At 47.4% G+C, this 1,044,892-nt stretch overlaps 1 protein-coding gene across 1 annotated transcript; it reads right to left on the bottom strand.

Annotated features, from left to right (window-relative positions):
• Positions 1 to 1,137: 1,137 nt before the first annotated feature.
• SLC39A4 (solute carrier family 39 member 4) lies at positions 1,138 to 525,818 on the bottom strand. Its single transcript, XM_069621954.1, has 12 exons — positions 525,263 to 525,818; positions 467,953 to 468,219; positions 454,560 to 454,764; positions 436,630 to 436,895; positions 88,873 to 89,047; positions 74,967 to 75,139; positions 54,264 to 54,422; positions 40,266 to 40,376; positions 37,670 to 37,724; positions 33,307 to 33,459; positions 32,510 to 32,697; positions 1,138 to 3,627 (listed from the first exon to the last, which is right to left on the bottom strand). The coding sequence occupies exons 1-12, from the start codon at positions 525,482 to 525,484 to the stop codon at positions 3,499 to 3,501; spliced, it is 2,103 nt and encodes a 700-aa protein (XP_069478055.1). The 5' UTR covers positions 525,485 to 525,818; the 3' UTR covers positions 1,138 to 3,498.
• Positions 525,819 to 1,044,892: the final 519,074 nt, after the last annotated feature.

Raw genomic sequence — 1,044,892 nt, forward strand, 5'->3', positions numbered from 1 at the left:
CCTGGCATCTCATGAGTGTAGGAGGAGACGGGTTAGGACAACGTTGCAACGTCAGAGCGCCTCTATTCTCCTGGCATCTCATGAGTGTAGTAGGAGACGGGTTAGGGGAATGTTGCATCGTCAGAGCGCCTGTATTCTCCTGGCATCTCATGAGTGTAGGATGAGACGGGTTAGGACAACGTTGCAACTACAGAGCGCCTCTATTCTCTTGGCATCTCATGAGTGTAGGATGAGACGGGTTAGGACAACGTTGCAACTACAGAGCGCCTCTATTCTCCTGGCATCTCATGAGTGTAGGATGAGACGGGTTAGGACAACGTTGCAACATCAGAGCACCTTTATTCTCTTGGCATCTCATGAGTGTAGGAGGAGACGGGTTAGTGCAACGTTGCAATGTCAGTGTGCCTCTATTCACCTGGCATCTCATGAGTGTAGGAGGAGACGGGTTAGGGGAACGTTGCATCGTCAGAGCGCCTCTATTCTCCTGGCATCTCATGAGTGTAGGAGGAGACGGGTTAGGACAACGTTGCAACTACAGAGCGCCTCTATTCTCCTGGCATCTCATGAGTGTAGGAGGAGACGGGTTAGGACAACGTTGCAACTACAGAGCGCCTCTATTCTCCTGGCATCTCATGAGTGTAGGAGGAGACGGGTTAGGACAACGTTGCAACGTCAGAGCGCCTCTATTCTCCTGGCATCTCATGAGTGTAGTAGGAGACGGGTTAGGGGAATGTTGCATCGTCAGAGCGCCTGTATTCTCCTGGCATCTCATGAGTGTAGGATGAGACGGGTTAGGACAACGTTGCAATGTCAGAGCGCCTCTATTCTCCTGGCATCTCATGAGTGTAGGGGGAGACTGGTTAGGGCAATGTTGCAATGTCAGTGTGCCTCTATTCTCCATGACTCCATCTTAGGTTTTTCTCTGCCTCATGAAAGCGAAACACTCTGGTGTTCCTCTACATCCCCAAGGGCCTAGTTCTTCCCTCTGCATCTACGTTCAGTCCTGGGATTTGAGGAGCCTGGTTCTGGTCTTCAACCACCATGGCCGAGTACTTGCCACTGCCTCGACACTCAGTCTTGGGATGTGGGGGACTGATATTATGGTTATCACTGAATATAGGTTACCCCTGAGTGTAAGGGGCATGAGCCCATATGGATGAGGAACCCTGGTGTCTCCATTACAGTATCAGGTATGCTTTGGCCTAAAGGGCTCTGCTGCCCTTCACATTGGCAGGTACCACATCTCCAGGTACCGTTCAGCAATCAGTGTCTTCATTCCTTCTTTTATGCACATGCTCTCTATGGCTCTCATGTGTTTGCGGGTATATGCGTGGCTATCTTGGCTTTGAGAGGCCTCTGCATGTCTTCAGATGCTCTGTTTTTCATCAGGTTCTTGAGGTTCCAGGTGTTCCTACACACACCTTGTTACCCTTGATGCCAGCGGCTCGGGCACCTTCTTCCCCACATGCCCCTACTTCATGTTACCCCCCTCGACCACGGCACTTAATCGCTCCTTTGTTCCCTTGAAGCCCGATGGAAAAGGACATTTGTGGTCAGCACTTTGACCTCAACCCCTTCCATGCCTACAGAAGTTTGAGGACAGCCATTCCACCACTGCTGTCACTAAGTCTGAAGAAGATTGGTGTTGGCACCCCTCGACCCCTACGCAAAGTTCAACTCCTTTGCTTCCTTGCTGTGGATATACCTCTGCGTACCTGGCCTGGAGATGAAACTCTATCTCCCCTAGCCTGGAGATCATCCTCAAGCCCCCCAGACTGGTGGAACCCGATGCCTGCCTTTATCCTCCCTTATGAGAAGTGTACAGTGTGTCCCATCCATCTTCACCTCCCCTAGCCACAGCTTCTACACCAGAGCTCTGCCTCGGCCTGGAGGTCCTTCTCCACTGTCCTTCCACTGGAGATCCACATCTTCCTTCCGTAGGTTGGAGTGCGGCCTCTGCCTTCCCTAGCCTGGATGCCCGTCTCCACCTCCCCTGGCCAGTAGACCCACCTCTGCCTCCCTAACATGGAGATCCACTGCTTTACTCTCTAGCCTAGTGAGTCCCCTCTGCCTTCCCTAGCCTCTAGATCCACCCCTGCCTCCTCTAGCCTAGAGATTCACCACTCGCTTCTTATGTTTGAGTTCCTCTAGCCTGCATGTCCTTACAAGCTCCCCCTATCCTGGATATAGATCCACCTCTTCTCTCTCTAGCCTGGTGGCCCCCTCTGTCTTCCCTAACCGATAAGATCCACCCCTGCCTCCTCTAGCCTAGAGATTCACCTCTAGCTTCATTATGTTTGAGTTCCTCTAGCCTTGATATCCGTCTCCACCTCCCCTATCCTGGAGATAGATCCACCTCTTCTCTCTCTAGCCAAGCGAGCCACCTTTAACCGGCCCTAGCTTGGCAAGCCACCTCAGGTTGCCCTAACCTTGAGATCCGTTTCTGCCCCCTCTAGCCTGGTGAGGTTCAGAAGCAAGACTTCCTCTCTTCTGCTTTGACCCCATCTCTACCCCCAATCTCCCGTGGCACAGCTCCCCTATTTCACAGTTCTTATGTGGCTCCTCTGGCACTATAGCATTGTGTAGTTGAATCCTAACAGGCCTTGGACTGAAATAATATTTAGGAGGGTACCAAACAGGAAAAATATCATTGTTCACGCAACATTAATGCCAAATTCTGGTCAGATCATATAAATGAGGGCAATGCGCTGGCCTGGGGAAGCTCGGTGTAAGTCTGTCGTCTACCTCATTCTCGCATATCCTGAAGCACTTCAGAGACTTTAGCCTGGGGAATCTTGCAGCCAAAACCTCCCCTATACCAGTAAAGCTTGGAGTCAGTCCCACCTTCAGCAGCCTCCCGCAGCCCGGTGAAGATTGGAGTCAAACCCTGTTACAGCCATGTGTTGCCTCGACTAGTGAAACTTGGAGCAGCAGCCTCATGTGAGACCAGTGAAGCTTGGAATTATCCCATCCTTTGGGACACTGCACTAATATTTGGAAGGAAGAACGACACCCTCTCGCTCCCCCGGGACAGAGGGGCATGACCTCTGTCCCACCGACGAGTCACTTGGAAAAGGAATCTTGAGGTAACGCCAGCCACGACGTGGTGTCCAACAGCACAATGGAGCCAGCAGCTGCTCGTCGGTGTATTTGTTGGTGTTCCAAGATTTTGTCATATTTCAGAAACAGTAAAGTGCAAGGTGCATCATATGTAAGGTTGGATCTGGGGTGTCCACGGTGTGTCCCCGAGTCTTGTTGCAGTTAGCTCATACAGGGACAGGGTGGGAGCTTGAGACAAGATGGGCCTCAACCCCACCTGGTTTCTAATGGGGTGTCATGTTGGGGGGGGGGTACAATCCTAGGGTTTCAGGTGACCATATGGACTCACTCAATGTCCCCTTGTAGAGTACATCTTGACTGCCAGAATCCCCCAGGATTTCCAAGGGGTGTCAACGGTAGGGCAGAGTCCTGGATTGCGCTGGAGGTCAACCACGGCGATCACACTGCAATGTTCTCCTCGAAGAGCGAGAGCAGGAGGAGGATGGTCCAGCCCAGCAGGATACCAAGGTTGTGCAGAAAGAACAGGAGCCAAGGCCTCTTGTCCCTGACGTTCATCATGGCCGGCAGCTGGAGAAGAAGAGGGAAGGGAGTGTTAGGAAGCAGCACTGCCACGAAATGTCGAAAACCTCTGGATGCCACCACCAGGCAGGGATTTCAGTGAAGCGCTGGAGGCACGTCAGGAAAGTGGCAAGTGAAGATAAGAACATTGTGAGAGACAAGTCAAAGACATAGACCAAAAGAGGCGATGGAAAGGAAGGGACAGGCCAGAAAACATATGGCTAGAGGGCTGATGTGTGAAGAACGTGGGGGGAAGAGAGAGAAGCAAAGAACCTGAGAAGAACGAGGTGAGCTAGGTTTAGTGGTTAAGAAGTACTCTTAGGGGGAGGGGTGCTTGAGCAGGGTTAATGGCTAGTGGTGGCTAAGATTAGAGGTTAGTCACTAGAGGTGAGGGTTAACAGTTAGGGGCTAAGGTTAGGGATTGGGGTCGTGGATAAGGCCAAGAGGTTTGGTTTCGCTGCTATAGTTCAAGGGGAGGAGTTTGTGGATAGGAGTTAATTGGCGGAGGGTACGGGTTTAACGCTTGGGTTAGGGTTTAAGAGTTAGAGGTGTTAGGAATAGGAATTGGGGCTAGGAGTTAGTAGAAAGGTACCAAGGTCAGGCATTATTAGCAGGAATATATTGATTAGTCTGGAGGATGTATGAAGTAGTGATTAGGGGAGGAGGTTAATGGATAGGAGTTATAGATTGGAGGCTAGTGATAAGGAGTTCCTGGCTAGTGGTTAGTAACTCGGGGTTGGGGTTAGTGGCTAGGAATTAGCAGATACAAGTAAGCGTTAAGAGTTATTGGCTAGGAATTACTGGCAAAGGGTTATGGTTAGTCATTAGATGCTAGGGGTTATGGTTAATGGTTAGTGACAAGGGGTCAGTGTTAAGGGTTGAGTTTAGTTGCTAGCAATTAGGATTAGAAGTTAGTGGCTAGGGGTTTGGGCAAGCGTTAGTGCCTGGGGTATACAGCCGTGCGGTCCGCTGTTTCTGAGGCATATTAGTGGTTACTGTCATCGAATGCAAGGACTGCAGGGTGCACCGAGTGTGCTGTGGCACGCCTGGAAGTCCCCTGTGTCACGGCTAGCCATGTCCTTAATACAGGCTAGGCCCACCAAGCCTTAGAGTCATGTAAGCCTCCACTGCATGACCCCCCTCTCCAGATGTGTTGAGACCTAAGAGAGGTGTTGAAGCATGTGAACGTCATGGCATGCATGAGTATGTGACTGTGTGGCCTTGGCCAGACTCTGCTGGCAGGATAATGCAAGAGAGTCGTGAAAGAACCGCGGATCTCCACACGGAGCATCGAGACGTGCCAATGAAGTGCGACACCTTCTACAAAGAGCTGTGTAATGCCCTGTTTCTATGTCTTTCTTATATTCCCTAACCTATCCCATGATGATGTCTACCCTGGCCCGTAGCGGGGGGCGTGCGTAACTCCAAGCACGAGCAACCCTTTAATAAAGAGGTCCCCAGACACTTGCTCCGTGTCTACTTGTTGAAAGCGCATTGTACTAATATATCCATGAGAGTCTTCTCAGACTCGTCTAATGCCCCCCCAACTCCAATCGTCTGTGGCGTCCCACAAGGGCCTTGTGTCTCCCCACCCTCTACAATATCTTCACCAAACCCCTTTTTGACCTCTTGGATGGGCTTGGCATAGCCTATACCAACTATGCAGACGACACCCAAATCCTCCTCCCCTGTCGGGATCCTATGAGGACGGCTCTCTGACCATAACCAAAATGTACTCAACCATTCAAACCTGGATGGGTGAGAACTATCTCTGCCTAAACAACGACAAGACAGAGATCCTTGTGGTAGGGTCACCAGTCACGCTAAATAAACTTGCCACCCAATACTCAGCATTCGTGATCAACAGTATTAAGATCCCGGCTGCAGCATCTGTGAAAACCTTGGCAGTCCATCTGGATTCCGCTCTCTCTCTCACTAATCAAGTCAATGCAATCGCATCCTCAGCAGGATACAAGGCCAAACTACTAAACGCAGCTAGACAATTCTTGACCCCATCCAGCTGCCTCACCACATAGCTCGTTCAACAACGGGAGCAAGACCTGACTACTGCAAAGCCCTGTTTGCGGGAACATCTAAGACGAATATCTGCAAACTGCAGATAATACAAAACAACGGGCTCCGCGCGGCACTAAACATTTCCAAGAGAGACCGCATCTCAGCTGCTAGAAAAGAGGTACACTGGCTGCCAATCCAGGAAAGGATCAAGTTCAAAATCCTCACCATCACTCACAAATGCCTTCTGAACACAGCCCCTGAATATCTGGCCCAGAAAACCATCAGATCTAATCAGTCCAGACCAGCCAGGTTCACCCACCTACACCGCATCGCACAGCCAAAGGTCAAGCGCACCAGAGCAGGAGGTGCCAGTTTCCCGGTCATGGCGGCATCCCGCTGGAACTCCCTCCCACTCACGTTAAGAGCAGAAAACTCTCACGGGGCATTCAGGAAAGTGCTTAAAAATGGGCCTTTCGCCTATCCTGCTGCTGGCGACTGAACTAAGACCTGAGGAGCTAAGAGTCCACTACCGGCTCCACCGTTTGTCTGTGTTATTGATGCCTGTCGGATTTTCTTTGTTCACCTAAAAATGTACAGTGTAACTGGTCCACAACAGCGCCTTGATGCCACCGGGCTTAGGTGCTTTATAAATGCAAATAAATAAAATAAACAAAAATACCCTGAGTCGGCAGCCGCCCGCTCAACACAACAATCTGGACCAGGGTCAAGTCACTCTCGGAGAATCGTGCTGTGCCTACAGCAGACACTGACCCATAACCCAGCACAGGAGTGACCCGCCTGCTGTAAATACTGTTATTAGGGTGTTTTTCAGGGCTGGACTGGGACAAAGACCAGAATAAAAGTCACCCGCATAGGCCATTCTGACTCTTCAGGACACAAAAAGGGTGCATATTTTAAATCAATTTCTTGCAAAGGTACATTTTAAGTCACTCTGTGTTATGGAACCCATAACGTGGGCTCTTGGGTCCCTCAGAAGGAATTTATTTTAGGAATGTTTGTGGCAACTGGTATACTTTAAAGTTCACTTAGTAGGACCACCACATCTGCATGGAGTTTGCAACTCTGCCTCGATAAATCTTTAGCGCAGGTGTGACAAAGGATCCATTTCAAACCCTGTCCTTGCAACATTGGCCAAAGTTGGACAGGATTTGAAAACAGTTTTGAGTGGGATTTGGGGGTCTTATAGCTTGGATTGGAACTCTGCCCCAAGTACCTTCTAAGAAAGGTTTTAGCAAATGGTGCATTTTAAGGTGCATTGGCTCAGTAATAGTGGTCAAAACATTGTGGCATTTAAATGACATTTTACCTGAGGTCGTCTGGGCTGATGCTAATGATTTTTGAAAGGTTTCCGACAACTTTAAAAAGAATGTTGGGGTCCTCACTAAAAATCACATTTTGGGGAAAGCCAGTTGCCAATAGTGTATTACCAAGCCAGGTCACAGTTCCAAAGGGAGGGTGATTGACAGCCCCCCACACCACACAGACACACGCAAAGACCATACTGGGATGAGGGCAAGGGCAGTCCCACACATGACCCTAACTCCCGCCACTGGACACGCCCAGCAAGGAGGAGGTGAACACTCCGCGCGCCTCCATTTCAGCGCCATTGGCTTGGGTTTGTTCAGTGGGGTCAGAGTACAAGAACCGATGTTTCACCCTGTCTCATCTGCCAGGGGGCTTTTGAGTACTTCGATGGTACTGTGCAGGGGGGCTGGCTGATCGGAGATGTCCTTCCACTTCAGCCACCCCCCCTCTACGCCATGGAGGAGTGGCCTGAAGACCCTCAAGGCCACCGGTTCCTTAAACAGCCACTGGCAGCATCAGACTTGCTGTTGCTGAGGGGAACATTTCATTGCGGTCTACCCTCTGCAGCACTGGCTCTGCACATCCTGAATGGTTACATGTTGCCCAGGTGCCCACCGGTCCTGAGAGAGGGAGACGCCAACCACTGGTCCACTCCCACTATAACCTAGACCGTACCACAGTGCTCCTCGCGGACAGAGAACAGCTTCCAGCTCAATGCATGTCACCATTGGACAGTGTGGTCTCTCAGAGTACCAGGGGCGCAGCTCTTGCTGGCACACACCCCAGCGAGAGCCTGGGCACACTGCATGGATTGCCCCTCACTTGCAATGGCCTTCAGGCACTGCCGGATAGAGTGGGGGCCATTCTCAGAGCCCTACTTCAGATCATCACATGGCGGCTCAGTGTTACCAAGGGACCCTCGGTTAGTGGGTCTCACTTAAGCAATGAGCCCCAAACTGGCCCATAGTTACAGGCCTGAGCGAATCAAGGGCCTTAACGTAGACCCCAGGCATTACCTGAACCGGTAATGCACCCCCAGCGAGGGGCTTATGGCTATTAGTACCCCAACCCGTTGGACCGGGGAATTCATATCTATTTAAGTTGCACAACTTAAAAATCGGGTGAGAAGAGACTAAATAGTCCCGTCTCACTTCCCATGGCGGCGAGTCATGTTCAGTAGTGTTCCTGGCGCATGAGAATGAAAAACAAGGTACGTGGGATGGGGTAGGAGGGAGCTGTGGAAAAGGGGGGGAAGGGAGCACGAGGTGGAGCACCGACCTGGTCACCCGGCGGGGAAGATGCGGCCTCCAGCAATGAGGAGGCTCGGAGCGGTGGGATTACCGTAATGTAATGCCCCCGCTCTGACTCTCCTCATTGGCTGGGAGGCCTAAGCTACGCCCCCGCTGGGTACTAATAGCATTTAACAATCATTTTGCCTGTTCTCCAGTGTTCCCTTTACTCTGGTGTTCCCTTTAGGCATGTTGTACAGACAAGCTGATTCCTAGTGTGCAGCAGTGCAGTGCAAGCTTCCTTCAAAGACGCAGGAAGTACACTGAATATGCAGCACACTGTACACTTCCATTCCCGGCCTTGAACATGCAGTGCCCGCCCCATTCCTAGCATGCGCTGCATCGATTATGGCTTCCTTCCCAGATCTACGACGTGCAGCACCAGTGCAAGCTTCCTTCACAGACGCAGAAAGGGCACTGAATATGCAGCACACTGTACACTTCCATTCCCCGCCTTGAACATGCAGTGCCCGCCCCATTCCTAGCATGCGCTGCATCGATTATGGCTTCCTTCCCAGATCTACGACGTGCAGCACCAGTGCAAGCTTCCTTCGCATACCCAGAAAGTGCACTGAATATGCAGCACACTGTATGCTTCCATTCCCTGCCTTTAGCATGCAGGGCACGCTCCATTCGTAGCATGTGTTGCATCGATTATGGCTTCCTTCCCAGATCTACGACGTGCAGCACCAGTGCAAGCTTCCTTCACAGATGCAGAAAGGGCACTGAATATGCAGCACACTGTACACTTCCATTCCCCGCCTTGAACATGCAGTGCCCGCCCCATTCCTAGCATGCGCTGCATCGATTATGGCTTCCTTCCCAGATCTACGACGTGCAGCACCAGCGCAAGCTTCCTTCACATACCCAGAAAGTGCATTGAATATACAGCACTCTGTACGCTTCCATTCCCTGCCTTTAGCATGCAGGGCCCGCTCCATTCGTAGCATGCGCTGCATCGATTATGGCTTCCTTCTCAGATCTACAACGTGCAGCACCAGTGCAAGCTTCCTTCGCATACGCAGAAAGGGCACTGAATATGCAGCACACTGTACATTTCCATTCCCTGCCTTTAGCATGCAGGGCCCGCTCCATTTGTAGCATGCGCTGCATCGATTATGGCTTCCTTCCCAGATCTACGACGTGCAGCACCAGTGCAAGCTTCCTTCACATACCCAGAAAGTGCACTGAATATGCAGCACACTGTATGCTTCCATTCCCTGCCTTTAGCATGCAGGGCACGCTCCATTCGTAGCATGCGCTGCATCAATTATGGCTTCCTTCCCAGATCTACGATGTGCAGCACCAGTGCAAGCTTCCTTCGCATACGCAGAAAGGGCACTGAATATGCAGCACACTGTACACTTCCATTCCCCGCCTTGAACATGCAGTGCCCGCCCGATTCCTAGCATGCGCTGCATCGATTATGGCTTCCTTCCCAGATCTACGACGTGCAGCACCAGTGCAAGCTTCCTTCACATACCCAGAAAGTGCATTGAATATAGAGCACTCTGTACGCTTCCATTCCCTGCCTTTAGCATGCAGGGCCCGCTCCATTCGTAGCATGCGCTGCATCGATTATGGCTTCCTTCCCAGATCTACAACGTGCAGCACCAGTGCAAGCTTCCTTCGCATACGCAGAAAGGGCACTGAATATGCAGCACACTGTACACTTCCATTCCCTGCCTTTAGCATGCAGGGCACGCTCCATTCGTAGCATGCGCTGCATCAATTATGGCTTCCTTCCCAGATCTACGACGTGCAGCACCAGTGCAAGCTTCCTTCGCATACGCAGAAAGGGCACTGAATATGCAGCACACTGTACACTTCCATTCCCCGCCTTGAACATGCAGTGCCCGCCCCATTCCTAGCATGCGCTGCATCGATTATGGCTTCCTTCCCAGATCTATGACGTGCAGCACCAGTGCAAGCTTCCTTCACAGACGCAGAAAGGGCACTGAATATGCAGCACACTGTACACTTCCATTCCCCGCCTTGAACATGCAGTGCCCGCCCCATTCCTAGCATGCGCTGCATCGATTATGGCTTCCTTCCCAGATCTACGACGTGCAGCACCAGTGCAAGCTTCCTTCACATACCCAGAAAGTGCATTGAATATACAGCACTCTGTACGCTTCCATTCCCTGCCTTTAGCATGCAGGGCCCACTCCATTTGTAGCATGCACTGCATCGATTATGGCTTCCTTCCCAGATCTACAACGTGCAGCACCAGTGCAAGCTTCCTTCGCATATGCAGAAAGGGCACTGAATATGCAGCACACTGTACACTTCCATTCCCTGCCTTTAGCATGCAGGGCCCGCTCCATTCGTAGCATGCGCTGCATCGATTATGGCTTCCTTCCCAGATCTACAACGTGCAGCACCAGTGCAAGCTTCCTTCACATACCCAGAAAGTGCACTGAATATGCAGCACACTGTATGCTTCCATTCCCTGCCTTTATCATGCAGGGCACGCTCCATTCGTAGCATGCGCTGCATCAATTATGGCTTCCTTCCCAGATCTACGACGTGCAGCACCAGTGCAAGCTTCCTTCACAGACGCAGAAAGGGCACTGAATGTGCAGCACACTGTACACTTCCATTTCCCGCCTTGAACATGCAGTGCCCGCCCCATTCCTAGCATGCGCTGCATCGATTATGGCTTCCTTCCCAGATCTACGACGTGCAGCACCAGTGCAAGCTTCCTTCACATACCCAGAAAGTGCATTGAATATACAGCACTCTGTACACTTCCATTCCCTGCCTTTAGCATGCAGGGCCCGCTCCATTCGTAGCATGCGCTGCATCGATTATGGCTTCCTTCCCAGATCTACAACGTGCAGCACCAGTGCAAGCTTCCTTCGCATACGCAGAAAGGGAACTGAATATGCAGCACACTGTACACTTCCATTCCCTGCCTTTAGCATGTAGGGCCCGCTCCATTCGTAGCATGCGCTGCATCGATTATGGCTTCCTTCCCAGATCTACGACGTGCAGCACCAGTGCAAGCTTCCTTCACATACCCAGAAAGTGCACTGAATATGCAGCACACTGTATGCTTCCATTCCCTGCCTTTAGCATGCAGGGCACACTCCATTCGTAGCATGCGCTGCATCAATTATGGCTTCCTTCCCAGATCTACGACGTGCAGCACCAGTGCAAGCTTCCTTCGCATACGCAGAAAGGGCACTGAATATGCAGCACACTGTACACTTCCATTCCCTGCCTTTAGCATGCAGGGCCCGCTCCATTCGTAGCATGCGCTGCATCGATTATGGCTTCCTTCCCAGATCTACAACGTGCAGCACCAGTGCAAGCTTCCTTCGTATACGCAGAAAGGGCACTGAATATGCAGCACACTGTACACTTCCATTCCCTGCCTTTAGCATGCAGGGCCCGCTCCATTCGTAGCATGCGCTGCATCGATTATGGCTTCCTTCCCAGATCTACAACGTGCAGCACCAGTGCAAGCTTCCTTCGTATACGCAGAAAGGGCACTGAATATGCAGCACACTGTACACTTCCATTCCCTGCCTTTAGCATGCAGGGCCCGCTCCATTCGTGGCATGCGCTGCATCAATTATGGTTTCCTTCCCAGATCTACGACGTGCAGCACCAGTGCAAGCTTCCTTCGCATACGCAAAAAGGGCACTGAATATGCAGCACACTGTACACTTCCATTCCCTGCCTTTAGCATGCAGGGCCCACTCCATTTGTAGCATGCGCTGCATCAATTATGGTTTCCTTCCCAGATCTACGACGTGCAGCACCAGTGCAAGCTTCCTTCACATACCCAGAAAGTGCACTGAATATACAGCACACTGTACGCTTCCATTCCCTGCCTTTAGCATGCAGGGCCCGCTCCATTCGTAGCATGTGTTGCATCGATTATGGCTTCCTTCCCAGATCTACAACGTGCAGCACCAGTGCAAGCTTCCTGCACTTGCACATTCTCTATGTCACTGGGCCTAGTAAGATCGTTGTTTTGTCCTTGTTGCGCCTTGAAACACTTGTGTATGAGTGCGATATAAATAAAATATCATATCATATCATGAGGAGAGCAGAGCAGAGCTAAAGAGTAGCAGGGTGCTAATAACAGGGTAGGAGGATGGCAGAAAATTAGGCAGCAAGGGATCCTCAATCAACTAGAGGAACAAACACTGGGAAGCAGATAACACCGTCTCAGGTATTGTGGAGAGTGTTTGATGACCTAGGTATTAGGGAGGAGCCATTCCTTGAAAAGGGGGGTCTGAGGTCTTTCCTGAAAGGTAGAAGTGAGGGTATGGGTCTGGTGTTGATGGGTAGGAGGTTCCAGAGGTTCTTTCTTGTTAGTCTTGGCTTTGGTGTTTTGGTACAAGTTATCAATGGCCAGTGTGATCAGACACCCGTTCCATGAGGCCTGATGCAGTGCAGGACTGTCGTCAAGTTTCTTGTTTTCTGATGGTTCTTTTGTTGAAGTTACATCTAGCGGGGTGTGGAAGGTTTAGGCTGGAGGGTGTTTTGTTTCACTGGGGCATGGCAATTGACGTTGGTTGTGACGGTGGTGTTGCGGTCTTGGAAAGCGAGTCGCAGTCCTGTTTCATCTGAGGTCGAGCGGCCCATGTGAGCTGGAGGTCTGCGAGAGCGTCGACTGGGAAATTCTTCAATGATGTAAAGGCTTATTTGCTGGGTTTCCGATGTGTGCGCTTGACTGAGGTGGTGAGACTAATGTCAAAGGGAAGTACCAGATGGTTCGACCAGTTGAACGGGATTGGGGAGCTGTGATGTAAGGTGGGCATGGTGGCAATGATAAGGCTCACAATATTTCCTTTCCCGTGTGTCGGCTCGTTGTCGTGTTGTGTGAGGTTCAGAGTGTGCAGCGGGCAGTGGCGATCTTCCTTCACTGACTTCTTTGCTGGGTTGTTCGAGATGTTCACGTCGCAGGGGAAGACTTTGGCGTGCGTGAGAGCCACAGTGGTGACCAAACCTGTGAAGTCTCCGAACAAGGGGGTATTGCGCTTGGGTGGTCTGTAGATGATGTGGAAGGAGACTGCGTCTGTTGGGGGGAGCAGGAAGAGGCGGGGAGGATTTTGAAAGAGCCGATTGTGGCAACGTCCAGTTGGGTGCATGGCCATGATGCCTTGAGAATGATGGCGAGGCACCCGCCCTTCTTGTTTGGACGGTTTCTTTATAGGATCCGGAAGCCCCTGGAATGAGAATGTCTAGGACGTGGCTGGAGGTAGACTTCATCAGGGACTCAGTAATGAAGGTGGCGTCCAAGTCATGTGTGGGGCCGAGGTCGGCGATGTCAGCCGCATGGGCGATTGCTGAGCCGACATTGGCGAGCATCCGTTTTTGTGCAGCGGTCGATGATGATGTGCTGATGGCGTCTATGGTGACGAGGGTCAGGTTGCTGCGCTGTATTGGCCATGGTGTTGCTGGTGAGCGGCGTGGCTGGTGGTGAATAGTGATGGTAGGAATGGACTGTTGGGACAGAGGGGTGAAACACATACTCAAGGGAGCTTACCTGATGTTAAGAGGGGCACGGGTTCGGGTCCTGGGTCATTCCGTCCCTATCAGGACCAAACCGGAATTGCTCAAGTGTGAGAAAGTGACACAGGAAGTAAACCCCGAGAATGGAAACCCAACGAGTGACCTGGGAGGAACGCTGCCCAATCCTCGCTTTTGAAAATCATCAATAAATCTGTCAGGAAATAATGTGCTCACTTCCCCAGGCGCGGAGGACCGGGGCATCGCGGGATGTTACCGCAAAGTTGCCCTCCCCCCACCCCCAGTGTAGCCTTGGGTCCCCTCTGTCCTGCCTTATCTTCCCAGCTATCCCAGGCGACACCTTGCAGACCTGCATGTGTACACCAGGGGGCGACAAAGTGCCACAAGCCCTCACCATGAGAAAGCATAGTGCACTTTTCCAGCCATTTGAGCCGCGGCTCCTTGTGTGTCCAGCAGGTGGCAGCAAAGCTCCACGGTGGAGTCTTTCATGCACTGCCACCATTCACAGGTGTGTAGCTAAGTGGGGACAAAGCTGGTTCCTTGGCGTGGCCTGGCTGCCTGGTGCCACCGATACCCGCTGTGCCCCCTGCCCTACCCCAGCTGCATACCCCCACATACATGCTGCGTGCACCTTCCCACCACTTCGCCTCTTTGAAGATGAGCCCAAGCAGGGTTGCACTGGGGCAGAAAACAGCCTTGGATAGCAAAAAGAAGTTTGGCACACATGCCCAATATTTTTGTACTCACTCATTTATAGCAAGCTTAATGCCACAGCTATTCTACATTGTCCTCTTTCCAAGTTAAGTGTTTTGCTCCTGAGCTATCCTTTCACACTTACTTTGCAAATATTTTGTCAAATGCATAGCCGCCAACATGACCCATTCCAGTCTGTTGGTGCTTATCCAGTCCTGTTTTTTTTCTTTGCATTGTGGGACTTGTCGTCCGAGTTTTATAATGAGAAAAGTGAAACTACATGCCCCAGAATGCAAAGGAAAAAAAAACATGTCTGGATAAGCACCTACAAATTGGAATGGGTCATGTTGGCAACTATGCAAATGGTTGGTAGCAATCTTTAAAACAAACAGCTGCAGAGTGAGCTAAGTAAATTAGAATGGCTAATATTGCCCCAGAAAAGTGTCCCATACGGACCTGTCCCGTCAGTGCTTCGAGCAGTAGCAGTGCGCGCCTAGACCGATGCACACAAGATGGCGGGACACCTTGGCCTCCACCAATACACAACCCTAGAAAAAGCCGCCTGAGAGGGTGCGAGCAACCACCGGCTTCCACAATTCCTCTCCCTGCCACCCTTCCATCCTTTCACAATTCCTCTCCCGCCACGCTTCCACAATTCCTCTCCCTTCCATCCTTCCACAATTCCTCTCCCTGCCACCCTTCCATCCTTCCACAATTCCTCTCCCTGCCACCCTTCCATCCTTCCACCCTTCCACAATTCCTCTCCCGCCACCCTTCCATCCTTCCACAATTCCTCTCCCTGCCACCCTTCCACCCTTCCACAATTCCTCTCCCTGCCACCCTTCCATCCTTCCACAATTCCTCTCCCTGCCACCCTTCCATCCTTCCACAATTCCTCTCCCTGCCACCCTTCCATCCTTCCACAATTCCTCTCCCTGCCACCCTTCCATCCTTCCACAATTCCTCTCCCTGCCACCCTTCCATCCTTCCACAATTCCTCTCCCTGCCACCCTTCCATCCTTCCACAATTCCTCTCCCTTCCATCCTTCCACAATTCCTCTCCCTGCCACCCTTCCACAATTCCTCTCCCTGCCCCCCTTCCATCCTTCGACAATTCCTGTCCCTGCCACCCTTCACTCCTTCCACAATTCCTGTCCCTGCCACCCTTCCATCCTTCCACAATTCCTCTCCCTGCCACCCTTCCACAATTCCTCTCCCTGCCACCCTTCCATCCTTCGACAATTCCTGTCCCTGCCACCCTTCCCTCCTTCCACAATTCCTCTCCCTGCCACCCTTCCACCCTTCCACAATTCCTCTCCCTGCCACCCTTCCATCCTTCCACAATTCCTCTCCCTGCCACCCTTCCACAATTCCTCTCCCTGCCACCCTTCCATCCTTCCACAATTCCTCTCCCTGCCACCCTTCCACCCTTCCACAATTCCTCTCCCTGCCACCCTTCCATCCTTCCACAATTCCTCTCCCTGCCACCCTTCCACAATTCCTCTCCCTGCCACCCTTCCATCCTTCCACAATTCCTCTCCCTGCCACCCTTCCATCCTTCCACAATTCCTCTCCCTGCCACCCTTCCATCCTTCCACAATTCCTCTCCCTGCCACCCTTCCACCCTTCCACAATTCCTCTCCCTGCCACCCTTCCATCCTTTCACAATTCCTCTCCCGCCACCCTTCCACAATTCCTCTCCCTGCCACCCTTCCACAATTCCTCTCCCTGCCACCCTTCCATCCTTCGACAATTCCTGTCCCTGCCACCCTTCCACCCTTCCACCCTTCCACAATTCCTCTCCCTGCCACCCTTCCACCCTTCCACAATTCCTCTCCCTGCCACCCTTCCACCCTTCCACAATTCCTCTCCCTGCCACCCTTCCATCCTTTCACAATTCCTCTCCCTCCACCCTTCCACAATTCCTCTCCCTGCCACCCTTCCACCCTTCCACAATTCCTCTCCCTGCCACCCTTCCATCCTTCCACAATTCCTCTCCCTGCCACCCTTCCACCCTTCCACAATTCCTCTCCCTGCCACCCTTCCATCCTTCCACAATTCCTCTCCCTGCCACCCTTCCACAATTCCTCTCCCTGCCACCCTTCCATCCTTCGACAATTCCTGTCCCTGCCACCCTTCCATCCTTCCACAATTCCTCTCCCTGCCACCCTTCCATCCTTTCACAATTCCTCTCCCTGCCACCCTTCCACAATTCCTCTCCCGCCACCCTTCCACAATTCCTCTCCCTGCCACCCTTCCATCCTTCCACAATTCCTGTCCCTGCCACCCTTCCATCCTTCCACAATTCCAGTCCCTGCCACCCTTCCACAATTCCTCTCCCTGCCACCCTTCCATCCTTCGACAATTCCTGTCCCTGCCACCCTTCCATCCTTCCACAATTCCTCTCCCTGCCACCCTTCCATCCTTTCACAATTCCTCTCCCTGCCACCCTTCCACAATTCCTCTCCCGCCACCCTTCCACAATTCCTCTCCCTGCCACCCTTCCATCCTTCCACAATTCCTCTCCCTGCCACCCTTCCATCCTTTCACAATTCCTCTCCCTGCCACCCTTCCACAATTCCTCTCCCGCCACCCTTCCACAATTCCTCTCCCTGCCACCCTTCCATCCTTCCACAATTCCTGTCCCTGCCACCCTTCCATCCTTCCACAATTCCAGTCCCTGCCACCCTTCCACAATTCCTCTCCCTGCCACCCTTCCATCCTTCGACAATTCCTGTCCCTGCCACCCTTCCATCCTTCCACAATTCCTCTCCCTGCCACCCTTCCATCCTTTCACAATTCCTCTCCCTGCCACCCTTCCACAATTCCTCTCCCGCCACCCTTCCACAATTCCTCTCCCTGCCACCCTTCCATCCTTTCACAATTCCTCTCCCGCCACCCTTCCACAATTCCTCTCCCTGCCACCCTTCCACAATTCCTCTCCCTGCCACCCTTCCATCCTTCCACAATTCCTGTCCCTGCCACCCTTCCACCCTTCCACAATTCCTCTCCTTGCCACCCTTCCATCCTTCCACAATTCCTCTCCCTGCCACCCTTCCACAATTTCTCTCCCACCACCCTTCCACAATTCCTCTCCCTGCCACCCTTTCATCCTCGCCAAGAACCTCCACCTTCGTTAGCATAGCTGCCAAGATTCCCTGTTCACGCGGAATGTTTGACACTGTCCTATTTTTTTCTGCACTGCATGCTGGGACTTGTAGGCCCACCCTTGCAATAGGAGAAACAAAACTACAAGTTCCAAACGCACCTGGAATCAAAACCCAGGACTGGCTCTAGGTGTCACACACAGAACTGGGAAACTTGCAGGGAGGCGGTGCGGAGAGGGGCGGGGTGCCCTCAGAGCTAGGGGCTTTGGGCACAGCCCTTCACGTGCCAGATCTCCATCTGGTGGGAATTGTGAGCCACACCCTGAAGTGGGCGTCTCTCAAAACAGTCGTCCTGGTCGCTGCTACATGGGCGCATCACCTGATCGAGCAGGAGTCTCTTTTCTTTGAGATTTCCTTGGAAGGGCGGGTGCTTAGTCTCTCTACTGTCTTTATTCCCAATGTCACAGGAGGTCATTAGTTCCAGAGAACCCCTAGTGCCCCCCTCTGATAGGACGCTGATTCTCCACTAGTGGACGGTAGCCCAGGGCACAAGGGCAAACAGCCTTCCATAGCTATCCTGAGTAGGCACTTACGAGAGACTCTGGGGCTTTGGTGATATGATGTGATCTGGCATTTATAATGCGCCTGTACACACGTGTTTCTAGGCGCGACAAGACGGGGAAGGGGGAAACAAAGGAAGGACAAAACAACGATCTTACTAGGCCTTGTGTCATTCAGATCGCGCAAGTGTAGGGGAAGAAAGAGAGGGGAGAAGTGCTAGGGGAAGAGGGGAAGGGGAGAAGTGCCACGGGAAGAGAGGAAGGGGAGAAGTGCTAGGGGAAGAGGGAAGGATAGAAGTGCCACGGGAAGAGAGGAAGGGGAGAGGTGCTAGGGGAAGAGGGAAGGGTAGAAGTGCCACGGGAAGAGAGGAAGGGGAGAAGTGCTAGGGGAAGAGGGAAAGGGAGAAGTGCCACGGGAAGAGGGGAAGGAGAGAAGTGCTAGGGGAAGAGGAAAGGGGAGAAGTGCCACGGGAAGAGGGGAAGGGGAGAAGTGCCATGGGAAGAGGGGAAGGGGAGAAGTGCAGTTAACTCACAAGTGCAGCCAGCGGGTGGCTCATAAGTGCAGAGAGAAGGGACTGCAGGGTTGCAGATGCAGACCTCTAAGTGCTGGGGAGCCCGGAGGCAGTGCAAGGGCAAATGGACATGCAGGAACCTGGGCCCGGGTTCAGAGTGTAGCCAGGTGACCAGTGCACGGAGCAGTCGGGTGCATCCGCGGTGGATGGTGGGGAACTAGTCGGAGTGCAGAACCCCTCAGTGGCTGCAGCTAGGCGCTACACACTATGAATAGCAGAGACACAATAAGAACACAAGCTGCTGATTCCTCGTCCCCAAAAGCTTAATATGCATGCACTTCAATATAATGCTGACACTTTCCTTCAGCCCCAAAAACATCGACAAAAGGACGTGTGCAATCAGCCAGGCATATAATGTTACAGAATGGACTTCTCCTCCCACATGGAGAGGCGGGTTACAAGTTCATACTAAGCCCTGTTACATGGCACCCCTCCTGGGAGCATGGTAGCTCCCATGCTGGGGTAATGGGTCACGTGGCAGACCTAATAAAAGTGACGAGATGCTTCCGGCTCGTCAGTCGAGACGAACGAGACTCCGTGGTGTGTGTGTGTTTTGTTAGCACCATGCTGGCGCCTCACCACGTGGGCTGGGCCCAAGGACGGGGCCCAGCTCCAGGACGGTACCCCTGCCGGGCAACGCCGTCCGGACGGTGCCCCTGCGGGCAACACCGTCCCTGTGTGTTCCCCTGGCCTTGTGAGTCGGGCCAGAGTGGCGACCCCGGCCTGGGCGCCCCCCAGAGCCGGGGCCGCGGGAAGCCGGTTGCCACCCGGCCATGTGCTGAGCTCCGGTGTCCCCGGAGCGGGTGGGATGAAACCCCACCCCTAATCTAGCGGCGTGATCGCCGCACCTGTGTATGCGCCGTCGGGTGCCACCCGACCCGAGTATGGGGCTGCCCGGTGATCCGGAGCAGCCCCCAACAATGGCGACGAGGAACGGGCCTTTGCGTGCCCCGAAAGATGTTGGTGTGGCGGGCCCATCTACATCTGGGCTCGCGTAGAAGTAATGGTGAGACGGAGGAAGTCCGCGGCCGTGCCGCAATGATGTGAGGTGGCCCCGGGAGGAGTGAAGGTGTTCGCGGCATCGGCCGGTGCTGCCCCTCCCCCACCTGCAAGCCACGGAGGGGAGGAGCGGCAAACAAAGGATGGCGGCCCAACACCAACGGGGCCCGCGGAGGAGTGACGGTCGTCGCTCGCTGCCCCCAGTCTTGTAGGGGAGGTATGATCTGCGGCGTTGGCCGCATGAGGAAGTGAGGCGGGACCATCTCCAACTGGGCCCGCAAAGGTGCTGCCCGCCTGCATGAGGGAGGTGGTCGGCCCCCACCACCACCAGGGGGGGGCGAGCTGCCTGCCCGTCCTCTGTGGGTGATGGAAGAAGTACGCGGCATCGGACGCGTGGGTGGCTGCGCCCCTCCCCCGCCTTGGATGCAGACTCTGCCGCGTCGGGAGAGAGAGTGAGATGGGCGGCGTCGGCCGCGGGAGGAAGGCAATCGGCCCCCACCATCATCAGGAGGGCAGCCGCCGTCCCCCCCTCTCCTGTGGGGAGTGGAATGTCCGCGGCATCGGCCGCAATGAAGAGCCGAGCTGCCCCTCCCCCACCTATCGGCTGCGGCGATGGGCGCCGCATGAAAAGATATGAGGCGGGCCCAATACCAACTGGGCCCGCCAGAACAATGAGGAGCTCGCTCCGAGGAGAGGGCGGGAGAGGTGTGGCGGCTGCGGCAGCAGCAAAGAGGTGAGCTGCCGCGCCCCCACAACGCAAGGGGGACCACAGCAGTGCCCATCCCGCTCACAAAAGTCATCGGCTGAGGGCAGGGCGGAAACAGCCTGCCGGTGCTCCTGATTGCCCGATGGGGGGCACAATGTCGGATGAGGACAGCCATGCGAGGCCCCTGCAGTTTGGAGCTTACCAGCACACTTCATGGAGAGACATGGACCCTGGTGCCCCCAGATGTGGTCCCGCCGGCCGGTGAACGCTTAACTGCCCTTGAAAGCTGCCGAAGGAAGGTGGGCTGCGACCTCCATCAGACCATGGACTTGGCCGATGTGGCCCCTGGGTTTCCCCGGGTGCGGCTTTGCCGGCTGTGTTGACTTTGTGGTGGCTGTCCGATCTGATCGGTGGTGAGGACACAGGCCGGCGTCCTGCAATTCCAGGGGTGCGGAGAGATGGACATTGTCACCGCCGTCCTCGATGAAGACTCCGGGCCTGCAGAGACGGACTGGTGTAAAATGGCTCGGTGGGTGGGAAATGTAATGGAGTGAACATCTGAACATGCGGCATGCTTTAGGTGGTGCCAGTAGCTCTCATAGGTGTTTTGTGATAGTAGAACCACTCACCCAGGTTAATAAAGGGTGTGAAAAATAGCAGAGTGGTTATAGTAGTATTAGTGTGGGTTTGGTTGGGACTGTGGGTTTCTCTTGTTTTGTCGTTATGGAAAAGGATGAGTGTTACATGGCACCCCTCCTGGGAGCACGGTAGCTCCCATGCTGGGGTAATGGGTCACGTGGCAGTGGCAGTGGCCACGTAACCAACCTAATAAAAGTGACGAGCTGCTTCCGGCTTGTCAGACGAGACCAACGAGACTCCGTGGTGTGTGTGTGTTTTGTTAGCGCCATGCTGGCACCTCACCACGTGGGCTGGGCCCAAGGACGGGACCCAGCTCCAGGACGGTGCCCCTGTCAGGCAACACCGTCCCTGTGTGTTCCTCTGGCCCTGTGAGTCGGGCCAGGGTGGCGACCAGGGCCTGGGTTTCCCCCATAGCCGGGGCCGCGGTAAGCCGCTTGCCACCCGGCCATGTGCGGAGCTCCGGTGTCCCCGGAGCGGGTGGGATGAAACCCCACCCCTAATCTAGCGGCTTGATCGCCGCACCTGTGTGTGCACCGTCGGGTGCCACCCGACCCGAGTATGGGGCTGCCCGGTGATCCGGAACAGCCCCCAACAAACCCTTGGGACTCAACAGACCATTGAACAGGGCAGACAGAACGCACTGCGCAACGTCTTGATGTGTTAAGCCTCGTACTTGCGCTTAAGAATTCATGTGGGATGATACAAAGGTTCCTCATCATTCAGGCGCTTTGGGACCTTGTGACAAAATGACTACTTCTCTGCAGGAGTAGAGAACGTCACTCAGCCCCACCTACTACTAAACCAGCAGTGACCCCCATCAAAGGTGAACCCGTCACTGTGCTGCGGCAAGTGTACTTTCGCTGCAGCTTGTGGTTACGTGGGCTGAGGACCCACACTACTATTAAACCAGCAGTGACCCCAATCAAAGGTGAACCCATCACGGGGCGGCGGCAGGTCGACTTTCGCTGCCTCTTGCGGTTACGTGGGCTGAGGGCCCACACTACTACTAAACCAGCAGTGACCCAATCAAAGGTGAACCTGTCACGGGGCGGCGGCAGGTCGACTTTCGCTGCCTCTTGCGGTTACGTGGGCTAAGGGCCCACACTACTGCTAAACCAGCATTGATCCCAATCAAAGCTGAACCCGTCACAGTGCTGCGGCAGGTCTACTTTCGATGCCTCTTGTGGTCACGTGGGCTGAGGGCGGGCTATACAGTTCTGGAGGGATGTGAACCAGCAAAGAAGCCTTCAAACAGAAATACTACCGGGGTACCCAAATACAAGAATGCCCCACCGAGGCTAACAATACAACCACATAAATGAAAACCATTATTGACACAGCCCACCAAAGGAAGACACAGGCCATGCAGACCTTTGAGTGAAAGGGGGCACCTCTGCGTCTGAAGACAAGGGTAGCCAGGTGATAGCCCCTGCAGCAGGGCTCAAGCTCAACAGATTTGCCTTTGAAAGGTAAAGAGTTGGGGCTTAAAGGTCTCGGGGGCCCTTAGAACCAGGCCACTATGGGTACCTTGATCTTGGGTGGCTCAAGAGAGTCGAGCTGGGCTTCTTGATTATTTCCAATATATCGAGCTGACGTCGAAACGAGTCTGTCGGATGATCCCAATGGATCGAGCTAGCGTTGAGATGTTCAAGTTGGTTGGACTCAGTCCAGCGATGTGGTGCAGAACTACGCAGTGATCGTCTCAAATCAGCTGAAGAACAGTTGATGATCGAGAGGACACACCAAAGCAGTTGAGGCAGGGCAACAAAGTGGTTTTGCAACAGCGATCGTCTCGAACGCAGCTATAGCGTAGGCAAATGATGGTTGAGTCTGTGGCTCGACAGCTCATAGCGAATCGACAAAATGGCGAATGTCAAAGGCAGATCTGGGAAGAAAATGACTCAAAAAGCTGTTAAGACAGCTTCAAAGCGTCTTGAGGAGGGAAAAAGAACTCAGAGCTGTTCTTTGGCTAATGCTGGCGGACTCCGTCCAGGGTCTCCAGAGATACAGTGAGTCCTTCGTCTGCCCTTCGAAACCGGGAAGGTTGCCAGAGAGCATTTGAAGAGGCTGTCACCTTCTGTGAGCATTGACCAGTGTCCAGGCAGCAGGCAGTGCTTGTGAAAGCAGCAGTCCCCCCAAATGGTCCTCTGGGAACGGTGAGGGGAGGCTCTTGCTCCCTCCTTGGAGTCCTCGTCTTCACCTCTGTGGCAAAGGACTGCGGGAAGACGGTACCCAAGTACAGTTGATTGATTGATTTATTTATTTATTTATAGAGCACCTTACACCAGGGCACTGCACAATGGTACAACTAATACAGAGAACAACAACAAACATTGGGAGCAAAAATTACATCATGAATGATTCTACAGCAAAACAGTGCAAAGAGCAATTAACTGAGGGGGAGGGGAAGTGGAGTGGGAATAGGATTGGTGAGGGGGGACATGAGAAGGATAGAACGAGTGAAAATGGAAGGGAGAGAGAGTGAAATAGGAGTGGGGAGAGAGGAATTAGAAGAGGGAAAGAAGGGGGGAAGAAGAGAGGACTGGGGGGCCTTCAAGGTGGAGAATGGAGGAGGAGGGATTTAAGGGAAGTGCGAAATGAGGGGAGGGTCATGGAAGAGCGGATTGAGAGGGGGAGTGAGTTCCAGTGCAGAGGAGCAAGGAGTTGGAAGGAGCGGAACCGGGAGGAAGCACAGGGGGAAGGAGGTATAGTGAGGAGGAAATGGTCAGCCGAACGAAGGGAGTGAGAAGGGGAGTAAAAGGTGAGAAGGGAAGAGAGATGAGGAGGAGCAAGACCATGGAGGGATTTGAAAACAAGGCAGAGAAAGCAACATTTTAGCTGTAAGTGGAAAGGTAGCCAGCAAAGCCTTGTTCTGATGTTCAAAGAGGATTAAAGGTAATGGGGGATATCAACCCCTTATTTGCTCAATTTACCACAACGGATTGGGCCATTTCAAGCCTTCTGTAAGGAGCCAATCCAGGCTGCCGTGACAAGTCTTTTCCTGGTGCTGTCAGTCCTGGAGTGCTTAGTCTATCACACAAAATGAGGTATACCCACAATACTATTTAGGGCCTGGATTCAGTGGGAATCAAGACATAGCACAAAGGGGGAGTCCTAACCAACAAAGCACCCCAAGCTCTTTACATTAGCAGCACACTGGGGGTGCCTTTTCAGAAGTGCCGACTCGGCGAGTTTGGCCATAATGAGTTTCGCAGCTCGGCTCACATGAGTTCTGTTTGGCAAAGGTTGCCCTGGTAAGCCAGGGACTACTTGAGAGATTGGCAATGGTTTATGCAGTGTGTGTACAAGTAGAGTAAATAAGGACATAGGACACGTCTGTCTTCGCTGCAGCCTTGGGCTGTAGGGTGAGTCATGTGTTGTTTATTTGCCAACTATGTGAGACCACGATCCCTTTGGATATTTGACAGCTAGAATTTGAATTGTAATATGATCTCGGGCTGGTAGAAAAAGAAAATGACCGCAGCCGCTCATTATGGTTTTACTGAGACACGATATATGGCTTGTGATTCTTTCTGGTTCCATAGCTGGCTGGTATCTGTTTGATTGGGCGGTTTCTTACCTAGACCAACAGGCAAGAATAGTTGATTCATGGTCAACATGAGCACCTGGAATGGGGTGTATTGGGGTTGCCGCAGTGTGTTTCCACTTCCACGTTATAGCATTTACATATACTGTCTTTTGGATTCAAGACTATGCATGCTGTGCACGAGAACATTAGGGACACCTTCACCCATCACACAGGACTATCCTTTGCGGAAGTATGTATCCACAGTGGTTGGGGGTAGGGTGGTGGGAGCGGGTTGCACCGGGCCCACACCAATTGTGACTCGAGCAGTAACACATGGGTGAACTTCGTTTTTTGCTATGAACATTGAAGTCCCCTGGGGGACAGGCTACACCCCAACTGGTTAATGTTAGTCCTTTGTATTTATTTACAGTGATTGAACCCCTACCGTGTGGTTGCTGAACTTTGGGGGTTGGAGAAATGCCCAACATTCAACCCTCCGGATGGTCATGTGCCCTGAGGAAGGCTGGGTCGTGATAAATTATTAGTTGTCCCACAGAGCCGAAACTTTAGTTGTCAGTTGTTGATTGCAATATATGCTATACTAAAGAGATGTGTTTGAAATAAGTTTGGTGTACTGTAATTTATTTTACATAGGTGTTATAATGTTGTCACCACGTAGTACAGAGTAGTGGTACACGGTGTTAGTTTTATCAGTGCTGATTGGGAACTAGTTGTACCACTCGCCATTATTTGATGGTTTGTTGTAATGTTTTTTACTCATGTGTATGGAGTGAGTGTTTGACCCTCGGTGTTTGATGCATATTTAGGCTTTGAGATTTAGTTGTGTGTCGGGTTAGATATGTATGTAATTTTCTCTGTTGATTGCATTTATGTGTAATCTTATTCGCAGAAAAAGTCAAAATTGTTTTTGATTATTACTACAGTCGTTTTTGGCCCATGAACGTTGTCTGGTTTTATGCTGAAATGTTTTTTTCTGTTGTTCTAAATCTAAATAAATGAATTCCATTGGTTAGGACTCCCCGCTGTGCTACTCCTAGAATGCGTAGGCAGCAGGAAGTGGGGCTAGGGCACAGGAAGTGTGATTGGCCCAAGAGATTCCAAGATGGTGGGACCCATCTCTGGACTGTAATTTCTCTCCTAGACCGCTCTAACTCCTCTCTTCCCCTTTCTGTCTTGCATCAAAGAGACTCCAGTCGTTACCACCCTGGTGTGACTGACCTCTTTATTGTCTTGGTAGGGCTTTCCTTTAAAGCACCAGTCCCCTCCTTAGCCCCTGGGAATATACCCTGTCCTCTCAGAAAGTTTACAAGCCTTTCCTGAGAGAACAAATGAGGCTTCTAGGGTTTACCCAAATTATTTGTTTGGGTGAAACATAGTCCCAGACCGTTGATACACAAAAGGCCCTGACAGTTGTGAGACCAGGCTGACAATAAAAATGACATCAAAGGGTTTTGGTCAGTATAACTGTATCTTACCATAGGCCAACATGTCAACCCAGACATGTTATGTTATGAGTGAGAAACCTGAAGGTGTCTCACTCACTAGTCCCCGTGGATCTGTCATTCAGGTGTCCAGGACATGGCAATCGCTGTTGGATCCAGTTCCTGAGGGTGGACCAGTGCCTTCAGGGAGTGGAAGTGGGGCATTGAAGTTTGAGACGCGTTATCCCTTTCCTTGTGACACCTTTTCCACATCCTGCCTAGTAGGATACTTAGAAACTCTATCCCCCCTTTCCCCTTTTCCAACATGAACACTTTCTCACAGCGTGAACGACAACAGACTAATACTCGAGCCGTTTACCTGACATGTCCCAACACAAGGGTCAGGCCGAGTCATGGAGAGAACTTTTCAATATCGTTTGGTGCCTCACAGTGTAACTGGAGTATCTCCTTTTGAGGTTCTTCGTGGGAGGAATCCGAACACACACTTGTGCCCCGGGTGGATGGGGAGGTCAGCTTGTGTGGGAGTTGACGTTGAAGGAGCGAGAGAGAGGATGCGTGTGTGTGGGTTGAGGGCCAAAGCTTGTTATGATTTCAAGAATTGTTGTAGGGAGTTAAAGGTAAATGAGGGAGATTGGATCAAGGTGAAGTTGCCCACTAGGGTGCAGAAGGGTTCTGCTGTTTACTCTGAGCCGAAATTGGTGGTGAAGGATCTGGGGTCATCATTCTGGTGCGGGGTGGTGCTGTGTGGAATAAGGAGAGAGTGGCAGTGATCAAGGGTGGAAGGTTTTTGAAAGGTTGGTGTGGCAGAAGTCTAAATAAGTGAGGTGGGAAGCCAGAGAGGCAACACTGTGATTTCATGTTATTTTTCTCTTTTTATTGTTTTGTTCCGTTTGCCTTCCTGTGGAAAGAAGGGAGGTGTTAGGTGTGTGTGCGTGTAATAGGTGTGTGTGTCTAACACACATGCACTATCACCTATAATTTATTCTATTAATTCATTAGGTATATTCAAGGTACATAGTTTATACAGCACACTGTGAGTATTAGAGTCTCATGTAAGGTTCCATCTGGTGCATCTTGGCCACTGTTGCCAGGGACTCTTGTTATGACTCACCATGTGGAATGGGAATGCTGTGGGGTGAAGGGTTCTAATGTTCCAGTTTACAGTTGGCTCCCTGGCTGGGGGTTGTCATTGAGAGTGCTGAAATAAACCTACCTTATTTGGTTTGGTAACATTGCTGTGGATCTCTGTCATTCACCCATGTACAACAATTACCAACCCCCAACAATCCATCTAAGTATGGTACATTACCAACCCCCAACAATCCATCTAAGTGTGGTACATTACCAACCCCCAACAATCCAAGTGTGGTACATTACCAACCCCCAACAATCCAAGTGTGGTACATTACCTCCCACCAACAATCCATCTGAGTGTGATACATTACCAACCCCCAACAATCCATCTAAGTGTGATACATTACCAACCCCCAACAATCCATCTAAGTGTGGTACATTACCAACCCCCAACAATCCATCTAAGTGCGATATATTACCAACCCCCAACAATCCATCTAAGTGTGGTACATTACCAACCCCCAACAATCCATCTATGTGTGGTACATTACCAACCCCCAACAATCCATCTAAGTGCGATATATTACCAACCCCCAACAATCCATCTAAGTGCGATATATTACCAACCCCCAACAATCCATCTAAGTGTGGTACATTACCAACCCCCAACAATCCATCTAAGTTTGGTACATTACCAACCCCCAACAATCCATCTAAGTTTGGTACATTACCAACCCCCAACAATCCATCTAAGTTTGTTTGTTTGTTTGTTTGTTTATTTATTTGTATAGCGCTCTTGACCCAGGGGTATATGTGCGCTTTGAACATCAAGTTACAGGCAACAGTAGGGAACAATAGTACAGTAGTAATGAGGCAAAGTAAAGGTTGTCAAGCAGGCAGTTAGTGCATAGATGATAATAGGCAAAACATAATAAGAAACATTTGTACATTAGGTATGCGTACATACATGGTTGGTTATTTGTTGAGTAACCAAGTGATGACCTTAGTTCTGAAGGGTTGGAAGGTGGGTGTGGATTTGATATCCAGTGGAACAGTGTTCCAAAGTTGTGAGGCCAGAGCTGGGAAGCTGGATCCACCAGCTCTTTTGAGGGAGTATTTGGGCACCGTCAGTTGTAGTGTGTTAGAGGATCTAGTGGTTCTGGTGTTCTGTCTAAATGTAAATTTGTTAGTGAGATAGGGTGGGGCTAGATGGTTAAGAGCTTTGTATGTGAGGCATAAGGTTTTTAGGTCTATTTTTTGTTGGATGGAGAGCCAATTGCAAGCGATTCTTGTAGCGGAAATATGTTCTCTTCTAGGAATATTTAGGGCGGCACGGAGTGCGTTATTTTGTAAAACTTGCAGTTTGTTGATTACTGTTTTGTTGGCACCTACATAGAGGCTGTTACAGTAGTCCAATTTGGATTGAATGAGTGCTCTGGCTAAAGTGAGGCAGTTGTTAGGGGAGATCAATGGTCTGCAGGCCCTGATTAATTTACCAGTGTAGGCAGTGGCTGAGGCAGTCATATTAATTTGTTTGGCTAGGTTGGTATTCGTGTCTAAATAGAAACCGAGGGTTTTTACACTCTTGGCGATGGGTATGGTGTGGTACATTACCAACCCCCAACAATCCATCTAAGTGCGATATATTACCAACCCCCAACAATCCATCTAAGTGTGGTACATTACCAACCCCCAACAATCCATCTATGTGTGGTACATTACCAACCCCCAACAATCCATCGAAGTGTGGTACATTACCAACCCCCACCAATCCATCTAAGTGTGGTACATTACCTCCCACCAACAATCATCTAAGTGTGGTACATTACCAACCCCCACCAATCCATCTAAGTGTGGTACATTACCTCCCACCAACAATCCATCTAAGTGTGTGTCAGGGATGGCACTCTATTAAGAGTGGCACAGGACACCCAGAAAGGGTTTGGGTGGTTGTGCCAAAATAAAGTGGACAGAAAAGTACACACACAGCTGAAAGGAAAGAGAACGAAGAGTAGGCAAGAGTAGCAAGGAAAAAGGTACAGAATGACTTCCCTCTTGGGGTGTATGCAGATATAGGAAAAGAGTATTCCACGAACCTTAGGAAAAACTCTAGCCTTCTGCACAGTTTTCTATAACAGAGGCCCACGCTGTTTGCTCATGGCTTGGAACAGCAGCTATGGGTGTCTGTAATGTAGAAATGAGACAAGGGAAGGGGCAGAGGTTGACTGATGGGAACCAACAGACAAGCTCTGTACAAAAGGGTCTACAAACAGTACAAGAGAAGATACTTACAGACAAATCCAGGAAAAGGAGGTTGATAGCAAACTAGCAGAAGGAACTGAAGGGAAAGTCGTGTAACAGGATTGGATAGCAGAGGACAGTAAGGAACAAGGTTGAGAGCTCAGAGGAGCAGGAAAGCAATGAGCAAGCCCACAGGAGCAGGGCTGTAAGGTAGAGAGCCCAGAGGGAAAGGGCTTAGGGCAGCAGAGTAAAGCAGGCTGCACGGCAAGGAACCCAGAAGGGCCGGGCAGCAAGGAGTGAGCCCTGAGGGGCAGGGCCGCTGACCGTAGAAGGTTGCAGAGGACTGTAGAGGGCTGCTAGGCCGAGAACCCTGCGGAAAAAGGTAGGTAGTAGGCAGCGGTGCGTGATAAGCTGTAAAGTAGGAAGCCTAGACGACAAGGGCTGTAGGCAGCCGGAGTGAGGCAGGCTGCAGAGCAGGGAGCCCAGAGGACAAGGGCTGTAGGCAGCCGGAGTGAGGCAGGCTGCAGAGCAGGGAGCCCAGAGGACAAGGGCTGAGGCTGGAAAGCAGCAGAGCGTGATCGGCTGCAATGTAGAGAGCCCGGCAGGGCAAGGGCGGAGGCTGGAAGGCAGCAGAGCGTGATCGGCTGCAATGTGGAGAGCCCGGCAGGGCAAGGGCGGAGGCTGGAAGGCAGCAGAGCGTGATCAGCTGCAAGGCAGGAGCCTGGAAGAGCAGGGTTGAGGCAGGGAGCCCAAAAGGCTAGGGCTGTAGGCAGCAGGGTGTAGCAGGCTGCAAGGCAGGAGCCCGCCAGGACACTGGAACAAAAAGCAGGTGAAAGCAGGAAACAGCATACAAAGTTTGTAGCTCGAAGCAAAAAGGTGCCAGAAGGACTCTCAATGCAAGAGACTGAGCTCTCGCAGGCAGCAGCTTTTATACTGCCCAGCCCAGCACAGAGGCAGGCTAATTGGTTGCACCTGGCTCAGCACACCTGCAGACAATCCCTCTCTGTTCCTGAGCTGGTGGAAGCAGAGCAAATCCCTAGGGCTTCTGGGGATTGTAGTTCTGATGAAGAAAAATAGGGATAGCCAGGAATAGATGGTTATAGCCAAGTGCATTATGGTAAGTGTAGTTTTTTGGGAAAAATAAAAAGGCACCAAAGTCTCGCAAATGGGAAATAAAGTCCAAATAGTGAATAGCGGTTGATCCAAGAGTTTTCTGTAGATAAATGAATAACAATTTGTCCATATTGATCGCCAATGTATGCGCCCATGGCGCAGGCATGACAGTGTGGTACATTACCAACCCCCAACAATCCATCTAAGTGTGGTACATTACCAACCCTCACCAATCCATCAAGTGTGGTACATTACCAACCCCCAACAATCCATCTAAGTGTGGTACATTACCAACCCCCAACAATCCATCTAAGTGTGGTACATTACCAACCCCCAACAATCCATCTGAGTGTGGCACATTACCTCCCCCAACAATCCATCAAGTGTGGTACATTACCAACCCCCAACAATCCATCGAAGTGTGGTACATTACCAACCCTCACCAATCCATCAAGTGTGGTACATTACCTCCCCCCAACAATCCATATAAGTGTGGTACATTACCAACCCCCACCAATCCATCAAGTGTGGTACATTACCAACCCCCAACAATCCATCTAAGTGTGGTACATTACCAACCCCCAACAATCCATCTAAGTGTGGTACATTACCTCCCCCACCAATCCATCAAGTGTGGTACATTCCCTACTCCCAGTAATCCATATGAGTGTGGTACATTACCACCCAACAACCCATCTAGTTGTGGTACATTACCTCCCCCAACAACCCATCTAGTTGTGGTACATTACCTCCCCCAACAACCCATCCAAGTGTGGTACATCACTACCCTCAACAATTCATCTAAGTGTGGTACATTACCTTCCCCAACAATCCATCTAAGTGTGATGCGTGGCTAGTCTTTGCAATTCCTAAATGCAGAATACGCCTATCTTACACAATATGGCTAAATGCGAGATGTGACTGACTAACTCAGATAGGCTTTTTTGTAAAAGGTCATTAGAGTGGTGGTGTTTTAATGGAGTACAGTAATTGCTGCACTCCCCGCCCAGACCACACTTACCTTGTCTGTTGCTGCTGGTTGACTGCACCAGGCTTCCCAGGCATTTCCTACCCCCTCAGCACATCTAAATGTGGTACATTACCACGCCGCAGTATTTCGGAACAGAAAAGAATGCTATTATTACCCTGGTCTTGCGGGCTGGGGTACTAATAGCAATATGCCCCTCGCGCGGGGGCATTACCGAGTCTGGTAATGCCCTAGGGCCTTTATTGCCACTGATTCCCACTTCCTTTACATTCGATGTGTCCTTGGCCCTTCACCACACGGTCCATGGAACGCCCCTCGCCCTTTGCAATTCTATAGCTTGTATAAGTGTGCGTAATGTACACAGTCATAACATTCATCAAGCACACTCGTTCCAAGCATCCACAGGGTTTAACTTCTCTGAATGGGGTTGGGAGGGATAGCTCAGGGGCAACATGGACACAAGCGACACAGGTTCTATCCCCGGGTCTGCGCTTAGAAACCTCTGGGTATTAAGCGCGTTATAAATAACCAATTACAATCTCCCGTACTCTTGTTTTATGCAACTGACTTCCAGGGTTCCATGTCATTTCGTTGCCTGCAATTTCATCCCCTGTCATTTTAACGTGTACATAACATCGAAAATGCTCATCGTCCCCCTCCCACACTTATTTTTGGCTATTGCCTACCCGCCCAGACCCTCATCTGCCCTTTACCACCCCCCCCCCCAAAAAAATTCGATGAGCATATTCGTTGTAATATGCACGTTAAAACGCCAGGGGATGAAAATGCAGGCGATGAAAGAACGTCGTACCATGCCAGGCTTCTTAGGCTCTCACAATGAAGGTGGAGTCCCAGGGGAAGTAAGGATATGTGAAGACAGAATAAGTACCGAAATAAGAGGTCTGGGTGAGAAATGGTTAACAGGAAAGGAAATGAGTTCACCAGGTGGTGAGATGGGACCTGGAAGAGTAGGGGGTCGGATGGCCGCGAAGGCCTGCTAGATTTGATAGGGTACTGGAAGGAAGGGAGGGAATGTGCAAAGGAGAGAAGGAGAGAGACAGCTCAGTGCTTGCTCTGGGGTCTCACCATGTCCACCAGTGCTACATAGAGGAAGAGTCCGGTCGCCACGGTGAAGATCCAGCGCTCCACCTCTTCGTCAGCCGAGATGGAGAGGGCGATGTAGAGACCAATGAAGGACGTGAGGGCACTGCCGAAGTTCAGCAGGAGCGCCATCTTCACGCTCAGTCCAGCATGCAGCAGGGCCGCAAAGTCACCTAGCGTCGGAGAAGCACAGAGAGTTAGCCACCAGAAACACACCCACTTAGGGAAAACGCTGCTCTTATGGAGACTGATGCTGGAGGGTAGGGGATGGCCACTATTGTCCAGGTCAAAGGTGGCCAACAATGGGACAAGCTAGGATGCAAGCGCGTGATCACAGAGCCCACTGGCTGCTAGCAGAAAGATCCAGGTGCAGCACGGCAGGTGTGAGTAGGGCTGCCTTTGTAATGACTAACAAACACTACAAGTACTTGCAAAGACAACAAAACCAGGACTGGGTGAGCGTCTCATGTCTGACATGGGGCAACTTGAGATCTCTGCACGAGGGACAAGAGTGAAACTAACAAGGTTGGGTTCAACAGAGGTCAGAGTAAATGTACTGCGGCCCAAGAAGTGGCCGCCACTCACAGCCCAGAAAACTAGGGACCATGCTGTATCAGAGGGAACCCCACACCCATGTATCCAGGGCCACAAGCCTTAGAAAGTGTTGGACCAATGGGGTTGGGCACAGAATGTCATTCTGTCAACGCCTTCTGTTTGTGCTCTGCGTGTTAAAGGACAGGACCTCAGTTCCTCTGCGATATCTGGCGGAAGTGGCGTCATACCCAGCTCATGAGGAAGCTCGTGGCACACCACGGCCACTGATGTGGCGAGACCTGTCCTCCAAGAGGTGGAGAAGGCCGCGCCCAGGGCCAGTCCGTCAGCAAAGTTATGGATCCCGTCTCCGATGGTGATCATGTATGGGATCATCCGCAGCTCTACAGACAGAAGGAAAGAGAAAGTGAGACCGAAGGGATCTTTGGCCTGCTCCACAAAAATTAAACAAAGCATCAAAATGCTGCACACCAACACATCCAAAGAAGCTCTGACGCATATTTTAAGTCACAACAAATCAGTCATACTTTGCACCTACCAAAAAGAATGGCCAGGCATGACCTATGGATTTAGGAAGCATAGAGCATTAATGCTTCTTCAAACAAGCCCTAAAACATTTTTATTTAACAAGAAATGGAGATATATTGTTTTAATATATTTTAGTTATGAAAAAAATGCCTGGCTTCCATTTTTCTCTACATTCTTATTCCAAATTGAGTCTTTCTTTCGGGTCCGGCCGCTGTTGTGAAGGCGTTATTAGTGCCTATATGTATAAAGGATTTGGTTTTGCTGCCTCTTGGTTGCTTCAGGGTGCTACGTCAGCCATTTACGGTTAGTCCGAGTGGCGGTGTTCGTCATCCGATTTGTATCAATGGTTTTAAGGATGATCTGTTGATCTTGTGTTGCCGTGCTCTGTAGATGTAAATCAGGGGTAAAAGATACTGCAGCGAGAACAGAGCTCTTGCATTTTGGGTGACTGGTATTGGCCCGTCCCATAGACATGGGTAATGGAGTCATGAGCCGCGTCTCTAGCAGTTGATTGCATTTTGGTGACAGGGATTGGCCCGTCCCATAGACATGGGTAGTGGAGTCATGAGCCGCGTCTCTAGCAGTTGATTGCATTTTGGTGACAGGGATTGGCCCGTCCCATAGACATGGGTAGTGGAGTCATGAGCCGCGTCTCTAGCAGTTGATTGCATTTTGGTGACAGGGATTGGCCCGTCCCATAGACATGGGTAGTGGAGTCATGAGCCGCGTCTCTAGCAGTTGATTGCATTTTGGGTGACAGGGATTGGCCCGTCCCATAGACATGGGTAGTGGAGTCATGAGCCGCGTCTCTAGCACTTGAGTGCATTTTGGGTGACAGGGACTGGCACCTCCAATAGGCATGGGTAGTGGAGTCATGAGCTGCGTCTCTGCCACTTGATTGCATTTTGGGTGACAGGGACTGGCACCTCCAATAGGCATGGGTAGTGGAGTCATGAGCCGCGTCTCTAGCAGTTGATTGCATTTTGGGTGACAGGGATTGACACCTCCAATAGGCATGGGTAGTGGACCCAATCCTTGGTGTCTTCTGCAATGCTGGCACATGTCGCAATCACCAACTGAACACAGTATTGAAGAACTCTTTCCAGCTAAAACCCCAAGGAAGACCCTACTATACACCCAGGGAACAACAGCCTTATGGTAGTAGGTGCCCTCATTAACTGGAAAAGTCCAATATACAAGCCTCCCCACCTGCTAGAGTTTGAGGATATAGATTGACCAAAACAAAACTGAACGCCACGTCATTGTCAAGAAAACTGAGCCAGTGCCCCACCCCCGATGAGATGGACGCGGTTCAAGCTACTCTGTCTCGCCTATGAAGGGATTGACGGCCTTGAACCCAGCTGCCTGCAAAGAAAGATCTTCAAACACTACCCCTCATGCCCTCTAAGAACTTCTAAAGACGCCGTCCTCCCCATACCTGGATCCCACTATAAACATACAGGTGATCGGTCCATGGCACAGGGACTCTACTGCCACTAAACTCTGCTCTGCCCACGTCCCTATGCAATTCAGGGTGCGCTTTAACATCCTCATATTCCAGTGAGTAACCTACCCCATGAGGATCTGGGACACTTCTTTCCTTGATCCAGCCTTTCACCTAAGCTTTCAGGAGAACTGTGACACCCCTTCTTTCATTGCTGCGTCAGCCTTCACCATAACATACCCAGTGTCAAGACAACGCAGGGCAGGTAACACTCACCATGCTCTCCTCAAGATGCCACTGCCAAGGAGCAATTCAGCAAGCTTTGTGCAATATATATACATACATATATATATATATACTTGAAAATAAACATTGTGTACTGGTTTATATGGTTGATGGATGGCGAGGAGCAACTGGGCTGCAAGACGCTGTAATCAAATAATTGCTTGGTGCTGTGTGTCTGGTTCTGGACACACACATTTTCATACAACTCTTTATGCCCAATTCCTTTCACGTAGTAAGGGACTGGTACACAACCCTGCCAAGAATCGTAGCTGTGAATGCAGGTCGCACACAGGCAGCTGAGCTGAGCACTCACCTCGCCAGTGGATCTTATCTGGTACAGGGTGTTTGGTGTGTGTTGTCTGGTGCTGGTTGTCTGACGCAGGTGTTTGATGTCAGTTGAATGACACAGGTTGTTGGATTCTGTGTTCCTGGTGCTGGGCGGTTAGCTCTGTCGTCTTTGGAGTCTGGTGTTGGTGGTTTGGTGGTGGTTATCTGCTACTTGTTTACTAGTGCTTGTTGTCTGTCTGGTGCAGGTGGTCTTATGTTTATGATTTGGTACTGGTTATCGGCTGCTTGTTGTCTCATGCTTGTTGTCTGTCTGGTGCAGGTGGTCCTCTGCTTGTGCGCTAGTGCTGGTCGTTGGTTCTCTAGTACCTGTGGTCGGTCTGGTGCAGGTGGTCTGATGTTAATGATTTGGTACTGGTTAGCAGCTGCTTGTGCTCTAGTGCTAGTGTCTGTGTGGTGCAGGTAGTCTGGTGTTGGTGGTCTGGTGTTGGTGGTCTGATGCTGGTTACCAGCTGCGTGTTGTCTAGTGCTTGTCGTCTGTCTGGTGCAGGAGGTCCTCTGCTTGTGAGCTAGTGCTGGTGGTCTAGTGTCGGTTCTCTAGTACCTGTGGTCTGTCTGGTGCAGGTGGTCTGATGTTAATAGTTTGGACATGGTTAGCTGCTGCTCGTGCTCTAGTGATCTCGGTCTTTGTGGTGCAGGTGGTCTGGTGTTGGTGGTCTGGTGCTAGTCACCTGCCGCTTGTTGTCTGGTGCTAGTGGTCTGTCTTGTGCAGGTGGTCCTCTGCTTCTGTGCTAATGCTGGTGGTCTAGTGTTGGCTGTCTAGTACCTGTGGTCGGTCTGGTGCAGGTGGTTTGATGTTTATGATTTGGTACTGGTTATCTGCTGCTTGTTGTCTAGTGCCTGTGGTCTGTTTGGTACAGGTGGTCCTCTGTTTGTGGTCTAGTGTTGTTTTTTTTCTGGTGCAGGTGGTCTGATGTTAATGGCTGGTACTTGTCTGTCTGGTGCAGATGGTCTGATGTTAATGGTTTGGTACTGGTTAGCAGCTGCTTGTGCTCTAGTGCTAGTGGTCTGTGTGGTGCAGGTGGTCTGGTGTTGGTGGTCTGGTGTTGGTCTGGTGCTGGTTACCAGCTGCTTGTTGTCTGGTGCTATTAGTCTGTCTGGTGCAGGTGGTCCTCTGCTTGTGGTCTAGTGCTAGTGGTCTGTGTGGTGCAGGTGGTCTGGTGATGGTGGTCTGGTGTTGGTCTGGTGCTGGTTACCAGCTGCTTGTTGTCTGGTGCTATTGGTCTGTGTGGTGCAGGTGGTCCTCTTCTTGTGGTCTAGTGCTAGTGGTCTGTGTGGTGCAGGTGGTCTGGTGTTGGTGGTCTGGTGTTGGTCTGGTGCTGGTTACCAGCTGCTTGTTGTCTGGTGCTATTGGTCTGTCTGGTGCAGGCGGTCCTCTGCTTGTGGTCTAGTGCTAGTGGTCTGTGTGGTGCAGGTGGTCTGGTGTTGGTGGTCTGGTGCTGGTTACCAGCTGCATGTTGTCTGGTGCTTGTTGTGTGTCTGGTGCCGGCAGTCCTCTGCTTCTGGGCTAATGCTGGTGGTCTAGTGTTGGTTCTCTAGTACCTGTGGTTGGTCTGGTGCAGGTGGTCTGATGTTAATGGTTTGGTACTGGTTAGCAGCTGCTTGTGCTCTTGTGCTAGTGGTCTGTGTGGTCAGGTGGTCTGGTGTTGGTGGTCTGGTGCTAGTTACCTGCTACTTGTTGTCTGGTGCTATTGGTCTGTCTGGTGCAGGTGGTCCTCTGCTTGTGGTCTGGTGCTTGTGGTCTGTCTGGTGCAAGTAGGTGGTCTGATGTTGATGGTTTGGTGCTGTTCTTTGCTGCTTGTCCTCTAGTGCTTGTTGTCTATCTATTGTAGATGGTCTGCTGTGTGCGGCATAGTGACAGTTGTCTAGTGTCAGTGGTCTGGTGGTGTCGTCTAGTGCGGGTGGTCTAGTGTTGGTTCTCTAGTGCTGATGGTTTGGTTAAGGTTTTCTGGTGCTATAGCAATGCTGGTCTGGGGTCAGGCGAGACCTACCTCTGCTTCTTTTAATCTCTTCTGGTTTTGGGAGCTCTGCTTCCTCTGGGTTGATCTAAAGAAATAAAACCACAGTTAGAATTTTCTCCAGAGCAGATGTCTATCTCCTCGAATGCCTCTCTCACACCTGTGACTGCTCATACATGAGACCTTCAGGTTCCTCTATAATCTGAGGCTATCAAACACTCCTTAGACAACTGACAGTACTCAGGACTTTCATGCTTGGACTCTGTCCTTTTCATATCTGGGGATATCTCTAAATGGCTTTGCACCCCTCTTCCTATCTCAATTTTCTCCCCTGTGTGTGTGTCAGTCTCAATCACAGGTGGTAATTTGTGAGTGGCTAGAGACACCCCTTTAATTCTTTGAAGATTGGCCTGCCTATTCACCCGATTTCTGACATTCATTCTGTAGACTCTGAACCAGAGGCATCGCTAAGGGGGCAGGGCTGTGGGGGCTGTAGCCCCAGGTCCTTTGGTTTTAGCCCCGGGTAGAACTCAGGGGCTACAACCAAAAGACTAGCTAGCCCCGAGTCCCAACAGTCTAACATTAGCGTAGCTCGGGATCTTTTTCAGACCAAGCAACACCCCTGCTATGAACCCCAAAGGCTTGGCAGGGTCTCAATTCCAGATATGCACCCTGAGGTGCTGGGCATCTGTGGGTCAGTGGTATCAGAAGTATCCCAGTTCCGCTGTGAGTAATCTCACTTGATTGGCTGCGTGATTGCGGCAGTTTACTCGATTCTGCTGTGCATTCCAGGTACCTATCCCTGGGATAGAAACCTACTGGCCAATACACTCTACTCCAGGCATCCAGTGGACAACAAGTCTCTGAATCAGCAAGTATGCCGACAGGATCATCTGAAACCCCTAATTATGACCAGCTGGTATCAAGAACGAGACCCGGGAGTTGGAATTCTACAACCATTGGGATCCTGGCTCTTCAATAACAACCAGGTGTTACTAGTTCCAAATCTTGGTAGACTTAAGGGAGATATAGCATTCTTTTACTCTTTCGTCATCGCAAGTTCACTGCCGCACAGCCTAGGTGAGGAACCCGGAAAGAGAGAACCATGGGGGAACAGGCCACTGAAGGGCATGGCTGCCAGAATACCAAGGCACGCGACGCAGAAAGGTCGCTCACTAGACTGCTAAATGAAGGGGTCTTGAGGAACATGGATAGCCAATGTCTGGTCAATGGCGGGCCCGGGCCCCAGAGCCCCCACGAACACAGCTCCCCTGGTTTGAGGTCAGGTGCTTTACCATTTTCTTTTGTAAATCAATATTGCTAGCAAATAAAAGAAATGTTTACGGTATATCCCAGAGACCGGAAATTCACATGTATCGACCTTGGACACAATTCTGTGGTAAGTCACTTGGTGTCAGCCAAAACTCTCTATTACAGAGCTAGCACCTTGTTGGCTCACCCACCGCTACCACTGGTCAGCCAAAGGAGGTGTGGAAAGCTGTCTAAGCCCTGCATTCGATCCAGGGTGTTCTGGGTGTTTACTACCCTGCATCCCATCTGGGTGACCCTCTTCCTGGCTCTGAAATCTGATTGCATCATGCTCTCACACCATGACCCTCTAACACACTTCTTCACCTCCAGGGTTGGCTAGAGGCTGCAAGTTACAAGGGTCTCTGAGGCGCATCCTCAGGGACTCCCTTAAAACATTACTGTCTATATTAACGCCTTCTACTTCTGGACCTCGCCCCATGGGGCGCCATATCCAGGAACCCTTCACCTCTGTGGTACAGCCACCAGGGTCCTCCATCCTATTCAGGGATGCCTTGAAGCCCCTCGCGCCCAGTGACAGCTCTGATACATCTCACCTCTGTGGTACAGCCACCAGGGTCCTCCATCCTATTTAGGGACGCCTTGAAGCCCCTCGCGCCCAGTGACAGCTCTGATACATATCACCTCTGTGGTACAGCCACCAGGGTCCTCCATCCTATTCAGGGACATCTCAGCCCCTCGTGCCCAGTGACAGCTCTGATACATCTCACCTCTGTGGTACAGCCGCCAGAGACCTCCATCCTGTTTAGGGAAGCCTTGAAGCCCCTTGCACCTAGTGACAGCTCCAATACATCTCACCTCTGTGGTACAGCCACCAGGGTCCATCATCATGTTCAGCGAAGCCTTGAAGCCCCTTGCGACCAGTGACAGCTCTGATACATCTCACCTCTGTGGTACAGCCACCAGGGTCCTTCATCTTGTTCAGGGATGCCTCGGAGGCCCTCAAGCCCAGTGACAGCTCCGATACATCTCACCTCTGTGGTACAGCCGCCAGAGACCTCCATCCTGTTCAGGGAAGCCTTGAAGCCCCTTGCGACCAGTGACAGCTCTGATACATCTCACCTCTGTGGTACAGCCACCAGGGTCCTCCATCCTGTTCAGGGATGCCTCGGAGCCCCTCAAGCCCAGTGACAGCTCAGATAAATCCTACCTCTGTGGTACAGCCACCAGGGTCCTCCATCCTGTTCAGGGAAGCCTCGAAACCACTCATGACCAGTAACAGCTTCAATACCTAACCTCTTACCTTCAGGCCTGTCTTCCATGGTTCCCAGGTACCTGCCACTGCTCAGTGACCACTTACCAAGTCTGCCTGCGAGGTGGACGACTGCTTCTTCTTCTTCCTCTCCTCATGGTAGGCCTGCAGAGACACTCCATGGTCGTGACTGTGGCCCGCTCCAGCCTCTTCCCCTTCCTGCAAAGCAAACCAAGAGTTACTTCACTGACACTGCAAATAGGCAAAGAGGGCGGAGTGGGAAACGTGGTCGGAAGGCACATGTAGCAGCGTTTGAGTTTTAGTAGCAGCACAGGAAGTGACATCACATGATTTTGTTCCTGGTTAACATAACAGGAAGTGACATCACAGAAGTGAATGAAAAATCTCACAATGAGTACAAAATGAATACGATAACTTCACACATTCATTGAAAGCAGCTGTTTTAACAAGGGCGCTGCAATGAAATAGCAAGGTGACTTCTCAATGGGCCTGATCACGAGCTGGGCAGTAGCCCTTAAATGCGGTGGTAACGCTGTTACCGCCACATTTAAGGGCCCGCCCAATCTGGAGTCTGGATTGTTTACACCCAGCTCAGAGCTGTGGGTAAACACGCGCAAAGATTTCCCATTTTCAGCGGTATGGCCGCATGGTAATTGCGCTGAAAATTCCCCATTGTGTCCCAGGGGAATGGGGACTAACGGTTAGTGTACACCCCGTGCTCCGGCTGTAATATCGCCAGACGGGTGGGCACTAACGCAAATGAAGAGGGGCAGTAGCCCAGCCGGAATACCGCCCAACTCGTGATGTGTATATACTATATGCCAGGATGCTGTCACCATGCCTGGGTGCTGCTCAATTTACTTTGGATACAGCAGTCATATGCAGGGGTTGCGTTATATATTTTGAGTGCTGCCATTGAATCCAAAGAATGTGTGCACGCCCTAGTTCACCGCATTACTTACCAACTGTCTAGTCCAATACTTATGTACCAGGCCCCATGTTTACATCAAGTGCTTGTTTTATGCGTTTTCTGTCTCCCTCTGCGAGGCACTTGGCAATGGTTGTAATGTTCACTGTTCTCCCTTATAAAACCACAATAACACTTTTATATGCCTGTGTGCTGCTCTGTATGCATTGAGAGCTGCAATCATGCCCCTTGCAATCCTGGACCAGGGGCATGCTTATTGAGCCTGGGTGCTGCCATCATATTTCTGGGTGCTGTCCTAGGTGGGATAACCACATCTGTGGATTCTACTCCAAATATCTTGATGCTAAAATCTTTAGTCAAGAGGTGGTGTTCAATGTATATGGCAGGGTACAGCCATCACATAAGAGTGTACCCATTATCACAATTTCTAAAGCGCACCTTCGCCGAGACATCGTGGTGCTGATAGACTGATTGGCTGCGACCATCAGGCAGCTGGAATAACAGAGTTTTTAGAACACACCTGAACGTAAGATAGTTCTCCATCACTCTAACTGCTCTTGGTAGCGCATTCCACAATCTGGCGACCGCTACTGAAAAAGCACGTCCGCCACTTCTAACCAACTTGTAACGAGGAATTACAAGGAGACAGCCATCCTGTGAAGGAAGGACCTGGGTAGGGACATAAAGCTGACATTTAGCCCGGAGATATTCAAATCCCAGTCCATACACCGCCCGGTAGACGATGCAGAGATATGTGAACTCGATGTGTGTTAACACCGGAAGCCAGTGAAGATTCCGCGGCATAGGTGTGATATGGGTCCCGTAAGGAGAACCGGTAGCCATTCAAGCAGCCAGATTCTGAAGTCACTGAAGACGCTTGATAAGATACTAAGGCTGTGCCAGATACAGGGAGTTTCAATAATCGATGCGACTCATAACCAGAGAGGCCACAACCCGAGCATGTGTGGGCAGGAAAGGGAGAACTTTCCAGAAGACCTCCCTGGCATGTGGCACCAGTGTGTTCCTCAATAGAGAGTGAAGATGACAGTTTCATTCCCAGATCCCTAACAACAGATACCGGGGTAGGAAAAGGGTGAAGAGAAAGGGGCTACAAAGAAGGGGTGCACAGGGCAGTGGCTGAGGGAGGACCAGCAACAAGAACCTGAGCCTTGTTCCCATTCAGCCTAAGCTAGTTAGCACCCATCCAGCGCCTCATGGCCTCTAGGCAACTCCTACATTGAGGTGAATTATCAGTTTGCAGGAGATTCAGCTGGACTAGAATCTGTCTGTCGTCAGCATATGAGCAGCAACGGAAGCCGTGGGAGTGGATGAGGCCCACCAGCGGCTGTATATATATATCTATATTAAAACGAATAGGGGATAAGGCCGAGCCCTGGGGGACATGACAGAAGAGGGGGACAGGGCTGAGCGAAAAGGAAAGAGAGATAGGGTTTGTGCCCTATCTGACAAGAAGGAAGAGAAGCACGCCAATACTGAGCCAGAGATGTCAGCTAGGGAGAGGAGATCCAACAGGATGGAGAGGTCAACTGTATCAAATGCGGTTGATAGGTCTAATAGTATCAAAGTCCCCACTCTGTCCTGATCGGACAGCTGCACCAGATCATCCAAAGCTGACACAAGAACACTCTCAGTTCCTCGGCCTGGATGGAAGCCAGACTGAAAGGAACTAAAAAAAGACGAGTCCTCCAGAAACTGGCAAAGCAGAGGGGACATAAGAGTCTCCAGACGTTTCATAGGAAAAGAGAGAAGGGAGATAGGTCAGAAACTAGCAAGGATAGAGGGGCCTAAAGAAGATTTCCTCCGAAGAGGGAGCACCACCGCCTGCTTCAATTCCTTGGGGATCTAACCAGAGGTGCAAGAAAGATTCACAGCCTGAGTAACCCAGGGAGCAATCTTTGACATGATTTCCTTCCAAGATTTAAGCAGATCAAGATCCGATGGGGATGCCGATTGAAGTTTGACCGTGGCTTGCAAAATGTCCTGGGTCTTACCATGATATATCTGTAAGGTTCTCAATATGCCTGGATGCTCCCATCTATGCCAGGTAGCTGCTCATTGTGCCTCATTGCTCCCTTGTGCAGAAGGGCTGTGATCTTCTGTGGGGATGGGGGAGGAGGAAGGGATGACTTGCATCTGACTGTTGCCCTTTTGTAATGGCACATCATGTCCATGGCATGTTTATTTCCAGCTGGCAGGAGACCCAGATGCAGTCAGTGGCATGGCTGAGCAGCAGGCATCCGTTCGTGCAGGGAAGAAACCATCCATTAATGATGCTGTGCTCTTGTGCCACACACAACATGCATAAACACATGCACTTCCCCTTCGGAATGCGTGGCAGCAAACAGCGGTAATGCCGGTACTCTGGTCGAAAATAAATCGGTGGAATGTCTTACTGCATTTTGTTACCGCAAGTTGGTAGATTGTGGGTAGAGGTCAGGTACCTGGAGGAATGGGTCAGGGAAGGTGAGAGGGAGGAGTGGGGGCTTTCCCCCTGCATTTTGCAGTACAAATTGAGCTAAAAGCAACGTCGACCATTTTACTTTCGAGCAAATAGATTCCGTTTCTAACATAGATTAGTAATGCCTGGCAAGCAGGACATTCCCCCTCGGTATACCACTGCCATGACTCCCTGGCTAAGGGCCCTTACTAGGCTTGGGCCCTTAAGTAGAGTGGCTGGCTGTTAATGGGCAGCAACGGTTTGATTGCCAAAGTAGTGGTTTCCAAGCCTAAGCGTGCTCACTTCCTGAAGAAGCAGGTATGCCCTCTCCCCAGCAGAGGGCAGCAGTTGGAAAGTGGCACACCCTGCTTGTCTCCTCTTTCCCTTTATGGCTGTCAGGCATGTCTGCAACAGAGGGGGCGGGGCGGGGTGTCATAAAAGAAAACAAGTGTAACAAAGCCAATAGGCCTGCTTCTGGGTAAAAGCTATACTTGTGTGCAAGATTTAGTGCACAGTAGTTATTTGCAAAGTACAGTGTTATTATGAAAGCTGCTGCACGTGCGTCCAGATGTGCCCAGAACATTGTCCCAATTCTTATGGTGACAGTGGATTTTAAAGAAGCTTACGTTATTTATAGTGTGGGGCCACAACCAGAGCTGGGGAATTCATTGAGTGTATGGTGTCAGCAGGCGTGGGAGATGAGAAGACTGCATGGGGCTGGGTGGCACTAACGTGCCCTCAATGATGATATAGAAATATAGTGCACATTGTACAGCTAACTCGCCTTTGTAAAGAAAGCATTAAAAAACATGCTGCCTTTTGTGTACCGTCACTGCAGCCAACCAAATAAGGACATCCACACACATTGAGTGGCAACAGGGAGCTGAAACATTATTTCCCGGCTTCGCCCAGCTCCTCCTCAACTTTTCCGTTTCGGCTAACCTTACGTGTCTGCATAAGGACATGGACTGTGTACAAAATAGGATATGACCTTCTCCCCCTCAATCAGATATTGGCCAGTGAAGATAACCCATCTCTTCCATTCATCGCGTCAGTCGCCTGACCAGTCTTCAAGGTCGAATGCTCTCCTGCTCGAGAGACTCATTCAGTTAATTTTCTTTTCCAGCAGCGTCTTCATTGGTGGACCATTATTCATGACCTGTTTGCTCTGACTCATTGAGTGTCTCGGCATGTTGCATCTCTTTACCTCATTGTCACTCTGGTTTGGGGAATGTGATAACTTCTTGAAGCAAGATATGTTCCGTGTGATCCTTCTGTCATGTTGCTCCTCTGTTATAATTGATATTCCTATGACCGTCACAATCGCTGACTTTGGATCGAAAGCTGGGATTCCTTTGTGGGACATTGATTGGTGTGCTAACACGCTATCGCCTACGCGTATATCAGATTTCTGAGCTTTCCTCCTATCAGCGTAGGTCTTCATTTTGTCTTTTGACTCTGGATCATGTCTTCGTAACACTACGGTCGTGCATTTTCTCTTTTTCTCTGGTGTCTTGTGGTAATCTTATACACACACTTGTCTTCCAAACATCAGCTCTGGGGACATTTGTCTGTGGTGTTTCTGTAGTTTTGAGGTAGTTGGTATACAATCTGCTCTAGAGGTTAGCTATTCACACAGCTCTCTTGAAAGCGTTCGACTGCCCCATTGACTGGAGGCCATAAATAGGTGATCGTCCAGTAGTGGAAACTCATATATTCAGCAAATGATCTTAATTCATGACTGGTGAAAGAAGACTCATTGTCTGATTTGACTATTTTCAGTATCCCGTACATCGAGAATATTCTGTCTGGATCTAGTATGACAGCAGACGCAGCAGTGGACTGTAATATCTGAATTTTGGGATAATGTGGCGGTTCATGTAGTGCCACCAGTATGTTTGTTCCTGTCTGCAATCCTACAAAGAAGTCCATTTATATTTCTTTCTCTGGCAACAGCGTCATGCGCAACGGTTATGGGTTTGTCTGCGGTTGTAGACTTTCACATATGGTGCACTCTTTTAAGGTTGATTCCAGCAAGTGGTCCATTCTGGGGAACCATACCTTTTGCCGTATAGACGTATCATTGACACTATACCCCGGAGTGCCTCGCGAGCCAAATCCATCACTTGGAAGGGATCATGATCTTGTTTCCCTTGAGCAGTAGTTGAGAGTTCGAAACAGATGGCTCATCCTTTACAAGCAATAGTGTCTGCATGGCATTTAGATCAACAGAGTCATTCGTTTCAGCGAGTCGTAGTACATGTCTCCCCTTTCCTGTCTTGAGACAGGTGATGATGATATTTTGCATCAGGTTCTGCGGTGTGTCGTTGAAGATCCTCTGTGAAAAGGTGCGTCAGGCAGGCATGAAGTGTCACATAATTGACGCATTGATCTGCCACTGATATTTTAGTTGTCCATGAGGGCAACGGTGGCGTGATAATTAGTCTGTGGGATTTGCATCCTTATGTATGCATACATAAGGATTTGCATCCTTATGTATGTTTGCTTATGTATGATGTTGAATTAGTAATCTTGCAACCGCAAACCCTGTTGGGCTGTGCGTGGTGGTATGTTTGCCGACAGTGTGCCATAAATTGTTGTCGGAGCCTGGTGGCTGTGATAAAGGTAAACAGTTTCCGAAATAGAAATAAGTGAAAATGCTCACAGGCCCGTACTACTGTTAAACTCTCTTTTTCTGCTTCTGAGTATGCTTGTTCTTTTACCGTGAGGCTTCTGCTGGCATAGGAGATGATCCTCCTCAGGGACGTTGACTTATAAGAATATTGATCCAGTACAGCTCTCAAGTTCCACCAGGGTAGGGTAAAAATATGACATGCAGACAGCACGCGCAATGCTGCGTCGATTCTATCAAATTAATCCTGGCAGTCTCAGGACCATATACATTTGTGGTTCTTTTCTGTGAGATGTCGTATAAGAGCACTAACAGATGCAAAGTCTGGAAGGTAACATGCGCAGTAGCTCGCAGGGCCCAGAAAAGATCTCAACTGCGCGACATGCAGCTGTTGGGGGGCATCGGTCAGAGCTTTTGATTTTGTACAAATCAGGTTCAATGCCTTGTGAGGGGAACATGGGCCCAAAGAATTTGAGGGTCAATTTGTTGAAGTCACATTTGTCTTGGTTGACTGTGAGGTTTGCATTATTGAGGGATTTGAAGACGTGGAATAGCTTGGAATCATGTTTATCTTGTGACGTGCCAAAACCAGTATTTCCTTAATATAATTCAAACCATTTGGTATATGACGGATGACTGTGTATTTCCTCCTGGAAAATCTTAGCTGCCAACTACATTCCAAAATGTAGTCCCTTGTTTCAGAATAGACCTAAGTGTGCTGTGAACACCGTGATGTATTTGGAATCGTCACAGATCTCCAATTGATGATACCCTTTATTCAAATCTCATCTTGAAAACATTGTGGCTCTGTTTAGTAGGTGTATCATGTCTGTTATTGTGGTGCTTGATGTCTTGCTATCATGATTGCTTGGTTTCGCATTCTCATGTCAACACATAAACGTATGTGGTTCTCCGAGACCTTTTTGGGCACCAGCACTATGAGCAGCACCCATCGAGTAGGGCCCTTTGTGGGTTCAATAATGTCTGCTTTGATCAGGGAGTGGAGTTCCTTTTCTACCTGTCCTTGGATGTTAAGCGGAATTGTGGGGTTAAAATACAGCCCCAGGCTGACAGAGATGGAGAGGCCATGCTAGGCCCCTATTGCGAGAGTGAAGCTGGCTAATGTGGAGTCCCATTGAAATATAAATGCTAGTACAAAACAATGATTTCCGACATAAGGCCTAGTGAAATGAAAAGAAATGGGCCTAGTTCAACTCTAGTAAAATGGACGGGTGCTCAAGTGAAAGGGAATCTACCTGAGATTTGAAACTGCTGGATAAGCCAATGAATGGGAAATGGCATGCGGTGCTGCCGATGCTGACTTTGTGTAAACTGGGAAAAGGCACCTTTTAACAGATTCAAAACAGCAGCAGTACACACGGGAAAAGATACATTGAAATGCTGTGTCTTTGAAAAATAAAAAGGAGGACTTGTGCCTTACATTTAACAAATGAAGCTAAGTGACATATTTCATTTGACACAGAGAAAGACACCTACCTTCCACAAATAAATTGACATTTAAATGGAAAGGCCTACTTGTTGGAGAAGTGAACAATAATGTCTATGTAACTGTGGCCTATGTGTGAAGAGTCCTCATAGTCACGCATCCACTTGGCACATCTAGGCCCAAGGTTTTTGCGCTCCGTCATATCGGAAATGCTTCAGCTGTGGCATACAGCACAGGGTCACCCGTACCCCCTGGCTGGAGGGAGCAGGTTTTTGGTCAGGCATGGCTGTACCTTGTAGCAGACGTGCTGTTCGAAGGATGTGCGCTGGCCACTTACACTGAGTCTCTATAGGCCACTGTGCCTCACATGTGCAACAGGATCAGAGTAGGGTAGGCCCAGATGGCAACGTGCAGGCCTGGTATGTAAATGTTGGCTTCAGTTATTTTTTTCTCTCCTCGCCTTTAGTAAATAAAAGAAAAAAACCTGCGGCATACCCGTAGCTTCAGGTGATCGAAATGAGGGAAAGAGTGCCACTGTCGAGCCAGTGTGTGGAGCAAAACGGAGGCCACTCAACAGAGCCCATCACAACAGCAGAAGGAATGCAGGCTAGAGCGCCACCTCAAGGACCTTTCGGCAGAGCCACAAACATTGCTGAGGAGGCGTGAATCAATGCGCAACTACGAGCAGGCTCAAAAAACCCTTCTTCACCAATTCCTTGAACTGTCACTGCAGCACGTAATGGTGGAACAAATAAGGACATTCACACACATTTAGTGGCAACAGGAAATGGAGACTTAATTTCCTAGCTTCGCCCAGCTCCTCCCCAGAATTTACGTTTGATCTAGCCAGAAGTGTCTACATAAGGACATGGACCGTTTACAAAGTAGGATGTTGCAGTGCCCCCTGAAGCTGCATTCTGCATTGTTTTGATTCCTACTTGCTCTTTCAGGGCCAGCTTCCATTTGAACCCTTTTACCAGCACTTCAAGGACACATGCAATTTGAAATATTTTCTTTTATTAACTTCCCCTTCAAAGCTAGCTGGTATATCACGCTTTTTATTTAATCAATTACTCCATCTTTTAAGGTGTGCTGATGCTTATAACTTCTTACTTTTGGCTATTAGGTGGCACTGTAAGCGGTGCCTACAACCCAAAACTATTGTCAATGGAAGCGAAGATAGGAGAGAGATGGCGTATGATGAGGGACACGCAGTCTGCGGATGTTGTTTCATTATTTACCCGCCATTTCCACCCCCTACTAGCCCACCTTCTCCCCAAACACAGCATCCTGGGATCTCTCCGAGTGAGTTTCTGAGACGCCTTCTGAAAGTTAAGGGCTTATTTGCATCTATAAACCATGTACTGCTGTAATAAACATGTCTTAACTAATTGTGGCTGCAGCCACTTGCTTTACAAGCAGTATGTCTGCCCTTGCGCTAAATTCCTGTTATAAACAAGCATTGACAACCAAGAGTTTTGGTTCTCGTATACGCATTAGATAGCCATTTGCCAAACACTGCCATAATGTGCCCAGGCACTAATACAACTTGTCAACTGTTGTCATTTTATGACTATGTAGTACCATTATGGCAGTGACTATAAAAGGCAAAGTCCATGCCTGCACAAAAGCCAAAACTGTTGGCTTTGCGAAAGCTTGGTATTTATTTGTTCCTAAATCAAAGCCACTCGTTGTACGCATCCTTTCTCTTAATTAATTACTCTTCCAAAACTCAGAGCTCATTTGACTTTTGAAAGCTCCTTGAAAATGTTATAAATGGCCTTGTTGATTCTATAAATAATACAAACAAACAAACAAACAAAAAACTATTCTCCCTGACTGTCCTTTTTTGGCTGTAATTACTATGCGACCCACATGGGCATTGCTGTCCACTGCCTCGATGAACACCTGGGGAGACCTACCAGCTCACCCGTCTTCAATAGTGAGTCTACCAGCATGAGTTCCTGTGGCATGCGGTGGGAAAGTCTGCACTTCTTTGGACTATGTCTGGGAGACCAACCACCATTCAAAAAAGACTTACTTTTGACCAACACTGTGTCTTCCTACTTTTGATCCAGCCATAGCTTATCAGTTATTTCACCCAAGCCTATTTCTGAAACCTTAGCCAGAAAAGCTATGACCTGGGTTCCATGGTCAGTTCTGAGTGAAAAAGGGGGGTACCCAGCGGTACGGTCTAAAGTCCCCGATCCAGATCACGCAAGCACAAGCAAGAGTTGCCTCTTAATCACAGAGTGGCTCACTGCAGTCAGTCTAAAGGCACATGTTAGATTATAGACAGTAATGCGTTATGTGGCCCTGTTGTACTGTGAGAGGATTCTCATAAAAACATGTTACACGATGAATGGCTAGTCCGTGAACAGAAGATGCATTGGCAATAATTTACTTCGATGCCTCAAAAACACTTTGATGTTAATTGGGCTAAACAAATTTAGATCCTTCTTATGTAGCTTCTGCAACGGTTCAACTATGGATACCCTTGTTAAACCCTTGCCCCAAAGTATGTCCAGTACTTGCTTGTGGTTTTCTTGATGATGAAGATGTGAGTCCTTCAAGAATATCAGCGGATCACCTTAGACTACATCATGTCTTGAAGATTGCGGAAGAGATAGTCCATTGATCTCAGGAACACTGATGCCACTAAATCCAAGCCAAAGGCCATCCTTATAAATCAGAAGGCAGTGATGAAGGTCATCCAGGCCCTGGAAACATTTGCCGACTCAATTCCCTGATAAGCCAAGCAGACTTCTAGCTTGATGAAGAACGTGGCACCTCCTACGCACTTATTCATCTCATTCACTTTAAGAGTCAAGATGTTTTGCTTGAGGCTCCTGTGGTCTACACAAAATCGAAGGCTGGAGTCAGTCTTGCAGGTCAGGATGATGGATGCTAGACATTCTGATTATTCTATTTCTTCAGCAACTCCTTCAGATTAAAATAATTTCTCTGTCAGGAACTAACGCATGGGAATTTGATATTCTTGGTGAGTCCTGATGCTGCTTGATTCATCATTTGCAACCTGTTCACTGTTGGCAAGGGATTCACATGGTGCATGTTGGCGCAACCGCAACTGGTCAGTAACCCTAATGTTCTCCTAGTCTACAAAAAGCTTTGCGTATCAGGCCCCTGAGCATTGGGTATTCCCTCAGAATCCATAAGGGCAGATTCCCAAAACAGTTCTTCTAATTTGGATTCCTAACATCATGGTCAACTTGTGTGGGAATCTCGTAAATTGCACCTCCCACAGTTCTTGGGTGACAGCGAGAGGTCTTGACGTTGGTACGGAGCAACGAGTCCTGGACTGATAGAATCTTGGTCTTACTGCGGCATACTATATCAAATCCTGGTTGCAAGTGATGGCCAAAAGGCTAAATGAGACATGGCGCAGAAGCTGACCAAGATGAAGGTTGACCCTTCAGTGTGGGCTACTCTATCCTTCATGCCCCTCTTCTCTGCTCTTCGGGTGTCTCCAGTTTGGGCAACTCTATCCTTCACATCCCGCTTCTCTGCTCTTCGGGTGTCTCCAGTGTTGGCCTCTCTTCCCTTCACACCCCACTTCTCTGCTCTTCTGGTGTCTCCAGCATGGACCACTCTATCCTTCACTTCCGGCTTCTCTGCTCTTCGGGTGTCTCCAGTGTCAGCCACTCTATCCTTCATGCACAGCTTCTCTGCTCTTCGGGTGTCTCTAGAATGGATCACTCTGTCCTTCACGTCCCACTTCTCTGCTCTTCGGGTGTCTCCAGTGTGGGCTACTCTATGCTTCACATAACGCTTCTCTGCTCTTCGGGGTCTCCAATATGGGCCACTTTATCCTTCATGCCCCCCCCCCTTCTCTGCTCTTTGCATGTCTCCAGTGTGGGCCACGCTACCCTTCACGCCCGCTTCTCTGCTCTTCGGGTGTCTTCAGTATGGAGCACTCTATCCTTCACATTCCACTTCTCTGCTCTTCTGGTGTCTCCATTATGGACCACTCTATCTTTCACATCCTGATTTTCTGTTCTTCAGGTGTCACCAGTGTCAGCCACTCTATCCTTCACGCCCTGCTTCTCTGCTCTTCTGGTGTCTCCAGTATGGACCACTCTATCCTTCACATCCGGCTTCTCTGCTCTTCGGGTGTCTCCAGTATGGGGCACTCTACCCTTCACGCCTGCTTCTCTGCTTTTCGGGTGTATGTGCTCTTCAGCATTACTCTCTGCTGACTGCCTCAAAGGATGAAGTGATAACTGGAGAGCGACTGACCTCTTGTCACGATCGCCCAGTTCTGCAAGCTTTGGGATAGATGGTCGCACCGCCATTGTGAAGTTCCTCCACGCCTGGAAGCTGTAACGCGAGGTGCGATCTAGCTTATTTCCAACATTGCCGCCGTCCGTTCTACTTAGTTCCTTCCATCTGGCGCGTTGCAACCCTTGTTTGTATTCTACCGGTAAGACGCTATTGCTCTCCGCTCTCCACTGGCTTCGGCTCCTGCAGTCCTTCGCTCCTCATCCTGCTCCTGTTCTCCCTGCTCGCCCTTGTTCCTATGCTTCTCTTCAGCTCTGTTGCTCCTTATTGTTCCTCATTCTGCTGCTGCCGCCATCCTCTCTGAGTGCTTCTTCCGACTCCCTCTTGCCTTCCTTTGTCGGCAGCTCTTACTATTCCGCTGTCTCTGTGGAGATATTCAGTCTTCATTCTGCCTGGGGAGATGGTCTTCACAGATCAAAACTGTTGATAACGCTGCAGCCCACCTACTATTGGGGTTTGTGTGCCTGGAGGCTTTTCCCCTTATATGGGCTATTGCCAGAGGGTATGCCATACTGTCCCTTTGTTTTGACATCCTCAGGACATAGTGGCTACCTCCTGGAACAGACCCTATCTCTTCGAGAAGAAGGGCTCAACCCGAAGCAAGAAACCCGACCCCGCAGCTGAGCCATCGGAATCTGACCACTCCACACCATCACCAGGTGAGAGTGAGGAAGAGAAACCTGCTATTTTTGAGACTTCCCACCACTGGGATGGAATAGAGGAGGCTGTTCAAGAGGGTGAGGTGTCTCCATTACAGGCTGCCCGTGTGTATGTGCATGCCTGTGGTGTGTGTTCATGCATGCATGCATGTGCTGTCTCGTGTGTATGTTGGGTCATATGTGAAAACCCTGAATGTTGAAAGTGATACCATAGTAACAATAATGGACATCGGATTGCATGTCCACCGGGAACACCACTGGCCGTGGCATTCTACCTTCCGGCTCGCAGTTGTCCAACTATTTTCTTTACCCAACCGCTTCCTTGGTTACAGAAGTTAGTTCACTCTGTGGTGACAGGCGTTCCTTAAACATACAGTGGCAAAGCAGACGCTTTCTACTTCTTACCTCCGTGTGGAGATAATCGAAAGGGCCATCAGCTCACCAAGAGACTACAATACACTCTGCTGTGCACTGGACCCCATAGACAATACACTGCAACACATGCAAAGCGTTCAGAAGTCTACAGCTTGGCTCCAGTGGAGATGCTACAGGCGAGGAGAAACCCACCCCTGCAGACCGGGCCTAATTATAATCCACCTTCATATCTATAAGGAAGCATGACCAGTGCCAGCAGCCATTCCTAGCCATACACCATTTACAAGAGTTGTGAGATCACCAGAGATTGGTGGACCCCACAGTTGGAATAACAAAGACTGGCGCTGGGTGTTATTGGTGGGCCCACCTCTATTTGATATGATATGGCATTTATAACTTGCCAGTACACAGGTGTTTCTAAGCGCTAGGCGTTTCTAGGTGTTTCGATTGTCAACTACACACCGCCCTTCTCAGACAGGTGTAGCCACACAAATCTGACCACTACTGTGGCCTATCGCGTCTTACCTGGCCTTTGAGGATATCTGAGAAAATGTGATCACAAATGTTTCACTAGCTCAGCTGATGTTCCAATGACCTCTCTGGACATGGGTAACTGATCATGGGTGTCAAATACCTCAACTTGACTAGAACAATAGACAGAATGGCCGCTAGCAGCCTGCAAAGTCTCCCAGAAGACACAGGGCTGGAACATGTATTGAGAACAAGCACTGCCCTTCTTAATGGGGTGAACGAGGATAAACAGGACCTCTGACACTCATGAATGGAAGTGCTATGGTTCCTGAGAGGAGATGCACCATCTCATGGATTTCCAGTATTAATACCAGGACCTCCTCTGTCCAGTTGACTGGAAAAATAGCCTCTCCAGTGAGTCTCATCACAAATGCATGGCCGTCTGCAGTTAAATTAGGTTTCACTTCTTAAGAATTGTACACGGGCCATTCTGAGTTGGTCTTCTGAGAAGGCGTGCCCATGACAGCAGTCATGAAATGTGTACTCCTGGTGTAATTCTCAGGAATGACACCCTCCCCATACCATGGTGGGTTGCACAACCAACACATTTGTGAACAGACACTGCTACAGGGTGGCCCCAGATTCAGGTCTCCTGCAATGCTCCCAAGATGCCATCCTTCAAAAGCACTGCCACAATTTCCTGACACAATACATTGGTAACCGAGATTCCCCGCTTTCTTACAGAACTGATGCGCGCAACACAAGGCCTCATATTAGCACCCCGGATACACAGACCCACTCTTGGATTGCACAGACCTCTCCGTCGCGGTAGACCAAAATGCTGAAGAACTTCTCCAGCAAGAAGAAGGCATAGATCCCGCCGAGCACGGCCAGCAGCTTCCATGTGTTGGTCCTATCCTCAGAGCCGTGGTCGTGGGTGGCTTCATCCGCAGAGTGAGAGTGCAGGCCCAGGAACTGCAAAGACATGCAAACACCCAATCAGCACATGTGCATGACTCCTCCGTTACCATATAGGTGGAATGGGGGGGACCACCTCTAGGGAGTAGGAGACCTGGGGGAGGGAGGGGAGGAGCTCCTCTGCCTGTTTCATTTATCCAATGTCCATTACATGCTTCATGCAGGATCCTCTGGATTCATTCCCTGTATCGTGCATGCCTGGACAGGGTATGATGTATCTGTAAGGTTCATGCCTCCACAGTGTATGATGTATCTGTAGGGTTCATGCCTGGACAGGGTATGATGTATCTGTAGGATTCATGCCTAGACAGGGTATGAGGTATCTGTAGGGTTAATGCCTCGACAGGGTATGATATATCTGTAGGGTTAATACCTGGACATGGTATGATGTATCTTTAGGGTTCATGCCTCGACAGGGTATGATGTATCTGTAGGGTTAATGCCTGGACAGGGTATGCTATATCTGTAGGGTTAATGCCTGGACAGGGTATGATGTATCTGTAGGGTTCATGCCTCCACAGGGTATGATGTATCTGTAGGGTTCATGCATGGACAGGGTATGATGTATCTGTAGGATTCATGCCTGGACAGGGTATGATGTATCTGTAGGGTTAATGCCTGGACAGGGTATGCTATATCTGTAGGGTTAATGCCTGGACAGGGTATGATGTATCTGTAGGGTTCATGCCTCGACAGGGTATGATGTATCTGTAGGGTTAATGCCTGGACAGGGTATGCTATATCTGTAGGGTTAATGCCTGGACAGGGTATGATGTATCTGTAGGGTTCATGCCTCGACAGGGTATGATGTATCTGTAGGGTTAATGCCTCGACAGGGTATGATATATCTGTAGGGTTAATGCCTGGACAGGGTATGATGTATCTTTAGGGTTCATGCCTCGACAGGGTATGATGTATCTGTAGGGTTAATGCCTGGACAGGGTATGCTATATCTGTAGGGTTAATGCCTGGACAGGGTATGATGTATCTGTAGGGTTCATGCCTCGACAGGGTATGATGTATCTGTAGGGTTAATGCCTGGACAGGGTATGCTATATCTGTAGGGTTAATGCCTGGACAGGGTATGATGTATCTGTAGGGTTCATGCCTCGACAGGGTATGATGTATCTGTAGGGTTAATGCCTCGACAGGGTATGATATATCTGTAGGGTTAATACCTGGACAGAGTATGATGTATATTTAGGGTTCATGCCTCGACAGGGTATGATGTATCTGTAGGGTTAATGCCTGGACAGGGTATGCTATATCTGTAGGGTTAATGCCTGGACAGGGTATGATGTATCTGTAGGGTTCATGCCTTGACAGGGTATGATGTATCTGTAGGGTTAATGCCTGGACAGGGTATGATATATCTGTAGGGTTCATGCCTCCACAGGGTATGATTTATCTGTAGGGTTCATGCCTGGACAAGGTATGATATATTTGTAGGGTTAATGCATGGACAGGGTATGATATATCTGTAGGGTTAATTTCTGGGAAGGGCAGGATATATCTGTAGGGTTAATGTCTGGGAAGGGCAGGATATATCTGTAAGGGTCATACCAGGAAGTGGGGATATATCTGTAGGATTTAATGTCAGGGAAGGGCAGGATATATCTGTAGGTTTAATGTCTGGGAAGGGCAGGATATATCTGTAGGGTTTATTGTCAAGGAAGGGCAGGATGTATCTGTAGGGTTAATGTCTGGGAAGGGTAGGATATATCTGTAGGGTTTATACCTGGAAGGGGGGGGGATATATCTGTTGGGTTAATGTCTGGGAAGGGCAGGATATATCTTTAGGGTTAAAGTCTGGGAAGGGCAGGATATATCTGTAGGGTCAATGTATGGGAAGGGCAGGATATATCTATAAGGGTTAATGTCTGGGAAAGGCAGGATATATCTGTAGGGTTAATGTCTGGGAAGGGCAGGATATATCTGTAAGGTTTATACCTGGAAGAGGGGATATATCTGTAGGGTTAATGTCTGGGAAGGGCAGGATATATCTGTAGGGTTAATGTCTGGGAAGGGCAGGATCTATCTGTAAGGTTTATACCTGGAAGGGGGGACATATCTGTAGGGTTAATGTCTGGGAAGGGCAGGATATATCTGTAGGGTTAATGTCTGGGAAGGGCAGGATATATCTTTAGGGTTAATACCTGGGAAGGGCAGGATATATCTGTAAGGTTTATACCTGGAAGAGGGGATATATCTGTAGGGTTAATGTCTGGGAAGGGCAGGATATATCTGTAGGGTTAATGTCTGGGAAGGGCAGGATATATCTGTAAGGTTTATACCTGGAAGGGGGGATATATCTGTAGGGTTAATGTCTGGGAAGGGCAGGATATATCTGTAGGATTAATGTCTGGGAAGGGCAGGATATATCTTTAGGGTTAATGTCTGGGAAGGGCAGGATATATCTGTAAGGTGTATGCCTGGAAGATAGCATATATCTGTAGGGTTAATGTCTGGGAAGGGCAGGATATACCTGTAGGGTTAATACCTGGGAAGGGCAGGATATATCTGTAAGGTTTATACCTGGAAGAGGGGATATATCTGTAGGCTTAATGTCTGGGAAGGGCAGGATAAATCTGTAGGGTTAATGTCTGGAAACGGCAGGATATATCTATACGGGTCATACCAGGAAGGGGGGATATATCTGTAGGGTTAATGCCTGGGAAGGGCAGGATATATCTGTAGGGTTAATGTCTGCGAAGGGCAGGGTTTATCTGTGGGGTTAATGTCTGGGAAGGGCAGGATATATCTGTAGGGTTAATGTATGGGAATGGTAGGATATATCTGTAGGGTTAATGTCTGGGAAGGGCAGGATATATCTGTAGAGTTAATGTCTGGGAAGGGCAGGATATATCTGTAAGGGTCATACCAGGAAGGTGGGATATATCTGTAGGGTTAATGCCTGGGAAGGGGGGATATATCTGTAGAGTTAATGTCTGGGAAGGGCAGGATATATCTGTAGGGTTAATGTCTGGAAAGGGCAGGATATATCTGTAAGGATCATACCAGGAAGGGGGGATATATCTGTACGGTTAATGTCTGGGAAGGGCAGGATATATCTGTAAGGGTCATACCAGGAAGGGAGGATATATCTGTAGGGTTAATGCCTGGGAAGGGAGGATATATCTGTAGGGTTAATGCCTGGGAAGGGCAGGATATATCTGTAGGGTTAATGCCTGGGATGGGCAGGATATATCTGTAGGGTTAATGTCTGGGAAGGGTATGCTATATCTGTAGGGTTAATGCCTGGACAGGGTATGATGTATATTTAGGGTTCATGCCTCGACAGGGTATGATGTATCTGTAGGGTTAATGCCTGGACAGGGTATGCTATATCTGTAGGGTTAATGCCTGGACAGGGTATGATGTATCTGTAGGGTTAATGCCTGGACAGGGTATGATATATCTGTAGGGTTCATGCCTCCGGAGGGTATGATTTATCTGTAGGGTTCATACCTGGACAAGGTATGATATATTTGTAGGGTTAATGTCTGGGAAGGGCAGGATATATCTGTAGGGTTAATGTCTGGGAAGGGCAGGATATATCTGTAGGGTTAATGTCTGGGAAGGGCAGGATATATCTGTAGGATTTAATGTCAGGGAAGGGCAGGATATATTTGTAGGGTTAATGTCTGGGAAGGACAGGATATATCTGTAGGGTTTATTGTCAGGGAAGGGCAGGATGTATCTGTAGGGTTAATGTCTGGGAAGGGCAGGATATATCTTTAGGGTTAAAGTCTGGGAAGGGCAGGATATATCTGTAGGGTCAATGTCTGGGAAGGGCAGGATATATCTATAAGGGTTAATGTCTGGGAAAGGCAGGATATATCTGTAGGGTAAATGTCTGGGAAGGGCAGGATAAATCTGTAAGGTTTATACCTGGAAGAGGGGATATATCTATAGGGTTAATGTCTGGGAAGGGCAGGATATATCAGTAGGGTTAATGTCTGGGAAGGGCAGGATATATCTGTAAGGTTTATACCTGGAAGGGGGGATATATCTGTAGGGTTAATGTCTGGGAAGGGCAGGATATATCTGTAGGGTTAATGTCTGGGAAGGGCAGGATATATCTTTAGGGTTAATGTCTGGGAAGGGCAGGATATATCGGTAAGGTGTATGCCTGGAAGATGGGATATATCTGTAGGGTTAATGTCTGGGAAGGGCAGGATATATCTGTAGGGTTAATACCTGGGAAGGGCAGGATATATCTGTAAGGTTTATACCTGGAAGAGGCGATATATCTGTAGGGTTAATGTCTGGGAAGGGCAGGATAAATCTGTAGGGTTAATGTCTGGAAACGGCAGGATATATCTGTACGGGTCATACCAGGAAGGGGGGATATATCTGTAGGGTTAATGCCTGGGAAGGGCAGGATATATCTGTAGGGTTAATGTCTGCGAAGGGCAGGGTATATCTGTGGGGTTAATGTCTGGGAAGGGCAGGATATATCTGTAGGGTTAATGTATGGGAAGGGTAGGATATATCTGTAGGGTTAATGTCTGGGAAGGGCAGGATATATCTGTAGAGTTCATGTCTGGGAAGGGCAGGATATATCTGTAAGGGTGATACCAGGAAGGTGGGATATATCTGTAGTGTTAATGCCTGGGAAGGGGGGATATATCTGTAGAGTTAATGTCTGGGAAGGGCAGGATATATCTGTAGGGTTAATGTCTGGAAAGGGCAGGATATATCTGTAAGGATCATACCAGGAAGGGGGGATATATCTGTAGGGTTAATGTCTGGGAAGGGCAGGATATATCTGTAAGGGTCATACCAGGAAGGGAGGATATATCTGTAGGGTTAATACCGGGAATGGAGGATATATCTGTAGGGCTAATGCCTGGGAAGGGCAGGATATATATGTAGGGTTAATGTCTGGGATGGGCAGGATATATCTGTAGGGCTAATGTCTGGGAAGGGCAGGATATATCTGTAGGGTTAATGTCTGGAAAGGGCAGGATATATCTGTAAGGGTCATACCAGGAAGGGGGGATATATCTGTAGGGTTAATGTCTGGGAAGGGCAGGATATATCTGTAAGGGTCATACCAGGAAGGGGGATATATCTGTAGGGTTAATGTCTGGGAAGGGCAGGATATATCTGTAGGGTTAATGTCTGTTAAGGGCAGGATATATCTGTAAGGGTCATACCAGGAAGGGGGGGATATATCTGTAGGGTTAATGTCTGGGAAGGGAAGGATATATCTGTAGGGTTAATGTCTGGGAAGGGCAGGATATATCTGTAGTGTTAATATCTGGGAAGGGCAGGATGTATCTGTAGGGTTAATGTCTGGGAAGGGCGGATATATCTGTAAGGGTCATACCAGGAAGGGGGCATATATCTGTAGGGTTAATGTTTGGGAAGGGCAGGATATATCTGTAAGGGTCATACCAGGAAGGGGGGATATATCTGTAGGATGAATGTCCGGGAAGGGGGTATATATATGTAGGGTTAATGTCTGGGAAGGGCAGGATATATCTGTAAGGGTCATACCAGGAAGGGGGGATATATCTGTAGGGTTAATGTCTGGGAAGGGCAGGATATATCTGTAGGGTTAATGTCTGGGAAGGGCAGGATATATGTGTAAGGTTTATACCTGGAAGGGGGGATATATCTGTAGGGTTAATGTCTGGGAAGGGCAGGATATATCTGTAGGGTTAATGTCTGGGAAGGGCAGGATATATCTTTAGGGTTAATGTCTGGGAAGGGCAGGATATATCTGTAAGGTGTATGCCTGGAAGATAGGATATATCTGTAGGGTTAATGTCTGGGAAGGGCAGGATATATCTGTAGGGTTAATACCTGGGAAGGGCAGGATATATCTGTAAGGTTTATACCTGGAAGAGGGGATATATCTGTAGGCTTAATGTCTGGGAAGGGCAGGATAAATCTGTAGGGTTAATGTCTGGAAACGGCAGGATATATCTGTACGGGTCATACCAGGAAGGGGGAATATATCTGTAGGGTTAATGCCTGGGAAGGGCAGGATATATCTGTAGGGTTAATGTCTGCGAAGGGCAGGGTTTATCTGTGGGGTTAATGTCTGGGAAGGGCAGGATATATCTGTAGGGTTAATGTATGGGAATGGTAGGATATATCTGTAGGGTTAATGTCTGGGAAGGGCAGGATATATCTGTAGAGTTAATGTCTGGGAAGGGCAGGATATATCTGTAAGGGTCATACCAGGAAGGTGGGATATATCTGTAGGGTTAATGCCTGGGAAGGGAGGATATATCTGTAGAGTTAATGTCTGGGAAGGGCAGGATATATCTGTAGGGTTAATGTCTGGAAAGGGCAGGATATATCTGTAAGGATCATACCAGGAAGGGGGGATATATCTGTAGGGTTAATGTCTGGGAAGGGCAGGATATATCTGTAAGGGTCATACCAGGAAGGGAGGATATATCTGTAGGGTTAATGCCTGGGAAGGGAGGATATATCTGTAGGGTTAATGCCTGGGAAGGGCAGGATATATCTGTAGGGTTAATGCCTGGGATGGGCAGGATATATCTGTCGGGTTAATGTCTGGGAAGGGTATGCTATATCTGTAGGGTTCATGCCTCCAGAGGGTATGATTTATCTGTAGGGTTCATGCCTGGACAAGGTATGATATATTTGTAGGGTTAATGTCTGGGAAGGGCAGGATATATCTGTAGGGTTAATGTCTGGGAAGGGCAGGATATATCTGTAGGGTTAATGTCTGGGAAGGGCAGGATATATCTGTAAGGGTCATACCAGGAAGTGGGGATATATCTGTAGGGTTTATTGTCAGGGAAGGGCAGGATGTATCTGTAGGGTTAATGTCTGGGAAGGGCAGGATATATCTTTAGGGTTAAAGTCTGGGAAGGGCAGGATATATCTTTAGGGTTAAAGTCTGGGAAGGGCAGGATATATCTGTAGGGTCAATGTCTGGGAAGGGCAGGATATATCTATAAGGGTTAATGTCTGGGAAAGGCAGGATATATCTGTAGGGTAAATGTCTGGGAAGGGCAGGATAAATCTGTAAGGTTTATACCTGGAAGAGGGGATATATCTATAGGGTTAATGTCTGGGAAGGGCAGGATATATCTGTAGGGTTAATGTCTGGGGAGGGCAGGATATATCTGTAAGGTTTATACCTGGAAGGGGGGATATATCTGTAGGGTTAATGTCTGGGAAGGGCAGGATATATCTGTAGGGTTAATGTCTGGGAAGGGCAGGATATATCTTTAGGGTTAATGTCTGGGAAGGGCAGGATATATCGGTAAGGTGTATGCCTGGAAGATGGGATATATCTGTAGGGTTAATGTCTGGGAAGGGCAGGATATATCTGTAGGGTTAATACCTGGGAAGGGCAGGATATATCTGTAAGGTTTATACCTGGAAGAGGCGATATATCTGTAGGGTTAATGTCTGGGAAGGGCAGGATAAATCTGTAGGGTTAATGTCTGGAAACGGCAGGATATATCTGTACGGGTCATACCAGGAAGGGGGGATATATCTGTAGGGTTAATGCCTGGGAAGGGCAGGATATATCTGTAGGGTTAATGTCTGCGAAGGGCAGGGTATATCTGTGGGGTTAATGTCTGGGAAGGGCAGGATATATCTGTAGGGTTAATGTATGGGAAGGGTAGGATATATCTGTAGGGTTAATGTCTGGGAAGGGCAGGATATATCTGTAGAGTTAATGTCTGGGAAGGGCAGGATATATCTGTAAGGGTGATACCAGGAAGGTGGGATATATCTGTAGGGTTAATGTCTGGGAAGGGCAGGATATATCTTTAGGGTTAATGTCTGGGAAGGGCAGGATATATCGGTAAGGTGTATGCCTGGAAGATGGGATATATCTGTAGGGTTAATGTCTGGGAAGGGCAGGATATATCTGTAGGGTTAATACCTGGGAAGGGCAGGATATATCTGTAAGGTTTATACCTGGAAGAGGCGATATATCTGTAGGGTTAATGTCTGGGAAGGGCAGGATAAATCTGTAGGGTTAATGTCTGGAAACGGCAGGATATATCTGTACGGGTCATACCAGGAAGGGGGGATATATCTGTAGGGTTAATGCCTGGGAAGGGCAGGATATATCTGTAGGGTTAATGTCTGCGAAGGGCAGGGTATATCTGTGGGGTTAATGTCTGGGAAGGGCAGGATATATCTGTAGGGTTAATGTATGGGAAGGGTAGGATATATCTGTAGGGTTAATGTCTGGGAAGGGCAGGATATATCTGTAGAGTTCATGTCTGGGAAGGGCAGGATATATCTGTAAGGGTGATACCAGGAAGGTGGGATATATCTGTAGTGTTAATGCCTGGGAAGGGGGGATATATCTGTAGAGTTAATGTCTGGGAAGGGCAGGATATATCTGTAGGGTTAATGTCTGGAAAGGGCAGGATATATCTGTAAGGATCATACCAGGAAGGGGGGATATATCTGTAGGGTTAATGTCTGGGAAGGGCAGGATATATCTGTAAGGGTCATACCAGGAAGGGGGATATATCTGTAGGGTTAATGTCTGGGAAGGGAAGGATATATCTGTAGGGTTAATGTCTGGGAAGGGCAGGATATATCTGTAGTGTTAATATCTGGGAAGGGCAGGATGTATCTGTAGGGTTAATGTCTGGGAAGGGCAGGATATATCTGTAAGGGTCATACCAGGAAGGGAGGATATATCTGTAGGGTTAATACCGGGAATGGAGGATATATCTGTAGGGTTAATGCCTGGGAAGGGCAGGATATATATGTAGGGTTAATGTCTGGGATGGGCAGGATATATCTGTAGGGTTAATGTCTGGGAAGGGCAGGATATATCTGTAGGGTTAATGTCTGGAAAGGGCAGGATATATCTGTAAGGGTCATACCAGGAAGGGGGGATATATCTGTAGGGTTAATGTCTGGGAAGGGCAGGATATATCTGTAAGGGTCATACCAGGAAGGGGGATATATCTGTAGCGTTAATGTCTGGGAAGGGAAGGATATATCTGTAGGGTTAATGTCTGGGAAGGGCAGGATATATCTGTAGGGTTAATGTCTGGGAAGGGCAGGGTATATCTGTAAGGGTCATACCAGGAAGGGGTGATATATATGTAGGGTTAATGTCTGGGTAGGGCAGGATATATCTGTAGGGTTAATGCCTGGGGTGGGCAGGATATATCTGTAAGGGTCATACCAGGAAGTGGGGATAATCTGTAGGGTTTAATGTCAGGGAAGAGCAGGATATATCTGTAGGTTTAATGTCTGGGAAGGGCAGGATATATCTGTAGGGTTTAATGTCAGGGAAGGGCAGGATGTATCTGTAGGGTTAATGTCAGGGAAGGGCAGGATATATCTTTAGGGTTAAACTCTGGGAAGGGCAGGATATATCTGTAAGGTTTATACCTGGAAGGGGGGCTATATCTGTAGGGTTAATGTCTGGGAAGGGCAGGATATATCTGTAGGGTTAATGTCTGGGAAGGGCAGGATATATCTGTAAGGTGTATGCCTGGAAGAGGTGATATATCTGTAGGGTTAATGTCTGGGAAGGGCAGGATATATCTATAAGGGTCAATGTCTGGGAAGGGCAGGATATATCTGTATGGTTAATGTCTGGGAAGGGCAGGATATATCTATAAGGGTTAATGTCTGGGAAGGGCAGGATATATCTGTAGGGTTAATGTCTGGGAAGGGCAGGATATATCTGTAAGGTGTATGCCTGGAAGAGGTGATATATCTGTAGGGTTAATGTCTGGGAAGGGCAGGATATATCTGTAATGGTCATACCAGGAAGGGGGATATATCTGTAGGATTAATGTCTGGGAAGGGCAGGATATATCTGTAAGATTTATACCTGGAAGGGTGGATATATCTGTAGGGTTAATGTCTGGGAAGGGCAGGATATATCTGTAGGGTTAATGTCTGGTAAGGGCAGGATATATCTGTAAGGTTTATACCTCGAAGAGGGGATATATCTGTAGGATTAATGCCTGGGAAGGGCAGGATATATCTGTAGGGTTAATGTCTGGGAAGGGCAGGATATATCTGTGGGGTTAATGTCTGGGAAGGGCAGGATATATCTGTAGGGTTAATGCATGGGAAGGGTAGGATATATCTGTAGGGTTAATGTCTGAGAAGGGCAGGAGATATCTGTAAGGTTTATACCTGGAAGGGGGATATATCTGTAGGGTTAATGTCTGGGAAGGGCAGGATATATCTGTAAGGTTTATAACTGGAAGAGGGGATATATCTGTAGGGTTAATGTCTGGGAAGGGCAGGATATATCTGTAGGGTTAATGTCTGAGAAGGGCAGGATATATCTGTAGGGTTAATGTCTGGGAAGGGCAGGATATATCTGTAAAGGTCATACCAGGAAGGGGGGATATATCTGTAGGATTAATGTCTGGGAAGGGCAGGATATATCGGTAGGGTTTATATCTGAAAGGGTGGATATATCTGTAGGGTTAATGTCCTGGAAGGGCAGGATATATCTATAGGGTTAATGTCTGGTAAGGGCAGGATATATCTGTAAGGTTTATACCTCAAAGAGGGGATATATCTGTAGGGTTAATGCCTGGGTAGGGCAGGACATATCTGTAGGGTTAATGTCTGGGAAGGGCAGGATATATCTGTAGGGTTAATGTCTGGAAAGGGCAGGATATATCTGTAAGGTTTATACCTGGAAGAGGGGATATATCTGTAGGGTTAATGTCTGGGAAGGGCAGGATATACCTGTAGGGTTAATGTCTGGGAAGGGCAGGATATATCTGTAGGGTTAATGTCTGGGAAGGTGAGAATGTATCTGTAGGGTTAATGTCTGGGGAGGGCAGGATGTATCTGTAGGGCTAATTTCTGGGAAGAGCAGGATATATCTATATGGTTTATACCTGGAAGAGGGGATATATCTGTAGGGTTAATGTCTGGGAAGGGCAGGATATATCTGTAGGGTTAATGTCTGGGAAGGGCAGGATATATCTGTAAGGTTTATACCTGGAAGGGGGATATATCTGTAGGGTTAATGTCTAGGAAGGGCAGGATATATCTGTAGGGTTTATACCTGGAAGGGGGGATATATCTGTAGGGTTAATGTCTGGGAAGGGCAGGATATATCTGTAGGGTTCATACCTGGAAGAGGGGATATATCTGTAGGGTTAATGTCTGGGAAGGGCAGGATAAATCTTTAGGGTTAATGTCTGGAAACGGCAGGATATATCTGTAGGGTTAATGTCTAGGAAGGGCAGGATATATCTGTAGGGTTAATGTCTGGGAAGGGCAGGATATATCCGCAAGGTTCATACCAGGAAGGGGGGATATATCTGTAGGGTTAATGTCTGGGAAGGGCAGGATATATCTGTAGGGTTAATGTCTGGGAAGGGCAGGATATATCTGTAAGGTTTATAGCTGGAAGGGGGATATATCTGTAGGGTTAATGCCTGGGAAGGGCAGGATATATCTGTAGGGTTAATGTCTGGGAAGGGCAGGATATATCTGTAGGGTTAATGTCTGGGAAGGGCAGGATATATCTATAAGGTTTATACCTGGAAGGGGGGATACATCTGTAGGGTTAATGCCTGGGAAGGGCAGGATACATCTGTAGGGTTAATGCCTGGGAAGGGCAGGATATATCTATAAGGGTTATACCTGGAAGATGGGATATATCTGGAGGGTTAATGTCTGGCAAGGGCAGGATATAGCTGTAAGGTTTATACCTGGAAGGGGGATATATCTGTAGGGTTAATGTCTGGGAAGGGCAGGATATATCTGTAGGGTTTATACCTGGAAGGGTGGATATATCTGTAGGGTTAATGTCTGGGAAGGGCAGGATATATCTGTAGGGTTTATACCTGGAAGAGGGGATATATCTGTAGGGTTAATGTCTGGGAAGGGCAGGACATATCCGTAAGGGTCATACCAGGAAGGGGGGATATATCTGTAGGGTCAATGTCTGGGAAGGGCAGGATATATCTGTAGGGTTAATGTCTGGGAAGGGCAGGATATATATGTAAGGTTTATACCTGGAAGGGGGATATATCTGTAGGGTTAATGCCTGGGAAGGGCAGGATATATCTGTAAGGTTTATACCTGTAAGGGGGATATATCTGTAGGGTTAATGCCTGGGAAGGGCAGGATATATATGTAAGGTTTATAGCTGGAAGGGGGATATATATGTAGGGTTAATGTCTGGGAAGGGCAGGATATATATGTAAGGTTTATAGCTGGAAGGGGGATATATCTGTAGGGTTAATGCCTGGGAAGGGAAGGATATATCTGTAGGGTTAATGCCTGGGAAGGGCAGGATATATCTGTAAGGTTTATACCTGGAAGGGGGATATATCTGTAGGGTTAATGCCTGGGAAGGGCAGGATATATCTGTAAGGTTTATACCTGGAAGGGGGATATATCTGTAGGGTTAATGTCTGGGAAAGGCAGGATATATCTGTAAGGTTTATAGCTGGAAGGGGCATATATCTATAGGGTTAATGCCTGGGAAGGGCAGGATATATCTGTAGGGTTAATGCCTGGGACGGGCAGGATATATCTGTAAGGTTTATACCTGGAAGGGGGATATATCTGTAGGGTTAATGCCTGGGAAGGGCAGGATATATCTGTAAGGGACATACCAGGAAGGGGGGCTATATCTGTAGGGTTAATGCCTGGGAAGGGCAGGATATATCTTTAGGGAAGGATGTCTTTGTAGGATTAATATCTGGGGATGTCACAATGTATCTGTAGGGTCCATGTGTGGGAGGGGCATGCTGGTTGGGTCCCCAACTTACTCCATCTTACTACTGTTAATGCCTTGGACGGGTAGGCTGTTTGGGACCCCAGAATCGGTGTATCACTTCGGTTCTTGCCTGGAAGAGGCCGGCTGGTTGGGCCCCCAGATTTCCATCTCACTGCGGTTCATGCGTATGAGGAACAGGCTGGTTGGGACCCCAGGTTCCCTGTCTCACTGTAGTTCCTGCCTGTGGGCACAGGGCTCATTCCTGGAAGTGATGGGCTAGTTGTGAAAATGTGTATCTTGTATGCCAATGGAGATGTAAAGAACTGTGAGAGTTCTTTTGCCTTCTAAATCTACTCCTGCGTAGGTTTTTGTTATGTGCTGGGAAAGGCAGTAAAGATAAAAGGACAAATACACACCCGCCTGGGCTGATGCCCACTCCTCATGAATACAGAGACAAGTAGAGAGATGCTCACAAGCCAGCCTGGACAATGGCATACAAGCCTGTAGGCAAACCCGCAAACTAATGCATGCTATAGGTCCATACGTGTTTGCATCTGTCCAGGTGTACAGTTGCAAACACACCTGGACAGATGCACACAAACATACGCATACATCTGGGCAGATGCATACACCTGAGCAGTTACATACTGTGCATGTTGTGCAGCTAGACCTTAACAGATGCAGAAACATAAAGAGATGGGCACAGATAATCAGATGTATCCACCTAGACAGAAGCTGGACAGAAGCATACATACATGAACAGGTGGACATGCCTGGATAGCCACACACACCTGAACAGCCACAGCATACATACGTGAACAGGTGGACATGCCTGGATAGCCACACACACCTGAACAGCCACAGCATACATACATGAACAGGTGGACATGCCTGGATAGCCACACACACCTGAACAGCCACAGCATACATACATGAACAGGTGGACATGCCTGGATAGCCACACACACCTGAACAGCCACAGCATACATACGTGAACAGGTGGACATGCCTGGATAGCCACACACACCTGAACAGCCACAGCATACATACCTGAACAGGTGGACATGCCTGGATAGCCTCACACACCTGAACAGCCACAGCATACATACGTGAACAGGTGGACATGCCTGGATAGCCACACACACCTGAACAGCCACAGCATACATACATGAACAGGTGGACATGCCTGGATGGCCACACACACCTGAACAGCCACAGCATACATACGTGAACAGGTGGACATGCCTGGATAGCCACACACACCTGAACAGCCACAGCATACATACATGAACAGGTGGACATGCCTGGATAGCCACACACACCTGAACAGCCACAGCATACATACGTGAACAGGTGGACATGCCTGGATAGCCTCACACACCTGAACAGCCACAGCATACATACGTGAACAGGTGGACATGCCTGGATAGCCTCACACACCTGAACAGCCACAGCATACATACATGAACAGGTGGACATGCCTGGATAGCCACACACACCTGAACAGCCACAGCATACATACGTGAACAGGTGGACATGCCTGGATAGCCACACACACCTGAACAGCCACAGCATACATACCTGAACAGGTGGACATGCCTGGATAGCCTCACACACCTGAACAGCCACAGCATACATACGTGAACAGGTGGACATGCCTGGATAGCCACACACACCTGAACAGCCACAGCATACATACATGAACAGGTGGACATGCCTGGATAGCCACACACACCTGAACAGCCACAGCATACATACGTGAACAGGTGGACATGCCTGGATAGCCTCACACACCTGAACAGCCACAGCATACATACATGAACAGGTGGACATGCCTGGATAGCCTCACACACCTGAACAGCCACAGCATACATACGTGAACAGGTGGACATGCCTGGATAGCCACACACACCTGAACAGCCACAGCATACATACATGAACAGGTGGACATGCCTGGATAGCCACACACACCTGAACAGCCACAGCATACATACGTGAACAGGTGGACATGCCTGGATAGCCTCACACACCTGAACAGCCACAGCATACATACATGAACAGGTGGACATGCCTGGATAGCCACACACACCTGAACAGCCACAGCATACATACGTGAACAGGTGGACATGCCTGGATAGCCTCACACACCTGAACAGCCACAGCATACATACATGAACAGGTGGACATGCCTGGATAGCCACACACACCTGAACAGCCACAGCATACATACGTGAACAGGTGGACATGCCTGGATAGCCTCACACACCTGAACAGCCACAGCATACATACGTGAACAGGTGGACATGCCTGGATAGCCACACACACCTGAACAGCCACAGCATACATACATGAACAGGTGGACATGCCTGGATAGCCACACACACCTGAACAGCCACAGCATACATACGTGAACAGGTGGACATGCCTGGATAGCCTCACACACCTGAACAGCCACAGCATACATACATGAACAGGTGGACATGCCTGGATAGCCACACACACCTGAACAGCCACAGCATACATACGTGAACAGGTGGACATGCCTGGATAGCCTCACACACCTGAACAGCCACAGCATACATACGTGAACAGGTGGACATGCCTGGATAGCCACACACACCTGAACAGCCACAGCATACATACGTGAACAGGTGGACATGCCTGGATAGCCTCACACACCTGAACAGCCACAGCATACATACATGAACAGGTGGACATGCCTGGATAGCCACACACACCTGAACAGCCACAGCATACATACATGAACAGGTGGACATGCCTGGATAGCCACACACACCTGAACAGCCACAGCATACATACATGAACAGGTGGACATGCCTGGATAGCCACACACACCTGAACAGCCACAGCATACATACATGAACAGGTGGACATGCCTGGATAGCCACACACACCTGAACAGCCACAGCATACATACGTGAACATGTGGACATGCCTGGATAGCCACACACACCTGAACAGCCACAGCATACATACGTGAACAGGTGGACATGCCTGGATAGCCACACACACCTGAACAGCCACAGCATACATACATGAACAGGTGGACATGCCTGGATAGCCACACACACCTGAACAGCCACAGCATACATACATGAACAGGTGGACATGCCTGGATAGCCACACACACCTGAAAAGCCACAGCATACATACATGAACAGGACATGCCTGGATAGCCACACAAACCTGAACAGCCACAGCATACATACATGAACAGGTGGACATGCCTGGATGGCCACACACACCTGAACAGCCACAGCATACATACATGAACAGGTGGACATGCCTGGATAGCCTCACACACCTGAACAGCCACAGCATACATACATGAACAGGTGGACATGCCTGGATGGCCACACACACCTGAACAGCCACAGCATACATACATGAACAGGTGGACATGCCTGGATAGCCACACACACCTGAACAGCCACAGCATACATACATGAACAGGTGGACATGCCTGGATAGCCTCACACACCTGAACAGCCACAGCATACATACATGAACAGGTGGACATGCCTGGATAGCCACACACACCTGAACAGCCACAGCATACATACGTGAACAGGTGGACATGCCTGGATGGCCACACACACCTGAACAGCCACAGCATACATACGTGAACAGGTGGACATGCCTGGATAGCCACACACACCTGAACAGCCACAGCATACATACATGAACAGGTGGACATGCCTGGATAGCCACACACACCTGAACAGCCACAGCATACATACATGAACAGGTGGACATGCCTGGATAGCCACACACACCTGAACAGCCACAGCATACATACGTGAACAGGTGGACATGCCTGGATGGCCACACACACCTGAACAGCCACAGCATACATACGTGAACAGGTGGACATGCCTGGATGGCCACACACACCTGAACAGCCACAGCATACATACATGAACAGGTGGACATGCCTGGATAGCCACACACACCTGAACAGCCACAGCATACATACGTGAACAGGTGGACATGCCTGGATGGCCACACACACCTGAACAGCCACAGCATACATACGTGAACAGGTGGACATGCCTGGATGGCCACACACACCTGAACAGCCACAGCATACATACGTGAACAGGTGGACATGCCTGGATAGCCACACACACCTGAACAGCCACAGCATACATACGTGAACAGGTGGACATGCCTGGATGGCCACACACACCTGAACAGCCACAGCATACATACATGAACAGGTGGACATGCCTGGATGGCCACACACACCTGAACAGCCACAGCATACATACGTGAACAGGTGGACATGCCTGGATAGCCACACACACCTGAACAGCCACAGCATACATACATGAACAGGTGGACATGCCTGGATAGCCACACACACCTGAACAGCCACAGCATACATACGTGAACAGGTGGACATGCCTGGATGGCCACACACACCTGAACAGCCACAGCATACATACGTGAACAGGTGGACATGCCTGGATGGCCACACACACCTGAACAGCCACAGCATACATACGTGAACAGGTGGACATGCCTGGATGGCCACACACACCTGAACAGCCACAGCATACATACGTGAACAGGTGGACATGCCTGGATGGCCACACACACCTGAACAGCCACAGCATACATACGTGAACAGGTGGACATGCCTGGATAGCCACACACACCTGAACAGCCACAGCATACATACGTGAACAGGTGGACATGCCTGGATAGCCACACACACCTGAACAGCCACAGCATACATACGTGAACAGGTGGACATGCCTGGATGGCCACACACACCTGAACAGCCACAGCATACATACATGAACAGGTGGACATGCCTGGATGGCCACACACACCTGAACAGCCACAGCATACATACGTGAACAGGTGGACATGCCTGGATAGCCACACACACCTTAACAGCCACAGCATACATACATGAACAGGTGGACATGCCTGGATAGCCTCACACACCTGAACAGCCACAGCATACATACGTGAACAGGTGGACATGCCTGGATAGCCACACACACCTGAACAGCCACAGCATACATACGTGAACAGGTGGACATGCCTGGATAGCCACACACACCTGAACAGCCACAGCATACATACGTGAACAGGTGGACATGCCTGGATGGCCACACACACCTGAACAGCCACAGCATACATACATGAACAGGTGGACATGCCTGGATGGCCACACACACCTGAACAGCCACAGCATACATACGTGAACAGGTGGACATGCCTGGATAGCCACACACACCTTAACAGCCACAGCATACATACATGAACAGGTGGACATGCCTGGATAGCCTCACACACCTGAACAGCCACAGTATACATACGTGAACAGGTGGACATGCCTGGATAGCCACACACACCTGAACAGCCACAGCATACATACGTGAACAGGTGGACATGCCTGGATAGCCTCACACACCTGGACAGCCACAGCATACATACGTGAACAGGTGGACATGCCTGGATAGCCACACACACCTGAACAGCCACAGCATACATACGTGAACAGGTGGACATGCCTGGATAGCCACACACACCTGAACAGCCACAGTATGTATGCCTGGATGGCCACACACACCTGAACAGCCACAGCATACATACGTGAACAGGTGGACATGCCTGGATGGCCACACACACCTGAACAGCCACAGCATACATACGTGAACAGGTGGACATGCCTGGATAGCCACACACACCTTAACAGCCACAGCATACATACATGAACAGGTGGACATGCCTGGATGGCCTCACACACCTGAACAGCCACAGCATACATACGTGAACAGGTGGACATGCCTGGATGGCCACACACACCTGAACAGCCACAGCATACATACATGAACAGGTTGACATGCCTGGATGGCCACACACACCTGGACAGCCACAGCATACATACGTGAACAGGTGGACATGCCTGGATGGCCACACACACCTGAACAGCCACAGCATACATACATGAACAGGTGGACATGCCTGCATGGCCGCACACACCTGGACAGCCACAGCATACATACGTGAACAGGTGGACATGAGAGGGGGCATCCCGACGAAGACGAGGGGGAACCTGGAAAACTCGAGTCCGACCCTAGTGGTAGCCCGGGACAACGATCAACTGAACAGCAGCCAAGCAGCCCTCCTCCGAGCCTGACCAGATGGCAGCACAACTGATGCCCCCCCAGAACGGCTGTGAGGTCTCCAGACAAGCTAAGTGACTGTGTGTGCGAGTAAAGACTTGAATGACATACCATGAGTAGAATGTAATTTGTTGTTTCATGGGGAAGAAGAGCAATGTTAAGTCTACCACCACCACATGCACATAACAACGGTCTACCGGAAGCACAACATGGGGTGCAGCTGCAGTGGTGGCCTGCCGCATAAACAGTTACAGCGAGGGCTGCGCCGGTCGCAGCGGCTGCCAGGGGAGCGCAGCTCCAGAGACCAACCCACTAAGCCAGCAGGGAGTATTCATGAATAAAGGCCTCCCGGGAGGCAGGGTAAACTCAGACGACACGCATCCACCTCTACAAAGGTCATACCTAGAAGGACTCCACAAGCCACCAGGCCTGCAAGAAGGCCTTAACAAGCATCCCCTCTGGCCCACTACAGGGCCAGAGTCAGAAACACGGCAAGACTGTGTAAGAAAGGGGGCCAGGTTTACAAGCCCTTCCCCTGTCACACCCCTCCAGAAAGATAAGTGATTGGGCAGGGTAAATTGGCCAATCCAGGGAGGGGGTGGGCTATTGAAAGGGTAATTTGGCAACAGTTTAGTGAGGGTTGTAGTTGGGTGAGGACGGGAGGTGGAGGTGGTCGTGGTCCAAGAGATCAGAGGAGGAGACACTGGAAGGGATGTGGAGGTTATGAACGGAGGTGTTGGTGGAGGGTTTGTGCGTTGGTGTGAGGAGTGAGTGTAGCAGTAGAGTAGGAGTAGAAAGGAGGTGGTAGTAGTTGTGAGTGGAGGTAGTGAATTAGTAGGGGAGGGAGAGGTGGTTGTAGTAGTAAGAAGTAGTGGTAGTAGAGTGTGGTAGTGGGAGTGGAAAGAGGAGAAGCAGTAGTAACAGTGGAGAGATAGTGGAAGTATAAGTGGAAGTGATAGTAGCAGTAGTATGAAGCGGGATTGGAGTAGGAGTAGTGGTAGAAGGAAAGAGATGGTAGTAGCAGAGAGATTGTGGTAAAAAGGAGGAAGAGCAGTAACATCAGAGGTTGTAGGAAGGTGGTAGTGAGAGATAGTGGTGGTAGTGCGTATAGGAAGTGAGAAGCAGGAAGAGAAGTAACATCAAAGGGTGGAGGTAGGTGGGCAGAGTGTAAGGTCGGAAGCAGAGAAGTGCGGTGGAGAGGAGAAGATCTTGGGACCCAGTGTAGGAGTTGGTCAAGCGAGACTATGTGCGAGCTGAGACATTGAGTGAAAGAAGGCACCCTACCTGTACTCCCTAGGGGGGGTCAGAAAGAAGAACAGACAGTCGGGTTACCTTGCTCTAGCACAAACCGGGATAAGGACACCTGGGTTAGGTTGCTGGGAGCCCATGGGAGAAGAGAGAGAGAGAGAGTGAGAGAGAGAGAGAGAGAGAGAGAGAGAGAGAGAGAGGGCCGGCCCTAGCACCAAACGTACCCAATATCCCGGTTTGTTCACTAATTTGTGTAAGATCCCGAAACACCAGATGGTGTTGGAGTGGTTATTTGTGGTGGCCCCGTCACATTGCACAGGTAGACACATCTGCACAATTGGCTGTAGAAACTTGGGCAGCCCAATACATCTGGACAGATGTGCACAAGCACACACACGCACACAAACACGCGCGCGCCCGCACAGCCCCAACCAGTATTACCTGTGGTATGAGGTGGAGGACGGCATCTCCTGTCAGGGACCCCACTGCCAGACTGACGAAGAACTGGATCACGTACTGGTACACGCTGCTGCAGGCAGTGCACAGCAGGACGACAATCCCGAAGAGTGCGCAGAGGCATACAATAAAGTTGGCAATGGTTGCGAAGATGTACTCTAGCCAGGAAGAGAGAACACAGTGTCACTCATGGGCTGATGGCCAAAGGCAAGAGTGGGTTGCCTGTGGCCTTCCCAGTAAGAGGCCGGCGGAGCAGCCCATCTATCCTTGGCTATTATATAGTCTGTGGTAAAAGCCAAAGGAAACAAGCAGTGTAAGGAGGGGAAGAAGGTGTTGGAATGACACACTCAGTGCACAAGGCAACTGGCTTTGGATGACAGAACGCATTGAGTTGGCAAACAGCAGAGCCTGCGGAAAACCTTTGTAAATATCATGGACAAACCAGGGTTAGATAGTAGCCGGCCACAGAGAAGCAGCAGATTACCATGGTTTGTAAATGATCAGAGTAGGGTGGGCCAAAGGGGTGCTTGAGAATAGGGTGGGTATAGTGGAAGTAAAGGAAAGGTGCAGTCCCTGTGAGAAAGGATGGCAAGACTCAGCAACACTGCAAAGGCTCCACAGTTCTCTAATTCATTAATGACCCTCCAACCCGGACTAAGGTCCTATTGCAGTTTTGTAATCCATCACGGACCACCACAACACCAACCAAGGTCCTCTCACAATTCCCTAATCTACTGCAACACAGAGTTCCCATAAACTCCCACCTTTGAGTCTACTACTGCAATACCACCCTTGGTCCTATCACAATTCTCTAATCTACTGCCACACCAGCCAAGATCCTATCACAATTCTCTAAACTACTGCAACACCATCCAAGGTCCTATCACAATTCTCTAATCTACTGCAACACCAGCCAAGGCCCTATCACAATTCTCTAATCTACTGCAACACCATCCAAGGTCCTATCACAATTCTCTAATCTACTGCAACACCAGCCAAGGTCCTTTCACAATTCTCTAATCTACTGCAACACCATCCAAGGTCCTATCACAATTGTCTAATCTACTGCAACACCAGCCAAGGTCCTATCACAATTCTCTAAACTATGCAATACCACCCTTGGTCCTATCACAATTCTCTAATCTACTGCAACACCAGCCAAGGTCCTATCACAATTCTCTAAACTACTGCAACACCATCCAAGGTCCTATCACAATTCTCTAATCTACTGCAACACCATCCAAGGTCCTATCACAATTGTCTAATCTACTGCAACACCAGCCAAGGTCCTATCACAATTCTCTAAACTATGCAATACCACCCTTGGTCCTATCACAATTCTCTAATCTACTGCAACACCAGCCAAGGTCCTATCACAATTCTCTAAACTACTGCAACACCATCCAAGGTCCTATCACAATTCTCTAATCTACTGCAACACCAGCCAAGGTCCTATCACAATTCTCTAATCTACTGCAACACCATCCAAGGTCCTATCACAATTCTCTAATCTACTGCAACACCAGCCAAGGTCCTTTCACAATTCTCTAATCTCCTATAATACCAGCCATGGTGCTATTGGAATTCTCTAATCCACTGCAACACCAGCCAAGGTCCTATCGCAATTCTCTAATCCACTGCAAAACCAGCAAAGGTCCTATCACAATTCTCTAATCTCCTGCAATACCAGCCAAGGGGCTATCGCAAATCTCTAATGCACTGCAACACCAGCAAAGGTCCTATCACAATTCTATAATCTACTGCAATACCAGCCAAGGTCCTATCGCAATTCTCTAATCCACTGCAACACCAGCAAAGGTCCTATCACAATTCTATAATCTACTGCAATACCAGCAAAGGTCCTATCACAATTCTATAATCTACTGCAATACCAGCCATGGTCCTATCACAATTCTCTAATCTCCTGCAATACCAGCCAAAGTGCTATCGCAATTCTCTAATCCACTGCAACACCAGCAAAGGTCCTATCACAATTCTATAATCTACTACAATACCAGCCAGGGTCCAGTCGCAATGTTCAACTCCATCAGTGAACCACACAAACCCAGCCAAGTTTCCTTTGCAGTTCTCTAATCCACCACTAACATCAAATCATATGATTGAAAGATTCATTGTGCTCTTTGTTTCTTGGCTTCTCCGAAGAACCAAGAACATGCACGATTGAGGCTGATGTTTCTTGCATTCTAAACATTCCTACTTTCTTGGATGACTAAACAGACCACTGGGTTCTCTTTCTTCTTGCATGCTGTGAAAAGCTAAGATCACAGATGATTGGGAGAACCACTGGGCACTCATTTTTGCATTCTCTGTAGAAGCCCAATGATTGGGAGAAACATTGAGTTCTGTGGAAACTAAGGACGCAGGTGACTGTGTGGCCATGGGCCTCTCTTAATTAGATTCTGAAAAGAGCTGCAATATTTTGTGTTTGAGAGGACTCATCGGTTCCCACATTTCTTTAGCTCACTTAACTTCTGATGTCTTGGATAAATTAAAAATGCATTGGTTTCTGTATTTTCAGGATCGAGATGACTGTTCCATTATCTGTTTCTTGACTCGTCCGAAGGCCTAGATTTTTGTATAGCTGAGAAGACCATTGGGCTCCTAAGCTTTGAGTTTCTGAAAGGCTATGGTTCTGGATAAATGAGGGGACCATTGGGTTCTCTGTTTCTTGAATTGTCAGAAGGCCTAGATTCTTGGATGGCTGATAGGACCACTGGGCTACTAAGCTTTGATTTTCTGAAAGGCTATGGCTCTGGATAAGTGAGGGGACCATTGGGGTCTCTGTTTCTTGAATTGTCAGAAGGCCTGGATTCTTGGATGCCTGAGAGGACCACTGGGCTCATAAGCTTTGAGTTTCTGAAAGGCTATGGTTCTGGATAACTGAGGGGACATTGGGTTCTCTGTTTCTTGAATTGTCAGAGGGCCTAGATTCATGGAAGGCTGAGAGGACCACTGGGCTACTAAGCTTTGATTTTCTGGAAGGCTATGGTTCTGGATAACTGAGGGGACCATTGCGTTCTCTGTTTCTTGAATTGTCAGAAGGCCTGGATTCTTGGATGCCTGAGAGGACCATTGGGCTCCTAAGCTTTGAGTTTCTGAAAGGCTATGGTTCCGGATAACTGAGGGGACCATTGGGTTCTCTGTTTCTTGAATTGTTAGAAGGCCTAGATTCTTGGATGCCTGAGAGGACCATTGGGCTCCTAAGCTTTGATTTTCTGAATGGCTATGGTTCTAGATAACTATGGGGACCATTGGGTTCTCTGTTTCTTGAATTGTCAGAAGGCCTAGATTCTTGGATGCCTTAGAGGACCATTGCGCTCCTAAGCTTTGATTTCCAGAAAGGCTATGGTTCTAGATAACTGAGGGGACCATTGGGTTCTCTGTTTCTTGAATTGTCAGCAGGCCTAGATTCATGGATAGCTGAGAGGACCATTGGGCTCCTAAGCTTTGCTTTTCTGAAAGGCTATGGTTCTGGATAACTGAGGGGACCATTGGGTTCTCTGTTTCTTGAATTGTCAGAAGGCCAAGATTCTTGGATGCCTGAGAGGACCATTGCGCTCCTAAGCTTTGATTTCCAGAAAGGCTATGGTTCTAGATAAGTGAGGGGACCATTGGGTTCTCTGTTTCTTGAATTGTCAGAAGGCCTGGATTCTTGGATGCCTGAGAGGACCATTGGGCTCCTAAACTTTGAGTTTCTGAAAGGCTATGGTTCTGGATAACTGAGGGGACCATTGGGTTCTCTGTTTCTTGAATTGTCAGAAGGCCTAGATTCTTGGATGCCTGAGAGGACCATTGCGCTCCTAAGCTTTGATTTCCAGAAAGGCTATGGTTCTAAATAACTGAGGGGACCATTGGGTTCTCTGTTTCTTGAATTATCAGAAGGCCTAGATTGTTGGATGGCTGAGAGGACCACTTGGCTCCTAAGCTTTGAGTTTCTGAAAGGCTATGGTTCTAGATAACTGAGGGGACCATTGGGTTCTCTGTTTCTTGAATTGCCAGCAGGCCTAGCATCTTGGACGCCTGAGAGGACCATAGGGCTCTTAAGCTTTGATTTCCTGAAAGGCTATGGTTCTAGATAACTGAGGGGACCATTGGGTTCTCTGTTTCTTGAATTGTCAGAAGGCCTAGATTCTTGAATAGCTGAGAGGACCATTGCGCTCCTAAGCTTTGCTTTTCTGAAAGACTATGGTTTTGGATAACTGAGGGGACCATTGGGTTCTCTGTTTCTTCAATTGTCAGAAGGCCTAGATTCATGGATGGCTGAGAGGACCACTGGGCTCCTAAGCTTTGATTTCCTGAAAGGCTATGGTTCTAGACAACTGAGGGGACTATTGGGTTCTCTGTTTCTTGAATTGTCAGAAGGTATAGATTCTTGGATGGCTGAGAGGACCATTGCGCTTCTAAGCTTTGATTTCCAGAAAGGCTATGGTTCTAGATAACTGAGGGGACCATTGGGTTCTCTGTTTCTTGAATTGTCAGCAGGCCTAGATTCTTGGATAGCTGAGAGGACCATTGGGCTCCTAAGCTTTGCTTTTCTGAAAGGCTATGGTTCTGGATAACTGAGGGGACCATTGGGTTCTCTGTTTCTTGAATTGTCAGAAGGCCTAGATTCTTGGATGCCTGAGAGGACCATTGCGCTCCTAAGCTTTGATTTCCAGAAAGGCTATGGTTCTAAATAACTGAGGGGACCATTGGGTTCTCTGTTTCTTGAATTATCAGAAGGCCTAGATTGTTGGATGGCTGAGAGGACCACTGGGCTCCTAAGCTTTGAGTTTCTGAAAGGCTATGGTTCTAGATAACTGAGGGGACCATTGGGTTCTCTGTTTCTTGAATTGCCAGCAGGCCTAGCATCTTGGACGCCTGAGAGGACCATAGGGCTCTTAAGCTTTGATTTCCTGAAAGGCTATGGTTCTAGATAACTGAGGGGACCATTGGGTTCTCTGTTTCTTGAATTGTCAGAAGGCCTAGATTCTTGAATAGCTGAGAGGACCATTGCGCTCCTAAGCTTTGCTTTTCTGAAAGGCTATGGTTTTGGATAACTGAGGGGACCATTGGGTTCTCTGTTTCTTCAATTGTCAAAAGGCCTAGATTCATGGATGGCTGAGAGGCCCACTGGGCTCCTAAGCTTTGATTTCCTGAAAGGCTATGGTTCTAGACAACTGAGGGGACCATTGGGTTCTCTGTTTCTTGAATTGTTAGAAGGTATAGATTCTTGGATGGCTGAGAGGACCATTGCGCTTCTAAGCTTTGATTTCCAGAAAGGCTATGGTTCTAGATAACTGAGGGGACCATTGGGTTCTCTGTTTCTTGAATTGTCAGAAGGCCTAGATTCTTGGATGGCTGATAGGACCACTGGGCTACTAAGCTTTGATTTTCTGAAAGGCTATGGTTCTGGATAAGTGAGGGGACCATTGGGTTCTCTGTTTCTTGAATTGTCAGAAGGCCTAGATTCTTGGATGGCTGACAGGACCATTGCGCTCCTAAGCTTTGATTCCCAGAAAGGCTATGGTTCTAGATAACTGAGGGGACCATTAGGTTCTCTATTTCTTGAATTGTCAGCAGGCCTAGATTCTTGGATGCCTGAGAGGACCATTGCGCTCCTAAGCTTTGATTTCCAGAAAGGCTATGGTTCTGGATAACTGAGGGGACCATTGGGTTCTCTGTTTCTTGAATTGTCAGAAGGCCTAGATTCTTGGATGCCTGAGAGGACCATTGCGCTCCTAAGCTTTGATTTCCAGAAAGGCTATGGTTCTAGATAACTGAGGGGACCATTGGGTTCTCTATTTCTTGAATTGTCAGAAGGCCTAGATTGTTGGATGGCTGAGAGGACCACTGGGCTCCTAAGCTTTGAGTTTCTGAAAGGCTATGGTTCTGGATAACTGAGGGGACATTGGGTTCTCTGTTTCTTGAATTGTCAGAAGGCCTGGATTCTTGGATGCCTGAGAGGACCATTGAGCTCCTAAACCTTGAGTTTCTGAAAGGTTATGGTTCTGGTAACTGAGGGGACCATTAGGTTCTCTGTTTCTTGAATTGTCAGCAGGCCTAGATTCTTGGATGCCTGAGAGGACCATTGCGCTCCTAAGCTTTGATTTCCAGAAAGGCTATGGTTCTAGATAACTGAGGGGACCATTGGTTTCTCTGTATCTTGAATTGTCAGCAGGCCTAGATTCTTGGATGCCTGAGAGGACCATTGCGCTCCTAAGCTTTGATTTCCAGAAAGGCTATGGTTCTAGATAACTGAGGGGACCATTGGGCTCCTAAGCTTTGCTTTTCTGAAAGGCTATGGTTCTGGATAACTGAGGGGACCATTGGGTTCTCTCTTTCTTGAATTGTCAGAAGGCCTAGGTTCTTGGATGCCTGAGAGGACCATTGCGCTCCTAAGCTTTGATTTCCAGAAAGGCTATGGTTCTAGATAACTGAGGGGACCATTGGGTTCTCTGTTTCTTGAATTGTCAGAAGGCCTAGATTCTTGGATTGCTGAGAGGACCACTGGGCGCCTAAGCTTTGAGTATCTGAAAGGCTATGGTTCTGGATAACTGAGGGGGCATTGGGTTCTCTGTTTCTTGAATTGTCAGAAGGCCTGGATTCTTGGATGCCTGAGAGGACCATTGGGCTCCTAAACTTTGAGTTTCTGAAAGGCTATGGTTCTGGATAACTGAGGGGACCATTAGGTCCTCTGTTTCTTGCATTGTCAGAAGGCCTGGATTCTTGGATGCCTGAGAGGACCATTGGGCTCTTATGCTTTGAGTTTCTGAAAAGCTATGGTTCTGGATAACTGAGGGGACCATTGGGTTCTCTGTTTCTTGAATTGTCAGAAGGCCTAGATTCATGGATGGCTGAGAGGACCACTGGGCTACTAGGCTTTGATTTTCTGAAAGGCTATGGTTCTAGATAACTGAGGGGACCATTGGGTTCTCTGTTTCTTGAATTGTCAGAAGGCCTAGATTCCTGGATAGCTGAGAGGACCATTGGGCTCCTAAGCTTTGCTTTTCTGAAAGGTTATGGTTCTGGATAACTGAGGGGACCATTGGGCTCTCTGTTTCTTGAATTGTCAGAAGGCCTAGATTCTTGGATGCCTGAGAGGACCATTGCACTCCTAAGCTTTGATTTCCAGAAAGGCTATGGTTCTAGATAACTGAAGGGACCATTGGGTTCTCTGTTTCTTGAATTGTCAGAAGGCCTAGATTCTTGGATGGCTGAGAGGACCACTGGGCTCCTAAGCTTTGAGTTTCTGAAAGGCTATGGTTCTGGATAACTGAGGGCACATTGGGTTCTCTGTTTCTTGAATTGTCAGACGGCCTGGATTCTTGGATGCCTGAGAGGACCATTGGGCTCCTAAGCTTTGAGATTCTGAAAGGCTATGGTTCTGGATAACTGAGGGGACCATTGGGTTCTCTGTTTCTTGAATTGTCAGAAGGCCTAGATTCATGGATGGCTGAGAGGACCACTGGGCTACTAAGCTTTGATTTTCTGAAAGGCTATGGTTCTGGATAACTGAGGGGACCATTGGGTTCTCTGTTTCTTGAATTGTCAGAAGGCCTAGATTCTTGGATGCCTGAGAGGACCATTATGCTCCTAAGCTTTGATTTCCAGAAAGGCTATGGTTCTAGATAACGGAGGGGACCATTGGGTTCTCTGTTTCTTGAATTGTCAGAAGGCCTAGATTCTTGGATGCCTGAGAGGACCATTGTGCTCTTAAGCTTTGATTTCCAGAAAGGGTATGGTTCTGGATAACTGAGGGGACCATTGGGTTCTCTGTTTCTTGAATTGTCAGAAGGCCTAGATTCTTGGATGCCTGAGACGACCATTGCGCTCCTAAGCTTTGATTTCCAGAAAGGCTATGGTTCTAAATAACTGAGGGGACCATTGGGTTCTCTGTTTCTTGAATTATCAGAAGGCCTAGATTCTTGGATGCCTGAGAGGACCATTGTGCTCCTAAGCTTTGATTTCCAGAAAGGCTTGGTTCTAGATAACTGAGGGGACCATTGGGTTCTCTGTTTCTTGAATTGTCAGCAGGCCTAGCATCTTGGACGCCTGAGAGGACCATAGGGCTCCTAAGCTTTGATTTCCTGAAAGGCTATGGTTCTAGATAACTGAGGGGGGCATTGGGTTCTCTGTTTCTTGAATTGTCAGAAGGCCTAGATTCTTGAATAGCTGAGAGGACCATTGCGCTCCTAAGCTTTGCTTTTCTGAAAGGCTACGGTTTTGGATAACTGAGGGGACCATTGGGTTCTCTGTTTCTTCAATTGTTAGAAGGCCTAGATTCTTGGATGCCTGAGAGGACCATAGGGCTCCTAAGCTTTGATTTCCTGAAAGGCTATGGTTCTAGACAACTGAGGGGACCATTGGGTTCTCTGTTTCTTGAATTGTCAGAAGGTATAGATTCTTGGATGGCTGAGAGGACCATTGCGCATCTAAGCTTTGATTTCCAGAAAGGCTATGGTTCTAGATAACTGAGGGGACCATTGGGTTCTCTGTTTCTTGAATTGTCAGAAGGCCTAGATTCTTGGATGCCTGAGAGGACCATTGCGCTCCTAAGCTTTGATTTCCAGAAAGGCTATGGTTCTAGATAACTGAGGGGACCATTGGGTTCTCTGTTTCTTGAATTGTCAGCAGGCCTAGAATCTTGGATGCCTGAGAGGACCATAGGGCTCCTAAGCTTTGATTTCCTGAAAGGCTATGGTTCTAGATAACTGAGGGGACCATTGGGTTCTCTGTTTCTTGAATTGCCAGAAGGCCTAGATTCTTGGATAACTGAGAGGACCATTGGGTTCCTAAGCTTTGATTTCCTGGAAGGCTATGGTTCTAGATAACTGAGGGGACCACTGGGTTCTCTGTTTCTTGAATTGTCAGAAGGCCTACATTCTTGGATAACTGAGAGGACCATTGGGCTCCTAAGCTTTGCTTTCTGAAAGGCTATGGTTCTGGATAACTGAGGGAACCATTGGGTTCTCTGTTTCTTGAATTGTCAGAAGGCCTAGATTCTTGGATGCCTGAGAGGACCAGAGGGCTCCTAAGCTTTGATTTCCTGAAAGGCTATGGTTCTAGATAACTGAGGGGACCATTGGGTTCTCTGTTTCTTGAATTGTCAGAAGGCCTAGATTCCTGGATGCCTGAGAGGACCATTGCACTCCTAAGCTTTGATTTCCAGAAAGACTATGGTTCTAGATAACTGAGGGGACCATTGGGTCCTCTGTTTCTTGAATTGTCAGAAGGCCTAGATTGTTGGATGGCTGAGAGGACCACTGGGCTCCTAAGCTTTGAGTTTCTGAAAGGCTATGGTTCTGGATAACTGAGGGGACATTGGGTTCTCTGTTTCTTGAATTGTCAGAAGGCCTGGATTCTTGGATGCCTGAGAGGACCATTGGGATCCTAAACCTTGAGTTTCTGAAAGGCTATGGTTCTGGATAATTGAGGGGACCATTAGGTTCTCTGATTCTTGCATTGTCAGAAGGCCTGGATTCTTGGATGCCTGAGAGGACCATTGGGCTCCTATGCTTTGAGTTTCTGAAAAGCTATGGTTCTGGATAACTGAGGGGACCATTGGGTTCTCTGTTTCTTGAATTGTCAGAAGGCCTAGATTCACGGAAGGCTGAGAGAACCACTGGGCTACTAAGCTTTGATTTTCTGGAAGGCTATGGTTCTGGATAACTGAGGGGAGCATTGGGTTCTCTGTTTCTTGAATTGTCAGAAGGCCTAGATTCTTGGATGTCTGAGAGGACCATTGGGATCCTAAACCTTGAGTTTCTGAAAGGCTATGGTTCTGGATAATTGAGGGGACCATTAGGTTCTCTGATTCTTGCATTGTCAGAAGGCCTGGATTCTTGGATGCCTGAGAGGACCATTGGGCTCCTATGCTTTGAGTTTCTGAAAAGCTATGGTTCTGGATAACTGAGGGGACCATTAGGTTCTCTGATTCTTGCATTGTCAGAAGGCCTGGATTCTTGGATGCCTGAGAGGACCATTGGGCTCCTATGCTTTGAGTTTCTGAAAAGCTATGGTTCTGGATAACTGAGGGGACCATTGGGTTCTCTGTTTCTTGAATTGTCAGAAGGCCTAGATTCATGGAAGGCTGAGAGAACCACTGGGCTACTAAGCTTTGATTTTCTGGAAGGCTATGGTTCTGGATAACTGAGGGGAGCATTGGGTTCTCTGTTTCTTGAATTGTCAGAAGGCCTAGATTCTTGGATGTCTGACAGGACCATTGCGCTCATAAGCTTTGATTTCCAGAAAGGCTATGGTTCTAGATAACTGAGGGGACCATTAGGTTCTCTATTCCTTGAATTGTCAGCAGGCCTAGATTCTTGGATGCCTGAGAGGACCATTGCGCTCCTAAGCTTTGATTTCCAGAAAGGCTATGGTTCTGGATAACTGAGGGGACCATTGGGTTCTCTGTTTCTTGAATTGTCAGAAGGCCTTCATTCCTGGATGCCTGAGAGGACCTTTGCGCTCCTAAGCTTTGATTTCCAGAAAGGCTATGGTTCTAGGTAACTAGGGGACCATTGGGTTCTCTGTTTCTTGAATTGTCAGAAGGCCTAGATTGTTGGATGGCTGGAAGGACCACTGGGCTCCTAAGCTTTGAGTTTCTGAAAGGCTATGGTTCTGGATAACTGAGGGGACATTGGGTTCTCTGTTTCTTGAATTGTCAGAAGGCCTGGATTCTTGGATGCCTGAGAGGACCATTGAGCTCCTAAACCTTGAGTTTCTGAAAGGTTATGGTTCTGGTAACTGAGGGGACCATTAGGTTCTCTGTTTCTTGAATTGTCAGCAGGCCTAGATTCTTGGATGCCTGAGAGGACCATTGCGCTCCTAAGCTTTGATTTCCAGAAAGGCTATGGTTCTAGATAACTGAGGGGACCATTGGTTTCTCTGTATCTTGAATTGTCAGCAGGCCTAGATTCTTGGATGCCTGAGAGGACCATTGCGCTCCTAAGCTTTGATTTCCAGAAAGGCTATGGTTCTAGATAACTGAGGGGACCATTGGGCTCCTAAGCTTTGCTTTTCTGAAAGGCTATGGTTCTGGATAACTGAGGGGGCCATTGGGTTCTCTCTTTCTTGAATTGTCAGAAGGCCTAGGTTCTTGGATGCCTGAGAGGACCATTGCACTCCTAAGCTTTGATTTCCAGAAAGGCTATGGTTCTAGATAACTGAGGGGACCATTGGGTTCTCTGTTTCTTGAATTGTCAGAAGGCCTAGATTATTGGATGGCTGAGAGGACCACTGGGCGCCTAAGCTTTGAGTATCTGAAAGGCTATGGTTCTGGATAACTGAGGGGGCATTGGGTTCTCTGTTTCTTGAATTGTCAGAAGGCCTGAATTCTTGGATGCCTGAGAGGACCATTGGGCTCCTAAACTTTGAGTTTCTGAAAGGCTATGGTTCTGGATAACTGAGGTCACCATTAGGTTCTCTGTTTCTTGCATTGTCAGAAGGCCTGGATTCTTGGATGCCTGAGAGGACCATTGGGCTCCTATGCTTTGAGTTTCTGAAAAGCTATGGTTCTGGATCACTGAGGGGATCATTGGGTTCTCTGTTTCTTGAATTTTCAGAAGGCCTAGATTCATGGATGGCTGAGAGGACCACTGGGCTACTAGGCTTTGAATTTCTGAAATGCTATGGTTCTAGATAACTGAGGGGACCATTGGGTTCTCTGTTTCTTGAATTGTCAGAAGGCCTAGATTCTTGGATAGCTGAGAGGACCATTGGGCTCCTAAGCTTTGATTTCCTGAAAGGCTATGGTTCTAGATAACTGAGGGGACCATTGGGTTCTCTGTTTCTTGAATTGTCAGAAGGCCTAGATTCTTGAATAGCTGAGAGGACCATTGGGCTCCTAAGCTTTGCTTTTCTGAAAGGCTATGGTTTTGGATAACTGAGGGGACCATTGGGTTCTCTGTTTCTTGAATTGTCAGAAGGCCTAGATTCTTGGATGCCTGAGAGGACCATAGGGCTCCTAAGCTTTGAGTTCCTGAAAGGCTATGGTTCTAGACAACTGAGGGGACCATTGGGTTCTCTGTTTCTTGAATTGTCAGAAGGTATAGATTCTTGGATGGCTGAGAGGACCATTGCGCATCTAAGCTTTGATTTCCAGAAAGGCTATGGTTCTAAATAACTGAGGGGACCATTGGGTTCTCTGTTTCTTGAATTATCAGAAGGCCTAGATTCTTGGATGGCTGATAGGACCACTGGGCTCCTAAGCTTTGAGTTTCTGAAAGGCTATGGTTCTGGATAACTGAGGGCACATTGGGTTCTCTGTTTCTTGAATTGTCGGAAGGCCTGGATTCTTGGATGCCTTTGAGGACCATAGGGCTCCTAAGCTTTGATTTCCTGAAAGGCTATGGTTCTAGATAACTGAGGGGACCATTGGGTTCTCTGTTTCTTGAATTGTCAGAAGGCCTAGATTCTTGAATAGCTGAGAGGACCATTGGGCTCCTAAGCTTTGCTTTTCTGAAAGGCTATGGGTTTGGATAACTGAGGGGACCATTGGGTTCTCTGTTTCTTGAATTGTCAGAAGGCCTAGATTCTTGGATGCCTGAGAGGACCATAGGGCTCCTAAGCTTTGAGTTCCTGAAAGGCTATGGTTCTAGACAACTGAGGGGACCATTGGGTTCTCTGTTTCTTGAATTGTCAGAAGGTCTAGGTTCTTGGATGGCTGAGAGGACCATTGCGCTTCTAAGCTTTGATTTCCAGAAAGGCTATGGTTCTAGATAACTGAGGGGACCATTGGGTTCTCTGTTTCTTGAATTGTCAGAAGGCCTAGATTCTTGGATGCCTGAGAGGACCATTGCGCTCCTAAGCTTTGATTTCCAGAAAGGCTATGGTTCTAGATAACTGAGGGGACCATTGGGTTCTCTGTTTCTTGAATTGTCAGCAGGCCTAGAATCTTGGATGCCTGAGAGGACCATAGGGCTCCTAAGCTTTGATTTCCTGAAAGGCTATGGTTCTAGATAACTGAGGGGACCATTGGGTTTTCTGTTTCTTGAATTGCCAGAAGGCCTAGATTCTTGGATAACTGAGAGGACCATTGGGCTCCTAAGCTTTGCTTTTCTGAAAGGCTATGGTTCTGGATAACTGAGGGGACCATTGGGTTCTCTGTTTCTTGAATTGTCAGAAGGCCTAGATTCTTGGATGCCTGAGAGGACCATTGTGCTCCTAAGCTTTGATTTCCTGGAAGGCTATGGTTCTAGATAACTGAGGGGACCACTGGGTTCTCTGTTTCTTGAATTGTCAGAGGGCCTACATTCTTGGATGACAGAGAAGACCGATGGGCTCCCGATCCTGGATTCTCTGAAGGGTTATAGTATTAGATAATTGAGAGAACCGTTGCAGTCTCCTCTACAGGCAACAACTGTTGCACTCTGTATTACTTTGATTATAAAATGGCCCAAGTGTTAGAGGACTAAAGGGACGATCAGGTTTTGGTTTAAGGGACGATCAGGTTTTGGTTTCATGGAGTTCTGGGAAAGGCCAGGCCATTCATATCTACAGTGACCATTGGGTCGCTCGACCTCCGGTATATGCAAACTCTGATACTGAGAGCTGATTTCAGTATGCCACAAATATTGATCAAAATGCCTCAAACAGAAATAGTCGGACTGGTAAGAAAAAGAGAAAACTGACATATACACATAAACCATAAGAACTGAGCTACCTAGCAGGCCTTTCACATGCAGCCATCACTTCATATCTGGGCTCATTGCTTGGTTTAGGGAGGGACAAAGGCAGCGAAAGTAATTGACAAGGATAGTTAGCCAGTAGGGTGCAAGCACAGATTGTTAAAGAATAGGGTTGAAGTGGGAACCCAGGTGGGCTCACAGTAGGGGGGTTCTTTAAAAGATTAAAGGTGAATATTTTGCCACCGGTACAAAGTACTCACTCTGTGCAGTGGTCAGCTTGTCCTTTGCCGAGATCTCTTTGTGCACATCCAAGCAGGCTTCGCTGAGTTGCTGCTGAATCAGTGCAGGGCTGAGACGTGTGAAGTCTTCTGGTGAGATCCCTGTGGTGCCGTCGATGCGGAATATCTCCAGCATGTTTGCAGGGCTGAAACAGTTCTGTGAAGAAAAGAAAGAACACATTTACTCATATCAATAGGGATCACGTAAGCCGAACGATCCATAGGGATCACGTAAGCCGAACGATCCATAGGGATCACGTAAGCCGAACGATGGCCAGTTTTGCACGATACTTTTCATTGCTCTTTACGATGTATTGCTCCACTGGAAGTTGTGAATCGTAACAGCAGTTGAGCACCCCCTCAAACTAACCTGCCACATTTCAACAAGTGGCCCTGTGCATGTGCTACATCGTCCTACCATGTCCTATAGCAAAATGTACATCTTTTCCCATACCAACCTGACCATATCCCTCCATAACAACCTTGAGATCTTCGGTGGGTACCTGAGGTCTTAGTTTCTGATGGTGTGGGTGGGCTTCTAAGGCTGCCGATGGGTATCCAAGTTATTAGGTGGGTGTCTGAGACTTTAGGTGGGGAATTAATGACATGAGTGTGCATCTAAGGCTGAAGGTGGGTGTTCAACATCTTAGGTGGCTTTCTGGTGATCTGGGTGGGCATTCATGACTGTATGGGGGCATTCAAGGTCTTAAGTGGGTTTTTTGCGGTTTTAGTTAGGCTTCTGGTGATGTGTTTGGCATCTAAGGATTTACACAAGCAATCTTAGGGGGATATCTGAGATCCTAGGTGGGAATCATGTGACTTGGATGAGTAACTAAGGCTGGAGGCAGGGGTCTGAGATCCTAGGTGGGAATGTTGTGACTTGGATGAGTAGCTAAGGCTGGAGGCAGGGGTCTGGGGTCTTAGGTGGGTATCTAGGTCTTTTGTGGGTATCTGAGCTTCTAGATGGGTATCTGAAAGCTTGGGTAGGTATCTCATGCTATTGGCAGGTATTCAAGTTCTTAGATGGGTATCAGAGTTCCCCAGGTGTATATCGTGGCCCTGTGGTGGTATTGGAGTTCTTAGGTGGATATTTGATGTTGCAGATGGGTATCTGAGGACCTAGTCGCACATTGCAGGAATATGTGGATATTTCAGGGTTTAGATGGTCTTTGAGCTTGTGGGTCAATGTCTGAGGTTGCAGGTGGTCATCTGAGAAATTTGATTGATAGCCAAGATCTTGGATGGGTAGTCAAGGTTTTGGGATGGTATCAGAGGTTTTAGATGCACACATAAAGGTGTATGTGGGTATTTATAGTCGTAGATGGATACCTGATGTCCAAGGGGTACACTGAGGTCATATATGGGTACTTCAAGGTTTAGGGAAGCTCCTAATCACTATATGAGATCTTTGGTGGGTATATGAGCTTGTAGGTGGGTGGGTATCTGAGGTCATATATAGGTATCTGTAGTCAAGGTGCGCATTTGAGGCCGTATCCAGATCTTTTAAGGCTTAGATTGATAACCGTGGTCCTATTTGCATATAAGAGTCTTTTGTGGGTATTTTAGGCCTTATGTGGGTATCTGTGTTTGGCACTACTCAGAGGCACATATGCACCCAAAGCATTATTATACTTTTGTTTTGGAAACCCTGCCATTCCTGTGCTTCATTTGCTGCATGCCTTCATCCGGCAAAGGGAACCGGAGCATCCAAGTGCAGACGGAGAGAGAGTTGACAGTGTCATTAAATGAAAAGGTACATTTAAAAAAGTGTGTTTGTGTGTACATGTATGTATGACTGAGTGAGTGAGTGTGTGTGTGTGGGGGGGATACATGCATTTAAGTTGTTTGAGGGGCATAAACATGTTATCACAGTGGCATACTGGCATATACTGGGCACAATGAGAAAACGAGAATTGCAGACAAACTAATATCTGAACAAACAAACTAAAGTTTTGTTTGTAGAGTGAGAATACTGGTATATATTTGGCACAACAGAAAGCATGAAAATGTGTTCTTACAGTGGCAATGCTGTTATACAGTGGGGCCGGTCAGTGTGAAAGTGTACTATAACAGTGGCAACACTGGACACAACTGCATGAACATTTTCTTATAGCAGTATGCTAAATACTGGGCACTCCCACGACACAGATATTTTAAAGTGGCAATAATGGCATATATTTGGGCACAGGAAGCAAGCATGTAACTGTGTTTTACAGGGCACTGCTGGCATATATTGTTGAGACAGGCCTTGTTTTTTTCTTTGGACATAGCCAGAAGTGGTGTACAACATGCTCCCATTTGCATGTAATGTCCTAGTATTTATTGGCGCTTCCTCGCCCTATCACTCACTCACTCTCTCTCTCTCTCTGCACACTCTCGCTCTTCTCTCTCTCACTCGCTCTACTCGCACATTCACAATCTTTTTTTTTGCATCCTCATTCTCTGTCTACACACTCTACTCTTTCCCACTCTCAGGCCGATTCATGGAATGAATGTGTGCTGAAAAAATCGGCGCACGCTTGCGAAAACGTGCGATTTGCAGTGCTACTGGAAAAATCGCAGTGCAAGTGCGAACATCACAGGGAAACCAGCGCACATCTATTCATGGAAGTCCGTGCGCGAGTAAAATGTGGGATGTGCGCTGAAAAAGTGTGCGGCACACGCCGGCGCACAGGTCATCTAACGGCGTGCGCTAAGGCCACAGCGAAAGCGCACATAGCACGGCGCACATAACAAAAGTAGGCGGAACACGGGGCGTGACACGCGGAATGGGGAACAACTCATGAAAATGTGGGCGTCACGGGGGAAGTAAGGAGGCAAGTGCGCGGAACGCCCACACGCTCGCCTGCAACACGTATTCATGGAATCGAATAGGGCAAACCAGTGCACGGGCAAAGATGCGCACAGGCCCATACACGTCCGCCACACGAAAGCAGGCGGTAGCGTCCCTGCGCATGAAAAAAATGTGCGCCAAAATGTGCGCTAACAAAAAGCACGTATACACAGCTCTGATGAATGTCCCATACTGTGGCCCTCTAGGACAAATGACGTGCAAAGGGGTACGCGACAAACACGGACACCCGCTGTGTGAATAATAGCGTGTGCGTGAATTCCGTGGGTGTGCGAGAAGTTTTACACGCGTTCGGGCCTGGGGGAGCGGGTATGTGTATTCCAGGGGCTCGCGGGTGGTTTTACACGCGATCGGGCCTCTGGGAGCAGGGTACCACTCACCGTCTGCCTTGCGTGTAGAAGAACGCGTAGCCAACACCCACCCGCTGTGAAGTAATAGCGTGTGAACCCCAAACACACGCACCACACCCCACGAAAAGCACGTACAGAGCAATGGAAATCCACGTGGGATCTTCAAGCCCTGCCAGGGCAACGCCCGTGCGCGATACGTCACAGACGCGCTTACGCGCTAAGGGCCTTTGGTCCAATGAAATCGCGTATGCGTGCTGACGCGCTTACGCGCTAAGGGCCTTTCCTCGAATCACACGCTGACGTGCAGAATTGTCACGTGCCAAATCACTCCGTATCAAGCGGGCCACGCGTATGCACACGGAAGACCACGCTCCTGCCCAGAAGGCCGAATTACTGCCCCCCAGAGCCCCGAGCACGCTCCCACCTGCCATCTGTTGCTGCCTGACTGCCTGCTTCCCACGTGCCCTGCTATTTGCTGCCTGCACATCAGCCAGGGGTGCAGTTGCTGTGACCACCCCTGCTGGAACTGAAGACTCCCGACTGGGATTCCATCGCTCCACAGCCCAGCCCCAGGACCCAGTTGCCCACCCACTCCTACCTCTGGGGTTGCCATGTCGGGCACAACACCATCTGGCAGCACTGGCAACCCCCAGCCAGAGAAACAGAGGGCCACCAGCTTCAGTGCCACCGAAGTTGGTGTCCTGGTGGAGCAAGTCCTGGGGCAGTATGATGCCCTCTTCGGAAGTATGCGCGCCGACAAGGAAGGACGGACCAGGATCTGGACGGACATCGTGACTGCCATCAACGCGGAGGGGGTGGCAGTCCCCGACTATGAACATGTCAAGAAGCGCTGGGATGACTTCAGGGCCAGGACCCTCAACAAGGCCCGGCGCCTCGTGAAGCCAGCGGATGGTAAGGGGTGCCGGGGCCACCTGTCGGAACATCAGATGAGGGTCCTGGAATGCGTATCCCCAGCGCTCCACGGCCAGGTCCTTGAGAGGCAGACCCGTCTGGAGTCGAGCGATAAGTGTACATGCATGCTGATTGTAAGCTGTGCGTGTGGTGGTGTGCCTGTAGTGTGCAGGTTGCACATGTGTTTTTAGAGGGCCATGTATGGATGTGTATGTACAGGGCCGTGGGGCTAACACATGCGAGTCCTCTCTTGTGTGAGACACATGGATGGTGCATGTGTGTGTAAGCTTGCATGGCAAATGCAGATGTCTGAGCACACATGTTTGAATGACTGTGTATGTAAGTTGTCATGGTTGTGGTATGACACATGGATGTCGGTTCCAGCTGCATGTATCTGCACCGTGTACATGTGCATGTGTGTGTATCTGACAAGGGTGCAACAGTGATGCAACATGGATGCTTGGGACACTGATATGTAGAAGACTGATTGCCCGATGTGACGTGTGCAAATCTCATCACTGCGACAGTTGGTGGAGGTGTACACATGCATGTAGGTGTGGTGGCGTGAGTGCATGTCTAGTGCACTTCCTGTGTTTCATGTGATGTCTGGCTCACCTTTGGCTGCTCATTCTGTTGTATGTGTATGGATGTTGCTGCCTGTTTCCATATGGCTGTGGAATTGCTCATGTGTGTGAGTTGACATGCCATGTGTGTTGGGGATTGTGATGCCATGTCTGAAGACTGACACTGCCACTCATGTGCAACTGTCATGTGTGTATCAGTCCATTGTACAGTGTCCTGATGCCTGTCTCCTATCTCTCCCTGTCTGCAGCGTCAACTGATGAAGAGGGCGGAGAGGGTGCTGTGGAGCACATCGGCGGGGATCACACCACCAGACGGAGACGCAAGACCCGGCTCCCCTCCCTGGTTCTGATCTTGTCGGGGAGTGAGGAGTCCGGTGCTGCATCCCAGGCCGCAGCTGCCGGGGGAAGGTCCAAGAGGCGGAGGTCGGAGTTGGACTCCTCGGCAGCAGAAGGGGCAGCTGAGACCCCACAAGGTCCGACGGCGGAAGATGGCACGGAGTCATCCAGGTTGGTGGGGGATTTGGGGGAGGAGGAGGCCGTGCAAGGGACAGAGACGGGGTCTGGAGGTGGGGATTCCACTGGTGCTAGTGGTGCAGCGCAGGGGCAGGGACAGGAGGCAGCACAGGCCGCCGCGAAGGTGCCTGTGTGTAATCCTGTCCCCGATCCTGTGACTGCATCATTTGCACCAGCAGGGATGCCTACGTCCAGACCCGTTATCAGGGAGGGGATAGCCGCACAACAACTGGCCTTCCTCTCCCTGCAGACGTGGCTATCCAGGACCGGGTTGAGCCTGTCCTGAGTGTGGTGGCGACGCGTCAACGGGCCATGCGAGGTGACCTGCGGTCTTTTCATGAGGAGACTTCAGGTCATCTCGTATGGCTTGTTGACCGCGTCAGCCTACTGGGACAGGTCACCCAGGCCGGAATCCTCTGTTTACTTGAACTTGCTACGACCCCCTCCTCACCTGAACCACCTATGCGCTAGTCGTCCTCCGTGCCAGCTTCCCACCCATGTATCAGCTGTGTGCCCTGTGGAGCTGCCTCTGACCGTGCGGCCAGGCTGGTGGAGGACACATCCCTGCCACAGTCGGGAGTCGGAGGTCCAACAGGGGTGGCCACCACGACAACTGCACCCCAGCCAGCGGAGGATGTGCAGGCAGCAGGAGGCAGGGCACAGGCACAGCAGAAGCAGCAACAAGGTGGGACCCATGATGGCTCGGGGCCTTCGACATCGGAAGGGCAGGCATCGGCCGGAGGGCAGGAGGACCCAGGACGGGAAGTGTCTTCCGTGTGGCAGTGGTTGGGCCACGCCATAGATGCTGAGCGGCAGCGGGCGGAAGAGGCACAGCTCACGATGGTCAGGGCGGAGAACTCCATGCGGAGGGCGCTGAGGCCCGCAGGGACATGGGGGTCCAGATGTCATCGTCCCTTCGAACCCTCGGGGCCATGGAAGTGGACCGCCTCCGGGACATCGAGCAGGAGTTCGATGATGCCCTAGCCCGGGAAATCAGGAAGTGAGCCGTCGGACTAGCCCGCTGCCATTGTATATAGTTAATTAGTGTTAGGTTTCCTTTTGGTTTTCATTTCATTTGGGGCGCTTGGACAATGCCCCACCTTTTTGTATATAGTTATTTTCGTAGGTAGTTTCTTAGGTAGGTTTCTTTTCTTTCATCAGGCTCATGGACCCTTGAACATTGCTTGTAAATAGTTGGACATTGGATTCATGCGGACTTATGATTTGGATTTCACCATGGAGCAATGGATTTTACTTTTTACGTTTCCTTTGTATTTGATTTGGTGGACGGAGAGTTTGGACAATGGATCATTAGGATTTCTTTGGATTGCTTATACTTTTCATTTTCTTATTTTTTTGACTTGCTTTTCATTTCATGTTTGACTTTTTTATGATTTCATTTCATTGCATTGATTTTGGTCATAATACATTTTCATATTTTACTTCCATGTGTGTGATTTGCTCATTGGGTTCATGCATGTCAAAATGTGGGTTTACAGTATCAATGGCAACCGGTGTGTGTGTGTGACGGACATGTGTTGATGTACATAGTTGACTTCTGTCTTGAGATGGCCAAGTCAGTGTGGGGTGGATTGGAAAGATCATTGCGTGTCAAGACTGGGGTGGCGTTCTGTGGTATTTTGGTGAACATGAGGCCCATGGTTGTGCATCTTCATGTCATGTTGGGGGGGGCATGAGTGGGGGCCTGCTGGCAGGTGCCCCTGACTGCTGGGGAGTGGGGGTACAGGGGGACATGAGTGGGGGCCTGCTGGCAGGTGCCCCTGACTGCTGGGGGGTGGGGGTGCAGGGGGACATGAGTGGGGGCCTGCTGGCAGGTGCCCCTGACTGCTGGGGGGTGGGGGTTCTGGGAGACATGAGTTGGTGATCATATTGCAACGTGACATGTGGTTTGGCTGGGGGGCATGCCCATGGTGGATGGGCTGCCTGCTGGAATTGACCAGGGGTGCAGGGTAGTCCCCTGTGGTGTGGGCTGCCTGCAGGGGCCGTGGAGGGGGTAGAGGGGACACCTGGGAGGACCCACACTGCCAAATCATGTGTGAAACTTCCCGTGCACCCCTGAAATACACATACCCAGCCCTTTCGCGTGTGTAACTTCCCGCGCACCCCTGATATACACGTACCCAGCCCATTCGCGTGTGGGACTTCATGCGCACCCCTGAAATACATGTACCCAGCCCATTCGCGTGTGAAACTTCCCGCGCACCCCCGTAATACACGTACCCAGGCCAATCGCGTGTGAAAATTCCCGCGCACCCCTGAAATACACGTACCCAGCCCATTCGCATGTGGGACTTCACGCGCACCCCTGAAATACACGTACCCAGCCCATTCGCATGTGAAACTTCCCGCGCACTGCCGTAATACACGATCGCGTGTGAAAATTCCCGCGCACCCCTGAAATACATGTACCCAGCCCCTTCGCGTGTAGGACTTCACACGCACCCCTGAAATAAACGTACCCAGCCCATTCGCGTGTGGGACTTCACACGCACCCCTGAAATACACGTACCCAGCCCATTCGCGGGTGAAACTTCCCACGCATCCCCGTAATACACGTACCCAGGCCAATCGCGTGTGAAAATTCACGTGCACCCATGAAATACATGTACCCAGCCCATTCACGTGTGGGACTTCACACGCACCCCTGAAATACACGTACCCAGCCCAGTCGCGTGTGAAACTTCCCGCGCACCCCCGTAATACACGTACCCAGGCCAATCGCGTGTGAAAATTCCCGCACACACCTGAACTACACGTACCCAGCCCATTCGCGTGTGAAACTTCCCGCGCACCCCCGTAATACACGTACCCAGGCCAATCGCGTGTGAAAATTCCCGCACACACCTGAACTACACGTACCCAGCCCATTCGCGTGTGGGACTTCACGCGCACCCCTGAAATACACGTACCCAGCCCATTCGTGTGTGGGACTTCACGCGCACCCCTGAAATACACGTACCCAGCCCATTCGCGTGTGAAACTTCCTGCGCACCCCCGTAATACACGTACCCAGGCCAATCGCGTGTGAAAATTCCCGCGCACCCCTGAAATACACATACCCAGCCCATTCGCGTGTGAAACTTCCCGCGCACCCCCGTAATACACGTACCCAGGCCAATCGCGTGTGAAAATTCCCGCGCACCCCTGAAATACACTTACCCAGCCCATTCGCGTGTGGGACTTCACGCGCACCCCTGAAATACACGTACCCAGCCCATTCGCATGTGAAACTTCACGTGCACCCCTGAAGTACCCCACTCGCTCATGGCCTATCGCGTGTGAAACTTCCCGCGCACCCCTGAAATTCACGTACCCAGCCCATTCGGGTGTAAAACTTCCCGCGCACCCCTGAAATACACGTACCCAGCCCATTCGCGTGTGAAACTTCACGCGCACCACTGAAATACACATACCCCACTCGCCCAGGCCCTTTCGCATGTGTAACTTCCCGCGCACCCCTGAAATTCACGTACCCAGCCCATTCGGATGTAAAACTTCCCGCGCACCCCTGAAATACACGTACCCAGCCCATTTGCGTGTGAAACTTCACGCGCACCCCTGAAATACACGTACCCCACTTGCCCAGGCCCTTTCGCGTGTATAACTTCCCGCGCACCCCTGATATACACGTACCCAGCCCATTTGTGTGTGGGACTTCACGTGCACCCCTGAAATACACGTACCCAGCCCATTCGCGTGTGAAACTTCCTGCGCACCCCCGTAATACACGTACCCAGGCCAATCGCGTGTGAAAATTCCCGCGCACCCCTGAAATACACGCACCCAGCCCCTTCGCGTGTGGGACTTCACGCGCACCCCTGAAATACACGCATCCAGCCCATTCGCGTGTGGGACTTCACGCGCACCCCTGAAATACACGTACCCAGCCCATTCGCGTGTGAAACTTCCCGCGCACCCCCGTAATACATGTACCCAGGCCAATCGCGTGTGAAAATTCCCGCGCACCCCTGAAATGCACGTACCCAGCCCATTCGCATGTGGGACTTCACGCGCACCCCTGAAATACACGTACCCAGCCCAGTCGCGTGTGAAACTTCCCGGGCACCCCCGTAATACACGTACCCAAGCCAATCGCGTGTGAAAATTCCCGTGCACCCCTGAAATACACGTACCCAGCCCATTCGCGTGTGGGACTTCACGCGCACGCCTGAAATACACGTACCCAGCCCATTCGCGTGTGAAACTTTCCGCGCACCCACGTAATACACGTATCCAGGCCAATCGCGTGTGAAAATTCCCACGCACCCCTGAAATACATGTACCCAGCCCATTCACGTGTGGGACTTCACGCGCACCCCTGAAATACACGTACCCAGCCCATTCGCGTGTGGGACTTCACGCGCACCCCTGAAATACACGTACCCAGCCCATTCGCGTGTGAAACTTCCCGCGCACCCCTGAAATACACGTATCCAGCCCATTCGCATGTGGGACTTCACGCGCACCCCTGAAATACACATACCCAGCCCAGTCGCGTGTGAAACTTCCCGGGCACACTCGTAATACACGTACCCAGGCCAATCGCGTGTGAAAGTTCCCGCGCACCCCTGAAATACACGTACCCAGCCCATTCGCATGTGGGACTTCACGCGCACCCCTGAAATACACGTACCCAGCCCATTCGCGTGTGGGACTTCACGCGCACCCCTGAAATACACGTACCCAGCCCATTCGCGTGTGAAACTTCCCGCGCACCCCCGTAATACGCGTACCCAGGCCAATCGTGTGTGAAAATTCCCGCTCACCCCTGAAATACACGTACCCAGCCCATTCACGTGTGGGACTTTACGCGCACCCCTGAAATACATGTACCCAGCCCATTCGTGTGTGAAACTTCCCGCGCACCCCCGTAATACACGTACCCAGGCCAATCGCGTGTGAAAATTCCCGCGCACCCCTGAAATACACGTACCCAGCCCATTTGCGTGTGGGACTTCACAAGCACCCCTGAAATACACGTACCCAGCCCATTCGCATGTGAAACTTCCCATGCACCCCCGTAATACACGTACCCAGGCCAATCGCGTGTGAAAATTCCCGCGCACCCCTGAAATACACGTACCCAGCCCATTTGCGTTTGGGACTTCACGAGCACCCCTGAAATACACGTACCCAGCCCATTCGCATGTGAAACTTCCCACGCACCCCCGTAATACACGGACCCAGGCCAATTGCGTGTGAAAATTCCTGCGCACCCCTGAAATACACGTAGCCAGCCCATTCGCGTGTGGGACATCACGCGCACCCCTGAAATACACGTATCCAGCCCATTCACGTGTGAAACTTCCCGTGCACCCCCGTAATACACGTACCCAGACCAATCACGTGTGAAAATTCCCGCGCACCCCTGAAATACACGTACCCAGCCCATTCGCGTGTGGGACTTCACGCGCACCCCTGAAATACACGTACCCAGCCCATTTGCATGTGAAACTTCACGCGCACCCCTGAAATACACGTACCCCACTCGCCCATGGCCTACCACGTGTGAAACTTCACGCGAACCCCAGGAATACACGTACCCCACTCACCCAGGCCCTTTCACGTGTGTAACTTCCCGCGCACCCCTGAAATTCACGTACCCAGCCCATTTGCGTGTAAAACTTCCTGCGACCCCTGAAATACACGTAACCAGCCCATTCGCGTGTGAAACTTCACGCGCACCCCTGAAATACACGTACCCCACTCGCCCAGGCCCTTTCGCATGTATAACTTCCCACGCACCCCTGATATACACTTACCCAGCCCATTCGCGTGTGGGACTTTTCCTATGAATGTGACTGCAATGACCAACAGCAAACACCACAACTCTTGCCTTTTCCAATGCATGCTTTACTTTAAAGTGGGTTGGGAGAGTTAGATGCAATAAAGTGAGGAGGGGGGGGTGTTTATTTTAAAGAAAGTGTGAGAGAAAGGCAGGGAAAGCTCTGTTTACATTGTGGTAGCAGTGCATAATCATCTAGAAATGCAGAGTGTAAGGCCCATTAATCTAAGATTGTACTTGCTACCTCGCCTCGTTCCATCGCACAAGGCACCGCGATGTATTAATTGCCCAGCCCCCCTATAATCTTCTGTGCTCCTTGGTCCTCCAGATAACTGTAGGGCCTCAGTATGAGTTTGGCGGTGCAAACGAAAAGCGCAGGTGATTCCGTTGCCTCCAATTTGCCGCACTGCCAAACTACACCTATGGTCGGCGTTACCTCTGGTGGAATCACTGGGTAGTAATTCCGCCAATGTTTACAGGAAAAGTGTAGGATTAACCTCCAGGTAGATCCTCCACTTTACCTAAATAAATCTGTGGAATTACCACTGGTAATTCTCCAAAAATCCCCAATGGAATCCGATGGACTCCATAAAATGGGGATTTACAACATCTTCCACCACGTGTACTCCTGTGGTAAACCAACGGGACCAAGTGATGGCAACCGTAATACCGTTTGGCCGTAATTTGGCGGTATTACCACCAATTTATTGCCAACCTTGTAATGAGGCCCACATTCTTTAATTGCCACTGGGTTCCGTACATTCTCTCCAAACCACTCACTCCCCAACTCTCTGTGCCCTCATTCTTCCCCACGGGCACACTACATCTCCCATTATGCATCATTCTATCTTCCTACGCTATTACTCCTCTTCTTATAATTCTCTCCTCACAGATTCATGCCACAGAGAGTGTCTCACTCCTTACAGAGTCTCTCATCACTTCTCCCACCTTCTCCTCCTCTTCTTATCTGGGCCATGACTCTCCACACCCACTAAAGGTTCCAGCCCAACCTACTCTCTCTAATGGTACCTATCCTTCTCGATCCCACAACACTCATTCCCTCCGCCCACCCTCTCCCACTACCCTCAGGCTCTGCAATACCCAATCTACTTGTAATTGAACCTCTTTCCTCACCGATCACTTTGACTCTCATGACCCCTGTCTGGCATCTGTGACGAATCCGGACAGTTCGTCGCTTCTCCCCAGAGGGGACCCACAACCTTTGAGGCTAGTGAGGTGAACGGCTAAGCAAGACCCACCCTAGGGTCTGGGCAAGTGGGACCTCACTGGGAGTGACTCACCTCTTGCGGACAAGGACTCCCATTCCACTAAGAACCTCCCAGACCAAACCACCCTTTCTGCCTATATGGATGTTGGAAAGACTTTGGCATCGGTTCACCTGAATGCCATGATCAGGGAAGACAGACACAATTCCTTTTGTTCCAATGATGTGCATAAGGAGAGAGTGGACTGTGAAAGAAGGAGAGACTCCTACGGAGTGAGGAGAGCAACCGCTATTCAGAGGCGACCCTCTGGAGGGGCAGAGCCACATCACACCACAGGGCCAGCAGTGGCGTGAATCAAGCAAGACCCGCTAGCTGGAAGCTGAACGGCAGGTGCATTGACCGAGCAAGAGGATCTGTTCAGGGGAAGAGAGATGACAGGAAGACAACCATCTTTTCTGGTGGCATGACCACTGAAGAGCAGTGGTGGGCCGGGTGCCCAGCAACCGATGCCGAGACCAGAGACAGGAGTGGAGCCCGTGTTCCCGAGCTCCACCTGGCAAGCGCCTTTTCCGCCGGGAGTACATCTGCTGGGGAAACAGACGCTACCGACTTGTGGATGCAGGTTAGTACTACGACTGTTGGTTTACAGGAGTACAGAAGCCGACATAGGTACGAGAAACAGAGAGAATGGAACGGACACACAACCCGGCTAAAACAGAGTGAAAAGCACTGTAAATCAAGGCAGGAATAGCACCAAAAAGCATGAGAACTTAAGCGAAGCTAATGGGCACCCGCCCTGTAAAGAATGGAGTGAAAGAGATCCGTAGCTTCATATCAAGCCTAGAAAATCCGACAAAGCTACTAAAGACGGACAGAGATAAGTCCTATGGGTAACAGAAGTGCATGAGGCCACGGGAACCTCTAACACATGAGCGGGGCAGACACCGCCCCAAGTTAAATATTGTAAGAGACAAGACACCTACCAAAGAGCCACCGGGCTATGGAGAGCCCCAGTGTCCCGAAGGTGGGAGACATTGAAGGGTCTTGTCAAGTAATCCTGGAGGGATTCGGACATCTGAAATAAAACCTGGGAAAAGTAAAATAAGGAACCGTTTTCTTTATTCGGGGGAAAGTAAAACCCATACAGAAGATAATTATCATTTTAATCAAGAGACGAAGTTTGTGAAGACTATACAGTTATGTTCTAAAGGAACTTTGAGACTGAGAGCAAGTCATATACGAGTCGGGCCAGGCAGAAGCCATGCCAAGGCTATTGAGCAAACCGCTCCTTTTTCCTTTTTGTTAGGTGTTTCCTAAAGTAGTAGGGTTTTCTCATTTACGTATCATGTGTTACTACAGGAAATTATTGTGAAATGTTTAAACATGTTTAAACCATAAACGGAATAAATAAAATAAATAAAAAACAATGAGCCTATGTACTCCTAGTCCATCTGGTTCGCCACACATCACTGAGCCTTGCAGTACCAGTCTTTTCTCTGCTACCCCCGACAGCCTTACACACCAACTAGGTTAGCTTCTCTCACTGCTCCTGCCCCTCTACAAGAGGAATTGGGGTTGGCCTGATGATCAGCAAAGCTCATCCCCTTGCCCCCCTTCCACCATCTGACTTCCTACCACTCACCTTGAAATTCACTGCTCACCAAGTCCTCTCACCACCCTTCTAAACTACCACATCCAAGGCCCTTTCTACTCTTTCTTCTCAGATCTGGACCTCCTTCTCTGACTCCATTCCTAATGACCCCCAAACATACTTATGGGTGAATTTAACCTCCCAAAACAGTCTCCTACCCAACACATTGAACTCGACTCCCTTCCCCTACTACGCAATCTACTGACACACTCTCAAGGGAACTCTCCTGCCCTTGTCTTCCTTTTATCTTCACTACCCTCAACTAACCTCACTGTTGTCCCCTCCAACTCTGAACACTCCATCGTATGCTTCAGCACCACGTACTACCGCCTATCTCCCCCCTCCCATCCCAACTGTCTGAAAAAGCAAACTCAATCCTGACTCCATAGCCCCCCAAGCCAGTCATGTTATCCTCCTTTCTTGCCCTTGCCCAGGCCTCCGCTATTAGGCAGGCCTTATGAGATTATAACACGGCTCTCGGCTCTGTCTTTGACCACTACTATGCCTCCCGTACATTCAACCCTCCTACTACTCACCCACAATCCTACATTACCCCACATACCCCCTGATGCCTGCGAGCTACGGCCCTCTATAAATACATAAATAACATATCTGACCCCTCAAAAGGGACACACAATGCCACCTACACAGGTTTAGCAAGAACCGTACCCCCACTCTTCTTCTCGCCTAAAAGAATGCCATCTTCTCTGTCTACTTGATTCACCAAGATCTACCTACGGCACCAATCCCATGACTAGTCTTCGATCTCACTGCCACAATCTCGCCTCCACCTGCCAAGTCATGGTGGCTCCTTATAGCCATTGTGCTATCTCTGCTTTCCTATCTGCAAATTACTTTGCCCATTACTTCTACTCTAAAAGTGAAAAGACTGATAACTCCACATCCCCCATCTCTCTGTCCCTCAGGCTTCTTCTTTGTCCCTCCAACGCCTACTGCTACCACCTCTGACTTACACCGCCTCCTCCCATACACGTCCTGTGAATAGACGTCCATCCTAAGGAATCTCAACCCTCCTCTATTCATTTAACTTATTCTTTATTCTTTTCTCTCCTCTGTTCTGCACTTTCCACTTCTCCCCCTTCCACGCACTTTCCCCCTTTTCCCTTCTCCAAGCACTTGCACATTCTTAATGTCACCGGGGCTAGTAAGATCGTTGTTTTTATTTTTTGTTCTCACTTTGCTCGGTTGCGCTCTGAACCACTTGTGTACGAGCGCGATATAAATAAAATATATCATATCATATCATATATCTGAGCAATTTGCCCCCAGATTGCCAAGGAACTTGCACCACTTCCTTAGGAATCTTTACTGCCTGCTTCAAGGAAGCAACCATCCCACCAATCATAAAGAAGCCCTCAGCCGACACCCCAACAACCCTACCAACTATTGGACTGTGGGCCTCATCACGGGTTGGTGGAGTGGTAAACATGCGGCAGTAGCACTATTACTGCTGCATTACCGCTCTGCCCAATCCTGGGTTTGGGCGGTAAGTTGGGAGATTCACCTCCAGCTTTTAGCTGGAGGTAAATCTCCGACTTTCTACCCATTTTTAGCGCATTCGCAATTTGCGCCGCGGTAAATGTGCTGAAAATGCACTATACAGTCCCAAGGGGTCATAAGAAAATGGCGATTTAACAGTTTGCCACAACTCTGGATCCAGCGCAAATAGCACCGGACTGAGTTGCGGTAACGCTATTTGCGTTGTGTTGTGTCCCGGTGGTTTTACCGACTGGATACCACCCCCATTTTGTTTGACGAGGCCCTCTGTCTCTCTTTCCTCACTACTCTAAAATCCTTGAATGTCTCATATTTAATAGGATGTCTTCTTGCCTAGACACTAACAACCTTCACGACCCTGTCCAAACTGGATTTCGCAGCCGGCATTCTATTGAATAGGTCTTCGTCCATATCTCGAACTTTCTAACCTCTGCTCACCAGTGTAAACTATCCCTCCGCCTCACTCCTACTTGACCCTTCAGCCAGCTGTGATACGCTGGATCCTTCCTCTCTTCTTCGTGCCCCCCCTCCCGACTAGGGGGATACCCTTGACTTGGGTGCCTCCTACCTTTCTCATTTGGAGCTCTGCCACTTCTGATCCCCCTCCCTCCCTCTTGGTGTCCCCCAAGGCTCTGTTCTTTGCCCCTTATTCTCGCCCCTCGGGAAACTGAACTCCCCCTTTGGGGTCTCCACCTCCACCTTTAAGGCTGTTTCCTCTGCTTGCATAGCTGCCTTTCTCTCTGGGATCCATCACGGGGTGGCCCTTTGTTGTCTCTGAGACTGAAGTCATCTGCCTTCCTGCCTCCACTGCCCTCTCTCCTTCCTTCGCCCTTCTAGTTTCCGCCCCTTACCTTCTCCATCCCCTAACACACAGAACCGTGGGGTACTTTTGAATAGCAACCTTACCCTCCAGCACTTCATTACTTGCATCTCAACAGTGGCCCGCATTAACATGCTCAATAAATGGACGATCTGACCCCGCCTCACGTATAAATCTCCCAGACCAGCCAGGCTGTGGCACTCAGCCGCGTGGGCATCTGTGCCAGCCAGGCCTGTATTTGGCCTCTCCGCTGCTCGATAACTTTGACACACGGAATCTGTAGAATGTTCCTTTCTATTCACCCTCGTGCCCCATGTGACCCCAGACTGGCCCCTCTTTAAACGTCAACTGCATGAGCTTTCTCTCCCCCTACTTAGCCAACACAATCTCCCACTACTCTAATCCCTGCACTCTCTGCTCTGGCACTCTCCGCGGTCTCTCCATTCTCCGATGACCCAGTGTGTAGTCTCGCTTCTGCTCCTTCGCTCTCATGCCCACACCACTTGGACGCCTTCCATCTTCATGTCACTGTCCATTCCTTCAAATCCTCCTTCCTTCAAATCCACACTAAAGCTCCCCCCATAACCAAGAGGCAGCTTCCGCCGCGTACTCCCACATTTCTCCCAGCCCCAACTTCCCTGCAACGAACTCCCCTGTATAAGTTCAGTCCCTTTAGACTCGTGTAATAGGTCTGTCCTGCCCGCAGTCTCTGTTCCATGTTTTCCTCACCATCCACTGGGCATTGGATGACTCCCTCGCCTACCTACCCATAGCACCCGACCCAGCATTGACTCGTAGACTGGTGTTTCCATGTTGGTGAATAAATACAAAAATTCATGATTTTGGTTATATGCCAGGGAAGGCTTTGGCCAGGATGCTCTCTAAGAAAATAACAGCAAGTCATCACAGAATGGAGATTACGGACGGGGTCATCGTGTAAGGTCCCGCAAGACACAAACATGTGCATAGAGCAAGCTGTCGACTTGCTGGTCATGACTAAGTTACACCGCTTCTCTGACGAGGGAACTTTACTCAGTCATGGTCCGCCCACCCTACAACCTTCTCATAGGGCATACACCATGTAGACAATGGTGGGCTGCAGAGAGACATGTACGTGCCTTTTCTGTGAACCTAGCTCCCTGACTGCTGCAGCTCTTCCTACTGGCGTCCATTAATGTGCCAGGCACATGTTCTTCGTTTGTTGAAGCCTGGCAAGCGGCTGCAGCAGGCCATTATGCTTGATTAAGAGCGATGTTGACATTCTTAGTAAAATTGTGGTTGGCAGACTGTCAGAGTTGATGGATGAGCTGGTGGCAGAAAGCCAAGCAGGCTGTGTGCTTGGAAGGAACACCACTCGGAATGTATGAAGGCTTTTCCTGATGCTGGACTGGGTGCAACCCAGCCCTGGTGAGCCTGCAAAAGACTGCCTGGATGTGGAAAGAAACGGCCTTTGGTTTAGTTTGTTTGTTTGTTTGTTTGTTTATAGGGCACCAGAAAACCCTTGGGTAGCTGGGCGCACAGAGTAACAAGAATGCTTAGAACTTGGTTGCAGGTTGCATATTACAGGTTGTTGGTGCAATGGGAGTATATGCATCTGACATTTGAGCGCTTTTGCTCCTGCTAGCCCATGTTGCAATTGCTGGCATTGCTATATAATCATCATTTCATTAGAATTGAGTCCCGCTGCCTCTGCCTATTGTCGCCCCTGCTGCTTGCTCTGCAAATGGTGCCGTTACCCTCAATGTTTAGGGTTGCCTTTGCTGAGCACACATATGTTTGGCCGGCATGATCCATGTTATATCCTTATAGGCTGATGACGTATTGTTGCATGTTAATGTTAAAGGATATTTGTACCGCGCACTATCACCACCGGAGTGATCCCCTGGCGCTCTGGCGACTCTGAAAGAGGAGGGGGGGGCTGTGGGGCGTTAGTGGGAACAAGCGGGATAAGTGCAAGAGAGCAGTGATGTGCTGTTGGCAGCTTCAGTTCGGTTAACACTGTTCAATGAGCTTGGGGGTAGCCGTCGTGTGCTGTTGTGCAAAGCTATGTGTGGTTTGTTTTGCTCTTGCGGTGCATGCCAAGTACCCGACCACAGCTTTTGTCAGAGATGTTGGAAATCATTGAGGGATATGGGTTGGTTTCTGACCTTACTAAATCCCCTTTATACTGCTAACCAGACTGCATGACAATGGGCTTGGAGATGTTGCCACTGCGTCTGTCTATCCAATGACGTTTTTAGATACTGGGGTTTATTAAATAAGGCTGACTCTGAGATATCCTCTCAGGATATCAGTGAGACTGGCGGCTCATCCAACTAAAGTTCCAAGGAGCTAAATGTGGCGGTACGAGCCTCTACGCTCTGGCAGCAAGAGAATGGAACTCTCTTCCTGCCAGCCTGAGAGCAGAACAATTTTACTGGGCCTTCAGAAAAGCCTTAAAAACATGGCTAGTCGATTAAGGCCACCGAGAGCCGGCTTCCCAGCGGTCCTTTCTTGACATTCATGTATGTGTAACGGATTTGTGACAGCACCTCGATTCCCCAGGGTTTTTGTGCGCTTTATAAAGGTATTAAATAAATAAATAAATAATGCAGGTGACATGCAAGTGATGTTGGCAGAGCCTACAGGCGTTTGGGCACAATTGCCTCTGCCCTTCATGGGCTGAGTTGTCATGGCCAAAATGGGGGTGCTTCCCAGATGGCAACATTTTTTTGGGTCATACCCATGCCTGTTCCTGACTCACTAATGGAAGTGTGAGTCCAAGTGTCGAAACTGTCTGTCTTATAGCCAATGCCCATCACACAATCGCAGAGCAAGCTGTGGGGCGTTGGACCCACTCCCCATCCTACTTTGTGCAGGGGATGAGGCGCCGGGCTTGGTTTGGTCTTATCACTACCTCATGCCTCAGAGTGGGCGGCTGCAGCAGCATCCCCATACTTGCCAACCCTATCAATTTAGGCGGTAGGATACCGCTTTTTAAGCAGTCCTACCGCCTACCGATTTAGTGGCAACAAATACCGATTTTTTAAAATAAAAGAATATTTTTTTTCTTTTTTTGGGCCTGGCTGCCTGAGGCCTGGCACACCATTATCAGTATCCTGATATATGAAATATTTGATGTGTCAAGGGCATGAAAGGCTTCAGGGCCTTTCAACCTTTTAGTTGAAAGTGGCAATGAGCCTGAGGGAGGCACCCAGCAACTGCTGCATGTTGCCAGTCAGCAGTTGTATAACACAGCAATATATTACTTTTGTTCTGGGGCTTGCCTTTCAAGCTGCATTTGCGGGAGTCACTTCCCTTGGGGTATACAAAAGTGTTATCACCTTGATGTCTTTTCACACCGGATCCTCCACAGCAGGCACTTGTTCAAATAGAAGGATTTATAGCTTTTCAGTGGGTATTTTCTGTTTCAGCTCCCTGCTGGCTGGCCATCTCATGATTTTCAGTGGGTATGTTTGAAGAGGAAGATATGTGTTAATGAGGAAGAAGCTGGTCACACTGCTCACAGCTTACTTATTTGGTACATTTCTTTCTAATGATTGGTCAGAGGATTTTTGGATAGGCTACATCAGGCAGTCTTTTCCTGTGATCTCTTCAAGGCCATAGGTCATTTCCTGTGGTGACTGAAGGCCAAAGTTCATGTGACATCATTTCCTGGGATATCATCCTTATGCTAGTTCTATTTTTTAAACTTTAAGATTCATACAGATTTTTGGTCACAGAATGTTGGCATGTATGCCTCCCCTGGGTACGACCCACTCAGGAACGTGGCATCTCTATGCCAGCGAGGCTGGTCTGAAGCTCTTTGCACACCCTCGAGGTTTGAGAACTGCCATTCTCTTCTGCAAACGTGAGGGAGGGGAGGAGGCGGGGCCATTGCTCAAGCAGATTTCAAAATGGCGCTGGTGTTGCGTCGTAGCTGCAAAGCTTCATACATTAGCATGGCCAATAACGGTCACACTGCTGGAGACAACCAATTCCTGCAAGAATACAGCATCCCAGTTGTCTGACCTGAACTAAACAACTTAGCTTGTCATACCTGATTCTGGTGACATGATTTGTTTCACTGGATGAATTGTAGCTGTGGAGGTGTCTGCCCCCCCCTCTACCATTTGGTTCCTCTCTTCTGCAGATGTGGGTCCTGCACAGTAGCCCAAACTCCCGTGGAGGTGTCTGCACTGCACTGTGTGGTTCTCCTTCTGTTCCGCAGACAGTGGGCCTTGCACAGTACCCCGAACTCCTGTGGAGGGGTCTGCACTGCACTGTGTGGTTCTCCTTCTGTTCCGCAAACTATGGATCCTGCACAGTACCATGAGCACCTGTGGAGGTATCTGCACTTCACAGTTTGGTTCTCCTTCTCTTCTGCAGACTATGGATCCTCCATAGTACCATGATCACCTGTGGAGGTGTCTGCACTCCACTGTTTGGTTCTCCTTCTGTTCCGCAGACTGTGGGCCTTGCACAGTACCCCGAACTCCTGTGGCGGTGTCTGCACTGCACTGTGTGGTTCTCCTTCTCTTCTACAGACTATGGATCCTGCACAGTACCATGAGCACCTGTGCAGGTATCTGCACTCCACCCTTTGTTCTCCTTCTCTTCTGCAGACTATGGATCCTGCACAGTATCATGAGCACCTGGGGAGGTGTCTGCACTCCACCCTTTGTTCTCCTTCTCTTCTGCAGACTAAGGATCCTGCACAGTATCATGAGCACCTGTGGAGGTGTCTGCACTCCACCCTTTGTTCTCATTCTCTTCTGCAGACTGTGGGCCTTGCACAGTACCCTGAGCTCCTGCGGGGGTGTCTGCACTCCACTGTTTGGTTCTCCTTCTCTTCTGCAGACTATGGATCCTGCACAGTACCATGAGCACCTGTGGAGGTGTCTGCACTCCACCGTTTGGTTCTCCTTCTCTTATGCAGACTGTGGGTCCTGCACTGTACCCAGCGCTCTTGTGGAGGTGTCTGCCTCCACCGTTTGGTTCGCCTTCTCTTCTGCAGACTATGGATCCTGCACAGTACCATGAGCACCTGTGCAGGTGTCTGCACTCCACCGTTTGGTTCTCCTTCTCTTCTGCAGACTATAGATCCTGCACAGTACCATGAGCACCTGTGGAGGTGTCTGCACTTCACCGTTTGGTTCTCCTTCTCTTCTGCAGACTGTGGGTCCTGCACGGTACCCGGTGCTCTTGTGGAGGTGTCTGCCCTCCACCGTTTGGTTCTCCTTCTCTTCTGCAGACTATGGATCCTGCACAATACCATGAGCACCTGTGCAGGTGTCTGCACTCCACCGTTGGATTCTCCTTCTCCTCTGCAGACTATGGATCCTGCACAGTACCACAAGCACCTGTGGAAGTGTCTGCACTCCACTGTTTGGTTCTCCTTCTCTTCTGCAGACTATGGATCCTGCACAGTACCATGAGCACCTGTGCAGGTGTCTGCACGTCACCGTTTGGTTCTCCTTCTTTTCTGCAGACTATGGATCCTGCACAGTACCATGAGCACCTGTGCAGGTGTCTGCACGTCACCGTTTGGTTCTCCTTCTCTTCTGCAGACTATGGTCCTGCACAGTACCATGAGCACCTTTGGAGGTGTCTGCACTTCACCGTTTGGTTCTCCTTCTCTTCTGCTGACTATGGATCCTGCACAGTACCTTGAGCATCTGTGGAGGTGTCTGCACTTCACTGTTTGGTTCTCCTTCTCTTCTGCAGACTATGGACCTTATACAATACTCTGCATGCTTTTTGAGAGACCACACTGCACCATTTGGTCCCCCTTGTCTTGGGTTGCAGATTAAAATAAAAGTTTCTCTCAAGTAATAAAACCTTGTGTTTATAGTGGGAAATTAAGGGCTACTTTCTATGTGCCATGATGCCTTGTGTGTGGATAGATGAACTTCAGGGATTTGTAGGTATGTAATACTTTGGTGGTGTACTTGAGAATTTGTATGAGAACTAGATTATTTTAGCAATATTATTGGTTTGGCCACCAATGTTTTGATTATTTGTAGTCCTTGGGTGGCATGCAAAGCCTAGTGTGATTATACGTGATAGCAGGTGCATAAAATAACTGAAACACTAATTGCATTGCATGCTGGAAGATGTGGTTCGAAGTGCCACCTGAAGCCTAGGAAAAGTGGCACAAGTCATTCATGTTACAGTTCTGGTAGAGGTGTTTAAAGTACCAGTGCAAATCCCACAGAGTAATGTATGCTTAATGCTGGTAGAGGTGATAAAAATGCCAGCGCCTTCTAAAGTAACTGGGACAAGGCAGTTCTGTTGCAGTTTGGTCAATGGGGGTTAAAAGGACCAGCGGAAATATAAAGGAACTAAAGCAAGAGAACTGTGTTACTTTCTGGTAGATGGGAATGTAAGGCTGCTGGGACCTGAAGCGGGTTAATAATGATGCAGCGAGTGCACCTTACACAGTAACTGAGATACCTCATGGGCCCCAGCTTTAGAAAGGACTGGATGTGGTGAGAGACACTGCATGAGTTAAACGGATCATTGTGGGCCAATTAACCAATCCAGAACAACTGATTCTATCAAGAGAAATAAAGCCATTAAACCGTTTCCCTTCTTTTGAATATCCAAGACGGAACTAGGGGTGTACCGAAATTCAGATTCGAGTAAATATTCGGCTGAATTCCGGCTGAAAATTAGCTATTTGGCATTCGGCCGAATACTTACTTAATTATCACTCGAAGCTGAATAGTTTCCTCTTTGACATCATGCCAGGAATCATTCAGGCATGCCACTGGCTTTATTTTTGAGTGGGCCATATTTACAAACTGCAATGTGTGACTCTTCGTGATAGACTGTTTCAGTAACACTTGGAACTGTGTGTAATGGAAAATGAGTGAAAAATGCTGCACCTTAAAGCCTGCTGATGAGTGCAAAGCTACCGCCACGGCACTGTGCAGCTCGTACTTTTGCCCAATGTTATTGCCACAATGTGCTTTAATAAGTCCTGTCCGTGCTAAGTGGTCTCTGACACATCAGGCAGGTAGCAATGCTCATTGCTTTGAAGATAAGGATGAAAGTATGGAATGGTGGTTGCTTTTAAATGGCTTCTCCTCATAGCCCTTACAGCCACAATAAGCACCACTCACATTAAATGACAGTACAGAGAACAAAAATCCACTAATTTGAGGCACACGTCTGACAGCCGACTCAGAAAGGTACGGAGCTCTGCAGCCTGTGCCAAACAAAGGAATATGGTGACTTAAACCCGTCAGGAAAAACAGGGCAGTGACTTTACAAGGGGCGAGTCAGAGCAGCAGAGGGACTCATTCTGTTGGGGGAAAAAGCCAGAACAGCACAAAGCTGGAATGGGACAAGGACTAGGCCCAGCCAATAAAGGGGTTGCACATTCCCACATGACTTTTCATGGCATGGCCCATGCTAAGTCAAGCCAATTGTGTTAAATCGATCCGAGGGGCAATGTAACTGTATTTGGAAATGCTCTGCTTTCTAGGAAAATATTTCTTTAGTTCCTTTTTCTTGTTAAAATGTCAAACTTGATTGCAGTGCTTTCCATCAATGTCTTGACCTGCCCCCATTAAGAAAATGTTTTCCTAAATTCAGAACCCTCTAGAATTACCATGTGGTTCTATGATATCGCACATAATAGCAGCCAATTCACAAAGTTTCTGTCGAGTGAGTGCAAATTGGGGCTACCATATTATGCTCCTCAAAGCACATACGGTAGTAGCAATGCACATGATTAACAAAGAATCACATGCGAACAGAGCACAGTTTGTAGTGCAGCTGCCAACTTTTTTTAAATGGCGATGAAGGAGCCAACCCCTAGGAGGGAAACTTGCACATGGGAAGGCGAAAAGTAAAAACAGGAAATTGGAAGATAGCCATGGAGGTGCAACTTGATGGGAAAAGAAAGTGCAAAAGGGGGGAAATGCTGCTTGTAGATTTGTCTGAAACCATATTGGAAATGAGGCACCTGACAGCCTGATTTGCCAATGTTTATGTGAGTTGACATTCTCCACGTGTGTTTGTAAATGTGTGCAACATTTGTATTGTTAGAGCTCTCAAGTTTGCCCTTGCCATGCTTTCTTGCTAACACTATTGTGGGAAATGTGATATGTGTCATGTCACTGAGCCCTGACTCATCCAGGCTTTCAGGCAGCCAAACCTGTTACATCAATCCTAGAGGTGGCTCCAGATTCATATGCATGCATGTTTAGGCAATTGAAATCGTGGTGTGGGATTAGTACTTCCATGCCAGCGGATTGATTGGAAGGGTAGGGAGAGCAGGAGACAGCTCATTCTCACAGAAGTCCTTAGGTGTGGTTTCAGATGTGAAGAGAGCTAACTGCGTGTAACGTTTAAGCACCCCCAAAATAGTCTCAATAGACTGTGTAAAGAAGTGAGAAGCCCCCACTCAAGTACCTTTGCCCATTCCCACAGTCTCTGAAGTTAGCGCCTCTCCCAACATTAGAAGGGTTAGTGCCCCTCTCCCTTATATTTTATCCTGGGGGTACCTCTGGCTGCATCCACCCGATGGAGTATAATCTGTTTATTTCTTTTTATCATTTTATCTTTTAATAAGCTTAGTGAAGCATATATGTCCAGTTAATATACAGGAATACTCAAGCAATAGAATGTCTCATGATTGTATTCAATGAAATGTTGTTCTCGAACATGTTTGGTTACAAAAACAACTATTCGGCTCACTATTCGACTCCGGCCGAATAGCTGGACCAACTATTCGGTATTCGGCTGAATAGTAATTTCACTATTCGGTACCCCGCTAGAAGGAACTGCCGTAACTCTGCAGTTTGGACTATGCCAACATCCTCTGCTGAGAACTCCCAGGATCCCTTGCGTCCATATCCAGAGAGTGCAGGAGGCGACGGTCATGCTTGGGCTGAGAGTGGGAACATGGGAACGGACCACCCTGGCACTCCAGATCCTTCACTGGCACTCAATCACACGCAGGATCCGATTCAAAACCCTCTGCCTTGCCCAATGAGCCTCCACAAGACTCACTACAGCGATGTGCAACCATTACATGCAGGTTCAAGACACTTCGATCCGGCAAGGCAGATTTATTTTAGAGACAGTCCCACTGCAGAGTAAAAAACGCCAAAGGCAAGCCTCCTTTTCCTCAGTCTTGGCCATTAAAATGTTGGAACTCCACACCCAGGTGACTTTGCACACTGGGTGATCACCTGACTTTCTGCCAGTTCCTGAAAATATGGCTGCATGAAGAAAAATAGCCCCTGCACAGATCTCATGCCCACAACTGGACAAAGCTCACAAACATTAGACCAGTCTAGATGCCAAATACAGCTGGACTAACGACGACAAGCACCGTGAGCTGCCTGCAGGCAGTACAGGGTTGGAGTGAGAGCTGCAGAGCCCTCTTCCAACTCATTGGAGGTGGTACAGGGTCAGAGATGCAGAGCCCTCTTCCAAATCCTTGGAGGTGGTACAGGATGGAAGCTGCAGAGCCCTCTTTTAATTCCTTGGAGGTGGTACAGGATATGAGCTGCAGAGCCCTCTTCCATGTCTTTGGAGGTGGTACAGGATGTGAGATGCAGAGCCCTCTTCTATGTCATTAGAGGCGGTACAGTGCCAGAGCTGCAGAGCCCTCTTCTAAATCCTTGGAGGTGGTACAGGATATGCGCTGCAGAGCCCTCTTCCAAATCCTTGGAGGTGGTACAGGATGGAAGCTGTAGAGTCCTCTTCAAAGTCCTTGGAGGTGGTACAGGATATGAGCTGCAGAGCCCTCTTCCATGTCTTTGGAGGTGGTACAGGATGTGAGATGCAGAGCCCTCTTCCAAGTCGTTGGAGGCGGTACAGTGCCAGAGCTGCAGAGCCCTCTTCTAAATCCTTGGAGGTGATAGAAGGTCGGAGCTGCAGACCCCTCTTCCAAGTCCTTGGAGGTGATAGAAGGTCAGATCTGTAGAGCCCTCTTCCAAATCCTTGGAGGTGGTACAGGATGGAAGCTGCAGAGCCCTCGTCCAAATCCTTGAAGGTGGTACAGGATATGCACTGCAGAGCCCTCTTCCAAATCCTTGGAGGTGGTACAGGATGAAAGCTGCAGAGCCCTCTTCCAAATCCTTGGAGGTGGTACAGGATGGAAACTGCAGAGCCCTCTTCCATGTCCTTGGAGGTGGTACAGGATGGGAGATGCAGAGCCCTCTTCCATGTCCTTGGAGGCGGTACCGGATGGGAGATGAAGAGCCCTCTTCCATGTCCTTGGAGGTGGTACAGGATGGGAAATGCAGAGCCCTCTTCCATGTCCTTGGAGGTGGTACAAGATGGAAGCTGCAGAGCCCTCTTCTAAGTACTTGGAGGTGGTACAGGATATGCGCTGCAGAGCCCTCTTCCAAATCCTTGGAGGTGGTACAGGATGGAAGCTGCAGAGCCCTCTTCTAAGTACTTGGAGGTGGTACAGGATATGCGCTGCAGAGCCCTCTTCCATGTCTTTGGAGGTGGTACAGGGTGGAAGCTGCAGAGCCCTCTTCCATGTCCTTGGAGGCGGTACAGGATGGGAGATGAAGAGCCTCCTTCCATGTCCTTGGAGGTGGTACAGGATGGGAGATGCAGAGCCTCCTTCCATGTCCTTGGAGGTGGTACAGGATGGGAGATGCAGAGCCCTCTTCCATGTCCTTGGAGGCGGTACAGGATGGGAGATGCAGAGCCCTCTTCCATGTCCTTGGAGGTGGTACAGGATGGGAGATGCAGAGCCCTCTTCCATGTCCGTGGAGGCAGTACAGGGTGGGAGTTGCAGATCCCTCTTCCAAGTCCTTGGAGGTAGTAGAAGCTCAGAGCTGCAGAACCCTCTTCCAAGTCCTTGGAGGTGGTACAGGGTGGGAGATGCAGAGCCCTCTTCCATGTCCTTGGCAGTGGTACAGGATGGAAGCTTCAGAGCCCTCTTCCAAGTCCTTGGAGGTGGTACAGGATGGGAGATGCAGAGCCCTCTTCCATGTCCTTGGAGGTGGTACAGGGTGGGGGATGCAGATCCCTCTTCCATGTCCTTGGAGGTGGCACAGGGTGGGAGCTGGAGATCCCTCTTCCATGTCCTTGGAGGTAGTACAGGTGGGAGCTGCAGATCCCTCTTCCAAGTCCTTGGAGGTAGTAGAAGCTCAGAGCTGCAGAACCCTCTTCCAATTCCTTGGAGGTGGTACAGGGTGGGAGATGCAGAGCCCTCTTCCATGTCCTTGGAGGTAGTACAGGATGGGAGATGCAGAGCCCTCTTCTATGTCCTTGGAGGTGGTACAGGATGGGAGATGCAGAGCCCTCTTCCATGTCCTTGGAGGTGGTACAGGATTGGAGATGCAGAGCCCTCTTCCATGTCCTTGGAGGTGGTACAGGGTGGGGGATGCGGATCCCTCTTCCATGTCCTTGGAGGTGGCACAGGGTGGGAGCTGCAGATCCCTCTTCCAAGTCCTTGGAGGTGATAGAAGTTCGGAGCCGCAGAGCCCTCTTCCAAGTCCTTGGAGGTGGCACAGGATGGAAGCTGCAGAGCCCTCTTCTAAGTACTTGGAGGTGGTACAGGATATGCGCTGCAGAGCCCTCTTCCATGTCTTTGGAGGTGGTACAGGATGGAAGCTGCAGAGCCCTCTTCCATGTCCTTGGAGGTGGTACAGGATGGGAGATGCAGAGCCCGCTTCCATGTCCTTGTAGGTGGTACAGGATGGGAGATGCAGAGCCCTCTTCCATGTCCTTGGAGGTGATAGAAGGTCGGAGCTGCAGTAGAAATACCTCAGGAGTCATCAGCACAGAAGGAGACACAGCAGGGACACTGCAGAGGAGTCTGGCACAGCACCTGCGACTCACGAAAGGAGAGGTCGGAGGGACCTGAGCCAACTGGACAGGCTGCATGAATTGCTGTGAAAAGGTCCTAGGACCTGGATCCTCTTAGAATCCTGAAGGGATTGGGTTTTCTTTCCAGTGAGAAGGGCCCCATTTCTATCTGTATTTAAAAAAGTGAAAATGTGGGTTTTTGTGCTTGGCGAAGCATTGCTGCTTATACGATTCCACTCTGTTTCACCAGTCTGCACCAAACTCTGCATAGTCAACTGTTAGGACCCTCCAGTCATTACTGGCTAGATGACATTTGGACAGCCCACCCCGTTCCCCGGATTTCAGCAAAAGTCACAATTTGTATGTGGGTTTGTGGCTTTGCCAAGCGTTGTTCCTTTTACAATTCCACACTGTTTCACCAATCTGCACCACATTGTGCATAGTCACCTGTTAGGACCCTATGGACATTCCTGGCTATATAACATTTAAACACCCCACCCCTTTGCCTGGATTTCAGCACCTTCATACATGAAACGGTTGCCTGAAATCGTTGAAACAACAATGTGGTTTTAGAAGAACCGTTCCTCAACCCCCCTAATGCACGGTTTCTGAGACATTTGCACCGCAACGAGCTGCACCACACCAGAGTGAGGCAACAGGTGGGGAGGGAGCACAGTAGGTCCCAGTATGCAGCAGCACACCAACTCTCGCCTCCCCCCAAAGTCTGTTCCGTGGTATGTCAGCCACCCACTCACACCCCCATTCACAATGCAGTTTGCTGCTAAAGTGCAAAGAACATCAAGCGATAAGCGACCCAGAACTGCAACCTACAAGACCATTGATGTTCAACAGTTGATGAGTGTTGTCATGTATGACCACAGAACCCATTCGGAGAACGGGTACTTTTTGTTAGTATTCTTTAAACATGGGAACAGTGCTATAGCCCTTAAAAGTGAGCAGGGCACTATATCCTTTAAGAGAAAGAAGAGCGTAACGGGCCCTCCGCGGAACGAGCCAAATATCTCTTCGGAGTTTGAATTGCACTCTATCCCTTAAGTAAGTCAAGGGCACTATACCCCTTATTAGTGAGAATGGCACTCTATCCCTTAAGTAAGTCAAGGGCACTATACCCCTTATTAGTGAGAATGGCACTCTATCCCTTAAGTAAGTCAAGGGCACTATACCCCTTATTAGTGAGAATGGCACTCTATCCCTTAAGTAAGGCTAGGGCACTATACCCCTTATTAGGGAGAATGGCACTCTATCCATTAAGTAAGGGAAAGGGTACTATACCCCTTATCACTGAGAATGGCACTCTATCCCTTAAGTAAGGTAAGGGCACTATACCCCTTATTAGTGAGAATGGCACTCTATCCCTTAAGTAAGGCTAGGGAACTATACCCCTTGTTAGTGAGGATGGCACTCTATCCATTAAGTAAGGGAAAGGGCACTATACCCCTTATCACTGAGAATGGCACTCTATCCTTTAAGTAAGGAAAGGGCACTATACCCCATATTAGTGAGAATGGCACTCTAACCTGTAAGTAAGGTAAGGGCACTATACCCCTTATTAGTGAGAATGGCACTCTAACCTGTAAGTAAGGTAAGGGCACTATACCCCTTATTACAGAGAATGGCACTCTATCCCTTAAGTAAGGCAAGGGCACTATACCCCTTATTAGTGAGAATGGCACCTAGCCCTTAAGTAAGGCAAGGGCACTATACCCCTTATTAGTGAGGATGGCACTCTATCCCTTAAGTAAGGCAAGGGCACTATACCCCTTATTAGTGAGAATGGCACTCTATTCAGTAAGTAAGGCTAGGGCACTATACCCCTTATTAGTGAGAATGGGACTCTATCCCTTAAGTAAGGCTAGGGCACTATACCCCTTATTAGTGAGAATGGCACTCTATCCATTAAGTAAGGGAAAGGGCACTATACCCCTTATCACTGAGAATGGCACTCTATCCTTTAAGTAAGGAAAGGGCACTATACCCCTTATTAGTGAGAATGGCATTCTATCCCTTAAGTAAGGCTAGGGCACTATACCCCTTATTAGTGAGAATGGCACTCTATCCATTAAGTAAGGGAAAGGGCACTATACCCCTTATCACTGAGAATGGCACTCTATCCCTTAAGTAAGGTAACTGCACTATACCCCTTATTAGTGAGAATGGCACTCTATCCCTTAAGTAAGGCAAGGGCACTATCCTCCTTATTATTGAGAATGGCACTCTATCCCTTAAGTAAGGCTAGGGCACTATACCCCTTATTAGTGATAATGGCACTCTATCCATTAAGTAAGGGAAAGGGCACTATACCCCTTATCACTGAGAATGGCACTCTATCCCTTAAGTAAGGTAAGGGCACTATACCCCTTATTAGTGAGAATGGCACTCTATCCCTTAAGTAAGGCTAGGGCACTATACCCCTTGTTAGTGAGAATGGCAGGCTATCCTTTAAGTAAAGCAAGGACACTATACCCCTTATTAGTGAGAATGGCACTCTAACCTGTAAGTAAGGTAAGGGCACTATACCCCTTGTTAGTGAGAATGGCACTCTAACCTGTAAGTAAGGGTACTATACCCCTTATTAGTGAGAATGGCACCCTATCCCTTAAGTAAGGCAAGGGCACTATACCCCTTATTAGTGAGAATGGCACGCTATCTCTTAAGTAAGGCAAGGGCACGATACCCCTTATTAGTGAGAATGGCACTCTGTAACCAAGGGCACTATACACCTTATTAGTGAGAATGGCACCCTATCCCTTAAGTAAGGCAAGGGCACTATACCCCTTATTAGTTATAATGGCACGCTATCCCTTAAGTAAGGCAAGGGCACTATACCCCTAATTAGTGAGAATGGCACGCTATCCCTTAAGTAAAGCAAGGATACTATACCCCTTATTAGTGAGAATGGCACTCTAACCTGTAAGTAAGGTAAGGGCACTGTACGCCTTATTAGTGAGAATGGCACTCTAACCTGTAAGTAAGGCAAGGGCACTATACCCCTTATTAGTGAGAATGACACTGTATCCCTTAAGTAAGATAAGGGCACTATACCCCTTATTAGAGAGAATGGCACCCTATCCCTTAAGTAAGGCAAGGGCACTATACCCCTTGTTAGTGAGAATGGCACTCTATCCCTTAAGTAAGGCAAGGGTACTATACCCCTTATTAGTGAGAATGGCACTCTACCCCTTAAGTAAGGCAAGGGCACTATACCCCTTATTAGTAAGAATGGCACGCTATCCCTTAAGTAAGGCAAGGGCACTATACCCCTTATTAGTGAGAATGGCACTCTACCCCTTAAGTAAGGCAAGGGCACTATACCCCTTATTAGTGAGAATGACACTCTACCCCATAAGTAAGGCAAGGGCACTATACCCTGTATTAGTGAGAATGGCACCCTATCCCTTAAGTAAGGCAAGGGCACGATACCCCTTATTAGTGAGAATGGCAGGCTATCCCTTAAGTAAAGCAAGGACACTATACCCCTTATTAGTGAGAATGGCACTCTAACCTGTAAGTAAGGTAAGCGCACTATACCCCTTATTAGTGAGAATGGCACGCTATCTCATAAGTAAGGCAATGGCACTATACCCCTTATTAGTAAGAATGGCACGCTATCTCTTAAGTAAGGCAAGGGCACGATACCCCTTATTAGTGAGAATGGCACCCTATCCCTTAAGTAAGGCAAGGGCCCTATACCCCTTATTAGTGAGAATGGCACGCTATCTCTTAAGTAAGGCAAGGGCACGATCCCCCTTATTAGTGAGAATGGCACTCTATCCCTTAAGTAAGGCAAGGGCACTATACCCCTTATTAGTTAGAATGGCACTCTATCCCTTAAGTAAGGCAAGGACACTATACCCCTTATTAGTGAGAATGGCACTCTACCCCTTAAGTAAGGTGAGGGCACTATACCCCTTATTAGAGAGAATGGCACTCTATCCCATAAGTAAGGTAAGGGCACTATTCTCCATATTAGTGAGAATGGCACGCTATCCCTTAAAGTAAGGTAATGGCACTATACCCCTTATTAGAGTGAATGGCATTGTGTCCCTGAAGTAAGGTAAGGGCACTATACCCCTTATTAGTGAGAATGACACTCTATCCCTTAAGTAAGGTAAGGGCACTATACCCCTTATTAGTGAGAATGGCACTCTATCCCTTAAGTAAGGCAAGGGCACTATACCCCTTATTGGTGAGAATGGCACTCTAACCTGTAAGTAAGGGTACTATACCCCTTATTAGTGAGAATGGCACTCTAACCTGTAAGTAAGGGTACTATACCCCTTATTAGTGAGAATGGCACCCTATCCCTTAAGTAAGGCAAGGGCACTATACCCCTTATTGGTGAGAATGGCACCCTAGCCCTTAAGTAAGGCAAGGGCACTATACCCCTTATTAGTGAGGATGGCACTCTATCCCTTAAGTAAGGCAAGGGCACTATACCCCTTATTAGTGAGAATGGCACTCTATTCCGTAAGTAAGGCTAGGGCACTATACCCCTTATTAGTGAGAATGGCACTCTATCCCTTAAGTAAGGTAAGTGCACTATACCCCTTATTACTGAGAATGGCACTCTGTCTCTTAAGTAAGTCAAAGGCACTATACCCCTTATTAGTGAAAATGGCACTCTATCCCTTAGGTAAGGCTAGGGCACTATACCCCTTATCACTGAGAATGGCACTCTATCCCTTAAGTAAGACAAGGCACTATACCCCTTATTAGTGAGAATGGCACTCTATCCCTTAAGTAAGGCAAGGGCACTATACCCCTTATTAGTGTGAATGGCACTCTATCCTTTAGGTAAGGCAAGGGCACAATACCCCTTATCACTGAGAATGGCACTCTATCCCTTAAGTAAGACAAGGGCACTATACCCCTTATTAGTGAGAATGGCACTCTATCCCTTAAGTAAGGCAAGGGCACTATACCCCTTATTAGTGAGAATGGCACTCTATCCCTTAAGTAAGGCAAGGGCACTATATCCCTTATTAGTGAGAATGGCACTCTATCCCTTAAGTAAGGCTAGGGCACTATACCCCTTATTAGTGATAATGGCACTCTATCCATTAAGTAAGGGAACGGGCCCTATACCCCTTATCACTGAGAATGGCACTCTATCCCTTAAGTAAGGTAAGGGCACTATACCCCTTATTAGTGAGAATGGCAATCTATCCCTTAACTAAGGCTAGGGCACTATATCCCTTATTAGTGAGAATGGCACTCTATCCCTTAAGTAAGGCTAGGGCACTATACCCCTTATTAGTGATAATGGCACTCTATCCATTAAGTAAGGGAACGGGCACTATACCCCTTATCACTGAGAATGGCACTCTATCCCTTAAGTAAGGTAAGGGCACTATACCCCTTATTAGTGAGAATGGCAATCTATCCCTTAACTAAGGCTAGGGCACTATATCCCTTAAGTAAGGGAAAGGGCACTATACCTCTTATCACTGAGAATGGCACTCTATCCTTTAAGTATGGTAAGGGCACTAAACCCCTTATTAGTGAGAATGGCACTCTATCCCTTAAGTAAGGCTAGGGCACTATACCCCTTATTCGTGAGAATGGCACTCTATCCATTAAGTAAGGGAAAGGGCACTATACCCCTTATCACTGAGAATGGCACTCTATCCCTTAAGTAAGGTAAGGGCACTATACCCCTTATTAGTGAGAATGGCACTCTATCCCTCAAGTAAGGCAAGGGCACTATACCCCTTATTAGTGATAATGGCACTCTATCCATTAAGTAAGGGAAAGGGCACTATACCCCTTATCACTGAGAATGGCACTCTATCCATTTAGTAAGGGAAAGGTCACTATACCCCTTATTAGTGAGAATGGCACTCTATCCCTTAAGTAAGGTAAGGGCACTATACCCCTTATTAGTGAGAATGGCACTCTATCCCTTAAGTAAGGCAAGGGCACTATACCCCTTATTAGTTAGAATGGCACTCTATCCCTTAAGTAAGGTAAGGGCACTATACCCCGTATTAGAGAGAATGGCACTGTATTCCGTAACTAAGGTAAGCGCACTATACCCCTTATTAGAGAGAATGGTACTCTATCCCTTAAGTAAGGTAAGGGCACTATACCCCTTATTAGTGAGAATGGCACTCTATCCCTTAAGTAAGGTAAGGGCACTATACCCCTTATTAGTGAGAATGGCACTCTATCCCTTAAGTAAGGTAAAAGCACAATACCCCTTATTAGAGAGAATGGTACTCTATCCCTTAAGTAAGGTAAGGGCACTATACCCCTTATTAGTGAGAATGGCACTCTATCCCTTAAGTAAGGCAAGGGCACTATATCCCTTATTAGTGAGAATGGCACTCTATCCCTTAAGTAAGGCTAGGGCACTATACCCCTTATTAGTGATAATGGCACTCTATCCATTAAGTAAGGGAACGGGCCCTATACCCCTTATCACTGAGAATGGCACTCTATCCCTTAAGTAAGGTAAGGGCACTATACCCCTTATTAGTGAGAATGGCAATCTATCCCTTAACTAAGGCTAGGGCACTATATCCCTTATTAGTGAGAATGGCACTCTATCCCTTAAGTAAGGCTAGGGCACTATACCCCTTATTAGTGATAATGGCACTCTATCCATTAAGTAAGGGAACGGGCACTATACCCCTTATCACTGAGAATGGCACTCTATCCCTTAAGTAAGGTAAGGGCACTATACCCCTTATTAGTGAGAATGGCAATCTATCCCTTAACTAAGGCTAGGGCACTATATCCCTTAAGTAAGGGAAAGGGCACTATACCTCTTATCACTGAGAATGGCACTCTATCCTTTAAGTATGGTAAGGGCACTAAACCCCTTATTAGTGAGAATGGCACTCTATCCCTTAAGTAAGGCTAGGGCACTATACCCCTTATTCGTGAGAATGGCACTCTATCCATTAAGTAAGGGAAAGGGCACTATACCCCTTATCACTGAGAATGGCACTCTATCCCTTAAGTAAGGTAAGGGCACTATACCCCTTATTAGTGAGAATGGCACTCTATCCCTCAAGTAAGGCAAGGGCACTATACCCCTTATTAGTGATAATGGCACTCTATCCATTAAGTAAGGGAAAGGGCACTATACCCCTTATCACTGAGAATGGCACTCTATCCATTTAGTAAGGGAAAGGTCACTATACCCCTTATTAGTGAGAATGGCACTCTATCCCTTAAGTAAGGTAAGGGCACTATACCCCTTATTAGTGAGAATGGCACTCTATCCCTTAAGTAAGGCAAGGGCACTATACCCCTTATTAGTTAGAATGGCACTCTATCCCTTAAGTAAGGTAAGGGCACTATACCCCGTATTAGAGAGAATGGCACTGTATTCCGTAACTAAGGTAAGCGCACTATACCCCTTATTAGAGAGAATGGTACTCTATCCCTTAAGTAAGGTAAGGGCACTATACCCCTTATTAGTGAGAATGGCACTCTATCCCTTAAGTAAGGTAAGGGCACTATACCCCTTATTAGTGAGAATGGCACTCTATCCCTTAAGTAAGGTAAAAGCACAATACCCCTTATTACTGAGAATTGTACTCTATCCCTTAAGTAAGTCAAGGGCACTATACCCCTTATTAGTGAGAATGGCACTCTATCCCTTAAGTAAGGTAATGGCACTATACCCCTTATTAGTGAGAATGGCACTCTATCCCTTAAGTAAGGTAAGGGCACTATACCCCTTATTACTGAGAATGGCACTCTGTCCCTTAAGTAAGTCAAGGGAACTATACCCCTTATTAGTGAAAATGGCACTCTATCCCTTAAGTACGGTAATGGCACTATACCCCTTATCACTGAGAATGGTACTCTATCCCTTAAGTAAGGTAAGGGCACTATACCCCTTATTAGTGAGAATGGCACTCTATACTTTAAGTAAGGTAAGGGCACTGTACCCTTTATTAGTGAAAATGGCACTCTATCCCTTAAGTAAGGCTAGGGAACTATACCCCTTATTAGTGAAAATGGCACTCTATCCCTTAAGTACGGTAATGGCACTATACCCCTTATTAGTGAGAATGGCACTCTATCCCTTAAGTAAGGCAAGGGCACTATACCCCTTATTAGTGAGAATGGCACTCTATCCCTTAAGTAAGGTTAGGGCACTATACCCCTTATTAGTGAGAATGGCACTCTATCCCTTAAGTAAGGTAAGGGCACTATACCCCTTATTAGTGAGAATGGCACTCTATCCCTTAAGTAAGGCAAGGGCACTATACCCCTTATTAGTTAGAATGGCACTCTATCCCTTAAGTAAGGTAAGGGCACTATACCCCGTATTAGAGAGAATGGCACTGTATTCCGTAACTAAGGTAAGCGCACTATACCCCTTATTAGAGAGAATGGTACTCTATCCCTTAAGTAAGGTAAGGGCACTATACCCCTTATTAGTGAGAATGGCACTCTATCCCTTAAGTAAGGTAAGGGCACTATAACCCTTATTAGTGAGAATGGCACTCTATCCCTTAAGTAAGGTAAAAGCACAATACCCCTTATTACTGAGAATTGTACTCTATCCCTTAAGTAAGTCAAGGGCACTATACCCCTTATTAGTGAGAATGGCACTCTATCCCTTAAGTAAGGTAATGGCACTATACCCCTTATTAGTGAGAATGGCACTCTATCCCTTAAGTAAGGTAAGGGCACTATACCCCTTATTACTGAGAATGGCACTCTATCCCTCAAGTAAGGCAAGGGCACTATACCCCTTATTAGTGATAATGGCACTCTGTCCATTAAGTAAGGGAAAGGGCACTATACCCCTTATCACTGAGAATGGCACTCTATCCATTTAGTAAGGGAAAGGTCACTATACCCCTTATTAGTGAGAATGGCACTCTATCCCTTAAGTAAGGTAAGGGCACTATACCCCTTATTAGTGAGAATGGCACTCTATCCCTCAAGTAAGGCAAGGGCACTATACCCCTTATTAGTGATAATGGCACTCTATCCATTAAGTAAGGGAAAGGGCACTATACCCCTTATCACTGAGAATGGCACTCTATCCATTTAGTAAGGGAAAGGTCACTATACCCCTTATTAGTGAGAATGGCACTCTATCCCTTAAGTAAGACAAGGGCACTATACCCCTTATTAGTTAGAATGGCACTCTATCCCTTAAGTAAGGTAAGGGCACTATACCCCGTATTAGAGAGAATGGCACTGTATTCCGTAACTAAGGTAAGCGCACTATACCCCTTATTAGAGAGAATGGTACTCTATCCCTTAAGTAAGGTAAGGGCACTATACCCCTTATTAGTGAGAATGGCACTCTATCCCTTAAGTAAGGTAAGGGCACTATACCCCTTATTAGTGAGAATGGCACTCTATCCCTTAAGTAAGGTAAAAGCACAATACCCCTTATTACTGAGAATTGTACTCTATCCCTTAAGTAAGTCAAGGGAACTATACCCCTTATTAGTGAAAATGGCACTCTATCCCTTAAGTACGGTAATGGCACTATACCCCTTATCACTGAGAATGGTACTCTATCCCTTAAGTAAGGTAAGGGCACTATACCCCTTATTAGTGAGAATGGCACTCTATACTTTAAGTAAGGTAAGGGCACTGTACCCCTTATTAGTGAAAATGGCACTCTATCCCTTAAGTAAGGCTAGGGAACTATACCCCTTATTAGTGAAAATGGCACTCTATCCCTTAAGTATGGTAATGGCACTATACCCCTTATTAGTGAGAATGGCACTCTATCCCTTAAGTAAGGCAAGGGCACTATACCCCTTATTAGTGAGAATGGCACTCTATCCCTTAAGTAAGGTTAGGGCACTATACCCCTTATTAGTGAGAATGGCACTCTATCCCTTAAGTAAGGTAAGGGCACTATACCCCTTATTAGTGAGAATGGCACTCTATCCCTTAAGTAAGGCAAGGGCACTATACCCCTTATTAGTTAGAATGGCACTCTATCCCTTAAGTAAGGTAAGGGCACTATACCCCGTATTAGAGAGAATGGCACTGTATTCCGTAACTAAGGTAAGCGCACTATACCCCTTATTAGAGAGAATGGTACTCTATCCCTTAAGTAAGGTAAGGGCACTATACCCCTTATTAGTGAGAATGGCACTCTATCCCTTAAGTAAGGTAAGGGCACTATAACCCTTATTAGTGAGAATGGCACTCTATCCCTTAAGTAAGGTAAAAGCACAATACCCCTTATTACTGAGAATTGTACTCTATCCCTTAAGTAAGTCAAGGGCACTATACCCCTTATTAGTGAGAATGGCACTCTATCCCTTAAGTAAGGTAATGGCACTATACCCCTTATTAGTGAGAATGGCACTCTATCCCTTAAGTAAGGTAAGGGCACTATACCCCTTATTACTGAGAATGGCACTCTATCCCTCAAGTAAGGCAAGGGCACTATACCCCTTATTAGTGATAATGGCACTCTGTCCATTAAGTAAGGGAAAGGGCACTATACCCCTTATCACTGAGAATGGCACTCTATCCATTTAGTAAGGGAAAGGTCACTATACCCCTTATTAGTGAGAATGGCACTCTATCCCTTAAGTAAGGTAAGGGCACTATACCCCTTATTAGTGAGAATGGCACTCTATCCCTCAAGTAAGGCAAGGGCACTATACCCCTTATTAGTGATAATGGCACTCTATCCATTAAGTAAGGGAAAGGGCACTATACCCCTTATCACTGAGAATGGCACTCTATCCATTTAGTAAGGGAAAGGTCACTATACCCCTTATTAGTGAGAATGGCACTCTATCCCTTAAGTAAGGTAAGGGCACTATACCCCTTATTAGTGAGAATGGCACTCTATCCCTTAAGTAAGACAAGGGCACTATACCCCTTATTAGTTAGAATGGCACTCTATCCCTTAAGTAAGGTAAGGGCACTATACCCCGTATTAGAGAGAATGGCACTGTATTCCGTAACTAAGGTAAGCGCACTATACCCCTTATTAGAGAGAATGGTACTCTATCCCTTAAGTAAGGTAAGGGCACTATACCCCTTATTAGTGAGAATGGCACTCTATCCCTTAAGTAAGGTAAGGGCACTATACCCCTTATTAGTGAGAATGGCACTCTATCCCTTAAGTAAGGTAAAAGCACAATACCCCTTATTACTGAGAATTGTACTCTATCCCTTAAGTAAGTCAAGGGCACTATACCCCTTATTAGTGAGAATGGCACTCTATCCCTTAAGTAAGGTAATGGCACTATACCCCTTATTAGTGAGAATGGCACTCTATCCATTAAGTAAGGTAAGGGCACTATACCCCTTATTACTGAGAATGGCACTCTGTCCCTTAAGTAAGTCAAGGGAACTATACCCCTTATTAGTGAAAATGGCACTCTATCCCTTAAGTACGGTAATGGCACTATACCCCTTATCACTGAGAATGGTACTCTATCCCTTAAGTAAGGTAAGGGCACTATACCCCTTATTAGTGAGAATGGCACTCTATACTTTAAGTAAGGTAAGGGCACTGTACCCCTTATTAGTGAAAATGGCACTCTATCCCTTAAGTAAGGCTAGGGAACTATACCCCTTATTAGTGAAAATGGCACTCTATCCCTTAAGTACGGTAATGGCACTATACCCCTTATTAGTGAGAATGGCACTCTATCCCTTAAGTAAGGCAAGGGCACTATACCCCTTATTAGTGAGAATGGCACTCTATCCCTTAAGTAAGGTTAGGGCACTATACCCCTTATTAGTGAGAATGGCACTCTATCCCTTAAGTAAGGTAAGGGCACTATACCCCTTATTAGTGAGAATGGCACTCTATCCCTTAAGTAAGGCAAGGGCACTATACCCCTTATTAGTTAGAACGGCACTCTATCCCTTAAGTAAGGTAAGGGCACTATACCCCGTATTAGAGAGAATGGCACTGTATTCCGTAACTAAGGTAAGCGCACTATACCCCTTATTAGAGAGAATGGTACTCTATCCCTTAAGTAAGGTAAGGGCACTATACCCCTTATTAGTGAGAATGGCACTCTATCCCTTAAGTAAGGTAAGGGCACTATAACCCTTATTAGTGAGAATGGCACTCTATCCCTTAAGTAAGGTAAAAGCACAATACCCCATATTACTGAGAATTGTACTCTATCCCTTAAGTAAGTCAAGGGCACTATACCCCTTATTAGTGAGAATGGCACTCTATCCCTTAAGTAAGGTAATGGCACTATACCCCTTATTAGTGAGAATGGCACTCTATCCCTTAAGTAAGGTAAGGGCACTATACCCCTTATTACTGAGAATGGCACTCTGTCCCTTAAGTAAGTCAAGGGAACTATACCCCTTATTAGTGAAAATGGCACTCTATCCCTTAAGTACGGTAATGGCACTATACCCCTTATCACTGAGAATGGTACTCTATCCCTTAAGTAAGGTAAGGGCACTATACCCCTTATTAGTGAGAATGGCACTCTATACTTTAAGTAAGGTAAGGGCACTGTACCCCTTATTAGTGAAAATGGCACTCTATCCCTTAAGTAAGTCAAGGGAACTATACCCCTTATCAGTGAAAATGGCACTCTATCCCTTAAGTAAGGCTAGGGCACTATACCCCTTATTAGTGAGAATGGCACTCTATCCCTTAAGTAAGGCAAGGGCACTATACCCCTTATTAGTGAGAATGGCACTCTATCCCTTAAGTAAGGTTAGGGCACTATACCCCTTATTAGTGATAATGGCACTCTATCCATTAAGTAAGGGAAAGGGCACTATACCCCTTATCACTGAGAATGGCACTCTATCCCTTAAGTAAGGTAAGGGCACTATACCCCTTATTAGTGAGAATGGCACTCTATCCCTTAAGTAAGGCTAGGGCACTATACCCCTTGTTAGTGAGAATGGCACTCTATCCATTAAGTAAGGGAAAGGGCACTATACCCCTTATCACTGAGAATGGCACTCTATGCTTTAAGTATGGTAAGGGCACTATACCCCTTATTAGTGAGAATGGCACTCTATCCCTTAAGTAAGGCTAGGGCACTATACCCCTTATTAGTGAGAATGGCACTCTATCCATTAAGAAAGGGAAAGGGCACTATACCCCTTATCACTGAGAATGCCACTCTATCCCTTAAGTAAGGTAAGGGCACTATACCCCTTATTAGTGAGAATGGCACTCTATCCCTTAAGTAAGGCAAGGGCACTATAGCCCTTATTAGTGATAATGGCACTCTATCCATTAAGTAAGGGAAAGGGCACTATACCCCTTATCACTGAGAATGGCACTCTATCCATTTAGTAAGGGAAAGGTCACTATACTCCTTATCACTGAGAATGGCACTCTATCCCTTAAGTAAGGCAAGGGCACTATACCCCTTATTAGAGAGAATGGCACTATTCCGTAAGTAAGGTAAGGGCACTATACCCCTTATTAGTGAGAATGGCACTCTATCCCTTAAGTAAGGTAAGGGCACTTTACCCCTTATTAGAGAGAATGGCACTCTATTCTGTAAGTAAGGTAAGGGCACTATACCCCTTATTAGTGAGAATGCACTCTATCCCTTAAGTAAGGTAAAAGCACTATACCCCTTATTAGTGAGAATGGCACTCTATCCCTTAAGTAAGGCAAGGGCACTATACCCCTTATTAGTGAGAATGGCACTCTATCCCTTTAGTAAGGTAAGGGCACTATACCCCTTATTAGTGAGAATGGCACGCTATGCCTTAAGTAAGGCAAGGGCACTATACCCCTTATTAGTGAGAATGGTACTCTATCCCTTAATTAAGGTAAGGGCACTATACCCCTTATCAGTGAGAATGGCACTCTATTCATTAAGTAAGGGAAAGGGCACTATACCCCTTATCACTGAGAAAGACACTCTATCCCTTAAGTAAGGTGAGGGCACTATACCCCTTATTAGTGAGAATGGCACTCTATCCATTAAGTAAGGGAAAGGGCACTATACCCCTTATCACTGAGAATGGCACTCTATCCATTAAGTAAGGGAAAGGTCACTATACCCCTTATTAGTGAGAATGGCACTCTATCCCTTAAGTAAGAAAAGGGCACTATACCCCTTATTAGTGAGAATGGCACTCTATCCCTTAAGTAAGGCAAGGGCACTATACCCCTTATTAGTGAGAATGGCACTCTATCCCTTAAGTAAGGTAAGGGCACTATACCCCTTATTAGAGAGAATGGCACTGTATTCCGTAACTAAGGTAAGCGCACTATACCCCTTATTAGAGAGAATGGTACTCTATCCCTTAAGTAAGGTAAGGGCACTATACCCCTTATTAGTGAGAATGGCACTCTATCCCTTAAGTAAGGTAAGGGCACTATACCCCTTATTAGTGAGAATGGCACTCTATCCCTTAAGTAAGGTAAAAGCACAATACCCCTTATTACTGAGAATTGTACTCTATCCCTTAAGTAAGTCAAGGGCACTATACCCCTTATTAGTGAGAATGGCACTCTATCCCTTAAGTAAGGTAATGGCACTATACCCCTTATTAGTGAGAATGGCACTCTATCCCTTAAGTAAGGTAAGGGCACTATACCCCTTATTACTGAGAATGGCACTCTGTCCCTTAAGTAAGTCAAGGGAACTATACCCCTTATTAGCGAAAATGGCACTCTATCCCTTAAGTACGGTAATGGCACTATACCCCTTATCACTGAGAATGGCACTCTATCCCTTAAGTAAGGTAAGGGCACTATACCCCTTATTAGTGAGAATGGCACTCTATCCCTTAAGTAAGGCAAGGGCACCATACCCCTCATTAGTGAGAATGGCACTCTATCCCTTAAGTAAGGCAAGGACACGATACCCCTTATTAGTGAGACTGGCACTCTATACTTTAAGTAAGGTAATGGCACTGTACCCCTTATTAGTGAAAATGGCAATCTATCCCTTAAGTAAGGCTAGGGAACTATACCCCTTATTAGTGAAAATGGCACTCTATCCCTTAAGTACGGTAATGGCACTATACCCCTTATCACTGAGAATGGCACTCTGTCCCTTAAGTAAGTCAAGGGAACTATACCCCTTATTAGTGAAAATGGCACTCTATCCCTTAAGTAAGGCTAGGGAACTATACCCCTTATTAGTGAGAATGGCACTCTATCCATTAAGTAAGGGAAAGGGCACTATACCCCTTATCACTGAGAATGGCACTCTATCCCTTAAGTAAGGTAACTGCACTATACCCCTTATTAGTGAGAATGGCACTCTATCCCTTAAGTAAGGCAAGGGCACTATACCCCTTATTAGTGAGAATGGCACTCTATCCCTTAAGTAAGGTTAGGGCACTATACCCCTTATTAGTGATAATGGCACTCTATCCATTAAGTAAGGGAAAGGGCACTATACCCCTTATCACTGAGAATGGCACTCTATCCCTTAAGTAAGGTAAGGGCACTATACCCCTTATTAGTGAGAATGGCACTCTATCCCTTAAGTAAGGCTAGCGCACTATACCCCTTGTTAGTGAGAATGGCACTCTATCCATTAAGTAAGGGAAAGGGCACTATACCCCTTATCACTGAGAATGGCACTCTATGCTTTAAGTATGGTAAGGGCACTATACCCCTTATTAGTGAGAATGGCACTCTATCCCTTAAGTAAGGCTAGGGCACTATACCCCTTATTAGTGAGAATGGCACTCTATCCATTAAGAAAGGGAAAGGGCACTATACCCCTTATCACTGAGAATGCCACTCTATCCCTTAAGTGAGGTAAGGGCACTATACCCCTTATTAGTGAGAATGGCACTCTATCCCGTAAGTAAGGTAAGGGCACTATACCCCTTATTAGTGAGAATGGCACTCTATCCCTTAAGTAAGGTAAGGGCACTTTACCCCTTATTAGAGAGAATGGCACTCTATTCTGTAAGTAAGTTAAGGGCACTATACCCCTTATTAGTGAGAATGCACTCTATCCCTTAAGTAAGGTAAAAGCACTATACCCCTTATTAGTGAGAATGGCACTCTATCCCTTAAGTAAGGCAAGGGCACTATACCCCTTATTAGTGAGAATGGCACTCTATCCCTTTAGTAAGGTAAGGGCATTATACCCCTTATTAGTGAGAATGGCACGCTATGCCTTAAGTAAGGCAAGGGCACTATACCCCTTATTAGTGAGAATGGTACTCTATCCCTTAAGTAAGGTAAGGGCACTATACCCCTTATCAGTGAGAATGGCACTCTATCCATTAAGTAAGGGAAAGGGCACTATACCCCTTATCACTGAGAATGGCACTCTATCCCTTAAGTAAGGTAAGGGCACTATACCCCTTATTAGTGAGAATGGCACTCTATCCCTTAAGTAAGGCAAGGGCACTATATCCCTTATTAGTGAGAATGGCACTCTATCCATAAAGTAAGGGAAAGGGCACTATACCCCTTATCACTGAGAATGGCACTCTATCCTTTAAGTAAGGTAAGGGCACTATACCCCTTATTAGTGAGAATGGCACTCTATCCCTTAAGTAAGGCAAGGGTACTATACCCCTTATTAGTGAGAATGGCACTCTATCCCTTAAGTAAGGCTAGGGCACTATACCCCTTATTAGTGAGAATGGCACTCTATCCATTAAGTAAGGGAAAGGGCACTATACCCCTTATCACTGAGAATGGCACTCGATCCCTTAAGTAAGGTAAGGGCACTATACCCCTTATTAGTGAGAATTGCACTCTATCCCTTAAGTAAGGCTAGGGCACTATACCCCTTGTTAGTGAGAATGGCACTCTATCCATTAAGTAAGGGAAAGGGCACTATACCCCTTATCACTGAGAATGGCACTCTATCCTTTAAGTAAGGTAAGGGCACTATACCCCTTATCAGTGAGAATGGCACTCTATCCCTTAAGAAAAGCAAGGGCACTATACCCCTTATTAGTGAGAATGGCACGCTATCCCTTAAGTAAGGCAAGGGAACTATACCCCTTATTACTGAGAATGGCACTCTATCCCTTAAGTAGGGTAAGGGCACTATACCCCACATTAGTGAGAATGGCACTCTATCCCTTAAGTAAGGCAAGGGCACTATACCCCTTATTAGTGAGAATGGCACTCTATCCCTTAAGTAAAGAAAGGGCACTATACCCCTTATTACTGAGAATGGCACTCTATCCCTTAAGTAAGGTAAGGGCACTATACCCCTTATTAGTGAGAATGACACTCTATCCCTTAAGTAAGGCAAGGGCACTATACCCCTTATTAGTGAGAATGGCACTCTATCCCTTAAGTAAGGCAAGGGCACTATACCCCTTATTACTGAGAATGGCACTCTATCCCTTAAGTAAGGTAAGGGCACTATACCCCTTATTAGTGAGAATGGCACTCTATCCCTTAAGTAAGACAAGGGCACTATACCCCTTATTAGTGAGAATGGCACTCTATCCCTTAAGTAAGGTAAGGGTCTATACCCCTTATTAGTGAGAATGGCACTCTATCCCTTAAGTAAGGCAAGGGCACTATACTCCTTATTAGAGAGAATGGCACTCTATTCCGTAACTAAGCCAAGGGCACTATACCCCTTATTACTGAGAATGGCAGTCTATCCCTTAAGTAAGACCAGGGCACTATACCCCTTATTACTGAGAATGGCACTCTATCCCTTAAGTAAGGCAAGGGCACTATACCCCTTATTAGTGAGAATGACACTCTATCCCTTAAGTAAGGCAAGGGCACTATACCCCTTATAAGTGAGAATGGCACTCTATCCCTTAAGTAAGGCAAGGGCACTATACCCCTTATTACTGAGAATGGTACTCTATCCCTTAAGTAAGGTAAAGGCACTATATCCCTTATTACTGAGAATGGTACTCTATCCCTTAAGTAAGTCAAGGGCACTATACCCCTTATTAGTGAGAATGGCAATCTATCCCTTAAGTAAGGTAATGGCACCATACCCCTTATTAGTGAGAATGGCACTCTATCCCTTAAGTAAGGTAAGTGCACTATACCCCTTATTACTGAGAATGGCACTCTGTCTCTTAAGTAAGTCAAAGGCACTATACCCCTTATTAGTGAAAATGGCATTCTATCCGTTAGGTAAGGCTAGGGCACTATACCCCTTATCACTGAGAATGGCACTCTATCCCTTAAGTAAGACATGGCACTATACCCCTTATTAGTGAGAATGGCACTCTATCCCTTAGGTAAGGCAAGGGCACAATACCCCTTATCACTGAGAATGGCACTCTATCCCTTAAGTAAGACAAGGGCACTATACCCCTTATTAGTGAGAATGGCACTCTATCCCTTAAGTAAGGCAAGGGCACTATACCCCTTATTAGTGAGAATGGCACTCTATCCCTTAAGTAAGGTTAGGGCACTATACCCCTTATTAGTGATAATGGCACTCTATCCATTAAGTAAGGGAAAGGGCACTATACCCCTTATCACTGAGAATGGCACTCTATCCCTTAAGTAAGGTAAGGGCACTATACCCCTTATTAGTGAGAATGGCACTCTATCCCTTAAGTAAGGCTAGCGCACTATACCCCTTGTTAGTGAGAATGGCACTCTATCCATTAAGTAAGGGAAAGGGCACTATACCCCTTATCACTGAGAATGGCACTCTATGCTTTAAGTATGGTAAGGGCACTATACCCCTTATTAGTGAGAATGGCACTCTATCCCTTAAGTAAGGCTAGGGCACTATACCCCTTATTAGTGAGAATGGCACTCTATCCATTAAGAAAGGGAAAGGGCACTATACCCCTTATCACTGAGAATGCCACTCTATCCCTTAAGTGAGGTAAGGGCACTATACCCCTTATTAGTGAGAATGGCACTCTATCCCGTAAGTAAGGTAAGGGCACTATACCCCTTATTAGTGAGAATGGCACGCTATCCCTTAAGTAAGGTAAGGGCACTTTACCCCTTATTAGAGAGAATGGCACTCTATTCTGTAAGTAAGTTAAGGGCACTATACCCCTTATTAGTGAGAATGCACTCTATCCCTTAAGTAAGGTAAAAGCACTATACCCCTTATTAGTGAGAATGGCACTCTATCCCTTAAGTAAGGCAAGGGCACTATACCCCTTATTAGTGAGAATGGCACTCTATCCCTTTAGTAAGGTAAGGGCATTATACCCCTTATTAGTGAGAATGGCACGCTATGCCTTAAGTAAGGCAAGGGCACTATACCCCTTATTAGTGAGAATGGTACTCTATCCCTTAAGTAAGGTAAGGGCACTATACCCCTTATCAGTGAGAATGGCACTCTATCCATTAAGTAAGGGAAAGGGCACTATACCCCTTATCACTGAGAATGGCACTCTATCCCTTAAGTAAGGTAAGGGCACTATACCCCTTATTAGTGAGAATGGCACTCTATCCCTTAAGTAAGGCAAGGGCACTATATCCCTTATTAGTGAGAATGGCACTCTATCCATAAAGTAAGGGAAAGGGCACTATACCCCTTATCACTGAGAATGGCACTCTATCCCTTAAGTAAGGTAAGGGCACTATACCCCTTATTAGTGAGAATGGCACTCTATCCCTTAAGTAAGGCAAGGGCACTATATCCCTTATTAGTGAGAATGGTACTCTATCCCTTAAGTAAGGTAAAAGCACTATACCCCTTATTAGTGAGAATGGCACTCTATCCCTTAAGTAAGGCAAGGGCACTATACCCCTTATTAGTGAGAATGGCACTCTATCCCTTTAGTAAGGTAAGGGCATTATACCCCTTATTAGTGAGAATGGCACGCTATGCCTTAAGTAAGGCAAGGGCACTATACCCCTTATTAGTGAGAATGGTACTCTATCCCTTAAGTAAGGTAAGGGCACTATACCCCTTATCAGTGAGAATGGCACTCTATCCATTAAGTAAGGGAACGGGCACTATACCCCTTATCACTGAGAATGGCACTCTATCCCTTAAGTAAGGTAAGGGCACTATACCCCTTATTAGTGAGAATGGCACTCTATCCCTTAAGTAAGGCAAGGGCACTATATCCCTTATTAGTGAGAATGGCACTCTATCCATAAAGTAAGGGAAAGGGCACTATACCCCTTATCACTGAGAATGGCACTCTATCCTTTAAGTAAGGTAAGGGCACTATACCCCTTATTAGTGAGAATGGCACTCTATCCCTTAAGTAAGGCAAGGGTACTATACCCCTTATTAGTGAGAATGGCACTCTATCCCTTAAGTAAGGCTAGGGCACTATACCCCTTATTAGTGAGAATGGCACTCTATCCATTAAGTAAGGGAAAGGGCACTATACCCCTTATCACTGAGAATGGCACTCGATCCCTTAAGTAAGGTAAGGGCACTATACCCCTTATTAGTGAGAATTGCACTCTATCCCTTAAGTAAGGCTAGGGCACTATACCCCTTGTTAGTGAGAATGGCACTCTATCCATTAAGTAAGGGAAAGGGCACTATACCCCTTATCACTGAGAATGGCACTCTATCCTTTAAGTAAGGTAAGGGCACTATACCCCTTATTAGTGAGAATGGCACTCTATCCCTTAAGAAAAGCAAGGGCACTATACCCCTTATTAGTGAGAATGGCACGCTATCCCTTAAGTAAGGCAAGGGAACTATACCCCTTATTACTGAGAATGGCACTCTATCCCTTAAGTAGGGTAAGGGCACTATACCCCTCATTAGTGAGAATGGCACTCTATCCCTTAAGTAAGGCAAGGGCACTATACCCCTTATTAGTGAGAATGGCACTCTATCCCTTAAGTAAAGAAAGGGCACTATACCCCTTATTACTGAGAATGGCACTCTATCCCTTAAGTAAGGTAAGGGCACTATACCCCTTATTAGTGAGAATGACACTCTATCCCTTAAGTAAGGCAAGGGCACTATACCCCTTATTAGTGAGAATGGCACTCTATCCCTTAAGTAAGGCAAGGGCACTATACCCCTTATTAGTGAGAATGGCACTCTATCCCTTTAGTAAGGTAAGGGCATTATACCCCTTATTAGTGAGAATGGCACGCTATGCCTTAAGTAAGGCAAGGGCACTATACCCCTTATTAGTGAGAATGGTACTCTATCCCTTAAGTAAGGTAAGGGCACTATACCCCTTATCAGTGAGAATGGCACTCTATCCATTAAGTAAGGGAAAGGGCACTATACCCCTTATCACTGAGAATGGCACTCTATCCCTTAAGTAAGGTAAGGGCACTATACCCCTTATTAGTGAGAATGGCACTCTATCCCTTAAGTAAGGCAAGGGCACTATATCCCTTATTAGTGAGAATGGCACTCTATCCATAAAGTAAGGGAAAGGGCACTATACCCCTTATCACTGAGAATGGCACTCTATCCTTTAAGTAAGGTAAGGGCACTATACCCCTTATTAGTGAGAATGGCACTCTATCCCTTAAGTAAGGCAAGGGTACTATACCCCTTATTAGTGAGAATGGCACTCTATCCCTTAAGTAAGGCTAGGGCACTATACCCCTTATTAGTGAGAATGGCACTCTATCCATTAAGTAAGGGAAAGGGCACTATACCCCTTATCACTGAGAATGGCACTCGATCCCTTAAGTAAGGTAAGGGCACTATACCCCTTATTAGTGAGAATTGCACTCTATCCCTTAAGTAAGGCTAGGGCACTATACCCCTTGTTAGTGAGAATGGCACTCTATCCATTAAGTAAGGGAAAGGGCACTATACCCCTTATCACTGAGAATGGCACTCTATCCTTTAAGTAAGGTAAGGGCACTATACCCCTTATCAGTGAGAATGGCACTCTATCCCTTAAGAAAAGCAAGGGCACTATACCCCTTATTAGTGAGAATGGCACGCTATCCCTTAAGTAAGGCAAGGGAACTATACCCCTTATTACTGAGAATGGCACTCTATCCCTTAAGTAGGGTAAGGGCACTATACCCCACATTAGTGAGAATGGCACTCTATCCCTTAAGTAAGGCAAGGGCACTATACCCCTTATTAGTGAGAATGGCACTCTATCCCTTAAGTAAAGAAAGGGCACTATACCCCTTATTACTGAGAATGGCACTCTATCCCTTAAGTAAGGTAAGGGCACTATACCCCTTATTAGTGAGAATGACACTCTATCCCTTAAGTAAGGCAAGGGCACTATACCCCTTATTAGTGAGAATGGCACTCTATCCCTTAAGTAAGGCAAGGGCACTATACCCCTTATTACTGAGAATGGCACTCTATCCCTTAAGTAAGGTAAGGGCACTATACCCCTTATTAGTGAGAATGGCACTCTATCCCTTAAGTAAGACAAGGGCACTATACCCCTTATTAGTGAGAATGGCACTCTATCCCTTAAGTAAGGTAAGGGTCTATACCCCTTATTAGTGAGAATGGCACTCTATCCCTTAAGTAAGGCAAGGGCACTATACTCCTTATTAGAGAGAATGGCACTCTATTCCGTAACTAAGCCAAGGGCACTATACCCCTTATTACTGAGAATGGCAGTCTATCCCTTAAGTAAGACCAGGGCACTATACCCCTTATTACTGAGAATGGCACTCTATCCCTTAAGTAAGGCAAGGGCACTATACCCCTTATTAGTGAGAATGACACTCTATCCCTTAAGTAAGGCAAGGGCACTATACCCCTTATAAGTGAGAATGGCACTCTATCCCTTAAGTAAGGCAAGGGCACTATACCCCTTATTACTGAGAATGGTACTCTATCCCTTAAGTAAGGTAAAGGCACTATATCCCTTATTACTGAGAATGGTACTCTATCCCTTAAGTAAGTCAAGGGCACTATACCCCTTATTAGTGAGAATGGCAATCTATCCCTTAAGTAAGGTAATGGCACCATACCCCTTATTAGTGAGAATGGCACTCTATCCCTTAAGTAAGGTAAGTGCACTATACCCCTTATTACTGAGAATGGCACTCTGTCTCTTAAGTAAGTCAAAGGCACTATACCCCTTATTAGTGAAAATGGCATTCTATCCGTTAGGTAAGGCTAGGGCACTATACCCCTTATCACTGAGAATGGCACTCTATCCCTTAAGTAAGACATGGCACTATACCCCTTATTAGTGAGAATGGCACTCTATCCCTTAGGTAAGGCAAGGGCACAATACCCCTTATCACTGAGAATGGCACTCTATCCCTTAAGTAAGACAAGGGCACTATACCCCTTATTAGTGAGAATGGCACTCTATCCCTTAAGTAAGGCAAGGGCACTATACCCCTTATTAGTGAGAATGGCACTCTATCCCTTAAGTAAGGTTAGGGCACTATACCCCTTATTAGTGATAATGGCACTCTATCCATTAAGTAAGGGAAAGGGCACTATACCCCTTATCACTGAGAATGGCACTCTATCCCTTAAGTAAGGTAAGGGCACTATACCCCTTATTAGTGAGAATGGCACTCTATCCCTTAAGTAAGGCTAGCGCACTATACCCCTTGTTAGTGAGAATGGCACTCTATCCATTAAGTAAGGGAAAGGGCACTATACCCCTTATCACTGAGAATGGCACTCTATGCTTTAAGTATGGTAAGGGCACTATACCCCTTATTAGTGAGAATGGCACTCTATCCCTTAAGTAAGGCTAGGGCACTATACCCCTTATTAGTGAGAATGGCACTCTATCCATTAAGAAAGGGAAAGGGCACTATACCCCTTATCACTGAGAATGCCACTCTATCCCTTAAGTGAGGTAAGGGCACTATACCCCTTATTAGTGAGAATGGCACTCTATCCCGTAAGTAAGGTAAGGGCACTATACCCCTTATTAGTGAGAATGGCACGCTATCCCTTAAGTAAGGTAAGGGCACTTTACCCCTTATTAGAGAGAATGGCACTCTATTCTGTAAGTAAGTTAAGGGCACTATACCCCTTATTAGTGAGAATGCACTCTATCCCTTAAGTAAGGTAAAAGCACTATACCCCTTATTAGTGAGAATGGCACTCTATCCCTTAAGTAAGGCAAGGGCACTATACCCCTTATTAGTGAGAATGGCACTCTATCCCTTTAGTAAGGTAAGGGCATTATACCCCTTATTAGTGAGAATGGCACGCTATGCCTTAAGTAAGGCAAGGGCACTATACCCCTTATTAGTGAGAATGGTACTCTATCCCTTAAGTAAGGTAAGGGCACTATACCCCTTATCAGTGAGAATGGCACTCTATCCATTAAGTAAGGGAAAGGGCACTATACCCCTTATCACTGAGAATGGCACTCTATCCCTTAAGTAAGGTAAGGGCACTATACCCCTTATTAGTGAGAATGGCACTCTATCCCTTAAGTAAGGCAAGGGCACTATATCCCTTATTAGTGAGAATGGCACTCTATCCATAAAGTAAGGGAAAGGGCACTATACCCCTTATCACTGAGAATGGCACTCTATCCCTTAAGTAAGGTAAGGGCACTATACCCCTTATTAGTGAGAATGGCACTCTATCCCTTAAGTAAGGCAAGGGCACTATATCCCTTATTAGTGAGAATGGTACTCTATCCCTTAAGTAAGGTAAAAGCACTATACCCCTTATTAGTGAGAATGGCACTCTATCCCTTAAGTAAGGCAAGGGCACTATACCCCTTATTAGTGAGAATGGCACTCTATCCCTTTAGTAAGGTAAGGGCATTATACCCCTTATTAGTGAGAATGGCACGCTATGCCTTAAGTAAGGCAAGGGCACTATACCCCTTATTAGTGAGAATGGTACTCTATCCCTTAAGTAAGGTAAGGGCACTATACCCCTTATCAGTGAGAATGGCACTCTATCCATTAAGTAAGGGAACGGGCACTATACCCCTTATCACTGAGAATGGCACTCTATCCCTTAAGTAAGGTAAGGGCACTATACCCCTTATTAGTGAGAATGGCACTCTATCCCTTAAGTAAGGCAAGGGCACTATATCCCTTATTAGTGAGAATGGCACTCTATCCATAAAGTAAGGGAAAGGGCACTATACCCCTTATCACTGAGAATGGCACTCTATCCTTTAAGTAAGGTAAGGGCACTATACCCCTTATTAGTGAGAATGGCACTCTATCCCTTAAGTAAGGCAAGGGTACTATACCCCTTATTAGTGAGAATGGCACTCTATCCCTTAAGTAAGGCTAGGGCACTATACCCCTTATTAGTGAGAATGGCACTCTATCCATTAAGTAAGGGAAAGGGCACTATACCCCTTATCACTGAGAATGGCACTCGATCCCTTAAGTAAGGTAAGGGCACTATACCCCTTATTAGTGAGAATTGCACTCTATCCCTTAAGTAAGGCTAGGGCACTATACCCCTTGTTAGTGAGAATGGCACTCTATCCATTAAGTAAGGGAAAGGGCACTATACCCCTTATCACTGAGAATGGCACTCTATCCTTTAAGTAAGGTAAGGGCACTATACCCCTTATTAGTGAGAATGGCACTCTATCCCTTAAGAAAAGCAAGGGCACTATACCCCTTATTAGTGAGAATGGCACGCTATCCCTTAAGTAAGGCAAGGGAACTATACCCCTTATTACTGAGAATGGCACTCTATCCCTTAAGTAGGGTAAGGGCACTATACCCCTCATTAGTGAGAATGGCACTCTATCCCTTAAGTAAGGCAAGGGCACTATACCCCTTATTAGTGAGAATGGCACTCTATCCCTTAAGTAAAGAAAGGGCACTATACCCCTTATTACTGAGAATGGCACTCTATCCCTTAAGTAAGGTAAGGGCACTATACCCCTTATTAGTGAGAATGACACTCTATCCCTTAAGTAAGGCAAGGGCACTATACCCCTTATTAGTGAGAATGGCACTCTATCCCTTAAGTAAGGCAAGGGCACTATACCCCTTATTACTGAGAATGGCACTCTATCCCTTAAGTAAGGTAAGGGCACTATACCCCTTATTAGTGAGAATGGCACTCTATCCCTTAAGTAAGACAAGGGCACTATACCCCTTATTAGTGAGAATGGCACTCTATCCCTTAAGTAAGGTAAGGGCACTATACCCCTTATTAGTGAGAATGGCACTCTATCCCTTAAGTAAGGCAAGGGCACTATACTCCTTATTAGAGAGAATGGCACTCTATTCCGTAACTAAGCCAAGGGCACTATACCCCTTATTACTGAGAATGGCAGTCTATCCCTTAAGTAAGACCAGGGCACTATACCCCTTATTACTGAGAATGGCACTCTATCCCTTAAGTAAGGCAAGGGCACTATACCCCTTATTAGTGAGAATGACACTCTATCCCTTAAGTAAGGCAAGGGCACTATACCCCTTATAAGTGAGAATGGCACTCTATCCCTTAAGTAAGGCAAGGGCACTATACCCCTTATTACTGAGAATGGTACTCTATCCCTTAAGTAAGGTAAAGGCACTATATCCCTTATTACTGAGAATGGTACTCTATCCCTTAAGTAAGTCAAGGGCACTATACCCCTTATTAGTGAGAATGGCAATCTATCCCTTAAGTAAGGTAAGGGCACTATACCCCTTATTAGTGAGAATGGCACTCTATCCCTTAAGTAAGGCAAGGGCACTATAGCCCTTATTAGTGATAATGGCACTCTATCCATTAAGTAAGGGAAAGGGCACTATACCCCTTATCACTGAGAATGCCACTCTATCCCTTAAGTAAGGTAAGGGCACTATACCCCTTATTAGTGAGAATGGCACTCTATCCCTTAAGTAAGGCAAGGGCACTATAGCCCTTATTAGTGATAATGGCACTCTATCCATTAAGTAAGGGAAAGGGCACTATACCCCTTATCACTGAGAATGGCACTCTATCCATTTAGTAAGGGAAAGGTCACTATACTCCTTATCACTGAGAATGGCACTCTATCCCTTAAGTAAGGCAAGGGCACTATACCCCTTATTAGAGAGAATGGCACTATTCCGTAAGTAAGGTAAGGGCACTATACCCCTTATTAGTGAGAATGGCACTCTATCCCTTAAGTAAGGTAAGGGCACTTTACCCCTTATTAGAGAGAATGGCACTCTATTTTGTAAGTAAGGTAAGGGCACTATACCCCTTATTAGTGAGAATGCACTCTATCCCTTAAGTAAGGTAAAAGCACTATACCCCTTATTAGTGAGAATGGCACTCTATCCCTTAAGTAAGGCAAGGGCACTATACCCCTTATTAGTGAGAATGGCACTCTATCCCTTTAGTAAGGTAAGGGCACTATACCCCTTATTAGTGAGAATGGCACGCTATGCCTTAAGTAAGGCAAGGGCACTATACCCCTTATTAGTGAGAATGGTACTCTATCCCTTAATTAAGGTAAGGGCACTATACCCCTTATCAGTGAGAATGGCACTCTATTCATTAAGTAAGGGAAAGGGCACTATACCCCTTATCACTGAGAAAGACACTCTATCCCTTAAGTAAGGTGAGGGCACTATACCCCTTATTAGTGAGAATGGCACTCTATCCATTAAGTAAGGGAAAGGGCACTATACCCCTTATCACTGAGAATGGCACTCTATCCATTGAGTAAGGGAAAGGTCACTATACCCCTTATTAGTGAGAATGGCACTCTATCCCTTAAGTAAGAAAAGGGCACTATACCCCTTATTAGTGAGAATGGCACTCTATCCCTTAAGTAAGGCAAGGGCACTATACCCCTTATTAGTGAGAATGGCACTCTATCCCTTAAGTAAGGTAAGGGCACTATACCCCTTATTAGAGAGAATGGCACTGTATTCCGTAACTAAGGTAAGCGCACTATACCCCTTATTAGAGAGAATGGTACTCTATCCCTTAAGTAAGGTAAGGGCACTATACCCCTTATTAGTGAGAATGGCACTCTATCCCTTAAGTAAGGTAAGGGCACTATACCCCTTATTAGTGAGAATGGCACTCTATCCCTTAAGTACGGTAATGGCACTATACCCCTTATCACTGAGAATGGCACTCTATCCCTTAAGTAAGGTAAGGGCACTATACCCCTTATTAGTGAGAATGGCACTCTATCCCTTAAGTAAGGCAAGGGCACCATACCCCTCATTAGTGAGAATGGCACTCTATCCCTTAAGTAAGGCAAGGACACGATACCCCTTATTAGTGAGACTGGCACTCTATACTTTAAGTAAGGTAATGGCACTGTACCCCTTATTAGTGAAAATGGCAATCTATCCCTTAAGTAAGGCTAGGGAACTATACCCCTTATTAGTGAAAATGGCACTCTATCCCTTAAGTACGGTAATGGCACTATACCCCTTATCACTGAGAATGGCACTCTGTCCCTTAAGTAAGTCAAGGGAACTATACCCCTTATTAGTGAAAATGGCACTCTATCCCTTAAGTAAGGCTAGGGAACTATACCCCTTATTAGTGAGAATGGCACTCTATCCATTAAGTAAGGGAAAGGGCACTATACCCCTTATCACTGAGAATGGCACTCTATCCCTTAAGTAAGGTAACTGCACTATACCCCTTATTAGTGAGAATGGCACTCTATCCCTTAAGTAAGGCAAGGGCACTATACCCCTTATTAGTGAGAATGGCACTCTATCCCTTAAGTAAGGTTAGGGCACTATACCCCTTATTAGTGATAATGGCACTCTATCCATTAAGTAAGGGAAAGGGCACTATACCCCTTATCACTGAGAATGGCACTCTATCCCTTAAGTAAGGTAAGGGCACTATACCCCTTATTAGTGAGAATGGCACTCTATCCCTTAAGTAAGGCTAGCGCACTATACCCCTTGTTAGTGAGAATGGCACTCTATCCATTAAGTAAGGGAAAGGGCACTATACCCCTTATCACTGAGAATGGCACTCTATGCTTTAAGTATGGTAAGGGCACTATACCCCTTATTAGTGAGAATGGCACTCTATCCCTTAAGTAAGGCTAGGGCACTATACCCCTTATTAGTGAGAATGGCACTCTATCCATTAAGAAAGGGAAAGGGCACTATACCCCTTATCACTGAGAATGCCACTCTATCCCTTAAGTGAGGTAAGGGCACTATACCCCTTATTAGTGAGAATGGCACTCTATCCCGTAAGTAAGGTAAGGGCACTATACCCTTATTAGTGAGAATGGCACTCTATCCCTTAAGTAAGGTAAGGGCACTTTACCCCTTATTAGAGAGAATGCACTCTATCCCTTAAGTAAGGTAAAAGCACTATACCCCTTATTAGTGAGAATGGCACTCTATCCCTTAAGTAAGGCAAGGGCACTATACCCCTTATTAGTGAGAATGGCACTCTATCCCTTTAGTAAGGTAAGGGCATTATACCCCTTATTAGTGAGAATGGCACGCTATGCCTTAAGTAAGGCAAGGGCACTATACCCCTTATTAGTGAGAATGGTACTCTATCCCTTAAGTAAGGTAAGGGCACTATACCCCTTATCAGTGAGAATGGCACTCTATCCATTAAGTAAGGGAAAGGGCACTATACCCCTTATCACTGAGAATGGCACTCTATCCCTTAAGTAAGGTAAGGGCACTATACCCCTTATTAGTGAGAATGGCACTCTATCCCTTAAGTAAGACAAGGGCACTATACCCCTTATTAGTGAGAATGGCACTCTATCCCTTAAGTAAGGTAAGGGTCTATACCCCTTATTAGTGAGAATGGCACTCTATCCCTTAAGTAAGGCAAGGGCACTATACTCCTTATTAGAGAGAATGGCACTCTATTCCGTAACTAAGCCAAGGGCACTATACCCCTTATTACTGAGAATGGCAGTCTATCCCTTAAGTAAGACCAGGGCACTATACCCCTTATTACTGAGAATGGCACTCTATCCCTTAAGTAAGGCAAGGGCACTATACCCCTTATTAGTGAGAATGACACTCTATCCCTTAAGTAAGGCAAGGGCACTATACCCCTTATAAGTGAGAATGGCACTCTATCCCTTAAGTAAGGCAAGGACACTATACCCCTTATTACTGAGAATGGTACTCTATCCCTTAAGTAAGGTAAAGGCACTATATCCCTTATTACTGAGAATGGTACTCTATCCCTTAAGTAAGTCAAGGGCACTATACCCCTTATTAGTGAGAATGGCAATCTATCCCTTAAGTAAGGTAATGGCACCATACCCCTTATTAGTGAGAATGGCACTCTATCCCTTAAGTAAGGTAAGTGCACTATACCCCTTATTACTGAGAATGGCACTCTGTCTCTTAAGTAAGTCAAAGGCACTATACCCCTTATTAGTGAAAATGGCATTCTATCCGTTAGGTAAGGCTAGGGCACTATACCCCTTATCACTGAGAATGGCACTCTATCCCTTAAGTAAGACATGGCACTATACCCCTTATTAGTGAGAATGGCACTCTATCCCTTAGGTAAGGCAAGGGCACAATACCCCTTATCACTGAGAATGGCACTCTATCCCTTAAGTAAGACAAGGGCACTATACCCCTTATTAGTGAGAATGGCACTCTATCCCTTAAGTAAGGCAAGGGCACTATACCCCTTATTAGTGAGAATGGCACTCTATCCCTTAAGTAAGGTTAGGGCACTATACCCCTTATTAGTGATAATGGCACTCTATCCATTAAGTAAGGGAAAGGGCACTATACCCCTTATCACTGAGAATGGCACTCTATCCCTTAAGTAAGGTAAGGGCACTATACCCCTTATTAGTGAGAATGGCACTCTATCCCTTAAGTAAGGCTAGCGCACTATACCCCTTGTTAGTGAGAATGGCACTCTATCCATTAAGTAAGGGAAAGGGCACTATACCCCTTATCACTGAGAATGGCACTCTATGCTTTAAGTATGGTAAGGGCACTATACCCCTTATTAGTGAGAATGGCACTCTATCCCTTAAGTAAGGCTAGGGCACTATACCCTTTATTAGTGAGAATGGCACTCTATCCATTAAGAAAGGGAAAGGGCACTATACCCCTTATCACTGAGAATGCCACTCTATCCCTTAAGTGAGGTAAGGGCACTATACCCCTTATTAGTGAGAATGGCACTCTATCCCGTAAGTAAGGTAAGGGCACTATACCCCTTATTAGTGAGAATGGCACGCTATCCCTTAAGTAAGGTAAGGGCACTTTACCCCTTATTAGAGAGAATGGCACTCTATTCTGTAAGTAAGTTAAGGGCACTATACCCCTTATTAGTGAGAATGCACTCTATCCCTTAAGTAAGGTAAAAGCACTATACCCCTTATTAGTGAGAATGGCACTCTATCCCTTAAGTAAGGCAAGGGCACTATACCCCTTATTAGTGAGAATGGCACTCTATCCCTTTAGTAAGGTAAGGGCATTATACCCCTTATTAGTGAGAATGGCACGCTATGCCTTAAGTAAGGCAAGGGCACTATACCCCTTATTAGTGAGAATGGTACTCTATCCCTTAAGTAAGGTAAGGGCACTATACCCCTTATCAGTGAGAATGGCACTCTATCCATTAAGTAAGGGAAAGGGCACTATACCCCTTATCACTGAGAATGGCACTCTATCCCTTAAGTAAGGTAAGGGCACTATACCCCTTATTAGTGAGAATGGCACTCTATCCCTTAAGTAAGGCAAGGGCACTATATCCCTTATTAGTGAGAATGGCACTCTATCCATAAAGTAAGGGAAAGGGCACTATACCCCTTATCACTGAGAATGGCACTCTATCCTTTAAGTAAGGTAAGGGCACTATACCCCTTATTAGTGAGAATGGCACTCTATCCCTTAAGTAAGGCAAGGGTACTATACCCCTTATTAGTGAGAATGGCACTCTATCCCTTAAGTAAGGCTAGGGCACTATACCCCTTATTAGTGAGAATGGCACTCTATCCATTAAGTAAGGGAAAGGGCACTATACCCCTTATCACTGAGAATGGCACTCGATCCCTTAAGTAAGGTAAGGGCACTATACCCCTTATTAGTGAGAATTGCACTCTATCCCTTAAGTAAGGCTAGGGCACTATACCCCTTGTTAGTGAGAATGGCACTCTATCCATTAAGTAAGGGAAAGGGCACTATACCCCTTATCACTGAGAATGGCACTCTATCCTTTAAGTAAGGTAAGGGCACTATACCCCTTATTAGTGAGAATGGCACTCTATCCCTTAAGAAAAGCAAGGGCACTATACCCCTTATTAGTGAGAATGGCACGCTATCCCTTAAGTAAGGCAAGGGAACTATACCCCTTATTACTGAGAATGGCACTCTATCCCTTAAGTAGGGTAAGGGCACTATACCCCTCATTAGTGAGAATGGCACTCTATCCCTTAAGTAAGGCAAGGGCACTATACCCCTTATTAGTGAGAATGGCACTCTATCCCTTAAGTAAAGAAAGGGCACTATACCCCTTATTACTGAGAATGGCACTCTATCCCTTAAGTAAGGTAAGGGCACTATACCCCTTATTAGTGAGAATGACACTCTATCCCTTAAGTAAGGCAAGGGCACTATACCCCTTATTAGTGAGAATGGCACTCTATCCCTTAAGTAAGGCAAGGGCACTATACCCCTTATTACTGAGAATGGCACTCTATCCCTTAAGTAAGGTAAGGGCACTATACCCCTTATTAGTGAGAATGGCACTCTATCCCTTAAGTAAGACAAGGGCACTATACCCCTTATTAGTGAGAATGGCACTCTATCCCTTAAGTAAGGTAAGGGCACTATACCCCTTATTAGTGAGAATGGCACTCTATCCCTTAAGTAAGGCAAGGGCACTATACTCCTTATTAGAGAGAATGGCACTCTATTCCGTAACTAAGCCAAGGGCACTATACCCCTTATTACTGAGAATGGCAGTCTATCCCTTAAGTAAGACCAGGGCACTATACCCCTTATTACTGAGAATGGCACTCTATCCCTTAAGTAAGGCAAGGGCACTATACCCCTTATTAGTGAGAATGACACTCTATCCCTTAAGTAAGGCAAGGGCACTATACCCCTTATAAGTGAGAATGGCACTCTATCCCTTAAGTAAGGCAAGGGCACTATACCCCTTATTACTGAGAATGGTACTCTATCCCTTAAGTAAGGTAAAGGCACTATATCCCTTATTACTGAGAATGGTACTCTATCCCTTAAGTAAGTCAAGGGCACTATACCCCTTATTAGTGAGAATGGCAATCTATCCCTTAAGTAAGGTAAGGGCACTATACCCCTTATTAGTGAGAATGGCACTCTATCCCTTAAGTAAGGCAAGGGCACTATAGCCCTTATTAGTGATAATGGCACTCTATCCATTAAGTAAGGGAAAGGGCACTATACCCCTTATCACTGAGAATGCCACTCTATCCCTTAAGTAAGGTAAGGGCACTATACCCCTTATTAGTGAGAATGGCACTCTATCCCTTAAGTAAGGCAAGGGCACTATAGCCCTTATTAGTGATAATGGCACTCTATCCATTAAGTAAGGGAAAGGGCACTATACCCCTTATCACTGAGAATGGCACTCTATCCATTTAGTAAGGGAAAGGTCACTATACTCCTTATCACTGAGAATGGCACTCTATCCCTTAAGTAAGGCAAGGGCACTATACCCCTTATTAGAGAGAATGGCACTATTCCGTAAGTAAGGTAAGGGCACTATACCCCTTATTAGTGAGAATGGCACTCTATCCCTTAAGTAAGGTAAGGGCACTTTACCCCTTATTAGAGAGAATGGCACTCTATTCTGTAAGTAAGGTAAGGGCACTATACCCCTTATTAGTGAGAATGCACTCTATCCCTTAAGTAAGGTAAAAGCACTATACCCCTTATTAGTGAGAATGGCACTCTATCCCTTAAGTAAGGCAAGGGCACTATACCCCTTATTAGTGAGAATGGCACTCTATCCCTTTAGTAAGGTAAGGGCACTATACCCCTTATTAGTGAGAATGGCACGCTATGCCTTAAGTAAGGCAAGGGCACTATACCCCTTATTAGTGAGAATGGTACTCTATCCCTTAATTAAGGTAAGGGCACTATACCCCTTATCAGTGAGAATGGCACTCTATTCATTAAGTAAGGGAAAGGGCACTATACCCCTTATCACTGAGAAAGACACTCTATCCCTTAAGTAAGGTGAGGGCACTATACCCCTTATTAGTGAGAATGGCACTCTATCCATTAAGTAAGGGAAAGGGCACTATACCCCTTATCACTGAGAATGGCACTCTATCCATTAAGTAAGGGAAAGGTCACTATACCCCTTATTAGTGAGAATGGCACTCTATCCCTTAAGTAAGAAAAGGGCACTATACCCCTTATTAGTGAGAATGGCACTCTATCCCTTAAGTAAGGCAAGGGCACTATACCCCTTATTAGTGAGAATGGCACTCTATCCCTTAAGTAAGGTAAGGGCACTATACCCCTTATTAGAGAGAATGGCACTGTATTCCGTAACTAAGGTAAGCGCACTATACCCCTTATTAGAGAGAATGGTACTCTATCCCTTAAGTAAGGTAAGGGCACTATACCCCTTATTAGTGAGAATGGCACTCTATCCCTTAAGTAAGGTAAGGGCACTATACCCCTTATTAGTGAGAATGGCACTCTATCCCTTAAGTAAGGTAAAAGCACAATACCCCTTATTACTGAGAATTGTACTCTATCCCTTAAGTAAGTCAAGGGCACTATACCCCTTATTAGTGAGAATGGCACTCTATCCCTTAAGTAAGGTAATGGCACTATACCCCTTATTAGTGAGAATGGCACTCTATCCCTTAAGTAAGGTAATGGCACTATACCCCTTATTACTGAGAATGGCACTCTGTCCCTTAAGTAAGTCAAGGGAACTATACCCCTTATTAGCGAAAATGGCACTCTATCCCTTAAGTACGGTAATGGCACTATACCCCTTATCACTGAGAATGGCACTCTATCCCTTAAGTAAGGTAAGGGCACTATACCCCTTATTAGTGAGAATGGCACTCTATCCCTTAAGTAAGGCAAGGGCACCATACCCCTCATTAGTGAGAATGGCACTCTATCCCTTAAGTAAGGCAAGGACACGATACCCCTTATTAGTGAGACTGGCACTCTATACTTTAAGTAAGGTAATGGCACTGTACCCCTTATTAGTGAAAATGGCAATCTATCTCTTAAGTAAGGCTAGGGAACTATACCCCTTATTAGTGAAAATGGCACTCTATCCCTTAAGTACGGTAATGGCACTATACCCCTTATCACTGAGAATGGCACTCTGTCCCTTAAGTAAGTCAAGGGAACTATACCCCTTATTAGTGAAAATGGCACTCTATCCCTTAAGTAAGGCTAGGGAACTATACCCCTTATTAGTGAGAATGGCACTCTATCCATTAAGTAAGGGAAAGGGCACTATACCCCTTATCACTGAGAATGGCACTCTATCCCTTAAGTAAGGTAACTGCACTATACCCCTTATTAGTGAGAATGGCACTCTATCCCTTAAGTAAGGCAAGGGCACTATACCCCTTATTAGTGAGAATGGCACTCTATCCCTTAAGTAAGGTTAGGGCACTATACCCCTTATTAGTGATAATGGCACTCTATCCATTAAGTAAGGGAAAGGGCACTATACCCCTTATCACTGAGAATGGCACTCTATCCCTTAAGTAAGGTAAGGGCACTATACCCCTTATTAGTGAGAATGGCACTCTATCCCTTAAGTAAGGCTAGCGCACTATACCCCTTGTTAGTGAGAATGGCACTCTATCCATTAAGTAAGGGAAAGGGCACTATACCCCTTATCACTGAGAATGGCACTCTATGCTTTAAGTATGGTAAGGGCACTATACCCCTTATTAGTGAGAATGGCACTCTATCCCTTAAGTAAGGCTAGGGCACTATACCCCTTATTAGTGAGAATGGCACTCTATCCATTAAGAAAGGGAAAGGGCACTATACCCCTTATCACTGAGAATGCCACTCTATCCCTTAAGTGAGGTAAGGGCACTATACCCCTTATTAGTGAGAATGGCACTCTATCCCGTAAGTAAGGTAAGGGCACTATACCCTTATTAGTGAGAATGGCACTCTATCCCTTAAGTAAGGTAAGGGCACTTTACCCCTTATTAGAGAGAATGGCACTCTATTCTGTAAGTAAGTTAAGGGCACTATACCCCTTATTAGTGAGAATGCACTCTATCCCTTAAGTAAGGTAAAAGCACTATACCCCTTATTAGTGAGAATGGCACTCTATCCCTTAAGTAAGGCAAGGGCACTATACCCCTTATTAGTGAGAATGGCACTCTATCCCTTTAGTAAGGTAAGGGCATTATACCCCTTATTAGTGAGAATGGCACGCTATGCCTTAAGTAAGGCAAGGGCACTATACCCCTTATTAGTGAGAATGGTACTCTATCCCTTAAGTAAGGTAAGGGCACTATACCCCTTATCAGTGAGAATGGCACTCTATCCATTAAGTAAGGGAAAGGGCACTATACCCCTTATCACTGAGAATGGCACTCTATCCCTTAAGTAAGGTAAGGGCACTATACCCCTTATTAGTGAGAATGGCACTCTATCCCTTAAGTAAGGCAAGGGCACTATATCCCTTATTAGTGAGAATGGCACTCTATCCATAAAGTAAGGGAAAGGGCACTATACCCCTTATCACTGAGAATGGCACTCTATCCTTTAAGTAAGGTAAGGGCACTATACCCCTTATTAGTGAGAATGGCACTCTATCCCTTAAGTAAGGCAAGGGTACTATACCCCTTATTAGTGAGAATGGCACTCTATCCCTTAAGTAAGGCTAGGGCACTATACCCCTTATTAGTGAGAATGGCACTCTATCCATTAAGTAAGGGAAAGGGCACTATACCCCTTATCACTGAGAATGGCACTCGATCCCTTAAGTAAGGTAAGGGCACTATACCCCTTATTAGTGAGAATTGCACTCTATCCCTTAAGTAAGGCTAGGGCACTATACCCCTTGTTAGTGAGAATGGCACTCTATCCATTAAGTAAGGGAAAGGGCACTATACCCCTTATCACTGAGAATGGCACTCTATCCTTTAAGTAAGGTAAGGGCACTATACCCCTTATTAGTGAGAATGGCACTCTATCCCTTAAGAAAAGCAAGGGCACTATACCCCTTATTAGTGAGAATGGCACGCTATCCCTTAAGTAAGGCAAGGGAACTATACCCCTTATTACTGAGAATGGCACTCTATCCCTTAAGTAGGGTAAGGGCACTATACCCCTCATTAGTGAGAATGGCACTCTATCCCTTAAGTAAGGCAAGGGCACTATACCCCTTATTAGTGAGAATGGCACTCTATCCCTTAAGTAAAGAAAGGGCACTATACCCCTTATTACTGAGAATGGCACTCTATCCCTTAAGTAAGGTAAGGGCACTATACCCCTTATTAGTGAGAATGACACTCTATCCCTTAAGTAAGGCAAGGGCACTATACCCCTTATTAGTGAGAATGGCACTCTATCCCTTAAGTAAGGCAAGGGCACTATACCCCTTATTACTGAGAATGGCACTCTATCCCTTAAGTAAGGTAAGGGCACTATACCCCTTATTAGTGAGAATGGCACTCTATCCCTTAAGTAAGACAAGGGCACTATACCCCTTATTAGTGAGAATGGCACTCTATCCCTTAAGTAAGGTAAGGGCACTCTACCCCTTATTAGTGAGAATGGCACTCTATCCCTTAAGTAAGGCAAGGGCACTATACTCCTTATTAGAGAGAATGGCACTCTATTCCGTAACTAAGCCAAGGGCACTATACCCCTTATTACTGAGAATGGCAGTCTATCCCTTAAGTAAGACCAGGGCACTATACCCCTTATTACTGAGAATGGCACTCTATCCCTTAAGTAAGGCAAGGGCACTATACCCCTTATTAGTGAGAATGACACTCTATCCCTTAAGTAAGGCAAGGGCACTATACCCCTTATAAGTGAGAATGGCACTCTATCCCTTAAGTAAGGCAAGGGCACTATACCCCTTATTACTGAGAATGGTACTCTATCCCTTAAGTAAGGTAAAGGCACTATATCCCTTATTACTGAGAATGGTACTCTATCCCTTAAGTAAGTCAAGGGCACTATACCCCTTATTAGTGAGAATGGCAATCTATCTCTTAAGTAAGGTAATGGCACCATACCCCTTATTAGTGAGAATGGCACTCTATCCCTTAAGTAAGGTAAGTGCACTATACCCCTTATTACTGAGAATGGCACTCTGTCTCTTAAGTAAGTCAAAGGCACTATACCCCTTATTAGTGAAAATGGCATTCTATCCGTTAGGTAAGGCTAGGGCACTATACCCCTTATCACTGAGAATGGCACTCTATCCCTTAAGTAAGACATGGCACTATACCCCTTATTAGTGAGAATGGCACTCTATCCCTTAGGTAAGGCAAGGGCACAATACCCCTTATCACTGAGAATGGCACTCTATCCCTTAAGTAAGACAAGGGCACTATACCCCTTATTAGTGAGAATGGCACTCTATCCCTTAAGTAAGGCAAGGGCACTATACCCCTTATTAGTGAGAATGGCACTCTATCCCTTAAGTAAGGTTAGGGCACTATACCCCTTATTAGTGATAATGGCACTCTATCCATTAAGTAAGGGAAAGGGCACTATACCCCTTATCACTGAGAATGGCACTCTATCCCTTAAGTAAGGTAAGGGCACTATACCCCTTATTAGTGAGAATGGCACTCTATCCCTTAAGTAAGGCTAGCGCACTATACCCCTTGTTAGTGAGAATGGCACTCTATCCATTAAGTAAGGGAAAGGGCACTATACCCCTTATCACTGAGAATGGCACTCTATGCTTTAAGTATGGTAAGGGCACTATACCCCTTATTAGTGAGAATGGCACTCTATCCCTTAAGTAAGGCTAGGGCACTATACCCCTTATTAGTGAGAATGGCACTCTATCCATTAAGAAAGGGAAAGGGCACTATACCCCTTATCACTGAGAATGCCACTCTATCCCTTAAGTGAGGTAAGGGCACTATACCCCTTATTAGTGAGAATGGCACTCTATCCCGTAAGTAAGGTAAGGGCACTATACCCCTTATTAGTGAGAATGGCACTCTATCCCTTAAGTAAGGTAAGGGCACTTTACCCCTTATTAGAGAGAATGGCACTCTATTCTGTAAGTAAGTTAAGGGCACTATACCCCTTATTAGTGAGAATGCACTCTATCCCTTAAGTAAGGTAAAAGCACTATACCCCTTATTAGTGAGAATGGCACTCTATCCCTTAAGTAAGGCAAGGGCACTATACCCCTTATTAGTGAGAATGGCACTCTATCCCTTTAGTAAGGTAAGGGCATTATACCCCTTATTAGTGAGAATGGCACGCTATGCCTTAAGTAAGGCAAGGGCACTATACCCCTTATTAGTGAGAATGGTACTCTATCCCTTAAGTAAGGTAAGGGCACTATACCCCTTATCAGTGAGAATGGCACTCTATCCATTAAGTAAGGGAAAGGGCACTATACCCCTTATCACTGAGAATGGCACTCTATCCCTTAAGTAAGGTAAGGGCACTATACCCCTTATTAGTGAGAATGGCACTCTATCCCTTAAGTAAGGCAAGGGCACTATATCCCTTATTAGTGAGAATGGCACTCTATCCATAAAGTAAGGGAAAGGGCACTATACCCCTTATCACTGAGAATGGCACTCTATCCTTTAAGTAAGGTAAGGGCACTATACCCCTTATTAGTGAGAATGGCACTCTATCCCTTAAGTAAGGCAAGGGTACTATACCCCTTATTAGTGAGAATGGCACTCTATCCCTTAAGTAAGGCTAGGGCACTATACCCCTTATTAGTGAGAATGGCACTCTATCCATTAAGTAAGGGAAAGGGCACTATACCCCTTATCACTGAGAATGGCACTCAATCCCTTAAGTAAGGTAAGGGCACTATACCCCTTATTAGTGAGAATTGCACTCTATCCCTTAAGTAAGGCTAGGGCACTATACCCCTTGTTAGTGAGAATGGCACTCTATCCATTAAGTAAGGGAAAGGGCACTATACCCCTTATCACTGAGAATGGCACTCTATCCTTTAAGTAAGGTAAGGGCACTATACCCCTTATTAGTGAGAATGGCACTCTATCCCTTAAGAAAAGCAAGGGCACTATACCCCTTATTAGTGAGAATGGCACGCTATCCCTTAAGTAAGGCAAGGGAACTATACCCCTTATTACTGAGAATGGCACTCTATCCCTTAAGTAGGGTAAGGGCACTATACCCCTCATTAGTGAGAATGGCACTCTATCCCTTAAGTAAGGCAAGGGCACTATACCCCTTATTAGTGAGAATGGCACTCTATCCCTTAAGTAAAGAAAGGGCACTATACCCCTTATTACTGAGAATGGCACTCTATCCCTTAAGTAAGGTAAGGGCACTATACCCCTTATTAGTGAGAATGACACTCTATCCCTTAAGTAAGGCAAGGGCACTATACCCCTTATTAGTGAGAATGGCACTCTATCCCTTAAGTAAGGCAAGGGCACTATACCCCTTATTACTGAGAATGGCACTCTATCCCTTAAGTAAGGTAAGGGCACTATACCCCTTATTAGTGAGAATGGCACTCTATCCCTTAAGTAAGACAAGGGCACTATACCCCTTATTAGTGAGAATGGCACTCTATCCCTTAAGTAAGGTAAGGGCACTATACCCCTTATTAGTGAGAATGGCACTCTATCCCTTAAGTAAGGCAAGGGCACTATACTCCTTATTAGAGAGAATGGCACTCTATTCCGTAACTAAGCCAAGGGCACTATACCCCTTATTACTGAGAATGGCAGTATATCCCTTAAGTAAGACCAGGGCACTATACCCCTTATTACTGAGAATGGCACTCTATCCCTTAAGTAAGGCAAGGGCACTATACCCCTTATTATTGAGAATGACACTCTATCCCTTAAGTAAGGCAAGGGCACTATACCCCTTATAAGTGAGAATGGCACTCTATCCCTTAAGTAAGGCAAGGGCACTATACCCCTTATTACTGAGAATGGTACTCTATCCCTTAAGTAAGGTAAAGGCACTATATCCCTTATTACTGAGAATGGTACTCTATCCCTTAAGTAAGTCAAGGGCACTATACCCCTTATTAGTGAGAATGGCAATCTATCCCTTAAGTAAGGTAATGGCACCATACCCCTTATTAGTGAGAATGGCACTCTATCCCTTAAGTAAGGTAAGTGCACTATACCCCTTATTACTGAGAATGGCACTCTGTCTCTTAAGTAAGTCAAAGGCACTATACCCCTTATTAGTGAAAATGGCATTCTATCCGTTAGGTAAGGCTAGGGCACTATACCCCTTATCACTGAGAATGGCACTCTATCCCTTAAGTAAGACATGGCACTATAACCCTTATTAGTGAGAATGGCACTCTATCCCTTAGGTAAGGCAAGGGCACAATACCCCTTATCACTGAGAATGGCACTCTATCCCTTAAGTAAGACAAGGGCACTATACCCCTTATTAGTGAGAATGGCACTCTATCCCTTAAGTAAGGCAAGGGCACTATACCCCTTATTAGTGAGAATGGCACTCTATCCCTTAAGTAAGGCAAGGGCACTATATCCCTTATTAGTGAGAATGGCACTCTATCCCTTAAGTAAGGCTAGGGCACTATACCCCTTATTAGTGATAATGGCACTCTATCCATTAAGTAAGGGAACGGGCACTATACCCCTTATCACTGAGAATGGCACTCTATCCCTTAAGTAAGCTAAGGGCACTTTACCGCTTATTAGTGAGAATGGCACTCTATCCCTTAACTAAGGCTAGGGCACTATATCCCTTAAGTAAGGGAAAGGGCACTATACCTCTTATCACTGAGAATGGCACTCTATCCTTTAAGTATGGTAAGGGCACTATACCCCTTATTAGTGAGAATGGCACTCTATCCCTTAAGTAAGGCTAGGGCACTATACCCCTTATTCGTGAGAATGGCACTCTATCCATTAAGTAAGGGAAAGGGCACTATACCCCTTATCACTGAGAATGGCACTCTATCCCTCAAGTAAGGTAAGGGCACTATACCCCTTATTAGTGAGAATGGCACTCTATCCCTCAAGTAAGGCAAGGGCATTATACCCCTTATTAGTGATAATGGCACTCTATCCATTAAGTAAGGGAAAGGGCACTATACCACTTATCACTGAGAATGGCACTCTATCCCTTAAGTAAGGTAAGGGCACTATACCCCTTATTAGTGAGACTGGCACTCTATCCCTTAAGTAAGGTAAGGGCACTATACCCCTTATTAGAGAGAATGACACTGTATTCCGTAACTAAGGTAAGCGCGCTATACCCCTTATTAGAGAGAATGGTACTCTATCCCTTAAGTAAGGTAAGGGCACTATACCCCTTATTAGTGAGAATGGCACTCTATCCCTTAAGTAAGGTAAGGGCACTATACCCCTTATTAGTGAGAATGGCACTCTATCCCTTAAGTAAGGTAAGGGCACTATACCCCTTATTAGTGAGAATGGCACTCTATCCCTTAAGTAAGGTAAAAGCACAATACCCCTTATTACTGAGAATTGTACTCTATCCCTTAAGTAAGTCAAGGGCACTATACCCCTTATTAGTGAGAATGGCACTCTATCCCTTAAGTAAGGTAATGGCACTATACCCCTTATTAGTGAGAATGGCACTCTATCCCTTAAGTAAGGTAAGGGCACTATACCCCTTATTACTGAGAATGGCACTCTGTCCCTTAAGTAAGTCAAGGGAACTATACCCCTTATTAGTGAAAATGGCACTCTATCCCTTAAGTACGGTAATGGCACTATACCCCTTATCACTGAGAATGGCACTCTACCCCTTAAGTAAGGTAAGGGCACTATACCCCTTATTAGTGAGAATGGCACTCTATCCCTTAAGTAAGGCAAGGGCACTATACCCCTCATTAGTGAGAATGGCACTCTATCCCTTAAGTAAGGCAAGGACACGATACCCCTTATTAGTGAGACTGGCACTCTATACTTTAAGTAAGGTAAGGGCACTGTACCCCTTATTAGTGAAAATGGCACTCTATCCCTTAAGTAAGTTAAAGGCACTATACCCCTTATTAGAGAGAATGGCACTCTATTCCGCAACTAAGGTAAGCGCACTATACCCCTTATTAGAGAGAATGGCACTCTATCCCTTAAGTAAGGGAAACGTACTATACCCCTGATTAGTGAGAATGGCACTCTATCCCTTATGTAAGGTAAGCGCACTATACCCCTTATTAGTGGGAATGGCACTCTATCCCTTAAGTAAGGCACGGGCATGATACCCCTTATTAGTGAGAATGGCACTGTATCCCTTAGGTAAGGCAAGGGCACTATACCCCTTATTAGAGAGAATGGCACTCTATCCCTTAAGTAAGTTAAAGGCACTATACCCCTTATTACTGAGAATGGTACTCTATCCCTTAAGTAAGTCAAGGGCACTATACCCCTTATCACTGAGAATGGCACTCTATCCCTTAAGTAAGGTAAGGGCAATATACCCCTTATTAGTGAGAATGGCACTCTATCCCTTAAGTAAGGCTAGGGAACTATACCCCTTGTTAGCGAGGATGGCACTCTATCCATTAAGTAAGGGAAAGGGCACTATACCCCTTATCACTGAGAATGGCACTCTATCCTTTAAGTAAGGAAAGGGCACTATACCCCTTATTAGTGAGAATGGCACTCTATCCCTTAAGTAAGGCTAGGGCACTATACCCCTTATTAGTGAGAATGGCACTCTATCCATTAAGTAAGGGAAAGGGCACTATACCCCTTATTAGTGAGAATGGCACTCTATCCCTTAAGTAAGGTAACTGCACTATACCCCTTATTAGTGAGAATGGCACTCTATCCCTTAAGTAAGGCAAGGGCACTATACCCCTTATTAGTGAGAATGGCACTCTATCCCTTAAGTAAGGTTAGGGCACTATACCCCTTATTAGTGATAATGGCACTCTATCCATTAAGTAAGGGAAAGGGCACTATACCCCTTATCACTGAGAATGGCACTCTATCCCTTAAGTAAGGTAAGGGCACTATACCCCTTATTAGTGAGAATGGCACTCTATCCCTTAAGTAAGGCTAGGGCACTATACCCCTTGTTAGTGAGAATGGCACTCTATCCATTAAGTAAGGGAAAGGGCACTATACCCCTTATCACTGAGAATGGCACTCTATCCTTTAAGTATGGTAAGGGCACTATACCCCTTATTAGTGAGAATGGCACTCTATCCCTTAAGTAAGGCTAGGGCACTATACCCCTTATTAGTGAGAATGGCACTCTATCCATTAAGAAAGGGAAAGGGCACTATACCCCTCACTACTGAGAATGGCACTCTATCCCTTAAGTAAGTCAAGGGCACTATACCCCTTATTAGTGATAATGTCACTCTATCCATTAAGTAAGGGAAAGGGCACTATACCCCTTATTAGTGAGAATGGCACTCTATCCATTAAGAAAGGGAAAGGGCACTATACCCCTCACTACTGAGAATGGCACTCTATCCCTTAAGTAAGTCAAGGGCACTATACCCCTTATTAGTGATAATGTCACTCTATCCATTAAGTAAGGGAAAGGGCACTATACCCCTTATTAGTGAGAATGGCACTCTATCCCTTAAGTAAGGCAAGGGCACTATACCCCTTATTAGTGAGAATGGCACTCTATCCCTTTAGTAAGGTAAGGGCACTATACCCCTTATTAGTGAGAATGGCACGCTATGCCTTAAGTAAGGCAAGGGCACTATACCCCTTATCAGTGAGAATGGTACTCTATCCCTTAAGTAAGGTAAGGGCACTATACCCCTTATCAGTGAGAATGGCACTCTATCCATTAAGTAAGGGAAAGGGCACTATACCCCTTATCACTGAGAATGGCACTCTATCCCTTAAGTAAGGTAAGGGCAGTATACCCCTTATTAGTGAGAATGGCACTCTATCCCTTAAGTAAGGCAAGGGCACTATATCCCTTATTAGTGAGAATGTCACTCTATCCATTAAGTAAGGGAAAGGGCACTATTCCCCTTATCACTGAGAATGGCACTCTATCCTTTAAGTAAGGTAAGGGCACTATACCCCTTATTAGTGAGAATGGCACTCTATCCCTTAAGTAAGGCAAGGGCACTATACCCCTTATTAGTGAGAATGGCACTCTATCCCTTAAGTAAGGCAAGGGCACTATACCCCTTATTAGTGAGAATGGCACTCTATCCCTTAAGTAAGGTTAGGGCACTATACCCCTTATTAGTGATAATGGCACTCTATCCATTAAGTAAGGGAAAGGGCACTATACCCCTTATCACTGAGAATGGCACTCTATCCCTTAAGTAAGGTAAGGGCACTATACCCCTTATTAGTGAGAATGGCACTCTATCCCTTAAGTAAGGCTAGGGCACTATACCCCTTGTTAGTGAGAATGGCACTCTATCCATTAAGTAAGGGAAAGGGCACTATACCCCTTATCACTGAGAATGGCACTCTATGCTTTAAGTATGGTAAGGGCACTATACCCCTTATTAGTGAGAATGGCACTCTATCCCTTAAGTAAGGCTAGGGCACTATACCCCTTATTAGTGAGAATGGCACTCTATCCATTAAGAAAGGGAAAGGGCACTATACCCCTTATCACTGAGAATGCCACTCTATCCCTTAAGTAAGGTAAGGGCACTATACCCCTTATTAGTGAGAATGGCACTCTATCCCTTAAGTAAGGCAAGGGCACTATACCCCTTATTAGTGATAATGGCACTCTATCCATTAAGTAAGGGAAAGGGCACTATACCCCTTATCACTGAGAATGGCACTCTATCCATTTAGTAAGGGAAAGGTCACTATACCCCTTATCACTGAGAATGGCACTCTATCCCTTAAGTAAGGCAAGGGCACTATACCCCTTATTAGAGAGAATGGCACTATTCCGTAAGTAAGGTAAGGGCACTATACCCCTTATTAGTGAGAATGGCACTCTATCCCTTAAGTAAGGTAAGGGCACTTTACCCCTTATTAGAGAGAATGGCACTCTATTCTGTAAGTAAGGTAAGGGCACTATACCCCTTATTAGTGAGAATGCACTCTATCCCTTAAGTAAGGTAAAAGCACTATACCCCTTATTAGTGAGAATGGCACTCTATCCCTTAAGTAAGGCAAGGGCACTATACCCCTTATTAGTGAGAATGGCACTCTATCCCTTTAGTAAGGTAAGGGCACTATACCCCTTATTAGTGAGAATGGCACGCTATGCCTTAAGTTAGGCAATGGCACTATACCCCTTATTAGTGAGAATGGTACTCTATCCCTTAATTAAGGTAAGGGCACTATACCCCTTATCAGTGAGAATGGCACTCTATCCATTAAGTAAGGGAAAGGGCACTATACCCCTTATCACTGAGAAAGACACTCTATCCCTTAAGTAAGGTGAGGGCACTATACCCCTTATTAGTGAGAATGGCACTCTATCCATTAAGTAAGGGAAAGGGCACTATACCCCTTATCACTGAGAATGGCACTCTATCCATTAAGTAAGGGAAAGGTCACTATACCCCTTATTAGTGAGAATGGCACTCTATCCCTTAAGTAAGATAAGGGCACTATACCCCTTATTAGTGAGAATGGCACTCTATCCCTTAAGTAAGGCAAGGGCACTATACCCCTTATTAGTGAGAATGGCACTCTATCCCTTAAGTAAGGTAAGGGCACTATACCCCTTATTAGAGAGAATGGCACTGTATTCCGTAACTAAGGTAAGCGCACTATACCCCTTATTAGAGAGAATGGTACTCTATCCCTTAAGTAAGGTAAGGGCACTATACCCCTTATTAGTGAGAATGGCACTCTATCCCTTAAGTAAGGTAAGGGCACTATACCCCTTATTAGTGAGAATGGCACTCTATCCCTTAAGTAAGGTAAAAGCACAATACCCCTTATTACTGAGAATTGTACTCTATCCCTTAAGTAAGTCAAGGGCACTATACCCCTTATTAGTGAGAATGGCACTCTATCCCTTAAGTAAGGTAATGGCACTATACCCCTTATTAGTGAGAATGGCACTCTATCCCTTAAGTAAGGTAAGGGCACTATACCCCTTATTACTGAGAATGGCACTCTGTCCCTTAAGTAAGTCAAGGGAACTATACCCCTTATTAGTGAAAATGGCACTCTATCCCTTAAGTACGGTAATGGCACTATACCCCTTATCACTGAGAATGGCACTCTATCCCTTAAGTAAGGTAAGGGCACTATACCCCTTATTAGTGAGAATGGCACTCTATCCCTTAAGTAAGGCAAGGGCACTATACCCCTCATTAGTGAGAATGGCACTCTATCCCTTAAGTAAGGCAAGGACACGATACCCCTTATTAGTGAGACTGGCACTCTATACTTTAAGTAAGGTAAGGGCACTGTACCCCTTATTAGTGAAAATGGCAATCTATCCCTTAAGTAAGGCTAGGGAACTATACCCCTTATTAGTGAAAATGGCACTCTATCCCTTAAGTACGGTAATGGCACTATACCCCTTATCACTGAGAATGGCACTCTGTCCCTTAAGTAAGTCAAGGGAACTATACCCCTTATTAGTGAAAATGGCACTCTATCCCTTAAGTAAGGCTAGGGAACTATATCCCTTATTAGTGAGAATGGCACTCTATCCATTAAGTAAGGGAAAGGGCACTATACCCCTTATCACTGAGAATGGCACTCTATCCCTTAAGTAAGGTAACTGCACTATACCCCTTATTAGTGAGAATGGCACTCTATCCCTTAAGTAAGGTAAGGGCACTATACCCCTTATTAGTGAGAATGGCACTCTATCCCTTAAGTAAGGTAAGGGCACTATACCCCTTATTAGTGAGAATGGCACTCTATCCCTTAAGTAAGGTAAAAGCACAATACCCCTTATTACTGAGAATTGTACTCTATCCCTTAAGTAAGTCAAGGGCACTATACCCCTTATTAGTGAGAATGGCACTCTATCCCTTAAGTAAGGTAATGGCACTATACCCCTTATTAGTGAGAATGGCACTCTATCCCTTAAGTAAGGTAAGGGCACTATACCCCTTATTACTGAGAATGGCACTCTGTCCCTTAAGTAAGTCAAGGGAACTATACCCCTTATTAGTGAAAATGGCACTCTATCCCTTAAGTACGGTAATGGCACTATACCCCTTATCACTGAGAATGGCACTCTATCCCTTAAGTAAGGTAAGGGCACTATACCCCTTATTAGTGAGAATGGCACTCTATCCCTTAAGTAAGGCAAGGGCACTATACCCCTCATTAGTGAGAATGGCACTCTATCCCTTAAGTAAGGCAAGGACACGATACCCCTTATTAGTGAGACTGGCACTCTATACTTTAAGTAAGGTAAGGGCACTGTACCCCTTATTAGTGAGAATGGCACTCTATCCCTTAAGTACGGTAATGGCACTATACCCCTTATCACTGAGAATGGCACTCTATCCCTTAAGTAAGATAAGGGCACTATACCCCTTATCACTGAGAATGGCACTCTGTCCCTTAAGTAAGTCAAGGGAACTATACCCCTTATTAGTGAAAATGGCACTCTATCCCTTAAGTAAGGCTAGGGAACTATATCCCTTATTAGTGAGAATGGCACTCTATCCATTAAGTAAGGGAAAGGGCACTATACCCCTTATCACTGAGAATGGCACTCTATCCCTTAAGTAAGGTAACTGCACTATACCCCTTATTAGTGAGAATGGCACTCTATCCCTTAAGTAAGGTTAGGGCACTATACCCCTTATTAGTGATAATGGCACTCTATCCATTAAGTAAGGGAAAGGGCACTATACCCCTTATCACTGAGAATGGCACTCTATCCCTTAAGTAAGGTAAGGGCACTATACCCCTTATTAGTGAGAATGGCACTCTATCCCTTAAGTAAGGCTAGCGCACTATACCCCTTGTTAGTGAGAATGGCACTCTATCCATTAAGTAAGGGAAAGGGCACTATACCCCTTATCACTGAGAATGGCACTCTATGCTTTAAGTATGGTAAGGGCACTATACCCCTTATTAGTGAGAATGGCACTCTATCCCTTAAGTAAGGCTAGGGCACTATACCCCTTATTAGTGAGAATGGCACTCTATCCATTAAGAAAGGGAAAGGGCACTATACCCCTTATCACTGAGAATGCCACTCTATCCCTTAAGTGAGGTAAGGGCACTATACCCCTTATTAGTGAGAATGGCACTCTATCCCGTAAGTAAGGTAAGGGCACTATACCCCTTATTAGTGAGAATGGCACTCTATCCCTTAAGTAAGGTAAGGGCACTTTACCCCTTATTAGAGAGAATGGCACTCTATTCTGTAAGTAAGTTAAGGGCACTATACCCCTTATTAGCGAGAATGCACTCTATCCCTTAAGTAAGGTAAAAGCACTATACCCCTTATTAGTGAGAATGGCACTCTATCCCTTAAGTAAGGCAAGGGCACTATACCCCTTATTAGTGAGAATGGCACTCTATCCCTTTAGTAAGGTAAGGGCACTATACCCCTTATTAGTGAGAATGGCACGCTATGCCTTAAGTAAGGCAAGGGCACTATACCCCTTATTAGTGAGAATGGTACTCTATCCCTTAAGTAAGGTAAGGGCACTATACCCCTTATCAGTGAGAATGGCACTCTATCCATTAAGTAAGGGAAAGGGCACTATACCCCTTATCACTGAGAATGGCACTCTATCCCTTAAGTAAGGTAAGGGCACTATACCCCTTATTAGTGAGAATGGCACTCTATCCCTTAAGTAAGGCAAGGGCACTATATCCCTTATTAGTGAGAATGGCACTCTATCCTTTAAGTAAGGTAAGGGCACTATACCCCTTATTAGTGAGAATGGCACTCTATCCCTTAAGTAAGGCAAGGGTACTATACCCCTTATTAGTGAGAATGGCACTCTATCCCTTAAGTAAGGCTAGGGCACTATACCCCTTATTAGTGAGAATGGCACTCTATCCATTAAGTAAGGGGAAGGGCACTATACCCCTTATCACTGAGAATGGCACTCGATCCCTTAAGTAAGGTAAGGGCACTATACCCCTTATTAGTGAGAATTGCACTCTATCCCTTAAGTAAGGCTAGGGCACTATACCCCTTGTTAGTGAGAATGGCACTCTATCCATTAAGTAAGGGAAAGGGCACTATACCCCTTATCACTGAGAATGGCACTCTATCCTTTAAGTAAGGTAAGGGCACTATACCCCTTATTAGTGAGAATGGCACTCTATCCCTTAAGAAAAGCAAGGGCACTATACCCCTTATTAGTGAGAATGGCACGCTATCCCTTAAGTAAGGCAAGGGAACTATACCCCTTATTACTGAGAATGGCACTCTATCCCTTAAGTAGGGTAAGGGCACTATACCCCTCATTAGTGAGAATGGCACTCTATCCCTTAAGTAAGGCAAGGGCACTATACCCCTTATTAGTGAGAATGGCACTCTATCCCTTAAGTAAAGAAAGGGCACTATACCCCTTATTAGTGAGAATGGCACTCTATCCATTAAGTAAGGGAAAGGGCACTATACCCCTTATCACTGAGAATGGCACTCTATCCTTTAAGTAAGGTAAGGGCACTATACCCCTTATTAGTGAGAATGGCACTCTATCCCTTAAGAAAAGCAAGGGCACTATACCCCTTATTAGTGAGAATGGCACGCTATCCCTTAAGTAAGGCAAGGGAACTATACCCCTTATTACTGAGAATGGCACTCTATCCCTTAAGTAGGGTAAGGGCACTATACCCCTCATTAGTGAGAATGGCACTCTATCCCTTAAGTAAGGCAAGGGCACTATACCCCTTATTAGTGAGAATGGCACTCTATCCCTTAAGTAAAGAAAGGGCACTATACCCCTTATTACTGAGAATGGCACTCTATCCCTTAAGTAAGGTAAGGGCACTATACCCCTTATTAGTGAGAATGGCACTCTATCCCTTAAGTAAGGCAAGGGCACTATACCCCTTATTAGTGAGAATGGCACTCTATCCCTTAAGTAAGGCAAGGGCACTATACCCCTTATTACTGAGAATGGCACTCTATCCCTTAAGTAAGGTAAGGGCACTATACCCCTTATTAGTGAGAATGGCACTCTATCCCTTAAGTAAGACAAGGGCACTATACCCCTTATTAGTGAGAATGGCACTCTATCCCTTAAGTAAGGTAAGGGCACTATACCCCTTATTAGTGAGAATGGCACTCTATCCCTTAAGTAAGGCAAGGGCACTATACTCCTTATTAGAGAGAATGGCACTCTATTCCGTAACTAAGGCAAGGGCACTATACCCCTTATTACTGAGAATGGCAGTCTATCCCTTAAGTAAGACCAGGGCACTATACCCCTTATTACTGAGAATGGCACTCTATCCCTTAAGTAAGGCAAGGGCACTATACCCCTTATTAGTGAGAATGACACTCTATCCCTTAAGTAAGGCAAGGGCACTATACCCCTTATAAGTGAGAATGGCACTCTATCCCTTAAGTAAGGCAAGGGCACTATACCCCTTATTACTGAGAATGGTACTCTATCCCTTAAGTAAGGTAAAGGCACTATATCCCTTATTACTGAGAATGGTACTCTATCCCTTAAGTAAGTCAAGGGCACTATACCCCTTATTAGTGAGAATGGCAATCTATCCCTTAAGTAAGGTAATGGCACCATACCCCTTATTAGTGTGAATGGCACTCTATCCCTTAAGTAAGGTAAGTGCACTATACCCCTTATTACTGAGAATGGCACTCTGTCTCTTAAGTAAGTCAAAGGCACTATACCCCTTATTAGTGAAAATGGCATTCTATCCGTTAGGTAAGGCTAGGGCACTATACCCCTTATCACTGAGAATGGCACTCTATCCCTTAAGTAAGACATGGCACTATACCCCTTATTAGTGAGAATGGCACTCTATCCCTTAGGTAAGGCAAGGGCACAATACCCCTTATCACTGAGAATGGCACTCTATCCCTTAAGTAAGACAAGGGCACTATACCCCTTATTAGTGAGAATGGCACTCTATCCCTTAAGTAAGGCAAGGGCACTATACCCCTTATTAGTGAGAATGGCACTCTATCCCTTAAGTAAGGCAAGGGCACTATATCCCTTATTAGTGAGAATGGCACTCTATCCCTTAAGTAAGGCTAGGGCACTATACCCCTTATTAGTGATAATGGCACTCTATCCATTAAGTAAGGGAACGGGCACTATACCCCTTATCACTGAGAATGGCACTCTATCCCTTAAGTAAGCTAAGGGCACTTTACCCCTTATTAGTGAGAATGGCACTCTATCCCTTAACTAAGGCTAGGGCACTATATCCCTTAAGTAAGGGAAAGGGCACTATACCTCTTATCACTGAGAATGGCACTCTATCCTTTAAGTATGGTAAGGGCACTATACCCCTTATTAGTGAGAATGGCACTCTATCCCTTAAGTAAGGCTAGGGCACTATACCCCTTATTCGTGAGAATGGCACTCTATCCATTAAGTAAGGGAAAGGGCACTATACCCCTTATCACTGAGAATGGCACTCTATCCCTTAAGTAAGGTAAGGGCACTATACCCCTTATTAGTGAGAATGGCACTCTATCCCTCAAGTAAGGCAAGGGCATTATACCCCTTATTAGTGATAATGGCACTCTATCCATTAAGTAAGGGAAAGGGCACTATACCCCTTATCACTGAGAATGGCACTCTATCCCTTAAGTAAGGTAAGGGCACTATACCCCTTATTAGTGAGACTGGCACTCTATCCCTTAAGTAAGGCAAGGGCACTATACCCCTTATTAGTGAGAATGGCACTCTATCCCTTAAGTAAGGTAAGGGCACTATACCCCTTATTAGAGAGAATGACACTGTATTCCGTAACTAAGGTAAGCGCGCTATACCCCTTATTAGAGAGAATGGTACTCTATCCCTTAAGTAAGGTAAGGGCACTATACCCCTTATTAGTGAGAATGGCACTCTATCCCTTAAGTAAGGTAATGGCACTATACCCCTTATTAGTGAGAATGGCACTCTATCCCTTAAGTAAGGTAAGGGCACTATACCCCTTATTAGTGAGAATGGCACTCTATCCCTTAAGTAAGGTAAAAGCACAATACCCCTTATTACTGAGAATTGTACTCTATCCCTTAAGTAAGTCAAGGGCACTATACCCCTTATTAGTGAGAATGGCACTCTATCCCTTAAGTAAGGTAATGGCACTATACCCCTTATTAGTGAGAATGGCATTCTATCCCTTAAGTAAGGTAAGGGCACTATACCCCTTATTACTGAGAATGGCACTCTGTCCCTTAAGTAAGTCAAGGGAACTATACCCCTTATTAGTGAAAATGGCACTCTATCCCTTAAGTACGGTAATGGCACTATACCCCTTATAACTGAGAATGGCACTCTACCCCTTAAGTAAGGTAAGGGCACTAAACCCCTTATTAGTGAGAATGGCACTCTATCCCTTAAGTAAGGCAAGGGCACTATACCCCTCATTAGTGAGAATGGCACTCTATCCCTTAAGTAAGGCAAGGACACGATACCCCTTATTAGTGAGACTGGCACTCTATACTTTAAGTAAGGTAAGGGCACTGTACCCCTTATTAGTGAAAATGGCACTCTATCCCTTAAGTAAGTTAAGGGCACTATACCCCTTATTAGAGAGAATGGCACTCTATTCCGCAACTAAGGTAAGCGCACTATACCCCTTATTAGAGAGAATGTCACTCTATCCCTTAAGTAAGGGAAACGTACTATACCCCTGATTAGTGAGAATGGCACTCTATCCCTTATGTAAGGTAAGGGCACTATACCCCTTATTAGTGGGAATGGCACTCTATCCCTTAAGTAAGGCACGGGCATGATACCCCTTATTAGTGAGAATGGCACTGTATCCCTTAGGTAAGGCAAGGGCACTATACCCCTTATTAGAGAGAATGGCACTCTATCCCTTAAGTAAGTTAAAGGCACTATACCCCTTATTACTGAGAATGGTACTCTATCCCTTAAGTAAGTCAAGGGCACTATACCCCTTATCACTGAGAATGGCACTCTATCCCTTAAGTAAGGTAAGGGCAATATACCCCTTATTAGTGAGAATGGCACTCTATCCCTTAAGTAAGGCTAGGGAACTATACCCCTTGTTAGCAAGGATGGCACTCTATCCATTAAGTAAGGGAAAGGGCACTATACCCCTTATCAATGAGAATGGCACTCTATCCTTTAAGTAAGGAAAGGGCACTATACCCCTTATTAGTGAGAATGGCACTCTATCCCTTAAGTAAGGCTAGGGCACTATACCCCTTATTAGTGAGAATGGCACTCTATCCATTAAGTAAGGGAAAGGACACTATATCCCTTATTAGTGAGAATGGCACTCTATCCCTTAAGTAAGGTAACTGCACTATACCCCTTATTAGTGAGAATGGCACTCTATCCCTTAAGTAAGGCAAGGGCACTATACCCCTTATTAGTGAGAATGGCACTCTATCCCTTAAGTAAGGTTAGGGCACTATACCCCTTATTAGTGATAATGGCACTCTATCCATTAAGTAAGGGAAAGGGCACTATACCCCTTATCACTGAGAATGGCACTCTATCCCTTAAGTAAGGTAAGGGCACTATACCCCTTATTAGTGAGAATGGCACTCTATCCCTTAAGTAAGGCTAGGGCACTATACCCCTTGTTAGTGAGAATGGCACTCTATCCATTAAGTAAGGGAAAGGGCACTATACCCCTTATCACTGAGAATGGCACTCTATCCTTTAAGTATGGTAAGGGCACTATACCCCTTATTAGTGAGAATGGCACTCTATCCCTTAAGTAAGGCTAGGGCACTATACCCCTTATTAGTGAGAATGGCACTCTATCCATTAAGAAAGGGAAAGGGCACTATACCCCTCACTACTGAGAATGGCACTCTATCCCTTAAGTAAGTCAAGGGCACTATACCCCTTATTAGTGATAATGGCACTCTATCCATTAAGTAAGGGAAAGGGCACTATACCCCTTATCACTGAGAATGGCACTCTATCCCTTAAGTAAGGTAAGGGCACTATACCCCTTATTAGTGAGAATGGCACTCTATCCATTTAGTAAGGGAAAGGTCACTATACCCCTTATCACTGAGAATGGCACTCTATCCCTTAAGTAAGGCAAGGGCACTATACCCCTTATTAGAGAGAATGGCACTATTCCGTAAGTAAGGTAAGGGCACTATACCCCTTATTAGTGAGAATGGCACTCTATCCCTTAAGTAAGGTAAGGGCACTTTACCCCTTATTAGAGAGAATGGCACTCTATTCTGTAAGTAAGGTAAGGGCACTATACCCCTTATTAGTGAGAATGCACTCTATCCCTTAAGTAAGGTAAAAGCACTATACCCCTTATTAGTGAGAATGGCACTCTATCCCTTAAGTAAGGCAAGGGCACTATACCCCTTATTAGTGAGAATGGCACTCTATCCCTTTAGTAAGGTAAGGGCACTATACCCCTTATTAGTGAGAATGGCACGCTATGCCTTAAGTAAGGCAAGGGCACTATACCCCTTATCAGTGAGAATGGTACTCTATCCCTTAAGTAAGGTAAGGGCACTATACCCCTTATCAGTGAGAATGGCACTCTATCCATTAAGTAAGGGAAAGGGCACTATACCCCTTATCACTGAGAATGGCACTCTATCCCTTAAGTAAGGTAAGGGCACTATACCCCTTATTAGTGAGAATGGCACTCTATCCCTTAAGTAAGGCAAGGGCACTATATCCCTTATTAGTGAGAATGGCACTCTATCCATTAAGTAAGGGAAAGGGCACTATACCCCTTATCACTGAGAATGGCACTCTATCCTTTAAGTAAGGTAAGGGCACTATACCCCTTATTAGTGAGAATGGCACTCTATCCCTTAAGTAAGGCAAGGGCACTATACCCCTTATTAGTGAGAATGGCACTCTATCCCTTAAGTAAGGCTAGGGCACTATACCCCTTATTAGTGAGAATGGCACTCTATCCCTTAAGAAAAGCAAGGGCACTATACCCCTTATTAGTGAGAATGGCACGCTATCCCTTAAGTAAGGCAAGGGAACTATACCCCTTATTACTGAGAATGGCACTCTATCCCTTAAGTAGGGTAAGGGCACTATACCCCTCATTAGTGAGAATGGCACTCTATCCCTTAAGTAAGGCAAGGGCACTATACCCCTTATTAGTGAGAATGGCACTCTATCCCTTAAGTAAAGAAAGGGCACTATACCCCTTATTAGTGAGAATGGCACTCTATCCATTAAGTAAGGGAAAGGGCACTATACCCCTTATCACTGAGAATGGCACTCTATCCTTTAAGTAAGGTAAGGGCACTATACCCCTTATTAGTGAGAATGGCACTCTATCCCTTAAGAAAAGCAAGGGCACTATACCCCTTATTAGTGAGAATGGCACGCTATCCCTTAAGTAAGGCAAGGGAACTATACCCCTTATTACTGAGAATGGCACTCTATCCCTTAAGTAGGGTAAGGGCACTATACCCCTCATTAGTGAGAATGGCACTCTATCCCTTAAGTAAGGCAAGGGCACTATACCCCTTATTAGTGAGAATGGCACTCTATCCCTTAAGTAAAGAAAGGGCACTATACCCCTTATTACTGAGAATGGCACTCTATCCCTTAAGTAAGGTAAGGGCACTATACCCCTTATTAGTGAGAATGGCACTCTATCCCTTAAGTAAGGCAAGGGCACTATACCCCTTATTAGTGAGAATGGCACTCTATCCCTTAAGTAAGGCAAGGGCACTATACCCCTTATTACTGAGAATGGCACTCTATCCCTTAAGTAAGGTAAGGGCACTATACCCCTTATTAGTGAGAATGGCACTCTATCCCTTAAGTAAGACAAGGGCACTATACCCCTTATTAGTGAGAATGGCACTCTATCCCTTAAGTAAGGTAAGGGCACTATACCCCTTATTAGTGAGAATGGCACTCTATCCCTTAAGTAAGGCAAGGGCACTATACTCCTTATTAGAGAGAATGGCACTCTATTCCGTAACTAAGGCAAGGGCACTATACCCCTTATTACTGAGAATGGCAGTCTATCCCTTAAGTAAGACCAGGGCACTATACCCCTTATTACTGAGAATGGCACTCTATCCCTTAAGTAAGGCAAGGGCACTATACCCCTTATTAGTGAGAATGACACTCTATCCCTTAAGTAAGGCAAGGGCACTATACCCCTTATAAGTGAGAATGGCACTCTATCCCTTAAGTAAGGCAAGGGCACTATACGCCTTATTACTGAGAATGGTACTCTATCCCTTAAGTAAGGTAAAGGCACTATATCCCTTATTACTGAGAATGGTACTCTATCCCTTAAGTAAGTCAAGGGCACTATACCCCTTATTAGTGAGAATGGCAATCTATCCCTTAAGTAAGGTAATGGCACCATACCCCTTATTAGTGTGAATGGCACTCTATCCCTTAAGTAAGGTAAGTGCACTATACCCCTTATTACTGAGAATGGCACTCTGTCTCTTAAGTAAGTCAAAGGCACTATACCCCTTATTAGTGAAAATGGCATTCTATCCGTTAGGTAAGGCTAGGGCACTATACCCCTTATCACTGAGAATGGCACTCTATCCCTTAAGTAAGACATGGCACTATACCCCTTATTAGTGAGAATGGCACTCTATCCCTTAGGTAAGGCAAGGGCACAATACCCCTTATCACTGAGAATGGCACTCTATCCCTTAAGTAAGACAAGGGCACTATACCCCTTATTAGTGAGAATGGCACTCTATCCCTTAAGTAAGGCAAGGGCACTATACCCCTTATTAGTGAGAATGGCACTCTATCCCTTAAGTAAGGCAAGGGCACTATATCCCTTATTAGTGAGAATGGCACTCTATCCCTTAAGTAAGGCTAGGGCACTATACCCCTTATTAGTGATAATGGCACTCTATCCATTAAGTAAGGGAACGGGCACTATACCCCTTATCACTGAGAATGGCACTCTATCCCTTAAGTAAGCTAAGGGCACTTTACCCCTTATTAGTGAGAATGGCACTCTATCCCTTAACTAAGGCTAGGGCACTATATCCCTTAAGTAAGGGAAAGGGCACTATACCTCTTATCACTGAGAATGGCACTCTATCCTTTAAGTATGGTAAGGGCACTATACCCCTTATTAGTGAGAATGGCACTCTATCCCTTAAGTAAGGCTAGGGCACTATACCCCTTATTCGTGAGAATGGCACTCTATCCATTAAGTAAGGGAAAGGGCACTATACCCCTTATCACTGAGAATGGCACTCTATCCCTTAAGTAAGGTAAGGGCACTATACCCCTTATTAGTGAGAATGGCACTCTATCCCTCAAGTAAGGCAAGGGCATTATACCCCTTATTAGTGATAATGGCACTCTATCCATTAAGTAAGGGAAAGGGCACTATACCCCTTATCACTGAGAATGGCACTCTATCCCTTAAGTAAGGTAAGGGCACTATACCCCTTATTAGTGAGACTGGCACTCTATCCCTTAAGTAAGGCAAGGGCACTATACCCCTTATTAGTGAGAATGGCACTCTATCCCTTAAGTAAGGTAAGGGCACTATACCCCTTATTAGAGAGAATGACACTGTATTCCGTAACTAAGGTAAGCGCGCTATACCCCTTATTAGAGAGAATGGTACTCTATCCCTTAAGTAAGGTAAGGGCACTATACCCCTTATTAGTGAGAATGGCACTCTATCCCTTAAGTAAGGTAATGGCACTATACCCCTTATTAGTGAGAATGGCACTCTATCCCTTAAGTAAGGTAAGGGCACTATACCCCTTATTAGTGAGAATGGCACTCTATCCCTTAAGTAAGGTAAAAGCACAATACCCCTTATTACTGAGAATTGTACTCTATCCCTTAAGTAAGTCAAGGGCACTATACCCCTTATTAGTGAGAATGGCACTCTATCCCTTAAGTAAGGTAATGGCACTATACCCCTTATTAGTGAGAATGGCATTCTATCCCTTAAGTAAGGTAAGGGCACTATACCCCTTATTACTGAGAATGGCACTCTGTCCCTTAAGTAAGTCAAGGGAACTATACCCCTTATTAGTGAAAATGGCACTCTATCCCTTAAGTACGGTAATGGCACTATACCCCTTATCACTGAGAATGGCACTCTACCCCTTAAGTAAGGTAAGGGCACTAAACCCCTTATTAGTGAGAATGGCACTCTATCCCTTAAGTAAGGCAAGGGCACTATACCCCTCATTAGTGAGAATGGCACTCTATCCCTTAAGTAAGGCAAGGACACGATACCCCTTATTAGTGAGACTGGCACTCTATACTTTAAGTAAGGTAAGGGCACTGTACCCCTTATTAGTAAAAATGGCACTCTATCCCTTAAGTAAGTTAAGGGCACTATACCCCTTATTAGAGAGAATGGCACTCTATTCCGCAACTAAGGTAAGCGCACTATACCCCTTATTAGAGAGAATGTCACTCTATCCCTTAAGTAAGGGAAACGTACTATACCCCTGATTAGTGAGAATGGCACTCTATCCCTTATGTAAGGTAAGGGCACTATACCCCTTATTAGTGGGAATGGCACTCTATCCCTTAAGTAAGGCACGGGCATGATACCCCTTATTAGTGAGAATGGCACTGTATCCCTTAGGTAAGGCAAGGGCACTATACCCCTTATTAGAGAGAATGGCACTCTATCCCTTAAGTAAGTTAAAGGCACTATACCCCTTATTACTGAGAATGGTACTCTATCCCTTAAGTAAGTCAAGGGCACTATACCCCTTATCACTGAGAATGGCACTCTATCCCTTAAGTAAGGTAAGGGCAATATACCCCTTATTAGTGAGAATGGCACTCTATCCCTTAAGTAAGGCTAGGGAACTATACCCCTTGTTAGCAAGGATGGCACTCTATCCATTAAGTAAGGGAAAGGGCACTATACCCCTTATCAATGAGAATGGCACTCTATCCTTTAAGTAAGGAAAGGGCACTATACCCCTTATTAGTGAGAATGGCACTCTATCCCTTAAGTAAGGCTAGGGCACTATACCCCTTATTAGTGAGAATGGCACTCTATCCATTAAGTAAGGGAAAGGACACTATACCCCTTATTAGTGAGAATGGCACTCTATCCCTTAAGTAAGGTAACTGCACTATACCCCTTATTAGTGAGAATGGCACTCTATCCCTTAAGTAAGGCAAGGGCACTATACCCCTTATTAGTGAGAATGGCACTCTATCCCTTAAGTAAGGTTAGGGCACTATACCCCTTATTAGTGATAATGGCACTCTATCCATTAAGTAAGGGAAAGGGCACTATACCCCTTATCACTGAGAATGGCACTCTATCCCTTAAGTAAGGTAAGGGCACTATACCCCTTATTAGTGAGAATGGCACTCTATCCCTTAAGTAAGGCTAGGGCACTATACCCCTTGTTAGTGAGAATGGCACTCTATCCATTAAGTAAGGGAAAGGGCACTATACCCCTTATCACTGAGAATGGCACTCTATCCTTTAAGTATGGTAAGGGCACTATACCCCTTATTAGTGAGAATGGCACTCTATCCCTTAAGTATGGCTAGGGCACTATACCCCTTATTAGTGAGAATGGCACTCTATCCATTAAGAAAGGGAAAGGGCACTATACCCCTCACTACTGAGAATGGCACTCTATCCCTTAAGTAAGTCAAGGGCACTATACCCCTTATTAGTGATAATGGCACTCTATCCATTAAGTAAGGGAAAGGGCACTATACCCCTTATCACTGAGAATGGCACTCTATCCCTTAAGTAAGGTAAGGGCACTATACCCCTTATTAGTGAGAATGGCACTCTATCCATTTAGTAAGGGAAAGGTCACTATACCCCTTATCACTGAGAATGGCACTCTATCCCTTAAGTAAGGCAAGGGCACTATACCCCTTATTAGAGAGAATGGCACTATTCCGTAAGTAAGGTAAGGGCACTATACCCCTTATTAGTGAGAATGGCACTCTATCCCTTAAGTAAGGTAAGGGCACTTTACCCCTTATTAGAGAGAATGGCACTCTATTCTGTAAGTAAGGTAAGGGCACTATACCCCTTATTAGTGAGAATGCACTCTATCCCTTAAGTAAGGTAAAAGCACTATACCCCTTATTAGTGAGAATGGCACTCTATCCCTTAAGTAAGGCAAGGGCACTATACCCCTTATTAGTGAGAATGGCACTCTATCCCTTTAGTAAGGTAAGGGCACTATACCCCTTATTAGTGAGAATGGCACGCTATGCCTTAAGTAAGGCAAGGGCACTATACCCCTTATCAGTGAGAATGGTACTCTATCCCTTAAGTAAGGTAAGGGCACTATACCCCTTATCAGTGAGAATGGCACTCTATCCATTAAGTAAGGGAAAGGGCACTATACTCCTTATCACTGAGAATGGCACTCTATCCCTTAAGTAAGGTAAGGGCACTATACCCCTTATTAGTGAGAATGGCACTCTATCCCTTAAGTAAGGCAAGGGCACTATATCCCTTATTAGTGAGAATGGCACTCTATCCATTAAGTAAGGGAAAGGGCACTATACCCCTTATCACTGAGAATGGCACTCTATCCTTTAAGTAAGGTAAGGGCACTATACCCCTTATTAGTGAGAATGGCACTCTATCCCTTAAGTAAGGCAAGGGCACTATACCCCTTATTAGTGAGAATGGCACTCTATCCCTTAAGTAAGGCTAGGGCACTATACCCCTTATTAGTGAGAATGGCACTCTATCCCTTAAGAAAAGCAAGGGCACTATACCCCTTATTAGTGAGAATGGCACGCTATCCCTTAAGTAAGGCAAGGGAACTATACCCCTTATTACTGAGAATGGCACTCTATCCCTTAAGTAGGGTAAGGGCACTATACCCCTCATTAGTGAGAATGGCACTCTATCCCTTAAGTAAGGCAAGGGCACTATACCCCTTATTAGTGAGAATGGCACTCTATCCCTTAAGTAAAGAAAGGGCACTATACCCCTTATTAGTGAGAATGGCACTCTATCCATTAAGTAAGGGAAAGGGCACTATACCCCTTATCACTGAGAATGGCACTCTATCCTTTAAGTAAGGTAAGGGCACTATACCCCTTATTAGTGAGAATGGCACTCTATCCCTTAAGAAAAGCAAGGGCACTATACCCCTTATTAGTGAGAATGGCACGCTATCCCTTAAGTAAGGCAAGGGAACTATACCCCTTATTACTGAGAATGGCACTCTATCCCTTAAGTAGGGTAAGGGCACTATACCCCTCATTAGTGAGAATGGCACTCTATCCCTTAAGTAAGGCAAGGGCACTATACCCCTTATTAGTGAGAATGGCACTCTATCCCTTAAGTAAAGAAAGGGCACTATACCCCTTATTACTGAGAATGGCACTCTATCCCTTAAGTAAGGTAAGGGCACTATACCCCTTATTAGTGAGAATGGCACTCTATCCCTTAAGTAAGGCAAGGGCACTATACCCCTTATTAGTGAGAATGGCACTCTATCCCTTAAGTAAGGCAAGGGCACTATACCCCTTATTACTGAGAATGGCACTCTATCCCTTAAGTAAGGTAAGGGCACTATACCCCTTATTAGTGAGAATGGCACTCTATCCCTTAAGTAAGACAAGGGCACTATACCCCTTATTAGTGAGAATGGCACTCTATCCCTTAAGTAAGGTAAGGGCACTATACCCCTTATTAGTGAGAATGGCACTCTATCCCTTAAGTAAGGCAAGGGCACTATACTCCTTATTAGAGAGAATGGCACTCTATTCCGTAACTAAGGCAAGGGCACTATACCCCTTATTACTGAGAATGGCAGTCTATCCCTTAAGTAAGACCAGGGCACTATACCCCTTATTACTGAGAATGGCACTCTATCCCTTAAGTAAGGCAAGGGCACTATACCCCTTATTAGTGAGAATGACACTCTATCCCTTAAGTAAGGCAAGGGCACTATACCCCTTATAAGTGAGAATGGCACTCTATCCCTTAAGTAAGGCAAGGGCACTATACGCCTTATTACTGAGAATGGTACTCTATCCCTTAAGTAAGGTAAAGGCACTATATCCCTTATTACTGAGAATGGTACTCTATCCCTTAAGTAAGTCAAGGGCACTATACCCCTTATTAGTGAGAATGGCAATCTATCCCTTAAGTAAGGTAATGGCACCATACCCCTTATTAGTGTGAATGGCACTCTATCCCTTAAGTAAGGTAAGTGCACTATACCCCTTATTACTGAGAATGGCACTCTGTCTCTTAAGTAAGTCAAAGGCACTATACCCCTTATTAGTGAAAATGGCATTCTATCCGTTAGGTAAGGCTAGGGCACTATACCCCTTATCACTGAGAATGGCACTCTATCCCTTAAGTAAGACATGGCACTATACCCCTTATTAGTGAGAATGGCACTCTATCCCTTAGGTAAGGCAAGGGCACAATACCCCTTATCACTGAGAATGGCACTCTATCCCTTAAGTAAGACAAGGGCACTATACCCCTTATTAGTGAGAATGGCACTCTATCCCTTAAGTAAGGCAAGGGCACTATACCCCTTATTAGTGAGAATGGCACTCTATCCCTTAAGTAAGGCAAGGGCACTATATCCCTTATTAGTGAGAATGGCACTCTATCCCTTAAGTAAGGCTAGGGCACTATACCCCTTATTAGTGATAATGGCACTCTATCCATTAAGTAAGGGAACGGGCACTATACCCCTTATCACTGAGAATGGCACTCTATCCCTTAAGTAAGCTAAGGGCACTTTACCCCTTATTAGTGAGAATGGCACTCTATCCCTTAACTAAGGCTAGGGCACTATATCCCTTAAGTAAGGGAAAGGGCACTATACCTCTTATCACTGAGAATGGCACTCTATCCTTTAAGTATGGTAAGGGCACTATACCCCTTATTAGTGAGAATGGCACTCTATCCCTTAAGTAAGGCTAGGGCACTATACCCCTTATTCGTGAGAATGGCACTCTATCCATTAAGTAAGGGAAAGGGCACTATACCCCTTATCACTGAGAATGGCACTCTATCCCTTAAGTAAGGTAAGGGCACTATACCCCTTATTAGTGAGAATGGCACTCTATCCCTCAAGTAAGGCAAGGGCATTATACCCCTTATTAGTGATAATGGCACTCTATCCATTAAGTAAGGGAAAGGGCACTATACCCCTTATCACTGAGAATGGCACTCCATCCCTTAAGTAAGGTAAGGGCACTATACCCCTTATTAGTGAGACTGGCACTCTATCCCTTAAGTAAGGCAAGGGCACTATACCCCTTATTAGTGAGAATGGCACTCTATCCCTTAAGTAAGGTAAGGGCACTATACCCCTTATTAGAGAGAATGACACTGTATTCCGTAACTAAGGTAAGCGCGCTATACCCCTTATTAGAGAGAATGGTACTCTATCCCTTAAGTAAGGTAAGGGCACTATACCCCTTATTAGTGAGAATGGCACTCTATCCCTTAAGTAAGGTAATGGCACTATACCCCTTATTAGTGAGAATGGCACTCTATCCCTTAAGTAAGGTAAGGGCACTATACCCCTTATTAGTGAGAATGGCACTCTATCCCTTAAGTAAGGTAAAAGCACAATACCCCTTATTACTGAGAATTGTACTCTATCCCTTAAGTAAGTCAAGGGCACTATACCCCTTATTAGTGAGAATGGCACTCTATCCCTTAAGTAAGGTAATGGCACTATACCCCTTATTAGTGAGAATGGCATTCTATCCCTTAAGTAAGGTAAGGGCACTATACCCCTTATTACTGAGAATGGCACTCTGTCCCTTAAGTAAGTCAAGGGAACTATACCCCTTATTAGTGAAAATGGCACTCTATCCCTTAAGTACGGTAATGGCACTATACCCCTTATCACTGAGAATGGCACTCTACCCCTTAAGTAAGGTAAGGGCACTAAACCCCTTATTAGTGAGAATGGCACTCTATCCCTTAAGTAAGGCAAGGGCACTATACCCCTCATTAGTGAGAATGGCACTCTATCCCTTAAGTAAGGCAAGGACACGATACCCCTTATTAGTGAGACTGGCACTCTATACTTTAAGTAAGGTAAGGGCACTGTACCCCTTATTAGTGAAAATGGCACTCTATCCCTTAAGTAAGTTAAGGGCACTATACCCCTTATTAGAGAGAATGGCACTCTATTCCGCAACTAAGGTAAGCTCACTATACCCCTTATTAGAGAGAATGTCACTCTATCCCTTAAGTAAGGGAAACGTACTATACCCCTGATTAGTGAGAATGGCACTCTATCCCTTATGTAAGGTAAGGGCACTATACCCCTTATTAGTGGGAATGGCACTCTATCCCTTAAGTAAGGCACGGGCATGATACCCCTTATTAGTGAGAATGGCACTGTATCCCTTAGGTAAGGCAAGGGCACTATACCCCTTATTAGAGAGAATGGCACTCTATCCCTTAAGTAAGTTAAAGGCACTATACCCCTTATTACTGAGAATGGTACTCTATCCCTTAAGTAAGTCAAGGGCACTATACCCCTTATCACTGAGAATGGCACTCTATCCCTTAAGTAAGGTAAGGGCAATATACCCCTTATTAGTGAGAATGGCACTCTATCCCTTAAGTAAGGCTAGGGAACTATACCCCTTGTTAGCAAGGATGGCACTCTATCCATTAAGTAAGGGAAAGGGCACTATACCCCTTATCAATGAGAATGGCACTCTATCCTTTAAGTAAGGAAAGGGCACTATACCCCTTATTAGTGAGAATGGCACTCTATCCCTTAAGTAAGGCTAGGGCACTATACCCCTTATTAGTGAGAATGGCACTCTATCCATTAAGTAAGGGAAAGGACACTATACCCCTTATTAGTGAGAATGGCACTCTATCCCTTAAGTAAGGTAACTGCACTATACCCCTTATTAGTGAGAATGGCACTCTATCCCTTAAGTAAGGCAAGGGCACTATACCCCTTATTAGTGAGAATGGCACTCTATCCCTTAAGTAAGGTTAGGGCACTATACCCCTTATTAGTGATAATGGCACTCTATCCATTAAGTAAGGGAAAGGGCACTATACCCCTTATCACTGAGAATGGCACTCTATCCCTTAAGTAAGGTAAGGGCACTATACCCCTTATTAGTGAGAATGGCACTCTATCCCTTAAGTAAGGCTAGGGCACTATACCCCTTGTTAGTGAGAATGGCACTCTATCCATTAAGTAAGGGAAAGGGCACTATACCCCTTATCACTGAGAATGGCACTCTATCCTTTAAGTATGGTAAGGGCACTATACCCCTTATTAGTGAGAATGGCACTCTATCCCTTAAGTAAGGCTAGGGCACTATACCCCTTATTAGTGAGAATGGCACTCTATCCATTAAGAAAGGGAAAGGGCACTATACCCCTCACTACTGAGAATGGCACTCTATCCCTTAAGTAAGTCAAGGGCACTATACCCCTTATTAGTGATAATGGCACTCTATCCATTAAGTAAGGGAAAGGGCACTATACCCCTTATCACTGAGAATGGCACTCTATCCCTTAAGTAAGGTAAGGGCACTATACCCCTTATTAGTGAGAATGGCACTCTATGCATTTAGTAAGGGAAAGGTCACTATACCCCTTATCACTGAGAATGGCACTCTATCCCTTAAGTAAGGCAAGGGCACTATACCCCTTATTAGAGAGAATGGCACTATTCCGTAAGTAAGGTAAGGGCACTATACCCCTTATTAGTGAGAATGGCACTCTATCCCTTAAGTAAGGTAAGGGCACTTTACCCCTTATTAGAGAGAATGGCACTCTATTCTGTAAGTAAGGTAAGGGCACTATACCCCTTATTAGTGAGAATGCACTCTATCCCTTAAGTAAGGTAAAAGCACTATACCCCTTATTAGTGAGAATGGCACTCTATCCCTTAAGTAAGGCAAGGGCACTATACCCCTTATTAGTGAGAATGGCACTCTATCCCTTTAGTAAGGTAAGGGCACTATACCCCTTATTAGTGAGAATGGCACGCTATGCCTTAAGTAAGGCAAGGGCACTATACCCCTTATCAGTGAGAATGGTACTCTATCCCTTAAGTAAGGTAAGGGCACTATACCCCTTATCAGTGAGAATGGCACTCTATCCATTAAGTAAGGGAAAGGGCACTATACCCCTTATCACTGAGAATGGCACTCTATCCCTTAAGTAAGGTAAGGGCACTATACCCCTTATTAGTGAGAATGGCACTCTATCCCTTAAGTAAGGCAAGGGCACTATATCCCTTATTAGTGAGAATGGCACTCTATCCATTAAGTAAGGGAAAGGGCACTATACCCCTTATCACTGAGAATGGCACTCTATCCTTTAAGTAAGGTAAGGGCACTATACCCCTTATTAGTGAGAATGGCACTCTATCCCTTAAGTAAGGCAAGGGCACTATACCCCTTATTAGTGAGAATGGCACTCTATCCCTTAAGTAAGGCTAGGGCACTACACCCCTTATTAGTGAGAATGGCACTCTATCCATTAAGTAAGGGAAAGGGCACTATACCCCTTATCACTGAGAATGGCACTCGATCCCTTAAGTAAGGTAAGGGCACTATAACCCTTATTAGTGAGAATTGCACTCTATCCCTTAAGTAAGGCTAGGGCACTATACCCCTTGTTAGTGAGAATGGCACTCTATCCATTAAGTAAGGGAAAGGGCACTATACCCCTTATCACTGAGAATGGCACTCTATCCTTTAAGTAAGGTAAGGGCACTATACCCCTTATTAGTGAGAATGGCACTCTATCCCTTAAGTAAGGCTAGGGCACTATACCCCTTATTAGTGAGAATGGCACTCTATCCATTAAGTAAGGGAAATGGCACTATACCCCTTATCACTGAGAATGGCACTCTATCCCTTAAGTAAGGTAAGGGCACTATACCCCTTATTAGTGAGAATAGCACTCTATCCCTTAAGTAAGGCAAGGGCACTATACCCCTTATTAGTGATAATGGCACTCTATCCATTAAGTAAGGGCAAGGGCACTATACCCCTTATTACTGAGAATGGCAATCTATCCATTTAGTAAGGGAAAGGGCACTATACCCCTTATCACTGAGAATGGCACTCTATCCCTTAAGTAAGGCAAGGGCACTATACCCCTTATTAGAGAGAATGGCACTCTATCCCTTAAGTAAGGCAAGGGCACTATACCCCTTATTAGTGAGAATGGCACTCTATCCCTTAAGTAAGGCAAGGGCACTATACCCCTTATTACTGAGAATGGCACTCTATCCCTTAAGTAAGGTAAGGGCACTATACCCCTTATTAGTGAGAATGGCACTCTATCCCTTAAGTAAGACAAGGGCACTATACCCCTTATTAGTGAGAATGGCACTCTATCCCTTAAGTAAGGTAAGGGCACTATACCCCTTATTAGTGAGAATGGCACTCTATCCCTTAAGTAAGGCAAGGGCACTATACTCCTTATTAGAGAGAATGGCACTCTATTCCGTAACTAAGGCAAGGGCACTATACCCCTTATTACTGAGAATGGCAGTCTATCCCTTAAGTAAGACCAGGGCACTATACCCCTTATTACTGAGAATGGCACTCTATCCCTTAAGTAAGGCAAGGGCACTATACCCCTTATTAGTGAGAATGACACTCTATCCCTTAAGTAAGGCAAGGGCACTATACCCCTTATAAGTGAGAATGGCACTCTATCCCTTAAGTAAGGCAAGGGCACTATACGCCTTATTACTGAGAATGGTACTCTATCCCTTAAGTAAGGTAAAGGCACTATATCCCTTATTACTGAGAATGGTACTCTATCCCTTAAGTAAGTCAAGGGCACTATACCCCTTATTAGTGAGAATGGCAATCTATCCCTTAAGTAAGGTAATGGCACCATACCCCTTATTAGTGTGAATGGCACTCTATCCCTTAAGTAAGGTAAGTGCACTATACCCCTTATTACTGAGAATGGCACTCTGTCTCTTAAGTAAGTCAAAGGCACTATACCCCTTATTAGTGAAAATGGCATTCTATCCGTTAGGTAAGGCTAGGGCACTATACCCCTTATCACTGAGAATGGCACTCTATCCCTTAAGTAAGACATGGCACTATACCCCTTATTAGTGAGAATGGCACTCTATCCCTTAGGTAAGGCAAGGGCACAATACCCCTTATCACTGAGAATGGCACTCTATCCCTTAAGTAAGACAAGGGCACTATACCCCTTATTAGTGAGAATGGCACTCTATCCCTTAAGTAAGGCAAGGGCACTATACCCCTTATTAGTGAGAATGGCACTCTATCCCTTAAGTAAGGCAAGGGCACTATATCCCTTATTAGTGAGAATGGCACTCTATCCCTTAAGTAAGGCTAGGGCACTATACCCCTTATTAGTGATAATGGCACTCTATCCATTAAGTAAGGGAACGGGCACTATACCCCTTATCACTGAGAATGGCACTCTATCCCTTAAGTAAGCTAAGGGCACTTTACCCCTTATTAGTGAGAATGGCACTCTATCCCTTAACTAAGGCTAGGGCACTATATCCCTTAAGTAAGGGAAAGGGCACTATACCTCTTATCACTGAGAATGGCACTCTATCCTTTAAGTATGGTAAGGGCACTATACCCCTTATTAGTGAGAATGGCACTCTATCCCTTAAGTAAGGCTAGGGCACTATACCCCTTATTCGTGAGAATGGCACTCTATCCATTAAGTAAGGGAAAGGGCACTATACCCCTTATCACTGAGAATGGCACTCTATCCCTTAAGTAAGGTAAGGGCACTATACCCCTTATTAGTGAGAATGGCACTCTATCCCTCAAGTAAGGCAAGGGCATTATACCCCTTATTAGTGATAATGGCACTCTATCCATTAAGTAAGGGAAAGGGCACTATACCCCTTATCACTGAGAATGGCACTCCATCCCTTAAGTAAGGTAAGGGCACTATACCCCTTATTAGTGAGACTGGCACTCTATCCCTTAAGTAAGGCAAGGGCACTATACCCCTTATTAGTGAGAATGGCACTCTATCCCTTAAGTAAGGTAAGGGCACTATACCCCTTATTAGAGAGAATGACACTGTATTCCGTAACTAAGGTAAGCGCGCTATACCCCTTATTAGAGAGAATGGTACTCTATCCCTTAAGTAAGGTAAGGGCACTATACCCCTTATTAGTGAGAATGGCACTCTATCCCTTAAGTAAGGTAATGGCACTATACCCCTTATTAGTGAGAATGGCACTCTATCCCTTAAGTAAGGTAAGGGCACTATACCCCTTATTAGTGAGAATGGCACTCTATCCCTTAAGTAAGGTAAAAGCACAATACCCCTTATTACTGAGAATTGTACTCTATCCCTTAAGTAAGTCAAGGGCACTATACCCCTTATTAGTGAGAATGGCACTCTATCCCTTAAGTAAGGTAATGGCACTATACCCCTTATTAGTGAGAATGGCATTCTATCCCTTAAGTAAGGTAAGGGCACTATACCCCTTATTACTGAGAATGGCACTCTGTCCCTTAAGTAAGTCAAGGGAACTATACCCCTTATTAGTGAAAATGGCACTCTATCCCTTAAGTACGGTAATGGCACTATACCCCTTATCACTGAGAATGGCACTCTACCCCTTAAGTAAGGTAAGGGCACTAAACCCCTTATTAGTGAGAATGGCACTCTATCCCTTAAGTAAGGCAAGGGCACTATACCCCTCATTAGTGAGAATGGCACTCTATCCCTTAAGTAAGGCAAGGACACGATACCCCTTATTAGTGAGACTGGCACTCTATACTTTAAGTAAGGTAAGGGCACTGTACCCCTTATTAGTGAAAATGGCACTCTATCCCTTAAGTAAGTTAAGGGCACTATACCCCTTATTAGAGAGAATGGCACTCTATTCCGCAACTAAGGTAAGCTCACTATACCCCTTATTAGAGAGAATGTCACTCTATCCCTTAAGTAAGGGAAACGTACTATACCCCTGATTAGTGAGAATGGCACTCTATCCCTTATGTAAGGTAAGGGCACTATACCCCTTATTAGTGGGAATGGCACTCTATCCCTTAAGTAAGGCACGGGCATGATACCCCTTATTAGTGAGAATGGCACTGTATCCCTTAGGTAAGGCAAGGGCACTATACCCCTTATTAGAGAGAATGGCACTCTATCCCTTAAGTAAGTTAAAGGCACTATACCCCTTATTACTGAGAATGGTACTCTATCCCTTAAGTAAGTCAAGGGCACTATACCCCTTATCACTGAGAATGGCACTCTATCCCTTAAGTAAGGTAAGGGCAATATACCCCTTATTAGTGAGAATGGCACTCTATCCCTTAAGTAAGGCTAGGGAACTATACCCCTTGTTAGCAAGGATGGCACTCTATCCATTAAGTAAGGGAAAGGGCACTATACCCCTTATCAATGAGAATGGCACTCTATCCTTTAAGTAAGGAAAGGGCACTATACCCCTTATTAGTGAGAATGGCACTCTATCCCTTAAGTAAGGCTAGGGCACTATACCCCTTATTAGTGAGAATGGCACTCTATCCATTAAGTAAGGGAAAGGACACTATACCCCTTATTAGTGAGAATGGCACTCTATCCCTTAAGTAAGGTAACTGCACTATACCCCTTATTAGTGAGAATGGCACTCTATCCCTTAAGTAAGGCAAGGGCACTATACCCCTTATTAGTGAGAATGGCACTCTATCCCTTAAGTAAGGTTAGGGCACTATACCCCTTATTAGTGATAATGGCACTCTATCCATTAAGTAAGGGAAAGGGCACTATACCCCTTATCACTGAGAATGGCACTCTATCCCTTAAGTAAGGTAAGGGCACTATACCCCTTATTAGTGAGAATGGCACTCTATCCCTTAAGTAAGGCTAGGGCACTATACCCCTTGTTAGTGAGAATGGCACTCTATCCATTAAGTAAGGGAAAGGGCACTATACCCCTTATCACTGAGAATGGCACTCTATCCTTTAAGTATGGTAAGGGCACTATACCCCTTATTAGTGAGAATGGCACTCTATCCCTTAAGTAAGGCTAGGGCACTATACCCCTTATTAGTGAGAATGGCACTCTATCCATTAAGAAAGGGAAAGGGCACTATACCCCTCACTACTGAGAATGGCACTCTATCCCTTAAGTAAGTCAAGGGCACTATACCCCTTATTAGTGATAATGGCACTCTATCCATTAAGTAAGGGAAAGGGCACTATACCCCTTATCACTGAGAATGGCACTCTATCCCTTAAGTAAGGTAAGGGCACTATACCCCTTATTAGTGAGAATGGCACTCTATGCATTTAGTAAGGGAAAGGTCACTATACCCCTTATCACTGAGAATGGCACTCTATCCCTTAAGTAAGGCAAGGGCACTATACCCCTTATTAGAGAGAATGGCACTATTCCGTAAGTAAGGTAAGGGCACTATACCCCTTATTAGTGAGAATGGCACTCTATCCCTTAAGTAAGGTAAGGGCACTTTACCCCTTATTAGAGAGAATGGCACTCTATTCTGTAAGTAAGGTAAGGGCACTATACCCCTTATTAGTGAGAATGCACTCTATCCCTTAAGTAAGGTAAAAGCACTATACCCCTTATTAGTGAGAATGGCACTCTATCCCTTAAGTAAGGCAAGGGCACTATACCCCTTATTAGTGAGAATGGCACTCTATCCCTTTAGTAAGGTAAGGGCACTATACCCCTTATTAGTGAGAATGGCACGCTATGCCTTAAGTAAGGCAAGGGCACTATACCCCTTATCAGTGAGAATGGTACTCTATCCCTTAAGTAAGGTAAGGGCACTATACCCCTTATCAGTGAGAATGGCACTCTATCCATTAAGTAAGGGAAAGGGCACTATACCCCTTATCACTGAGAATGGCACTCTATCCCTTAAGTAAGGTAAGGGCACTATACCCCTTATTAGTGAGAATGGCACTCTATCCCTTAAGTAAGGCAAGGGCACTATATCCCTTATTAGTGAGAATGGCACTCTATCCATTAAGTAAGGGAAAGGGCACTATACCCCTTATCACTGAGAATGGCACTCTATCCTTTAAGTAAGGTAAGGGCACTATACCCCTTATTAGTGAGAATGGCACTCTATCCCTTAAGTAAGGCAAGGGCACTATACCCCTTATTAGTGAGAATGGCACTCTATCCCTTAAGTAAGGCTAGGGCACTACACCCCTTATTAGTGAGAATGGCACTCTATCCATTAAGTAAGGGAAAGGGCACTATACCCCTTATCACTGAGAATGGCACTCGATCCCTTAAGTAAGGTAAGGGCACTATAACCCTTATTAGTGAGAATTGCACTCTATCCCTTAAGTAAGGCTAGGGCACTATACCCCTTGTTAGTGAGAATGGCACTCTATCCATTAAGTAAGGGAAAGGGCACTATACCCCTTATCACTGAGAATGGCACTCTATCCTTTAAGTAAGGTAAGGGCACTATACCCCTTATTAGTGAGAATGGCACTCTATCCCTTAAGTAAGGCTAGGGCACTATACCCCTTATTAGTGAGAATGGCACTCTATCCATTAAGTAAGGGAAATGGCACTATACCCCTTATCACTGAGAATGGCACTCTATCCCTTAAGTAAGGTAAGGGCACTATACCCCTTATTAGTGAGAATAGCACTCTATCCCTTAAGTAAGGCAAGGGCACTATACCCCTTATTAGTGATAATGGCACTCTATCCATTAAGTAAGGGCAAGGGCACTATACCCCTTATTACTGAGAATGGCAATCTATCCATTTAGTAAGGGAAAGGGCACTATACCCCTTATCACTGAGAATGGCACTCTATCCCTTAAGTAAGGCAAGGGCACTATACCCCTTATTAGAGAGAATGGCACTCTATTCCGTAAGTAAGGTAAGGGCACTATACCCCTTATTAGTGAGAATGGCACTCTATCCCTTAAGTAAGGTAAGGGCACTTTACCCCTTATTAGAGGGAATGGCACTCTATTCCGTAAGTAAGGTAAGGGCACTATACCCCTTATTAATGAGAATGGCACTCTATCCCTTAAGTAAGGTAAGGGCACTATACCCCTTATTAGTGAGAATGGCACTCTATCCCTTAAGTAAGGCAAGGGCACTATACCCCTTATTAGTGAGAATGGCACTCTATCCCTTAAGTAAGGTAAGGGCACTTAACCCCTTATTAGTGAAAATGGCACTCTATCCCTTAAGTAAGGTAAGGGCACTATACCCCTTATTAGTGAGAATGGCACTCTATCCCTTAAGTAAGGCAAGGGCACTATACCCCTTATTAGTGAGAATGGCACTCTATCCCTTACGTAAGGCAAGGCCACTATACCCCTTATTAGTGAGAATGGCACTCTATCCCTTAAGTAAGGCAAAGGCACTATACCCCTTATTACTGAGAATGGCACCCTATCCCTTAAGTAAGGCAAGGGCACTATACCCCTTATTAATGAGAATGGCACTCTATCCCTTAAGTAAGGTAAGGGCACTATACCCCTTATTAGTGATAATGGCACTCTATCCATTAAGTAAGGGAAAGGGCACTATACCCCTTATCACTGAGAATGGCACTCTATCCCTTACGTAAGGTAAGGGCACTATACCCCTTATTAGTGAGAATGGCACTCTATCCCTTAAGTAAGGCTAGGGCACTATACCCCTTGTTAGTGAGAATGGCACTCTATCCATTAAGTAAGGGAAAGGGCACTATACCCCTTATCACTGAGAATGGCACTCTATCCTTTAAGTATGGTAAGGGCACTATACCCCTTATTAGTGAGAATGGCACTCTGTCCCTTAAGTAAGGCTAGGGCACTATACCCCTTATTAGTGAGAATGGCACTCTATCCATTAAGAAAGGGAAAGGGCACTATACCCCTTATCACTGAGAATGCCACTCTATCCTTTAAGTAAGGTAAGGGCACTATACCCCTTCTTAGTGAGAATGGCACTCTATCCCTTAAGTAAGGCAAGGGCACTATACCCCTTATTAGTGATAATGGCACTCTATCCATTAAGTAAGGGAAAGGGCACTATACCCCTTATCACTGAGAATGGCACTCTATCCATTTAGTAAGGGAAAGGTCACTATACCCCTTATCACTGAGAATGGCCCTCTATCCCTTAAGTAAGGCAAGGGCACTATACCCCTTATTAGAGAGAATGGCACTCTATTCCGTAAGTAAGTTAAGGGCACTATACCCCTTATTAGTGAGAATGGCACTCTATCCCTTAAGTAAGGTAAGGGCACTTTACCCCTTATTAGAGAGAATGGCACTCTATTCTGTAAGTAAGGTAAGGGCACTATACCCCTTATTAGTGAGAATGCACTCTATCCCTTAAGTAAGGTAAAAGCACTATACCCCTTATTAGTGAGAATGGCACTCTATCCCTTAAGTAAGGCAAGGGCACTATACCCCTTATTAGTGAGAATGACACTCTATCCCTTTAGTAAGGTAAGGGCACTATACCCCTTATTAGTGAGAATGGCACGCTATGCCTTAAGTAAGGCAAGGGCACTATACCCCTTATTAGTGAGAATGGTACTCTATCCCTTAAGTAAGGTAAGGGCACTATACCCCTTATTAGTGAGAATGTCACTCTATCCATTAAGTAAGGCAAGGGCACTATATCCCTTATTAGTGAGAATGGCACTCTATCCATTAAGTAAGGGAAAGGGCACTATACCCCTTATCACTGAGAATGGCACTCTATCCTTTAAGTAAGGTAAGAGTACTATACCCCTTATTAGTGAGAATGGCACTCTATCCCTTAAGTAAGGCAAGGGCACTATACCCCTTATTAGTGAGAATGGCACTCTATCCCTTAAGTAAGGCTAGGGCACTATACCCCTTATTAGTGAGAATGGCACTCTATCCATTAAGTAAGGGAAAGGGCACTATACCCCTTATCACTGAGAATGGCACTCGATCCCTTAAGTAAAGTAAGGGCACTATACCCCTTATTAGTGAGAATGGCACTCTATCCCTTAAGTAAGGCTAGGGCACTATACCCCTTGTTAGTGAGAATGGCACTCTATCCATTAAGTAAGGGAAAGGGCACTATACCCCTTATCACTGAGAATGGCACTCTATCCTTTAAGTAAGGTAAGGGCACTATACCCCTTATTAGTGAGAATGGCACTCTATCCCTTAAGTAAGGCTAGGGCACTATACCCCTTATTAGTGAGAATGGCACTCTATCCATTAAGTAAGGGAAAGGGCACTATACCCCTTATCACTGAGAATGGCACTCTATCCCTTAAGTAAGGTAAGGGCACTATACCCCTTATTAGTGAGAATGGCACTCTATCCCTTAAGTAAGGCTAGGGCACTATACCCCTTGTTAGTGAGAATGGCACTCTATCCATTAAGTAAGGGAAAGGGCACTATACCCCTTATCACTGAGAATGGCACTCTATCCTTTAAGTAAGGTAAGGGCACTATACCCCTTATTAGTGATAATGGCACTCTATCCATTAAGTAAGGGCAAGGGCACTATACCCCTTATTACTGAGAATGGCAATCCATCCATTTAGTAAGGGAAATGGCACTATACCCCTAATCACTGAGAATGGCACTCTATCCCTTAAGTAAGGCAAGGGCACTATACCCCTTATTAGAGAGAATGGCACTCTATTCCGTAAGTAAGGTAAGGGCACTATACCCCTTATTAGTGAGAATGGCACTCTATCCCTTAAGAAAGGTAAGGGCACTTTACCCCTTATTAGAGAGAATGGCACTCTATTCCATAAGTAAGGTAAGGGCACTATACCCCTTATTAATGAGAATGGCACTCTATCCCTTAAGTAAGGTAAGGGCACTATACCCCTTATTAGTGAGAATGGCACTCTATCCCTTAAGTAAGGCAAGGGCACTATACCCCTTATTAGTGAGAATGGCACTCTATCCCTTAAGTAAGGTAAGGGCACTTAACCCCTTATTAGTGAGAATGGCACTCTATCCCTTAAGTAAGGTAAGGGCACTATACCCCTTATTAGTGAGAATGGCACTCTATCCCTTAAGTAAGGCAAGGGCACTATACCCCTTATTAGTGAGAATGGCACTCTATCCCTTAAGTAAGGTAAGGGCACTATTCCCCTTATTAGTGAGAATGGCACGCTATCCCTTAAGTAAGGTAAAAGCACTATACCCCTCACTACTGAGAATGGTAATCTATCCCTTAAGTAAGTCAAGGGCACTATACCCCTTATTAGTGAGAATGGCACTCTAACCTGTAAGTAAGGTAAGGGCACTATACCCCTTATTACTGAGAATGGCACTCTATCCCTTAAGTAAGGTAAGGGCACTATACCCTTTATTACTGAGAATGGCACTCTGTCCCTTAAGTAAGTCAAGGGCACTATACCCCTTATTAGTGAAAATGGCACTCTATCCCTTAAGTAAGGTAATGGCACTATACCCCTTATCACTGAGAATGGCACTCTATCCCTTAAGTAAGGTAAGGGCACTATACCCCTTATGAGTGAGAATGGCACTCTATCCCTTAAGTAAGGCAAGGGCACTATACCCCTTTTTAGTGAGAATGGCACTCTATCCCTTAAATAAGGCAAGGACACGATATCCCTTATTAGTGAGAATGGCGCTCTATCCCTTAAGTAAGGTAAGGGCACTGTACCCCTTATTAGTGAAAATGGCACTCTATCCCTTAAGTAAATTAAAGGCACTATACCCCTTATTAGAGAGAATGGCACTCTGTTCCGTAACTAAGGTAAGCGCACTATACCCCTTATTAGTGAGAATGGCACTCTATCCCTTAAGTAAGGTAAAAGCACTATACCCCTCACTACTGAGAATGGTACTCTATCCCTTAAGAAAGTCAAGGGCACTATACCCCTTATTAGTGAGAATGGCACTCTATCCCTTAAGTAAGGTAAGGGCACTATACCCCTTATTACTGAGAATGGCACTCTGTCCCTTAAGTAAGTCAAGGGCACTATACCCCTTATTTGTGAAAATGGCACTCTATCCCTTAAGTAAGGTAATGGCACTATACCTCTTATCACTGAGAATGGCACTCTATCCCTTAAGTAAGGCAAGGGCACTATACCCCTTATTAGTGAGAATGGCACTCTATCCCTTAAATAAGGCAAGGACACGATACCCCTTATTAGTGAGAATGGCACTCTATCCATTAAGTAAGGTAAGGGCACTGTACCCCTTATTAGTGAAAATGGCACTCTATCCCTTAAGTAAGGCAAGGGCACTATACCCCTTATTAGTGAGAATGGCACTCTATCCCTTAAGTAAGGCAAGGGCACTATACCCCTTATTAGTGAGAATGGCACTCTATCCCTTAAGTAAGGCAAGGACACTATACCCCTTATTACTGAGAATGGCACTCTATCCCTTAAGTAAGGTAAAGGCACTATACCCCTTATTAGAGAGAATGGCACTCTATCCCTTGAGCAAAGGAAACGCACTATACCCCTTATTAGTGAGAATGGCACTCTATCCCTTAAGTAAGGCAAGGACACTATACCCCTTATTACTGAGAATGGCACTCTATCCCTTAAGTAAGGCAAGGGCACTATACCCCTTATTAGTGAGAATGGCACTCTATCCCTTAAGTAAGGCAAGGGCACTATACCCCTTATTAGTGAGAATGGCACTCTATCCCTTAAGTAAGGCAAGGGCACTATACCCCTTATTAGTGAGAATGGCACTCTATCCCTTAAGTGGGGCAAGGGCACTATACCCCTTATTACTGAGGATGGCACTCTATCCCTTAAGTAAGGCAAGGGCACTATACCCCTTATTGGTGAGGATGGCACACTATCCCTTAAGTAAGGCAAGGGCACTATACCCCTTATTAGTGAGAATGGCACTCTATCCCTTAAGTAAGGCAAGGGCACTATACCCCTTATTAGTGAGAATGGCACTCTATCCCTTAAGTAAGGCAAGGGCACTATACCCCTTATTAGTGAGAATGGCACTCTATCCCTTAAGTAAGGCAAGGGCACTATACCCCTTATTACTGAGAATGGCACTCTATCCCTTAAGTAAGGCACGGGCACTACACCTCTTATTAGTGAGAATGGCACTCTAACCTGTAAGTAAGGTAAGGGCACTATACCCCTTATTAGTGAGAATGGCACTCTATCCCTTAAGTAAGGCAAGGGCACTATACCCCTTATTAGTGAGAATGGCACTCTATCCCTTAAGTAAGGCAAGGGCACTATACCCCTTATCACTGAGAATGGCACTCTATCCCTTAAGTAAACCAAGGGCACTACACCTCTTATTAGTGAGAATGGCACTCTAACCTGAAAGTAAGGTAAGGGCACTATACCCCTTATTAGTGAGAATGGCACTCTATCCCTTAAGTAAGGCAAGGGCACTATACCCCTTATTAGTGAGAATGGCACTCTATCCCTTAAGTAAGGCAAGGGCACTATACCCCTTATCACTGAGAATGGCACTCTATCCCTTAAGTAAACCAAGGGCACTATACCCCTTATTAGTGAGAATGGCACTCTATCCCTTAAGTAAAGCAAGGACACTATACCCCTTATTAGTGAGAATGGCACTCTATCCCTTAAGTAAGGTAATGGCACTATACCCCTTATTAGTGAAAATGGCACTCTATCCCTTAAGTAAGGTAATGGCACTATACCTCTTATCACTGAGAATGGCACTCTATCCCTTAAGTAAGGCAAGGGCACTATACCCCTTATTAGTGAGAATGGCACTCTATCCCTTAAATAAGGCAAGGACACGATACCCCTTATTAGTGAGAATGGCACTCTTTCCCTTAAGTAAGGTAAGGGCACTGCACCCCTTATTAGTGAAAATGGCACTCTATCCCTTAAGTAAGGTAAAGGCACTATCCCCTTATTAGTGAGAATGGCACTCTATCCCTTAAGTAAGGTAAGTGCACTATACCCCTTATTACTGAGACTCTGTCTCTTAAGTAAGTCAAAGGCACTATACCCCTTATTAGTGAAAATGGCATTCTATCCGTTAGGTAAGGCTAGGGCACTATACCCCTTATCACTGAGAATGGCACTCTATCCCTTAAGTAAGACATGGCACTATACCCCTTATTAGTGAGAATGGCACTCTATCCCTTAGGTAAGGCAAGGGCACAATACCCCTTATCACTGAGAATGGCACTCTATCCCTTAAGTAAGACAAGGGCACTATACCCCTTATTAGTGAGAATGGCACTCTATCCCTTAAGTAAGGCAAGGGCACTATACCCCTTATTAGTGAGAATGGCACTCTATCCCTTAAGTAAGGCAAGGGCACTATATCCCTTATTAGTGAGAATGGCACTCTATCCCTTAAGTAAGGCTAGGGCACTATACCCCTTATTAGTGATAATGGCACTCTATCCATTAAGTAAGGGAACGGGCACTATACCCCTTATCACTGAGAATGGCACTCTATCCCTTAAGTAAGCTAAGGGCACTTTACCCCTTATTAGTGAGAATGGCACTCTATCCCTTAACTAAGGCTAGGGCACTATATCCCTTAAGTAAGGGAAAGGGCACTATACCTCTTATCACTGAGAATGGCACTCTATCCTTTAAGTATGGTAAGGGCACTATACCCCTTATTAGTGAGAATGGCACTCTATCCCTTAAGTAAGGCTAGGGCACTATACCCCTTATTCGTGAGAATGGCACTCTATCCATTAAGTAAGGGAAAGGGCACTATACCCCTTATCACTGAGAATGGCACTCTATCCCTTAAGTAAGGTAAGGGCACTATACCCCTTATTAGTGAGAATGGCACTCTATCCCTCAAGTAAGGCAAGGGCATTATACCCCTTATTAGTGATAATGGCACTCTATCCATTAAGTAAGGGAAAGGGCACTATACCCCTTATCACTGAGAATGGCACTCTATCCCTTAAGTAAGGTAAGGGCACTATACCCCTTATTAGTGAGACTGGCACTCTATCCCTTAAGTAAGGCAAGGGCACTATACCCCTTATTAGTGAGAATGGCACTCTATCCCTTAAGTAAGGTAAGGGCACTATACCCCTTATTAGAGAGAATGACACTGTATTCCGTAACTAAGGTAAGCGCGCTATACCCCTTATTAGAGAGAATGGTACTCTATCCCTTAAGTAAGGTAAGGGCACTATACCCCTTATTAGTGAGAATGGCACTCTATCCCTTAAGTAAGGTAATGGCACTATACCCCTTATTAGTGAGAATGGCACTCTATCCCTTAAGTAAGGTAAGGGCACTATACCCCTTATTAGTGAGAATGGCACTCTATCCCTTAAGTAAGGTAAAAGCACAATACCCCTTATTACTGAGAATTGTACTCTATCCCTTAAGTAAGTCAAGGGCACTATACCCCTTATTAGTGAGAATGGCACTCTATCCCTTAAGTAAGGTAATGGCACTATACCCCTTATTAGTGAGAATGGCACTCTATCCCTTAAGTAAGGTAAGGGCACTATACCCCTTATTAGTGAGAATGACACTCTATCCCTTAAGTAAGGCAAGGGCACTATACCCCTTATAAGTGAGAATGGCACTCTATCCCTTAAGTAAGGCAAGGGCACTATACCCCTTATTACTGAGAATGGTACTCTATCCCTTAAGTAAGGTAAAGGCACTATATCCCTTATTACTGAGAATGGTACTCTATCCCTTAAGTAAGTCAAGGGCACTATACCCCTTATTAGTGAGAATGGCAATCTATCCCTTAAGTAAGGTAATGGCACCATACCCCTTATTAGTGTGAATGGCACTCTATCCCTTAAGTAAGGTAAGTGCACTATACCCCTTATTACTGAAAATGGCATTCTATCCGTTAGGTAAGGCTAGGGCACTATACCCCTTATCACTGAGAATGGCACTCTATCCCTTAAGTAAGACATGGCACTATACCCCTTATTAGTGAGAATGGCACTCTATCCCTTAGGTAAGGCAAGGGCACAATACCCCTTATCACTGAGAATGGCACTCTATCCCTTAAGTAAGACAAGGGCACTATACCCCTTATTAGTGAGAATGGCACTCTATCCCTTAAGTAAGGCAAGGGCACTATACCCCTTATTAGTGAGAATGGCACTCTATCCCTTAAGTAAGGCAAGGGCACTATATCCCTTATTAGTGAGAATGGCACTCTATCCCTTAAGTAAGGCTAGGGCACTATACCCCTTATTAGTGATAATGGCACTCTATCCATTAAGTAAGGGAACGGGCACTATACCCCTTATCACTGAGAATGGCACTCTATCCCTTAAGTAAGCTAAGGGCACTTTACCCCTTATTAGTGAGAATGGCACTCTATCCCTTAACTAAGGCTAGGGCACTATATCCCTTAAGTAAGGGAAAGGGCACTATACCTCTTATCACTGAGAATGGCACTCTATCCTTTAAGTATGGTAAGGGCACTATACCCCTTATTAGTGAGAATGGCACTCTATCCCTTAAGTAAGGCTAGGGCACTATACCCCTTATTCGTGAGAATGGCACTCTATCCATTAAGTAAGGGAAAGGGCACTATACCCCTTATCACTGAGAATGGCACTCTATCCCTTAAGTAAGGTAAGGGCACCATACCCCTTATTAGTGAGAATGGCACTCTATCCCTCAAGTAAGGCAAGGGCATTATACCCCTTATTAGTGATAATGGCACTCTATCCATTAAGTAAGGGAAAGGGCACTATACCCCTTATCACTGAGAATGGCACTCTATCCCTTAAGTAAGGTAAGGGCACTATACCCCTTATTAGTGAGACTGGCACTCTATCCCTTAAGTAAGGCAAGGGCACTATACCCCTTATTAGTGAGAATGGCACTCTATCCCTTAAGTAAGGTAAGGGCACTATACCCCTTATTAGAGAGAATGACACTGTATTCCGTAACTAAGGTAAGCGCGCTATACCCCTTATTAGAGAGAATGGTACTCTATCCCTTAAGTAAGGTAAGGGCACTATACCCCTTATTAGTGAGAATGGCACTCTATCCCTTAAGTAAGCTAATGGCACTATACCCCTTATTAGTGAGAATGGCACTCTATCCCTTAAGTAAGGTAAGGGCACTATACCCCTTATTAGTGAGAATGGCACTCTATCCCTTAAGTAAGGTAAAAGCACAATACCCCTTATTACTGAGAATTGTACTCTATCCCTTAAGTAAGTCAAGGGCACTATACCCCTTATTAGTGAGAATGGCACTCTATCCCTTAAGTAAGGTAATGGCACTATACCCCTTATTAGTGAGAATGGCATTCTATCCCTTAAGTAAGGTAAGGGCACTATACCCCTTATTACTGAGAATGGCACTCTGTCCCTTAAGTAAGTCAAGGGAACTATACCCCTTATTAGTGAAAATGGCACTCTATCCCTTAAGTACGGTAATGGCACTATACCCCTTATCACTGAGAATGGCACTCTACCCCTTAAGTAAGGTAAGGGCACTAAACCCCTTATTAGTGAGAATGGCACTCTATCCCTTAAGTAAGGTAAGGGCACTATACCCCTCATTAGTGAGAATGGCACTCTATCCCTTAAGTAAGGCAAGGACACGATACCCCTTATTAGTGAGACTGGCACTCTATACTTTAAGTAAGGTAAGGGCACTGTACCCCTTATTAGTGAAAATGGCACTCTATCCCTTAAGTAAGTTAAGGGCACTATACCCCTTATTAGAGAGAATGGCACTCTATTCCGCAACTAAGGTAAGCGCACTATACCCCTTATTAGAGAGAATGTCACTCTATCCCTTAAGTAAGGGAAACGTACTATACCCCTGATTAGTGAGAATGGCACTCTATCCCTTATGTAAGGTAAGGGCACTATACCCCTTATTAGTGGGAATGGCACTCTATCCCTTAAGTAAGGCACGGGCATGATACCCCTTATTAGTGAGAATGGCACTGTATCCCTTAGGTAAGGCAAGGGCACTATACCCCTTATTAGAGAGAATGGCACTCTATCCCTTAAGTAAGTTAAAGGCACTATACCCCTTATTACTGAGAATGGTACTCTATCCCTTAAGTAAGTCAAGGGCACTATACCCCTTATCACTGAGAATGGCACTCTATCCCTTAAGTAAGGTAAGGGCAATATACCCCTTATTAGTGAGAATGGCACTCTATCCCTTAAGTAAGGCTAGGGAACTATACCCCTTGTTAGCAAGGATGGCACTCTATCCATTAAGTAAGGGAAAGGGCACTATACCCCTTATCACTGAGAATGGCACTCTATCCTTTAAGTAAGGAAAGGGCACTATACCCCTTATTAGTGAGAATGGCACTCTATCCCTTAAGTAAGGCTAGGGCACTATACCCCTTATTAGTGAGAATGGCACTCTATCCATTAAGTAAGGGAAAGGACACTATACCCCTTATTAGTGAGAATGGCACTCTATCCCTTAAGTAAGGTAACTGCACTATACCCCTTATTAGTGAGAATGGCACTCTATCCCTTAAGTAAGGCAAGGGCACTATACCCCTTATTAGTGAGAATGGCACTCTATCCCTTAAGTAAGGTTAGGGCACTATACCCCTTATTAGTGATAATGGCACTCTATCCATTAAGTAAGGGAAAGGGCACTATACCCCTTATCACTGAGAATGGCACTCTATCCCTTAAGTAAGGTAAGGGCACTATACCCCTTATTAGTGAGAATGGCACTCTATCCCTTAAGTAAGGCTAGGGCACTATACCCCTTGTTAGTGAGAATGGCACTCTATCCATTAAGTAAGGGAAAGGGCACTATACCCCTTATCACTGAGAATGGCACTCTATCCTTTAAGTATGGTAAGGGCACTATACCCCTTATTAGTGAGAATGGCACTCTATCCCTTAAGTAAGGCTAGGGCACTATACCCCTTATTAGTGAGAATGGCACTCTATCCATTAAGAAAGGGAAAGGGCACTATACCCCTCACTACTGAGAATGGCACTCTATCCCTTAAGTAAGTCAAGGGCACTATACCCCTTATTAGTGATAATGGCACTCTATCCATTAAGTAAGGGAAAGGGCACTATACCCCTTATCACTGAGAATGGCACTCTATCCCTTAAGTAAGGTAAGGGCACTATACCCCTTATTAGTGAGAATGGCACTCTATCCATTTAGTAAGGGAAAGGTCACTATACCCCTTATCACTGAGAATGGCACTCTATCCCTTAAGTAAGGCAAGGGCACTATACCCCTTATTAGAGAGAATGGCACTATTCCGTAAGTAAGGTAAGGGCACTATACCCCTTATTAGTGAGAATGGCACTCTATCCCTTAAGTAAGGTAAGGGCACTTTACCCCTTATTAGAGAGAATGGCACTCTATTCTGTAAGTAAGGTAAGGGCACTATACCCCTTATTAGTGAGAATGCACTCTATCCCTTAAGTAAGGTAAAAGCACTATACCCCTTATTAGTGAGAATGGCACTCTATCCCTTAAGTAAGGCAAGGGCACTATACCCCTTATTAGTGAGAATGGCACTCTATCCCTTTAGTAAGGTAAGGGCACTATACCCCTTATTAGTGAGAATGGCACGCTATGCCTTAAGTAAGGCAAGGGCACTATACCCCTTATCAGTGAGAATGGTACTCTATCCCTTAAGTAAGGTAAGGGCACTATACCCCTTATCAGTGAGAATGGCACTCTATCCATTAAGTAAGGGAAAGGGCACTATACCCCTTATCACTGAGAATGGCACTCTATCCCTTAAGTAAGGTAAGGGCACTATACCCCTTATTAGTGAGAATGGCACTCTATCCCTTAAGTAAGGCAAGGGCACTATATCCCTTATTAGTGAGAATGGCACTCTATCCATTAAGTAAGGGAAAGGGCACTATACCCCTTATCACTGAGAATGGCACTCTATCCTTTAAGTAAGGTAAGGGCACTATACCCCTTATTAGTGAGAATGGCACTCTATCCCTTAAGTAAGGCAAGGGCACTATACCCCTTATTAGTGAGAATGGCACTCTATCCCTTAAGTAAGGCTAGGGCACTATACCCCTTATTAGTGAGAATGGCACTCTATCCATTAAGTAAGGGAAAGGGCACTATACCCCTTATCACTGAGAATGGCACTCGATCCCTTAAGTAAGGTAAGGGCACTATAACCCTTATTAGTGAGAATTGCACTCTATCCCTTAAGTAAGGCTAGGGCACTATACCCCTTGTTAGTGAGAATGGCACTCTATCCATTAAGTAAGGGAAAGGGCACTATACCCCTTATCACTGAGAATGGCACTCTATCCTTTAAGTAAGGTAAGGGCACTATACCCCTTATTAGTGAGAATGGCACTCTATCCCTTAAGTAAGGCTAGGGCACTATACCCCTTATTAGTGAGAATGGCACTCTATCCATTAAGTAAGGGAAATGGCACTATACCCCTTATCACTGAGAATGGCACTCTATCCCTTAAGTAAGGTAAGGGCACTATACCCCTTATTAGTGAGAATAGCACTCTATCCCTTAAGTAAGGCAAGGGCACTATACCCCTTATTAGTGATAATGGCACTCTATCCATTAAGTAAGGGCAAGGGCACTATACCCCTTATTACTGAGAATGGCAATCTATCCATTTAGTAAGGGAAAGGGCACTATACCCCTTATCACTGAGAATGGCACTCTATCCCTTAAGTAAGGCAAGGGCACTATACCCCTTATTAGAGAGAATGGCACTCTATTCCGTAAGTAAGGTAAGGGCACTATACCCCTTATTAGTGAGAATGGCACTCTATCCCTTAAGTAAGGTAAGGGCACTTTACCCCTTATTAGAGGGAATGGCACTCTATTCCGTAAGTAAGGTAAGGGTACTATACCCCTTATTAATGAGAATGGCACTCTATCCCTTAAGTAAGGTAAGGGCACTATACCCCTTATTAGTGAGAATGGCACTCTATCCCTTAAGTAAGGCAAGGGCACTATACCCCTTATTAGTGAGAATGGCACTCTATCCCTTAAGTAAGGTAAGGGCACTTAACCCCTTATTAGTGAAAATGGCACTCTATCCCTTAAGTAAGGTAAGGGCACTATACCCCTTATTAGTGAGAATGGCACTCTATCCCTTAAGTAAGGCAAGGGCACTATACCCCTTATTAGTGAGAATGGCACTCTATCCCTTACGTAAGGCAAGGCCACTATACCCCTTATTAGTGAGAATGGCACTCTATCCCTTAAGTAAGGCAAAGGCACTATACCCCTTATTACTGAGAATGGCACCCTATCCCTTAAGTAAGGCAAGGGCACTATACCCCTTATTAGAGAGAATGGCACTCTATTCCGTAAGTAAGGTAAGGGCACTATACCCCTTATTAGTGAGAATGGCACTCTATCCCTTAAGTAAGGTAAGGGCACTTTACCCCTTATTAGAGGGAATGGCACTCTATTCCGTAAGTAAGGTAAGGGCACTATACCCCTTATTAATGAGAATGGCACTCTATCCCTTAAGTAAGGTAAGGGCACTATACCCCTTATTAGTGAGAATGGCACTCTATCCCTTAAGTAAGGCAAGGGCACTATACCCCTTATTAGTGAGAATGGCACTCTATCCCTTAAGTAAGGTAAGGGCACTTAACCCCTTATTAGTGAAAATGGCACTCTATCCCTTAAGTAAGGTAAGGGCACTATACCCCTTATTAGTGAGAATGGCACTCTATCCCTTAAGTAAGGCAAGGGCACTATACCCCTTATTAGTGAGAATGGCACTCTATCCCTTACGTAAGGCAAGGCCACTATACCCCTTATTAGTGAGAATGGCACTCTATCCCTTAAGTAAGGCAAAGGCACTATACCCCTTATTACTGAGAATGGCACCCTATCCCTTAAGTAAGGCAAGGGCACTATACCCCTTATTAATGAGAATGGCACTCTATCCCTTAAGTAAGGTAAGGGCACTATACCCCTTATTAGTGATAATGGCACTCTATCCATTAAGTAAGGGAAAGGGCACTATACCCCTTATCACTGAGAATGGCACTCTATCCCTTACGTAAGGTAAGGGCACTATACCCCTTATTAGTGAGAATGGCACTCTATCCCTTAAGTAAGGCTAGGGCACTATACCCCTTGTTAGTGAGAATGGCACTCTATCCATTAAGTAAGGGAAAGGGCACTATACCCCTTATCACTGAGAATGGCACTCTATCCTTTAAGTATGGTAAGGGCACTATACCCCTTATTAGTGAGAATGGCACTCTGTCCCTTAAGTAAGGCTAGGGCACTATACCCCTTATTAGTGAGAATGGCACTCTATCCATTAAGAAAGGGAAAGGGCACTATACCCCTTATCACTGAGAATGCCACTCTATCCTTTAAGTAAGGTAAGGGCACTATACCCCTTCTTAGTGAGAATGGCACTCTATCCCTTAAGTAAGGCAAGGGCACTATACCCCTTATTAGTGATAATGGCACTCTATCCATTAAGTAAGGGAAAGGGCACTATACCCCTTATCACTGAGAATGGCACTCTATCCATTTAGTAAGGGAAAGGTCACTATACCCCTTATCACTGAGAATGGCCCTCTATCCCTTAAGTAAGGCAAGGGCACTATACCCCTTATTAGAGAGAATGGCACTCTATTCCGTAAGTAAGTTAAGGGCACTATACCCCTTATTAGTGAGAATGGCACTCTATCCCTAAGTAAGGTAAGGGCACTTTACCCCTTATTAGAGAGAATGGCACTCTATTCTGTAAGTAAGGTAAGGGCACTATACCCCTTATTAGTGAGAATGCACTCTATCCCTTAAGTAAGGTAAAAGCACTATACCCCTTATTAGTGAGAATGGCACTCTATCCCTTAAGTAAGGCAAGGGCACTATACCCCTTATTAGTGAGAATGACACTCTATCCCTTTAGTAAGGTAAGGGCACTATACCCCTTATTAGTGAGAATGGCACGCTATGCCTTAAGTAAGGCAAGGGCACTATACCCCTTATTAGTGAGAATGGTACTCTATCCCTTAAGTAAGGTAAGGGCACTATACCCCTTATTAGTGAGAATGTCACTCTATCCATTAAGTAAGGCAAGGGCACTATATCCCTTATTAGTGAGAATGGCACTCTATCCATTAAGTAAGGGAAAGGGCACTATACCCCTTATCACTGAGAATGGCACTCTATCCTTTAAGTAAGGTAAGAGTACTATACCCCTTATTAGTGAGAATGGCACTCTATCCCTTAAGTAAGGCAAGGGCACTATACCCCTTATTAGTGAGAATGGCACTCTATCCCTTAAGTAAGGCTAGGGCACTATACCCCTTATTAGTGAGAATGGCACTCTATCCATTAAGTAAGGGAAAGGGCACTATACCCCTTATCACTGAGAATGGCACTCGATCCCTTAAGTAAAGTAAGGGCACTATACCCCTTATTAGTGAGAATGGCACTCTATCCCTTAAGTAAGGCTAGGGCACTATACCCCTTGTTAGTGAGAATGGCACTCTATCCATTAAGTAAGGGAAAGGGCACTATACCCCTTATCACTGAGAATGGCACTCTATCCTTTAAGTAAGGTAAGGGCACTATACCCCTTATTAGTGAGAATGGCACTCTATCCCTTAAGTAAGGCTAGGGCACTATACCCCTTATTAGTGAGAATGGCACTCTATCCATTAAGTAAGGGAAAGGGCACTATACCCCTTATCACTGAGAATGGCACTCTATCCCTTAAGTAAGGTAAGGGCACTATACCCCTTATTAGTGAGAATGGCACTCTATCCCTTAAGTAAGGCTAGGGCACTATACCCCTTGTTAGTGAGAATGGCACTCTATCCATTAAGTAAGGGAAAGGGCACTATACCCCTTATCACTGAGAATGGCACTCTATCCTTTAAGTAAGGTAAGGGCACTATACCCCTTATTAGTGATAATGGCACTCTATCCATTAAGTAAGGGCAAGGGCACTATACCCCTTATTACTGAGAATGGCAATCTATCCATTTAGTAAGGGAAATGGCACTATACCCCTAATCACTGAGAATGGCACTCTATCCCTTAAGTAAGGCAAGGGCACTATACCCCTTATTAGAGCGAATGGCACTCTATTCCGTAAGTAAGGTAAGGGCACTATACCCCTTATTAGTGAGAATGGCACTCTATCCCTTAAGAAAGGTAAGGGCACTTTACCCCTTATTAGAGAGAATGGCACTCTATTCCATAAGTAAGGTAAGGGCACTATACCCCTTATTAATGAGAATGGCACTCTATCCCTTAAGTAAGGTAAGGGCACTATACCCCTTATTAGTGAGAATGGCACTCTATCCCTTAAGTAAGGCAAGGGCACTATACCCCTTATTAGTGAGAATGGCACTCTATCCCTTAAGTAAGGTAAGGGCACTTAACCCCTTATTAGTGAGAATGGCACTCTATCCCTTAAGTAAGGTAAGGGCACTATACCCCTTATTAGTGAGAATGGCACTCTATCCCTTAAGTAAGGCAAGGGCACTATACCCCTTATTAGTGAGAATGGCACTCTATCCCTTAAGTAAGGTAAGGGCACTATTCCCCTTATTAGTGAGAATGGCACGCTATCCCTTAAGTAAGGTAAAAGCACTATACCCCTCACTACTGAGAATGGTAATCTATCCCTTAAGTAAGTCAAGGGCACTATACCCCTTATTAGTGAGAATGGCACTCTAACCTGTAAGTAAGGTAAGGGCACTATACCCCTTATTACTGAGAATGGCACTCTATCCCTTAAGTAAGGTAAGGGCACTATACCCTTTATTACTGAGAATGGCACTCTGTCCCTTAAGTAAGTCAAGGGCACTATACCCCTTATTAGTGAAAATGGCACTCTATCCCTTAAGTAAGGTAATGGCACTATACCCCTTATCACTGAGAATGGCACTCTATCCCTTAAGTAAGGTAAGGGCACTATACCCCTTATGAGTGAGAATGGCACTCTATCCCTTAAGTAAGGCAAGGGCACTATACCCCTTTTTAGTGAGAATGGCACTCTATCCCTTAAATAAGGCAAGGACACGATATCCCTTATTAGTGAGAATGGCGCTCTATCCCTTAAGTAAGGTAAGGGCACTGTACCCCTTATTAGTGAAAATGGCACTCTATCCCTTAAGTAAATTAAAGGCACTATACCCCTTATTAGAGAGAATGGCACTCTGTTCCGTAATTAAGGTAAGCGCACTATACCCCTTATTAGTGAGAATGGCACTCTATCCCTTAAGTAAGGTAAAAGCACTATACCCCTCACTACTGAGAATGGTACTCTATCCCTTAAGAAAGTCAAGGGCACTATACCCCTTATTAGTGAGAATGGCACTCTATCCCTTAAGTAAGGTAAGGGCACTATACCCCTTATTACTGAGAATGGCACTCTGTCCCTTAAGTAAGTCAAGGGCACTATACCCCTTATTTGTGAAAATGGCACTCTATCCCTTAAGTAAGGTAATGGCACTATACCTCTTATCACTGAGAATGGCACTCTATCCCTTAAGTAAGGCAAGGGCACTATACCCCTTATTAGTGAGAATGGCACTCTATCCCTTAAATAAGGCAAGGACACGATACCCCTTATTAGTGAGAATGGCACTCTATCCATTAAGTAAGGTAAGGGCACTGTACCCCTTATTAGTGAAAATGGCACTCTATCCCTTAAGTAAGGTAAAGGCACTATACCCCTTATTAGAGAGAATGGCACTCTATCCCTTGAGCAAAGGAAACGCACTATACCCCTTATTAGTGAGAATGGCACTCTATCCCTTAAGTAAGGCAAGGACACTATACCCCTTATTACTGAGAATGGCACTCTATCCCTTAAGTAAGGCAAGGGCACTATACCCCTTATTAGTGAGAATGGCACTCTATCCCTTAAGTAAGGCAAGGGCACTATACCCCTTATTAGTGAGAATGGCACTCTATCCCTTAAGTAAGGCAAGGGCACTATACCCCTTATTACTGAGAATGGCACTCTATCCCTTAAGTAAGGCACGGGCACTACACCTCTTATTAGTGAGAATGGCACTCTAACCTGTAAGTAAGGTAAGGGCACTATACCCCTTATTAGTGAGAATGGCACTCTATCCCTTAAGTAAGGCAAGGGCACTATACCCCTTATTAGTGAGAATGGCACTCTATCCCTTAAGTAAGGCAAGGGCACTATACCCCTTATCACTGAGAATGGCACTCTATCCCTTAAGTAAACCAAGGGCACTACACCTCTTATTAGTGAGAATGGCACTCTAACCTGAAAGTAAGGTAAGGGCACTATACCCCTTATTAGTGAGAATGGCACTCTATCCCTTAAGTAAGGCAAGGGCACTATACCCCTTATTAGTGAGAATGGCACTCTATCCCTTAAGTAAGGCAAGGGCACTATACCCCTTATCACTGAGAATGGCACTCTATCCCTTAAGTAAACCAAGGGCACTATACCCCTTATTAGTGAGAATGGCACTCTATCCCTTAAGTAAAGCAAGGACACTATACCCCTTATTAGTGAGAATGGCACTCTATCCCTTAAGTAAGGTAATGGCACTATACCCCTTATTAGTGAAAATGGCACTCTATCCCTTAAGTAAGGTAATGGCACTATACCTCTTATCACTGAGAATGGCACTCTATCCCTTAAGTAAGGCAAGGGCACTATACCCCTTATTAGTGAGAATGGCACTCTATCCCTTAAATAAGGCAAGGACACGATACCCCTTATTAGTGAGAATGGCACTCTTTCCCTTAAGTAAGGTAAGGGCACTGCACCCCTTATTAGTGAAAATGGCACTCTATCCCTTAAGTAAGGTAAAGGCACTATCCCCTTATTAGTGAGAATGGCACTCTATCCCTTAAGTAAGGTAAGTGCACTATACCCCTTATTACTGAGAATGGCACTCTGTCTCTTAAGTAAGTCAAAGGCACTATACCCCTTATTAGTGAAAATGGCATTCTATCCGTTAGGTAAGGCTAGGGCACTATACCCCTTATCACTGAGAATGGCACTCTATCCCTTAAGTAAGACATGGCACTATACCCCTTATTAGTGAGAATGGCACTCTATCCCTTAGGTAAGGCAAGGGCACAATACCCCTTATCACTGAGAATGGCACTCTATCCCTTAAGTAAGACAAGGGCACTATACCCCTTATTAGTGAGAATGGCACTCTATCCCTTAAGTAAGGCAAGGGCACTATACCCCTTATTAGTGAGAATGGCACTCTATCCCTTAAGTAAGGCAAGGGCACTATATCCCTTATTAGTGAGAATGGCACTCTATCCCTTAAGTAAGGCTAGGGCACTATACCCCTTATTAGTGATAATGGCACTCTATCCATTAAGTAAGGGAACGGGCACTATACCCCTTATCACTGAGAATGGCACTCTATCCCTTAAGTAAGCTAAGGGCACTTTACCCCTTATTAGTGAGAATGGCACTCTATCCCTTAACTAAGGCTAGGGCACTATATCCCTTAAGTAAGGGAAAGGGCACTATACCTCTTATCACTGAGAATGGCACTCTATCCTTTAAGTATGGTAAGGGCACTATACCCCTTATTAGTGAGAATGGCACTCTATCCCTTAAGTAAGGCTAGGGCACTATACCCCTTATTCGTGAGAATGGCACTCTATCCATTAAGTAAGGGAAAGGGCACTATACCCCTTATCACTGAGAATGGCACTCTATCCCTTAAGTAAGGTAAGGGCACTATACCCCTTATTAGTGAGAATGGCACTCTATCCCTCAAGTAAGGCAAGGGCATTATACCCCTTATTAGTGATAATGGCACTCTATCCATTAAGTAAGGGAAAGGGCACTATACCCCTTATCACTGAGAATGGCACTCTATCCCTTAAGTAAGGTAAGGGCACTATACCCCTTATTAGTGAGACTGGCACTCTATCCCTTAAGTAAGGCAAGGGCACTATACCCCTTATTAGTGAGAATGGCACTCTATCCCTTAAGTAAGGTAAGGGCACTATACCCCTTATTAGAGAGAATGACACTGTATTCCGTAACTAAGGTAAGCGCGCTATACCCCTTATTAGAGAGAATGGTACTCTATCCCTTAAGTAAGGTAAGGGCACTATACCCCTTATTAGTGAGAATGGCACTCTATCCCTTAAGTAAGGTAATGGCACTATACCCCTTATTAGTGAGAATGGCACTCTATCCCTTAAGTAAGGTAAGGGCACTATACCCCTTATTAGTGAGAATGGCACTCTATCCCTTAAGTAAGGTAAAAGCACAATACCCCTTATTACTGAGAATTGTACTCTATCCCTTAAGTAAGTCAAGGGCACTATACCCCTTATTAGTGAGAATGGCACTCTATCCCTTAAGTAAGGTAATGGCACTATACCCCTTATTAGTGAGAATGGCACTCTATCCCTTAAGTAAGGTAAGGGCACTATACCCCTTATTACTGAGAATGGCACTCTGTCCCTTAAGTAAGTCAAGGGAACTATACCCCTTATTAGTGAAAATGGCACTCTATCCCTTAAGTACGGTAATGGCACTATACCCCTTATCACTGAGAATGGCACTCTACCCCTTAAGTAAGGTAAGGGCACTAAACCCCTTATTAGTGAGAATGGCACTCTATCCCTTAAGTAAGGCAAGGGCACTATACCCCTCATTAGTGAGAATGGCACTCTATCCCTTAAGTAAGGCAAGGACACGATACCCCTTATTAGTGAGACTGGCACTCTATACTTTAAGTAAGGTAAGGGCACTGTACCCCTTATTAGTGAAAATGGCACTCTATCCCTTAAGTAAGTTAAGGGCACTATACCCCTTATTAGAGAGAATGGCACTCTATTCCGCAACTAAGGTAAGCGCACTATACCCCTTATTAGAGAGAATGTCACTCTATCCCTTAAGTAAGGGAAACGTACTATACCCCTGATTAGTGAGAATGGCACTCTATCCCTTATGTAAGGTAAGGGCACTATACCCCTTATTAGTGGGAATGGCACTCTATCCCTTAAGTAAGGCACGGGCATGATACCCCTTATTAGTGAGAATGGCACTGTATCCCTTAGGTAAGGCAAGGGCACTATACCCCTTATTAGAGAGAATGGCACTCTATCCCTTAAGTAAGTTAAAGGCACTATACCCCTTATTACTGAGAATGGTACTCTATCCCTTAAGTAAGTCAAGGGCACTATACCCCTTATCACTGAGAATGGCACTCTATCCCTTAAGTAAGGTAAGGGCAATATACCCCTTATTAGTGAGAATGGCACTCTATCCCTTAAGTAAGGCTAGGGAACTATACCCCTTGTTAGCAAGGATGGCACTCTATCCATTAAGTAAGGGAAAGGGCACTATACCCCTTATCACTGAGAATGGCACTCTATCCTTTAAGTAAGGAAAGGGCACTATACCCCTTATTAGTGAGAATGGCACTCTATCCCTTAAGTAAGGCTAGGGCACTATACCCCTTATTAGTGAGAATGGCACTCTATCCATTAAGTAAGGGAAAGGACACTATACCCCTTATTAGTGAGAATGGCACTCTATCCCTTAAGTAAGGTAACTGCACTATACCCCTTATTAGTGAGAATGGCACTCTATCCCTTAAGTAAGGCAAGGGCACTATACCCCTTATTAGTGAGAATGGCACTCTATCCCTTAAGTAAGGTTAGGGCACTATACCCCTTATTAGTGATAATGGCACTCTATCCATTAAGTAAGGGAAAGGGCACTATACCCCTTATCACTGAGAATGGCACTCTATCCCTTAAGTAAGGTAAGGGCACTATACCCCTTATTAGTGAGAATGGCACTCTATCCCTTAAGTAAGGCTAGGGCACTATACCCCTTGTTAGTGAGAATGGCACTCTATCCATTAAGTAAGGGAAAGGGCACTATACCCCTTATCACTGAGAATGGCACTCTATCCTTTAAGTATGGTAAGGGCACTATACCCCTTATTAGTGAGAATGGCACTCTATCCCTTAAGTAAGGCTAGGGCACTATACCCCTTATTAGTGAGAATGGCACTCTATCCATTAAGAAAGGGAAAGGGCACTATACCCCTCACTACTGAGAATGGCACTCTATCCCTTAAGTAAGTCAAGGGCACTATACCCCTTATTAGTGATAATGGCACTCTATCCATTAAGTAAGGGAAAGGGCACTATACCCCTTATCACTGAGAATGGCACTCTATCCCTTAAGTAAGGTAAGGGCACTATACCCCTTATTAGTGAGAATGGCACTCTATCCATTTAGTAAGGGAAAGGTCACTATACCCCTTATCACTGAGAATGGCACTCTATCCCTTAAGTAAGGCACGGGCACTATACCCCTTATTAGAGAGAATGGCACTATTCCGTAAGTAAGGTAAGGGCACTATACCCCTTATTAGTGAGAATGGCACTCTATCCCTTAAGTAAGGTAAGGGCACTTTACCCCTTATTAGAGAGAATGGCACTCTATTCTGTAAGTAAGGTAAGGGCACTATACCCCTTATTAGTGAGAATGCACTCTATCCCTTAAGTAAGGTAAAAGCACTATACCCCTTATTAGTGAGAATGGCACTCTATCCCTTAAGTAAGGCAAGGGCACTATACCCCTTATTAGTGAGAATGGCACTCTATCCCTTTAGTAAGGTAAGGGCACTATACCCCTTATTAGTGAGAATGGCACGCTATGCCTTAAGTAAGGCAAGGGCACTATACCCCTTATCAGTGAGAATGGTACTCTATCCCTTAAGTAAGGTAAGGGCACTATACCCCTTATCAGTGAGAATGGCACTCTATCCATTAAGTAAGGGAAAGGGCACTATACCCCTTATCACTGAGAATGGCACTCTATCCCTTAAGTAAGGTAAGGGCACTATACCCCTTATTAGTGAGAATGGCACTCTATCCCTTAAGTAAGGCAAGGGCACTATATCCCTTATTAGTGAGAATGGCACTCTATCCATTAAGTAAGGGAAAGGGCACTATACCCCTTATCACTGAGAATGGCACTCTATCCTTTAAGTAAGGTAAGGGCACTATACCCCTTATTAGTGAGAATCGCACTCTATCCCTTAAGTAAGGCAAGGGCACTATACCCCTTATTAGTGAGAATGGCACTCTATCCCTTAAGTAAGGCTAGGGCACTATACCCCTTATTAGTGAGAATGGCACTCTATCCCTTAAGTAAGGCTAGGGCACTATACCCCTTATTAGTGAGAATGGCACTCTATCCATTAAGAAAGGGAAAGGGCACTATACCCCTCACTACTGAGAATGGCACTCTATCCCTTAAGTAAGTCAAGGGCACTATACCCCTTATTAGTGATAATGGCACTCTATCCATTAAGTAAGGGAAAGGGCACTATACCCCTTATCACTGAGAATGGCACTCTATCCCTTAAGTAAGGTAAGGGCACTATACCCCTTATTAGTGAGAATGGCACTCTATCCATTTAGTAAGGGAAAGGTCACTATACCCCTTATCACTGAGAATGGCACTCTATCCCTTAAGTAAGGCACGGGCACTATACCCCTTATTAGAGAGAATGGCACTATTCCGTAAGTAAGGTAAGGGCACTATACCCCTTATTAGTGAGAATGGCACTCTATCCCTTAAGTAAGGTAAGGGCACTTTACCCCTTATTAGAGAGAATGGCACTCTATTCTGTAAGTAAGGTAAGGGCACTATACCCCTTATTAGTGAGAATGCACTCTATCCCTTAAGTAAGGTAAAAGCACTATACCCCTTATTAGTGAGAATGGCACTCTATCCCTTAAGTAAGGCAAGGGCACTATACCCCTTATTAGTGAGAATGGCACTCTATCCCTTTAGTAAGGTAAGGGCACTATACCCCTTATTAGTGAGAATGGCACGCTATGCCTTAAGTAAGGCAAGGGCACTATACCCCTTATCAGTGAGAATGGTACTCTATCCCTTAAGTAAGGTAAGGGCACTATACCCCTTATCAGTGAGAATGGCACTCTATCCATTAAGTAAGGGAAAGGGCACTATACCCCTTATCACTGAGAATGGCACTCTATCCCTTAAGTAAGGTAAGGGCACTATACCCCTTATTAGTGAGAATGGCACTCTATCCCTTAAGTAAGGCAAGGGCACTATATCCCTTATTAGTGAGAATGGCACTCTATCCATTAAGTAAGGGAAAGGGCACTATACCCCTTATCACTGAGAATGGCACTCTATCCTTTAAGTAAGGTAAGGGCACTATACCCCTTATTAGTGAGAATCGCACTCTATCCCTTAAGTAAGGCAAGGGCACTATACCCCTTATTAGTGAGAATGGCACTCTATCCCTTAAGTAAGGCTAGGGCACTATACCCCTTATTAGTGAGAATGGCACTCTATCCATTACGTAAGGGAAAGGGCACTATACCCCTTATCACTGAGAATGGCACTCGATCCCTTAAGTAAGGTAAGGGCACTATAACCCTTATTAGTGAGAATTGCACTCTATCCCTTAAGTAAGGCTAGGGCACTATACCCCTTGTTAGTGAGAATGGCACTCTATCCATTAAGTAAGGGAAAGGGCACTATACCCCTTATCACTGAGAATGGCACTCTATCCTTTAAGTAAGGTAAGGGCACTATACCCCTTATTAGTGAGAATGGCACTCTATCCCTTAAGTAAGGCTAGGGCACTATACCCCTTATTAGTGAGAATGGCACTCTATCCATTAAGTAAGGGAAATGGCACTATACCCCTTATCACTGAGAATGGCACTCTATCCCTTAAGTAAGGTAAGGGCACTATACCCCTTATTAGTGAGAATAGCACTCTATCCCTTAAGTAAGGCAAGGGCACTATACCCCTTATTAGTGATAATGACACTCTATCCATTAAGTAAGGGCAAGGGCACTATACCCCTTATTACTGAGAATGGCAATCTATCCATTTAGTAAGGGAAAGGGCACTATACCCCTTATCACTGAGAATGGCACTCTATCCCTTAAGTAAGGCAAGGGCACTATACCCCTTATTAGAGAGAATGGCACTCTATTCCGTAAGTAAGGTAAGGGCACTATACCCCTTATTAGTGAGAATGGCACTCTATCCCTTAAGTAAGGTAAGGGCACTTTACCCCTTATTAGAGGGAATGGCACTCTATTCCGTAAGTAAGGTAAGGGCACTATACCCCTTATTAATGAGAATGGCACTCTATCCCTTAAGTAAGGTAAGGGCACTATACCCCTTATTAGTGAGAATGGCACTCTATCCCTTAAGTAAGGCAAGGGCACTATACCCCTTATTAGTGAGAATGGCACTCTATCCCTTAAGTAAGGTAAGGGCACTTAACCCCTTATTAGTGAAAATGGCACTCTATCCCTTAAGTAAGGTTAGGGCACTATACCCCTTATTAGTGAGAATGGCACTCTATCCCTTAAGTAAGGCAAGGGCACTATACCCCTTATTAGTGAGAATGGCACTCTATCCCTTACGTAAGGCAAGGCCACTATACCCCTTATTAGTGAGAATGGCACTCTATCCCTTAAGTAAGGCAAAGGCACTATACCCCTTATTACTGAGAATGGCACCCTATCCCTTAAGTAAGGCAAGGGCACTATACCCCTTATTAATGAGAATGGCACTCTATCCCTTAAGTAAGGTAAGGGCACTATACCCCTTATTAGTGATAATGGCACTCTATCCATTAAGTAAGGGAAAGGGCACTACACCCCTTATCACTGAGAATGGCACTCTATCCCTTACGTAAGGTAAGGGCACTATACCCCTTATTAGTGAGAATGGCACTCTATCCCTTAAGTAAGGCTAGGGCCCTATACCCCTTGTTAGTGAGAATGGCACTCTATCCATTAAGTAAGGGAAAGGGCACTATACCCCTTATCACTGAGAATGGCACTCTATCCTTTAAGTATGGTAAGGGCACTATACCCCTTATTAGTGAGAATGGCACTCTGTCCCTTAAGTAAGGCTAGGGCACTATACCCCTTATTAGTGAGAATGGCACTCTATCCATTAAGAAAGGGAAAGGGCACTATACCCCTTATCACTGAGAATGCCACTCTATCCTTTAAGTAAGGTAAGGGCACTATACCCCTTCTTAGTGAGAATGGCACTCTATCCCTTAAGTAAGGCAAGGGCACTATACCCCTTATTAGTGATAATGGCACTCTATCCATTAAGTAAGGGAAAGGGCACTATACCCCTTATCACTGAGAATGGCACTCTATCCATTTAGTAAGGGAAAGGTCACTATACCCCTTATCACTGAGAATGGCCCTCTATCCCTTAAGTAAGGCAAGGGCACTATACCCCTTATTAGAGAGAATGGCACTCTATTCCGTAAGTAAGTTAAGGGCACTATACCCCTTATTAGTGAGAATGTCACTCTATCCCTTAAGTAAGGTAAGGGCACTTTACCCCTTATTAGAGAGAATGGCACTCTATTCTGTAAGTAAGGTAAGGGCACTATACCCCTTATTAGTGAGAATGCACTCTATCCCTTAAGTAAGGTAAAAGCACTATACCCCTTATTAGTGAGAATGGCACTCTATCCCTTAAGTAAGGCAAGGGCACTATACCCCTTATTAGTGAGAATGACACTCTATCCCTTTAGTAAGGTAAGGGCACTATACCCCTTATTAGTGAGAATGGCACGCTATGCCTTAAGTAAGGCAAGGGCACTATACCCCTTATTAGTGAGAATGGTACTCTATCCCTTAAGTAAGGTAAGGGCACTATACCCCTTAATAGTGAGAATGTCACTCTATCCATTAAGTAAGGCAAGGGCACTATATCCCTTATTAGTGAGAATGGCACTCTATCCATTAAGTAAGGGAAAGGGCACTATACCCCTTATCACTGAGAATGGCACTCTATCCTTTAAGTAAGGTAAGAGTACTATACCCCTTATTAGTGAGAATGGCACTCTATCCCTTAAGTAAGGCAAGGGCACTATACCCCTTATTAGTGAGAATGGCACTCTATCCCTTAAGTAAGGCTAGGGCACTATACCCCTTATTAGTGAGAATGGCACTCTATCCATTAAGTAAGGGAAAGGGCACTATACCCCTTATCACTGAGAATGGCACTCGATCCCTTAAGTAAAGTAAGGGCACTATACCCCTTATTAGTGAGAATGGCACTCTATCCCTTAAGTAAGGCTAGGGCACTATACCCCTTGTTAGTGAGAATGGCACTCTATCCATTAAGTAAGGGAAAGGGCACTATACCCCTTATCACTGAGAATGGCACTCTATCCTTTAAGTAAGGTAAGGGCACTATACCCCTTATTAGTGAGAATGGCACTCTATCCCTTAAGTAAGGCTAGGGCACTATACCCCTTATTAGTGATCATGGCACTCTATCCATTAAGTAAGGGCAAGGGCACTATACCCCTTATTACTGAGAATGGCAATCTATCCATTTAGTAAGGGAAATGGCACTATACCCCTAATCACTGAGAATGGCACTCTATCCCTTAAGTAAGGCAAGGGCACTATACCCCTTATTAGAGAGAATGGCACTCTATTCCGTAAGTAAGGTAAGGGCACTATACCCCTTATTAGTGAGAATGGCACTCTATCCCTTAAGAAAGGTAAGGGCACTTTACCCCTTATTAGAGAGAATGGCACTCTATTCCATAAGTAAGGTAAGGGCACTATACCCCTTATTAATGAGAATGGCACTCTATCCCTTAAGTAAGGTAAGGGCACTATACCCCTTATTAGTGAGAATGGCACTCTATCCCTTAAGTAAGGCAAGGGCACTATACCCCTTATTAGTGAGAATGGCACTCTATCCCTTAAGTAAGGTAAGGGCACTTAACCCCTTATTAGTGAGAATGGCACTCTATCCCTTAAGTAAGGTAAGGGCACTATACCCCTTATTAGTGAGAATGGCACTCTATCCCTTAAGTAAGGCAAGGGCACTATACCCCTTATTAGTGAGAATGGCACTCTATCCCTTAAGTAAGGTAAGGGCACTATTCCCCTTATTAGTGAGAATGGCATGCTATCCCTTAAGTAAGGTAAAAGCACTATACCCCTCACTACTGAGAATGGTAATCTATCCCTTAAGTAAGTCAAGGGCACTATACCCCTTATTAGTGAGAATGGCACTCTAACCTGTAAGTAAGGTAAGGGCACTATACCCCTTATTACTGAGAATGGCACTCTATCCCTTAAGTAAGGTAAGGGCACTATACCCTTTATTACTGAGAATGGCACTCTGTCCCTTAAGTAAGTCAAGGGCACTATACCCCTTATTAGTGAAAATGGAACTCTATCCCTTAAGTAAGGTAATGGCACTATACCCCTTATCACTGAGAATGGCACTCTATCCCTTAAGTAAGGTAAGGGCACTATACCCCTTATGAGTGAGAATGGCACTCTATCCCTTAAGTAAGGCAAGGGCACTATACCCCTTTTTAGTGAGAATGGCACTCTATCCCTTAAATAAGGCAAGGACACGATATCCCTTATTAGTGAGAATGGCGCTCTATCCCTTAAGTAAGGTAAGGGCACTGTACCCCTTATTAGTGAAAATGGCACTCTATCCCTTAAGTAAATTAAAGGCACTATACCCCTTATTAGAGAGAATGGCACTCTGTTCCGTAACTAAGGTAAGCGCACTATACCCCTTATTAGTGAGAATGGCACTCTATCCCTTAAGTAAGGTAAAAGCACTATACCCCTCACTACTGAGAATGGTACTCTATCCCTTAAGAAAGTCAAGGGCACTATACCCCTTATTAGTGAGAATAGCACTCTATCCCTTAAGTAAGGTAAGGGCACTATACCCCTTATTACTGAGAATGGCACTCTGTCCCTTAAGTAAGTCAAGGGCACTATACCCCTTATTTGTGAAAATGGCACTCTATCCCTTAAGTAAGGTAATGGCACTATACCTCTTATCACTGAGAATGGCACTCTATCCCTTAAGTAAGGCAAGGGCACTATACCCCTTATTAGTGAGAATGGCACTCTATCCCTTAAATAAGGCAAGGACACGATACCCCTTATTAGTGAGAATGGCACTCTATCCCTTAAGTAAGGTAAGGGCACTGTACCCCTTATTAGTGAAAATGGCACTCTATCCCTTAAGTAAGGTAAAGGCACTATACCCCTTATTAGAGAGAATGGCACTCTATCCCTTGAGCAAAGGAAACGCACTATACCCCTTATTAGTGAGAATGGCACTCTATCCCTTAAGTAAGGCAAGGACACTATACCCCTTATTACTGAGAATGGCACTCTATCCCTTAAGTAAGGCAAGGGCACTATACCCCTTATTAGTGAGAATGGCACTCTATCCCTTAAGTAAGGCAAGGGCACTATACCCCTTATTAGTGAGAATGGCACTCTACCCCTTAAGTAAGGCAAGGGCACTATACCCCTTATTAGTGAGAATGGCACTCTATCCCTTAAGTGGGGCAAGGGCACTATACCCTTTATTACTGAGGATGGCACTCTATCCCTTAAGTAAGGCAAGGGCACTATACCCCTTATTGGTGAGGATGGCACACTATCCCTTAAGTAAGGCAAGGGCACTATACCCCTTATTAGTGAGAATGGCACTCTATCCCTTAAGTAAGGCAAGGGCACTATACCCCTTATTAGTGAGAATGGCACTCTATCCCTTAAGTAAGGCAAGGGCACTATACCCCTTATTAGTGAGAATGGCACTCTATCCCTTAAGTAAGGCAAGGGCACTATACCCCTTATTACTGAGAATGGCACTCTATCCCTTAAGTAAGGCACGGGCACTACACCTCTTATTAGTGAGAATGGCACTCTAACCTGTAAGTAAGGTAAGGGCACTATACCCCTTATTAGTGAGAATGGCACTCTATCCCTTAAGTAAGGCAAGGGCACTATACCCCTTATTAGTGAGAATGGCACTCTATCCCTTAAGTAAGGCAAGGGCACTATACCCCTTATCACTGAGAATGGCACTCTATCCCTTAAGTAAACCAAGGGCACTACACCTCTTATTAGTGAGAATGGCACTCTAACCTGAAAGTAAGGTAAGGGCACTATACCCCTTATTAGTGAGAATGGCACTCTATCCCTTAAGTAAGGCAAGGGCACTATACCCCTTATTAGTGAGAATGGCACTCTATCCCTTAAGTAAGGCAAGGGCACTATACCCCTTATCACTGAGAATGGCACTCTATCCCTTAAGTAAACCAAGGGCACTATACCCCTTATTAGTGAGAATGGCACTCTATCCCTTAAGTAAAGCAAGGACACTATACCCCTTATTAGTGAGAATGGCACTCTATCCCTTAAGTAAGGTAATGGCACTATACCCCTTATTAGTGAAAATGGCACTCTATCCCTTAAGTAAGGTAATGGCACTATACCTCTTATCACTGAGAATGGCACTCTATCCCTTAAGTAAGGCAAGGGCACTATACCCCTTATTAGTGAGAATGGCACTCTATCCCTTAAATAAGGCAAGGACACGATACCCCTTATTAGTGAGAATGGCACTCTTTCCCTTAAGTAAGGTAAGGGCACTGCACCCCTTATTAGTGAAAATGGCACTCTATCCCTTAAGTAAGGTAAAGGCACTATCCCCTTATTAGTGAGAATGGCACTCTATCCCTTAAGTAAGGTAAGTGCACTATACCCCTTATTACTGAGAATGGCACTCTGTCTCTTAAGTAAGTCAAAGGCACTATACCCCTTATTAGTGAAAATGGCATTCTATCCGTTAGGTAAGGCTAGGGCACTATACCCCTTATCACTGAGAATGGCACTCTATCCCTTAAGTAAGACATGGCACTATACCCCTTATTAGTGAGAATGGCACTCTATCCCTTAGGTAAGGCAAGGGCACAATACCCCTTATCACTGAGAATGGCACTCTATCCCTTAAGTAAGACAAGGGCACTATACCCCTTATTAGTGAGAATGGCACTCTATCCCTTAAGTAAGGCAAGGGCACTATACCCCTTATTAGTGAGAATGGCACTCTATCCCTTAAGTAAGGCAAGGGCACTATATCCCTTATTAGTGAGAATGGCACTCTATCCCTTAAGTAAGGCTAGGGCACTATACCCCTTATTAGTGATAATGGCACTCTATCCATTAAGTAAGGGAACGGGCACTATACCCCTTATCACTGAGAATGGCACTCTATCCCTTAAGTAAGCTAAGGGCACTTTACCCCTTATTAGTGAGAATGGCACTCTATCCCTTAACTAAGGCTAGGGCACTATATCCCTTAAGTAAGGGAAAGGGCACTATACCTCTTATCACTGAGAATGGCACTCTATCCTTTAAGTATGGTAAGGGCACTATACCCCTTATTAGTGAGAATGGCACTCTATCCCTTAAGTAAGGCTAGGGCACTATACCCCTTATTCGTGAGAATGGCACTCTATCCATTAAGTAAGGGAAAGGGCACTATACCCCTTATCACTGAGAATGGCACTCTATCCCTTAAGTAAGGTAAGGGCACTATACCCCTTATTAGTGAGAATGGCACTCTATCCCTCAAGTAAGGCAAGGGCATTATACCCCTTATTAGTGATAATGGCACTCTATCCATTAAGTAAGGGAAAGGGCACTATACCCCTTATCACTGAGAATGGCACTCTATCCCTTAAGTAAGGTAAGGGCACTATACCCCTTATTAGTGAGACTGGCACTCTATCCCTTAAGTAAGGCAAGGGCACTATACCCCTTATTAGTGAGAATGGCACTCTATCCCTTAAGTAAGGTAAGGGCACTATACCCCTTATTAGAGAGAATGACACTGTATTCCGTAACTAAGGTAAGCGCGCTATACCCCTTATTAGAGAGAATGGTACTCTATCCCTTAAGTAAGGTAAGGGCACTATACCCCTTATTAGTGAGAATGGCACTCTATCCCTTAAGTAAGGTAATGGCACTATACCCCTTATTAGTGAGAATGGCACTCTATCCCTTAAGTAAGGTAAGGGCACTATACCCCTTATTAGTGAGAATGGCACTCTATCCCTTAAGTAAGGTAAAAGCACAATACCCCTTATTACTGAGAATTGTACTCTATCCCTTAAGTAAGTCAAGGGCACTATACCCCTTATTAGTGAGAATGGCACTCTATCCCTTAAGTAAGGTAATGGCACTATACCCCTTATTAGTGAGAATGGCACTCTATCCCTTAAGTAAGGTAAGGGCACTATACCCCTTATTACTGAGAATGGCACTCTGTCCCTTAAGTAAGTCAAGGGAACTATACCCCTTATTAGTGAAAATGGCACTCTATCCCTTAAGTACGGTAATGGCACTATACCCCTTATCACTGAGAATGGCACTCTACCCCTTAAGTAAGGTAAGGGCACTAAACCCCTTATTAGTGAGAATGGCACTCTATCCCTTAAGTAAGGCAAGGGCACTATACCCCTCATTAGTGAGAATGGCACTCTATCCCTTAAGTAAGGCAAGGACACGATACCCCTTATTAGTGAGACTGGCACTCTATACTTTAAGTAAGGTAAGGGCACTGTACCCCTTATTAGTGAAAATGGCACTCTATCCCTTAAGTAAGTTAAGGGCACTATACCCCTTATTAGAGAGAATGGCACTCTATTCCGCAACTAAGGTAAGCGCACTATACCCCTTATTAGAGAGAATGTCACTCTATCCCTTAAGTAAGGGAAACGTACTATACCCCTGATTAGTGAGAATGGCACTCTATCCCTTATGTAAGGTAAGGGCACTATACCCCTTATTAGTGGGAATGGCACTCTATCCCTTAAGTAAGGCACGGGCATGATACCCCTTATTAGTGAGAATGGCACTGTATCCCTTAGGTAAGGCAAGGGCACTATACCCCTTATTAGAGAGAATGGCACTCTATCCCTTAAGTAAGTTAAAGGCACTATACCCCTTATTACTGAGAATGGTACTATATCCCTTAAGTAAGTCAAGGGCACTATACCCCTTATCACTGAGAATGGCACTCTATCCCTTAAGTAAGGTAAGGGCAATATACCCCTTATTAGTGAGAATGGCACTCTATCCCTTAAGTAAGGCTAGGGAACTATACCCCTTGTTAGCAAGGATGGCACTCTATCCATTAAGTAAGGGAAAGGGCACTATACCCCTTATCACTGAGAATGGCACTCTATCCTTTAAGTAAGGAAAGGGCACTATACCCCTTATTAGTGAGAATGGCACTCTATCCCTTAAGTAAGGCTAGGGCACTATACCCCTTATTAGTGAGAATGGCACTCTATCCATTAAGTAAGGGAAAGGACACTATACCCCTTATTAGTGAGAATGGCACTCTATCCCTTAAGTAAGGTAACTGCACTATACCCCTTATTAGTGAGAATGGCACTCTATCCCTTAAGTAAGGCAAGGGCACTATACCCCTTATTAGTGAGAATGGCACTCTATCCCTTAAGTAAGGTTAGGGCACTATACCCCTTATTAGTGATAATGGCACTCTATCCATTAAGTAAGGGAAAGGGCACTATACCCCTTATCACTGAGAATGGCACTCTATCCCTTAAGTAAGGTAAGGGCACTATACCCCTTATTAGTGAGAATGGCACTCTATCCCTTAAGTAAGGCTAGGGCACTATACCCCTTGTTAGTGAGAATGGCACTCTATCCATTAAGTAAGGGAAAGGGCACTATACCCCTTATCACTGAGAATGGCACTCTATCCTTTAAGTATGGTAAGGGCACTATACCCCTTATTAGTGAGAATGGCACTCTATCCCTTAAGTAAGGCTAGGGCACTATACCCCTTATTAGTGAGAATGGCACTCTATCCATTAAGAAAGGGAAAGGGCACTATACCCCTCACTACTGAGAATGGCACTCTATCCCTTAAGTAAGTCAAGGGCACTATACCCCTTATTAGTGATAATGGCACTCTATCCATTAAGTAAGGGAAAGGGCACTATACCCCTTATCACTGAGAATGGCACTCTATCCCTTAAGTAAGGTAAGGGCACTATACCCCTTATTAGTGAGAATGGCACTCTATCCATTTAGTAAGGGAAAGGTCACTATACCCCTTATCACTGAGAATGGCACTCTATCCCTTAAGTAAGGCACGGGCACTATACCCCTTATTAGAGAGAATGGCACTATTCCGTAAGTAAGGTAAGGGCACTATACCCCTTATTAGTGAGAATGGCACTCTATCCCTTAAGTAAGGTAAGGGCACTTTACCCCTTATTAGAGAGAATGGCACTCTATTCTGTAAGTAAGGTAAGGGCACTATACCCCTTATTAGTGAGAATGCACTCTATCCCTTAAGTAAGGTAAAAGCACTATACCCCTTATTAGTGAGAATGGCACTCTATCCCTTAAGTAAGGCAAGGGCACTATACCCCTTATTAGTGAGAATGGCACTCTATCCCTTTAGTAAGGTAAGGGCACTATACCCCTTATTAGTGAGAATGGCACGCTATGCCTTAAGTAAGGCAAGGGCACTATACCCCTTATCAGTGAGAATGGTACTCTATCCCTTAAGTAAGGTAAGGGCACTATACCCCTTATCAGTGAGAATGGCACTCTATCCATTAAGTAAGGGAAAGGGCACTATACCCCTTATCACTGAGAATGGCACTCTATCCCTTAAGTAAGGTAAGGGCACTATACCCCTTATTAGTGAGAATGGCACTCTATCCCTTAAGTAAGGCAAGGGCACTATATCCCTTATTAGTGAGAATGGCACTCTATCCATTAAGTAAGGGAAAGGGCACTATACCCCTTATCACTGAGAATGGCACTCTATCCTTTAAGTAAGGTAAGGGCACTATACCCCTTATTAGTGAGAATCGCACTCTATCCCTTAAGTAAGGCAAGGGCACTATACCCCTTATTAGTGAGAATGGCACTCTATCCCTTAAGTAAGGCTAGGGCACTATACCCCTTATTAGTGAGAATGGCACTCTATCCATTACGTAAGGGAAAGGGCACTATACCCCTTATCACTGAGAATGGCACTCGATCCCTTAAGTAAGGTAAGGGCACTATAACCCTTATTAGTGAGAATTGCACTCTATCCCTTAAGTAAGGCTAGGGCACTATACCCCTTGTTAGTGAGAATGGCACTCTATCCATTAAGTAAGGGAAAGGGCACTATACCCCTTATCACTGAGAATGGCACTCTATCCTTTAAGTAAGGTAAGGGCACTATACCCCTTATTAGTGAGAATGGCACTCTATCCCTTAAGTAAGGCTAGGGCACTATACCCCTTATTAGTGAGAATGGCACTCTATCCATTAAGTAAGGGAAATGGCACTATACCCCTTATCACTGAGAATGGCACTCTATCCCTTAAGTAAGGTAAGGGCACTATACCCCTTATTAGTGAGAATAGCACTCTATCCCTTAAGTAAGGCAAGGGCACTATACCCCTTATTAGTGATAATGACACTCTATCCATTAAGTAAGGGCAAGGGCACTATACCCCTTATTACTGAGAATGGCAATCTATCCATTTAGTAAGGGAAAGGGCACTATACCCCTTATCACTGAGAATGGCACTCTATCCCTTAAGTAAGGCAAGGGCACTATACCCCTTATTAGAGAGAATGGCACTCTATTCCGTAAGTAAGGTAAGGGCACTATACCCCTTATTAGTGAGAATGGCACTCTATCCCTTAAGTAAGGTAAGGGCACTTTACCCCTTATTAGAGGGAATGGCACTCTATTCCGTAAGTAAGGTAAGGGCACTATACCCCTTATTAATGAGAATGGCACTCTATCCCTTAAGTAAGGTAAGGGCACTATACCCCTTATTAGTGAGAATGGCACTCTATCCCTTAAGTAAGGCAAGGGCACTATACCCCTTATTAGTGAGAATGGCACTCTATCCCTTAAGTAAGGTAAGGGCACTTAACCCCTTATTAGTGAAAATGGCACTCTATCCCTTAAGTAAGGTTAGGGCACTATACCCCTTATTAGTGAGAATGGCACTCTATCCCTTAAGTAAGGCAAGGGCACTATACCCCTTATTAGTGAGAATGGCACTCTATCCCTTACGTAAGGCAAGGCCACTATACCCCTTATTAGTGAGAATGGCACTCTATCCCTTAAGTAAGGCAAAGGCACTATACCCCTTATTACTGAGAATGGCACCCTATCCCTTAAGTAAGGCAAGGGCACTATACCCCTTATTAATGAGAATGGCACTCTATCCCTTAAGTAAGGTAAGGGCACTATACCCCTTATTAGTGATAATGGCACTCTATCCATTAAGTAAGGGAAAGGGCACTACACCCCTTATCACTGAGAATGGCACTCTATCCCTTACGTAAGGTAAGGGCACTATACCCCTTATTAGTGAGAATGGCACTCTATCCCTTAAGTAAGGCTAGGGCCCTATACCCCTTGTTAGTGAGAATGGCACTCTATCCATTAAGTAAGGGAAAGGGCACTATACCCCTTATCACTGAGAATGGCACTCTATCCTTTAAGTATGGTAAGGGCACTATACCCCTTATTAGTGAGAATGGCACTCTGTCCCTTAAGTAAGGCTAGGGCACTATACCCCTTATTAGTGAGAATGGCACTCTATCCATTAAGAAAGGGAAAGGGCACTATACCCCTTATCACTGAGAATGCCACTCTATCCTTTAAGTAAGGTAAGGGCACTATACCCCTTCTTAGTGAGAATGGCACTCTATCCCTTAAGTAAGGCAAGGGCACTATACCCCTTATTAGTGATAATGGCACTCTATCCATTAAGTAAGGGAAAGGGCACTATACCCCTTATCACTGAGAATGGCACTCTATCCATTTAGTAAGGGAAAGGTCACTATACCCCTTATCACTGAGAATGGCCCTCTATCCCTTAAGTAAGGCAAGGGCACTATACCCCTTATTAGAGAGAATGGCACTCTATTCCGTAAGTAAGTTAAGGGCACTATACCCCTTATTAGTGAGAATGTCACTCTATCCCTTAAGTAAGGTAAGGGCACTTTACCCCTTATTAGAGAGAATGGCACTCTATTCTGTAAGTAAGGTAAGGGCACTATACCCCTTATTAGTGAGAATGCACTCTATCCCTTAAGTAAGGTAAAAGCACTATACCCCTTATTAGTGAGAATGGCACTCTATCCCTTAAGTAAGGCAAGGGCACTATACCCCTTATTAGTGAGAATGACACTCTATCCCTTTAGTAAGGTAAGGGCACTATACCCCTTATTAGTGAGAATGGCACGCTATGCCTTAAGTAAGGCAAGGGCACTATACCCCTTATTAGTGAGAATGGTACTCTATCCCTTAAGTAAGGTAAGGGCACTATACCCCTTAATAGTGAGAATGTCACTCTATCCATTAAGTAAGGCAAGGGCACTATATCCCTTATTAGTGAGAATGGCACTCTATCCATTAAGTAAGGGAAAGGGCACTATACCCCTTATCACTGAGAATGGCACTCTATCCTTTAAGTAAGGTAAGAGTACTATACCCCTTATTAGTGAGAATGGCACTCTATCCCTTAAGTAAGGCAAGGGCACTATACCCCTTATTAGTGAGAATGGCACTCTATCCCTTAAGTAAGGCTAGGGCACTATACCCCTTATTAGTGAGAATGGCACTCTATCCATTAAGTAAGGGAAAGGGCACTATACCCCTTATCACTGAGAATGGCACTCGATCCCTTAAGTAAAGTAAGGGCACTATACCCCTTATTAGTGAGAATGGCACTCTATCCCTTAAGTAAGGCTAGGGCACTATACCCCTTGTTAGTGAGAATGGCACTCTATCCATTAAGTAAGGGAAAGGGCACTATACCCCTTATCACTGAGAATGGCACTCTATCCTTTAAGTAAGGTAAGGGCACTATACCCCTTATTAGTGAGAATGGCACTCTATCCCTTAAGTAAGGCTAGGGCACTATACCCCTTATTAGTGATCATGGCACTCTATCCATTAAGTAAGGGCAAGGGCACTATACCCCTTATTACTGAGAATGGCAATCTATCCATTTAGTAAGGGAAATGGCACTATACCCCTAATCACTGAGAATGGCACTCTATCCCTTAAGTAAGGCAAGGGCACTATACCCCTTATTAGAGAGAATGGCACTCTATTCCGTAAGTAAGGTAAGGGCACTATACCCCTTATTAGTGAGAATGGCACTCTATCCCTTAAGAAAGGTAAGGGCACTTTACCCCTTATTAGAGAGAATGGCACTCTATTCCATAAGTAAGGTAAGGGCACTATACCCCTTATTAATGAGAATGGCACTCTATCCCTTAAGTAAGGTAAGGGCACTATACCCCTTATTAGTGAGAATGGCACTCTATCCCTTAAGTAAGGCAAGGGCACTATACCCCTTATTAGTGAGAATGGCACTCTATCCCTTAAGTAAGGTAAGGGCACTTAACCCCTTATTAGTGAGAATGGCACTCTATCCCTTAAGTAAGGTAAGGGCACTATACCCCTTATTAGTGAGAATGGCACTCTATCCCTTAAGTAAGGCAAGGGCACTATACCCCTTATTAGTGAGAATGGCACTCTATCCCTTAAGTAAGGTAAGGGCACTATTCCCCTTATTAGTGAGAATGGCATGCTATCCCTTAAGTAAGGTAAAAGCACTATACCCCTCACTACTGAGAATGGTAATCTATCCCTTAAGTAAGTCAAGGGCACTATACCCCTTATTAGTGAGAATGGCACTCTAACCTGTAAGTAAGGTAAGGGCACTATACCCCTTATTACTGAGAATGGCACTCTATCCCTTAAGTAAGGTAAGGGCACTATACCCTTTATTACTGAGAATGGCACTCTGTCCCTTAAGTAAGTCAAGGGCACTATACCCCTTATTAGTGAAAATGGAACTCTATCCCTTAAGTAAGGTAATGGCACTATACCCCTTATCACTGAGAATGGCACTCTATCCCTTAAGTAAGGTAAGGGCACTATACCCCTTATGAGTGAGAATGGCACTCTATCCCTTAAGTAAGGCAAGGGCACTATACCCCTTTTTAGTGAGAATGGCACTCTATCCCTTAAATAAGGCAAGGACACGATATCCCTTATTAGTGAGAATGGCGCTCTATCCCTTAAGTAAGGTAAGGGCACTGTACCCCTTATTAGTGAAAATGGCACTCTATCCCTTAAGTAAATTAAAGGCACTATACCCCTTATTAGAGAGAATGGCACTCTGTTCCGTAACTAAGGTAAGCGCACTATACCCCTTATTAGTGAGAATGGCACTCTATCCCTTAAGTAAGGTAAAAGCACTATACCCCTCACTACTGAGAATGGTACTCTATCCCTTAAGAAAGTCAAGGGCACTATACCCCTTATTAGTGAGAATAGCACTCTATCCCTTAAGTAAGGTAAGGGCACTATACCCCTTATTACTGAGAATGGCACTCTGTCCCTTAAGTAAGTCAAGGGCACTATACCCCTTATTTGTGAAAATGGCACTCTATCCCTTAAGTAAGGTAATGGCACTATACCTCTTATCACTGAGAATGGCACTCTATCCCTTAAGTAAGGCAAGGGCACTATACCCCTTATTAGTGAGAATGGCACTCTATCCCTTAAATAAGGCAAGGACACGATACCCCTTATTAGTGAGAATGGCACTCTATCCCTTAAGTAAGGTAAGGGCACTGTACCCCTTATTAGTGAAAATGGCACTCTATCCCTTAAGTAAGGTAAAGGCACTATACCCCTTATTAGAGAGAATGGCACTCTATCCCTTGAGCAAAGGAAACGCACTATACCCCTTATTAGTGAGAATGGCACTCTATCCCTTAAGTAAGGCAAGGACACTATACCCCTTATTACTGAGAATGGCACTCTATCCCTTAAGTAAGGCAAGGGCACTATACCCCTTATTAGTGAGAATGGCACTCTATCCCTTAAGTAAGGCAAGGGCACTATACCCCTTATTAGTGAGAATGGCACTCTACCCCTTAAGTAAGGCAAGGGCACTATACCCCTTATTAGTGAGAATGGCACTCTATCCCTTAAGTGGGGCAAGGGCACTATACCCTTTATTACTGAGGATGGCACTCTATCCCTTAAGTAAGGCAAGGGCACTATACCCCTTATTGGTGAGGATGGCACACTATCCCTTAAGTAAGGCAAGGGCACTATACCCCTTATTAGTGAGAATGGCACTCTATCCCTTAAGTAAGGCAAGGGCACTATACCCCTTATTAGTGAGAATGGCACTCTATCCCTTAAGTAAGGCAAGGGCACTATACCCCTTATTAGTGAGAATGGCACTCTATCCCTTAAGTAAGGCAAGGGCACTATACCCCTTATTACTGAGAATGGCACTCTATCCCTTAAGTAAGGCACGGGCACTACACCTCTTATTAGTGAGAATGGCACTCTAACCTGTAAGTAAGGTAAGGGCACTATACCCCTTATTAGTGAGAATGGCACTCTATCCCTTAAGTAAGGCAAGGGCACTATACCCCTTATTAGTGAGAATGGCACTCTATCCCTTAAGTAAGTCAAGGGCACTATACCCCTTATCACTGAGAATGGCACTCTATCCCTTAAGTAAACCAAGGGCACTACACCTCTTATTAGTGAGAATGGCACTCTAACCTGTAAGTAAGGTAAGGGCACTATACCCCTTATTAGTGAGAATGGCACTCTATCCCTTAAGTAAGGCAAGGGCACTATACCCCTTATTAGTGAGAATGGCACTCTATCCCTTAAGTAAGGCAAGGGCACTATACCCCTTATCACTGAGAATGGCACTCTATCCCTTAAGTAAACCAAGGGCACTATACCCCTTATTAGTGAGAATGGCACTCTATCCCTTAAGTAAAGCAAGGACACTATACCCCTTATTAGTGAGAATGGCACTCTATCCCTTAAGTAAGGTAATGGCACTATACCCCTTATTAGTGAAAATGGCACTCTATCCCTTAAGTAAGGTAATGGCACTATACCTCTTATCACTGAGAATGGCACTCTATCCCTTAAGTAAGGCAAGGGCACTATACCCCTTATTAGTGAGAATGGCACTCTATCCCTTAAATAAGGCAAGGACACGATACCCCTTATTAGTGAGAATGGCACTCTTTCCCTTAAGTAAGGTAAGGGCACTGCACCCCTTATTAGTGAAAATGGCACTCTATCCCTTAAGTAAGGTAAAGGCACTATCCCCTTATTAGTGAGAATGGCACTCTATCCCTTAAGTAAGGTAAGTGCACTATACCCCTTATTACTGAGAATGGCACTCTGTCTCTTAAGTAAGTCAAAGGCACTATACCCCTTATTAGTGAAAATGGCATTCTATCCGTTAGGTAAGGCTAGGGCACTATACCCCTTATCACTGAGAATGGCACTCTATCCCTTAAGTAAGACATGGCACTATACCCCTTATTAGTGAGAATGGCACTCTATCCCTTAGGTAAGGCAAGGGCACAATACCCCTTATCACTGAGAATGGCACTCTATCCCTTAAGTAAGACAAGGGCACTATACCCCTTATTAGTGAGAATGGCACTCTATCCCTTAAGTAAGGCAAGGGCACTATACCCCTTATTAGTGAGAATGGCACTCTATCCCTTAAGTAAGGCAAGGGCACTATATCCCTTATTAGTGAGAATGGCACTCTATCCCTTAAGTAAGGCTAGGGCACTATACCCCTTATTAGTGATAATGGCACTCTATCCATTAAGTAAGGGAACGGGCACTATACCCCTTATCACTGAGAATGGCACTCTATCCCTTAAGTAAGCTAAGGGCACTTTACCCCTTATTAGTGAGAATGGCACTCTATCCCTTAACTAAGGCTAGGGCACTATATCCCTTAAGTAAGGGAAAGGGCACTATACCTCTTATCACTGAGAATGGCACTCTATCCTTTAAGTATGGTAAGGGCACTATACCCCTTATTAGTGAGAATGGCACTCTATCCCTTAAGTAAGGCTAGGGCACTATACCCCTTATTCGTGAGAATGGCACTCTATCCATTAAGTAAGGGAAAGGGCACTATACCCCTTATCACTGAGAATGGCACTCTATCCCTTAAGTAAGGTAAGGGCACTATACCCCTTATTAGTGAGAATGGCACTCTATCCCTCAAGTAAGGCAAGGGCATTATACCCCTTATTAGTGATAATGGCACTCTATCCATTAAGTAAGGGAAAGGGCACTATACCCCTTATCACTGAGAATGGCACTCTATCCCTTAAGTAAGGTAAGGGCACTATACCCCTTATTAGTGAGACTGGCACTCTATCCCTTAAGTAAGGCAAGGGCACTATACCCCTTATTAGTGAGAATGGCACTCTATCCCTTAAGTAAGGTAAGGGCACTATACCCCTTATTAGAGAGAATGACACTGTATTCCGTAACTAAGGTAAGCGCGCTATACCCCTTATTAGAGAGAATGGTACTCTATCCCTTAAGTAAGGTAAGGGCACTATACCCCTTATTAGTGAGAATGGCACTCTATCCCTTAAGTAAGGTAATGGCACTATACCCCTTATTAGTGAGAATGGCACTCTATCCCTTAAGTAAGGTAAGGGCACTATACCCCTTATTAGTGAGAATGGCACTCTATCCCTTAAGTAAGGTAAAAGCACAATACCCCTTATTACTGAGAATTGTACTCTATCCCTTAAGTAAGTCAAGGGCACTATACCCCTTATTAGTGAGAATGGCACTCTATCCCTTAAGTAAGGTAATGGCACTATACCCCTTATTAGTGAGAATGGCACTCTATCCCTTAAGTAAGGTAAGGGCACTGTACCCCTTATTAGTGAAAATGGCACTCTATCCCTTAAGTAAGGTAAAGGCACTATACCCCTTATTAGAGAGAATGGCACTCTATCCCTTGAGCAAAGGAAACGCACTATACCCCTTATTAGTGAGAATGGCACTCTATCCCTTAAGTAAGGCAAGGACACTATACCCCTTATTACTGAGAATGGCACTCTATCCCTTAAGTAAGGCAAGGGCACTATACCCCTTATTAGTGAGAATGGCACTCTATCCCTTAAGTAAGGCAAGGGCACTATACCCCTTATTAGTGAGAATGGCACTCTACCCCTTAAGTAAGGCAAGGGCACTATACCCCTTATTAGTGAGAATGGCACTCTATCCCTTAAGTGGGGCAAGGGCACTATACCCCTTATTACTGAGGATGGCACTCTATCCCTTAAGTAAGGCAAGGGCACTATACCCCTTATTGGTGAGGATGGCACACTATCCCTTAAGTAAGGCAAGGGCACTATACCCCTTATTAGTGAGAATGGCACTCTATCCCTTAAGTAAGGCAAGGGCACTATACCCCTTATTAGTGAGAATGGCACTCTATCCCTTAAGTAAGGCAAGGGCACTATACCCCTTATTAGTGAGAATGGCACTCTATCCCTTAAGTAAGGCAAGGGCACTATACCCCTTATTACTGAGAATGGCACTCTATCCCTTAAGTAAGGCACGGGCACTACACCTCTTATTAGTGAGAATGGCACTCTAACCTGTAAGTAAGGTAAGGGCACTATACCCCTTATTAGTGAGAATGGCACTCTATCCCTTAAGTAAGGCAAGGGCACTATACCCCTTATTAGTGAGAATGGCACTCTATCCCTTAAGTAAGGCAAGGGCACTATACCCCTTATCACTGAGAATGGCACTCTATCCCTTAAGTAAACCAAGGGCACTACACCTCTTATTAGATAGAATGGCACTCTAACCTGTAAGTAAGGTAAGGGCACTATACCCCTTATTAGTGAGAATGGCACTCTATCCCTTAAGTAAGGCAAGGGCACTATACCCCTTATTAGTGAGAATGGCACTCTATCCCTTAAGTAAGGCAAGGGCACTATACCCCTTATCACTGAGAATGGCACTCTATCCCTTAAGTAAACCAAGGGCACTATACCCCTTATTAGTGAGAATGGCACTCTATCCCTTAAGTAAAGCAAGGACACTATACCCCTTATTAGTGAGAATGGCACTCTATCCCTTAAGTAAGGTAATGGCACTATACCCCTTATTAGTGAAAATGGCACTCTATCCCTTAAGTAAGGTAATGGCACTATACCTCTTATCACTGAGAATGGCACTCTATCCCTTAAGTAAGGCAAGGGCACTATACCCCTTATTAGTGAGAATGGCACTCTATCCCTTAAATAAGGCAAGGACACGATACCCCTTATTAGTGAGAATGGCACTCTTTCCCTTAAGTAAGGTAAGGGCACTGCACCCCTTATTAGTGAAAATGGCACTCTATCCCTTAAGTAAGGTAAAGGCACTATCCCCTTATTAGTGAGAATGGCACTCTATCCCTTAAGTAAGGTAAGTGCACTATACCCCTTATTACTGAGAATGGCACTCTGTCTCTTAAGTAAGTCAAAGGCACTATACCCCTTATTAGTGAAAATGGCATTCTATCCGTTAGGTAAGGCTAGGGCACTATACCCCTTATCACTGAGAATGGCACTCTATCCCTTAAGTAAGACATGGCACTATACCCCTTATTAGTGAGAATGGCACTCTATCCCTTAGGTAAGGCAAGGACACAATACCCCTTATCACTGAGAATGGCACTCTATCCCTTAAGTAAGACAAGGGCACTATACCCCTTATTAGTGAGAATGGCACTCTATCCCTTAAGTAAGGCAAGGGCACTATACCCCTTATTAGTGAGAATGGCACTCTATCCCTTAAGTAAGGCAAGGGCACTATATCCCTTATTAGTGAGAATGGCACTCTATCCCTTAAGTAAGGCTAGGGCACTATACCCCTTATTAGTGATAATGGCACTCTATCCATTAAGTAAGGGAACGGGCACTATACCCCTTATCACTGAGAATGGCACTCTATCCCTTAAGTAAGCTAAGGGCACTTTACCCCTTATTAGTGAGAATGGCACTCTATCCCTTAACTAAGGCTAGGGCACTATATCCCTTAAGTAAGGGAAAGGGCACTATACCTCTTATCACTGAGAATGGCACTCTATCCTTTAAGTATGGTAAGGGCACTATACCCCTTATTAGTGAGAATGGCACTCTATCCCTTAAGTAAGGCTAGGGCACTATACCCCTTATTCGTGAGAATGGCACTCTATCCATTAAGTAAGGGAAAGGGCACTATACCCTTTATCACTGAGAATGGCACTCTATCCCTTAAGTAAGGTAAGGGCACTATACCCCTTATTAGTGAGAATGGCACTCTATCCCTCAAGTAAGGCAAGGGCATTATACCCCTTATTAGTGATAATGGCACTCTATCCATTAAGTAAGGGAAAGGGCACTATACCCCTTATCACTGAGAATGGCACTCTATCCCTTAAGTAAGGTAAGGGCACTATACCCCTTATTAGTGAGACTGGCACTCTATCCCTTAAGTAAGGCAAGGGCACTATACCCCTTATTAGTGAGAATGGCACTCTATCCCTTAAGTAAGGTAAGGGCACTATACCCCTTATTAGAGAGAATGACACTGTATTCCGTAACTAAGGTAAGCGCGCTATACCCCTTATTAGAGAGAATGGTACTCTATCCCTTAAGTAAGGTAAGGGCACTATACCCCTTATTAGTGAGAATGGCACTCTATCCCTTAAGTAAGGTAATGGCACTATACCCCTTATTAGTGAGAATGGCACTCTATCCCTTAAGTAAGGTAAGGGCACTATACCCCTTATTAGTGAGAATGGCACTCTATCCCTTAAGTAAGGTAAAAGCACAATACCCCTTATTACTGAGAATTGTACTCTATCCCTTAAGTAAGTCAAGGGCACTATACCCCTTATTAGTGAGAATGGCACTCTATCCCTTAAGTAAGGTAATGGCACTATACCCCTTATTAGTGAGAATGGCACTCTATCCCTTAAGTAAGGTAAGGGCACTATACCCCTTATTACTGAGAATGGCACTCTGTCCCTTAAGTAAGTCAAGGGAACTATACCCCTTATTAGTGAAAATGGCACTCTATCCCTTAAGTACGGTAATGGCACTATACCCCTTATCACTGAGAATGGCACTCTACCCCTTAAGTAAGGTAAGGGCACTAAACCCCTTATTAGTGAGAATGGCACTCTATCCCTTAAGTAAGGCAAGGGCACTATACCCCTCATTAGTGAGAATGGCACTCTATCCCTTAAGTAAGGCAAGGACACGATACCCCTTATTAGTGAGACTGGCACTCTATATTTTAAGTAAGGTAAGGGCACTGTACCCCTTATTAGTGAAAATGGCACTCTATCCCTTAAGTAAGTTAAGGGCACTATACCCCTTATTAGAGAGAATGGCACTCTATTCCGCAACTAAGGTAAGCGCGCTATACCCCTTATTAGTGAGAATGGCACTCTATCCCTTAAGTAAGGTAAGGGCACTATACCCCTTATTAGAGAGAATGACACTGTATTCCGTAACTAAGGTAAGCGCGCTATACCCCTTATTAGAGAGAATGGTACTCTATCCCTTAAGTAAGGTAAGGGCACTATACCCCTTATTAGTGAGAATGGCACTCTATCCCTTAAGTAAGGTAATGGCACTATACCCCTTATTAGTGAGAATGGCACTCTATCCCTTAAGTAAGGTAAGGGCACTATACCCCTTATTAGTGAGAATGGCACTCTATCCCTTAAGTAAGGTAAAAGCACAATACCCCTTATTACTGAGAATTGTACTCTATCCCTTAAGTAAGTCAAGGGCACTATACCCCTTATTAGTGAGAATGGCACTCTATCCCTTAAGTAAGGTAATGGCACTATACCCCTTATTAGTGAGAATGGCACTCTATCCCTTAAGTAAGGTAAGGGCACTATACCCCTTATTACTGAGAATGGCACTCTGTCCCTTAAGTAAGTCAAGGGAACTATACCCCTTATTAGTGAAAATGGCACTCTATCCCTTAAGTACGGTAATGGCACTATACCCCTTATCACTGAGAATGGCACTCTACCCCTTAAGTAAGGTAAGGGCACTAAACCCCTTATTAGTGAGAATGGCACTCTATCCCTTAAGTAAGGCAAGGGCACTATACCCCTCATTAGTGAGAATGGCACTCTATCCCTTAAGTAAGGCAAGGACACGATACCCCTTATTAGTGAGACTGGCACTCTATATTTTAAGTAAGGTAAGGGCACTGTACCCCTTATTAGTGAAAATGGCACTCTATCCCTTAAGTACGGTAATGGCACTATACCCCTTATCACTGAGAATGGCACTCTACCCCTTAAGTAAGGTAAGGGCACTAAACCCCTTATTAGTGAGAATGGCACTCTATCCCTTAAGTAAGGCAAGGGCACTATACCCCTCATTAGTGAGAATGGCACTCTATCCCTTAAGTAAGGCAAGGACACGATACCCCTTATTAGTGAGACTGGCACTCTATATTTTAAGTAAGGTAAGGGCACTGTACCCCTTATTAGTGAAAATGGCACTCTATCCCTTAAGTAAGGCAAGGGCACTATACCCCTTATTAGTGAGAATGGCACTCTATCCCTTAAGTAAGGTTAGGGCACTATACCCCTTATTAGTGATAATGGCACTCTATCCATTAAGTAAGGGAAAGGGCACTATACCCCTTATCACTGAGAATGACACTCTATCCCTTAAGTAAGGTAAGGGCACTATACCCCTTATTAGTGAGAATGGCACTCTATCCCTTAAGTAAGGCTAGGGCACTATACCCCTTGTTAGTGAGAATGGCACTCTATCCATTAAGTAAGGGAAAGGGCACTATACCCCTTATCACTGAGAATGGCACTCTATCCTTTAAGTATGGTAAGGGCACTATACCCCTTATTAGTGAGAATGGCACTCTATCCCTTAAGTAAGGCTAGGGCACTATACCCCTTATTAGTGAGAATGGCACTCTATCCATTAAGAAAGGGAAAGGGCACTATACCCCTCACTACTGAGAATGGCACTCTATCCCTTAAGTAAGTCAAGGGCACTATACCCCTTATTAGTGATAATGGCACTCTATCCATTAAGTAAGGGAAAGGGCACTATACCCCTTATCACTGAGAATGGCACTCTATCCCTTAAGTAAGGTAAGGGCACTATACCCCTTATTAGTGAGAATGGCACTCTATCCATTTAGTAAGGGAAAGGTCACTATACCCCTTATCACTGAGAATGGCACTCTATCCCTTAAGTAAGGCAAGGGCACTATACCCCTTATTAGAGAGAATGGCACTATTCCGTAAGTAAGGTAAGGGCACTATACCCCTTATTAGTGAGAATGGCACTCTATCCCTTAAGTAAGGTAAGGGCACTTTACCCCTTATTAGAGAGAATGGCACTCTATTCTGTAAGTAAGGTAAGGGCACTATACCCCTTATTAGTGAGAATGCACTCTATCCCTTAAGTAAGGTAAAAGCACTATACCCCTTATTAGTGAGAATGGCACTCTATCCCTTAAGTAAGGCAAGGGCACTATACCCCTTATTAGTGAGAATGGCACTCTATCCCTTTAGTAAGGTAAGGGCACTATACCCCTTATTAGTGAGAATGGCACGCTATGCCTTAAGTAAGGCAAGGGCACTATACCCCTTATCAGTGAGAATGGTACTCTATCCCTTAAGTAAGGTAAGGGCACTATACCCCTTATCAGTGAGAATGGCACTCTATCCATTAAGTAAGGGAAAGGGCACTATACCCCTTATCACTGAGAATGGCACTCTATCCCTTAAGTAAGGTAAGGGCACTATACCCCTTATTAGTGAGAATGGCACTCTATCCCTTAAGTAAGGCAAGGGCACTATATCCCTTATTAGTGAGAATGGCACTCTATCCATTAAGTAAGGGAAAGGGCACTATACCCCTTATCACTGAGAATGGCACTCTATCCTTTAAGTAAGGTAAGGGCACTATACCCCTTATTAGTGAGAATGGCACTCTATCCCTTAAGTAAGGCAAGGGCACTATACCCCTTATTAGTGAGAATGGCACTCTATCCCTTAAGTAAGGCTAGGGCACTATACCCCTTATTAGTGAGAATGGCACTCTATCCATTAAGTAAGGGAAAGGGCACTATACCCCTTATCACTGAGAATGGCACTCGATCCCTTAAGTAAGGTAAGGGCACTATAACCCTTATTAGTGAGAATTGCACTCTATCCCTTAAGTAAGGCTAGGGCACTATACCCCTTGTTAGTGAGAATGGCACTCTATCCATTAAGTAAGGGAAAGGGCACTATACCCCTTATCACTGAGAATGGCACTCTATCCTTTAAGTAAGGTAAGGGCACTATACCCCTTATTAGTGAGAATGTCACTCTATCCCTTAAGTAAGGCTAGGGCACTATACCCCTTATTAGTGAGAATGGCACTCTATCCATTAAGTAAGGGAAATGGCACTATACCCCTTATCACTGAGAATGGCACTCTATCCCTTAAGTAAGGTAAGGGCACTATACCCCTTATTAGTGAGAATAGCACTCTATCCCTTAAGTAAGGCAAGGGCACTATACCCCTTATTAGTGATAATGGCACTCTATCCATTAAGTAAGGGCAAGGGCACTATACCCCTTATTACTGAGAATGGCAATCTATCCATTTAGTAAGGGAAAGGGCACTATACCCCTTATCACTGAGAATGGCACTCTATCCCTTAAGTAAGGCAAGGGCACTATACCCCTTATTAGAGAGAATGGCACTCTATTCCGTAAGTAAGGTAAGGGCACTATACCCCTTATTAGTGAGAATGGCACTCTATCCCTTAAGTAAGGTAAGGGCACTTTACCCCTTATTAGAGGGAATGGCACTCTATTCCGTAAGTAAGGTAAGGGCACTATACCCCTTATTAATGAGAATGGCACTCTATCCCTTAAGTATGGTAAGGGCACTATACCCCTTATTAGTGAGAATGGCACTCTATCCCTTAAGTAAGGCAAGGGCACTATACCCCTTATTAGTGAGAATGGCACTCTATCCCTTAAGTAAGGTAAGGGCACTTAACCCCTTATTAGTGAAAATGGCACTCTATCCCTTAAGTAAGGTAAGGGCACTATACCCCTTATTAGTGAGAATGGCACTCTATCCCTTAAGTAAGGCAAGGGCACTATACCCCTTATTAGTGAGAATGGCACTCTATCCCTTACGTAAGGCAAGGCCACTATACCCCTTATTAGTGAGAATGGCACTCTATCCCTTAAGTAAGGCAAAGGCACTATACCCCTTATTACTGAGAATGGCACCCTATCCCTTAAGTAAGGCAAGGGCACTATACCCCTTATTAATGAGAATGGCACTCTATCCCTTAAGTAAGGTAAGGGCACTATACCCCTTATTAGTGATAATGGCACTCTATCCATTAAGTAAGGGAAAGGGCACTATACCCCTTATCACTGAGAATGGCACTCTATCCCTTACGTAAGGTAAGGGCACTATACCCCTTATTAGTGAGAATGGCACTCTATCCCTTAAGTAAGGCTAGGGCACTATACCCCTTGTTAGTGAGAATGGCACTCTATCCATTAAGTAAGGGAAAGGGCACTATACCCCTTATCACTGAGAATGGCACTCTATCCTTTAAGTATGGTAAGGGCACTATACCCCTTATTAGTGAGAATGGCACTCTGTCCCTTAAGTAAGGCTAGGGCACTATACCCCTTATTAGTGAGAATGGCACTCTATCCATTAAGAAAGGGAAAGGGCACTATACCCCTTATCACTGAGAATGCCACTCTATCCTTTAAGTAAGGTAAGGGCACTATACCCCTTCTTAGTGAGAATGGCACTCTATCCCTTAAGTAAGGCAAGGGCACTATACCCCTTATTAGTGATAATGGCACTCTATCCATTAAGTAAGGGAAAGGGCACTATACCCCTTATCACTGAGAATGGCACTCTATCCATTTAGTAAGGGAAAGGTCACTATACCCCTTATCACTGAGAATGGCCCTCTATCCCTTAAGTAAGGCAAGGGCACTATACCCCTTATTAGAGAGAATGGCACTCTATTCCGTAAGTAAGTTAAGGGCACTATACCCCTTATTAGTGAGAATGGCACTCTATCCCTTAAGTAAGGTAAGGGCACTTTACCCCTTATTAGAGAGAATGGCACTCTATTCTGTAAGTAAGGTAAGGGCACTATACCCCTTATTAGTGAGAATGCACTCTATCCCTTAAGTAAGGTAAAAGCACTATACCCCTTATTAGTGAGAATGGCACTCTATCCCTTAAGTAAGGCAAGGGCACTATACCCCTTATTAGTGAGAATGACACTCTATCCCTTTAGTAAGGTAAGGGCACTATACCCCTTATTAGTGAGAATGGCACGCTATGCCTTAAGTAAGGCAAGGGCACTATACCCCTTATTAGTGAGAATGGTACTCTATCCCTTAAGTAAGGTAAGGGCACTATACCCCTTATTAGTGAGAATGTCACTCTATCCATTAAGTAAGGCAAGGGCACTATATCCCTTATTAGTGAGAATGGCACTCTATCCATTAAGTAAGGGAAAGGGCACTATACCCCTTATCACTGAGAATGGCACTCTATCCTTTAAGTAAGGTAAGAGTACTATACCCCTTATTAGTGAGAATGGCACTCTATCCCTTAAGTAAGGCAAGGGCACTATACCCCTTATTAGTGAGAATGGCACTCTATCCCTTAACTAAGGCTAGGGCACTATACCCCTTATTAGTGAGAATGGCACTCTATCCATTAAGTAAGGGAAAGGGCACTATACCCCTTATCACTGAGAATGGCACTCGATCCCTTAAGTAAAGTAAGGGCACTATACCCCTTATTAGTGAGAATGGCACTCTATCCCTTAAGTAAGGCTAGGGCACTATACCCCTTGTTAGTGAGAATGGCACTCTATCCATTAAGTAAGGGAAAGGGCACTATACCCCTTATCACTGAGAATGGCACTCTATCCTTTAAGTAAGGTAAGGGCACTATACCCCTTATTAGTGAGAATGGCACTCTATCCCTTAAGTAAGGCTAGGGCACTATACCCCTTATTAGTGAGAATGGCACTCTATCCATTAAGTAAGGGAAAGGGCACTATACCCCTTATCACTGAGAATGGCACTCTATCCCTTAAGTAAGGTAAGGGCACTATACCCCTTATTAGTGAGAATAGCACTCTATCCCTTAAGTAAGGCAAGGGCACTATACCCCTTATTAGTGATAATGGCACTCTATCCATTAAGTAAGGGCAAGGGCACTATACCCCTTATTACTGAGAATGGCAATCTATCCATTTAGTAAGGGAAATGGCACTATACCCCTAATCACTGAGAATGGCACTCTATCCCTTAAGTAAGGCAAGGGCACTATACCCCTTATTAGAGAGAATGGCACTCTATTCCGTAAGTAAGGTAAGGGCACTATACCCCTTATTAGTGAGAATGGCACTCTATCCCTTAAGAAAGGTAAGGGCACTTTACCCCTTATTAGAGAGAATGGCACTCTATTCCATAAGTAAGGTAAGGGCACTATACCCCTTATTAATGAGAATGGCACTCTATCCCTTAAGTAAGGTAAGGGCACTATACCCCTTATTAGTGAGAATGGCACTCTATCCCTTAAGTAAGGCAAGGGCACTATACCCCTTATTAGTGAGAATGGCACTCTATCCCTTAAGTAAGGTAAGGGCACTTAACCCCTTATTAGTGAGAATGGCACTCTATCCCTTAAGTAAGGTAAGGGCACTATACCCCTTATTAGTGAGAATGGCACTCTATCCCTTAAGTAAGGCAAGGGCACTATACCCCTTATTAGTGAGAATGGCACTCTATCCCTTAAGTAAGGTAAGGGCACTATTCCCCTTATTAGTGAGAATGGCATGCTATCCCTTAAGTAAGGTAAAAGCACTATACCCCTCACTACTGAGAATGGTAATCTATCCCTTAAGTAAGTCAAGGGCACTATACCCCTTATTAGTGAGAATGGCACTCTAACCTGTAAGTAAGGTAAGGGCACTATACCCCTTATTACTGAGAATGGCACTCTATCCCTTAAGTAAGGTAAGGGCACTATACCCTTTATTACTGAGAATGGCACTCTGTCCCTTAAGTAAGTCAAGGGCACTATACCCCTTATTAGTGAAAATGGCACTCTATCCCTTAAGTAAGGTAATGGCACTATACCCCTTATCACTGAGAATGGCACTCTATCCCTTAAGTAAGGTAAGGGCACTATACCCCTTATGAGTGAGAATGGCACTCTATCCCTTAAGTAAGGCAAGGGCACTATACCCCTTTTTAGTGAGAATGGCACTCTATCCCTTAAATAAGGCAAGGACACGATATCCCTTATTAGTGAGAATGGCGCTCTATCCCTTAAGTAAGGTAAGGGCACTGTACCCCTTATTAGTGAAAATGGCACTCTATCCCTTAAGTAAATTAAAGGCACTATACCCCTTATTAGAGAGAATGGCACTCTGTTCCGTAACTAAGGTAAGCGCACTATACCCCTTATTAGTGAGAATGGCACTCTATCCCTTAAGTAAGGTAAAAGCACTATACCCCTCACTACTGAGAATGGTACTCTATCCCTTAAGAAAGTCAAGGGCACTATACCCCTTATTAGTGAGAATGGCACTCTATCCCTTAAGTAAGGTAAGGGCACTATACCCCTTATTACTGAGAATGGCACTCTGTCCCTTAAGTAAGTCAAGGGCACTATACCCCTTATTTGTGAAAATGGCACTCTATCCCTTAAGTAAGGTAATGGCACTATACCTCTTATCACTGAGAATGGCACTCTATCCCTTAAGTAAGGCAAGGGCACTATACCCCTTATTAGTGAGAATGGCACTCTATCCCTTAAATAAGGCATGGACACGATACCCCTTATTAGTGAGAATGGCACTCTATCCCTTAAGTAAGGTAAAGGCACTATACCCCTTATTAGAGAGAATGGCACTCTATCCCTTGAGCAAAGGAAACGCACTATACCCCTTATTAGTGAGAATGGCACTCTATCCCTTAAGTAAGGCAAGGACACTATACCCCTTATTACTGAGAATGGCACTCTATCCCTTAAGTAAGGCAAGGGCACTATACCCCTTATTAGTGAGAATGGCACTCTATCCCTTAAGTAAGGCAAGGGCACTATACCCCTTATTAGTGAGAATGGCACTCTATCCCTTAAGTAAGGCAAGGGCACTATACCCCTTATTAGTGAGAATGGCACTCTATCCCTTAAGTGGGCCAAGGGCACTATACCCCTTATTACTGAGGATGGCACTCTATCCCTTAAGTAAGGCAAGGGCACTATACCCCTTATTGGTGAGGATGGCACACTATCCCTTAAGTAAGGCAAGGGCACTATACCCCTTATTAGTGAGAATGGCACTCTATCCCTTAAGTAAGGCAAGGGCACTATACCCCTTATTAGTGAGAATGGCACTCTATCCCTTAAGTAAGGCAAGGGCACTATACCCCTTATTAGTGAGAATGGCACTCTATCCCTTAAGTAAGGCAAGGGCACTATACCCCTTATTACTGAGAATGGCACTCTATCCCTTAAGTAAGGCACGGGCACTACACCTCTTATTAGTGAGAATGGCACTCTAACCTGTAAGTAAGGTAAGGGCACTATACCCCTTATTAGTGAGAATGGCACTCTATCCCTTAAGTAAGGCAAGGGCACTATACCCCTTATTAGTGAGAATGGCACTCTATCCCTTAAGTAAGGCAAGGGCACTATACCCCTTATCACTGAGAATGGCACTCTATCCCTTAAGTAAACCAAGGGCACTATACCCCTTATTAGTGAGAATGGCACTCTATCCCTTAAGTAAAGCAAGGACACTATACCCCTTATTAGTGAGAATGGCACTCTATCCCTTAAGTAAGGTAATGGCACTATACCCCTTATTAGTGAAAATGGCACTCTATCCCTTAAGTAAGGTAATGGCACTATACCTCTTATCACTGAGAATGGCACTCTATCCCTTAAGTAAGGCAAGGGCACTATACCCCTTATTAGTGAGAATGGCACTCTATCCCTTACATAAGGCAAGGACACGATACCCCTTATTAGTGAGAATGGCACTCTTTCCCTTAAGTAAGGTAAGGGCACTGCACCCCTTATTAGTGAAAATGGCACTCTATCCCTTAAGTAAGGTAAAGGCACTATCCCCTTATTAGTGAGAATGGCACTCTATCCCTTAAGTAAGGTAAGTGCACTATACCCCTTATTACTGAGAATGGCACTCTGTCTCTTAAGTAAGTCAAAGGCACTATACCCCTTATTAGTGAAAATGGCATTCTATCCGTTAGGTAAGGCTAGGGCACTATACCCCTTATCACTGAGAATGGCACTCTATCCCTTAAGTAAGACATGGCACTATACCCCTTATTAGTGAGAATGGCACTCTATCCCTTAGGTAAGGCAAGGGCACAATACCCCTTATCACTGAGAATGGCACTCTATCCCTTAAGTAAGACAAGGGCACTATACCCCTTATTAGTGAGAATGGCACTCTATCCCTTAAGTAAGGCAAGGGCACTATACCCCTTATTAGTGAGAATGGCACTCTATCCTTTAAGTAAGGCTAGGGCACTATACCCCTTATTAGTGATAATGGCACTCTATCCATTAAGTAAGGGAACGGGCACTATACCCCTTATCACTGAGAATGGCACTCTATCCCTTAAGTAAGCTAAGGGCACTTTACCCCTTATTAGTGAGAATGGCACTCTATCCCTTAACTAAGGCTAGGGCACTATATCCCTTAAGTAAGGGAAAGGGCACTATACCTCTTATCACTGAGAATGGCACTCTATCCTTTAAGTATGGTAAGGGCACTATACCCCTTATTAGTGAGAATGGCACTCTATCCCTTAAGTAAGGCTAGGGCACTATACCCCTTATTCGTGAGAATGGCACTCTATCCATTAAGTAAGGGAAAGGGCACTATACCCCTTATCACTGAGAATGGCACTCTATCCCTTAAGTAAGGTAAGGGCACTATACCCCTTATTAGTGAGAATGGCACTCTATCCCTCAAGTAAGGCAAGGGCATTATACCCCTTATTAGTGATAATGGCACTCTATCCATTAAGTAAGGGAAAGGGCACTATACCCCTTATCACTGAGAATGGCACTCTATCCCTTAAGTAAGGTAAGGGCACTATACCCCTTATTAGTGAGAATGGCACTCTATCCCTTAAGTAAGGCAAGGGCACTATACCCCTTATTAGTGAGAATGGCACTCTATCCCTTAAGTAAGGTAAGGGCACTATACCCCTTATTAGAGAGAATGACACTGTATTCCGTAACTAAGGTAAGCGCGCTATACCCCTTATTAGAGAGAATGGTACTCTATCCCTTAAGTAAGGTAAGGGCACTATACCCCTTATTAGTGAGAATGGCACTCTATCCCTTAAGTAAGGTAAGGGCACTAAACCCCTTATTAGTGAGAATGGCACTCTATCCCTTAAGTAAGGTACGGGCACTATACCCCTTATTAGTGAGAATGGCACTCTATCCCTTAAGTAAGGTAAAAGCACAATACCCCTATTACTGAGAATTGTACTCTATCCCTTAAGTAAGTCAAAGGGCACTATACCCCTTATTAGTGAGAATGGCACTCTATCCCTTAAGTAAGGTAATGGCACTATACCCCTTATTAGTGAGAATGGCACTCTATCCCTTAAGTAAGGTAAGGGCACTATACCCCTTATTACTGAGAATGGCACTCTGTCCCTTAAGTAAGTCAAGGGAACTATACCCCTTATTAGTGAAAATGGCACTCTATCCCTTAAGTACGGTAATGGCACTATACCCCTTATCACTGAGAATGGCACTCTACCCCTTAAGTAAGGTAAGGGCACTATACCCCTTATTAGTGAGAATGGCACTCTATCCCTTAAGTAAGGCAAGGGCACTATACCCCTCATTAGTGAGAATGGCACTCTATCCCTTAAGTAAGGCAAGGACACGATACCCCTTATTAGTGAGACTGGCACTCTATACTTTAAGTAAGGTAAGGGCACTGTACCCCTTATTAGTGAAAATGGCACTCTATCCCTTAAGTAAGTTAAGGGCACTATACCCCTTATTAGAGAGAATGGCACTCTATTCCGCAACTAAGGTAAGCGCACTATACCCCTTATTAGAGAGAATGGCACTCTGTCCCTTAAGTAAGGGAAACGTACTATACCCCTGATTAGTGAGAATGGCACTCTATCCCTTATGTAAGGTAAGGGCACTATACCGTTTATTAGTGGGAATGGCACTCTATCCCTTAAGTAAGGCACGGGCATGATACCCCTTATTAGTGAGAATGGCACTGTATCCCTTAGGTAAGGCAAGGGCAATATACCCCTTATTAGAGAGAATGGCACTCTATCCCTTAAGTAAGTTAAAGGCACTATACCCCTTATTACTGAGAATGGTACTCTATCCCTTAAGTAAGTCAAGGGCACTATACCCCTTATCACTGAGAATGGCACTCTATCCCTTAAGTAAGGTAAGGGCAATATACCCCTTATTAGTGAGAATGGCACTCTATCCCTTAAGTAAGGCTAGGGAACTATACCCCTTGTTAGCGAGGATGGCACTCTATCCATTAAGTAAGGGAAAGGGCACTATACCCCTTATCACTGAGAATGGCACTCTATCCTTTAAGTAAGGAAAGGGCACTATACCCCTTATTAGTGAGAATGGCACTCTATCCCTTAAGTAAGGCTAGGGCACTATACCCCTTATTAGTGAGAATGGCACTCTATCCATTAAGTAAGGGAAAGGGCACTATACCCCTTATTAGTGAGAATGGCACTCTATCCCTTAAGTAAGGTAACTGCACTATACCCCTTATTAGTGAGAATGGCACTCTATCCCTTAAGTAAGGCAAGGGCACTATACCCCTTATTAGTGAGAATGGCACTCTATCCCTTAAGTAAGGTTAGGGCACTATACCCCTTATTAGTGATAATGGCACTCTATCCATTAAGTAAGGGAAAGGGCACTATACCCCTTATCACTGAGAATGGCACTCTATCCCTTAAGTAAGGTAAGGGCACTATACCCCTTATTAGTGAGAATGGCACTCTATCCCTTAAGTAAGGCTAGGGCACTATACCCCTTGTTAGTGAGAATGACACTCTATCCATTAAGTAAGGGAAAGGGCACTATACCCCTTATCACTGAGAATGGCACTCTATCCTTTAAGTATGGTAAGGGCACTATACCCCTTATTAGTGAGAATGGCACTCTATCCCTTAAGTAAGGTTAGGGCACTATACCCCTTATTAGTGAGAATGGCACTCTATCCATTAAGAAAGGGAAAGGGCACTATACCCCTCACTACTGAGAATGGCACTCTATCCCTTAAGTAAGTCAAGGGCACTATACCCCTTATTAGTGATAATGGCACTCTATCCATTAAGTAAGGGAAAGGGCACTATACCCCTTATCACTGAGAATGGCACTCTATCCCTTAAGTAAGGTAAGGGCACTATACCCCTTATTAGTGAGAATGGCACTCTATCCATTTAGTAAGGGAAAGGTCACTATACCCCTTATCACTGAGAATGGCACTCTATCCCTTAAGTAAGGCAAGGGCACTATACCCCTTATTAGAGAGAATGGCACTATTCCGTAAGTAAGGTAAGGGCACTATACCCCTTATTAGTGAGAATGGCACTCTATCCCTTAAGTAAGGTAAGGGCACTTTACCCCTTATTAGAGAGAATGGCACTCTATTCTGTAAGTAAGGTAAGGGCACTATACCCCTTATTAGTGAGAATGCACTCTATCCCTTAAGTAAGGTAAAAGCACTATACCCCTTATTAGTGAGAATGGCACTCTATCCCTTAAGTAAGGCAAGGGCACTATACCCCTTATTAGTGAGAATGGCACTCTATCCCTTTAGTAAGGTAAGGGCACTATACCCCTTATTAGTGAGAATGGCACGCTATGCCTTAAGTAAGGCAAGGGCACTATACCCCTTATCAGTGAGAATGGTACTCTATCCCTTAAGTAAGGTAAGGGCACTATACCCCTTATCAGTGAGAATGGCACTCTATCCATTAAGTAAGGGAAAGGGCACTATACCCCTTATCACTGAGAATGGCACTCTATCCCTTAAGTAAGGTAAGGGCACTATACCCCTTATTAGTGAGAATGGCACTCTATCCCTTAAGTAAGGCAAGGGCACTATATCCCTTATTAGTGAGAATGGCACTCTATCCATTAAGTAAGGGAAAGGGCACTATACCCCTTATCACTGAGAATGGCACTCTATCCTTTAAGTAAGGTAAGGGCACTATACCCCTTATTAGTGAGAATGGCACTCTATCCCTTAAGTAAGGCAAGGGCACTATACCCCTTATTAGTGAGAATGGCACTCTATCTCTTAAGTAAGGCTAGGGCACTATACCCCTTATTAGTGAGAATGGCACTCTATCCATTAAGTAAGGGAAAGGGCACTATACCCCTTATCACTGAGAATGGCACTCGATCCCTTAAGTAAGGTAAGGGCACTATACCCCTTATTAGTGAGAATTGCACTCTATCCCTTAAGTAAGGCTAGGGCACTATACCCCTTGTTAGTGAGAATGGCACTCTATCCATTAAGTAAGGGAAAGGGCACTATACCCCTTATCACTGAGAATGGCACTCTATCCTTTAAGTAAGGTAAGGGCACTATACCCCTTATTAGTGAGAATGGCACTCTATCCCTTAAGTAAGGCTAGGGCACTATACCCCTTATTAGTGAGAATGGCACTCTATCCATTAAGTAAGGGAAAGGGCACTATACCCCTTATCACTGAGAATGGCACTCTATCCCTTAAGTAAGGTAAGGGCACTATACCCCTTATTAGTGAGAATAGCACTCTATCCCTTAAGTAAGGCAAGGGCACTATACCCCTTATTAGTGATAATGGCACTCTATCCATTAAGTAAGGGCAAGGGCACTATACCCCTTATTACTGAGAATGGCAATCTATCCATTTAGTAAGGGAAAGGGCACTATACCCCTTATCACTGAGAATGGCACTCTATCCCTTAAGTAAGGCAAGGGCACTATACGCCTTATTAGAGAGAATGGCACTCTATTCCGTAAGTAAGGTAAGGGCACTATACCCCTTATTAGTGAGAATGGCACTCTATCCCTTAAGTAAGGTAAGGGCACTTTACCCCTTATTAGAGGGAATGGCACTCTATTCCGTAAGTAAGGTAAGGGCACTATACCCCTTATTAATGAGAATGGCACTCTATCCCTTAAGTAAGGTAAGGGCACTATACCCCTTATTAGTGAGAATGGCACTCTATCCCTTAAGTAAGGCAAGGGCACTATACCCCTTATTAGTGAGAATGGCACTCTATCCCTTAAGTAAGGTAAGGGCACTTAACCCCTTATTAGTGAGAATGGCACTCTATCCCTTAAGTAAGGTAAGGGCACTATACCCCTTATTAGTGAGAATGACACTCTATCCCTTAAGTAAGGCAAGGGCACTATACCCCTTATTAGTGAGAATGGCACTCAATCCCTTAAGTAAGGTAAGGGCACTATACCCCTTATTAGTGAGAATGGCATGCTATCCCTTAAGTAAGGTAAAATCACTATACCCCTCACTACTGAGAATGGCACTCTATCCCTTAAGTAAGTCAAGGGCACTATACCTCTTATTAGTGATAATGGCACTCTATCCATTAAGTAAGGGAAAGGGCACTATACCCCTTATCACTGAGAATGGCACTCTATCCCTTACGTAAGGTAAGGGCACTATACCCCTTATTAGTGAGAATGGCACTCTATCCCTTAAGTAAGGCTAGGGCACTATACCCCTTGTTAGTGAGAATGGCACTCTATCCATTAAGTAAGGGAAAGGGCACTATACCCCTTATCACTGAGAATGGCACTCTATCCTTTAAGTATGGTAAGGGCACTATACCCCTTATTAGTGAGAATGGCACTCTGTCCCTTAAGTAAGGCTAGGGCACTATACCCCTTATTAGTGAGAATGGCACTCTATCCATTAAGAAAGGGAAAGGGCACTATACCCCTTATCACTGAGAATGCCACTCTATCCTTTAAGTAAGGTAAGGGCACTATACCCCTTCTTAGTGAGAATGGCACTCTATCCCTTAAGTAAGGCAAGGGCACTATACCCCTTATTAGTGATAATGGCACTCTATCCATTAAGTAAGGGAAAGGGCACTATACCCCTTATCACTGAGAATGGCACTCTATCCATTTAGTAAGGGAAAGGTCACTATACCCCTTATCACTGAGAATGGCCCTCTATCCCTTAAGTAAGGCAAGGGCACTATACCCCTTATTAGAGAGAATGGCACTCTATTCCGTAAGTAAGTTAAGGGCACTATACCCCTTATTAGTGAGAATGGCACTCTATCCCTTAAGTAAGGTAAGGGCACTTTACCCCTTATTAGAGAGAATGGCACTCTATTCTGTAAGTAAGGTAAGGGCACTATACCCCTTATTAGTGAGAATGCACTCTATCCCTTAAGTAAGGTAAAAGCACTATACCCCTTATTAGTGAGAATGGCACTCTATCCCTTAAGTAAGGCAAGGGCACTATACCCCTTATTAGTGAGAATGACACTCTATCCCTTTAGTAAGGTAAGGGCACTATACCCCTTATTAGTGAGAATGGCACGCTATGCCTTAAGTAAGGCAAGGGCACTATACCCCTTATTAGTGAGAATGGTACTCTATCCCTTAAGTAAGGTAAGGGCACTATACCCCTTATTAGTGAGAATGTCACTCTATCCATTAAGTAAGGCAAGGGCACTATATCCCTTATTAGTGAGAATGGCACTAATCCATTAAGTAAGGGAAAGGGCACTATACCCCTTATCACTGAGAATGGCACTCTATCCTTTAAGTAAGGTAAGGGTACTATACCCCTTATTAGTGAGAATGGCACTCTATCCCTTAAGTAAGGCAAGGGCACTATACCCCTTATTAGTGAGAATGGCACTCTATCCCTTAAGTAAGGCTAGGGCACTATACCCCTTATTAGTGAGAATGGCACTCTATCCATTAAGTAAGGGAAAGGGCACTATACCCCTTATCACTGAGAATGGCACTCGATCCCTTAAGTAAGGTAAGGGCACTATACCCCTTATTAGTGAGAATGGCACTCTATCCCTTAAGTAAGGCTAGGGCACTATACCCCTTGTTAGTGAGAATGGCACTCTATCCATTAAGTAAGGGAAAGGGCACTATACCCCTTATCACTGAGAATGGCACTCTATCCTTTAAGTAAGGTAAGGGCACTATACCCCTTATTAGTGAGAATGGCACTCTATCCCTTAAGTAAGGCTAGGGCACTATACCCCTTATTAGTGAGAATGGCACTCTATCCATTAAGTAAGGGAAAGGGCACTATACCCCTTATCACTGAGAATGGCACTCTATCCCTTAAGTAAGGTAAGGGCACTATACCCCTTATTAGTGAGAATAGCACTCTATCCCTTAAGTAAGGCAAGGGCACTATACCCCTTATTAGTGATAATGGCACTCTATCCATTAAGTAAGGGCAAGGGCACTATACCCCTTATTACTGAGAATGGCAATCCATCCATTTAGTAAGGGAAATGGCACTATACCCCTAATCACTGAGAATGGCACTCTATCCCTTAAGTAAGGCAAGGGCACTATACCCCTTATTAGAGAGAATGGCACTCTATTCCGTAAGTAAGGTAAGGGCACTATACCCCTTATTAGTGAGAATGGCACTCTATCCCTTAAGAAAGGTAAGGGCACTTTACCCTTTATTAGAGAGAATGGCACTCTATTCCATAAGTAAGGTAAGGGCACTATAACCCTTATTAATGAGAATGGCACTCTATCCCTTAAGTAAGGTAAGGGCACTATACCCCTTTTTAGTGAGAATGGCACTCTATCCCTTAAGTAAGGCAAGGGCACTATACCCCTTATTAGTGAGAATGGCACTCTATCCCTTAAGTAAGGTAAGGGCACTTAACCCCTTATTAGTGAGAATGGCACTCTATCCCTTAAGTAAGGTAAGGGCACTATACCCCTTATTAGTGAGAATGGCACTCTATCCCTTAAGTAAGGCAAGGGCACTATACCCCTTATTAGTGAGAATGGCACTCTATCCCTTAAGTAAGGTAAGGGCACCATACGCCTTATTAGTGAGAATGGCATGCTATCCCTTAAGTAAGGTAAAAGCACTATACCCCTCACTACTGAGAATGGTAATCTATCCCTTAAGTAAGTCAAGGGCACTATACCCCTTATTAGTGAGAATGGCACTCTAACCTGTAAGTAAGGTAAGGGCACTATACCCCTTATTACTGAGAATGGCACTCTATCCCTTAAGTAAGGTAAGGGCACTATACCCTTTATTACTGAGAATGGCACTCTGTCCCTTAAGTAAGTCAAGGGCACTATACCCCTTATTAGTGAAAATGGCACTCTATCCCTTAAGTAAGGTAATGGCACTATACCCCTTATCACTGAGAATGGCACTCTATCCCTTAAGTAAGGTAAGGGCACTATACCCCTTATGAGTGAGAATGGCACTCTATCCCTTAAGTAAGGCAAGGGCAATATAACCCTTTTTAGTGAGAATGGCACTCTATCCCTTAAATAAGGCAAGGACATGATACCCCTTATTAGTGAGAATGGCGCTCTATCCCTTAAGTAAGGTAAGGGCACTGTACCCCTTATTAGTGAAAATGGCACTCTATCCCTTAAGTAAATTAAAGGCACTATACCCCTTATTAGAGAGAATGGCACTCTGTTCCGTAACTAAGGTAAGCACACTATACCCCTTATTAGTGAGAATGGCACTCTATCCCTTAAGTAAGGTAAAAGCACTATACCCCTCACTACTGAGAATGGTACTCTATCCCTTAAGAAAGTCAAGGGCACTATACCCCTTATTAGTGAGAATGGCACTCTATCCCTTAAGTAAGGTAAGGGCACTATACCCCTTATTACTGAGAATGGCACTCTGTCCCTTAAGTAAGTCAAGGGCACTATACCCCTTATTTGTGAAAATAGCACTCTATCCCTTAAGTAAGGTAATGGCACTATACCTCTTATCACTGAGAATGGCACTCTATCCCTTAAGTAAGGCAAGGGCACTATACCCCTTATTAGTGAGAATGGCACTCTATCCCTTAAATAAGGCAAGGACACGATACCCCTTATTAGTGAGAATGGCACTCTATCCCTTAAGTAAGGTAAGGGCACTTAACCCCTTATTAGTGAGAATGGCACTCTATCCCTTAAGTAAGGTAAGGGCACTATACCCCTTATTAGTGAGAATGGCACTCTATCCCTTAAGTAAGGTAAGGGCACTATACCCCTTATTAGTGAGAATGGCATGCTATCCCTTAAGTAAGGTAAAATCACTATACCCCTCACTACTGAGAATGGCACTCTATCCCTTAAGTAAGTCAAGGGCACTATACCCCTTATTAGTGATAATGGCACTCTATCCATTAAGTAAGGGAAAGGGCACTATACCCCTTATCACTGAGAATGGCACTCTATCCCTTACGTAAGGTAAGGGCACTATACCCCTTATTAGTGAGAATGGCACTCTATCCCTTAAGTAAGGCTAGGGCACTATACCCCTTATTAGTGAGAATGGCACTCTATCCCTTAAGTAAGGCTAGGGCACTATACCCCTTGTTAGTGAGAATGGCACTCTATCCATTAAGTAAGGGAAAGGGCACTATACCCCTTATCACTGAGAATGGCACTCTATCCTTTAAGTATGGTAAGGGCACTATACCCCTTATTAGTGAGAATGGCACTCTGTCCCTTAAGTAAGGCTAGGGCACTATACCCCTTATTAGTGAGAATGGCACTCTATCCATTAAGAAAGGGAAAGGGCACTATACCCCTTATCACTGAGAATGCCACTCTATCCTTTAAGTAAGGTAAGGGCACTATACCCCTTCTTAGTGAGAATGGCACTCTATCCCTTAAGTAAGGCAAGGGCACTATACCCCTTATTAGTGATAATGGCACTCTATCCATTAAGTAAGGGAAAGGGCACTATACCCCTTATCACTGAGAATGGCACTCTATCCATTTAGTAAGGGAAAGGTCACTATACCCCTTATCACTGAGAATGGCCCTCTATCCCTTAAGTAAGGCAAGGGCACTATACCCCTTATTAGAGAGAATGGCACTCTATTCCGTAAGTAAGTTAAGGGCACTATACCCCTTATTAGTGAGAATGGCACTCTATCCCTTAAGTAAGGTAAGGGCACTTTACCCCTTATTAGAGAGAATGGCACTCTATTCTGTAAGTAAGGTAAGGGCACTATACCCCTTATTAGTGAGAATGCACTCTATCCCTTAAGTAAGGTAAAAGCACTATACCCCTTATTAGTGAGAATGGCACTCTATCCCTTAAGTAAGGCAAGGGCACTATACCCCTTATTAGTGAGAATGACACTCTATCCCTTTCGTAAGGTAAGGGCACTATACCCCTTATTAGTGAGAATGGCACGCTATGCCTTAAGTAAGGCAAGGGCACTATACCCCTTATTAGTGAGAATGGTACTCTATCCCTTAAGTAAGGTAAGGGCACTATACCCCTTATTAGTGAGAATGTCACTCTATCCATTAAGTAAGGCAAGGGCACTATATCCCTTATTAGTGAGAATGGCACTCTATCCATTAAGTAAGGGAAAGGGCACTATACCCCTTATCACTGAGAATGGCACTCTATCCTTTAAGTAAGGTAAGGGTACTATACCCCTTATTAGTGAGAATGGCACTCTATCCCTTAAGTAAGGCAAGGGCACTATACCCCTTATTAGTGAGAATGGCACTCTATCCCTTAAGTAAGGCTAGGGCACTATACCCCTTATTAGTGAGAATGGCACTCTATCCATTAAGTAAGGGAAAGGGCACTATACCCCTTATCACTGAGAATGGCACTGGATCCCTTAAGTAAGGTAAGGGCACTATACCCCTTATTAGTGAGAATGGCACTCTATCCCTTAAGTAAGGCTAGGGCACTATACCCCTTGTTAGTGAGAATGGCAATCTATCCATTAAGTAAGGGAAAGGGCACTATACCCCTTATCACTGAGAATGGCACTCTATCCTTTAAGTAAGGTAAGGGCACTATACCCCTTATTAGTGAGAATGGCACTCTATCCCTTAAGTAAGGCTAGGGCACTATACCCCTTATTAGTGAGAATGGCACTCTATCCATTAAGTAAGGGAAAGGGCACTATACCCCTTATCACTGAGAATGGCACTCTATCCCTTAAGTAAGGTAAGGGCACTATACCCCTTATTAGTGAGAATAGCACTCTATCCCTTAAGTAAGGCAAGGGCACTATACCCCTTATTAGTGATAATGGCACTCTATCCATTAAGTAAGGGCAAGGGCACTATACCCCTTATTACTGAGAATGGCAATCCATCCATTTAGTAAGGGAAATGGCACTATACCCCTAATCACTGAGAATGGCACTCTATCCCTTAAGTAAGTCAAGGGCACTATACCCCTTATTAGAGAGAATGGCACTCTATTCCATAAGTAAGGTAAGGGCACTATACCCCTTATTAGTGAGAATGGCACTCTATCCCTTAAGAAAGGTAAGGGCACTTTACCCTTTATTAGAGAGAATGGCACTCTATTCCATAAGTAAGGTAAGGGCACTATAACCCTTATTAATGAGAATGGCACTCTATCCCTTAAGTAAGGTAAGGGCACTATACCCCTTTTTAGTGAGAATGGCACTCTATCCCTTAAGTAAGGCAAGGGCACTATACCCCTTATTAGTGAGAATGGCACTCTATCCCTTAAGTAAGGTAAGGGCACTTAACCCCTTATTAGTGAGAATGGCACTCTATCCCTTAAGTAAGGTAAGGGCACTATACCCCTTATTAGTGAGAATGGCACTCTATCCCTTAAGTAAGGCAAGGGCACTATACCCCTTATTAGTGAGACTGGCACTCTATCCCTTAAGTAAGGTAAGGGCACTATACCCCTTATTAGTGAGAATGGCATGCTATCCCTTAAGTAAGGTAAAAGCACTATACCCCTCACTACTGAGAATGGTAATCTATCCCTTAAGTAAGTCAAGGGCACTATACCCCTTATTAGTGAGAATGGCACTCTAACCTGTAAGTAAGGTAAGGGCACTATACCCCTTATTACTGAGAATGGCACTCTATCCCTTAAGTAAGGTAAGGGCACTATACCCTTTATTACTGAGAATGGCACTCTGTCCCTTAAGTAAGTCAAGGGCACTATACCCCTTATTAGTGAAAATGGCACTCTATCCCTTAAGTAAGGTAATGGCACTATACCCCTTATCACTGAGAATGGCACTCTATCCCTTAAGTAAGGTAAGGGCACTATACCCCTTATGAGTGAGAATGGCACTCTATCCCTTAAGTAAGGCAAGGGCACTATACCCCTTTTTAGTGAGAATGGCACTCTATCCCTTAAATAAGGCAAGGACACGATACCCCTTATTAGTGAGAATGGCGCTCTATCCCTTAAGTAAGGTAAGGGCACTGTACCCCTTATTAGTGAAAATGGCACTCTATCCCTTAAGTAAATTAAAGGCACTATACCCCTTATTAGAGAGAATGGCACTCTGTTCCGTAACTAAGGTAAGCGCACTATACCCCTTATTAGTGAGAATGGCACTCTATCCCTTAAGTAAGGTAAAAGCACTATACCCCTCACTACTGAGAATGGTACTCTATCCCTTAAGAAAGTCAAGGGCACTATACCCCTTATTAGTGAGAATGGCACTCTATCCCTTAAGTAAGGTAAGGGCACTATACCCCTTATTACTGAGAATGGCACTCTGTCCCTTAAGTAAGTCAAGGGCACTATACCCCTTATTTGTGAAAATGGCACTCTATCCCTTAAGTAAGGTAATGGCACTATACCTCTTATCACTGAGAATGGCACTCTATCCCTTAAGTAAGGCAAGGGCACTATACCCCTTATTAGTGAGAATGGCACTCTATCCCTTAAATAAGGCAAGGACACGATACCCCTTATTAGTGAGAATGGCACTCTATCCCTTAAGTAAGGTAAGGGCACTTAACCCCTTATTAGTGAGAATGGCACTCTATCCCTTAAGTAAGGTAAGGGCACTATACCCCTTATTAGTGAGAATGGCAATCTATCCCTTAAGTAAGGCAAGTGCACTATACCCCTTATTAGTGAGAATGGCACTCAATCCCTTAAGTAAGGTAAGGGCACTATACCCCTTATTAGTGAGAATGGCATGCTATCCCTTAAGTAAGGTAAAATCACTATACCCCTCACTACTGAGAATGGCACTCTATCCCTTAAGTAAGTCAAGGGCACTATACCCCTTATTAGTGATAATGGCACTCTATCCATTAAGTAAGGGAAAGGGCACTATACCCCTTATCACTGAGAATGGCACTCTATCCCTTACGTAAGGTAAGGGCACTATACCCCTTATTAGTGAGAATGGCACTCTATCCCTTAAGTAAGGCTAGGGCACTATACCCCTTGTTAGTGAGAATGGCACTCTATCCATTAAGTAAGGGAAAGGGCACTATACCCCTTATCACTGAGAATGGCACTCTATCCTTTAAGTATGGTAAGGGCACTATACCCCTTATTAGTGAGAATGGCACTCTGTCCCTTAAGTAAGGCTAGGGCACTATACCCCTTATTAGTGAGAATGGCACTCTATCCATTAAGAAAGGGAAAGGGCACTATACCCCTTATCACTGAGAATGCCACTCTATCCTTTAAGTAAGGTAAGGGCACTATACCCCTTCTTAGTGAGAATGGCACTCTATCCCTTAAGTAAGGCAAGGGCACTATACCCCTTATTAGTGATAATGGCACTCTATCCATTAAGTAAGGGAAAGGGCACTATACCCCTTATCACTGAGAATGGCACTCTATCCATTTAGTAAGGGAAAGGTCACTATACCCCTTATCTCTGAGAATGGCCCTCTATCCCTTAAGTAAGGCAAGGGCACTATACCTCTTATTAGAGAGAATGGCACTCTATTCCGTAAGTAAGTTAAGGGCACTATACCCCTTATTAGTGAGAATGGCACTCTATCCCTTAAGTAAGGTAAGGGCACTTTACCCCTTATTAGAGAGAATGGCACTCTATTCTGTAAGTAAGGTAAGGGCACTATACCCCTTATTAGTGAGAATGCACTCTATCCCTTAAATAAGGTAAAAGCACTATACCCCTTATTAGTGAGAATGGCACTCTATCCCTTAAGTAAGGCAAGGGCACTATACCCCTTATTAGTGAGAATGACACTCTATCCCTTTCGTAAGGTAAGGGCACTATACCCCTTATTAGTGAGAATGGCACGCTATGCCTTAAGTAAGGCAAGGGCACTATACCCCTTATTAGTGAGAATGGTACTCTATCCCTTAAGTAAGGTAAGGGCACTATACCCCTTATTAGTGAGAATGTCACTCTATCCATTAAGTAAGGCAAGGGCACTATATCCCTTATTAGTGAGAATGGCACTCTATCCATTAAGTAAGGGAAAGGGCACTATACCCCTTATCACTGAGAATGGCACTCTATCCTTTAAGTAAGGTAAGGGTACTATACCCCCTATTAGTGAGAATGGCACTCTATCCCTTAAGTAAGGCAAGGGCACTATACCCCTTATTAGTGAGAATGGCACTCTATCCCTTAAGTAAGGCTAGGGCACTATACCCCTTATTAGTGAGAATGGCACTCTATCCATTAAGTAAGGGAAAGGGCACTATACCCCTTATCACTGAGAATGGCACTCGATCCCTTAAGTAAGGTAAGGGCACTATACCCCTTATTAGTGAGAATGGCACTCTATCCCTTAAGTAAGGCTAGGGCACTATACCCCTTGTTAGTGAGAATGGCACTCTATCCATTAAGTAAGGGAAAGGGCACTATACCCCTTATCACTGAGAATGGCACTCTATCCTTTAAGTAAGGTAAGGGCACTATACCCCTTATTAGTGAGAATGGCACTCTATCCCTTAAGTAAGGCTAGGGCACTATACCCCTTATTAGTGAGAATGGCACTCTATCCATTAAGTAAGGGAAAGGGCACTATACCCCTTATCACTGAGAATGGCACTCTATCCCTTAAGTAAGGTAAGGGCACTATACCCCTTATTAGTGAGAATAGCACTCTATCCCTTAAGTAAGGCAAGGGCACTATACCCCTTATTAGTGATAATGGCACTCTATCCATTAAGTAAGGGCAAGGGCACTATACCCCTTATTACTGAGAATGGCAATCTATCCATTTAGTAAGGGAAATGGCACTATACCCCTAATCACTGAGAATGGCACTCTATCCCTTAAGTAAGGCAAGGGCACTATACCCCTTATTAGAGAGAATGGCACTCTATTCCGTAAGTAAGGTAAGGGCACTATACCCCTTATTAGTGAGAATGGCACTCTATCCATTAAGAAAGGTAAGGGCACTTTACCCCTTATTAGAGAGAATGGCACTCTATTCCATAAGTAAGGTAAGGGCCCTATACCCCTTATTAATGTGAATGGCACTCTATCCCTTAAGTAAGGTAAGGGCACTATACCCCTTATTAGTGAGAATGGCACTCTATCCCTTAAGTAAGGCAAGGGCACTATACCCCTTATTAGTGAGAATGTCACTCTATCCCTTAAGTAAGGTAAGGGCACTTAACCCCTTATTAGTGAGAATGGCACTCTATCCCTTAAGTAAGGTAAGGGCACTATACCCCTTATTAGTGAGAATGGCACTCTATCCCTTAAGTAAGGCAAGGGCACTATACCCCTTATTAGTGAGAATGGCACTCTATCCCTTAAGTAAGGTAAGGGCACTATACCCCTTATTAGTGAGAATGGCATGCTATCCCTTAAGTAAGGTAAAAGCACTATACCCCTCACTACTGAGAATGGTAATCTATCCCTTAAGTAAGTCAAGGGCACTATACCCCTTATTAGTGAGAATGGCACTCTAACCTGTAAGTAAGGTAAGGGCACTATACCCCTTATTACTGAGAATGGCACTCTATCCCTTAAGTAAGGTAAGGGCACTAAACCCTTTATTACTGAGAATGGCACTCTGTCCCTTAAGTAAGTCAAGGGCACTATACCCCTTATTAGTGAAAATGGCACTCTATCCCTTAAGTAAGGTAATGGCACTATACCCCTTATCACTGAGAATGGCACTCTATCCCTTAAGTAAGGTAAGGGCACTATACCCCTTATGAGTGAGAATGGCACTCTATCCCTTAAGTAAGGCAAGGGCACTATACCCCTTTTTAGTGAGAATGGCACTCTATCCCTTAAATAAGGCAAGGACACGATACCCCTTATTAGTGAGAATGGCGCTCTATCCCTTAAGTAAGGTAAGGGCACTGTACCCCTTATTAGTGAAAATGGCACTCTATCCCTTAAGTAAATTAAAGGCACTATACCCCTTATTAGAGAGAATGGCACTCTGTTCCGTAACTAAGGTAAGCGCACTATACCCCTTATTAGTGAGAATGGCACTCTATCCCTTAAGTAAGGTAAAAGCACTATACCCCTCACTACTGAGAATGGTACTCTATCCCTTAAGAAAGTCAAGGGCACTATACCCCTTATTAGTGAGAATGGCACTCTATCCCTTAAGTAAGGTAAGGGCACTATACCCCTTATTACTGAGAATGGCACTCTGTCCCTTAAGTAAGTCAAGGGCACTATACCCCTTATTTGTGAAAATGGCACTCTATCCCTTAAGTAAGGTAATGGCACTATACCTCTTATCACTGAGAATGGCACTCTATCCCTTAAGTAAGGCAAGGGCACTATACCCCTTATTAGTGAGAATGGCACTCTATCCCTTAAATAAGGCAAGGACACGATACCCCTTATTAGTGAGAATGGCACTCTATCCCTTAAGTAAGGTAAGGGCACTGTACCCCTTATTAGTGAAAATGGCACTCTATCCCTTAAGTAAGGTAAAGGCACTATACCCCTTATTAGAGAGAATGGCACTTTATCCCTTGAGCAAAGGAAACGCACTATACCCCTTATTAGTGAGAATGGCACTCTATCCCTTAAGTAAGGCAAGGACACTATACCCCTTATTACTGAGAATGGCACTCTATCCCTTAAGTAAGGCAAGGGCACTATACCCCTTATTAGTGAGAATGGCACTCTATCCCTTAAGTAAGGCAAGGGCACTATACCCCTTATTAGTGAGAATGGCACGCTATCCCTTAAGTAAGGCAAGGGCACTATACCCCTTATTAGTGAGAATGGCACTCTATCCCTTAAGTGGGGCAAGGGCACTATACCCCTTATTACTGAGGATGGCACTCTATCCCTTAAGTAAGGCAAGGGCACTATACCCCTTATTGGTGAGGATGGCACACTATCCCTTAAGTAAGGCAAGGGCACTATACCCCTTATTAGTGAGAATGGCACTCTATCCCTTAAGTAAGGCAAGGGCACTATACCCCTTATTAGTGAGAATGGCACTCTATCCCTTAAGTAAGGCAAGGGCACTATACCCCTTATTAGTGAGAATGGCACTCTATCCCTTAAGTAAGGCAAGGGCACTATACCCCTTATTACTGAGAATGGCACTCTATCCCTTAAGTAAGGCACGGGCACTACACCTCTTATTAGTGAGAATGGCACTCTAACCTGTAAGTAAGGTAAGGGCACTATACCCCTTATTAGTGAGAATGGCACTCTATCCCTTAAGTAAGGCAAGGGCACTATACCCCTTATTAGTGAGAATGGCACTCTATCCCTTAAGTAAGGCAATGGCACTATACCCCTTATCAATGAGAATGGCACTCTATCCCTTAAGTAAACCAAGGGCACTATACCCCTTATTAGTGAGAATGGCACTCTATCCCTTAAGTAAAGCAAGGACACTATACCCCTTATTAGTGAGAATGGCACTCTATCCCTTAAGTAAGGTAATGGCCCTATACCCCTTATTAGTGAAAATGGCACTCTATCCCTTAAGTAAGGTAATGGCACTATACCTCTTATCACTGAGAATGGCACTCTATCCCTTAAGTAAGGCAAGGGCACTATACCCCTTATTAGTGAGAATGGCACTCTATCCCTTAAATAAGGCAAGGACACGATAGCCCTTATTAGTGAGAATGGCACTCTTTCCCTTAAGTAAGGTAAGGGCACTGCACCCCTTATTAGTGAAAATGGCACTCTATCCCTTAAGTAAGGTAAAGGCACTATCCCCTTATTAGTGAGAATGGCACTCTATCCCTTAAGTAAGGTAAGTGCACTATACCCCTTATTACTGAGAATGGCACTCTGTCTCTTAAGTAAGTCAAAGGCACTATACCCCTTATTAGTGAAAATGGCATTCTATCCGTTAGGTAAGGCTAGGGCACTATACCCCTTATCACTGAGAATGGCACTCTATCCCTTAAGTAAGACATGGCACTATACCCCTTATTAGTGAGAATGGCACTCTATCCCTTAGGTAAGGCAAGGGCACAATACCCCTTATCACTGAGAATGGCACTCTATCCCTTAAGTAAGACAAGGGCACTATACCCCTTATTAGTGAGAATGGCACTCTATCCCTTAAGTAAGGCAAGGGCACTATACCCCTTATTAGTGAGAATGGCACTCTATCCCTTAAGTAAGGCAAGGGCACTATATCCCTTATTAGTGAGAATGGCACTCTATCCCTTAAGTAAGGCTAGGGCACTATACCCCTTATTAGTGATAATGGCACTCTATCCATTAAGTAAGGGAACGGGCACTATACCCCTTATCACTGAGAATGGCACTCTATCCCTTAAGTAAGCTAAGGGCACTTTACCCCTTATTAGTGAGAATGGCACTCTATCCCTTAACTAAGGCTAGGGCACTATATCCCTTAAGTAAGGGAAAGGGCCCTATACCTCTTATCACTGAGAATGGCACTCTATCCTTTAAGTATGGTAAGGGCACTATACCCCTTATTAGTGAGAATGGCACTCTATCCCTTAAGTAAGGCTAGGGCACTATACCCCTTATTCGTGAGAATGGCACTCTATCCATTAAGGAAGGGAAAGGGCACTATACCCCTTATCACTGAGAAGGGCACTCTATCCCTTAAGTAAGGTAAGGGCACTATACCCCTTATTAGTGAGAATGGCACTCTATCCCTCAAGTAAGGCAAGGGCATTATACCCCTTATTAGTGATAATGGCACTCTATCCATTAAGTAAGGGAAAGGGCACTATACCCCTTATCACTGAGAATGGCACTCTATCCCTTAAGTAAGGTAAGGGCACTATACCCCTTATTAGTGAGAATGGCACTCTATCCCTTAAGTAAGGCAAGGGCACTATACCCCTTATTAGTGAGAATGGCACTCTATCCCTTAAGTAAGGTAAGGGCACTATACCCCTTATTAGAGAGAATGACACTGTATTCCGTAACTAAGGTAAGCGCGCTATACCCCTTATTAGAGAGAATGGTACTCTATCCCTTAAGTAAGGTAAGGGCACTATACCCCTTATTAGTGAGAATGGCACTCTATCCCTTAAGTAAGGTAAGGGCACTATACCCCTTATTAGTGAGAATGGCACTCTATCCCTTAAGTAAGGTAAGGGCACTATACCCCTTATTAGTGAGAATGGCACTCTATCCCTTAAGTAAGGTAAAAGCACAATACCCCTTATTACTGAGAATTGTACTCTATCCCTTAAGTAAGTCAAGGGCACTATACCCCTTATTAGTGAGAATGGCACTCTAGCCCTTAAGTAAGGTAATGGCATTATACCCCTTATTAGAGAGAATGACACTGTATTCCGTAACTAAGGTAAGCGCGCTATACCCCTTATTAGAGAGAATGGTACTCTATCCCTTAAGTAAGGTAAGGGCACTATACCCCTTATTAGTGAGAATGGCACTCTATCCCTTAAGTAAGGTAAGGGCACTATACCCCTTATTACTGAGAATGGCACTCTGTCCCTTAAGTAAGTCAAGGGAACTATACCCCTTATTAGTGAAAATGGCACTCTATCCCTTAAGTACGGTAATGGCACTATACCCCTTATCACTGAGAATGGCACTCTACCCCTTAAGTAAGGTAAGGGCACTATACCCCTTATTAGTGAGAATGGCACTCTATCCCTTAAGTAAGGCAAGGGCACTATACCCCTCATTAGTGAGAATGGCACTCTATCCCTTAAGTAAGGCAAGGACACGATACCCCTTATTAGTGAGACTGGCACTCTATACTTTAAGTAAGGTAAGGGCACTGTACCCCTTATTAGTGAAAATGGCACTCTATCCCTTAAGTAAGTTAAGGGCACTATACCCCTTATTAGAGAGAATGGCACTCTATTCCGCAACTAAGGTAAGCGCACTATACCCCTTATTAGAGAGAATGGCACTCTATCCCTTAAGTAAGGGAAACATACTATACCCCTGATTAGTGAGAATGGCACTCTATCCCTTATGTAAGGTAAGGGCACTATACCGTTTATTAGTGGGAATGGCACTCTATCCCTTAAGTAAGGCACGGGCATGATACCCCTTATTAGTGAGAATGGCACTGTATCCCTTAGGTAAGGCAAGGGCACTATACCCCTTATTAGAGAGAATGGCACTCTATCCCTTAAGTAAGTTAAAGGCACTATACCCCTTATTACTGAGAATGGTACTCTATCCCTTAAGTAAGTCAAGGGCACTATACCCCTTATCACTGAGAATGGCACTATATCCCTTAAGTAAGGTAAGGGCAATATACCCCTTATTAGTGAGAATGGCACTCTATCCCTTAAGTAAGGCTAGGGAACTATACCCCTTGTTAGCGAGGATGGCACTCTATCCATTAAGTAAGGGAAAGGGCACTATACCCCTTATCACTGAGAATGGCAGTCTATCCTTTAAGTAAGGAAAGGGCACTATACCCCTTATTAGTGAGAATGGCACTCTATCCCTTAAGTAAGGCTAGGGCACTATACCCCTTATTAGTGATAATGGCACTCTATCCATTAAGTAAGGGAAAGGGCACTATACCCCTTATCACTGAGAATGGCACTCTATCCATTTAGTAAGGGAAAGGTCACTATACCCCTTATCTCTGAGAATGGCCCTCTATCCCTTAAGTAAGGCAAGGGCACTATACCCCTTATTAGAGAGAATGGCACTCTATTCCGTAAGTAAGTTAAGGGCACTATACCCCTTATTAGTGAGAATGGCACTCTATCCCTTAAGTAAGGTAAGGGCACTTTACCCCTTATTAGAGAGAATGGCACTCTATTCTGTAAGTAAGGTAAGGGCACTATACCCCTTATTAGTGAGAATGCACTCTATCCCTTAAATAAGGTAAAAGCACTATACCCCTTATTAGTGAGAATGGCACTCTATCCCTTAAGTAAGGCAAGGGCACTATACCCCTTATTAGTGAGAATGACACTCTATCCCTTTCGTAAGGTAAGGGCACTATACCCCTTATTAGTGAGAATGGCACGCTATGCCTTAAGTAAGGCAAGGGCACTATACCCCTTATTAGTGAGAATGGTACTCTATCCCTTAAGTAAGGTAAGGGCACTATACCCCTTATTAGTGAGAATGGAACTCTATCCATTAAGTAAGGCAAGGGCACTATATCCCTTATTAGTGAGAATGGCACTCTATCCATTAAGTAAGGGAAAGGGCACTATACCCCTTATTACTGAGAATGGCACTCTATCCCTTAAGTAAGGCACGGGCACTACACCTCTTATTAGTGAGAATGGCACTCTAACCTGTAAGTAAGGTAAGGGCACTATACCCCTTATTAGTGAGAATGGCACTCTATCCCTTAAGTAAGGCAAGGGCACTATACCCCTTATTAGTGAGAATGGCACTCTATCCCTTAAGTAAGGCAATGGCACTATACCCCTTATCAATGAGAATGGCACTCTATCCCTTAAGTAAACCAAGGGCACTATACCCCTTATTAGTGAGAATGGCACTCTATCCCTTAAGTAAAGCAAGGACACTATACCCCTTATTAGTGAGAATGGCACTCTATCCCTTAAGTAAGGTAATGGCACTATACCCCTTATTAGTGAAAATGGCACTCTATCCCTTAAGTAAGGTAATGGCACTATACCTCTTATCACTGAGAATGGCACTCTATCCCTTAAGTAAGGCAAGGGCACTATACCCCTTATTAGTGAGAATGGCACTCTATCCCTTAAATAAGGCAAGGACACGATAGCCCTTATTAGTGAGAATGGCACTCTTTCCCTTAAGTAAGGTAAGGGCACTGCACCCCTTATTAGTGAAAATGGCACTCTATCCCTTAAGTAAGGTAAAGGCACTATCCCCTTATTAGTGAGAATGGCACTCTATCCCTTAAGTAAGGTAAGTGCACTATACCCCTTATTACTGAGAATGGCACTCTGTCTCTTAAGTAAGTCAAAGGCACTATACCCCTTATTAGTGAAAATGGCATTCTATCCGTTAGGTAAGGCTAGGGCACTATACCCCTTATCACTGAGAATGGCACTCTATCCCTTAAGTAAGACATGGCACTATACCCCTTATTAGTGAGAATGGCACTCTATCCCTTAGGTAAGGCAAGGGCACAATACCCCTTATCACTGAGAATGGCACTCTATCCCTTAAGTAAGACAAGGGCACTATACCCCTTATTAGTGAGAATGGCACTCTATCCCTTAAGTAAGGCAAGGGCACTATACCCCTTATTAGTGAGAATGGCACTCTATCCCTTAAGTAAGGCAAGGGCACTATATCCCTTATTAGTGAGAATGGCACTCTATCCCTTAAGTAAGGCTAGGGCACTATACCCCTTATTAGTGATAATGGCACTCTATCCATTAAGTAAGGGAACGGGCACTTTACCGCTTATTAGTGAGAATGGCACTCTATCCCTTAACTAAGGCTAGGGCACTATATCCCTTAAGTAAGGGAAAGGGCCCTATACCTCTTATCACTGAGAATGGCACTCTATCCTTTAAGTATGGTAAGGGCACTATACCCCTTATTAGTGAGAATGGCACTCTATCCCTTAAGTAAGGCTAGGGCACTATACCCCTTATTCGTGAGAATGGCACTCTATCCATTAAGTAAGGGAAAGGGCACTATACCCCTTATCACTGAGAAGGGCACTCTATCCCTTAAGTAAGGTAAGGGCACTATACCCCTTATTAGTGAGAATGGCACTCTATCCCTCAAGTAAGGCAAGGGCATTATACCCCTTATTAGTGATAATGGCACTCTATCCATTAAGTAAGGGAAAGGGCACTATACCCCTTATCACTGAGAATGGCACTCTATCCCTTAAGTAAGGTAAGGGCACTATACCCCTTATTAGTGAGAATGGCACTCTATCCCTTAAGTAAGGCAAGGGCACTATACCCCTTATTAGTGAGAATGGCACTCTATCCCTTAAGTAAGGTAAGGGCACTATACCCCTTATTAGAGAGAATGACACTGTATTCCGTAACTAAGGTAAGCGCGCTATACCCCTTATTAGAGAGAATGGTACTCTATCCCTTAAGTAAGGTAAGGGCACTATACCCCTTATTAGTGAGAATGGCACTCTATCCCTTAAGTAAGGTAAGGGCACTATACCCCTTATTAGTGAGAATGGCACTCTATCCCTTAAGTAAGGTAAGGGCACTATACCCCTTATTAGTGCGAATGGCACTCTATCCCTTAAGTAAGGTAAAAGCACAATACCCCTTATTACTGAGAATTGTACTCTATCCCTTAAGTAAGTCAAGGGCACTATACCCCTTATTAGTGAGAATGGCACTCTAGCCCTTAAGTAAGGTAATGGCATTATACCCCTTATTAGTGAGAATGGCACTCTATCCCTTAAGTAAGGCAAGGACACGATAGCCCTTATTAGTGAGAATGGCACTCTATCCCTTAAGTAAGGCAAGGGCACTATACCCCTTATTAGTGAGAATGGCACTCTATCCCTTAAGTAAGGTAAGGGCACTATACCCCTTATTAGAGAGAATGACACTGTATTCCGTAACTAAGGTAAGCGCGCTATACCCCTTATTAGAGAGAATGGTACTCTATCCCTTAAGTAAGGTAAGGGCACTATACCCCTTATTAGTGAGAATGGCACTCTATCCCTTAAGTAAGGTAAGGGCACTATACCCCTTATTAGTGAGAATGGCACTCTATCCCTTAAGTAAGGTAAGGGCACTATACCCCTTATTAGTGAGAATGGCACTCTATCCCTTAAGTAAGGTAAAAGCACAATACCCCTTATTACTGAGAATTGTACTCTATCCCTTAAGTAAGTCAAGGGCACTATACCCCTTATTAGTGAGAATGGCACTCTAGCCCTTAAGTAAGGTAATGGCATTATACCCCTTATTAGTGAGAATGGCACTCTATCCCTTAAGTAAGGTAAGGGCACTATACCCCTTATTACTGAGAATGGCACTCTGTCCCTTAAGTAAGTCAAGGGAACTATACCCCTTATTAGTGAAAATGGCACTCTATCCCTTAAGTACGGTAATGGCACTATACCCCTTATCACTGAGAATGGCACTCTACCCCTTAAGTAAGGTAAGGGCACTATACCCCTTATTAGTGAGAATGGCACTCTATCCCTTAAGTAAGGCAAGGGCACTATACCCCTCATTAGTGAGAATGGCACTCTATCCCTTAAGTAAGGCAAGGACACGATACCCCTTATTAGTGAGACTGGCACTCTATACTTTAAGTAAGGTAAGGGCACTGTACCCCTTATTAGTGAAAATGGCACTCTATCCCTTAAGTAAGTTAAGGGCACTATACCCCTTATTAGAGAGAATGGCACTCTATTCCGCAACTAAGGTAAGCGCACTATACCCCTTATTAGAGAGAATGGCACTCTATCCCTTAAGTAAGGGAAACATACTATACCCCTGATTAGTGAGAATGGCACTCTATCCCTTATGTAAGGTAAGGGCACTATACCGTTTATTAGTGGGAATGGCACTCTATCCCTTAAGTAAGGCACGGGCATGATACCCCTTATTAGTGAGAATGGCACTGTATCCCTTAGGTAAGGCAAGGGCACTATACCCCTTATTAGAGAGAATGGCACTCTATCCCTTAAGTAAGTTAAAGGCACTATACCCCTTATTACTGAGAATGGTACTCTATCCCTTAAGTAAGTCAAGGGCACTATACCCCTTATCACTGAGAATGGCACTATATCCCTTAAGTAAGGTAAGGGCAATATACCCCTTATTAGTGAGAATGGCACTCTATCCCTTAAGTAAGGCTAGGGAACTATACCCCTTGTTAGCGAGGATGGCACTCTATCCATTAAGTAAGGGAAAGGGCACTATACCCCTTATCACTGAGAATGGCAGTCTATCCTTTAAGTAAGGAAAGGGCACTATACCCCTTATTAGTGAGAATGGCACTCTATCCCTTAAGTAAGGCTAGGGCACTATACCCCTTATTAGTGATAATGGCACTCTATCCATTAAGTAAGGGAAAGGGCACTATACCCCTTATCACTGAGAATGGCACTCTATCCATTTAGTAAGGGAAAGGTCACTATACCCCTTATCTCTGAGAATGGCCCTCTATCCCTTAAGTAAGGCAAGGGCACTATACCCCTTATTAGAGAGAATGGCACTCTATTCCGTAAGTAAGTTAAGGGCACTATACCCCTTATTAGTGAGAATGGCACTCTATCCCTTAAGTAAGGTAAGGGCACTTTACCCCTTATTAGAGAGAATGGCACTCTATTCTGTAAGTAAGGTAAGGGCACTATACCCCTTATTAGTGAGAATGCACTCTATCCCTTAAATAAGGTAAAAGCACTATACCCCTTATTAGTGAGAATGGCACTCTATCCCTTAAGTAAGGCAAGGGCACTATACCCCTTATTAGTGAGAATGACACTCTATCCCTTTCGTAAGGTAAGGGCACTATACCCCTTATTAGTGAGAATGGCACGCTATGCCTTAAGTAAGGCAAGGGCACTATACCCCTTATTAGTGAGAATGGTACTCTATCCCTTAAGTAAGGTAAGGGCACTATACCCATTATTAGTGAGAATGTCACTCTATCCATTAAGTAAGGCAAGGGCACTATATCCCTTATTAGTGAGAATGGCACTCTATCCATTAAGTAAGGGAAAGGGCACTATACCCCTTATCACTGAGAATGGCACTCTATCCTTTAAGTAAGGTAAGGGTACTATACCCCTTATTAGTGAGAATGGCACTCTATCCCTTAAGTAAGGCAAGGGCACTATACCCCTTATTAGTGAGAATGGCACTCTATCCCTTAAGTAAGGCTAGGGCACTATACCCCTTATTAGTGAGAATGGCACTCTATCCATTAAGTAAGGGAAAGGGCACTATACCCCTTATCACTGAGAATGGCACTCGATCCCTTAAGTAAGGTAAGGGCACTATACCCCTTATTAGTGAGAATGGCACTCTATCCCTTAAGTAAGGCTAGGGCACTATACCCCTTGTTAGTGAGAATGGCACTCTATCCATTAAGTAAGGGAAAGGGCACTATACCCCTTATCACTGAGAATGGCACTCTATCCTTTAAGTAAGGTAAGGGCACTATACCCCTTATTAGTGAGAATGGCACTCTATCCCTTAAGTAAGGCTAGGGCACTATACCCCTTATTAGTGAGAATGGCACTCTATCCATTAAGTAAGGGAAAGGGCACTATACCCCTTATCACTGAGAATGGCACTCTATCCCTTAAGTAAGGTAAGGGCACTATACCCCTTATTAGTGAGAATAGCACTCTATCCCTTAAGTAAGGCAAGGGCACTATACCCCTTATTAGTGATAATGGCACTCTATCCATTAAGTAAGGGCAAGGGCACTATACCCCTTATTACTGAGAATGGCAATCTATCCATTTAGTAAGGGAAATGGCACTATACCCCTAATCACTGAGAATGGCACTCTATCCCTTAAGTAAGGCAAGGGCACTATACCCCTTATTAGAGAGAATGGCACTCTATTCCGTAAGTAAGGTAAGGGCACTATACCCCTTATTAGTGAGAATGGCACTCTATCCATTAAGAAAGGTAAGGGCACTTTACCCCTTATTAGAGAGAATGGCACTCTATTCCATAAGTAAGGTAAGGGCACTATACCCCTTATTAATGAGAATGGCACTCTATCCCTTAAGTAAGGTAAGGGCACTATACCCCTTATTAGTGAGAATGGCACTCTATCCCTTAAGTAAGGCAAGGGCACTATACCCCTTATTAGTGAGAATGTCACTCTATCCCTTAAGTAAGGTAAGGGCACTATACCCCTTATTAGTGAGAATGGCACTCTATCCCTTAAGTAAGGCAAGGGCACTATACCCCTTATTAGTGAGAATGGCACTCTATCCCTTAAGTAAGGTAAGGGCACTATACCCCTTATTAGTGAGAATGGCATGCTATCCCTTAAGTAAGGTAAAAGCACTATACCCCTCACTACTGAGAATGGTAATCTATCCCTTAAGTAAGTCAAGGGCACTATACCCCTTATTAGTGAGAATGGCACTCTAACCTGTAAGTAAGGTAAGGGCACTATACCCCTTATTACTGAGAATGGCACTCTATCCCTTAAGTAAGGTAAGGGCACTATACCCTTTATTACTGAGAATGGCACTCTGTCCCTTAAGTAAGTCAAGGGCACTATACCCCTTATTAGTGAAAATGGCACTCTATCCCTTAAGTAAGGTAATGGCACTATACCCCTTATCACTGAGAATGGCACTCTATCCCTTAAGTAAGGTAAGGGCACTATACCCCTTATGAGTGAGAATGGCACTCTATCCCTTAAGTAAGGCAAGGGCACTATACCCCTTTTTAGTGAGAATGGCACTCTATCCCTTAAATAAGGCAAGGACACGATACCCCTTATTAGTGAGAATGGCGCTCTATCCCTTAAGTAAGGTAAGGGCACTGTACCCCTTATTAGTGAAAATGGCACTCTATCCCTTAAGTAAATTAAAGGCACTATACCCCTTATTAGAGAGAATGGCACTCTGTTCCGTAACTAAGGTAAGCGCACTATACCCCTTATTAGTGAGAATGGCACTCTATCCCTTAAGTAAGGTAAAAGCACTATACCCCTCACTACTGAGAATGGTACTCTATCCCTTAAGAAAGTCAAGGGCACTATACCCCTTATTAGTGAGAATGGCACTCTATCCCTTAAGTAAGGTAAGGGCACTATACCCCTTATTACTGAGAATGGCACTCTGTCCCTTAAGTAAGTCAAGGGCACTATACCCCTTATTTGTGAAAATGGCACTCTATCCCTTAAGTAAGGTAATGGCACTATACCTCTTATCACTGAGAATGGCACTCTATCCCTTAAGTAAGGCAAGGGCACTATACCCCTTATTAGTGAGAATGGCACTCTATCCCTTAAATAAGGCAAGGACACGATACCCCTTATTAGTGAGAATGGCACTCTATCCCTTAAGTAAGGTAAGGGCACTGTACCCCTTATTAGTGAAAATGGCACTCTATCCCTTAAGTAAGGTAAAGGCACTATACCCCTTATTAGAGAGAATGGCACTCTATCCCTTGAGCAAAGGAAACGCACTATACCCCTTATTAGTGAGAATGGCACTCTATCCCTTAAGTAAGGCAAGGACACTATACCCCTTATTACTGAGAATGGCACTCTATCCCTTAAGTAAGGCAAGGGCACTATACCCCTTATTAGTGAGAATGGCACTCTATCCCTTAAGTAAGGCAAGGGCACTATACCCCTTATTAGTGAGAATGGCACGCTATCCCTTAAGTAAGGCAAGGGCACTATACCCCTTATTAGTGAGAATGGCACTCTATCCCTTAAGTGGGGCAAGGGCACTATACCCCTTATTACTGAGGATGGCACTCTATCCCTTAAGTAAGGCAAGGGCACTATACCCCTTATTGGTGAGGATGGCACACTATCCCTTAAGTAAGGCAAGGGCACTATACCCCTTATTAGTGAGAATGGCACTCTATCCCTTAAGTAAGGCAAGGGCACTATACCCCTTATTAGTGAGAATGGCACTCTATCCCTTAAGTAAGGCAAGGGCACTATACCCCTTATTAGTGAGAATGGCACTCTATCCCTTAAGTAAGGCAAGGGCACTATACCCCTTATTACTGAGAATGGCACTCTATCCCTTAAGTAAGGCACGGGCACTACACCTCTTATTAGTGAGAATGGCACTCTAACCTGTAAGTAAGGTAAGGGCACTATACCCCTTATTAGTGAGAATGGCACTCTATCCCTTAAGTAAGGCAAGGGCACTATACCCCTTATTAGTGAGAATGGCACTCTATCCCTTAAGTAAGGCAATGGCACTATACCCCTTATCAATGAGAATGGCACTCTATCCCTTAAGTAAACCAAGGGCACTACACCTCTTATTAGTGAGAATGGCACTCTAACCTGTAAGTAAGGTAAGGGCACTATACCCCTTATTAGTGAGAATGGCACTCTATCCCTTAAGTAAGGCAAGGGCACTATACCCCTTATTAGTGAGAATGGCACTCTATCCCTTAAGTAAGGCAAGGGCACTATACCCCTTATCACTGAGAATGGCACTCTATCCCTTAAGTAAACCAAGGGCACTATACCCCTTATTAGTGAGAATGGCACTCTATCCCTTAAGTAAAGCAAGGACACTATACCCCTTATTAGTGAGAATGGCACTCTATCCCTTAAGTAAGGTAATGGCACTATACCCCTTATTAGTGAAAATGGCACTCTATCCCTTAAGTAAGGTAATGGCACTATACCTCTTATCACTGAGAATGGCACTCTATCCCTTAAGTAAGGCAAGGGCACTATACCCCTTATTAGTGAGAATGGCACTCTATCCCTTAAATAAGGCAAGGACACGATACCCCTTATTAGTGAGAATGGCACTCTTTCCCTTAAGTAAGGTAAGGGCACTGCACCCCTTATTAGTGAAAATGGCACTCTATCCCTTAAGTAAGGTAAAGGCACTATCCCCTTATTAGTGAGAATGGCACTCTATCCCTTAAGTAAGGTAAGTGCACTATACCCCTTATTACTGAGAATGGCACTCTGTCTCTTAAGTAAGTCAAAGGCACTATACCCCTTATTAGTGAAAATGGCATTCTATCCGTTAGGTAAGGCTAGGGCACTATACCCCTTATCACTGAGAATGGCACTCTATCCCTTAAGTAAGACATGGCACTATACCCCTTATTGGTGAGAATGGCACTCTATCCCTTAGGTAAGGCAAGGGCACAATACCCCTTATCACTGAGAATGGCACTCTATCCCTTAAGTAAGACAAGGGCACTATACCCCTTATTAGTGAGAATGGCACTCTATCCCTTAAGTAAGGCAAGGGCACTATACCCCTTATTAGTGAGAATGGCACTCTATCCCTTAAGTAAGGCAAGGGCACTATATCCCTTATTAGTGAGAATGGCACTCTATCCCTTAAGTAAGGCTAGGGCACTATACCCCTTATTAGTGATAATGGCACTCTATCCATTAAGTAAGGGAACGGGCACTATACCCCTTATCACTGAGAATGGCACTCTATCCCTTAAGTAAGCTAAGGGCACTTTACCCCTTATTAGTGAGAATGGCACTCTATCCCTTAACTAAGGCTAGGGCACTATATCCCTTAAGTAAGGGAAAGGGCCCTATACCTCTTATCACTGAGAATGGCACTCTATCCTTTAAGTATGGTAAGGGCACTATACCCCTTATTAGTGAGAATGGCACTCTATCCCTTAAGTAAGGCTAGGGCACTATACCCCTTATTCGTGAGAATGGCACTCTATCCATTAAGTAAGGGAAAGGGCACTATACCCCTTATCACTGAGAATGGCACTCTATCCCTTAAGTAAGGTAAGGGCACTATACCCCTTATTAGTGAGAATGGCACTCTATCCCTCAAGTAAGGCAAGGGCATTATACCCCTTATTAGTGATAATGGCACTCTATCCATTAAGTAAGGGAAAGGGCACTATACCCCTTATCACTGAGAATGGCACTCTATCCCTTAAGTAAGGTAAGGGCACTATACCCCTTATTAGTGAGAATGGCACTCTATCCCTTAAGTAAGGCAAGGGCACTATACCCCTTATTAGTGAGAATGGCACTCTATCCCTTAAGTAAGGTAAGGGCACTATACCCCTTATTAGAGAGAATGACACTGTATTCCGTAACTAAGGTAAGCGCGCTATACCCCTTATTAGAGAGAATGGTACTCTATCCCTTAAGTAAGGTAAGGGCACTATACCCCTTATTAGTGAGAATGGCACTCTATCCCTTAAGTAAGGTAAGGGCACTATACCCCTTATTAGTGAGAATGGCACTCTATCCCTTAAGTAAGGTAAGGGCACTATACCCCTTATTAGTGAGAATGGCACTCTATCCCTTAAGTAAGGTAAAAGCACAATACCCCTTATTACTGAGAATTGTACTCTATCCCTTAAGTAAGTCAAGGGCACTATACCCCTTATTAGTGAGAATGGCACTCTAGCCCTTAAGTAAGGTAATGGCATTATACCCCTTATTAGTGAGAATGGCACTCTATCCCTTAAGTAAGGTAAGGGCACTATACCCCTTATTACTGAGAATGGCACTCTGTCCCTTAAGTAAGTCAAGGGAACTATACCCCTTATTAGTGAAAATGGCACTCTATCCCTTAAGTACGGTAATGGCACTATACCCCTTATCACTGAGAATGGCACTCTACCCCTTAAGTAAGGTAAGGGCACTATACCCCTTATTAGTGAGAATGGCACTCTATCCCTTAAGTAAGGCAAGGGCACTATACCCCTCATTAGTGAGAATGGCACTCTATCCCTTAAGTAAGGCAAGGACACGATACCCCTTATTAGTGAGACTGGCACTCTATACTTTAAGTAAGGTAAGGGCACTGTACCCCTTATTAGTGAAAATGGCACTCTATCCCTTAAGTAAGTTAAGGGCACTATACCCCTTATTAGAGAGAATGGCACTCTATTCCGCAACTAAGGTAAGCGCACTATACCCCTTATTAGAGAGAATGGCACTCTATCCCTTAAGTAAGGGAAACATACTATACCCCTGATTAGTGAGAATGGCACTCTATCCCTTATGTAAGGTAAGGGCACTATACCGTTTATTAGTGGGAATGGCACTCTATCCCTTAAGTAAGGCACGGGCATGATACCCCTTATTAGTGAGAATGGCACTGTATCCCTTAGGTAAGGCAAGGGCACTATACCCCTTATTAGAGAGAATGGCACTCTATCCCTTAAGTAAGTTAAAGGCACTATACCCCTTATTACTGAGAATGGTACTCTATCCCTTAAGTAAGTCAAGGGCACTATGCCCCTTATCACTGAGAATGGCACTATATCCCTTAAGTAAGGTAAGGGCAATATACCCCTTATTAGTGAGAATGGCACTCTATCCCTTAAGTAAGGCTAGGGAACTATACCCCTTGTTAGCCAGGATGGCACTCTATCCATTAAGTAAGGGAAAGGGCACTATACCCCTTATCACTGAGAATGGCAGTCTATCCTTTAAGTAAGGAAAGGGCACTATACCCCTTATTAGTGAGAATGGCACTCTATCCCTTAAGTAAGGCTAGGGCACTATACCCCTTATTAGTGAGAATGGCACTCTATCCATTAAGTAAGGGAAAGGGCACTATACCCCTTATTAGTGAGAATGGCACTCTATCCCTTAAGTAAGGTAACTGCACTATACCCCTTATTAGTGAGAATGGCACTCTATCCCTTAAGTAAGGCAAGGGCACTATACCCCTTATTAGTGAGAATGGCACTCTATCCCTTAAGTAAGGTTAGGGCACTATACCCCTTATTAGTGATAATGGCACTCTATCCATTAAGTAAGGGAAAGGGCACTATACCCCTTATCACTGAGAATGGCACTCTATCCCTTAAGTAAGGTAAGGGCACTGTACCCCTTATTAGTGAGAATGGCACTCTATCCCTTAAGTAAGGCTAGGGCACTATACCCCTTGTTAGTGAGAATGACACTCTATCCATTAAGTAAGGGAAAGGGCACTATACCCCTTATCACTGAGAATGGCACTCTATCCTTTAAGTATGGTAAGGGCACTATACCCCTTATTAGTGAGAATGGCACTCTATCCCTTAAGTAAGGTTAGGGCACTATACCCCTTATTAGTGAGAATGGCACTCTATCCATTAAGAAAGGGAAAGGGCACTATACCCCTCACTACTGAGAATGGCACTCTATCCCTTAAGTAAGTCAAGGGCACTATACCCCTTATTAGTGATAATGGCACTCTATCCATTAAGTAAGGGAAAGGGCACTATACCCCTTATCACTGAGAATGGCACTCTATCCCTTAAGTAAGGTAAGGGCACTATACCCCTTATTACTGAGAATGGCACTCTATCCATTTAGTAAGGGAAAGGTCACTATACCCCTTATCACTGAGAATGGCACTCTATCCCTTAAGTAAGGCAAGGGCACTATACCCCTTATTAGAGAGAATGGCACTATTCCGTAAGTAAGGTAAGGGCACTATACCCCTTATTAGTGAGAATGGCACTTTATCCCTTGAGTAAGGTAAGGGCACTTTACCCCTTATTAGAGAGAATGGCACTCTATTCTGTAAGTAAGGTAAGGGCACTATACCCCTTATTAGTGAGAATGCACTCTATCCCTTAAGTAAGGTAAAAGCACTATACCCCTTATTAGTGAGAATGGCACTCTATCCCTTAAGTAAGGCAAGGGCACTATACCCCTTAATAGTGAGAATGGCACTCTATCCCTTTAGTAAGGTAAGGGCACTATACCCCTTATTAGTGAGAATGGCACGCTATGCCTTAAGTAAGGCAAGGGCACTATACCCCTTATCAGTGAGAATGGTACTCTATCCCTTAAGTAAGGTAAGGGCACTATACCCCTTATCAGTGAGAATGGCACTCTATCCATTAAGTAAGGGAAAGGGCACTATACCCCTTATCACTGAGAATGGCACTCTATCCCTTAAGTAAGGTAAGGGCACTATACCCCTTATTAGTGAGAATGGCACTCTATCCCTTAAGTAAGGCAAGGGCACTATATCCCTTATTAGTGAGAATGGCACTCTATCCATTAAGTAAGGGAAAGGGCACTATACCCCTTATCACTGAGAATGGCACTCTATCCTTTAAGTAAGGTAAGGGCACTATACCCCTTATTAGTGAGAATGGCACTCTATCCCTTAAGTAAGGCAAGGGCACTATACCCCTTATTAGTGAGAATGGCACTCTATCCATTAAGTAAGGGAAAGGGCACTATATCCCTTATCACTGAGAATGGCACTCGATCCCTTAAGTAAGGTAAGGGCACTATACCCCTTATTAGTGAGAATTGCACTCTATCCCTTAAGTAAGGCTAGGGCACTATACCCCTTGTTAGTGAGAATGGCACTCTATCCATTAAGTAAGGGAAAGGGCACTATACCCCTTATCACTGAGAATGGCACTCTATCCTTTAAGTAAGGTAAGGGCACTATACCCCTTATTAGTGAGAATGGCACTCTATCCCTTAAGTAAGGCTAGGGCACTATACCCCTTATTAGTGAGAATGGCACTCTATCCATTAAGTAAGGGAAAGGGCACTATACCCCTTATCACTGAGAATGGCACTCTATCCCTTAAGTAAGGTAAGGGCACTATACCCCTTATTAGTGAGAATAGCACTCTATCCCTTAAGTAGGGCAAGGGCACTATACCCCTTATTAGTGATAATGGCACTCTATCCATTAAGTAAGGGCAAGGGCACTATACCCCTTATTACTGAGAATGGCAATCTATCCATTTAGTAAGGGAAAGGGCACTATACCCCTTATCACTGAGAATGTCACTCTATCCCTTAAGTAAGGCAAGGGCACTATACCCCTTATTAGAGAGAATGGCACTCTATTCCGTAAGTAAGGTAAGGGCACTATACCCCTTATTAGTGAGAATGGCACTCTATCCCTTAAGTAAGGTAAGGGCACTTTACCCCTTATTAGAGGGAATGGCACTCTATTCCGTAAGTAAGGTAAGGGCACTATACCCCTTATTAATGAGAATGGCACTCTATCCCTTAAGTAAGGTAAGGGCACTATACCCCTTATTAGTGAGAATGGCACTCTATCCCTTAAGTAAGGCAAGGGCAATATACCCCTTATTAGTGAGAATGGCACTCTATCCCTTAAGTAAGGTAAGGGCACTTAACCCCTTATTAGTGAGAATGGCACTCTATCCCTTAAGTAAGGTAAGGGCACTATACCCCTTATTAGTGAGAATGGCACTCTATCCCTTAAGTAAGGCAAGGGCACTATACCCCTTATTAGTGAGAATGGCACTCAATCCCTTAAGTAAGGTAAGGGCACTATACCCCTTATTAGTGAGAATGGCACTCTATCCCTTAAGTAAGGCAAGGGCACTATACCCCTTATTAGTGAGAATGGCACTCAATCCCTTAAGTAAGGTAAGGGCACTATACCCCTTATTAGTGAGAATGGCATGCTATCCCTTAAGTAAGGTAAAATCACTATACCCCTCACTACTGAGAATGGCACTCTATCCCTTAAGTAAGTCAAGGGCACTATACCCCTTATTAGTGATAATGGCACTCTATCCATTAAGTAAGGGAAAGGGCACTATACCCCTTATCACTGAGAATGGCACTCTATCCCTTACGTAAGGTAAGGGCACTATACCCCTTATTAGTGAGAATGGCACTCTATCCCTTAAGTAAGGCTAGGGCACTATACCCCTTGTTAGTGAGAATGGCACTCTATCCATTAAGTAAGGGAAAGGGCACTATACCCCTTATCACTGAGAATGGCACTCTATCCTTTAAGTATGGTAAGGGCACTATACCCCTTATTAGTGAGAATGGCACTCTGTCCCTTAAGTAAGGCTAGGGCATTATACCCCTTATTAGTGAGAATGGCACTCTATCCATTAAGAAAGGGAAAGGGCACTATACCCCTTATCACTGAGAATGCCACTCTATCCTTTAAGTAAGGTAAGGGCACTATACCCCTTCTTAGTGAGAATGGCACTCTATCCCTTAAGTAAGGCAAGGGCACTATACCCCTTATTAGTGATAATGGCACTCTATCCATTAAGTAAGGGAAAGGGCACTATACCCCTTATCACTGAGAATGGCACTCTATCCATTTAGTAAGGGAAAGGTCACTATACCCCTTATCACTGAGAATGGCCCTCTATCCCTTAAGTAAGGCAAGGGCACTATACCCCTTATTAGAGAGAATGGCACTCTATTCCGTAAGTAAGTTAAGGGCACTATACCCCTTATTAGTGAGAATGGCACTCTATCCCTTAAGTAAGGTAAGGGCACTTTACCCCTTATTAGAGAGAATGGCACTCTATTCTGTAAGTAAGGTAAGGGCACTATACCCCTTATTAGTGAGAATGCACTCTATCCCTTAAGTAAGGTAAAAGCACTATACCCCTTATTAGTGAGAATGGCACGCTATGCCTTAAGTAAGGCAAGGGCACTATACCCCTTATTAGTGAGAATGGTACTCTATCCCTTAAGTAAGGTAAGGGAACTATACCCCTTATTAGTGAGAATGTCACTCTATCCATTAAGTAAGGCAAGGGCACTATATCCCTTATTAGTGAGAATGGCACTCTATCCATTAAGTAAGGGAAAGGGCACTATACCCCTTATCACTGAGAATGGCACTCTATCCTTTAAGTAAGGTAAGGGTACTATACCCCTTATTAGTGAGAATGGCACTCTATCCCTTAAGTAAGGCAAGGGCACTATACCCCTTATTAGTGAGAATGGCACTCTATCCCTTAAGTAAGGCTAGGGCACTATACCCCTTATTAATGAGAATGGCACTCTATCCATTAAGTAAGGGAAAGGGCACTATACCCCTTATCACTGAGAATGGCACTCGATCCCTTAAGTAAGGTAAGGGCACTATACCCCTTATTAGTGAGAATGGCACTCTATCCCTTAAGTAAGGGAAAGGGCACTATACCCCTTATCACTGAGAATGGCACTCTATCCTTTAAGTAAGGTAAGGGCACTATACCCCTTATTAGTGAGAATGGCACTCTATCCCTTAAGTAAGGCTAGGGCACTATACCCCTTATTAGTGAGAATGGCACTCTATCCATTAAGTAAGGGAAAGGGCACTATACCCCTTATCACTGAGAATGGCACTCTATCCCTTAAGTAAGGTAAGGGCACTATACCCCTTATTAGTTAGAATAGCACTCTATCCCTTAAGTAAGGCAAGGGCACTATACCCCTTATTAGTGATAATGGCACTCTATCCATTAAGTAAGGGCAAGGGCACTATACCCCTTATTACTGAGAATGGCAATCCATCCATTTAGTAAGGGAAATGGCACTATACCCCTAATCACTGAGAATGGCACTCTATCCCTTAAGTAAGGCAAGGGCACTATACCCCTTATTAGAGAGAATGGCACTCTATTCCGTAAGTAAGGTAAGGGCACTATACCCCTTATTAGTGAGAATGGCACTCTATCCCTTAAGAAAGGTAAGGGCACTTTACCCCTTATTAGAGAGAATGGCACTCTATTCCATAAGTAAGGTAAGGGCACTATACCCCTTATTAATGAGAATGGCACTCTATCCCTTAAGTAAGGTAAGGGCACTATACCCCTTTTTAGTGAGAATGGCACTCTATCCCTTAAGTAAGGCAAGGGCACTATACCCCTTATTAGTGAGAATGGCACTCTATCCCTTAAGTAAGGTAAGGGCACTTAACCCCTTATTAGTGAGAATGGCACTCTATCCCTTAAGTAAGGTAAGGGCACTATACCCCTTATTAGTGAGAATGGCACTCTATCCCTTAAGTAAGGCAAGGGCACTATACCCCTTATTAGTGAGAATGGCACTCTATCCCTTAAGTAAGGTAAGGGCACTATACCCCTTATTAGTGAGAATGGCATGCTATACCTTAAGTAAGGTAAAAGCACTATACCCCTCACTACTGAGAATGGTAATCTATCCCTTAAGTAAGTCAAGGGCACTATACCCCTTATTAGTGAGAATGGCACTCTAACCTGTAAGTAAGGTAAGGGCACTATACCCCTTATTGGTGAGAATGGCACTCTATCCCTTAAGTAAGGTAAGGGCACTATACCCTTTATTACTGAGAATGGCACTCTGTCCCTTAAGTAAGTCAAGGGCACTATACCCCTTATTAGTGAAAATGGCACTCTATCCCTTAAGTAAGGTAATGGCACTATACCCCTTATCACTGAGAATGGCACTCTATCCCTTAAGTAAGGTAAGGGCACTATACCCCTTATGAGTGAGAATGGCACTCTATCCCTTAAGTAAGGCAAGGGCAATATACCCCTTTTTAGTGAGAATGGCACTCTATCCCTTAAATAAGGCAAGGACATGATACCCCTTATTAGTGAGAATGGCGCTCTATCCCTTAAGTAAGGTAAGGGCACTGTACCCCTTATTAGTGAAAATGGCACTCTATCCCTTAAGTAAATTAAAGGCACTATACCCCTTATTAGAGAGAATGGCACTCTGTTCCGTAACTAAGGTAAGCGCACTATACCCCTTATTAGTGAGAATGGCACTCTATCCCTTAAGTAAGGTAAAAGCACTATACCCCTCACTACTGAGAATGGTACTCTATCCCTTAAGAAAGTCAAGGGCACTATACCCCTTATTAGTGAGAATGGCACTCTATCCCTTAAGTAAGGTAAGGGCACTATACCCCTTATTACTGAGAATGGCACTCTGTCCCTTAAGTAAGTCAAGGGCACTATACCCCTTATTTGTGAAAATGGCACTCTATCCCTTAAGTAAGGTAATGGCACTATACCTCTTATCACTGAGAATGGCACTCTATCCCTTAAGTAAGGCAAGGGCACTATACCCCTTATTAGTGAGAATGGCACTCTATCCCTTAAATAAGGCAAGGACACGATACCCCTTATTAGTGAGAATGGCACTCTATCCCTTAAGTAAGGTAAGGGCACTGTACCCCTTATTAGTGAAAATGGCACTCTATCCCTTAAGTAAGGTAAAGGCACTATACCCCTTATTAGAGTGAATGGCACTCTATCCCTTGAGCAAAGGAAACGCACTATACCCCTTATTAGTGAGAATGGCACTCTATCCCTTAAGTAAGGCAAGGACACTATACCCCTTATTACTGAGAATGGCACTCTATCCCTTAAGTAAGGCAAGGGCACTATACCCCTTATTAGTGAGAATGGCACTCTATCCCTTAAGTAAGGCAAGGGCACTATACCCCTTATTAGTGAGAATGGCACTCTATCCCTTAAGTGGGGCAAGGGCACTATACCCCTTATTACTGAGGATGGCACTCTATCCCTTAAGTAAGGCAAGGGCACTATACCCCTTATTGGTGAGGATGGCACACTATCCCTTAAGTAAGGCAAGGGCACTATACCCCTTATTAGTGAGAATGGCACTCTATCCCTTAAGTAAGGCAAGGGCACTATACCCCTTATTAGTGAGAATGGCACTCTATCCCTTAAGTAAGGCAAGGGCACTATACCCCTTATTAGTGAGAATGGCACTCTATCCCTTAAGTAAGGCAAGGGCACTATACCCCTTATTACTGAGAATGGCACTCTATCCCTTAAGTAAGGCACGGGCACTACACCTCTTATTAGTGAGAATGGCACTCTAACCTGTAAGTAAGGTAAGGGCACTATACCCCTTATTAGTGAGAATGGCACTCTATCCCTTAAGTAAGGCAAGGGCACTATACCCCTTATTAGTGAGAATGGCACTCTATCCCTTAAGTAAGGCAAGGGCACTATACCCCTTATCACTGAGAATGGCACTCTATCCCTTAAGTAAACCAAGGGCACTACACCTCTTATTAGTGAGAATGGCACTCTAACCTGTAAGTAAGGTAAGGGCACTATACCCCTTATTAGTGAGAATGGCACTCTATCCCTTAAGTAAGGCAAGGGCACTATACCCCTTATTAGTGAGAATGGCACTCTATCCCTTAAGTAAGGCAAGGGCACTATACCCCTTATCACTGAGAATGGCACTCTATCCCTTAAGTAAGCCAAGGGCACTATACCCCTTATTAGTGAGAATGGCACTCTATCCCTTAAGTAAAGCAAGGACACTATACCCCTTATTAGTGAGAATGGCACTCTATCCCTTAAGTAAGGTAATGGCACTATACCCCTTATTAGTGAAAATGGCACTCTATCCCTTAAGTAAGGTAATGGCACTATACCTCTTATCACTGAGAATGGCACTCTATCCCTTAAGTAAGGCAAGGGCACTATACCCCTTATTAGTGAGAATGGCACTCTATCCCTTAAATAAGGCAAGGACACGATACCCCTTATTAGTGAGAATGGCACTCTTTCCCTTAAGTAAGGTAAGGGCACTGCACCCCTTATTAGTGAAAATGGCACTCTATCCCTTAAGTAAGGTAAATGCACTATCCCCTTATTAGAGAGAATGGCACTCTATCCCTTGAGCAAAGGACACGCACTATACCCCTTATTAGTGAGAATGGCACGCTATCCCTTAAGTAAGGCAAGGGCACTATACCCCTTATTACTGAGAATGGCACTCTATCCCTTAAGTAAGGCAAGAGCACTATACCCCTTATTAGTGAGAATGGCACTCTATCCCTTAAGTAAGGCAAGGGCACTATACCCCTTATTAGTGAGAATGGCACTCTATCCCTTACGTAAGGCAAGGCCACTATACCCCTTATTAGTGAGAATGGCACTCTATCCCTTAAGTAAGGCAAAGGCACTATACCCCTTATTACTGAGAATGGCACCCTATCCCTTAAGTAAGGCAAGGGCACTATACCCCTTATTGGTGAGGATGGCACACTATCCCTTAAGTAAGGCAAGGGCACTATACCCCTTATTAGTGAGAATGGCACTCTATCCCTTAAGTAAGGCAAGGGCACTATACCCCTTATTAGTGAAAATGGCACTCTATCCCTTAAGTAAGGCAAGGGCACTATACCCCTTATTAGTGAGAATGGCACTCTATCCCTTAAGTAAGGCAAGGGCACTATACCCCTTATTACTGAGAATGGCACTCTATCCCTTAAGTAAGGCAAGGGCACTATACCCCTTATTAGTGAGAATGGCACTCTAACCTGTAAGTAAGGTAAGGGCACTATACCCCTTATTAGTGAGAATGGCACTCTATCCCTTAAGTAAGGCAAGGGCACTATACCCCTTATTAGTGAGAATGGCACTCTATCCCTTAAGTAAGGCAAGGGCACTATACCCCTTATTAGTGAGAATGGCACTCTATCCCTTAAGTAAAGCAAGGACACTATACCCCTTATTAGTGAGAATGGCCCTCTATCCCTTAAGTAAGGTAATGGCACTATACCCCTTATTAGTGAGAATGGCACTCTGTCCCTTAAGTAAGGTAAGGGCACTATACCCCTTATTACTGAGAATGGCACTCTGTCCCTTAAGTAAGTCAAGGGCACTATACCCCTTATTAGTGAAAATGGCACTCTATCCCTTAAGTAAGGTAATGGCACTATACCTCTTATCACTGAGAATGGCACTCTATCCCTTAAGTAAGGCAAGGGCACTATACCCCTTATTAGTGAGAATGGCACTCTATCCCTTAAATAAGGCAAGGGCACTGTACCCCTTATTAGTGAGAATGGCACTCTATCCCTTAAGTAAGGTAAAGGCACTATACCCCTTATTAGAGAGAATGGCACTCTATCCCTTGAGCAAGGGAAACGCACTATACCTCTTATTAGTGAAAATGGCACTCTATCCCTTAAGTAAATTAAAGGCACTATACCCCTTATTAGAGAGAATGGCACTCTGTTCCGTAACTAAGGTAAGCGCACTATACCCCTTATTAGTGAGAATGGCACTCTATCCCTTAAGTAAGGTAAAAGCACTATACCCCTCACTACTGAGAATGGTACTCTATCCCTTAAGAAAGTCAAGGGCACTATACCCCTTATTAGTGAGAATGGCACTCTATCCCTTAAGTAAGGTAAGGGCACTATACCCCTTATTACTGAGAATGGCACTCTGTCCCTTAAGTAAGTCAAGGGCACTATACCCCTTATTTGTGAAAATGGCACTCTATCCCTTAGGTAAGGTAATGGCACTATACCTCTTATCACTGAGAATGGCACTCTATCCCTTAAGTAAGGCAAGGGCACTATACCCCTTATTAGTGAGAATGGCACTCTATCCCTTAAATAAGGCAAGGACACGATACCCCTTATTAGTGAGAATGGCACTCTATCCCTTAAGTAAGGTAAGGGCACTGTACCCCTTATTAGTGAAAATGGCACTCTATCCCTTAAGTAAGGTAAAGGCACTATACCCCTTATTAGAGTGAATGGCACTCTATCCCTTGAGCAAAGGAAACGCACTATACCCCTTATTAGTGAGAATGGCACTCTATCCCTTAAGTAAGGCAAGGACACTATACCCCTTATTACTGAGAATGGCACTCTATCCCTTAAGTAAGGCAAGGGCACTATACCCCTTATTAGTGAGAATGGCACTCTATCCCTTAAGTAAGGCAAGGGCACTATACCCCTTATTAGTGAGAATGGCACTCTATCCCTTAAGTGGGGCAAGGGCACTATACCCCTTATTACTGAGGATGGCACTCTATCCCTTAAGTAAGGCAAGGGCACTATACCCCTTATTGGTGAGGATGGCACACTATCCCTTAAGTAAGGCAAGGGCACTATACCCCTTATTAGTGAGAATGGCACTCTATCCCTTAAGTAAGGCAAGGGCACTATACCCCTTATTAGTGAGAATGGCACTCTATCCCTTAAGTAAGGCAAGGGCACTATACCCCTTATTAGTGAGAATGGCACTCTATCCCTTAAGTAAGGCAAGGGCACTATACCCCTTATTACTGAGAATGGCACTCTATCCCTTAAGTAAGGCACGGGCACTACACCTCTTATTAGTGAGAATGGCACTCTAACCTGTAAGTAAGGTAAGGGCACTATACCCCTTATTAGTGAGAATGGCACTCTATCCCTTAAGTAAGGCAAGGGCACTATACCCCTTATTAGTGAGAATGGCACTCTATCCCTTAAGTAAGGCAAGGGCACTATACCCCTTATCACTGAGAATGGCACTCTATCCCTTAAGTAAACCAAGGGCACTACACCTCTTATTAGTGAGAATGGCACTCTAACCTGTAAGTAAGGTAAGGGCACTATACCCCTTATTAGTGAGAATGGCACTCTATCCCTTAAGTAAGGCAAGGGCACTATACCCCTTATTAGTGAGAATGGCACTCTATCCCTTAAGTAAGGCAAGGGCACTATACCCCTTATCACTGAGAATGGCACTCTATCCCTTAAGTAAGCCAAGGGCACTATACCCCTTATTAGTGAGAATGGCACTCTATCCCTTAAGTAAAGCAAGGACACTATACCCCTTATTAGTGAGAATGGCACTCTATCCCTTAAGTAAGGTAATGGCACTATACCCCATATTAGTGAAAATGGCACTCTATCCCTTAAGTAAGGTAATGGCACTATACCTCTTATCACTGAGAATGGCACTCTATCCCTTAAGTAAGGCAAGGGCACTATACCCCTTATTAGTGAGAATGGCACTCTATCCCTTAAATAAGGCAAGGACACGATACCCCTTATTAGTGAGAATGACACTCTTTCCCTTAAGTAAGGTAAGGGCACTGCACCCCTTATTAGTGAAAATGGCACTCTATCCCTTAAGTAAGGTAAATGCACTATCCCCTTATTAGAGAGAATGGCACTCTATCCCTTGAGCAAAGGACACGCACTATACCCCTTATTAGTGAGAATGGCACGCTATCCCTTAAGTAAGGCAAGGGCACTATACCCCTTATTACTGAGAATGGCACTCTATCCCTTAAGTAAGGCAAGAGCACTATACCCCTTGTTAGTGAGAATGGCACTCTATCCCTTAAGTAAGGCAAGGGCACTATACCCCTTATTAGTGAGAATGGCACTCTATCCCTTACGTAAGGCAAGGCCACTATACCCCTTATTAGTGAGAATGGCACTCTATCCCTTAAGTAAGGCAAAGGCACTATACCCCTTATTACTGAGAATGGCACCCTATCCCTTAAGTAAGGCAAGGGCACTATACCCCTTATTGGTGAGGATGGCACACTATCCCTTAAGTAAGGCAAGGGCACTATACCCCTTATTAGTGAGAATGGCACTCTATCCCTTAAGTAAGGCAAGGGCACTATACCCCTTATTAGTGAAAATGGCACTCTATCCCTTAAGTAAGGCAAGGGCACTATACCCCTTATTACTGAGAATGGCACTCTATCCCTTAAGTAAGGCAAGGGCACTATACCCCTTATTAGTGAGAATGGCACTCTATCCCTTAAGTAAGGCAAGGGCACTATACCCCTTATTAGTGAGAATGGCACTCTATCCCTTAAGTAAGGCAAGGGCACTATACCCCTTATTAGTGAAAATGGCACTCTATCCCTTAAGTAAGGCAAGGACACTATACCCCTTATTACTGAGAATGGCACTCTATCCCTTAAGTAAGGCAAGGGCACTATACCCCTTATTAGTGAGAATGGCACTCTATCCCTTAAATAAGGCAAGGACACGATACCCCTTATTAGTGAGAATGGCACTCTATCCCTTAAGTAAGGTAAGGGCACTGTACCCCTTATTAGTGAAAATGGCACTCTATCCCTTAAGTAAGGTAAAGGCACTATACCCCTTATTAGAGTGAATGGCACTCTATCCCTTGAGCAAAGGAAACGCACTATACCCCTTATTAGTGAGAATGGCACTCTATCCCTTAAGTAAGGCAAGGACACTATACCCCTTATTACTGAGAATGGCACTCTATCCCTTAAGTAAGGCAAGGGCACTATACCCCTTATTAGTGAGAATGGCACTCTATCCCTTAAGTAAGGCAAGGGCACTATACCCCTTATTAGTGAGAATGGCACTCTATCCCTTAAGTGGGGCAAGGGCACTATACCCCTTATTACTGAGGATGGCACTCTATCCCTTAAGTAAGGCAAGGGCACTATACCCCTTATTGGTGAGGATGGCACACTATCCCTTAAGTAAGGCAAGGGCACTATACCCCTTATTAGTGAGAATGGCACTCTATCCCTTAAGTAAGGCAAGGGCACTATACCCCTTATTAGTGAGAATGGCACTCTATCCCTTAAGTAAGGCAAGGGCACTATACCCCTTATTAGTGAGAATGGCACTCTATCCCTTAAGTAAGGCAAGGGCACTATACCCCTTATTACTGAGAATGGCACTCTATCCCTTAAGTAAGGCACGGGCACTACACCTCTTATTAGTGAGAATGGCACTCTAACCTGTAAGTAAGGTAAGGGCACTATACCCCTTATTAGTGAGAATGGCACTCTATCCCTTAAGTAAGGCAAGGGCACTATACCCCTTATTAGTGAGAATGGCACTCTATCCCTTAAGTAAGGCAAGGGCACTATACCCCTTATCACTGAGAATGGCACTCTATCCCTTAAGTAAACCAAGGGCACTACACCTCTTATTAGTGAGAATGGCACTCTAACCTGTAAGTAAGGTAAGGGCACTATACCCCTTATTAGTGAGAATGGCACTCTATCCCTTAAGTAAGGCAAGGGCACTATACCCCTTATTAGTGAGAATGGCACTCTATCCCTTAAGTAAGGCAAGGGCACTATACCCCTTATCACTGAGAATGGCACTCTATCCCTTAAGTAAGCCAAGGGCACTATACCCCTTATTAGTGAGAATGGCACTCTATCCCTTAAGTAAAGCAAGGACACTATACCCCTTATTAGTGAGAATGGCACTCTATCCCTTAAGTAAGGTAATGGCACTATACCCCATATTAGTGAAAATGGCACTCTATCCCTTAAGTAAGGTAATGGCACTATACCTCTTATCACTGAGAATGGCACTCTATCCCTTAAGTAAGGCAAGGGCACTATACCCCTTATTAGTGAGAATGGCACTCTATCCCTTAAATAAGGCAAGGACACGATACCCCTTATTAGTGAGAATGACACTCTTTCCCTTAAGTAAGGTAAGGGCACTGCACCCCTTATTAGTGAAAATGGCACTCTATCCCTTAAGTAAGGTAAATGCACTATCCCCTTATTAGAGAGAATGGCACTCTATCCCTTGAGCAAAGGACACGCACTATACCCCTTATTAGTGAGAATGGCACGCTATCCCTTAAGTAAGGCAAGGGCACTATACCCCTTATTACTGAGAATGGCACTCTATCCCTTAAGTAAGGCAAGAGCACTATACCCCTTGTTAGTGAGAATGGCACTCTATCCCTTAAGTAAGGCAAGGGCACTATACCCCTTATTAGTGAGAATGGCACTCTATCCCTTACGTAAGGCAAGGCCACTATACCCCTTATTAGTGAGAATGGCACTCTATCCCTTAAGTAAGGCAAAGGCACTATACCCCTTATTACTGAGAATGGCACCCTATCCCTTAAGTAAGGCAAGGGCACTATACCCCTTATTGGTGAGGATGGCACACTATCCCTTAAGTAAGGCAAGGGCACTATACCCCTTATTAGTGAGAATGGCACTCTATCCCTTAAGTAAGGCAAGGGCACTATACCCCTTATTAGTGAAAATGGCACTCTATCCCTTAAGTAAGGCAAGGGCACTATACCCCTTATTAGTGAGAATGGCACTCTATCCCTTAAGTAAGGCAAGGGCACTATACCCCTTATTACTGAGAATGGCACTCTATCCCTTAAGTAAGGCAAGGGCACTATACCCCTTATTAGTGAGAATGGCACTCTAACCTGTAAGTAAGGTAAGGGCACTATACCCCTTATTAGTGAGAATGGCACTCTATCCCTTAAGTAAGGCAAGGGCACTATACCCCTTATTAGTGAGAATGGCACTCTATCCCTTAAGTAAGGCAAGGGCACTATACCCCTTATTAGTGAGAATGGCACTCTATCCCTTAAGTAAAGCAAGGACACTATACCCCTTATTAGTGAGAATGGCCCTCTATCCCTTAAGTAAGGTAATGGCACTATACCCCTTATTAGTGAGAATGGCACTCTGTCCCTTAAGTAAGGTAAGGGCACTATACCCCTTATTACTGAGAATGGCACTCTGTCCCTTAAGTAAGTCAAGGGCACTATACCCCTTATTAGTGAAAATGGCACTCTATCCCTTAAGTAAGGTAATGGCACTATACCTCTTATCACTGAGAATGGCACTCTATCCCTTAAGTAAGGCAAGGGCACTATACCCCTTATTAGTGAGAATGGCACTCTATCCCTTAAATAAGGCAAGGGCACTGTACCCCTTATTAGTGAGAATGGCACTCTATCCCTTAAGTAAGGTAAAGGCACTATACCCCTTATTAGAGAGAATGGCACTCTATCCCTTGAGCAAGGGAAACGCACTACACCTCTTATTAGTGAGAATGGCACCCTATCCCTTAAGCAAGGCAAGGGCACTATACCCATTATTACTGAGAATGGCACGCTATCCCTTAAGTAAGGCAAGGGCACTATACCCCTTATTACTGAGAATGGCACTCTATCCCTTAAGTAAGGCAAGGGCACTATACGCCTTATTAGTGAGAATGGCACTCTATCCCTTAAGTAAGGTAAGGGCACTATACCCCTTATTAGAGAGAATGGCACTCTATCCCTTAAGTAAGGTAAGGGCACTATACCCCTTATTAGTGAGAATAGCACTCTATCCCTTAAGTAAGGCAAGGGCACTATACCCCTTATTAGTGAGAATGGCACTCTATCCCTTAAGTAAGGTAAGGGCACTATACCCCTTATTAGTGAGAATGGCACTCTATCCCTTAAGTAAGGCAAGGGCACTATACCCCTTATTAGTGAGAATGGCACTCTATCCCTTAAGTAAGGCAAGAGCACTATACCCCTTATTAGTGAGAATGGCACTCTATCCCTTAAGTAAGGCAAGGGCACTATACCCCTTATTAGTGAGAATGGCACTCTATCCCTTAAGTAAGGTAAGGGCACTATACCCCTTATTAGTGAGAATGGCACTCTATCCCTTAAGTAAGGCAAGGGCACTATACACCTTATTACTGAGAATGGCACTCTATCCCTTAAGTAAGGCAAGGGCACTATACCCCTTATTAGTGAAAATGGCACTCTGTCCCTTAAGTAAGGCAAGGGCACTATACCCCTTATTAGTGAGAATGGCACTCTATCCCTTAAGTATGGCAAGGGCACTATACCCCTTATTACTGAGAATGGCACTCTATCCCTTAAGTAAGGCACGGGCACTATACCCCTAATTAAGGAGAATGGCACTCTATCCCTTAAGTAAGGCAAGGGCATAATACCCCTTATTACTGAGAATGGCACTCTATCCCTTAAGTAAGGCAAGGGCACTATACCCCTTATTAGTGAGAATGGCACTCAATCCCTTAAGTAAGGTAAGGGCACTATACCCCTTATTAGTGAGAATGGCATGCTATCCCTTAAGTAAGGTAAAATCACTATACCCCTCACTACTGAGAATGGCACTCTATCCCTTAAGTAAGTCAAGGGCACTATACCTCTTATTAGTGATAATGGCACTCTATCCATTAAGTAAGGGAAAGGGCACTATACCCCTTATCACTGAGAATGGCACTCTATCCCTTACGTAAGGTAAGGGCACTATACCCCTTATTAGTGAGAATGGCACTCTATCCCTTAAGTAAGGCTAGGGCACTATACCCCTTGTTAGTGAGAATGGCACTCTATCCATTAAGTAAGGGAAAGGGCACTATACCCCTTATCACTGAGAATGGCACTCTATCCTTTAAGTATGGTAAGGGCACTATACCCCTTATTAGTGAGAATGGCACTCTGTCCCTTAAGTAAGGCTAGGGCACTATACCCCTTATTAGTGAGAATGGCACTCTATCCATTAAGAAAGGGAAAGGACACTATACCCCTTATCACTGAGAATGCCACTCTATCCTTTAAGTAAGGTAAGGGCACTATACCCCTTCTTAGTGAGAATGGCACTCTATCCCTTAAGTAAGGCAAGGGCACTATACCCCTTATTAGTGATAATGGCACTCTATCCATTAAGTAAGGGAAAGGGCACTATACCCCTTATCACTGAGAATGGCACTCTATCCATTTAGTAAGGGAAAGGTCACTATACCCCTTATCACTGAGAATGGCCCTCTATCCCTTAAGTAAGGCAAGGGCACTATACCCCTTATTAGAGAGAATGGCACTCTATTCCGTAAGTAAGTTAAGGGCACTATACCCCTTATTAGTGAGAATGGCACTCTATCCCTTAAGTAAGGTAAGGGCACTTTACCCCTTATTAGAGAGAAAGGCACTCTATTCTGTAAGTAAGGTAAGGGCACTATACCCCTTATTAGTGAGAATGCACTCTATCCCTTAAGTAAGGTAAAAGCACTATACCCCTTATTAGTGAGAATGGCACTCTATCCCTTAAGTAAGGCAAGGGCACTATACCCCTTATTAGTGAGAATGACACTCTATCCCTTTAGTAAGGTAAGGGCACTATACCCCTTATTAGTGAGAATGGCACGCTATGCCTTAAGTAAGGCAAGGGCACTATACCCCTTATTAGTGAGAATGGTACTCTATCCCTTAAGTAAGGTAAGGGCACTATACCCCTTATTAGTGAGAATGTCACTCTATCCATTAAGTAAGGCAAGGGCACTATATCCCTTATTAGTGAGAATGGCACTAATCCATTAAGTAAGGGAAAGGGCACTATACCCCTTATCACTGAGAATGGCACTCTATCCTTTAAGTAAGGTAAGGGTACTATACCCCTTATTAGTGAGAATGGCACTCTATCCCTTAAGTAAGGCAAGGGCACTATACCCCTTATTAGTGAGAATGGCACTCTATCCCTTAAGTAAGGCTAGGGCACTATACCCCTTATTAGTGAGAATGGCACTCTATCCATTAAGTAAGGGAAAGGGCACTATACCCCTTATCACTGAGAATGGCACTCGATCCCTTAAGTAAGGTAAGGGCACTATAACCCTTATTAGTGAGAATGGCACTCTATCCCTTAAGTAAGGCTAGGGCACTATACCCCTTGTTAGTGAGAATGGCACTCTATCCATTAAGTAAGGGAAAGGGCACTATACCCCTTATCACTGAGAATGGCACTCTATCCTTTAAGTAAGGTAAGGGCACTATACCCCTTATTAGTGAGAATGGCACTCTATCCCTTAAGTAAGGCTAGGGCACTATACCCCTTATTAGTGAGAATGGCACTCTATCCATTAAGTAAGGGAAAGGGCACTATACCCCTTATCACTGAGAATGGCACTCTATCCCTTAAGTAAGGTAAGGGCACTATACCCCTTATTAGTGAGAATAGCACTCTATCCCTTAAGTAAGGCAAGGGCACTATACCCCTTATTAGTGATAATGGCACTCTATCCATTAAGTAAGGGCAAGGGCACTATACCCCTTATTACTGAGAATGGCAATCCATCCATTTAGTAAGGGAAATGGCACTATACCCCTAATCACTGAGAATGGCACTCTATCCCTTAAGTAAGGCAAGGGCACTATACCCCTTATTAGAGAGAATGGCACTCTATTCCGTAAGTAAGGTAAGGGCACTATACCCCTTATTAGTGAGAATGGCACTCTATCCCTTAAGAAAGGTAAGGGCACTTTACCCTTTATTAGAGAGAATGGCACTCTATTCCATAAGTAAGGTAAGGGCACTATAACCCTTATTAATGAGAATGGCACTCTATCCCTTAAGTAAGGTAAGGGCACTATACCCCTTATGAGTGAGAATGGCACTCTATCCCTTAAGTAAGGCAAGGGCAATATACCCCTTTTTAGTGAGAATGGCACTCTATCCCTTAAATAAGGCAAGGACATGATACCCCTTATTAGTGAGAATGGCGCTCTATCCCTTAAGTAAGGTAAGGGCACTGTACCCCTTATTAGTGAAAATGGCACTCTATCCCTTAAGTAAATTAAAGGCACTATACCCCTTATTAGAGAGAATGGCACTCTGTTCCGTAACTAAGGTAAGCACACTATACCCCTTATTAGTGAGAATGGCACTCTATCCCTTAAGTAAGGTAAAAGCACTATACCCCTCACTACTGAGAATGGTACTCTATCCCTTAAGAAAGTCAAGGGCACTATACCCCTTATTAGTGAGAATGGCACTCTATCCCTTAAGTAAGGTAAGGGCACTATACCCCTTATTACTGAGAATGGCACTCTGTCCCTTAAGTAAGTCAAGGGCACTATACCCCTTATTTGTGAAAATGGCACTCTATCCCTTAAGTAAGGTAATGGCACTATACCTCTTATCACTGAGAATGGCACTCTATCCCTTAAGTAAGGCAAGGGCACTATACCCCTTATTAGTGAGAATGGCACTCTATCCCTTAAATAAGGCAAGGACACAATACCCCTTATTAGTGAGAATGGCACTCTATCCCTTAAGTAAGGTAAGGGCACTTAACCCCTTATTAGTGAGAATGGCACTCTATCCCTTAAGTAAGGTAAGGGCACTATACCCCTTATTAGTGAGAATGGCACTCTATCCCTTAAGTAAGGCAAGGGCACTATACCCCTTATTAGTGAGAATGGCACTCAATCCCTTAAGTAAGGTAAGGGCACTATACCCCTTATTAGTGAGAATGGCATGCTATCCCTTAAGTAAGGTAAAATCACTATACCCCTCACTACTGAGAATGGCACTCTATCCCTTAAGTAAGTCAAGGGCACTATACCCCTTATTAGTGATAATGGCACTCTATCCATTAAGTAAGGGAAAGGGCACTATACCCCTTATCACTGAGAATGGCACTCTATCCCTTACGTAAGGTAAGGGCACTATACCCCTTATTAGTGAGAATGGCACTCTATCCCTTAAGTAAGGCTAGGGCACTATACCCCTTGTTAGTGAGAATGGCACTCTATCCATTAAGTAAGGGAAAGGGCACTATACCCCTTATCACTGAGAATGGCACTCTATCCTTTAAGTATGGTAAGGGCACTATACCCCTTATTAGTGAGAATGGCACTCTGTCCCTTAAGTAAGGCTAGGGCACTATACCCCTTATTAGTGAGAATGGCACTCTATCCATTAAGAAAGGGAAAGGGCACTATACCCCTTATCACTGAGAATGCCACTCTATCCTTTAAGTAAGGTAAGGGCACTATACCCCTTCTTAGTGAGAATGGCACTCTATCCCTTAAGTAAGGCAAGGGCACTATACCCCTTATTAGTGATAATGGCACTCTATCCATTAAGTAAGGGAAAGGGCACTATACCCCTTATCACTGAGAATGGCACTCTATCCATTTAGTAAGGGAAAGGTCACTATACCCCTTATCACTGAGAATGGCCCTCTATCCCTTAAGTAAGGCAAGGGCACTATACCCCTTATTAGAGAGAATGGCACTCTATTCCGTAAGTAAGTTAAGGGCACTATACCCCTTATTAGTGAGAATGGCACTCTATCCCTTAAGTAAGGTAAGGGCACTTTACCCCTTATTAGAGAGAATGGCACTCTATTCTGTAAGTAAGGTAAGGGCACTATACCCCTTATTAGTGAGAATGCACTCTATCCCTTAAATAAGGTAAAAGCATTATACCCCTTATTAGTGAGAATGGCACTCTATCCCTTAAGTAAGGCAAGGGCACTATACCCCTTATTAGTGAGAATGACACTCTATCCCTTTCGTAAGGTAAGGGCACTATACCCCTTATTAGTGAGAATGGCACGCTATGCCTTAAGTAAGGCAAGGGCACTATACCCCTTATTAGTGAGAATGGTACTCTATCCCTTAAGTAAGGTAAGGGCACTATACCCCTTATTAGTGAGAATGTCACTCTATCCATTAAGTAAGGCAAGGGCACTATATCCCTTATTAGTGAGAATGGCACTCTATCCATTAAGTAAGGGAAAGGGCACTATACCCCTTATCACTGAGAATGGCACTCTATCCTTTAAGTAAGGTAAGGGTACTATACCCCTTATTAGTGAGAATGGCACTCTATCCCTTAAGTAAGGCAAGGGCACTATACCCCTTATTAGTAAGAATGGCACTCTATCCCTTAAGTAAGGCTAGGGCACTATACCCCTTATTAGTGAGAATGGCACTCTATCCATTAAGTAAGGGAAAGGGCACTATACCCCTTATCACTGAGAATGGCACTCGATCCCTTAAGTAAGGTAAGGGCACTATACCCCTTATTAGTGAGAATGGCACTCTATCCCTTAAGTAAGGCTAGGGCACTATACCCCTTGTTAGTGAGAATGGCACTCTATCCATTAAGTAAGGGAAAGGGCACTATACCCCTTATCACTGAGAATGGCACTCTATCCTTTAAGTAAGGTAAGGGCACTATACCCCTTATTAGTGAGAATGGCACTCTATCCCTTAAGTAAGGCTAGGGCACTATACCCCTTATTAGTGAGAATGGCACTCTATCCATTAAGTAAGGGAAAGGGCACTATACCCCTTATCACTGAGAATGGCACTCTATCCCTTAAGTAAGGTAAGGGCACTATACCCCTTATTAGTGAGAATAGCACTCTATCCCTTAAGTAAGGCAAGGGCACTATACCCCTTATTAGTGATAATGGCACTCTATCCATTAAGTAAGGGCAAGGGCACTATACCCCTTATTACTGAGAATGGCAATCTATCCATTTAGTAAGGGAAATGGCACTATACCCCTAATCACTGAGAATGGCACTCTATCCCTTAAGTAAGGCAAGGGCACTATACCCCTTATTAGAGAGAATGGCACTCTATTCCGTAAGTAAGGTAAGGGCACTATACCCCTTATTAGTGAGAATGGCACTCTATCCATTAAGAAAGGTAAGGGCACTTTACCCCTTATTAGAGAGAATGGCACTCTATTCCATAAGTAAGGTAAGGGCACTATACCCCTTATTAATGAGATTGGCACTCTATCCCTTAAGTAAGGTAAGGGCACTATACCACTTATTAGTGAGAATGGCACTCTATCCCTTAAGTAAGGCAAGGGCACTATACCCCTTATTAGTGAGAATGTCACTCTATCCCTTAAGTAAGGTAAGGGCACTTAACCCCTTATTAGTGAGAATGGCACTCTATCCCTTAAGTAAGGTAAGGGCACTATACCCCTTATTAGTGAGAATGGCACTCTATCCCTTAAGTAAGGCAAGGGCACTATACCCCTTATTAGTGAGAATGGCACTCTATCCCTTAAGTAAGGTAAGGGCACTATACCCCTTATTAGTGAGAATGGCATGCTATCCCTTAAGTAAGGTAAAAGCACTATACCCCTCACTACTGAGAATGGTAATCTATCCCTTAAGTAAGTCAAGGGCACTATACCCCTTATTAGTGAGAATGGCACTCTAACCTGTAAGTAAGGTAAGGGCACTATACCCCTTATTACTGAGAATGGCACTCTATCCCTTAAGTAAGGTAAGGGCACTATACCCTTTATTACTGAGAATGGCACTCTGTCCCTTAAGTAAGTCAAGGGCACTATACCCCTTATTAGTGAAAATGGCACTCTATCCCTTAAGTAAGGCAAGGGCACTATACCCCTTATTGGTGAGGATGGCACACTATCCCTTAAGTAAGGCAAGGGCACTATACCCCTTATTAGTGAGAATGGCACTCTATCCCTTAAGTAAGGCAAGGGCACTATACCCCTTATTAGTGAGAATGGCACTCTATCCCTTAAGTAAGGCAATGGCACTATACCCCTTATTAGTGAGAATGGCACTCTATCCCTTAAGTAAGGCAAGGGCACTATACCCCTTATTACTGAGAATGGCACTCTATCCCTTAAGTAAGGCACGGGCACTACACCTCTTATTAGTGAGAATGGCACTCTAACCTGTAAGTAAGGTAAGGGCACTATACCCCTTATTAGTGAGAATGGCACTCTATCCCTTAAGTAAGGCAAGGGCACTATACCCCTTATTAGTGAGAATGGCACTCTATCCCTTAAGTAAGGCAAGGGCACTATACCCCTTATCACTGAGAATGGCACTCTATCCCTTAAGTAAACCAAGGGCACTACACCTCTTATTAGTGAGAATGGCACTCTAACCTGTAAGTAAGGTAAGGGCACTATACCCCTTATTAGTGAGAATGGCACTCTATCCCTTAAGTAAGGCAAGGGCACTATACCCCTTATTAGTGAGAATGGCACTCTATCCCTTAAGTAAGGCAAGGGCACTATACCCCTTATCACTGAGAATGGCACTCTATCCCTTAAGTAAGCCAAGGGCACTATACCCCTTATTAGTGAGAATGGCACTCTATCCCTTAAGTAAAGCAAGGACACTATACCCCTTATTAGTGAGAATGGCACTCTATCCCTTAAGTAAGGTAATGGCACTATACCCCTTATTAGTGAAAATGGCACTCTATCCCTTAAGTAAGGTAATGGCACTATACCTCTTATCACTGAGAATGGCACTCTATCCCTTAAATAAGGCAAGGACACGATACCCCTTATTAGTGAGAATGGCACTCTATCCCTTAAATAAGGCAAGGGCACTATACCCCTTATCACTGAGAATGGCACTCTATCCCTTAAGTAAGCCAAGGGCACTATACCCCTTATTAGTGAGAATGGCACTCTATCCCTTAAGTAAAGCAAGGACACTATACCCCTTATTAGTGAGAATGGCACTCTATCCCTTAAGTAAGGTAATGGCACTATACCCCTTATTAGTGAGAATGGCACTCTATCCCTTAAGTAAGGTAATGGCACTATACCCCTTATTAGTGAAAATGGCACTCTATCCCTTAAGTAAGGCAAGGGCACTATACCCCTTATTAGTGAGAATGGCACTCTATCCCTTAAATAAGGCAAGGACACGATACCCCTTATTAGTGAGAATGGCACTCTTTCCCTTAAGTAAGGTAAGGGCACTGCACCCCTTATTAGTGAAAATGGCACTCTATCCCTTAAGTAAGGTAAATGCACTATCCCCTTATTAGAGAGAATGGCACTCTATCCCTTGAGCAAAGGACACGCACTATACCCCTTATTAGTGAGAATGGCACGCTATCCCTTAAGTAAGGCAAGGGCACTATACCCCTTATTACTGAGAATGGCACTCTATCCCTTAAGTAAGGCAAGAGCACTATACCCCTTATTAGTGAGAATGGCACTCTATCCCTTAAGTAAGGCAAGGGCACTATACCCCTTATTAGTGAGAAAGGCACTCTATCCCTTACGTAAGGCAAGGCCACTATACCCCTTATTAGTGAGAATGGCACTCTATCCCTTAAGTAAGGCAAAGGCACTATACCCCTTATTACTGAGAATGGCACCCTATCCCTTAAGTAAGGCAAGGGCACTATACCCCTTATTAGTGAAAATGGCACTCTATCCCTTAAGTAAGGCAAGGGCACTATACCCCTTATTAGTGAGAATGGCACTCTATCCCTTAAGTAAGGCAAGGGCACTATACCCCTTATTACTGAGAATGGCACTCTATCCCTTAAGTAAGGCAAGGGCACTATACCCCTTATTAGTGAGAATGGCACTCTAACCTGTAAGTAAGGTAAGGGCACTATACCCCTTATTAGTGAGAATGGCACTCTATCCCTTAAGTAAGGCAAGGGCACTATACCCCTTATTAGTGAGAATGGCACTCTATCCCTTAAGTAAGGCAAGGGCACTATACCCCTTATTAGTGAGAATGGCACTCTATCCCTTAAGTAAAGCAAGGACACTATACCCCTTATTAGTGAGAATGGCCCTCTATCCCTTAAGTAAGGTAATGGCACTATACCCCTTATTAGTGAGAATGGCACTCTGTCCCTTAAGTAAGGTAAGGGCACTATACCCCTTATTACTGAGAATGGCACTCTGTCCCTTAAGTAAGTCAAGGGCACTATACCCCTTATTAGTGAGAATGGCACTCTATCCCTTAAATAAGGCAAGGGCACTGTACCCCTTATTAGTGAGAATGGCACTCTATCCCTTAAGTAAGGTAAAGGCACTATACCCCTTATTAGAGAGAATGGCACTCTATCCCTTGAGCAAGGGAAACGCACTATACCTCTTATTAGTGAGAATGGCACCCTATCCCTTAAGCAAGGCAAGGGCACTATACCCATTATTACTGAGAATGGCACGCTATCCCTTAAGTAAGGCAAGGGCACTATACCCCTTATTACTGAGAATGGCACTCTATCCCTTAAGTAAGGCAAGGGCACTATACGCCTTATTAGTGAGAATGGCACTCTATCCCTTAAGTAAGGTAAGGGCACTATACCCCTTATTAGAGAGAATGGCACTCTATCCCTTAAGTAAGGTAAGGGCACTATACCCCTTATTAGTGAGAATAGCACTCTATCCCTTAAGTAAGGCAAGGGCACTATACCCCTTATTAGTGAGAATGGCACTCTATCCCTTAAGTAAGGTAAGGGCACTATACCCCTTATTAGTGAGAATGGCACTCTATCCCTTAAGTAAGGCAAGGGCACTATACCCCTTATTAGTGAGAATGGCACTCTATCCCTTAAGTAAGGCAAGAGCACTATACCCCTTATTAGTGAGAATGGCACTCTATCCCTTAAGTAAGGCAAGGGCACTATACCCCTTATTAGTGAGAATGGCACTCTATCCCTTAAGTAAGGTAAGGGCACTATACCCCTTATTAGTGAGAATGGCACTCTATCCCTTAAGTAAGGCAAGGGCACTATACACCTTATTACTGAGAATGGCACTCTATCCCTTAAGTAAGGCAAGGGCACTATACCCCTTATTAGTGAGAATGGCACTCTGTCCCTTAAGTAAGGCAAGGGCACTATACCCCTTATTAGTGAGAATGGCACTCTATCCCTTAAGTACGGCAAGGGCACTATACCCCTTATTACTGAGAATGGCACTCTATCCCTTAAGTAAGGCACGGGCACTATACCCCTAATTAAGGAGAATGGCACTCTATCCCTTAAGTAAGGCAAGGGCATAATACCCCTTATTACTGAGAATGGCACTCTATCCCTTAAGTAAGGCAAGGGCACTATACCCCTTATTAGTGAGAATGGCACTCAATCCCTTAAGTAAGGTAAGGGCACTATACCCCTTATTAGTGAGAATGGCATGCTATCCCTTAAGTAAGGTAAAATCACTATACCCCTCACTACTGAGAATGGCACTCTATCCCTTAAGTAAGTCAAGGGCACTATACCTCTTATTAGTGATAATGGCACTCTATCCATTAAGTAAGGGAAAGGGCACTATACCCCTTATCACTGAGAATGGCACTCTATCCCTTACGTAAGGTAAGGGCACTATACCCCTTATTAGTGAGAATGGCACTCTATCCCTTAAGTAAGGCTAGGGCACTATACCCCTTGTTAGTGAGAATGGCACTCTATCCATTAAGTAAGGGAAAGGGCACTATACCCCTTATCACTGAGAATGGCACTCTATCCTTTAAGTATGGTAAGGGCACTATACCCCTTATTAGTGAGAATGGCACTCTGTCCCTTAAGTAAGGCTAGGGCACTATACCCCTTATTAGTGAGAATGGCACTCTATCCATTAAGAAAGGGAAAGGGCACTATACCCCTTATCACTGAGAATGCCACTCTATCCTTTAAGTAAGGTAAGGGCACTATACCCCTTCTTAGTGAGAATGGCACTCTATCCCTTAAGTAAGGCAAGGGCACTATACCCCTTATTAGTGATAATGGCACTCTATCCATTAAGTAAGGGAAAGGGCACTATACCCCTTATCACTGAGAATGGCACTCTATCCATTTAGTAAGGGAAAGGTCACTATACCCCTTATCACTGAGAATGGCCCTCTATCCCTTAAGTAAGGCAAGGGCACTATACCCCTTATTAGAGAGAATGGCACTCTATTCCGTAAGTAAGTTAAGGGCACTATACCCCTTATTAGTGAGAATGGCACTCTATCCCTTAAGTAAGGTAAGGGCACTTTACCCCTTATTAGAGAGAAAGGCACTCTATTCTGTAAGTAAGGTAAGGGCACTATACCCCTTATTAGTGAGAATGCACTCTATCCCTTAAGTAAGGTAAAATCACTATACCCCTTATTAGTGAGAATGGCACTCTATCCCTTAAGTAAGGCAAGGGCACTATACCCCTTATTAGTGAGAATGACACTCTATCCCTTTAGTAAGGTAAGGGCACTATACCCCTTATTAGTGAGAATGGCACGCTATGCCTTAAGTAAGGCAAGGGCACTATACCCCTTATTAGTGAGAATGGTACTCTATCCCTTAAGTAAGGTAAGGGCACTATACCCCTTATTAGTGAGAATGTCACTCTATCCATTAAGTAAGGCAAGGGCACTATATCCCTTATTAGTGAGAATGGCACTAATCCATTAAGTAAGGGAAAGGGCACTATACCCCTTATCACTGAGAATGGCACTCTATCCTTTAAGTAAGGTAAGGGTACTATACCCCTTATTAGTGAGAATGGCACTCTATCCCTTAAGTAAGGCAAGGGCACTATACCCCTTATTAGTGAGAATGGCACTCTATCCCTTAAGTAAGGCTAGGGCACTATACCCCTTATTAGTGAGAATGGCACTCTATCCATTAAGTAAGGGAAAGGGCACTATACCCCTTATCACTGAGAATGGCACTCGATCCCTTAAGTAAGGCAAGGGCACTATACGCCTTATTAGTGAGAATGGCACTCTATCCCTTAAGTAAGGTAAGGGCACTATACCCCTTATTAGAGAGAATGGCACTCTATCCCTTAAGTAAGGTAAGGGCACTATACCCCTTATTAGTGAGAATAGCACTCTATCCCTTAAGTAAGGCAAGGGCACTATACCCCTTATTAGTGAGAATGGCACTCTATCCCTTAAGTAAGGTAAGGGCACTATACCCCTTATTAGTGAGAATGGCACTCTATCCCTTAAGTAAGGCAAGGGCACTATACCCCTTATTAGTGAGAATGGCACTCTATCCCTTAAGTAAGGCAAGAGCACTATACCCCTTATTAGTGAGAATGGCACTCTATCCCTTAAGTAAGGCAAGGGCACTATACCCCTTATTAGTGAGAATGGCACTCTATCCCTTAAGTAAGGTAAGGGCACTATACCCCTTATTAGTGAGAATGGCACTCTATCCCTTAAGTAAGGCAAGGGCACTATACACCTTATTACTGAGAATGGCACTCTATCCCTTAAGTAAGGCAAGGGCACTATACCCCTTATTAGTGAGAATGGCACTCTGTCCCTTAAGTAAGGCAAGGGCACTATACCCCTTATTAGTGAGAATGGCACTCTATCCCTTAAGTACGGCAAGGGCACTATACCCCTTATTACTGAGAATGGCACTCTATCCCTTAAGTAAGGCACGGGCACTATACCCCTAATTAAGGAGAATGGCACTCTATCCCTTAAGTAAGGCAAGGGCATAATACCCCTTATTACTGAGAATGGCACTCTATCCCTTAAGTAAGGCAAGGGCACTATACCCCTTATTAGTGAGAATGGCACTCAATCCCTTAAGTAAGGTAAGGGCACTATACCCCTTATTAGTGAGAATGGCATGCTATCCCTTAAGTAAGGTAAAATCACTATACCCCTCACTACTGAGAATGGCACTCTATCCCTTAAGTAAGTCAAGGGCACTATACCTCTTATTAGTGATAATGGCACTCTATCCATTAAGTAAGGGAAAGGGCACTATACCCCTTATCACTGAGAATGGCACTCTATCCCTTACGTAAGGTAAGGGCACTATACCCCTTATTAGTGAGAATGGCACTCTATCCCTTAAGTAAGGCTAGGGCACTATACCCCTTGTTAGTGAGAATGGCACTCTATCCATTAAGTAAGGGAAAGGGCACTATACCCCTTATCACTGAGAATGGCACTCTATCCTTTAAGTATGGTAAGGGCACTATACCCCTTATTAGTGAGAATGGCACTCTGTCCCTTAAGTAAGGCTAGGGCACTATACCCCTTATTAGTGAGAATGGCACTCTATCCATTAAGAAAGGGAAAGGGCACTATACCCCTTATCACTGAGAATGCCACTCTATCCTTTAAGTAAGGTAAGGGCACTATACCCCTTCTTAGTGAGAATGGCACTCTATCCCTTAAGTAAGGCAAGGGCACTATACCCCTTATTAGTGATAATGGCACTCTATCCATTAAGTAAGGGAAAGGGCACTATACCCCTTATCACTGAGAATGGCACTCTATCCATTTAGTAAGGGAAAGGTCACTATACCCCTTATCACTGAGAATGGCCCTCTATCCCTTAAGTAAGGCAAGGGCATTATACCCATTATTAGAGAGAATGGCACTCTATTCCGTAAGTAAGTTAAGGGCACTATACCCCTTATTAGTGAGAATGGCACTCTATCCCTTAAGTAAGGTAAGGGCACTTTACCCCTTATTAGAGAGAAAGGCACTCTATTCTGTAAGTAAGGTAAGGGCACTATACCCCTTATTAGTGAGAATGCACTCTATCCCTTAAGTAAGGTAAAATCACTATACCCCTTATTAGTGAGAATGGCACTCTATCCCTTAAGTAAGGCAAGGGCACTATACCCCTTATTAGTGAGAATGACACTCTATCCCTTTAGTAAGGTAAGGGCACTATACCCCTTATTAGTGAGAATGGCACGCTATGCCTTAAGTTAGGCAAGGGCACTATACCCCTTATTAGTGAGAATGGTACTCTATCCCTTAAGTAAGGTAAGGGCACTATACCCCTTATTAGTGAGAATGTCACTCTATCCATTAAGTAAGGCAAGGGCACTATATCCCTTATTAGTGAGAATGGCACTAATCCATTAAGTAAGGGAAAGGGCACTATACCCCTTATCACTGAGAATGGCACTCTATCCTTTAAGTAAGGTAAGGGTACTATACCCCTTATTAGTGAGAATGGCACTCTATCCCTTAAGTAAGGCAAGGGCACTATACCCCTTATTAGTGAGAATGGCACTCTATCCCTTAAGTAAGGCTAGGGCACTATACCCCTTATTAGTGAGAATGGCACTCTATCCATTAAGTAAGGGAAAGGGCACTATACCCCTTATCACTGAGAATGGCACTCGATCCCTTAAGTAAGGTAAGGGCACTATACCCCTTATTAGTGAGAATGGCACTCTATCCCTTAAGTAAGGCTAGGGCACTATACCCCTTGTTAGTGAGAATGGCACTCTATCCATTAAGTAAGGGAAAGGGCACTATACCCCTTATCACTGAGAATGGCACTCTATCCTTTAAGTAAGGTAAGGGCACTATACCCCTTATTAGTGAGAATGGCACTCTATCCCTTAAGTAAGGCTAGGGCACTATACCCCTTATTAGTGAGAATGGCACTCTATCCATTAAGTAAGGGAAAGGGCACTATACCCCTTATCACTGAGAATGGCACTCTATCCCTTAAGTAAGGTAAGGGCACTATACCCCTTATTAGTGAGAATAGCACTCTATCCCTTAAGTAAGGCAAGGGCACTATACCCCTTATTAGTGATAATGGCACTCTATCCATTAAGTAAGGGCAAGGGCACTATACCCCTTATTACTGAGAATGGCAATCCATCCATTTAGTAAGGGAAATGGCACTATACCCCTAATCACTGAGAATGGCACTCTATCCCTTATGTAAGGCAAGGGCACTATACCCCTTATTAGAGAGAATGGCACTCTATTCCGTAAGTAAGGTAAGGGCACTATACCCCTTATTAGTGAGAATGGCACTCTATCCCTTAAGAAAGGTAAGGGCACTTTACCCTTTATTAGAGAGAATGGCACTCTATTCCATAAGTAAGGTAAGGGCACTATAACCCTTATTAATGAGAATGGCACTCTATCCCTTAAGTAAGGTAAGGGCACTATACCCCTTTTTAGTGAGAATGGCACTCTATCCCTTAAGTAAGGCAAGGGCACTATACCCCTTATTAGTGAGAATGGCACTCTATCCCTTAAGTAAGGTAAGGGCACTTAACCCCTTATTAGTGAGAATGGCACTCTATCCCTTAAGTAAGGTAAGGGCACTATACCCCTTATTAGTGAGAATGGCACTCTATCCCTTAAGTAAGGCAAGGGCACTATACCCCTTATTAGTGAGAATGGCACTCTATCCCTTAAGTAAGGTAAGGGCACTATACCCCTTATTAGTGAGAATGGCATGCTATCCCTTAAGTAAGGTAAAAGCACTATACCCCTCACTACTGAGAATGGTAATCTATCCCTTAAGTAAGTCAAGGGCACTATACCCCTTATTAGTGAGAATGGCACTCTAACCTGTAAGTAAGGTAAGGGCACTATACCCCTTATTACTGAGAATGGCACTCTATCCCTTAAGTAAGGTAAGGGCACTATACCCTTTATTACTGAGAATGGCACTCTGTCCCTTAAGTAAGTCAAGGGCACTATACCCCTTATTAGTGAAAATGTCACTCTATCCCTTAAGTAAGGTAATGGCACTATACCCCTTATCACTGAGAATGGCACTCTATCCCTTAAGTAAGGTAAGGGCACTATACCCCTTATGAGTGAGAATGGCACTCTATCCCTTAAGTAAGGCAAGGGCAATATACCCCTTTTTAGTGAGAATGGCACTCTATCCCTTAAATAAGGCAAGGACATGATACCCCTTATTAGTGAGAATGGCGCTCTATCCCTTAAGTAAGGTAAGGGCACTGTACCCCTTATTAGTGAAAATGGCACTCTATCCCTTAAGTAAATTAAAGGCACTATACCCCTTATTAGAGAGAATGGCACTCTGTTCCGTAACTAAGGTAAGCACACTATACCCCTTATTAGTGAGAATGGCACTCTATCCCTTAAGTAAGGTAAAAGCACTATACCCCTCACTACTGAGAATGGTACTCTATCCCTTAAGAAAGTCAAGGGCACTATACCCCTTATTAGTGAGAATGGCACTCTATCCCTTAAGTAAGGTAAGGGCACTATACCCCTTATTACTGAGAATGGCACTCTGTCCCTTAAGTAAGTCAAGGGCACTATACCCCTTATTTGTGAAAATGGCACTCTATCCCTTAAGTAAGGTAATGGCACTATACCTCTTATCACTGAGAATGGCACTCTATCCCTTAAGTAAGGCAAGAGCACTATACCCCTTATTAGTGAGAATGGCACTCTATCCCTTAAATAAGGCAAGGACACGATACCCCTTATTAGTGAGAATGGCACTCTATCCATTAAGTAAGGGAAAGGGCACTATACCCCTTATCACTGAGAATGGCACTCTATCCCTTAAGTAAGGTAAGGGCACTATACCCCTTATTAGTGAGAATAGCACTCTATCCCTTAAGTAAGGCAAGGGCACTATACCCCTTATTAGTGATAATGGCACTCTATCCATTAAGTAAGGGCAAGGGCACTATACCCCTTATTACTGAGAATGGCAATCCATCCATTTAGTAAGGGAAATGGCACTATACCCCTAATCACTGAGAATGGCACTCTATCCCTTATGTAAGGCAAGGGCACTATACCCCTTATTAGAGAGAATGGCACTCTATTCCGTAAGTAAGGTAAGGGCACTATACCCCTTATTAGTGAGAATGGCACTCTATCCCTTAAGAAAGGTAAGGGCACTTTACCCTTTATTAGAGAGAATGGCACTCTATTCCATAAGTAAGGTAAGGGCACTATAACCCTTATTAATGAGAATGGCACTCTATCCCTTAAGTAAGGTAAGGGCACTATACCCCTTTTTAGTGAGAATGGCACTCTATCCCTTAAGTAAGGCAAGGGCACTATACCCCTTATTAGTGAGAATGGCACTCTATCCCTTAAGTAAGGTAAGGGCACTTAACCCCTTATTAGTGAGAATGGCACTCTATCCCTTAAGTAAGGTAAGGGCACTATACCCCTTATTAGTGAGAATGGCACTCTATCCCTTAAGTAAGGCAAGGGCACTATACCCCTTATTAGTGAGAATGGCACTCTATCCCTTAAGTAAGGTAAGGGCACTATACCCCTTATTAGTGAGAATGGCATGCTATCCCTTAAGTAAGGTAAAAGCACTATACCCCTCACTACTGAGAATGGTAATCTATCCCTTAAGTAAGTCAAGGGCACTATACCCCTTATTAGTGAGAATGGCACTCTAACCTGTAAGTAAGGTAAGGGCACTATACCCCTTATTACTGAGAATGGCACTCTATCCCTTAAGTAAGGTAAGGGCACTATACCCTTTATTACTGAGAATGGCACTCTGTCCCTTAAGTAAGTCAAGGGCACTATACCCCTTATTAGTGAAAATGTCACTCTATCCCTTAAGTAAGGTAATGGCACTATACCCCTTATCACTGAGAATGGCACTCTATCCCTTAAGTAAGGTAAGGGCACTATACCCCTTATGAGTGAGAATGGCACTCTATCCCTTAAGTAAGGCAAGGGCAATATACCCCTTTTTAGTGAGAATGGCACTCTATCCCTTAAATAAGGCAAGGACATGATACCCCTTATTAGTGAGAATGGCGCTCTATCCCTTAAGTAAGGTAAGGGCACTGTACCCCTTATTAGTGAAAATGGCACTCTATCCCTTAAGTAAATTAAAGGCACTATACCCCTTATTAGAGAGAATGGCACTCTGTTCCGTAACTAAGGTAAGCACACTATACCCCTTATTAGTGAGAATGGCACTCTATCCCTTAAGTAAGGTAAAAGCACTATACCCCTCACTACTGAGAATGGTACTCTATCCCTTAAGAAAGTCAAGGGCACTATACCCCTTATTAGTGAGAATGGCACTCTATCCCTTAAGTAAGGTAAGGGCACTATACCCCTTATTACTGAGAATGGCACTCTGTCCCTTAAGTAAGTCAAGGGCACTATACCCCTTATTTGTGAAAATGGCACTCTATCCCTTAAGTAAGGTAATGGCACTATACCTCTTATCACTGAGAATGGCACTCTATCCCTTAAGTAAGGCAAGAGCACTATACCCCTTATTAGTGAGAATGGCACTCTATCCCTTAAATAAGGCAAGGACACGATACCCCTTATTAGTGAGAATGGCACTCTATCCCTTAAGTAAGGTAAGGGCACTTAACCCCTTATTAGTGAGAATGGCACTCTATCCCTTAAGTAAGGTAAGGGCACTATACCCCTTATTAGTGAGAATGGCACTCTATCCCTTAAGTAAGGCAAGGGCACTATACCCCTTATTAGTGAGAATGGCACTCAATCCCTTAAGTAAGGTAAGGGCACTATACCCCTTATTAGTGAGAATGGCATGCTATCCCTTAAGTAAGGTAAAATCACTATACCCCTCACTACTGAGAATGGCACTCTATCCCTTAAGTAAGTCAAGGGCACTATACCCCTTATTAGTGATAATGGCACTCTATCCATTAAGTAAGGGAAAGGGCACTATACCCCTTATCACTGAGAATGGCACTCTATCCCTTACGTAAGGTAAGGGCACTATACCCCTTATTAGTGAGAATGGCACTCTATCCCTTAAGTAAGGCTAGGGCACTATACCCCTTGTTAGTGAGAATGGCACTCTATCCATTAAGTAAGGGAAAGGGCACTATACCCCTTATCACTGAGAATGGCACTCTATCCTTTAAGTATGGTAAGGGCACTATACCCCTTATTAGTGAGAATGGCACTCTGTCCCTTAAGTAAGGCTAGGGCACTATACCCCTTATTAGTGAGAATGGCACTCTATCCATTAAGAAAGGGAAAGGGCACTATACCCCTTATCACTGAGAATGCCACTCTATCCTTTAAGTAAGGTAAGGGCACTACACCCCTTCTTAGTGAGAATGGCACTCTATCCCTTAAGTAAGGCAAGGGCACTATACCCCTTATTAGTGATAATGGCACTCTATCCATTAAGTAAGGGAAAGGGCACTATACCCCTTATCACTGAGAATGGCACTCTATCCATTTAGTAAGGGAAAGGTCACTATACCCCTTATTACTGAGAATGGCCCTCTATCCCTTAAGTAAGGCAAGGGCACTATACCCCTTATTAGAGAGAATGGCACTCTATTCCGTAAGTAAGTTAAGGGCACTATACCCCTTATTAGTGAGAATGGCACTCTATCCCTTAAGTAAGGTAAGGGCACTTTACCCCTTATTAGAGAGAATGGCACTCTATTCTGTAAGTAAGGTAAGGGCACTATACCCCTTATTAGTGAGAATGCACTCTATCCCTTAAATAAGGTAAAAGCACTATACCCCTTATTAGTGAGAATGGCACTCTATCCCTTAAGTAAGGCAAGGGCACTATACCCCTTATTAGTGAGAATGACACTCTATCCCTTTCGTAAGGTAAGGGCACTATACCCCTTATTAGTGAGAATGCACTCTATCCCTTAAGTAAGGTAAAATCACTATACCCCTTATTAGTGAGAATGGCACTCTATCCCTTAAGTAAGGCAAGGGCACTATACCCCTTATTAGTGAGAATGACACTCTATCCCTTTAGTAAGGTAAGGGCACTATACCCCTTATTAGTGAGAATGGCACGCTATGCCTTAAGTAAGGCAAGGGCACTATACCCCTTATTAGTGAGAATGGTACTCTATCCCTTAAGTAAGGTAAGGGCACTATACCCCTTATTAGTGAGAATGTCACTCTATCCATTAAGTAAGGCAAGGGCACTATATCCCTTATTAGTGAGAATGGCACTAATCCATTAAGTAAGGGAAAGGGCACTATACCCCTTATCACTGAGAATGGCACTCTATCCTTTAAGTAAGGTAAGGGTACTATACCCCTTATTAGTGAGAATGGCACTCTATCCCTTAAGTAAGGCAAGGGCACTATACCCCTTATTAGTGAGAATGGCACTCTATCCCTTAAGTAAGGCTAGGGCACTATACCCCTTATTAGTGAGAATGGCACTCTATCCATTAAGTAAGGGAAAGGGCACTATACCCCTTATCACTGAGAATGGCACTCGATCCCTTAAGTAAGGTAAGGGCACTATACCCCTTATTAGTGAGAATGGCACTCTATCCCTTAAGTAAGGCTAGGGCACTATACCCCTTGTTAGTGAGAATGGCACTCTATCCATTAAGTAAGGGAAAGGGCACTATACCCCTTATCACTGAGAATGGCACTCTATCCTTTAAGTAAGGTAAGGGCACTATACCCCTTATTAGTGAGAATGGCACTCTATCCCTTAAGTAAGGCTAGGGCACTATACCCCTTATTAGTGAGAATGGCACTCTATCCATTAAGTAAGGGAAAGGGCACTATACCCCTTATCACTGAGAATGGCACTCTATCCCTTAAGTAAGGTAAGGGCACTATACCCCTTATTAGTGAGAATAGCACTCTATCCCTTAAGTAAGGCAAGGGCACTATACCCCTTATTAGTGATAATGGCACTCTATCCATTAAGTAAGGGCAAGGGCACTATACCCCTTATTACTGAGAATGGCAATCCATCCATTTAGTAAGGGAAATGGCACTATACCCCTAATCACTGAGAATGGCACTCTATCCCTTAAGTAAGGCAAGGGCACTATACCCCTTATTAGAGAGAATGGCACTCTATTCCATAAGTAAGGTAAGGGCACTATACCCCTTATTAGTGAGAATGGCACTCTATCCCTTAAGAAAGGTAAGGGCACTTTACCCTTTATTAGAGAGAATGGCACTCTATTCCATAAGTAAGGTAAGGGCACTATAACCCTTATTAATGAGAATGGCACTCTATCCCTTAAGTAAGGTAAGGGCACTATACCCCTTTTTAGTGAGAATGGCACTCTATCCCTTAAGTAAGGCAAGGGCACTATACCCCTTATTAGTGAGAATGGCACTCTATCCCTTAAGTAAGGTAAGGGCACTTAACCCCTTATTAGTGAGAATGGCACTCTATCCCTTAAGTAAGGTAAGGGCACTATACCCCTTATTAGTGAGAATGGCACTCTATCCCTTAAGTAAGGCAAGGGCACTATACCCCTTATTAGTGAGAATGGCACTCTATCCCTTAAGTAAGGTAAGGGCACTATACCCCTTATTAGTGAGAATGGCATGCTATCCCTTAAGTAAGGTAAAAGCACTATACCCCTCACTACTGAGAATGGTAATCTATCCCTTAAGTAAGTCAAGGGCACTATACCCCTTATTAGTGAGAATGGCACTCTAACCTGTAAGTAAGGTAAGGGCACTATACCCCTTATTACTGAGAATGGCACTCTATCCCTTAAGTAAGGTAAGGGCACTATACCCTTTATTACTGAGAATGGCACTCTGTCCCTTAAGTAAGTCAAGGGCACTATACCCCTTATTAGTGAAAATGTCACTCTATCCCTTAAGTAAGGTAATGGCACTATACCCCTTATCACTGAGAATGGCACTCTATCCCTTAAGTAAGGTAAGGGCACTATACCCCTTATGAGTGAGAATGGCACTCTATCCCTTAAGTAAGGCAAGGGCAATATACCCCTTTTTAGTGAGAATGGCACTCTATCCCTTAAATAAGGCAAGGACATGATACCCCTTATTAGTGAGAATGGCGCTCTATCCCTTAAGTAAGGTAAGGGCACTGTACCCCTTATTAGTGAAAATGGCACTCTATCCCTTAAGTAAATTAAAGGCACTATACCCCTTATTAGAGAGAATGGCACTCTGTTCCGTAACTAAGGTAAGCACACTATACCCCTTATTAGTGAGAATGGCACTCTATCCCTTAAGTAAGGTAAAAGCACTATACCCCTCACTACTGAGAATGGTACTCTATCCCTTAAGAAAGTCAAGGGCACTATACCCCTTATTAGTGAGAATGGCACTCTATCCCTTAAGTAAGGTAAGGGCACTATACCCCTTATTACTGAGAATGGCACTCTGTCCCTTAAGTAAGTCAAGGGCACTATACCCCTTATTTGTGAAAATGGCACTCTATCCCTTAAGTAAGGTAATGGCACTATACCTCTTATCACTGAGAATGGCACTCTATCCCTTAAGTAAGGCAAGAGCACTATACCCCTTATTAGTGAGAATGGCACTCTATCCCTTAAATAAGGCAAGGACACGATACCCCTTATTAGTGAGAATGGCACTCTATCCCTTAAGTAAGGTAAGGGCACTTAACCCCTTATTAGTGAGAATGGCACTCTATCCCTTAAGTAAGGTAAGGGCACTATACCCCTTATTAGTGAGAATGGCACTCTATCCCTTAAGTAAGGCAAGGGCACTATACCCCTTATTAGTGAGAATGGCACTCAATCCCTTAAGTAAGGTAAGGGCACTATACCCCTTATTAGTGAGAATGGCATGCTATCCCTTAAGTAAGGTAAAATCACTATACCCCTCACTACTGAGAATGGCACTCTATCCCTTAAGTAAGTCAAGGGCACTATACCCCTTATTAGTGATAATGGCACTCTATCCATTAAGTAAGGGAAAGGGCACTATACCCCTTATCACTGAGAATGGCACTCTATCCCTTACGTAAGGTAAGGGCACTATACCCCTTATTAGTGAGAATGGCACTCTATCCCTTAAGTAAGGCTAGGGCACTATACCCCTTGTTAGTGAGAATGGCACTCTATCCATTAAGTAAGGGAAAGGGCACTATACCCCTTATCACTGAGAATGGCACTCTATCCTTTAAGTATGGTAAGGGCACTATACCCCTTATTAGTGAGAATGGCACTCTGTCCCTTAAGTAAGGCTAGGGCACTATACCCCTTATTAGTGAGAATGGCACTCTATCCATTAAGAAAGGGAAAGGGCACTATACCCCTTATCACTGAGAATGCCACTCTATCCTTTAAGTAAGGTAAGGGCACTACACCCCTTCTTAGTGAGAATGGCACTCTATCCCTTAAGTAAGGCAAGGGCACTATACCCCTTATTAGTGATAATGGCACTCTATCCATTAAGTAAGGGAAAGGGCACTATACCCCTTATCACTGAGAATGGCACTCTATCCATTTAGTAAGGGAAAGGTCACTATACCCCTTATTACTGAGAATGGCCCTCTATCCGTTAAGTAAGGCAAGGGCACTATACCCCTTATTAGAGAGAATGGCACTCTATTCCGTAAGTAAGTTAAGGGCACTATACCCCTTATTAGTGAGAATGGCACTCTATCCCTTAAGTAAGGTAAGGGCACTTTACCCCTTATTAGAGAGAATGGCACTCTATTCTGTAAGTAAGGTAAGGGCACTATACCCCTTATTAGTGAGAATGCACTCTATCCCTTAAATAAGGTAAAAGCACTATACCCCTTATTAGTGAGAATGGCACTCTATCCCTTAAGTAAGGCAAGGGCACTATACCCCTTATTAGTGAGAATGACACTCTATCCCTTTCGTAAGGTAAGGGCACTATACCCCTTATTAGTGAGAATGGCACGCTTTGCCTTAAGTAAGGCAAGGGCACTATACCCCTTATTAGTGAGAATGGTACTCTATCCCTTAAGTAAGGTAAGGGCACTATACCCCTTATTAGTGAGAATGTCACTCTATCCATTAAGTAAGGCAAGGGCACTATATCCCTTATTAGTGAGAATGGCACTCTATCCATTAAGTAAGGGAAAGGGCACTATACCCCTTATCACTGAGAATGGCACTCTATCCATTAAGTAAGGTAAGGGTACTATACCCCTTATTAGTGAGAATGGCACTCTATCCCTTAAGTAAGGCAAGGGCACTATACCCCTTATTAGTGAGAATGGCACTCTATCCCTTAAGTAAGGCTAGGGCACTATACCCCTTATTAGTGAGAATGGCACTCTATCCATTAAGTAAGGGAAAGGGCACTATACCCCTTATCACTGAGAATGGCACTCGATCCCTTAAGTAAGGTAAGGGCACTATACCCCTTATTAGTGAGAATGGCACTCTATCCCTTAAGTAAGGCTAGGGCACTATACCCCTTGTTAGTGAGAATGGCACTCTATCCATTAAGTAAGGGAAAGGGCACTATACCCCTTATCACTGAGAATGGCACTCTATCCTTTAAGTAAGGTAAGGGCACTATACCCCTTATTAGTGAGAATGGCACTCTATCCCTTAAGTAAGGCTAGGGCACTATACCCCTTATTAGTGAGAATGGCACTCTATCCATTAAGTAAGGGAAAGGGCACTATACCCCTTATCACTGAGAATTGCACTCTATCCCTTAAGTAAGGTAAGGGCACTATACCCCTTATTAGTGAGAATAGCACTCTATCCCTTAAGTAAGGCAAGGGCACTATACCCCTTATTAGTGATAATGGCACTCTATCCATTAAGTAAGGGCAAGGGCACTATACCCCTTATTACTGAGAATGGCAATCTATCCATTTAGTAAGGGAAATGGCACTATACCCCTAATCACTGAGAATGGCACTCTATCCCTTAAGTAAGGCAAGGGCACTATACCCCTTATTAGAGAGAATGGCACTCTATTCCGTAAGTAAGGTAAGGGCACTATACCCCTTATTAGTGAGAATGGCACTCTATCCATTAAGAAAGGTAAGGGCACTTTACCCCTTATTAGAGAGAATGGCACTCTATTCCATAAGTAAGGTAAGGGCACTATACCCCTTATTAATGAGAATGGCACTCTATCCCTTAAGTAAGGTAAGGGCACTATACCCCTTATTAGTGAGAATGGCACTCTATCCCTTAAGTAAGGCAAGGGCACTATACCCCTTATTAGTGAGAATGTCACTCTATCCCTTAAGTAAGGTAAGGGCACTTAACCCCTTATTAGTGAGAATGGCACTCTATCCCTTAAGTAAGGTAAGGGCACTATACCCCTTATTAGTGAGAATGGCACTCTATCCCTTAAGTAAGGCAAGGGCACTATACCCCTTATTAGTGAGAATGGCACTCTATCCCTTAAGTAAGGTAAGGGCACTATACCCCTTATTAGTGAGAATGGCATGCTATCCCTTAAGTAAGGTAAAAGCACTATACCCCTCACTACTGAGAATGGTAATCTATCCCTTAAGTAAGTCAAGGGCACTATACCCCTTATTAGTGAGAATGGCACTCGAACCTGTAAGTAAGGTAAGGGCACTATACCCCTTATTACTGAGAATGGCACTCTATCCCTTAAGTAAGGTAAGGGCACTATACCCTTTATTACTGAGAATGGCACTCTGTCCCTTAAGTAAGTCAAGGGCACTATACCCCTTATTACTGAAAATGGCACTCTATCCCTTAAGTAAGGTAATGGCACTATACCCCTTATCACTGAGAATGGCACTCTATCCCTTAAGTAAGGTAAGGGCACTATACCCCTTATGAGTGAGAATGGCACTCTATCCCTTAAGTAAGGCAAGGGCACTATACCCCTTTTTAGTGAGAATGGCACTCTATCCCTTAAATAAGGCAAGGACACGATACCCCTTATTAGTGAGAATGGCGCTCTATCCCTTAAGTAAGGTAAGGGCACTGTACCCCTTATTAGTGAAAATGGCACTCTATCCCTTAAGTAAATTAAAGGCACTATACCCCTTATTAGAGAGAATGGCACTCTGTTCCGTAACTAAGGTAAGCGCACTATACCCCTTATTAGTGAGAATGGCACTCTATCCCTTAAGTAAGGTAAAAGCACTATACCCCTCACTACTGAGAATGGTACTCTATCCCTTAAGAAAGTCAAGGGCACTATACCCCTTATTAGTGAGAATGGCACTCTATCCCTTAAGTAAGGTAAGGGCACTATACCCCTTATTACTGAGAATGGCACTCTGTCCCTTAAGTAAGTCAAGGGCACTATACCCCTTATTTGTGAAAATGGCACTCTATCCCTTAAGTAAGGTAATGGCACTATACCTCTTATCACTGAGAATGGCACTCTATCCCTTAAGTAAGGCAAGGGCACTATACCCCTTATTAGTGAGAATGGCACTCTATCCCTTAAATAAGGCAAGGACACGATACCCCTTATTAGTGAGAATGGCACTCTATCCCTTAAGTAAGGTAAGGGCACTGTACCCCTTATTAGTGAAAATGGCACTCTATCCCTTAAGTAAGGTAAAGGCACTATACCCCTTATTAGAGAGAATGGCACTCTATCCCTTGAGCAAAGGAAACGCACTATACCCCTTATTAGTGAGAATGGCACTCTATCCCTTAAGTAAGGCAAGGACACTATACCCCTTATTACTGAGAATGGCACTCTATCCCTTAAGTAAGGTAAGGGCACTATACCCCTTATTAGTGAGAATAGCACTCTATCCCTTAAGTAAGGCAAGGGCACTATACCCCTTATTAGTGATAATGGCACTCTATCCATTAAGTAAGGGAAAGGGCACTATACCCCTTATCACTGAGAATGGCACTCTATCCATTTAGTAAGGGAAAGGTCACTATACCCCTTATCACTGAGAATGGCCCTCTATCCCTTAAGTAAGGCAAGGGCACTATACCCCTTATTAGAGAGAATGGCACTCTATTCCGTAAGTAAGTTAAGGGCACTATACCCCTTATTAGTGAGAATGGCACTCTATCCCTTAAGTAAGGTAAGGGCACTTTACCCCTTATTAGAGAGAAAGGCACTCTATTCTGTAAGTAAGGTAAGGGCACTATACCCCTTATTAGTGAGAATGCACTCTATCCCTTAAGTAAGGTAAAAGCACTATACCCCTTATTAGTGAGAATGGCACTCTATCCCTTAAGTAAGGCAAGGGCACTATACCCCTTATTAGTGAGAATGACACTCTATCCCTTTAGTAAGGTAAGGGCACTATACCCCTTATTAGTGAGAATGGCACGCTATGCCTTAAGTAAGGCAAGGGCACTATACCCCTTATTAGTGAGAATGGTACTCTATCCCTTAAGTAAGGTAAGGGCACTATACCCCTTATTAGTGAGAATGTCACTCTATCCATTAAGTAAGGCAAGGGCACTATACCCCTTATTAGTGAGAATGGCACTCTATCCCTTAAGTAAGGCTAGGGCACTATACCCCTTGTTAGTGAGAATGGCACTCTATCCATTAAGTAAGGGAAAGGGCACTATACCCCTTATCACTGAGAATGGCACTCTATCCTTTAAGTATGGTAAGGGCACTATACCCCTTATTAGTGAGAATGGCACTCTGTCCCTTAAGTAAGGCTAGGGCATTATACCCCTTATTAGTGAGAATGGCACTCTATCCATTAAGAAAGGGAAAGGGCACTATACCCCTTATCACTGAGAATGCCACTCTATCCTTTAAGTAAGGTAAGGGCACTATACCCCTTCTTAGTGAGAATGGCACTCTATCCCTTAAGTAAGGCAAGGGCACTATACCCCTTATTAGTGATAATGGCACTCTATCCATTAAGTAAGGGAAAGGGCACTATACCCCTTATCACTGAGAATGGCACTCTATCCATTTAGTAAGGGAAAGGTCACTATACCCCTTATCACTGAGAATGGCCCTCTATCCCTTAAGTAAGGCAAGGGCACTATACCCCTTATTAGAGAGAATGGCACTCTATTCCGTAAGTAAGTTAAGGGCACTATACCCCTTATTAGTGAGAATGGCACTCTATCCCTTAAGTAAGGTAAGGGCACTTTACCCCTTATTAGAGAGAATGGCACTCTATTCTGTAAGTAAGGTAAGGGCACTATACCCCTTATTAGTGAGAATGCACTCTATCCCTTAAGTAAGGTAAAAGCACTATACCCCTTATTAGTGAGAATGGCACGCTATGCCTTAAGTAAGGCAAGGGCACTATACCCCTTATTAGTGAGAATGGTACTCTATCCCTTAAGTAAGGTAAGGGAACTATACCCCTTATTAGTGAGAATGTCACTCTATCCATTAAGTAAGGCAAGGGCACTATATCCCTTATTAGTGAGAATGGCACTCTATCCATTAAGTAAGGGAAAGGGCACTATACCCCTTATCACTGAGAATGGCACTCTATCCTTTAAGTAAGGTAAGGGTACTATACCCCTTATTAGTGAGAATGGCACTCTATCCCTTAAGTAAGGCAAGGGCACTATACCCCTTATTAGTGAGAATGGCACTCTATCCCTTAAGTAAGGCTAGGGCACTATACCCCTTATTAGTGAGAATGGCACTCTATCCCTTAAGTAAGGGAAAGGGCACTATACCCCTTATCACTGAGAATGGCACTCTATCCTTTAAGTAAGGTAAGGGCACTATACCCCTTATTAGTGAGAATGGCACTCTATCCCTTAAGTAAGGCTAGGGCACTATACCCCTTATTAGTGAGAATGGCACTCTATCCATTAAGTAAGGGAAAGGGCACTATACCCCTTATCACTGAGAATGGCACTCTATCCCTTAAGTAAGGTAAGGGCACTATACCCCTTATTAGTTAGAATAGCACTCTATCCCTTAAGTAAGGCAAGGGCACTATACCCCTTATTAGTGATAATGGCACTCTATCCATTAAGTAAGGGCAAGGGCACTATACCCCTTATTACTGAGAATGGCAATCCATCCATTTAGTAAGGGAAATGGCACTATACCCCTAATCACTGAGAATGGCACTCTATCCCTTAAGTAAGGCAAGGGCACTATACCCCTTATTAGAGAGAATGGCACTCTATTCCGTAAGTAAGGTAAGGGCACTATACCCCTTATTAGTGAGAATGGCACTCTATCCCTTAAGAAAGGTAAGGGCACTTTACCCCTTATTAGAGAGAATGGCACTCTATCCCTTAAGTAAGGTAAGGGCACTATACCCCTTTTTAGTGAGAATGGCACTCTATCCCTTAAGTAAGGCAAGGGCACTATACCCCTTATTAGTGAGAATGGCACTCTATCCCTTAAGTAAGGTAAGGGCACTTAACCCCTTATTAGTGAGAATGGCACTCTATCCCTTAAGTAAGGTAAGGGCACTATACCCCTTATTAGTGAGAATGGCACTCTATCCCTTAAGTAAGGCAAGGGCACTATACCCCTTATTAGTGAGAATGGCACTCTATCCCTTAAGTAAGGTAAGGGCACTATACCCCTTATTAGTGAGAATGGCATGCTATACCTTAAGTAAGGTAAAAGCACCATACCCCTCACTACTGAGAATGGTAATCTATCCCTTAAGTAAGTCAAGGGCACTATACCCCTTATTAGTGAGAATGGCACTCTAACCTGTAAGTAAGGTAAGGGCACTATACCCCTCATTGGTGAGAATGGCACTCTATCCCTTAAGTAAGGTAAGGGCACTATACCCTTTATTACTGAGAATGGCACTCTGTCCCTTAAGTAAGTCAAGGGCACTATACCCCTTATTAGTGAAAATGGCACTCTATCCCTTAAGTAAGGTAATGGCACTATACCTCTTATCACTGAGAATGGCACTCTATCCCTTAAGTAAGGCAAGGGCACTATACCCCTTATTAGTGAGAATGGCACTCTATCCCTTAAATAAGGCAAGGGCACTGTACCCCTTATTAGTGAGAATGGCACTCTATCCCTTAAGTAAGGTAAAGGCACTATACCCCTTATTAGAGAGAATGGCACTCTATCCCTTGAGCAAGGGAAACGCACTACACCTCTTATTAGTGAGAATGGCACCCTATCCCTTAAGCAAGGCAAGGGCACTATACCCATTATTACTGAGAATGGCACGCTATCCCTTAAGTAAGGCAAGGGCACTATACCCCTTATTACTGAGAATGGCACTCTATCCCTTAAGTAAGGCAAGGGCACTATACGCCTTATTAGTGAGAATGGCACTCTATCCCTTAAGTAAGGTAAGGGCACTATACCCCTTATTAGAGAGAATGGCACTCTATCCCTTAAGTAAGGTAAGGGCACTATACCCCTTATTAGTGAGAATAGCACTCTATCCCTTAAGTAAGGCAAGGGCACTATACCCCTTATTAGTGAGAATGGCACTCTATCCCTTAAGTAAGGTAAGGGCACTATACCCCTTATTAGTGAGAATGGCACTCTATCCCTTAAGTAAGGCAAGGGCACTATACCCCTTATTAGTGAGAATGGCACTCTATCCCTTAAGTAAGGCAAGAGCACTATACCCCTTATTAGTGAGAATGGCACTCTATCCCTTAAGTAAGGCAAGGGCACTATACCCCTTATTAGTGAGAATGGCACTCTATCCCTTAAGTAAGGTAAGGGCACTATACCCCTTATTAGTGAGAATGGCACTCTATCCCTTAAGTAAGGCAAGGGCACTATACACCTTATTACTGAGAATGGCACTCTATCCCTTAAGTAAGGCAAGGGCACTATACCCCTTATTAGTGAAAATGGCACTCTGTCCCTTAAGTAAGGCAAGGGCACTATACCCCTTATTAGTGAGAATGGCACTCTATCCCTTAAGTATGGCAAGGGCACTATACCCCTTATTACTGAGAATGGCACTCTATCCCTTAAGTAAGGCACGGGCACTATACCCCTAATTAAGGAGAATGGCACTCTATCCCTTAAGTAAGGCAAGGGCATAATACCCCTTATTACTGAGAATGGCACTCTATCCCTTAAGTAAGGCAAGGGCACTATACCCCTTATTAGTGAGAATGGCACTCAATCCCTTAAGTAAGGTAAGGGCACTATACCCCTTATTAGTGAGAATGGCATGCTATCCCTTAAGTAAGGTAAAATCACTATACCCCTCACTACTGAGAATGGCACTCTATCCCTTAAGTAAGTCAAGGGCACTATACCTCTTATTAGTGATAATGGCACTCTATCCATTAAGTAAGGGAAAGGGCACTATACCCCTTATCACTGAGAATGGCACTCTATCCCTTACGTAAGGTAAGGGCACTATACCCCTTATTAGTGAGAATGGCACTCTATCCCTTAAGTAAGGCTAGGGCACTATACCCCTTGTTAGTGAGAATGGCACTCTATCCATTAAGTAAGGGAAAGGGCACTATACCCCTTATCACTGAGAATGGCACTCTATCCTTTAAGTATGGTAAGGGCACTATACCCCTTATTAGTGAGAATGGCACTCTGTCCCTTAAGTAAGGCTAGGGCACTATACCCCTTATTAGTGAGAATGGCACTCTATCCATTAAGAAAGGGAAAGGACACTATACCCCTTATCACTGAGAATGCCACTCTATCCTTTAAGTAAGGTAAGGGCACTATACCCCTTCTTAGTGAGAATGGCACTCTATCCCTTAAGTAAGGCAAGGGCACTATACCCCTTATTAGTGATAATGGCACTCTATCCATTAAGTAAGGGAAAGGGCACTATACCCCTTATCACTGAGAATGGCACTCTATCCATTTAGTAAGGGAAAGGTCACTATACCCCTTATCACTGAGAATGGCCCTCTATCCCTTAAGTAAGGCAAGGGCACTATACCCCTTATTAGAGAGAATGGCACTCTATTCCGTAAGTAAGTTAAGGGCACTATACCCCTTATTAGTGAGAATGGCACTCTATCCCTTAAGTAAGGTAAGGGCACTTTACCCCTTATTAGAGAGAAAGGCACTCTATTCTGTAAGTAAGGTAAGGGCACTATACCCCTTATTAGTGAGAATGCACTCTATCCCTTAAGTAAGGTAAAAGCACTATACCCCTTATTAGTGAGAATGGCACTCTATCCCTTAAGTAAGGCAAGGGCACTATACCCCTTATTAGTGAGAATGACACTCTATCCCTTTAGTAAGGTAAGGGCACTATACCCCTTATTAGTGAGAATGGCACGCTATGCCTTAAGTAAGGCAAGGGCACTATACCCCTTATTAGTGAGAATGGTACTCTATCCCTTAAGTAAGGTAAGGGCACTATACCCCTTATTAGTGAGAATGTCACTCTATCCATTAAGTAAGGCAAGGGCACTATATCCCTTATTAGTGAGAATGGCACTAATCCATTAAGTAAGGGAAAGGGCACTATACCCCTTATCACTGAGAATGGCACTCTATCCTTTAAGTAAGGTAAGGGTACTATACCCCTTATTAGTGAGAATGGCACTCTATCCCTTAAGTAAGGCAAGGGCACTATACCCCTTATTAGTGAGAATGGCACTCTATCCCTTAAGTAAGGCTAGGGCACTATACCCCTTATTAGTGAGAATGGCACTCTATCCATTAAGTAAGGGAAAGGGCACTATACCCCTTATCACTGAGAATGGCACTCGATCCCTTAAGTAAGGTAAGGGCACTATAACCCTTATTAGTGAGAATGGCACTCTATCCCTTAAGTAAGGCTAGGGCACTATACCCCTTGTTAGTGAGAATGGCACTCTATCCATTAAGTAAGGGAAAGGGCACTATACCCCTTATCACTGAGAATGGCACTCTATCCTTTAAGTAAGGTAAGGGCACTATACCCCTTATTAGTGAGAATGGCACTCTATCCCTTAAGTAAGGCTAGGGCACTATACCCCTTATTAGTGAGAATGGCACTCTATCCATTAAGTAAGGGAAAGGGCACTATACCCCTTATCACTGAGAATGGCACTCTATCCCTTAAGTAAGGTAAGGGCACTATACCCCTTATTAGTGAGAATAGCACTCTATCCCTTAAGTAAGGCAAGGGCACTATACCCCTTATTAGTGATAATGGCACTCTATCCATTAAGTAAGGGCAAGGGCACTATACCCCTTATTACTGAGAATGGCAATCCATCCATTTAGTAAGGGAAATGGCACTATACCCCTAATCACTGAGAATGGCACTCTATCCCTTAAGTAAGGCAAGGGCACTATACCCCTTATTAGAGAGAATGGCACTCTATTCCGTAAGTAAGGTAAGGGCACTATACCCCTTATTAGTGAGAATGGCACTCTATCCCTTAAGAAAGGTAAGGGCACTTTACCCTTTATTAGAGAGAATGGCACTCTATTCCATAAGTAAGGTAAGGGCACTATAACCCTTATTAATGAGAATGGCACTCTATCCCTTAAGTAAGGTAAGGGCACTATACCCCTTATGAGTGAGAATGGCACTCTATCCCTTAAGTAAGGCAAGGGCAATATACCCCTTTTTAGTGAGAATGGCACTCTATCCCTTAAATAAGGCAAGGACATGATACCCCTTATTAGTGAGAATGGCGCTCTATCCCTTAAGTAAGGTAAGGGCACTGTACCCCTTATTAGTGAAAATGGCACTCTATCCCTTAAGTAAATTAAAGGCACTATACCCCTTATTAGAGAGAATGGCACTCTGTTCCGTAACTAAGGTAAGCACACTATACCCCTTATTAGTGAGAATGGCACTCTATCCCTTAAGTAAGGTAAAAGCACTATACCCCTCACTACTGAGAATGGTACTCTATCCCTTAAGAAAGTCAAGGGCACTATACCCCTTATTAGTGAGAATGGCACTCTATCCCTTAAGTAAGGTAAGGGCACTATACCCCTTATTACTGAGAATGGCACTCTGTCCCTTAAGTAAGTCAAGGGCACTATACCCCTTATTTGTGAAAATGGCACTCTATCCCTTAAGTAAGGTAATGGCACTATACCTCTTATCACTGAGAATGGCACTCTATCCCTTAAGTAAGGCAAGGGCACTATACCCCTTATTAGTGAGAATGGCACTCTATCCCTTAAATAAGGCAAGGACACAATACCCCTTATTAGTGAGAATGGCACTCTATCCCTTAAGTAAGGTAAGGGCACTTAACCCCTTATTAGTGAGAATGGCACTCTATCCCTTAAGTAAGGTAAGGGCACTATACCCCTTATTAGTGAGAATGGCACTCTATCCCTTAAGTAAGGCAAGGGCACTATACCCCTTATTAGTGAGAATGGCACTCAATCCCTTAAGTAAGGTAAGGGCACTATACCCCTTATTAGTGAGAATGGCATGCTATCCCTTAAGTAAGGTAAAATCACTATACCCCTCACTACTGAGAATGGCACTCTATCCCTTAAGTAAGTCAAGGGCACTATACCCCTTATTAGTGATAATGGCACTCTATCCATTAAGTAAGGGAAAGGGCACTATACCCCTTATCACTGAGAATGGCACTCTATCCCTTACGTAAGGTAAGGGCACTATACCCCTTATTAGTGAGAATGGCACTCTATCCCTTAAGTAAGGCTAGGGCACTATACCCCTTGTTAGTGAGAATGGCACTCTATCCATTAAGTAAGGGAAAGGGCACTATACCCCTTATCACTGAGAATGGCACTCTATCCTTTAAGTATGGTAAGGGCACTATACCCCTTATTAGTGAGAATGGCACTCTGTCCCTTAAGTAAGGCTAGGGCACTATACCCCTTATTAGTGAGAATGGCACTCTATCCATTAAGAAAGGGAAAGGGCACTATACCCCTTATCACTGAGAATGCCACTCTATCCTTTAAGTAAGGTAAGGGCACTATACCCCTTCTTAGTGAGAATGGCACTCTATCCCTTAAGTAAGGCAAGGGCACTATACCCCTTATTAGTGATAATGGCACTCTATCCATTAAGTAAGGGAAAGGGCACTATACCCCTTATCACTGAGAATGGCACTCTATCCATTTAGTAAGGGAAAGGTCACTATACCCCTTATCACTGAGAATGGCCCTCTATCCCTTAAGTAAGGCAAGGGCACTATACCCCTTATTAGAGAGAATGGCACTCTATTCCGTAAGTAAGTTAAGGGCACTATACCCCTTATTAGTGAGAATGGCACTCTATCCCTTAAGTAAGGTAAGGGCACTTTACCCCTTATTAGAGAGAATGGCACTCTATTCTGTAAGTAAGGTAAGGGCACTATACCCCTTATTAGTGAGAATGCACTCTATCCCTTAAATAAGGTAAAAGCATTATACCCCTTATTAGTGAGAATGGCACTCTATCCCTTAAGTAAGGCAAGGGCACTATACCCCTTATTAGTGAGAATGACACTCTATCCCTTTCGTAAGGTAAGGGCACTATACCCCTTATTAGTGAGAATGGCACGCTATGCCTTAAGTAAGGCAAGGGCACTATACCCCTTATTAGTGAGAATGGTACTCTATCCCTTAAGTAAGGTAAGGGCACTATACCCCTTATTAGTGAGAATGTCACTCTATCCATTAAGTAAGGCAAGGGCACTATATCCCTTATTAGTGAGAATGGCACTCTATCCATTAAGTAAGGGAAAGGGCACTATACCCCTTATCACTGAGAATGGCACTCTATCCTTTAAGTAAGGTAAGGGTACTATACCCCTTATTAGTGAGAATGGCACTCTATCCCTTAAGTAAGGCAAGGGCACTATACCCCTTATTAGTAAGAATGGCACTCTATCCCTTAAGTAAGGCTAGGGCACTATACCCCTTATTAGTGAGAATGGCACTCTATCCATTAAGTAAGGGAAAGGGCACTATACCCCTTATCACTGAGAATGGCACTCGATCCCTTAAGTAAGGTAAGGGCACTATACCCCTTATTAGTGAGAATGGCACTCTATCCCTTAAGTAAGGCTAGGGCACTATACCCCTTGTTAGTGAGAATGGCACTCTATCCATTAAGTAAGGGAAAGGGCACTATACCCCTTATCACTGAGAATGGCACTCTATCCTTTAAGTAAGGTAAGGGCACTATACCCCTTATTAGTGAGAATGGCACTCTATCCCTTAAGTAAGGCTAGGGCACTATACCCCTTATTAGTGAGAATGGCACTCTATCCATTAAGTAAGGGAAAGGGCACTATACCCCTTATCACTGAGAATGGCACTCTATCCCTTAAGTAAGGTAAGGGCACTATACCCCTTATTAGTGAGAATAGCACTCTATCCCTTAAGTAAGGCAAGGGCACTATACCCCTTATTAGTGATAATGGCACTCTATCCATTAAGTAAGGGCAAGGGCACTATACCCCTTATTACTGAGAATGGCAATCTATCCATTTAGTAAGGGAAATGGCACTATACCCCTAATCACTGAGAATGGCACTCTATCCCTTAAGTAAGGCAAGGGCACTATACCCCTTATTAGAGAGAATGGCACTCTATTCCGTAAGTAAGGTAAGGGCACTATACCCCTTATTAGTGAGAATGGCACTCTATCCATTAAGAAAGGTAAGGGCACTTTACCCCTTATTAGAGAGAATGGCACTCTATTCCATAAGTAAGGTAAGGGCACTATACCCCTTATTAATGAGATTGGCACTCTATCCCTTAAGTAAGGTAAGGGCACTATACCACTTATTAGTGAGAATGGCACTCTATCCCTTAAGTAAGGCAAGGGCACTATACCCCTTATTAGTGAGAATGTCACTCTATCCCTTAAGTAAGGTAAGGGCACTTAACCCCTTATTAGTGAGAATGGCACTCTATCCCTTAAGTAAGGTAAGGGCACTATACCCCTTATTAGTGAGAATGGCACTCTATCCCTTAAGTAAGGCAAGGGCACTATACCCCTTATTAGTGAGAATGGCACTCTATCCCTTAAGTAAGGTAAGGGCACTATACCCCTTATTAGTGAGAATGGCATGCTATCCCTTAAGTAAGGTAAAAGCACTATACCCCTCACTACTGAGAATGGTAATCTATCCCTTAAGTAAGTCAAGGGCACTATACCCCTTATTAGTGAGAATGGCACTCTAACCTGTAAGTAAGGTAAGGGCACTATACCCCTTATTACTGAGAATGGCACTCTATCCCTTAAGTAAGGTAAGGGCACTATACCCTTTATTACTGAGAATGGCACTCTGTCCCTTAAGTAAGTCAAGGGCACTATACCCCTTATTAGTGAAAATGGCACTCTATCCCTTAAGTAAGGCAAGGGCACTATACCCCTTATTGGTGAGGATGGCACACTATCCCTTAAGTAAGGCAAGGGCACTATACCCCTTATTAGTGAGAATGGCACTCTATCCCTTAAGTAAGGCAAGGGCACTATACCCCTTATTAGTGAGAATGGCACTCTATCCCTTAAGTAAGGCAATGGCACTATACCCCTTATTAGTGAGAATGGCACTCTATCCCTTAAGTAAGGCAAGGGCACTATACCCCTTATTACTGAGAATGGCACTCTATCCCTTAAGTAAGGCACGGGCACTACACCTCTTATTAGTGAGAATGGCACTCTAACCTGTAAGTAAGGTAAGGGCACTATACCCCTTATTAGTGAGAATGGCACTCTATCCCTTAAGTAAGGCAAGGGCACTATACCCCTTATTAGTGAGAATGGCACTCTATCCCTTAAGTAAGGCAAGGGCACTATACCCCTTATCACTGAGAATGGCACTCTATCCCTTAAGTAAACCAAGGGCACTACACCTCTTATTAGTGAGAATGGCACTCTAACCTGTAAGTAAGGTAAGGGCACTATACCCCTTATTAGTGAGAATGGCACTCTATCCCTTAAGTAAGGCAAGGGCACTATACCCCTTATTAGTGAGAATGGCACTCTATCCCTTAAGTAAGGCAAGGGCACTATACCCCTTATCACTGAGAATGGCACTCTATCCCTTAAGTAAGCCAAGGGCACTATACCCCTTATTAGTGAGAATGGCACTCTATCCCTTAAGTAAAGCAAGGACACTATACCCCTTATTAGTGAGAATGGCACTCTATCCCTTAAGTAAGGTAATGGCACTATACCCCTTATTAGTGAAAATGGCACTCTATCCCTTAAGTAAGGTAATGGCACTATACCTCTTATCACTGAGAATGGCACTCTATCCCTTAAATAAGGCAAGGACACGATACCCCTTATTAGTGAGAATGGCACTCTATCCCTTAAATAAGGCAAGGGCACTATACCCCTTATCACTGAGAATGGCACTCTATCCCTTAAGTAAGCCAAGGGCACTATACCCCTTATTAGTGAGAATGGCACTCTATCCCTTAAGTAAAGCAAGGACACTATACCCCTTATTAGTGAGAATGGCACTCTATCCCTTAAGTAAGGTAATGGCACTATACCCCTTATTAGTGAGAATGGCACTCTATCCCTTAAGTAAGGTAATGGCACTATACCCCTTATTAGTGAAAATGGCACTCTATCCCTTAAGTAAGGCAAGGGCACTATACCCCTTATTAGTGAGAATGGCACTCTATCCCTTAAATAAGGCAAGGACACGATACCCCTTATTAGTGAGAATGGCACTCTTTCCCTTAAGTAAGGTAAGGGCACTGCACCCCTTATTAGTGAAAATGGCACTCTATCCCTTAAGTAAGGTAAATGCACTATCCCCTTATTAGAGAGAATGGCACTCTATCCCTTGAGCAAAGGACACGCACTATACCCCTTATTAGTGAGAATGGCACGCTATCCCTTAAGTAAGGCAAGGGCACTATACCCCTTATTACTGAGAATGGCACTCTATCCCTTAAGTAAGGCAAGAGCACTATACCCCTTATTAGTGAGAATGGCACTCTATCCCTTAAGTAAGGCAAGGGCACTATACCCCTTATTAGTGAGAAAGGCACTCTATCCCTTACGTAAGGCAAGGCCACTATACCCCTTATTAGTGAGAATGGCACTCTATCCCTTAAGTAAGGCAAAGGCACTATACCCCTTATTACTGAGAATGGCACCCTATCCCTTAAGTAAGGCAAGGGCACTATACCCCTTATTAGTGAAAATGGCACTCTATCCCTTAAGTAAGGCAAGGGCACTATACCCCTTATTAGTGAGAATGGCACTCTATCCCTTAAGTAAGGCAAGGGCACTATACCCCTTATTACTGAGAATGGCACTCTATCCCTTAAGTAAGGCAAGGGCACTATACCCCTTATTAGTGAGAATGGCACTCTAACCTGTAAGTAAGGTAAGGGCACTATACCCCTTATTAGTGAGAATGGCACTCTATCCCTTAAGTAAGGCAAGGGCACTATACCCCTTATTAGTGAGAATGGCACTCTATCCCTTAAGTAAGGCAAGGGCACTATACCCCTTATTAGTGAGAATGGCACTCTATCCCTTAAGTAAAGCAAGGACACTATACCCCTTATTAGTGAGAATGGCCCTCTATCCCTTAAGTAAGGTAATGGCACTATACCCCTTATTAGTGAGAATGGCACTCTGTCCCTTAAGTAAGGTAAGGGCACTATACCCCTTATTACTGAGAATGGCACTCTGTCCCTTAAGTAAGTCAAGGGCACTATACCCCTTATTAGTGAGAATGGCACTCTATCCCTTAAATAAGGCAAGGGCACTGTACCCCTTATTAGTGAGAATGGCACTCTATCCCTTAAGTAAGGTAAAGGCACTATACCCCTTATTAGAGAGAATGGCACTCTATCCCTTGAGCAAGGGAAACGCACTATACCTCTTATTAGTGAGAATGGCACCCTATCCCTTAAGCAAGGCAAGGGCACTATACCCATTATTACTGAGAATGGCACGCTATCCCTTAAGTAAGGCAAGGGCACTATACCCCTTATTACTGAGAATGGCACTCTATCCCTTAAGTAAGGCAAGGGCACTATACGCCTTATTAGTGAGAATGGCACTCTATCCCTTAAGTAAGGTAAGGGCACTATACCCCTTATTAGAGAGAATGGCACTCTATCCCTTAAGTAAGGTAAGGGCACTATACCCCTTATTAGTGAGAATAGCACTCTATCCCTTAAGTAAGGCAAGGGCACTATACCCCTTATTAGTGAGAATGGCACTCTATCCCTTAAGTAAGGTAAGGGCACTATACCCCTTATTAGTGAGAATGGCACTCTATCCCTTAAGTAAGGCAAGGGCACTATACCCCTTATTAGTGAGAATGGCACTCTATCCCTTAAGTAAGGCAAGAGCACTATACCCCTTATTAGTGAGAATGGCACTCTATCCCTTAAGTAAGGCAAGGGCACTATACCCCTTATTAGTGAGAATGGCACTCTATCCCTTAAGTAAGGTAAGGGCACTATACCCCTTATTAGTGAGAATGGCACTCTATCCCTTAAGTAAGGCAAGGGCACTATACACCTTATTACTGAGAATGGCACTCTATCCCTTAAGTAAGGCAAGGGCACTATACCCCTTATTAGTGAGAATGGCACTCTGTCCCTTAAGTAAGGCAAGGGCACTATACCCCTTATTAGTGAGAATGGCACTCTATCCCTTAAGTACGGCAAGGGCACTATACCCCTTATTACTGAGAATGGCACTCTATCCCTTAAGTAAGGCACGGGCACTATACCCCTAATTAAGGAGAATGGCACTCTATCCCTTAAGTAAGGCAAGGGCATAATACCCCTTATTACTGAGAATGGCACTCTATCCCTTAAGTAAGGCAAGGGCACTATACCCCTTATTAGTGAGAATGGCACTCAATCCCTTAAGTAAGGTAAGGGCACTATACCCCTTATTAGTGAGAATGGCATGCTATCCCTTAAGTAAGGTAAAATCACTATACCCCTCACTACTGAGAATGGCACTCTATCCCTTAAGTAAGTCAAGGGCACTATACCTCTTATTAGTGATAATGGCACTCTATCCATTAAGTAAGGGAAAGGGCACTATACCCCTTATCACTGAGAATGGCACTCTATCCCTTACGTAAGGTAAGGGCACTATACCCCTTATTAGTGAGAATGGCACTCTATCCCTTAAGTAAGGCTAGGGCACTATACCCCTTGTTAGTGAGAATGGCACTCTATCCATTAAGTAAGGGAAAGGGCACTATACCCCTTATCACTGAGAATGGCACTCTATCCTTTAAGTATGGTAAGGGCACTATACCCCTTATTAGTGAGAATGGCACTCTGTCCCTTAAGTAAGGCTAGGGCACTATACCCCTTATTAGTGAGAATGGCACTCTATCCATTAAGAAAGGGAAAGGGCACTATACCCCTTATCACTGAGAATGCCACTCTATCCTTTAAGTAAGGTAAGGGCACTATACCCCTTCTTAGTGAGAATGGCACTCTATCCCTTAAGTAAGGCAAGGGCACTATACCCCTTATTAGTGATAATGGCACTCTATCCATTAAGTAAGGGAAAGGGCACTATACCCCTTATCACTGAGAATGGCACTCTATCCATTTAGTAAGGGAAAGGTCACTATACCCCTTATCACTGAGAATGGCCCTCTATCCCTTAAGTAAGGCAAGGGCACTATACCCCTTATTAGAGAGAATGGCACTCTATTCCGTAAGTAAGTTAAGGGCACTATACCCCTTATTAGTGAGAATGGCACTCTATCCCTTAAGTAAGGTAAGGGCACTTTACCCCTTATTAGAGAGAAAGGCACTCTATTCTGTAAGTAAGGTAAGGGCACTATACCCCTTATTAGTGAGAATGCACTCTATCCCTTAAGTAAGGTAAAATCACTATACCCCTTATTAGTGAGAATGGCACTCTATCCCTTAAGTAAGGCAAGGGCACTATACCCCTTATTAGTGAGAATGACACTCTATCCCTTTAGTAAGGTAAGGGCACTATACCCCTTATTAGTGAGAATGGCACGCTATGCCTTAAGTAAGGCAAGGGCACTATACCCCTTATTAGTGAGAATGGTACTCTATCCCTTAAGTAAGGTAAGGGCACTATACCCCTTATTAGTGAGAATGTCACTCTATCCATTAAGTAAGGCAAGGGCACTATATCCCTTATTAGTGAGAATGGCACTAATCCATTAAGTAAGGGAAAGGGCACTATACCCCTTATCACTGAGAATGGCACTCTATCCTTTAAGTAAGGTAAGGGTACTATACCCCTTATTAGTGAGAATGGCACTCTATCCCTTAAGTAAGGCAAGGGCACTATACCCCTTATTAGTGAGAATGGCACTCTATCCCTTAAGTAAGGCTAGGGCACTATACCCCTTATTAGTGAGAATGGCACTCTATCCATTAAGTAAGGGAAAGGGCACTATACCCCTTATCACTGAGAATGGCACTCGATCCCTTAAGTAAGGCAAGGGCACTATACGCCTTATTAGTGAGAATGGCACTCTATCCCTTAAGTAAGGTAAGGGCACTATACCCCTTATTAGAGAGAATGGCACTCTATCCCTTAAGTAAGGTAAGGGCACTATACCCCTTATTAGTGAGAATAGCACTCTATCCCTTAAGTAAGGCAAGGGCACTATACCCCTTATTAGTGAGAATGGCACTCTATCCCTTAAGTAAGGTAAGGGCACTATACCCCTTATTAGTGAGAATGGCACTCTATCCCTTAAGTAAGGCAAGGGCACTATACCCCTTATTAGTGAGAATGGCACTCTATCCCTTAAGTAAGGCAAGAGCACTATACCCCTTATTAGTGAGAATGGCACTCTATCCCTTAAGTAAGGCAAGGGCACTATACCCCTTATTAGTGAGAATGGCACTCTATCCCTTAAGTAAGGTAAGGGCACTATACCCCTTATTAGTGAGAATGGCACTCTATCCCTTAAGTAAGGCAAGGGCACTATACACCTTATTACTGAGAATGGCACTCTATCCCTTAAGTAAGGCAAGGGCACTATACCCCTTATTAGTGAGAATGGCACTCTGTCCCTTAAGTAAGGCAAGGGCACTATACCCCTTATTAGTGAGAATGGCACTCTATCCCTTAAGTACGGCAAGGGCACTATACCCCTTATTACTGAGAATGGCACTCTATCCCTTAAGTAAGGCACGGGCACTATACCCCTAATTAAGGAGAATGGCACTCTATCCCTTAAGTAAGGCAAGGGCATAATACCCCTTATTACTGAGAATGGCACTCTATCCCTTAAGTAAGGCAAGGGCACTATACCCCTTATTAGTGAGAATGGCACTCAATCCCTTAAGTAAGGTAAGGGCACTATACCCCTTATTAGTGAGAATGGCATGCTATCCCTTAAGTAAGGTAAAATCACTATACCCCTCACTACTGAGAATGGCACTCTATCCCTTAAGTAAGTCAAGGGCACTATACCTCTTATTAGTGATAATGGCACTCTATCCATTAAGTAAGGGAAAGGGCACTATACCCCTTATCACTGAGAATGGCACTCTATCCCTTACGTAAGGTAAGGGCACTATACCCCTTATTAGTGAGAATGGCACTCTATCCCTTAAGTAAGGCTAGGGCACTATACCCCTTGTTAGTGAGAATGGCACTCTATCCATTAAGTAAGGGAAAGGGCACTATACCCCTTATCACTGAGAATGGCACTCTATCCTTTAAGTATGGTAAGGGCACTATACCCCTTATTAGTGAGAATGGCACTCTGTCCCTTAAGTAAGGCTAGGGCACTATACCCCTTATTAGTGAGAATGGCACTCTATCCATTAAGAAAGGGAAAGGGCACTATACCCCTTATCACTGAGAATGCCACTCTATCCTTTAAGTAAGGTAAGGGCACTATACCCCTTCTTAGTGAGAATGGCACTCTATCCCTTAAGTAAGGCAAGGGCACTATACCCCTTATTAGTGATAATGGCACTCTATCCATTAAGTAAGGGAAAGGGCACTATACCCCTTATCACTGAGAATGGCACTCTATCCATTTAGTAAGGGAAAGGTCACTATACCCCTTATCACTGAGAATGGCCCTCTATCCCTTAAGTAAGGCAAGGGCATTATACCCATTATTAGAGAGAATGGCACTCTATTCCGTAAGTAAGTTAAGGGCACTATACCCCTTATTAGTGAGAATGGCACTCTATCCCTTAAGTAAGGTAAGGGCACTTTACCCCTTATTAGAGAGAAAGGCACTCTATTCTGTAAGTAAGGTAAGGGCACTATACCCCTTATTAGTGAGAATGCACTCTATCCCTTAAGTAAGGTAAAATCACTATACCCCTTATTAGTGAGAATGGCACTCTATCCCTTAAGTAAGGCAAGGGCACTATACCCCTTATTAGTGAGAATGACACTCTATCCCTTTAGTAAGGTAAGGGCACTATACCCCTTATTAGTGAGAATGGCACGCTATGCCTTAAGTTAGGCAAGGGCACTATACCCCTTATTAGTGAGAATGGTACTCTATCCCTTAAGTAAGGTAAGGGCACTATACCCCTTATTAGTGAGAATGTCACTCTATCCATTAAGTAAGGCAAGGGCACTATATCCCTTATTAGTGAGAATGGCACTAATCCATTAAGTAAGGGAAAGGGCACTATACCCCTTATCACTGAGAATGGCACTCTATCCTTTAAGTAAGGTAAGGGTACTATACCCCTTATTAGTGAGAATGGCACTCTATCCCTTAAGTAAGGCAAGGGCACTATACCCCTTATTAGTGAGAATGGCACTCTATCCCTTAAGTAAGGCTAGGGCACTATACCCCTTATTAGTGAGAATGGCACTCTATCCATTAAGTAAGGGAAAGGGCACTATACCCCTTATCACTGAGAATGGCACTCGATCCCTTAAGTAAGGTAAGGGCACTATACCCCTTATTAGTGAGAATGGCACTCTATCCCTTAAGTAAGGCTAGGGCACTATACCCCTTGTTAGTGAGAATGGCACTCTATCCATTAAGTAAGGGAAAGGGCACTATACCCCTTATCACTGAGAATGGCACTCTATCCTTTAAGTAAGGTAAGGGCACTATACCCCTTATTAGTGAGAATGGCACTCTATCCCTTAAGTAAGGCTAGGGCACTATACCCCTTATTAGTGAGAATGGCACTCTATCCATTAAGTAAGGGAAAGGGCACTATACCCCTTATCACTGAGAATGGCACTCTATCCCTTAAGTAAGGTAAGGGCACTATACCCCTTATTAGTGAGAATAGCACTCTATCCCTTAAGTAAGGCAAGGGCACTATACCCCTTATTAGTGATAATGGCACTCTATCCATTAAGTAAGGGCAAGGGCACTATACCCCTTATTACTGAGAATGGCAATCCATCCATTTAGTAAGGGAAATGGCACTATACCCCTAATCACTGAGAATGGCACTCTATCCCTTATGTAAGGCAAGGGCACTATACCCCTTATTAGAGAGAATGGCACTCTATTCCGTAAGTAAGGTAAGGGCACTATACCCCTTATTAGTGAGAATGGCACTCTATCCCTTAAGAAAGGTAAGGGCACTTTACCCTTTATTAGAGAGAATGGCACTCTATTCCATAAGTAAGGTAAGGGCACTATAACCCTTATTAATGAGAATGGCACTCTATCCCTTAAGTAAGGTAAGGGCACTATACCCCTTTTTAGTGAGAATGGCACTCTATCCCTTAAGTAAGGCAAGGGCACTATACCCCTTATTAGTGAGAATGGCACTCTATCCCTTAAGTAAGGTAAGGGCACTTAACCCCTTATTAGTGAGAATGGCACTCTATCCCTTAAGTAAGGTAAGGGCACTATACCCCTTATTAGTGAGAATGGCACTCTATCCCTTAAGTAAGGCAAGGGCACTATACCCCTTATTAGTGAGAATGGCACTCTATCCCTTAAGTAAGGTAAGGGCACTATACCCCTTATTAGTGAGAATGGCATGCTATCCCTTAAGTAAGGTAAAAGCACTATACCCCTCACTACTGAGAATGGTAATCTATCCCTTAAGTAAGTCAAGGGCACTATACCCCTTATTAGTGAGAATGGCACTCTAACCTGTAAGTAAGGTAAGGGCACTATACCCCTTATTACTGAGAATGGCACTCTATCCCTTAAGTAAGGTAAGGGCACTATACCCTTTATTACTGAGAATGGCACTCTGTCCCTTAAGTAAGTCAAGGGCACTATACCCCTTATTAGTGAAAATGTCACTCTATCCCTTAAGTAAGGTAATGGCACTATACCCCTTATCACTGAGAATGGCACTCTATCCCTTAAGTAAGGTAAGGGCACTATACCCCTTATGAGTGAGAATGGCACTCTATCCCTTAAGTAAGGCAAGGGCAATATACCCCTTTTTAGTGAGAATGGCACTCTATCCCTTAAATAAGGCAAGGACATGATACCCCTTATTAGTGAGAATGGCGCTCTATCCCTTAAGTAAGGTAAGGGCACTGTACCCCTTATTAGTGAAAATGGCACTCTATCCCTTAAGTAAATTAAAGGCACTATACCCCTTATTAGAGAGAATGGCACTCTGTTCCGTAACTAAGGTAAGCACACTATACCCCTTATTAGTGAGAATGGCACTCTATCCCTTAAGTAAGGTAAAAGCACTATACCCCTCACTACTGAGAATGGTACTCTATCCCTTAAGAAAGTCAAGGGCACTATACCCCTTATTAGTGAGAATGGCACTCTATCCCTTAAGTAAGGTAAGGGCACTATACCCCTTATTACTGAGAATGGCACTCTGTCCCTTAAGTAAGTCAAGGGCACTATACCCCTTATTTGTGAAAATGGCACTCTATCCCTTAAGTAAGGTAATGGCACTATACCTCTTATCACTGAGAATGGCACTCTATCCCTTAAGTAAGGCAAGAGCACTATACCCCTTATTAGTGAGAATGGCACTCTATCCCTTAAATAAGGCAAGGACACGATACCCCTTATTAGTGAGAATGGCACTCTATCCCTTAAGTAAGGTAAGGGCACTTAACCCCTTATTAGTGAGAATGGCACTCTATCCCTTAAGTAAGGTAAGGGCACTATACCCCTTATTAGTGAGAATGGCACTCTATCCCTTAAGTAAGGCAAGGGCACTATACCCCTTATTAGTGAGAATGGCACTCAATCCCTTAAGTAAGGTAAGGGCACTATACCCCTTATTAGTGAGAATGGCATGCTATCCCTTAAGTAAGGTAAAATCACTATACCCCTCACTACTGAGAATGGCACTCTATCCCTTAAGTAAGTCAAGGGCACTATACCCCTTATTAGTGATAATGGCACTCTATCCATTAAGTAAGGGAAAGGGCACTATACCCCTTATCACTGAGAATGGCACTCTATCCCTTACGTAAGGTAAGGGCACTATACCCCTTATTAGTGAGAATGGCACTCTATCCCTTAAGTAAGGCTAGGGCACTATACCCCTTGTTAGTGAGAATGGCACTCTATCCATTAAGTAAGGGAAAGGGCACTATACCCCTTATCACTGAGAATGGCACTCTATCCTTTAAGTATGGTAAGGGCACTATACCCCTTATTAGTGAGAATGGCACTCTGTCCCTTAAGTAAGGCTAGGGCACTATACCCCTTATTAGTGAGAATGGCACTCTATCCATTAAGAAAGGGAAAGGGCACTATACCCCTTATCACTGAGAATGCCACTCTATCCTTTAAGTAAGGTAAGGGCACTACACCCCTTCTTAGTGAGAATGGCACTCTATCCCTTAAGTAAGGCAAGGGCACTATACCCCTTATTAGTGATAATGGCACTCTATCCATTAAGTAAGGGAAAGGGCACTATACCCCTTATCACTGAGAATGGCACTCTATCCATTTAGTAAGGGAAAGGTCACTATACCCCTTATTACTGAGAATGGCCCTCTATCCCTTAAGTAAGGCAAGGGCACTATACCCCTTATTAGAGAGAATGGCACTCTATTCCGTAAGTAAGTTAAGGGCACTATACCCCTTATTAGTGAGAATGGCACTCTATCCCTTAAGTAAGGTAAGGGCACTTTACCCCTTATTAGAGAGAATGGCACTCTATTCTGTAAGTAAGGTAAGGGCACTATACCCCTTATTAGTGAGAATGCACTCTATCCCTTAAATAAGGTAAAAGCACTATACCCCTTATTAGTGAGAATGGCACTCTATCCCTTAAGTAAGGCAAGGGCACTATACCCCTTATTAGTGAGAATGACACTCTATCCCTTTCGTAAGGTAAGGGCACTATACCCCTTATTAGTGAGAATGCACTCTATCCCTTAAGTAAGGTAAAATCACTATACCCCTTATTAGTGAGAATGGCACTCTATCCCTTAAGTAAGGCAAGGGCACTATACCCCTTATTAGTGAGAATGACACTCTATCCCTTTAGTAAGGTAAGGGCACTATACCCCTTATTAGTGAGAATGGCACGCTATGCCTTAAGTAAGGCAAGGGCACTATACCCCTTATTAGTGAGAATGGTACTCTATCCCTTAAGTAAGGTAAGGGCACTATACCCCTTATTAGTGAGAATGTCACTCTATCCATTAAGTAAGGCAAGGGCACTATATCCCTTATTAGTGAGAATGGCACTAATCCATTAAGTAAGGGAAAGGGCACTATACCCCTTATCACTGAGAATGGCACTCTATCCTTTAAGTAAGGTAAGGGTACTATACCCCTTATTAGTGAGAATGGCACTCTATCCCTTAAGTAAGGCAAGGGCACTATACCCCTTATTAGTGAGAATGGCACTCTATCCCTTAAGTAAGGCTAGGGCACTATACCCCTTATTAGTGAGAATGGCACTCTATCCATTAAGTAAGGGAAAGGGCACTATACCCCTTATCACTGAGAATGGCACTCGATCCCTTAAGTAAGGTAAGGGCACTATACCCCTTATTAGTGAGAATGGCACTCTATCCCTTAAGTAAGGCTAGGGCACTATACCCCTTGTTAGTGAGAATGGCACTCTATCCATTAAGTAAGGGAAAGGGCACTATACCCCTTATCACTGAGAATGGCACTCTATCCTTTAAGTAAGGTAAGGGCACTATACCCCTTATTAGTGAGAATGGCACTCTATCCCTTAAGTAAGGCTAGGGCACTATACCCCTTATTAGTGAGAATGGCACTCTATCCATTAAGTAAGGGAAAGGGCACTATACCCCTTATCACTGAGAATGGCACTCTATCCCTTAAGTAAGGTAAGGGCACTATACCCCTTATTAGTGAGAATAGCACTCTATCCCTTAAGTAAGGCAAGGGCACTATACCCCTTATTAGTGATAATGGCACTCTATCCATTAAGTAAGGGCAAGGGCACTATACCCCTTATTACTGAGAATGGCAATCCATCCATTTAGTAAGGGAAATGGCACTATACCCCTAATCACTGAGAATGGCACTCTATCCCTTAAGTAAGGCAAGGGCACTATACCCCTTATTAGAGAGAATGGCACTCTATTCCATAAGTAAGGTAAGGGCACTATACCCCTTATTAGTGAGAATGGCACTCTATCCCTTAAGAAAGGTAAGGGCACTTTACCCTTTATTAGAGAGAATGGCACTCTATTCCATAAGTAAGGTAAGGGCACTATAACCCTTATTAATGAGAATGGCACTCTATCCCTTAAGTAAGGTAAGGGCACTATACCCCTTTTTAGTGAGAATGGCACTCTATCCCTTAAGTAAGGCAAGGGCACTATACCCCTTATTAGTGAGAATGGCACTCTATCCCTTAAGTAAGGTAAGGGCACTTAACCCCTTATTAGTGAGAATGGCACTCTATCCCTTAAGTAAGGTAAGGGCACTATACCCCTTATTAGTGAGAATGGCACTCTATCCCTTAAGTAAGGCAAGGGCACTATACCCCTTATTAGTGAGAATGGCACTCTATCCCTTAAGTAAGGTAAGGGCACTATACCCCTTATTAGTGAGAATGGCATGCTATCCCTTAAGTAAGGTAAAAGCACTATACCCCTCACTACTGAGAATGGTAATCTATCCCTTAAGTAAGTCAAGGGCACTATACCCCTTATTAGTGAGAATGGCACTCTAACCTGTAAGTAAGGTAAGGGCACTATACCCCTTATTACTGAGAATGGCACTCTATCCCTTAAGTAAGGTAAGGGCACTATACCCTTTATTACTGAGAATGGCACTCTGTCCCTTAAGTAAGTCAAGGGCACTATACCCCTTATTAGTGAAAATGTCACTCTATCCCTTAAGTAAGGTAATGGCACTATACCCCTTATCACTGAGAATGGCACTCTATCCCTTAAGTAAGGTAAGGGCACTATACCCCTTATGAGTGAGAATGGCACTCTATCCCTTAAGTAAGGCAAGGGCAATATACCCCTTTTTAGTGAGAATGGCACTCTATCCCTTAAATAAGGCAAGGACATGATACCCCTTATTAGTGAGAATGGCGCTCTATCCCTTAAGTAAGGTAAGGGCACTGTACCCCTTATTAGTGAAAATGGCACTCTATCCCTTAAGTAAATTAAAGGCACTATACCCCTTATTAGAGAGAATGGCACTCTGTTCCGTAACTAAGGTAAGCACACTATACCCCTTATTAGTGAGAATGGCACTCTATCCCTTAAGTAAGGTAAAAGCACTATACCCCTCACTACTGAGAATGGTACTCTATCCCTTAAGAAAGTCAAGGGCACTATACCCCTTATTAGTGAGAATGGCACTCTATCCCTTAAGTAAGGTAAGGGCACTATACCCCTTATTACTGAGAATGGCACTCTGTCCCTTAAGTAAGTCAAGGGCACTATACCCCTTATTTGTGAAAATGGCACTCTATCCCTTAAGTAAGGTAATGGCACTATACCTCTTATCACTGAGAATGGCACTCTATCCCTTAAGTAAGGCAAGAGCACTATACCCCTTATTAGTGAGAATGGCACTCTATCCCTTAAATAAGGCAAGGACACGATACCCCTTATTAGTGAGAATGGCACTCTATCCCTTAAGTAAGGTAAGGGCACTTAACCCCTTATTAGTGAGAATGGCACTCTATCCCTTAAGTAAGGTAAGGGCACTATACCCCTTATTAGTGAGAATGGCACTCTATCCCTTAAGTAAGGCAAGGGCACTATACCCCTTATTAGTGAGAATGGCACTCAATCCCTTAAGTAAGGTAAGGGCACTATACCCCTTATTAGTGAGAATGGCATGCTATCCCTTAAGTAAGGTAAAATCACTATACCCCTCACTACTGAGAATGGCACTCTATCCCTTAAGTAAGTCAAGGGCACTATACCCCTTATTAGTGATAATGGCACTCTATCCATTAAGTAAGGGAAAGGGCACTATACCCCTTATCACTGAGAATGGCACTCTATCCCTTACGTAAGGTAAGGGCACTATACCCCTTATTAGTGAGAATGGCACTCTATCCCTTAAGTAAGGCTAGGGCACTATACCCCTTGTTAGTGAGAATGGCACTCTATCCATTAAGTAAGGGAAAGGGCACTATACCCCTTATCACTGAGAATGGCACTCTATCCTTTAAGTATGGTAAGGGCACTATACCCCTTATTAGTGAGAATGGCACTCTGTCCCTTAAGTAAGGCTAGGGCACTATACCCCTTATTAGTGAGAATGGCACTCTATCCATTAAGAAAGGGAAAGGGCACTATACCCCTTATCACTGAGAATGCCACTCTATCCTTTAAGTAAGGTAAGGGCACTACACCCCTTCTTAGTGAGAATGGCACTCTATCCCTTAAGTAAGGCAAGGGCACTATACCCCTTATTAGTGATAATGGCACTCTATCCATTAAGTAAGGGAAAGGGCACTATACCCCTTATCACTGAGAATGGCACTCTATCCATTTAGTAAGGGAAAGGTCACTATACCCCTTATTACTGAGAATGGCCCTCTATCCGTTAAGTAAGGCAAGGGCACTATACCCCTTATTAGAGAGAATGGCACTCTATTCCGTAAGTAAGTTAAGGGCACTATACCCCTTATTAGTGAGAATGGCACTCTATCCCTTAAGTAAGGTAAGGGCACTTTACCCCTTATTAGAGAGAATGGCACTCTATTCTGTAAGTAAGGTAAGGGCACTATACCCCTTATTAGTGAGAATGCACTCTATCCCTTAAATAAGGTAAAAGCACTATACCCCTTATTAGTGAGAATGGCACTCTATCCCTTAAGTAAGGCAAGGGCACTATACCCCTTATTAGTGAGAATGACACTCTATCCCTTTCGTAAGGTAAGGGCACTATACCCCTTATTAGTGAGAATGGCACGCTATGCCTTAAGTAAGGCAAGGGCACTATACCCCTTATTAGTGAGAATGGTACTCTATCCCTTAAGTAAGGTAAGGGCACTATACCCCTTATTAGTGAGAATGTCACTCTATCCATTAAGTAAGGCAAGGGCACTATATCCCTTATTAGTGAGAATGGCACTCTATCCATTAAGTAAGGGAAAGGGCACTATACCCCTTATCACTGAGAATGGCACTCTATCCATTAAGTAAGGTAAGGGTACTATACCCCTTATTAGTGAGAATGGCACTCTATCCCTTAAGTAAGGCAAGGGCACTATACCCCTTATTAGTGAGAATGGCACTCTATCCCTTAAGTAAGGCTAGGGCACTATACCCCTTATTAGTGAGAATGGCACTCTATCCATTAAGTAAGGGAAAGGGCACTATACCCCTTATCACTGAGAATGGCACTCGATCCCTTAAGTAAGGTAAGGGCACTATACCCCTTATTAGTGAGAATGGCACTCTATCCCTTAAGTAAGGCTAGGGCACTATACCCCTTGTTAGTGAGAATGGCACTCTATCCATTAAGTAAGGGAAAGGGCACTATACCCCTTATCACTGAGAATGGCACTCTATCCTTTAAGTAAGGTAAGGGCACTATACCCCTTATTAGTGAGAATGGCACTCTATCCCTTAAGTAAGGCTAGGGCACTATACCCCTTATTAGTGAGAATGGCACTCTATCCATTAAGTAAGGGAAAGGGCACTATACCCCTTATCACTGAGAATTGCACTCTATCCCTTAAGTAAGGTAAGGGCACTATACCCCTTATTAGTGAGAATAGCACTCTATCCCTTAAGTAAGGCAAGGGCACTATACCCCTTATTAGTGATAATGGCACTCTATCCATTAAGTAAGGGCAAGGGCACTATACCCCTTATTACTGAGAATGGCAATCTATCCATTTAGTAAGGGAAATGGCACTATACCCCTAATCACTGAGAATGGCACTCTATCCCTTAAGTAAGGCAAGGGCACTATACCCCTTATTAGAGAGAATGGCACTCTATTCCGTAAGTAAGGTAAGGGCACTATACCCCTTATTAGTGAGAATGGCACTCTATCCATTAAGAAAGGTAAGGGCACTTTACCCCTTATTAGAGAGAATGGCACTCTATTCCATAAGTAAGGTAAGGGCACTATACCCCTTATTAATGAGAATGGCACTCTATCCCTTAAGTAAGGTAAGGGCACTATACCCCTTATTAGTGAGAATGGCACTCTATCCCTTAAGTAAGGCAAGGGCACTATACCCCTTATTAGTGAGAATGTCACTCTATCCCTTAAGTAAGGTAAGGGCACTTAACCCCTTATTAGTGAGAATGGCACTCTATCCCTTAAGTAAGGTAAGGGCACTATACCCCTTATTAGTGAGAATGGCACTCTATCCCTTAAGTAAGGCAAGGGCACTATACCCCTTATTAGTGAGAATGGCACTCTATCCCTTAAGTAAGGTAAGGGCACTATACCCCTTATTAGTGAGAATGGCATGCTATCCCTTAAGTAAGGTAAAAGCACTATACCCCTCACTACTGAGAATGGTAATCTATCCCTTAAGTAAGTCAAGGGCACTATACCCCTTATTAGTGAGAATGGCACTCGAACCTGTAAGTAAGGTAAGGGCACTATACCCCTTATTACTGAGAATGGCACTCTATCCCTTAAGTAAGGTAAGGGCACTATACCCTTTATTACTGAGAATGGCACTCTGTCCCTTAAGTAAGTCAAGGGCACTATACCCCTTATTACTGAAAATGGCACTCTATCCCTTAAGTAAGGTAATGGCACTATACCCCTTATCACTGAGAATGGCACTCTATCCCTTAAGTAAGGTAAGGGCACTATACCCCTTATGAGTGAGAATGGCACTCTATCCCTTAAGTAAGGCAAGGGCACTATACCCCTTTTTAGTGAGAATGGCACTCTATCCCTTAAATAAGGCAAGGACACGATACCCCTTATTAGTGAGAATGGCGCTCTATCCCTTAAGTAAGGTAAGGGCACTGTACCCCTTATTAGTGAAAATGGCACTCTATCCCTTAAGTAAATTAAAGGCACTATACCCCTTATTAGAGAGAATGGCACTCTGTTCCGTAACTAAGGTAAGCGCACTATACCCCTTATTAGTGAGAATGGCACTCTATCCCTTAAGTAAGGTAAAAGCACTATACCCCTCACTACTGAGAATGGTACTCTATCCCTTAAGAAAGTCAAGGGCACTATACCCCTTATTAGTGAGAATGGCACTCTATCCCTTAAGTAAGGTAAGGGCACTATACCCCTTATTACTGAGAATGGCACTCTGTCCCTTAAGTAAGTCAAGGGCACTATACCCCTTATTTGTGAAAATGGCACTCTATCCCTTAAGTAAGGTAATGGCACTATACCTCTTATCACTGAGAATGGCACTCTATCCCTTAAGTAAGGCAAGGGCACTATACCCCTTATTAGTGAGAATGGCACTCTATCCCTTAAATAAGGCAAGGACACGATACCCCTTATTAGTGAGAATGGCACTCTATCCCTTAAGTAAGGTAAGGGCACTGTACCCCTTATTAGTGAAAATGGCACTCTATCCCTTAAGTAAGGTAAAGGCACTATACCCCTTATTAGAGAGAATGGCACTCTATCCCTTGAGCAAAGGAAACGCACTATACCCCTTATTAGTGAGAATGGCACTCTATCCCTTAAGTAAGGCAAGGACACTATACCCCTTATTACTGAGAATGGCACTCTATCCCTTAAGTAAGGTAAGGGCACTATACCCCTTATTAGTGAGAATAGCACTCTATCCCTTAAGTAAGGCAAGGGCACTATACCCCTTATTAGTGATAATGGCACTCTATCCATTAAGTAAGGGAAAGGGCACTATACCCCTTATCACTGAGAATGGCACTCTATCCATTTAGTAAGGGAAAGGTCACTATACCCCTTATCACTGAGAATGGCCCTCTATCCCTTAAGTAAGGCAAGGGCACTATACCCCTTATTAGAGAGAATGGCACTCTATTCCGTAAGTAAGTTAAGGGCACTATACCCCTTATTAGTGAGAATGGCACTCTATCCCTTAAGTAAGGTAAGGGCACTTTACCCCTTATTAGAGAGAAAGGCACTCTATTCTGTAAGTAAGGTAAGGGCACTATACCCCTTATTAGTGAGAATGCACTCTATCCCTTAAGTAAGGTAAAAGCACTATACCCCTTATTAGTGAGAATGGCACTCTATCCCTTAAGTAAGGCAAGGGCACTATACCCCTTATTAGTGAGAATGACACTCTATCCCTTTAGTAAGGTAAGGGCACTATACCCCTTATTAGTGAGAATGGCACGCTATGCCTTAAGTAAGGCAAGGGCACTATACCCCTTATTAGTGAGAATGGTACTCTATCCCTTAAGTAAGGTAAGGGCACTATACCCCTTATTAGTGAGAATGTCACTCTATCCATTAAGTAAGGCAAGGGCACTATACCCCTTATTAGTGAGAATGGCACTCTATCCCTTAAGTAAGGCTAGGGCACTATACCCCTTGTTAGTGAGAATGGCACTCTATCCATTAAGTAAGGGAAAGGGCACTATACCCCTTATCACTGAGAATGGCACTCTATCCTTTAAGTATGGTAAGGGCACTATACCCCTTATTAGTGAGAATGGCACTCTGTCCCTTAAGTAAGGCTAGGGCATTATACCCCTTATTAGTGAGAATGGCACTCTATCCATTAAGAAAGGGAAAGGGCACTATACCCCTTATCACTGAGAATGCCACTCTATCCTTTAAGTAAGGTAAGGGCACTATACCCCTTCTTAGTGAGAATGGCACTCTATCCCTTAAGTAAGGCAAGGGCACTATACCCCTTATTAGTGATAATGGCACTCTATCCATTAAGTAAGGGAAAGGGCACTATACCCCTTATCACTGAGAATGGCACTCTATCCATTTAGTAAGGGAAAGGTCACTATACCCCTTATCACTGAGAATGGCCCTCTATCCCTTAAGTAAGGCAAGGGCACTATACCCCTTATTAGAGAGAATGGCACTCTATTCCGTAAGTAAGTTAAGGGCACTATACCCCTTATTAGTGAGAATGGCACTCTATCCCTTAAGTAAGGTAAGGGCACTTTACCCCTTATTAGAGAGAATGGCACTCTATTCTGTAAGTAAGGTAAGGGCACTATACCCCTTATTAGTGAGAATGCACTCTATCCCTTAAGTAAGGTAAAAGCACTATACCCCTTATTAGTGAGAATGGCACGCTATGCCTTAAGTAAGGCAAGGGCACTATACCCCTTATTAGTGAGAATGGTACTCTATCCCTTAAGTAAGGTAAGGGAACTATACCCCTTATTAGTGAGAATGTCACTCTATCCATTAAGTAAGGCAAGGGCACTATATCCCTTATTAGTGAGAATGGCACTCTATCCATTAAGTAAGGGAAAGGGCACTATACCCCTTATCACTGAGAATGGCACTCTATCCTTTAAGTAAGGTAAGGGTACTATACCCCTTATTAGTGAGAATGGCACTCTATCCCTTAAGTAAGGCAAGGGCACTATACCCCTTATTAGTGAGAATGGCACTCTATCCCTTAAGTAAGGCTAGGGCACTATACCCCTTATTAGTGAGAATGGCACTCTATCCCTTAAGTAAGGGAAAGGGCACTATACCCCTTATCACTGAGAATGGCACTCTATCCTTTAAGTAAGGTAAGGGCACTATACCCCTTATTAGTGAGAATGGCACTCTATCCCTTAAGTAAGGCTAGGGCACTATACCCCTTATTAGTGAGAATGGCACTCTATCCATTAAGTAAGGGAAAGGGCACTATACCCCTTATCACTGAGAATGGCACTCTATCCCTTAAGTAAGGTAAGGGCACTATACCCCTTATTAGTTAGAATAGCACTCTATCCCTTAAGTAAGGCAAGGGCACTATACCCCTTATTAGTGATAATGGCACTCTATCCATTAAGTAAGGGCAAGGGCACTATACCCCTTATTACTGAGAATGGCAATCCATCCATTTAGTAAGGGAAATGGCACTATACCCCTAATCACTGAGAATGGCACTCTATCCCTTAAGTAAGGCAAGGGCACTATACCCCTTATTAGAGAGAATGGCACTCTATTCCGTAAGTAAGGTAAGGGCACTATACCCCTTATTAGTGAGAATGGCACTCTATCCCTTAAGAAAGGTAAGGGCACTTTACCCCTTATTAGAGAGAATGGCACTCTATCCCTTAAGTAAGGTAAGGGCACTATACCCCTTTTTAGTGAGAATGGCACTCTATCCCTTAAGTAAGGCAAGGGCACTATACCCCTTATTAGTGAGAATGGCACTCTATCCCTTAAGTAAGGTAAGGGCACTTAACCCCTTATTAGTGAGAATGGCACTCTATCCCTTAAGTAAGGTAAGGGCACTATACCCCTTATTAGTGAGAATGGCACTCTATCCCTTAAGTAAGGCAAGGGCACTATACCCCTTATTAGTGAGAATGGCACTCTATCCCTTAAGTAAGGTAAGGGCACTATACCCCTTATTAGTGAGAATGGCATGCTATACCTTAAGTAAGGTAAAAGCACCATACCCCTCACTACTGAGAATGGTAATCTATCCCTTAAGTAAGTCAAGGGCACTATACCCCTTATTAGTGAGAATGGCACTCTAACCTGTAAGTAAGGTAAGGGCACTATACCCCTCATTGGTGAGAATGGCACTCTATCCCTTAAGTAAGGTAAGGGCACTATACCCTTTATTACTGAGAATGGCACTCTGTCCCTTAAGTAAGTCAAGGGCACTATACCCCTTATTAGTGAAAATGGCACTCTATCCCTTAAGTAAGGTAATGGCACTATACCCCTTATCACTGAGAATGGCACTCTATCCCTTAAGTAAGGTAAGGGCACTATACCCCTTATGAGTGAGAATGGCACTCTATCCCTTAAGTAAGGCAAGGGCAATATACCCCTTTTTAGTGAGAATGGCACTCTATCCCTTAAATAAGGCAAGGACATGATACCCCTTATTAGTGAGAATGGCGCTCTATCCCTTAAGTAAGGTAAGGGCACTGTACCCCTTATTAGTGAAAATGGCACTCTATCCCTTAAGTAAATTAAAGGCACTATACCCCTTATTAGAGAGAATGGCACTCTGTTCCGTAACTAAGGTAAGCGCACTATACCCCTTATTAGTGGGAATGGCACTCTATCCCTTAAGTAAGGTAAAAGCACTATACCCCTCACTACTGAGAATGGTACTCTATCCCTTAAGAAAGTCAAGGGCACTATACCCCTTATTAGTGAGAATGGCACTCTATCCCTTAAGTAAGGTAAGGGCACTATACCCCTTATTACTGAGAATGGCACTCTGTCCCTTAAGTAAGTCAAGGGCACTATACCCCTTATTTGTGAAAATGGCACTCTATCCCTTAAGTAAGGTAATGGCACTATACCTCTTATCACTGAGAATGGCACTCTATCCCTTAAGTAAGGCAAGGGCACTATACCCCTTATTAGTGAGAATGGCACTCTATCCCTTAAGTAAGGTAAAGGCACTATACCCCTTATTAGAGTGAATGGCACTCTATCCCTTGAGCAAAGGAAACGCACTATACCCCTTATTAGTGAGAATGGCACTCTATCCCTTAAGTAAGGCAAGGACACTATACCCCTTATTACTGAGAATGGCACTCTATCCCTTAAGTAAGGCAAGGGCACTATACCCCTTATTAGTGAGAATGGCACTCTATCCATTAAGAAAGGGAAAGGGCACTATACCCCTTATCACTGAGAATGCCACTCTATCCTTTAAGTAAGGTAAGGGCACTATACCCCTTCTTAGTGAGAATGGCACTCTATCCCTTAAGTAAGGCAAGGGCACTATACCCCTTATTAGTGATAATGGCACTCTATCCATTAAGTAAGGGAAAGGGCACTATACCCCTTATCACTGAGAATGGCACTCTATCCATTTAGTAAGGGAAAGGTCACTATACCCCTTATCACTGAGAATGGCCCTCTATCCCTTAAGTAAGGCAAGGGCACTATACCCCTTATTAGAGAGAATGGCACTCTATTCCGTAAGTAAGTTAAGGGCACTATACCCCTTATTAGTGAGAATGGCACTCTATCCCTTAAGTAAGGTAAGGGCACTTTACCCCTTATTAGAGAGAAAGGCACTCTATTCTGTAAGTAAGGTAAGGGCACTATACCCCTTATTAGTGAGAATGCACTCTATCCCTTAAGTAAGGTAAAAGCACTATACCCCTTATTAGTGAGAATGGCACTCTATCCCTTAAGTAAGGCAAGGGCACTATACCCCTTATTAGTGAGAATGACACTCTATCCCTTTAGTAAGGTAAGGGCACTATACCCCTTATTAGTGAGAATGGCACGCTATGCCTTAAGTAAGGCAAGGGCACTATACCCCTTATTAGTGAGAATGGTACTCTATCCCTTAAGTAAGGTAAGGGCACTATACCCCTTATTAGTGAGAATGTCACTCTATCCATTAAGTAAGGCAAGGGCACTATATCCCTTATTAGTGAGAATGGCACTAATCCATTAAGTAAGGGAAAGGGCACTATACCCCTTATCACTGAGAATGGCACTCTATCCTTTAAGTAAGGTAAGGGTACTATACCCCTTATTAGTGAGAATGGCACTCTATCCCTTAAGTAAGGCAAGGGCACTATACCCCTTATTAGTGAGAATGGCACTCTATCCCTTAAGTAAGGCTAGGGCACTATACCCCTTATTAGTGAGAATGGCACTCTATCCATTAAGTAAGGGAAAGGGCACTATACCCCTTATCACTGAGAATGGCACTCGATCCCTTAAGTAAGGTAAGGGCACTATACCCCTTATTAGTGAGAATGGCACTCTATCCCTTAAGTAAGGCTAGGGCACTATACCCCTTGTTAGTGAGAATGGCACTCTATCCATTAAGTAAGGGAAAGGGCACTATACCCCTTATCACTGAGAATGGCACTCTATCCTTTAAGTAAGGTAAGGGCACTATACCCCTTATTAGTGAGAATGGCACTCTATCCCTTAAGTAAGGCTAGGGCACTATACCCCTTATTAGTGAGAATGGCACTCTATCCATTAAGTAAGGGAAAGGGCACTATACCCCTTATCACTGAGAATGGCACTCTATCCCTTAAGTAAGGTAAGGGCACTATACCCCTTATTAGTGAGAATAGCACTCTATCCCTTAAGTAAGGCAAGGGCACTATACCCCTTATTAGTGATAATGGCACTCTATCCATTAAGTAAGGGCAAGGGCACTATACCCCTTATTACTGAGAATGGCAATCCATCCATTTAGTAAGGGAAATGGCACTATACCCCTAATCACTGAGAATGGCACTCTATCCCTTAAGTAAGGCAAGGGCACTATACCCCTTATTAGAGAGAATGGCACTCTATTCCGTAAGTAAGGTAAGGGCACTATACCCCTTATTAGTGAGAATGGCACTCTATCCCTTAAGAAAGGTAAGGGCACTTTACCCTTTATTAGAGAGAATGGCACTCTATTCCATAAGTAAGGTAAGGGCACTATAACCCTTATTAATGAGAATGGCACTCTATCCCTTAAGTAAGGTAAGGGCACTATACCCCTTTTTAGTGAGAATGGCACTCTATCCCTTAAGTAAGGCAAGGGCACTATACCCCTTATTAGTGAGAATGGCACTCTATCCCTTAAGTAAGGTAAGGGCACTTAACCCCTTATTAGTGAGAATGGCACTCTATCCCTTAAGTAAGGTAAGGGCACTATACCCCTTATTAGTGAGAATGGCACTCTATCCCTTAAGTAAGGCAAGGGCACTATACCCCTTATTAGTGAGAATGGCACTCTATCCCTTAAGTAAGGTAAGGGCACTATACCCCTTATTAGTGAGAATGGCATGCTATCCCTTAAGTAAGGTAAAAGCACTATACCCCTCACTACTGAGAATGGTAATCTATCCCTTAAGTAAGTCCAGGGCACTATACCCCTTATTAGTGAGAATGGCACTCTAACCTGTAAGTAAGGTAAGGGCACTATACCCCTTATTACTGAGAATGGCACTCTATCCCTTAAGTAAGGTAAGGGCACTATACCCTTTATTACTGAGAATGGCACTCTGTCCCTTAAGTAAGTCAAGGGCACTATACCCCTTATTAGTGAAAATGGCACTCTATCCCTTAAGTAAGGTAATGGCACTATACCCCTTATCACTGAGAATGGCACTCTATCCCTTAAGTAAGGTAAGGGCACTATACCCCTTATGAGTGAGAATGGCACTCTATCCCTTAAGTAAGGCAAGGGCAATATACCCCTTTTTAGTGAGAATGGCACTCTATCCCTTAAATAAGGCAAGGACATGATACCCCTTATTAGTGAGAATGGCGCTCTATCCCTTAAGTAAGGTAAGGGCACTGTACCCCTTATTAGTGAAAATGGCACTCTATCCCTTAAGTAAATTAAAGGCACTATACCCCTTATTAGAGAGAATGGCACTCTGTTCCGTAACTAAGGTAAGCACACTATACCCCTTATTAGTGAGAATGGCACTCTATCCCTTAAGTAAGGTAAAAGCACTATACCCCTCACTACTGAGAATGGTACTCTATCCCTTAAGAAAGTCAAGGGCACTATACCCCTTATTAGTGAGAATGGCACTCTATCCCTTAAGTAAGGTAAGGGCACTATACCCCTTATTACTGAGAATGGCACTCTGTCCCTTAAGTAAGTCAAGGGCACTATACCCCTTATTTGTGAAAATGGCACTCTATCCCTTAAGTAAGGTAATGGCACTATACCTCTTATCACTGAGAATGGCACTCTATCCCTTAAGTAAGGCAAGGGCACTATACCCCTTATTAGTGAGAATGGCACTCTATCCCTTAAATAAGGCAAGGACACGATACCCCTTATTAGTGAGAATGGCACTCTATCCCTTAAGTAAGGTAAGGGCACTTAACCCCTTATTAGTGAGAATGGCACTCTATCCCTTAAGTAAGGTAAGGGCACTATACCCCTTATTAGTGAGAATGGCACTCTATCCCTTAAGTAAGGCAAGGGCACTATACCCCTTATTAGTGAGAATGGCACTCAATCCCTTAAGTAAGGTAAGGGCACTATACCCCTTATTAGTGAGAATGGCATGCTATCCCTTAAGTAAGGTAAAATCACTATACCCCTCACTACTGAGAATGGCACTCTATCCCTTAAGTAAGTCAAGGGCACTATACCCCTTATTAGTGATAATGGCACTCTATCCATTAAGTAAGGGAAAGGGCACTATACCCCTTATCACTGAGAATGGCACTCTATCCCTTACGTAAGGTAAGGGCACTATACCCCTTATTAGTGAGAATGGCACTCTATCCCTTAAGTAAGGCTAGGGCACTATACCCCTTGTTAGTGAGAATGGCACTCTATCCATTAAGTAAGGGAAAGGGCACTATACCCCTTATCACTGAGAATGGCACTCTATCCTTTAAGTATGGTAAGGGCACTATACCCCTTATTAGTGAGAATGGCACTCTGTCCCTTAAGTAAGGCTAGGGCACTATACCCCTTATTAGTGAGAATGGCACTCTATCCATTAAGAAAGGGAAAGGGCACTATACCCCTTATCACTGAGAATGCCACTCTATCCTTTAAGTAAGGTAAGGGCACTATACCCCTTCTTAGTGAGAATGGCACTCTATCCCTTAAGTAAGGCAAGGGCACTATACCCCTTATTAGTGATAATGGCACTCTATCCATTAAGTAAGGGAAAGGGCACTATACCCCTTATCACTGAGAATGGCACTCTATCCATTTAGTAAGGGAAAGGTCACTATACCCCTTATCACTGAGAATGGCCCTCTATCCCTTAAGTAAGGCAAGGGCACTATACCCCTTATTAGAGAGAATGGCACTCTATTCCGTAAGTAAGTTAAGGGCACTATACCCCTTATTAGTGAGAATGGCACTCTATCCCTTAAGTAAGGTAAGGGCACTTTACCCCTTATTAGAGAGAATGGCACTCTATTCTGTAAGTAAGGTAAGGGCACTATACCCCTTATTAGTGAGAATGCACTCTATCCCTTAAATAAGGTAAAAGCACTATACCCCTTATTAGTGAGAATGGCACTCTATCCCTTAAGTAAGGCAAGGGCACTATACCCCTTATTAGTGAGAATGACACTCTATCCCTTTCGTAAGGTAAGGGCACTATACCCCTTATTAGTGAGAATGGCACGCTATGCCTTAAGTAAGGCAAGGGCACTATACCCCTTATTAGTGAGAATGGTACTCTATCCCTTAAGTAAGGTAAGGGCACTATACCCCTTATTAGTGAGAATGTCACTCTATCCATTAAGTAAGGCAAGGGCACTATATCCCTTATTAGTGAGAATGGCACTCTATCCATTAAGTAAGGGAAAGGGCACTATACCCCTTATCACTGAGAATGGCACTCTATCCTTTAAGTAAGGTAAGGGTACTATACCCCTTATTAGTGAGAATGGCACTCTATCCCTTAAGTAAGGCAAGGGCACTATACCCCTTATTAGTGAGAATGGCACTCTATCCCTTAAGTAAGGCTAGGGCACTATACCCCTTATTAGTGAGAATGGCACTCTATCCATTAAGTAAGGGAAAGGGCACTATACCCCTTATCACTGAGAATGGCACTCGATCCCTTAAGTAAGGTAAGGGCACTATACCCCTTATTAGTGAGAATGGCACTCTATCCCTTAAGTAAGGCTAGGGCACTATACCCCTTGTTAGTGAGAATGGCACTCTATCCATTAAGTAAGGGAAAGGGCACTATACCCCTTATCACTGAGAATGGCACTCTATCCTTTAAGTAAGGTAAGGGCACTATACCCCTTATTAGTGAGAATGGCACTCTATCCCTTAAGTAAGGCTAGGGCACTATACCCCTTATTAGTGAGAATGGCACTCTATCCATTAAGTAAGGGAAAGGGCACTATACCCCTTATCACTGAGAATGGCACTCTATCCCTTAAGTAAGGTAAGGGCACTATACCCCTTATTAGTGAGAATAGCACTCTATCCCTTAAGTAAGGCAAGGGCACTATACCCCTTATTAGTGATAATGGCACTCTATCCATTAAGTAAGGGCAAGGGCACTATACCCCTTATTACTGAGAATGGCAATCTATCCATTTAGTAAGGGAAATGGCACTATACCCCTAATCACTGAGAATGGCACTCTATCCCTTAAGTAAGGCAAGGGCACTATACCCCTTATTAGAGAGAATGGCACTCTATTCCGTAAGTAAGGTAAGGGCACTATACCCCTTATTAGTGAGAATGGCACTCTATCCATTAAGAAAGGTAAGGGCACTTTACCCCTTATTAGAGAGAATGGCACTCTATTCCATAAGTAAGGTAAGGGCACTATACCCCTTATTAATGAGAATGGCACTCTATCCCTTAAGTAAGGTAAGGGCACTATACCCCTTATTAGTGAGAATGGCACTCTATCCCTTAAGTAAGGCAAGGGCACTATACCCCTTATTAGTGAGAATGTCACTCTATCCCTTAAGTAAGGTAAGGGCACTTAACCCCTTATTAGTGAGAATGGCACTCTATCCCTTAAGTAAGGTAAGGGCACTATACCCCTTATTAGTGAGAATGGCACTCTATCCCTTAAGTAAGGCAAGGGCACTATACCCCTTATTAGTGAGAATGGCACTCTATCCCTTAAGTAAGGTAAGGGCACTATACCCCTTATTAGTGAGAATGGCATGCTATCCCTTAAGTAAGGTAAAAGCACTATACCCCTCACTACTGAGAATGGTAATCTATCCCTTAAGTAAGTCAAGGGCACTATACCCCTTATTAGTGAGAATGGCACTCTAACCTGTAAGTAAGGTAAGGGCACTATACCCCTTATTACTGAGAATGGCACTCTATCCCTTAAGTAAGGTAAGGGCACTATACCCTTTATTACTGAGAATGGCACTCTGTCCCTTAAGTAAGTCAAGGGCACTATACCCCTTATTACTGAAAATGGCACTCTATCCCTTAAGTAAGGTAATGGCACTATACCCCTTATCACTGAGAATGGCACTCTATCCCTTAAGTAAGGTAAGGGCACTATACCCCTTATGAGTGAGAATGGCACTCTATCCCTTAAGTAAGGCAAGGGCACTATACCCCTTTTTAGTGAGAATGGCACTCTATCCCTTAAATAAGGCAAGGACACGATACCCCTTATTAGTGAGAATGGCGCTCTATCCCTTAAGTAAGGTAAGGGCACTGTACCCCTTATTAGTGAAAATGGCACTCTATCCCTTAAGTAAATTAAAGGCACTATACCCCTTATTAGAGAGAATGGCACTCTGTTCCGTAACTAAGGTAAGCGCACTATACCCCTTATTAGTGAGAATGGCACTCTATCCCTTAAGTAAGGTAAAAGCACTATACCCCTCACTACTGAGAATGGTACTCTATCCCTTAAGAAAGTCAAGGGCACTATACCCCTTATTAGTGAGAATGGCACTCTATCCCTTAAGTAAGGTAAGGGCACTATACCCCTTATTACTGAGAATGGCACTCTGTCCCTTAAGTAAGTCAAGGGCACTATACCCCTTATTTGTGAAAATGGCACTCTATCCCTTAAGTAAGGTAATGGCACTATACCTCTTATCACTGAGAATGGCACTCTATCCCTTAAGTAAGGCAAGGGCACTATACCCCTTATTAGTTAGAATGGCACTCTATCCCTTAAATAAGGCAAGGACACGATACCCCTTATTAGTGAGAATGGCACTCTATCCCTTAAGTAAGGTAAGGGCACTGTACCCCTTATTAGTGAAAATGGCACTCTATCCCTTAAGTAAGGTAAAGGCACTATACCCCTTATTAGAGAGAATGGCACTCTATCCCTTGAGCAAAGGAAACGCACTATACCCCTTATTAGTGAGAATGGCACTCTATCCCTTAAGTAAGGCAAGGACACTATACCCCTTATTACTGAGAATGGCACTCTATCCCTTAAGTAAGGTAAGGGCACTATACCCCTTATTAGTGAGAATAGCACTCTATCCCTTAAGTAAGGCAAGGGCACTATACCCCTTATTAGTGATAATGGCACTCTATCCATTAAGTAAGGGAAAGGGCACTATACCCCTTATCACTGAGAATGGCACTCTATCCATTTAGTAAGGGAAAGGTCACTATACCCCTTATCACTGAGAATGGCCCTCTATCCCTTAAGTAAGGCAAGGGCACTATACCCCTTATTAGAGAGAATGGCACTCTATTCCGTAAGTAAGTTAAGGGCACTATACCCCTTATTAGTGAGAATGGCACTCTATCCCTTAAGTAAGGTAAGGGCACTTTACCCCTTATTAGAGAGAAAGGCACTCTATTCTGTAAGTAAGGTAAGGGCACTATACCCCTTATTAGTGAGAATGCACTCTATCCCTTAAGTAAGGTAAAAGCACTATACCCCTTATTAGTGAGAATGGCACTCTATCCCTTAAGTAAGGCAAGGGCACTATACCCCTTATTAGTGAGAATGACACTCTATCCCTTTAGTAAGGTAAGGGCACTATACCCCTTATTAGTGAGAATGGCACGCTATGCCTTAAGTAAGGCAAGGGCACTATACCCCTTATTAGTGAGAATGGTACTCTATCCCTTAAGTAAGGTAAGGGCACTATACCCCTTATTAGTGAGAATGTCACTCTATCCATTAAGTAAGGCAAGGGCACTATACCCCTTATTAGTGAGAATGGCACTCTATCCCTTAAGTAAGGCTAGGGCACTATACCCCTTGTTAGTGAGAATGGCACTCTATCCATTAAGTAAGGGAAAGGGCACTATACCCCTTATCACTGAGAATGGCACTCTATCCTTTAAGTATGGTAAGGGCACTATACCCCTTATTAGTGAGAATGGTACTCTGTCCCTTAAGTAAGGCTAGGGCATTATACCCCTTATTAGTGAGAATGGCACTCTATCCATTAAGAAAGGGAAAGGGCACTATACCCCTTATCACTGAGAATGCCACTCTATCCTTTAAGTAAGGTAAGGGCACTATACCCCTTCTTAGTGAGAATGGCACTCTATCCCTTAAGTAAGGCAAGGGCACTATACCCCTTATTAGTGATAATGGCACTCTATCCATTAAGTAAGGGAAAGGGCACTATACCCCTTATCACTGAGAATGGCACTCTATCCATTTAGTAAGGGAAAGGTCACTATACCCCTTATCACTGAGAATGGCCCTCTATCCCTTAAGTAAGGCAAGGGCACTATACCCCTTATTAGAGAGAATGGCACTCTATTCCGTAAGTAAGTTAAGGGCACTATACCCCTTATTAGTGAGAATGGCACTCTATCCCTTAAGTAAGGTAAGGGCACTTTACCCCTTATTAGAGAGAATGGCACTCTATTCTGTAAGTAAGGTAAGGGCACTATACCCCTTATTAGTGAGAATGCACTCTATCCCTTAAGTAAGGTAAAAGCACTATACCCCTTATTAGTGAGAATGGCACGCTATGCCTTAAGTAAGGCAAGGGCACTATACCCCTTATTAGTGAGAATGGTACTCTATCCCTTAAGTAAGGTAAGGGAACTATACCCCTTATTAGTGAGAATGTCACTCTATCCATTAAGTAAGGCAAGGGCACTATATCCCTTATTAGTGAGAATGGCACTCTATCCATTAAGTAAGGGAAAGGGCACTATACCCCTTATCACTGAGAATGGCACTCTATCCTTTAAGTAAGGTAAGGGTACTATACCCCTTATTAGTGAGAATGGCACTCTATCCCTTAAGTAAGGCAAGGGCACTATACCCCTTATTAGTGAGAATGTCACTCTATCCCTTAAGTAAGGCTAGGGCACTATACCCCTTATTAATGAGAATGGCACTCTATCCATTAAGTAAGGGAAAGGGCACTATACCCCTTATCACTGAGAATGGCACTCGATCCCTTAAGTAAGGTAAGGGCACTATACCCCTTATTAGTGAGAATGGCACTCTATCCCTTAAGTAAGGGAAAGGGCACTATACCCCTTATCACTGAGAATGGCACTCTATCCTTTAAGTAAGGTAAGGGCACTATACCCCTTATTAGTGAGAATGGCACTCTATCCCTTAAGTAAGGCTAGGGCACTATACCCCTTATTAGTGAGAATGGCACTCTATCCATTAAGTAAGGGAAAGGGCACTATACCCCTTATCACTGAGAATGGCACTCTATCCCTTAAGTAAGGTAAGGGCACTATACCCCTTATTAGTTAGAATAGCACTCTATCCCTTAAGTAAGGCAAGGGCACTATACCCCTTATTAGTGATAATGGCACTCTATCCATTAAGTAAGGGCAAGGGCACTATACCCCTTATTACTGAGAATGGCAATCCATCCATTTAGTAAGGGAAATGGCACTATACCCCTAATCACTGAGAATGGCACTCTATCCCTTAAGTAAGGCAAGGGCACTATACCCCTTATTAGAGAGAATGGCACTCTATTCCGTAAGTAAGGTAAGGGCACTATACCCCTTATTAGTGAGAATGGCACTCTATCCCTTAAGAAAGGTAAGGGCACTTTACCCCTTATTAGAGAGAATGGCACTCTATCCCTTAAGTAAGGTAAGGGCACTATACCCCTTTTTAGTGAGAATGGCACTCTATCCCTTAAGTAAGGCAAGGGCACTATACCCCTTATTAGTGAGAATGGCACTCTATCCCTTAAGTAAGGTAAGGGCACTTAACCCCTTATTAGTGAGAATGGCACTCTATCCCTTAAGTAAGGTAAGGGCACTATACCCCTTATTAGTGAGAATGGCACTCTATCCCTTAAGTAAGGCAAGGGCACTATACCCCTTATGAGTGAGAATGGCACTCTATCCCTTAAGTAAGGTAAGGGCACTATACCCCTTATTAGTGAGAATGGCATGCTATACCTTAAGTAAGGTAAAAGCACTATACCCCTCACTACTGAGAATGGTAATCTATCCCTTAAGTAAGTCAAGGGCACTATACCCCTTATTAGTGAGAATGGCACTCTAACCTGTAAGTAAGGTAAGGGCACTATACCCCTTATTGGTGAGAATGGCACTCTATCCCTTAAGTAAGGTAAGGGCACTATACCCTTTATTACTGAGAATGGCACTCTGTCCCTTAAGTAAGTCAAGGGCACTATACCCCTTATTAGTGAAAATGGCACTCTATCCCTTAAGTAAGGTAATGGCACTATACCCCTTATCACTGAGAATGGCACTCTATCCCTTAAGTAAGGTAAGGGCACTATACCCCTTATGAGTGAGAATGGCACTCTATCCCTTAAGTAAGGCAAGGGCAATATACCCCTTTTTAGTGAGAATGGCACTCTATCCCTTAAATAAGGCAAGGACATGATACCCCTTATTAGTGAGAATGGCGCTCTATCCCTTAAGTAAGGTAAGGGCACTGTACCCCGTATTAGTGAAAATGGCACTCTATCCCTTAAGTAAATTAAAGGCACTATACCCCTTATTAGAGAGAATGGCACTCTGTTCCGTAACTAAGGTAAGCGCACTATACCCCTTATTAGTGAGAATGGCACTCTATCCCTTAAGTAAGGTAAAAGCACTATACCCCTCACTACTGAGAATGGTACTCTATCCCTTAAGAAAGTCAAGGGCACTATACCCCTTATTAGTGAGAATGGCACTCTATCCCTTAAGTAAGGTAAGGGCACTATACCCCTTATTACTGAGAATGGCACTCTGTCCCTTAAGTAAGTCAAGGGCACTATACCCCTTATTTGTGAAAATGGCACTCTATCCCTTAAGTAAGGTAATGGCACTATACCTCTTATCACTGAGAATGGCACTCTATCCCTTAAGTAAGGCAAGGGCACTATACCCCTTATTAGTGAGAATGGCACTCTATCCCTTAAATAAGGCAAGGACACGATACCCCTTATTAGTGAGAATGGCACTCTATCCCTTAAGTAAGGTAAGGGCACTGTACCCCTTATTAGTGAAAATGGCACTCTATCCCTTAAGTAAGGTAAAGGCACTATACCCCTTATTAGAGTGAATGGCACTCTATCCCTTGAGCAAAGGAAACGCACTATACCCCTTATTAGTGAGAATGGCACTCTATCCCTTAAGTAAGGCAAGGACACTATACCCCTTATTACTGAGAATGGCACTCTATCCCTTAAGTAAGGCAAGGGCACTATACCCCTTATTAGTGAGAATGGCACTCTATCCCTTAAGTAAGGCAAGGGCACTATACCCCTTATTAGTGAGAATGGCACTCTATCCCTTAAGTAAGGCAAGGGCACTATACCCCTTATTAGTGAGAATGGCACTCTATCCCTTAAGTAAGGCAAGGGCACTATACCCCTTATTAGTGAGAATGGCACTCTATCCCTTAAGTGGGGCAAGGGCACTATACCCCTTATTACTGAGGATGGCACTCTATCCCTTAAGTAAGGCAAGGGCACTATAACCCTTATTGGTGAGGATGGCACACTATCCCTTAAGTAAGGCAAGGGCACTATACCCCTTATTAGTGAGAATGGCACTCTATCCCTTAAGTAAGGCAAGGGCACTATACCCCTTATTAGTGAGAATGGCACTCTATCCCTTAAGTAAGGCAAGGGCACTATACCCCTTATTAGTGAGAATGGCACTCTATCCCTTAAGTAAGGCAAGGGCACTATACCCCTTATTACTGAGAATGGCACTCTATCCCTTAAGTAAGGCACGGGCACTACACCTCTTATTAGTGAGAATGGCACTCTAACCTGTAAGTAAGGTAAGGGCACTATACCCCTTATTAATGAGAATGGCACTCTATCCCTTAAGTAAGGCAAGGGCACTATACCCCTTATTAGTGAGAATGGCACTCTATCCCTTAAGTAAGGCAAGGGCACTATACCCCTTATCACTGAGAATGGCACTCTATCCCTTAAGTAAACCAAGGGCACTACACCTCTTATTAGTGAGAATGGCACTCTAACCTGTAAGTAAGGTAAGGGCACTATACCCCTTATTAGTGAGAATGGCACTCTATCCCTTAAGTAAGGCAAGGGCACTATACCCCTTATTAGTGAGAATGGCACTCTATCCCTTAAGTAAGGCAAGGGCACTATACCCCTTATCACTGAGAATGGCACTCTATCCCTTAAGTAAGCCAAGGGCACTATACCCCTTATTAGTGAGAATGGCACTCTATCCCTTAAGTAAAGCAAGGACACTATACCCCTTATTAGTGAGAATGGCACTCTATCCCTTAAGTAAGGTAATGGCACTATACCCCTTATTAGTGAAAATGGCACTCTATCCCTTAAGTAAGTTAATGGCACTATACCTCTTATCACTGAGAATTGCACTCTATCCCTTAAGTAAGGCAAGGGCACTATACCCCTTATTAGTGAGAATGGCACTCTATCCCTTAAATAAGGCAAGGACACGATACCCCTTATTAGTGAGAATGGCACTCTTTCCCTTAAGTAAGGTAAGGGCACTGCACCCCTTATTAGTGAAAATGGCACTCTATCCCTTAAGTAAGGTAAATGCACTATCCCCTTATTAGAGAGAATGGCACTCTATCCCTTGAGCAAAGGACACGCACTATACCCCTTATTAGTGAGAATGGCACGCTATCCCTTAAGTAAGGCAAGGGCACTATACCCCTTATTACTGAGAATGGCACTCTATCCCTTAAGTAAGGCAAGAGCACTATACCCCTTATTAGTGAGAATGGCACTCTATCCCTTAAGTAAGGCAAGGGCACTATACCCCTTATTAGTGAGAATGGCACTCTATCCCTTACGTAAGGCAAGGCCACTATACCCCTTATTAGTGAGAATGGCACTCTATCCCTTAAGTAAGGCAAAGGCACTATACCCCTTATTACTGAGAATGGCACCCTATCCCTTAAGTAAGGCAAGGGCACTATACCCCTTATTGGTGAGGATGGCACACTATCCCTTAAGTAAGGCAAGGGCACTATACCCCTTATTAGTGAGAATGGCACTCTATCCCTTAAGTAAGGCAAGGGCACTATACCCCTTATTAGTGAAAATGGCACTCTATCCCTTAAGTAAGGCAAGGGCACTATACCCCTTATTAGTGAGAATGGCACTCTATCCCTTAAGTAAGGCAAGGGCACTATACCCCTTATTACTGAGAATGGCACTCTATCCCTTAAGTAAGGCAAGGGCACTATACCCCTTATTAGTGAGAATGGCACTCTAACCTGTAAGTAAGGTAAGGGCACTATACCCCTTATTAGAGAGAATGGCACTCTATCCCTTAAGTAAGGCAAGGGCACTATACCCCTTATTAGTGAGAATGGCACTCTATCCCTTAAGTAAGGCAAGGGCACTATACCCCTTATTAGTGAGAATGGCACTCTATCCCTTAAGTAAAGCAAGGACACTATACCCCTTATTAGTGAGAATGGCCCTCTATCCCTTAAGTAAGGTAATGGCACTATACCCCTTATTAGTGAGAATGGCACTCTGTCCCTTAAGTAAGGTAAGGGCACTATACCCCTTATTACTGAGAATGGCACTCTGTCCCTTAAGTAAGTCAAGGGCACTATACCCCTTATTAGTGAAAATGGCACTCTATCCCTTAAGTAAGGTAATGGCACTATACCTCTTATCACTGAGAATGGCACTCTATCCCTTAAGTAAGGCAAGGGCACTATACCCCTTATTAGTGAGAATGGCACTCTATCCCTTAAATAAGGCAAGGGCACTGTACCCCTTATTAGTGAGAATGGCACTCTATCCCTTAAGTAAGGTAAAGGCACTATATCCCTTATTAGAGAGAATGGCACTCTATCCCTTGAGCAAGGGAAACGCACTATACCCCTTATTAGTGAGAATGGCACCCTATCCCTTAAGCAAGGCAAGGGCACTATACCCATTATTACTGAGAATGGCACGCTATCCCTTAAGTAAGGCAAGGGCACTATACCCCTTATTACTGAGAATGGCACTCTATCCCTTAAGTAAGGCAAGGGCACTATACGCCTTATTAGTGAGAATGGCACTCTATCCCTTAAGTAAGGTAAGGGCACTATACCCCTTATTAGAGAGAATGGCACTCTATCCCTTAAGTAAGGTAAGGGCACTATACCCCTTATTAGTGAGAATAGCACTCTATCCCTTAAGTAAGGCAAGGGCACTATACCCCTTATTAGTGAGAATGGCACTCTATCCCTTAAGTAAGGTAAGGGCACTATACCCCTTATTAGTGAGAATGGCACTCTATCCCTTAAGTAAGGCAAGGGCACTATACCCCTTATTAGTGAGAATGGCACTCTATCCCTTAAGTAAGGCAAGAGCACTATACCCCTTATTAGTGAGAATGGCACTCTATCCCTTAAGTAAGGCAAGGGCACTATACCCCTTATTAGTAAGAATGGCACTCTATCCCTTAAGTAAGGTAAGGGCACTATACCCCTTATTAGTGAGAATGGCACTCTATCCCTTAAGTAAGGCAAGGGCACTATACACCTTATTACTGAGAATGGCACTCTATCCCTTAAGTAAGGCAAGGGCACTATACCCCTTATTAGTGAGAATGGCACTCTGTCCCTTAAGTAAGGCAAGGGCACTATACCCCTTATTAGTGAGAATGGCACTCTATCCCTTAAGTACGGCAAGGGCACTATACCCCTTATTACTGAGAATGGCACTCTATCCCTTAAGTAAGGCACGGGCACTATACCCCTAATTAAGGAGAATGGCACTATATCCCTTAAGTAAGGCAAGGGCATAATACCCCTTATTACTGAGAATGGCACTCTATCCCTTAAGTAAGGCAAGGGCACTATACCCCTTATTAGTGAGAATGGCACTCAATCCCTTAAGTAAGGTAAGGGCACTATACCCCTTATTAGTGAGAATGGCATGCTATCCCTTAAGTAAGGTAAAATCACTATACCCCTCACTACTGAGAATGGCACTCTATCCCTTAAGTAAGTCAAGGGCACTATACCTCTTATTAGTGATAATGGCACTCTATCCATTAAGTAAGGGAAAGGGCACTATACCCCTTATCACTGAGAATGGCACTCTATCCCTTACGTAAGGTAAGGGCACTATACCCCTTATTAGTGAGAATGGCACTCTATCCCTTAAGTAAGGCTAGGGCACTATACCCCTTGTTAGTGAGAATGGCACTCTATCCATTAAGTAAGGGAAAGGGCACTATACCCCTTATCACTGAGAATGGCACTCTATCCTTTAAGTATGGTAAGGGCACTATACCCCTTATTAGTGAGAATGGCACTCTGTCCCTTAAGTAAGGCTAGGGCACTATACCCCTTATTAGTGAGAATGGCACTCTATCCATTAAGAAAGGGAAAGGGCACTATACCCCTTATCACTGAGAATGCCACTCTATCCTTTAAGTAAGGTAAGGGCACTATACCCCTTCTTAGTGAGAATGGCACTCTATCCCTTAAGTAAGGCAAGGGCACTATACCCCTTATTAGTGATAATGGCACTCTATCCATTAAGTAAGGGAAAGGGCACTATACCCCTTATCACTGAGAATGGCACTCTATCCATTTAGTAAGGGAAAGGTCACTATACCCCTTATCACTGAGAATGGCCCTCTATCCCTTAAGTAAGGCAAGGGCACTATACCCCTTATTAGAGAGAATGGCACTCTATTCCGTAAGTAAGTTAAGGGCACTATACCCCTTATTAGTGAGAATGGCACACTATCCCTTAAGTAAGGTAAGGGCACTTTACCCCTTATTAGAGAGAAAGGCACTCTATTCTGTAAGTAAGGTAAGGGCACTATACCCCTTATTAGTGAGAATGCACTCTATCCCTTAAGTAAGGTAAAAGCACTATACCCCTTATTAGTGAGAATGGCACTCTATCCCTTAAGTAAGGCAAGGGCACTATACCCCTTATCACTGAGAATGGCACTCTATCCCTTAAGTAAGCCAAGGGCACTATACCCCTTATTAGTGAGAATGGCACTCTATCCCTTAAGTAAAGCAAGGACACTATACCCCTTATTAGTGAGAATGGCACTCTATCCCTTAAGTAAGGTAATGGCACTATACCCCTTATTAGTGAAAATGGCACTCTATCCCTTAAGTAAGTTAATGGCACTATACCTCTTATCACTGAGAATGGCACTCTATCCCTTAAGTAAGGCAAGGGCACTATACCCCTTATTAGTGAGAATGGCACTCTATCCCTTAAATAAGGCAAGGACACGATACCCCTTATTAGTGAGAATGGCACTCTTTCCCTTAAGTAAGGTAAGGGCACTGCACCCCTTATTAGTGAAAATGGCACTCTATCCCTTAAGTAAGGTAAATGCACTATCCCCTTATTAGAGAGAATGGCACTCTATCCCTTGAGCAAAGGACACGCACTATACCCCTTATTAGTGAGAATGGCACGCTATCCCTTAAGTAAGGCAAGGGCACTATACCCCTTATTACTGAGAATGGCACTCTATCCCTTAAGTAAGGCAAGAGCACTATACCCCTTATTAGTGAGAATGGCACTCTATCCCTTAAGTAAGGCAAGGGCACTATACCCCTTATTAGTGAGAATGGCACTCTATCCCTTACGTAAGGCAAGGCCGCTATACCCCTTATTAGTGAGAATGGCACTCTATCCCTTAAGTAAGGCAAAGGCACTATACCCCTTATTACTGAGAATGGCACCCTATCCCTTAAGTAAGGCAAGGGCACTATACCCCTTATTGGTGAGGATGGCACACTATCCCTTAAGTAAGGCAAGGGCACTATACCCCTTATTAGTGAGAATGGCACTCTATCCCTTAAGTAAGGCAAGGGCACTATACCCCTTATTAGTGAAAATGGCACTCTATCCCTTAAGTAAGGCAAGGGCACTATACCCCTTATTAGTGAGAATGGCACTCTATCCCTTAAGTAAGGCAAGGGCACTATACCCCTTATTACTGAGAATGGCACTCTATCCCTTAAGTAAGGCAAGGGCACTATACCCCTTATTAGTGAGAATGGCACTCTAACCTGTAAGTAAGGTAAGGGCACTATACCCCTTATTAGAGAGAATGGCACTCTATCCCTTAAGTAAGGCAAGGGCACTATACCCCTTATTAGTGAGAATGGCACTCTATCCCTTAAGTAAGGCAAGGGCACTATACCCCTTATTAGTGAGAATGGCACTCTATCCCTTAAGTAAAGCAAGGACACTATACCCCTTATTAGTGAGAATGGCCCTCTATCCCTTAAGTAAGGTAATGGCACTATACCCCTTATTAGTGAGAATGGCACTCTGTCCCTTAAGTAAGGTAAGGGCACTATACCCCTTATTACTGAGAATGGCACTCTGTCCCTTAAGTAAGTCAAGGGCACTATACCCCTTATTAGTGAAAATGGCACTCTATCCCTTAAGTAAGGTAATGGCACTATACCTCTTATCACTGAGAATGGCACTCTATCCCTTAAGTAAGGCAAGGGCACTATACCCCTTATTAGTGAGAATGGCACTCTATCCCTTAAATAAGGCAAGGGCACTGTACCCCTTATTAGTGAGAATGGCACTCTATCCCTTAAGTAAGGTAAAGGCACTATATCCCTTATTAGAGAGAATGGCACTCTATCCCTTGAGCAAGGGAAACGCACTATACCCCTTATTAGTGAGAATGGCACCCTATCCCTTAAGCAAGGCAAGGGCACTATACCCATTATTACTGAGAATGGCACGCTATCCCTTAAGTAAGGCAAGGGCACTATACCCCTTATTACTGAGAATGGCACTCTATCCCTTAAGTAAGGCAAGGGCACTATACGCCTTATTAGTGAGAATGGCACTCTATCCCTTAAGTAAGGTAAGGGCACTATACCCCTTATTAGAGAGAATGGCACTCTATCCCTTAAGTAAGGTAAGGGCACTATACCCCTTATTAGAGAGAATGGCACTCTATCCCTTAAGTAAGGTAAGGGCACTATACCCCTTATTAGTGAGAATAGCACTCTATCCCTTAAGTAAGGCAAGGGCACTATACCCCTTATTAGTGAGAATGGCACTCTATCCCTTAAGTAAGGTAAGGGCACTATACCCCTTATTAGTGAGAATGGCACTCTATCCCTTAAGTAAGGCAAGGGCACTATACCCCTTATTAGTGAGAATGGCACTCTATCCCTTAAGTAAGGCAAGAGCACTATACCCCTTATTAGTGAGAATGGCACTCTATCCCTTAAGTAAGGCAAGGGCACTATACCCCTTATTAGTAAGAATGGCACTCTATCCCTTAAGTAAGGTAAGGGCACTATACCCCTTATTAGTGAGAATGGCACTCTATCCCTTAAGTAAGGCAAGGGCACTATACACCTTATTACTGAGAATGGCACTCTATCCCTTAAGTAAGGCAAGGGCACTATACCCCTTATTAGTGAGAATGGCACTCTGTCCCTTAAGTAAGGCAAGGGCACTATACCCCTTATTAGTGAGAATGGCACTCTATCCCTTAAGTACGGCAAGGGCACTATACCCCTTATTACTGAGAATGGCACTCTATCCCTTAAGTAAGGCACGGGCACTATACCCCTAATTAAGGAGAATGGCACTATATCCCTTAAGTAAGGCAAGGGCATAATACCCCTTATTACTGAGAATGGCACTCTATCCCTTAAGTAAGGCAAGGGCACTATACCCCTTATTAGTGAGAATGGCACTCAATCCCTTAAGTAAGGTAAGGGCACTATACCCCTTATTAGTGAGAATGGCATGCTATCCCTTAAGTAAGGTAAAATCACTATACCCCTCACTACTGAGAATGGCACTCTATCTCTTAAGTAAGTCAAGGGCACTATACCTCTTATTAGTGATAATGGCACTCTATCCATTAAGTAAGGGAAAGGGCACTATACCCCTTATCACTGAGAATGGCACTCTATCCCTTACGTAAGGTAAGGGCACTATACCCCTTATTAGTGAGAATGGCACTCTATCCCTTAAGTAAGGCTAGGGCACTATACCCCTTGTTAGTGAGAATGGCACTCTATCCATTAAGTAAGGGAAAGGGCACTATACCCCTTATCACTGAGAATGGCACTCTATCCTTTAAGTATGGTAAGGGCACTATACCCCTTATTAGTGAGAATGGCACTCTGTCCCTTAAGTAAGGCTAGGGCACTATACCCCTTATTAGTGAGAATGGCACTCTATCCATTAAGAAAGGGAAAGGGCACTATACCCCTTATCACTGAGAATGCCACTCTATCCTTTAAGTAAGGTAAGGGCACTATACCCCTTCTTAGTGAGAATGGCACTCTATCCCTTAAGTAAGGCAAGGGCACTATACCCCTTATTAGTGATAATGGCACTCTATCCATTAAGTAAGGGAAAGGGCACTATACCCCTTATCACTGAGAATGGCACTCTATCCATTTAGTAAGGGAAAGGTCACTATACCCCTTATCACTGAGAATGGCCCTCTATCCCTTAAGTAAGGCAAGGGCACTATACCCCTTATTAGAGAGAATGGCACTCTATTCCGTAAGTAAGTTAAGGGCACTATACCCCTTATTAGTGAGAATGGCACACTATCCCTTAAGTAAGGTAAGGGCACTTTACCCCTTATTAGAGAGAAAGGCACTCTATTCTGTAAGTAAGGTAAGGGCACTATACCCCTTATTAGTGAGAATGCACTCTATCCCTTAAGTAAGGTAAAAGCACTATACCCCTTATTAGTGAGAATGGCACTCTATCCCTTAAGTAAGGCAAGGGCACTATACCCCTTATTAGTGAGAATGACACTCTATCCCTTTAGTAAGGTAAGGGCACTATAGCCCTTATTAGTGAGAATGGCACGCTATGCCTTAAGTAAGGCAAGGGCACTATACCCCTTATTAGTGAGAATGGTACTCTATCCCTTAAGTAAGGTAAGGGCACTATACCCCTTATTAGTGAGAATGTCACTCTATCCATTAAGTAAGGCAAGGGCACTATATCCCTTATTAGTGAGAATGGCACTAATCCATTAAGTAAGGGAAAGGGCACTATACCCCTTATCACTGAGAATGGCACTCTATCCTTTAAGTAAGGTAAGGGTACTATACCCCTTATTAGTGAGAATGGCACTCTATCCCTTAAGTAAGGCAAGGGCACTATACCCCTTATTAGTGAGAATGGCACTCTATCCCTTAAGTAAGGCTAGGGCACTATACCCCTTATTAGTGAGAATGGCACTCTATCCATTAAGTAAGGGAAAGGGCACTATACCCCTTATCACTGAGAATGGCACTCGATCCCTTAAGTAAGGTAAGGGCACTATACCCCTTATTAGTGAGAATGGCACTCTATCCCTTAAGTAAGGCTAGGGCACTATACCCCTTGTTAGTGAGAATGGCACTCTATCCATTAAGTAAGGGAAAGGGCACTATACCCCTTATCACTGAGAATGGCACTCTATCCTTTAAGTAAGGTAAGGGCACTATACCCCTTATTAGTGAGAATGGCACTCTATCCCTTAAGTAAGGCTAGGGCACTATACCCCTTATTAGTGAGAATGGCACTCTATCCATTAAGTAAGGGAAAGGGCACTATACCCCTTATCACTGAGAATGGCACTCTATCCCTTAAGTAAGGTAAGGGCACTATACCCCTTATTAGTGAGAATAGCACTCTATCCCTTAAGTAAGGCAAGGGCACTATACCCCTTATTAGTGATAATGGCACTCTATCCATTAAGTAAGGGCAAGGGCACTATACCCCTTATTACTGAGAATGGCAATCCATCCATTTAGTAAGGGAAATGGCACTATACCCCTAATCACTGAGAATGGCACTCTATCCCTTAAGTAAGGCAAGGGCACTATACCCCTTATTAGAGAGAATGGCACTCTATTCCGTAAGTAAGGTAAGGGCACTATACCCCTTATTAGTGAGAATGGCACTCTATCCCTTAAGAAAGGTAAGGGCACTTTACCCTTTATTAGAGAGAATGGCACTCTATTCCATAAGTAAGGTAAGGGCACTATAACCCTTATTAATGAGAATGGCACTCTATCCCTTAAGTAAGGTAAGGGCACTATACCCCTTTTTAGTGAGAATGGCACTCTATCCCTTAAGTAAGGCAAGGGCACTATACCCCTTATTAGTGAGAATGGCACTCTATCCCTTAAGTAAGGTAAGGGCACTTAACCCCTTATTAGTGAGAATGGCACTCTATCCCTTAAGTAAGGTAAGGGCACTATACCCCTTATTAGTGAGAATGGCACTCTATCCCTTAAGTAAGGCAAGGGCACTATACCCCTTATTAGTGAGAATGGCACTCTATCCCTTAAGTAAGGTAAGGGCACTATACCCCTTATTAGTGAGAATGTCATGCTATCCCTTAAGTAAGGTAAAAGCACTATACCCCTCACTACTGAGAATGGTAATCTATCCCTTAAGTAAGTCAAGGGCACTATACCCCTTATTAGTGAGAATGGCACTCTAACCTGTAAGTAAGGTAAGGGCACTATACCCCTTATTACTGAGAATGGCACTCTATCCCTTAAGTAAGGTAAGGGCACTATACCCTTTATTACTGAGAATGGCACTCTGTCCCTTAAGTAAGGCAAGGGCACTATACCCCTTATTAGTGAAAATGGCACTCTATCCCTTAAGTAAGGTAATGGCACTATACCCCTTATCACTGAGAATGGCACTCTATCCCTTAAGTAAGGTAAGGGCACTATACCCCTTATGAGTGAGAATGGCACTCTATCCCTTAAGTAAGGCAAGGGCAATATACCCCTTTTTAGTGAGAATGGCACTCTATCCCTTAAATAAGGCAAGGACATGATACCCCTTATTAGTGAGAATGGCGCTCTATCCCTTAAGTAAGGTAAGGGCACTGTACCCCTTATTAGTGAAAATGGCACTCTATCCCTTAAGTAAATTAAAGGCACTATACCCCTTATTAGAGAGAATGGCACTCTGTTCCGTAACTAAGGTAAGCACACTATACCCCTTATTAGTGAGAATGGCACTCTATCCCTTAAGTAAGGTAAAAGCACTATACCCCTCACTACTGAGAATGGTACTCTATCCCTTAAGAAAGTCAAGGGCACTATACCCCTTATTAGTGAGAATGGCACTCTATCCCTTAAGTAAGGTAAGGGCACTATACCCCTTATTACTGAGAATGGCACTCTGTCCCTTAAGTAAGTCAAGGGCACTATACCCCTTATTTGTGAAAATGGCACTCTATCCCTTAAGTAAGGTAATGGCACTATACCTCTTATCACTGAGAATGGCACTCTATCCCTTAAGTAAGGCAAGGGCACTATACCCCTTATTAGTGAGAATGGCACTCTATCCCTTAAATAAGGCAAGGACACGATACCCCTTATTAGTGAGAATGGCACTCTATCCCTTAAGTAAGGTAAGGGCACTTAACCCCTTATTAGTGAGAATGGCACTCTATCCCTTAAGTAAGGTAAGGGCACTATACCCCTTATTAGTGAGAATGGCACTCTATCCCTTAAGTAAGGCAAGGGCACTATACCCCTTATTAGTGAGAATGGCACTCAATCCCTTAAGTAAGGTAAGGGCACTATACCCCTTATTAGTGAGAATGGCATGCTATCCCTTAAGTAAGGTAAAATCACTATACCCCTCACTACTGAGAATGGCACTCTATCCCTTAAGTAAGTCAAGGGCACTATACCCCTTATTAGTGATAATGGCACTCTATCCATTAAGTAAGGGAAAGGGCACTATACCCCTTATCACTGAGAATGGCACTCTATCCCTTACGTAAGGTAAGGGCACTATACCCCTTATTAGTGAGAATGGCACTCTATCCCTTAAGTAAGGCTAGGGCACTATACCCCTTGTTAGTGAGAATGGCACTCTATCCATTAAGTAAGGGAAAGGGCACTATACCCCTTATCACTGAGAATGGCACTCTATCCTTTAAGTATGGTAAGGGCACTATACCCCTTATTAGTGAGAATGGCACTCTATCCCTTAAGTAAGGGAAAGGGCACTATACCCCTTATCACTGAGAATGGCACTCTATCCTTTAAGTAAGGTAAGGGCACTATACCCCTTATTAGTGAGAATGGCACTCTATCCCTTAAGTAAGGCTAGGGCACTATACCCCTTATTAGTGAGAATGGCACTCTATCCATTAAGTAAGGGAAAGGGCACTATACCCCTTATCACTGAGAATGGCACTCTATCCCTTAAGTAAGGTAAGGGCACTATACCCCTTATTAGTTAGAATAGCACTCTATCCCTTAAGTAAGGCAAGGGCACTATACCCCTTATTAGTGATAATGGCACTCTATCCATTAAGTAAGGGCAAGGGCACTATACCCCTTATTACTGAGAATGGCAATCCATCCATTTAGTAAGGGAAATGGCACTATACCCCTAATCACTGAGAATGGCACTCTATCCCTTAAGTAAGGCAAGGGCACTATACCCCTTATTAGAGAGAATGGCACTCTATTCCGTAAGTAAGGTAAGGGCACTATACCCCTTATTAGTGAGAATGGCACTCTATCCCTTAAGAAAGGTAAGGGCACTTTACCCCTTATTAGAGAGAATGGCACTCTATCCCTTAAGTAAGGTAAGGGCACTATACCCCTTTTTAGTGAGAATGGCACTCTATCCCTTAAGTAAGGCAAGGGCACTATACCCCTTATTAGTGAGAATGGCACTCTATCCCTTAAGTAAGGTAAGGGCACTTAACCCCTTATTAGTGAGAATGGCACTCTATCCCTTAAGTAAGGTAAGGGCACTATACCCCTTATTAGTGAGAATGGCACTCTATCCCTTAAGTAAGGCAAGGGCACTATACCCCTTATTAGTGAGAATGGCACTCTATCCCTTAAGTAAGGTAAGGGCACTATACCCCTTATTAGTGAGAATGGCATGCTATACCTTAAGTAAGGTAAAAGCACTATACCCCTCACTACTGAGAATGGTAATCTATCCCTTAAGTAAGTCAAGGGCACTATACCCCTTATTAGTGAGAATGGCACTCTAACCTGTAAGTAAGGTAAGGGCACTATACCCCTTATTGGTGAGAATGGCACTCTATCCCTTAAGTAAGGTAAGGGCACTATACCCTTTATTACTGAGAATGGCACTCTGTCCCTTAAGTAAGTCAAGGGCACTATACCCCTTATTAGTGAAAATGGCACTCTATCCCTTAAGTAAGGTAATGGCACTATACCCCTTATCACTGAGAATGGCACTCTATCCCTTAAGTAAGGTAAGGGCACTATACCCCTTATGAGTGAGAATGGCACTCTATCCCTTAAGTAAGGCAAGGGCAATATACCCCTTTTTAGTGAGAATGGCACTCTATCCCTTAAATAAGGCAAGGACATGATACCCCTTATTAGTGAGAATGGCGCTCTATCCCTTAAGTAAGGTAAGGGCACTGTACCCCTTATTAGTGAAAATGGCACTCTATCCCTTAAGTAAATTAAAGGCACTATACCCCTTATTAGAGAGAATGGCACTCTGTTCCGTAACTAAGGTAAGCGCACTATACCCCTTATTAGTGAGAATGGCACTCTATCCCTTAAGTAAGGTAAAAGCACTATACCCCTCACTACTGAGAATGGTACTCTATCCCTTAAGAAAGTCAAGGGCACTATACCCCTTATTAGTGAGAATGGCACTCTATCCCTTAAGTAAGGTAAGGGCACTATACCCCTTATTACTGAGAATGGCACTCTGTCCCTTAAGTAAGTCAAGGGCACTATACCCCTTATTTGTGAAAATGGCACTCTATCCCTTAAGTAAGGTAATGGCACTATACCTCTTATCACTGAGAATGGCACTCTATCCCTTAAGTAAGGCAAGGGCACTATACCCCTTATTAGTGAGAATGGCACTCTATCCCTTAAATAAGGCAAGGACACGATACCCCTTATTAGTGAGAATGGCACTCTATCCCTTAAGTAAGGTAAGGGCACTGTACCCCTTATTAGTGAAAATGGCACTCTATCCCTTAAGTAAGGTAAAGGCACTATACCCCTTATTAGAGTGAATGGCACTCTATCCCTTGAGCAAAGGAAACGCACTATACCCCTTATTAGTGAGAATGGCACTCTATCCCTTAAGTAAGGCAAGGACACTATACCCCTTATTACTGAGAATGGCACTCTATCCCTTAAGTAAGGCAAGGGCACTATACCCCTTATTAGTGAGAATGGCACTCTATCCCTTAAGTAAGGCAAGGGCACTATACCCCTTATTAGTGAGAATGGCACTCTATCCCTTAAGTAAGGCAAGGGCACTATACCCCTTATTAGTGAGAATGGCACTCTATCCCTTAAGTAAGGCAAGGGCACTATACCCCTTATTAGTGAGAATGGCACTCTATCCCTTAAGTGGGGCAAGGGCACTATACCCCTTATTACTGAGGATGGCACTCTATCCCTTAAGTAAGGCAAGGGCACTATACCCCTTATTGGTGAGGATGGCACACTATCCCTTAAGTAAGGCAAGGGCACTATACCCCTTATTAGTGAGAATGGCACTCTATCCCTTAAGTAAGGCAAGGGCACTATACCCCTTATTAGTGAGAATGGCACTCTATCCCTTAAGTAAGGCAAGGGCACTATACCCCTTATTAGTGAGAATGGCACTCTATCCCTTAAGTAAGGCAAGGGCACTATACCCCTTATTCCTGAGAATGGCACTCTATCCCTTAAGTAAGGCACGGGCACTACACCTCTTATTAGTGAGAATGGCACTCTAACCTGTAAGTAAGGTAAGGGCACTATACCCCTTATTAGTGAGAATGGTACTCTATCCCTTAAGTAAGGCAAGGGCACTATACCCCTTATTAGTGAGAATGGCACTCTATCCCTTAAGTAAGGCAAGGGCACTATACCCCTTATCACTGAGAATGGCACTCTATCCCTTAAGTAAACCAAGGGCACTACACCTCTTATTAGTGAGAATGGCACTCTAACCTGTAAGTAAGGTAAGGGCACTATACCCCTTATTAGTGAGAATGGCACTCTATCCCTTAAGTAAGGCAAGGGCACTATACCCCTTATTAGTGAGAATGGCACTCTATCCCTTAAGTAAGGCAAGGGCACTATACCCCTTATCACTGAGAATGGCACTCTATCCCTTAAGTAAGCCAAGGGCACTATACCCCTTATTAGTGAGAATGGCACTCTATCCCTTAAGTAAAGCAAGGACACTATACCCCTTATCACTGAGAATGGCACTCTATCCCTTAAGTAAACCAAGGGCACTACACCTCTTATTAGTGAGAATGGCACTCTAACCTGTAAGTAAGGTAAGGGCACTATACCCCTTATTAGTGAGAATGGCACTCTATCCCTTAAGTAAGGCAAGGGCACTATACCCCTTATTAGTGAGAATGGCACTCTATCCCTTAAGTAAGGCAAGGGCACTATACCCCTTATCACTGAGAATGGCACTCTATCCCTTAAGTAAGCCAAGGGCACTATACCCCTTATTAGTGAGAATGGCACTCTATCCCTTAAGTAAAGCAAGGACACTATACCCCTTATTAGTGAGAATGGCACTCTATCCCTTAAGTAAGGTAATGGCACTATACCCCTTATTAGTGAAAATGGCACTCTATCCCTTAAGTAAGTTAATGGCACTATACCTCTTATCACTGAGAATTGCACTCTATCCCTTAAGTAAGGCAAGGGCACTATACCCCTTATTAGTGAGAATGGCACTCTATCCCTTAAATAAGGCAAGGACACGATACCCCTTATTAGTGAGAATGGCACTCTTTCCCTTAAGTAAGGTAAGGGCACTGCACCCCTTATTAGTGAAAATGGCACTCTATCCCTTAAGTAAGGTAAATGCACTATCCCCTTATTAGAGAGAATGGCACTCTATCCCTTGAGCAAAGGACACGCACTATACCCCTTATTAGTGAGAATGGCACGCTATCCCTTAAGTAAGGCAAGGGCACTATACCCCTTATTACTGAGAATGGCACTCTATCCCTTAAGTAAGGCAAGAGCACTATACCCCTTATTAGTGAGAATGGCACTCTATCCCTTAAGTAAGGCAAGGGCACTATACCCCTTATTAGTGAGAATGGCACTCTATCCCTTACGTAAGGCAAGGCCACTATACCCCTTATTAGTGAGAATGGCACTCTATCCCTTAAGTAAGGCAAAGGCACTATACCCCTTATTACTGAGAATGGCACCCTATCCCTTAAGTAAGGCAAGGGCACTATACCCCTTATTGGTGAGGATGGCACACTATCCCTTAAGTAAGGCAAGGGCACTATACCCCTTATTAGTGAGAATGGCACTCTATCCCTTAAGTAAGGCAAGGGCACTATACCCCTTATTAGTGAAAATGGCACTCTATCCCTTAAGTAAGGCAAGGGCACTATACCCCTTATTAGTGAGAATGGCACTCTATCCCTTAAGTAAGGCAAGGGCACTATACCCCTTATTACTGAGAATGGCACTCTATCCCTTAAGTAAGGCAAGGGCACTATACCCCTTATTAGTGAGAATGGCACTCTAACCTGTAAGTAAGGTAAGGGCACTATACCCCTTATTAGAGAGAATGGCACTCTATCCCTTAAGTAAGGCAAGGGCACTATACCCCTTATTAGTGAGAATGGCACTCTATCCCTTAAGTAAGGCAAGGGCACTATACCCCTTATTAGTGAGAATGGCACTCTATCCCTTAAGTAAAGCAAGGACACTATACCCCTTATTAGTGAGAATGGCCCTCTATCCCTTAAGTAAGGTAATGGCACTATACCCCTTATTAGTGAGAATGGCACTCTGTCCCTTAAGTAAGGTAAGGGCACTATACCCCTTATTACTGAGAATGGCACTCTGTCCCTTAAGTAAGTCAAGGGCACTATACCCCTTATTAGTGAAAATGGCACTCTATCCCTTAAGTAAGGTAATGGCACTATACCTCTTATCACTGAGAATGGCACTCTATCCCTTAAGTAAGGCAAGGGCACTATACCCCTTATTAGTGAGAATGGCACTCTATCCCTTAAATAAGGCAAGGGCACTGTACCCCTTATTAGTGAGAATGGCACTCTATCCCTTAAGTAAGGTAAAGGCACTATATCCCTTATTAGAGAGAATGGCACTCTATCCCTTGAGCAAGGGAAACGCACTATACCCCTTATTAGTGAGAATGGCACCCTATCCCTTAAGCAAGGCAAGGGCACTATACCCATTATTACTGAGAATGGCACGCTATCCCTTAAGTAAGGCAAGGGCACTATACCCCTTATTACTGAGAATGGCACTCTATCCCTTAAGTAAGGCAAGGGCACTATACGCCTTATTAGTGAGAATGGCACTCTATCCCTTAAGTAAGGTAAGGGCACTATACCCCTTATTAGAGAGAATGGCACTCTATCCCTTAAGTAAGGTAAGGGCACTATACCCCTTATTAGTGAGAATAGCACTCTATCCCTTAAGTAAGGCAAGGGCACTATACCCCTTATTAGTGAGAATGGCACTCTATCCCTTAAGTAAGGTAAGGGCACTATACCCCTTATTAGTGAGAATGGCACTCTATCCCTTAAGTAAGGCAAGGGCACTATACCCCTTATTAGTGAGAATGGCACTCTATCCCTTAAGTAAGGCAAGAGCACTATACCCCTTATTAGTGAGAATGGCACTCTATCCCTTAAGTAAGGCAAGGGCACTATACCCCTTATTAGTAAGAATGGCACTCTATCCCTTAAGTAAGGTAAGGGCACTATACCCCTTATTAGTGAGAATGGCACTCTATCCCTTAAGTAAGGCAAGGGCACTATACACCTTATTACTGAGAATGGCACTCTATCCCTTAAGTAAGGCAAGGGCACTATACCCCTTATTAGTGAGAATGGCACTCTGTCCCTTAAGTAAGGCAAGGGCACTATACCCCTTATTAGTGAGAATGGCACTCTATCCCTTAAGTACGGCAAGGGCACTATACCCCTTATTACTGAGAATGGCACTCTATCCCTTAAGTAAGGCACGGGCACTATACCCCTAATTAAGGAGAATGGCACTATATCCCTTAAGTAAGGCAAGGGCATAATACCCCTTATTACTGAGAATGGCACTCTATCCCTTAAGTAAGGCAAGGGCACTATACCCCTTATTAGTGAGAATGGCACTCAATCCCTTAAGTAAGGTAAGGGCACTATACCCCTTATTAGTGAGAATGGCATGCTATCCCTTAAGTAAGGTAAAATCACTATACCCCTCACTACTGAGAATGGCACTCTATCCCTTAAGTAAGTCAAGGGCACTATACCTCTTATTAGTGATAATGGCACTCTATCCATTAAGTAAGGGAAAGGGCACTATACCCCTTATCACTGAGAATGGCACTCTATCCCTTACGTAAGGTAAGGGCACTATACCCCTTATTAGTGAGAATGGCACTCTATCCCTTAAGTAAGGCTAGGGCACTATACCCCTTGTTAGTGAGAATGGCACTCTATCCATTAAGTAAGGGAAAGGGCACTATACCCCTTATCACTGAGAATGGCACTCTATCCTTTAAGTATGGTAAGGGCACTATACCCCTTATTAGTGAGAATGGCACTCTGTCCCTTAAGTAAGGCTAGGGCACTATACCCCTTATTAGTGAGAATGGCACTCTATCCATTAAGAAAGGGAAAGGGCACTATACCCCTTATCACTGAGAATGCCACTCTATCCTTTAAGTAAGGTAAGGGCACTATACCCCTTCTTAGTGAGAATGGCACTCTATCCCTTAAGTAAGGCAAGGGCACTATACCCCTTATTAGTGATAATGGCACTCTATCCATTAAGTAAGGGAAAGGGCACTATACCCCTTATCACTGAGAATGGCACTCTATCCATTTAGTAAGGGAAAGGTCACTATACCCCTTATCACTGAGAATGGCCCTCTATCCCTTAAGTAAGGCAAGGGCACTATACCCCTTATTAGAGAGAATGGCACTCTATTCCGTAAGTAAGTTAAGGGCACTATACCCCTTATTAGTGAGAATGGCACACTATCCCTTAAGTAAGGTAAGGGCACTTTACCCCTTATTAGAGAGAAAGGCACTCTATTCTGTAAGTAAGGTAAGGGCACTATACCCCTTATTAGTGAGAATGCACTCTATCCCTTAAGTAAGGTAAAAGCACTATACCCCTTATTAGTGAGAATGGCACTCTATCCCTTAAGTAAGGCAAGGGCACTATACCCCTTATCACTGAGAATGGCACTCTATCCCTTAAGTAAGCCAAGGGCACTATACCCCTTATTAGTGAGAATGGCACTCTATCCCTTAAGTAAAGCAAGGACACTATACCCCTTATTAGTGAGAATGGCACTCTATCCCTTAAGTAAGGTAATGGCACTATACCCCTTATTAGTGAAAATGGCACTCTATCCCTTAAGTAAGTTAATGGCACTATACCTCTTATCACTGAGAATGGCACTCTATCCCTTAAGTAAGGCAAGGGCACTATACCCCTTATTAGTGAGAATGGCACTCTATCCCTTAAATAAGGCAAGGACACGATACCCCTTATTAGTGAGAATGGCACTCTTTCCCTTAAGTAAGGTAAGGGCACTGCACCCCTTATTAGTGAAAATGGCACTCTATCCCTTAAGTAAGGTAAATGCACTATCCCCTTATTAGAGAGAATGGCACTCTATCCCTTGAGCAAAGGACACGCACTATACCCCTTATTAGTGAGAATGGCACGCTATCCCTTAAGTAAGGCAAGGGCACTATACCCCTTATTACTGAGAATGGCACTCTATCCCTTAAGTAAGGCAAGAGCACTATACCCCTTATTAGTGAGAATGGCACTCTATCCCTTAAGTAAGGCAAGGGCACTATACCCCTTATTAGTGAGAATGGCACTCTATCCCTTACGTAAGGCAAGGCCACTATACCCCTTATTAGTGAGAATGGCACTCTATCCCTTAAGTAAGGCAAAGGCACTATACCCCTTATTACTGAGAATGGCACCCTATCCCTTAAGTAAGGCAAGGGCACTATACCCCTTATTGGTGAGGATGGCACACTATCCCTTAAGTAAGGCAAGGGCACTATACCCCTTATTAGTGAGAATGGCACTCTATCCCTTAAGTAAGGCAAGGGCACTATACCCCTTATTAGTGAAAATGGCACTCTATCCCTTAAGTAAGGCAAGGGCACTATACCCCTTATTAGTGAGAATGGCACTCTATCCCTTAAGTAAGGCAAGGGCACTATACCCCTTATTACTGAGAATGGCACTCTATCCCTTAAGTAAGGCAAGGGCACTATACCCCTTATTAGTGAGAATGGCACTCTAACCTGTAAGTAAGGTAAGGGCACTATACCCCTTATTAGAGAGAATGGCACTCTATCCCTTAAGTAAGGCAAGGGCACTATACCCCTTATTAGTGAGAATGGCACTCTATCCCTTAAGTAAGGCAAGGGCACTATACCCCTTATTAGTGAGAATGGCACTCTATCCCTTAAGTAAAGCAAGGACACTATACCCCTTATTAGTGAGAATGGCCCTCTATCCCTTAAGTAAGGTAATGGCACTATACCCCTTATTAGTGAGAATGGCACTCTGTCCCTTAAGTAAGGTAAGGGCACTATACCCCTTATTACTGAGAATGGCACTCTGTCCCTTAAGTAAGTCAAGGGCACTATACCCCTTATTAGTGAAAATGGCACTCTATCCCTTAAGTAAGGTAATGGCACTATACCTCTTATCACTGAGAATGGCACTCTATCCCTTAAGTAAGGCAAGGGCACTATACCCCTTATTAGTGAGAATGGCACTCTATCCCTTAAATAAGGCAAGGGCACTGTACCCCTTATTAGTGAGAATGGCACTCTATCCCTTAAGTAAGGTAAAGGCACTATATCCCTTATTAGAGAGAATGGCACTCTATCCCTTGAGCAAGGGAAACGCACTATACCCCTTATTAGTGAGAATGGCACCCTATCCCTTAAGCAAGGCAAGGGCACTATACCCATTATTACTGAGAATGGCACGCTATCCCTTAAGTAAGGCAAGGGCACTATACCCCTTATTACTGAGAATGGCACTCTATCCCTTAAGTAAGGCAAGGGCACTATACGCCTTATTAGTGAGAATGGCACTCTATCCCTTAAGTAAGGTAAGGGCACTATACCCCTTATTAGAGAGAATGGCACTCTATCCCTTAAGTAAGGTAAGGGCACTATACCCCTTATTAGAGAGAATGGCACTCTATCCCTTAAGTAAGGTAAGGGCACTATACCCCTTATTAGTGAGAATAGCACTCTATCCCTTAAGTAAGGCAAGGGCACTATACCCCTTATTAGTGAGAATGGCACTCTATCCCTTAAGTAAGGTAAGGGCACTATACCCCTTATTAGTGAGAATGGCACTCTATCCCTTAAGTAAGGCAAGGGCACTATACCCCTTATTAGTGAGAATGGCACTCTATCCCTTAAGTAAGGCAAGAGCACTATACCCCTTATTAGTGAGAATGGCACTCTATCCCTTAAGTAAGGCAAGGGCACTATACCCCTTATTAGTAAGAATGGCACTCTATCCCTTAAGTAAGGTAAGGGCACTATACCCCTTATTAGTGAGAATGGCACTCTATCCCTTAAGTAAGGCAAGGGCACTATACACCTTATTACTGAGAATGGCACTCTATCCCTTAAGTAAGGCAAGGGCACTATACCCCTTATTAGTGAGAATGGCACTCTGTCCCTTAAGTAAGGCAAGGGCACTATACCCCTTATTAGTGAGAATGGCACTCTATCCCTTAAGTACGGCAAGGGCACTATACCCCTTATTACTGAGAATGGCACTCTATCCCTTAAGTAAGGCACGGGCACTATACCCCTAATTAAGGAGAATGGCACTATATCCCTTAAGTAAGGCAAGGGCATAATACCCCTTATTACTGAGAATGGCACTCTATCCCTTAAGTAAGGCAAGGGCACTATACCCCTTATTAGTGAGAATGGCACTCAATCCCTTAAGTAAGGTAAGGGCACTATACCCCTTATTAGTGAGAATGGCATGCTATCCCTTAAGTAAGGTAAAATCACTATACCCCTCACTACTGAGAATGGCACTCTATCTCTTAAGTAAGTCAAGGGCACTATACCTCTTATTAGTGATAATGGCACTCTATCCATTAAGTAAGGGAAAGGGCACTATACCCCTTATCACTGAGAATGGCACTCTATCCCTTACGTAAGGTAAGGGCACTATACCCCTTATTAGTGAGAATGGCACTCTATCCCTTAAGTAAGGCTAGGGCACTATACCCCTTGTTAGTGAGAATGGCACTCTATCCATTAAGTAAGGGAAAGGGCACTATACCCCTTATCACTGAGAATGGCACTCTATCCTTTAAGTATGGTAAGGGCACTATACCCCTTATTAGTGAGAATGGCACTCTGTCCCTTAAGTAAGGCTAGGGCACTATACCCCTTATTAGTGAGAATGGCACTCTATCCATTAAGAAAGGGAAAGGGCACTATACCCCTTATCACTGAGAATGCCACTCTATCCTTTAAGTAAGGTAAGGGCACTATACCCCTTCTTAGTGAGAATGGCACTCTATCCCTTAAGTAAGGCAAGGGCACTATACCCCTTATTAGTGATAATGGCACTCTATCCATTAAGTAAGGGAAAGGGCACTATACCCCTTATCACTGAGAATGGCACTCTATCCATTTAGTAAGGGAAAGGTCACTATACCCCTTATCACTGAGAATGGCCCTCTATCCCTTAAGTAAGGCAAGGGCACTATACCCCTTATTAGAGAGAATGGCACTCTATTCCGTAAGTAAGTTAAGGGCACTATACCCCTTATTAGTGAGAATGGCACACTATCCCTTAAGTAAGGTAAGGGCACTTTACCCCTTATTAGAGAGAAAGGCACTCTATTCTGTAAGTAAGGTAAGGGCACTATACCCCTTATTAGTGAGAATGCACTCTATCCCTTAAGTAAGGTAAAAGCACTATACCCCTTATTAGTGAGAATGGCACTCTATCCCTTAAGTAAGGCAAGGGCACTATACCCCTTATTAGTGAGAATGACACTCTATCCCTTTAGTAAGGTAAGGGCACTATAGCCCTTATTAGTGAGAATGGCACGCTATGCCTTAAGTAAGGCAAGGGCACTATACCCCTTATTAGTGAGAATGGTACTCTATCCCTTAAGTAAGGTAAGGGCACTATACCCCTTATTAGTGAGAATGTCACTCTATCCATTAAGTAAGGCAAGGGCACTATATCCCTTATTAGTGAGAATGGCACTAATCCATTAAGTAAGGGAAAGGGCACTATACCCCTTATCACTGAGAATGGCACTCTATCCTTTAAGTAAGGTAAGGGTACTATACCCCTTATTAGTGAGAATGGCACTCTATCCCTTAAGTAAGGCAAGGGCACTATACCCCTTATTAGTGAGAATGGCACTCTATCCCTTAAGTAAGGCTAGGGCACTATACCCCTTATTAGTGAGAATGGCACTCTATCCATTAAGTAAGGGAAAGGGCACTATACCCCTTATCACTGAGAATGGCACTCGATCCCTTAAGTAAGGTAAGGGCACTATACCCCTTATTAGTGAGAATGGCACTCTATCCCTTAAGTAAGGCTAGGGCACTATACCCCTTGTTAGTGAGAATGGCACTCTATCCATTAAGTAAGGGAAAGGGCACTATACCCCTTATCACTGAGAATGGCACTCTATCCTTTAAGTAAGGTAAGGGCACTATACCCCTTATTAGTGAGAATGGCACTCTATCCCTTAAGTAAGGCTAGGGCACTATACCCCTTATTAGTGAGAATGGCACTCTATCCATTAAGTAAGGGAAAGGGCACTATACCCCTTATCACTGAGAATGGCACTCTATCCCTTAAGTAAGGTAAGGGCACTATACCCCTTATTAGTGAGAATAGCACTCTATCCCTTAAGTAAGGCAAGGGCACTATACCCCTTATTAGTGATAATGGCACTCTATCCATTAAGTAAGGGCAAGGGCACTATACCCCTTATTACTGAGAATGGCAATCCATCCATTTAGTAAGGGAAATGGCACTATACCCCTAATCACTGAGAATGGCACTCTATCCCTTAAGTAAGGCAAGGGCACTATACCCCTTATTAGAGAGAATGGCACTCTATTCCGTAAGTAAGGTAAGGGCACTATACCCCTTATTAGTGAGAATGGCACTCTATCCCTTAAGAAAGGTAAGGGCACTTTACCCTTTATTAGAGAGAATGGCACTCTATTCCATAAGTAAGGTAAGGGCACTATAACCCTTATTAATGAGAATGGCACTCTATCCCTTAAGTAAGGTAAGGGCACTATACCCCTTTTTAGTGAGAATGGCACTCTATCCCTTAAGTAAGGCAAGGGCACTATACCCCTTATTAGTGAGAATGGCACTCTATCCCTTAAGTAAGGTAAGGGCACTTAACCCCTTATTAGTGAGAATGGCACTCTATCCCTTAAGTAAGGTAAGGGCACTATACCCCTTATTAGTGAGAATGGCACTCTATCCCTTAAGTAAGGCAAGGGCACTATACCCCTTATTAGTGAGAATGGCACTCTATCCCTTAAGTAAGGTAAGGGCACTATACCCCTTATTAGTGAGAATGTCATGCTATCCCTTAAGTAAGGTAAAAGCACTATACCCCTCACTACTGAGAATGGTAATCTATCCCTTAAGTAAGTCAAGGGCACTATACCCCTTATTAGTGAGAATGGCACTCTAACCTGTAAGTAAGGTAAGGGCACTATACCCCTTATTACTGAGAATGGCACTCTATCCCTTAAGTAAGGTAAGGGCACTATACCCTTTATTACTGAGAATGGCACTCTGTCCCTTAAGTAAGGCAAGGGCACTATACCCCTTATTAGTGAAAATGGCACTCTATCCCTTAAGTAAGGTAATGGCACTATACCCCTTATCACTGAGAATGGCACTCTATCCCTTAAGTAAGGTAAGGGCACTATACCCCTTATGAGTGAGAATGGCACTCTATCCCTTAAGTAAGGCAAGGGCAATATACCCCTTTTTAGTGAGAATGGCACTCTATCCCTTAAATAAGGCAAGGACATGATACCCCTTATTAGTGAGAATGGCGCTCTATCCCTTAAGTAAGGTAAGGGCACTGTACCCCTTATTAGTGAAAATGGCACTCTATCCCTTAAGTAAATTAAAGGCACTATACCCCTTATTAGAGAGAATGGCACTCTGTTCCGTAACTAAGGTAAGCACACTATACCCCTTATTAGTGAGAATGGCACTCTATCCCTTAAGTAAGGTAAAAGCACTATACCCCTCACTACTGAGAATGGTACTCTATCCCTTAAGAAAGTCAAGGGCACTATACCCCTTATTAGTGAGAATGGCACTCTATCCCTTAAGTAAGGTAAGGGCACTATACCCCTTATTACTGAGAATGGCACTCTGTCCCTTAAGTAAGTCAAGGGCACTATACCCCTTATTTGTGAAAATGGCACTCTATCCCTTAAGTAAGGTAATGGCACTATACCTCTTATCACTGAGAATGGCACTCTATCCCTTAAGTAAGGCAAGGGCACTATACCCCTTATTAGTGAGAATGGCACTCTATCCCTTAAATAAGGCAAGGACACGATACCCCTTATTAGTGAGAATGGCACTCTATCCCTTAAGTAAGGTAAGGGCACTTAACCCCTTATTAGTGAGAATGGCACTCTATCCCTTAAGTAAGGTAAGGGCACTATACCCCTTATTAGTGAGAATGGCACTCTATCCCTTAAGTAAGGCAAGGGCACTATACCCCTTATTAGTGAGAATGGCACTCAATCCCTTAAGTAAGGTAAGGGCACTATACCCCTTATTAGTGAGAATGGCATGCTATCCCTTAAGTAAGGTAAAATCACTATACCCCTCACTACTGAGAATGGCACTCTATCCCTTAAGTAAGTCAAGGGCACTATACCCCTTATTAGTGATAATGGCACTCTATCCATTAAGTAAGGGAAAGGGCACTATACCCCTTATCACTGAGAATGGCACTCTATCCCTTACGTAAGGTAAGGGCACTATACCCCTTATTAGTGAGAATGGCACTCTATCCCTTAAGTAAGGCTAGGGCACTATACCCCTTGTTAGTGAGAATGGCACTCTATCCATTAAGTAAGGGAAAGGGCACTATACCCCTTATCACTGAGAATGGCACTCTATCCTTTAAGTATGGTAAGGGCACTATACCCCTTATTAGTGAGAATGGCACTCTATCCCTTAAGTAAGGGAAAGGGCACTATACCCCTTATCACTGAGAATGGCACTCTATCCTTTAAGTAAGGTAAGGGCACTATACCCCTTATTAGTGAGAATGGCACTCTATCCCTTAAGTAAGGCTAGGGCACTATACCCCTTATTAGTGAGAATGGCACTCTATCCATTAAGTAAGGGAAAGGGCACTATACCCCTTATCACTGAGAATGGCACTCTATCCCTTAAGTAAGGTAAGGGCACTATACCCCTTATTAGTTAGAATAGCACTCTATCCCTTAAGTAAGGCAAGGGCACTATACCCCTTATTAGTGATAATGGCACTCTATCCATTAAGTAAGGGCAAGGGCACTATACCCCTTATTACTGAGAATGGCAATCCATCCATTTAGTAAGGGAAATGGCACTATACCCCTAATCACTGAGAATGGCACTCTATCCCTTAAGTAAGGCAAGGGCACTATACCCCTTATTAGAGAGAATGGCACTCTATTCCGTAAGTAAGGTAAGGGCACTATACCCCTTATTAGTGAGAATGGCACTCTATCCCTTAAGAAAGGTAAGGGCACTTTACCCCTTATTAGAGAGAATGGCACTCTATCCCTTAAGTAAGGTAAGGGCACTATACCCCTTTTTAGTGAGAATGGCACTCTATCCCTTAAGTAAGGCAAGGGCACTATACCCCTTATTAGTGAGAATGGCACTCTATCCCTTAAGTAAGGTAAGGGCACTTAACCCCTTATTAGTGAGAATGGCACTCTATCCCTTAAGTAAGGTAAGGGCACTATACCCCTTATTAGTGAGAATGGCACTCTATCCCTTAAGTAAGGCAAGGGCACTATACCCCTTATTAGTGAGAATGGCACTCTATCCCTTAAGTAAGGTAAGGGCACTATACCCCTTATTAGTGAGAATGGCATGCTATACCTTAAGTAAGGTAAAAGCACTATACCCCTCACTACTGAGAATGGTAATCTATCCCTTAAGTAAGTCAAGGGCACTATACCCCTTATTAGTGAGAATGGCACTCTAACCTGTAAGTAAGGTAAGGGCACTATACCCCTTATTGGTGAGAATGGCACTCTATCCCTTAAGTAAGGTAAGGGCACTATACCCTTTATTACTGAGAATGGCACTCTGTCCCTTAAGTAAGTCAAGGGCACTATACCCCTTATTAGTGAAAATGGCACTCTATCCCTTAAGTAAGGTAATGGCACTATACCCCTTATCACTGAGAATGGCACTCTATCCCTTAAGTAAGGTAAGGGCACTATACCCCTTATGAGTGAGAATGGCACTCTATCCCTTAAGTAAGGCAAGGGCAATATACCCCTTTTTAGTGAGAATGGCACTCTATCCCTTAAATAAGGCAAGGACATGATACCCCTTATTAGTGAGAATGGCGCTCTATCCCTTAAGTAAGGTAAGGGCACTGTACCCCTTATTAGTGAAAATGGCACTCTATCCCTTAAGTAAATTAAAGGCACTATACCCCTTATTAGAGAGAATGGCACTCTGTTCCGTAACTAAGGTAAGCGCACTATACCCCTTATTAGTGAGAATGGCACTCTATCCCTTAAGTAAGGTAAAAGCACTATACCCCTCACTACTGAGAATGGTACTCTATCCCTTAAGAAAGTCAAGGGCACTATACCCCTTATTAGTGAGAATGGCACTCTATCCCTTAAGTAAGGTAAGGGCACTATACCCCTTATTACTGAGAATGGCACTCTGTCCCTTAAGTAAGTCAAGGGCACTATACCCCTTATTTGTGAAAATGGCACTCTATCCCTTAAGTAAGGTAATGGCACTATACCTCTTATCACTGAGAATGGCACTCTATCCCTTAAGTAAGGCAAGGGCACTATACCCCTTATTAGTGAGAATGGCACTCTATCCCTTAAATAAGGCAAGGACACGATACCCCTTATTAGTGAGAATGGCACTCTATCCCTTAAGTAAGGTAAGGGCACTGTACCCCTTATTAGTGAAAATGGCACTCTATCCCTTAAGTAAGGTAAAGGCACTATACCCCTTATTAGAGTGAATGGCACTCTATCCCTTGAGCAAAGGAAACGCACTATACCCCTTATTAGTGAGAATGGCACTCTATCCCTTAAGTAAGGCAAGGACACTATACCCCTTATTACTGAGAATGGCACTCTATCCCTTAAGTAAGGCAAGGGCACTATACCCCTTATTAGTGAGAATGGCACTCTATCCCTTAAGTAAGGCAAGGGCACTATACCCCTTATTAGTGAGAATGGCACTCTATCCCTTAAGTAAGGCAAGGGCACTATACCCCTTATTAGTGAGAATGGCACTCTATCCCTTAAGTAAGGCAAGGGCACTATACCCCTTATTAGTGAGAATGGCACTCTATCCCTTAAGTGGGGCAAGGGCACTATACCCCTTATTACTGAGGATGGCACTCTATCCCTTAAGTAAGGCAAGGGCACTATACCCCTTATTGGTGAGGATGGCACACTATCCCTTAAGTAAGGCAAGGGCACTATACCCCTTATTAGTGAGAATGGCACTCTATCCCTTAAGTAAGGCAAGGGCACTATACCCCTTATTAGTGAGAATGGCACTCTATCCCTTAAGTAAGGCAAGGGCACTATACCCCTTATTAGTGAGAATGGCACTCTATCCCTTAAGTAAGGCAAGGGCACTATACCCCTTATTCCTGAGAATGGCACTCTATCCCTTAAGTAAGGCACGGGCACTACACCTCTTATTAGTGAGAATGGCACTCTAACCTGTAAGTAAGGCAAGGGCACTATACCCCTTATTAGTGAGAATGGTACTCTATCCCTTAAGTAAGGCAAGGGCACTATACCCCTTATTAGTGAGAATGGCACTCTATCCCTTAAGTAAGGCAAGGGCACTATACCCCTTATCACTGAGAATGGCACTCTATCCCTTAAGTAAACCAAGGGCACTACACCTCTTATTAGTGAGAATGGCACTCTAACCTGTAAGTAAGGTAAGGGCACTATACCCCTTATTAGTGAGAATGGCACTCTATCCCTTAAGTAAGGCAAGGGCACTATACCCCTTATTAGTGAGAATGGCACTCTATCCCTTAAGTAAGGCAAGGGCACTATACCCCTTATCACTGAGAATGGCACTCTATCCCTTAAGTAAGCCAAGGGCACTATACCCCTTATTAGTGAGAATGGCACTCTATCCCTTAAGTAAAGCAAGGACACTATACCCCTTATTAGTGAGAATGGCACTCTATCCCTTAAGTAAGGTAATGGCACTATACCCCTTATTAGTGAAAATGGCACTCTATCCCTTAAGTAAGGTAATGGCACTATACCTCTTATCACTGAGAATGGCACTCTATCCCTTAAGTAAGGCAAGGGCACTATACCCCTTATTAGTGAGAATGGCACTCTATCCCTTAAATAAGGCAAGGGCACTGCACCCCTTATTAGTGAAAATGGCACTCTATCCCTTAAGTAAGGTAAATGCACTATCCCCTTATTAGAGAGAATGGCACTCTATCCCTTGAGCAAAGGACACGCACTATACCCCTTATTAGTGAGAATGGCACGCTATCCCTTAAGTAAGGCAAGGGCACTATACCCCTTATTACTGAGAATGGCACTCTATCCCTTAAGTAAGGCAAGAGCACTATACCCCTTATTAGTGAGAATGGCACTCTATCCCTTAAGTAAGGCAAGGGCACTATACCCCTTATTAGTGAGAATGGCACTCTATCCCTTACGTAAGGCAAGGCCACTATACCCCTTATTAGTGAGAATGGCACTCTATCCCTTAAGTAAGGCAAAGGCACTATACCCCTTATTACTGAGAATGGCACCCTATCCCTTAAGTAAGGCAAGGGCACTATACCCCTTATTGGTGAGGATGGCACACTATCCCTTAAGTAAGGCAAGGGCACTATACCCCTTATTAGTGAGAATGGCACTCTATCCCTTAAGTAAGGCAAGGGCACTATACCCCTTATTAGTGAAAATGGCACTCTATCCCTTAAGTAAGGCAAGGGCACTATACCCCTTATTAGTGAGAATGGCACTCTATCCCTTAAGTAAGGCAAGGGCACTATACCCCTTATTACTGAGAATGGCACTCTATCCCTTAAGTAAGGCAAGGGCACTATACCCCTTATTAGTGAGAATGGCACTCTAACCTGTAAGTAAGGTAAGGGCACTATACCCCTTATTAGTGAGAATGGCACTCTATCCCTTAAGTAAGGCAAGGGCACTATACCCCTTATTAGTGAGAATGGCACTCTATCCCTTAAGTAAGGCAAGGGCACTATACCCCTTATTAGTGAGAATGGCACTCTATCCCTTAAGTAAAGCAAGGACACTATACCCCTTATTAGTGAGAATGGCCCTCTATCCCTTAAGTAAGGTAATGGCACTATACCCCTTATTAGTGAGAATGGCACTCTGTCCCTTAAGTAAGGTAAGGGCACTATACCCCTTATTACTGAGAATGGCACTCTGTCCCTTAAGTAAGTCAAGGGCACTATACCCCTTATTAGTGAAAATGGCACTCTATCCCTTAAGTAAGGTAATGGCACTATACCTCTTATCACTGAGAATGGCACTCTATCCCTTAAGTAAGGCAAGGGCACTATACCCCTTATCAGTGAGAATGGCACTCTATCCCTTAAATAAGGCAAGGGCACTGTACCCCTTATTAGTGAGAATGGCACTCTATCCCTTAAGTAAGGTAAAGGCACTATACCCCTTATTAGAGAGAATGGCACTCTATCCCTTGAGCAAGGGAAACGCACTATACCCCTTATTAGTGAGAATGGCACCCTATCCCTTAAGCAAGGCAAGGGCACTATACCCATTATTACTGAGAATGGCACGCTATCCCTTAAGCAAGGCAAGGGCACTATACCCCTTATTACTGAGAATGGCACTCTATCCCTTAAGTAAGGCAAGGGCACTATACGCCTTATTAGTGAGAATGGCACTCTATCCCTTAAGTAAGGTAAGGGCACTATACCCCTTATTAGAGAGAATGGCACTCTATCCCTTAAGTAAGGTAAGGGCACTATACCCCTTATTAGTGAGAATAGCACTCTATCCCTTAAGTAAGGCAAGGGCACTATACCCCTTATTAGTGAGAATGGCACTCTATCCCTTAAGTAAGGCAAGGGCACTATACCCCTTATTAGTGAGAATGGCACTCTATCCCTTAAGTAAGGCAAGGGCACTATACCCCTTATTAGTGAGAATGGCACTCTATCCCTTAAGTAAGGCAAGAGCACTATACCCCTTATTAGTGAGAATGGCACTCTATCCCTTAAGTAAGGCAAGGGCACTATACCCCTTATTAGTGAGAATGGCACTCTATCCCTTAAGTAAGGCAAGGGCACTATACACCTTATTACTGAGAATGGCACTCTATCCCTTAAGTAAGGCAAGGGCACTATACCCCTTATTAGTGAGAATGGCACTCTGTCCCTTAAGTAAGGCAAGGGCACTATACCCCTTATTAGTGAGAATGGCACTCTATCCCTTAAGTACGGCAAGGGCACTATACCCCTTATTACTGAGAATGGCACTCTATCCCTTAAGTAAGGCACGGGCACTATACCCCTAATTAAGGAGAATGGCACTCTATCCCTTAAGTAAGGCAAGGGCATAATACCCCTTATTACTGAGAATGGCACTCTATCCCTTAAGTAAGGCAAGGGCACTATACCCCTTATTAGTGAAAATGGCACTCTATCCCTTAAGTAAATTAAAGGCACTATACCCCTTATTAGAGAGAATGGCACTCTGTTCCGTAACTAAGGTAAGCACACTATACCCCTTATTAGTGAGAATGGCACTCTATCCCTTAAGTAAGGTAAAAGCACTATACCCCTCACTACTGAGAATGGTACTCTATCCCTTAAGAAAGTCAAGGGCACTATACCCCTTATTAGTGAGAATGGCACTCTATCCCTTAAGTAAGGTAAGGGCACTATACCCCTTATTACTGAGAATGGCACTCTGTCCCTTAAGTAAGTCAAGGGCACTATACCCCTTATTTGTGAAAATGGCACTCTATCCCTTAAGTAAGGTAATGGCACTATACCTCTTATCACTGAGAATGGCACTCTATCCCTTAAGTAAGGCAAGGGCACTATACCCCTTATTAGTGAGAATGGCACTCTATCCCTTAAATAAGGCAAGGACACGATACCCCTTATTAGTGAGAATGGCACTCTATCCCTTAAGTAAGGTAAGGGCACTTAACCCCTTATTAGTGAGAATGGCACTCTATCCCTTAAGTAAGGTAAGGGCACTATACCCCTTATTAGTGAGAATGGCACTCTATCCCTTAAGTAAGGCAAGGGCACTATACCCCTTATTAGTGAGAATGGCACTCAATCCCTTAAGTAAGGTAAGGGCACTATACCCCTTATTAGTGAGAATGGCATGCTATCCCTTAAGTAAGGTAAAATCACTATACCCCTCACTACTGAGAATGGCACTCTATCCCTTAAGTAAGTCAAGGGCACTATACCTCTTATTAGTGATAATGGCACTCTATCCATTAAGTAAGGGAAAGGGCACTATACCCCTTATCACTGAGAATGGCACTCTATCCCTTACGTAAGGTAAGGGCACTATACCCCTTATTAGTGAGAATGGCACTCTATCCCTTAAGTAAGGCTAGGGCACTATACCCCTTGTTAGTGAGAATGGCACTCTATCCATTAAGTAAGGGAAAGGGCACTATACCCCTTATCACTGAGAATGGCACTCTATCCTTTAAGTATGGTAAGGGCACTATACCCCTTATTAGTGAGAATGGCACTCTGTCCCTTAAGTAAGTCTAGGGCACTATACCCCTTATTAGTGAGAATGGCACTCTATCCATTAAGAAAGGGAAAGGGCACTATACCCCTTATCACTGAGAATGCCACTCTATCCTTTAAGTAAGGTAAGGGCACTATACCCCTTCTTAGTGAGAATGGCACTCTATCCCTTAAGTAAGGCAAGGGCACTATACCCCTTATTAGTGATAATGGCACTCTATCCATTAAGTAAGGGAAAGGGCACTATACCCCTTATCACTGAGAATGGCACTCTATCCATTTAGTAAGGGAAAGGTCACTATACCCCTTATCACTGAGAATGGCCCTCTATCCCTTAAGTAAGGCAAGGGCACTATACCCCTTATTAGAGAGAATGGCACTCTATCCCGTAAGTAAGTTAAGGGCACTATACCCCTTATTAGTGAGAATGGCACTCTATCCCTTAAGTAAGGTAAGGGCACTTTACCCCTTATTAGAGAGAAAGGCACTCTATTCTGTAAGTAAGGTAAGGGCACTATACCCCTTATTAGTGAGAATGCACTCTATCCCTTAAGTAAGGTAAAAGCACTATACCCCTTATTAGTGAGAATGGCACTCTATCCCTTAAGTAAGGCAAGGGCACTATACCCCTTATTAGTGAGAATGACACTCTATCCCTTTAGTAAGGTAAGGGCACTATAGCCCTTATTAGTGAGAATGGCACGCTATGCCTTAAGTAAGGCAAGGGCACTATACCCCTTATTAGTGAGAATGGTACTCTATCCCTTAAGTAAGGTAAGGGCACTATACCCCTTATTAGTGAGAATGTCACTCTATCCATTAAGTAAGGCAAGGGCACTATATCCCTTATTAGTGAGAATGGCACTAATCCATTAAGTAAGGGAAAGGGCACTATACCCCTTATCACTGAGAATGGCACTCTATCCTTTAAGTAAGGTAAGGGTACTATACCCCTTATTAGTGAGAATGGCACTCTATCCCTTAAGTAAGGCAAGGGCACTATACCCCTTATTAGTGAGAATGGCACTCTATCCCTTAAGTAAGGCTAGGGCACTATACCCCTTATTAGTGAGAATGGCACTCTATCCATTAAGTAAGGGAAAGGGCACTATACCCCTTATCACTGAGAATGGCACTCGATCCCTTAAGTAAGGTAAGGGCACTATACCCCTTATTAGTGAGAATGGCACTCTATCCCTTAAGTAAGGCTAGGGCACTATACCCCTTGTTAGTGAGAATGGCACTCTATCCATTAAGTAAGGGAAAGGGCACTATACCCCTTATCACTGAGAATGGCACTCTATCCTTTAAGTAAGGTAAGGGCACTATACCCCTTATTAGTGAGAATGGCACTCTATCCCTTAAGTAAGGCTAGGGCACTATACCCCTTATTAGTGAGAATGGCACTCTATCCATTAAGTAAGGGAAAGGGCACTATACCCCTTATAGCTGAGAATGGCACTCTATCCCTTAAGTAAGGTAAGGGCACTATACCCCTTATTAGTGAGAATAGCACTCTATCCCTTAAGTAAGGCAAGGGCACTATACCCCTTATTAGTGATAATGGCACTCTATCCATTAAGTAAGGGCAAGGGCACTATACCCCTTATTACTGAGAATGGCAATCCATCCATTTAGTAAGGGAAATGGCACTATACCCCTAATCACTGAGAATGGCACTCTATCCCTTAAGTAAGGCAAGGGCACTATACCCCTTATTAGAGAGAATGGCACTCTATTCCGTAAGTAAGGTAAGGGCACTATACCCCTTATTAGTGAGAATGGTACTCTATCCCTTAAGAAAGGTAAGGGCACTTTACCCTTTATTAGAGAGAATGGCACTCTATTCCATAAGTAAGGTAAGGGCACTATAACCCTTATTAATGAGAATGGCACTCTATCCCTTAAGTAAGGTAAGGGCACTATACCCCTTTTTAGTGAGAATGGCACTCTATCCCTTAAGTAAGGCAAGGGCACTATACCCCTTATTAGTGAGAATGGCACTCTATCCCTTAAGTAAGGTAAGGGCACTTAACCCCTTATTAGTGAGAATGGCACTCTATCCCTTAAGTAAGGTAAGGGCACTATACCCCTTATTAGTGAGAATGGCACTCTATCCCTTAAGTAAGGCAAGGGCACTATACCCCTTATTAGTGAGAATGGCACTCTATCCCTTAAGTAAGGTAAGGGCACTATACCCCTTATTAGTGAGAATGGCATGCTATCCCTTAAGTAAGGTAAAAGCACTATACCCCTCACTACTGAGAATGGTAATCTATCCCTTAAGTAAGTCAAGGGCACTATACCCCTTATTAGTGAGAATGGCACTCTAACCTGTAAGTAAGGTAAGGGCACTATACCCCTTATTACTGAGAATGGCACTCTATCCCTTAAGTAAGGTAAGGGCACTATACCCTTTATTACTGAGAATGGCACTCTGTCCCTTAAGTAAGTCAAGGGCACTATACCCCTTATTAGTGAAAATGGCACTCTATCCCTTAAGTAAGGTAATGGCACTATACCCCTTATCACTGAGAATGGCACTCTATCCCTTAAGTAAGGTAAGGGCACTATACCCCTTATGAGTGAGAATGGCACTCTATCCCTTAAGTAAGGCAAGGGCAATATACCCCTTTTTAGTGAGAATGGCACTCTATCCCTTAAATAAGGCAAGGACATGATACCCCTTATTAGTGAGAATGGCGCTCTATCCCTTAAGTAAGGTAAGGGCACTGTACCCCTTATTAGTGAAAATGGCACTCTATCCCTTAAGTAAATTAAAGGCACTATACCCCTTATTAGAGAGAATGGCACTCTGTTCCGTAACTAAGGTAAGCACACTATACCCCTTATTAGTGAGAATGGCACTCTATCCCTTAAGTAAGGTAAAAGCACTATACCCCTCACTACTGAGAATGGTACTCTATCCCTTAAGAAAGTCAAGGGCACTATACCCCTTATTAGTGAGAATGGCACTCTATCCCTTAAGTAAGGTAAGGGCACTATACCCCTTATTACTGAGAATGGCACTCTGTCCCTTAAGTAAGTCAAGGGCACTATACCCCTTATTTGTGAAAATGGCACTCTATCCCTTAAGTAAGGTAATGGCACTATACCTCTTATCACTGAGAATGGCACTCTATCCCTTAAGTAAGGCAAGGGCACTATACCCCTTATTAGTGAGAATGGCACTCTATCCCTTAAATAAGGCAAGGACACGATACCCCTTATTAGTGAGAATGGCACTCTATCCCTTAAGTAAGGTAAGGGCACTTAACCCCTTATTAGTGAGAATGGCACTCTATCCCTTAAGTAAGGTAAGGGCACTATACCCCTTATTAGTGAGAATGGCACTCTATCCCTTAAGTAAGGCAAGGGCACTATACCCCTTATTAGTGAGAATGGCACTCAATCCCTTAAGTAAGGTAAGGGCATTATACCCCTTATTAGTGAGAATGGCATGCTATCCCTTAAGTAAGGTAAAATCACTATACCCCTCACTACTGAGAATGGCACTCTATCCCTTAAGTAAGTCAAGGGCACTATACCCCTTATTAGTGATAATGGCACTCTATCCATTAAATAAGGGAAAGGGCACTATACCCCTTATCACTGAGAATGGCACTCTATCCCTTACGTAAGGTAAGGGCACTATACCCCTTATTAGTGAGAATGGCACTCTATCCCTTAAGTAAGGCTAGGGCACTATACCCCTTGTTAGTGAGAATGGCACTCTATCCATTAAGTAAGGGAAAGGGCACTATACCCCTTATCACTGAGAATGGCACTCTATCCTTTAAGTATGGTAAGGGCACTATACCCCTTATTAGTGAGAATGGCACTCTATCCCTTAAGTAAGGCTAGGGCACTATACCCCTTATTAGTGAGAATGGCACTCTATCCATTAAGAAAGGGAAAGGGCACTATACCCCTTATCACTGAGAATGCCACTCTATCCTTTAAGTAAGGTAAGGGCACTATACCCCTTCTTAGTGAGAATGGCACTCTATCCCTTAAGTAAGGCAAGGGCACTATACCCCTTATTAGTGAGAATGGCACTCTATCCCTTAAGTAAGGTAAGGGCACTATACCCCTTATTAGTGAGAATGGCATGCTATCCCTTAAGTAAGGTAAAAGCACTATACCCCTCACTACTGAGAATGGTAAGCTATCCCTTAAGTAAGTCAAGGGCACTATACCCCTTATTAGTGAGAATGGCACTCTAACCTGTAAGTAAGGTAAGGGCACTATACCCCTTATTACTGAGAATGGCACTCTATCCCTTAAGTAAGGTAAGGGCACTATACCCTTTATTACTGAGAATGGCACTCTGTCCCTTAAGTAAGTCAAGGGCACTATACCCCTTATTAGTGAAAATGGCACTCTATCCCTTAAGTAAGGTAATGGCACTATACCCCTTATCACTGAGAATGGCACTCTATCCCTTAAGTAAGGTAAGGGCACTATACCCCTTATGAGTGAGAATGGCACTCTATCCCTTAAGTAAGGCAAGGGCAATATACCCCTTTTTAGTGAGAATGGCACTCTATCCCTTAAATAAGGCAAGGACATGATACCCCTTATTAGTGAGAATGGCGCTCTATCCCTTAAGTAAGGTAAGGGCACTGTACCCCTTATTAGTGAAAATGGCACTCTATCCCTTAAGTAAATTAAAGGCACTATACCCCTTATTAGAGAGAATGGCACTCTGTTCCGTAACTAAGGTAAGCACACTATACCCCTTATTAGTGAGAATGGCACTCTATCCCTTAAGTAAGGTAAAAGCACTATACCCCTCACTACTGAGAATGGTACTCTATCCCTTAAGAAAGTCAAGGGCACTATACCCCTTATTAGTGAGAATGGCACTCTATCCCTTAAGTAAGGTAAGGGCACTATACCCCTTATTACTGAGAATGGCACTCTGTCCCTTAAGTAAGTCAAGGGCACTATACCCCTTATTTGTGAAAATGGCACTCTATCCCTTAAGTAAGGTAATGGCACTATACCTCTTATCACTGAGAATGGCACTCTATCCCTTAAGTAAGGCAAGGGCACTATACCCCTTATTAGTGAGAATGGCACTCTATCCCTTAAATAAGGCAAGGACACGATACCCCTTATTAGTGAGAATGGCACTCTATCCCTTAAGTAAGGTAAGGGCACTTAACCCCTTATTAGTGAGAATGGCACTCTATCCCTTAAGTAAGGTAAGGGCACTATACCCCTTATTAGTGAGAATGGCACTCTATCCCTTAAGTAAGGCAAGGGCACTATACCCCTTATTAGTGAGAATGGCACTCAATCCCTTAAGTAAGGTAAGGGCATTATACCCCTTATTAGTGAGAATGGCATGCTATCCCTTAAGTAAGGTAAAATCACTATACCCCTCACTACTGAGAATGGCACTCTATCCCTTAAGTAAGTCAAGGGCACTATACCCCTTATTAGTGATAATGGCACTCTATCCATTAAGTAAGGGAAAGGGCACTATACCCCTTATCACTGAGAATGGCACTCTATCCCTTACGTAAGGTAAGGGCACTATACCCCTTATTAGTGAGAATGGCACTCTATCCCTTAAGTAAGGCTAGGGCACTATACCCCTTGTTAGTGAGAATGGCACTCTATCCATTAAGTAAGGGAAAGGGCACTATACCCCTTATCACTGAGAATGGCACTCTATCCTTTAAGTATGGTAAGGGCACTATACCCCTTATTAGTGAGAATGGCACTCTATCCCTTAAGTAAGGCTAGGGCACTATACCCCTTATTAGTGAGAATGGCACTCTATCCATTAAGAAAGGGAAAGGGCACTATACCCCTTATCACTGAGAATGCCACTCTATCCTTTAAGTAAGGTAAGGGCACTATACCCCTTCTTAGTGAGAATGGCACTCTATCCCTTAAGTAAGACAAGGGCACTATACCCCTTATTAGTGATAATGGCACTCTATCCATTAAGTAAGGGAAAGGGCACTATACCCCTTATCACTGAGAATGGCACTCTATCCATTTAGTAAGGGAAAGGTCACTATACCCCTTATCACTGAGAATGGCCCTCTATCCCTTAAGTAAGGCAAGAGCACTATACCCCTTATTAGAGAGAATGGCACTCTATTCCGTAAGTAAGTTAAGGGCACTATACCCCTTATTAGTGAGAATGGCACTCTATCCCTTAAGTAAGGTAAGGGCACTTTACCCCTTATTAGAGAGAATGGCACTCTATTCTGTAAGTAAGGTAAGGGCACTATACCCCTTATTAGTGAGAATGCACTCTATCCCTTAAATAAGGTAAAAGCACTATACCCCTTATTAGTGAGAATGGCACTCTATCCCTTAAGTAAGGCAAGGGCACTATACCCCTTATTAGTGAGAATGACACTCTATCCCTTTCGTAAGGTAAGGGCACTATACCCCTTATTAGTGAGAATGGCACGCTATGCCTTAAGTAAGGCAAGGGCACTATACCCCTTATTAGTGAGAATGGTACTCTATCCCTTAAGTAAGGTAAGGGCACTATACCCCTTATTAGTGAGAATGTCACTCTATCCATTAAGTAAGGCAAGGGCACTATATCCCTTATTAGTGAGAATGGCACTCTATCCATTAAGTAAGGGAAAGGGCACTATACCCCTTATCACTGAGAATGGCACTCTATCCTTTAAGTAAGGTAAGGGTACTATACCCCTTATTAGTGAGAATGGCACTCTATCCCTTAAGTAAGGCAAGGGCACTATACCCCTTATTAGTGAGAATGGCACTCTATCCCTTAAGTAAGGCTAGGGCACTATACCCCTTATTAGTGAGAATGGCACTCTATCCATTAAGTAAGGGAAAGGGCACTATACCCCTTATCACTGAGAATGGCACTCGATCCCTTAAGTAAGGTAAGGGCACTATACCCCTTATTAGTGAGAATGGCACTCTATCCCTTAAGTAAGGCTAGGGCACTATACCCCTTGTTAGTGAGAATGGCACTCTATCCATTAAGTAAGGGAAAGGGCACTATACCCCTTATCACTGAGAATGGCACTCTATCCTTTAAGTAAGGTAAGGGCACTATACCCCTTATTAGTGAGAATGGCACTCTATCCCTTAAGTAAGGCTAGGGCACTATACCCCTTATTAGTGAGAATGGCACTCTATCCATTAAGTAAGGGAAAGGGCACTATACCCCTTATCACTGAGAATGGCACTCTATCCCTTAAGTAAGGTAAGGGCACTATACCCCTTATTAGTGAGAATAGCACTCTATCCCTTAAGTAAGGCAAGGGCACTATACCCCTTATTAGTGATAATGGCACTCTATCCATTAAGTAAGGGCAAGGGCACTATACCCCTTATTACTGAGAATGGCAATCTATCCATTTAGTAAGGGAAATGGCACTATACCCCTAATCACTGAGAATGGCACTCTATCCCTTAAGTAAGGCAAGGGCACTATACCCCTTATTAGAGAGAATGGCACTCTATTCCGTAAGTAAGGTAAGGGCACTATACCCCTTATTAGTGAGAATGGCACTCTATCCATTAAGAAAGGTAAGGGCACTTTACCCCTTATTAGAGAGAATGGCACTCTATTCCATAAGTAAGGTAAGGGCACTATACCCCTTATTAATGAGAATGGCACTCTATCCCTTAAGTAAGGTAAGGGCACTATACCCCTTATTAGTGAGAATGGCACTCTATCCCTTAAGTAAGGTAAGGGCACTTAACCCCTTATTAGTGAGAATGGCACTCTATCCCTTAAGTAAGGTAAGGGCACTATACCCCTTATTAGTGAGAATGGCACTCTATCCCTTAAGTAAGGCAAGGGCACTATACCCCTTATTAGTGAGAATGGCACTCTATCCCTTAAGTAAGGTAAGGGCACTATACCCCTTATTAGTGAGAATGGCATGCTATCCCTTAAGTAAGGTAAAAGCACTATACCCCTCACTACTGAGAATGGTAATCTATCCCTTAAGTAAGTCAAGGGCACTATACCCCTTATTAGTGAGAATGGCACTCTAACCTGTAATTAAGGTAAGGGCACTATACCCCTTATTACTGAGAATGGCACTCTATCCCTTAAGTAAGGTAAGGGCACTATACCCTTTATTACTGAGAATGGCACTCTGTCCCTTAAGTAAGTCAAGGGCACTATACCCCTTATTAGTGAAAATGGCACTCTATCCCTTAAGTAAGGTAATGGCACTATACCCCTTATCACTGAGAATGGCACTCTATCCCTTAAGTAAGGTAAGGGCACTATACCCCTTATGAGTGAGAATGGCACTCTATCCCTTAAGTAAGGCAAGGGCACTATACCCCTTTTTAGTGAGAATGGCACTCTATCCCTTAAATAAGGCAAGGACACGATACCCCTTATTAGTGAGAATGGCGCTCTATCCCTTAAGTAAGGTAAGGGCACTGTACCCCTTATTAGTGAAAATGGCACTCTATCCCTTAAGTAAATTAAAGGCACTATACCCCTTATTAGAGAGAATGGCACTCTGTTCCGTAACTAAGGTAAGCGCACTATACCCCTTATTATTGAGAATGGCACTCTATCCCTTAAGTAAGGTAAAAGCACTATACCCCTCACTACTGAGAATGGTACTCTATCCCTTAAGAAAGTCAAGGGCACTATACCCTTATTAGTGAGAATGGCACTCTATCCCTTAAGTAAGGCAAGGGCACTATACCCCTTTTTAGTGAGAATGGCACTCTATCCCTTAAATAAGGCAAGGACACGATACCCCTTATTAGTGAGAATGGCGCTATATCCCTTAAGTAAGGTAAGGGCACTGTACCCCTTATTAGTGAAAATGGCACTCTATCCCTTAAGTAAATTAAAGGCACTATACCCCTTATTAGAGAGAATGGCACTCTGTTCCGTAACTAAGGTAAGCGCACTATACCCCTTATTATTGAGAATGGCACTCTATCCCTTAAGTAAGGTAAAAGCACTATACCCCTCACTACTGAGAATGGTACTCTATCCCTTAAGAAAGTCAAGGGCACTATACCCTTATTAGTGAGAATGGCACTCTATCCCTTAAGTAAGGTAAGGGCACTATACCCCTTATTACTGAGAATGGCACTCTGTCCCTTAAGTAAGTCAAGGGCACTATACCCCTTATTTGTGAAAATGGCACTCTATCCCTTAAGTAAGGTAATGGCACTATACCTCTTATCACTGAGAATGGCACTCTATCCCTTAAGTAAGGCAAGGGCACTATACCCCTTATTATTGAGAATGGCACTCTATCCCTTAAATAAGGCAAGGACACGATACCCCTTATTAGTGAGAATGGCACTCTATCCCTTAAGTAAGGTAAGGGCACTGTACCCCTTATTAGTGAAAATGGCACTCTATCCCTTAAGTAAGGTAAAGGCACTATACCCCTTATTAGAGAGAATGGCACTCTATCCCTTGAGCAAAGGAAACGCACTATACCCCTTATTAGTGAGAATGGCACTCTATCCCTTAAGTAAGGCAAGGACACTATACCCCTTATTACTGAGAATGGCACTCTATCCCTTAAGTAAGGTAAGGGCACTATACCCCTTATTAGTGAGAATAGCACTCTATCCCTTAAGTAAGGCAAGGGCACTATACCCCTTATTAGTGATAATGGCACTCTATCCATTAAGTAAGGGAAAGGGCACTATACCCCTTATCACTGAGAATGGCACTCTATCCATTTAGTAAGGGAAAGGTCACTATACCCCTTATCACTGAGAATGGCCCTCTATCCCTTAAGTAAGGCAAGGGCACTATACCCCTTATTAGAGAGAATGGCACTCTATTCCGTAAGTAAGTTAAGGGCACTATACCCCTTATTAGTGAGAATGGCACTCTATCCCTTAAGTAAGGTAAGGGCACTTTACCCCTTATTAGAGAGAAAGGCACTCTATTCTGTAAGTAAGGTAAGGGCACTATACCCCTTATTAGTGAGAATGCACTCTATCCCTTAAGTAAGGTAAAAGCACTATACCCCTTATTAGTGAGAATGGCACTCTATCCCTTAAGTAAGGCAAGGGCACTATACCCCTTATTAGTGAGAATGACACTCTATCCCTTTAGTAAGGTAAGGGCACTATACCCCTTATTAGTGAGAATGGCACGCTATGCCTTAAGTAAGGCAAGGGCACTATACCCCTTATTAGTGAGAATGGTACTCTATCCATTAAGTAAGGGAAAGGGCACTATACCCCTTATCACTGAGAATGGCACTCTATCCTTTAAGTAAGGTAAGGGTACTATACCCCTTATTAGTGAGAATGGCACTCTATCCCTTAAGTAAGGCAAGGGCACTATACCCCTTATTAGTGAGAATGGCACTCTATCCCTTAAGTAAGGCTAGGGCACTATACCCCTTATTAGTGAGAATGGCACTCTATCCATTAAGTAAGGGAAAGGGCACTATACCCCTTATCACTGAGAATGGCACTCGATCCCTTAAGTAAGGTAAGGGCACTATACCCCTTATTAGTGAGAATGGCACTCTATCCCTTAAGTAAGGCTAGGGCACTATACCCCTTGTTAGTGAGAATGGCACTCTATCCATTAAGTAAGGGAAAGGGCACTATACCCCTTATCACTGAGAATGGCACTCTATCCTTTAAGTAAGGTAAGGGCACTATACCCCTTATTAGTGAGAATGGCACTCTATCCCTTAAGTAAGGCTAGGGCACTATACCCCTTATTAGTGAGAATGGCACTCTATCCATTAAGTAAGGGAAAGGGCACTATACCCCTTATCACTGAGAATGGCACTCTATCCCTTAAGTAAGGTAAGGGCACTATACCCCTTATTAGTGAGAATAGCACTCTATCCCTTAAGTAAGGCAAGGGCACTATACCCCTTATTAGTGATAATGGCACTCTATCCATTAAGTAAGGGCAAGGGCACTATACCCCTTATTACTGAGAATGGCAATCCATCCATTTAGTAAGGGAAATGGCACTATACCCCTAATCACTGAGAATGGCACTCTATCCCTTAAGTAAGGCAAGGGCACTATACCCCTTATTAGAGAGAATGGCACTCTATTCCGTAAGTAAGGTAAGGGCACTATACCCCTTATTAGTGAGAATGGCACTCTATCCCTTAAGAAAGGTAAGGGCACTTTACCCTTTATTAGAGAGAATGGCACTCTATTCCATAAGTAAGGTAAGGGCACTATAACCCTTATTAATGAGAATGGCACTCTATCCCTTAAGTAAGGTAAGGGCACTATACCCCTTTTTAGTGAGAATGGCACTCTATCCCTTAAGTAAGGCAAGGGCACTATACCCCTTATTAGTGAGAATGGCACTCTATCCCTTAAGTAAGGTAAAGGCACTTAACCCCTTATTAGTGAGAATGGCACTCTATCCCTTAAGTAAGGTAAGGGCACTATACCCCTTATTAGTGAGAATGGCACTCTATCCCTTAAGTAAGGCAAGGGCACTATACCCCTTATTAGTGAGAATGGCACTCTATCCCTTAAGTAAGGTAAGGGCACTATACCCCTTATTAGTGAGAATGGCATGCTATCCCTTAAGTAAGGTAAAAGCACTATACCCCTCACTACTGAGAATGGTAATCTATCCCTTAAGTAAGTCAAGGGCACTATACCCCTTATTAGTGAGAATGGCACTCTATCCCTTAAGTAAGGTAAGGGCACTATACCCCTTATTAGTGAGAATGGCATGCTATCCCTTAAGTAAGGTAAAAGCACTATACCCCTCACTACTGAGAATGGTAATCTATCCCTTAAGTAAGTCAAAGGCACTATACCCCTTATTAGTGAGAATGGCACTCTAACCTGTAAGTAAGGTAAGGGCACTATACCCCTTAAGTAACTGAGAATGGCACTCTATCCCTTAAGTAAGGTAAGGGCACTATACCCTTTATTACTGAGAATGGCACTCTGTCCCTTAAGTAAGTCAAGGGCACTATACCCCTTATGAGTGAGAATGGCACTCTATCCCTTAAGTAAGGCAAGGGCAATATACCCCTTTTTAGTGAGAATGGCACTCTATCCCTTAAATAAGGCAAGGACATGATACCCCTTATTAGTGAGAATGGCGCTCTATCTCTTAAGTAAGGTAAGGGCACTGTACCCCTTATTAGTGAAAATGGCACTCTATCCCTTAAGTAAATTAAAGGCACTATACCCCTTATTAGAGAGAATGGCACTCTGTTCCGTAACTAAGGTAAGCACACTATACCCCTTATTAGTGAGAATGGCACTCTATCCCTTAAGTAAGGTAAAAGCACTATACCCCTCACTACTGAGAATGGTACTCTATCCCTTAAGAAAGTCAAGGGCACTATACCCCTTATTAGTGAGAATGGCACTCTATCCCTTAAGTAAGGTAAGGGCACTATACCCCTTATTACTGAGAATGGCACTCTGTCCCTTAAGTAAGTCAAGGGCACTATACCCCTTATTTGTGAAAATGGCACTCTATCCCTTAAGTAAGGTAATGGCACTATACCTCTTATCACTGAGAATGGCACTCTATCCCTTAAGTAAGGCAAGGGCACTATACCCCTTATTAGTGAGAATGGCACTCTATCCCTTAAATAAGGCAAGGACACGATACCCCTTATTAGTGAGAATGGCACTCTATCCCTTAAGTAAGGTAAGGGCACTTAACCCCTTATTAGTGAGAATGGCACTCTATCCCTTAAGTAAGGTAAGGGCACTATACCCCTTATTAGTGAGAATGGCACTCTATCCCTTAAGTAAGGCAAGGGCACTATACCCCTTATTAGTGAGAATGGCACTCAATCCCTTAAGTAAGGTAAGGGCACTATACCCCTTATTAGTGAGAATGGCATGCTATCCCTTAAGTAAGGTAAAATCACTATACCCCTCACTACTGAGAATGGCACTCTATCCCTTAAGTAAGTCGAGGGCACTATACCCCTTATTAGTGATAATGGCACTCTATCCATTAAGTAAGGGAAAGGGCACTGTACCCCTTATCACTGAGAATGGCACTCTATCCCTTACGTAAGGTAAGGGCACTATACCCCTTATTAGTGAGAATGGCACTCTATCCCTTAAGTAAGGCTAGGGCACTATACCCCTTGTTAGTGAGAATGGCACTCTATCCATTAAGTAAGGGAAAGGGCACTATACCCCTTATCACTGAGAATGGCACTCTATCCTTTAAGTATGGTAAGGGCACTATACCCCTTATTAGTGAGAATGGCACTCTGTCCCTTAAGTAAGGCTAGGGCACTATACCCCTTATTAGTGAGAATGGCACTCTATCCATTAAGAAAGGGAAAGGGCACTATACCCCTTATCACTGAGAATGCCACTCTATCCTTTAAGTAAGGTAAGGGCACTATACCCCTTCTTAGTGAGAATGGCACTCTATCCCTTAAGTAAGGCAAGGGCACTATACCCCTTATTAGTGATAATGGCACTCTATCCATTAAGTAAGGGAAAGGGCACTATACCCCTTATCACTGAGAATGGCACTCTATCCATTTAGTAAGGGAAAGGTCACTATACCCCTTATCACTGAGAATGGCCCTCTATCCCTTAAGTAAGGCAAGGGCACTATACCCCTTATTAGAGAGAATGGCACTCTATTCCGTAAGTAAGTTAAGGGCACTATACCCCTTATTAGTGAGAATGGCACTCTATCCCTTAAGTAAGGTAAGGGCACTTTACCCCTTATTAGAGAGAATGGCACTCTATTCTGTAAGTAAGGTAAGGGCACTATACCCCTTATTAGTGAGAATGCACTCTATCCCTTAAATAAGGTAAAAGCACTATACCCCTTATTAGTGAGAATGGCACTCTATCCCTTAAGTAAGGCAAGGGCACTATACCCCTTATTAGTGAGAATGACACTCTATCCCTTTCGTAAGGTAAGGGCACTATACCCCTTATTAGTGAGAATGGCACGCTATGCCTTAAGTAAGGCAAGGGCACTATACCCCTTATTAGTGAGAATGGTACTCTATCCCTTAAGTAAGGTAAGGGCACTATACCCCTTATTAGTGAGAATGTCACTCTATCCATTAAGTAAGGCAAGGGCACTATATCCCTTATTAGTGAGAATGGCACTCTATCCATTAAGTAAGGGAAAGGGCACTATACCCCTTATCACTGAGAATGGCACTCTATCCTTTAAGTAAGGTAAGGGTACTATACCCCTTATTAGTGAGAATGGCACTCTATCCCTTAAGTAAGGCAAGGGCACTATACCCCTTATTAGTGAGAATGGCACTCTATCCCTTAAGTAAGGCTAGGGCACTATACCCCTTATTAGTGAGAATGGCACTCTATCCATTAAGTAAGGGAAAGGGCACTATACCCCTTATCACTGAGAATGGCACTCGATCCCTTAAGTAAGGTAAGGGCACTATACCCCTTATTAGTGAGAATGGCACTCTATCCCTTAAGTAAGGCTAGGGCACTATACCCCTTGTTAGTGAGAATGGCACTCTATCCATTAAGTAAGGGAAAGGGCACTATACCCCTTATCACTGAGAATGGCACTCTATCCTTTAAGTAAGGTAAGGGCACTATACCCCTTATTAGTGAGAATGGCACTCTATCCCTTAAGTAAGGCTAGGGCACTATACCCCTTATTAGTGAGAATGGCACTCTATCCATTAAGTAAGGGAAAGGGCACTATACCCCTTATCACTGAGAATGGCACTCTATCCCTTAAGTAAGGTAAGGGCACTATACCCCTTATTAGTGAGAATAGCACTCTATCCCTTAAGTAAGGCAAGGGCACTATACCCCTTATTAGTGATAATGGCACTCTATCCATTAAGTAAGGGCAAGGGCACTATACCCCTTATTACTGAGAATGGCAATCTATCCATTTAGTAAGGGAAATGGCACTATACCCCTAATCACTGAGAATGGCACTCTATCCCTTAAGTAAGGCAAGGGCACTATACCCCTTATTAGAGAGAATGGCACTCTATTCCGTAAGTAAGGTAAGGGCACTATACCCCTTATTAGTGAGAATGGCACTCTATCCATTAAGAAAGGTAAGGGCACTTTACCCCTTATTAGAGAGAATGGCACTCTATTCCATAAGTAAGGTAAGGGCACTATACCCCTTATTAATGAGAATGGCACTCTATCCCTTAAGTAAGGTAAGGGCACTATACCCCTTATTAGTGAGAATGGCACTCTATCCCTTAAGTAAGGCAAGGGCACTATACCCCTTATTAGTGAGAATGTCACTCTATCCCTTAAGTAAGGTAAGGGCACTTAACCCCTTATTAGTGAGAATGGCACTCTATCCCTTAAGTAAGGTAAGGGCACTATACCCCTTATTAGTGAGAATGGCACTCTATCCCTTAAGTAAGGCAAGGGCACTATACCCCTTATTAGTGAGAATGGCACTCTATCCCTTAAGTAAGGTAAGGGCACTATACCCCTTATTAGTGAGAATGGCATGCTATCCCTTAAGTAAGGTAAAAGCACTATACCCCTCACTACTGAGAATGGTAATCTATCCCTTAAGTAAGTCAAGGGCACTATACCCCTTATTAGTGAGAATGGCACTCTAACCTGTAAGTAAGGTAAGGGCACTATACCCCTTATTACTGAGAATGGCACTCTATCCCTTAAGTAAGGTAAGGGCACTATACCCTTTATTACTGAGAATGGCACTCTGTCCCTTAAGTAAGTCAAGGGCACTATACCCCTTATTAGTGAAAATGGCACTCTATCCCTTAAGTAAGGTAATGGCATTATACCCCTTATCACTGAGAATGGCACTCTATCCCTTAAGTAAGGTAAGGGCACTATACCCCTTATGAGTGAGAATGGCACTCTATCCCTTAAGTAAGGCAAGGGCACTATACCCCTTTTTAGTGAGAATGGCACTCTATCCCTTAAATAAGGCAAGGACACGATACCCCTTATTAGTGAGAATGGCGCTCTATCCCTTAAGTAAGGTAAGGGCACTGTACCCCTTATTAGTGAAAATGGCACTCTATCCCTTAAGTAAATTAAAGGCACTATACCCCTTATTAGAGAGAATGGCACTCTGTTCCGTAACTAAGGTAAGCACACTATACCCCTTATTAGTGAGAATGGCACTCTATCCCTTAAGTAAGGTAAAAGCACTATACCCCTCACTACTGAGAATGGTACTCTATCCCTTAAGAAAGTCAAGGGCACTATACCCCTTATTAGTGAGAATGGCACTCTATCCCTTAAGTAAGGTAAGGGCACTATACCCCTTATTACTGAGAATGGCACTCTGTCCCTTAAGTAAGTCAAGGGCACTATACCCCTTATTTGTGAAAATGGCACTCTATCCCTTAAGTAAGGTAATGGCACTATACCTCTTATCACTGAGAATGGCACTCTATCCCTTAAGTAAGGCAAGGGCACTATACCCCTTATTAGTGAGAATGGCACTCTATCCCTTAAATAAGGCAAGGACACGATACCCCTTATTAGTGAGAATGGCACTCTATCCCTTAAGTAAGGTAAGGGCACTGTACCCCTTATTAGTGAAAATGGCACTCTATCCCTTAAGTAAGGTAAAGGCACTATACCCCTTATTAGAGAGAATGGCACTCTATCCCTTGAGCAAAGGAAACACACTATACCCCTTATTAGTGAGAATGGCACTCTATCCCTTAAGTAAGGCAAGGACACTATACCCCTTATTACTGAGAATGGCACTCTATCCCTTAAGTAAGGCAAGGGCACTATACCCCTTATTAGTGAGAATGGCACTCTATCCCTTAAGTAAGGCAAGGGCACTATACCCCTTATTAGTGAGAATGGCACGCTATCCCTTAAGTAAGGCAAGGGCACTATACCCCTTATTAGTGAGAATGGCACTCTATCCCTTAAGTGGGGCAAGGGCACTATACCCCTTATTACTGAGGATGGCACTCTATCCCTTAAGTAAGGCAAGGGCACTATACCCCTTATTGGTGAGGATGGCACACTATCCCTTAAGTAAGGCAAGGGCACTATACCCCTTATTAGTGAGAATGGCACTCTATCCCTTAAGTAAGGCAAGGGCACTATACCCCTTATTAGTGAGAATGGCACTCTATCCCTTAAGTAAGGCAAGGGCACTATACCCCTTATTAGTGAGAATGGCACTCTATCCCTTAAGTAAGGCAAGGGCACTATACCCCTTATTACTGAGAATGGCACTCTATCCCTTAAGTAAGGCACGGGCACTACACCTCTTATTAGTGAGAATGGCACTCTAACCTGTAAGTAAGGTAAGGGCACTATACCCCTTATTAGTGAGAATGGCACTCTATCCCTTAAGTAAGGCAAGGGCACTATACCCCTTATTAGTGAGAATGGCACTCTATCCCTTAAGTAAGGCAATGGCACTATACCCCTTATCAATGAGAATGGCACTCTATCCCTTAAGTAAACCAAGGGCACTACACCTCTTATTAGTGAGAATGGCACTCTAACCTGTAAGTAAGGTAAGGGCACTATACCCCTTATTAGTGAGAATGGCACTCTATCCCTTAAGTAAGGCAAGGGCACTATACCCCTTATTAGTGAGAATGGCACTCTATCCCTTAAGTAAGGCAAGGGCACTATACCCCTTATCACTGAGAATGGCACTCTATCCCTTAAGTAAACCAAGGGCACTATACCCCTTATTAGTGAGAATGGCACTCTATCCCTTAAGTAAAGCAAGGACACTATACCCCTTATTAGTGAGAATGGCACTCTATCCCTTAAGTAAGGTAATGGCACTATACCCCTTATTAGTGAAAATGGCACTCTATCCCTTAAGTAAGGTAATGGCACTATACCTCTTATCACTGAGAATGGCACTCTATCCCTTAAGTAAGGTAATGGCACTATACCTCTTATCACTGAGAATGGCACTCTATCCCTTAAGTAAGGTAAAGGCACTATCCCCTTATTAGTGAGAATGGCACTCTATCCCTTAAGTAAGGTAAGTGCACTATACCCCTTATTACTGAGAATGGCACTCTGTCTCTTAAGTAAGTCAAAGGCACTATACCCCTTATTAGTGAAAATGGCATTATATCCGTTAGGTAAGGCTAGGGCACTATACCCCTTATCACTGAGAATGGCACTCTATCCCTTAAGTAAGACATGGCACTATACCCCTTATTAGTGAGAATGGCACTCTATCCCTTAGGTAAGGCAAGGGCACAATACCCCTTATCACTGAGAATGGCACTCTATCCCTTAAGTAAGACAAGGGCACTATACCCCTTATTAGTGAGAATGGCACTCTATCCCTTAAGTAAGGCAAGGGCACTATACCCCTTATTAGTGAGAATGGCACTCTATCCCTTAAGTAAGGCAAGGGCACTATATCCCTTATTAGTGAGAATGGCACTCTATCCCTTAAGTAAGGCTAGGGCACTATACCCCTTATTAGTGATAATGGCACTCTATCCATTAAGTAAGGGAACGGGCACTATACCCCTTATCACTGAGAATGGCACTCTATCCCTTAAGTAAGCTAAGGGCACTTTACCCCTTATTAGTGAGAATGGCACTCTATCCCTTAACTAAGGCTAGGGCACTATATCCCTTAAGTAAGGGAAAGGGCCCTATACCTCTTATCACTGAGAATGGCACTCTATCCTTTAAGTATGGTAAGGGCACTATACCCCTTATTAGTGAGAATGGCACTCTATCCCTTAAGTAAGGCTAGGGCACTATACCCCTTATTCGTGAGAATGGCACTCTATCCATTAAGTAAGGGAAAGGGCACTATACCCCTTATCACTGAGAATGGCACTCTATCCCTTAAGTAAGGTAAGGGCACTATACCCCTTATTAGTGAGAATGGCACTCTATCCCTCAAGTAAGGCAAGGGCATTATACCCCTTATTAGTGATAATGGCACTCTATCCATTAAGTAAGGGAAAGGGCACTATACCCCTTATCACTGAGAATGGCACTCTATCCCTCAAGTAAGGTAAGGGCTCTATACCCCTTATTAGTGAGAATGGCACTCTATCCCTTAAGTAAGGCAAGGGCACTATACCCCTTATTAGTGAGAATGGCACTCTATCCCTTAAGTAAGGTAAGGGCACTATACCCCTTATTAGAGAGAATGACACTGTATTCCGTAACTAAGGTAAGCGCGCTATACCCCTTATTAGAGAGAATGGTACTCTATCCCTTAAGTAAGGTAAGGGCACTATACCCCTTATTAGTGAGAATGGCACTCTATCCCTTAAGTAAGGTAAGGGCACTATACCCCTTATTAGTGAGAATGGCACTCTATCCCTTAAGTAAGGTAAGGGCACTATACCCCTTATTAGTGAGAATGGCACTCTATCCCTTAAGTAAGGTAAAAGCACAATACCCCTTATTACTGAGAATTGTACTCTATCCCTTAAGTAAGTCAAGGGCACTATACCCCTTATTAGTGAGAATGGCACTCTAGCCCTTAAGTAAGGTAATGGCATTATACCCCTTATTAGTGAGAATGGCACTCTATCCCTTAAGTAAGGTAAGGGCACTATACCCCTTATTACTGAGAATGGCACTCTGTCCCTTAAGTAAGTCAAGGGAACTATACCCCTTATTAGTGAAAATGGCACTCTATCCCTTAAGTACGGTAATGGCACTATACCCCTTATCACTGAGAATGGCACTCTACCCCTTAAGTAAGGTAAGGGCACTATACCCCTTATTAGTGAGAATGGCACTCTATCCCTTAAGTAAGGCAAGGGCACTATACCCCTCATTAGTGAGAATGGCACTCTATCCCTTAAGTAAGGCAAGGACACGATACCCCTTATTAGTGAGACTGGCACTCTATACTTTAAGTAAGGTAAGGGCACTGTACCCCTTATTAGTGAAAATGGCACTCTATCCCTTAAGTAAGTTAAGGGCACTATACCCCTTATTAGAGAGAATGGCACTCTATTCCGCAACTAAGGTAAGCGCACTATACCCCTTATTAGAGAGAATGGCACTCTATCCCTTAAGTAAGGGAAACATACTATACCCCTGATTAGTGAGAATGGCACTCTATCCCTTATGTAAGGTAAGGGCACTATACTGTTTATTAGTGGGAATGGCACTCTATCCCTTAAGTAAGGCACGGGCATGATACCCCTTATTAGTGAGAATGGCACTGTATCCCTTAGGTAAGGCAAGGGCACTATACCCCTTATTAGAGAGAATGGCACTCTATCCCTTAAGTAAGTTAAAGGCACTATACCCCTTATTACTGAGAATGGTACTCTATCCCTTAAGTAAGTCAAGGGCACTATACCCCTTATCACTGAGAATGGCACTATATCCCTTAAGTAAGGTAAGGGCAATATACCCCTTATTAGTGAGAATGGCACTCTATCCCTTAAGTAAGGCTAGGGAACTATACCCCTTGTTAGCGAGGATGGCACTCTATCCATTAAGTAAGGGAAAGGGCACTATACCCCTTATCACTGAGAATGGCAGTCTATCCTTTAAGTAAGGAAAGGGCACTATACCCCTTATTAGTGAGAATGGCACTCTATCCCTTAAGTAAGGCTAGGGCACTATACCCCTTATTAGTGAGAATGGCACTCTATCCATTAAGTAAGGGAAAGGGCACTATACCCCTTATTAGTGAGAATGGCACTCTATCCCTTAAGTAAGGTAACTGCACTATACCCCTTATTAGTGAGAATGGCACTCTATCCCTTAAGTAAGGCAAGGGCACTATACCCCTTATTAGTGAGAATGGCACTCTATCCCTTAAGTAAGGTTAGGGCACTATACCCCTTATTAGTGATAATGGCACTCTCTCCATTAAGTAAGGGAAAGGGCACTATACCCCTTATCACTGAGAATGGCACTCTATCCCTTAAGTAAGGTAAGGGCACTGTACCCCTTATTAGTGAGAATGGCACTCTATCCCTTAAGTAAGGCTAGGGCACTATACCCCTTGTTAGTGAGAATGACACTCTATCCATTAAGTAAGGGAAAGGGCACTATACCCCTTATCACTGAGAATGGCACTCTATCCTTTAAGTATGGTAAGGGCACTATACCCCTTATTAGTGAGAATGGCACTCTATCCCTTAAGTAAGGTTAGGGCACTATACCCCTTATTAGTGAGAATGGCACTCTATCCATTAAGAAAGGGAAAGGGCACTATACCCCTCACTACTGAGAATGGCACTCTATCCCTTAAGTAAGTCAAGGGCACTATACCCCTTATTAGTGATAATGGCACTCTATCCATTAAGTAAGGGAAAGGGCACTATACCCCTTATCACTGAGAATGGCACTCTATCCCTTAAGTAAGGTAAGGGCACTATACCCCTTATTAGTGAGAATGGCACTCTATCCATTTAGTAAGGGAAAGGTCACTATACCCCTTATCACTGAGAATGGCACTCTATCCCTTAAGTAAGGCAAGGGCACTATACCCCTTATTAGAGAGAATGGCACTATTCCGTAAGTAAGGTAAGGGCACTATACCCCTTATTAGTGAGAATGGCACTCTATCCCTTAAGTAAGGTAAGGGCACTTTACCCCTTATTAGAGAGAATGGCACTCTATTCTGTAAGTAAGGTAAGGGCACTATACCCCTTATTAGTGAGAATGCACTCTATCCCTTAAGTAAGGTAAAAGCACTATACCCCTTATTAGTGAGAATGGCACTCTATCCCTTAAGTAAGGCAAGGGCACTATACCCCTTAATAGTGAGAATGGCACTCTATCCCTTTAGTAAGGTAAGGGCACTATACCCCTTATTAGTGAGAATGGCACGCTATGCCTTAAGTAAGGCAAGGGCACTATACCCCTTATCAGTGAGAATGGTACTCTATCCCTTAAGTAAGGTAAGGGCACTATACCCCTTATCAGTGAGAATGGCACTCTATCCATTAAGTAAGGGAAAGGGCACTATACCCCTTATCACTGAGAATGGCACTCTATCCCTTAAGTAAGGTAAGGGCACTATACCCCTTATTAGTGAGAATGGCACTCTATCCCTTAAGTAAGGCAAGGGCACTATATCCCTTATTAGTGAGAATGGCACTCTATCCATTAAGTAAGGGAAAGGGCACTATACCCCTTATCACTGAGAATGGCACTCTATCCTTTAAGTAAGGTAAGGGCACTATACCCCTTATTAGTGAGAATGGCACTCTATCCCTTAAGTAAGGCAAGGGCACTATACCCCTTATTAGTGAGAATGGCACTCTATCCCTTAAGTAAGGCTAGGGCACTATACCCCTTATTAGTGAGAATGGCACTCTATCCATTAAGTAAGGGAAAGGGCACTATATCCCTTATCACTGAGAATGGCACTCGATCCCTTAAGTAAGGTAAGGGCACTATACCCCTTATTAGTGAGAATTGCACTCTATCCCTTAAGTAAGGCTAGGGCACTATACCCCTTGTTAGTGAGAATGGCACTCTATCCATTAAGTAAGGGAAAGGGCACTATACCCCTTATCACTGAGAATGGCACTCTATCCTTTAAGTAAGGTAAGGGCACTATACCCCTTATTAGTGAGAATGGCACTCTATCCCTTAAGTAAGGCTAGGGCACTATACCCCTTATTAGTGAGAATGGCACTCTATCCATTAAGTAAGGGAAAGGGCACTATACCCCTTATCACTGAGAATGGCACTCTATCCCTTAAGTAAGGTAAGGGCACTATACCCCTTATTAGTGAGAATAGCACTCTATCCCTTAAGTAAGGCAAGGGCACTATACCCCTTATTAGTGATAATGGCACTCTATCCATTAAGTAAGGGCAAGGGCACTATACCCCTTATTACTGAGAATGGCAATCTATCCATTTAGTAAGGGAAAGGGCACTATACCCCTTATCACTGAGAATGTCACTCTATCCCTTAAGTAAGACAAGGGCACTATACCCCTTATTAGAGAGAATGGCACTCTATTCCGTAAGTAAGGTAAGGGCACTATACCCCTTATTAGTGAGAATGGCACTCTATCCCTTAAGTAAGGTAAGGGCACTTTACCCCTTATTAGAGGGAATGGCACTCTATTCCGTAAGTAAGGTAAGGGCACTATACCCCTTATTAATGAGAATGGCACTCTATCCCTTAAGTAAGGTAAGGGCACTATACCCCTTATTAGTGAGAATGGCACTCTATCCCTTAAGTAAGGCAAGGGCACTATACCCCTTATTAGTGAGAATGGCACTCTATCCCTTAAGTAAGGTAAGGGCACTTAACCCCTTATTAGTGAGAATGGCACTCTATCCCTTAAGTAAGGTAAGGGCACTATACCCCTTATTAGTGAGAATGGCACTCTATCCCTTAAGTAAGGCAAGGGCACTATACCCCTTATTAGTGAGAATGGCACTCAATCCCTTAAGTAAGGTAAGGGCACTATACCCCTTATTAGTGAGAATGGCACTCTATCCCTTAAGTAAGGCAAGGGCACTATACCCCTTATTAGTGAGAATGGCACTCAATCCCTTAAGTAAGGTAAGGGCACTATACCCCTTATTAGTGAGAATGGCATGCTATCCCTTAAGTAAGGTAAAATCACTATACCCCTCACTACTGAGAATGGCACTCTATCCCTTAAGTAAGTCAAGGGCACTATACCCCTTATTAGTGATAATGGCACTCTATCCATTAAGTAAGGGAAAGGGCACTATACCCCTTATCACTGAGAATGGCACTCTATCCCTTACGTAAGGTAAGGGCACTATACCCCTTATTAGTGAGAATGGCACTCTATCCCTTAAGTAAGGCTAGGGCACTATACCCCTTGTTAGTGAGAATGGCACTCTATCCATTAAGTAAGGGAAAGGGCACTCTACCCCTTATCACTGAGAATGGCACTCTATCCTTTAAGTATGGTAAGGGCACTATACCCCTTATTAGTGAGAATGGCACTCTGTCCCTTAAGTAAGGCTAGGGCATTATACCCCTTATTAGTGAGAATGGCACTCTATCCATTAAGAAAGGGAAAGGGCACTATACCCCTTATCACTGAGAATGCCACTCTATCCTTTAAGTAAGGTAAGGGCACTATACCCCTTCTTAGTGAGAATGGCACTCTATCCCTTAAGTAAGGCAAGGGCACTATACCCCTTATTAGTGATAATGGCACTCTATCCATTAAGTAAGGGAAAGGGCACTATACCCCCTATCACTGAGAATGGCACTCTATCCATTTAGTAAGGGAAAGGTCACTATACCCCTTATCACTGAGAATGGCCCTCTATCCCTTAAGTAAGGCAAGGGCACTATACCCCTTATTAGAGAGAATGGCACTCTATCCATTAAGTAAGGGAAAGGGCACTATACCCCTTATCACTGAGAATGGCACTCTATCCTTTAAGTAAGGTAAGGGTACTATACCCCTTATTAGTGAGAATGTCACTCTATCCATTAAGTAAGGCAAGGGCACTATATCCCTTATTAGTGAGAATGGCACTCTATCCATTAAGTAAGGGAAAGGGCACTATACCCCTTATCACTGAGAATGGCACTCTATCCTTTAAGTAAGGTAAGGGTACTATACCCCTTATTAGTGAGAATGGCACTCTATCCCTTAAGTAAGGCAAGGGCACTATACCCCTTATTAGTGAGAATGGCACTCTATCCCTTAAGTAAGGCTAGGGCACTATACCCCTTATTAGTGAGAATGGCACTCTATCCATTAAGTAAGGGAAAGGGCACTATACCCCTTATCACTGAGAATGGCACTCGATCCCTTAAGTAAGGTAAGGGCACTATACCCCTTATTAGTGAGAATGGCACTCTATCCCTTAAGTAAGGGAAAGGGCACTATACCCCTTATCACTGAGAATGGCACTCTATCCTTTAAGTAAGGTAAGGGCACTATACCCCTTATTAGTGAGAATGGCACTCTATCCCTTAAGTAAGGCTAGGGCACTATACCCCTTATTAGTGAGAATGGCACTCTATCCATTAAGTAAGGGAAAGGGCACTATAACCCTTATCACTGAGAATGGCACTCTATCCCTTAAGTAAGGTAAGGGCACTATACCCCTTATTAGTTAGAATAGCACTCTATCCCTTAAGTAAGGCAAGGGCACTATACCCCTTATTAGTGATAATGGCACTCTATCCATTAAGTAAGGGCAAGGGCACTATACCCCTTATTACTGAGAATGGCAATCCATCCATTTAGTAAGGGAAATGGCACTATACCCCTAATCACTGAGAATGGCACTCTATCCCTTAAGTAAGGCAAGGGCACTATACCCCTTATTAGAGAGAATGGCACTCTATTCCGTAAGTAAGGTAAGGGCACTATACCCCTTATTAGTGAGAATGGCACTCTATCCCTTAAGAAAGGTAAGGGCACTTTACCCCTTATTAGAGAGAATGGCACTCTATTCCATAAGTAAGGTAAGGGCACTATACCCCTTATTAATGAGAATGGCACTCTATCCCTTAAGTAAGGTAAGGGCACTATACCCCTTTTTAGTGAGAATGGCACTCTATCCCTTAAGTAAGGCAAGGGCACTATACCCCTTATTAGTGAGAATGGCACTCTATCCCTTAAGTAAGGTAAGGGCACTTAACCCCTTATTAGTGAGAATGGCACTCTATCCCTTAAGTAAGGTAAGGGCACTATACCCCTTATTAGTGAGAATGGCACTCTATCCCTTAAGTAAGGCAAGGGCACTATACCCCTTATTAGTGAGAATGGCACTCTATCCCTTAAGTAAGGTAAGGGCACTATACCCCTTATTAGTGAGAATGGCATGCTATACCTTAAGTAAGGTAAAAGCACTATACCCCTCACTACTGAGAATGGTAATCTATCCCTTAAGTAAGTCAAGGGCACTATACCCCTTATTAGTGAGAATGGCACTCTAACCTGTAAGTAAGGTAAGGGCACTATACCCCTTATTGGTGAGAATGGCACTCTATCCCTTAAGTAAGGTAAGGGCACTATACCCTTTATTACTGAGAATGGCACTCTGTCCCTTAAGTAAGTCAAGGGCACTATACCCCTTATTAGTGAAAATGGCACTCTATCCCTTAAGTAAGGTAATGGCACTATACCCCTTATCACTGAGAATGGCACTCTATCCCTTAAGTAAGGTAAGGGCACTATACCCCTTATGAGTGAGAATGGCACTCTATCCCTTAAGTAAGGCAAGGGCAATATACCCCTTTTTAGTGAGAATGGCACTCTATCCCTTAAATAAGGCAAGGACATGATACCCCTTATTAGTGAGAATGGCGCTCTATCCCTTAAGTAAGGTAAGGGCACTGTACCCCTTATTAGTGAAAATGGCACTCTATCCCTTAAGTAAATTAAAGGCACTATACCCCTTATTAGAGAGAATGGCACTCTGTTCCGTAACTAAGGTAAGCGCACTATACCCCTTATTAGTGAGAATGGCACTCTATCCCTTAAGTAAGGTAAAAGCACTATACCCCTCACTACTGAGAATGGTACTCTATCCCTTAAGAAAGTCAAGGGCACTATACCCCTTATTAGTGAGAATGGCACTCTATCCCTTAAGTAAGGTAAGGGCACTATACCCCTTATTACTGAGAATGGCACTCTGTCCCTTAAGTAAGTCAAGGGCACTATACCCCTTATTTGTGAAAATGGCACTCTATCCCTTAAGTAAGGTAATGGCACTATACCTCTTATCACTGAGAATGGCACTCTATCCCTTAAGTAGGCAAGGGCACTATACCCCTTATTAGTGAGAATGGCACTCTATCCCTTAAATAAGGCAAGGACACGATACCCCTTATTAGTGAGAATGGCACTCTATCCCTTAAGTAAGGTAAGGGCACTGTACCCCTTATTAGTGAAAATGGCACTCTATCCCTTAAGTAAGGTAAAGGCACTATACCCCTTATTAGAGTGAATGGCACTCTATCCCTTGAGCAAAGGAAACGCACTATACCCCTTATTAGTGAGAATGGCACTCTATCCCTTAAGTAAGGCAAGGACACTATACCCCTTATTACTGAGAATGGCACTCTATCCCTTAAGTAAGGCAAGGGCACTATACCCCTTATTAGTGAGAATGGCACTCTATCCCTTAAGTAAGGCAAGGGCACTATACCCCTTATTAGTGAGAATGGCACTCTATCCCTTAAGTAAGGCAAGGGCACTATACCCCTTATTAGTGAGAATGGCACTCTATCCCTTAAGTGGGGCAAGGGCACTATACCCCTTATTACTGAGGATGGCACTCTATCCCTTAAGTAAGGCAAGGGCACTATACCCCTTATTGGTGAGGATGGCACACTATCCCTTAAGTAAGGCAAGGGCACTATACCCCTTATTAGTGAGAATGGCACTCTATCCCTTAAGTAAGGCAAGGGCACTATACCCCTTATTAGTGAGAATGGCACTCTATCCCTTAAGTAAGGCAAGGGCACTATACCCCTTATTAGTGAGAATGGCACTCTATCCCTTAAGTAAGGCAAGGGCACTATACCCCTTATTACTGAGAATGGCACTCTATCCCTTAAGTAAGGCACGGGCACTACACCTCTTATTAGTGAGAATGGCACTCTAACCTGTAAGTAAGGTAAGGGCACTATACCCCTTATTAGTGAGAATGGCACTCTATCCCTTAAGTAAGGCAAGGGCACTATACCCCTTATTAGTGAGAATGGCACTCTATCCCTTAAGTAAGGCAAGGGCACTATACCCCTTATCACTGAGAATGGCACTCTATCCCTTAAGTAAACCAAGGGCACTACACCTCTTATTAGTGAGAATGGCACTCTAACCTGTAAGTAAGGTAAGGGCACTATACCCCTTATTAGTGAGAATGGCACTCTATCCCTTAAGTAAGGCAAGGGCACTATACCCCTTATTAGTGAGAATGGCACTCTATCCCTTAAGTAAGGCAAGGGCACTATACCCCTTATCACTGAGAATGGCACTCTATCCCTTAAGTAAGCCAAGGGCACTATACCCCTTATTAGTGAGAATGGCACTCTATCCCTTAAGTAAAGCAAGGACACTATACCCCTTATTAGTGAGAATGGCACTCTATCCCTTAAGTAAGGTAATGGCACTATACCCCTTATTAGTGAAAATGGCACTCTATCCCTTAAGTAAGGTAATGGCACTATACCTCTTATCACTGAGAATGGCACTCTATCCCTTAAGTAAGGCAAGGGCACTATACCCCTTATTAGTGAGAATGGCACTCTATCCCTTAAATAAGGCAAGGACACAATACCCCTTATTAGTGAGAATGGCACTCTTTCCCTTAAGTAAGGTAAGGGCACTGCACCCCTTATTAGTGAAAATGGCACTCTATCCCTTAAGTAAGGTAAATGCACTATCCCCTTATTAGAGAGAATGGCACTCTATCCCTTGAGCAAAGGAAACGCACTATACCCCTTATTAGTGAGAATGGCACGCTATCCCTTAAGTAAGGCAAGGGCACTATACCCCTTATTACTGAGAATGGCACTCTATCCCTTAAGTAAGGCAAGGGCACTATACCCCTTATTAGTGAGAATGGCACTCTATCCCTTAAGTAAGGCAAGGGCACTATACCCCTTATTAGTGAGAATGGCACTCTATCCCTTACGTAAGGCAAGGACACTATACCCCTTATTAGTGAGAATGGCACTCTATCCCTTAAGTAAGGCAAAGGCACTATACCCCTTATTACTGAGAATGGCACCCTATCCCTTAAGTAAGGCAAGGGCACTATACCCCTTATTGGTGAGGATGGCACACTATCCCTTAAGTAAGGCAAGGGCACTATACCCCTTATTAGTGAGAATGGCACTCTATCCCTTAAGTAAGGCAAGGGCACTATACCCCTTATTAGTGAAAATGGCACTCTATCCCTTAAGTAAGGCAAGGGCACTATACCCCTTATTAGTGAGAATGGCACTCTATCCCTTAAGTAAGGCAAGGGCACTATACCCCTTATTACTGAGAATGGCACTCTATCCCTTAAGTAAGGCAAGGGCACTATACCCCTTATTAGTGAGAATGGCACTCTAACCTGTAAGTAAGGTAAGGGCACTATACCCCTTATTAGTGAGAATGGCACTCTATCCCTTAAGTAAGGCAAGGGCACTATACCCCTTATTAGTGAGAATGGCACTCTATCCCTTAAGTAAGGCAAGGGCACTATACCCCTTATTAGTGAGAATGGCACTCTATCCCTTAAGTAAAGCAAGGACACTATACCCCTTATTAGTGAGAATGGCCCTCTATCCCTTAAGTAAGGTAATGGCACTATACCCCTTATTAGTGAGAATGGCACTCTGTCCCTTAAGTAAGGTAAGGGCACTATACCCCTTATTACTGAGAATGGCACTCTGTCCCTTAAGTAAGTCAAGGGCACTATGCCCCTTATTAGTGAAAATGGCACTCTATCCCTTAAGTAAGGTAATGGCACTATACCTCTTATCACTGAGAATGGCACCCTATCCCTTAAGTAAGGCAAGGGCACTGTACCCCTTATTAGTGAGAATGGCACTCTATCCCTTAAATAAGGCAAGGGCACTGTACCCCTTATTAGTGAGAATGGCACTCTATCCCTTAAGTAAGGTAAAGGCACTATACCCCTTATTAGAGAGAATGGCACTCTATCCCTTGAGCAAGGGAAACGCACTATACCCCTTATTAGTGAGAATGGCACCCTATCCCTTAAGCAAGGCAAGGGCACTATACCCATTATTACTGAGAATGGCACGCTATCCCTTAAGTAAGGCAAGGGCACTATACCCCTTATTACTGAGAATGGCACTCTATCCCTTAAGTAAGGCAAGGGCACTATACGCCTTATTAGTGAGAATGGCACTCTATCCCTTAAGTAAGGTAAGGGCACTATACCCCTTATTAGAGAGAATGGCACTCTATCCCTTAAGTAAGGTAAGGGCACTATACCCCTTATTAGTGAGAATGGCACTCTATCCCTTAAGTAAAGCAAGGGCACTATACCCCTTATTAGTGAGAATGGCACTCTATCCCTTAAGTAAGGTAAGGGCACTATACCCCTTATTAGTGAGAATGGCACTCTATCCCTTAAGTAAGGCAAGGGCACTATACCCCTTATTAGTGAGAATGGCACTCTATCCCTTAAGTAAGGCAAGGGCACTATACCCCTTATTAGTGAGAATGGCACTCTATCCCTTAAGTAAGGCAAGGGCACTATACCCCTTATTAGTGAGAATGGCACTCTATCCCTTAAGTAAGGTAAGGGCACTATACCCCTTATTAGTGATAATGGCACTCTATCCCTTAAGTAAGGCAAGGGCACTATACACCTTATTACTGAGAATGGCACTCTGTCCCTTAAGTAAGGCAAGGGCACTATACCCCTTATTAGTGAGAATGGCACTCTGTCCCTTAAGTAAGGCAAGGGCACTATACCCCTTATTAGTGAGAATGGCACTCTATCCCTTAAGTACGGCAAGGGCACTATACCCCTTATTACTGAGAATGGCACTCTATCCCTTAAGTAAGGCACGGGCACTATACCCCTAATTAAGGAGAATGGCACTCTATCCCTTAAGTAAGGCAAGGGCATAATACCCCTTATTACTGAGAATGGCACTCTATCCCTTAAGTAAGGCAAGGGCACTATACCCCTTATTAGTGAGAATGGCAGGCTATCCCTTAAGTAAGGCAAGGGCACTATACGCCTTATTACTGAGAATGGCACTCTATCCCTTAAGTAAGGTAAGGGCACTATACCCCTTATTAGAGAGAATGGCACTCTATCCCTTAAGTAAGGTAAGGGCACTATACCCCTTATTAGTGAGAATAGTACTCTATCCCTTAAGTACTTCATCTCTGTAACACAGCTGTTGACGAGTGGTCGGAAGCGGCTGACATTCTGTACACTTGTGGCTCGATCGTACAGATCCTCAGTGCGGCTTGACTGCCGGTGACGTGCAAGCGTGTGTGTGTGGGTCCTTTCCTCTAGTAGGAAGCCCCAGGAAGTCCCAGGAAATCCTTTCATTCTTTCTAACAGACGTTGAGCAGACGGCGGCGTCGGAGCTAAAAAGTAGAGAACGAGCTCAGACCGGACCGGCACTGAGCTTCTACAGATTTCGTGTATCGAGGCGTACCCGCGCACCCGCGAGGCACAGAGGTGGGTGTCCGCGGTGGCCTGAGGCAGCCTGCGGCTGCGAGCCCAGCGATCCCGCAGAGGTACGGTGTTACGCTTGGAGGCCTCGTATCAGTGCTGGTGGGTCTTTAGACGCGTAGCCAATTTGCCAAATTAGCGGCAGCCACTTTGATCTGCTCCACAGACACCGACAGCGAGGTCTGTATTATTTGCACCATCGGTGCCTTTTGCATTCTTTGTGTCATTCCATGGACTATTGAGCATGGTAACTGTCTGGTAACAGTTGGTAACTGTCTGTGCTCGAGCCCAAGTTAGAGCCAATTTCCTCCTCCTCCATCAGTACCTGAGTATGAGCCTGAGCTTGCTGGAGAGACGGTGATTGAACCGGGGCTCGGGCCTGTATAAAAATATTGATACAGGCATTGATAAAGGGTAGTGGGTTGAGGATTTGAAGGGTTGCAGAACAGAAACTCTTATCCTGTATGTGGTGGGCTGTTGCAATTTAGCATTAGACAGCAGTGGCCACTGGCTGTAAGCCCCTCTATAAGCCTCCTTAAACAAGAGCCTCAGAGATTAATCTGAGATAGTCTGCAGTTCGCTGACAGGAATTTTGGAGCCTGGGCAATTTGGAGCGGACAGTTGAAAGGGAGTGGCTGGGGCCCGGTTTAGGCAATATAAAGTTAAAAAGGGGGGCGACTGTGGGAGATTCTACTCCTTTGATCCCCCATTTTTCTTTGGCCTAATTCTCACAGACAACGAAGGGGTAAGAAATGGCCCGCTACAATTTAAGGAGTGGACAACACGTTGATGATCTAAGAGCTCCAGAGTGGGATGGTTCCTAAATTGAAAAGTCCCTGCATGAGGATGTGAACCCCGTAAGTTCTCAAACTCCGATTGCCTCGACAAGAAAAAACAACATAATAGAGGCACAAATTCATCAAGAACTTCAAGTGGATAAATTAACGGAGGGAGAAGTTTTAAGGGACTCAACAAGAAACACCCCATTTAGACAGTCGAAAGACTTTACTTTGACATCAACCAATATAAAAGGGACTATTGATTATTATTTCCAGAAATCTGTACAAGAAAATTTAAATGGACCTATGCCACATTCCTTAAAACTTTTAAATCAAAATATCAACTTACAAACGGAGAACAGTGGATCTGAACTACTCATCCCAGTTATGGAACTTTCAAGGACCCCAAATCATCTGTTGAGTTTGGCTCAGAATCTACAACCACATGAGGAAAGATTAAACTCAACAGTGGTATCGAGAGGGGACACGGTCGTGTCTGATGGAATTTTACTAGATCAACCGGTGCAAATACCAAGTATGACACAGGGAAACAAGAATCAAGACCCTAATGATGGTGATTCCTCTCTCTCGGCTTTAAATTTTGTTCTAAATTCCTTGGTGAAGGTTTTTGACCTTCTAAAAAGAGATGTGCAGGCCCACACAGGGATTTTAATGGAAATGACAAAGGATATTGAACAACTTGAATTTTCAGTCGTAGGCCAAAATAATGTAATAAATTGTTCAGTTCTGCCCATGATGATAAAGATGGAAGATGGCTTCACAAAGTATAGTGGAGACCTAATGGAAATTAAGCACCAAATGACTTCTCTAATGAGGGAGAATAAGGAGATCAAAGATTTGTTATTGCAAATGAATGAAAGAAATGTATCGACTTCTTCATTAAATCAAGATCTAGCAATTAAAACAAAAGACTTAGTCCCTGAATTGAATACTTTTGTGGATGACACTCCCTTATCCGAATCAGCAATGGAAGAATTCTGCCGATTGGCACAGATTGCTGAGTCAACGGTGGAACAGCTGGCGGAAGACCGACGGGAAGTTATTGAGAATCATGAAGATGAGGCAGAAAACAGCTATATGTGGAAGAAGAGTTCGCAACAATCCTATAAAAGACGGAGAAGAGAAAGGCGGAAGAACCAAAAGCAAAATAATACAGATTCAAAATCACGAGGTCGACAAGTAAAGAAAACAAAAAATGTGAAGAATATTAGATCAAAAAAATCAAAGGTAAATAGCTTCGTCAAGGGGATTTTAGATCCTGCGAAAATCAATGAGAATCAAAAGATCTCAGATAAAGATGGTAGGAGCAAGGGTAATGATTCTCCACAACAAGAAATTGCCAGGGTAAATACATCCAAAAAACAACAAAGGAAAATACTTGATACTGATAGAATTCCAGAAGCAGAGGGGGATGTACACATGGTAAAGAAATCCATGAGTACTCAAACAGAAGGAAAATTACAGACCTGGACAGAAATCAACAACAACACGACTCGATTAGATCAGAGATTACAGGGAAGTTGTTAAAAATAGCTCCTATATTTCTTCAAAAACAGAAAAATGCATTTAAAGTACCAATGCAGACCCAGATTGGTTTAAGAATTGCTCCAATATTCAATCAAACAAAAACAAAGACTGGAGATTTGGTGGTCACCCAAAGTTCTAGGATGGGTCATGCAGAGGACACAATACGTATTCAAACATCAACATCGAATACGGACTACCAAGATCAATCCAAAGAGGTTGGAAGAGAAGAGACTATGAACGTCCTGGTGGGAAACTCATCCTCCGAAATGGTAATTGAAAGAATAACAAATCCCCAAGATGATCCGAATCCATATGCAATGCCGAGACTTTGGTTTACTAATGAGGAAAATCGAAAGTCTGGTATACCACTGAATAGGAGTTCGATTCTATCACTAGTTAAAAAACTTCCAGAATTATATTTATTCTCAACAAAAGACATTGAATATGTTCGTTTCCCTAAACCAGAGTGTATCAGCTTAGTTGAAGTTGGATTTGTTTCTAAACTGCGGGTAAAAGCTTTTTTAAACTTACAAGAAAGATTAAGGGAGGTGGGTTTGGAAGTATATGAGCAATTGCCATCTCACGCAATAGAAACGATCGAAACTGAGGAATACGAGTTAAACCAGGGAAATATCTCCTCACTGCATGAAACCCATCGGGGAAAAAATGAAAATATCATCAATGAAGGGTTACAAACACCATCTTGGTCAATGTTACCAGAGATAATTATGCAAGTCTGCCAGAAGTTGGGTGTATCGCAGAGGTCTCTTTAATAGTGACAAATTGAGGATCACTAGTTGGAACTCTCGGGGATCCAGTTCATTTAAAAATAATAAAATGAGTGCGTTGTTATTTGGGGGAAACGATTTGATCCTGTTACAGGAAACATGGTTAGTAAACATCCCGGAACTCGAAGGCTTTAAACTGATAGCACAACCAGCTAACTGTAAAGCCAAGGGTAGACCGACGGGAGGTTTGCTGATCGCCTGTAGAAAGATTTTATTTAAAGAAATATCAATGTTATCCTGCAAACAGGAAGGAATTCTGGTGGTGAGAGTGGTCACTCCCCTCAAAAGCTCTCCAGCTAAGGAGATAATAATTGTGAACCTGTATTGGAACCCCGTGAGGGAAAAACTCTTAGAGTTTCTAGAATCAATTGCGGTAACCCTTTGTGATATTAATATAACGTACCCTGGGGCACATATATTGGTTGCAGGAGACTTAAATTCGCAATGTATCAATTCCAAATGCCATACAGGGAAAATGAAAGAAGTAACAAATAACGGGAGAAAGTGGTCGAACTTCTTTGAGGATTGGGATTTAAAATTCCTAAATGGCTCCATAGAAGGTGATGTTCCATCGGTTACAACGTGGGAGAGGGGTTCATCATAATCGACATTGGATTATATGCTTTTATGAACAGAGTGCTTCGATACTTGTATACATTTCTCAGTGGCCGATGGTGGAACAAGTGACCATAAGCGATTAGTTGCACATTTAAATTGGTGTAGTGAGGAAAAAATAGAGATCTGGGACCAGAGAGTAGAAGTTAATGCACAGAGAAATTGGTTGGTAAAATACAAGAGGGAAGGGGAGCGGTTAAACAAAGCCCTGGATGGATTTTCCAACTGGGGAGATCAAAATATTCTGCATCAGCATTGTGACCCATCACGGTTTCATGAATTCCTGTGGTCAATTGACCCCCCGTTAAGTACCCAGAAGGGTTTTCAGCGAGTGCACAAACACTTTTTTTACGAAGCAGTTTGGGTAAAAAAACGCGAGACGCAAATACAGTTAAGACTCGCTAAGAAACGGGCTAAAAGCGTACTAGAACTAGAGATAGAATCAAAAAAAATTAAAAATGATCTGAAGAGTTGGTCTAGACAACATAGAGAAGAACTATGGCAGAAAGATGGGGAAGAGATGCTGCGTGCATTACAAAATAATTCCTCGCGAAACTTCTGGTCACTAGTAAATGCTCCCCAAATACACCAAACCATTGCTCAGACGAAAAATGTGTCGGAAGCAAGTTGGCTAACCTATTTCGTCGTAAAATACCAGGAACCAGTGGGAGGACAAAAATATATAGGTGACAACGGAAATTGGGGTTTAAACTTTGACAAAGAGGATATTTTGAATTTGATCATAAAATCCTCGGCGTCGAGATCTGCGGGCCCAAATGGTCTAATTTATCAAGTCCTCAAAGGAAATGGGACATTGGGCCTCATTACGACCCAGGCGGTAAGTTACCGCCTGGGCCGTGACTTTACCACCATGGCGTAAACTACGTTTACGCCATGGTGGTTGGCGGACTTACCGCCCCATTCCGACCTAGGCGGGGCGGTAAGTCCCCAATCCCCATTTACCCTTCCCCATTCCCATTTTTGCCCCATAGGGCATAATGGGAGTGGGGAAGGCGTTAATTACGCCACCGTAAATTACGGTGGCGTAATTAACTCCATGGTCCCTTAGCGCCATGGATTTTAACACCTGCTAAAAGCAGGTGTTAAAAGCACCATGGCGCTAGGGGACCTCGTAATTGGCGGTAAGGGGTCAGCGCAGCTAACGCTGGCGTTAACCCCTTACCGCCAGGGTCGTAATGAGGCCCATTGTGGGCTGAAATCCTATATATCTTGTACAAGAAAGTGATTACAAATAGAATAATTCCATCTTCTTGGAAGACCGCAATTATAATCCCGATTTTCAAGAAGGGGGATAGCAAAAACCCTATTAGTTACAGGCCATTTACATTGCTTGACGTGGAAAGCAAGTTGTTTACTAGTCTGATATTAAGAGAACTTGAAACATGGGCGAAACAAAATAACATAATCCCTAAACAGCAGACCGGATTTAGAAGAGGCCATTCAACCTCTCTGAATGGTATAATATTAGCCTCATTATCAAATCTGAAAGATAAAAATAATAAAGGAAGACTTTATGGAGCATTTATCGATCTGTCAAGTGCTTTTGACATGGTAAATCGAGATAAACTTTGGAGCAAATTGGAACAGAAAGGGGCACCTAAAACTCTAATTAATATACTAGTAAAACTTCACGAAAGAAATACAGCCAGAGTAAGATTAAATATGGATGGATATTTGTCAGAATATATAAGTATAGATAGGGGGGTCAGACAGGGTTGTATGGTGGCTCCATTTCTCTTTAAGTTTTATTTGGGAGATTTTGGAGCCACCCTAGAATCCTCATCATTAATAAGCCCAAAGGTGGGGTCCTTGGCCGTAAGATGGCTTATGTATGCGGACGACATAGTCCTTCTTGACAGGACTCCAATCGGTCTACAAAGATTGTTGAATGCCCTCGACAAATACATGAAATTAAATGACTTGGTTGTAAACCCTGACAAATCTAAGATTGTAATTTTTGAGCAGAAAGGTCGCAAAGAAACAAAATATCGGTGGTCAATTGGCAGTAACCAGATACCGGTGGTAAAAGAAGTAATGTATCTGGGCATTACTGTGTATGCGACCCCTACAGTTGGCAAACAGTATGGTGAAATCCTGGCTAAAGGGACACAACTAATAGCCCAGATGAAGAAGATTGCCAGCCTTTATGGTAAATTTTCGATTATGCCTGTTATAAACTTCTATGTGGCCAAAGTAATCCCGGTACTATTGTACGGAATTGAAGCCAAACCTTCGTTGTGGTCAATAGACTGGCAAAAAATAGAAGGTTATATTTGGAAACAGGTATTAGGATTGCCTAAAGGATTACATACAATAACACTCAGATATGAGCTAGGATTAAAATCTTTAAAATACGCAGTTGATTGGAAACTTCTTTCCTTGTATAGGTCAATTATTGTGCCAATGACTAATACACTATATGGAAATCTCCTAGAAAATATGAATCTTGATTCCTCACTAACTTTGATAGAACTCAAAAAGACGGCAGAAAATCTGCTGACTTATTGTGAATCAGATAAATTAACACTGAGTTCAAACCCGCTGAAAGTTAAGAAGTCCTTATCTTTGAGAGATTGGATTTCAACAGGGGATTTGGTGAGATCATCCTCTATTCCTGAAGGGTTTTTTAAGTACGGGAAAAAACAGGGTATTGTACCAAGATACTTGATGAAGTTCCCTAACCCTAAAGGGAGACAAAATTTTATGAGGGTACGGTTAAACTTGATTAAAACTGGATCAGTATTAACCAAATGGGGAGTCACTGAAGGGGCCCGGAGTCTATGCACGGAATGCTCAGATTTAAGCAAACAAACTTTAGAGCACCTGCTAAGATTCTGCAAAGGCACTTGGAAAATTAGGGTGGAACATTTAGGGAATTCAGTTGGGTCATTGGATAGATTATCCTCCGACACTTTCTGGGAAAGAATGATTGCGGGCCATGAAACAAAATTGACCCTAAATATTTTAAGGGTTTTGCAATTGACAGGTTTTATATCGTCAGAATACTGTTGATTGATTGTTGAAGTAAGGGGGAAAACTGTTTTATAGGAAAATTAGATATTGATGTGATGAATTCAATTTTAATATGCTAACTTTATAAGATTGTGATGAATTAGTTTTAAATGTTATCTAGATATAATTTATTTTATGATGTTTGCATGTATATATGTTTTGCTTTTGAATGTGTAATATATCACAATGTGGTAATGTGGTTATATCACAATAAAAAAAAATAAAATAAAAAAAAAGCAGGCTATCCCTTAAGTAAGGCAGGGCACTTTACCCCTTATTAGTGAGAATGGCACTCTATCCCTTAGGTAAGGCAAGGACACTATACCCCTTATTACTGAGAATGGTACTCTATCCCTTAAGTAAGGCAAGGGCACTATACCCCTTATCACTGAGAATGGCACTATATCCCTTAAGTAAGGCAAGGGCACTATACCCCTTATCAGTGAGAATGGCACTCTATCCCTTAAGTAAGGCAAGGGCACTATGCCCCTTATTAGTGAGAATGGCACTCTATCCCTTAAGTAAGGCAAGGGCACTATACCCCTTATTAGTGAGAATGGTACTCTATCCCTTAAGTAAGGCAAGGGCACTATACCCCTTATTACTGAGAATGGCACTCTATCCCTTAAGTAAGGCAAGGGCACTATACCCCTTATTAGTGAGAATGGTACTCTATCCCTTAAGTAAGGCAAAGGCACTATACCCCTTATTACTGAGAATGGCACTCTATCCCTTAAGTAAGGCAAGGGCACTATACCCCTTATTAGTCAGAATGGCACTCTAACCCTTAAGTAAGGCTAGGGCACTATACCCCTTATTAGTGAGATTGGCACTCTATCCCTTAAGTAAGGCAAGGGCACTATACCCCTTATTACTGAGAATGGCACTCTGTCCCTTAAGTAAGGCAAGGGCACTATACCCCTTATTAGTGAGAATGGCACTCTGTCCCTTAAGTAAGGCTAGGGCACTATACCCCTTATTACTGAGAATGGCACTCTATCCCTTAAGTAAGGCAAGGGCACTATACCCCTTATTACTGAGAATGGCACTCTGTCCCTTAAGTAAGGCAAGGGCACTATACCCCTTATTAGTGAGAATGGCACTCTGTCCCTTAAGTAAGGCAAGGACACTATACCCCTTATTAGTGAGAATGGCACTCTATCCCTTAAGTAAGGCAAGGGCACTATATCCCTAATTAAGGAGAATGGCACTCTATCCCTTAAGTAAGGCAAGGGCACTATACCCCTTATTACTGAGAATGGCACTCTATCCCTTAAGTAAGGCAAGGGCACTATACCCCTTATTAGTGAGAATGGCACTCTATCCCTTAAGTAAGGCAAGGGCACTATACCCCTTATTACTGAGAATGGCACGCTATCCCTTAAGTAAGGTAAAAGCACTATACCCCTTATTAGTGAGAATGGCACTCTATCCCTTAAGTAAGGCAAGGGCACTATACCCCTTATTACTGAGAATGGGACTGTATCCCTTAAGTAAGGCAAGGTCACTATACCCCTTATTACTGAGAATGGTAATCTATCCCTTAAGTAAGGCAAGTGCACTATACCCCTTATTAGTGAGAATGGCACTCTATCCCTTAAGTAAGGCAAGGGCACTGTACCCCTTATTACTGAGAATGGCACTCTGTCACTTAAGTAAGGCAAGGGCACTATACCCCTTATTAGTGAGAATGGCACTCTATCCCTTAAGTAAGGCAAGGGCACTATACCCTTATTAGTGAGAATGGCACTCTATCCCTTAAGTAAGGCAAGGGCACTATACTCCTTATTACTGAGAATGGCACTCTATCCCTTAAGTAAGGCAAGGGCTATATCATTGTGACGGTGTGGAAATTAGATAATGTAGAGGAGACTACTATCCCCACTAGAGATATCAACCACGGAGGGGAACAAGTTGTGTAGTCGATGAATAAGAAGCCACAGGTCTTTCCCCAGGACCCCTTCCTTGTACGCCTGGTCGAGCAAACTGAACGGACTGAACGGACCTGGAGAAAGTGCTTCCCAATGAGTGGGGCATCACATCTGTTTACAGAGAAAGGGTGTATCTCCCTCACTAGAGACCCCAACCTCGTATGGTGTGACCCATCCTGTTACTTTGTACTTAGGCCGCTTGTCGGGAGGAACAGTCTGTTTTGTGATAGCCCCTATGGAGATGTATCTCAAACAAACACTATATACAAATGAACTAAGGTTAAAATCATGCCATGCAATCAGTTGGTCCACCACAGGGTCTGGTCTGGCACCAGATACACCACATGCCCAATCACAATTCACTTAGAGTCTTGCTGGTGCAGAGACAACAATGAGTTTCCATCTGCTTTGCATGCCAACACATCGGGTTTTGCATCTTGCCTCTCTGTCTCTTCCCAGTAAGACCACAACTGCCCTCTCTCTTACAGGACCTAGTGCCAAGCGGCCACTCAAATGGCAGAAGACACTCTAACAAATTAGCAAGTATGGGTGTGTGTTACTGGCCAGAGTGCTTCTGTGAGTATAATGTATACTGGGTGAGTGTACATGGTCTTACATGGGTATGTGTTCTACTGGGTCAGTATTGGAGATCATTTGTAAGCATAGGTGGTATTGCCTGGGGAGTTGAGACTATGCATGAGAATTTGTGGTGTCGAGCTGATATCTGAGGTCTTGTGCTAAATTGTTTGGTATTTGTGGTGGGGAGCTCTGGGAAGTCTTTGGTTTGCACCTGAGATTGGTCCTCCTTATGATGGTATGCCCGCTATACCCATAACGACTCAATTCTTTGTAGGGGGACGCAATGGGTTAATATACAGAGCACAGAGGCGTACACATGCTATGTGTGCGTCGATTGGATCCCGGAAGCCATGGTAGGCAGTGTAAAAGGTTGTGAGGGACCCCATCACAACACACTGGCCTATAGCAGTGAGAGCCTATTGGAAACTGCTAGAAGAAAGCCTGAGCCCCAGGGGAACTGGGGCACCAGGAACGGAAATGGGTTCATACCTTGCCTGCACTGTGTTCATGTGCATGTAGCTCCTCCGCCCTGTGGAGGCTGCGCCGGTGGACAGACAGGGCCGCAGACGTGGTGTTGATGTGGTTGTGGTCATGGTCATCATGGGCGTGGTCATGGCCATCATGGCTGTGATCATGGCCATCATGTGCGTGGTCATGGCCATCATGGCTGTGGTCATGGCCATCATGGCTGTGGTCATGGTCATCATGGGCCCCAGCATCATACAGCTTCAAGGTCTTCATGATCTGCCCCAGCTCTGTAACACAAAGACAAAAGGATACGGTTGATACAGTTACACCTTTTTCTCATTCGTACCACTACTTGCCGTTCACAAGTGGAACATTTAGATTAAGATACTCTGCTCCGTGTTTCTGGCAGATGTAATGCCTCTCTGTCCCTTAGTCGTTCCTATTCTCTGTATCACTGCGATTGGGTAGGATCAGGCTTAGAACGGCCAATGGAAACCACATTTTCAATAGCGGTGTGAGGTAAGACAAATGCTATGGGGTCAAGACTAAAAAGACTGAGGGTTTGGTCAGGTAGTGCCCACAGCTGACGATGGGGGAGGAAGTGAGGGTCTGCTACCCACTGCTTATGGCCTTTGTTTATCCTCTGAGAGTTTGGTCAGGTAGTCCCCAGAGCTGACGATGGGGAGGAAGTGAGGGTCTGCTACCCACTGCTTATAGCCTTTGTTTATCCTCTGAGGGTTTGGTCAGGTAGTCGCCAGAGCTGACGATGGGGGAGGAAGTGAGGGTCTGCTACCCACTGCTTATGGCCTTTGTTTATCCTCTGAGGGTTTGGTCAGGTAGTGCCCACAGCTGACGATGGGGAGGAAGTGAGGGTCTGCTACCCACTGCTTATGGCCTTTGTTTATCCTCTGAGGGTTTGGTCAGGTAGTGCCCACAGCTGACGATGGGGAGGAAGTGAGGGTCTGCTACCCACTGCTTATGGCCTTTGTTTATCCTCTGAGGGTTTGGTCAGGGAGTGCCCACAGCTGACGATGGGGAGGAAGTGAGGGTCTGCTACCCACTGCTTATGGCCTTTGTTTATCCTCTGAGGGTTTGGTCAGGTAGTGCCCACAGCTGACGATGGGGAGGAAGTGAGGGTCTGCTACCCACTGCTTATGGCCTTTGTTTATCCTCTGAGGGTTTGGTCAGGTAGTGCCCACAGCTGACGATGGGGAGGAAGTGAGGGTCTGCTATCCACTGCTTATGGCCTTTGTTTATCCTCTGAGGGTTTGGTCAGGTAGTGCCCACAGCTGACGATGGGGAGGAAGTGAGGGTCTGCTACCCACTGCTTATGGCCTTTGTTTATCCTCTGAGGGTTTGGTCAGGTAGTGCCCACAGCTGACGATGGGGAGGAAGTGAGGGTCTGCTACCCACTGCCTATGGCCTTTGTTTATCCTCTGAGGGTTTGGTCAGGTAGTGCCCACAGCTGACGATGGGGAGGAAGTGAGGGTCTGCTACCCACTGCCTATGGCCTTTGTTTATCCTCTGAGGGTTTGGTCAGGTAGTGCCCACAGCTGACGATGGGGAGGAAGTGAGGGTCTGCTACCCACTGCCTATGGCCTTTGTTTATCCTCTGAGGGTTTGGTCAGGTAGTGCCCACAGCTGACGATGGGGAGGAAGTGAGGGTCTGCTACCCACTGCCTATGGCCTTTGTTTATCCTCTGAGGGTTTGGTCAGGTAGTGCCCACAGCTGACGATGGGGAGGAAGTGAGGGTCTGCTACCCACTGCCTATGGCCTTTGTTTATCCTCTGAGGGTTTGGTCAGGTAGTGCCCACAGCTGACGATGGGGAGGAAGTGAGGGTCTGCTACCCACTGCCTATGGCCTTTGTTTATCCTCTGAGGGTTTGGTCAGGTAGTGCCCACAGCTGACGATGGGGAGGAAGTGAGGGTCTGCTACCCACTGCCTATGGCCTTTGTTTATCCTCTGAGGGTTTGGTCAGGTAGTGCCCACAGCTGACGATGGGGAGGAAGTGAGGGTCTGCTACCCACTGCCTATGGCCTTTGTTTATCCTCTGAGGGTTTGGTCAGGGAGTGCCCACAGCTGACGATGGGGAGGAAGTGAGGGTCTGCTACCCACTGCCTATGGCCTTTGTTTATCCTCTGAGGGTTTGGTCAGGTAGTGCCCACAGCTGACGATGGGGAGGAAGTGAGGGTCTGCTACCCACTGCCTATGGCCTTTGTTTATCCTCTGAGGGTTTGGTCAGGGAGTGCCCACAGCTGACGATGGGGAGGAAGTGAGGGTCTGCTACCCACTGCTTATGGCCTTTGTTCCTCCTCCAGGGCTTTTCACTGCGCTGGTGAAACGTTAGTCAGTGAAGGGGGGACCCCAGGGCTCTAGAAGGGACCCTTCACGTGTGTCACTCTATGAAGACAGTGGGCCCTCAGTGCAGGTCCTGCTTTTCAACATGCTATGTCCCAAATTATTTATCTGACCTTGGTTCTGCTGCAAACTCTGATCTTTGCACTGGCCCGCTCCCTCTACACCCCATACCTCCAGACGCTTTGATACTGGATGGGTCCTTTTTTGCAGACACGCAGGCAATTCTAGAACCTGTACAACGTCAAGAACATTGCAAACATACCACCCCAAGCCTCATGATCGTGGTTATGTTGTTCTTGTGACATGGTAGAGGCTTGTGTACTGTGAAGGCATCATGAAGTAAGACACAGACAACAGATTCCATTTTCTAAATAAATGTTTTATTTTCCTTAAAGGTCAGGATGGAGTAAGGCCTAACTTGCCCTATACCAAGGTGAGATTTCCTTACCTCACGTAAACTAAGGATAGTCTGTGTCAGGAAGTTCAGCTCAAAGGACTGTCTGTGCCCAAAACCTGTACTTGCCCTCACAACTAAACATACATAATGTGTAGGGATGTCGGGAGCAAAAGAAATAGTGTTCAAAATAAAGTTCCCAGCTTCTTCCAGCTCCTGGCTTATACTCCGCTTCCCCTTCCCCAAGTTCAGAACAGTTCAGAAGGTCTTGGGATTCCCTTGCCCAAGAAGTCAGCTCTTCAAGCTTCAACATGATGATCTGTTCAAATCTCCTGGCTTTCAGAACAGTTCCAATTCAACTCCTTAGTCATCCAGGCTTCTCAATAGTTCATATGGGTTGCTCTCTATCTGCCTTTCTCATGCACTTCTGCAACCATTACACAATACAAGCTTCTTTACATTTGCTTTCCTTGGCTCTTTCAAGTAGGGGTCACGCTGTCTAGGCACAGTTGTCGGACCACAGTTGTCTGACCACGCGGTCCACCATTACAGGTCACGCAACTGATAACGCTAGGCTCTTTGTTATGCGTCTGTAGTTTTCAGGTTTACGCCAACACAGGTTCTCTCTCTGAACCTGTGTCCTTGGCTAACACTTATTTCCGATTCTCCTTGGCAGTCTCTTGGCTTTGCCACAACATGTATCTCATACAATTCTATCCATGGTGTACACCCTTTTCCACCACTTTGCTTGCACTTGCTTGCACTTGCTTTGCTCTCGTACTGTATTCACATATGCTCATCATATCTTTCAGTTAGTTTAGTATTCAATAGGGCTTGTTGCACGTCTCAAAGTATTATTTTAACACTACATCTTGTTCGGTATTCAAAAATACTTGGTTTGAACTCTCACAGCAATTTTAATAGTTTTCAGTTTGCTCAGCATTCAGATATGCTTGTTTCCAGCCCACAGAGCGCACCGGTATGAGTGTGCCCTTCTTTATACTCACTGGTATTTGACTGCTCGTCCGGGCGTCTTGGTTCTGTTTCCCGGCTTCTTTTTGCGCTGCCTTTTCCTCGCTGAAGCCCGAACGAACAGCGCTCACCGCCATGGAATATTCAAGCTTGTAGCTCTGCATTCCCTCAGCAGAAGCTACGGAGAGCACCTCTCTCTCTCTCTGCGGCCGTCGGCAATCGAGAGGCTTCAGTCCCCCACAGCTCCTGATGTGGACACTGGGCAGAGAGGGCAGAAGGCTTCTCGATCCTCTCATGGCCAGATTTTGCCCCAGCATCTCTCTCGCACTCCTGCTTAGCACGGCTTCCCTCGAGAATGTTCCTCTCCAGCCTGCACCGCTTCTGCAACCCGTGTCTCGTTCTCCAGGCCGTCTCTCTCCCAGCCTCTCTCTCAATGCTGTGTAGTCACCCATTTTATATACCTGTGACCTGTTAAAGGGTTGCAGATGTAAGTCCTTCACTTCAATTGCCTGACCATGGTTAGGCTGAGTAGCTGGACATGCCTAGCTATTACAATGGAACTCCTCCAAAGCCCTCTTCCTCGTCTCAGTTCCAAAGTGGTGTGAATGAATGGAGGTGTGCATAACTCACAGTTGTTTCTTACTCGTCCCAGTCTTAAGGTGAAATGACAGTGGGACCTTTTGAGTAGAAGAAAGGGGCAAAGACTGAATATAGCCTACAAAGGCAGGGGGAATTTAGGGTTCCTTTTTACAAGGGAAAGGGGGATACTATGTCTCACTCAAACACATCCTCTCCCCAATCCCCAAGTTCCCTCCTCCCAGGTGATCCTCCCTCGCATATCTACTGCCAGGGTAGGGATCCAAGAGCGATGTTCTTTCCCTGGCCCCCTGGGAGGAGGACTCAGGGGGAGTAGAAGTGAGGATGCTCTCAGGTTCCTCACAGCACTCTAATACATGAGCGCAGTATTGCCGCATTCCTTGTATTTAGCTAAGGTCATTTTCTTAGGTGCACTTGCGCATGAGGACCGTGCGTTCCAGACATAATCTGATTGCAGAAGGCAGCAACTCTCCTGGGCAAGATCATGTCCCCCTTGGGTGTGGTGTGACAGGTGGTGGGCTTGTGTCCGAACCCAAAGACAAATATTGAAACACAACAAAGTGGTACTAAGTGAAAAAATAGATTACTAATAATTGATTTAAAAAAGATTGATTTAGAAAGACCGCTCCTTACCCCAATCGCTCTACCTCCACCCAAATCTCTCTACAAATCCCACACTCTAATCCCTCTCAGCCTTCCTCTCACACATTCGCTTTATTTCTTACCCTCTCACTCTCAAACTTTCTTGCTCATATTTCCTATTGCTCATCATCGATGGTACCCTCTCTCAATCGCTTCCTCCCTCACTCTATTTCCCATCTCTTGCACACCTGCACCCCTTATCGCATCCTCCTTTGAAACTTTGCACCCTCCTCCTTGCACCCTGGTGCCTATAAATGCAAAATGCAACAGCAGTGAACGCCAAAACTATTGGCCTTGCCAATGCTTGCTTTATTTAAGACATATATCCGTATGTTAGGGCCCAGAGGGGAGAACTGCTGGATGGGGATACTTTTGGACCATATGTGCAACCACCACAGGGGCTAAGGGGGAACAGGCCCCCCCCCACGTAGTTATGGAATGGGTCCTTTTGTCCTCCGTGGAACTTTGCTCCCATCCGTACATTTCCTGCTGCTCCTTGCAGGAAGTCTTGAAGCCCGCCACAGGGTCTCGCACCAGTAACCTTTTAACGCGTATTTGGAACAGTGTCATGGATAATATATATCCTGAAGGCCGTGCCCTCTTTTTACCCTGGTGTCACGTGACCGGGACATCCCTCCTGTGCTTCCTGGAACGGGTGTAGGGTCAGAGCCATTAGCATAGGGTTCTTCCATCAGAGGTTCCCACTCTGACTGGAGGACATCCTGGACGGGCAGAGCCACACTTGACCACAGAGCCAGCGCTAGCGTGGAGAGCGAATGAATCGCTAGAAAGATGCCAGAAGGCTGGCGTCCTGACAGGCCAAGAAGCCAAAGTCAGGAGAGACACAGACACAGTAAAGCGACCGTCTCACATGATGGTGTAACCACACAGAATCCGTGGTGGGCGTGGGGCTTGTTAACTGATGCTGTGACCAGGCCGCAGCAGAGAAGTCAGATCCCTGATCTCTGCATAGGAAGTACAGTAACTGCTGAGCCGGGCAGAGTAAGGGAAGAGACCACTACCGAAGTGGTAACGCCATTGGGAGGGGAAACTGTAGCATCAGAACCTGGAAAAGGGTTAAGGAAGCCCGGATAACCCAAAGGGGCAAACGCCACACCAAGGCCCTGCTAAAGCAAGTCAGAGGGCCAAAGGACTTTGGGGAGTCCTAGAAACACGCAGAACTGGGCGGACAGAGAAACCTGAGGGTTCCAATGTTTAAAAGCAATGCAAAAGATACTGCCGAGCAGCAAGTGAGAAATGGTGGAGTTATATCTCTTGTCGTTCCTCAGAAAAGGAGCCCGCATGGAATATAGCTAAAGCCGGACCCTTGGCGTACAGAACCTGTAGGCAGGCTGTGGACTGTAATACGAACTCTTGATGCACTTTGTCGATAGAGATCCGCATTTGATAAACTTTTAAAACCTTCTTCTTGGAAAAGAGATCCAAGTGTTGGGCCAGGCCGAAGCCAAATAACTGAGGCCATTGCGCTGGCCTCCTTCATTGGTTTTTCCTTTCTAACTGGTAGCGCCAGCTAGTTATTAGGATTTGGACTAAGGACTATTTCTTTTGAGAACTTTGACGAGCACCATTAGTTTTCGTTTGGTAAGAAGGGAACTTCCTTCAGAGCGGTAGGGCAAGGTAGGCTATTGCTTATATCATTTATTGGGGGTTATTTTAATTAAAAACCATATAAAATGCAGCATCCTAGTATGACTCCTTCTTCTGGTTCACCACAGTGTCCATTAAAGTTAACGGACGTGACGTGAAAGAACTGATTCCATGGCGCGTGGCGCACCACAGCAGGGAGTTGATTAATTAGTGAAAGAAAACGTCAATTGTATTCTCTTAAAATTGCACAAAGCTAGTAGCTCGACCCACAAGCACAAAACACTGATTGTTCACAGCACTGCACATTTCATTCCCATAGTTCAAAACAGCAAGTTGCATACCTCTTACAAGCAAACAATGAGCGTTGGACTATTCCTTGATAGAGTAGACCCCTGGGGAGCGGCTGCAGCCATCTCAAGTGGACCCATTTGCAGAATGCCAGAATGCAAAGCAAACCAGTACAGGCTTTAGCATTTGCTCCTCACATCAGGATGTCTTGTTCATTTGGGACATCAGATTCCTGCACACGCCTTCAGTTCAATTACTGCAGACCAGAAAGCTCATGTCGTCCACTGTCGCGGTCGCGCAAGCCACCCTTGGCAGATATTCTGGTATCTATAGGTCTGCTTCGGGTCTGTCCTCTCGCCCCATTGCTGAAGGGATGCTCCTCCAGTTAGCACTGGTTTAGGGGGTGCCTAGGAGGTGAAGGTGAGAGAACTTAAGGAACCACAGAGGATGGGGTGAAGTAGCCAGCCCTTGATAGAGAGGTGCCTTTGGAGGATGCACCTAAATAAAAGGTAAAGGGCAAATCACGACAATAATTTAAAAGAACGGTGAACAACGTGGAGAGGTGGAGCAGAGAATTACCAGAAGGAGGGGAATGACACATCAGGGGCGAATAAGAGAGCAGAAGAAGGAGTCAGAGAGAAGTCATAAGGTGAAGCCTGGGAGGAGCGAAGGAATGAGCCCAAGACGAGGTATGGAGGAGGAGACAGAGAGAAGACACAAGGTGAACCCTGGGATGAGTGAAAGAATGACCCAGAATGAGGCACGGAGGAGGAGTCAGAGAGAAGACACAAGGTGAGCCCTGGGACGAGTGGAGGAATAAGACCAAGACAAGGCATGGAGGAGGAGTCAGAGAGAAATCACAAGGTGAAGCCTGGGACGAGTGAAGGAATGATCCACGAGGCATGGAGGAGGAGACAGAAAGAAGACACAAGGTGAAGCCTGAGACGAATGAAGGAATGAGCCCAAGTCGAGGCACGGAAGAAGAGTCCCAGAGAAGACACAAGGTGAACCCTGGGAGGAGTGGAGGAATGAGCCAAAGACAAGGCATGGAGGAGGAGTCATAGAGAAGACACAAGGAGAACCCTGGCACGAGTTGAGGACTGAGTCCAAGATTAGGCATGGAGGAGGAGTCATAGAGAAGTCACAAGGTGAAGCCTGGCATGAGTTGAGGAATGAGCCCAAGATGAGGCACGGAGGGGGAGTCAGAGAGAAGTAACAAGGTGAAACCTGGGACGAGTGAAGGAATGAGCCCAAGACAAGGAATGGAGGAGGAGTCAGAGAGAAGACATAAGGTGAAGCCTGCGACGAGTGAATGACTGAGCCCAAGATGAGGAACGGAGGAGGAGACAGAGAGAAGTCACAAGGTGAAGCCTGGCACGAGTGAAGGAATGACCCAGGGCGACGCACGGAGGAGGAGTCAGAGAGAAGACACAAGGTGAACCCTGGGACGGTGGAGGAATGAGACCAAGACGAGGCATGGAGGAGGAGTCACAGAGAAGACACAAGGTGAAGCCTGGGACGAGTGAAGGAATGAGCCCAAGATGAGGAACGGAGGAGGAGATAGAGAGAAGACACAAGGTGAAGCCTGGGACGAGTGAAGGAATGAGCCCAAGGCGAGGCACAGAGGAGGAGTCAGAGAGAAGCCACATGGTGAAGCCTGGCACGAGTGAAGGAATGATCCCAAGATGAGGCACTGAGGAGGAGTCAGAGAGAAGACACAAGGAGAACCCTGGCACGAGTAGAGGAATGAGCCCAAGATTAGGCACGGAGGAGGAGTCATAGAGAAGTCACAAGGTGAAGCCTGGCACGAGTTGAGGAATGAGCCCAAGATGAGGCACGTAGGAGGAGTCAGAGAGAAGTAACAAGGTGAAACATGAGACAAGTGAAGGAATGAGCCCAAGGCGAGGCACAGAGGAGGAGTCAGAGAGGAGACACAAGGTGAACCCTGGGACGAGTGGAGGAATGTACCCAAGGCAAGGCATGGAGGAAGAGTCAGAGAGAAGTCACATGGTGAAGCCTGGGATGAGGGAAGGAATCAGCCCAAGGCGAGGCACAGAGGAGGAGTCCGAGAGAAGTCACAAGGTGAAGCCTGGGACGAGTGAAGGAATGAGCCCAAGATGAGGCACGGAGGAGGAGACAGAGAGAAGACACAATGTGAAGCCTGGTTTGAGTGAAGGAAAGAGCCAAGGCAAGGCACAGAGGAGGAGGAGTCAGAGAGAAGACATAAGGTGAAGCCTGGGACGAGTGAAGGAATGAGACCAAGGCGAGGCATGGAGGAGGAGTCAGAGAGAAGCCACAAGATGAAGCCTGGGATGAGTGAAGGAATGATGCCAAGGTGGGGCATGGAGAAGGAGTCAGAGTGAAGACACAAGGTGAACCCTGGGACGAGTGGAGGAATGATCCCAGGGCGAGCCATGGAGGAAGAGTCAAAGAGAAGGCACAAGGTGAACCCTGAGGCGAGTGGAGGAATGCGCCCAAGGCAAGGCATGGAAGAGGAGTCAGAGAAAAGTTTCATAGTGAAGCCTGAGGCGAGGCACGGAGGAGGAGTCAGAGAGAAGTCACATGGTGAAGCCTGGGATGAGGGAAGGAATGAGCCCAAGGCGAGGCACAGAGGAGGATCCAGAGAGAAGACACAAGGTGAAACCTGGGACGAGTGAAGGAATGAGCCCAAGACAAGGAATGGAGGAGGAGTCAGAGAGAAGACATAAGGTGAAGCCTGCGACGAGTGAATGACTGAGCCCAAGATGAGGAACGGAGGAGGAGACAGAGAGATGTCACATGGTGAAGCCTGGGACGAGTGAAGGAATGAGCCCAAGATGAGGAACGGAGGAGGAGTCAGAGAGAAGACACATGGTGAAGCCTGCCACGAGTGAAGGAATGATCCCAACACGAGGCACTGAGGAGTAGTCAGAGAGAAGACCCAGGGTGAACCCTGGGAGGAGTGGAGGAATGAGCCAAAGACAAGGCATGGAGGAGGAGTCATAGAGAAGACACAAGGAGAACCCTGGCACGAGTTGAGGACTGAGCCCAAGATTAGGCATGGAGGAGGAGTCATAGAGAAGTCACAAGGTGAAGCCTGGCATGAGTTGAGGAATGAGCCCAAGATGAGGCACGGAGGGGGAGTCAGAGAGAAGTAACAAGGTGAAACCTGGGACGAGTGAAGGAATGGGCCCAAGACAAGGAATGGAGGAGGAGTCAGAGAGAAGACATAAGGTGAAGCCTGCGACGAGTGAATGACTGAGCCCAAGATGAGGAACGGAGGAGGAGACAGAGAGAAGTCACAAGGTGAAGCCTGGCACGAGTGAAGGAATGACCCAGGGTGACGCACGGAGGAGGAGTCAGAGAGAAGTCACAAGGTGAACCCTGGGACGGTGGAGGAATGAGACTAAGACGAGGCATGGAGGAGGAGTCACAGAGAAGACACAAGGTGAAGCCTGGGACGAGTGAAGGAATGAGCCCAAGATGAGGAACAGAGGAGGAGATAGAGAGAAGACACAAGGTGAAGCCTGGGACGAGTGGAGGAATGAGCCCAAGGCGAGGCACAGAGGAGGAGTCAGAGAGAAGTCACATGGTGAAGCCTGGCACGAGTGAAGGAATGATCCCAAGATGAGGCACTGAGGAGGAGTCAGAGAGAAGACACAAGGTGAACCCTGGGAAGAGTTGAGGAATGAGCCGAAGACAAGGCATGGAGGAGGAGTCATAGAGAAGACACAAGGAGAACCCTGGCACGAGTAGAGGAATGAGCCCAAGATTAGGCACGGAGGAGGAGTCATAGAGAAGTCACAAGGTGAAGCCTGGCACGAGTTGAGGAATGAGCCCAAGATGAGGCATGGAGGAGGAGTCAGAGAGAAGTAACAAGGTGGACCTGGGACGAGTGGAGGAATGAGCCCACGATGAGGCACGGAGAAGGAGACAGAGAGAAGACACAAGGTGTAGCCTGGAACTAGTAAAGGAAGGAGCCCAAGACGAGGCATGGAGGAGAAGTCAGAGAGAAGACACAAGTTGAATCATAGGACAAGTGAAGGAACAAGCCCAAGACGAGGCATGGAGGAGGAGTCAGAGAGAAGACACAAGGTGAAGCCTGGGACGAGTGAAGGAATGAGCCCAGGGCGAGGCATGGAGGAGGAGTCTGGGAGAAGACACGAGGTGAAGCCTGGATCGAGTGAAGGAATGAACCCAAAGCTGAGCACGAAGGAGGAGTCAGAGAGAAGACACAAGATGAATCATGCGACGAGTGAAGGAATGAACCCAAGGCTGAGTGCGGAGGAGGAGTCAGAGAGAAGATGCAAGGTGAATTCTGGGACTAGTGAAAGAACAAGACCAAGGCGGGGCATGGAGGACGAGTCAGAGAGAAGACACAAGGTGAACCCTGGGACAAGTGGAGGAATGAGTCCAAGACGATGCATTGAGGAGGAGTCAGAGAGAAGTCACAAGGTGAAGCCTGGGACGAGTGAAGGAATGAGCCCAGGGTGAGGCATGGAGGAGGAGTCCAAGCGAAGACACAAGGTGAACCGTGGGGCGAGTGAAGGAATCCGCCCAAGGCAAGGCATGGAGGAGGAGTCAGAGATAAGTCACATGGTGAAGCCTGGGACGAGGGAGGGAAGGAATGAGCCAAAGCGAGGCACAGAGGAGGAGTCAGAGAGAAGTCACAAGGTGAAGCCTGGGACGCGTGAAGGAATGAGTCCAAGACGAGGCATGGAGGAGGAGTCAAAGCGAAGACACAAGGTGAACCATGGGGCGAGTGGAAGAATGCGCCCAAGGCAAGGCATGGAGGAGGAGTCAGAGAGTAGTCACATGGTGAAGCCTGGGACAAGGGAAGGAATGAGCCCAAGGCGAGGCACGGAGGAGGAGTCAGAGAGAAGTCACATGGTGAAGCCTGGGATGAGGGAGGGAAGGAATGAGCCCAAGGCGAGGCACAGAGGAGGAGACAGAGAGAAGTCACAAGGTGAAGCCTGGGATGAGTGAAGGAATGAGTCCAAGACGAGGCATGGAGGAGGAGTCAGAGAGAAGTCACAAGGGGAAGCCTTGGACGAGTGAAGGAATGAGCCCAGGGTGAGGCATGGAGGAGGAGTCAAAGTGAAGACACAAGGTGAACCGTGGGGCGAGTGTAGGAATGCGCCCAAGGCAAGGCATGGAAGAGGAGTCAAAGAGTAGTCACATGGTGAAGCCTGGGACAAGGGAAGAAATGAGCCCAAGGCGAGGCACGGAGGAGGAGTTAGAGAGAAGTCACATGGTGAAGCCTGGGACGAGTGAAGGAATAAGCCCAAGACAAGGCATAGAGGAGGAGTTAGAGAGAAGACACAAGATGAAGCCTGGGATGAGTGAAGGAATGATCCCAAGGTGGGGCACGGAGAAGGAGTCAGAGAGAAGACACAAGGTGAAGCCTGGAACGAGTGAGGAATGAGCCCAGGGCGAGGCATGGAGGAAGAGTCTGAGAAAAGACACAAGGTGAACCCTCAGAGGAGTGGAGGAATGAGCTGAAGACGAGGCATGGAGGAGGAGTAATAGAGAAGACACAAGGAGAACTCTGGGACGAGTGGAGGCATGAGCCCAAGATGAGGCACGGAGGAGGAGTCATAGAGAAGTCACAAGGTGAAGCCTGGCACGAGTAGAGGAATGATCCCAAGATGAAGCACGGGGGAGGAGTGAGTCAGAGAGAAGTAACAAGGTAAAACCTGGGACGAGTGAAGGAATGAGCCCAAGGTGAGGCACAAAGGAGGAGTCAGAGAGAAGACACAAGGTGAACCCTGGGACGAGTTGAGGAATGAACGCAAGGCGAGCCACTGAGGAGGAGTCAGTGAGAAGACACAAGGTGAACCCTCAGACGAGTGGAGGAATGAGCCTAAAATGAGGCATGGAGGAGGAGTCAGAGAGAAGACACAAGGTGGACCCTGGGACGAGTTTAGGAATGAGCCCAAAATGAGGCACGGAGAGAAGACACAAGGTGAAGCCTGGAACTCGTAAAGGAAGGAGCCCAAGACGAGGCATGGAGGAGGAGTCAGAGAGAAGACACAAGTTGAATCATGGGACAAGTGAAGGAACAAGCCCAAGACGTGGCATGGAGGAGGAGTCAGAGAGAAGACACAAGGTGAAGCCTGGGACGAGTGAAGGAATGTGACCAGAGCGAGGCATGGAGGAGGAGTCCGAGAGAAGACACGAGATGAAGCCTGGGTCGAGTGAAGGAATGATCCCAGCGCGAGGCACAGAGGAGGAGTCAGAGAGAAGAGACAAGGTGAATCATGGGACGAGCGAAGGAATGAACCCAAAGCTGAGCACGAAGGAGGAGTCAGAGAGAAGACACAAGGTGAATCATGGGACGAGTGAAGGAATGAACCCAAGGCTGAGCACGGAGGCGGAGTCAGAGAGAAGATGCAAGGTGAAGTCTGGGACTAGTGAAAGAACAAGACCAAGGCGGGGCATTGAGGAGGAGTCAGAGAGAAGACACAAGGTGAACCCTGGGACTAGTAGAGGAATGAGCCCAGGTAGAGCCATGGAGGAGGAGTCAGAGAGAAGTCACATGGTGAGGCCTGTGACGAGGGAAGGAATTAGCCCAAGGCGAGGCATTGAGGAGGAGTCAGAGAGAAGACACAAGGTGAACCCTGGGACTATTAGAGGAATGTGCCCAGGGAGAGGCATGGAGGAGGAGTCCAAGCGAAGACACAAGGTGAACCGTGAGGCGGGTGGAGGAATGCGCCCAAGGCAAGGCATGGAGGAGGAGTCAGAGATAAGTCACATGGTGAAGCCTAGGATGAGGGAGGGAAGGAATGAGCCCAAGGGGAGGTACAGAGGAGGAGTCAAAGCGAAGACACAAGGTGAACCATGGGGCGAGTGGAGGAATGAGTCCAAGACGAGGCATGGAGGAGGAGTCAGAGAGAAGTCACAAGGTGAAGCCTGGGACGAGTGAAGGAATGAGCCCAGGGTGAGACATGGAGGAGGAGTCAAAGCGAAGACACAAGGTGAACCATGGGGCAGTGGAGGAATGCGCCCAAGGCAAGGCATGGAGGAGGAGTCAGAGGGTAGTCACATGGTGAAGCCTGGGACAAGGGAAGGAATGAGCCTAAGGCGAGGCACGGAGGAGGAGCCAGAGAGAAGTCACAAGGTGAAGCCTGGGACGAATGAAGGAATAAGCCCAAGACAACGCATGGAGGAGGAGTCAGAGAGAAGACACAAGATGAAGCCTGGGATGAGTGAAGGAATGATCCCAAGGTGGGGCACGGAGAAGGAGTCAGAGAGAAGACACAAGGTGAAGCCTGGGACGGGTGAAGTAGTGAACCCAGGGCGAAGCATGGAGGAGGAGTCAGAGAGAAGACACAAGGTAAAGCCTGGCATAAGTGAAGGAACAAGCCCAAGGTGAGACATGGAGGAGGAGTCAGAGAGAAGACACAAGGTGAAACCTGGGACGAGTGAAGAAATTAGCCCAAGGCGAGGCATGGAGGAAGAGTCTGAGAGAAGACACAAGGTGAAGCCTGGTATGAGTGAAGGAATGAGCCCAAGACGAGGCACGGAGGAGTAGTCAGAGCGAAGACACAAGGTGAAGGCTGGGATGAGTGAAGGAATGAGCCCAAGGCGGGGCACAGAGGAGGAGTCAAAGAGAAGACACGAGGTAAAGCCTGGGACGAGTGAAGGAACAAGACCAAGGCAAGGCATGGAGGAGGAGTCAGAGAGAAGACATAAGGTGAAGCCTGGAATTTGTGAAGGAAGGAGTCAAGGCGAGGTACAGAGGAATCCGAGAAAAGACACAAGTTGAAGCCTGGGACGAGTGAAGGAACGAGACCAAGGTGAGGCATGGAGGAGGAGCCAGAGAGAAGACACAAGGTGAACCCTGGGACGAGTGGAGGAATGTGCCCAAGACGAGGCATGGAGGAGGGGTCAGAGAGAAGACACAAGGTGAACCCTGGGACGAGTGGAGGAATGTGCCCAAGACGAGGCATGGAGGAGGGGTCAGAGAGAAGACACCAGGTGATGCCTGGATCTAGTGAAGGAATGAGTCCAAGACGAGGCATGGAGGAGGAGTCAGAGAGAAGACACAAGGTGATGCCTGGATCTAGTGAAGGAAGGAGCCCAAGGCAAGGCATGGAGCGGGAATCAGAGAGAAGACACAAGGTGAAGCCTGGGAGGAGGTAAGGAATGAGCCCAAGGCGAGGCACACAGGAGGAGTAACCTGCGCACAAAGACAGAGAGAAAGAGAGGGAATAAGTAAGAGAGGTTCCCCCAGGTACTTGCCTGTGGGGGACATGAAAATGGAGAGGGATCTTGGGCTGTGAGGCTGTAGAAGCAGGGCCTCAAGTCCAGGAGGCAGTGAGATGCTTAGAGGGGACCATGTAAAGAACATAGGGTTGTGTCCGATTGCCCTATGGCTCTGGGCCTTAATTTAAGGCCTGCTCCAGCATGATCGCCACTAGAGGAACAACCGCCAGGCTCCAGAGCGGACTTGGGGCCCGCGAGCAGAACTTTGCTTGTGGACTGAAGCAGTGAGAAGAATCATGAGGAAGATGTTTCTTGGAATTCTTTGTGGTTTATTTGGGACATTCACCACAAAACCCACATTTGGTGAAGTTAAACCTCTGGAAAGGACCAGGGTCCCAGCGCTAACGGGAACTGAAAGGGCAATTTCTTTGTACAAGTTGAACCTTCCCATGACCCTCAGGTCTACTTTGTGGAATGACCAGCCCGACCATGAGTGAGTTACTTTTGAGCACTTCTTTGATGTTGGTTGGATTGTTTTAATTTGTCCTTGTAAGAAAGAACCCTAATAAGGAGTTGTTGGCCAACATGAAATGTTGATCTAAACCATGCACAGTTGCCATTTGCATGGTCTCCGGGGATCGAACCTGTGTTGCTCCGTGCCGTCTTGCTTCCAAGGCGAGCATGTTGCCCCTGAGCTATCCTCCCGAGACCATAGTGCTAGGATGCACTGGTCAGTGGGTTGTGGTATGTAGTTGGCCGTAGATGTGTTCTGTTGTTTGCAGTCTGGTGAGAGGGGAATTAAGAAGCCATGTATGAGTAGCTTAATTGGTTTATGCTCGTCAGATGTGAGTGCAGAATTTGAGTGGTTAGTGGAGGCTACAGTGAGACATAAAAATAGCAGCTGCCGTGTCTTTTCTAGCATTCTGGTGGTCCCCAGGTGCCAGACGGGACTTGGTGGAGTACACAGGTCGGTCGTTAGTTAAGTCTAGAGTGTGATATTGGACTGAAGTTGGTTGGCACCTGTCGCGGTGTGAGGAGGTCTGACATACAGTGGCCAGTCAGGAGCAAAGGTGAAACTGTTGCTTTAGGTGCCTAGTGGTGCTGGTGGGGTGAGGAGTCAATATGACAGCCCCTTGAGATTAGTTGAGGCTCAAACAGTGGGTAGATGTCTTGTGCTAGAGACGGGTTATTGGTTGGTGTAAAATGCCAATGGGATTCCGGTTCATTGGCTGTTTCTTAGATGATTGGGCGTTGCAAAGGCAGTATTTAAACAGTGTCCTCATTGGAGGTGGACCTGAATTGTGTGTATTTCTAGAGTTTGTGCACCAGGTTGGAGAACGCAGATCCTCTGTGTCTCTCTGTGGTGTACAGCATGGTGTCTAGCAGTGTATCCCCACTGCACCCCAGCATCCTTATTGGTTGGTATTGGATAATATTTGCTTGGACGAATTTGACCTTTTGAATGTTACGTCGAGCCCATGTCTGATTTTTCTACGCTTCACAGCAGTAGAGAAGGCTGGATTATGCAGATACCTTGCAGTAGAGGCCAGCCTCAGAGAAAGAGGAATCGATCCACGCACACCAGGTCTCCGGAGGATAGCTCAGGGGCAACGTGCTCAACTTGGAAGCAAGACGATAAGGAGCAACACAGGTTCGATCCTCGGGTCCGCGCTTAGAAACCTCTGGGTATTAAGCATGTTATAAATAACCTATCATATCATGTTATGATACCACTATAAGTACCCATGCCAATAAAGCTCCACGAAGGCCTCAAAAGGTTCCCCGGAAACCTGGTCCAGGCCTTTGTTTGTAGAGGGGCCACAATTCAAAGACCTCCCTCATCCGTTCTTCTTGCTTAGGGCCCTGGCTGATCCGTGATCCGTGCCCATTGAGTCAGTAGCACGGAATTTAATCTCCTGGGCATTGTATGTACAATCACACATCAACCGACGCACTGATACCCAGATGACGCAGAAGGCATCAAAGCCTGACCACCCCTGAGCTAAGCACACTCTTACATCATACTCTAGGGTCTGAGAGATATAGCACAGCTGCTCGCTCATTGGGTATATCTTCATGAGGGCATCCCACCCAACAGAACCTCTCATGGCATCCCACCCAACAAAACCTCCCATGGCATCCCACCCAACAAAACAACTCATGGCATCCCACCCAACAAAGCTTCCTATGGCGTCCCACCCAACAAAACATCCTATGGCATCCCACCCAACAAAACAACTCATGGCATCCCACCCAACAAAGCTTCCTATGGCGTCCCACCCAACAAAACATCCTATGGCATCCCACCCAACAAAACATCCTATGGCATCCCACCAAACAAAACCTCCCATGGCATCCCCCCAAGAAAACATCCTATGGCATCCCACCGAACAAAACATCCTATGGCATCCCACCCAACAAAACCTCCCATGGCACCCCACCCAACAAAACCTCTCATGGCACCCCACCCAACAAAACCTCCCATGGCACCCCACCCACCAAAACAACTCATGGCATCCCACCCAACAAAGCTTCCCATGGCGTCCCACCCAACAAAACCTCCCATGGCACCCCACCCACCAAAACAACTCATGGCATCCCACCCAACAAAGCTTCCCATGGCGTCCCACCCAACAAAACCTCCCATGGCATCCCACCCACCAAAACCTCCCATGGCATCCCACCCACCAAAACATCTCGTGGCATCCCACCAAACAAAACATCCCCTGAATCCGTGACAGCTATTAGCGCTACAAATCAATGGAAATTGTGAACACTGCCCTTGCAGGTGGTGTGAACACGCAACCGTTTGCACAATCCCCTCGCCCGCACCATTGCATCCCCTATGCACATATGGCCCTGTGCCTCTCCCAGTGGTGGCCGCTCCTCTGCCGTGGACTCACCCTCCGTGGTCAAGTTGCGAGAGGCATTGCCAAATGTGCTGAAGATGTAGTCCAGGAAGAAAGCTGGTGGAGGCAGGATGATGAAGCAGCTCCCCTCCAGCACATGTCTGACGATGAGACCGGACACCAGGTTCAAGGCGTCAGGGTTGGCGCTGTCTCCTTCCACGCCGGCCTCCTCCAGCAGATGCTGGGCAGTCACGCAGTTCTGGGGGAAAAAGGACATTGCGTTAGAGGTCCTCAGAACCAACCAAAGAGTACAGTTTGATCTTTCCACCATCTCTCGGCCTGCATTGCTCTGCCCCCGCCATTAGTGCAGAGTCAGGCAGCGCTACAGGCATTAAATGTTGTGGTAGGTTTGTGTAGCTAGGTAATGCACCCATGGCACGTTTGATACTGTCAGCCAGTCGCGACTTTCTTCAGCCAATAGCAATGCATGCTCTGATTTTCAGATCCATACTCATTTTTGTGGGGGCCGTGCTGAATCCTGCAGTATCCTCACAGGATCCTTTCCCAGCGTCTCCTCCCAAGTGGGCTGGGGAAGGCAGCCGCTACCTGATCCTAACCCTGGGGGTGGTACTAGCCAGCTGGATCACCTGGGCAGAGAAGGGCCCCAGGGAAACGGCAGGGGTCTGTTGGGAAAGGCGCAGTATTTGTCTTCTTCAGAGAGAGAGATTTCAAGAGTGCCAGGATATTTAATGCCATGTTGTCAGATTATGACTTCCCTACATAAAGCTAACCACACTGAGGGCACTACAACCTCGGGCAATCAAGAGGGAAATGAAACATGTGAGAAACAGAATCTTGACACTCTGACCTATGAAGAATATACCCCTTCCTTAAAGTTGAATCAGTCATGAAATCCCCTAAAACCCCTCTCGAAGGGTTCTTTTAATAATCCTTGCAAATTCATTCAAGTTGAAGGTTCAAATTATGCAGAAAAACATAAGCAGTACTTTGGGGACTTCAAGTACTGCAACAGGCACTAAACTATAAGAGGCAGTCTTGTTGTTCTAATGAGCCACACCTGACTGGGACATTTGAGTATATAGAGCCCCCTCAGATGCAGGCCATTAGAAGCAGGGCCAGGAGGTGGAGCAGTTGCAGATGCAGAGACACCGGAGCGGGCAATGGTCCTAAGAGGGTCTCCAAGCATTCTGACTATAATTGCAGAGATTACACAGTGGCCAGCAAGGTTGTAAGAAAGACTCTCCTTACTGCGCGTTAGATTCTGGTGGCCGTTGAGGACCGCAGCGTACCAAGAGCAAGGAAAGCTCCTCTCCTGTCCCTTGCGGGCCACGGGAAACCAGCAGAAGCAGATTGCCGTGCAGGAGGCAACAAAGGAAGCAGGGCGAGTTGTGGCAGCGAGTCGATCGGACGCATGTGACTACACCAGTGAGTTTACCATTATCAGGTAGTCTACCAGTTACCAATTTGAATAGCCAACTAATTTAAAGAAGTTGCTTTGGCATAATGGGAACTTTATAAGCAGACAAGAAAAGAAACGTTATAATCATTGTTATCAAGGCCAAAGATGTTGCCAAGACAATGAGAGGGTAATACTAAGGCAAGCTAATACTAACCACCATTGCCAAAGTAAAGAGGGGGCAATACTAAGGCAAGCTAATACTAACCACCATTGCCGAATTAAAGAGGGGGCAATACTAAGGCAAGCTAATACTAACCACCATTGCCAAAGTAAAGAGAGGGCAATATTAAGGCAAGCTAATACTAACCACCATTGCCAAAGTAAAGAGAGGGCAATACTAACGCAAGCTAATACTAACCACCATTGCCAAAGTAAAGAGAGGGCAATACTAACGCAAGCTAATACTAACCACCATTGCCAAAGTAAAGAGAGGGTAATATTAAGGCAAGCTAATACTAACCACCATTGCCAAAGTAAAGAGAGGGCAATACTAACGCAAGCTAATACTAACCACCATTGCCCAAGTAAAGAAAGAGCAATACTGAAAACAACTAATTATAACCATCATTGCCCAAGTCAGGAAGAGGCAGTAGTTGAGCAGGACAACAACACACATTGCCAAAGCCAAAGAAGGGTCTTGGTGTTGCTATCGCAGGTGCTACAGACTGGAGACACATAGGAAATAGGCCTTCTACCTCAAAGCGGGAGGACTTCAGCCCTCCCTAGCCAAGGGCTGGTGCCGCACGTGTAGCCAGGTCGAGTCAAAAAGACCAACATTTCAGGAGGGGGCTAAAGTCCGATCTGCTCAATGATGTTGCGCCACTGCATGGCATTCTATTTAGTTTGAGGTATTAGGTGGCACTTCAGTGCCACCAAGAAGCCAAAACTATTGCTTTAGAGAACAGACAGTGGTGGGTGGAAATGGACTGTTTTCACTGGGGGGTCCCACCTAGCACAGGGAAAGGGGCCGGGTCCAGCGAAAGGAGGATTGGGAGGGTGTAGGGTAGGTATGTTAGTCACCCCCATAAGCATTTCCTCTTCCCCTCAGAGGATTTATCCTGCCAGCAAAGTACAACATCAGCACCCCTTTCAAACCTAAAACATGCCCATCAATATTCCCAGTGCAGTGCAACATTGACAAGGGATTTCACAGAGCTCCTGCTCAGACCCTCAAGTGGTCTTGTGGCGAAGTGTCTCGCCTCTGAACCTAGCGACCACCGTTCAAATCCCTGCCCAACATAGATGGAAACACAAACGCAGCAACGCATTCTAAAATAAATGTATGGCACACATACATTTCCCAGGATTGTGGAGCGGATTTAAGATCCAGGGCGAAAATATTTGACCAGATCCCAGATCTGGGAAGATCCGTCCCAATGACAGCACTGTGTAGAGATGGAGAGAAATGACCTATGAGGAGGGACACAAAGCGTGTAGGTGTTTGGTTATTTGCCCACCCACTGACTGCCTATGGGCATGCAAATCCCTATTGCAATTCCCACCCATTCCCTGCCCCCCGTGCCCAAAACACCTCCTCATGGGACCTCTCTGAGCTAGCTTAAATCAAGCCTTACCATCAAACATTGCCCTCAAAGTGCCTGCCAGTGTTTTCTCAAAGGAGTATTCTGAGAGTTCATGACTTAATTGGAGTTGTAAACACGTCACTGGTGTAATAAAAATGTCTTGACCAGGTCTGCCTTCAGCCACTCAATTTAAAAGCACCACGTGCTTCTTTCACTGAAGTCATGTTAAAAACAAGCATTGGCAAACCCAACAGTTTTGGCTTGTGCATAGGTTTTAGGCATTTGCCTGGCACTGCTATTATATGCTTAGGTACTCGAACCATTTTGCACCTGCTATCATCAACGGCCAGTTAATACTAAGTGCCTTTCCCATGCCTACACAAAAGCCCTAACTGTTAGCATTACCAATGCTTGTTCTGCTTTACCCTTGATGCACAGGACCATGCATCAAGGGTAAAGCAACATAAGTGTTACTATTTGGCTAAACTGGACCAAATTGAATGTAGGCCAGTCTAGCCAGTGATAACAGTTATGGTACACAGCCAGCCGCAATATACTTTCTGTGGCATGGCATTTTTACTGACTGGGAGTCCTTATATGGTAATACTGGCATATGTTGGTGCAGCCTGCATGGGAACAACCAGCATGAATATATTTTTATGCTGGCATATGTTAAGGCACGGTTGGTGACTTGCAGCTATTAGGTTTTTCCATGTTCTACCACACAAAACCAAACGCAAACTGTGTGGCCTTCTACCCAATTTTGCAAGGAAAGTGCTGCACAATGCACCATTTTAACCCAATGTTTCAAAAATGTTCTTGGGACTGAGAAACCCCTCAAGCACCCCTTGTTTGGTTTAGGCTCCCACATTGTGCTCCATCGACCTCACATAATTGAGGCAAACATTGAAGCCTCCTCAGTTCAGAAAGTCACCAGCCTCCACTATACATCATCCATCTGTCACTGCATGATGTGTGCTTTAACGCCCACACAGGGGCAGGGCGCTCCTTAATGCTGGCGCCATGCCACACGCCGTCATGCCATCCTATATAGATTCATGCATATGTTAGAAAAGTTTGTCTGGCGTAAACATTTCTTCAGTAGAGAAACCCAACCGTGCTGTAGTTGATTCTCATTTGTGGGAATTAACCATATTTGGATTCCTACACACAAACTCAAGGGGAGGTTTCTCGCGTCTGCTGTTTGCAGCGGTGCACAAAACATTGTAAGGGGGACTCCCCACACCCTGTGACACCCCTGAAGAAGGGCTCGCGTGCCTAGTTTGCTGCTGTGAGTTTGGTAAGAGGGTGACTCATTTCTGTGAAGGGGGCCTCCCCACACCTTGTGACACCCCTGCGGAAGGGCTCTGCGGCCTGGTTTGTTGCTGTGAGTTTGGTAAGAGGGTGGCTCATTTCTATGAGGGGGCATCCCCACACCTTGTGACACACCTGCAGAAGGGCTCCATGTGCCTTGCCTGTTGCTAAGTTATGTAAGAGGGTGACTCATTTCTGTGAGGGGGCCTCCCTGCACCCTGTGACACCCCTGTGGAAGGGTTCTGTGTGCCTGGTTTGATGCTGTGAGTTTGGTAAGAGGGTGACTCATTTCTGTGAGGGGGCTTCCCACACCTTGTGACACCCCTGCAGAAGGGCTCTGTGTGCCTGGTGTGTTGCTGTGAGTTTGGTAAGAGGGTGACTCAATTCTGTGAGGGGGCTTCCCACACCTTGTGACACCCCTGCATAAGGGCTCCGCGTGCCTGGTTTGTTGCTGTGAGTTTGGTAAGAGGGGGACTCATTTCTGTGAGGAGGCCTCCCCACACCTTGTGACAGCCCCGCGGGAGGGCTCTGTGTGCCTGGTGTGCTGCTGTGAGTTTGGTAAGAGGGTGATTCATTTCTGTGAAGAGGCCTCCCCACACCTTGTGACAGCCCCGCGGGAGTGCTCTGTGTGCCTGGTTTTATGCTGTGAGTTTGGTAAGAGGGTGACTCATTTCTGTGACGGGGCTTCCCACACCTTGTGACACCCCTGCAGAAGGGCTCTGTGTGCCTGGTGTGTTGCTGTGAGTTTGGTAAGAGGGTGAATCATTTCTGTTAGGAGGCCTCCCCAGAACTTGTGGCAGCCCCGCAGAAGGGCTCTGTGTGCCTGGTTTGTTGCTGCGAGATTGGTAAGAGGGTGACTCATTTCTGTGAGGGGGCTTCCTACACCTTGTGACACCCCTGCAGAAGGGCTCCGTGTGCCTGGCTTGATGCTGTGAGTTTGGTAAGAGGGTGACTCATTTCTGTGAGGAGGCCTCCCCCACACCTTGTGACACCCCTGCAGAAGGGCTCTGTGTGCCTGGTTTGATGCTGTGAGTTTGGTAAGAGGGTGACTCATTTCAGTAAGGAGGCCTCCCCACACCTTGTGACAGCCCCGCGGAAGGGCTCCGTGTGTCTGGTGTGTTGCTGTGAGTTTGGTAAGAGGGTGATTCATTTCTGTGAGGAGGCCTCCCCACACCTTGTGGCAGCCCCGCGGAAGGGCTCCGTGTGCCTGGTTTGATGCTGTGAGTTTGGTAAGAGGGTGACTCATTTCTGTGAGGAGGCCTCCCCACACCTTGTGGCAGCCCCGCAGAAGGGCTCCGTGTGCCTGGTTTTATACTGTGAGTTTGGTAAGAGGGTGATTCATTTCTGTCAGGGGGCTTCCCACACCTTGTGACACCCCTGCAGAAGGGTTCTGTGTGCCTGGTTTGCTGCTGTGAGTTTAGTAAGAGGGTGGCTCATTTCTGTGAGGGGGCCTCCCTGCACCTTGTGACACCCCTGCAGAAGGGTTCTGTGTGCCTGGTTTGCTGCTGTGAGTTTGGTAAGAGGGTGACTCATTTCTGTGAGGGGGGCCTCCCCGCTCCCTGTGACACCCCTGCGGAAGGGCTCTGTGTGCCTGGTTTGATGCTGTGAGTTTGGTAAGAGGGTGACTCATTTCTGTGAGGGGGCTTCCCACACCTTGTGACACCGCTGCAGAAGGGCTCTGTGTGCCTGGTGTGTTGCTGTGAGTTTGGTAAGAGGATGACTCTTTCTGTGAGGGAGGCCTCCCACACCTTGTGACACCCCTGCAGAAGGGCTCTGTGTGCCTGGTGTGTTGCTGTGAGTTTGGTAAGAGGGTGACTCATTTCTGTGAAGGGGGCCTCCCCACACCTTGTGACACCCCTGCGGAAGGGCTCTGCGGCCTGGTTTGTTGCTGTGAGTTTGGTAAGAGGGTGGCTCATTTCTATGAGGGGGCATCCCCACACCTTGTGACACACCTGCAGAAGGGCTCCATGTGCCTTGCCTGTTGCTGAGTTATGTAAGAGGGTGACTCATTTCTGTGAGGGGGCCTCCCTGCACCCTGTGACACCCCTGTGGAAGGGTTCTGTGTGCCTGGTTTGATGCTGTGAGTTTGGTAAGAGGGTGACTCATTTCTGTGAGGGGGCTTCCCACACCTTGTGACACCCCTGCAGAAGGGCTCTGTGTGCCTGGTGTGTTGCTGTGAGTTTGGTAAGAGGGTGACTCAATTCTGTGAGGGGGCTTCCCACACCTTGTGACACCCCTGCATAAGGGCTCCGCGTGCCTGGTTTGTTGCTGTGAGTTTGGTAAGAGGGGGACTCATTTCTGTGAGGAGGCCTCCCCACACCTTGTGACAGCCCCGCGGGAGGGCTCTGTGTGCCTGGTGTGCTGCTGTGAGTTTGGTAAGAGGGTGATTCATTTCTGTGAAGAGGCCTCCCCACACCTTGTGACAGCCCCGCGGGAGTGCTCTGTGTGCCTGGTTTTATGCTGTGAGTTTGGTAAGAGGGTGACTCATTTCTGTGACGGGGCTTCCCACACCTTGTGACACCCCTGCAGAAGGGCTCTGTGTGCCTGGTGTGTTGCTGTGAGTTTGGTAAGAGGGTGAATCATTTCTGTTAGGAGGCCTCCCCAGAACTTGTGGCAGCCCCGCAGAAGGGCTCTGTGTGCCTGGTTTGTTGCTGCGAGATTGGTAAGAGGGTGACTCATTTCTGTGAGGGGGCTTCCTACACCTTGTGACACCCCTGCAGAAGGGCTCCGTGTGCCTGGCTTGATGCTGTGAGTTTGGTAAGAGGGTGACTCATTTCTGTGAGGAGGCCTCCCCCACACCTTGTGACACCCCTGCAGAAGGGCTCTGTGTGCCTGGTTTGATGCTGTGAGTTTGGTAAGAGGGTGACTCATTTCTGTGAGGGGGCTTCCCACACCTTGTGACACCCCTGCAGAAGGGCTCTGTGTGCCTGGTTTGATGCTGTGAGTTTGGTAAGAGGGTGACTCATTTCTGTGAGGGGGCTTCCCACACCTTGTGACACCCCTGCAGAAGGGCTCTGTTTGCCTGGTGTGTTGCTGTGAGATTGGTAAGAGGGTGACTCATTTCTGTGAGGGGGCTTCCCACACCTTGTGACACCCCTGCGGAAGGGCTCCATGTGCCTGGCTTGATGCTGTGAGTTTGGTAAGAGGGTGACTCATTTCTGTGAGGAGGCCTCCCCCACACCTTGTGACACCCCTGCAGAAGGGCTCTGTGTGCCTGGTGTGTTGCTGTGAGTTTGGTAAGAGGGTGAATCGTTTCTGTTAGGAGGCATCCCCACACCTTGTGGCAGCCCCGCAGAAGGGCTCTGTGTGCCTAGTTTGTTGCTGTGAGATTGGTAAGAGAGTGACTCATTTCTGTGAGGGGGCTTCCCACACCATGTGACGCCCCTGCAGAAGGGCTCCGTGTGCCTTGCTTGTTGCTGTGAGTTTGGTAAGAGGGTGACTCATTTCTGTGAGTGGGCTTCCCACACCTTGTGACACCCCTGCAGAAAGGCTCCGTGTGCCTGGCTTGATGCTGTGAGTTTGGTAAGAGGGTGACTCATTTCTGTGAGGAGGCCTCCTCCACACCTTGTGACACCCCTGCAGAAGTGCTCTGTGTGCCTGGTTTGATGCTGTGAGTTTGGTAAGAGGGTGACTCATTTCTGTGAGGGGGCTTCCCACACCTTGTGACACCCCTGCAGAAGGGCTGTGTGTGCCTGGTGTGTTGCTGTGAGTTTGGTAAGAGGGTGAATCATTTCTGTTAGGAGGCCTCCCCAGAACTTGTGGCAGCCCCGCAGAAGGGCTCTGTGTGCCTGGTTTGTTGCTGTGAGATTGGTAAGAGGGTGACTTATTTCTGTGAGGGGGCTTCCTACACCTTGTGACACCCCTGCAGAAGGGCTCCGTGTGCCTGGCTTGATGCTGTGAGTTTGGTAAGAGGGTGACTCATTTCTGTGAGGAGGCCTCCCCCACATCTTGTGACACCCCTGCAGAAGGGCTCTGTGTGCCTGGTTTGATGCTGTGAGTTTGGTAAGAGGGTGACTCATTTCTGTGAGGGGACTTCCCACACCTTGTGACACCCCTGCAGAAGGGCTCTGTGTGCCTGGTTTGATGCTGTGAGTTTGGTAAGAGGGTGACTCATTTCTGTGAGGGGGCTTCCCACACCTTGTGACACCCCTGCAGAAGGGCTCTGTTTGCCTGGTGTGTTGCTGTGAGATTGGTAAGAGGGTGACTCATTTCTGTGAGGGGGCTTCCCACACCTTGTGACACCCCTGCAGAAGGGCTCCATGTGCCTGGCTTGATGCTGTGAGTTTGGTAAGAGGGTGACTCATTTCTGTGAGGAGGCCTCCCCCACACCTTGTGACACCCCTGCAGAAGGGCTCTGTGTGCCTGGTGTGTTGCTGTGAGTTTGGTAAGAGGGTGAATCGTTTCTGTTAGGAGGCCTCACCACACCTTGTGGCAGCCCCGCAGAAGGGCTCTGTGTGCCTAGTTTGTTGCTGTGAGATTGGTAAGAGGGTGACTCATTTCTGTGAGGGGGCTTCCCACACCATGTGACGCCCCTGCAGAAGGGCTCTGTGTGCCTTGTTGCTGTGAGTTTGGTAAGAGGGTGACTCATTTCTGTGAGTGGGCTTTCCACACCTTGTGACACCCCTGCAGAAGGGCTCCGTGTGCCTGGCTTGATGCTGTGAGTTTGGTAAGAGGGTGACTCATTTCTGTGAGGAGGCCTCCCCCACACCTTGTGACGCCCCTGCAGAAGGTCTCTGTGTGCCTGGTTTGCTGCTGTGAGTTTGGTAAGAGGGTGACTCATTTCTGTGAGGGGGCTTCCCCACACCTTGTGACACACCTGCAGAAGGGCTCCGTGTGCCTGGTTTGCTGCTGTGAGTTTGGTAAGAGGGTGACTCATTTCTGTGAGGAGGCCTCCCCCACACCTTGTGACACCCCTGCAGAAGGGCTCCGTGTGTCTGGTTTGCTGCTGTGAGTTTGGTAAGAGGGTGACTCATTTCTGTGAGGGGGCCTCCCCGCACCCTGTGACAGCCCGGCAGAAGGGCTCTGTGTGGCTGGTTTGCTGCTGTGAGTTTGGTAAGAGGGTGACTCATTTCTGTGAGGGGGCCTCCCCGCACCCTGTGACAGCCCGGCAGAAGGGCTCTGTGTGTCTGTTTGCTGCTGTGAGTTTGGTAAAATGGTGACTCATTTCTGTGAGGAGGCCTCCACGCACCCTGTGACAGCCCGGCAGAAGGGCTCTGTGTGTCTGGTTTGCTGCTGTGAGTTTGGTAAGAGGGTGACTCATTTCTATGAGGGGGCCTCCCCCACACCTTGTGACACCCCTGCAGAAGGGCTCTGTGTGTCTGGTTTGCTGCTGTGAGTTTGGTAAGAGGGTGACTCATTTCTGTGAGGGGGCCTCCCCGCACCCTGTGACAGCCCGGCAGAAGGGCTCTGTGTGTCTGGTTTGCTGCTGTGAGTTTGGTGAGAGGGTGACTCATTTCTGTGAGGGGGCCTCCCCGCACCCTGTGACAGCCCGGCAGAAGGGCTCTGTGTGTCTGGTTTGCTGCTGTGAGTTTGGTAAGAGGGTGACTCATTTCTGTGATGCGCCACTGCTATCACTAGTTTCTCCTGGCTGTCGCATAATTACTGTGGGCTGTAAAATAACAGCATATTGTTGAATTATCGCGTCCCCCGCATGCTCTTTCGTGGCCTTGTTTAAAGTACTCCCGGTATACAGGGCCCATGGGGGCCTGGGTTTGGCGCCCATCGAGCAGAGGTCCTGCATCACAGCTCGCACTCCCAGGAACCAGTGCGTAAGGGCAGCTGTGCGCCCCATTCGGGGGCTTGACCCCCAGGGCAGCCCTCTGATCCAGGGTCAAGGCTGCAGCACCAGAGCCCGGTCAGGGGCCCCACCCAGCACTCTTCCATGGCACCAGCCCCACAGTCAATGCCAGAGAGCATATCAGTCTTCCGTGCCCGCCCCAGGTGCTGTGCACCCAGGACTCTGACTAGGTAGGTGCTGAGGGCAGGTGCACGGCCCACCCCTGCCAGCCTTCTCCAGTCCACTGGCACGTGAGCAGTCACGCGCCTCTTCCGCTGTTGGTAGGTAGGGTTGCTATGCTGCAGTAGCGGAGGTTGCCAAAGCTCTGCTTTTAGTTGACTTTGCAATTAAACATATTCAAATAATGGCAGTTGTTGTGCATAAAGAAACCCTGGCTGGCCAGCAGGCCTCGGATCCGAGCACACCTGGGCCGTGACGGACTGCAGAATAGCAGGGATTACCTGTGCCCAGATAATCCGCTGTGCAAACACGTCCCACACTAAGCGGACAACGGAGAGTCCTCAAGCAAGCGCATGGCCGATGTGGCAACGTCCAGCCCTCAAGCAAGCGCGTGGCCCATGTGGCAACATCCAGTCCTCAAGCAAGCGTGTCCAGTCATCAAGCAAGCTCGCGGCCGATGTGTCAACGTCCTGTCCTCAAGCAAGCGCATGGCCCATGTGGCAACGTCCAGTCCTCAAGCAAGCGTGTCCAGTCTTCAAGCAAGCGCGCGGCTGATGTGGCAACGTCCAGTCCTCAAGCAAGCACGCGGCCCATGTAGCAACGTCCAGTCCTCAAGCAAGCGTGTCCAGTCCTCAAGCAAGCACGCGGCCGATGTGGCAACGTCCAGTCCTCAAGCAAGCACGCGGCCCATGTGGCAAAGTCCAGTCCTCAAGCAAGCACGTCCAGTCCTATAGCAAGCACATGGCCGATGTGACAACGTCCAGTCGTCAAGCAAGCGCGTGGCCCATGTTGTAACGTCCGGTCCTCAGGCAAGCGCGCGGCCGATGTGGCAACGTCCAGTCCTCAAGCAAGCGTGTCCAGTCCTCAAGCAAGCATGTCCAATCCTCAAGCAAGCGCGTGGCTGATGTGGCAACGTCCAGTCCTCAAGCAAGCGCGTGGCCAATGTGGCAACATCCAGTCCTCAAGCAAGCGCGTCCAGTCCTCAAGCAAGCGCGTGGCCCATGTGGCAATGTCCAGTCCTCAAGCAAGCGCAGTCCTCAAGCAAGCGCGTGGCCCATGTGGCAACGTCCAGTCCTCAAGCAAGCGTGTCCAGTCCTCAAGCAAGCGCGCGGCCGATGTGGCAACGTCCAGTCCTCAAGCAAGTGTGTCCAGTCCTCAAGCAAGCGCGTGGCTGATGTGGCAACGTCCAGTCCTCAAGAAAGCGTGTGGCCCATGTGGCAACGTCCAGTCCTCAAGCAAGCGTGTCCAGTCCTATAGCAAGCGCGTGGCCCATGTGACAACGTCCAGTCCTCAAGCAAGCGCGTGGCCCATGTGCCAGCGTCCAGTCCTCAAGCAAGCGTGCGGCCCATGTGGCAACATCCAGTCCTCAAGCAAGCGCGTGCCCCATGTGGCTACATTCAGTCCTCAAGCAAGCTCCTCCAGTCCTAAAGCAAGCGCGTGACCCATGTGGCAACATCCAGTCCTCAAGCAAGCGCGTGGCCCTTGTGGCAACGTCCGGTCCTCAAGCAAGCACGTCCAGTCCTATAGCAAGCACGTGGCCCATGTGGCAATGTCCAGTCCTCAAGCAAGAACGTGGCCCATGTGGCTACGTCCAGTCCTCAAGCAAGCACTTCCAGTCCTAAAGCAAGCGCGTGGCCCATGTGGCAACGTCCAGTCCTCAAGCAAGCACGTCCAGTCCTATAGCAAGCACGTGGCCCATGTGGCAATGTCCAGTCCTCAAGCAAGAACGTGGCCCATGTGGCTACGTCCAGTCCTCAAGCGAGCACTTCCAGTCCTAAAGCAAGCGCGTGGCCCATGTGGCAACGTCCAGTCCTCAAGCAATCGCGTCCAGTCCTATAGCAAGCGCGTGGCCCATATGACAACGTCCGGTCCTCAGGCAAGTGCGTGGCCCATGTGGCAACGTCCAGTCCTCAAGCAAGCACGTGGCCCATGTGGCAACGTCCAGTCCTTAAGCAAGCGTGTGGCCCATGTGGCAACGTCCAGTCCTCAAGCAAGCGTGTCCAGTCCTCAAGCAAGCGTGTGGCCCATGTGGCAATGTCCAGTCCTCAAGCAAGCGCGTGGCCCATGTGGCAACGTCCAGTCCTCAAGCAAGCGCGTGGCCCATGTTTCGACGTCCACATTGGGAAATAGCCCCAACAAACTTCTATCGAACTGATGCCAAAGCAGAATATAACAAGCGTATTGGTTAAATATGCAGATTAGAAACACCCATATTTATGTAACATTAAAGGGTGTTAAGGTGAAGTCTGCCAAAATACACTTTTGCCAATAGTCTATAGTGAATTTAAGGTAACAGTGTGTTGCGTGCTGTTCCCTCAGAGGGCATCCGCTCTAGGTTGCAGCTGGGCCCACACCAGCTTGTCTCGTGTAAGTACACTCCTTGTATGTGCCCAAGGGTCCAGACCCAGGAGCCACTTTTCCTGCCCCTTTCCATGGGCTTGCAAGGAGTGGCGCCTGGAAGAGTAACTTGCATAGAGGCATTAAGCTTCCCTTATGGGTAGTTTCTAGTCCAACCTGTGTATACACCTCTAGTGGGATTCTTCATGGGTGGTCCAGTGCATGGCCCCCATCCCTTCTTGTCCACCATCGAGATCTGCCCTTTCCTCCTGTCCGTTGTTCTGAATAACCGTCTCTACTCTTCCTTCTCCCTCACCCTCCTGCTGTATGCACTTGCCAGTCCCCTTACATCAGCACAGCCACCCCAACCCTACATGGCTGCCCTGTGTGACGCCTGACACATAGATGGATAATACAATCATCTTAACACTTAACCTTTCACATAACTCTTAATGCTACTTTCACAATGTAACCTGTTTGTAATTTTGCAACTTGTAGCAACACATACTGTTTCAATCTCCATAATATTCCATTGCCCCTCATTCATAGCGGCATCGCAAAAGTGTGTATGGTGTGTCGTGTAGTGAGCTGTCCCCCCCGAACCTTTGGAGAGGTTCACTCCAACAGGGCAAGAATCTTACACTCAGCTTCTCTACATAGTGCAATGTCAAACAGAAGTGAATCCATTGTCCAAGGTGTGGAGCACTTAGTTGCAGGCAACCTTTGCTATTAAGTGTAGCACACGACGCCATACTTGTTAAAGGTTATTCCATGGCCCCTTCCCCCTCACGCTCCTTGACCTCCAGCAGTTCCCTCCACCCATCGTGCCCCGCTCACCTTAGAGTTTTCCGGTCTGTAATGAGCTTCCAGTCCTTCCATTAGCTCCTGCACACGTTCTCCGGCGGGTTCATCCGCGTGCCCCGCCGCCATCTTGGAAGCTGCATCGGCCCAGGTGCCGTTCTTTACAGCCGGACACGTGTTCGCTGGGTCGGCCAGGTACAGCAGCACACCAGGGACAAGCGTGAAGAAATCGGAGGCAGTCAGGTTGGCACGTCCAGAGTCCTCCTTGCCCACCAGTTGGAAGACATGTTGTGCTGTGATGCACTAGAGACAGAAAAGGGACACACAGTCAATCCGCATATTTCACAGAGGAAGCCAGGGCAGTGCTCTGCACATAATACTCCCTAGCCATGACCATCTTCAGAATGGTGCAGTCTGGCAGTAGCAAGGCTGCCCCAGTAGGGGTCGCTGCACATCGGTGCAGTTCCTGCTGTGCTGGGAGCTCTGATCCTGCATCCTAGGAGCCTTAGTACTTTACCATCATGCAGGCCCTTCTCCTTCATCTTAGTCCTTAGTCTGAGTCCTTCACCCCATCCCTAGTCACAAGGACAACAGTCTCCCGCTCTTTGCCCCCTCTCTGCTTTATCTCTCCTTGGTTCTGTTGCCCCTCCATATGTTCCTTTCTTTCTCTCGTTCCCTTGCTCTCTCTCTCTCTTCCTCTCACCGGGGAGAGTGGCGCTGGTCCGGGTGAAAATGGTGCAAGAGAAAACCAGGGAAGAATTAAAGGCTGCATGGAGAGTTTCTAAAGATCTGGGCGCTGAAAGCATGAAATGTGATGTGATTAACCAGAAAACGTGCACCCCGAAGCCTGCAAATCGATCTGTGTGCGGTGTTATTATTTTTGTACCTGGGGGCCTTCCTTGGTTGCATACTTCCAAGACTACATGGAAGTTAAGCTTGGTTATAGGTGTAAAAGGTGCCGGCATGCACTGAGAGCAGCAGCGGATGCAGTTGTCCTGGAGGTAAATGGTGAGGCACGAATGCTGGTCAACCGTTCCTCAGCCAGAAATGGGCGCATGGCCCTCATGCTATTGGACCTTGTGAGAAACCTGAAGGTGTCTCACTTACTAGTCCCCCGGGATCTGTCATCCAGGTGGCCAGGACACGGCCATCGCTATGGATCCAGTTCCTGGGGGCGGACCAGTCTGGGAGGATCACCTGGATGGGAGGTCCTCGGGGAGTGAAATTGGGACACTGACAGGTCCCACTTTTTTCTCCATGGCACCCCGGCTTCATCTGTTGCGGGACCATCAGGGCTAAAAACTAATTTACTCCAGTCCTCTCCTTCGACAGACTCAGAATCAGAAGATTCTGAGGATTTTTAAACCTTATCCGAAGGAATCGAGAGTTGTTTCTTTTCTGATACGGATACCACAGAGTGAACCCTCACACCCCCCCAGAAGAAATTGACGACTTAGCCAATGTCATCGCCCAATTAGCGCCCCATCAGATAGAGGTTGAAAATAGACTCCAATAGAATTTAACTAAATTACTAACAAGGCCCTTACTACCACAGGGCGTACTTCAACCCTATCTTGAAGACGAAGATTTAGGAAATTGTTTTCTAAACTTCAAGCAACTGGGATGGGAGAAGAACCTCTGTATCACCTACTCAACCTTGGACAGGGAGCCACTTTTCTATCCATCAAGGAAGGGTTGTTAAAAAGAGTAGGGCAGACCTGCAATTTCTATTGGCAGAAATTACAGCCCATTAGATTGAACCTGGGAGAAACCTTTTAGAACTAGGTGAACGTGTTAAAAACACAGTGGCCCTATGGATTAATAACAAGTCCTTAGAAGAGCTGACGGAGATAATTACCTTAGAACAATTTATACATTCATTACCCCCTTTTTTGTAAAAATGTGTTTTTCAATTAAATCGACCTACTCTAGCTACGCCCATTGAGACCGCACAAAAATCATTCGGATGCAGCTAAACACTTCCATTTGGCTCATCGAGGGGAAGACCGGGAGGATCATAAGCCCATTCATCGAACTCAACCTCAGGGAGTGGAAAACAAGGGGCCCCACATAGAACAAAGGAAGGAATACCAAGAGAGAGGGTAGAACTCAGGAAAATTGATCCAAAGGCTAAAGATGAAAGTAGAAAGGAGAAATTAAAAGGAAGCAGACCATCTCCTCTGATCAGTTTTTCCTGTAGAGAAACAGGGCATGTGGCTAAAGACACTGTCGAAAGAATATGAAGGACGAGCCTATGGAAATGGGCTGTTTGAAGGGCGAAGAATGGGAAGAACCCGAGGAAGAGCTAGAGACATTTAGCATCTGTCTATGTCAAACTCCTGCCGAGTTCACATATGACAAGGCTTGGGTTAAAGGGAGGCAGGTAAAGGCCTTGGTCGACCCGGGGAGTAAGCAAACCACTATACGGGCCGATCTAGTTACAACAAAAGATCCTGACAACGCAGCCCTAATTAGAGTGACATGTGTACATGGAGACAATGAAGTACACCCTAAAATACCAGTACAAATTGAAATCCAAGCCGAATCCTGCGAAGTGTCATCAGCCATAATCCCCGGGCTCCCCGAAGAAGTTATTCTGGGGCAGGACTTTTCCATCTTCTCTACTCTCTTACAGGAATCTCTACCCCCCTTCAGAGATTTTCTATCCCATAGATCCTGGAAGATGAACTACTACTCCCAGAATTCTCCAACATGGGACTGGGGAACCTCTGAGCCCATGAAACCCAATACAACCCTTAAAACCCAATTCATGGGCTATTCCCGAGAGACAGGTAAAACCACTTCACCTCTATCTACCCCGATCACGACCAAGCAGTGGAATATGCGAGAGTTCCTGGATATCTCTCGTCCCTGTTCTCTTCCTGGTCTTAACAACAAGGAACCTGGACAAAATGCAGGCATATCCACCTCACATAGGGGAAGGGTATGTGAGAATCCTGAAGGTGCCTCACTTACTAGTCTCGGAGATCTGTCATCCATGTGGCCAGGACATGGCCATCGCTACTGGATCCAGTTCCTGGGGGTGTACCAGTGTGGGAGGATCACCTGGATGGGGGGTCCTCGGGGAGTGAAAGTGGGACACCGATGGGTGAGACGCGGTATCCCCCTTCTTCTAACACCTTTTCCCACTCCTACCATGTAGGATACTCAGAAACTCTATCCCCCACGCCTTTCCATCACAAACACTTTCGAACATTATGAAAGACAACGGACTAACACCAGAGCTGTTTACTTGACATATCCCAACACAAGGGTCACGCAAAGTCAGGCAATTGACCAGAATCACACACACACACCTGACTGCCCTTTCCCTTCCCCACAGGGATAAAAGGTGCAGCATGAAAGCACACTATGAGCAAGGCAGACCGCACGACAAGACATTTTTCCAAGCACAGTAGTTTAAGACGAGGAGAAAGGCAACGAGAACCAAAAGGGTGACAAGGAGAGAAACAACATTGCCCTTTCCGATTCAGACCCGCGAAACCTCTGTGGAAGGAATCGTAAGACTGCAAACAATAGCTAGCGTGTGTTGCAGCAGATGTTAACGGTACACAGAGCATGCCTACACTGATAAACAGAACAGGGAGAGACTCTTGCTACCGTGGTACCGTCCTTGACTCCAGAGACAAGAAAAGCCAAGCGGTTCATCACAGCCGGTGAATCGAGGGGAGGACCGATAAGAAACCGAACTGTGTTAAACGAAAGTCGCAAATGGCAAAATAAGGACATTTCAAAGAACTGTTAACATTAAGTGGAAACCAGCTGCAGAGGAGTCCGGCACCACATGGGTGCCCATTAAAGAGACTCTGGTTGATCCCTGTTTGTTGAAACTACTGATACCAGAGGTCCTTAAGAGAGCCGCAAGAAAAAGGTGAAAGTGGTCATACAGGGGTCTAGCAAAACCCCCTGTACAGTCGAAAGTCTTTGACCTACACAAAAGTGGAAAGCTAAGGGAGACGAATCCTGCATAGTGAGAAATAAGAAAGAACCGATAGAACGGGGGGAAGCCTGATGCCCCAAATGAACATTGTGTTGACAAGAGTGAACCCGACGCAGGGATGTCCCCATGGGACTGTTTAAAAAGACATTAAGATTTGGGAATGCCACCAGTGAAATTGATCTGGGAAAAGCCGTAGTGAACCCGACGTAGGGAGGCAAATATCAAGAAGGGTCTCAGCCTGGAAGAGGGCGATACAGGGATGAAAAGGCATCACCAACTGACACGTGAATGCAACAGATACAATCTTTTGAATACAAGCCAGAGTGAACCCAACGGAGGGAGGCTGATATTCGAGAGGGGTCTGAGCCCAGAAGAGGGGGACCCACCTAATCCTCACCTAAGTGCAATCGGAAAGGAACTTGTGTTTATGATTTTGAGCCGGTTCTGTGGCTCAGTGGGCTAATGCACTCACTACAGGGGCCTGTGTTTGACCTCATTGTCACAGGTTCGAATCCCAGCAGGTTCCCTCAGCCCATTATCCTTCTGAGGTTGATGAAATGAGTACCATTAAGTTGGGTAACAAACATCTGTTATGAACGCCAAGATGCCCCTTTGGGGTGGAACGTGCACTTTAGTAATACGGCTGTTATGTTATGTAAAATGCCAGGCCCTCGGAAACAAGAGATTTACCCACCGAAGAACCTGATATTGCTCGGAGCTTTTTGAGGATCTGAGCCCGGAAGAGGATGATCCAAGGGTGAAAGGGCATCACCCAACATACATATGGAAAGGACATTTGTGTTTGTTATTTTGAACACATCAGGTCCTCGGAGGCACAAGACTTTTAGTAGAAAAAGGCTTAGACACCGAAGGTCCTGATACCGGAGAATGGAACTGTAGTCTCGTGCTGTGAACGATCAAGCCTGTGCCGTGCTCAGGAGTGCTGCCTTGTCCCGTTCTCAACACTTCTTTCTTTATTGTGAACCCTCTAACACTCTTTTTGTATTTAGTTGTAAGGATAGGAAATAGGTTTTTCTTAGTATGTGCCCTTTTATTTGATAAGACGCCACCAGGACTGCCTTATTATTATTTGATGGTCGTAGTTTGCTCCCATCTTAGATTTAGGTTTCGATTAGGCGTTTTTCCAACCTACCTATATAGTGTAATAAACACCCTTGAACTGTGATCACTCATGTCTGTCTTTACTGTTGCCACCATGAGTTCCTCACAACCTTCATTGCATCATTTATAAGTGGCCTGTTTACATGAATGTTGATGCTCTCTTTGCATGGGCTTGACTGGTAAACTGGTCTTGATAGGTCGCAATATTCGCGTCTCGCTGTAAACGATAGCTATGAAGCAGCATGTGCCTTCTTACGGATATATGAATATCCGTCACTTTTCTTTTTGGCGAATTGCATTTTGTCTGATTTTTTTGCCGATTTCTCCACTTTTTTAACTACAAAAAGTGGGGGAGACCCACCCTACCTCCCTTATCCCTTTCCCCATACACCAAACCCCCATATATACATTTGCGGTAATGAAATAGGGGTAAAGGGCCTCATAGAAGTTAGGCAAAATGCAATTTGGCAAAAGTGGGTAAAACCTTTCTTACACCTTTTGTCATAAATCATGAACGCCTCTATTCTACTTTGGAGTCATGCATATTTTTTGGTGTTACAACTCATTGTTTGTGTTGATGGAAAATGCGCACTTTAATGTGTGTTATAACCTAATTGATGATGCCATGCCGGCTTGCACAGCGAGCATAAGCACTTTATCGGCCACCTGTCACGTGATGACAAGCACTTCCGCTTGCATGTCCTTACCGCGGGGCCCTTTATCATACCTCTCAACTCACATGCTTTTGGCAGGTGTCAACCGCCTTGTAAAGGGCTGACTCACCCGCCAAGACTCCTGCACGCCCATTCATTCCAATGGGCGTCTCACCCGCCAAAAACAAAATCGGATGATTTCACCCGCCTTTCCAAAACAAATGGTTGAGAGTGTTGGGGGTTTGGATGGCCCCAAATAACACACGGACACCAGCGTGTAATTGTAACTCCTTCTTTATTCAAATTCCGCAATTAACGAACTCCCCGGCGTCGCTTCCCGCTTCCCCGCTCCCATACGTCACTTCCTGCTGTGACGTACCACAACACCCCCGGACAAATGTCCTTGCAACAACTTGAACTTGGCCATGTGGCAATGCTGTCAACATTCCTCCACTATCCTGGGAGGATTCCTGATGCTTCTCAGGGGTCGTCCGCGCGGCTCCGGGCGTGAGCCGCCCTCAGCATCTACCTCAGGGTCTGGCTGATGTTGAACCTGTGGTCCGAGGGGGACCCAAGTTTCATCCTGAGTGTCTATGTATTCTGGGTCTGGATCATCGGGGGCGGCTTGTCTACTGTTCCTCTCGTGATGTGTTTGAACCTGGAACTGTTCCGAGTCACTTCTTTCTCTCCATTTGCAGCGGTTATCATAGTTCCTTTTACTGCAACTACTTGTAGTGACTCTGGTGAGAACTGCGGGTCTGTCTTTTTTGTTACAATTTTTTGTACCCACACTTCGTCTCCTATTTGGATCTCTTTTGCCTGCGCCCTCCTCCTGTCAGTCTGTTCCCATGTTCTTTCCTTTGTTTCTTCATCTCGTCTGATGACTTCCGAGTCTGCCTCAGGCTGGGCTGTTGGTTTGGTGACTAACCTGGTTCTGACCTGGTACTTTATCATAAGTTCTGATGGGGTTCTGTTGGTGGCCTCATGAGGCGTGTTTCTGTAGTCCCTCAACATCCTGCATAGTGCTTGATGTGGGTCAGTCCCTTCTAAGCGTGCCCTTTGTATGGTCTTTTTGATGGATGTCATAAACCTTTCTGCCATCCCATTCACCTGTGGCCATCTTGGTGTTATTCTTTGGTGTCGGAATCCCATATGTTTTGCGAACTCTCCAAATTCATGTCCAGTGAAAGGTGCTCCGTTATCTAATTTTATTGTGTCCGTTATTCCCCACTCGCTGAAGACCTCGTCAATTGTGGCAGCAACATGGGCAAAAGCTGTAGATTTGACACGTTTTACTATGGGGAACCTGGAGTGTTTTGCCAGCATGTGGAGGAGGAGCAACGCTGGTGGGACGTATCCTCGTCACCAGTTGTTGGGGGTTTGGATGGCCCCAAATAACACACGGACACCAGCCTGTAATTGCAACTCCTTCTTTATTCAAATTCTGCAATTAACTAACTCCCCGGCGTCGCTTCCCCCGCTCCCATACGTCACTTTCTGCCGTGACGTACCACCTAAAGGGGCAGTCGTCCATAACAGAGAGCTATGCCTTTATGGAGCAACACAAAGTCAATGCTTGTGAGTGGAACATGTGATAGAGAAGTGCATACTCTGAACCCATTGTGTCTGTTGGTGTTTATGCATCTCCTGGTAAAATTCTAAGACATGCATCTTTCTGACTTTTACTTCTTCAGCTGTCTAACCCCCAGCTGCCTGATCCCGACGCCTGCTACATTACGGCCATCATGGCCTCTCGGCGGCGGAAGTGGAGGCGCGTGCGACCCGGAAGCTGCTCCCCACCGGATGTCAGTCTGTGACTGCACCTGGCAGAGACTCGCTATTGCATTTTTCTGACACTGTCTCACACCCTACACTTTACTCGCTTTATTTCCACCTCACAATTTACTTTGCTGTCTATCTTTTGCTGGGCTTGTCTTTTATTTACTCGTATACTGCTCTTCTGTGATCTTCTAGCTCGCTCTCTGGCTGAGTGCTGCCTTTCTCACCTCCCCCTGCACCCAGTGGAGTAACTTTGCTGAAAATGCCGGTGGGGGGTCATGACATCTTAATGAAAGAGGCACCTGCCAAATGAGTAGGACAAAATGGCCGCGACGTAGCACAAAAGTGTACAAACACCTGTGTCCCCATGCTCTCTCCCCTCCCTTATCTCCCTTCTTCTTTCTCTTTCTCTCCCTCGGAGTAGTGGTTCATATTCTTGCATTCCTTCTCTGCCTCTGAGAGTGAGTATGAGTGAATCTCTTCCCTGGAGTGCACTCTCTGTCTCAATCCGTGTCTGTGGGGCAGCATTCCTTCCCAGCCACTGAAAGCGAGTGTCAGCCTCTCCCCTCAGTGTCTCCATCCATTGTTCAGGTGCAGCCTGCCTCTGGTCCTGAGTGTGAGTGAGTGTCTTACCTTAGTCCCCGGCTTCTGCCCAGTCCCGGCTCAGGGAGTGAGTCTAGGCCCTCAGCCTCCCCGCCCCCCTCACTGCGGATCACTTCCTTGCATTAAAGGCTGCTGTAATTATATCACTGCCCTGTGATTGGCAGCTGCGCCCTGGCCAGGACTTTTTCCTAACTGCTCACCCACTTCTATCACTATATATAATTACCGCTGGATAAGTGCCCTGTTAACTTATCAGACATGACTAAAGCAAATATAATTAGCCTCTCGCGAGACTAAGTCAATACAGCACAGCAGTTTAAAGATTACAGGCAGAAGAGTGGCCGCCCGAGCTCAGAGAACAAGCACTGACAAAGCCAATTGGCCTGGCTTTGGGTAATGCCACTTGCTGCCACATATGCCAAAGTATAGACATCATATGCCCAGGTCCAACCACACATGCCCATTCACTGCCTCCATACGCCAGGCCCCTCTATAACTATAACTACCCTGCGCCCATGTCCAGCTTCATATGCCCATGTCCAGCCTCACATGCCCAGGCACAGCCTCACATGCCCGATCTCTGCTTTTATATGCCAGGCCCGTCTGCAGCTATCATATGCCCAGGTGCCGCCGCGTATGCCCAGGCACAGCCTCACATGCCCAATTAGCCTCACATGCCCAGTTATGGTCTTCATATGTCAGGTCCCTCTGCAGCTACCTTATGCCCAGGTGCAGCCTCATATACCCAGGCACAGCCTCACATCCCCAATTAGCCTCACATGCCCAGTTATGGTCTTCATATGTCAGGTCCCTCTGCAGCTACCCTATGCCCAGGTGCAGCCTCATATACCCAGGCACAGCCTCACATGCCCAATTAGCCTCACATGCCCAGTTATGGTATTCATATGGCAGGCCGGTCTGCAGCTATCATATGCCCAGGTGCGGCCTCATATGCCCAGGCACAGCCTCACATGCCCAATTAGCCTCACATGCCCAGTTATGGCCTTTATATGTCAGGCCCCTCTGCAGCTACCCTATGCCCAGGTGTAGCCTCAGGTGCCCAAAACCAGTCTCATATGCCCATGTCCAGCATCACGTGCCCATTCACCACCTGCACATGCCAGGCCCCTCTATAGCTAACATATGTCCAGGTGCAGCCTCAGGTGCCCAAAACCAGTCTCATATGCCCATGTCCAGCATCACGTGCCCATTCACTGCCTTCATATGTCAGGCCCCTCTGTAGCTACCCTATGCCCAGGTGCAGCCTCAGATGCCCAGATCCAGTCTCATATGCCCATGCCCAGCATCACGTGCCCATTCACTGTCGTCATATGTCAGGCCCCTCTGCAGCTACCCTATGCCCAGGTACAGCCTCAGATGCCCAGATCCAGTCTCATATGCCCATGTCCAGCATCACGTGCCCATTCACCGCCTTCATATGTCAGGCCCCTCTGCAGCTACCCTATGCCCAGGTGTAGCCTCACTTGCCCATTCACCACCTGCACATGCCAGGCCCCTCTATAGCTAACATAAGTCCAGGTGCAGCCTCAGCTGCCCAAAACCAGTCTCATATGCCCATGTCCTGCATCACGTGCCCATTCACTGCCTTCATATGTCAGGCCCCTCTGCAGCTACCCTATGCCCAGGTGCAGCCTCAGATCCCCAGATCCAGTCTCATATGCCCATGTCCAGCATCACATGCCCATTCACCGCCTTCATATGTCAGGCACCTCTGCAGCTACCCTATGCCCAGGTGCAGCCTCAGATACCCAGATCCAGTCTCATATGCCCATGTCCAGCATAACGTGCCCATTCACCGCCTTCATATGTCAGGCACCTCTGCAGCTACCCTATGCCCAGGTGCAGCCTCAGATACCCAGATCCAGTCTCATATGCCATGTCCAGCATCACATGCCCATTCACCGCCTTCATATGTCAGGCACCTCTGCAGCTACCTATGCCCAGGTGCAGCCTCATATACCCAGGTACAGCCTCACATGCCCAATTAGCCTCACATGCCCAGTTATGGCCTTCATATGTCAGGCCCCTCTGCAGCTACCCTATGCCCAGGTGTAGCCTCATTTGCCCATTCACCACCTGCACATGCCAGGCCCCTTTATAGCTAACATATGTCCAGGTGCAGCCTCAGGTGCCCAAAACCAGTCTCATATGCCCATGTCCAGCATCACGTGCCCATTCACTGCCTTCATATGTCAGGCCCCTCTGCAGCTACCCTATGCCCAGGTGCAGCCTCAGATGCCCAGATCCAGTCTCATATGCCCATGTCCAGCATCACGTGCCCATTCACTGCCTTCATATGTCAGGCCCCTCTGCAGCTACCCTATGCCCAGGTGCAGCCTCAGATGCCCAGATCCAGTCTCATATGCCCATGTCCAGCATCACGTGCCCATTCACCGCCTTCATATGTCAGGCCCCTCTGCAGCTACCCTATGCCCAGGTGTAGCCTCACTTGCCCATTCACCACCTGCACATGCCAGGCCCCTCTAGAGCTAACATATGTCCAGGTGCAGCCTCAGGTTCCCAAAACCAGTCTCATATGCCCATGTCCTGCATCACGTGCCCATTCACCACCTTCATATGTCAGGCACCTCTGCAGCTACCCTATGCCCAGGTGCAGCCTCAGATACCCAGATCCAGTCTCATATGCCCATGTCCAGCATAACGTGCCCATTCACTGCCTTCATATGTCAGGCCCCTCTATAGCTAACATATGTCCAGGTGCAGCCTCAGGTGCCCAAAACCAGTCTCATATGCCCATGTCCAGCATCACGTGCCCATTCACCGCCTTCATATGTCAGGCCCCTCTGCAGCTACCCTATGCCCAAGTGCAGCCTCAGATGCCCAGATCCAGTCTCATATGCCCCTGTGCAGCATCACGTGCCCGTTCACCGCCTTCATATGTCAGGCACCTCTGCAGCTACCCTATGCCCAGGTGCAGCCTCAGATACCAAGATCCAGTCTCATATGCCATGTCCAGCATCACATGCCCATTCACTGCCTTCATATGTCAGGCCCCTCTGCAGCTACCCTATGCCCAGGTGCAGCCTCATATACCCAGGTACAGCCTCACATGCCCAATTAGCCTCACATGCCCAGTTATGGCCTTCATATGTCAGGCCCCTCTGCAGCTACCCTATGCCCAGGTGTAGCCTCGTTTGCCCATTCACCACCTGCACATGCCAGGCCCCTCTATAGCTAACATATGTCCAGGTGCAGCCTCAGGTGCCCAAAACCAGTCTCATATGCCCATTTCCAGCATCACGTGCCCATTCACTGCCTTCATATGTCAGGCCCCTCTGCAGCTACCCTATGCCCAGGTGCAGCCTCAGATGCCCAGATCCAGTCTCATATGCCCATGTCCAGCATCACGTGCCCATTCACTGCCTTCATATGTCAGGCCCCTCTGCAGCTACCCTATGCCCAGGTGCAGCCTCAGATGCCCAGATCCAGTCTCATATGCCCATGTCCAGCATCACGTGCCCATTCACTGCCTTCATATGTCAGGCCCCTCTGCAGCTACCCTATGCCCAGGTGCAGCCTCAGATGCCCAGATCCAGTCTCATATGCCCATGTCCAGCATCACGTGCCCATTCACCGCCTTCATATGTCAGGCCCCTCTGCAGCTACCCTATGCCCAGGTGTAGCCTCACTTGCCCATTCACCACCTGCACATGCCAGGCCCCTCTAGAGCTAACATATGTCCAGGTGCAGCCTCAGGTGCCCAAAACCAGTCTCATATGCCCATGTCCTGCATCACGTGCCCATTCACCACCTTCATATGTCAGGCACCTCTGCAGCTACCCTATGCCCAGGTGCAGCCTCAGATACCCAGATCCAGTCTCATATGCCCATGTCCAGCATGACGTGCCCATTCACTGCCTTCAAATGTCAGGCCCCTCTATAGCTAACATATGTCCAGGTGCAGCCTCAGGTGCCCAAAACCAGTCTCATATGCCCATGTCCAGCATCACGTGCCCATTCACCGCCTTCATATGTCAGGCCCCTCTGAAGCTACCCTATGCCCAAGCGCAGCCTCAGATGCCCAGATCCAGTCTCATATGCCCCTGTGCAGCATCACGTGCCCGTTCACCGCCTTCATATGTCAGGCACCTCTGCAGCTACCCTATGCCCAGGTGCAGCCTCAGATACCCAGATCCAGTCTCATATGCCATGTCCAGCATCACATGCCCATTCACCGCCTTCATATGTCAGGCACCTCTGCAGCTACCCTATGCCCAAGTGCAGCCTCATATACCCAGGTACAGCCTCACATGCCCAATTAGCCTCACATGCCCAGTTATGGCCTTCATATGTCAGGCCCCTCTGCAGCTACCCTATGCCCAGGTGTAGCCTCGTTTGCCCATTCACCACCTGCACATGCCAGGCCCCTCTATAGCTAACATATGTCCAGGTGCAGCCTCAGGTGCCCAAAACCAGTCTCATATGCACATGTCCTGCATCACGTGCCCATTCACTGCCTTCATATGTCAGGCCCCTCTGCAGCTACCCTATGCCCAGGTGCAGCCTCAGATCCCCAGATCCAGTCTCATATTCCCATGTCCAGCATCACATGCCCATTCACCGCTTTCATATGTCAGGCACCTCTGCAGCTACCCTATGCCCAGGTGCAGCCTCAGATACCCAGATCCAGTCTCATATGCCCATGTCCAGCATAACGTGCCCATTCACCGCCTTCATATGTCAGGCCCTTCTATAGCTAACATATGTCCAGGTGCAGCCTCAGGTGCCCAAAACCAGTCTCATATGCCCATGTCCAGCATCACGTGCCCATTCACCGCCTTCATATGTCAGGCCCCTCTGCAGCTACCCTATGCCCAGGTGCAGCCTCAGATGCCCAGATCCAGTCTCATATGCCCCTGTGCAGCATCATGTGCCCATTCACCGCCTTCATATGTCAGGCACCTCTGCAGCTACCCTATGCCCAGGTGCAGCCTCGGATACCCAGATCCAGTCTCATTTGCCCATGTCCAGCATAACGTGCCCATTCACTGCCTTCATATGTCAGGCCCCTCTATAGCTAACATATGTCCAGGTGCAGCCTCAGGTGCCCAAAACCAGTCTCATATGCCCATGTCCAGCATCACGTGCCCATTCACCGCCTTCATATGTCAGGCCCCTCTGCAGCTACCCTATGCCCAGGTGCAGTCTCAGATGCCCAGATCCAGTCTCATATGCCCCTGTGCAGCATCACGTGCCCGTTCACCGCCTTCATATGTCAGGCACCTCTGCAGCTACCCTATGCCCAGGTGCAGCCTCAGATACCCAGATCCAGTCTCATATGCCATGTCCAGCATCACATGCCCATTCACCGCCTTCATATGTCAGGCCCCTCTGCAGCTACCTATGCCCAGGTGCAGCCTCATATACCCAGGTACAGCCTCACATGCCCAATTAGCCTCACATGCCCAGTTATGGCCTTCATATGTCAGGCCCCTCTGCAGCTACCCTATGCCCAGGTGTAGCCTCATTTGCCCATTCACCACCTGCACATGCCAGGCCCCTTTATAGCTAACATATGTCCAGGTGCAGCCTCAGGTGCCCAAAACCAGTCTCATATGCCCATGTCCAGCATCACGTGCCCATTCACTGCCTTCATATGTCAGGCCCCTCTGCAGCTACCCTATGCCCAGGTGCAGCCTCAGATGCCCAGATCCAGTCTCATATGCCCATGTCCAGCATCACGTGCCCATTCACTGCCTTCATATGTCAGGCCCCTCTGCAGCTGCCTCTGCAGCTACCCTATGCCCAGGTGCAGCCTCAGATGCCCAGATCCAGTCTCATATGCCCATGTCCAGCATCACGTGCCCATTCACCGCCTTCATATGTCAGGCCCCTCTGCAGCTACCCTATGCCCAGGTGTAGCCTCACTTGCCCATTCACCACCTGCACATGCCAGGCCCCTCTAGAGCTAACATATGTCCAGGTGCAGCCTCAGGTGCCCAAAACCAGTCTCATATGCCCATGTCCTGCATCACGTGCCCATTCACCACCTTCATATGTCAGGCACCTCTGCAGCTACCCTATGCCCAGGTGCAGCCTCAGATACCCAGATCCAGTCTCATATGCCCATGTCCAGCATAACGTGCCCATTCACTGCCTTCAAATGTCAGGCCCCTCTATAGCTAACATATGTCCAGGTGCAGCCTCAGGTGCCCAAAACCAGTCTCATATGCCCATGTCCAGCATCACGTGCCCATTCACCGCCTTCATATATCAGGCCCCTCTGCAGCTACCCTATGCCCAAGTGCAGCCTCAGATGCCCAGATCCAGTCTCATATGCCCCTGTGCAGCATCACGTGCCCGTTCACCGCCTTCATATGTCAGGCACCTCTGCAGCTACCCTATGCCCAGGTGCAGCCTCAGATACCCAGATCCAGTCTCATATGCCATGTCCAGCATCACATGCCCATTCACCGCCTTCATATGTCAGGCACCTCTGCAGCTACCCTATGCCCAAGTGCAGCCTCATATACCCAGGTACAGCCTCACATGCCCAATTAGCCTCACATGCCCAGTTATGGCCTTCATATGTCAGGCCCCTCTGCAGCTACCCTATGCCCAGGTGTAGCCTCGTTTGCCCATTCACCACCTGCACATGCCAGGCCCCTCTATAGCTAACATATGTCCAGGTGCAGCCTCAGGTGCCCAAAACCAGTCTCATATGCCCATTTCCAGCATCACGTGCCCATTCACTGCCTTCATATGTCAGGCCCCTCTGCAGCTACCCTATGCCCAGGTGCAGCCTCAGATGCCCAGATCCAGTCTCATATGCCCATGTCCAGCATCACGCGCCCATTCACTGCCTTCATATGTCAGGCCCCTCTGCAGCTACCCTATGCCCAGGTGCAGCCTCAGATGCCCAGATCCAGTCTCATATGCCCATGTCCAGCATCACGTGCCCATTCACTGCCTTCATATGTCAGGCCCCTCTGCAGCTACCCTATGCCCAGGTGCAGCCTCAGATGCCCAGATCCAGTCTCATATGCCCATGTCCAGCATCACGTGCCCATTCACCGCCTTCATATGTCAGGCCCCTCTGCAGCTACCCTATGCCCAGGTGTAGCCTCACTTGCCCATTCACCACCTGCACATGCCAGGCCCCTCTAGAGCTAACATATGTCCAGGTGCAGCCTCAGGTGCCCAAAACCAGTCTCATATGCCCATGTCCTGCATCACGTGCCCATTCACCACCTTCATATGTCAGGCACCTCTGCAGCTACCCTATGCCCAGGTGCAGCCTCAGATACCCAGATCCAGTCTCATATGCCCATGTCCAGCATAACGTGCCCATTCACTGCCTTCAAATGTCAGGCCCCTCTATAGCTAACATATGTCCAGGTGCAGCCTCAGGTGCCCAAAACCAGTCTCATATGCCCATGTCCAGCATCACGTGCCCATTCACCGCCTTCATATGTCAGGCCCCTCTGCAGCTACCCTATGCCCAAGCGCAGCCTCAGATGCCCAGATCCAGTCTCATATGCCCCTGTGCAGCATCACGTGCCCGTTCACCGCCTTCATATGTCAGGCACCTCTGCAGCTACCCTATGCCCAGGTGCAGCCTCAGATACCCAGATCCAGTCTCATATGCCATGTCCAGCATCACATGCCCATTCACCGCCTTCATATGTCAGGCACCTCCGCAGCTACCCTATGCCCAAGTGCAGCCTCATATACCCAGGTACAGCCTCACATGCCCAATTAGCCTCACATGTCCAGTTATGGCCTTCATATGTCAGGCCCCTCTGCAGCTACCCTATGCCCAGGTGTAGCCTCGTTTGCCCATTCACCACCTGCACATGCCAGGCCCCTCTATAGCTAACATATGTCCAGGTGCAGCCTCAGGTGCCCAAAACCAGTCTCATATGCCCATTTCCAGCATCACATGCCCATTCACTGCCTTCATATGTCAGGCCCCTCTGCAGCTACCCTATGCCCAGGTGCAGCCTCAGATGCCCAGATCCAGTCTCATATACCCATGTCCAGCATCACATGCCCATTCACTGCCTTCATATGTCAGGCCCCTCTGCAGCTACCCTATGCCCAGGTGCAGCCTCAGATGCCCAGATCCAGTCTCATATGCCCATGCCCAGCATCACGTGCCCATTCACCGCCTTCATATGTCAGGCCCCTCTGCAGCTACCCTATGCCCAGGTGTAGCCTCACTTGCCCATTCACCACCTGCACATGCCAGGCCCCTCTAGAGCTAACATATGTCCAGGTGCAGCCTCAGGTGCCCAAAACCAGTCTCATATGCCCATGTCCTGCATCACGTGCCCATTCACCACCTTCATATGTCAGGCACCTCTGCGCTACCCTATGCCCAGGTGAAGCCTCAGATACCCAGATCCAGTCTCATATGCCATGTCCAGCATCACGTGCCCATTCACCACCTTCATATGTCAGGCCCCTCTGCAGCTACCCTATGCCCAGGTGCAGCCTCAGATACCCAGGTCCAGTCTCATATGCCCATGTCCAGCATAACGTGCCCATTCACCGCCTTCATATGTCAGGCCCCTCTTCAGCTACCCTATGCCCTGGTGCAGCATCAGATGCCCAGATCCAGTCTCATATGCCCATGTCCAGCATCACGTGCCTATTCACCGCCTTCATATGTCAGGCCCCTCCGCAGCTACCCTATGCCCTGGTGCAGCATCAGATGCCCAGATCCAGTCTCATATGCCCATGTCCAGCATCACGTGCCCATTCACCACCTTCGTATGTCAGGCCCCTCTGCAGCTACCCTATGCCCAGGTGCAGCCTCAGATGCCCAGATCCAATCTCATATGCCCATGTCCAGCAACACGTGTCCATTCACCGCCTTCATATGTCAGGCCCCTCTGCAGCTACCCTATGCCCAGGTGCAGCCTCAGATGCCCAGATCCAGTCTCCTATGCCCAGGTGCATCCCTTGAATAGGGAGTAGAGCCATCATTTTCACCTGAGCAGCTCACATGCCGGGCGCAATCTCATCGGGCAGCTGCATATTTACAGGCGGGTGCACTTCTAGCAGATGCCAGGTTTTGCCACCATATACACCCAGTACTCCCTCCCCGTACACCCGCCTTAGCTCAGCGCAGAGGCCTCCGAGCACTACTGTTCCCAGAATGCACTGCTCATGCCCCAGGGCTGATGGATAGACGAAAGAACACTCCACAGAAGGAACTCTTCCTTGCTCACTGCAGATCCCCAGATAGGACTACATGTCCCAGAATGCATTATGCCACAGCGATCAGAAGTGTCTCCAAAGAACAAGCTCCAGAATTCAGTGTACACCACTTAGTTGGCATACCACACACATGACTAAATGTTTCATGTGTGTTCATGTTAATGTATTGAGCGTGAGACATGCTTTGCTGAGAAGCACTGTGCAACGGACATGTGGTTGCTGGAGCAGCCGCACTGCTGGGCGCTTCCTAAAGTCATACAGGGGGTGATTCAGAGTTGGGCAGTAACAGTAAAATCAGCGGTATTTGGCAAATACTACCGATTTAACCATCCGATGTAGTGCCTGGGCAAATACTGCTTGCGGTATTCCCTACCTTCAGCTGTATTTTCAGCAGATTTTCATTCCAAAAACCCGCCTATTTCCAAATTGACACCAATGTTTTATAAAACTTTTTTTTACTGTTCAGACGGGAAGTACGTGTGGGTCTCTTCAGTACAGTAATGTTTCTTTTTACAGAGGGACGTGGCAAGTGGGTGAATGGGCGGGCATCTCTGGTGCCCCCTCCCACCGCCCTATCCATGTGAAGCACTGAAGAGTCTGACTTGACCCTTTTGTACATATACACGTGTACAGTAGTGATAGGAGTCACTACTGCTCCCCTGGTGAGATGGTACTTCTGGACTACCTCTGGGGCTGTTCCAGAAATACCACCTCTCCCAACAGTAAAATCTGAATTGCGCAGATCTTCTCAAATGCAACAGGGCGTTGGTGGTAACTTCCTCCGGCGGTATTTCACAAAAGATATCTGAATAAACCCCATAGTGCTTCATGCGTGGCGCTAGAACCTGGCGGGGAAGGAGCTATAACCGGCGGCAGCGGCAGCACCAGGCAGACTTGGAAGCCAGCTCCGGTCATTCCAGTGCATACAGGTCTGCAGTCCAGTAGAGGCTGGGGCCCCCACCTGGCATCTACGGGCTTCATTTCGGGGGGTTGGGGAGCCGGTGGGGTCAGCGGGAAGGGGGGGGGGGCGTGGGAGTGCAGAGCACTGAGGGTGAGCATCGAGAGATGGGTGCAGCAATACTGGGCTGGCACATGATGGATGGTAACGCAAGAGGAAGGGGTGTGAACTGGGGGCGGGTGTGCATGGGGAGCCGCCCTGTGTGAAGTGGGGGTGCAGAGGCGGGAGAGGCTCGAGGGGCGTAGCTAAGTTCTATATATATCATAATGCACTTCATGTGTGGAGGGGTGGACCCCTGATGGATGGAGTCACCCCCCCCCCACCCCCAGCGTTGCCGCTATCTCATTGGTTGAGGCATGGGGGTGGCGCCAGGGGAAGGGTATAGCGCCCTGACCCATGATCAGGAAAATGCTTCGTGCTGTCCCATGATATCCTTTGCAGCCCGTTATGCCCATGAACTGACATCCTATGCCCATGTGCGGCCATCATATGCCCAGGTGCAGCCATCCTATGCCCAGGTGCAGCCATCCTAAGCCCATGAACTGACATCCTATGTCCATGTGCGGCCATCATATGCCCAGGTGCAACCATCATAAGGTGCAGCCATCCTATGCCCATGTGCGTCCATCATATGCCCATGTGCGGCCATCATATGCCCAGGTGCAGCCATCCTATGGCCAGGTGCAGCCATCCTTAAGCCCATGAACTGACATCCTATGCCCATGTGCGACCATCATAAGGTGCAGCCATCCTATGCCCATGTGTGTCCATCATATGCCCATGTGCGGCCATCATATGCCCAGGTGCAGCCATCCTATGCCCAGGTGCAGCCATCCTTAAGCCCATGAACTGACATCCTATGCCCATGTGCGGCCATCATATGCCCAGGTGCAGCCATCCTATGCCCAGGTGCAGCCATCCTAAACCCATGAACTGACATCCTATGCCCATGTGCGGCCATCATATGCCCAGGTGCAGCCATCCTATGCCCAGGTGCAGCCATCCTTAAGCCCATGAACTGACATCCTATGCCCATGTGCGACCATCATAAGGTGCAGCCATCCTATGCCCATGTGCGTCCATCATATGCCCATGTGCGGCCATCATATGCCAAGGTGCAGCCATCCTATGCCCAGGTGCAGCCATCCTAAGCCCATGAACTGACATCCTATGCCCATGTGCGGCCATCCTTTGCCCAGGTGCAGCCATCGTTAAGCCCATGAACTGACATCCTATGCCCATGAACTGACATCCTATGCCCATGTGCGGCCATCATATGCCCAGGTGCAGCCATCCTATGCCCAGGTGCAGCCATCCTAAGCCCATGAACTGACATCCTATGCCCATGTGCGGCCATCATATGCCCAGGTGCAGCTATCCTATGCCCATGTACAGCCATCATATGCCCAGGTGCAGCCATCCTAAGCCCATGAACTGACATACTATGCCCATGTACGGCCATCATATGCCCAGTTGCAGCCAGCCTATGCCCATGTATAGCCATCATATGCCCAGGTGCAGCCATCCTATGCCCATGTACAGCCATCATATGCCCAGGTGCAGCCATCCTAAACTCATGAACTGACATCCTATGTCCATGTACGGCCATCCTATGCCCATGTGCGACCATCATAAGGTGCAGCCATCCTATGCCCATGTGCGGCCATCATAAGGTGCAGCCATCCTATGCCCATGTGCGTCCATCATATGTCCATGTGCGGCCATCATATGCCCAGGTGCAGCCATCCTATGCCCAGGTGCAGCCATCCTAAGCCCATGAACTGACATCCTATGCCCATGTTCGGCCATCATATGCCCAGGTGCAGCCATCCTATGCCCAGGTGCAGCCATCCTAAACCCATGAACTGACATCCTATGCCCATGTACGGCCATCATATGCCCAGTTGCAGCCATCGTATGCCCATGTACGTACCACCATCATATGCCCAGGGGCAGCCTGATATCTTAGGTACCAGATCAGATGCCCAACCCTGGTACAGCTCTGGTGCCAGGCGCAGGCTCACGCCCACGCTGCTTCCAGCACAGAGCAGACCTTTCCATCATTTGCACTCACAGCCCCGCCACATGCCAGCATGATTGACAAGCCGAGGGATTAGTAGTCTGCGGCCCTGAAGCTTCCCACCGGAGTGCATTACAGTAGACCACGTGACCAGCCAGCAAGGCTCCCACTATCGCTGCACACGTGTCCGGGGGCGTGAAGGGGCAAATCCCACGTACCCACCCAATGTGAAAATGCAATCCCATGCACATGGTGTGGACCGGTATCATTTTATTGGCGTTTCACCTGAGCTCTCAGCCTGACAGTGTTCCAAAAATCATGGCCACGTGCTGTTCAAGCCATCATGTGTAAACCTCCTCCAGCGTCCAGTCATTACGATGAGCCCGACATGGGTTACCCCGAAGCCACTCCGGCTTCTGAACGGTCGGTGCAATAGATAACTGCTGCAGGGTGCTAAAATGAAGAGGCATATTTTAACTTTTAAAGAACCGTTCCAGAATGTCGAAGAACTGGGACTGTTAACAGCGAATAGTGAAAGTAGGGGCACTGCGCTCCGGATAGCTCCTGCTCACTTCCACCTCTGGCTGGCATCACAAAGCTGCGTTGGCCCTCCAAAGCCATTGGTGGGTGTTTTTTTTAGACACAAGAGTTCTGTTTGAGAGGTAGTGCGGCCTCCAGGCGGACCTAAAAACACAGCTGAAAGGTTCTAGCGGCAATGCAGGAGGCTCGAGGTCCGACTTAATGGCACCGGCAGTGGGGAAACATGTCTTCCCGGCATCCCGCTTCCAAGGAGTGGAACATGCCAGTGGTTAAGTGCCAAGCGAAGGGTGAAAGGAGTCGCAGCCCCCCCCCCCACCCATAGTTGCCAACACGAGCCATTCCGATCTGGAGGTGCTTATCCAGTCTGGGGAATTTCTTTGCATTCTGGGACTTGTAGTTCTGCTTGTCCCATTATAAAATCCATACTACAAGTCCCAGAATTCAAAGACCCCCCCCTTCTCCCCCCAGACTGGATGAGCACCGACAGATTGGAATGGCTCATGCTGGCAACTATGCCCTGAACGCCAATGTTTTAAGGACCCAAGCCTGGCTGTTCCCAAGGTCCAGAGACTAACGCATGGCCTCAGAATGGAAGCGCTCGGCCCCGGTATGGCTGGCTTTCCTGTTTTATTGTAAGCACAGCGAAAGCAGCAGACTGGGGCAGGGTCTGCAGGGGGCCGGGGGGGGCGGTGGGCTTCCATCTCTTTATTCCAGGAGCACATCTAGGCTGGGTGTAGACAGCAGTGAGTGGATGATGGGAGTGACTATCTTCAGTGGCACGTACCTCTCTACACGTGCAAAGGGTGCCTGATTGGAAATGGTTGCGTGCGCGACACGTTGCCTGCTGCGTGATACCATGGCTGCACGCTAGTGCGCACGTGGTGTGCTTTAACTGTGTTTCTTTAAGGCCCAGGGGAGCTTTCTTTCTGCGTTCTTTCCACACCCTGTGCTGGTACTGAGGTGTGCACTCGTAAAAGGAAGGTGTGTGCAATAGGAACGCGACTGGGGCAGCACACTCGTGCCTGCTGCTATATGCCAAAGCACACCACCGCCTTCAGTGCCCCCAGCCAGTATATTGACGGAGCCAGTACTGGGCACCCGGGTATAGAGCTGTGGGCATTGGACTCGTGTTGTGGGTGAACGCCGATGTGACTTGCCCGGTGGGGGGGGACCTGGGGGGTCATCTATACATGGCCACACGCTGATCTCCCCTTTAATATCTGGCCTCTGATGTTAGAGAGCTTCCATTGGCTGATCCGTACAGTCAGCGGGCAGTCTCTTTACATTTATAAAACCTAATATGCAGTCTTGAGTGCGTTGCAGAAAAATAGTTTCGATATTTGAATGAAATGCAGTGGTAAGATACGTGGTAACACGCAACTTCCTGCTCGCGTGTGTGGGAGTTCAGCAGGGCACAAGGTAACCCTTCCCCCCATGAACAGCTCCTTGGCAATTCCTCGCCGCAAAGTGCCACAGAAACGACTCTGCCATTAAAGCCATCCCAGAAGCTTGCAACGCCTTTAATTACCTGCTGCAGTGGCAGCTGGAGTTCTGCCCTGTGCCGGCCCAAGCAGCGGCATTGTGACGTCACAATGACTGATGACGGAGCAGCTGTGACGACATGTAAAGTTGTGAAGTCACAGCCAGCCTGTAATCAGCGCCTTATGCACAGGCTTGTATACGGATATTGAAGGCTGCTGTGTATTATTTGATGACGTCAGATGCAATGATTTTTCTAAGACCCGCTGCTGTGGCACAGGGGCCATCTCTATAGACATGTGCTAGAAGACCCTGCACCATCGCCCCAGCCCCCTGCTGCGCATAAAGAATGCTGGCTGTAATGTACAAAAACCTACCATTCGATACGCTAACCCCCTGACGTGAGGGTGGGCACTGTCGCTGCCCTTGGGCCAGGATGCAGGCAGACACTATGGTCATGAATCATGATACCCACTACCTGCTGTTATTACAGACACCTTTCTGCGGCCACTATGGGTCACTGTGCCCAGCTCCTACTGTGGGGGCAGCCACTATTGTCTTCTGTTCTAATTGCTTCCGGTGTCCTCTCCATACCTGCCAAGAAGGCTCCTTCTTGAAGTGGCCCAATGCCCTCTACAGCAGATCATATAGACACAGTTATGCAGCCACTGTGGGTCACTGTGCCCAGCTCCTACTGCGGGGGCCGCCGCTATTGTCTTCTGTACTAGTTGCGTCCCATGCCCTCCACATCCGTACCAGCCAAGAAGGCTCCTTCTTGAAGTGGCCCAATGCCCTCTACAGCAGATCATATAGACACAGTTCTTCAGCCACTGTGGGTCACTGTGCCCAGCTCCTACTGCGGGGGCCGCCGCTATTGTCTTCTGTACTAGTTGCGTCCCATGCCCTCCACATCCGTACCAGCCAAGAAGGCTCCTTCTTGAAGTGGCCCAATGCCCTCTACAGCAGATCATATAGACACAGTTCTTCAGCCACTGTGGGTCACTGTGCCCAGCTCCTACTGCGGGGGCAGCCACTATTGTGTTCTGTACTAGTTGCGTCCCATGCCCTCCACATCCGTACCAGCCAAGAAGGCTCCTTCTTGAAGTGGCCCAATGCCCTCTACAGCAGATCATATAGACACAGTTCTTCAGCCACTGTGGGTCACTGTGCCCAGCTCCTACTGCGGGGGCAGCCACTATTGTCTTCTGTACTAGTTGCGTCCCATGCCCTCCACATCCATATCTGCCAAGAAGGCTTCTTCTTGAAGTGGCCCAATACCCTCTACAGCAGTTAGCTTTGCAAGTATGTGGCGTCTTGCGTTTAGGTAGGAGTGCCCATTACCATGGGTTTTAGAATGTTTTCCACGCAGCAGGAAGTGCTGCCAGGCCATGAGCTAATAGGGTGTGCCCTTCGATAGGTATTTTGGGAGGCATGGAAACGGTGCCAAGTCTCGGGTCACTTGGCATCAGAACCATGACATTGTCTTATGGTGTGTCAAGGAGTTTTTTCATTTCACTTCAGTATTTTGTGTAATTGCTGGCTGGCACCTCCTGCAGAACAAGAGAACGGTGGCTCAAGGGGAAGAAAAGGGGGGCAGCACAAGCAAGTGGACAAACCCCCGAAGTCCCTCAGAACCCAAGAGATCCACCAGTGATCTCGCTCCAACTGGGACTCACCCCAATATTCAACCAGAATCCCATCAACAACTCGCCCCCTACATCAACAAGGACTGTAAATACACCTCTAGGAAGAGCTCAAAGCAGAGCCACGGCCAGAGACCCGGTCTTCACCCCCACCAGACATTCACCCAATGCCAACCGACACCTGTCAGTACAGGACAGGAACATCACCAACATTGGGCACCCCGGACTAGTGCCTCCTCATCCTCATTGGGCGACGGGGCGCGACCCACCACCCTGTTTCATGCTAAGCAGCTGGGGCGCAGGGACTGGTGAGAAACGTCCAGATCAGGACTAAAGATAAGAAAACAAGTTTGACTCGGTCTGTATTCCTGCATGCAGTGGTTTGTGCCTGTAAGTGTGAGTGTGTGTGTGAATAAGAGAGTGTAGGGATCAGTGAGTGAATGCTGTGTGTGTGCACCTGTGAATGAGTGAGTGAATGTTGTAAGTATGGTCCAGTAAAGGCTGTATGAAAGTGTGCGTGCCACTGTTTGTGCCGTCTCTGAGGACTGATGATTTGTGGTGGAGGCCTGGGAGGGTCATTTGACAGCGATTACGGATGTTTTCATAATGTGGCATGGCATTTTTCTGGACGTCAATGGTAAAGCAAACATAAGTGTTACTTACTGGCATTACATGGCTGGACTGGTCTACTCGGGTGCAGGGCATATGGCTATATTTTATTACTGTGGCATGCCATTGTTTTACTGGGTATCTATGTTCAAAACAATAAGTATTTTTACATGGTTGGTCTGGCCTACTTAGGTGCAACCAGCCTGGCTATATTTTCTTACAGTGGCATGGCATTTTTGACTGGGCATCAATGGTAAAGCAAGCACGATAAGTGTTAGTATTTGGCTGGACTGGCTTACTTTAGTGCCACAATTCTGAGTATATTTTAATTTCTGTGGCATGGAATTTTTTGTACTGGCATCAACATTAAAGGCCCATGATAAGTATTCTTACATGGCTAGAGGGCTACATCGGTGCAGCCAGTGGGGGTATCTTTTCTCACTATGGCATGGCATTTTTTACTGGGCATTAATGGTAAAGCAAGCATTATGAGTGTTCTTACATAGCCATATGGGCCAACATTGGTGCAGCCAGTCTGGGCATATTTTCTTATTGTGGCAAGGCATTTTTACTGGCAAAGCTAGTAGGAATATATTATAATGTGGAGATAATGTAATATTTTGGCAGAGCCAGCATGCACATGTTTTCTTATAGTATCATTACTGGCATCACGTAGTAAGGAAATATGAATATGTTCTTATATGGTACACTGGCCTGTATTGTGCAGCACGTATGGAAATGTAAAAGTACAGTGAGCACAGATATGTTTTTTTATATTAAAAAGGTAGCAGGCGCCCTTCTCTCGAAAGAACACGGCATGATAACCTGGTTATTAACCACATTGAGAGTTTGCAGCCATTGCTTTTTGCTCACTGTACCTTCACAGATGGGAAATACCCAATTGCATATCAGTCTTTGTCCCGCCCACAAGGGCAGTCCAGCACCAAAATGCTATGGCAATTCCCTTCTTAACAAGAGTACCAACAGCAACCCCATACACGTGTTTCAGCCTTGTTGGGCCTCATCAGTGAGGTGGAGTTGTGCCTTTCTGAGCACAGTGAGCAGGGATATAATTAGATAAACCACCTGTTGTCACCGCTAGAGGGAGCTGCATGCTTAGGATATACAGTGGTGCAAGTCGCATAGCGTTACCTGTCACAGTGGTCCCACTCGCATAGTCATCTGTTGTCCCCACTAGAGGTACCTGTTCCCTTAGAATATACAGTGGTCCAAGTTGCATAGCGTCACCTGTTGTCACCGCTAGAGGATGCTGTAGGCTTAGGATATACAGTGGTGTAAGTTGCATAGCGTCACCTGTCACAGTGGTCCCACTCGCATAGCTTCACCTGTTGTCCCCGCTAGAGGGACCTGTTCCCTTAGAATATACAGTGGTCCAAGTTGCATAGCGTCACCTGTTGTCACCGCTAGAGGACGCTGTAGGCTTAGGATATACAGTGGTGTAAGTTGCATAGCGTCACCTGTCACAGTGGTCCCACTCGCATAGCTTCACCTGTTGTCACCGCTAGAGGGAGCTGTTGCCTTAGGATATACAGTGGTCCAAGTCGTATAGCGTCACCTGTTGTCACCGCTAGAGGACGCTGTAGGCTTAGGATATACAGTGGTGTAAGTTGCATAGTGTCACCTGTCACAGTGGTCCTACTCGCATAGCTTCACCTGTTGTCACCGCTAGAGGGAGCTGTTGCCTTAGGATATACAGTGGTCCATGTCGTATAGCGTCACATGTTGTCACCGCTAGAGGGAGCTGTTGCCTTATGATATACAGTGGTGTAAGTTGCAAAGCTTCACCTGTTGTCACCGCTAGAGGGAGCTGTATGCTTAGGATATACAGTGGTCCAAGTTGCATAGCATCACCTGTCACAGTGGTCCCACTCGCATAGCTTCACCTGTTGTCACCGCTAGAGGGAGCTGTTGCCTTAGGATATACAGGGGTCCAAGTCGCATAGCTTCACCTGTTTTCACCGCTAGAGGGAGCTGTATGCTTAGGATATACAGTGGTACAAGTTGCATAGCGTCACCTGTTGTCACCGCTAGAGGACACTGTAGGCTTAGGATATATAGTGGTCCAAGTTGCATAGCGTCACCTGTCACAGTGGTCCCACTCGCATAGCTTCACCTGTTGTCACCGCTAGAGGGAGCTGTTGCCTTAGGATATACAGTGGTCCAAGTCGCATAGCTTCACCTGCTGTCCGCGCTAGAGGGAGCTGTATGCTTAGGATATACAGTGGTCCAAGTTGCATAGCATCACCTGTCACAGTGGTCCCACTCGCATAGCTTCACCTGTTGTCACCGCTAGAGGGAGCTGTTGCCTTAGGATATACAGGGGTCCAAGTCGCATAGCTTCACCTGTTTTCACCGCTAGAGGGAGCTGTATGCTTAGGATATACAGTGGTACAAGTCGCATAGCGTCACCTGTCACAGTGGTCCAACTCGCATAGCTTCACCTGTTGTCACCGCTAGAGGGAGCTGTATGCTTAGGATATACAGTGGTCCAAGTCGCATAGCGTTACCTGTCACAGTGGTCCCACTCGCATAGCTTCACCTGTTGTCCCCGCTAGAGGGACCTGTTCCCTTAGAATATACAGTGGTCCAAGTTGCATAGCGTCACCTGTTGTCACCGCTAGAGGACTCTGTAGGCTTAGGATATACAGTGGTGTAAGTTGCATAGCATCACCTGTCACAGGGATCCCACTCGCATAGCTTCACCTGTTGTCCCCGCTAGAGGGACCTGTTCCCTTAGAATATACAGTGGTCCAAGTTGCATAGCGTCACCTGTTGTCACCGCTAGAGGACGCTGTAGGCTTAGGATATACAGTGGTGTAAGTTGCATAGCGTCACCTGTCACAGTGGTGCCACTCGCATAGCGTCACCTGTTGTCACCGCTAGAGGGAGCTGTTGTCTTAGAATATACAGTAGTCCAAGTTGCATAGCGTCACCTGTTGTCACCGCTAGAGGACGCTGTAGGCTTAGGATATACAGTGGTGTAAGTTGCATAGCGTCACCTGTCACAGTGGTCCTACTCGCATAGCTTCACCTGTTGTCACCGCTAGAGGGAGCTGTTGCCTTAGGATATACAGTGGTCCAAGTCGTATAGCGTCACATGTTGTCACCGCTAGAGGGAGCTGTTGCCTTATGATATACAGTGGTGTAAGTTGCAAAGCTTCACCTGTTGTCACCGCTAGAGGGAGCTGTATGCTTAGGATATACAGTGGTCCAAGCTGCATTGCGTCACCTGTTGTCCTCGCTAGAGGGAGCTGTATGCTTAGGATATACAGTGGTCCAAGTCGCATAGCGTCACCTGTCACAGTGGTCCCACTCGCATAGCTTCACCTGTTGTCACCGCTAGAGGGAGCTGTTGCCTTAGGATATACAGTGGTCCAAGTCGCATAGCGGCACCTGTTGTCACCGCTAGATGACGCTGTAGGCTTAGGATATACAGTGGTCCAAGTTGCATAGCGTCACCTGTTGTCACTGCTAGAGGACCCTGTAGGCTTAAGATATACAGTGGTCCAAGTTGCATAGCATCACCTGTCACAGTGGTCCCACTCGCATAGCTTCACCTGTTGTCACCGCTAGAGGGAGCTCTATGCTTAAGATATACAGTGGTCCAAGTTGCATAGCATCACCTGTCACAGTGGTCCCACTCGCATAGCTTCAACTGTTGTCACCGCTAGAGGGAGCTGTTGCCTTAGGATATACAGTGGTCCAAGTCGCATAGCTTCACCTGTTGTCACCACTAGAGGGAGCTGTATGCTTAGGATATACAGTGGTCCAAGTCGCATAGCGTCACCTGTCACAGTGGTCCAACTCGCATAGCTTCACCTGTTGTCACCGCTAGAGGGAGCTGTATGCTTAGGATATACAGTGGTCCAAGTCGCATAGCGTCACCTGTCACAGTGGTCCCACTCGCATAGCTTCACCTGTTGTCACCGCTAGAGGGAGCTGTTGTCTTAGAATATACAGTGGTCCAAGTCGCATAGCGTCACCTGTTGCCCCCACTAGAGGGAGCTGTATGCTTAGGATATACAGTGGTCCAAGTCGCATAGCGTCACCTGTCACAGTGGTCCCACTCGCATAGCTTCACCTGTTGTCACCGCTAGAGGGAGCTGTTGTCTTAGAATATACAGTAGTCCAAGTTGCATAGCGTCACCTGTTGTCACCGCTAGAGGACGCTGTAGGCTTAGGATATACAGTGGTCCAAGTTGCATAGCGTCACTTGTCACATTGGTCCCACTCACATAGCTTCACCTGTTGTCACTGCTATAGGGAGCTGTTGTCTTAGAATATACAGTGGTCCAAGTTGCATAGCGTCACCTGTTGTCACCGCTAGAGGGAGCTGTATGCTTAGGATATACAGTGGTCCAAGTCGCATAGCGTCACCTGTCACAGTTGTCCCACTCGCATAGCTTCACCTGTTGTCACCGCTAGAGGGAGCTGTTGTCTTAGAATATACAGTGGTCCAAGTTGCATAGCGTCACCTGTTGTCACCGCTAGAGGACGCTGTAGGCTTAGGATATACAGTGGTCCAAGTTGCATAGCGTCACTTGTCACATTGGTCCCACTCGCATAGCTTCACCTGTTGTCACTGCTAGAGAGAGCTGTTGCCTTAGGATATACAGTGGTCCAAGTCGTATAGCGTCATCTGTTGTCACCGCTAGAGGGAGCTGTTGTCTTAGAATATACAGTGGTCCAAGTTGCATAGCGTCACCTGTTGTCACCGCTAGAGGACGCTGTAGGCTTAGGATATACAGTGGTGTAAGTTGCATAGCGTCACCTGTCACAGTGGTCCTACTCGCATAGCTTCACCTGTTGTCACCGCTAGAGGGAGCTGTTGCCTTAGGATATACAGTGGTCCAAGTCGTATAGCGTCACATGTTGTCACCGCTAGAGGGAGCTGTTGCCTTATGATATACAGTGGTGTAAGTTGCAAAGCTTCACCTGTTGTCACCGCTAGAGGGAGCTGTATGCTTAGGATATACAGTGGTCCAAGTTGCATTGCGTCACCTGTTGTCCCCGCTAGAGGGAGCTGTATGCTTAGGATATACAGTGGTCCAAGTCGCATAGCGTCACCTGTCACAGTGGTCCCACTCGCATAGCTTCACATGTTGTCACCGCTAGAGGGAGCTGTTGCCTTAGGATATACAGTGGTCCAAGTCGCATAGCGGCACCTGTTGTCACCGCTAGATGACGCTGTAGGCTTAGGATATACAGTGGTCCAAGTTGCATAGCGTCACCTGTTGTCACTGCTAGAGGACACTGTAGGCTTAAGATATACAGTGGCCCAAGTTGCATAGCATCACCTGTCACAGTGGTCCCACTCGCATAGCTTCACCTGTTGTCACCGCTAGAGGGAGCTGTTGTCTTAGAATATACAGTGGTCCAAGTCGCATAGCGTCACCTGTTGCCCCCACTAGAGGGAGCTGTATGCTTAGGATATACAGTGGTCCAAGTCGCATAGCGTCACCTGTCACAGTGGTCCCACTCGCATAGCTTCACCTGTTGTCACCGCTAGAGGGAGCTGTTGTCTTAGAATATACAGTAGTCCAAGTTGCATAGCGTCACCTGTTGTCACCGCTAGAGGACGCTGTAGGCTTAGGATATACAGTGGTCCAAGTTGCATAGCGTCACTTGTCACATTGGTCCCACTCACATAGCTTCACCTGTTGTCACTGCTAGAGGGAGCTGTTGTCTTAGAATATACAGTGGTCCAAGTTGCATAGCGTCACCTGTTGTCACCGCTAGAGGGAGCTGTATGCTTAGGATATACAGTGGTCCAAGTCGCATAGCGTCACCTGTCACAGTGGTCCCACTCGCATAGCTTCACCTGTTGTCACCGCTAGAGGGAGCTGTTGTCTTAGAATATACAGTGGTCCAAGTTGCATAGCGTCACCTGTTGTCACCGCTAGAGGACGCTGTAGGCTTAGGATATACAGTGGTCCAAGTTGCATAGCGTCACTTGTCACATTGGTCCCACTCGCATAGCTTCACCTGTTGTCACTGCTAGAGAGAGCTGTTGCCTTAGGATATACAGTGGTCCAAGTCGTATAGCGTCATCTGTTGTCACCGCTAGAGGGAGCTGTTGTCTTAGAATATACAGTGGTCCAAGTTGCATAGCGTCACCTGTTGTCACCGCTAGAGGACGCTGTAGGCTTAGGATATACAGTGGTGTAAGTTGCATAGCGTCACCTGTCACAGTGGTCCTACTCGCATAGCTTCACCTGTTGTCACCGCTAGAGGGAGCTGTTGCCTTAGGATATACAGTGGTCCAAGTCGTATAGCGTCACATGTTGTCACCGCTAGAGGGAGCTGTTGCCTTATGATATACAGTGGTGTAAGTTGCAAAGCTTCACCTGTTGTCACCGCTAGAGGGAGCTGTATGCTTAGGATATACAGTGGTCCAAGTTGCATTGCGTCACCTGTTGTCCCCGCTAGAGGGAGCTGTATGCTTAGGATATACAGTGGTCCAAGTCGCATAGCGTCACCTGTCACAGTGGTCCCACTCGCATAGCTTCACATGTTGTCACCGCTAGAGGGAGCTGTTGCCTTAGGATATACAGTGGTCCAAGTCGCATAGCGGCACCTGTTGTCACCGCTAGATGACGCTGTAGGCTTAGGATATACAGTGGTCCAAGTTGCATAGCGTCACCTGTTGTCACTGCTAGAGGACACTGTAGGCTTAAGATATACAGTGGTCCAAGTTGCATAGCATCACCTGTCACAGTGGTCCCACTCGCATAGCTTCACCTGTTGTCACCGCTAGAGGGAGCTGTATGCTTAAGATATACAGTGGTCCAAGTTGCATAGCATCACCTGTCACAGTGGTCCCACTCGCATAGCTTCACCTGTTGTCACCACTAGAGGGAGCTGTTGCCTTAGGATATACAGTGGTCCAAGTCGCATAGCTTCACCTGTTGTCACCACTAGAGGGAGCTGTATGCTTAGGATATACAGTGGTCCAAGTCGCATAGCGTCACCTGTCACAGTGGTCCAACTCGCATAGCTTCACCTGTTGTCACCGCTAGAGGGAGCTGTATGCTTAGGATATACAGTGGTCCAAGTCGCATAGCGTCACCTGTCACAGTGGTCCCACTCGCATAGCTTCACCTGTTGTCACCGCTAGAGGGAGCTGTTGTCTTAGAATATACAGTGGTCCAAGTCGCATAGCGTCACCTGTTGCCCCCACTAGAGGGAGCTGTATGCTTAGGATATACAGTGGTCCAAGTCGCATAGCGTCACCTGTCACAGTGGTCCCACGCGCATAGCTTCACCTGTTGTCACCGCTAGAGGGAGCTGTTGTCTTAGAATATATAGTGGTCCAAGTTGCATAGCGTCACCTGTTGTCACCGCTAGAGGACGCTGTAGGCTTAGGATATACAGTGGTCCAAGTTGCATAGCGTCCCCTGTCACAGTGGTCCCACTCACATAGCTTCACCTGTTGTCCCCGCTAGCGGGACCTGTTCCCTTAGAATATACAGTGGTCCAAGTCGCATAGCGTCACCTGTCACAGTGGTCCCACTCGCATAGCTTCACCTGTTGTCACCGCTAGAGGGAGATGTTGCCTTAGGATATACAGTGGTCCAAGTCTCATAGTGTCACCTGCCACAGTGGTCCAAATCGCATAGCTTCACCTGTTGTCACCGCTAGAGGGAGCTGTAGGTTTAGGATATACAGTGGTCCAAGTCGCATAGCTTCACCTGTTGTCACCGCTAGAGGACGCTGTAGGCTTAGGATATACAATGGTCCCACTTGCATAGCGTCACCTGTTCTCACAGCTAGAGGGTGCTGTAGGCTTAGGATATACAATGGTCCCACTCGCATAGCGTCACCTGTTCTCACCGCTAGAGGGCGCTGTAGGCATAGGATATACAGTGGTCCCACTCGCATAGCTTCACCTGTTGTCACCACTAGAGGGAGATGTTGCCTTAGGATATACAGTGGTCCAAGTCGCATAGCGTCACATGTTGTCACTGCTAGAGGGCGCTGTAGGCTTAGGATATACAGTGGTCCAAGTCGCAAAGCTTCACCTGGTGTCACCGCTAGAGGGAGCTGTATGCTTAGGATATACAGTGGTCCAAGTCGCATAGCGTCACCTGTCACAGTGGTCCAACTCGCATAGCTTCACCTGTTGTCACCGCTAGAGGGAGCTGTAGGCTTAGGATATACAGTGGTCCAAGTTGCATAGCGTCACCTGTCACAGTGGTCCCACTCGCATAGCTTCACCTGTTGTCACCGCTAGAGGGAGCTGTTGTCTTAGAATATACAGTGGTCCAAGTCGCATAGCGTCACCTGTTGCCCCCGCTAGAGGGAGCTCTATGCTTAGGATATACAGTGGTCCAAATCGCATAGCGTCACCTGTCACAGTGGTCCCACTCGCATAGCTTCACCTGTTGTCACCGCTAGAGGGAGCTGTTGTCTTAGAATATACAGTAGTCCAAGTTGCATAGCGTCACCTGTTGTCACCGCTAGAGGACGCTGTAGGCTTAGGATATACAGTGGTCCAAGTTGCATAGCGTCACTTGTCACATTGGTCCCACTCACATAGCTTCACCTGTTGTCACTGCTATAGGGAGCTGTTGTCTTAGAATATACAGTGGTCCAAGTTGCATAGCGTCACCTGTTGTCACCGCTAGAGGGAGCTGTATGCTTAGGATATACAGTGGTCCAAGTCGCATAGCGTCACCTGTCACAGTTGTCCCACTCGCATAGCTTCACCTGTTGTCACCGCTAGAGGGAGCTGTTGTCTTAGAATATACAGTGGTCCAAGTTGCATAGCGTCACCTGTTGTCACCGCTAGAGGACGCTGTAGGCTTAGGATATACAGTGGTCCAAGTTGCATAGCGTCACTTGTCACATTGGTCCCACTCGCATAGCTTCACCTGTTGTCACTGCTAGAGAGAGCTGTTGCCTTAGGATATACAGTGGTCCAAGTCGTATAGCGTCATCTGTTGTCACCGCTAGAGGGAGCTGTTGTCTTAGAATATACAGTGGTCCAAGTTGCATAGCGTCACCTGTTGTCACCGCTAGAGGACGCTGTAGGCTTAGGATATACAGTGGTGTAAGTTGCATAGCGTCACCTGTCACAGTGGTCCTACTCGCATAGCTTCACCTGTTGTCACCGCTAGAGGGAGCTGTTGCCTTAGGATATACAGTGGTCCAAGTCGTATAGCGTCACATGTTGTCACCGCTAGAGGGAGCTGTTGCCTTATGATATACAGTGGTGTAAGTTGCAAAGCTTCACCTGTTGTCACCGCTAGAGGGAGCTGTATGCTTAGGATATACAGTGGTCCAAGTTGCATTGCGTCACCTGTTGTCCCCGCTAGAGGGAGCTGTATGCTTAGGATATACAGTGGTCCAAGTCGCATAGCGTCACCTGTCACAGTGGTCCCACTCGCATAGCTTCACATGTTGTCACCGCTAGAGGGAGCTGTTGCCTTAGGATATACAGTGGTCCAAGTCGCATAGCGGCACCTGTTGTCACCGCTAGATGACGCTGTAGGCTTAGGATATACAGTGGTCCAAGTTGCATAGCGTCACCTGTTGTCACTGCTAGAGGACACTGTAGGCTTAAGATATACAGTGGTCCAAGTTGCATAGCATCACCTGTCACAGTGGTCCCACTCGCATAGCTTCACCTGTTGTCACCGCTAGAGGGAGCTGTTGTCTTAGAATATACAGTGGTCCAAGTCGCATAGCGTCACCTGTTGCCCCCACTAGAGGGAGCTGTATGCTTAGGATATACAGTGGTCCAAGTCGCATAGCGTCACCTGTCACAGTGGTCCCACTCGCATAGCTTCACCTGTTGTCACCGCTAGAGGGAGCTGTTGTCTTAGAATATACAGTAGTCCAAGTTGCATAGCGTCACCTGTTGTCACCGCTAGAGGACGCTGTAGGCTTAGGATATACAGTGGTCCAAGTTGCATAGCGTCACTTGTCACATTGGTCCCACTCACATAGCTTCACCTGTTGTCACTGCTAGAGGGAGCTGTTGTCTTAGAATATACAGTGGTCCAAGTTGCATAGCGTCACCTGTTGTCACCGCTAGAGGGAGCTGTATGCTTAGGATATACAGTGGTCCAAGTCGCATAGCGTCACCTGTCACAGTGGTCCCACTCGCATAGCTTCACCTGTTGTCACCGCTAGAGGGAGCTGTTGTCTTAGAATATACAGTGGTCCAAGTTGCATAGCGTCACCTGTTGTCACCGCTAGAGGACGCTGTAGGCTTAGGATATACAGTGGTCCAAGTTGCATAGCGTCACTTGTCACATTGGTCCCACTCGCATAGCTTCACCTGTTGTCACTGCTAGAGAGAGCTGTTGCCTTAGGATATACAGTGGTCCAAGTCGTATAGCGTCATCTGTTGTCACCGCTAGAGGGAGCTGTTGTCTTAGAATATACAGTGGTCCAAGTTGCATAGCGTCACCTGTTGTCACCGCTAGAGGACGCTGTAGGCTTAGGATATACAGTGGTGTAAGTTGCATAGCGTCACCTGTCACAGTGGTCCTACTCGCATAGCTTCACCTGTTGTCACCGCTAGAGGGAGCTGTTGCCTTAGGATATACAGTGGTCCAAGTCGTATAGCGTCACATGTTGTCACCGCTAGAGGGAGCTGTTGCCTTATGATATACAGTGGTGTAAGTTGCAAAGCTTCACCTGTTGTCACCGCTAGAGGGAGCTGTATGCTTAGGATATACAGTGGTCCAAGTTGCATTGCGTCACCTGTTGTCCCCGCTAGAGGGAGCTGTATGCTTAGGATATACAGTGGTCCAAGTCGCATAGCGTCACCTGTCACAGTGGTCCCACTCGCATAGCTTCACATGTTGTCACCGCTAGAGGGAGCTGTTGCCTTAGGATATACAGTGGTCCAAGTCGCATAGCGGCACCTGTTGTCACCGCTAGATGACGCTGTAGGCTTAGGATATACAGTGGTCCAAGTTGCATAGCGTCACCTGTTGTCACTGCTAGAGGACACTGTAGGCTTAAGATATACAGTGGTCCAAGTTGCATAGCATCACCTGTCACAGTGGTCCCACTCGCATAGCTTCACCTGTTGTCACCGCTAGAGGGAGCTGTATGCTTAAGATATACAGTGGTCCAAGTTGCATAGCATCACCTGTCACAGTGGTCCCACTCGCATAGCTTCACCTGTTGTCACCACTAGAGGGAGCTGTTGCCTTAGGATATACAGTGGTCCAAGTCGCATAGCTTCACCTGTTGTCACCACTAGAGGGAGCTGTATGCTTAGGATATACAGTGGTCCAAGTCGCATAGCGTCACCTGTCACAGTGGTCCAACTCGCATAGCTTCACCTGTTGTCACCGCTAGAGGGAGCTGTATGCTTAGGATATACAGTGGTCCAAGTCGCATAGCGTCACCTGTCACAGTGGTCCCACTCGCATAGCTTCACCTGTTGTCACCGCTAGAGGGAGCTGTTGTCTTAGAATATACAGTGGTCCAAGTCGCATAGCGTCACCTGTTGCCCCCACTAGAGGGAGCTGTATGCTTAGGATATACAGTGGTCCAAGTCGCATAGCGTCACCTGTCACAGTGGTCCCACGCGCATAGCTTCACCTGTTGTCACCGCTAGAGGGAGCTGTTGTCTTAGAATATACAGTGGTCCAAGTTGCATAGCGTCACCTGTTGTCACCGCTAGAGGACGCTGTAGGCTTAGGATATACAGTGGTCCAAGTTGCATAGCGTCACTTGTCACATTGGTCCCACTCACATAGCTTCACCTGTTGTCACCGCTAGAGGGAGCTGTTGTCTTAGAATATACAGTGGTCCAAGTCGCATAGCGTCACCTGTTGCCCCCGCTAGAGGGAGCTGTATTCTTAGGATAGAGGACGCTGTAGGCTTAGGATATACAGTGGTCCAAGTTGCATAGCGTCCCCTGTCACAGTGGTCCCACTCACATAGCTTCACCTGTTGTCCCCGCTAGCGGGACCTGTTCCCTTAGAATATACAGTGGTCCAAGTCGCATAGCGTCACCTGTCACAGTGGTCCCACTCGCATAGCTTCACCTGTTGTCACCGCTAGAGGGAGATGTTGCCTTAGGATATACAGTGGTCCAAGTCTCATAGTGTCACCTGCCACAGTGGTCCAAATCGCATAGCTTCACCTGTTGTCACCGCTAGAGGGAGCTGTAGGTTTAGGATATACAGTGGTCCAAGTCGCATAGCTTCACCTGTTGTCACCGCTAGAGGACGCTGTAGGCTTAGGATATACAATGGTCCCACTTGCATAGCGTCACCTGTTCTCACAGCTAGAGGGTGCTGTAGGCTTAGGATATACAATGGTCCCACTCGCATAGCGTCACCTGTTCTCACCGCTAGAGGGCGCTGTAGGCATAGGATATACAGTGGTCCCACTCGCATAGCTTCACCTGTTGTCACCACTAGAGGGAGATGTTGCCTTAGGATATACAGTGGTCCAAGTCGCATAGCGTCACATGTTGTCACTGCTAGAGGGCGCTGTAGGCTTAGGATATACAGTGGTCCAAGTCGCAAAGCTTCACCTGGTGTCACCGCTAGAGGGAGCTGTATGCTTAGGATATACAGTGGTCCAAGTCGCATAGCGTCACCTGTCACAGTGGTCCAACTCGCATAGCTTCACCTGTTGTCACCGCTAGAGGGAGCTGTAGGCTTAGGATATACAGTGGTCCAAGTTGCATAGCGTCACCTGTCACAGTGGTCCCACTCGCATAGCTTCACCTGTTGTCACCGCTAGAGGGAGCTGTTGTCTTAGAATATACAGTGGTCCAAGTCGCATAGCGTCACCTGTTGCCCCCGCTAGAGGGAGCTGTATGCTTAGGATATACAGTGGTCCAAATCGCATAGCGTCACCTGTCACAGTGGTCCCACTCGCATAGCTTCACCTGTTGTCACCGCTAGAGGGAGCTGTTGTCTTAGAATATACAGTGGTCCAAGTTGCATAGCGTCACCTGTTGTCACCGCTAGAGGACGCTGTAGGCTTAGGATATACAGTGGTCCAAGTCTCATAGTGTCACCTGCCACAGTGGTCCAAGTCGCATAGCGCCACATGTTGTCACTGCTAGAGGGCGCTGTAGGCTTAGGATATACAGTGGTCCAAGTCGCATAGCTTCACCTGTTGTCACCGCTAGAGGGAGCTGTATGCTTAGGATATACAGTGGTCCAAGTCGCATAGCGTCACCTGTCACAGTGGGCCAACTCGCATAGCTTCACCTGTTGTCACCGCTAGAGGGAGCTGTATGCTTAGGATATACAGTGGTCCAAGTCGCATAGCGTCACCTGTCACAGTGGTCCCACTCGCATAGCTTCACCTCTTGTCACAGCTAGAGGGAGCTGTTGTCTTAGAATATACAGTGGTCCAAGTCGCATAGCGTCACCTGTTGCCCCCGCTAGAGGGAGCTGTATGCTTAGGATATACAGTGGTCCAAGTTGCATAGCGTCACCTGTCACAGTGGTCCCACTCGCATAGCTTCACCTGTTGTCACCGCTAGAGGGAGCTGTTGTCTTAGAATATACAGTGGTCCAAGTTGCATAGCTTCATCTGTTGTCACCGCTAGAGGACGCTGTAGGCTTAGGACAGTGGTCCAAGTTGCATAGCGTCACCTGTCACAGTGGTCCCACTCGCATAGCTTCACCTGTTGTCACCGCTAGAGGGAGCTGTTGTCTTAGAATATACAGTGGTCCAAGTCGCATAGCGTCACCTGTTGCCCCCGCTAGAGGGAGCTGTATGCTTAGGATATACAGTGGTCCAAGTCGCATAGCGTCACCTGTCACAGTGGTCCCACTCGCATAGCTTCACCTGTTGTCACCGCTAGAGGGAGCTGTTGCCTTAGGATATACAGTGGTCCAAGTCTCATAGTGTCACCTGCCACAGTGGTCCAAATCGCATAGCTTCACCTGTTGTCACCGCTAGAGGGAGCTGTAGGTTTAGGATATACAGTGGCCCAAGTCGCATAGCTTCACCTGTTGTCACCACTAGAGGACGCTGTAGGCTTAGGATATACAATGGTCCCACTCGCATAGCGTCACCTGTTCTCACAGCTAGAGGGGCTGTAGGCTTAGGATATACAATGGTCCCACTTGCATAGCGTCACCTGTTCTCACCGCTAGAGGGCGCTGTAGGCTTAGGATATACAGTGGTCCCACTCGCATAGCTTCACCTGTTGTCACCGCTAGAGGGAGATGTTGCCTTAGGATATACAGTGGTCCAAGTCGCATAGCGTCACATGTTGTCACTGCTAGAGGGCGCTGTAGGCTTAGGATATATAGTGGTCCTACTGTGTCAATGAATACCTGCACTTTGGTCTGTGTACACGGCCCTGTCCACTAAGTTTCTTATAGAGCAGTTCTTGCCTTTGTTGAAATCTGGAAGTGTCCTTCCTTGTGCTTGACACGCCCCCCTGTAGAGTAGCACAGATGCCTTCTCCATGTTTTAATCCACCTATGTGGCTGCACTAACCTTTGAAGATGTGCATTCCCTGCTGGTGGTCATTTCTGAATGAAAAGTCAAGCAGGCTTCTTTCGCCCAACATGTTTCGGCAACCTTCTAAAACCTTCCTCTAGCGTTTGCTCCTGAGCCTCTGCTGTTTTGCAGGAAAGTGAAACACATGACAGGGTTCACAGGATGGGGCTGGGGGCATTCCCTAGAGGATGGGCTCTGATTGACAAAACACATCGATGAAAAATATGTTTCATGCCACCCAGAGGTTACCCAAGGTGTGCCCATCATTTCTCTGCATTTCACAAAAAATGTGTGGGTGGGAGGTGGGTAAGTTTGCTCGGTATGCAATTCGCATGTGTGTGGGTTTTGGAGGGATGGGATATTTGTGTCAAACCGTTGAAAGTGCAGGTGTATGATGTGTAAACAGAAAAGCTGGATTCCCCACATTACTTCTAAAATGGTGTGATCCTGGGAAAATCACGTTTGCTCTCTGTGCCTCAGTCCACTTAAGTGCCAACATTGGGAGTGCATAAAACAGTGACCACCTTAAGAAGTGCTATATGGGAGCTAAACAAGCATTGGCCGAGCCACTGGTCTCTCGCACACACGCGCCCCTCCACGCCACATTCCAAAACTGCAGCCGTGGCTGCTACTCTGCCGGCAACAGGTATCAGCCAATAGCAGCGGGCGACCAATTCTAACATGTGCTGAAGAAGCTCGCTGTCCATGATCAGTGTCTTGCTGGAGAAGATTGCTCTCCATGATCAGTGTCTTGCTGGAGAAGCTCCCTGTCCATGATCAGTATCTTGCTGGAGAAGCTCGCTCTCCGTGATTAGTGTCTTGCTGGAGAAGTTCCCTGTCCATGATCAGTGTCTTGCTGGAGAAGCTCGCTCTCCATGATCAGTGTCTTGCTGGAGAAGCTTCCTCTCCAGGATCAGTGTCTTGCTGGAGAAGCTCGCTCTCCATGATCGCTGTCCATTATCAGTGTCTTGCCGGAGAAGCTCACTGTCCATGATCAGTATCTTGATGGAGAAGTTCACTCTCCATGATCGCTGTTCCTGATCAGTGTCTTGCTGGAGAAGCTCGCTGTCCATGATCAGTATCTTGCCGGAGAAGCTCGCTGCCCATGATCAGTGTCTTGCTGTAGAAGCTTGCAGTCCATGATCGCTGTCTTGCCGAAGAAGCTCACTGTCCATGATCAGTGTCTTGCTGGAGAAACTCGCTGTCCATGATCAGTGTCTTGCTGAAGAAGCTCGCTGTCCATGATCAGTGTCTTGCTGAAGAAGTTTGCTATCCATGATCAGTGTCTTGCTGAAGAAGCTGGCGGTCCATGATCAGTGTCTTGCTGAAGAAGCTTTCTGTCCATGATCAGTGTCTTGCTGGAGAAGCTTGCTGTCTATGATCAGAGTCTTGCTGAAGAAGCTCACTGTCCATGATCAGTGTCTTGCTAGAGAAGCTCACTGTCCATGTTCAGTGCCTTGCTGAAGACGCTTGCTGTGCATGATCAGTGTCTTGCTGAAGAAGCTCCCTGTTCATGATCAGTGTCTTGCTGGAGAAGCTGGCGGTCCATGATCAGTGTCTTGCTGAAGAAGCTCGCTGTCCATGATCAGTGTCTTGCTGAAGAAGCTCGATGTGCATGATCAGCGTCTTGCTGAAGAAGCTCGCTCTACATGACCAGTGTCTTGCTGGAGAAGCTGGTGGTCCATGATCAGTGTCTTGCCGAAAAAAGCTTGCTGTCCATGATCAGTGTCTTACTGAAGAAGCTCACTGTCCATGATCAGTGTCTTGCTGAAGAAGCTCACTGTCCATTATCAGTGTCTTGGCTCTATTTGGTGGCGTGTGGGTTTGGCCTCTTTTGCTCTGCCTCGAGATACAGAGGGGCCTCCAATTCCACCCAGACACTAGTTACTGGTGTTGGATGTTCAGTGATTGACATGTCTGCTGTGACTAGTTGCTGTTGTTTGATTGTCTTCAGTGATTGTGTCAGGAATAAGGGCAGGTGTGGGTCTTATGGACCTAGAAAAAGGCTAAAACTATGAAAACACAGCAAGACTACAATTCCCAGCAGTATTTGGGAGGCTGAGTAGGCAATTGCTGTGCGCGCGTGTGGCCAGCTGATCCTGATTGGCAATGGTTTATGAAGGGCCCACGGCGCACGGCAGGTGGGGCTTATTTTGTATCGAGGACGGTGCGGTTTCGGAGGGAGAAAGGAGACGCCGCTGATGGACGCTGCAGGGACGTGGAGGCGGCAGCCGTGATCAGCAGCAGCAGTGAAGAGGGACTCGGCGGCTGCTACGGGAGACAGCATTCTATGTTCGGGAAGGCTCAGGAGCTTCCCGGACCAAAGATAAGTGCGGGGGGGGGGCTCTGGAGGGAACGCTTATGAATGGCAAAATACACACGCTCATCCTGCGCATTGTTCTGGGAGTGAAACAAACGCTTTAGGGTTTCTGTGCAAGGATGCCCGCCTCTTGAAGAAAGAACTGGTTCTGTTTTGTTCTTGGGATGAATACGCATTTATTGAGGTTGTGCGAGACCTCGTTGTCCCTGATTTCCACGTACTGGTAACAGGGTGCAAGTTGGGGTGAATTCATGCTTGAAGTATGCAAAGAGCAAAATATTTGGGTGTCCATGTTCATTCTATATTTATGTTCTTTGTCTGTAAGTGCAGTTTACGCCAGCCCAGGGGGCCATGTGTTATGTCTTTCATAGTGGGAGCATTCCCCAGTGTACGTTCCATCTTGCTTGCTATGCATATGGTTTATATCAGAGAGTGAAAGAGGTACATGTATCAAGGTGTCCTAACAAAGCATGCTGTGCAGATCACAAGGAGTACTAAGTGTGCAGGTTATGAGTGTATGAAGGTATATACAGGTATAGGCTATGTTACAAGGAAAGCACACAGTTGTTGGTGTTACTAGGTACTGGTCATTGTAGGTTTTCTTTCCTGCTGCTTCCCCAGTCCTATCCAAACTAGGTTTCCCTCACCCTCTATCCGGTGTTCCTAAAATCCCCAACCCTGTCCACAACCTCTCCCTTCCCCCCACTGGCTGCCACGTGGTGTCCTGTCTAATATATATATCAGGCACCTGTGCCAACCACGGTGGGAGGGTCGACTTCATTCGGCTTCTGTGGTTCGGGGGAGAGTGTCGACATCTCTTCCCCATTATTGTGTGTATCTTGACATAATAAGCCGCCCCCATATTGGGATACTTTCAACCACCCAAGCCAAATGGAAACGACTCCTCTGCCTTTGGCCGATGTGCTAAAGGCACTTCAAGACATTCAGGTGGAATTACCTCATGCTAGACAAGAATCTGATAACTTAAAAACACAAGTACAGAGTGTGGTCGCACAGAGGACTCCGTTAGCGGGGACCAGTGCTATAGGAGCTTCTTTGAGTCAGAATTCTACGGTAATTGTACAACCTCCCAGTAGTGTACCGTTAGCAGCTCCAGAATGCTTCTCAGGGGATCCTAGGAAATACATGATGTCCCTTACCCAATGTAGACTACATTTTTTGTGCAAACCCACAGCGTCTGAGACCATTCAGGCTAGGACGGCTTTTGTGATTTCTTATTTGACAGGAGATGCAGCAGCCTGGGCGATGCCATTGGTGCAAAAAAATGACCCTCTATTATATAACTGGAACAGGTTTTTAGCTGAATTTGGCAGGCGAGAGGTGTCTAGCAAGGAGTTATTGGGATTAAAGCAAGGAGCTCGGGATTTGGTAACTTATGTAACACAGTTTAACAGATTGGTAATTGAGACCTGAAATGAGGAACTGAAAGATGCGATTGCTAAAGTGGAACCGCAGCCAAGAACCTGCACTGCCATCATAGATTTGGCCTTAAGGTTGGATCACCGAATGAATGAGAGGAAGGGTGATAAAAAGAGACCAGAAGCAGTGCCATTTGTGCGACTAGATAGGAGTAGAGGAGGACGGACAAGTGAAGTGGAACCCATGCAGATTGGGAGTGTAAGGGGACCATTTTCAGCGGCAGAGAGAGAGCAACGCAAGATGAATAAGTTGGGTCTGTATTGTGGGCAAGCGGGACACTTTATACGAACATGCCCCAATACTCCTCAGAAAAGTGGGGGAGGAGAGAAGAGTACGAAGGAAGCGGGAAAAGAGTTGGGCTGGCCTTAGGGGGAACACAGGTGACAGGCCCGAGTGAGGTAGGGTTCCCCAGATGGATTGCAAATACAGTGGCGGTAAAACTTCTCACTTATACATTCTGGTGACGTTATGTTTTGCTTTGACTAAACGGGAGGTTATGGCGATGGTGGATTCAGGGGCAACAGGCAATTTTGTGGATATTACACTCGCTGCACAGTTAGGATTACCATTATTGGATAAGCAAAAGGTGGAAGGAGTACAGTCGGTAGATGGTTCACCATTGGTATCAGGACCCATTCGGAAGCACACTCAGAAATTGGAAATGATTTGTGTAGGTGGTCATCGAGAGGAAATTACCTTTGATTTGATAGCAGCACCTCAGTTTGGTCTGATTTTGGAGATGCCGTGGTTGAAAATACATAATTGAAAATACATAATCCTTGGAAAAACAGGCAGTATGGTTCGATGAGCAAAGGTGTCAGGAGCATATATTAGCGGAGGTGGGCCCAGCTGCACTGTTAATTGAGAAGGGGGCAGTAGATCAGGTGGTGGGAGCAGTGGGAGAAGGAATTCCCGCACAATACATGGAATTTGCTAGAGTGTTTGACAAAAGAGTGGCTGAACAGTTACCCCCTCATCGGACTTATGATTGTGTTATTGAATTAGAAGAGGGAGCAAAATTACCATGCAGTAGGATTTATGCCCTCACGGAAAAGGAAAATAAGCATCTGCGAGATTATCTAGATGAGATGTTGTCTACTTCTCCCGTTTCCTCACCATTATTTTTTGTTCCCAAGAAAGAAGGAACATTACGCACTTGCATTGACTATCGTGCATTAAACAAAGTCACCATTAAGAACAGATTTCCATTGCCCTTGATTTCTGTCCTATTAGATCAAGTGAGGGCTGCCAAGGTTTATACTAAGTTGGATTTAAGGGGTGCTTACCACCTAATGCAAGTAAAAAAGGGAGATGAGTGGAAGACTGCATTTAGGACCAGGTTCGGATTATTTGAGTATCTTGTGATGCCTTTTGGTTTATGCAATGCTCCCGCAGCTTTTCAGTTTTTTATGGAAGAGGTATTGCATGGGTTTATTGATGTTTTTGTCATCATTTACATTGATGATATTTTGATTTATTCAGATTCCCCAGAACAACATGTAAAACATGTGAGGGCAGTGTTGAAGAGGTTACAGGAGTATCAACTATGTGTTAAATTGGAGAAGTGTGCGTTCCATGTGACGCAAGTGGAGTTTTTGGGATTCATACTGACTAACACAGGGATTGTGATGGATCCAAAAAAGGTTCAGGTAGTGATGGACTGGCCTTTTCCACACTGCATAAAAGACATACAATCTTTCTTGGGGTTTGCCAACTTCTATAGGCGCTTTATCAGCAATTTCTCTAAAATTGTCACTCCTATCACACAACTCCTAAAAAAGGCAGTGCGATTTACTTGGAGTGTCGAGGCAGAGAAAGCCTTTCAGGAGTTAAAGATAGCCTTCACTACTGCCCCTGTGCTAAAACATCCTAATACAGAAAAAGCATTTCAAGTTGAGACGGATGCCAGTAATGTTGCAGTAGGAGCGATTGTATCGCAGAAAGATGAGAAGGGAATATGGCACCCGGTGGCATTTTACTCCAGAAAGCTGTCTGGTTGTGAACAGAATTATTCTATCACTGACAAAGAATTGTTGGCCATTCGGTTAGCATTCCTGGAGTGGAGGTATTATTTACTAGGAGCAAGGCATCAGCTGGTGGTGGTAACTGATCACAAAAACCTGCAGTAATTCAAAACGGCACAATCCCTCAGTCCTAGACAATTACGATGGTCTTAGTACTTCAATTAATTTGATTTTGTGGTGACATTCAGACCAGGTAGCACGAATTGAAATGCGGATGCTTTATCCAGGCAACAAAATTTGGACAATGCAGTAGGTGAAGTAAAGGCCATCATTTCACCAGAAAGGATTATTGATGCTATCACCAAGCAAGTTATTGAGCTAGTCAAGAAAGCTTTACCCTCCCGATAATTGAAGGAGTGGCGGAAAAGTAATGCGGCACGAACAGTACGGGAAGGACTGCCTTATCATCAGGGTAGATTGTATTTACCAACCAAGGAATTGCAGGACAAAGCTATGTACTGGTGTCACAAGTCTCCATTAGCAGGACATGGAGGTCTGAGAAAAAGGCAAATTATGTTGGAAAAATATTTCTGGTGGCCCACATTAAGACAAGATATGGAGATTTATTTGGGGTTGTGTGAAAACTGTGCACGTGACAAGGCAGAGCATGTGAAGAAGAGAGGGTTGTTACAATAATTACCCACCCCTGTTAAACCAGGGACTCATATTTCTATGGATTTTATCATGGATTTGCTCCCTGATAAGCAATTTGACACCATTTGGGTAGTGGTGGACTTCTTGTCGAAACAAGCCCACTTTGTTCCTTGTATGGGAATACCTGGAGCAGGAAAGTTGGCAGAGTTGTTTTTACAACATGTGGTAAGGTTGCATGGGTTGGCAAAAAGTATTGTCTCAGACAGAGGCTCGCAATTTACCTCCAGATTTTGGCATGCTTTTTGTCAGATGCGGGGAATCAACTGTGCACTCTCCACCAGTTATCACCCTCAAACAGATGGCCAGACAGAGCGAGTGAACCAAACACTTGAGCAATACTTACGAGGGTATTTGCGGGAAGGCAGAGACTCCTGGGTGCAGGCCTTATGGTTGGCGGAGTTTACCTACAGTAACACATAACACACTTCCCTTGGAATGGCACCCAATGAATGTTTATATGGTCAAGAGCAGAATATGAAACCGGAACATTTACCAGAAGTGGAAAACATGCCAGTGTTACAGGAGTGCAAACAGTTGCTTCTTGAGGTCAGGCAAAAGGCACGGGCAAATTTGGAACAAGCCAAAAGACAGTATAAAATCCAGGCTGATAAGCATTGACAGGAAGGTCCTAAATATGAAATGGGGGACAGGGTGTGGTTATCAACGTGAAATTTATCCTTGATAGGTCCACGGAAATGTTTACCTCGCTTCATTGGGCCTTCTGAGATTATAAAATGTGTGTCTGCAACTGCTATGAAATTGCGTCTACCTAAAACGTTACCTATCCACCCGGTATTCCATGTATCTTTACTCAAACCCGCAGCTCCGGGAATTATTACTAAGAGGCCTCCGGCGACCCTGAAGGAAGGTCAGATGGAGTATGAAGTTAAAAGCATTCGAGACGCCAGGAAAAGGAATCAACAACTATGGTATTTGATTCAATGGAAAGGCTATGGCCCTGAGGATTGTTCTTGGGAGCCGGCGAAAGCTGTATATGCCCCGAGGTTGGTCAGACAGTTTCATCTGCGACATCCGGGTAAGCCAGGTCCTGGGAAGGGCCCTGGGAGAGGAGGTAATGTCAGGAATAAGGGCGGGTGTGGGTGTTATGGACCTAGAAAAAGGCAAAAACTATGAAAACACTGCAAGACTACAATTCCCAGCAGTACTTGGGAGGCTGAGTAGTCAATTGCTGCGCGCGCATCTGGACAGCTGATCCTGATTGGCAACGGTTTATGAAAGGCCCACGGCGCACGGCAGGTGTGGCTTATTTTGTATCGAGGACGGTGCTGTGTCGGAGAGAGAAAGGAGCCGCCCGCTGATGGATGCTGCAGGGACGCGGAGGCAGCGGGCGTGATCAGCAGCAGCGGTGAGGAGGGAGTCGGCGGCTGCTACAGGCAACATCATTCTACATCCGGGAAGGCTCAGGAGCTTCCCGGACCAAAGATAAGTGCGGGGGGGGGGGCTCTGGACGGAACGCTTATGAATGGCAAAATACACACGCTCATCCTGCGCATTGTTCTGGGAGTGAAACAAATGCTTTAAGGTTTCTGTGCAAGTATGCCCACCTCTTGAAGAATTAACTGGTTCTGTTTTGTTGTGGGGATGAATATGCATTTATTGAGATTGTGAGAGGCCTCGTTGTCCCTGATTTCCACGTGCTGATAACGGGGTGCAAGTTGGGGTGAATTCATGCTTGAAGTATGCAAAGAGCAAAATATTTGTGTTTCCATGCTCATTCTAATTTTATGTTCTTTGTTTGTAAGTGCAGCTTACGCCAGCCCAGGGGGCCATGTGTTATGTCTTTCATAGTGGGAGCATTCCCCAGTGTACGTTCCATCTTGCTTGCTATGCATATGGTTTATATCAGAGAGTGAAAGAGGTACATGTATCAAGGTGTCCTAACAAAGCATGCTGTGCAGATCACAAGGAGTACTAAGTGTGAAGGTTATGAGTGTATGAAGGTATATACAGGTATAGGCTATGTTACAAGGAAAACACACAGTTGTTGGTGTTACTAGGTACTGGTCAGTGTAGGTTTCTTTTTCCTGCTGCTTCCCCAGTCCTATCCAAACTAGGTTTCCCTCACCCTCTATCCGGTGTTCCTAAAATCCCCTACCCTGTCCACAACCTCTCCCTAACCCTCTTCCCCCCACTGGCTGCCACGTGGTGTCCTGTTTAATATATATATCAGGCACCTGTGCCAACCACGGTGGGAGGGTCAACTTCATTCGGCATCTGTGGTTCGGGGGGAGTTTCGACATCTCTTCCCCATTATTGTGTGTATCTTGACAGATTGACATGTCTGCTGTGATTAGTTACTGGTATTTGAGGGTGTTCATTGATTGACATGTCTGCTGTGACTAGTTACTGATGTCTGGTGGTGTTCAGTGATTGACATGTCTGCTGTGACTAGTTGCTGGTGTTTGGTGGTGTTCAGTGATTGACGTCTGCTGTGACTAGTTACTGGTGTTTGGTGGTGTTCCGTGATTGACCTGTCTGCTGTGACTAGTTACTGGTGTTTGATGGTGTTCAGTGATTGACATTTCTGCTGTGACTATGGTGTTCAGTGATTGACATGCCTGCTGTGACTAGTTACTGGTTTTTGATGGTGTTCAGTGATTGACATGTCTGCTGTGACTAGTTAGTGGTTTTGGTGCTGTTTAGTGATTGACATGTCTGCTGTGACCAGTGATTGGTGTTTGATGGTGTTCGGTGATTGACATGTCTGCTCTGATTAGTTACTGGTGTTTGGTGGTGTTCAGTGATTGGCATGTCTGCTGTGACTAGTGACTGGTGTTTGATGGTGTTCGGTGATTGACATGTCTGCTGTGACTAGTGATTGGTGTTTGATGGTGTTCAGTGATTGACATGTCTGCTGTGACTAGTGATTGGTGTTTGATGGTGTTCAGTGATTGACATGTCTGCTGTGACTAGTGACTGGTGTTTGATGGTGTTCAGTGATTGGCATGTCTGCTGTGACTAGTTACTGGTGTTTGGTGGTGTTCAGTGATTGACATGTTTGATGTGACTAGTGACTGGTGTTTGATGGTGTTCCGTGATTGACATGTCTGCTGTGACTAGTGATTGGTGTTTGATGGTGTTCAGTGATTGACATGTCTGCTGTGACTAGTGACTGGTGTTTGATGGTGTTCAGTGATTGGCATGTCTGCTGTGACTAGTGACTGGTGTTTGATGGTGTTCCGTGATTGACATGTCTGCTGTGACTAGTGATTGGTGTTTGATGGTGTTCAGTGATTGACATGTCTGCTGTGACTAGTGACTGGTGTTTGATGGTGTTCCGTGATTGACATGTCTGCTGTGACTAGTGATTGGTGTTTGATGGTGTTCAGTGATTGACATGTCTGCTGTGACTAGTGACTGGTGTTTGATGGTGTTCAGTGATTGGCATGTCTGCTGTGACTAGTTACTGGTGTTTGGTGGTGTTCAGTGATTGATATGTTTGATGTGCATTGATTATTGCCTGTCATAATAACACACCAAATTCCTATTGTTCTGACCACAAACTCAGGCAGAGCACTCGTGAGTCCTGGTGGTGACAGCTTGCCACCACTGGGCCACTGCAAAAAAAAAGGAGGCTTCTGCAGGGATGTCATTTAGGGGTCACCAGAGGTCGCAACTGCGACCTCTGAGGTCTCATTGCGACCTCTAAAAAAAAAAAGAAAAAACAAGTTTTTGGAGTTTTTTTTTGTAATTCAACCTCTTGGGCTGTGACCAGCACCATGTGGCTCGTGGCTGGCTTTCTTGTTCAGGCCCCTTAAAAAGAAGAATAATAAGAACAGGAGTGCCACAAGTCTAACACTTTCAGCACTGACCCTAAATAAGAAAGAATAGGAATACCAAATAATGTGTCTTTCTACAATTCTATACAATAATTGCTAGACTCATTAAAGGTTTATTTCAGGCACACTTCAGAGGGTGAGTCACTGATTTAGTCTATTCTTAAACGCCTGAACTCAGCCTTTCATCCTTCTGAGGTCGATAAATGAGTACCAACACAGGTTGGGTGATATTGGGTGTATATTTTTTCTATATAAAGCGCTTAAGTGTAAGTGCTATATAATAACACATCATTATCATTTGGTCATGGACGTCTGCTTGCATTCACAGTAATTTGGTGATATGTTCCTACACACACTGATCTTAACGATACATATGGCAATCCATTCTTGTATGAAATGTACAACACATTATAGTGATATTGTAACCATATTTTTCGTAGTTTACAATGCTATGTGATGCCACTTCCTATTTTGTCAACGGGTGAAAGGTCGTGTTCCATCGCTTCCCGCGATATTACTTTGGGGTGGGGTCAAATGACATCACTTCCTGTGATGTCATCAGGGGGTCAAGGGTCATGTGATGTCACTTCCGTTACCCCTGGCATTTTGGTGAAATGACGTCCCTGCGAAGATGTGTCCCAGGGCCTCTCCAAACCCTGACAGTTCCTTATACACCCACGTGGGCAATGCACGTTCAACTCTTTCTTTCCTGCACTTTTCTTACTTCTTTCCTGATTTATGTTATTTGTTTATCCACTTTCTTTCTGTGGTACTCTCCCTTGTTCCAACTGTGTCTTTTTTCTTTTCTGTCTTTTCTTTCCATCCTTCCTTCTTTTACCTCACCCTTCATTTAACTATTTGTTTCTTCCTTGTCCTCCTCCTTCTCTCTCTTTGTCTGTTTCTTTCATCTCCACAACTTCTTTGTTCGTTTAAGTTTCTCTTCCTCCCTCTCCTTCCTTCCTCCCTCCCTCCCTCCCTCCCTCCCTCCCTCCCTCCCTCCCTCCCTCCCTCCCTCCCTTCCTTCCTTCCTTCCTTCCTTCCTTCCTTCCTTCCTTCCTTCCTTCCTTCCTTCCTTCCTTCCTTCCTTCCTTCCTTCCTTCCTCCCTCCCTCCCTTCCTTCCTTCCTTCCTTCCTCCCTTCCTCCCTCCCGCCCTTCCCTCCCTCTCTTCCCTCCCTCCTTCCCTCCCTCCCTTCCCTCCCTCTCTTCCCTCCCTCCTTCCCTCCCTTCCCTCCCTCCCTTCCTCCCTCCCTCCCTCCTTTCCTTCCTTCCTCCCTTCCTCCCTCCCTCCCTTCCCACTCCTCCCTCCCTCCCTCCCTCCCTCCCTCCCTCCCTCCCTTCCTTCCTTCCTTCCTTCCTTCCTTCCTTCCTTCCTTCCTTCCTTCCTTCCTTCCTTCCTTCCTTCCTTCCTTCCTTCCTTCCTTCCTTCCTTCCTTCCTTCCTTCCTTCCTTCCTTCCTTCCTTCCTTCCTTCCTTCCTTCCTTCCTTCCTTCCTTCCTTCCTTCCTTCCTTGCTTCCTCCCTCCCTCCCTCCCTCCCTGTCCCCCTCTCTCTTTTGCTCTAATTCCGCCCCTGAGCTGACCACGAGCAGCGCGGAGGTGGGGTGGGGGTCCCGACCACAGCAGTAATGAGGCCACCCTGGCACTTTCCTTCCCAGCCACGTCGCTGCGTGCTTTCTTTCCCCTCCTCCGCTGGTGGGGAACAGGGGTCCCCTGTCCAGGTGCTGGGGAGCCAGTCTAAAAGCCCAGTCTCGCAAGTGTCGCTGCAGCTGAGGTGTACAGTGTACTGACCTTGGCCTTACCTGGGGTGCCCTGTCCCCCTGCAGCACAGCGATTGCCCCTTGCCTCGGGTACACTGTCCCCCGGAACACAGACCTTGCCCTTACCTGGGGTGCCCTGTCCCCCTGGAACACAGACCTTGTCCTTACCTGGGGTGCCCTGTCCCCCTGCAGCACAGCTATTGCCCCTTGCCTCGGGTACCCTGTCCCCCTGGAACACAGAGCTTGCCCTTACCTGGGGTGCCCTGTCCCCCTGCTGCACAGCGATTGCCCCTTGCCTCGGGTACACTGTCCCCCTGGAACACAGACCTTGTCCTTACCTGGGGTGCCCTGTCCCCCTGCTGCACAGCTATTGTCCCTTGCCTCGGGTACACTGTCCCCCGGAACACAGACCTTGCCCTTACCTGGGGTGCCCTGTCCCCCTGCTGCACAGCGATTGCCCCTTGCCTCGGGTACACTGTCCCCCGGAACACAGACCTGGTCCTTGCCTGGGGTGCCCTGTCCCCCTGCAGCACAGCGATTGCCCCTTGCCTCGGGTACCCTGTCCCCCTGGAACACAGACCTTGTCCTTACCTGGGGTGCCCTGTCCCCCTGCTGCACAGCTATTGCCCCTTGCCTCGGGTACCCTGTCCCCCTGGAACACAGACCTTGCCCTTACCTGGGGTGCCCTGTCCCCCTGCTGCACAGCTATTGCCCCTTGCCTCGGGTACCCTGTCTCCCTGGAACACAGACCTTGTCCTTACCTGGGGTGCCTTGTTCCCCTGCTGCACAGCTATTGCCCCTTGCCTCGGGTGCCCTGTCCCCCTGGAACACAGATCTTGCCCGGCCCGAGGTACTCTGCCTCCTTGAGCAGAGGTTTTGCGCTTTCCTGGGGTACCCTGTCCTGCGCTGTACAGGAATTAGATGCCCAGCTCTTCACTGGGGTGCCCTGTCCCCCTGGTGTACATCTGTTGCCCTTGGTTGGTGTACCCTGTCCCACTGGAACACAGCTCTTGCCCCGGCCTGAGGTACCCTGCCCTCTGGTGTCCAGGTCTTTCCATTGACTGAGGTACCCAGTCCTCCTGGTGCACTGAAGTTGGCTGGGGTACTCTACTCCTCTGGTGCACAGCCTTTCCCTTTGGCTGTGGTACCCTGTCCGTCGGTGCACCTCTCTTGCCATTGGCTGGGGGACTCTATCCCCCGGGGCACAGCTCTTGCCTTTCTCTGTCCCCCTTGTGCACAACTCTTTCCCTTGGCTTGGGTACTCTGTTCCCCTTGTGCACAGCTCTTTCCCTTGGCTGGGGTACTCTGCTCCCCTTGCGCACAGCTCTTGCCCTTGGCTGGAGTACTCTGCTCCACTTGTGCACCGCTGTTGCCCTTGGCATGGGTACCCTGTTCCACTTGTGCTCAGCTCTTGCCCTTGGCATGGGTACTCTGTTCCCCTTGTTCACAGCTCTTTCCCTGGGCCTGGGTACTCTGTTGCCCTTGTACACAGCTCTCGCCCTTGGCTGGGGTACTCTATTGCCCCTGGCATGGGTACTCTGTTCCCCTTGTGCACCCCTGTTGCCCTTGGCATGGATACTCTGTTCCCCTAGTGCACAGCTCTTGCCCTGGGCCCGGGTACTCTGTTCCCCTTGTGCACAGCTCTCGCCCTTGGCTGGAGTACTCTGTCCCCCGGGGCACAGCTCTTGCCCTTGGCTCAGTACTCTGTTCCCCTTGTGTACAGCTCTTGTCATTATATGGGGGACTCTGTTCCCCTTGTGCACAGCTCTTGCCCTTGGCTCGGGTTCTCTGTTCCCCTTGTGTACAGCTCTTGTCATTAGCTGGGATACTCTGTTCCCCTTGTGCACAGCTCTTGCCCTTGGCTCGGGTACTCTGTTCCCCTTGTGCACAGCTCTTGTCATTAGCTTGGGGAACTCTGTTCCCCTTGTGCACAGCTCTTGCCCTTGGCTTGGGTACTCTGTTCCCCTTGTGTACAGCTCCTGTCATTAGCTGGGGTACTATGTTCCCCTTGTGCACAGCTCTTGATCTTTCCGGGGGTACTCTGCTTTGCTTGTGCACAGCTCATGCCCTTGGCTCCGGTACTCGGTCCCCCTTGTGCACAGCTCTTGCCTTTGACTTGGGTACTCTGTTCCCTTTGTGCACAGGTCTTGCCCTTGGCTTGGGTACTTGGCTCCCCTTGTGCACAGCTCTTGCCTTTGGCTTGGTTACTCTGTTCCCTTTGTGCGCAGCTCTTGCCCTTGGCTTGGGTACTCGGCTCCCCTTGTATACAGCTCTTGTCTTTGGCGTGGGTATTGTGTTCCTATTGTGCGCAGCTCTTGCCCTTGGCTTGGGTACTCGGCTCCCCTTGTGTACAACTCTTGCCCTTGGCTGGGGTACTCTGATCCCCTTGTGCGCAGCTCTTGCCCTTGGCTTGGGTACTCGGCTCCCCTTGTATACAGCTCTTGTCTTTGGCATGGGTACTGTGTTCCTATTGTGCACAGCTCATGCCCTTGGCTTCGGTACTCTGTTCCCCTTGGGCACAGCTTGTGCCTTTGACTTGGGTACTCTGTTCCCCTTGTGCACAGCTCATGTCCTTGGCTTGGGTATGCTACTCCCATTGTTCACAGCTCTTGCCCTTGGCTGGGGTACTGTGTTTCCCTTGTGTACATCATTTGACTTTTGCTGGGGTACTCTGTTCCCCTTGTACACCGCTGTTGCCCTTGGCTGGGGTATTCTGTTCCCCTTGTGCACAGCTCTTGCCCTTGGCTTGGGTCCTCTGCTACTCTGGTATACAGCTCTTGCCCTTGGCGAGGGTACTCTGTTCCCTTTGTGCACAGCTCTTACCCTTGGCTGGGATACTCTGTCCCCCTGGTACACAGCTCTAGCAATTGGCTGGGGTACTCTGTCTCCCTGGTGCACAGCTCTTGCCCTTGGCTGGGCTACTCTGCTCCCCTTGTGCACAGCTCTTTCTCTTGGCTGGGTTACTCTGCTCCCCTTGTGCACAGCTCATGCCCTTGTCTCGGGTACTCTGTTCCCCTTGTGCACAGCTCTTGCCTTTGGCTGGGGTACTCTGTCCCCCTTGTGCACCGCTCTTGCCCTTGGCTGGGGTACTCTGCTTTGTGCACAGCTCATGCCCTTGGCTTGGGTACTCTATCCCCCTGGTGCACAGCTCTTGTCTTTGCATGGGTACTGTGTTCCTATTGTACACAGCTCATGCCCTTGTTTTGGGTACTCGGCTCCCCTTGTATACAGCTCTTGTCTTTGTCATGGGTACTGTGTTCCTATTGTGCACAGCTCATGCCCTTGGCTTCGGTACTCTGTTCCCCTTGTGCACAGCTTGTGCCTTTGACTTGGGTACTCTGTTCCCCTTGTGCACAGCTCATTCCCTTGGCTTGGGTACGCTACTCCCATTGTTCACAGCTCTTGCCCTTGGCTGGGGTACTATGTTTCCCTTGTGTACATGATTTGACTTTTGCTGGGGTACTATGTTCCCCTTGTACACCGCTGTTGCCCTTGGCTGGGGTATTCTGTTCCCCTTGTGCACAGCTCTTGCCCTTGGCTTGGGTCCTCTGCTCCTCTGGTATACAGCTCTTGCCCTTGGCGAGGGTACTCTGTTCCCCTTGTGCACGGCTCTTGCCCTTGGCTGGGATACTCTGTCCCCCTGGTACACAGCTCTTGCAATTGGCTGGGGTACTCTGTCACCCTGGTGCACAGCTCTTGCCCTTGGCTGGGGTACTCTGCTCCCCTTGTGCACAGCTCATGCTCTTGTCTCGGGTACTCTGTTCCCCTTGTGCACAGCTCTTGCCTTTGGCTGGGGTACTCTGTCCCCCTTGTGCACCGCTCTTGCCCTTGGCTGGGGTACTCTGCTTTGTGCACAGCTCATGCCCTTGGCTTGGGTACTCTATCCCCCTGGTGCACAGCTCTTTCCCTTTGCTGGGGTCCTCTGCTCCCCCTGTGCACAGCTCTTGCTCTAGGCTGGGGTACTCGGATCCCATTGTGTACAGCTCTTGCCCTTGGCTGGGGTCCTCTGTTCCCCTTGTGCACAGCTCTTGCTCTTGGCTGGATTACTCTGCTCCCCTTGGGCACAGCTCATGCCCTTGGCTCAGGTACTCTGTTCCCCTTGTGCACAGCTCTTGCCCTTGACTGGGGTACTCTGTCCCCCTGGTGCACAGCTCTTGCCCTTGGCTTGGGTACTCTGTTCCCCTTGTGCAGAGCTCTTGCCCTTGGCTTAGGTACTCTGTCCCCCTTGTGCACAGCTCTTGCCCTTGGCTGGGGTCCTCTGTTCCCCTTGTGCACAGCTCATGCCCTCGGCTGGGATACTCTGTTCCCCTTGTGCGCAGCTCATGCCCTTGGCTCGGGTACTCTGTTCCCCTTGTGCACCCCTCTTGCCCTTGGCTGGGGTACTCTGTCCCCCTGGTGCACAGCTCTTGCCCTTGGCTGGGTTACTCTGCTCCCCTTGTGCACAACTCTTGCCCTTGGCTTGGGTCCTCTGTCCCCCTGTGCACAGCTCATGCCCTGGGCTGGGGTACCCTGTTCCCCTTGTGCACAGCTCTTGCCCTTGGCTGGGGTACTCTGCTCCCCTTGTGCACAGCTCTTGTCCTTGGCTTGGGTCCTCTGTTCCCCTTGTGCACAGCTCTTGCTCTTGGCTGGGTTACTCTGCTCCCCTTGTGCACAGCTCATGTCCTGGGCTGGGGTACCCTGTTCAACTTGTGCACCCCTCTTGCCCTTGGCTGGGGTACTCTGTCCCCCTGGTGCTCAGCTCTTGCCCTTGGCTGGGTTACTCTGCTCCCCTTGTGCACAACTCTTGCCCTTGGCTTGGGTACCCTGTTCCCCTTGTGCACAGCTCTTGCCCTTGGCTGCGGTCCTCTTTCCCCCTGGTGCACAGCTCTTGCCCTTGGCTGGGGTACTCTGTCCCCCTGGTGCACAGCTCTTGCCCTTGGCTGGGGTCCTCCGTTCCCCTTTTGTACAGCTCTTGCCCTTGGCTGGTGTACTCTGTCCCGCTGGTGCACAGCTCTTGCCCTTGGCTGGTGTACTCTGTCCCCCTGGTGCACAGCTCTTGCCCTTGGCTTGGGTACTCTGTTCCCCTTGTGCAGCTCTTGCCCTTGGCTTGGGTACTCTGTCCCCCTGGTGCTCAGCTCTTGCCCTTGGCTTGGGTACTCTGTTCCCCTGGTGCACAGCTCTTGCCCTTGGCTTGGGTACTCTGTTCCCCTTGTGCACAGCTCTTGCCTTTGACTTGGGTACTCTGTCCCCGTGGTGCACAGCTCTTGCCCTCGGCTGGTGTACTCTGTCCCCCTGGTGCACAGCTCTTGCCCTTGGCTGGGGTCCTCTGTTCCCCTTGTCCACAGCTCTTGCCCTTGGCTGGTGTACCCTGCCCCCCAGTGTGCCTTGCTTGACCCAGGCGATGTTACCCCGATCGTCCCTATGGGGCAGCACTGCCTGCCCATGGCAGGGGCACCGCTGGTCGCCTCCATTTGTTGCTACTGGGCGTGCAGCTGAGATGTGGAGTTTTTGCTCCATGCTGTGGTGCCCTGCCCCGTGAGATGCCATCCTATTCTACAGTCCTGGTTCTGGCGCACCTTTGCCCAGGTGTGGGGGTCCCTGGAGTAGACCTCTCCCACGCGCTGCTCCCTCTGGCGTGGTTTTTGGTCTGCATGGGTCGGTGCCACCTGGCTGCCCCTGATGTGGACGCCTTGCCCATGGACGCGGTGCTCTGCTCTTCTCGTTGGGTGCTATTTCTCATGGATGGGTTGCCCTGTAACCCAGCTGCACGGGCATCTCGACAATGAGCTTAATCATGGGGTGCCCTAACTTCCCTGGGGGGCGGGTGGGGCGGTCCTTTGGTCTCCTCCAGCTGGTGCCACCTCACTGTCTTTTGGCTGGGGTGCCCTGGCCCTCTGATGTGGGGTTGTGGCACTGGGGTTTGTGGGGAGCAGGGGCAGGCCAGCAGGGAACATAGCTCCACTACTTCTTTTCGTAGACTTCGACCACTGGGGGTAACCCACTCCCCATAACCCGTGGTGCCCTGTGCCACCCCATGTGGGTCCCTCTGGTCTCCTGCAGCTGGTGCCATCTTTTGGCCGGGGTGCCCTGGCCCTCCGGTGTGGTCTTGTCCCTGGTTGCCCCATAGCCCGTGCTGCCCTGCGCTGCCCCGCACCTCACATCCAGTGTGCTCTGGCTGATGCCACCTCGCCCCATGTCACTCGGCGGCTCCCATTGGACTATGGTCCGCTTTATGGCCCCGTGTTGGCAGCCGAGCTTGGACCTTGCCCCCAGCCCGCCCCCCGCCCTCGCCCCGGCTGCCTTGGGCAGGCAGGAGCTCCCTCCACACCGTACCTTTTCACACGGCTCCTCTCCGCACTGCACACGGCTCTGCAGGACACTTAAAAAGGCGCCCACGCCGCTCCTGTCCAAGAAGTCTTCTCCTGGCGCCACCAGAGCCACCACCTGCCTGTAGACGACGTCTTTCGACGTCCTTCGAGCTCCTGCAGCCTCCTGGCAGGCCCCCAGGCCCAGGAGGGCCAGGGCGAGGGGCAGCAACTGGTACAGTGGGGGCATCCTGCTCCCTGGGGTGGCTCCCAGTCTCCTTTCCCTTCTGGAGGTGGTCTGGCTCCTGGCTGCTGTCTGCTCCTAGTGCTGGAGTGTCCTCGGGTCGTCCTGGGTGCAAACTCTTGAGTGCCTGCCGGCCTCGTCCCTCATTGGCTGGGGCACAGACTCATCCAGGTTAACCATTCCAGGAGCCAGGGCAGGTGGTGCAGATCCTGTCCCTGATAGGGAGGGGTGAACAGGTCTCCTCTGCCGGCTGAAGGGAGCCTTATGCTCCCTCCCCACCCCCCCACGAAGGCTCTGGTGACCTCCCCTCCTGCGTAACTGGGCCAGGAACCTCCTCGCTCCCCACTCGCGACCTGTCAGGCAGGTCTTTTCAGTCGGCTGGCACTGGCAGGAGGTGCTGCCTGGGGCACAGGGGAGGTGTCCAAGGGCCAGCCTCCCCAGGAAAGGCTGGAGGAGGCAGGGCGGACAGATTCGTGGGCACCACACACCGCATGCGTAAACACGCACATAATCACAGTATGGGAGCGAGGCACTAAGCAGAGTGTGCAGTCTCACACCAGGAGACACCGCCCTATCAAGTGCCTGGCTTCACCTTCCAAGGGGCACCCCAATTTCTCCACACATTCCCGAAAAGCCTTGTCCATCGTGTTAGCCGCTCACTCTACCTGTGACTCTTTCAGGGAGTGAAGGCCTATGCCGCCCTCAGGCAACACACAGCCACGCAGGGCCTGCACACTCACACCGCAGCCAGAGCGGAAGGCAGCGCACCTTGGGCACAGGAGCACACTTGGGCAAAGGAGGGTGCCCTCGAGCGCTGAGGCCACCACTCACGAAAAGGATCCGGGGTCGCCAAGATCTCAAAGTGGCCAATGGGTGAACGCTGGGGGCATTGGGGCGGATACAGCCGAGGTAACTTACACACCCATTTCACTGCTAGGGGCGCCTTCCCAAACTCTGGCCATTCATGGGTACATTTCAGACTGCGGGAGCCACATAGGAAAGAGACTCAAGGCAGGCCTTGATTCACTCTTGGGTAGTGTGGGCTGAGCTCAAGGCTTATCTCTGCTAGAGGGGGTGCCAGGCTCACACCCCAGTTGCAATGAAGTGGAGACCTGAAATGGAGTATATACATGTACCTATATAAATTCCATATATTAATCACAGGAAACCCCGCTATGTGCTCATGGGCTTTGCAATAGGGGTGCGGGGGGGGGGCATAGAGTTAAGATAGTCATCACCCCACACACCTGCTGAAGTACAAGGGTTTTGTTGCATTAAATCTGAGCACCTTATCTAAAGTTGTTCCACTAAATTTCAAGGGTTTTGTTCTGTTATATTTTCTTCGGGCCCCACTGGTCATGCCCGTCAGCGAAGGCCAGTGTGCACGGCCTGCCAGCCGAGGCTGGTAAGTCACTGTACATTTTGCATGAATGATTTGAAAACAGGGACGTCCAAGCCATAGCTAGTGGCCCCGGCCTACCAGCCGAGCCCCATACCCGCCTCCCTAGTAGCTGTTCTTTGTCCATGGCTAGCAGCCCCAGGGAGCACTGGCCACTGGGTTCGGCCATGCCCACTGTTCATGGTGGACCAAGGGCCTTAGCCAGCAGCCCCAGGACCAGGGGTGTTGCTAGGTCTGGAAAAGCAAAACAAAGGAGGTGATGGCTGGAAGGTTTGCAATTAATCCTAACCTCTGGCATTGCTCTGGGCAACCCCCCAGACCATCTTCTTCGCCTGCCAAGCCATTACAAAAGGGAAAAGACCATATGCAAATCAGGCTTGGTCCCACCCCTAAAGGGGCGGTCCAGCCCGAACTGCTTGGTCGCATCCCTTCTGCATGAGACCGCAAGCATCTCCAAACATGTTTCAGCCTTGTTGGGACTCATTAGTGAGGAGTAGTTTGGGTACGCTAATGTCAGGACTGCCGGGACTCGCTTGCTTTTTGGTTGTATCCCCTGAGCTTCTATCCGGGGCTACAACCAAAACACTCAGGGCAATAGGCCCCCTAACCCTCCCTCTCCTCGGCCCCCCCTAGCAAGTCCACTGTCCATAGTCTTCGGCCATTGTCAGGGCCATGGCCTGCCACTATACGTGTTGCACCAATTATTAAAAAGACCCCCTAGCCCCCTGCCTAGCAGATCAGATCCCACCCATGTGAGGTTAAAAAGACTCTGGCCTAGCCGCAAAGGTCCATATGTTATAGGATATACCCCCACCCCCTTGTCCCCTTTAATCCCTGAGATAAATACCACGCTCGCAATGCATGGCTCCTGCAAAAATCATTCTGGGTAATGCAGAGTATGCTGATTCCACGGTAATGCAGAGTATGCTGATTCCCATGGTAATGCAGAGCATGCTGATTCCCGCGGTAATGCAGAGTATGCCGATTCACGTGGTAATGCAGAGTATGCTGATTCCCGCAGTAATGTAGAGTATGCTGATTCCTGCAGTAATGCAGAGTATGCTGATTCCCGCGGTAACGCAGAGTATGCTGTTTCCCGGGGTAATGCAGAGTATGCTGATTCCCGGGGTAATGCAGAGTATGCTGATTCCTGGGGTAATGCAGAGTATGCTGATTCCCGCGGTAATGCAGAGTATGCTGATTCCCACGGTAATGCAGGGTATGCTGATTTCTGGGGTAATGCAGAGTATGTCGATTCCCGCAGTAATGCAGAGTATGCTGATTCCCGCGGTAACGCAGGGTATGCTGATTGCCGGGGTAATGCAGAGTATGTCGATTCCCGCGGTAATGCAGAGTATGCTGATTCCCGCGCTAACGCAGAGTATGCTGATTCCCAGGGTAATGCAGAGTATGCTGATTCCCGCGGTAATGCAGAGTATGCTGATTCCCGGGGTAATGCAGAGTATGCTGATTCCCGCGGTAATGCAATGTCTGCCGATTTCTGCAGGAACTGGAAAAGGATTGAGAATATAAATGTTCCCACTGGCACTCCCCCTGTGTCCCCCTCCTCTTTTCTTGGTCCCTCTACTTGGCTCCCTTGTTTATTTCCTCCTTGCCACTCTCCTGGCCCTGACCCACTTTCACTGTCTGTTTCACATGACGCATTTTCTTTTCGACGCGCGGCATTTGATGCTACCGCAGAAATCTCGCGAGATTCCTAGAGGATTCCCCAATAAGTCCTAAACGTTCTGCTCCAAACGAACTCCTCTAGTGACCAGTGCTCCTCTTTCCCCTCCCCACATGTAGCCTAACTAGAATCCGTCCCTTTCCTATCCTTTAATATCACTTTTCCTTTTCAGCATCCCTCAGGATTACTACGCAAATCGCTCCCCAGAAGAAAAATAAAATGGCGTTTTTCATTTCTGAAAAGCCTCTCCACTAAAAGATTTTTGGGAGCATAGGTCACCGCCCTCACATTTTTATGTCTTGTGGTAAGTCAGATATAGGGTGCAGACAAAAGGACACGTTTAAACACCAGTTTTATTTTAAATGAAAGAAAACCTTCTCTAAGCCCGACCACTATGACCAGTACCCACCCTACTGTAGAAAACAACAAACGGGTGCTTGTCAGGATGTCAAACGCGGTCCTCTGTCCCAACACCTAAACTACCCTAACATCTGTCCTGCAAATAAGCGCGGTCCTCTGTCCCAACACGTAAACTACCCTAACATCTTTCCCAACACCTAAACTACCCTAACATCTGTCCTGCAAATAAGCGCGGTCCTCTGTCCCAACACGTAAACTACCCTAACATCTTTCCCAACACCTAAACTACCCTAACATCTGTCCTTCAAATAAGCACGGTCCACCGTCCCAACACCTAAACTACCCTAACATCTGTCCTGCAAATAAACGTGGTCCTGTGTTCCAACACCAAAACTACCCTAACATCTTTCCCAACACCTAAACTACCCTAACATCTGTCCTGCAAATAAGCGCGGTCCTCTGTCCCAACACCTAAACTACCCTAACATCTTTCCCAGCACCTAAACTACCCTAACATCTGTCCTGCAAATAAGCGCGGTCCTCTGTCCCAACACCTAAACTTCCCTAACATCTTTCCCAACACCTAAACTACCCTAACATCTGTCCTGCAAATAAGCAGGGTACACTGTCCCAACACCTAAACTACCCTAACATCTGTCCTGCAAAGAAGCACAGTCCTCTGTCCCAACACCTAAACTACCCTAACATCTGTCCTGCAAATAAGCAGGGTACACTGTCCCAACACCTAAACTACCCTAACATCTGTCCTGCAAATAAGCGCAGTCCTCTGTCCCAACACCTAAACTACCCAAACATCTGTCCTGCAAATAAGCGCGGTCCTCTGTCCCAACACCTAAACTACCCAAACATCTGTCCTGCAAATAAGCACGGTCCTCTGTCCCAACACCTAAACTACCCAAACATCTGTCCTGCAAATAAGCACAGTCCTCATCTGTCCCAACACCTAACTACTCTAACATCTGTCCTGCAAATAAGCGCGGTCCTCTGTCCCAACACGTAAACTACCCTAACATCTTTCCCAACACCTAAACTACCCTAACATCTGTCCTGCAAATAAGCGCGGTCCTCTGTCCCAACACGTAAACTACCCTAACATCTTTCCCAACACCTAAACTACCCTAACATCTGTCCTTCAAATAAGCACGGTCCACCGTCCCAACACCTAAACTACCCTAACATCTGTCCTGCAAATAAACGTGGTCCTGTGTTCCAACACCAAAACTACCCTAACATCTTTCCCAACACCTAAACTACCCTAACATCTGTCCTGCAAATAAGCGCGGTCCTCTGTCCCAACACCTAAACTACCCTAACATCTTTCCCAGCACCTAAACTACCCTAAGATCTGTCCTGCAAATAAGCGCGGTCCTCTGTCCCAACACCTAAACTTCCCTAACATCTTTCCCAACACCTAAACTACCCTAACATCTGTCCTGCGAATAAGAAGGGTACACTGTCCCAACACCTAAACTACCCTAACATCTGTCCTGCAAAGAAGCACAGTCCTCTGTCCCAACACCTAAACTACCCTAACATCTGTCCTGCAAATAAGCAGGGTACACTGTCCCAACACCTAAACTACCCTAACATCTGTCCTGCAAATAAGCGCAGTCCTCTGTCCCAACACCTAAACTACCCAAACATCTGTCCTGCAAATAAGCGCGGTCCTCTGTCCCAACACCTAAACTACCCAAACATCTGTCCTGCAAATAAGCACGGTCCACTGTCCCAACACCTAAACTACCCTAACATCTGTCCTGCAAATAAGCGTGGTCCTCATCTGTCCCAACATCTAAACTACCCTAACATCTTTCCCAACACCTAAACTACCCTAACATCTGTCCTGCAAATAAGCACGGTCCACTGTCCCAACACCTAAACTACCCTAACATCTGTCCTGCAAATAAGCACGGTCCTCTGTCCCAACACCTAAACTACCCAAACATCTGTCCTGCAAATAAGCACAGTCCTCATCTGTCCCAACACCTAACTACTCTAACATCTGTCCTGCAAATAAGCGTGGTCCTCATCTGTCTCAACATCTAAACTACCCTAACATCTGTCCCAAAACCTAAACTAACCTAACATGTGTCCTGCAAGATGAAACGGAAGAAAGAGAATTTAAGTTGTGCTTAGATTCGGGCTGCTCCCCCCTGGTTCAGTGGTGGATGGCTTTCTGACCCCACCAAAGAGTTCCCAAAAAATCTCGCCGGGCTCCTGGTTTTGCAGTTCCAACGAACAAATAAAAAAAGGTCTTTACAGCGAAGAGTCTCTTCCAGCTCTTGAACAAACAACAAAAGAAACACAAATGTCCCCCAATGCTCTTTTGTCGCAGTGATGGCTGTATCCGTGAGTCCGAATAGTTCTCGTTGTACCCCTTCTTCAGGGCTATATTAAACCAACTGAGCTCCTCTGATCTGTGGTCTTCGGTATTTAGAGTTTAACACTCTCTTCTTGTTCCTATTCGGAGAGTCTGGCTTTCAGCCTAGGTAGGCCAAGGGCTGGTGCAGCCTAACTTGGGTACAGCCTTTGGTAGTACTTTCTCTCAACCCCTCCTGGTTTCTTCTGGTTGTCAGCCCTGTGTATATATTCTCTTTCTATTCATTCTTTTAAGGAGGCGCCACAAACGTGGATTGTGGAAAATGGGTCTGAAGGTTTAGCAGTGACTGCAGGGTCAGAGGGTCAAAGCTTGATACCTTTAGTTCAGGGATATGCAACTAATGACTTTTCCAGATGTTATGGACTACAACTACCATGATCCCACTGAACCGGCGATGCTGGCTTGCGATGATTATGTGGAGTTTCTATGGTTGCTTCTTCAGTCTCTGGGATGCTTGGCCTCAGGGTGTCCCTTAATGCCGCTGGGTCCCCCTTGCATGGTGCAGTGGTTTGACCTGTCCATGCACTGGATATAAGGCCTGTTACAATCGTCCGTCCTGCTCCCTCCTGCAATCGCCCTGCTTCACTGCACACTCAGCAACACTCCGAAATAAGCACACGGGAGACCAGAGGTAGAAGGGTATTTGCATGTAATGAAAGCACGTATCCAAACCGCCTGGGTGGACTGCTCTGCTCCCCGAGGCCGACAACATCCTTATATACAGTTTAGGTGGCTATTCCATTCCTAAACAACATTACTCCTGTCAAAGGGGATGCCTGCGGCCTGCATCCGGGCCCATGTATGGAGTGTAGCAATCAGAACCCAAGCGATAAAAGTGTTCAAGTTCTTATAATGGACTGTTTTATGAGCACAGGGCATTGTGGCTTTGGGTTCTGCTTCCAGCTTGTTAGGCACTGTTCGGTCTGTGTACATTCTCTCAGAAATGGTTTTCCATCCCTGGAGGCATGACGGTCACGCATTCCACAGCCACAGTGACCTTGCCGGTGCCAGATCCCATCTCCTCCTGCGCAGTGGCCTCAGAGATAATAGAAAAAAACACATAATTATATCACGTAACATACGACCACTTTTCTTTTTCATCTCTTTCATTTTTACAAGTGTTGCCTAATATTTTGCATTTCTACATTTTTCATACCCTTCCTAGCTATACATTTTATAATAGCAATGATGCAATATATATACCGTAATAGTATTACCAAGATCATGATGCCTGCTGCAATTTTGTGTCCAAGTTCTCCCATAGGCCCTGTTAGCCATGCCCACCAATCCATTGATCCACTGCCACCCAAAGATATCTGTTTGTATATCTTTGCCTGTTGTTTTATTACTGCAATGTCTTTTGTTATGATGCCGTCTTCTTCCAAATATACACAGCAAGAATTGTTAAAAGTAGTGCACACGCCTCCTTTGTGTGCTAAAAGTAAATCTAAAGCCATCCTATTTTGCATAGCAGTTGCCCCAATGCTATGTATATCTTTTTGTATGTGCCCTAATGCGTCTGCTGTAGCACTGGAAAACAGTTCTTGTTACGGTTATCTGTTAATATTAAATTTAGTCAGCAGAAATGCCAGTATTTCTGGTATTGCCAACTTGAATTCAGGTCCAAACCGTAAACAATTGTACTTAGAACTAACCTAGGCAGTCAGCAGGGTCCAGAGGAGACAACACCGCAGAAAAGAAAGGTCTCCCGGAAAATCCTGCCCCCTCCGCACCAACGAGTAAATACTCAGTGAAAGAAGGGGCACGACTCCCAGGGAAAACCCTCCAGGGAAGAAAAACCCTGAGTAGAAGCGGTTGAATGAAGTGGTCTGTTGGTCGCTCCCTTGGTTATGTCTCACCGGAGTCAGGATAGCTAGAAGACGGTGAGTGCTGTCCAAAGGTAAGAGACAGGAGCGATAAGTACTCAGTGGAGAGAGGAAGGGAGGTAATGTTAGTTAGAAGGGAAGGAAGAAAAAACGTACTCCCAGGACTGAGGCGGATGGACTATTCAATTAGAGTGGAGCTTAATTCCAGAGCAAAGCGTTCTCTACACCTAACAATATGGGAAAGAACACAGATAGAATGCCAAAAGACAGAGGTTAGGATCGTACTGGAAAAAGACAGAAGTAGAATGGAAACGGATGGGCGACTCACTTCCCAGCAGTAGCAGGGGAAACAGCAGTACGGAGAGATGAAGAAGTGGGATGGTCTGGTTGAAAGCTAGCCAGTAGGAAAGGTCTGCAGAGGAAATGGTAGACAAATGAATAGTAATAGTGAAAGTCAGACAAGAGGAAAATCACAACTTGACACAGAAAGCCACAGTTCCTAGGAACGAACTTACGAAGCGCCATGTAGGAGAGTAGCAATGCATTTGCTTGACTTCATTGTTTCCATATATAGAGTCACGTGACAAAGTCTGTACGTATCCAGTAAGCGTACATCGGCAGCACCGTTAGTCGTAGCACAGCCAACAGTACCGTCAGCCATGTTAGGTGAGTATTGTAGAGTTGTATTGCACAACCGCCGGCGCTGCCACAATGACCAGCGGCAGAAAGATGTAACAGTATGCCCCCTCCTTAGGGGGGGTGACCCCGGTTTCCCCGGATGCAACCGGAAGAATTTCCGGACCAGACAAGGGCCATGAACTCCTGAAGCCAGCTCCCAAGTCTTCTCGGCGGGGGAGTACCCCTTCCAATCAACAAGGTACTGTAAGCGACCCCAGTAATGCCTTGAATCATAAATGCCAGCCACCTCGTACTCAGGTCCGGTGTCGGTCATTAGCGGTGGGGGACGTGTTTCGGGGGTGCATTGAAAATGATCTTTGATGGACATCTTGATTTGTGAAATGTGAAAAACTGGATAGATAGAAGACCAAGAGGACAGCAATTCCAATCGAACCGCGACAATACCTACTAATGACACCACTTTCAAGGATCCAAAGAATTTAGGGGATAACTTGGACGAACTAAATGTCTAGCAACGAAGCGGGATGATAACCAGACCGAATAACCTGCTTTAATGGCTGGCACATCCTGGCGATGACGGTCCGCTATCAGTTTAGCTCTATCTTGGACAGCTTGCAGAGAAACTCGAGCGAGTTGATGTCCCTTCTGAATATCAGTGATAAGACTGTGCACTCCTGGACAGTTGGTGGAAGGCGTGGAAACAGAAGGTTCAAATGATGGATGATACTCGTAAGAACAGAAAAAAGGGCTGGTCTTCAACGCCAAATGCCTGGCATTGTTGTAGGCGTATTCTGCCAAAGGTAACAGATCCACCCAATTATCCTGTGCTGCAGAGACAAAACAACGTAAGTAGCCCTCTAGTGTTTGATTAAGACGTTCTGTCTGTCCATTGGTTTGTGGATGGTATCCCAAACTGAGAGCTCTTTTAATACCCAGGATGTGGCATATACCTTTCCAGTATAGTGAGGTATATTGAGTACCTCTGTCAGACACGATTGTGTTTGGGAGGCCGTGACGGGAGAATATTTCCATGATGAAGATTTTTGACATTTGAGCCACTCCAGGGAGTTTGACTAATGGAGTGAAATGTGCCATCTTAGTGAAATAATCAATAGTAACCATTATGGTGGTGTGACGAGAAGAAGGAGGAAGGTCTACTATAAAGTCAGTAGAAAAAGACTTGCCAAGGTTTATCTGGAATGGGCATACAGATAAGCAAACCAAAAGGTGGACTTTGTGGAGTTTTGGATTGTAAGCAAACTATGCATGCTGATACATAGGCCCTCATTACGACCCAGGCGGTAAGTTACCGCCTGGGTCGTACCCTTACCACCATGGCGTAAACTATGTTTACGCCATGGTGGTTGGCGGATTTACCGCCCCATTCCAAGGTGAGTGGGGCGGTAAATCCCCATTTCCCATTTTACCCTTCCCCATTCCCATTTTTGCCCCATAGGGCATAATGGGAATGGGGAAAGGCGCTAATTACGCCACCGTAAATTACGGTGGCGTAATTAGCACCAAGGTCCCTTTGCGGCATGGGTTTTAATGCCTGCAAAAAGCAGGCGTTAAAATCACCATCCCGCAAAGGGACCTTGGAATCAGGCGTTAAGGGTCGGCGCCGTTTACGGCGCCGTAAACCCCTTAACGCCTGGGTCCTAATGAGGGCCATAGTCTCGCACGTCAGTGCTCAAAGTAGGCCACCCAAAATGTTGGGTAATCAAATCAAGGGTGGTCTGATAACCTCGATGACCTGCAGCCTTTGAATCATGGCACATCAAGAGTACTTCCTTTTGGAGAGCATGGGTCGGGACGAACACCTGGTTTTAAAAAAAAAGTATCCTCTGTCCTTGGTAAATTGAAAAGTGGTAGACAGATCCTCACAGAACTGTCCGAGACGAGCTGTTTCTTGCCTGAGTACTTAAAGAAAATCGGTGAGTGTAGCCAGAAATGTAGCTTTCGGAAATAGCAATTCCGGGTGGAACTTCTTAATCGGTGGGTCTTTTTGGGAAAGAGCATCAGCTCGTAGATTTTGATTTCCAGGAAGGAAAGTAAACTCAATCCGAAATGGTAAAAAAAAAATGGGCCCATCGTGCCTTCTGGCTATTAGTTGTATGTGCTTGTTGCAAAACTTTGAGATTTCGATGATCTGTACGGATCTCAATCGGATGCAATGAACCTAACAAGAGATGCCTCCATTCTTCGAATGCTCTCTTTACTGCTAGTAATTCCTTCTCAAGAACCAAATCATTTTCTTCAGATGAAGTAAAGGTCTTAGACAGGTAAGCAATGGGTCTTTCTTCGCCTAGATCGTCCTTTTGAATGAGAACAGCTCCTAAAGCATGGTGGGATGCGTCCGTCTCTACAATAAATGGTCGTGACTGATCAGGTGTTAACAAAATGGAAGCTGAAGTAAAGAGCGATTTGAGTTCTGTAAATGCCCTTTGAGCTAGGTCATCCCAGGAAAAAGTCATTCCTTGTTTAAGAAGTCTGATGATAGGAAGAATATTTTCCGAAAAACATGGGATGAACTTTCGGTAGAAATTTGTGAATCCCAAGAACCGTTGGATTTCCTTAATATTTGTGGGAGGAGGCCAATCCAATATTGCCGATACCTTTTTTGGGTCCATGGAAACCCCCTGGGCTGACAGGACGAACCCCAAATAGGTAACTTGTTCTTTGTGGAATTCACATTTTGCCGCTTTACAATATAGTTGATTAGCTTTGAGACGGTCCAATACAAGGTTGACATGTTGGATGTGTTCTTCCTTATTCGAGGAAAAGACAAGAATGTCATCCAGGTAAATTATGACAACATGGAGAAGAAAGTCAGCGAATAAATGATCCATAAATCGCTGGAAGATGGCAGGTGCATTGACTAGACCAAATGTCATGACACGATACTCACAGTCCGAATGGGGTCCGAAACGCTGTTTTCCATTCATCCCCTGAGTCAATTCGAATCAGATGATACGCACCACGTAGATCTAACTTGGTGTAGAGAGAAGCACCCTGAATGGCTTCCAGAATATCTGGGATCAACGGCATTGGATATTTATCGGCTATAGTAATCTTGTTGAGTCCTCGATAATCTATACATGGTCTCAGTTCCTCCGAGTCCTTCTTAGGGATGAAAAATAAAGAGGCGCCCGCAGGAGATTTAGATTTGGTCATAAGACCGTTCTGCAGGTTTGTCTGAAGGTATTCCTTAAGGGCCTTCTTTTCTTGCTGAGACAGTATGTACATGCGACCAAAAGGGATAGGTTGGTCCGGGAGTAAGTCTATGTGGCAATCATCCCTTCGATGAGGAGGTAACTTAGGAAAGTCAGGTTGTAAAAACACAGATTGGAATTGCTGGTGACATACCGGAATATTGCCCAACAGTCCAATGGATGGAACAACGGCGGGTTCTACAACCATAGAGGGAATCTGAATACCTACAGAGGCTTGAGAAAGACAATGGGAACTGCAGTATTCAGAGCCCAAGAACAGAGTACCCGCAGTCCAATTTATGAAAGGGTTGTGAGTTCATAACCAAGGCAGCCCTAAAATGACAGGAAAATGAGCTGTCTTTATTAAATCAAACACTACCGTTTCCTTATGGGAAGCAATTAAGCAGGTTACGGGTGCAGTCTGTTCTCTAATGGGTCCGGAGCTCAAAGGGCTGCCATCGACCCCTTGAATGGGAGTGACAAAGGGTTTGGCGACTCTGATTACCCCGTTCTTTGCAGCCCAAAGATCGTCCAGAAAATGACCAGCCGTTCCACTATCTATTAAAGCAGGAACACCTTGTAACACTTGGCTGGGTAGGGCAATAACCAGAGAGAGTACGAGCATAGGTTGTTCAGTCGGGTTGACCTCCAATGATAAACCCACTCTCTTTGGGGAACTCTGTCTAGTAACTCCTGTCGTGGTTCCCCTTATGGCAGGGTTTTGGCATTTCCCTGTGTCGGAGCACGTGTCCGGCGAGGAGGAACTATAGGGCAATCCCGTAGAACGTGAGAGGAAACCCCACAATACATGCATAACCCTAAACTCATTCGCCTTTCTCTCTCACTAGCGGACAAGGGGCCTCTGGCTAATCCTATCTGCATAGGTTTTTCCACTAACTGAGGCTTGCTAACGGCAGGCTGATAATCTGAAGGAGGTCTACTGGTTTTCCCTTTCTTCCTTTCTTGGGAGCGTTCGTAAAGATGATAATCTATCTGCATGGAAAGGGCAATCATGTCCGCCAAATTAGCTAGATGGGGTACTTTTGATACTTCGTCTTTGAGTTCCTCGGAGTGTCCCCATCGAAATCATGTAAGAATACCGTCATCCAGCCACCCTGTTCCAGAGGATAATTGTTTGAATTGAGTTATGTACGACATAAGGTCTTTATTGCCCTGTCTCAAATTTAAAAGTTTCTCTTGGGTAGCGACCGATATCTCTTGTCGACCAAACATAGATCTTAGGCTATTGGTAAAGGCTGGATAAGATTCTAGAATTGCATTCCCTGAAGTCACTAATGGAGTGGCCCAGGTTAAAGCTGGGTCAGTTAAATGTGAGATCCGAAAGCTGACCTTATCCTTATCAGTAGGGAAAAATGAGCCTTAAACGTGAATTGAACCGTGCAGCTATCCAGGAATTCCTTCAATATGTGAGGATCTCCAACATACTTGCCAGTATGCAAGGTAGACGGAGGGGTTTCGGAAAAGGCTCGGGCAACTTGTTGTCTCAACTGAGCGTTATCCTGTTTAAGGGATTGCATCTCCAAAGTCATCGACTGCATGGCAGCCATAAATTATTGCATCTGTTGTTCCATCGTAATACCGCTGTCTGCCCAGTATAATTTCCAGGCGTCGCTATCTGTTACGCTTATCTGTTAATATTAAATTTAGTCAGCAGAAATGCCAGTATTTCTGGTATTGCCAACTTGAATTCAGGTCCAAACCGTAAACAATTGTACTTAGCACTAACCTGGGCAGTCAGCAGGGTCTGGAGGAAACAACACCGCAGAAAAGAAAGGTCTCCCGGAAAATCCTGCCCCCTCCTCACCAACGAGTAAATACTCAGTGAAAGAAGGGGCACGACTCCCAGGGAAAACCCTCTGGGGAAGAAAAACCCTGAGTAGAAGCGGGTGAATGAAGTGATCTATTGGTCGCTCCCTTGGTTATGTCTCGCCGGAGTTAGGATAGCTTGGAGATGGTGAGTGCTGTCCAAAGGTAAGAGACAGGAGAGATAAGTACTCAGTGGAGGGAGGAAGGGAGGTAATGTTAGTTAGAAGGGAAGGAAGAAAAAACGTACTCCCAGCACTGAGGCGGATGGACTATTCAATTAGAGTGGAGCTTAATTGTAATTGGTTTTGCTCCTCCCCCACCCCATGATTTAATGCAAAATAGTGCAAACAGTGATTCTTGGAACGTAAATGAAGGTACAGCCCGCCCTGTTTCATCCTTTCTAGTCCCTGCCCTTACATCCCCCACCCATTTTTTCCATAGTAAATGGTTCTGCCACCAGCGGTGTCCCTTGTTGTGCATGCGTAGGGAACTGTGAACATAACCAGCAACTGGATATGTTGAAAGTATCGGCCACCGCCTGGGGGGTGATGTACAGGAAGCCATTCATATGCCATTTTGCAGTGGAGATCGACAGTAGTGAGAGCATGAGCCATATGCACAAGCGCATCTGGAAGACAAAAATAGAAATATATTTATCCAGATACCTCTGTAGTACCTTTTTTGGTACTTACTTTCCGTACTTTTCTCACACCCTCTTTCTTGCCCCTGTCGTGCACATTGCTTTCAATGTATTCCCTTCCTTTTTTCACTCTTTTTAATTGACTGAGGTGTCTCATAACTAGACCTTCACCATCCCATTGGTCAATACAGTATACAACGTTACTTATCCTGTCTGTTACAGTGTATGGTCCTTTCCATTTAGGTTGACGTTTTGCAATTCTACCCTCATTACGTAACATCACAGTGTCCCCTATGTGCAGTATGATCTCCTTTATTGTTTTGTTGTGTTTTCTTGCTGTGTCAATGTCTGATTGTGCCTGTGTTTCTATTATCATTTTGTGGATGGCCTGTAATCTATTTACCAATGCTGATTTGTAATCTGCATCTAAAACTTCATATTCTTTGGGTGCCCCCGTTGTCAGTGGCAGCAATAACCTCTCAGTGCTGGGCATGCTTCTTCCGAACAGTACTTCATAGGGTGAGAACTCGGTAGCTGAGTGTTGTCTTGATCGTATTCCGTGTAGTACAAGTGGAAGCAGTAAGTCCCACTGTGATCCTTCTTCATCCATTATTTTGAACAGTTCCTTTTTAATTTCCATATTAAGTCTCTCCACCATTCCCGCACTCTCTAGCCAATATGGAATGTGACATTTTTGTTCTATTCGTAGTTTGGCACACAATGTTCTTGTTAGTTCAGCGGAGAAGTGCCCGCCATTGTCTGATATCCTTTTTGATGGGATGCCAAACCTTGCTATTATGTCCTGTATTAGGATGTCTACCGTTGTTTTTGCAGAGCAGTTTCTTGTTGGGAATGCCTCTGGCCATCTACTAAATGTGTCAATGATCACCAGTATGTATCTGTGTCCTCTTGCTGTTCTTGGTAGTGGACCCACGTAGTCTAGATGGATATGTTGCCATGCTTCTGTACTTCGGTGCTCGTGTTGGAGTAGTCCCATCTTCTCTTTTCCTCTTCTGTCTCTTTTCCAGCAGGTCACGCAGTTTGACAGGTGCGTTCGCCAATCTTCCCTTATCGTTGGCCACCAGGCCATTGCTGTCAGTCTCCGTAACCCATTCTCTCCTCTCTCATGTGTCCAGTAGCCGTGGGCCCATTGCAAGACATCTTTCCTCAGGATGGTGGGCCGTATTATTGCCCATTGTCCGTGCTGTTTGTACCACCATGTGCTGTCCTTTCTTCGTACAACATCGCACTCTTTATTTGCGTGGATGAATTCCATGAGCGCATCATCTTCCTCCTGTAAGTCTGACTGAAGTTTCTCCCTTCCTTTCTGTCCCTTTGTCTTTCCCCTGCGTAGTGTTATTTTCAGTGGTCCCTCCCCCACTTCGACATACCAATCCTCCTCCTTTGTCTGTGGTTCTGGGGGTGGTGGCGTTGGCCATTCTTCTTCCAATCCTTCTCCTTGCTCTGTTGTTTGGGCCCGGTCCTGTTCTTGCAGGGGCGCCATGGGGGGTACCAGTGTATGTGAGTATTCTTTTATTGCCAATTTTGCTGTTGCGTCTGCCATGTTGTTTCCTTCAGCCCATCGTCCTTTTGTCTTGTGAGCTTTTGTTTTGATGATCCATATTCTATTGTGCTGTCCTGATAATTCATCAATGTCTTTCCGTTCCTCCTCACATTTTATAGCTGAACCATCGGTCCCTCGATAGTGTTGGTCTCTCCATCATTGCAAGTATATGGTGAGCCCTTTAAACACATAGGGCCTCATCACGACTTGGGCGGTAACGGTAATGCTATTAGCGTGGGTGGTATTAGCCCTGCCGCCGAACTCCCTGGCGCTAATAGCGCCGCATCACGAGTTCGGCGGTAATGTAAGCCCCCGTTCCCCACTGAGCCCATTCGGGAATGCCCCATTCCCCATTGGGCTCAATGGGGAATCTTCACGCTAATACCGCCAGCGGATTTCCCGCCAGCGGTAATAGCATGAATTTTCGGCGGATTTCCCCCCAGCTCAGAGCTGGGGCAAAATCTGCCGAAGCCCTGATTCGGCGGACCCTAAAATCCGGCGGTATTAGCGCTACCACCGGATTTAAGGGTTACCGCCGAAGTCGTGATGAGGCCCATAGTCTGAGTCCACCACCACCGTTGTGGCAACTTCTGGTGGTATTTTCTGCATTGCCCTAAGTGCCAGTACTACCGCTTGGAGCTTGCCGTACTGTGCGCTTTTTCCTTCAAACACCATTGAGTTGTGCTGCCACTGATCATCTTGCTTGTACACTACCGCTGCTGCAGCATGTAGCTTGTTATTTACATATGTAGAGCTCCCATCACAATAGAATGTGGGGCCATCAATATCTTTATCTGGTGCACATACCCTGAATATGTTGTGTAACGTGTTCACTGTTTCTGCCCTGCATTCATGTGGCTCGTATACCTGTATACTGTCTACTGGTATGTACTTCTCCCCTTCCTCAAAGTGTAGTGTGATTGTAGTTAATAATGCAATCCATTTACCTATCCTCTGTGTACTGACATTCCCTTGATACATTTTTGAGGATAATAACATCTGTAGAGGTTTGTGGATTGTTTTAATGATGCATGTAGCCCCTCCCGTTATTTATCTAAATGTATTGATTTCCCAGAGTAGTGTGCATAGCGGTCTCTCGCATCTGGAATATTTCAATTCTGTTATTTTGTAGTTCAATTAATTACATGCCACCAGTTTATGCGTATCCCCATATTTTTGTGTCAATATGGTGTCCTGTGTACTTTCTGATATGATTGGCCATATGTAAAAGGGCATGGCTGGATTTGGGCTTACTAATGATGGTGCCCCGTTCAATAAGTCCTTCAATTTCTGAAAGGCCTCAGTGTGTTCTTCAGTCCAATCAAACCGGATCGTAATAGGTCGTATAGTGTTTTAGTGTATTCTGCAAATAGGGGAGTAAAGTTCCTTGAGAATCCCAAGATCCCTATTGCCTGGTGTAGTGCAGTGTGATCCATTAGGAGGGGCAACGAGTTAATCAGTTGCAGTCTGTCCCTGCATATGCTTTTTCCTTTTCCTGATATTGTTACCCCTGGAAATCGTACCTCTGTTTGGCAAATTTGTACTTTCCCACCATTCAGTTTGAGTCCCCCTTTTTGTAGTGCCACTAGCACCTCCCCTATACGTGTCCTGTGTAGTTCTTCTGTCTTGCTACACACCAATACGTCATCTACTTATTGGATGACATTTTTCATGCATGTTAAGCCCTGCATTGTTCGTTTCATGGCAGCGTGGGATATTGTGGGTCTGTCTCTTAGTCCTTGTGGTAACACATTCCATACATACACCACCCCTTCAACTGTGAATGTTGTTAGTTCCCGTGAATCCTCATCTAACGGGAGAGAGTAGAACCCCTTAGAGATATCTAAGACACTTAAGACCCTCATGCCCGGCTGTATTTTTGCCATCATTTCCGGAAATGAGGCAACTAACTGTGGTCTGGACTGTAGATGTTTGTTGATTACGCGGTAGTCAGTTGTTAAACGGAATGAGTCATCAGGTTTCTTCACTGCCCATACCGGTGATCCAAATGGTACCCACCCTGTATGTTCTGTAATGGCCCCCCTCTCCTGTAGGGCCCTTAGTATATCATGTATTTGTTCTGCCGCCTCAGGGGGAATTCCATAGGGTTTTACGTATCGTGGGATGCTTGTTAGTTTTAATACTACATTATCCTGCGTCCTCCCAGAATCTAGTCTGTGTTTTGCCCATATGTCTGGAAACATCTCCTCCCACTCTGTTAGGATGCCATTTGTGTGTGTGAGGATATGTGTGTCACCCTTCGTTGTTGCTGTGACAACCGCCATTGGTATCACTTGTACTGTGCCTGTTCTACATTGAAGGCGGAGGCATAGATTTGCTAAGTCCATCACCGCCGCCCTTTTTAACAATATGTCAATTCCCAAAATATCCTCCTCCCCCCCTGTGGCGCATGGCTGCTTGCCCATATCCTCCTCGTTTAAGCAGATCTTTAGTTCCTTTACCGGGGAAGTAATTATAGGGCCGCCCAGTCCCTGCATTTTTGTCAATTTCAAACATTTGGTGTCTATAAATTCACCCTTAGTCAGAGTTAGTGCCGCGCCACTATCTACCAATATGGTCGCGTTGTGTGTGACTCCACCAGCGGAGAAAGAACCTTCTTCCGTCATGCGGCCCCATCTATCTTGGCTTAGGGTTATCACTGCAGCCTCCAACTCTGCTGGTTTGTCTCTGTCCTAGTACCCACTGGAGCTTGTCACAGCAGCCACTGGCGTATCACTGCGGCCTCCAGCTCTGCTGGTTTGTCTCTGTCCTAGTACCCAATGGAGCTTGTCGCAGCAGTCACTGGCGTTGCCCCTGTACTTGTCACTTGCTCTCTCAATTTCTGCGCTTTCTCCTTTTTGTCATTTAGCTCCTGTTGTTGCTCCCAATATGTGACCCAGGGTGGTATTACCGCGTCTGCATTTTGGTACAATTTAGCCCCTGTCTTTCTATCGTACAACACCTTGCCCGCTGTACCTCTGCCGCGTCCTCTGCCTCCTCTACCTCTGCCCTGAAACAATGTGGAATCCTCGCTATATCTTTCAGCATCATAAGCAACATTCCTCACTGGTGTCAGTGTTTCCCACTCCTGCTCCTCCATGTACTGGCCCTCTGCCCACTCTATCTTTCAGCATCATAAGTAATATTCCTCCGTGGTGTCAGTGTTTCCCACTCCTGCTCCTCCATGTACTTGCCCTCTGCCCACTCTATCTTTCAGCATCATAAGTAATATTCCTCACTGGTGTCAGTGTTTCCCACTTCTGCCCCTCCATGTACTTGCCCTCTGCCCACTCTATCTTTCAGCATCATAAGTAATATTCCTCACTGGTGTCAGTGTTTCCCACTCCTGCTCCTCCATGTACTTGCCCTCTGCCCACTCTATCTTTCAGCATCACTGGTAATATTCCTCACTGGTGTCAGTGTTTCCCACTCCTGCTCCTCCATGTACTTGCCCTCTGCCCACTCTATCTTTCAGCATCATAAGTAATATTCCTCACTGGTGTCAGTGTTTCCCACTCCTGCTCCTCCATGTACTTGCCCTCTGCCCACTCTATCTTTCAGCATCATAAGTAATATTCCTCACTGGTGTCAGTGTTTCCCACTCCTGCTCCTCCATGTACTTGCCCTCTGCCCACTCTATCTTTCAGCATCATAAGTAATATTCCTCTCTGGTGTCAGTGTTTCCCACTCCTGCTCCTACATGTACTTGCCCTCTGCCCACTCTATCTTTCAGCATCATAAGTAATATTCCTCACTGGTGTCAGTGTTTCCCACTCCTGCTCCTACATGTACTTGCCCTCTGCCCACTCTATCTTTCAGCATCATAAGTAATATTCCTCACTGGTGTCAGTGTTTCCCACTCCTGCTCCTACATGTACTTGCCCTCTGCCCACTCTATCTTTCAGCATCATAAGTAATATTCCTCACTGGTGTCAGTGTTTCCCACTCCTGCTCCTCCATGTACTTGCCCTCTGCCCACTCTTCACATTCTCTTAGAGGAATAATTGTTCGTACCGCTAGCCATGTATCATCTGCTGCATTCAACACATGTGCCCATCCTTGACATGTTTTGAGCCTTTCTTCAACATCCAATTTCCCTTCCACCACCGTTGTAATCTCATCCGGCAGCAGTTGCCAAATGGTCATCTTTTCTTCCACCCCCAAGTCCCTCATTAATGTCTGTGTTAACATATCCGCAAAGTCAGACGGGCTCTTAGTACCTGCATTAGCTTTGGGAGCGCCAGTATCCTGTGGTGTTTTTTCAATAGTGCCATAATGGGTTCTATGCGCACCCTCCATCTTGTGCCTGCCCCTTTATCCACATCTTCTACCAAGTTCCTATCATCCACATCAGAAAATCCTGGAATTATTAACCGAGATGGGTTGCATACTGCCTTTAGTATCATGATTACTTGTCCCCTATCCAATCTGTGTGCATCCAAAGTTTTGTATCAGCAGTGAAGTGCGCTAAATAGTTCCATCGGGCTAGCCCCTCCATACCGTGGCATTTCTTTTAGGAATGCTAACATTTTCATAATGTCCCGTGGCCTGCCTTGGTGGGGTTCCTGTGACTCCCGTGTACCCTCATCTCTTTTCAGGTCCTGTTCAATTTGTATCCCCATTTCCCTGTCATTGCGCGCTATTTTGTGCACAACATCCCATTTACCTATGGCCTCTTTCACCCTATCCCACACTACCTTTGTCAAACTATTGTAGTTTATATTATCCAAATCTAAGGCCACCCTGTAATTCCTCCACCGTTGGTGTATCATCCACTTCTGTTTTTGTGAAATTTCCCCCAGTTGGCAGTGATGTTGGTGCCATTTGAACTGCTTTATTATATGGGGGGGGGACTTACATATTCCTCCGGTTGTGTAGTTTTTACAGGCAACACTGGATAGGTCCAATCTTCTTTGTCTGGGTGCTGTTGTTTGTATACTTCAAATGCATTTTTGTGCATCTCTAGCTCCTCTTGGCAATCCGTAAGCTGCTGTCTAATATCTTCACACTCTTGTGCCTTTGGCACAATAGTAGATGACATCTGCATACAGTGAGTATTTGCCATTTGCCGTGCGTGCATGAGGTCATCTCTCATGCGGCACAGCAGTACATTTTGTCGTGTAACCTCATTATTTTCCCCTTTAGTAATGCGATACATCTTCCAGAGACATGTCACAATGACATGTGTCTTATTTTTGCAATAATATTTCTTGCCTGAGGCGTGCAGTAACTCATCAATTACATCCTCCACTGTTTTTGGAGGCCTGTCAATATTTGACCACATGCATATCCCCTTCTTTTTTCTTAAAAAGTCCTCAATAACCTCTTTAGCCTCCTCTTTCCGCCTGGTCAGTAGACTGGCATCCGCCATCTGTCTTATTTTTCTGTCCCTATTTGACCCTACCGCAGTGCAGGCTTCCGACCCTGCACAGTGCTTGATGTCAATACAGCTTTGACCCTGCACCTGTAGTGTGCTCTGACTGTACCACAAGCCCTACTTTAAAGTGCTCTGACTAAAACTGCGGCTCTGTTGCTGCTCTTTGACTCTGTACCAACAAATAGTACTCTGAGGCAACTGACCCTACCAGACAGACAGTTGGCGGTACCTCTATGTGTGTCTCAGAGACCCCAGGCCTCTGAAGTCAGTCTCCCTGGCAACAATAATTCATCCATTTTTAGTGGTACTTTGCACTAAAAAAAAAGAATTACAAATACATTGGTACAGCGAAAAACACTCTTTTCACTTACCGTATTTGATGTTGCCTCTGCGACTGTGCCAGTGATAGGCGAGAAAGAGACCTCCCGGGTTTCGGCACCAAATGTTACAATCATCCGTCCTGCTTTCTCCTGCAATCGCCCTGCTTCACTGCACACTCAGCAACACTCCGAAATAATAACACGGGAGGCCAGAGGTAGAAGGGTATTTGTATATAATGAAAGCACGTATTCAAACCGCCTGGGTGGACTGCTCTGCTCCTCCAGGCCGGCAACATCCTTATATACAGTTTAGGCGGCTATTCCATTCCTAAACAACATTACTCATGTCAAAGGGGATGCCTGCGGCCTGCATCCGGGCCCATGTATGGAGTGTAGCAATCAGAACCCAAGCGATAAAAGTGGTCAAGTTCTTATAATGGACTGTTTCATGAAGCACAGGGCAAAGTGGCCGTGGGTTCTGGTTCCAGCTTGTTAGGCACTGTTCGGTCTGTGTACATTCTCTCAGAAATGGTTTTCCATCCCTGGAGGCATGACGGTCACGCATTCCACAGCCACAGTGACATTACCGCTGCCAGATCCCATCTCCTCCTGCGCAGGGGCTTCCGAGAAAATAGAAAAAACACATAATTAGATCACGTAAAAGGGCCAGGGTCATGGTCCCTGGAAAGAGAGAGGTGTTTCATAGGCAGCATCCATGACCACAGGATTGGGTCTCCTGGGGGGATCTTGTGTGCTAGGTTTCTGGGATGTTCTTGCTGCCAGCAAGGGGGCCTCCAGTAGGAGTGCCTCGTCACTGTGATTAGGCTCTGCACCGCAATGGAAGTCCATGGCAGCTGCCGGTGGCGCTCGGTGCACCAGCAAGTGCGCACGTGGGGTTCTTGCCACAATCTAGGGGTGCAGAGCTCTGCTGGCCCTTGGAGGATGGCCCTGAGGGTCATTGCACACTTCATTCATATGAGTGCACGGAGGGCCCCCACAAGCCTGTGCCATGCCTTATGTTGCTACAGTGTTACAAAGTGGCATTCAGCATAACAAATGCGGTAAACCTTAATAGATCCGAGGTCACTGCTGCTGGCTCTCATGCAGTGCTGGAACAGCGTACAGTGGATTCATGAAGCTCCCACATCACATGACCCAGCCACCTGGAAACCTATATGTGGTGTGCTGGAGATGCTCATTGTCGTTGTGTTCCCCAGAAAGCCTCCAGAAGTTCCTGGCCTATCATCAGCAGAAGGCTGGTCCCAAAAGGTCTCACTCAAAGGCTCCTGGAGTGGTCAGGTTCACACTGAGGCACTAGGCGCACACTGTCAGAACGCTTTTCAGTGTTCCCGAATTTGGCTCATTAGGGTCATTTGCAAAACTACCTTTCCTGTATAAAAAACCTCAGTTCTACCTAAAGCTTATGCCCTCAAAGGTCAATCGAAAAATCTTCCTGGATATGAGGTTAAATCGTCTTAATGTTCTGGGGGGTACGGGGGGCCTGGCTAAAAATCCCGGAGGAAAGGAGAATGTGCAAACTGTGCTGTAATGAAAATGAGAAAGAAACTATAAGACATGTGCTCACCTGCTGTAAGAATATGAGTTCCATCTATGAGACATATTTTGAAAAATATTTAGTAAAATACGAATATGATCTGACCTACATTGCCAGTGAAAGATTTTGGCTGAGATGCCTAGCAGGGTGGAACAGGAGCTTAATAATTGCAACAACCCAGATATGGAAGGTGGCGAATTTTTGCCTTAGGCAGTTCGAAGAAAATGTGAAGTTACTAGCAGAATTAAACATTTTTCTCCTTTCTGAGTTGGGGTAGTATTAAGGTACAATGTTTCTATTATGGTCACCCTTTGTCTAGAAGATGAATAGAACAAGATTTAGATATACTCAGGAGCGATGTGTGTTTGGTTTGTTTTATTCTACAATGAGTTCATATAAGGAAGGTAATTAATTTCCTTTTTAATAATGTATACTATTGGTGGTAAATCTAAATGCAGGTATTATTTTTTTTATGTATTTTATTGACTAATGAGTGTGTACTTTTCTATTTCTCTTGTTCCTTTTTAAGTGTTTTGTCTATGTTTATTTCTTGTGAAAAGTTCTTTTGAACTGAAACACAATAAAAAAATAAAAAGAGCGTTTTTCAGTGTTCTCATGCACTTCGAGGGCAGTGTTTGGTTGCACGGGGCTTCACGGGTCCTCTTAAAGCCAAGCAGAATGCTGCATTCCTCGGTGCTGCATGTTGGAGGAAGTGTCATTGGTGAGGGGAAAGAAAGGACTCGGTCTAATACAACTGGCAGAATGTTTCCCACTGATCTGGTTCTGTGGTCCCTCCCAAAAACTGGGATACCACAAATGGTAACCACGTATGCCAGATCTTACCCAATAGTAAGACCTCTCTGAGCAACCCCTTATGATATATCTGGATTGCACCAGATCCAGAGAATGGATTCCTCAGGTCAACAACTCACCGGTGGAGTCCTACAAGGATACATCTTGTACGCTGTGATCTTCACTCAGAACCCTCGTCACTCCACACAACATCCACATTCACCAATACGTAGATGCCACACAACCCTCCCACAAAACATCCTCCATTGAAGACATCACAGGATCAAGGCCTGACTCACATTGGTCCGGTCATGGATGTCATGTGCTTCCCTAAAGCTCAACCCTTCCAGGACTGAATTCCCACTGCTGATCAACAACACCGAACACCCCGGCATCCAGACATGGCCCTCTGCTGTGAACCTCCAGGCTTTCACACCCAAGCTGACAGACACCTCACAGTCACACGGCACATTGCAAGGAAGATACTAACGACTCAGTACCAACTTTCTCTCCTGCGGTATATCAAGCCCTTCATTCCAGAAAGCCGCTTCATATCCGCTGTCCAAGCCTTGGTCTTCTCCCATCTGGATGATGGCAATGTCCTTTTGGAAGGCCTTCCAGTGACTACCCAGGCATCCCTGAAATGTATCCTGCATGCAACTACACGACTCAGAAAATTCGCCAACAACACCGACCTTCCTTGAACTGCGCTGTTCCCACGGCAAGCCTGCATCATCTTCAATTCCTCTTGCATCATCTACAAGGCTGTCACCCTGAAGTCCCCAAGCTACCTCACTGAGGCATTCTGCATCTCTGGAGGCCTGCCATCCACCAGAGGTAAGGACCTGTGCAGATTTGAACTCCGACGGTGCAGGAAGGAAAGAACCATAAGACAGGCCTTCTTGGTCTATGCCCCAAGACTCTGGAACCTCCTCCACATCAACATCAGATCTGACCCATTGCTTCTACAGTTCAGGAAAGAGCTGAAGACCTGAATGGCTCCTTACTACCACCTAGGTCCACACACCCTTCACTCCCCCCACCCTACATGAGACTGGGTGATCTGCTATCTGCTGTCTCCTCCCCTGGTTGCTTGTAGATCCCTTGCTGTCAATTGCATGTTCTCTCCCTCCCATTAACTCCTCGCTCCCTTTTCTCTGCTTCCCTCACTGTGTTCTCACTATGAATGTAAAGTGCTCTGTTGCTTCCCAAACATAGATCCACGCGCAATAAATACCATCATATTAATGGTGATAATAATAATGGATCTGGCCCATTAATAGGACCTCAATGAGCTGCACAGACATAGTAGGAAGCTCATACGAATCCTCCCTTTGTGCTGAAGTGGATGTGGTTCTGGCACTCAGAGATGCAGGCCACACCTGCAGCTTTGTCCCCCAATGCGTGGTTAATCGACTCACCATCAGCGAGCACCTAGAAGTGTACTCAGCGTTCCCCAGCCACTCCTCCCAGAACCTACACGTTTGCTATATATAAGGGCTGAAAATGCTGATCCTGGGGGCACGGGGCAAGCAATGGTTACTATCCAGGATGCCATCAGCCTAATCCTGATTGGCCGACTCCGATACGATAGGAAGGATCAAACCCATTTCAGGGTTATTCCCGATACCCGGCCTACATCCCTAGGTATTTCATGAAAATGTCATGGTCGACTGCGAGCAGTGATTGGAGCTCTTCTCTCAGACTCGCCAGGAAAGCATCAATCTTTGTAGTTGGTCTGAAACCTCACTGATGATTGCTCGGTAGGTTGTGGGTACCCATGAGTTCCTGGAGTTGTCTTATTTCCACTTCCAGTGTCTTACTAGGGGATAGGACGCTCGCAAGGGTGAGTGCGGGTCAGTCAATGAGCCAAGATCATAGTGGCCGTGGATGGATCCATCTCCCGGCATACAGTAAGGCAGAGAATACGCTCGCAAGGGTGAGCGCGGTCAGTCAATGAGCCAAGATCATGGTGGCCATGGCTGACTCCATCTCTCGGCATACAGTAAGGCAGAGAATACACTCGCAAGGATGAGCACGGTCAGTCAATGAGCCAAGATCATAGTGGCCGTGGATGGATCCATCTCTCGGCATACAGTAAGGCAGAGAATACACTCACAAGGGTGAGCGCGGTCAGTCAATGAACCAAGATCATCGTGGCCATGGACGGATCCATCTCTTGGCATGCATTAAGCCAGAGAATACACTTGCAAAGGTGAGCATGGTCAGTCAATGAGCCAAGATCATAGTGGCCATGGACGGTTCCATCTCTCTGCATACAGTAAGGCAGAGAATACGCTCGCAAAGGTGAGCATGGTCAGTCAATGAGCTAAGATCATAGTGGCCGTGGATGGATCCATCTCTCGGCATACAGTAAGGAAGAGAATAGTGGCCCTATCGCCCATGCTGTGCCTTGCGGGGGATAAAATGTGAAGAGGCAAGCTCAGTCAGAATATTGCCCGCACATCTCATTTTTAGTTCAGTAGTGGTGCTTGCCTGCTTGGCAAATAAGGCCAGGGTGCCAAGTCCCCAGCCGAGGCCAACCAGATGATACGCTTGACAAAACAATTCTGAAGGTCTTGGCACCAGAGATGGATTCTGAACAAGAACTTTAAATGATGTGAGAAAAGACACCCATTTCCACTTGAAGTCACTGTGATTATCACCTGCTCCATTTCACGTCAACGGGTTGCTTAGTAGCCCAAGGGGGCCCTCACCTCTAGACTACCGGAAAACCCAACCAGAGTTCTCAACAGAGCTGCACCTCAAACTCTACAATAATCCCAGAGATGACCCTACCAAGCAATATACTCAGGTCTTCTGCTGCGTACTGGTTGGGCACTGCCCCATCGACAAGCCACATTACCTGGCATGGCACACAGGACATTCTTGGGACCACTGGACATCAGGAAGGGGCTTTCAGACTGTTCTGCCAAGAGTATTGTATATATACCATGCACAATCATTGTATTAATACACCGCTTCTGCTGCTCAAAGACTGGGTTCAAGCGCCTTATACCATGGCCCTTTCTGAGCAAAGGCCGAGTGGGGGCGGCAGACATTGCCATAATGCTGATTCAATCACTTTTATAAAGAACATTTACCAGATGGCCGAGAAAAGGTTTGAAAACCCATTGAATCACCAGAGCCTGACATCTAAGTTGTCCCTCTAAGGGACTCTGATCAGTGAACAATGACTACGTTTGCTCCTTTGGCCTCCAGAGCCAGAGTGCCCAGAAGCAGCCTCAAGTATGTTTGAGGTGCTACAGAAGCGACCAATAAAATAGGCAAAAGAGAAGGCTGTGTTACTCCTCCTATGTACACTGTTCTGTCAGGGTCTGGTAACGCCACCCAGAGTCTGGCTTGCAGAAGCCTAGCCTTCAATGGTGTCCCCAGTTGTGGAGGCCTCGCCTGGAATGTTGGACCCACTTCTGGGGGACTCGTCTGGAACATTGCACCCACTTCTGGAGGACTCATCTGGAATGTTGGACCCACTTCATGAGGACTCGTCTGGAATGTTGGACCCACTTCAGCAGGCCTTGTCTGGAATGTTGGACCAACTTCTGGAGGCTTTGCCTAGAATGTTGGATCCACTCCTGGAGGCCTCGTCTAGAATGTTGGGCCCACGTCAAGGGGCCTCATCTGGAATGTTGGGCCAACTTCTGGAGGCCTCGCCTGGAATGTTGGACCCACTTAGGGAAGTCTTGTCTGGAATGTTGGACCAACTTCTGGAGGCCTCACCTGGAATGTTGGACCCACTCCTGGAGGCCTCGTCTAGAATTTTGGACCCACTTTAGGAGGCCTCGTCTGTAATGTTGGAAACACTTCAGGAGGCCTCATCTGGAATGTTGGACCAACTTCTGGAGGCCTCGCCTGGAATGTTGGACCCACTTAGGGAAGCCTTGTCTAGAATGTTGGACCAATTTCTGGAGGCCTCGTCTGGAATGTTAGACCCACTTCGGGAGGGCTCATCTGCAATGTCGGACCCAATTCGGGAGGCCTCATATGGAATGTTGGACCAACCTCTGGAGGCTTCGCCTGGAATGGTGCACCCACTTCTAGAGGACTTGTCTGGAATGTTGAACCCACTTCGGGAGGCCTTGTCTGGAATGTTGAACCAACTTCTGGAGGACTCATCAGGAAAATTGGACCAAGTTCCGGATGCCTTGCCTGTAATGCTGGACCAACTTCTGGAGGCCTCGCCTGGAATGTTGGACCCACTTAGGGAAGTCTTGTCTGGAATGTTGGACCAACTTATGGATGCCACACCTGGAATGTTGGACCCATTCCTGGAGGCCTCGTCTAGAATGTTGGACCCACTTTAGGAGGCTTCATCTGGAATGTTGGACCCACTTCAGGAGGCCTTATCTGGAATGTTAGACCAACTTCTGGAGGCCTCGTCTGGAATGTTGGACCCACTTTGGGAAGCCTCGCCTGGAATGTTAGAACCACTTCGGGAGGCCTCATCTGCAATGTCGGACGCAATTCCGGAGGCCTCGTCTGGAATGTTGGACCAACCTCTGGAGGCCTCGCCTGGAATGGTGCACCCACTTCTAGAGGACTCGTCTGGAATGTTGAACCCACTTCTGGAGGACTTGCATGGAATGTTAGACCCACTTCGGGAGGCCTCATCTGCAATGTCGGACCCAATTCGGGAGGCCTCGTCTGGAATGTTGGACCAACCTGTGGAGGCCTCGCCTGCAATGGTGCACCCACTTCTAGAGGACTTGTCTGGAATGTTGAACCCACTTTGGGAGGCCTTGTCTGGAATGTTGGACCAACCTCTGGAGGACTCATCTGGAATGTTGAACCCACTTCGGGAGGCCTCGACTGGAATGTTGGATCCACATCAGGAGGCCTTGTCTGGAATGTTGGACCCACTTAGGGAGGCCTTGTCTGGAACATCGGACCAACTTCTGGAGGCCTCACCTCAAATGTTGGACCCACTTCTGGAGGACTCACATGGAATGTTGAACCCACTTCGGGAGGCCTCGACTGGAATGTTGGATCCACATCAGGAGGCCTTGTCTGGAATGTTGGACCCACTTAGGGAGGCCTTGTCTGGAACATCGGACCAACTTCTGGAGGCCTCACCTCAAATGTTGGACCCACTTCTGGAGGACTCACATGGAATGTTGAACCCACTTCGGGAGGCCTTGTCTGGAATGTCGGGCCCACTTTGGGAAGCTTCGTCTGGAATGTTGTACCAACTTCTGGAGGCCTCACCTGGAATGTTGGACCCACTTCAGGAGGACGCGTCTAGAATGTTGGACCCACCTCAGGAGACTTCATCTGGAATGTTGGACCTGCTTCTGGGGGACTCGTCTGGAATTTTGGACCCACTTCGGGAGGGCTCATCTGGAATGTTGGACCAACTTCTGGAGGCCTCGCCTGGAGAACTGTGTTCACATTAACACAGTAGAGACAGAACAAGGCATTGTGAAATTAGTCAGTCTTGGGCGGGTTCGGAATGTTGTCGTACTTGTGGATCTCTCAAGGTTTGGCAATGTTTCCAATGTACGGAGTATGCAAATAAAGTATTATTAAATTGAACTGACGTCAGAAAGTCCTCAGGCAGTGGCAGCAAGGATGACAGGTGAGACACTGCCAAAGCGTGACACCAGGCTTGACCTGGCCCATTGGGCAATAGCTCCGTGGCTGAACCAAAAACACAAAATGCTGGTGTGGGCCAGTTTGAGGAGTTACTTCACTCTGCAGCTAGTAGTTTTGACCAGAGTTGCTGAATAAATATTCTTTAAAATGCACAATTTGCATCACACTTCATCAAAAACCTCCTCCTTGGGTACTATTCAAACAGTGTCACAGAAGGAATGAATTGCCATTTGCAACTGTGGGCCACTTTTTTATTGGTACCAGAGACACTTTTATGGCCCAGGTCGACCCTGCGCGACACTGGCACCCTACCACCCCATCATATATCCAAATTGAGTCATACTTGCCAGGGGCAGTCTGATGGGTGAGCAGGAAGAGCCCCACCAGGGATGGGACTCAGCAGGCCTGCCCAGGGCTGACATTTCCAGAGCATGGGAGCTCCCACAAAGTCACATCTGACTCTTCTCTAGATGTATTTAGTGGGAGCAATGAGGGGAGGGTTAGATGTGAGTTTCAGAGAGCAAGGGCATTATACATGTATGGGACAGAAGAAAGTTGTGGAAGGTAAGTATTCACGGTTAAGTGGGCAGGGTCAAAAAGCAGTTACCCCATCATTCAAACTCTACAACCTCTACGTTCCCAGGAGCGCCCAAACTACAAGGACAGCACATAGGCACAGAGTAGGGAAGGCAACACATCCCCCATCTTTTTAGTGACAATGCAAAGGCACTGCACATACACAGACTATACATTGTGGGGTACAAGTCCCGTGAGGATGAAGACATCACATGATCCCCTCATGAGGTTTTGAGTCTTGGCCTGGGGTGAGAGTAGCACTGGCAGGCCTCTGAGCTCACAGGCATGGGAGATGGCACATGGGAGGCACGGTTTCCTGGACCGTTTAGCTGCAGAGGTGTGGTTCTGGCCGACTCTGACCATGGACTGTGCGGAGCACTCCTGGTTACCTCGTCCATGGACCGCACGGAGCACTCCTGGCTACCTCTGATGATGGACCGCTCGGAGCACTCATAGCTGCACTCTTTGAGACCCCTAGCATATTAGCTGTGACTTTTGGTTTTTCCAGACCCCTTTGGGCAATTGATAGACTTTTCCAACTCTACATGCCATTGCAGCTACATTTTGAGTAATACCACCATCTCCCTTATGTGATTAGTTCAGGGGCAACAGAGGTACCATGTCCCCCAATGTTACCCTCTTTGAAGCACCAATACCCCCATTAAGGGCATTAGTAATGGGGATCTGTCCCTGCTGCGCCATTTTTTAATTTTTTGCTAGTGTATCCCAGAAAGTCTGGTGGCAGTGGATTTTTTTAAAATATATTGTATTGGTGCGCTATCGTGCACCTTTAGTTTTCCGATAAAGGGGCCCTTTAGTTATTGCAATGGCCACAATGGCTACCTTTGTTATTTAAGCTGTGTCCAGAGGCGTTGCTGGGGGGGGGGTTCAGGGGAGCTATAGCCCCAGAACCTTTGGTTGTAGCCCCGGATAGAAGCCCAGGAGCTACAACCAAAAGGCTAGCTAGCCCCGAGTCCCGACAGTCTCAACATTAACGTAGCCCTGGACCTATTCCTGACCTAGCAACACCCCTGGCTCTGTCCATTGGCCAAGACGAAGCTCTGCCTCTTTCGAGCACGGGAAGTCTACTCTGGTTGGCTCCCTCCATTGAGCCAGTGGGCACAAGGCTCTTTGGTATGTTCTTGTCTCTCGTAAGACAGAGAGATCATGCACATCCTGACGGATGACGCCATCTTGAATCAGGCCATTGAGCTGCTGCACTTGTCTGGTGCTGTGTGACATCACCGAGGGACATCTTCTCCCTCTGTGGCTCTGCTGCTGCTTGTGGCCTCCAGGCTGAGTTGGCTGAAGTCCTCTGTGTTCTACTTGCTGCGAGCGGGTCCTTGATGGCTCACCTGAAGGCTGCCCTTCTCGCATGCCGTGGGGCCTACACACGCGCCGTCTGTGATCATGAGTCCTGGAACAGGGCCCAGAGCCACCGCCCACCGCACCTAATCCCGACCCCGAAACTCACTCACCTCTGCATCCAAAACCCCAACAGTGTGGGAAGTTTTCCCTATGCAGATGGAGTTGTTGGTCTTCCTCGTTGGGGTCTGCAGGGTGTGCTTGCATCATAAATCTCCATAGAGCACAAACTACCGCATTACGTGTTTGTTTACTGTCACCGCCACTCAGTCCTGTGGCCTTACCATGGGATTGCGAGTGGTGGTGGGGTGTGTTAGAGAGAATTCTCAAGAATGTGCTAATTTCCCTTACATTTTGAGACCCCCAGCAACTTTGCTGGATTTCTAGGATTTTAATTTTTTACCTGGAAAGAGTGTGAGCCTTTTTTCCCACTCTTTCATGTATTTTGTGTGTGTTTTACTTTTGTGTTATTTGGATATAGAGTTTTAAAACAACTCCATGGGCATCATCTTGTTCTGTGTGTCACACAGCACCCTCAGTGCAGTGACACAGGGATGTCTTTCAGACTCCCCAAGGTTTAAATACCTTCTCTGGGACTGACTACTGGATCCCAGAGCATGTGAAGTTAAATTGACTTTACTATTCCTTTTAAATTCATAGACCCAGCACACACTATCTTCCTATAGAGTGCTGGAGGGGTTGGTAAGCATCCCCTGTGTCTAAACACTCATGTAACAATCAAATGTTACCCATTCCTCTTGAAATGGCTGGTGGCAGTGGTTTTAGAATGAACTACCATGATTTTTCCCGACCGCGAACTCCAGAATCTAAAAATCTGGTCAGCCATGTTTTTCAATATGGCGCCCATGACCCTTCTGTAAAAACAGACTCTGGTCATATTTTTTCGCCGTTTCTTTTAGGAAAGGTCCTTCTTGTGTTTAACTCTGCACACCAAACCAGGTTTGGTCCCTTTGTTTGATGGCCTTTGTCGGGCGTCAGTGCTGAATCCCTCCTCAGGCGCCTGAGTAGCTGGGGTGGACAGGATGTGAGGGTGGTGCCTAGAACTCCCTGTGCTTAGTCTCCTAGGAGACCTAAATGCACTCTGGCGTGATTGGCTGGCTGGCTGTCTGGCAAGGACGGCTACCCTGCTGGGTGAGTGACAGCTAGGCTGCAATGAATGGGGGAAAACTGTTTAAAAGCAGGTCTCTGGGACTTGCAAAGCAATGTTGACCACTGGAACGAAAGAACCGAAGACGAGCTGAAGAAAAACGACTGCTGCAACTCTTGGTCCACCGGTGAAGCCCTGCTGCAGGACCAAATTGCCTGCAACTCCATCGACAGAGAAGCCCTTCAAGGATAACTTCTTCCCTTGAGTTTGGTGGGAACACCCAACTCGCAAGACACCTGGACACCGTCCCTATACTGGTCAAATTTTCTTCAGAGTGCTGTTGAAAAGTGGATAGCCAGTGGGAAGGATACCAGTTTGTGGTCTTTAAGGCACTCACTCCTTAAACCAAAGTTTTGCCAAGCTTGTGCCCTCTTCCCTGGGCAGTGCAGGAACCTCCCGACATCCTCCTTCTTGTCCCCACGACTGAAGCTCAGGAACAGCGAGATGTGCAGGAACTGCCAGGAACAACTGCCTCAGCTACAGCTTTTCTTCATTTACAAGCTGCTGTGCAAGTGCGGTCATGAAATCCTTTCTGCCTCAGTGAAAGTTTGTGAAACTTTCCCAACTTTGAAGGCGTGTGACATATAACTTTTCGTCTGACCAACTAGTGCTAAAAACAGTGGCAAAGACTTAACCATTTACTACCAGAACTGCGCTATCCTATCCAAAACTCTGAACCATTGACTTTGGCCCAGGCCTACTGAATTGAATTGCTGGTTGTAGTGAACTGAAACTATTTGCTCTACCTCTGAAAGTATTTGTGCTTTAATTATTTTAACCTTGTCTTTTCACCCCTTTTAAAAGTAACTGAAGTGCCATTTTGCTCCCACTTCAGGGGAGCTGAACTTGTTCAGAAACTGATTGGTTGTGCATTGTAGTGTATTAGATTGTGATGTTGAGCTGCTCTTACTAGTGGAATGTTTTCCAACTGACTATGTAAATAAATGTATATTCTTTTACCAAGAAACTTTGAATAAGTGTTTGTTTGAACCACTGTGATTTCTAGTCCTTTGTGTGACCTCTTGTACTGCTAACTTTACTCTTGAGATAAGTCTGGCTGCTCAGCCTCTGCTACCACATGACTGTGTAGTCCAGGCCTGTACCAAAGGTGACATTTTACTTACACTTGTAGTCTTAATTGTGTGTAGTGTTCCCAAAGGGTACTGCATGTGATTCTGCCTAACAAGCCGCTCTTCTCTGTATGGCGGCTTCCCTGTTCTTGCTCCCTTTCTGTTAGCTGCTCTTTTCTGCCATGGCGGTTTCTTTGTTCTTGCTCCCTTTCTGTTAACTGCTCCTCTCTGCCACGGTGGCTTCTCTGTATTTGCTCCCTTTCCATGTGCCACTCTTCTCTGTCATGGCGGCTTCCCTGTTCTTGCTTCCTTTCCTTTAGCTGCTCTTCTCTGCCATGGCAGCTTCCCTGTTCTTGCTCCCTTTCCATTAGCCACTCTTCTCTGCCATGGCGGTTTCCCTGTTCTTGCTATTTCTTTGTTCATGCTCCGTTTCCGTTAGCTGCTCCTCTCTGCCATGGCGGCTTCCCTGTTCTTGCTCCCTTTCTGTTAGCCACTCTTCTCTGTCATGGCGGCTTCCCTGTTCTTCCTCCCTTTCCGTTAGCTGCTCTTCTCTGCCATGGCAGCTTCCCTGTTCTTGCTCCCTTTCCATTAGTCACTCTTCTCTGCCATGGCGGTTTCCCTGTTCTTGCTCCCTTTCCATTAGCCACTCTTCTCTGACATGGTGCCTTCCCTGTTTTTGCTCCCTTTCAATTAGCCTCTCTTCTCCGTCATGGCAGCCTCTCTGTTCTTGCTCCTTTTCCACTAGCTGTTCTTCTCTGTCATAACAGCTTCCCTGTTCTTGCTCCCTTTCTGTTAACTGCTTTTCTCTGCCATGGCGGCTTCCCTGTTCTTGCTCCCTTTACGTTAGCCACTCTTCTCTGTCATGGTGGCTTCCCTGTTCTTGCTCCCTTTCCATTAGCCGCTCTTCTCTGTCGTTGCGGCTTCCCTTTTCTTGCTCCCTTTCAGTTAGCTACTCTTCTCTGTCATGGCGGCTCCCCTGTTCTTGCTCCCTTTCCGTTAGCCGCTCTTCTCTGTCATGGCGGCTTCCCTGTTCTTGCTCCCTTTCATTTAGCCGTTCTTCTCTGTCATGGCGGCTTTCCTGTTCTTGCTCCCTTTCCGTTAGCCGCTCTTCTCTGTCATGGCGGCTTCCCTGTTCTTGCTCCCTTTCCATTAGCCGCTCTTCTCTTTAATTACAGCTTCCCTGTTCTTGCTCCCTTTCCGTTAGCCGTTCTTCTCTGTCATGGCGGCTTTCCTGTTCTTGCTCCCTTTCCGTTAGCCGCTCTTCTCTGTCATGGCGGCTTCCCTGTTCTTGCTCCCTTTCCATTAGCCGCTCTTCTCTTTAATTACAGCTTCCCTGTTCTTGCTCCCTTTCATTTAGCCGTTCTTCTCTGTCATGGCGGCTTTCCTGTTCTTGCTCCCTTTCCCCTAGCTGCTCTTCTCTGTCATGGCGGCTTCCCTGTTCTTGCTCCCTTTCCCCTAGGTGCTCTTCTCTGTCATGGCGGCTTCCCTGTTCTTGCTCCCTATCCATTAGCCGCTCTTCTCTGTCATGGCGGCTTCCCTGCTCTTGCCCCCGCTCGCTGCCTGGCATGGTTTCCTTCCCCCCTCGTGCCCCAGGCATGTTTTGAAGCCCAGCGATAGAGATTCCCAAGCATTTGGGTTAGGGGTGTACCCAATATTTCTTTATTGCATTTATGTTCTTTGTCATCTACAGAAGATGTGTGAACCACGAAATGAACCCATTCTTACAAATCATATAGTTCAATAAAAGTACAGTGTGTATGTTTCTGCATTCATAGATGTCGCTTGTTGGGCAGGGCCCAAGTTGCTAAAACTAACCCAAAAGTATAGTATGCATGTATGTAGTCGCAATGAGGGGAGACTGGGATATGTCTACCTGTACTTTCAAAAGTTCCTTTTGGGTCTGTCCATCTTTAACCTTCTGCCTCCACAAGGAACTGAAACGCAAAAGGGGTGATTACATCAATGAAGGCTCTGCTGACTGCTGAAGGCCAAGCTTTCTGCCTGTGGTACTGAGTGGGGATGAGGCATGTGAAGAATGGACTTAGATTAATAGATGGTATTTTTCTTTGTGTTTCAGGGGGGTATGTTGGTGTGTGGTGTTTTGGGGCCTGGTGAAAGATGCCAGCTAGAAATAAATAGGAAATGCGGACTCCTCCATGGTTCTCGGGTGATCCTATAGGGAAGGGACAGTGCTGAATTTCAAGATCTTTAATTGACATGTGCAAGTTTATTTTACTTATTTTCTTCACATGTACATACATTGGGTCGAATGTTTCTAAATTGTAAACTTGTATCTCTTTATCTTTATTTCACAAATATCCCCCTTTGTTAACTCTCTAATGTTGGGAGGAATATTTTCTGCTGCCACAGACTGGAGCATTTTGGTTACACGTATTTTGTGTAACACTCGCATTCCTTTGGTTAGCCACATTCTTTAGTAACATCTGTCACTTTTACCCATTTTAAAGGAATTCATTCTGGTAACATGAGGCAGTTGAAGGGCAGGAATTGTAACCCTTGTTTTGTTATTACAAACACACCTTTGCCACAGGCACATTTTCCACTGAGCATTCTTCCTTGCTTCATAACCCTAGCCTGCAGGCTGAATACCAATTTTTGTTGCATACACACCACCCCTGAGCTATTCTACTCAGCGTTTGGAATTTCCTGGACCTCCACAGCAGTTTTATGTATTTACTTATTTATTTTAATTCGTGAGAGAGCGCCAAATCACCCGCAGGCCTCACGGCACACAAAACAGAGCAAGACAAATAATCAGAACGAGTAAAAAGGTAATGATCAGAGGAAGCAGAACACGAACTAGGGAGCAGTGAAGTAGTGGGTCTTCAGATTCTTTTTAAAGTCAGCCAGGGAGGTTCCACAGGACTGGAGCAATGACATTGAAATTGGTTTTTCCAAATTTGACCAGACTAAAGCGAGGCTGGCAGAGCCTGGCTTGTTCGGTTGACCTAAGCAATCACCATAGGACGTATCGTTGTATATGTTCTGCAAGATAGCTGGGTGCAGTGGCACTCAGGCATTTGAACATAAGTGTAAGTATCTTAAAAGAGACCCTGTGCCTGATAGAAAGCCAATGCAGTTTTGTCTGGGCTTCCGTGATGGAATGTTGCCTTGACAGGCCAAGCACAGCTCCAACCGCACCGTTTTGGGTGATTTGAAGGGCAGCAATGTTGACCGATGATGTGCCTGCCAAAAGACTGTTGCAATAGTGCAGCCTTGAGTTGATGAGAGCGGAGGCAAGGAGAGACATATTGTTGACAGGAAAGGGCGCAGTGAGCAGGGTTGCTTATTAATCCAGCCACATGTGGCGCGAGTTTTAGCCACATGAGAGCGCATAGAGAGTTCGGCATCAATGGTGAAACCGAGTCTTTTATGCTTTGAGCAACTGGGATGGACACATTGCCAATCAAGAATGATGCATAGTCATCTGAGAGATTCTTAAGAATGTGACTGGAGGCTGCTATAAGGATCTCGGTTTTGTCAGCGTTCAAAGCCATATAATTCTGACTCATCCAAGAGTGAATGATAGAGTAGATCTCGGAAATGGCTTTTGAGTCGGCAGAGTAAGAGCCAGAGAGTTCAAGGATGACCTGGGTGTCATCTGCGTAGTTGGTATACAGGACACCCAGGTCATCAAGCAACAAGAGGAGGGGAAGAATAGAAATGTTGAAGAGAGTGGGGGATAGAGAGGATCCTTGGGGGACACCCTGTGTTAACAAAGATGGAGTTGACGAGGAGTAGTGAATAATGGACCCACGCGTTATGGGGGCCCAAGAAGGAGGCTAGCATTGCATGGTTAGCTTGGTGCAGCCGACAAGGGATTGCAGCCTAGATGCCAAGAGCCCATGGTCAACTAAATCGAACGCAGCAGAAAGATCTAACATCAGGAGCGCTGGGTGGCCGCGGTCGATAATAGACGCCAGATTTTATTTTAAAAATCAAGCATAGCTGTTTCTGTGCCATGATGGGCACAGTAACCTGACTGACGAGGTCCCAGGATGGCGTTATCATCAATGAATTTATGTAACTGAAGATAGGCGGCACAGTCCATAACCTTCAGTAAGAAAGGGATGTTGGTAATTGGCCAATAGTGCTTGGGCAGGAGCTGATCAAGATTGGCCTTCTTAAGCAGGGGCGTGATCCAAGCTTCCTTCAGATTAGTAGGTACTCGACCCTCAATGAAGGACTGGTCGATCAGTTTGGTCACCCAGGGACTAATGGTCAGAAGACATTGTACCAACAAACTAGAGGGGCAAGCATCACCCTTACATGAGGCCCTAATGTCAAGAATGATCTTGGTAACCTCGGATACAGTGCAGGGGGTGAAGGAGAAAGAGGGCTTTTAGGTAGCACTGTTATCTGTTAAACCCTGCAGGGATGTAGGGGGTGGCAGTGCCGATGAGCTAGAGAGAGGCTGTTTGGAGGCCTTGCTTGACGGCTGCGAGGTGCTGAGCAGTTCGACCCTGGCAGTAGGCGAGAGGCCGGGGCTGGTGGTGGAGGAGCCACTGTAACATTGTTGTGTGTTGAAGAACTGGCTTCCAGATGAGAGGCGATCTTTGTAGAAAAAGCATCATGAATAGTTTGACACCAAGTAACGTCCTGCGGTATCTGGGCAGTAATCTGTGTGTTAGAATTGTACTCCTGGAGGATCAAGAAGAGCTCCTTCGTGCTGGATTTTGCCTGAACAATGCGATTGTTATGGTATGATATAATGTGATAGTTTATTCATATAGCGCCCATACACAATGTGTTTCAAAGCGCTTCAAGGCAAGGGAGGGAACAAGGGAAAATACGATGACATTCTTACAGGCCAGGAACAGTAAGGATGTGAAATTAACTATCGTACTCGGCCTGATGAAATTTCAGATAGTGCAAGAGCTAAGACATAGATAAGGAAGGGAGCGGGAGAGTGGGAAGGAAATGGAAACAGGTGACTACCGTACTAGGCCTGACGATATTTCTGGTAGAGCCGGAGAAAAACAAAAGGTGAGGGAAAGGTGTGCATAAAGGGAGGGGAAGAACAAAACAAGCGACTATCGTACTAGGCCTGACAACGTTTCAGATAGTGCTGGAGGGAGGGGGAGGGGAACAGTAAGGGGATGGGGGAGCGACAGACAAGGTTGTTAGCATACTAGGTCCAGGGACAATTCTCAGTAAGTGCATAGAAGAAAGTAAGGGGAGGAGGGAGTAGATAGGAAAAGGGAGAGGGGAGAGGAGGGGAGAACAAAGTAAGCAGTCAAAAAGAGTGGAGAAGCAAGAGTGGGGAGCGAATACAATTGCAGACGTCCGTAGTAACACATAATGTTGCAAGCCAGTATACAAGATGAAGATGGGAACAGCATGTTTCAGGGCCACCATGAGTACAAGATGCAAAAGAAGTCCAGCATGAGAGCTGAGAAAGAGTAACACACCGTGAATGAATGAAGTCCATAAAAGTCAAATCCAGCATTGGCCACAAGACGGTGATGGTTAACCAGAATGTATCAGGACAGACTCCTGTGTGCGGGAAGGGGGTAGGCAGATTTTGCTTGGACAACAGCGGTTTTAAACTCTTTTACTGTGCATTTATATGAAGCTAGCAAAACAGGAGAGGGTTGTTTCCACCAGGCACGTTCTACTGCGCGCCTACGGTGCCTGAGAGCGAGAATGTCGTCAATAAACCACTGCTTTTAGAGCGTTTCAGGTTTAATGAACCTGGTGCTTATAGGGGGAAGGTCTTCTATGATTGAGTCCAGTGTGTTTTTCATGCGTATTGAAATATCAGAAGAGCTTTCAAAGTTTTACATATTGCCTAGTCTGTCTTCAAGTTCACGGGATAGTCTGACAGGAGTGAGTTTTTTTAATGATTTAGTCGTAAATGAGAGTCTGGGTGTGGTGTCAACTCTTCGAGATGCAGTGGGCAACGTGATAGTAAAGTTGAGAAAGGAGTGATAAGACCAGGGACACAAAGTACTGATTGAGCTAGATTATTATTTATTTATTCTTGTTTTTAATCATTTATGATTTTTACAAGATTGTTTATACACAAGCATTTTTACACATTGATTCAGAATACACTATTTTACACAGAATTAGATAAAAAAAGATTTTTACAATTTCTTCATGTTAACGAATAAATTCATCAGGTGCCCATTCATGCTATAAGTTAATCGTCTGCTATCATAGGTAAGCAAAGATACACAGATTTCGTGCAGCAAGAGCCAGTCCGGGGCGTGAGTGGACTCAGTAACCTGCTGAGGACAGCCTCTGGCAGCAAGGGCAGCCAACACAGATTGAGCGGCCTTATCAGAAGGGACATTGGCCCAGAGATTAAAGGCACGCAGCAGGGCCGCAGGTGCCTTATTGCTGGTAACACTGCTGAGACGATGTAAGAGTTGTTCCTCGAACATGGGCAGGTTGCGAGGAGGGCAGAGGAGAATGACTGTAAGCGTGGGGTTGTTATTGATCTTGATTTCAACGATCAGAGACTCCCATTGGTCAAGAGGCTCATGTATCTTTGCGATCAGCCCTCAGTAAGATGTAGCCTTGGGGAACAGCCAGGGTGGCCTCATTGGATATGCAGTCACTGAGCCATGAGGTCGTGACCAGCCTGTGACAGCAAGTCCTCAACTTCTACCCCATGTGAAACCAAGAAGCAAGGCAGCAAAAGACTCTTTACCCGCACACAGTCAGGCAGTGTTCTTTCTAGTTGTAATGTTCTCGGCTTCCAAAACATATCCCTTGGGCCTGGGACACATCTCGGCAGAGGGACTAGAGTGGGTGCCAAGGAAGACATATGTGACTAAACCAAAGGAGGCCGACCTGAATGGGTTAGGCTGGAATCGTGCGACGCAGGACAAAAAAGCTCAGATACAGCCGCCCGGAAACCGGCGCTAAGCGGCCTACGTAACGCACCGGCGCTGACGCGCTGCCGATGCCCTTATGAATGCTAATGAGTGCAACCAATTGGGCACAAAGTTGCAGTTGCAGATTACAATCGCCGCCGAAAACAGTGAAGGAAGGGAGGAGAAAATCCTCGTGCACTGGAGCGGTGCAAAAGCTGCAATTAGCAGTCTACTTAATTACATTACTTGGATGGGAATTGGTGGTTTGGGACCTGCAACTTTCAGATTACTCACACGGGTCATCAGCAAATCAATAAGCCCCTAAAGAAAATACTTATTTCCAAACCCACTTTGTAAACTATTGTTGCAGCTCACTGGCTTTCAACTGCAAAATGAATGGAGACCAGGGGAATTCCATGGCACGTCGCTTCAGCTCGCCCCTCCCCCGCAGACCACCAGAGCCTGTCTGTCCAGCACATGAAGGGTTGCAACTTTGCACTTTCCCACCCCTGCTCTGTCTGCCGTCAGTCAAATAAAGTGGCGGCAGCATTTCTTGAATGATCCCTTTCAAGGATTAACATGACACGCCTGAATGACTCCAGGCACAAGCAATACTAAATGTATAAGGAAACTATTTGAATTTCGGAACACCCCTAATTTGGGTGTGTTTGCATTCTACCTCTTGGCACATTCAGGTTTTCCCTTTCCTGTCTTCCCTGGCAGGCTATCGCAGCATTTAGTTCTGCTTCTGACTGGGCCAGGGTGGGGGTTTTCCCTACAGCTGTGTTTATTGTGTGCCTCCTTGAAGCCTGATGTGGCACTGCACCCCAGGATTCACTGGAGTATTACTGCACCTCGTTTCCCAGCGGGTAAGCAACTGGTGTGTGTGTGTGTATGGGAGGGCGGGGGGAGCGGTTACCCCCGGGAAAAAGGATTCTTAGGAACACTTAGTGGGTAAGGCAGTAACCTGCTTCCTATGGTGTCCCTCAAGTAACAGGGACATGGCCTTTCGCTGCCAGGTTGACACAAATGCCAGATAATATGAGAACACAACAAATTGAACCCTGACAGTTCGCTAAACCGTAATACTTAATATTTGTTATTTTATAATGTGCTTAATTATTAATACCAGTTTCTAAAGGCGAGACCGGGTTTCGAGCCTGTGTTGCTACGCTGTCTTGCTCCCAAGACAAACACGCTGCCCCTGAGCTATCCTGTCAGCCTTCACATAGAGCCAAGCACTAATCCTTTAATAGGAATTGCACAAGAAAGGAGGGCGGAACTCGAGACTGCTGGGACAGAGCGCGTAATCTTTATGCGAGCAGGAAGTGAGGGAGGGGTCAGCTGACGGAAACCTTTTATAAGGATAATGATGTGTTATTTATATAGCGCTTAAGCCTAAGAACTGTATATAGAACATATTTACATACATTAATCATCCTAACTGAAGACCTCGGAAGGATGAAAGGCTGAGTCAGCCTTGCCAGGATTTAAGCCTGTGACCTGCAGATCACACATAGATTGCAGCAGCGAGAGTTCAACCCGCTGAGCTATCTTATTTTATAATAGCCCCCCAAGAGGAGGTGGAAGACTGCTCATCCTTAGCTGTAACTAGACCCAGGCACACCAAAACATACTTACTCTAACCTTACAACTTGCCCAGCAGTTGCATTAGCGAAAAGGCGGGAAAAGGACATCCAGGTTATGGGCAGAAAGGGTAGGACTTAGTCAGGCAGCCACAGTGGGGCAAGATGAGGCAGAGCCAGAACAAGCAGGAAACATGAGGAGGACCCCGGGTGCGGCTGAGAAAGCACAATTGGCTTTAGGTTGCAGTCTCAGCTGCCATTATGGCGGCAAATGCCAGTGCCCGTCCACAGAGACCAGGGTACAGTCCGGTCCCAGGAAAAAGACGTAGAGAGCCAGTGCCCAATCAGAGACCTTTTCTTTGACTTGTCATCTCCCTGCTCTTAGGCCCACTAGCCGTGGCTGCCATGTGCGATTCGGGGCTGTCATGGGTGTGCATGGATCAAGACAGTGATAGAACACAAAAGATTCCCATCAGACGTGAAGGGATGTCAGATCAGATAAGGACAGTGGGTGGATCTGTTTTCACATCAGGGGATGTGGCCTTGGAAACATTTAAATTGGGTCACAATAAGACAAATCATTTTGATTTAATTATGTCACTGGGGTTCTTCTTAATTTTGGGCACATCTTGGTATACAAAACACAAACCCTAAGGTGATTTTGGGACTGGGGGTTATTGTATTTAAATCACCAGGATATGATATGAGCATTGTTAGAATCCACAAGTAAGTAACAGGGCTTTAATTGGGCTGGGGCTAGCCGGGGCAGAGCCCTGGCAGTCTCCAAAAAGTGTTTCCGAGCCACGGCTCCACTGGGGCTCCTCCGACAAGCTCTAGAAGCGCCAACACCTTCAGGAAGCCCAAAAAGCCTAATGGGGTTCCTGCGGGGGTCAGCCCATCTGATTAGAGCACCACAAATTATGATAGCAGTGCCCCTGCCTCTCCTTTTGTTTCTTAATCTAAGGGTCTGAGCCACCAGACAGCCCTTTAACCAAACGGCTATGTTGAGTCAAAGAGCCGCATGAGGCGGTTGGCACCTTTCACAAAGAAACAAAAGGAGAGGCAGGCACATTGCTATCATTCCTTTTAATGTGTCCCCCTCTAATTTTGTTTCTTTATTTATTTATGTATTTACCTACTTACATACAGGTGAAAAAAGCTCTTTTGGTCGCAAAGGAGCGTACAAAAGGTAATATAGTAGATACACAAGAGACAGCAAGCCTCTTATAATGGAGAGAGTGCGAGTGGCACGATGACCGAGTCTGAGAAAGGGTATATTGGACAGATACCGGTATCCACACGGTGGACAAATCTAGGACAAGTAAGTGTCAGCTGGTAGGCAGTCTAGCCATCTAAGCATGAGCTGTGACCTCAAACTATTAAGTGCTAGAGTGGTGGGGAGAAGAGGGGGAAGAGTGGGGTTAGGAGTGCGGGAAGGTGTAAGCAGTAATCCTGGAGAGGTGACTCCAGAGGATGGCTCAGAAGCGAGGAACTGGGCTGTCATTTAGCTTTCACATACATCAATGTGGACTGGGTTTCGGGGTGCAAGGGGGAGTGAGTTCCAAGAAAGCAGTGCAAGAAGAGTGAAAGAGCGGAAGCGAGAGAAAGCACAAGGTGGTGGAGATGGCAGAGCAAACCACCAATGTGTTGGGTTGTGGGGCACCAGAAGGAAGAGTCGGACGACTTGATAAATGCCTAGTTTGCTCTAATTCTACGAGGGACGTTCCCTACCTAATAAACTAAAACTAAGTGTCCCTTTCAAATAAAAAGTCCTTGGTCCAAATCCTACCTCCTAACTGGCCCGTACCAGTACAGAAACAAAACAGAAAGGTGGAGAACGGGCATGGTCTCGGGTCAGACTTCTGCCTGGCCCAACACTGCAAGTCTTTGAAAGTTCAAACTAATTCCTCAAAACAACTCTGGTTTTGTCTTCAGACATTGGTTTAACAAAAGAAAAAGTTCCTTAATCCAATTGCTACTTTTCCAAGTTTCGTGCGAGCAAGTCTCTGGCTCTCGGATTCCCCAAAGTCTTGTGGCTCTCCGGAAGACTTGCTCCTGATTTGATATTAGCTATGGATACACTACTTATTGATTCAGGTTGCGCATTTCTGGCTTTCCCTGGCTTCGATGCAAAGTATTCTTTTTGAATTCGTCCTGGTTTGTACAGGGTTCTTGTCCCTTTCGATATCTTAGTTTCTCATACGTTAGTTGGTTTCCCCACCTTGGATGTACAGTTTATATTCACTTCACCCTGATTCATACAGGACCCTCACCCCAATCGACTTCTTAGGCTTTCGTTAGCTTGTCGACTTTTCCACTTTAAATACCAGGAGTGGATCTCCCTGTCACTACGATTCACACAGGCGCTTGCCCGTTCAGATATCCCTGGCGCCCAGAGCCTCAGCGGTTCTTTCAACCTGTATATAAAGTGTTTCTGTTTCTCGTATTGTCCTTCACATTCAGCACTTGCTCAACTTGGATACAAAGATCATTTCTTTCTGTCTCTCAACATCCCTGGGAACTTGCCCGTTCAAGCCCGTCCGGCTCTCGTAACCATATATATTCTCTCAAGTTAACATATTCACACTTTTCTTCCCAGCTACATACCAGGTGTCTGCTCGTTTGGGATTCTCAGGCTCCCGGGACCTCATAGGTTCTCTGTTTCTTACTTCGAAGTATCCGTTTCTCTCAACGGTACTCTTGAGGATTAGTATCATCTCCAGCGATCTGGTCTCAAAGTCAGATCCCAGGCCCTCGGCATACCGTTCTGGACTTTTGGTCGCACCACCAGAGGAAACGATTGCTTCCCCATCTCCGCCTCTACCTTCGACCCTGGCGGTTTGGTTGAATGGTACGCCAACCTGCCAGCGTTTGGTTAGCAGAGGAGCGTCTTTGCGTGGGACCGAGTCTCCTCCCTGCGTAGAGCGCTCTCAGTTTACAGTTCTTCTGGTGTTTAAATAGTTTGTCATAATACAAAGGGGTGTGTTATTCGTCGATGGTGTCTTCCAAACGAAAATCACCATTGGCGGTACTGATATTAGTAGCATCAAAGCTATCAATCTCCCTAAAGACATTTTCTGTGGTATGTACATAATTCAAAGTACATTTAGTTTCAGTTGTATCTTTATAGTGTGCAAAAATGGACCTGTGTGTGATTGAATCTGAGCTAGCGTGAATATGATTCAATCCGAAGCCGCTTCTCAGATTAGTTCTTCCAACAGATGTGGACCAAGCCCGATGCCCTTTGGTCGACCAGAGAGGAGCGCTTATTCCACTCCATCCAGGTGTGAACAAGAGACTACTAAGTGCCTACTTAGAGCTGAGCAGTATCTGGGCCAGCCCAGGCTGTCTTTCCTTCTCTACTACTAAGTGCCTACTTAGAGCTGAGCAGTATCTGGGCCAGCCCAGGCTGTCTTTCCTTCTCCACTACTAAGTGCCCACTGAGAGCTGAGCAGTATCTGGGCCAGCCCAGGCTGTCTTTCCTTCTTCACTACTAAGCGCCTACTTAGAGCTGAGCAGTATTTGGGCCAGCCCAGGCTGTCTTTCCTTCTCTACTACTAAGTGCCTACTTAGAGCTGAGCAGTATCTGGGCCAGCCCAGGCTGTCTTTCCTTCTCCACTACTAAGTGCCCACTGAGAGCTGAGCAGTATCTGGGCCAGCCCAGGCTGTCTTTCCTTCTTCACTACTAAGCGCCTACTTAGAGCTGAGCAGTATCTGGGCCAGCCCAGGCTGTCTTTCCTTCTCCACTACTAAGTGCCCACTGAGAGCTGAGCAGTATCTGGGCCAGCCCAGGTTGTCTTTCCTTCTTCACTACTAAGTGCCTACTTAGAGCTGAGCAGTATCTGGGCCAGCCCAGGCTGTCTTTCCTTCTCCACTACTAAGTGCCCACTGAGAGCTGAGCAGTATCTGGGCCAGCCCAGGCTGTCTTTCCTTCTCCACTACTAAGCGCCTACTGAGAGCTGAGCAGTATCTGGGCCAGCCCAGGCTGTCTTTCCTTCTCCACTACTAAGCGCCTACTGAGAGCTGAGCAGTATCTGGGCCAGCCCAGGCTGTCTGTACTTCTCCACTACTAAGTGCCTACGTAGAGCTGAGCAGTATCTGGGCCAGCCCAGGCTGTCTGTACTTCTCCACTACTAAGTGCCTACGTAGAGCTGAGCAGTATCTGGGCCAGCCCAGGCTGTCTTTCCTTCTCCACTACTAAGCGCTTACTGAGAGCTGAGCAGTATCTGGGCCAGCCCAGGCTGTCTTTCCTTCTTCACTACTAAGCGCCCACTGAGAGCTGAGCAGTATCTAGGCCAGCCCAGGCTGTCTTTCCTTCTCCACTACTAAGCGCCCACTGAGAGCTGAGCAGTATCTGGGCCAGCCCAGGCTGTCTTTCCTTCTCCACTACTAAGCACCTACTGAGAGCTGAGCAGTATCTGGGCCAGCCCAGGCTGTCTTTCCTTCTTCACTACTAAGCACCCACTGAGAGCTGAGCAGTATCTGGGCCAGCCCAGGCTGTCTTTCCTTCTCCACTACTAAGCGCCCACTGAGAGCTGAGCAGTATCTGGGCCAGCCCAGGCTGTCTTTCCTTCTCCACTACTAAGCGCCTACTGAGAGCTGAGCAGTATCTGGGCCAGCCCAGGCTGTCTTTCCTTCTCCACTACTAAGCGCCTACTGAGAGCTGAGCAGTATCTGGGCCAGCCCAGGCTGTCTGTACTTCTCCACTACTAAGTGCCTACGTAGAGCTGAGCAGTATCTGGGCCAGCCCAGGCTGTCTGTACTTCTCCACTACTAAGTGCCTACGTAGAGCTGAGCAGTATCTGGGCCAGCCCAGGCTGTCTTTCCTTCTTCACTACTAAGCGCCCACTGAGAGCTGAGCAGTATCTGGGCCAGCCCAGGCTGTCTTTCCTTCTCCACTACTAAGCGCCCACTGAGAGCTGAGCAGTATCTGGGCCAGCCCAGGCTGTCTTTCCTTCTCCACTACTAAGCGCCTACTGAGAGCTGAGCAGTATCTGGGCCAGCCCAGGCTGTCTTTCCTTCTTCACTACTAAGCACCCACTGAGAGCTGAGCAGTATCTGGGCCAGCCCAGGCTGTCTTTCCTTCTCCACTACTAAGCGCCTACTGAGAGCTGAGCAGTATCTGGGCCAGCCCAGGCTGTCTTTCCTTCTTCACTACTAAGCGCCCACTGAGAGCTGAGCAGTATCTGGGCCAGCCCAGGCTGTCTTTCCTTCTCCACTACTAAGCGCCTACTGAGAGCTGAGCAGTATCTGGGCCAGCCCGGGCTGTCTTTCCTTCTCCACTACTAAGCGCCTACTTAGTGCTGAGCAGTATCTGGGCCAGCCTGGGCTGTCTTTTCTTCTCCACTACTAAGAGCCTACTTAGAACTGAGCAGTATCTGGGCCAGCCAGGCTGTCTTTCCTTCTCCACTACTAAGCGCCTACTGAGAGCTGAGCAGTATCTGGGCCAGCCAAGGCTGTCTTTCCTTCTTCACTACTAAGTGCCTACTGCGAGCAGTATCTGGGCCAGCCCAGGCTGTCTTTCCTTCTCCACTACTAAGAGCCTACTTAGAACTGAGCAGTATCTGGGCCAGCCAGGCTGTCTTTCCTTCTCCACTACTAAGCGCCTACTGAGAGCTGAGCAGTATCTGGGCCAGCCAAGGCTGTCTTTCCTTCTTCACTACTAAGTGCCTACTGCGAGCAGAGCAGTATCTGGGCCAGCCCAGGCTGTCTTTCCTTCTCCACTACTAAGTGCCCACTGAGAGCTGAGCAGTATCTGGGCCAGCCCAGGCTGTCTTTCCTTCTCCACTACTAAGCGCCTACTGAGAGCTGAGCAGTATCTGGGCCAGCCCAGGCTGTCTTTCCTTCTTCACTACTAAGCACCCACTGAGAGTTGAGCAGTATCTGGGCCAGCCCAGGCTGTCTTTCCTTCTCCACTACTAAGCGCCTACTGAGAGCTGAGCAGTATCTGGGCCAGCCCAGGCTGTCTTTCCTTCTTCACTACTAAGCGCCCACTGAGAGCTGAGCAGTATCTGGGCCAGCCCGGGCTGTCTTTCCTTCTCCACTACTAAGCGCCCACTGAGAGCTGAGCAGTATCTGGGCCAGCCCGGGCTGTCTTTCCTTCTCCACTACTAAGTGCCTACTGAGAGCTGAGCAGTATCTGGGCCAGCCCGGGCTGTCTTTCCTTCTCCACTACTAAGCGCCTACTTAGTGCTGAGCAGTATCTGGGCCAGCCTGGGCTGTCTTTCCTTCTCCACTACTAAGAGCCTACTTAGAACTGAGCAGTATCTGGGCCAGCCAGGCTGTCTTTCCTTCTCCACTACTAAGCGCCTACTGAGAGCTGAGCAGTATCTGGGCCAGCCAAGGCTGTCTTTCCTTCTTCACTACTAAGTGCCTACTGCGAGCAGAGCAGTATCTGGGCCAGCCCAGGCTGTCTTTCCTTCTCCACTACTAAGCGCCCACTGAGAGCTGAGCAGTATCTGGTCCAGCCCAGGCTGTCTGTACTTCTCCACTACTAAGTGCCTACTGAGAGCTGAGCAGTATCTGGGCCAGCCCGGGCTGTCTTTCCTTCTCCACTACTAAGCGCCTACTGAGTGCTGAGCAGTATCTGGGCCAGCCTGGGCTGTCTTTCCTTCTCCACTACTAAGAGCCTACTTAGAACTGAGCAGTATCTGGGCCAGCCAGGCTGTCTTTCCTTCTCCACTACTAAGCGCCTACTGAGAGCTGAGCAGTATCTGGGCCAGCCAAGGCTGTCTTTCCTTCTTCACTACTAAGTGCCTACTGCGAGCAGAGCAGTATCTGGGCAAGCCCAGGCTGTCTTTCCTTCTCTACTACTAAGCGCCCACTGAGAGCTGAGCAGTATCTGGGCCAGCCCAGGCTGTCTGTACTTCTCCACTACTAAGTGCCTACTGAGAGTGGAGCAGTATCTGGGCCAGCCCAGGCTGTCTTTCGTTCCCCACTACTAAGCACCCACTGAGAGCGGAGCAGTATCTGGGCCAGCCCCGGCTGTCTTTACTTCTCCTTCTCCACTACTAAGCGCCCACTGAGAGCGGAGCAGTATCTGGGCCAGCCCAGGCTGTCTTTCCTTCTCCACTACTAAGCGCCCACTGAGAGCGGAGCAGTATCTGGGCCAGCCCAGGCTGTCTTTCCTTCTTCACTACTAAGCGCCTACTGCGAGCAGAGCAGTATCTGGGCCAGCCCAGGCTGTCTTTCCTTCTCCACTACTAAGCGCCTACTGCGAGCGGAGCAGTATCTGGGCCAGCCCAGGCTGTCTTTCCTTCTCCACTACTAAGCAACCACTGAGAGCGGAGCAGTATCAGGGCCAGCCCAGGCTGTCTTTCCTTCTCCACTACTAAGCAACCACTGATAGCGGAGCAGTATCTGGGCCAGCCCAGGCTGTCTTTCCTTCTCCACTACTAAGCACCCACTGAGAGCGGAGCAGTATCTGGGCCAGCCCAGGCTGTCTTTCCTTCTCCACTACTAAGCACCCACTGAGAGCGGAGCAGTATCTGGGCCAGCCCAGGCTGTCTTTCCTTCTCCACTACTAAGCACCCACTGAGAGCGGAGCAGTATCTGGGCCAGCCCAGGCTGTCTTTCCTTCTCCACTACTAAGCACCCACTGAGAGCGGAGCAGTATCTGGGCCAGCCCAGGCTGTCTTTCCTTCTCCACTACTAAGCACCCACTGAGAGCGGAGCAGTATCTGGGCCAGCCCAGGCTGTCTTTCCTTCTCCACTACTAAGCACCCACTGAGAGCGGAGCAGTATCTGGGCCAGCCCAGGCTGACTTTCCTTCTCCACTACTAAGCACCCACTGAGAGCTGAGCAGTATCTGGGCCAGCCCAGGCTGTCTTTTCTTCTCCACTACTAAGCGCCCACTGAGAGCTGAGCAGTATCTGGGCCAGCCCAGGCTGTCTTTCCTTCTCCACTACTAAGCACCCACTGAGAGCGGAGCAGTATCTGGGCCAGCCCAGGCTGTCTTTCCTTCTCCACTACTAAGCACCCACTGAGAGCGGAGCAGTATCTGGGCCAGCCCAGGCTGTCTTTCCTTCTCCACTACTAAGCGCCCACTGAGAGCTGAGCAGTATCTGGGCCAGCCCAGGCTGTCTTTCCTTCTCCACTACTAAGCGCCCACTGAGAGCGGAGCAGTATCTGGGCCAGCCCAGGCTGTCTTTCCTTCTCCACTAGTAAGCACCCACTGAGAGCTGAGCAGTATCTGGGCCAGCCCAGGCTGTCTTTCCTTCTCCACTACTAAGCGCCCACTGAGAGCGGAGCAGTATTTGGGCCAGCCCAGGCTGTCTTTCGTTCCCCATTGATTAACTTTCATTCCACATTCATATGCCAGGCGGAGAACTTCAAAGACCGGGATGAACCCATAACATGCCATTTAGGCCCGGGACGGCAGGGGGTGATTAGGCAATGGGAAGGCGTGTGCCATCAGAGTCTCTTTGTTCTCTATGGGGCAGGATGTGAGCAGAGATAAAGCTGTATGAGAGCTCCTGGTCATGAAAGATCATTACAACCTTTGTGTAATTTCCAGCATGCTTAGCTTTTGTCCCAAAGTGACTCCTGCAGGAGCAAGCCACTCTACACTCTAGAAAATGCTACAAAAGAGGCAAGACATTCTATTGAGAACATCCACCATTGCATCCCAGCTATTGGCGGCTTGAAAATCACCCATCACGCGGTAGGAAATGCTGAGGACGAGTATGCTTGTCCTATTTGCATAGACATGCATAATAGCCCAGCAGTTAAGGAGTTAAATGAACTGGGAGCCACCCCTCCCCACTTTATTACCTTTCTGGCACATGAACATCTCTGGCGATTGGACCGGCTGTCGCTGGATCCGAGATCCGGCACCAGATGTGCAGCCGAATCTCGGGATCCGGCCAGAGTCAGCGCTGTGGGGAAAGGGGAAAGAAAAACCCATGAGCAAACTGTAACATCCTCTGGTGACCTCGTGCAAGGGGTCACCAGAGGAAGTTACAGTCCTCAGCCACAACCCAGTCCCCAGCCTCCACCTGGTTTATTTATTTATGCAATGTTTGTCGGATACCTGTATCTGACAAACATCGCATACGTAAATAAATATACAGGTATCCGACAAACATTGCATGAATAAATAAATGCCCCTGCATGAACATTGAAGCTATCCCACAAGATGCAGCCACCCAACTGCTTTCAGAGGGGAGCTGCAGGAGCTGTGCCGGGTAGGGTTCAAGTAAAAGAAAACGTTGCTTATGGCAAACAGAAATCACCCTGTTGAACAGTACCCAAGGGGGAGTTTTTTAAAAATAAAATGGGATGCAAATTGTGCATTTTAAAGAATATTTACTCTGCAACACTGTTCAAAAGTATTATCCGCATAGTGAAGTAACTCATCACCAGTGCCATGGAAGTGGTTTAAAGTGGAATTGATATATAGTTTGGAAAAGAAGCAGCCTGAAAGAAATAGCACAGGTTTAAACTATTATTTTGGACATGTATTTAATCAGAGGTCAACTGCCAGGCCCGCCTAAACCGTGCCTCCTCGGGCAACGCCCCCCAAACGCCTCCCTTCCCCACACCCAGGTCTTTGAGGGACGGTCTCCCACCCCCCAATTTTGTCCATTTCCACCACTGCATATGAACATCTGAAGGTCCACTTCCATAGGAGGGAGCACCCCTTCCTTTGACGTCCTGTGCCTCGCCAGTTGGTGCCTCTACTGCGACAACCCCGGGGGCCTCGAATAAAGCTCTTACTTTGCTTCAATTTGAGTGTGCCTCTTTATTGCACGTCCCTGAGCAAAAGAAGCGGGACTGCTGAAAGGACATAGGAGCTTGCCTGCCCTGAGGCCCCCTCACCAGGACACTGGAGTACCCAGGGGAGGCAGTTTGCACCTGCAGGTTCCTCTGCATACTTTCTCCCGTGAAGGAAGAGCAGAGACTTGTCAGAGGGATCATTGACTCTTGGCGCTTCTGCTCCCAGAGGCATTACCTGAGGGAACAAGAAAGGCCGTAAAGCCAGTTTCAGCACTCCAAAAGGCTGTTTAACTTCCGGCAACCCGCGCCTGTTCAGGCCGCAACTGTCTGATTGGACGCTGCAGCCGCTTCACCCCATCAAGGCAACCAATCAGGCTGAGCTGAGCCAGCCCAAACCCGCGCCTGTTCAGGCCGCCACTGATTGGACGCTGCAGCCTCTTCACCCCACCAAGGCAACCAATCATGCTGAACTGAGGCAGGCACGTCAGAGACAGCGTGGATAGCACGCTGAGCTGCCCCACAACGTCCAGGCAGTGGCCGGAGCCCTCAGCTTCCCTGGAGCCCAGTGGCAGCTCGAGACTGGGAGCCAAACTGAAGCCAATGATGAGACACAGCTCAAACCCCCATTAATCCCCAGAAAAAACCTGCTTGACACTGTGCTGGGGAGACCATGTTGGCTAAGCAGCCTTTTCCAGAGATTGTAGGCACTCTGACCCACCTTGTGCTCTGCAGACTGATTAGGGCCCTCATTTCCCTACATAAGCCAAAGACATTCAAGTGATTGTTTTAGATTTTTAAATCACTTTTTCCTTTTTCCTTTAGCTGTTTGCTTGGTAGTATTCCTAGTTTCTCTGTCTGCCTATAGCATGAACGCAGCCTGCATAGTTGGCGGCACATGCAGCTATCCCTCTGCAAATACCTCCCTTCTCGAGCACTCCGCTCCTCTACCTCTAACTCCCTCAGGGTCAGTTGTTTCTCAAAGAAACGAGCTGGGGGTAGATCTCTGTCTTCGGCTGGGGCCTCCCTCTGGAACAGCCTCCCTGCCACTCTAAAACTTGAGGAGAACCATCTCCGGTTCCGGAAGCACCTCAAGACCTTCCTCTTTTTTTCTGCCTTTGCCCCCCCTATGCCCTGCTGATTGTACTCTCCCTCAGCACCATGCACCTGGCCACCCTCTTTCCTCTGGGCCCAGGTACCTGCTCCTCTTGCCACCCACACGCACTGCCTCCAGGCCACCCCTTGCACTGGGGTCTGTATCTGTACCCATACAGCCCCCACCCTCTTTTTTGTTCTTCCTGCACTTATCAGACCTACCCAGCCTGCTGCCTTAAACCCAGAACTGCCATTTGTGGCTGCACTCCCTCTGTTTGTTGCCTTATTAATTAATTAATTATTATTTATGTTTTTTTTTCCTCCTTGCTCCGCACTGTCCTTTTTGTTCCCCCTTCCATGCACTTCTCCCTCTCTTCCATGCACTTGCGCGTTCTCAATGTCACTGGGCCTAGTAAGATCGTTGTTTTTGTTTCTACTCTGTTCCCCTTCCCTTGCCTTGTCGTGCTCTAAAACACTTGTGTATGAGCGCGATAGAAATAAAATATCAATATCAATATCAATGCTTTGGTTGGTGGTTTATGGATGCAGCCTGCGTCACTGCATGCTTTGGTGGGTGATTTCCGTCTGCCTATAGTATGTAAGGCAGCCTGCATCACTGTATGCTTTGGTGGGTGGTTTCTGGATGCAGCCTGCATCACTGCATGCTTTGGTGAGTGGTTTCTGTCTGCCCATAGCATGGACGCAGCCTGCGTCACTGCATGCTTTGGTGGGTGATTTCCGTCTGCCTATAGTATGTAAGGCAGCCTGCATCACTGTATGCTTTGGTGGGTGGTTTCTGGACGCAGCCGGCATCACTGCATGCTTTGGTGAGTGGTTTCTGTCTGCCTATAGCATGGACGCAGCCTGCGTCACTGCATGCTTTGGTGGGTTGTTTCTGGACGCAGCCTGTGCCACTGCATGCTTTGGTGGGTGGTTTCTGTCTGCCTATAACATGGACGCAGCCTGCATCACTGCATGCTTTGGTGGGTGGTTTATGGACGCAGCATGCATCGCTGCATGCTTTGGTGGGTGGTTTCTGGACGCAGCCTGCATCACTGTATGCTTTGGTTGGTGGTTTCTGCCTGCCTATAGCATGGACACAGTCTGTCACTGCATGCTTTGGTGGGTGGTTTCTGGGTGCAGCCTGCGTCACTGCATGCTTTGGTGGGTGGTTTCTGTCTGCCTATAGAATGGATGCAGCCTGCGTTACTGCATGCTTTAGTGTGTGGTTTCTGGACGCAGCCTGCGTCACTGCATGCTTTGGTGGGTGGTTTCTGTCTGCCTATAGCATGGATGCAGCCTGCGTCACTGCATGCTTTGGTGGGTGGTTTATGGATGCAAGCTGCATCACTGCATGCTTTGGTGGGTGGTTTATGGACGCAGCCTGCGTCACTGCCTGCTTTGGTGCATGGTTTATGGACGCAGCCTGCGTCACTGCATGCTTTGGTGGGTGGTTTCTAGACGCAGCCTGCATCACTGCATGCTTTGGCAGGTGGTTAGTGAATGACATGATGGTAGGTTTGCTGCAATTACTGTTATTCTGATAAAGCTTTGGCGACCTGACATTTATTTTGGTACTTACCACACTGTTGCCGTTCAGTGTTTTCCACTGCGGCTCTACATCTCGGAAGAGTACCCTTGAGCAGTTACAGGGGGCATACTGCTCACTGATATCGGAAGAGTACCATTGCGCAGGTACAGGGGGCCTACTGCTCACTGATATCAGAAGAGTACCATTGCACAGGTACATGGGGCCTACTGCTCACTGATATCGGAAGAATACCATTGCGCAGGTACAGGGGGCATACTGTTCACTGATATCGAAAGAGTACCATTGTGCAGGTACAGGGGGCCTACTACTCACTGATATCGGAAGAGTACCATTGCACAGGTACATGGGGCCTACTGCTCACTGATATCGGAAGAATACCATTGCGCAGGTACAGGGGGCATACTGTTCACTGATATCGAAAGAGTACCATTGTGCAGGTACAGGGGGCCTACTACTCACTGATATCGGAAGAGTACCATTGCGCAGGTACAGGGGGCCTACTGCTCACTGATATCGGAAGAGTACCATTGCGCAGGTACAGGGGGCCTACTGCTCACTGATATCAGAAGAGTACCATTGCACAGGTACATGGGGCCTACTGCTCACTGATATCGGAAGAATACCATTGCGCAGGTACAGGGGGCATACTGTTCACTGATATCGAAAGAGTACCATTGTGCAGGTACAGGGGGCCTACTACTCACTGATATCGGAAGAGTACCGTTGCGCAGGTACAGGGGGCCTACTGCTCACTGATATCGGAAGAGTACCATTGCGCAGGTACAGGGGGCCTACTGCTCACTGTTATTGGAAGAGCACCATTGCGCAGGCACAGGGGGCCTACTGCTCACCGATCTCAGAAGAGTACCATTGCGCAGGCACAGGGGGCCTACTGCTCACCGATATCGGAAGAGTACCATTGCGCAGGCAGAGGGGGCCTACTGCTCACCGATATCGGAAGAGTACCATTGCGCAGGCACAGGGGGCGTACTGCTCACCGATATCGGAAGAGTACCATTGCACAGGCACAGGGGGCCTACTGCTCACCGATATCGGAAGAGTACTATTGCACAGGTACAGGGGGCCAACTGCTCACCGATATCGGAAGAGTACCATTGCACAGGTACAGGGGGCCTCCTGCTCACCGATATTAGAAGAGTACCATTGCACAGGTACAGGGGGCCTACTGCTCACCGATATCGGAAGAGTACCATTGCACAGGTACAGGGGGCCTACTGCTCACCGATATCGGAAGAATACCATTGCGCATGTACAGTGGGCATACGGCTCACCGATATCGGAAGAGTACCATTGCGCAGGTACAGGGGGCCTACTGCTCACCGATATCGGAAGAGTACCATTGCGCAGGTACAGAGGGCCTACTGCTGACCGATATCGGAAGAGTACCATTGCGCAGGTACAGGGGGCCTGCTGCTGACCGATATCGGAAGAGTACCATTGCGCAGGTACAGGGGGCATGCTGCTGACCGATATCGGAAGAGTACCATTGCGCAGGTACAGGGGGCATGCTGCTCACTGATATCGGAAGAGTACCATTGCGCAGGTACAGGGGGCCTACTGCTCACTGATATCGGAAGAGTACCATTGCACATGTACAGGGGGCGTACTGCTCACTGATATCGGAAGAGTGCCCTTGAGCAGGTACAGTGGGCCTACTGCTCAATGATATCGGAAGAGTGCCCTTGAGCAGGTACAGGGGGCCTACTGCTCACTGATATCGGAAGAGTACCATTGCGCAGGTACAGGGGGCCTACTGCTCACTGATATCAGAAGAGTACCATTGCGCAGGTACAGGGGGCCTACTGCTCACCGATATCGGAAGAGTACCATTGCGCATGTACGGGGGCCTACGGCTCACCGATATCGGAAGAGTACCATTGCGCAGGTACAGGGGGCATACGCCTCACCGATATCGGAAGAGTACCATTGCACATGTACAGGGGGCATACGGCTCACCGATATCGGAAGAGTACCATTGCACATGTACAGGGGGCCTACTGCTCACCGATATCGGAAGAGTACCATTGCACAGGTACAGGGGGCCTACTGCTCACGGATATCAGAAGAGTACCATTGCACAGGTACAGGGGGCCTACTGCTCACGGATATCGGAAGAGTACCATTGCGCAGGTACAGGGGGCCTACTGCTCACTGATATCGGAAGAGTACCATTGCACAGGTACAGGGGGCCTACTGCTCACTGATATACGAAGAGTACCATTGCACAGGTACAGGGGGCATACTGCTCACTGATATCGGAAGAGTACCACTGCTCACTGATCTCTATTTTATCTTTATGACTAAAACGCCTCTGAGCCAAGTTGTGGCACATGTTTGGGCAAAGCACCTGGAAGCCTCTTCTCCTCGTTGTTTTTCTGGCTCCATGTGAGACTGGGATCCTTATGCTGCCCTGCTGGATCGACCTGTTCCTCCATTGATGCCCTTTGGGCGCAGAATGCTGTAAGCCAACATCACGGCCAGTCAATGTGCAGGCCCCCAGAAACACTGGCTTCACTTCATGGACCCCTTGTATGGATCCCATTTTCCACAGGTGAGTAATCGTGCCTGCCTATGTGAGTGTAGCTGATTGGTGGCAGGATTCTGTTTGGGGAGTGTATCTGCAGATGGAGCCTGGGTTGATGGCTACTTGCGCCCCCCCCCCTCCAAGAGGACAGGATGAAAGGGCCAGACATGGCACTCTACAGATACAGAAATCAATGACCATAAGTGCCCATGGCATTGCCCTGCCCACTAGAACTAGTGCCAACCAGCTATTAAGCATGTTCCACAGAGAATCACCTTGCCCAGCACCTGCACCCCCATTGGCACTGGCGACACTGCACTAGCACTTTTCATTTGGCATATATATAGCGCTCTATATATCATTGGTATGACCTCAAAGTGCTGGCAGGTTGAACACCCTCAGGGACCGTTGTCCATATCAGTTGAGAGAGTAGGGTGCTTGGGTGCACCAGTTATGTGAGCAGCTGATGCGATTGCCTGATGGTAGCTTCATCCTAGCATTGGGTGTGGTGGTATTGATATCAGTGGAATGTGTGCAGTGTGGTGGGTGGACACCAAGACTGGGTTCTGCCTGTGTTAGGCCTGTAGGACGCTTATGTGTGCAGCTAGGCCGGTTTGTCATGGGGTATAGCTGCATTGTATTAGAATGATGAGGTGTTCATGGGGTAATGTTCGTATGTGAGCAGCTAGGCCGAATTGATCGAGGGGTGTAGCTGCACTTTAATTGTGTGATGGTGTAGAGTAGAGAGTAAGCGTACTGATAAGGGAGGTGAGTGTTTGGGTGGAGTTATGATCTAAGGAGATCGATATTCCGAATTTGAGGCATGTGGTTGCTTAATAACTAATCAATGAGCATTTTCAGTGATGAGATTGTACAGGATCTCATTGAGCATTAGTCATCGGGTTGCCAGGGTTCAATCGCTTCCGATGGCCCTGGATGGTATTACAGAAAGAGCCATGTTTTATAGAGCTTTGTGGAACGTTTTATAGTCTTGGGTATGTTGAATATGAGGGGGAAGCGAGTTCCACAGAGAAGGGGCCAAGGTTGAGAAGGCGGAGTCTCCGATCCTGACTGAGTTAGAGGTTGGAATCACTAGAAAGAGATGCCTGGCAAAGCCTTGTGAGGAATTTAAAAAGGAGCTACCAGGGGACTCTGACACAGTAGCTCTGCGATACCTTGGAGGGGGGGTGGAGTGGGCGGCCATAATGGGAAAAACATCCAGGGCGAGCCCGCCAGTAGCGTGCTACTCTCCCCCTTGTCAAGAGCAGTAAAGAACCCTGCTTCGAAAGTCAGCCATCAAGTCTGCCGGCCACCGGATGCTAGAAGAGACCCGGTGGCACAAGAGCAATGCACCATCTGAGACCCCCCCGCACTCCTCTGCCCCCTAGGGACAGATGGAGCCAGGGACTCGCAGCTCTGGCCATAAGATCAAGGAGAATATGGGCTGAGGTGTCCCCCATTCCCAGCAACAAGAAAGCCTCTTTAATTCAACTGGTAAACTGACCATGTACTCAAGGATGGGGTCAACCACCTGTGCCCGGTGCGGAATGGTCCCCACAGACACAGCGGTCTGGACAATAACCTGTGTCTCCACTGCTCCCAGACCTCGTTCTATATGTTCAGTTAGCCTGGTCCAGATGAGCGGATAGGGCCTGCATTAACACCAGTCCGCAGGTCCTTTTCTGAATGGCACTGTCCTAGTGCATCTGACACAACCGACCACAGAAAGCAGGTCTCACAATAGAGGCCCCAGTAGTGAATAGACACACAGAAGTCCTCTCAACCACTTAAGTCAGGATGGAAAAACGCCCATCTTGCCCTACACTATAAGGGATTTTCCCTACCAAACCAAAACTAAGGAAAGTCAAAGTCCAAGAGTTCAACTTAGGAATCTGTCTGTGTCCATAACCTGTACTTGCCCTCACAACTAATCTATACAAAGTGTAGGGATGTCGGCAACCAACAAAACAGTGTTCAATACACAAAGTTCGGAGCTCTGTCCAGATCGCAGCTTTCTTTCAGCTCCCGTCCCCAAGTATGAAGCAGTTCCAACAAAGGTCTCTGGATTGCCTTAAATTCAGGATGATCTAAGGTTAACCAACACTCGGGGTTCCCTTCCCTGAGTTTCAAAACTTAATTCCAAACACAAAATATCTTGAGACGCCGTCCTCAAGTCAATGAGTAGGTCCAACCTCAGGGCTCTCTGCCCCAAGATTCACTTTCATTCTTATAAGGATATTGTCAAATGTTCTGAAAGTTCTGCGCCACACTTGCGCCTTCTGCATGTGGTTGGTTTTTGTACAAAAACGTCTTGACTGAAAGTTGCAGCTCATTCACTTGCTAAAAGTTCATCTCCAAAATTCCATTCACTTTGGTGCTCAGCATATATTGGGCTCACTTGTATTGCTGAAGTTCTGTTCCCTTTAATGCACAATATGTATTGGTTTCTTTGGTTCAAAGCATTGTTGACTTGTAGATTCAACATATATGAATTTTGCTTGCCTTTAAAGTTTCATTGAGCTTGGCACATGATGAGTTTATTTGAATTTTAAAGCTGCATTCATTTATAATATATTTTTTATAGAATGCCTTTAATAACGTGCCCAGCACTCAGAGACTTTTGCAATAATTGTAAAAGGTTTCATTTGGTTCATTTCATTTTTATAAGTCTTTGTAGATTGCCTTTGTAACGTTCCCAGCACTCAGAGACTTTTAAAAACGTGCCTTCATGTATGCTCGACCACTCCGCTACAAAGTATTCTCAATTGTGCAATAGTGAGTTAATGAGGATTCAGATCAGAGACCTTCAAAAACATGTTTTATCATGCATGCGACCTCTCCGATATAATGTAATCCTCTGTGTAAGTTCAAACACTCAGGTTTCCTCTATCATAGAAACTCCCGCAGCGCAGACGTCTCGGCCTTCTGTTATCCATGTCAGGACTCCACCTCCTGCCCCTCGGTCACTAATGGGTCAGCTTCTGGCCCCAGGAGAACGAGCACTGCAAACACCAGGGACAAGGGCAGCCTTCCAGCACGTATTCCCTTTCATCGTTGTTCGGTTCCACAGAGCCCCATCCCCCGGGCTGCATTCCTTTGAACCGTCGGTGTGTCGCACGCATACAGCTCCCCGCTACTTCTCTTGGTCTCTCTGCTGCTGCTCCACCATCACTGGCACTGCTTATACTTAGGCGAATGTGCAATTAGCCCTGCCTGACCATCATTAAGGGGACATGCCTGACCTCTACCTACAACTCTCAGCAGGCCTCTTCCTCATCCCAGTACCAGAGTGGTAAAAGCACCTAGTCTTCATTACTCCCGGTTGCCTCTTCTTTGTCGCAGTACTGCTAGTTGTTATATATGAGGCAGTCATGGGAGGTGACGCATAATAACCCATAAAGGCGGAGGAAGGGTTGAGTTGGTTGTCAGTATGAAAAGGGAATACCATGTCTCTCTCAAGGCCATCCAACTCCCAGTCACCAAAGACCCTTCACCCAGATGATCCTCCCTCGCTTGTCCACCCCCAGGGTCAGGATCCAAGAGCGATGGCCTTTCCCTGGCCACCTGCACAGAGGACCCATGGGGAAAAGGAGTGAGAACACCCTCAGGTTTGTCACAACACCTGTGCGGTCCCTTCTGCGTGTGTTGCTCTTCCCTTTTTAGAGACTGCATGTGCACCACCACTGTGGCAAAGGCCTACTGTCAGGGAACCCTCAGGTGCAGGGGCCAATCCAATCACTCACCTACAACGCATGCTCCTATGTACCCTGATAAACCCAGATATTCAGGAAGTGCTCATTGCACCGGCCCAAGAGGGTCTCCCATGTGTGCTGTGGGAGTTCTTGCTGCCCAGAACTGTTGTGGTAAACCATTCAACTCTACATAGAGTGGATTTGAACTTCTTTAAGTCCAGACCTACCTTTTGGTTGTGCTTTTATCGCTCTTTCCCTCTTCTGATGGTTAGGTGTTTAGCTGTCAAGACAGAATTAGATGCCTGGAATGTTTTAAATTAATCATGGCCACAACTATTGCTCTAAACAACATCATTTTACAGCCTGGCAAGCCATTACAGAATGGGAAAGACTATATACAAATCAGGCTGGGTTCCGCTCTTAAAGGGACAGTCCAGCTGGAACTGCTTGGTCAGATCCCAAGACATATTTCGATCTCAATGGCCATCAACAGTGACTGCTTGGTTACACCCCCAGACATGTTTTGATCTCACTGGCCATCACCAGTGAAAGGTTTCGTGGGTGTCTTGGCTCAGCAGGCTCCAGACCCACATCTGGGGTTCCCCATCCCACGCGGGATGACTCAAGCAAAGCTAAAGGAGGATGGCTGAACGTTTAGTAGCTGGCACCAACACAAAGGACAGAAGACAGAAGCTCCTTCAATGTCTTCAGAACTTGGCATACTCAGGACGTGATCAGGGGCCAATCCTACTTGCAAGTCGACAGTGCCAGGCTTCAACAGGAAACTCTAGGGGGGAAGCTTCCTATGCAGTCTGAGCCACCAACCTATGGGACAACATACCCAAGGCCTCACTGGAGGATTGCTGGCCTTCTGAAAACCCCCAAATCATAGTTACTCAGCAGGTTCCCAGAAGCACAGTAGTCTTGATATGTTATGAGCACCCCAAGTGCCATCCCTGCATCTACCTTAGAAACATGCCAGCATCCAGAATACGGGTTCTTCCAATCTTCACTCACCAACACTTCCCTCTTCTCCCACCAAATTCCCATCTCCCACCTTCTCTTACAGAACCTAGTATCAAGAAGTTTCAAAAATAGAACTTGCGCTATACAAGACCACGTTACATTACAGTAGCGTGTTGTAATGAGTGGTCCCTGTACATAACAAAGTAATTGTGCCGAGAACTGGCAATATATCGTTCACAAGGCTTAATAACCCTTTTACCAGGCAGTATACACCCTCACAAACAAGTGACAGGAGAAGAAGATGTGCATACATGTCAACATTGTCCATTCCATTCGGGAGACACTAGTATAGTACTGGTCGCAGCATTGCATTCTGGGACTTGTAGTACTGGATTTCCCCATTATAAACCTTTTTAGCGTTATCCAGGAGTTTGGCTTAGTGGGTTATGATGCTTCAGATGACTGTGGAGTATAGGGACAGGCCACATGAAAGGGGTGAAGGGTTCAGTCTATAGAGAGTGAAGGGGGAGTCATGAATTGTGTTTCTGACACAAATGCGGAGTAGTTGAGAGGACAATGACAACTACGATGCACACAGCTGTTCCAATGATTGGGGCATGGTGGTTGGTGATATGAGATAGGCAAGGCCTCTATGGTGGCCAAGGGGCAACTGGTGTGCTGGCCAATGACAGTGAAGGAGGCTGGTGGCGGACATGTTGTAAGGAAGTGGAGCATGAATCGGCGCGTGGAGGGGGGCACTGGAAGTTGGGAGGCGAGTACTTGCAGTTGGGATGTAAGCCATGGTGGGGCGGTGATCAGCTGCTGGCAGAGAAGCGTCAAGGTGGCAAGTACAATACTGGTGCGTGGTGGAAAGATGGTGCCAGTTTCCTGCTCACTCCCAAGGAGAGGCCACACCGAAGTACTGGAAAGGTCCTGCCAGTTGGAACCAGTTTTCACTGTAAGTGACTGCACATGTGGCACTGCTGTTCATGTCTTGTTACTCCCATTTCCCCTTGCAACTGTTTAGTTGCTTATTGTGTAGGCTTTGAATGCTTCTCTTAGGAAGGATCCTAGGTAGGAGCTTGGCGTGTTGAGGATGGCAGAAGAACCTCTTGAAGTGGACTAGTGGGTGTGTGTGTGGAATGCGGAATGTCATGCCTGGGAGTTCCAGAGGTGGCGCTGGAGGGAGGCCATCACACCGGCAGCACGGTGCAGGGTTTCCTTTGGAACCATGGTCTTCTAGCCGAACAGAGAGGCTGAACACAACAGATCTCTCCTAGGCAGAGGCCTAGCCAGGATCCTCTAACAAGTAGGCCCCAAAGCTAATGTAGGTGGGTCCACTGCAGTGAGATTAACTTCAGCAAATGCCCACACAGCGCTGCTGAGTGGGCACTTACAGATTTTGGGTCGGCCTTGCCCGCTCAGGTCCTGCCCTGCCTGTGCCTCTGTGCCTAGGTCACACTCAAATTAAAAAGGGCCAGCAGGATAATCTATTCACAGAAAGTTCCAGCAGTGTTGCAGCGGTCTCCAAATGTTCACACGGTTAGAGGTACTTCCCCACCACTCTCAGTCTTAAAGTATTCTCTGAAGGCATCTTCCTGCTTGGCTGGTCCGTGGGATACGACATTAGTTGATGTTCTAAACCAAATTGAGACAGAACCAACTGGGGTTTCTTTGCTCATCCTCCACAGACCGGCTTGAGAGGACTTTGTGGCCTCCCTCTTTGAGGGCTCTGTCCTCCTCTTTCACCACCTGTCAACTCTTGCTCTGGACCTGCTCTTCCTCAACTCCTCTCACTGTGGGCTTCCCCCTTCAGATCGGAGCCTTACTGCAAGCACTGCGTCTTACCTCTCCTTCCTTCCTGCTAAGGCCTTGCTAGCCTCTTGATATCCTCTGCCAGCCTCCTGCTGCTTCCAGCTGCCCTCCTCAAGATGTTTCCAACCAATCTCCTGCGCTCCGCCTTCCACTTCCTAACGTTATCCTCCTCTTTCAGTCTCCAAACTCTTTCCTCTCTCTCTAACCTCATCCATAGTCTTTCCTCGCTCTCTAACGTCATGCTTAGTCTTTCCTCTTTCTCTGCCCTCCTCCAAACCTCTGTCTCCTAATCCACCTCCAAACACCAAAAGAAAACTAGTGTCCACGAGCTGTGGAACACTCGTGTCCCCTGCACACTCTAGATTATTGTCAATCGACAAACAATAGTTGCATTCAAATTCTTATGTGCTCATGCCCGTTGTAATCAGAGGATTTAAATTGGCAAGTGGGCCCTCCACGTGTACTGTTAGTACTCAAGTAATTACCATGTCGTTTTTACCTCAATTTTCATTTTAAATTGTATTGAAAAAGTTTCATGATGACAAAAATATATACATTCATTTTCAAAGATCAACAAACTAAATGTTTTGACAGATATTATACACAATATTCAATACATATTGTCTGTTGCATATATGTCTATACATTTGATATCCCACTTGTTTGACAAGGAGGTATACGTGTTTCGGGCCTCAAGTTCGCTTCCTCAGGCGTAATAACTTATCTAGTGTCCATAATTTGTATGGTATCTTCTGATTCATTCAGCCAAAATCTGCATCCTGAGAGGTAAGAGAGAGGTGTGTATTAACTACAGTCCTGTCTTTGTTCAAGTTGTAATACATTGCACACATATGTTACATTATGGTGCCCTGCCTCCCATAGCTGCCCCTTGGTGGCCCCAGACCGGGGGTATTGGTGGAAAGAGATGAATAGGCTCAAAGCTGCCCCCTGATCCTGGCGATGTGACCTGATGCATCGGAGTATGTGGATATGTTCTCTTGTCATACCAGTTTGAATGTTTGAGCTGCTGCTACTTTCTTTGTGTAATTGTCCCCAGTAAGCTTGCCAGGGTTTCCCCATGCCTAAATCCCATGATTACTTTTACGCCACATAAACAAAACAGGCAAAACAGGTTTGGGAAAGTGAATTGGAGCCTCGCCACAGAGGCTTCTCCACACATTCACTGGCTGTAAACCTTTCTCTGCTCCTAACTGTGCACTTCCAGCTGCAGGCAGGTAACAGTGGCTTAGTGTATGCAGTGGAAACAGTTACATGTAACGGCACAGCACCGGTGCAGCATCACTGCCCTGCCACATTACCAGAACTCTCCCCCAGCACACACACGCCTCATCACTGGTGCATTCCATAAACCTTAGAGACCATCACAGCCACCCTGACACCCCACTCACCCAAGACTCACACGCTGCACAACATGGCTTACCCCACGCAAAGAAGCAACGTGAGCATGCTATGGCCATGCGCCAGGCCACACCGCGCAGCATCACTGCCCTTCCACATTCCCAGAACTCTCCCCCAGCACACACACACCTCATCACTGGTGCATTCCATAAACCTTAGACCCTCACAGCCACCCTGGCATCCCCCTCACCCAAGGCTCACACGCTGCAACATGGCTTACCCCACGCAAAGAAGCAACGTGAACATGCTATGGCCATGCGCCCAGGCCACACCGCACAGCATCACTGCCCTGCCACATTCCCAGAACTCTCCCCCAGCACACACACACCTCATCACTGGTGCATTTCATAAACCTTAGACCATCACAGCCACCCTGACATCCCCCTCACCCAAGGCTCACACGCTGCAACATGGCTTACCCCACGCAAAGAAGCACCATGAACATGCTATGGCCATGCGCCAAGGCCACACTGCGCAGCATCACTGCCCTGCCACATTCCCAGAACTCTCCCCCAGCACACACACACCTCATCACTGGTGCATTCCATAAACCTTAGACCATCACAGCCACCCTGACATTACCCTCACCCAAGACTCACACGCTGCACAACATGGCTTATCCCAGGCAAAGAAGCAACGTGAACATGCTATGGCCATGCACCCAGGCCACACCGCGCCGCATCACTGCCCTGCCACATTCACAGAACTCTCCCCAGCATACACACGCCTCATCACTGGTGCTTTCCATAAACCTTAGACCTTCACAGCCACTCTGACATCCCCCTCACCCAAGACTCACACGCTGCAACATGGCTTACCCCACGCAAAGAAGCAACGTGAGCATGCTATGGCCATGCACCCAGGCGACGCCATGCAGCATCACTGCCCTGCCACATTCCCAGAACTCTCCCCCAGCACACACACGCCTCATCACTGGTGCATTCCATAAACCTTAGACCATCACAGCCACTCTGACATCCCCCTCACCCAAGACTCACACGCTGCACAACATGGCTTACCCCACGCAAAGAAGCAACGTGAACATGCTATGGCCATGCGCCCAGGCCACACCGCGCAGCATCACTGCCCTGCCACATTCCCAGAACTCTCCCCCAGCACACACACGCCTCATCACTGGTGCATTTCATAAACCTTAGACCATCACAGCCACCCTGACATCCCCCTCACCCAAGGCTCACACGCTGCAACATGGCTTACCCCACGCAAAGAAGCAACGTGAACATGCTATGGCCATGCGCCCATGCCACACCGCGCAGCATCACTGCCCTCCCACATTCCCAGAACTCTCCCCCAGCATACACACGCCTCATCACTGGTGCATTCCATAAACCTTAGACCATCACAGCCACTCTGACATCCCCCTCACCCAAGACTCACACGCTGCAACATGGCTTACCCCACGCAAAGAAGCAACGTGAACATGCTATGGCCATGCGCCCAGGCCACACCGCGCAGCATCACTGCCTTGCCACATTCCCAGAACTCTCCCCCAGCACACACACACACCTCATCACTGGTGCATTCCATAAACCTTAGACCATCACAGCCACCCTGACATTACCCTCACCCAAGACTCACACGCTGCACAACATGGCTTACCCCACGCAAAGAAGCAACGTGAACATGCTATGGCCATGAGCCCAGGCCACACCGCGCAGCATCACTGCCCTGCCACATTCCCAGAACTCTCCCCCAGCACACACAGGCCTCATCACTGGTGCATTCCATAAACCTTAGACCATCACAGCCACTCTGACATCCCCCTCACCCAAGACTCACACGCTGCAACATGGTTTACCCCACGCAAAGAAGCAACGTGAACATGCTATGGCCATGCGCCCAGGCCACACCGCGCAGCATGACTGCCCTGCCACATTCCCAGAACTCTCCACAGCACACACACGCCTCATCACTGGTGCTTTCCATAAACCTTAGACCTTCACAGCCACTCTGACATCCCCCTCACCCAAGACTCACACGCTGCAACATGGCTTACCCCACGCAAAGAAGCAACGTGAGCATGCTATGGCCATGCACCCAGGCAACGCCATGCAGCATCACTGCCCTGCCACATTCCCAGAACTCTCCCCCAGCACACACACGCCTCATCACTGGTGCATTCCATAAACCTTAGACCATCACAGCCACTCTGACATCCCCCTCACCCAAGACTCACACGCTGCAACATGGCTTACCCCACGCAAAGAAGCAACGTGAGCATGCTATGGCCATGCACCCAGGCGACGCCATGCAGCATCACTGCCCTGCCACATTCCCAGAACTCTCCCCCAGCACACACACGCCTCATCACTGGTGCATTCCATAAACCTTAGACCATCACAGCCACTCTGACATCCCCCTCACCCAAGACTCACACGCTGCACAACATGGCTTACCCCACGCAAAGAAGCAACGTGAACATGCTATGGCCATGCGCCCAGGCCACACCGCGCAGCATCACTGCCCTGCCACATTCCCAGAACTCTCCCCCAGCACACACACGCCTCATCACTGGTGCATTTCATAAACCTTAGACCATCACAGCCACCCTGACATCCCCCTCACCCAAGGCTCACACGCTGCAACATGGCTTACCCCACGCAAAGAAGCAACGTGAACATGCTATGGCCATGCGCCCATGCCACACCGCGCAGCATCACTGCCCTCCCACATTCCCAGAACTCTCCCCCAGCATACACACGCCTCATCACTGGTGCATTCCATAAACCTTAGACCATCACAGCCACTCTGACATCCCCCTCACCCAAGACTCACACGCTGCAACATGGCTTACCCCACGCAAAGAAGCAACGTGAACATGCTATGGCCATGCGCCCAGGCCACACCGCGCAGCATCACTGCCTTGCCACATTCCCAGAACTCTCCCCCAGCACACACACACACCTCATCACTGGTGCATTCCATAAACCTTAGACCATCACAGCCACCCTGACATTACCCTCACCCAAGACTCACACGCTGCACAACATGGCTTACCCCACGCAAAGAAGCAACGTGAACATGCTATGGCCATGAGCCCAGGCCACACCGCGCAGCATCACTGCCCTGCCACATTCCCAGAACTCTCCCCCAGCACACACAGGCCTCATCACTGGTGCATTCCATAAACCTTAGACCATCACAGCCACTCTGACATCCCCCTCACCCAAGACTCACACGCTGCAACATGGTTTACCCCACGCAAAGAAGCAACGTGAACATGCTATGGCCATGCGCCCAGGCCACACCGCGCAGCATGACTGCCCTGCCACATTCCCAGAACTCTCCACAGCACACACACGCCTCATCACTGGTGCATTCCATAAACCTTAGACCATAACAGCCACCCTGACATCCCCCTCACCCAAGACTCACACGCTGCAACATGGTTTACCCCACGCAAAGAAGCAACGTGAACATGCTATGGCCATGCGCCCAGGCCACACTGCGCAGCATGACTGCCCTGCCACAATCCCAGAACTCTCCACAGCACACACACGCCTCATCACTGGTGCATTCCATAAACCTTAGACCATCACAGCCACTCTGACATCCCCCTCACCCAAGACTCACACGCTGCAACATGGTTTACCCCACGCAAAGAAGCAATGTGAGCAGGCTATGGGCATGCGCCCAGGCCACACCGTGCAGCATGACTGCCCTGCCACATTCCCACAACTCTCCACAGCACACACACGCCTCATCACTGGTGCATTCCATAAACCTTAGACCATAACAGCCACCCTGACATTACCCTCACCCAAGACTCACACGCTGCACAACATGGCTTACCCCACGCAAAGAAGCAACGTGAACATGCTATGGCCATGCGTCCAGGCCACACCGCGCAGCATCACTGCCCTGCCACATTCCCAGAACTCTCCCCCAGCACACACACGCCTGATCACTGGTGCATTCCATAAACCTTAGACCATATCAGCCACTCTGACATCCCCCTCACCCAAAACTCACACGCTGCAACATGGCTTAACCCACGCAAAAAAGCAACGTGAACATGCTATGGCCATGCGCCCAGGCCACACCACGCAGCATCACTGCCCTGCCACATTCCCAGAACTCTCCCCAAACACACACGCCTCATCACTGGTGCATTCCATAAACCTTAGACCATCACAGCCACTCTGACATCCCCCTCACCCAAGGCTCACACGCTGCAACATGGCTTACCCCACGCAAAAAAGCAACGTGAACATGCTATGGCCATGCGCCCAGGCCACACCACGCAGCATCACTGCCCTGCCACATTCCCAGAACTCTCCCCAAACACACACGCCTCATCACTGGTGCATTCCATAAACCTTAGACCATCACAGCCACTCTGACATCCCCCTCACCCAAGACTCATACGCTGCACAACATGGCTTACCCCACGCAAAGAAGCAATGTGAACATGCTATGGCCATGCGCCCAGGCCACACCGCGCAGCATCACTGCCCTGCCACATTCCCAGAACTCTCCCACAGCACACACACGCCTCATCACTGGTGCATTCCATAAACCTTAGACCATATCAGCCACTCTGACATCCCCCTCACCCAAGACTCACACGCTGCACAGCATGGCTTACCCCACGCAAAGAAGCAACGTGAACATGCTATGGCCATGCGCCCAGGCCACACTGTGCAGCATCACTGCCCTGCCACATTCCCAGAACTCTCCCCCAGTACACACACGCCTCATCACTGGTGCATTCCATAAACCTTAGACGATCACAGCCACCCTGACATCACCCTCACCCAAGACTCACACGCTGCACAACATGGCTTACCCCACGCAAAGAAGCAACGTGAACATGCTATGGCCATGCGCCCAGGCCACACCGCACAACATCACTGCCCTGCCACTTTCCCAGAACTCTCCGCCAGCACACACACTCCTCATCACTGGTGCATTCCATAAACCTTAGACCATCACAGCCACCCTGACATCCCCCTCACCCAAGACTCACACGCTGCACAACATGGCTTACCCAACGCAAAGAAGCAACATGAACATGCTATGGCCATGCGCCCAGGCCACACCGCGCAGCATCACTGCCCTGCTACATTCCCAGAACTCTCCCCCAAGCACACACATGCCTCATCACTGGTGCATTCCATAAACCTTAGACCATCACAGCCGCCCTGACATCCCCCTCACCCAAGACTCACACGCTGCACAACATGGCTTACCCCACGCAAAGAAGCAACGTGAACATTCTATGGCCATGCGCCCAGGCCACACCGCACAGCATCACTGCCCTGCTACATTCCCAGAACTCTCCCCCAACACACAAACGCCTGATCACTGGTACATTCCATAAACCTTAGACCATCACACCCACCACGACATCCCCCTCACCCAAGGCTGACACGCTGCAACATGGCTTACCCCACGCAAAGAAGCAACGTGAACATGCTATGGCCATGCGTCCAGGCCACACCGCGCAGCATCACTGCCCTGCCACATTCCCAGAACTGTCCCTCAGCACACACACGCCTCATCACTGGTGCATTCCATAAACCTTAGCCCATCACAGCCACCCTGACATCACCCTCACCCAAGACTCACACACTGCACAACATGGCTTACCCCATGCAAAGAAGTAACATGAACATGCTATGGCCATGCGCCCAGGCCACACTGCGCAGCATCACTGCCCTGCCACATTCCCAGACCTCACTCCAGCACACACACGCCTCATCACTGGTGCATTCCATAAACCTTAGACCATCACAGCCACCCTGACATTACCCTCACCCAAGACCCACACGCTGCACAACATGGCTTACCCCACGCAAAGAAGCAACGTGAACATGCTATGGCCATGCGCCCAGGCCATACTGCGCAGCATCACTGCCCTGCCACATTCCCAGAACTGTCCCCCAGCACACACACTCCTCATCACTGGTGCATTCCATAAACCTTAGACCATCACAGCCACCCTGACATCACCCTCACCCAAGACTCACACGCTGCAACATGGCTTACCCCACGCAAAGAAGCAACGTGAACATGCTATGGCCATGCGCCCATGCTACACCGTGCAGCAACACTGCCCTGCCACATTCCCAGAACTCTTCCCCAGCACACACACGCCTCATCACTGGTGCATTCCATAAACCTTAGACCATCACAGCCACTCTGACATCCCCCTCACCCAAGACTCACACGCTGCACAACATGGCTTACCCCACGCAAAGAAGCAACGTGAACATGCTATGGCCATGCGCCCAGGCCACACCACGCAGCATCACTGCCCTGCCACATTCCCAGAACTCTCCAAAGCACACACACGCCTCTTCACTGGTGCATTCCACAAACCTTAGACCATCACAGCCACCCTGACATATCCCTCACCCAAGACTGATACGCTGCACAGCATGGCTTCCCCCACGCAAAGAAGCAACGTGAACATGCTATGGCCATGCGCCCAGGCCACACCGCGCAGCATCACTGCCCTGCCACATTCCCAGAACTATCCCCCAGCACGCACACGCCTCATCACTGGTGCATTCCATAAACCTTAGACCATCACAGCCACCCTGACATCACCCTCACCCAAGACTCACACGCTGCACAACATGACTTACCCCACGCAAAGAAGCAACGTGAACATTCTATGGCCATGCGCCCAGGCCACACCGCACAGCATCACTGCCCTGCCACATTCCCAGAACTCTCCCCCAACACACAAACGCCTCATCACTGGTGCATTCCATAAACCTTAGACCATCACCCCACCCCGACATCCTCCTCACCCAAGGCTCACACGCTGCAACATGGCTTACCCCACGCAAAGAAGCAACGTGAACATGCTATGGCCATGCGTCCAGGCCACACCGCGCAGCATCACTGCCCTGCCACATTCCCAGAACTGTCCCTCAGCACACACGCCTCATCACTGGTGCATTCCATAAACCTTAGACCATCACAGCCACCCTGACATCACCCTCACCCAAGACTCACACACTGCACAACATGGCTTACCCCACGCAAAGAAGCAACGTGAACATGCTATGGCCATGCGCCCACTGCCCTGCCACATTCCCAGAACTGTCCCCCAGCACACACACTCCTCATCACTGGTGCATTCCATAAACCTTAGACCATCACAGCCACTCTGACATCCCCCTCACCCAAGACTCATACGCTGCACAGCATGGCTTACCCCACGCAAAGAAGCAACGTGAACATGCTATGGCCATGTGCCTAGGCAACACCGCGCAGCATCACTGCCCTGCCACATTCCCAGAACTCGCACCCAGCACTAACACGCCTCATCACTGATGCATTCCATAAACCTTAGACCATCACACCCACCCTGACATCCCCCTCACCCAAGACTCACACGCTGCAACATGGCTTAACCCACGCAAAGAAGCAACGTGAACATGCTATGGCCATGCGCCCATGCTACACCGTGCAGCAACACTGCCCTGCCACATTCCCAGAACTCTTCCCCAGCACACACACGCCTCATCACTGGTGCATTTCATAAACCTTAGACCATCACAGCCACCCTGACATCACCCTCACCCAAGACTCACACACTGCACAACATGGCTTACCCCATGCAAAGAAGTAACATGAACATGCTATGGCCATGCGCCCAGGCCACACTGCGCAGCATCATTGCCCTGCCACATTCCCAGACCTCACTCCAGCACACACACGCCTCATCACTGGTGCATTCCATAAACCTTAGCCCATCACAGCCACCCTGACATCACCCTCACCCAAGACTCACACACTGCACAACATGGCTTACCCCATGCAAAGAAGTAACATGAACATGCTATGGCCATGCGCCCAGGCCACACTGCGCTGCATCACTGCCCTGCCACATTCCCAGACCTCACTCCAGCACACACACGCCTCATCACTGGTGCATTCCATAAACCTTAGACCATCACAGCCACCCTGACATTACCCTCACCCAAGACCCACACGCTGCACAACATGGCTTACCCCATGCAAAGAAGCAACGTGAACATGCTATGGCCATGCGCCCAGGCCATACCGTGCAGCATCACTGCCCTGCCACATTCCCAGAACTGTCCCCCAGCACACACACTCCTCATCACTGGTGCATTCCATAAACCTTAGACCATCACAGCCACCCTGACATCACCCTCACCCAAGACTCACACGCTGCACAACATGGCTTACCCCACGCAAAGAAGCAACGTGAACATGCTATGGCCATGTGCCCAGGCAACACCGCGCAGCATCACTGCCCTGCCACATTCCCAGAACTTGCACCCAGCACTAACACGCATCATCACTGATGCATTCCATAAACCTTAGACCATCACACCCACCCTGACATCCCCCTCACCCAAGACTCACACGCTGCAACATGGCTTACCCCACGCAAAGAAGCAACGTGAACATGCTATGGCCATGCGCCCATGCTACACCGTGCAGCAACACTGCCCTGCCACATTCCCAGAACTCTTCCCCAGCACACACACGCCTCATCACTGGTGCATTCCATAAACCTTAGACCATCACAGCCACTCTGACATCCCCCTCACCCAAGACTCACACGCTGCACAACATGGCTTACCCCACGCAAAGAAGCAACGTGAACATGCTATGGCCATGCGCCCAGGCCATACCGCGCAGCATCACTGCCCTGCCACATTCCCAGAACTCTCCAAAGCACACACACGCCTCTTCACTGGTGCATTCCACAAACCTTAGACCATCACCCCACCCCGACATCCTCCTCACCCAAGGCTCACACGCTGCAACATGACTTACCCCACGCAAAGAAGCAACGTGAACATGCTATGGCCATGCGTCCAGGCCACACCGCGCAGCATCACTGCCCTGCCACATTCCCAGAACTGTCCCTCAGCACACACACGCCTCATCACTGGTGCATTCCATAAACCTTAGACCATCACACCCACCCTGACATCACCCTCACCCAAGACTCACACACTGCACAACATGGCTTACCCCATGCAAAGAAGTAGCATGAACATGCTATGGCCATGCGCCCAGGCCACACTGCGCAGCATCACTGCCCTGCCACATTCCCAGACCTCACTCCAGCACACACACGCCTCATCACTGGTGCATTCCACAAACCTTAGACCATCACCCCACCCCGACATCCTCCTCACCCAAGGCTCACACGCTGCAACATGACTTACCCCACGCAAAGAAGCAACGTGAACATGCTATGGCCATGCGTCCAGGCCACACCGCGCAGCATCACTGCCCTGCCACATTCCCAGAACTGTCCCTCAGCACACACACGCCTCATCACTGGTGCATTCCATAAACCTTAGACCATCACAGCCACCCTGACATTACCCTCACCCAAGACCCACACGCTGCACAACATGGCTTACCCCACGCAAAGAAGCAACGTGAACATGCTATGGCCATGCGCCCGCTGCCCTGCCACATTCCCAGAACTGTCCCCCAGCACACACACTCCTCATCACTGGTGCATTCCATAAACCTTAGACCATCACAGCCACCCTGACATCACCCTCACCCAAGACTCACACGCTGCACAGCATGGCTTACCCCACGCAAAGAAGCAACGTGAACATGCTATGGCCATGTGCCTAGGCAACACCGCGCAGCATCACTGCCCTGCCACATTCCCAGAACTCGCACCCAGCACTAACACGCCTCATCACTGATGCATTCCATAAACCTTAGACCATCACACCCACCCCGACATCCCCCTCACCCAAGACTCACACGCTGCAACATGGCTTAACCCACGCAAAGAAGCAACGTGAACATGCTATGGCCATGCGCCCATGCTACACCGTGCAGCAACACTGCCATGCCACATTCCCAGAACTCTTCCCCAGCACACACACGCCTCATCACTGGTGCATTCCATAAACCTTAGACCATCACAGCCACTCTGACATCCCCCTCACCCAAGACTCACACGCTGCACAACATGGCTTACCCCACGCAAAGAAGCAACGTGAACATGCTATGGCCATGCGCCCAGGCCACACCGCACAACATCACTGCCCTGCCACATTCCCAGAACTCTCCCCCAAGCACACACACGCCTCATCACTGGTGCATTCCATAAACCTTAGACCATCACAGCCACCCTGACATCACCCTCACCCAAGACTCACACGCTGCACAACATGGCTTACCCCACGCAAAGAAGCAACGTGAACATTCTATGGCCATGCGCCCAGGCCACACCGCACAGCATCACTGTCCTGCTACATTCCCAGAACTCTCCCCCAACACACAAACGCCTCATCACTGGTGCATTCCATAAACCTTAGACCATCACACCCACCCCGACATCCCCCTCACCCAAGGCTCACACGCTGCAACATGGCTTACCCCACGCAAAGAAGCAACGTGAACATGCTATGGCCATGCGTCCAGGCCACACCGCGCAGCATCACTGCCCTGCCACATTCCCAGAACTGTCCCTCAGCACACACACGCCTCATCACTGGTGCATTCCATAAACCATAGACCATCACAGCCACCCTGACATCACCCTCACCCAAGACTCACACACTGCACAACATGGCTTACCCCATGCAAAGAAGTAACATGAACATGCTATGGCCATGCGCCCAGGCCACACTGCGCAGCATCACTGCCCTGCCACATTCCCAGACCTCACTCCAGCACACACACGCCTCATCACTGGTGCATTCCATAAACCTTAGACCATCACAGCCACCCTGACATTACCCTCACCCAAGACCCACACGCTGCACAACATGGCTTACCCCACGCAAAGAAGCAACGTGAACATGCTATGGCCATGCGCCCAGGCCATACCGCGCAGCATCACTGCCCTGCCACATTCCCAGAACTCGCACCCAGCACTAACACGCCTCATCACTGATGCATTCCATAAACTTTAGACCATCACAGCCACTCTGACATCCCCCTCACCCAAGACTCACACGCTGCACAACATGGCTTACCCCACGCAAAGAAGCAACGTGAACATGCTATGGCCATGCGCCCAGGCCACACCGCGCAGCATCACTGCCCTGCCACATTCCCAGAACTTTCCAAAGCACACACACGCCTCATCACTGGTGCATTCCACAAACCTTAAACCATCACAACCACCCTGACATCCCCCTCACCCAAGACTGATACGCTGCACAACATGGCTTACCCCACTCAAAGAAGCAACGTGAACATGCTATGGCCATGCGCCCAGGCCACACCGCGGAGCCCTGCCACATGCCCAGTACTCTCCCCCAGCACACACACGCCTCATCACTGGTGCATTCCATAAACCTTAGACCATCACAGCCACTCTGACATCCCCCTCACCCAAGACTCACACGCTGCAACATGGTTTACCCCACGCAAAGAAGCAATGTGAGCAGGCTATGGGCATGCGCCCAGGCCACACCGTGCAGCATGACTGCCCTGCCACATTCCCAGAACTCTCCACAGCACACACACGCCTCATCACTGGTGCATTCCATAAACCTTAGACCATAACAGCCACCCTGACATTACCCTCACCCAAGACTCACACGCTGCACAACATGGCTTACCCCACGCAAAGAAGCAACGTGAACATGCTATGGCCATGCGTCCAGGCCACACCGCGCAGCATCACTGCCCTGCCACATTCCCAGAACTCTCCCCCAGCACACACACGCCTGATCACTGGTGCATTCCATAAACCTTAGACCATATCAGCCACTCTGACATCCCCCTCACCCAAAACTTACACGCTGCAACATGGCTTAACCCACGCAAAAAAGCAAAGTGAACATGCTATGGCCATGCGCCCAGGCCACACCACGCAGCATCACTGCCCTGCCACATTCCCAGAACTCTCCCCAAACACACACGCCTCATCACTGGTGCATTCCATAAACCTTAGACCATCACAGCCACTCTGACATCCCCCTCACCCAAGACTCATACGCTGCACAACATGGCTTACCCCACGCAAAGAAGCAATGTGAACATGCTATGGCCATGCGCCCAGGCCACACCGCGCAGCATCACTGCCCTGCCACATTCCCAGAACTCTCCCCCAGCACACACACGCCTCATCACTGGTGCATTCCATAAACCTTAGACCATATCAGCCACTCTGACATCCCCCTCACCCAAGACTCACACGCTGCACAGCATGGCTTACCCCACGCAAAGAAGCAATGTGAACATGCTATGGCCATGCGCCCAGGCCACACTGTGCAGCATCACTGCCCTGCCACATTCCCAGAACTCTCCCCCAGTACACACACGCCTCATCACTGGTGCATTCCATAAACCTTAGACCATCACAGCCACCCTGACATCACCCTCACCCAAGACTCACACGCTGCACAACATGGCTTACCCCACGCAAAGAAGCAACGTGAACATGCTATGGCCATGCGCCCAGGCCACACCGCACAACATCACTGCCCTGCCACTTTCCCAGAACTCTCCGCCAGCACACACGCCTCATCACTGGTGCATTCCATAAACCTTACACCATCACAGCCACCCTGACATCCCCCTCACCCAAGACTCACACGCTGCACAACATGGCTTACCCAACGCAAATAAGCAACGTGAACATGCTATGGCCATGCGCCCAAGCCACACCGCGCAGCATCACTGCCCAGCCACATTCCCAGAACTCTCCCCCAACCACACACACGCCTCATCACTGGTGCATTCCATAAACCTTAGACCATCACAGCCACCCTGACATCCCCCTCACCCAAGACTCACACGCTGCACAACATGGCTTACCCCACGCAAAGAAGCAACGTGAACATGCTATGGCCATGCGCCCAGGCCACACCGCGCACCATCACTGCCCTGCCACATTCCCAGAACTATCCCCCAGCACGCACACGCCTCATCACTGGTGCATTCCATAAACCTTAGACCATCACAGCCACCCTGACATCACTCTCACCCAAGACTCACACGCTGCACAACATGGCTTACCCCACGCAAAGAAGCAACGTGAACATGCTATGACCATGCGCCCAGGCCATACCGCGCAGCATCACTGCCCTGCCACATTCCCAGAACTGTCCCCCAGCACACACACTCCTCATCACTGGTGCATTCCATAAACCTTAGACCATCACAGCCACCCTGACATCCCCCTCACCCAAGACTCACACGCTGCACAACATGGCTTACCCAACGCAAAGAAGCAACATGAACATGCTATGGCCATGCGCCCAGGCCACACCGCGCAGCATCACTGCCCTGCTACATTCCCAGAACTCTCCCCCAAGCACACACATGCCTCATCACTGGTGCATTCCATAAACCTTAGACCATCACAGCCGCCCTGACATCCCCCTCACCCAAGACTCACACGCTGCACAACATGGCTTACCCCACGCAAAGAAGCAACGTGAACATTCTATGGCCATGCGCCCAGGCCACACCGCACAGCATCACTGCCCTGCTACATTCCCAGAACTCTCCCCCAACACACAAACGCCTGATCACTGGTACATTCCATAAACCTTAGACCATCACACCCACCACGACATCCCCCTCACCCAAGGCTGACACGCTGCAACATGGCTTACCCCACGCAAAGAAGCAACGTGAACATGCTATGGCCATGCGTCCAGGCCACACCGCGCAGCATCACTGCCCTGCCACATTCCCAGAACTGTCCCTCAGCACACACACGCCTCATCACTGGTGCATTCCATAAACCTTAGCCCATCACAGCCACCCTGACATCACCCTCACCCAAGACTCACACACTGCACAACATGGCTTACCCCATGCAAAGAAGTAACATGAACATGCTATGGCCATGCGCCCAGGCCACACTGCGCAGCATCACTGCCCTGCCACATTCCCAGACCTCACTCCAGCACACACACGCCTCATCACTGGTGCATTCCATAAACCTTAGACCATCACAGCCACCCTGACATTACCCTCACCCAAGACCCACACGCTGCACAACATGGCTTACCCCACGCAAAGAAGCAACGTGAACATGCTATGGCCATGCGCCCAGGCCATACCGCGCAGCATCACTGCCCTGCCACATTCCCAGAACTGTCCCCCAGCACACACACTCCTCATCACTGGTGCATTCCATAAACCTTAGACCATCACAGCCACCCTGACATCACCCTCACCCAAGACTCACACGCTGCACAACATGGCTTACCCCACGCAAAGAAGCAACGTGAACATGCTATGGCCATGTGCCCAGGCAACACCGCGCAGCATCACTGCCCTGCCACATTCCCAGAACTCGCACCCAGCACTAACACGCCTCATCACTGATGCATTCCACAAACCTTAGACCATCACACCCACCCTGACATCCCCCTCACCCAAGACTCACACGCTGCAACATGGCTTACCCCACGCAAAGAAGCAACGTGAACATGCTATGGCCATGCGCCCATGCTACACCGTGCAGCAACACTGCCCTGCCACATTCCCAGAACTCTTCCCCAGCACACACACGCCTCATCACTGGTGCATTCCATAAACCTTAGACCATCACAGCCACTCTGACATCCCCCTCACCCAAGACTCACACGCTGCACAACATGGCTTACCCCACGCAAAGAAGCAACGTGAACATGCTATGGCCATGCGCCCAGGCCACACCGCGCAGCATCACTGCCCTGCCACATTCCCAGAACTCTCCAAAGCACACACACGCCTCTTCACTGGTGCATTCCACAAACCTTAGACCATCACAGCCACCCTGACATATCCCTCACCCAAGACTGATACGCTGCACAGCATGGCTTCCCCCACGCAAAGAAGCAACGTGAACATGCTATGGCCATGCGCCCAGGCCACACCGCGCAGCATCACTGCCCTGCCACATTCCCAGAACTATCCCCCAGCACGCACACGCCTCATCACTGGTGCATTCCATAAACCTTAGACCATCACAGCCACCCTGACATCACCCTCACCCAAGACTCACACACTGCACAACATGGCTTACCCCACGCAAAGAAGCAACGTGAACATGCTATGGCCATGCGCCCACTGCCCTGCCACATTCCCAGAACTGTCCCCCAGCACACACACTCCTCATCACTGGTGCATTCCATAAACCTTAGACCATCACAGCCACTCTGACATCCCCCTCACCCAAGACTCATACGCTGCACAGCATGGCTTACCCCACGCAAAGAAGCAACGTGAACATGCTATGGCCATGTGCCTAGGCAACACCGCGCAGCATCACTGCCCTGCCACATTCCCAGAACTCGCACCCAGCACTAACACGCCTCATCACTGATGCATTCCATAAACCTTAGACCATCACACCCACCCTGACATCCCCCTCACCCAAGACTCACACGCTGCAACATGGCTTAACCCACGCAAAGAAGCAACGTGAACATGCTATGGCCATGCGCCCATGCTACACCGTGCAGCAACACTGCCCTGCCACATTCCCAGAACTCTTCCCCAGCACACACACGCCTCATCACTGGTGCATTTCATAAACCTTAGACCATCACAGCCACCCTGACATCACCCTCACCCAAGACTCACACACTGCACAACATGGCTTACCCCATGCAAAGAAGTAACATGAACATGCTATGGCCATGCGCCCAGGCCACACTGCGCAGCATCACTGCCCTGCCACATTCCCAGACCTCACTCCAGCACACACACGCCTCATCACTGGTGCATTCCATAAACCTTAGACCATCACAGCCACCCTGACATTACCCTCACCCAAGACCCACACGCTGCACAACATGGCTTACCCCACGCAAAGAAGCAACGTGAACATGCTATGGCCATGCGCCCAGGCCATACCGCGCAGCATCACTGCCCTGCCACATTCCCAGAACTGTCCCCCAGCACACACACTCCTCATCACTGGTGCATTCCATAAACCTTAGACCATCACAGCCACCCTGACATCACCCTCACCCAAGACTCACACGCTGCACAACATGGCTTACCCCACGCAAAGAAGCAACGTGAACATGCTATGGCCATGTGCCCAGGCAACACCGCGCAGCATCACTGCCCTGCCACATTCCCAGAACTCGCACCCAGCACTAACACGCCTCATCACTGATGCATTCCACAAACCTTAGACCATCACACCCACCCTGACATCCCCCTCACCCAAGACTCACACGCTGCAACATGGCTTACCCCACGCAAAGAAGCAACGTGAACATGCTATGGCCATGCGCCCATGCTACACCGTGCAGCAACACTGCCCTGCCACATTCCCAGAACTCTTCCCCAGCACACACACGCCTCATCACTGGTGCATTCCATAAACCTTAGACCATCACAGCCACTCTGACATCCCCTCACCCAAGACTCACACACTGCACAACATGGCTTACCCCATGCAAAGAAGTAACATGAACATGCTATGGCCATGCGCCCAGGCCACACTGCGCTGCATCACTGCCCTGCCACATTCCCAGACCTCACTCCAGCACACACACGCCTCATCACTGGTGCATTCCATAAACCTTAGACCATCACAGCCACCCTGACATTACCCTCACCCAAGACCCACACGCTGCACAACATGGCTTACCCCATGCAAAGAAGCAACGTGAACATGCTATGGCCATGCGCCCAGGCCATACCGTGCAGCATCACTGCCCTGCCACATTCCCAGAACTGTCCCCCAGCACACACACTCCTCATCACTGGTGCATTCCATAAACCTTAGACCATCACAGCCACCCTGACATCACCCTCACCCAAGACTCACACGCTGCACAACATGGCTTACCCCACGCAAAGAAGCAACGTGAACATGCTATGGCCATGTGCCCAGGCAACACCGCGCAGCATCACTGCCCTGCCACATTCCCAGAACTTGCACCCAGCACTAACACGCCTCATCACTGATGCATTCCATAAACCTTAGACCATCACACCCACCCTGACATCCCCCTCACCCAAGACTCACACGCTGCAACATGGCTTACCCCACGCAAAGAAGCAACGTGAACATGCTATGGCCATGCGCCCATGCTACACCGTGCAGCAACACTGCCCTGCCACATTCCCAGAACTCTTCCCCAGCACACACACGCCTCATCACTGGTGCATTCCATAAACCTTAGACCATCACAGCCACTCTGACATCCCCCTCACCCAAGACTCACACGCTGCACAACATGGCTTACCCCACGCAAAGAAGCAACGTGAACATGCTATGGCCATGCGCCCAGGCCATACCGCGCAGCATCACTGCCCTGCCACATTCCCAGAACTCTCCAAAGCACACACACGCCTCTTCACTGGTGCATTCCACAAACCTTAGACCATCACCCCACCCCGACATCCTCCTCACCCAAGGCTCACACGCTGCAACATGACTTACCCCACGCAAAGAAGCAACGTGAACATGCTATGGCCATGCGTCCAGGCCACACCGCGCAGCATCACTGCCCTGCCACATTCCCAGAACTGTCCCTCAGCACACACACGCCTCATCACTGGTGCATTCCATAAACCTTAGACCATCACACCCACCCTGACATCACCCTCACCCAAGACTCGCACACTGCACAACATGGCTTACCCCATGCAAAGAAGTAGCGTGAACATGCTATGGCCATGCGCCCAGGCCACACTGCGCAGCATCACTGCCCTGCCACATTCCCAGACCTCACTCCAGCACACACACGCCTCATCACTGGTGCATTCCATAAACCTTAGACCATCACAGCCACCCTGACATTACCCTCACCCAAGACCCACACGCTGCACAACATGGCTTACCCCACGCAAAGAAGCAACGTGAACATGCTATGGCCATGCGCCCGCTGCCCTGCCACATTCCCAGAACTGTCCCCCAGCACACACACTCCTCATCACTGGTGCATTCCATAAACCTTAGACCATCACAGCCATCCTGACATCACCCTCACCCAAGACTCACACGCTGCACAGCATGGCTTACCCCACGCAAAGAAGCAACGTGAACATGCTATGGCCATGTGCCTAGGCAACACCGCGCAGCATCACTGCCCTGCCACATTCCCAGAACTCACACCCAGCACTAACACGCCTCATCACTGATGCATTCCATAAACCTTAGACCATCACACCCACCCCGACATCCCCCTCACCCAAGACTCACACGCTGCAACATGGCTTAATCCACGCAAAGAAGCAACGTGAACATGCTATGGCCATGCGCCCATGCTACACCGTGCAGCAACACTGCCATGCCACATTCCCAGAACTCTTCCCCAGCACACACACGCCTCATCACTGGTGCATTCCATAAACCTTAGACCATCACAGCCACTCTGACATCCCCCTCACCCAAGACTCACACGCTGCACAACATGGCTTACCCCACGCAAAGAAGCAACGTGAACATGCTATGGCCATGCGCCCAGGCCACACCGCACAACATCACTGCCCTGCCACATTCCCAGAACTCTCCCCCAAGCACACACACGCCTCATCACTGGTGCATTCCATAAACCTTAGACCATCACAGCCACCCTGACATCACCCTCACCCAAGACTCACACGCTGCACAACATGGCTTACCCCACGCAAAGAAGCAACGTGAACATTCTATGGCCATGCGCCCAGGCCACACCGCACAGCATCACTGTCCTGCTACATTCCCAGAACTCTCCCCCAACACACAAACGCCTCATCACTGGTGCATTCCATAAACCTTAGACCATCACACCCACCCCGACATCCCCCTCACCCAAGGCTCACACGCTGCAACATGGCTTACCCCACGCAAAGAAGCAACGTGAACATGCTATGGCCATGCGTCCAGGCCACACCGCGCAGCATCACTGCCCTGCCACATTCCCAGAACTGTCCCTCAGCACACACACGCCTCATCACTGGTGCATTCCATAAACCATAGACCATCACAGCCACCCTGACATCACCCTCACCCAAGACTCACACACTGCACAACATGGCTTACCCCATGCAAAGAAGTAACATGAACATGCTATGGCCATGCGCCCAGGCCACACTGCGCAGCATCACTGCCCTGCCACATTCCCAGACCTCACTCCAGCACACACACGCCTCATCACTGGTGCATTCCATAAACCTTAGACCATCACAGCCACCCTGACATTACCCTCACCCAAGACCCACACGCTGCACAACATGGCTTACCCCACGCAAAGAAGCAACGTGAACATGCTATGGCCATGCGCCCAGGCCATACCGCGCAGCATCACTGCCCTGCCACATTCCCAGAACTCGCACCCAGCACTAACACGCCTCATCACTGATGCATTCCATAAACTTTAGACCATCACAGCCACTCTGACATCCCCCTCACCCAAGACTCACACGCTGCACAACATGGCTTACCCCACGCAAAGAAGCAACGTGAACATGCTATGGCCATGCGCCCAGGCCACACCGCGCAGCATCACTGCCCTGCCACATTCCCAGAACTTTCCAAAGCACACACACGCCTCATCACTGGTGCATTCCACAAACCTTAAACCATCACAACCACCCTGACATCCCCCTCACCCAAGACTGATACGCTGCACAACATGGCTTACCCCACTCAAAGAAGCAACGTGAACATGCTATGGCCATGCGCCCAGGCCACACCGCGGAGCCCTGCCACATGCCCAGTACTCTCCCCCAGCACACACACGCCTCATCACTGGTGCATTCCATAAACCTTAGACCATCACAGCCACTCTGACATCCCCCTCACCCAAGACTCACACGCTGCACAGCATGGCTTCCCCCACGCAAAGAAGCAACGTGAACATGCTATGGCCATGCACCCAGGCCACACCACACAGCATCACTGCCCTGCCACATTCCCAGAACTCTCCCCCAGCACACACACGCCTCATCACTGGTGCATTCCATAAACCTTAGACCATCACAGCCACCGTGACATCCCCCTCACCCAAGACTCACACGCTGCACAACATGGTTTACCCCACGCAAAGAAGCAACGTGAACATGCTATGGCCATGCGCCCAGGCCACACCGCGCAGCATCACTGCCCTGCCACATTCCCAGAACTTTCCCCCAAGCACACACACGCCTCATCACTGGTGCATTCCATAAACCTTAGACCATCACAGCCACCCTGACATTACCCTCACCCAAGACCCACACGCTGCACAACATGGCTTACCCCACGCAAAGAAGCAACGTGAACATGCTATGGCCATGTGCCTAGGCAACACCGCGCAGCATCACTGCCCTGCCACATTCCCAGAACTCGCACCCAGCACTAACACGCCTCATCACTGATGCATTCCATAAACCTTAGACCATCACACCCACCCTGACATCCCCCTCACCCAAGACTCACACGCTGCAACATGGCTTAACCCACGCAAAGAAGCAACGTGAACATGCTATGGCCATGCGCCCATGCTACACCGTGCAGCAACACTGCCCTGCCACATTCCCAGAACTCTTCCCCAGCACACACACGCCTCATCACTGGTGCATTCCATAAACCTTAGACCATCACAGCCACCCTGACATCACCCTCACACACTGCACAACATGGCTTACCCCATGCAAAGAAGTAACATGAACATGCTATGGGCATGCGCCCAGGCCACACCGTGCAGCATTACTTCCCTGCCACATTCCCAGAACTCTCTCCCAGCACACACACGCCTCATCACTGGTGCATTCCATAAACCTTAGACCATCACAGCCACCCTGACATCACCCTCACCCAAGACTCACATGCTGCACAACATGGTTTACCCCACGCAAAGAAGCAACGTGAACATGCTATGGGCATGCGCCCAGGCCACACCGTGCAGCATTACTCCCCTGCCACATTCCCAGAACTCTCCCCCAAGCACACACACGCCTCATCACTGGTGCATTCCATAAATCTTAGACCATCACAGCCACCCTGACATCACCCTCACCCAAGACTCACACGCTGCACAACATGGCTTACCCCACGCAAAGAAGCAACGTGAACATGCTATGGCCATGCGCCCAGGCCACAATGCGCAGCATCACTGCCCTGCCACATTCCCAGAACTCTCCCCCAGCACACACACGCCTCATCACTGGTGCATCTTCACTCAAAATATGAGGGGTGGAGACTGATGGGCCTAGTCCCGGGGACTGATGGCTGGTCTGCCAGTTTGCAGGGCTTTTGAGAGGGGGCAGCAGAATAGGTGCAGTGACACACCAGACCCCTGAGGAAGGACTTTTGCGCATGTGCAATAGCCCCACGTGCCCCACGCATTCCTGAGGCACTGCCACTGTTTCTAAGGACATGCGCAGATTGCATCTCAGCACCAGAGCTCCACGCATTGTTGTGAGTGAGGATGAGGTTGTGAGACTGTTTCGGGATGAAGCAAAGCACAGAAAATGAATTCTGGGAATTGCGGTCAAAGTACCAAAGAGTCCGAGGGAAAGAGGCTGAGACACTGGACTCTGGGAACTGCACGCAATGGTCTCCTACTGTCCCTCCAATGTGTGAGTGCTAGATTCTTGGCTCCAGTCAGAGCTCTATGGGACCGCTTTGCTTTAGCGGGAGGGGTGTGTAGTTGAGAGGCTGGTAGTCCTCAGGAACAACAGTCCCAAGATCATGTGATATCCTGGAAGCACTTCATCCTAGAAAGTGCACAGCATGTGGGCTGCCATGCCCACTGCTTCTCAGCAGCCCCAGCAGTTAAGGGGAGTAGCAGAGAATGAGATCTACTTTCCATTGGTAGGGGCCTGTGCAGATCCGATTCCAGTCCCGAGCGGTGATCGCCCGGTTTAGTTCATTTACCACCTTTCTCTGCCACATGGTGTCATGGGGACCAATGGGGGATGCTTACTCTGCCACGTGGTGTCATGGGGACCAATGGGGGATGCTTACTCTGCCACGTGGTGTCATGGGGAGCAATGGGGGATGCTTACTCTGCCACGTGGTGTCATGGGGACCAATGGGGGATGCTTACTCTGCCACATGGTGTCATGGGGAGCAATGGGAGCTGCTTTCTCTGCCACATGGTGTCATGGGGAGTGATGGGAGCTGCTTTCTCTGCCACGTGGTGTCATGGGGACCAATGGGGGATGCTTACTCTGCCACGTGGTGTCATGGGGACCAATGGTGGATGCTTTCTCTGCCACATGGTGTCATGGGGAGCAATGGGAGCTGCTTTCTCTGCCACATGGTGTCATGGGGAGCAATGGGAGCTGCTTTCTCTGCCACATGGTGTCATGGGGAGCAATGGGAGCTGCTTTCTCTGCCACATGGTGTCATGGGGAGCAATGGGAGCTGCTTTCTCTGCCACATGGTGTCATGGGGAGCAATGGGAGCTGCTTTCTCTGCCACATGGTGTCATGGGGAGCAATGGGAGCTGCTTTCTCTGCCACATGGTGTCATGGGGAGCAATGGGAGCTGCTTTGTCAGGAATGGCACTCTGTCAAGAGTGCCACAGGGTACCCAGGTAGGGTTTGGGTGGCTGTGCTGAAGTAAGGTAGCAGATAAGCACAGACAGCAGGAAGTTCAACAAGAAAGAAGAGTAGGAAACTGTAGCTGGGAGCCAAAAGGGGCAAAAGATACAAAGGTACAAACAAACTGGATTCCCTCTTGGGGTGTAAGCAGAAATGGGAAAGAGTGTTCCACGAACCTTAGGAAACGCCAGCCTTCTGCACAGAGTGCTATAACAGAGGCCCACGCTGTATGCTCATGGCTGGGAACAACAGCAGTGGGTGTCTGTAAAACTGAAAACGCGACAAGGGAAGGGGCAGAGGTTGCCTGCCGGAAACCAACAGGCAAGCTCTGTACAAAGGGATTACATAAGACACATGAGAAGACAACATAAATATCCAGCGAAAAGGAAGTCAAAGAGCAATCTAGCAGAAGGGAATGAAGGAAAGGCAGTTAGACTGAAATAGATAACCTAAGGTGGAGTACAGAGGTCTCAAGGAAGAGAACAAGGGAGCAGCAGCCAGGAAAACAGAAGGGCTGCAAAGTAGGAAGCAGGTCTGCAGTCAAGAGTGGCACTAGGTGCAGGCAAACTGTAGTGGACTGCGGAGGACTGTAGTAGGCTGCAAGGCAGGGAGACCAGAAGAACAGGACAGAGAGAGATTAGTAGTAGGCGACAGACAGAGAGCCCAAAAGAATAGGGCCGCGAGGTAGGGAGCCCAGAGGAGCAGGGCTGTAGGCAGCTTAGTGTAAAACAGGCTGTAAGGCAGAGGAGTGTAGCAAGCCGCAAGGCAGGAAGTCCAGAGGACAAGGGTTGTAGGCAGCAGAGGGAGACAGGCTGCAAGGAAGGAGCCCAGAGGGCACGGGCTGAAGGCAGCGGAGGGAGCAGGCTGCAAGGAAGGAGCCCAGAGGACAAGGGCTGTAGGCAGAGAAGAGGTGCAGGCTGCAAGGTAGGGAGCCCAGGGAACAAGGGCTTGGAGACAGCAGAGGGTTGCAAGCTGCAAGGTAGGGAGCCCAGAGAACAAGGGCTTGGAGACAGCAGAGGGTTGCAAGCTGCAAGGTAGGGAGCCCAGAGGACAAGGGCTGTAGGCAGCCGGAGTGAGGCAGGCTGCAGGGCAGGGAGCCCAGAGGACAAGGACTGTAAGCAGCCGGAGTGAGGCAGGCTGCAGGGCAGGGAGCCCAGAGGACAAGGACTGTAAGCAGCCGGAGTGAGGCAGGCTGCAGGGCAGGGAGCCCAGAGGACAAGGACTGTAGGCAGCCGGAGTGAGGCAGGCTGCAGGGCAGGGAGCCCAGAGGACAAGGACTGTAGGCAGCCGGAGTGAGGCAGGCTGCAAGGCAAGGAGCCCAGAAGAGCAGGGCAGCAAGAAGTGAGCCCAGAGGAGCAGACTGTAGAGGGCTGCGGAGGACTGTAGTAGGCTGCAAGGCAGGAAGCCCAGAGTACAAGGGCTGTTGGTAGAAGGCAGCGGAGCGTGATCGGCTGCAAGGCAGGGAGCCCGGAAAGGGCACTGGGTCAAAACAGGATAATGCAGCAACAGGAACAGCATACAAAGTAGAGGGTCAAGGCAAACAGGAGGGGGGAGATCTCAAGATGCAGGACACTGTGCTCCTGCAGGCAGCTGCTTATATACAGCCCTGCCCTGTTCTGAGGCAGGCTAATTGACAGCACCTGGAGCAGCACACCTGAAGACAATCTGCCTCCTCCCTCTCTGGTCCTGAGCAGGTGGAAGCAGCACTGGCCTCTAGGGCTTCTGGGGATTGTGGTCCCAATAACGATGAATGAGAATAGCCAGTATTTGAGGACTGTAGCCAGGTGCATTATGGTAAATGTAGTTAATTGAATAAAATAAGAAAGAACCAAAGTTGAGCAAATGGAAATAAAAGACCAAGGCGTGAAAAGGAGTTGTTCAAGGAGTATTAGGAGGATAAATGAGTACCAAGTAGTCCATGATGGCTGCCAATGCGTGCGCCAGCAGCGCGGGCATGACACATGGTGTCATGGGGAGCAATGGTGGATGCTTTCTTTGCCACATGGTGTCATGGGGAGCATTGGGAGATGCTTTCTTTGCCACATGGTGTCATGGGGACCAATGGGGGATGCTTTCTCTGCCACATGGTGTCATGGGGACCAATGGTGGATGCTTTCTCTGCCACATGGTGTCATGGGGACCAATGGGGATGCTTCCTTTGCCACATGGTGTCATGGGGACCAATGGGGGATGCTTTCTCTGCCACATGGTGTCATGGGGACCAATGGGGATGCTTCCTTTGCCACATGGTGTCATGGGGACCAATGGAGATGCACTCCAGACCTGGGCGTTGGCCCTTCATGGGCACCATCATGTTGTTTCTACAGCACATGTGCAGTGGCCAAGCCCCCGGGTTCCACGCATGTGCGGTGCATCGAAACATGCGTTGGTTGTCGGAAACACCAATCAAGCACCAGGAAACTCACATTTCCGATTCCCCAACACGTCTTATTGCGCTCTGGCAGTATCCTTTTGGTTGCTACCCTTCCTTATTTTCCCTGCCTTCCACATGCTGTCATGCACCCACCGCACCTTATACCCTACTCCACACACCACAACTAACACTGCACGCACACAAAGAACACAACCCTTCCTTGTTTTCCCTGTCTGCCTGGTCTTGCCCTATTCTGTCTGTTTGTCTGACCCTGCCCTGCCTATCTTACCTGATAAGCCTGCCTGACCTTGCCCTGCCCTGTCCTTTCCTGCCTGTCTTACCTGATCAGCCTGCCTGGACCTGTCCTGTCTTGTCCTGCCTGTCTTACCTGATTAGCCTACCTGGCCTTGCCCTGTCCTGCCTGTCTTGTCTTGTCTTAACTGATCAGCCTGCCTTGACCTGCCCTGTCCTGCCTGTCTTACCTGATTAGCCTACCTGGCCTCGCCCTGTCCTGCCTGTCTTGTCTTAACTGATCAGCCTGCCTGACCTTTCCCTGTCCTTCCTGTCTTGTCTTAACTGATTAGCCTACCTGACCTTGCCCTGTCCTGCCTGTCTTGTCTTAACTGATCAGCCTACCTGACCTTGCCCTGTCCTGCCTGTCTTGACTTAACTGATCAGCCTGTCTGGACCTGCCCTGCCCTGCCCTGTCCTGCCTGTCTTACCTGATCAGCCTGCTTGATCTTGCCCTGTTCTGTCCTGCCTGTCTTACCTGATCAGCCTGCCTGATCTTGCCCAGTCCTGCATGCCTTGTTTTCTGGCTTTGTCATCCTTTGCATGACCTTTATTTCTACTGCCTTTTCCTTCTGCCTCCCTGCCTACCAGTCCTTACCTTGCCTGATCCTCCTACCGACCTGGTTCCTTCCTGTTTTGAGCCTGCTTTCTTTGGGACATCTCTGGGGGTCTACATAGCTGCGGCCAACCAATACCTCGCTTCCCCCGTCAGTGCTAGCACTGTCCTCACTCCACGTTAATACAGGGCAAGAGATTGCGTGTTGTGGTGAGTTGGAGCAACAACAGCAGGTTCTCCCTTTCCTGGGAGAGTCTGGGTAAATGACCCCCGCCATAATATCTAACTCCTATTTCCATGGCAAACCCGACTCGGATGCTAATCTAATATAGGTCCCATGTGGAGCTGCTAAATTCAGGCGTGTAGGGATTAGGCATCTCTCACCTGGCAGTATTAGAATCTCGTGAGTACTATATATATATATGAAACCTATGGACTCGGCTGTAGCTACTCTAGGGGCTTTGGCCTTAGTACTCAATTTAGTAAATAGTACAGGTCCCCAGATTGTATCAGTTGGAATAGATCCCACTGCAGACACCATATATGGCGGGTCAGAAGAAGGCTGCGGACACTGTAAGGACAAAGTGTTTTATTAAATAATAGAATACAGCCTATCTTTCCCTATCACTACTGGGTGTTCCCTGCCTACTTTACTAAGGTGCTCGTCAGTTGTGGGTAATATACCAAATAAATGAGTCGCTGTCCAAATCTAACCTAGTTGACCCGCCCACTACAATAACCAACTAAGGTCAGGAGAATGACTCCCATCTCCTGAATGCTGTATCTTGGCCCAGATGCTTTCTGGATTTTAATGTTCTATTTAGTCGATCATACATAAATAGTCTCTTGTAACTTGTTGAATTAATTTCTGTATCTCCTGCAGGGGATTGTCTGTTTTTCCTTCCCTGTACCTAGGTGGTTTCTTGGTCCTAGTAAGATTCCTTCCCTCCGTCGTATAGGACTCAATGTTCTCGTGTATATTATCCTTCTCTCTTGATTGGTGATTGATTCTCAAATACTCATCACTCACCTTCTTCCCAAAGTGTTCTTCTATATGTACAGTTTTTCCTTGTGACCCGACTGGGTCTGAGTTGCCAGAGGGCTCTCTCTGGTAGCTCCTTCTGCTTATTTCTTGGGTATTGGGTAACCTTTCCCTTTTCCCACTGTAATAGAGTTCCAGTTCTATTTCTCTCACTCTCCGTGATTTCTATATTTCTCTGTATCCCATCGACACAGTTTTGATTTCCCACTTTTCTCTCATGGGTACTGCGACGAGTTTATCTCCATTCATAATACCTCCCTCTCTGTGATCTGGTAGACCCGTTCCCCTTTGTACCATCTGCACTGTGGGGTAATGTCTCTGGCGCCTGTAGGGGTTTTCTTTCTTTCTCTGCTTCTTGTCTGCTCGTGGTTCACTCTATGCAGCGTCCACTTCTTGCACGGTCAGCTCCAGTGCCGTGTCAGATCTATTGGAAAGTTGCTTTTTCCCAATGGTGGCATCAGCATATTTGCACGGGCCGGCTGCCCACCACGGTTCTCGCGTGGTCACGCTACCACTGAGCTCTCTAATCGAGGGTCCTTGGACTTCTCCTCTTCTCGCATACCGGCCTCCCAGCATTTCTCTCAGAGCCTCTCGCCCCGTCGTCCCAGAGCCGTTTCGAATGTCACAGACTCTGCAGTTCACGCCAGCTCTGCCTCCTTCTGCCATATTACGCTCAGGGGGGCTTCCCCTGTCTCTCTCAGCTCTCTTCTGTTCCTCTCACTGGTGAGCTGTCTTTTAAACCCCCTCGGCACAGTGCTTTGCGAGATCTCACTTAAAGGGATAGTTTCAATTTCATCTTGTCAATTATATTGGTTCATTTTATCCTTGTGTGTATCATGGAACCTATAATGTTCTGGTGGTTCAGGCAAGGCCATATAAGCCATCACGTGGAGCCCATCGTGGAACCTATAATGTTCTGGTGGTTCAGGCAAGGCCATATAAGCCATCACGTGGAGCCCATCGTGGAACCTATAATGTTCTGGTGGTTCAGGCAAGGCCATATAAGCCATCACGTGGAGCCCATCGTGGAACCTATAATGTTCTGGTGGTTCAGGCAAGGCCATATAAGCCATCACGTGGAGCCCATCGTGGAACCTATAATGTTCTGGTGGTTCAGGCAAGGCCATATAAGCCATCACGTGGAGCCCATCGTGGAACCTATAATGTTCTGGTGGTTCAGGCAAGGCCATATAAGCCATCACGTGGAGCCCATCGTGGAACCTATAATGTTCTGGTGGTTCAGGCAAGGCCATATAAGCCATCACGTGGAGCCCATCGTGGAACCTATAATGTTCTGGTGGTTCAGGCAAGTCCATATAAGCCATCACGTGGAGCCCATCGTGGAACCTATAATGTTCTGGTGGTTCAGGCAAGGCCATATAAGCCATCACGTGGAGCCCATCGTGGAACCTATAATGTTCTGGTGGTTCAGGCAAGGCCATATAAGCCATCACGTGGAGCCCATCGTGGAACCTATAATGTTCTGGTGGTTCAGGCAAGTCCATATAAGCCATCACGTGGAGCCCATCGTGGAACCTATAATGTTCTGGTGGTTCAGGCAAGTCCATATAAGCCATCACGTGGAGCCCATCGTGGAACCTATAATGTTCTGGTGGTTCAGGCAAGGCCATATAAGCCATCACGTGGAGCCCATCGTGGAACCTATAATGTTCTGGTGGTTCAGGCAAGTCCATCTAAGCCATCACGTGGAGCCCATCGTGGAACCTATAATGTTCTGGTGGTTCAGGCAAGGCCATCTAAGCCATCACGTGGAGCCCATCGTGGAACCTATAATGTTCTGGTGGTTCAGGCAAGGCCATCTAAGCCATCACGTGGAGCCCATCGTGGAACCTATAATGTTCTGGTGGTTCAGGCAAGGCCATATAAGCCATCACGTGGAGCCCATCGTGGAACCTATAATGTTCTGGTGGTTCAGGCAAGGCCATATAAGCCATCACGTGGAGCCCATCGTGGAACCTATAATGTTCTGGTGGTTCAGGCAAGGCCATATAAGCCATCACGTGGAGCCCATCGTGGAACCTATAATGTTCTGGTGGTTCAGGCAAGGCCATATAAGCCATCACGTGGAGCCCATCGTGGAACCTATAATGTTCTGGTGGTTCAGGCAAGGCCATATAAGCCATCACGTGGAGCCCATCGTGGAACCTATAATGTTCTGGTGGTTCAGGCAAGGCCATATAAGCCATCACGTGGAGCCCATCGTGGAACCTATAATGTTCTGGTGGTTCAGGCAAGTCCATATAAGCCATCACGTGGAGCCCATCGTGGAACCTATAATGTTCTGGTGGTTCAGGCAAGTCCATATAAGCCATCACGTGGAGCCCATCGTGGAACCTATAATGTTCTGGTGGTTCAGGCAAGGCCATATAAGCCATCACGTGGAGCCCATCGTGGAACCTATAATGTTCTGGTGGTTCAGGCAAGGCCATATAAGCCATCACGTGGAGCCCATCGTGGAACCTATAATGTTCTGGTGGTTCAGGCAAGGCCATATAAGCCATCACGTGGAGCCCATCGTGGAACCTATAATGTTCTGGTGGTTCAGGCAAGGCCATATAAGCCATCACGTGGAGCCCATCGTGGAACCTATAATGTTCTGGTGGTTCAGGCAAGTCCATATAAGCCATCACGTGGAGCCCATCGTGGAACCTATAATGTTCTGGTGGTTCAGGCAAGTCCATATAAGCCATCACGTGGAGCCCATCGTGGAACCTATAATGTTCTGGTGGTTCAGGCAAGGCCATATAAGCCATCACGTGGAGCCCATCGTGGAACCTATAATGTTCTGGTGGTTCAGGCAAGGCCATATAAGCCATCACGTGGAGCCCATCGTGGAACCTATAATGTTCTGGTGGTTCAGGCAAGTCCATATAAGCCATCACGTGGAGCCCATCGTGGAACCTATAATGTTCTGGTGGTTCAGGCAAGTATATATAAGCCATCACGTGGAGCCCATCGTGGAACCTATAATGTTCTGGTGGTTCAGGCAAGGCCATATAAGCCATCACGTGGAGCCCATCGTGGAACCTATAATGTTCTGGTGGTTCAGGCAAGGCCATATAAGCCATCACGTGGAGCCCATCGTGGAACCTATAATGTTCTGGTGGTTCAGGCAAGGCCATATAAGCCATCACGTGGAGCCCATCGTGGAACCTATAATGTTCTGGTGGTTCAGGCACGTCCATATAAGCCATCACGTGGAGCCCATCGTGGAACCTATAATGTTCTGGTGGTTCAGGCAAGGCCATATAAGCCATCACGTGGAGCCCATCGTGGAACCTATAATGTTCTGGTGGTTCAGGCAAGTCCATATAAGCCATCACGTGGAGCCCATCGTGGAACCTATATTGTTCTGGTGGTTCAGGCAAGGCCATATAAGCCATCACGTGGAGCCCATCGTGGAACCTATAATGTTCTGGTGGTTCAGGCAAGTCCATATAAGCCATCACGTGGAGCCCATCGTGGAACCTATAATGTTCTGGTGGTTCAGGCAAGGCCATATAAGCCATCACGTGGAACCTATAATGTTCTGGTGGTTCAGGCAAGGCCATATAAGCCATCACGTGGAGCCCATCATGGAACCTATAATGTTCTGGTGGGTTCAGGCAAGGCGTTATAAGCCATCACGTGGAGCCCATCATGGAACCTATAATGTTCTGGTGGTTCAGGCAAGGCCATATAAGCCATCACGTGGAGCCCATCATGGAACCTATAATGTTCTGGTGGTTCAGGCAAGTCCATATAAGCCATCACGTGGAGCCCATCATGGAACCTATAATGTTCTGGTGGTTCAGGCAAGTCCATATAAGCCATCACGTGGAGCCCATCATGGAACCTATAATGTTCTGGTGGTTCAGGCAAGTCCATATAAGCCATCACGTGGAGCCCATCATGGAACCTATAATGTTCTGGTGGTTCAGGCAAGGCCATATAAGCCATCACGTGGAGCCCATCATGGAACCTATAATGTTCTGGTGGTTCAGGCAAGGCCATATAAGCCATCACGTGGAGCCCATCATGGAACCTATAATGGTCTGGTGGTTCAGGCAAGGCCATATAAGCCATCACGTGGAGCCCATCATGGAACCTATAATGGTCTGGTGGTTCAGGCAAGGCCATATAAGCCATCACGTGGAGCCCATCATGGAACCTATAATGTTCTGGTGGTTCAGGCAAGGCCATATAAGCCATCACGTGGAGCCCATCATGGAACCTATAATGTTCTGGTGGTTCAGGCAAGGCCATATAAGCCATCACGTGGAGCCCATCATGGAACCTATAATGTTCTGGTGGTTCAGGCAAGGCCATATAAGCCATCACGTGGAGCCCATCATGGAACCTATAATGTTCTGGTGGTTCAGGCAAGGCCATATAAGCCATCACGTGGAGCCCATCATTGAACCTATAATGTTCTGGTGGTTCAGGCAAGGCCATATAAGCCATCACGTGGAGCCCATCATGGAACCTATAATGTTCTGGTGGTTCAGGCAAGGCCATATAAGCCATCACGTGGAGCCCATCATGGAACCTATAATGTTCTGGTGGTTCAGGCAAGTCCATATAAGCCATCACGTGGAGCCCATCATGGAATCTATAATGTTCTGGTGGTTCAGGCAAGTCCATATAAGCCATCACGTGGAGCCCATCATGGAACCTATAATGTTCTGGTGGTTCAGGCAAGGCCATATAAGCCATCACGTGGAGCCCATCATGGAACCTATAATGTTCTGGTGGTTCAGGCAAGGCCATATAAGCCATCACGTGGAGCCCATCATGGAACCTATAATGTTCTGGTGGTTCAGGCGAGGCCATATAAGCCATCACGTGGAGCCCATCATGGAACCTATAATGTTCTGGTGTTTCAGGCGAGGCCATATAAGCCATCACGTGGAGCCCATCATGGAACCTATAATTTTCTGGTGGTTCAGGCGAGGCCATATAAGCCATCACGTGGAGCCCATCATGGAACCTATAATGTTCTGGTGGTTCAGGCAAGGCGTTATAAGCCATCACGTGGAGCCCATCATGGAACCTATAATGTTCTGGTGGTTCAGGCAAGGCCATATAAGCCATCACGTGGAGCCCATCATGGAACCTATAATGTTCTGGTGGTTCAGGCAAGGCCATATAAGCCATCACGTGGAGCCCATCATGGAACCTATAATGTTCTGGTGGTTCAGGCAAGGCCATATAAGCCATCACGTGGAGCCCATCATGGAACCTATAATGTTCTGGTGGTTCAGGCTGTGGGATGTTTTTACCCATACATCCGAGCCCTACCTCAAAAACTGTACAGTACTGGCATTGAAAACATCATGACGGCCAGAGCTTCCCAGAAAATGCCCAGGGAAGCGCATGAAGAATAGGCTGCCACCCATTTTGCCGATGTTATGGGCACAGAAGGGCACTGCCTAAAACCACCATTGGACTACCCACACAGTATTGGGAATGGCAATGCTGACTGCCAAAAGCAACCTAGAATTGTGGGGAATTCATTTTCTTAAATCCCAAAAAGGGGTGCAGTACCAGTACACACCACTATCAGAAAGCCGGCGTTTTAAAACCACCAGATTTTGTTTAAAACTGAATAAATGAACCCAAGGCAAGCCAAAGAAAGACTTACTGAGAGGTGGATACAATCTAAAGTTATATTCTGAAGTGACTTGAAGGTTTATAACAAGACTGGCTGAGCTGTGGATTTCAGCAGTTTAAGTAAATTTGGACTGAAAGACACTAAAAACCTAAATGTTTAAAAGAAATGAGTGACCTACTTTTGAGTGCCACATAGGTTGCAATTGTTTAAATGTCATAGTCTTAAACTTAGAATCAGCATCCTAGCTGCATATGTAAAAAAATGTCTTGACTTAAACTGGGGAACAAAAGTGACATTAGCTGGGGCCTGGCTTAAGGAACTGAATTCTGCCCACCAGCTACCCCCAACAGGAGTTGAGACTTGCACAACAGCTGTGTTCCCAGGCCTATCTGCCTTTTGCTGCTCCCACCAAAAGGGATATGACACTTCCCTGATTGAATTACCTGGGCTCTGCAGGAAATTGAACAAAGCCCTGTCCTGACTCAGGCAAATGTTTTATTATGGGGGCCGTAAAAAGTAGCTTCCTCCTGGAAGTAAAGGGGAGGAGCACTGCCTGTGAGAGCAAGCTGGCTTGGCAGAAGTGGAAAAACTGGTTTCTGTACCATGTGACCTGAAAAGACACACCCCTGTAGCCAGAATATGGGTTTAGAAAAAGATGAATAACTCATAGTACGGACTTGTCATAATTATTTAAATGATACCATAATTCTTGTGATTTTTCTGCCCACATTTTAAGAGGTTTTTAGAACTGGTGGCATGATCTGGGGGCAAGCTAGCAGTTAAGAGGGTATTACTTAAAATGTATGCAAGTTAAAAGTCTGATACTTCATCAAGTAATGTCCATACTCCTTGCACACATGTGTATAAATTTGGGGTAATGTCCGATATTACGAAACCAGTTAAAAAGGGCAAATGTTGCCATTTCTGAATGCAAGCTCCCAGGAAGAGCAGATTTTGAACAGGGGATACCTCCTGTGATATGTGATGGGTGCATGTAATTTTAAACAAATGTGTACCTGTGCAAATATGTCTTTCGGATCAAATATAGATTGTGTGTAAAGTTGACAGGGGTGGGTTCTCTGTATCATAAACAGACCTCATCATGATGACACTTCATTTCATTCCCCCAATCAAGTGGAAGAGGATGAAGTGGCCAATGACAAGTGGAGAGGGTTAGAGCCTAGTGATGCTGCACACACACCCACTTTCAAAACACATAAAAGCAGACAGACAGGACAGATAGGGACATTCAATTCCATTTGCTGCAACGCGCTCTGCCGGACCATACCACATCCAGAGATCCAGACTTCAAATCCATCAATCTCCAGAATCCAGAGAGACCAGACCAGCAGAGCAGAGCTGACCCAGATCACTGTGAAGTGCCGAGACCAGACCAGAGTCCAGTCTAAAACCTGACCAGATCCGTGGCGAGGCCCATTTATTTCAAAAATATATTTTGAGTACCTAGCAGACTGTGCAGAACCAATCTCTTAGTTAAAATAATATAATTCAATCTATTTTAATCTGAGTAGAACTGCCTCCTAACTGTCACCTGTCATTTGTAAAGCTGTCACCTGTCATTTCTAGTTGCTAGCTGTCATTTGTCATTTTGAATTTTAACATTCCAAATCCGAAAAACTACCTTTATTTAATCGCTCATATCTCTGTGACCGTTTGTGCTAGAGACTTGCAGTAACTTTCCTCTCTCTGAAAGCTGGGAATCGTGGCTTTCCTACGAACCTAGAACTGCATTCCTACCCCTGATACTCTTGCCGCAATCGCGAAAAACGCACTCGCGAATTTGCCGCGATTTGCAAATTTCTCAACGTGTGAAAACAGCAGTTTTCTTGCTTTCAGTTGCCAAAAATTAGTTTAACCTGCTAGTTACTCCTAGATCCTTGCTAAAGTGAGCCTGGACTAATATTAACTTGATACCACTCACCCTGAACCTCTAGAGGGAATTTAAAGCATTTTAGCCTATTTTTCACTTCATTGCCAGCACATATAAAAGCATTTTGGGCCTGTGTTTCCAACTTCTGTAGTCTAAGCTTGCTGGGGTGAACTGAATTACATTTGATTGCATTTCTGAGAACTGTGTGCTTTCCTTCCATTTCCTTGCATTGCATAAAGGGGGGAGGGGATTGCCAGAGAAAAGCGATTACATTGTTTTGTTGAACGCATATTGAGTATTTTCTGTACTGCATTTTCATTCCACCTTGCATCCATTTGAAACCATAAAGTATTGTTGCTATCTTATCCATCATATAACCACTCATCATTGATTATAAAGAAGTGTGCTAGTGCCAGACTATCCATTATTGATTACTGCTCAGATTCAGTGTGATATTCAATTATTAAATTATTATAAAGTGTGATATATATATATCTATTGTTTAAATTATCAAATAAACCTTTTAACTTTCAAAACAGAACTACTTATTGGCTCAGTGGGGTCAGGGTTATTCAAAGAGAGGGGTGTTATATAGGGGTAGTCATCCAGAACGCATGAACTGGACATAAAGATATATCAATAAGGGTTTTCATTCAGTATTCTAGACTAGGCGTTGACTTAGCTGTAGTGTTGAATTGAATCCTCTTACAAGGCAAGGCCATATAAGCTATCACGTGGAGCCCATCATGGAACCTATAATGTTCTGGTGGTTCAGGCAAGGCCATATAAGCCATCACGTGGAGCCCATCATGGAACCTATAATGTTCTGGTGGTTCAGGCAAGTCCATATAAGCCATCACGTGGAGCCCATCATGGAACCTATAATGTTCTGGTGGTTCAGGCAAGTCCATATAAGCCATCACGTGGAGCCCATCATGGAACCTATAATGTTCTGATGGTTCAGGCAAGTCCATATAAGCCATCACGTGGAGCCCATTAGAGAGTTCCTCACGGGAACGGGAGTCCCCTTTGGAGGAGTCTCCCTCAGTGAGGTCACACATGCCTCGTCCCCTAGGGAGGGTGTTGCGGAGCAAACTCACCTCCCTGGCCTCACAGGGGTGTGCCCCCCCCCTGGGGAGAAGGGGCAAATTTCCTGCAGTACACAGAGCCAGCTGGACACCACCCTTGACACATGGCATGGCTTGGCCAGTGTGAAAGGGAACCAGCAACCTGTAGATCCTGGAGGCTGACAATGTGGACAACTTCGAGAGGGCATAGAGACTGGGGGGTGTGGGGGAGGGGCCATGCACGCTTGAATTTAATACCGAGAAGAGGGAAGAAAACAACAAGTGGAATCACTCATATCGGCGAGCCTCATCCTGCCTCATTCTGCCTCAGTTCGTATAGTTTGTATTTGAACTTTAGAAATGTAAAGTCAAGCAAGCTGCCTCCATTGCGGACTTGGTTCCATTCCTATGCACTTGCCTTTTACCTGTTCGCTCAGTGAAGCAGGAGGTTATCTATTAGGCATCGCCCTTGACACATGGCATAGCTTGGCATCGCCCTTCTCTATGAGCCCCCTTCTGCATTCCTTGAGCTCATGCTCAATGGCTGGGGCGGTGGGCATAGTCGGGCGATCCCTGTAAATAGCTAATAGGGAGCCCAGCGGGCGGGGGCTGACTGAGATCCCCTCAATTCGGCGCATGACCAGACGCCGCTTCCAACCTGCAGTGAAGCGAACAAAGCGTGGAGACCTATGCCTGCCCCCATTCCCCTCCCCCACAAAAACTGCTTGAAGGTCTTGTGAGCATGCAGTGAGTGACCCTGGAAGAATATGAAAAGCACAGGGTCATTTAAATCGCCCCAATTTCCCCCCACAAAGTTTAAATGAACCTAAGCATTTCCTGCACTGAGCTCTAATCCTGGTTACTTTTGAATCAATAGTATATGTTAAAAGTTGGTGAGTGTCCCTAAGAACTCTGCTCTGTTGGTACATGAACCCCTCTTTTGCCGCTGGAATGCGGCCACTAGGACAGAAGAGGGTGACCAGGAAGATCTCTGTCTTGGGGTCATTCACCTTAAAGTTGGAGATGCACCCACATTGTTTCAGCAACCTCCCTGGGTGCCTGTGTGTGTGTTCTTGGGGTCCTATAACACGTGTGTATAGGAGCGTCATAAATGCCATATCATATCATATCTAGAATAATACTAAGAGAGCATCTGCATAAGGCAGGACCTTTCAGACACAATGACCACAACTAACCCCCTTTATCCCTGGGTCCTGTCTGATGAGAGTAGCTAAAGGGTCAATCAAAATCTCCAAAAGAAGAGGGGCATGGAGCTAGGGTCGCCACGGTCACCATCGCCATGGCACCGCCGACATAGAGGGTATCGGGCAATGATAGACATTTGGGAGCGCAACAGTCTGGGATAGCCCCAACCTACCCTATCCAAGGCCTTGACGCATCAATGCTGATAGCTATACACAGATCTTGGGATATGTTCTATAGGTGAATCCCCTAAATGACCAGAGCTGCTGCGGCCCACAACAGACCCAGTTTCGTGTTTGTGGATGAACCTCGGTAGGATTCTGCCCGGCCAGTCAGCAACCACATTAAGTAGGGAGACTGGCGGAAAGTTAGCACTGACGGTGTGGAGCTTCCTGGGCTTTGGGGGTACCATCATGAGAGCCAGGCCCATGGTCTCAGGGATATCTCTCCTCTGAATTTTAACCACATAAAGCCGTCTGGAGAGCGGGGAGAACACATCAGCAAATGTTGTATAAACCTCACTTGAGAGCCCCGCAGGACCCGGCTCTTCCAGGATTCCATCAGCCCCATTGTTTCTGAAATCTCCTCAATGCCTATGGCTCCATCAAAGGAGCCAGCCTCGCCCGCTGTTTGGTTCAAGACGTCTAAACCCACGGAGAAGTCGGTTATTCCTATCGCACCCAGCCCGCTGTTCTGTAGGGCTTTGCGGAGTTCTTATTCTTTTCCTTTTATCTTCACAGAAGAGAGCCCGCTTGCATTCCTCATCCCTCCCGAGACCAGCAGGGCACCATTTCATCTTCACATAGTCCATGTCTCGAGAAGAATAGGCAGGGTTCTGCTTGTGCTGTCTGTTTAGAATCCACAGGACTCTAGAACGTTCTGGAGGTTTTAGGGTAACTGGGCCTGTTTGTGCCGCGGCCATCTCACTGACCTATAACCTTTATCAGGGGAGATAAAATGGCCGCCTCAGTACAGGCAATATTTCTCATTTTAACTTGCACTGAATTCTTTTATCTAAAATTGATTTGTAATGTGTTTCTCATCCTTAAAAAGGGATAATTGGGTCTTTATGTATCTTTTTTAGTATATATGAAATGAAATTTATTTTCTCATGTTTTCTACTTACTGTATTTGTAAAGGTTTCTTTTTGTAAACCATATACAATAAAAAAATAAATACAGGCAATACATTCACAGCACAGGCAATACATAAACATATCTCTGTACTTGTATATTTCCAGGCATGCATTCATAAACATGCACCTCAGAGAGGGCCACTGTTTGATGCATATACAATACACTTCATACTTTCAACCCTAATAGGCTGTGAGACATCTGCTGTTTATTTTCTCCCAGGTGTGGGCGTCCCCACCTCCCAGCATTTCCCTATAATTGTCCCCACACCCATCAGGGGGGTTACAACCTCCCAATCCTCCGGGAATCCTCGGCCTCGAGGATGGGGTTAAGTATCCCGGGGCAGGGTAAAGCTTCAGGCGCAAGAATAGGCCTCCACCAATCGGCTGGGATGTCAGTCAATTTCCAAAGTGTGGTGCAGAGATTGGAGCAGTGTCTGGAGCTTCAGTGTGGTCAGTGTTTTCTGAGGCGCGGGTAGCTTTCCGAGAGGAGCTCGGCTGAGGTGCCTGTCTCGGTGGCTCAAGGGAAGGCAGTGTTGGGTGTGTTGTTGCGGCCATGTGAAGATGGCTGTGGAGCTCATTGTTGCGGCCGCGTGAAGATGGTTGTGCCGCTCATTGATGTGGCCCTGGGAAGGCCGCTTTGGCGCATGTTCTTGTGGCCCTGGGAAGGCGGCTTTGGCGCATGTTCTTGTGGCCCTGGGAAGGCGGCTTTGGCGCATGTTGTTGTGGCCCTGGGAAGGCCGCTTTGGCGCATGTTCTTGTGGCCTTGGGAAGGCCGCTTTGGCGCATGTTGTTGTGGCCCTGTGAAGGTCGCTTTGGCGCATGTTCTTGTGGCCCTGGGAAGGCGGCTTTGGCGCATGTTGTTGTGGCCCTGGGAAGGCCGCTTTGGCGCATGTTGTTGTGGCCCTGTGAAGGCCGCTTTGGCGCATGTTGTTGTGGCCATGTGAAGGCCGTTTTGGCGCATGTTCTTGTGGCCCTGGGAAGGCGGCTTTGGCGCATGTTGTTGTGGCCATGTGAAGGCGGCTTTGGCGCATGTTCTTGTGGCCCTGGGAAGGCGGCTTTGGCGCATGTTGTTGTGGCCCTGTGAAGGTCGCTTTGGCACATGTTGTTGTGGCCCTGGGAAGGCCGCTTTGGCGCATGTTGTTGTGGCCCTGTGAAGGTCGCTTTGGCGCATGTTGTTGTGGCCCTGTGAAGGCGGCTTTGGCGCATGTTGTTGTGGCCCTGGGAAGGCCGCTTTGGCGCATGTTGTTGTGGCCATGTGAAGACGGTGCTGGGATGCTTGTCCAGCTCCCCTGTCCCCCAAGCAATTCAGGTTGAGGAAAATACATTAAGAACCAGAAGGAAAAAAAAGGGGTGCGGCTGCAGGGTGGGGGTACCCAATAGGCGGCTTAAGGGTAGTATCTGGGGCCAGGGTGTAGTGGATTAGGTGTCATGAGAAGGCCCAAGGGTAGAGTATGTATATGTAGGTTCATATAATATAACAATAAGGTGACAAGAATGACCAATAGTCAGTGGGTATACAGGTATCTGACAAACATTGCATAAATGAATAATCCATGTTCATGTATCTGACAAACATACATAAATGAATAAACCGTGTCGTGGCTGAGGACTGGGTCGTGTCTGAGGACTGTAACTTCCTCTTGTGACCTCTTCCTCTTGTATGGGGTCACGAGAGGAAGTTACAGTTTGCTCTCGGGTGCTTTTTTTTCTTCTTTTTTTTTTCTTCTCCCCAGCGTAGAGCAGAGCCCCAGGGTTTGGGGCAGCTGACTCTGGCTGGATCCCGAGATCTGACTACACATCTGGTGCCCCATCTCAGATCTGGCGAAAGCCGGCCAATAACTTGCACTGATGATAGTGCTTGTTCTTACCCAAAGTGATGGAACTCCATTTATCCACCACTGAAGGATGAAAGGCTGAGTTAGTCCTCTCACGATCTTAACTTGCAAAGTCCTTCCTGGCCTTTTGTCTATGTCAGGGGTCTGCAACCTTTGGCTCTCCAGATGGTTTGGACTACTACTCCCAACAGCCCTAGCCCTCATATGCAATATTGAGGGGTCATGGGAGTTGTAGTTCAAGCTCCTGGAGTCGCAGGTTTCAGACCTCTGGTCTACGTCAAGCGCTTTCCTAGTTGAGCTAGCCACCCGGGCATAAGGCATCTAACCTAGGCAATTCTGGTTGAGGCCTAGAAATGAAAGACGGGGACACACTGGGCCCTACGCATGTCGCGTCACAGCCGCATGCGCTAGAGTAAAGGATCAGATTAAAGGTAGAATTAGAAGACACAGAAAGAGGACATGGAGACCATCAGTAGCCGAGAACATATTGTGAGCACAGCACAGAACGATGCACAGAACAGACAGACAGACCTGGATGGAGTTATGATGCTATTTTATTTAAAACTACATAAGGCGTTTGCGGGTGAGGGTATTTTGTGCTTACCAAAGGCTATATCTATGACATTGATGTGGATTCTAGAGTGATGTGGGCAGCTGCTCTCCTAATCCCTACCACTTGCTATTAAATTTAAACTATTACAATATGTGGTCTCATAATTGCGCTAACACAATACAATAAAAGTGCCTTCTTATGGATTGCTTCCCTCCTTTTTACTCTCCCAAGTAGATCATTTTAAATTCCTGAAATGGCCTACACATGTTTCGCACTTACCTGCCTTCTGATCTGGTCATAAAACATATGCTTCTTCAGGACTTTCCTAAAATAATATTGTACCTCCTATGTGTTCCGCTATACATTACAGTAGATGTAAATACTCTATTAAGGACAAACAAAATAGTCCATTTAAAATTAAATTGAAACAAAACAGAAAAGAGAAAACGTACCATTCAAAAAGAAACAAGACATGTTAGTTACGATAAACGGAAAGACATGTATTACTGAATTATGAAAGTGACACCTTCGAATCACAAGGGATTTAACCCAAGTGCTGGTTTCATATATTGAGTTTGCCTCACTATACTGGTAATTTGTATGTGTGTTTCTGAAAACAATGTGACCTGGGTGGGTTTCGAGAAATGATTGATCAGATAACAGGTGTATAATTCCTACTGACTGCTAAAGGGTATTGGGGGGCTGTTCCGCATCGCTTGCGTCAACCTGCCTGAGCGAGGTGTCTTCTATGTCCGCATGACACTCAAATACAATCTGTAAATGTATTGTATGTTCCTCTTGATCAGTTATTAATCGCTCCGACCTTACATCCAAAATAGCACATACCAAGTTTAAAAGTAATTATGGCTCCAAGGTCACTCTGTTCAACATTTTTGTAGAAGCACACACTGAGATTGCCATTATACTTTCTGATAGTGCTTGGTCTCACTTTCATTTAAATTGACTATGTTGCACGTCCTTGATCAAATATTTTGCATTCATTGTAACAGATAGCAGAAAACATAGGGAGTCAAAGATCATTTTTTAAGGCCCTGCAGAAGCGCGTGATGTCTGAGCATATCAGAAGTGCGATAAGGGCGAAACACGTGTCGGCTGTTTCAGGCATTCCAATCAGATATAAAATAGTTTTCAGTAACCATGGGACTGGAGGGTACCTCAGAATAGGTAGAAATATTATTCTATTTTGTGTCTTTATTTACTTTTTTAATCTTCTTTGGGAGAATAAAAAGGAATGAAACAATGAACGGCAATGAAGTATATACTTTAGACCACAGATTCTAATTCTTTATTTAAAACTTCACCTGTTGGCTGGCCAAGAGTCACTTCCTCATGTGCCCCAGGGCATTGAGATACTCATTAATCGAAGTAAAACCAGTGTGGGAATCGATTTGTCGCGCCACCCCGGTTTCGGTGCTTAATTTGAGGAAGATTTGTATTTGTGTTGCTTCATTGTTATTCTTCGGCCATTTAATCATTAATGGCGATTTCAACCTTTGGGCGTCTAACACTGATAACCGCCCTGTCAACAGCGCGCTGACCGGCACGAAACCCTGAGACTTCCTCCCAGTGATGATATCAGCTGCACGCTTCAAGCCCACATCCTGGATAGATTGAATCCACTTAATACAGCGCTTACTGGGCTGCAGACTGGTCTGGCTGCTTGGTCATAAGAGATCCCAGCCAACTTCACTGCCAAGCTCACAGGAAAGAGCGCTCTGCTCTTGCCATGTGAGGTTCAAAGGCTACTCTGCGCATCGCAGCCAGGAGGCCACCTTACATGAAGAGATTGTGGGTGATTGGAGGCCCCACAGTTCACAGGGGGCGCTATGCAGAAAAACTCAACATTGACGCCACTGCTTCGGGGGAGGGGGAGTGTACCCTGAACCTACCTACTGATGGTCTATCTTTAAACAGGACTAATCTTTTACATAATGTTCCAAAGTTGAGGTTTGTAAACTCTGGGGACAGAAGTCTGGTTCAGTTTCCAAACAAAAATGGTTTAGACGGAGTCATTTTGCACTTGACATCATGATCGGTGAAAGCGCTCTTTTGGAGGAGGCGGCTGACCTACTCCCGTTGGGTTATGATTTAAGAGAGTAACATACAAACTCTTTATTGGGGCAGGGTGGTGCCCTAGCCGGCTCAGGAAATCCTCCCAAGGAGGTTGGGCTTCAATCCTTGGGCTTCAATTCTTGGGGAATGAGTGGCTAGAACCCGGGCTCATTGATTATAGGGACGACCACAGGGGTCGACCCTTAAACCAGGCACATTCGATGCCTAAACCTTTCTCTGACAGAATAACTGTGGATGGGACGAAGGTCACGCGGAGGAGAGTGCAACGTATGGAACAGCCAACTGGTCGTCACGACCAAGAGGGCTCGTGGGATTGCCGCCCCCCCGGCACTCGACCTGAAGAGGAGGGAGGATTAGCTGAGGGTCTTCATAAAGTAGAGAGTATTTAAGTTGGTGGCATGGAATTGTAGAGGTCTTTTTGCGAGGAGGGACCTGAAGTTTGAATCCTTCGGGATCGTGTACCTGCAGGAAACCTGGTTGATGGCCACCATCATTGGATGGCTGTTCTATTTATTTGAACAGGACAGGTGGCACCCCTCATCTGGGCTCTTGATAGTTGTCAAAAGTGGGGTGGAGCTTCAGGTTGTGGAGGAAATATGCCCTGACCCATACGTCCAGATACTGGTTATTGCCAGGCTCCCAGAAGGGCAGCCACACCAGGGCCACCTCGTGGAGGGTAACCTATATTGGAACCCAAAGGGGGTTAAAGACCAGGACTTAATTGGCGTCCTCCTTGCTACGCTGATTGACTGTTGTGAGTCCTTGCAGGAGGTTTCTGTGATAGTCTGCAGTGATGTTAACATTGCCGGTCTTAAAGAAATAACTAGTACACAAAGGGTGGTGTCGGGGGTGGGGTGGGTACAACAAGACAGAATGAATTCGATAAATGAAAGCTATTATGGGGGAAGTTGTGTCTAACATGAATTTACACATGATGAATGGAAAAATGGAGGGTGATATTCCAAGCCGCATGATGTGGAAGTCTGCTGGTAAGAGTGCGGGTGCACCCACTTCTTGCCCCAGGTCGCCCACTTTGAGGTCTTTCCAACACTTATTAGTGACCACGATATACTGCAGTCGACATGGTCCAACACTTAGAGGTGACCACGTTATATACTGCAACTGACATGGTCCAACACTTAGAGGTGACCACGTTATATACTGCAACTGACATGGTCCAACACTTAGAGGTGACCACGTTATATACTGCAACTGACATGGTCCAACACTTAGCAGTGACCACAATATACTGCAATCAACATGGTTCAACACTTAGTAGTGACCACAATATACTGCAATCAACATGGTCCAACACTTAGTAGTGACCACAATATACTGCAATCAACATGGTCCAACACTTAGTAGTCACCACGATATACTGCAACTGCCATGGTCCAACACTGCAATTGACCACACTTAGTAGTGACCACGATATACTGCAATCAACATGGTCCAACACTTAGTAGTGACCACAATATACTGCAATCAACATGGTCCAACACTTAGTAGTCACCACGATATACTGCAACTGACATGGTCACACTTAGTAGTGACCACGATATATTGCAATTGACCACACTTAGTAGTGACCACGATATACTGCAACTGACATGGTCCAACACTTAGTAGTGACCACGATATACTGCAATTGACCACACTTAGTAGTGACCACGATATACTGCAACTGACATGGTCCAACACTTAGTAGTGGCCACGATATACTGCAACTGACATGGTTCAAGACTTAGTAGTGACCACGATATACTGCAACTGACATGGTCCGACACTTAGTAGTGACCACGATATACTGCAACTGCCATGGTCCAACACTTAGTAGTGACTACGATATACTGCAATCGACATGGTCCAACACTTAGTAGTCACCACGATATACTGCAACTGACATGGTCACACTTAGTAGTGACCACGATATACTGCAATTGACATGGTCCAACAGTTAGTAGTGACCACGATATACTGCAACTGACATGGTCCTACACTTAGAAGTGACCATGATATACTGCAACCGACATGGTCCAACACTTAGTAGTGACCACGTTATATACTGCAACTGCCATGGCCCAACACTTAGCAGTGACCACGATATACTGCAATTGACCACACTTAGTAGGGATCACGATATACTGCAATTGACATGGTCCAACACTTAGTAGTGACCACGATATACTGCAACTGACATGGTCCTACACTTAGAAGTGACCATGATATACTGCAACCGACATGGTCCAACACTTAGTAGTGACCACGTTATGTACTGCAACTGACATGGTCCAACATTTAGAAGTGACCACGTTATATACTCAACTGACATGGTCCAACACTTAGAAGTGACCACGTTATATACTGCAACTGACATGGTCCAACACTTAGAAGTGACCACGTTATATACTGCAACTGACATGGTCCAACACTTAGTGGACCACGTTATATACTGCAACTGACATGGTCCAACACTTAGTGTGACCACGTTATATACTGCAACTGACATGGTCCAACACTTAGTGTGACCACGTTATATACTGCAACTGACATGGTCCAACACTTAGTGTGACCGCGTTATATACTGCAACTGACATGGTCCAACACTTAGAAGTGACCACGATATACTGCAACTGACATGTTCCAACACTTAGAAGTGGCCACGTTATATTCTGCAACTGACATGGTCCAACACTTAGAAGTGACCACGATATATACTGCAACTGACATGGTCCAACACTTAGTGTGACCACGTTATATACTGCAATTGACATGGTCCAACACTTAGTGTGACCACGTTATATACTGCAACTGACATGGTCCAACACTTAGAAGTGACCACGATATACTGCAACTGACATGGTCCAACACTTAGAAGTGACCATGATATACTGCAACCGACATGGTCCAACACTTAGTAGTGACCACGATATACTGCAACTGACATGGTCCAACACTTAGAAGTTACCACGATATACTGCAACTGACATGGTCCAACACTTAGTAGTGACCACGATATACTGCAACTGCCATGGTCCAACACTTAGTAGTGACCACGATATACTGCAACTGACATGGTCCAACACTTAGTGTGACCACGATATACTGCAACTGACATGGTCCAACTCTTAGAAGTGACCACGATATACTGCAACTGACATGGTCCAACTCTTAGAAGTGACCACGATATATACTGCAACTGACATGGTCCAACACTTAGAAGTGACCACGGTATACTGCAACTGACATGGTCGATTTGTAACACTTCCCCATCATTGGATATAACTTTGATCCAGACACTGCTCAAGGCCGTCATCGCCTGTACATGTCTGCTCGGAGTGTAATTGAATTAAGGTAAAGCTGAACATGCAAAGTACATGACCAAAAAATAAATAATGATAGTCGCTTCATTGATTAGATACCAATTGTAACAGATGTTCTCTGCACTAGTGGCTGGGGTAAGCAAACACACGTACAATCTGTAGGTGGTCTCTCAAAGAAGAGGCCTGCCGGTTGACTAGCGGGAGGTAGTGGTATGCTCCCCTTCTTGAAAACGAGGAGGCAGACATACTAAAACTGGCTGGCTGGCTTCAAAGCGCTATCCTTTTGAAAGACACACAGAATATGTTGCTAAATATGTGCAGAGAAAATGTGGGTGAGATTCGGCAGCTTTTGAACGGTACAGGGACACTGAAAGAAGCTCTACTGGGGACTGCAGTATCGGAAGGAAAATGGGGGAGTCCGACTGCCCACATGCATCCACCAGGGAGGGAGAGCTCAAGCCCCGGGGAATGACTCACACAATGTGGTCTGCCACTCTGATGCTGCCTGAAACGCACAGCCAAGTGGAGAATGCAGGGTCCTCACAGATGCATGCTGGGAATTGGAATCCTAACACAACGCAGCATACTGGGAAGCCGAGTCCCAGCTCCCAGAGAGAACCGAGAAGAAAATGACTCCGTGACAGCACTGCATGCTGGGAAACTGAGTGCCAGCTCCCAGAGAGAACCGAGAAGAAAATGACTGTGACAGCAGTGCATGCTGGGAAACTGAGTCCCAGCTCCCAGAGAGAAGTGAGAAGAAAATGACTGTGTGACAGCAGTGCATGCTGGGAAACTGAGTCCCAGCTCCCAGAGAGAAGTGAGAAGAAAATGACTGTGTGACAGCACTGCATGTTGGGAAACGGAGTCCCAGCTCCCAGAGAGAACCGAGAAAATGACTGTGTGACAGCACTGCATGCTGGGAAACGGAGTCCCAGCTCCCAGAGAGAAGTGAGAAGAAAATTATTGTGACAGCACTGCATGCTGGGAAACGGAGTCCTAGCTCCCAGAGAGAAGTGAGAAAAAAATGACTGTGTGACAGCACTGCATGCTGGGAAACTTAGTCCTACCTCCCAGAGAGAACTGAGAAGAAAATGACTGTGTAACAGCACTGCATGCTGGGAAACTGAGTCCTAGCTCCCAGAGAGAACTGAGAAGAAAATGACTGTGACAGCACTGCATGCTGGGAAACTGAGTCCTAGCTCCCAGAGAGAAGTGAGAAAACAACGAATGTGTGGCAACGCTGCATGCTGGGAAAATAAGTTCTAGCTCCCAGAAGGATCTGAGAAAACACTAATTTTGTAACTACTCTGCATCCAGGGAGACCGAGCCAAAGTGAGTGCTAACTCAAAAAAAGGAACTGAGCAAATACTTGCTGTGTTACAGCGCTACATACTGATTTGTTATTAATATAGCGCTTTCGCCCAAGCGCTGTACATAGAACATATTTACATACATTTGTCATACAAACTGAAGTTGCCACTTCTTAACCAACCCCGGAAAAAGGAAAGGCTGAGTTGGCCTTGCCGGGTTTCCGATTTAACAAGGGGGGTCCTGGGAGTCCCTCTGCCAGACATTAGTCCTGGTTACGAGAGACTTACCCAGAGTCTTTAGCTCACTATCTTTTCACAGAGAAGAAATATCCCAAACATATCAGTCTTTGTCCTGCCCTGGGGCAGTCCAGCACCGAAATGCGAGGCAATTCTCCTCTGAACAAGAGTACCAACAGAAACCCCAGACACGTGTTTCGGTCTGGTTGGACCTCATCAGTAGGGTGGATCTGTGCCTCTCTAAGCATAGTGAGCAAGGGGTCCACGTCTGGATTCCCCTAGTAACTTAGGGTGAGACCCAAAGTTACTTAAATATGCAGATTTAACAAGGGGGGTCCTGGGAGTCCCTCTGCCAGACATTAGTCCTGGTTACGAGAGACTTACCCAGAGTCTTTAGCTCACTATCTTTTCACAGAGAAGAAATATCCCAAACATATCAGTCTTTGTCCTGCCCTGGGGCAGTCCAGCACCGAAATGCGAGGCAATTCTCCTCTGAACAAGAGTACCAACAGAAACCCCAGACACGTGTTTCGGTCTGGTTGGACCTCATCAGTAGGGTGGATCTGTGCCTCTCTAAGAATAGTGAGCAAGGGGTCCACGTCTGGATTCCCCTAGTAACTTAGGGTGAGACCCAAAGTTACTTAAATATGCAGATTTAACAAGGGGGGTCCTGGGAGTCCCTCTGCCAGACATTAGTCCTGGTTACGAGAGACTTACCCAGAGTCTTTAGCTCACTATCTTTTCACAGAGAAGAAATATCCCAAACATATCAGTCTTTGTCCTGCCCTGGGGCAGTCCAGCACCGAAATGCGAGGCAATTCTCCTCTGAACAAGAGTACCAACAGAAACCCCAGACACGTGTTTCGGTCTGGTTGGACCTCATCAGTAGGGTGGATCTGTGCCTCTCTAAGAATAGTGAGCAAGGGGTCCACGTCTGGATTCCCCTAGTAACTTAGGGTGAGACCCAAAGTTACTTAAATATGCAGATTTAACAAGGGGGGTCCTGGGAGTCCCTCTGCCAGACATTAGTCCTGGTTACGAGAGACTTACCCAGAGTCTTTAGCTCACTATCTTTTCACAGAGAAGAAATATCCCAAACATATCAGTCTTTGTCCTGCCCTGGGGCAGTCCAGCACCGAAATGCGAGGCAATTCTCCTCTGAACAAGAGTACCAACAGAAACCCCAGACACGTGTTTCGGTCTGGTTGGACCTCATCAGTAGGGGTTTCCAACATGCAACCTGCAGATCACAATCAGATCGCAGTGGCGGGCACTCAACCTGCTGAGCTATTTTACCAGCTGAGAGACCAAGTTAAACTCCCAGAGAGAATTGAGAGAATCCACTTGCTGGGTGACAACATACTGCATGCTGGATATTGGAGTCCTCTAGGCAGTATATACATTGTGCAGGTGTTAATGTCTCAGGCTCAGTTTGATTATGATGAGGTGTTTTGGCAACTTTATCATTTCACACAACAAGCAACCACAGTGTGCACTGGCCAGCGTCGCTGCATCAAGGGCCTGCTTATTGCTAGTCATGTTCCTGATGGCTCAGGTGGGCAGGGCAGTGTACACAACAAGCAACCACAGTGTGCACTGGCCAGCGTCGCTGCATCAAGGGCCTGCTTATTGCTAGTCATGTTCCTGATGGCTCAGGTGGGCAGGGCAGTGTACACAACAAGCAACCACAGTGTGCACTGGCCAGCGTCGCTGCATCAAGGGCCTGCTTATTGCTAGTCATGTTCCTGATGGCTCAGGTGGGCAGGGCAGTGTACACAACAAGCAACCACAGTGTGCACTGGCCAGCGTCGCTGCATCAAGGGCCTGCTTATTGCTAGTCATGTTCCTGATGGCTCAGGTGGGCAGGGCAGTGTACACAACAAGCAACCACAGTGTGCACTGGCCAGCGTCGCTGCATCAAGGGCCTGCTTATTGCTAGTCATGTTCCTGATGGCTCAGGTGGGCAGGGCAGTGTACACAACAAGCAACCACAGTGTGCACTGGCCAGCGTCGCTGCATCAAGGGCCTGCTTATTGCTAGTCATGTTCCTGATGGCTCAGGTGGGCAGGGCAGTGTACACAACAAGCAACCACAGTGTGCACTGGCCAGCGTCGCTGCATCAAGGGCCTGCTTATTGCTAGTCATGTTCCTGATGGCTCAGGTGGGCAGGGCAGTGTACACAACAAGCAACCACAGTGTGCACTGGCCAGCGTCGCTGCATCAAGGGCCTGCTTATTGCTAGTCATGTTCCTGATGGCTCAGGTGGGCAGGGCAGTGTACACAACAAGCAACCACAGTGTGCACTGGCCAGCGTCGCTGCATCAAGGGCCTGCTTATTGCTAGTCATGTTCCTGATGGCTCAGGTGGGCAGGGCAGTGTACACAACAAGCAACCACAGTGTGCACTGGCCAGCGTCGCTGCATCAAGGGCCTGCTTATTGCTAGTCATGTTCCTGATGGCTCAGGTGGGCAGGGCAGTGTACACAACAAGCAACCACAGTGTGCACTGGCCAGCGTCGCTGCATCAAGGGCCTGCTTATTGCTAGTCATGTTCCTGATGGCTCAGGTGGGCAGGGCAGTGTACACAACAAGCAACCACAGTGTGCACTGGCCAGCGTCGCTGCATCAAGGGCCTGCTTATTGCTAGTCATGTTCCTGATGGCTCAGGTGGGCAGGGCAGTGTACACAACAAGCAACCACAGTGTGCACTGGCCAGCGTCGCTGCATCAAGGGCCTGCTTATTGCTAGTCATGTTCCTGATGGCTCAGGTGGGCAGGGCAGTGTACACAACAAGCAACCACAGTGTGCACTGGCCAGCGTCGCTGCATCAAGGGCCTGCTTATTGCTAGTCATGTTCCTGATGGCTCAGGTGGGCAGGGCAGTGTACACAACAAGCAACCACAGTGTGCACTGGCCAGCGTCGCTGCATCAAGGGCCTGCTTATTGCTAGTCATGTTCCTGATGGCTCAGGTGGGCAGGGCAGTGTACACAACAAGCAACCACAGTGTGCACTGGCCAGCGTCGCTGCATCAAGGGCCTGCTTATTGCTAGTCATGTTCCTGATGGCTCAGGTGGGCAGGGCAGTGTACACAACAAGCAACCACAGTGTGCACTGGCCAGCGTCGCTGCATCAAGGGCCTGCTTATTGCTAGTCATGTTCCTGATGGCTCAGGTGGGCAGGGCAGTGTACACAACAAGCAACCACAGTGTGCACTGGCCAGCGTCGCTGCATCAAGGGCCTGCTTATTGCTAGTCATGTTCCTGATGGCTCAGGTGGGCAGGGCAGTGTACACAACAAGCAACCACAGTGTGCACTGGCCAGCGTCGCTGCATCAAGGGCCTGCTTATTGCTAGTCATGTTCCTGATGGCTCAGGTGGGCAGGGCAGTGTACACAACAAGCAACCACAGTGTGCACTGGCCAGCGTCGCTGCATCAAGGGCCTGCTTATTGCTAGTCATGTTCCTGATGGCTCAGGTGGGCAGGGCAGTGTACACAACAAGCAACCACAGTGTGCACTGGCCAGCGTCGCTGCATCAAGGGCCTGCTTATTGCTAGTCATGTTCCTGATGGCTCAGGTGGGCAGGGCAGTGTACACAACAAGCAACCACAGTGTGCACTGGCCAGCGTCGCTGCATCAAGGGCCTGCTTATTGCTAGTCATGTTCCTGATGGCTCAGGTGGGCAGGGCAGTGTACACAACAAGCAACCACAGTGTGCACTGGCCAGCGTCGCTGCATCAAGGGCCTGCTTATTGCTAGTCATGTTCCTGATGGCTCAGGTGGGCAGGGCAGTGTACACAACAAGCAACCACAGTGTGCACTGGCCAGCGTCGCTGCATCAAGGGCCTGCTTATTGCTAGTCATGTTCCTGATGGCTCAGGTGGGCAGGGCAGTGTACACAACAAGCAACCACAGTGTGCACTGGCCAGCGTCGCTGCATCAAGGGCCTGCTTATTGCTAGTCATGTTCCTGATGGCTCAGGTGGGCAGGGCAGTGTACACAACAAGCAACCACAGTGTGCACTGGCCAGCGTCGCTGCATCAAGGGCCTGCTTATTGCTAGTCATGTTCCTGATGGCTCAGGTGGGCAGGGCAGTGTACACAACAAGCAACCACAGTGTGCACTGGCCCGCGTCGCTGCATCAAGGGCCTGCTTATTGCTAGTCATGTTCCTGATGGCTCAGGTGGGCAGGGCAGTGTACACAACAAGCAACCACAGTGTGCACTGGCCCGCGTCGCTGCATCAAGGGCCTGCTTATTGCTAGTCATGTTCCTGATGGCTCAGGTGGGCAGGGCAGTGTACACAACAAGCAACCACAGTGTGCACTGGCCCGCGTCGCTGCATCAAGGGCCTGCTTATTGCTAGTCATGTTCCTGATGGCTCAGGTGGGCAGGGCAGTGTACACAACAAGCAACCACAGTGTGCACTGGCCCGCGTCGCTGCATCAAGGGCCTGCTTATTGCTAGTCATGTTCCTGATGGCTCAGGTGGGCAGGGCAGTGTACACAACAAGCAACCACAGTGTGCACTGGCCCGCGTCGCTGCATCAAGGGCCTGCTTATTGCTAGTCATGTTCCTGATGGCTCAGGTGGGCAGGGCAGTGTACACAACAAGCAACCACAGTGTGCACTGGCCCGCGTCGCTGCATCAAGGGCCTGCTTATTGCTAGTCATGTTCCTGATGGCTCAGGTGGGCAGGGCAGTGTACACAACAAGCAACCACAGTGTGCACTGGCCCGCGTCGCTGCATCAAGGGCCTGCTTATTGCTAGTCATGTTCCTGATGGCTCAGGTGGGCAGGGCAGTGTACACAACAAGCAACCACAGTGTGCACTGGCCCGCGTCGCTGCATCAAGGGCCTGCTTATTGCTAGTCATGTTCCTGATGGCTCAGGTGGGCAGGGCAGTGTACACAACAAGCAACCACAGTGTGCACTGGCCCGCGTCGCTGCATCAAGGGCCTGCTTATTGCTAGTCATGTTCCTGATGGCTCAGGTGGGCAGGGCAGTGTACACAACAAGCAACCACAGTGTGCACTGGCCCGCGTCGCTGCATCAAGGGCCTGCTTATTGCTAGTCATGTTCCTGATGGCTCAGGTGGGCAGGGCAGTGTACACAACAAGCAACCACAGTGTGCACTGGCCAGCGTCGCTGCATCAAGGGCCTGCTTATTGCTAGTCATGTTCCTGATGGCTCAGGTGGGCAGGGCAGTGTACACAACAAGCAACCACAGTGTGCACTGGCCAGCGTCGCTGCATCAAGGGCCTGCTTATTGCTAGTCATGTTCCTGATGGCTCAGGTGGGCAGGGCAGTGTACACAACAAGCAACCACAGTGTGCACTGGCCAGCGTCGCTGCATCAAGGGCCTGCTTATTGCTAGTCATGTTCCTGATGGCTCAGGTGGGCAGGGCAGTGTACACAACAAGCAACCACAGTGTGCACTGGCCCGCGTCGCTGCATCAAGGGCCTGCTTATTGCTAGTCATGTTCCTGATGGCTCAGGTGGGCAGGGCAGTGTACACAACAAGCAACCACAGTGTGCACTGGCCCGCGTCGCTGCATCAAGGGCCTGCTTATTGCTAGTCATGTTCCTGATGGCTCAGGTGGGCAGGGCAGTGTACACAACAAGCAACCACAGTGTGCACTGGCCCGCGTCGCTGCATCAAGGGCCTGCTTATTGCTAGTCATGTTCCTGATGGCTCAGGTGGGCAGGGCAGTGTACACAACAAGCAACCACAGTGTGCACTGGCCCGCGTCGCTGCATCAAGGGCCTGCTTATTGCTAGTCATGTTCCTGATGGCTCAGGTGGGCAGGGCAGTGTACACAACAAGCAACCACAGTGTGCACTGGCCCGCGTCGCTGCATCAAGGGCCTGCTTATTGCTAGTCATGTTCCTGATGGCTCAGGTGGGCAGGGCAGTGTACACAACAAGCAACCACAGTGTGCACTGGCCCGCGTCGCTGCATCAAGGGCCTGCTTATTGCTAGTCATGTTCCTGATGGCTCAGGTGGGCAGGGCAGTGTACACAACAAGCAACCACAGTGTGCACTGGCCCGCGTCGCTGCATCAAGGGCCTGCTTATTGCTAGTCATGTTCCTGATGGCTCAGGTGGGCAGGGCAGTGTACACAACAAGCAACCACAGTGTGCACTGGCCCGCGTCGCTGCATCAAGGGCCTGCTTATTGCTAGTCATGTTCCTGATGGCTCAGGTGGGCAGGGCAGTGTACACAACAAGCAACCACAGTGTGCACTGGCCCGCGTCGCTGCATCAAGGGCCTGCTTATTGCTAGTCATGTTCCTGATGGCTCAGGTGGGCAGGGCAGTGTACACAACAAGCAACCACAGTGTGCACTGGCCCGCGTCGCTGCATCAAGGGCCTGCTTATTGCTAGTCATGTTCCTGATGGCTCAGGTGGGCAGGGCAGTGTACACAACAAGCAACCACAGTGTGCACTGGCCCGCGTCGCTGCATCAAGGGCCTGCTTATTGCTAGTCATGTTCCTGATGGCTCAGGTGGGCAGGGCAGTGTACACAACAAGCAACCACAGTGTGCACTGGCCCGCGTCGCTGCATCAAGGGCCTGCTTATTGCTAGTCATGTTCCTGATGGCTCAGGTGGGCAGGGCAGTGTACACAACAAGCAACCACAGTGTGCACTGGCCCGCGTCGCTGCATCAAGGGCCTGCTTATTGCTAGTCATGTTCCTGATGGCTCAGGTGGGCAGGGCAGTGTACACAACAAGCAACCACAGTGTGCACTGGCCCGCGTCGCTGCATCAAGGGCCTGCTTATTGCTAGTCATGTTCCTGATGGCTCAGGTGGGCAGGGCAGTGTACACAACAAGCAACCACAGTGTGCACTGGCCCGCGTCGCTGCATCAAGGGCCTGCTTATTGCTAGTCATGTTCCTGATGGCTCAGGTGGGCAGGGCAGTGTACACAACAAGCAACCACAGTGTGCACTGGCCCGCGTCGCTGCATCAAGGGCCTGCTTATTGCTAGTCATGTTCCTGATGGCTCAGGTGGGCAGGGCAGTGTACACAACAAGCAACCACAGTGTGCACTGGCCCGCGTCGCTGCATCAAGGGCCTGCTTATTGCTAGTCATGTTCCTGATGGCTCAGGTGGGCAGGGCAGTGTACACAACAAGCAACCACAGTGTGCACTGGCCCGCGTCGCTGCATCAAGGGCCTGCTTATTGCTAGTCATGTTCCTGATGGCTCAGGTGGGCAGGGCAGTGTACACAACAAGCAACCACAGTGTGCACTGGCCCGCGTCGCTGCATCAAGGGCCTGCTTATTGCTAGTCATGTTCCTGATGGCTCAGGTGGGCAGGGCAGTGTACACAACAAGCAACCACAGTGTGCACTGGCCCGCGTCGCTGCATCAAGGGCCTGCTTATTGCTAGTCATGTTCCTGATGGCTCAGGTGGGCAGGGCAGTGTACACAACAAGCAACCACAGTGTGCACTGGCCCGCGTCGCTGCATCAAGGGCCTGCTTATTGCTAGTCATGTTCCTGATGGCTCAGGTGGGCAGGGCAGTGTACACAACAAGCAACCACAGTGTGCACTGGCCCGCGTCGCTGCATCAAGGGCCTGCTTATTGCTAGTCATGTTCCTGATGGCTCAGGTGGGCAGGGCAGTGTACACAACAAGCAACCACAGTGTGCACTGGCCCGCGTCGCTGCATCAAGGGCCTGCTTATTGCTAGTCATGTTCCTGATGGCTCAGGTGGGCAGGGCAGTGTACACAACAAGCAACCACAGTGTGCACTGGCCCGCGTCGCTGCATCAAGGGCCTGCTTATTGCTAGTCATGTTCCTGATGGCTCAGGTGGGCAGGGCAGTGTACACAACAAGCAACCACAGTGTGCACTGGCCCGCGTCGCTGCATCAAGGGCCTGCTTATTGCTAGTCATGTTCCTGATGGCTCAGGTGGGCAGGGCAGTGTACACAACAAGCAACCACAGTGTGCACTGGCCAGCGTCGCTGCATCAAGGGCCTGCTTATTGCTAGTCATGTTCCTGATGGCTCAGGTGGGCAGGGCAGTGTACACAACAAGCAACCACAGTGTGCACTGGCCAGCGTCGCTGCATCAAGGGCCTGCTTATTGCTAGTCATGTTCCTGATGGCTCAGGTGGGCAGGGCAGTGTACACAACAAGCAACCACAGTGTGCACTGGCCAGCGTCGCTGCATCAAGGGCCTGCTTATTGCTAGTCATGTTCCTGATGGCTCAGGTGGGCAGGGCAGTGTACACAACAAGCAACCACAGTGTGCACTGGCCAGCGTCGCTGCATCAAGGGCCTGCTTATTGCTAGTCATGTTCCTGATGGCTCAGGTGGGCAGGGCAGTGTACACAACAAGCAACCACAGTGTGCACTGGCCAGCGTCGCTGCATCAAGGGCCTGCTTATTGCTAGTCATGTTCCTGATGGCTCAGGTGGGCAGGGCAGTGTACACAACAAGCAACCACAGTGTGCACTGGCCAGCGTCGCTGCATCAAGGGCCTGCTTATTGCTAGTCATGTTCCTGATGGCTCAGGTGGGCAGGGCAGTGTACACAACAAGCAACCACAGTGTGCACTGGCCAGCGTCGCTGCATCAAGGGCCTGCTTATTGCTAGTCATGTTCCTGATGGCTCAGGTGGGCAGGGCAGTGTACACAACAAGCAACCACAGTGTGCACTGGCCAGCGTCGCTGCATCAAGGGCCTGCTTATTGCTAGTCATGTTCCTGATGGCTCAGGTGGGCAGGGCAGTGTACACAACAAGCAACCACAGTGTGCACTGGCCAGCGTCGCTGCATCAAGGGCCTGCTTATTGCTAGTCATGTTCCTGATGGCTCAGGTGGGCAGGGCAGTGTACACAACAAGCAACCACAGTGTGCACTGGCCAGCGTCGCTGCATCAAGGGCCTGCTTATTGCTAGTCATGTTCCTGATGGCTCAGGTGGGCAGGGCAGTGTACACAACAAGCAACCACAGTGTGCACTGGCCAGCGTCGCTGCATCAAGGGCCTGCTTATTGCTAGTCATGTTCCTGATGGCTCAGGTGGGCAGGGCAGTGTACACAACAAGCAACCACAGTGTGCACTGGCCAGCGTCGCTGCATCAAGGGCCTGCTTATTGCTAGTCATGTTCCTGATGGCTCAGGTGGGCAGGGCAGTGTACACAACAAGCAACCACAGTGTGCACTGGCCAGCGTCGCTGCATCAAGGGCCTGCTTATTGCTAGTCATGTTCCTGATGGCTCAGGTGGGCAGGGCAGTGTACACAACAAGCAACCACAGTGTGCACTGGCCAGCGTCGCTGCATCAAGGGCCTGCTTATTGCTAGTCATGTTCCTGATGGCTCAGGTGGGCAGGGCAGTGTACACAACAAGCAACCACAGTGTGCACTGGCCAGCGTCGCTGCATCAAGGGCCTGCTTATTGCTAGTCATGTTCCTGATGGCTCAGGTGGGCAGGGCAGTGTACACAACAAGCAACCACAGTGTGCACTGGCCAGCGTCGCTGCATCAAGGGCCTGCTTATTGCTAGTCATGTTCCTGATGGCTCAGGTGGGCAGGGCAGTGTTGCTGATCTGTTTCCAAGGATAACCATGAGGTGGGAAGGGCAAATCAATCCTGGGAGCTTGTGCCGGCCATGCTCACAGTGTTCCAGGCAGCCCAAATGGGAATGGTGCGCCACTGACAGCGGTGTGGGTTAACAACAACAGGACCGCCACCTGCCAGCAGCGCCAACACAGAGGCAGGGCCACTTCCAATGAGTGCCAGCCTTTACAAGAGGATCGTGCTGCAGTGTTTGACTTTTCCAGAATGTGTTCACTGTTCTGAAGGGGGAACTACATTTGCTATTTTTCTGTGCATAGGTGGATGGTGCCACTTAAAGAATCAGAACCAAATCTTAATCTTGATGTGTTTAAAGAAGCACTTAAAGGTATCTCTTATTTCTAATGTTGGGAAGGAGAGAGGGTCTTCACATCCCCCCCTAGCGATACCGAATGAGAAATAAACGCTAAGAGAGCACATCCAGGGAGCAGGGGCAGCGTGGCGCACATACAGCAGGGTGCGCGATCACCTCAGTGCATGCATTACAAGCTATATGGTAGGTGAGAGTGTGAGTACCATCTTGGCAAACAGCAGCCATCTTAGAATGTAGGCACAAGCGCGGCGGACTGCATTATGTGTGTTGGTATTAGATCCCTTGCATGAGCTCGGAGAGCACCCCCACCACGGCCAGGTTTCAGGGATCCATAAAATCCACCATTGTCCAAGAAGTTACAGGCTCTCATGCACTTGGAAGAATGCATCCTGCAAGGTCATGGGAGCAGCGTGCCTCTTGGGAGTACCATCCCATGGAAAAGATAGCGAGGCCCTTCTGCCCCCAACAGAGAAATGCTGCTTTGCAATGCTTTTATCCTGAGACCCCTGCATGCCACAGGACCATCCAAACCCAGACCACCGACCATAAACCTTTTACACCCCTGATCGATCACTAAGCTCAGAAGACAAGGCTATCACGCCTTCACAAGTGGGTCATGTGATTTGTGCAGCACCGGTGCAGGGTGGCAGCAAATTATAGCCCAAAACGAAGGTGGAGGACCTTGGGAGTTGCTGATCTGTCTAGGAAATGAGTGGAGTATGTGAGTTAGGGTGACCTCTGCCCTTCCCCTGAGGTCATCTCTGTATCTGCCAGGTGCAGTTACAACGATAAAATAACATTGTGTTAGTAGCCAATTAATTGTTAGGCCAACTTCACCGAGGGTGACGAGCCCAGCAGCGCCCACTTGGACGGAGATGGAGAGATGAAGATGGACCAATGGCCTGGCATCCCATATGGAGTAGGACCTACATGTATAGGGCTCTCCCAATTGGAATTGTTGAATTGTACTTTATGTGATTACGTCATCAGTGACGTCGTTTGCGTTTTTAGAACGTGCTGCACGTACATACGGAGACTAGAACGTTCAGAGGCAGCAAAGTTCTTTGCTGGTGCATTTCTGTTCTGTAGAAATAAACACTTATCCTTGCATGCGGTGTCGTGGGCCTTTTTCCCCTAGCGGGTTGTCTCTTTTTCTGGAGTGAGCGTGCAGGGGCGTGCCTCCACTAGACACAGCTAGATTTCTGGCCTGGTGCTAAGTTCTTTGGCGTTATGTTGATTGGCATTTGTAAAGCGCACATATGCCTTGGGGTGGCGGGGCCTCCATCGCCCCCAATGAGCCGCTGGGAGTGGCAGCTTTAACCCCAAATATGCTGACACTGTGGGGCGCAGCCATGGGCCGCGGCCACGGTAGGGTGCGAGCTGCCCCCTGCCATGTGCGACAGGCGAGCGAAGATATATCTGCCCTGGCGCCGAAGCACTGAGCAGGCCTCGCAGAAAAAGACTCTTGACCAACACATTTCATGATGGGTCTGGGAGTCCCAGACATGTCAAGCTCTGGAGAAACACACCTTTGGGTAAGCAAGTCAAAACCTGGGGTGGGGAGTGCCAATAAACTCACATTAAAGAAATGGCAGCCCAGAAGTGCCAACCTGGAGCGCGGCGGTTTCTCAATTCGAGCAGTGCGCAGTTAATGGGCCAATCAATTGTAGAGCATTGAAGGCCCAAGGAGGCAGTGAATGGGCGCTGTTTCAAGCGAAGCCACAGCAACGAACGATTAGTGGACACAATGAAGCAACACTGATGTGTGTCAGCCCTGGCTTGTGATGCGTGAGAACCCCCGCGGGAATGTGTGCTGCTCAGCAGGAGAGGTGGGCTGGCCACGCACGCACGCACGCACGCACACTCCTTCCCGTGCACATGCGCGTACCGCTACCACACAGGAGGAGTGCACACAGTCACCCGCCTGAGCCCCCTGCATGTGGCTTTGCACCTCCAGGGAGGTGCGTTCTGCATTAGTCCCCCTCCCCATCCGCCCGACCAGCCTGCTACCTACAGGTGGCGGGGAAACTGCGGGGCACAGCTTGCCCGGACAGAGAGGACCAGCCTGCCCGCTGTATCACAATCCCTTGCCAGGCCACACACACACACACCACCACCGTCTGCCAGGGTATCATGCATAGTGAGTCTGCCCTCCCGACTGCACCGGGGACAGGGGTGTATGACATGCCATGCACCCAGTACATTAAAAGTCCTGCAGGCTAAAGCGCCTGGCCATCGGGCGGAGCCCCAAAGGCACACCCGCTAGATGAATACACACATAAACAGCACGTGGAGAGCACCTTAAGCCGGCCATTCAAAACAGTAATATATATACACACATACACCTCCACGAGGCGATCCCATCTCAATAAACGCCCCCGTCAGGTGTTGCAATGCACCCCAAGTAAGGCAGTCCACACGTGAAACCATAACCCGCTGGTGGCTGCTGTCTACCACACAAATAAATAATAAACACACACCAGGCGCACGAGGACAGAGAACTGCATGGCACTTGGCTTCCCTCAGCCCAAACAGGTGACAGCTGCCCCGGGGAGGAGCCCTGGGGGACCCCGAGGTCATGAGAAATCTACACACAGTAAGTATTACAGCACGGCCATGTTGTAAGACTCACGAAAGCGAGAACGGACGGGCCACTTTATTTATTGTTTCCCAGGCCCTTTGCACGACAGCGAAAATACGTCAGCCCCGATAATACGTCACTCAATGGTCCGCAAGCGACGGGCCTCTCCTCAATAAGGGCAGAGGGAAACCGGGGGTTAATCACTCTCCCGTTGTACATATAGCATAACACATAAACAAATAGTCCCCCGGGGTAAGAGGCTCCTCCAGCACCACTGGGCTATACATGCGCTGACAGTTCACTGCAGCTTTTACCCTCTGCGCATTATGCAGACTCCAGGAAACTGTGGCATGAATTGGCAAATATTGGGGCACAAGCCTTTATTTATTGCAGGATTTTTGTGGGACATTTTGTATTAACTGGACAGTGTAAGATTGCCTCATTGCCGGAAAGAGGCAGAGTGCAAGGCTAAAAGAGAGCCAGGGTATCATCATTATTATCTTTTCTATTCATTTAATAGGAAGAGTCCCAGATGTCTCTGGCTTGGCAGAACAGTGTTTGGATACATTTTTGGTTTAATGTGCATGCCTACTTAATAGTATTAACTACATGTATCATTATCAGTTGTAATGCTGAAAATATTCCCTTCTATGCTCTCCAATTCCCCAAACAGCCAGACAACTCTCTCACCAACGCACATCACATACCTCACCAACACCCCATCACACCTTGCATTCCTGAGCCTCTCACTCTGTCATACACATACTCACGTGCTCTGTCACACTGCCAAGCCACAATTTACACTCCCCAGCAGGGCCGGCCTTAGCACCCGCAGCGCCCTGGGCGAAACAAAATTTGGCGCCCCCCCCAAAAAAGAAAAATACACACGCCAATCTTGAAACACCTAGGCAACAAAAACAACACACCATCCACACACATTAAAAGCAAAGGCCCCTACACAACATGCGCACACCATCCACATGCATGCAGTCACCATCCACACACATTAAAAGCAAAGGCCCCTACACAACATGCGCACACCATCCACATGCATGCAGTCACCATCCACACACATTAAAAGCAAAGGCCCCTACACAACATGCGCACACCATCCACATACATACATTAAAAGAAAAGCCCCCTAATACACGCACATCATCCCCACACATACATTAAAAGAAAAGCCCCCTACACAACGCACGCACATCATCCACACACATACATTAAAAGAAAAGCCCCCTACACAACGCACGCACATCATCCACACACATACATTAAAAGAAAATCCCCCTACACAACGCACGCACATCATCCACACACATACATTAAAAGCAGCACTTACTTTAACGTGGGTGGCGAGTCGGAAGGCAGCAGGATTGCACGCAGGCCAGGCACGGCACCAACAGGATTCACCTGAGTAACTGGGGCAGTCTGGCAGAGGCTAAAGGCAGCATGCCATTGCCAGGCCCTGGGATTTAAGAAAGCTGCATTGGACCAATTAAAAAGCCCCCTCGCCAAAGGGCAGGGGGCTTTTTAATTAGTCCAATGTCCGTCGGCCACCTCAGAGGCGACAACCCGACACGTCACCAAGGCGCACCTCGAGATCCCAAGTGCTCCTTGGTGACGGGAAGGGCACCCAGCGCCTCTTGATGATGGCACCAAAGCGACGCAACACTGAGTGCTCTCGGTGCCGGGGCGCCCTACCTTTGAGACGGTGAGTAAGGCGCCCCGGGCGGTCGCCCGGCTCGCCCTGGCCTAAGGCTGCCCCTGCTCCCCAGCTCCTGCCACACTCCAAATCATACTCCCAACTCACTCCTTACACTCCCCAATTCCTCCCATAATATACAGGCCTTCATTCTTTTGTGCTGCTTCTGCATCTTTCATCCTTTCTCCCAATCTACAGCTCACTGCCTCTTTCCGGCCAACCGCTTCCTCTCTGCTTTCTGGCCCACCGCTTCCTCTCTGCTTTCTGGCCCACCGCTTCCTCTCTGCTTTCTGGCCCACCGCTTCCTCTCTGCTTTCTGGCCCACCGCTTCCTCTCTGCTTTCTGGCCCACTGCTATCTCTACTTTCTGTACCTCTGCTCGCTCGCAGATTTCAGGCCCACCCCATCACTGCTTCCTCTGCTCTCTTGTGCAGCGCTTCCTCGTCTGACCCACTGCTCTCCCTCTGCCTTCTTGCCTATCACTTCACATCTCACCCATCACTCTCCCTCTCTCTCCTTTCCCTCTCACAGTGTGACCATTTTTTAATTTTTAACAATGTAGATTTTGACCCAGATCCTCAAAAAATGGGGCATTTAAAAATGGAGCTGATGAGATGGCGTTTGCGCATTTCATTGGTTGCGTCAAAAAAGGTTTTGAGCACCTGGCCCCCTGAGTATTTTTTTTTCCAAACACTTGTTTTTTTGTCCGTGTTTTTGCAAAAACTGATGTTTTTGCACAAAATGGCCATTTTCGCTGCATTTAGCGGGATCGCAAAATCGTTATACACTGGAGGGTCTGATTATGACACACTTGGGACACGTAAACAAAACAAGCAAGGGATGATATTACGAGCCAACTCTAATGTTGATGGGCACTGTGTGAAACTCCAGCACGAATTCCACCATCAGAAGGAAACTGCAACAAGGCAAACACAACATGGGGGAGGGCGGGAGGGACAATACTCACCTCTGTGTCTCTTTATAGAATCGTGTCCCCTGCTCACGCTGGTGCAGGGGGCTTAGCCATGCTACGTCGAGACCGGAGGCTCTTGCAAAACCATTTTAGCCACATGTTGGAACTTCTTGTTGTAAAAGTCTTGAAAGTAGACTCCCTGGACCAATCAGCTGCTTTGAGGATATCCTGCACACTACCGCCAAGGAAAACTGACTTGGAGGTCTTACCAACCCTAGAAGAATGGGCCCCAAAGACAGAGACATCCACCCCACTTCCTTCATTATCCCACGCACCCAGATCACTAATGTAGCAGAAGAAACTGCCCCACATGTCTGCCTGATGGAGATGCGCAGCTGAGAGGTAGAGGGAGGCCGACAAGCAGAGGCCATGAGTTCATATCATTGCGCAGCTGAGAGGTAGAGGGAGTCCGACAAGCAGAAGCCATGAGTTCATATCATTGCACAGCTGAGAGGTAGTGGGAGGCCGACAAGCAGAAGCCATGAGTTCATATCATTGAGCAGCTGAGAGGTAGAGGGAGGCCGACAAGCAGAAGCCATGAGTTCATATCATTGCGCAGCTGAGAGGTAGAGGGAGTCCGACAAGCAGAAGCCATGAGTTCATATCATTGCGCAGCTGAGAGGTAGAGGGAGGCCGACAAGCAGAAGCCATGAGTTCATATCATTGCAAACATTGAACCACACACAATTTCTGATCCTCCATAAATGAAGGATAAGAAACCCAGGTGGTTGGGTTTTTTGTCTGACGCAGAATACACTGCCTGCAGCATTATCCCCCTCTTGAGACAGAAAAGCCCAAAATCATGGGCCAGATCCGCTAACCCCTTGGATCGCGTCCCTCCTTGTTGATGTAACATACTGCTGACACCTTGTCCATCCTCAGGAGGATGTAAACAGTTCACCGTGTCCTTGGCCAGACTCTTCACCGCGCAGGACCCCGCCAGTAGCTGGAGACAGTTCATATGCAGAGACCTCTCTTGAATAGACCACTTTCCGCCCATGGATATTTCCTAACATCTTGCCCCCACCCTGACAGACTGGCGTCTGACTCCAACACCACATCGGGAGACAGACCAAATCTAGCTGTCCCATTCCAGGCTTCCATGTGTTGAAGCCGCCGAGAAAAACGTACAATGTGCGAGTATGAACCCATTTCCTTAAATGATCGATCTTCACCTTCTAAAGCGCGCGATAGTGCAGGGGATCCGGAAAAGGGGCTTGAATAGAGGCCGACAACATCCCTATTGGCCTTGTTAGGACCCGCAGGGAAAGAGACCCCTTCCTCAACACAGACTTGATCTGGCTGCAAATGCAATGGATTCTCTTGGGTTGGGGGGAGGGGGGAAGAACAAGCTGGCACAACTGAGAATCGATAACGAAGCCCAGAAATTGGATGCGTTGTGAAGGCAAGAAGACCGACTTGTCCAGGCTGATGACAAAACCCAGGTTCTGTAGAAGAGAGATTGCCAGCTTGGGATGGACCTGCAGAGAAGTTCCTGCTGCTGGGCTAACAGAAGCATGTCGTCCTGATACATTATTATCCTGACATCCCTTGCCTGCAAAAACACCATCACAGACCGAGGACAGTCCGAACGGGAGAGAGGCGAACTGCCAGCGGCAACCCTGCCACGGAAAAAGCAGGTACTCCTGAGTGGGACCATACCCTGGTACAGCCAGATACGTGTCTTTGAGATCTATCTTGCCCATCCAATCCCCGGGAACGAGAGAGTCTCTGAGGAGGTGAACCCCCTCCATTTTGAAGTGACGGTATACCACAAACATACTGAGGGTTTTGAGATTTATTACTGGGTGGAACCCCCTCAACTGGCTTAGGTACAAGAAAATGTAACTGGGGAAATTGAATCACCGTAAGGCGCGGGAACCACAGCCCCTATGGAAATGAGCTCTTGAAGCTCTTTGTCGACCAGAAGCTGCTTCTCCCGACTGAAAACCAGTGGACCAGGAAGGGAGGGGAGTAAAATTCTATTTGAAACCCCAACACCGTCTGTGGAACCCATGCGTCTGAGGTTAGAGTTGCCCAGTTGGGTAGAAAACGAGCTAACTGCCTGCGCCCCCGCCCACACCCCACAGTCCTCCCTGGGAAGAAACACTTAAACACAAACTGCTCACCTTTCCAGATCTGCCACGACCCGCAGAGCTACCATCCTCCACCAATGCACTGTCACCAGCCCCGAGGCCCCCTTCACCACCAGAAGCTGCCATACTACTGAGGAACAAAAGAGCCAGGCCTAATACCCTTAATATCTCCAAAGGAGTCCTCTGCTGCCTCAGTAGGCCCCAGAGGACAGGAAGAAAGGCCGAGCAGGCCAAAACCACGCCCCAGAGGACAGGAGGACAGGCTGAGCAGGCCAATGCCACGCTCCAGAGGACAGGAGGAAAGGCAGAGCAGGCCAAAGCCCCGCCCCAGAGGACAGGAGGAAAAGGCAGAGCAGGCCAAAGCCACGCCCCAGAGGACAGGATGAAAAGGCATAGCAGGCCAAAGCCACGCCCCAGAGGACAGGATGAAAAGGCAGAGAAGGCCAAAGCCACACCCCAGAGCACAGGATGAAAAGGCAGAGCGGGCCAAAGCCACGCCCCAGAGGACAGGATGAAAAGGCAGAGCGGGCCAAAGCCACGCCCCAGAGGACAGGATGAAAAGGCAGAGCAGGCCAAAGCCCCGCCCCAGAGGACAGGAGGAAAAGGCAGAGAAGGCCAAAGCCACGCCCCAGAGGACAGGAGGAAAGCCCGAGCAGGCCACATCCCGGAGGACAGGAGGAAAAGGCAGAGCAGGCCAAAGCCACGCCCCAGAGGACAGGAGGAAAAGCCAGAGCAGGCCAAAGCCACACCCCAGAGGACAGGATGAAAAGGCAGAGCGGGCCAAAGCCACGCCCCAGAGGACAGGAGGAAAAGGCAGAGCAGGCCAAAGCCACGCCCCAGAGGACAGGAGGAAAAGGCAGAGCAGGCCAAAGCCACGCCCCAGAGGACAGGAGGACAGGAGGAAAGGCAGAGCAGGTCACAGCCACACCCCAGAGGACAGGAGGAAAAGGCAGAGCAGGCCAAAGCCACGCCCCAGAGGACAAGAGGACAGGAGGAAAGGCAGAGCCGGTCACAGCCACACCCCAGAGGACAGGAGGAAAAGGCAGAGAAGGCCAAAGCCACGCCCCAGAGGACAGGCGGAAAAGGCAGAGAAGGCCAAAGCCACGCCCCAGAGGACAGGAGGAAAGGCAGAGCAGGCCAAAGCCACGCCCCAGAGGACAGGAGGAAAAGGCAGAGCAGGCCAAAGCCACGGAGGAAAAGGCAGAGCAGGCCAAAGCCATGCAGAGGACAGGAGGAAAGGCAGAGCAGGCCACACCCCGGAGGACAGGAGGACAGGAGGAAAGGCAGAGCAGGTCACAGCCACGCCCCAGAGGACAGGAGGAAAAGCCAGAGCAGGCCAAAGCCACGCCCCAGAGGACAGGAGGAAAAGGCAGAGCAGGCCAAAGCCACGCCCCAGAGGACAGGAGGAAAAGGCAGAGCAGGCCAAAGCCACGCCCCAGAGGACAGGAGGAAAAGCCAGAGCAGGCCAAAGCCACGCCCCAGAGGACAGGAGGAAAAGGCAGAGCAGGCCAAAGCCACGCCCCAGAGGACAGGAGGAAAAGGCAGAGCAGGCCAAAGCCACGCCCCAGAGGACAGGAGGAAAAGGCAGAGCAGGCCAAAGCCACGCCCCAGAGGACAGGAGGAAAAGGCAGAGCAGGCCAAAGCCACGCCCCAGAGGACAGGAGGAAAGGCCGAGCAGGCCACACCCAAGGGGACAGGAGAAAATGGCTGAGCAGGCCAAAGCCACGCCCCAGAGGACAGGAGGAAAGGCCGAGCAGGCCAAAGCCACGCCCCAGAGGACAGGAGGAAATGGCTGAGCAGGCCAAAGCCACGCCCCAGAGGACAGGAGGAAAGGCCGAGCAGGCCAAAGCCACGCCCCAGAGGACAGGAGGAAAGGCCGAGCAGGCCAAAGCCACGCCCCAGAGGACAGGATGAAAAGGCAGAGCAGGCCAAAGCCACGCCCCAGAGGACAGGATGAAAAGGCTGAACAGGCCAAAGCCACGCCCCAGAGGACAGGAGGAAAAGGCAGAGCAGGCCAAAGCCACGCCCCAGAGGACAGGAGGAAAAGGCAGAGCAGGCCACAGCCACGCCCCAGAGGACAGGAGGAAAAGGCAGAGCAGGCCAAAGCCACGCCCCAGAGGACAGGATGAAAAGGCAGAGCAGGCCAAAGCCACGCCCCAAAGGACAGGAGGAAAGGAGGAGCAGGCCAAAGCCACACCTAGAGGACAGGAGGAAAGGCCGAGCAGGCCACACCCAAGGGGACAGGAGGAAATGGCTGAGCAGGCCAAAGCCACGCCCCAGAGGACAGGAGGAAAAGGCAGAGCAGGCCAAAGCCACGCCCCAGAGGACAGGAGGAAAGGAGGAAAAGGCAGAGCAGGCCAAAGCCACGCCCCAGAGGACAGGAGGAAAAGCCAGAGCAGGCCAAAGCCACGCCCCAGAGGACAGGAGGAAAGGAGGAGCAGGCCAAAGCCACGCCCCAGAGGACAGGAGGAAAGGAGGAAAAGGCAGAGCAGGCCAAAGCCACGCCCCAGAGGACAGGAGGAAAGGAGGAGCAGGCCAAAGCCAGGCCCCAGAGGACAGGAGGACAGGAAGAAAGGACAGAGCAGGCCAAAGCCACGCCCCAGAGGACAGGAGGAAAGGAGGAGCAGGCCAAAGCCACGCCCCAGAGGACAGGAGGAAAGGAGGAGCAGGCCAAAGCCACGCCCCAGAGGACAGGAGGAAAGGACAGAGCAGGCCAAAGCCACGCCCCAGAGGACAGGAGGAAAGGAGGAGCAGGCCAAAGCCACGCCCCAGAGGACAGGAGGAAAAGGCAGAGCAGGCCAAAGCCACGCCCCAGAGGACAGGAGGAAAAAGCAGAGCAGGCCAAAGCCACGCCCCAGAGGACAGGAGGAAAGGCAGGCCAAAGCCACACCCCAGAGGACAGGAGGAAAGGCCGAGCAGGCCACGCCCCGGAGGACAGGATGAAAGGAGGAGCAGGCCAAAGCCACGCCCCAGAGGACAGGAGGAAAGGCTGAGCAGGCCAAAGCCACTCCCCAGAGGACAGGAGGAAAAGACAGAGCAGGCCAAAGCCACGCCCCAGAGGACAGGAGGAAAGGCAGAGCAGGCCAAAGCCCCGCCCCAAAGGACAGGAGGAAAGGAGGAGCAGGCCAAAGCCACACCTAGAGGACAGGAGGAAAAGGCAGAGCAGGCCAAAGGAACGCCCCAGAGGACAGGAGGAAAGGCAGAGCAGGCCAAAGCCACGCCCCAGAGGACAGGATGAAAAGACAGAGCAGGCCAAAGCCACGCCCCAGAGGACAGGAGGAAAGGAGGAGCAGGCCAAAGCCACACCTAGAGGACAGGAGGAAAAGGCAGAGCAGGCCAAAGGAACGCCCCAGAGGACAGGAGGAAAGGCAGAGCAGGCCAAAGCCACGCCCCAGAGGACAGGAGGAAAAGGCAGAGCAGGCCAAAGCCACGCCCCAGAGGACAGGAGGAAAAGGCAGAGCAGGCCAAAGCCACACCCCAGAGGACAGGATGAAAAGGCATAGCAGGCCAAAGCCACGCCCCAGAGGACAGGATGAAAAGGCAGAGCAGGCCAAAGCCACACCCCAGAGGACAGGATGAAAAGGCAGAGCGGGCCAAAGCCACGCCCCAGAGGACAGGAGGAAAAGGCAGAGCAGGCCAAAGCCACGCCCCAGAGGACAGGAGGAAAAGCCAGAGCAGGCCAAAGCCACGCCCCAGAGGACAGGAGGAAAAGGCAGAGCAGGCCAAAGCCACGCCCCAGAGGACAGGAGGAAAGGAGGAGCAGGCCAAAGCCTTGCCCCAGAGGACAGGAGGAAAGGAGGAGCAGGCCAAAGCCACGCCCCAGAGGACAGGATGAAAAGGCAGAGCAGGCCAAAGCCACGCCCCAGAGGACAGGATGAAAAGGCCGAGCAGGCCAAAGCCACGCCCCAGAGGACAGGAGGAAAGGAGGAGCAGGCCAAAGCCCCGCCCCAGAGGACAGGAGGAAAAGCCAGAGCAGGCCAAAGCCCCGCCCCAGAGGACAGGAGGAAAAGCCAGAGCAGGTCACAGCCACGCCCCAGAGGACAGGATGAAAAGGCAGAGCAGGCCAAAGCCCCGCCCCAGAGGACAGGAGGAAAAGGCAGAGCAGGCCAAAGCCCCGCCCCAGAGGACAGGAGGAAAAGGCGGAGCAGGCCAAAGCCACGCCCCAGAGGACAGGAGGAAAGGAGGAGCAGGCCAAAGCCACGCCCCAGAGGACAGGAGGAAAGGAGGAGCAGGCCAAAGCCACGCCCCAGAGGACAGGAGGAAAGGAGGAGCAGGCCAAAGCCACGCCCCAGAGGACAGGAGGAAAGGAGGAGCAGGCCAAAGCCACGCCCCAGAGGACAGGAGGAAAGGCCAAAGCCAGGCCAAAGCCACGCCCCAGAGGACAGGAGGAAAGGCAGAGCAGGCCAAAGCCACGCCCCAGAGGACAGGAGGAAAAGCCAGAGCAGGCCAAAGCCACGCCCCAGAGGACAGGGGACAGGAGGAAAAGGCAGAGCAGGCCAAAGCCACGCCCCAGAGGACAGGATGAAAAGGCAGAGAAGGCCAAAGCCACACCCCAGAGGACAGGAGGAAAGGAGGAGCAGGCCAAAGCCACGCCCCAGAGGACAGGAGGAAAAGGCAGAGCAGGCCTTGCCACAGTGTGACTGGGGCGAGACCCTGGGGAGCACCCAGGCTCTCTAGAGCAGCCCCTGCTGCCTCCACCTGGCGATTTGGTGACAGGTGGAGCTGGGGCAGAGCCAGTGTCATGTGAGGTGGGATCGGCTCAGCCTTTCACCAGTTCCATGGAAAGGAATGCGCTCGGGTGAAAGAGTTGAGGAACACGGGGACACGTCACATCAGGGTGGTACATTTATTCTACTAGTAGGACTGAGGCAATGTCAGTTGCATCCTGTCAGGTGGAGCTGGCTCCGCATTTCATCCTACTCGGGGTGATAAGAGTGCCGCAGAAGTGGCTGATAAACTGGAAGTTATCATGCAAGTCAGTAAGGCGGGTGCAGAGTGAAGCATGGCTCAATGAGGAGTTATTACCTGTTGACCATATCTCTTTAAGGCACCTGTAATTTAGATTCTAGAAGAGTGAAATAGTCACTAATGACCATGGGCTCCAATATGGGAAGGGGTGAGGCCTCAGCCGCCCAGTTGCGCCAAGAGGGCTCTTCCTGCCTCACCACTTCCCCAGTGCATGGCCAGCACCTGCGGAGGTTAAAGGCCCTGCCCTTTGGGGACTCGTTGCATGCCTGGATGAACAAAGCAAACACAACAAGGGCACAGCAGAGAACAAGGGAGAAACCGAGGAAAACACTGAACCGTAGCGAGTTCCCTCAGCGAGTGCTGAGGCCAAAGGTCAGGAACACCCTAGATACACCGCAGCGCAAGAGCATCACCCCCCCCCCCCCCCGGCGCTGGCAAGGCCACCCCTGGAAGCGAGAGCGAAGCAGACAGACATGCACAGGCAGCTCATGTCAAGCCCTAGCTACTACCCCGCTCTCTCCACTCACCTGGACCACGCTCAGCCCACAGCGCTTTGAGGTCATGCCAAAGCTATGTAAGGCGCTATACAAATGCCCGACAGCAAGGTAGATCATGTCAAGCACCATCTACTACCCCACTCTCTCCACTCACCTGGTCTACGACCCCCCCCCCGCTCTCTCCACTCACCTGGTCTACGACCCCCCCCTCTCTCCACTCACCTGGACTACGACCCCCCCTACTCTCTCCACTCACCTGGACTACGACCCCCCCTGCACTCTCTCCACTCACCTGGACTACGAGACCCCCCCTGCACTCTCTCCACTCACCTGGACTACGACCCCCCCCACTCTCTCCCCTCACCTGGACTACGAGACCCCCCTGCACTCTCTCCACTCACCTGGACTACGACCCCCCCACTCTCTCCACTCACCTGGACTACGACCCCCCACTCTCTCCACTCACCTGGACTACGAGACCCCCCTCCACTCTCTCCACTCACCTGGTCTATGACCCACCCACTCTCTCCACTCACCTGGACTACGACCCCCCCGCTTTCTCCACTCACCTGGACTACGAGACCCCCCCACACTCTCTCCACTCACCTGGTCTATGACCCCCCCCCACTCTCTCCACTCACCTGGACTACGAGACCCCCCACTCTCTCCACTCACCTGGTCTACGAGACACCCCCGCTCTCTCCACTCACCTGGACTACGAGACACCCCCCACTCTCTCCACTCACCTGGACTACGACCCCCCCTGCACTCTCTCCACTCACCTGGACTACGAGACCCCCCCACTCTCTCCACACACCTGGTCTACGAGACCCCCCCACTCTCTCCACTCACCTGGACTGCGAGACCCCCGAACTCTCTCCACTCACCTGGACTGCGAGACCCCCCCACTCTCTCCACTCACCTGAACTACGAGACCCCCCCACTCTCTCCACTCACCTGGTCTACGATCCACCCCCCCACTCTCTCCACTCACCTGGACTGCGATCCCCCCCCCACTCTCTCCATTCACCTGGTCTATGACCCCCCACTCTCTCCACTCACCTGGACTACGAGACCCCCCACTCTCTCCACTCACCTGGACTACGATCCCCCCTCTCTCCACTCACCTGGACTACGAGATCCCCCCACTCTCTCCACTCACCTGGTCTACGGTCCACCCCCCCCCCACTCTCTCCACTCACCTGGTCTACGACCCCCTCCCCCCCGCTCTCTCCACTCACCTGGACTACGATCCCCCCTCTCTCCACTCACCTGGACTACGACCCCCCCCCCCACTCTCTCCACTCACCTGGACTACGATCCCCGGAGGCGTTCCGCCCACAGCGCTTTGAGATCACGCCAATAAGGCGCTATACAAATGCTGGACAGCATCGTAACATATGACAGAAGCCGCCAATCCGGTTTAATGTCTAGTTTCTATTTTAGGAAACCCCAGCCCTTTGCTGACACTGATCCAAAGCCACGCCGTATAATTTCCATGCATGTGATGGCAACATAGCATCAGCCCAGGACAATCAATTATGCCAATTTCCCTTTTGCCGATTGCTCCATCAGAATTCCAGAGGTTTGTCCACAGGTGACGTCATCATTAACCTCTTCCCACACCCTAAGCAATGCGCGCCACCGCACTCACCAATGCAGAAAAGCGTGGACAGCTGCCAGCCCAAAAGACTAAAATGGATGCCGGCTATATTAAAAACAAGAATTGACAAAGCCAATAGTCTTGGCTGCTGTGAGGTGAACATAGGCCAGACGCACTCCCTCGCTTCGGCTTCCTTGCTCTGCTCTAGCAGTGATGACACAAAAGCACCCCTAGTCGGCCTTCTTTTTATACAGCCCCACCCCTGTCTGATAGGCACTCTCTTTGGTCTGTTGAGCCTTCCCCACCAATAGGAGGTCACTGTGTCACTTCTCTTCCTGTTATCCCCATAAGTCCCTCCCCCAACAGTTCAGCGGCATGGTCTGGCCGCCATGACTGCCTGCGTGAGAGTGAGGGGGTGCTGTCTGAAGTATGGAAGATGGAGAATGGGACGCCGCAGGGAAGTGTGATTAGTGCAATGCTGTTTAATGTGATGGTGGATGGGTTGATTCGAGCTTTGGCGGGAATCGGGTGTCAGGTGGATTTCTTCGCGGATGATGGTGTGGTATGGGTAAGAGGGCGGAGTTTGTTGTTGGTGCAGAGTCGGCTGCAAGCTGCAATAGTGCGTATGGAGGAGTGGTGTGGGAAATGGGGCTTTTCGGTGTCTGTGGATAAAAGCGTGAGTATGGTGTTCTCGAGGAGAAGGGTGCAACAGGAGTTGAATTTGGTTTTGAAAGGCGTGAGGGTGAAGAGCGTGGAGGAGTTCCGGCACTTGGGGGTGATTTTGTATAGAAAGTTGAATTGGAATGTGCAAGTGGATGGTGTGGTGGATAAGTGTAAACGCAGGTTGAATTTGTTGCGGGCGGTGTCTGGGAAAGAATGGGGTGCGCAACAGAAGTGTTTACGAATGTTATATAAGGGGATGATATTGAGTGTGATGGATTTTGGATCTCAGGTGGCAGTGGGTTTCACAGCGAGTCAGAAGTTGCGGTTGGATAGGGTGCAGGCGAGGGCATTGAGGGTGTGTTCGGGTGTGATGAGGTCCTCTCCAGTGAATGCGGTGCAGGTGCTTGTGGGGGAGATGCCGTTGGGGTTGAGGAGGGATGTGTTGAATATGAGGTGGTGGGTGAAGTGCAGTGCGAAGAGTGTGGCTCATCCGGTGCGAGAATGTTTGATGTATAATTGGAGGTTTGACTACTATAGGGACCGGTGGAGGAGGAAAGGGGGCACTTTAGGGTTTCACATGTGGGAGAAGGGGGTAAAGTGGGGAGTGGGCAAGTTGATGGCTGTGACGGATATGGATTTGCTGAGGTGTCCGATGTGGATGATGGGGTCTCCTAAGGTGTGTTTGGAGTTGGCGAGAGTGGTATCAAAGAAGCGGGGATTGCGGGGTGAGATCAAAGCTTTGGGTCAGGTGTATGTGACAGGGAAGGAAGGGTGCAGGGTGTTCACGGATGGTTCAAAGGATTCGGTGTCTGGGAGAGTGGGTATGGCGTATTATTTGGAAAGCACTGGGGAGTATAAAGTGGGCCGTCTGACGAACGATGTGTCGATTTGTACGGCTGAGTTGGTGGCGATTGCATTGGCGATTGATAGGGTGTGCGAGTTGGGGTTTGAGAAGGTAGTGGTGTTTTCAGATTCATTGAGTGGGTTGCAGGCGATTGTGGCAGGGGAAGGTGAAAAGAAGGATGTGATTTTGGATATAAGGAGAAAGATTGATCGGTGTGTGCGTGGGGGGATGAATCTGGAGTTGGCATGGGTCCCCAGTCACAGCGGCATTTTGGGTAATGAGTTGGTCGATCGGGCGGCGGGTGAGGGTATGAAAAGGGAAGCTGTTGATGTAAGGTTGCCTTTGAGTGTGGACGAGGTGAAGGCTGTGATGGTGAGACGGGTCATGGATGAGTGGCAGGAGAGGTGGGTGAGTGGGGTGAAGGGCAGGTGGATGTTTGGTGTCTGTGGGAAAGTGTCGAAGAAGGTGGATGCGGGAAGTCTGGAATGGAGGAGGGGGGAGGAGGTGATGCTGAATCGATTGAGGATAGGGCATGTGGGGCTGAATGACTGTCGATTTCGAGTGGGGAAGCGAGAGTCGAGGGAGTGTGCGGTGTGTGGGGTGCCTGAGACTGTAGGACATTTCCGACTCAGATGTGAGAGACATGTTGCAGAGAGGGAATTGATGAGGGTTCGGATGTCTGCGCTGGGTGTGACTGAGTTGAGTGGAAAGGCTTTGTTGGGAGGTGACGGGGTGAGTGGCAGGAAGAAGTGCAGTGTGTTGTTGGATTATGTAAGACAGACGGGAAGGTGGGAGGAACTGTGAGTTTATGTGAGCTAAATTATGATTGGTGGGTTAGGTGCACATCATCCTTTAGGATGGGGAAGCGCCTGCGTGGGTCCGCCCATGCGTCCGATAATTTAGAAGAAGAAGAAGAAGACTGCCTGCGTGGATCCTGTCCTCCCACTCTCTGTGAGTCTGGTTGCCCTGCAGGGCGTTCATGGGCAGGCACTTGTTCCTGTTCTGTGAGGGCCACAGAGAGCCCCTCCTCAGGTAAGGCTTGACGGCCCTCTTCCTCCCGTCTGGAGCGTGACCCGAAATCTCCTGTTTTTTCCCCTCAACTCACGTCATCGCTGGGGCCGGCATTTCCTGTACCCCTATTGCCATGCTGCATTGCTCTGCCTACTCGTTAAAAAGCACAGGGGGATTGGCGATCCTTTCCATTTCCCCAAAGACCGGGAAAGGAAATACACCTGTGCCAACGGGCACCCTGGAAGGTGGACAGCGGTAAACAAAAAACAGTTATAACCTAGGTATAACTTGTCAGGCCCTGGCATAGCTCACTTCCTTCTTCTCTGACCGACCCTCCCGGGTCCAACTTGGGTCCTTCCTCTCTGCTATCTTTTTCTCCACCTGTGGTGTCCCCCAGGGATCTAACCTCTCTCCCTGGCTGTTCAATCAATACCTGGCTCTCCTTCCGCACCACATTGCTGCTCTCTGCCCCAACTTTCAGTGCTATGGGGATGACGCTCAGCTCATCTTCAGGCTCCCTTCGGCCACCTCCTCTCCGTCCCTCATCTCCGACTGTCTGTCTGCTATCCAGGAGTGCTGTGCCGCCAATGACCTCTGCCTTAATGCCAGTAAGACTGAGATTCTCCTCATTGGACACCCACTCTCTCCTTCCCTGTAGCGCTCTGGCCTGCCTCTCTTGGCCCTCTTCCTGCTCCCACCTGCAAGGCAAAAAACCTTGGTGTCATCTTCGACTCCACACTTTCTCTCCTCACAGCTCTGACATCTACCAGCTGCACCCCCTCAGAGGTACTCTTCCCTTTCAAGCCGGCCTTTCAAATCAGACCGAGTTGCTGTAAGTTTTCTTCCCATGAAATGCTGTAGACGATTACGTCGTCTAGGTACCCTTCAGCGTATTGGTGGTATCTCTTCAAGATCCTTTTCATTAGTCTCTGAAACGTGGCCGGGGCACCATGTAGTCCGAAGGGGAGCACTGTCAACTGATACAGTCCTTGGGGGGCGGGGGGTTTGTGAATGTAGTTTTCTTCTTATCATCAGGACATATGAGAATCTGCCAGTACCCTTTGATGAGATTTATTGTAATTTAGTGGGCTTTTCCCAGTCGGTCCAGAAGGTCTTCAATTCACGGCATGGGATATGCGTCGAACTTAGAGATGCTGTTTAGACGGCGGAAGTCTATACAAAACTTAATGCTTCCATCAGGTATTGAAACTAGGGAAATTGGGCAACTCCATTGGCTTTTAGAGGGTTCAATGACTCCCAATTCCAACATACTTGGGATCGGATCGGCTTGTCAACTGCCAGTATCTGAGCTTCAGGGATCCTATAAGGTTGCAACCTTATGGTTTGATCAAGCGGAGTGTTAATGCAATGCTGTGTTTCAGAGTTAAGTCCAGTTAAGGAAGGAAAGGTGTCATGAAACCCCCTTGGGTAACTTGCTCTTTTGTCTGGGTGCAGCTCTGGGTTCATTTGGAGCACTTTGATCCCCCTTCTTCGTCTCTGGGGGCACCTCCGGTGTGCCTGGCATCGCCATACTGATCATTGCCATTGTGGGAGTGGGTTCCTCCCATTTCCTGAGGAGGTTGACACGATAGGTTTGTACAGTGGGTTTCCGGTCTTCTTCATGGACTATGTATGTGACTGGGACTACCACCTGCTGAATCGCGTATGGGCCTCTCCGTGAGGCGAACATCTTGATCGCTGTAGTGGGCAATTAGTACCATCACTTTGTCGCTCGTTTGGAACTTTCTTAATCAAGACCCCTTGTTATAGTACTTTATTTAAAAATGCGTTCTTTTATAACACGCTTAATACCAGAGTTTGGTTTCTAAGCACGGGATCGGGATTCAACCCTTGTGTTGCGCTGCGTTGTCTTGCTTTCAAGACAAACGCTTAGCCCCTGAGCTATCCCCCTCACTCCTACATAGCATTTTTCCTGCACTTTCTGAGATTGTCGGAGACGTTTTTGTGCGATTGCTTGTAATTCCTCTAACTGCTTGGCAAGATGCCAAGCATGTTCAGTTAGAGATATCTCTTGGGTAGGTTGAGTCTCCCACTCTTCTTTCAGTACATCTAACAGTGATCTAGGTCACATGCCGAACAACAATTCAAAAGGGTTGAAGCCTATAAAATATTGGGGGGCCTCATTAGTATACATGGCACAAGGCGATCCCAGTTCCGGTCCCCCTGGTCTACGGTCTTCCAAAGCATTTGTTGGATCATCTCATTATATCATTCGATCAGACCATCAGCATGCAGATGATATTCGTCCATGTTCAGATGTTCAATGTGAAGAGTTCGACAAACCTGTTGTAATACTGCAGACGTGAAGGTCATTCCTTGGTCCATCACACTGCCTCTGGGTATTACCACTCCCGTTATAAAGGGGATCGGGATGTCAAACATGTTGGGCTGTGAAGCCCACTAGGGAAAGGCCTCTGGATACCTTGTGGCTTAGTCAATGATCACCAGGAGATACTTATGGCCCCTACTGGAGGGGTCTAGCGGTCCACAGTAGCCTTACCGATGCGGTGGGACGGCTCAGTGATTAATGGCATGGAGTGTAGAGGTGCTTTTGACACCCTGGACTGAGTCTTTCATTAACACGCTGGACATTGTTGGCAGGACTGGGACCTCTCCGCGTATACCCCGGCCAAAAGAATCTTTGAAGTACCTTCTGTGTATTTTTCTGGGTGCCTAGATGTACTTTGCTGACTTGATTGTGCGCAACCTCTAGGACAGTTCTCAGAGATTGTACGGACATTAGTAATTGATAGAGTGGGTCTTTGTCCTTCTCTAGTAGCACTCTGTAATAGAGCCCATCTTTTTTTCAGAAATGGTTATTCTTCTCTTACCCCCCCTGCTTGATCTGCCATGGCCCTTGCGTTTTGCAATGTGGGGTCCATTCTGGAGCTGTTCTGAAACTATCCCCTCGACAGCGACAGGCAGCATTTTATGTTCTCAGTGTTAGGTAGAATTCTCCAAATGTGCTAATTTCCCTTACCTTTGGAGACCCCCAGCAACTTTGCTGGATTTCTAGGATTTCATTTTTTACCTGGGAAGACTGTGAGCCTTTTTTCCCACTCTTTCATGTATTTTGTGTGTGTTTTACTTTTGTGTTCTTTGGTTATGGAGTTTTAAAACAACTCCAGTGGCATCATCTTTTTCTGTGTGTCACACAGCACCTTCAGTGCAGTGGCACAGGGGTGTCTTTTCAGACTCCCCAAAGGTTTAAATACCTTCCCTGGGACTGACTACTGTCTCCCAGGGCAAGTAAAGTTAAATTGACTTTACTAGTCTCTTTAAATTTGCTGACCCAGCACACACTATCTTACTATAGAGTGCTGGAGGGGTTGCCTAACTTCCCCTGAGTCTAAACACTCATGTAACAGTAAAATGTTACCTTTTCCTATTTTAAATGGCTGGTGGCAGTGGTTTAGATCAACTACCGTGATGTTTCGCCACCGCTAACAACGGTAGCTAAAAATCAGGGGTAGCCATGTTTTTCTATATGGTGCCTCAGACCTATCTGTAAAAACAGACTTGGTCATCTTTCTTCGCCATTTCTTTTAGGAAAAGTCCTTTTTGTGTGTAACTCTGAGCGCCAAACCCGGTTTGGTCCCTTTGTCCGTGCCCTTTGGCGGGCTTCTGTGCTGAAGCCCTCCTCTGGTGCCAGACTGTCTGGGGTGGACAGGATGTGAGGGAGGTGCCCGAACCTCCCTGTGCTTAGTCTCCTAGGAGACCTGAATGCACTCTGGTGTGATTGGCTGGCTGACTGTCCGGCAAGGACAGCCACCCTGCTGGGTGAGTGACAGCCAGGCTGAATGAATGGGGGAAAACTGATTAACAGCGGGTCTCTGGGACTTGGAAAGCAGAGGTGAAGCCCTGCTGCAGGTCTGAATTGCCTGACACTCCGACAACAGAGAAGCCCTTCAAGGTTAACTTCTTCCCTTGAGTTTGGTGGGAACAACCAACTCGCAATCCACCTGGACACCGTCCTATTCTGGTCGAATTATCATCAGAGTGCTGTTAAAAACCAGATAGCCAGAGGGAAGGAAACCACGGGGACTTTAAGGCACTCCAACCTTAAACCAACGTCTTGCTACAGCTTTTGGCCTCTTCCCTGGGCAGTGCAGGAACCTCCTGACGTCCTCCTTCTTGTCCCCACGACTGAAGCACAGGAACAGCGAGATATGCTCGAACTGCCAGGAACAACTGCCTCAGCTACAGCTTTCTTTATTTAAAAAGGTACTGTGCAAACACGGTCTGGAAATCTTTTCGGCCATCGAGAAAGTGCGTGAAACTTTCCTCAACTATGAAGGCTTGTCCTTCCCTAAACATTCATCAGACTTTTTGCCCAGCCAAATCCTTTAAAAAAATCTGTGGCAAAGACTTAACCGTTACTTACCAAAACTGTGCTATCCTATACAAAAGACTCTGAACAGTTGACTTTGGCCCAGGTCTGTTGAGAAGAATTGCTGGTTGTATTTAACTAAAACTCTTTTCCCTGCCTATGATTGTATTTGGGCTGTCTATTCTTATAACCTTGTATTTTCCTCCCTTTTCTGAGTATCTAAAGTGCCATTTTGCTCACACTTCATTTTTGAGCTAAACTTCTTTAGTTACTTACCGGTTGGATTTTTGTAGTGTATTAGTGTGTGATATTAAGCTGCTTATGCCGGTGTAATGTTTTATAAATGATTGAGTAAATAAATGTATATTCTTTTACTGAGAAACCTTGAGTAAGTGTTTACTTGAATCACTGTATTTGTTGGTCCTTTGTGTAACTTGTTCTACTGCTCACTTAAACTCTTGAGATAAGTCTGGGTGCTCAGCCATCGCTACCACTTTACTGTGTAGTACAGGCTTGTACCAAAGGTGAAATTGTGCTTACACCTGTAGTCCTAATTGCCTGTAGTGTTCCCAAAGGGTACTGAAGGTGATTCTGCCTAACACTGGTGTACAGTGGTGAGGATAAAGTATACTTGTTACATTTAGGGTGCTTCTTTTACTTTTGTTCAAATAATCCTCCCAAGGCAAAGCAACACTAGTAAAGCAATTGTTTTATCATGACTGATATGGAAATCTACAGACAGGAGACCCTTGTGACTTTAACTGTTGATCAAGATATGTGTAAAGCCAGGAATCTCACTGTAAAAGGCAAAACGGTTGAATTGATAGAAAAGTTGTTAGAATACCAAAGTCTGAGGAGTGGGTCTGAAACACCTACCCCTGCAGCAAATATGGAAAATGTTGATGAGGAGGATAATGTTTCTGAGAGTAACTCAAATGTTGTAGATGAGTTAGATGAGGAAGAAGAGTCTTCAAATGATGGCCCTGTTTTACCTCGACCTGCTCAAAGGCCTCATCCTCTGACCACAGGGACCCCACCAGGTCCAACATTAAGTCCTGAATTTGTCTCTTTAGAGAGAATGAGACTTGAGTTAGAGTTTAAAAGAATCCAAGCTCAAATTGAATGCAAACATCAAGAACTTAAACTCAGAGAGATGGAATTGAACCATGCACTAGAGATGAAAAAGTTGTCTGTTGAAACTGGTTCTCTCCCAGAGTCTTATAGGTCTTCCAGTCCTAAGAGGCCTCACATGCCCAAAGATGCAGTAAGTATGTATGAGGTTAAGTTTGATATTTTGGATTGGTTGGCTGCTTTTGAATATAACCATGGGATTCAAGACATTACAGGGAATCAGTTGATTCCTTGGATTTTTTCTAGGCTACCCCCTGTTGCAACTGATGTGGTAATGGAGTTGGGGGATATAGACAGAAAAGAGTATGAAACTGTGAAGCTACCTTTGATAGTTAGATTTGGGAAGACCCCCTTCTCAGTACTTAAGAGGTTTAGAACCCTCAAAAGGCATGATGGTACCCCTTGGGCTACCTGGGTGACTGAATGTTTGAAAAACATAGATAGTTGGGTTAAGGGTTAGAGAGTGAACACTTATGAAGGAATGAGAAATCTGTTCATGTTAGAATCTATCTATGATGCCTGCTCTCCTGAGCTGAGACAGCACTTGGCTGACTCTAAGGAAATGGATCCAAAGAAGTTAGCAAAGGCTGCTGACTTGTGGGTTGCGAACAGGGCTACTCACAAGGATTCTGGGGTAACTCAGAAGAAGGATGAGGAGAAGCAGCACAAGAAAGACAACAAGGAGAATTATAATACCTTCCATCCAAAAGAGGGCCCCAAACATAACAAGGATAAGCCACGGGGAAAACCGAATCAGGCTAGTGTACCTTCTGGGGACAAACCAGAAGGAGGTCAGAACAAACCCCCATTCATTAAAACATTTGGTAAATGTTATGCTTGGGAGTCAACTGACCATGTGAAAGGGGATCCCAGATGCATGGGTAAACCTTCAGGGGTCCACACTGTCCCCTTAACCTTCTCCCCAGTGGATGAAGTACCAATGGCAAGTGGAAACCTTCACTTACTGGCTGAGGAACCCATGAAAATCTCAGCCAGTGTCTCTTTAGTGTCCTGGGTCTGTGGGAACAACGTAATTTAGATGTGTACAACTCTTTCCCAGATAATACTAAAGAGTATTACAAAGACAGTGTTCTTGTCAATGGTCAGAAGACCCCTGCCATTTGAGACACTGGGGACAGCATAACTGTAGTTTATGAATCATTTTTCAAGGTTGAGGATGTTGCTAAGGCACCCAAATTCCTAACTAAGCTTTCTGGAGGCCCTGTCCGAATGCTTCCACAGTTACCAGCTCTCATCCAGTGTAATGACATGACTGTCAAGATACCTGTAAGTGTGCAGAGTGCATTACCTGGGAGAGTCCTGTTGGGGAATGACTTAAAAACTCTTGGAGTTGTATCAAGCACCCCAGGCCTCCCAGCAAAAGGAAACAGGAGCAGACTAGGAAGGCCAGAGAGAGTACCTTACGGGGCACTGCAGAGGAGATTATAGAGGAAACTATAATTCCCAGTCCACAGGACTTACTGACTGCAATTTCTAGGAAGAAGGAGGAAAAGGGGCAACCTAAAACCTCCAGGAAGAAACCAGCCAGCACTCCTGTGCTACCAACAAGGACATCCCAGAGAGGACTGTCCAAGATCACACCTGTGATCCCTCCACCAGCTGAGGCTGAGTGTGTGGAGCAACGTTGTGTGGTTGAATCAGCTGCTGAGGAATCAGAGCTGGAAGAGGACCTTGCTCCTGTTGGAGAGCTGGATCCCGCAGACCATCCTGAGCTGCAGTTTTTACTGACAGAAGGTGGACCCTGTAGGGCAGACTTCAGCAGAGGTCAAAGAGAATGTCCTACTCTTGAAGGTCTTTTCCAACAGGCAGCTTCCCAGCTGGACGGGCAAGAGTCAGGGAGTCATAGGTTGTACTGGGAAGATGAACTCTTCTACAGTGAACCGACTGAGTCTATCCCAGGGGACTACAGAAGACTTGTAGTGCCTCTTGAAAGCAGACTCCATTTCCTACAGTTAGCCCATGAGATACCTTTGGCTGGTCACTTGAGCTTCAAGAAGACCAAGGAAAGGCTACCCTTATTTTTCTACTGGCCTAGATATGGGTCTGATGTAGATAAGTTCTGTAGGAGCTGTCACAATTGCCAAACCTCTGGCAAGAGTGGAGCCAAGAATGTGGCACCCTTGGTGCCTCTCCCGGTGGTGTGAGTTCCTTTTGAGAGGGTAGGAATCGACATTGTTGGTCCCTTAGACGCTCCCACATCTTCAGGAAACAGGTGTATCCTGGTTGTAGTAGACCATGCTACTAGGTATCCCGAAGCTATACCTATGAGGACTGTTACAGCTCAGGCTGTTGCTAAGGCCTTACTTGGGATTTTTACCAGGGTAGGTTTTCCTAAGGAAGTTACCTCTGACAGGGGATCCAATTTTATGTCCCACTACATGCAGGCCATGTGGAAAAACTGTGGCGTAACTTACAAGTTCTCAACTGCCTACCATCCTCAGACAAATAGATTGGTAGAGAGGTTCAACCGTACAATGAAGAGCATGATAGGTGCTTTAGAGGAACCCCTTAGAAGAAAGTGGGACCTTCTACTGCTATGCCTTCTATTTGCATATAGAGAAGTCCCTCAGGAGGGAGTTGGATTAAGTCCCTTTGAACTTCTTTATGGCCATCCAGTTAGAGGCCCCTTGGCCCTAATTAAGGAGGGGTTGGAGAGTGCTCCTTCCCCCAAGCCAGTGAGAGTCACTGACTATGTGATAGGTCTCCGGAGGAGAATGTCACACATGATGGCAGAAACATCAGATAACCTAAAAGCAGGTCAGGCTCTGGTCAAACATTGGTATGACCAGAAGGCCAACATGGTTGAGTTTATTCAAGGCCAGCTGGTTTTGGTTATGGTACCTACAAGGCAGATGGCCTTACAGGACAAGTGGATAGGACCCTTCAAGGTTGTGGGTAAACTTGGAGAGGTCAACTATTTGGTGGACCTAGGCAATCCTAAGGAGCCTCCCAGAGTCTTTCACACAAACCATTTAAAGGCTTATGTCTCAAGACCAGAATGGGAGCTTTGCTTCTAGCTTCAGCCCAAGAGGAGGAGGAGGAGAGTGAACCTCTACCTGACATACTCAGGGGCCAGCCTTTAAATGAGAAAGTAGAAGGTGTTAATCTCTCTTCTAACTTGACATCTGAACAACAGGAGGAGTGCACGTTTCTGTTAAATCAGTTTGCCTTCCTGTTTTCACTATCACCAGGCTTGACCCCTTGGGGCCAGCATGATATTCAAACGGGTGACTGTTTACCTGTCAAAAACAGAGGTTACATGATGTCAGATCATGTAAGATCCCACATAAAGGAGGAGGTCAACAAGATGCTTGATGTCGGGATAATAGAGCCCTCTACCAGTCCAAGGTCGAGTCCAGTTGTTCTAGTACCAAAGGCAGGATCCATGGAGTTGAGATTCTGTGTGGACTATAGAGCTCTTAATGCAGTTACCAAGACTGATGCCCACCCTTTACCAAGTACAGATGAACTGGTGGATAAACTTGGTTCAGCCAAGTACCTCAGTACATTTGACCTAACGTCAGGCTATTGGCAAATAGCCCTGACAGACCATGCCAAGGAAAAAACTGCATTTTCAACCCCAGCAAGCCTCTACCAGTTTAAGGTAATGCCTTTTGGAATAAAGAATGCACCTGCTACATTCCAAAGGATGGTTAATCAGGTTCTGAATGGGATGGAGGACGTCTGCATGGCATACTTGGATGACATTGCAGTGTTCAGCCCTAATTGGAAAGAACATGTTGACCACTTAAGATATGTTTTGCAGGCTCTTGAGCAGGCCCACCTGACCATAAAGACTAGTAAATGTCAAATTGGTCAGAGTAAAGTGGTCTACCTTGGACATGAGGTAGGAGGAGGTGAAATCAGGCCATTGCCCAGCAAAGTACAAGCTGTACAAAACGGGGCCACCCCTACTACTCAAACCCAAGTGAGAGCCTTCCTAGGCCTCAGTGGGTACTATAGGAACTTCATAGAGAACTATGGGTCCATAGCGTCTCCCTTCCTTGAATGTGGTCTCCTCTCCCAAATTCCCTAAAAAGATCAGGTGGAATGAGGAGTGTACTCAAGCCTTTGAAGGCCTAAAACAAGCCTTTTGTCAAGCTCCAGTCCTAAGAGCTCCTGACTATAACCAAGCCTTCATTGTGCAGACAGATGCTTCAAATACAGGTATAGGTGCAGTCCTTAGTCAACTGGATGAGAAAGGTAGGGCGCACCCCACATGCTTCATCAGCAGAAAGCTGAAGGAACCAGAAACAAGGTGGGCAACCATTGAGCATGAATGCTTTGCTATTGTGTGGTCATTGAAGAAGTTTAGACCATACTTGTATGGATCTACTTTGTGATTCAAACTGACCACCAACCCTTGAGATGGTTGATGCAAATGAAAGGGGGAAAACCCAAAACTACTGAGATAGTCAATCAGCCTGCAAGGGTTTGATTTTACCATTGAGCATAGGTCAGGGTGTCAACACCAAAATGCTGATGGTCTATCCAGGATGTTTGACCAACTGGAGTAAGGAGATTCATCCAGGAGTGGATTAAATCCTCCTGTCCCTTAGCATGGGGGGGACGAGTTTTAGGGAGAATTCTCCAGATGTGCTAATTTCCCTTAACTTTTGAGACCCCCGGCAACTTTGCTGGATTTCTAGGATTACATGTTTTGCCTGGGAAGAGTGTGAGCCTTTTTTCCCACTCTTCCGTGTATTTTGTGTGTGTTTTACTTTTGTGTTCTTTAGTTATGGAGTTTTAAAACAACTCCAGTGACATCATCTTTTTCTGTGTGTCACACAGCACCTTCAGTGCAGTGGCACAGGGGTGTCTTTTCAGACTCCCCAAAGGTTTAAATACCTTCCCTGGGACTGACTACTGTCTCCCAGGGCAAGTAAAGTTAAATTGACTTTACTAGTCTCTTTAAATTTACTGACCCAGCACACCCTATCTTACTATAGAGTGTTGGAGAGGTTGCTTAGCTTCCCCTGAGTCTAAACACTCATGTAACAGTAAAATGTTACCTTTTCCTATTTTAAATGGCTGGTGGCAGTGGTTTAGATCAACTACCGTGATTTTTCGCGAGTGCTAACAACGATAGCTCAAAATTAGGGGTAGCCATGTTTTTCAATCTGGCACCCCAGACCTATCTGTAAAAACAGACTCTGGTCATCTTTTTTCGCCATTTCTTTTAGGAAATGTCCTTCTTGTGTGTAACTCTGTGCGCCAAACCAGGTTTGGTCCCTTTGTTTGTGCCCTTTGGCAGGCTTCTGTGCTGAAGCCCTCCTCTGGTGCCAGAGTGTCTGGGGTGGACAGGGTGTGATGGAGGTGCCCGAAACTCCCTGTGCTTAGTCTCCTAGGAGTCAAATGAACTTTGGTGTGATTGGCTGGCTGACTCTCCGGAAAGGACAGCCACCCAGATCGGTGAGTGACAGCCAGGCTGAATTAATGGGGGAAAACTGTTTAATTGCGGGTCTCTGGGACTTGGAAAGCAGAGTCGACCACTGGAACGAAAGAACCGAAGAGGAGAGAAAGGAAGAGGACTGCTGCAACTCCTGGAAGACCGGTGAAGCCCTGCTGCAAGGTCCGAATTGCCTGAAACTCCTATGACAGAGAAGCCCTCCAAGGTTAACTTCTTCCCTTGAGTTTGGTGGGAACAAAAAACTAGCACGCCACCTGGACACTGTCCTATTCTGGTCGAATTTTGATCAGAGTGCTGTTGAAAACCGGATAGCCAGAGGGAAGGAAACCAGGTGAACTTTAAGGCACTCAACTTTAAACCGACGTCTTGCTACAGCTTTTGGCCTCTTCCTTGGGCATGCAAGAACCTCCCGACGTCCTCCTTCTTGTCCCCACGACTGAAGCACAGGAACAACGAGATCTGTTCGAACTGCCAGGAACAACTGCCTCAGCTACAGCTTTCTTCATTTAAAAAGGTACTGAGCAAACGCGGTCCGGAAATCTTTTCGGCCATCGAGAAAGTGCATGAAACTTTCCTCCACTACGAAGGCTTGTTCTTCACTAAACATTCGTCAAACTTTTCGCCTAGCCAAATCCTTTATAAATCTGTGGCAAAGACTTAACCGTTACTTACCAGAACGGTGCTATCCTATACAAAAGACTCTGAACCATTGACTTTGGCCCAGGCCTGTTGAGAAGAATTGCTGGTTGTATTTAACTAAAACCCTTTGCCCTGCCTATGATTGTATTTGGGCTGTCTATTCCTATAACCTCGTCTTTTCCTCCCATTTCTAAGTATCTAAAGTGCCATTTTGCTCACACTTCATTTTGAGCTAAACTTGTTTAGTTACTTACCGGTTGGATTTTTGCGGTTTATTAGTGTGTGATATTGAGCTGCTTATGCTAGTGTAATGTTTTATAAATGATTGAGTAAATAAATGTATATTCTTTTACTGAGAAACCTTGAGTAAGTGTTTACTTGAATCACTGTATTTGTTGGTCCTTTGTGTAACTTGTTCTACTGCTCACTTAAACTCCTGAGATAAGTCTGGCTGCTCAGCCATCGCTACCACTTTACTGTGTAGTACAGGCTTGTACCAAAGGTGAAATTGTGCTTACACCTGTAGTCCTAATTGCCTGTAGTGTTCCCAAAGGGTACTGTAGGTGATTCTGCCTAACACTCAGCACTGTTGTTGGCGCTTATGTTTTTCCCTACCACTTTTATGTTCTCTTATTGGGGTATGTCGGTGCCATAATTTGGAACCTGTTCTAGACACCCTTTTTCTATTTTCCTGATTACTGTCTGGAGGTTTGGTGCATCAGACCCCAACACAAGGGCCTCTGGCAACATGGGGAGCACGGCAGCTCTTATTCGCATTTCCTCCCCCACCATTTTTACATGTATGTCCTTAAGAGGATCGGATTTTACATTTCCATGAACACAACTAATCTTTACCCTTGCACTTATAATAAACACCTACCACCATTTTACTGACAGCAGTCTGCAGGATTTCAGAATCCACCATAGCCCTTGTCGGTAGACCCTCGACCTCGGCTTCACAGGTATAGGGATATGGCAAGAGCACATACAGTGTTGGGAGATGTGCCCCTCTCTCCTAACTCATAACATTGGGGTTGGCGGGGAAGGAGAACGCTGGATCCCGCTGTGACCCGGGTGTTCTCTCCCACGTGCCACGTTTTTGGTGCTCTCCCTCATTTCTTCTGGGGATGGGTAACGTTGGCCTTCCATTAAATGGACACAGGGTTGTTGTCGGGACACCCGTTCCAGAGCGGTTTCCAGGGGACAAAGCAATTCGTTCCAGGCTGGTCTTTTGATATGCAGAGGCAATATTCACGGCTTCAGCCAGGCTGGGCCTGTGTTCTTTTTTTGACCCAGAGCTGAATTGGTGGCGGTCTGTAGCCATCTGTCCGCTAGGTCTTTTACCCTGTACAACAGTTGTCTGGGTTTTTTCCAGGGTTTAACCGGGTTTCTCAGAATCATACCCAATAGGTCTCTTCATCATGTTCTAACCTCTCCAGGACAGACCTTTTTATGTCCACATATGCGGTGTCGCCCGTGGCATTGGCGGCCTGGGAGGCTCTCTGCATCTCTCCAGTCATGAGAGGTGCCATCTACTGTCCCCATCTCTCCGGTGGCCACACCAGAAAATGGGACGGGTCTTTGCTGGGAGTATATTTCTGTAATACGGTGGTTGTCTTCTGGCTGTCATGGTTCCAATAGCTGGGCTTGCTGCATTTGACCCCCCTTGCTGGGGGGGCATCAGCATTCTAAATGATTTAAGATCAGTGGTGGCTGGTGAATATTTTCAGTGGCGAATGTGTGAGGGATCCCCAAATACTGTTCATTCATTCTGAATCACCACCATAGTGTCCTTAAAGTGCCTATCCTTGAGATGTAGAAGGCATGATTGGTGGAGGGAGCCTGAGATGTGGAAGACATGATCGGTGGAGAGAGCCTGAGATGTGGACAGCATGATAGGTTGAGGGAGCGTGAGATGTGTAAGGCATGATCAGTAGAGGGAGCATGAGATGTGGAAGGGAGGATAGGTTGAGGGAACCTGAGATGTGGAAGGCATGATAGGTGGAAGGAGCCTGAGATGTGGAAAGCATGATCGGTAGAGGGAGCCTAATATGTTGAAGGCCTGATAGGCAGAGGGAGCCTGAGATGTGGAAGGCATGATCGGTGGAGGGAGCCTGAGATGTGGAAGGCATGATAGGCGGAGGGAGCCTGAGATGTGGAAGGCATGATCGGAGGAGGGAGCCTGAGATGTGGAAGGGATGATAGGTGGAGGGAGCCTGAGATGCGGAAGGCATGATAGGTGGAGCGAGCCTGAGATGTGGAAGCCATGGTCATTTGAGGGAGCCTGAGATGTGGAAGCCATGGTCATTTGAGGGAGCCTGAGATGTGGAAGCCATGGTCATTGGAGGGAGCCTGAGATGTCGAAGGCATGCTAAGTGGGATGGAGTGGGTTGGAGGTGGAATGAGGGAGTGGATGCTTAATCAGCATGAAGTGGAGGGCACGCTACCCTCGGCTCCTCCTCATCCCCAGAGCATCAATCCAACAGACGAAGGGCAGGGATTCTACCCATTGAAAGAGTTAAAAGCAGCAGCAGGATATACTAACCCTGTATATGCGCCCTCACTTACAATAGTGAGGATGCTATAAATGGAGCCAAATTGAATAAAAAAAGGCCAGCGTCCATGCGTGATGGGTATAACGAGTGCTGCGAGCTTCAGGCAAAGCTAACAGAGGCTAAAGTAGAGACCCAAAGACAGAATGGCAGGCAGTAATAAGGAGAAGACAGTGATCACTCCAAACAAGTGGGTGGGAGGACAGATATTGCTTAAATTGGATGGAGAAAATATGGACGATGCTAAAGACAGAGCAAGGGAAGCCAGAGAAAGACGGGAGAAAGAAGATGAAGAGAAAAGGAAACGAGAAGAAAATGTACATCAGGGAAGGAAGGAGGAGGAGGAAGAAAGAGAATAGGAAAGAATAGTTGATGAAGAGAAGGAAAGAAAGAAACGTGAAGTAGATAAAGAAAGAAAGCGAAAGGAAGAAAAGAAAGAGCTAGAGGAAAGGGAAAGAGCAAGAAAACAAAAGGAAGAAAGGGAAAGACAAAGGGAACGAGCGTAAGAGAGAATGACAGAAATGGTGGAAGAAAGCGAGAAGGAGATAGAGCGAGAGATGGAACGAAGCTGAAAGAATCAGCAAAATGAAGCTGTGAAGATTGTCAGGGAACGCATGCTTTGAGAAAAGGAGAAACGTGAGGAGCAGGAAAGAGAAAAGAGTTTAGAAAGACATATTAGAGAGGTGGGTGAGATCACTAAAACGTGTACTCTCTAGGACTAAGATGAGGGAGCAGCGATGCGAATGAGGATTGGTAATTTGTACAGAAGCAGGAGGGCCAGTGGTGTCACCCAGAAAATTAAGAGGAGTGTAGTAGGGTCCTCTCAAAGAGAAGAGAGCTCATTGGAAAAAGCAATGAAAGGATTTTACTGGGGAGCCTTTAAAAAACTGGATTTTGAAGACAGAGAGGAAGAAAGAAGTGATGAAATTTGGGGAACGATGCTTTCAGGCGAGGAAAGACATGAAAGCGAAAATGAGAAAGGGGAAGAGGCCACACAAGGCTTCGCTAAAAACTTAAGCCGAGGGAAAGAAATAGCATGGTCTGACTTAGAAGTGCCAGAAGGGGAAAAGCCAGCACCTGCACCATACCCCAAATAGCCAAAAGGGCAATCACGTAATATGGAAGAAACTCCATATGTAGTGTGAAGGCACCATGAGTTTGACACAGACAACAGGTTCATGTATGTTGACAAATCTTTTATTAAAATCAAAAGGTAGGGTGGAGTAATGCCTAACTTGCTTATTCTAAGGTGGGATTTCCCTACTGTGAAAAACCTGACAGTATTCTTCAACCCACCCCCTTAGGATCTTCCAATCAGGTGGACAGAGAAGGACCATCGCTTTTGGATCCCGGCCCTGGGGGTGGCTAAGCGAGGGAGGATCACCTGGTTTGAGTGCCACGGGGGATTTGGAGGATGCCCAAGGGCAAGACATGGTATTTTCCTAAAAACACCCCAACCTACTCTCATAGCTCTCAACTCACCCGCTTTTGGCGGGTGTCACCCGCCTTGCAAAGGGCTGACTCACCCGCCAAGCCTCCTGCACGCCCATTCATTCCAATGGGCGTCTCACCCGCCAAAAACAAAATCGGGTGATTTCACCCGCCTTTGCGAGACAAATGGTTGAGAGCTATGTACTCTCCCTCAGTCTTTGTGGGGTGTTTACAATCTCATCTCATCCCCCCCTCCCCATTTCAAAGAAATACTGAAACGAGGAGGAGGCCACTAAGATCAAAGAGGATTACCCATAGGAATAACATGGGGAAAGTAGGGGCAACCTACTTTAGTGACAACCACCGTCCCACTAATAGAGTCAGGCATGTGTAGGTAATCATTAACAACTGGCTCCACTTGACTGTGTGTTCAACTATAAAAGGTGTGGTCAGTCACAGAGATTTGAACGAGCTGGGGATGCCGTCCGGACCTGTGAAGCACAGAAGGGGAGAGAAGCAGGAGCTGCAGGCAGGAGGAAGATGGCGCGCAGAGGTGCTGGCCCAGTGTGTGTGGGCTGCAGCGTGGCGAGGGAGCCGTGCCTCCAGGGAGCTGGAGAAGCACTGCCTGTATTCTGCAGGCGAGGTCCAGTAAAGTGCTTGTTCCCTTGGGACCAGTGCCGACCCCAAGGGGGCCTGAGGGGCAAATGGTGGGACCCGGACCTCCATCCTGCATTGCCCCTCCATCCTGTATTGCCTGGAGGAGCTGCTGCTCAAGGAAACGCTGCCCAGTGAGTCTCATAAAGAATGCAAGAGAAACCCAGGAGCGTGTGTTTAAATGAGAGTGGAGCGGGAGCAAGGCACGAACAGGAAAAGCGGCACAGAATCGGAAAGAAAGAAAAGTTAAAAAGGGAAAGCAAAGCAAAAAGGCTGAAAGCGCAACGAGAAGAAAGAAAGCGAAAGAAAAGTAATGAGAAAAGCAGATTGGGGCAAAAGGCAAGTAAACGCCTGATCGAAGCTGAAAGCGAAGGAAAGTGGGAAAGAAGCCGCAAGTGGCCCATAGTGAAAAAGGGGACAAAAAAGGCAAAGAAGAGTACCTGGGGCACAAGAAGGAAGGTGTGAGTGTGCACAGAACAAAAGAGGGTGCAAGTGTGCACTGAAGGGACAGCAAATCAGGGAAGTGACAGGGGCACGTTAAAGCGTGTGCAAGTGTGCGCGAAAAGAAAAGTAGATAGCAAAGTACCAGTGGCGCATCAAAGAGAGTACAAGTGTGCACTGAAAGGAAAACAGAGTAAAAGGGGTTCAAAGAGTAGCTGAAGGAAACAAAAGGTAATAGAAGAACGTGAGAGCAAAGAGAGGGGCAAGAGGGTCAGAGTGGTTGCGCATAGGAAACGCAAAAAGCCTGGCGTTTTCAAAAGCCTCTGATTCTACCTCATGAATGAATGATTTCTGAATTCAAGACAGAACTGTGATAAATCATGTGCTGTGTTTGGAAGGAGCTTGGAGGAGGAAAGAGACCCATTTAAGAAATCAAAGTACATCCCGATAAAGAACTGGTTATGTGTTTCAAAGTTGAAAGGGGCCTGAGCTGGGGGAGGCGAATGCTAAGAGGCCTAACCAAGTTATAGAGACTTGTTAGTTTTGTTGAAATGGTGAGAGGACTGAAGTAAAGGGATGGGAACCCCGAGAAGCTTACAAATGGAACTGTGTTACTATTTTCAATGGTGTTTTGAAGCTTGGGGAAGGTATCCCCAAGGGACTTAAGGACACGGAAGGTAGTTGGAATAACTGCAAGGGACTCGTGGAGAGGGTTTTAGCTCTGTGGATTGAACGTAATTGTGTGACCATGACCCAGCCTCACCTTCTGAAAAGACCACCTGAAACCAATCCTGGTTTCAATTTTTGTTGAACCACTATTTTCCTTATTTATTAAAACAATTCCTTTCACATTGTTGTATAGAGTGAGGGCAAGCTTAGGTTTAGACAGAGACTGGGCCTCATTACGAATCAGGCGTTAAGGGGTTAACGGCGCGTAAACGGCGCCGACCCTTAACGCCTGATTCCGAGGTCCCTTAGCGCCATGGTGAGTTTAACGCCTGCTTTTTGCTAAGGGACCTTGGTGCTAATTACGCCACCGTAATTTACGGTGGCGTAATTAGCGCCTTCCCCACTCCCATTATGCCCTATGGGGAAAAAATGGGAATGGGGAAGGGTAAAATGGGAAATGGGGATTTACCGCCCCACTCACCTTAGAATGGGGCGGTAAATCCGCCATCCAACATGGTGTAAACGTAGTTTACACCATGGTGGTAAGGGTACGACCCAGGCGGTAACTTACCGCCTGGGTCGTAATGAGGCCCACTGACTTCTATTTTGGATTCTTAGACAATGACGGCCATTAGAAACATCAGTTGAGAGAATTATCCCTTTAGAGTTAGGGCCAGTCAGGGATTACACCAACCCATGAACCTTAGTAAATAAAGGTTTGCAAACAAACCCATTTGTGTCTGTGTCTGTCTTGATACCATGCCAGTTTCACACTACCTAATGAAATCTAAGGATAGTCTGCATCAGGAAGTCCAAATCAAATGTCTGTCTTTGTCCAAAACCTATACTTGCCATCACAAGTACTTGCATACAATGTGTAGGGATGTCAGCACCAAAATGAATAGTGTTAAAAATAAAATTCTGTGCTTCTTCCAGCTCTAGGCTTGTAATCAGCTGCCCCTTCCCCAAGTTCAAAACAGTCCACACAATGCCAGGGTTCCCTTCCTCAAGAGTTCAAATCTTCCAGCTTTCGGGGGGGCGCTGTTGAGCGCCGAACAAGATGGCCGCCTGAGGCGAGAGCTCCGCGGCCGGCAGATCACTCTATCCTGATTTTAGGCATTTACAATCTACAACTTGAATCAGACTGCTACGATTCGTGAACTGCGGGACCAGGGACCAACTGGCCCAAATCCCGAAGAAAATCGGTGCCGGTAGCCCTGGGATTGGGAACTGCCGCGACCATCCCCCAGCACCCACGTGTCTGCGCGCCGAGATCCGACGCCCGAGGAGGGTCAGTCGGCCCGGGCCCTTGGAGCTGTGCCGCCCCGCCTCTCCTGCGGAGGCCTGCGAGACGGTCGAACACCTCAGCGGAGACGACCTGGAATGAACCACACGACTACCTGGGCCATGCGGCGCCAACGCTGAACACCGCAGACATTAGAACTATAACCGCTCGTGCGCGGGCCTGCCCCCAGGCTGGGCGGCTCCTTCCCGGGCCCTCATTGACTCCTACATCGGCCTCCATCCTGCACGACCCCCTCGCTGGGCTCTCCCCCCCCAGCGTGATCTCGGAACCCGGGGTAGAGCTGTGACACACCAACGGATACCGGGTGCTGCGCTCCCCTGTTGGCCTGGACTGGACTGCTGGACCCGTGGCGGCCGCAAGGCACGTGGGGGCTGGGGTGGCTGCTACCCCTGGTGGCCTCGAGGCGGAGATAAGGTCAGATTAATACGTTGATACCGATCACCCGCGCTCAATAGAGGATGCCCTGTTATCGGCCTGCTCCTGCCGTGCGCCTCACTGTGGTCCGACCCCACTTCTCCTCTTCCCAGGGCGCCTGACTTCGGACTACCCTACCAGCCCTTGCTACGGAGGCCCGGTCCCTCTGGGGGCTATACTTTGCTGACACCATCGGCTTTTCCTCCCCGGAGCCACATCACTACCACAATGACAAAAGGGACTGGGAAAAAACAGAGCTCCATCAACTTGTTCGCGAAGACTGCGGTCGGCCCCGCTGAGGAGGTCTCTGCACAGGCCCCTGTGACTAACTCAACCCCTGCTACCTCAGAATCCCAGAACATGATGGACTTTATCCGTGAAGGTTTCACCACGCTCCACTCGAAGTTAGATGACATGAACGGCACTATCTCCTCTATTAAGGCCCATATTGAGAGGACTGACAGTCGAGTGTTGGAGGTGGAGACCAGAGTGAGCTCCGCCGAGGACGGCCTGGGCGCGCTACGTTCAGAGGTCACGGCGCTATCCAACCGCGTCCTGGAGGTGGAAAAAAAAATGAGGATTTGGAGTCTGGCTCGAGGCGTAACAACCTCCGTATCATTGGGGTCCCTGAGAGTGGCATTACAGAACCGATGGAAGACTTTATAGAACACACATTGCTGTCGCTTCTGGATTCACCGAAGCTCTCTCCACAGTTTGCCATAGAGCGGGCACACCGGGCCCTGACGACTAAACCCAAGCCAGGAGCTCCTCCACGACCCATTATAGCGCGTGTCCTTACCTTTTGAGACTGTGATGCCCTCCTTAGAGCCGCAAGACTCAAAGGCGAACTTCTATTGGATGGAGCAAGGATACACCTATACCCTGACTTCTCGGTGGCCGTCCAGCGGGAGCGCAAAACTTTCCTGGCAGTGAAGAGGAGACACAGAGATCACGGAGTCAAGTACTCCATGTTATACCCCGCTAAGCTTCGGGTGGAACACAACAATCAGGTGTCATTTTTCACGATTCCGGAGGAGGCCTCCAGGTTTATTGATGACCACTTCCCGGGTTGACCTCTATCCCCAGCTATTCCTCTACAGCCACTCAGTTCGCCCGTTGGGGTGCGCCGACACCGGCTCTCTCCCCGACGCCAAGAATATACCAAACTTGTACCTTTCAACGATTATTGGTTGGATTACTCTACATGATCGTGCCAAGTCAAACTGTGCCGAATATAGTTATCAAGTCACGTCCGAAGCCTTATTGCGGGCACCATGTTCTTGCTGGATCTGCCACAGGCCCGGAGCGGCGTCATCAGTCGGGCCCACAGGCCCCCAGGCGTTGATGCCACTGGTTTGGATTTGGTTTAGGGGTTTTGGGATTGTCATTCCTCTATTTGGGGGAGGGATGTGGGCGGGGGTGGGTTGGGATGGGTGTTTTGTTGTAAAAAAGTTTGGCGTTGGCAGCGAGGGCTATCACAAGGTAATGCTGTGTTCTTGAGGCTACAGGGCTGCTACATCGGCTCACTGGACACTATCACTCCGCCGATATGAGCGTCGCCGCTCCACCGACGGAGGTCAATCTAACCTTCATGAGTTGGAATGTGAGGGGGCTTGGCAACTTTAAAAAAATGAGACAGATACAGCTGCACGCGGAACGCCATGGAACCAAGATCCTCTTTTTACAGGAGACCCATGCGCGCTCTGAACATTGTTTAAGATTTGCCAGAACCTGGGGCCCCCAGAGATACTTCACCAACTTCTCTACTCAAAGTCGTGGGGTTATGACTATTATTCATAAGAGTCTTAAATTCACACTCCTCTCATCACAAATAGACCCCAAGGGTAGATATGTATTACTCCATGCTACACTCCAGAATAGGGAGGTGATATTGCTGAATATCTATGGTCCCAACATAGATGACCCGGAGTTTTTCACACACCTCACATCCCTCCTAGATGGATTCCCTCTGGTTCCTATTCTCTGGGGGGGGACCTCAACACCATTTTTGATACAGATCTTGATAGATCTGGGTCCAGGCCCCGCCAGCTCTCCAGGGCGGCCTATGCTGCACTATCGTCCTTCCCCCGCCTTGCAGTCGTGGACGCATGGAGACTACTCTACCCTGATTCCCGTGTTTACTCCTTTTACTCTTCAGTTCATGACTCTTATTCCCGAATTGATAGGTGGGTAATCTCTGACGTGTTGGTCAAAAATGTAGTACAACTAACGATTCCCCCTAGGACCTTATCGGACCACTCCCCGGTGACCATCACCATGTGCTGGGGGCTAGACGGTGACCGCACCAGACGCTGGAGGATGAAACCCCACTCTCTCCTTGACCCTCTGTTCAGATCGGAGCTCGAGGTAGCCATTGAGGAGTTTTTTTAAATAAACAAGGGCTCAGTGTCCTCGCAGGCCACCCTATGGGAGGCCTTTAAAGCATACATTAGGGGCATAGCACTGTCTAAAGAGAGCGGCATACTCAGGACAATCCGAAGGGATATCGCTGCCAGTGAAGCCAAACTATCGGCCCTGGAGGCCCAGTGCTCACGGTCTTCAACCCCTGCGACCCTTGCAGCCATAAGGGCGGAACTAGACATTTTTCGGTCTCTAGCGGATCGGGAACAAAAATTCCTAGATAGCCCCGGCCTGGCAAGGAGATGCGGTGAGGGCGAACGCCCTGGCCGCCTCCTGGCCAGACTCGTACGCCATGAGCTTGGTCCTCCACATATACCTGGGATTGCTCGACCAGATGGCTCCTTAGCTATTACATCGCAGGCCATCAACTCGGAGTTCCTCGCTTTCTACGAAGCCCTGTACTCCGAGTCGGATGAGGCCACGGAGGCGGAGGTGGATTCCTATCTTGCGGCTCTCCCTCTAACGGTCCTTTCTCCCGAGACCGCTGGCTCCTTCGATTCTCCACTCACCCCTGAAGAGTTCTCAGAGGCTATAGACTCTCTCGCTTCGGGGAAGGCTCCCGGATCCGACGGCATTCCTGTCGAATTCTATAAAGCCTATAAGACTCTCTTACTCCCTCATTTAATAGCTCTCTGGGAGGAATCGGTGGAAGCAGGCATACTCCCCCCATCACTCCGCGAGGCCACAATTACGGTACTGCTCAAGCCTGGTAAACCTGCTACCCAGTGCAGCTCATATCGCCCGCTTTCCCTCATTAACTGTGACACGAAAATCTTCGCCAAAATGTTAGCGACCAGACTTGCTCCTTGTATGCCATCTATTATACACCCGGACCAGGCGGGATTCATCCCGGGTCGCTCCACCGCTCTAAACCTTAGAAGGCTCTTTAATATAATTAGCAGGATCAACCCCGGTGTGCAGGCGGTTGCCGCTACCCTCGACATGCAGAAGGCGTTTGATTCAGTCTCTTGGAGATACCTCTGCCGGGTGCTCGAACAATGCAGATTCGGGCCGGTTTTTTGCTCCTGGGTCAAGGTACTTTACTCAGGGCCCGTTGCCAGTGTCCGCACGGAGGACAGATGCTCTCCAATATTCAATATTTCCAGAGGAACAAGACAAGGCTGCCCGTTCTCTCCCCTGATTTTAGAACCTTTCGCCGACATGCTTTGACAACGACACTCGCACAGGGGGCTTCGCTCGGCGGGCCAAGCCGATATCGTATCCCTCTATGCAGATGATGCACTCCTCTTCGTGCGGTCCCCCTCCACTAATCTACCCCCGACACTGAAAGATGTTATCTACTTCGGATACATCTCAGGCATCAAGGTGAACTGCGCAAAATCTACGCTCTTTCCACTCACACCCTTCCCCCCCTCGACACCATGGGGTTTGCGTGGGCACAATCGAAGTTCACTTTGAAATAACACGTCAGCCCGAGGCGACCCTTGAGGAGAACTATCATAACTACCTAGCGCACCCGGAGACTAAGACTCAGGCGTGGAGTAAATTGCCGATCTCCCTGGCAGGCAGAATAGGGCTATTAAAAATGATAGTGTTGCCCCAACTACTATACAGGTTCACTAACGTCCCCCTGTGGCCGGGCGAGGGTTTCTTCCACGCATTGTCACGCAACATCAACTCCTTCCTATGGCACTCGGGCACGGTCAGGCTCAAGCTCGGGACCTTGTCTTCCCCTATGGCTGGCGGTGGCTTTGGAGCCCCCGATTTTCTTAAATACTGGTTGGTCTCTCAAATCCAATACGCGTCCTACTGGTTCAACACAGTAGATCCCCCCCCACATGTTAGACTCGAAAAGCTAGCGATCAGCGACCGTGACATCCGCTCCCTGGTGATACAGCCCATCCCTCTGACACGGGATACACTAAATCCGGTGGCTTGTACCTCGCTGGCGTTAACGAAAACGTGGAAATTACTAGACACCCCTCATCCTTTTCATGGCAACCTCCCACTGTGGAACTTTCTCCCCGGAATCCCGCGGGTCCCTCTGTCGACCGTGCGTAGATGGGCTGAAGCGGGATACGAGTTTCTCCGCGATGTATTCGAACAGGGTAACTTTGTTGAGTGGCCCGACCTACCGCTGCCCTTGTAGGGAGGCCCGAGTGCATGGCTTCAGTATTCAGCCTTACGTAAAACGCTGAAAAAAACCTATCCCATGTTCCCAGCAATGCCACCGGACGATCCCGCCATTGAGGAACTGACCTCCCCCATGCCTACCAGAGGGAAAATATCTAGGCTATACACTATGATCCAATCTAGATCCATTCCGAAATTCACTGGGCTCAGGCGGGCGTGGGAGTAGGACCTCGGGGAGGAGGTGACTGACGACCGCTGGGCCCACATGTGTGCCCGCATACACCAGGTATCATTCAATTCTCGGTTCAAATTGATCCAACTAAAGGTGTTACATAGGTTTCATTATACCCCGAGCAGGTTGTATCGTATGCTTAGCGATCATTCCCCAAGATGCCCCAGATGTGGACAGGATGGCGCCGACTATATACATATGATCTGGGCCTGCCCCTGACTCTCCCAATACTGGGAGACGGTGTTCATAACCGCCTCCGCTGTACTCGATCAACGTATAGACCCCTCCCCAATGAAGGCTCTATACCATGACTTCCCTGGGCTCCCCCGAAATTCCAAGAAACTGGCCGGAATTTGCATGCTCCTTGCGGTGCGAGCCATTCTGCTTTGTTGGCTTCGTCCCGCACCCCCCACACACACACAATGGCTCAGAGCTCTCACATGGGCCTCGGACACTGAGGAAGCGTGGTCCTGCCTACAACCAGCTCACTCGAGGCCCAGGGATGTCTGGGTCCGATTCCGCTCCTATATGTCGGAGTTATGTTTGACGCCGGATACAACTTCCCCAACTACCACACCCACTCGCACAGGTGGTCTAATCTGAACCGAGAGCTCTCCTACACTGCGCTCACCGATGTATGTGTCCTTGATGGAAAATGTTCAAACTAAACGCACTGACTGTATGCCTATACTGTTTTAAATGTACCTACCTTGGATTTACCTTGTGTTTTGTACGCCTGTGTTTAGCTGCCAAGCTGTTTAATAAAAAAAAGTTAAAAAATTAAAATAAAAATCTTCCAGCTTTCAACAAAGCAACAAAAGGGGTTTCCTACTCCAAGTTCAAATCTTCCACCTTTTCAAACCAACACAATTCTTTGGGACTCTCCCCATTTCTTTTGACATCCGTACTTTTCACTGGCTTACATAGATGGTACTGTTTCTTAACCTCCAAATCGCATTAGGGGCTGTTGCAAAACCCAAACATCTTTATGTATACTTTCCTTGGCTTCTCCATACAGGAGGGCACTCGGTCTAGGCGCAGTTGTCGGGCCACACTGTCCACCCATTACAGTTAACACAACTAATACCCCTTCCTGACTGCTTTCCGTCAACAATTGGTCACTGCCTTCCTTTGACAGTGAAGCTTGATTCTTTCATCAGTGCCACACTCTTCTAACACTGCTCCGTGGCTTGCTGGGCCACCCTGCACTTTGCTACCCTTTTTTCTATATTCCTCTGGCTCTTGCCAATACAGGTTTCCTCTTAACCTGCAGTTCCTTGAACTCTTCGCTTGGCCTAATACTTGGCTTCTCATCTCATACCCATTTTAGTACTCTCGTGACACTTGCCCCTGCTTGGATTTCAAACAATACATTTCGGGTATATCTGCCACACGTACCGCCTGTCTTTCACTCCACTCACAAGTGGTCACAACTTGCTTTTGCTCTGGGTGGCATCTAAAAGTGCTTCAAATGTCTTTGATTTTGTTTGGTATTCAAAAGTACTTCCTTCGGCATTCACAATTGCCTTTCTTATGTTCCATACTCAAACATTTCAGGAATATAGTGCACGTGTGGACAAAGCCACTTTCTTGCCATGTCTGAACCCCTTTTCCCAGGTGGACTCACTGGATGTCTTTCACTGCACTTCTGCAAGGTCCCAACTAGCCACAGTCTTGCTTTCCCTCTGGGCGTCTCGCTTTAGCAACGCAGCAGCGTTCTGTGGCTTTGCTCCCACAGTCAGTGTGCTGTCAGCGCGTTCGGCTTCCCAGCGTGAGTACTCCAGCTGGTGACTGCCTCTTCTTCGCAGTCCACCCTGGACCTCTGCCTTCCATCAGCCTCGCTTTCCGTTGCTTTCACTCTGCAACTGGTCTTGGTTTTCCAGCAATTCTTGTGCTCTCACTCCGCTCAAGGAAGTTGCTTTGCCTGCTCCGCCTTCCGCTCCTGCTACTCAACTGACTTCCATCAGGATCCTTAAATATCCCATGCTGAGGGTTGAGGTCATTAGAGCTAGTTCGCTCACCTTGAAACAAATCACATGTAGTCTGCATTGACACCGGACTCCTCGTCTTCGTCCCAGTATGAAAATGGTGTTTGGGGAGGTTTGTCTTAATAAAGGAAGTGTGCATAACTTTGTGTTGTCTCCTCCTCGTCTCAGTATTGAGGTGGTGTTTCTGGCAACATTTTGGGGGAAGAAGAGGGAAAGGGCTGACAGTAGCCCACAAAGTCTTGAGGGATACAGGGTTTATTCTGAAAAGTGAATGGAGGATACCATGTCTCACCTAAGGACGTCCTCTCCCCAGTCCCCAAGTTCCCTCCACCCATGTGATCCTGCCCTGCATATCCATCCCCAGGGTCAGGATCCAAAAGCAAAGGCATTTGCCTGACCACCTGAGAGGAGGATCCTGGGGAAAAGAAGTGAGGAGGCCCTTATGTTCCTCACAGTATACAGGTTGGGAACGTTACCAGGGTGAAAGAAACTAAGCATGACAGATGTGTTCTGACTTGAGTGTCGTGTAGACCGATGAGACCTCCGTCCCCAAGTGACGCACAGGGGAAATAAAAGTAACCCGCTGTGCGACCTTTGAGGCCACAGGTGGGAGATGACTTCCCAGATCCACATACCCTCGGGAACACTGATGCTGCTGTCAAAGAGGAACGAGGTTAAGTACCAGGCAATCACAATACATATTAAGTAAACCAAAGGATCTAAAAGGTCTTACCTATCGGGTGTTAGGAAAACCCAGGAAACCTAGTAGAGGTTCGAGACTCAGATGATGCGGCGGTCCCTGAATAGTAGAACCGTAGGTTAGCGTGGATGTAGGATTAGCCACCTGTAGGAGAGAAGGCGTGACTTGAATTCCCAGAAGGGAAATGGCGTAAGAGTTCAGTGAGGTACCAAGGGATGATCCAAAGACAGGTCAGGATGTAGTCCAAAATCCGGCAACAGGTAAACAGTTCCAAGCAAAGGTACAAAGGGGTATCCGAAGGAGTCCAAGGTAGAGTTCCGTGATCAAAGGGTAACAGTGGAGCAATACGTAACGCCAAACAGAGTCTGAAGACAGCTGAGAAGCAATGAGTGTTCTGTCTCTCAGACCTTTATACTGTGCGTCTCTGGGTCATGTGACGTCTCTGGGTCATGTGACGTCCACCAAGGTCACGTGAGGAACGCCACTCTGGATCACGTGATCGATGTGGAGACGTAACACCGCCCCTTCAGCTGTATGCTCTCCAAGGCAATTGCCAATGCAGAAAGGGTTGCAATCGAGCCCGTACACCATAGCTGGTACGGAGTTTTCGGTCCTTTGGGTTCACCGAATCAGTTGAGCCTCGAACCGTGGAGGGAGATGTTGGGGAAATGTGAGCAGTGTTCTGGTGTGTAGTGGACTGGTGTGTAGTGGACTGGTGTGCAGAGGATCGCCTAACATAGCCCCCCCCCAACGGCCCACGACCCCGTGGGCAGGACGGATGATCCTTATGGAAGCGGGCTACCAACCGAGGGGCGTCTAGATCCAAGGCCGAAACCCAAGAACGCTCCTCCGGGCCATAACCCATCCAATCCACTAGATACTGGAGCCTACCCCTAAACCATCGGGACCCCAAAATGGCCGACACCTCAAAGATATCAGGAGAGGCCAGGGACACTGGCGCAACAGGGGCTCGGAGACGGACAGAATCGGGACAAGGCTTGAGGAGGGAGACATGGAATACAGGATGGATACGCCAAGAACTAGGAAGCACTAGACGAAAAGCCACCGGGTTCACAACCTGAGAGATCACATACGGGCCGACAAAGCGAGGCAGCAATTTCCGGCAACCCACTAGGCGAAGATGACGTGAAGACAACCAGACCCTAGAACCCACCACCAAAGGAGGAGCAGCCAGACGTTTGCCATCCACACGGGCCTTCATAGAAGCCTTTGCTTCAGTGAGATGGACCACAGTACTAGCATGTACAGCAGACAGATCCCTAAGACATGTCGTGGCCGCAGGATTCGAAGAAATAGAAGCATCAGGGACCGGCAAGACCTTGGGATGTTGGCCGTAGAGGGCGTAGAAAGGCGAATAACCCGTAGCTGAATGAGCCGCGTTATTGTATGCGAACTCCGCAAGCCGTAAAGCGGCCAACCAGGAGGTCTGGTGTTGCAAAATAAGGCAGCGAAGATACTGCTCCATGGATTGATTCGTCCTTTCAGTCTGCCCATCAGTCTCAGGATGATAGGCCGAAGAATACCTGGTATCAATGCCCAACAATTTAGTCAACGACTTCCAAAAACGAGAGGTGAACTGTGATCCCCGATCGGATATAATGACCGAAGGGAGTCCAAATAACATGAATACGTGTTCAAAAAACAAGTCCGCCAAGACCGGAGCCGAAGGAATACCTTTACAAGGAACAAAACGAGCCATTTTTGTGAACGTGTCCACCACTACCCAGATGGAGTCAAAACCTTGTGACTTGGGGAGATCGGTAACGAAATCCATAGACAGTGTATGCCAAGGTCTGGGAGGTACCGGAAGCGGAAGAAGTAACCCCACCGGTCGGCCTCTCCGATGTTTAGCCTGAGCACACACTGCGCACGAATTGACATAACACTCCACATCGCGCTTCATAGAGGGCCACCAACACCAGCGCTTGAGAAGATCTAAAGTGCGCTCCTGACCGGGATGGGCATTAAAAGGAGCATCATGAGACCACTCAAGGGCCAGATTACGAGTGTCAGGTGTGGGAAGAAACAGGCGTTCATGCACGAAAGGCAAACCATCAGAATACACGGGGTCCCATTCTCGCAACTGTTCGGAATGAATGCTAGTCCAGGATCGGACCGAGTCTAATAATGACAATGAGGGCGTACAGAGACAAATTACATGACTCTTTCCGAGAACAGTGTCAGGGAAGGTTGGCAACTCGACCCCACCCGGGGAACGTGACAAGGCGTCTGCTTTACCATGTGATGTTCCAGGACGATGCATAATATGAAAATCAAATGAAGAAAAGAAAAGATGCCACCGAACCTGTCTGCTATTAATGCACTTCAATGAAGCCAGATCCTGTAAAATTCGATGATCTGAGTATACAGTGATCGGATGTTTAGCCCCCAGAAGATGATGGCGCCAAACACGAAAGGCGTCCATGACAGCCAGGAGTTCCTTCTCCGTAACGGTGTAGTGAGTTTCAGTACTGGAGAACTTACGGGAATGGTATGCCACTGGGTGTAATTTGCCTGTTGTAGGACATGACTGAGACAATACCGCACAGAGAGCAAAAGAAGAGGCATCCGCCTCGACTATGAACGGGAGCTCAGGATTGGGGAGCTGGAGCACCGGTGCGGTAGTGAAAGCTTTTTTCAAGGCCTCAAAAGCCTCCTGATGTTCCCTTTGCCAACGATAGGGTACCTGAGGGCTGGTCAGGGCCGTGAGTGGGGCAATGATTGTGGAAAAGGAGGAAATGAAGCGCCTATAAAAGTTGGCGAAGCCCAAAAAGGCCTGCAAGGACTTGAGTGTTTGAGGTACTGGCCACTCTAAAACTGCTTTGACCTTGGATTCGTTCATGGACAACGCTCCCGGAGTAATGTGAAATCCCAGAAACTCAACAGACGTTTTGTGAAACTGGCATTTCTCAGGTTTAGCAAATAAGGAATGTTCTCTGAGACGGGATAGTACTTCTCGGACATGTTTTACATGGTCATCAAGATTACGGGAAAAGATCAAGATGTCGTCCAAGTACACAACCATGTATACATCCAGAATATCCCTGAATATGTCATTCATAAAGCGTTGGAATGTGGCCGGGGCATTACACAGACCGAAGGGCATGACTAGGTATTCATACAAGCCGTAACGAGTACAGAAAGCAGTTTTCCACTCATCCCCTTCGCGAACGCGCACTAGATTGTATGCGCCGCGCAGATCAAGCTTGGTGAAAACAGAGGCATGTGATAAGTGGTCCAGAAGGGGTGTGATTAACGGAATTGGATATCTATCTTTTTTTGTGATGGCATTAAGACGCCGATAATCCACACAAGGACGTAAATCCCCCTCTTTCTTAGGTACAAAAAATTTAGGGCTTGCAGCTGGTGAAGTAGAGGGGCGGATATGTCCTAAACGAAGGGCGTTCTGTACATACTCTTTCAATGCTTGTTCCTCCGAAGGAGATAAAGAATAAATCCTGCCCGAAGGAATGGTGGAATCAGGGATTAATTCGATTGGGCAGTCGTATGGTCTATGTGGAGGAAGTACCTCGGAAGAGCCACGATCAAAAACTGATTCGAATGCTTTGTACTCAGATGGAATCCCAGACACCAACCCCCCAACGGTATGAGGATTCACAAGCTCAGAACCATCAACACTCAGCGTGAGTTGAGCTAAGGTTCCCAAGGCCCGAGAAGGGGTATCAGTCGTTTGATGGGTCGGGAGACAATAATTCTGACAGATCTTGGATTCGAAGAGCACAGTGCCTGATTGCCAATTAATCAGCGGATTGTGTTCACGTAACCATGGTATCCCTAATATGATACCGAATTGAGGTGTGGTGATTAAGTCAAAACTTAATGTCTCTGTGTGAATATCTTGTATGGTCAACAAGAGAGGTGCAGTTTGGTGTCTAACAGGACCAGAAACTAACGCAGAGCCATCTACGGCTTGAACTGGTTCAGGTCGGGATTTCACCACTAAAGGTAGATTGAGGGAATGGGCTAAAGCAATGTCTATGTAATTTCCAGTAGCACCTGAATCAATGATGATTGTGACTGCATGAAGAAGGCCTGTAGAGGGACACAGAGTAGTGTTTACAGAAACGGGTTGAACACGAGCAAAGGCAAGAGGGGTACCCGGAGATGGAGACGGAACACTCGACCTGCTCTCCGGATCTAAGGTCGAGCTGTCCGAAAAACCTGGCTCTTCTTGGGACGTCGAGGACACTCTTTCACATAATGTCCCGTGGTGCCACAATAAAAGCATGCATCAACCACCCTTCTACGTTCCCTCTCAGATGTAGTAATAGGGCTACGTAAACCTCCCACTTGCATAGGTTCTTCCGTACTGGAAGCAGGAGTACTGGCAAGTGTAGGATGGGAAGAAACCCCCAACTCGGCTCTACGCTCCGATCGCCGTGCATCTACTTGCAGGGCAAGATCAACTAGTTCCTGATACTGAGTGGGCATAGAAGGGATCACTGCTAAAGCATCTTTCATTATGTTACTCAACCCTCTATAAAAGACAACTGCCCGCTTGCTTTCTGGCCATGATGTTTGAGCAACTAATTGATTGAACCGGGTGATGTATTCTATCAAAGTCCTTCTACCCTGAGTTAGTTCTAACAACTCCAAATCCCTAGACTGTGCCTTGTGTCGGGTATCAAATACTCGAGACATTTCTAGAACCAACAGATCAAAGTCATAAAGGACTGGGTTATTATTCTCCAACAGAGGATTAGCCCAAGCGGCAGCTGTCCCGGCTAAGTGGGAAAGGGGAAAGGGCAAAGGCGGCTTTAGCAGTGGAAGTAGGAAAGGCCAGAGGTCTGCACAAGAAATGTAACTTGCACTGATTAATGAAGGTCCTGAATTTCTTGGGGTCACCTTGATAACATTCAGGAGCGGCCAGGGGGGAAGGGGTTGGGAGGATCACCGGAGTTGGGACTGTAGTATAAACCAAGGGAGGAGGTGTGGTTGAGGAGCTAGCATCTCCGAACTCAGGGTCTGCAGGAAGGGCATGCTGAACACTCTGTATGGAGTCTAACCTTTGGTGGATCACCGTATTAGCGGTGGCCATGTCTGTCCTTAATACTGTAATCGCCTGGACTAAAGCAGCTATGGGTTCTTCCGTGGATCCCTGCATTGTCTAACACGACTATACGGCTTCTCAGTCTGTTCTGACTTGAGTGTCGTGTAGACCGATGAGACCTCTGTCCCCAAGTGACGCACAGGGGAACTAAAAGAAACCCGCTGTGCGACCTTTGAGGCCACAGGTGGGAGATGACTTCCCAGATCCACGGAACCTCTGGAACACCGATGCTGCTGTCAAAGAGGAACGAGGTTAAGTACCAGGCAATCACAATACATATTAAGTAAACCAAAGGATCTAAAAGGTCTTACCTATCGGGTGTTAGGAAAACCCAGGAAACCTAGTAGAGGTTCGAGACTCAGATGATGCGGCGGTCCCTGAATGGTAGAACCGTAGGTTAGCGTGGATGTAGGATCAGCCACCTGTAGGAGAGAAGGCGTGACTTGAATTCCCAGAAGGGAAATGGCGTAAGAGTTCAGTGAGGTACCAAGGGATGATCCAAAGACAGGTCAGGATGTAGTCGAAAATCCGGCAACAGGTAAACAGTTCCAAGCAAAGGTACAAAGGGGTATTCGAAGGAGTCCGAGGTAGAGTTCCGTGATCAAAGGGTAACAGTGGAGCAATACGTAACGCCAAACAGAGTCTGAAGACAGCTGAGAAGCAATGAGTGTTCTGTCTCTCAGACCTTTATACTGTGCGTCTCTGGGTCATGTGACGTCTCTGGGTCATGTGACGTCCACCAAGGTCACGTGAGGAACGCCACTCTGGATCACGTGATCGACATGGAGACGTAACACCGCCCCTTCTGCTGTATGCTCTCCAAGGCAATTGCCAATACAGAAAGGGTTGCAATCGAGCCCGTACACCATAGCTGGTACGGAGTTTTCGGTCCTTTGGGTTCACCGAATCAGTTGAGCCTCGAACCGTGGAGGGAGATGTTGGGGAAATGTGAGCAGTGTTCTGGTGTGTAGTGGACTGGTGTGTAGTGGACTGGTGTGCAGAGGATCGCCTAACAAGATGCCATTGTAAAGAAAAAAGGAGTAGATGGACTTGAACATGGGGCAGAATTGACGCAATTCCCATTGTTAGAAAAAAGGGGAGGACGACCTCAATATTTACCATGGCCGCAGATGGATAAGGATAATTTGAGGTGCAAGTTACCAAGTTAGACATTGGGAGCGGAAAAATGGATTTATGAATTAGAGAGAATGATGGCAGGAATGACGTTAGCGGTGCGTGACATAAAAAGCTTGCTTGCGGCCACCATTGGGGAGAGAGCTGATGACATTTGGAAATGAACAGGGTATCCTGGGGTGACAGCTCAGAATATGTCTCATGACGGAGCACTGTTTAATAATTGTAGGGCAGATCTGTGAAGAGCACTCAGAGTGCAGACATGAGTGTGATCACGACACGTAAAATGTGTGATGACGAAGACCTAGTTGTGTACATTCAAGAGATTCAAGAGAAGTGGGACTTGAGACAAGGGAACCGTGGGACAAGACTACAGCTATTTTCTTATCATATATTGTGTCAAGAGTTACCCGAGCCAGTGCAGCGACAATTGAAAAATGTGCGGGTATGGAAGCGAAGCTATGGCCAGAGATCCAATAAACGATAGTTTACCATTGTCGATTATTGCAAGAGAAAGCCAGAAAGAAACTTGAGGAAAGAAAACTGGAGGAAGCAAAGTTAGTTCAGAAAACTCTGTCAAAGTTTTCAGTGGAAGGAGTCGTGTTGATGAGTGGAGAAGGAGAAGTTGCACAAGGCACACAGCAGACACAGCCAATGGCTGGAGCGACCTTTGCCGAAAGGGGAGAATATAATTATTGGCCCAGAAGGAGAGGGGGTACCCCCAGAAGAAGAGGTGTTAGATTTTAAGCTCTACAAGGAGGTTTTGTTGAAGGACAGCATAGATTTGTCGGACAGCCTCAGCAGTGCTGGACATTTCGAAAAATGGGGCACATCGCTCGAGCATGCAGAAGCAGGGGAGGAATGCAACAGAATTGGAAAGATCCAAGAGGGGGACGGCATACCCTCCACCCTATAGTGCAGAGCCACCTGAATATTATTCCCAAAATCACACACAGTATCAGACATGCGCCACAAATACAACCCATGCAACAGGCACCAATGCAAATACAACAGACACCAATGCAAGCACAACCACCACCAATACAAGCAGAGCAAGGCCCAATGCAGACACAGCAAGCACAGCTGCGCCCAAAATCACTAATACAGCAAAACACCATGGCAACTTGGAATGAAAGTGCAGGATCACAGACGCCTATACCCAGAATAGGGAGTGTTTAATGGGAGGGAACCCTTTCACTGGTACAGAGATCAATCTGTACCCACAATAGGACATCCCCCAAGTGACTTGATGTGTTCAATCCTATCCATTACACCAGACCCACAAGAGGAACCACGGGTTGGGACGACCATAGTTGACAAGTCATTTTCCTTCCTTGTAGATACAGGGGCGATTAGATCCTGTGTTAGGGAAGTACCCAATGTCAGGCATTGCCATGAATGCACAGGGTTTTTCTGGGGCTACAAGTTTGGTTCCTTTTACTGACGACCTATCACTATAGGAGAACATGACCTTTCCATGCCACTATTATACTACCACAAGACACAGGTTAATTTAATCAGAAGGGATATGGTGAGTAAGCTCAACATGGCCATATCTTTCACTAACCAGGGGATAGTGTGCTCCACTCCAGGTATTCATTATGTAAATACACAAGAATTCTTATCAGCATTTCTCAGCCAGAGAGCATAGCGGGGCATGCCAATGGACACCAGATTTTTTCTTTATGGGGTACAACTTTTGGATGAGGAGGAACGACATGTTTTCCCACTAGAAATAGAATCAGACATAGTGAGAGTAGAGAGAGTGATTATTCAAAGGACCTATAACAAGGGAAAAGCATGGCAAGCAGTGATAGCTCTGGTGGAAGGCCATAGACTGACTGATTTGACAAATAAGGAACTTTTTACGGATGATGGTTCAGATGACGAGGTAGTGTTATTCATAAGCCTCACTTATTGAGTGAAAATTGAGAACAGAGAAGTGCCACAGAGAATGGCATTGATAAAAAAGACACCATCAGTTTTTTCCAAGAGGATTTGGCACAGGTACCAAGTATAATGTGTCTATATGACGTTGGCCTATTGAAGGGAGTAGATACAGTTAAAAACAAGTTGAAGCCAGGGGCAATTTTGCCACGAGTGAGGAAATAGCCAATGTCAAAAGAAGCAAATGAGGGCATTTATGATACCATCTCCGCTTTAGTACAGCGGGGTATATTAGCGCCATCAGCGTCCTTGTGTAACACTGCGGTTTACCCAGTGAAAAAAGCAATGGGGGGCGTGAAGATGTATTCAGGACCTATGCCTCCTAAACAATATTGTTGAAGCAGAATTTCCATTGGTCCCTAATCCAGCCACAATATTGTATAATATTCCATCCAAAGCCTAACATTTTATAATTATCAATTTAAAAAATGCTTCCTTATTAATTCCCCTTTATGAGGAGTCTCAAGACTTGACTTCGTTTTCAAACGGAAATCAGAAGTGGAATCGCACTCGTTTACCCCAAGGTTACTGTGATTCCCATACATTTTTAAAAGGGTCCTTTAGATGGACCTATGAAACATACACCTTGACAGCTTGACAGTGTAGTGGTCCAGTATGTAGATGACATTCTGGTGTTCAGCAAAACAGATGAGCAGTGCAGAAAAGACTCAATACAGTTGATGACAGTCTTGGCAAAGAAAGGGTACACAGTAGACAAGGAGAAATTGCAGTACTGCCAGGAAGAGTCTTATACATAGGACAGTTGATAGCCCAAAAGGAAAGAAATGTGAGCCAGAGAGAGCAGAAGCAATCATCCAAACAGCCAAACCAAAAACAGTTAGAGAGATTCAACAATTTCTGGGCCTTTGCAACTACTGCAGGGCATGGGTCTTTGATTACAATACATATGTCAGACCCCTCTTAAAACGGCCCAAGATGACAATGACATAGCCTGGACAGGTGAAATGACAGAAGCATTTGGTGAATTAAAAGGGGTGATATGCACAGCACCCATTCTAGGGATTCCTGCAGAATTATTCCTATTCTGTCATTCGAACAGAGTGGTAATGGCAGCAGTACTTACACAAAAGACTACCCTAGGACACAAACCACTAACATATTACAGTAGAATCTTAGATTGAGTTATGTGAGGATATGACCGCTGTGAACAATCATTGGCTGCAGTAGCTTTTGCAATTGAGAAGTCTGTCAGTATCACAATGGGCTGGTCACTCACATTATATGTGGAACATGCCCTGTTCGCCATTCTTGAGAAGCCCAAAAGCACATTGACCACACAGAGTGCATCTGGGTACAATGAGATCATCTCAAACCCAGCAATCAAAACTGGCATATGCAGAGAAGGGAATCCAGCAACATTCATAGCAGAGCCAGTGGAGGAAGGAGCCCATGTGCATGACTGCATCAAATACACTGAATACTATGATGATATACCCCATGTCAGAGAAAATGCCCTCTGTGGGGGGAGTATTCTTCATTGACGGTTCCTCATCGATTGAGCAGGACTCAGGGGCAAGACACACCGGGACTGCGGTGGTAAAGGTGAGACAGAATGGTAACCTTGAGGTAGTGGTGAGTGCGAGATTGCCTTTATATTTTTCTGCGCAAGTGGCAGAATAAGTGGCGCTTATTATGGTACTCGAAACACATGAGGATGAGGAAATAACAGTGTATTCTGACTCCGCCTATGTGACATCAACAGTGCACGCAGGACTTTCACATTGGAAGAGACAGGGCTTTCTGCGATGCCAGAAACCTGACGGTGTCTCCCTAGCTAGTGCCCAGGGATCTGTCATTCAGATGGCCAGGTCACAGCAAGGGCGATCACCTGGATGGGGGTCCTTGGGGAGTAGGAGTGGGACACTGACAGGTAAGACGCAATATCCCCCTTCTTTTAACACCTTTTTCACATCCTACCACGTAGGATATTCTAAAACACTGCCCCCCCTTTTTCAACACGAACGCTTTCACACAACATGTAAGAATACAGACTAACACCAGAGTCGTTTACCTGACATGTCCCAGTACAAGGGTCAGGCAAAGTCAGGCAATTGACCAAAATCACACACACCTGATGGCCCTTTCCCTTCCCCACAGGGATAAAAGGTGGAGCACAAGACCACAAGGAAAGCAAGGCAGACCACACAACATGAGTGCTAACGCAGCACGGCAGTTCAAGAGGAGGTCGAAAGATGGCAACAATCAAGAGGGTGACAAGGAGAGAAGTAACCTTGCCCTTTCCGATCTAGGCCTGTGAAACCTCTGCAGATGGAAACATAAAACCGCGAACAATAGCCAGCGTGTTTTGCAGCCGATGTCTACGATATGTGAGACCCTCCTCCCCTGATAACCAAGCTGGGGAAAGACGATGGTCTCAGCTAATTTGAAATTTTAAAGATTTGATTGAGGAACAAGGGGGAAAACCAGCAACAGAGGAGGCCGGCATCACGTGGGTGCTCAGGCAGGAAACTCTGGACGATTACCCGATGATAGAAACTACCAGAACCAGAAGCCCTTGGGAAGAGGCGAAAAGTGGTTAAAGTGGTCATACAGGGGTCTTGAAAAACCATCTGTATCGTCAAAAGTTTTTTTGCGAAGCTAAGGAAATTGAATCCCCCTTGGTCAAATGAGTGCATGAACAGTATGTGGTAAAAGTTGGTGAGAGTGATCCCGGAAGAGGGAAGCCGACAATCTGAGATGAAGTCTGAAGTACTGTTTAAAAAGTCAATAATACTTGTGAAAGTAAGAGGTAGTTGAAGACAATGGGAAGTTAATTGTTCCCCTTGTCAATCGGGTCCAAGCCCGGTTGAGGGAGATCCAGGGGTGAAAAGTCATCACCCAAAGTTCATTGAGAAAGGAACTGTTCAATTGATTGGTTGAAAACAATACATGAGGGATCGGTGGCTGGAAGAGGGGGACCCAGGGTTGAAGCCATCACCCAAAGTGAACTGTGGAAAAAACTGTGTTTCTTTCTTGGATACATCAGGCCTCGAAGGCAAGAGACTTTTTAATGCAAATAGACTTTCCAATCAAAGAACCTGATAGCTGGAACCGAACTGTTGGCTTGTGCTCAGAAAGCCCATGTGTGTGCTGTGCTCCTATGTCCCATCTTATCCTGTGCAGAAAACGTGGGGAAGGAAGGCCCCTGGCAATCACATCCAGACTTATTATTTGGAACACTTCTTTTATTTATTGAAACACCATCCTACACTCGTTATATAATTCGTTGGCAATAGGTTTTTCTAATTTTTACACGACGCCACTAGGACTGCCCTATTTTTCATTTGATAGTCAATGCTTGCTCCCATCGTAGATTTAGGTTTAGCTTAGGTGTTTTTTACACCCTGCATTTATTGTTCAATAAACACCCTTGAACTGTGATCACTTGTGTCGGTCTTTACTATTGCCACCATGAGTTCCCTACAGCACGCACATGACACACTAGTATAGCATGCGCCATTACTGGATACTGTGAGACAGCCATCATATCAAGAGATGACACAGCCAGAAGCAAAAAAGTTCAAAAACCTTTATTTTACTGATCAGGATGGTGTAATGCCTAACTAACCCTCTGCTATGGTGGGATTTCCCTGCCTAAATGAAACTAAAGAAAGTCCATGTCTTATAAATCCGAAACAATAACCTGTGTGTGTCAACACCTATGCTCTTCTCATTTCTATAGGCTAACAATGTGTAAGAAATATCAAAATTAAACAAGTGTTCACTGGAGCTTCTTCTACATCTCCCTTCCCCAAGTTCCAAAAAGATAACACAATTCACACATCCATATAATCTTGGGTATCTCTTCCCCAAGGTGAAGGCAATGAAGTTCCTACAACACTGTGATCCTGGAGTTCCCTTCCCCATGATCAACTTTCCTCTTTCAGCTTCTTCTTTTCTTCTGTTTCACAACAAAAACAAAATATCTGGTCCACTTGACCTTTCCTTCTGTTATTTTCTCCAAGAATTCACTCCTCTTTGCAGCTTTCCAATTTTTAGCGGCTTTTGGTCTAGGCGCAGTTTCAGACCACACGTTCCACCCATCATAGGTCTCGCAATCATAGGTTTCCCCCAATGTCATTGTTCAATAGCTTGATTCAACACTCCATATACGTGCAGCTTGTCGTTAGCTTAATTTCACTTGAGACAGACTCAACAGCCCCTTCACAATGTTTGTTATTCAGAATTAATGTATTTCACTTCATACTGGCTCATCAGCCCCTTTCATAAGTTTGTTATTCAATAATTGGTAGGTTTCACTTAGTACGGGCTCACTATCCTGTGGGATGTTTTTATCCATGCATCCAAGCCCTACCTCAAAACTGTGCAGTACTGACATGGAAAACATCATGATGGCCAGAGCTTCCCAGAAAATGCACAGGGAAATGCATGAAGAATAGGCTGCCACTCATTTTTGCCGATGTTATGGGCACAGAAGGGCACTGCCTAAAACCACCATTGGACTACCCACACAGTAGTCTGAAACCATTGGGAATGGCAATGCTGATTGCCAAAAGCAAACCCATAACTGTTGGGAATTCATTTTCTTAAATCCCAAAAAGGGGTGCAGTACCAGTACTCACCACTATCAGAAAGCCGGCATTTTAAAACAACACCAGATTTTACTTTTTTGTAGAAAACTGAATAAATGAACCCAAAACATGCCAAAGAAAGACTTACTGAGAGGTGGATACAATGTAAAGTTATATTCTGAAGTGACTTGAAGGTTTATAACAAGACTGGCTGAGCTGTGGATTTCATCAGTTTAAGTAAATTTGGACTGAAAGACACTAAAAATCTAAATGTTTAAAAGAAATGAGTGACCTACTTTTGAATGTCACATAGGCTGCAATTGTTTAAATGTCATAGTTTTAAACTTAGAATCAGCATTCTAGCTGCATATGTAAAAAATTGTTAGTTATTTGAATGCAGAAAACTGGGGAACAGAAATGTCATGTGGCTAAAAACTGGCTTAAAGAGATTCCAATTTTGCCTGGCAACTACCCCCATCAGGAGTGAAACTTGATTCACAAGTAACTTCCCAGGCCTGGCTGTTTCCTGCTGGCCACACTAAGGATATGCCATCTCTCTGATAATTGAATTAAGGGGAGCCCCCACAGAATACAGGAGCTCTGAACAATGCAACCCCCTTCACCCAGGCAGATGGTTTATTGCAGATGTCGTAAAACAGCTTCCTCTTGGCAGAAGCTGGGAGGGGCAGGGTCTCTGAGCTTGGCAGAAACTGGAAAGACTGGTTTCTGTACCATGTGACCTGAAAAGACACACCCCTGTAGTCAGAATATGGTTTTAGAAAAAGATGGATCATTCATAGAGCGGACTTGTGAAAATTATTTAAATGATACCATAATTCTTGTGATTTTTCTGCCCACATTTAAGACGTGTTAGGACCCGGTGGTATGTTCAGGGGGGTTTTAGCGGAAAAGAGGATATTACTCAAAATGTGTGCATGTGAAAAATCTGACACTTCATCAACTAATGTCCATACTCCTTGCGCACATGTGTGTAAATTTGGGGTAATGTCCGATATTGCGAAACCAGTTAAAAGGTGAAATATGTGCCATTTCTGAATGCAAGCCCCTAGGAAGAGCAGATTTGGACAGGGTATACCTCCTGTGATATGTGAACGGTGCATGTAATTTTAAACAAATGTGTACCTGTGCAAATATGTTTTTTTTAATCAAATATAGATTGTGTGCAATTTGACAGGGGAGGATCCTCTGACCCATAAAACCTACAGCATCACTCTGACTCACAGTTCCTTCCCCAATCATGGGAGAGGGGAGAATTGGGCCAATGACAAGTGGAGAGGGGTAGGGTCTAGTGATGCTGCACACACACCCATTTTCAAAACACATAAAAGCAGACAGACAGGACAGATAGGGACATTCAATTCCATTTGCTGCGGGACGCTCTGCCGGGAAAATCCATACTTTACCTCCATCAATCTCTAGAGAAAGCTGTGCAGAAAGATCCAGACTTCAAATCCATCAATCTCCAGAATCCAGAGAGAGAGAGAGCTGACCCAGATCATTGTGAAGTGCAGAGACCAGACCAGAGTCCAGTCTAAAACCTGACCAGATCCGTGGCGAGGCCCATTTAATTCAAGAATATAGTGTGAGTACCTAGCAAGACTGTGCAGAACCAATCTCTTAGTTAAAATAATCTAATGCAAGCTATTTTAACTTGAGTAAAACTGTCACCTGTCATTTGTAAAGCTGTCACCTGTCATTTTCTAGTTGCTAGCTGTCACTTGTCTTTTTGAACTTTAAAATTTCAAATCTGAAAAACGACCTTTATTTAATCTATTTAATGCTAGAGACTTGCCGTAACTTTCCTCAGAAAGCTTAGAATCGTGGCTTTCCTACGAACCTAGAACCGCATTCCTACCCCCGATACTTTTGCCGCAATCGTGAAAAACGCACTCGCGAATTTGCCGCGATTTTCAAATTTCTCAACGTGTGAAAACAGCAGTTTTCTTGCTTTCAGTTGCCAAAAATTCGTTTAACCTGCTAGTTACTCCTAGATCCTTGCTAAAGTGAGCCTGGGCTAATATTAACTTGATACCACTCACCCTGAACCTCTAGAGGGAATTAAAAGCATTTTAGCATATTTTTCACTTCACTTCACTTCATTGCCAGCACATATAAAAGCATTTTGGGCCTGTGTTTCCAATTTCTGTAGTCTAAGCTTGCTGGGGTGAACTGAATTACAGTTGATTGCATTTCTGAGAACTGTGTGCTTTCCTTCCATTTCCTTGCATTGCATAAAGGGGGGAGGAGATTGCCAGAGAAAAGTGATTACATTGTTCTGTTGAAATCATATTGAGTATTTTCTGTATTGCATTTTCATTCAACATTACATCCATCTGAACTTATATAAAGCATTCTCTACCACCTTCTTCTTCTGTTCTTATTCACAAGTGTGCTAGTGCCAGATTCTCCGTTGTTAATCTTTATCATATCAGATTAAGTGTGATATCCAATTATTAATTTATTATCAAAGTGTGATATATCTATACATTGTTTAATTTTTTTCAAATAAATCTTTTAAATTTGCAAAACAAACCTACTTCTTGGCTCAGTGGGGTCAGGGGGATTCTAAGAGAGGGGTGTTATATAGGGGTAGTCATCCAGAACGCATGAACTGGACATAAAGATATATCAATAAGGGTTTCCATTCGGTATCCCAGACTAGGCATTGACTTAGCTGTAGTGTTGAATTGAATCCTCTTACAAATCCCTTCTCCATGATTCGATATTCAACAGTAGCTCTTTCACAAAGTTCGTTATTCACTAATAGTAGGTTTCACTTTATACAAGTTCAACTGCCCTACTCACATAGTTCAATATTCAATAAGGTTAAGTTTCACTTTATACGGGCTCACCTGCCCTCTTCACAAAGTTTGGTTCTCAGTAATGCTATGTTTCACTGCATACGGGCTTAACAGTCCTTCGGAGCACCCAGTGTCCAAAAAGCCGTTCCAGAGCCTTACCAGGTTACTGAGCTCCCCTCGGTGGCTTCCCTTCTGCTCGGGCAAAGCAACTTGCTGGTTCACCAACTGCTTACTTTTTGGAACGCCGATCTCTGGCTCCGCCTCCGTTTCTCTGCAATGCCTGCTCTCTGATTTCCCTCAAACAAAGCTCCCGGTCGTGTTTGTTCCACTCAGCAGGTCTTCCGGGACTCTCTGCAGCATCTCAGCATTTCAGCCTTTTCCCTCTCGACACGGCGTACCTTCCTTCTGACACATCTGACTTCCAGTTTTTCTACTCTTGTTCATTCACAATGGGTTGCAGGTGAAACAAAGTATCTCCAATTGCGTAACCTTGTTAAGGTACTATTAGTGTGACATGCCTGACTTCTCTTCTTCGTCACACCAGCGTGTTACTTGCAACAGGAAATCTGCATTGCTCCTAGTTGCCTCTTCTTCTTCTCAGTACCCAAAGGAAATTCATAGGGGATAATAGACTGGGACTGACAATAGCCCATGAAGGCTGAGGGGGTGTTGGGTAGATCAATGTCGGCAAAAGGGGGAAACCCTGTCTCGCCCTCGGGGTCCCTTCCTAATCCCTAAGGAGCTTCTACCCAGGTAATCCTCCCTTACTTGTCCACCCCCAGGGTTGAGATCCAAAAGCAATGGCCCTCCCCTGACCACCTGTCTAGAAGATCCCCAGTGCGTAGGTAGTGGAACACCCTTGTGTTTTTCACAATAAGCTCAGAGATTTATTACAGCTCCAGTTGGCCATCACCATGTAAGCTGTAATGCGTAGTCCACACTATTTCATTATTTTATTTCTCACGTCAACGATTCTGCCGGCATAGAGGCCAAAGCCAAAAAAGCAGTTGACACTAAATTTGACACAGCACCTAATAAATACACAAGTGTGCGCTGAATGGTAATGAAAGAAGGATTTAATGCCTTTCCCATAGTGCAGATCACTGAATTACCGAGACGCGCATAACCAGAAGAACAGAATTTGTGGAAGCATAGGGGTTGCTCGTTGTCCTCCACAGATGCAATGTGTGGCAGGACAGCACTGGCAAATCGATTATGCCTCTTGACTTACTTAAAGTAGCATTAGAGCAACGGCACGTCCGAGCACACACAATACGAAAGAGTCTTGCAGCCCTGATATTGGAAGACTGGTTTGTGCCCAACCTCACTGATCACATTGCTGCTTTTTTAATAAATTGTATAGTTTTACAGACGTTTACAGCAGGGCACACATTGTGAACAGTTAGAGGAGCAATACCTCATCCTACTGGACCTTTCCAGCATATGCATATTGATTATGTAGATATGCTCCAAGTTAGTTATGGCTACAGATATATGCTTGAAGTTGTGTGTTATTTCTCTCGATGGATCGAAGCTGGTACATGCACACATCCTAATGCCACTTGTGCTGTGAAGTTCCTTGTACACAAGACCTTCCCGAGGTGGGGAGTGTGGGAAGTCCTTCGGTCTGACAATGGACCACATTTTCTAAATGAAGTCTCTGAACACATCACACTCCTATTGGGTTTTAAGCATGCATTCTCTCCCGCTTATAACCCACAGGGAATGGGAATTTGCGCGTGCCTCAATGGTCTTCTCAAAGAACGAATTGCTAAGCTAAAAATTACTCTGAAAAAAGGATGGCTCCGTTGCCTACCCTTAGCCTTTTTTGCATTATACAATCAGCCCAGCTCAGACCATCATCCATCACGAGCTGGTGAAGGGACGCTGTATGCATGTATCCCACTAGAATGCAAACTGATGCCCACAGTGCTGCTGATGTGCTTGGTTCTGAAATGCATGAGTATTTGGATGCGATGACATCGAGTGTTGCTTTATGTCTCAACAGGTTGAAGATCGGCATGGGGGGTCAAAGAAGAATGAGGAAGACAGTGAACAGCTAAATCCACAAACTCTACTTAAGCCCCCTATCCTATACCCCGGCGACAAAGTGTTAATTATAAATGTTGTGCGTTGCTGGCAAAATCTCAGTTTTGAAGGACCTCTCATCGTTGAGGAGTTCTCACCCACTGCAGTTCGATTTCAATGGATGTGATCCTGGCTCCACCTCGGTGATGTCAAACCCTACAAAGCAGAGACCCCCCTGCCGCCAGTCCCTGATGGTGAAGGTGAAGAAGAGGTGACTCGGATGAAGATATGATCAGCCACAAGGAGCAGGCATCAATCAGCAGACTAAAACAGACAGTAAACTGTCTTCCCCTAAACTCAGTAAATTAACATATTCAAGTGAACTTTTCCCCGTGAGGATTTTACCTGCATAATTAAAAAAGTTAAATCCTTTGCAAGGAAAATTATACAGACATTCAATGTTTATTTATTTTATTTATTGGATATTTATAGGCATGTACATAACAAGATAGTGTTTCAAAGTGCCACACTTTAATCTTGCCATTAAAAGGGATACTATTCACAATTTTCTCTTATAATAGATAGTTATTGTGCTTTCAAAATGAGCAACGTACCACATGCCACCCTCTTTGCAGTCCCAAAAAGTAAGTTTGTGTTTGAAAGAATTCTTGAAGCTATAATTTAGGAGTTTTTCCTGTAGACACCAGCATCTTGGAAATAGCATGAAAAGATCCAGTGAAAATAAATGATGGGCCTTTTCAATTTTGTAAGGTACATGCTTTTAGCACACAGATCTCCCAATGCACGTGGCCCCTTGCAATACGTGAACACATTAGCAGTCATGCTTGTAGCTAAATTTTTCACATTCTGTTGCCTCTGTTTCTTTATGCTTTGAGCATTGCGAGAATTGGTCCTCTACAATGTACTCAAGCCAGTGTATGGTGATGTAACCCCTATCACTATGGCGGATGAGTTAACAACTCATGGATTTTCTGTTGCCATCAAGCAGATGGAAAGATTAAAGAGACATTCTAAGGATGATTTCCAATATATAAATGCATACATAATGACTCTGCCCAGATGGCCAATAATATGTGTTACCAGCACATGAGTAGAGTGGGGTGAGGGACATCCGAGGAGAGCTGCTATGTGTGCTTCCTCATGCCCTACACCATGAGCGCTTCCAGGACATTCGTGGCCACGGAAATATCTGTGCATGATGACCATTGCCTAACTCACTTGGCACTCTGCACCACTAGGGGGGAAAATGGGCCACTTTATGATGGATGTCAAATAGCATGTTCCCCCACGAGGATAGCTATATAAAAACAAAGACTATGATGTATGACCCGAAGATGAAAAATAATATGATACAATATGTGTTAGATGGCCCAAATAAAGGAGATGCCACAACAGTAGATCAGAAATTGTTACAATGCCCGAAACATAGGGAAAGAGTCATCTGGGGAACCATGGTGCTCGCAGAGACTACCAGTTGTTAATATGGGTCGAAGGAACGATGGGGTGCAATCATATCAGTACCTTTAGAAAACAAAGGGTGCAAACGCATCTTTGATGTGCCTGGCATCAAACTAGGCACTGCCGTATTAATGGACAACTATTGGGCCTGTGGATCCAGAGCATACATGAAGCTGCCCCCAAATTGGGGAGGGCTATGTTCAATTATGCTGATAAGCCTACCCACCCTAGTAGTGCCCCAAAGTGATGTACACATCACAGGGTTACCTGGAAAAGGAATACGACAAACCAGACAAGCATAAGTTGTTTGGTAGAACAGAAATGTTCTTCGCATCCCTCTTTACTCCCAGGTTGCAAGCCAATGCAGATGCCAAGTGGCTGAAAATAACCCGCTGGCAGCTGTTACAAACAATGAATACAACAGTGAAAGGTTTCAATGCCATAAAAGAAGAGCTGAGAGTAATAAGACTCATGACTCTTCAAAATAGGTATGCCCTCAATTTAATAACAGCCATGGAGGGTTGTGCGCAAAAATAGGGCCATCCTGCTGTACATACGTACCTTCACAGGATGAGGAAAATGGAACCCTCACAGAGGCCATAACCTTGTTAACAGATCTCCACATTAAATGGTATTGGAAGTGGAAGGAGCCCCGGATGACGACTTGGTCTCTTATCTATTCTCCTGGATCCCATCCTGGCTGTCTAATGCATTCAAAATACTAACAGCCATACTAGTGTTAGTGCTATTGGGGTTCTGCATCCTGACAATAGCTGTAAGCCAATGTAAGAAGACGGCTAAAAAGGCAGTAGGGATAAAAATTGTGATAAACTTGGACACTAAAATCCATGAATGCACACAAATTGATAATGATCTACCTCATGTGGATATAAGACAAAGTCCTATTGTACCTCAAGGATCAACATTTTGCTATCCCTGAGACCCTCATAATTACGCTGGACATTGGGTATTCTGAAAACCAGATGGGGAGTGCTAATATATGACCTGGAGTGTGGATGGGCATAGAAAGAATTCAGGTGACCTAAGGGGGGGTGACAAAGATATGGACCCCAAGGTACCATACTGGGGGGTGGGCCCTGCAGGAGATGTGGTTGAGGACTCTACTAGAGGGGAGCAGTCCAGAGGCAGATGAATTAGTTATTCATGATGTTGGCCCCTCGCCCGCCTTCATACCATAGAAACGAGTTGAGTATGTAATTTATGGTGTCTTCCCCCTCCCGCCTCCATACCATAAGCACGAGAGACGCTATTCACTAAGACAACCCTACCAACCTTATCCTGGAACAATAGAAGAAGAGATAAATCTGCAAACTCTTGAAGAAATGAACATGCTGTAACTGAAGATGAAAAGAGCAAGTGACATCACTGCCAAATTGACACACGAAGATGCACTAGACATGAAGCAGATATACACTCACCATGAAGACATGAAGAATATTACCTGCACAAATCGAAATTAGTAACATAACATAATCAATGTATACAATGAAAAGTCAGGCAAATGATATACGTGCATAGCTTGCTAAATGTATAAATGCAACGGTAACAAGGGCCATGTTGAATAAAATGGACAGCAGAGCCATGTTGGAGTGAATGAGAAGCCTCAGAGCTGCCAGAAGATTCGACTGGCTGGAATTAGCTGAGAACACATCCGTGCAGGAGTGTCAAGACCCAACAAAGGAGGAGAGAATATCGACAATTTACCCCGAAGCACAGAAGCCGCATAGATCGACCCTCCCACCGTGGTTGGCATGCGTGCCTGATGTCTGGAATGTCAGGTCGCCATGTGGTAGCCAAAGGAGGAAGAGGGATTAGGGAGAGGTTGTGGATAGGGAAGGTGAAGTAAGGAAAACTGGAAAGAGGGTAGAGGGAACCATATTTGAATAGGTTTGGGGGACGTTTGAGGAAGCAAAAGTAAACATAACATACATTACATTGAAGGGGGCCACATAATTCAACCTAATAGTTCCTATCCCCTCCCACCTCATGAAATGACTGTGCTTTGACACTAGCACACACTTTCCCACTCAGATTGGCATGCAGCGCTTTTCCGCGGACTTGTATCTTCCTTTGAAAAACATAAAATAATGCTTGTAAAGTAATGTCCAAGAACAGCCCTTCAGCCGAAGGGTAAACAGAGCGTAAGGGCAGAAGCCCTGAATAAGGTTGCATACACACATGCGAAGCGCACACATACAGTTTGCATACATACACAGCAGGGAAACGATTTGCAGTGACTTAACTGGATTCCCGGGAGCCTCGCGGGACTACCAGGCCTAAGGCGAATAACACTCCAGTGTGAATAACACTCTGGGCCGCCTCAGCGCTGCAACCCAGGCGGAACAAATACCAGCAGTCCTCTGGCATCCCTGCTCCGTCCAGTCTTCCTCACAAATGCTGCTGTGACTGCCAGTGACGAAAAGGCCCAATAATCCATACCTGAGCACGGGCGGCCAGTGTGGGAAATAGTCCCTTCAATTGAAATCAGCTGTTGCTGCGTGCGAAGCCTGGGACTACAGAACCTTCTCATGGCTGCTGGGAAGTGTAGTTCACCCAGCGGCCTAGCGTTTTTGAATGCCCACACTCCTTTTTCTGCCCAGCCTGACAGTACCTCCTCTCCCACGGATCTTCCCAGGACCTGGCTTCTCAGGGTGATGCAGGTGAAACTGTTGCACCATTCTTGGCGCATGTACAGCACTTGCTGGCTACCATGAACAGTCTTCTGGACCATAACCCGGCCATTGGATTAAATACTACAACTCACGTTGCCTTCCCTTTGAGTCCATGATTCGTTTCACCTTATATTCCACTTAGCCCTCCTTCATAATCGCTGGAGGTATCCGCGTAATCATCCCCGGAACTGCAGGTTTAAGCAAACACTGGATTTATCTTTAAATGTTTTGGTAACTGTAATGTAACAGCCACAGCTGAGACACACTGCATACTCTGATAGGGTCCAATAAATCAAGGTGCACATTTATGAGGTCCCACCAGCGACAGGTTATGAGTTAACAACCATACCTTGTCCCCCCCCCCTTGTATTTGCAAGCCTCTTGTCGTTTCTTGTCGGCCTTTATTTTATGGGCAGCTTTGGCCTGTTCCAAATTGTATCGTGCCTTCTGCCTAGTGTTCAGAAGCAACTGCTTCCTCTCTTGTAGAACAGGAATTTGTTCCACCTCGGGCAAAGTCTCGGGTAACATATTTTGTTCATGTCCATACAAACATTCATTAGGGGACATACCCAGCGATGAGTGTTCAGTATTGTTGTACGTGAATTCGGCCAACCACAAAGCTCGCACCCATGACTCCATCCCATCCCCCAAATAACATTGTAAGTATTGCTCAAGTATCTAGTTGACCCTTTCAGTCTGTCCATCAGTTTGGGGATGATAACTCGTAGACAGGGCACAGTCGAGACCCAACATCCGGCAGAAGGCACGCCAAAATCTGCAAGTAAATTGGGGGCCACTATCAGAAACAATACTCAGAGGAAGTCCATGTAATATGACAATATGCTGCAGAAATAACTCTGTTGCCCACCCCTGGAATACTGATACACGGCACAAAGTGAGCTTGCTTAGACAGGTAATCCACCACTACCCAAATAGTGTCATGCTGATTATCAGGAGGAAGATCAGTAATGAAATCCATGGAAATGTGCGTCGAAGCCCTTTCGGGTGTTGGTAAAGGCTGGAGCAACCCCATCTTTCTAGAATGATCCGCTTTGATGCGGACACATGTCTCACACTTTTGAATGTACCCAATCGTATCTTTCCTCAAATCCGGCCACCAAAACTACTTTTCTAACATGCTTTGTGTCTTTTTCCTCCCTGAGTGGCCTGCTAATGGGGATTTATGACACCAATATGAAGCTTTCTTTTGCAGGTCATGGGTAGGTAAAAACAACTTTCCTGCATAATAAGGAAGTCCATCTCGGATGGTTTTTAACAGGTCTCCCACTCCCCACTTCTGCACTTCTTGTTGACTCATATCTTTTCTCACCTGTCCTAGCAGTTTCTCAGTAATCGCCCCAACAACTTTCTCTGAGGGATTGATCGCCTTAACTTCTGTCACCACGTTCTCCAAAATTTGCAGCCTGGTCAAAGTGTCAGCCTTCACATTTCTCTTTCCGGGCCGAAAGGTCGCCAGAAAATCAAACTCATTAAAGTATTGTGACCATTGCAGTGTCCTGGACTAAGATTCTTGGCTGTCTCAAAGTATTGCAAGTTTTTATGGTCTGTCACCACCACCACCAGATGCCTGGCCCCCAACAAATAATGCCTACATTCCACAAATGCAGCACGAATGGCCAGCAACTCTTTATCTGTAATAAAATAATTCTACTCACAACTTGTATGTTTACGGGAGTAGAAAGTCACCAGATGCCAAGTACCCTCCTCATCTTTCTGAGACAACACTGCCCACAATAACACAATAGATGCATACGGCTCAACCTGAAAAGACTTCCAGGTTCTGAATGTCTCAAGACTGGTGCCGTGGTAAACTCTCCGTCAGCTCCTGAAAGGCCCACTCTGTTTCCTCATTCCAATTAAATCTTGCAGACTTCCTCAGCAACTTAGTTATTGAGGTCACAATCTGAGAGAAATTGGAAATTAACCACCTGTAGAAATTGCAAACCGCAAAAAAGGACTGAATATCGTTTATGCATTGAGGAGTAGGCCAATCAGTAACCGCCTGCAACTTTTTCTTATCCATTACAACGCCTGTGGGGGTCAAAATGAACCCCAAAAAACTCCACCTGCGTTGTATGGAACGCACATTTCTTAGATTTTTCATAAAGCTGATATTCTTGCAGCCACTGTAACACCGTTCTTACATGTGCTATATGATGTTCCTTAGAGGATGAATAAATCAGAATATCATCGATATACACAATGACAAATACATCAATTAATTCCCTCAACACCTTCTGCATGAAATATTGGAAAGCGACTGGAGCATTAGACAAGCCAAAGGGCATAACTAAGTATTCAAACAACCCTCATCACCTTCTTTCACCCTTATTAAATGCTACGCTCTCCTCAAATCCAGTTTTGTGTACACCACTGCCGCTTTGACTTGATCTATTAATACAGTAATCAAAGGCAACGGGTACTTGTTCTTAATTGTCACCTTATTCAATGCCCAATAGTCAATACATGTCCTGAGTGTTCCTTCCTTCTTAGGCACGTAAAATAGGGGTGAGGACACCAGCGAGGTTGAATGCCTGATGAAACCCTTTGCCAACATCTCATCTAAGTACTCCCTCAAATGTTGGTTCTCAGCTTCAGTGAGAGTGTAAATCCGACTCCAACTGAATCACACAGTCATAAGATCGATGGGATGGCAACCTCTCGGCCCCACCCTTGTCTAATACTCCAGCAAACTCAGTATAATGGGACGGAATTCCAGTCCCCACTGCTCCCACAACCAATGGTACCTGTGTCCTGTCTGCCAAAAACATAGCAGGTCCCATCTCTCCCTCCATATCCCTTTCGCACTCCGAAGCCTCGAAAAACACTTCCTGAGGGGCCCAATCAATCCGTGGGTTATGCTGAACTAACCATGGCATTCATAAAATGAGACAGAACTGAGTAGCCACTATTAAGTCAAACGTAATCTCTTCAAAATGACTTGACCCACACACCATTCGTAATGGTTGTGTTTGTTGTCGGATTGGACCTGAAGTCAATGTAGATCCTTCCACCGACTGCACTCCCTCCACCCGCTGTTTGGCATGCAATGGCAATCCCAATTGTTCTGCCAAACTGATGTCAATAAAAGTTCCTGTGGCCCCAGAATTAACCATTGCTGACACCACCTGCTTAGTTAGTGCAAAAACCAATGTCACCAAAATATATAAATGAGAGGACTTGCTTTCTACTGTATTCTCTACCCAACAGGGGAACCTTGATTCATACAGGCCTGTCACCTGAGTTCCCCCTAAGGCCGGCCCAATCCTTTTCCCGTCTCTCCCTTGCTCTGATCCCCTCCTAACTCTTTCTTCGGAGTATTGGGGCAGGTATGAATATAATGTCTCGAGTCTCGAGTGCCCATAATACAGATACATATTATTAGCCTTGCGCTGTTCCTTTTCTGCGGCAGAGAATGGCCCTCTTAAACTCCCAATTTGCATATATTCTCCTTCTCCATTCCTTCCTCCCTAACCCTTATTCAACCTCACAAAGGGTAACATCTCTGGTCTCTTCCTATCCCCCTTGCGTTCATTTATACAGTGATCTAATCATAAAGCCAAATCAATCATGGTAGTCCATGTAGTTGGTTGGGGCTCCACCTGCTCAATTGCATCTTTCAATTACTGCCTTAAACCTTGGTATAACAGCACCGTCTGTTTGGTCTCCGGTCAATCTGTCTCTATTACCAACTGATTGAACTGTGTCACGGACGACACCAAATCCCGTGTCCCCTGCCTTAGTGTTAGGGAGAATTCTCTTCTAAGTCTAATTTCCTTTACCTATAGAGTCCCCCAGCAGCTTTGCTGGATTTGAAGGGTTTATTTTTTTCTTCTGCTAAGAGTGAGACCCTTTTTTTCCCACTCTTAGACAGATTGCTAGTGTGTGTTTTAGGCTATCTTGTGTGCTTATGGCCTATGGGTTTTTCTCACCCTTATAGGAATCATCTTTTTAACATGTGTGGTACACAGCACCCTCCGTGCAGTACCACAGGGGTGTGTAGCGATCCCCAATCATAGACTCCATACCCTGGGACTGACTACTGTCTCCCAGGGCATGTAAAGTTACCATTGACTGTACTAGTCAATAATTATGAACTAAACCAGTACAACCCGTTTTACTATGTAGGTACTGGGAAGAGTTAATAGTTTTTCCCTGGTGTTCATTTTCGAGAGGGTACCGTATAGTCCCTCTCTCCAAAGTTTCTGGCTGGCGGCAGTGGTTACTACCATAAATATCAACCGCGAATATTTCCCCATGAGATTTTCCCATTGTTCGAGGCTACCACTTTTACTGACAGCCACTAACATACCGCCGGGTGATTTTCATATTAACTTTAATCTGGTGTTTTTTTTGCCAGAACTTTAATAATATTTCTTTCCCTGAAATCCTAACCCAGGTCGGGGATCCTTTGTTCGTCCTTTTGGCGTGCTTCTGCACAGAAGCCCTCCTCTCGGCGCCACTGAGTCCGGGGTAGACAGGATGTGTGGGAGGGGGAATAGGCACCCTGGACAGGGTTGCCTACGCAACCCAAGTCGTACTCTGCCCTGATAGGCTGGGGGGTTCTCCCGCCAGGAGAGCCACCCCACGGTGTGAGTGACAGATAGGCTGTATGAATGGGGGTCTTGCTGCATAAAAGCAGGGTCCTGAGGACTGGAGGACAAGAGGTCGCCACTGGAACTAGAAACTCGAAGAGGAGAGAAGCTGAAGACATCTGCAATGACTGAACCACCGGTGAAGCCCTGCTGCAGATCCTCACCACTTTTCTCCAACGACTTGAGAAGATCTTTGCCTGCAAGAGACTTCTTTCCTTGAGCTGGTGGGGCCAACCAGTTCACCAATTGCCTTCCAGGACCTGCCTTGGTCAAATCGCCAGTGCCCTGCACTCCAAGACCAGATAGCCAGGCACCCGTCCACCACGACCGCGATTTAAAGGAGTGTACCTTTTATTTGGTTTGGCAGCACCGCAGCTGGCTTCATCCCTGGGCAGTGCAGTAACTCGAACCTTCCTCCACAACGAGAGCCTCTCTTTCTCTGCTAGATCTCGCGAACTACAGGAACTGCCAGGAACTACCGCCACCGCAGGAGCCTCTTCCACTTTCAAGGTACATTGTTCCGCCTGGCCTCCCGTTTCGTTGGGTACTGCTAAAGGTGTTTTAAATCCTTTTCTTACCTACTGGGTTGGCCGCCCCTATCATCTAACATTATCTTTTACCTTCTGCAACCGCCTTTTCAAATCGTTAAACAAAGACTTGACTGCAGCTACTAGAACATTTTTGATCCTGGCACTTTGCCCGGTACCACTGACTCTGGCACAGGCCTATTAACTCTGGCTAAATCTGTTACAACTGCCTTCTCTAGATTGCTTCTCACCTAGAAATATGCTGGTGCACCTAACTCTTATAACCACCTTTGCCTTCCCTCTTTTTAATATTGTGAAGTGCCATTTTTCTCGGTTTTCGCTTAAGTATTGCTTAGGTTGAAGTACTGCCTTGCCTAACTTGTTCACAATCTACTTGGGAAGTGTTGCTGGTGTGTTACAGTCTAAACCTATATAACTTGTCCTTTCCCTCCCTTTTGAGAAATTGCTAGAGTGCCATTTCTGCATGGTTTACACAGTGCCGTTTTGCTCAGTTTTCACTCTTGCTCAAACTTGTCTACAATTTAAATAGGGAGTTGTTTATACTTTTCTTGACTGTTTTAACTTGCTTTGATAATAGTGATTTGTGTGTTCAACTTAAGAGTGTATAAAATAAATATATATATTCTGTTTGATACCAAGCTTTGGTCAGTGTTTCCTTGTTCCATAGTACTGTAGGCCTATTGTGTAAACCCTGAATACTGCTCATCTCCCTCTTGAGATAAGTCTGACTGCTCAGCCACAGCTACCAACTAAATCTGTGTGGTACAGACTGATACCAAAGGGGATTTATTGCATATACCTGTAGTCTTAATCTTCTGTGGTGCTCCCCAAGGGAACTGCAAAGGATTCTGCCTAACACTTAGTGCCAATAATTCCTTATCCTGCACCAATGAAACCTCCCGTCTGTCAAACAACCGCCCAAACTCTGTCAAAAACCCCTCCCAATTATATAGTAAAGGGTCATCCTGCTGGACCAGTGGCATGGCCCAAGCGATGGCGTCTCCAGTCAAATAGGAAATCACAAACGCTGTTCTAGCGTGAATTGGTTCAAAGGCAGCAGGTTTCCACTAAAAGTGTAAACTACATTGAGAAAAAACATGATATATTTCCGGGGGTCTCCTGCAAATCTTTCAGGTGTCGCCAGTGGCACACTGCTTGGCGGTTGCGCAATAACTGTAGAAGCTCTGCCCGCCGCTACCACTCCTGAGAATCCGGCAGTGGCTGTTTCTAAAGGGGTACCCTGCGGCCCCTAACCCCTGCACCTGGGCCTTTAACGCAGTTGATTCCAGCCTAGTATGAGCTAACTCGATTTGTATATCTTGTAAAGCATTTAGCACCTCTGCTAAAAGGGGAGGGTTCGACTCCATTTGGCCTGGGTGGTTAATATACCCCGCAAACGGGTGGATTATTCTGTCAAGACCAAACAAAGGAGGAGAGAATATTGACACTCTCACCCGAACCACAGAAGCCAAATAGAGCGACCCTCGCACCGCGGTTGGCACGGGCGCCTGATGTCTGGAATAACAGGTAGCCACGTTGCAGCCAATGGGGGAGAGGAATTAGGGAGAGGTTGTGAATTGGGAAGGGGAAGTAAGGAACACCAGAAAGAGGGTAGAGGGAAGCATAATTGGATAGGTTTGGGGGGAAGTTAGGAAAAATCAAGACACACAGATACCAACAATCCTGACCTACTCTCACCACCAGACCTGCCTGTCACCTGAACCTAGACCTGTAACCTACAGTCTCCTGCCCAGACCTACAACCCTCCTATTGTGATTGAGACACATAACAAGGGACTGAATGCAACATGGAAGCACATATGGACACTGCAGCAAGCAGCATGGCATGTATAAGGGGTTTCCCCTCTACGAAATAACAAAACACATGGGCTGTTGGGCAAGCAAAAGGAAACTTAACGTACATTACATTGAAGGGGCCCATATTGCAACCTAATAGTTCCTATCCCCTCCCACCTCATGTAATGACTGTGCTTTGATACTACTACACACTTTCCCACTCAGATGGGCATTCCGCGCTTTTCTGCAGACTCGTATCTTCCTTTGAAAAACAGAAAACAATGCTTGTAAAGAAATGTCCAAGAACAGTCCTTCAGCCGAAGGGTAAACAGAACATACGGGCAGAAGCCCTCAATAAGGTTGCATACACACGTGCGAAGCACGCACATACAGTTGCATACATACACAGCAGGGAAACGATTTGCAGTGGAGCCTCGCAGGACTACCCGGGCCTGGAGAAGTGAGGTGAATAACACTCTGGGGTGAATAACACTCTGGGCCGCCTCTATTCACCACTGCGACCCGCGCGGATCAAATATCAGCATTCCTCTGCCATCCCTGCTCCTTCCAGTCTCCCTCACGAATGCCGCCATGACCACCCATGCCGAAAAGGCTCAATAATCCGTACCTGAGCACGGTGGCCAGTGTAGGAAAGAGTCCCTTCAATTAAAATCAGCTGTTGCTGCGCACGAAGCCTGGGACTACAGAACCTTCCCACGGCTGCTGGGAAGTGTAGTCCCCCCAGTGACTTCCAATGTCAGGTGCCCATTAATTAGAAGCTCAATACTGCATGAGGAGTAGCTCGACCAAGTCTCCAGTGGCCAAGGAGAGTGATAGCACCCGTATTAATATGAGCTAAAATCCTAATAAAAGCAGAGCAGAATAACTCAAACCATGGTCTCCTCACATGCGACTTAAAATTAGAGAACAGTGTCCATTGATTAAGCTCCAGACAGATAAACACCTGCCTCAACTCCCCACGGATTCCCAGAACAAGAGATGCCAGACAAGGCCATGTATTAAGCTAGAATCCCTGGCAAAATGCCTAAGGAATGAGGGACGGTGCCTTATTCATTTAGAAGAAGCAGCTCCTTGATGTCGCTCCCCTTACCACTATTTTTTCTCATGTGCTGATGACCTGCTAAGTGCCCAAGGTTGGCAAAACCAAAGCCAACCAATCACAGCTCTCAAAATGATGCTGCCATGTAACTGTTGCATTAGCCAATTACATGTTGCTAAGATGATGTCTTCATTGCTTGTATCATTTTAGGGGTGGTCCAAGGTGGGGTTATGAGATAGCTATATCCAGTGAAAATACTAACCCCTATGTGTCATATATGTGTAGACCATTCCCGTAACCAATCCCCCCATCCTGTAGGTTTTTGTAACCGAGATTGTGATGTGACATCAATGAAGATGTATTTTGTGTTTAAAACGTGATGTTCCGTATTGGAGAGGAGAGAGAGCGTTGGAGGCTTGTCTGCTCATTGCTGTCCCTGTGTTATGTGGATTGTTAATAACATAGGTCTTTGCCAGTTACTTTGACAATTTCCGTCATTGGGTGCAGAATTTCCCGGCCAGTTTGTGCCGCTAACCGTGGAACTTTCCAGGGCCTTGTTTACACATAGATGTTGCTTGGTGGCAGGGCCCAAGTTACTAAGACTAGCCCAACATTATAGTAGGCATGTATGCAATCACTGTGAGGGGAGACTGAGATGTGTCTACCTGTACATTGAAATGTTCCCTTTGGGCCTGTCCATCTGGCTCCAGCAAAGCACTTAAACACAAAGGTGTGATTACACCACTTGGCCCCCTGCTGACTGCTGAAGTGCTACTGAACACTTGGGATGTTAAAGCCACACTTTCTATTTGTGGTACTGAGTGCGCTTTTGAAAAATGTCTTGTCATTAATAGATAGTATTTTTCTTTGTTATTAAGGGCTGTGTGCATGTGTGTGGGTGTGATGCTGGAAATGCATCAGAGGGACAGGGCCTCCGTATCCTTGTCCTTTACTGTTTTTATGGTGTGTTCTTTCGTGTTTTCCGTGCAGGTGTTCATGGGGACTCCTGGCGGTGCAGCTCTCTTTTTTGGTTTGGTGTACAGATCCATGGGATACACTTATGGCACCCATGGGTGGGGGTGCAACCCTGTGCCCCTAGTGTATGTTTTTGGGCACCTGTGTGGCCCACAGAGCAGGGTATGAGCTGGTGGCAGCTCCATGCTGGATTTGACAGGTGCTCTGAGTATCCTCCATTTCGGGATACCCAGGCCCTGCCATTGGAATCAGTTGATTTCTGATAGGAAACAAGATGGCCCCTGTGGCCTCTTGATTTCTATTGCCTGTTACCTTGTTTTCCCAAAGTCCTAGGGAGCCCTGACTCTGTCCCTTCCCCCTGACTGGCTGTTGGGTGGAAGTTCCACATATGGTGTTGTTGTGAAGTCCAGGCCAGACTGGCTGGAGCCTTCCCAGTGACTGTAATTTGTGGGTACACCCTGTGGGTGGGACCCGGGTGAATGGAGTGTGTGACCAATATGCACTTCTTGTTTTGGCTGTCTGGTTTCTGGTGTTTGACACAATGACTGAGACAGCCCTGCCCGAAACTGGCCTGAATGCAGTGTGTAGTGTTGAATGGCTGGGTACTTGTCCCAATACACATTCCTTGTTGTGAGTGTCTGAGAGGGAGGAGGATGGCCTGAATGCACTGTGTGCCTGATTGGCTGACTGACTGCATGAATGCCCTTCTGTATGATTGGCTGCTGAGTGTGACCCAGCAGTGTGAATGAGAGACAGAATAGTATATCTGGGGACCTCTCACCACTGGAAATTGTTCAGGAGCTGAAGAGAAACTGGAGTTGATACTTGATGCCTAACCTTGAAGCCCTGCTGGAAGAGAAGAATTGCTGCTGCTCTCCTTCACAATCTGAAAGCTGCTGTGTCTCCAAAGACTGACCCAGAGAGGACCTAGTTAGGTGCCCTCTTCCTGAGCTATGAGGGACCATCGTGCACTGCTCATCTTTCCCAGCACTCCCTGGTAGACAGACCTACGACAGGCTGCTGACCGGAGACGGGGTCCGCAGCGGAATCACAAGGAGAAGCGCCCGGACACTGTTGTTCATCACTGTCGACGACCGCTGTCACCGACCGGAGCCGCCAAGCTCCCTTTGCATAAGTAATATTCGATACAAGGACACTCTCGCATGCATCGTCGACCGCTTTGTCCCGCCGGATAAAGCCGAGGCTGCCGACACGCCGAGGAGCATCTGCCGGTGGGTTTTTTCTGCCACCTAAAGACCACAAAGATGCCTACGACTCGAAGCCCTTGCTGGGCCATAGTTCTTCAAACTCTTTGCGGTCCTGAACTTTCATCACCTAGGGGCCCCGCACACCTCTTCCTTGCAGGACGCCAACGTTCCGTCATCGATGAGCACCGCTAGGAATGAAGCTGCCATCTCATCGTCATCGTTCAACCCTTTTCCTCGTGGGATCTCGACGATCCGTGGCTCCTGCCTTAAAGGGAGCCGCTCAAGAAGGATCCGTCAACGACCCAACGACGAACTTTGCTATTCCAGGTACATTGGGGTTGTAGAACTATTTTAGGAGGAAATAAGACTCCTAGAACAACATATGGACTGGGCTTGTGATATATCTTTATTTACAGCTTGCCCAGGTGGGGGGATCTCCACATAGAATTGTGCCTAGTTGGTAGGGGCCAGTATTCTGCCAATGGTTCTAACCAACTGCTCTTCCTCCTATGTCTATTGTTGGTTTCCTTTATTAATTTGATCTGTGTGACATTTAACCAGAGTACAGTTGATGCACTTTAATGAGATCTTATAATAATTGTGGTACCACTTAGAACTGTATATATTTGCCATTGTAGATTTTCTGAGCACAAAGTGAGTTATTGTGATCGTGTACATAACCTTGAATATTAATTATATAAAGACTGTGTTTTCAGTAATACAGTGTGTGGACATTCCTTCGTGGGGGTTCGGGGACTACACTGTACTTAAGAACCAGCCCGCATCACCTCCTGAGATTGCTCGACCACGTACCAATAATAGAGAATCTTGGCTGGGGTCCTCTGTGCCTCTCCTCTACCATATAGAGAGCAGGAGTACGGACACCTCCCTCCAGTCTTTACAGTGGGGTTTTGGGGCATGGTAAAAGAAGCCAGCTAAAAATGTAGAGGGAATGCTGAGTCCTCCATGGTTCTTGGCTGATCCTTTGGGGGAAGGGACAGTGCTGATTTACACATTTTTAACTGGCATGGGCATGTTTATTTTACTCATTAGCTTCACTTGTACATCCATTTGGTCCAATGTTTCTAAATTGTAAACTTGTATCTCCTCACCATTATTACGCAAATATCCCCCTTTGTTAACTCTCTAATGTTGGGAGGAATATTTCTGCTGCCACAGACTGGAGCATTTTGGTTACCCATTTTTTTGTAACACTCACATTCCTTTGGTTAGCCACATTCTTTTGTAACATCTGTCACTTTTACGCAATTTAAAGGAATTCATTTTAGTAACATGGGACAGTTGATGGGCAGGAATTGTAGCTTTTGTTTCGTTATTACGAGCACATCTATGCTGCAGGCACATTGTCCACCGAGCCATCTTCCTTGCTTCATAACCCTAGCCTGCAGGCAGAATACAGTTTTTTGCTGCATACACACCACCCCTGCTGCTATTTTACTCCGCGTTTGGAATTTCCTGGATCTCCGCAGCAGTTTTATTAATCCCCTTAATTATATTTCTTGAATGGGAATTGGTGGTTTGGAACCTGTAACTTTCAGATTACTCACACGGGTCATCAGCAAATCAATAAGCCCCTAAAGAAAATACCATTTTCCAATAGTGTCTTTGTAAACTATTGTTCAATGGTTTTCAACTGCAAAATACAAGGCGACCAGAGGCAACTCATTGCACATTAAAAAGAGTTTTGCTTCAGCTCACCCCTCCCCCGCAGACCACCAGATTAAAGTCTGTATGTCCAGCACATGAAGGGTTGCGACTTTGCACTTTCACACCCCTGCTCTGTCTGCCGTCAGTCAAATAAAGTGAAAGCAGCATTTCTTTAACCCCTTAGGTGCCAAGGACGAGTATGCTCGTCCTTTTGCATGGACTTGCATAATAGCGCGGCAGTTGTTATCCTTTTAAAGGATTTATTTTAATTGTATTTAATATGTTATAGTTTAAACATAAACTTTACACATATCAAATACAAAAATATGAGAAATAGCATTGTTGTTACTATCATACTTAGCAGCAGATGCATAAAAACAACAAACAGACCAATAATGAATAGATCCCTGAGCAGAGCCAATCAAACGGGTCAAAGAGCTTAGATGGCTAGGCCGTTAGAGGAATCCTCCGGAAGCACAGGCAATATGAACCATTTCAAAGTCATTCCATTTCACAGCATTTCACATTTCATTGCATGACCTTAATTACTCAGTTCCTTACATTTCATTACATTCATTTGCTCTCCTTAATTAGTTTCTACTGTGGGTAAGGGTAAGAGTGCACAGGGTCAGGGCTCAATACCTTTGAGGCTTGATCAGTCGTTTGGTATTGACTCCATATGCCTCCTTGTCCTGGGTCGGATTTAATAATTTAGCGACTACCTTCCAAATTCTGAACAAGGCCATGTGAAGCCCCCTATTGTAGTCGTTAATGAAACGTTTCCAAAAGAGTGTATCCTGGATAGTGTCCAGGCGATGGACGAATTTGTCCAAGTATCTCATATGTACGGCCCCCAGCGTAGGGCATTCTGTCATGACGTGTTTGACTCATTCCCTCTTTGCTTTGTTGCAGCAGAGGGAGAGGGGCCAAGGACACTTAAGGCTGGCAAGCGATTCATGCACGGAGGTAGGACGAATCTCCGTAGTTCAGCGGAAGGCATATGTCTAGGTAACGTTGGGCCTTCAGCAGGGGAGTTGCTAGGTCTGGAAAAGACCCGGGGCTACGCTGATGTCAGAACTGTTGGGACTGGGGGCTAGCTAGTCTTTTGGCTGTAGCTCCTGAGATTCTATCCGGGGCTACAACCAAAAGATCAGGGGCTATAGCCCCCTTAGCCCCCCCCTAGCAACGCCCCTGGCCTTCAGGTATGTGTATGAGACGTCAGGAATGAGCAAATCGCTTTTTTAATGCGCTACGGTGAGTGGCATTTTCATTCCAGTCCCAGAGCCCCAGGCGTTTTTTCAAATGTGTACCTTAAGTCGTAGAGGTGATCCCCCTCAGCTGGGAGTCCACCCAATATCCTTGAGTAGATTTCTCATGTTCCCATTAAAGCTAGACTTGGCTTCCAGCCCGCGCTCTGCTTAGCCTAAGCTCTGAAGCGAGGATTGGAGGATCCACTCATCACTTTAATATACAGGGTGGTTCTTTTTTTCAGTAGCATAGCCTTGAGAGATAAAAGACCAAGTTCTAGGGGCAAAATCGCCATGGGCACACAGTTAGGCAGGCCCAGTATCCTCCTCCAGTATCGACCAGTTGAAGCTATTTCACATCGAGATTGACCAGACTTTCAAGGCTGTAGGTGACCGCCGGGACCAGGCGTTGCAGATACAACCTTTTTACCCCGCTACCGCTTCTTTTAATGAATTGCGCAATTATGATATGATTGGTTATTTATAACGCGCTTAATACCCAGAGGTTTCTAAGCGCGGAACCGGGAATCGAACCTGCGTTGCTCTGTGTCGTCTTGCTTCCCAGGCAAACACGTTGCCGCTGATCTATCCTCTCGAGGAATTAGCGATGTTAACTAAGTTGCTGTCCTGGTATGGACCTCAATGCATGTGTTATAGCCGGGTCTAGCGTAAAATTTCACCCTCAAATATTTCTAGGGCTCAGTACATGAGATTGCGATATTAGAGACAAGTTTGGGTCTGGCTGCACTCTTGGCAGTGAACAACATGATCTGCGTCTTATCTTAATTAATCGTTAGACCATTTGTGTCTGCATATGCCCAAAGGTAGTTCGCCATACGCCTCATACCGCAGAAGGTGTGGTCTAATAAGACGAGATCGTCTGCATGTGCCAGGACTGTGCAGTGTGACAGGTCAATTTTAGGGGAGCAGCCGCTGGTACGAGACAGAAACTGAGGAAGGTCTGAGATTATATAAAAGAGGTGCCGCGATGCAGCCATGTTGAACCCCGTTGGGCTGGGTTATGGGGCCGTCAGGGTACCAGCAGAGTCAAGTCTAAGAGTTACTGTATTATTCTTGTGGAGAAGTTTAGGGTAGTAGACAATGCCCGGCAGCCACCCAGGCGTTCAGGTTTTTGCCACAGTAGGGTCCTGTTGAAGGCTGATTTAAAGTCTATGAACAGGGCGTATAGAGGGATGCATTTTTGCCCTGGGATTATTCAACCAAGAAGTAGAGAATCCGTAGGTTATGTGAGGTGAATAATCCAGGGATGTCATTTAGGGGTCGCCAGAGGTCACCGTTGCGACCTCTAGAAAAAAAAAAAGAAAAAAAGGTTTTTTGTTTTCTTTTTTTTAGTAATGCAAGCTCATGGGCTGTGGCCAGCACCATGTGGCTCTTTAGTTCTGGAGTGACTGGCTTTCTTGTTCAGGCCCCTTAAGAAGAAGAAGAAAAATAAGAACAGGAGTGCCACAAGTCTAACACTTGCAGCACTGACCCTAAATAAGAAAGAATAGGAATACCAAATAATGTGTCTTTCTGGAATTCTATACAATAATTGCTAGACTCATTAAAGGTTTATTTCAGGCACACTTCAGGGGGTGAGTCACTGATTTAGTCTGCTCTTAAACGCCTGAATTCAGCCTTTCATCCTTCTGAGTTCGATAAATGAGTACCAACACAGGTTGGCTGATATTGGGTGTATATTTTTTCTATATAAAGCGCTTAAGCGTAAGTACTATATAGTAACACATCATTATCATTTGGTCATGGACGTCTGCTTGCATTCAAAGTAATTTGGAAATATGGGCCTATACACACTGATCTTAATGATACATATGGCGATCCATTCTTGTATGAAATGTACATCACATCATAGTGATATCGTAACCATATGTTTTGTAGTGTACAATGCTATGTGGTAGCACTTCCTGTTTTGTCAACGGGTGAAAGGTCGCGTTCCATCGCATCCCGCGATTTCACTTCGGGGTGGGGTCAAATGACATCACTTCCTGTGATGTCACCAGGTGTCAAGTGTCGTGTGATGTCACTTCCGCTACCCCTGGCATTTTGGTGAAATGACGTCCCTAGAATAATCGGGCCGAAAACCCCTCTGATATCCGTCTAAGATACCCTCCTGTTCTACCCTCTTCTGTAGTTCTTTCAAAAGGAAGAAGCGAGTAGTTTCCCTTAAGGATACACTGGACGGCCTGAACGACTCTAGGCCCAAGCAGTACTTCATATGTTTTGTAGGGTAATCTATTCGGCGTCGAGTGAAAATTAATGATTCGGCGGAAGCCGAATATCTAATTTTCAGCCCGAATTCGTCCGAATACTTATGAATTTTGGTACACCGCTCCTTGGAAGCAACTTCTGCTCTCCTGCAGAGATTCAGGCAGGGCTGGCCCTGGAGGCAGCAGCGCCCTGAGTGAATTGGTGCCCCCCTCCCCGCGTGCCCCTGGTTAACAAAGGGTGTGGGGGGGTTGGGGTGGGGTGAGGGGAACCGATATTTGTTTTGTCCTTCCCTGCTCCGGCGCCTCGCAGGAGGGTACCATTGGAATAGGACGCATGAGCGTCGTATTCCAATGAAAACCAGGGAGCTAAGCATCATGTGAATAGGGCGCATTTAATAACATAAGGGTGCCTGCCGCGCCTTCTTCCACTACACCAGCTCAGGGGGAGCTCTTAAAAGACTCCCCCGAGCTGGCATGGCGGGGCTAATGGCACCTTGGGAGGCATGGTGCCCCAGTCGGGTGCCCGGCCCGTCCTGCCCTAAGGCCGGCTCTGGATTCAGGTGTAGGAAGGAAAGAACCAGAGGGCAGGCCTCTCTCTCTGTCTAAGACTCCCCCGAGCTGGCATGGCGGGGGCTAATGGCACCCTGGGGGGTACGGCACCCCGGGCGGTTGCCCAACCCGCCCTGCCCTAAGGCCGGCTCTAGATTCAGGTGCAGGAAGGAAAGAACCAGAGGGCAGGCCTCTCTCTCTGTCTAAGACTCCCCCGAGCTGGCATGGCGGGGGCTAATGGCATCCTGGGGGACTAATGGCATCCTGGGGGACATGGCGCCCTGGGCGGTCGCCCAACCTGCCCTGCCCTAAGGCCGGCTCTAGATTGAGGTGCAAGAAGGAAAGAACCAGAGGGCAGGCCTCTCTCTCTGTCTAAGACTCCCCCGAGCTGGTATGGTGGGGGCTAATGGCACCCTAGGGGCATGGCACCCCGGGCGGTTGCCCAAACCGCCCTGCCCTAAGGCTGGCTCTAGATGCAGGTGCAGGAAGGAAAGAACCAGAGGGCAGGCCTCTCTCTCTGTCTAAGACTCCCCCGAGCTGGCATGGCGGGGGCTAATGGCACCCTAGGGGGCATGGCGCCCTTGGCAGTTGCCCAGCCCGCCCTGTCCTAAGGCCGGCTCTAGATTCAGGTGCAGGAAGGAAAGAACCAGAGGACAGGCCTCTCTCTCTGTCTAAGACTCCCCCGAGCTGGCATGGCGGGGGCTAATGGCACCCTGGGGGGCATGGCGCCCTTGGCAGTTGCCCAGCCCGCCCTGTCCTAAGGCCAGCTCTAGATTCAGGTGCAGGAAGGAAAGAACCAGAGGACAGGCCTCTCTCTCCGTCTAACACTCCCCCGAGCTGGCATGGCGGGGGCTAATGGCACCCTGGGGGGCATGGCGCCCTGGGCAGTTGCCCAGCCCGCCCTGTCCTAAAGCCGGCTCTAGATTCAGGTGCAGGAAGGAAAGAACCAGAGGACAGGCCTCTCTGTCCAAGACTCTGGAAGCCCCTTCCCGTCAACACCAGACTCGGCCCTCATTTCCACCATTCAAGAAGGAGCTGAAGACCCTCCTCTTCAAGGAGTGGCTCCTCATTCTCTTCTCCCCAGCCTTGACCATAGACTGGGTGCCCTGCGCCCCACTGTTTCCACCCCTAGACACGTGTAGGTCCCTTGCTGCCAAATTGACGGCCCTCCCCTCCCCCTGTTATTAGCTCCCCGCAGCCTTGTAGCTCTACTTCCAGGTGTCATAGACAATGACAAAGTTCGAGAGGAGCGCGCCGTGCGCAATCAGAAGGAGAGCGAGAGACGAGGTCTGCATGACACCGAGGTGTGTGTTGGGGACTCCGTGTTGGTTCGGAACCGACACCCCGAGGGCAAACTGTCTCTACCATACGAGCCTCGCCCGTGGAAGGTCACCCACGTGAAAGGAACTATGGTGACAGCGGCCTGTGACCGCGGCACTGTCACCCGCAATAGGTCTTTCTTCAAAAAAGTGCCCACACCACCAGAGGCCGCAGGTCTAGAGGAGATGCCACACTAGGACATGATCCCCGAGGCCCCAGACGAGGATCCCACCAGGGCCATCGCCCCTGCGGGCGTCAGTACCAGTGGAACTTTGCCGGGTACCTCGAGGTACCCCATGCGGAGGGACTGGAGACTGCCTGCTCACTTCAAGGACTATATCCTGGACTCAGGGGACTGAGTAGAGGTCTCAACGGGCTGTCCCCAGCGATGGGAGTATCCAGTTTGTGTTTACCAGTTTTGCGTTGTTAGAGCACCATATTGTTGTACTGTTTTGTTGATGAAAAAAAAAGGGATGTGACGTCCCAGTCAGTTGTAGCGCATGCGCGAGCCTCGTTTGGGACCCGCGCATGCGCAGGTTAATAAACCGCGTCCGTGCGGGCAGTTGCCGCCGGGACGCGTAGCAGGCAGCATCGCGTCCCGTGTCTCTCTGAGTGTGTGCGTGCGTGTATGTATGCGTGTGAGCCACCCGAGGCACGGGTGGCTATACAACAAGCGCCAGCTCTGGGCTCTTCTCGTTATTCAATCGTAGCACTCTTTCTTTTCATATAGCGCCGCGTGCCGGATAGCTCCCGCTTCTAGGAGCTGTGATAGTAGTCATCGGACTTCATGTGTTGACCTTAAGAGGGGGGGAGGAGGGGCCTGACTTGGGATTGCCACTCTCCAGGTGAAAGCCGGCCCCGTGTCAGAGGGGGGCGCACCACTTGCCAGACCCCCCCACCCCCCAGCGGGGGCAGAGTACACGTGAACGCCCCGCCCTGCATTATTGACGTGTCACCGCAGGTGCCAGCCTTCCTCGGCACGTGCAGAGCCGCACTGCGCCAGTGCCACGAGCCCTCGGTCCCTTGTGTGCACGGCTGTAAGCATGAAACACATGTGTGCCACTCGACTGTGTACGTGGGGGGAGGGTGGGGAGTGGTCATTTCATTAAAGTGCGCTCTTAGCAATGTATTGGCGATGTACGTTTGGTCCTGGGCCCCAGCGTCGCTTCTGTTCTTGCTCCATCGCGTCAGCATGTTTTGCCCTTCCTAACTCAGCGCTTCATAGCAGGCGCCTCCGGCTTCTAAGCACTGCAGAGCCAGGCCTCATCATTGCCCCGTTTGGAGCGGCGCTTGATGCATCACTCAGCCTGGAAGACCCTGGGCTCATCCGCCCCCCCCCGCCGTGTATTCACTGATCCCAAGTGCAGCCACTTCCGTGGCCTCAGCAGGGGGCAGAACACGTTGCAGGGAAAATGGTTTTAACATCTACCTCCCACGAGGGCCTCATTGAGGACCTCTCGCAGCTGCGAGAAACACATTCGATGAGCATGAAGCTTGTGAAGTCGGGCGGCTCGAACAAGTCAATAGGCTTTGGAATTACGATACGACTTTTATTTATTCGCGGTGCTTGTATAGCGCTTTTATCCAAAGCGCTTTGACAAAAGAAATACGGCACAGTAAAATGAAAGATCAATTCTGATTGGTGGAGCTAAGAGACAGCGACCGTTCCCCAATTCTATGATTACCCAGAGATGGCTGAAACGTAATAAAAGGCCCTGGTTTTTATTGCACAGAAACATCAGTGCTGAAAACATATTGTGTACGGTATCACAAAATCTACACTAACAAAGACCTGTCCACTTTTGGGCACGAGGTCCAGCGTTGTGCCCCTGGCCCATGCCGCCAGACCTGGATGGGTCATCGGCCGCCCAGGTTCCCCCCAAAGGTTACCTATCGACCTCTTCTTGCGGCCAGGCGGGTACCGCTTCCGAAGGGAACTTCTCCATGCCTTTGTCTGGTAAATGCGTCCCTTGCTAAGCTTTTGCCATGCCGTGTGGCCTTGTGCACGATGGAGGGAACTCCTCCACTCGTGCAGTAACCCCATCCCGAAATAATAACCATAGTTTTAGTAGTACCGTTCCCAGCCACTTACTATATTGCGCTGGGTGCTGCTCGCCAATGCATCCTTAGCGAGATCCCATCATAATAACCATAGTTTTAGTAGTACCGTTCCCAGCCTCTTACTATATCGCGCTGGGTGCTGCTCGCCAATACATCCTTAGCGAGACCCCATCTTAATAACCATAGTTTTAGTAGTACCGTTCCCAGCCACTTACTATATTGCGCTGGGTGCTGCTCGCCAATGCATCCTTAGCGAGACCCCATCATAATAACCATAGTTTTAGTAGTACCGTTCCCAGCCTCTTACTATATCGCGCTGGGTGCTGCTCGCCAATACATCCTTAGCGAGACCCCATCTTAATAACCATAGTTTTAGTAGTACCGTTCCCAGCCACTTACTATATCGCGCTGGGTGCTGCTCGCCAATGCATCCTTAGCGAGACCCCATCATAATAACCATAGCTTTAGTAGTACCGTTCCCAGCCACTTACTATATCGCGCTGGGTGCTGCTCGCCAATGCATCCTTAGCGAGACCCCATCATAATAACCATAGTTTTAGCAGTACTGTTCCCAGCCACTTACTATATCGCGCTGGGTGCTGCTCGCCAATGCATCCTTAGCGAGACCCCATCATAATAACCATAGATTTAGCAGTACGGTTCCCAGCCACATACTATATCGCGCTGGATGCTGCTCGCCAATGCATCCTTAGCGAGCTCCCGTCATAATAACCATAGTTTTAGCAGTACCGTTCCCAGCCACTTACTATATCGCGCTGGGTGCTGCTCGCCAATGCATCCTTAGCGAGACCCCGTCATAATAACCATAGTTTTAGCAGTACCGTTCCCAGCCACTTAGTATATTGCGCTGGGTGTTGCTCGCCAATGCATCCTTAGCGAGACCCCGTCATAATAACCATAGTTTTAGCAGTACCGTTCCCAGCCACTTACTATATTGCGCTGGGTGCTGCTCGCCAATGCATCCTTAGCGAGACCCCGTCATAATAACCATAGTTTTAGTAGTACCGTTCCCAGCCACTTAGTATATTGTGCTGGGTGTTGCTCGCCAATGCATCCTTAGCGAGACCCCATCATAATAACCATAGCTTTAGTAGTACCGTTCCCAGCCTGTTACTATATCGCGCTGGGTGCTGCTCGCCAATACATCCTTAGCGAGACCCCATCTTAATAACCATAGTTTTAGTAGTACCGTTCCCAGCCACTTACTATATTGCGCTGGGTGCTGCTCGCCGATGCATCCTTAGCGAGACCCCATCATAATAACCATAGCTTTAGTAGTACCGTTCCCAGCCACTTACTATATTGCGCTGGGTGCTGCTCGCCGATGCATCCTTAGCGAGACCCCATCATAATAACCATAGTTTTAGTAGCACCGTTCCCAGCCACTTACTATATCGCGCTGGGTGCTGCTCGCCGATGCATCCTTAGAGAGCTCCCATCATAATAACCATAGTTTTAGTAGCACCGTTCCCAGCCATTTACTATATTGCGCTGGGTGCTGCTCGCCAATGCATCCTTAGAGAGACCCCATCATAATAACCATAGTTTTAGTAGCACCGTTCCCAGTTCCCAGCCACTTACTATATTGCGCTGGGTGCTGCTCGCCGATGCATCCTTAGCGAGACCCCATCATAATAACCATAGTTTTAGCAGTACCGTTCCCAGCCACATACTATATTGCGCTGGGTGCGGCTCGCCAATGCATCCTTAGCGAGACCCCGTCATAATAACCATAGTTTTAGGAGTACCGTTCCCAGCCACTTAGTATATTGCGCTGGGTGCGGCTCGCCAATACATCCTTAGCGAGACCCCGTCATAATAACCATAGTTTTAGTAGTACCGTTCCCAGCCACATACTATATTGTGCTGGGTGCTGCTCGCCAATGCATCCTTAGCGAGACCCCATCATAATAACCATAGATTTAGTAGTACCGTTCCCAGCCACATACTATATTGCGCTGGATGCTGCTCGCCAATGCATCCTTAGCGAGCTCCCGTCATAATAACCATAGTTTTAGCAGTACCGTTCCCAGCCACTTACTATATTGCGCTGGGTGCTGCTCGCCAATGCATCCTTAGCGAGACCCCGTCATAATAACCATAGTTTTAGTAGTACCGTTCCCAGCCACTTAGTATATTGCGCTGGGTGTTGCTCGCCAATGCATCCTTAGCGAGACCCCGTCATAATAACCATAGTTTTAGTAGTACCGTTCCCAGCCACTTACTATATTGCGCTGGGTGCTGCTCGCCAATGCATCCTTAGCGAGACCCCGTCATAATAACCATAGTTTTAGTAGTACCGTTCCCAGCCACTTAGTATATTGTGCTGGGTGTTGCTCGCCAATGCATCCTTAGCGAGACCCCATCATAATAACCATAGCTTTAGTAGTACCGTTCCCAGCCTGTTACTATATCGCGCTGGGTGCTGCTCGCCAATACATCCTTAGCGAGACCCCATCTTAATAACCATAGTTTTAGTAGTACCGTTCCCAGCCACTTACTATATTGCGCTGGGTGCTGCTCGCCAATGCATCCTTAGCGAGACCCCATCATAATAACCATAGCTTTAGTAGTACCGTTCCCAGCCACTTACTATATTGCGCTGGGTGCTGCTCGCCAATGCATCCTTAGCGAGACCCCATCATAATAACCATAGTTTTAGTAGCACCGTTCCCAGCCACTTACTATATCGCGCTGGGTGCTGCTCGCCGATGCATCCTTAGAGAGCTCCCATCATAATAACCATAGTTTTAGTAGCACCGTTCCCAGCCATTTACTATATTGCGCTGGGTGCTGCTCGCCAATGCATCCTTAGAGAGACCCCATCATAATAACCATAGTTTTAGTAGCACCGTTCCCAGTTCCCAGCCACTTACTATATTGCGCTGGGTGCTGCTCGCCGATGCATCCTTAGCGAGACCCCATCATAATAACCATAGTTTTAGCAGTACCGTTCCCAGCCACATACTATATTGCGCTGGGTGCGGCTCGCCAATGCATCCTTAGCGAGACCCCGTCATAATAACCATAGTTTTAGGAGTACCGTTCCCAGCCACATACTATATTGCGCTGGGTGCGGCTCGCCAATGCATCCTTAGCGAGACCCCGTCATAATAACCATAGTTTTAGTAGTACCGTTCCCAGCCACTTACTATATTGCGGTGGGTGTTGCTCGCCAATGCATCCTTAGCGAGACCCGTCATAATAACCATAGTTTTAGTAGTACCGTTCCCAGCCACTTAGTATATTGCGCTGGGTGCTGCTCGCCAATACATCCTTAGCGAGACCCCATCATAATAACCATAGTTTTAGTAGTACCGTTCCCAGCCACTTACTATATTGCGCTAGGTGCTGCTCGCCAATGCATCCTTAGCGAGACCCCATCATAATAACCGTAGCTTTAGTAGTACCGTTCCCAGCCACTTACTATATCGCGCTGGGTGCTGCTCGCCAATGCATCCTTAGCGAGACCCCATCATAATAACCATAGTTTTAGCAGTACCGTTCCCAGCCACATAGTATATCGCGCTGGATGCGGCTCGCCAGTGCATCCTTAGCGAGACCCTGTGTCAAGATTAGTCAGGCGAGTACAAAGGCAGCGAATATGGCAAGGGAAATGTGCACCCAGGAACTATGACTCAGGTATGCTAGAACCCAGGAGTGCAAATAGAGTGTGACATCAAAACCAATATATTAAAAGGGATGTGGGGTAAGCACCTGACCGCGAGGAAAGTCGGCAAGCGCCTTACCCCAAATTGCTGTTACAGGTACTGACAGCGCTAAACCCACGTGGAGGGCAAGCAATGACAGGATCTGTGTACTAACACTCTTGATGGTATTACATAAGGGAACTTAAGAACTGTACTCACGAGGACGAGATAAACCTCTTGAATGTCAGCTAGCCCACGAATCCTGTTGAAGAAACTGGGACCCCGAAAGGCTAGAACAGCAATGGAAGGAAAACTAAATACCTAAGTGGGAATAGTGTTTACAAAATAGTGAGGAAAACATAAGCATTCACACAGGAGCTAGCTACTACCGCACACCACACCTAATAATCAAAGGGAAAATAAATGTAGAAGTGCAGTGGAAAACATGGAATGGATCCTCTAGAAAGTAAGGATCAGGAGCAGGGAAAAACGAAATAACCTATGCAAACTTCTCCCTACCCCTCCATGGAAAAGACAGGAAACTAAACTAAGAGGAAGGCTAAGGCAAATGGGTAACAGCAGCAAAGGACAGAGTCAAAGAAATATAGAACACAGACAAACTGGGCTGCATCTAAAAGGGGAAAGCACTGAGAATTGCTGCCTGCAAACAGAGGAAGACAAAAAGGGAAATCAAGGGAGCAGAAATCAATTAGCGCATGAATCCGAAATTCAGGGCGGAGGAAACAAGAAAACAGGAACAAGGAAGTAGGTACAAAGGCAAAGAACCAGGAACCAGGGACTAGTCAAAAACAGGAACACTGCAAACGATGACCAGCGCTGGACTGAAGTGAGACTGAGGCTTTTAAAGCTGTTTAACGAGCACACGCCTCAGGTGTGCTGACTGCTGCACCTGCAGCCACAGGTGTTGCCTATCCTCCACCCAACCTTGTCCTGCAAGGGTGGAGGTGGAGCAGTGGGCCAGGCATTCTGGGAAGCACAGTCATTTGGTTAAAGAAGCATGCTGGCTGCCAAAAACCTGGAATGGATCCGGAAGGGAAGTAGTTTGGAAAATAGGGATTTAGCGCTCCCAATTCATTACAGCACTGTGGCATTAGGTTCGGAGGAAATGTCCAGCAAGGAATAAGCCCCAAAACATGCCCCCAAGTGGCGGGAACGGGAGCGAAGGGAGCGAGTCGTGACAGTATACCCCCTCCTACGGCCCTCTTCGGGTGCCCGCCACCCGTACGAGACTTCTTCTTTCCATGATGGGAGTGCTTTTTCTTTGGAGGTGGCACTGATGGAAATGGTGGCTTGTGGGCAAAGGCAGATGGGCTTCCATGATAGGAGTGTGTTGTCTTTGGAGGTGATACTGATGGAAACGGTGACTTCTGGTGAGGAAGAGACTCATGGTTCGAAGAAAGGCATGAAGAACTTGCAGGACCTGGAGCAGAGTTGGAAGGTCCAGGAAGCTCAGTCACTGGGAGTGGACCCTTGTAAGTCTTTGAGGAGGGAGGCAGGCTGGTGCAACTTGCCTTAGACGATGGTAGAAGTTCTGTTAGCCTTTCCGCCGAGAGCGGACATGCGGGAGGTGAGGAAGTTGCTGGCTTCAGGAAATGTTCATGTTCAGCCATTAGAGAAGGTGGCGGCTGAGGTAGAGGTTCAGATCTTTTTCTGTCATCCATCTGGGAAAAGGCTTGTGGTTGAAAATGATTAAGGTTTGACTGCACATATTCTACGCCTTGGATGCCTGGAAGTCCCATGGGTTGTACGAGGCTGGTACTCCTGGTGACAGTCGTGTAGCCACTTTGTTGCACGTTGGATACAACAGCAGGGACGTTTGGCATACTGATAGGAGTGATAGACACAGTACTTGGTATTTCAGGCACACTCGCAGAAGGAGCAATAACAGACACATCTTGAACTGCAGCAGTCATTCCCTTCCTTTGGCTACTAGCACCCAACTGGTGCTTCTTGGCGGAATTCTGTTGCACAAGTTCTGTAGGTAATACGCCGGTCTGCACCACCCCCTGTGCACACCCAGGTGAGTGGTTCTGACTCACCACTTGGTCCAGCTTGATGACTCTGAAGCGGGAGCTGGCAAAAGTCTCAAACTCTGATGCTGCATTTTTAGGAGGCTCTGATGCTAAAGTGAAGCAGTTGGGAGAATCGTCTTGTGGAAAAGGCAGGCATTCTGGTGCTCCTCCTGAAGCAAAAGAAAGGCAATCTAAACGTTCATCGACAGTAAATGTTTGGGATTCAGGAGGACTGTCTGGAGCAGTAGAAAATATAGCAGGATCTGATGGTGTAGACAGGTATACCTCTGATGTTGGAAGCGAAGCTAAGCAGGATACCGGTGTATCATGAACTGAAGGCAAACAAGCAATAAACTCTGGAACTGAAGACATGCACATATGATGGGCTACCGGAGGCTCTCTGGCTGAAGGATGATCTTCTGGATGAGTCACTGTAGCTGAAGACAGGCAGGCCAGAGGAAACTTTGAAGCTGAAGGCATGCGAGTTGGAGCCATCTCGGTAGCTGAATCCAAACATGTCAGGGTCTTTGGGACTAACCCCGTGCATGGTGGAGGCTCTTGATTAAATGGCAGACATGGCAGCGGTTCATTGATTGAAGACACGTGTACCAAAGATGACTGCAGGGCTGTGGATTGGATCATAGAAGAGTCAATGGTTGTAGGAGGACACACAGAAGTCTCAGAAGTTGATAGACACATTAGTGGCTCAGGAATGGAGGGCACCTTTAGGGCATTAGACTCCTTGGCTCCAGTAACCAAGGACTGAACTGTACCCTTGCAGTCCTTTTCTTTAGTGGGTGACACAGAGTCTCTTTCTTTGTGGAAGTCAAAATCAACCAGTGGAATCACCATAGTAAAGTCTCTGTTAATCAGGATTTCGTCAATTGTCCATTCCTCTGTCTTAGCTTCTGAAAGAGGCAGATTAACAATCAACAGTTCAGGAATCGCCTGCTGGTCTTTTGGTTCTGTATACTGTGGAATGAGTTCATCAGAACATGAAATCTGTACTGTCTCTGACTGTTCGTATTGATCAGAATTGGCAGAAGGAAGAGTGAACCCAGAGGTAAGATCGTCTTCCACATCAGCTTTAACATCTACTTCAGTCTCAGCAGCTGTATCAAGAGCAGGACCTAAGCCTACTGTAGTGACTGAATCTGTGTATGCCACCTTTGTGTATTGTGTTTGGAGATCAGAAGCTTGTATGTGTGCTAGCTCAGAATTATGATAGACTGCTACACTTGAAACTTTAGGTAAAGGAGTGGCTTGTAAATCTTCAGCTAACTGCAATCCCTGACAATCAGCAGAACAATTGTTAGAAACTGTGCCCAGATTGAGCGCTGTGCTAGAAGAAAGACTTTCACTTCCAATAGATCTAACATATTGGCAATTATCATGGTTTACCAAAGTCTCTGCACTCAGGGGCTGAACTGTGTTCACTTCATCAACATCAATGGATAAAGTCTGAGGTGTATTCAGGAATGCGTGCAAGATCTTATTCTCCTCTTGTAAAGAAATGAATTCTTGTGTTAACTCCTCAAGCTTAGCTCTTAGCATGCCCTGCATTAACTGTACATCACTATCAGTAGGCACAGGGGGAGGCATAGTGGCATCAGGGCTGGATCCTGCACTAGCAATCTGGATGTGCACCGATTGTGCATTATCCTCAACTGCTTTCAGGTTCTGAGATTTATACTTTCTCATACTAACTTGGTCTGTGTTACCCTTAAGCAATCTATTGACCTTAGACCTCTTGACATTAGGGACTACCGTATGTACTTGTGCAAAGAAGTATTTGGACTGAGGGTAGAAAACTGAAGTTATGCAAGTAACCCCTCCATTCGTTATGTTTGTACCATGAAACTGTTCTATCTGAGGTGAAGCACAACTGGAATCATGGGGTTCAACAACAGAGGTACTCTTGTATAATAAGTCTAACAGTGTGTTGTTTTCTGCGGCTAAGGCTTGCGCTGACATAGAATCGGGATCAGAACAAAAGATCGAACTAGGATCAGGCAATGTAGGATGTGCCATCCTATGGGAAAAATACTTTGCTCGTAAATGCCCATTCGTGACAAGGAGTTCATTTAAGCCAAGACTAGTGATTTGATTGTCACAGGTAAATGTAGGGGAAGCTTTCTGTACAAGCTTGTTAGAGGCCTTGCTGCCTTTCTTTCTTAAACTTGCCATATTCAATGGGAATTTTTGGCTGGTCATACTGTCAAGATTAGTCAGGCGAGTACAAAGGCAGCGAATATGGCAAGGGAAATGTGCACCCAGGAACTATGACTCAGGTATGCTAGAACCCAGGAGTGCAAATAGAGTGTGACATCAAAACCAATATATTAAAAGGGATGTGGGGTAAGCACCTGACCGCGAGGAAAGTCGGCAAGCGCCTTACCCCAAATTGCTGTTACAGGTACTGACAGCGCTAAACCCACGTGGAGGGCAAGCAATGACAGGATCTGTGTACTAACACTCTTGATGGTATTACATAAGGGAACTTAAGAACTGTACTCACGAGGACGAGATAAACCTCTTGAATGTCAGCTAGCCCACGAATCCTGTTGAAGAAACTGGGACCCCGAAAGGCTAGAACAGCAATGGAAGGAAAACTAAATACCTAAGTGGGAATAGTGTTTACAAAATAGTGAGGAAAACATAAGCATTCACACAGGAGCTAGCTACTACCGCACACCACACCTAATAATCAAAGGGAAAATAAATGTAGAAGTGCAGTGGAAAACATGGAATGGATCCTCTAGAAAGTAAGGATCAGGAGCAGGGAAAAACGAAATAACCTATGCAAACTTCTCCCTACCCCTCCATGGAAAAGACAGGAAACTAAACTAAGAGGAAGGCTAAGGCAAATGGGTAACAGCAGCAAAGGACAGAGTCAAAGAAATATAGAACACAGACAAACTGGGCTGCATCTAAAAGGGGAAAGCACTGAGAATTGCTGCCTGCAAACAGAGGAAGACAAAAAGGGAAATCAAGGGAGCAGAAATCAATTAGCGCATGAATCCGAAATTCAGGGCGGAGGAAACAAGAAAACAGGAACAAGGAAGTAGGTACAAAGGCAAAGAACCAGGAACCAGGGACTAGTCAAAAACAGGAACACTGCAAACGATGACCAGCGCTGGACTGAAGTGAGACTGAGGCTTTTAAAGCTGTTTAACGAGCACACGCCTCAGGTGTGCTGACTGCTGCACCTGCAGCCACAGGTGTTGCCTATCCTCCACCCAACCTTGTCCTGCAAGGGTGGAGGTGGAGCAGTGGGCCAGGCATTCTGGGAAGCACAGTCATTTGGTTAAAGAAGCATGCTGGCTGCCAAAAACCTGGAATGGATCCGGAAGGGAAGTAGTTTGGAAAATAGGGATTTAGCGCTCCCAATTCATTACAGCACTGTGGCATTAGGTTCGGAGGAAATGTCCAGCAAGGAATAAGCCCCAAAACATGCCCCCAAGTGGCGGGAACGGGAGCGAAGGGAGCGAGTCGTGACACCCTGTCATAATAACCATAGTTTTAGTAGTACCGTTCCCAACCACTTAGTATATTGCGCTGGGTGCGGCTCGCCAATGCATCCTTAGCGAGACCCCATCATAATAACCATAGTTTTAGCAGTACCGTTCCCAGCCACATAGTATATCGCGCTGGATGCGGCTCGCCAGTGCATCCTTAGCGAGACCCCGTCATAATAACCATAGTTTTAGTAGTACCGTTCCCAGCCACTTAGTATATTGCGCTGGGTGCGGCTCGCCAATACATCCTTAGCGAGACCCCATCATAATAACCATAGTTTTAGTAGTACCGTTCCCAGCCACTTACTATATTGCGGTGGGTGTTGCTCGCCAATGCATCCTTAGCGAGACCCCGTAATAATAACCATAGTTTTAGTAGTACCGTTCCCAGCCACTTACTATATTGCGCTGGATGCTGCTCGCCAATGCATCCTTAGCGAGCCCCCGTCATAATAACCATAGTTTTAGTAGTACCGTTCCCAGCCACTTACTATATCGCGCTGGGTGCTGCTCGGCAATGCATCCTTAGCGAGACCCCATCATAATAACCATAGTTTTAGTAGCACCGTTCCCAGCCACTTACTATATCGCGCTGGGTGTTGCTCGCCAATGCATCCTTAGCGAGCTCCCATCATAATAACCATAGTTTTAGTAGTACCGTTCCCAGCCACTTACTATATCGCGCTGGGTGCTGCTCGCCAATGCATCCTTAGCGAGACCCGTCATAATAACCATAGTTTTAGTAGTACCGTTCCCAGCCACTTAGTATATTGCGCTGGGTGCTGCTCGCCAATACATCCTTAGCGAGACCCCATCATAATAACCATAGTTTTAGTAGTACCGTTCCCAGCCACTTACTATATTGCGCTGGGTGCTGCTCGCCAATGCATCCTTAGCGAGACCCCATCATAATAACCGTAGCTTTAGTAGTACCGTTCCCAGCCACTTACTATATCGCGCTGGGTGCTGCTCGCCAATGCATCCTTAGCGAGACCCCATCATAATAACCATAGTTTTAGCAGTACCGTTCCCAGCCACATAGTATATCGCGCTGGATGCGGCTCGCCAGTGCATCCTTAGCGAGACCCTGTCATAATAACCATAGTTTTAGTAGTACCGTTCCCAACCACTTAGTATATTGCGCTGGGTGCGGCTCGCCAATGCATCCTTAGCGAGACCCCATCATAATAACCATAGTTTTAGCAGTACCGTTCCCAGCCACATAGTATATCGCGCTGGATGCGGCTCGCCAGTGCATCCTTAGCGAGACCCCGTCATAATAACCATAGTTTTAGTAGTACCGTTCCCAGCCACTTAGTATATTGCGCTGGGTGCGGCTCGCCAATACATCCTTAGCGAGACCCCATCATAATAACCATAGTTTTAGTAGTACCGTTCCCAGCCACTTACTATATTGCGGTGGGTGTTGCTCGCCAATGCATCCTTAGCGAGACCCCGTCATAATAACCATAGTTTTAGTAGTACCGTTCCCAGCCACTTACTATATTGCGCTGGATGCTGCTCGCCAATGCATCCTTAGCGAGCCCCCGTCATAATAACCATAGTTTTAGTAGTACCGTTCCCAGCCACTTACTATATTGCGCTGGATGCTGCTCGCCAATGCATCCTTAGCGAGCCCCCGTCATAATAACCATAGTTTTAGTAGTACCGTTCCCAGCCACTTACTATATCGCGCTGGGTGCTGCTCGGCAATGCATCCTTAGCGAGACCCCATCATAATAACCATAGTTTTAGTAGCACCGTTCCCAGCCACTTACTATATCGCGCTGGGTGTTGCTCGCCAATGCATCCTTAGCGAGCTCCCATCATAATAACCATAGTTTTAGTAGCACCGTTCCCAGCCACTTACTATATCGCGCTGAGTGCTGCTCGCCAATGCATCCTTAGCGAGCTCCCATCATAATAACCATAGTTTTAGTAGCACCGTTCCCAGCCACTTACTATGGCTCGCCAATGCATCCTTAGCGAGACCCCGTCATAATAACCATAGTTTTAGTAGTACCGTTCCCAGCCACTTACTATATTGAGGTGGGTGTTGCTCGCCAATGCATCCTTAGCGAGACCCCGTCATAATAACCATAGTTTTAGTAGTACCGTTCCCAGCCACTTACTATATTGCGCTGGATGCTGCTCGCCAATGCATCCTTAGCGAGCCCCCGTCATAATAACCATAGTTTTAGTAGTACCGTTCCCAGCCACTTAGTATATTGCGCTGGGTGCTGCTCGACAATACATCCTTAGCGAGACTCCATCATAATGACCATAGTTTTAGTAGTACCGTTCCCAGCCACTTACTATATTGCGCTGGGTGCTGCTCGCCAATGCATCCTTAGCGAGACCCCATCATAATAACCATAGCTTTAGTAGTACCGTTCCCAGCCACTTACTATATCGCGCTGGATGCTGCTCGCCAATGCATCCTTAGCGAGCTCCCGTCATAATAACCATAGTTTTAGTAGTACCGTTCCCAGCCACTTACTGTATTGCGCTGGATGCTGCTCGCCAATGCATCCTTAGCGAGCCCCCGTCATAATAACCATAGTTTTAGTAGTACCGTTGCCAGGAACTTACTATATTGCACTGGGTGCTGCTCCCCAATGCATCCTTAGCGAGACCCCATCATAATAACCATAGTTTTAGTAGTACCGTTCCCAGCCACTTACTATATTGCGCTGGGTGCTGCTCGCCAATGCATCCTTAGCGAGACCCCGTCATAATAAGCATAGTTTTAGTAGTACCGTTCCCAGGCACTTACTATATTGCGCTGGATGCTGCTCGCCAATGCATCCTTAGCGAGCCCCCGTCATAATAACCATAGTTTTAGTAGTACCGTTCCCAGCCACTTACTATATTGCACTGGGTGCTGCTCGCCAATGCATCCTTAGCGAGCCCCCATCATAATAACCATAGTTTTAGTAGCACCGTTCCCAGCCACTTACTATATTGCGCTGGGTGCTGCTCGCCAATGCATCCTTAGCGAGCCCCCGTCATAATAACCATAGTTTTAGTAGTACCGTTCCCAGCCACTTACTATATTGCGCTGGATGCTGCTCGCCAATGCATCCTTAGCGAGCCCCCGTCATAATAACCATAGTTTTAGTAGTACCGTTCCCAGCCACTTACTATATTGCACTGGGTGCTGCTCCCCAATGCATCCTTAGCGAGACCCCATCATAATAACCATAGTTTTAGTAGTACCGTTCCCAGCCACTTACTATATTGCGCTGGGTGCTGCTTGCCAATGCATCCTTAGCGAGACCCCGTCATAATAAGCATAGTTTTAGTAGTACCGTTCCCAGGCACTTACTATATTGCGCTGGATGCTGCTCGCCAATGCATCCTTAGCGAGCCCCCGTCATAATAACCATAGTTTTAGTAGTACCGTTCCCAGCCACTTACTATATTGCGCTGGGTGCTGCTCGCCAATGCATCCTTAGCGAGCCCCCGTCATAATAACCATAGTTTTAGTAGCACCGTTCCCAGCCACTTACTATATTGCGCTGGGTGCTGCTCGCCAATGCATCCTTAGCGAGACCCCATCATAATAAGCATAGTTTTAGTAGTACCGTTCCCAGCCACTTCCTATATTGCGCTGGGTGCTGCTTGCCAATGCATCCTTAGCGAGACCCCGTCATAATAACCATAGTTTTAGCAGTACCGTTCCCAGCCACATACTATATTGCGCTGGTTGCGGCTCGCCAATGCATCCTTAGCGAGACCCCGTCATGATAACCATAGTTTTAGTAGTACCGTTCCCAGCCACATACCATATTGCGCTGGGGGCGGCTCGCCAATGCATCCTTAGCGAGACCCCGTCATAATAACCATAGTTTTAGTAGTACCGTTCCCAGCCACTTACTATATTGAGGTGGGTGTTGCTCGCCAATGCATCCTTAGCGAGACCCCGTCATAATAACCATAGTTTTAGTAGTACCGTTCCCAGCCACTTACTATATTGCGCTGGATGCTGCTCGCCAATGCATCCTTAGCGAGCCCCCGTCATAATAACCAGAGTTTTAGTAGTACCGTTCCCAGCCACTTAGTATATTGCGCTGGGTGCTGCTCGACAATACATCCTTAGCGAGACTCCATCATAATGACCATAGTTTTAGTAGTACCGTTCCCAGCCACTTACTATATTGCGCTGGGTGCTGCTCGCCAATGCATCCTTAGCGAGACCCCATCATAATAACCATAGCTTTAGTAGTACCGTTCCCAGCCACTTACTATATCGCGCTGGATGCTGCTCGCCAATGCATCCTTAGCGAGCTCCCGTCATAATAACCATAGTTTTAGTAGTACCGTTCCCAGCCACTTACTGTATTGCGCTGGATGCTGCTCGCCAATGCATCCTTAGCGAGCCCCCGTCATAATAACCATAGTTTTAGTAGTACCGTTGCCAGGCACTTACTATATTGCGCTGGGTGCTGCTCGCCAATGCATCCTTAGCGAGACCCCATCATAATAAACATAGTTTTAGTAGTACCGTTCCCAGCCACTTACTATATTGCAGTGGGTGCTGCTCGCCAATGCATCCTTAGCGAGACCCCGTCATAATAACCATAGTTTTAGTAGTACCGTTCCCAGGCACTTACTATATTGCGCTGGATGCTGCTCGCCAATGCATCCTTAGCGAGCCCCCGTCATAATAACCATAGTTTTAGTAGTACCGTTCCCAGCCACTTACTATATTGCGCTGGATGCTGCTCGCCAATGCATCCTTAGCGAGCCCCCGTCATAATAACCATAGTTTTAGTAGTACCGTTCCCAGCCACTTACTATATTGCACTGGGTGCTGCTCCCCAATGCATCCTTAGCGAGACCCCATCATAATAACCATAGTTTTAGTAGTACCGTTCCCAGCCACTTACTATATTGCGCTGGGTGCTGCTTGCCAATGCATCCTTAGCGAGACCCCGTCATAATAAGCATAGTTTTAGTAGTACCGTTCCCAGGCACTTACTATATTGCGCTGGATGCTGCTCGCCAATGCATCCTTAGCGAGCCCCCGTCATAATAACCATAGTTTTAGTAGTACCGTTCCCAGCCACTTACTATATTGCGCTGGGTGCTGCTCGCCAATGCATCCTTAGCGAGCCCCCGTCATAATAACCATAGTTTTAGTAGCACCGTTCCCAGCCACTTACTATATTGCGCTGGGTGCTGCTCGCCAATGCATCCTTAGCGAGCCCCCGTCATAATAACCATAGTTTTAGTAGTACCGTTCCCAGCCACTTACTATATTGCGCTGGGTGCTGCTCGCCAATGCATCCTTAGCGAGACCCCATCATAATAACCATAGCTTTAGTAGTACCGTTCCCAGCCACTTACTATATCGCGCTGGATGCTGCTCGCCAATGCATCCTTAGCGAGCTCCCGTCATAATAACCATAGTTTTAGTAGTACCGTTCCCAGCCACTTACTGTATTGCGCTGGATGCTGCTCGCCAATGCATCCTTAGCGAGCCCCCGTCATAATAACCATAGTTTTAGTAGTACCGTTGCCAGGCACTTACTATATTGCGCTGGGTGCTGCTCGCCAATGCATCCTTAGCGAGACCCCATCATAATAAACATAGTTTTAGTAGTACCATTCCCAGCCACTTACTATATTGCAGTGGGTGCTGCTCGCCAATGCATCCTTAGCGAGACCCCGTCATAATAACCATAGTTTTAGTAGTACCGTTCCCAGGCACTTACTATATTGCGCTGGATGCTGCTCGCCAATGCATCCTTAGCGAGCCCCCATCATAATAGCCATAGTTTTAGTAGTACCGTTCCCAGCCACTTACTATATTGCGCTGGATGCTGCTCGCCAATGCATCCTTAGCGAGCCCCCGTCATAATAGCCATAGTTTTAGTAGTACCGTTCCCAGCCACTTACTATATTGCGCTGGATGCTGCTCGCCAATGCATCCTTAGCGAGCCCCCGTCATAATAACCATAGTTTTAGTAGTACCGTTCCCAGCCACTTACTATATTGCACTGGGTGCTGCTCCCCAATGCATCCTTAGCGAGACCCCATCATAATAACCATAGTTTTAGTAGTACCGTTCCCAGCCACTTACTATATTGCACTGGGTGCTGCTTGCCAATGCATCCTTAGCGAGACCCTGTCATAATAAGCATAGTTTTAGTAGTACCGTTCCCAGGCACTTACTATATTGCGCTGGATGCTGCTCGCCAATGCATCCTTAGCGAGCCCCCGTCATAATAACCATAGTTTTAGTAGTACCGTTCCCAGCCACTTACTATATTGCGCTGGGTGCTGCTCGCCAATGCATCCTTAGCGAGCCCCCGTCATAATAACCATAGTTTTAGTAGCACCGTTCCCAGCCACTTACTATATTGCGCTGGGTGCTGCTCGCCAATGCATCCTTAGCGAGCCCCCGTCATAATAACCATAGTTTTAGTAGCACCGTTCCCAGCCACTTACTATATTGCGCTGGGTGCTGCTCGCCAATGCATCCTTAGCGAGCCCCCGTCATAATAACCATAGTTTTAGTAGTACCGTTCCCAGCCACATACTATATTGCGCTGGATGCTGCTCGCCAATGCATCCTTAGCGAGCCCCCGTCATAATAACCATAGTTTTAGCAGTACCGTTGCCAGCCACTTACTATATTGCGCTGGGTGCTGCTCGCCAATGCATCCTTAGCGAGACCCCGTCATAATAACCATAGTTTTAGCAGTACCGTTCCCAGCCACTTACTATATTGCGCTGGGTGCTGCTCGCCAATGCATCCTTAGCGAGCCCCCGTCATAATAACCATAGTTTTAGCAGTACCGTTCCCAGCCACTTACTATATTGCGCTGGGTGCTGCTCGCCAATGCATCCTTAGCGAGCCCCCGTCATAATAACCATAGTTTTAGTAGTACCGTTCCCAGCCACTTACTATATTGCGCTGGGTGCTGCTCGCCAATGCATCCTTAGCGAGCCCCCGTCATAATAACCATAGTTTTAGTAGTACCGTTCCAAGCCACTTACTATATTGCGCTGGGTGCTGCTCGCCAATGCATCCTTAGCGAGCTCCCGTCATAATAACCATAGTTTTAGTAGTACCGTTCCCAGCCACTTACTATATTGCGCTGGGTGCTGCTCGCCAATGCATCCTTAGCGAGCCCCCGTCATAATAACCATAGTTTTAGTAGTACCGTTCCCAGCCACTTACTATATTGCGCTGGGTGCTGCTCGCCAATGCATCCTTAGCGAGCCCCTGTCATAATAACCATAGTTTTACTAGTACCGTTCCCAGCCACATACTATATTGCGCTGGATGCTGCTCGCCAATGCATCCTTAGCGAGCCCCCGTCATAATAACCATAGTTTTAGCAGTACCGTTGCCAGCCACTTACTATATTGCGCTGGGTGCTGCTCGCCAATGCATCCTTAGCGAGACCCCGTCATAATAACCATAGTTTTAGTAGTACCGTTCCCAGCCACTTACTATATTGCGCTGGGTGCTGCTCGCCAATGCATCCTTAGCGAGCCCCCGTCATAATAACCATAGTTTTAGTAGTACCGTTCCCAGCCACTTACTATATTGCGCTGGGTGCTGCTCGCCAATGCATCCTTAGCGAGCTCCCGTCATAATAACCATAGTTTTAGTAGTACCGTTCCCAGCCACTTACTATATTGCGCTGGGTGCTGCTCGCCAATGCATCCTTAGCGAGCTCCCGTCATAATAACCATAGTTTTAGTAGTACCGTTCCCAGCCACTTACTATATTGCGCTGGGTGCTGCTCGCCAATGCATCCTTAGCGAGCCGCCGTCATAATAACCATAGTTTTAGTAGTACCGTTCCCAGCCACTTACTATATTGCGCTGGGTGCTGCTCGCCAATGCATCCTTAGCGGGCCCCCGTCATAATAACCATAGTTTTAGTAGTACCGTTCCCAGCCACTTACTATATTGCGCTGGGTGCGTCTCGCCACTTACTATATTGCGCTGGGTGCTGCTCGCCAATGCATCCTTAGCGAGCCCCCGTCATAATAACCATAGTTTTAGCAGTACCGTTCCCAGCCACTTACTATATTGCGCTGGGTGCTGCTCGCCAATGCATCCTTAGCGAGCTCCCGTCATAATAACCATAGTTTTAGTAGTACCGTTCCCAGCCACTTACTATATTGCGCTGGGTGCTGCTCGCCAATGCATCCTTAGCGAGCCCCCGTCATAATAACCATAGTTTTAGTAGTACCGTTCCCAGCCACTTACTATATTGCGCTGGGTGCTGCTCGCCAATGCATCCTTAGCGAGCTCCCGTCATAATAACCATAGTTTTAGTAGTACCGTTCCCAGCCACTTATTATATTGCGCTGGGTGCTTCTCGCCAATGCATCCTTAGCGAGACCCCATCATAATAACCATAGCTTTAGTAGTACCGTTCCCAGCCACTTACTATATTGCGCTGGATGCTGCTCGCCAATGCATCCTTAGCGAGCTCCCGTCATAATAACCATAGTTTTAGTAGTACCGTTCCCAGCCACTTACTATATTGCGCTGGGTGCTGCTCGCCAATGCATCCTTAGCGAGCCCCCGTCATAATAACCATAGTTTTAGTAGTACCGTTCCCAGCCACTTACTATATTGCGCTGGGTGCTGCTCGCCAATGCATCCTTAGCGAGCCCCCGTCATAATAACCATAGTTTTAGTAGTACCGTTCCCAGCCACTTACTATATTGCGCTGGGTGCTGCTCGCCAATGCATCCTTAGCGAGCCCCCGTCATAATAACCATAGTTTTAGTAGTACCGTTCCCAGCCACTTACTATATTGCGCTGGGTGCTGCTCGCCAATGCATCCTTAGCGAGCTCCCGTCATAATAACCATAGTTTTAGTAGTACCGTTCCCAGCCACTTACTATATTGCGCTGGGTGCTGCTCGCCAATGCATCCTTAGCGAGCCCCCGTCATAATAACCATAGTTTTAGTAGTACCGTTCCCAGCCACTTACTATATTGCGCTGGGTGCTGCTCGCCAATGCATCCTTAGCGAGCTCCCGTCATAATAACCATAGTTTTAGTAGTACCGTTCCCAGCCACTTATTATATTGCGCTGGGTGCTTCTCGCCAATGCATCCTTAGCGAGACCCCATCATAATAACCATAGCTTTAGTAGTACCGTTCCCAGCCACTTACTATATTGCGCTGGATGCTGCTCGCCAATGCATCCTTAGCGAGCTCCCGTCATAATAACCATAGTTTTAGTAGTACCGTTCCCAGCCACTTACTATATTGCGCTGGGTGCTGCTCGCCAATGCATCCTTAGCGAGCCCCCGTCATAATAACCATAGTTTTAGTAGTACCGTTCCCAGCCACTTACTATATTGCGCTGGGTGCTGCTCGCCAATGCATCCTTAGCGAGCCCCCGTCATAATAACCATAGTTTTAGTAGTACCGTTCCCAGCCACTTACTATATTGCGCTGGGTGCTGCTCGCCAATGCATCCTTAGCGAGCCCCCGTCATAATAACCATAGTTTTAGTAGTACCGTTCCCAGCCACTTACTATATTGCGCTGGGTGCTGCTCGCCAATGCATCCTTAGCGAGCCCCCGTCATAATAACCATAGTTTTAGTAGTACCGTTCCCAGCCACTTACTATATTGCGCTGGGTGCTGCTCGCCAATGCATCCTTAGCGAGCTCCCGTCATAATAACCATAGTTTTAGTAGTACCGTTCCCAGCCACTTACTATATTGCGCTGGATGCTGCTCGCCAATGCATCCTTAGCGAGCTCCCGTCATAATAACCATAGTTTTAGTAGTACCGTTCCCAGCCACTTATTATATTGCGCTGGGTGCTTCTCGCCAATGCATCCTTAGCGAGACCCCGTCATAATAACCATAGCTTTAGTAGTACCGTTCCCAGCCACTTACTATATTGCGCTGGGTGCTGCTCGCCAATGCATCCTTAGCGAGCTCCCGTCATAATAACCATAGCTTTAGTAGTACCGTTCCCAGCCACTTACTATATTGCGCTGGGTGCGGCTCGCCAATGCATCCTTAGCGAGCCCCCGTCATAATAACCATAGTTTTAGTAGTACCGTTCCCAGCCACTTACTATATTGCGCTGGGTGCGGCTCGCCAACCATCCTTAGCGAGCCCCCGTCATAATAACCATAGTTTTAGCAGTACCGTTGCAAGCCACTTACTATATTGCGCTGGGTGCTGCTCGCCAATGCATCCTTAGCGAGACCCCGTCATAATAACCATAGTTTTAGCAGTACCGTTCCCAGCCACTTACTATATTGCGCTGGGTGCTGCTCGCCAATGCATCCTTAGCGAGCCCCCGTCATAATAACCATAGTTTTAGCAGTACCGTTCCCAGCCACTTACTATATTGCGCTGGGTGCTGCTCGCCAATGCATCCTTAGCGAGCTCCCGTCATAATAACCATAGTTTTAGTAGTACCGTTCCCAGCCACTTACTATATTGCGCTGGGTGCTGCTCGCCAATGCATCCTTAGCGAGCCCCCGTCATAATAACCATAGTTTTAGTAGTACCGTTCCCAGCCACTTACTATATTGCGCTGGGTGCTGCTCGCCAATGCATCCTTAGCGAGCCCCCGTCATAATAACCATAGTTTTAGTAGTACCGTTCCCAGCCACTTACTATATTGCGCTGGGTGCTGCTCGCCAATGCATCCTTAGCGAGCCCCCGTCATAATAACCATAGTTTTAGTAGTACCGTTCCCAGCCACTTATTATATTGCGCTGGGTGCTGCTCGCCAATGCATCCTTAGCGAGCCCCCGTCATAATAACCATAGTTTTAGTAGTACCGTTCCCAGCCACTTACTATATTGCGCTGGGTGCTGCTCGCCAATGCATCCTTAGCGAGCCCCCGTCATAATAACCATAGTTTTAGTAGTACCGTTCCCAGCCACTTACTATATCGCGCTGGGTGCTGCTCGCCAATACATCCTTAGCGAGACCCCATCTTAATAACCATAGTTTTAGTAGTACCGTTCCCAGCCACTTACTATATTGCGCTGGGTGCTGCTCGCCAATGCATCCTTAGCGAGACCCCATCATAATAACCATAGTTTTAGTAGTACCGTTCCCAGCCTCTTACTATATCGCGCTGGGTGCTGCTCGCCAATACATCCTTAGCGAGACCCCATCTTAATAACCATAGTTTTAGTAGTACCGTTCCCAGCCACTTACTATATCGCGCTGGGTGCTGCTCGCCAATGCATCCTTAGCGAGACCCCATCATAATAACCATAGCTTTAGTAGTACCGTTCCCAGCCACTTACTATATCGCGCTGGGTGCTGCTCGCCAATGCATCCTTAGCGAGACCCCATCATAATAACCATAGTTTTAGCAGTACTGTTCCCAGCCACTTACTATATCGCGCTGGGTGCTGCTCGCCAATGCATCCTTAGCGAGACCCCATCATAATAACCATAGATTTAGCAGTACCGTTCCCAGCCACATACTATATCGCGCTGGATGCTGCTCGCCAATGCATCCTTAGCGAGCTCCCGTCATAATAACCATAGTTTTAGCAGTACCGTTCCCAGCCACTTACTATATCGCGCTGGGTGCTGCTCGCCAATGCATCCTTAGCGAGACCCCGTCATAATAACCATAGTTTTAGCAGTACCGTTCCCAGCCACTTACTATATTGCGCTGGGTGCTGCTCGCCAATGCATCCTTAGCGAGACCCCGTCATAATAACCATAGTTTTAGTAGTACCGTTCCCAGCCACTTAGTATATTGTGCTGGGTGTTGCTCGCCAATGCATCCTTAGCGAGACCCCATCATAATAACCATAGCTTTAGTAGTACCGTTCCCAGCCTGTTACTATATCGCGCTGGGTGCTGCTCGCCAATACATCCTTAGCGAGACCCCATCTTAATAACCATAGTTTTAGTAGTACCGTTCCCAGCCACTTACTATATTGCGCTGGGTGCTGCTCGCCGATGCATCCTTAGCGAGACCCCATCATAATAACCATAGCTTTAGTAGTACCGTTCCCAGCCACTTACTATATTGCGCTGGGTGCTGCTCGCCGATGCATCCTTAGCGAGACCCCATCATAATAACCATAGTTTTAGTAGCACCGTTCCCAGCCACTTACTATATCGCGCTGGGTGCTGCTCGCCGATGCATCCTTAGAGAGCTCCCATCATAATAACCATAGTTTTAGTAGCACCGTTCCCAGCCATTTACTATATTGCGCTGGGTGCTGCTCGCCAATGCATCCTTAGAGAGACCCCATCATAATAACCATAGTTTTAGTAGCACCGTTCCCAGTTCCCAGCCACTTACTATATTGCGCTGGGTGCTGCTCGCCGATGCATCCTTAGCGAGACCCCATCATAATAACCATAGTTTTAGCAGTACCGTTCCCAGCCACATACTATATTGCGCTGGGTGCGGCTCGCCAATGCATCCTTAGCGAGACCCCGTCATAATAACCATAGTTTTAGGAGTACCGTTCCCAGCCACTTAGTATATTGCGCTGGGTGCGGCTCGCCAATACATCCTTAGCGAGACCCCGTCATAATAACCATAGTTTTAGTAGTACCGTTCCCAGCCACATACTATATTGTGCTGGGTGCTGCTCGCCAATGCATCCTTAGCGAGACCCCATCATAATAACCATAGATTTAGTAGTACCGTTCCCAGCCACATACTATATTGCGCTGGATGCTGCTCGCCAATGCATCCTTAGCGAGCTCCCGTCATAATAACCATAGTTTTAGCAGTACCGTTCCCAGCCACTTACTATATTGCGCTGGGTGCTGCTCGCCAATGCATCCTTAGCGAGACCCCGTCATAATAACCATAGTTTTAGTAGTACCGTTCCCAGCCACTTAGTATATTGTGCTGGGTGTTGCTCGCCAATGCATCCTTAGCGAGACCCCGTCATAATAACCATAGTTTTAGTAGTACCGTTCCCAGCCACTTACTATATTGCGCTGGGTGCTGCTCGCCAATGCATCCTTAGCGAGACCCCGTCATAATAACCATAGTTTTAGTAGTACCGTTCCCAGCCACTTAGTATATTGTGCTGGGTGTTGCTCGCCAATGCATCCTTAGCGAGACCCCATCATAATAACCATAGCTTTAGTAGTACCGTTCCCAGCCTGTTACTATATCGCGCTGGGTGCTGCTCGCCAATACATCCTTAGCGAGACCCCATCTTAATAACCATAGTTTTAGTAGTACCGTTCCCAGCCACTTACTATATTGCGCTGGGTGCTGCTCGCCAATGCATCCTTAGCGAGACCCCATCATAATAACCATAGCTTTAGTAGTACCGTTCCCAGCCACTTACTATATTGCGCTGGGTGCTGCTCGCCAATGCATCCTTAGCGAGACCCCATCATAATAACCATAGTTTTAGTAGCACCGTTCCCAGCCACTTACTATATCGCGCTGGGTGCTGCTCGCCGATGCATCCTTAGAGAGCTCCCATCATAATAACCATAGTTTTAGTAACACCGTTCCCAGCCATTTACTATATTGCGCTGGGTGCTGCTCGCCAATGCATCCTTAGAGAGACCCCATCATAATAACCATAGTTTTAGTAGCACCGTTCCCAGTTCCCAGCCACTTACTATATTGCGCTGGGTGCTGCTCGCCGATGCATCCTTAGCGAGACCCCATCATAATAACCATAGTTTTAGCAGTACCGTTCCCAGCCACATACTATATTGCGCTGGGTGCGGCTCGCCAATGCATCCTTAGCGAGACCCCGTCATAATAACCATAGTTTTAGGAGTACCGTTCCCAGCCACATACTATATTGCGCTGGGTGCGGCTCGCCAATGCATCCTTAGCGAGACCCCGTCATAATAACCATAGTTTTAGTAGTACCGTTCCCAGCCACTTACTATATTGCGGTGGGTGTTGCTCGCCAATGCATCCTTAGCGAGACCCGTCATAATAACCATAGTTTTAGTAGTACCGTTCCCAGCCACTTAGTATATTGCGCTGGGTGCTGCTCGCCAATACATCCTTAGCGAGACCCCATCATAATAACCATAGTTTTAGTAGTACCGTTCCCAGCCACTTACTATATTGCGCTAGGTGCTGCTCGCCAATGCATCCTTAGCGAGACCCCATCATAATAACCGTAGCTTTAGTAGTACCGTTCCCAGCCACTTACTATATCGCGCTGGGTGCTGCTCGCCAATGCATCCTTAGCGAGACCCCATCATAATAACCATAGTTTTAGCAGTACCGTTCCCAGCCACATAGTATATCGCGCTGGATGCGGCTCGCCAGTGCATCCTTAGCGAGACCCTGTCATAATAACCATAGTTTTAGTAGTACCGTTCCCAACCACTTAGTATATTGCGCTGGGTGCGGCTCGCCAATGCATCCTTAGCGAGACCCCATCATAATAACCATAGTTTTAGCAGTACCGTTCCCAGCCACATAGTATATCGCGCTGGATGCGGCTCGCCAGTGCATCCTTAGCGAGACCCCGTCATAATAACCATAGTTTTAGTAGTACCGTTCCCAGCCACTTAGTATATTGCGCTGGGTGCGGCTCGCCAATACATCCTTAGCGAGACCCCATCATAATAACCATAGTTTTAGTAGTACCGTTCCCAGCCACTTACTATATTGCGGTGGGTGTTGCTCGCCAATGCATCCTTAGCGAGACCCCGTAATAATAACCATAGTTTTAGTAGTACCGTTCCCAGCCACTTACTATATTGCGCTGGATGCTGCTCGCCAATGCATCCTTAGCGAGCCCCCGTCATAATAACCATAGTTTTAGTAGTACCGTTCCCAGCCACTTACTATATTGCGCTGGATGCTGCTCGCCAATGCATCCTTAGCGAGCCCCCGTCATAATAACCATAGTTTTAGTAGTACCGTTCCCAGCCACTTACTATATCGCGCTGGGTGCTGCTCGGCAATGCATCCTTAGCGAGACCCCATCATAATAACCATAGTTTTAGTAGCACCGTTCCCAGCCACTTACTATATCGCGCTGGGTGTTGCTCGCCAATGCATCCTTAGCGAGCTCCCATCATAATAACCATAGTTTTAGTAGTACCGTTCCCAGCCACTTACTATATCGCGCTGGGTGCTGCTCGCCAATGCATCCTTAGCGAGACCCGTCATAATAACCATAGTTTTAGTAGTACCGTTCCCAGCCACTTAGTATATTGCGCTGGGTGCTGCTTGCCAATACATCCTTAGCGAGACCCCATCATAATAACCATAGTTTTAGTAGTACCGTTCCCAGCCACTTACTATATTGCGCTGGGTGCTGCTCGCCAATGCATCCTTAGCGAGACCCCATCATAATAACCGTAGCTTTAGTAGTACCGTTCCCAGCCACTTACTATATCGCGCTGGGTGCTGCTCGCCAATGCATCCTTAGCGAGACCCCATCATAATAACCATAGTTTTAGCAGTACCGTTCCCAGCCACATAGTATATCGCGCTGGATGCGGCTCGCCAGTGCATCCTTAGCGAGACCCTGTCATAATAACCATAGTTTTAGTAGTACCGTTCCCAACCACTTAGTATATTGCGCTGGGTGCGGCTCGCCAATGCATCCTTAGCGAGACCCCATCATAATAACCATAGTTTTAGCAGTACCGTTCCCAGCCACATAGTATATCGCGCTGGATGCGGCTCGCCAGTGCATCCTTAGCGAGACCCCGTCATAATAACCATAGTTTTAGTAGTACCGTTCCCAGCCACTTAGTATATTGCGCTGGGTGCGGCTCGCCAATACATCCTTAGCGAGACCCCATCATAATAACCATAGTTTTAGTAGTACCGTTCCCAGCCACTTACTATATTGCGGTGGGTGTTGCTCGCCAATGCATCCTTAGCGAGACCCCGTCATAATAACCATAGTTTTAGTAGTACCGTTCCCAGCCACTTACTATATTGCGCTGGATGCTGCTCGCCAATGCATCCTTAGCGAGCCCCCGTCATAATAACCATAGTTTTAGTAGTACCGTTCCCAGCCACTTACTATATTGCGCTGGATGCTGCTCGCCAATGCATCCTTAGCGAGCCCCCGTCATAATAACCATAGTTTTAGTAGTACCGTTCCCAGCCACTTACTATATCGCGCTGGGTGCTGCTCGGCAATGCATCCTTAGCGAGACCCCATCATAATAACCATAGTTTTAGTAGCACCGTTCCCAGCCACTTACTATATCGCGCTGGGTGTTGCTCGCCAATGCATCCTTAGCGAGCTCCCATCATAATAACCATAGTTTTAGTAGCACCGTTCCCAGCCACTTACTATATCGCGCTGGGTGCTGCTCGCCAATGCATCCTTAGCGAGCTCCCATCATAATAACCATAGTTTTAGTAGCACCGTTCCCAGCCACTTACTATATTGCGCTGGGTGCTGCTCGCCAATGCATCCTTAGCGAGCTCCCATCATAATAACCATAGTTTTAGTAGCACCGTTCCCAGCCACTTCCTATATTGCGCTGGGTGCTGCTCGCCAATGCATCCTTAGCGAGACCCCATCATAATAAGCATAGTTTTAGTAGTACCGTTCCCAGCCACTTCCTATATTGCGCTGGGTGCTGCTTGCCAATGCATCCTTAGCGAGACCCCGTCATAATAACCATAGTTTTAGCAGTACCGTTCCCAGCCACATACTATATTGCGCTGGTTGCGGCTCGCCAATGCATCCTTAGCGAGACCCCGTCATAATAACCATAGTTTTAGTAGTACCGTTCCCAGCCACATACCATATTGCGCTGGGTGCGGCTCGCCAATGCATCCTTAGCGAGACCCCGTCATAATAACCATAGTTTTAGTAGTACCGTTCCCAGCCACTTACTATATTGAGGTGGGTGTTGCTCGCCAATGCATCCTTAGCGAGACCCCGTCATAATAACCATAGTTTTAGTAGTACCGTTCCCAGCCACTTATTATATTGCGCTGGATGCTGCTCGCCAATGCATCCTTAGCGAGCCCCCGTCATAATAACCATAGTTTTAGTAGTACCGTTCCCAGCCACTTAGTATATTGCGCTGGGTGCTGCTCGACAATACATCCTTAGCGAGACTCCATCATAATGACCATAGTTTTAGTAGTACCGTTCCCAGCCACTTACTATATTGCGCTGGGTGCTGCTCGCCAATGCATCCTTAGCGAGACCCCATCATAATAACCATAGCTTTAGTAGTACCGTTCCCAGCCACTTACTATATCGCGCTGGATGCTGCTCGCCAATGCATCCTTAGCGAGCTCCCGTCATAATAACCATAGTTTTAGTAGTACCGTTCCCAGCCACTTACTGTATTGCGCTGGATGCTGCTCGCCAATGCATCCTTAGCGAGCCCCCGTCATAATAACCATAGTTTTAGTAGTACCGTTGCCAGGCACTTACTATATTGCACTGGGTGCTGCTCCCCAATGCATCCTTAGCGAGACCCCATCATAATAACCATAGTTTTAGTAGTACCGTTCCCAGCCACTTACTATATTGCGCTGGGTGCTGCTTCCCAATGCATCCTTAGCGAGACCCCGTCATAATAAGCATAGTTTTAGTAGTACCGTTCCCAGGCACTTACTATATTGCGCTGGATGCTGCTCGCCAATGCATCCTTAGCGAGCCCCCGTCATAATAACCATAGTTTTAGTAGTACCGTTCCCAGCCACTTACTATATTGCGCTGGGTGCTGCTCGCCAATGCATCCTTAGCGAGCCCCCGTCATAATAACCATAGTTTTAGTAGCACCGTTCCCAGCCACTTACTATATTGCGCTGGGTGCTGCTCGCCAATGCATCCTTAGCGAGCCCCCGTCATAATAACCATAGTTTTAGTAGTACCGTTCCCAGCCACTTACTATATTGCGCTGGGTGCTGCTCGCCAATGCATCCTTAGCGAGACCCCATCATAATAACCATAGCTTTAGTAGTACCGTTCCCAGCCACTTACTATATCGCGCTGGATGCTGCTCGCCAATGCATCCTTAGCGAGCTCCCGTCATAATAACCATAGTTTTAGTAGTACCGTTCCCAGCCACTTACTGTATTGCGCTGGATGCTGCTCGCCAATGCATCCTTAGCGAGCCCCCGTCATAATAACCATAGTTTTAGTAGTACCGTTGCCAGGCACTTACTATATTGCGCTGGGTGCTGCTCGCCAATGCATCCTTAGCGAGACCCCATCATAATAAACATAGTTTTAGTAGTACCGTTCCCAGCCACTTACTATATTGCAGTGGGTGCTGCTCGCCAATGCATCCTTAGCGAGACCCCGTCATAATAACCATAGTTTTAGTAGTACCGTTCCCAGGCACTTACTATATTGCGCTGGATGCTGCTCGCCAATGCATCCTTAGCGACCCCCCGTCATAATAACCATAGTTTTAGTAGTACCGTTCCCAGCCACTTACTATATTGCGCTGGATGCTGCTCGCCAATGCATCCTTAGCGAGCCCCCGTCATAATAACCATAGTTTTAGTAGTACCGTTCCCAGCCACTTACTATATTGCACTGGGTGCTGCTCCCCAATGCATCCTTAGCGAGACCCCATCATAATAACCATAGTTTTAGTAGTACCGTTCCCAGCCACTTACTATATTGCGCTGGGTGCTGCTTGCCAATGCATCCTTAGCGAGACCCCGTCATAATAAGCATAGTTTTAGTAGTACCGTTCCCAGGCACTTACTATATTGCGCTGGATGCTGCTCGCCAATGCATCCTTAGCGAGCCCCCGTCATAATAACCATAGTTTTAGTAGTACCGTTCCCAGCCACTTACTATATTGCGCTGGGTGCTGCTCGCCAATGCATCCTTAGCGAGCCCCCGTCATAATAACCATAGTTTTAGTAGCACCGTTCCCAGCCACTTACTATATTGCGCTGGGTGCTGCTCGCCAATGCATCCTTAGCGAGACCCCATCATAATAAGCATAGTTTTAGTAGTACCGTTCCCAGCCACTTCCTATATTGCGCTGGGTGCTGCTTGCCAATGCATCCTTAGCGAGACCCCGTCATAATAACCATAGTTTTAGCAGTACCGTTCCCAGCCACATACTATATTGCGCTGGTTGCGGCTCGCCAATGCATCCTTAGCGAGACCCCGTCATGATAACCATAGTTTTAGTAGTACCGTTCCCAGCCACATACCATATTGCGCTGGGTGCGGCTCGCCAATGCATCCTTAGCGAGACCCCGTCATAATAACCATAGTTTTAGTAGTACCGTTCCCAGCCACTTACTATATTGAGGTGGGTGTTGCTCGCCAATGCATCCTTAGCGAGACCCCGTCATAATAACCATAGTTTTAGTAGTACCGTTCCCAGCCACTTACTATATTGCGCTGGATGCTGCTCGCCAATGCATCCTTAGCGAGCCCCCGTCATAATAACCAGAGTTTTAGTAGTACCGTTCCCAGCCACTTAGTATATTGCGCTGGGTGCTGCTCGACAATACATCCTTAGCGAGACTCCATCATAATGACCATAGTTTTAGTAGTACCGTTCCCAGCCACTTACTATATTGCGCTGGGTGCTGCTCGCCAATGCATCCTTAGCGAGACCCCATCATAATAACCATAGCTTTAGTAGTACCGTTCCCAGCCACTTACTATATCGCGCTGGATGCTGCTCGCCAATGCATCCTTAGCGAGCTCCCGTCATAATAACCATAGTTTTAGTAGTACCGTTCCCAGCCACTTACTGTATTGCGCTGGATGCTGCTCGCCAATGCATCCTTAGCGAGCCCCCGTCATAATAACCATAGTTTTAGTAGTACCGTTCCCAGCCACTTACTGTATTGCGCTGGATGCTGCTCGCCAATGCATCCTTAGCGAGCCCCCGTCATAATAACCATAGTTTTAGTAGTACCGTTGCCAGGCACTTACTATATTGCGCTGGGTGCTGCTCGCCAATGCATCCTTAGCGAGACCCCGTCATAATAAACATAGTTTTAGTAGTACCGTTCCCAGCCACTTACTATATTGCAGTGGGTGCTGCTCGCCAATGCATCCTTAGCGAGACCCCGTCATAATAACCATAGTTTTAGTAGTACCGTTCCCAGGCACTTACTATATTGCGCTGGATGCTGCTCGCCAATGCATCCTTAGCGAGCCCCCGTCATAATAACCATAGTTTTAGTAGTACCGTTCCCAGCCACTTACTATATTGCGCTGGATGCTGCTCGCCAATGCATCCTTAGCGAGCCCCCGTCATAATAACCATAGTTTTAGTAGTACCGTTCCCAGCCACTTACTATATTGCACTGGGTGCTGCTCCCCAATGCATCCTTAGCGAGACCCCATCATAATAACCATAGTTTTAGTAGTACCGTTCCCAGCCACTTACTATATTGCGCTGGGTGCTGCTTGCCAATGCATCCTTAGCGAGACCCCGTCATAATAAGCATAGTTTTAGTAGTACCGTTCCCAGGCACTTACTATATTGCGCTGGATGCTGCTCGCCAATGCATCCTTAGCGAGCCCCCGTCATAATAACCATAGTTTTAGTAGTACCGTTCCCAGCCACTTACTATATTGCGCTGGGTGCTGCTCGCCAATGCATCCTTAGCGAGCCCCCGTCATAATAACCATAGTTTTAGTAGCACCGTTCCCAGCCACTTACTATATTGCGCTGGGTGCTGCTCGCCAATGCATCCTTAGCGAGCCCCCGTCATAATAACCATAGTTTTAGTAGTACCGTTCCCAGCCACTTACTATATTGCGCTGGGTGCTGCTCGCCAATGCATCCTTAGCGAGACCCCATCATAATAACCATAGCTTTAGTAGTACCGTTCCCAGCCACTTACTATATTGCGCTGGATGCTGCTCGCCAATGCATCCTTAGCGAGCTCCCGTCATAATAACCATAGTTTTAGTAGTACCGTTCCCAGCCACTTACTATATTGCGCTGGGTGCTGCTCGCCAATGCATCCTTAGCGAGCCCCCGTCATAATAACCATAGTTTTAGTAGTACCGTTCCCAGCCACTTACTATATTGCGCTGGGTGCTGCTCGCCAATGCATCCTTAGCGAGCCCCCGTCATAATAACCATAGTTTTAGTAGTACCGTTCCCAGCCACTTACTATATTGCGCTGGGTGCTGCTCGCCAATGCATCCTTAGCGAGCCCCCGTCATAATAACCATAGTTTTAGTAGTACCGTTCCCAGCCACTTACTATATTGCGCTGGGTGCTGCTCGCCAATGCATCCTTAGCGAGCCCCCGTCATAATAACCATAGTTTTAGTAGTACCGTTCCCAGCCACTTACTATATTGCGCTGGGTGCTGCTCGCCAATGCATCCTTAGCGAGCTCCCGTCATAATAACCATAGTTTTAGTAGTACCGTTCCCAGCCACTTACTATATTGCGCTGGATGCTGCTCGCCAATGCATCCTTAGCGAGCTCCCGTCATAATAACCATAGTTTTAGTAGTACCGTTCCCAGCCACTTATTATATTGCGCTGGGTGCTTCTCGCCAATGCATCCTTAGCGAGACCCCGTCATAATAACCATAGCTTTAGTAGTACCGTTCCCAGCCACTTACTATATTGCGCTGGATGCTGCTCGCCAATGCATCCTTAGCGAGCTCCCGTCATAATAACCATAGCTTTAGTAGTACCGTTCCCAGCCACTTACTATATTGCGCTGGGTGCTGCTCGCCAATGCATCCTTAGCGAGCCCCCGTCATAATAACCATAGTTTTAGTAGTACCGTTCCCAGCCACTTACTATATTGCGCTGGGTGCGGCTCGCCAACCATCCTTAGCGAGCCCCCGTCATAATAACCATAGTTTTAGCAGTACCGTTGCCAGCCACTTACTATATTGCGCTGGGTGCTGCTCGCCAATGCATCCTTAGCGAGACCCCGTCATAATAACCATAGTTTTAGCAGTACCGTTCCCAGCCACTTACTATATTGCGCTGGGTGCTGCTCGCCAATGCATCCTTAGCGAGCCCCCGTCATAATAACCATAGTTTTAGCAGTACCGTTCCCAGCCACTTACTATATTGCGCTGGGTGCTGCTCGCCAATGCATCCTTAGCGAGCTCCCGTCATAATAACCATAGTTTTAGTAGTACCGTTCCCAGCCACTTACTATATTGCGCTGGGTGCTGCTCGCCAATGCATCCTTAGCGAGCCCCCGTCATAATAACCATAGTTTTAGTAGTACCGTTCCCAGCCACTTACTATATTGCGCTGGGTGCTGCTCGCCAATGCATCCTTAGCGAGCCCCCGTCATAATAACCATAGTTTTAGTAGTACCGTTCCCAGCCACTTACTATATTGCGCTGGGTGCTGCTCGCCAATGCATCCTTAGCGAGCCCCCGTCATAATAACCATAGTTTTAGTAGTACCGTTCCCAGCCACTTATTATATTGCGCTGGGTGCTGCTCGCCAATGCATCCTTAGCGAGCCCCCGTCATAATAACCATAGTTTTAGTAGTACCGTTCCCAGCCACTTACTATATTGCGCTGGGTGCTGCTCGCCAATGCATCCTTAGCGAGCCCCCGTCATAATAACCATAGTTTTAGTAGTACCGTTCCCAGCCACTTACTATATCGCGCTGGGTGCTGCTCGCCAATACATCCTTAGCGAGACCCCATCTTAATAACCATAGTTTTAGTAGTACCGTTCCCAGCCACTTACTATATTGCGCTGGGTGCTGCTCGCCAATGCATCCTTAGCGAGACCCCATCATAATAACCATAGTTTTAGTAGTATCGTTCCCAGCCTCTTACTATATCGCGCTGGGTGCTGCTCGCCAATACATCCTTAGCGAGACCCCATCTTAATAACCATAGTTTTAGTAGTACCGTTCCCAGCCACTTACTATATCGCGCTGGGTGCTGCTCGCCAATGCATCCTTAGCGAGACCCCATCATAATAACCATAGCTTTAGTAGTACCGTTCCCAGCCACTTACTATATCGCGCTGGGTGCTGCTCGCCAATGCATCCTTAGCGAGACCCCATCATAATAACCATAGTTTTAGCAGTACTGTTCCCAGCCACTTACTATATCGCGCTGGGTGCTGCTCGCCAATGCATCCTTAGCGAGACCCCATCATAATAACCATAGATTTAGCAGTACCGTTCCCAGCCACATACTATATCGCGCTGGATGCTGCTCGCCAATGCATCCTTAGCGAGCTCCCGTCATAATAACCATAGTTTTAGCAGTACCGTTCCCAGCCACTTACTATATCGCGCTGGGTGCTGCTCGCCAATGCATCCTTAGCGAGACCCCGTCATAATAACCATAGTTTTAGCAGTACCGTTCCCAGCCACTTAGTATATTGCGCTGGGTGTTGCTCGCCAATGCATCCTTAGCGAGACCCCGTCATAATAACCATAGTTTTAGCAGTACCGTTCCCAGCCACTTACTATATTGCGCTGGGTGCTGCTCGCCAATGCATCCTTAGCGAGACCCCGTCATAATAACCATAGTTTTAGTAGTACCGTTCCCAGCCACTTAGTATATTGTGCTGGGTGTTGCTCGCCAATGCATCCTTAGCGAGACCCCATCATAATAACCATAGCTTTAGTAGTACCGTTCCCAGCCTGTTACTATATCGCGCTGGGTGCTGCTCGCCAATACATCCTTAGCGAGACCCCATCTTAATAACCATAGTTTTAGTAGTACCGTTCCCAGCCACTTACTATATTGCGCTGGGTGCTGCTCGCCGATGCATCCTTAGCGAGACCCCATCATAATAACCATAGCTTTAGTAGTACCGTTCCCAGCCACTTACTATATTGCGCTGGGTGCTGCTCGCCGATGCATCCTTAGCGAGACCCCATCATAATAACCATAGTTTTAGTAGCACCGTTCCCAGCCACTTACTATATCGCGCTGGGTGCTGCTCGCCGATGCATCCTTAGAGAGCTCCCATCATAATAACCATAGTTTTAGTAGCACCGTTCCCAGCCATTTACTATATTGCGCTGGGTGCTGCTCGCCAATGCATCCTTAGAGAGACCCCATCATAATAACCATAGTTTTAGTAGCACCGTTCCCAGTTCCCAGCCACTTACTATATTGCGCTGGGTGCTGCTCGCCGATGCATCCTTAGCGAGACCCCATCATAATAACCATAGTTTTAGCAGTACCGTTCCCAGCCACATACTATATTGCGCTGGGTGCGGCTCGCCAATGCATCCTTAGCGAGACCCCGTCATAATAACCATAGTTTTAGGAGTACCGTTCCCAGCCACTTAGTATATTGCGCTGGGTGCGGCTCGCCAATACATCCTTAGCGAGACCCCGTCATAATAACCATAGTTTTAGTAGTACCGTTCCCAGCCACATACTATATTGTGCTGGGTGCTGCTCGCCAATGCATCCTTAGCGAGACCCCATCATAATAACCATAGATTTAGTAGTACCGTTCCCAGCCACATACTATATTGCGCTGGATGCTGCTCGCCAATGCATCCTTAGCGAGCTCCCGTCATAATAACCATAGTTTTAGCAGTACCGTTCCCAGCCACTTACTATATTGCGCTGGGTGCTGCTCGCCAATGCATCCTTAGCGAGACCCCGTCATAATAACCATAGTTTTAGTAGTACCGTTCCCAGCCACTTAGTATATTGTGCTGGGTGTTGCTCCCAATGCATCCTTAGCGAGACCCCGTCATAATAACCATAGTTTTAGTAGTACCGTTCCCAGCCACTTACTATATTGCGCTGGGTGCTGCTCGCCAATGCATCCTTAGCGAGACCCCGTCATAATAACCATAGTTTTAGTAGTACCGTTCCCAGCCACTTAGTATATTGTGCTGGGTGTTGCTCGCCAATGCATCCTTAGCGAGACCCCATCATAATAACCATAGCTTTAGTAGTACCGTTCCCAGCCTGTTACTATATCGCGCTGGGTGCTGCTCGCCAATACATCCTTAGCGAGACCCCATCTTAATAACCATAGTTTTAGTAGTACCGTTCCCAGCCACTTACTATATTGCGCTGGGTGCTGCTCGCCAATGCATCCTTAGCGAGACCCCATCATAATAACCATAGCTTTAGTAGTACCGTTCCCAGCCACTTACTATATTGCGCTGGGTGCTGCTCGCCAATGCATCCTTAGCGAGACCCCATCATAATAACCATAGTTTTAGTAGCACCGTTCCCAGCCACTTACTATATCGCGCTGGGTGCTGCTCGCCGATGCATCCTTAGAGAGCTCCCATCATAATAACCATAGTTTTAGTAGCACCGTTCCCAGCCATTTACTATATTGCGCTGGGTGCTGCTCGCCAATGCATCCTTAGAGAGACCCCATCATAATAACCATAGTTTTAGTAGCACCGTTCCCAGTTCCCAGCCACTTACTATATTGCGCTGGGTGCTGCTCGCCGATGCATCCTTAGCGAGACCCCATCATAATAACCATAGTTTTAGCAGTACCGTTCCCAGCCACATACTATATTGCGCTGGGTGCGGCTCGCCAATGCATCCTTAGCGAGACCCCGTCATAATAACCATAGTTTTAGGAGTACCGTTCCCAGCCACATACTATATTGCGCTGGGTGCGGCTCGCCAATGCATCCTTAGCGAGACCCCGTCATAATAACCATAGTTTTAGTAGTACCGTTCCCAGCCACTTACTATATTGCGGTGGGTGTTGCTCGCCAATGCATCCTTAGCGAGACCCGTCATAATAACCATAGTTTTAGTAGTACCGTTCCCAGCCACTTAGTATATTGCGCTGGGTGCTGCTCGCCAATACATCCTTAGCGAGACCCCATCATAATAACCATAGTTTTAGTAGTACCGTTCCCAGCCACTTACTATATTGCGCTAGGTGCTGCTCGCCAATGCATCCTTAGCGAGACCCCATCATAATAACCGTAGCTTTAGTAGTACCGTTCCCAGCCACTTACTATATCGCGCTGGGTGCTGCTCGCCAATGCATCCTTAGCGAGACCCCATCATAATAACCATAGTTTTAGCAGTACCGTTCCCAGCCACATAGTATATCGCGCTGGATGCGGCTCGCCAGTGCATCCTTAGCGAGACCCTGTCATAATAACCATAGTTTTAGTAGTACCGTTCCCAACCACTTAGTATATTGCGCTGGGTGCGGCTCGCCAATGCATCCTTAGCGAGACCCCATCATAATAACCATAGTTTTAGCAGTACCGTTCCCAGCCACATAGTATATCGCGCTGGATGCGGCTCGCCAGTGCATCCTTAGCGAGACCCCGTCATAATAACCATAGTTTTAGTAGTACCGTTCCCAGCCACTTAGTATATTGCGCTGGGTGCGGCTCGCCAATACATCCTTAGCGAGACCCCATCATAATAACCATAGTTTTAGTAGTACCGTTCCCAGCCACTTACTATATTGCGGTGGGTGTTGCTCGCCAATGCATCCTTAGCGAGACCCCGTAATAATAACCATAGTTTTAGTAGTACCGTTCCCAGCCACTTACTATATTGCGCTGGATGCTGCTCGCCAATGCATCCTTAGCGAGCCCCCGTCATAATAACCATAGTTTTAGTAGTACCGTTCCCAGCCACTTACTATATTGCGCTGGATGCTGCTCGCCAATGTATCCTTAGCGAGCCCCCGTCATAATAACCATAGTTTTAGTAGTACCGTTCCCAGCCACTTACTATATCGCGCTGGGTGCTGCTCGGCAATGCATCCTTAGCGAGACCCCATCATAATAACCATAGTTTTAGTAGCACCGTTCCCAGCCACTTACTATATCGCGCTGGGTGTTGCTCGCCAATGCATCCTTAGCGAGCTCCCATCATAATAACCATAGTTTTAGTAGTACCGTTCCCAGCCACTTACTATATCGCGCTGGGTGCTGCTCGCCAATGCATCCTTAGCGAGACCCGTCATAATAACCATAGTTTTAGTAGTACCGTTCCCAGCCACTTAGTATATTGCGCTGGGTGCTGCTCGCCAATACATCCTTAGCGAGACCCCATCATAATAACCATAGTTTTAGTAGTACCGTTCCCAGCCACTTACTATATTGCGCTGGGTGCTGCTCGCCAATGCATCCTTAGCGAGACCCCATCATAATAACCGTAGCTTTAGTAGTACCGTTCCCAGCCACTTACTATATCGCGCTGGGTGCTGCTCGCCAATGCATCCTTAGCGAGACCCCATCATAATAACCATAGTTTTAGCAGTACCGTTCCCAGCCACATAGTATATCGCGCTGGATGCGGCTCGCCAGTGCATCCTTAGCGAGACCCTGTCATAATAACCATAGTTTTAGTAGTACCGTTCCCAACCACTTAGTATATTGCGCTGGGTGCGGCTCGCCAATGCATCCTTAGCGAGACCCCATCATAATAACCATAGTTTTAGCAGTACCGTTCCCAGCCACATAGTATATCGCGCTGGATGCGGCTCGCCAGTGCATCCTTAGCGAGACCCCGTCATAATAACCATAGTTTTAGTAGTACCGTTCCCAGCCACTTAGTATATTGCGCTGGGTGCGGCTCGCCAATACATCCTTAGCGAGACCCCATCATAATAACCATAGTTTTAGTAGTACCGTTCCCAGCCACTTACTATATTGCGGTGGGTGTTGCTCGCCAATGCATCCTTAGCGAGACCCCGTCATAATAACCATAGTTTTAGTAGTACCGTTCCCAGCCACTTACTATATTGCGCTGGATGCTGCTCGCCAATGCATCCTTAGCGAGCCCCCGTCATAATAACCATAGTTTTAGTAGTACCGTTCCCAGCCACTTACTATATTGCGCTGGATGCTGCTCGCCAATGCATCCTTAGCGAGCCCCCGTCATAATAACCATAGTTTTAGTAGTACCGTTCCCAGCCACTTACTATATCGCGCTGGGTGCTGCTCGGCAATGCATCCTTAGCGAGACCCCATCATAATAACCATAGTTTTAGTAGCACCGTTCCCAGCCACTTACTATATCGCGCTGGGTGTTGCTCGCCAATGCATCCTTAGCGAGCTCCCATCATAATAACCATAGTTTTAGTAGCACCGTTCCCAGCCACTTACTATATCGCGCTGGGTGCTGCTCGCCAATGCATCCTTAGCGAGCTCCCATCATAATAACCATAGTTTTAGTAGCACCGTTCCCAGCCACTTACTATATTGCGCTGGGTGCTGCTCGCCAATGCATCCTTAGCGAGCTCCCATCATAATAACCATAGTTTTAGTAGCACCGTTCCCAGCCACTTCCTATATTGCGCTGGGTGCTGCTCGCCAATGCATCCTTAGCGAGACCCCATCATAATAAGCATAGTTTTAGTAGTACCGTTCCCAGCCACTTCCTATATTGCGCTGGGTGCTGCTTGCCAATGCATCCTTAGCGAGACCCCGTCATAATAACCATAGTTTTAGCAGTACCGTTCCCAGCCACATACTATATTGCGCTGGTTGCGGCTCGCCAATGCATCCTTAGCGAGACCCCGTCATAATAACCATAGTTTTAGTAGTACCGTTCCCAGCCACATACCATATTGCGCTGGGTGCGGCTCGCCAATGCATCCTTAGCGAGACCCCGTCATAATAACCATAGTTTTAGTAGTACCGTTCCCAGCCACTTACTATATTGAGGTGGGTGTTGCTCGCCAATGCATCCTTAGCGAGACCCCGTCATAATAACCATAGTTTTAGTAGTACCGTTCCCAGCCACTTATTATATTGCGCTGGATGCTGCTCGCCAATGCATCCTTAGCGAGCCCCCGTCATAATAACCATAGTTTTAGTAGTACCGTTCCCAGCCACTTAGTATATTGCGCTGGGTGCTGCTCGACAATACATCCTTAGCGAGACTCCATCATAATGACCATAGTTTTAGTAGTACCGTTCCCAGCCACTTACTATATTGCGCTGGGTGCTGCTCGCCAATGCATCCTTAGCGAGACCCCATCATAATAACCATAGCTTTAGTAGTACCGTTCCCAGCCACTTACTATATCGCGCTGGATGCTGCTCGCCAATGCATCCTTAGCGAGCTCCCGTCATAATAACCATAGTTTTAGTAGTACCGTTCCCAGCCACTTACTGTATTGCGCTGGATGCTGCTCGCCAATGCATCCTTAGCGAGCCCCCGTCATAATAACCATAGTTTTAGTAGTACCGTTGCCAGGCACTTACTATATTGCACTGGGTGCTGCTCCCCAATGCATCCTTAGCGAGACCCCATCATAATAACCATAGTTTTAGTAGTACCGTTCCCAGCCACTTACTATATTGCGCTGGGTGCTGCTTGCCAATGCATCCTTAGCGAGACCCCGTCATAATAAGCATAGTTTTAGTAGTACCGTTCCCAGGCACTTACTATATTGCGCTGGATGCTGCTCGCCAATGCATCCTTAGCGAGCCCCCGTCATAATAACCATAGTTTTAGTAGTACCGTTCCCAGCCACTTACTATATTGCGCTGGGTGCTGCTCGCCAATGCATCCTTAGCGAGCCCCCGTCATAATAACCATAGTTTTAGTAGCACCGTTCCCAGCCACTTACTATATTGCGCTGGGTGCTGCTCGCCAATGCATCCTTAGCGAGCCCCCGTCATAATAACCATAGTTTTAGTAGTACCGTTCCCAGCCACTTACTATATTGCGCTGGGTGCTGCTCGCCAATGCATCCTTAGCGAGACCCCATCATAATAACCATAGCTTTAGTAGTACCGTTCCCAGCCACTTACTATATCGCGCTGGATGCTGCTCGCCAATGCATCCTTAGCGAGCTCCCGTCATAATAACCATAGTTTTAGTAGTACCGTTCCCAGCCACTTACTGTATTGCGCTGGATGCTGCTCGCCAATGCATCCTTAGCGAGCCCCCGTCATAATAACCATAGTTTTAGTAGTACCGTTCCCAGCCACTTATTATATTGCGCTGGGTGCTGCTCGCCAATGCATCCTTAGCGAGCCCCCGTCATAATAACCATAGTTTTAGTAGTACCGTTCCCAGCCACTTACTATATTGCGCTGGGTGCTGCTCGCCAATGCATCCTTAGCGAGCCCCCGTCATAATAACCATAGTTTTAGTAGTACCGTTCCCAGCCACTTACTATATCGCGCTGGGTGCTGCTCGCCAATACATCCTTAGCGAGACCCCATCTTAATAACCATAGTTTTAGTAGTACCGTTCCCAGCCACTTACTATATTGCGCTGGGTGCTGCTCGCCAATGCATCCTTAGCGAGACCCCATCATAATAACCATAGTTTTAGTAGTACCGTTCCCAGCCTCTTACTATATCGCGCTGGGTGCTGCTCGCCAATACATCCTTAGCGAGACCCCATCTTAATAACCATAGTTTTAGTAGTACCGTTCCCAGCCACTTACTATATCGCGCTGGGTGCTGCTCGCCAATGCATCCTTAGCGAGACCCCATCATAATAACCATAGCTTTAGTAGTACCGTTCCCAGCCACTTACTATATCGCGCTGGGTGCTGCTCGCCAATGCATCCTTAGCGAGACCCCATCATAATAACCATAGTTTTAGCAGTACTGTTCCCAGCCACTTACTATATCGCGCTGGGTGCTGCTCGCCAATGCATCCTTAGCGAGACCCCATCATAATAACCATAGATTTAGCAGTACCGTTCCCAGCCACATACTATATCGCGCTGGATGCTGCTCGCCAATGCATCCTTAGCGAGCTCCCGTCATAATAACCATAGTTTTAGCAGTACCGTTCCCAGCCACTTACTATATCGCGCTGGGTGCTGCTCGCCAATGCATCCTTAGCGAGACCCCGTCATAATAACCATAGTTTTAGCAGTACCGTTCCCAGCCACTTAGTATATTGCGCTGGGTGTTGCTCGCCAATGCATCCTTAGCGAGACCCCGTCATAATAACCATAGTTTTAGCAGTACCGTTCCCAGCCACTTACTATATTGTGCTGGGTGCTGCTCGCCAATGCATCCTTAGCGAGACCCCGTCATAATAACCATAGTTTTAGTAGTACCGTTCCCAGCCACTTAGTATATTGTGCTGGGTGTTGCTCGCCAATGCATCCTTAGCGAGACCCCATCATAATAACCATAGCTTTAGTAGTACCGTTCCCAGCCTGTTACTATATCGCGCTGGGTGCTGCTCGCCAATACATCCTTAGCGAGACCCCATCTTAATAACCATAGTTTTAGTAGTACCGTTCCCAGCCACTTACTATATTGCGCTGGGTGCTGCTCGCCGATGCATCCTTAGCGAGACCCCATCATAATAACCATAGCTTTAGTAGTACCGTTCCCAGCCACTTACTATATTGCGCTGGGTGCTGCTCGCCGATGCATCCTTAGCGAGACCCCATCATAATAACCATAGTTTTAGTAGCACCGTTCCCAGCCACTTACTATATCGCGCTGGGTGCTGCTCGCCGATGCATCCTTAGAGAGCTCCCATCATAATAACCATAGTTTTAGTAGCACCGTTCCCAGCCATTTACTATATTGCGCTGGGTGCTGCTCGCCAATGCATCCTTAGAGAGACCCCATCATAATAACCATAGTTTTAGTAGCACCGTTCCCAGTTCCCAGCCACTTACTATATTGCGCTGGGTGCTGCTCGCCGATGCATCCTTAGCGAGACCCCATCATAATAACCATAGTTTTAGCAGTACCGTTCCCAGCCACATACTATATTGCGCTGGGTGCGGCTCGCCAATGCATCCTTAGCGAGACCCCGTCATAATAACCATAGTTTTAGGAGTACCGTTCCCAGCCACTTAGTATATTGCGCTGGGTGCGGCTCGCCAATACATCCTTAGCGAGACCCCGTCATAATAACCATAGTTTTAGTAGTACCGTTCCCAGCCACATACTATATTGTGCTGGGTGCTGCTCGCCAATGCATCCTTAGCGAGACCCCATCATAATAACCATAGATTTAGTAGTACCGTTCCCAGCCACATACTATATTGCGCTGGATGCTGCTCGCCAATGCATCCTTAGCGAGCTCCCGTCATAATAACCATAGTTTTAGCAGTACCGTTCCCAGCCACTTACTATATTGCGCTGGGTGCTGCTCGCCAATGCATCCTTAGCGAGACCCCGTCATAATAACCATAGTTTTAGTAGTACCGTTCCCAGCCACTTAGTATATTGTGCTGGGTGTTGCTCGCCAATGCATCCTTAGCGAGACCCCGTCATAATAACCATAGTTTTAGTAGTACCGTTCCCAGCCACTTACTATATTGCGCTGGGTGCTGCTCGCCAATGCATCCTTAGCGAGACCCCGTCATAATAACCATAGTTTTAGTAGTACCGTTCCCAGCCACTTAGTATATTGTGCTGGGTGTTGCTCGCCAATGCATCCTTAGCGAGACCCCATCATAATAACCATAGCTTTAGTAGTACCGTTCCCAGCCTGTTACTATATCGCGCTGGGTGCTGCTCGCCAATACATCCTTAGCGAGACCCCATCTTAATAACCATAGTTTTAGTAGTACCGTTCCCAGCCACTTACTATATTGCGCTGGGTGCTGCTCGCCAATGCATCCTTAGCGAGACCCCATCATAATAACCATAGCTTTAGTAGTACCGTTCCCAGCCACTTACTATATTGCGCTGGGTGCTGCTCGCCAATGCATCCTTAGCGAGACCCCATCATAATAACCATAGTTTTAGTAGCACCGTTCCCAGCCACTTACTATATCGCGCTGGGTGCTGCTCGCCGATGCATCCTTAGAGAGCTCCCATCATAATAACCATAGTTTTAGTAGCACCGTTCCCAGCCATTTACTATATTGCGCTGGGTGCTGCTCGCCAATGCATCCTTAGAGAGACCCCATCATAATAACCATAGTTTTAGTAGCACCGTTCCCAGTTCCCAGCCACTTACTATATTGCGCTGGGTGCTGCTCGCCGATGCATCCTTAGCGAGACCCCATCATAATAACCATAGTTTTAGCAGTACCGTTCCCAGCCACATACTATATTGCGCTGGGTGCGGCTCGCCAATGCATCCTTAGCGAGACCCCGTCATAATAACCATAGTTTTAGGAGTACCGTTCCCAGCCACATACTATATTGCGCTGGGTGCGGCTCGCCAATGCATCCTTAGCGAGACCCCGTCATAATAACCATAGTTTTAGTAGTACCGTTCCCAGCCACTTACTATATTGCGGTGGGTGTTGCTCGCCAATGCATCCTTAGCGAGACCCGTCATAATAACCATAGTTTTAGTAGTACCGTTCCCAGCCACTTAGTATATTGCGCTGGGTGCTGCTCGCCAATACATCCTTAGCGAGACCCCATCATAATAACCATAGTTTTAGTAGTACCGTTCCCAGCCACTTACTATATTGCGCTAGGTGCTGCTCGCCAATGCATCCTTAGCGAGACCCCATCATAATAACCGTAGCTTTAGTAGTACCGTTCCCAGCCACTTACTATATCGCGCTGGGTGCTGCTCGCCAATGCATCCTTAGCGAGACCCCATCATAATAACCATAGTTTTAGCAGTACCGTTCCCAGCCACATAGTATATCGCGCTGGATGCGGCTCGCCAGTGCATCCTTAGCGAGACCCTGTCATAATAACCATAGTTTTAGTAGTACCGTTCCCAACCACTTAGTATATTGCGCTGGGTGCGGCTCGCCAATGCATCCTTAGCGAGACCCCATCATAATAACCATAGTTTTAGCAGTACCGTTCCCAGCCACATAGTATATCGCGCTGGATGCGGCTCGCCAGTGCATCCTTAGCGAGACCCCGTCATAATAACCATAGTTTTAGTAGTACCGTTCCCAGCCACTTAGTATATTGCGCTGGGTGCGGCTCGCCAATACATCCTTAGCGAGACCCCATCATAATAACCATAGTTTTAGTAGTACCGTTCCCAGCCACTTACTATATTGCGGTGGGTGTTGCTCGCCAATGCATCCTTAGCGAGACCCCGTAATAATAACCATAGTTTTAGTAGTACCGTTCCCAGCCACTTACTATATTGCGCTGGATGCTGCTCGCCAATGCATCCTTAGCGAGCCCCCGTCATAATAACCATAGTTTTAGTAGTACCGTTCCCAGCCACTTACTATATTGCGCTGGATGCTGCTCGCCAATGCATCCTTAGCGAGCCCCCGTCATAATAACCATAGTTTTAGTAGTACCGTTCCCAGCCACTTACTATATCGCGCTGGGTGCTGCTCGGCAATGCATCCTTAGCGAGACCCCATCATAATAACCATAGTTTTAGTAGCACCGTTCCCAGCCACTTACTATATCGCGCTGGGTGTTGCTCGCCAATGCATCCTTAGCGAGCTCCCATCATAATAACCATAGTTTTAGTAGTACCGTTCCCAGCCACTTACTATATCGCGCTGGGTGCTGCTCGCCAATGCATCCTTAGCGAGACCCGTCATAATAACCATAGTTTTAGTAGTACCGTTCCCAGCCACTTAGTATATTGCGCTGGGTGCTGCTCGCCAATACATCCTTAGCGAGACCCCATCATAATAACCATAGTTTTAGTAGTACCGTTCCCAGCCACTTACTATATTGCGCTGGGTGCTGCTCGCCAATGCATCCTTAGCGAGACCCCATCATAATAACCGTAGCTTTAGTAGTACCGTTCCCAGCCACTTACTATATCGCGCTGGGTGCTGCTCGCCAATGCATCCTTAGCGAGACCCCATCATAATAACCATAGTTTTAGCAGTACCGTTCCCAGCCACATAGTATATCGCGCTGGATGCGGCTCGCCAGTGCATCCTTAGCGAGACCCTGTCATAATAACCATAGTTTTAGTAGTACCGTTCCCAACCACTTAGTATATTGCGCTGGGTGCGGCTCGCCAATGCATCCTTAGCGAGACCCCATCATAATAACCATAGTTTTAGCAGTACCGTTCCCAGCCACATAGTATATCGCGCTGGATGCGGCTCGCCAGTGCATCCTTAGCGAGACCCCGTCATAATAACCATAGTTTTAGTAGTACCGTTCCCAGCCACTTAGTATATTGCGCTGGGTGCGGCTCGCCAATACATCCTTAGCGAGACCCCATCATAATAACCATAGTTTTAGTAGTACCGTTCCCAGCCACTTACTATATTGCGGTGGGTGTTGCTCGCCAATGCATCCTTAGCGAGACCCCGTCATAATAACCATAGTTTTAGTAGTACCGTTCCCAGCCACTTACTATATTGCGCTGGATGCTGCTCGCCAATGCATCCTTAGCGAGCCCCCGTCATAATAACCATAGTTTTAGTAGTACCGTTCCCAGCCACTTACTATATTGCGCTGGATGCTGCTCGCCAATGCATCCTTAGCGAGCCCCCGTCATAATAACCATAGTTTTAGTAGTACCGTTCCCAGCCACTTACTATATCGCGCTGGGTGTTGCTCGCCAATGCATCCTTAGCGAGCTCCCATCATAATAACCATAGTTTTAGTAGCACCGTTCCCAGCCACTTACTATATCGCGCTGGGTGCTGCTCGCCAATGCATCCTTAGCGAGCTCCCATCATAATAACCATAGTTTTAGTAGCACCGTTCCCAGCCACTTACTATATTGCGCTGGGTGCTGCTCGCCAATGCATCCTTAGCGAGCTCCCATCATAATAACCATAGTTTTAGTAGCACCGTTCCCAGCCACTTCCTATATTGCGCTGGGTGCTGCTCGCCAATGCATCCTTAGCGAGACCCCATCATAATAAGCATAGTTTTAGTAGTACCGTTCCCAGCCACTTCCTATATTGCGCTGGGTGCTGCTTGCCAATGCATCCTTAGCGAGACCCCGTCATAATAACCATAGTTTTAGCAGTACCGTTCCCAGCCACATACTATATTGCGCTGGTTGCGGCTCGCCAATGCATCCTTAGCGAGACCCCGTCATAATAACCATAGTTTTAGTAGTACCGTTCCCAGCCACATACCATATTGCGCTGGGTGCGGCTCGCCAATGCATCCTTAGCGAGACCCCGTCATAATAACCATAGTTTTAGTAGTACCGTTCCCAGCCACTTACTATATTGAGGTGGGTGTTGCTCGCCAATGCATCCTTAGCGAGACCCCGTCATAATAACCATAGTTTTAGTAGTACCGTTCCCAGCCACTTATTATATTGCGCTGGATGCTGCTCGCCAATGCATCCTTAGCGAGCCCCCGTCATAATAACCATAGTTTTAGTAGTACCGTTCCCAGCCACTTAGTATATTGCGCTGGGTGCTGCTCGACAATACATCCTTAGCGAGACTCCATCATAATGACCATAGTTTTAGTAGTACCGTTCCCAGCCACTTACTATATTGCGCTGGGTGCTGCTCGCCAATGCATCCTTAGCGAGACCCCATCATAATAACCATAGCTTTAGTAGTACCGTTCCCAGCCACTTACTATATCGCGCTGGATGCTGCTCGCCAATGCATCCTTAGCGAGCTCCCGTCATAATAACCATAGTTTTAGTAGTACCGTTCCCAGCCACTTACTGTATTGCGCTGGATGCTGCTCGCCAATGCATCCTTAGCGAGCCCCCGTCATAATAACCATAGTTTTAGTAGTACCGTTGCCAGGCACTTACTATATTGCACTGGGTGCTGCTCCCCAATGCATCCTTAGCGAGACCCCATCATAATAACCATAGTTTTAGTAGTACCGTTCCCAGCCACTTACTATATTGCGCTGGGTGCTGCTTGCCAATGCATCCTTAGCGAGACCCCGTCATAATAAGCATAGTTTTAGTAGTACCGTTCCCAGGCACTTACTATATTGCGCTGGATGCTGCTCGCCAATGCATCCTTAGCGAGCCCCCGTCATAATAACCATAGTTTTAGTAGTACCGTTCCCAGCCACTTACTATATTGCGCTGGGTGCTGCTCGCCAATGCATCCTTAGCGAGCCCCCGTCATAATAACCATAGTTTTAGTAGCACCGTTCCCAGCCACTTACTATATTGCGCTGGGTGCTGCTCGCCAATGCATCCTTAGCGAGCCCCCGTCATAATAACCATAGTTTTAGTAGTACCGTTCCCAGCCACTTACTATATTGCGCTGGGTGCTGCTCGCCAATGCATCCTTAGCGAGACCCCATCATAATAACCATAGCTTTAGTAGTACCGTTCCCAGCCACTTACTATATCGCGCTGGATGCTGCTCGCCAATGCATCCTTAGCGAGCTCCCGTCATAATAACCATAGTTTTAGTAGTACCGTTCCCAGCCACTTACTGTATTGCGCTGGATGCTGCTCGCCAATGCATCCTTAGCGAGCCCCCGTCATAATAACCATAGTTTTAGTAGTACCGTTGCCAGGCACTTACTATATTGCGCTGGGTGCTGCTCGCCAATGCATCCTTAGCGAGACCCCATCATAATAAACATAGTTTTAGTAGTACCGTTCCCAGCCACTTACTATATTGCAGTGGGTGCTGCTCGCCAATGCATCCTTAGCGAGACCCCGTCATAATAACCATAGTTTTAGTAGTACCGTTCCCAGGCACTTACTATATTGCGCTGGATGCTGCTCGCCAATGCATCCTTAGCGACCCCCCGTCATAATAACCATAGTTTTAGTAGTACCGTTCCCAGCCACTTACTATATTGCGCTGGATGCTGCTCGCCAATGCATCCTTAGCGAGCCCCCGTCATAATAACCATAGTTTTAGTAGTACCGTTCCCAGCCACTTACTATATTGCACTGGGTGCTGCTCCCCAATGCATCCTTAGCGAGACCCCATCATAATAACCATAGTTTTAGTAGTACCGTTCCCAGCCACTTACTATATTGCGCTGGGTGCTGCTTGCCAATGCATCCTTAGCGAGACCCCGTCATAATAAGCATAGTTTTAGTAGTACCGTTCCCAGGCACTTACTATATTGCGCTGGATGCTGCTCGCCAATGCATCCTTAGCGAGCCCCCGTCATAATAACCATAGTTTTAGTAGTACCGTTCCCAGCCACTTACTATATTGCGCTGGGTGCTGCTCGCCAATGCATCCTTAGCGAGCCCCCGTCATAATAACCATAGTTTTAGTAGCACCGTTCCCAGCCACTTACTATATTGCGCTGGGTGCTGCTCGCCAATGCATCCTTAGCGAGACCCCATCATAATAAGCATAGTTTTAGTAGTACCGTTCCCAGCCACTTCCTATATTGCGCTGGGTGCTGCTTGCCAATGCATCCTTAGCGAGACCCCGTCATAATAACCATAGTTTTAGCAGTACCGTTCCCAGCCACATACTATATTGCGCTGGTTGCGGCTCGCCAATGCATCCTTAGCGAGACCCCGTCATGATAACCATAGTTTTAGTAGTACCGTTCCCAGCCACATACCATATTGCGCTGGGTGCGGCTCGCCAATGCATCCTTAGCGAGACCCCGTCATAATAACCATAGTTTTAGTAGTACCGTTCCCAGCCACTTACTATATTGAGGTGGGTGTTGCTCGCCAATGCATCCTTAGCGAGACCCCGTCATAATAACCATAGTTTTAGTAGTACCGTTCCCAGCCACTTACTATATTGCGCTGGATGCTGCTCGCCAATGCATCCTTAGCGAGCCCCCGTCATAATAACCAGAGTTTTAGTAGTACCGTTCCCAGCCACTTAGTATATTGCGCTGGGTGCTGCTCGACAATACATCCTTAGCGAGACTCCATCATAATGACCATAGTTTTAGTAGTACCGTTCCCAGCCACTTACTATATTGCGCTGGGTGCTGCTCGCCAATGCATCCTTAGCGAGACCCCATCATAATAACCATAGCTTTAGTAGTACCGTTCCCAGCCACTTACTATATCGCGCTGGATGCTGCTCGCCAATGCATCCTTAGCGAGCTCCCGTCATAATAACCATAGTTTTAGTAGTACCGTTCCCAGCCACTTACTGTATTGCGCTGGATGCTGCTCGCCAATGCATCCTTAGCGAGCCCCCGTCATAATAACCATAGTTTTAGTAGTACCGTTCCCAGCCACTTACTGTATTGCGCTGGATGCTGCTCGCCAATGCATCCTTAGCGAGCCCCCGTCATAATAACCATAGTTTTAGTAGTACCGTTGCCAGGCACTTACTATATTGCGCTGGGTGCTGCTCGCCAATGCATCCTTAGCGAGACCCCATCATAATAAACATAGTTTTAGTAGTACCGTTCCCAGCCACTTACTATATTGCAGTGGGTGCTGCTCGCCAATGCATCCTTAGCGAGACCCCGTCATAATAACCATAGTTTTAGTAGTACCGTTCCCAGGCACTTACTATATTGCGCTGGATGCTGCTCGCCAATGCATCCTTAGCGAGCCCCCGTCATAATAACCATAGTTTTAGTAGTACCGTTCCCAGCCACTTACTATATTGCGCTGGATGCTGCTCGCCAATGCATCCTTAGCGAGCCCCCGTCATAATAACCATAGTTTTAGTAGTACCGTTCCCAGCCACTTACTATATTGCACTGGGTGCTGCTCCCCAATGCATCCTTAGCGAGACCCCATCATAATAACCATAGTTTTAGTAGTACCGTTCCCAGCCACTTACTATATTGCGCTGGGTGCTGCTTGCCAATGCATCCTTAGCGAGACCCCGTCATAATAAGCATAGTTTTAGTAGTACCGTTCCCAGGCACTTACTATATTGCGCTGGATGCTGCTCGCCAATGCATCCTTAGCGAGCCCCCGTCATAATAACCATAGTTTTAGTAGTACCGTTCCCAGCCACTTACTATATTGCGCTGGGTGCTGCTCGCCAATGCATCCTTAGCGAGCCCCCGTCATAATAACCATAGTTTTAGTAGCACCGTTCCCAGCCACTTACTATATTGCGCTGGGTGCTGCTCGCCAATGCATCCTTAGCGAGCCCCCGTCATAATAACCATAGTTTTAGTAGTACCGTTCCCAGCCACTTACTATATTGCGCTGGGTGCTGCTCGCCAATGCATCCTTAGCGAGACCCCATCATAATAACCATAGCTTTAGTAGTACCGTTCCCAGCCACTTACTATATCGCGCTGGATGCTGCTCGCCAATGCATCCTTAGCGAGCTCCCGTCATAATAACCATAGTTTTAGTAGTACCGTTCCCAGCCACTTACTGTATTGCGCTGGATGCTGCTCGCCAATGCATCCTTAGCGAGCCCCCGTCATAATAACCATAGTTTTAGTAGTACCGTTGCCAGGCACTTACTATATTGCGCTGGGTGCTGCTCGCCAATGCATCCTTAGCGAGACCCCATCATAATAAACATAGTTTTAGTAGTACCGTTCCCAGCCACTTAATATATTGCAGTGGGTGCTGCTCGCCAATGCATCCTTAGCGAGACCCGGTCATAATAACCATAGTTTTAGTAGTACCGTTCCCAGGCACTTACTATATTGCGCTGGATGCTGCTCGCCAATGCATCCTTAGCGAGCCCCCGTCATAATAGCCATAGTTTTAGTAGTACCGTTCCCAGCCACTTACTATATTGCGCTGGATGCTGCTCGCCAATGCATCCTTAGCGAGCCCCCGTCATAATAGCCATAGTTTTAGTAGTACCGTTCCCAGCCACTTACTATATTGCGCTGGATGCTGCTCGCCAATGCATCCTTAGCGAGCCCCCGTCATAATAACCATAGTTTTAGTAGTACCGTTCCCAGCCACTTACTATATTGCACTGGGTGCTGCTCCCCAATGCATCCTTAGCGAGACCCCATCATAATAACCATAGTTTTAGTAGTACCGTTCCCAGCCACTTACTATATTGCGCTGGGTGCTGCTTGCCAATGCATCCTTAGCGAGACCCCGTCATAATAAGCATAGTTTTAGTAGTACCGTTCCCAGGCACTTACTATATTGCGCTGGATGCTGCTCGCCAATGCATCCTTAGCGAGCCCCCATCATAATAACCATAGTTTTAGTAGTACCGTTCCCAGCCACTTACTATATTGCGCTGGGTGCTGCTCGCCAATGCATCCTTAGCGAGCCCCCGTCATAATAACCATAGTTTTAGTAGCACCGTTCCCAGCCACTTACTATATTGCGCTGGGTGCTGCTCGCCAATGCATCCTTAGCGAGCCCCCGTCATAATAACCATAGTTTTAGTAGCACCGTTCCCAGCCACTTACTATATTGCGCTGGGTGCTGCTCGCCAATGCATCCTTAGCGAGCCCCCGTCATAATAACCATAGTTTTAGTAGTACCGTTCCCAGCCACATACTATATTGCGCTGGATGCTGCTCGCCAATGCATCCTTAGCGAGCCCCCGTCATAATAACCATAGTTTTAGCAGTACCGTTGCCAGCCACTTACTATATTGCGCTGGGTGCTGCTCGCCAATGCATCCTTAGCGAGACCCCGTCATAATAACCATAGTTTTAGCAGTACCGTTCCCAGCCACTTACTATATTGCGCTGGGTGCTGCTCGCCAATGCATCCTTAGCGAGCCCCCGTCATAATAACCATAGTTTTAGCAGTACCGTTCCCAGCCACTTACTATATTGCGCTGGGTGCTGCTCGCCAATGCATCCTTAGCGAGCCCCCGTCATAATAACCATAGTTTTAGTAGTACCGTTCCCAGCCACTTACTATATTGCGCTGGGTGCTGCTCGCCAATGCATCCTTAGCGAGCCCCCGTCATAATAACCATAGTTTTAGTAGTACCGTTCCCAGCCACTTACTATATTGCGCTGGGTGCTGCTCGCCAATGCATCCTTAGCGAGCTCCCGTCATAATAACCATAGTTTTAGTAGTACCATTCCCAGCCACTTACTATATTGCGCTGGGTGCTGCTCGCCAATGCATCCTTAGCGAGCCCCCGTCATAATAACCATAGTTTTAGTAGTACCGTTCCCAGCCACTTACTATATTGCGCTGGGTGCTGCTCGCCAATGCATCCTTAGCGAGCCCCCGTCATAATAACCATAGTTTTACTAGTACCGTTCCCAGCCACATACTATATTGCGCTGGATGCTGCTCGCCAATGCATCCTTAGCGAGCCCCCGTCATAATAACCATAGTTTTAGCAGTACCGTTGCCAGCCACTTACTATATTGCGCTGGGTGCTGCTCGCCAATGCATCCTTAGCGAGACCCCGTCATAATAACCATAGTTTTAGCAGTACCGTTCCCAGCCACTTACTATATTGCGCTGGGTGCTGCTCGCCAATGCATCCTTAGCGAGCCCCCGTCATAATAACCATAGTTTTAGTAGTACCGTTCCCAGCCACTTACTATATTGCGCTGGGTGCTGCTCGCCAATGCATCCTTAGCGAGCCCCCGTCATAATAACCATAGTTTTAGTAGTACCGTTCCCAGCCACTTACTATATTGCGCTGGGTGCTGCTCGCCAATGCATCCTTAGCGAGCTCCCGTCATAATAACCATAGTTTTAGTAGTACCGTTCCCAGCCACTTACTATATTGCGCTGGGTGCTGCTCGCCAATGCATCCTTAGCGAGCTCCCGTCATAATAACCATAGTTTTAGTAGTACCGTTCCCAGCCACTTACTATATTGCGCTGGGTGCTGCTCGCCAATGCATCCTTAGCGAGCCGCCGTCATAATAACCATAGTTTTAGTAGTACCGTTCCCAGCCACTTACTATATTGCGCTGGGTGCTGCTCGCCAATGCATCCTTAGCGGGCCCCCGTCATAATAACCATAGTTTTAGTAGTACCGTTCCCAGCCACTTACTATATTGCGCTGGGTGCGTCTCGCCACTTACTATATTGCGCTGGGTGCTGCTCGCCAATGCATCCTTAGCGAGCCCCCGTCATAATAACCATAGTTTTAGCAGTACCGTTCCCAGCCACTTACTATATTGCGCTGGGTGCTGCTCGCCAATGCATCCTTAGCGAGCTCCTGTCATAATAACCATAGTTTTAGTAGTACCGTTCCCAGCCACTTACTATATTGCGCTGGGTGCTGCTCGCCAATGCATCCTTAGCGAGCCCCCGTCATAATAACCATAGTTTTAGTAGTACCGTTCCCAGCCACTTACTATATTGCGCTGGGTGCTGCTCGCCAATGCATCCTTAGCGAGCTCCCGTCATAATAACCATAGTTTTAGTAGTACCGTTCCCAGCCACTTATTATATTGCGCTGGGTGCTTCTCGCCAATGCATCCTTAGCGAGACCCCATCATAATAACCATAGCTTTAGTAGTACCGTTCCCAGCCACTTACTATATTGCGCTGGATGCTGCTCGCCAATGCATCCTTAGCGAGCTCCCGTCATAATAACCATAGTTTTAGTAGTACCGTTCCCAGCCACTTACTATATTGCGCTGGGTGCTGCTCGCCAATGCATCCTTAGCGAGCCCCCGTCATAATAACCATAGTTTTAGTAGTACCGTTCCCAGCCACTTACTATATTGCGCTGGGTGCTGCTCGCCAATGCATCCTTAGCGAGCCCCCGTCATAATAACCATAGTTTTAGTAGTACCGTTCCCAGCCACTTACTATATTGCGCTGGGTGCTGCTCGCCAATGCATCCTTAGCGAGCCCCCGTCATAATAACCATAGTTTTAGTAGTACCGTTCCCAGCCACTTACTATATTGCGCTGGGTGCTGCTCGCCAATGCATCCTTAGCGAGCTCCCGTCATAATAACCATAGTTTTAGTAGTACCGTTCCCAGCCACTTACTATATTGCGCTGGGTGCTGCTCGCCAATGCATCCTTAGCGAGCCCCCGTCATAATAACCATAGTTTTAGTAGTACCGTTCCCAGCCACTTACTATATTGCGCTGGGTGCTGCTCGCCAATGCATCCTTAGCGAGCTCCCGTCATAATAACCATAGTTTTAGTAGTACCGTTCCCAGCCACTTATTATATTGCGCTGGGTGCTTCTCGCCAATGCATCCTTAGCGAGACCCCGTCATAATAACCATAGCTTTAGTAGTACCGTTCCCAGCCACTTACTATATTGCGCTGGATGCTGCTCGCCAATGCATCCTTAGCGAGCTCCCGTCATAATAACCATAGTTTTAGTAGTACCGTTCCCAGCCACTTACTATATTGCGCTGGGTGCTGCTCGCCAATGCATCCTTAGCGAGCCCCCGTCATAATAACCATAGTTTTAGTAGTACCGTTCCCAGCCACTTACTATATTGCGCTGGGTGCTGCTCGCCAATGCATCCTTAGCGAGCCCCCGTCATAATAACCATAGTTTTAGTAGTACCGTTCCCAGCCACTTACTATATTGCGCTGGGTGCTGCTCGCCAATGCATCCTTAGCGAGCCCCCGTCATAATAACCATAGTTTTAGTAGTACCGTTCCCAGCCACTTACTATATTGCGCTGGGTGCTGCTCGCCAATGCATCCTTAGCGAGCCCCCGTCATAATAACCATAGTTTTAGTAGTACCGTTCCCAGCCACTTACTATATTGCGCTGGGTGCTGCTCGCCAATGCATCCTTAGCGAGCTCCCGTCATAATAACCATAGTTTTAGTAGTACCGTTCCCAGCCACTTACTATATTGCGCTGGATGCTGCTCGCCAATGCATCCTTAGCGAGCTCCCGTCATAATAACCATAGTTTTAGTAGTACCGTTCCCAGCCACTTATTATATTGCGCTGGGTGCTTCTCGCCAATGCATCCTTAGCGAGACCCCGTCATAATAACCATAGCTTTAGTAGTACCGTTCCCAGCCACTTACTATATTGCGCTGGATGCTGCTCGCCAATGCATCCTTAGCGAGCTCCCGTCATAATAACCATAGCTTTAGTAGTACCGTTCCCAGCCACTTACTATATTGCGCTGGGTGCTGCTCGCCAATGCATCCTTAGCGAGCCCCCGTCATAATAACCATAGTTTTAGTAGTACCGTTCCCAGCCACTTACTATATTGCGCTGGGTGCGGCTCGCCAATGCATCCTTAGCGAGCCCCCGTCATAATAACCATAGTTTTAGCAGTACCGTTGCCAGCCACTTACTATATTGCGCTGGGTGCTGCTCGCCAATGCATCCTTAGCGAGACCCCGTCATAATAACCATAGTTTTAGCAGTACCGTTCCCAGCCACTTACTATATTGCGCTGGGTGCTGCTCGCCAATGCATCCTTAGCGAGCCCCCGTCATAATAACCATAGTTTTAGCAGTACCGTTCCCAGCCACTTACTATATTGCGCTGGGTGCTGCTCGCCAATGCATCCTTAGCGAGCTCCCGTCATAATAACCATAGTTTTAGTAGTACCGTTCCCAGCCACTTACTATATTGCGCTGGGTGCTGCTCGCCAATGCATCCTTAGCGAGCCCCCGTCATAATAACCATAGTTTTAGTAGTACCGTTCCCAGCCACTTACTATATTGCGCTGGGTGCTGCTCGCCAATGCATCCTTAGCGAGCCCCCGTCATAATAACCATAGTTTTAGTAGTACCGTTCCCAGCCACTTATTATATTGCGCTGGGTGCTGCTCGCCAATGCATCCTTAGCGAGCCCCCGTCATAATAACCATAGTTTTAGTAGTACCGTTCCCAGCCACTTACTATATTGCGCTGGGTGCTGCTCGCCAATGCATCCTTAGCGAGCCCCCGTCATAATAACCATAGTTTTAGTAGTACCGTTCCCAGCCACTTACTATATTGCGCTGGGTGCTGCTCGCCAATGCATCCTTAGCGAGCTCCCGTCATAATAACCATAGTTTTAGTAGTACCGTTCCCAGCCACTTACTATATTGCGCTGGATGCTGCTCGCCAATGCATCCTTAGCGAGCTCCCGTCATAATAACCATAGTTTTAGTAGTACCGTTCCCAGCCACTTATTATATTGCGCTGGGTGCTTCTCGCCAATGCATCCTTAGCGAGACCCCGTCATAATAACCATAGCTTTAGTAGTACCGTTCCCAGCCACTTACTATATTGCGCTGGATGCTGCTCACCAATGCATCCTTAGCGAGCTCCCGTCATAATAACCATAGCTTTAGTAGTACCGTTCCCAGCCACTTACTATATTGCGCTGGGTGCTGCTCGCCAATGCATCCTTAGCGAGCCCCCGTCATAATAACCATAGTTTTAGTAGTACCGTTCCCAGCCACTTACTATATTGCGCTGGGTGCAGCTCGCCAATGCATCCTTAGCGAGCCCCCGTCATAATAACCATAGTTTTAGCAGTACCGTTGCCAGCCACTTACTATATTGCGCTGGGTGCTGCTCGCCAATGCATCCTTAGCGAGACCCCGTCATAATAACCATAGTTTTAGCAGTACCGTTCCCAGCCACTTACTATATTGCGCTGGGTGCTGCTCGCCAATGCATCCTTAGCGAGCCCCCGTCATAATAACCATAGTTTTAGCAGTACCGTTCCCAGCCACTTACTATATTGCGCTGGGTGCTGCTCGCCAATGCATCCTTAGCGAGCCCCCGTCATAATAACCATAGTTTTAGCAGTACCGTTCCCAGCCACTTACTATATTGCGCTGGGTGCTGCTCGCCAATGCATCCTTAGCGAGCCCCCGTCATAATAACCATAGTTTTAGTAGTACCGTTCCCAGCCACTTACTATATTGCGCTGGGTGCTGCTCGCCAATGCATCCTTAGCGAGCTCCCGTCAAGCGAGCTCCCGTCATAATAACCATAGTTTTAGTTGTACCGTTCCCAGCCACTTACTATATTGCGCTGGGTGCTGCTCGCCAATGCATCCTTAGCGAGCCCCCGTCATAATAACCATAGTTTTAGTAGTACCGTTCCCAGCCACTTACTATATTGCGCTGGGTGCTGCTCGCCAATGCATCCTTAGCGAGCCCCCGTCATAATAACCATAATTTTAGTAGTACCGTTCCCAGCCACTTACTATATTGCGCTGGGTGCTGCTCGCCAATGCATCCTTAGCGAGCCCCCGTCATAATAACCATAGTTTTAGTAGTACCGTTCCCAGCCACTTACTATATTGCGCTGGGTGCTGCTCGCCAATGCATCCTTAGCGAGCCCCCGTCATAATAACCATAGTTTTAGTAGTACCGTTCCCAGCCACTTACTATATTGCGCTGGGTGCTGCTCGCCAATGCATCCTTAGCGAGCTCCCGTCATAATAACCATAGTTTTAGTAGTACCGTTCCCAGCCACTTACTATATTGCGCTGGGTGCTGCTCGCCAATGCATCCTTAGCGAGCCCCCGTCATAATAACCATAGTTTTAGTAGTACCGTTCCCAGCCACTTACTATATTGCGCTGGGTGCTGCTCGCCAATGCATCCTTAGCGAGCTCCCGTCATAATAACCATAGTTTTAGTAGTACCGTTCCCAGCCACTTATTATATTGCGCTGGGTGCTTCTCGCCAATGCATCCTTAGCGAGACCCCGTCATAATAACCATAGCTTTAGTAGTACCGTTCCCAGCCACTTACTATATTGCGCTGGATGCTGCTCGCCAATGCATCCTTAGCGAGCTCCCGTCATAATAACCATAGTTTTAGTAGTACCGTTCCCAGCCACTTACTATATTGCGCTGGGTGCTGCTCGCCAATGCATCCTTAGCGAGCCCCCGTCATAATAACCATAGTTTTAGTAGTACCGTTCCCAGCCACTTACTATATTGCGCTGGGTGCTGCTCGCCAATGCATCCTTAGCGAGCCCCCGTCATAATAACCATAGTTTTAGTAGTACCGTTCCCAGCCACTTACTATATTGAGCTGGGTGCTGCTCGCCAATGCATCCTTAGCGAGCCCCCGTCATAATAACCATAGTTTTAGTAGTACCGTTCCCAGCCACTTACTATATTGCGCTGGGTGCTGCTCGCCAATGCATCCTTAGCGAGCCCCCGTCATAATAACCATAGTTTTAGTAGTACCGTTCCCAGCCACTTACTATATTGCGCTGGGTGCTGCTCGCCAATGCATCCTTAGCGAGCCCCCGTCATAATAACCATAGTTTTAGTAGTACCGTTCCCAGCCACTTACTATATTGCGCTGGGTGCTGCTCGCCAATGCATCCTTAGCGAGCCCCCGTCATAATAACCATAGTTTTAGTAGTACCGTTCCCAGCCACTTACTATATTGCGCTGGGTGCTGCTCGCCAATGCATCCTTAGCGAGCCCCCGTCATAATAACCATAGTTTTAGTAGTACCGTTCCCAGCCACTTACTATATTGCGCTGGGTGCTGCTCGCCAATGCATCCTTAGCGAGCCGCCGTCATAATAACCATAGTTTTAGTAGTACCGTTCCCAGCCACTTACTATATTGCGCTGGGTGCTGCTCGCCAATGCATCCTTAGCGAGCCCCCGTCATAATAACCATAGTTTTAGTAGTACCGTTCCCAGCCACTTACTATATTGCGCTGGGTGCTGCTCGCCAATGCATCCTTAGCGAGCCCCCGTCATAATAACCATAGTTTTAGTAGTACCGTTCCCAGCCACTTACTATATTGCGCTGGGTGCTGCTCGCCAATGCATCCTTAGCGAGCCCCCGTCATAATAACCATAGTTTTAGTAGTACCGTTCCCAGCCACTTACTATATTGCGCTGGGTGCTGCTCGCCAATGCATCCTTAGCGAGCCCCCGTCATAATAACCATAGTTTTAGTAGTACCGTTCCCAGCCACTTACTATATTGCGCTGGGTGCTGCTCGCCAAGGCATCCTCAGCGAGCCCCCGTCATAATAACCATAGTTTTAGTAGTACCGTTCCCAGCCACTTACTATATTGCGCTGGATGCTGCTCGCCAATGCATCCTCAGCGAGCTCCCGTCATAATAACCATAGTTTTAGTAGTACCGTTCCCAGCCACTTACTATATTGCGCTGGGTGCTGCTCGCCAATGCATCCTTAGCGAGCCCCCGTCATAATAACCATAGTTTTAGTAGTACCGTTCCCAGCCACTTACTATATTGCGCTGGGTGCTGCTCGCCAATGCATCCTTAGCGAGCCCCCGTCATAATAACCATAGTTTTAGTAGTACCGTTCCCAGCCACTTACTATATTGCGCTGGGTGCTGCTCGCCAATGCATCCTTAGCGAGCCCCCGTCATAATAACCATAGTTTTAGTAGTACCGTTCCCAGCCACTTACTATATTGCGCTGGGTGCTGCTCGCCAATGCATCCTTAGCGAGCCCCCGTCATAATAACCATAGTTTTAGTAGTACCGTTCCCAGCCACTTACTATATTGCGCTGGGTGCTGCTCGCCAATGCATCCTTAGCGAGCCCCCGTCATAATAACCATAGTTTTAGTAGTACCGTTCCCAGCCACTTACTATATTGCGCTGGGTGCTGCTCGCCAATGCATCCTTAGCGAGCCCCCGTCATAATAACCATAGTTTTAGTAGTACCGTTCCCAGCCACTTACTATATTGCGCTGGGTGCTGCTCGCCAATGCATCCTTAGCGAGCCCCCGTCATAATAACCATAGTTTTAGTAGTACCGTTCCCAGCCACTTACTATATTGCGCTGGGTGCTGCTCGCCAATGCATCCTTAGCGAGCCCCCGTCATAATAACCATAGTTTTAGTAGTACCGTTCCCAGCCACTTACTATATTGCGCTGGGTGCTGCTCGCCAATGCATCCTTAGCGAGCCCCCGTCATAATAACCATAGTTTTAGTAGTACCGTTCCCAGCCACTTACTATATTGCGCTGGGTGCTGCTCGCCAATGCATCCTTAGCGAGCCCCCGTCATAATAACCATAGTTTTAGTAGTACCGTTCCCAGCCACTTACTATATTGCGCTGGGTGCTGCTCGCCAATGCATCCTTAGCGAGCCCCCGTCATAATAACCATAGTTTTAGTAGTACCGTTCCCAGCCACTTACTATATTGCGCTGGGTGCTGCTCGCCAATGCATCCTTAGCGAGCCCCCGTCATAATAACCATAGTTTTAGTAGTACCGTTCCCAGCCACTTACTATATTGCGCTGGGTGCTGCTCGCCAATGCATCCTTAGCGAGCCCCCGTCATAATAACCATAGTTTTAGTAGTACCGTTCCCAGCCACTTACTATATTGCGCTGGATGCTGCTCGCCAATGCATCCTTAGCGAGCCCCCGTCATAATAACCATAGTTTTAGTAGTACCGTTCCCAGCCACTTACTATATTGCGCTGGGTGCTGCTCGCCAATGCATCCTTAGCGAGCCCCCGTCATAATAACCATAGTTTTAGTAGTACCGTTCCCAGCCACTTACTATATTGCGCTGGGTGCTGCTCGCCAATGCATCCTTAGCGAGCCCCCGTCATAATAACCATAGTTTTAGTAGTACCGTTCCCAGCCACTTACTATATTGCGCTGGGTGCTGCGCATCCTTAGCGAGCCCCCGTCATAATAACCATAGTTTTAGTAGTACCGTTCCCAGCCACTTACTATATTGCGCTGGATGCTGCTCGCCAATGCATCCTTAGCGAGACCCCATCATAATAACCATAGTTTTAGTAGTACCGTTCCCAGCCACTTACTATATTGCGCTGGATGCTGCTCGCCAATGCATCCTTAGCGAGCCCCCGTCATAATAACCATAGTTTTAGTAGTACCGTTCCCAGCCACTTAGTATATTGCGCTGGGTGCTGCTCGCCAATGCATCCTTAGCGAGACCCCATCATAATAACCATAGTTTTAGTAGTACCGTTCCCAGCCACTTACTATATTGCGCTGGGTGCTGCTCGCCAATGCATCCTTAGCGAGCCCACGTCATAATAACCATAGTTTTAGTAGTACCGTTCCCAGCCACTTACTATATTGCGCTGGGTGCTGCGCATCCTTAGCGAGCCCCCGTCATAATAACCATAGTTTTAGTAGTACCGTTCCCAGCCACTTACTATATTGCGCTGGATGCTGCTCGCCAATGCATCCTTAGCGAGACCCCATCATAATAACCATAGTTTTAGTAGTACTGTTCCCAGCCACTTACTATATTGCGCTGGATGCTGCTCGCCAATGCATCCTTAGCGAGCCCCGGTCATAATAACCATAGTTTTAGTAGTACCGTTCCCAGCCACTTAGTATATTGCGCTGGGTGCTGCTCGCCAATGCATCCTTAGCGAGACCCCATCATAATAACCATAGTTTTAGTAGTACCGTTCCCAGCCACTTACTATATTGCGCTGGGTGCTGCTCGCCAATGCATCCTTAGCGAGCCCCCGTCATAATAACCATAGTTTTAGCAGTACCGTTCCCAGCCACTTACTATATCGCACTGGGTGCTGATGCCGATGCATCCTTAGAGAGCTCCCGTCATAATAACCATAGTTTTAGTAGTACCGTTCCCAGCCACTTACTATATTGCGCTGGGTGCTGCTCGCCAATGCATCCTTAGCGAGACCCCATCATAATAACCATAGTTTTAGCATTACCGTTCCCAGCCACTTACTATATTGCGATGGGTGCTGCTCGCCAATGCATCCTTAGCGAGCCCCAGTCATAATAACCATAGTTTTAGTAGCACCGTTCCCAGCCACTTACTATATTGCGATGGGTGCTGCTCGCCAATGCATCCTTAGCGAGCCCCCGTCATAATAACCATAGTTTTAGTAGTACCGTTCCCAGCCACTTACTATATTGCGCTGGGTGCTGCTCGCCAATGCATCCTTAGCGAGCCCCCGTCATAATAACCATAGTTTTAGTAGTACCGTTCCCAGCCACTTACTATATTGCGCTGGATGCTGCTCGCCAATGCATCCTTAGCGAGACCCCGTCATAATAACCATAGTTTTAGTAGTACCGTTCCCAGCCACTTACTATATTGCGCTGGGTGCTGCTCGCCAATGCATCCTTAGCGAGACCCCATCATAATAACCATAGTTTTAGTAGTACCGTTCCCAGCAACTTACTATATTGCGCTGGATGCGGCTCGCCAATGCATCCTTAGCGAGCCCCCGTCATAATAACCATAGTTTTAGTAGTACCGTTCCCAGCCACTTACTATATTGCGCTGGGTGCTGCTCGCCAATGCATCCTTAGCGAGACCCCGTCATAATAACCCTGTTGCAGGGTCCGTGTTGCTGCAGCATCTTGGCCCCGGCCATCCAGCGTTGGCGTTGATGGTGCCATCATTTCTTAGCAATACCTCCCAGCATTCTCTTGGGACTTCCGTCGGGTATTTGTCGGTGTCTGGGGACGTTTGACAGACCGTAATACACTGAACTCGAGATACTGTATCTGCAGTGTTATAGTCTGCGTTGGGTCTCGGACAGACTTTTCCCCTTGCACAATAGTCATCACTAAATTATGATTCTATTCATATAGTTCTTTTATAACACGCGTAATCCCCGGGATTGGTTTCTGAACGCAGGCTCGGGATTCGCACCTTTGCTGCGCCGCATCGTTTTGTATTCCGGACAACCATGTTGCCTCTGAGCTGACCCCTCTAACCGAAATGCGGTGGTCCTGGGGTTGCCCCACCCTTTGCTACCCTGCAGGGTGCCTTTCCTCAGACGGGGCCCTGCTGATGCCAGTGTTGGTGCCCCCATGGCCCATGTGTTTCTATGAGAGCTTGCTGCCACACGACCTCCTGTTCTATGCCGTTGATACCCCCCCGCCCCCCCGCACTCGTTTGCCCTCTGCCCAATCCTTGACAGTGCCTCCCGTCTGCCCTAACGGGATTCTACTTGTCGAGTGCGGGGTTCCTTGGCATAACCATCTGCGTCTTTCTTGGCAGCAGTTTAGGAGAAGAAACAAATGCCCTCACTGTTGTGCATTACGCAATGTCCCGGGTGTGGATTCATTGTAATCACTACCCCTTTTGTGTTTTCATCACAATATAGCGTTGTCTTCATGGCCCTTTTCATTTGCTATGTGTCTCCGTCCTATGCGCACTATATTAAATGTTTATGGTTGGGCAACAACCTTTACAAAATTAACAACATTTGAAATATGTTCAGAACTTTTGTTTGCAGCATTCAGTTACAAAAAAATTAATCAATATAAAAAAAGAAAAAAAAACACAATTTAGGGTTTAATTAATGTCAAAAGAAACAGAAAAGAAAGTAAAAGAGAAAGAGCCTAGAAAGGAGAAGAGGAGAACAACAGCAAGTCATATTAAGGCTAAAGGGAAGGATTCAACCGTATTTATCGCTGTCAGTTTTTTCCACAGCACAGACGTTTTCTTTCTCCGTCTGATTCTCCTCTTTCTTGATATCCTTTTCCAAAGGATACTCCGATTCTAGTGCTTTGCCCTCTTTCTCGTAACAGTGCATTACTTTCTGAAGTCTCTAGTTCTTGATGGCAGGTGATTCCCCTCATTGGTAAAGCCTGAGTAGCTGCTATTGTCAGGCTGTCTTGTGTCCTGCAATCAGCATGTTCCCAGAATTCTCAGAAAGTAGCCATTCTTCTTTGGCCACAAATGTGGAGAAGCACTTAACTCGTGTGTTCCATGTACCCTTGCAGCACATCAGCAGGTGATGCAGGCTTTGCTTTGCTGGATCTTCACAAATGCCACACAGTTTGATTGCATTGTGTTGCTGTCCTCTTCGGTTCAATATTTCCCCAGTATGAATAATATTGAGGCGCACGCTTAAAAACGTATTTCTAGTTTCCCAGTCTGGGCATTTCATCAGGTAGTTTGGTAGAAAGCCCCCTTTCTTGTCCACTGCCAGGAAGCTATTCCAGGGTTTGATTTGGCGGGAGTTCTCTATAGTTCTAATCCAATCCCTTACTTCAATTTCTTTTTTTACTTTCACTGGGTTGGAGAATGGAACTTCAGCACCGGTGTCAGCCTCTTCCATAGTTTCTTTAGCTTTTTGCTCCAACAGGTCTAGCATCTTCGATTTATGGGATAATAGATGCGATTTGATGTCCTTGTACAGGGATTCTTCCAAGGGCAAGATGATAAGCCTGTACATGGAAGTAGCTTCCAATCTGCCATTAACTCCAGTGATTTGAGACCTAATTCAAACCTGAGGCCTGACATTGGAAGACTTGTTGGCAGCCCAAGAGTCTCCTTCCAGATGAGGCCTTTAAGCTTTTGCCAGTTCATGTCCCATAAAACTGGCTTCGCCTCTAGTCCAAATAGAATCACTGGTACTATTTTTGCTGTATAGATTTTTAGTAGAGGCTTAATGGAGAATTTGCATAATTTATGATAAATCTTCTTCATCTGTGGCACTAGTCTATCTATTTTTTCCCTTAAATCCTGTTCTGTTTTGCATACTGAAGGGGAGGCATATACTACATAACCTAAATATAGTACCTCCTCTTCTCTCGGGATGACTTGATCTTCTAATGCCCAGCATAGAGACTTTACTTGTTTCCGTGGGTGCTTGAATATTATTACCCTGGATTTCTTTGGGTTAATAATTTGGCCATTTAGTTTTGCATACTCGCTCAGCCCAGTCAGCAGATGTTGCAGACCCACCCACTGCTGTCCTGTCTAACAGAACAATGTTGTCTGCGTACGCGAGCCAATGGACCTTCGTTGTCCTGAACCTTGGACTCGCCAACACCCAAAAAGGGACCCATATCGGCCAGATATAAATTGAAGAAGAAGTGTGCGCCCAGACAACCCTGTATCACTCCTCTCTCAGCCTTAATCGGGTCAGTAAGGTGTCCAGCCTCATCCAGTCGCACCCTCAAGGAAGTAATAATAATAATAATAATAATTAGGCTTTTATATAGCGCTACAAACCCTCAGGTATCTGAGCGCTGCTTATTATTACCCATGGTGTGTGGTGCTCATTTATCGACCTCGGAAGGATGAAAGGCTGAGTTTGGCCCCGCCGGGATTCGAACCTGCGTTAACAGGCTCTGCACGGGTGTCAAAGCGGGCGCTCTACTCGCTGTGCCACTTGACCGGCTTTGTGTAATTCAACTAATGTAGATATTAAGCCTTTTGGGGCACCCCAATTCCTTAGTTTGGCCCAGAGGCGTTCTCTAACTAATAGGTCAAAGGCCCTTGAAAAGTCGACCCATGCTCCATATATTTGTCCTTCTCCCATCTCTCTTGGGTGCTCATTCAGAAGGTTGAGTACCAACCCATTAAGGGTTGTAGACATCCCGCCTCTGAAGCCTGTTTGGAATTTTGATAATATTTTTTTGCTTCTCGCCTACACCTCCAGTTCCTTCATCAGTATTCTCATAAAGATCTTGCTTTCTATATCAAGGAGGGCGAGCGGTCGATAGTTTTCTGGATATGACTGGTCGCCCCCCTTGTAGAATGGAATTATTATTGCTTGTTTCCAGGGTGGGGGGAGGTGCGTCTCTGTAAAATCCACATAGTAGCTTTGACCAGGTTTTTTTGTTGTATTTCAGAACCTAGTAGGTTATTCCATAAGGACCTGCTGCCCTTGATGTCGAGGATTTTCTAACTAATTCCTCTATTAACGTTTCATGAAAGGCCAATTCCCAAGTTGTGTTTTCTTGGCCGCTTCCCTGACTCTCATGGGGACTTTCTAAGTTCTTTGTGAGATAGTTTGTCCAACTCTTATCTGTGACTAAATTGCACTGGACAGTGTTATTGTTCTTTTCCAGTCGGTTAATAATTGACCAGAAATATCTAGAGCTGCCCTTACAAAGTGCATCCAGCATCAGCTCACTGTCCTGTTGATGACGCATACACTTTCTTGAAAAGGACCAGTGCTTGTATGCTATTGCAAGTTTTTTTCTCCCTTCTCGTAGAGTATTCCGATCGAGATGGAGGTTCTTTAGATGTCTAATTTTGCCTCTGTATAGTTTTTTTTGGGACCATGTTTCTTCATCAATTGAGTGTTGATGATGAACATTTTTCGACCTTCCTCCTGCACGTGGGGGGCAGAGAGATCAAATAAACTTTGTGAAATGTATGGGGGGACAGTTTTCCTGTTGTTCTCTTAGTGTCCAAGCAGAGAGTTTGTCATTTAATCTTCTCCCCTCTCTTTTATATTTTACGAGGGTAGCCCTGTTCTTTTTTACTACCAGATATCTGCTTGGATAACATTAACGTGCGTTATGGCTGTTTTCAGCCCTGCATGGTCACTCCCTCCTCCCCAGGTAATTTCAAGATGTATATTTTTTGCTAGGAGGCTTTCAGTCACGAAGATGTAATCAAGAGTGGATGCAGATTTTTCTTGTGACCATGTCATGCCGGGCGGATTATCCCCTGGCACCGCTCCATTCAGCATTTTCAGGCCCCAAGAGTCTAGGAAGTTAACCCACTGTTTCACATTCTTGGATATTCGGGCCCAGTTTGCAGTGTTTTTGTGGGTTTGAGCCTGAATATATTGGGCATTTAGGATCATACAGGCACCCCCAAAATCCAATCCTATCTTTTCCATTAATGGTGAGAAGATAGAATGAAAATTCTGGAGATGAATCTGAGCCGGGTTCCAATAAACATTCACAACTATTCCCCGAACACATCCTGAGGGTGACTGTATATCGATTCTGCATGCCAGAATACCATTTACATTATTGTAAATTAGTGTAACATCCTGAGTCAAGGAATTTCTGATTGCTAGCAGAAGTCCCCCAGATGGTCGGCCCTTTGCCTTTTGTTGCGCTGTAACTGTAAAAACTGTGTATTCCTCAATTTGTATTGGATGAATTAGCCAGTTTTCTTGAAGAAGAAGGATGTCAGTACTGCAGAATAGAATGTTTCTCATTGTCTTCATTGTGAATGTTCTTGGGCTTGCGTATTCCGACTTATCATACTGAAAATGTTTTGCCTAAAGATTTTGCAGCCCCACACCTAGTTTTTGAAATACTTGTGCTAGGATCTCAGATAACGCCGCAATCATATTGACTTGTGGCTGGTCCCGATTATTTGCTGACAGTACTATTGGGTTGACTTTGCCGCCCAATGACTGTATCAGGATTCCTGGTTCTCGGGACTTATGGTCGTCATTTCTGCAGTTTACTTCCATTGATGCTGACAGGAGCACGTGCATATTGTGCTTCTCCAATTCCTTTTTATTGGTATCAAGAGCTGTTTGTGCCTTTCTGGCCGATTTCTACTAAGTTCATAAAGTTTCTGTTTGGGAATTTTGCATATTCTATGTCTCCTGATCCAAGCAGGTAAAGATTAGACATTTTTTTTAAATAGCCAAGTACCTCCCTCTACAGAGGGAGGTATGCGATGGAATTTCACCTGATGCTTTAAGCAGCATACACACACCTCTCCAAGTCCTCCTGCTCCAATGTGGTTTCTCCACCAAATTAACTAGGGGTTGAAGGTTCTCCAGATGTTCCTTCCCAGGTAAGCGCACATTGCCAGCGCCATTTGTTTCTTCCTGGATAACCTTTCTTTTACCTTGCCCATTTTTACTTCCATTGTCTCCGGTGGGTATGAGATGCGCCTGCGACGGGTGTTTCAGGAAGACGGGCGCCCATGGAGGCTCTTTTACTGACAGACTTGACTGAATCTCATCTTTTTCTCCCTTTTCTTTTCTTTTATTAATAGGCTTGAGAGGTTCTTCATTTCTGAGCCCAGATGTTTCAGGTCTTCTATTTGTATAAATGGTGGATCTGTTTGTTGACCCACACGTACACTATTGATTTCAATCTGTTCAAAATCCTGTCTGCCGTTATTTAAATCCAGCCTCTTCTTGCCATGCATTTTTGCCTCTTTGTTGATTCTTGTAGGTGGTGCCTTTCCCACATTCATCTGTGTCCTTGGCTTAGGAAACGGCAGCTCTTGTTCTTCCTGAACTTCTCTTTCACAGATTTTTATTGGTGTTTTGGAGTTTTTCCCCACTTCAGAAGATTTTGTTTTTTCTTTATTTTGCTTTCCCACATTTTTCTGAGCGCTATTGGGAATGCAGTTGTGCGCTTCCTTTTTGCAGCTCGTTTCCTGGCTTTCCTTCTGCCCATGGAATGATGTTTACCTGCGTCAGTCTGTATTGGGGAGGATGCCTTTAGTTCCTGATTTAGTACATCTATTCCCAATGGCAAGTGCTGAACTTCTTCCTCTTCGTCTGCGTTGACTACTTGTGGCAACCTTCTGAATTCCTCCAGGACCGAATGAATGAATTTTTCTCTGCTTCTTCCTTTCTTTGTACTTTCTCTTCTCCATTTCTTTCACAGCAAGAATTTTTTTGCAAAGTTAAAGTTTCTTATAGCAAGTGTTTCCTTCTTCTTTGATCTTCTTTTCTAGAGCTAGTTGAACAGCGTAAAGATCAAGTCCCTGCTTTACTGTCGTCGGCCTTAGGTCTTTTAGGATTGGTGTGATGACTGAGATAATTGTACTGGTTAACCCCACTAGTGTTGACTCAAGGTTAGCTGTCTCTTTTGTTAATTCAAGAAGAGTTCCAATTTGCAGTTGAACTTCTGATTTGAGGTGTTCAAAAACGATTACTAACGAATTGAGGACAAAATTCAGTGCTGGAAGGGTAGCTGTCCCTGAGTGATCAGTGTCCTGCAATTCTGACGTATTCTGTGCGACTAATCTTGGAGCCTGCTCACCACTGCACTTTTGTTTCTGAGCAGCTTCAATGAGTGATGATTCACTCCCCATTAATTCAGCGCTGTTTTCTTGATTCTCATCTTCTCTGCTTCCCTTACTGTCAATTTCCATTATCCTCTGATGGTCTTGCTCCTGAGTTTCTAGAGGCGTGGCCATCCCCATTTGTTCTTACTATGGTCTCTTTTGGTAAGTCATTCTGGCTTTCAGTTCTTTCTTTACAAAAATGGTCGTCAATTGTTTTCTGGATTTTTTTTTGTTGTGGTAGTATATTCGCGCCCCCGCTTCCATTGTTGTAATGTTTTTGCGGGAGCTCCAATTTGACTAGAACACCACACATGTATTTGTGCTCTCGTGTGTGTTGGGGGAGTAGTTGTATTAGCAGCACTCTGATTTGGCACTATCTTACAGGAAATATTTACAGCCTTTCCTAACGAAATCCACACTTTTTTTTAGCTTTCTAGCCGTTTCCCTGCTTTTTCTGCACTAGTTAGATTGTACGTGTAATAGTAATAACGTCTATTGTGTTGTGTAAACGCTACCTCAGGCGATACCTGGCGATACCTGGTACGGCTGTCTGGTGGTACGTAACTCCCTTGTTGGTAACGCAACGCCTGCGGGCAGACCGTGGTGCCCGTAGCCTCCTTCCTCCTCCCGGGCGCTGCTCCCCGCTCTATCATTTCCCTGTTGGGGACCCGTGAGTGCGTCTGGCGGTTCGAGCTGTCATCGTTGCTACTGGCTGTCCGCTCCACTCCCCACCCTTCCTCTTACCTTCACCTGGATTGGGCCCCTGCGTAACACCCTTTTTGTTTCCCCGATAGAAAGCCCAACTTGTTTGTGTGTTTTCCGGTGGCAGAGCTTCCCCCAAGCTACTTCCTTAAGTGGCTGGGATGAGCACATGTATTTATTTATTTCATTTGTATGTATTTGCCTCCTGCCATGGAAAATAACCCTTTCTTAAATTTTGTCACCTGGGGTATAGTCCCCCCCCCCCCCAATCTTCCGGTACTATCCCCTGCAATGCTGCCTGAGCCACTCTGACCGGCAACTAGCTCGTCCAGGCGTTGTGTAACTATTTCTGTGGCATTATTTCGTTATCTACTGGCCTCTCTGCACTGGCCCGACCCAGTCTGTCGCCAACTTGTGGTGCTCCGTACTTGTCTCCTCTTTTCCCAGTGGCTCCTTTTATCCCTGTAATTTCGCCCTGGGCTACGCATATGTTTGTGGGGGCTCCCTCGTGCCCCCCCCCCCCCCCGCCCGGGCAACAGTAGGTAGTGGGATGAAAGGAACGCAGTGTTTTTTGGCGGGCTCGGCCTGCACCCCCCTATTTGGCCCCTACTATCCTTGTCTACTTACCTCTTAGCTTGCTACCGCCTTGTAACTGCCAGGTGATCCTTTGCCGGACCGCCTCTGCCCCATGCGGTGCCCCCACAGTTGTGTTTGCCGTATTCTGCATACGCAGACTATTTTTGCTGTGCTCCGTTTGGAGTGCTGTGTTAACTGGAGCCCCCTTCTCTCGGGTTCTCCATTTATTTGCCAAACCATGTCTGGCTGCCTTTCTCTGCGATTATCGTTCCGCTACTTGTCCTGGAACTCTCTGACACAGCTGTTCCCATTCAGAATCTTAAGAGCCAGCGTACCCCAAAATCTGAGACCTAAAATTCAGCGCAGAGAGGACATATGTCCCGGATATGCACTTGTCTCTTTATTCACAAAGGAGTCCTTTCTTTTTCTGGGGTCCTCTGCGCTGGCACAGGCCATGCACTGGTTAGCCCCTTACATAGGTCAGTGGCGGGAGCACGCTCCCTGTTGCATGTCACCCCTTCTGGGGGACATGGTACCTTCCAGGTTTGGTATCTTGGTCACATGGGGTAACCATGTGACCAAGTAAATAAAAAACACAAGGCGATCCAGAACTGCCACTCCGGACAAAGATCAACGTCTACAAGGCGATCATCAGACCAACCCTGACTTATGCCTCCCCAGCATGGATGACCTGCCATGAGCAAACCCACGGCTACACACTCAACCCGAGAAGATGGAGTAATGAGGCTCAAGCCTCGGTATCCAAAAAATCACAGCTGATGGATAAAAATCTATCAGCAAGAAGAAGAACAAGTGCGCGAGAGCTGACTCCTGTGTCTTCCTGCACCATGCTGGTGTGGCGCAGCGTGCCGTGGGCCCGCCACGTGGCCCGGCATGAAGACGGTGGCCCTGCTGGGCAACACCGTCTATGGTGATTGGTGAGGCCGTGTGACCACGGCGATTGTGGTGCCCGGCCTGAGTGTCCCCAGGACCGGGGCTGATGGGCCCGCAGTTCTGGTGCCCCTGATCTGTGGAGGCTGTGGGGTGCCCCTCGCGGTCCGCTTAAATGGTAATATCGCATCCGGTGATCCGGATGCAGGAGAGTGGCCCCTCTGGTCCGCCCATCTGCATGGATGAAGATTGGGTCCCTATCTTACCCTACCCAGGCCACATGCATGCACACGCACCCAACACCAGCGTGACCTCTCACTGCGACATGTCAACAAAGAAACAAAATGTCTCTCCTTCCCTGCTCTGCCCCGCCATGGGGTTACTGGTGGTCTTCCAGGAAGGGCCTCTGACGTCTTTTGTGCATTGTGTAGCTCGGGCCAGAGTTGTTGACATCATGCGCTGTGTGTGGAGTGAAGTAGGCTCACGAGGACAGGCTTGGAGACTCTGAAGGCCCCGGGTACCTAGGCTCGGAGAGAGTCAGACTTTCAAGCAAGAGCAGCACTTTCCTCAGCGAGCACCTGTGGTGAGGACGTGCTGGGTGCTGACTAGCAGGTCTGCACTGCCTGCCACCCCGAGTGTGAAGGGCTGGCTCAGCACCTGTGCCAGCCGAGTGTGGGTGCAGGAGCCAGGCGGGCAGACGTCTCATTACCTGAGTCACCCCACGCAAGCGCTCATTACCGGCGCAGGCCCCAAAATTAGAAGCTGGGCCTTCCGGATAATCAGAGAGTGTAATGCGCACCTGCAGGGCTGGGCCTGTGAGGTGCTGCCAGGTGCGGGCGGGGGGGCGCCAGGAATGCTGGGACTGAGGCAGGTGGGCCTATAATATGTGCATTCTCACCATCAAAGCACCTTAGGAAGCCGCGGAGGGCCGGGTCCAAGAAACACACATCAGACGAGATAACTATTCAAAACAAGACACCAAAGGGTGAGGAACAGGTCACCTCACACCAACACACGACACCTCACACCAACACACAACAAAGCAAGGAACAGGACACCTCACACCAACACACGACACCTCACACCAACACACGACAGAGCAAGAGGAACAGGACACCACACACCAACACACGACACTTCACACCAACACACGGCACCTCACACCAACACACGACACCTCACACCAACACACGACAGAGTAAGGAACAGGACACCTCATACCAACACATGCCACCGCACACCAACACACAACAAAGCAAGGAACAGGACACCTCACACCAACACACGACACCTCACACCAGCACATGGCACCTCACACCAACACATAACACCTCACTCCAACACACGACAGAGTAAGGAACATGACACCACACACCAACACACGACACCTCACACCAACACACAACAGAGCAAGGAACAGGACATCTCACACCAACACACGACACCTCACACCAGCACACGACAGAGCAAGGAACAGTACACTTCACACCAACACACGACACCTCACACCAACACACGACAGAGCAAGGAACAGGACACTTCACACAACACACGACACCTCACACCAACACACAACAAAGCAAGGAACAGGACACCTCACACCAACACACGACACCTCACACCAACACACAACAAAGCAAGGAACAGAACACCTCACACCAACACACGACACCTCACACCAGCACATGACAGAGCAAGGAACAGGACACCACATACCAACACACGACACCTCACACCAACACATGACACCTCACACCAACACACGCCAGAGCAAGGAACAGGACACCTCACACCAACACACGACACCTCACACCAACACATGACAGAGTAATGAACAGGACACCACACATCAACACACAACACCTCACACCAACACACAACAGAGCAAGGAACAGGACACTTCACACCAACACACGACACCTCACACCCACACACGACAGAGCAAGGAACAGGACACCTCACACCAACACACACCAACACACAACAAAGCAAGGAACAGGACACCACACACCAACACACAACAGAGCAAGGAACAAGACACCTCACACCAAAACACGATACCGTACACTAACAAACGACAAAGCAAGGGACAAGACACCTCACACGACACCTCACACCAACACACGACAGAGCAAGGAACAAGTCACCTCACACAACACACGACACCGCACACCAACACACAACAAAGCAAGGCACACAACACCTCAAACCAACACACGACAGAGCAAGGAACAAGTCACCTCATACGTCACACCAACACACAACACCTCACACCAACACATGACAGAGCAATGAACAGGACACTTCACACCACACACGACACCTCACACCAACACACCACACCTCACACCAACACATGACAGTGGGGGAACATGACACCTCAGTGTCAACACACAACGGAACAAGGAACATGACACCTCAGCACCAATACACGACAGTATGATGAAAAGACCATCTCAGCACCAACACATGACAAAGTGAGGCACATGACACCTCGCCCCAACACATAACAGAGCAAGTAACATGGCACTGCTTTAACTGTTTTATAACACGGCACACTCCAGCCAGGGACTTCTTCCACCGACAATGAACGTGGCGCACAATAAAAAGGCTTTTTATCTTTAATTAACCACAGATTCTTTATTTGATTAGGCTCCCAACCCGTCTCACAATGGACGAGGAACCAGGCCGGTGTGTAACAGTGAGACATTTATTTATTTTATGGTTCAATAAAAAGTCAGAGCAAAGTCAAATAATTGGGCAGCAACCACCAGTGTTGTGGCAATACAAATGCAAAGATTCCCGCAACACAGTTAATTCAAACTCCTGAAATAATATACAGAAACCTTTAACAGCAAACATAAGCAAAATCGTTTTAAAAAATAACACATAGCACTCAAGTTAAACACTCCCCCTACAACACTCACCCCCAACTTCAGCTAACTAAATTCTTTGTGGATGGAAGGCAGTGTCAAGGAATCAGAATGAAGAGGGAATATCGGATTCTGAATGCAGCCCACCACCCCAAGATGGGAGGCCAGAAACAAAACTGAAAACCTTATTTATGAGCAAAATGGCATAATCGGATATCCCTTGTTACTTGCACAGCCGTTTACAACCGCAGTGGGATCGCTAGGACAATCATTTGTGTTGCTACACTCGAGTGATAAGGAAGCTTACAGATTACTAAACAGGGCACCAAGGCAATATGATCACAAGGTAAGAAAGTCGATTTTGAGAAAAAGACATAATGCAAAAGAAAACACACGCGGCAGAATGGCAATTCGTTTCTACACAGGGATTTTGATGAGAGGCAGCCACGAAAAGGGCTTGGCTGTGAAAATCGAAAATCGGTTTTTAGGACAAGGAACAGAGCACATACCAGATCAGATTCTGATAGAAAGGGGTTACTCTTAATAGGATTACAGTTTGGAGTTTTTCTAGGGGATGAATGCAAATCGGAATTGGTAGGAAAGCACAATACACAGGCAAATTCGGTCTTTGTTAAACAAAGGCTAATTCCTTTGAGGCTATATTTTAAGGGCTATGATTATTAAAGAAAGGCACTTGACATGAGGGGGTTGATTTCGAATGTCAACCAGCTCACTGTGAATCTCTTTACAGGGAAATGAATTGATTTAATTGCAAATAATGCTAAGGATTTATAATGCTAAGGATTTATACAGATTATGAAATGACTTATCAGAGGAATACACTAACATACACAGGCTAATACAGATTTATCTATGGGAAGGTGAACAGATCATACTGGCACTTTCGGATTTTGAATGGGATTTCAATGAGGTGCAAGGGTCAAAAGAGCGGGATATGCGATTTTGGGACTGGGTGATGTGATACTTACAATGTAAGCTTGAGTGTGGGGTTCTGGACATACAGTGAAGTCTCTGGACAGCTAGACCAAGTGATATGGTTACTCGGATGGCTGGGCCAAGGTATCTGGTCACTGGGACAGCTGGGCCAAGGGATCTGGTCACTTGGCTCTCCTGGATGGGATGCTGGAAAGTTAGGCAAGGGATCTGGTCACTGGGATCTCTTAAATGGAATCAGCTGCCTCCTCTCCTTTCTCCATGTGTGCCTGGGTCTGGATGGATGGGTCTGCTTTCCTGGATCTTGAAGTCTGAGTTTCAGGGGATTGTCCCTTGTGTTTCTCTGTCTCCCCTTTATACAGCCAAAATGACATCATCGGTTTACAATCTGGGGGGGGGGGGGTATTCTGGAATTACCCCTCTCCTGGGATAGGGCAGCCTACCAGTTTTCCCTCCTCCCCCTGGGTCGATTGGTTCAGGGGAAATGGCATCATGTGTGTGTTTGCATTTATGACCTTTCATTGTTTCTCAAAGCTACTTTTTACCAAAAATGAGTTATGGCCAATGTAGTCTTATGACATGGAACAAAGATAAGCATGTTAAATCAGCTGGATGCCTGAAGGGAGTCATAAAGATATGGATCCCAAAGAAGCTTTTCTTCAGACAAAATTGCCTGGATGTGAAGGATGATGAGAGAGTGGTCGATACATCGCTCAGAAGGGGGAGTGTAGAGAAGGAGCTAAGTACCCCCACCTCAACCGTCCCAGCCCTTTTACCTGTATGTTGGAAACCAGAATATGTGACATACATAGAACATTTGAACCGATAAAGGGCAGAGTATGGACTCTGTGCAGTACCAGTGAAAATACCGACAACAAAGAGACTCCTGGAGGCAAGGTTCCCATTGAGAAAACCATACTGTCACAACCTTAACCCCTGGCCTGAGAATTCAGGGCCTCTGGCCCTCGCCACAGTATTCCTACAAGGCCCCAAGAGCCAAGTTGTGCCCCTCTCGACTGTCCTGGAGCCAGTCCTGGCGCAGCTGGCGCCAGGCTCATATGATAAATGGAGCTTCCATTGGGCAATGGACCAACATGGCTGCCCCCACAAGGATCAACGTGGAACTGCATCATGCAGTCTAGCATCCAGGGCGTGGTCTGCCCTGAAGGCACCTGGGATACCTGCTGGCTATTTAAGCCACGCCCGAGCTGAGGCAAACGCTTTGCGCATTCTCTTACCTACTCGAGCACTGCCCTCTCCATCAGCTCGAAGTCTCCATCATCCCTTCTGCATCAACGAGAGAAGGAGAAGGTCAACAGGGCAACAACAATGCGGACACTCATTCCTTTCAAAAGCTAAAGACTTACCTCAAGAGCGGAGCCGCAGCTGGCCTGGACTCCCTGGCCCACGCCAGTGAAGTAACTCGTTGGAAAGGTGCACAGCCATAACGCGCGTCTGCCCAGAACGGCAGGACGGAGAGCGCACCTTATCGAAATACAAGGTGAGAGAGGGTCCAAGGGGGGTCGCAAGGGGAACACTTGGGAGGCGGGCCCCGAGAGAAGGTGTTTGTGGCTAAACCTGAACTCCTGCCCACAGCAGCGTGAATCCCCGGGGGAGGTGAATCCATCCCAGAAGCGCTCCAGACCAGTCGGGTGGCGTCCCTGTGGATACAAGGTGAGCGTTACACATACCTGCATACAAGAAAATATGATGGCCATTTAAATGAGATTCCTGAAGAAGCAGAGCAAATAAATGGCAAGTAAGCATGGTAACGTCACCAACCATTGCCAGTGTACGTCACACAGAGCTGAGCTGTCATACATCGAAGAGATGTAGAGACCAGAGAATGCAGATATTCTATAAGGCATCAAGAAAGTAGGAAGGGTAAGTGACATCTTGGGATCAAGGTGAAGAAACTTATGCCACAGAAACAGATGAAGACATGGAGTCATTTTACACGTGATGCAAAAGAAACGCAAGCAGTCAAAGTAATCGTGAGGCTACAGCGTGATTTCAAACAGTGAACTGTGCCAAGTTACAGACAGTGCATCAAACAGTTGTAATATATTTTTAATTCCGTTCTACAGCCTGACACGTGTTTCGACCAAAGCTCTTCCTCTGAGGCTGTGCATGCATTGTCAATTAATTGAAAAATTACATGCGTGATTAATTGTTGCATACATATAATAACAATCAAACCAAGTAGAACAAAGAAAGGGGTTAGGGGGAGTGGTTTTTAGCCAAAATTATAATGCAATGTGCATAGCAACATTAAATATTTGATTGCAAGTTAGCATATCAGTATGACAATTGAACAACCATAAAAGAGAATGCATATGAGCAATTACGTTGTCATTAATGGCATAAGAGTAATTCGAGATTCAGGAAGGAAAATAAACAAGAGCAACAAAATTAATTTATATTGTGCAGTGGTTAGACAACCATGATTAAAGTTAATGGCTAATTATGGACATATGGACAAGTAAAGGATGGATTTTTCCACTACTCATTATAGCAGTGCTGGACAGTAGCAAGAAGGCCTCATTTCGTGTGTGTCACAGTTAAAAAGCAAATTGAATTACAAAGTGAATCTCAGCAGACGAGCCTGTGTGAGCCAAAGACGCCAAGGTCTAATCAAACTGGAGTAAACTGATACAAATCGCGTGAAAGAGCAAACCTCCTGTTCAGAAGGCATGGACATAACAAGGAAGACATCAGAGGTTTATTAAAAAATAGTATTAAATGCACCAAAAGGCTGGATTCCATGGTCTCTAGTCCCATGGAAGCATGAAGTTGGACGAACGAGGTGGTCACACCTACGCACAAGGGCAGACTGTGCTTTTCACTCCCTACATTGCTCAGAGCTAAGAACACTCTCAAGGCCGAGCTACAAAGCCTAATTGACAGTAGACCACTGAGGTGATGATGGATTGATATGCTAATTGGTGGGAAGCAATGGTGAAGGCGAGCTCACCTGCACCTGAATGGCCAGCCTGCATGCTGCTAGACATAGATGGAAAAGTACGGACGGAGGTTAGAGTGCCAGCCAATTATAGAGGACTGCGTATTTAGGGGTCCTATAGTTGTGTAAACCAATGGGACGTCATGTATTTAGTGACATTCATAGTGGTCATTTTTAGGGGATGGCTTAGTTGCCCCACCTGATGTTAAGTAACCAATCACAAATTCACACTTTTTTAGACTAGTATGGATTGTATACTTAGATATTCACTCAGAACTAATGACCCATGCGCATGGGTTTTTGTAGTTTACCACGTAGGATGACGTTGGTTCATACGTAGGTTATCGTCATTGATTGAGTTTTTCTTATAAGATCTCAGTTTTTACTAAGAATGTTTGAGTAAGAGGATTGAGCGAGTTCGTTGATGTTCGTTATGCTCTCTGTTTTAGATACTTGATATTAAAACAGTCTTCCTTTTGTCAACTACCTGAGTCATTTCAATTATTTATGTTTGAATAAAAATCTGCATCCCCATCCATCTCCAGGGTAATTGCTACTCATCAAAGGGGCTGGGTTATCCAGTTCATTTGGTAGCTGAGAAGATGGTTCAAAGCCATCGACCTGAGAAAACCTTGGAATCCTGGAAATATCGGACAACCTTTGCCATTCGGCTGAAAGGATGTGAAGCTCACCGTAGATAGTGGTTAGTATAATTTGAAAAAGCCTTGCAAGCTGGGTGTGATGGTCCCCTGGTTTCCACAGAATCCCCTCCAACGTCTACGAGAGGCTGATCAAGCGGAAGGTTTAAGAGGCGTTAAAAAAGGCGGACGATTCCGAGAGTTGGAAGACGAAAATGATATTGGTGAGTAAAAACTGAGCGAGTTGGCAAAAGTATGGGTGATGAATGAAGAAAGTTGTAAGTAACGGAGGGTGGCGGGATAAACATAGCGTGAGGATAACAGAGTTATATATATGGGGAATGAGATATTGACTTCAGTGTGGCCAATCAATATAATATCGTGAGAAAGGCCATGATAAGAGAATATACACTGACCTGTGTTTTTCACAAACGTATCAGAATAAATTTGAGTCTAGAGTCCCGTAGCAGATGATCCAGAAAACGAATTTGATTAAAGGCGAATCTAAAGAGGTTAATTTACACTCCGTATGGAGTATTTTAGAGGGCAAGACATACTTAAAGAAAAGTTCATAGTAGATATATGTGACTGGTCGAGTCTGTCTGTTTGTTTTATGTGGTGTTGAAAATGATGACATCATAAACGGAAGAATGAATTGATTGTTTTTTAATTAAACGTGGTGGTTGTTTTTTAGCAAGATAAAAGTAAAAATTGTGATTAACGGGATTGGAGCTTGCGACGATTGGTGCTCACTCATATTATGTTATGTTTCTGAAAACGTATTTTTTTAAATCTGTGATTAAAGCAAGCGAGTGTCAACCAGCTTAAGAGTAGACGAATCGAGAATGGAGGATATTACTCCACTTGTACATCTCTGTAAGCAGTTGCCGAAACAAATGCTAAGTTTAGACAGTACAGTGCGGAATGGGTTAAAGGAACCGCGGATAAAATGTTTATGCCGTGGCCACAAGGAAAGTGACTATCGAAGACAGTCCTGCAGCATATCATGACATATTTGTATGCAGCGTACACAGGAAAAAAGACAGACAAGTGCCTAGCGATCTTAGAGCTCTTGAAAATGTACCAAGAGGAGCAAGATGAACCACCTCCTGTAGATTGGATACTTAATGTATGCAAAGAGGGGGGTGAGGAGCCCTATGCTCCCCCCACACCAGCTGAAATAGAAGATGAAAACAAGAAAGACAATGGGTTATACCCATTGAGGGAGCTTAAGGCAGCAACGGGGTATAGCAACCCGGAATGAGAGTCGCCTACGCAAAGCAGTGACGAGGATCCAGAGAAAAATGCTGAGAGAGATGTAATCTCTAAGGTCTGAGGGACAAGGAGAGACGTGATAAAGAGAGAAGTGATCGAGCAAGCACATCTCTAGATATAGGAAGATCATTTTTTAAAATTGTGTTATAGTTCAAAAGAAAAAGAACTTTTCACAAAGTGAAGCATAATGAAAAGCATAATAGCAAAACCACACAATTGACATATACATTAAATTCAGCAACAATTACAAATTGAATATAAAAGTAAAAATTCAATCATAAGATACTATATACAAAAAAAATACAAATTTAGGCATTTTACACAACAATTCCGGAAAACAGGAGCCTAAATATCAATATTCTCAAGACTCATAAGCAGTTTGACCTCTTCTTCAAATTTACATAAGCGTTCTTTAGCCACTTTCCATAGCTGAGTGATGGCAATAATCAGATCGTTACTCCTCCCAGAGAGACCGCGCAACCAGAAGTTTTCACTTTCAATGTCATTAAATTCCCGATCAAGTTTGGCAAAATATTTGTCATAAGTAGAGCTCATTGAATAGCAGCAGGTAAGAACATGCCTTATAGTTTCCACCTTGTCATTCATTGCACAAAGTCTACATATCCTTTTTTCCTTCGATAGACCCATTCATCTTCCACAAACCCCCAGGACATTAAGACGTTTAAGTCTAATTTAATCTATGAAGATTCTGCGATTGATCTGTGATGGCATGAGAAGGAGGTAACTTTGAGGTTCTTTATAGCTAAAATGCATCATTGCGAAAGTATGTAAAGGACTCATAGCAGAAACCTTATCATGGCTAGTCACCCAGTCCCACTTTTCAATGACAATTTTTAAGGATTTTAACACCACACCTTCACTATGTCCCCACCTCGGTGTCCAGCAGATTTTTTCAAACAATTGCAAGTTGAGTTCTTTAAATTTATTAAGAGCCTCCATCTTACCCTCCTCCAAACCTTCATTTAGGATGTATACGAGAGTTTCCAGGATGTGCAAATTTAATTTTTATTTAGAGTTTGGCCCTATTATGTTCAATTTGGGTGGCCAAGGAAATAAGCCCTACTTCCAAGCGAACCGCCTATATTGGTGTATAGTTGTTCAGACCCAACAGTCTGCGCCGAATGATACCTTCAGTGGCATAAGCCCAATCAGACCAATCCGCAAATTAAGTCTCCAATGCATACAGAAACATGGCCACAAGTTTTTGTTTATATATATCAATAATTCCAAGCAAGCTATATCCTGCCGTTTTTTTTAGAAGGACATAACTGCTGTGAGTGTGGCCATAACTTTAGCTCTTTCGTTCTGTTGTACCATCTTATTGAGAGTCCATCTATCACCGCAAAGCTCATAACCCAGATATTTATAGGAGTTAACTTTCCTGATCACACCCAAAGAGGAAGGGTTTCCCAACTTCTTACAACTATTCAGACCCACAGCCATGAACTGGGTTTTGCCAAGGTTGATAGTAAGACCATTAGCATTCGCATAATCACATACAGCATTGGCACTATTACAGCTGGAAGAGAAATAAAGAGATGGAAAGGAGAAAGAGACAAAGCTGATGAGATAGCGCTCTTACAGAACAAATGGATGGGTGACCAGATTTTGCTCAAACTCGATGGTAAAGGCATCGAGGATGTAAGACGAAGGGAAGATCAAGACGGAGCAAGATAAAAAAGATAAAGAAAGATAGGAATGATCGAAAGACGAAGGAGGATCGGAAGGATAAGCAAAGACCAGAGCAGTCACGAAAACAAGTGAGAGCAGAAGAGCAAAGAAAACGTGACAGCAGATAGAGCGCGATCGATGATCAGGAAAGGCTAGAATGAAAAAGAATAGAAGAGGAGGAACAGAAGTTAAGGGATGAGAGAATACAGAGCCGAAAGGATGAGGAGATATACAGGGCAAACAAGAGAAGGGATATGATGAAAAAAGAGGAAGACAGAGTCAGAGAGGAAGCAAGGAAACAAAGAGGATGTGATGATGATATGGAGCGTAAAAGAAAGCAGAGAGCCTGCGATCTTGATCACCTGGAAAAAGAGATTAGGGATCCTGAACCAGAAGTAGCATGGGAGGACATGGAGGAGTTCTTCCCAGAATACAAATCATTACCAGGCCCATCTAGAGTAAATCTAGAGGACACGTTTGACTCTAGGAGAATTGGGGAAGCGATCAATAAAGTATATCATGACATGAGAGCTCAGAAAGAGCCAAGGGGGAAGGGAAAAACAACTGTCTCAAGAGCACTCAGTTGTATGACACAGAGGGAACCTCATGCAGTAGGAGGCATAAGGTGCTGTCTCTAGATAGACTGACTCTGAACAGAGATGAGGAGGAGAGAAGTTGTAGGAGTTGGACACAAGAAATGTCAGACAAAGACAGGGACACCTTCCATGGGGGAGAGAGAGGGAACGTATGTTGTCCTGAGGGATGTTTTTCAATGGAGAAAGAAGTTAGTGGGTATAGAAGCCAAACTGTGGTGGGAGATTCAGCTGACCATTGCACATTCCTGTAGACTCTTGAAGGAAAAGAATCGCAAGAAAGATGATGCTAGGAAAAGTGAAGAGGCAAAATTAGTACAGAAGAAACTGTCCAAATATGCCATTGAAGGGGCAATCTTGACTAGTGTAGATGGATCGAAAATCCATCTAAGTGCTGTACATTTCCTACCTCAAACAATGCATCTAAGTACTGTACATTTCCTACCCCAACCATCCATCTAAGTACCGTTCATTTCCTACCCCCAACAATCCATCTAAGTACTGTACATTTCCTACCGCAACCATCCAAGTGCTGTACATTTTCTACCCCAAACCATCCATATAATGGTAGTACATTAATGTTCCCAACAATCCATCTAAGTGCTGTACATCTCCTACCCTAACAATCCATTTAAGTGCTGTACATTTCCTACCACCAACAATCCATCTAAGTGCTGTACATTTCCTACCCCATCTAAGTGCTGTACATTTCCTACCACAACAATCCATCTAATTGCTGTACATTTCCTACCCCAAACAATGCATCATAGTGCTGCACATTTCCTACACCCACCATCCATCTAAGAGCTGTACATATCCTACCCCCAATCATCCATCTAAGTGCTGTACATTTCATACCCCAACCATCCATCTAATGGCGGTACATTAATGTTCCCAACAGACCATATAAGTGCTGTGCATTTCCTACCCCCAATAATCCATATAAATGTGGTGCATTAATGTTCCCAACAATCCATCGAAGTGTGGTACATTTCCTACCCAAACAATGCATCAAAGTGCTGTACATTTCCTACCCCAACCATCCAACTAAGTGCCATACATTTCCTACCCCCAACAATCCAATTAAGTGCTGTACATTTCCTACCACAACTATCCAAGTGCTGTACATTTCCTACCCCAACCATCCATCTAAGTGCCATACATTTCCTACCCCCAACAATCCAATTAAGTGCTGTACATTTCCTGCCACAACCATCCAAGTGCTGTACATTTCCTACCCCAAACCATCCAACGGTGGTACATTTGTGTTCCCAACAATCCATCGCAGTGCAGTACATTTCCTACCCAAACAATGCATCAAAGTGCTGTACATTTCCTACCCCAACCATCCATCTAAGTGCCATAAATTTCCTACCCCCAACAATCCAATTAAGTGCTGTACATTTCCTACCACACCCATCCATGTGTTGTACATTTCCTACCCCAAACCATCCAACGGTGGTACATTAATGTTCCCAACAATCCATCTAAGTGCTGTACATTTCCTACCCCCAACAATCTATCTAAGTGCTGTACATTTCCTACCCCAACAATCCATCTAAGTGCTGTACATTTCCTACCCCCAACCATCCATCTAAATGCTGTACATTTCCTACCCCAAACAATCCATCTAAGTGCTGTACATTTCCTACCCCAACAATCCATCTAAGTGCTGTATATTTCCTACCCCAACAATCCATCTAAGTGCTGTACATTTTCTACCCCCAACAATCCATCTAAGTGTGGGACATTTCCCACCCCCAACAATCCATCTAACTGCTGTATATTTCCTACCCCAACAATACATCTAAGTGCTGTACATCTCTTCCCCCAACAATCCATCTAAGTTCTGTACATTTCCTACCAGCAACAATCCATCAAAGTGCGGGACATTTCCTACCTCAAACAATGCATCTAAGTGCTGTACATTTCCTACCGCAACCATCCATCTAAGTGCCATACAATTCCTACCGCCAACAATCCATCGGAGTGTGGTACATTTCCTACTCCAAACAATCCATCTAAGTGCTGTACATGTCCTACCCCAAAAATCCATCTAAGTTCCATACATTTCCTACCCCCAAAAATCTATCTAAGTGCTGTACATTTCCTACCCCAAACATACATTTAAGTGCTGTACATTTCCTACCCCAAACAATCCATCTAAGTGCTGTACATTTCCTACCCCCAACCATCCATCTATGTGCTGTACATTTACTTCCCCAACCATCTATCTAACAGTGCTGCATTAATGTTCCTAACAATCCATCTAAGTGCTGTGCATTTCCTACCCCCAACAATCGATCTAAGTGTGGTACATTAATGTTCCCAACAATCCATCTAAGTGTTGTACATTTCCTATCCCAACAATCCATCTAAGTGCTGTACATTTCCTACACCAACCATCCATCTAATGGCGGTAAATTAATGCTTCCACCAATCGATCTAAGTGCTGTACATTTCCTACCCCCAACAATCTATCTAGTGCTGTACATTTCCTACCCCAACATTCAATCTAAGTGCTGTACATTTCCTACCCCCAGAAATCCATCTAAGTGCTGTACATTTCCTACCCCCAACCATCCAACTTTGTGTGGTACATTTCCTACCCCAAACAATCCATCTAAGTGCTGTACATTTCCTACCCCAACAATCCATCTAAGTGCGGTACATTTCCTACTCCAACAATCCATTTAAGTGCTGTACATTTCCTACCCCCAACAATCCATCTAGTTCAGTACATTTCCTACCCCAAACAATCCATCTAAGTGCTGTACATTTCCTACCCCAACAACCCATCTAGGTGTGGTACATTAAAGTTCCCAACAATCCATCTAAGTGCTGTACATTTCCTACCCCAACAATCCATCTAAGTGGTGTGATGGAGGATATCTCAGGGGCAATGTGCTCGCCTTGGAAGCAAGACGACAGAGAGCAACACAGGTTCAATCCCTGTGTCCATGCTTAGAAACCTCTGGATATTAAGCGTGTTATAAATAACAAATTATATCATATCATATTTGTATATTTCCTACCCCCAACAATCCATCTAAGTGCGGGACATTTCCTACCCCCAACAATCCATCTAAGTGCTGTATATTTCCTACCCCAACAATCCATCTAAGTGCTGTACATTTCCTACCACCAACAATCCATCTAAGTGCTGTACATTTCCTACCCCCAACAATCCATCAAAGTGTGGGACATTTCCTACTTCAAACAATGCATCTAAGTGCGGTACATTTCCTACCCCAAATAATCCATCTAAGTGCTGTACATGTCCTACCCCAAAAATCCATCTAAGTTCCATACATTTCCTCCCCCCAACAATCTAAGTGCTGTACATTTCCTACCCCAAACATACATTTAAGGGCTGTACATTTCCTACCCCAAACAATCCTTCTAAGTGCTGTACATTTCCTACCCCCAACCATCCATGTGCTGTACATTTCCTTACCCAACCATCTATCTAACAGCGCTACATTAATGTTCCTAACAATCCATCTAAGTGTTGTACATTTCCTACCCCAACAATCGATCTAAGTGTGGTACATTAATGTTCCCAACAATCCATCTAAGTGCTGTACATTTCCTACCCCCAAAAATCTATCTAAGTGCTGTACATTTCCTACCCCAAATAATCCATCTAAGTGCTGTACATGTCCTACCCCAAAAATCCATCTAAGTTCCATACATTTCCTACCCCCAAAAATCTATCTAAGTGCTGTACATTTCCTACCCCAACAATCAATCTAAGTGCTGTACATTTCCTACCCCCAGCAATCCATCTAAGTGCTGTACATTTCCTACCCCCAACCATCCAACTTAGTGTGGTACATTTCCTACCCCAACAATCCATCTAAGTGCTGTACATTTCCTACCCCAACAATCCATCTAAGTGCGGTACATGTCCAACTCCAACAACCCATTTAAGTGCTGTACATTTCCTACCTCCAACAATCCATCTAAGTTCAGTACATTTCCTACCCCAAACAATCCATCTAAGTGCTGTACATTTCCTACCCCAACCATCCAAGTGCTGTACATTTCCTACCCCAATAATCCATCTAGGTGTGGTACATTAAAGTTCCCAACAATCCATCTAAGTACTGCACATTTCCTACCCCAACAATCCATCTAAGTGCTGTACATTTCCTACTTCAAACAACGCATCTAAGTGCAGTACATTTCCTACCCCAAATAATCCATCTAAGTGCTGTACATGTCCTACCCCAAAAATCCATCTAAGTTCCATACATTTCCTCCCCCAACAATCTAAGTGCTGTACATTTCCTACTCCAAACATACATTTAAGTGCTGTACATTTCCTACCCCAAACAATCCTTCTAAGTGCTGTATATTTCCTACCCCCAATCATCCACGTGCTGTACATTTCCTTCCCCAACCATCTATCTAACAGCGCTACATTAATGTTCCTAACAATCCATCTAAGTGCTGTACATTTCCTACCCCAACCATCCAAGTGCTGTACATTTCCTACCCCAACAATCCATCTAGGTGTGGTACATTTAAGTTCCCAACAATCCATCTAAGTGCTGTACATGTCCTACCCCAACAATCCATCAAAGTGTGGGACATTTCCTACTTCAAACAATGCATCTAAGTGCGGTACATTTCCTACCCCAAATAATCCATCTAAGTGCTGTACATGTCCTACCCCAAAAATCCATCTAAGTTCCATACATTTCCTCCCCCCAACAATCTAAGTGCTGTACATTTCCTACCCCAAACATACATTTAAGTGCTGTACATTTCCTACCCCAAACAATCCTTCTAAGTGCTGTACATTTCCTACCCCCAATCATCCATGTGCTGTACATTTCCTTCCCCAACCATCTATCTAACAGCGCTACATTAATGTTCCTAACAATCCATCTAAGTGCTGTACATTTCCTACCCCAACCATCCAAGTGCTGTACATTTCCTACCCCAACAATCCATCTAGGTGTGGTACATTAAAGTTCCCAACAATCCATCTAAGTGCTGTACATGTCCTACCCCAACAATCCATCAAAGTGTGGGACATTTCCTACTTCAAACAATGCATCTAAGTGCGGTACATTTCCTACCCCAAATAATCCATCTAAGTGCTGTACATGTCCTACCCCAAAAATCCATCTAAGTTCCATACATTTCCTCCCCCCAACAATCTAAGTGCTGTACATTTCCTACCCCAAACATACATTTAAGTGCTGTACATTTCCTACCCCAAACAATCCTTCTAAGTGCTGTATATTTCCTACCCCCAACCATCCATGTGCTGTACATTTCCTTCCCCAACCATCTATCTAACAGCGCTACATTAATGTTCCCAACAATCCATCTAAGTGCTGTACATTTCCTACCCCAACAATCCATCTAAGTGCTGTACATTTCCTACCCCCAACAATCCATCTAAGTGCTGTACATTTCCTACCCCCAGCAATCCATCTAAGTGCTGTACATTTCCTACCCCCAACCATCCAACTTAGTGTGGTACATTTCCTACCCCAAACAATCCATCTAAGTGCTGTACATTTCCTACCCCAACAATCCATCTAAGTGCTGTACATTTCCTACCCCAACAATCCATCTAAGTGCGGTACATGTCCTACTCCAACAACCCATTTAAGTGCTGTACATTTCCTACCTCCAACAATCCATCTAAGTTCAGTACATTTCCTACCCCAAATAATCCATCTAAGTGCTGTACATTTCCTACCCCAACCATCCAAGTGCTGTACATTTCCTACCCCAACAATCCATCTAAGTGCTGTACATTTCCTGCCCCAACATTCCATCTAAGTGCTGTACATTTCCTACCCCAACAATCCATCTAAGTGGTGTGATGGAGGATATCTCATGGGCAACGTGCTCGCCTTGGAAGCAAGACGACATGGAGCAACACAGGTTCAATCCCTATGTCCATGCTTAGAAACCTCTGGATATTAAGCGCGTTATAAATAACAAATTATATCATATCATATTTGTACATTTCATACCCCCAAAAATCCATCTAAGTGCTGTACATTTCCTACCCCCAACAATCCATCTATGTGCTGTACATTTCCTACTCCCAACCATCCATCTACGTGCTGTACATTTTCTACCCCAAACAATCCATCTAAGTGCTGTACATTTCCTACCCCCAACCATTCATCTAAGTGCTGTACATTTCCTACCCCAACAATCCATCTAAGTGCTGTACATTTCCTACCCCAACAATCCAAGTGCAGTACATTTCCTACCCCAAACAATGCAAATAAGTGCTGTGCATTTCCTACCCCAACCATCCATCTAAGTGCCATACATTTCCTACCCCCAACAATTCATCTAAGTGCGGTACATTTCCTACCCCAAACAATTCATCGAAGTGCTGTACATTTCCTTCCTCCAACCATCCATCTAAGTGCTGTACATTTCCTACCCCAACCATCCAAGTGCCATACATTTTCTACCCAACAATCCATCTAAGTGCTGTACATTTCCTACCCCAACCATCCATCTAATGGCAGTACATTACTATTCCCAACAATCCATCTAAGTGCTGTACATGTCCTACCCCCAACAATGATCTAAGTGTGGTACATTAATGTTCCCAACAATCCATCTAAGTGCTGTACATTTCCTACCCCAAACATACATTTAAGTGCTGTACATTTCCTACCCCCAGCAATCCATCTAAGTGCTGTACATTTCCTACCCCCAACCATCCAACTTAGTGTGGTACATTTCCTACCCCAACAATCCATCTAAGTGCTGTACATTTCCTACCCCAACAATCCAAGTGCAGTACATGTCCTACCCCAAACAATGCAAATAAGTGCTGTACATTTCCTACCCCCAACAATTCATCTAAGTGCGGTACATTTCCTACCCCAAACAATTCATCGAAGTGCTGTACATGTCCTACCCCAACCATCCATCTAAGTGCTGTACATTTCCTACCCCAAAGAATCCATCTAAGTGCTGTACATTTCCTTCCCCCAACCATCCATCTATGTGCTGTACATTTCCTACCCCAACCATCCATCTAAGTGCTGTACATTTCCTACCACAACCATCCATCTAAGTGCCATACATTTTCTACCCAACAATCCATCTAAGTGCTGTACATTTCCTACCCCAACCACCCATCTAATGGCAGTACATTAATATTCCCAACAATCCATCTAAGTGCTGTACATGTCCTACCCCCAACAATGATCTAAGTGTGGTACATTAATGTTCCCAACAATCCATCTAAGTACTGTGCATTACCTACCCCAACCATCCATCTAAGTGCTGTACATTTCCTACCCCAACCATCCATCTAAGTGCCATACATTTCCTACCCCAACAATCCATCTAAGTGCTGTACATTTCTTACCCCAACCATCCATCTAATGGCGGTACATTAATGTTCCCAACAATTGATCTAAGTGCTGTACATTTCCTACCCCCAACAATCCATCTAAGTGCTGTACATTTCCTACCCCAACAATCAATCTATGTGCTGTATATGTCCTACCCCCAGCAATCCCTCTAAGTACTATACATTTCCTACCCCAAACAATCCATCTAAGTGCTGTACATTTCCTACCCCAAACATCCATCTAAGTGCTGTACATTTCCTACCCCCAACCATCCATCTAAGTGCTGTACATTTCTTACCCCCAACAATCCATCTAAGTGCTGTACATTAATGTTCCAAACAATCCATCTAAGTGCTGTACATTTCCTACCCCAACAATCCATCTAAGTGCTGTGAGGGAGGATAGCTCAGGGGCAACATGCTCGCCTTGGAAGCAAGACGACACAGAGCTACACAGGTTCAATCCCTGTGTTCGCGCTTAGACACATCTGGGTATTAAGCGCGTTATAAGTAACATATCATATCTGTTCATTTCCCACCCCCAACCATCCAACTTAGTGTGGTACATTTCCTACCCCAACAATCCATCTAAGTGCTGTACATGTCTTACCCCACCCATCCATCTAATGGCGGTACATTAATGTTCCCAACAATTGATCTAAGTGCTGTACATTTCCTACCCCAACAATCCATCTAAGTGCTGTACATTTCCTACCCCCAACCATCCATCTAAGTGCTGTACATTTCCTACCCCGAACAATCCATCTAAGTGTGGTACATTTCCAACTCCAACAATCCATATAAGTGATGTACACCACCACACGACAGAACAAGGAACATGACAACTCACACCAACACAACAGACAGGGAAACATGGCACCTTAGCACCAACACACAACAGAGCAGGGAACGGGACACCTCAACACCAACATACGGCAGAACAAAGAATATGACACCTCAGCACCAACACACAACAGCACAAGGAACAGGTCACCTCAGCACCAAAAGACAACACACCATGGAACATGTCACCACAACATCAACACATGACACCGACAGAATAGGGAACATGTCACCTCAGAACATGTCACCTCAACACCAACACATGAAAAAGTGAGAAACATGACACCTCAGCCCCAACACATGAAAGTATGATGAAAAGACCATTTCAGCACCAGCACATGACAAAGTGAGACACATGATACCTCACACCAACACATAACAGAGCGAGTAACATGACACTGCTCAGCACAACACACAAGAGAGTGATGAACATGATACTTCCTTACCAACACACAACAGAGCAAGGAACATGTCACCCCATCACCAACACACGACAGTGTGAGGAACAGGACATCTCACACCAACACATAACAGTGTGATGAAAAGACCATTTCACCACCAACATATGTTATGTGAAAGCTTCATGTACCGCGCACTGTTGCCAGAACTCCGTGTAGGCAAAAGGAACCGGGAGCCCCCAGACAGGTCCTGATACCCAGAGAAGACCCTGGATCCTGAACTCAGGATAGGCACGAGGAACAGGGAGTCCCAGACATGACCTGATACCCAGAGAAGACCCTGGATCCTGAACTCAGGATAGGCACGAGGAACAGGGAGTCCCAGACATGACCTGATACCCAGAGAAGACCTGGGATCCTGAACTCAGGATAGGCACGAGGAACAGGGAGTCCCAGACATGACCTGATACCCAGAGAAGACCCTGGATCCTGAACTCAGGATAGGCACGAGGAATAGGGAGTCCCAGACATGACCTGATACCCAGAGAAGACCCTGGATCCTGAACTCAGGATAGGCACGAGGAACAGGGAGTCCCAGACATGACCTAATACCCAGCAAAGACCCTGGATCCTGATCTCAGGATAGGCACAAGGAACCAGGAGTCCCAGACATTATCTGATACCCAGAGAAGACCCTGGATCCAGAACTCAGGATAAGCATGAGGAACCGGGAGTCCCAGACATGACCTGATACTGTCACACTCACCTGTTTCTCTGCGGGAGCAATGGAGTCTTGACCTCTTTCCCCGTGTGTTCACTGCCCAACCTGGTGCGGGAAGTCCGCCTGTTAAGGAAGAGGATAAATTATACTAAGAAACTGGACAGAATTCACCACTGGGCCCACCTCCCTCTTATCCCTTGTGTAGAGGAGGTTTGATTTAGCTGTTTTCCCTGGCTCACCGTGAGGATTAGTTGGGCAAGCTCTCCATCCTGCAATTGGCAGGGGTGCAATTCTTCAGGGGCAGGTGGTCCTTGTGCCCCTCTTGTGGGTCTCTCCGTTGTGTTTTTAATGAGTTTTTGAGGCTGCATACATTCTGCGTTGGGTCGCTGTTCCGAGTTCACAGCGAAAACACCCCGGAATGCTGCTGCGGGGTGTGTGGAGGGCCAGTTACTTCACTGGTACTCCTTAGCCGACTGGTTAAGCAGGTAAGTGTCTTTTGATCCAGTCGGGAGTGATTCAGAGTGTGACGGATGCTGCTATGCAGGTAAGTGTCATTCAGGTTTTGCGCCCCGTTAAGGGATGCAGGGTGCTGTGGAGCGCGTCTGATTGTTTCACAGGTGCAGCCAAGTTCATGAGAAAAGGAGTAGCGTGTGCGGTCTGGTGGATACGAGTTCAGGTGAGTATGCGCTATGTTGGGCTGACACAGAAGTCTGCAATTGCAAGAGTGCTACCTGACTTTCTTGTCTTCTCTCTTCACAGGAGCTGCTGGGGCGTTCGTGCGATGATCCGGTGCGATGATCCGATGGCTGGAGACTGAGACCGCACACACGTATTGGAGCGCGGTGAGCGTGTTGTTTGTAGAGTTTACAGAAAACAACATGAAGCGCTGAATGGTCTTTGGGCGTGGATACGAGTTCAGGTGAGTATGCGCTATGTTGGGCTGACACAGAAGTCTGCAATTGCAAGAGTGCTACCTGACTTTCTTGTCTTCTCTCTTCACAGGAGCTGCTGGGGCGTTCGTGCGATGATCCGGTGCGATGATCCGATGGCTGGAGACTGAGACCACACACACGTATTGGAGCGCGGTGAGCGTGTTGTTTGTAGAGTTTACAGAAAACAACATGAAGCGCTGAATGGTCTTTGGGCGTGGCTATATAGCCAGCCACGCCCAATGACTGGAGCGCACAGATTGTTCAGTATATTTACTCAATGGCCCAGTGTAAAGAACAGGAAATGTACAGGAAGTGGGCAGGAAGTGGTTACACCCGGAACCTGACAGACATAAAAACAAGGAGGCATGATTACAAGGGTGCTAGTGAATGATGTCATGGGATTGGAGTCTATATGCCTCATGTGTGCAGAAGGGGGGTCATGCTTTTATGCAGTGTATACCAAACCTGCCAGGCCCTTACCTACCTTGCCCCAGCCAGGCACCCAGCATTCATGACAGTCTTCCCCCTCAAGACTCTCTTAACGGTGTGTTCACTAACCTAGGTTTGGTGGGATTGTCCTGATGGAACTTTCGTAACAATCGAGGGGCGTGTACATTTCTGCTAGGCTCCCATGATCTTTCTTGTGGTCCATACCCCTTCCAATCAATTAGATAGTATAAGGTGTTCTGTACAATTTTAGAGTCTAAGATGCGTTTTACCTCGTATTCAGGTTCTTCTTCGTCAACCCGTACTGGCACTGGAGGCGTGGATATTCGGGTACCAGGATGTACCAGTTTCAGTAATGAGACATGGAATACATGATGTATGCGCATGTGGTGTGGTAAAGACAATCTCATGGCCGAAGGGTTAATCATTGCCTCAATTGGATATAGGCCAATGTACCTGGGTTGGAATTTCTTGGGGCCTTTCAAAGCTATGTGTTTAGACGCTAACCAAACTGAATCCCCAACCTGATAGTTTGGGGCTTCCTGCCTGTGATGGTCGGCATGCTTTTTTTGCATTTCCTTGGCTGCTTGTAAATACATACATGCGTCTTTTGCTGCGTGGGATATGCATTTGTGTAGGGTCTTGACCACAGGCATTTCAACTGACTCCGGTGGGTCATACACTGACGTCCTTGGATTCCGACCATATAAGGTGAAAAATGGGGTTGCCTGAGTTGATGTATGCATATAGTAATTGTAGGCATATTCCGCCATCCACAACACCTCTGTCCAAGCCTGTTTTGTTTGGTATAAAAGACAGCACAGATATTGTTCCATAGTTTGGTTTGTTCGTTCAGTCTTCCCGTCTGTTTGGGGATGGTGACTGGTAGATAGACGGATTTCAACTCCTGCTAAGGCGCAACATTTCCTCCAAAAACAAGATACAAACTGACTGCCTCTGTCAGAGATGATCACAGAAGGAAATCCGTGCAGTTTTACAATTTGATCCAGGAAGACTTGGGCTAACTTCTGAGCCGATGGAATTCTTTTCAGCGCAATGAAGTGGGCCATTTTAGAAAAAAAGGTTGACTACTACAAGGATGGTATTATACCCAGAACTAGGAGGTAGATCATTGACAAAGTCCATTGACACGGTATGCCAGGGTGCAGGAGGAATGGCAATAGGCTGCAGGAGACCTGCTGGCTTCTGTCTTGATGTTTTACATTGTGCGCAGACTTCGCAAGAATTGATGAAAGTGGTAACATCCTCACACCAGGTAGGCCACCAGTATGCTTTCTCAATCTTCTTAAAGGTTTTTGTTACACCGGGATGTGTGTCAAAGTCCTGTACACAATAATGGGGTGAGAGGTGTCGACACTCTCCCCCGAACCACAGAAGCCAAATGAAGTCGACTCTCCACCCGGGGTTGGCACAGGTACCTGATATACAACAACAGGATACCACGTGGCAGCCAGTGGGGGGAAGAGGGTTAGGGAGAGGTTGTGGACGGGGAGGTGAAGATAGGAACACCGGAGAGAGGGTTAGGGAAATGCCTAATGTGGATAGGACTGGGGAAGGCGAAAAACCTCGGGGTCATCTTCGACTCCACACTCTCCTTCACTCCTCACATTTCTGACGTTTCTAAGAAGTCACACTACCAGCTGCACCTCCTCAGAGGTATCCTTCCTTTCCTCTCCTTCCCCCAGAAGCTCACTGTCTCCAGAGCCCTGGTTCTCTCGAAGCTGGACTACTGTAACAGCCTCTATCTAAATCTGCCTGCCTCTACTCTCCGCCCTCTGCAACTCATCCAGAACAGGACTGCGAGACTTGTCCTTGGCCTCAAGCCCAGGCACCGTATCTCTCCAGGACTGAAATCGCTACACTTGCTCCCTGTGGCTACGTGGATTAAGTTCAAAAACCTCTGCATTGTCCACAAGGCCTTCTGGGGCCTTGGGCCGAAATACCTTCAACTCTCTCTTCCTAAATATCTTCCTTCTCGAGCTCTTCGTTCTTCCTCCTCCAACTCCCTTAGGGTCAGCCGCTTCTCCAAGCAACGGGTTGGGGGGAGATCTCTCTCCACAGCAGGGGCCTCCCTCTGGAACAGCCTTTCTGCCTCCCTGAAACTTGAGGAGAACCATCTACGGTTCCGGAAGCACCTCAAAACCTTCCTCTTTGCTTCTGCTTTCTCTCCCCCTCTCCCCTACTAAATCACTGTAACTGTACTGAATCAGCAACTGGGCCACTCACCAATTCGGTCCTTGGCCCAGCCACTCTCCCCTGCACTGCCTCCCTGGCAACCCCTGCACTGTGGGACTGTCTCTGTATCCCTACAGCCCCCTTTCCCAGCACTTGTCTGCACTTATCCTGCACTTGCCACCAGCTGGCCCTCATTATTTATCTTGTATTTTACTAATCACTTTGTACTGCACTTCCCCTCTCCCTTTCCCCCCTGCACTTTTCCCGTCCCCTTACCCCTGCACTTGCGCGATCTGAATGACACCTGGCCTAGTAGGATCGTTTGTCTGTCTCCCCTGTTCCCCCCTCCCTGCCTCGTCGCGCCTTGAAACACTTGTGTATAGGCGCGTTACAAATGCCATATCATATCATATCATATCAAGTAACAGGAGAACACCCTACACTGTCTAATACCTTGACAACCTAACATAGATCATAAACTCCACTTCCAGCACAACAACAATTCCCTTGGTACAGACCTTGATGTACGGTTTTTCCTGACCACTTATTTTCTAGTACCCCTTGATACAGGCACCAATGAACATACAATGGAATGGATTACATATAAGCAAGCAGGATGAAACATATATATGGGAGGTGTTCCCAACATGAAATAACATCACACATAGCCCACTGGGCAAGCGTTTGCACACTTACAAAACATGCAACATGAACATGTTTAGACATGGAGCAGACACAGCCCCTGGACTGTTGTTTTTTGCCTCACTCTGCATACCCCAGTTCACTTCACTGTGACTTGAGTAAGGCAATGTGCCCAGTGAGCGCCTCATCTGCCGAAGCACCTACACTCCAGAAAAACCTAAGTATACTTTTCCCTTTCTAAGCAGTGTGCCCATTACCTATGATCCAGAGTCTGCATGAAAAGTCAGTCAAAATCATTGCCTCTGCGCAAAATAAAGAAAATACAATGACCGAAGCATCAGCGTTTACATAACATGGAGTTCAACAGTTATCTTTCATCCGGGAAGCTCGCAAGCCTTCCCGGACGTAATCTTTTGTAGCCCGTAGCAGCAGCGCAAGTCCACCCTCCACCGCTGCAAGCGGCCCGTGTTCGCAAACCAGGACCGAGCTCCCGACATGGAAGCCCCACATATCCTTCGTTCGCCGCTTTAGGATCCCTGGGGAAGGAAAGATGAATACCGGCACTGACGGTCTCATAACTCTCCGACATGGCTTCGCCCCGTGCACAAAATAAGCCACACCTGCCGTGCACCGTTGGCCCTTGATAAACTGTACTAATGAGTGTCAGCTGGCCACACGCGCACACGGCAAGAACTACTAAATGTCCCAAGGACTGCTGGGCAATGTAGTTCATTTACTGATATACCGTCTCCTTAGTCCCTGACCCTTCTTCCACCTCCTCCATCCCATACTCCTAACAATGTGCTTCTAAGGGTGAATTATGGTATTAGCCATTACTTCTTTCTGAAGGGCCTTTGTCGGGACGTAAAGGCGATCCCGATGGTATGGTAGACCGCTATGAACGGTAAACTGATTCCCCTTCTTGTTCCAACCCTGAATTTCCTCCAAGGGCATGCTTTCTCTGACCGCTTCCTGGAATGCGTCCAGCGAGGACAGACCTTTACAGTGGCCTAAGATCTTGTGACCGGGTATGAGATCAACTTGGTCGGGGGTGCTGTAGGCTTCTTCTCCCGTACCGATGCGGGACAAGGCATCCGCCTTTTACTCCAGGGCGGTATGTTATCACAAAATCGTATTGCATCAAGAACAAAGCCCAGCGAAGTTGTCTAGATGACTGAGCTTTGGCGGAATGTAGATATTGTAAGTTCTGGTGATCGGTTACTATGGTGATTGTATGTTTTGCCCCAAGCAAGTAGTGCCTCCATTCACTGAAGGTGTCCTTGATCGCCAGCAATTCCTTATCGGTGACCGCATAATTCAGTTCTGCTGGAGAATATTTTTTTGACCAGAAGGCTATCGGGTGGAGGCATCCTGTTTCACCAAATGATAGGCGCCACAGAGGTCTAATTTCGTGAAGATCTTTGCCTGCCTCACCTGGTCAAGCAGTACCGGGATCAAAGGTAACGGGTATTTGTTCTTTACCGTGACTTGATTCAGCACCCGGTAGTTAATGCATGTTCTTTAGTCTCCTTTTTTTGGTACAAAAAAGAATGGACAGGCTGCGGGTGACTTTGCGGGTCTGATGAAGCCGTTGTCTAGGTATTGATCCAGATAACTCCTCAAAGGGGCATTTTCTTCTTCGGGCAAGGTGTAGATCTGGCTGTAGGGTACCTGTGCCCCCGATATTAGGTAAATCTGGCAGTCATAAGCACAATGTGGCTGTAGTATGTTAGCCTGCTCTTTAGCGAAAACATCCTGAAAATCTTGGTACTCCGTAGGTAGAACTCCCATCACACCTAGTCCGGATATCGTCCTTTGTGAGGCCGGCAGCGGGCTTTTCGAAACTCATTCCTTATTATAACAGGAAGTGTATTCCTTGGGAAAGGGTATAGTTCTTGCTCGCCAATCAATACGTCGGTTATGCAGTTCCAGCCAAGGGATACCGAGAATCATCTGAAATTGGGGTGCGGCGATGAGGTCAAATGTGATGCTTTCCCTATGACCATCTTGACAAAGCAAAGTGGTCACTGTGGTACATTGTGTTACGGGGCCTGAAAGGAGCTGCGTTCCATCCACGGCCATTACGTTTTCAATGGAGGCTTTAGGGCGGAACGATAAGCCCATCATCCTTGCGGTTTCTATTTCCAAATAATTTCCAACCGCCCCACTATCTATGAATGCATTGAGAGTGTGCATCTTGGCGGGTTGCAGTGGGTTAACCAAGACCACTGGGATGGCAAAGTGTGAGATCTGATGAATCTGTTCTATGCTCGACAAACCGACCTCTAAGTCTGCCGGACGTTGGAGTTTTCCGTTTCCTTGCCTTCTTTGAAATTGCAGTAAGGAAAACCTGGGGGTCGTAAGGTAGCAGTGAGCTGGTAGGTACCACTTTTTAATAATAATATGTGATACTGCTGCTCTGGAAGCCTTTAAATGGTGCCCCCTAGAAACCACCAAAACAAATGAGACAATAACTATGAAGTAAAGACATGCCCAATGCGCAGTTTCAAATAATATGCAAAAGAAACAGATTTTGCAACTAAGGTCATCTGCTTATGTGCAAGATTTATTGGTCATAGGCAGCTGACACGTGTTTCGACCAATCCGGTCGCTGTTAAGGCCTGAGTCCAGTAGTGCAGTGATCATTAGATAGTGAATGGTAGAGCCAAGGGGTCAAGGGGTCCAATCCCCAACAGCAGCGTGATTTTGCACCAATGTTGGGGATTGGACCCCTTGACTTACTATAGCATCTAAGCTACTAAGATCACTTTAGCAACAGATATTTTCAAAAGAATTACCATTGTTGGTATATATCCGGATCTACCATTCACTGTCTAATGATCACTGCACTACTGGACTCAGGCCTTGACAACGACCGGATTGGTCGAAACACGTGTCAGCTGCCTATGACCAATAAATCTTGCACATAAGCATATGACCTTAGTTGCAAAATCTGTTTCTTTTGCATATTATTTGAAACTGCGCATTGGACATGCCTTTACTTCATAGTTATCTTCTTTGAAATTGTCCATACATTCCACTGCCTTCCGTGGGGGCTTTGCCGAACAGTTTCGAAGGAAGTGACCGGACAGGCCACAATATAAGCAGAGTTGTTCCTGGCGCCTCAGTTCACGCTCTGCCTTGGTAAGTGGACTGAAGGACGCCCAGTTGCATGGGCTCAGAATGTGTCTCAGTGGGTTGTAGGATTGGGGTTTCCTTGGGTCGGATGTATATGGGCCTATTCTCTGATCTAGCCCGATCGGCCTTACGGTTCTGTAGACAATGGTCTAATTGCATTGCTATATCGATGTACTCGGCACAACCATCAGGGGGGTTAACTACTTGTGCTAGAACGTCTTTTAATTCTCCAAACAATCCTTGGTAAAACAGTTTAATGCGTTTTTCTTCGAGCCAACCTGATTCGGCAACTAGGCGATTGAATGTGGCTACGGACACAATGAGATCCTGACTGCCCTGTCGCAGAGAGGGTAACTCGTCGTCTAGGGCTTGGCCTTGTGTCCGATGAGCAACTAACTTTTCCAGCTCGCGTTGGAAGCCGGTGTCATTCCGAAGCAGTGGGTCGTCCCTATTTACCAATGGGATTGACCAGTCTGCGGCATGCCCCCCAAGGTATGAGAGGACGAAGGCAACCCTCGCCTGATCAGTCGGGAATAACTCAGGTTTACATATCAAGTTCCGGCGACATTGATTCATGAAAGTGCCAAACTTCTTGGGGTCTCCCAGGAACCTCTCATGGGAAGCTAAAGGAATGTTGCCTGGGATGACCACTTTAACCGGAGCCATGGTTGGCAATGTGGAAGCCTGTCCTTGGGCAGCCCCTCCTGGCAGAGGAGCTAAACCAGACTGTGTCTGCAGTAGCTGTCTAACCAACTCATCAGTCTTATCCATATTTACCCCAGCTCTCGCCTTAAGACGTAAGTTTCCAAGCGGGTCAAATGTACTTTAGCCCACAATTCCCCCAGTAATTGTGATAGCTGGTCAACCTCAGAGGTCTCCATCGCTCAGTCAGAGTGGTAAGAATGGCTTTGTGTTCTGTCACACTCACTTGTGTCTCCCCTGGAAGTGATGGAGTCTTGACCTCTTTCCCCGTGTGCTCACTGCCCAACCTGGTTCGGGAAGTCCGCCTGTTAAGGAAGAGGAAAATTATACTAAGATACTGGACAGAATTCACCACAGGGCCCCCCTCCGTCTTACCCTCTTATCCCTTGTGTAGAGGAGGTTTGATTAAGCTGTTTTCCCTTGCTCATCTTGAGGATTATTTGGGCGAGCTCTCCATCCTGCAATTGGCAGGGGCGCAATTCTTCAGAGGCAGGTAGTCCGGGTGCCCCCTCTTGTGGGTCTTTCCCTTGTGTTTTTAATGAGTTCTTGAGGCTGCTTGCGTTCTGCATTGGGTCGCTGTTCCCAGTTCACAGCGAAAACACCACAGAATGCTGCTGCGGGGTGTTTGGAGGGCCTTTTACTTCACTGGTAGTACTGAGCTGACTGGTTAAGCAGGTAAGTGTTTTTTGATCCAGTGAGAAGTGATTCAGAGTGTGACGGATGCTGCTATGCAGGTAAGTGTCATTCAGGTTTCGCTGCGTTAAGGGATGCAGGGCGCTGTGGAGCGCATCTGATTGTTTCACAGGTGTAGCTAAGTTTGTGAGAAAAGGAGTAGCGTGTGCGGTCTGGCAGCTATGAGTTCAGGTGAGTATGTGCTGCGTTGAGCTGACACAGAAGTCTGAAATTGCAAAAGCGCTCCTGACTTTCTTGTCTTCTCTCTTCACAGCAGCTGCTGGGGCGTTCGTGCGGCGATCCGGTGCGATGATCCGATGGCTGGAGACTGAGACCACACGCACGTGGGCTGCAAGTTCTTCCGACAACAGGAGCGCGTTAACCATGTTGCTTCTAGAGCTTACAGAAAACAACACGAAGCGCTGAATGGTCTTCGGTGTGGCTTATATAGCCAGCCACGCCCAATAACTAGAGCGCACAGATTGTTCAGAATATTTCCTCAATGGCCAAGTGTAAAGAACAGAAAGTGGGCAGGAAGTGGTTATACCCTGAACCCGACAGACATGTAAACAAGGAGGCATGATCACAAGGGTGCTAGTGAATGATGTCATGGGATTGGAGTCTATATGTGTCAAGTATCGGCAGAAATCATCAGTGTTAGGACGCCGTAATTATCCGGCTTCCACGGCTTCCACGAGACCTAATACTTGTGGTTCTCGTATTTGCCGACTAACGGTGGTTACGGTCCCTTTAAGACCTCGTCTGCCGGGAGCTTGGAAGTTGGCATGGAGACGATGGCGTCCTCTCACGTCTTTCACTTTTCCCCGTACACGTTGAAAGACGTATAGTGATCATGTTACTATTATTTAAGCCACGCCTGTGCGTTTTGCCGGCGCTTCTGAATCTTGTATTCTAGCGGCTTGCTTTCTCTCGTATCCAGGTTCTTGTCCCTTTTTTGCCTTGTTTTCCTGTTTCTCGACCTCGGACTGCCTCCGGACCCGACTTGCTTACTCCTTTGTATTTTTGCTGCCAGTCCTGCTCATCGACCTCGGATCGTCCACGGACCTGTATTGCTTACTCCTTTGTACTTTTGCTGCCAGCCCTGCTCTCCGACCTCGGACCGTCCACGGACCTGCCCTGCTACTCATTTGTACTGTCTCCCGCTTACCGTTTTTTCTCCTGCATTGGAACTCTGCACCATTGGTACACGGACTAGAGACTGCCTTTAATGTACCTTTAGGCGTCCTCGTGCCGTCGGGTTAGATTTTGCTCTTTGGACATTCAGCTTGGATATTCACCCTGCTTCTTGCTTTGCCTTCATTTCTGGATTGATTTCCTGGTCCTTTCGTTTTGGGGTTGCCACTACCTTACTTCTTATTCCTTCCTGGGGATATTCGGAGATTCAGAGATTCTGAAGAACCGCACAGGTTAGTGGTTGGTTTCTGTTTTGATGTCTGCATTTTTGGCATAGAGTCGCATCAGTGTGATTATTGCTCTTATTGCAGCTGTCTGGGGGTCTTGCCTGTACACCTTGAGAAGACATCCCGTTTCAGTATCCTGTTCCATGCGGTTCTGGATTCTTCATTGGCATTCCATCTTTCCGCCAATCAATTGTTCTGGTTGTTCATTGTACTGACTAGTTCGGTAGATTGGCGAGAAGAATTCCTCGGCTACACTACGAGGGCAAGAGCGCTACTGACATATTCAGAAGCCTTCTATATAAATGGATGCCAATGAGTCTTTGACAGCCATCATGCAATTGGTGGCGGATCTACGCAGTGAAATGGCTAATGCCCATGATTCCACCGAAAGACGCATTGATGAGCTGCAGGCTGGTTTTCAGCCCACCGGTGCTGGGGCGCCTTCGCCCGCTGTGGCATCGGGTTCTGGGCTATCTCCTGCCCGTTCTGACACTGGGCCAGTGTACATGACTGCTCAGTTTCCCTTGGCTCCACCAGAGCAGTTTCTAGGTGACCCTAAGGCCTATCGAACCTTCCTTAACCAGTGTAGGTTACACTTTCTATGTAGGCCAGCCTCGTTTCCAGATTCAACCACTAAAGCGGCCTTCTTATTGTCACACTTGGGTGGTACGGCGGCGGCATGGGCCAATCCAATATTGGAAGAGGGCAGTCACCTCTTGTACAATTGTGACGCGTTGATTGAGGCTATGAGTCGGGTTTTTGATACGCGGTATGCTACGCAAGCCACCGACTTACAGTTATTGGCCTTACAGCAGGGAACTTCTACCCTGTTGGCTTACTTAGCCAAGTTTAATCAATTGGTTGCCGAAACTAATTGGCCAGAGGAGAAGAAGGCATCCTTATTTTACAAAGGGTTGTCTGATTCCCTTAAAGATACTCTATCCACGGTACCGGTAATCCCTATAGCGTTCTCTGAATTGGTTGACTTGGTACTCCAAATTGACTCTAGACAAGCAGAGAGAAGGGGGGGAACGGAGACCGCTTCCTCCTCTTACGACCGCCACGTCAAATCCTGCCACCGGGTCCTCAGAACCAATGCAAATCGGAGCATTGCGGGGACCGTTGTCAGCAGAAACAAGGGAACACAGGAAAAAGAATGGCCTTTGTTTCTATTGTGGGTCATCAGATCATTTACTATGATCATGTACTAAGAAACCTGTTAAGAAACAGGGAAACGCGAAAGCCCGGCAATAGAAGGGGTTCAGTTGCGGGTGGTTCTTGCAGCAACCCCCTCATGTCTACACCTGACTGTTTATCCGTCACTCTTAATTCCACCTCCCTCGGTAGGCGGGTGATTCCAGTATTTTTGGATTCAGGTGCCAAGGGGAACTATATTGACGGTAATTATGCTCGAGAGCTGGGTATACAGATTGTTTCCAAAGACTGCCCTGAGGTCGTGAATGCGGTCGATGGCTCAACCCTGGTTTCTGGTCTAGTGACTGAGCGTACTGCTGCTTTGGTCATGAGGACGGAATGTGGGCATACTGAAGAGATCTCCTTTGACCTGATTGCCGCCCCACAGCTTAAAGTTATCCTGGGGCTTCCTTGGTTGAAACTACACAACCCCGTGGTGGATTGGCAGTCGGGGGAAGTGAAATTCCTTTCAGAACATTGTGACCAGTTCTGTTTGACATCAGTTCAGAAAACCTCTAGCCCAAGCCATGCTCTCATGGATTCCGCCTCCACGATAGGGGCTGTTCTTAACACTCAATTACCCTCAGAGTATCGAGAATATCGGGATGTCTTTGACGCAAGTGGGGCAGAAATCCTTCCACCCCACAGGCCTTTTGATTGTCCTATAGAATTGGTTCCTGGGGCTAAGATACCATCTGGTAGGATTTATTCGTTAACACCCAAGGAGGATGTCATCCTTAAGGAATACATCGACAAATCTTTAAAATCCGGCTTCATTCAGCCTTCGCGTTCTCCGGCAGCTTCCCCTCTGTTTTTTGTTCCAAAGAAGGAGGGAGACCTTCGCCCTTGTATGGACTATCGGGCCTTGAATGCTGTTACGGTCAGGAACCAATACCCGATTCCTCTGATATCAGTCTTGCTTGATCAGCTCGGCTCGGCCAAGGTCTTTTCCAAGTTAGACTTACGTGGGGCGTACAACCTTGTACGCATACGTGAAGGGGACGAATGGAAGACCGCCTTTAAAACTAAATACGGTCTATACAAATACACTGTAATGCCCTTTGGTCTAAGTAACGCCCCCGCCACTTTCCAGTTCTTCATAAATGAAGTCTTTCATGACATGTTGGATCAATATCTGATTGTTTATCTAGATGACATTCTGATTTACTCCCCCAACCATGAAACCCATGTTGTTCATGTCAGTAGAGTCTTACAACGTCTGCGGGACAATCATTTATATGCTAAACTGGAAAAGTGTCTCTTCCACGTACAAGAGGTCGAGTTCCTTGGCTTTAACATCACCAACAAAGGAGTCAAGATGAGCAGATCTAAGGTCACTGCTATTCTGGATTGGCCGGTTCCCAACAATCTGAAGGCGTTGCAATCCTTTTTAGGTTTTGCGAACTTTTATCGACGTTTTGTTCAAGACTTTTCAGCCATTGTCTGTCCCCTTACGGCTCTGACTAGCTCTAAGAGATCTTTCCATTGGAATGGGGAGGCTCAACAGGCGTTTGATTCTCTGAAGTCCGCCTTCACCTCAGCACTGGTGCTCCAGCATCCGGACCCAACCCAACCGTTCATAGTCGAGGCTGATGCTTCGGATGTTGCTTTGGGTGCTATCCTGTCCCAACATTGCCCAGATGATGCAGGTTTACATCCAGTAGCCTTTCATTCCAGAAAGTTAACGCCTTATGAAAGGAATTATACTATCACGGAGCGCGAATTGTTGGCTATCAGGGATGCCTTCTTGGTTTGGAGGCATCATTTGTTGGGTTCTCAAGTGCCTGTTCAGGTGTTCACGGATCATAGGAATCTCTTGGCTCTTCACTCAGTGAAATGCACCAGTGCACGGCATGCTCGTTGGCATGAATTCTTTTCAATGTTTGATTTCACTATTTCCTATCGTCCTGGTTCTCAGAATTCTAAAGCGGATGCTCTCTCTCGTCTACATGGACCCGCCAAATCCTCTCACGCCACTGGTGTACCTTTGTTACCCACTCAGGTGGTGTGTGGTTGCTCTTTACATCCGTCACTTAAGTCCTTTATACAGGAATGGCTTCGAAACGATCCGCCAGAAGTAGCCAAATACAGACTGGAGATCATAAATTCATTGCCCTATAACCAGGGTAAAATATTCCTGCCTACTCTAGGGACGCGACGTACTGCTATACAATGGTGTCACGATTCATCTCTGGCTGCTCATCCAGGTATTCGGAAGACGGTTGATCTACAAAAAAGATGGTGTTGGTGGCCATCTTTATTGCAGGATGTTACTGATTACATAAATACATGTTCGGTTTGTGCTCAGTGTAAGACATCACATGGCAAACCCGTGGGTTTGCTACAACCTATGCCTCTTCCAGATCGCCCTTGGTCCTCCATTTCCATGGATTTCGTTGTGGAACTACCTGTGGTGGAAGGTTTTGATACTATATGGGTGGTCATCGACTATTTTACCAAAATGGCACTATTTGTACCTTGTCAAGGGATCCCTACTGCTCCTAAATTGGCGGATCTCTTTCTGCGGAACGTGTTTAGGTTGTTCGGTCTTCCTTCTATAATCATCTCCGACCGCGGTCCTCAGTTTACTTCACGCTTTTGGAGAGCCTTGTCGGCTGCTTTAGGTATTGAAGCTCGGTTTTCAAGTGCTTATCATCCTCAGACGGATGGGCAGACCGAACGTCTGAATGCTACTATGGAACAGTAGATAAGATGTCTCATCTTTCAGCGTCAGGACGATTGGCTTTCGGTACTGTCTATGGCCGAATTTGCCTATAATAATTCGCTCCACACTGCTACACAGGTTTCTCCTTCTTTGCCCTTTATGGACAACATCCACGTTCCTTGCCTCTTGCCCCTGAACTGCCGGCTCACAACCCTGCTGCCCTTGCCTGTGTTAGGGACATTTCCGGCACCCATGTCCAGGTTAAAAGACAGTTGTTGAAGGCTCAGAACAGGACCAAGTTTTATGCAGACCGGCATCGTAACCCCGCTCCGGTGTATCTCCCAGGCATGAATGTGTGGTTATCTACACGCAACTTACGCCTGCCTGTTCAGAGGAAGTTGCTTTCACGTTTTGTCGGGCCATATGCTATATCGCATGTCATTAACCCGGCAGTGGTGCGTTTGGTTCTCCCACGTCCGTGGAAACTTCACCCAGTATTCCACGTGTCTTTGATTAAACCATGCCGTCTTGATACCCGTCTTCCCTCCCATCCTCCGCCTGTCAGGGTTCGGGGTGCTGTGGAGTATGAGGTTCCAGCGATCTTGGACACCAAGGTTCGGAACGGTAAAAGACTCTACTATGTTGACTGGAAGGGTTATGGTCCGGAGGATCGCACCTGGGAACCATATGAGAACATACATGCCCCGGTTTTGTTGTCCCGTTTTTGGAAATCTCGGAATGTGGGGGCCTCCTTGGGGAAGGAAACTGTCAAGTATCGGCAGAAATCATCAGTGTTAGGACGCCGTAATTATCCGGCTTCCACGGCTTCCACGAGACCTAATACTTGTGGTTCTCGTATTTGCCGACGAACGGTGGTTACGGTCTCTTTAAGACCTCGTCTGCCGGGAGCTTGGAAGTTGGCATGGAGACGATGGCGTCCTCTCACGTCTTTCACTTTTCCCCGTACACGTTGAAAGACGTATAGTGATCATGTGACTATTAATTAAGCCACGCCTGTGCGTTTTGCCGGCGCTTCTGAATCTTGTATTCTAGCGGCTTGCTTTCTCTCGTATCCAGGTTCTTGTCCCTTTTTTGCCTTGTTTTCCTGTTTCTCGACCTCGGACTGCCTCCGGACCCGACTTGCTTACTCCTTTGTATTTTTGCTGCCAGTCCTGCTCATCGACCTCGGATCGTCCACGGACCTGCATTGCTTACTCCTTTGTACTTTTGCTGCCAGCCCTGCTCTCCGACCTCAGACCGTCCACGGACCTGCCCTGCTACTCATTTGTACTGTCTCCCGCTTACCGTTTTTTCTCCTGCATTGGAACTCTGCACCATTGGTACACGGACTAGAGACTGCCTTTAATGTACCTTTAGGCGTCCTCGTGCCGTCGGGTTAGATTTTGCTCTTTGGACATTCAGCTTGGATCTTCACCCTGCTTCTTGCTTTGCCTTCATTTCTGGATTGATTTCCTGGTCCTTTCGTTTTGGGGTTGCCACTACCTTACTTCTTATTCCTTCCTGGGGAGATTCGGAGATTCGGAGATTCTGAAGAACCGCACAGGTTAGTGGTTGGTTTCTGTTTTGATGTCTGCATTTTTGGCATAGAGTCGCATCAGTGTGATTATTGCTCTTATTGCAGCTGTCTGGGGGTCTTGCCTGTACACCTTGAGAAGACATCCCGTTCCAGTATCCTGTTCCATGCGGTTCTGGATTCTTCATTGGCATTCCATCTTTCCGCCAATCAATTGTTCTGGTTGTTCATTGTACTGACTAGTTCGGTAGATTGGCGAGAAGAATTCCTCGGCTACACTACGAGGGCAAGAGCGCTACTGACAATATGCCTCTTGTGTGCAGAAGGGGGGTCATGCTTTTATGCAATATATGTCAAACCTGCTAAGCCCTTACCCACCTTGCCCCAGCCAGGCACCCAGCATTCATGACAGTTACCCAGAGAAGACCCTGGATCCTGATCTCAGGATAGGCACGAGGAACCAGAAGTCCCAGACATGACCTGATACCCAGAGAAGACTCTGGATCCTGAACTCAGTGTAGGCACAAGGAACCAGAGTCCCAGACATGACCTGATACCCAGCGAAGACCCTGGAGCCTGAACTCAGAATACGTACAAGGAACCGGCAGTCCCAGACATGATCTGATACCCAGAGAAGACCCTGGATCATGAGCTCAGTATAGGCACAAGGAACCAGAGTCCCAGACAAGACCTGATACCCAGAGAAGACCCTGGATCATGAACTGAGGATATGTACAAGGAACCGGGAGCCCCAGACTTGATCTGATACCCAGCAAAGACCTTGGATCCTGAACCCAGGATATGTACAAGGAACAAGGAGACCCAGACAGGACCTGATACCCAGAGAAGACCTTGGATCCTGAACTCAGCAAAGGCACAAGGAACCGGGAGCCCCAGACATGACCTGATACCCAGAGAAGACCCTGGATCCTGAACTCAGGATAGGCGCAAGGAACCGGAGTCCCAGACATGAACTGATACTCAGAGAAGACCCTGGATCATGAGCTCAGTATAGGCACAAGGAACTGGGAGTCCCAGACATGACCTGATACCCATAGAAGCCCCTGGATCCTGAACTCAGTGTAGGCACAAGGAACCAGAGTCCCAGACATGACCTGATACCCAGTGAAGACCCTGGATCATGAACTGAGGATACGTACAAGGAACCGGGAGCTCCAGACTTGATCTGATACCCAGCGAAGACCTTGGATCCTGAACCCAGGATATGTACAAGGAACCAGGAGTCCCAGACAGGACCTGATACCCAGAGAAGACCTTGGATCCTGAACTCAGCAAAGGCACAAGGAACCGGGAGCCCCAGACATGACCTGATACCCAGAGAAGACCCTGGATCCTGCACTCAGCATATGCACAAGGAACCAGCAGCCCCAGACATGACATAATACCCAGCGAAGACCCTGGACCCTGAACTCAATGTAGGCACAAGGAACCGGGAGCCCCAGAGATGACATAATACCCAGCGAAGACCCTTGATCCTGAACTCAGTGTAGGCACAAGGAACCGGGAGCCCCACAGATGACATAATACCCAGCGAAGGCCCTGGATCCTGAACTCAGTGTAGGCACAAGGAACCAGCAGCCCCAGACATGAGATAATAGCCAGCAAATACCCTGGATCCTGAACTCAGGATAGGCACAAGTAACCGGCAGCCCCAGACATGACCTGATACCCAGAGAAGACCCTGGATCCTGAACTCAGCGTAGGCACGAGGAACCGGCAGCCCCAGACATGACATAATACCCAGCGAAGACCCTGGACCCTGAACTCAATGTAGGCACAAGGAACCAGGAGCCCCAGAGATAACATAATACCCAGCGAAGACCCTGGATCCTGAACTCAGTGTAGGCACAAGGAACCGGGAGCCCCAGAGATGACATAATACCCAGCGAAGACCCTGGATCCTGAACTCAGTGTAGGCACAAGGAACCAGCAGCCCCAGACATGAGATAATACCCAGCAAAGACCCTGGATCCTGAACTCAGGATAGGCACAAGTAACCGGCAGCCCCAGACATGACCTGATACCCAGAGAAGACCCTGGATCCTGCACTCAGCGTAGGCACGAGGAACCGGCAGCCCCAGACATGACCTGATACCCAGAGAAGACCCTGGATCCTGAACTCAGGATAGGCACAAGAAACCGGCAGCCCCAGACATGACCTGATACCCAGAGAAGACCCTGGAACCTGAACTCAGCGTAGGCACGAGGAACCAGCAGCCCTAGACATGAGATAATACCCAGCAAAGACCCTGGATCTTGAACTCAGCATAGGCACAAGGAACCGGCAGCCCCAGACATGACCTGATACCCAGCGTAGACCCTGGATCCTGAACTCAGCATAGGCGCAAGGAACCAGGAGCCTGAAATAAAGAGGCACAAAGTATGGGAGAAGAGAAGAGCTTTATTTGAGGCCCCCAGGTAGCTGCAGTGGAAGCATCAACTGGCGAGGCACTCTCAAATGGAATCTACATGCACAAGGTTCTAAGGAGACATGTGCATGTATTACCATAACATCTCCCCCACGTGAGGCAAAAGAAAAAGGAAAAACAGGTGGGGGAAAAGCGGGAAAGTGAAAGGGAAAAAAAACGGTGTCAAGTGGGAGAGGCAGATGGAAGATGGGTAAACTGGGGTACATTAGTAATAAACATAGTCATTGTTGAAGTTTTGGATGATTTTGCGGTTCCTTCTGGACATTCTTCCAGTGGGGACTCCTTGATGCATGGAGTGAGGTCTGTCATTGTCCACATGTTCACAGAGGGATTCTCTTGGGGAATGTGAGGTGTGTTGTGATGGTTTGTCAGGACTGTTGTCCTTAGATATGCTGGTCTCTTGGATGTCTTTTGTTACTTTTATGAGATAATCTCCAGACCATCTCTTTCCATCATCGAGGATGACAGACTTCCCATGACAACTCACAACTCTCTGTGGAGGTCTGAAGATGGATTCACCCTTGAGAGTTTTCTTCGGTTCTTTGACACGTACCCAGTCTCCTTCACGAACCATCATCTCTTTTACTCCATGTCTGGAGTCGTATTGTCTTTTGTATTTTGCTTGTTTTTCTCTTACTGTCTTTTGAAGTAGATCCATGCTCACCCTTGCTTCTCCCGTGTATAAGAACATCCACGCCGGTCTAAATCGGTTAGTTGCAACCCTACCTCGCATGAGGGTGAAGGGCTCTATGTTCGTGGTGGTGTGTGGGGTAGTTCTATACGCATGCAAAGCTTCTTTGAGGGTTTCTCTCCACGGGAGGTTGTTGGCCGTGGCCAGTTGGACTACGCTCTTCACGAGCCTGTTCATGCGTTCCACAAGTCCGTTGGAAATTGGATGGTACAAAGATGTTGTTATGTGGCTGATGGACCTTTTCTTGAGGAAATCAGCAAATTCCATAGATATGAACTGAGACCCGTTGTCCGAAACCAATTCCTTGGGGTCTCCCTCCCTGCTGAAGATCTCTGTCAGGAAATCTATGACTTTCTTTGAGGTCACATTGTCCACAGCTATTCCCCATTCTGTCCATTTAGAGGTATAATCGACAAGTACTATGATATATACTTTGACTGTTTTGAGGTTCTCGAATGGACCCATGATGTCGATTGCCAGTTTAGACCACACATGTTTGGGAGGTTCAATAGGCTGTAAGGGGGTCTTTCTTAAGATCTTGGACTTGTCACTCATGGCACACGTGGAGCAATTTTTGACCAGTTCTTCTGCTTCTTTCCACATTCCTGGCCAACAATAGTTGTTTCTCAACTTGTTTTTCGTCAAGCTTCTTCCTAGGTGACCTTCGTGTGCCAGTTGGCGTACTTTTTTCTGAGTTGGGTGGGTGGGATTACTCGATCACCTCTGAAGATATGCTCATAGTCCATCGATAATTCTTCCTTGAAGGGAATGAAGGTTGTTAAAGCCTCTCCCGTTTCTACCCAGTCATTAGCTATCGCTTCCCTGATTTCTCGCTGTTCCGGATCAGTATTGGCATTAATTTTCCATTCATCTCTCGAGATGGCAGGGTTTACGACAGCTATGATGTCCTCATCTGGAGATGCAATCTCAGTGTCGATGTTGGTCGATAATCTGGAAAGACAATCTGCTACTTGGTTTTGTGAACCAGGAATATAGCATAGTTGGAGGTTGTATTGCATGATGTCGAGGAACCAACGTCTTATTCTCGGTGATATAAGGTGAGGAGTTTTGGACTGAAGGACATTTACTAGAGGTTTATGGTCTGTTTTCAGTATGACGGGTAAGCCCCAAATTAGGTTCCTGAAATGCTGAAGAATCCACCTCAGACCCAGAGCTTCTCTCTCAATGGTGGAATAGTTTAGTTCGGCTCCCCTCAGTACTCTCGATGCGAATGCGATCGTCACGATGTCCTTATCTTGTTGCTGTTCTAGGACACCACCCAGTCCGGTTTTACTTGCATCTACGGATATGATGGTTTTAGCTTTACAATCGAACATTCCTAAGGCTGGGGCTTGGTTAATTTGAAATTTGATTTCTTCGAATTCGTTCTTGCATTCAGTGGGCCATATGAATTTGGTTGCCTTCTTCAAGATGTTTCTCATGTTTTTGGTCTTATCAGCATAGTTGCTTATAAACTTGGAGTAGTATTCTGTCATCCCGAGGAAACTCCTTAATTGGTCTTTATTTTGAGGCTCGGCGATATTCATTATGGTGTCCATGAGTTTCCTCTTGGGGCTGATGCCGTTGGCGTCAATGGAATGGCCCAGGTATGAAACTCGGTCGCACTTTATGTTGCATTTCTCTAATTTGAGTGTGAGCCCACTTTTTTGTATGACCTGTAGGACACCCACAAGTTTTGTGTTGTGCTCTTCTTCTGTACTGGCTGATATGAGGATATCATCTTGGAAGCAGTGTATGCCATCAAGTCCTCCAAATAGATGTGACATGAGTCTCTGAAAGACTGCTGTGGCTGAAGCGAGTCCAAATGGCATTCTGTTAAACATGAATGCACTGAGAGGTGTGACAAAAGATGTTAGGTTCTTTGAGCTCTCTTCCAAAGCAATCTGGTGATAGGCTGAGGAGAGGTCCAGAGTTGTAAAGTATTTTGCAGGTTTCATGGTCGATAGGAGTTCAGATATATTGGGAAGTGGGTGTCTGTCAACCCATATGTTTTTGTTTAGGTCTCTCAAGTCGACGCACATTCATATGGAATCGTCCGGTTTTTTTACTAAGACAATTGGGGCAAGCCATTCTGAACTTTCGATGGGCTGTATGATATTTTCATCGCAGAGGCGCTTAAGTTCTTTCTTCAACGCCTCTTTTGTTCCAAAGGGAATACTGCGGACTCGGTGGGCCACTGGGACAGCACCTCTTTTGAGGATTATTCTGTGTTGGAAACCTTTTAGGAGTCCAATCTTGTCGCAGAACACCTTGGGGAATTGTTTTGCTAAATTAGATTTGATGTCCATATCATTATTGAGCACACTCAGCACGGGGATTTCTTCTCCAGGGTGTATTCTTACTCGAAGAGCGGCTTGTTCTTCCCATCCCACAACGGAGGAGCCACCTTGCAATATGTTTCTCTGTCATGGAACTTGAGGTTCACCCACACATATCCCATTATCTCAATGGGCGTTTTTCCATAACCGGTAGCTCTTACACAAGTGCTTCGCAGGCCATGTATCTTGCCAGAGAGTACACTCAAAAAGGTCTTGAGATCCACGATGGTGTAGGGGGAGCCAGTGTCTACCATTACAGGTAATGATATGCCGTTGATTTGCATTTTGACCCAGGGACCGTTGCTCTGTTGTTGGGATGTTACAGTGAGTATTTGTACCTTTTGTTGCATTGGACTGATAGATAACATGTCGCGGCCTAATGATGTTCATATGTTTTCTGAACCCACTGCTGGTGCCTCCATTGACTGTGTGCGGCCTAATGATGTTCATATGTTTTCTGAACCCACTGCTGGTACCCCCCTTGATTGTGTGCTGCCCAATGACACCTTTGTGCCCCCTAATCTTACCGCTGACTCCCCCCTGACCACCCCACCTAGCTCCTTTGATCCTCCTTCAGCTACCAGCCTCCCACTCCCCCTGCCTCCCCCCAGCCGCACGCTCTTGTGCGCCCTGCTCAATGCCCGCTCTGTACCAGCCCACGCCCTCGACATCAATGACCTGCTCATAAAAGACGAACTAGACCTCCTCATCCTCACTGAAACCTGGCTCAATGAAAGTTCGGGCCCTGCCCTATCACTGGCCATCCCACCTGGTTACTCCATCTACAGGAAAGACCGCACCTCTCAGAGAGGTGGAGGCGTTGCCCTCATCGCCAAAGACACCCTCTCCATCAGAGAAGTAGAAGGCATCCTTGACAGCAATAGCGACTACCTCCCTCTAAAAATTAACGCATCAGCTAACTGCACCATATCCATGCACATTGTCTACAGACCCCTAGGACCGTGCACCGACTTCCACGACACACTCATCTCTGCACTCTCTCATAACATCAAAAAGACCTCACAGGTCCTACTCCTCGGTGACCTTAACTTAGGGTTGAACGACCCCAAGGACTCCCCTGCAAAACACCTCAAGAAGGCACTCTCCAACCTAGGCTTCACGCACTCCATCTCCCAGCCTACACACATCAAAGGACGCACCCTTGACTGGGTCAGCCATCACAACTGCACCCTTCTCATCAAGGACAACAACCCTATTCCTTGGTCCGACCACCACTACATCCAATTCAACCTCGGAACTAACAAAGCTGCCTTCTCCCCGCCACCACCCTGCCCCGACACGTACTCCAGAAGTTCACGCCTTCTCACAGCCGAAAACCTGGCACCCTACCTCCTTAACCCAGCCCTTCAAACCCCCTCTTCGAACAACCCCGATACCTTAGCTAACACCTTTAAGGATATCATCACATCAGCTGTGGATGCCATTGCCCCCCTAACTCTCAAAAAAGCCAAAAAAGCCAAACATGCCAACTCCTGGTTCTCCAAAGAACTCCTTGATCAACGTGCACAGAAGAGGGTTGCTCTCTCCACATGGAAAGCAAACCCGTCTGAAGCCACTAAACAAAAATTCAAAACCATTTCCAAACTATATAAGACCAACATCACTCGAGCAAAGGCTGCCTCCTTTAACACCAGGATTGCTGACGCTAAGTCAGGCTCCAAGGAACTTTTCACCATCTTCACGGAACTCGAAAAACCATCTGCCCCCCCCTCCTCTATCATCAAAGATGACAAATGGTGTAACAACATTCAATCTGCCATGCTTGAGAAGCTCAACACTCTCCAAAGCAAAATTCGTCGCCACCAAAAAGCCCTCTCCGAGATTACAGCGAACATGCATGCTAAACCACCCACCAAGACCACGTCCGCCCCGCCGTTCGAATTTAAAAATATCACAGAGCAAGAGGTCATCACCCTGCTCAACTCCATTAAACCTTCCAACTGTAAAGGGGATGCATGCCCTGCCAGCCTCATCAAGGATTCCGCACCCAGCCTAGCCCCCTTCCTCACAGCCTTTATCAACTCATCCTTCCAATCAGGCCATGTTCCACCAGGACTTAAGGAAGCCTGGGTTCGCCCGCTTCTCAAGAAACCTTCTCTTGACCCAACCGTCCCGGGGAACTACAGGCCCATTACGACTGTACCGTTCCTTCTCAAAATCTTGGACAAAGCAGCTTACCTGCAAGTCCAGAAGTTCCTAGAGGACAACCGCCTCCTCGGTCTACGACAATCTGGCTTCCGCCCTCGCCATGGCACTGAAACAGCCTTCCTAGACCTGAAAAACCAAATGGACGATCTCAGAGACGCAGGCAAACCGGCCCTTCTACTGCTCCTTGACCTCTCTGCTGCGTTCGATCTGGTCGACCACAATACCCTGTGTCACCACCTAGCCACACAAGCCAACTTCTCCCCCAAAGCCTGCCAATGGATCACCTCCTTTCTCAAAGAAAGGGCCATGAAAGTCTTTTCTGAAGTTGCTGCTGCCACCCCCAGCCTCCTCACCTGCGGTGTCCCCCAGGGCTCCTGTATCGCACCTACTCTCTACAACCTCTTCACGAGGCCACTGTTCAGCATCTTGGACTCCCTGGGTATCTCATACACCAATTATGCGGACGATACGCAGGTACTCATCCCACTCACAGGCGACTACCTAGCGGACTCTAACACCCTCTCCTCTATCTACTCTACCATCCAATCCTGGATGGCGGAGAATTGGCTTTGCCTCAATGGTGAAAAAACCGAACTCCTCCTTATTGGCTCACCTTTCACCATCGGCAATCTCGGAGAACAGTACACCTCTTTCACCATTGATAATATTCCAATTAAAGTCTCTAACCATGTTAAGACACTCGGAGTCTACCTTGACTCCGACCTGTCGATGGACAGACAGGTCAATGCCATCGCCGCCTCCTCAGCCTACTACACCAAAGTCATCAACGCAACCAGGCCTTTCCTGGCCCGTCAAAGCAGCCTCACGATTGCCAGGGCCATCATCGGATCAAGACTTGACTACTGTAACGCCCTTCTCGTCGGGACTTCCAACAAAAACATCGCCAAACTTCAGCTAGCCCAAAACAATGCTCTAAGGGCAGCCACCGGCACCGCAAGGAGAGACCACATCTCCGAAATCAGAAGGCAAGTGGACTGGCTCCCTGTTAAAGAAAGAATTGTTTTTAAAACTCTTGCCATCACCCACAAATGCATTCACGAGCTTGCCCCCCCCTACCTGACGAACAGAATCACCAGGCACTCCGCCACAAGACCGCTTAGATCTTTCTACGCCAACACCATTGTCAGGCCTACCTCGCGGAAAGTGCGTGCTGGTGGCTCCAGTTTCCCCACCCTAGCAGCCACGCACTGGAATGCCCTGCCACCTCACCTCAGACTCATCGAGTCACACCTAGCCTTTCGCAAGGCTATCAAAACCAGACTCTTTGTATGACTTCAACCTGTTTCTGCCTAGATGCCTGCTAACCTGTAACTAAGAGCCTCCTGCACCCGAATGTAATCTTAAATCTGTGTTTCCTCTGTAACAGCGCCTCGATGCCTCATGGGCTGCAAGTGCGCTTAACAAATGCAAATAAATAAATAAATAAATAAATAAATTGTGCTCTTGGTTGCTTTCGATTACTCTCACAGAGGACGGTCTGATGAAAGGTCGCCTGGTGAGATTGCCATATCTGGTTGTCTTTCCCCGTGTGTTCTTGCAGACTTTGGCAAAGTGTCCAATCTGGCTGCACTTATAACACTCCACAGCGATGGCGGGGCATTCTTTGTCAGGATTTGCATGCTTGTACCATCCGCACCTCTGGCAGCGCGTTGGATTCTGGGAGTTGTATGGCCTCGCTCTGCTTGAGCCAAATTTCGAACCCCTTGATGGCGGAGTGCTACTAGAGGCTCGTAAGGCTCGGACTCAGGGCTGACACATTTGATTTTCACACTGGTCGTGTGGTCACGTCTTTCCCTCATGCATCGATCTCCCAATTCCATGCTCCTTGCTATCTCCGTGGCTTGGTCCAGGGTGGGATTTTTGGTTTGCCACAATTTTTGTTGGATGCGTGGATCAGCCACATTCAGCACCAATTGGTCTCTCAAATACTCATCACAGACACCTGTGAAACTGCAGGTTGACATAGGCGCCCTGAGGGACGCTATGTATGAATCAATAGACTCGCCTTTGAGCTGCTTTCTGGAAAAGAACCTGTATCTTTCCAGTACTACGTTGGTCTTGTTGCCAAAATGACTGATGAGTTTGGCCAATGCTATGTCAAACTTGCGGTTGCCATCTCCTCCTATGTTGCCGGGTTCGGGAAGGGTCCTGAAAAGTCTCAGTGCTTCTGCCCCTATACAGTTCAAGAGGGTCGCCTCCTTGAGGTCATCATTGAATTTGCTGCCCCCAATGGCTCTGAGGTAGACGTGGAATCCATCGATCCATTGTTCCCATGGGCAGGTTGGGCTCCAGGGCATGGAAGAAACTTGGTGGGAGGCGGAACGCCCTGCATGGTGGTGTGCCTGATTCTGGGTTGTAAGTGGTGAGGAATGGCGCTGAGTGGCACCAGTTGCTGTAGTGTAGGCAGAGGATTTCAGTACTGTTGGCAGTTAGCAAGGAGGCGCTGAGATACAGTCTTTATAGAATTGCTTGCATGGCAGGGTGGGACCCGATTCAGAGAATGCCCAGGTGTATCTGTACTGCATAGTCTTTAGGCTTCAGTGATGGATGGTCCTTAGTACAGATTGTGACCTCACAATGGGCTGGGAGCACAGGTTGGCTGGTTCAGGGAAGACCTGATGGAATGTTCAGTTGTGATGTCACAATGGACCAAGATAGTGAGTGATTAGTCCCGGAAAGTCAGAGTAGCCATTGAGAGAATGAAGACTGCTGATGCTGTGTGTGTGTGTTGCTGGGCAACAGCTAGCAGCTTTTGAAAATGATGCAGGGTTCTGCTCAGGGCAGCAGTGAGGGTTTTACACAAAAAAAATGCCAATAAAAGGAAAGCGTACGTTTCATTTTGTTCGTTTTACACATAAAATGCCAAATGAAAGGAAAGTGTAAGTTTCACTTAGTCCTCCCCCCTCCTCTGACCTGATAGATGGACAGCTCCTGCTGTCTGAAGAACTTTTGGAGTAGGGCAGGAGTGCAATGTGCGCCGCTCTAAACTCCCAGCGGGGAGGAGCGGCACCCTTTACAGTGGAGAACTGAAAGGTGATGTCGAGGCCTCTCTTGGCTGTTCCTCTTGGCTGTCCACAGCTGACAGGCTGGCCGCTGCAGGCGCTGGCAGCAGAAGTCGGTGGCAGCGAAAAAAGGGGGGGGCTGCGCCCAATCAGGTGACCTAATACGCTCCTGGGGGCCTCGGGGTACAGTGCCTCGTCGCCATATGAAATAAAGAGGCACAAAGTATGGGAGAAGAGAAGAGCTTTATTTGAGGCCCCCAGGTAGCTGCAGTGGAAGCATCAACTGGCGAGGCACTCTCAAATGGAATCTAACTGCACAAGGTTCTAAGGAGACCTGTGCATGTATTACCATAACAGAGCCCCAGACATGAGATAATACCCAGGGTAGACCCTGGATCTTGAACTCAGCGTAGGCACGAGGAACCGGCAGCTCCAGACATGACCAAATACCTAGCCTTCCTACTCACTGTGCTCCTTCCGTTCACTATGGGAAGCAATGAACCTACACACAGCATCGGTCAGGCTGCTCCACATTGCCAAGCAGCCCACCCCTGCATACGCTTAAGGCAGGGCGAACCATCACGGCTCCCTCCACTATTGCAACACCAACGCAGCGTGCCCTTGCTCCCAAACTCCCCTAGAATCTCACTCACAGGGAAGGGCTGCATGTGCTCTGCATGCGTACATCCACCTGCAGAAACTAGCGCCAAGAGGCCACAGTGCTATGCTAGACCCAGGAGCACCTGCATCAATGCACAGGGTTTCCCATTCTGCTCCACATAGAGCCCCATCCACTCCATGTAGTATGCAAACCTCTCCTGTTTAGATGCACTGCATTCAAGGGTATTTTGTGGGGATCCAGGGGACCTGACCGATCTCTCGAACTCTACTCATAACATGCTCAGTCGGGTACTGCTCACCCCCACCTGACAAAACACACACATCCCGTTGTAACCCCCCCCCTTGGTTAAATAACTGAGGCCACACCAGTTTTCCTCCTTTGTGGCATAACAAGGCCACAGTGTATTTATAAACATTTCACACGATCACATTATTACAATCCCAGACGATCGGCAGCACCTTGCTGTTCACACCTTCCTTGGCACCCCCTGTTCACCTTTCTCTGGTCCTTCATTTGTTCCCAGTCAGCTCCCTTTTACTTATCCATTCCTTTCCAGCTTACTGAGGGCACCCCTCCCTGCACCTCCCAGAGCCTCAGTCTGGGCAACACACATTGGCCGGTGCTGCTGATGGGCTGCAGGGAGTGCCGTTATGCTTCTCTTTCCCACCAGCCCAAGCTGGAAGCTGACGACCACGAGGGAGGTGGGATGGTCCTCCTCTTTATGCCGTGCAGCCCCTCGCCGTGTATGGCTACCGGGGGGCCAGTGATCTTTGGTGGTCCTTTTAAACCGCCCTCAGGAGATTAGTTTAGGCAGTGCTCAATCGCCTAAATTACCACCTGCGACAAAAAGCACACTCATTAGATAACCTGCAAAGAAAATAACATGTTAGGGTGGGCGTGGTGGGACAACGCTGGTCCTGCTACGGGGCCGCTCCCCTGCGCAGGTGCCGTGATATGTGGCCCCACTTCCTCTTCCTGCCCGTGCCTCACCAGTGAGGCAGCAGGCAGGGTGCGGGTGCTCGGCCCCTCCGCCCTGTTATGCCTTGGCGCTTCAAGCCCCTCAGGCTGGCACCATGCGCGCCCCCCTGCTTTTGGGAATAGCGCCAGTGGCAGGTCATGGCATAGAGCCGGCATATGGGGAATGCCCGGGCGAGCAGGCAGCGCTGTTTCCTTCTCATATCTGTTGGGGGAACACATCGCCTCTGGGGATCTGGACTGGGCCCAATCGCTTGCGGTAGTTCCGCATTCCCCTGTCAGTGCCATAATGCAAAGCGAGTCTGTCCTGTTGCCTTCCTGCTCCGGGGTGTGTACTGTGGGCGTGTCCGGGCAGCCCCACCCACCTCTGGCACCCCGGCTGCGATACCAGGGCAACGGGCACACTGTGTTCTCCCTCAAGATTTAGGATGTTAATAGCTCCTAAATGTGCAAAAATAATCTCCTGTACACTGAGCAATCAACCAGCCCTAAATAGGAGTCAGGAAAATGGATGCTTGCCTTTATGACAGTCAGCCGTGGGTGCCAGTCAGGCGTTCCCATGCGTGGGTCCCGAGCCTAGTGCCTAGAGGCCCAAGCTCACCAATGAAGCGCAATAAGGCCTCAGCGGATGTGGCTCGACACCCCCGCTTTGGCAGAGGCCGGGCTTGATTTGCATATGGTTTTTCCCTTTCTGTAATGGCACGGCAGGCTGAAAAGCAAGGGCATGGGAGGTGGTTATGAGAAAGCAACATCCTTGCAAAGTTGCCCTCGTGGTCACGTGTGAGCACACACACGGTTCCACATCTCGCGGTGCCTGGCACCCAAGCTACAATTCACCGATGAAGTCAAGTGAGTCTGAAACATGTATGGGGATGCTTGTGATCTGGTGCAGAAGGGATGGGAGCTAGCAGTTTGGGCGGTGCTGTCCCAGTGTCCAGGCTTATTTTGTATATAGTTGTCCCCTTTCTGTCACTGCACAATACGCTAAAAAACAATGGTTTGGAAGACTGTCCAGAACAACTGCAAGTGGTTATGATTAATTCGCAGCTTTCCCCTCCACCAACCTTCAGTGTTGCCCATTCCATAGTTGAACATGGGTGGAACAGCGAGTGATCATCCAATGTGTCTGGGCAGTGGGGGATACAAATGAATCCCCTCCCTCCCAAAGCTGTGACGGGACTAATCCATGGGCACAGCTGAAGGCCAGACACAAGTTCCGCGCGGTCACTCTTTATCCAATGGCAACACAATGTAGACTTCTTGCGATGGAAAGCAATTCGGTAAGTGTAGGGGAGCCAATAGTGGGCGTGCGCAAAGGAAATCCCCTCAGGCATTTTAATCTCACCGGGCCTCATCATACAATGTAATAAAAGGCCAGATGTATGTTTGTCCGATGCAGTCATGCGCAGTAGAGACTGCCCGCTTCGCCTGTTGTCACTGCTAGAGGGAGATGTTGCCTTAGGAAAGTGGTCTTACTGTCTTAATGAAAACACAACGAATATTGTGTTTCTATTGACGTGAATTACAATCAATTACAATCAAATGTATCACATAATCTATTAACACACTGAACATGTCTGTCCTCACCACATTGGCCCGTGTGCACAGGCTTTCACACTGGTTATAAATAAGGCAGTAGTGTTGAAAGAGGTGGTGTTTGGATATGCCGCCTGTTTTACTGCTCTGCCTGATTCCAAGCCTCCTGCTTTGACATGGAGGTAATACCACTGTGATAAGCAGCTGCAACTGTCCGGGTGAAACGACCGCATACCCCCAGATTAGTTTTGTTTATTATTTGTAGAGCGCGCCTAACCCTGAGGTATCTTGGCGCTTGAGGTTGGGTGAATTGTTACCAGTACATACATATAAAGACAGTTAACGCAAGAGTGGAGTCCTATGAGAGAGACTCCATAAGTGAACTTAAAGCCCAACATTATTCTTGCTGCGTGCAGCAGAGTGTGGCACGCGTACTGAAGGTGATACCACCAAACTCGTAATGAACCAAATAGTCTTAGAAAAGTGTCTTTGGTAAGCATACCTTGCAGCAAACTCCTCACTGCATATTCGCTCCAAATTCAGATCCGCGAGCCTTGATATCTGCCTCGTGCGCAGTCGCGCGCTCTACGCATTGCATGTTTTTTGAACACGTGATTCAGCGCAGAAGGTCAAATAATACTTTTTTTATCTGGGTGATGAGACAATCAGAGCTGGGACACCAAGAACAGCCATACTTAGACTATTCCTATCTTCAAAACACATCAAAATAAACCAAGCCATTAAAATCATGGATGCAAATGGCGCTGAAAATAATAGTAAGAATAATTCTAACAATGTAACTCTCTCCTTCTCCCTCTCTCTCTCTCTCTCTGCCATTCACTGTCTCACTCTCCTCCTGAGTCACTTCCTGCGTGAGTATGTGCAAGATTCCGTGCGGGGGTGAGGGGGCAGTGCTCTTTTGCAAAAGCAACTATTAAAAAAAGAAAAAACATAAATGAGTTATTTGGACTGACATTACAAACTGATCACTTCCAGTATATATCTAGTCATAATAATAACTTTTCAACTGTCTCACTGAGCAAAGCACATTATCGACTCCTAGATTAACCATATAAATGATGGTTCCTGGCTCCTCCGGCATGAATACAGCGGTGTCTACGTTGCTTGGCAACGCGCGTGGCCACACCTCCTGCCTCACTTTCATCCCGCTTTCTGCATATCACATCCGCCCCAGGCAGGCGAAGCCTGAGGGAAGTCGGGCAAAGTCAGCCCCTGTTGTCTGCAGCTGTGCGCATCCGCCAGTCATTAGGAACCGGGAGCCCCAGACTTGATCTGATACCCAGCGAAGACCTTGGATCCTGAACCCAGGATATGTACAAGGAACCAGGAGTCCCAGACAGGACCTGATACCCAGAGAAGACCTTGGATCCTGAACTCTGCAAAGGCACAAGGAACCGGGAGCCCCAGACATGACCTGATACCCAGAGAAGACCCTGGATCCTGCACTCAGCATATGCACAAGGAACCAGCAGCCCCAGACATGACATAATACACAGCGAAGACCCTGGACCCTGAACTCAATGTAGGCACAAGGAACCGGGAGCCCCAGAGATGACATAATACCCAGCGAAGACCCTTGATCCTGAACTCAGTGTAGGCACAAGGAACCGGGAGCCCCACAGATGACATAATACCCAGCGAAGACCCTGGATCCTGAACTCAGTGTAGGCACAAGGAACCAGCAGCCCCAGACATGAGATAATACCCAGCAAAGACCCTGGATCCTGAACTCAGGATAGGCACAAGTAACCGGCAGCCCCAGACATGACCTGATACCCAGAGAAGACCCTGGATCCTGAACTCAGCGTAGGCACGAGGAACCGGCAGCCCCAGACATGACATAATACCCAGCGAAGACCCTGGACCCTGAACTCAATGTAGGCACAAGGAACCAGGAGCCCCAGAGATGACATAATACCCAGCGAAGACCCTGGATCCTGAACTCAGTGTAGGCACAAGGAACCGGGAGCCCCAGAGATGACATAATACCCAGCGAAGACCCTGGATCCTGAACTCAGTGTAGGCACAAGGAACCAGCAGCCCCAGACATGAGATAATACCCAGCAAAGACCCTGGATCCTGAACTCAGGATAGGCACAAGTAACCGGCAGCCCCAGACATGACCTGATACCCAGAGAAGACCCTGGATCCTGCACTCAGCATATGCACAAGGAACCAGCAGCCCCAGACATGACATAATACACAGCGAAGACCCTGGACCCTGAACTCAATGTAGGCACAAGGAACCGGGAGCCCCAGAGATGACATAATACCCAGCGAAGACCCTTGATCCTGAACTCAGTGTAGGCACAAGGAACCGGGAGCCCCACAGATGACATAATACCCAGCGAAGACCCTGGATCCTGAACTCAGTGTAGGCACAAGGAACCAGCAGCCCCAGACATGAGATAATACCCAGCAAAGACCCTGGATCCTGAACTCAGGATAGGCACAAGTAACCGGCAGCCCCAGACATGACCTGATACCCAGAGAAGACCCTGGATCCTGAACTCAGCGTAGGCACGAGGAACCGGCAGCCCCAGACATGACATAATACCCAGCGAAGACCCTGGACCCTGAACTCAATGTAGGCACAAGGAACCAGGAGCCCCAGAGATGACATAATACCCAGCGAAGACCCTGGATCCTGAACTCAGTGTAGGCACAAGGAACCGGGAGCCCCAGAGATGACATAATACCCGGCGAAGACCCTGGATCCTGAACTCAGTGTAGGCACAAGGAACCAGCAGCCCCAGACATGAGATAATACCCAGCAAAGACCCTGGATCCTGAACTCAGGATAGGCACAAGTAACCGGCAGCCCCAGACATGACCTGATACCCAGAGAAGACCCTGGATCCTGCACTCAGCGTAGGCACGAGGAACCGGCAGCCCCAGACATGACCTGATACCCAGAGAAGACCCTGGATCCTGAACTCAGGATAGGCACAAGAAACCGGCAGCCCCAGACATGACCTGATACCCAGAGAAGACCCGGGATCCTGAACTCAGCGTAGGCACGAGGAACCAGCAGCCCCAGACATGAGATAATACCCAGCAAAGACACTGGATCTTGAACTCAGCATAGGCACAAGGAACCGACAGCCCCAGACATGACCTGATACCCAGCGTAGACCCTGGATCCTGAACTCAGCATAGGCGCAAGGAACCAGGAGCCCCAGACATGAGATAATACCCAGCGTAGACCCTGGATCTTGAACTCAGCGTAGGCACGAGGAACCGGCAGCTCCAGACATGACCTAATACCTAGCCTTCCTACTCACTGTGCTCCTTCCGTCCACTATGGAAAGCAATGAACCTACACACAGCACCGGTCAGGCTGCTCCACATTGCCAAGCAGCCCACCCCTGCATACACTTAAGGCAGGGCGAACCATCAGGGCTCCCTCCACTATTGCAACACCAACGCAGCGTGCCCTTGCTCCCCAACTCGCGTAGAATCTCACTCACAGGGAAGGGCTGCATGTGCTCTGCATGCGTACATCCACCTGCAGAAACTAGCGCCAAGAGGCCACAGTGCTATGCTAGACCCAGGAGCACCTGCATCAATGCACAGGGTTTCCCATTCTGCTCCACATGGAGCCCCATCCACTCCATGTAGTATGCAAACCTCTCCTGTTTAGATGCACTGCATTCAAGGGTATTTTGTGGGGATCCAGGGGACCTGACCGATCTCTCGAACTCTACTCATAACATGCTCAGTCGGGTACTGCTCACCCCCACCTGACAAAACACACATACATCCCGTTGTAACCCCCCCCCTCGGTTAAATAACTGAGGCCACACCAGTTTTCCTCCTTTGTGGCATAAGAAGGCCGCAGTGTATTTATAAACATTTCACACGATCACATTATTACAATCCCAGACGATCGGCAGCACCTTGCTGTTCACACCTTCCTTGGCACCCCCTGTTCACCTTTCTCTGGTCCTTCATTTGTTCCCAGTCAGCTCCCTTTTACTTATCCATTCCTTTCCAGCTTACTGAGGGCACCCCTCCCTGCACCTCCCAGAGCCTCAGTCTGGGCAACACACATTGGCCGGTGCTGCTGATGGGCTGCAGGGAGTGCCGTTATGCTTCTCTTTCCCACCAGCCCAAGCTGGAAGCTGACGACCACGAGGGAGGTGGGATGGTCCTCCTCTTTATGCCGTGCAGCCCCTCGCCGTGTATGGCTACCGGGGGGCCAGTGATCTTTGGTGGTCCTTTTAAACCGCCCTCAGGAGATTAGTTTAGGCAGTGCTCAATCGCCTAAATTACCACCTGCGACAAAAAGCACACTCATTAGATAACCTGCAAAGAAAATAACATGTTAGGGTGGGCGTGGTGGGACAACGCTGGTCCTGCTACGGGGCCGCTCCCCTGCGCAGGTGCCGTGATATGTGGCCCCACTTCCTCTTTCTGCCCGTGCCTCACCAGTGAGGCAGCAGGCAGGGTGCGGGTGCTCGGCCCCTCCCCCTGTTATGCCTTGGCGCTTCAAGCCCCTCAGGGTGGCACCATGCGCGTCCCCCTGCTTTTGGGAATAGCGCCAGTGGCAGGTCATGGCATAGAGCCGGCATATGGGGAATGCCCGGGCGAGCAGGCAGCGCTGTTTCCTTCTCATATCTGTTGGGGGAACACATCGCCTCTGGGGATCTGGACTGGGCCCAATCGCTTGCGGTAGTTCCGCATTCCCCTGTCAGTGCCATAATGCAAAGCGAGTCTGTCCTGTTCCCTTCCTGCTCCGGGGTGTGTGGGCGCGTGTCAGGGCAGCCCCACCCACCTCTGGCACCCCGGCTGGGATACCAGGGCAACGGGCACACTGTGTTCTCCCTCAAGATTTAGGATGTTAATAGCTCCTAAATGTGCAAATATAATCTCCTGTAGACTGAGCAATCAACCAGCCCTAAAAATAGACATGGGTGGGCCTGCGTAGGAGTCAGGAAAATGGATGCTTGCCTTTATGATAGTCAGCCGTGGGTGCCAGTCAGGCGTTCCCATGCGTGGGTCCCGAGCCTAGTGCCTAGAGGCCCACGTTCACCAATGAAGCGCAATAAGGCCTCAGCGGATGTGGCTCGACACCCCCGCTTTGGCAGAGGCCGGGTTTGATTTGCATATGGTTTTTCCCTTTCTGTAATGGCACGGGAGGCTGAAAAGCAAGGGCATGGGAGGTGGTTATGAGAAAGCAACATCCTTGCAAAGTTGCCCTCGTGGTCACGTGTGAGCACACACACGGTTCCACATCTCGCGGTGCCTGGCACCCAAGCTACAATTCACCGATGAAGTCAAGTGAGTCTGAAACATGTATGGGGATGCTTGTGATCTTGTGCAGAAGGGATGGGAGCTAGCAGTTTGGGCGGTGCTGTCCAATCTTATTTTGTATATAGTTGTCCCCTTTCTGTCACTGCACAATACGCTAAAAAACAATGGTTTGGAAGACTGTCCAGAACAACTGCAAGTGGTTATGATTAATTCGCAGCTTTCCCCTCCACCAACCTTCAGTGTTGCCCATTCCATAGTTGAACATGGGTGGAACAGCGAGTGATCATCCAATGTGTCTGGGCAGTGGGGGATACAAATGAATCCCCTCCCTCCCAAAGCTGTGACGGGACTAATCCATGGACACAGGTCAAGGCCAGACACAAGTTCCGCGCGGTCACTCTTTATCCAATGGCAACACGATGTAGACTTCTTGCGATGGAAAGCAATTCGGTAAGTGTAGGGGAGCCAATAGTGGGCGCGCGCAAAGGAAATCCCCTCAGGCATTTTAATCTGACCGGGCCTCATCATACAATGTAATAAAAGGCCAGATGTATGTTTGTCCGATGCAGTCATGCGCAGTAGAGACTGCCCGCTTCGCCTGTTGTCACTGCTAGAGGGAGATGTTGCCTTAGGAAAGTGGTCTTACTGTCTTAATGAAAACACAACGAATATTGTGTTTCTATTGACGTGAATTACAATCAATTACAATCAAATGTATCACATAATCTATTAACACACTGAACATGTCTGTCCTCACCACATTGGCCCGTGTGCACAGGCTTTCACACTGGTTATAAATAAGGCAGTAGTGTTGAAAGAGGTGGTGTTTGGATATGCCGCCTGTTTTACTGCTCTGCCTGATTCCAAGCCTCCTGCTTTGACATGGAGGTAATACCACTGTGATAAGCAGCTGCAACTGTCCGGGTGAAACGACCGCATACCCCCAGATTAGTTTTGTTTATTATTTGTAGAGTGCGCCTAACCCTGAGGTATCTTGGCGCTTGAGGTTGGGTGAATTGTTACCAGTACATACATATAAAGACAGTTAACGCAAGAGTGGAGTCCTATGAGAGAGACTCCATAAGTGAACTTAAAGCCCAACATTATTCTTGCTGCGTGCAGCAGAGTGTGGCGCGCGTACTGAAGGTGATACCACCAAACTCGTAATGAACCAAATAGTCTTAGAAAAGTGTCTTTGGTAAGCATACCTTGCAGCAAACTCCTCACTGCATATTCGCTCCAAATTCAGATCCGCGAGCCTTGATATCTGCCTCGTGCGCAGTCGCGCGCTCTACGCATTGCATGTTTTTTTAACACGTGATTCAGCGCAGAAGGTCAAATAATACTTTTTTTATCTGGGTGATGAGACAATCAGAGCTGGGACACCAAGACTATTCCTATCTTCAAAACACATCAAAATAAACCAAGCCATTAAAATCATGGATGCAAATGGCGCTGAAAATAATAGTAAGAATAATTCTAACAATGTAACTCTCTCCTTCTCCCTCTCTCTCTCTCTCTCTCTGCCATTCACTGTCTCACTCTCCTCCTGAGTCACTTCCTGCGTGAGTATGTGCAAGATTCCGTGCGGGGGTGAGGGGGCAGTGCTCTTTTGCAAAAGCAACTATTAAAACAAGAAAAAACATAAATGAGTTATTTGGACTGCCATTACAAACTGATCACTTCCAGTATATATCTAGTCATAATAATAACTTTTCAACTGTCTCACTGAGCAAAGCACATTATTGACTCCTAGATTAACCATATAAATGATGGTTCATGGCTCCTCCGGCATGAATACAGCGGTGTCTACGTTGCTTGGCAACGCGCGTGGCCACACCTCCTGCCTCACTTTCATCCCGCTTTCTGCATATCACATCCGCCCCAGGCAGGCGAAGCCTGAGGGAAGTCGGGCAAAGTCAGGCCCTGTTGTCTGCAGCTGTGCGCGGATGGGCCGCGGCCTGTGGCCTGCGGCGCATCCGCCAGTCATTAGGTGCTTCTGTGGTTTTCCAGCTTGACCGGCAATGTTATTTCCACCTGGCTTCCGCACCCCGGCACAATCAATGTCCAAGTTCCTGGTTCAACGTTCATTTCCTCCAGATTGCAATCCTTCCACTTCTAGACCTACCTTTACTCGCAACTATGACATCCTTATTTACCCTTTACGTTCTACTAGTGCTGCACTCATTGACCTTGGACTATGAGATGCAAGATCAGTCCACAATAAATCCTCTGCTGTACTGGACCTTTTCCTTGGACTTCCTTTACAGTTTCTCTGCATTACAGAGACCAGGATTCCCCCGAACAATACCACGGTCGCTGCCTCTCTGACCAGCTCATAGACTTCTTTTTGCCATGTTCCTCGTCCCATTGCTCGTGGAGGGGGTATTGGCATTCTCTATCGATCTTCCTTTTCACTCATTTCTTCGTCTCTAGTCCTTCCTACTTATTCTTTGTTTGAATTTATTTACAATATCTTTTCTAAACCCTATCCTGTTTCTTTTCTTCTTATCTAGCGACCTCCTGGCCCTGTCGGATCCTTTTGTGATTATATTGATGCTCTTCTTTCCTATATCCTCCACCCCTCCTCCTCTCCACCCCTCCTCCCCTCCACCCCTCCTCCTCTCCACCCCTCCACCCCTTCTCCCCTCCCCCCTCCCCTCCACCTCTCCTCCCCTCCACCCCTTAATACTGTTGAGTGACTTCCATCTCCATCTTTTGTCGATACACTCCACTCTCCCTTTCCATTCGATTCTTGACTCTCATTTCCTCCACTCTCTCTCTACTCCTCCATCCCATATATCCGGTTCCTGTCTTGATCTTATTTTTATTTCGTCCTTTTGGCTTCCCTGTGTCTTCTCTCCCAGTCTATCTTTCTAATCATTATCTTCTTTCTGTATCACTGTTTCCTCAAGTTCCTTCGCGTTCCTCTGCTTTCTCTCCCGCGTCATCACTTTTTCAGTGTGATCTATATAACTTTAACTCTTCACTCTATACCTTCACTTGTACCTCTGTCCGTCCCACCCCACTCCTCTTTCTCATCCCTAACACCTGATGAGGCCGCTTCCTCCATTTCCACGTCTCTTTCCTCCTCTCTTGACTTGCTTTTCCCTTTATCGCCTTTCCATCCCACTCGCAAACCTTCTCAACCATGGCTCTCCCCTAATCTCTGCTCCATGCGCCATTTCCTTCATCGTCTTGAAAGACGTTGGCTTAAGACCAAATCTACGACGCATCATTCTTCATACTTTTCTTACCATGCTCTCTATGGTGACTGTTTATTCTTTGCTAAACTTCTCTACTTTTCCGATCTCATACACACACAGTGTGCCCACCCTAGGCGTCTTTTTCAAATTCTTTCTCGGCTTCTGTCTCCTTCCACTCTCGATTATTCTGCTAATTCTACTTTGACAGCCTCTGACTTTGCCCAATTTTTCTCCTCTAAGGTAACTTCTCTTTGCAATGACCTTGAAGCTTCCATTTCATCTAAAGTCGTTACGTCTTTTGTCCCTGTCTCCCCACCTCTATTTCTTGTATTCAACCTATCTCTTACACTGACATGTCTCTTCTATTGGCCAAAGCTAATCCTACTGCCTCTCCTACTGACCCGATCCCTTCGGCACTTATTCTTAAAGTTACCCTCCATTAGAGTCCTACCTTACCTCCTTCTTCAACATCTGTCTCTCTGCCTCTAATTTGCCCATGTCCTTCAAACATGCTTCCATTATCCCAATTTTAAAGGAACCCACCGCTCAACCACTGATTGTCTCAAATCTTTGTCCTATTTCCTTACTACCGTATCTCTCTAAATTACTGGAATGGTTGGTCTATTCTCAAGTCTCTACTTTTGGGTCCAACTCTTCTATTCTTCCACAATTCCAATCTGGCTCTCGCCCTCTTCACTCCACAGAAACTGCTCACCTCTCTGTTTTGGACTCACTTCTTTCTTCACGTTATTCCAAACACTCTTCTTTTCTCATCCGCTTGGATTTAGCTGTATTCAACACTGTCGACCACTCTCTTCTACTGGCGTCTCTTTCTTCTTTTGGTATCACAGGCTTTCTTCTTTCCTGGTTTCAATATTATCTGACTCAAAGAACTTGTTCTGTTTCTCGGGCTGGCAAGTCATCTAAATCCTTGCTTCCCCATGGCGTTCCCCAAGGGTCCTTCTTGGCCCTTTTCTGTTCTCTCTTTACCCTTCCCCTCTTGCTGCTGTTATTTCTTCCTTCGGTTTATCTCACCACGTTTATTCTGATGACACTCAACGTGTTTTCTCTTTCTCCTCTTTCTCTTCTGAAATTCACCACACTCTTTCTGCCTGTCTCTTGGCTATCAAATCTTGGATGTCTTCTCACTATCTTACACTCAATGCTGGGAAAACTGAAGTTCTCTTTTCTCCACAAATGCCCTTTCCCCTCTCCCTTACCCATCCTTTATCTCTTTCCCCCATCCCAGCTTCCAATCTCATCCTGGGCCCGAATCCTTGGCCTTCACTTTGACTCTAGTCTCTCCTTCTCTCATCACATTTCTCTAACTTCACGAGCTTGACGCTTTCACTTGTACAATATTCGCAAAGCTCGTCCATTTCTCACTTTTCAAGCTTCTAAACTGCTGACTTCCTCTGTGATATTTTCCTGACTCATGTTATTGTTCCTCTGCCCTTTTTGTACTTCCTATTTCCCATCTTGCCCCTCTCAAATCTGTACTTAACTCTTCTAACTGTCTTCTCGCCTCCTCCCTCTCCAGGATTCTATCTCTTCTTCTCTTACCACTCTTGGCTGGTTATCCTTTCACACCCAACTTACATTTATTTTGCTCTGCCTTGTCTTGAAATGCCTCTATGGTCTTGCTCCCGACTATCTATGTGCTCTGGTATCTTCCTATAAGCCCATCTCGCTCTCTCCGCTCTTCTTTTCAGTTTCTATTCGTGGCACCTCGTCCCCCTTGTCCTCATTCTCGTTTTTGTACTTTCACGTTTTTTAGCCCCTCTTCACTGGAATACTCTTCCTTACTCTCTTTGTTCTATTTCTGCCTTTTCTTTATTTCGTGGGTCACTGAAGTCTCATTTTCTGCAAAATGCTTGATTGATTATTTTTATGTATTTTTTGCTTTTTGCTTACCCATTTTATTTTACTGTTCCTTGCTCTCTGTCTAGCGCCTTGGCTTAAGGTGCTTTATAAAACACAAATACATACAAATACAATTATAAATTATTTTCTAACAGAAGGGTATGATTCCAAGATGGACAATCTGGTGCACTCTTTCAAAATATCTTCAGGAGTAAGTGGAAGGTGACAAATAGCACCAATGAGGCTTTCTGGCTGCTTTGCACAAACTCAAGTAGTGTATTGGGAACATAACAATGACCACATATCTTTATATATGGCAGATTCATCTGTGATGAAAGGGATGTATGCTTGAATCTCTAAGTACATAGTGTATACTGAGCTTGGTGCATATTTGATTTTTCCCCAAACACACCCTAACATTAAAATGTTTCTAACATTGAACTGTATACTTTACTTTGGACATCCTCACACTTTGGATATGAGGATAGAAGGAGTGAGATATCAGCTTCTCCCAATCGTACAGATGTACCAACCAGCAGAACGACTTTGCCTGGATGGCTGTGCAGCGAGGACAGCCTGTGAGAGTCTTCACGCATGCCAGAGAGAGAAACTACGTAAGAGGATGCACAGCAGACAAGACAGAGTATCGCTTCTTCTGCGGCTGCACCCATGTCCGACCCTGCTCACTGGGGTGCCTCATGCCCACTTCAGACGTCACAGCTGAGTCAGTGTCGTACAGTCTGTCCCCAGGGTGCCATGCACAGAGGACCCCAGGTACCAGCTCTGGTGGGGAAGAAAGACATAGCCACCCAGTCATTCACTTTATTACGGAAATTACGGTAAAAGTTTCCTTTATAAAGCAATGGTAATAGTTCATGATAATAACTATACAAAAAACTGTACAATTTCCAGTTTCCAAATTTCCAAATAGCGGCACAATTTCAGTTAAAATACATCAGTCATTAAGTTTGCAAAAAATTCTTACCAGCAGTTACAAAAGTCAAAAAGTCATCAACACCAGAATTTGTTTAAAAAAAAGATACATTTTTCATTGTCTTACTTCTGATATTCAACGTATGTTTCAGATGATGTTGGAGCACCAGGTGTGGTGTGGTGAAATTTGCCAGGACAGGAATTACCCAAGGAAGTTTACTGTGCTCATTTCCTAAAATACCAAGGAGTAAAATGATAGGTTCAAGATGAGAGCGGTCTGTCAGATCCTCCATCCCCAGCTCCGCGTGGCCAGCAAGCTTTGGTGACGACTCGGGTAAGCATAGCCGCTTACGGAACCCATTTCTTGGTTTGATAACCCCAGCTTCCTGCTCCATATAGGACCACTGCGTGGACTTCAGAGCTATAGCTACGGAGCGTATGGCCAATCGCTTGGGCCCTGATACTTAGGGCAAATTTTCAAATCCTACCAATTGCTTTTTTCATTTTTTTCATCTGCTTTTCTGTGTGGACACATCAACCCAATGAAGAAAGAGCCATAGACTTCCGAGAGAACGCAAGTTCATCGACGGGCCGGGCGATGGCAGCGGCGATGAGGAGTGAGTAGATTGCTCGTATGCTTGTCGTCTCGACCATTCTAGAAAGTGATCAATAAAGTGGGGGATTTAGAAAGTGATGATCGGAACGGAACGTTGAACCCAGACAAAACAAGAAATACACCGTAAGCCCTCCATTTGGGTTCAGAGGTCATCCCGAGGTGCAGTATTCTGTCAAAACTTGACTCCTCTTCCCCTATCTCCTCCTCACCTGTTTCTTGTTGTATCTCCTCCAACTTTAATGCTTCCGTCTTCTTCCTGGTTATTCTGCTTTCCACTGGCCTCTTCTCTTTTTTCTGACGTAAGTAAGGACGCGCTCCCTCGGTGGCCACCTTGATCTGGATGTTTTACAGATCTTGGGGAAACCCGAGGAGCACGCCCTTCATGCTGGGAAAAAGCCCAAAGGCAAAAAACCCTGAGAGATGTTAGCAGTCCGTCTTCAGATGTGGTGAGTGTTTGGTAGTACATTTCAATTGTCCTTTGGGAAGGGTACCAGAAAAGTCTCCAACGATTCCTCCGATTAGATTAAGGAGGGGCTGAATAGAGGAAAACAGACTCCAGTTGTTCTCCCAAAAAACGGAAAGGAACCGGAACACCGGCAAAGAAAGAAACTGGTAAGAATTAAAGATAGAAGGTAGCGAGAAAGAAATAGAAAAATGTAAAGACTTCCGATTCTCAGGAAGGCAGTAAATATAGAGAGAGAGGCTGAGTGAGATAGCCGAGATAGACACTTAAATGGAAATAGCTGCAGACACCAAAGGTGGTTAGCGCTACGTGTACAAACGAACAGCGAAACAGAACCAACCGTTACCTTACCTTAACCTGTAGACACCCACGTGAGGAGATAAAGGTGAAATACATACAGAAAGGAGAGTAGGAGAGGTTAAACAGAGAAGAGGCTCTGGACGGCAAGTCGCTTTAGGGAAAGAACTGGCAGCGCACGTAACAAAGTTGATACAACGCGCCGAGCGCCAGAATGCATTGTTGTTTATAGGTTCCGGCGGCCATGTTGGATAAAAACTAGACCGTCAATCTGGAACTATCAGAACCATGTTAGTGGTATTTCCATCTATGCATGAACTTCCAGGGCTGGTGCATGACATATTCTCAGTATGACGATGGCATTGAACATGCTGGATTCCCAATGCACAGACATCTTGAGAAAGGTCTATATTTCATTATTTTGTAAAGTGGAAGTGGAGCAGAAGTGGTCTGTCGTGGTCTGCTGGCAGGAGTCTTTCTACAGTGGACATTGGTGAAGGAGGAGCTGCACCTAAACATACAAAACAACATTCGCGGCGCGGAGTGGAAGTGGAGCAGAAGTGGTCTGTCGTGGTCCGGCGGGGGACCGAGGAGCGGGGTGCAACTTCGGGACACAGGAACAATCAAATTGCGGCAACGCACAGTAAGACTTAGTACCTGTGCATGATACAAACAGCAGCTGTACAATCAAAACAAACATACTATCGTGGTCCCCCACGTCTCTAATATATCACCCTCTGTGCTCACCCCCAGCCTTCGCTCACCCCCCACCCAGTTCTGCCGTCACATGGACGAAGAAGATTGCTGCTGCCTTCGCAGCTCGAAGAAGGGGGGTGGGGCCGCCATTCTTGGTGTCACAGGAAAAACAAAAGTTCATGTCCAACAGACCCAAATACCCACAATGTTCATAACGCTACTAGACAACAGGCATAGTCGCGTTGGTCATAGTGACACATCACGTATTTTAGTCAATGTACTGAACTTACGGGAAAGTGTGGAGTTGGAAGACTTAGAAGCAAACGCAACAACAGTGAAGGCATTCAGCAGAGAGGCACAGCCGCGGAGCGTTTCCCCGCTTGGCACCGTTGCGCCGGTCTCGCTGCAGTCCCCCGGAGGAGAGACGGGGCGAGGCAGCGCCGATGCCTACGAGGGTGATGCGGCAGCCAGTGCTGAGGACGCCGAGGACGTCGACGAACGCTGCAGAGCGAAACGGAGGGAGATTCCAGCTCTGGCCTGCCACAAGAGTGTGGGATCGACGGCAAGTCAAGAAGAGGCGGGCCGAGTTTACGGTTGTCAGCTGGAGCCGTCAGCAGTCACTGTGAGTCCCGAGGCATGTGCACACAGGGCAAACCAGGGCGATGAAAAGTCAAAGAGCCCAATGATGTTGCCGGCCGCCCTGAGCATCAAGGCACAGGTGCACATGGACGGCGAAAAGGCGGCTGCGCAAAACCTAACAAGCTCACCTGAAGCAGAGAACATCCAAACTGAGGAAGAGTGCATGGATAACAACTTATTAACAACACAAAACCTTAAGAAGAGAGCTAGAGAGACCAAGGAAAAATTAATGTGGAAATCGACCACCCAAAGCAGAACGAAGCAAAATAAGAAAATAAAATGGACACTCACGAACTAAAATTAATGCCCACAACAAGAACATGCAACAAGTCAACAAAAGTGGTCCGAATAAATACATAGCAGCTAGAAAAATCAGCTCAATAAGAATGTTGACAGATGTCTTTGAAACTCAGCTGCTAACAAAATCCAAAAAGATTTAGTGAACTTTCGGACGCGGAAATTCTTGCGGCAGTAAATGACACCATGCCACACACAAAACAGCGTAAAATGGATCACATGACAGAGACAGGGAGAGATCCCGAAGCAGTTAGAGAATCACAAATTCCAGAAATAGTGTCAGAACGAGTGTTAAACGAATTCAACTCAGAAAAGGAACTTGTGGATAGCAACAACAAGTCAGTGACAAGTGACAACTTGACAAAGAAAGCCCAAAGTACCACAAACAGTGACGTAGAAGAGCCGAGCACGTCACATAGGGAAATGAGACCACTTGCGCCAAGCAATGCAATAACAGTGAAGTCCGGTCAAGGAGAAATACAGGAGCAACCGAAAGAAGTAGAGGGCACAAATAAGACACCGTGTGATCAATGGAAAGCACCAACCAGGACTACATCACAAAGCCAAGATCCTGCCTTGCAGTCACCAACAACAGGGGGAAGTAAGATCAGAGAGACAGACAGCCCTGTGCAAACAGATGTGCCAGTAAGTCCTCACCTGGCAAATATAGTAAACTTAAATGATCAGCATGCCATTGCAGAACAAGGAGAACATCCAAAGCAGTAAAAAAAGAAATTTCACCGATTAGTCCTGGAAGCCAACGAATCGCCATCGAAAATACACAAAACCACTGACTGTCCTCAAACACCAAGAAGGAGGTTCAGTGACCTGCCCCACATATGTGGCAGAAGTACGGTCTCTCAAACACCCAGCACATCTCAAGAACCGATGTCAAAGAAACCTGACATGTTAAGCATCATGTCAGCCATCTGATTGCACTAAACCCCTTCTGCAAATTGTATGAGGCAATGAATGACACAGTCAAGGACCAACAAGTTACTCTAGGTATGGTGCTAACAAAAGTCTTGCACATAGAAGGGTACATGACAGCAAACAAAAATAATCAACATAATGATGAATTCATGGATCAGTTAACCAACAATATGATGAACAAAATCATAGCTTCAGGCATTAGAACAGTGCAATCCGAAGTGAAGGTTCAGCAAAATAACACGAAAGAAGTAAGAACACAGACCAAAACAGTTATTGACCTTACGATGGAACATCAGGTCGCCAAAGGTGTGGAAGTACAGACACACACGACAGATAAAATGGAGAAACGTAACAGCAACAACAAGCAGCCGAAGGGCATGTCAAAACATCCAACAAAGGTGGTCCTGGTATTAAATAATGCACCGTTGAACAATGAGGAGTGCAATGACGAAGTCACAGAATCCACACACAACATCTTTGATCCAGTAAACATCAAAGAAAATGCCGACACCGGTAGTGCCAGTACTCTCCCAGCTAATGACATAGATTCATCAAAATATAAGTATGATAACCGGCCAGTGGAAACAGTGGCGAGGCTGAGCACACTAGAGGCCGCCATCTCACTGGCACAAGACAAGGAACTGCAGAGTACTCCTCAAAATCGGATGTCGGAAAAAGAAAACAAGAGAAAGCAAAAAGATGACAAAGAAAGTCCTGGGGTAACACTAAATCAAACAGAGACTTCAGATCCGGAAGACACACTCATGAACCTTAGTGTGTATCCTGACGATGAGGCTAACACTCCATTAATGCCAGAACAAAATAAACAACTGACAGAGAGGATTCACCGATCAGTCTATAAAGTGTCCCCAAGCATGGAAAGAAATAACAACAGAGCTTGCAAAGATTGGGATTTTGAAACCCTAGAGGAAAAACGAAATCGTTTGATCTATCACTCACAAATTGGTAAAGCGAAAAAGCTGTTGCAACAGCAAAGTCCAGCGAGAAGCGCTAACACAAAATCAAAAGCTTTGAATCAACCTAAAAGAGCCAGTAGTGAAGTGAATAAACACACCGATCTGTCTCGAAGAAGGAGTGTAAGTAAAGAAGGGAAGTGGAAAACCAATCAACGAACACACAAGACATTGCAACGCCATCACCATGAAACAAACAGACAACAGCAAGTTGACACATCAGAGAGGCAAGCCTCAACGATCATAAAAAAAACATCATGAGAAAGAACACAACAGCCAACCAGACAAGAGAGCCTCATTAAAACAACAAGTAAGTTCCCGTAATGCATGGAAAGGGAACAGCCGAGGGTGCTGCGCTTGTCAAAGTAAACAGCAAGAAAGAGTTTAGGTGGACAATTAAAATGATACAAAGGAGCAACAACAAGGAACACATCATCCTAAATAGAAGAACAGTTTTGGCCATACTGCACCAGATGAATAATCTGCAAAGACTACAATCAGAAGACATACGAATAGTTGAGCCCTGGCATACCCGACAGGGGGCAGTAGCATTGCTACACTTTGACTCATTCACGGCTTACAAAACAATTAAAAAACATCGAGACGATATCTATAAACATGGATAGCACATCGAAGAAGTGACGGCAAGTAAACATCAACAAAGCCCAGAAGTATCCACAAGAAAATCTGACATCCAACCTAAAGATAGGAGAACCAAATCAGATAATATGACGCACTTCAATAAACAGACAGAGGAAAACTCACAAAAAGAACAGAAGAGAACACAGGCGCACAAAGAGGCATCAAGTCGACACAGGACGGATGCAACAACACAGAACAGGGAGTGCTCTATAAACAAAAAAAGCCCAACTAAAGCCAGAACAGGCGAGAAAAAGACAATGACAAAGGAACAATGGACTCATAATAATGAGAAAGCAATGACAAGAACAGTCACACAAATAGTAGACAACAGCCTGACTACACAGAAAAAAGATGCACCACAAAGTACCAAAACGGGGCTATGGTCTTGGATACCGAAAGCACTGTCTTTGCAAGGTACCAAATAGCCATTCCAGCAGGCTGAGACGGCGACAAGTTACCAGACAGATGTGCGGTTCAGAACAGTAAACGTATGCTCATGGAACATGCGAGGTCACTCACATTTGACGACATCAGGGGAGCCTAACCTTGGAGAATTTGACATCATATGTCTCCAGGAGACATGGATGCAACATACGCCAAAGATGGAAGGGTATCAGGTCATTCTAGCACCAGCCGCAAGAGGATGCAAAGGGTGGCCAACCTCAGGACTGATGACGGCATGTCGAAACGGATGTGGAGCATCAATTGAGAAAATAATAACTGCAAATCAATCAATCTTGGCAGTATTAATTACCTGGCGAGATGAAAGTAACCAAAAAGTGGAAATAAGAAAGGCCATCATAGTTAACACCTATTGGAATCCGGCAACCATAAGTGCAAGACAATGTATTGCACTGTGTGAGGATGCAATTGAAGTAGCCACGGCGGAATATCTAGTAACAACAATACTCGTGTGCGGAGACTTAAATGCAACTTGTAAAACAACAAAAAAAGCAAGAGCCACATTGGCTCAGCAAGCCACAGAACAACGAGGCAAAGAATGGCTCAAGTTCACCAGCACGCGTGGGCTGCACAACTTGGATGACGCCTTTCCGGTAACAAATAGAATACCCACATGGGAGCATGCTCCATCAGCATCCATGATTGATTACATTTTTGTATCGCAACCCCTATTACATATAATCAAAGAGTTCAACGTGCGGCGCACGCCAATGAGTGACCATAATTTGTTGGAAACATCGTGGTGCCTAGCAACTAACAAAACCATTCAAAACTTGCAAGTCGAGCCCAACGCCCAAGACACGCGAATAAAAATAAGTGCAAAGGATATCATCGAAGCGAAAACAAAATATGAAACAGCTCGACCTTTGGACACAAAGAATGTCATTGACTATCAACCTATTCTAATCCCACATATGTGTCCGAAAAAGAGAAGTGGGCATGTATCAAAAAGGAAGACAAAACATGTATACAACAAAGAGCTAATTGAAAAAAGACGTGCCTACAGAAGAGAGCTACATGACGCCTATAATCATCGGACAACAGAAGCACATGCAACAATCAATAACATCAAGACAAGGTATAAAGCATGGGTAAGAGCACACAGGCTTAATTTGTATCAGGCTGATGCGGAACAAATCACCAAAGCACTCATCACGAACAACAGCAGAGATTTTTGGACACTAATACGAGACACAGAGCAAACTCTAGACAATCAAATTCTGAACAACATCAGTCAACACACATGGGAAAAGCACTTTGAAGCAGTCTTTAAAGCAGAGACAAAAGGAAACAGCAGTGATCAACAACTTGCAGTAGCAAACTGGGCCAACTTAGAAAACAAAGAGGATATTCTGGAAATAATCAAGAATTTAAAAAATTCCAGAGCACCAGGCCCAGATGGCATTACCAACGCCGAACTGAAAACATATCCAGAGGAATGGGCCAGCTTCATAAGTGCTATATTTCGCTGTTGCATGGAACTAAAAGCCATACCTAAATCATGGACAAAAGCTACAATCGTTCCTATCTACAAAAAAGGAGATTTAATGGATCCAACAAATTTTCATCCCATCACGCTTTTGGACGTTATAGGTAAGGTATTTGCGACACTTCTAATGAAAAAATTTCAAGTGTGGGCCGCAACAGCAAAATGCAACGATGATTATCAAGATCAAGCTGGTTTTGAAAAAAACGCTGGAACCACGTGTAACATTCTGGCCTGCAACATACTAAAAAGCAAAGCTTTGCAGAACCAACATCGCCTATTTGTAGTCTTCATTGACTTCACACAGGCCTTCGACCGAATTGAGAGACCACTTTTATGGAAGAAACTAAAAGAGTGAGACTGTCCAGAAGATATTCTAGCCCCAATACAAGCTCTTCATTGTAACACCACAATGAGAGTGCGTCTCAGTCGGGAAAGGGAATTATCAGCTGAAGTCAACAGCACACGTGGAGTGAAGCAAGGGTGTCTGCTGGCCTCTGCGCTGTTTCTCACCTACATTGGGGATATTCAAGAAATTGAGAAAACAATAAGGGTTTTCCCGCCGAAAATTGGAATCACGAAAATTGGTCATATGTTATATGCAGATGACCTTACCATTTTTGACCAAACACAAATAGGGCTGCAACGTAAATTAATTGCCCTACAGCAATATTCAACGGCAAACCACCTAGAAATCAACATAAGTAAAACAAAGATTATGATCTTCCAAAATCGCGACAAAAAACCCAGCAACTTCAGCTGGCACCTAGGTCAAACCAAAATCGAGACCGTTAACGCATTTAAATACCCCGGAGTGTTTCTGGATAGTTCAAGGCAAGAAACTAAAATGCAAACTGAATTATACGTGAAGATGAATAAACTAGCGGCACAAGCAAAGGCCATCGACGGGAAATTTGGAAAATGTTCACTCGTGCCAACATTAAACTTTTACAAAATCAAGGTTGTGCCTGCAGTCACCTACGGGATGGAAGCAATGCCCACGATCCCGCAGCGAATATGGGCAAAACTGGAGGCCATGTTCTGGCGTAAGGTGCTGAAATTACCCCAATCTACATCAGGGGCGGCCATTCGTCGGGAACTTAGTCTCCGATCATTAGAATGCACAGTGGTGTGTAATACTATCATGCTTTTTAGGAAAATCAGAATGGATAACAGCAATAAGATATTTAACATGATGAAATATGAAAGGGATTCTAAAAACTGTGACATGTTAACAGTGGGGCAAGATGAAAATCTAGGCGTGTTACGTGAAATCGCATCTGACGAACAAGAACTTATTGAAAATCCATGTAGAATCCTACAGAAAATTAAAGATGCAGACTGTATGAAAGGGCAAAGACAATAGACATCACAGCAAGATCTCAGCTCACCGCACACTTACCACCCAATACGTTGAAAAGAAATGAGTTACAGAGTTTCATAAAACAATTTCCACATAAACAAGCCCGAAATTTAATTCTGCGAGCCCGACTAAATTTACTGAAAACAAACGAGATCCTACACATCAGAGGACAAGCACAAACAAATGGCTGCCGATTCTGCGACAATACGATACAACCTGTCAAAGACTCAATAAGACATCTCCTTATGGAATGCCCAGCCACATCCCCAAGTAGACAGCAATATCTGCCCCACATGGCTGGCTTTGACATCGTAAACAACAAAGACACATGGTGGTGTAGGTTAATCGGAGGGGACAAGACTACTTGGCAGATTGCAACAGCCAAAATGTTAGAACACATTGAGCAACATTTACTCAACGACAAGCCTTGTCAGCAAATTGAGTCAGGTGCAACGGCCTGTGAATGAAATCATAACTCTGTAAACTGTAAATAGATAGTGATCAATCAATTTCTATGAATTCAACTTTTGAAATGACAAGAAAGTTTTACATTGTAAAAAATCTTATTTGATTAAAAAATTTAAAAAAAATAAAACAAAATAAGTGCACCAAATCCATGGGTATGGGAAGGTGTTTGCTGATGAAGGACAGGTAATGGGAAGGGAGGTGGGAGAGGGAAGTTATATAGTCCAATATCAGTACAGTCATCAGGACATGGTAGGTGCCAACTGTTGTATAGACGCAGCTGCGTGTCAGTTCAATAAGGCCGGTTTAAGTTGTTTTCACAAAGGCCAGTTGGAGATTTCAGACCGTAAGTGCAGAGGTAAGTTATTCCACAGGCTTCCACAATGGTTGGGACGCTAAAGCCCCCAGCTCGGGCGCTTTTGAAACACAGGGTGATAAGTCCATGGCTGCAGAAGAGTCTGGTTGGTCTGGTTGAGGTGTTCTTGGATATCCTCTGCGACAGGCAAGGCGGTGCAGAGTTGGAGGGACAGCGATGGGTAATAGACAGTATTTTAAAGTGAATCCTTTCTCTGACAGGGAGCCACTGGGCTGCTTTTGTGTGAATTGAGACGTCTCGTTTGGAGAGGACCAGGGCTGCTTGGATGGCATTGTTCTGGATGGTCTGGAGCTTTTCCGGGTTCCAATCTGACGTACCAGCGAGGAGGGAGTTGCAGTGATCAAGACGCGATTCAATTACTGCTCTGGCAACGGTGAGAGGGTCTTGTGAGGAGAGGACATGTTCAGATGTATTCAGGAGTTTGGTGGTGTAGGCAGCCGAGGTGGCAATAACATTGACGTGGCGGGACATGCAGAGGCTGGAGTCAAGGTAGACGCCTAGCGTTTTGACAGCTGCGGAGACAAGGATGGTGCAGGCATCAATCGTGAAAGCACGGTAGGCTGGTCCAGCTTGGCGAGGCGAGAGACGGGCCTATGATCAGGATCTCTGGCTTATCATCGTTAAGGCAGTGTTGGTGCATGGCCATCCAGGTTTGGATAATGTCATATATTTTGGAGATCTGGCGGTCGTTATGCTCGTAGTTGCCTGGGAGAGGGACGAGGATATGAGTATCGTCATCATAGTTAGTGAATGAGATACCCCGAGAGATAAGGTGGTCAAATAGAGGTTTTGTATAGATATTATACAAGGTAGGAGAGACACAGGAGCCTTCTGGCACAACACAAGGGACGTGTGTAGGGTGAGTGGCAGTGCTGCCGGAGTACACTCCGGCTTTTCTGTCAGCGACGAAGGATGCGATCCATTCGGTGGCAGCAGGGGAGAAATTGGCGGCAGTGATGAAGTGGCAGCAGCAGAGAGTCTTGTGGTTGACCAGGTCAAATGCTGTCAACAGATGAAGTAGTAGTAGGAGGAGGGCAAGGTTGCCTGCGCCCCCGTCCTCATCCATGTGGTTTTTGAGGTGCATGAGGGCAGATTCAGTGCCATGCCCTAGGCGGAAACCTAATTGGCGCGGGTTTAGGATTGTGTAGTTCCAGGTAGGCTTGTATTTGGATGTAAACTGCAGTGTGTAGAATGTTTAGCAGGAAAGGGAACCCAGTGATGGGTCTGTGGTTTGTGGGAATGGGCAGGTCATGGGGGGGCTTTTTTATGAGTTGTGAGATCCATGCTTCCTTGAGGTGGTGGGGCATGAAGCTGTTGGCGAGCGAGGAATTGATAAAAGTGATGACGATAGGTATGAGGGCTCAGGCGCAGTCCTTGATAAGGGGGGCAGGGCAGATGGCACCCTGGCAGCGGGAGGGTGTCAGGCTGGCTATAAGGGAGGCCATTTCCACTTCTGTGACCGGCATGAAACTAAAGGTAGTGACAGCAGTGGGCGATAGGATGGAGGGAGTGGGTTCCAGCTCGTCAGTTTTAGCAAGGATGGACGCTCTCCTGGATTCCATTTTGTTTTGGAGTGTGCCGAATTTGTTGGTGAAGTCGTCTTGGATACTTTGGCACCACGCGTTGTCTTTTGTGAAATTAACGATGGGTGCGATGGGAGATTCTAGTTCGTGTAAGATGGAGAAGAGTTTGCGTGAGTGGAGTGGGCCTTGGAGATCCTGTCTGAGAGACAGGATGCTTTGGCTAAGAGGATGGCTTCTTGGTATTCCTTGGAGAGTCGCAGGAAGTAGGATTTGTTAACGGGCAAGGGGGATTTGACCCAGATGGTTTCGAGGGTCCGTTTTCTGGCTCTCATGTATTGGAGGTTGGGTGAGAAACAAGAGTTGATAAGAGTGGAAGGTTTGGCTTTACGTGGTTTGAGAGGAGCAATGGAATCCATGGCTGATAGGATGGCGATGTTGTAGGTGTCAACCAAGTTGGAGGGGCTGGATGGCAAAGCAACTGTAGTGAGGGTGCAGGTCGCTGTGAGGATAGGTAGACGTCTCTCTTTGGTGAGATTGCGGGAGGGAGTGGTTGATGGTAGTCTGTGCGGAGGTAGCGGGAATCATAAAAGTGATGGTGCGGGGGTCTGACCACAGGCTGGGGGGGGATAGCTGAGCTGGACAGGGTACAGTTGAGGTCTGCAAGCCAGTCCAGTGGCCCACCTAGCTGGTGTGTGGGTGTGCAGATCGGTCGAGTGAGGCCTCGAGGGTCTAGGGAGTGTCCCAGTGAGGGGGCATCTTTGTCGGAGGGGTCATTGGGTCCTTGGAGGAGCGTTTTGGATGTGAGTTTGATGCCCGTGCTGAGGAGCTGTGCAACGTCATCATCAAAGGAATTGAGGGGGCCTGGGAGGGGGCGGCAGATGGGGTGCATGGCTATGGTGGAGGGGCCGCCCCCTCTCAATATCCCACGACACCACAGTGGGGCTCCCGTGGGAATCGCCCAAGGCGCAGACATAAGAGCGGTTTCTGGTCCATGTCTGGGCTGGGGGGGAGGGGGCTGGAGGGGAGTGGGTAAAGGTTACAGACGCAGCACGTGCTTATTTTACACCCGAACAGACCAACACGAGCAAACCCACCCGCGCTAGTGCGGGGGTTAAGGGGCGCGCAGAGGGGAGGGGGTTACAGGGAGGGTCCTGGACAGAGGCAGATGGGACGAGGAACAATGGCTGCCATATCGTGTAAGGCAATATAATCCCTCACCCTTGACCTCTGACTGTTGACTTTCCAGGCAATGTATTATTGCCTCTGGTACTAAAAGACCCCCCCCCCGCCCCGCACTCCCGCCACCCAAAGCCCCCGAGACCCGGCTGCCTGCCACGCCTCCCCCTTCACTCCTGCAACACTCTCCATGTCAATTCTTTAATTGTTTTGTTACTTGTGTTTTGAAAACGTTGGTTTTTTTCCACTCTATCTTCCACCCTCTCTATCCAGTCACAGCAGCCGCTCTTATGTCACCCAGGCAGCTGGCTGCTGCCCAAGAGGCCGCAAGCACTTCCTCGCCCCCACCCCCCAAACGCCCTCCTCACAAAGAGCCACGCAATGAAGACTCTACGCCCGCCCGGGGCTTTCAGGGGGTAGATGTGGGTCATACTTTGTGCCACCTGTGTGTGTGCACATTATTCAGAGTTACACAATGGGGCAGGCCTGCGAGCTGCAAGACAAAGGCCGAGCAGGAAGTGGCCGCCCTCCTTCGCTTCCGCCCTGGAATTCCCCGTGCCAGCCTGTCCCTGATCCCGCATCTGGGCCTCCCAGCCCTTCTCTGGCACCTTGGCCTCTTTGCACGCACCACCTGGGCTCGTTTTCAGAGCTGGCATTCCGCCCATCACCCCTCCCCTTCTCCTGACTGGGGGCATCACAGCTTGAGATTCTGGGGGGCGCCACTCTTCCGCAATGGCATTCATCTGGCCTCGGGTCCAAGGACTTGAAGTCATTTAAAAGCTTGCCAGGCTTGCCAGGCGAGATTCTGGGGAGAAGAAGCTGTGACATCCCTGCGCATGTGGATCTTAAGCTTCAATACTGTACGACTATGCGGTCTGAATGAGTTTATTGATGAGGAGATTTTGTATTCATTCATTCATTTTTGTCATTTGTATAGTGCCTTTCACCATAATTATGGTCACAACGTGCTGTTGGTTGAACGCCCTCTGTGGGACCGGAGTCCACAATTTGGGAGAATTGTGAGGTGCTATTATGCGTGTGTGCATTTATTACAGTTCTGTGAGGGTGGCCAAGACCCTGCTTGTAACTCATGTCTGAATGGCGTGTGGATGGGCGCAGTACAGGTGAGCTAAGGACTAAACAGTGTGGATTGTGTTTAAGGAGAGATAGAGAATTATGTGAGAAGATAACTTTTGCATTTTTGTTGTTAAACATAATTTCATTCTTATGGCAAAGGTGGAAGTGTTGTGCAGTAGTGTTTGTGTTATGCGTAAGTGCCCGCTGTGCGTAACTACCCTGTGCCTTCTGCTAGGTTGTGAAGGTGCAGTGTGCGGGGGAGAAATGGGTTAGCTGCACAAACCACAACGTCTACATCCTGGGTGCAATGTATGCGCAAAGAGCGGTGCTGCGATTCACAGACATCTGAGTCCCAGGTGAATGCGGAATACTCCCCCTGTGAGAGGGTCCTAGAGTTGCCATCCCTACTTCCTTCTAGTGCCAGCAAGACCCCCCTCTCACGGGTGCTTACGCTGGCAGGGCCCGGCCTCATGTGCTTTAGAGTTACATACAGTGCAATTCTAGGCGCACTTTAAGTGCAATGCTTTGCCCACCCTCTGAGCTCCCATACGCGTGCCATACCGCCCCACTGTCAGGATTAGCTGAAAAGCTTCTTGAGTCCTGCGTTTGACTGGTGGAATGTAATATATTTGAGACGCATATGAATTATATATTAATTTGCCCTCACTTTCTGTGACTCACTTAAGATGACCTGGTATGTATTCCTTGTTTTTTTAGTTCTCTTTTTTTTTTTAAATGATACCTTTTTGGTGAGTGAGGTTGACTATCTAGCGCCTAGAGGAACACGGCTTGTAAAACGGTAAGCAATGGATGCCATGCTGCAGTTAAATCTTATTTACTTCATCCTTGGAACAAGTCTTTATCCTGGAGCATGTTGGGAATGACACATGACTGGATGAAACATGTTGGGAATGACACATGATTGGATCTAATTGAGCATAAGAATGTTAACCGTGCTCTCTTATACAGTGCTTAGAGCCAGACTCCTTCAGCTTCTAAGGGCTTTAGGAACAGGTGTTATGATCCTAATTTGAATGGATCTTGATTTATCGACCTCATAAAATGAAAGGCTGAGTCAGCCCTGATGCAGGGGAGAATTCTTAGAGCACGAAGGAAGGAAATGACTGGGATTTCATGGGTGAGGTGAGGGGTGGCATGGGTGCTGGGTGCGGGGTAAGGACTGCATCGCATGGGTGCTGGTTACCTGAGGAGTAATGGACCAGTCTTTGCATTGTGGCACTGCCTGGCTGGCCCCACTCGAATGCCTCGGATAACGCCCCGAAATCTCCCTGGACCCACTCAGCCTTTAGCCCATCTTCATGTGCTCATCTGAGAGAGGTTTATTCGAGAAAGTATTACTGACCCCCTCCTCCACCATCTAGGTGGGGGCAAGCCTGATTTGCCTACGGTGTTTCCCCTTCTGTAGTCACAGGCTGAAAGCATGGTCTGCAGTGTTCCCAGAGTGTTTCCCAGAGCAATGCCCGTGGTTATGATTAATTCAAAACCTCCCAGCCATCACCATTCACTTTTGCTCAATGTCCCACACCCAGTTGCCACGCCCCAAACTCTCCATGTGCATCCACCTTGTGACTTCCTGCCTGCGCTGCTGTGGTTAACACACCTGCTAGACCCCCACGCCCACTATGCACGCCCCTAGTGGAATGGGGGTGATACTTGTTTTAGAATGATTAGGGTGTCTACTGCGTGCGGCCCCAGCTGCAGGAGGCAACAGAGCACTTTACAAGTCAGAGGGTGGAAGGAGGTGATGAGGAAAGCAGAGAAACAAGGGAACGGGAGATAACAGGGGAAGAGGACGGCCGGCATCGTGACAGCAAAGGATTTACGAGCAACCAGGGGAGGAGACCGTGGGGAGAAGGTCACCCAGTATACGGTGGGGAGTCGAGGGTGTGTGGGCCTAGCTCCAGGAGGCAACAGAACGCTTTACAAGTCAGAGGGTGGAAGGAGGTGATGAGTGAAGCATAGAAACAAGGGAACCAGAGCTAACAGGAGAAGGGGAGGGCAGGCATTGTGGCAGCAAGGGACCAACGAGCAACCCGGGGAGGAAACATTGGGGAGAAGGTCACCTAGTCTCGGGTAGAGTGGGGAGTGGAGGGGGTGTGGACCTAGCTCCAGGAAGCAAGAGAGCACTTTACAAGTCAGAGGGTGCATGGAGGTGATGAGGGACACAGAGAAACAAGGGAACGGGAGCTAACAGGGGAAGGGGACGGCCAGCATTGTGACAGCAAAGGATCTATGAGCATACAGGGGAGGAAACCGTAGGGAGAAGGTCACCCAGTCTCGGGTACGGTGGGGAGTGGAGGGTGTGCGGAACTAGCTCCAGAAGGCAACAGAGCACTTTACAAGTCAGAGGCTGGAAGGAGCTGATGAGGGGAGCAGAGAAACAAGGGAACGGGAGCTAACAGGGCAAGAGGAGGGCCGGCATCGTGGCAGCAAGGGATCTACAAGCAACTAGAGGAGGAAACCGTGGGGAGAAGGTCACCCAGTCTCAGGTACGGTGTGGAGTGGAGGGTGTGTGGACCTAGCTCCAGGAGGCAACAGAGCACTTTACAAGTCAGAGGGTGGAAGGAGGTGATGAGGGAAGCAGAGAAACAAGGGAACGGGAGCTAACAGGGGAAGGGGAGGGCCAGCATCGTGGCAGCAAGGGATCAACAAGCAACCAGGGGAGGAAACAGTGGGGAGAAGGTCACCCAGTCTTGGGTATGGTGGGGAGTGGAGGGTGTGTGGACCTAGCTCCAGGAGGCAACAAAGCACTTTACAAGTCAGATGGTGGAAGGAGGTGATGAGGGAAGCAGAGAAACAAGGGAACGGGAGCTAACAGGGGAAGGGGAGGGCCAGCATCGTGGCAGCAAGGGATCTACATGCTCCCAGGGGAGGAAACCGTGGGGAGAAGGTCACCTAGTCTCGGTATGGTGGGGAGTGGAGGGTGTGTGGGCCTAGCTTCAGGAGGCAACAGAGCACTTTACAAGTCAGAAGATGGAAGAACGTGATGAGGGAAACAGAGAAACAAGGGGGAACAGGGGAAGAGGAGGGCTGGGAAGATGAGGGAAGCAGAGATACAAGTGAACGGGATCTAACAGGGGAAGTGGGGTGCCAGTATCATGATAGCAAAGGATCTACGAGCAACCAGGGGAAGAAACCGTGGGTGGAAGGTCACCCAGTCTCGGGTACGGTGGGGAGTGGAGGGTGTGTGGACCTAGCTCCAGGAGGCAACAGACCACTTTACAAGTCAGAGGGTGGAAGGAGGTGATGAGGAAAGCAGAGAAACAAGGAAACTGGAGCTAACGGGGAAAGGGGAGGGCTGGCATTGTGACAGCAAAGGATCTACGAGCAACCACGAAGGAAACAGTGGGGAGAAGGTCACCTAATCCCAGGTACGCTGGGGAGTGGAGGATGTGTGGACCTAGCTCCAGGAGGCTACAGAGCACTTTACAAGTTAGAGGGTGGAAGGACGTGATGAGGGAAACAGAGAAACAAGGGAGAACAGGGGAAGAGGAGTGCCGGCAGAATGAGGGAAGCAGAGAAACAAGGGAACGGGAGCTAACAGGGGAAGTGGAGGGCCAGCATCATGACAGCAAAGGATCTATGAGCAACCAGAGGACGAAACCGTGGGTGGAAGGTCACCCAGTCTCGGGTACAATGGGGAGTGGATGGTGTGCAGACCTAGCTCCAGGAGGCAACAGAGCACTTTACAAGTCAGAGGGTGGAAGGACGGGATGAGGGAAGCAGAGAAACAGGGGAAGGGGAGCTAACAGGGGAAGAGGAGGGCCAGCATCGTGACAGCAAAGGATCTACGAGCAACCAGGGGAGGAAACCGTGGGGAGAAGATCACCTAGTCTCGGGTACAGTGGGGAGTGGAAGGGGTGTGGACCTAGCTCCAGGAGGCAAGAGAGCACTTTACAAGTCAGAGGGTGCAAGGAGGTGATGAGGGAAGCATAGAAACAAGGGAACCAGAGCTAACAGGAGAAGGGGAGGGCAGGCATTGTGGCAGCAAGGGACCAACGAGCAACCCGGGGAGGAAACATTGGGGAGAAGGTCACCTAGTCTCGGGTAGAGTGGGGAGTGGAGGGGGTGTGGACCTAGCTCCAGGAAGCAAGAGAGCACTTTACAAGTCAGAGGGTGCATGGAGGTGATGAGGGACACAGAGAAACAAGGGAACGGGAGCTAACAGGGGAAGGGGACGGCCAGCATTGTGACAGCAAAGGATCTATGAGCATACAGGGGAGGAAACCGTAGGGAGAAGGTCACCCAGTCTCGGGTACGGTGGGGAGTGGAGGGTGTGCGGAACTAGCTCCAGAAGGCAACAGAGCACTTTACAAGTCAGAGGCTGGAAGGAGCTGATGAGGGGAGCAGAGAAACAAGGGAACGGGAGCTAACAGGGCAAGAGGAGGGCCGGCATCGTGGCAGCAAGGGATCTACAAGCAACTAGAGGAGGAAACCGTGGGGAGAAGGTCACCCAGTCTCAGGTACGGTGTGGAGTGGAGGGTGTGTGGACCTAGCTCCAGGAGGCAACAGAGCACTTTACAAGTCAGAGGGTGGAAGGAGGTGATGAGGGAAGCAGAGAAACAAGGGAACGGGAGCTAACAGGGGAAGGGGAGGGCCAGCATCGTGGCAGCAAGGGATCAACAAGCAACCAGGGGAGGAAACAGTGGGGAGAAGGTCACCCAGTCTTGGGTATGGTGGGGAGTGGAGGGTGTGTGGACCTAGCTCCAGGAGGCAACAAAGCACTTTACAAGTCAGATGGTGGAAGGAGGTGATGAGGGAAGCAGAGAAACAAGGGAACGGGAGCTAACAGGGGAAGGGGAGGGCCAGCATCGTGGCAGCAAGGGATCTACATGCTCCCAGGGGAGGAAACCGTGGGGAGAAGGTCACCTAGTCTCGGTATGGTGGGGAGTGGAGGGTGTGTGGGCCTAGCTTCAGGAGGCAACAGAGCACTTTACAAGTCAGAAGATGGAAGAACGTGATGAGGGAAACAGAGAAACAAGGGGGAACAGGGGAAGAGGAGGGCTGGGAAGATGAGGGAAGCAGAGATACAAGTGAACGGGATCTAACAGGGGAAGTGGGGTGCCAGTATCATGATAGCAAAGGATCTACGAGCAACCAGGGGAAGAAACCGTGGGTGGAAGGTCACCCAGTCTCGGGTACGGTGGGGAGTGGAGGGTGTGTGGACCTAGCTCCAGGAGGCAACAGACCACTTTACAAGTCAGAGGGTGGAAGGAGGTGATGAGGAAAGCAGAGAAACAAGGAAACTGGAGCTAACGGGGAAAGGGGAGGGCTGGCATTGTGACAGCAAAGGATCTACGAGCAACCACGAAGGAAACAGTGGGGAGAAGGTCACCTAATCCCGGGTACGCTGGGGAGTGGAGGATGTGTGGACCTAGCTCCAGGAGGCTACAGAGCACTTTACAAGTTAGAGGGTGGAAGGACGTGATGAGGGAAACAGAGAAACAAGGGAGAACAGGGGAAGAGGAGTGCCGGCAGAATGAGGGAAGCAGAGAAACAAGGGAACGGGAGCTAACAGGGGAAGTGGAGGGCCAGCATCATGACAGCAAAGGATCTATGAGCAACCAGAGGACGAAACCGTGGGTGGAAGGTCACCCAGTCTCGGGTACAATGGGGAGTGGATGGTGTGCAGACCTAGCTCCAGGAGGCAACAGAGCACTTTACAAGTCAGAGGGTGGAAGGACGGGATGAGGGAAGCAGAGAAACAGGGGAAGGGGAGCTAACAGGGGAAGAGGAGGGCCAGCATCGTGACAGCAAAGGATCTACGAGCAACCAGGGGAGGAAACCGTGGGGAGAAGATCACCTAGTCTCGGGTACAGTGGGGAGTGGAAGGGGTGTGGACCTAGCTCCAGGAGGCAAGAGAGCACTTTACAAGTCAGAGGGTGCAAGGAGGTGATGAGGGACGCAGAGAAACAAGGGAACAGGAGCTAACAGGGCAAGGGGAGGGCCAGCACCGTGACAACAAAGGATCTACGAGCATACAGGGGAGGAAACCGTAGGGAGAAGGTCACCCAGACTCAGGTATGGTGGGGAGTGGAGGGTGTGCAGAACTAGCTCCAGAAGGCAACAGAGCACTTTATAAGTCAGAGGGTGGAAGGATATGTTGATGGAAGCAGAGAAACAAGGGAACGGTAGCTAACATGGGAAGGGGAGGGCCAGCATCGTGGCAGCAAGGGAGCAACAAGCAACCAGAGGAGGAAACCGTGGGGAGGAGGTCACCCAGTCTCGGGTACAGTGGGGAGTGGAGGGTGCGTGGACCTAGCTCCAGGAGGCAACAGAGCACTTTACAAGTCAGAGGGTGGAAGGAGGTGATGAGGGAAGCAGAGAAACAAGGGAACGGGAGCTAACAGGGGAAGAGGAGGGCCGGCATTGTGGCAGCAAAGGATCAACGAGCAACCAGGGGAGGAAACCATGGGGGGGAAAGGTCACCCAGTGTCCGGTACGGTGGGGAGTGGAGGGTGTGTGGACCTAGCTCCAGGAGGCAACAAAGCACTTTACGAGTCAGATGGTGGAAGGAGGTGATGAGGGAAGCAGAGAAACAAGGGAACGGGAGCTAACAGGGGAAGGGGAGGGCCAGCATCGTGGCAGCAAGGGATCTACATGCTCCCAGGGGAGGAAACCGTGGGAAGAAGGGCACCTAGTCTCGGGTATGGTGGGGAGTGGAGGGTGTGTGGGCCTAGCTTCAGGAGGCAACAGAGCACTTTACAAGTCAGAAGGTGGAAGAACGTGATGAGGGAAACAGAGAAAAACGGGGGAACTGGGGAAGAGGAGGGCCGGGAAGATGAGGGAAGCAGAGATACAAGTGAACAGGAGCTAACAGGGGAAGTGGGGTGCCAGTATCATGACAGCAAAGGATCTTCGAGCAACCAGGGGAAGAAACCGTGGGTGGAAGGTCACCCAGTCTCGGGTACGGAGTGGAGGGTGTGTGGACCTAGCTCCAGGAGGCAACAGAGTACTTTACAAGTTAGAGGGTGGAAGGAGGTGATGAGGAAAGCAGAGAAACAAGGGAACTGGAGCTAACAGGGGAAGGGGAGGGCTGGCATTGTGACAGCAAAGGATCTACGAGCAACCACGGAGGAAACAGTGGTTAGAAGGTCACCTAGTCCCGGGTACACTGGGGAGTGGAGGGTGTGTGGACCTAGCTCCAGGAGGCAACAGAGCACTTTACAAGTCAGAGGGTGGAAGGACGTGATGAGGGAAACAGAGAAACAAGGGAGAACAGGGGAAGAGGAGTGCCGGGAGAATGAGGGAAGCAGAGAAACAAGGGAACGGGAGCTAACAGGGGAAGTGGAGGGCCAGCATCATGACAGCAAAGGATCTACGAGCAACCAGGGGACGAAAGCGTGGGTGGAAGGTCACCCAGTCTCGGGTACGATGGGGAGTGGATGGTGTGCAAACCTAGCTCCAGGAGGCAACAGAGCACTTTACAAGTCAGAGGGTGGAAGGATGTGTTGATGGAAGCAGAGAAACAAGGGAACGGTAGCTAACATGGGAAGGGGAGGGCCAGCATCGTGGCAGCAAGGGAGCAACAAGCAACCAGAAGAGGAAACCGTGGGGAGGAGGTCACCCAGTCTCGGGTACGGTGGGGAGTGGAGGGTGTGTGGACCTAGTTCCAGCAGGAGAGAGAGCACTTTACAAGTCAGAGGGTGGAAGGAGGTGATGAGGGAAGCATAGAAACAAGGGAACAGGAGCTAACGGGAAGAAGAGGGCCGGCATCGTGGCAGCACGGGATCAACGAGCAACCAGAGGAGAAAACCATGGGGAGAAGGTCACCTAGTCTCGGGTACGGTGGGGAGTGGAGGATGTGTGGACCTAGCGCCAGGAGGCAAGAGAGCATGTTACAAGTCAGAGGGTGGAAGGAGGTGATGAGGGAAGCAGAGAAACAAAGGATCAGGAGCTAACAGGGGAAGGGGAGGGCCAGCATCATGGCAGCAAAGGATCTACGAGCAACCAGGGGAGGAAACCGTGGGGAGAAGGTCACCCAGTCTCAGGTACGGTGGTGAGTCGAGGGTGTGTGGGCCTAGCTCCAGGAGGCAACAGAGCACTTTACAAGTCAGAGGGTGGAAGGAGGTGATGAGGGAAGCATAGAAACAAGGGAACCAGAGCTAACAGGGGAAAGGGAGGGCCGGTATCGTGGCAGCAAGGGACCAACGAGCAACCCGGGGAGGAAACAGTGGGGAGAAGGTCACCTGGTCTCGGGTACAGTGGGGAGTGGAGGGTGTGTGGACCTAGCTCCAGGAGGCAAGAGAGCACTTTACAAGTCAGAGGGTGGAAGGAGGTGATGAGGAAAGCAGAGAAACAAGGGAACGGGAGCTTACAGGGGAAGGGGAGGGCCGGCATCGTGGCAGCAAGGGATCAACGAGCAACCAGGGGAGGAAACCGTGGGGAAAAGGTCACCTAGTCTCGGGTACGGTGGGGAGTGTAGGATGTGTGGACCAAGCTCCAGGAGGCAAGAGAGCAGGTTACAAGTCAGGGGGTGGAAGGAGGTGATGAGGGAAGCAGAGAAACAAGGGGACAGGAGCTAACAGGGGAAGAGGAGGGCCAGCATCGTGACAGCAAAGGATCTACGAGCAACCAGGGGAGGAAACCGTGGGGAGAAGATCACCTAGTCTCGGGTCCAGTGGGGAGTGGATGGGGTGTGGACCTAGCTCCAGGAGGCAACAGAGCACTTTATAAGTCAGAGGGTGGAAGGATGTGTTGATGGAAGCAGAGAAACAAGGGAACGGTAGCTAACATGGGAAGGGGAGGGCCAGCATCGTGGCAGCAAGGGAGCAACAAGCAACCAGAGGAGGAAACCGTGGGGAGGAGGTCACCCAGTCTCGGGTACGGTGGGGAGTGGAGGGTGTGTGGACCTAGCTCCAGGAGGCGAGAGAGCACTTTACAAGTCAGAGGGTGGAAGGAGTTGATGAAGGAAGCAGAGAAACAAGGGAACGGGAGCTAACAGGGGAAGAGGAGGGCCGGCATCGTGGCAGCAAGGGATCTACGAGCAACCAGCGGAGGAAACAGTGTGGAGAAGGTCAGCCAGTCTCGGGTACGGTGGGGAGTGGAGGGTGTGCAGACCTAGCTCCAGGAGGCAACAGAGCACTTTACAAGTCAGAGGGTGGAAGGAGGTGATGAGGGAAGCATAGAAACAAGGGAACGGGAGCTAACAGGGGAAGAGGAGGGCCGGCATCGTGGCAGCAAGGGATCTACGAGCAACCAGAGGAGAAAACCGTGGGGAGAAGGTCACCTAGTCTCGGGTACGGTGGGGAGTGGAGGATGTGTGGACCTAGCTCCAGGAGGCAAGAGAGCACGTTACAAGTCAGAGGGTGGAAGGAGGTGATGAGGGAAGCAGAGAAACAAAGGATCAGGAGCTAACAGGGGAAGGGGAGGGCCAGCATCATGGCAGCAAAGGATCTACGAGCAACCAGGGGAGGAAACCGTGGGCAGAAGGTCACCCAGTCTCAGGTACGGTGGTGAGTCGAGGGTGTGTGGGCCTAGCTCCAGGAGGCAACAGAGCACTTTACAAGTCAGAGGGTGGAAGGAGGTGATGAGGGAAGCATAGAAACAAGGGAACCAGAGCTAACAGGGGAAAGGGATGGCCGGCATCGTGGCAGCAAGGGACCAACGAGCAACCCGGGGAGGAAACAGTGGGGAGAAGATCACCTGGTCTCGGGTACAGTGGGGAGTGGAGGGTGTGTGGACCTAGCTACAGGAGGCAAGACAGCACTTTACAAGTCAAAGGGTGGAAGGAGGTGATGAGGAAAGCAGAGAAACAAGGGAACGGGAGCTGACAGGGGAAGTTGAGGGCCGGCATCGTGGCAGCAAGGGATCAACAAGCAACCAGGGGAGGAAAGCGTGGGGACTAGGTCACCTAGTCTCGGGTACGGTGGGGAGCGGAGGGTGTGTGGACCTAGCTCCAGGAGGCAAGAGAGCACTTTACAAGTCAGAGGGTGGAAGGAGGTGATGAGGAAAGCAGAGAAACAAGGGAACGGGAGCTTACAGGGGAAGGGGAGGGCCGGCATCGTGGCAGCAAGGGATCAACGAGCAACCAGGGGAGGAAACCGTGGGGAAAAGGTCACCTAGTCTCGGGTACGGTGGGGAGTGCAGGATGTGTGGACCAAGCTCCAGGAGGCAAGAGAGTACGTTACAAGTCAGGGGGTGGAAGGAGGTGATGAGGGAAGCAGAGAAACAAGGGGACAGGAGCTAACAGGGGAAGGGGAGGGCCGGCATCGTGGCAGCAAGGGATCCACTAGCAACCAGGGGAGGAAACAATGTGGAGAAGGTCAGCCAATCTCAGGCACGGTGGGGGGTGGAGGGTGTGCAGACCTAGCTCCAGGAGGCAACAGAGCACTTTACAAGTCAGAGGGTGGAATGAGGTGATGAGGGAAGCATAGAAACAAGGGAACAGGAGCTAACAGGGGAAAGGGAGGGTCGGCATTGTGGCAGCAAGGGATCTATGTGCAACTAGGGGAAAAAACAGTGGGGAGAAGGTCTCCCAGTCTCGGGTAGTTGGGGAGTGGAGGATGTGTGGACCTAATTCCAGGAGGCAACAGAGCACTTTACAAGTAAGAGGGTGGAATGAGGTGATGAGGGAAGCATAGAAACAAGGGAAAGGGAGCTAACAGGGGAAGGGGAGGGCTGGCATCGTGGCAGCAAGGGATCTACAAGCAACTAGGGGAGGAAACCGTGGGGAGAAGGTCACCCAGTCTCGGGTACAGTGGGGAGTGGAGGGTGTGTGGACGTAGCTCCAGGAGGCAACAGAGCACTTTACAAGTCAGAGGGTGGAAGGAGGTGATGAGGAAAGCAGAGAAACAAGGGAACGGGAGCTAACGGGGGAAGGGGAGGGCCGGCATCGTGGCAGCAAGGGACCAACAAGCAACCCCGGGAGGAAACAGTGGGGAGAAGGTCACCTAGTCTCGGGTATGGTGGGGAGTGGAGGATGTGAGAACCTAGCTCCAGGAGGCAAAAGAGCACTTTACAAGTCAGAGGGTGCAAGGAGGTGATGAGGGACGCAGATAAACAAGGGAACAGGAGCTAACAGGGGAAGGGGAGGGCCAGCATCGTGACAGCAAAGGATCTATGAGCAACCAGGGGAGGAAGCCGTTGGGAGAAGGTTACCCAGTCTCGGGTATGGTGGGGAGTGGAGGGTGTGCGGACCTAGCTCCAGGAGGCAACAGAGCACTTTAAAAGTCAGAGGGTGGAAGGAGGTGGTGAGTGAAGCAGAGAAACAAGGGAATGGGAGCTAGCAGGGGAAGGGGAGGGCCGGCATCGTGGCAGCAAGGAACCAACAAGCAACCCGGGAAGGAAACAGTGGGGAGAAGGTCACCTAGTCTTGGGTATGGTGGGGAGTGGAGGGTGTATGGACCTAGCTCCAGAAGGCAACAGAGCACTTTACAAGTCAGAGGGTGGAAGGAGGTGATGAGGGAAGCAGAGAAACAAGGGAACGGGAGCTAACAGGGGTAGGGGAGGGCTGGCATCGTGGCAGCACGGGATCAACGAGCAACCAGATGAGGAAACCGTGGCGAGAAGGTCACCTAGTCTCGGGTACGGTGGGGAGTGTAGGATGTGTGGACCAAGCTCCAGGAGGCAAGAGAGCACGTTACAAGTCAGAGGGCGGAAGGAGGTGATGAGGGAAGCAGAGAAACAAGGGAACGGGAGCTAACAGGGGAAGGGGAGGGCCGGCATCATGGCAGCAAGGGATCTACGAGCAACCAGGGAAGGAAACATTGTGGAGAAGGTCAGCCAGTCTCAGGTACGGTGGGGAGTGGAGGGTGTGCAGACCTAGCTCCAGGAGGCAACAGAGCACTTTACAAGTTAGAGGGTGGAAGGAGGTGATGAGAGAAGCATAGAAACAAGGGAACGGGAGCTAACAGGGGAAAGGGAGGGCTGGCAATGTGGCAGCAAGGGATCTATGAGCAACTAGGGGAAGAAACAGTGGGGAGAAGGTCTCCCAGTTTCGGGTAGGTGGGGAGTGGAGGATGTGTGGACCTAACTCCGGGAGGCAACAGAGCACTTTACAATTCAGAGGGTGGAAGGAGGTGATGAGTGAAGCAGAGATATAAGGGAACGGGAGCTAACAGGGGAAGGGGAGGGCTGGCATCATGGCAGCAAGGGATCAACGAGCAACCAGGGGAGGAAACCGTGGGGAGAAGATCACCTAGTCTCGGGTACGGTGGGGAGTGGAGGGGGTGTGGAACTAGCTCCAGAAGGCAACAGAGCACTTTATAAGTCAGAGGGTGGAAGGATGTGTTGATGGAAGCAGAGAAACAAGGGAACAGGAGCTAACAGGGCAAGGGGAGGGCCAGCACCGTGACAACAAAGGATCTACAAGCATACAGGGGAGGAAACCGTAGGGAGAAGGTCACCCAGTCTCAGGTATGGTGGGGAGTGGAGGGTGTGCGGAACTAGCTCAAGAAGGCAACAGAGCACTTTATAAGTCAGAAGGTGGAAGGATGTGTTGATGGAAGCAGAGAAACAAGGGAACGGTAGCTAACATGGGAAGGGGAGGGCCAGCATTGTGGCAGCAAGGGAGCAACAAGCAACCAGAGGAGGAAACCGTGGAGAGGAGGTCACCCAGTCTCGGGTACGGTGGGGAGTGGAGGGTGCGTGGACCTAGCTCCAGGAGGCAACAGAGCACTTTACAAGTCAGAGGGTGGAAGGAGGTGATGAGGGAAGCAGAGAAACAAGGGAACGGGAGCTAACAGGGGAAGAGGAGGGCCGGCATTGTGGCAGCAAAGGATCAACGAGCAACCAGGGGAGGAAACCATGGGGGGGAAGGTCACCCAGTGTCCGGTACGGTGGGGAGTGGAGGGTGTGTGGACCTAGCTCCAGGAGGCAAGAGAGCACTTTACAAGTCAGAGGGTGGAAGGAGGTGATGAGGGAAGCAGAGAAACATGGGAACGGGAGCTAACAGGGGAAGGGGAGGGCCGGCATCATGGCAGCAAGGGATCAACAAGCAACCAGGGGAGGAAACAGTGGGGAGAAGGTCACCCAGTCTTGGGTACGGTGGGGAGTGGAGGGTGTGTGGACCTAGCTCCAGGAGGCAACAAAGCACTTTACAAGTCAGATGGTGGAAGGAGGTGATGAGGGAAGCAGAGAAACAGGGGAATGGGAGCTAACAGGGGAAGGGGAGGGCCGGCATCGTGGCAGCAAGGGATCTACGAGCAACCAGGGGAGGAAACATTGTGGAGAAGGTCAGCCAGTCTCAGGTACGGTGGGGAGTGGAGGGTGTGTGGGCCTAGCTTCAGGAGGCAACAGAGCACTTTACAAGTCAGAAGGTGGAAGAACGTGATGAGGGAAACAGAGAAACAAGGGGGAACAGGGGAAGAGGAGGGCCGGGAAGATGAGGGAAGCAGAGATACAAGTGAACAGGAGCTAACAGGGGAAGTGGGGTGCCAGTATCATGACAGCAAAGGATCTACGAGCAACCAGGGGAAGAAACCGTGGGTGGAAGGCCACCCAGTCTCGGGTACGGTGGGGAGTGGAGGGTGTGTGGGCCTAGCTCCAGGAGGCAACAGTGCACTTTACAAGTCAGAGGGTGGAAGGAGGAGATGAGGGAAGCATAGAAACAAGGGAATGGGAGGTAACAACAGGGGAAGGGGAGGGCCAGCATCGTGACAGCAAGGAATCAACGAGCAACCAGAGGAGGAAACCATGGGGAGAAGGTCACCCAGTCTCGGGTATGGTGGGGAGTGGAGGGTGTGTGGACCTAGCTCCAGGAGGCAACAGTGCACTTTACAAGTCAGAGGGTGGAAGGAGGTGATGAGGGAAGCAGAGAAACAAGGGAACCGGAGCTAACAGGGGGAGAGGCGGGCCAGCTTCGTGGCAGCAAGGGATCTACGAGCAACCAGGGGAGGAAACAGTGGGGAGAGGTCACCCAGCCTCGGGTGCGATGGGGAGTGGAGGGTGTGTGGACCTAGCTCCAGGAGGCAAGAGAGCACTTTACAAGTCAGAGGGTGGAAGGAGGTGATGAGGGAAGCAGAGAAACAAGGGAACGGGAGCTAACAGGGGAAGAGGAGGGCCACCATCGTGACAGCAAAGGATCTACGAGCAACCAGGAGAGGATACCGTGGGGAGAAGGTCACCCAGTCTCGGGTACGGTGGGGAGTCGAGGGTGTGTGGGCCTAGCTCCAGGATTCAACATAGCAGTTTACAAGTCAGAGGGTGGAAGGAGGTGATGAGGGAAGCATAGAAACAAGGGAACAGGAGCTAACAGGGGAAGGGGAGAGCCAGCAGCATGACAGCAAGGGATCTACGAGCAACCAGGGGAGAAAACCGTAGGGAGAAGGTCACCCAGTCTCGGGTACGGTGGGGAGTGGAGGGTGTGTGGGCCTAGCTCCAGGAGGCAAGAGAGCACTTTACAAGTCAGAGGGTGGAAGGAGGTGATGAGGGAAGCAGAGACACAAGGGAACGGGAGCTAACAGGGGAAGAGGACGGCCGGCATCGTGACAGCAAAGGATTTACGAGCAACCAGGGGAGGAGACCGTGGGGAGAAGGTCACCCAGTATACGGTGGGGAGTCGAGGGTGTGTGGGCCTAGCTCCAGGAGGCAACAGAATGCTTTACAAGTCAGAGGTTGGAAGGAGGTGATGAGTGAAGCATAGCAACAAGGGAACCAGAGCTAACAGGAGAAGGGGAGGGCAGGCATTGTGGCAGCAAGGGACCAACGAGCAACCCGGGGAGGAAACATTGGGGAGAAGGTCACCTAGTCTCGGGTAGAGTGGGGAGTGGAGGGGGTGTGGACCTAGCTCCAGGAAGCAAGAGAGCACTTTACAAGTCAGAGGGTGCATGGAGGTGATGAGGGACACAGAGAAACAAGGGAACGGGAGCTAACAGGGGAAGGGGATGGCCAGCATTGTGACAGCAAAGGATCTATGAGCATACAGGGGAGGAAACCGTAGGGAGAAGGTCACCCAGTCTCGGGTACGGTGGGGAGTGGAGGGTGTGCGGAACTAGCTCCAGAAGGCAACAGAGCACTTTACAAGTCAGAGGCTGGAAGGAGCTGATGAGGGGAGCAGAGAAACAAGGGAACGGGAGCTAACAGGGCAAGAGGAGGGCCGGCATCGTGGCAGCAAGGGATCTACAAGCAACTAGAGGAGGAAACCGTGGGGAGAAGGTCACCCAGTCTCAGGTACGGTGTGGAGTGGAGGGTGTGTGGAGCTAGCTCCAGGAGGCAACAGAGCACTTAACAAGTCAGAGGGTGGAAGGAGGTGATGAGGGAAGCAGAGAAACAAGGGAACGGGAGCTAACAGGGGAAGGGGAGGGCCAGCATCGTGGCAGCAAGGGATCAACAAGCAACCAGGGGAGGAAACAGTGGGGAGAAGGTCACCCAGTCTTGGGTATGGTGGGGAGTGGAGGGTGTGTGGACCTAGCTCCAGGAGGCAACAAAGCACTTTACAAGTCAGATGGTGGAAGGAGGTGATGAGGGAAGCAGAGAAACAAGGGAACGGGAGCTAACAGGGAAAGGGGAGGGCCAGCATCGTGGCAGCAAGGAATCTACATGCTCCCAGGGGAGGAAACCGTGGGGAGAAGGTCACCTAGTCTCGGTATGGTGGGGAGTGGAGGGTGTGTGGGCCTAGCTTCAGGAGGCAACAGAGCACTTTACAAGTCAGAAGATGGAAGAACGTGATGAGGGAAACAGAGAAACAAGGGGGAACAGGGGAAGAGGAGGGCTGGGAAGATGAGGGAAGCAGAGATACAAGTGAACGGGATCTAACAGGGGAAGTGGGGTGCCAGTATCATGATAGCAAAGGATCTACGAGCAACCAGGGGAAGAAACCGTGGGTGGAAGGTCACCCAGTCTCGGGTACGGTGGGGAGTGGAGGGTGTGTGGCCCTAGCTCCAGGAGGCAACAGACCACTTTACAAGTCAGAGGGTGGAAGGAGGTGATGAGGAAAGCAGAGAAACAAGGAAACTGGAGCTAACGGGGAAAGGGGAGGGCTGGCATTGTGACAGCAAAGGATCTACGAGCAACCACGAAGGAAACAGTGGGGAGAAGGTCACCTAATCCCGGGTACGCTGGGGAGTGGAGGGTGTGTGGACCTAGCTCCAGAAGGCAACAGAGCACTTTACAAGTTAGAGGGTGGAAGGACGTGATGAGGGAAACAGAGAAACAAGGGAGAACAGGGGAAGAGGAGTGCCGGCAGAATGAGGGAAGCAGAGAAACAAGGGAACGGGAGCTAACAGGGGAAGTGGAGGGCCAGCATCATGACAGCAAAGGATCTATGAGCAACCAGAGGACGAAACCGTGGGTGGAAGGTCACCCAGTCTCGGGTACAATGGGGAGTGGATGGTGTGCAGACCTAGCTCCAGGAGGCAACAGAGCACTTTACAAGTCAGAGGGTGGAAGGACGGGATGAGGGAAGCAGAGAAACAGGGGAAGGGGAGCTAACAGGGGAAGAGGAGGGCCAGCATCGTGACAGCAAAGGATCTACGAGCAACCAGGGGAGGAAACCGTGGGGAGAAGATCACCTAGTCTCGGGTACAGTGGGGAGTGGAAGGGGTGTGGACCTAGCTCCAGGAGGCAAGAGAGCACTTTACAAGTCAGAGGGTGCAAGGAGGTGATGAGGGACGCAGAGAAACAAGGGAACAGGAGCTAACAGGGCAAGGGGAGGGCCAGCACCGTGACAACAAAGGATCTACGAGCATACAGGGGAGGAAACCGTAGGGAGAAGGTCACCCAGACTCAGGTATGGTGGGGAGTGGAGGGTGTGCAGAACTAGCTCCAGAAGGCAACAGAGCACTTTATAAGTCAGAGGGTGGAAGGATGTGTTGATGGAAGCAGAGAAACAAGGGAACGGTAGCTAACATGGGAAGGGGAGGGCCAGCATCGTGGCAGCAAGGGAGCAACAAGCAACCAGAGGAGGAAACCGTGGGGAGGAGGTCACCCAGTCTCGGGTACAGTGGGGAGTGGAGGGTGCGTGGACCTAGCTCCAGGAGGCAACAGAGCACTTTACAAGTCAGAGGGTGGAAGGAGGTGATGAGGGAAGCAGAGAAACAAGGGAACGGGAGCTAACAGGGGAAGAGGAGGGCCGGCATTGTGGCAGCAAAGGATCAACGAGCAACCAGGGGAGGAAACCATGGGGGGGAAGGTCACCCAGTGTCCGGTACGGTGGGGAGTGGAGGGTGTGTGGACCTAGCTCCAGGAGGCAACAAAGCACTTTACGAGTCAGATGGTGGAAGGAGGTGATGAGGGAAGCAGAGAAACAAGGGAACGGGAGCTAACAGGGGAAGGGGAGGGCCAGCATCGTGGCAGCAAGGGATCTACATGCTCCCAGGGGAGGAAACCGTGGGAAGAAGGGCACCTAGTCTCGGGTATGGTGGGGAGTGGAGGGTGTGTGGGCCTAGCTTCAGGAGGCAACAGAGCACTTTACAAGTCAGAAGGTGGAAGAACGTGATGAGGGAAACAGAGAAACAAGGGGGAACAGGGGAAGAGGAGGGCCGGGAAGATGAGGGAAGCAGAGATACAAGTGAACAGGAGCTAACAGGGGAAGTGGGGTGCCAGTATCATGACAGCAAAGGATCTTCGAGCAACCAGGGGAAGAAACCGTGGGTGGAAGGTCATCCAGTCTCGGGTACGGAGTGGAGGGTGTGTGGACCTAGCTCCAGGAGGCAACAGAGTACTTTACAAGTCAGAGGGTGGAAGGAGGTGATGAGGAAAGCAGAGAAACAAGGGAACTGGAGCTAACAGGGGAAGGGGAGGGCTGGCATTGTGACAGCAAAGGATCTACGAGCAACCACGGAGGAAACAGTGGTTAGAAGGTCACCTAGTCCCGGGTACACTGGGGAGTGGAGGGTGTGTGGACCTAGCTCCAGGAGGCAACAGAGCACTTTACAAGTCAGAGGGTGGAAGGACGTGATGAGGGAAACAGAGAAACAAGGGAGAACAGGGGAAGAGGAGTGCCGGGAGAATGAGGGAAGCAGAGAAACAAGGGAACGGGAGCTAACAGGGGAAGTGGAGGGCCAGCATCATGACAGCAAAGGATCTACGAGCAACCAGGGGACGAAACCGTGGGTGGAAGGTCACCCAGTCTCGGGTACGATGGGGAGTGGATGGTGTGCAAACCTAGCTCCAGGAGGCAACAGAGCACTTTACCAGTCAGAGGGTGGAAGGACGGGATGAGGGAAGCAGAGAAACAGGGGAAGGGGAGCTAACAGGGGAAGAGGAGGGCCAGCATCGTGACAGCAAAGGATCTACGAGCAACCAGGGGAGGAAACCGTGGGGAGAAGATCACCTAGTCTCGGGTACAGTGGGGAGTGGAGGGGGTGTGGACCTAGCTCCAGGAGGCAACAGAGCACTTTATAAGTCAGAGGGTGGAAGGATGTGTTGATGGAAGCAGAGAAACAAGGGAACGGTAGCTAACATGGGAAGGGGAGGGCCAGCATCGTGGCAGCAAGGGAGCAACAAGCAACCAGAAGAGGAAACCGTGGGGAGGAGGTCACCCAGTCTCGGGTACGGTGGGGAGTGGAGGGTGTGTGGACCTAGTTCCAGGAGGCGAGAGAGCACTTTACAAGTCAGAGGGTGGAAGGAGGTGATGAGGGAAGCATAGAAACAAGGGAACAGGAGCTAACAGGGGAAGAAGAGGGCCGGCATCGTGGCAGCACAGGATCAACGAGCAACCAGAGGAGAAAACCGTGGGGAGAAGGTCACCTAGTCTCGGGTACGGTGGGGAGTGGAGGATGTGTGGACCTAGCTCCAGGAGGCAAGAGAGCATGTTACAAGTCAGAGGGTGGAAGGAGGTGATGAGGGAAGCAGAGAAACAAAGGATCAGGAGCTAACAGGGGAAGGGGAGGGCCAGCATCATGGCAGCAAAGGATCTACGAGCAACCAGGGGAGGAAACCGTGGGGAGAAGGTCACCCAGTCTCAGGTACGGTGGTGAGTCGACGGTGTGTGGGCCTAGCTCCAGGAGGCAACAGATCACTTTACAAGTCAGAGGGTGGAAGGAGGTGATGAGGGAAGCATAGAAACAAGGGAACCAGAGCTAACAGGGGAAAGGGAGGGCCGGTATCGTGGCAGCAAGGGACCAACGAGCAACCCGGGGAGGAAACAGTGGGGAGAAGGTCACCTGGTCTCGGGTACAGTGGGGAGTGGAGGGTGTGTGGACCTAGCTCCAGGAGGCAAGAGAGCACTTTACAAGTCAGAGGGTGGAAGGAGGTGATGAGGAAAGCAGAGAAACAAGGGAACGGGAGCTTACAGGGGAAGGGGAGGGCCGGCATCGTGGCAGCAAGGGATCAACGAGCAACCAGGGGAGGAAACCGTGGGGAAAAGGTCACCTAGTCTCGGGTACGGTGGGGAGTGTAGGATGTGTGGACCAAGCTCCAGGAGGCAAGAGAGCAGGTTACAAGTCAGGGGGTGGAAGGAGGTGATGAGGGAAGCAGAGAAACAAGGGGACAGGAGCTAACAGGGGAAGAGGAGGGCCAGCATCGTGACAGCAAAGGATCTACGAGCAACCAGGGGAGGAAACCGTGGGGAGAAGATCACCTAGTCTCGGGTCCAGTGGGGAGTGGATGGGGTGTGGACCTAGCTCCAGGAGGCAACAGAGCACTTTATAAGTCAGAGGGTGGAAGGATGTGTTGATGGAAGCAGAGAAACAAGGGAACGGTAGCTAACATGGGAAGGGGAGGGCCAGCATCGTGGCAGCAAGGGAGCAACAAGCAACCAGAGGAGGAAACCGTGGGGAGGAGGTCACCCAGTCTCGGGTACGGTGGGGAGTGGAGGGTGTGTGGACCTAGCTCCAGGAGGCGAGAGAGCACTTTACAAGTCAGAGGGTGGAAGGAGTTGATGAAGGAAGCAGAGAAACAAGGGAACGGGAGCTAACAGGGGAAGAGGAGGGCCGGCATCGTGGCAGCAAGGGATCTACGAGCAACCAGCGGAGGAAACAGTGTGGAGAAGGTCAGCCAGTCTCGGGTACGGTGGGGAGTGGAGGGTGTGCAGACCTAGCTCCAGGAGGCAACAGAGCACTTTACAAGTCAGAGGGTGGAAGGAGGTGATGAGGGAAGCATAGAAACAAGGGAACGGGAGCTAACTGGGGAAGAGGAGGGCCGGCATCGTGGCAGCAAGGGATCTACGAGCAACCAGAGGAGAAAACCGTGGGGAGAAGGTCACCTAGTCTCGGGTACGGTGGGGAGTGGAGGATGTGTGGACCTAGCTCCAGGAGGCAAGAGAGCACGTTACAAGTCAGAGGGTGGAAGGAGGTGATGAGGGAAGCAGAGAAACAAAGGATCAGGAGCTAACAGGGGAAGGGGAGGGCCAGCATCATGGCAGCAAAGGATCTACGAGCAACCAGGGGAGGAAACCGTGGGCAGAAGGTCACCCAGTCTCAGGTACGGTGGTGAGTCGAGGGTGTGTGGGCCTAGCTCCAGGAGGCAACAGAGCACTTTACAAGTCAGAGGGTGGAAGGAGGTGATGAGGGAAGCATAGAAACAAGGGAACCAGGGCTAACAGGGGAAAGGGATGGCCGGCATCGTGGCAGCAAGGGACCAACGAGCAACCCGGGGAGGAAACAGTGGGGAGAAGATCACCTGGTCTCGGGTACAGTGGGGAGTGGAGGGTGTGTGGACCTAGCTCCAGGAGGCAAGACAGCACTTTACAAGTCAAAGGGTGGAAGGAGGTGATGAGGAAAGCAGAGAAACAAGGGAACGGGAGCTGACAGGGGAAGTTGAGGGCCGGCATCGTGGCAGCAAGGGATCAACAAGCAACCAGGGGAGGAAAGCGTGGGGACTAGGTCACCTAGTCTCGGGTACGGTGGGGAGCAGAGGGTGTGTGGACCTAGCTCCAGGAGGCAAGAGAGCACTTTACAAGTCAGAGGGTGGAAGGAGGTGATGAGGAAAGCAGAGAAACAAGGGAACGGGAGCTTACAGGGGAAGGGGAGGGCCGGCATCGTGGCAGCAAGGGATCAACGAGCAACCAGGGGAGGAAACCGTGGGGAAAAGGTCACCTAGTCTCGGGTACGGTGGGGAGTGCAGGATGTGTGGACCAAGCTCCAGGAGGCAAGAGAGTACGTTACAAGTCAGGGGGTGGAAGGAGGTGATGAGGGAAGCAGAGAAACAAGGGGACAGGAGCTAACAGGGGAAGGGGAGGGCCGGCATCGTGGCAGCAAGGGATCTACTAGCAACCAGGGGAGGAAACAATGTGGAGAAGGTCAGCCAATCTCAGGCACGGTGGGGGGTGGAGGGTGTGCAGACCTAGCTCCAGGAGGCAACAGAGCACTTTACAAGTCAGAGGGTGGAATGAGGTGATGAGGGAAGCATAGAAACAAGGGAACAGGAGCTAACAGGGGAAAGGGAGGGTCGGCATTGTGGCAGCAAGGGATCTATGTGCAACTAGGGGAAGAAACAGTGGGGAGAAGGTCTCCCAGTCTCGGGTAGGTGGGGAGTGGAGGATGTGTGGACCTAATTCCAGGAGGCAACAGAGCACTTTACAAGTAAGAGGGTGGAATGAGGTGATGAGGGAAGCATAGAAACAAGGGAAAGCGAGCTAACAGGGGAAGGGGAGGGCTGGCATCGTGGCAGCAAGGGATCTACAAGCAACTAGGGGAGGAAACCGTGGGGAGAAGGTCACCCAGTCTCGGGTACAGTGGGGAGTGGAGGGTGTGTGGACGTAGCTCCAGGAGGCAACAGAGCACTTTACAAGTCAGAGGGTGGAAGGAGGTGATGAGGAAAGCAGAGAAACAAGGGAACGGGAGCTAACAGGGGAAGGGGAGGGCCGGCATCGTGGCAGCAAGGGACCAACAAGCAACCCGGGGAGGAAACAGTGGGGGGAAGGTCACCTAGTCTCGGGTATGGTGGGGAGTGGAGGATGTGAGAACCTAGCTCCAGGAGGCAAAAGAGCACTTTACAAGTCAGAGGGTGCAAGGAGGTGATGAGGGACGCAGATAAACAAGGGAACAGGAGCTAACAGGGGAAGGGGAGGGCCAGCATCGTGACAGCAAAGGATCTATGAGCAACCAGGGGAGGAAGCCGTTGGGAGAAGGTTACCCAGTCTCGGGTATGGTGGGGAGTGGAGGGTGTGCGGACCTAGCTCCAGGAGGCAACAGAGCACTTTAAAAGTCAGAGGGTGGAAGGAGGTGATGAGTGAAGCAGAGAAACAAGGGAATGGGAGCTAGCAGGGGAAGGGGAGGGCCGGCATCGTGGCAGCAAGGAACCAACAAGCAACCCGGGGAGGAAACAGTGGGGAGAAGGTCACCTAGTCTTGGGTATGGTGGGGAGTGGAGGGTGTATGGACCTAGCTCCAGAAGGCAACAGAGCACTTTACAAGTCAGAGGGTGGAAGGAGGTGATGAGGGAAGCAGAGAAACAAGGGAACGGGAGCTAACAGGGGTAGGGGAGGGCTGGCATCGTGGCAGCACGGGATCAACGAGCAACCAGAGGAGGAAACCGTGGCGAGAAGGTCACCTAGTCTCGGGTACGGTGGGGAGTGTAGGATGTGTGGACCAAGCTCCAGGAGGCAAGAGAGCACGTTACAAGTCAGAGGGCGGAAGGAGGTGATGAGGGAAGCAGAGAAACAAGGGAACGGGAGCTAACAGGGGAAGGGAAGGGCCGGCATCATGGCAGCAAGGGATCTACGAGCAACCAGGGAAGGAAACATTGTGGAGAAGGTCAGCCAGTCTCAGGTACGGTGGGGAGTGGAGGGTGTGCAGACCTAGCTCCAGGAGGCAACAGAGCACTTTACAAGTTAGAGGGTGGAAGGAGGTGATGAGGGAAGCATAGAAACAAGGGAACGGGAGCTAACAGGGGAAAGGGAGGGCTGGCAATGTGGCAGCAAGGGATCTATGAGCAACTAGGGGAAGAAACAGTGGGGAGAAGGTCTCCCAGTTTCGGGTAGGTGGGGAGTGGAGGATGTGTGGACCTAACTCCGGGAGGCAACAGAGCACTTTACAATTCAGAGGGTGGAAGGAGGTGATGAGTGAAGCAGAGATATAAGGGAACGGGAGCTAACAGGGGAAGGGGAGGGCTGGCATCATGGCAGCAAGGGATCAACGAGCAACCAGGGGAGGAAACCGTGGGGAGAAGATCACCTAGTCTCGGGTACGGTGGGGAGTGGAGGGGGTGTGGAACTAGCTCCAGAAGGCAACAGAGCACTTTATAAATCAGAGGGTGGAAAGATGTGTTGATGGAAGCAGAGAAACAAGGGAACAGGAGCTAACAGGGCAAGGGGAGGGCCAGCACCGTGACAACAAAGGATCTACAAGCATACAGGGGAGGAAACCGTAGGGAGAAGGTCACCCAGTCTCAGGTATGGTGGGGAGTAGAGGGTGTGCGGAACTAGCTCCAGAAGGCAACAGAGCACTTTATAAGTCAGAAGGTGGAAGGATGTGTTGATGGAAGCCGAGAAACAAGGGAACGGTAGCTAACATGGGAAGGGGAGGGCCAGCATTGTGGCAGCAAGGGAGCAACAAGCAACCAGAGGAGGAAACCGTGGAGAGGAGGTCACCCAGTCTCGGGTACGGTGGGGAGTGGAGGGTGCGTGGACCTAGCTCCAGGAGGCAACAGAGCACTTTACAAGTCAGAGGGTGGAAGGAGGTGATGAGGGAAGCAGAGAAACAAGGGAACGGGAGCTAACAGGGGAAGAGGAGGGCCGGCATTGTGGCAGCAAAGGATCAACGAGCAACCAGGGGAGGAAACCATGGGGGGGAAGGTCACCCAGTGTCCGGTACGGTGGGGAGTGGAGGGTGTGTGGACCTAGCTCCAGGAGGCAAGAGAGCACTTTACAAGTCAGAGGGTGGAAGGAGGTGATGAGGGAAGCAGAGAAACATGGGAACGGGAGCTAACAGGGGAAGGGGAGGGCCGGCATCATGGCAGCAAGGGATCAACAAGCAACCAGGGGAGGAAACAGTGGGGAGAAGGTCACCCAGTCTTGGGTACGGTGGGGAGTGGAGGGTGTGTGGACCTAGCTCCAGGAGGCAACAAAGCACTTTACAAGTCAGATGGTGAAGGAGGTGATGAGGGAAGCAGAGAAAAAAGGGAATGGGAGCTAACAGGGGAAGGGGAGGGCCGGCATCGTGGCAGCAAGGGATCTACGAGCAACCAGGGGAGGAAACATTGTGGAGAAGGTCAGCCAGTCTCAGGTACGGTGGGGAGTGGAGGGTGTGTGGGCCTAGCTTCAGGAGGCAACAGAGCACTTTACAAGTCAGAAGGTGGAAGAACGTGATGAGGGAAACAGAGAAACAAGGGGGAACAGGGGAAGAGGAGGGCCGGGAAGATGAGGGAAGCAGAGATACAAGTGAACAGGAGCTAACAGGGGAAGTGGGGTGCCAGTATCATGACAGCAAAGGATCTACGAGCAACCAGGGGAAGAAACCGTGGGTGGAAGGTCACCCAGTCTCGGGTACGGTGGGGAGTGGAGGGTGCGTGGACCTAGCTCCAGGAGGCAACAGAGCACTTTACAAGTCAGATGGTGGAAGGAGGTGATGAGGGAAGCAGAGAAACAAGGGAACGGGAGCTAACAGGGGAAGGGGAGGGCCGGCATTGTGGCAGCAAAGGATCAACGAGCAACCAGGGAGGAAACCATGGGGCGGGAAGGTCACCCAGTGTCCGGTACGGTGGGGAGTGGAGGGTGTGTGGACCTAGCTCCAGGAGGCAAGAGAGCACTTTACAAGTCAGAGGGTGGAAGGAGGTGATGAGGGAAGCAGAGAAACAAGGGAACGGGAGCTAACAGGGGAAGGGGAGGGCCGACATCGTGGCAGCAAGGGATCAACAAGCAACCAAGGGAGGAAACAGTGGGGAGAAGGTCATCCAGTCTTGGGTACGGTGGGGAGTGGAGGGTGTGTGGACCTAGCTCCAGGAGGCAACAAAGAACTTTACAAGTCAGATGGTGGAAGGAGGTGATGAGGGAAGCAGAGAAACAAGGGAACGGGAGCTAACAGGGGAAGGGGAGGGCCAGCATCGTGGCAGCAAGGGATCTACATGCTCCCAAGGGAGGAAACCGTGGGGAGAAGGTCACCTAGTCTCGGGTATGGTGGGGAGTGGAGGGTGTGTGGGCCTAGCTTCAGGAGGCAACAGAGCACTTTACAAGTCAGAAGGTGGAAGAATGTGATGAGGGAAACAGAGAAACAAGGGGGAACAGGGGAAGAGGAGGGCCGGGAAGATGAGGGAAGCAGAGATACAAGTGAACGGGAGCTAACAGGGGAGGTGGGGTGCCAGTATCATGACAGCAAAGGATCTTCGAGCAACCAGGGGAAGAAACCGTGGGTGGAAGGTCACCCAGTCTCGGGTACGGAGTGGAGGGTGTGTGGACCTAGCTCCAGGAGGCAACAGAGTACTTTACAAGTCAGAGGGTGGAAGGAGGTGATGAGGAAAGCAGAGAAACAAGGGAACTGGAGCTAACAGGGGAAGGGGAGGGCTGGCATTGTGACAGCAAAGGATCTACGAGCAACCACGGAGGAAACAGTGGGTAGAAGGTCACCTAGTCCCGGGTACACTGGGGAGTGGAGGGTGTGTGGACCTAGCTCCAGGAGGCAACAGAGCACTTTACAAGTCAGAGGGTGGAAGGACGTGATGAGGGAAACAGAGAAACAAGGGAGAACAGGGGAAGAGGAATGCCAGGAGAATGAGGGAAGCAGAGAAACAAGGGTACGGGAGCTAACAGGGGAAGTGCAGGGCCAGCATCATGAAAGCAAAGGATCTACGAGCAACCAGGGGACGAAACCGTGGGTGGAAGATCACCCAGTCTCGGGTACGATGGGGAGTGGATGGTGTGCAGACCTAGCTCCAGGAGGCAACAGAGCACTTTACAAGTCAGAGGGTGGAAGGACGGGATGAGGGAAGCAGAGAAACAGGGGAAGGGGAGCTAACAGGGGAAGAGGAGGGCCAGCATCGTGACAGCAAAGGATCTACGAGCAACCAGGGGAGGAAACCGTGGGGAGAAGATCACCTAGTCTCGGGTACAGTGGGGAGTGAGGGGGTGTGGACCTAGCTCCAGGAGGAAGAGAGCACTTTACAAGTCAGAGGGTGCAAGGAGGTGATGAGGGACGCAGAGAAACAAGGGAACAGGAGCTAACAGGGCAAGGGGATGGCCAGCACCGTGACAACAAAGGATCTACGAGCATACAGGGGAGGAAACCGTAGGGAGAAGGTCACCCAGTCTCAGGTATGGTGGGGAATGGAGGGTGTGCGGAACTAGCTCCAGAAGGCAACAGAGCAGTTTATAAGTCAGAGGGTGGAAGGATGTGTTGATGGAAGCAGAGAAACAAGGGAACGGTAGCTAACATGGGAAGGGGAGGGCCAGCATCGTGGCAGCAAGGGAGCAACAAGCAACCATAGGAGGAAACCGTGGGGAGGAGGTCACCCAGTCTCGGGTACGGTGGGGAGTGGAGGGTGTGTGGACCTAGCTCCAGGAGGCGAGAGAGCACTTTACAAGTCAGAGGGTGGAAGGAGGTGATGAGGGAAGCAGAGAAACAAGGGAACAGGAGCTAACAGGGGAAGAGGAGGGCCGGCATCGTGGCAGCAAGGGATCTACGAGCAACCAGGGGAGGAAACAGTGTGGAGAAGGTCAGCCAGTCTCGGGTACGGTGGGGAGTGGAGGGTGTGCAGACCTAGCTCCAGGAGGCAACAGAGCACTTTACAAGTCAGAGGGTGGAAGGAGGTGATGAGGGAAGCATAGAAACAAGGGAACGGGAGCTAACAGGGGAAGAAGAGGGCTGGCATCTTGGCAGCACGGGATCAACGAGCAACCAGAGGAGAAAACCGTGGGGAGAAGGTCACCTAGTCTCGGGTACGGTGGGGAGTAGAGGATGTGTGGACCTAGCTCCAGGAGGCAAGAGAGCATGTTACAATTCAGAGGGTGGAAGGAGGTGATGAGGGAAGCAGAGAAACAAAGGATCAGGAGCTAACAGGGGAAGGGGAGGGCCAGCATCATGGCAGCAAAGGATCTACGAGCAACCAGGGGAGGAAACCGTGGGGAGAAGGTCACCCAGTCTCAGGTACGGTGGGGAGTCGAGGGTGTGTGGGCCTAGCTCCAGGAGGCAACAGAGCACTTTACAAGTGAGAGGGTGGAAGGAGGTGATGAGGGAAGCATAGAAACAAGGGAACCGGAGCTAACAGGGGAAAGGGAGGGCCGGCATCGTGGCAGCAAGGGACCAACGAGCAACCCGGGGAGGAAACAGTGGGGAGAAGGTCACCTGGTCTCGGGTACAGTGGGGAGTGGAGGGTGTGTGGACCTAGCTCCAGGAGACAAGAGAGCACTTTACAAGTCAAAGGGTGGAAGGAGGTGATGAGGAAAGCAGAGAAACAAGGGAACGGGAGCTTACAGGGGAAGGGGAGGGCCGGCATCGTGGCAGCAAGGGATCAACAAGCAACCAGGGGAGGAAAGCGTGGGGACTAGGTCACCTAGTCTCGGGAACGGTGGGGAGCGGAGGGTGTGTGGACCTAGCTCCAGGAGGCAACAGAGCACTTTACAAGTCAGAGGGTGGAAGGAGGTGATGAGGAAAGCAGAGAAACAAGGGAACGGAAGCTTACAGGGGAAGGGGAGGGCCGGCATCGTGGCAGCAAGGGATCAACGAGCAACCAGGGGAGGAAACCGTGGGGAAAAGGTCACCTAGTCTCGGGTACGGTGGGGAGTGTAGGATGTGTGGACCAAGCTCAAGGAGGCAAGAGAGCACGTTACAAGTCAGGGGGTGGAAGGAGGTGATGAGGGAAGCAGAGAAACAAGGGGACAGGAACTAACAGGGGAAGGGGAGGGCCGGCATCGTGGCAGCAAGGGATCTACGAGCAACCAGGGGAGGAAACATTGTGGAGAAGGTCAGCCAGTCTCAGGCACGGTGGGGGGTGGATGGTGTGCAGACCTAGCTCCAGGAGGCAACAGAGCACTTTACAAGTCAGAGGGTGGAATGAGGTGATGAGGGAAGCATAGAAACAAGGGAACAGGAGCTAACAGGGGAAGGGGAGGGCCGGCATTGTGGCAGCAAGGGATCTATGAGCAACTAGGGGAAGAAACAGTGGGGAGAAGGTCTCCCAGTCTCGGGTAGGTGGGGAATGGAGGATGTGTGGACCTAATTCCAGGAGGCAACAGAGCACTTTACAAGTCAGAGGGTGGAATGAGGTGATGAGGGAAGCATAGAAACAAGGGAACGGGAGCTAACAGGGGAAGGGGAGGGCTGGCATCGTGGCAGCAAGGGACCAACAAGCAACCCAGGGAGGAAACAGTGGGGAGAAGGTCACCTAGTCTCGGGTATGGTGGGGAGTGGAGGATGTGAGAACCTGGCTCCAGGAGGCAAAAGAGCACTTTAAAAGTCAGAGGGTGCAAGGAGGTGATGAGGGACGCAGATAAACAAGGGAACAGGAGCTAACAGGGGAAGGGGAGGGCCAGCATCGTGACAGCAAAGGATCTATGAGCAACCAGGGGAGGAAGCCGTTGGGAGAAGGTTACCCAGTCTCGGGAATGGTGGGGAGTGGAGGGTGTGCGGACCTAGCTCCAGGAGGCAACAGAGCACTTTAAAAGTCAGAGGGTGGAAGGAGGTGATGAGTGAAGCAGAGAAACAAGGGAATGGGAGCTAACAGGGGAAGGGGAGGGCCGGCATCGTGGCAGCAAAGAACCAACAAGCAACCCGGGGAGGAAACAGTGGGGAGAAGGTCACCTAGTCTTGGGTACGGTGGGGAGTGGAGGGTGTATGGACCTAGCTCCAGGAGGCAACAGAGCACTTTACAAGTCAGAGGGTGGAAGGAGGTGATGAGGGAAGCAGAGAAACAAGGGAACGGGAGCTAACAGGGGAAGGGGAGGGCTGGCATCGTGGCAGCATGGGATCAACGAGCAATCAGACGAGGAAACCGTGGGGAGAAGGTCACCTAGTCTCGGGTACGGTGGGGAGTGTAGGATGTGTGGACCAAGCTCCAGGAGGCAAGAGAGCACGTTACAAGTCAGAGGGTGGAAGGAGGTGATGAGGGAAGCAGAGAAACAAGGGAACGGGAGCTAACAGGGGAAGGGGAGGGCCGGCATCGTGGCAGCAAGGGATCTACGAGCAACCAGGGGAGGAAACATTGTGGAGAAGGTCAGCCAGTCTCAGGTACGGTGGGGAGTGGAGGGTGTGCAGACCTAGCTCCAGGAGGCAACAGAGCACTTTACAAGTTAGAGGGTGGAAGGAGGTGATGAGGGAAGCATGGAAACAAGGGAACGGGAGCTAACAGGGGAAAGGGAGGGCCGGCAATGTGGCAGCAAGGGATCTATGAGCAACTAGGGGAAGAAACAGTGGGGAGAAGGTCTCCCAGTTTCGGGTAGGTGGGGAGTGGAGGAGGATGTGTGGACCTAACTCCAGGAGGCAACAGAGCACTTTACAATTCAGAGGGTGGAAGGAGGTGATGAGTGAAGCAGAGATATAAGGGAACGGGAGCTAACAGGGGAAGGGGAGGGCTGGCATCATGGCAGCAAGGGATCAACGAGCAACCAGGGGAGGAAACCGTGGGGAGAAGGTCACCTATTCTCGGGTACGGTGGGGAGTGGAGGGTGTGTGGACCTAGCTCCAGGAGCCAACAGAGCACATTACCAGTCAGAGGGTGGAAGGACGTGACGAGGGAAGCATAGAAACAAGGGAACGGGAGCTAACAGGGGAAGGGGAGGGCCGGCATTGTGGCAGCAAGGGACCTACACGCAACCAGGGGAAGAAACAGTCGGGAGAAGGTCACCTAGTCTCAGGTACGGTGGGGAGTGCAGGGTGTGCGGGCCTAGCTTCAGGAGGCAACAGAGCACTTTACAAGTAAAAGAGTGGAAGGAGGTGATGAGGGAAGCAGAGAAACAAGGGAAAGGGAGCTAACAGGGGAAGGAGAGGGCCGGCATCGTGGCAGCAAAGGATCTACAAGCAACTAGGGGAGGAAACCGTGGGGAGAAGGTCACCCAGTCTCGGGTACAGTGGGGAGTGGAGGGTGTGTGGACCTAGCTCCAGGAGGCAACAGAGCACTTTACAAGTCAGGGGGGGAAGGAGGTGATAAGGAAAGCAGAGAAACAAGGGAACAGGAGCTAACAGGGGAAGGGGAGGGCCGGCATCGTGGCAGCAAAGGATCTATGAGCAACCAGGGGAGGAAACAGTGGGGAGAAGTTCACCCAGTCTCGGGTATGGTGTGGAGTGGAGGGTGTGCGGACCGAGCTCCAAGAGGCAACAGAGCACTTTACAAGTCAGAGGGTGGAAGGAGGTGATGAGGGAAGCAGAGAAACAAGGGAACGGGAGCTAACAGGGGAAGGGGAGGGCCGGCATCGTGCAGCAAGGAACCAACAAGCAACCCGGGGAGGAACAGTGGGGAGAAGGTCACCTAGTCAAGGGTACGTTGGGGAGTGGAGGGTGTGTGGACCAAGGTGTTAGGGAGGAGCCATTGCTTGAAGAGGTTGGTCTTGAGCTCCTTCCTGAACTGCATAAGCGAGGGGGCGACTCTGATGTTGACGGGGAGGAGGTGCCAGAATCTTGGGTTAAAGGCCTGTCTTCTGGTTCTTTCCTTCCTGCACCAGGGAAGTTCAAGTCTGCACTGTGATGCTGGAAATGCATCGGAGGGACAATACCTCTGTATCCTTATCCTTTACTGCCTTTTATCGTGTGTTCTGTCGTGTTTTCTGTGCAGGAGTTCATGTGGGACTCCTGGAGGTGCAGCTCTCTCTTTTTATTTTGGTGATAGACCCATGGGATACCCTTATGGCACCCATGGGTGGGGGTACAACCCTGTGCCCTTAGTGTATGGATTTGGGCACCTATGTGTGGTCCACAAAGCAGGGTACAGGCTGGTGGCAGCTCTGTGCTGAATTGAACATTTTATTTAAATAAAAGTATACATGTCTAACCTTCCCTATACTATGGGGCGTCCTGTGGGATGTATTGACCCACTCCGCTATCTTATGCAGCATCACTCTGATAGTTATGGTGCAAGAAACAGCAACAATGGCGGCAAAACACTTGCGTGTGCCAAAAACCTCCAAAACTGCGTGTTTAAACGCACAAAAAGAGGGATGCACAACCTGCCACCCACTGTGCATGTGTGGTGGGATAGAGCACACACTGCAGAAAACGTGCCAGTGGGCTCCATGACCAGCAAACAGAGTGCAGAGAGAGAAGCAGCGCTTTGCAAATGAAACTCCAAAATGTGCCTATAAATGGCATTGGCTTTGTTGCTAAAAACTCCAAAATGCCTATAACACAACACTTCTCAAAATACAAAATCTTGCTTGGCGCTAAAATTCATGTAATCTAATGAAGCATGGCGAATATACAGAGTCCTAAAGTGTAAAGAGCAAAACATTTCCTCAGACAAACTGGATTGTCTGTAAACGGACAGCCCCTGCCAAAATCTGTGTGCAGTACACTGGGCTACCTGTGAATGACAGCTCTGCCAGATGAGCTCCTGATGAAACTTCAAAGTATCTAAACTAAAAGTCTGCCGGATTAGCAAACATAAAAGGATTGTTGCTAAAAGGAATACAGATCTCACTTGTGTTTTTGATCCCACAGATTTAAAGCTAAGAAAGTAATGCATTTATGTTTGATGCAACAAATTTGTTTTTTCCTGGATTTAAGAAGTTAAGAATAAATTAGCCTGGCTGAGCTGCCAGAAGTGGAAAAACAGGTTTCTCCCAAGGGGAGGGAAATCCTCTCAGCAGAAATTCACTAGTAGATGATAATTGTGGGTTAGGCCAGACTCTTGAATACAGAAAGAGAATGAACAATGGCAAATCCTTCAGCCTAGGAAACAGAGATGTGAAAGTGTCGTAAACTGCTCCTGCAAAAAGTTCCCCAAAGGAGGGGGCCACTCCTGGACCCCAGGGAGAGACAAAGGGGTGGGCCATTTGCTGTTAAGAATGAACAATGAACAGGGGCGTGGCTTAGCGGCCGATGTAGTGAGACGCGCTGCCGAGGAGCTCCAGAGCGATCTTGACAAAATCTGATAAAAACTAGCATAAATTGGTTCCAGAGGACCGCCAAAGTCTCCTCACAGAGACAGGAACAACTGCTGCTCACCCGGCGAAGCCCCCGGGGGAAACCGGGCGGTGGAAAAAGAGATAGACCGTCAGAGGGGAATCGCCCTGCGAAATCAAAATGGCGGATGCGCGAGCTGTAGGAGGACCCCGGCCGCGTAATACAGAATGAACCGGTGAATCCACGAGAGAGGGACACATCATGCGCATAACAAAGAAACCGGTGCGGGGTAGACCCGAGCCTGAGTCAACCCCACGACGTGGAAAGTGGGACGTGGAAGCAGGAAGGCCCCTGATACGGTGAGGCGACATACGCAGCAGGCACGGCAAGGCCCAAACCCGAAGCGACACCCGCAACGAGGGCCTAACGAATACACCCTCCGGAAGAGTGCAATAATCCCGTAAAACACAGGGAGCAGGGCGGCGGAAGAAGCAGGGGCTACGGCAGTGGAGCGCAGCCAAGACTGGTACCGGCGACGCAGGTGGAGGGCGGCTCCCCCGCGATGCCGAACAAGAAAGCGGAGGGGAAAACCAAGCAAGTAAGCATGGAGACTTTTGAGACGGCGTCCGGACACAAACTGTCACCGTCGGCGGACAAAGCAGCAGCCGCGGATGACACGTCGCGCCCAGTGGAAGCCGCCACCGAAGGCACAATACTGGAAGTAATCACCTCCATGAAAGACTCGCTCAAATACAAAATGGACACAGCAATCGGGGCCCTGAAAGCATCTCTAGAAAATAAACTGGATACGCTAATGGTATATGTGGGTCTTCTCCGCCAGGACGCGAGGAACCTAACAGAAAGAGTGACGGCGACGGAACAGCAGGTGCAGCAAAATACCACGGGGGTTGCGGTAACGCAGACACAGATGTCGGAGGTACTACAGAGAATTAAGGTTCTAGAAAGGAGAGCAGAAGACGCAGAGGGGAGAGCGCGGAGAAACAACATCTGCATAATTGGAATTCCGGAAGGTGAGGAGGGCAAAGACCCCACTGAATACGTCGAGAACATGCTCCTCCAGGAGGTCGGAGTAGGTGCATTATCCCAGGGCTTTGTGGTAGAAAGGGCACACAGAGCCCTGACTGGAAGACCCCAACCGGGTGCCCCCCTGAGAGCGATGATTGCTAGGATCATGAACTACAAAGACAGGGAGAAAATACTAGCGTTCTCAAGGAGGGGGGGGGGAAATCATCAGGAACTCTTCCAAGATCACAATGTATCCGGACTATACAGCCATGATACAGAGGCAACAAGCACAGTTCGGCCCAACAAAAGAACGCCTCAGGACCGCGGGGGTGAGATACATGCTCCTGTTCCCCGCTAAACTCAAGGTGATACACCAAGGCAAAACATGTTTTTTCGACTCCACTGAAGAGGCCCACAGTTGGATGGACACACAAGGCTTCCCCCAGCTGAGGCAGAGAAACGCTAATAATCCTGGAAATAGACCCCAATGAGAAGTAACAAAGGCAACCTGGAACAAGAAAATAAGCGTTACGTAAGTTAAAAGAAGCTAGCAGTAAGCATGGAGGAGCAATCGGCCCCACTTTAGCTGCATTGGCTGAGAGAGGCGGCGCCCCCGAGATGAATGAACTATCAGTTTGGATGTCAGTTTTAAGGCATCACGCTGCGGCGAGTCTGCGCCCATTACAGGAGCATGGCGAGAGAAGCGGCGGAGCCCGAGCAGGGGGAGGGTGGCTGGGTGTTAATTTTTCAGTTTTTGTTGAAGTTATGGACGTTGAACGGAGTGAATGAGCAGTACAAGGCACAAACTACGGAAGGACAATTGCGAAGAACACTGAAATAATACAGACAATAACGGACCAGAGCAACATGGAACAAGACCCATGTGACAGCAGCAGCCACTGCATCAAGAGGCATAGATCCGGGACCAGGACACCGAGGGAGATGAGCACAAGCAGAATAAAGTGCAGGGTGCAAGGACATGGCAGTGGGACAATGAAGCCAAGCAAACAAAGGAGATCATGGAACCGGATGAACTGACAATAGCTACCTGGAATGTGAGAGGACTCAATGCGTATGTCAAGAGACTTAGGGTTTATGCCTGGCTGAACCGGATGAAAATCAAGATAGCGATGTTACAGGAGACACACCTCACAAGAGACAGGCAGGCCAAGGTGGACAGGAAATGGGGAGGACAGATTTACAGCGCCACATATTCAAGTTACGCACGAGGTGTATTAATATGGATTGCCCCGGGTGTCCCATTCCAGCTACTCAAGCAGGAGACCGACACAGAGGGACGGCTGGTACTGGTGCATGGCATGCTAGAAAACAAGGAGGTATGCCTGGTCAACACCTCCGCACCGAATACTGATGCAACGGACTTCTTCAGAAAGCTAGCGCCCAAGTTAGCGCAATATAGGGAGGCGACGTTCATCTGGGCCGGCGACTTCAACTGCACCTTCAATCCCCTCCTCGACAGATCTGATAATAAATACAAGAAGCCGGCGCCTCCAGCCAAAGAACTGTGTAGGATCCTGGACCAGCTACAGCTAGAAGACGTATGGAGACAGGTACATTGGGAGGGGAGGGGTTATACACACTACAGCCCACCATATGGAACATTTACACGTATAGACTACATATTCGTGGGTAGGGAATTACTAAAAGATATAACGGGAATCACCATTAAAGCACGCACACTCTCTGATCATGCCCCAGTAGTGGCGACATGGGAACACACCAATAGGAAAGCCCCTATCCCAACGTGGCGACTTCGAGCAGAGGCCCTGAGGGAGGGTGAGTTTGAGGAACACCTCCGCGAGGTGATCGATGATTATTTTGAGCAAAACGAGGGCAGCGTTGAGAGTGGCGCTGTATTATGGGACGCATTCAAGGTGGTAATAAGGGGAGCGGCGATATGCAAAACAGGAGGATTGACGGGGCGGCCCTGAGGGAATTGAATGAACTCGAGAGGGAGATCGAATTGAGAGAACAATGAGCGGGATTAGAGGGGGAGGAACCTGGAGAGCTGATAGAGCTGCGGACTAAATGTATGTTGCTCTGGGAAAAATTAGGGAGGCTAAACTATGGGAGGTACCTACAGCGGTTACACGCGGAAGGGGATAAACCTAGCAGGCTCCTGCCCTGGCTTACCAGACAAGAGAATAAAAAAGATCCCATAACGGTGTTAGAAGATCACACCGGGGCAGAGATCAGGGACCAAGGGTACATTAACGCAATGTTTGCGTTTTTATGAGCAACTGTACGCCCCGAATCCGGAAATAGACCCGGAGGACATAACAGATGCACTGGTAGAAATAGGGCTGCCGAGGCTGGAGGAGGAACAGGCCCAGCTGCTAGATGCACCCCTCACGGTGGAAGAAATAGAGATGGTGATCGCAGAGCTTCCCACCAGCAAAACCCCAGGCCCGGATGGGCTTCCGGGGGAATTCTACAAGACGTACAAGAGCGCCATTGCCCCGAAATTGCTTGAGACATTCCAAGACGCATTTGAGACCAAGCATCTCCCGGCAAGCCTGTCGGAATCCATAATTGTCCTGATTCTCAAACCAGGGAAGCCCCCCAGGAAATGCACCTCCTATAGGCCAATATCCCTTATTAATCAGGATGCCAAAATATTAACGGCAGTCCTAGCCAACCGCTTAAAACAGGTAATATCCACGCTGATCCACCCGTACCAAATGGGCTACGCTCCGGGAAGGAACACGTCCGGAACCTCTGCAGACTTCACCATGTAATAGATGAGACAAATCGACTGCAAGACGAGAGTGTAATAGTGTCTTTGGACGCTGTCAAAGCTTTCGATTCTGTGCGTTGGGAATGGCTGATGGGTGTACTCGCCCACTTTGGTATCAGGGAGGGGTACCTCCGGTGGATCAGGTTACTATACAGGGAACCCAGAGCAAGGGTGAAAACGGGGCGATTCATTTCCGAGGAGTGGAAGATACATAGCGGAACCAAGCAGGGGTGCCCGCTCTCCCCAATGTTATATATCCTGGCTCTAGAGCCATTTGCGGTATTCCTTAGAGCAGAATATAGAGACACCGGACTGGACATAGATGGGGTGCTCCACCAAATCTCGCTATATGCGGACGATATGCTCCTATTCGTACGCGAGCCAACCACTAACCTACCCTGCCTCCTAGAGGCGATCGGGGTGTACACTAGGCTTTCGGGCATAGCGATTAATAAAGAGAAGTCCCTCCTCTTCCCCTTGGCAGGACTAAGGTACGTCCCCCCCATTGTTTGCCGGACCTGGGTCTGACGTGGGCACCCCGCACCTTTAAATATTTGGGTATAGGGATACATCATAATACCGCTGATACCCATGCATCCAACACGCTTGTCGCTCTAGATAAAACGCAGCGGTCAATGACTTTCTGCGGGACACTACCACTGGGAATGATGGGAAGAGCAGCCCTCCTGAAAATGGTGGTGCTGCCCCGCCTATTATACTTCCTCACGAACATCCCATACAACATACCCAGGGCCTTTTTCACCAAACTAAATACAATAACGCGTTCATTCCTATGGGGGGGAGGGAGAAATAGGATCGCAATAAGGACCCTGCAGAAGGACTGCGAAGAAGGGGGTATCAGACTACCGGACTTTGAGAAGTACTATTTAGCGGGGCAGCTGCAATTTGCAGTAAAATGGCTGGGGGAAGACGAAACAATAGACACTCGCATTTTCCAACATGCATTGAAACAGTATTACCTAAGGGAAATACTATGGATCGATAGGCCCAGGCTCAGAACCCTTCCGAACATGCTTAACATCGCAGTGGACTTATGGAAAAGAGTGTGGAAACTCCAAGGGGTAAAGGATCCGCAGTCAATGCAAATCCCCCTAGCGGGTCTCCTGGGAGGGAACACAAATACATTAGTAACATACCGAGCACACTGGGAAGCAAAAGGGGTAGCACAAATTGGAGACCTGAGAAGGAAGGGAAGGTGGGCGGACTTCCACGAAATGGTAGATGAATATGAAATACATATGGGTCAATTCATCCTATATACCAGCATGTTGAGAAACATCATGGGAAGATGGCCAGATTGGGAAGACCAGGACGAGGAAACAGCATTGGATGTATGGTATGACATTGCAGAGGGAACGCACACAACCTCTAGGTTGTACGAACAGCTACTGAAGGCCAAAGACCCACAGGAACAACACACGAGGCAGCGTTGGCAGGAGCAGTTGGGGAGGCCCCTCAGTGATCAAGAATGGACCATGGCCTTACGATACCCAAAAAAGGTATCCAGAAATGCAAGGTTTAGGCAGGCGCAGTTATACGTAACGCATAGAGCGTATCTCACACCCAAGAAGATGAATAAAATCCATACAGGAGCTCAGAGCGGGTGCCCCCGCTGCTCGTCGGAAGAAGCGGACATGGTACACATGTTCTGGTCCTGCCCAGTGATACAGGAGTTCTGGGATGGGATCAGACTTAAGATAGTGGGAAGTGGACTTCAAATCCAGGCGGAACATCCTGAAAAGTACCTACTGGGCCTCTTCTCGAGAGGGGGTAAGCATGATTCACATCTGGCAAAGATTAAAGATTTGATAAGTATACTGGCCAAGAGACGGATAGCAATGACATGGAAGTCAAAGGAGGGCCCGCGTGTGGAGGCATGGTGGTCAGACCTTCAGAAGTGGGCGCAGGCAGAGACAGTGGTGTGGACAAGAGCAATGACAAGAGGGGAAGGTGAAACTGCGCACGAGTTGTCTGCATGGAACACATTAATACAAGACCTCTTTGGCCACCCGGAGGAAGGAAACTCTGAAGGTCCCTCGGAAATAGAGGATCCGTAGGTGAAATAGTAAGGCCAGCACGAAGCCTAAGAATAGAACATTGTGCGTACCAGACCCGGTGCCCGACTCCACGGGAGGTCCAGACCGAACTGATAAGGTCGCTGGGGAAACTATGGAACTATAATGGAAAGACAAGATCCGCCAGAAGTGCCAATAAGCCATCTATGTTAAAGTTGTTTGCATGTTATGTGTTTGTTGTTTTAAAAAAACAATAAAGAAATTGTTTAAAAAAAGAATGAACAATGAACCATTTTTAAAGACTCATAACTTGTGATTCAAAGTGGTGAAAAATATACAAAGGACAGATCGGTTAGTCTAATTTTTGGCTGTATGTTTCAAGAGGCGGTAGAACAGTGTAACATGTTCTGGACAGGAATGGCAATATATGTCGTTTTATGTGAACTGTATTAAGACTAGAATTGTGAAAAATTACACACACATCCCTATGTTAAATGCACACATTTGTGGTAATTTGCAGAAAGTTTGGAAAATGTGTTCATGGCGAAAAGGACAAAATTCTGTGGAAAGGTGAAACAAGATCCCACAGCTGCATGATTTTGATGAACAATGCTACATAAAATATGGAATATTTGTGTGTGATTTGTGTAGAGGTGACCAATGTAGAAATATGTATTTAGGATAAAATCCGATTTTGACACTAGTGGCTGAGGGGAGGTTTCTAAGAACTGTAAAGCTAAACCATAAATGTAACATCCTCCGGCCTTGATCCAATCACTCAGATGCACGGTGGAGATGAGGTCCTGATCCAATCCCAGCTCAAAGGGGAAAGCTTAGTTAAGCCGCCCCATACACCCATTTTGTGATGTCATTTGAGAGGATAAATAGAGACAGCTGACAACACAAAGGGACTCACTGATCCACATAAGTTTCCTGATTCCAGCGAAGCGCTCTGATCCGGCATTCTACATCCAGCTTTAACATCCTTCAAGATCCAGATGCCAAGACTCTTGCCAAGCAGTAGAGAACTATTGACTTTCAGCAAGGCATAAATCCTCAAAATTATTCTCACAACCCAGTGAAGCGCTGTAGTGTAGGAAGGCCTTTTGAACTAGTATCCTGAAACTCTCTGGCTTGCTACCACAAGGCTTGCCTGAGGAACTCGCTATCCAGCTGATTTGAAATACCCACAAACAAGAAGGGCAGATCCTGTGCAAATCCGGTGACCGGCCTAGCTGATCCAGTCCCGTGTCTGATGTGTTGTCCTTCCTTGACAGATCCAATCCATGACCAGAACTGACGGTCCAATTTAATAACTTATTCTGTAAGTATTAATAGGAAGAACAGTGACCCATACTATATCTGCATTGTATGATCCCAATCTCAAACCCATCCCATCTTTAATTCAGAATCATAGTATTGGTAGAACTATCCTTGCACTTACTTTTCTCTCATCTGTGTTACTAAACCTTAGCTTCTTATTGATTTGATTAAGAAAAGTCATTCCCAAACCAAACAGAAACTAGAATGTCACACATGAATGGTTACGAGCGGCCGTGAATGACTGATTCCTCTGTGGTATTATCTTTTTTGTAGTCCTTAATATAGCATAAGGACACCTATCTGTCTTTTCTAAACCCGAATTTCTGTTTTCCATTCTCGTGCCTATTTTGCAAAAACAACTCTTACTAAAACCTCTATAACTCCCTCAGTTTTTATTGTAGAAGTGAAAGTTCAACTCCTATTTGTACCTAACATCCATAGCTATCCATAGAACCCAGGCAGTCCGAAACAGTGCGATTGGCCCGTTATAGCGAAAATCGCATAAGGAAAAGTTTGCCGCGATTTGACATTCTGAGAAATTTTACACGTGTGAAGTAGCTTTAAATTATTTTCCACTTGGACTTTGAGATTTCAAATGTTTTCTTCTGACTAAATCATTGCTTGTGATTGTTTGCACCTAATCATGGCGGCTCTCATAGGAATTTATAATAATTTAAGTATTATTTACCACATTTGGTGTTTTTGACCAGCCAATTCCAAAGACAATTTCAAAGCCATTCTGACAGCTGAAGAGTCAATTTTGTTTATCTCTTATGTTTGAAGGGGGAAGATGGGAGTGATATTCTGTTTGAGTTATGTTATTCCTGAATACCTGCTCTCTCCTCACATCTATTTAATTGCCCATTGGGGGGTTGAGGGCTGTTGCAGGGGGAACCTCTAACCATAGTGCTATCTGTTCCAAAAAAAAACAACAGTATTCTTTTCTTTGCTGCATTTGTTTTTGTGTTCATTATTTGACTTCTCGTGCATTAAATACATTATTCAGTGTTATGTCACCCCATTGTGATTGTTATTACCTATTAAAATATATTGTGATTTAAATTCTAAATAAATAAATAAATATTTACCTTTGTAAACCAGCCTGATTCCTGGTTCGGTGTGACCAGGGGGTCTCAGGAGAAGGGTATGATATGAGTGGTATATCATTCAGAATATTGAACTTATAGATAAAATAAATAAGGGTTTCATTTAAGGACTACATGCAGGGCGTGACTTGAGTTTGTGCCGGATTGAAATCACATACAGTCCCTACCTAACAAACTAACTTAGGTGCTCGTCAGTTGTCAGTGAAAGTCTAAAGTAATCAGTCTCCGTCCAAACGAACCCTATCTGACACTACCACTAACGGAATATCTAAGGACAGCAGAATGCCTCCCTTCTCCTGGCGTTCTAAGAACAGCAGAATGCCTCCCTTCTCCTGGCGTTCTAAAGACAGCAGAATGCCTCCCTTCTCCTGGCGTTCTAAGGACAGCCAAATGCCTCCCTTCACCTGGCATTCTAAGGACAGCAGAATGGCTCCCTTGTCCTGGCGTTCTTATGACAGCAGAATGCCTCCCTTCTCCTGGCGTTCTAAGGACAGCCGAATGCCTCCCTTCTCCTAGCGTTCTAAGGACAGCAGGATGCCTCCCTTCTCCTGGCGTTATAAGGACAGCCGAATGACTCCCTTCTCCTAGCGTTCTAAGGACAGCAGAATGCCTCCTTTCTCCTGGCATGTTCACTTCTTGCAAACCTCAGTTTAAAAGGATACCTTCAAATAGTCTTTGCTGACTGCTTTTATCAACTCATATTGTTCATTCAGCACTTTCTTGAACTTCACTTCCTTTTCTCTGGTATTACATTCTTTAGCTTCCTGCTTGTGGTTTCCGTTATTACTAGGGGTTTTCCTCCTTTCCCCTGGTGGGACTCTTGGGGATTTACAAATCTATCCTTTGATGCTTTCCCTGCTTTCGGTTTCTCTTCTGGACTTAGTCTCTCTTGATTTAGCTCAGACTGACAATGACCTTGTCTGGGCATTAATAGGACACTTTCTTCTCTCTCACTGGGAGGAATATGAGCGTTAGAGTAACGATTCTCGTTCATTCTTTTGAACATCAATCTGATATACTTGTCTTCTTTACTGGGACGAGTATGAGCGTTAGAGTAACGATTCTCGTTCACTCTTTTGAACATCAATCTGATATCCTCGTCTTCTTTACTGGGATGAGTATAAACCTTCTCATTCAACTTCTCTAGTTCTTGACTGGTTTTTAAGGTGCGCATTAAGGTTCAGTTACTTTTCCTGCACTGGGATGAGTATGAGTATCCCCCAGAATGCTTCTCAATTGCTTCACAGGTTTTTAATCTTATTGTTTCTTTTCTTGTACTGGGATGAGTATGAGCATTATAATAAGGGTTGTCCCTTCCCTTCCCGGGTCTCCCGTATTCCCTGTTACCTGTAACTGGTAGGGATAACGTCACTGGTTTTCCGAGATTTGCTGCTCGTCTCTGTGTTTTGTCAGGTTGGCCTTTAGGATCTCCTTCACGACTCTTCCTTAGTGCGTCCGGGTTTAGGGGCTCTCCGGTCTCCTTGTTACTGATTTGTTCCACTTTGCTTCAGCGGTATCAGTGTTAGCCAAAGGGCCGCAGGTCCACCACGAGTTTGTGGTCACGCCACCACTCTCCTACTTAATCGTTCTCTGACCTTTAGAACCCTGCGCATCCTATTCCGATTCTCTACTTTGTGTTGGTGTGAGGCTCTGCTTGTCTTGGTCCCATTCTTTCTCTGGTTCAGGATACCAACCATACAGTTTTTTCTCAGTGCTTGCATGCAAGTACTTTTGTAACTCATGGGCTTCTCTCTCGTTCCTCCAGGCTCCTCCCATTTCATACACTATGTAGCCATGAGACATCCCCAGCGTAGTGTCATAGACCTTTCTCTCTTTCTTGTGTAGCTGCTTGTCACCTCCACAGGTCCTTTTCTCCATCTCAGTCATTGGACATTATTTAGTTAAAGGAATAGTCACATTTTCCTGTTCACAATGCCACATATTGACATTTTCTTTGCACAAATCTTCATAAGATACCCCTGAAGAGGTGGTATTGACATGTTCTCTAGGGAGCTCTTGGACAGAACGGGAGATACCACTTGCCTCTACATTTAGGGGGATATTGTGGATTGGTCTCACATTCCTAGTCTCAAAGGGGGGAGTTCCCCCCTGGGGAGAAGGGACAAATTCCCTTGTTTCATCACAGGTAGCTTGTGGATTTCAGTGTGACAAACTTGTAGATGATACAGTAGAATTTGAAGATGGTACAGGCCTCTAGCAGGAACCAATTCAGCTTAGTGAAGGTTGGGGTGATGAGGTCGATTTTGCGGAGTCCTTTGAGGAGTCTTGCTGCTGCATTCAGGACACATCTCGGGGGGCAGGAGGTCAGACTAGTCACCGGAAGGCCTTCCAAAAGGGTATTGCTCCAGCCAGGTGTGAAAGGACCATGGCTTTGACAGCAGATATGAAGTTGTTTTTTGGGATGAAGGGCTTGATTTTCTGCAAGAGAGAAAGTTGTTACTAAGCCATGTGTGTCTTCCTTGCTAAGTGCTGTTTGAAGGAGAGGTTTCTGTTGATGTCAAACTCAAGGGACTTGGCGCAGGTGGCCAGAAAGGGTGTGAAGCCATTGAGGTTCATAGCAGAGAGAGCGTCTGAATGTCACACTGTTTAGTGTTGTTGGTCAGTAGTAGGAATTCAGTCTTGGAGGGGGTTAGCTTCAGGTAAGCACTGGACATCCACGACTGGATCAATGTGAGGCAGTTCCAGTGCTTGTGGATGTCTCCAATGGAGTATCCCTTAAGCTTAAGCTGCGAGTCATCTGCGTATTGGTGGATGTTGTGTCAAGCGAGCAGGGTTCAGAGCAGTTCCATGTAAAGATTGACGATCACGGGGGAGAGGATGGATCCTTATGGGACTCCACAGGTAATGGGTAAAGGTGGTGATCTGGAAGAATCCATTCGTATGAACTGGTTGCTATTAGCAAGGCATGATTTGAACCAGCTGAGGACAATCTCACTGATCCCCATGCATTGGTGAGTGTGTGGTGTTGCACGTGTGCATGGTCAAGGAGAACAAGGAGGCAAGGATGACCATCATGAAAGATTATCGTTCACCTTGATGGTAGACGTTTCTGTGCTGCATCTGGGTCTGAAACAGATTGGTAGAAATAAAGGAGGTTGTCGGCTTCAATGTGTTGGACGAGTTGTATGGCTACTGCTTTCACAAGAGAACTTACCTAGAAAATGAAGATTGATAGTGGGGGGGGGTAGTTGCTGAATTCATCAGGGTCCAATGTTTGTTTCTTGAGATCCAGGAGGATTTGTCCGGGCTTGAAGGTCAAGAGGAACATGCCTTGCATTAGAGAGCTGTTGATGATTGTCAGGTGAGGCAGGAGTGCTTCAGGCGGAAGAGTCGTGGGTATGGAGCCACAGTTCCACCATTTTCCCTTCGTCCATGGGAGGAGAGTGCCTTGTCTGTTGTGGACGATGCAGATTTTGGGGGATTGATAGCCATGAGGTGGGAGCTGGAACACTTGCTGCTGATGGAATGTACATTTCAAATAGGTTTTTCTCCCACTCTAATATCGAGTATACCAAAGTGTGCTTCCGACTGCATGCCATGTGGCAAACCATATAGCAGTTGTGCCGAACACTGCCCTATCTCACATTGACCTGTGTAATCCAACCCTAGGGTACATGTCCAACAATACATACTTGTATGTCAATGGAAGGTTACAACTCTCAAAGTGGACAACGTGCCGGGGAGAGGGACTGAGAGTTAGCAACTAAGAACGCAAAGCAAAATCCCTTCACTACCACATGCCCTGGTTTAAGCATTAAATAAACAAACAACAAATATCAAAAATACATATCTAGATAGTTCAGAAAAAATAATATATGGAAATTAACAAACACACATGCTTTTTAAATATATACAGAGAAGAGAGCATCCAACATAAACAAAACCAAAAACAAAATTAGCAAATACGCAAATCAAAATCAAATTCTAGATTCTTGTATCGCTGTGAAAATGGAGCAAAGGTAGATGCATGTGACCCCCCTAAGAGACCGCTTATCAGGGAGTTGGGTGTTCTTTAAGAACATTTTGTGTGCAGTAAGGCAAGAAACAGAACAACAATGTCCCAAGACGAGTCCAACTTTTATTTAACAGAAAAATAAATACAATGAAAGTGTTTATAATGTGTCAAGTTAAGCACACTCAAGTTTCGGCTTCATTGGCCCGTTATTCATAAACCAAGACTTCTTCAGGACACCAGCACCTTTTTAGGGGTGTGCACATTTGTGTAGTGGGGATTGTATAATTTCCGCATAAGGATGCATCAGACATCTGAGGAAACAGTAAGAGGGATGCTTCAAGATGGCCCACCCCGCGCCAAATGTTTGGTGCCTTATGTTCTTCTTATCAAGGCTTCCTCAAGCGCAGGCTGTTATCTTCTCATTCTGTACAGTTTCTTGCTGTGGCGCTGCACCATGCCAGGGCGGCGTCTCAGTTTTTCGAGCTGCGCAAACTGAAAGATGCTTGTACTTCCGGCCAATAAATGCTGGACTGAGCCCGGTACAAAATAACAAGTCCCGGAATTCACAGTAAAATGATGTTTAAAGATATGCATACGTGCATGGCAAGGTGTTTCACTGGCAACCCCAGCAGGACCAGCCTCCTGAAGACCTGCTCTCAAGGGTATATGAGAGCAACCCTGTGCCCTGAGCACACGAGGGAAGCCAGCGATAGCAGAGAAGCTGGCTCGTGAGATGGGAGGGAAGTGTAGCAGTGGGCAAGATGGCGCCCAGGGCCTAGCGTAGCGGCACGCAGAAGGTGAGCTTTGACGTTACGTGCAGTCTAGTGGGGGGTTGAAGTGTGAAGGTGATGAACGGGGAGCGCAGGGAATGGAGGAGGCACCCCGATAACCGGGCCAGGGGCCTCCCTCCTTCCGCTCTCTCGCCCCCCCTCCTCACAGGGGCTGGGGTAAGGGCGGCAAAGGAAACAAAGGAAAGGGCACGAAGAGCCCTGGAAAGCCCGCAAAGGGCAACAAAAGAAGGAGGAGGGGCTTGGGGCATATAAACGGCGGGCGCCCGGCACAGGAGCACTTGCAGCTCTTCCAGCAGCCGGGCGCCCGCCTAAATTGGAGGATTTTGTTTGTTCGTCGTCGTCGGAGAAGGATTTCGTTGGGAGGCCCTGCGGTGCGACTTACTTCAGAGTACCCGGTCGAGGACTTCTGGAGACGGCTGGCGGACAAGCTGTAACGGCGAGGAGCCGTACGCGAATTGAGGCACCAGCAAGCAAGAAGGAGGAACTGCCGGAAGGAAGAGGGACGCGCAGTCAGCTGATCGCGGAGGCGGCGCGGTCCCCGGAAGGAAGAAGGAAGCACGGCCCCGCAGCCCGTTAACCGTGGTGAGGAGGCATCGGGGCGTCTGCAGCACGCAGAGTCGAAGCCGGTCAGCAGAGCGGGAGAGCAGAACCGCGGCGAGGAGGCACCGGGGTGTCTGCTGGGCACAGAGTGAAGCCGGGCAGCGGATCGGGAGAGCGGAGCGTGGCGCCCCCCCCCCCCTGAAACGAAAGGCAAGGTTTTTACGTGGATAGGAACGGTGGTGGGAGGCGGCTGCAAGGAGGCGGGATCAGGAGCAGAGAGGGAGAGAAGCTCCGGTCGGCTGAGCAACAGCAGAGCTCCACGTGCTATTTAAGTGGAACTGCAGCCTAATTCGGGCCAACTGTGTCGGCAGTTTCGGGCACACAAAAGTAAAAACAGAACTGGAACTATATAGAAGGAAGGGGAACGAGCGGCAGAAACAAGAACATTGTCTATAATCAGAGGTACATTAGACTATATTAAACATGGAAATGCAAGGTAAAAGCCAGGAAGAGCAGCAGAAGGACGATTTGGAGGCCTTTCTGATGATGGCAAGGAGGGCTGGGGACAGATAAGGCACCAGCTGGATGCAGCAGATGGCAGCCCAGGTGGGAGCTGAGGTCGCAGGGCGCAGCCAGCGGTCTGATTCCCCGCTGTTGTTTCCGCCAACACCCATGGAAGAAACATGGGTAGAAGTACACTCCCAGGAGGGAGAAGGACAGGACATTGAGGAGCTGGAGGAAGAGGTCGAGCCAGAGGAAAAGAGTGATGACCAAGAGAGCAAGGAACAGCCAGCAGCATGCGGCGGCTGCGCAGAAACGGAAAGCCAACCCTAAGGGAAAGGGGAGGGCGCAGGAGGTTGAAGCCACACCGGCACCTGTTTCTGCTGAGGCTCCAAGGCCAACGGGAGGTCCTCGCGGCGCACCTGTAGCCACTCCGGCGGTAGCAGCTGAGGGTCCAACCACCTTGGAGATGGTGAAAGGTATGTTCAGGGAATGTATGGAAGCATGGGGGACTGGTGTAAATGGACAGATACCTTTTAATAATGATCATGCCTTGAACCTAGTGGGTAAGGGGGCTCAAGGGGGAAGTGTGGTCTCGGAACAGGGAGGCCTGGTGGGGAGTCAGCCCCTGGTAGGCGTGAGTCGGCCAGTAGTCGGGGTGAACCCGGGGCAGATGGCGACCCAAGGGGCGAGCACCGCCTATACGCCCCAGATAGGGGGAACACCGTGGTGGGGCGCACAGGCTCTTCCACAGGTGCAAGGGCAAGAGCTGGCTAGCAATAATACAATATATGGGAGGCCTATGCCGGGGTTTGCACCAGCCAGAGTGGCAATTAATGCATTGGCGTGGCGCATCCCGCTGGCATACAAAGAGCGGGTATGGAGGAAAGAGTTCATGGATATTATGGAGTTGTTGGGGATGGTCCCCTCGGGACAGGGTTTCAGCGAGCCAACTAAGAGGGAAAAAGAGAAGAAGGAGAGGGAGAAGCCAAAAATTGAGTTCAATATCCATACCTGGTTGAGGGCCTTCCGAGTATATGCCTGCCACTATTATGTTAGAGAAATTCCCTCAGGATGGCGTGGCATTGATGGCGTACGAGCAGTATATTCATGAGCAGTACTTGAAGCATGGGGGAGATACATGGAGCAATTATGATAAGGGTTTTAGACTCAAAATGCAGGTATGGCCAGCAATGACCTGGGATGAAGTGGATGTGGGAGGACGCATAGACACAAAAATGGTTCCATCCAGGCCAGTAGATGAGGCTGTCACAAGCGAAAGAGCAGCCCAGGGCAGGGGCAGGGGGTCCTACTCAAGGGGGAGAGGGTCCTTTCGAGGGAACTCCTCTTGGAATAACCGTTCCAACTACCAAGGGGAGTTACCGGAATGTTGGTTGTTTGCAGAAGGGAAGTGCTCCTATGGAAATGCATGCAGGTTCAAGCACTCAAAGGGCCCGAGCACAGGGAGGCATAGCTCTGCCAGCCGAGAGGGCAAGGCAAAGGGCATCTCAAAAAGCAAGGAAAAAAGCAAGCATGATTAAAACGCAACTGCCAACGCCAATACGTTTACAGGCTATGATTCCTTTTCTGAATGCATATTGTGACAAGGGTGATGCAAAGTTGTTGAGGGAAGGTTTCAGGTGGGGTTTTAAGATTCCGTTCAACGGACAAATAGGACCGAGGGAGGCTTGCAATTTGAAGTCTGCTTTGTCAATGCCTGAAGTCTTGGCACTGAAAGTGCGAAAAGAGTTGCAGTTGGGGAGGGTGGCAGGTCCCTTTACCACACCTCCACTGGAAAACTTGGTAGTGTCCCCGTTGGGTCTGGTACCTAAAAAGGAGGTGGGGCAGTACAGATTGATACAACACCTGTCTTTTCCTGAGTGGGAGTCAGTTAATGATGGCATTTCTGAAGAGCAATGCAGGGTTCAGTACGCATCATTTGAAGAGGCGGTGGAATTGGTAAAATCTTTAGGTGAGGGGGCCCTCATGGGGAAGGCCGACATAGAGTCGGCTTTCCGTTTGCTGCCAATTCACAAGGACAGCCACCATTTGCTGGGGTTCAAGGTGTTACAGGAGTACTTCTATGACAAATGTTTACCGATGGGGTGTGCAATTTCATGTGCTTATTTTGAGAGGTTCAGCCGGTTCCTTGAATTTTCAGTAAGGCAAAGAACCAAGGTCGGGGGGATGCTCCACTACCTCGATGATTTCATGTTTATTGGGAGAAAAGGAACGCATGATTGCAAGGAGCTCATGGGGGTATTTCAGGAGTTGATGGGAGAGTTTGGGGTCCCACTGGCTAAAGGTAAAACGGTGGGTTCGGTCACGACCCTGGTATTTTTGGGGATTGAAATTGACTCAGTGGCAGGGGTGTGCAGGCTCCCGGGAGAGAAAGTGCGGAAGTTGAAGGAGGTAATTATAGGGATGTTGGGCAAGGAACAAGCCACGCTGAAGGACCTTCAGTCCCTAGCTGGCAGCCTGAATTTTGCAGGCAAAGTGATCCCGGCAGGTAAAGTGTTCGCTAGAAGCATAGAGTTGAAAACAGTGGGCTTGAAGCATACGGGCCAGCATGTGCACCTGGGGAAAGAGGTTAAAGAGGATTTAACAATGTGGGAGACTTTTTTGGACCGTTTTAATGGGGTGTTGGTATGAAAAGAAACTCTGGGGTCGGGGAATGGCCCGAAACTGGTTACCGACTCGTCAGGGGCGCTAGGTTTTGGTGCCATCCTGGGTAAGGGCTGGTGCGGGCAGGCGTGGCCGGCTGAATGGCGGGCTGAGGGGATCACCAGGGACATTACGGTTCTGGAGTTGTTCCCGATAGTGGTGGCATTCAAGCTCTGGCCTGAACAAATGCAAGACAAAAAGGTGATGGTTTGGTCTGACAACCTAGCAGTGGTGCAGATTATCAACCAAGGAACAAGCAAGAACGGTAGGGCGTTGCGGTTACTCAGGGAGCTTACAAAGTGCTTGCTGCAGCTGAATGCAGAGGTCAGGGTACGACATATACCCGGGGTTAAGAATGTGGCCGCTGATTCTCTTTCTCGTTTACAGTGGGGAAGGTTTCGGGAACATCACCCAGAGGCAAGCACAAGGATGACCCCCTTCCAGGCACAATGGTGGGGATTGGTTGGGGAGATCTGAGCGCACTGATCGACACGGCACTCGCACCAGGCACAATGCGAAGATATAAAGGGTGCTGGGAGCAATTCATGGCCTTTCAAAGCAACATCTTGCCCGAGAGTGAGAAAGAAAGGCCAGTGCGGGCCTTTGTGGGATGGTGTTGGCACCAAGGAAGGTCCAGGTCTTGGGTGGCTTACCACCTAGCAGCGGTGGCGCATTTCTATAAATTGGGGGGGCAGGCCCGATCCCACCAAAGAGCATTACATTGTTATGGCAATAAGGGGCTGGGCCAAACAGGCGACAGTTAAACCCGACAAGAGGCGACCCATAGATGTGGGGAAGTCGCACAAATTGATCAGGAGCCTGGTGGTGGTGTGTAGGGATGATTATGAAAAGGCATTGTTTGCAGCAGCCTTCTCACTGGCATTTTTTGGGGCCTTAAGGGTGAGCGAGCTGGTGCCTGCCAACAAGAAGGGTAAAGGTGTAAGTTTCCTTAGGAGCTGTGATATAGGGGTACAAGGAGAGCGGTTATACATATTTCTGAGGAGATCCAAGACCGATCAGACGGGGAAAAACAGAAGCATTGTGTTAGGGGGTACCCGGGACAGTCCAGTTTGTCCAGTAGGATGCGTAAGCAAGTATTTGAGTTGGAGGATTCACACGGGGGAGGAGGCCCCTTTTCTAGTACATAACGATGGGTCAGCGTTAAGTCTGTTTCAGTTTAAAAAGGTGTTGGACATGACGCTGGTGGAGGCAGGGTTCTCGAAAGGAGTTTATGGGACGCATTCCTTCAGGATAGCGGCAGCCACATCGGCGGCAGGGATGGGCCTGGGAGCAGAGGCAATCAAGCAGATTGGGGGCTGGAGGTCCGGTTGTTTTAAGCGGTAGGTCAGGCCTGAAAAAATGTAAGTCTAACGGTTCCTCCCTCCTATCTCCTCGCAATAGCATCGAAGAAGGGAAGGCGACGGTCCGCCTGGGTGGTGGGCCATTCCTTTGTGTCAAGGGCCAAGGCAAGCTGGACAGCCAAGCAGGAGGTGTTGACCGCCGGGGAATACAGGGTGCAATGGCACAGAGTTCCGGGTATGAAATGGGCACAGCTACAGGGGCACATGCGCAGACTCCTGAGGGAACATCGGAGGCCCGATGTGTTGGTGGTGCACCTCGGGGGCAATGACTTGGCTGGTCTGGGGAGGGGGATCTTGCTCAAGGAAATGATGTCTTCCTTACAGGAGCTATCGGTGGTAATGGGAGAAACTGAAATCGTGTGGTCGGAAATCATCTCGAGGCACGAATGGAGGGGCACTGAGAGTCAGGCGGCCGTGGAGAATTCAAGGAGGAAGCTGGGCTATGGCTAAGTTTTGCAGAGGGAGAGGCTTTCAGCATATCAGGCATGGTTTGATCAATCTCAAAAACATGGAGTACTACTTGAAGGACGGAGTGCATTTGTCGGAGCAAGGAATGGATTTATTTTTCTGGAACATCTGCACGAAATTGCTGGAATTATAAGCAAGGAAAGGGGGGAGCCACGGTGGGCGGTAACCCACCTTTGGCGTGGCGGGTTGTGGCAACCTATGATAAGACAAAGACTCCGAATGAGCCATTGCTAAACCGGAAGGGGCGTCGCCCATTCTAGACAGCGCCTCCTGGGAGCCTAAACGGCGGGGGTGTCTGGCGGTAGCAATTGGGGCTCAACTTCCCCCCAACAAACAGCGCTCCCCCAGTCTGCAAAGACCTGCATGGGCAGGCGGTTCTCAGACTCGAAGGCCTTGGGGGAGTTGTGCCTGCAATCGACATGGAGGTAAAGGGGGAAGCAGGACGAGGAGCAGTCGCCACACTTTTGGAATTATTTTATTACCTGTTTGCAGTGGTTCTGTATATGTAAAAATAAATCTGCGGCCTTGTTATGCCAAACCAAAGGAAATGTCTCATGCAGCACCTTGCTGGAGGGTAAGGAAAGGGGCTTACAGGATGAGAAATGTTGGATGCAAATGCCCAGGTTATCTCTGTGGCACAGAAGTGCAGGACTGGCAGTAGCTTTTGTAGAGGGGCTGTGGATGCTGTCCTGAGCACTGTCCTGCATGCTCCTCGGCACGGCTGTGGTGGACTCCCGTCCAGCCTAAAAGCCACTTGCCCATTGCTGGGCCTCCAGGGGGATGTTCTTGCCTCCTTATCCTTCCGCTCTGGGCAGCTGCCCCCTCTCATCCTCGCGCTGGTCTGCCAAGGGACCCTCAAGCATCGGCGCCTGCGCAGGCCTGTTGAGGAGGCGCGCCCCATGCATTCTGATCATGGGTGTGCGTCCTGGGCTGAGCCCTTCCATGACCTGGTCATTAGATTGCCTGCACCCACACCTGCCAGTCTTTGGCGCCAGGTATTGCTTGTTGCCTTCTCCGGAGATCCTCGTTATCTTTCCGATGTATTGTAATTGGTTATTTATAACGTGCTTAAGACCCGGAGACCCGGGGATCGAACCTGTGGTGCTCCGTGCCGTCTTGCTTGCAAGGCGAGCGCTTTGCCCCTGAGCTATCCATCCAGTCAGAGTTGTGTGCGGTATCTGGTGTCACCCATTTTCTGGCTGGACATTGGTCAGGATGTATTGTGCTTTACTGGTTTCGTATTTGGACATGTTGCACATGACGTCTGAGAGATTGAATGCCCTTCCTACTCTGCGCCCCCTTCCCCCGTTCCCTAAGGCGAGCAGTGACTGTGTTCTCTGTTCCTGGTGTTATTTATGACACTCACTGAGGCAAATGTCTCCTTTTGTCTGAAAGCGAGCAGTGACGGAGCAGCACACCACTTACCCACACCCCACTGTACCCCCCTCCCATCAGAATGTAGTCCACGAGCGTGCTAATGAAGGCCATTAGTCACTGAATGGTTTCTTGGCTACGTTTTGATGGGAGGGGAGGTACAGTGGGGTGTGGGTAACTGGTGTGCACAAAAGCCTCTGCAGGAGTGCTTGTGTGACGTCACACATTACCTTTCATAGGTGCCCTCCAATTTTGGCTTTGCCCCCCACCCCTCTTTTGTCTTTGCCCCCCCCCCTGTGCCCCTCCTAAATGTGATTCCTGGTGACGCCACTGATCATATGACATGATTACAGTCCATGGTAACTTCAGAGTCAGAGGCCCTTATCAGGTCTTGATATATTTGCATGGACCATGTCCTTGAACATTGATCCCTGAGTCGGTGCAGGAAAGGGAAAGTGTGCGCTGCGCACTCGCCACCTCGGCACTTTCAGACATAGAGGCGGGCAACCAAGGAAGTTATGTTTCGTAAGAACTTTTAAAAAGTTGTCAGAACGTTGTTCCAATGTAACTAAGAGTGTCAGGATGATAGTCGTCGCCAAATGGAAAGTTCGTAAAGCCTCCATCTGAAACCTGCGGATTTGTCAAAGGTGTTTCTAGTCCAGAACTCAAAAGTGTGGGATGGCACCAAAGGGTGTCCTCGTAGCCATGTACAGTGTCGCAAAAGTCCAACACAACTGAAAGCCAGAGTTCAATACCCCATCCCCCAGTGACCAAACAACAGTATCTTCCTGCAGGTCTTTCCAGGAGGCCGCCTCCTTTCTACCCATAGGGAGGGTGTGGGGTTCCTTCCTCCAGCTCTCCAGTTCCGCGCTGCAGCAGCTCTCGCACGCTCTGGTGCTTCGGTGGTCTGCCTGACATCTGCCCCCTGGTGGTTTTCCTGCTACTTGCTCTAAGTTTCGATTGCCCGGAAGTCTTGATGGGCCTGGAGGGGTTTGCTTCAGAAGTGTGGCCCTGCTCCATGCTGCCTACTTCTTCCCGCAAGACTTTCTCCCCGGTACGCCTCCCTTCCCCACTGCCAAATTCTTCCCGCAAGACTTTCTCCCAGATACGCTTCCCTTCCCCACTGCCCCCTTCTTCCCGCAAGACTTTCTCCCCGGTACGCCTCCCTTCCCCACTGCCAACTTCTTCCCGCAAGACTTTCTCCCAGATACGCTTCCCTTCCCCACTGCCAACTTCTTCCCGCAAGACTTTCTCCCAGATACGCTTCCCTTCCCCACTGCCCCCTTCTTCCCGCAAGACTTTCTCCCAGATACGCTTCCCTTCCCCACTGCCCCCTTCTTCCCGCAAGACTTTCTCCCAGATACGCTTCCCTTCCCCGCTGCCCACTTCTTCCCATGAGACTTTCTCCTGGGTACGCTTCCCTTCCCTGCTGCCCACTTCTTCCCGTGAGACGTTCTCTGCTTCCCTTCCCTGATGCCCACTTCTTCCAGCGAGACTTTCTCCCAGATACGCTTCCTTTCCCCACTGCATACTTCTTCCCGCAAAACTTTCTCCTGGGTATGCTTCGCTTCCATGCTGCCCACTTCTTCCCGTGAGACTTTCTCCTGAGTATGCTCCCCTTCCCTGCTGCCCACTTCTTCCCGCAAGACTTTCTCCCAGGTAGGCTTCCCTTCCCCGCTGCCCACTTCTTCCCGCAAGAATTTCTCCTGGGTACGCCTCCCTTCCCCGCTGCCTATTTCTTCCAGCAAGACTTTCTCGTGGGTATGCTTCCCTTCCCCGCTGCTCACTTCCTCCCGTGAGACTTTCACCTGAGTATGCTTCACTTTTCCCGCTCCCCACTTCTTCCTGCAATACTTTCTCCCAGGTACGCTTCCTTTCCCCGCTGCCTACTTCTTCCCGCAAGACTTTCTCCTGGATATGCTTCCTTTCCCTGCTGCCTACTTCTTCCCGCAAGACTTTCTCCTGTGTATGCTTCCTTTCCCTGCTGCCTACTTCTTCCCGCAATACTCTCTCCCATGTACGCTTCCCTTCCCTGCTGCCCACTTCTTCCCATGAGACTTTCTCTTGGGTATGTTTCCCTCCCCCGCTGCCCACTTCTTCCTGCAAGACTTTCTCCCGGGTACGCTTCCCTTCCCTGCTGCCCACTTCTTCCCATGAGACTTTCTCTTGGGTATGTTTCCCTCCCCCGCTGCCCACTTCTTCCTGCAAGACTTTCTCCCGGGTACGCTTCCCTTCCCTGCTGCTCACTTCTTCCTGTGAGACTTTCTTCCAGCTATGCTTCCCTTCCATGCTGCCCACTTCTTCCTGCAAGACTTTCTCCCGGGTATGCTTCCCTTCCCCGCTGCCCACTTCTTCCCGTGAGACTTTCTCATGGGTACGCTTCACTTCGCTGCTGCCCACTTCTTCCCGCAAGACTTTCTCCTGGCTATGCTTCCCTTTTTCCGCTCCCCACTTCTTCCCGCCATACTTTCTCCCAGGTACACTTCCCTTCCCCACTGCCCACTTCTTCACGTGAGACTTTCTCTGCTTCCCTTCCCTGCTACCCACTTCTTCCCACAAGACTTTCTCCTGTGTACGCCTCCCTTCCCCGCTGCCCACTTCTTCCCGCAAGACTTTCTCCCAGGTACGCTTCCCTTTCCTGCTGCCCACTTCTTCCCATGAGACTTTCTCGTGGGTATGCTTCCCTTCCCTGCTGCCCACTCCTTCCCACAAGACTTTCTCCCGGGTACGCTTCCCTTCCCTGATGCCCACTTCTTCCCGTGAGTCTTTCTCGTGGGTATGCTTTCCTTCCCCGCTGCCCACTTATTCCCGTGAGACTTTCTTCCGGGTATGCTTCCCGTCCACGCTGCCCACTTCTTCTCGCAAGACTTTCTCCTGGGTATGCTTCCCTTCCATGCTGCCCACTTCTTCCTGCAAGACTTTCTCCCGGGTATGCTTCCCTTCCCAGCTGCCCACTTCTTCCTGTGAGACTTTCTCCTGGGTATGCTTCCCTTCCATGCTGCCCACTTCTTCCTGCAAGACTTTCTCCCGGGTATGCTTCCCTTCCCGGCTGCCCACTTCTTCCCGCAAGACTTTCTCCTGGGTATGCTTCCCTTCCATGCTGCCCACTTCTTCCTGCAAGACTTTCTCCCGGGTATGCTTCCCTTCCCGGCTGCCCACTTCTTCCCGCAAGACTTTCTCCTGGGTATGCTTCCCTTCCATGCTGCCCACTTCTTCCTGCAAGACTTTCTCCCGGGTATGCTTCCCTTCCCGGCTGCCCACTTCTTCCTGTGAGACTTTCTCCTGGGTACACTTCCCTTCCCCGCTGCCCACTTCTCCCCGTGACACTTTCTTGTGGGTATGCTTCACTTCGCTGCTGCCCACTTCTTCCCGCAAGACTTTCTCCCGGGTATGCTTCCCTTCCACGCTGATCACTTCTTCCCACAAGACTTTCTCCTGAATACGCTTCCCTTCCCCGCTGCCCACTTCTTCATATGAGACTTTCCCCCGGGTACGCTTCCTTTCCTCGCTGCCCCCTTCTTCCCGCGAGACTTTCTCCCGGGTATGCTTCCCTTCCACGCTGCCCACTTCTTCCTGCAAGACTTCCTCTCGGGTATGCTTCCCTTCCACGCTGCCCACTTCTTCCTGCAAGACTTTCTCCCGGGTATGCTTCCCTTCCACACTGCCCAATTCTTCCCACGATAATTTCTCCCGGGTATGCTTCCCTTCCATGCTGCCCACTTCTTTCTGCGAGACTTTCTCCTGGGTATGCTTCCCTTCCACGCTGCCCACTTCTTCCCGCAAAACTTTCTCCTCGGTATGCTTCCCTTCCCCGCTCCCCACTTCTTCCCGCAATACTCTCTCCCATGTACGCATCCCTTCCCCGCTGCCCACTTCTTCACGTGAGACTTTCTCTGCTTCCCTTCCCTGCTACCCACTTCTTCCCACAAGACCTTCTCCTGGGTACGCCTCCCTTTCCCGCTGCCCACTTCTTCCCGCAAGACTTTCTCCCAGGTACGCTTCCCTTCCCTGCTGCCCACTTCTTCCCATGAGACTTTCTCGTGGGTATGTTTCCCTTCCCCGCTGCCCACTTCTTCCTGCAAGACTTTCTCCCGGGTACGCTTCCCTTCCCTGCTGCCCACTTCTTCCTGTGAGACTTTCTTCCAGGTATGCTTCCCTTCCACGCTGCCCACTTCTTCCCGCAAGACTTTCTCCCTGGGTATGCTTCCCTTCCATGCTGCCCACTTCTTCCTGCAAGACTTTCTCCCGGGTATGCTTCCCTTCCCAGCTGCCCACTTCTTCCTGTGAGACTTTCTCCTGGGTACACTTCCTTTCCCCGCTGCCCACTTCTTCCCGTGAGACTTTCTCATGGGTACGCTTCACTTCGCTGCTGCCCACTTCTTCCCGCAAGACTTTTTCCTGGGTATGCTTCCCTTCCACGCTGCCCACTTCTTCCTGTGAGACTTTCTCCTGGGTACACTTCCTTTCCCCGCTGCCCACTTCTTCCCGTGAGACTTTCTCCTGTGTACGCCTCCCTTCCCCGCTGCCCACTTCTTCCCGCAAGACTTTCTCCCAGGTACGCTTCCCTTTCCTGCTACCCACTTCTTCCCATGAGACTTTCTCCTGGGTATGCTTCCCTTCCATGCTGCCCACTTCTTCCTGCAAGACTTTCTCCCGGGTATGCTTCCCGTCCACGCTGCCCACTTCTTCCCGCAAGACTTTCTCCCTGGGTATGCTTCCCTTCCATGCTGCCCACTTCTTCCTGCAAGACTTTCTCCCGGGTATGCTTCCCTTCCCAGCTGCCCACTTCTTCCTGTGAGACTTTCTCCTGGGTACACTTCCTTTCCCCGCTGCCCACTTCTTCCCGTGAGACTTTCTCATGGGTACGCTTCACTTCGCTGCTGCCCACTTCTTCCCGCAAGACTTTTTCCTGGGTATGCTTCCCTTCCACGCTGCCCACTTCTTCCTGTGAGACTTTCTCCTGGGTACACTTCCTTTCCCCGCTGCCCACTTCTTCCCGTGAGACTTTCTCCTGTGTACGCCTCCCTTCCCCGCTGCCCACTTCTTCCCGCAAGACTTTCTCCCAGGTACGCTTCCCTTTCCTGCTACCCACTTCTTCCCATGAGACTTTCTCCTGGGTATGCTTCCCTTCCATGCTGCCCACTTCTTCCTGCAAGACTTTCTCCCGGGTATGCTTCCCGTCCACGCTGCCCACTTCTTCCCGCAAGACTTTCTCCTGGGTATGCTTCCCTTCCATGCTGCCCACTTCTTCCTGCAAGACTTTCTCCCGGGTATGCTTCCCTTCCCGGCTGCCCACTTCTTCCTGTGAGACTTTCTCCTGGGTACACTTCCCTTCCCCGCTGCCCACTTCTCCCCGTGACACTTTCTTGTGGGTATGCTTCACTTCGCTGCTGCCCACTTCTTCCCGCAAGACTTGTTCCTAGGTATGCTTCCCTTCCACGCTGCCCACTTCTTGCCGCAAGACCTTCTCCCAGCTATGCTTCCCTTCCACGCTGCCCACTTCTTCCCGCAAGACTTTCTCCCGGGTATGCTTCCCTTCCACACTGCCCAATTCTTCCCACGATAATTTCTCCCGGGTATGCTTCCCTTCCATGCTGCCCACTTCTTTCTGCGAGACTTTCTCCTGGGTATGCTTCCCTTCCACACTGCCCAATTCTTCCCACGATAATTTCTCCCGGGTATGCTTCCCTTCCATGCTGCCCACTTCTTTCTGCGAGACTTTCTCCTGGGTATGCTTCCCTTCCACGCTGCCCACTTCTTCCCGCAAGACTTTCTCCTCGGTATGCTTCCCTTTCCCGCTGCCCACTCCTTCCTGCAAGACTTTCTCCTGATTATGCTTCCCTTCCCCGCTGCCCACTTCTTCCCACAAGATTTTCTCCTGGGTATACTTCCCTTCCACGCTGCCCACTTCTTCCTGCAAGACTTTCTCCCAGGTATGTTTCCCTTCCACGCTGCCCACTTCTTCCCACAAGACTTTCTCCTGGGTATGCTTCCCTTCCCCGCTGCCCACTTCTTCCCGCAAAACCTTCTCCTGAGTATGCTTCCCTTCCCCACTGGCCACTTCTTCCCGCAGCACTTTGGGCCAAGGTTGGTGATCACATGTAGGAGGCAGGCAGTCCCAAAGCATCATGGGACCAGCCCTGGAGTCTCTGATGCTGATGGACCATGGGGGGAATGGCAGTCCACCCCTGAACACTTGACAGCATCCAGGACATCATCAGCTTCAACATTCACCAACGCTCATACAAACACGTACTTCACACCAAGCCACCCACAAGAAAAGAAAGCACACAGTAGGGAACATCAGAAAACAACAAAGGAGACCAAAACGGCCCCCGCGCCAATTCCAGAGTAGTCTCCACCCCAGGACTGTTGGGTTCACAAATCTGCTCTCACCTGGACCTCCTCTTACCAAGAAGTTCAACTGTTTAAAATCCCCTGCGATTCAAAAATATCTGAACACACCTCTCTCCCTGTCGGTGTTCCCCAAGGATCAGTCCTTCACCACCTATACCTATTCCATAGGAACAGTTAGCTCGTCCTTTGTCTTTCACAATCACCTTTTTGCTGAAATGTTTTTCTGCTTTCCCTCCTTCACCACAGCCATCTCAGAACAGATTACCAACTGTCTCATGTGGGAAACTTGAGGGTGTCCTCACTTTCTTCTCACTGGCATCCTCTGCTCAGGTGGCCAGAGATGGGCCATTGCTTTTGGATCCCAAACCTCGGGGTGGACAAGCGAGGGAGGATCACCTGGGTGGAGATTTCGGGAATGGAGGGAGTGTGTGTTACGCGCCCTGGTGGTTGGCGCTTCTGGAGCCAATGGAGGACTCGCCTTCTTTAATTTGTGCCGTCACGTCTTTCACCGTTCTGCCGGCACTGTCTGGTTCTTTCTAAAATGGCAGCCGCCGGAAGGTTTCTATTCCATTCCCTCCCGGCGGTCGGTGCGTTGAAACCCTGATTGCTTTTCCTCTTTGCGTTTATACGCTGTGTTTTCCACTCTCCGGCTTCCCGCCGCCTATCTTTCCACCAGGCTTTCCGGTCATCCTCCTCCCTTTGCTCCCTCTTGCCCACAGCAGGCTCTCTCCCATGCTCGCAGCACTGGATTCTCCCTTGCCGCCTTCCAGGCGCGCCCTTTCTCTCTCTCTGTCTCGCTACCTTCGGGTTCTCTTTTCTTCTTGCTTTCCCTGTTCTGTTTGGCTTCTCTGCACAATCTCTGCTGTCTCCTTGGTAAGGCCTCCCGTACCTCCTCGGTTCTCAGTTTCTCCCACTCTGCTATCGTAGCCTGTTTGTTTGTTTGCTCGCAGTCTGGAGCACCTGCCTGTTTCTGTGTGTTCACCCTGCTCAGCACGCTGCTATTATCCCTGCAGCCAGACCTGGATATGGATATCCCTCAGGAGCCCTCCGCAGAGTGGACCTTTCTCCGTGGCACTGGGATGCACTCCGCAGCACCTTCTCACCATCGCCAGTCAGGGGGTTTTTGTGCCTAAAGAGGCTTTTTCTGGGAATCCGGAAGCTAGGTCACTGGCCTGCTCGTACCTTACGGCCATAGTGGCTTCCTTTCATGGTAGACCATATCTGCACAAAAAAAAGGACTACAGAGTCCGAGGAAGGAAGATGATGCCATCTCCAAGCTCCAGTTCTCCAGGTGAGGAGGAGGGGGACTCCTTTGAAACTGACACTGACAGAGTGTCCTTATGTGAGACACAGTATTCCCCATTCCCTTTTCCTGATGAACCTTCAGTCCCAGAAGCTTTTATAGGGTCCTGTCGACCGACCCACTTGCCTTCCTTTCAGAATAACCCTTAGAAACACCCTCATTATAAAAGGTCTAGAAAGATAACACCTCGAAAGACGTCTCTCTATATGAGCAAGGTAAACACACCTCAAATCCCTTATGTTGTTTCCAAGACCCCTCAGGCCTATGCCAAATCAGAGAGGAAACAACTAGGAGGAATACCTTCTGTCATTCAGTCTTACTTTCCCACATCCGCATACATTTACAACTGGGACAAGGAAGAGGCAACTAGGAGTGATCCACACATCTAGTCAGTTTCACCACTATGGTACTGAGATGAGGAAGAGGACTATGGAAGGTCAGGCATGTCCTGTTAATTACTATAATTGTGGTCAGGCAAAGGACTTGCACCTGCGATCAATTGAAAAGCCACAGCTGCATAGAATGGTAGACATAGAGAGGGGAATAGGGGACCTAACTGGTGAGAAGGTGGCAGGTGCGAGGCGAGGAGCAGGGCCAGCGGAGAGGACGCTGTATGTTGCCAGCGGCCGTGAGAGGGCCAGAGCCCAAGCAGTTACCTGAACCGTGTGTTTCCAGCTTGAGCTGGGGAACATGGAAGACTCCTAGTCGCTGCAGACCGCTGCAGCAACGTTTCCCGGTAGCGAGCGCTGATCTCTGGAGCTCCTGATGCTTACCCGGGAAGAAAGAGGAAGTTGGAGAAGACTGCGCAGACACCGGAGGAGCAGCCGAGTACCAGTGAGTGTGGGTAAGGTAACACTCGTACCGGGGCGCTCCAGGGGAAGGAATCGGACATTCGCAAGTAGTGATTCAGCTAAAACGCCTAAGAGTACGGTTTGGAACCCTAAGGGAAGAATGTTGACTACTGAACAAACTGCAAAGCACTTTTTGAAATGCCACAAGGTGTATTGAATACCGAACAAACGGCAAAGTACCTTTAGAAATGTACCAAGATTTATTGAATGACGAATTGAAGAGAAGAATAAGGAAATCAGATGAAAATGCTGCAGGATTGAAAAATTGAATGCTGTACAGTTGTGAACACCGTGAAAACCCGTTCAGAAGCATTTCATGAACAAAGTGAAAGCTCAGAATAAGCACCAGTAAAAAGCAGAAAAGCAAGTGTGAAAGATGAACTGATGAACTTGAATAAACATTGGGAAAAGCCAAGTGTATAAAGTGTTTACACCACAGAGTGTCAGGGTGACTAGAACACAAGTTGTGGCAAAGCCAAGAGACTGCCATTGTGTAAGCTAAAATGAATGGGAACAACTGACATGAGCCAGGGAGAAAACCTGTGTTGGCCAAAGGAAACCAAGAGCATCAGAAAGTGCCATGGGTTATCGGTTGCGTGACCTGTAATGAGTGGACCGTGTGAGCCGACAACTGTGCCTAGACTAGTGGAGGAAGAACCAAAGGAAGCCACGATACAAAGGCTGTGCTACCTGACTGTTGCTCAAGTGAAAGAAACTACTTCTCCTCATCTTTATGCCATTCTACAGACAACGTTCACAGGAATACCGCCGCCATCTGTAAATGTGTTACTGTAAGTCATCTCTGTTCCAAATTGACATCCCTGTTGTTCAAATACATGTATTTATGTATTGGACATTTGTGTGGCGTTTCCAAGCACCACAAGACAAGATGAGGGAGCAAGGGGGGTGGGGACATGGGAATCAAAAAGTAGAACAAGAAAAACGGTTATATTTCCCATGTCACAATCCTACCGTGCAAGTGCATGACAAGATGGTAGGTGCAGGGGGAGGGGGGGAGAAGTGCAGGAGTGGGGTGACCACAAGGATGCGAGCGGGCAAGCGTTTGGCGGGCCAAGGCGGCAAGTGCCTTGGGGAGAGGGGAGAAATGGGGGTGGGTGCGGTAGACAGTGAGGACCAGGTTGGGCTAGTCTGGGAAAGGGAGCCAGAGGGCAAGTGCTGGCAAGGGATGCTGTGGGGACTGGTAGGGGGTGGGCCGGCTCCTGTATGACTCCGAAGTGACCAGGCCCGAAACGTAGCAGCAGATGGAGAGTTAGCACAGTAGGGGAGAAGGAAGGAAGAGGAGAAAATGAAAGTCTTGAGTCTTGAGAAGTTTCTGGAACTTAAGAAGACCCAGCTCAAGACTGTGAGGGGGGGGGGGCTATTCCAAAGGAAGAAGCCAGCCGAGGAAAGGGATGTTCTTCCCACTCTTTGCTTGGAGAAGCGGTTGACCTACAGATAGTTGGAGCCAGAAGACCGAAGGACTTTGGCCAGGAGTTATTTGGGGAGAGAAAGCTGGATTAAAGAGGTCCCAGGCCCCAGACAGCCTTGTGGATGATGGAAAGGGTCTTGAATTTGATCTTTGTGGTCACCGGAAGCCAGTGGAGAGATTGTAGTGCTGGAGAGATGCAGTCTCTGTGCTGGAGGCCAAGGATAAGTCTTGCTGTCTTCTTCTGGATTAGTTAAAGGGGGCAAAAGGAGGAAAGAGGCGGGTTGAGGAAGAGGCTGTCACAGTACTCTAGCTTAGAGAGAACCAAGGCTCTGGAGATTTTCAGATTCTGGGGGAAGGTGAGGAAAGGTAGAATGCCCCTGAGGAGATGCAACTGGTAATCAGACTTATTGGCAAGGTCCATGATGTGAGGAGAGAAAGGGAGAGAGGAGTCAAAGATGATCCCAAGGTGTTCTGCCTCACAAGTGGGTGAGGGGAGAGGAACCAGGGAGACTAGTCAGAGAGAGGGGCAGGGACAAGGAGCAGGTGTCCCAATGAGAAGGATCTCTGGCTTACTGGCATTGATGCAGAGGTGTTTAGCAGAGCACCATGCCTGAATAGCGGTCGGGTAGTAGGGGAAGGCAGCTTGAAGGAGAGCTCTGTGTTTTCTGTGTAACACTGGAAATGAGGGGAGGAAAAAGAGATCAGGTGGGCCAGAGGGGCCAGGTAGATGTTGAAGAGCTGTGGTGATAGGATAGAGCCCTGAGAGATGCCGCAGGTAGAGAGTGAGGTGTAGGAGGGAAAAGGACCCATTTGTACATTGGGATGGTCTGATAGAGAGGAGGGAGGTCAGCCATGCCAGTTTCCGTGATGCCTACAGTATCATGGAGACGGTTTATGAGGACAGAGTGTTTGACTGTCAAAAGCAGAAGAAAGATCAAGGAGGATTAGGACAGAGGGAGTATTAGCAACTCCAAATACAAACACATCAAATGGGCTTCCAAACATTTGGATAGTTTCTGCGTGCATACAGATACTGTCGAGAGTTGCTCAAACTTGAGGTTCGGGTAGTCAGTACTTACCAGTAGCACCCAGGCCCATTTCTGGTAGGACAGGCTTTCAATCAGATAAAGATATATTCTTGTAAGGTTGAAACACCTCAAGAAGAGCTGAAAACTGTTTAGATTCGCCATAGGAGTCATGACGTTTGTATGCACGGCCCTGTTGGACCTAATGAGAGAGGTGCAGCATGGTTCTTTGGGCAAAGCAAGAACGGCACCCAGACCTGTGAATACACTCTCTCGGGAAGCCAATATAAAACCATAAAGGTATGAATGGAAGTCTTTGAATCATTTCTCTTCTTCACTTCTCACTCGGCACATGAGACAGACCCTTACAAGCATCACCACGAGGCCCGAAGAGCCCCCACCATCATCGGCAAGTGAATCCAAGCCCCGTTGGGCTCTGTGTGTTTAACAACTGGAGCGGTGTTCTGTGCACTCTTGCATATTTTTAAAAGCTAATTGCAAATTCTAAAATTGATCGCACTTCAAGAATTCCTGCAGCATTCCTCTGCTGCTGCTTGAGTAGTCACGGGGGCGCGTCTTTGCTTTCTGCTCGTGTTGAGCAGTACTCAACTAGCCCTACATCATGGCCGCCGCCGACATCGCAGGCACCGGAATACCTGTTCAACAACTAAAGGAGCCATGGCTCTCATTGGGCAGCTACCTTCTTCTAGACCAATCAGTACAAGCCAGCAGGCGAAGGCCGGTCCACCTCCCAAGGCCCACTAGCTAAGACCCTGTCTGTGCCTGTCTGGGCCTAGGAGGATGTGGGGGCCTCGCCATCTTTTACCCCCCACAAACTGTGAAGCGGCCTCCTGGTATACCCTGCTCTCCCATAAACCTGTGCCCATGCACCTCCATGCACTCTGTGGATCCATCACTCAGTGAAGGCTGATCTTTTCTATTGCCTCATCCATTAATACCTGAACCAAACTGTCTTTATCTCACTATTCCTTTCTCTACCTCATCTACTCCCCTTTCTCTTCTTGCATTCTGTAGTCCTTTTGGTGGGTGTGCTTTACATCGCTTCACCCATTTTGCAGTGCTTTTGTATTCTTTTAAAAAATCGAATCTAGGTGGATGTGCTTCACATTATTTCATCCATTTTGCGCTGCATTTTGTATTCTTTTTAACCCAGTAAGTGCCGGGCAATTATGTAAGTCTATGCAAAAAGGACAGGCATACTCGTCCTTGGCAAAATCAAATTTTGGTGTGTGTGCTTTTTACATCACTGCATCCATTTTGCACTAGATTTTGTGTTCTTTTAAAAAATCCAATCTTGCACCGCATATTTTGCTTTGCTTTGCATTTTGTTCCTTTCCTGTAATTACTAAGCCACCTAATTCGGGCCAGGACCGTGCAGTGCAGCCACCCCTCTTTCACTCAACTATCCTCTGCCACCCTGATGGCTCTCACCATCTCTCCTATCTTCTCTAACTGCTACACTATCACCTAACCTCCACGCTCACGAAGTCTGGAAGGAAAAAGCACAAAAAAGATATCCTGAGTGCTAACCCTGGGCGACCCATCGCAGACACTAATATCAGCGCAACTTCCAGACAGGTCTTTACTGATATCCTCTTCTCTGTCCCTTCTCTAGATCTATGGACACCTCATCTCTACTCTCTCCCCTTTCACATCCTCTCCCATTAAGGGTGGCACCAAGTGGGAAGTCCTCTTGGCTGACTTCTCATCATCACGCTGCATCATTAATGTCTACCACACTGACACTATCTTGGTTCGGGGCCCTCAACCCAACCTCCTTCTCTTTGACCGGTGCCTGCCGTCCCTCATCAACTTCCTTCCCTCTCCTGCCTCTCCCCCTTCTGCTATGTCTGTCCCTCCCACGCCCCCAGACTGGTGTACCATGCCCCTGCACGCCTCCTTGGAAAACCTTCAAAGGCAAATACCTCCTTCACCTGGCTACTCTTAATGCCTGTTCAGCCAACCAACACTCTGCCGACATCTGCCTCCATCTTGAAGACACTGACCTCCTCGACATTCTCGCTCTTACCGAGACGTGTTTCAATACCAGCTCAGTCACTGCTTTTGACTCCCTTCTTCCTGATGACTTCAAGGTCATTTCCAAGCCACGATCCCACCATGCTGGCAGAGGGGTTGCCTTAATCCTACCGGAGTGGGTCCCTTCCTCCCTCATACCCACCCAGCCCTACTCTTCCTTTGAGAGCCTGGTTTGCAAGTTGGTCATTTCTCCGTCCTCCTCTCTGACCATTGCCACTGTTTACAGGCCCTCTGGCATTACCACCCCTTTCCTCACTGAATGGGCTGACTTCTGCTCCTCTCTCCTCTCAACCACCTCCAATCTTGTCTTACAAGTTGACTTCAACATCCAACTGGACTCCCTAGCCTCTGCATCCACTCTCTTCCTTGACCTCTGTACCTCTCTATCCCTCTACATTCTCCTGTCTTGCCCAGCCCACACAGCTGGACACACTGTCACAAGTCTCTCCCCTTCTCACCTGTCTTTCCTGTTTGCTTGCGACCTTCTTTTGTGACTTCCTCCGCACAGTCCGGGATTGGTCTTCGGATTCCAGCATGCTTCGTTCAGATTGTCCAGGACGGAACCAGGAAGGAACAATGTCCGCACGCGGAGGCACAGAAACAGTGGCTCGACCGCAGGCAAAAATCCAGGAAAGTTCGGTAAATTTGAGGGATGAAAGGAAAGGAGGAGGAATCAAGGAACCGGGAATAGAGAGATCAGGAAAATAGCCCCCAGCGAACTCCGGCAGCACACGTCCAGCTACGGCGAACAGTAGCGTTGAGACGCGCAGAGCTGTGGGGGCGTGTCTGCTTTGTAGAACGTAGAGCGTGTAACGCAGAGACTGGCAAGCAGCGTTCAGCATCAAGCGGCCATGTTGGAAGGATTACTGAGTTCAATCCCCTATGTGTCAGGGACCACAACGTCCAGAAGGGACGCAGATGGCGGTTCATGACAGTATGCCTCCTCTGAAGTCCAGCTCCTCCGGGTTTGCTCGGATGTATAAGATGGTATCTTCGAATCAGCCTGGGAGCATTCACGTTTGACACAGGTTCCCAGGTGCGCTCACTGGGAGGGTAGCCTTTCCATTCGACCAAATATTGTAGTTGACCACGTCGGTATCTAGAGTCACAGATTCTGGAAACCTCATATTCGAGTTGGTCATTGATAATCACTGGGGTAGATCTTGGAGCAGTTCGAGAGGGCTGAACATATGGTTTCAACAGAGAAGTGTGGAAGACAGGATGGATCCTTTTCCATGATTCTGTTAGCCGAAGTCGAAAGGCCTCTGAATTGACAATCTCTTTTATAGAAAAGGGGCTGTAATACCTGGGAGCCAGTTTATTTGGTCGCAGATGTCGATGAAGGAGTTTCAAAGATAACCAGACTTTATCGCCTACTGAGTAAGAAGCCCCAGGTCTTCTTCTGGAGTCGGCATGATGTTTAACATCTTTTCAGGCCTTTTCTAAGTGTTCCTTTGCTTCTTTGTGTACATTAATAAGGGTTTCAATCCAGGAATCAACCGTAGGAACTGGGGTAGGGTATGGGAGAATGGAAGGTTGAACTGAAGGATGAGGACTGGTGTTGATAGCTGAATGATCCGAATTGTTGTAAGCAAATTCGGCCACAGGAATTAAGAGTGACCAATCATCCTGGACCTTGGTGGCGAAGCAACGAAGATACTGTTCCAGAGTTTGGTTTACGCGTTCAGTGGCTCCATTGGTCTGTGGGTGATAACCTGAGGACAAGGCACATTGTATTCCCAGTATACAACATAATTGTTTCCAGAACTGGGATATGTATTGGGGTCCTCGATCAGAAATTATCTTGGAGGGTAGCCCATGAAGCCGGAATATGTGTTCCAGGAAGATTCCTGCGAGTTCAGATGAGGATGGCAGTTTGTATATAGGTGTAAAAGGAACCATATGAGTGAACAAATCAATGTTAACCATGATAGTTGTGTATCCCCTGGAAGATGGTAGTTCCAAGATAAAATCCATGGCAATGAATTCCCTGGGTCTTGTTGGTATTGCTGGTTGAAGCACTAGACCTGCCGGTTTCTTATTATCATGTTTGTTCTGATTGCAGACTGCACATGCCTGAATATGGATCCGGACATCCTCTTTCATCCTCGGCCACCAAAATTGTTTTTGTAGTAAACAGAGGGTGTTGGTGATGCCACGGTGTCCTGAATGAAAAGTATCATGACATAGGCTTGTGATCTTTTGCTGCAGTCCAGGAGTGGAGATGACCAAGCGATTGCCCTTGAACAGATATCCGTCCCTTGTCTTCAGTTTCCATCGATTGTTTCTCTTAAACTCCTTCCAGGTTTCAGAGGACTGAGTTTGAATTCGAATATCCTCCAGAAGGGTGATTGCTTGGGCAACAAATATTGTGTGGGGAAACATCTTAGGAAAAGTCCAATCTTCAAGGGTTTCGTAATCCGGACATCTGGATAAGGCATTGGCTATTATGTTGTGTGTTCCAGGGACTTGATGGATTTGAAACTGATATTGAGCACTAAAGAAGGCCCAACGTGTCATGATCCAAAGAACGTGTCCCTTCTGGACTTCCTGGTCTCTGTCACAATGGGGCTTGCACTCCTTGGTACTTCCAACATGGCCGTCTAACGTGGTATGCTCTCCACCAGCCTCCACGTCAGACGTAGCTCATTCTATAAAGAGACCACGCCCCCGCGGACCCGCGCGTCTCAACGCTACCGCTTGCAGTGGCTAGACGTGTGCTCCGTAGTTCGCTGTAACTAATCTCTTGTTTCCTGGTTCCCGGACCCTCGAATTCCCCCTCTTCCCTTCCTTCCACCTTACTCTGCCTTGATTCCCGGATCTCGTGTACTGCCTCCGAGTACACCTCTCTCGTTTCCTGGACTTCAGGAGACTCCGAGTACCCCTGGACGCTGAACGCTGAACGCACGCTGGAACCAGAAGAGGCTCACGGGGGCTTGTACAAAACCCGATCCCTACGCAAGAAGGCTCCTTCCAAAAATTCCTGCAAGGATCGAACTCAGGTGAGAAAGGGGGAAATCCGTGACACAAGGGGCTTGACGACTCTTTCTACATTCTAGGGATTGCAGGACTTGAAGATTCCGATGGTCTGTGCGGACCTGTACTGGGTGTTTGGCTCCCAGGAGAAGATGACGCCAATCAGTGAAGGCTTGGCAGATGGCTAGCAGTTCCTTTTCCAGGACGGAATAATGAGTTTCACTGGGAGTCAAGGTGCGAGAAAGATAGTGGATGTGGTGTTCTAACTTATCATCAAGTTCCTGTTTTAGGACTGCCCCGATGACGTAGTTGGAGGCATCAGTTTCCACAAGAAAAGGGCGATCAATGTCGGGTTGAGCTAGGATGGGAGCTTGTGTAAACTCCGACTTCAACCGTTGGAAAGCCGTATCTTGTGCTGAGGTCCACTGAAAGGGGGTATCCTTCTTTAGCAATGTAACAATAGAATGTACAATCTCCGAAAAGGCTGGTATAAATTTCCGATAGAAGTTAGCAAGCCCCAGGAAGGATTGAATTTGTTTTACAGTAGTTGGAACAGGCCAGGATAGAATGGAATCTACCTTTGAGGGTTCCATTCCAATCCTATTAGGGCTAAGAACGAATCTGAGATAGTGAACAGTTGATACATGGAAAAGACACTTCTCGAGTTTGGCCAGGAGCTTATGTTCACGTAGACGTTGTTAAACTGCCTTTACGTGTTCTTCATGTTTCAGATGGTCCTTGGAGTATATCAGTATGTCGTCCAGATATACAATGACGAAGAGGAACAGCATGCCAGAAAACACCCGGTCCATAAAACGTTGGAAGACCGCTGGGGCATTAGCTAGTCCGAAGGGTATAACCAGGTATTCAAAATGGCCAAAAGGTGTTCTTAAGGCTGTTTTCCATTTGTCACCTTCCTTTATACGAATTAGATGGTAGGCACCCCTGAGATCTAATTTTGTGAATACTACTGCACCTCTTACTGCTTCCAGGATATCCGAGATGAAAGGCAATGGGTAGCGGTCCTTGAGAGTACACTGGTTAAGGCCACGGTAATCCAGACATGGTCTAAGTTCCTTTGTCTCTTTTTTGGGAATGAAAAATAACAAAGCGCCCACCATCGACTCGGATGGTCGTATGGTGCCATTTTCCAAGTTTGTATCCAGGTATTCCCGGAGGGCCCTCTTTTCAGGTTCTGATAAAATAAACATTCTCCCGAAAGGGATCACTGCTGAAGGTTCAGTATCGATGGCACAATCCTCAGGTCTGTGGGGAAGAAGAGCTTGAACTATGGCAGTCGAAAATACATCTGTGTAAGCCTGATAGGCCCTGGGAATTCGGATGATGTTAGAGACAGTGACTGGACTTTGCTTGATTTCTTGCAAGTTTTTAGAGGACGTTGGTAAGGAATCTAGGAATAAGCAGTGGGACATACAGTTTTCAGAACCAAGAAACAAGGAGCCTGCTGCCCAATTGATGTAGGGGTTATGCTTCTGTAACCAGGGCATGCCTAGAACCATTGGATAGTGGGCAGATCTTATGATGTCAAATTTGATCCTCTCTTGATGGTGATTTATAGAGAGTAGGATCTCTTTAGTTTGAAGGGTTATGGGTCCTGAAGATAGGGGTCTTCCATCAATTGCCTCTACTGGTTGCATTGTCTCTCGAGTTTCATGTGGAATGTTGTGAGTAGTGACCCAATCATGATCTATGAATATACCCATGGCTCCGCAATCCACTAATGCCAGAATGGGGTAAGATTCTTTCTTGGAAGGCGATAGAAAGGCCTGAAGAATCACAAGCTTATTTGGTCCAGGAGAGTTCAAGGAAGGAATTGATGTGGAGCAGACATAATTCTCCTGAAACTGTGCCCCATCTAGGATCGGGAGCTGGCGTTTCCCGAATGCCGTGGAGGAGCAATAGGGCACTCTCTGACAAGATGTTTATCAGAGGCGCAATACATGCAGGGACCAGTGTGAATACGGGGCATCTCTTTTTGTGGGGTAATGCGTCCACGGAATGCCCCCAGTTGCATGGGTTCTGGATCTGAGGTCGGAGAAACTGCGGGTTCTGGGCTAGAAGGGTGGTCTATCACAGCCTTTTGGAATGATGATTTCGACTTCTTTTTCTCCGCCTTTCTTTCCTGGATTCGAAAATCAATTTTCAAGGAAAGGTCAAAGAGGGTCTGGAAGGAATTAGGGCGAGCTACCCTGGCTAGCTTGTCCTTTATTTCTTCATTCAAGCCTCTGCGAAAGAGAGTGAAGCTAGCCTCTTGGGACCAATCAGCTTCCTTCATAAGTTGTTTGAAACGGGTGACATAGGTAAGCATATCCTGGGATCCTTGTCAAAAATCAAGTAGATGTTCCTGAGCACTCTAAACCCGCTCAGGACGATCAAACATGGCCTTTAGGGCTTCACGAATCCATTGTAATCATCCAGGAGGGCGTCGCCCGAATTGACTAGGGGAGTTGCCCAGGTTAATGCGTTGCCAGTGAGGTGTGATATCATAAAACCCACCTTGTAGGGGTGGAAAAGTAGTAGGGCTTGAAGGTGAAGGATGAATCAAGCATGAATCAAGGAAGGCACGAAGGGTCTTTGGAGAGCCATCATATTTGTCCACCACTCCTCCCAATAACACACTTTCCTTGGTAGCAGAATCACGGGACAATACCAGCTGCTTTAAGGCAGCATTCTCACCCTTAAGGTTTTGAACCTCTGTGGTGAGTTCCTGCATGCCTCGCATGAGGTCTTGAACCGCGGCTTCCATCCCTGTATCCGTATCGATTTTTAGGCGTCTCAATCTGTCACAAGTCTCTCCCCTTCTCACCTGTCTTTCCTGTTTGCTTGCAACCTTCTTTTTGACTTCCTCCGCACGGTCCGGGATTTATATAAGTCCGCGCGCAGGTCTTCGGATTCCAGCGTGCTTCGTTCAGATTGTCCAGGACGGAACCAGGAAGGAGCAATGTCCACGCGCGGAGGCACGGAAACAGTGGCTCGAGCACAGCGAAAATCCAGGAAAGTTCGGTAAGTTTGAGGGATGAAAGGAAAGGAGGAGGAATCAAGGAACCGGGAATAGAGAGATCAGGAAAATAGCCCCGACCGAACTCCGGCAGCACACGTCCAGCTACGGGGAGCAGTAGCGTTGAAACGCACAGAGCCGCGGGGGCGTGTCTGTTTTGTAGAACGTGGAGCGTGTAATGCAGACTTGCAAGCAGCATTCAGCATCAAGCGGCCATGTTGGAAGGATTACTGAGCTCAATCCCCTGTGGGTCAGGGACCACGAAGTCCAGAAGGGACACAGACGGCGTTTCATGACAGTTTGCCTCCTCTGAAGTCCAGCTCCTCCGGGTCAGCCTGGGAGCATTCATGTTTGACACAGGTTCCCAGGTGCGCACACTGGGAGGGTATCCTTTCCATTCGACCAAATATTGTAGTTGACCACATCGGTATCTAGAGTCACAGATTCTGGAAACCTCATATTCGAGTTGGTCATTGATAATCACTGGGGTAGATCTTGGAGCAGTTCGAGAGGGCTGAACATATGGTTTCAACAGAGAAGTGTGGAAGACAGGATGGATCCTTTTCCATGATTCTGGTAGCCAAAGTTGAAAGGCCACTGGATTGACAATCTCTTTTATAGAAAAGGGGCTGTAATACCTGGGAGCCAGTTTATTTGGTCGCAAATGTCGAGGAAGGAGTTTCAAAGATAACCAGACTTTATCGCCTACTGAGTAAGAAGGCCCAGGTCTTCTTTTGGATTCGGCATGATGTTTAATGTCTTTTCGGGCCTTTTCTAAGTGTTCCTTTGCTTCTTTGTGTACATTAATAAGGGTTTCAATCCAGGAATCAACCGTAGGAACTGGGGGTAGGGTATGGGAGAATGGAAGGTTGAACTGAAGGATGAAATCCTTGACTACAGAAGAATGGACTGGTGTTGATAGCTGAATGATCCGAATTGTTGTAAGCAAATTCGGCCACAGGAATTAAGAGTGACCAATCATCCTGGACCTTGGTGGCGAAGCAACGAAGATACTGTTCCAGAGTTTGGTTTACACGTTCAGTGGCTCCATTGGTCTGTGGGTGATAATGTGAGGACAAGGCACATTGGATTCCCAGTATACAACATACTTGTTTCCAGAACTGGGATATGTATTGGGGTCCTCGATTAGAAATGATCTTGGAGGGTAGCCCATGAAGCAAGAATATGTGTTCCAGGAAGAATCTGGTGAGTTCAGATGAGGATGGCAGTTTGTATAAAGGTGTAAAATGAGCCATATGAGTGAACACATCAATGGTAACCATGATAGTTGTGTATTACCTGGAAGATGGTAGTTCCAAGATAAAATCCATGGCAATGAATTCCCAGGGTCTTGTTGGTATTGCTGGTTGAAGCACTAGACCTGCCGGTTTCTTATTATCATGTTTGTTCTGATTGCAGACTGCACATGCCTGAATATGGATCCGGACATCCTCTGTCATCCTCGGCCACCAAAATTGTCTTTGTATTAAACAGAGGGTGTTGGTGATGCCACGGTGTCCTGAATGAAAAGTATCATGACATAGGCTTGTGATCTTGTGCCGCAAGCCCCAGGAAGGATTGAATTTGTTTTACAGTAGTTGGAACGGGCCAGGATAGAATGGAATCTACCTTTCAGGGTTCCATTCCAATCCTATTAGGGCTAAGAACGAATCTGAGATAGTGAACAGTTGATACATGGAAAAGGCACTTCTCGGGTTTGGCCAGGAGCTTATGTTCACGTAGAGGTTGTTAAACTGCCTTTAGGTGTTCTTCATGTTTCAGATGGTCCTTGGAGTATATCAGTATGTCGTCCAGATATACAATGACGAAGAGGAACAGCATGCCAGAAACCACCCGGTCCATAAAACGTTGGAAGACCGCTGGGGCATTAGCAAGTCCGAAAGGTATAACCAGGTATTCAAAATGGCCAAAAGGTGTTCTAAAGACTGTTTTCCATTCGTCACCTTCCTTTATACGAATTAGATGGTAGGCACCCCTGAGATCTAATTTTGTGAATACCACTGCACCTCTTACTGCTTCCAGGATATCCGATATGAGAGGCAATGGGTAGCAGTCCTTGAGAGTACACTGGTTAAGGCCACGGTAATCCAGACATGGTCTAAGCTCCTTGGTCTCTTTTTTGGGAACGAAAAATAACAAAGCGCCCACCAGGGACTCAGATGGTCGTATGGTGCCATTTTCCAAGTTTGTATCCAGGTATTCCCGGAGGGCCCTCTTTTCTGATAAAATAAACATTCTCCCGAAAGGGATCACTGCTGAAGGTTCAGTATCAGCGGCACAATCCTCAGGTCTGTGGGGAGGAAGAGCTTGAACTATGGCAGTCGAAAATACATCTGTGTAAGCCTGATAGGCCCTGGGAATTCGGATGATGTTAGAGACAGTGACTGGACTTTGCTGGATTTCTTGCGAGTTTTTAGAGGACGTTGGTAAGGAATCTAGGAATAAGCAGTGGGACATACAGTTTTCAGAACCAAGAAAGAAGGAGCCTGCTGCCCAATTGATGTAGGGGTTATGCTTCTGTAACCAGGGCATGCCTAGAACCATTGGATAGTGGGCAGATTTTATGATGTCAAATTTGATCCTCTCTTGATGGTGATTTATAGAGAGTATGATCTCTTTAGTTTGAAGGGTTATGGGTCCGGAAGATAGGGGTCTTCCATCAATTGCCTCTACTGGTTGCATCGTCTCTCGAGTTTCATGTGGAATGTTGTGAGTAGTGACCCAATCATGATCTATGAATATACCCATGGCTCCGCAATCCACTAATGCCAGAATGGGGTAACATTCTTTCTTGTAAGGCGATAGAAATGCCTGAAGAATCCCAAGCTTATTTGGTCCAGGAGAGTTCAAGGAAGGAATTGATGTGGAGCAGACATCATTCTCCCGAAACTGTGCCCAATCTAGGATCGGGAGCTGGTGTTTCCCGAACGCCGTGGAGGAGCAATAGGGCACTCTCTGACAAAATGTTTATCAGAGGCGCAATACATGCAGAGACCAGTGTGAATACGGGGCATCCTTTCTTGTGGGGTAATGGGTCCACGGAATGCCCCTAGTTGCATAGGTTCTGGATCTGAGGTCGGAGAAACTGCGGGTTCTGGGCTAGAAGGGTGGTCTATGACAGCCTTTTGGAATGATGATTTTGACTTCTTTTTCACTGCCTTTCTTTCCTGGATTCGAAAATCAATTTTCAAGGAAAGGTCCAAGAGGGCCTGGAACGAATTAGGGCAAGCTACCCTGGCTAGCTCGTCCTTTATTTCTTCATTCAAGCCTCTGCGAAAGAGAGTGAAGCTAGCCTCTTGGGACCAATCAGCTTCCTTCATAAGTTGTTTGAAACGGGTGACATAGGTAAGCATATCCTGGGATCCTTGACGAAAATCAAGTAGACGTTCCTGAGTGCTGTAAACCTGCTCAGGACGATCAAACATGGCCTTTGGGGCTTCCACGAATCCATTGTAATCATCCAGGAGGGCGTTGCCCGAATTGACTAGGGGAGTTGCCCAGGTTAATGCGTTGCCAGTGAGGTGTGATATCATAAACCCCACCTTTGCTCTAGGGATGGAAAAGTAGTAGGGCTTGAAGGTGAAATGCACCAAGCATGAATCAAGGAAGGCACGAAGGGTCTTTGGAGAGCCATCATATTTGTCCACCACCCCTCCCGATAACACACTTTCCTTTGTAGCAGAATCACAAGACAATACCAGCTGCTTTAAGGCAGCATTCTCAGCCTTAAGGTTTTGAACTTAAGTGGTGAGTTCCTGCATGCCTCGCATGAGGTATTGAACCGCGGCTTCCATCTCTGTATCCGTATCGACTTTTAGGCATCTCAATCTGTCACAAGTCTCTCCCCTTCTCACCTGTCTTTCCTATTTGCTTGCGAGCTTCTTTTGTGACTTCCTCCGCACAGTCCGGGATTTATATAAGCCCGCGCGCGGGTCTTTGGATTCCAGCGTGCTTCGTTCAGATTGTCCAGGACGGAACCAGGAAGGAACAATGTCTGTGCGCGGAGGCACGGAAACCGTGGCTCGAGCGTGGGCGAAAATCCAGGAAAGTTCATTAAGTTTGAGGGATGAAAGGAAAGGAGGAGGAATCAAGGAACCGGGAATAGAGAGATCAGGAAAATAGCCCAGAGCGAACTCCAGCAGCACACGTCCAGCTATGGCGAGCAGTAGCGTTGAGACATGCAGAGCCGTGGGGGCGTGTCTGTTTTGTAGAATGTAGAGCGTGTAACACAGAGACTGGCAAGCAGCGTTCAGCATCAAGCGGCCATGTTGGAAGGATTACTGAGTTCAATCCCCTATGTGTCAGGGACCACGAAGACCAGAAGGGACGCAGACGGCGGTTCATGACACACACTCTGGATGCCATCATACATTCTGAGCTCTCTCTCTCCCCCCCTGCTGGTCACACCAATCTCATGGTCCGACCACTCGCTCCTCTCTTTTTACCTGGGTCCCCTCGGCCCTCTGAGTGCATCTCCGCCACCGCTTCCAACCTTGTTCACGAACATCCATCTGATGAAACGAGTGTCAGCTGCTGCCTTCGCGTTCCAACTTCATCCCCCCTAGCATGCAGCACCACTGACTCTACCACTGACTCTGCTCTTAGCAACCTCCATCTGGCCACCACTAACCCTGGATTTCCTTGCCCGAGTCATGAGGATCCACCTGAATCCTGCCTTGAAGTACAATACCTGGTACCACTCTGAACTTGCAACCCTCAAACGCAAGTGCAGAGCTGCGGAAAGGAAGTGGCAAACTTCAGGCACACCCTCTGACAAACTGGCCTGCTGCCTGCTCCAGAGGCAATACAGACTCTCCATCCGCACCACAAAAAGGGCCCACATTCAGGTGCAGGTGTCGGGTGCTTCCAACAACATGGCTGAACTCTTTAAAATCTGCAGGGAACTAGCCAACCCTTCCGCAGTGCCCTCCTCCCCTCTTCCTTCCCAGTCCCTCTGCAACGCACTGGCCACACACTTCAACACAAACACTCTGACATCCTGAGCACCCTTTCTACCCTCCTTCCTAACCATCGCCTCACTCCTTTGCCTCCTATGGCTTCTCACCCTCATTCTTCCCCTTTCTCCTCCTTCTACCCTGTCTCACGTGAAGAAGTCACCACAGTTGTCCACTCCATGAAGGTCTCTTCCAAACATGTTTCCCCTTGCTCCTACAGATAAATGAACATTGGCTCTCTTTCCCCCGTACTCGCTGACCTCTGCCACCACTGATTCCTTCCCCTCAACCCTCAAGCACTCCCTTGTGCACCCCCTTCTGAAAAAACCTTCAGCAGACCCTACCTGTCCAACCAACTACCGCCCTATTTCTATCACCCCCTTTGTTGGGAAACTGCTCGTGAAGCTGGCCTTTCCTCAACTTATCTCACACAGTTAACCTGTCTCAATCTTGCTACTGCTCTCTGATTCCCCACTCAACTCTTGACCTGAGCTGGTGATTTCTTCCACTGGTGGTTTCTTACTTCCTCTAGATCTCAGGTCTTTTTTTTTTTTGTCTTCGGTTTATTTAAGAATAAAACCTTTACAGTTATTTCTTTCAGATACAAAAAAATGCATTATAAAATTAATTAATGAAAAAAAAAGGAAACAAAAAGGATACGATAAAAACAACATAAAATAGTGGAACATTTACATTCACATATATATATTATAAATATTACACAGCATAAATTTAGTACTTGATGCAACATCTTACTGGTGGACCAAACAATTTCTAGACTATCTTTTGTAAATTCAGTTCGCATAATGATTACAAGATAGAGGAAACACAATGTATGTGATCATTGGCACGACTATCTAGGCTCACTTTCAAAGGAATGTAATATCCAAAAAAAAAGAAACAAATGGTACAGAGTAATATTCACTAGAAAATTAATGGAAATCATCATTAGCCAATACATAGGTTCTAGACGGTTCCCGGTACTCATTCACTCAGTTGTCAATACCTCTGCCAATTTAGCCTCAATAATTACAAGCAAGTTTATCAATTTAAGAGTCAGACTTTGACTATATCCTTCCATGCAACGTCTCCAGAGAGATTCCCTTGAAATGAGTAAGCTAGAGAAGGAACACTCAAACATTTGGATGCGCCGTACCTCAAAGTAAGAACAATAAATCACCAGATGTTTTAACGTTTCGGGTGTATCAGCATTTCCACAAAAGCGACAATATGTCGCATCAGGACTCATTAAACTAGCAGCCCAATTTTTTGTCCGTTGACGTGTAAGAAATTGATTGAGTCTGAAACGCATGTAAATTTTCCTTGCGAATGCAGAAGGAAACTGAATCAAGTATTTTAATCTGCTTTCCCATTTGCCTCGAAATTGATTGTATTCCTCATACGATGGATAGGTCCCCATGTCATCCATCATAGTACTCCAAAAAATCTTTGATATTTTTTTTTTTACTCGGCAGCCACATACTAATAGAATCAGGAGTTTCGTGAATCTGTGCGAGAATGGCAGTCATTTTCATAGTTAGAAGATGTAAGGATCTTATATGCGACTTACCCAGTATTTTGTTCAATTCAGAGTATAAAGTGTTCTTAGGCGGATGTAACATTTTAGAATAGTTTGTGATACATCTCCAATTGTGTTTTACTGACAAAGGTAGTAAATTCAGTTCATGACATATCATAACATTTGGAATCGATAATGCCATGCCTAGTGCAGTTTTCCACAGCTTTCCCTGCAATATATTTAGGAAATCATCAATATCGTACCTGCAAATATCTAGAGAGTACAAAATGATGGGTTCTACTTTCTGAAGATAAAATTGAATTAATGGGAGTAAGGAAAACATGCAATATTTATGAAAAATAATTTTCATTTGCGAAGCAAGAGTTTTAACTTTTTGGTTTAAAAAGTGTTTCCACATTGTTAAAGAATAGGAATCAGTGAGTGGATAACCCACATAACGTATCATAGCAGCATATTCTACTTTCGTACCATTTAGGGACCAGGTAAAACGATGATGTTTTAATTTTCCACCAGAGAAAATAAGTATGGAGGTTTTCGCGGGATTGGGAGAAAGATTATGTTTATGAGCAAAATTTCCAAATAGATCTAATTTTCTCTGAAGCCTGAAAGGGGTTCGGTCAAAGAATAAAAAATCATCCGCAAAACCCATCCAGTCCAGCTTGATAGTACCGAGCTTAGCTGGAAAACACTCTCCAGTCACCCATGTTGCATCCAGACCCAGAAGGTATAAATTGAAAAGCACCGCTGCCATGATGCAACCCTGTTTAAACCCCATTTCCGTGGAAATGGGGTCAGAGAGAGCCCCTTCTTTATTGAGCCGGATGCGGGAAGATGTATTTTTATGCAACAGAGCGATCAATGCAACCAGATGGTGCGGAATCCCCATTGCCAGCATTTTCTTCCACGAAATCTCACGGACAACGCAGTCAAAGGCTGCGGTAAGGTCCAAACTAGCCATATAAACAGGGCCTTGTTTGGACAGGGATGTAAATGTCTGGAGATGACATAAAATGGTGGCGTTAAGGGGACAACCTATATATTTCCTGAAGCCTACTTGATAAGGTGACAATAAATTAAAATTGTTAATGTACATTTGTAATTTCTGTAATAAAAGTAAGGAGAACATTTTTGATGAAGGGTCTGTTAACGCTATCGGACGATAGTTGGCAGGCAGTTCTGGAGGCCCTTTCTTATAGATGGGAATGACAAGGGCAGAGGTCCAGGAAGGAGGGATGATACCAGTAAGCAAAATAGAATCAAATTTAATTTTAAGAATACGAGCCCAGAAAGTAGGATTGGCCTTATATACGCATGGCGGTAAACCACCCGGACCAGGGGCCCTGGAGGGTTTCAGTTTCCCTATAGCCTCAACAATGTCCCCTATCGACCACCTAGGTAATGTTTCCAGAGGAAGCTTGGGCTCACCTCCTTTTAGCGTATTGAAGCGCTCGGGCAGTTCAAATTTGAGTTTGATGTAAGCAACCCAAGTTTCAGCAGAAATCACAGAATCAACCGTAGTGGCAGGGGTAGAGGTAATAGTACGCAGAGTATTCCAAATTTGTCTGGTGTCATGTTTTAGCAAATGGTAGATAACTTTTTGGTTATCTTCGTAATGCAAGTGACCCTTCAACCATTTCAGCTTGTTTCTGTAGCATTGTCTCACAGTTTTAATGAGTTCTGAACAGATTACAAGGGAGGTGTTACCTTTTCTAAGCCTTCTAATCTCTGAATTCTTCTGGGCTTTCAAGTGAGCCACTTGAAGGTTAAATTTATGAGCGTGATTAGATAAAACTTGAGTATTCTTTTTCAGAGTCTCTTTTAATTTTAACAGATGGAATTTTATTCTGTTAGTGTTTGCATTTTCTATTTGTAGTAGGGGGGTACCTCCTAGGCTGGAATGATGGATAATATCAGGATCCCACTCTAGACAGTTGGTAAAGGCGAGACAAACTTCGTGGTTCCATTTCACAGTTAGAGCATGACGATCGGGTTCTACTAGAGCAAGTAACACATCATCCTCATAGCGGGCAATTGGAATATTCAAGGACAAAGCAACTATCATATGGTCTCCTATCGTCAGGGAATCAACGCATATATATAACCTGGATGAGAGAAAGAAGTAGTCAATTAAGGACTTGTAATCAGCTCTCGCCCAGGTGTAGTTAAAGGGTTCTAACCGAAATAGCAGGGTCTGCATATCCCACTCAAGAAAAAAAGCATTCCACATTTGCCCAGATCTCTTAGAGACCAGCGAATGATTGGTCCACATGGCACTGGGATGAGAACTTTCATCATAACAATAACAATTCAAGTCACCCCCTGCAATTATTCTGGCTGTAGGGAACAATATAAAGCCCTTTTCTAACACAGCGTTCAGTTCGTCTAGAATGGCATCAATTGGCGTACTTAATTTATTCCAGTAAATGCAAAGCAATATGAGAATAATGGAAGGATCCACATCATCAATCAATACGCAAGCTAAAATAGAAGCAGAACAGCTAATCAATTCTGTGGAGCATCTATAAGCAGAATTAATTAAAATCGCAAGACCACCAGACGGTCTTCCGCATGGGCCCCGCCCTGCTACCTGAACAAAGGCATAATAGCCCTCTATTACAAAATTAGTTTGGCACATGGTTTCTTGCAGTAAAATAATGTCAGGTCTTTGATGGTAGTTAAGGGAATACCATTTTTTAAAGTTGCTTAGACCACATGGATCTCATGAAAAGATTAGAAATGTTGCCAGGCTAAGAATCTCTCATTCCATTTGAAGGGTTTGATACTTGAGCGATTTTTGGGTCGTTCCTTGACATCTCCTTTATCGCTGACACAAAGAGCATAAATTGTTTCATGGTTATAGCATCAAAGTTGATTGGATCACCAGATGTAGAACAGGGCAATTTACTTTCGGCAGAGGCAGGCATTGTTTCCACAAAAATTGTGGCTTTCTCAATCGAGGCAAAGATGGTGGTTACTAAACCAATAGATGCTAAGTCATCTTTATGTTCCCATAACAATTTTAAAATGAATGGAGACATGAATTTGCAGATCATTCTATTGTTGTTCACAGCCGCCAATTTCACCCAATCAATATCATTTGAACGGATAATACGAAGACCAGGAATATCTTGGATGGCAGTCATCATAAACGTACGATTCAAACGCGCCTTTCCATAGCGTTCAGGCTCGCTTTCCCACCCCATTACAGAGGCCGATTTTATATCTATTGGGTGGGCCTTTGCTAGACTGTTTTGCAGCACTGGGCTCCAGTGGTCAGGATTAGACGTGGTCTGCCCTATTTCTTGTATTCCGTCATAAGCGGGTAATTCATCCAAACTAGTACCTGCTACTGGTGTTTGCGCCTCGGCAGTGTGAGTATTGCTGCCGTTAGAAGTGGGCTTAGTGGTGTTACCTTTTGTTTTTTCACATTTGACAATTAAGGGAGCGCTTGACCCATTGTCTAAACCAATGATCACTTTTTCTGTCTTTTTTGGATCTAGCAAGGGATAAAAGTTGGAAAGAGCAGATTGTTTCTGAAGCGGAATAGGAGCTTGAAAGTCAAGTTCCAAATACTCGTTTACCTTTCCTTCATCCAAACACACAGCCCCTTTCTTATCTTTAGAAACATTCCTTTTTGTCTCTTTGGACACTATACATCAGAATCACCCCCCATTTTGGTTTTCAAGGCTTTTTTCTTTTCAAGAGCCTGTTTTTGATTTGATGGGGCCATCTGATTGGGTTCCGGAAGGTCCAGCATTGGTTTAGATTCATCATTCAATTGGTTCAGATCAATAATAGTCTCACCCCCAGATAGATTACAAATGTCTCTCATATGTGTGTTGTGCTTATCTATTTTGTCACATGCTTGATTTTTTTGTTTTTTTTCTAGTTTTCCTTTTATTTTTTTGTTATGGATGTTTCGTTTTTCTGCACGAGCCTGGGCTCTTCTTTGTTTTTTTGTTTGGGGAAATAGAGGAGTCGCTACCTCTTGTAGGTCAGCAGTGATTTTTTCTCCTGTGGGGTTTAGTTCAAGACCCTCCCCACTTAGATCGATAAAGTCAATAAGCGCGGAGGGGCTATCCAAGCAAACATAATTTTTCTCATTAACTCCTGGACTATCCACTGTTACCACTGGAGTTGATAAAGTTTTAACGGCAGTTGCCATCTCTGTTACTAAAACTGTCAAAGCAGCAATATTTGAGGCATTTACGTCCTCTAATTTCTTTAACGGCAAACCAGTAGTGTTTGTGGCGGCAGGTCTAGATGAAAAGCCCCCAGACACTGCCTCCGCAAAGGACTTGGTTTGTGTAGCAATGTGATGAGAATTAGAGGTGTCCATCTTTTTGTGACTCAGAGACGAAAACATATTGCATGAAAGCAGCATGCCCTCCATTTTACTTTGTTTGCTTATAAGATCAATCATTTGAGTCTGTAGAATTTTTAATTCTTCATGGGTTTGCTCATGTCCCTTGTCCAACAGATTTAAGATCCAAGTTAGGACAGGGAAGGTTTCAAAGCATTGTTGTTGATCATCATAGCATTTTTTAAGAACTTCCGGGACATGAGTGGGCAGTGATAAATTTCTAGGGTTCAGGGACTCATTAAATTCATGCTGAGAAACACCAAAAGTTTCCGGACCCAGAGTAAGATGAGAATCTTGAGGCAAAGATTTTTCTGAGTTTGGAGAGCTCATGGAATGGATATTTGGGCCACCTGCACTATGTTTTCTGGATGCAAGAGTACCCCCCAAAGAACATGCTTCCTTATGGGCACTGAGTTGAGAAGGAACAGAGTAAGAGTATGTTGGGGGGTTATTGAATAGAAAACATTTTCAATCCCATGTTTGCTTTTATTCACAGGGGTTAAAGGTTCATGAGATAATCTAATATGCTTTCCCAGTTCCATCTCTATCGTAGGTGCCAACATAGAGAAATCAGCAGGATGGACTCCAAAACTCTCTATCCCCATTTATTTTTTAATCGCCTCTCTATCGAGGCTAAGATCTAGATTGGGCCCTTCAATGCCCCATCCCCTGGGGGATATTTTGTTGGCTTCTTTGACAGAGAAAGACCCCTGTATTTTTTTGGGAACCGTTATGTTTTGGTGCATAATGGGAGGGTTATGCTCCTGAGAGTGGCTCATGGACGTGTTCATCTGTAAATATTTAGCCTTTAAGGGCTCATATTCAATCTCTACATGAACCTCCATTTTGGGAGCTAGGGGCTCTTGCTTTTCACTATCTGCTGGAATAGTGGAAGGCATTAAATGAGAAGGTTGTTTAGATATGCAAGGAATTTGTATCTCTTTAGATACCACTTTCTTTGAAGAGGAGGATGTTTTAATGCCATGACTAACAGAGGTGTTGATAACCGTGTCCAACCCCCCATTTCCAGATTCCAACAACCCTGTCACTGTGCCAAGAGAGGCTATTTTTTCTAGGGAAACATCAGAGATAGCATTAATCTTGCCCTCGAGGTCCTCTTCTATGATCACAGTGGACGGAGCTATACTTAGGAGTGCGGAAACAACATCAGAATCCACCTCAATTTTTTTTTGATTGTGCATGTTGGATTTTTTTCCACTACGAAGGCCCTCGGCCATAGTTATAGGGATTAAAGGCAGAACTGCTCAACAAAGAACATACCCTAGAGTCAGTGCCCCTAAGTCAAGTGAGCTGCCAGCAATCTCATCCAACCAATATAATCAGTGCTAATCTGTACTATTAAACAATGAGCTGCATTTTCCTCAGTTGCAGAGCCAAAGCTATTCAGACCTCATTTCTATCTGTATAGGATTTTACAATAATAACGTTTGACCACTAATAAATCCTAAATAGCGCCTTAGCACTTTATTGTGCCAATGGACCCTCCTCAATGTTGAGAATGTCACTTGTTAAATCACCTGTAAATACTCAGTAGACAATTCAAAAAGCACAATCAATAGTAATAAGCAGCAACTATGAGGAGTACCTCTAATAAGGACACAGATAGAACCCTAAATGTGTCATCCGAGGACTCTCTGCCTCCCCACCTCTCCACCTCAGATGCCGAACAGCCAAACAGCCACTTGTTCCCACTTGGGTGCGCGCACGGGTGTGCAGGGCTATGCCGTAATGAAGGCTTGTCGGCGTCAGGAGGGGGCGGAGCCAAACGCCGCAATGCGAGCGCTGCAGGGAGAAACAAAAAATAAGTTGCAGGAAGGTGAGTGGATCAGAATAGAGCCCATAAACACTAAGTCCACATCAACACTAAGTCCACATAAATCAGTGACTCAAAGAAAAAAATGTTGTTTACTAGGGAGGCAGGGGTTTCAGCCGGCACAGGCTTCCTCTTGGGGACGGCGCTGCAGGCGCTGACGGCAAGCGAAGGCAGCAAAGTAGCAGAAACAGTCAGTCCCACGAGACGATACCAGTGATCCCAGCGAAACAGCCACTTGTTCCCACTTGGGTGAGCGCGCGGGTGCGCAGGGCTATGCCGTAATGAAGGCTTGTCGGCGTCAGGAGGGGGCGGAGCCAAACGCCGCAATGCGAGCGTAGGGAGGCAGGGGGTTTCAGCCGGCACAGGCTTCCTCTTGGGGACGGCGCTGCAGGCGCTGACGGCAAGCGAAGGCAGCAAAGTAGCAGAAACAGTCAGTCCCACGAGACGATACCAGCGATCCCAGCCAAACAGCCACTTGTTCCCACTTGGGTGCGCCTCAGATCTCAGGTCTGATTTCTTTTTATGTAGATATGGCCTACCGTGGGACGACGCCCCTATGGTCTGCCAGACAACCCGATGACCAGTGGCCCCCGGTCCTGCAGCAGCCGGATGGGGAAAAAGCCTGGAATAGGCAAAAAACTCCTGAGTGTCCTCCGGTGAGTTGGCGATGTGTTTCTCCTTTTCCTGAGCTGTGAATAGATGTAAATCCGACTAGGGTCCGTGGAAGGTGCCGGTAAGAATGAGCAGCAGCCGAGAGGTATAACGTTGGAGGCACAAAAGAACTGAGATTCCCAAGGGGGAGAACGAAGAGTAAACTAGGTGAGTCTAACGGAAAGGGCAATGGTAACACAACTGAATGCGGGAGGACTACGGAGGCGACCAGCAGAGAAAGAATGAAAGCGAGCGGTGAGCCCCACCGGAGAAAGGGAGAGCCCGCGAGAGAGCTCGTGAAGGGCGAACTGCCAGGAGAGCAAAGACAGAAGCAGAAGGGAAGAGAGGCAAAGAGAGCGATGCTACCAGGGGGCAAAGAAAGCAAAGAACAGCAGGCTTACCTAAGCCAAGAGAGTTAACACGACCGTAACAACCAAATCGGAAAACAGCACAGTTGCAACGCGACCACCGTCGGGCTGAAAGGAACTAAGAGCACCCAGCGGCGGCCATGTTAGTAAAGACTAGACCACTGCTGAGTGTAGAGAATAACGTGATGGCGCATCCTGTTGGCGGACACGTCTCCATTGATCCGATAAGCACTGAAAGAAAGGACGCATGACAGTATGCACCCTCCGACCCCATGACAAACCGGGCTTGCCTGGATTGGCTCGATGAAACCTTCTCACCAGCAGAGGGGCTCTAACATAGATACTGGGTTCCCAGGAATCTTCCAAAGAAGGGTACTCCTTCCATGAAACCAGATATTTTAGGCGTCCCTTCCTGTAACGGGAATCCCTGATGCGTGACACCTCGTATTCTTCTTCACTGGAGGGTATTTGAGATCCTTGCCGATGAATGGGTGAAGTAGGAATCCTGTCATCAACAGGCCGCAGGAGTGTAGCATGAAAAACAGGATGGATGCAACCTACGCATTTGGGCAGCTTGAGTCGGAAAGCAAGGGGATTGATTTAAGATACAATCACGTAAGGACCCACAAAGCGGGGTGACAGTTTATATGGATGTACCCACTTCGGCAGATACTTTGTGGAAAGCCAAACTCAAGATCCCACTCCCATAGAGGGGTCTAAGGTGCGTTTCCGATCAGCTTGCCTTTTATATCGCTGTTGGGCTTCAGTGAGGGCCAGTTTGGCTGTCTTATGGGCTTCAGAGATCTGAAGTAGTTTATCCTCAATGGAAGGTATGCTGGTGTTGGGAGTAGCTAAGGGAAATGTACCTCTAGGGTGTTGGCCGTAGGCAGTGCTCCAGATAAGATTTTGAGGTGGGAGTATTTTACTCTTTGTTTTTAAACATTGAGAGTAAAATGTGTGCGACATCCAGCCGACGTGTGAAAAAACTGTATGCAAATCATTACTATGCGGCAGCTTTCTGCATTGTGACAGAATACACCTTTCATTATTTCTGGCCATTTGATCTCTCCTGTATATATTTAAATGTTGAAATCACAAAAACCTAGCCAATTATATAGTAAAGCAAGCATGAATTTGTTTTGTGTGTTTTGAGATTTGATAGCAGAATTGTCTTTTGATGTTTAATGAAAGTCCTAATTTCCTGGAGCTATTAATACCTAATGGTATGACAATGTTATGATACAACAGTGCAGAGAGGCAAGAACTCCATGCTGAATTCTATATCTGATCTAGTGGTCAAATGGTTATTTATATAGCTCTTTTGGCAAAGCGCTGTATATAGAACATATTTATCACAATTACCACCAAACCAAAGTCGGTACTCCTTTATCAACCTCGAAAGGATGAAAGGCTGAGTTGGACTTGCCGGGATTCGAACCCGCAATCCACAGATCATGCAGAGATTGCAGCAACGAGTGCTCAACCAGCTGAGCTATCTTATTGGCTAACATCCTTCAGAGGTTGGTTAACTGAATATCGACTGAGGTATAATGATCACAGTACCTAGATGTATGACGAACCATTATGAAGCGCTACATAAAGTTAAATACCTATATGGATTATCACAGGGACAGGTGTTGCTGAGTTTCTATTTCAATTACCAATATAACTTTCATTTGTTTGTTTTTGAACAGCGCTTGCACTTTCTTGAGAGTCAGGTTTTCGATGTTTTATTTGTAGTCTTGAAGATTTGAGAGGCTAGAACACCTGTGATCAGTGTAATGACAATTACTCACCCTTCAGCAAAAAATCTGCTGCTACTGACCATTTACAGTAATGTACCCCATTGACTGCAAGGTTGAATGGATGTAAACTAGACTGTGCATAGTCATCATTTTACACACTGTTTTCATAATTTGACTGTAAATTAAATTAGAAGTGTAAAAATGATCTGCCTCTGCATGATTATGCACACAGCACCGGAACTCTGAAAAATACAATTGTGCAATACTGGTTTGCTTTCACTGGAAAAAAAGCATAACTTGATCCAAAAAAAAATCTCAATTGCATTTTAGTTTTCCATCTTATTAATTATACAATCCTAAAATTCTAGGAAAACATGTACAGTGCTTCTGAAGCTGAATGGAAAGAAAATATTCCTTTTATCACAGTGTGCAGTTTATTTTTTTGAAAGGCTTCATTCTGTTTCAGAGGTGGCTAGCAATTACATCCATGGAGTTAAAAATAACAGGAACAAGTAACCTGACCTTTGCACTGCCCTCTGCTCTAAACCTGTGTGTAAATCTACCCAGGAAAATAATAAAGCTTGCATATTTACAAGATTTTCATTCGTAAAAAGGCCTAGAACACACCTAATCCGGAGGTACAAAAGAAAGGACTGAGACCTATTGCTGAGTGAACTGTATTGTACGCAAATTCTGCTGTGGACACTAAGGACATCCAGTTGCCTTGTAGATTGTTGACATAACACCTTAGATACGGCTCTAGCATTCCATTCAGCCTCTCCCTCTGCCCATTGGTTTTGGGGTGAAATCCTGAAGCGAGAGCTCTCTCTATTCCCAGTTTGTGACCAAGTGTTTTCCAAAATGTAGATGTGAACTGGCTACCGCAGTCTGAGATGATCTTGGTGGGTAAACCATGGAGACGGAACACATCCCGGATGAATACCTCTGCCATTTCAGAAGCAGAAGGAATTCCCGGAAAAGGAGAAAAATGGGCGAGTTTGTTGTAGAAATCGACTGTAACCATTATACATGTGCAGCCTTGAGAACAAGTAAGCTCTACAATAAGAGTGGACGCCTCCTCTGATAGAGATGCAAGCAGTACATAACGATTCTCCAGCTCAGACGGAATATAGGAGGCGTGGACTGGTCCTCGGGTAAAGGGAGGGTTGGGCGGGCAGGGGGGAGGGAGGTTTTCTTATGTTGTAATAAAGTGTTGTGTTTGTTTAAGTTATGTTGGTAAAACAATAAAACAAATTTAAAAAAAAGGTAAGCTCTACAATAAAGTCTGTGGATATTTGGCTCCAAGGGGAATCTGGTAACAGTGTCTGTTCCACTAAGCCTATAGGCTTTTGAGATCTGTGCTTACTCCTGGCACACTGTGAGCAACCCTGACATACTCCTTAATATCAGATGACATCCCAGGCCAAAAGAAAGACCATCTGGTGAGTTCTTCCCTTCCTTTCCAACTCCGGTGTCTGGCGGTTTTATGATCATGACACCATGACAAGACTTTGTGCCGTAGGTCTTTCTGAGGGATGTACAATTTCTTGTCAATGAACCAAAGTCCGTCCTTCTCTTCCACTCCAACCTGAGAAGCATAGGAATCAGGGAAAGTGTCCTGGAAGGTGGCTGCCTTGACCTGACTCAAGAATGATGAGACTGTGGTCATGAATACCTTGTCTGAAACAGTTTCTCCATGAAACGGGCAGAGGTGTGTTCAGATTAACACCTGCAAGAGAGAGCATCGGCAATGACATTCTGACTGCCTGGGAGATAGGTGATTTCAAAATCATATTGTGCAAAGAAATGCGCCCACCTGTCTTGTCTGGAGTTGGCTCATTCCATGTTCTTGAGTGCTTTGAGATTTTTGTGGTCCGTTCTGATGACAAATGGACAGGTGCTTCCTTGTAAGAGATGTCTCCACTCCTCACATGCTAACTTCATGGCCAGCAGCTCTCGTTCTATCACAGAATAGTTACTCTGACTGGCCGTGAGTTTCTTTGAAAGGTATGCTACCGGGTGTTCAGAACCATCATGGTTTTGGAGGAGTACTGCTCCGACTGCGTTGGAGGAAGCATCTGCCTCTACAATGAAACTCTTAGATTGATCCGGCTGGCACAGGATGGGAGCTGTACCGAATTTCCTTTTGAGTAATTGAAAGGCTGCTTCGGCCTCTGGTGTCCATCGGAAAGGGCCTTTGTTCTTCTTAAGCAAACTTGAGATCGGAAGTACCGTATGAGAAAAGTTGATGATGAATTTGCGATAGAAATTTGAGAATCCCAGGAATCCCTGAACATCTTTGATGGAAGTGGGAGAGGGCCAATCAAGAATGGCTGAAACGTTCCTTTGATCCATTTTAATACCTTCCTTGGACAAGATGAAACCCAGATATGGGACGGAGGTAACCTGAAACTGACATTTACCTGGCTTAACCAGCAGATGGTTTTCTTGCAACCTTCAAAGGACCTCATGAAGGGGAGTAGAATGTTCTTGAGCAGAATGGGAAAACACCAAGATGTCGTCAAGGTAAGTTAGCACTGTGTGAAATAGTGTCATGCCTGTGCCACTGGCACACACATTGGCAACCATCATGGACTATTTGGAACTCATCTATCTTCATAATACTCTTTGAACAACCCCTATTCACACTTTGGTCCTTAATTTCCATTTGCACGACTTTGGTACTTTCTTATTTAATTCAGCTAACTACATGTACCATAATGCACCTTGCTACAGCTATCATTTCCTGGCTATTCCCATTCATCAGTATTGGGACCACAATCCCCAGAAACCCTAGCGATCAGTGCTGCTTCCACCTTCTCAGGACCAGAGGCGGAGGAGGCAGATTACCTTCAGGTGTTTTGCTCCAGGTGCTGCCAATTAGCCTGCCTCAGTACAGGGCAGCGCTGTATTTAAGCAGCTGCCTGCAAGAGCACAGTCTCTTGCATTAAGAGTTCTCCCAGCACCTTTTTGCCTTGGGCCATGAATTGTATGCTGTTCCTGTTGCCATATTATTCCTGCTTCTGATCCAGTGCCCTTTGCTGGCTCCTCTGGGCTTCCTGCCCCGCTGCCCTGCTCCTCTGGGCTCCCTGCCTTGCAGCCTGCTACACTCCTCTGCCTGCAGCCCTGGTCCTCTGGGCTTCCTGCCTTGCAACCTGCTACACTCCTCTACGTGCAGCCCTGGTCCTATGGGCTCCCTGCCTCGCTGCCCTGCTCTTCTGGGCTCCCTGCCTTGCAGCCTGCTACACTCCTCTGTCTGCAGCCCTGCTCCTCTGGGCTCCCTGCCTTGCAGCCTGCTACACTCCTCTGCCTGCAGCCCTGCTCCTCTGAGCTCCCTGCCTGCAGCCCTGCTCCTCTGGGCTCCCTGCCTCGCTGCCCTGCTCCTCTAGGCTCACTCCTTGCTGCCCTGCTCCTCTGGGCTCTCTGTCTGCAGCCTACTACAGCTCTTTCTCCTGCTCCTCCGGACTCCATGCCTCACTGCCCTGCTCCTCTGGGCTCTCTCCTTGCTGCCCTGCTCCTCTGGGCTCTCTGTCTGCAGCCTACTACAGCTCTCTGATCTGCTCCTCTGGGATCCCTGCCTCGCTGCCCTGCTCTTCTGGGCTCACCCCTTGCTGCCCTGCTCCTCGGGGCTCTCTGTCTGCAGCCTACTACAGCTCTCTTTCCTGCTCCTCTGGACTCCCTGCCTTGCAGCCTACTACAGTCCTCTGCAGTCCACAACAGTCTGCCTGCACCTTGTGCCATCCGTTACTGCAGCCCTGCTTCCTTGTTTACAGCCCCCTGTTTCCTGGTTACTGCTCCCTTGCTCTCTTCCTTGTTTGCAACCCCTGTTCTTGATCCCTGTCCTTCTCTTCCTTGAGTCTTTGGTCCTCCCTTAGGTTATCCATTTCAGTTATACTGTTTCTGTACAGGCACCCACAGCTGTTGTTCCCAGCCATGAGCATACGGCGTGGGCCTCTGTTATAGCAATCTGTGCAGAAGGCTGGAGTTTGCAAAGGTCCATGGAACACTCTTTCCCATTTCTGCATACACCCCAAGAGGGAATCCAGTTGGTTTGTACCTTTGTATTTCCTGCCCCTTTTTGTTCACAGCTATTGTTACCTATTCTTCTTTCTTGTTGAGCTTCCTGCTGTCTGTGCTTATCTGTCACCTTACATCAGCACAGCCACTGAAAACCTACCTGGGTGCCCGGTGCCACTCTTGACACAGTGCCATCCTTGACAAACAGTAGATCCGAAACGGTGCGGTCCATAAACCGTTGAAATATCGCTGGAGCATTTACCAAGCCAAAGGGCATTACCCTATATTCATAATGTCCGTAGGGAGTCCTGAACGCGGTCTTCCACTTATCCCCGGAGCGAATGTGTAGTAGATGGTATGCATTCCGGTCTCGGATGGTGACTTGATTGAGAGCCCGGTAATCAATGCATGGCCTGAGTTTAGTGGTGTCCCATTTAGCAATGAAGAATAGTGAGGCCCCTGTAGGGGATCGTGAAGGTTGAATAAGCCCATTCTTGAGATTGGCACCAAGATATTTGCGAAGAATCTCCTTCTCGCGGAGAGATATCGAGAACATTCTGCCAAATGGAACTAACGCTTCTGGAACAAGATCTATGGCACAATCTTCAGGTCTGTGTGGGGGTAGATCATGTATCTCCTTGTCAATGAAAACTCTGTTGTATTCCTTGAACTCCGGTGTAATACAGTGAACCGTGTGGGAATTAGATTCAACAGCCTATAGTGTAGCCACTTTACAATGCAGTGAAGAAAGACAAATCCGTTTTCAATATGAGGAATGGAAACTAAGTGTGTTCTTTGTCTAATCGATGGTAGGATTATGCTTGCGTAGCCATGCAATTCCCAATATGATCGGAAAATGCGCAGCTCTAATAATGTCGAAAATCATGTCCTCCATGTGTTGTCGAATGGTGACTTGTAGTTTTTCTATAGAGTGGGTAATGGGGCCGGAACTGAGGGGGATACCATCTACTCCTTCCACCTTTTAATCTTCATTGTGTACTCAATGTTTTCCCACCTTAGTAGCCCAAAGAGTGTCCATGAATTTACCTGCAGCCCCACAGTCAATGAGGACAAGAGTGTCTACTGTCTTGTCTTTCCAGGACAGGTGCAGGGACACTACCATAAAACGAGAAGCCTCAGAGAAGCGTGAGGGAGCAATGTCTAGAGTAACATTGGGTCTTTCAGATCCACCTTGAACCGTGGTCCCACCTAGGTTCGAGGTCACCCGTTTCCCGAATGCCTGGGAGGCACCTCAGGGCAATTCTGCAATAAGTGTGAAGAAGGCCCACAATACATGCTTAGGCCTGAGTCCCTACAATGTTTTCTTTCTTCGGGAGTGAGAGCGGATTAGTGGCCCCAATCTGCATTGGTTCTTCCTTGGATGTAGACTCTGTCATAGGTGGTACATGTGATCTCTGGGCGTTCAAACATCTGCTTAAGTTTATTGAGAAAAGCCCCCCAATCACACAAACCGGGTCATTGGTGGTAACTAGGGGACTAGCCCAAGTCAGGGCATTAACGACCAAATTAGAAACCACAAAGCCAGCTCGGCTTAAATCTGAGGCAAATGTGGTTGCTCATTACAGGCCTCGATGAATTCTGTTAAGCGTTTAGGAGAACCGTCAAATTTTCCTGCGGAAAGTGCCATGGGAGAGAGATCAGTATTGTGTGGTTCTCTGTTCGACACCAGTTGGCGTAACACAGTGTTTTCCACTTTCAGATTTTGCACTTCCATTGTGAGTGACTGGACAGCCATTACCAGTTCCTGCACTTGCTCTGCCATTGCCATCTTGGGTGTAGAAGGGCATTGCAAGCTGTCAATCTCGCTACTACCTAAGCCTGTGGGCCACGAGCATCCTTTCCCTTTTTTTGGAAGCCCCTTCGCTGATCAGCCTACCCCTCCAGGTTGCCTTCGCCGCCTCCCATACTATCCCCGGGTCAACTTCTCCAGTGTCATTTAGTTTGAAGTATTCTCTGATCGCCGCCATCATTTCCTCTTTAAAGACCGCATCCCTGAGGAGGAAGTCGTTACATCTCCACAGAGAATTCCTGGGTTTTAGGCCCGAGATGCTGATGTCAGTCCATACCAGGTCATGGTCTGACCAGCTGACTGGACGGATCTCTGAGGCCTCTATTCTGCTCATGTGCTGGTGTCCCTTAATGAGGTAGTCTATTCTGGTCCTCGTACCGTGGGCAGTAGAAGGTGTACCCCCTCTCCGTTGGATGGAGCTCTCTCCATATGTCCACCAGACCCTTCTCCCACATTAGATCCCGAAGCCCTCCATAAGGTCGTTCCCCTCTGCTGACCGGTGGGATGGCCCTACCACTTTGGTCCAACTCCCTATCCGCCCACATGTTGAAGTCACCCTCCAGGAGGACGAGCCCTTCCGCTCTGGTCGTCAACACCTCCGCAAAGGCTTCTTGGATAAATCCCATCTGCCCCACATTGGGTCAATATATGGCTGCTAGGGTGATTTTAGAGTTGTGCAAGTTGCCTGACACTACCATCGCACTCCCATCTTCCCTTCCCCATCGGGATACCTCGGTCAGCTTATGATTCTTATGCAGAAAAATTCCGACACCCCCCTTCTTGACGTGGCCGGATGCCCAGAAGGTCTGGCCCACATGGGATCCCGGGAGCGTCCTCTCTTCCCCCTTAACTGTTCTAGTTTCCTGGACAAAAAGAATATCGGCTCTCGCATTTTTCATTTCCATCCCCAGAAGAGAACGCATTGTTGGGGAGTTAAGCCCCTTAACATTGAGGGAGCCTATTCTAAGGGATTCGGCCTGGCCCTTCCTCTCATTGTGTATCATTGGTTCTTTGCCTTGCGTTCATCTTTTCCCCGGTCATGTGGAAGTTGCCCTGTTCCATTCTGGAGCTGTATTTGGTCTGGGCCCGTGGGCCTCTAACCCCACCACCCTCTCTTCCTCCTTCCCCCCTCCCTTCCCGATTCAGGACGCCTGCCAAAGGGCAGGCCACCAGGATGAATGAGTGTCCGTACCTCGCAGGACTCTCAATGAACTCTGTGTCCCAGGCTGGGATTGTCAAACCGGTGTCCCTGCGTTCCCTGATCAAAAGTCATTGTTCGTCTGGTCCTCCCCAGCTTCTGACGTGGGGGTGTTTGGTTTCCTGAATTTTCTTCTGTCCTTTGTCTTCTTCTTTGTGGACCAGGGGCCTTCAGGGTGTCTCCAGGGTTCGGGCTCTGTCTGTGTACCTCCTTCGTTCCCTCCCTCTGGGGAGTCGCTCTTGAGCACTTGGAGGACTTGTGTGGCTTCTTTGCCGCTGGTCACCCTGTAGTCTACACCAGCTCACTCGAAGGAGAGGGCGAACGGGAACGACCATCTATATTTTATGTTCTGGCTGGTGAGCCACTGGGTGAGCGGGCGACAATCCCTCCTGCGGGTGAGCGTGAGGGTCGACAGGTATTGGTAGATCCTAATTGTGTCCCCTTCAAAGATGAAGCTCTCAAGCCGTTTTGCCTTCTCCAGGCCCTCCATTTTTTCTCTATACCGGAGGAAACGCACCACTATGGACCTCGGGGCCCCTCCTCCACCCCCTCCACCTCGATGTGCTCTTTCCAGCTGGACTTCCTTCCCCCCTTCTAAAGTAAAGAGTTGGTTAATCAGCCCTTGAACCTTCCTTCCCACATCGGCTGCTGTCTCACCTCTTTGCTGGGTAACACCTATTATACGTAGGTTAATTCGGCGTTCCCTATTTTCCAAATCATCCATCTTCAGATTTATGTCCTCATCTCTCATTTCAAGGTCTGTTAGCCTCGCCTCGTATTTCATGTTCAGCAGGTCTGTTTGGAGGTGGTTATTTTCCTTTCCCTCCATTTTCTCTTCCAAGGTATCCACTCTTCCCCTGAGGTCCACTATAGAGGCCTGTATGTCGGTGCGAATGGCCTTGATTTCCTGAAGGATGTCCTTAAGGTCCTCCTTCGTTAGTGCTGTGGGGGGGAGGGGTCGCTGCCTGAAGGCATGGTAGCTCTGCGGGCCTCGCTTGGAGCTGTTTGTGTGCGGCGAAATTGTTGGAGGGAAAGGATTGCCCCAGTGGCCGAGGGCCACTCCAGGATGTCGCTCTCTTTTGGTATCCTTTGGTGTGGTGCCTCTAAGAGGGCCAGCCCGTGGTGCTCTCAGCGTACAGCGGTCGAGTTCTGGGTTGTCGAGGCGTCGAGTATCTGGGTATAGGCCTTGGTTTGGAGCTGGGGGGCCTATGGGGCCTTCAAGTAATAGGGCTATGGTCTGCTTAGTTTTGAGGGCCTCTGCTATGTAGGCACAGGGAGAGGTGGCGCTGCTGGCGCGACGAGAGCTGCCGTGTTCCTTTCCTTTCCTTTTCTTTTTAAATTTTTTTATTTTTAGGGGGGGCTGGAGTGGGGGATGCCGGCACCCCGGCACAGTTTCCACCAATGTCCCCTTCACCCCTCTGTCTCGTCACCTCCTTTCCGTGCTACTCTCTAGGGAAGCCGATGCTCTGAGCCAGGTTTCCTCCTCTCGCTGGGGTAGCCGCGTAGATATGTCTCCTTTGGCCACCTCGCTCCGGGGTGGACTTGAGGGGTCGGGTATCTTCCTCGTTTCGCGGGCCCAGGCCTGTGGAGCGTTGGCGAGGGGCCCAGGCTATGTCGTGGGCGGCGATCCCCCGATGTGTTCCGGAGAGGGGGGGCCTCTGCTCCGGTATGAGGAGCTTCCCCGCGCTCATTGATTCCTCTTGCCGGCGTCCCCGTGGTTCTCCTGGAGGGGCCACTCGGGTCTGGGCGCAAGGTGGTGGAGGCTCCCTCTCCGCTCGGGTGGACCGCTCCTGTAGACAGCTATGGAGTTGGCGGCAGCTCGGTTGCTCCTGTGCACAATTTGTACGTGGGGGGGGGCTCGGGTGGCGCCTCCCTTCGTCACCGGGTTCCCACGGACCTTCGTCTGGTGGCGCTTATCACACTACGCCACTCGTTAAGGGGCGGGGGCACCGGAGCTTCGCCGACCACCGCGGGTCTCTTGGCTTGTTTTGTGGTTGTGGGGAGGGCCTCTTACTTTTCGGGTCTCACCCCGGTCCCCAGAGGGGTGTGGCAGCGCAGCCAGGTGATGCGCGCACGGAATCCCGAGCGCTGACAGCCCACTGGCCGCCCGTTGCCTTTGGCGGTCTTCTGGGGGCATCCCACTGGCCCCTTGGCCCCGGGCTGTACTGGATTAGATCCCTTGATCAGGAGCCTCCATGGGGGTGATCACCCCAGGTGCTGGTCTTCTCGGGCTTCAGTGTAGAAATCCCAGCCGGGGATTGAAGGGGCACACTAGGCCCCGCGAGGCAGGAGGAGCGCAAGCCTCACACGACTTGCATGCTCCGCGCCCCCTGGCGGTCTCCTGTCTCAACTTTTAAATGTATTAATACGCACATATTTATCTTGTGCAGACTATTATTTCAAGGGCTCTGGGCCACTGTTGTTTATTCCCCATATTATCACCCTCCTTCAGCGCTTTGAAACACTTGCCTGTGTGTAGGCGCTCTATAAATAAACAATACAATACAATAAAGCGTTTCGTCAAACAGAGGGCCGGTGCCCAATCACTTTCCTAAGATGGCTCCTTCTTATGGAACAACATCCCCCTTCCTCTTCATCAAATTCCAGAAGCTCCTTAAGACTATCCTCTTCACCTCCTCCTTCCCTTCTTCTCTCCCCTGGTGATTTCAGAGTCGCTGAGATTGGGGACCAGGCCCCTTATGTATCCTCAGAGTCCTGGCCTTCCACACACACAATCGCCCCAGCCTCTGCCTACCACAAAGCACTTGCCTCGGCACCCGCCAGCCTACGTCCGGCAGGCTTGCACTCATCTACCCAATGTGGCTCCTGGCCGCACAGCACTTACCATACCATGCACTTCATCTGCTGCTCATTCAGGAGCATGGACATTCCAGTACTCACCCCCATCCCCACGTCCCCTCATTTTTGCTGATCTTGCACGCTCTGAATACTTACAAGGCCTAATAGGTTTGTCATCTCCTTTGCTGTATTTTGTTGTTTCTTTCCCATGTGCCCTCCCTGTTGCCATGTGGGCTCTTTGAAACAGAATTGACTTACTGTATAAGCGCCTAGCAAACGCACAATAAATAAATGATAACCACTGGCATTACTCGGAGCCGTCTTCAACACTATTGTATGTGACTTTGGTCTTCCCAGCAATGTGAGCAGTCCAGATTGAAATGCTGGGACCACACCACCTCAACAGAAATGGCTGGGGCTGCTTGCGTTCCCCCGCAGAGTGGGTGCAGCCTAGCAGTTCAGACCGGACTACCCCTTTTGGTGCCAGGAGAGGATAGAGTGGAAGGCTGCCCAGAGCAATGATGGTGGTGATGATTAAGTTGAAGCCTTGTTCCCAGCCCTTTTTGATTTCACTCTCCCAGCAATAGTTACTTTTCTCACTTATCAGTCTTAGCTCTTTCACCTATTCTTAAGTAGGGCAACCTGCAGAAAGTGTAAGATAACTCTGTTGGCTGATTCACCTGGTCTCAGCCTAGGATGTAGCGCTCAATTGATATGTCGTTCTCCTTATTTTATGCAAATTCAATTTGAGATGGTACACAACTCATATCACACCCCCTTTTTCAAATGCCCCGGGTCACAATGGACCATGAACCAGGCCGGTTGGTGAAAATACAATATTTATTTATTTTTACAATTGAAAAGAAATCATACCGTTTTTAATATGGGGCAGCAATCACCAATGGGGTGATATTTACAATGAAAATGGAAGCAATGCACTTGGTTTACCTTCTCCTAGAACATATACAAAGCACATGTGAATAAGAGCACTTTTGGGATTAGGATAGATAGCACCCAAGTTAAGGTTTCCCCCTGCAATGTTCCCTCAACCCACAAATAATTGAATTCTGAGTGGATACAAAGAAGCAGCAGGTAGTCAGGGACAAGAGGCAGAAAACAGAATCAAAACAATGAGAGGCAAAAGCGGACTTTCAACCCTTAGCAAAGGCCTAAAATAACACTCAAATTAATTAATGTGTGGTTAAATTATGATATACATATGTTTTATCACAATAGCATGTGTGTTATATCACTGGCAATCACAAGGCAATGGATCTGCAAAAAGCAGACAATTTGAAAATGAGTGGAAAGTTTAGAGCATGCTGCAGCCAAATGACACGTTGGAAAACTTGCAATTTTCTCAATTCCCGCTTTACATTACCCAAACGGTTTTTAAGAAAAATGGGTGAAATACTCTGATTTGGAGTGCGGTTCATGGGCTGGGGGAAAGATATATATCCTAGAGACAAGACAAAAGTGAAAGGAGCTCTCTAGTTAAAAAACTGGATGAGATATGCAAGATAGAAAAAGGGTCGATTTGAGTAAAATGAAGTCGTGAAATAGGAAAGAAATCAGTTGAGACAAGAACAAGTTTACTTTAAACTAGAGTATTCAGACTACACCGCCAAAGAGGGACACAGTAAGATACAAGGTTGATTTGCGACTTCAAAATATCACCCCAGCGTCTAACCCTAAGCGGAAACTAGTCTGATCACTCAAAATATGAGTAAGGGCTTAGGATTTACACAAGACAAAATTAATAAAGAGATGGCGCTAGCACTTTAGAAAGTCATGGACAGGTAGACAGATAATTCTAACAGTTTCAGCAAGTTACCAGGGTATAAATATGACTGCTTAGAGAGTAGGATAAGGACAAAGGCAAGGCAAGGCAAGCTATGTGTTTCTGTGGGGTGGGGATTATACCCACAGTCCACTTTTGAGTTTTTGGGATTTTTGGACAGTCAATAGGGTCTGGTCTCCAGGGCTCGGGTCACCAGGTAGCGGACTCTCCTGGCAAAAGACAGCTGTGCAGGGTCTGGTCACCGGACGCTATGGACAGCTGGATGGCAGGATTGCAGCAGGCATGCAGTTAGTGGGCCACACGCTGGTCTGATTTCTGGATGCAAAAGGTACCACCGCTCTACCCTTTTTGTTAATGGGATATTAGTGGTTTTTTTCTGGATCAATGGCCTTCCTGGAGTAGAAATCAGCTATGCTTGGGATTTGCAATGGGCTCTGGAGTAGGGTCAGCAATGCTTTGGCCTTGTAGGGAAAATCCTGAATCAGCAAGATGAATGGAGATCAGGAACTCTGGCGCAGGAAATTCAGGAGAGAGTGTGTGTCTAGAGTCCTGTCATGGACTCTTATTTATAATGCATAGTGACATCATAGAAGTATATTGCTGGGCAGGCTTAGCGAAACACACCTCTAACCCACTGGATTGGCCAGGGGTGCTAGTCCCTGCCTCGCTCTCAGCTGGTAGGATCTAAAGGGCAGGATGCCAGATTTATGATGTGAGTTTTACAATGTTCAAAAACCTCCCACAGTTACTTTAGCTAAAATCCGATTTTGCCAAAAATTGTACATTTATACAGTTGAAGTCTCTTAGCAAATTACATAACCAGGTTACATATTTTATGCAGACCATTGCTGTCCAACTCTGCAATCTGTGAGACTTGTTTCGCCCTTCTACCAGTTTTTCGCGCTTTTCAGTGAGAATTTTATTAAACTTCTATAACTTTATAACTGGGTGTGGATTATCATTAGGCATGTATGTATTAAAATTTGCAATGGCATCATGGATACTTTCCTTATAATACCCAATTATCTGCCATTTCTACTCCCAAGGTGTGAGGGGAAGCTACAATGTTTTAAATTAAAGTCCACAAAATCACATTTAAACTGCTAAATGTTCACATTTTTGCAAAGTCCTGTGGCAAAGGTAAAAGTCTTAACATTTTTATTAATAACGTAGTCCTTGGAGGCAAATGTCAGTATTGTTCTCCATATATGGGCATGACTTTCCAAAGCTACCCCCTCACCCCAGGGTTGTCACAGCGATTTCCTTTGAAGCTTCTGGTGGAAGTCACAAATAGGTGTGATATTTCACTTCGCACATTGGTGTCCTAGAATAATTTTGTACAAGGCTGGAGCACAGACAACAGTCTGTCCAACCTAGTAATTATCACTTGGGTGTCAGTATTTACTGAGAGAGGCATTTTGTTTCTGTCATCCTCTCAGCAGAAACCTGTTTTTGGGCTGACATCCCCCAAGCAGCAACTGCAGTTTGATTTTATTGTATTTCTTTTTGCTCTGAATTGGAAGAAAACCTGCTGAACAGAACCATCTCATACATGTATTTTCACAGCACAAACCCCTTTCACATGGCCAGGCAAGAAGAAGTTTTTGTTCAACATAGTACTCTCAAATGGGCATTTGTCTCCTTTAGTTTGCAAAGCCCATTTTTACACATGTGGTGCAAGCTGCTAGCACTTTGCTTTCAAATTCGTTTTTTTGACTTTCCATCTGGATTCCCACACTGTTTTGCAGCCATCGTTATTTTCTTGTAGGCAGTAGTTTATTTGAACCACCTATGCACTGAAATTGACATAGCCCAGAGCTGGAGTTTCTTTGAATTACTGATCATTGACACTTTGTAACTTAAAAAGTGAAGCTTTTCCTGTGCAGCGGAAAATTAAGTTTCTATGTTGATTCTTCTCAAATTTGGTTTGACAGAGCCTGTCATTCAGGGGTCATACTTGGTTTTGCTGAAGCACAATGGGGTTATGAATGGGCATGGCCGGACCTTATTAATAACAGTAGTCAGAGGAAGAACAGATAAGAATAGCATCAGAGCAGCATCATTTTAAGGTAAAATATTCCCTTTTTCAATGGGAATTTTGGGCTTGCAGCAAAGCAGCGCTGCTTTTGTACTCCATTTCTTCAGGACAAACAAGAACACACCCTAGTAGACTTTCTCGGGGTGGTTCCTGTTCCATCTGGCCCAATGGCGTTTGGCAAAACAGTGCAGCTATCTTTTTGTTGCTGCAAAACGCAATTTTGGTGCAATGGTTCTCACTGGAGCCAGCACAGCCATTTTGCTGTTTCTGCTGAAGCAGAGCTTGGTTATGGAGAAATTTTGCTCGGTGGGTCAATGTAGCCCACAGTTGCAAGGGTGTATCTTGGAAGAGCCAGCAAAGCATTTGATTGTTCAGGGGCTAATAGAATGAATAACAACGAGTTGGCTCAGGCCCGACTGTTTAGATTGTCTGGTGGGAACAGCAAAAAGATATGCGAGTGGCTTAAGTTCTAGGCGTCCTTTTCTCAGTCCCCCAGAAGGCAAAGTGTGAGCGGTAGCATGTGGCAAGCACCCACCAGGATCAAGACAACTGGTCCCACACACGGGCAACTCACAAACAGGGCAGCAGGTGGCAATCCCATGGCCATAGGGCCTAGGCCAAAGGAGGGGTCGTCTTAGACATTCTCCCTCTTCACTCGCCTACCAAACATTGCAATAGACTAGGGGAGAACCATGGCCCACAGTTGCACTACCCACGACACATGTGCCATTTTACAAATACCAATTGACATAACATAAACTAAACAGCGGTGTCTTGAAATAAGATGCCAAGGGTCTCATTTTCCAAGTCCCGATAGTAGTAAATGGAGGCGTTAAGACAGGCGTAACAGCATTACGCCTGTCTCAACTCCTCGATTCACGCTTTGGGGGATTTTCATTGTTTTTGAAGGCAAAGGACGGGAGCAGAACAGGAATTATGTTTCCGCCTGCTCTTCGGCTTCCGCTTTTAAAAGCAAACTGGCTTCATGCCAGCATGAGATTTTCAGCAGGCAGTCTCCATAGGAAATCATTGTAAACTCTGCCTGCCACACGCACATGGCGTGAGGCTTCCTCCGTCTCTTTACACTTCTCATTTGCACTCTGCAGTGGCCTGGAACGCACCTGAGCCTCATGTGGCCCACGCAGAGACAGGAGTAGTGGCCAAATTCACAAGGCCTGCATGTGCTTGCCGAGTGCCTCCACCCTCAGAGGTGCAACACTGCCAGTGCTGCGCATTCCACTGATACTTATGTGGTGTGCCTGGTGCTACAGCTGTAAATATGCTGCCAGCACCACATACCAGAGCCAAACACCCTGCTGAAGCAGTGCTGCCGGATATTACGGTAGCGTAGTGGCCCATTCTGGCCGTTGTAGGTCTCCGGTACTACCCAGAGTGCCCGTGAGCCCCCTCCTGCCTACAGAGCTACTCAGACGCAGATGTAGCCAGTTCGGGCTCCCCAGTCGCTCTGCAGCGGCCAGGAAGGCCCCTTTTATTTATAGGGCACGTGGCGGAGTGCAACATCACACAGGCTGATTGGAGCAGTGAGCGCTGCCTCCGTTCTGGTCCTTGTATTCATAAACATGGAAAGTAGCCTCATCTTTGAGCAATTATTTCTGACTGACAGTTATGATAATAAAGTGAGCAAAACACCAAATCAGAATGAAAATGAGATCTAGACAATAAGTGCCAGTGTTCAGAAAGAAGCCCAATGACTCAACCATGGTACCCCTAGGACCCCACAAATGACGCACTTCCGATAACGGATCGAAATGAGCATCGAGGCAGCCAAGACAACGTGGGGGAGCTGCAATGCCATCCAACTGAGTGCGAGGAGCAGAGAAGGGAGTGCCTGAGAGCTGGGGGAATCTACGGACAATTCTAGAAGGTTCGGATGACCTGGGATAGCCAGAAGGCCCCCATCATTTCTGTAAAGGTTTGGATCACAAAGAGATCTGTCGAGGGTCACAGGTTGCTGATGAATCTGAAGTGCCTGAATGCCAAGTGTTTTAGGGTCACTTCAAGATGGGAGGATTCACACACTGCTCCCATCCAGTTAGATGTAACAGATGCATCCAATTGGATGGCACAGTTAGATGTAACAGATGCATCCAATTGGATGGCACAGTTAGATGTAGAAGATGCATCCAATTGGATGACACAGTTAGATGTAACAGATGCATCCAATTGGATGGCACAGTTAGATGTAGAAGATGCATCCAACTGGATGGCACAGTTAGATGTAACAGATGCATCCCATTGGATGGCACAGTTAGATGCAACAGATGCATCCAATTGGATGGCACAGTTAGATGCAACAGATGCATCCAATTGGATGGCACAGTTAGATGCAACAGATGCATCCAATTGGATGGCACAGTTAGATGTAGAAGATGCATCCAATTGGATGGCACAGTTAGATGCAACAGATGCATCCAACTGGATGGCACAGTTAGATGCAACAGATGCATCCAATTGGATGGCACAGTTAGATGCAACAGATGCATCCAACTGGATGGCACAGTTAGATGCAACAGATGCATCCAATTGGATGGCACAGTTAGATGCAACAGATGCATCCCATTGGATGGCACAGTTAGATGCAACAGATGGATCCAACTGGATGGCACAGTTAGATGCAACAGATGCATCCAACTGGATGGCACAGTTAGATGCAACAGGTGCATCCAATTGGATGGCACAGTTAGATGCAACAGATGCATCCAACTGGATGGCACAGTTAGATGCAACAGATGCATCCAACTGGATGGCACAGTTAGATGTCACAGATGAATCCAACTGGATGGCACAGTTAGATGTAACAGATGCATCCAACTGGATGGCACAGTTAGATGTAGAAGATGCATCCCATTGGATGGCACAGTTAGATGCAACAGATGCATCCAACTGGATGGCACAGTTAGATGTAGAAGATGCATCCAACTGGATGGCACAGTTAGATGCAACAGATGCATCCAACTGGATGGCACAGTTAGATGTAGAAGATGCATCCAACTGGATGGCACAGTTAGATGTAGAAGTTGCATCCAACTGGATGGCACAGTTAGATGTAACAGATGCATCCCATTGGATGGCACAGTTAGATGCAACAGATGCATCCAATTGGATGGCACAGTTAGATGCAACAGATGCATCCAATTGGATGGCACAGTTAGATGCAACAGATGCATCCAATTGGATGGCACAGTTAGATGTAGAAGATGCATCCAATTGGATGGCACAGTTAGATGCAACAGATGCATCCAACTGGATGGCACCGTTAGATGCAACAGATGCATCCAATTGGATGGCACAGTTAGATGCAACAGATGCATCCAACTGGATGGCACAGTTAGATGCAACAGATGCATCCAATTGGATGGCACAGTTAGATGCAACAGATGCATCCCATTGGATGGCACAGTTAGATGCAACAGATGCATCCAATTGGATGGCACAGTTAGATGCAACAGATGCATCCCATTGGATTGCACAGTTAGATGTAACAGATGCATCCAACTGGATGGCACAGTTAGATGTAACAGATGAATCCAACTGGATGGCACAGTTAGATGTAACAGATGCATCCAACTGGATGGCACAGTTAGATGTAGAAGATGCATCCCATTGGATGGCACAGTTAGATGTAACAGATGCATCCAACTGGATGGCACAGTTAGATGCAACAGATGCATCCAATTGGATGGCACAGTTAGATGCAACAGATGCATCCAATTGGATGGCACAGTTAGATGTAGAAGATGCATCCAATTGGATGGCACAGTTAGATGCAACAGATGCATCCAATTGGATGGCACAGTTAGATGCAACAGATGCATCCAACTGGTTGGCACCGTTAGATGCAACAGATGCATCCAATTGGATGGCACAGTTAGATGCAACAGATGCTTCCAATTGGATGGCACAGTTAGATGCAACAGATGCATCCAATTGGATGGCACAGTTAGATGCAACAGATGCATCCCATTGGATGGCACAGTTAGATGAAACAGATGCATCCAATTGGATGGCACAGTTAGATGCAACAGATGCATCCCATTGGATGGCACAGTTAGATGTAACAGATGCATCCAACTGGATGGCACAGTTAGATGTAACAGATGAATCCAACTGGATGGCACAGTTAGATGTAACAGATGCATCCAACTGGATGGCACAGTTAGATGTAGAAGATGCATCCAACTGGATGGCACAGTTAGATGCAACAGATGCATCCAACTGGATGGCACCGTTAGATGTAGAAGATGCATCCAACTGGATGGCACAGTTAGATGCAACAGATGCATCCAACTGGATGGCACAGTTAGATGTAGAAGATGCATCCAACTGGATGGCACAGTTAGATGCAACAGATGCATCCAACTGGATGGCACAGTTAGATGTAGAAGATGCATCCAACTGGATGGCACAGTTAGATGTAACAGATGCATCCAACTGGATGGCACAGTTAGTTAGATGCAACAGATGCATCCAACTGGATGGCACAGTTAGATGCAACAGATGCATCCAACTGGATGGCACAGTTAGATGCAACAGATCCATCCAATTGGATGGCACAGTTAGATGCAACAGATGCATCCCATTGGATGGCACAGTTAGATGTAGAAGATGCATCCCATTAAATGACACAGTTAGATGTAACAGATGCATCCAACTGGATGGCACAGTTAGATGTAACAGATGCATCCAACTGGATGGCACAGTTAGATGTAACAGATGCATCCAACTGGATGGCACAGTTAGATGTAGAAGATGCATCCAACTGGATGGCACAGTTAGATGTAACAGATGCATCCAACTGGATGGCACAGTTAGATGCAGCAGATGCATCCAACTGGACGGCACAGTTAGATGTAGAAGATGCATCCAACTGGATGGCACAGTTAGATGCAACAGATGCATCCAACTGGACGGCACAGTTAGATGTAGAAGATGCATCCAACTGGATGGCACAGTTAGATGTAACAGATGCATCCCATTGGACGGCACAGTTAGATGTAACAGATGCATCCAACTGGATGGCACAGTTAGATGTAGAAGATGCATCCCATTGGATGGCACAGTTAGATGTAACAGATGCATCCAACTGGATGGCACAGTTAGATGTAGAAGATGCATCCAAGTGGATGGCACAGTTAGATGTAACAGATGCATCCAACTGGATGGCACAGTTAGATGCAACAGATGCATCCAATTGGATGGCACAGTTAGATGTAGAAGATGCATCCAACTGGATGGCACAGTTAGATGCAACAGATGCATCCCATTGGATGGCACCGTTAGATGCAACAGATGCATCCAATTAGATGGCACAGTTAGATGTAGAAGATGCATCCAATTGGATGGCACAGTTAGATGCAACAGATGCATCCCATTGGATGGCACAGTTAGATGTAGAAGATGCATCCCATTGGATGGCACAGTTAGATGTAACAGATGCATCCCATTGGATGGCACAGTTAGATGTAACAGATGCATCCAACTGGATGGCACAGTTAGATGTAACAGATGCATCCAACTGGATGGCACAGTTAGATGTACAAGATGCATCCCATTGGATGGCACAGTTAGATGTAACAGATGCATCCCATTGGATGGCACAGTTAGATGTAACAGATGCATCCAACTGGATGGCACAGTTAGATGCAACAGATGCATCCCATTGGATGGCACAGTTAGATGTAACAGATGCATCCAATTGGATGGCACAGTTAGATGTAGAAGATGCATCCCATTGGATGGCACAGTTAGATGTAACAGATGCATCCCATTGGATGGCACAGTTAGATGTAACAGATGCATCCAACTGGATGGCACAGTTAGATGTAGAAGATGCATCCCATTGGATGGCACAGTTAGATGTAACAGATGCATCCAATTGGATGGCACAGTTAGATGCAACAGATGCATCCCATTGGATGGCACAGTTAGATGTAACAGATGCATCCAACTGGATGGCACAGTTAGATGTAGAAGATGCATCCCATTGGATGGCACAGTTAGATGTAACAGATGCATCCAACTGGATGGCACAGTTAGATGTACAGATGCATCCAATTGGATGGCACAGTTAGATGTAGAAGATGCATCCAACTGGATGGCACAGTTAGATGTACAGATGCATCCAATTGGATGGCACAGTTAGATGTACAGATGCATCCAATTGGATGGCACAGTTAGATGTAAAAGATGCATCCAATTGGATGGCACAGTTAGATGTACAGATGCATCCAATTGGATGGCACAGTTAGATGTAGAAGATGCATCCCATTGGATGGCACAGTTAGATGCAACAGATGCATCCAACTGGATGGCACAGTTAGATGTAGAAGATGCATCCAACTGGATGGCACAGTTAGATGCAGCAGATGCATCCAACTGGATGGCACAGTTAGATGTAACAGATGCATCCAACTGGATGGCACAGTTAGATGCAACAGATGCATCCAATTGGATGGCACAGTTAGATGCAACAGATGCATCCCATTGGATGGCACAGTTAGATGTAACAGATGCATCCAACTGGACGGCACAGTTAGATGTAGAAGATGCATCCCATTGGATGGCACAGTTAGATGCAACAGATGCATCCAACTGGACGGCACAGTTAGATGTAACAGATGCATCCAATTGGATGGCACAGTTAGATGTAGAAGATGCATCCCATTGGATGGTACAGTTAGATGTACAGATGCATCCAATTGGATGGCACAGTTAGATGTAGAAGATGCATCCAATTGGATGGCACAGTTAGATGTAGAAGATGCATCCAATTGGATGGCACAGTTAGATGTAACAGATGCATCCCATTGGATGGCACAGTTAGATGTAACAGATGCATCCAATTGGATGGCACAGTTAGATGTAGAAGATGCATCCCATTGGATGGCACAGTTAGATGTAACAGATGCATCCAATGGGAGGAATTCACACACTGCTCCCATCCAGTTAGATGCAACAGATGCATCCAATTGGATGGCACAGTTAGATGCAACAGATGCATCCAATTGAATGGCACAGTTAGATGTAACAGATGCATCCAATTGAATGGCACAGTTAGATGCAACAGATGCATCCAATTGGATGGCACAGTTAGATGTAACAGATGCATCCCATTGGATGGCACAGTTAGATGTAACAGATGCATCCAACTGGATGGCACAGTTAAATGCAACAGATGCATCCCATTGGATGGCACAGTTAGATGTAACAGATGCATCCAATTGGATGGCACAGTTAGATGTAGAAGATGCATCCCATTGGATGGCACAGTTAGATGTAACAGATGCATCCCATTGGATGGCACAGTTAGATGTAACAGATGCATCCAACTGGATGGCAGTGTTAGATGTAGAAGATGCATCCCATTGGATGGCACAGTTAGATGTAACAGATGCATCCAATTGGATGGCACAGTTAGATGCAACAGATGCATCCCATTGGATGGCACAGTTAGATGTAACAGATGCATCCAACTGGATGGCACAGTTAGATGTAGAAGATGCATCCCATTGGATGGCACAGTTAGATGTAACAGATGCATCCAACTGGATGGCACAGTTAGATGTACAGATGCATCCAATTGGATGGCACAGTTAGATGTAGAAGATGCATCCAATTGGATGGCACAGTTAGATGTACAGTTAGATGTACAGATGCATCCAATTGGATGGCACAGTTAGATGTACAGATGCATCCAATTGGATGGCACAGTTAGATGTAGAAGATGCATCCAATTGGATGGCACAGTTAGATGTACAGATGCATCCAATTGGATGGCACAGTTAGATGTAGAAGATGCATCCCATTGGATGGCACAGTTAGATGCAACAGATGCATCCAACTGGATGGCACAGTTAGATGTAGAAGATGCATCCAACTGGATGGCACAGTTAGATGCAGCAGATGCATCCAACTGGATGGCACAGTTAGATGCAACAGATGCATCCAACTGGATGGCACAGTTAGATGCAACAGATGCATCCAATTGGATGGCACAGTTAGATGCAACAGATGCATCCCATTGGATGGCACAGTTAGATGTAACAGATGCATCCAACTGGACGGCACAGTTAGATGTAGAAGATGCATCCCATTGGATGGCACAGTTAGATGCAACAGATGCATCCAACTGGACGGCACAGTTAGATGTAACAGATGCATCCAATTGGATGGCACAGTTAGATGTAGAAGATGCATCCCATTGGATGGTACAGTTAGATGTACAGATGCATCCAATTGGATGGCACAGTTAGATGTAGAAGATGCATCCAATTGGTTGGCACAGTTAGATGTGGAAGATGCATCCAATTGGATGGCACAGTTAGATGTAACAGATGCATCCCATTGGATGGCACAGTTAGATGTAACAGATGCATCCAATTGGATGGCACAGTTAGATGCAACAGATGCATCCAATTGAATGGCACAGTTAGATGTAACAGATGCATCCAATTGAATGGCACAGTTAGATGTAACAGATGCATCCAATTGGATGGCACAGTTAGGAGCTGCCGCTCTAACTTGCCCGCTTATCAGTTCCTCCAGTCTGCCAAGACGCAAGATGGCAGTTCACTGATCTGAGATTGTACCATGGGATGGGGACTGGGGCCGGGACACTTTCTAGCAGCAATGCTTTTTGGGAGAAGTTAACTCCTGCAGTTCAGAATGTGAAGGGTGAACATGCGTTCGCATTCTGGAATGTTTATTAGGACATAAGTCTGTAGCCTCTGGCTCTCCAGATGTTTTGGACTGTAACTTTCATCAGCCCAGAACAGCAAAGTCAATCGTGCAGGATCATGGGAGTCATAGTCCTAAACATCTGGAGAGCTACAGTTTGCAGACCCCCTGTCCTAGAGGAACTCGGGCTTGTAAAGTTGTATTAAACGATGTTTCCGTAGAGGAAGGAAGAGTAGGAATGGGGTGGTCCCACTCCTGCTCCACAGCCAGAGACGGAGAGAGCAGGCGAATAATTAAAGGGACTGAAGATGGGCTTGAGATGCGCTTTGCAATGTGATAAATGGCTATGAATGAAATAAGCCAACAATGATCCAGGCCCCTTTAAGGAACACCACTAAGAAATTACTTTAAATAACCCATTGCAGCCATGTGGCGAACAGCCCCCAGCAGGCAAACAGTCGGAGTGTGATGAGCAGCCTACAACCAGCAAGCAGCTAAAGTAAGGGGAGGCGGGTGTCCAGTCAGTTTTTCGAATACAAAAGTTTTGAATACAATATTTGAGGATACATTGTTCCTACATTGTTCCTAATAGTCTTTTTTTCAAATAGTAATTTGTGAGAATCATTTTCGACTGTTACTTACAAAATAATTACATGAACACTTATTAGTTGAATTTAACTTTTTTATTTCTAATAATACATTTATTTTATAATAATGATATACTGTATTAAATAATGTTTTTTTTAATATATAAACTGTATTAAATAACTTTTCTTAATATATAAACTGTATGATTTCACTTTTGTTCACTTACAACTGTTATATATTTTGAACAGTAGATGGCGCCATTGGATCATTTATCATGTTGGTGAAGTTTTGTTTTTGTATATTTTTGTAGTCCAACGTGCAACGTATGACGTTTGACATTTACGCATTGTGCGTGGACGCCATTTTTCAAATCTGTTTTGTTGCGTCGAGTGCTTCTGCTGGTGCTCTCGATTTTTTTTGGATTCTTTTTGTTTTTTCAACTTGGAGTGGTTTTTTTTCTTCAGATGTGGCATTTTGTATCGTGGAACGGATTTGTTTTCGGAACTACTGGATGGATTTCGTGTTTTTGGATGGTTTTCTATCGCGGAATGCAGTTTTTTTTCTACTACTGGATGGATCTTTGGCTTGGATTCCGGATTCTTGATTACTTGGATTGGATCTTCATGGACAGCTTGGATTTTGTTGGCAAATTTTTCATTTGGAATATTGTTTGGATTGCGGAATTACTGTGAAATCGGATTTCTATGGTTATTTCTTGCTGTGGATTTTGGATTACGCTGAAACTCTGTGTTTTTGGTGAGTTTTTACTTATGTTTTCAACATTTTAAGTTATATGATTGTGCTTGTAAATAGTTCATAGCTTCCATTGTTTTGAACTATACGTTCTTCATAAACTCTGTATTTTTTTTATGTGTATTTTCCATTGAAATAGTCTGAGCGATTTTAATTTCTTGTGCTGATTGTTCCATTTTAAGTTGCTTTATGAAATGCCACAGATTTGGGTTATTTACATTAAATAGTTTATTTATTCTACTGAGCCATCCTTCTTGCTCTGTTTTCCTTCACTGCTCTCTATATAAGGTTCTTTACTCGTCGTTCCTTTCTAGTGTTTTAACCCTTAATCGATCGGGTTTTCAAGTACTATCTGGTTTTAACATTCGAAGCTTTTGTTTCGACGGAATGACTGTTTACATGATTTCTATTCGATGTTGAAACATTTACTTTCGATACTTTTGATTCGAAACGTTTGTCAGCACTTTCTTTTCGGTACTATCACTATAAACCGAGGAGGCGGCATGCATTCAACAACCAGCAAGCAACTGGAGCAGAGGAAGCAGTGAACAGGCAACAACCAGCAAGCAACTGGAATAAGAGGAGACGGTCAGCAGCCAACAACCAGCAAAAAGCTGGAGCAAGAGAAGGCGGTGAGCAACCAACAACAAGCAAGCAGCTAGACAAGGAGGAGGTAGTGAACAGGCAACAAGCAGCTGGAACAAGAGGAGACGGTGAGTAGCCAACAACCAGCAAACAGCTACAGCAAAAGAAGGCGGTGAGCACCCAACAACCAGCAAACAGCTGGAGCAAGAGAAGGCGGTGAGCAGCCAACAACCAGCAACCAGCTGGAGTAAGGGGAGACGGCATGCAATCAACAACCAGCAAGCAACTGGAGCAAGAGGAGACGGTGAGCAGCCAACAACCAGAAAAAAGCTGGAGCAAGAGAAGGCAGTGTGCAGCCAACAACCAGCAGACAGCTGGAGTAAGGGGTGGTGGCATGCAATCAACAACCAGCAAGCAGCTGGAGCAAGAAAAGATATCATGTAATCAACAACAAGCAAGCAACTGGAGCAACATGAGGAAGTGAGCAGGCAACAACCAGCAAGCAGCTGGAACAAGGGGAGATGGTGAGCAGCCAACAACCAGCAAACAGCTGGAGCAAGAGAAAGCAGTGTGCAGCCAACAACCAGCAGACAGCTGGAGTAAGGGGAGGTGGCATGCAATCAACAAACAGCAAGCAGCTGGCGAAAGAGGAGGCAGTGAACAGGCAACAACCAGCAAGCAGCTGGAACAAGAGGAGACAGTGAGTAGCCAACAACCAGCAAACAGCTACAGCAAAAGAAGGTGGTAAGCACCCAACAACCAGCAAACAGCTGGAGCAAGAGAAGGCGGTGAGCAGCCAACAACCAGCAACCAGCTGGAGTAAGGGGAGGCGGCATGCAATCAACAACCAGCAAGCAGCTGGAGCAAGAGGAGACAGTGAGCAGCCAACAACCAGCAAACAGCTGGAGCAAGAGAAGGGAGTGTGCAGCCAACAACCAGCAGACTGCTGGAGTAAAGGGAGGTGGCATGCAATCAACAACCAGCAAGCACCTGGAGCAAGAGAAGATATCATGCAATCAACAACAAGCAAGCAGCAGGAGCAACAGGAGGCAGTGAGCAGGTGTCACACCGCGGGGAATCTGGCGGCTGTGGAATAGGTGGAGACAGCGCGCGCCTTTGCTGGCATCATCACGTCCAATGAAAACGTGAGGTGTCGGTCTAGTTGTTCCTGCAGCCTCCCGACACCGGTATTTATACATTTCACTTCCGGGTTCGGGTTGCGTTGCAACGTACAGTTTTCGTTCTGTCCCTTGCCTGCGCTATCTCCGTTTGGAATTCCCTTTCTGATTATCACTGTTTTCTTACATTTTTTCCTCCCCGCTTGTTTTTCTGATCCACTTAATATTCCCTTCCTCCCTCCCGTCTTCCGTGAGTGCGCTTCCCTTCGTTTCTTTCAGTTTACCTTTTCCTGGCTACCCTGGTTCCTTCCTCCCTCGCAGAGTTTGTTCTCCTTCCTCTCTCCTTCTTTTCTTTTCTCTCCACTGATTTCCCGGTTCCGACTTTTGCCTGCATATCGGAGCGCCCTGTCTCGCCCATTCCTGCTTGGATTTACCTGTTGCTCCTCCCGTGTATCGACCACTGCCTGTTATTCGGATTGCCTTGCCTACCATTTCTGGCTGGAGTACTTACGGGTTCACTCTTTCTGAGTACCGCTATCGGCTTTTCTTGTCAGAACTTCCACCTTCGCTGTGTTGGATCCCTTCCTACTTCGCTGCAGTATCCTTTGGAGTTATAATACTCGAGCTCTCTTCAGCTGCGGAATCTCATCTCTTCCGGGGTTTTTTATGCCTTTGGCTTTTTCCCCAGTACTCGGCAGCTGCGGAGGGTTGCCACAGATCACCCTTTGGGTGTCACTGTGGCGTCCTACCTTGGTCGCCTTCATCTGCAAAAAAAAGGAGTAAAGACTCGAGCAAAAACAACCCAACGCTGTCACAACGCCGGAAACTTCAAGTTGAGGTGGAAAGGGAGGAAGGGGAGTCGGGGCATATTCGGAAGAAGAGGATAAGTTTGACCAAACTGACAGTTTGCAACGCCCAGAATCAGATATGGCTACACCGCAACAGGTCCAGGAATTGATCGCGGCGGTTCAAGCCCTGAACTTGGAAGTTCAAAACCTCAAGAGCGCCAACGTTGCGCTACAACAAAGAGTAGCAGAGCGGGATCCACCCACTGCTGACTTACCCCCTTTGCCACTTGTGTCTGGGAAGTTTGATGGGTCGCCTAAGAGGTTACAAGAATTCTTGGATGCCTGCCACCTGCATTTTTCTTTTCGGGCTCATGCCTTTTCTACGGGCCATGCCAAGGTGGGATACATGATAACTCATATGTCTGGCAATGCCTTGGCTTGGGCCACCCCATTGGTTAACAGAACCGAACCGGTTCTCCAGGATTATGAGGCTTTCAAAACCCTGATGAGAAAGACATTTCTACGAACCGAAAGCACCTATATGGCCTCTGAGGACGTCTTAGACATCAGGCAAGGAAGCTCTGACCTGATGTCCTACATTACCTCGTTTAAGCAGGTCGCAGCAGAAGCGGGGTGGCAAGAACAGGCCCAGTATGCCATTTTTCGAAGGGGTCTTCGAGAAGAGTTGAAGGATGAACTTGCACGTATTGAACGTCCCCTAAACTTTGCAGATCTGATCACTGCAACACTTCGGATCGACTTCCGACTGTCCGAACGTCGAGCGGAGCGCCACAAGATCAAGAGTGGTGGTGCCATGCCCCTTGTCCCTCCTTCTTCGATGCCACCTCCCTCTAGACGTCTTTCATGAGAAGAACCTATGCAAATCGGAACCACTCGTTCCCCTCTCACTACTGAGGAACGCAGACGGCGAAGAGAAGGAAATCTATGCATGTTATGCGGATCTTCATCTCATTTACTTCGGGATTGTCCGACTGTTCCTCCCCGGCGCTCGGGAAACGAGCACACTCGGTAAACTTAGGGACTTATTACCGAGGGAGTGATTCCAGTCCCTTTGTTACTCTTTCAGTCACTACTTCAGACCGTTCAGATGATGCCCGACTCATGGTAATGGCCGTTACTCTTTTGATTGGCAAGAACTCCATTCAAACCCAAGCACTCCTTGATTGCGGGGCTGCTGGGAACTTTATGGATACTCATTGGGCAGAAAGCCAGGGCTTGTCACGGATTGCTAAGACGGAAGATCAAAAGGTGGAAGGTGTTGATGGGGAACCTTTGAGCTCAGGCCTCATTACTCATGCCACTGAAATCCTCACGATGCACATCAGGCAGCATTCCAAACGTCTTTCTTTTGATTTAATCCGAGCGGCCCACTTTCCCCTGATTATTGGCATTGGATGGTTACGTAAACACAATCCCACCATAGACTGGTCCAGAAACCTGTTGAGTTTTCACTCCGAGTACTGTAAGACAAACTGTTTGGCAAAACCCACCTTTTCTACCATCCAAACCTCCTGTGGAGAAGAAGAAGCAAAGACCATTCATTGTTTACCAGCCTATCTCCAAGAATATACCGAAGTGGTTACGGAAAAGATTCCTTTGGAACTCCCCCCCACCGACCAGAAGATTGTAGCATCGATTTACATCTAGGTGCTTTGGTCCCGTTTTGTCGGATGTATCCTTTGACGGTACTAGAAAGACAGTATCTGCGAGACTACCTTGATAAGAATCTGGCTAAAGATCTAATTAAACCCTCCAAATCCCCTGCAGGCGCTTCTTTGTTTTTTATACCTAAGAAAGACACCCAGGAGCTACGCCCCTGTATAGACTACTGGGGACTGAACAAAGTAACTATCAAGGACAGGTACCCGATGCCCCTGATCTCAGAAATCATCCATGCTGTAGAGTCAGCCACGGTGTTTACCAAACTCGATCTCCGTAATGCATACCATTTGCTTAGGATACAAGCAGGGGACGAATGGAAGACGGCGTTCAGAACCCCTTTCGGGTTATATGAGTACCAAGTGATGCCCTTTGGCCTGGTGAACGCGCCGTCTACATTCCAACGTTTTATGGACAGACTCTTTTCGGATCTCTTAGGACACTCCGTCATCATATATCTCGATGACATTTTGGTCTTTTCCTTCTCTAAGGAAGAACATATTTCACATGTCAAAGAGGTGTTCCGCAGACTTGAAGACAACCACCTTTCTGTCAAGTTGGAAAAATGTAAGTTTTCTGTAACATCTATCTCGTATCTGGGTTACGTTCTTTCTTCAGAGGGAATATCGATGGATCCTCAGAAGGTTAAATCTATCTTGGACTGGCCATCCCCTAACTCTGTGAAGGAGATCCAAAGATTCCTTGGATTGTCAAATTTCTATCGGAAGTTCATTCCGAACTTCTCTCAATTAGTACTCCCGATGACCACACTCCTTAAAAAGTCCTCCCTACCATTTCAGTGGACCTCTCAAGCAGAGAAAGGATTTCTACAACTAAAACAGGCCTTTTGCTCCGCTCCCATACTAAGACAACCTGATCAACACAATCCCTTCATCGTGGAGACGGACGCATCTTCAGCTGCAGTAGGAGCAGTCTTGCTGCAGGAATATCAGGGTAAAGAACATCCAGTGTCGTACTACTCTAGGACACTGAATTCTAGCCAGCGTAATTATTCTGTTATAGAGAGGGAACTGCTGGCCATGAAGTTAGCTTGCACTGAATATCGTCATCTCCTTCAAGGTGGTGAACACCCTTTCACCCTTCACACAGACCATAAGAATCTACAAGTGTTGCGTCAATTTGAATGTTACAATACTAGGCAGGCTAGGTGGGCTCATTTCTTTGCTCAGTTTGGCTTTAACCTAACCTACATCCCGGGAGAACAAAACGTTGTGGCTGATGCCCTGTCCTGACGTAGTGACTACTTGTCCGGACAGGAAACCACCGTTGAATTGATGTTTGCCAGATCTCCCTGTATCGGTTTGATATCGACTTTCCTACAACAAGTCAAGGATGATTCTAGAGGGAGATTTGAAGATGAAATGCAGGGAGAGAAGTCGGAGTACGTTCTGAAAGATGGGCTGTATTTAGTCAACGCAAGGTTATACTTGCCAACCCCATCCTTGAGAAGGACGGCCTTGTTCTGGTGTCATGATACCAAGATAGCAGGTCATCGTGGAGTAAAAAACACTCAAGATCTCTTATCGCGTTATTTCTTCTGGCCAAAGATGAGGGAAGAAGCTAGACTATACGTACAATCTTGTATCACCTGTCTCCGTAACAAGTCTTCTACCCAAAGACCATTGCGATTGTTGGAATCATGCCCGGTTCCCACAGGCCCGTGGACCACATTATCAACCGATTTCATCGTGGAATTGCCCGAATCTCAAGGGTGCACCTGTATAATGGTGGTCGTTGATTCTTTTACTAAGATGGCACATTTTACACCTTTACCCGGAGTGCCTTCAGCCTCCAAGATGGCAGGTGTGTTTCTCAAAGACATTTTTAGACTACACGGTCTGCCTACCAAAATCATTTCTGACCGTGGCACCCAATACACTTCGCATTTTTGGGCAGCCTTTTGTCGGCGGTTGGGCATAGAAAGAGCTCTGACCTCTGGGTTCCACCCACAATCAAATGGTCAGACGGAACGTCTCAATGGTACATTAGAGCAGTATCTTCGATGTTTCGTAAATCAACAACAAGACGATTGGGTCCAGTTACTTCCTACTGCTGAATTTTCGTACAATAATTCTTCCCATTCTGCCATCGGTACCAGCCCTTTTTTTTGTACTTACGGTTTCCATCCCCGTATTTTTCTACCATTGACTGACATAGAGTCCTCAGTCCCTTTTGTTGAAACTACATTAGCAACCATAAAAGAGGCCCAAGACCGGGCTAGACAAGGACTCGAAGATACAGAAGACAGAAACAGGTTCCAAGCCAACAAACACCGGAGACCTGTCCCAGATTGGACAGTCGGTTCTAGAGTGCTACTCTCCACTAAATTCTTACCACGGTGGTGCGTCCTTCAAAATTGTCTCCTAAATTCATCGGACCATACAAGATAACACACGTGGTTAATCCAGTGGCCTTTCGTCTCCTATTACCCACACAACTACGCCGAGTGCACCCAGTGTTTCACACCTCCCAACTAAAGATATTTGTTGAAGACAAATGGCTTCGGAAGAAGGGGAAGATATCTGTACCTCCGGATCCCTCTAAAGATTTTTATGAGGTCTCCCGTATTTGCGACTCTCGTTATCATCAAGGTCGATTGGAGTACCTAGTCCACTGGAAAGGCTATCCAAGCTCTGAGGACACATGGGAACCCAGATCCCACTTACGTACCCCCTTCCTTCTAAGACAGTTCCATGCCAAGAACCCTTTTAAACCTGGGGGTGTGGACCTGGGGAGGGGGCATACTGTCACACCGCGGGGAATCTGGCGGCTGTGGAATAGGTGGAGACTGCGTCCACCTTTGCTGGCATCATCACGTCCAATGAAAACGTGAGGTGTCGGTCTAGTTGTTCCTACAGCCTCCCGACACCGGTATTTATACATTTCACTTCCGGGGTCGGGTTGCGTTGCAACATACAGTTTTCGTTCTGTCCCTTGCCTGCGCTATCTCCGTTTTGAATTCCCTTTCTGATTATCACTGTTTTCTTACATTTTTTCCTCCCCGCTTGTTTTCCTGATCCACTTAATATTCCCTTCCTCCCTCCCGTCTTCCGTGAGTGCGCTTCCCTTCATTTCTTTCAGTTTACCTTTTCCTGGCTACCCTGGTTCCTTCCTCCCTCGCGGAGTTTGTTCTCCTTCCTCTCTCCTTCTTTTCTTTTCTCTCCACTGATTTCCCGGTTCCGACTTTTGCCTGCATATCGGAGCGCCCTGCCTCGCCCATTCCTGCTTGGATTTACCTGTTGCTCCTCCCGTGTATCGACCACTGCCTGTTATTCGGATTGCCTTGCCTACCATTTCTGGCTGGAGTACTTACGGGTTCACTCTTTCTGAGTACCGCTATCTGCCTTTCTTGTCAGCACTTCCACCCTCGCTGTGTTGGATCCGTTCCTACTTCGCTGCAGTATCCTTTGGAGTCATGATACTCAAGCTCTCTTCAGCAGCGGAATCTCATCTCTTCCGGGGTTTTTTATGCCTTTGGCTTTTTCCCCAGTACTCTGCAGCTGCGGAGGGTTGCCACAGATCACCCTTTGGGTGTCACTGTGGCGTCCTACCTTGGTCGCCTTCATCTGCAAAAAAAAGGAGTAAAGACTCGAGCAAAAGACAACCCAACGCTGTCACAACGCCGGAAACTTCAAGGTGAGGTGGAAAGGGAGGAAGGGGAGTCGGGGGCATATTCGGAAGAAGAGGATAAGTTAGACCAAACTGACAGCAGGCAACAACCAGCAAACAGCTGAAGCAAGAGAAGCAGTGTGCAGCCAACAACCAGCAGGCAGTTGGAGTAAGGGGAGGTGGCATGCAATCAACAACCAGCAAGCAGCTGGAAGAAGAGGAAGCTGTGAACAGGCAACCACCAGCAAGTAGCTGTCATGAACCATCGAACTCGCCCCTTCTGGGCCTCCTGGTCCCTGACACGTCGGGGTTTACACTCCATAATACTACCAACATGGCTGCAAGCTCAGAACGCTGCTCACCAATCTTCACGTTCTATGCAGCGCGCTCTATAAAGAAGCCACACCCCCGCGGCCCGGCGCGTCTCAATGCTGCTGTTAGCCGTGACCGGATGTGTGCTCCGTACTTCTCCCTTGTGCTATTCTGTTGTTTCCCGGGTCCTGGAACCCCCTCTTCCAAACTACCTTCCCTCCTCCTTATCCAGCCTTTCCCGGACCCCCTGCACCACCTCCACATGCTCCTTATCCTTTTCCTGATCTTCCTGGAGTTTTCCATTGATACCGGACGTCGAAGCTGAACGAAAACTGGAGGCCGAAGACGGCCAAGCTGGCTTGTATAAGACCCGAACCATACGAAAGAAGACTCCTCCTAAAGAAGTCATCAGGCAACGAAAACAGGTGAGAAAGGGGGAAACCGGTGACAGTAGCTGGAACAAGAGGAGACAGAATGCAATCAACAACCAGCAAGCAGCTGGAGCAAGAGGAGGCAGTGAACAAGCAGCAACCAGCAATCACTGGGTTATAATGTATATGTGATCCTAGTTGTCACTTGTCTATCAATAAGTGCATTGCCATCATTAATGTCAACACCTACCTGTCCTGCATACAAGCTCTTATCTAATGTATAGTCTAGTGACATAAGACTCAGACTTAGTGCCTCACCTTAGCCTAGCTAGCATTTAGCAACTAGCCCATATGCCATTGATACAACTTTTCTTGATTAGCAACCATGCATGTACTCTTTACAAATATCATAAGCCTTTTCAACTTAATTCCTGTGTTTTCCTTACTCACCATGGCCGCATTGACTCTAACCTCCCACGGTATTGGCTTTACTAAGTACAACTCCCAGACTGCCAATATTTGCAACCTAGGACACCTAGTATATCCTTAACCATGGCCACCACCTTACCTCTGGATGACAATGTCAATCCCGCGTCATTTCTACTCCCCCCCTTTTCGAAAAGGATATTAAACAGTTCTGCACTGCCCAAAGTATGCTCAGTCATACCCAGCCACTTACCCCAGCCCAATGGATCAAGCGCTTTGTTACTAGTCCTTCGGCTAACCAACCATGCCCCACTAAAATTAGGAATTCTAGATTAGGCACAAGAACATGCTCAACTAAAGCCACACAAATTAATAAAAGAGTTACCTTAACTTTACCTAAAATAACTAACCCCCTGAATCACAGAACTACGAATATGTCACTACCACTTAAAAATAACATCAACATTAAAAAAAAACGTAACTAGCTTGCCTACACTTATCAAGGGGGCACTCATAAATGCTAGGTCTTTGACTGCCTAAGCATTAGATAGTGCTGACCTTATAGTCAAGAACCACCTGGACTTCCTAGCCAAAACTGAGACCTGGCTCCACCCTGCCTCTGGGCCATCGCTCTCACTCGCTATACCAGATGAGTACACCATCATAAGACTAGACAGAGAGTCTTCCAAAGGTGGCAGCGTTGCCTTTATTGCTAAAACCTCATTAGCACTAAGAACTATTCCTAGCCAAGTATTCCCTTCAGGTGAGTTGCTACCCATTAAATTACCCATCACAGCCTCACAAACCACTGCTATCCACCTATTATATAGACCATCTGGTCCAGTATCCTCTTTCGAGGAAGACATCACCTTACTACCTACATCCAATGTTAAACCAGGGTCTCAAGTCATACTGCTAGGTGACTTTAACCTTGGTCTTCACGACCCTAAAGATGATAATGCATCAGCGGTTGCCAATAGCATAACTGAACTGGGCTTTACTCACCACATCTCTCAATCTACCCACAACAAAGGAAGAACCTTAGATTGGATTGCAGACATTAACTGTGAAATCACCATCCTCTCTAACTCTTCTTGTGCCTGGTGTGACCACCATACCATCTTATTCACTATCAAGGACAGTGACTTATCTAACCACTGTACCCTGATCGCCTCATCTAGACTTACAAGGAACTTACTGAACTGTAAAGCACAGTCACTACTCCCCCTCATACATCCGATCACTAACTACCCTATCCATAGCCACTACCCGGTTGTCCTAGTCGATCTTTACAATGACACACTACGGAATGCCATCAATATAATAGCGCCTCTAAATATGCGCAAGGCCAAACCATACGCTCACTTAAATACTTGGTTCATCCCGTAACTTAGAACGTTGCGAAAAAACAAAAGAATAGCAGTATCTCTATGGAAAAACCATACCACTATAGTTAATCGAGACAACTTCCAAATAGCTTCTTCAATCTACAAAAATTCCACCCTTAAGAGTAAAAGTGCTTCATACAACAATAGAATCTCTAAAGCTAAGTCAAGCACTAAAGAATTATTCAGCATCCTTCGAGACTTGGAGACACCCATACCGCCACCTGAAGGGGGTACGAAAGACTTGACATGGTGTACCATATCATATCCAGAAAGCCTTACTAGACAAGATTGAGCTCCTACAAGCTAAACTAGAGACAAGAACACTAAACCTTAATACTAACCTACCTCACAACTCTTATCCACAAGCATCTACTCCTAACTTACAGAACATCTTCACATTCTCTACCCTTTCCACTAAGGATGTTGAGGGTATAATTACCAACCTAAAACCTTCTAGATGTCAGGGGGGCATATGCCCTGCAACTATTATTAAAGAGACAGCGAAAGAGCTTGCTCCTCTTATCACCTTAATAATTAATGACTGTTTCGAAACGAGTACAGTTCCAACCATATTGAAAGACGCTTGGGTCCTTCCTCTTCTAAAAAAAACGACCCTTGTCCCAAATATTCCCACAAACTTCAGAGCAATCACTACAGTCCCATTTCTGCTGAAAAACCCTGATAGGGCTGCCTACCTGCAGATCCAGGAACATATGGAAGGTAATAACCTCTTGGGACTCCGACAATCTGGCTTTAGACCAAGACATGGTACGGAAACTGCCCTAATAGATTTGAAAGCACAAATGGATAACATAAGAGACAAGGGTAACTTAGCCCTCCTTCTGCTACTTGATCTATCGGCTGCCTTCAACTTAGTAGACCATAAAGTCCTATGTAACCACCTCACGACTGCAGAGCACTTCTCAGACCAAGCCATCACCTGGATCCAATCATTCTTGGCCAACAGAACTACAAGAGTGTTCTCACCTACTGCATCAGCTGAACCCACACTAGTCGCATGCAGAGTCCCACAGGGCTCGTGTGTTTCCCCTACACGCTACAACATTTTTACTAAGCCTCTTTTTGATGATCTGGACCATTTGGGTGTCTCCTATACTAACTATGCAGATGACACCCAAATTATCTTACCTATCACTGGCGACTATAACACTGACTCAAAACTCTTAAATGGCATTTACTTGGTTATACAAGCCTGGATGGCCAAATATGGGCTGTGCCTTAATCACGACAAGACAGAGCTTCTACTCATAGGATCTCAAACTAGACCCAGTAGGTTGGACAACTAGTTCGCCTCAAGCAACATTGACGGTAACAATATAAAAGTATCCAAGGAGGTAAACACGTTAGGCATGTACCTTGACTCCTCTCTAACACTGACCAGGCAAGTTAACGCGACTGCCTCGACTACAGCCTACACTTGCAAATTTATCAACACATGTGGGCCTTTCTTATCCACGGCCAACTGCATCCCCATTGCTAGGGCTCTGGTCCTATCTAAATTAGACTACTGTAATGCCCTTGACTCAGGAAGCAGCCAACGAAACTTGCAAATACCACAAAATAACGCACTCAGATCAGCGCTGAACATTCCCAGATCCCACGCGACTGCCTCGACTACAGCCTACACTTGCAAATTTATCAACACATGTGGGCCTTTCTTATCCACGGCCAACTGCATCCCCATTGCTAGGGCTCTGGTCCTATCTAAATTAGACTACTGTAATGCCCTTGACTCAGGAAGCAGCCAACGAAACTTGCAAATACCACAAAATAACGCACTCAGATCAGCGCTGAACATTCCCAGATCCCACCACATCTCAGAGGTGAGACGCAATGTACATTGGCTATCAATTAACCAAAGAATTGCATTCAAAATACTCTCACTCACCCATAAAGGCCTCTCCAACCAAGCACCTAAATACTTGACTGACAAACTCGTACGGAACATCTCAGACCGCCCAACCGGATCATCGCTACAAAATTGCCTTAAAATACCAAGATTAAAGCTTCAGAAAGCAGAGGGTCGCAGTTTCCCGGTTCTAGCACATAAAAAATGGAACTCGATGCCTATAGGCTTAAGAGCAGAACCCTCCTACACTAACTTCAGAAGAAATACAAAAATCTGGCTCACCTCTCAGGATCTATGAATGGTTCGGCGTATTATGATAAATTGCCTCCTTCTGTATCTATCCTGTTGGATCATATCCATTCTCGTATATACTTTTGTATATAATTTGTAACATATGCAACTGTAATTTATCTAACTTTAGTACTTTCCTAACGGTATGCTTTTTGTAACACATGTAACATTAAGAAAAGCGCCCAGATACCTAAGGTTTAGGCTTGCTATACAAATAAAAGAAATACGAATAGCAGCTGGAACAAGAGGAGACGGTGAGCAGCAAACAGCTGGAACAAGAGAAGGCGGTGAGCAGCCAACAACCAGCAGACAGCTGGAGTAAGGGAAGGTGGTATGCAATCAACAACCAGCAAGCAGCTGGAGAAAGAGGAAGCAGTAAACAGGCAACAACCAGCAAGCAGCCGGAACAAGAGGAGACAGTGAGCAGCCAACAACCAGCAAGTTGCTGGAACAAGAGGAGGCAGTGAGCAGCCAGCAACCAGCAAACAGCTGGAGCAAGAGGAGGTGGTGAGCAGCTAACAACCAAAAAACAGCTGAAGCAAGAGGAGGTGGTGAGCAGCCAACAACCAGCAAATAGCTGGAGCAAGAGGAAGCAGTGAACAGGCAACAACCAGCAAGCAGCTGGAACAAGAGGCGATGGTGAGCAGCCAACAACCAGAAAACAGCTGGAGCAAGAGGAGGCGGTGAGCAGTCAACAACCAGCAAACAGCTGAAGCAAAAGGAGGCAGCATGCAATCAACAACCAGCAAGCAGCTGGAGCAAGAGGAGGCGGTGAGCAGCCAACAACCAGCAAACATCTGGAGCAAGAGAAGGTGGTGAGCAGCCGACAACCAGCAAGCCTCTGGAGCAAGAGGAGATTGAGAGCCACTAACAACCATAAAGCATCTGGGGCAAGAGGAGGTGGCAAGCAAGTGACAACCAGCAAGCAGTTGGAGTAAAAAGGAGGCAGCGAGCTGGTGGCAAAGCAATGTGGTAGGAGCTGAAGCAAGAGGAGGCAGCAAACAGGTAAGAACCACCAAACAGCTGGAGTAAGAGAAGGCAGTGAGCAGGTGGCAACCATCAAGCAGATGAAGCAAAGGGAGCTGTCAAGCAGACAACAGCCATAAAACAGCTGGAGCAAGCAGAGGAAGTGAGCAGGTGACAACCAGCATGCAGCTGGAGCAAAAGGAGACAGCAAGCAGCCGACAACCAGCAAACAGCTGGTGCAAGAGGAGGCAGAGTGCTTGCAAAAACCAGCAAGCAGCTGGAACAAGAGTAAGCGGTTAGCAGCCGATAAAAAGCAAGCAGCTGGAGCAAGAGGACATTGCAAGCAACCAACACACAGCAAGCAGCTGGAGCAAGAGGAGACGGTGAGCAGCCAACAACCAGCAAACAGCTGGAACAAGAGGAGGTGGTGAGCAGCCAACAACCAGCAAGCAGCTAGAGTAAGAGGAGGCAGCATGCAATCAACAACCAGCAAGCATTTGGAACAAGAGGAAGCCGTAAACAGGCAACAACCAGCAAACAGCTGGAACAAGAGGAGACAGTGAGCAGCCAACAACCAGAAAGCAGCTGGAACAAGAGGAGGCAGTGAGCAGCCGACAACCAGCAAACAGCTGGAGAAAGAGGAGGCGGTGAGCAGCCAACAACCATCAAACAGCTGGAGCAAGAGGAGGCGGCATGCAATCAACAACCAGCAAGCAGCTGGAGATGGAGGAAGCGGTGAGCAGCCAACAACCAGCAAACAGCTGGAGCAAGAGGAGGCAGTGAGCAGCCAACAACCAGCAAACAGCTGGAGCAAGAGATGACAGTGAGCAGCCGACAACCAGCAAACAGCTGGAGCAAGAGAAGACGGTGAGCAACCAACAACCAGCAAGACTCTGGAGCAAGAGGAGATTGATAGCCGCTAACAACTATCACGCATCTGGAGCAAGAGGAGGCAGCGAGCAAGTGACAACCAACAGGCATTTGGAGCAAAAAGGAGGCAGCGAGCTGTTGGCAAAACAACCTGGTAGCAGCTGAAGCAAGAGGAGGCAGCAAACAGGCAAGAACCACCAAACAGCTGTAGTAAGAGGATGCAGTGAGCAGGTGGCAACCATCAAGCAGATGGAGCAAAGGGAGCTATCAAGCTGCCAACAGTCAGAGAACAGCTGGAGCAAGCAGAGGCAGCAAGCAGGTGACAACCAGCAAACAAATAGTGCAAGAGGAGGCAGAGAGCTGGCAACAACCAGCACGCAGCTGGAACAAGAGGAAGCAGTTAGCAGCCAATAACAAGCAAGCAGTTGGAGCAAGAGGACATTGCAAGCAACCAACAAACAGCAAGAAGCTGGGGTAAGAGGAGGAGGCAAGCAAGTGACAAGAAGCTGGAGCAGGTGGAGATGGTGAGCAGCCAACAACCAGAAAGAAGCTGTATCAAGAGGAGGTGGTGAGCAGCAATCACCAGCAAACAACTGGAGCAAGAGGAAAGTGAGCAGGCGACAACCAGCAAGCAGCTCGAGCAAGGGGAGGCAGTGAGTAGCCAAGCAGCAGCAAGCCACTGGAGCAAGAGGAGATGGTGAGTGGCCGACAACCAGAAAACAGCAGTAGCAAGAGGAGACGGCGAGCAGATGACAATCAGCAGGCAGTGGAGAAAGAGTTGACAGTGAGTTGGTGGCAACACAAGCTGGTAGCAACTGGATGGTATGCAATGATTAAAACTAATAACAAAATAACAAATCCAATTACAAAGAATCCAAAATAACTAATTCCAAAATAACGCATTTGGAAAAAATGTGGGTGTGGGAATAGTGGCTTTGGGGGTGGGGGAAAAGTATTAAGAGCAAAGAAAATGGGGTCTTTGGGGAGACACCCCAAAAACAACAAAAAGGAATTCATTATTTTGGAATTTATTATTTTGGTATTAGTTGTATTTGGATTAGTTATTTTGGACTCAATGAAATCACATGTAAACCAACTGGATCAAGAGGAGGCAGCAAAAAGGCAAGAACCACCAAGCAGCTAGAGCAAGAGGAAGCAGCAAGCAAGTGGCAACCATCAAGCAGCTGGAGAAAAAGGAGACAGCTTACTGCCAACAACCAGCAAACAGCTGGAGCAAGCAGAGGCAGCATGCGGCTGGAGCACGAGGAGGCACAGAGCATGTGACAATCACCAAGCAGCTGGAACAAAAGGAGACAGCAAGCAGCCGAGAACCAGCAAACAGCTGGAGCAAGCAGAGGCAGAGAGAAGGAAAGAACCAGCAAGCAGCGGGAGCAAGAGGTAGCAGTTAACAGCTGATAACAAGCAAGCAGCTGCAGCAAGACGACACTGCAAGCAGCCTACAAACAGCAAGAAGATGGGGTGAGAGGAGGTGGTGACCATTGTCAACCTGCAAACAGCTGGAGCAGAAGGAGATGGTTGAGCGGCTGACAACCAGCAATAAGCTGAATCAGGCCAAGCAGAAACAGAACAGCATAGCTGCCCGGCGGGAACGCCAGGGACCGGTGAGTGACGGGGAATGTCACTCGAAACCGGGGCGCTCCTGGGAAGCTGTGTGGAAGCGAGACAAATGCTGAACAAACAGAATAGTATGCGCACAATGAAACAAACCCAAAGCCACGGGTTGGGAGAAAAGTGAAGCGGAAAAAGTGAACAATCACTAATATTGAATACCGAACTGTATGAATACTTTATGGGCAGAATTACGACCTGGTGACAAATGAATGTGAATTTGCCAATTTGAAAGCAAAGCACGAGATAAGTGAGCAAGTGTGAACGATTGCAAAAGAACCTGACAGAAAGGTGGGGAAGAAATGAAATCTACAGCGAAACAAACTTTATGCATGAATACAGTGTGGCAAAGCAAAATACTGGCAAAGAATATGTGACACATTGTGGCAAAGCCAAGAGGCTGACCACGAGAAGCCAAGTGAGGGTGAACCCTTCACATAAAGCCAAATGGCTGACAAGAAGAAGCAAAGTAAGTGAACATCCACAAAGGAGCAGATACAGAAGAACCTGTGTGGGCTAAAGAACCTAGGGTTCCTGGTTGCGCGACCTGTAGTAGGTGGACTGTGTGGTCTGACAACTGGGCCTAGACCAGGGAACCCTCCATTGTGAAAGCCAAAGACATTGTTGAAGCAAAACCAAGAAGGAATAATTTGATTGAACTGTTAATACAATCCAGAAGGAGTGTCAAGTTGATCTGGAGTTGTTTTGTACATTCTGAGATAGATATTAAGTATACATTGGCAAGTTGAAGTCTTGGGGAAGGGAAACCTGAGACATACTGAACTTTGGTGCTACCTTGAGGACAGGATCTTCAAGATCCTTTTCGTTGGAACTGTGTTATTTGAACTTGGGGAAGGGAATCCCGAGGACTCGTGGAACTTTCTTGAACTTGGGGATGGGAATCCCAAGGACCGTTGTGGAACTTTCTTGAACTTGGTAAAGGGGAACTGAAAGAAAGCTAGGAGCTGGAAGAAGCTCTGAACTTTATTTCAATCACCATTTCTTTCATTGCTGACATCCCTACACATTGTTTAGCTTTAGGTGAAGGCAAGGATAGGTTTTGAACACAGAATGATTTTTAAGTTGAACTTTCTGACTCAGACTTTCCTAAGTTTCATTAAGGTAGGGAGATCCTGTCACAAGTCTCTCCCCTTCTCACCTGTCTTTCCTTGCTTGCGACCTTCTTTGATGATTTCTTTCGCACGGTCTGGGATTTGTAGAGACTCGTGTGCTGGTCGTCTGGTTCCAGCGTGGGGATAGCGGTCCTACTCCAGGAGGCGGTCGGATGTCCAGTACCAGGAACCAGGAAGGAGACTAAGTCCGAGCTCGGAGGCACGGAACGCCGTGACTCGAGCGCAGGCGAGGATCCCGGAAGAATCGTAAGGTAAGTTCGAGGAAAGGAAAGGGAGGAAGTAGATTCAAGGAATCGGGAAACAGAACTAGGAAGGAAGTTCCGGGCGAACTTCGGCAACACACGTCAGACTGCTCCGAGCGGTAGCATTGAGACGCGCAGAGCCGCGGGGGTGTGTCTGCTTTGTAGAATGTTGAACGTAGCGTGTAAAGACTGGCAAGCTGCGTTCCGCACCAAACAGCCATGTTGGAAGGATCACGGAATTCAGTCCTCTATAGGCCAGGGACCACAAAGTCCAGAATGGGCGCAGGCGGCGGTTCATGACAGATCTTACCTTACTTTAGGGTAAGTCAGGCCTTCATCCATCCTGACATTTGTGTTAATTAAGGAATTCTATATAAACTTTGAATCTGCTTTCTGTGTCTTACTTCATGATGCCTTCACAAGAGCCAGGCGCTTACAGGCAACCGCCTGGAAGCATACTTTAACGGAGGAATAGGAGTCGGGTGAAAGTGCAGTGGGTACCTCAGAAGGACCGCTGGAAGGCAGTCAGCTGACGTGAAGCTGTTAGAGACACAGTTCTGTGGGGCTGCCTTGGTTCCATCGGCAAGTAGTTGTGAAGCTGACGCAGGAACCGAATGAGGCTCTGCCGACAGTTGAAGCCTGCCCAGGGATAGAGCTTCGCCGCAGCTACACGTCACATCAGTGAACATGCCAGCAAACCTACGAACAATTGAATAACTGTTTTGAATACCGACCAAATAGATTGGAAAGGTAAAAGTTATACAAATCTCCTATATGTACAATCAGAACATTTCTGGGCATGGCGTTTGAACGTGCAATCAGAAGCTGTGTACATCGCCCTATACAGAGTATGGCAAACTGTTCCGCCTAGAAGTGGCAATGACATTTGCAATGGGTTTTGTAAAATAGTTTTAGATAAATGTATAGCATGTTTTCTAGGTATTGAAAGATTGATTGAAATGTAGTATGTATGTTTGAGTATTTTTGTAATTAATTAATTTTGAGAAAGTATGAATGTATGTAAAAGTTGTATAGTTTTATGAACTGAAAAAGAACTAAATAAATAAATAAATAAATCTCCTTCTATGAAATGTAAATTTGGGGAAGCTTGGAGCAAGCATTGCCACAAGCCAAGAGATACTAATGAAGAAGGTGAAAGGCAAACGTTGTACAAACCATCTTATATGAAATGTCAATTTGGGGTGGTATAAACCATCAAGGAGTACAACTGTGTTATACTTGAAAGAAAGTGAACATAGTAGGAAGACCTGGTGAACAAAATACATCAGATAGTGAACCCTTTTTGGAAAAAGATACCTGGCAGGAGTGTACACCAGGAAATCATGCTTGGAACAGTTGTGTGAAAGAGACAATTTTGTCATCTGTGAAGCAGTTGTGGAAAATAGACATTGTGCCATCCTTTAAAGTAGAAGAGACTTCCCTTTCTTTCCTTCAAACAGTGCTGTGGGAAAAGACTTTCCTTCTATGTCTGTGCAATAATTCTTGGGAAAAAGACACTTTTTGCCATCCTTAAGTGTTTTGGGAAAGAGACATTTCAACTTCTCTTAAAAAATCAGGCTTTTAGGAAGGACACTTATTACGTTATTCTGCCTAAAATAACCCAGGGGAAGCGACCCCCTCCTGGATTCAAGGATGAATTGTTACATTTCCATACTTGATTTACATTTACTTTGTATTAAGTCAAAATCAGAAACATTTACATTGCACCTTTTCATATTCATTTAATTGTGAGAGTCAGAAATGTTTTGGACACAAGGACAGTTTATATAATTTCAACGAAAAGACATAGACTGATCTTTAGCTTCAGTTTCCTAAGCACGGGAGGAAAGGGACAAATAGGCCTTTATCCAACCCCTTTTATTTAATAAAATGTCTAATGTTGAAAACATTATAACTTTGTGTCCGCCTCTCATTTCAGAACCCTCACAATGGTCTACTCCATAGATCCGAGGCCAACTACTCAGTCATTAAGCGAGGGTTGCTAGCCTGTGCATGGTCTACTGCGTAGATCTGAGGACAGCTACTCAGTCATTAAGCGAGGGATGCTAGCCTGTGCATGGTCTACTGCGTAGATCTGAGGATAGCTACTCAGTCATTAAGCGAGGGTTGATAGCCTGGGCATAGTGTACTGCATAGATCTGAGACCAACTACTCAGTTATTAAGCTGGGGATGCTAGCCTTTGCATGGGCTACTCCATAGATCTGACACCAACAACTCAGTCATTAAGCGAGGGTTGATAACCTGTACACAGTCTGGTTTATAGATGTGAAGCCAACTACTCGGTCATTAAGCAAGGGTTGCTAGCCTGTGAATGGGCAACTCCATAGATCTGAGGCCAACTACTCAGTCATTAAGTGAGGGTTTCTAGCCTGTGAATGGGCTACTGCATAGACCTGAGGTCTACTGTTCAGTCATTAAGCGAGTGTTGCTAGCCAGTGCATGCAATAATCCATAGATCTGAGGACTACTAGTCAGTCATTAGACAAGGGTTACAAGCCTGTGCAAGGGCTACTGCATCGATCTAAGGCCAACTACTCAGTCATTAAGCAAGGGTTTCTAGCCTCTGCATAGTATACTGCATAGACCTGACCTGAGGCCTAATATTCAGTCCTTAAGCAAGGGGTTCTAGCCTGTGCATGGGCTACTGCATAGATCTTGGGCTGACTTTGCAGTCAGTAAGCAAGGGTTGGAAGCCTGTACACAGAATACTGCATAGAACTGACAATTACTACTTAGTCACTCAACAAAGGATCTTAGCCTGCGCATGGGCTCCTGCATAAATCTATGGCCAACTACGCAGTTATTAAGCGAGGGTTGGTAGCCTGTGCAAGGGCTACTGCAAAGATCTGAGGCCAACTATTCAGTCATTAAGTGAGGGTCTCTAGCCTGTGTAAGGGCTTCTGCAAAGATCCAAGGCCAACTACTCAGTCATTAAGCAAGGGTCACTAGCCTGTGCAAGGGCTTCTAGAAAGATCTGAGGCCAATGACTCAGCTATTAAGCGAGGGTTGCCAGCCTGTGCATGGGCTATTGCATATTTCTGAGACCAACTGCACACTCATTAAGCAAGGGTTGGTAGCCTGCACATAGGCTCCTGCATACATCTATGGCCAACTACTCAGTTATTAAGCATGGGTTGCTAGCCTGTGCAAGGGCTACTGGATAGATCTGAGGCCAACTGCTCAGTCATTAAGCAAAGGTTGCTAGTCTGTGCATGGTCTAATGCAAAGATCTGAGGCCAACTATTCAGTCATTAAGTGAGGGTCTCTAGCCTGTGTAAGGGCTTCTGCAAAGATCCAAGGCCAACTACTCAGTCATTAAGCGAGGGTCACTAGCCTGTGCAAGCGCTTCTGCACAAATCTGAGGCCAATGACTCAGTTATTAAGTGAGGGTTGCCAGCCTGTGCATGGGCTATTGCATATTTCTGAGGCCAACTGCACACTTATTAAGCAAGGGTTGGTAGCCTGTGCATAGTCTACTGCATAGATCTGAGGACAGCTACTCAGTCATTAAGCGAGGGTTGCTAGCCTGTGCATGGGCTTCAGCATAGATCTGAGGCCAACTACTCAGTTATTAAGTGAGGGTTTCTAGCCTGTGCAAGAGCTATTGCAAGGAAATCAGGCCAACTACTCAGTCATTAAGCGAGGGTTGCTAGCCTGTGCATAGTCTACTGCATAGATCTGAGGACAGCTTCTCAGTCAATAAGTGAGGGTTGCTAGCCTGTGCACAAGCTACTACATACATCTGAGGCCAACTACTCAGTCATTAAGCAATGGTTGCTAGCCTGTGCAAGGGCTACTGCATTGATCAGAGGACTACTACTCAGTCATTAAGCAAAGGTTGCCAGTCTGTGCATGGTCTACTGCAAAGATGTGAGGCCAACTGCTCAGTTAGTAAGCGAGGAGCGCTAGCCTGTGCAAGGGCTTCAGCAAAGATCTGAGGCCAACTATTCAGTCATTAAGTGAGGGTCTGTAACCTGTGTAAGGGCTTCTGCAAAGATCCAAGGCCAACTACTCAGTCATTAAGTGAGGGTTGTTATCCTGTGCAAGAATCTACGGCATAGATCTAAGGCAACTACTCAGTCAGTGAGAGTTGCTAGCCTGTACCTGTTATACTGCATAGATCAGAGGCCAACTACTCAGTTATTAAGCGAGGGGTGCTAGCCTGTGCATGGGCTACTGCATAGATCTGGGGCCAATTACTCAGTCATTAAGTGAGGGTTATTAGCCTGTGCATAGTCTACTGCATAGATCTGAGGACTACAACTCAGATATTAAGCAAAGGTTGCAAACCTGTGCAAGGTCTACTGCATAGATCTGAGGCCAACTACTCAGCCATTAAGCGAGGGTTGCTAGACTGTGCATTGTACAAAGAATAGATCTTAGGAATACTAGTCAGTTATTAAGCGAGGGTTGCTAGCCTGTGCAAGGGCTACTGCATAGATCTGAGGCGAACTACTCAGTCATTAAGAGAGAGTTGCTAGCCTGTGCATAGTCTACTGCATAGATCAGAGGAGGACAGCTACTCAGTCATTAAGTGAGGTTTGCTAGCCTGTGCAAGGGCTACTGCAGAGGTCTGCGAACTACTACTCAGTCATTCAACAAAGGTTATTAGCCTGTGCATAAGCTGCTGTGTAAATCTATGGCCAACTACTCAGTTATTTTAGCAAGGGTTGCTAGCCTGTGCAAGGGCTACTGCATAGATCTGAGGCCAACTACTCAGTCATTAAGCAAAGGTTGCTAGCCTGTACATGGTCTACTGCAAAGATATGAGGACAACTACTCAGTTAGTAAGCTTGAGGGGCTAGCCTGTGCAAGGACTTCTGCAAAGATCTGAGGCCTACTACGAGTCATTAAGTTAGGGTCACTAGCCTGTGCAAGGGATTCTGCAAAGATCTGAGGCCAACTGCTCAGTCATTAACTGAGGGTTGCTAGCCGGTGCATGGGATGCATATATCTGAGTTGTAGTATCATTTAGCGTGTTTTGGAGTGCAGCGCCACTGCATGGGATCACATTATTGCTGTAAGGTGGTACAGCAAGCCATGTGTTGCCAGGGTAACATATGGACAGGTATAACCATATCTGATATGGAGCCCGTTTAAAAAGGATAGGTGGCTAATTACAAGGGCACGGTTTGATTGCCTTTGGTTGCAAGTAAACACTTACAAGTGTAAGGGTTTTCCCGATTCAGCGGGTTGCCCGGTTTGTGGCCATTTTCGAGAGGACCTTCCTCATTTGCTGTTCTTCTGTATAGAGTATGCTGGCATACGCAAAATGACCTTGATTCCTGCCCTCAAAAAGACAGCGATTCGTTCACACAAGGCTGCACTTTGTTTCTTTTGAGTGCCGAAACAGTTTTTACAGCTTGGGCTCTTTTGACATTCCTAAAAAGAGCGATGTACTTCAGAAATAGTTTACTAAAACTGCATGATAACCATCTAATTAACAGGTTAAAGACTGACTTAGATGGGGCAAGTAAGAAAGAGGAAATGTTAAGAGCAGAATTAGAAGGATGTCAGAAAGATATGCAGTTAAAGTGCAGAGATTTTGATACTCAATTGTCCAAAAGCAAGAAAAAGTTTGAAGACAGTGAACAAGAATTGGTACACTTAAAAGCATTGGTGGACCACATTGGACAAGATAAAGAAGAGATGGTTTCAGAAATGCAAGTTTTACAAAAAGAACATTTTGAAAAAGAAAGCGATCTCCAAAATGCAGAACAAGAAATGGTTAAAATGCTTCAAGAAAGAGACAAGAGAAATAAAGAATTTAATGAATGCCAAATGCAAATGTGCGACATGCAGGAGGTAATTAATAAAATGAGTGATGAAAACAACTATTTGCAAAATGAAGAAAACAGGCTCCTTAAAAAATGTAAGGACTTAGAACAGCAAATGTGCATTCCCATGTCCCAGGAGAGGCGGCAGGGTACCACATTCAATGGAGTTGAGGTGAATTCTATTTCTACTCAAAGGGCTAGTGCCCCAGTGACTGGGCCAGTGACTGGACTTTGTTGCTGCGCCCTTGGGGGATTTGATACTCTCATTGGGGGCAGCCACCAATCCCATACACCTGGAACCAGGATTGAGTCACCAGGTAGTGCAATTCCATGCATTGCAACAAGTAGCCCCATACAAATAATGAAATCCATTAAAGCCCTGATCAAACCATTTAAAAAGGGAGGTGAATGCTGCATTGAGGACCACTTAGAAGCCGTTCATGACATTTATAAAGGCCTCCAGATACCTAAGGAACAGTACAGGCAGTATTATGCGTCATTGTTCTCCTTTCCAGTCATTGCAGGAGGCAAAGGAAGTCACTTACACAATCACTGTTGTGCCTAATACATCCCCTCGCTAGTTTTTACAAGACTTAAAAAGAGCCTTTTCTCGCTTTGATGTATCTTTTGACCCCAATTCCATTGAGTTTAAAACTGCCTACTTCTATGGGCTACAGAAAGACATCATATCCCAATTGGTCCATGAATTTGACCGTGACAAGTCCCTTGAATTGATTGTGCACCAAAGCACAAAACTGTATGAGGTACTCTATTGTCAGGGTAGAGAAAGTGATAAAATGAAAGACACTAGACCAAAATCTAAAGAACCCTCAGCAACAGTGATAGAAATTAGGTCAGCCAAAATGTCTCTTGAGTCTGCTCAAAGTCCAGGTAAAAATAATTTGGCACCTGAACAAAGGGGTAATCAACAAAAGTCATCAGACCCTGCACCCATGTTTCAATCACATGATCCTAGTAATAGGGAGAGCTACATCAGCCCCAGGTATTTAGGGGACAGACCTTGGGCAGGATATCGGCCTGATATGTCAGGTATGAACAATAACCAGAGACAAAATCAGGATCAAAGAAATGATGGTCCCTATCAGACATTGGGGACACAGAGCAGATTTGACCCCAATACCATGATATATGGTAATCAGGATAGACCCCAATATGTGGATCGATTTGCTGATAATGGGAATCAACAGAGCCCGCACCCACAACATGAGAGACAGGACATGAGGCAGAACATGAACTACACTCCACGTCAGTACAATGATTCCCCACCAGGGGACTACAACCAAAGGATGGGTGCACCCCGCTCACCTCCACAAATGAATCAAGAGTTCAGGAACCATCCCAATAGAAACCATTCCCCTGACAGGAATCAGAATAGATCCAATCAGGGAGAAAACAACCAATATCGATCTAGGCCTCAGAGAGAGTATTCTAGAGAGATGGAAAGATTCCAGTGTCTCGAAGCCCAAGTGCAAATGTTAGCTGAGCAAATAGGAAAGCTCTGTACAGCACAAAAACAGTCATCAAAGGAGGGGGCAGAAGGCCATAGCAATGACCGGGGGGCTTCTGAAAAGTGACTAAGTACTTATGATAGCTGCAGTGCCAAAAAGACTGATTGCTCTAATGTAATTTTGCATAATGACTCTGAGATGCCTAATGATTTAAAAGTGAAAATACCAGTAAATGAACATGTAACAGAAAATGCAAATACTTCTAAAAGAGAGGTACGGTTTAACCTAGAACTAAATCAAACATTGGAGATTTGTACAAATGAAATCGGAAAACCTGAAGATCCAAAAGAACAAAGAGACAGATGTAAGAAAACTGACTCATGCATGGGGAATACCAGTGAACAGGGAGTAAGTGGTGATGCTATAACTCCTTCCCTGGGCAATCAAAACAATGACCAAACACAGGCAGAAAAAAGAAATGCTCAAAAGGAGGGTACAGTTCAATCACCTGAAGAATTCTTTGAGCCACATATTTTTGAAGAGGTTAAAAGGGCTGGTACCATACTGAATAATCACAAATGTACAGAATTAGACAATGACAAATTGCCAAGTGGTGTTGTTGCACATGTTCAGTTGGAGGGTTGTAATGTGGTCTCTGATGATACCTGGATGGATGGGCGAACAGTGGCCACACTCCAAAAAACCTCTGAACATGGAGAAATTAATAAAGTCTCTCACACAGAAATGGGCAAAAAGGAGGGAAAAATGTCTTTCCATTTACCAATGTGCTTAGCCAAAAGTGAAAAAGGCCTGAGAAAGGTGAGCCCTGAAATCAGTAAGAATTCACACTTCTTATGTGTGTTAGAGGAAGTTGAAGACAGGTATTATGCTCCCATCACTGTAGAAAAAAAATGCCAAACATTTGCAATGATTGACACTGGCGCACAGGCCACAATTATGTCTAAGGAGCTGGTAAAGAGTATCAATGAAGGGAGATCCCCACAGAATCAGATCACAGTGAAGGAAAATCAAGGACCAGTGCATAATTTTAACGGGAAGGAGATCCCTATTATAGGTGTCACCGAGGTTGACATAAAGATAGGTAAACACAGAATGAAAAAGGAGGTGTTGGTCACATCCATTTGTGAAATTCCATTTTTGATGGGAACAGATTGCCTGAAAAGATTATCTAGACCATTGAGACCTAAAAAACTAAAATCACAAAACAGCAACATAAATGAATGTCACACCGTTGCCAAAACAAATGATGCAGTGGAGGTATATCTCCAGAATAGTTGCATACCTAGCGTCACTGTTATGTTAATGTGTCAAGATAAAATGCAGAGTGAAGATGAGAAACAATCTGTACAGATATACTTGGACCCAAGGAAAAGATGGCAAACTGCCATAGATGAGCACACATTACGCTTTTATTTAAAAGAGAAAACATGCAAACAGAATATTGCTCCTAAAGCAGATTCAGAAAAACACATCACCAATCTTGCTGAACTACACATTGAAGATGAGCAACCATGGGTTCACATTGGTAACAATGACTATTCTAAAACAATACAAGCCACTTTAGCACTTGAACAGAAAAGGAGTTTCATTAATGAGAAATTGTTGCAAAAAATAATGGAGAGGCAGGAGATCCCGAAATTTAGAATGAAAAACCAATATGTCTCCGGTTTGGACAGTCCAGATTTTGAAAACCGAATTGCAGGAAGATGCATGCTAAAAATTAGCATTAGGCAGAAAACAATTTACCATAATGTATGGATAGTGAGTGGAACAGAGAATGATTTTTACATGGGCAATAATATAATGCACAGAATGTGTATGGTGTTAGATTTCCTTAATCAAAAGATATGGTCATGCCTAGGTGGGCCGGCACCTGAATTTGAATACAAAAGAAGGGCTTATCATGGCGCACAGCTGGTCCCATATGCAATTGAATTACAACTGAGGAAGGATACTATTATCCCTGCATTCACCAAACAGGTTGCAATAACACTGAAATGCAAAAATGGACAGCAGTTGAAAGATTCTGATGCATTTGTGTGCTTGAATGAATCCATAAAACAGCAAGGCCTGGATTGTGAATACATTCCATTGGTAGATATTGGTGAAGGGTCTGTAAAAATCATGGTGAATAATAAAGGTTGTCAAGATATTCATTTAGAGGAAAACTCCTCATTATGGATGGCCATACAAAAATCACATTATACTGCAGATCTGAATAACATGGTGATTGGAAATATACCTGAAAAGTATGTAGATGCCAAGGGTAAGTTGTCAGAACACCTGGATTCTCAGCCCAAAGGAATATTTAGAATTCATTCTGTGTACCCTTATGATTCAAGTGAAACAGTGTGCTGTCATCAAGAGGATTGCATAACATTTAACTTAAATGAAAATGAAATAGAAAATCAGCCCATAAAGTGGAAGCTGATATGCCAAAACATTTAAAAGTGGCGGCTTTACAGAGAGACACAGCCATACAGTTAGAGGAAAGCGCCGAGATTCCCCTACCAGAACATTTCCCAGAATTCTCCAAAATGGTAGAGGAGCAGATTTTATCAGCGGATGCATGTGACAACGATGAGGATAGAAATGAACTGAGGAAGATATTTATGGAGTTTAAAGATGTATTTGCAAAAGATGCTTATGATTGCGGTCTAACTGATTTACATGTGGCCACGCTACCGGAAGGGTGTAGCAGAAGCCCAGTATTTGTGCGCCAGTATAGATTACCATTGCCATGTTTAGAGTCATTGGCAGAGATTATTAAAACTTTGGAGTCGCGGGGAATCATCAGGCCCATTCATAGCACATCCAACACACCTATTTTAGGTGTGTTAAAGCCAAATGGTCAATGGCGGCTATGTGCAGATTTGAGGGAGTTAAATAAAAGAGTGCAGTATCCAGATGGCCACTGCCATTCATTGATCAGGGCCTAGCTCAGGTACATGGTTCTAAAGTGTTTACCACGTTAGATCTCACCTCTGGATATTGGTGCGTGCCATTGGCAGAGGAGATACAGAATTTATTTTCATTTTCATTTGATAAGACTCAATACGCATGGGTTAGAGTTCCATTTGGGTACGTCAATAGTGGGAGTGAATTTGGAATATTTTTGAGAAAGGCCATGCCTGATGCAGCGGAAAGAGGAACCATAGTTTATGTGGATGATGTACTGATATAAAATGAAAGCTTGAAAAACCATTTTGATGAAATAAGACATGTTCTTGGCCAATTGCAGAAAGCAGGCACCAAGGTATCTTTACAAAAGGCACAATGGTGCAAGAAAAAGGTGAATTTTCTAGGCCATGAAGTGACTGAACATGGATTAAACCCACAAAAGAAGAAAGTGGAGGATATACAAAAACTAAAAGACCCTAAGAATGTGAAAGGGGTAATAAGTTTATTAGGAATGACGGGCTATAACAGGAAGTTCATTGAAAATGATGCTGAAATTACTCAACCATTAACTAAGCTGTTAAAGATGAATACACCCTGGAAATGGGAAACAGAGCAGTCTGAGGCAGTGGCTAAATTAAAGGAATGTCTTGTAAAGGCACCATGTTTGGCATACCCCATAAAGGATAGGGATTTCTTTATAGAAATAGATTTCTCTGAACAGTGTATTTCAGCAGTGCTATCACAAAAACATGATTTGAATCACAAAACCATTGCCTATGCAAATAAGGCGTTTTCCCAAGTTGAAATTAAATTCAGTGAATGTGAAAAGGCCCTTTTGACCACTGTGTGGGCGCTACAGCATTTCCGCCCCATTGTTCAGGAAGAAAAGGTAATTATTGAGACCAATCATCAACCATTGTAGTTTTTAGAGAGTAAAAGAATCAGGTCAGGTAACCTAGAACAGTCCAGAATCACTTCATGGACGCTAGCATTACAAGGAAAACAAGGTTTTCCTGTAGAAGTGAGATAAGCCCAGTTGCTCAAGGTTTAGCAGATTTACATGACTGTGCAGCTGAACAGGTATCAAACTAAATGGAAGTGGAACCTAATTTACAGGAATTTGAATAATCACCACACAAAGCTTTTGATGAAAAGACATGCAAGGATTTGCCAACTGTATATGTTGATGGTTGTGCTTTTCACATTGAAAATGACAGTAATAAACAATTAGTGTCAGAAATAGGGAATGTCTGGTTGAAGTGTGAAGGCGTCCCCAGTATAGGGATGAGAATTGGAGCTAGGAGCAGTCAAGTAGCAGAATTGGCAGCCATTTATAAAGCAATTGCTACTGCAGTTGATAATAAATTCAGTGAAATTGTCCTGGTGACTGATTCTGATTACGCACGAAATAGCTTTGTGGAATATTTACCTGGCTGGAAAGCGAGAGGCATGATTACATACAACAAAAAGCCACTTAAACATGGAAAAATGATACAAGCCATAGACAAATTGTTGTCAGAAAATGATTTAACAATATACTGGAGGAAAATTCGTGGGCATTTAAAAACTCCGGGAGAGGATAAAGAGGGGAATGATAAGGCAGATCACCTGGCTAAAATTGGGGCTGTGATGGGAGAATTGCTACCTATTGAACATTTACTGGATAAAATACAAATTGATGCAGTAACACGTTCTAAAGCACCAAAGGAGGTAGATCGACCATTAGTACAATTGAGTTATGATACATCAGATCAAGATCTGATTGAGGCACAAAAGGATGATCGAATCCTGGGAATCTATTATAATCATTTGATAGATCCTGAACAAAACCCTTTAACAGAAAATGATTGTATGGGAAAAGAAGAGTTGAGGGTGCTATTAAAGAATAAAAAACGAATTAGACTACAGGATGGACTCATGATTAGAGAGTCCATAACAGGACAAATACAGTGGGTGGTACCCCTTTCATTCCGAGGGCTAATGCTACACCATGCACATGATGCAATAACTGCAGGACACAGAGGTTCACAAAAAACATTGGAAATACTAAAAGATTATGCTTACTGGCCACATATGTCCCAAGATGTGGAATTATATACTAGAGGATGTCTAGTATGCGCCCAATTTAAACCTGCTTCACCAGCATAGAGCTCCATTAATGAAAAGAGGCTTAACTCTTCTATGGTCAGATTTGCAAATAGACTATGTAGGGCCTGTAAAGAGGTCGAGCAGGAGGAACCGTTATATTTTGAGTGCGGTGTGTTTGATGTCAAAGTGGATTGAGTGTATTCCTGCACCAGATTGTGCCACAAAGAATCGAATCAGACAGAGGAAGTCATTTTACAAGTGCTCTAATGAGTAAGGCATGGAAAATACTGGGTGTGAAAAGAAATCTACATATTGCATATCGGGCGGCTTCTTCGGGTGGAGTTGAACGCAGTAATAGGTCTGTTGTGGACATATTAAAGAAATTTATAGCAGAAGCAGGCTCCAGCTGGGATTTACGTTTATCTTTGGTTTTGATGGCAATCAGATCGACTCCTGCCAAAGCAACAGGTGTTAGCCCCCATGAGTTCTTGACAGGTAGGAAAATGGTGTTACCACAACACCTGCTATACAGAACACATGAGCAGACACTTGTGAGCGCATCCACAGTTCATGAATACATTGATGAACTGAGGAAGCATTTACAACATGCATTTGCTTTTGTACAGAGAAATCTAGAAAGAGCTGCTGACAGTGCAAAGTCATATTATGATAAAAAAGACATCAGTGAAAGAATATTGTGTGGGCGATCAGGTGTATAAATTTCATTTTGGAAAAGGTAAACAGAAAAATTCCAAATTTCTAGCAGCCTGGCAGGGGCCATTTCGAATTATAGATAATGTCTCTCCTGTGGTTTATAAAATTTTGAAAACTGAAGGTGAAACAGCAACAGAACAGTTTGTTCATGTAAACCAAATTAAACCCTGGCACCCCAGACACGAAATCAAAAGACTTGAGCGTGTAGAAACAGATAAAGTCCTTTGAATACATAAAAGAGGTAAGGTAAATGGGTTTAGTAAGAGAGCAACAGCAGAGAAGTAAAATAGAGGTGATTGATTATTACATATGTATATAGGTAAAAAAAAAATGTAAGCTGAAATTAGTAGAGTTGGTTTGCAAAATGAAAATGTATTAAATGTTGAATGCTATTTTATGTATGTTTGTTTTCTCTTTAACATGTGCTTAATTTCAGAAAGCGAGAGGAAAAGGGTGAAATGTTTTGCAAAGCATGTTTTATTTTTGGCAAAAGGGTAAAGTTAGTATTGTGCTATGTACTTAATTTGTTCCTTCTCTATTTTGATTTAGAATACTAATGTATTTTGGGTTGGAGGTTACGGGACCGGAGGACACGGGAGATGATGGAGTCCTGGAGTCCCCTGGATGAAGATCAAATGATGCCTACCTCCGGGTGGAGGTGAAGACAGAGTAACCGGGATGCCAAGAGAGATGACTCCTATGAAAAAGCATCCAAGAGTGCCAGGATGAAAGAGTACCCGAATGAACCAAATGATGTGACATCGCTGGTCGGGACATATCAGAGGCAGGCAAATGTCCTGGAGTATGGAGTTCCACGTATTTATTATTTTAATTAATTATTTTAATCTGTTATGTTAATTCTTTATTATAACTATTTGTTTTATTTTATTGTTTTCTGATTGACTTCAAGTATAAAGGTAAGACACTGGACTATGGACACTTCCATTGGGAAGAAATATGTAAAATATTTTATAAGAACTGATGGACTCAGAGATGAATTTTGATATTATGATGATTGAACAATGATTTTTCAATTTTCATTTTCGAAACATTTTAAAAGAAGAAAGGGAGCAAGTTGGGTTTCTTCCAATTGTGGCTTGGAGCATGGGCAAATTCTCAGAAAAAGGAGGATATATAGTAGAATTTAGCGTGTTTTGGAGTGCAGCGCCACTGCATGGGATCACATTATTGCTGTAAGGTGGTACAGCAAGCCATGTGTTGCCAGGGTAACTTATGGACAGGTATATGAAGACAGAATATTTATGTTAAAGCACACCATTTTTCTCAATACTTAGTTTAAAGGAACACCATTTTTTTCTCTCACCTGAAATGCCTCAATTACAGGAGAAACATTAGATGCTTAATTAATTAACTTGATTAACAAATACTAACACGATTTTAACTCCTTAACATTATAATGTGTTCTCCATGTGCAAAATGAGGCAGGCTGATATTCATTTTAAACGTGTGTTCAGATTTTTTTTTCTCTCTCTTTGCTCTGTTCACAGTATTTGCAGGAAGAAAAATTTCGAATAGCAGGAAATCAGTTAGATACAGTTGCTTACTGTAAAAGTGAGCCATTGTTGATGAAGGAGGGTAGACTATTGTGTATTTTGATTGGTGACATGTCACCTTAGGGGCTGTAACAGATGTTTCTTGAAGCAGCTCGGGGAGAAGGAGGGGGAGAAGACATTTTGCGGAGTTGCAGTGAGGTCGCCTTCGTTCTGCTGCTGTGAGGAGCTGGACCACTGACCTTCAGAGACTGGGGTTTCCTAGTCACTTGGCACCGTCTTGAGAACTGCATGTTCTCGCTGGGTGCTTTAAAGAAAGAAAAAAAAGAGCCCTGGGTCACTGCTCAAAGACGACAAGCCAGGAGACTTTGTGTGCTGAAAAGCTACAAATAGCTGGTAAATATACAAATGGAGTGAGATTGCTGTGACTGCCGGACGGATGAACTACTATTAGACAGGCAGTGTAGCGATAGGGAATTCTCCTGTGTTTAAATGCCATTTTATAATGTCGCCATCTAAATGACTGTTCTTTTTATTGTTGCAAAAGATAATGAAATGCCTTGTATTTTTGCACTTGTCTCTCTTCTGTTTATTCTAGAAAAGACTGCCTCGCAAAGCTGGTAATGTATTATTTTGAAATGAAACTTTTATAAATCACAGCCTGTATAAAGGTTTCTGTTCTTTGCTTCTGTCTTTCTCTGGTGCATTTAACCCATACCACATAATAAAAGGGGAGGTTATTATGTAATATATGTGCCAAACTTCCTATGCAGATGAAGTAATGTTATGAGCAATTATAAATAGCTGTGTGCGTGATTCCACTCAGGGTATGTGTGTGTGGCTTCTGAGTGGAATACAATGCAATAGTCTGCTGAGCGTATATGAATCAGCAGAGAGAGGCCTATGGACACATAGTCTCACTAATGTAAATAAATTAGTGATAATACCACATGTTATTGTGAATACTCCATGGAAACATAGTCTCACTAATGCAAATAAATTAATAATAATACCACATGTTATTGTGAATACTCCATGGAAACATAGTCTCACTAATGTAAATAAATGAGTGATAATACCACATGTTATTGTGAATACTCCATGGAAACATAGTCTCACTAATGTAAATAAATCAGTGATAATACCACATGTTATTGTGAATACTCCATGGAAACATAGTCTCACTAATGTAAATAAATTAGTGATAATACCACATGTTATTGTGAATTCTCCATGGAAACATAATTTCACTAATGTAAATAAATTAGTGATGATACCACAGGGGTTGGTGAATGCTATATGTGAAAATTGTGGTATCCATAAAATGTAGGCCCAATGTCTCTCTAGTGATCACACGAACAGACCAAGTAAGAAAAAGACGGGTTTTGTATATTGGGGACCACCAGTAGAACAGAAAATCATGCTCATCACTATACCACAACGAAATGTATACCAACCAAATGTATCTGTGTACTGAAATAATGCATAGCCACTATACCAATATAATACCAAACCCAATTTAAATGCAAGGAGTGATTATTGCTAAAAGTACTTTTGTTTTTGGCGGTAAGAAAATACCGCTAGGCCCTAAATCTACACAAAATACCCTACAGAGTCCAACTACTCAGTCATTAAGCAAGGGTTGGTAGCCTGTGCATAGTCTACTGCATGCATCTGTGGACAGCTACTCAGTCATTAAACGAGGGTTGCTAGCCTGTGCATGGGCTACTGCATAGATATGAGGCCAACTACTCAGTCAGTGAGAGTTGCTAGCCTCTACATGGTATACTGCATAGATCAGAGGTCAACTACTCAGTCTTTAAGCGAGGGTTGCTAGCCTGTGCATCGTCTACTGCATATAGATCTGAGGACAGCTACTCAGTCATTAAGCGAGAGTTGCTAGCATGTGCACAGGCTACTGCATAAATCTGAGGCCAACTTCTCAGTTACTAAGCAAGGGTTGCTAGCCGATGCATAGTCTACTGCATAGATCTGAGGACTACGACTCAGTCATTAAGTGAGGTTTGCTAGCCTGTGCAAGGGCTACTGCATAGATCTGAGAACTACTACTCAGTCATTCAACACAGGTTCTTAGCCTGTGCATAGGCTCCTGCATAAATCTATGGCCAACTACTCCGTTATTAAGCAAGGGTTGTTAGCCTGTGCAAGGGCTACTGCATAGATCTGAGGCCAACTGTGCAGTCATTAGGCAAGGGTAACTAGCCTGTGCAAGGGCTATTGCATAGATCTGAGGCAAACTACTCAGTCAATAAGCAAGGGTTGCTAGCCTGTGCATGGTCTACTGCAAAGATATGAGGCCAAAACTCAGTTAGTAAGCAATGGTTGCTAGCCTGTGCAAGGGCTACTGTATTGATCTGAGGACTACTACTCAGTCATTAAGCAAAGGTTGCCAGTCTGTGCATGGTCTACTGCAAAGATCTGAGGCCAACGACTCAGTTAGTAAGCGAGGTGCGCTAGCCTGTGCAAGGACTTCAGCAAAGATCTGAGGCCAACTATTCAGTCATTAAGTGAAGGTCTCTAGCCTGTGTAAAGGCTTCTGTAAAGATCCAAGGCCAACTACACAGTCATTAAGTGAGGGTTGTTAGCCTGTGCAAGAATCTGCTGCATAGATCTAAGGCAACTACTCAGTCAGTAAGTGAGAGTTGCTAACCTGTAACTGGTATACTGCATAGATCAGAGGCCAACTACTCAGTTATTAAGCGAGGGTTGCTAGACTATGCATGGTTCAAAGAATAGATCTTAGGAATACTAGTCAGTCATTAAGTGAGGGGTGCTAGCCTGTGCATGGGCTACTGCATAGATCTGGGGTCAACTACTCAGTCATTAAGCAAGGGTTCATAGCCTTTGCATGGGCTATTCCATAGATATGAGGCCAATTACTCAGTCATTAAGTAATGGCTATTAGCCTGTGCATAGTCTACTGCATAGATCTGAGGACTACAACTCAGATATTAAGCAAAGGTTGCAAACCTGTGCAAGGTCTACTGCATAGATCTGAGGCCAACTACTCAGCCATTAAGCGAGGGTTGCTAGACTGTGCATTGTACAAAGAATAGATCTTAGGAATACTAGCCAGTCATTAAGCGAGGGTTGCTAGCCTGTGCAAGGGCTCCTGCAAAAATCTGAGGCCAACTACTAAGTCACAAGGCGAGGCTTTCTAGCCTGTGCAAGGGGCTACGGCAAAGAACTGAGGCCAACTACTCAGTCATTAAGCAAGGGTTGCTACCCTGTGCATAGTCTACTGCATAGATCTGACGACAGCTACTCAGTCATTAAGTGAGAGTTGCTAGCCTGTGCACGGGCTACTGCATAAATATGAGGCCAACTACTCAGTTACTAAGCAAGGGTTGCTAGCCTGTGCATAGTCTACTGAATAGATCTGAGGCCAACTGCTCAGTCCTTAAGTAAGGGTTGCTAGCCTGTGCATGGGATGCATATTTCTGAGTCCAACTACTCAGTCATTAAGCAAAGGTTGCCAGTCTGTGCATGATCTACTGCAAAGATCTGAGGCCAACTACTCAGTTATTAAGCGAGGGGTGCTAGTCTGTGCATGGGCTACTGCATAGATCTGGGGCCAGCTACTCAGTCATTAAGCAAGGGTTGATAGCCTGTGCATGGGCTATTGCATAGATATGAGGCCAATTACTCGGTCATTAAGTGAGGGTTATTAGCCTGTGCATAGTCTACTGCATAGATCTGAGGACTACAACTCAGATATTAAGCAAAGGTTTCTAGCCTGTGCAAGGGCTATTGCAAAGAACTGAGGCCAACTACTCAGTCATTAAGCAAGGGTTGCTAGCCTGTGCATAGTCTACTGCATAGATCTGAGGACAGCTTCTCAGTCATTAAGTGAGGGTTGCTAGCCTGTGCATAAGCTACTACATACAGCTGAGGCCAACTACTCATCCACTAAGCAAGGGTTGCTAGCCTGTACATAGTCTACTGCATAGATCTGAGGACTACTACTCAGTCATTAAGCGATGGTTGCTAGCCTGTGCAAGGGCTACTGCATTGATCTGAGGACTACTAGTCTGTCACTAGTCAAGGGTTGCAAGCCTGTGCATAGGCACCTGCATAAATCTATGGCCAACTACTCAGTCATTAATCGAGGATTGCTAGCCTGTACAAGGTCTACTGCATAGATCTAAGGCAACTACTCAGTCAGTAAGTGAGAGTTGCTAGCCTGTATCTGGTATACTCCATAGATCAGAGGCCAACTACTCAGCCATTCAGTGAGGGTTGCTAGACTGTGCATGGTACAAAGAATAGATCTTAGGAATACTAGTCAGTCTTTAAGCGAGGGGGGCTAGCCTGTGCAAGGGCTACAGCATAGATATGAGGCCAATTACTCAGTCATTATGTGAGGGTTATTAGCCTGTGCATAGCCTGCTGCATAGATCTGAGGACTACTACTCATATATTAGGCAAGGCTTGCTAGACTGTGCATGGTACAAAGAATAGATTGTAGGAATACTACTCAGTCATTAAGCAAGGGTTGCTAGCCTGTGCAAGGGCTACTGCATAGATCTGAGGCCAACTACTCAGCCATTAAGCAAGGCTTGCTAGACTGTGCATGGTACAAAGAATAGATTGTAGGAATACTAGTCAGTCATTAAGCGAGAGTTGCTAGCCTGTACATAGTCTACTGCATAGATCTGAGGACAGCTAAGCAAGGGTTGCTAGCCGATGCATATTCTACTGCATAGATGTGAGGACTACGACTTAGTCATTAAGTGAGGTTTGCTAGCCTGTGCAAGGGCTACTGCATAGGTCTGCAAACTACTACTCAGTCATTCAACAAAGGTTCTTAGCCTGTGCATAAGCTGCTGTATAAATCTATGGCCAACTACTCGGTTATTTTAGCAAGGGTTGCTAGCCTGTGCAAGGGCTACTGCAAAGATATGAAGAGAACTACTCAGTTAGTAAGCTTGGGGGGGCTAGCCTGTGCAAGGGCTTCTGCAAAGATCTGAGGCCTACTATGAGTCATTAAGTTAGGGTCACTAGCCTGTGCAAGGGTTTCAGCAAAGATCTGATGCCAACTACTTAGTTATTTAGTGAGGGTTGGTAGCCTGTGCAAGAGCTACTGCATAGATCTAAGGCAACTACTCAGTCAGTGAGAGTTGCTAGCCTGTACATGGTATACTGCATATATATCTGAGGACAGCTACTCAGTCATTAAGCGAGAGTTGCTAGCCTGTACACAGGCTACTGCATAAATCTGAGGCCAACTACTCAGTTACTAAGCAAGGGTTGGTACCCTGTGCATAGTCTACTGCATAGATCTGAGGACAGCTACTCAATCACTATGCAAGGGTTGCTGGCCAATGCATAGTCTACTGCATAGATCAGAGGTCAACTACTCAGTCATTAAGCAAGGGTTGCTAGCCTGTGCATAGTCTACTGCATATAGATCTGAGGACAGCTACTCAGTCATTAAGCGAGAGTTGCTAACCTGTGCACAGGCTACTGCATAAATCTGAGGCCAACTACTCAGTTACTAAGCAAGGGTTGCTAGCCTGTGCATAGTCTACTGCATAGATCTGAGGACAGCTACTCAATCTCTACGCAAGGGTTGCTAGCCGATGCATAGTCTACTGCATAGATCAGAGGACTACGACTCAGTCATTAAGTGAGGGTTGCTAGCCTGTGCAAGGGCTACTGCATAGATCTGAGAACCACTACTCAGTCATTCAACACAGGTTATTAGCCTGTGCATAGGCTCCTGCATAAAATCTATGGCCAACTACTCCGTTATTAAGCAAGGGTTGCTAGCCTGTGCAAGGGCTACTGCATAGATCTGAGGCCAACTTTGCAGTCATTAGGCAAGGGTCGCTAGCTTGTTCAAGGGCTACTGCATAGATCTGAGGCCAACTACTGAGTCATTAAGTAAAGGTTGCTAGTCTGTGCAGGGTCTACTGCAAAGATATGAGGCCAACTACTCAGTTAGTAAGTGAGGGGGGCTAGCCTGTGCAAGGGCTAGTGCAAAGGTCTGAGGCCAACAATCAGTCATTAAGTGAGGGTTGCTAGCCTGTGCATCAGACTGCAAAAGTATGACTACGACACAGCCCTGGAGGCGAACTGAACCCGGCGGACTACCTTTCCCACCACCAGACGGGCCCTCCAATCACGAGGGTGGGTGATGTCGCATACATAGATTACGTAGCAGCCAGCTCGCTCCCATCGGCTCTGTCTTTGGACGCCGTCGCGGCCGCGTCAGCCGCCAATCCAACAACTGCCCTACCCACCAGCCTAACGGGCAACAACAGATGGAAGGACTACCGTTGTACAAATTTGGCCCACCTGGGGGTGTGCAAAGAGGAAATGGAGAGATTGGAAAGGATGTAGTCTGAATTGGCCATAAAAGACCACAATATTCTATTGAGAGGATGCCGCATTGCCATCCCTGCGGCACTCAGCGCTGATGTCGTCTGGACAGCTCGCGAGGGACACCGGGGGAACGAGAATACCAAACGGCAACTACTCTTCCACGTCTGGTTCCCTTTTCTAGAATCAAAAGTTGACGAGTAGGTCAAGAACTGTCTTGCCTGCCAGTGTACAGCACCAGCGGATGCCCCAGTACCCCTGCAACCAACTCATATCCCTGACTGGCCCTGGGAGAGAGTCGCGATTGACTTCTACGGTCCTCTCGAGTCCGGGGAATACCTTCTCCTTCTTATTGATGATTTCCCATTGTTAAGAGAATCGCCACCCTGGCGCTGCCTTTCTGTCGGCACTGCATGGATAGAGATTAGACTCTGTATTTCCAGGTGCCTGTTTGAATCCCAGCTTGCCTGAACCTATACCGCCCTGATTCCTCTCAAGGTGGAAGCAGTAGGGTCAGTTTTGGGTGAAGTCCACGGACTCCCAGCTTGGCATAAAGCAAGATGCTTGACTCTGAGCTTGGTGTATAGGTTCTTCAGGAAGGCCGCTCCTCAGATGTGATGTGACACCTCCTGAAGGGATTGAGCACACGGCCTGGCCACCGCCATGCACAACTCAGGGGTGAAATCAGGGCCAGCACATCACTTGGGCTCTGTGTGTTGACTCTCCACTCAAACTAAAGTCGTCTGTGAGCAGTCTGAAGCACTATGGGTTGCCTTTGCCTCTCTGTACTCATTTCCCTTAGGGGATTGTGGCATATGTGGTCTCCTCATGGGCAGTGCATGGGTTGGTGGCATACATACACATTCTTGCTTTAGGGCGATGGCGGCTGTTGGGGGTCGCCTGCCATGGACATCCGGCAGGCGCTCCTGGGTGCTGTTTCCTCGCAGCAGTTTTGGGGCCTGCCATGGACATCCGGCAGGTCCCTTGGCACTATGGGACATCAGCGCCATCGGGGTTGGGGCACTGCCTGCCAGGCTCCTGACCATGCGGACCTCTGCCACCATCCTGGCACGAGGGTCCCATGGCACTAAGGCCTGCAGGCCGGGGCCGCCACGTGTAGGCCTGCGGCCTACATGATTAATGAGACACCGACTCAGACCAACCTCTTATGGAGTCTGCAGCCGTTCTGTCTCACGTGCCTGCAGGAGCTCCATGACACAGTAATGGCCCATCTTAAAGGGGCAATACACGTGGGAGGAACACATCCCCTTAAAGGGGCAATGCACGTAGGAGGGTCACCCACAACACTCCTCCTTTTTCATAACAAACGACAAACGTGACTAAAACATACATGCGTCCCACCTATTACAGAACGACAAACTGCCTCTCAAGTCAAACCTTGCAGGACACCCACATACTACAATACATCACTAACACATACCTAGCTAACTCAAAATCGTTACCGACATAACACATGCAAACCAATTCTAAACATGCTCCGCGGGTGACAGTCGCGGTGGATGAGCTGCCGGTGGAATGTAGGCAGTTCTCCCACAGTTTACAAAACCCTTTATTAACCTGGGGTTCGGAGAGGCAACCACTGAAACAAAACACCACGGTTGGCAGGTGGCACTACACGCACACCTAGCAACTGCGGGATCACAGCTTCATGCTGATTTTCTTTACGGAGACCACTTCAGGCATGTATTTACTAACCAGGTTCACCGCATCAAAAAACACAATATTACTGAGTCCACTTTACGCACTTGCAGGACGGCAGGAGGCCAGTTCGTCTTCCTTCAACGTCCGTTCCGGAGTCACCTCCCAAGTCCAGGTCCATTGATGACACAGTTCACCACCAGCAAAGCCGCACCTGACAGGCGGTGTCAGGGGCCACATCGGCCTAAACCCTTGATGTTATGGCCAGTCCGTGCAGGAGTCACTTCCACAAATCCGAATCCCTCTTGGTCCAGTTCACAGTTGGCAAAGCCGCACCTGGTCGCTGCCAGGGGCCACATTGGCTAGTCCCGTGATGTTAAAGGCAGTGCAGCAAACGCAGCCCTCCAGGCATCCATGCTGTTCGATGTATCCCTTCCCTGGCGGCATGGGCTACGGGACATGATGTTAAGGGCAAGGCAGCGAGACGCAGGTCGCAAGGCGTCCTGGCTGCTCCATGCACTGTAGATGGGGATGGTGCCATAGATCATGCACGAGGTGACAGGACATCGTTCACCCCCCTCTTCACGATGTTCCCCAGTCAGGAGTGTCTCTTTCCTCCCGTGGCGCAGGAGGGCGCATAAAAGCTCATGCTGAGATGCAACCCACACCCTTGTCCAGTGAACCACTTTCCTGCGGCGACCCGTGTTCGTTAGTCAGACCTCGGTTGTTGGTTGACCCCAGGGGAGGGGTCGGTAAGTACCTCCTCGAAACCCACGTTGGCCTGTACTCCCGACCGGATGGCATGCTGGGGAACGTTTGTGTCAGGCGACCAGTGTGTCATCTATGGCAAGCAGTCTAGGCCACTTGTAAGGCAGGCCAGGTGGCGTGTGGGACAGGGTGTGCTGCTTTCCTGCTAGCACTGCTCCAGGGGATTACATTCACTTATTGATGTCGTGCTATGTGATTGTTCACTTTTCTGCAATGTGCACTGAACGGGCATGCTGGACGTGGTGCTTACCATCCATCAGTCGGTACTGTTTTGCGCATTGGGAAGTCTGAGGCGTTGAGTTATTCTCCAATGTCTTTATTTCCACCATTTTGTTTGCTTTCTCACCAGGTTTTCGAGGGAGATACGAGTACGGTCAGAGTCAACACACACACTGTCGCCTCCAATGGCCAGCCGACAGCCGGCCCTCACGTGGTGGCTCATGACAACCTCCAACTACATCGTCGTGAACCCACTACCCGACTGCAGGAATGTATGGGTAGGGGAATGCTGTTTCTTCACTGCCGGAGTGTACAGGTTACCAGACGATGCACCCGCATGTTTGGGTAGAGAGCACCCTCTCTGTTCTCCACGCATGATGGGGCAACCAGTGCATGCTCACGTATGTTGTGGGCAGCTCTGCCACAACTTCTGTTGTCCGGAAACCGCGACACCAGACCCACAGCGTTGTCCTCTGTCACCACCACGGCCCGGGCTCATCAAAGGCTATTTGCCTTCAGCCTTTACTGGGGTCATCATCCCTTTCACAGGGTATCCCTGACACAGCCGATCCACTGGTCCTGAGTATTTTGCTGGTTTCAGGCCAGTCCCACTGTGTCCCGAGGCATTGTGATCAAACGTGAGAAATGGAGCACTTTATCATTTTTCTTCGTTGCTCCGACATGGAGCCTGGTGACTGCACCGTCAGCAGGGCTCCAGCAGCCGGCCCAGAGAGGCTGCAGACATCTGGTGCCTCTGCCCCCCAGGCAGGCTGGGCAGTCACCTCCCCTGGCCTGCCCGCAGACACCCAGCATCTCTCTCCCTGGGTGGAGAGTTCTTTATTAATTTGCGGCAGCGCCGCCAGCACTTCCTTCCCTGGGGGCCAGCGGGTCTTCTATCCGCCCCTCCAGTTAGCCCGGGCAGCAAGTGAGCCCGAACAAATTCTCCCTTTCCCGGCGGCGAGTGCCGCAGGATTTGCAGGTCGGCTACCTCCCTGGTCACACGAGCACCTACCTTTCAGAGGGCTGTGGCCAGGGAGGGTCGCCGGCAAGGGCTCCTTCCTCTGCCGGCAGCATCGGCTGGCTGATATTTTCAACCCGGGGCAGCCCGAGGTGTTTTCTCCAGGGGGAGGTCCCGTATCCTTTCTTGGGGCAGCGGGCACTCCAGTTCTTTTTGGGAGACACAGCCTATTTCTTCGCAGCAGATGCCGCTCAGCAAGTCTCCATTGGGGTGGGGGCGGCCAACAATTCTCTACTTTGTTGCGGGCATGCTTCTGGTGGGAGAACATTCAGGAGGTGCGATTTCTTATCACCCTCCGTGGCCGCGGCAGCTCATCTCGTCCCCTTAGGGGCACAGCACCCCTTCCTGCGGCAGGGTGCCGGCATGCTCTGCCCCCAGCCGCACGAGCACCCTCTTCAGAGAGCCGCGGCTAGGGCGGAGGCATGCAGGGTGCATCCCCTCCCTGCGGCGATGGCCTGCCGCTCCTCCTCCTTGCAACTGCGGCCACGTTGACCTTCTCTCTGGTGTCGGAAGATGCTGCATCTGAGAGGGGTTGGGCCGGGGAGGGCTGCGAGCGAGACAAAATACCCCGGCCGCACGAGCACCCTCCTCAGAGGGCCGCGGCCGGGAAGCCAACTGGCATTATTCCCGCATTGGCTTCTCGTTGCGTGGCGATGTATGCCACATGCCGCTTTGTTACGGCTCCTGCTCCCTCGTGTGCAGCGATGGATGCTGCACGTCGCCTTCCTCGTCACTTTGCGGCGGAACGCCGCCAGGTGTGTACCCCACCGCTTACACTTGTGTTACTGATCTGCTCCAGGGTGGGGCACACCAGCACTCACCACTGGATCGCCCAGTCTTGCGGGGCCAGCGCAGTTCTCCTCATTGCGGCAGGGCCGCCGCACCCTGCCTAGGGTGGAGCCTGTCACCTTCCTCTTTAGGATTGTGAACAAGAGGCTGCCTGGCAGAAACGGCGCGTCTCATCGTCCAGTACACACTGTTTTTTTTTTTTTTTTGTTGCAGCAGGCCCGGATTCTTGATGGGCTGCCGCTGGCAAAAGTTCCCTTTTTGCAGTTTTTTTTTTTTCAACAAAAAACGCTGCTCCTCCACCTCCGCGGTGGATGTCGCTTCACGTCTTCTTCGTGGGGGGGCCGCACCTCCTTTCCCATCGCGGGCTCCGACACCCGTTCTTCTTGTTGTGGCTGGGGGAGCGCTTGCGCGGTCGATGCCGCTTTTCCATTTTCGTGCGGCCGAGGCCGCTTCCAAGTTTCCACTGCGGCTGGTGCTGCATGCACCGAGCCGCCCCATGTTGTGTGGCCTCCGGGTGGGGAGGGGCTGCTCACCCTACTCCCCACGTAGCGGATGCCGCCCTCAACGGGGGGCAGGCAGCTCACCTCCCTCCGACGGAGGGGAGCACCAGCTCCTCGATGTGGCGGCTGACGCCGCGGGGCGATCCCGCTCCACACGGGATGGGGGCGCACCCACACACCCCTCCATACAGCTGAAACCGGTCGCCGCCTCGCCCAGGCAAGCGGGGGAGTGGCAGCTCCTCACCACGCTACGGGCACGCAGGGCCCTTACATCTTCATCGCCATTGTTGGGGGTCGCCTGCCATGGACATCCGGCAGGCGCCCCTGGGTACTGTTTCCTTGCAGCAATTTTGGGGCATGCCATGGACATCCAGCAGGGGTGGGGGCACCGCCTGCCAGGCTCCTGACCATGCGGACCTCTGCCACCATCCTGGCACGAGGGTCCCATGGCACCAGGGCCTGCAGGCCGGGGCCGCCACGTGTAGGCCTGCGGCCTACATCATTAGTGAGACACGGACTCAGTCATGGCCCATCTTAAAGGGGCAATACACGTGGGAGGGACACATCCCCTTAAAGGTGCAATGCACGTAGGAGGGTCACCCACAACAGCGGCCCCGTTATAGTCGCTTTCGGGCCGCAAGTGATGAATGTGTGGGGTTTGGGGGTTTTGCCCTGAAACGTCGACACTTTGAGTGTGTGTGTGTGTGTCCACTATCATATAAAGCGTAGCCACTCGGCATGAGGTGTTTATTCCACACGTAGAGCGCCTGGATAGCCATGAATGAGTGAAGAGTGATATGCAGGAACAAAGGTCACGAATGACTGCCAAGCCAAGACTTATGAAAGTGCTGGAATGTAAGGACATTCCTGAGGGGTGGAGAGTTCCAGCGAACATGGGATTTTGGAAGTCCAGAGGACCTGAGCGGCAAATAAGGCGAGAGGCAGGACGAAAGCAAATAGGGGCCTAGCCCAAAGAAACAGCTTGTCCTCTGTTGCTCCCGCACTCAATTTGTGACCTCCATGTTTCACCCCCTCCATGCAGCTACTGCGCCTGCTTTGCGCATTATAAACCAGACTGTCCCCAAAGCCCCCTTCATCACAATCTTTCCAATGTGATGTGGCACCCCCTCGCCCCCCTTCTCAGACAGAAAACCCAGTTGATTTAAATATGTTTGGAACCTTTCCAGGGCAAGCTTCGTCCACTCCCCCATTTGTGGTGTACACTGGCTGGCTTACCCAGACAGGGGCCCACAAACCCCTTGGCTGGCGTGGAGAGGGTTTAAGCCCTGCCACATGGAGCAGGTTGCAGGCAGAAGGCAGCCAGCGCGATAGCCCAACCCCACGCGGGCGCCTGTATGGGAAGCTGTTCAAGTCAAAATTCAGAAGAAAGCAGCCTGCCCAGGCGATATCACAATACCCCCAATGATAAAGCCAAAGGCTTAACTGGTGGGCTCTGGAGGGTCGGTTGGGGGCTGTGTAAGGACTGTGACGAGGAAGACTAGGACAAATGAGGATTACCACCAACTAATCGAACTATGTCTTGTAACAGGGAACTTGCCAAAGATCCCACCCACCCAGTGTGCAGGGATCTGGAAGTGCTGGCTCAGCGTTTACAGTCTCGCCATTGTTCATCATAAAACGCGCCATAAAAGCAACTTACCCAGTACAGTTTACAATCTGCCATTAGTAAGAAAACCATTGGATTATGTTCTTAGAAAGGGTCATTAAGTAACAAGCAGGCATAAAAGGTCCAACTAGCACGCCTTGCTCATCATAATTGACTTGGCTCGCGGTATGACCTCATGCAAGACGGCAACTGAAGGTGGGTGTGGTCATGTTGCTAACTCAGGAGTCTGTCAGATTACCTGGCCCAATCGTCTTTTTTTTACTCACTTTCAGAGGATTGGGGAATAAAAGTGAGTGTGGCCATTGTTAGGGGGCCGGGGTCTCCGGCCCCCACATGGTGAGGATGCCCTGACATGCAGGCAGCCTGGTAGGGCCATTGTTTACACGCCGCTCGGGGGTTGGGGGGGCAGTGACCACTCGAGACAAGCACTGGACTGCAACTGCCGAGCGTTAGTCCGCTCGGCACCTTTATTGGTGCGGCTCACATGCACGAGCATGTGACCCTCCACATGTGAGTCAGCACGAGCCCTGTGGCTTGTTGCCTACGTCTCAACATCCCATGCCAAGGGTAAAAAAAATCAATTATACAATAACAGCAACATCAAACGGCATGCGTTACAGTGACCGCTAAACTCACACTGCACTCGGGGGTCATTTTGGCACACTACTATACACGCTCTTTACAGCGGGTCCACTACCAACGTTTGGGGGTTCAGTGTATTATCTCGTAAGTGATGGTGGTAGTTACTTGACCCACTTGCCGTTCTGGAAAAAATAACAAGATCCGAATCACACAAAAAGGAAGATCTCCTCAAAGAGGCAAGTAAAAAAGAGAATACTGGCTGGATCCATTCCCTCAAATTCTCCTCACAGAGTTATCAGATCAAGAAGATTATCCATAAAAATTGGGATCTGATCAAACTCGATCGGAACTTACACCGCCTCTTTCAGGAACCACCCATGCTGGCTTACAAGAGAGGAAAAAACCTGAGAGATACATTGGTCAGAGCAGAGAAGCCTAAAAAAACATTACAAACAACCCTACAAATACGCAAGTGTGGCACATTTGCATGCCTTCATTATCAACGCTGCTCCAGCATCATTAAGGGAGAGTATATTATACACCCCAACATTGCAAAGAAGATAAAACTACAAGACTATGCCACTTGCGATAGTAAGCATGTTATCTATGCGTTACAATGCCCATGCAGCAAATATTACATAGGAAATACCAAACGTAAAGCAAAAGAGAGATTGACTGAAAATAAATCCAATTTGAGGACTGCAAATGTTAAATCTCCAGTGTACAGGCACTTTAAAGATAACAGACACATTACAGCACAACTAAGATGTATCATCCTGGAAGTGGTAAATCCCCAACCGAGAGGTGGGGACTTAACCAGAATTCTCTCACAGAGAGAACTCTTTTGGATCCATCACCTAGACTCGATGGACCCACTCAGGATGAACGAGGAATTTTACCTTGGCCCATTTCTATAAAGAAACAGAGAGATTAACATCTATGTATACAGCAAGAGTAATATTTTTACAAACTGCCATATAGTCTCCAGGATACAGACTATGCACTCCTATGAGGCAGACTAAGGTAAATATTTTTGAATCACAATAATCATTGACTACATCTAGATATCCAACAAAGGTACCTCAGGGCCACCATATGAAACAATCATCTGGAATAACTGAATAATAACATAATGTGAAATCCCATGAGGCAGCCCGATCGGATGTTATACAGAGAACCCCGGTAGCATACAGCATTTATAGAATGTGAACTTTGTAAAGACAGCTCTCTACTAATATCTCAACTTAAGATCTGAGTAGTGTCAAGCATTTCTAGAATGTGAGCTCTTTTGAGACAGCTTGTGTACTTATACCTTGACTAGGAACCTGCTATAAATAGAGGGTATCCAACATATACCTACACACATGTGGTTATTAATATCTCCACCATATTATCAGCAGTTTTTGTTGAAACATTTAGTTAGGAACTGAAGATTTACAAGTTCCTAGAAAGTTTCCCTAATCGTCAACATGGAGGATTTAGAGCCAATTAAACCCATGTTTGAATTCTATATCTTCCAATTTCACTAGGATGAATGTCATGTATCTTGATTGTCGTGAAGAGTATGGAACCTCCGTCCCCAAGTACCACAAAGAGAGAATACAAGATCACTCCCTATGCGATCATTGGGACCACAGGTGCGGATCCAGGGAATGTTGATAACCCCAAGACCGCTGCAAAGGAAAGCTTAGGTTAGTAATCAAATGAGCACAGTACACCAGAGAGACTTAATAAGTATACAGGGGCATACCTAAACAAGGGGTTGTTGTGACCCTATATCCTGTACTTGGTGTAGTTCCGCGGAGGATGACACGTGAGCAGGCACTCCCCGATGATAGAAGGGAAAGGAGGAACAGCAGGTTGGGCGTGAACCCCAACCTACCCACCTGTAGTGACTGAAAGCGAGCTGGAATCACAAAGGCTGATGGAGCTTGAAGGCAGGAAAGACAAATCCAAAATAGGGCAGTCCGAGGCAGTCCAAATAACAATCCGAGGTCAAGTAAACAATTCAGGCAGTTTAGGCAGAGAGCGTAATCCAAGAAGTCTGTGAAACAGTCCGTGATCAAAAGCCGTGAAACAAAGTATCCAAAGCGCCGTACAGAGTCCTCCGAAGTGAACAGCTGTGAATGTGGGAGTTCACTGCATAAATAGTCACTGCCCCCGTGTCACATGACCCGCAAGTGAAGTGGAATAGTACGTCACGTGACCCGGGGTTGTGCCACGTGACCGCTGGATTCATCCCAGTGATTGCCGTAGCGACCGCCCTCGCGCTGCATCCCGCAGACGCCACGGAAGCTGCCAGCGGACGAATGGGGAATCCCTGTGCCTGTGTGAGCGTAGCGCTCGGCCCTTGGGGTAAACCCGCTCACGTGCCACTCCCCGAACGTGGGTAAGGGGTAATGAGGTTGGGGGCAAAGTGACTGATGCAGTATGAATGTTGCCTGGCCTAGATGTATGAGAGACGGGACAAGGTGGCCTAGATGTATGAGAGATGGGACAAGGTGAAAGCGTGACAGAGCCCCCCCCAAGGGCCCACGACCCTGTGGGCACAGGGGAAAATCCCTATGAAAACGGGAAACCAAACGAGGGGCATCAACATCCTTAGCAGGGACCCATGAACGCTCCTCGGGCCCATAACCCACCCAATCCACCAAGTACTGCAAACCATCCCGAAACACCCGGGACCCCAGGATAGCAGAGATCTCAAACAGATGGAGGGAGAAACCGGGGCAGCCGGAGTGCAAAGGTGGGTAGGACCAGGACATGGCTTGAGAAGGGACACATGAAAGACAGGGTGAAGCCACCACGAAGCCGGAACCCGAAGGCGGTAAGCCACAGGGTTGATCACTCGGGAGTCCACAAAGGGCCCAACAAATCGGGGCAGCAACTTACGGCAGCCCTGCAAATGCAGATGACGGGAAGAGAGCCAAACCCTATCCCCCACTGAAAATGAAGGAGCAGCGGAAGGTCTACAATCCGCAGCGGCTTTCATCGAAGCCTGGGCTTCCCTAAAATGCATGAGGGTCTGCACATGGATGGCAGCAATATCACGGATGCAGGCAGAGGCGGCCAGATTACCAGATAGAGAGTAATCGGGAATGGGCAGGACTTTCGGATGCTGACCGTACATGGCATAGGGGGAGGGGGAGAAACCAGTGGAAGAATGGACCGCGTTGTTATATGCGAATTCCGCCAAGTGCAAGATATGAAACCAGGATCGCTGGTGCTGAAGCGTCAAACAGCCCAGGTACTGCTCCATGGTTTGGTTGACCCTTTCAGTCTGCCCGTCTGTCTCAGGGTGATAGGCCGAAGAATAACGCAAATCATTCCCCACCAATTTAGTCAAAGCACGCCAGAAACAGGAAGTAAATTGGGGACCCCTGTCAGAGACCAAAATCGAGGGTAAACCAAAAAGGCAGACAATGGATCTAAAGAACAGCCCCGCCAGGGCCAGAGCTGAAGGAATGCCCGAGCACGGAATAAACCGGGCCATCTTGGTGAACAAGTCCACCACCCAGACGGAGTCATAACCCTGCACCTTTGGAAGGTCCGTCACAACATCCATTGTTAAGGTATGCCAAGGCCTGGGGGGAATGGGCAAGGGTTGCAAAAGACCCAATGGACGTCCTTTCCGATGTTTGCATTGGGCACAAACAGCGCAGGTGTTGACGTAGCATTCTACATCCCGTCTCATAGAAGGCCACCAACACCAGCGTTGTAGTAGAGAGAGAGTTCTTCGTTGACCGGGATGTGCATGAACAGGAAGGTCATGAGACCATTCAAGGGCCAGATTGCGGGCGTCAGTGGTAGGCAGGAATAACTTGTTTTGAAAGAAAGGCAGACCGTCCCGCGCCACTATGTCCCAGTCTGAGAGCAAAGACGGGTGGGCAGTAGTCCATGTGCGAACCCTATCCAGGAGGGGTAAAGATGGTGTACAAAGACAAATGACATGTTTCTTGTCGAGTAGAGTCTCGGGGTAAGTGGGCAATGAAACCCCACCAGGCGAACGGGACAAAGCATCCGCCTTACCATGGGCCGAACCAGGATGATGCGTTATCTGGAAGTCATATGCAGCAAAGAATAAATGCCACCTGACTTGACGGCTATTCAAGCACTTGAGTGATGCCAGGTCGCAGAGATTCTGATGATCCGAGAAAACCGTCACCCAGTGTTTCGCCCCTAAGAGATGGTGGCGCCAAACCTGGAAAGCCTCCTTAACAGCCAGGAGCTCCTTCTCGGTCACGGTATAGTGGCATTCCGTGGGAGTGAATTTCCGAGAATGAAAAGCGACTGGATGTAGCTGTCCGGTAGCAGGGCATTTCTGGGACAAGATCGCCCCTAGGGCGAACGAGGATGCGTCAGCCTCAACTACAAAGGTCAATTCGGGATCCGGATGCTGGAGGACAGGGGCCGTGGTGAATGCTGCATTGAGGGCGTCAAATGCGAGCTGCTGTTCGTCAGACCATCTGTACAGGACAAGAGGACTGGTGAGGAGAGTGAGAGGGGCTGCAATGGAGGAAAACCCGAAAATGAACCTTCTATAGAAATTTGCGAACCCCAGAAAGGACTGCAATGCTTTACGGGTCATAGGGACCGGCCACTCCAAAACCGCCTTGACTTTGGCGTGATTCATAGCGAGGCTGTCAGGGGAGATATGTAACCCTAAGAACTCAATGTTGTCAGTGTGAAATTGGCATTTTTCGGGTTTTGCAAAAATGGAGAAGGTGTGTAGTCGCCGCAACACCTCCCGCACATGCAAGACGTGTTCTTCCTGAGAGCGTGAAAAGATGAGGATATCGTCTAAATAGATCACCATGTAAATGTCCAGAATGTCGTTAAATATCTCATTCATAAACCGTTGAAATGTGGCAGGTGCGTTACAAAGGCCGAACGGCATAACAAGGTATTCATAAAGACCGTAACGAGTGCAAAAGGCAGTTTTCCACTTGTCCCCTTTTCTCACGCGTACCAGATTGCACGCACCCCGAAGGTCAATCTTGGTGTACACTGATGCATGCGTGAGGCGATCCAACAAAGGTGTGATAAGTGGTATTGGATAACAATCCTTTTTGGTAATAGCATTCAGGCGTTGATAATCGACACATGGGCGGAGGTCACCCTCTTTCTTCGGTACAAAGAAGATGGGACTGGCAGCGGGGGACGAAGATGGACGGATATGGCCTTTGCGTAAGGATTCTTGTATGTAGGACTTCAGCGTCTGTTCTTCCACAGGAGATAAGGAATATAGACGCCCTGGGGGAACCACGGACTCTGGTAACAGCTCTATGGGACAGTCGTATTCCCTATGGGGTGGAGGACCTCTGATGAGCCCTTATCAAAAACGTCTTGGAAATCCTGATAGGCTTCTGGAACTGCCCCCGCTACCAGGCCCACTAAGTGTGCCTCGGTCGCAGAGAACGGAGGCGTCTCTAAGGACAGTTGTGCAACAGAGCTAAGAACCTGGGCTGGATTACTCCCACTAGGTGATGTCGAGAGGCAAAAGTCTTGACAGACATCAGATTCAAAGTGCACAGTACCCGTCTTCCAATTGATTAAAGGGTTGTGTAACCGCAACCCAGGAATGCCCAGGATGACACCATATTGTGGCATGGTTATTAAGTAGAAACTGATGGTCTGCTTATGTGTGGTTTGTATGATCAATGTAAGAGGGGCTGTCTGTTGTTTGACATGGCCGGAGACCAAGGAGCTCCCGTCTATGGATTGTACTGGTTCGGGTCGTGTCTTGGTAATGAGTGGAAGGTTGAATGAGAGGGCCAGAGTGATATCCATATACTTACCTGTAGCACCGGAGTCAATGATAATGGTGACTGGATGTGTGACATCAGTGGTGGGCTGTAGCAGCGCCTGTACTGTAATGGGTCTGATGGTACCGAAAGCAGGTGCGGGATCTGGGGCTGGACAGGGGGTGCTCGATCCCGTCCCCGGAACTATGATCGAGCCTCCCGAAAACCCTGGGCCTTGGGTTTCGGGTGACGGGGGACATTCCTTTACAAAGTGACCAACCAACCCACAGTAATAACATGCATTGTCCACCCTCCTATGTTCCCTTTCAGTGGATGTTAACAGGCTACTGTCATGACCATTGCTTCCAAAGAGTCAGGACCTACCCAACATCCTTGGAAGCAGGCTCATAACATATACTATCGGCACCAGCAAGTCCCAATAGGGACCTTTTGGACTTTGTCCTGGCACCGGTGGTGCTAGGCTCATAGCATGGACCCATCCCGGCACAGGAAGCGCCGGGCTCATAACAAGTGTGAAAGTGCTTGGGTGGACCTACCTGCAGCAGACCATGCTGCTTACTTACCAGCAAGATGATGTTTCACTCTCTTCTGGCAGGGACTACTTTTCCTTCTGGGTGGGGCAGGCACCACTCCCTGGATCATTGATGCTGGACCCCTTCTGGAAGCAGGAACTCTTTTGCCTGGGCGAGGTTGTGGAAGAAGACACCTAAGCACTCCTATGGACTATTTAAACCACACCCAATTGGTGCAAGGTGCTTCGCGTTATTCTGCATCTGCAGCAGGACGCTCACCGTGTCAGCTCCAGCGAATCTTCAGTTCCGGATCCTGTGAATGCGAAAATTACCTGCTGGGAACCAATCCTCAGTCTTCAGCAGCTCCTGCAAAACAAAAGGCACAGGTTAGGCAAAGGCAAAGTTAGCGGTTCAACTTACCCGATCCATCGGCAGCATTCAAGGCGTTTTTTCTGCATATCTCGTCCGGCATCGGGCCTGCAAAGAGCAGCCTTTCTACTTACGTGTCTTCGTATGCACCATCTTCTTGTTACGCTCTCTGCCACGAACCTGGGGGGAGCATCTTCTTCGGCACCGACAGCATCTGAAAGGGAAAGACATAGACATTAAGGAGATAAGACATTTGAAGAGAGTAATCTAAAGGGAACTTTTATACTTACAAGTCACGCTCGTGCAGCACACGGCGGCATCGCTCTCAACTTACCCTCTGCAATTAAGAGGCTGAACTCATATCCAGTGAAGTAACTGGACCCAGCGCCCCTGCATGAGACGCAGGATGGAGAGCCCAGCATTCACCTATTTAAGGTGAGCACAACAATCGACCGAGTACCACGGGGAGAGAGGGAGAGAGGGGCTTGGAACTTCTCCCAACCTTCCAGCCACCAATACCTTGATTTTCCACTTGCAGACACCTCACCCTTCAGGTCAAACTTTCGGTGAGAAAGGGGTCAAATCCGGGAGCCAAACGAATCCTACGCCTGACATTGAAGACGGTTTCACCGCCCAGTCAAGACCCGCGCCTCCGAGGAAACCAGGTGAGCGTTACAGAACGCGAAGCCTTACAACATATTTCCCGCCCAGGCGCAATGGAAACTTCAGACACAGACCAATTGGCCCAGTTGCTCGGGGAGTTGAGAGCAGAAGTACACGCAGCGCGCCAGGAAACAAATGCCCTAAGGAGGGAGTTAGTGGTTTCTAAGGAACGAACAGACGATTTGGCTAGACAATTGTTGCAAGCCCAAGCGGGACAAACTCCTCTGCCTACCCCTGGGGGGAGCCATGCTCCAACGACTTCCTCTAATCCGGTGCAAATGAATCTACCAGGAAATGTACCTTTGGGCCCGCCCGAACGCTTTTCAGGTGATCCGAAAAGATATGCTGTGTTCATCAATCAGTGTTGTTTGCACTTTTTGTGTAGACCTGCCGCTTTTCCAATGGACCAGGCTAAGGTGGCCTTCGTGCTCTCATATCTTAGTGGCAGTGCCGCAGATTGGTCTATTCCTTTAGTGACTCAGGATAACCCAATTCTTTACAATTTCCAGGACTTCCAAGCTATTATGGAAAGATTGTTCGCAAGACATTCTCAGGGACAGGCCCTGGACAATGAACTTCTTTCACTACGACAGGGCAATCAAGATCTTCTGGCCTACATTGCATCATTCAACAGACTAGTGGTTGAAACCGGATGGCCTGAGGATAAGAAGATCACCCTTTTCTACAGAGGCCTGCGTGGAGAACTCAAAGACGTTCTGGCTCAGGTGGTGAATCCTCCACAAGACTGTTCCGAATACATCGATCTGGTGGTTCAATTGGATCATAGAATACAAAATCGAAAAGCCGCTCATTCCAGAATTGAGACTCGAACTTTTTCAAGACCACAGAGTTCCGCTAAAGGAAATGATACCGTGGAACCTATGCAGATTGGGGTTGTGAAAGGGCCTCTAACCCAAAAGGAAAGGGAAAGGAGAAGACAACTGCAATTGTGCCTCTATTGCGGAAACTCAGGGCATTTCCTTCAAGATTGCCCCGTGAAACCAAGGAAGAAGATAGTAGGAGCTTCCAATAAAGGTGCCAAAGGTTCAGAGTCGGAAAACGACCTCGCCCGACAAGTGTAGAGGTCCGCTTGCCGAGCGTTAAAACCAGTTCTTTGACCTCGCATTTCATCATGCCCATGGTCCTCGTGTGTCCAGAACAACCCAATTGTCATGATCTCTGCTTCCAAAAGGTCAGGGTTTTCCCAACTCCCTTGGAAGCAGATCCATAACCCAGGTTACGAGTGCCAACCAGTCCCAATTGGGACCTTTTGGACCCAGTCCTGGCGCCAGTGGCACCAGGCTCATAAATATGCCCAGTCCCAGCGCTGGAAGCGCCGGGCTCATAATGCTTGGGTGGACTTACCTGCAGCAGACCATGCTGCTTACTTGCCTGCCAGTTGAGCCTCTGATCCTCTTCTGTTTGGAACTACTTTTCCTGTTGGGTGGGGCTGGAGCCACTCCCTAGATTCAGAACACTGGAACTCTTCTGGAAGGCAGGAACTCTTTTCTTACCAGGAACTCTTTTCTTACCTAGGCGTGGCTGTGGAAGGAGACACCTAAGCACTACAGGAGGCTATTTAAACCACACCCGGTGGATGAATCTTGCTTTGCGTTATTCTGCAACCTCTGCAGCAGGACGCTCATCGTGTCTTCTGCATCCAGTCCTGGGCCTAAGGAAAAAGGCTTACCATCCTGAATCCAGTCTTCAGCAACACCTATAAAGACAAGAAAGAACAGGTTAGCATTCCGGCATCTGAAAGGCAAAGGCTTACCATTCTGAATCCAGTCTTCAGCAACACCTATAAAGACAAGAAAGAACAGGTTAGCATTCCGGCATCTGAAAGGCAAAGGCTTACCTACGCTTCGTGCGCTCCGGAGGCCTTCGGCGCTGCATCCCGCATCTGAAAGACAAAACAAGGTGCGTTTAAAGACATTGGGGAACTTTAATACTCACGTGCCATTACTCCTTTCCACATCTAATCCAGTGGGTATTCCGGCACCCTGCAGCCGCTCCGAACTCGTACCTGCAAAATAAAAAGACAGTTAGAGCGCATCGTGAAGCAGGCAACAAGCGCTTACTTACGTGCTTCCAGGCGCTTCTATTCATCACACGGGCTCCATCTTCAACTCACTTCAGCCCGTCATCCGCCATCGCCGGAACCCTGCAAAACAAGAGACATCATTACTAAAGACTTTAAAGACATTTGAATGACTCGAAACTTACCGTTCGTGCAGTAAACGACGGACAGCAGTCCTCTGAAGTCAAGAGGCATGCGCTACCTATCCAGTGAAGAAACTGGTTACAGCACCCTGCCCCGAGGCAGATGGAGAGCTCGGCATTCACTTACCTAAGGTGAGAGCGTTAACCTTTGGGGGTCTACAGGAGAGGAGAAGAGGAAAGAGATAGGGACACCCCAATAACCCCAGTTCATTAACCCCATATTTTCTATCTGCAGACATCTTACTCTACACGTCAGGCATACAGTGCACAGAGGTCCAGCCCAAAGAGCCAACCGGGTGCTACACATCACCTTTGAAGATACGGTAGTCGCCCAGTCAAGACCGGCGCCTCTGCGAGAATCAGGTGAGCGTCACAGAACGCAAAGCCTACCGCAAAACTCTCGCCCAGGCGCTATGGAAACCTCGGATACTGACCCCCTAGCCCGGTTACTTGGGGAACTAAGGGCAGAAGTGCATGCAGCTCGTCAGGAAATGAATGCTCTAAGAAGGGAACTAATTATTTCAAAGGAGAGAACAGACAATCTTGCTAGACAAGTGCTACAGTCACAAGCCGGACAGACCCCGTTACCGCCATCAGGGGCAAATCTTCCTTCAACATCCTCTATGAATCCAGTGCAGATCAACCTACCTGGGAATGTACCTCTGGCTCCGCCCGAACGATTTTCTGGTGACCCAAAGAGGTTTGCAGTATTTATCAATCAGTGCCGGTTGCACTTCTTATGCCGGCCAGCAGCCTTTCCAACTGATCAAGCAAAAGTAGCTTTTGTACTTTCGTACCTTAGTGGCAATGCGGCAGACTGGTCGATCCCTCTAGTTAATCAAGATGATCCGGTTCTCCATGATTTTCAAGCCTTTCAGCTTAGTATGAAAAAACTGTTCGCAAGACATTCACAGGGGCAGGCCTTGGACAATGAGCTTCTTTCGTTGCGACAGGGTAATCAAGACCTTTTGGCTTATATTGCATCTTTCAATAGACTAATAGTGGAAACTCAATGGCCTGAGGACAAAAGGATTACGCTGTTTTTTAGAGGTCTACGTGGAGAGCTCAAAGACGTTTTAGCCCAAGTAGTGAATCCCCCACAAGACTGTTCGGATTATATAGACTTGGTCGTTCAAATAGATCACAGGCTGCAGAACAGGAAGGCCGATCGTTCCAAGTTTGATGCTCGAGTATTTTCCAAACCGCCAACTCCTTCCAAAGGAGTAGACTCCGGGGAACCCATGCAAATAGGGGGTCTGAAAGGTCCTCTAACACAAAGGGAGCGGGAAAGGAGGAAACAGTTGCAATTATGCCTATATTGCGGAAACTCAGGGCACTTTCTTCGAGACTGTCCGGTGAAACCTGCCAAGAAGGCAGTAGGAGCTGCAGTTACCAAAGTTACAAACTCTGAGCAGGGAAATGACCTCGCCCGACAAGAATAGAGGTCCTCTTGCCGAGCGTGAAAACCAGTTCCGTGACCTCGCATTTCGTGATACCTATGGTCCTCATTAGCCCTGATAATCCGGATCGATTACATGCAATTGAAGCTTACGTCGACAGCGGTGCCATCGGCAATTATGTGGATCATGAAATGGTTTTGAGGATGAATCTAACTCTTTGTCCCAAGGCTGTAAAGGACGTCATTACTACGGTGGATGGTACGGAGATAGCCTCCGGGCCAGTAACGCATACCACTCAAGAGGTGACGCTAGTAAGTCAAGATGGACACCATGAGAAGATCGTGTTCGATGTGATCAAGGCCCCTCAGTTTCAGATTATTCTAGGAATACCTTGGTTAGAGAAACACAATCCTCTGATCGATTGGCGAGCAAGAACGGTCCAGTTTCCAGAATGTGTCTCTACTTGTCACCCTCCACCTGGTGTTGCACTGGCCGCAATTTCTTCAGAGACTCCCCAGTTACCTCCCGAATACCTAGAATACCAAGATGTTTTCCGGAAGGATCAGGCTAACTCTCTACCTCCTCATAGGTCTTATGACTGCCAGATAGACCTGATACCTGGATCTACTCCTCCTTGTAGTAGAATTTATGCCCTCACCGAGCCTGAGAACCTTCACCTTCGACAATACCTGGATCAATACCTGGCAAATGGGTTTATTCGTCCTTCCAAGTCCCCTGCTTCTTCAGCTTTGTTCTTCGTTCCAAAAAAGGAAGGAGACCTTAGAACTTGTATCGATTATCGCTCCCTGAACCAGATCACCGTTAAGAATAGATATCCGTTACCTTTGATCCCTGAACTCCTGGACCAAGTCAGAAAAGCATGCATATATACAAAGCTGGATCTTAGAGGAGCTTACCACTTGGTACGAGTAAAAGAGGGCGATGAATGGAAGACGGCCTTCCGCACCAAGTATGGGCTATTTGAATATCAGGTCATGCCCTTCGGACTTTGCAATGCCCCGGCCGCCTTTCAATATTTTATGAACGATGTCCTCAGAGAGCTCATAGATGTATGTGTTGTTGTTTACATTGACGACATCCTCGTTTATTCTTCATCGGAATCTGAACATCGGAAACACGTGAAAATGGTCCTCGAAAGATTGCGTCAACACAAACTTTTCGCTAAGTTGGAAAAATGTGTTTTCAACGTGACTGAAGTTGAATTCTTGGGATTCATATTATCACCTGGCGGAGTGCGTATGGATTCAAAGAAGGTCGATGCAGTTCTCAAATGGCCATCACCATCCTCCGTAAAAGGTGTGCAAAGCATGTTAGGCTTCGCTAACTTTTACCGCAGGTTTATCCCCGAATTCTCTCGAATAGTCCAGCCCATCACTGCCTTGTTAAAGAAAAACAAACGTTTTGAATGGTCTACCGAGGCGGAACAAGCTTTCCAGGATTTGAAGACTAAATTTATCTCTGCACCAATCTTAAAACACCCTCGCCCCGAACTCCCCTACATCGTGGAAACTGATGCTTCAAGCCTTGCCATGGGGGCAGTTCTATCACAAAAGGACCCGGTAACCAATCAGTTGCATCCCGTGGCATTTTGGTCCCGCAAATTCTCGCCTCCTGAAATCAATTACACGATTACTGACAAGGAACTTCTGGCTATCAAGTCCGCCTTTAAGGCTTGGCGGCATTATGTGCTGGGGGCCCGACACACCGTTACTGTGATTACGGATCACCGAAACCTGCAATATTTGAAAACCGCAAAAGCCCAATCCTCTAGACAACTCCGTTGGGCATTATTCTTTGCCGAGTTTGACTTCATAATTACCTATCGACCTGGTACAAAGAACGGTAAAGCTGATGCCCTTTCTCGGACGGGAGTGGAAGAACACTTGATCAACCCTAAACCTGTACCAATCATTCCCGAACAAAGAATTCTGGGTGTAATCGCCACCGAATCCATAGAGGAAGTTAAGGATAAAGCCAGGCAACTTGTAACTCCAGCAGACATACAGAATTGGCATCTGCAGGGAAAGGACTTTGCAGTAAAGGACAACTTATTGTATTTCCAAGAACGATTATACCTACCCAGCACAGATTTACAGAAAAAAGTAATCTCTTGTTATCACGACTCTTTAATGGAAGGTCATCCCGGTATGGCCAAGACCTCAGAAAAGATCAAGCGCTACTTCTGGTGGCCGTCTTGGAAGAAAGATATCAGAGACTTTATAATGTCCTGTGGAGTATGCGCCCAAAACAAGAGTCAAAAGGAAAGACCAGCAGGCCTCTTACGCCCTATTGACATCCCACCTCGCCCTTGGCATACGCTTTCTATGGACTTCATCACCGATCTACCTCCATGCTCCGGATACAATACGATTCTAGTAATCGTGGACTTATTCTCCAAGATGGCGCATTTCATTCCGCTCAAAGGCTTGCCAACAGCAGCAACTCTGGCCCGAGAATTTCTCGAAAACATCGTCCGACTGCACGGTTTTCCTTCGGTTCTAATTTCGGATCGAGGTAGTCAATTTATTTCTCATTTTTGGCGAAGTTGCTGTCGGTCGGCTCAAATTGATGTGAGACTATCGACCAGTCACCGCCCTCAGACCGACGGACAAACCGAGAGGACCAATCAAACTCTGGAACAGTATTTACGCTGCATGCTGCAACAAACTGAAAAAACTTGGAAAGATATCCTTTGGATAGCCGAATATGCCTACAATAACTCTGTCCATTCGGGAACTGGGAAAACCCCGTTTTTTCTTTTGTATGGCAGTCACCCTCGAACCTCGGAGTTGGATCCCCTCCAAGATCTTAAAACACCAGCAGTAGACTACCTGCATTCTACAATCACCCAAGCCTTTAAAGAAGCTGTTTCTCACCTTCAAAGGGCTAAAGAACAATACAAGAAAGGAGCAGATCAACATCGGAAGGAAGCCCCTCACTATCAAGTAGGGGATCAAGTCTGGTTATCCACCAAATATCTATCTCTAAAAGGGCCACGCACATTCAACCCAAGATACCTTGGTCCCTATTCCATCACTACCATAGTAAACCCAGTAGCGGTCAAGTTGGACTTGCCCCCGCACATGAAGATACATCCGGTCTTCCACGTCTCTCTATTAAAACCCGTGCAACCTCAAACCCGACTAACGAAATCTCCAAAACCTATCCTAGTTGATGGAGAACTCGAGTTTGAAGTCAAAAGCATTCTGGACTCCAAGATCTCCAAATCTAAACTATTCTACCTAATTGACTGGAAAGGCTACGGCCCCCAAGAGAGATCCTGGGAACCTGCTGAATATGTCCACGCTCCTCGCCTAATCAAAAGATTTCACCGAACATTTCCTGACAAGCCAAAACCCCCGGAGAAGCCCGGTTTGGGAGGGGCCTTGAGGGGGGGTACTGTCATGATCTCTGC

The sequence above is a fragment of the Ambystoma mexicanum genome, chromosome 5q, assembly GCF_040938575.1.
Source record: "Ambystoma mexicanum isolate Mex_15411 chromosome 5q, UKY_AmexF1_1, whole genome shotgun sequence".
NCBI lineage: Eukaryota > Metazoa > Chordata > Amphibia > Caudata > Ambystomatidae > Ambystoma > Ambystoma mexicanum.

Coding starts and splice junctions, on each gene's coding strand:
- SLC39A4 (XM_069621954.1), bottom strand. CDS start 525,484: ATGCCCCCACTGTACCAGTTGCTGCCCCTCGCCCTGGCCCTCCTGGGC. Junction 468,220..525,262: donor GAGAGGAGCCGTGTGAAAAG/GTACGGTGTGGA, acceptor TTCTGTCTCTAG/TGCATCACAGCACAACATGT. Junction 436,896..454,559: donor TCGCAACTTGACCACGGAGG/GTGAGTCCACGG, acceptor TTTGTGTTACAG/AGCTGGGGCAGATCATGAAG.